Here is a 1,076,792-nt window from a genome sequence, read left to right as displayed (position 1 = left end):
CATAAACTGATTGCATCAGAAAAATTTCAATTGAAAGCTTTCATTTAAATGCTTCCAGTCTATGTTCTTAGTAATATTATGGATTTTATGAGCAATTCCACGATTCCTTTGATCTTTCCTCTAAGCCATTAGTAACTTGTAGAAATATCCATAAGCTAGGGTCTAAGTCGATAAAATAGAGTACCTCATACTTGAATAGTCCTCTACAATATTTATTCACTAAGCAAAATGTTTCAATGTCAGTTTTTATGGCTAAACTATACATTCGATAAAAATGCTCTCACGCGAAAGAGTTTAATTGCAATTTTATCTTTTTCTGTGATAGAAGCAATATGAATCGAAGAAGTAACCTATTTTCAAATATAAATCATCGGCAGTTCTGATATGAACTTCACATACTTTTATACCACATTTTCAATGACCTATCGAATTTTTGAGCGAACTGATGTCCCTATCATTTCATTGCAATGTCTGTAATTTTGAGTCTGGAAAAATTAAATTATAAGTTGAAGCTTGGCAAGTGGGCTTCATGATGGTTCCCTATTCACGGCAGATATTTTGTTTCAACTAGGCCAAGAAAGTAAGTAATCTTTATTTATGTGAAGCAATAAGCCATTTCAAAACGCCTGAAAGTCATGGGGAATATTCAAAAACAAGGAAATTGGGTTCCGTACTAGTTGAAACCGAGAGATGTTGAACGGCGTTTGTTTGCCTGAGAACAGCTGCTTGCAATGCAAAGACGGAAGGGATTTCTGCATCGCATTGTGACTGGAGACGAAATATGGGTTCATTACGATAATACCCAGCGTAGAAAATTATGGGGATACCCCGGCCACATCGACAACCAAACCGAATATTCAGTATTCCAAAGTCATGCTCAGTATTTGGTGGGACCAGCTCGGCCTAGTGTATTATGAGTTGTTAAAACCGACTGAAACAATCACAGGCAATCGTAATCGAACGTAATTAATGCGTTCGAGCCAAGCATTGAAAGACAAACGGCCGCAATACAACGAGAGACATGATAAAGTGATTTTACAGCATGACAATGCTCGACCTCATGTTGCGAAAGTGATCAAGACATACGTGGGAACGTTGAAATAGAAAGTTCTATCCCATCCGCCGTATTCTTCAGACGTTGCTCCCTCGGACTATCACTTGTTTCGATCAATATCACACGGCCTGACTGACCACCAAACCTGCTTTATGAAGAAGGAAAAAATTGGATTGATCCATAGATCGCTTCAAAATGCACCAGTTTTTTCAACGCGGGATTCGTACGCTGCTCGAAAGATGGAAGAAAGTAGTGGCCAGCGATGGACAATGCTATGATAAATGTATAATCAGTTTTTTACAATAAAGCTTCAAATTTCGGAAACAAACGGCGGAAGCAAAATTGAACGCCTATATAGTTCAAAAGAAAACAAACACAGCAAGATTGCTCTGTTTGTTGTCTGAGGATGATCTCTTAAGAGATCGAAATTTTAATATAATATTTGGAGTTGACATTGTGTGTTTCTTTGTTCTCCTTCATTTTTATCATAACTCCAATAAGAGGAGATGGATTTCATTTCTAATTATGTATTATGAATATTTTTACAAAAAAAAACTCAAAATTTGAGTTCCTCCATATTCTATCATCCTTCTTTCGTGGCCTCTTTCCCTAACTCGTTCCTCCAGCCTAATTTCATTTGTTTCGAATTTTTCCATTACAGCACTTTAATGATTATTAAAATGAAGTACCTCAACTGTGAAATCATTTAGAATCCTATTATTTCTCCCACGAGATTTTTTTTTATGCATTCCTATTATTCCAGTCATTGTTGGGCAAATAAGTTTGTTGGTTTTTCAATTTGAACGCACAATATGAGCCTGCAATACCCGCCGTTGTATACCATTTTATTATTAATTGTGATGTTGTTTTCCTCCGTCCTTAGCTGCCAGTCCATCAGATGCTCAATTATCGTTCACTGTCACTCTAATTGATTACATAAATTGATGTCCAATTTGAATAATTTATTCAGTGATGAGGAAGACAAACACTCATTGTATATAATTCTTATGAACTATTTGGTGTAAAATTCGTCGGCAACGGAATGAAACAATGACAATTTTGAGCATCATTTACTGTTGCTAACTACCGAAAACAATGATTCGAAATGAAGTGTAATAACAGTTCATTATACCGATTAGATGTAGGAAATTTACACAGGCGGAAGGCAAAAAATATGCAAAACAACTATGGTTGTATTTTGTCATAATTCTCAATCATATACCATAAGAATCTTATGCTTGATTTAATGAACGGACCAAGAAGGAAATGAAGACATCAAAAGAGTATATGGTATCCCAAATGCATTTCTCGTTGAATGCATCTCCAGAACTATAAGAAATAGAGAAAAAATCTTCGAGGATCCCCGATCTTCTTTTTTCGAAATAATAAGATATCATGAATTTACTATCTTGCTTCATTCTCAAGTGAGAGGGCAGTATTTGGTGGGACAAGCTCGGCGTAGTGTATCATGAGTTGTAAAAACCGACTGAAATAATCACAGGGGATTGTTCTCAAGACCAATTAATGCGTTTGAGCCGAGCGTTGAATGACAAACGGTCGCGATATAACGAGAGACATGGTGAAGTGATTTTACAACATAACGATGCTCGACCCCATGTTGCAAAAGTGGTCAAGACATACTTGGAAACGTTGAAATGGGAAGTCGTACCTCACCCACCGTATTCTCCAGACATTTCTCCCTCGAACTACCACTTGTTTCGATCAATGGCACATGGCCTGTCTGACCGACACTTCCTGTCTTATGAAGAAGTAAATAATTGGATCGATTAGTCGATCGCTTCAAAAGATGACCAGTCTTTTCTACGCGGGATTCATTCGCTGCCCGAAAGATAGGAGAAAGGAGAAGCCAGCGATGGACGATACTTTGAATCATAAATATGTATATAACCAGTTTTTCACAATAAAAACTCGAATATCGAAAAAAACGGTGGAAGCAAAGTTGTACGCCTAAGTATATTAGTTACACAGTTGAGTATATAACTAAAGACCTCTTAATAACAAAAAATACAATGAAACCTTAATGATAAAAATAACAGAAAAGCAATTTGAGAAAAAAATTGAAAAACGAATATCACGCTAAAATTTGTACGATAGACTCAATATCTTGAAAAAAATCTGCGGCTAAAAAACTGCGTTGAAGAATCCAAGAAATACTAACTCTGCTCTATATCTCATATCTTCAAGAGGATAATTCATTGGCAATTGAATGGGACACCCTATATATAAATTGATAACAATCAGACAATGGACACAAAATGAATTGAATCTCGAAATAAATGAAGTGAAAAATATTTATATATAAGGTGTTCCATAAAAAAAAAATCAGTATCTTTTCGACAAATCTGCGGATAAAAACTGCGTTGAAAAATATAGGGTGTTTCATTTGAGGAACACCAACTCTTTTCCATATCTTTAAAGCGATAATTATAATTTCTATAATCTGTTATGAGTATCATATAAACTATAAAAATTACTGAAAAAATAGTTCTAGAAGTCAGAAACGCCCTGTAAGTTGGGAACAAATCAATGTGTCTATGGTCCGCTTTCTGATATCTCACTATTTCGAAAATAGAGATCGGAGATCCTGAAAGATTTTTTTTCTCCAAGTCTCATAGTTCTCGAGATGCCTTCAGTGAGCATCGAATTTGAGACACCCTGTACTTAATGGAGTGACTTTTACATTGTCGAATTCGTGAAGCTTTGAAAAAATCATAGTTCGTTAATTACCAGTATTAGTGCCATTTTAAACAACTTTTTGTCTTCGTGTGTATCTGTCAGTTTGTATATGTCTACAAATAATTTAAACAGTCTCTGCAATTTTCTCTAATTCTTATAAGATTTTGGTATGGTTAATCTGTGAGTTTGTTAAAAAGAAAAAATGTTTCTTCTGAAATCTTCAGTTTGCCTTATGAACTTTCAATAAAACCCTCAATTCGATCGAGACTAACACAATCTATAACCATGTTCAACCAGGTGATTAGCCAGAGACCTTTCGCCTCTTCGAATTTATAACTTCAATAGAATATTCGATATTTACAACTATGAATATTCAACGTATTATATTTATATCACAAGTCATCCACTTACCATCAGTGGCCTGTAAAAAGTGAAAAAAATCCTGTCAACCGAATTTTAATATAGCCGATATGACATTCTTATCGGCAGAATATTCAACAGGCACTGAAAGAAGAGTAAATCACACAATGGTTCTTCGGAAGGCCGAATCAATCGATGAATATTTAATCGAGAAATATTGCTAGTTCTCACACTCCGAGTATCAAATGGAATAATTATCATCGATTCAGCTGTCTGAAGTTGTTCACCTTACGACCTTTTTATACGGTGTTTTATTGTATTGTGCAAATGTATGTAATTTGTCTAAAATTGTAACAACCGTTTGGGTGGGACTAAGCAATTGAATTAAATCTCTGTTTATCGACCGTCCGATGAGATACAATCTACTTATGTAAGGACTTCTGAGGTTTGAATGTACCAAAATGTTGTCTGAGATATAATCATCTCATTGCATTCAAATTACTTGTATGTAAAATTACTTGTATGTAAAATAAATTCCTCACTATGACTGTAATTTTTGAATTATGAGCAAGGAAATAGGTTTAAATCATAGGGTTATAATAATAATAATAGATAGAGGCAGAAATGTAATTTTTAGATGTCCCCAGCATGATTTGATTACGTTGTCGTAGTGTGATATAAAAGGTGTTTTTTTTCAGAGCTATAGAACTTCAAATTGCAATAAAACAACGATGGATTATTCGAATGACATGAACTTCATTTATCCGCAAGATAATCTTGTGGCATTACATTTTAAATATGATTTCTGGCATATGACCGCCACGGCTGGCTCGGATGTAGTCCAATCTGGACGTCCAATTTTCGATTACTTTTCAAACATTTGTGGCCGTATATCGGCAATAACACGGCGAATGTTGTCTTCCAAATGGTCAAGGGTTTGTGGCTTATCCGCATAGACCAATGACTTTACATAGCCCCACAGAAAGTAGTCTAGCGGTGTTAAATCACAAGATCTTGGATGCCAATTCACAGGTCCAAAACGTGAAATTAGGCGTTCACCAAACGTGTCTTTCAATAAATCGATTGTGGCGCGAGCTGTGTGACATGTTGCAGCGTCTTGTTGGAACCACAGCTCCTGGACATCATGGTTGTTCAATTCGGGAATGAAAAAGTTAGTAATCATGGCTCTATACCGATCACCATTGACTATAACGTTCTGGCCATCATCGTTTTTGAAGAAGTATGGACCAATGATTCCACCAGCCCATAAAGCGCACCAAACAGTCAGTTTTTCTGGATGTAACGGTGTCATGACAGCATCCAAAGTGATGGCTGATCAGATAATTAAACTTGTTATTAGTAAACCCTTCACATAAGACGCATTATTACTGGTTACTTCATTGGGTAACTTCCAATACTATTTGAACATATTGTTGTGATGTCTCTTTACTAGAATGAAAGATGGCACTGCATGCTGCGCAATATTTGACATACGGGAGTATCTGGGATATGAAACCAACCATTTTACAGAAAAATAATTACGTTCTACTATGGATGTGTGGTGGTAAATAAGGCAGGGACCACTGAATTGCCACAGTCATGATCTCATCATTAGATCCCGGATGAAACACCGCATTCCACATTAAAATTGATTAAGTAACATCGCCAAAATGATAAATGAAACTATAAAATATCTAGAAAGCAAATAAAGCCAATTTTTCAAGGATTCAATACCCAACTGGGGCCTTAAGTATAGGATAACTTCAGATCAACCAGAACGAAATAAACAAACGCCTCAAATCATAAATTTAATATAATACTCAAGTATTTACCGAAAGGAGCACTCAAACCGTGTTAAATGAGGTGGTCAATTACATCAACTTGTTGATTCATTTTAAACGGTATTTTTGTAATTTTAGACCTGGAAAATTGATTCGTACCCGCAGGCGTCTTGAAAAAATTAAAAATAATCATGAATGTACTATACTTGAACGCCAATATCTCAATATTGATTCGACTTTTGTCGTCCATTAGCAGGACAGAACCTATACCTACTTCGAAATAATATTTGCACAATCAGCGCTTCATTTTCACAATTACAGAGCAAATTGAACAACAATGACGGGTATTTGCCATACATTCAAACTTCACGGTTTGTGGATTCAATTATAATAGTTCCATATAGTGGAAAAATAAGAATTGATTTCGAATTTTCAAGTCCATTGGAAGAGGTGATTCATCAGATTCTGTTAAATTCATCTATAAGATGTTTTTTTTCGAGGTATATAACTTTAAGTTGGCATTACTGTTCAAGATGGCGACCAATTTAACAGCTGTCAAGTGATTTATTCTCAGTTTGGTTTGGCAATTTATCGTGAATAGACTCACGCCTGAACAATTCTATTTCAAGAATAATGGTTCTGTGCGGAATACGTATCGCGCACTACGTCCATTTTAGCGATGAAGCGCACTTCGGGTTGAATGGCTACGTCAACAAACAAAACTGCAGCATTTGGAGTGAAGCTAATCCTCAAGTGTATGTTGAAACACCGTTTCATCCAGAAAAACTGACTGTTTGGTGCGCTTTATGGGCTGGTGGAATCATTGGTACGTACTTCTCCAAAAACGATGATGGCCAGAACGTTACAGTCAATGGTGATCGATATAGAGCCATGATTACTAAATTTTTCATTCCTGAATTGAACAACCATGATGTCCAGGAGCTGTGGTTCCAACAAGACGGCGCAACATGTCACACAGCTCGTGCCACAATCGATTTATTGAAAGACACGTTTGGTGACCGCCTAATTTTACGTTTTGGACCTGTGAATTAGCCTCCAAGATCTTGTGATTTAACACCGCTAGACAACTTCCTGTGGGGCTATGTAAAGTCATTGGTCTATGCGGATAAGCCATAAACCCTTGACCATTTGGAAGACAACATTCGCCGTGTTATTGCCGATATACGGCCACAAATGTTGGAAAAAGTCATCGAAAATTGGACTACATCCGAGCCAGCCGTGGCGGTCATATGCCAGAAATTATATTTAAAATGTAATGCCACAAGATTATCTTGCGGATAAATAAAATTCATGTCAATCGAATAATCCATCGTTGTTTTATTGCAATTTAAAGTTCTATAGCTCCAAAAAAACACCCTTTATAATACATGTATAACCAGTTTTTGACAATGATGCCTCGAATTTCGAAAATGAAAGGAGGAAGCAAAGTTGTGTGCCTATGTAATTGAAAAAAGAAGAAACCCCAAATTGGATAAGTAGTTTTGACGAAATTGTATCTTAAATTTTTGATTAATATTAAGTGGTGCGTTAATTTATTAGAGAAGTGTAGTTTCAATTCATCTCCGTCTCAAAATTCTAATATTGCATATTGGTTTGGCAAAAAATAAATGTAAACATTTTAATTATTCACGACAATTGTTTCGCTGTCTAAGCGGCTTCATCAGGGTTACATTGCAAAATCTTTGGAAAGTAGTAAGTCTTTACATTCATTTTTTACCAAATCAATATGATTTTCCACCAAGTAAGGACTGAATCAATTAAATAAAATTGCATACATCGTGGCGTAAATCTGTTCGCTCAAAAAGAGAGAGGTAAGGAAAGCTTCAGAGCAACTACACAGTCAATTAGATACTTCACACTCTCATTCTCTTATTGCAATTCACCCTTTACGACTCATTTCGCACCGTACAATTACGGAAACAAGCCAGACATAAAAATAATGGTCAAGAAACGATCCCAATTGGATCTCAATAGATGATCATCGTGCTAAAGCCCGCCGATTCTATGGAAGTATAAATATTTCTCTCCGAGCGTACCATTCACAACCTCAAACTGTAATCAATGTCGAGTTTAATGTTCACTCGTTTAACAAACAGATTAACGCTCTCTACTTCATTAAAAAAAAAAAGGTCTGGAGCGTTTGATCTATATTTAACCAGTAGGGGAAATTCATTCAATGAGCGGTGCTATTGTTTGGAATGTAGGTAACGCCTATAGATTAGAGAGAGCATTGCATCAAACGGACAATAATGTAATGAATATTTGAACGCGTCATAACTCTACATTGATTTTATAACTTATTTTTATGTTCTCTCGGGAAGGTTTTGAACGAAACAAGACACATCAAATGGAAGAAAAATTCAGGATTTCTCCGAATCTTATGTGAAAGAAGAGAAAAGAACAATTTTCAAAATGGATGCTGATAAGTGATTTAATACTTGGTATTTCCACCCCTTGCGTTAATTACAGCTCGGCAACGACGGTTCATACTCAAAATGAGTGATCTTCAAATGTTCTGATCTATTCCTTCCCAGATTTCTCTGAGATGGATTCCTAAGTCATTAAGAGTACTTGGATGATTTTCTGAACTTCTCAGTCTTCTATTGACGTTGTCCCAAACCCGCTCAATCGGATTGAGATCTGGACTTCTTGCTGGTCATTCCATTCGAGAGACTACAACCCCTTCAAGGTACTGCTGAACGATGCGCGCACGATGGGGTCTGGCATTATCGTCCATAAAAATAAAATTTTCACCAATGTATGTGGCAAATGGGACTACATGCTCTTCAAGAATGTTCCTTATATACCTATCAGCATTCATAGCTCCATTAACAACGACCACTAGGTCTGTGCGAGCAGTCAAAGATATTCCACCCCATACCATAATCGATCCTCCCCCGAAACCAGTAGTATTCAGGAAATTGCACTCAGCATATCTTTCATGTGGACGTCTGTATACAAGGGAACGTCGATCACAATGGTAGAGGCAGAATCTAGACTCATCTGTGAATAGAACTCTTTCCCAATCAGCCTCTTCCCAATGGATATGCTCTCTCGCAAAATCCAAACGCGCCCTTCGATGGGCTGAGGTAAGAGCTGGGCCTCTTGCTGCGACACGAGGCCTTAAATCATATTCTCTGAGGCGATTTCTTATTGTCTGAATGCTAATTTGTACTCCATGAGTTTGCTCAAGCTGATTTTGAAGGAGTAACGTTCAGTACCTTCTTATAATAGGTATGAAACTATATTTTTTAAATTAGACACTGGAGCTGATTGTAATATACTGCCATCAAGGATATAGATGATCATCGAGTTAAAGCCCGCTGATTCTACGGAAGTATAAATATTTCTCTCCGAGCGTACCATTCACAACCTCAAACTGTAATCAATGTCGAGTTTAATGTTCACTCGTTCAACAAACAGATTAACGCTCTCTACTTCATTAAAAAAAAAGGTCTGGAGCATTTGATCTATATTTAACCAGTAGGGGAAATTCATTCAATGAGCAGTGCTATTGTTTGGAATGTAGGTAACGCCTATAGATCAGCGTGAGCATTGCATCAAACGGATAATTATGTGACGAATATTTGAACGCGCGTCATTTCCGTTTAGTTTTTTTAATATATGCAGAAAGTCAGAGTGCGGTATAAATAGCAATTGCAATGATTAATCATAACTGAAATGCGTAAGTCGAGTTTGGACTTCGGAGGTGAGTAAGTTACAAGGGTTAATAGTGTAATCTTACCTTCACGTAAATATACGATCATTGAGTAATGAACTCAGAATGACTTAGTCTACTACTTCAAGGATATTTCGAAAAAAACAAAAGTACCTACGCATTGGTTAGTCATTTCATTCCGATTGAGTAAATGATTTCTTTAGCTTGTCGTTTCCACTTCGATAACATTTTCATAACCACAATTAGTTTTTATAATTATCAAATGCATCTATTTCGTTTCAGGCGCCTTTATTTGAGGGGCGACAATTCGACCCAGTTTGTTGGCTGCCTTTCCTTATTTCTTCCTCGATTCTTAAAGACAACATAAGGTTGTTCCGCTCTGCTGCGTTTGTCAACATTCCCTGCGTTAAAAATCTTCAAATCGTCTGTATAATAAATAATATATGACAGAATTCCTTATTATCTTCATTGAAAGAGGATTAGAGCTATTTAGAGGGGCACTACAGGGATATCGAAAACCATTAGAAAAATATAAATTAGTTTCAGGGCTCGCGTTAGGGGTGAAACACTGAAGCGACAGTTTCAGGCGACTCTATTTGAGGGGCGACAATTCGGCCCAGTGTGTTGGACGCCTTTCCTTATTTCTTCCTTGATTCTTAAAGACAACATGAGGTTGTTCCGCTCTGCTGCGTTTGTCAACATTCCCTGCATTAAAAATCTTCAAATCGCTTGTATAATAAATAAGATATGACAGAATTCCTTTTTACCTTCATTGAAAGTGGGTTAGAGCTATTTAGAGGGGCACTACAGGGATATCAAAAACCATTAGAAATAGAGGCTGGCTTGAATTACAAAAAAGTTGCCTTAATTAGGGATGAGTGTGTTGGTGTGAACATATCCAAAATATCTCTAATGTTTCCCGAGATATATGAAAAAAACTAAGAATCAAGATTTTTTTTGTGTGTATAACTCATTTGTTTCTGGAGATAACTTTACGAAATTCAGTTTGTAGCCATTATTCAATACAGAGATTTTAATGGTGGTTAGATTCTTTCTGTTTTCATAGTTTCAGAGACAAGATAGTCTTTTTTTTCTCATGGACGCCATATTGGTTCTTCTTATGAGGCGATAAAGGAAAAAAAATACGTATTCAACAATGTATCACACTCTACAAAAATATCGAGTCCAGCTACACATAATTGAAATTCCTTTTTGTTCATCCCATCACTTGATTTTAGTAAAAACACATAAAAAACTTTTTTCGAGATATCTTGAGAACCATTGGAGATATTTTCGATCTGTTAACACCAACATACTAATCCCTAAACAACGCAACATTTTTGTAATTCAAGCCAACCTGTATTTCTAACAGTTTGCGATATCCTTGTAGTTCCCCTCTAAATAGTTCTAACCTTATATATTTCATAAAGACAAAAAATAAGACTAGATACTTTCGCTTTCGAATTATTTGGAAGCCAATATTTGCACATTCAACATATAGAAAATTCCAACTAGCTACAAGTTACTTTTAAATGCCAAATATTTTCAACGGAACTCAGTAGAATTTCATATTTCTCAAGCATGATTGCAAGATTCTTCACCAGAAGAAGAAAGTTCTGTATTATGATCAGAGGAGAAGCTGTTTTTTTTTGGGCAGGTTATGTTGTTAATGATGATTTTCTAACAGGGGCGTCGAAAAACTCTTTGCTTCAGGTGCAAAAATTCTTCACACTGGCCATGATTCGTTTCCAGGAATTTAGGTGAATAGCATTATGTGGTTTTGGTGAGTAATAAAGATTGAAGTTCAATTTTCGTGAAAACTTCAATATAATAATACAAAACATCTAACTTAACTAGAGGCAACTGGTAGCTGGATGATTACTGAGCAATGAGGATTTTCGATTTTTCAGGAAAGTTATTTTGGAAAAACATCAATTGTGTGAAAACTATTCAACTGTAATGAACGGATTTGCCACAGAATTAGAAAAAAAATTTCCCATAAGATCTATCAGTTCAGGAAATGTTTTATATTATAATCAAATTAACCAAGCAATCTGGCAGGTATTCAATCCTGACTTCTATCTGTTCTGCTGAAAGCTGTTGACGAAGCGATCAAACAATAATCCCTAATTATAGAAAATTAATTTGCTACCGCGACATAGAACGTTTGTTCTATATCATCTACTTGTTGATGGTTTATACGAGCTGAAATATAAATAGATCGAACTTACCTTCCAGATATTTACGTCTTTCGATGATGGACAATTTATAAATTGATAACATTATTTTTGGCATCTTCCAAATGGTTTTTTTCAATCGGGAAAATGGAAATTCATCATCAGATGTTAGGTTTTGGCAAACGACTTGACACAGAAGTTTTAGATGCTGTTTCAAGGTTGAATCAACTTCATTTATCTTCTCCATATGTATCAGGAATATTTCGGCAGATGGAAAATTACTGGAATAAACAGAATATCAATTAAAAAGGGATATCACCTTTAACAGCGATTATTATAAAGCGTAATTGGATCGTTTAAGGGATGAAATCGTTAAAAACGGCCCCATTTGAAGAAAAAAGGTGCTGTTCCATCAATACAATGCGCCTTGTCACAAATCACTGAAAACGATTGCAAAATTGCATGAATTCGGCTTCGAATTGCTTCTGCATCCACCGTATTCGCCAGATCTGGCTCACAGCGACTTTTTTCTGTTTTCAGACCTCAAAAGAATGCTCGCTGAAAGAAATTCAGCGCCAATGAAGAAGTAATCGCTGACACTGAGGCCTATTTTGAAGCGAAAGAGAAATCGTAGTACAAAAATGGTATCGAAAAGTTGGAATATCGCTATAATCGCTGTATCGCCCTCGAAGGCAACTATGTTGAATAATAAAATCGAATTATGCCAGAAAAAAATGTGTTTTATTATGGTAGACATGGAATTTTTCAATTGGCCTGTTTATTGTTTACTGTTTTTCAATAAGAAGCTAACAAAGATATTCGAAATTTGAGTATAGCACCTCAAAGCACAACAATCTGCCTGTGGAATTGTTCAGCAACATGGTGAAATTGGTTCAATTGATTGTAAGGAAAATATTGGGTTTTGTTTCAATATTCTGCTTGAATTTTCTAGAGTTCTCATCTGGATTTCAACATGCAATTTTGCATAAAGCTTGAAATTGTAATTCTACATCTCAATGTGAAATTTTATCTCGATCTAATTGTTAATTTTCAAATTATTAAGAAAACAAAATTTCGAAACATTAATCTCTAATATAGTGTTGAGTTCCTTATAGAAATAAGTTTGACATAATGCTGACGTCCACTGATGAACGAAAAAAAAAGTGGGAAAAAATGAAGAAGCTATAGCAAAATGCGTGGGAAATCACAGTTCAGCCTATAAGAAAATAACGACGAAGGAAAATCAGAGTTTTCCCTCAGAATTACGTATCCTCTTCATTACCGTTTTTTTCTCAAATTTTACCGCGTCATCCCAAGTTGATTGCAGATTCAAAGGCCCCAGAGATAATTTTTTATTTCCTCACGACACTCGCGAGGCAGAAATTGAAATTAACATCAAATTCTTCAGATGGTAGAGGATGAACATAAAAAAAGGGTCGAAAGAGGTGATGCTTCATTAAAAATCCCGGATTTTCAGGGCAACCTCCGACATTTGAAAATTCCCCAGACTCAATTAGTATGAGCTCTCAAAGAAACCCATTACTACAGACACTTTGAGCTAACTATATCAGATTTTCTTACACGATTACTTCACGGAATCTGAAATTCATTTTTGATATCCAAGGAATTTAGGTGGGCTAGCTTCAGACATTATCCGATTGCCTTGAGCTATTGAATTTCTAGATAAAAGAAGTTATCATTTATTCAGTCGGTTATGTCAAGATGTGAGATTTTGCGAATTGAATATTTGGACGAAAAGTAAACCAGTTCAATAAGGTATTGATTATTACGTGGTAAATAGGCAACTCATAAAATGAAGAAAAGGTAACTAGGTCGCCAATATTTTTTCAACATTTTCTATTTTCCATTACAGCTATATTCATAAAAAACATATAATTTTTTTTATCAGATTGAATTTGGGAAATGATTTTATTATATCAACAAACAAAACTGCCGCATTTGGAGTGAAGCTAATCCTCAAGTGTATGTCGAAACACCGTTACATCCAGAAAAACTGATTGTTTGGTGCGCTTTATGGGCTGGTGGAATCATTGGTCCGTACTTCTTCAAAAACGATGATGGCCAGAACGTTCCAGTCAATGGTGATCGGTATAGAGCCATGATTACTAACTTTTTCATTCCTGAATTGAACAACCATTATCTAGGAACTGTGGTTCCAACAAGACGGCGCCACTTGTCACACAGCTCGTGCCACAATCGATTTATTGAAAGAAACGTTTAGTGACCGCCAATTTCACGTTTTGGACCTGTGAATTGGCCTCCAAGATCTTGTGATTTAACACCGCTAGACTACTTTCTGTGGGGTTATGTAAAGTCATTGGTCTATGCGGATAAGCCACAAACCCTTGACCATTTGGAAGACAACATTCGCCGTGTTATTGCCGATATACGACCACAAATGTTGGAAAAAAAAATCATTACAAAAAAAAAATCCCAGGACGAGTAATTTCTCTTTTCTGCAAAGTGAACTGGCCACCAAGATCTTGATTGATTTATCATCTTTGGATTTTTTTTGTGTTATACGATTGAAGATCAGAACAGAACATCCGTCAAGTTATTGGTGTGATATTGTTCGAAATGTGCCGGCTAGTCATCGAAAATTACTTCACAAGAATCGAGCCCTGTAAGAGATCACGCGGAGGACATGTGATTGATGTTGTATTCCACATATGACACCAAACATGATATTGAATTAAAAATTGCATCGATATTCTAAATGAGAGTGTGATTTTTTCACGTTTACTTTCGGAACTACGAAATATACAGGGTGTCCCGTAAAGACCACGTCAAACCGAGGGAGAATGTAGATCAAAGGATAACCCACCTGCTATGACAAAATTTCCATTATAAAAGTCTTACCGTTTTCGAGATATTTTTTTTTTTTTTTAAATAATGAATTTTTGCCCCTTTCAATAGTTTTGTCCTTACGGTTGGTACAATTTTACATCTTTCTGGTTAATTTTTTCTGTAAAATATTGCTGAAGAATGATTTTAACGTTTACATTAAAAACATCATCCGAAAACTTTAAAGGGGGGCTATGAGAAATATTTTTATTGGAAATTTTGGTAGTGGATTATTTTGTTCATGAAGTTTAGCCCATCGTAGTGGAAAAAAAATGTACCGAGCTACTGCTGCACATTACACCAATAAATTGTCTATTTTATAGTGATTTCAAAGAGGTATCACACAAGTCATTTGTCATTCAAAGAAAAAAGATATGGCTGTTTTTATCCAAATGGGTACGTTTCTGACAAAATCAAGTTTGTCAATTCTGTTAAGAAATCTTCGATGTTGCATTACTTTGTGAACAATGGCAATTGTTTACGTGCGAAAATATTACTCGCATAATTATTCACCTCAACGAAATTCAATTTTGCCGGCAAATTTTGGAAAACATCATGCAGATCCAGATTTTTTTGAATAAGATCATTTGAAGCGACGAGTCTTCCTGTACCAAGGATGGGTACATGAATCTCCACAATTGGCATAGCTGGAATATCATTAATAGAGAGAGAGAGAGAAGATAGATCACAATATCGATTCAAAATCAATTTATGGACTGGAATATTCAATGGTGCAATTTTGAGCCCGATCGAACTGCCGCCATCACTGAACGCAAACAATTATTTGGAATTTTTAACCAACCAGCTGTCCATTTTATTGGAAGATGTGCCACTGGCGCTGCGACGTAGTCTGTGTTTTCAACATGATGGATGCCCAGCACATTACGGACACGAAGTTACCGTACATTTGAATAGAACTTATCCCCACCGGTGGATTGAAAGAGAAGGTGAAATTTTGTGGCCTCCTCGTTCACCTGACCTAAATCCTATGGACTTTTATTATTGGGGCTGCCTAAAAGACAAAGTATACAGAATACCCATACATTATGAAGCCGAATTGAGAGAACGCATCCGCAATTCGGCTTCATCACGTATGGGTGTTGCCTATACTTTGTCTTTTAGGCAGTCCCAATATTAAAAGTCCAGAGGATTTAGGTCTTCATGTACCCATCCTTGGCACAGGAAGACTCGTCGCTCCAAATGATCTTATTAAAAAAATCTGGATCTGCATTATGTTTTCCAAAATTTGCCGGCAAAATTGAATTTTGTTGAGGTGAATAATTATGCGAGTAATATTTTCGCACGTAAACAATTGCCATTGTTCACTAAGTAATGCAACATCGAAGATTTCTCAACAGAATTGACAAACTTGATTTTGTCAGAAACGTACCCATTTGGATAAAAATAGCCATATCTTTTTTCTTTGAATAACAAATGACTTGTGTGATACCTCTTTGAAATCACTATAAAATAGACAATTTATTGGTGTAATGTGCAGCAGTAGCTCGGTACATTTTTTTTCCACTACGATGGGCTAAACTTCACGAACAAAATAATCCACTACCAAAATTTCCAATAAAAATATTTCTCATAGCCCCGCTTTAAAATTTTCGGATGATGTTTTTAATGTAAACGTTAAAATCATTCTTCAGCAATATTTTACAGAAAAAATTAACCAGAAAGATGTAAAATTGTACCAACCGTAAGGACAAAACTATCGAAAGGGGCAAAAATTCATTATTTTCAACAAAAAAAAATATCTCGAAAACGGTAAGACTTTTATAATGAGAATTTTGTCATAGCAGGTGGACTATCCTTTGATCTACATTCTCCCTCGGTTTGACGTGGTCTTTACGGGACACCCTGTATAACCCTTCACTCAAAACCTTTTCTTAAAACTGAAAATAGATCTGTCGAGTGAAACGTGAGAATTATTTCAAATGCAGTAACTTAAATAGTAACGCCCAGTCGTGTAGATCAATCAGTAGGGAAACAAGTTGTTGCTATGTTGGTACGTCCACGATCCAGCTCGAATATAGGACGCCTTGACATCTCACAATTCTAACAGCCGGACTTCGGATGACAGACGTTTAGACATTTTACACCCACAACTTCTACGTACTAACGTTCACTAATATAATTAAACTTGGAGGATGCTACATGTGCCAAAGTCTTGTCCCATGTCACCAGGATATCGGAAATTACTCATCTCATTCTTTTCAAACTGCATTCCTTTCGCCTATTTAGCAACAGCGCATATGAGTGATGACCCATCACGTTCGCCGAGTTTATGAAAAATCCTATTTTCCAGAATTAAAAAAGAATTATACTGACTGACAAAGAAAGTGCAACACCGCAAAAGTAGCTGTTTAAATTTCATTTTTTTTTATAACACATAGATAGTATAGCAAGGAGTAAATGATTGAATTTGGATAAAAAAAAAACGTGAAGGTTTTTAAATTTTCAACAAATCAGCTGTACGAGGAGATCCAAAGTTGTTGTCAAAATGCCTAGAGCTCGTGTAGGTACTCGGAATTTATCGCCAGCTAAGTGAATTTGAAAGAGTCCAAATTATTGGTCTACGGGAGGCGAGGTTGTCATTTCGAGAAATCGTTAACCTTACGAACAGAAATCCTACTACTCTTATGAGATGTTGTCAAACGTGGTTTGATAATGCCCTAAATCGAAGAAGAGTAAACACTGGACGTGGAAGGGGCACAAATGAAGTTCAAGATCGACGTCTAAGACTTATGGTCATTAGAGACCGATTTGCGACAACTCTATCTTTAGCTGATGAGAGGTTAGGAGAACAAGGCCATCCTCTAACTGTCCGAACAGTTTACCGCCGGATAAGGTCTTTTGGCAACATTATCCACCCCATCTTGTGTTACCTCTGATGGTTGAACATCGCCGGCAACGATTACAGTGGTGCAGAGAACGTCAATATTGGAATGTGGAATGGCAATCTGATGAATCTCGATTCTCCTTGGGTGCACATGATGGCCGAAGAAGGATTAGACGATGTCGGGGAGAAAGACGTGAACCTCAGTTTGATGTTGAGCGTCATGTACACCGAACTGTAGGGGTTATGGTATGGAATGCTATTGCACGAGCAAGTAGGTCACCTTTAGTCTTCATTCGGGGTAACATGACAGCCCTGAGTTACCGGTTCGAAAATCCAATATTTCAACAAGATAATGCCCGACCTCATGTTCCCAGGGTTAGTTTAAACTTTTTCGAAGCGACCCATGTGAACCTTTCGCCATGGCCGGCCAGTTCCCCCGATCTTTCGCCAAAAGAGCATATTTGGGACATCATGGGTACAGGTAACTTGGGATAGTATCCCCCAAGAAGAAATAGACCATCTTATTGCGTCAATGCTGAGACGTGTTGGGGAGTGTATAGATAATCGCGGTGGAGAAACACATTATTAACAGATTTATAAAAAAAATTTGTAAAGCCTTCATTTTTTCCTCCAAATTTCAATCATTTACTCTTTGCTATACTATCTACGTTTTTCCAAATAAAAATTAAATTTAAACAGCTCCTTCTGGGTGTTGCTGTTTCTTTGTCAGTTAGTATATATTTCAATGGAGAATTATGGGAATATTTCGTTTTTATAGTAATACTCCTTTTTGCACTATCCCGCTTTTTATATTATTATTATTCAATATATCTGTTGCCAAGAGGTAGGTAGTGCCTGCAGAATGTTCTTGTTTCATGTTCACAATACCAATGAAGCAGTTATTATTTTTCATTTCACGCTACTTTCCAATTATCTCTTATAGCATGAAAACAGTTGAATTTATGGGGTTGCGGTTTCCACCAAATCAACTCTCTCAAAAATCGAGCCCGAAAATGTGCCATCCATTTTTTTCTAGCTCGAAAGGATTCTGAGATCACCTCACTACACAATGAATTTGGGACACCTTATATAAGGTGTTTTTTTTCGAGGTATATAACTTTAAGTTGGCATTACTGTTCAAGATGGCGACCGATTTGACAGCTGTTGAGTGATTTATTCTCAGTTTGGTTTGGCAATTCATCATGAATAGACTCGCGCCTGAACAACGCTTGCAAATAGTGTAATTTCATTTCGAAAATAATGGTTCTGTGCGGAATACGTATCGCGCACTACGTCCATTTTATTTTGTTTAGCGATGAAGTGCACTTCTGGTTGAATGGCTTCGTCGACTAACAAAACTGCCGCATTTGGAGTGAAGCTAATCCTCAAGTGTATGTCGAAACACCGTTACATCCAGAAAAACTGACTGGTGCGCTTTATGGGCTGGTGGAATCATTGATCCGTACTTCTTCAAAAACGATTATGGCCAGAACGTTACAGTCAATGGTGATCGCTATAGAGCCATGATTACTAACTTTTTCATTCCTGGATTGAACAACCATGATGTCCAGGAGCTGTGGTTCCAACAAGACGGCGCAATATTTCACACAGCCCGTGTCACAATCGATTTATTAAAAGACACGTTTGGTGACCGCCTAATTTCACGTTTTGGACCTGTGAATTGGCCTCCAAGATCTTGTGATTTATCACCGCTAGACTACTTTCTGTGGGGCTATGTAATGTCATTGGTCTATGCGGATAAGCCACAAACCCTTGACCATTTGGAAGACAACATTCGCCGTGTTATTGCCGATATACGGCCAGAAATGTTGGAAAAAGTCACCGAAAATTGGACGTCCAGATTGGACTACATCCGAGCCAGCCGTGGCGGTCATATGCCAGAAATCATATTTAAAATGTAATGCCACAAGATTATCTTGCGAATAAATAAAATTCATGTCAATCGAATAATCCATCGTTGTTTTATTGCAATTTAAAGTTCTATAGCTCTGAAAAAAACACCCTTTACATATGCGTTTTTCGTCAAATCCCGGAACATAATCGATCGGGTCCTTCTTGTTTACCAGAAAGTTCTTGTCCTTGAAATCGTCAACTCGAACACTTCTTCAACATTCGACGTCGTTTAACTCAATTATGCACTAATTGTTGCCCATCGAATTGTGAACTCCACAATGGAAGCGTTAATAATTGACAAGGTTTTCTTCCATTGTTCTCACGCTAGAATTTCCTTTGGAGCAAATAAATAAAACCATCGATAAGGCTCAATTAACGACTACTCCGGTCCCTGACAGCATTACTCTCGTTTGTTTTCGTTTCGAAAACTACGCATAGATTCGAAAGTTTTTCATCACCCTGTATCTCCTAACGTTTTATTTTTCTTCGTAAAAAAATTGAGACTCTACTACTCAATTGATTATTTTCGAGTAGAAAAATATACCTACAGTTTTTGTATCACTGAATGAAGTGATGAATGTTTAATTGAAGCTGTTTCGCACAAAACAAAAAAAGTAAATCAATCAATTACTCGAAAACTCAGTTGATACAGTGGACTCTCGTTAACTCGAAAAACCACAAGACCAAGATTATTCGTCGAGTTACGTTTAGCTCGACATATTAGGCCAATTGAAAAGTCCCTGGTCTGATGCACAGATGGCGGTGCTAGCATTAAATACATATGATTTTTAGTTAGTACCAACCTTCAAACTCTAAGTGTCAAAATGTGACAGCAGTCTGACCATTATTTTGTGAGATATTGCGTTGTGAGTGTGGCTACTTTTTTTATTTGAATAAAGATGTCAAAAAAGAATTTGTGTTCTGATAAAATATTCAATTGGTTTTTGAAGAGAAAAAATACTGTTGAAGCAAAATCTTGGCTTGATGAAGAGTTTCCGGGGTCTACACCAGGAAAATCAACCATCATTGATTGGTATGCTAAGTTTAAACGTGATGAAATGAGCACCGAAGACGGCGAATGTAGTGGATGCCTAACAGAGGCTGTCACAGACGAAAAAATTAAAAAAAATCACGAAATAATTTTTAATAACCGTAAAGTGGAGTTGATCTAGATAGCAGACATTGTGAAGATATCATCTGAACGTGTACATCATATCATTCACGAATATTTGTACATGAGAAAGCTGTGTGCACAATAAGTGCGGCGCGAGCACACAATCGATCAAAAGCAACAACGTGTTAATGATTCTGAGCTGTGTTTGAAGCTGTTTCAGTGCAATAAACCTGAGTTTTTGCGTCGATATATGACAATGGATGAAACATGGCTCCATCATCTCACTCTGGAGTCCAATCGATAGTAGCTGAGTGGACTGAACACGATGAACCGAATCCAAAACGAGAAAAAACATAACAGTCAGCTGGCAAGGTGATAGCATCAGTATTCTGGGATGCGCAAGGTATAATATTCATTGAATACCTTCAAAAACATCAACAGCGATCATTATATAGCTTTATTGGGTCATTTTGAGGATGTAATCGTTAAAAAACGGCCCGATTTGAAGAAAAAAAGATGCTGTTTCATCAAGACAATGCGCCGTGTCACAAATCAATGAAAACAATGCCAAAATTGCATGAATTGGGCTTCGAATTGCTTCTGGATCCACCGTATTCGCCAGATCTGGCCCCCACCGACTTTTTCCTGTTCTCAGCACTCAAAAGAATGCTCGCTGGAAAGAAATTTAGCGCCAATGAAGAAGTAATCGCCGAAACTGAGGCCTATTTTGAAGCGAAAGACAAATCGTAGTACAAAAATGGTATCGAAAAGTTGGAAGATCGCTATAATCGCTGTATCGCCCTCGAAGGAACCATGTTGAATAATATAATCGAATTTTGTCAAAAAAATGTGTTTTACTATGGTAGACCGGGGACTTTTCAATTGGCCTGTTAATGTACAAACACTTTCAGCTTATATACTAAAGTCCATTGGACTATTCAAATTTCGAGCTTGATACGAAATTTTCAATCACTTCAAAGATCCGGCTATTAAAAATATAAATTATCACACGAAAGTACTGGCTGAATTCGAAGAGGATCGCATCACCAGAACAATATCCAATGCGCATTCAATAAGATTTCAAGGGTTGAAAGTTGAAACATTTTTATTCGATATTTCATATTTCACTCAGTGAAGAGTTGTTGCCTAATCCGATTTAACAAACCAGCTTACCCAAACGCAACATATTTTTCCAGGGAATATTTTTTATTATTATGAACATGATGACTACCAAAGTACAGAGGAAAACTATAAAAATGAATTTTTTTTGTTGGAATAAACTCACAACGAGGGGCTTACTCTGCTCGTTGTTGAATATTTACGACCAACAACAGGCTTTTTCGGCATGAATTAGTGAGGTCGTAACCACTTTTACGATTTTTTTAGTTAGATTCCACAGAAAATTGGCAATATCCGTCCCAACGTGAAACGAGGGGATTTTGTTTCCTGGTCAAAAAGTAGGTCGGATTGATATCAACTAATTGTACCGCTTTCATGGAATGATCACGGTAGATGAGCTTGACTTTCAGGCCGCTAAAGGCCGAATTACAAGAATCAGAAACATCGAAAAGTTGTAGAAAACTTTTACAAGAGCAATCAACATAATAATACTGATGACATATCATTTATCGAAAAATATGCGATTTTGTATTGTTTCCATCATTTCTTATTACTTGTGATTCCTATAATAAACTGCGTAATCAGCTTTGGATGTTCATTCAATTTCCTGTGGAAGTCATATGTCCACTCTTTTGGTAAATGATATTGAGATAAGGAACTATCTGAACATCCAGCATTACATGAAGGAATCAAGGATCCTCCTACAAAATCATCGAAGATTCTCAGGAAAATGAAGAGCAGACAAATTGACACGAATTGGTGCAAGTGTGCAGCTAGTGAAGCCTTAACCTTTGATGGATATCACACACTTAACCACAACACAAGCAACCACATACAGAAAGAAGACGCTTAGCCAACCATGAAACATTCTAGGATCTTTTTCAAAGGCCCCTAGAAAGTAAACACTAAATCCTCGTTCTAAGATTGAATATTAAATATTAGAAGATTAATAAAGGGTGTTTTTTTAGAGCTATAGAACTTTATATAGCAATAAAACAACGATGGATTATTCGATTGACATGAATTTTATTTATCCGCAAGATAATCTTGTGGCATTACATTTCAAATATGATTTCTGGCATATGACCGCCACGGCTGGCTCGGATGTAGTCCAATCTGGACGTCCAATTTTCGATTACTTTTTCCAACATTTGTGGCCGTATATCGGCAATAACACGGCGAATTTCATTTTGGGCCCATTCGACGAATCTACGCCTTACTTGATGATCATTTGGCTTCAATTCTTGCACGAGTTGGATTTTGTAAGCACGCAAACCAAGATCCTTCCGCAAAATCTTCCATAAATTGGATGGACACAGATCCAATTCCTGTGCTCGATGGCGGATAGACTCATTCGGGTCTTCCTCAATGCTACGCTCTACAGCAGCAATAGCTTCTTTTGTACATAACGTACGGCGTCTCTGAGGATGCGAGTTATCAATAAGAGTAAACGTGATGCGAAAACGTTCCATGGTTAATCGAATTAACTGCTCTGATGGACGATTTTGTCGACGATAAAATGGACGTAGTGCGCGATAAGTATATATACCTCAAAAAAAACACCCTATATAAGATTGAAAATTGCATGTAAGATTTCACGTGATTATTGGATTTTTAATCCCCAAAAAAGAGTAAATTCTATTCATGTACGAATATTTTCGTAGAAAAGATTCGAAAGGTCGAAAATAATAAATTGAAACTGAATAATCTTCTAGAGGATGTTAATTAAAGAGTTCATATTTCAAATGGACTCGCATCTATTTCATCGTAGGGTGTATGCAGTATACGAACCTCTGCAGTGAAGGATTTTCCCTTTGATGCAAATCGCAAATCTCTGCTGAGGGAACCATTCTGCATTCGACAAATTCATAACGACTAAGGCACTAAGTATTCAAAAGTTTACGACTTCTTAAGCGCAGCATCATTAAACAGAAATTGAAGTGGGCATGAAATAAAAGATGAAATAATTATGGGAGTTCTTTCTGCAATCTGGAGTTTCTGTGATAACGTTGATTGAAATGAATAGTTTCAGCAAGATCGGTGTAGGTGGCTGCTAAAATTGATGATAGGTTCAAAAGTGAGGTGAGCATTCGCTTCTGATTGGTACAGAAAGGTCTTGGGTTCGGATCCTTCAGTAAAATTTAGAATTCTATGAAAATATAATGAAATACCGGAAGTAGTGTATCCAGAAATGTGAATTCCATTGTATACAGTTCATTCAGTTAAATATTTTCATTGATTCCTTAGTTTTTATTCATATACATATTTCATTCAGTTCAGGAATTATAAACGTAACGGGTGTTTTTTTTCGAGTTATATAACTTTAAGTTGGCATTTCTGTTGGCGACCGATTTGACAGCTGTCAAGTGATTTATTCTCAGTTTGGTTTGGAAATTCATCATGAATAGTCTCACGCCTGAGCAACGCTTGCAAATAGTGCAATTTCATTTCGAAAATAATGGTTCTGTGCGGAATACGTATCGCGCACTACGTCCATTTAATTTTGTTTAGCGATGAAGCGTACTTCTAATTGAATGGCTACGTCAACAAACAAAACTGCCACATTTGGAGTGAAGTTAATCCTCAAGTGTAAAATCCAGAAAAACTGACTTTTTGGTGCGCTTTATGGGCTGGTGGAATCATTGGTTCGTACTTCTTCAAAAACGATGATGGCCAGAAAGTTACAGTCAATGGTGATCGGTATAGCGCCATGGTTACTAACTTTTTCATTCCTGAATTGAACAACCATGATGTCCAGGAGCTGTGGTTCCAACAAGACGGCGCAACATGTCACACAATCGATTTATTGAAAGACACGTTTGGTGACCGCCTAATTTCACGTTTTGGACCTGTGAATTGGCCTCCAAGATCTTGTGATTTAACACCGCTAGACTACTTTCTGTGGGGCTATGTAAAGTCATTGGTCTATGCGGATACGCCACAAACCCTCGACCATTTGGAAGACAACATTCGCCGTGTTATTGCCGATATACGGCCACAAATGTTGGAAAAAGTCATCGAAAATTGGACGCCCAGATTGGACTACATCCGAGCCAGCCTATAGCTCTAAAAAAAACCCTTGTATTTCCCTAAAAACTCCACCAGTCATCTCGAAATCGAGTAAATTCCTACAAAGTCAGTTGCATTCAACGATATAAGTTTTACAACCAAATAACACGACATTGAAGAGTACCGAATATTGAAAAAAAAAAGGGAAATAATATTTTTTACGATCAATAAAAATCGAGTCTTTTGTAGGTCTATTTGCATTATATTCCCGAAATAATAATAGGTTCATTCGAAATAACTTCTTCAACCTCGGTTCATTGAACCGTTTTACTGTTCAATTTTCATTGGAATAGAACAACAAATCTTTTTTATTTCTGTTTTTTATTGCCATCGATTGAAGAATGCGGAATTGGTCTGACACAAATTTCACTGTCGATTTCATTGGAACATTGAATCTGGGAATAAGGCATTCCATTCTGTGTTTTCCGGAAGTCACAGACTACTCCACACAGTTGGGAATTGCGGTTTTCTTCATTTAAGGTTCTTCCTCGATAACTCTTGAAATATTCATTTTAGTTATAGGGTTTGCTTAAGTAACTCCCACTATTTTTGAACGTGGAATCGACTGAAGTAATAAAAAATATAGGTTCTAATTCGAAAATCTTGAGTTTTGATGAATTTGAGTTGTCCAAGTTCATGATCTTCTTATGAACACCCTATATATTTTTGTTGCAAACCGCAAATAATGGGTGTTTTTCTCGAGGTATATAACTTTAAGTTGGCATTACTGTTCAAGATGGCGACCGATTCAACAGCTGTTAAGTGATTTATTCTCAGTTTGGTTTGGCAATTCATCATGAATAGACTCACGCCTGAACAACGCTTGCAAATAGTGCAATTTTATTTCGAAAATAATGGTTCTGTGCGGAATACGTATCGCGCACTATGTCCATTTTATTTTGTTTAGAGATGAAGCGCACTTCTGGTTCAATGGCTACGTCAACAAACAAAACTGCAGCATTTGGAGTGAAGCTAATCCTCTAGTGTATGTCGAAACAACGTTACATCCAGAAAAACTGACTGTTTGGTGCGCTTTATGGGCTGGTGGAATCATTGGTCCGTACTTCTTCAAAAACGATGATGGCCAGAACGTTACAATCAATGGTGATCGGTATAGAGCCATGATTACTAACTTTTTCATTCCTGAATTGAACAACCATGATGTCCAGGAGCTGTGGTTCCAACAAGACGGCGCAACATGTCACACAGCTCGTGCCACAATCGATTTATTGAAAGACACGTTTGGTGACCGCCTAATTTCACGTTTTGGACCTGTAAATTGGCCTCCAAGATCTTGTGATTTAACACCGCTAGACTACTTTCTGTGGGCCTATGTAAAGTTATTGGTCTATGCGGATAAGCCACAAACCCTTGACCATTTGGAAGACAACATTCGCCATGTTATTGACGATATACGGCCACGAATGTTGGAAAAAGTCATCGAAAATTGGACGTCCAGATTGGACTACATCCGAGCCAGCCGTGGCGGTCATATGCCAGAAATCATATTTCTCTAATTCTGTGGTTATTCCGTTCATTCTTCCACATCTTGTAGAACAAAATCGTGCGAGAATATGTCAGAAACGCACAGTTTTCATGGTAATATTTTATTATTCTATGTTGGAACTCCGAACTTTCCGCCACGGCTTTATCTGTCAATTCATCAATTTGCCTTAAAGAAATCAGTTCTGCCAACCAACATTTTTCAATGCAAAAATCACTAAATTATATTTATGGAAATATTTCATCAATTTCAATGAAAATGCAATGAATTAGAGAAAATTATGTATAATACTTGTACAGAAGGCTCATTCTACCACTCGTTCATTCCAAAACTCGCCACTTCGTGGCTCGTTTTTGAATTTTGAACTCTTGGAAGAATAGCAATGCCTTCTGCACTTGTATTATAAATAACTATTAAAATGTAATGCCACAAGATTATCTTGCGGATAAATAAAATGCATGCCAATCGAATAATCCATCGTTGTTTTATTGCAATTTAAAGTTCTATAGCTCTAAAAAAACACCCTATAGTCTTACAATACTACGTGTTTGCAGGATCGAAAAAGAAAAAAGTTTTCTGCCGAAAAATTCAAAAAAAATTGAGTCTTTACCACCATTATTTCATAAAAGTCCCATCAACTCATGAACCGTTGTGTTTTTACCCAAGATATGGAATATTGCCGAAATTTTCGTCAAAATATCTATCTAATGATGAAATAATATACTGGGTGTGCCATTTGAAATAGAAAAGTAGTAGTCTGTTTCCGGTATAACCGGAAGTTGTAGAGATCTGAGAATATTTTAGGGAAAAGGATCATTGTCTTAAAATATGCAAATTTTCTGATCAAAATTATGATCAATTTTCCATAAATCTCTAATAGACCATCGCGGTGAATCACCCTGTATATTCTTATTCAAGCTGCTCCTAAATTGTAGATACAAATAAAAATGACAGATTCCTCGGCGTTTTTGAGAAAAACAATCCTATAAACATGGGCGCTCTGTTTTCAAAATACAGGGTGTTAAATATTGTTTCATTTTCAGGATATAGGATACTAAAATTCGATTTTTTTTTCTCATAGCATCTTCCCTCCACAAGATATTTGACTTAAATTTGGCATAGATAATCCAACTTGAACGTGATATGCTAATTTTGAATGCAAATCTACAGGATGATCTTTTCTTGAAATGTAATCTGTTATTTTCCTTTGTAACTCGAATTTAGGAACACGCTGTATATTGTGGTCTACAATGGCACAATAAAAAGAGCGCCGAACGTTGCTTTACTCGATTTTTTTTCAGTTACATACATTGTAATTTCGGGAAGAGAGTTGAACAAGCCACCCTAACCAAAAGTCGAGTATTTCTGCAGTTCAAACAGAATTCTAAGAGCTCTTGTGGGTGTAAAATAATGAAGGGCCCTCTGCGATTCCTACCCTGAATCAAATTCTCTTTTTCTCCACAGAAGGTGAAACGATGAGTCTGCCTCCTATTTGCTGATAAGAATCGAGATGGCACAACAATGGGAATGTTTTAAGACATTTCACTCGGAATGGAGTTTAATCTGAGACTGCTGCTATTTTACGTTCCCAGAAAATTAAAGCAAAGGGTCTTTGTTGTTTTCACTTTGATTTCAAATCAGTTTCGTATTATTCAACCTTCTGTAGAGAACAGAGCCTTCTGTAGTTTCTCGAGTACTTCTTAGGACTGTTGGAGTAATTGAATGATATATGTATATCTTTGTGATCTCTAAGAGAGCCCTCCAAAATACTCTGAATTACAAATTCCAACTGTTTGGCAAATTATCGACGTAAAAATATGATAACGTGACGAGTTTGAAATATATACTCGTTTATTTTCCTCAAAACTTTACAGGGTAGGTCAATAAAATATAAGACAAAGTATACCCCACAAATGTCCTCAACATTAGTACACACATTAATAACATTTAGACACATAAAGGGTGTTTTTTTTAGAGCTACAGAACTTTAAATTGCGATAAAACAACGATGGATTATCTCGTCTTTTTGCAAGTCAGTCTCATAGGCTACTTAAAAGAATTCAGTCTGTCAATAATCATCGATTTGTAGGCGCGGTTTTGGTATTCCTTCGATCTATGATCAAGAGTAACTAAAGTGGTTGAAATCTAAAACATTGGAAAACATACGAATCTGTGGTTAAATCTCTCTGATATGTCATCAAATGACATGATTATCAAATCAACACATGAAAACATGTTTCTCTATTTCAGTATCGTAATGAGTTCATTACAGTTCTAAAAACAGTGCTGTAATGAACTCATTACAGCATTGTTTTCAGTTATATTTTTCGTTCTGTGGTTGTCTACACAGACTTCCAATCCTATCAAAATTCAACACACGTCAAATTGTCAATATAATATAATTTGGATATAGTGAAATGATTTTCAACTTCATTCGAAATTTCTCTTGATTCTGGTGATGTTAAATCGATTTCGTCAGACATAATTCACGAATTTCATGCTTATTTATAAATAATTTCGAAATTCGAAACGTACGATTCAAATTGAAATTCCGTAATCTGTCAATTTTCGTAACAGTCACACCAACTGCCAAGATACAATACAAAAGTCACTAGGATGTATAATCTGAATTTTTCATTGAATTTCGACAATATTTCACAAAACTTGACTGAAATAGAGAAAATATCGTCTAATATTCGTTGCAGAAGGCCATTCCAACACTCGAATTTCGCATTCGTGTTGTAATAGGAGCCCATTCTGCAACTTGCTTTAGAATATACTATTTCAGTAACCGAATTTCTAGATTGTAATAAATTTGCAATAGATGTCTGGAATCGCTGATGTGTCCAAGTCCTCTTGAAAGAGATAAAGATCTGACTGGGGCTCTTTTAATTATCAGTCTTATATTGAATTCAATACAAACGAAGATAGAAAGAACCTTCAAAGACAACTTGTTTTGTTATAGCAGTGGGCTATAAAAGAAATCCCAAATATTGTGTATTTCACTTTTTTGGGCAATTCCAGATTTCATGAAAGAAAGTAGGAACAAAGAGGTTTGCATCTTTCCAAGATTGAAATTAGTTTCGTGGAAGTTAAAATTCGGAAGAAGTAGTTTCCGTTGAAAGAACTTACTGCCTATAATAATTGTTCTAACTACTCACCGATGTATGAAAGAGCTTTTCGTTCATTATACCTTTCGATCCATTCGTTTTCCAGATCTTTGTTACCTTTCATTTTCATCATCATTGCTAGCAATTGACCGATGAGACATAATAAATCTATAACAGAGAAGATATTTAGTATCATCAACACCAGTCGATAAAATAAATCATAATATCAAACATAACTTGAATGAAAAATCAGCATAACATACCTTCAAAGTAACTAATTGGAGAAAAATTGATTGATTCGCGTGAATCTCGTATTTTTGCAAGTCAGTATCATAGACTACAAATAATTCAGTTCACTAACAATCATCGATTGGTAGGCGGGGTTTTGGAATGTCTTCAATCTATGATCAAGATCGTGGAAAATCATACGAAACTGTGGTTGCATTTCTGTGCTATGTCATCGAATGACGCAGTTATCAAATCGAAGTATAAAATCATGATTTCAGTGACCGAATTACAAGATCCCAATAAATTTGAAGGAAATGACTGGAACAGCTATGTGTCCAAGACTTTTTGAAAAATATTGAGATTTGGCTGGAGTTTTGTCAGTTATCAATACTCTTGTTTTCAATTTTATACGAAAACAATGCTTAGTTATCAGTGAACTATAAAAAAAAGTACTGACAAAATTTTGGCAATTCCAGATTTCATGAAAAAATTAAGAACAAATAGGATCGACTTTTCCCCTGATAAGTTATAGTTAGAATTTGAAAGAAATTGTTTTCCTTGAATGACTTTACTGCCTATTATAGTTGTTCTAAACTTAGTACTCACCGCTGGTTTTATTCCTTAATGTCAAAGAGCCTTTCATTATTATAAACTTCGATTCATTCTTCTCCCAAACTTTGTTGCCTTTCATTTTCATCATCAAAGATAGCAATTGACTGATGAGACATCATAAATCCATAACAGAGAACATATTCAGTATCATCAACAGCATTTGCTAAAATGAATCATAATATGAAACATAACTCGAATGAAAAATCAGCCTAACATACCTTCAAAAAAAGTAATTGGAGAAAAATTGATTGATTCACGTGAATCTCGTATTTTTGCAAGTCAGTCTCATAGACTACAAATAATTCAGTTCACTAACAATCATCGATTGGTAGGCGGGGTTTTGGAAATTCTTCAATCTATGATCCGAAGTAACTAGAATTGAGACAATTCAAAACCATAGAAAACATACAGAACAGCGGTTCCACTCCAACAATTCGTGTTCCATATATGTGAATAAAAGATCAAATAAAAATTTTCCAGTATTCATCTCGAATTTTTCATCATCGCGGAGGAATTTTCATTTACATTTCCTTTCAGACGGATCTTTTGTACGATTTCTCCTTCCTTTCTATATGCATCAACACTATGTTCATTAAAACCGTGGGGGTATCCTTAATTTAACTTCACTATCATATTTGTTAGGGTTACTTGGGCTCCGAATATCCTGAATAGAAAACAGGATTCAACTTTGCTGAATTCAACTTCGCTTATTTGCCCTCATTAAGGAGATGTGACTCTCGTTGGTACCTCAGCCAACAGTGGTAATTTATTTGCCATTCAAGTTCTGGAATTTCAGGTTTGCACATTTAGTTAGTAGACATCGGGTAACATCTGTGGGAAGTAGGTAACCACATATTAGACGTTTACCAGCATCTCATATCTAGCTAGTTTGTTGGGACTCGGAATAAAAGTTGACTGGAATCAACTTGTTTTGCACCTCTAAAGGGTGTTTTTTTTTAGAGCTATAGAACTTTAAATTGCAATAAAACAACGATGGATTATTCGATTCACATGAATTTTATTTATCCGCAAGATAATCTTGTGGCATTACATTTTAAATATGATTTCTGGCATATGACCGCCACGGCTGGCTCGGATGTAGTCCAATCTGGACGTCCAATTTTCGATGACTTTTTCCAACATTTGTGGCCGTATATCGGCAATAACACGGCGAATGTTGTTTTCCAAATGGTCAAGGGTTTGTGGCTTATTCGCATAGACCAATGACTTCACATAGCCCCACAGAAAGTAGTCTAGCGGTGTTGAATCACAAGATCTTGGAGGGCAATTCACAAGTCCAAAACGTAAAATTAGGCGGTCACCAAACGTGTCTTTCAATAAATCGATTGTGGCACGAGCTGTGTGACATGTTGCGCCGTCTTGTTGGAACCACAGCTCTTGGACATCATCGTTATTCAATTCAGGAGTGAAAAAGTTAGTAATCATGGCTCTATACCGATCAACATTGACTGTAACGTTCTGGCCATTATCGTTTTTGAAGAAGTACGGACCAATTAGTCCACCAGCCCATGAAGCGCACCAAACAGTCAGTTTTTCTGGATGTAACGGTGTTTCAACATACACTTGAGGATTAGCTTCACTCCAAATGCGGCAGTTTTGTTTGTTGACGCAGCCATTCAACCAGAAGTGCGCTTCATCGCTAAACAAATTAAAATGGACGTAGTGCGCGATTCGTATTCCGCACAGAACCATTATTTTCGAAATAAAATTGCACTATTTGCAAGCGTTGTTCAGACGTGAGTCTATCCATGATGAATTGCCAAACCAAACTGAGAATAAATCACTTGACAGCTGTTAAATCGGTCGCCATCTTGAACAGTAATACCAACTCAAAGTTATATACCTCGAAAAAAAACACCCATTACATCTTACCGTATAACATTTTTTCTGAGACACCTGGGAATAATTCCTTTACCATCGTTGAATATAAAGACATAACATAACGCATTTTCCATGGGACGTGCTAACGCATCTTCCATCGCAGCATCTCAGACGATGTCAACGGACGTTCCGTTCAAATCAAATTGACCCAGACGTCAGCCTGAATAAGGAGTTCCCCCAGGAAAACGTACTTGGCGGGAACGTTTCCCGAACATAATGGATCGAACACCCGTGGCTGTCAGAAATGCACGGTGGGAGGATAACCCAGAGACATTAGTTTCCGTTCCTTTTGTTGCTAATTCATTGATCAAGTTCACGTGAAAATGAGCCTTGAGCTCATTCGGTATTCAGCCGCCTCAACTCCCTACATTTCCCTATTGCTTAGAGGAAACGTGGAAACGTTTCATTTCGCAGGCAAGCCATGCAAGGGCTCCTGTTCAATAATTGATAATCTCTCTCTTGGAAACGTTCTCGAAGAAAGTATTGCAGGCGGTTTTAAATTGGATGGTAGGTGAAGAATTTCGTACGTTCGTGAGTGCGAATTTTTATTGCTTTTTTGAGGCGGATCGCTCTATTTTGGATGACTCAGTTGAGTAGGTACGTTGATCGGCAGAATTCGACAATACATTAATATAAACGGTGTTTTTTTAGAGCTATAGAACTTTAAATTGCAATAAAACAACGATGGATTATTCGATTGACATGAATTTTATTTATCCGCAAGATAATCTTGTGGCATTACATTTTAAATATGATTTCTGGCATATGACCGCCACGGCTGGATCGGATGTAGTCCAATCTGGACGTCCAATTTTCGATGACTTTTTCCAACATTTGAGGCCGTATATCGGCGATAACACGGCGAATGTTGTCTTCCAAATGGTCAAGGGTTTGTGGCTTATCCGCATAGACCAATGACTTTACATAGCCCCACAGAAAGTAGTCTACCGGTGTCAAATCACAAGATCTTGGAGGCCAATTCACAGGTCCAAAACGTGGAATTAGGCGGTCACCAAACGTGTCTTTCAATAAATCGATTGTGGCACGAGCTGTGTGACATGTTGCGCCGTTTTGTTGGAACCACAGCTCCTGGACATCATGGTTTTTCAATTCAGAAATAAAAAAGTTAGTAATCATGGCTCTATACCGATCACCATTGACTGTAACGTTCTGGCCATCATCGTTTTTGAAGAAGTAAGGACCAATGATTTTCCACCAGCCCATAAAGCGCACCAAACAGTCAGTTTTTCTGGATGTAACGGTGTTTCGACATACACTTGAGGATTATCTTCCCTCCAAATGCGGTAGTTTTGCTTGTTGACGTAACCATTCAACCAAAGTGCGCTTCATCGCTAATGGACGTAGTGCGCGATACGTATTCCGCACAGAACCATTAATTTCGAAATAAAATTGCACTATTTGCAAGCGTTGTTCAGGCGTGAGTCTATTCATGATGAATTGCCAAACCAAACTGAGAATAAATCACTTGACAGCTGTTGAATCGGTCGCCATCTTGAACAGTAATGCCAACTTAAACTTATATACCTCGAAAAAAAGCAACCGTTAATATCGAAACGCTAGTACGAAATAGTAATTTACGTAACAAGTCCGGAAAATAGGGTTTTTTTGGACGAATAGACAAAATTCCAGGACGAGCGTAAGCGAGTCCTGGAAGTCTGTGAGTCCAAAAAAACCATTTTCGGGCGTGTTGCGTACAATATTTTTTCGGCAACTATGTAAAATAACACTATCGCTGCTGCTTTCCATATTTTATTACGATTGCGATCAAAAAACATGCAAATTTTTGATAACTAATTTCATATGAACTGTCAGCCGTTACCTCGGTTGTTATGGTTTCTATGATTCTTTTCCGGCCTAGTCCGGGAAGTACGTACTTTCCGGCCTAGTCCGGGAAGTACGTACTTTCCGGACTAGGCCGGGAAATGCTACTTTCTCAGAGAAAAAGCGTCCGGGAAGTGCTCACTTGCCGGACGGTTGCCGAAAAAACATATTTTTGGTCATTTAAACTACTCTGTGTATTTCCAAACCATTTGGGAATGTAGCTCTAATGGAACCTACACAATGATACTGTGTCGAAAAAAAAATCGAATATTGCAGCACTTAACCATTATAGAGCGTCGAATCAATAATGGAAGCCTGTATAGCTTTCCCAAAATGTTACTCAAATTTTGCCAAGTTGTTCGTTCATTCGACCCGTGAAACTGTTTCATATTCCTGCAATGCCGTCTGTATTATATTCCATAGAATTTTTCAATTCCCCGGATGCTCTGCGTCATTGTACAGCTGAATTCGAGTTTTTTAATACGGCCATATTATACGAAGGATATACGGAGATTCGCCCCACTCGAAGTCCTGCTTTGGTCCTCTTTTTTCAACCATTAAATGAATTTGATTCAACGAACGCTTTGAAGAAAGATAACATAGCTTCACGTCAGCTTTGCAGTGGTATAAATGTCCAGGCTTCCATCAGCTTTTGGGTTTCTTATACTGATAGTAATCTGTTGAAGCAGTTTGCATTGGAATGATTTCTTTTGTATACATCCCACAAAGAAATGATACAGATGTTTTTGTACACTCTCTTCCTAAGTTATTGATTTTATTGGGTGAACAATATTTCAGGCTCGGAATTTATATTTTCACTATTTTTCATGTCTCATTGGTTTTTTACGATTCTCTGAAATTACTGCATATTTATCTGTAGCATAGTTGAATTACCAAACAAATTTCATTCGTTGATTTGGTTAACATTGGGAATATAAAATTTGACCAAATATTCACTGAATAATAAATTACCCTGAAAGAATAAATACACAGTTATAATATCACGAGAGCATAGAAAATATTCGATTATACATCTAGTCTAGCGAAATACGTCTAGTGAAGAGGTGCGTATAATTGAAATATTTAGGCCAATTGAAAATGATTTTTAGTTAGTACCAACCTTCAAACGATACGTGACAAAATTTGAAAGCAGTCAGATCATTAGTTTGTGAGATATTGCGTTGTGAGTATAGATACTTTTGTTATTTGAATGAAGATGGAATAATTTCGTGTGCTGATAAAATATTGCTTTTTGAAGGGAAAAAATAAAATTGAAGCAAGATCTTGGCTTGATGAAGAGTTTCCAGGGTCTGCACCAGGAAAACCAACCATCTTTGATTGGTATGCTAAGTTTAAACATGGTGGAATGAGCACCAAAGACGGCGAACGCAGTGGACGCCCAAAAGAGGCTGTCACCGACGAAAAAATCAAAAAAGTTCAAAAAATAATTTTGAATGACCGTGAAGTGAAGTTGATCAAGATAACAGACATTGTGAAGATATCATCTGAACGTGAACGTCATATCATTCACGAATATTTGTACAAGAGAAAGCTGTGTGTAAAATGGGTCTGCGCGAGCTCACAATCGATTGAAAGCAACAACGTGTTGATGATTCTAAGAGGTGTTTGAAGCTTTTTAAGTGCAATAAACCTGAATTTCTGCATCGATATGTGACAATGGATGAAGCATGGCTCCATCATTTCACTCTGGAGTCCAATCGACAGTCAACTGAGTGAACTGCACACGATGAAGCGAATCCAAAGCGAGGAAAAACACAACAGTCAGCTGGCAAGGTTATGGCATGAGTATTCTGGGATGCGCAAGGTATAATATTCATTGATAACCTTCAAAACGGCCAGACCATCAACAGTGATTATTATATAGCGTTAATGGATCGTTTGAAGGATGAAATCGTTGAAAAACGGCCCTATTTGAAGAATAAAAGGTGATATTTCATCAAGACAATGCGCCGTGTCACAAATCAATGGAAACAATGGCAAAATTGCATGAAAAGGACTTCGAATTGCTTCTGCATCCACCGTATTCGCCAGATCTGGCCCCCAGCGACTTTTTCCTGTTCTCCGACCTCAGAAGAATGGAAAAAATTTAGCGCCAATGAAGAAGTAATCGCCGAAACTGAGTCCTATTATGAAGCGAAAGACAAATCGTACTACAAAAATGGTATCGAAAAGTTGGAAGATCGCTATAATCGCTGTATCGCCCTCGAAGGCAACTATGTTGAATAATAAAATCGAATTTAGCCAAAAAAAAATGTGTTTTACCATGGTAGACCGGGGACTTTTCAGTTGTCCTGTTAGGTGGCTAGAACGTGTTTCAATAAACCAATTCCCTAGTTAGTATCACGACTCCAGCAGGGCGATCATCCAACTCCAGCAGATTTGTTTTCGAGCATTGGGATTAACACCGATCCCACCGTTCGTTGTCCAATCGGTGTTCTAATTGCTTCACGCGTTTCCTCGATTGGCACTTTCCTACGTAGGCTTCAAAACTAATTTCTATCAATCAGCTAAAGAACCCGACGGAATAATCACTATAATCGAACTAGATCAAATTGAATATTCGATTTTAACCAATTCTATCGGGCCTCTCTCCGTTGTTGCTGCTAAAAAAGTTATTTCGGACAGAGAATGGAGCTTCCATTGATTTTACGTCAAATAGTGGCCTCGACGAGCAACAAAAAGTCGAAGGACCAAAGAAAGCATTTCAATTCATTCTGATAGCAATTCTGCTGTAGAGGATTCCTGTGAATGTAGCTGGAAATATTAGGTGTACAGCTTTGCTTTCGCCATTTTGCAATGGATGGAGGTAGCGGTAAGTGGTAGTCGAAATAAATAGATCGTAGATGTCATACAATAAGCTTAGGTATTTGTAAACATAACGCCATCGAAATATTAGTCGATTTGTGTCTGCATCATAAAGTTATTCTCGATCAAATTGCAATAAAACAAAGATGGATTATTCGATTGACATTAATTTTATTTATCCGCAAGATAATCTTGTGGCATTACATTTTAAATATGATTTCTGGTATATGACCGCCACGGCTGGCTCGGATGTAGTCCAATCTGGACGTCCAATTTTCGATGTCATTTTCCAACATTTGTGGCCGTATATCGGCAATAACACGGCGAATGTTGTCTTCCAAATGGTCAAGAGTTTGTGGCTTATCCGCATAGACCAATGACTTTACATAGCCCCACATAAAGTAGTCTAGCGGTGTTAAATCACAAGATCTTGGAGGCCAATTCACAGGTCCAAAACGTGAAATTAGACGGTCACCAAACGTGTCTTTCAATAAATCGATTGTGGCACGAGCTGTGTGACATGCTGCGCCGTCTTGTTGGAACCACAGCTCCTGGACATCATGGTTGTTCAATTCAGGAATGAAAAAGTTAGTTATCATGGCTCTATACCGATCACCATTGACTGTAACGTTCTGGCCATCATCGTTTTTGAAGAAGTACGGACCAATGATTCCACCAGCCCATAAAGCGCACCAACCAGTCAGTTTTTCTGGATGTAACGGTGTTTCGACATACACTTGAGGATTAGCTTCACTCCAAATGCGGCAGTTTTGTTTGTTGACGTAGCCATTCAACCAGAAGTGCGCTTCATCGCTAAACAAGATAAAATGGACGTAGTGCCCGATACGTATTCTGCACAGAACCATTATTTTCGAAATAAAATTGCACTATTTGCAAGCGTTGTTCAGGCGTGAGTCTATTCACGATAAATTGCCAAACCAAACTGAGAATAAATCACTTGACAGCTGTTAAATCAGTCGCCATCTTGAACAGTAATGCCAACTTTAAAGTTATATAACTCGAAAAAAAACACCTGTTATAACCATGAAATCTGTGTGAAACTAAGATATTCCCACACGGTATTGCAAAATGAGAAAATTTGCTACAGAATCAGAGAAAAATTGTTTTTCGCATGGCGAATTGTTTCAGCATATTTCCTGCCCCATATTGTCGAAGCCCCCCCCCCTCTGTTCGTATTTCGGGCTTGCCTGAAGTTGCAAATTACATTATAACTCCGCCTTTTGATTCTTGGAATTTGCATCAACAGCGGAAATTTGTAAACCGTCTGTTGAACTATGTAGAGGAGACTCAGGAAGTTTTTTCTTGAGAAGGAAATGACACCCCGCAAGCTTTAACTAATCCTTTTCTGTGGTTTGCCTGTTGGAATGCAACTTCCAAATGAGATTTTGTTCAGCCCGCCTTCGGAGATGGAAGTTTGATATAAATACGCTCCTGTTAAAGTTCGTCTTGGTCCACGAGATTGGATTTGGTCTCTTTGTTGAGATTCCTTATTTTTTGTTGATGAATTATATGAAGGCGTCTGAAAAGGGGGGTTTCCATTAATTTAATTTATTAAATTTACTTTGATCCTTATCTTATTGGGTATGTGATGCCTTTCATTATTGTCTGGGCTGTTCATTTTGTCAGTCTTGATAGATACAATTCTGCTGACTTTGAAAGTAGAATTCTCAGTTTTCACAACTCAGTGCGTAATGGAATTTTTAAGCGCCCGTTCCCTGAACAAATCATTATTCACGATATCTTTAATTTTCGAATTTGGAGCCAGGAATGGTATCAAAAATGGTAAAGTTTTCATTCATGTCCGTCCGTTTGATAGTCCAGAAGTAAACATGAAATACTCCCAATCAAAAAGACCTAAAAACTTGAAATTTTCAGAGTAGGTTGATATTATATAGGGTGATTCACCGCGATAGCCTACTAGACGTTTATGGAGGACTAATCATAATTTTGAGCTGAAAATTTGCATATTTAGGTTTGAGGCGATGATCTTTCTCATGGGCGCCCGCAGAAATTTTTCTCAGGGGGGGCAAAATGAAAATTATTGAAAAACGATAAGGCGTCCATGATTGTCGTAGGCGACATCAGTATTGCGTTTCTTTCTTTTTCTGTATTTATATTTATCACCAGCGTCTACTCTGAATTTCAAAAGATCACTAGAATTGGTACAGGGTGGACAAAAATACAATAGTTTCGTAAAATAACGCATAATATTCTTTATTAGTTAAATTAACAATACTTATTGTCTAGCGCTAATTGGTTTGAATGTAACACCCTGTAGTTTGTTAAATTTTTAGATTAATAAAAATGTGCTGTTTCCAAACATGTTTGGTACTTGTGGTGTAGCAGACAGAAAATGAAAGAAATTATTTCTTATTTTTATACATTTTTATTAATCTAAAAACGTAACAAACTACAGGGTGTTAAATTCAAACCAATTGCCGTATTTTTGATAATATTGTTAATTTAACTAATAAAGAATGTTACGCGTCACTTTATGAGCACACACAAAACTATTGTATTTTTGTCCACCCTGTACCAATTGGAATCAATATGTGATACATTTTTGGAATCTGCTCAGCCAGTGTAATCGGAAAATTGAGACAAATTGGGGTGTTCCTTTCAAAAAAAATTACGCTGACGTCATTACTCGAAAGTAATTCACCCTTTATATTAGATTATTATTTTAAAATACGGTAAATTAAAATAAAAAATCGATGTGTTTCAGGATTATTTCTTAAAATGGTCTGTTTAGCTAAAAATGAATTTTGTTCCATACTTAACGGTTACGGACGCAGTGTATAAGATGAATTCATAAACAAATTGACACGCATGGAGTGCTTTCGGTTCCATGAATTTTCTCCACCCAAGAAGTGCTCAACAATCTGCCGATTATGGATTATATGTATAGTATGTAATTCCATTGAAAACCGGAAAATAGTTGTGAATCTATTACTTTCCTTTTTTCCTTGCCCTTTGGATTGAGAAAGTAATATTGAGGGTGTTGTGCTGAAAAATGAGGCATTCAAAATCTCAGGGGGGGCCATGGCCCTCCCTGGCCCCCCCCTGCGGGCGCCCATGATCTTTCTCCCTAAAATATTTTCAGATCTCTACAATTTCCGGAAACAAACTACTACTTCCTCACTTCAAATCGCACACCCAGTACATTATTGCGTCATTAGATAGCTTTTTCGATGACAATTTCAGCAATATGTCATACCTTCAGTAAAAATTCAAACGGTTCATGACTTAATGAGATTCTTATGAAAAAAATGGTGACGATGAGGACTCACATTTTTTTGAATATTTCGGCAAAGAAGCTTTTTTCGAAACTTTTTTTTCTTTTTCGATTCTTTAAATACGTACTATTATAAGACTGTTTGCGGTCTGGATTAAAAATGTACAGGGTGTTTATAAGAAGATCATGAACTTGGGCAACTCAAATCAATCAAAACTCAAGAATTTCAAATTGGAACCTATATTTTTTATTATTTCAGTCGATTCAACCTACAAAAATAGTGGGGGTTACTTGGGTAAACCCTAAACCTGAAATGAATACTTTGAGAGTTATCGAGGAAGAACCTTAAATGAGGAAAAACCGCAATTCCTCACTGTATGGAGTAGTCTGTGGTTTCTAAAAATACAGGAAGAAACTTAAATTCGATGTTTGGATAACCAAATTTTACATTTCATGAATTATAATCAATTTTTCGTTGGGATTGTTGAGAAATCTATAAACCAATACAATTTTTGATTACAAATAATTGATTACAATTCTTGAAATGTCAAATTTAGTTATAGAAACATCGAATTTTAGTTTCTTTCTGTGTTTTCCGGAAGTAACAGACTACTCCACACAGTTATTTTGCAGATTTTCCTCATTTGAAATTCTTCCTCGATATCGAAAAAGAAATCTAAAATTTCAGCGTTTAACGTCAATGGTGGAACACTTTCTGAAGAAATTTATTTTGTGCCATATTTTTCTAAAATAATCAATCCTAGATTTCTTTCAGCCTTGAAGAAATAACTCATAAACGAAGTTGCTAACGGCTAACTAGTAGCTTTTATAAGTATAGGTACTGTGCCTAAGCACTCTATGTTTCGTTGTGTAAGCTCCACTTAGAAAGGACAAGGGTCCTAATTAAAGCGTTTATATCAAACCATGGTTTCACAACAAGAAGAGGCAAACGTCTCTTTGGTATAATCCACTCGAAAACCTAGCTTTGCGGAAATTCAAGACTTATTCCAGTCTCTGAATACCACCTTCATTTCGAACCTATACTTGGAACAGGAGGAAACAATCCTATTTGTAATTTGTATGTAATTTACAGTAATAAACATTGTGAACCATACACTGTGTCCGTAAAGTATGAAACAAATTCATTTCTAGCTAAACAGACCATTTTCAAGAAATAATCCTGAAACACATCGATTTTTTATTTTAATTCACCGTATTTTAAAATAATAACCTAATATACAGGGTGAATTACTTTCGAGTATCTAATGACATCATCATCATTTTTTTCCAAATGGAACAGCCCCATTTTGTCTCAATTTTCCGATTACTCTAGCTGAGTTGATTCCAAAAATGTATCACATGTTGATTCCAATTGGTACAGGGTGGACAAAAATACAATAGTTTTGTGTGTGCTCATAAAGTAACGCGTAACATTCTTTATTAGTTAAACTAACAATATTATCAAAAATACTTATTGTCTAGCGGCAATTGGCTTGAATGTAACACCCTGTAGTTTGTTACATTTTTAGATTAATAAAAACAAGCTGTTTCCAAACATGTTTGGTACTTGTGGTCTAGCAGACAGAATATGAAAGAAATTATTTCTTATCAATTTAAGAAAAATATAGTCGTCTAGTTTTTTGTGAAATGTCATTATTTGTTTAGTAATTTATTGGTGTTTAATGACAGTCTAGTTCGACAATATTTTTGCTATTCGTGAATGTTTTAATAATTGCTTGGATTTAATTTATTATTTTGTCCACCCTGTACCAATTGGAATCAACATGTGATACATTTTTGGAATCATCTCAGCTAGAATAATCGGAAAATTGAGACAAAATGGAGGTGTTCCATTTAAAAAGAATGACGGTGATGTCATTAGATACTCGAAAGTAATTCACCCTGCATATTAGATTATTATTTTAAAATATAGTAAATTGAAATAACAATCGACGTGTTCCAGGATTATTTCTTAAAATGGTCTGTTTAGCTAAAAATGAATTTGTTCCATACTTTACGGACACAGTGTATATTCTAGAACAAAAAATAGCCACCGACAGAATTTCCCTGAATTCGATTAGAGAAGTCTGAACGGCATAAGAACTTTAAGACCTAGTTACATAATATTTGATATATAATCAGTCTGATTTTCAGCTTAAGAAACCCAATTGATTTATAATCAAGGCTAAAATTCTAGAAATCAAATTTCAAATAGTTTGTTTCTGAAAAAGTCTACTTATAACATTGAGTTCAGGATATCAACTAATTTTTGTAACCAATTTTCTCGAATAAAATTTTTTTATCAGTGGCAAATAATTTCAATATTAATCGAATTATAAAATAGACATCTGGGATTACCTGTCTACAGGTGTTCCTAAATTGGAGGTACAAAGCAAAGTTACACATTCCTTGGAAAAAGTCCCAAAAAATAAGTTCGCAAAAATATGCTTTGCTTTCAAGTTTTTTCTCATAGCACCATCCTTTCAAAAGATATTCAACTTAAATTTGCCATAGATATTCCAATTTAAAGTTTTCATAATGTGATATGCTTATTATTTGGAATGTATATCTACAGGGTGATGTTTTTCTGGAAGAGTGTTGGCTTCTTTCCACCATAACTTTTTTTTGGGTGGACCACTGGTAGTTTAGAAAAATATAAAGAGAAATTTTGGTCCAGTTCTATATATTTTGGTTTCATGTAGTTTTGTCGTATCTGCCTCCGATTCCGGAAAAAATTTCAAACAATTTTCTATTAATCCTCAGGAAAATCAAAATCATTATAAGGATCAAATTAGTAAGCTGTGATGAATAAATTTACATTAAGTTTTGGCTCTTATTTTTATTTACCCAATCTGTAGCGAAGATCAATAAAGATTCGATAAACTGGAATAATCATCACAAACAAGTAGGGTTACTAGGAACCCCCTGTGTATCAAAAAAAAGCGTTTGAAGGACATAATTATTCTAGGAATCTCTCATTTTCTGTTGTACATATCTTCAATTTAAGAACATCCTGTATGTAATCCTTCTGTTGCAAAATGGAGAATGCGCTGGGTCGTCATAATTGCTGCCAGAATTATAAAAAGAGTTTTCCTACAACTGCTATGAAAAGTAGCGTATTCTTCATAGTTTACTCAATTTCAAAACCATGTATTGCTCATACTGTGGGAAATATTGACATCTACGATCTATTCATTTCGACTACCACTTACAGATAAAGCCGTCTATTGCAAAAAGTTGTACACCTAATAAAACAATTTATAAACGTTGATGAAGCGTATATGTCCCAATGATTAAATGATACAACCTACTGAACACAACCCCTAATCATTTCAACTTTCTATACCAACATCAAAAACATATGACGTTCCACTTCCCACAGAACAAGACCTCGAAAAAAGGAAAAAAAGGGATATATTTTCCTAAATCGTTATTCGATATCAAAGACTATTCACTTTCATATAAACCTTTCCATGTCAAACTCTGGGATTTATCCCACAAAAGAATTGGAAATTCCCAAGTGTGATTCTTGGAAATCTCGAAGCAAACGTGAGCTGAATAAAGGAGTATGGACCTGGAAGACGCGAAGAAAAATGGTCCTCTAGCTTTCTGTAAGTGTTACGTTAAATGGTGTTAGATAGAATTTCTCGTTTGCCATCGCTGAGTTGTGAAGATGATAGGAAGTCACTCTCAGATTGTCCCAAAGGATTTACTTCCTTATATGGCTGGTTTGGGAAGTCGATAGGCACTTTCATTTCGTTGTATCTTTGAGGAATTGATCCTTGGACTACTTAATTGCTTTCTGTTTATGTTTTATTCAGATTTTTTTCAACGACACCAAATAACTTGTTCTTTCATTCGACTTTGGTTTATTATTTTCAATAATACAATTATATACAGAGTGTTCCAGCACTGAAATTTGTTATTTTTTTTTTCGACACTATTATTAGACTTCATTCTCAAATTGTTTGGAAATACACAAGGTGTACCAAAAAAGTGTAAATGTTTTTTATGGAACACTCTGTTTTTTATTGAATTTTCAGATTGCATGAAATAAATGAACCCAAGTTTGTTCGAAGTTTCATATTTTATTTATTTATTCACTTCTTTATTATTGACCTCTGATACAGTACAAATACTGGTGACAAGGCCTATTTAACAATATACAAAAAATAATCATAAAATACTATAAAATATTCAAAACAACAACAACGTTAAACTAAACAAAATAAATCTTTCAGGTACAACTTAATATTAAAGTTTTTTTTAGTTCTTATATACTTTATTTCTGGAGGGTTTGGTTGAATGCTTCTATTGCTCGGTAAATTGGGGAGTCCTGGGCTTTCCTTGTAAACCTGAGTTCACTTCTGATGGTTCCTCTATCTCGGGTGTTATGACTATGCACATCCTGTACAACAACAACTATAATCTATAATTTGACATAATATAATTGTTCGTCATGCCATGTATCAGTTTAACTTGTTCCAATTTTTTTTAGGTTATGAATGTCCAAAAGTTTAGTGTCCTTATATAATATTGATGTAGGTGTTAACATGCCATAGTTGAATAATATTTTATAGTTCTATTTTGGAACACTTGTAGCCTTGTTAATAATGTATTTGATATACTTAAAACTTTGGGATATTTTGATTTTCCATCAATTGGAGACTCTGTGGAAGAACCTGATGATTTAGAAATGACTGAATTTAAGTATTCAAATGATATTTCCATAGAGAATACTTAAAGAACGGAGGTAAGTATGTACTGACTTTTTGATAATCATTGAGAATTCTACTAGGTGTTCAAAATGAGACAATTGATTGATGACTTATTCAAACGTTAAAATCGGTCTTATACCAAATGGAACACCATGTATTTTATCCTTTTAGGTAGCATTTTCATTTTCTTCGGAAAATTTGCTACCAAATGAGAAAATACAGGATGTACCCGCTAAGCTAAGCCCGCTATAAAACGTTTGAATTAGACATCAATGAATCGTCTCATTTTGAACGCTCAGTAGAATTATCAAGGATTATCAAAAAGTCAGTACTTTCCTTCATACTACTAGTATTCGCTTCCAAAATCTCATACAAATAAATGTGTTAATTTGAAAGTTTTTCCACAAACTAACTTGGGTTCATTTATTCCATGCAATCTGAAAATTTTATAAAAAACAGTATGTTCCATAAGAAAAACACATAATTTGTCCTTTACGTTTTTGGTATTTCCAAACAATTCGAAAATATAGCTTCTTTGGAGCCTCAGAGTAATAAACATAGATAGAGGGAGCATATGTCATTTTCAATAAGCAAATTTTGTCCCCAACGTGAACTATCAAATTTGAGATGAAGCGCGCGGTAATGATAACATATCAGTGATACGATATTTCACTCAATTCGCGAGTTTCTCCACAAAGAACGCACTTCTTATGTCCCAAAGTGAATCAACGTTTCATATTAACTGAAAATATATTGAAATAAAGACCTAAATATATCAGAAATTCATAAAACAAACTTCAAGCGCGGAAAACGACGTGAAACAACCGATGACACTATGGGTGCAAAACTTGCCAACCCTTGGATTTCAGCAGGTAGATACTGAAAATAAAAAATATTCTGCTCATTATAAATTCGACAATTAGGAAAAATAGCGGATACCAAATATTCAAATTTGCATATTTAATCGGGGATCACTCAAATAAATATATTTCATTCAATATAATATACATTCATAAAGATATAGTTAAATTGTGGATTTGAAAATATATCACAATCCGACAACGTAATCTAACCATGTTGGAAACATGTAAAAATTGCGTTTACTCCCTCTATCTATGTTTATTATTCTATGAATAGAGCCTAATGATACTGTGTCGAAAAATATTGGAAACTTTCAGCACTTAACCGTAATACAGCGTCGCTTCAATGGTGGAACACCCTGTATACAAAATTATTCAATGAATTCAAAGAATTATTTCCTGTATCTTATTCAGTTTGTTACCGTTACAGTTATAGCAAGCCCAATATCCACAGCGTGTTCACCAAAATTATGGGTATACCTAGGTATATTAGAATAAATCCTCAAAGTTATGGTACAATTAGTGCCATTAAATGCCGTGCTGTTGGCAGTAATGCGGCCTTATAAATCTGAATCGACTTGACTTCCGGAGTGTGAAAAGGTAAAGTATTCGCACCATTAGTTCCATTTGCCCAACGAACACACACCCCTGTTTGCTAAACTCAACGAAAGGCCAATGGATCGATTTACTATTCGGTTCTTCATTTACCGATTGGAATTTTGAATTTCAACAATTCCTCTGTGTTTTCGAAACAGATTTCTAATGAAAATAGTCTGGAGTTTTGCGCGATTGTTCAAATACGCTTTCATGCAATAAACCTTTACGAGGAATAAGGAATAGCATTTCCGCAGTTTACGTTTTGGATCGTTTAGAATGCTCAGAGTAATAAACATAGATATAGGGAGCATATGCTATTTTTAGTTAGCAAATTTTGTCCCCAACATAAACTGTCAAATTTGACATGAAGCCCGCGGAAATGAAAACATATCAGTGATAGGATATTTCACTCAATTCGCGATTTTCTCCACAAAGAACGCACTTCTTATGTCCCATAGTGAATCAACGTTTCATATCAACTTAAAATATATTGAGATGAATACCTAAATATATCAGAAATTCAGAAAACAATATTCTAGCGCGCCAAACGACGTGAAACAACGGATGACACTAGGAGAGCAATAGTTGCCAAACCTTGGAATTCAGCAGGTAAATATAGAAAATAATAAATATTCTGCTTATTATAAATTCGACAATTATGAATAATATCGGATTCCAAATATTCAAATTTGCGTATTCAATTGAGAATCACTCAAATAAATATATTTCATTCAATAAAATATACATTCATAATGATTATAGTAAAATTGTGGATTTGAAAATATATCACAATCCGACAACGTAATCTAACCATGTTGAGCACAGAATACTAAATATATAAGAAGTGCTAACGCCGTGTTAAATCAAGGCAACAATATGGTCGATATTTTGTCCGCCATGACTAAGTGTTTTATGGCGGGAAAATTTGAATAAGAAGGTATGACAATTCATTGAAATTGTTGGAATATTATTAGTATTTATTTTAGGTTATGTTGTTATAATTTCGAATTAAAACAAAAAAATATCATTGAAAAGTTTTATTTATCAAAGGAAATTTACATATTTGCTTTAAATAATACTTATTTATAAAAATCAATACATAATATACATTATATTGGGAGATTTACACTATACCTGACTGAAAAAAAATACCCATTTATACCTACTTTATGAAATTATATCTGATCTTATCATTCACGTGTTTGATTGATAACACGTGAATGATAACACAAATTGATGTTACTCAATGGAAAATTTTGAAGCCATATATTTCCGTTGTTTTGCTGTTTATGACAGAGCAATCTCAGCATCCGTCGGCAACTTCGTCAGCTTTAGGAAGTATTTTTGTAGGATGTGTTCAAGTTCAACCATGATATTTGATACAAAAATGGTTTGTTCAACCATCCTGGTGGCAAAAAATTCGTATTTTATGGTTATCTTGGAGAAGCAACAAACAAGAATCTCTTTTTATATTTACTGAAGTTGCCCCCTCTCCCTAGCAGAGCTAGTGCATTGATAATTTTATATTTATTTTCCTTGTGTCGAGATATTTTGCGTTTAAAATGGAGGTAAACCATAGTGCAAGATTTGCAGTGTTTTTGAATTCTATCATAGAGTAATTAACATAGATAGAGGAAGTATACGCAAGTGCTAGCATTGGCAACAGATGTGACGTCACATACACTTAGATTACACGGTATACATATCACGATGTAAAAATTTTATTCTCATAATAAGCCAATCAGCGTTCGAGTTTTTCAATATGATTTTATAACCAACAATAAATTGTGTTTGTATTTGTAATTCTTGAATGAACAGATAAAGTGGTTTTTATTGTCACTTATTTATTACAAGTTCTGTTTTAGGTTTCAGGTAAGGTAAGGTCAGGTAATCCATGAGAAAATAAATTTAGAACAAAATAAGACCGGGTTTTTCCTCATACTGTATTTCAATGCTCTAATATATCTGAGATCCTTACTTGTGATTATAATAATCCTTCAGAATCAACTATACTAAAGTTAAATTCTGTTCCTCGGCATTTACTGAAGTATCAAATTTATAATCATCAGCCCTATGATTGTAGAACTTCCCCAAATGTTTCTTGTATGGAAAATATTAATGATTCTAACAATAACCATCTACGTGATCCAGAATTATCATATCAAATTAAAATGAATTGCCTACTAATTGATCGCTATTTATAATCTTTTTTTTTTCATATCCACCTACAACCTCCAAATGAGCTGAAAATGAAGTTACAAAGAGGACCTGTGATAATTAAAGTGAATTACGAAATGAGCACTGTAACGCAGGAAGATAGATTAAACCAACTGAAGATTTTTATCTTTCATGTATGTGTAGAAATTTGAATATTGCTTCAGAAATGTATCAATTCAGTTGTTCATCAGATATAATTTCATAAAGTAGGTATAAATAGGTATTTTTTTTCAGTCAGGTATAGTGTAAATCTCCCAATATAATGTATATTATGTATTGATTTTTATAAATAATTATTATTTTAAGCAAATATGTAAATTTCCTTTGATAAATAAAACTTTTCGATGATATTTTTCTGTTTTAATTCGAAATTATAACAACATAACCTAAAATAAATACTAATAATATTCCAACAATTTCAATGAATTGTCATACCTTCATATTCAAATTTTCCCGCCATATTACACTACATGATGGCGCCGATGGCGGACAAAATATCGGCCATATTGTTGCCTTGATTTAACACGGCGTTAGCACTTCTTATATATTTAGTATTCTGTGATTTTTACATGTCCTCAACATGGTTAGATTACGTTGTCGGATTGTGATATATTTTCAAATCCACAATTTTACTATAATCATTATGAATGTATATTTTATTGAATGAAATATATTTATTTGAGTGATTCTCAATTGAATATGCAAATTTGAATATTTGGAATCCGATATTTTTCCAAATTTTCGAATTTATAGAGTGCAGATATTCATTATTTTCTGTATCTACCTGCTGAATTCCAAGGTTTGGCAACTATTGCTTTCCTAGTGTCATCGGTTGTTTCACGTTGTTTGGCGCGCTAGAAGTTTGTTTTCTGAATTTCTGATATATTTAGGTATTCATTCCAATATATTTTCAGTTAATATGAAACTTTGATCCACTATGGTGCCTACATAAGAAGTGCATTCTTTTTGGAGAAACTCGCGAATTGAGTGAAATATCTGATGTTTTCATTTCCGCGCGCTTCATTACAAATTTGATAGTTCATGTTGGGTACAAAATTTGCTAACTAAAAATAGCATAAATATGCTCTCTCTATCTATGTTTATTACTCTGAGCATTCTATACGATCCAAAACGTAAACTGTGAAAATGCTATTCCTTTTTCCTCGTAAAGGTTTATTGCATGAAAGCGTATTTGAACAATCGCGCAAAACTCCAGACTATTTTCATTAGAAATCACAGAGGAATTGTTGAAATTCAAAATTCCAATCGGTAAATGAAGAACCGAATAGTAAATCGATCCATTGGCCTTTCGTTGTTAAATTTATTTATTATTGAACACAAAAGAATGAGCATATACAAATGTTTCCTTACCATTTCATAAAGTAAAGTTTTTAGGAATCTAATGGTACATATATATTCACATTTGATGTGAAATAAATTTTTTAAAAATGGTAGTGTATAGGTAAATAGGATTGGTTTAGAGGGTGAAAAATAAAAATAATATAATATTATACCTATATGTAATATTTCAAAAAAATAAGTTATATTTACAATATTAACAAAAATATAAAAAAATATTTATCTTCTTTTCCCCCAATTTTGATTTTTATTCGACTTGTTGCTCTTTTTAGGTTGGAACTTCGATTTGATAGTTTTTCCTTTATTAACTTCCCCTGCACCTCCTTGAAATTGTCTGAAATCAACTGAGGAATAATCAAATGGCTCTATATTTCTATCACTACCATGGTTTCTTCTGTTATGAGGACTGTTTTGGATTTGATGATTGTATTTATTTTTCTTTTGTTCAGAGCTTGAATGACTTTCCTCGGATTTTCTTTTTCGACTCTTATCTTGCGTCCAATCAGGTTTATGACCATCTTTTTTCTGAAATTCTCGAGAATTTCGCTTTTTATTATTTTTATTCCTTGGATTTTTTGTCCTCTCTACTTTGACTCTGGGGTTAGAATTTGAAAATTGTGGCTCATTTTCAGATTCTTCTTCATCATCATCAGATTCTTCCCTTTGTCTTTTTCTGCTTTCTGTTATTTCCATCAAGCTTTCAGAATTTTCAGTTATAATAGAGGAAGCCTTTTCATACAATCGTTCTTCTAGTCTTTTTTCACATTCTATATCCTCCTTTGTTTTTTGTGATAATATACTGAAGTGATTACTGAGTGCTTCAATCTTTTCATCCATGGTTTTGCTTTCATTGGTTATTAAATCTAAATTTTCATATATTTTTTCATTATCCTCTTCTATTTCAATAACTTCCGAGGTGATGACCTTTATATCTCTCGTATTATTTTGGTTTGCTTGTTCTTTCAACTTCTCTTCCTTCTGTTTTTCTTCATCCGACAAGAATTTTTTAACACAGTTATACCTTTGGAAAGGAGTCAAGCTCTTGTATGATCTTGGAGGTTTTTCTAACATATCGAAATTTTTTGTAATTACAGAAAACATCGATTCAGATTTCTCCAATGGAGCTGTACTTTCAAGTATATTTCTGTGATTAAAATTTGTATCTAAAAGTAAAGGGGGAGCATTTTCCTCTGTTTTTGCTTTTTTGGACAAATCAAATGGGGAAAAAAATGGATGATCCAAATTGATTTCCTGTTTTTCTACCATAATACCTCTAGCTCTTGTATCGTCTTGTAAAATAGGCTGATCGACTGATAAATCTCTTGCTTTAAGTATTATCTGATGAAGTTCCAACAAGTTTGATCTCACCAAAGATGGGACTGGATTACAACAAGCTAAAATACCTTGCATTTCCCTAGGTAGCGTCTCTGCTATTTGAAGTAACATATGATTGGGAAGGACATAGCCTATACTTTCATCTTGATCTCTTGCTATCTGGTCTCGCCAATAGTACAACTCCTTAAATGCGTACATTTGCCTTTTATCGAACATTCTTTTACACGATCCATAATAATCCAGATGAGCATTTTCAGTAGTACGTGGCTTGAAGAATCGTCTTTTGCAAATTTCTAGGCTTCTATCATAAACAATGGATAGAAATTTATTAGTGTTATTAGACTTTTTGAAGAGTTCCATTTTCATTACTTTATAAATGTAAATAAGATAATGAGTATCTTCTCTCGCATATTTCTTCAGAGCTTCAGGTAAAGGCCTAATTCTCCAGTCGGCCATCTGAAAGTGTTTATTAGGAGTAAAATTACAAAATCTTTCTAATAAATAAGCAAGAGAAAGACTTGAATATCCCAATAATTTGGCAGCTTGGTGAGTATCGAACATATTGACAATATATAAGGATAAATCTCTTTGTAACCACAAAATATCTGAATCAGCCCCATGGAAAACTTTGAGTATACTAGGTTTGGTGAAAATTTCATTAAGCACGAACAACTTGTTTCTCAAGGTTAGAGTATCGATTAAATAATCTGTTTCACCAGTTGAGATTTGCATTAAACATGTTATTCCCAAGAACGTTCTGTATGAATGATGTTCTAAATCGATTGCAATAATTTTATATTTCCTTAAATCTTCCAAGAGTTCATGTAGTTTTTCCTCTGTATCAACTTCGATGAGTGGCGTTTCTTCCAGTGGTTTAGGAAATATTGGATCTTCACATTCAGCCAAGAGTTGTTCTTCAGGTACCTTGAATTTTTCTAATTCCAGTTCATAGGGATGTGAATATTCTTCACCTCTCTCTGTTTCTTCTAAAAATATTGCTAGAGGTTTTACAGAGTTTGGTTTTTCTTTGATTTCAGGTACCCAAGGATGATCATTACTGTTATCAATTTTATCTGTAAACAATTCTTGTGGTCGTTTAATGTCTTTAACTAACAGTTTCAAAACAGAAGAAGGATTAGCATCTTCATTTGCAGCTGCTACAAACTTAGAATTATTCACTCTATTCCATGATCCGTTAATAGATGTAGAAGACTTTTCCATTTCCTTTGAATTGAATACAAATTTCTTGATACCATTAATTTCATCTATACAATCTCCAACTCTCTCCAAAATTGTGTCAATTGATTCTACCAAGAGATCTTCTTTCATATCCAGGCTGCTAGTCTTGAAATTACCTTTGACTTCGTAGTTCTTGAGTATATTATTCATCAATGTTAATGTTCGATTTGATTCAGTTGCCATGATATTCTTGAATGGTTTTTGTAGGCTGTGGTATTCAAAATCACAGGAAGAAAATTCATTGGCACATTGTATAGCCTCTCTGATAACACTGAACCCCTCTTTAACAAACTTTTCCATATTCACAAAACCTTGTAGGCACTCACTTTCAGTCTGCTCAGTTTCATTTTCATCCATTTCGGAACAAGATTCTTCTGTACTCATTTCGAACTTGAATTATATCACTGATAGAAATTTTAACACTTATGAAGTTGTTTGCTTCATGAGAATATAACCTTACTTGATCTTACACCATAGAATATTATAAACACAGATAACAGAGTAGATTATAAACGAAATTATGCATCTTAATCAATATATTTAGTATTCTGTGATGTCAATGCTTCACATCACAGAACATTATTTATCATTTTTCTTCTAGCGTTTATCTCTGACAAAGCGATTCGAAGTCATCTGGCGCCATCTATAAACATACGTTTTTTTAGAACTTTCGTAAGTAAATGATGTCAGCAGATTTTCATGAAAATACAAGTTGACAAGAGTCATTAGTCCGATCAATTGGACTAATGACTCTTCGACTGATTTAAAAAAATTAAGAAAATATGTCAAATGGGTTTAGAAACAGCCAACGAAATAACCCTTGGATGTGAAGTCAGGATATGGAAGAAGGAATTATCGATAATTCACAGCTCAAAACTTAGTGGAATATCAGTACTTTCTAAATATGGCGTGCAGCAAAATATTTTGTACGTTAACAGAATCGACGGCAACGCTGGAAAGAAAATTTCTATTCTACCCTCAAAATCTCCGAATTATAGAATGAATTTTTCATATTTAATTTTTTTATACAACTGACAACCTTCAACCTACTAGCTCCAATAGTTTCAGAGTTCGATAACACACATCAGTAGAAAAGGGAAATATTTAATAATATCTTAATATCTTTAATATCTTAATTATTCATTATAATTAACAATAACACCATTTCCAAATTCGGCATAATTTTTTCTCCAACTTGTATTTTCATGAAAATCTGCTGACATCATTATAACTATGAGACGAGAAATAAGAAAAACCAGTATCTTGTTCCTAGAGCCGAAAAACGTATAGGACAAAGATGTTGCACTTACCTGGCACCCCGTATTCATTCCACCATTCCTAGAAAACTGAACGAAATTAAGAGTTTTTATGCGTACAAAAGAGAAATGAAAAATTGGATAATGGAAAAGGGAAGAGCTTACTTTGCTTCGCTTATCAATCCCTAGTTGATGAGGCCTGATTTCAATAAATTATTATGTAAATCCCGGTCACATGAGCGTTTAATCTTTTTATATGGAACATCCATCCTTTGAAATGTTAAGCGAATGATAGTTTAATTTAGTTATGTTAAGAGTTAGAAAAGAGAGTTTCTTTTTTTTGTGTTTATTTTTTCTGTTTGGAAATGTAATACTTTGGACGTATGGATTCTGTAATTTTTCAGTTAAAATGTAAATCACGTACAGGTTATACCTCCGTGTGGAACGTTTATACTGTATCTATTTCAGAATAAACTATATTATTATTGTTATCATTTACTTACGAAAGTTCTAAAAAAACGTATGTTTATAGATGGCGCCAGATGACTTCGAATCGCTTTGTCAGAGATAAACGCTAGAAGAAAAATGATAAATAATGTTCTGTGATGTGAAGCATTGACATCACAGAATACTAAATATATTGATTAAGATGCATAATTTCGTTTATAATCTACTCTGTTATCTGTGTTTATAATATTCTATGGTGTAAGATCAAGTAAGGTTATATTCTCATGAAGCAAACAACTTCATAAGTGTTAAAATTTCTATCAGTGATATAATTCAAGTTCGAAATGAGTACAGAAGAATCTTGTTCCGAAATGGATGAAAATGAAACTGAGCAGACTGAAAGTGAGTGCCTACAAGGTTTTGTGAATATGGAAAAGTTTGTTAAAGAGGGGTTCAGTGTTATCAGAGAGGCTATACAATGTGCCAATGAATTTTCTTCCTGTGATTTTGAATACCACAGCCTACAAAAACCATTCAAGAATATCATGGCAACTGAATCAAATCGAACATTAACATTGATGAATAATATACTCAAGAACTACGAAGTCAAAGGTAATTTCAAGACTAGCAGCCTGGATATGAAAGAAGATCTCTTGGTAGAATCAATTGACACAATTTTGGAGAGAGTTGGAGATTGTATAGATGAAATTAATGGTATCAAGAAATTTGTATTCAATTCAAAGGAAATGGAAAAGTCTTCTACATCTATTAACGGATCATGGAATAGAGTGAATAATTCTAAGTTTGTAGCAGCTGCAAATGAAGATGCTAATCCTTCTTCTGTTTTGAAACTGTTAGTTAAAGACATTAAACGACCACAAGAATTGTTTACAGATAAAATTGATAACAGTAATGATCATCCTTGGGTACCTGAAATCAAAGAAAAACCAAACTCTGTAAAACCTCTAGCAATATTTTTAGAAGAAACAGAGAGAGGTGAAGAATATTCACATCCCTATGAACTGGAATTAGAAAAATTCAAGGTACCTGAAGAACAACTCTTGGCTGAATGTGAAGATCCAATATTTCCTAAACCACTGGAAGAAACGCCACTCATCGAAGTTGATACAGAGGAAAAACTACATGAACTCTTGGAAGATTTAAGGAAATATAAAATTATTGCAATCGATTTAGAACATCATTCATACAGAACGTTCTTGGGAATAACATGTTTAATGCAAATCTCAACTGGTGAAACAGATTATTTAATCGATACTCTAACCTTGAGAAACAAGTTGTTCGTGCTTAATGAAATTTTCACCAAACCTAGTATACTCAAAGTTTTCCATGGGGCTGATTCAGATATTTTGTGGTTACAAAGAGATTTATCCTTATATATTGTCAATATGTTCGATACTCACCAAGCTGCCAAATTATTGGGATATTCAAGTCTTTCTCTTGCTTATTTATTAGAAAGATTTTGTAATTTTACTCCTAATAAACACTTTCAGATGGCCGACTGGAGAATTAGGCCTTTACCTGAAGCTCTGAAGAAATATGCGAGAGAAGATACTCATTATCTTATTTACATTTATAAAGTAATGAAAATGGAACTCTTCAAAAAGTCTAATAACACTAATAAATTTCTATCCATTGTTTATGATAGAAGCCTAGAAATTTGCAAAAGACGATTCTTCAAGCCACGTACTACTGAAAATGCTCATCTGGATTATTATGGATCGTGTAAAAGAATGTTCGATAAAAGGCAAATGTACGCATTTAAGGAGTTGTACTATTGGCGAGACCAGATAGCAAGAGATCAAGATGAAAGTATAGGCTATGTCCTTCCCAATCATATGTTACTTCAAATAGCAGAGACGCTACCTAGGGAAATGCAAGGTATTTTAGCTTGTTGTAATCCAGTCCCATCTTTGGTGAGATCAAACTTGTTGGAACTTCATCAGATAATACTTAAAGCAAGAGATTTATCAGTCGATCAGCCTATTTTACAAGACGATACAAGAGCTAGAGGTATTATGGTAGAAAAACAGGAAATCAATTTGGATCATCCATTTTTTTCTCCATTTGATTTGTCCAAAAAAGCAAAAACAGAGGAAAATGCTCCCCCTTTACTTTTAGATACAAATTTTAATCACAGAAATATACTTGAAAGTACAGCTCCATTGGAGAAATCTGAATCGATGTTTTCTGTAATTACAAAAAATTTCGATATGTTAGAAAAACCTCCAAGATCATACAAGAGCTTGACTCCTTTCCAAAGGTATAACTGTGTTAAAAAATTCTTGTCGGATGAAGAAAAACAGAAGGAAGAGAAGTTGAAAGAACAAGCAAACCAAAATAATACGAGAGATATAAAGGTCATCACCTCGGAAGTTATTGAAATAGAAGAGGATAATGAAAAAATATATGAAAATTTAGATTTAATAACCAATGAAAGCAAAACCATGGATGAAAAGATTGAAGCACTCAGTAATCACTTCAGTATATTATCACAAAAAACAAAGGAGGATATAGAATGTGAAAAAAGACTAGAAGAACGATTGTATGAAAAGGCTTCCTCTATTATAACTGAAAATTCTGAAAGCTTGATGGAAATAACAGAAAGCAGAAAAAGACAAAGGGAAGAATCTGATGATGATGAAGAAGAATCTGAAAATGAGCCACAATTTTCAAATTCTAACCCCAGAGTCAAAGTAGAGAGGACAAAAAATCCAAGGAATAAAAATAATAAAAAGCGAAATTCTCGAGAATTTCAGAAAAAAGATGGTCATAAACCTGATTGGACGCAAGATAAGAGTCGAAAAAGAAAATCCGAGGAAAGTCATTCAAGCTCTGAACAAAAGAAAAATAAATACAATCATCAAATCCAAAACAGTCCTCATAACAGAAGAAACCATGGTAGTGATAGAAATATAGAGCCATTTGATTATTCCTCAGTTGATTTCAGACAATTTCAAGGAGGTGCAGGGGAAGTTAATAAAGGAAAAACTATCAAATCGAAGTTCCAACCTAAAAAGAGCAACAAGTCGAATAAAAATCAAAATTGGGGGAAAAGAAGATAAATATTTTTTTATATTTTTTGTTAATATTGTAAATATAACTTATTTTTTTGAAATATTACATATAGGTATAATATTATATTATTTTTATTTTTCACCCTCTAAACCAATCCTATTTACCTATACACTACGATTTTTAAGAAATTTATTTCACATCAAAAGTGAATATATACCATTAGATTCCTAAAAACTTTACTTTATGAAATGGTAAGGAAACATTTGTATATGCTCATTCTTTTGTGTTCAATAATAAATAAATTGAACAGTTTTTGTTTCGAAGTTCGTAAGATAGAAAAATTGATTTGAAAAATAGAGCTCATAAAATGATTCCAACTAAATGTTGGAAACTACTAAATAGAATTATTATATAAATTCATGATAAATAGAAGAGGATTCCTATTGCTTGAAAAAATGATTTGATTCAAAACCAGTGTATCGTTGATTAAAATTTACAGTTTTAATTCAGAATTTTTAACCTTAAAAATCGAAATCTTAGATTCCTTGTCAATTCAAAAATATTGATGACGAATAATAAATAGCAGGTTGATAGGTAATCACGCTTTATTAGATTCATCTACTGATATCAATTTGGTTATCTAAAAGTTGAAAACTGCTTATCATTCTCAGGAAAATAACAGTAGTATTCAGCATGTCGATTTCTGCTAATATACCTTTAGTTGGGGCAATTCTTCTGCCAAATTTAGGTGGTTTTGCTGGTGGATTCATCACAAGGAATAATTTGAGACCTTGGTATGAAAATTTGAAAAAACCTGACATGAGGCCCCCCAATTGGGCTTTTGGACCTGTATGGACTTCCATATATTCTAGTATAGGATACGCCTCATATCTTGTTTACAAGGAAGGAGGTGGTTTTGGAGGTAATTTCACACAAATATTGATGATTACTTAGCTATAATGTTCAAATTGAATAATTCTTTCCACTGATAAAAATTGTTTTAGGCCCTGCAAAATTGCCACTGATACTATATGGAACAAATCTTTTGGCAAACTGGGCTTGGACGCCGATTTTCTTTGGAGCTAAACAATTAAATCTGGTATGTGAGTTCAATCAAGGCTATCTTGATTACCTCATTAAATTACAAGAAATTTAGTAGACAATTCTTCTGTTGGCTTCCAACTGATATTTCAGGAGTTGCCGATAAGTGAATTCTTGTGAACTAATCCCTGTAAATACTTGATTACTTCAAAATAACTTTGAATATTTGATAACGTTGTTATTTCCACGTACATGCATATTCTCCTAAGCCTCCGTTAGATCTCTCAAAAACTTGTAAACGTTAGAACTGATATTGATATAACAATATTTAACATCAACACAGAAACTTATTATTGAAGTAGATGCATAATTCAATTAAGGAGTAAGAGAATTAAAATTTAAAGAGTGTAAAAATTGTTGGATACCAAAATTATTTGAAAGTTGTTTGATATCCGACTATATTGTATTCACTTGCTTATATCCAGTAATACTAATAAGATTAGAGCATAACTTTCATTTTAAATATGTAAGGAAATGGTTCATCCAGATAAAAAATTCTCAATGATTGTTGAAAAGACAAGGGTAAAACATACAAAAAAAACTCAACATAATTAAACTTTGAGGTGTTAGTTTTCAATTTCCATCCTCGAAACAAACTACATGTATCAAATGAATATTTAATTCGGAACTTTGATTTTCCAGAAACATAATCTGTATTTTTTTTCAGGCTTTATATGAAATCAATCTAATTACGGCTACAGCAGTAGCAACAGGATACATGTTCTACCAAATTAAACCTCTAGCTGGTTATCTCTTTATTCCTTACGTAGCTTGGTTGGGTATTGCTACATGGTTGAATTACAGTATAGCTAGAGATAATCCATCTTCTGTAACTATTACAGAACTTGATAAAGACGAATAAATTCAGTATTCATGTATTGGAACGTGGATTTATTTATTTTCTTTTAAGAAGTAATTTTATATATTTGGTGAAAAATATTGTCAAACATCATTAAACTTTTATCTTTATCTGTTGAAGCTTGTTTTATTAAATATATACCCTGAGTGATTTCAAATAATCTAATAAGAATGAGATTCGTCAAAATTGCTCATTTCAAAAAACGTACTTAGTTAAGCACAAAGACCTATCCTCATGATCATTTTAATCTTAAGTAATGTTCATTCACTACTTTTAAAGTTTCCATCCAAATCATTAATAACTACTTTTTTTCAATGAAAAGTTTGATTTCATGACTTGCATAAAATTTGCAAGTATAAGTTCTTCGAATTTGTTAGTCCTATTTAATAAAAAAATTAAGAACTTTAATTCTACATTATTCTTCATTAACTGGTAGCTGATACGAATCGTATATTTTTGCGGCTAAATAATAGTATTTTTAAAAGACTCACAGTAATCAATGATCATCAACTGATACTTTATATAAAATATGTCATTAAACCATGTAGTTTTACTTTAGCCAATATAAATTAAACAATTACCTCACAAGGTAAAAAAATATTAAAATTACAAACTTCACACAGGTTATAAAAACATGAGATTTAGGCAAATCAAAGACAGATTAAGAATAAATGTTATATTTCCTCAGAAATACACTCTATACAGTCCTAATTTTAATAACAAAAGGGGTTTCCATCTGTATATTCAGTTAAATCGCGGTACAACACATTAATGTTAATATTAATATTTCGCGAGAAGTTCTTCAAATTAAAATTGAAGACAAAGAAAACTTATCCACCTAATAAAACAAGTTGACTAGTTTTCTTTTGGCTTTTCTTCTACTTCTTTCTTGGCCACTTCAGCTTTGGATGCTTCATCAAAGTTTTCTACAAGTTCTGGCACATCTTCTTCCTCTTCGGGGGAGATCTTTCCTACATTAGCAGCAACTGCACCAGAGGTTGCTAATCTTTTGAGCTGATTGAATCTTTCAGGGCCCAACTGACTGAGAATACCTGGGAGCATTTCGGTAATTTGTTTATTTTCTCCATGTCCAGTAATTGCAAATGTGTTAGCAGCTAATGATGCTTGGACTTTCGGATTGTTGAAATGAATAACTGTTCCATCTTCTTTGATCATATTCACCTCTTCAATTCCAGGAATGGTATTCACTGATAACTTCTTAAGGGATGATTGCAACTTTTTATCGTCAGTAGCCTGGTTGGGGCGAACAACCTTCTTCTTACGCCTTGGTGTACCTTTTCCACCAATTCTCACTTGAGATGGCTTATTTTTCAATTTATCGGTATTCATGTTTACTAATAGGTTAATTCGAGAGTACTTAACTTAATTCGAACTTATGTGTTATTAGTACAACTAAATTCACTTACTGAGCACACGATCTATATGAACATGTGCTTATCTTTAGCCGGTGCGGTAGGAAAGAAAATGGATGACTTTGACTTCCTTCTGCGCGAAAATTCTAACAGATGACACGGCGCTAAATTTAAAAAGTCTACTACTCTATGAACCTCAGAGCAATAAAAAACTACATGGATATGCGCTGCTTTCTGTGAAGCGAAATATTGTTTAACTTTGTTTTTTCGATTTATTTGTCATCATAATTTGTTGCATTATATGTATTAAATAAAATTAAAATGATATATTTCGAAAAAAAAATTATATGCACGTAGAACGGGTGTTTTCCAACCATTTGATAGTCTTTTTTGCATAGAGAGCCTTCTTTCTTGCTTCGAGGGTCATTAATTTCTTCAAATTTTTATATATTTCTTCATATACATTTTCTTGAGTGAGTTCTTCTGAAACATTTTCGATTTCGGCGTGCTCGCAAAATTGGTCGACACTGACTTCATTTTCTACAACCTTGATCGGGATTTTTGTTAATTCATTAGGAATGTTTGAGAAATGTTTTCAGTAAATTAAGAATACTTATGGTCAAAGATAGTTAATATAACAAAATGTTACTGGGGACTGAAATAACTTTTTCTAATCTACTTAAAGGGAAATAATTCTAAACAGTTAGAAATCTGACTTTTATCATATCTGAGATATTTAAAATTGCTGGTTAAAATTACTAATTAGAATTTTCAAAATTAGGTCCATATGTTCATTTAAGTTATACGACTGTCAAATTGCTTTGTGAATATGAACTACTGGCTACTCTATGCTTGGACCATTGGCGTGTAATAGTTTGTCATCCTCTTCCATTCCTTTTTACTTAAAAATTTTATAATAAGAATTGTATACTTACGAAATCATTCAATTCATCCAAATTTGGAACTGAAGCAGAATACTTTTCTTTGCAGAATTCGTCAAATTCTTCCTTTACGTCATTTTTGATTTGTTGCCTCATTGACAAAGCGATCTTAAACTCTGCTTGTAAATTCAAAACTACTTCTTGCTGAGTTGAAACATCTGCTTCGGCTTTCTTGAGGTTTTCATGGCATCTTTCCTCCAGTTCAGATTTTATAACATTGCCTTCGGCATCTCTTTCCCGTTTTCTAGAGAACTGCGCCACTAATTTCGTCTTTGAAAAAATATTAAAAAAATATATATTATTAAAAATACGTTAGATGATTTTTCTTTTGCAAGGTCCTTGAGAAATGTATTTGGAAATAGCAGTAAATTTATAAGACCCGGTATTATGATATTTTAAAGAGCCCAATTCATTTAAGTTTTCAGTTTAGCAGGGGACATATTTGTGTGTCCCAACGTTACTCAGATTGCTCTTGTGTGCATATTTGTTTAATGCGATACAACGCAATCGTTAAATTCAATAATCTGATTAGAATAGGTGGGTTTGAATTGAAATATCCTAGTGTGCAGAAAAAAAAAATTTTGGCAATTTAATTGTTTTTATGAGGATATCCGCGTGGCAACATTTAAGCATCATATATTTATTCTGAAAATAATCACATAACCATCGCTTGCACAGCAAATAACTATTGATTAGGTACTTAATTGACTATTATTCGACATCTTACCTGTACCACTTCATTTTTTCTGAGATCTAATATTTCGAAATAAGAGTCTAATTTTTTCAGTTCCTTCAGATAACTTTGGTACACGTTTTTAGCTTCGTTCTCATATTTTTTGAATGTATCTAGTAGAGTTTTGTAGGCGGTTTTGGGAGAAAGAACGTATTCTTTGAGCACCTCCATGTGTTCAGGAATAACTTCTGGCAGAATCAAATTCGCTGCGCTGAGCAAAGAACTATTTTGTTGATATTCGCCAACTCCCTTTTTAGAAGTTTTTTCTGTTGAGCCTACGGAATCTGCATATCCTCCACCTTTTTTCTTGCCCACGGTTGAAGAACGCTTAATGCCATTCAAGCTACTGGTACTTATTTTTCCCTTTCTGTTGATAGCCACTTTGTCTTCTGAAAAATCACAACTAACAATGAAATATTTACCATCTTTGTCAATGGTGAAAATTCAAGTAAGATATACGGAATATATGTTTTATTCAAATAGAAAATGGAAGTAGTTTTCACCTGCAAAGTGAGTGTTCTGATATTTACCTGATGAGTCTTTTTTAGATTTGGTGTGAGATGATGATTTCTTCATCAGGCCTTTGGTAGAATCTTTTACACTAGTTTGTTGGGATATATTGGACGGGGTTATTCCAAGATCCGACGTTTTAGACGATTGCTTAGACCTTACTTTTATAGATGGCTGAAGAAATAGAACGAGTAGAAGTTGGGATTACATATTCTTCACTTTTTTTTTACCTGATGAATACTTGACCTCGTCTCCAGTCTATCTAGTTTTGATTCTGTTTTATCCAAAGATTCACCCTTGAAGAGCATCATATTCTCCTCATATATCATAATATTCTCCTTCATTATTTTCAAGATAGTGTAGATATCCCCCAGTTTCAGTAGATGAGACTAATTGGTACAGAGAGGTTTAACATAAAAATAGAATATCAACATTTTCTTACCCCTTCAATTCGGTTATGTACAAAATCTTCAATCATCCTTTTGATATGAGCAAATCTTTCAGGACACAATCCTTTTGGTTCTTGATTTTGAAGCATTTGAGTTATCATATTCTCCTTGTGTAGATTCGCCAGTTGTTCCTGGAAATAATAAAATACTCTTTGAGTTACGATTCCAATAAATAAATCGATGAGTGAAACATACAATTCACAAATATATAAAAAAAAATTGTGCAATTTGGAATTAACTGTTCCTACGCCTCTGTGTTATATGGCTTTCAGTAATAATTATTGATAAGAAGAACTGGATTATTCTATGTTATTTTACCATTACGATAATCTGTGCTAAAACTCTATGTTTATTTACTTTTTGAGGTTACGTTTGTATCGCTTGTTTTGATTTGATTTGAATAATACTAGAAATAAATATTAGTCTTCCAAATTATTGTTACAACTAGAAATTTTATTCTTTGTTAAATACTGTGTAGTGAATAGTGTTAGTGATATTTGAAAAAACATGGAATTTTCATACTGATGTGTAAATATTTCATTTGCTGGAGAAGAGTACAATAAATCAAATATGTCTTCCAATAAACCAGAATTTGTATTAGAGTCTGTTGGTATTAACGGGCCAAATTATTTGAAACATGCTCTGACTAATTGTACTGATCCATTGAAAGCAATTGAGCAGTTCCAAGTAACAAATGGAATATTATTACCATCTTTGAGACCGATGCTTCCATTACTTGACCTTCATGGTGTTCGAAGATTAGATTTTCATATGTCAGTAGTAGAAGAATTGAGAGAAAAAATGGTGTCCCATATCAATGAAATTGGTAAGATGGAAGGTGAAAAAAGAGATCAAAAATTGAAAGAGCTTCTGGTTAAAACATTCCCTGTGATTAAAGTAAAAGCACTTAGACCTATAGTGATGGCAATTCTGAAAAATACACCTCAAATTGAAGATCAATACTTGAAAGTTCTAGTTAGAGACAGGGATTTGTATAATGATGCGGACACTGAGGTAAAACGACAAATATGGAAAGACAACCAATCATTATTTGGAGATGAAGTTTCACCATTGTTCAGCCAGTATATCAGTGAAAAAGAAAGTATCTTATTTGATCATTCCAATACAAGTGTCTTGTTTTTTGGGCCTACTCCAAAAAATAGACGTCAAGGAGAGGTAGTTCAGAAATTGGCGCATATGATTGGTAACAGTGTTAAGCTGTACGATATGGTGTTGCAGTTTCTTAGGACATTATTTTTAAGGACCAGAAATGTTCATTATTGCACATTGAGAGCAGAATTGCTTATGGCTTTACACGATATGGATATTCAAGAAATTGTAAAGGTTGATCCTTGCCATAAGTTCACATGGTGTTTAGATGCCTGTGTTCGTGAAAAAGCTATTGACACTAAGCGCTCTAAAGAGCTTCAAGGGTTCATGGATAATGTCAAAAGAGGCCAGGAACAAGTCTTGGGTGATTTATCGATGACTCTGTGTGATCCTTATGCTGTTAATTTCTTAGCAACTACTGCCATCAAGATTTTTCAACATTTGATACACATTGAAGGTTTGCCAAGGGATAACCCTGTTTTGATATTAATTCTTAGAATGTTATCTCTCGGGTTAAGTGCTTGGCAGATGATTGACTCACAAGAATTCAAGGAACCAAAATTGGATTTACAAATTATCACCAAATTTGTACCTGCACTTATGTCATTGATGGTTGATGATCAAGTTAGAAATTTATCCAGTAAATTACCCCCAGACGAACGTGAAGCTGCTATTACTGTTATCGAGCATTCTGGACCTCTACCTGATGCTGTTGAGGCATATCTGCAAGATAGTTCTGTTGCCAGCATTCTTGCAATGTATTACACTCTACATGTTGCAAAAAGTAAAGATAGGGTTGCATTGCTTCGTATTTTACAAGTATTAGCAAATTGCAAAGACGATAAAGCTTTTGATGATCCATTTCTTCATTCTTTAGTTTCACTCTTGATACACAATATGGAAGAATTCCAAGCAGAAGATTTCTGCACTGCATTGTTCGATGAATTTTTTTTTGCTGGTTTGTCAAAAGACAACGTAAACAGACATGTATTGAAATTAATGTGGTACATTCATCATAAATTGCCAGTGAACAGATTGGATACACTATTGAAAGCTTTACAACCCACTCATCAGCATAGTGAAAAAGTCCATTCACTTTTCAAGCTGCTGAAAGAGAAGATAACAACAACAGAAGAGCCCCCTCCTCAGGAAATGGATATCGATTTGAATTCTCCACTAATGAGCGTTCCAACCCCTGCCCCATATCATAATACGTAAAAATTGCTGAAAGGGGTTTTATCATAATTTGAAGCAAAATTAGATTTATTGTAGATATCAGTGTATATGAATTTTTTTATATTGTAACTCAATGTAACAAACCGCATGGAAATGTGTTATGGACCATTAAAAAGCTATATTATATCAGTTTTGAATGTTCGAATTTTATCGTTACCTACCTCCAATAGTGCTATTTTCATCAAATCGTTTTCTTTTAGAATTATCGTACCAAATTCCGGTTTCATTGATGTGAATATTTGCCCAAATTTCAATAATGAGATGGAGATATCGTGATCTTCTTTTGACGTCTTTAAATGACCAATAAACCTAAGTAAAGGAATCATTGGACTCGTTTTGATCAATTAATTTACATAAAAGGAATGCTCACCTCAATAAACTGCTTCTGTTGAAAGTATCACCTAAATATTGTAAAAGAATGTTAGTTCTCTTTTTCACACGAGCTAGCTCAGGGTCGTTACTACATGAGAGCAAAATGAAATGCTCCATAAAACTTTTTGTACAGTTTGCACTTCCGACTTGCAAGTAGTTTTTATATGTACTGGATTTATCTCCAAAACTATCATTTCCTGCTAAATCTATGACATGCAACTATAAACCAAAAATAAGTAGTTATTGTGGTAAAAAATATTATTACTTTAAATATTTAGTGTTAATCCAGAAGTTCTAAAATGTGATAAAATTTATAGTAAAAAAAAACAAGGTTTTAGGATTACTACATTGCCAAAATGTTTGGAAAATATTTTGTTTCTTCAATCTGTTCAATATGGTTGTGAAAAGAGTTTATTCATAATAAAATGAATAACAGAAATTCATTTGAACAAAAAGAGAAATGATTTTTAATAACAATCTCTTGGCCATTCTTCAACTTTCAAACCAATCGAGTATACAGGATGTTCCTAAATTGGAGGTACAAATGAAAATTAGAGATTCCTCCGATAATTTTAAGAAAAATAGTACCATAAATTTAGGTACGCAAACGCTCTCTTTTGAAATACAGGGTGTTAATGTTGAATTTTTTAAAGTTTTTTTTCTCATAACACCTTCCCTTCGCATAAATTTAATTGAAATTTGGCATAAATATTCCGATTAATAGTTTACATAACGCGATATGAATATTTCGATTCGATTCGATTGCAGGATTAATTTTTTGGAACAGCGGCCTTTTTTACACTAGAACTTTTGTTTGGTAGACCACTGGTCATTTGAAAAAATGTGAAAAGGAACTTTGATTCAGTACTAAATTTTTGGTCTTGTAGTTTTGTCGTATCTGCTACTGATTTAAAAAAAAAATTGAAACAATTCTCTCGAAATACTCTGGAAAATCCAAATTATCTTAAATTTGCATTAGCAATCGTAAAGATTCAATAACTGGTATAATAATCACAAAAGAGTAGGACTACTCAAGAAACACCCTGTATCTTGAAAATATGCATTGGCGGGCTCATATTAATTAATTCTTTTTCCAAAACAATTCAAGGAATCTCTCATTTTCGTTTGTACCTCCAATTTAGGAACATGCTGTATATCCCTTAAACCTGCGAATGAGGTGCTGAATATCTGTTGAAAATCTGTGCAAATGTCCGGATTTTTTTGTCTAGGAGTGTATTTGCAATTTCTCTGACTTCATACATTAATAATGCAAAATGTAAATAATATTAACAATTGCTGATGTTGATCCTTTACCTTCGATTTGAATTCATAAGGTTCGCTAAAATTCATATTCCTTATCGTAAACTCAAAAGTAAGTACAGAACTACCAGTATGAGAAGGGTGATTTGTATCGGGGGTATATTCTTTCCTTCCTTCGGCTAAAAATGGAATTGTATTTTTCATTTTAGAATAACATAATTTTTTTAATTCAATTCCCACCCATGAAAATATGTTGAAGGGTTTGCAATTCGCTTCTGACTTCTAATTTACACACAAACTTATGGACATTGTTTTTATCTACTGGAGCGGGATATGGTCTCAGAAGATCCCGAGATTGAAAAGATGAGAGTATTTCAATGTATGAAATGTGAATGGTCATTTCAAGATTTTTCGGAAGTTTTTCTTTCATGATAAATATATTTTCGATTATTCTTGGTACTAAGCCTCTGTCCTAGAAGCATTTTTCATAAGAAATGATTCAACCTAAAATGAGGAAAATCGATACCTGATAAAAGCAGTGCAATCCATTAATTGTCAAACTTTTACCACTTCCTGTTTGTCCAAAGGCTGCGATTATTGCATTTTGACCTTCAAAAACACTGTTTGGAGAATGTGTGTTAATCATGACCTTGTAAGTATATTCTACTGTAATTTCATTCACCTTTCAATGACTCCATTCATAACAATAGAGTGAATATGTTCTTGATGCCTATTATAAAAGAATCCATCAGTTTCAAATTGCTTGAATATTCCTTCTTCAGCTCCTTCCTTGATTTTCGGACCAACATGATGTAACAGAATTGTTTTTTCATCTGTTAATAGTCGGAAATTTTGCCAGTCCGGATTTTCAGAAGGATAAATTCTATAAAAAACTTTGGCATCTCCTAAAACCTCTCTAAATTTTTTCATATTAAAATGGTTTTTACTCTATTTGATAATATTTGAATGAGATGTTCAATTATTCACTGACATAATTCAAAAAAATGACAAAAAATCATGGAAAGTTCTATGTAAAATGTAATAACAACACATGGAAATCAACTGAATAGGAAGGGGAAATTATTAAACTTCAACTTTTAAACGTTTGCTCTATTGAAACAAATTTTTCTACAATTTGATGGAAAGAATAAAATAAATATCCTAAACATACTTATCTACATTTTTGATGATGAATTATAAAAAAAATTGTAAAAAGACTGTTTATTTTCTGAACTCAACAAAACCACTGGTACAGGTGGAATTAAATAATTTATGATAAATTATTTACTACTTTGTTTACTACACTTAGTCTACAGACATTTCTCAGCGGCTGTTACAGTGGCATTTAAGTCTTTCTCACAATTGGAGTAAGCCATACCAACACCAAATCCAGAACCCATAAGGAGTGGCCACCTTTTCTTTTTGAAAAATAGTAGTGAGAAGAGTCCTCCTATTAGCAAACCAGATGCTGAAAAATAATTATAGGAAAGATTGCCCAATCAGTACAAAAAAATGTTCATGGTAATTGTATTGTAAAACATAGAAATGTTTGTTTCTACCTTCAAAATGAATATAGTATATATAATGTGAAAATAGTATATATAACTTGAGTTAACCTGTTTTACCTATGACATAACACACATCGAGTACTTACAGAACTTTAATATTCCATCTGTTATACACCTATCCCATTTCTTGCCAATCTCATCCTCAACATAAATTGGAATGCCCATTTTGTAAAAATTGCAGTATGAATCCCACTTTTCTGAAATTTTTCGTTTTTCAATTAGTGATATCTTATAATTATAAAAAATATATGTGTATTTACCTGAAACCCTTTTCCTATATCCAGTATTTAAAAATGATCAATATTATTAAATGAGTTATATTATTGAAGTAATGTCTACCATTTATTCAGAAATTTTGATGGAAAAATTTGCCATTATGACGTTGAGTCGATGACATTCTTCGAGATATGTCAGGTTATGTTTGACGATTTCGAACAAAAAAAGAAAACTGTTTGTAACGTCCAGAGAACTACAATAGATGGCACTTACTTGGGCTAGTAATCCTCGTATTGATAATATCTTGTTTCTCTTCAAATAACGATAATATACTATATTATCATTGTGAGTCACATTATATTTACTCCACATTAAATATAGTCACACCTATAAATAAATTTTTACTGCAAATTAAAAAAATATTTCTATCTGAAGAATGCCGAACCTCAGAGAATCTGAAATACGTTTAAAGTTTTGTACCAATAATCATTCAGGATCTTTTCATTTCAAATTATAATGCCTCATTTTTTTTATATGTTTATTTGTTTGAGTACTTGAGCTTACTTTCCTACTACAGAATCAAGAATGGTATACGCTTAATTCTAACATTCCTTTAGGTAAAATAAATTGTAAATATCTATCTTATATGATATTCATTGGGCCTAGAGTGGGTTATAATTGAATATAACATAATTTCATAACTTCTCAACTGTGAGATGCAATTCAATTAATTAGTATATCTATAGTTGAATTAATATTATAAAGGAGCACCTCAACATGAACTAATTCAAACCAGATTCACATCTCATTGCATTACTTGGAACTTTCAACAATTTTAAAGCAATTGCATGATATCTCAAATAAAAATAAATCCAAAAAACTCAATATTAGATTCCACTGATTAGAAATTCCTTTCAACGTCTTTTCTTTTTTTCCTGTTTACGAGTTCTATGAATAGGCCTTCTAGGACTATTGAGTGGAGTTTCTTGCTCTGAACTTTCATCATCAGAGTCACCCTAGAAAAGTGAATTATTGAAAATTATTATTATTACTATTAATTTAATTAATTAATTTAATTGTTGTCTTGATATTGATGATGGACTATATGTTAGATAGTTATTTGGGCTGTTTCCATCATCTGTGCGGTTGGATGTTTCCGACGTTTCGGCAAGCATTCGCCTGCCCTGAGGACGGCAGGCGAATGCTTGCCGAAACGTCGGAAACATCCAACCGCACAGATGATGGAAACAGCCCAAATAACTATCTAACAAACATTAATTTAATAATATTAATCTGAGTACCCACTTTATTGAGCCAAGAATCATCAGGTGAATCAGGCATGAAAACGCAAGCCAAGAGACAAAATAATTGGAAAAGTGCTCCTAAATACAGTCCATATCGTACAAGTGTAACAGTCATATCCTCTACACCTAAATTAATAGCAGCATTCATGTTGAGATCAAAAATTCAATTTGTTTACATAAAAAATACTAGTCAATTAAAAGCATAGAACTGATCATAGACCTAATATCAATTGTTATTAGGTCTATGGAACTGATACATAATTTCCTGAAACCATTGATAAAACTCTGATAAGATCTATGCGTAGATGCACAGAGCTTATCTGTGAAATTATAAAAGATTACAAAAAAAATTACTAATCCTAGTATTTTATTTCAATGTTAGGAGAAGTTTTCAACTCTTTATTTTTTGTTGAACTAATTCCATCTCAAATTTAGAAAATACAATCGTAAAATATGTCGTTAAAGACAAATAAATGAAATTGCTATTCAGTACTATTTCATCGATTAATTGTGAATTCTTCAAAACCATATGTTCACATTTATTTTATATGAACCGTTATACTTAAATCTGGAATCGCTCCTTATAACAAAAGATAGTAAAAAAATTTGATATAAAATTGACAAATGACAGTTCTGGCAGCTCATAAGCGTAGCGAAGAAGTTGTTTCTTGGAATAAAATCAATCAATAATTATTATCCTAATGTTTAATCCTCAATAATAAAATTTTTATGTCTCATACAAAGTGACAATGAAATGGCTTCTCCAATTTTGGTTTTTCCAAAGTTGTATAATAATTCTTTGCTTCTTCCGAAGTTATTTAGCCGAACTAGAGGACCCATATAAAATCTTAGGTTTAACTAGACATGCTGCTACAGAGGACATAAGAAGAGCTTATGTTCGATTAGTCAAGTCTTGGTGAGTAATTATATTCACCTTCCGAAAATAAATCTATTTTTAGGCTGAAAATGAAGGTCTTACAATCCAGACCAAAACATGCAATCAATATCTCTCAGTGTATGGGGCTTTATGTTATTTTGAACTTATTTTTTTTAGGCATCCAGATAAGTCTAGTGATCCTTCAGCAAGTGACAAATTTGTCCAGATTGTCCATGCTTATGAATTGCTGAACGATCCAGAAAGACGGAGAAAATATGATTTGAGAGGAATAACTGAAGATAATTCCCATATGCGACCTGAAGGTTATAGTTATGCTGATGATCATTATGAAGAAATGTTCAACCATTTTAGAAATCAAGAGAATGAAATTACATTCTTTCACAAGTTAGCTATCAATACAAGGTATGAAATAATTCTTTATATAAAGAATAATATAGCAGTAAAATGTGAAGTTTTGTTTCATTTGTATTCATCTTGTGTTATAGGAAGTATGAAAAACAGATAGTACCAAAAAGTTCTCTTACTCCATTTTTAGTATTTTTTTATACTGATTGGTGCTTCCCATGCCTTCAAGCAATTCCACAATTTAGAAAAATGATGGATACTTTTGAGCCACTGGGAATTAGTTTTGCGGCAATTCATTCAGGGCATGAATTTAGTCTAGCAAGAAGGCTCAGTATTCACGGTCTGCCTTGCTTAGTATTGATTTTAGATGGAAACCCTTATGTATTCAAAGACATTTTTGATCTTTCTAAAGTAATAGGTAAGAATAAAATGATGTTTTTATTTTCAATTATATTAAATTTCAATTTTTAACATCTTTTCAAGAGTTTATCAGGCAAAAAATGCCTTACAAGTTAGTGCCTGAAATCAAGGAGGATGATTTAGAAGAATTTTTGAACGGTTGGGAGGATAATAAAGTTAGAGGACTGATATTTCAACCAAAGGATGCTGTGAAGTTGAAGTTAAGATATTATGTAGCTGCATACCATTTTAGGTATCGTGTTGCTTTTGGGTAAGACTGCTGATGAATAAGATTTGTATGAAGTTATAATTCACTTAATTACCTTCATCTCTAGTTATGTTGATTCTGAAGAAATTGGGAAGAAATTTCAAGTACCTCCCGATATGGATACAGTTCTTTTGTTCAATGAAAATACTACTCGACCAATGACAAGTGTCAGTATGAAAGACATACCTAGCTCCACACTTAAACATATAATTTCTTCAAATCAATATCTAACCCTTCCAAGATTATCATCACAGGTAACTAATTGAAATAAATTAATAATAAAATCTGACATTTTCTTCTCTTTTTTTTAGGAAGTTTTTGAAGGACTTTGTCCATGTGAATGGCATAGGCCTCGAAAAAAACTCTGCGTTATTTTAGTGACAGAAGAATCCAGTAAACATAATCCACATCGTGAAGCTTTGAGAATTTTTGCACGGACCACACAATTTAAAGTGGATAAAGTGAGGTTTGCTTATATATATCATGGAAAGCAAATGGATTTTGTAAACTCCTTGTTACCAGGTAAGATTTGAATGATAAAGCAATTTTGTGTTTCATTATTTTTCATATCGAATGTAAAGTGTAAATATTTCAAAAAATTGCACTTTAACGTTTTTCTGCCAACCTTTTCTCCAATGATTCTGTGAGATATGAGGAAATTTGCTTTGTTTACTTTCATGTGACCAACATAATTATTAAAATGATAGTTTTATTGATACTAAAATTCATTGAAATAAAAAAAATGGGTCAATTCAAATAGATGACACTAATGACAAATATTTATGAACCTAAAGATAAGAAATTGAACATGTTAAAAAATGTTTTCTTATCAACTATATGCTTTATTAGTCTGAAGTCACTCTGCCATTTTAGTTTTCTTAGGTCAGGATGCTGTATCCAAACAAATAAAATTCATTCAGTTTAAAAGACAGTATGTGAAGAATTCAGCTTTTTTTGATAAAAAAGAGAATTTATAGAACGATTTCATTATTAATAAATAGTCGGACAACAAGAGTTCAATACCGGTAAGTTTGAAGCCTATATCATTCACCAGTTTTTGTGAAAAGTCATTTAATTAGTTTGAACATAACCTCAAATACCGTTATAGCTTTATTTACGATTGCAAAGCGGTTACAAGAACTGGTATCAGGACCTGAATGAAGTATTTTACCAGATTCAGTTCGCTTACAACCAAAAGAAATTTTATTTGTTTGGATACAAAACCTCGATATAGGACAACTGAAATGGGGGAGTGATGTCACACTAATAGAGCGTATAGACATTTTAGTAAGATTTACCGTAGTTTTTTTTGCAATAATTCGTCTTTTTAGAGGGACAAAATGTGGAACCAATGTTGAGGATAGTAATTATATGGAGGAGAGACGTTTCACATGTGAAATACGAATGGTTGAATGACAAGTGGGAATCGAATTATGATTACAACGACAGCTTCCACTCGTTGGATCTCTCAATTGCTCGATTGCTGAAAACAAATGAAGCTTTGAGTTATGAAGGTTTTATCAAGGTAAGAATTGGGGAACGGGGTAGAATCTTGGAAGGATATTTTCCGAGATATCAAATTTTTTTACCTTCGGAAATGATACAATCCTTAGGAAATTCTGCATGAACTATGTCACAATTTGCATTTATATGATTTTATATATTTATTTTATTTTTATATATATAAATTATGAATCATAATTAATGTTTAAGCGTACAATTAAACGTTCAGTATAAAATCTCAAAATCTAGTTAGCAAGCAGTAAAAGGACAGCTTGGACAGTCTGGCAACGATATTTTCCTTTGATCGCTGACAACATGCCATTGGTTGGAAAAATAGACCATACACTTACATTTGAATTCTTGTTTTGACTTGAAACCATTTTTAGGCTTTATTCAATGAACATGAAGCGGGTATATGGGGTAGGATTTTCATGAGAGTTGTAGCTTTTATCGATTCTGTATATGTTGGGCTCCGGAAAGAACATACACTTACATTTGACCATACACTTACATTTGAATAGACATGTGAATTCTTGTTTTGACTTGAAACAATTTTCAGGCTTTATTCAATGAACATGCAACGGGTATATGGGGTAGAATTTTCACAAGAGTTCTAGCTTTTATCGGTTCTGTATATGATGGGCTCCGAAAAGAACATACTCTTACATTTGACCATACACTTACATTTGAATAGACATGTGAATTCTTGTTTTGACTTAAAACCATTTTCAGGATTTGTTCAATGAACATGCAACGGGTATATGCGGTAGGATTTTCACAAGAGTTGTAGCTTTTATCGATTCTGTATATGATGGGCTCCGAAAAGAACATACACTTACATTTGACCATACACTTACATTTGAATAGAGATGCGAATTCTGTTTTGACTTGAAACCATTTTCAGGCTTTATTCAATGAACATGCAACGGGTATATGGGGTAGGATTTTCACAAGAGTTGTAGCTTTTATCGATTCTGTATATGATGGGCTCCGAAAAGAACATACACTTACATTTGACCATACACTTACATTTGAATAGAGATGCGAATTCTGTTTTGACTTGAAACCATTTTCAGGCTTTATTCAATGAACATGCAACGGGTATATGGGGTAGGATTTTCACAAGAGTTGTAGCTTTTATCGATTCTGTATATGATGGGCTCCGAAAATAACATACACTTACATTTGACCATACACTTACATTTGAATAGAGATGCGAATTCTGTTTTGACTTGAAACCATTTTCAGGCTTTATTCAATGAACATGCAACGGGTATATGGGGTAGGATTTTCACAAGAGTTGTAGCTTTTATCGATTCTGTATATGATGGGCTCCGAAAATAACATACACTTACATTTGACCATACACTTACATTTGAATAGAGATGCGAATTCTGTTTTGACTTGAAACCATTTTCAGGCTTTATTCAATGAACATGCAACGGGTATATGGGGTAGGATTTTCACAAGAGTTGTAGCTTTTATCGATTCTGTATATGATGGGCTCCGAAAATAACATACACTTACATTTGACCATACACTTACATTTGAATAGAGATGCGAATTCTGTTTTGACTTGAAACCATTTTCAGGCTTTATTCAATGAACATGCAACGGGTATATGGGGTAGGATTTTCACAAGAGTTGTAGCTTTTATCGATTCCGTATATGATGGGCTCAGGAAAGAACAGATTCTACCACTAGCCTCTGTGGTAGGAACACTTCTGTTTATAATACTTCTAGGATACTTAATGGCGTATTTAGTGTGAGTACTGTACCTACTTGCGGAAAAACCCTTTTGAGATCGAGATTTTACAGCCGTTTAGAAGAAGAAGATGTAAGGAGAAGGGAAGCGAATTCGGGAAATAATAACAATGAACTTTCCAGTTATCAGCCTGAGCTCAAACTCCACGAATTACGAGGAGAAACGTATTATGGCCTTATCCGTATGCTCAAACCTGGCTGTCGGACAATTCTCCTCATTTTAGATATGCAATCTCGACAACAGTTGATTCCACCATTCCATAAAGCAATGTGGCCGTACAGAAAGTAAGTAGAAACTACTTAAGATTATGATACCAGTTAAAATTTAAAATCCATGCTATTATGTCAGAAATGCACTGGAAATTTATCGATGACATATATAAAATGCATACAAAGTGGCAAAAAAAAGAAAACCCAGTAAAAATGAATTTAATACGACAATTTTTTGTATGCATATCTCTTAGGGTTATTAAAGTAATCTACCAAAATTTCAGAAAAATCTAACCTTTGGAGGTATAAAGGAAAATGAGAGATTCCTTGGATATTTTTAAGAAAAAAAGTCCTATAAACATGGACTCGCAAACGCTTTTTTTCGATATACAGGGTGTTTCTTGTAACTCTACTTTTATTTTATGATTATACCAGTTTATCAAATTTTTATTAATCTTTGCTACAGATTGGGTATAGTTATTTACAATACAAGTGCAGAAGGCGTTGATATTCTCCCATGAATTCAAAATTCAAAATCAAGTGATAGAATTAGCCTTCTGTATGAGTATTATACATAAATATCATTTAGTAATTTTTGCAGTACCAACATATTTTTCGTATTTCCCTTTTTTACGAGTACCAACAGATAATAATAAAAAATATAACCATAAAATCTGTATGAATCTGAGATATTCTCGCACGATTTTGTTCTTCAAGGTGTGGCAGAATTGGAGAAAATAAGTACATACTTCAACCCCCCTGTATCTCAAACACAAAGCGTTTGCTGGTCCATGTTTATAGGCCTTTTTTTTCAAATAATTCGTGGAATCTGTCACCTCCAATTTAGGAACACCCTATATATCGGTTAAAATATAAAGGGTTTTCCAATAAGAGGTTTCATTTTGATATTTAAAAAAAACATGCTTATTTTAATTGTGAATAGGAAGATATACCATTAACGAAGGAAAACGATATCGAACAAATGGTCGCCACAGCTACTGTTGCAGCACCATATTCTTTTCATGATATTTTTTATCACCAATTCACACATTTGGGGTTGTACGTCCTCGGCTAAATAGTGCTTAAGTTTTGCGAACTGTGGCTGCAAAATTTGCACCATTTTTTTAGTGAATTTCAACAGTTTTAATGCATTATTGAAGCTTGTATCGCTCCATTTTTAGTAATGGCGTAATTTTTACTTGTCAAATGTCATACGATGATAGCTTCAAAAGTGACAGCTTTTCAGTTCAGTGCACTATTCAAAATGAAATCTCTTATTAGAAAACCCTGTAGTTATTCTAGATCAAGATTTACCCAAGGATAAATTGTCACAGTAATACAGAATTTCCTCTTTCAATATAATAGCAAGAATAATATGTCTTTTCACAGGAATAAATTCTTAATGTTCAGTTATATGTACATTGAGAGAGGTCTTAGTTGGTACAAGGAGCTCCTTCAATTAGCTCTACCTGAAGATTCCGAGTTGGTCATAAATCCAAGGAATTGTGTGGGTACAGTACTGGCTCTGAACGGCCATCGGAAATACTTCTGTATGTTTCATGCAAAACATTCTGAGAGATATGGTAAAAAGGTAAGAATTATTTCTTTAATTTTTGGATTTTGGAAATCATTTCATTCTGCCATATCTTTTAGCACACTGATTACTACATGGTCATATTTCATTATTATATGTTGGTACTCGAAACTTTCCTGTCACGGATTTATCTATTATGTCAGAAAACAGTTCTGCCAACCAACATTTTTCAATGCAAAAATCACTAAACGATAGTTATTGAAATATTCCATTAACATCAATAAAAATTCAGTGAACTAGATATAATTCTCATACAGAAGGTTCATTCTAACACTCTTTTTTTCAAAAACTCGCTACTTAGTTGCTTGGTCTGTATTTTGAACTCGTGGAAAATATCAATGCCTTCTGCACTTGTATCATAAATAACTATTTTTATGCTCGAATAATCAAAGTAAATATGATTGGAATACATTTTTTCCAGAGAGGTATAAAATCGACTGCCCAAGGTCATGGTGATCCTGAAAGTGGGGCCTTTATAGGCTTCGACTCCAGTTCGGACTCTGAAGAAGAAGTACTTTTAGAGGGAAATCTACTTGACGGTTTGCCAAACTGGCTTGACCGTCTCTTTGAGGGTTCCACTCGTCGTTATCACTTTAATTATTGGCCAGATTTCCCTAATAAATAGGTTGTAAAACGCTTTTGGCATTCGTCTGCCTACATTGATCATATAAGTTTTTATTTATTTATTTATATCTATTTAAATTTCGTAACGAAAACTGTACATATATTTAAAAGTAATTTAAATGCTATATTGTGTTTTTCAATTGAATGTTGTTTCTTTTTTCAGAAAAGCGTGAATCTTTTTTAAAAAAACAATTGTATGTTTTATCGTTTTTTGTTACTTATTTTTACCATGATTCTTCTGCAGACCTGCAGATAGAATTCGTATATATACCTCATATTCTTCATTCATTCATTTTATTAAAAAATTTGATTCCAAGAACGCTGATTTTCATTTATGGAATTCAAAAACATGTATTTAGTGTGTGCTTCATTGTCCGTATGTATGTTTGTATAAATTTTGGGACCATTTTCTATGATACAAAACAATTTTTTTAAGGAACACTAATAAATATCTTATTAGGGAAGAATTAACGGTTTTTTCTAGTTCCAAGCTATAGACTTGAGAAAATCTTTTTTTTTTAATAATCTGTTAATGGCAATAGATACATAGTGAATGGCCTCCCATGTTTTTTGAGACAGACCGTACCCTTGTGTTGCTATTTTCATTCATTTCAGAAAGTGTATTTTATGCTATTTATTTTTCCTTTCACATATGGTTAAAATTCCTGAATGTGATATTCTTAGAGCCCTTAAACGGCACATATTTGAACGAAACTGAAAAAGTTCCTATTTTTGATTGGATTGTTACCACCAATTTCGGGAATGTTGTTTTAGTTCTAAAATTATTGTTATTTTACTAAGGGAAAACTTTTTTTTTCTATAGAGTATCGAATAATTGTTTCCACTCTATACTATAATAGTTTTATTATACAGGATGACCCATTTTAAAAAGTCCACTGAAATAACTCCTTGGGAAGTGCCTAGAATAAAAAATGTTGCAAATGGAAGTTTCTAATCTTCAGGAGGACATCCAATGGTCCGTATATCAGCTTGGTTACTAAGGTTAGTAAGTTGGTGGTCGAATATGTCGTATTCCTCAAAAACCGTTGACTATTTCCCCAAACTTTGGTGAGTTATCTGTCACCAGAGCAACCATACTTTTATTCTGGTAAGGATCGGTAACCACGCCCACTCCGGTTGTTAGTTGTCATTTTGATTTTCAGATTATTGTTTATGAATATTTTCCATGACATCTGACACTCAAAAACTTTATTATTTTAATTTTGAACCAAATACCCTACTACGCCATTAAGAACTATTGGTTATTTACAAATTAAAAGAGATCAACCATTTATAACCTCCAAAATTCTGTCAATGAAAAATTTAGTTGACAAGTGTCAAGTCCGTAAATACGAAACAGGTTACCTCAAACATTGAAAACCGCTATTCTCGGCAATAGACCATGCCCAATGTAAATATTCAATGTGACCTTGGAGTTTGATTTGAAGGACATTTTAAGGTCAAGCAGATTTTATGAATAGGATATAAGTATACATTTTTCTTTGCAGAATCTCATTCTTCCCAAACAAAGACATGCGTAAGTGTAAAACACTTCATTCGAATTAATATTCCCTATTAAAAAAAAATCTACTTAACCTTGAAATCAACCTTCAAGGTCACATACATTGAATGTCTGCATTTGATGTCCCCCCTGAAACTAAAAAACCTTCATTTGATACAATTTTGGATTCAGGCTCTTCCCAAGGAGTTTTTTTAGTGGATCCTTTAAAATGGGTCACCCTGTAGATCCTCTGAGATTAAAAAACATCAATGAGCTTAGTGAAGTTGTTTCAGGATTATCCTTAGAAACAACATAGCTGAAAGGCATTGTTCTTATTCCTATAACATTTCAATTTTAGTGGACACAGAGGACGAGAAACAGCTTTTTACGTATTTATCGAAATATACAGGGAGAGTCGGTATATTTTTTACCTTTCTCTTTATAATTTTTTTTTTTATTTGACTTGGTATTAATGTTATAGTTATATTCAGGTGAATACACCCCTGACGGTAGGTTGTGATACAACGGACATCAAATATTACATAACTCGTTTGAAATTCAGTGCATGTATTCAGAAACGGTTTTCTGCTTAATTCTGATGAAGATATTTTGAGACGTAATAAGACATTTTATGAATTTCAGGAGGAATATGTGATATTTCCAAAACTATGATCTTAAAACAAATTATTCCTCCTACTCATGGAAAAATCTTTTATTGTTTTTCATTCTTTCATTACTTATTGCAATTTTGATCGAAATAAAACTTAAGACAACTACATCTTAACGCCATTTTACATTCAATTAATAATTATTTATGTTGACTCTAAGAATATCATTATATAGTTTTGTTACTTTGTGAAGTAGTTTTGTAAGTATACCAATATTAGCAAAAAAAAAGTTTTTTGTAACTCGTTCAAAGCTGGTTAGCGTAGATTTTATATTGACTGCTGAACTGTTCGAAGTTGAAACTGTATATTTAACTAATCGATAATACTTTCAAACTTATTGGACAGACAATATTGTTCAATCATATTAGGTGGAAATTTTTAAACGATTTAATGAGCTTTTGTGATTTGTGACAGGCATGCTCCAATTCACACATCTCAAAACGTACTGTGCACCTACAATTTACATGTAGCGATCTTGAAAGAAGAAATTCATGCTAATTAATAATGTTCATCCTATAAAATGGAGATTTTTCTAGTCATCTTGAATCAAGTATTAGTTTAAGAACAAGCTGCCAAAGATTTGAGCAAATAATGAACGCCATTCTATTCCCTTTCTTATTAAGGTTTTTTGTTTTCCAACACTTTCATAATGTGGAAAAAAAACATTGACTTCAATAGATTGTTAATTCGACTAGGATAGTTATAGTAATTGATAACATTTCTATGAATACTGAATTGTTAGATAATAAATTTTTAAAATTGATATCTTGATTTTTTTCTTGTGAAATTCACTCTCCTGAACCATTATAAAAATCTCCGAGGAAAGAAAAGGATTTCTTTCCCGAGATAATATATTTGATGCTCGGAATGAAAAATTCACCCCTCAGAGGTCCAATGAAATAACATATACCTCCATTTTTTCTCAGTAACTCATTATGTTAAGTAAATTTTCCAATTTAATGACGTCTTTCCAAAGGAAGATTTACTCTGTTTATAAATAATCAAGAAGTTCCTTAATATACTTTTTTCATATCATCAAATCAAGATGAAGGTTTCAAAAAATGTAATTACTCAACTGCCTAATTTGATAAATCTAGTTCAATGAATCTTTGGAAGTTCTTCCTCCCAATAAAAATCGTTTGTATGGTTTCAGTTATTCGTATAAGATTAATAGTCAATTCATTTAAATTTCCCAACTTTTATGTTTTATCAATAAACTAGCACATTATATTTTTCTAGACTGTTATTCAAATCAAATGTGCTCGATATATCAAGTCATTGAAATAAATAGGCATAATTAAGGTCGATTCAAACATTAAAATAAATTAACTTGCTCATTTCAAAAAAGGGTTGCCACATATTTAAAATTCTGATAAAATAAATAAAAAAAAACATTGAATGTTATTTATTACCTACGATGGAAAATATTGTCATTGAGAATTATCCTCGATACAAAAATTAAGGAATTACATCATTACGGAGAATGGAAAAAAAAATTGTGGATTTTACAAATGTTTTATTTACCTTTCAAAGGTATAATATATACATTAACTAAATTAATCATTTAACTTCTTTCACTTGGAGACCTGGGGGAAGGGACTGCTTAAGTTTTTCAGCCTTTTCCTTATCTGTGATAACCAAGGTGTACAGGAATCTTGAGCACCTTACTTTGAATTTGGTGTTATCCACATTCTTCTTTATTTTAACGGATTTGGCGTCCTTCCTTCTCGCCGTAAGGAGGAACTCCTTGATCTCGGTGATTTCTCTTGGCATTTTGTAGATTAACTTCTGGAAAAAAACAGTAAATCAGTTCTTGGATCGAAGAAGTCATACGTGAAAAAAAGCAAATGTGTTGGAAAAGTAATACTTTAGATGAACATTGTTACAATATAATTTTGGAGAAATAAATATGATTTAACATTACAGGGGAAAATTGAACGAAGCAAAACTGAAGGAAATAAATAATAACATGAGGAATATTAATTATTACTTGATAGGTTAACAGTTATACAGCCGTAAATTTAGCCGCTTGATAATTCCTACAAACAACTAAGGATAATATTGAAAGTGTCTCATTAACAATAGTAACGAAATTATAATAATATAATCTCATATAATAAAAATAGTAAAAATTGAAAACGAAGAAAAATTTACTTACAGCTCGGTCACCAAGTTAAAACGAAAAGAAAACGTGCTTGCTTCAACACGAATACGTCAATACGCCAAACGCACCGAAAATATAAATGTCAATTCTTCCATGGTTCGATAATGACATATGTCTTAAAAAAATAAAATTTTCAAATTCAAATATTGAAGTAATATATTGTATATTTCATGAAGAAATATATAATAATTTAAAGTTATGAATAAAAATTGCTAATTACTATGAATTGAAGATACTTCAATAAAACTTGAGAAATGTACACACTAGAAGTTTTGGATAAGTAAAAATTTGACTTTACAAATTTTAAAAGATTAATGACTTAATTGTTCTGTTATTGTGTCAGCAGTAGGTGATACTCCTTAATTAATAAAAAAAAATGGGACTAGTCTATAACGCCATAGAGAAGCATCCAGTAGATAAGACTGTGTTCTATGTCGTGCACTACTCAAAAATTCAAAACTATTTCCCGCCACCCTCTTATTACGTTATCGAAAAAATTAGAACTTTGAATAATTTTCGCGAATTTCTCAAGTTAATTACTTAATTATTCATCAGCTGAATGATCGAAAGACTTTACCTTCAAACCCATCAGGTTATTTCACCAATAAACTGCACATTTAGATTCTGAACCAACTCTGAAGATTTCAAGTCTCCTCTTTAAGAGTTCTTCAAACACTTCATATAAAGTTCAAAACTGGGGTAACAACAAGTAAACTATTACCCCAAATTGTTTATATCCAATTTTTGATGGAAAAACCATAGAAAGTATAAAACTTGTCTCAAAAACATCACAATTCAACATTTTATTCAAAAAAATATTTTAATTTTTACAGCCCAATCTAAATCCTACGATTTCATGTTTTGGGTGGAGTTGAAATCCAGAACAAATGACTGAATTCACAATCACTAGCGCAATATTTGTTGCTAAATCTTGAGTTAATATATTCGGAGTGATATAATTAATCTTTAGACTAAATTTGAATATTTTCCTCATAAATCAAAGAAAATTTCAAATCATAATCATTATAATTGAAATGGGACAAGGAACAAAGACGATTTATATTCAAAAAATATATTTCAAAAAAATGTTATCAATAAAATGAGTTTGTAAAGAAAAATTGTAATACAAACTTAAAAAAAAATGGACGAATTCTGGATAAGTACATAATCACGTGTTGAATAACAAGGTTCAAAAACAACTCTTTGCACCTCAGCAAGATAAATTGGACAACTTAGCTGACAGCAAGTGTACAGAGAGGCTTTGGAACAAGTTTTTCACAATACTTTTTATACAACTGCAAATAGAAACCACATAAATATAACTTTTTATTTAAAAATGTGAAAAACTAGAATTTAATGTTTATGGTAACATCGAAGCATTCCTTCAAAATTGGAAAACAGTATTAATTTACACCTTGTTTCTATAATGCTAAAATTTTTTTGTGGCATAAGGGTGATTTCTATTGAAATCTATAATGTGAAACATTGCAGAATTTTGATTTTATGATAACTAAAGAAAAATTCCACTAAACTAGAGATTCAAGCACAAAAACTTATTTCCTGCGTCACTTGTATAAAAAATACAATAAAAAACAAAAATTACCTACACATTAAAAGGCTTAAATTCTATTTCAGGTTTGTACTGTTCATATTCGAATGTTTGGTATAATTGGAATGAGACAAATGGAATTATCAAATTTTCATTGAGATTCTCTACACTCCTGCATAGACTGTCACAGTTTGGTCTTTCACTCATATCAATTTGCCAGCAATTTAACATAATTTGGTACACTTCATCGCTGAAATAATTCAACTGTGGTAATCTAGCGCCTTTGGTTACTTTATCTGTGAGTTCTGCAATGTTTGTTATGTTACTGAACGGAGTACCTCCTAAAGAACATATTTCCCATAATAAAATGCCGAAAGACCAAATTGGGCTTCTTGAATTGAAGTCTTGCCCTTTCAGAACCTCAACGGCAGTCCATCTTGTGTAATCCAATTCTTGTTCAACAACGTAGTCAGCTAAACCAAAGCCAAATATTTTTGGAACCAAATCTTCAGTCAACATAATATTTCTGGCACAAATTTTTGTATGAATTATTTTACATTTTTCCAGTTCCATCAGTCCTCTAGTTATTTGGATGATGATATCTAATATTTGAGATTCAGATACTTTGCAAAATTTGTTCGGAAGCATAATTCTATTATTGATTAAGAATTGTTTGAGATTCATCGGAAACACTTTTAAGAGCACATAAAGCATGTGTGAAGATTCACTAGTACCTACAAGTTCAACTAGATTCATGTGTTTACCGCATTTTATCAGCATATCAAGATTTTTCAACATAATTTTCTTTTCTTCGGGTGCTAAACTTTTATCAGCAACCGTGTATGCTACTAAGGAAGTAGTTTGATTGTTTTCATTGAGAACAGCATTACAAATTGTGCCAAATCTACCTTTTCCAATGATTGAGTGGGCATCAATAGTCAATTCATCCCTTAAATTGAATATTCTCACATTTTTCTTCAAATTCTTATAGTGGTTCACTGGAATTTGTTCATCTTCTGGGAGATAAGCAGAATTTTCTATACTTATCATAGGACCTTGCAATGTTAATTCCTGTTCTGATAGTCTATTGTGTTGATATCTACTTATGACACGTTTTCTCAATACAAAAAAGCCAATAAAACCTGCAATAAGCAGTATACTAAGAATTATAATTGCAATAATCAATAATGTAGCAATGCCAGAAGTACTATTTTCAGGATTGTTGTATTCCATACTGCTATGTTGTATCTTACTTGGAATACCATAAGATACTTTCGTTACATTATTGTATTTACTTACAATACCTACTAGAACATTATATCTAACACTTGAAAGCAATGGAGCATTGTAATAAAGACCATACTGTTTTTTGTTTCCAATCGTAAAGTTGGCATTTATTTGTTCAGGTAATAATTCTGCTGTTATATAATAATTCAAATCATTTTCAACAGATTCCTGGTAATTTTTGAGATACTCGGGTTGAAAAATACCCTTAGCTACTTCATCCAGTATTACAACTTGGTAATAATTGATGGGACCATTATTATTTACAACTGGATAAATTTTAATCATCATTTGACTTCCACTTCTTGATAAAATTTTTGGAGGTAAGGGTGGATTATCAGGCTCCCCGACTAATGTCTCCACAATCTTACTGGCTGGAATACCCAGTGCATTTTCAGATCTAGCTTGAATAGTCAAGTTAAATTTAGAAGCTGACTGAAGACTTAAGGTGGTATGGAATGTTGTGTAAGGATAAACCCATGAAACATTTTGAATTGGGTATTGAGAGAATGTATGCAGTACTCCTGCTGTTATTTCATATTTTGTAATTTCAATATTACTATCAGGTTTTTCCCAAGATATTTCAACTTGGTCCTCTGTTATTGATGTCACTGCAAAATTTTTTGGTGGACCAGGAATTAAATCTTCTGATGAATACACTAAGTATTGGGTACATTTTTCTGTTCCATTGGAATTTTCCAATTCTCCCAACAAGTTACTGCAGAAACAGGAGTTGAATAATAAAGCATATTTGTAGGATTTCTTTTCACATTTTTCGACACAGTCTTCAACATTCGGAATGTTCGATATCACAGTTTGATTTCCTCCATATTTATAGCAACCTATATAGCTACCTTTTTCAATTCCTTGGGAGTAATTGACGAGAATTAAGAGAAAAATGAATAGTATCGTCATAGTGTTAGAGACAGAGAAAGAGGCTGCTTACTATTCATATAATTATTGGATTTTCAAAGATTTCTCACTTGAATCAACCATTTCTTGAGTGTTTACATCTAACCCAACAAATAACACACCCTCTTGCATATTAAGCAACAGCATATTTTAAAAATCATTACTGAGTCATCACCGAGTTTGATCAATGCCAATTCAAGGAGCGGAGGAGGAAAGTAAACAATTCTTCAAAACAAAATATTAGAACTACCAATAGTACCAATTAATAATTATTTATTATAGAATCATAAACCTGAAATTTTGAAAACAAATTGTTGGTCAAAAGTAATATCGCTAGACTTTCGAATGTAGATATTAGAAATGAGATATTTCGTTGGAATGAAAATTAAAAATAGGAAAGGAGGCCGTTGATGTCAAATAGAAAAAAATTGAAATTTGTGATCGAGGAAGCAAAGCATAGAATTATAATAAAATGTCAAAATGTCAAATTCAATTCACCTTTTTGAATTAAATTAACGGATTTTTTTCCTAAAGGTTCATCTCATCATCTCTAAATTTAGAATTAAACCTGAATTGTTATTTGTTTTCCCTAAATATCATTCAATATCGCCGGTTTAATATAAATTTAACTATGTCGTCAAAAATTGATCCGCGTGAAGTTTTATTATATTTGAATCAATTGGGATACAAAAATATTGATGCTACTCAATTACAAGCATTTATTAAAGGTAGTAAAACGATTTTGTTATATTCATGTTTTTAAATTTATCTGTTGCAGATTTGAAGAAATTAATGAAATATGAGGAACGTAAATCTGACGAGTCTGATACAATTGAAGTGAATATTTTAAGAAGTTTGAATTTGGAAAATGAAGAGAACATCAATTCAGCTTCTGAGGTTAATAATATTCAACTACCCCCGTCTCAGTCTTCAACTGCTGTAGAGTTGAATGTTTCCAAGATTCACACCTCAGCGAGACGTCCAAATACCGAACCGTCTCAATCTCTGAAAGAAAAAAAGAAATCGAGTTCTTCGTTAGAATCAGCAAGTAACACTATTGTAACAATGCCAGTTCGCTTCTTCAGAGGAATTGGATGTCCTGAAAGTCCAAGATCAAAATCTGTTGGTACAGCATGCTCATGTCCAATAGATTCATATTCTCAGGTACCCTCTTCTTGTATGAAAGACAAGAACAAAAAAGGAAAAAAGCCAGTTTGTTCTACCCTGAAACACAGAATAGATACTAATGAGACAGCTAGCTACCCTAATAGTTTTGACGAGGGGACTTATTATTCTAGATTTTGTCCTACAGGAAAAAAAGCTAAAAAAGCTGTTATTTCTCGGAATTATACTCATGATTTTGTTCATCCTTGCTATTGCCCTGGTTCAATGAAGCCTAGGAGTGCAGGTTAGAATTTTAAAATTTTGAAAAATGATACAAATATTTCAGTAGGTCTATTATCTAGTGTTTTCAATGATCTTAATTATTGCAGTTATTAAATGTAACATTGGTTGTAAACCACCATTCCCCAAATGTGATCCTGTGAATCTACATAGATACTATCAACGACAGTGGCAAATAAATAAAATACCTGGAGAAAATATACCAAGAGAGCAAAGATTTCGATGGTGTTTTAGGGAAAAAATCAGCTGTGGACCACCGGTAAGATTAAAGAAACCTTTAAGAAAGAAATATGACATTGTTTTACCATTAAATTGAAAATATATCTATTCAGAATATACCACAAAAGTTATTGTCAGTTTTGATTTTTTTTTTTCTTTAATTTCAGGCTAAAAAATGATTTTTTCTCTTGCTTTTTGCTGACTTTTTGTAGGGTCTTGTGAAAGCTTTATTTTGAAAAACATGCAACAAATTCATTTTTGTTTGTTTAGGAGTATGGTGGTTTAAATTTTCGATTTCTGCCAAAATTTGGATTTTAGGATGTTTTGAATGGTAGCATCAGATGCTTACTGTTAATTGACAATTTATCTTTGATTCAAGAACAAAGGTAATGATTATGTGTTTGTAAGTTTTTATTTAGTTTAATTAACTGTTAAATAAATAATTGTTTTGTTAAATATTTGTTTGATTCTACAATGGACAAAAGTAAATATACAGAATGACATGATGCTTTTAGCACAATGTTATTCATAATTTTTTTGAAACAATTTTCTTGGGGAAGCGAAAAAGAATATGAAAATAATAGATGCATGCTTGGAAAGATTGGTTTTTGCCCATTCGTTTTTTACCATCTTTTATCTACACCAAATTATGGAATTATGGATTAAATTTGATTTGTCTGTTTATTGAAATTTACAAATGTTTTTTTCTTGCCATTTCACGAAAATTTTGCACAGAAATTTAAGTTAAATTTGAAGGATAGATTCTGAGATGAAGAAATTTAACAAAAAATATTTTTCTAATACAATCCTAGAAAATTTTCCCTAAGTCAAAAATGGAAGACATTTGGGTAAAATGGTAACTCGCAGTTTCCTTGGAAGCATGTAAAAAACAAAAAAAGTTATAATGTCATTTTTGATTAGGTTGAATTGAGTTTTGATAGAAATATTGTCGAGTAATTGATTCCTAAAGGTAAAAGTTGCTAGTTCCAAATTAGTTTTGCCATTTTAAACATGTCGCAGAAAATTGATCCGAAGGAAATTCTTTGCATTCTTAATACTATGGGTTATAAAAACATAGATTCGAATCTACTCAAACTTTTCATCAAAGGTATGTAACTATAAACGAAATTAATAATTAATGAATAAAAAATTACTTCTCGCTTAATAAAATCACAAATTTGAATCTAATAATTTTTGTGCAATTGCTACAAAAGGAACTAGAAATTTTCCTATCATAGCTTAAGAAAAATTTAAAACATCAGTTATTATGAAATATTTCAACTACTCTAAGCTGTTATCATTTTTATGCTACTCATCAGTATATCCGAATATTTTCAAGATCTAAAGAAGTTGAGAAAATATGAAGAAAGAAAAGATCGAAGATCTCCCAATAATACTAACATTGAATCGAATATGCCAAAGAGAAGATCTGTCAAAATAATATTAACAAAACCTTCTGGATCTATTGTTAATTTGGTGGATGATACAAAGGATACATCAGTTTGGGAGGATCCAAAAAATTTTTCTAGAGCTGTAGATCGAAATAAAAATTTTTCAAAATCTTCTCAGTCCAATACTATATACTATGTATATCCGCAATTTGCAAACAAACGTTTTTACATCAGTAAGCTAATGAGGCTTGTAAATGATTTGATAGAGGCTTTTAACGAATTACGATTATATACAGGGTGTTCCACCATTGAAGCGACTTTACTACGGTTAAGCGCTGAAATTTTCGAATTTTTATTCGTCACAGTATCATTTGGCTCCATTAGAGCTGCTTCAATTTGTTTAGAAACAAAAAGAAACAGGGTGTACCAAAAAAGTGTAAATGACCAAACATTTATTTTCTTATGAAACATATTGTTTTTTATTGAATTTTCAGATGGCATGGAATGAATGAACCCAAGTTTATTCGAAATTTTATGTGCTTAAAACTTACTGTTTTTGAGATATTTAGATTTTTCATAAATTGGAGGATCTTTGAAAAAAAATGAAGAATTTCGAAATGAATTATTTTATTTGAATAAGATTCTGAAAACTAGATACTAGATGAAGAACGGAGATAAGTACTAATTTCTTGATAATTATTGAGAAAATTCTGGGTGTTTAAAATCAGACATTCATTGATGACCTCTTCTAACGTTAATATTGGCCTTATTCTAAATGGCACATCCTGTATTTTATTTTTTAGTTAGTTAGCAAATTCTATTATCTTCGAAAAACCATCAACTAAATTTACTCATTTTGAACGCCCAATAGAGTTACAAAAGATTATTGAAAAGTCAGTACTTACCTCCATTCTTCTAGTATTCACTCTCGTAATCTCATTTAAATAAATTCATTCATTTCAAAGTTATTAGGTTTTTCAAAGAGTTCAGTTCATGAACAATATAAATATCTCAACAATGGTAAGTTTTAAGTATTTGAAATTTCGGACAAACTTAGTTTCTTTTATTCCATGCAATCTGAAACTTCAATAAATAAACATAAGAAAAAACATATGTTTGGTCATTTACACTTTTTTGATGCACCTTGCGTATTTCCAAATATTTTGAGAATGTATCTCTAATGGAACATAATGATTATTGTGTCGAAAAAAAAATTCGAAATTTTCAGCGCTTATTACATTAATACTATTAATAGATTGTTACGTCAATGTTGAAACAGCCTGTTTTTTTTTTTAATATGTTAAAGATGTATCCCTATCCTAAAAATACAAATTCTTCATGATTCATTATTTTCCCTAATCTTATTGAATATTTCAAAAATATTTTCATTTTTTTCAAGTGTTGATTTAACATTGGAAGAGGAAATAATAAACCATAGTGTAACATTTGTAGTATTTTGTAATTAGATACATGTTGGTACTATACACTGTGTGAACAATAATGACAACCTCCTGAATTCTCCAGTTACCAAGAAACACCCTGTATACAGCTGGAAAGCGTTTTTTTTCGGTTGAGTCGGAACACTTTGTAACTAGCAATCAATAAGGTGGTGGAAATCCCAAAACCAATATTTATGAACCATGTTCCTCTATCTTCCCAGAATGAATTATCGTGGCAAATCCAAGCACTTTCTTGGACAGTTTTATGGAGATCCGTCAATTTAGAACACCTGAATAAAGCCAGGTATCTACCCAAATCGTCCGTGAGAAACCGCACGGCTCAGATCGATGCAAAGGGCATCGATCTTCGTGTGAAATATTTCAAACATAATCACTCTTGCAATAACTTTTTTTTTCATATTTGTAACGGTCTTTATTTGACGGAAGTTCATCGTCAGATTATGAATAAAAATAATATATAATTAGGTATATTTGTGCGTTTTTTTATTGCACCACATAGGTACAATTGTTTCGTCATATTATGACTTCTTCAGATCAGTATTAGATGATACTGATACACTGTGTGCGTAAAGTATGGAACAAAATCATTTTTAGCTGAACATACCATTTTAAGAAATAATCCTGAAACACGTCGATTTTTGATTTTGATTTACCGTATTTTAAAATAATAATCTAATATACAGGGTGAATTTCTTTCGAGTAATGACGTCACCGTCGTTTTTTTTTAAATGGAACACCCCCATTTTGTCTCAATTTTCCGATTACTCTAGCTGAGCTGATTCCAAAAATGTATCACATGTTGATTCCAATTGGTACAGGGTGGACAAAAATACAATAGTTTTGTGTGTGCTCATAAAGTAACGCGTAACATTCTTTATTAGTTAAATTAACAATATTATCAAAAATACTTATTGTGTAGCGGCAATTGGTTTGAATGTAACACCCTGTAGTTTGTTACATTTGTAGATTAATAAAAATTAGCCGTTTCCAAACATGTTTGGTACTTGTGGTCTAGCAGACAGAATATGAAAGAAATTATTTCTTATCAATTTAAAAACATGTAATAAATGTAGCAAACTACAGGGTGTTACATTCAAACCAATTTCCGCTAGACAATAAGTATTTTTGATATTGGGGTAGTGGTTCCGATTGTAGTAAATTGTTTGTACTTCAAAAGTCTGCTTTAAGATCTATGATTGGTCTAAAATATAGAGAATCATGCAGAGGGCACTTCAGACAGAATAGAATTCTCACTTTCTTTGGGATGTTTGTTTTAGAGTGCGTTCTTTTTGTGAAAACAAGTCCCCATTATTTCGAGGATCTCAAAAATATTAATAACACAAGACGTACCATTCCCTTTCACATTCCGATACATAAAATGTCATTAACTGAAAAAGGTACCAAGTATATGTGTGTTAAATTTTATAATAATCTACCCAAAAATGTATTAGACATAGTTGATATTAGAAAATTCAAGAAAAATCTCACAGACTTGATTATCAATGTGGAACCTTATTCTATTTCGGAATTTTTGAATTATTGTGGTGTAAATTCTAGGATATAGTTTGATTTTTTTTTCTGATATTGACGGTTTTCCATTTCTTTGTATATTTGTGTACAAGATTCAGGAAATAAAGCTATTGTTATTGTTATTATTATTGATAATATTGTTAATTTAACTAATAAAGAATGTTACGCGTTACTTTATGAGCACATACAAAACTATTGTATTTTTGTCCAGCCTGTACCAATTGGAATCAACATGTGATACATTTTTGGAGTCAGCTCAGCTAGAGTAATCGGAAAATTTAGACAAAATGGAGGTGTTCCATTGAAAAAAAAATGACGGTGACGTCATTACTCGAAAGTAATTCACCCTGTATATTAGATTATTATTTTAAAATAAGGTATATTAAAATAAAAAATCGACGTGTTTCAGGATTATTTCTTAAAATGGTCTGTTTAGATAAAAATGAATTTGTTCCTTACTTTACGGACACAGTTTATAAGAAACAATTGACGCACGAATGAACGAGTGCTCAAAAGCTACTAACTTTACGTCAGTGCTCCCCTTGTTTTTAATTTTTTTTTTCTGAATATTCCTGCATCGTGAGTTATATCCAATATACTGTTGTCATAATTTCATTTCTCAAAAAAGATCGAGAAAAATCCATAATTTAGTGCCAGGTGTTTTCTTTTCATATCATTTTTCGAATTCGAGACCACCAACCTCTGCCAATGATTTCCAGGCTGGAATTCCGGTCTGGTTTTTTTTTTATTATTTGGGACATCAGAACAGAAGACAGGTCAGAAATCTGAAAATCCCAAGCATCTAGACTTTAGCGCTCTGCAACGAACCGTTGGAATTTCGTCATAATCTTGCGGTAGAGGTGATTGGTCTTGAAAATCCCTCAATACCAAATCCGCGTCTTCTGCAGGCCAAGCAACTTAATAACCCGTCAAACTTAATGATGCGTCTTCCGATGTGTGTTTAATCAACGATGATACAGCGTATGGTATTAATTTGGCGAATGATTTGTATCGATTTTTTTTATGGATTTATATTGCGTCAATTACTAACGTCATTGGCATAATTATTTTTTTATTTTGGAATTTATGGATTGGGATCTCAGGCTAGGATGATCAATGCGAGATAGCGAGTGATATTTGTACTAAATTCTTATATAGTGACGCAGGGTCGCCGCCAGACATTTTGGCGCCCCGGCGAAATAAAATTTCGCCGGCCTGCTTTATCTGATTCCATTTTAATAAAATTGGCAATTTTTTTTCTTCACTACGAAGAGTGGTATTTTCACTAAAGTCAAAAAGTATATCTTGTTTAATCAAGTGACTTCGCGCCCCTTCAATAAAAAGTGTAGATCTTTTCTTGAGGGGGGTAATCTATAGTATTAATCGAAAAAAAATTTTGACGACAGTGCTTACTCATATCTATAATGTGAGAAAAAGAGGTTTGATAATGAATTTTGAACCAAAATACTCGAAATATCTTTTTTTTATTCGATTCGATTGTTTTTATCTTATACTAATGGGTGCTCTTGACATGGGCGCCCGCAGAGGGGGACATTTTGATTGCCTCATTTTTCTGCACAACACCCTCAATATTAGTTTCTCAATCCAAAGGGCATGGAAAAAAGGAAAGTAATGGATTCTCAACAATTTTCCGGTTTTCAATGACAATCATGGACGCCTTATCGTTTGTCAATAATATTCATTTTGCCCCCCCTGAGAAAAATTTCTGCGGGCGCCCATGGCTCTTGAATCGGAGTTACGAAGGAAAAGGAAGATACCTTGGATAATTTTAAGAATAAAATGGCCCATTAACATGAGCCCACAAATGCTTTCTTTTCGTGATACAGGGTGTTTCTTGTAGTCGTACTTTTTTGTGATGCTTAACCAGTTTATCGAAACTTTATTAATTTTCGCTACAGAATTGGTAAATGAGTACCATAACTCTTCAAATTGGAATATCTATGCCAATTCAAGTTGAATATCTTAAGAAGGGAATGTGCTATGAGAGAAACACTTGAGAACACCTGTATCACAAAAAAAAGTGTTTGCGGACTGATGTTATATAATCTGTCATTTTCATTTGTACCTTTAATTTAGATATAGTCAATTCAAAACAAATGTCTTCACAAATAAATTGCAATTTGAATGAAACACAATAAATTGTACAATACAGCCCAGACAATTTTTTGATGCGAATTATTCATTTCAGATCTTTGATAACTACATATTGACAAGAATGATAAAAAAAACCGAAATTATAGGATATAAGCTGAAATTTTCAAAAAAAAAAATCTATACTAATCGAATAATTGCTAAGTTGCAAGTTATTCGATTAAAATTACAATAATTTATTTATTCGATGAAAATTACAATAAAAATTAAACCTTCCAAGCATGCGTATATAATTTTTTCCCCACGACTGCTATAAAATACAGCTCTTCTTTTCTCTTTTCGAATTTTATCACATGCTATTATTCCCTTACTTGATATGTAATAATAATACTGAAACACCTGATTTCGTGAACATTTTGACAGAATCATTCCATCTACTGTTATGGAGAGAATATTAGGAAACTATTTCGATACCATAGAAAATAAAATCTATCTGTGATCCGAAGTGATTGTCATATCTATTTATTGCACTTTTCAAAACGTCATATTCATTTATGAATTACATGAATCAATATTTAGCTTTGAAACAAACAAAAATGGATGCATCAAGCGAATTAGATTTGGAATTTTAAAATACTCCACCTGAAATTATTGAATCTGCTTTTACATTAACCGAAAGTTTACTACCTCAGAAGTTTAAGGATATATATGGAAAATATTGTACTCATATATTGTGGGCTGAAAAGTAGCAAAGAAGATTTCGAGGAAAATGTGTTTCTTGCATTCTTCGTGATGCATCAATGAAATGTAAGTAGTTGAAAATCCTGTTGTATCAAATGATAACTATACCTACTTATTTGGAGCAAAATTTTCCAAAATATGCAAGGTGATACATTATGCATTTACAACAAACAAACGAATTAACTCAATTTCTAATCAATAATTAACAAGCTTTGATGTCTGTCGCCATCCTCATCCGTATCTAAGAAGTTTAATATATGGGAAACCCTGTTTTTTGAACGTTCCCTCACAACAGTGTTCGTTCACATTGCTACTCTGAATTCCATGTGCTTTGTACCAAGTTCGTTGGATAGCTGAATTCTATACGTCGGATATACGAAAATGTGTTGAATTTTGTTCGGTGTGTTTCTGTGTTTCGGGAAATTGTTCATTTTTATATCTATCATGGTTTCGTGGAAAAACGGGATTTTTTTCTCTGGAATCAGCTGATAAGCTGCAGCATTGTGCAGATAAGGTTCGAGAAGAGACAGAAGATAACAAGGTATTTTATTAAATTTTTATAGAAAATTGTATTTTCCTGGTATTTAGTATTGCTTCACATCCCTATCGATAAAAGGTTTTCCAATAAAAGATATGGAATTAAAAAAAATTAGAGAAATCAGTGGATATAGGCTTTTCAACAATCATTCTTGGATTTTCCGAGCTGCAAATGTGACAATTCTGTTTATTAACGTAACCCAGTGGCGTACCAGACACAAGCCTTGGGGGGATGAAGAAAAAAAATGTCCTTCTTTTGAAGAAGTTTCCTAAAAAAGTTTGCCTACTCATAATAAGATTGTGTTGAGATATATAAGGTTGTGACTTATAATGGATGTTCCTCCCTGGGGGGAGGATATATCCCCCTTATCCACCCCCCATTGGGTACGCCACTGACGTAACCTCCGAGGTGAAAAGTTCCTCATGAGTGAAGATGATTTTGCGCTGTTGAAGCGTTCAAATGTGACAGCTGCCCAGATAGTGGGCTATTCGAAATGAAACCTTTTATTGGAAAACCCTTTAGTACTTGTGCGAATATATAGGGTGTATCAAGGTCGATGGTACGTTAGACGTTTACGGAGAACGTGTTTATTTGCAATAATTATTAGAATATTATATTAGGTTGTGTTGAAAGCAAATAAACTTTATTATTATTATTATTATTATTATTCAGAATTTGGTTGCTTAGACAAGAAGAATTTTTTTTTCTTTTTCGATTAGATGCATATAGGTAGTATTATAAGACTCTTTGCGGTTTGGACTAAAAATGTACAGGGTGTTCATAATAAGATCATGAACTTGGACAACTAAAATCCATCAAAATTCAATATTTTCAAATTAGAACCTATATTTTTTGATTTTTAGTCGATTTTACGTAGGAAAATAGTGGGGGTTACTTAAGCAAACCCTATACTTACATAAAAAAGAAACTAAAATTATCATAATTTCGAATTTTTGATTCTTTATGTGTTTTCCGGAAGTCAAAGACTTCTCCACACAAAGAGGAATACGCTCTATTAGTGTGACGTCACACACCGCCATTTTTGGTTCTTCTGTCAGTATTCGGAATCCAAACAAATAAATTGTCATTTAAATTAGTACGGTGTCGTTGAAGGAATTGGCTTATTTTCATAAATAAGAGTATTTGAGCAACAATTTCAGCATTAATTGATAGACAGAAGGAACGAGGTTAATACCAGTAAGTTTGAATCCTGTATCATTCCCCAGATTTTGTAAAAAGCCGTGTTTATTAATTGAACTTCAAGTTCGAACTTACTGGCATTAATCTCGTGCCTTCTGTCTATCAATTAATAGTAAAATCGTTCCTTAAATAATCTCATTTATCAAAATAAGCCAATTTCTTCAACGACAACGTACTAATTTGAATGACAATTTGTTTGTTTGGATTCCGAACACTGACAGGAGAACTAAAATGGCGGTGTGTGACGTCATCACTAATAGAGCGTATTGCGGTTTTTCCTTATTTAAAGTTCTTCCTCGATAACTCTTGAAGTATTCATTTTAGGTATAGGGTTTCCGTTCTCCGTAGACGTCTAACGTACCTACCATCGAGCGTGATACTCCCTGTATATTTAATATCAACCAAATTAAGGGAGGTTGGTTTATCGGAAATTCTGAAAAATACTTATATTAAGCAGGTTCATTGGTTATTGGTATTGCTGATATAACAGAATATATTTTCAATAATATTCAACTTCAGTTGACCTTTAATTTTTGCTCCAATTCATCAATTCAACTCCCTTCCAATTTCAAACCATTTTATGCAGTAATTAAGATTCAACTGACCTCTGATTTTGATAACACTAAAGGTTATCAAAAATGGCCCAAACACTTATTTTAACAGCACGAGTAGGAGGGGTAAACTAATATTTGTGAAAATATGGCGATTAAGTGGGATCTTGATGCCATTATGAATATTTTCAATGAGGTTCAACCCCCTAGTGACCTCAAAAAATTAGTAAGAGATTTTTGCGCTTGTGAGAATTTGTGTTTATAAGTTCTTCACTGAATTTCACACTTAAATATCTGTTTCAATATACTTTATGATTCTTCCGAACACAAATCTGAAGTCAAAACAACGTGGTTTGTGACATGCTATGAAAACATATACAGAGTGAATTTTATGTAGATAGGGAACGCCTAATTTTATGGACTCTGGTATTCAAATGTCTTACGATATGGCTGATACTATGGTAGTAATTACTAATTACATTAATGCCAGATCTTTTTTTCTTCCAGAATAATTAGGGATCACGCTGTATATTTTATGCCTTTTGTAATCCTTAGGAAATACTCAATATTTTTCAAGAAATGTTCTCTTTACCTAAATGATAGATATAATTTCGAGAAAATAATGCCAAAAAGAAAGAGGCGTAGATTTTCAATAGGAAAAGTATCATTGAACCCGCCACTGGATAATTAAATTATCTAGACTTCAATACCTAGAAATTAAAACAATGAATCCAATCATAGATACTAGAGTTATAAGTGAAAAATTCGACGCCAAAGTTATTGAACTGAAATTTGGAACACCCTGTTCAATGGTTTTCCGCTCTTTCTAATGGTGTACAAAGAATTTTGATAAAGATGATAGTTTTCAAGTTATGCTATGTTTTTAGTAAAAAATTGTGAAACGTTCCAAAATATTAGATGAATAACTTTAGAACGAAAGCCAAGTAAGCCATACTTTTTAGGCACTTTTTTTGTTGAAAAATACCTATAGATTCACCTTGTGGAATTTGGTCAGCGATAACTGGAACACCCTGTATATAGAATAACAATTTCAAGCTTGATGCAACAGTTTGTATTGATAGTTGTCAAATCCATGGAAAATTCAAGCAGGATATAAAAAAAGAGAAAAACAAGATCTTTTGAGCGTTAGTTCATTCAAGTCCAAATTGCGCTCTTGGATACCACATAACTACATATATATGGGTGGGTATAATTGGTCTCCACGAGTGTAATTGCTGCAGGAATGAAGCTGGAGTATTTTTTATATTTATCATTATGGATTTGTTTAAACAATTTACATACACAAAAAATCTTCCATTGTGTCGAGCACACTCTAGGATTCTAGGAAATTTACCGCTTTTATTGGAAATTCGATGATGTAATGATATAATGTTCCTTATCGTAGTGCAAACTTTACGTTCAGCGCGATATGACATTGTAGGTACTGATATTTCTTAAGAGGGAAGTTATAAATAAAATGGTTTAATACCCGTATTTTCCCAGTAGATATCGCAAATTTTCCCGTTGTTAAATCGCAAGGCATATGAAACATGATATTTTTCATATTGATATACGAATGATGTGGCCCATTTCTTCGCGAAATTCAGAATCTCCATACAATAACATCGTCTTATAATAATTTTTATTTACCACTTTCATTCACTGATCGAACGGAATTAACAAGAATCAACTTATAATAGATATTGAGGGTCTTATCACTCTGATTCCACTTGTAGGATTAATTCGAGAGAAAATTTGTTGAATACAGGGTGATCCTAAATTGAAAGTAAAGGGTGTTTTTTTAGAGCTATAGAACTTTAAATTGCAATAAAACAACGATGGATTACTCGATTGACATGAATTTTATTTATCCGCAAGATAATCTTGTGGCGTTACATTTTAAATATGATTTCTGGCATATGACCGCCACGGCTGGCTCGGATGTAGTCCAATCTGGACGTCCAATTTTCGATGACTTTTTCCAACATTTGTGGCCGTATTGAGGCAATAAAACGGTGAATGTTGTCTTCCAAATGGTCAAGGGTTTGTGGCTTATCCGCATAGACCAATGACTTTACATAGCCCTACAGAAAGTAGTTTAGCGGTGTTAAATCACAAGATCTTGGAGGCCAATTCACAGGTCCAAAATGTGAAATTAGGCGGTCACCAAACGTGTCTTTCAATAAATCGATTGTGGCACGAGCTGTGTGACATGTTGCGCCGTCTTGTTGGAACCACAGCTTCTGTACATCATGGCTGTTCAATTCGGGAATGAAAAAGTCAGTAATCATGGCTCTATATCGATCACCATTGACTGTAACATTCTGGCCATCATCGTTTTTGAAGAAGTACGGACCAATGATTCCACCAACCCATAAAGCGCAACAAACAGTCAGTTTTTCTGGATGTAACGGTGTTTCGACATACACTTGAGGATTAGCTTCACTCCAAATGCGGAAGTTTTGTTTGTTGACGTAGCCATTCAACCAGAAGTGCGCTTTATCGCTAATGGACGTAGTGCGCGATACGTATTCCGCACAGAACCATTATTTTCGAAATAAAATTGCACTATTTGCAAGCGTTGTTCAGGCGTGAGTCTATCCATGATGAATTGCCAAACCAAACTGAGAATAAATCACTTGACAGCTGTTAAATCGGTCTCCATCTCGAAAAGTAATGCCAACAAGTTATATACCTCGAAAAAAAACACCCGTTACTAGGAGAGCAAAAGTTGCTAAACCTTGGATATGAGCAGCTAGATGCAGAAAATAATAAATATTCTGCATATTATAAATTCGACAATTAGGAAAAATATATAATATTCCAAATAAAAAATAATAATAAATAAAAACATTAAAAAAATCAAAAACAAATAATTTAAATTTTCAGCGAAGAAGAAACAATATATATCCAACAAATCTCGTCCTTGCATTCAACTCAGGAAATAGGGATCTTGGCTTCAGGACTGCTAATAGGGTGAATAATACACTCAGTTTAAACTGTCAACGTTTCGATCCTATTTGGGATCTTCTTCAGGACTGTAAAAGTATTTATTAAGAATTATTGGACAAATGAACAATCTGGTTACAACAATACGAAAAAAAAAAATAAAAATACACAAAATCATTTAAAAAACGGTCTTATAGGCTTATACTATACTTCTATATACAATCATCAATAATAGTGAAAGACAAGAAATGACTAGGATTCAGGTGGAATTAGGTTATTTTCTTTTCGATTTTTTATTATATAATTATTATGAAATGAATCATACTTTTTCCTCCACGGTACGAATAAATATAAACACTCACCAATTTAGTCATATGTATTACGATGCGGGTGGAGTTGTTGGAGTTGTCCTGAAGCCAAGATCCCTATTTCCTGAGAAACAATATATGTTATAGGTCATTTTATATTGAAAATAGTTGTAGAATCAACCCCTGTTAGTTAACTAGCACATATTATATAAATGATACTTTTTCCAATGATTTTAAGTTGAGAATTGTTATCACAAAATTATTTTTATCATATTACAAAGAATCGTAGGAAAACACAAATGTGGTTGACCAATACGTGAAAAACGTTCAACAATAGTCTACCAACATCACTGCAACAAAACTGCATCTTATAAATTAAAAAAAATCTCATACATGTGTAAATCAGAATATTTTTATTTAGGTAGTTATTATAAAAGCAAAATTGAATGGATTTCCATTTAGTAAAAATCGTGTGGATTCAATCGAAAAAATCTTCTTTAAATGTCTAGTGGCGATATTTATTGACATGAAAAAAGCCTTCGTTTACATTCAAACAGAATTTTCAAAAACTCTTAACTCTTCAAACTAGGACTTTACTGTAAAAATATTGTATTCACTTGTTTCCAAATTTTATAATTGTGTGATTTGTCTCAATATTTAATTTTTTGGTTTATTATTTTAAATGATAAATTTGTGATTCATTCGAGGAAGAATAAAGTTTTTGTATTGAATTCAAAATTTCCGAACACTTAGATTGGCAAACTCGAAATTGAAAATTGGTATTGCTACGATGATATTGAAAACAATATTTTTTATTGCAAAGTCTTAGCATTCATAGTTGAGTTCATATCAAGAAAAACCGATAAATCAACTATTAATTGAATTGGTTATTTCATTCTGCAGAATAACCAATAATGACCAACAGAGATTGAAACTTCAGCTATGGGGAATTCTTCTCAATTTGGGTTTTGCTGCAAATGCTAATTTAAACTTAATTATTATTGGTTCCATTCATTGATTTTTTTCAAATTACCGGCAGAAATTACTTAAAATTAGTTATTAAATAGGTTAAATCGCTTTGTTACAGTTGCACGAAGTGACAACGCCTAGTAGGATAGTTCGTACAACCAATGCAAAGTAATGTATAATATATGATTTTGTTTCTTTTCCTCGGTCGTTGTCTCCTATTATAACCTGATCAAATTATAGCTATATTTTATGCCCTTTTCTATTCTTTTTATCTGTAGGCGATGTTGCCATATTCCGCAATAGAAACGAAAAGCTTAAAATTTAAATTCTCATATTTGTTTTTTTTCATTGAAGGTGACGTTTAAATGATATTCCATAATAAATACTGAATTATAGTATGAACAAGAATTCCCAGTTAGGTATTGCTTAGAAGTTTTCAGTTTGAAATATGGGGCGACACATTTCATTCAATAAATGTTGGAATGGAATTGCCTGAGACCGGAATCACATCTGTTCCAAATATGCAATCTGAATATTCATCCCATTTTGAATATTGTAGACACCACGTACCTATCTCATTTTACAATCAGCTTTGTACAATATGTTCGACAAGTAATTTGGAGTTTTCGGAAATTGAATACCCTATATACCAACCTATTTTCGAATCTGTTTAGAACTCGGATATAACCAATTGTATTTTAAACGTACCTACACAGGCTTTACCAAAAATTTGGCAAATCGAAAACTCAACAGAAACATCTTTTGGAAAATCGAGTTTGATAAGGATATATAAGATATAACAGGCAGTAGGGCATGTTTAAGGATCAGTATCCGATTGAACTTTGTACTGAAAACAGTTGTAGAGTTGTATTTTGTGCTGTGTGTTTTCATTCCATTTTAAGGTAGATATAATTTTCAATCATTACATATTTTAGGATTTATTTCGTGAAATCTTTAAAAAAGTATTGAAATGCGAATGAAATTTTTCATCAAATCTCAACTCTGAAACTATAATTTTGTTTTCAATCAAATAGTTCTAGAGATATGAATTTTTGAAAATTTTATTGGCATCTAGAAATGAATAACTATTTTTTCCTATGAGTTGAGGTTTTCTATCAAATAAGAGGAAATATTAAATCGCAATATTAAATTCGCAGTATTTTTATTAGCATTTCTTCTATTTTATTTCGTTTCATTATTAACAAATTTTTTAACCTCTGTCTTGAAATTTTCATTGTTTACATTTGGAATGTATAGAATCCAAATATCGAATAAAAAATTTGTCTACAGTACAAAAAATGGTGGTTATCAGCAATCTTTTTAGATCGAGAACAAAGTTCATGAATTTTGGAGGATAAAAAAGTCAAGAAAATAAAATTCATCATTTTTAAAATTGGCTACAGAAAATCGCGAAATTCAAAAAGTCCTAGCACCAAAAGTTTCTGTTTTGTAAATTCAAGTTTATTATTAATTTTTTCTGTTTCTGTTTTGTAAATTTAAGTTTATTATTAATTTTTTTTACTTTGAATGAAGGCATCGACTGCTATGGTCATTACCCTATTTCATTATTAATTATTATTATTAATTAGTAATTAGATTCAAAAATTTATAATTTATAACTATTTAAATAGTTTTCTAGACAGCAAAGTAGTCAAAGGGCTGAAATTTGAAGAAATATTTTTTTGATTGTTCAAAATGAGGAAAGTATTAACGTCAGAAGCTTTCGAGCGCTTGTTATTGTCGCAGTGGAAAAAACACCAAATAAATTTATGCATTTTTTTTTCGGATATCATTCGTGGAAGAGTTTACCTGCTACACTAATTATTTTCTGCCTGATTTATCTGTAATTTTTTCGTCTATCGAGAAGTAGTTCAACTTGTTATTAGATTTATAATCGAAGTTTTAATATTCGGTTCGATTAGTTTAATGAAATATAAATTAAGGTGCCTAAAGAGATAATGTAGAAGTTCATTTCAGTTGCGAACGTTAAATTAGATATATAAATAAAAGATTATTATTCAAATGCGGAAGGAATAGTTCTGATGGTACCTTCTAAATTGCTCTTCTATTATTATAATTTTGTTGAAATTTTGTATTTCATTAAATCACCTGATATTGATATTGAAATTCTCACCATTTATTGCAATTTGTCCGTAGCATTGGAGGACTCATTCATTCATGCCCATTGCACCCTTGGAGGCCACAGAATTGTATTTAGGTATATATGGTAACCAAGGGCGCAATTGGCGCATGAATGATCGATTTCCCGAATTGACTCATTTTTTTCGATTTTCAGTTCGAATTTTGCATAGTTTGTTCGTTTCATTTGCTCAAAACATTTGAGATATTTCAATTTTTTATAAATTGAAGGGACTTTGGATAAACCCATAGAGTAATAAACATATATAGAGGGAGTACACGCAATTTTTACATGTCCTCAACATGGTTAGATTACGTTTTCGGATTGTGATATATTTTCAAATTCACAATTTTAATATATCGTTATGAATGTATATTATATTGAATGAAATATATTTATTTGAGTGATTCCCGATTAAATATGCAAATTTGAATATTTGGAATCCGATATTTTTCCTAATTGTCGAATTTATAATAAGTAGATATTTTCTGTATCTACCTGCTGAAATCCAAGGTTTGGCAACTTTTGCTCTCCTAGTGTCATCAGTTGTTTCACGTCATTTGGCGCGCTTGAAGTTTGTTTTCTGAATTTCTGATATATTTAGGTATTTATTTCAATATATTTCGAGTTGATAAGAAACGTTGATTTACTATGGGACATAAGAAGTGCGTTCTTTGTGGAGAAACTCGCGAATTGAGTGAAATATCGTATCACTGATATGCTTTCATTTCCGCGCGCTTCATGTCAAATTCGATAGTTCATGTTGGGGAAAAAATTTGCTTACTGAAAATGACATATGCTTCCTCTATCTATATTTGTTAATATGAGGAAAACCTATTAGGTGTTCAAAATGAGAAATTTCATCGATGACTCATTCAAGAATTGATATCGAGCTTATTCCAAATATTATTATTATTCCCTCTATTTTAATCTTTTAATCATTTGGTAGAGGATTTTTCGAAGATAATAGAATTCGCTACCTAATAAAAGATAAAATACAAGGTTGCCATTCGGAATGAGCCCGATATTAACGTTTGAATAAGTCATCAATTAATTGTCTATTTTGAACACCCAGCAGAGTTTTCAGTGATTATCAAAAAGTTAGTACTTACCTTCGTTCTTCTATGATTCATTCTCGAAATCTCTTTTGAATTGATTTATTAATATCGGAGTCATTAGGTTTTTCCAAAGACCTTTCAATTTATGAAAAATCGAAATATCTCAAAAACGGTTAAGCATATGAAACTCAGGTTTATTCATTCCACATTCCACGCAATTAGAAAATTCAATAAAAAACAGGGTGTTCCATAAAAAAATATGTTTGGTCATTCACACTTTTTTGGGAAACCCTGTGTATTTCCAAACAATTTGAGAATGCTGCTCTAATGGAGCCTAATGATAGAACACCCGGTATATTGTATTGAATGAAATATATTAATTTGAGTGATTTGCGACTAAATATGCAAATTTGAATATTTGGAAACCGATATTTTTTCCTAATTGTCCAATTTATAATAAGCAGAATATTTATTATTTTCTGTATCTACCTGCTCTAATCCACGGTTTGGCAACTTTTGCTCTCCTAGTGTCATCAGTTGTTTCACGTCATTTGGCTCGCTTGAAGTTTGTTTTCTGAATTTCTGATATATTTAGGTATTTATTTGAATATATTTTGAATTCATATGAAACGTTGATTCACTTTGGGACATAAGAAGTGCGTTCTTTGTGGAGAAACTCGCGAATTGAGTGAAATATCGTATCACTGATATGTTTTCATTTCCGCGCGCTTCATGTCAAATTTGATAGTTCATGTTGGGGACAAAATTTGCTTACTGAAAATGACATATGCTCCCTTTTTCTATGTTTATTACTCTTAGGTTTCAATTATACTCTTTGGGTGTAATGCTTATTCATCGATCTGTCGATCACAGGTTCGAATCTTATGTGGCTAAATGCTTTTTTTTATTTTATAATTCGTGTTTTGTTGAATAATCTTTAGATTTGGATATTTTTCTAGCATAAGGAAATGAATCGTTGTGTAAATTTTGCATTGTTTTGTTACTCAGTATTCATTACCGAATTCACCGTCATAAAACATCCTACTTGAGTGAAAATAACAATGATTTTATATGCTTTTGGAAGTCATAAAATGTGACTATAAGGAAGGATTCGAATTATTTTCTGAAATGATTTCATTATCGCAAACAATAAAACTGAAAAATATTTACGTCGGAAACTCCAAAGAAAGTAGATGTTGGTAGAAAGGTATGGGAACTAACCCATGAGTTATTTTTCCTGAAGAAATCCAACATCGAACTGCCCACAGTATCTTGAATCGCCTTCAAAGAATCCACTGTTGATTAATTGCTTTCCTAAAATCTATGTTGTAATGTGTACTTCCAATCCCAGATGGTATACCATCAGAGTATTTAACATTGAATCATCAGGTATTTTGTGGTGAGTTAGACTTTGAGACAATCGAATCTCGCGATATATTCACAGCGATAACACTGGTTTTTCAAATTTGGTACTATGTCAAGTTGTACGACACTTATCGGTTGGTTTAAGCGATATTTTTATGGGATTACTGAGAATAATAGATAAATTGATTTTTCCTAATACTTAAACGTTTGGTTGAAATTTGAAATGTTGAATTTATGTGCACCTGAGCTTTTTTTTGATTCAAGGACATTTGTTCGCAAGAAAAAAGTGCAAATTTGGTACAGTGGTTTATTATTTGTTTCTGATTTATATAGTAAGTCGAATGTATAAAAAAATTGAAAAAAAATATGACAGAGCCGGCGCCAGACATTTTGGCGCCCCAGTAAAAAAAAAAATTTTGCCGTCCTGTTTTGCCTAATTTATTTGGCTCAATACAGAGTTAATTCATTATAGGCAATAGTACCTATCTATTCATCGAATTTTGTTGAGTATTAAATTGGTATATGTTTTGTTATTCACCAGAAAAAATTGTTTTTGGCAGATAAATTCATTTTTAGCTAAACAGACCATTTTAAGAAATAATCCTGAAACACGTCGATTTTTTATTTTTATTTACCGTATTTTAAAATAATAATCTAATATACAGGGTGAATTACTTTCAACTTATGACGTCACAGTCATTTTTTTTAAATGAAACACTCCCTTTTTGTCTCAATTTTCCGATTACTCTAGCTGAGCTGATTCCAAAAATGTATCACATGTTGATTCCAATTGGTACAGGGTGGACAAAAATACAATAGTTTAGTGGTGCTCATAAAGTAACGCGTAATATTCTTTATTAGTTAAATTAACAATATTATCAAAAATACTTATTGTCTAGCCGCAATTGGTTTGAATGTAACACCCTGTAGTTAGGTACATTTTTTAGATTAATAAAAATGTCTAAAAATAAGAAATAATTTCTTTCATATTCTGTTTGCTAGACCACAAATACCAAACATGTTTAGAAACAGCTCATTTTTATTAATCTAAAAATGTAACAAACTACAGGGTGTTACATTTAAACCAATTGCCGCTAGACAATGAGTATTTTTGATAATATTGATAATTTAACTAATAAAGAATGTTACGCGTTACTTTATGAGCACACACATCAAAACTATTGTATTTTTGTACACCCTGTACCAATTGGAATCAACATGTGATACTTTTTTGGAATCAGCTCAGCTAGAGTAATCGGAAAATTGAGACAAAATGGGGGTGTTCTATATGAAAAAAATGGCGGTTATGTACAAGGTGTTCCTCCATTGACACTCTATCAAGGCGCTGAAATATATCAGAGCTATATTTTTTAATAGTTTGGAAATACACGGGGTTTTCATTGAATTTTCAGATGAAAATATTAAATATATATTCCAACTGATAAAATTTTACATCAACCAAAAGAAGAAACAAAATTATTCAAATATATTAAGTTCAATAAAATAGTCAATAAATTGAAGTAATAACGTATTATGTAAATATATTTCGGATTTTTTGTATTTTTTAAATACAATTTTTCATCTCAGGGTTCGGAAACTAAATGAATTTACAAGGTTAAAATTTGCACTAGATATATTCGAGGTTTTATCGTAATAATTTTATAATTATATTGAATAACAAATAGATTTTTTTGCGAAACATTAATTCTATGGGAACATCAATGTATTGACGATTTGTAGAATTATGTATTAAATAAATAAAATAAATAAATATAGTCGAAAGGGAAGTCTTTGATATTTATATTGAATCACCTGTATCAGGTAGACTTTTTCTAGTCAAAGTAGTCTCTACCTGATACAATTGCGCCAAAGGTTTTGACACAATTATCATTATTATTTACATATTTAGAATAATTATGGGTATGTCATTATGCGCACCATGCCATCACGTGCTACTTTCCCTTACAGAGTTTACTGACCGTCTGTCAATTCTAATTGTTGGTTTTTCCATCCCTTACGTTATGACCTATTTGTACAGATGTTTTCGAAAGCTTGACTTTACGTTTGTTTACAGGTAAATAGGAATTTCTAAATTGAATGAGTACTTAGAATAGGCAAAAAGGCAACGGTCAAACTGTAATAAACTTTGTATTGGTAATTCCGACAAAAATTCTGCGAAAGGTTGCAGAATATTCAATTAGGAAATGTAACAATACCGTAACCATAAAATTTTTGATTGGAAAACACAGTGGTAAGATGTGGAAATTTTACGTTTCCACGGATGTTTTTCAATCTTAGTTATATAGCAATTTTGTTTTACTTATTTCCCTCATTCGTTAGAATGAAATCTAAAAATGACTATTATATTTTTTATCGACAACTAAAGGCTTTTCCAATAAGACGTTTCATTTCGATTGAGAAAAATCGATTATATATTCCAAAAGAAATCAATCGATGTTTATTTCATTGTAAATAATCTTTAAGGTCTTTGATCGATTGTGGTGCATTGCTTTTTTTGAGCGTTTATCGTTCCACTTTTAATAATGGCGTAGTTTTTACTTGTTGGATGTCAAAAAAAGAAATCTTCAAAAGTGACAGCTGCCCAGATAGTGGTTGTTTTGAAATGAAACCTCTTATTGGAAAATGATGAATTATGGTGTAAAATTTGTAATCCTATTTCTCTTCCACATCCTCTGAATCTCAAAAAATGGCACTGCAGTGTTACCTATTTGTTCCTATTTTAGATTCAGGTTTCAAAATAAGTTGAAAATATTTTCTGAAAACATCTTTTAAATAAAATGAAATAATTTCCACAAAATATTAATGAATATTATATACAAGGTTAGAACTATTTAGAGGGGCAGTACAGGGATATCGAAAACTGTACAGGGTGGCTTGAACTACAAAAAAGTTGCGTTATTTAGGGATTATTGTGTTTGTGTTGATGGATCCAAAATATCTCCATTGGTTCCCGAGATATCTCAAAAAAACTGAAAATCGAGATTGCCTTTTTTTCTGTATAGCTCATTTGTTTCTGGAGATAACTTAACGAAATTTAGTTTGTAGTCATTATCCAATATAGAGATACTAATGGTGTCTTCAGATTTATCTGTTTTCCATTGTTTCAGAGACGCGATAGTCAACTTTTTTCCTTATGGACGCCATATTGGTTTTTCTTATGAGGCGATAAAGAAAAAAATTACAAATTCAACAAAGTATCACACTCTACAAAAATATCGAGTCTAGGTACGCAAATTTGAAGAGTTGTTAAGTGAAATCATCGCGTATCTAAAACAATGGAAAACAGAAAAAATCTGAAGACACCATTAGTATCTCTATATTGGATAATAGCTATAAACCAAATTTCGACAAGTTACCTCCAAAAACAAATAAGTTAAACAGAAATAAAAGAAAATCTCGGTTTTTAGTTTTTTCGAAATATCTCAAGAACTAATGGAGATATTTCGGATCTGTTCACACCAACACACTAATCCATGAATAACGCAACTTTTTTGTAATTTAAGCCAGCCTGTATCGCTAACGGTTTTCGATATCCCTGTAGTTGACCTCTTAATAGTTCTAACCCTGTTTTTTTGTTTCATTTTATTTGATAATGAATTTGCATCCACAATAATTCATTAAATATATATGGGGAGCAGATACTAGCTTTTTGGTGCGATCGTTTTCTCAAATTTTCACTCAGAAACAGAAAAACACAAAAAAAATTCGGTTCTATTCCATATAAATTGAATTAAATAAAACAAAATACTCCCAAATGTTTACGTTCCGACTTATTATCATTTTTATTCAAATAACAAACCAAAATACGACAATTTTTTTCTTTTCCTATTCGAAGCCGAAAATAAAAAAATAACAATTTCCATCATATTTCGAAGTAAACCAAAAATCTGAATAATAGTAAAACCCGCACATTTGCGTCCATTAAAACTGTGCATTTCTTATCGTTCGGAATACCCCCTAATAAATAAAAACGAGAGATAAGGTACCAGTGAAAATAATAGGCAAGTACTTTCATATCGTGCCAAATTGGGGATCCTCGTCGAAACCAAATTGGTAGGCGGTCCTCCCAAACGTATACCCAACGAGTCTGCGCACCGTTCTGGTTTTTCCGAATTGCCGGTGTAAGTACTTAGCTCGAGAATTTCATTAAAATTCAGTATTAGCACAACACACACCATCGGTGTCACATCGAAGTGAAATCTTCTGACTTTTAAGTTTATGAAAGTGCAGTGAACGTTTTCGAAAATGTACGGAATCGACAACACATCATCTGCTTCTACGGAAGACGTCGCGAAAAGTGCCAAAAACGATACGCGGCCTGTTGATAGTGGCTTTATTTCATCTCCTGACATTTCCGAAACTTTCTCGTCCGAAAATTTTTCCAAATCTGATTCTTCCGATTACTTTATGTCAGGTCACGAGGTCCAGGACGAAGACATGAAGGTTGACAACAGGATGTATTATCTCAGCGAGAGTTTGTCGAAGATTAAGTTGGAGGGTGCCTGCATAAACGATTTGTCGTCCGATAAGTCCGTGGAGGCAACTTGGATCAAGGAGGATGGCAGCCAGTTTCTTCTGCAAGACGAACACGGGAATACGTAAGTAATCTAATTAAATTGAATAATTAAATATTCAAAAAGCGTAGCAATTTTGGTTGGTTGTTCTTTCGAATGACGTCAAACAGATATTAGTTCCAAATTGACTATTGTTTACTTGTATCAATACGTCTATTTCGATTTGTATTTAATTGATTGATGATACCGGATTAGATCTCAAGAAGCTTATGTGTTTTTAACTTCAGATATGCGTAAATACCGTCTTGGTTGACGTCAAAAAGTCTCCTCACTTTCATTTTACATCGATGATGTATCTTTCTGCAAAAAACTGACTTGATATCCTCGTATTAGAATAAAATTTGCATATGTTAAATCCTGAAATATGAGTCTTTCTATACAGAATTTGCTTCTCTCGATGAATTTTGAGAGTTTTTTTATTAGAAATTATATTTAATAGGTATGATGATAATTTTCAATTTTTCGCAAATAACATCGAAAAAATCATCTTCACATTATAACTTCAATATTTTCCTATTGTAATGACTTCAATACAGAGTGTTCCTAAATTGGAGGTACAAACAAAAATAACAGATTTCTCTGATTATTTTAAGAAAAAAGTCTTATAAACATGGGCTGGCAAACGCTTTGTTTTCGAGATACAGGGTGTTAAAGTTTGATTTTTTTCTCAAGTTTTTTCTCATAGCACCTTCCCTTCACAAGATATTTCACCTAAATTTGACATAGATATTCCAATTCGGAGTTTTCATCATGTGATATGCTAATTTTGAATGCAAATCTACAGGGTGGTATTTTTTATGGAACAGTGCCCGCTTCTTTCCTCCACAACTTTTTTTTGGTGGACCACTGCTAGTTTAGAAAAATGTGAAGAGGAACTTTGGTCCAGTACTACACTTTTTGGTTTCTTGTAGATTTGTTGTATCTGCTACCAATTTCGAGAAAAAAATTTAAAACAATTCGCTAGTAATTCCTAGAAAAATCCATATCATTATAAAGATCCAGTTAGTAAGCTGTGATCAATAAATCACAATAAATTAATATAATAAAGATTCGATAAGCTGGTACAATCATCACAAATAATAGGACTACAAGAAACACCCTGTATCTCGAAAACAAAGCATTTGCGGGACCATATTATAGGACATTTTTTTTCTTGAAATTGTTGAATGAATCTCTAATTTTCCTTTGTACCTCCAATTTAGGAACACCCTGTATAAAGCCGGTTTACACGCTCAAACCATTTATACAAGTGGCTTTAATGTGTAAACCGGATTTAACTTGGTTTTCCTTTTTTGATTGTCTTGAAAAATCACTATTGACGATTGTATCATCGAAAATATGTGGTTTTTCCAACAATAAACCTAATGAATCATTTCCAAGTAAACAATTTGGACAATTTGACCACCCTGGTTTTAATATGGGATTTCAGACAATAATTCTAAGGAAAATCTACGAATGAAAAGGTTCATTTAACCGTTTTTTTATCTCAAGTAACGTCATATTAATGCGTTGATTATTTTTTGGGGAATACCTGTCATAAAGATTGGCCATGTTATTGACGTTATTTCAGACTGTAAACATTTACGAATGTTTGTTCAACAAGATAGGATAACGAATTGATTTTGTTTAAAAGATTTTGTTGTCTTTCTTTAGGTGATAATTTGCGTAAGAGAGATTTTTTTTAATAATGCGGATATAAAATTGAAAGTGCGCAGTTATATATCCATTTTTAATGCAGACTGCGAATATTTTGAGGTAATTAACGTGTAAATCTTGCTAATAACGGAAGGACATTTTTGCTCAAGGAACTTTCACGTAGGTCGATAATAATCGCATAAATTCCCAATTTCCATAATTTGTTTACATTTTTTTTTCCGGAATAAATTTACGTACACTTCCTCATCGACCATGAACAAGATGAAGATCACGATCATTACCAACACCGCACGTATAGAAGTCGAGGCTCCAATGGTGAAAGTTTTTCTGTTTGTGCCATGCAAGAATTCGACTTGGTAATTCCAAATTGCTACATCGTTGTTTCAAGTTATCTCACTCGTCGTATTGAATATCTGAAAGGAAAGTCGATTGCGCTAAATTTATGGGATTTTTCAAGTTCATTGACGCGTTGGAATTCACTGATATTCGCTTACGAAGAATCTGTTCCAGAGTCGATAACATGTCACTCATGATTAAGAGTGTTAAAATTTCCAGAAGCGTAAATCATCGGTAATACGTTTCAGAGATCGAAAATTAGATCAACGGAAAACACTTTTGAAGTCGATAATAAATATATCTGCTAACGAAATTAATGTAAAACATTACAAGTATTTTCAAGAAGAATTTCATAATCTATCTTGTTTATTTTTATGAAGAATAAAATAATCTACAATTCAAATAAGGTTTTTTTTCAATCTATCTCAATCAGAATAATTGATTTTAGTTTTGACAAAATATTTGAAATATCTTTCCTTGTCCATCCTGTTTTCTGTTTCTTTTTTATGAAATCACATTATGTTCCTTCAATGATGTTTTTTTTCATTTTGTAATTGTTTAATATGACATGGAAAACTTTGCGAAATTTGCAGCATGATATGAAAAAAATATCAAGGCTTACTTTTCGTTCTTTTTGTTCACCCCTGTATACACTGTGTCCGTAAAGTATGGAACAAATTCTTTTTTAGCTAAACAGACCATTTTAAGAAATGATCCTGAAACACGTCGATTTTTGATTTTAATTTACCGTATTTTAAAATGATAATCTAATATACAGGGTGTGAATTACTTTCGAGTAATGACGTCATCCTATTTTTTTTTAATCTTTTATAATCTTTTATCAGTTGGAATTGTAGAATAGCACACTGTATATTTAATATTTTCATCTGAAAATTCAATGAAATCAAAGAGACCCCGTGTATTTCCAACCTATTAAAAAATATAGCTCTGATATATTTCAGCGCCGTGATAAAGCGGCAATAGAGGAACACCCTGTATATAACCGTAATTTTTTTAAATAGAACACCCCCATTTTGTCTCAATTTTCCGATTACTCTAGCTGAGCTGATTCCAAAAATGTACCACATGTTGATCTAGACGACTATGTTTTTTTTAAATTGATAAGAAATAATTTCTTTCACATTCTGTCTGCTAGACCACAAGTACCAAACATGTTTGGAAACAGCTCATTTTTATTAATCTGAAAATGTAACAAACTACAGGGTGTTACATTCAAACCAATTGCCGCTAAACAACAAGTATTTTTGATAATATTGTTAATTTAACTAATAAAGAATGTTACGCGTTACTTTATGAGCACACACAAAACTATTGTATTTTTGTCCACCCTGTACCAATTGGAATCAACATGTGATACATTTTTGGAATCAGCTCAGCTAGAGTAATCGGGAAATTGAGACAAAATGGGGGTGTTCCATTAAAAAAAATGACGTTGACGTCATTACTAGAAAGTAATTCACCCTGTATACCTATTAGATTATTATTTTAAAATACGGTAAATTAAAATTAAAAATCGACGTGTTTCAGGATTATTTCTTAAAATGGTCTGTTTAGCTAAAAATGAATTTGTTCCATACTTTACGGACACAATGTATAACAAAAATGATGTAAACGAGTATAGCATTCAAAAGGTTATGTTATTATTTATTATTGGACCGAATGGTTCAAGAAAAAATGATCTACAAACTTCGTTGAGCCTGTATAGATATGTTCAAAAAACTGATTGAATTAAATGAACTATGTTCTATTATAGATCATATAATTTGAAAAAGTTGAATTTCTCCCAAAATCGGCTTCCAAAATTCAAAAAAACTGACAGTTCCCTTTTCTTCCAGACATCTCCATCTCGCCATATATTTCTGTTACTCCGATATGGCTGTAAACCTGATAAGAGCAGCGACAAGCCCTGTATATTTAGATTTATTAGACCAAGATGGACAATCACCTATCCATCTGGCTGTTGCCACAAATCAACCACAAATAGTCAGGGCGCTGATAGTGGCAGGTGCACAACCTGGCACAAGAAATTCTAGGGGAGAATCTCCTCTTCACATGGCAGCTAGACTAGGACTTTACAACTGTTGTACAGCGATATTAGAGCCGGTTGGAAAAGAAGAATTCAAATCACTATCTTTGACTTACAACGTGAATCACAAGAGTGTGGACTTGGAACAATGGAACTACGAAGGTAGGTTCAATTACCAAATTTTCAAATAATTCAAGCTTACCCAGTCGGAATAGATTACAAAAAAGTCTGTTTGAGTTTGAACTTCGAGATTAATATCATTTTCAATGGAATTTAAATATGAAATACAGCAATCGACTATAATATTTGAAATGCCAATCAGAGCGAGTTACGTCACTTTTAAGTGTCACCCATATAAAAGGTGTTTTTTTAGAGCTATAGAACTTTAAATTGCAATAAAAGAACGATGGATTATTCGATTGACATGAATTTCATTCATCCGTAAGATAATCTTGTGGCATTACATTTTAAATATGATTTCTGGCATATGACCGCCACGGCTGGCTCGGATGTAGTCCAATCTGGACGTCCAATTTTCGATGACTTTTTCCAACATTTGTGGCCGTATATCGGCAATAACACGGCGAATGTTGTCTTCCAAATGGTCAAGGGTTTGTGGCTTATCCGCATAGACCAATGAATTTACATAGCCCCACAGAAAGTAGTCTAGCGGTGTTAAATCACAAGATCTTGGAGGCCAATTCATAGGTCCAAAACGTGAAATTAGGCGGTCACCAAACGCGTCTTTCAATAAATCGATTGAGGCACGAGCTATGTGACATGTTGCGCCGTCTTCTTGGAACCACAGCTCCTGGACATCATGGTTGTTCAATTCAGGAATGAAAAAGTTAGTAATCATGGCTCTATACCGATCACCATTGACTGTAACGTTCTGGCCATCATCGTTTTTGAAGAAATACGGACCAATGATTCCACCAGCCCATAAAGCGCACCAAACACTCAGTTTTTCTGGATGTAACGGTGTTTCGACATACACTTGATGATTAGCTTCACTCCAAATGCGGCAGTTTTGTTTGTTGACGTAGCCATCCAACCAGAAGTACGCTTCATCGCTAAACAAAATAAAATGGACGTAGTGAACGATACGTATTCCGCACAGAACCATTATGTTCGAAATAAAATTGCACTATTTGTAAGCGTTGTTCAGGCGTGAGTCTTTTCATGATGAATAGCCAAACCAAACTGAGAATAAATCACTTGACAGCTGTTAAATAGGTCGCCATCTTGAATAGTAATGCCAAGTTGAAGTTATATACCTCGAAAAAAAACACCCGTTACATACGTATGATATAACCCTACTTCGAGCCGTTTTGGAGTTTTGTGCTTACGTTTCGATTAGTTTTTGCATTATTTGATTGTTTACTCGTGGTTTAGTGATAAAGAACTAGGATTTAGCAAATTTTGCTGACTTTTCTCGTTCAGCTTAGGCACAAAATACACAATGAAAAGTTTACTTAACCGTTACGTCATAAGCGAACGCCATGATTCGTTAGATTCAAATTAGACAGAAAAAAGTGACATAATCTGCCTTATTAAACATTGTTGTTGTCGAGTCATGGTTTTTAGGTAATAGTAGACGCATTCCTTCATTCCTACAGCTAGCCTATTATCCGATTTCGAGGAATTTTGTAATTTTAATCGAAATCTCACTCGATCACTAAACGTATAGATAACGCTTCAGAAACAAGATATGCAACTGGTACACTTAACCGACTATCAGGTAAACGAAATTTTCATAAATTAAAATAACGAAATTATACTATTAGCGATAAAAAACCGAGTCTGGAATTTCCCGATGTTATTAATTTTTTTTTCTAATCTAGCACTGCACATTCACGTGTTGTCAGATTGTATCGAGATGCATTATATACTCGCTTTTGTTTCGCTTTATTCTCGAGATTTATGTCTTCGGCATATCCGTATTTGAGGATTAAGTAATCATAGCAACTATGGTGTCATTGAATCATTTTGATGACGAGGTGTTTAATAAAATGTTAATTTCGTGTTTACTGCCGTGTTAAAACGTCATCGATGAGTTCAATCTCCTAATTTGGAGGTTGAAGATGAAATTATTCAGAGATTTCTTTCGATCATTTCCGTGTATTGATAACTTTCCGTAATTGGCAAGTGCTTCAGCTTTGTGATAATTTTTTAGTATGAAAACAATTTCTAATCTCCGATTTTAACAATCCCACTCACAAAATGCGTTTTACACCATCCTGAACGACTTTGGTTTAGTGTATGTCTGTCTGTGTGTCGGCAAATCCTTGTAAAAGCCTTAACTTCTACAATTCTCATGCGATTTTGATGAAATTTGGTATGAGCATTCAGTTTAGGCCGAAGATGGTGTCATTTACATTTCGATACGTTTTGTTCATACGCAAACGTAAAATACTCGGGATACCAATATTTCGTAATATCAATTTTGATGAAATTTGGGGAAATAAGGGTTTACAGGTTGGCTCATTGAATATTCCATTCAATATAACCTTTTCGATTATAGGGGGAGCTCTGCGCATGTGTGAAAGTCTTTTTTCGGGAGATAATAGTGTTAAAATACCCAAAATAACTTGTGTAGTGTAGACTTTTTGGGAGCGGAAGACGAAAAAGCATAAGCCTCACTAATAGGCTGAGAATTTTTTATTATTTTGTGATAATTCAGTTTTAAACCATATATAATTTGGAAATTGGATAGTGGTCGAAAATGATAAAAAAATTGTTGAAAAGTACCGAGAATTTCTCGAAAGATTTGACTAAATTCTGATCGTGATTTCTCTGTTTACACTGTTTCATTTTGTCAGTTATCTCTAGTTTGTTATTTCACATTCCAAATGGAATTTCATACCCTGAGGCGGTTAAAATATTATTCAATACCAAAATTGTACAGGAAAGTTTTCTCTCCAATGATATTACACAAGATCAAATATAAACATCTTGCTTATTCAATAACAAGGAAAGAAACTTTATTTCATTACTTATGTCAATATTTTCTTGGCACAGAGCTCAGAGTAATAAAAATAGATAGAGGGAGCATATGTCATTTTCAGTAACCAAATTTTGTCCCCAACATGAACTATCAAATTTGACATGAAGCGCGCGGAAATGAAAACATATCAGTGATACGATATTTCAATCAATTCGCGAGTTTCTCCACAAAGAACGCAATTCTTATGTCCCAAAGTGAATCAACGTTTCATATTAACTCAAAATATATTGAAATAAGTACCTAAATATATCAGAAATTCAGAAAACAAACTTCAAGCGCGCCAAACGACGTGAAACAACTGATGACACTAGGAGAGCAAAAGTTGCCAAACTTTGGATTTCAGCAGGTAGATACAGAAAATAATAAATATTCTGCTTATTATAAATTCGACAATTAGGAAAAATATCTGATATCAAATAATCAAATTTGCATATTTAATCGGGAATCACTCAAATAAATATATTTCATTCAATATAATATACATTCATAACGATATAGTAAAATTGTGGATTTGAAAATTTATCTCAATCCGGCAACGTAAACTAACCATGTTGGGGACATGTTAAAACTGCGTTTACTCCCTCTATCTATGTTTATTACTCTATGAATTGAAATCAGATTCCTGTATTTTATTTTTGGATATTGTGTAAGCGTTCAGCGACATTCCCATTCTGCTACTTTTGATTGATAGCCCAAATAGTCTCATGAATGAGGGTTTAAAATATAGATCCGTTCTAAATTCGTATTTGGTATTTTGGCCAATGTCCGTACGAAAATACTTGGGCTCGGTATTTCCAGCGTTCTTATTAACAACAGCTTGCTGATTCTCTGCTCCGCCGACAAAGCATGTGGAAAAGCCACAAAATATCTTCGTTATTATTCATTTAATGGGTAATAAGTCAGTGCCTCTTGGGAATTCCCCAATCGATTTTGTGAGGCGCTTTCGATGTACCGTTTTGGAGCCAAGTCTCAGCAGACTTATGCATTTCCTACGTTGAGAACTGTAGTATCTCATAAGGTTCCAATCTGACGCTTATTCAATAGAATCGGAAAATCCATTATATGCTGTAGGTAGGTCACAGATAGTGGGTACGGATCACGTGAATCATTCAGAAAATACAATGGTTAAAAACCTCTGTGAAATCCTTGGAATTTGCCTTGTCCTATTATGTGTTCGTCGTGATTGCTGACATCCCAAATTTCACGAGAAATCCGATGATAATTTTCTTCACTGGGCGTTATCACAACTAGATGATGAAATAAAAAGCTTCCAATTCAATAACTTCTCTATTTCAGTATCGTAATGAGTTCATTACAGTTCTAAAAACAGTGCTGTAATGAACTCATTACAGCATCGTTTTCAGTAATATTTTTCGGTTTGTGGTTGTCTATACTGAGTTCCAAGCCTATCAAATTTCAACAAACGTCAATAATTGTCAATATAATTTGGATGTCGTTTGATTTGCAACCTTATTCGCAATTTCTTTTAATTCAGGTGGTTTTAAATTGATTTCGTAAGACATAACTAACGAATTTAATGCGTAATTGTAAATTATTTCGAAATTCGAAACATACGATTCATATTCAAATTCCGTTATCTGTCAATGTTTGTAACAGTCACACCAACTGCAAAGATACAATACAAAAGTCACTAGGATATATAATCTAAATTTTTCATTGAATTTCGACAATATTTCACAAAACTTGACTGAAATAGAGAAAATATCGTCTAATACTCGTTGCAGAAGACAATTGCAACACTCATTTCGCATTCGTGTTGGAATAGGAGCCCATTCTGCAACTTGTTTCAGAATATACTATTAATGATTCGAGGAATCTGTCATTTTCGTTTGTATTCCTAATTAAGAAACGCCCTGTATTCTTCCAATCAAAACCACCTCTTCGTGAACATAAAGTTAAAAATTCAAATTTCATTTTTTTTTTTTTTAAATTGCAAAGTCAATAAAATATCCACACCGACGGAATCAGGAGAACAGAAAAAAGAATATTCTCTGCACAACGAATCGAAACAATTATAATATCCAAAAAAAAAAATAAATAAATAACTTGAAACGAATCAACGAAATTATGAAGTCATCGTTATATATTCGTAAATGATAGTGAAAGAATCGAGAAATGAGGAATAACCAGTCAAGGTTTCTAAGCCATTTAAAATTGCCGCTGAGAGGAATTGTAAAATGACTAAAGCATTTAATACCACATCCTGTCTAAACGAAATGATTCTCGTCGAAGATACCCAAGAAAAACCTCCAAATATCAGTATAATTACTAATAGGGATTCCCAACTAAGCGTATACTACCTAGATATACGACCAGTTCATAAATGGAAAAGAATGCTTCTGGGTTTTCTGAACGTTTACCGGTTGACTTTGGCACCTTTAGAAGGTACAAAACAGGCCCCGGATTTTCACAGGCAATTGCTTACTGGAATATACAATCTATTAAATGTGCAACACATAATTATATAAAATCGATCACTGCTATCGGACGTGATAATGTTGTTAGAGTTAAAAGAAAATCAATTTGAAATCCCTGGATCACGACAATAGGTTCTTTGATACACTAATGAAATCAAAAATAAGTCCTTCAGTATTCCCTGCCTTACACACCATCCATATTCTCCGTAAAACGGTTAGACTATATTATGCCAAGCGGTTTCTATCTTCCCAGAGATGCGTAGCCCGCGACGCCATCTCTCGGGCAAGCAAAAACTCACTACAGATTCCAATCAACTCGCGTCACAAATCTTTCAAAAAAATCTGTTGGATCGTCACTTAATATTGTTTTTTCTTTGTTTCAGGTCAGACTTGCTCTCACATAGCAGCCGTTCACTGCCACATAGACATCCTTAGGCTGTTCATGAGATGTGGAGCTAACATAAATGCCAGAGAGGGCCGAGGTGGCTACACAATCTTGCATTTCGCCATCCAGAACAAAATGGAGAAACTAGCGTACTTTTTACTGAGTGAATGTAGCAATTTGGAGGCTGATGTGACAACATATGCTGGCAAATCAGTTCTACAGCTAGGTTTACCAATCAACAAAGGATTGAGTAGAACTCTGTTATTGAGAGGGGCTGCTTCACCTTATTCTAGCGAAGATGAAGACATGGAAGACTGCGATAGTGAGGTAAGCATGAAATCTAACCTTTTATTCATCATTTTAAAGGATTTTTCGATGAGAGTTTTCGTTTTGAAAAGCCCGCCATCTGGACAGCTGTCACTTTTGAAGCTGTCATGTTTTGACATTTGACAAGAAGAAACTACGCCATTACTAAAATTGGAACGATATATACTTCAACAACGCTTTGAAATTGTTAAAATGCACCTCTTATTGGAAAACTCTATATGTATTATAACCAAATTTGAATAAGTTGCTGATATTCATTGCCATCATTAAATAATTTTTCTTTTGTTTGCAGATTCTACCACAAAATAGCCACCTTTATGCACACAACACGCTACTGAATGGTTATGCATAATATATATAGAAGAGGTTCCAAATTTGATAATTCATCAAATTGATGAATCTACCTCAAAGAAGTGGAAAAAGATTGCCAAATATCTTTTACTGTGATTGAAGAATTCTGCAAGAAACTCAAAGGACTCGGAAATTCTTTGTGAAATGGAATGCTATGAGGCAGAGGCGTATTGAAGAAAATTACTATCCATCATTACTTCTGAGAATGAATATTTTGAAAGAAAATACAGAAAGCGCGAGGAAGATGAAATGGAAGTATTTTTAAAGAACGATATTTGTAAAATAGTCGACAACTTGATATGCTTTGTAGTTTTGAGTTCCTTGATTTATTTGTTCTTGCATAATTTAATAGTTGAATTACCATGTTCCTGTATTTATTTTATTATTAGTTTTCTATTCATTAAAATATTTAAAAAAAAAAAAGATATGAAACGAATTCATGTTAAACTGCCCTCAACTGTAGCCAAATGTTCACTTCCATTTCAAACTCAAGCTGTGATAAAAAAAGACTTTTCTATTTTATGAATAAAAACAGTTCTTTTTTTTAGTCACCACAATGTAAGGAAAGATGTGTTCCTGATTTTTTTTTCTGAGAAGTTCAATGTTTTAATGAACTGCTTATGTAATATATATGTATGAAACAAGCCAAATTTTTTTATATTTGAAAGTTTATTGTTACCAAATAAATTTTACAAATTGTACAAACCTACTATTTCTGTTTTTTAATGGATTTTAATGCTTAATTTTCAATTATTAGGCCTTCCTCTTGAAATATAACGGACTGAGAAAAAATGTTAGCATGACTACTTTGAGGTTTTTCTCATTTGATGAATTTAACAAGTTGAATAAATTATAGAGAATATGTGAATAAAGAAATAAAATATTCAGTAGCAGCTATTATACAAATGAGGAGTAACTTTTCACTCAATTTTTATTGTTTTTTTTTAAATATATTATCGATTAGATTGGGATTTGAATTTAATTAATTTTTCCAAAAAAAAATTTTAAGACCACAAGGAATTCTAAAAAGATAAAATGATTATACTAAAAACGTTAACATTTAAACAAGTTGAATTAATTCTTGATTAATTAATCTACGATTTCGTGCTAACCACTTAGTCTAATAATTCATTCAAATTAATTAATTATTATCATTAACAAAAGTCAAATTTTGTTTTATTATTATTTATTTTACATTTTTTTCTTCGAAAGTAAAATTACCTATTTTCACTTTTATTATTGGACAGAATAAAACAGAAACTTGAAGGTGCATGAAATTTCAAAAAAAAAATTACTTTCTTTTCATTTTATTTCATTTATGTTTGACTCAAAACAAATTTCTTCGTTAATTGCAAAGAATTATTTCTGTAAAGGATAGATAGTAGTTTGTTTTCTATCAGTTCAACTGCAGGCTTGCTGATTACAAGAGTATCATGTTTAAGCATTGAATACACATTCAAACCATAAACCGGCATCAAATTGACATGGTATATTTGGTCCGTTGCTACCGTTATATTCCTTGGCATGAGATCGACTCTGAAATCATAACATTTGTTGACTCGTTTTACTCATTTAAAAAATCTGAAATATTTACTCATCAATTATGAGAACGGAGGGACCCCAGCATCTGCTTTTAATTAGTTCCGTAATATATTTAGGATCTTCTGTAGGAATTTCAATGTCATCCACGATATGAAGGTCATCTTGAGCTAATTTTATAGATAACATGGAAGTTAAACCGTTAACTCGTTTGTAATAATCTAACATATAAAAATGAGGATTAGGAGCCTTAGGTCCATGAACCACTCCACCTCCTTTAAATAGGGGACTTCTTATAGAACCATGTCTAGCTCTACCCATTCCTGAAAACGAAAGAAGTATTCAGATTTGAATGATCAGATACAATTAGACGTATTCACCTTTTTGGGGCCAAGGCTTTCTACCTCCTCCCCTCACCTCGAATCTTGATTTTGTGTGTGCATAACTCACATAACGATATAGAGTTTGCCATCTCACATTCTCCTGAACCATATCGATTCTAGGATTCGTAGCAAAAATCTCTGGGTGAAGTTCAATTATTTCTAATTTCTTTTCATCTATTGTATCGAGATTTTCGACCCATACTTGACAAGGGTCTTGATATTTAGGAGGAGATACCCATGATTTCTTATTTGCAGAGACAGTTTCATTTGATTCGTTTATCTTGTCTGCACTGGTTTCATGAACAGTTTCTGTTGTTAGTGATCTCGACAAAGGCAAGGCTTGCCGTATTCGATGGACGAATCTGTACATTTTTAATTGAAAATTACAAAGATACTGCGATTTTTTATAGCAATCTTTGTAGTTATTTCATTCTCATGAATGTGTTGATCACTAAATTAGGGTTAGAATATTCGACATTTAACCTATTTTATTGACAAATTGACAGATGGCACACGATCAGAAAGATTTGTCTGTGGCTCGTAGTTCAAAAGAGGAACATTCATTCAAATTTTCCACATCGCAGCGCAGACTTATGTTTGGTTTCCCTTTATTTGTGAGAAATGCAATTTGAGGTATTCATTGGAATTGAGGAAAAAAATTCAACCACCCTGAAATTCTAATTTTACTTTTGGAAATGTACACATATAATCCAGAAATGAATAAATGAGCGCTTTAAAAACTTTTGACTTAATGCTTCTCTCATACTTGAGCATTTGCTCTATAATTTCGTCATAATTCCTGTTATTTTTCACTTTTTAGCAAGGATTGGTCTCAAATGATAAGGTTCGATTCACTACGATGACGAATTCAAGAATGTCCGGTCAACCGGTCGTAAACACGATAACTCTCGATCGAAAATAGCTAGAAAGTAGAAACCTGAAATTTTCAGGGTAGGGTCCGTAAATATATGGTTGTTCGAAATTGTGTATTTCTGTTCATTTCTAAACTGCAGATTCGATTGAGACGAAAATTTACATTTGAATATGAAAATTCCAAGCTTGGTGGAGAGAACCTTTTTAATTTTCGATTCAGCTAATACGTATTATTATAAGACTGCGGTTTAGACCAAAAAAGGGTGTTTATGAGAAGATCATGAACTTGGACAACTCAAATTCGTCAAAACTGAAGATTTTTAAATAACAGCCTATATTTTTTATTCTTTCAGTCAATTCTTCTTATGAGGGGGCTTTTAGGCAAGAACTTGAAATAAGGAAAAACACGAAATTTCTATGTGACTTCCAGAAGACACAGAAAGGAACTATACCTATATGTAATTCGATGTTTCAATAACTAAAAATTTGACCACAGATTACAGATCTATGAACTTGACATTTCATGAATTGTAATTAATTGATATCTTAAGATATACTCATGTTGTTTGCGATATCAAAACGAAATCTTTCATTGGAAATACCTTTTACTTCAGTCGGCATTTTTCAGATAGATATAGGGTATTCCTGAATTTGAGGTGAAAAGAAAAATAAGAAATTGCATGGATAATTTCAGGAAAAAGGTCCTATATTTTCAAGATACAAGGTTTTTCTTGTAGTCTTATTATTTCGTGATGATTATAACAGACCAGTTCATCGAATCTTTATTAATCTTCGCAACAAATTGGGTAAGTACCAAAACTTATAATTAATTTATTCATCACAGCTTACTAACTGAATCTTTATAATTGGATTTTCCTGAAGATTACTATGGAGAATTGTTTGAATTTTTTTCTCGAAATCGGTGACAGATACGATAAAACTACAAGAAACATCCGACAAACCGTTCGGACAGTTACAGAATGGCCTTGTTCTCCTAACCACACATCAGCCAAAGATTGAGTTGTCGCAAATCGGTCTCTAATGACCATAAGTCTTAGACGTCGATCTTGAACTTCATTTGTGCCCCTTCGACCGATTTAACAGCTGTCAAGTGATTTATTCTCAGTTTGGTTTGGCAATTCATCATGAATAGACTCACGCCTGAACAACGCTTGCAAATAGTGCAATTTTATTTCGAAAATAATGGTTCTGTGCGGAATACGTATCGCGCACTACGTCCATTTTATTTTGTTTAGCGATGAAGCGCACTTCTGATTGAATGGCTACGTCAACAAACAAAACTGCCGCATTTGGAGTGAAGCTAATCATCAAGAGTATGTCGAAACACCGTTACATCCAGAAAAACTGACTGCTTGGTGCGCTTTATGGACTGGTGGAATCATTGGTCCGTACTTCTTCAAAAACGATGATGGCCAGAACGTTTCAGTCAATGGTATCGGTATAGAGCCATGATTACTAACTTTTTCATTCCTGAATTGAACAACCATGATGTCCAGGAGCTGTCCTTCCAACAAGACGGCGTAACATGTCACACAGCTCGTGCCACAATCGATTTATTGAAAGACACGTTTGGTGACCGCCTAATTTCACGTTTTGGACCTGTGAATTGGCCTCCAAGATCTTGTGATTTAACACCGCTAGACTACTTTCTGTGGGGCTATGTAAAGTCATTGGTCTATGCGGATAAGCCACAAACCCTTGACCATTTGGAAGACAACATTCGCCGTGTTATTGCCGATATACGGCCACAAATGTTGGAAAAAGTCATCGAAAATTGGACGTCCAGATTGGACTACATCCGAGCCAGTCGTGGCGGTCATATGCAAGAAATCATATTCAAAATGTAATGCCACAAGATTATCTTGCGGATAAATAATATTCATGTCAATCGAATAATCCATCGTTGTTTTATTGCAATTTAAAGTTCTATAGCTCAAAAAAAAAACACCCTTCAGTTCGAGTTGTATCCCAGCAAGAAATCAGATACGAACGAAACAACCACCTAGATCAGTTCCAGCCTAAACTACGGACCTGGTGAAATGGTATCAACGATTCGTACTTCCCAGGTTCATGCGGTTCAGCGACCCAAAAACTGCACCAAATCAAATACGTCAAACGATCGCATAAATCTCGTAAACCTCCAAGTTTCGCAATTCAAATTGGAACAGCGTCGAACAAAGGCGTTTAAATTACCCTAAAAATCCATCCATTACTCAGAGAGACGTACGCATAAAACACGCTGATTTGACATAAAACAATGGTTTGACCCTTCCTATGCATATAATGCCGCACATTTCATCTTGGAAATTCCCAGTTGAAAAGAGCACGAGAAAACATGGTGGTACGATTCCTATTTCGTTCTCGAAGCCTCATCGTTTATTATTGTGCGTTGTGGCTTCCAGGTGGTTCTAAACGGGCCAAGAGCATCGCAGAAGTAACCCTTCAAGCGCTTGATCGAGTGAAACTGCGTCTCGTAATAAATTTTGTTGTGTTTTCGATTATTTGCTTATCTGTAAGTGAATTTTATTGTTGTTTTTCCTTATATGTTTTTATTTGACGGTGAGAGGGGTTGGGATAGAATTATCGGATTTTAAATTCACTAGGGGAATAAATTGAAGGATCGAAATAAAATTCGAAATTTTTAGCGGTTTTTCAAATGGCTGTATTTTCGATAACAATGGTCGTATCTCAATTTGGAAAAAAAGCTTTGTGAAGCTTGAAGCTTATAGTTTAGAGATCTCATGATGAAAACATTTTTCAAGCAACGTGTACCGCTCAATCCTAATGAATACAGTGTCTAAAATTTTGTGAAGTTTTTTCAGTTTTTATTTTTGGCCTACAGACTTGGAAATTTTTTTTCAAACTAAACCACTATATGGATGAGATAACTTGTTCATTTAGCTTCAATATCCTTTTTTCGAAATTTCGATACGAGCATTTCTCTCTGAAATATCGAACTTTGAATTAAAAAGGACCTTTTTGTCTTTAACCATCAATATTTCACCAATCAATGTTTGCACAGAAAATTTAGGGGATATTTTGAAATCTTGAATGAATTCTCTGCAAGAATTAGCTATGGTATTCTCGGAAAAAATTCTCTTCGTTCTCTACATTAATTTGAAAAGTTGATAAAAAAAGGACTTTTGGAGGCTTTTTGGATAATCAAGCGCTGAATTGAAAATATCGAAAAAACCATCAATGTTGAGTATGCGTTTTACAGTTATCACCACAAAAATCCCAGAGAATTTCAATTCAATCCCTGGAACGGTTTTTTTTTCATCCGATCTAATTTTCAAAAAATGAAAGGATCACGATTTTCGATTCAAATCTTCATAATCTCCAACAAAACGAAGAAATTAAATTTTAAAGTTTTTTTTTTCTGCATTTTTATCAATAACAGAACAGAACTTTATTTTGATCCTTTAATTTATTCCACTAGTATATTTCATCGAATGTATAGTGTGTCCGAAATTCGTAGTCTAGTGAGGGTATCTCTGAATGCCTTTGAGCTAGAAAGAAATTGATGGCACATTTTCGGGCTTGATTTTTGACAGAATTGATTTGGTGAAAACCGCAACCTCGTAAATTCAACTGTTTTCAAGCTATAAGAGAAAATTGTAAAATGGCGTGAAATGAAAAGTTCTTATAACTGCTTTATTAGTGGCGCTATAAACATGAAACAAAAACTTTCTATTACTTTTTCCAGTAGAATCCGTTGGTGTTAACACTTGTTTTTATTGCAATTAGTTTTGAAGTTATAATTCCCACTTGTGTTTTTTTTTAAATGTAAATCATGAAAATTTCGTCAACAAATAAAATCGCTTGTTTTCCTTTTCTTAAAATATTTTACATAACAAGCCAATTGAAAATTTCCCGGTCTACCATAGTAAAACACATTTTTTTGGCAAAATTCGATTTTATTATTCGACATTGTTGCCTTCGAGGGCGATACAGCGATTATAGCGATCTTACAACTTTTCGATACCATTTTTGTAGTACGATTTGTCTTTCGCTTCAAAATATGCCTCAGTTTCGGCGATTACTTCTTCATTAGCGCTAAATTTCTTTCCAGCGAGCATTCTTTCAAGGTCTGAGAACAGGAAAAAGTCGCTGGGGGCCAGATCTGGCGAATACGGTGGATGCAGAAGCAATTTGAAGCCCAATTCATTCATTTTTGCCATTGTTTTCATTGATTTGTGACACGGCGCATTGTCTTGATGAAATAGCACCTCTTTTTCTTCAAATGGGGCCGTTTTTTAACGATTTCATGCTTTAAAAAATCCAATAACGCTATATAATAATCGCTGTTGATGATCTGGCCCTTTTGGAGGTAATCAATGAATATTATACCTTGCGCATCCTAGAATACTTACGCCATAACTTTGCCAGCTGACTATTGTGTTTTTCCTCGCCACTGGTGGTAATTAAACAAAAAATGTGTCTTGATTTATAGTACATGTATGACAAATTTCATTGAAATATCTGAAGTGGTATTGTAGATATTAATAAAAAATGATTTATTTTTTAAAACTTTACCACCCTGTATCTCAAAAGGTAAGACGTTCAGGACATATGTTCATATGAAGTTTTTTCTTTAAATGGGCCCAAAAATCACCCCCATAAATATTGACATTCAATTAGGAAACACCCTGTATACTTTCATTTCTCACCAATTAGAAATCTATATTCTGGGGAAAAATCATGTTTTACCTATACAAGTTCATTAGATGGAATATTCATATTCCATTATTATATGTTAACCCCTCTCAGCGTTTCAGGTTTCAGTTTCAAAATGAATTTTCTTTATTCCCGTATCTTAATGAGATCATTACAGTTCTAAAAACAGTGCTGTAATGAACTAATTATAGCATCGTTTTCAGTTATATTTTTCGTTTTGTGGTTGTCCACTGCCTTCCAATCAAATTTCAACAAACGTCAATAATTGACAACATAATGTGTAATTTGGATATAGTGTTAAATGGTGTTATATCGATTTCGTCACACATTCATGAATTTGATGCGTAATTTCAAATTATTTAAAAATTCAAAACGTACGATTCAAATTCAATTCCGTAATCTGTCAATTTTCGTAACAGTCACACCAACTGCCAAGATACAAAACAAAAGTCACTAGGATGTATAATTTGAATTTTTCATTGAATTTCGACAATATTTCACAAAGCTTAACTGAAATAGAGAAAATATCGTCTAATACTCGTTGCATTAGGCAATTCCAACACTATTGCGTTCGAAAACTCGCTCCTTCGTCGCTCGTTTTCGAATTTCGCATTCGTGTTGGAATAGGAGCCCATTCTGCAACTTGTTTCAGAATATACTATTATGTGACTCTAATGTTATGCTTCAGTTTGAATAATCCTTTCTAATTGTAAAAATTAGCTATTCAGACAACATAGGAAGGACTTCCTGGAATCGTTATAAGATTTGGATATTATCTGAAGGTTATTAATATTGTTTGCGCTGATTTGAAAAATGTCAATAACATTCCTTCTTTGGGAATCATGAAATATCTTGTTTTTAACACGAGTACCTAATGTGGAAATTCCACAAAAATAATAAAATAACAAAAGGCATCATGGAATTTTTTATATGTGCTTTTGTAATTGCTGAAGAAATTATAGGGCGATCTGTTTGAAGAAAGGACCTTCATCAAAAACGGACATTTCAGAACTTGAGTGAGACAATTTTCTTTGAATTGGAAATTTTAATTCAAATGATTTGCCGTCTGGAAAGAAAAAAATCATTTAGGTAAGTTGAATAAAGTCCGCCACAAATTTTGATCAATTATATTACAATACACCAATTGCGTCATGAAGAATTCGAATTGATCTAATGTTTGTCAATAATTTGTCAGATATTCAGAGCTCAAGAACGTTGAAGAACCGAAAATCATGTGAAAGTTTAACTTAGGCCGACGAAAAGTACAATTTTGAATTTTATTCTATTCAAATCAAAATATAAAAAATCAAGGGGTTACTTATCAAACTGTATCAACAAAATAAAGCCTGCTACATTCAGGCAATATTGATTAATACAGTTCGCTAACAAAGCTTTCTTCTGGTTGTTTAATTCCGAATTACATAATTACCTCAAGGATTATCAGCAGAAGGTAAAGTTTTGCGGTAGAACTGTTCGATTAAGTTGCATCATACAAACACGTTTGGATTTCATTATTTATTAAATGTTGAGAAGTGTGTTAAAATTGATATTTCGGAGAACATTCTTTACCCCTAATATTTTTTGTACTTTTAGTTCTAAATCTAGCGAAACTTTTGTCGAAATCTGTTTAATCTGCGTCAACTTAATATAATTAAAGCGGTTGCTATAACTCACGTTTACAGGGTGTTCCTGAATTGGAGGTACAAACGAAAATGAAAGATTCCTTGACTCAATTCAGGAAAAGGAAGTCCTATAAACATGGACCAGCAAACCCTTTGTTTTCGAGATACAGGGTGTTGAAGGTTGATATTCTTCAAGTTTTTCCTTCCCTTCATAAGATATTCAACTCAAAAATTTAAGATATTAGGTGTACAACTTTGCATGCGCTGTTTTGCAATAGATGGCCGTTTTGCAATAGTGGTTGTCTAAATAAATAAATCGTAGGTATTTGTAAACATAACGCCAACGAAATATTAGTCGATTTGTGTCTGCATCATAAAGTTATTCTCGATTAAACATGTCAACTTACGAGCCAAATTCTCGTCATTTGCAGAAGGTTTTAATTTTCTTCTTTAATATTGAAAAAATTGCGGCTGATGCTCATCGAATGCTCTCAAATTCCAATGAGAAGGTCGCTATTAGTGAACGAACGTGCCGAAAGTGGTTTCAACGCTTCAAGAACGGTGATTTTGACGTAGAAGATCAGAATGGGGGTGAAAGAGAGAAAGTTTTCGAAGTTACAGAATTGGAGACATTACTTGATCAAGACTCGTGTCAAACGCAACAAGAATTGGCAGGATCACAAGGAGTGATGAAACAAGTCATTTCTAAACTCCTGAAAGTCAAGGGAATGATTCAGAAACAAGGAAATTGGGTGTCGTACGAGTTGAAGTCGAGAGATGTTGAACGGCGTTTGTTTGCTTATGAACAGCATCTTGCAAGGCTTCTCTGCATAGCCTTGTGACTGAAGACGAAAAATTGGTTCATTACGATAATCCTAAGCGCAGAAATCATGGGGATATACCGGCCATGCTTCCACGTCGACGGTCAAACCGAATATTCGCGGTTCCAAGATCATGCTCAGCATTTAGTGCTCGGCCTAGTGTATTATGAGTTGTTAAAACCGACTGAAACAATAACAGGCGATTGTTATCGAACGCAATTAATGCGTTTGAGCGAGCATTGAAAGATAAACGGCCGCCATACAAAAGAAGAAGTAAAAAATTGGATCGATTCGTGGATCGCTTCAAAAGATGACCAGTTTTTTCAACGCGAGATTCGTACGCTGCCCGAAAGATGGGAGAAAGTAGTGGCCAGCGATGGACAATACTTTGAATCATAAATGTATAACCAGTTTTTTACAATACAGCTTCGAATTTCGGAAAAAACGGTGGAAACAAAGTTGTATGCCTATGTAGATATTTCAATTTGAAATTTTCATGATGTGATGAGCTAATTTTGAATGCAAATCTACAGGATGACATTGTTTCTGGAACAGTGCCCGCTTCTTTCTTCCAGAACTTTATTTTGGTTGGCCACTGCTAGGTTAGAAAAACTTAAAAAGCAACTTTGGTCCAGTACTACACTTTTTGATTTCTTGTAGTTTTGCTACATCTGCTACCGATTTCGACAAATCGGAAATCTGAAGCATATACGACAAAGCCCAAAAAGTGTATGACTGCACCTAAGTTTCTTCTTACATATTTCTAAACTACCAGTGGTTCACAGAAAAAAAGTAGTGTAAAAAAGAAGCAGACACTGTTCCAAAAAAAGTCACCTTGTAAAACTTTAAATTAGAATAACTATGACAAATTTAAGTTGAATATCTTGTGAAGGGAAGGTGCTATGAGAAAAAAACTGTATCTCGAAAACAAAGGCTTTGCGTGCCCATGTTTGTAGGACTTCCTTTTCTTAAATTGATTCAAGAATCTGTCATTTTCGTTTGTACCTCAAATGTAGGTTTACCCAGTATAGATGAACAAATACTAAAAAGAACTAAATCTAAAAATGATTCGAAGATAAAAATTTGATTGTCACTTTGATTGATGTTGAAACAATGAACTTCCGTATCGACAAACATATAATATAATACGTGGATTCATTTTCTCAGTATTACTTATATCACTCGATTCGATTACGAATGTTTTGAAAGAAACCTCTGTTCGAATGGAAAATCCTTATTGTACCTCCTCGCCATTTATATTTAACGATATTGCGTTGTTCTTTTTTGATTTAGATGTGACCTTTATTATCTGTTCTCACATAAAAGGATCTGATACTTATTATTATTTATAAGTATAATATCACTATTTATTTCGATCAATAAGTGTCGCTTGTCTCATCGATTTCTTCGAAAATCTGTTTCGAAATAAATGATTATCCATTTTGTGGTTCCGAAAGCGGACGTCTATAAAACACACTTTAATTTAGATTATGATCAAATTTTTATTGCAATATACATATAAGTAATTCTTGCCATTAACTTGCCAATAACTTGACGTATATTGGTTTTCACATCGTCAATAGTCTGAGGATTATCGGCCTTAACACGATCATTCGCATAACCCCACAAAAAATCCAAAGGCGATAAGTCGCAAGATCTTGGTGGCCAATACACATCCCCGAAACAGGAAATTAAGCGTGCTGGGAATTTTTCTTGCAATAAAGCCTAAACAGTTCATGTTGTGTGGCTTGTTGCGGCATCTTTCTGGAACCACATCTGCTCCAATTCCATATCACTAATTTCGGGCCAAAAAAATCAGTAATCATTTGGTTATAGATATGAAAATTGACGATTTAAGTGGCACCAATCGAAAAGTCCCCGGTCTACCCTAGTAAAACACATTTTTAACAAAATTCGATTTTATTATTCAACATAGTTGCCTCCGAGGGCGATACAGTGATCATACCTATTTTCCAACTTTTCGATACCATTTTTGTTGTACGATTTGTGTTTCGCTTCAAAATAGGCCTCAGTTTCGGCGATTTCTTCTTCATTGGTGCTAAATTTCTTTCCAGCGAGCTTTCTTTTGAGGTCTGAGAACAGGAAATAGTCGCTGGGGGCCAGATCTGGCGAATACGGTGGATGCAAAAGCAATTCGAAACCCAATTTATGCAATTTTGCATTGTTTTCATTGATTTGTTACACGGCGTAGAGTCTTGATGAAACAGCACCTTTTTTTCTCCAAATGGGGCCGTTTTTTAATAATTTAATTCTTTAATATAATTTATTATTTATTAATATAATCGTTTTTAAACGATTTCATCCTTTAAACGATCCGATAACGCTATATAATAATCGCTGTTGATGGTCTGGCCCTTTTGGAGGTAAGCAATGAATATTATACCTTGCGCATCCCAGAATACTGATGCCATAACCTTGCCAGCTGACTGTTGTGGTTCTCCTCGCTTTGGATTCGGTTCATCTTGTGCAGTCCATTCAGCTGACTGTCGATTGGAATCCGGAGTGAAATGATGGAGCCATGTTTCATCCATTGTCACATATCGACGCAAAAATTCAGGTTTATTGCACTCAAACAGCTTCAGACACTGCTCAGAATCATTAACACGTTGTTGCTCTTGATAGATTTAGAGCGCTGAGCAATATTTTCGGAAGACGCGTGTATTACGATGATGTATGAGCCTTAAGATATCAGTAACAGATTCAATATCGATAGGACTTTGCTCACAAATTGGCTCACATATTATTTCAATAATCATTCAAATTAATTGTATTGCTTCCATATCCTTATATATTCCTTTATGATTTTTTTTGTTGAGAAAAACCTTTTTTTTTGAAATTATCGATCGATATGTCCAACTGTTTTTTCGAAGACCATCTCAATGCGTTCATTATCAAAATCATTCAATTTTACTGGATACAAACCGCGATTCCAATATTGTCATGCTGAGAAGAAATAGAAAAGTCCAAGGAAAACTCTCTTTGTCAATAATTCCAATCATTCCAGCATATTTAAATTAGAAATCAGTTGAACTTCTCGTAATATTACGCTCAGGATAAATGATGAAGAAAGAAGGTAACTGTTTATGACGGTAACTTACAAAGTAAATTTGTAAATACGTTCAATTAGAAAGCAATATTTAAAACAACCTTAACTTCTCACGATCTGTTAAGATACGTATCGACTTCATCTAGACCATGCAGAATTACGTATAAAATAATTTCAACGAATTCAGATTTTCCACGATAACTTTCGAAAGAAAACACTGGAAAATTAAATATGTTTTCATCGCTTCACGCGTAAACGAAGTAGTCCAAACACGGAGACCTATCGCGCATGTCTGGGGAATCCCGACTTAACGTCAATAGTACACGAGGTCGAATTAGTTACGTACTAAGTCTTTGCCATTCATTCATCAACGAAAACATTGCTTGTGTGTTACGTGCGTGCATTTCCATACATTTTCCCAGCTGATCCGAAATATCTTCCGAGTCCATGGTTCCCGACTGTGTGTCCGTCTAATGTCACGATGAACCCGTGCTTGCGTTGAGTTTTTTTCGAATTATCCGGGTACTTGTGACAGCCACTTCGCTTTGCGAAAAAAAAAACTCGAAGGAGAAAGTTAAATTGTTTCATCTGTAACGAGAATTCCTTCAACATGTCTCTGAGAGATACGAATTCATTTCCAGATAACAACGCCAAAAAGGAAAGTGAAAATGAGTATACGGACAGTGGCTTCATTTCCAGCGAGAACATGATCGTTTCGGAAGAAATCGTCGACGATCTGGAGAAAATTGACGATGAGGAGAAGAGCCCTAGGAAACAAACAGAACCCAAGTCTGATCGTCAACAAGACAAATTGGAGGAAAATATGTATGTCGATAGTGGTGTTTTGTGTTTATCAGAAGATTTGTGTAGTTTGAGTGTAGAGGAAAATCCTAACCTCAACGATTTGGGTTCGAATAGAAAACCTGTTGAATGTCACAGAAGTAGGCAGTCGCATGTTGAATCTAATAAGGAAAACCAGATAGACAATAGTTGGTTATCGTTCTACCAGCAAGATGAAGATGGAGATACGTAAGTAAACTTTTTAAAAGTTAAATAGCTACGATATAAACAGTTACGGGATATGTCAAATACTCCTTTCATTTTCTACATGATTCAATTATCAGGCTGTATCAAAAATACAATAAATTGTTGTTACCGAGTGTCAAACTTTGTCAATACTAATTTCAATATGTTGACAAGATACCTAGGTTCATTAATCGTAAATAAAAAATTTATAGATGTTATATTTTTGGTTCAAGAAGTGTGATTTTCACACTTGACATTAATTTGCTATTCAAATATAAAAATTAGGCAACTGATGAAACACCAGATTGACACATTCGCAATAGGCATTGAGAAAGATTCTTACCAAAAAACTTTTTTATTTTATTGCGATTGACATTTGTTTTTTATTGGGTCCGAAGGACAGAATGTTGTTATTATAAATAATATCAATTTGAATTAATCTGGTTTATACAAAAATACTTTGTGAAGTGCTAGGAATGTACTCGAATTTATGATTTGGTTCATAGACTTGTACTCTTGTGCAAATAAGAGTTGGCTGGCTATCATCAGAGCAGTTAAAAAGCGTGAAATTGGTTATATTTATTTCCATTGACGCACTTCGTATATAGGTAGTTGATCCGAAATATGAGTCTTGACCTATGCTTATATCTCCCGTCTTTTATTTGGTCTAGATTGTCCAGAGAAATCTTACCAGGGACCGTATTCTCGACAAGTGATCTTTCAAACAGTCCATTGATATTCGAAGTCGATCAAATATTAATAATAGTTTCATTATTTTAAATTCAATTGTCCTATACAGGGTGTTCCACCATTGATGCTACGCTCCATTACGGTTGAGCGCTGAAAATTTCTAATCTTTTTTCGACACAGTACCTATCATTAGGCTGCATTCGAACTAAAGGGTGTTTTTTTTCGAGGTATATAACTTTAAGTTGGCATTACTGTTCAAGATGACGACCGATTTAACAGCTGTCAAGTGATTTATTCTCAGTTTGGTTTGGCAATTAATCATGAATAGACTCATGCCAGAACAACGCTTGCAGATAGTGCAATTTTATTTCGAAAATAATGCTTCTGTGCGGAAAACGTATCGCGCACTACGTCCATTTTATTTTGTTTAGCGATGAAGCGCACTTCTGGTTGAATGGCTACGTCAACAAACAAAACTGCCGCATTTGGAGTGAAGCTAATCCTCAAGTGTATGTCGAAGCATCGTTACATCCAGAAAAACTGACTGTTTGGTGCAATTTATGGGCTGGTGGAATCATTGGTCCGTAATTCTTCAAAAACTATGATGGCCAGAACGTTACAGTCAATGGTGATCGGTATAGAGCCATGATTACTAACTTTTTCATTCCTGAATTGAACAACCATGATGTCCAGGAGCTGTGGTTCCAACAAGACGGCGCAACATGTCACACAGCTCGTGCTACAATCGATTTATTGAAGGATACGTTGGAAAAAGTACTCGAAAATTGGACGTCCAGATTGGACTACATCCGAGCCAGCCGTGGCGGTCATATGCCAGAAATCATATTTAAAATGTAGTGCCACAAGATTATCTTGCGGATAAATAAAATTCATGTCAATCGAATAATCCATCGTTGTTTTATTGCAATTTAAAGTTCTATAGCTCTAAAAGAAACACCCTTTACATTATCAAATTGTTTGGAATACAATACAGGGTGTACAGAAAAGTGTAAATCATCAAACATGTTATTTTTTTATGAAACAAAGGTTTATTAAATTTTATGATTGTATAGAATGAATGAACCCAAGTTTCTTTTAAAAAAATCTACAATTTTATGATAAGATTATTGTGAGCTTCGAAATTCTCAACATAAGATCAAGAACCGATTAAAATTTTGAATGTTCGTTGTTTTAAAGCCCCGCTCATCGATTAAAAATTGATTTATTGAGAGACCTTCGAAATGCTCAACGTTTGATCAAGAACCCCGATGAAAATTGTAAAATTTTACGCGTTTCGATGTTGCCTTGAACATCGATTAAAAAAAATTGATTTATGGTGGAAAAATCCATTTTAATTATGAAATGAATCTCAATCTCATCGTGAAATATTACACAATTTCGATTACATATCAGAGTTATGAACAACTTCGGAAATAACTTTCACTTCAGGATATCGCAGATTAAACTACTACGACGAAAAAATCAGTGTGAAGTATCTGTTTTTTCTATAATTTCCTGTTTTTGTCGAGTAAGTGATATCTTCAGCGGAAATAAGAATGGTTGATAAATATCTATTTATGATTTCAAAGGTTTGCACATAGGTATCTCTGCATTCCCCTTGAAATATAGAAATAGGTACTTCTGACACTAAAAAAGTAGATAATTGTATATTATTTTTCTGATATACAGAGCTTCATTTATCTCGGAAACAGATAGCATGATTCTTATAGATTTTGGTGTGCAAGAATCTTGTGATATGGCCGATACAATTATGGTGGTATTTACATTGTTGTCAGATCTTTCCTTTTTCCGGAATAATAATGACTTTTTTCATTCCAAATGGACCACTCTGTATATTTTTTGCCTTTCGAAATACTGAAAAATTTTCATGTAATGTCACAATAGCGCAAAAATTAAAGACTTTTGAAAGTGGGGATCAAACATATCCCCTTACAACATATGAAGCTAGCAGAACCACTTTTAAATTTTCGATTTTTTTTCTGGTCATAATTTAAAGCTAATTTTTTACCATACTGATTAATTTGTTGCTCTTCAATTGTGGGAAAAATCTCGGGTTCTGCTAGCTTAACGTCGAGCTAGCAGAACCAAAAAGCTAGTTGTTCTTTAAGGACAATCTGATAACCTTAATTTTAGGTTCATGTTTGAACCCACTGTCAAATTTGTGGATGTAGGTACGTTCAAAGAAAAAATATTCTAAATTCTGTTAGAACCCAGCTGAAGATACTTCTCAGAATAAATAACTTACACAGTTATTTTAGGCTATTTTCAGGCTACTTATTCTATTACGAAATCTAATATTGCAGAATTTTTCAAAATTGGACGAGAATTGAAGGAGTTGAAGTGGTTGAAAATATTTGTGGACACATAAAGTGACAAACAGACATATACGAAACGAAAATAATCGAGAATGATCATTTTTTCCTTTTCCTAAAAACTTTTTAATTTTGAGCACCTCATTTACTATTCAGTTCTTATATAATCAAGCCCGAGATCAAGCCTATCTTTATCTATTTCGTAAATATTCACATTACCAATGTCTTTATGTAAAGGGAGTTTTTTTAGAGCTATAGAACTTTAAATTGCAATAAAACAACGATGGATGATTCGATTGACATGAATTTTATTTATCCGCAAGATAATCTTGTGGCATTACATTTTAAATATGATTTCTGGCATATGACCGCCACGGTTGACTCGGATGTAGTCCAATCTGGACGTCCAATTTCGATGACTTTTTCCAACATTTGTGGCCGTATATCGGCAATAACACGGCGAATGATGTCTTCCAAATGGTCAAGGGTTTGTGGCTTATCCGCATAGACCAATGACTTTACATAGCCCCACAGAAAGTAGTCTAGCGGTGTTAAATCACAAGATCTTGGAGGCCAATTCACAGGTCCAAAACGTGAAATTAGGCGGTCACCAAACGTGTCTTTCAATAAATCGATTGTGGCACGAGATGTGTGAAATGTTGCGCCGTCTTGTTGGAACCACAGCTCCTGGACATCATGGTTGTTCAATTCAGGAATGAAAAAGTTAGTAATCATGGCTCTATACCGATCACCATTGACTGTAACGTTCTGGCCATCATCGTTTTTGAAGAAGTACGGACCAATGATTCCACCAGCCCATAAAGCGCACCAAACAGTCAGTTTTTCTGGATGTAACGGTGTTTCGACATACAATTGGGGATTAGTTTCACTCCATAAATGCCGAAGTTTTGTTTGTTGATGTAGCCATTCAACCAGAAGTGCGCTTCATCGCTAATGGACGTAGTGCGCGATACGTATTCCGCACAGAAATAAAATTGCACTATTTGCAAGCGTTGTTTAGGCGTGAGTCTATTCATGATGAATCGCCAAACCAAACTGAGAATAAATCACTTGACAGCTGTTAAATCGGTCGCCATCTTGAACAGTAATGCCAACTTAAAGTTATATACCTCGAAACAAAACACCCTATACATACTTTTCATGAAATTTTCCATGACGAATTCGCACATTTGCAACTGTATGTTCTCGATAACTTAACAAAATCCATCTTCAAGGTCTTCAATCGATTGTGGAACAATAAAATGAACCTTATCTTCCACGTGGTCTCAAAGAAAAAAGTCTAAAGGTGCTTTAGATTTGCAAACTAACACATTTCAATGCGTTGTTGAAGCGTGTTTCGTTCCATGTGCAGAAATGGCATGGTTTTTACTTGTCACATGTCAAAAGTGACAGCTTCCAGGTAGCGGGCTTTTCAAAACTAAATCATCTCTTATGGGAAAACCTTCAGCTTCACGTGCAAAAAACTTGTAACTGGTATAGATTTTATTTGTCATCTGTCATTCTGTCAAAAAATGACAGCTTATAATAAGACAACTGTCAAAATAGCGGTCTATTCGAAATGAAACCTCTTAATTGCAAGTCCCTGTTGATCTCTCGCTAATAAAATGATGCTTACATTTATTTAGCCTTTTCTTTTCTTCAGGGAACTTCATTTGGCGATAGCCAACGGCTACATAGACGTGTCAGCTGCCCTAATCCGGCTAGCTCCTCATCCTAGACTATTGGACACCTCCAATGACGACGCTTTAACCCCACTTCATATTGCTGTTTCCAGACGTCTGAGCAGCATAGTCAGGCTGTTGATAGTGGCCGGTGCAAATCCAAGTCCTAGAAATTCGGCAGGTGATTCGCCTTTGCATCTAGCTTCAAGACTGGGCGATCTGGACTGTTGCAAGGCCATCTTGTTCCCGGTGCAGAGCCAGGAAAGGGAACAGATGGGTCTCCGATATCCGGCACAGCTTTATAAGACCTTCAATCTGGAGCAGTGGAACTACGAAGGTGAGCTTCTAGGAAGAATTTTTTTTGTATGAATTTCATCCACTAAGGGTTTTTCACCATAATTTGACACCCCCTTCAACTTTGTTACTGAAAGAGGTACAATAGCAATTTACGTAACAAGTCCGGAAAATAGGGTTTTTTTGGACGAATGGACAAAATTCCAGGACGAGCGTAAGCGAGTCTGTGAGTCCAAAAAAACCATTTTCGGGCGTGTTGCGTACAATATTTTTTTGGCAACCATGTAAAATAACACTATCGCTTTCCATATTTTATTGCGATTGCGATCAAAAAACTTGCAAATTTTTGACAACTAATTTCATATGAACTGTCAGCCGTTATCTCGGTTGCTATGGATTCTATGATTCTTTCCCGGCCTAGTCCGGGAAGTACGTACTTTCCGGACTAGGCCGGGAAATGCTACTTTCACAGAGAAAAAGCGTCCGGGAAGTGAGCACTTCCCGGACGGTTGCCGAAAATAGCAATTTACGTAACAAGTCCGGAAAATAGGGTTTTTTTGGACGAATGGACAAAATTCCAGGACTCGCTTACGCTCGTCCTGGAAGTCTGTGAGTCCAAAAAAACCATTTTCGGGCGTGTTGCGTACAATATTTTTTCGGAAACCATGTAAAATAATACTATCGTTGCTGCTTTCTATATTTTATTGCGATTGCGATCAAAAAACATGCAAAATATTTGACAACTAATTTCATATGAACTGTCAGCCGTTATCTCGGTTGCTATGGATTCTATGATTCTTTTCCGGCCTAGTCCGGGGAGTACGTACTTTCCGGACTAGGCCGGGAAATGCTACTTTCTCAGAGAAAAAGCGTCCGGGAAGTGAGCACTTCCCGGACGTTTGCCGAAAAAAAATGTTTTCTACAAAAATTTCACGAAATCGACTAGTGTTTTTCAAAATAATTTTCAATGAAAAGCGTAGAACGAAAATGCTTCCATGAAAATGAATCAATAATAATCAGTTTACATTTTTTTAATCGGCAGTGAAAAATCGGACCCTTTTACGGTTTATGAGTTTATTATCGCTTTCAAGTTGATTACTTTTATTGTACTACGAGCGTCGAGCACGTCTACGTCTGAGGTTTATTATTTTCCTTTATCTATCCGCATTTTCGCCCGTTGTTTCGCCATCTGTGATTTTTGAACTCGTTTTTTTGTTTTCGGTTTTTTGTTGACTTTTTTTCTCGAAATGATCAGAGGAAATAGTCATTTTCTTGTGTACCTATAATTTATTGTAGCCTGTATTTTAAGCGGGAAATAATCCGTCTATTTTGACAGATTAATTTAATCTGGTAGTACTAATTTCGGTGCAATCTCAGAGTAATAAACATAGATAGAGGGAGCATATGTCATTTTCAGTAAGCAAATTTTGTTCCCAACATGAACTGTCAAATTTGACTTGAAGCGCGCGGAAATGAAAACATATCAGTTATACGATATTTCACTCAATTCGCGAGTTTCTGCACAAAGAAAGATGGCGACCGATTTAACAGCAGTCAAGTGATTTATTCTCAGTTTGGTTTGGTAATTCATCATGAATAGACTCACGCCTGAACAACGCTTGCAAATAGTGCAATTTCATTTCGAAAATAATGGTTCTCTGCGGAATACGTATCGCGCACTACGTCTATATTATTTTGTTTAGCGATGAAGCGCACTTCTGGTTGAATGGCTACGTCAACAAACAAAACTGCCGCATTTGGAGTGAAACTAATCCTCAAGTGTATGTCGAAACACCGTTACATCCAGAAAAACTGACTGTTTGGTGCGCTTTATGAGCTGGTGGAATCATTGGTCCGTACTTCTTCAAAAACGATGATGGCCAGAACGTTACAGTCAATGGTGATCGGTATAGAGCCATGATTACTAACTTTTTCATTCCTGAATTGAACAACCATGTTGTCCAGGAGCTGTGGTTCCAACAAGACGGCGCAACATGTCACACAGCTCGTGCCACAATCGATTTATTGAAAGACACGTTTGGTGACCGCCTAATTTCACGTTTTGGACCTGTGAATTGGCCTCCAAGATCTTGTGATTCAACACCGCTAGACTACTTTCTGTGGGGCTATGTAAAGTCATTGGTCTATGCGGATAAGCCACAAACCCTTGACCTTTTGGAAGACAACATTCGCCGTGTTATTGCCGATATACGGCCACAAATGTTGGGAAAGGTCATCGAAAATTGGACGTCCAGATTGGACTACATCCGAGCCAGCCGTGGCGGTCATATGCCAGAAATCATATTTGAAATGTAATGCCACAAGATTATCATGCGTATAAATAAAATTCATGTCAATCGAATAATCCATCGTTGTTTTATTGCAATTTAAAGTTCTTTAGCTCAAAAAAAAAAACACCCTTTAGCATAAATGACAAGATTAAAAAACTCAACGTCAGAATTAGCTTATGGTCCTCCACAAAACGATTGTACAAACAGAGTCTCCGTTCTGAATTAAACCGCCCAATTTGGGTCATCTGCAATAAACGTAATAAACGGGTTATTAACTCTCTAGTGTACCAGGTGTTCTTGCGAAAGCGTCTCGTGTGAAGCGTTTTGTACAGTTCTTCGGATTTCCCAGCGGAGAGCGAATACGTATAATCTGGAATTCCCATTCCATGCGTTACAAAAAGAATTCATCATCCTCTAACAATAAACATCGCCTAGTGCAGCTTTTATTGAGGGAATTGGCCTTACCTTTTACGGGCCCATCGAGATTTTTCAACAGGAATCGATGATTTCATGGCCTTCGAAACGTTTGAGTCATTTATTTCTCTAAATGAAAAATTCGAGAAAATTCTAAATAAGCCTTGAAAGCTTTTGAGTGATCGTCATTCTTAGGATTAGAAAACATTGAAACAAATAATAATGGAAAGTGAATGATCATAGCTGTTTTGGTGTCGAGGTTGTTTGAGCTGATTCCATATCAATTTTATGTCCTGAATTCAAAAAAACGTATTCAGTTTAACCTAGGAGCTAAAATTTTCAAGATATACAATTTTAGAGAAATATAAGTTACATTATTTCAACTCAAATCCGTAAGTGTAGTACACAAAAGTAGATACGAAATTTTTATTTTGGTTATACAAAGTACAATATTATGTCGTACTTACAAACAAAAAAAAACATTGAAGAAACAAAATAGTCTCTCAACATTTTGAAAGCTTCTTTTCCGCTATATTCTTGAATGTTTTTAAACCTTTTTTAAACTCCAGCAGTAATCTGCCATCATGTGCATGTCCCATCTTCCTTGGTAGCGGTCCTCCATAACTTTAATATCTTGGTGAAATCTTTCACCTTGTTCCTCACTCACGTCTCCTGAATTTTCTGGAAAACGGTCTAAGTGGCTGTGTAAATAGTGTATTTTAATACTCATATTGCACCCTAAGGATTTGAAACTATTAAGCATCTTGTTAACCATTTAACATAGTCTTGAGCTTTATGTTTGCCTAGAAAATTTTCTACAACTGCAACAAATGATGTCCAAGCTTCTCGTTAAACTTGATCCATTGAATTTATGAAGGCAGGATCCTCAATTGCTTGTCTTATTTGTTGGCCGTCAATAATCCCTACTAAAGGGTGTTTTTTTTAGAGCTATAGAACTTTAAATTGCAATAAAATAACGATGGATTATTCGATTGACATGAATTTTATTTATCCGCAAGATAATCTTGTGGCATTACATTTTAAATATGATTTCTGGCATATGACCGCCACGGCTGGCTCGGATGTAGTCCAATTTGGACGTCCAATTTTCGATGACTTTTTCCAACATTTGAGGCCGTATATCGGCAATAACAAGGCGAATGTTGTCTTCCAAATGGTCAAGGGCTTGTGGCTTATCCGCATAGACCAATGACTTTACATAGTCCCACAGAAAGTAGTCTAGCGGTGTTAAATCACAAGATCTTGGAGGCCAATTCACAGGTCTAAAACGTGAAATTAGGCGGTCACCAAACGTGTCTTTCAATAAACCGAGCTGTGTGATATGTTGCGCCGTCTTGTTGGGACCATAGCTTCTGGACATCATGGTTCTTCAATTCAGGAATGAAAAAGTTAGTAATCATGGCTCTATACCGATCACCATTGACTGTTACGTTCTGGCCATCATCGTTTTTGAAGAAGTACGGACCAATGATTCCACCAGCCCATAAAGCGCACCAAACAGTCAGTTTTTCTGGATGTAACGGTGTTTCGACATACACTTGAAGATTAGTTCAACTCCAAATGCGGCAGTTCTGTTTGTTGACGTAACCATTCAACCAGAAGTGCGCTTCATCCCTAAACAAAATAAAATACACGTAGTGCGCGATACGTATTCCGCACAGAACCATTATTTTCGAAATAAAATTGCAATATTTGCACGCGTTGTAAGGCGTGAGTCTATTCATGATGAATTGCCAAACCAAACTGAGAATAAATCATTTGACAGCTGTTAAATCGGTAGCCATCTTGAACAATAATGCCAACTTAAAGTTATATACCTCGACAAAAAAACACCCATTATAAGTTTTTTTGTGCTCAACTGATGCATTTTTACCCCTATATATGCAAAATATGACCTATTTTCATAAAGAGCCTTTACAAATTGCTTCATTAAGCCCAACTTTATATGTAGAGGAGCAAGTATGATTTTTTCTCTAACTTACCCGAGTTATGGGATTAAAAGGGCCAGTTCAGGTACCTGAAAGGCAATGGTTCCACTATTTATAGATTTACCTGAAATTTACTCAATTACAGACTGACAATAGAATCATTGTACCTACATCAATGAATCTATAATAATTTTAGAACTCTCATAATATCTCGCCAAAAACTTGACGGATATTGGTTTTCAGATCGTCAATAGATTATCAGCAGAAACACTCTTCTTCGCATAATCCCACAAAAAATAATCCAAATGGGATAAATCAGAAGATCTTGGTGGCCAATTCACATCGCCAAAACGGGAGATATCCTGGGCTGTTTTTCTTGTAATAAAGCCAAAACTAGTCGTGTTGTGTGGCATGTTACACTTTCTTGCTGGAACCACGTCCCTTCCAATTCCATATCAATTTCAGGCCAAAAAAAATCAGTAATTATTTGGCTATAGTGATGAGAATTGACTAGTTGGGTGACACCTCCTTCATTTTCAAAGAAGTACAGACTAATCTCTCCAACATACCAAATTGCACACCATACAGTGACTTTTTATGGTTGTAATAGTCTCTCAGCAGTACCATGATGATTTTCTCCGCCACATATGCGATAATTTTGCTTATTTACATAGCCACCGAGTGAAAAATGTTTTTCGTCTTTGAAGAAAATTATATAAGAAAAATCGTCATCCATTTTTGTTGTTCAAGCACCCAATCTGCATATGTTCGACGCATTCCAGTCAGTTTGCTTTAGTTCTTGTGTCTTGCGTGCCGTATGTGTCGAGGAATGGTTAAATTTGGATCTTCTTCAACATTTTCGCTTATAGCAGCAATATTTTCGTTCGAGCGTACATTTCAATGATGTGTGGGTCTTAAGATATCAGTAACATATCTATTCGAATTTTTTCACTATCTTATCAATTGTACGCTCAGATGGACGATTTTGTAGACCATAATCTGCCCGTAATGCACGAAACGTACGAACCATTGTTTTTGTAGTAACTTTTTAAAAATTTCACACGTTCAACAGTAGAAAACGATCCATATTGTTAAATGGCTTATTGAAAAATTTAGGTTTATTTTCGATTTTGATTAAAATTTGTGATGAAGCTTCTAATAATGTTTCCACCTTCGGAAAACTTGTATGAACTAATTTTCGTTTGTTTTTCGTGTGAAAAATTGTAATGAGAACCAATTAACTTAAAAACAAACTGATTCATTTGTTATGGTATTTATGTTCGGATTATAATTTCAAATTAATTCTTTAAAAAGTCCCAACCTGAGGCAAATTGTCTCCTGTTTTTCCCCTCAAGTATTGCATAATTTGCAAAATAACGAAACCGCTTGCTTGAACTCAATTTGTTTTGAAACAGGACTCGTTGAAAGACTCAATCTGGCTGCTATTGATTGTAATGTAGTTAGTCATGGTTATTCCCCATATTATAATCTATCAACAATTTTGCACATTGAGATATTTCCGACAATTTTTATATATTATCTGATATTAAATTTGCGATATAGATAACGATTCTAGGATTTAATTCAAAATTTACATTCGTAGACATGTCATATAGGACATAACCAAAGTGGGAATTTTTATAGGGTGTGATATATATCTTGCAAAAAAGTAACTGAAATAATGATTGTAATAATTATGATCTCTTTCGATTTTCCTCTTTTTGAAGAATTCAGGTGAATTGACGTTTTCGAATAGTTTTCACAGAAATACCCATATTTATAGTCAACAATTCAATTGGTAACGAATTACCTCGATGAATAATGATCTTAATTATCATTTAATTCGATTTGAATTTGGGCATGAGAACGGTCACGTATCTTAATGACTACAAGATCCAGTCTTAATGACTCAATCATATTTGACTCTATACATATAAAAAACAAGAGGATCACAACCTTTCAAAAAAAATTTTTCGAATATGTTTTAAATAACTCTCAAATACTTATTCTACTGAAATACCACGAAATATATTATTGATCTATAAGATTGAAATCATTGACTGTCTATTGTCTATGTTATGAAGGTTAAAATATCAATAATATCTAGAAAAATGTACCGTTTGAGTCATTGATAATAAATTTAATCTAACCAAAATGGAATTTCTCTTCAAGTTTGATATTTTTCGATTATATTTTCATAATCGTGTTATGTATTGAAAAAAAGGACAATCGTGAAACATTTCAACAATTTCAGGTGATTTTTTTTCTCTGTACACTTCCGGTTATACCGGAAACAGACTACTACTTCGTCATTTCAAATGGCGCACCCAGTATATTATTGCATCATTAGATAGCTTTTTTGATGACAATTTCGGCAATATGTCATACCTTAAGTAAAAACTCAACGGTTCATGAGTTAATCAGATTCTTATGAAAAAAATGCTGGCGACGAGGACTCAAATCTTTTTGAATATTTCTGCAGAAAAAGTTTTTCTTTGAAAAAACTTTCATCATTTCAAATAATGCAAATACGTAAAATTATCAACATGTTTGCGGTTTGGACGAAAAATGTACAGGGTGATTATCAGAAGATCATTAATTTAGACAACTCAAATTCATCAAAACAAAAAAAGATTTTCAAATTAGAACATATATTTTTTTATTATCTCAGTCGATTCTACTTACAGAAATAGTGGGGGGTCACTTAAGCAAACCCTATACCTAAAATGATTACTCTATGATTTATCGAGGAAGAACTTTAAAAGAGGAAAGTGACTTCCGGAAAATACAGAAAGAAACTGAAATTCGATGTTTTGATAAATAAATTTGATATTTCAGATATTCAGAATATATGAAATCCCCATTAATTCGAGGAACGTCCGCTCAATAATGAAGTACGTAGAAATCTCAACATGGGTGGCCCCTTTAAATCCCCGATACGATAAATCCGAACAAAATGATTTCAGAACCGTGAAGGAAAAATTCCGAAAAACGTTACAATCAGAAATAAACGTTACAAATTGCATCGAAATCGGTTTTTCCGAATTATATATTTCCACAACCGCGTTCGGTACCGAAATTCAATAGGTTGGATGGTGAAAAACCCATCGGCGGTCCAGAAATAATCTTCACCGAGTGCAAAACGCCCACGACATCACGAGATTGACCTATTCCCTCGGAGATGGTTTATTCTCGGGTCGCTGTGTTGTGTTGTATAGTAAAGATCGAAATAGATTGGTCGAACCACAACGGGCATTTCCAGATCGGGCAGAAATAGATTTTCTGTTTATCCGAATCGAAGAAAAAAATTGTGGGAAATAATTTGTATGAATTAAGCGGAAAATCGCTGGAAAATTTGCACAGTTTTACCTTCTATTTCGTAGAAAGAAAATGGCAGAATACGTAAATATGGTTTTTCGAAATGTTTTTTAACACTGCAGATTCGATCGAGATGAAAATAAGCATTGGGATGTAGAATGACAATTGGAAGCCTGGTACAATATTTCATTTCGATCCCATAACGAGAACTATAGAAAATTCAAGAATATCGAAAAATTTTACCTAATATTTACGTCACCATAAAATTGACAAGTTGAGAATTTGCGTATTGATATGAAATAACAATTTCAAATCAAATTAAAATATTTGAAAAGAAATACTAGATATTTCCATGATTACAATTCCGATTGACTTGAGATTTTGAATGATTTATACATATACAGGGTGATTTACCTCGATGGTATATTAGACGTTTATGTAATACTATTCATAATTTTGTGCTGAAAATTTGCATTTTGGCGTTTGAGACAATGATCTCTTTCTTCCTGAAATATTTTCAGGCCCTCTAGAACTTCCGGTTATGCCCGAAACATACTACTACTTCCTGATTTCAAATGGTATACCAACTTGTATCATTAGATAGCTTTTTTGATGGAAATTACAGCAATGAGTTAAAGAGATTCTTATGAAAAAAACGAGGACTCGCAATTTTTGAAAGAGAAAACCTCCATCATTTTCAATTCTGCAAATACGTTGTATTATAAACCTGTTCGCGGTTTCGATGGAAAATTCCTGTCAGAACTTAAAGACACAATTTGGTTTTTCGCCGTGCATCATTTGAAGAATACCTTCTTTCGGCCATAACTCCAGAACGCCTGAAGCTATCGCTTTGCGACCTTCAGATTTTTTCATGCAAATTTGATGGAACTTCTGTTTCTGTTAAGAAAATCCTATCATTACATTTAAAATTTCGGAGTAAAATGAACAAAACAATGCACTTCTGACTTAGCGCCCCTATCGAAAGCAGCAAAAACAAATTCATCATGAGTATATTTTGTCCTCAATCAACAAGATATTATCTTTCAGACGAGATCTGATTTGCTCAAAAACGTTGAGCCAAACTGAAGTTACAGGCACTTTAATCAGTCAGATTTCTCACTTTCACCTACCCTTATTTGATGTCGTAATATCGGAAGTGACAATTCAAAAAGATAGAGAATTTTCCAAGGATTACAGTGATGATTCTTTTTCTTTAACTTTATATGAAACATTTTCTAGTTGAATACATTTTTCTGCTCGACGATAGCTATTACGCCCCCTAGCGATAGAGGTATGAAGTTCATAACAATTTCCAGTGTGTTTTCTTGTAAACTTTAGTGGTAAAATTTTTTACCGCAAGTCTCTACGATGAGTTGATCCTGAGATATAGCCTGTACAAAATTTCAACCAGTTTTATAGTCAATTCTAACAATTTGAGTGCGTTGTTGAAGCGTGTATCTTTTCATTTTTAAAAATGGCGTAGCTTTCACTTGTCAAATGTCAAAAAATGACAGCTTTAAAAGTCATAGCTGCCCAGATAGCAGTCTATTCAAAATGAAACCGTTCAAGGGAAAACCCTATATTACAAAGATGAAGAACTTAAAATGCGAAATATTCTGATAATCTTTTCCGTCATAATAATCAACTCCCTTCGTATTTCGAATCATTGCATCAATTTTATGCGATATGACTGACCTCTGAAACTGATAACAGTTCGTTATAATAATGGCATAAATATAATCATATCTTCAATGAAACCATGAAAGGTAGAGGAGGGAGGTAATCGTGATTGTCATTTTACAGGGTTTTCCAATAAGAGATTTCATTTTGAATAGCCCACTATCTGGACAGCTGTCATCTTTTGATATTTCACAAGTATAAACTTCATTATTAAAAATGGAAAGATAAACGGATTAACAAAGCTATGAAATTGTTAAAATTCAGTACAAAAAAAGCTTTGTTGATTTCAGAAATGAAATAATTTTTTCGCAAAAAAGATAGTGGTGTAGATTTTCGATAGGAAAAGGATTATCGCACCCCTATATCTACGCCACTGAATAATTTTGGCAAGCGACACCTACCTTATTCGAAACATCATATCATCTAGACTTCTATAGTTAAACATAAAGGGATTATACATAATTTTTACATGTCCTAAACATTGTTAGATTACGTTGTCGGATTGTGATATATTCTCAAAAGCACAATTATACTATAAATTTATGAATGTATATTCTATTGAAAGAAATATATTCATTTGAGTGATTCCTAATTCAATATTCAAATTTGAATATTTGGAATCCGATAGTTTTCCTAATTGTAGAATTTGTAATAAACGGAATATTTATTATTTTCTGAAATCCAAGGTTTGGCAACTTTTGCTCTTCTAGTGTCATTTGTTGTTTCACGTCGTTTGGCCAGCTCGAAGTTTGTTTTCTGAATTTCTGATATAACGGGTGTTTTTTTTTTCGCGAGGTATATAACTTTAAGATGGCATTACTGTTCAAGATGGCGACCGATTTAACAGCTGTCAAGTGATTTATTCTCAGTTTGGTTTGGCAATTCATCATGAATAGACTCACGCCTGAACAACGCTTGCAAATAGTGCAATTTTATTTCGAAAATAATGGTTCTGTGCGGAATACGTATCGCGCACTACGTTCATTTTATTTTGTTTAGGGATGAAGCGCACTTCTGGTTGAATGGCTACGTCAACAAACAAAACTGCCGCATTTGGAGTGAAGCTAATCCTCAAATGTATGTCGAAACATCGTTACAGCCAGAAAAACTGACTGTTTGGTGCGCTTTATGGACTGCTGGAATCATTGGTCCGTACTTCTTCAAAAACGATGATGGCCAGAACGTTACAGTCAATGGTGATCGGTATAGAGTCATGATTACTAACTTTTTCATTCCTGAATTGAACAACCATGATGTCCAGGAGCTGTGGTTCCAACAAGACACAGCTCGTGCCACAATCGATTTATTGAAAGACACGTTTGGTGACCGCCTAATTTCACGTTTTAGGCCTGTGAATTGGCCTCCAAGATCTTGTGATTTAACACCACTAGACTACTTTCTGTGGGGCTATGTGAAGTCATTGGTCAATGCGGATAAGCCACAAACCCTTGACCATTTGGAAGACAACATTCGCCGTGTTATTGCCGATATACGGCACAAATGTTGGAAAAAGTCATCGGAAATTGGACGTCCAGATTGGACTACATCCGAGCCAGCCGTGGCGGTCATATGCCAGAAATCATATTTAAAATGTAATGCCACAAGATTAACTTGCGGATAAATAAAATTCACGTCAATCGAATAATCCATCGTTGTTTTATTGCAATTTAAAGTTCTATAGCTCTTAAAAAAACTCCCTTTATATTTGTTACTCTATATGGTCCGACCCAATGTGAAATTTTCAGCGGACGGACGGAGATCAACGTCCTTTCGGATTTTCGGTTTTTCCAGCTTCGTCGCGGGGACCAAGATCAGGGCGAGCGCGCGGAGACGAGAACAGCTGGTGGCCAGACGAGTTAGAAATTCTCCTCGTGCCGACCGTCGGGAATTCCGAAGTAGACAGGTCTGCACTGCGTCTTTCTCGTCCTTTAACGAATTCCGCATACCGACGCTGTGCGTCGCCAGCGCCGAAAATAGATTGTGCATGTGTGTTGGAACTCGCTCGCGGTTTCGAGACCGAAGCACGCGAAATCGATTTTCGGACCTGGTTTTGCCTGGAATTGTTTTTGTTTACTGATCGCAATGAGGAAAATTCCAGAGAGAAGAGATTTTACTCGGCGTCCGGAGATTTCGAACGCTCGTTCATTCGTGCGTCTATTGGGTCCATGGTCCATGGAGAACACAGAACTGTTCCTCATTTGGAGGTACAAACGAAACTGAAAGATTCCTCAGATAATATCAAGAAAAAAGTACTAAAGGGTGTTTTTTTTTAGAGCTATAGAACTTTAAATTGCAATTCAACAAAGATTGATAATTCGATTCACAAGAATTTTATTTATCCGCAAGATAATCTTGTGGCATGACATTTTAAATATGATTTCTGGCATATGACCGCCACGGCTGGCTCGGATGTAGTCCAATCTGGACGTCCAATTTTCGATGACTTTTTCCAACATTTGTGGCCGTATATCGGCAATAACACGGCGAATGTTGTCTTCCAAATGGTCAAGGGTTTGTGACTTATCCGCATAAACCAATGACTTTACATAGCCCCACAGAAAGTAGTCTAGCGGTGTTAAATCACAAGATCTTGGAGGCCAATTCACAGGTCCAAAACGTGAAATTAGGCGGTCACCAAACGTGTCTTTCAATAAATCGATTGTGGCACGAGCTGTGTGACATGTTGCGCCGTCTTGTTGGAACCACAGCTCCTGGACATCATGGTTGTTCAATTCAGGAATGAAAAAGTTAGTAATCATGGCTCTATACCGATCACCATTGACTGTAACGTTCTGGCCATCATCGTTTTTGAAGAAGTACGGACCAATGATTCCACCAGCCCATAAAGCGCACCAAACAGTCAGTTTTTCTGGATGTAACGGTGTTTCGACATACACTTGAGGATTAGCTTCACTCCAAATGCGGCAGTTTTGTTTGTTGACGTAGCCATTCAACCGGAAGTGCGCTTCATCGCTAAACAAAATAAAATGGACGTAGTGCGCGATACGTATTCCGCACAGAACCATTATTTTCGAAATAAAATTGCACTATTTGCAAGCGTTGTTCAGGCGTGAGACTATTCATGATGAATTGCCAAACCAAACTGAGAATAAATAACTTAACAGCTGTTGAATCTCGAACAGTAATGCCAACTTAAAGTTATATACCTCGAAAAAAAAACACCCGTTAGTTCTTCTAACCCTGTATAGTACTCATTCACTATTTTCAAATATTTTAAGTCCATTCATTTTGAAACGTTATTATAAAACTTACTGGTTGAGTCTTACAATATTAACAATCAACATACAAAGATAATATTAAATATTCAAATTCTATCCCACTGCCTCAGACTATTTCCAATATAGTGGAAGTAAACAGGCCTGATGTAGATTTAGAGCTCGGTTTCCTTGAGAGAGTGAGATTTTGAAGCTCACCATTCCGGTTGTATATGATAACTAGATTTGTAATCTCTGTAAACTTTAAAAAAAATATTTCGTTATGTGTAGACTTTCAGACGGAAACATTGAGGAAATAATTGAATTTTTTCGACTGTCAAGTTTGAAGGTGTTAATAAATAACGCAACATAACGAAGGAAACCTTGAAATCTGACAGAAATTTCCGTATTTGTATATTTCATTATTGATGAAGAACAATATTATTGTTGGGTTAGAATAAGTGAAAGTTTTGAAAACGTGGAAAATTTTGCAACTATTGATTTATTTCCTCTTATATCACAGAATAAACTGGTATATTACAGTGTCAGGTGAACTCGATGTTATTTGTTCCGAAATATATACAGGGTGATTCACCGAGATGGCCAATTAGACCTATTCATTTTATGTATAAGGTTTGCTTAAGTAACCCCCACTATTTTTGTACGTAGAATCGACTGAAATAATAAAAAATAAAGCTTCTAATTTGAACATTTTGAGTTTTGATGAATTTGAGTTGTCCAAGTTCAAGATCTTCTTATAAACATTTTTCGTCCAAACCGCAGTCTTATAATACTACGTAATTGCAGAATCGAAAAAAACAATGTTTTCAAAAAAAGTTTTTTTTAACGAAAAATGAAAAAAAAAAGTTAGTCCTCATCGTCACCACTTTTTTCATAAGAATCCCATTAACTCATGAACCGTTGAGTTTTTACCCATGGTATGGCATATTGTCGAAATTGTCATCAAAAGAGCTATCTAATGAAGCAAAAATATACTAGGTGTGCCATTTGACATAAGGAAGTAGTAGTCTGTTTCCGGTATAACCGGAAATTGTAGATATCTGAAAATATTTTAGGGAGAAAACTTATTGTCTCGAACTCCTACATGCAAATTTTCAGCACAAAATTATGATTAGTTTTCCATAAACGTCTAATAGACCATCCCGGTGAATCACCCTGTATAAAATAAAGCTAGAACTTAACAATACTAATTTTGCAACATCATCAATGTTTTCAATTTCATATCGTCAATTTATTGAGCTATATCATAGAACTTATCCTTCACGACATCCCTGAAAAAAGTCTAAAGAACTTAAATCACAGGATTTCGGTGGCCAATTATTATCACTTCTTCCAGAAATAACACCTCCAAAAAACTTTTCTTGCAAAATCGTGATTGTCTCATTACTTGTGTGCCACGTAGAACCGTTTTGTTGATTATGAACGCAGTCCACATCAATATCTTTCAATTCCTGCCATAACAAAAAATTAATTCGCAGCATCGACAAACCTGGATTTTAGTAAATACTACGAGCTACAGCAGCAATATTCCCAGTTGATCTTGAGCGACACACTCGGTTTCGATTCTTCACATTACCAATTCGACCCAAAAATGCTTCAGTTTTGCGAACTATGTCTGCAAAATTGTCACCATTTTTAGTGAATTTTAACAATTAAAATGCGTTGTGCATCGTTCCATTTTCAGTAATAGGGTAGTTTCTACTTGTCAAATATTGAAAGATGACAGTTGCCCAGATAGCGGACTATTCAAAATGAAACCTCTTAATGGAAAACCCCATATAAGTAATTTTTATGGCAAAAATACTGCAATGTAACGTATCATGCTGGTCATTCTTATTTTTCTCAATTACTTATTTCTCGGTATACTTGTGAATTTTCTCCCATAACAAAAATAAATTTCGTCCTTCAATTGAGAAGGCAATTAGGTATAGAATTTTTTAATATTTAACTTAACCGCAAATAAAATACTGGTAAGTGACATGATCTTGCTTGATAATTGACATCCCCGTTTTTCGTATTATATCATTCATCAAATTTGGTAAGCAATGAAGTGATAGTTTCTTGCGAAATAAGGTGTTGCAATATCCTACTAAGACAATACTGGCCTTCAACGCTGAATCCTTCACTAAAAATACTGCAATACTGCACAAACGACATTTTGCATTGAGACCACTTGAGAATCCAAGATGGTATCATCGGTTCAATTAAGCATTTGCTCCGTTCAAGATTCGACAAGTGACAATTATTAGGCCAATTGAAAAGTCCCCAGTCTGAAGCAAAGATGGCGGTGCTAGTATTAAATCCATATGATTTTTAGTTAGTACCAATCTTCAAAATTTGACAGCAGTCCGACCATTAGTTTTTGAGAATTTGCGTTGTGAGTGTAGCTACTTTTGTTATTTGAAAAAAGAAGGAAAAATAAGAATTTCGTGTGCTGATAAAATATTGCTTTTTGAAGGGAAAAAATACAGTTGAAGGAAAATCTTGGCTTGATGAAGAGTTTCCGGGGTCTACACCAGGAAAATCAACCATCATTCATTGCTATGCTAAGTGTAAACGTGGTGAAATGAGCATCGAAGACAGCGAACGCCCAAAAAAGTCTGTCACCGACGAAAAAATCAAAAAAGTTCACTAAATAATTTTGAATGACCGTAAAATGAAGTTGATCCAGATAGCAGACATTGTGAAGATATCATCTGAACGTGGACATCATATCATTCACGAATATTTGTACATGAAAAAGCTGGGTGCAAAATGGGTGCCGCGCGAGCTCAGATTCGATTGATCGATTCGATTGTTGTTTTTGAAAACAACAACGTGTTAATGATTCTGATCAGTGTTTGAAGCTGTTTAAGTGCAATAAATCTGAATTTTTGCGTCGATATATGACAATGGATGAAAAATGGCTCCATCATTTCACTCCGGAGTCCAATCGACAGTCAGTTAAGTAGACTGGACCTGATGAACCGAATCCAAAGCGAGAAAAAACACAACAATCTGCTGGCAAGGTTATGCTCTGGGATGCGTAAGGTATAATATTCATTGATTACCTCCAAAAGGGCCAGACCATCAACAGCTATTTTTATATAGCGTTATTGTGGGTCGTTTGAAGGATGAATCGTTAAAAAACGGCCCCATTTGAAGAAAAACAATGTGCTTTTTCATCAAGACAATGCGCCGTGTCACAAATCAATGAAAACAATGGCAAAATTGCATGAGTTGGGCTTTGAATTGCTTCAGTATCCACCGTATTCTCCAGATCTGGTCCCCAGCTACTTTTTCCTGTTCTCAGACCTCAAAAGAATGCTCGCTGGAAAGAAATTTAGCGCCAATGAAGAAGTAATCGCCGACACTGAGGCCTATTTTGAAGCGAAAGACAAATCGTACTACAAAAATGGTATCGAAAAGTTGGAAGATCGCTATAATCGCTATATCGCCCTCGAAGGCAACTATGTTGAATAATAAAATCAAATTTTGCCAAAAAAAAAGTGTTTTACTATGGTAGACCAGGGATTTTTCAATTGCCCTGTAAATGATCATTTCAAATAATGAAAGTTTATTGAGTGTACGTACTGGATCAACGTATTTCAATATGAATATCGCAAAATTTACAACATTGTGTCCTTCCTCTTTACAATGAAATAGACATCCATTGATTTTTCTTAACTTTTTTTTCAATTTCAAAAGGAACCCTCTTATTGCTAGTTTAGTTAATTTATCAACCGAACATTCCGGTTTGAGGCAACCTCATTTTTGGCGCTTAAATATCCCATCTGGTCAGCTTGGCGCTTGGTCTAAGGCCCGTCTCATCATACTCATGTGATTCGCCTACTAGAGAGAACCCGTCTTCTGCTAAAAATAGAGCCGAATTTTTGCAGCTTCCTTACCATTTTCGGTCCGTCGGTTTATTTATAAAGACAGGAGCGTTTATTTTTATATCGCTAGCCAATCCCAACAATAAAATCCGTTGGATGCATCAGAATTATGACCGATGACTCTGTTTCTGCGAAAAAAAATTGACGAGAATGATGGAATACCTTTCTAATGAGGATTGCCGATAATTCTCGGAAAAAATACATCATTTCGAATGAATGGATTGTCGGATAGCGTCATCTGTCCAGTTTTGGTTTATTATGTTCAATAAAATACCTTCGGAATCAGACAAGGAAATTTTTTTTTAGGCAGCAGCCAAATGGAAAAATTATCACCGGTTTATTTATCTGAATTTTTCGTATATTGTAGAATATGACCTTCTGAACAAAAAAGTCTAGAGGTCCAACTCAATCCTATGACTAGTTTTTGAGATACAGGTTGGAAAATGGCATTTCTTCAAAGTTACATTTCTCGTAGGGAAACATCTTGACTTTTTGCGCGACAAATATTGCTTTCCCATAAGATACTAAGTTTAGACTGGTTTTCACTGGTAAAAGTTATTGTTAGATACGGGGTGAGTCAAACATTATTCAAAATGAATTTTGTTAAGTTCATAATTCACCCTGTAATTAATAAAATCGTCCGTAAAATTTTCTAATTTTTGTCATTATTCTTAGTTCGACTACACTATCAACAGGCCAATTGAAAAGTTCCTGGTCTACCTCAGTAAAACACATTTTTTGGCAAAATTTGATTTTATTATTCAACATAGTTGCCTTCGAGGGCGATACAGCGATTATAGCGATCTTCCAACTTTTCGATACCATTTTTGTAGTACGATTTGTCTTTCGCTTCAAAATAGGCCCGAGTTTCGGCGATTACTTCTTCATTGGCGCTGAATTTCTTTCCAGCGAGCATTCTTTTGAGGTCTGAGAACAGGAAAAAATCACTGGGGGACAGATCTGGCGAATATGATGGATACACAAGCATTTCGAAGCCCAAGTCTTACAATTTTGCCATTGTTTTCATTGATTTGTGACACGGCGCATTGTCTTGTTGAAACAGCACCTTTTTTTCTTCAAATGGGACCGTTTTTCAACGATTTCATCCTTTAAACGATCCAATAACGCTATATAATAATCGATGTTGATGGTCTGGCCCTTTTGGAGGTAATCAATGAATATTATACCTTGCGCATCCCAGAATACTGATGCAATAACCTTGCCAGCTGACTGTTGTGTTTTTCTTCGATTTGGATTCGGTTCATCGTGTGCAGTCCACTCAGCTGACTGTCGATTGGACTACGGAGTGACATGATGGAGCAATGTTTCATCCTTTGTCGCATAACGTCGCAAAAATTCAAGTTTATTGCACTTAAACAGCTTCAAACACTGCTTAGAATCATTAACACGTGGTTGCTTCTGATCGATTGTGAGCTCGCGCGGCACCCATTTTGCACATAGCTTCCTCATGTATTAATATTCGTAAATGATATGATGAACACGTTCAGATTATATCTTCACAATGTCTGCTATCTCGATCAACTTCACTATATGGTAATTCAAAATTATTTTGTGAACTTTTTTGATTTTTTCGTCGGTGACAGCATATTTTAGGCGTCCACTGCGTTCGCCGTCTTCGGTGCTCATTTCACTACGTTTACACTTAGCATAGCAATCAATGATGGTTGATTTTCCTGGTGCAGACCCCGGAAACTCTTCTTCATCAAGCTAAGATTTTGATTCAACTGTATTTTTCATATTCATCAAATAACAAAAGTAGCTACACTCACAACGCAATATCTTACAAACTAATGGTCGGAATGCTGTCAAATTTTGACACGTATCGTTTGAAGGTCGGTACTAACTAAAAATCATATGGATTTAATACTAGCACCGCCACCTGTGCATCAGACCGGGGACTTTTCAATTGGCCTTATATGAACCATAAGAATTAAATGAAATGAAAGTTGTGGAATATCTCGAACAGAAACCAAGATATAGTGAAAGACATTGTACAGGGTGTCCCAAATTCTATGCTCACCGAGAACATCTCAAGAATCAATGAAGTTCCCTTTAGCATAAAGTCTAGGTTACTACTTGTAATAATAAAACACTTCTTCGAATATACTTAATTTGATTTTTATACAACAATTACCGTTAACCACCTCTCAATAATAATTGATCCATTTATTTCCAACTATTATATTACGTATCATCATATAAACTAATCAATTTTTTTCTTTTTTTAGGCAGAACTTGTGTACACTTGGCTGCTCAATTTGGACACAAAGAAATCCTCAGACACCTGGTGTGGTTTGGTGCCGATATCAATGCTAGAGACGGCACACAAGGATTCACAGCTTTACATTATTCTGCTTCTCAAAAAAACCTGAACCTTTTGAGCTTCCTTTTGTTCGAATGCGAAAAATGCGATCTGAAACAAACGAATTACGGAGGACGTACTGCCTATAATCTGAGCAGAGACAGAAATATTACAGAAATGTTCCGTCAAAGAGGCATTTGCAGTTCGCCTTACTACTCAGAGGATGACAGTACAGATAGTGAGGATGATGAGGTAACTGTGTTATTTGTTATTTAGTTATTTCTACAGGGAGGTACAAAGGAAAATGGGAGATTCCTTGGATAATTTTAAGAAAAAGAGTTCTATAAACATGGGCCCGCAAACGATTTGTTTTCGAGATACAGGGTGTTTCTTGTAGTCCTACTTTTTGCGATGATTATACTAAAGGGTGTTTTTTTTAGAGCTATAGAACTTTAAATTGCAATAAAACAACGATGGATTATTCGATTGACATGAATTTGATTTATCCGCAAGATAATCTTGTGGCATTACATTTTAAATATGATTTCTAGCATATGACCGCCACGGCTGGCTCGGATGTAGTCCAATCTGGACGTCCAATTTTCGATGACTTTTTCCAACATTTGTGGTCGTATATCGGCAATAACACGGCGAATGTTGTCTTCCAAATGGTCAAGGGTTTGTGGCTTATCCGCATAGACCAATGACTTTACATATCCCCACAGAACGTAGTCTAGCGGTGTTGAATCACAAGATCTTGGAGGCCAATTCACAGGTCCAAAACGTGAAATTAGGCGGTCACCAAACGTGTCTTTCAATAAATCGATTGTGGCACGAGCTGTGTGACATTTTGCGCCGTCTTGTTGGAACCACAGCTCCTGGACATCATGGTTGTTCAATTCAGAAATGAAAAAGTCAGTAATCATGGCTCTATACCGATCACCATTGACTGTAACGTTCTGGCCATCATCGTTTTTGAAGAAGTACGAACCAATGATTCCACCAGCCCATAAAGCGCACCAAACAGTCAGTTTTTCTGGATGTAACGGTGTTTCGACATACACTTGAGGATTAGCTTCACTCCAAATGCAGCAGTTTTGTTTGTTGACGTAGCCATTCAACCAGAAGTGCGCTTAATCGCTAAACTAAATAAAATGGACGTAGTGCGCGATACGTATTCCGCACAGAACCATTATTTTCGAAATAAAATTGCACTATTTGCAAGCGTTGTTCAGGCGTGAGTCTATTCATGATGAATTACCAAATCAAACTGAGAATAAATCACTTGACAGCTGTTAAATCGATCTCTATCTTGAACAGTAATGCCAACTTGAAGTTATATACCTCGAAAAAAAAAACCCTATACAAGTAACCGAAAAGTGTAGAACAGGACTAAAGTTCCTTTTTACATTTTTCTAAACTACCAGTGGTCCACCAAAAACAAGTTCTGGAAGAAAGAAGCGGGCTCTGTTCCAGAAAAAATATCATCCTGTAGATTTGCATTCAAAATTAGCATATCACATGATAAAAACTTCAAATTGGAATATCTATGTTAAATTTAAGTTAAATATTTTGTGAAGGGAAAGTGCCATCAAAAACCATACTTTAACACCCTGTATCACAAAAACAATTCGTTTGCGAGACCATGTTCATAGGCCTTTTTTTTCTAAAATGATCCGAAGAATCAGTTATTTTCGTTTGTACCTCCAATTTATGAAGAGCCTGTTTACAAGTGCAAAAGGCATTGATTTCCTTCTACAAGTTCAAAATTTTGAATGAAACAATTTTAGAATAAGCCTTCTGTACGATTATTATATATTATTCTCTCTAATTCACTAATTCTTATTGAAAATAATGGAATATCATTTAGTGATTTTTGCATTGAAAAATGTTGGTTGGCAGAACTCTTTGCTACATCACAAATTTGACAGATAATAGTAAATTCCATGACAGGAGAGTTTCAAGTACCAACATATAATAATGAAATATAACCATGAAATCTGTGTGGAACTGAGCACGATGGCAGAATCAACGAACTTGCCACAAATTTAGAGAATAGTTATTTATAATACAAGTGCAGAAGGCATTGATATTCTTCCACAAGTTCAAAATTCAAAAACGATCCACGAAGTGGCAAGTTTTTGAATGAACGAGTGGTAGAATGAGCCTTCTGTACGAGTATTATACATTATTTTCTCTAATTCATTGCATTTTTATTGAAATTAATAAAATATTTCCATAAATATCATTTAGTGATTTTTGCATTGAAAAATGTTGGTTGGCAGAACTGATTTCTTTAAGGCAATTTGATGAATTGACAGATAAAGCCGTGGCGGAAAGTTTGGAGTACCAACATAGAATAATAAAATATAACCATGAAAACTGTGCGTTTCTGATATATTCTCGCACGATTTTGTTCTACAAGATGTGGAAGAATGAACGGAATAACCACAGACTTAGAGAAAAATATATTAAGTTTAAGTGTTTTGTGGGAAATAGAAATAATTTTGTTGGTAATGATATCTAACTTTTCCTTTCTATTAATTTCAGATTTCTGGTGACAGCGAATGGAGCGAGTCTATAATACCTTCAATGGTTAATGCGAGAACGGTAACTAACAGAACCTAGGTCTGAAACAATAATTTTAATTAATTCATTTTCGAAATTACTACTTTTGTAACATTTTGGCAATTTTTCTATTTTCAAAATTATGATGACTTATTGTTGAATTGTATAGATTTAGATCTTGAATAGGTATTTCTAACTACGTGTGAAAAAAATTCTAACATATGTTATTCTATTGCTGTATGTATATATTTTATTATCCAAAAATTTATATTTTTGTCACATGTAGTGGAAATTGTTTATGGAAGACAATATGTTCTATTGTGAACATTAAATTATGTTAATTAATTGTTGTTTTATTTTGAGGATCATTTAGATATCTATATTCCTTTCCCCCTAATCAGCAAACCAAACATATTTAAGAAATTTATTTACAAACAAAATTCATAAAAAGGTGATGAATTAGCCTGAGTGTTAAAATTATTGTGTAAGTGAATTAATGGTTGAGTACTGCTTACAGGCCAATTGAAAATTCTCCGGTCTATCATAGTAAAACACATTTTTTTGGCAAAATTCGATTTTATTATTCTTTATAATTAGAAAAATTCTATTTATTAAAGAATTTGCCTATAAGCCATCTATACCCAAATTACTTAACTAATACTTGCCGCTGCCGATCAAGAGTAGAATCCTGTAACTATTTTTTCTGGGTTCGAGCTACTTCCGCTAGATGTCACTATAGAATCTGTTTAAAAAAAAAATCGGCAAATGCGCTTAAATATAGCACATCCGCCAAAAATACTCTGGCGAAAAAGTATCTTATCAGATCAGCTTTAAAATTTGATATTACAAAGAATTATCATATCTAAGCACATATCTGCTATTTGATATTTCCTTCAAAGAACTTGGAGCTGTTATATCTTTCATGGGAATTTACGAAAAGAAAAAAAATCGCATGGGATCACCGTTAAAATTAGATATCATCATAGACCTAATATCAAATATATAAGGTCTATGGATATCATAAAAATTTTCATGTTGAACATCTACCGTTTCTCCTATCATGCACGAAACATGAAATATTTCAAATTTTCGTAGAAAAATTTTCTTGGTAAAATCGATGCCAAATTCGGAATCTACGATCTCGAAACCACTAAAAATTATTTAAAGTGTTTGAATTTGATCGATTTTTTCAGAAAAACCAAGGACCTTGGATATTTTTCCGCCAAAAAATTTTCGATTCATATCGACTTCAAAATTTGTTGTTATGCAGAATTTGTCATGCTGAATTCGTATTAACAATTGGTTCCTCCTTAGAAGCCCACAAAATTGAGTTACATCGATTTTTGTGAGAGGAATTGACCCGCCCTCTGGTGGCCAAACTCTGAGGCCTTGAAAATGGGTATATAGCCCCAAAACTAAGACATTCCAGTTGTGTGTAAATTGTGCTTTTGCGGTGTAGAAAAATTTTTTTGGTGTGAATAGATGCCAAATTCGGAATCTACGACCTTGAATCCCTTCAGAACCATCAAAAAATGTTCGAATTCGATCGGTCGATTTTTTCGGAAAAACCAAGACTATAACCTTGGATATTTTTTCGACAAAAAAAGTTTTTGTTTCGGATCAACTTCAAAATTTGATATTCTGTAGAATTTTTTAATCTGAATCCGATTTTGCAATCAGTTCCTTTCTAGAAGCTTCCAAAATTGAGTTATTCCCATTTTTGTGGGAAAATTTTCGAAGTGGTTGGCCTGCCCTCTGGTGGCCAATATAGGAGTCTTGTAAAATGGTAATCCTTTAAAAATCGGTCGATTTTTAATTTAAATTGGACGTTATGAAGAGTTTGTCATGCTTAATTCCTATTTTTCATCAGTTTCTCCATAGAAACCCCTAAATTGAGTAATTTCTAGTTTTGTGGGAAAATCTTCAAAGAGGGTTTGATTGGAGAATTTTTTACGTTGAACGTCAATTCTTATGGTCTAGAGAAAAGAAATTAGTAGTTTGCATAGGTGCATGCCCTCAGAACTAATACAGAAGTGATGGCATATCAATTATTTCAGTTTTTCTTTATAATACAAAAAATTCGATTTATTAAAGAATTTGCCTATAAGCCATCTATACCCAAATTACTAAACTAATACTTGCCGCTGCCTATCAAGAGTAGAATCCTGTAACTACTTTTTCTTGGTTTGAGCTACTTCCGCTAGATGTCACTATAAAATCTGTTTAAAAAATAATATGAAGATAGCAGAACTCAGGATTTTTTAAAAAAAGTGTAAATCCAGAAATTTGGAAGTGGGTTCAAACGTGAGCCTAAAATTATGGTGTAATCAGATTGTCCATAAAAAATCTATTAGCTTTTTCAATATGGTAATTAATTATCCTAACATTATGGTTACAAAAAAAATCAACAATTCCTAAGTGGTTCTGCTAGCTCTAAAAGGTACAAAAGAAGAAGGAATTGATTAAAGAATTGCAATAAACAAAAACTGGAATTTTAAAATTTTATTTCAAAAATAACTTATACTAGCTGAAACAAAACTTACAGCCTAATATATTACAATTATTTACATTGAAACATGAAAACTGTTAGTACTTATCAAAATTGAAAATCACTGATAAAACATTTTTAAAACTTTTCGTATCATTCGACTTAACTGCCAACATCAAAAAACAATCCATCACAATAAAAACTGACTATATCCTTGAAATTTCCAATCGTTTCATGGACAAAATTAAAGAATAAAAAATTCCAATCACTAAATAAAACTTACGAATAACTTAAGATCAATTAAAATAAATAGAATTATAGTGTCGAATAACTTAATTATTTACAACAATACTATTGGAATGAAATCGCTCAGTAAATAATTTGGAAATAATAAATAAAAATTACGAAATATGTTACGTCTTGCGTAAAATTACAGGATTTTATAAATTCTTATTGCTACAATTTTTTTTTTTATAACATTTTTTCAAGCTTCTTGGATGTAAAAATATAGATTTTCAAATCTGACCTACACAGATGGGTAACACACATTTTGTATTGTTCACTACTTCGTAAAGGAGCTGGAAAAAGTTGAAAATTTCACAAACAGCATATGGTTCTACAAGAAGCTTCTTATAAACCGATCCAGAGATTGCTATATTATTACATTTTCAAGAATTCATCTAAATTAGCACCAATTCATACATAACTTCAAACTGTCAGATCTTAACACATAAAACTGCTCAAAATGAGCTACCCTGTGGAATACTTGTAAAGGGAGCTCCCAGTATTTCACCGATGAAAAAGTGCGAGAAATTACTGTACAAGTGAAAAGGACCGAAATTAAGAAAATCAAACAATACTAAGAGCTCCCAGCCCAAAATATTCAAATTAAATTAAAACATCTATCCTAATTTTTTGAGAAATCAGACTATATCGCTAGAATGATCGTCCCTTTCCTTGAAGAAACCTTTTTCCGTTTTGCATTCTCTTATGGTAACAGTTTTAAGATTTACCGTTACATCTGTAATGAATACTTGATCGGCAACTGGATTTCTCGACAACCAATAACCTGAGTCTGGAATCGTTAAGAGTTGAGAATCTGGCATCGAGACGTTATTATTATTATTATGGCCGTTTAATTTCTGTTTGTTGGTTTCTATTTTCTCCGCACCCTCCTCTTTTTTATCATCTGAGGTTTTGTCGTCGGTTCTAGACGCAACTGGTTTTGGAGAAGCTGGCTCTTTTTGGGCCGAATGGGGCAAAGCCGGATCAACAGGGCTTGGCCTTTTATCAGTACTCGAACGAGGAGCAGTAGCTGGAAGCACTGCGGGACTTGTACTTGGTGGTATTGAGGATGCTGATGATTCTTCTTCAGATTTAGATTGTCTCTGATTGGACGTTCGAATTGGAATACTGACTGATTTCTCTATTGTTAATTTCGGAGTCTAAAACGGATATTTAAAAAAATTAGTGGATCCTTGACGGATAATTCACCTATTGTTCTGAATTGAATAAAGACTACGACATATTTTTAACGGAAATTGAATTTTCATTTGGTTTGTGTTCTAACCTGAACTTGAATAATAAAAAAGCCTATTTCCTTTTATTCATGCAAAATAGTATACTCATAGATAAACAAAAATTGATATTAAATTCCTTAAATCTCACTTGATTTTCCATTTTCACATTGTCAAAATTGTTTTAATTTTTAGAAAAAATTGTGGATCCAAACATAATTTTGACTCATTGCTTTTGAGAGAATAAAATTTGAAAATAGCACTGAATGAAAACAATTTTTCCAACTATCTAACTCCAAAAAAATTAATGCTTTATTTTATACGAGATGGATTGCGGCTGAGTTTCATTGATTTCTGTATGTTTTTTGTATCAAGACAATTTTATTTCATTGGCTGGTATTTGATAATGATTGTTACTTTTTTGCTTTTGTTATTGTTTAGTTCTTGTTGGTTGTGAATTGTGCAAATGCGGTTGATCTAAATCGAGCTCACAAATAGACAACTTGATTGCCTCTGTGAGATGCACATCATTGTATTGTGTGTATTTTCGATCAATAAATAAATAAATAAATACTATAAAGAATAATGAAAAAAATGATATAGAGCATTACTACAAAACTTCAACAAAACAGTAAAACAAGTCTGGAATGTTTCTTATATGAAAGATCAATCAAGAATTTTGTGTACATTAGAACTTAGAGCATTTTTCCTTTCATTTAATTTGAAGTGTGCATTTGCATTTGTTATTTAATAATATTAAGCAACTCATTTCATATAAGAATTAGGTACAAAACTTACTTTGGATGGTGGAGGTAAGGGACTTGTAGGGCTACTAGTTGTAATAGTAACCCCTATCTTTCCACTCTCTTTTGATAAAACTTCGGCTTTCCTTTTGGTTCCTGCAATTTCTAACCTTTCCAAAATAGGTCGATCTTCACTGCTAGAACTATTTTCATTAACTTCAAGATCATCTTCTTTAGGACTATCTTCGGAACTTTGAGGAATTTCTTCATCTTCAGGTTTTGATGCTATTGAAATTGGAGGCAAGGAAGAACCCTCGTCTTGACTTTCTTCGCCACTTGCGCGGTCCTCATCTTCTGTTTCTACCTTCTTTAATTTTTCTATATTTTTCTCTTTCTTCTTCGGACCTCGTTTATGAGGATCATTTCTTAAACCCCTTTCATATAAATCTATCAAACGAAGATCAAGAATGTTCACTTCTGGCTCCCAGGTATTGTGTCGTTGGCTCCATCCTTTCCATTTAACATAATACTCAGTGACACCCTGAAAATTTTAATAACTTATAATAACCACCAAATTGCATTATTAACAACAAAATTATAAAACAATTTACATAAATTGTAATTCATAGAATTAAAAACCGATTTGAAGTTTGGTTGTTTACATATTATTATGACCAGATTAGAAGGCCATTATAACATATTAATTATGAATTAGTTTTAGACCTATCATACAAAAATTGAAATAAACTGTATCACAAACCTTTCGGACTCTTTTTTTCATAATTTTTTCGGCGGCATAAACTCGATCTCCCAACTCCATTTCTATAATTTCCAGAGAACACTTTACGAGTATAAATTAATTGATCATTGGTATTTTCCGATTATTCCGTACTCAAATTCAAAGACGATTGATGAAAGTTGCAGTTTTATTTCAAGAAAACTTGGATTCCCGATTCCTAAAGAAATATAGTTTTTAATTCAATATACAACACCAAATACAAGTACACAAACATGATATCTATGGTTCAGTTGAAGGAAGGGTGACATATGTGAAAAAGTACCATAGAGAAATGAAATGACACAATCTTTCTTCAAAGAATAAATGGATTCAATCTTTGCATTGCAATTATAATTGTGGAGATTTTGTCCTGTATGCTGTTTGGTTTTATTCTTGTTTAATTTGGAGTTACGTTGTTGCCATTTTTTAAGTGAATAAAAAAAATGCATTTGAAACCAGTGGCGGGTTTACGAGCAGGTTGAGGGGGCTTAGCCTAGGGCAACAAATTGAGCTTATTTTCACAGATTTAAAAAAAATTACTTATTATATTATACACACAAAGTACAGGCGGCAAATCTGTAAATCCGCCACTGATTAAAACTTTATGAACAAATGTTATTGTAATACAATTTATTTCTTAGGTGGATACACAGTCTTTATAAATTATTCATTTTTCTTTGGCGAGCCCTCATCTTGTGATTTGGGAGTATTAATTTCATGTCACAGTTGTTTTTACGGAATTCTTTCCAAGCTTCATAATGCTTCTGGAAGGTATACATCATCCAAGAAGAATATGTGAAATCTATAGCAGCGATACCTTCAATGGATATTTTCATTTCACTCATTATTACAAATGATAATTCTTAAATCTTACCAAAAATTGATAGAAAAGCTAACACATGCGACATCACTTGATGTTTTTCCGTTTTTGCTATATTTTCACATAATAGTATTAAGGTGTAAGTTGAGGCGATGGCAGTGGGAGTATAAGCAATAAAAGTTGCTGTATCTATTATAAGGTCCCATAAGTGTGCCCCAGGCGTCGATACAAACATCACCATAGACATAATTATATTATATCTGAAAATTTAATCATCTATATTCACATATTCTAACATCAAAATATTAATTTGCCTTGGTTGTCTTATAATTTCGTAGTGGTGTTGACATAATTCACAATAACTCCTTGAAGACTCCATTAGCCACCTTTCCAAACATTTTAAATGAACTAAGGCTACACTACCCCTACATCGACATGGTGTCAAAAGATCATCTACACTTTCACCTCCATGGCATATTCTACACATGTAGGGTTCAGAGTCTAAACTCATCTGAAAGGACTACTACTTAAGTGTACAATTTTTTATATTTTATACATTCTGTTAAAATCGTACCAGGAATTGATCATATAAGAAACCCGTCGAAAAGGATATTACAGAATATTTTTTTGTCACTTGGACACAACTGTACTCAACACTCACTAGAGAGTTAGAGCGAATTTTGAAATTGTTACCACTGCAAACGGAAGCATTGGTATATAATTGTGGATTTTATATCGTGCATAATTTCGGTCAATTTTCTTAAATATTATCTTTTATTGTTTCCTTATAATTTTTTTCGTTAATCATTTATCAACCTCTGAAGATTTGAATAGAGGATATAGAACTGTGCATTGCTAATCATGGGAAAACTTTTGAACATTTAATCAGGTGAAATTCGCTATTTATTTGACTTTTTTTGAATATTTTAATCAAAAACTTTATTGTTATGATTATTATTTTTTGTTATACTCTCTTTTTCATATATGTTTCCTATTAAAAAAAAAACTACTCCCCCCTTGAAGACTAATAAGAAACTTTCATTTGAAACATTTCATGATCCAGGCTCTTTCGAAATGAGTCACATTGTATAGAGCAAATACCATATATTTTCCCATGCTCCCTATATCTAGTGTTCTACCGTATTTTTTGCTTATAATTTTTTTGTAAGAGCCCCAAACATGGATATTTTGTGTGTTGCTGATCAATTCTCGGTACTTTTTGTCAATATTTGTTATCAGATACTAATTGAAATTAATTCAAACGGATAAGTATAGATAGTAAAGAGTAATGGGGATTAGGGAAATAAAATAATGCCTTTAAAAGAAGGAATTTAGCTATTTCTATCATTAAAGCTAATGTGAATGCTTTAGTTCATTCTATACAAAGTGTTCCTAAATTGGAGGTACAAAGAAAAATGAGAGATTTCTTAAATAATTCTAAGAAAAAAGTCCTATAAACATTAGCCCGCAAATGCTTTGTTGTCGAGATACAGGGTGTTTCTTGTAGTTCTACGTTTTCGTGATGATTATACCAGTTTATCGAATCTTTATTAATCTTTGTTACATAATGGGTAAATAAGTACCAAAACTTATAATTAATTTATTCATCACAGCAAACTTACTGGATCTTTATAATAATTTGGATTTTCCTGAGAATTACTATAGAATTGTTTGAATTTTTTTCTCGAAATCAGTAGCAGATACGACAGAACTACAAGAAACCAAAAAGTGTTGAACTGGACCAAAGTTTCTTTTCACATTTTTTCAAACTACCAGTGGTCCATCAAAAATAAGTTCTGGAGGAAAGAAACGGGCATCACAGTTCCAGAAAAAATATCATCCTGTAGATTTGCATTCAAATTAGCATATCACATGACAAGAACATCAAATTGGAATATCCTATGCCAAATTTAAGTTAAATATCTTGCAAAGATGAATGTGTTTCAAGAAAAACTTGAAAAAAAAATCAAACTCAAGTCCCTTCATCTCAAAATCAAAGTGTTTGCAGGTCCATGGACTTTTTTTCTTGAAATGATCTGAGGAACCTGTCATTTTCGTTTGTACCACCAATTTAGGATCACCTGTATATTATTTGATCATGATTAGGTATAGATATGCACCATACACAGATGGTACTTTTTTTTAGTCATCCTAAACTTACATCACTATCAAGAAGTGAAACATAAATTTTATTCATATGTACGTCTAGTCTATCATCGTGTGCTAGGCTTCTGACAGCCACGATGGGCCTTGTATTTATTTTGGTGGGTTTGAGAATGTAAGGCAGACTTGGTCTGCTCATTTTTAACGGAAATATCTTTGTAGAATCATTGGAGGATGCTGAAAACCATTAATTTTCTTAATAATACTAATTGACAAATTCCTTCTTGAAATTTTTTAAAATTCACAACTTTTACTTACTTTCTGGCATTGAAATAGAAGAGAAACTTCCATATTGAAAGTATGCTACCTCTGAAAGCAAACTTTTATTATCGAAACTGTTCCTTTGTGTGATTAAGGGATTGTTATTCAAATAATTCGTTTCACTCGAGCTGATGGTACATACATGTGATTCTTCTGAGTGCAGATCTTCTAAATTGGGAATTTTTGGGCTCATGAGACTTGCTGTAGATTCTGTTAGCAAAATGGAAACTACAACATCCTTACGTTTGTTATTGCTGGCACCGCTTGTAGATGGTTTGCGGGCCATGACACGAAAGAAAAAAATTGTCAATAATGACATCTGTTGTGTCATTTTTTTTAAAATAGACTACAGAATTATCACCTTGTTTTTTAAAGCATTTTCAGATTGCATGGAATAAATAAACCCAAGTTTGTTTCATGTGCTTTAAACTTACCGTTTTTCAGATATTTCAAATTTTCATAAATTGAAGGATCTTATTTGATAATCATTGAGAACTCTACGGGTTGTTCAAAATGAGACTCATTCAAAAGTTGGGTGGATCCGCCTGTACTTTTAGTTCTTAAAAAAACCAAATTAGGACAAAAACAGTAAAATAACACAAGTTTCTATACATATTTATTCAATCAATCTTCAATATATGAATTATTAAATTTATTTTTTTTAATCACAGATTTTTAGATAGATAACTAGAATATAAGAACAATTTTGAAAGTTACAGCTATGAATAATTTAACAAAAGTGTAAACAATTTTACGACTCATCCGGTAAACCACAAAACATATGTTGGAGATATATGTTAAAATGAATTCGATAAACATAAAAAACTATTACTGCCACTCATTAAATGGCATATAAACAAAACTAAAACTTTTCTAAAAATATGTATATATATATATAGATTTCATTTGATCTATAAACATTGAATTTTCACTACTGAAATACTTAACACTGAAACATTTAGGAATGATTTTGTCCACTCTTAAACACCTCGAACAGAAGTTAGTTAAGTAGATTTGTCAAAATATTTTTATGGAAAAACGTTATCAACATTCTACATTTGAACAATTCTCGTACAACATTTCACGAATAATCCAGAGAAGTTTCGATCTTGAAAATCTAGGAAATTTGGAAATCTATTATGCTTTAAATGTCCTAACAACTCTGCTCACATAGTGTCTACAAATAGGACACTCGGCTAGTTTCTTTCCACATTCAACACACGTTGCTATGTGGCCACATTCTAGCAGAACACATTCCAATGGAGCATCCATACAAAGTTTGCACAGATCTTCGAGGTTATCTGGTAAATCTGATAAACTCGTGTAAATTAAAAGTTTTCGGAAATTAGTAACAAAATTACATACCTTTATTTTGGCTTTCCCTCCAAAGAGTAGCAGCTTTTTCGAGAAGTTCTGTCTTTTCTACACAACCTTTGTAATCCATCCGGTTCAGGGACAGTAATACTTTCAGTTGTTTGGCAGTTAATTTGTTCAAATCTGCTTCAGAGGTTATTTCACTTAATTTTGGACACTTCGGACGAAGGGGACTACCTTCGGGAGTCTGCTAACGAAAAAAATTGCAATTTAATTCCTTTTTTAATTATATTCTAATTATATTATACAAAATTCATACTATAGAATAACTGTACTGCCTTTAAATGGTTCTGAACGTATAATTTTTTTTCTCTATTTCAGTATCGGAATGCTTTCATTACAGTACTAAAAACAGTGCTGTAATTAACTCATTACAGCATTGTTTTCAGTTATATTTTTTGTTTTGTGGTTGTCTACACTGACTTCTGATCCTATCAAATTTCAACACACGTCAACTGTCAATAGAATATAATTTGGATATAGTGAAATGATTTTCAACATTACTCGCAAATTTTTTTAATTCTCATGGTGTTAAATCGATTTCGTCAGACATAATTCACCAATTTAATGCATAATTGTAAATTATTTCAAAATCGAAAAGTACAATTCAAATTAATTCTGCAATCTGTAAATTTTCGTAACAGTCATACCAACTGCCAAGATACAATACAAAAGTCACTAGGATGAATAGTCTGAATTTTTCATTGAATTTCGACAATATTTCACAAAACTTGACCGACTTAGAGAAAACATTGTTTAATACTCTTTGCGAAGGCAATTCCAACACTCATGCGTTCGAAAACTCTCTCCTTTTCGAATTTCACATTCGTATTGGAATAGAAGCTTATTCTGCAACTTGTTTTAAAATGTGTCATGACCTCAAGGAGTTTCTTAAACTTCGATAATTTCTTTATATATGGGGAATTAATGTTTGTTTTTTTTTTACAAGACTGATATGAATTATATTTAAGAAATATTATTGTTTATGAGAGATATCATGTAAATGTAGGCTCTGATATCAGCTTTTTGCTGTTTAAGGGTCAGGAATAAATGAATGAATATACTATTTCAAAATTCAAATTACTTATTCGATTTTTTCGGCATTTACTTCACAAAATTTCATTTTGAAATTATGATAGACAATATTTTACTTGCGCTATTCTTATTTCTAGCGAATGAGGTTAGAATAATCCCTCCTACCTTTGGCTGAGGAATATCGTTCTGGGCCTCTTCCGAGTTCACATAAACCCATTCAGAACCTAAGGTATTATCAAAGCTAGTTGATGGAGACTGACTGTTTCCTTCTGGCGGCACTACATTAGCATTACTAGATTGTGATGAAGAAGAAGACGAAGGTTGAAATTGGGCAGAGGTAGATGTTGGTGAATTTCTGGGAGATCTCCTTCTAGGAGGGGGTTTTGGTGCATTTGACGATCCCTGATAGTTACTGGAAGGGCTTGCTTGATGTCTATCACTTGTTGCAAAGAACGACTCTGATCCTTATTAAACAAATACCATTAATTATTTAATACATAAAAGTTCAAAGATGGTAGTTAGTATTTTCTTCAGTAAAATTGTAGCACATATTTATGAGGTTTCTTATGTTTCTAATGTAATTATCTCATTTGGTTGATATGATAATTTTATCATTTATGAAATAATTATCTTTCTAGACCACTGTATACAAGATAAACATATTGAAAGTAAAGGCATTACATAGTGTAATATTTGGCTATTTATAATTACTCACCCCAAAACTTCCCCAAGGCTGGATTTTCTTTGAGATTTTGCAAAGAATATGCTAAGTTTGTAGTAAATATATCTGTTCCCTTTCTCTGCTTCACAGGAATAGGTCTGCTACAAAACAAATCAACCAATTCTTGTTTTTCTGTGGAGTAAAATACACTTCAGTTCATATTATCAGAAAAGATATACATAGTCAATTCTGGTGAGAATCAATCATATAAGTATCTTACTCAATCAAAATAAATCTGGACTCACCTACAAGTCCGTGAGTTGAAATATTATGCCTCTTAAGGTAATCTTGGAGGTCTTTGGGTTTGAGTTCCATCAACTTTCCACGATCTGGAGGTCTTTTCAGTAGTGTGATACAAGTTTCACAAAAGAAAAATCTAAAAAATAAATATTAACATGAATTGAAAAATTAAATAAAAATGTACTTAAGCATTTCTCATCTTACCCATCTCTTTTTTTGAGACAACTAGCACAAAATTTCTCATCACATTCACCACATTTAATTTTCCAATTGAACAAATTGAAATCTGCTTTGCACTTTATACAGGGCATAGTTAAATAGGTATTGTGGTTTCTTAATAGTTAATTCAACTTTCGTCAATTGCAAAGTAAAATCAGTTATTATCAGAGAGAACTCTAGTATTATAAACAATTATTCAGGTTCTTAGTTCTTTTCATATTTTCTTTATTTTGGAAATGAACATTATGATTCTGTTTGTATGAATATTATGTACATACTGATATGAATCAAATATTATCTGGAGCCACTAATGAAAAAATTCGAAAAAAACAAATCGACTAATTTTACTGTAATTTTGGGAAATACCTATTTTTGACATAAGTACGAATTGTTGTCAAGAATGACATTGACATGAAAGAAACGAAAGTTATTTCAATTAATGCAAAAAGTTCCCAACGTTCCTTGTCAAAATTCTAAAGCGCTTCCACCATTTTCTGGGATTAGACTATGTGGCGACATCTAGGAAAAGTAGCTCAAACCAAGCTTTGGTCGTGACGTACACGTTACAGGATTCTATTCGTGGTTGACTGCGTCAAGAATAAGTTCAGTAAGATGAGTATAGATGGCTTTCAGGCAAATTTTCTATTGAATAAAATTGTTGAAATTTTAAAGAAAAATTGACATAATTGAGTGCCATCGAATTTAGCATCGATTCTTATTAGAAAACTTTGTCTACACAGTTTTTACAGAACTGGAAAGTCTCAGTTGTGGGCATGCATTACCATTTTACAAGCCTCCTATTTTGGCCACCAGAGGGCAGACTAACCACTTCGAAAATTTTCCCACAAAAATGGGAATAACTCAATTTTGGGGGCTTCTAGAGAGGAACTGATTGCGAATACGAATTCAGAATCGAAAATTCTTTAAAAAACCAAAATTTGAAGTCGATCTGGAACAAAAACATTTTTTGGCGAAAAAATACGCAAGGTTATAGCCTTGGTTTTTCCGAAAAAATCGACCGATCGAATTCGAACTTTTTTTGATAGTTTTAGAGGGTTTCGAGGTCGTAGATTTCGATTTTGGCATCGATTTCCACCAGAAAAATTTTTCTACACCTCAAAAGCTCAGTTTACATTCAACTGGTTCTGGGGCAGGTTTACCCATTTTACAATCCTCAGATTTTGGCCACCAGAGGGCAGAACAAACCCCCTTGAAAATTCCTTTCACAAAGCTTGAAATAACTCAGTTTTGGTTACTTTAAGGAAGGAACTGATCACAAATAGGAATTCACCATGAAGAATAACATCAACTTATGTAGTCGATTTTAATAAAAAAAAATTTTTGGTGAAAAAAAATCCAAGGTTGTAGTCTTGGAATTTCAGACCTTTTAGAAGCAAACTGATTTCAGAATTGTAATCGGTGTGGTCAAATGCTAGTTCTACCAAAATTTCAGGCCAAAAAATTGTTTTTCTCGGAATTTATTTGAGATTATTGTTAATATTTTGAATATGTTATGGAAATATGTATGGCTGTCACTTGAATTAAATAAATTTATTAATCACAATAAGATGAAGAATTCAATTATTTCAAATATTTTACATAATATCACAATTTAAATAATTTTATCATATATGTGCCTACAAAAGTAAGGATAGAACTGTATATTATTGAGGAAATGTTTATGATATTCTTCACAAAGGAATCAGCTTTTCGTATTTGTCTGAAAATCGAAGCAACCAAACATTTGTTGGAAAAATAATTCAACTCAATGGAGTTTTGATGAAATAGTACATCATGTATTTAAAATTCTTTGGATTTCCGAAAGGCTCTTTCCTTTGGTTTCTATCACAATAAAATGAATGAAAATTGTACTCAGCATGCCAAATGCGCTAAATATCCAGAAAGTGGCACCTATTCCAATTTCATCTTTGACCAAATTGAAACCAAATAAAAATATGAAGGCTAATACATTGAGAACTGTGATACATACAGAAGTAGCTACATTTTTCACTTCCATTGGGAAAATCTCTCCTATGATAGTCCAAGGAAGTGGACCAGACCCCAAGGAATATGTTATAATGTATAAAATTAAACTGGCAAGTGGTACCCACGATAGAAAACCTACATTCCCATACTTATTCTTCAAAAGGAAATAAGAGCCAAATATAAAGTGCGCTAAGGTGATACCAATATAAGAAATCATGAGTAATAACTTTCTACCGGATTTGTCCACTATAGGGGGAGCTATGAATCCAACGAAGAATTGTATACCAGCTATTATGATTGGTCCAATTTCACTTGGGATGTTACCACCTGCTTCACTGAAAATTGTCTGACCATATGACATTATAACAGCAGTTCCAGAAAGCTGTTGGGCTATGACCAGCCCACAGCCTATGAGAAGGCCTCTTCTAAGACCCTTGTTTCTGAGCACATCCTTCAAACTGACCTGATTCTCCTCATCTAAACTTTCTCTGATGCTACTGAGTTCACTCTTAACATCAGCTGTACCTCTTAGTTTCTTGAGACAGGATTCTGCTTCGTTATAATCTTTCTGCACCAAATAATAAGGACTTTCTGGTAGGAAAAGGTACACTAGTACAATGAAGACAGCTGGAAATGTTGCAAGGATCAAGTGGAAGTAAACGAAAGGAGTCCAAGGTCCAATAACCAGCACCAAAAGAAGGCCAAAGTTGATGAAGCATGTCATGGCAGTTCCCAAGAATCCTCTGTTCGAATTTTCTGATATTTCCGCGAAGTACATGGTATCCACAGTGAAAAATCCTCCTAAAGCAAATCCTCCGATGATTCTAGCTATAAAAAGTTCCCAAAAGTTCGTAGAAAATGCCATTATGGTGAACGATACCAAAAATGGTATCGCCAGAAATATGAAAATTGGTTTTCTTCCATATGTCTTGGCGAGGTAACCTGCTAGGAATGTACCAACCAAACCGCCTGAAATGGATATGGAACCTAGTAAACTTTCCTCTCCGGGTGTTATTTTTCTATGTAGAGGGTTATCCTCCAAGCTTGTCAGTTTTGGTAAGATTGGAGATGTCCATGTCATAGAGAGCGCTGCAATGAACACTCCTAGATGACCTGAAAGAGTGAAATTTAGATTAGGATATAGCCAACCTCTTATTAGTACCTATTTCGATAATTCAATTTGTTATAAAAAAGATCAATAGGTTAATAAGGTTGATAAATTTGATTAAAGCCTTTGCACACGTACAGTTGCACCGTAGAACATATCTCTACAATATAGATATTAATTTTCAATCCCCTCTAGAAGTTGGACCGAAGTTGGAAAAAAATTCAAATTGAAAACACTCTTGCGAGAGTTTCATGAGCTCATGATCATGCAAAAAATATCTAAATGAACTCTTGCGTTGAACTATTAGGTGTACAACTTTGCTTCCGCCGTTTTGCAATAGATGGCTGTAGCGGTAAGTGGTAGTCGCAATGAATAGATCGTAGATGGCATACAATAAGCTTAGGTATTTGTAAACATAAAGCCATCGAAATATTAGTCGATTTGTGTCTGCATCATAAAGTTATTCTCGGTTAAACATGTCAGCTTACGAGCCAAATTCTCGTCATTTGCGAGAGGTTTTAATTTTCTGCTTTAATATGAAGAAATCTGCGGCTGAGGCTCATCGAATGCTCTCAAATACATATGATGAGGCCGCTATTAGTGAAAGAACGTGCCGAGAGTGGTTTCAACGATTCAAGAACGGTGATTTTGACGTCGAAGACTAGAATGGCGGTGGAAGAGATAAGGTTTTCGAAGATGCAGAATTGGGGGCATTACTTGATCAAGACTCGTGTCGGACATAATAAGAATTGGCAGGATCATTGGTAGTGACGCAACAATCCATTTCAAAACGCCTGAAAGTCATGGGAATGATTCGAAAATGAGGAAATTGGGTGCCGTACGAGTTGAAGCCGAGATATGTTGAATGACGTTTGTTTGCTTGTGATCAGCTGATTACAAGGCTAAGACAGAAAAAATTTCTGTATCGCATTGTGACTGGATACGAAAAATCGATTCATTACTATAATCCTAAGAGCAGAAAATCATGGGGATATCCCGACCATGCTTCCACGTCGACGGTCAAACCGAATATTCACGGTTCCAAGGTCATGCTCAGTATTTAGTGAGACCAGCTCGGCGTAGTGTATTATGAGTTGTTAAAACCCACTGAAACAATCACAGGTGATCGTTATCGAACTCAATTAATGCGATTGAGCCGAGCATTGAAAGACAAACGGCCGCAATACAACGAGAGACATGAAAAAGTGATTTTACCATAGTATAAGGAAAAGTATTCCTTATACTATGATTTTACAGCATGACAATGCTCGACCCCATGTTGCGAAAGTGGTCAAGACATACTTCAAAACGTTGAAATGGGAAGTCATATTCTCAAGACGTTGCTCCCTTGGACTATCACTTGTTTCGATCAATGGTACACGCCCTGGCTGACCAACACTTCCGGTTATGAAGAAGTAAAAAATTGGATCGATTCGTGGATTCAAAAGCTTCAAAAGATGACCTAATTTTTCAACGCGGGATTCGTACGCTTCCCGAAAGATGGGAGAAAGTAAAGGCCAGCGATGGGCAATACTTTGAATCATAAATGTATAACTAGTTTTTTACAATAAAGCAAAGTTGTACGCATTTGTATATTTATGAATATTGACTGCTTTTAATCAGAAATCATAGAAAATTAAAAACTTTCTACCATATTTACAGGGAAATATTAAAAAACTATTAAACTAATTGAGTTAGAACCTTGCTGCAACAAATATTTCAGTCAATACAATCATAGCATTTTATTAATTCTATGTAGTAAATTCCTATTTGCATGATTTTTTTAAATTTCATTCTTTCATGTTTTGTCTTTAGAATTCATATAACAACTAATTTTTGTAATTCCACGAGAATAGCTATTATAGTTTCTTAGAAAAGCTATGGACTGGTGTCAGACAGATTTTTTTATTTGAAATTGGAATTCTATTTATTCTATAACATAAACTGTGAAAGTTTTCTAGGGAGGTTAAATTTTTTTTTGGACGTTTCCGAATGATTATCATTGAAAATATTAATTTAAAAACGGTTGGTGTTTTTGTGCAAAGGGATAAAATAATATGAAAGTGAAATTTTTATATCTTATTGGTGAGACCTTCTGAAATCACAATTTTCTATCAGAAATAATTTTTGTTCTTTTTCGATATACCAAACAATATATGTTATTATAGAATTCATGTAATATTGACTTCCACAAGAGCACTAAACTTATTCTCACCTATAAAGACAGCAATGTATTCATAATAGTTTCTTGGAATGACCCCAATCTTCATCTTGCAAAATGTTTCAATTCTTCAACGAAACTTTATATTACACAGACGTCATTTACTCATCTCAACTTCCTCATATTTGAGACAATAAGATCACTTCATCCTACGATTCGAACAGATTCTTCGAACTAACCCAATGTAAATATGCTTCTAATCTATTTACAAAGTGTAGGTACATTCTGACAACGTATATAAAGTGCTGTCGAAGAGAAATTATTGAATAATTGTACGATTGCTCTGTTTAGCACATGTTGATGTGAAGTAGACTTTATGACTCGAGCTGGAAAGTTACCTTTAACATGCGGTAGGTATAGTTTTTCCCCAAACCTGTTGTATGGAATTCTGAGAACATTCAACAAGCTCTTTAGCTTCATCTGCGCTTGTGTGTTCATTCCTCCAATAGGCCATGATGTAATATGATTTGTGGACAAATTGATTTATTTCATTATGCATTATTGGAAAATCTGAAATAGTTATTTATAACACACAGTGGCGGATCCATGGTTCTCATTAAAAAGGAGAGGGGGTGTAATGGATTGAAAAATTCTCATATGACAATGTAAAATATAAATACAGGGTGTTCCTAAATTGGAAGTATCAAGAAAAATGACAGATTCCTCGGATCATATAAAAAAAGTTCTATAAACAGCGTAAATGCTTTGTTTTAGAGATACAGTGTTTGATTTCTTCTCATAGCACTTTCCCTTCACAAGATATTCGATTTAAATTTGGCATAAGTATTCTAATTAAAAGATTTCATCTTATGATATTCTTATTTTGAATGCAAATCTACAGGTTGCTATTTTTTCTGGAACAGTGCCCTCTTCTTTCATAGACCACGTAAAATTTAGAAACATGTAAAAAGAAACTCTGGCAGAGCACTACACTTTTTGGTTTCTAGTATTTTTATCGTATCTGCTAGTGATTTCGGGAAAAAAAAATTTCAAGCAAGTCTCTAGTAATTCTCAGGAAAATCCATATTAGGTATTACCAAGATCCAGTTAGTAAGTTTTCATGAATAAATTATTTATGAGTTTTGATACTTATTTACCCAACCTATAGATAAGTTTAATAAAGATTTCTTAAAATTGTCCAAGGAGTTTCACATTTTCCTTTGTTCTCTAATTTAGAAACACCCTGTATATGTATTTCCAATAGACATACGAAATAATAAAAACGAATAAAATAGTTTGATTTGTCATCAAAATGAGATGAAAATATATTCTCAGTTAACCATATCTGCTCAACATGGAAATAATTGAAAACATATTTTTTTCCAAATATCATATTGATATTGAATGATACAAAAAACATTCTACATACATAAAAACCAAATGAAAACAGATTTCTGAAAGGTATATTGTAGGTACCTGCAAGGTGAATATAGCGTATCACAAAATGAAATAAGTCAATATAATAACGGGTGTTTTTTTCGAGGTATATAACTTTGAGTTGGCATTACTGTTCAAGATGGCGACCGATTTAACAGCTGTCAAGTGATTTATTCTCAGTTTGGTTTGGCAATTCATCATGAATAGACTCAGGCCTGAACAACGCTTGCAAATAGTGCAATTTTATTTCGAAAATAATGGTTCTGTGCGGAATACGTATCGCGCACTACGTCCATTTTATTTTGTTTAGCGATGAAGCGCACTTCTGGTTGAATGGCTACGTCAACAAACAAAACTGCCGCATTTGGAGTGAAGCTAATCCTCAAGTGTATGTCGAACCACCGTTACATCCAGAAAAACCGACTGTTTGGTGCGCTTTATGGGCTGGTGGAATCATTCTTCTTCAAAAACAATGATGGCCAGAACGTTACAGTCAATGGTGATCGGTATAGAGCCATGATTACTAACTTTTTCATTCCTGAATTGAACAACCATGATGTCCAGGAGCTGTGGTTCCAACAAGACGGCGCAACTTGTCACACAGCTCGTGCCACAATCGATTTATTGAAAGACGCTTTTGGTGACCGCCTAATTTCACGTTTCGGACCTGTGAATTGGCCTCCAAGATCTTGTGATGTAACACCGCTAGACTACTTTCTGTGGGGCTATGTAAAGTCATTGGTCTATGCGGATAACCCACAAACCCTTGAACATTTGGAAGACAACATTCGCCGTGTTATTGCCGATATACGGCCACAAATGTTGGAAAAAGTAATCGAAGAAAATTGGACGTCCAGATTGGATTACATCCGAGCAAGCCGTGGCGGTCATATGGCAGAAATCATATTTAAAATGTAATGCCACAAGATTAACTTGCGGATAAATAAAATTCATGTCAATCGAATAATCCATCGTTGTTTTATTGCAATTTAAAGTTCTATAGTTTTAAAAAAACACCCTTCATTTGTTGAGGATGCAGCTATACTAAAAGCATTTACTCTTGGTTGAAAGCTGATTCGGTTCTAAAACTAATAACTATGAATAATGAATATTTCGACGAGATTTGGTAGTGGGGTAAATTACCCCAGTGCTGTCCTTGAAGTGGCGATGGGACACAGTAATAAAGCCTACGCAGAACAAAACTGGTTCTCCTCAGCGTAAAGCTTCTATGATGTCTCATAAAGTCCTAAGAGATATAAAACATTGTAACAAAACAAACCAATTCCACATTGGAATGTGGCAGATAATGATATTTACTCGTGATCTTAAACTGTAGTTTGTTTTAGTCAAGATGAAAATGTTTGCGTATTTACGGAAGTGTAATAAGAATATAGGGTTGACCTAAATTGAAACATTCATTAACATTAGAAGGTACAAGGTCGAGCACCTGAACACAAATTTGGTTTCAATTGTTACAATTTCAGATCGGCAACCCGTCATATAGCAGATACATATTGAATGTTGCCTATTCTATATAACAACAGTTGGTGAATATAAAGAATATCAAATTCAAGCAGAATATTGCTGGCACCGGGGTAATCCCAGTAGATCACCCTCTGTATAGGTATCCTTATCAGATAACCTCTCAATGGTCAGAGATTAACTACCAAAATTCTTTTCAATTTAAATTTTTTTCAAAATTTCTTAATAATTTTAATTTAATAACCACGAAATATCGATAAATTTTTAAGAATTTCAACTAAGCGCAACATTTTTTATGGTGTTGCTATGTGTAAATAACCCATTTAGTCAATATCATCACCCATAAGGGGAATATCGTAAATATGACACTGCATGTTAGTCTCATTAAATGAATTGATGTTTGTTGATGAAATGGCATCCCACTCAAAAATAAAAGAAAAATATCAGCTTATCGATGATTTTCGAGTATTCAACAGCCTTATCTTCGATAATATCTAGAATCCAGCGGAAAGCTACACGATAATTATGATAACAAGGTACTGAGAATGGGTAGCATATTGGAATATTCATTTCTGCGGAAAAGTTTGATATTCTGTTACCTGTCATTCCCAATTGGTCAATTAATTGTTGCAATCCACTTAAATTTTCATAATTCACGTTGTAAAGGGTGTTTTTTTAGAGCTATAGAACTTTAAATTGCAATAAAACAACGACGGATTATTCGATTGATATGAATTTTATTTAGCCGCAAGATAATCTTGTGGCATTACATTTTAAATATGATTTCTGGCATATGACCGCCACGGCTTGCTCTGATGTAGTCCAATCTGGACGTCCAATTTTCGATGACTTTTTCCAACATTTGTGGCCGTATATCGGCAATAACACGGCGAATGTTGTCTTCCAAATGGTCAAGGGTTTGTGGCTTATCCGCATAGACCAATGACTTTACATAGCCCCACAGAAAGTAGTCGAGTGGTGTTAAATCACAAGATCTTGGAGGCCAATTCACAAGTCTGAAACGTGAAATTAGGCGGTCACCAAACGTGTCTTTCAATAAATCGATTGTGGCACGAGCTGTGTGACATGTTGCGCCGTCTTGTTGGAACCACAGCTCCTGGACATCATGGTTGTTCAATTCAGGAATGAAAGAGTTAGTAATCATGGCTCTATACCGATCACCATTGACTGTAACGTTCTGGCCATCATCGTTTTTGAAGAAGTACGGACCAATGATTCCACCAGCCAATAAAGCGCACCAAACAGTCAGTTTTTCTGGATGTAACGGTGTTTCGACATACACTTGAGGATTAGCTTCACTCCAAATGCGGCAGTTTTGTTTGTTGACGTAGCCATACAACCAGAAGTGCGCTTCATCGCTAAACAAAATAAAATGGACGTAGTGCACGATACGTATTCCGCACAGAATCATTATTTTCGAAATGAAATTGCACTATTTGCAAGCGTTGTTCAGGCGTGAGTCTACTCATGATGAATTGCCAAACCAAACTGAGAATAAATCACTTGACAGCTGTTAAATCAGTCGCCATCTTGAACAGTAATGCCAACTTAAAGTTATATACCTCGAAAAAAAAACACCCGTTATAATCGTTTTTTCATTAAAGAACCCTTTACAACCTATACGAATTTCAAGAGTAGGTTTCAAAAATTGTTTTCTTTCTCTTGAAACATTCTCATGGTTGTTCATATAGTCATATTATGTATAAGATAACCTCGATAAACATGGACAATATCTTTGTTTCAATTCTCAAATTCCTTGGAAGAAATGGAAAACTCAGCGATGACTAAAACTAAGTGCCTTATCGAAAAATCTCTGCGTTTGTGTAACATCCCAATCTACAAAATCAATAATTATTGTGCAAACAAGAATTCGCGATACATTTTTGTCTTTGTCATTTTGAAAGAGTAGACAATGACTAAAATCGATATCTAATCTCATCCTTGAGGAGTATTCCTTATTGTATACAAGGCAGGCGATTCATTTTATTCGGAATCATATAGAAAAACAATGATGATGGAGCTGTTATTACCACATTGCTGTAATTCGAGCCAAATCACCGAATTAATTGGTGAAATTCAATCTAGCCTCGTGTTTGTCCCAGATTGTGTATTCTTATCTCTCATATCATTGCACTCATGACGTATTCGAAATTTGTGATTTTCCATCAATCATGTCTTTCTTCATACAATGTTTATTCATGAAATATGAAGAGTTATCCATTTTTTTTTGTTCCATAAGTAAACGTAAATAAAACACACTTTCATTTAGAATATCGATCAATTTTTATTTCCATACAGGGTGATTCACCGGGATGACCTATTAGACGTTTATGGAAAACCAATCATAATTTTGTGCTGAAAATTTGCATGTTGGCGTTTGAGACAATGATCTTTCTCCCTAGAATATTTTCAGATCTCTACAACTTCCGGTTATACCGGAAACAGACTACTACTTCCTTATTTCAAATGGCACACCCAGTATATTATTGCACCATTACATAGCTTTTTGATGACAATTTCGGCAATATGCCATACCTTGGGTAAAAACTCAACGGTTCATGAGTTAATGGAATTCTTATAAAAAAAATGGTGGCGATGTGGAATCACATATTTTTGATTATTTCTGCAGAAATCTTTTTTCGATGTTAGGATAACTAAATTTCACATTTCATGAATTATAATTAATTTATCGTTTTGATTGTTGAAAAATCCATAAACCAATACAATTTTCAATTACGAATAATCCATTACAATTCTTGAAATGTCAAATTTAGTTATGAAAACATTGATTTTTAGTCTGCTTCTGTGTTTTCCGAAAGTCGCTGACTACTCCGCACAGGTAAAGGGTGTTTTTTTTTAGAGCTATAGAACTTCAAATTGCAATAAAACAACGATGGATTATTCGATTGACATTAATTATATTTATCCGCAAGATAATCTTGTGGCATTACTTTTTAAATATGATTTCTGGCATATGACCGCCACGGCTGGCTCGGATGTAGTCCAATCTGGACGTCCAATTTTCGATTACTTTTTCCAACATTTGTGGCCGTATATCGGCAATAACACGGCGAATGTTGTCTTCCAAATGGTCAAGGGTTTGTGGCTTATCCGCATAGACCAATGACTTCACATAGCCTCACAGAAAGTAGTCTAGCGGTGTTAAATCACAAGATCTTGGAGGCCAATTCACAGGTCCAAAACGTGAAATTAGGCGGTCATCAAACGTGTCTTTCAATAAATCGATTGTGGCATGAGCTGTGTGACATGTTGCGCCGTCTTGTTGGAACCATAGCTCCTGGACATCATGGTTGTTCAATTCAGGAATGAAAAAGTTAGTAATCATGGCTCTATACCGATCACCATTGACTGTAACGTTCTGGTCATCAACGTTTTTGAAGAAATAAGGACCAATGATTCCACCAGCCCATAAAGCGCACCAAACAGTCAGTTTTACTGGATGTAACGGTGTTTCGACATACACTTGAGGATTAGCTCGCTCCAAATATGTCAGTTTTGTTTGTTGATGTAGCCATTCAACCAGAAGGGCGTTTCATCGCTAAACAAACTAAAATAGACGTAGTGTGCGATACGTATTCCGCACAAAACCATTATTTTCGAAATGAAATTGCACTATTTGCAAGCGTTGTTCAGACGTGAGTTTATTCATGATGAATTGCCAAACCAAACTGAAAATAAATCACTTGACAGCTGTTGAATCGGTTGCCATCTTGAACAGTTATGCCAACTTAAAGTTATATACCTCGAAAAAACACCCGTTATCAGCATGTTGGGGACATGTAGAAATTGTGTATACTCCCTCTGTCTTTGTTTATTACTGTATGCTATAGACATAGACGAAGTTAATTCATTAAATTTCAATTGTTTTAATTATTTCAAATCTTACCTGATATGTATGTGAGATAAAATCTATATGCATAATTATTCGAAGGTAAATAGGTTAAAAAAAATATTTAGAAATAAGTTATTTTCATTTTATTATAAGAAATATAAATAAATAATATGGAATGTATAAGATATATGACTTGAAATAAGTCAGATCATATTTACATTTTTTAAATTGCAATGTATCATTACAGCTCTTTCACGAACAGAAATAATATTCTCAAGTCCATTAACTACTATAAATAATTTGTCAATTTTTCATTTTCCTACTTTCACGTTTGAGTCAAATTCAATTGTTCTGTCCTTTTTTTTTAATTTTACTAATAATAACCATCGTTAGATCGTTTCAGCTGCTTTCTGTTCAACTCACGAGCTCAATTCATCCTGAATTTGTTGTAAGCTTTTTCCTTTAGTTTCAATCACGAACATTACAATAAACAATGCTGCGAACACTCCAAAACCACTGAAAATCCAGAAAGTAATACCGATTCCAATTGAATTTTTGAAGAAGGGATATGTGAAAGTGATGATGAAACCGCAGATCCAACATACTGCTGATGCTCCAGAGGCTGCCAAATCTTTTATGTTCGATGGGAAGAGCTCTCCCAACACAGCCCAAGGTATGGGTCCAGATCCAGTGTTGTAAGCTGTGATGTAGATAACTAGAGTTGTGATTGGTAGCCAACTGTAGTTCTCGACGGAACTCGGGTCGTTTTTCTGCATGAAGAAATACAAACCGAAGAATATCTGTACTGTTAACATGCAAGTATGAGATATAAACAGCAGAATTTTTCTTCCAGACCTATCGGAGAATATGGGTGTGATGAAACTGGTTAAGAATTGTACTATGGCGATTATGATTGGTCCATACTCTGGAGGCATGTCACCTCCAGCTGCTTCGAAGACTGTAGTGCCGTTGAAGAGGACAATATTAATACCTGAGAACTGCTGGAAGAAAATGAGTCCTGCACCTATCAGGAAAGCTTTACGATTGCCTTTATCTTGGACTATATCCATGAAAGATCCACCTTCAGACTTCTCAACAGTATTTTTAATGATACTCAACTCTTTGCTGACGTCGTAGGTGCCTCTAATCAATCTTAGCGCTTCTTCAGCCTTGCCGAAATCTTTTTTGATGAGGAAATAAGGACTCTCAGGGCAGAATATTAAGAATAACACCACGAACATAGCTGGAAATATCGTTAGAATCACGTTGAACCACATGAAGTCGATGTAGGGACCTAAAGTCACAGATGCTAGCAATCCCAGGGTGATGAAACAGTTCATTGCAGCTCCCAGCATGCCTCTGTTGGAATCTTCGGCAATCTCTCCGCTGTACATTGGGATTACTGTGAACACTCCGCCAAGGGCCAAGCCTGAGAATGCTCTTGCGAAGTAGAAGCAGTATAGATTTTTGGAAAATGCCAGCAGTAAATAACTGATGACAAATGGAACTCCGAGGAATACCAATATTGGTTTTCTACCAAATTTTCCGGCAGCCATTCCAAATAAAGGAGAGCCAAAAATTGCACCAACTGTGAGTAGAGAGGTGATCCAAGCAGTTTCAGAACTGTCAGGGTCATATACTTGGTCTAGAGGGGTTGTACTTGTACTGTTCAGTATAGTTTGGACTGGAGATGACCATGTTAGGCATGTACCACACACGAAGGAGATGATCTGAGCTGTAAAAAAAAATTAGAATTAGATTCTTGGAGTATACATTTACACGTATCATAAAAAAAAGAAAAAATAACAATGTGATTTAGATACTGAAACAGATAGCATGATTTAGGTGTGATAGAATCTTGTGATATGGCCGATATAGTATGATGGTATGACTTTCCTTTTACTGGAAAAAATGAACTTTCTTATTTCACCCTGTATTACTTTATATAAAAAAATTCCTCAATTCCTTTGCAAAAATAATGGGAGAAGTATTGGCGTCAAGTCAGGATTTTGTGCGCGCTTGTTCAAATTAGTATTATTTTAATTTTTTGACGAAATTTCGCATATAGATTTTTGATTCAATAGGTAGGTATATTTAAGTCAGTGTTCTGGACACAAATCTGTATTAAAAGAAAACCGAATAAAATTACCCAATTAAAATGTTATATCATGAACACGTGAAATTAGATTATACCTTCAATATAAATTATTTATCATATTTTCGAACTAAAAAGCATATAAAAAGAATATAGGTTTTTCCAATTAGAGGTTTCAATTTGAATAGTTTGCTATCGGGGCAGCTGTCAATTGAGAAGCTGTTATCTTTTGATATTTGCAAGTTAAAACTAAGCCATTACAAAAAATGGAAAGATACACCCTTCAACAACGCACTGAAATTGTTAAAATCCGCTACAAATATGGTGGAATTTCAAAATGAAACCTTTTATTGGAAAACTTTTCAGAGGGATCAAATTGGTCAAAGATATTCATATCAAATTCAATTCAAATTATCTTGTAATATCTCGAAAATTCCTAGGAAATAAGTTGTTTATTTTTTCTCCGAAGGATTGCAAAGATTTATTCCTGACAGTAAAGACCCAGATGGAAGTTTCTGCTAACAATGCACTGAAAAATGAATATATGTAGACCTAGGGCAGATAATACTGATTTTGATATTCTAACGAAATGGATATTCATTGAGTAAAAACTGATTATAGCCGGATGATAATCTATTGTATAGAAAGCAACTGTTACGAAATTTCAATCTTTAGATTGTTGACGCTGAATTTTAAAACGAATCTCTTCAAATTTATGTTTGTGCCGATATCCAGTACATACTTCAGTATTGAAGTCAATGTCCCAGTTAAACCAATTTTCAAAATTATCTATTACTGATTGTTCAGGTTTTCCAATTGTTATTTATTTATTTTCCAAGGTTTGATTTGGTAAACATCTTGAAAATAAAATTAGAACATGTTTTTGTTGAATGTCAATGAAATAAAGAATACTACAACAAGTGAGTTGCCAAAAATTTTCTGGCACGTGTCAAGGCCCATTTGTTTGGAGTATTAGAAAGTTAGTTTTACTATCGATAGTAAATGTCTAATATTATAATCTCATGGAAAATAATCAATGAAGAACACACAGCAAACTCTACTGTTTATAATTCCCTTTTCTAAAGTGGAGGTACAAAATGACAGATTTCTCGGATCATTTTAAGAAAAAATGGTCCTCTAAACATGTATTATTTTCGAGATATAGGATGTGAAAGTTTGATTTTTTCAAAGTTTTTTTTCTCGGATCTCGTTCGTTTCAGGAGAAAACTCAGTGAGCTTATTGCCAGTCAATCCTTTTACAGCTTAGAAGAATTTTTTGAAGAAAAAGTTTGATCTGAAAGTTTTGAATTTTAAAATTTTTTTTTTTTGTGAACTAGGTACATGTTACTTTTTTCTTTTTGTTATGACTTTTTCTATACCTTGTTCTATTCCATTCACAAGATATTCAACTCAAATTTTGCATAGATATTCCAATTTGAAGTTTTCATCACGTGATTTGATAATTTTGAATGCAAATCTACATATTTTCTGAAACAGCGCCTGTTTCTTTCCTCTAGATCTTCAATTGGCGGACCACTGGTTCTTTAGAAGAATGTAAAAAAATCTTTGGTCCAGTACTACACTTTTTGATTATTGCAGTTTTGTCTGTTACCGTTTTCGAGAAAAAACTTTCAAACAATTCTCTAGTAATCCTCAGGAAAATCCAAATTATTATAAAGATCCAGTTAGTAAGCTGTGATGAATAAATTAATTATAAGTTTTGTTATTCATTTACTCAATCTGTAGCGAAGATTAATAAAGATTCGATAAACTGGTATAATCATCCCAAAAAAGAAGGACTACAACAAACACCCTGTATTTCGAAAATAAAGTATTTGTGGGCCCTTGTTTTTAGTACTTTTTTTCTTAAAATTTTCCGAGAAATCTCTCATTTTTTTTAACGTTCAATTTAGGAACACCCTGTATAAAATGGTATTATGGTATTGACCATGGTACCTTATGCCCAGGAAAAAGAGATTATGTTAGATATCTTAACTTAACCTAGTCTTTAAATAAATAAGATATCGCATAATTCAGTTATCACTTATTGCATTTCCCGTATTTTTGTCGAACGGAAGTGAAACAAGAGCAGCTTTGTTGAAAAATTTTCCATTTGAGTCAGAACAACAGACGTTTGTTACATTTGATTATTTTTGTTTTTTGGAGACTAAAAAAAGATATCTCGAAAACTTGACCTAAAACCAAAAAATTTAAAACATGCATTGTTTGAATTATTCTGATTTCAATAAATATATGCAATATAGTTCAACAGCTTAAGGGTTATAAATTTTTGAATTATAGCTTTCAGATAATTTCATAACAACTGACTCACATAGGTGATTTGAAATATTTGGTTACATGAAACTAAAAATAAAACCAACGTGTACAATATGCAGTATTTGTCATGTTTACGTGATATTGAACTTGAAATACCTGAACGTGATCCTTGCACGGTGTTTTCTGCTCTATCAATCTAATTAAAATGATTCAATAAACTTTGAGTTCAAATTTAATTTACATTTCCCAATAAAGAAGTAGCTTTTCAATGATATTCGATCCATATATTTCATATCAAGCGATAAATTTTAGATAGTTTATCTATATATTTATTAATTTTTCTTCTATTAGGAGATGCATTTATACTGCATCAAATAACAAATATCTCGTAACAATTATTCAGTAACAGATAGGCAAAGTGTTATTATTTACTCAGACCAAGTAGCAATCATTTGAAAATGATCAATAGCAACTTTCAGCATCTTTGTATAATTTTATTTGCTACTTGTTATTCGATTCTGGAAGTTCCTTATTTTTATTAAATACAATAATTTTATTCCCGAAATTATTTCAAAGATTATCGTAAAACATCCTCACATACTTCAGGGAAAATAATTTGTTAAAATCAGGTGAAGAGTTCCAAAACATTATTGTATGCTTATTGTATTGTTTACTTTGCGTATAGACAGTTTTCTGAAGCTTGAAATATGTAGCAAAATGAAATAATTTTGTGATACTTTTAGAAATAATCATATGTAACATATTTCAACAAAATGATTTTGAGAAGGATCAAAGAAATTATGGAACTGATATTGAATTATGGAGAATCATTGAAAGGTCATTAGGGATATAGAAGAACAACTGAAGTCATAGAAAATATCATGATGGATGTATTCTTGTTCTTTTATGGAGACTTGATTCATTCTAGAAACTCTCACAAAAAATAATTTGAATATCAAAGCTGCATGATTGTTCTTTGTAGTTTTGAATTTTTGAATATTGTATTATTTGCCGAATCCAAAAAATTGGGAAAATGAAATAAACAATGCATATAAAATATTCATAGTTTTGATGAACATTGAAGGGTCTAGATTGGAAGAACTTACCAATAGCCGAGATCATATAGATCATCATACCGGAGGTGGCACCCATTTTCGAAAATCGATTCAACAGATGACAGAAAAGCGCGAACTAAAGTTATATGCGCCAATGTGTTCGGTTCATAATGATTAGCTATTATCTCTTAAGAATGTCAAGTACATCACTGATAAAATCAAAACGAAATTATTGAATAAACCACACACTTCAAAAATGGCACTCAATGGTCATATACATCGGACTCAAAAATCATTTGATCTCGATCCAATCATCAACAAGGATAATCGCAAACTGAACTGATCGTCTGAAATACGTTTGGTACGGAGCTGGATATGACCATGTAACAGGACAACTTCTTCCGATGTGGATGTTGTAATGATTGATATGAGAATTTTAGGTAATGAAGAGATTATAACATTTACGCGGTATCGCGAATTTGAACCAAGACCTTCGAACTTAATGGCGCTATTCTGGTTATCAGAAGATATATTTAATTTTGTTCAGTGTTGTACATCTTCCGTTCCAAAATAGTCTGGTATATTATGGGAGTCGAGCGAGAAGCTCGATTCCTATTGGAAATACAGGCTGATTCACTGCGATTGCCTATTGGACGTTTATGGAAAACTAATCATAATATTGTGCTGAAAATTTGCATGTAGGAGTATGAGACACTGATCTTTCATCCCTAAATATTTTCAGATTTCTACAACTTCCGGTTATACCGGCAGCAGACTACTAAATGGTGTTTTTCTTAGAGCTATAGAACTTTAAATTGCAATAAAACAACGATGAATTATTCGATTGACATGAATTTTATTTATCTGCAAGGTAATCTTGTGGCATTACATTTTAAATATGATTTCTGGCATATGACCGCCACGGCTGGCTCGGATGTAGTCCAATCTGGACGTCCAATTTTCGATGACTTTTTCCAACATTTGTGGCCGTATATCGGCAATAACACGGCGAATGTTGTCTTTCAAATGGTCAAGGGTTTGTGGCTTATCCGCATAGACCAATGACTTTACATTGCCCCACAGAAAGTAGTCTAGCGGTGTCAAATCACAAGATCTTGGAGGCCAATTCACAGGTCCAAAACGTGAAATTAGACGGTCACCAAACGTGTCTTTCAATAAATCGATTGTGGCACGATCTGTGTGATATGTTGCGCTGTCTTGTTGGAACCACAGCTCCTGGACATCATGATTGTTCAATTCAGGAATGAAAAAGTTAGTAATCATGGCTCTATACCGATCACCATTGACTGTAACGTTCTGGCCATCATCGTTTTTGAAGAAGTACGGACCAATGATTCCACCAGCCCATAAAGCGCACCAAACAGTCAGTTTTTCTGGATGTAACGGTGTTTCGACAAACACTTGAGGTTTAGCTTCACTCCAAATGAGGCAGTTTTGTTTGTTGACATAGCCATTCAACCAGAAGTGCCCTTTATCGCTAAACAAAATAAAATGGACGTAGTGCGCGATACGTATTCCGTACAGAACCATTATTTTCGAAATAAAATTGCACTATTTGCAAGCGTTGTTCAGACGTGAGTCTATTCATGATGAATTGCCAAACCAAACTGAGAATAAATCACTTGACAGCTGTCAACTCGGTCGCCATATTGAACAATAACGCCAACTTAAACTTATATACCTCGAAAAAAACACCCGTTAGTAGTCTGTTTCCGGTATAACCGGAAGTTGTAGAGATCTGAAAATATTTTAGGGAGGAAAATCGCTGTCTCAAACTCCAACATGCAATTTTCATAAACAATTACTTTTCCATAAACGTCTAATAGGTCATCGCGGTGAATCACCCTGTATATAGTACGATTCACATGGAGAATAACTCCCAATACCTACGTCTACTGGTTGTCGAGCTTTTATCGATCTTTTCTAATCCATTTTCGTCTTCAGAATAGCTGTTTCTCTAGGAGAATACATACCTACTCGTTTCTTGATCTGTACGTTTTATTGTTTGGGTTTTTACTTGAAGGTTGTTCATCTTTTCTTCCATTTCATTGAATTAATTTTCACTAGAATTATTTCTCTGTATTGTACTCGATATTCTTCAGGTGAGTGTTTAACGCTCTTTCTTTTGTGGTTGCTGAAGGGATACCTTTAAGAAATTATCAATTTACATATTAGAAAATATAATGTACGTAATAAAAAGAATGATTTTTTTCAACATAAAAGGGTTGAAGGGTTTTTCAATAAGTGTTTTCATTTTGATATTAAAAAAACACAGGTAGGTATATTTTAAGAAATATCAATGGATGTATACTTACTGCCAAAGAAACTGCAACACCACGAAGGAGCTGTTTAAATTTGATTTTTTTTTTGTTGGTAATACATAGATAGTATGGCAAGGAGTAAATGATGAAATGTTCAGAAAAAAATGAAGGGTTCACTATTTTTTTTAATAAATTGGTTAATAATGTGGTTGTCCACCGCGATTATCTATACACTCCCCAACACGTCTCGGCATTGATGCAATAAGATGCTCTATTTCTTCTTGAGGGATACTTTCCCAAGCATGTCTCAGAACCGCCAAAGTCCGTGGGGGCTGTTGTAAATTTCCAAGCCTTCTACCCATCATATCTGAAACATGCTCTATGGGCAAAAGATCGGGCGATCTAGGCGGCCATGGCAAAAGATTCACATGGGTCGCTTCGAAAAAGTTTAAACTAACTCTGGCAACATGAGGTCGAGCATTATCTGGCTGAAATATTGGATTCTCGAACCGGTTAAGGTAAGGGAGAATATATGTCTGCACTATTTCTTGAAGGTAACGCAGCGCTGTCATGTTACCTCGAATGAAGACTAAAGGTGACCTACTTGCATGTGCAATATCACCCCATACCATAACGCCTACTGTCCGGTCTACATGACGCTCAACATCAAACTGAGGTTCACGTCTTTCTCCCCGACGTCGTCTAACCCTTCTTCGGCCATCATGTGCACCAAAGGAGAATCGAGATTCATCTGAAAAGACGACCTGATACCATTCCACATTCCAATGTTGACGTTTTCTGCACCACTGTAATCGTTGCCGGCGATGCTCAACCGTCAGAGGTAACATAAGATGGGGTCGATAATGCTGCAGTCCAAAAGACCTTATCCTGCGGTAAACCGTTTGGACAGTTACAGGATGGCCTTGTTCTCTTAGCCACTCATCAGCCAAACATCGAGTTGTCGCAAATCGGTCTCTAATGGCCATAAGTCTTAGACGTCGATCTTGAACTTCATTTGTGCCCCTTCGACGTCCGGTGTCTACTCTTCTTCGATTTTGGTTAATATCAAACCACGCTTGACAACATATCATAAGAGGAGTTGGATTTCTGTTCGTACGGTTAGCGATTTTTTCAAATGAAAACCCCTCCTTCCATAGACCAATAATTCGACCTCTTTCAAATTCACTTAGCTGGTGATAAATTCTACGTACACGTGCTCTAGGCATTTCAACAACAACTAATCATCGACTTTGGATCACCTCGAACAGCTGGTTTGTTGTTAAATTTAAAAAACTTGCAAAAAACAATTACAGTATTTAAGTAACAAAAATTATTCACTTGAAAAAACGATCTTTTTGTCCAAATTCAATCATTTACTCCTTGCTATACTATCTACGTTTTACCGAAAAAAAAATTAAAATTTAAACAGCTCCTTCTGGGTGTTGCAGTTTCTTTGTCAGTTAGTATATATTGAAAGGCAGAAACAGCCTTCGTCGGACGAGTGTTCTGTGAGGTTCAGTTACAATTGCTCCAATTGATCATAAAGGGCAAAATAGAGTTAAAACAAGGACCATCAGGGAGGAGGTAATGATCCTGGATGAAGAATATAAGAAACTGGACCCCTGTCCAGTTTCATCCCTATGAATATCTAAACGTTGGTTCACACCAGTCAAAAGAAGACAAAATATGCTATGGTTGCAGTCAATCTTCACTAGAAGTGGCACTGAAAGAAGAAGAAAAATTCTCTATCTTAAGGACCAGATTTGGATTTCGCTTCTTCAATGAGGATGATTATTTTGAAGAAAAACAAATGATACATTGCTACTGATATGAAACTACTCGATTGATGCATGTATTTATCGCAATTATATTGTTGAAAATTGAATTAACTCCACCTATACCAAATCTTTTGGATTATAAAATAAGTAGATATGCACCTAGACAATAAATTCAAATGTTCACGTTCACTCATCTCAGAAGTGATATTTCATACCATCAAACCTTTTCTCAATCGTTTTTTCAGAATAATAAGTGATGCTACTTGTAAAACATTTAAAAATGATGACACTCGAATTCATCTGTAAAATTCCGTAGAAACAATGTGTCCTATACCTATATTATATCTATTGTTCGAAATTATCTGATATTGTTTGTGTGGAAAAAATCATTTGATATGATACGAAAATTAGGTTCAATTAGAAAAATCATCGATAACTTATCTGAATATCATACAACAGATTTTTAGCTCGAAAGTTTCAATAGCTGAATCATAGAGCTGGCAAAAAATAAGAGGATAATTTCTTATTGTTCTATAGTTGAAAATAATCAATGGCCAAGTTGAAGATATATTCATTTCTATCTCAACTTCGAATACAATTTCATTTGTATTAACATAGATAAGTAGGAACGTAGCAACTTTTGCATGCCGCATTAATATTTTCACATAATTAATAACGATATTAAAAGAATCGGTAATTATACCTAATCACAAGTAAAATTTGAACTTGGCGTTAAATATGGCATATTATATTCTCATTTGTATCAACATATTCATCAACAAATTCGAAACTCATGGAAAGCTAGGAGGATATAAGTAGCTTAATTTTATAATGATTCTGATGTAAACAGTTCTTGTTTTAACATAATTTCTGGATTTTGTACGTGAAGATTTTGGTTGATATCTTCTGTCTTTGAAATGCATCAAATTGATCCGGATTTTCATCGAAATATTTCTTCATGGGGAGTTTAAACCTTTCCTTCAATCGATATGATCACGGAAATGCTTGGGCGATTGAAACATCATTTTAGAAATTATTGGTTAAAAACTGAAATTTTGAAAAAAAATTAGATAATTATTCTCGAGACTGCCTTTTCTTCTGGACTCAAGATACGAATTGGAAACCTCAACATTAAGAACAACAGAATTCGTGAAGTTATCGAGAACATACAACCTCCAATGTGCAAATTGATGATGGAAAATATCTTGAAAATGATATGGTGTTTCAACTGAAGCTGTAGCGATCGTTCACCCTGTATCATTTTCCATCATTAATGGCATACCTTCCTCTTTACCATGGAATAAACATACATTCATTTCTTTCAAAATACTCTCTTCTTTTTCAATATCAAAATGAAACCTTTTATTGGAAAACCCTACAGTTAAAATTCCTTTGGAACCTTTAAAGACCAATCCAAATATTCATGGACATTTTCTTCAAAGTGGGACGTGTAGAATAGGAGTTGTCAATATCCTGGGCAGTTCACATTTACGCATGCTGAATGCGAATTTCATATCTGGAAAAATTTTAATTCGTCTGTGGTCCATCTGAATCCCAGATGTGACATATATTGTATCCTATTCTGAAAAGTGTTTGGTTCAATTTTGGAAGATTATAACCAATAACTCAACTCATGCTTTCGATTCCTAATTAACGACAATGAACTTGCGAAAATGAACTAATGTCAATGACATTAGTTTATAATTTTGGTCACGCTACGTGAAATTCAATATTCATTATATTATGATAAAAGATGAATTCTGCTTTGACATTTATTGACCTCGGTCTATTAGAATATTATTACATAGAAAAAGAGGAGTCACAATACTTATAAATATTCAATTCAAACTTCACTAAAATTCAAAGCTTGCCTTTTCGAGCTATGATGATCAATGCAGTAACAGGCCAATTGAAAGTCCCCGGTCTACCATAGACAAACACATTTTTTTGGAAAAATTCGATTTTATTATTCAACATAGTTGCCTTCGAGGGCGATACAGCTATTATAACGATCTTTCAACTTTTCGATACCATTTTTGTAGTACCATTTATCTTTCGTTTCAAAATAGGCCTCAGTTTCGGCGAATACTTCTTCATTGCACCAAATTTTTTTCCAGCGAGCATTCTTTTGAGGTCTGAGAACATGATAAAGACGCTGGGGGCCAGATCTGGCGAATACGCTGGATGCAGAAGCAATTCGAAGCCCAATTCATGTAATTTTGTCATTGTTTTCATTGATTTGTGACACGGCGCATTGTATTGATGGACCAGCACACTTTTTTTTCTTTAAATAAGGCCGTTTTTTAACGATTTCATCCTTCAAACGATCCAATTACACTAAATAATAATCGCTGTTGATGGGCTGGCCCTTTTGGAGGTAATCAATGAATATTATACCTTGCGCATCCCAGAATATTGATGCCATAACCTTGCCAGCTGACATTTTGCACACAGCTTTTTCATGTACAAATATTCTTGAATGATATGAAGGATACGTTCAGATGATATCTTCAAAATGTCCGCTATCTCGATCAACTTCACTTTACGGCTGTTCAAAATTATTTTGTGAACTCTTTTTTATTTTTTTCGTCGGTGACAGCCTCTTTTGGGCATCCACTGCTTTCGCCGTCTTCGGTGCTCATTTCACCACGTTTAAACTTAGCATACCAATCAATGATGGTTGATTTTCCTGGTGCAGACCTCGGAAACACTTCATCAAGCCAAGATTTTGCTTCAACTGAATTTTTCCCTTCAAAAAACAATATCTTATCAACACACGAAGTTATTTTTTTTCCATCTTTTTTTAAATAACAAAAGTAGCTACATTCACAACGCAATATCTCACGAACTAATGGTCGGACTGCTGTCAAATTTTGACACGTATCGTTTGAAGGTTGGTACAAACTAAAAATTATAATATGGATTCAATACTAGTACCGCCATCTGTTCATCAAATCGGGGACTTTTCAATTGGACTAATATAGTAACTGATTTTGGTCTAAATCTCATGGTGACTTAATCAACTTTATTTTTTATGAATATTTTTATGGAATTTTCTTGTAAAAGGGCTCTTCAATAAGAGGTTTCATTTTGACATAAAAAACGACTACATTTCGAGAGAAATCAATAGATGCTTATTTCATTGTAAAGGGAAAGGTATGCCATTAAAGATAGAAAGTTAATATCATCCAAATGGCAGCCACGTCTACAGTTGTAGCACCCTCTTTCTTTTCATGAAATTTTTCACGACCAATTCAATACGGCTGTATGTCCTTGATAACTTTATCAATTCCACCTTCAAGGTCTTGAATCGATTGTCAAGCATTGGCTCTTTCACGTGTCACCAGAGAAAATGTCTAAACGTGTTAAATTACAAGATCTCGATGGCCAATTGTAATCACATTTTCGAGAAACAACATGGCCAGGAAACTTCTCTTGCATGATAGCTGGCAAGGCACCAGTCTTGTTGAAAATGAACGTGATCTTTATCAATATCATATCAACCTCAACTTCAAGCAGTAACAAGAAATTTTTGATTGATTCCAAAAAACCTAAATTAAATAGCCTTTAAATAACTCTGCAGTTCTCTGACACCAGCCGAAACTTGTTCTTATAATTATTATTTTGCTAGGATGATGTTCGATAGAATCCTTTGTGTAGTAAAATTCGTTCTGATAAATTAATTCAATTTTTTCAGCGATTCAGGTTATTTTGTGAGATAGAGGAAATTAAATAATGATTCTTTGTGTTTTCATTCAAAGTGGCGGAGGATAAAAGAATAATTCCATTGCAACTGAGAGATTATTCGGTAAATTGGTCAATTATCCAATATTCCAAAAATAATTTTTCATTGTGAAGGACAGATAAAATTACCTTTAGAATTGGAACAGGAAAAGCAATCCATTTAAGAGTCTTCATAAGTTATTTTTGTACAATATATGCTATATGAGATTTGCAGAGCTTGATGTTGTATATCTAATTGTTCCAATATAAACTGAGTGACGACCAAAATTGAACATCTGTTCACTTTCGTTTGAAAAGCTAGAAATTTTTTGGTTAGCTTAGGAAAGGTTAGTTTAGGTGATTTTGGAAAATTTCGATATTGGTGGAATATACAAGAAGGATAGAATTTTCATAAAGTATTGAGTTCATGAAAAAAAAGATGGAGCATTTATTTTTTGAAAATCTGTAAAGGACACTGAACATTTTATAAGGGAATGTGGCCTACTGTCAAATTGGCTGAATTTTTTATATATTATAGTCCAAGTCATACCAAACAAAGAGTTTCAAAGACAAAAGTTTTTCTATAGGCTAGTTTTGAAGCTAGATACTAGAAGTATTACATATTTCATTTTTTCTGGCATGCCACTTTGTAAGTTAATTCAGTAATAGTTTTGTCTTCATATACTTACAATAATTCCATTTTGAAAATAAAATTGCATTTTTACCGGCATTACTTCAATGAGTAATTATAGGGAATAGCATTCTACACATAAGTAACCTTTATTGAAACAATTCAAGGATCCTTGTGCAAATTGTATTGAGAATTGAGATTGTACAGGATATTGTATTATATAAAACCACATTCTTCTTTATGATAATTAGAATTACCGATGTTATACGACTCAAAAAGAAAACTAATGTATAAGTATCGAAATGATTTTATAATTACGTTGAATTTGTTATCAGAGATATAAAATATGAAATATAAATACTGAATTTCCTTGAAATATAACAAATATAATTTGACAATAGTTTTTCTCAAAGCACCAGCCATTTACAATATATTCAACTTAATGCGGTATAGATATTCCAATTTGAAGTATTCATCATGTGATATGATAATTTTGAATGCAAATCTACAGGGTGTTTTTTTCCTGGAACATTGCCTTTTTCTTTATTCCAGTTTTCGGTGGACCACTTGTAGTTTAGAAAAATATAAAAAGAAACATTGGTCCAGTACTACATTTTATGGTTTCCTGTAGTTTTATAGTATCTGCTACTGATTTAGAGACAAAATTTGAAACAATTCTCTACAGAAATCCTCAGGAAAAAACAAATTATTATGAAGATCGAGTTAGTAAGCTGTTAAGTTTTGAACCTTGGAATTCACCTAATCTATAGAGTAGATTTATAAAGATTCGATAAACTACATTATATTGCATATAAAGAGTGTTTTTTTTAGAGCTATAGAACTTTAAATTGCAATAAAACAAGGATGGATCATTCGATTGACATCAATTTCATTTATCCGCAAGATAATCTTGTGGCATTAAATTTAAAATTTGATTTCTGGCATATGACCGACACGGCTGGCTCGGATGTAGTCCAATCTGGACGTCCAATTTTCGATGACTTTTTCCAACATTTGTGGCCGTATATCGGCAATAACACGGCGAATGTTGTCTTCAAAATGGTCAAGGGTTTGTGGCTTATCCGCATAGACCAATGGCTTTACATAGCCCCACAGAAAGTAGTCTAGCGGTGTTAAATCACAGGATCATGGAGGCCAATTCACAGGTCCAAAACGTGGAATTAGGCAGTCACCAAACGTGTCTTTCGATAAATCGATTGTGGCACGAGCTGTATGACATGTTGCGCCGTCTTGTTGGAACCACAGCTCCTGGACATCATGGTTGTTCAATTCAGGAATGAAAAAGTTAGTAATCATGGCTCTATACCGATCACCATTGACTGTAACGTTCTGGCCATCATCGTTTTTGAAGAAGTACGGACCAATGATTCCACCAGCCCATAAAGTGCACCAAACAGTCAGTTTTTCTGGATGTAACGGTGTTTCGACATACACTTGAGGATTAGCCTCACTCCAAATGCGGTAGTTTTGTTTGTTGACTTAGCCTTTCAACCATTAGTGCGCTTCATCGCTAAACAAAATAAAATGGACGTAGTGCGCGATACGTATTCCGCACAGAACCATTATTTTCGAAATAAAATTGCACTATTTGCAAGCGTTGATCAGGCGTGAGTCTATTCTAGATGAATTGCCAAACCAAACTAAGAATAAATAACTTGACAGCTGTTAAATCGGTCATAGATACAGGTAGATACAGTCTTAACAAATTTATTAAAAAAATTGTAAACACTTTGTTTTTTTTTCCAGGTTTCAATCATTCACTCGTTGCTATACTATCTATGTTTTGCCAAAAAACATTCAAAATTTAAACAGCATCTTCTGGGTGTTGCAGTTTCTTTGTCAGTTAGTATATTTATGAGGAGTGTAACTAATTGAGGGAAGTACCCTCAAAGGAACAATGTGCAATACGATCTGTAAAATCACTAATGACTCGATTTTGGTCGTTTTCTGCACAGACCACACATGTTGAATACGGACCTGGGGGAGTTCCTGGATTTTTTGGGTCGCGACTACATCACCTGATCGGTGTAACGGTGACTTAATGAAGGTACCTGCCTCCAGACTGAGGAGTTGTCTCATTATCCTCTTCTGACATGCAAAAGTGCAACACAATTTTTCCAAACACATAATATCAGGAGTATAATTTTCAAAAGGTACAATTAGTTTGCAACGTTGATTCCTGTTGTTCGATTTGCGGATTTTCTAATCTTTTGGACCAATCTCGGCGAGAATGTAACGAAGTAATGCATTTGCAGTTTCAGTACCTAATAATCGTTGGTAATTTTGTATATAATCGTTTTCTGATTATTAGTACTTGTTGCGTCTGCTGCTCGTTATTTGTGAATCATCACAGGATCAAGCTGGGCTGGAATAGTTGAATTCATTATTTTATTTCGTTATGAAAAAAAAGTAATTAATAAGTTTATTTATTGATCATTATTGCTCCATAACAGTCCAATTGAAAAGTCCCCGGTCTACCATAGTAATACACAATTTTTTGGCAAAATTCGATTTCATATATTCAACATGGTTGCCTTCGAGGGCGATACAGTGATTATAGCGATCTTCCAACTTTTCTATATCTACCATTTTTCTAGTATGATTCGTCTTTCGCTTCAAAATAGGCCTCAGTTTCGGTGATTACTTCTTCATTGGCGCTGAATTTCTTTCCAGAGAGCATTCTTTTGAGGTCTGAGAAAAGGAAAAATTCGCTGTGGGCCAGATCTGGCGAATACGGTGGATGCAGAAGCAATTCGAAGCCCAACTCATGCAATTTTACCATTGTTTTCATTGATTTATGACACGGCGCATTGTCTTGATGAAACAGCACCTCTTTTTCTTCAAATGGGGCCGTTTTTTAATAATTTCATCCCTTCAACAATCCAATAACGCTATATTATAATCGCTGTTGATGGTCTGGCCCTTTTGGAGGTAATCAATGAATATTATACCTTCCGCATCCCAGAATACTGATGCCATAACCTTGCTAGCTGACTGTTGTGTTTTTCCTTGCTTTGGATTCGCTTCATCGTGTGCAGTCCACCCAGCTGACTGTCGATTGGACTCCGGAGTGAAATGATGGAGCCATGTTTCATCCATTGTCACATTAAACAGCTTCAAACACTTCTCAGAATCATTAACACGTTGTTGCTTTTGTTCGATTGTGAGCTCCCGCGACACCGATTTTGCACACAGCTTTCTTATGTACAAATATTCGTGAATGATATGATGTACACGTTCAGATGATATCTTCACAATGTCTGCTATCTCGATCAACTTCACTTTACGGTCATTCAAAATTATTTTGTGAACTTTTTTGATTTTTTCGTCGGTGACAGCCTCTTTTGAGCTTCCACTTCGTTCGCCGTCTTCGGTGCTTATTTCACCACGTTTAAACTTAGCATACCAATCAATGATGGTTGATTTTCCTGGTGCAGACCCCAGATTTCTTCATCAAGCAGAGATTTTGCTTCAAGTGTATTTTTTCCTTCAAAAAGTCCGAGCGATTTTCCACATTTTCATTTTAAAGTCGGAAAATTGAGGGGTTTAGTTTTCGTTGGACCACCCTGTATTCATGAAAACATTTAAATAATATAAGTTTGAAGATACAAATGGATCATGACAATAAAATGAGCTTCTAAGCGCTCGTCATTCATGCGCCAATTGCACCCTAGTAGACCACAAAATTGTATATACAGGGTGTTTCTCAATTGGAGGGACAATTCCTCGAATCATTTTAACAAAAAATTCCTATTAAATATGGGCTCGGAAACGCTTTATGTTTAAAGTTTGATTTTATGCCATTTTTAAATGCAAATCTACAGGATGAATTTTTTTCTGGAACAGTGTTCGGCTCATTTCTACAGAACTTCTTTTTGGTGGACCATTGGTAGTATAGAAAAATGTAAAAAGAAACTTCAGTTCAGTACTACAGTTTTTAGTTTTCTGTAGTTTTGTCGTATCTGCTACTGATTTCGAGAAAAAAATGTAGAACAATTCTCTAGTAATTCTCAGGAAAATCTAAATTATTATAGAGATCCAGCAAATTAGCTGTGTTATAAATCATTTATAACTTTTGGAACTAAAATATTTTCTTTCAAGGTCCTGCTTGACTTTTTTTTTTGACAACGCTATTTGAAATTGTTTTTCTATACAGGGTGTTCCACTATTGACGCGACACTTTATTAGGGTTAAGCGCTGAAAATTTCGATTTTTTTCGATACAACAGCATGAACTTCCAGATATATTTTATTCCATACAATCTGAAAATTTCATAAAACCAGGTGTTCCATAGGAAAAAACGTATGATTGGACATTTACACTTTTGTGGTACACCTTTTTTATACCCATTTCCTAACAGAGTTTCTGGATTTTCTGATATCAATTTTGATTTTTCGTCATCAGCTAATTTAAAATTAAGAAAGAGAGTTTTCCTCGATTTGCAACCATTCCACAGATTAATCTGTGAACCATTCAGAACTTATTATTCATATAAACTGTCAAATGAACTTGTCAACAATAATCAGAAGAAACATTATCCTGATTAAAAATTTCCAGCATTGTTATTGATGTTATAATGCAGATTTAATTGTTTACCTTTCCAGATTTCTTAGAAAATAAATTTTATGTGGTAATAACTTGAAAAACAATGTTTCAAACACTGCGTACTGAGTTATACTATTCAGTGGTTTGAAACAAATCATATTGTTTTGGAGCTCATAGCGTCGAATCCAAGACGCTGCGAGACAAGACAAGACATATTGTTTTGAAGAGTCTCTTTTGTTTTCCTGTTATGACACTACTGTGTAAAAAATATTGACAGATCTCATGACAGAAAACATAACTTAAAGTTCGTAATGGAAAGAAAGATTCGAGAGGTAAACAAAGATCTATATGAAATCGAATCTCTTCTGAATGTCGCAAGAAGACAAAAAATCAAAAATTTCCTGAGTATCGAACTTCGAAGACTTATATCTGAAAAATCAAAGCTCGAAGAGGCATACCGGGACGAAAAAACCAACGACAAGAAAGATACAAAAATAATTCCATTAGGAGAACGATCTTATCGGTTGAAAATCGATAAATACGCTTGGGATCAGTCTCCCAAATATGTGAAATTTTTTTTAACACTGCCGAAAGTCCACCAGATGAATCCAGAGAACATAAGATGTGAATTTGGTACCGATTCAGTATCTTTATCAGTGAAAAATTTGGAAAATAAAGAGTATGTGTTTGATATAACTCGACTGCTACATCCTGTTATACCCGAAAAAAGTTATTGGAGGATTAAATCTGATACCATTGTTATATTTCTCGTCAAGTCTAGTGTCATAAAATGGACATATTTAACAAAGACAGATGAAGAGAATGCACAAAAAAAGAGAAACAAATACAACGTTGATAAAACTGAAAAACACAATGAAAATAGTCTCTTTTCTCTCATGAGGGATATGTATGAAAAAGGAGATGATACCCTTAAAAGAACCATAGCTCAAGCATGGAGTGAAGGACATTCCAACCAATCTGAAATTTAATGGAATACTAGTAGTTTTGAGTAAAATCTACAAATACTTATAATATTTTATTAAAATATCTTTGGGGACATGTTTCATTGAAAATAAATAAATACAACAATATATAATGGTATTCATACTCAATAGTTTGTACCATATCACTATTTTGAATATAACTTATAAAATGAACAATGATTATTGATTTTAGAAGCGTCCAATATTCAAATAAATACGTATCAATATAAAATTCTTCAACAACAGTAAAGAAATGCACAACCATAAAAAACTAGTGATCACACTTAATACTTATTTATTTAAAATTTCTTGAATCTCCTGTAGACTCTTGCCTGTAGTTTCTGGCAGGTACAACAGAACAAAATTAGCAGCACCAAGACAGAACAAACTGAACAGACCGAAGCATCCACTCTTTTGGATGACGTCAGCCAACGAAGCGAAGTATTTTGTGATCAGGAAGCCCATTATCCAACAAGCAGAAGCTGTGCAGGTTGATGCTATAGATTTAACGTTTCCTGGGAAGAGTTCACCCATTACAGCCCATGGCAAGGGACCAAATCCTAAGCAATACACAATTATGAAACTTATGAGCGAGGCAATGGGCAACCAGGAGATATTGGACACGTCGTCTCCTCTCTCCAAAAGATAGAAGTAGTATGCTAAAACAGTCAACGATAAAGTCATTCCCACTGCTGAAATCAGAAGCAATAGTCTCTTTCCACTCCTCTCAACCAGAATTGGAGTTGCACCACTACTCAAAATTTGTACTATTCCAATGATTATGGCAGAAATTTCTGGAGGCAATGTGCTTCCAGCAGCTGCGAAAACATCTTGGGCGTAAAAAATGATCACGTTGATCCCGGAGAACTGCTGGAAGAACACCAAACTGAGGGATATGATGAAAGCTTTCGTTAGTCCTTTGGTTGCAAAAAGATCCATGAAACCAGCTTTGTTAGCCTGTGCTTCTTCTACATTTTTCTTGATGTCTTCGAGTTCTCCTTTAACGCTCTTGGAGGTACCTGATCGAAGTTTCATCAAGGATTTTTCAGCTTCCTCTGGTCTGTTGCTTTGGATCAAATAATACGGACTTTCTGGTACGAAGAAGAAGAAAAGGACCAGGAACAGAACTGGAACCGCCAAACAGATGAAATTGAAAGTTTTGATGTCTGTGTATGGACCAGCTGCGTACGAAAATGTTAAGCCAAAGGTGATGAACAGCTGCATGAAGGAACCAAGTTGTCCTCTGACGTCGTCATCTGCTATTTCTCCTATATACATTGGAAGGACAGTGAACACTACACCAACCCCTAGACCAAACAAGACCCTCAATATGAGGAAAATTAGGACTGTCTTGGCGAAAGCTGCCATCGTGAAGGCTATGATGAAGGGTACTATAGCCAGAAGAAGAGAATTTTTCCTTCCAATCTTGTCTGCAGCAACTCCAGCGAAGAATGGTCCTATAGCTGCACCAATTGGCAAGAGTGAACCAATCCATGACTCTTCAGATGGTGTTAGTTTGGTTTCCAGTGGACTGTCAATTCCCTTGAGTTTAGGAATTTCTGGTGATGTCCATCCCAATGAGATCCCACAAGTGTAAGCTACCAAATTTCCTGGAAAAAAATTGTTATGAGAATCTAGTTTGGTCATAATTGTGTAGTTGAGTATTACTCCACTATTATTCAATGATTTTCTTTTTTATAGTGTACAAAATAATTGATATATACAAGTAAGAAAAGTTGGAGCATATGCATCAATCTTGAAGGTGATTATTTAGACAAATGAAGTCGAATTTCTTAGTGAAAAATGTTTTAAGTATTACATGACATCATTAGATATTGAGTTAAAGAAGAATAGAATAGCTCTGGACAATAAAGAACATCGTTATTACTTTCAATAGTTTCTATCTGGGCTTCTAGTAGATATAATATCATAGCTTGCTCTAAATAGGAAATTCGTTTGTGCTCTACATTATATTTGCTTTTTGATTTAATGATGAACCTTTGGAATAAACCTTCAAATTCACCAATCTTCAAGATTTTGTTTACATTTTGTAAACCGCTTGTTTCAATGATTTGATTATAAAGGAGGAAAAGAAAATTTGAAGTATGTTACAAATGTAATGATAATAGACTAATTGTTAGTAATGGATGAACAAGTATAACGAATCGAAAAAATTATTATGAATTTTCTGTTAATGATAACACGCTTAAAAAACCTTGAAATAATGGAAAATTATTCCTTTTTCAAATAATTTCAGATAAATAATTTAATTACCTAATAAGAAGCAATTAGTTGAGCAAAATATGCTTCAGATGAAGGTAGAGCAATATTGTCTTCATACTTTAGAATTGGTTTTCCCATTTCAGTAATGAATTGAAAATTACCAATTATTTGTACATGATTAATCATATTTTCCGATATGGACAATAAAGGTTTAATCAGAAACGACTAGAGGATTTATTTGCAGCAAAAGTGATAGAATTATGATTTGGATCGTTAAAATACTGTTTTCTGCTTCAAATCCTTATCAAATTGAACTCAACAGATTTATTTCGTCTGGTTTATGCTGGTTTCGTAATAGTCACTTTTGATATTACACCATATCGATAACAAAATTTGAAAACACGATAACACGAATTAGTATCAATTACAATTTGCTTCTACAAAGATGACCTGTTTTGTCGTAAACTCGAAAGTAAGGTGACTTCTGGGAATTTATCATTTTTTTTTTCAAATAGCGATTGCATAGGGTTAGTCTACTGAGATTTGATTGGGTTCAAGTCTGCCGCGATCCTATGATTTTTTTCGTTTTCTCAATTGTTTTTCAATGACTTCAGATATTTTACTAGGAGATGATGAACCATTGTGTAAAATTTCCAATTTGCAATTTGAAAATTTTTTCACGATCGCATACAAATTATGGAAGCATATTCAAAACACTCATATTTTATTGCAACATTCAAAAATTGAAATGAAAATCAGCAAATGTTTCTAATTATGAGTACTTATGTTCAAAAAATAATTTGTTGCTTTCTGCAAATCATTCGAAATGGCCGGTTCACCTAAATTACTTTGTGTAATTGTCTGTCCAAAGTAATATTCGCAGATTGCAAAGTGCTAAAGGACGGTGAGTGGTGACACCATTGGAATTGGAAATATATGAAAAAAATTCATTTGAAATATTTTGGAGGTTACAGATATTTGTCGAAATGTTTCACTGAAACAAGAACGCAAAAACAATTCATAAATTTTCGAAACAAGTAATTTAATTGATTGATAGTTAATAAAAAATTACCGTTAAATATACATACCTATATTGAAATTGAATTATGAAGAACTATTCATTTTAGGCACATGTCTCAATAAAAAATGAAGACTACTCAGGAGGGTATCCGACAGAAAACAAAATTTAGGGCATGTCATTTGAATGTAAGGACGAAAAATTTCAGTGTCTCTCGGACCACCTGTAGAGTGATCCGAAAATTTACAGAAGAATTGAAAACTGTTCGTAAGAATTCAATAAAAAATAAATCGTTCGATTATCTCGAACGGTTTTCAAGATATGATCTTCAGTTTAAACCATCCATGATATTTCTTGAAAAAAAGTGACCTAGGTCAAAAAGTACCACAAATAAATGATGACAAGTGAGGTATTACAAAATCAGAATTCTATGAAGATGTATGATATAAAAATCGGGCATTCTCATTTGAAAAAACAGGGTGGTATCGTGTTTCACCACTTTCGGACCAGCTGTAGAGTCAAAAATAAGTTAAGCTTATGAGCGAGTACAGTCGATTCCATCATAATTTGAATGGTTCTCCTAGCCCAAAATTTCCCAGAGTTATTGACCGATCGGGCACTACTACTTAATCACCCTGTATGTAACCTCGAAGAAGCAGGAAGAAAAAAGGTATGATTGCATTTATTATTATTTCTTCGAAAACCGTAACTTCGATAATTTGTTATTACGGAAAAAAACTATGCATAACACAAAAATTGGCTCTCGACATAATATTGACATAAATAATTCTGAATGATGTATGCTGAAATTTTCGATAATTGTTTACTTTTGTCTCTGCTTCCGGTAGTCAGACATATACAAGGACTCATTTCGCTTCATACAATGTAGCATGTTGGTTCAAACCTATAATTAGGTACTAATTCTTCAGAATATAGACTATCCCTAAATATGCAAGTTAACTAAATGAGTATCATTCTGAAACTTTGCTTCACTTATGATAATTAACTAAAATTAAAAAAATCATTTACTCCTTGCTATAGTATCTATGTTTTACCAAAAAAAAAATTTAAATTTAAACAGCTCCTTCTGGGTGTTGCAGTTTCTTTGTCAGTTAGTATATAAAGGGTTATTTTTTAGAGCTATAGAACTTTAAATTGCAATAAAACAACGATGGATTATTCGATTGACATGAATTTTATTTATCCGCAAGATAATCTTGTGGCATTACATTTTAAATATGATTTCTGACATATGACCGCCACGGCTGGCTCAAATGTAGTCCAATCTGGACGTCCAATTTTCGATGACTTTTTCCAACATTTGTGGCCGTATATCGGCAATAACACGGCGAATTTTGTCTTCCAAATGGTCAAGGGTTTGTGGCTTATCCGCATAGACCGATTTATTGAAAGACAATAAATCGATTGTGGCACGAGCTGTGTGACATGTTGCGCCGTCTTGTTGGAACCACAGCTCCTGGACATCATGGCTGTTCAATTCAGGAATGAAAAAGTTAGTAATCATGGCTCTATACCGATCACCATTGACTGTAACGTTCTGGCCATCATCGTTTTTGAAGAAGTACGGACCAATGATTCCACCAGCCCATAAAGCGCACCAAACAGTCAGTTTTTTCTGGATGTAACGGTGTTTCGACATACACTTGAGGATTAGCTTCACTCCAAATGCGGCAGTTTTGTTTGTTGACGTAGCCATTCAACCAGAAGTGCGCTTCATCGCTAAACAAAATAAAATGGACGTAGTGCGCGATACGTATTCCGCACAGAACCATTATGTTCGAAATAAAATTGCACTATTTGCAAGCGTTGTTCAGGCATGAGTCTATTCATGATGAATTGGCAAACCAAACTGAGAATAAATCAGTTGACAGCTGTTGAATCGGTCGCCATCTTGAACAGTAATGCCAACTTAAAGTTATACACCTCGAAAAAAACACCCGTTAGCATGTTGGTTCAAACCTATAATTAGGTACTAATTCTTCAGAATATAGAATATCTATAAATATGCAACTTAACATAACACAAAATTCCGAACGGCCATATTGACAGTACAAAATTTCAACCTGCTGGATCTGTCGTTAAGGTTTATATTGGGTAATTATGCTCGGGGAATGAGCGCCAAATAAAAAGTCATTTGCTGATAGACCTGCAGGATATCCGTTTGCAGGGATCCTGGGTGGGGTAGCTTGTCCCTCTGCAAACACGTATTCAGATGATTAAGGAGCCTTCTGAAGGACGATAGGATTGGCTATAAGCAATAAATTTGCCTATCAACAGTGGCGGACTAGGCATCATAATAAAATCTCAATTAAAAAAAATTAAATTAGTGGGATGTTTCGTTTTTTCAATAATGAAATATTAATAAGATAGAATCCAGTTTATTGTGATCGAATTTGCTGTAATTTGCGATCAATAGAATCAGATGCGAGTTATATACAGGGTGTTTCACAATATGCTCCAGATCTTTGAGGGTTGAATCCTTGAGAAGAAACATTTCCAAAAGCCCACAAAAGCTCTTTAAAAATTTGAAGCAAAGTTAAGAGGCTTGTAGAAACTTTTTTCCAAAACTACTTAAAGAATAACACCCTTAAATATCAACATCTTATTCTGAAACACCCTGTATTTGAGTGCACAATATATTTTCTGGAAGTTACTGTAAATATTATCTTAATTCTCGTGAAAATCATAAGGACAAAAATCCAAGAAGGTGAACTATTTTCGAAATTATCATTGAATAAATTCTGAAATGAAGTGGTACAAGGTTTCAGTTGTTAACTTTTGTGTTTATTAAATGTCTGAATGCTTCTGTATTATTTGATTTAACATATTTTATTTATTTTATATATGCCTATTGAGGGCAACTCGAAGGTGATGTTACTTCAACTAGATTTCATCCACCCTCACCATATCAGCCACTATATCACCAACATTGGGAATATAATATACTCCATTGTATTCTTAATGATCACCAATATTCAGTTAAGGCAATATGTATGCATTTTCATGCCTGGTATGAGTATGTTAGTTACGTCACATTGAATTAATAAATTATCTACTATTTATATTACGATATTCTAAACAATAGTTGAGCAAAATTGTATAGCATTTTGTAGATAGAAAAACCAGATTATTTTCATTGAGAAATAAATTTCAAAAAATCCCAAAATTAATGTTATTGAAACCATTATTAGATTAATTATCGATTGATTGAGTGAAGTAACTTCTTATTAACAAATTTTTGCAGCAGTCTCAGCTCTCGATGATTTTAATTGTTTGATAAGACTTACATGCAAACAATAAATGACGACTAAATAATCATTCGAGATATTGTTCACTCTCCAGACATGAATTGATTGATAATGATTTTTCAAGATTACGAAATTTTGGGAAAAGTTTAGGTTCTGATAGAATTTTTTATGATTTTAAGTGTGAATCGAAGAGCAAGTAGAGGATGACCCAATGAGAAATATAATCAAATGAAAGTAATAAATTAGTTCGATATGAGATAATGTTGTATAGACGATTTTCGAATTTTTGATGATATTTCAGTATTTATTACGGACTGTATACAGAGATTTCCATGAACTGGACGATAAAAATGTATACAATATGTTTTTAAGGTTCATAAATTATGACATTTCGAATTCTTGAGTGATTCGGCTGTATTTGAAGCTTTTATTGATATACATAGGCGTACAATTTTGCTTCCGCCGTTTTTTTCGAAATTGGAGGCTTTACTGTAGAAAACTGGTTATACATTTATAATAACGGTTGTTTTTTTTCGAGGTATATAACTTTAAGTTGGCACTACTGTTCGAAATGGCGACCGATTTAACAGCTGTCAAGTGATTTATTCTCAGTTTGGTTTGGCAATTCATCATGAATAGACTCACGCCTGAACAACGCTTGCAAATAGTGCAATTTTATTTCGAAAATAATGGTTCTGTGCGGAATACGTATCGCGCACTACGTCCATTTTGTTTTGTTTAGCGATGAAGCGCACTTCTCGTTGAATGGCTACGTCAACAAACAAAACTGCAGCATTTGGAGTGAAGCTAATCCTCAAGTGTATGTCGAAACAGCGTTACATCCAGAAAAACTGACTCTTTGGTGCGCTTTATGGGCTGGTGGAATCATTGGTCCGTACTTCTTCAAAAACGATGATGGCCAGAACGTTACAGTCAATGGTGATCGGTATAGAGCCATGATTACTAACTTTTTCATTCTTGAATTGAACAACCATGATGTCCAGGAGCTCTGGTTCCAACAAGACGGCGCAAATGGTCAAACAGATCGTGCCACAATCGATTCATTGAATGACACGTTTGGTGACCGCCTAATTTCACGTTTTGGACCTCTGAATTGGCCTCCATAATCTTGTGATTTAACACAAGTTAGTGATGTGAAGAATCGAAATTTTTCTATTTTCGTTTTTGAAATTCCAAACTTTTCGGAACATGAACTGTAACAAGTAGGGTAGAATATTTTTCCCTTGACCGTTTTTTATCGCAAATAAAGAACCAAGAGCCTTCACATTAAATCACAACACAACAAAATAAAGATATAAGTTGAATCGATTGAATACACTTTCAACAAAATCACGTTTTGACCTAAGATACCACATTTCGAATTTTGGTAGAACTCACTTGGAATTCTTCCATTTCCTTGACATTTTCCAATAAATTGCAGTAAATGTAACGTTACTTCTCAAGTAACCTTGCACAAAGTCGAGTAGAAGACAGGAAGTTTCAGATGGATAGACCTTTTCTTGTCACATATGACTTGGAATAGTTTACGTTTTGAATGGAAAGAAGCATCGAGGTCGTTCTTGAAATCGAAATAGAATCGACATTCAAAATGTAACTTCGATACCATTAAAGGAATTGGCAACATTGGGTACTTCCCTTGTAAAGGTCGTTTTATGGTTCATATTTCTTAGTCAATTACCTATTAATTTTGCTGTATACATTCAGATGTTAGTTATGCATTCACTATGTTTTTCTAATGATTGATCGAGTATTAGACATGAATTCATAAATTTTATCCGGATACCAATCAAATGAGATACGAATCAGTTTGTTTTTCGAGATATTTGATTGATTTGGACTTTACTTGATACCATTTTAAAGGCTAAAATAAAGAAAACGAATTAAAAAAACCCTTCTCGAAAACAGCATACATCAATAGGTATATGAAACCAATAACAAGTTTTGGGTTTTCCATAAAGTAATAAACATAGGTAGAGGAAGCATACGCAATTTTCACATGTCCCCAACATGGTTAGATTACGTTGTCGGATTGTGATATATTTTCAAATCCACCATTTTACTATATCGTTATAAATGTATATTATATTGAATGATATATATTTATTTGAGTGATTCCCGATATTTTTCATAATTGTCGAATTTATACTAAGCAGAATATTTATTATTTTCTGTATCTACCTGCTGAAATCCAAGGTTTGGCAACTTTTGATCTCCTAGTGTCATCGGTTGCTTCATGTCGTTTGGCGCGCTTGAAGTTTGTTTTCTGAATTTCTGATATATTTAGGTATTTATTTCAATATATTTTGAGTTAATATGAAACGTTGATTCACTATGGGACATAAGAAGTGCGTTTTTTGTGGAGAACTCGCGAATTGAGTGAAATATCGTATCACTAATATGTTTTCATTTCCTCGCGCTTCATGTCAAATTTGATAGTTCATGTTGGGGACAAATTTTGCTTAGGTACTGAAAATGACATATGCTCCCTCTATCTATGTTCATTACTCTAAGGGGTTTTTCGATAAGAAGTTCCAACTGCTTGAATTCCTGTGGTAACTGAACTTTGAAAGCCTTAAGACCTAAGTCTTCATGCAAAATACGAGGTAATGTGGTTTGGGGAATACCTAATTCACAAGATCGACAAACTTGGGTTTGTATATTTTCAGTTGTCTTGAGCGACACATACGGTTTCGATTCTTCACATCAGTAACTTATCCCAACAGCTCAAATTTTTCGACCTGTTTCAATATTGCTGGCCGAGAAGGTGTTTCACGACGACTTAGAAGTGCTTTAGCTGTGACTGCAAAATTTCACCATTTTTGTAGTCAATTTTGATAATTTCAATGCTTTGTAGAAGCTAGTCGTTTCAAAGATTTGATTTAAATTCCATAAGATTAAAATTTACTGCTTTTAATCGAAAGAAACAACTGATATAAGTAGAAACTTTCATCGATAGTTATTTAGTCAGGTTCACAAACAAAATAAAAAGAGAGAAATGCAGATACTCATTATGATCCAATTGAAAGTTCTACAAGGAAATGTAAAATTCATCTACGTATTGATTCAATCTGGTACAGATATTATTAATGCATAAGTATAGGTACTCTAATAAGTTCTAGACCAAACTAATTGTATACCTACTGTATCGATTGAAGTGAATTGACAATTCCAAACAACGATTGAATTTTGTAGGTGACCATTAACAAATCAAATTTCAACTGCGTAATAGCACAACTAATAATAATTTATGAATTCCCATTTCCAAATGACAACAAAATGTAAATCCTTCATGTTGGAAATGCAATATGTATTACCCATCGAGAATAATTGGGAGTCAGAGGTGAACTGAAGGCGAAGAGAATGTCCATTCTCTCAAGAAGGTAAGCTCGCTAATATTTTTTTTTAATATTCTCTTATCGTCGCTATTCTATAATCTCACGGAAAATTTAAGTGTCATCATTAAGTTTTTTAGTTTAGCTTTTATTGTGCAATTTTGATAGTTTTACTCAAATATCCGATTTGAGATTTCTACAATGAATAAAAATCGACAAACCTGGGTTTTCGTTAACACTATTAGGCCAATTGGAAAGTCCCAGGTCATATGCACAAATGGCGGTGCTAGTATTAAATCCATATGATTTTTAGTTAAAAATGTTAAAATTCAACAGCAGTCCAACCATTAGTTTGTGAGATATTGCGTTGTGAGTGTAGCTACTATTGTTATTAGAAAAAAGATGAAAAAAAATAATTTCTTGTGCTGATAAAATCTCGCTTTTTGAAGTCGAAGCAAAATCCTGCCTTGATGAATAGATTCCGGGGTCTGTACCAAAAAAATCAACCATCATTGATTGGTATGCTAAGTTTAAACGTGGTGAAATGAGCACCGAAGACGGCGAACGCAATGGAAGCCCAAAAGAGGCTGTTACTGACGGAAAATCAAAAAAGTTCATAAGAGAATTTCGAATGACCGTAAAGTGAAGTTGATCCAGATAGCAGACATTGTCAAGATATCATCTGAACGTGTACTTCATATCATTCACGAATATTCGTACATGAGAAAGCTGTGTACAAAATGGGTGCCACGCGAACTCACAATCGATCAAAAGCAACAATGTGTTAATGATTCTGAGCAGTGTTGAAAGCTGCAATAAACCTGAATTTTTGCGTCGATATGTGACAATGGATGAAACATGGCTCTATCATTTCACTCCGGAGTCCAATCGACAGTCAGCTGAGTGGACTGCACACGATGAACCGAATCCAAAGCGTGGAAAAACACAACAGTCAGCTGGCAAAGTTATGGCATCAGTATTCTGGGATGGGCATGTATAATATTCATTGATTAACTCCGAAAGGACCAGACCATCAACAGCGATTATTATTTTGCGTTATTGGATCGTTTGAAGGATTAAATCGTTAAGAAACGGCCCTATTTGAAGAAAAAAAAGGTGCTGTTTCATCAAGACAATGCGCCGTGTCACATATCAATGAAAACAATGACAAAATTACATGAATTGGGCTTCGAATTGCTTCTGCATCCAGCGTATTCGCCAGATCTGGCCCCCAGCGTCTTTATCATCTTCTCACACCTCAAAAGAATGCTCGCTGGAAAAAATGTAGTGCCAATGAAGAAGTATTCGCCGAAACTGAGGCCTATTTTGAAACGAAAGATAATTGGTACTACAAAAATGGTATCGAAAAGTTGGAAGATCGTTATAATCGCTGCATCGCCCTCGAAGGCAACTATGTTGAATAATAAAATCGAATTTTGCCAAAAAAATGGGGGACTTTTCAGTTGGCCTGTTATTGTATCCTCCCCACTACTGTTTTCTGCACATAAGTTGATGTGTAATTTTTGAATAAAATCTACATCTAATACTTTCCATGGATTATTGATATTTTCATCACAAAATATAGGTCATGTTCAAACTGTATTTGAAGGTAAAGTCCTGACCTGTGCATTAATTAGTTGCCGATATCTAGAAATTCGTGATTAGATTGTTGACAATATCTGCAAAGAATACTGAGTTGCGATAAATTTTATATACAGGAATTGTATTTTATCTCAATGTCAAGTACAATATTGTTTATATATCTACCTGTCTAGATATAGTTTGAAATAGAGTGGATTCTCATTGCTTTTGGATAACACATTTATAGGGAAAAGCTTTGAGGAAAAATATGAAGTCGTTTTTTAGTCGATAAACTATTGAATAGTAAGCTGAAGTGTTTATTATCTAAAATAATAACTATCTATCATTTTTCTCAATGATTTGAAGTGGATTTTTGACTTTCAAGGGCAGTATGAGAGAACGCTTCAAATATTCTCTATCTTCAGGACAATATTTTCCCAATTTGTATCTACATACAATATCAATTGCATAACAGGCCAATTGAAAAGTCACTGGTCTACCATAGTAAAACACATTTTTTTGGCAAAATTCGATTTTATTATTCAACATAGTTGCCTTCGAGGGCGATACAGCCATTATAGCGATATTCCAACTTTTCGATACCATTTTTGTAGTACGATTTGTCTTTCGATTCAAAATAGGACTCAGTTTCGGCGATCACTTCTTCATTGGCGCTGAATTTCTTTCCAGCGAGCATTCTTTTGAGGTCTGAGAACAGGAAAAATTCGCTGGGGGCCAGATCTGGCGAAAACGGTGGATGCAGAAGCAATTCGAAGCCCAATTCATGCAATTTTGCCATTGTTTTCATTGATTTGTGACACGAAGCATTGTCTCGATGAAACAGCACCTTTTTTTCTTCAAATGGGGCCGTTTTTTAACGATTTCATCCTTCAAACGATCCAATAACGCTATATAATAATCGCTGTTGATGGTCTGGCCTTTTCGAAGGTAATCAATGAATATTATACCTTGCGCACCCCAGAATACTGATGCCATAACCTTGCCAGCTGACTGTTGTGTTTCTCCTCGCTTTGGATTCGGTTCATCATGAGCAGCCTGTCGATTGGACCCCGGAGTGAAATTATGGAGCTATGTTTCATCCATTGCCACATATCGACGCAAAAATTCAGGTTTACTGCTCTTAAACAGCTTCAAACACTACTCAGAATCATTAACACGTTGTTGCTTCTGATCGATTGTGAGCTTGCGCGACACCCATTTTGCACACAGCTTTCTCATGTACAAATATTCGTGAACGATATGATGTACACGTTCAGATGATATCTTAACAATGTCTGCTATCTCGATCAACTTTACTTGACGGTCATTCAAAATTATTTTGTGAACTTTTTTAATTTTTTCTTCGGTGACAGATTCTTTTGAGCGTTCACTGCGTTCGCCGTCTTCGGTGCTTATTTCACCACGTTTGAACTTAGCATACCAATAAATGATGGTTGATTTTCCTGGTGCAAACCCCTGAAACTCTTCAGCAAGCCAAGATTTTGCTTCAACTGTATTTTTTCCCTTCAAAAGCAATATTTTATCAGCGCACGAAGTCCTTTTTTTTCATCTTTTTTTAAATAACAAAAGTAGCTGCACTCACAACACAATATCTCACAAACTTATGGTCGGACTGCTGTCAAATTTGGACACGTATCATCAAACCGGGGACTTCAATTGGCCTAATATGTCAAACAGAGCTGTCATCCGAAGCGTCATATGTTTAGTTGAAGGTTAGTCATTTAACAATATGGATCCTCTATCTACTGATGAACGTTTGAAAATCGTGAAAACTTACTGCAAAAATAATGATTCTCTAATAAGTACATTTCGTTCATTACAACCAGATTATGGTCGACATATTCGTTCATCTCAGCTTATAATTAGTAATACAGTAAAAAAATTCGAACAGATTAGAACTGTTACTTAAGACCCATACATTATCGAAATAAATGCTCGACCGAAAATATTGGTGCTGTAAGTAAAAGTGTTGAACAAGATCCAAAAGTAAACAATCCTCTGCGCGCACAACATTTGGGCCTCTCTTAAGGCACGCTATGGCAGGTTTTGCATCTGGATTTGAATCTCCATCCTTGTAAGGTTCAATTGACACAAGAACATCTGATTTATGTTTATAAGACTGAATGAAGTTTCTTACGAAATTCCTGTTTTGTTTGACCTTGATATAAATCATACTAAATACTAATTTGGACAAGAACGAGGAAGCTACTGGTTACACATCAGTGCTCTGCTCACTTTTCATTTTTTATTCGTTTCATCGCAGTTTTTAGAGTTGAGAACTACCGTAGAAGTTGAGCTTGATGCTCCTTTCCATCAAATCGATAAGAAATATATTTCAATGTGTAATATCCATAAAAAATAATCGCATTTATTAAATCAATTGCTTTTCAATTCAGTATCCAATGATCTTTATGAACCATATACTAGTGATCCTCAGATAATAAACGTCTAAACTGATTCAGCAATTAAAAGTACTGTAAATATGATTTGCTCACATTATTAATTATATTATAATGGTTATCGACTTGATACTTCCTTTCCTTGATAATAGCTTGGCGCAAAATCACACTTTCAATAAAGCATGAAATAGACCGATACTAAAATTGAGCTACCTTCAAAAATGTTATATTTGCTAATAATCGAGGTTAAGTGGTATCTGAAAAACCATTGTCTCTTATGAAAAACGCTGAAAATTTTAAACAATGGTTTATTTTTTCCTTTTACCTCGAACTATACTTCAAATCCAGAGATTTTCTAATAAAAAGCAACTAATGAAATGAAAAAAGTATTCAATCTCTTCAGAATCTAACCTTTATGGGTGATATTTCTAGCACTGCAGAAATGAGGTTGTAATGTTAATGATTCGAGAACAAATTTCGGTTGAAAAAGGATGAAACATGGCTCCATCATTTCACACCGGAGTCCAATCGACAGTTAACTGAGTGAACTGCACACGATGAACCGAATCCAAAGCAAGGAAAAACACAAGAGTCAGCTGGCAAGGTTATGGCATCAGTATTCTGGGTTGCGCAAGGTACAATATTCATTGATTACATTCGAAAGGACCAGAGCATCAACAGCGATTATTATATAGCGTTATTGGATCGTTTAAAGAATGAAATCGTTGAAAAACGGCCCCATTTGAAGAAAAAAAAGGTGCTGTTTCATCAAGACAATGCGCCGTGTCACAAATCAATGAAAACAATGGCAAAATTGCATGAATTGGGCTTCCAATTGCTTCTGCATCCACCGTATTTGCCAGATCTGGCCCCCAGCGACTTTTTCCTGTTCTCAGACCTAAAAAGAATGCTCGCTGGAAAGAAATTTAGCACCAATGAAGAAGTAATCGCCGAAACTGAGGCCTATTTTGAAGCGAAAGACAAATCGTACTACAAAAATGGTATCGAAAAGTTGGAAGATCGCTATAATCGCTGTATCGCCCTCGAAGGCAACTATGTCGAATAATAAAATCGAATTTTGCCAAAAAAATGTGTTTTACTATGGTAGACCGGGAACTTTTCAATTGGACTGTTACCACACAACCAACGAAACAATAACAATTTTGTTAGAAAAATTTTCTGGCCTTGTTATTTCTCGAAGAGGTGATCACAATTGGCCATCGAGATCTTGTGATTTAACACCTTTAGACTTTTTTCTTTGGGACCACGTGAAAGATAAGGTATATGCCAATGCTCCACAATCGATTCAAGAGATGGAATTCTAAAAGTTTTCGAGGACATACAGCCGCAAATTTGTCATGGAAAATTTCATGAAAAATATATGGTGCTTCAACCGTAGCCATGGTGGCCAAGCGTCTGATATAGTTTTCCATCTTTGAATACATACTTTCCTCATCTTTACAATGAAATAAACATCCATTGGTTTCTCTTACAATATTCTCTTTTTTTTTCAGTATTAAAATGAAACCTTTCAGAAAACCTGTTTTCTTTTGAAGTAATTGGACACATATTATAGATTATCTCCACGAGGAAATATCCGGATTCAAAGGACAAATCATTCCACAAAATGAGGTGTTAGATATCTCAGATTAATGTAAAGAAATTATTACAAACATATCTATTGATTGAGCTGTGAGAAAATTCCTTTCTTTAATAGGTAAAGATCATTTGTTGTTGGAATATTATTCACTTAAATGAATTACTGGCATGAAACAAACCTTGAAAAAATGTATGAATGCTCAAATTGATTACATGAAATAATAGCTTGCGAGTGAAAAAATATGGATTTTAAATATGTAATTGAATGTTAGAAAAACATCACTCAACAATTGATAACTCTGTGTGAAGTGAAGAAGTCAATTCATAAATTAGTTATAAACAGTAACTGGAAATATCCTTGTGTAAATATTCTATAACATATTACAGATTTTGTATAAATATTGATTCGAATAATAAAGTCCATTTTCTATGGAAGTTTCGTCAACACTACAATATATTTTTTAGTTTGTATACGCTGCCCTGTTTGGTCCTCTGATTTCAAGTTTGTTATGCAATTTTCCATTTGGTTTAAAATATAGAACAGAGTTTCTGTCCTAAATTTCGTAAATGTTGTTGAAGCGCTGAAAATATTATTAATTTGTGGAAAAAATCAGATTTGCCGAAATAAAATTAATTAATTTTGCAAAAACTCAACGGTGCTTATGAAACATCCACTGTATTTCCCTGATTTGGCTTCGGTCGAATTTTTAAATTTCAAATTATCACTTCGAGTGAACCATTTCCTAAAATGCATTCGAAAAATATTTTGAGTAGGTAATTTTTTTGCTTTAAAAATTCATGGATAGTATTCTTAAGCTAGAAGGATCGATACCGTGTATAGCATTTGGTTTTTGAATCATACATGCAAAAAACACCTAGAGTTTTCGAGAAAAGCTCTGAACATTTCATTCAATTTTTGGCAAAGTTACACAATTAAGATAATTTGTGCTCCACTGACCAATTTCCACTAATTTTTAATCTTAATTATATGCACAAAATGAATCTGGAGTTGTGTACCATTAAAAGTGAATTATGTATACAGGGTGTTCCTAAATTCAAGCTACAAACAAAAACTTCAGATTCTTCGGATTGTTATAAAAAAAGAAAATCTTATAGTTAACATGGCCCACAAACGCTTTGCTTTCGAGATACAGGGTGGTAAAGTTTAATTTTTTTCAAGTTTTTTTCATAACACCTTCCCTTCATGAGATATTCAACTTAAATTTGGCATAGATATTCCAATTTAAAGTTTTCGTTTTGTGATATGCTAATTTTCAATACAAATCTACAGCGTGATATTTTTTCTGGAACAGTGCCCGCTTCTTTACTCCAGAACTTTTTTTTTTGGTGGATCAATGGTAATTCAGAAAAATGTAAAAAGAAACATTGGTCTAGTACTATACTTTTTGATTTCTTGTAGTTTTTTCGTATCTACTACTGTTTTCGAGAAAAAAATTCAAACAATTCTCTAGTAATCCTCAGGAAAATTCAAATTATTATAAAGATCCAATTAGTAAGCTATGATGAATAAATTAATTATAAGTTTTAGTACTTATTCACCAATCTGTAGCAAAGATCAATTAAGATTCGATAAACCGGTATAATAATCACAAAAAAGTAAGATTACAAGAAACACCATGTATATCTCGAAAACAAAGCGTTTGAGGGCTTATGTTTATAGGACCTTTTTTTCTTAAAATTATCCAAGGAGTCTCTCATTTTCCTTTCTAATTCTAATTTAGAAACACCCTGTATTAGGATTATTCATTGAATTGAAAGCTTTAAACAAAATTACTTATTGATATTGTACTAATAGTTGTTTGTAGATATGTCACAAAAGAAAATGAAATATGTGAGAAGAAATGCTTTAGGTTCAAAGAAATGGATTTCGATTTCAAAACAACATTTCCTTAGAAAATTTAAATACGAAAGAATCAACAAAATACATCAAATACTTTTCGATTGTATGTTTTTTTTTTATTTTCAAACTCACCTACTATTGCAACAACATACTGAAAACTCTTTCTCGAACTACAAATGGAAAAACTGGGTAAAAAAAGCTTCATCTCGATTTCCCTCTATCGACTGACCATTAACACTTCAAATTTATGTGTTGCACCAATTCTTATCTGAAAAATGTTGCTGGATATCGGCAAAAATAAACGTTGTAATGTTTATCGCGAAAAATGGTTCGATCTTGACGCTCTTAACACTGCTTGAATAGGTAATTCACTGTAATTATTATTTTTTATTTGCGCAACTGAGCGAATTTTGATTGTGCGGAAATACCAACTTAAGGAACTTAAGGTAATCAATCAGCGATCTGTATGTTTCACATCATCGTTCAGGAGTATACTTTATATATGAAGTGGTGGTGGATGAACTAAAAGCCGATGGAAATATACTAGGACTCAGCTTATTAAGACGCAACTTATTCAATTGAGTTCTTTTCGGTATCAGCCCGATACACGGATCAAACTGAGACATGTCTTGGCTCAAAACCGATCTCTTCATTGCGTATTTTCAGTGAAATGAAGCGTTTCACAATTCAAACACGGATTTCCTAAGGAAGAATGATGAAATTCGAAGGAAGAATGGGTTCATTAAATAAGAATCAGATTTACTCAATTGGATTGAAATGGAATGATAAGGATGTGGGATACCTGAATTTATGATTTTTTTTCGGATGCAACAGTTTGCACACTAATGAAATTGTGTATGAAATATGAAAGGATCAGGCAGAAGCCTAATAGAAAAATTGTCACCAGTTTATTTTTCTGAATGTTTCATATGTTTTAGAATACTATCTCCTGAACAAGAAAATTTATGGGTCCACCTCAATCCTATGACTAGTTTTTGAGATACAGGGTGACGAAGTTGAAAAATGGCATTTCTTCAAAGTAACATTTCTCGTTCGAAAACATCTTGAATGAAACATTTTTGCGCCACAAATATTACCTACTCATAAGGTATTGATTTTAGAATGGTTTTTAATCAAACTTATTGTTAGATATAGGGTGAGTCAAACATTATTCAAAATGAATTTCCTTTACATAGGCGTTCAACTTTGCTTCCGTCATTTTTTTGCCGAAATTCGAGGCTTTTTTGTAAAAAACTGGTGATACATTTATGATTCAAAGTATTGTCCATCACAGGCCACTACTTTCTCCCATCTTTCGGTCAGCATACGAATCCCGCGTTGAAAAACTGTTTACCTTTTGAAGCGATACACGAATCGATCCAATTTTTTACTTCTTCATAAGTGGAAGTGCTGGTCAGCCAGGCCGTGTGCCATTGATCGAAATAAGTGATAGGAGAATACGGCGGGTGGGGTTGGACTTCCCATACCAACGTTTCCAAGTATGTCTTGGCCACTTTCGCAACATGGGGTCAAGCATTGTTATCCTGTAAAATCACTTTATCATGTCTCTCGTTGAACTGCGGCCGTTTGTCTTTCAATGCTCGGCTCAAACACATTAATTGAGTTCGATAACGATCGCTCGTGATTGTTCCAGTCGGTTTTAACAACTCATAGGACACTACGCAGAGCTGGTCCCACCAAATACTGAGCATGACCGTGAAACCGTGAATATTCAGTTTGACCGTCGACGTGGAAGCATGGCCGGGATATCCCCATGATTTTCTGCGCTTGAGATTATCGTAATGAACCCATTTTTCGTATCCAGTACTAATGCGATGCAAAAATCCCTCCCGTCTTTGCCTTGCAAGCAGCTGTTCACAAGCAAACAAATGTTCAACATCTCTCGGCTTCAACTTGTACGGCACCTAATTTCCTTGTTTCTGAATCACTTCCACGACTTTTAGGCGTTTTGAAATGGCTTGTTGCGTCACTCGCAATGATCCTGCCAATTCTTATTGCTTTTGACACGAGTCTTGATCAAGTAATGCCTCCAATTCTGCATCTTCGAAGACCTATTTTATTATGAATGACACTTAATACACATTATGAATACACAGGGTGTCCCAAATTCGATGCTCATTGAGAGCATTTCAAGAACTCAAGACTCAAAACTTTCAAGGACACCAAATCTCTTTTTTCGAAACAATCAGATATAAGAAAGCAGATAATAGATATCGTGAATCATTCTCGAGTTAATGAGCGTTCCTTGAAAAATAACTTTCAAAAACTTCGCTGGTTCCTTGAAGATTTTTTTCTCTTATTCTATAACAGTCGTGGATAATTACTATATCGGTATATACTTAGTAAGTAAAAATATTAGAAATATCCTCGGAAATATCCTTGTCAACTAGGAGGAATCTCAGTAATGTGGAATTGTTTTATCTATTCAAGGATGTGCATATTGTTTCTATATTCAACTAATAAATAATCCATTCACCGACAACATCCTTATTGTTCTTGGAGTCTTGTTTCCAGTAATGAGAATTTTCTTTAGTAGCGTTACAACGCAATACCAAAATATCCTCGAAGGCTCACACAAACCTTATTATCAGAAACTAAAACCTGAAATGAATATACAGGGTGTTCCAAGAAAAATCGTCAAATTCAGTATTTTAGTAGCTATTTTGAATACCAACGTATGCCTTCAAGGTCAAGTTATTCTGCAGTGTTCAAACTATCCTAGCAATAGGAGTATGTTTTTTCAAACACGCTATATAGAAAAAAATTACCAAAAAAGCACTGGCCGGTAAGAAGCTTTTGCACGTATAAGCACGTGGGTATAGCTGAATAAATTTCACTAATGAAGTTAAACCATACGTTAATAATCTTAGTTTTTCATAAAACGCTATTGTTTTTTGTTCCAAATGTATTATTTCTATATTTCGAATCAGATATTAATGGGTCCAAGCAATTTTCCACATTTTCATTTTAATGCCGGAAACTCCAGATGTTAAGTTTTGTCTATATGTTCACCAATTTTGATGATGCAACTTAAAGTGATTAAAACGATTGCTTGGGCATAGAACGAAATTTTCCTTTTTGATAAAGGATGCATTTTTGATACACATTATAACACCTTCTTGAAAATAACTTTTAAAAATAGTTGAGCGATCCTCATAGAATTTTACATAAGCTTTCGTGTTGCAATTTTGCAACTAACTTCTAAGTTTCAATTCAAATCAATTAGTTATTAGTAGAACTTATTAAATAAATACTAATTAAGATTAAAAAAATAACACCTTTCTTTTACTTTTTTTGCATATTATAATCTGTGAATATTTCCCAGTAAACAAGGTTTCTGAATTGAAAACAATAAACCGATTAGTAAAATCTTATTGTTATTGATTGTCACAAGACCTAGGATGATTCCATTAATAAATTCTGCTAGTTGTGTATAACCTAATAAAATCTGGAAAATTTTAACTCGAGTCAGATCAATTAGGTTCATTCATACTTATGTTCGGTAGAACTAGATCGAAGAAGTAGCCATTAATTCTTATTCTAGAACCGATCAATGATCGGAATATTTGAATTATGTTAACCGAAAAATTATATGTTGGAATTTTCCAGTTTTAAAAAGGAAAATCTATTTTTTTTTTAATAACTCATAAAGAAGTGTAGATGTAAACGAAGTAATCCATTAAAAATATCCAATGTCTGAATTGTGGATTCTAGATATCAAAATATGATGATTCTGTCCAATATTCCTTACAAAAATATTGCTAGTTTCACAGAAACCTGGTGTTTAAAATTAAAATACCTATGGATTTCTACTTTCGCAATAATTTTCGATTTACATTTGAAAATTTGCAATCAGTTGATGAAGGAAAAATCAATTCTCTTCGAGGATTGCGTCAAAAAATAAATACTAAAAACTTACAATTTCCAATTTTCCAAAAGAATTTGTAAACACATAAAAAATTATTGCGTAAATTAAAATCCATATAGGTATATAAAGTTTAAACACCAGGTGCCTCGGAAACCAGCATTTTTATGGTTTCTTGAATCATCACTTAATGTCCAGAATCTACAATTCAGATATTGGAAATCCTTAATGAATCGTCCTGAACATTGAATATTTTGCTATGTTCTTTAAAAAAAAGAATCTCTAAGTGTGCAAAATGGCGAATGCGCAGGTCCTAACGATATATATAACGTGTTTTTTTTTAGAGCTATAGAACTTTAAATTGCAATAAAACAACGATGGATTATTCGATTGACATGAATTTTATTTATCCGCAAGATAATCTTGTGGCATTACATTTTAAATATGATTTCTGGCATATGACCGCCACGGCCGGCTCGGATGTAGTTCAATCTGGACGTCCAATTTTCGATGACTTTTTCCAACATTTGTGGCCGTATATCGGCAATAACACGTCGAATGTTGTCTTCCAAATGGTCAAGGGTTTGTGGCTTATCCGCATAGACCAATGACTTCACATAGCCCCACAGAAAGTAGTCTAGCGGTGTTAAATCACAAGATCTTGGAGGCCAATTCACAGGTACAAAACGTGAAATTAGGCGGTCACCAAACGTGTCTTTCAATAAATCGATTGTGGCACGAGCTGTGTGACATGTTGCGCCGTCTTGTTAGAACCGCAGCTCCTGGACATCATGGTTGTTCAATTCAGGAATGAAAAAGTTAGTAATCATGGCTCCATACCGATCACCATTGACTGTAACGTTCTAGCCATCATCGTTTTTGAAGAAGTACGGACCAATGATTCCATCAGCCCATAAAGCGCACCAAACAGTCAGTTTTTCTGGGAGTAACGTTGTTTCGACATACACTTGAGGATTAGCTTCACTCCAAATGAGCAGTTTTGTTTGTTGACGTAGCCATTCAACCAGAAGTGCGCTTCATCGCTAAACAAAATAAAATGGACGTAGTGCGCGATACGTATTCCGCACAGAACCCTTATTTTCGAAATAAAATTGCACTATTTGCAAGCGTTTTACAGGCGTGAGTCTATTTACGAGGAATTGCCAAACCAAACTGAAAATAAATCACTTGACAGCTGTTAAATCGGTCGACATCTTGAACAGTAATGCCAACTTAAAGTTATATACCTCGAAAAAAAACACCCGTTATAATCTGAATTTTTCATTGAATTTCGACAATATTTCACAAAACTTGACTGAAATAAAGAAAATATCGTCTAATACTCGTTGCAGAAGGCAATTCCAACACTCATGCGTTCAAATTTCGCATTCGTGTTGGAATAGGAGCCCATGCAGTAACTTGTTTTAAAATATACTATTATATAACTTTCTTGCTTTCTGCCAAAAATCGGAGAGATATTCGAAATATAATTCACTCACCTACACATGCTGCAAAATACAACAATTTTCTGCTAGAAACTTGTGAGGCTATACTCAAAACGCTGTTGGTGAAACCACCTCCTTTCTGTCTTCGATTAGCATTGGCGGCTGTACCAGAAGAAGAAGCAGGATTTCGCCCATCACTAGGTACCTCTGTATACCTATACGTCCTAACATTGTCCTGATGGTCCGGCATGTCCAAAATTATCCGAAATATCGATAATTTCAATAACTATAGATTGCTTTATGAGATGGTACGTAGCACACTGCGATATTCGCGGGTTTTCACTTCTTGAAAATTGATAAATCTTAATCTCGAGTGGTTGATTTTATGTTAGTTTAACGATTAATTTTTTTTCTCATTGTAGGTAGGTGCTCATTGACTAATTATCAATCATTTTTCCTTGAGATAAATCTGGTTTACCAAATTTATCCAGCTTATCTTATATATCCCATCATAAATAAATATATACCTACTCATCTGTGTGTATTAGAGTGATGATCCGAAATGCAGGATTATAAAGTTGAATTTTCACGAATTTTGCTTCTTGGTTATTGAACTTCATTCACCTCAAACGATTGTTCCATATTCATTCATTAAAACTTTAATTCAGTTGGTGGATCGAAGAGAAGAGTATCAGTTAGCAGAAAAATAATTGTTTTCGAAAAAGCTTCAATATTCCAAAACAAAATGAGTTATTTATGCAACAAGAATATCAATGGACTCTTTTTTGCATGAGTGAGAAGTAAAATTATAGGCTCGTAACAACCAATAAGGGTTTTCAAATAAGAGTTTTCATTTTGAATTAAAAAAAGAGAGATATTTTGAGAGAGATCCAATGGATGTTTATTTCATTGTAAAAAGGAAGGTGTGGCCTTAACGATGAAGAAATGATATCAGCCAAATGCACCATATCCATTCATGAAATTTTACATCACAAACTTTTAGGTGTTGAATCGATTTGTGGAGGATACATAGATATTAGGCAATTGAAAAGTGCCCGGTCTGATGCACAGATGGTGGTATTAAATCCATATGATTTTTAGTTAGTACCAACCTTCAAAGGATACGTGTCAAAATTTGACAGCAATCCGACCATTAGGTTGTGTGATATTGCGTTGTGAGTGTAGCTACTTTTGTTCTTTGAAAAAAGATGGAAAAAAAAGAATTTCGTGTGCTGATAAAATATTGCTTTTTGAAGGGAAAAAATACAGTTGAAGCAAAATCTTTGCTTGATGAAGAGTTTCCGGGGTCTGCACCAGGAAAATCTTCCATTATTGATTAGTATGCTTATTTTAAACGTGGTGAAATGAGCACCGAAGTCGGCGAACGCAGTAGACGCCCAAAAGAGGCTGTCACCGACGAAAAAATCAAAAAAGTTCACAAAAGAATTTTGAATGATCGTAAAGTGAAGTTGATCGAGATAATAAAAATTGTGAAGATATCATCTGAACGTGTACATCATATTATTCACGAATATTTGTACATGAGAAAGCAGTGTGCAAAATGGGTGCAGCGCGAGCTCACAATCGATCAAAAGCTACAACGTGTTAATGATTCTGAGCAGTGTTTGAAGCAGTTTAAGTGCAATAAACCTGAATTTTTGCGTCGATATGTGACAATGGATGAAACATGGCTCCATCATTTGATTCCAGAGTCCAATCGACAGTCAGCTGAGTGGACTGCACAAGATAAACCGAATCCAAAGCGAGGAAAAACACAACAGTCAGCTTGCAAGGTTATGGCATCAGTATTCTGAGATGCGGAAGGTATAATATTCATTGATTACCTCCAAAAGGGCCAGACCATCAACAGCGATTATTATAAAGCGTTATTGGATCGTTTTAAGAATGAAATTGTTCGAAAAACGGTCCCATTTGAAGAAAAAAAGTGCTGTTTCATCAAGACAATGTGCCGTGTCAGAAATCAATGAAAACAATGGCAAAATTGCATGAATTGGGCTTCGAATTGCTTCTGCATCCACCGTATTTGCCAGATCTGGCCCCCAGCGACTTTTTCCTATTCTCAGACCTCAAAATAATGCTCGCTGAAAAGAAATTTAGCGCCAATGAAGAAGGAATCACCGAAACTGAGGCCTATTTTGAAGCGAAAGACAAATCGTACTACAAAAATGGTATCGAAAAGTTGGAAGATCATTATAATCGCTGTATCACCCTCGAAGGCTGTTGTTGAATAATAAGCTAATAAAATCGAATTTTTCCAAAAAAAAAATGTGTTTTACCTACTATGGTAGACCGGGGATTTTTCAGTTGGCCTGTTATGTCCTCGATTACTTCACGAATTCCATCTTTAAGGTCTTGAATTGATTGAGGAGGATACTTAACTATATAGACCTCATTTTTCGCGTGAACCCAAAGAAAAGAGTCAAAAATTCACGGTAGTCAATTGTGATCACCTCTTCGAAAAATAGCATGGCCAGAAAACTTTTTTGGGAAAATTAGTTAGGCAATCAACATGAAATATTGCACAGAGCGCATCCACCATGTTTACATATTTTTTTAAATGTTCGAATATTTTCTGTACTGTTAAAGTATAAATATTATATACAGAAATATGTCAAATCAAACTTTTTATTAATTAATTCAAATCGCAATGCAAAGAATATTGAATTTGAAGTCACAAGTCGAACTTAAATAAATTTTATACTACGTGTAGTACAGATTATTACGTAGGCATTTATATTCATGAATATTATTTGCAGCAGACCCACCAGCATACGGATTACCTTTCTTTTTCTGATTTTCTCCTTCTATTTCGTCAGTCGGGTATTCCCCGAAAAACTTTGATACTATCAGCAGAAATAACTCCGAACACAGATTCTCAATCACGTTAGGCAACACACAATTCAGCAATTGATTCTTCCAAAAGTTTCAAATCAGCGAATTTCTCTTACTTTTTCAAACGCAAAAAACCTGATCCTTTTCCTTCACTTATGTGTTGTATCATAAATTTAATTTATAAATTATTATCATGCGCATTTTCAATCAATTGACAATATAATGATAGTGTCTTTATTTGACATATACAGATACCTTTAATCGTTGTGGATATTAATTCATTCAAAACTGACTCTTTCATTTGAAAAAACTCATAATACAATTGAATCAATTCATCCATGCAATTTTATTTCCGAAATATGTAAAAAAATGTTACTTTGAACAATTCAAATTACTCCTCCTCTATGCGCATGCGTTATTGTCAATTGACGTCGCGCTCTTTGCGCTACGTCAAATATCTTCTTCAAATGATATTGTTCAGTTCGCATAACCATGAAAATAATCAAGATCATTATTGACAAGGGGATTTATATCTGAGATAATTGCCCATACATGTTCGTGAACATCATGATTTAAGTGAGAATAATAATGATCATAATCAACACAGAGGAACCAACAAGGAGTGAATTTTTCAATTTTTGAGGTTACCGCACATAACATGAATTGTTTGGTTCGCCAAATATTGCAATAAACCAATTTTAGTGATTTTTACTTGATGGAAAAGATGTCCAGGATGTTGAATTGTTTCGGAAGCATAAACTACGTGTATCTCGTAGTATTGTCAGGTGAGTCATTTCCATTTCTTTTCACATCTATCGGGGACATCTGAATTTAGACTGTATGGCGTAACATTTTTGCACATTACGAAATTACTTTCGTAGGGCGAAATGTGCTGATTAGTTGACTTACTAACATCATTGAATAATTGCTGTCGATATATAAACAATCAATGTCAAGTTCATTTAATCTTCACAGTTGCGGAGGTTAAAAGCAATAAAGTTTTTATTTCATGATCAATTATTTTCAATTTGATTGTCTGATAAAGGAATTAAACGATATTCCACCAAAAAATCATATAAAATTAGGTATCAAGATATATAAAGCTCAATTTTAAACATGTTCTATTCACGTTACGACCTATACCTGGTATTTAGTTCTACCTTGATCTTTTTGTTGCTATTTTCAATGGGAAATATCTATGTATGGGATTTTCTGAATCGTCAACTGTCTTGGAATTATCCAGCAGATTTCTGTTAGTTAGGTTTTATTGAGTTTGAACAGAATTAGATAAAGAGCTCAAGAATTTACAAATCATCAAAATTTAAAATATTTTAAATTTTACTCATTGTAATGAAAAATATAATTGAAAAGATCAAGAATAGCATTTCGGGTCAGTTGAATTTTATTTGTGAATCACGAATAAGAGTCAGTATTTTTACCTCCAGTAACGCGTAAGCTAGAAAAATTATAACATAACATTCAATTTAATTCAATTTTCTTATAAAGAATATTTCAAAATAATCTAATAGTAGTTTTTTATTTATATGGATAAAAAGAATATCCGATATTCGTTGGATGAGGTATCAAAACCTTAAAAAAAAAAAATAGCCGACCTCTAAATCTTCAAATTGAAATACGTATAAAATTTATCGTACGTTCATTCCAGTAGAATGAAAGAGTGATTGGGTTTTTGTTATTTATTTATTCGATATAAAACAATATTTGTATATTTTGAAACTGTTCTGATATGTATATGATTTCGACACCCAGGAGACAATTTATTCTTTATATCATAAACTTTTTGGTTGGGTGCAATGAAATAATTCACTGATAGTAATTGAAAACAATTGGGTCTTATCTGGTGTTGAATTAAGGACGGATAAGGAGATGGAATTTAAGTCTGTCATAACCATTATGTTTGCTTTGTGCTCGGTTGGCAAATTTGAATAGCTAGACCTAAAATAGTTTTACGATAAATTCGGTGCAAATTGTCAACGTAGAGTTTGGAATAACAATTAGAGCCTCCGTTATCAAATATATTTAAATTACTATCGGCTGCGATAATGCTGCTACAATGTCACCAAATTATCACGCATTTTGCTACTCGTTTTATTGATTTTTCGATAACTATCGACAAAATATCTCGAGGAATTTATTCGAAATATTTTTTTCGTAATTTCGAATTCATTTTGTTATATTGTTCGAGTGGTAATTCTATTGATTCTTCCTTAAAAAATAGTTTTGGCAGCTCAAATTTTTCACAATTTTCTTTTCTAAAGGATATAGCACACTTTATAAGAGAAAAGGGCCCCCTGTCAAATTGGCTTAATTTTTTATATATTGTAGTCCAAGTCATTTCAAACCTCAGTGTAATAAATATAGATAGAGGGAGCATATGTCAGTTTCAGTAAGCAAATTTTGTCCCCAACATGAACTATCAAATTTGATATGAAGCGCGCGGGAAATGAAAACATATCAGTGATACGATATTTCACTCAATTCGTGAGTTTCTCCACGAAGAATGCGCTTCTTATGCCCCATAGTGAATCATCGTTTCATATTAACTCAAAATGTATTGAATTAAATACCTAAATATATCATAAATTCAGAAAACAAACTTCAAGCGCGCCAACCGAAGTGAAACAACCGATGACACTAGGAGAGCATAAGTTGCCAAACCTTGAATTTCAGCAGGTAGATACAGAAAATAATAAATATTCTGCTTATTATAAATTCAACAATTAGGAAAATTATCGGGTTCAAATTTGCATATCTAATCGGGAATCACTCAAATAAATATATCTCATTGAATATAATATACATTCATAATGATATATAAAATTGTGGATTTGAAATTTTGAAAATATATCAAAATGCGACAACGTAATCTAACCATGTTGGGGACATGTGAAAATTACGTATACTTCCTCTATCTATGCTTATTAATCTATGTTCCAAACAAAAAGTTCAATAGACAAAAGTTTTTCCATAGGCTAGTTTTCACTCTCATTTGTTCTTTTTTGTTGAACAACACAAACAGAAAAATAATCACTATTCTGAGGAATCAAGATGTGGTCAGTCATTAAAAAAGATAATATTAAAAGCATTATTTTTTGCTGTTGTTGCATTTGGTTAATTATACAGTGTGTTCCAGCTACTTACATTTTTTAATGTTCAATTATTCGAAAATGGCTACAAATCGCCTTAGCGATCTACAATCAAAGAATGTTTATGAATCCTATTCTACACCTTATTTCACGTCACATTCGAAAAAATATACGGAGTGTTCATTTCTAAAGAAAGCGAAAGTTATATTCGAAATGTTTCCAAAATATTTTTAGTGTGTGATGTACAATAAGGTGTAGAATAGGATTCCTTATCATTTTGTGATTGTAGATCGCTAAGACGAATTGTAACAATTTTCGCATAATTGAACTTCAAAAATTGTAAGTAGTTGGGACACACTGTATAATTGACCAAATATCAACATCATAGAACAATGCTTTCAATAGAATCTCAGATAAATCACTGTTCTCATCTTGATTTCTCAGAATAGCGATGATAATTCTTTATTTTCTTCACTCAAACTTGTTTATTTCAGACAAAAACATTCAAACAAACCGAACATAGATAAAATCACTCTTCCTTGACTCGTGATTTTATCAATCGGTTTATTTTCATGTTTTTGCCAAATTTTCGTGGAAAAGGAAAAATTATCGATTATATTTGAAGCACTCGTGGTATTACCCTTGATAAAGTTTTGTATTGTCCAACAATGGAAAACAAATGAGAGTTTTCAGTGGCATCTAGCGTCAAAACTTACCTATTGAACTTTTTTTGTAACGACTATAACATATCAAAAGCCTTAACTTCTATCTTATCGATTTTATTGCAATTTTTTTTGGTATGGGTATTTTTTTTTGTCCCGTATAAATTTCAACTTTTCCAGATATAGGGTGTGCGTTGAGCATGCGCATACCTGCGTTCTACTGATCCAATGTTGATGAAATTTGATATGGATATTCGGGTTGGGTCATAAATAATTCCATATGATTTTTAATTCCTCCGAATATGCCATGCGCGTTGCGCCTGCTCAAATTAATACTTCAAAGAAGATAATAGTGTAACAAAGCCGAAAATAATATACTTTAAGGGGCTTGATTGTGTTTTCAGTTGCAAATCTTTATATTCATACTATCAGATTCATACTATCTAAAAATATAAATTGAAAAAGTTAAAGAGGTCTCAAACCTTGTTTTTCTTTGAAAACGATAAAAAATAGTCAATTGAATTAAAAATAAAAAGTAAATATGTAGAATAAACTCCTGGAGAGATTCCTATAGTTATCGGAAAACAACTAACAAAATGTGTAGAACTGAAGGTTCAGTTCCATGATTTGTATTGTATGTATATTACATTTTTCAGATATGAAGATTTCAAATGGTTTTGTAAAACGCTTTAATAAAAAATAAATAAACGTTGAAAAAAATACTATAAAAACAATATTGAACTAATCGTGAAAGAACTATCATCGATTTAACTAATTAATTTATAAATATACTGATTTGAAAATAAATATAGTTGATTTTTTTTAATTTTATGTGAACGTTTATATTTTCAAATATAAGAGAAATAATTGAATATGTGCAAACGTCACGTGATCAGTTGTGAAAAGTTCAAATATTCCATTCATATTATTCCTTTGTAAGTTTCCAATTTCCCAAATACATTTTTTTTTATTTTGTAATATTCATATCATGGAGAAGATTTATAGTTTGTTAATTTTTAGGTCATTTTCTGGCCTTAACTGGCGATGCATCCATTGCATGGCCATCACCGGTGTTGACAAAACTGAGCAGCAACGGCACAGAAAATCCATTAGGAGAACCTTTGACCGAAGATGAACAGACCTGGATAGCATCGATAAGTGGATTGGGATCGCTCATTGGTGTCATTCCATTTTGTTTTCTGCCTGATTTGATAGGAAGAAAACCCAGTCTCCTTCTCATCTCGATACCACACATGTTGTCATTCGGAATCTCAGCTTTTGCAAATACAATATATATGTTTTATGTAGCTAGATTTCTCAGCGGACTGTCGATTAGTGCATGCTACATTGTACTGCCAATGTATGTGGCGGAAGTATCTGAGAACTCCAACAGGGGCCTTATGCTTGTATCCTATGCGATATTCTCGAATTTCGGTAGTTTGTTAAGTTACGTCACTGGTCCTTATTTATCCATGTTTTGGTTTAACATTTTCTTGTTGATGTTTCCAGTAACTTTCTTCGTTTTATTTTCATTTATAGCGCCTGAATCGCCCTATTATTACGTTCTCAAAAAAGACTATACAGGAGCAGTAAAATCTATCGAAAAACTCAGACGTAACAATTATTACAAAAATTCCGAACTCGAATTGAGAAATATTCGAGTTGAATTGGAAAATTTGGAAAGAGGTAATATTTTAAATACATTAACGAAAAGACATGCTATTAAAGGTAGTTTAATAGCTTTCGTCTTGACTTCATTCCAACAATTGTCTGGATATGCAGTTTTTATACCCTACGCCCAACAAATATTTATCCAAGCCGGTAGCAGTATTGATAATTCTGCAATATGCTCCATGATTGTGGGAAGTGTTGCATTTTTTTCCAGTTTCCTATGCCCTTTCATTATTGATAAAAAGGGTCGTAGATTCGTTTTAACGATATCAATTTTTGGTATTATTATTTCTGAAATAATTTTTGGTATTTTTTACTATATGGTAGAAGAGAACTATGATACAAGTTCAATAAAATGGATTCCACTAGCGTGTTTGATGGGATATATGTTATTTTTCACTTTTGGATTAGGACCATTGCCATTAACGGTTACTTCGGAAATTTTGCCAGGTAACATAAAATTTTTAATTTCAACCCTGGCTGGCACTTTGGGTACCGTAGGTTCAACAGTGCTCCAAAAGAACTACTACTATTTGAACAATAATTTGCATTACTTTGGGACTATTTGGTTGTTTGCCGGACTCTGTACATTTTTGTTGATTTTTGTACTGTTGGTTCTTCCCGAAACAAAAGGAAAAAGTTTTTCAGAAATTTTAGAAGATTTGGATAAATGATTCTTTGTTGGTTGAAGAAAAATCAACATCTTCCAAAGTATACTCACATTACGAATTTTTCTTTATGTTAACTGCACAAAGATAACACCAAAGTGTGATTCAAAATTTGATATTATTATTGACCGAATATTTTTGATTTTTAAAATTTTTATTGTTTTGTTTTCATTAGTCGATTTGTTTTGACTATTTATATTTGACCTACTACCTTAATTATATTAATTAAAAATTTAGCTGTGATTTGAAAAATTGTATGTTTTGGGTTGAAATATTTTCACTCACCAAGAAATGTCTTGCATGTAAAATAATCAATATGGATCAGAAGACACAACTGTGATTTCAAGAATTTATACACAATCAGAATAATGTAATGTTCTGAATACCAGTCAAATTTCCTCATTCCGTTGATCAGAATGTGAAGTATGTGACGAAAATTTGTCATATTTACTTAAAAATCTTTTTAACTCTCATGAAGTATTATATATGTATAGCTCTTTATACTAGTTTGATTTTAGTTCCTAACTTGAATAGCAAATTTAGGTGTTTTTGTGCTAGGTAATTGTTTTACTTGTCCTAGGTGAAATATTATTTCTATTTATTCTTTTCATGTTATTATGTATAATGATGTCTTAAAAACTTTTTCCCCAACTTGGTTTGAGGTGTTTTACATTTTATTGTTTTTCTTGAATTTTTTTTGTAGAAATATAGAATTTTTTAATTAACTTGACTTTTATTTACCTATTTGTGAACAATCCATTAATACTTGTTAAGTAGTATTTCTAAAGTTAATTTTTGGGTGACTGTCGCATAGCTCAAGTTTACTACCAACTAAGTGCAGTTTTTTTGCGTTAGGTTAGAATAATATACAATAAATATTATCATTCACCAAATACATTTCTCAGTGTATGAAATCCAAATACTATTTTTTATTATATTCTTTACATTGAAAGAATTTCATCTAAGGTTCACATTTGTCAAGTTTTGGATGATATTGCTATCAATTATTTAATGAGGTGTTCCATCCATACAATCATACCAAAAATGAGATACATTTCACTTACATACTGTAATGCAGTGTGTAAAATATATTATAATTTTTTAAACACCAGTAACAAAATGCTCATTACTGGAATTCATTTTTGTAAAGTGTATCTGGCACAGAGACCACAAAAAGTACCTAAGAATATTATTTTACCATAAAATAATGATAATGTTCATTCAAATGAGACACAATTAGATCATTCAAATCAGAATGAGCTACAATGACACTTATTTCCATTTGAACCATAATATGAGAGATAAAGTGCCGATATAGCTTATGCTGACAAAAAAATATATAAAAAATTCGGAAATTAAAGTATAAATGAAGAGGCTAGTAATGCTTTGAAATTAGTAGGCAATGTAAAGAATTCGAGTGAAAAGACGAAAATGCATTCAGTCAAATAAAAAAATTTGTTTTTTTGACTATTATTATTTTATTATTATTTTTTTTGATTATTTAGAAAGCCCATTCAAAGAAATTTGTTTTTTAAAACTGATCTGCCACAATTATCCTCTATTCTTACGCAGAGTTTGAGCATCATCTTTCATTCAGTTTGTTAAATGTAGTAAATTTTGTGTTGATCATGGTTTTGATACCACAATAATCACTTTCTGGTAAAAACTCAACAATTATCATCCAACATCCACCTTAACTCCCTGATATGACACCTGCTGACTTTGTTCTCTTTTAAAAATAAAACCAAGCATTTTCAGTCGATAGAATTGTTGGACACCTTTTCTTGAAAGTTGGCATCACCACTGAGCTTAAATTATATTTATCACGCTCAAATCAAGAAAGCGGTTGCTGCAGAATATAGATTTCAGTTTGAGAGCACCAGTTACCTTCACTTTTCAATAGATATTTCGATATTAATAAGTATACCTTAAAAATAACGTTTTTCTTAATAACGTATACCTTAAAAATAACGTTTTTTTACAGGTAACTTTCTTGCACTTACTGGCGATTCCGCCACTTCTTGGTCATCCCCCATGATACCAAAGTTCCAGTCGAACGACAGCTCAATCAATCCCCTAAACAGACCGATAACTCCAGATGAAACTTCTTGGATCGGCTGCTTAAACCACATGGGTGCCATGGTTGGATTGTACCTGTTGGGGCTCCTGAGTGACCGCATAGGGAGAAAAGCAACCCTTCTTATACTCGGAGTACCTCACCTGACTGCATTTTTGATTTACTCTATGTCTCACAATATTCACCTTTTTTACGTTGGACGTTTTCTGAACGGTGTCTCAGTCGGAGCAGGGTACGTTGTTTACCCCATGTATATTGCTGAAATTTCATCGGATTCGAATCGAGGAATACTACTAGCCTCCTATACTGTATTCTCGAGTTTCGGTGGCCTTCTTTCCTTCTTGGCTGGCTCCTTTCTTTCGGTATTTTGGTTCAATATATTCCTCGCAGTATTTCCCATTACGTTCCTTATAACTTTTTATCTTAGTGCACCTGAAAGTCCGTACTATTATGTTCAAAAAAACAAATTCGATAATGCCAAAAGAGCTTTAAAATTGATACGACCTCACTTGGACGAAGCAAAAATCGGAGATGAAATAGCATCTTTTAAACACTACTTGAACAGTAGTCACAAAAGTGATTTTATGAAGACTTTAAAAACCAAAGCAGCTATAAAAGGTTCCTTGATAGCCATAGTTTTATCGACCTTTCAACAATTTTCAGGAGAGGCAGCTTTCATGGCTTATAACGAAACTATTTTTAATAAAGCGGGTATTCTGATAGAGCCTTATATGGCTTCTATCTTGGTTGGTTTTGTTTTCTTTATAAGCAGTTTTGTTGGTGTACTTTTAGTTGATAGGAAAGGTCGTAAATTTTTGATGTATTGTTCGTGTTGTGGTCTTATAATATCTGAAATAACTTTGGGAATATATTATGTTTTCCAAGAAGATAATGTTGACCTTACCAGTGTTTCTTTTATACCAGTATTTTGTTTGATGTTCTTTATGTTTATGTATAACGTGGGGGTGGGACCTTTACCATTAACAATCACCTCCGAAATCTTGCCAATGAATGTGAAATTTCTTGTTGCCACAACTGCTGGATTTTTCAGTTGGATGGCTTCGTTTTTGGTTACGAAATTTTTTGATAATATTAACGCCCAGCTGAAGCAATCTGGAACAGTATTTCTTTTTTCTGTTTGTTGTATATTTTTATTGTTGTTTACTATATTTTGTGTCCCTGAAACCAAAGGAAAAAGTTTGCATACTATACAAAGGAAAATGCAAACATAAAATAGTTCCTGAAATATATATAAAAAGTACCTGTTACTGTTGATTGATAAATGTTTTTTAATGGAATAAATATTAATTTTATAAAAAAGTTTATTTTTATAAGTATTGTCATTCATCGGCGATATTAAATATATTGTAGATATAACCAAAACCGTTTTATATTCTGAGTTCTAAAGACCCTTTAGATGTGAATTCTTAATCCCCTTATTGAAAAATTTATTCTATCAAGAAGTAATTCAATTAATGCCAAAAAAATTATTTTTATTTGTTTTATACTCTTTAAAAAAAAGGGAAATGAAAAGATCCCAAATCTATTGAAATAGAAATATTTGTGAGGTTGTATGTTTGCTGTTATAAAAAAGGGGTAATATCAATGATAAATACTACAATGCTAGTATGTTTAATTCACAAATATTTTCTAATTAGAAATTAGTGCTGTAGTTATTTATACTTTCAAATATAATAGCATAATTAATTGTTTCCATTAATATGAGACAAAAACAAAATGGTTTCAGACTATTCTGACCCCAATGTGAGTTACGCCAATGGCTGATTAATGAATTACCGTCTGGCTGATGACCGTAGAGGTAAAGTTTGCGCGCGCAAGCTGTCCTTTTCTTATCCGATCGTTCACACTGGAGAATTTAATTTCCCGCCCTGCTCAGCAGTTTTTTAGAGACTCCTCGCTACCGATTTCTATTCCGGTCGCTGTGAAGTGACGTCATAATGAAGATGTCGAACAGCTGCTTTCACAGTTGTGAAAGGCGCATCCACCATATTACATCAATTAAACGATGTAATTTGACATGAAAAAACGAGATATATTAATTATTTCTCTATTTCAGGATCGTAGTGCTGTAATGAACTCATTACTGCATTGTTTTCAGGTATATTTTTCGCTTTGTGGTTGTTTACACTGACTTTCGATCCTATCAAATTTCAACACACGTCAATTGTCAAAATAGCATGATTTGGATAGAGAGAAATGATTTGCAACATTATTCGCAATTTCTCTTAATTCTGGTGATGTTAAATCGATTTTGTCAGACATAATTCACGAATTTAATGCGTAATTATAAATTATTTCAAAATTAGGAACGCACGATTCAAATTCTAATTCCGTAATCTGTCAATTTTCGTGACAATCACACCAATTGCCAAGATAAAATACAAAAGTCACAAGGATGTATAATTTTCTGAATTTTTTATTGAATTTCGACCATATTTCACAAAACTTGACTGAAATAGAGAAAATATCGTCTAATACTCGTTGCAGAAGACAATTCCAACACTCATTCGTATTGAAATAGGAGCCCATTCTGCAACTTGTTCTAGAATATACTATTTTTTCTCAGAGAACACCCTGTTTTTTATTGAATTTTCAGATAACATGGAATAAATCAACCTAATAAGTTTGTTCGAAGTTTCATAATCTTAAAACTTACCATTTTTGAGATAAGTATGTAGATATATAGATTTTTCATAAATTGAAGAGTCTTTGGAAAAACCCAATAACTTGAAAAAAAAATGAGTTATTTGAATGAGATATCAAAAGTGAATACTAGAAGAACAGAGGTATGTACTGACTATTTCTTAATCATTGAGAACTCTTCTGGGTATTCAAAATGAGACAATTTATTGAGGCCTTGTTCAAAATTCGAAATCTGGCATTTTCAAAAGGTGTCACTTTTTTTTCTTATACAGTTCGATCAAATTCAACTAAATAATTACAGATTTCAAACTAAAATCAATATTATGAATCCTGCTAACTTAAAAAGAGATAAACATGTCGAACTATTGATTTTCTTTAAGATTGTTTCAACATAGTTCAAATTGATCGAAAAGCCAAACCGTTCGGTATAAAAACCGGTATAGGGTTCACGAAAAACCGCCTGATGCACAACTACCTTCCGGTATGGCTGGAATTTCGTAGTACGTCGACTCTTGGAGGGGACTGGCCTACCGTGGGAACTGGTAATTGAGAAAAACCGTTAAAAATACCCTGAAATCCCGCCATTCGTTCCCTGCTCCCTCCTAGTCTCTGCATTTCTCGAATTCCAGTCATCGTCTAGTAGCCTTAGCGTCCTCGACTCCTGGTCCTCCATTCAAGGATTCAATAACATGGTGATTCGTTATCCGTTATCTCAGTAAGTTCAGTTCCTTCCTGCATTTCCATCAACCATCCTATTTTCCCGAGTGAAATTGGCTTGCAGAGTGTATATTTTCAAAGCGACCATTTTAAAGGGTGTGGAAGATGCAGAGTCAACCACGTGGTGAGTTCATCGGTTTTTTTTTATGCTTGGTACGGTGAGTTTATCGAACTCCGGCTTGTTATTGATGTTCAATGTACTTTATTTCATCATCTATTTGGTGATAGATTTTGTGTTGATTTTCGTCGGCTAACCTTAATTTTTCGTTCATTTGGTGAAGGCAAGTGTTTCATTTATACGCATTTTTTAGTTTGTGACTAGATGGAACACTCGCTTTTAACTTTTGAGTTGCTACTGTCCCTCTATTTAATTTCAGTTTTTTGTGACGCTAGTTTTTGTGTTTGTATAACAAACGCATTATTTTTTTTTGTCCATTTCCTGTCGCTGTTGAGTTGAGAGCTAAGCTTATGTTTCTATTAATATAACCAATGAATGAATCATGTCGAGTGCGTAGTACGAGAAATGTCTACTACAATGACGGAGTGTGTTTCACAACGTGAATAATCATATAATAATGTATTTCATTGAATTGTAAGAGACTGGTGAGTTTCTTTTTTAATTGTGTTCTTCGTCACGTTTTTCTAGGTGGGGCTTCTGATTCATAACGTATGTATATGTATCTCTTCTATCCACACATGTGCTTAGAAACTAGCATTTCCTGTTAGATGCATTCCTTCTAGTTGTTGAATGGGGGAAGCTTGTGAATATTTAAAGTTTTTTTTTATTATTATGTAACTTCAAGATGTATGTGCTTTACATATTTGCATATTCGAAGCATCCTTGAACAAAAGAGTGGCTTTGAATTGCATCCAAATTATTTTAGGAAACCTATTTCTTGGACACCTTGCCTTTGTTAGATATCCAATTCATTTAAATCAATGGCGGCTTTGAGATTTTTAACTTTTTAAGTAATCTATAATGAGCTTCTGTTATTTATTAATTATTAATGAAGGTTAATTATGAGTTTGAATTTTTGTAAGGACGTTTCCAATGAAGAATCGTAATGGTCGAATATATTCTTCTTTGGTGATCTAGTTGTATGAGTTTTTATAACATCATAAAGCTGGTTCAGCAAAGCAGAATGTATCTGACACTTCTTCGAACGAAGGAATTGTGATGCAGGGCCCCATTTGGTTATGAAGAGATCAGTTCCAAGGAACTACTGGTGTGATATGTATTTCTGCATATATCACAGCCAGTAGTTACCTAAGAAGTGGTTTCTTGAAGATAAACCCCCAGATGTTGATAATATAATTTTATTTAGGGAATATTTTGTTGTGCTTATGTCGAAAGATAACATAGGACCTGGTGTATCAGATAAAGATGAAGCACTTGAGAACAGGTATTCAATTCCAAGGAACTTCTGGTGTGATATGCATTTTTAAACATATCACAGCCAGTATTGCCTTAGAATTGGTTCCTCTTGAACATCAAACCGCTTTTGTGGAAAAAAATGTATGTATTATCCCTTCCATCTTTGTATTTCACAAACTCATTTTATTTAGCAGCTATTTTAACCTTCAATTGAGTTTAGGTTAGGTTTGGTAGAAAGAAAATATGTATTCTCTCTGTATTTCTATCTTTGTATTTTACAAACTCAATTTATTCAATTGAGGTTTTGTTGATGAAAAAGTATGTATTCTTTCTGTTTTCACTTGTATCTTTGTATTTTACAAATTCATTTTATTTAGCAGCTATCCTTCAATTGAGGTTAAGTTGGGTTAGGTTATGGAAAAACAACATAATGTATTCTCTTTGTTTCACTTCTTCAAATTTAGATATTTAATACTTCGATTGAAGTTATTCCTGAATCATATTTCACTCATATTCATAATCAGATACTATTATAATTAATTTATTTATTATAGGCTGATCACAAAACTTATAAGATTTAGGCAAAAAAAATTGTAGTATCGTTTTTAAAATGAAATTTTCCTTGTTTCAGTTACCTTCTGGACGAACAGGGATTAAGACAACGCCTGACAATCTGCAGCCACAAGATTTAGAAATGGAAAAGACATTATTTTGAAGCCTTTATTTTTAATGTATTAAATTAATTTCAATCTTCGTTTCGCAGAGTACATTGGTGTAATAAGAATAACCTCGAAGGAACTTCTGGTGTGATATGTCATTCAAAATATATCACAGCCTGTTGTACCTTCGATGTGAATTCTTATATTCAACATGACTGCAGAAAACTCCGATACCAAAAAAAGTTGATAAGATATATTAATTTCTTCGTTACATATCATCATTCATATCCGTGAACATTTCTTTGCAGATTTTTTGTAGTCTCGATAGTCTCCTATTTTTGCCGCATTCGTAATGACCGCAAATAAGGCAGTATGGCCTTTCTGTTTTTAGGGCTATTTCGCTGCAGATTTTATCACGGTATTCTTCTCCTGAAGGACAGGTTGGCTCATCGCATGTTTCATCCAGGTTGGCACAAACGCACTTGTCGTTCATCACAGCCCCATCTTCACCTACGTGCGTTTTGGGACATTGGATTTGCTCGCAGATCACCTCCTCTTCGCGACTACTATAGTCCGTTTGCTCGTCTTTACAAATACATACCTCTTGTTCGGAGTTATCCTCGTCGTAGAACTCGTCACCGCTGTGTTCAGACTTACCAGATCGGTTCTTTCTCTTGCAAGACATACTGTGACATTTAACAAATATCGAGGCCTCTTTGGTGCTGCAAATACACTTCTTGGTTTCATCTTCTTCACCCTTATATTCATAAGGAGGAGGTACGTATAACTTGGCTATTTTTTTCTTAACCAGTTTCGGATACTTCCTTTTGAATGGACATCCTGGAGCTGCACAAGTGACGTCTTCAGTTGTCGGTAATCCTCGAACTTTACAAATGCACTTAGGATCATATTTGACTGGTTTTTTGGAGTGGACCAATGTTTTCGACGCCTGTGGTTTGGAGGAGCATGTTTTTGCGTCGCATGGCGCATCGGGCTGTAACCTGCACAAGCATGTTTTGTCGATGTTCTTCATTTTGCAGATCTCTGAAGTACATGTGAAATGTTGTTTGGTGTTTTCAACGTCCTTTGGACAAATGCATGGTTGCGTGTACTCGATACAAACCAATTTATTTTCGCACTTTGGTATTTTGCATGTCGGCTCCAAGGACTTATCTTTGCAAACGCATTCATCGTCTGTTGAATAGGAAACGCGTTCTACGCTAGAAGGTGCGTTGAGCTCTCTTTTTTCCTCGTCTTTGGTCATGCATTTCTCCTTGCAAGTAACAACTTTCCAAGGTGGTGCAGCTGAACAAACGCATTGGTGGCTGGGGCTGACTAAAGGTGCTGTTTTAGGTTTGGTCTTTTCCTTCTCTTTGCTCAATCTTTCCGCGCTTGTCGGTACAATCGTGAATTTTTCCTTACTCCTCGTTTTTTTGGCACCTAAAGATTCCTTACTGCTACTTTTCGATTTGAGAGATATCTTGAGCACGCTTGATTTCTTGTCCTTAACTTTCACAACAGGTTCCTGTTTTGGCTTGACCGCACAAGTTTCGCATTCGCAAGTCACATCACGCCAAGGGATCTTCTGTTGGCACGTACAGGTTGAGGTTACCTCTTTTATGGGCGGGTGGCTTGTGAATCTGATTTTTTCTTCATCGTCGTCTCTTCTTATTTTAATTTTGGCTCTTCTGTTGTGCGAACAGCTCCAAGAACGGCAAGTGGCTTGGGCCCAAGGTAAGTTTGAACTGCACACGCAAGTTTTTGGCACTTCTTTAGGAGTTTTTGTTGGGCATACGTCGGATATGCAAGGAGCTTCTGAATCGGGGTCGTTGCAGACGCAGGCGTCTTTTTTATCGTCTTTAACTTCCGGGAATCCTGGAAGAAGATGTTGTGAGAATAATCTTGCAAAAACTGACTTGGGGGACAAGAAGCGTCTCAGTTCGAAGGAACTCCTGGTGTGATATGTCTTTTTACATATATCACAGCCAGTTGTATTCTTGGAAGTGAGATATATGATCAACACTTGTATGGTTTATTTTTGAAAATTATGACTTTAGGTATTTGTAGTACTTATACCTGAAAGATTTATTTTGATCTATTGATATTTTCTTCAAATTATGAAGATCAAAGGCTATTTAATATAAATATCAAATTATTATAGAATTTTGTAGAACCTCTGTGAACACTAATTATTATTATTAGTTTTGCAGTTCAAAACAGTGAAGCAGATGTGCAAGTTTCAAGTTTGTAAATTTAGTAACTTTTTGAACTATAAGACTAAATAATCAGGGTTTAAAGTGTAACTATTTATAAGAGCACTACAGGGATATCGATAACCGTTAGAAATACAGGGTTGCTTAACTTACAAAAAAGTTGCGTTATTTAGGGATGAGTGTATTGGTGTGAACAGATCTAAAATATCTCCAATGGTTCCCGAGATATCTCGAAAAGACTAAAAATCGAGGTTCTCTTTTTTTCTATATAACTCATTTGTTTCTGGAGATGACTTCACGAAATTTGGTGTGTAGCCATTATTAAATATAGAGATTCTAATGGTGTCGTCAGATTTTTTCTTTTTTCATTGTTTCAGAGAAGCGATAGTCAATTTTTTTTTTATGGACGCTACATAAGAAAAAATTAAATAATGTATCACACTCTACAAAAATATCGATTCTAGCTACGCAAATTTGAACTTGCTTTTTATTTTTTTTGTTTAAGTAGTGAGCTGGTGCCAGAGTTGTTGAATAACTTGTTAGTTTGTTCAGTTGTTATGTGAAACCATCATCATTCTCTTCGATAAGTAACGTCCTATTGATTACATAATCATGCTGATTCCAACACTTTACATTGCTTTCCATAATTTAAAAAACTCACGTGATGGTTTCACATAACCACTGCCAACAAAGTTATTTGACAATTCTTGCTCCAGACTACTACTTGAACAGAAAAATAAAAAGTAAGTTCTAATTTGCGTAGCTAGACTCGATATTTTTGAAGAATGTGATACATTTACTATCGCTTCTCTGAATCAATGGAAAACAGAAAAAACTGACGACACCATTATATCATCTTCAGAAACAAATGAGTTGGATATCCTTGTAGAGCCCTTCTACATAGTTCAAACCCTGTATAACTGAAATTTACACCTGAATATAATTTTTACTAAGGCCTATGAATTGTTGGTATTTATATTTCAACTGAGGATAACATTCTTGATTAGGTACTTTTATTTTTTTTGTGCTGTATGAAAACGATGATGTGATTAGTATTTATTATGTATTATTTGTTAATATCAGTTAGAAATAACGTTTTTATTTTCGTATTGGTGTTATGGTCGTAGATAATTATCAGATTCTGTAGGTATATTAAATATCCTATTTTGGATAACGCTTCACAATGTAGGAGAGAACAAGCCTGAATTAATTTTTGAGGTTATTGATGATCCCAGAAAACCACATTCCCAAGTGGGCCATTCAGTTTTGACCTTACCTGCGTTGTTTACATTCTTACCCTACGATCGGGCGTTGTACCTGCTGTTACAAAAATGAAAGAAAACCAGTTCCCTAGATGAAGTATTTTTATTGAAATAAGTGCCCAAGAGCCGAGTCCAACTCGAGATTGGAGCACGCATCTTCAAGAGTTATTCCGTTTTCGAGATAGCTATTTTCACGTTGCGTATCGATGATTATGATTTTAATCGAGCTGAACCCATCTTTCCCTTCAGAAACATATTAACGTTCCTCATATTTATGTGCTTTGAATTGGTGATATGATATATATCAAGTATTTTTTTAATGGAATAAGATTAAGCTAAAAAATGTAATTTTTAAATGTGTTCTGATTCATTTGATGAGCTTATGCTTTCGATAATTCGATTACATATTAATGTAAATGTCAAAAATACTGAATGAATAGAAGAGTATTCAATATATGGTCCTTCGAGCCGGATCCGAATCAGCGTCCTATGGATCTTCAGTCCACTGAATTCATAACATAGAATATCTAACAATAATTACATAAAATAACTTACAAAATAAATATATATGTACTCCCTAAAAAAATGATGGTATAATAAAAACTGCAAATTTTAATGGTATATTATTTCCTATTATCTACAATAGTAACACAGGGGAACAGGTGTCAAAGTTTTTGGACCTGATTCTATATCAATTGGATGTACTGAATTCAAAAAACGTATTCATTTCTTTCTAGGAGCTCAAATTTTTAAGATATACAATTTTTGAGAAATATAAGTTGAATTATTTCAACTCAAATCCGTAAATGTAGTAAACAAAAGTAGATACGAAATTTTTATTTTAGTTATACAAAATACAATATTATGTCGTACTTACAAACACCAAAAAATTGAAGAAATCAAAGTCACTTAATACTTCGAAAGCTTCTTTTCCGCGACATTTTTTTAATGTTTTTTTAAACTCCAGCAGTAATCTCTCATCATAGCTTCAATATCTTCGGGAAATCTTTCACCTTGTTCCTCACTCATGTCTCCTAAATTTTTTGGACAAGGGTCTAAGTGGCTGTGTAAAAAGTGTATTTTAATACTCATATTGTACCCTCAGGATTGGAAACTATTAAATATCTTGTTAACCATTTCAACATAGTTTTGAGCTTTATGTTCGCCTAGAAAATTTTCTACAACTGCAATAAATGATGTCCAAGCTTCTCGTTCAACTTGATTCATTGAATTTATGAAAGCAGGATCCTTAATTAATTGTCTTATTTGTGAGCCGTCAAATATCCCCGCTTTGAGTTTTTGTGTGCTCAACTGATGCATTTTAATCCCTATATATGCAAAACGACCCATTATTATCAAGAGCCTTTACAAATTGCTTCTTTGAGTCCAACTTTATATGTAACGGAGGAAGTATGATTTTTCTCTCACTTACCCGAATTAGGGGGTCAGTTCAGGTACCTGATAGGCAATGGTTCCACTATTTATAGAATTACCGGGAATTTACTCAATTACAGACTGACAAAAAAACCATTCTACCTGCATTAATGAATATATATATAATAACTTTAGAACTCTCATAAATGAATATACTGAATGAAACCCACATTGGTAGATAAGTTGATGTATCTAAAAAAGTAGAGCTGATGGAGAAAAACGGATTGCATGTACAGATTTAGCGTCCCAAAATATAGTTAAAATCAGCTCTAAAATCCGAGGCACCAAAAAAGACTTTTGGTTTGTTGCCCTGTGTAATCCGAATACAAGGATTTTTCAATAAGAATCTATAATAGAATGAAAAAATTATTCAACCTCTCACCTTTAGAGAGTGATGAAGTAGGAGAGGTTGTAACTGTTATACAGGGTGTTACCATAAAAAGCGAAATTCTTTTGGAAGGAATCTTTATCGAAAATTAGAGGTAGTTTTTCATGGAAACAAAAGCCGACTTCAGCAGCACCATATCCTTTTCATGGAATTTTTCTACCAATGCGCACATTTGCGGCTGTTTGTCCTCGATAACTCCGAGAAATCCATCTTTAAGATCTGAAATCGATTGTGGAGCATCGGTTTAGACCTTATCCTTCACTTGGTCTCAAAGAAAAAAGTCTAAAGATGTCAAATCTCAAGATCTCGGTGGCCAATTGTGATCACCTCGTTCACATCAATATCTTCCAATCCTAGCCTTAAAAATGATTAATCATAGGTCATTAGTGAAATCTATTCAATGTAATGGTAGCACTAGCCTCATTTCCCAATAAGTAAGTTCCAATCACACCACCAGTCACAAAAACCGCGCCAAACAGTGACACATTGAGAATGGAGAGGATACAATGACACATTGTGAATGGAGAGGATTTTCAATCTTGGATTTTCCGAGCCCCAAATGCGACAGACAATTCTGCTTATTAACGTAACCTTCGAGGTGAAAATGGGCTTCATCATTGAAAATGATTTTTCGATAAAAATCCGGATCATTTTGATACAATTCGAGGACCCCAATCAGTGCGTTGCCGGGGTGTAAGTTCTTGTGTAAACTGCAAAAGTGCTTTAGTTTTGCGAACTGTGACTGCGAAATTTTCACAATTTTTGTAGCAGATTTCAACAATTTAAGTACGTTTCGGAGCGTGTATCGTTCCATTTTTAGTTATATCGTAATTAAATATTGTCAAATGTCAAAAGGTGACAGCTTCAAAAGTGACAACTGCCCAGAAAGAGGGCTATTGACCATATTCACCGTCGCCATATTGTTTTGCGACAATACCAACTACCCAGTGTTCCCAACGGAGAAATTTTGAGTTTACTAGAAAAATACCGCTAATATCAAAAATACTATCAGCCATAGAGACTATTCTTCCACTGACTATTTCCAAAAATGAAGCGAAGCCTTCATTTATACACTCGGCCACAATTAATTTGTTCAGAAAACCACCTTTCACTAATGTTTTTATTTCCAAAAGGTGAAATTTTTGCAAAATATTGTCCCAAACAAGCCTATCTGACGTAGCAGCCAGAAAAGGTACACATAAACTTCACTTAGAAACTTTATATTGTGGAATTTTTCTAGTAAACTCAATATTTCTTCGTTGGGAACACTGGGTAGTTGGTATTGTCGCATAACAATATGGCGACGGTGAATATGGTCAATTCAAAATAAAATTTATTATATTAAAAAATAATAAGCTGCAAAAGTAAATACCTTCAACTAGAGATCCTTGACTTATCTTATTTTGGCAATTATCGCTAGGACAAACGACTTTGGACTTCTTCGCGCAAACACAAAGATCTTCAGCGTTCTGGACAGGCATGTTGAAGTCTGAACTACTCTCCAGTGGTTTGACCTTTGGCGATTTAGCTGGACATGGTTCATTCTCACAAACGATCTTGTTCCAGGGTTTCTGCTCGGTAACTTCGCAGACACAGGGCTCCTCGTCCTTGGGAAAGAATTTTTCCGTAGAACCGTCTAGAGTATTGGAAGAAAAAAATTAGTATTTAGGTGGCAGAAATAAACAAGTGTTCCTAAATTGGAGGTACAAACGAAAAATGACAGATTCCTCAGATCATCGTCGGAAAAAAAGTCCTATAAACATTTTTTGGTACTTATTCACCCAGTCTATAGCGAAGATTAATAAAGATTTGATAAACTGGTATAATAATCACAAAAAAGTAGTTCTACAAGAAACACCCTGTATCTCGAAAACAAAGTGTTTTCGGGTCCATTTTAATAGGACTCTTCTCCTTAAAATTATTCAATCGCAATACTAGCAATCCTACGTATGCGCTCAGGAGTGTCTTAAAATGAACCTCAAGGGGGCGCTTGTCTACATCACCACGGACAGCAAGACCACGCTGAAATCCCTGGAATCGTACTGCCAGGGGTCTCTGTTGACCTGGGAGTGCCGTAACACCATGAAGCAACTGGCCAGAGGCAATAAAGTGACTCTACTATGGGTACCAAGGCACTGTAGTGTTGAAGGAAACGAAAAAGCCGATGAACTTGCAAGAAGTTCATCAAGGTCAACACCTGCTGGACCTGAGCCTTCCTGTGGGCTAGGAAAAGACCGATATAAGCCAGCGGTTCAGCAATGGGAGTCGAATAACAGGATAACCCACTGGACAAACACTCCTGGACTTACTCAGGCCAAGAAATTCGTGATGATTTCACCTACCTACGCCAGAAAGCTCATGAAGCTGTCACGAGCCGAGCTCCGGGTGATGATGGAACTGCTGATGGGGTACTGTCGGTACAAACATCATTTTACCGTATGGGAAAGTCAACAGATGAGATTTGCAGGCTCTGTGGATCAGAAGCAGAAACAGCTGAACATATGGTATGCAAGTGTCCAGAGCTGGCTGGCCTAAGAACCATTCATATGGGGAAGTCAGTCCTGGATACCCGTGAGGTAAACGACCAAGGCCCCTAAGGAGGTTGTCAGTTTTATTAACGTCATTGACGACCTCCTTGGGTTTCTATGAATGAGTAGGGTAGAGAACAAAAGATCTACATGTTCGCAGTTCCCGGAAGGCTTACCAAGCCACAACGACCCCAGTTCAAATAATAATAATAATAATACCTCACGGGTATCCAGGACCGGCTTCCCAATTTGAATGGTTCTTAGGCCAGCCAGCTCCGGACACTTGCATATCAAGTGTTCGACTGTTTCTGCTTCCGATCCACAGAGCCTGCAAATCTCATCTGCTGACTTTCCCATACGGTACAAATGATGTTTGTACCGACAGTGCCCCGTCAGCAGTCCCACCATCACCCGAAGCTCGGCTCGCGACAGCTTCAGGAGATTTTTGGCGTAGGTAGGTGAAACCTTCACGAATTTCTTTGCCTGAACAAGTCTAGGAGTGTTAGTCCAGTGGATTGTCCTGCTGTTCAACTCCCATAGCTGGACCGCAGCTTTATATTGGTCTTTTCCTATCCCACAGAAAGGCTCAGGTCCAGCAGGTGTTAACCTTGATGCACTTTTTGCAAGTTCATCAGCTCTTTTCTTTCCTTCAACCCCACAGTGCCCTGGTACCCATAGTAGAGTCACCTTATACCCGTGAGGTAATGGCCAAAGCCCCTTAGGAGGTTGTCATAATTTTATCAACGCCATTGATGATCTCCTTGGGTTTCCATGAATGAGTAGGGTGGAGAACTAAAGATCTGAATGGTCGCAGTTCCCGGAAGGCTTACCGAGCTATAACGACCCCAGTTCAAATAATAATAATAATTCTAGCAATCCGTTAGCTTTGCGGAGCTACGCGCTTGCTAGAATTGCGGTTGGTCAAATGAATTCGTCAAATTTGTACCTTAAGGAACACCATACGTATACCCACCTCGTTGCAACATGTTCTTCCTTGCTATCTCGACAAAACTGGTCCTGCTATTTCTGGCAGCAGCCCTGTGAGGACAGACGCAAGTGTCAGACTCGCAAGGACACTTCACGGTTGGTGCCTGAATCTCGACAGAGGACATTTGTTGTCCCGAAGGCTTTTTGGTACTGTCGTTCAAGCTGGCCCTTGCCTGGCTGACCTTGGACGAAGACTTCAGGATGGAGGGGAGCTTTTTCGGAGGTTCCTGCGATAATCTCTTGTCCTCGTTGACAGCTCCCTCTTCGGGAGACTTCGTCTTCAGGACAGCTGAACCCTCTCTTCCTGCTTGGTCGAAGTTGGATTTCTCGCCCGTTTTTGGATCTGAAACGGACATCTTCTTCACCTTCACGGAGATCCGTTTCTTCAGACCAACTGTAATCATTTGTTATTGTTGAAAATTTCAAGTGAAGTCTTACTTCGATTAAAATCATTTTATACATGTTCATTTCCAGTCTAGATGGCGACACAGATCCCGTACACCTGTGTCGCCATCTACATTGGATAGAATTTTTCATTTCAACATCGTAGAATGAACGGGAAGGAGATAATGATTAATTTTGAAATCGCCCAAATTTCAATTTTGGTCTATAACTCGAAAGCAGAAGAAGATATAGGAATGCAGTTAACGTCATTATATTATAAGTTTCCCAAAAAAAGATAAAAGCAATGTCCAATTTATTTTCCTCTATCCCATAGTGTTAAAAAGTTGTAGTTCAGATATCACCAATGTGAATATCGATAAGATTTTGGAATTAGAATTCAGTACTCCTATTCAATACGCCACCTTCGATGGTGGCTAAATTTCTTGAAAAAAGTTTGGAAGGCTTTATGTACTGAGATATAGCGATACATTCTGACCTCAATCAAAGCATTGAGCTCACATATCATCGATTCTGAAATGGTATTGGAGTGCCGAAAAAGGCTCAACGAAATACGCAAGTCTTTTTGGTCTGGATTCCGGACCACTCGAGAATCAAAGGAAATGCAGAGGCTAAGACACTTGACAGAAGAGGAGCACAAACTCCTTTCATTGACCCAGAACCTTTCTGTTGGATGTACCTACAAGAAAGAGTTTCAGGAGAAGGAAAAAACCGAAAGAGAAACACTCTGGCTGAATCTTCCTTGGTTGGATCATTCCAAAAAGTTTCTTGGAAACTTTGACACTGTGAAATCTAAGGTGTATCTAGATCTTAGCAAGAATATGCTACACCTCCTCACTGGATTCCTTACAGGGTATTGTCGCCCCAGGAAGCACCTCATGAGAATGGGTCTATCAGAAAACGACAAGTGCAGATTCAGTGGGGAGGAGGAAGAAACTCCGGATCACCTGGTGACGGTATATCTCGCCATCACAAGCCAACGAAAAATATGCCTTGGACAAGAGACTTGTATAAGAGAGGAAGTAGCCTCCTTGAAACAAAAAAGGAAGCAGAAAAGAGAAATAGCAACTGTAAGTATTCAGTAGATATCACATAATCTCCGTAATGAAAAAAAAATTAAACAAGAGCCTTGAAAAATGAGAAAGCAACAAGAGATATTGAAGTTAAAAAGAAATAAACTATTTACTGACTTTTACTGAGATTATTTTCTATTAAGTCTATCTGTTCATTCGGAGCTTTCCAATCGTTCAAAGACACAATTTCGCTGTTCTGATCTTCTGACGTCTCATAGCCAAGTTTTTCCTCTAATTCTTTCGTGAAGGGATCACTACAATATTGGCATCTTTCTCGTACATACAACTAAAAGCGAAATTCTTCATCAAATTTAATATGTAATTATGTATGTTTCTATCGACTGAAAATTTCTGAGTAGCTTCTAGCTCAAAGGACCTACTTTCAATTGATCCAATTTTTTCCTCCTTATTTCCTTCAAAGCCTCAGACCAAATTCTTGCTCCGTCACCCGTGAAATTGAGGTTTTCCGTTTTTTCTTCAGATTTTCTGCTGCTTTTAGATGACCTATCCTTAGGGGTTGAACTTTTTCTTTTCGTGGGTTCTATGTTGCTCTCTAAAAGGGTGCATTTGATCGGTGCCAAATTTTTTTTCATAACGCTTTTCCAAAATTCGATACATTTCACTGTTTCTGGATCGTCGATGTCTCTGGTCTGCTCAAAGGTGAATGTCTGAAAAATATTATTATGTTAGAATGAAAATTGGAATTTTTCCCAAATGAAAAGTCCCCGGTCTGATGCACAGATGGTGGTGCTAGAATTAAATCCATATGATTTTTAGTTAGTACCTACCTTCAAACGATACGTGTCAAAATTTGACAGCAGTCCGACCATTAGTTTGTAGGATATTGCGTTGGTAGTGTAGCTACTTTTGTTATTTGAAAAAAGATGAAAAAAAAAACAATCACTTGTGCTGATAAAATATTGATTTTTGAAGGGAAAAATTACAGTTGAAACAATATCTTCGCTTGATGAAGCGTCTGCACCAGGAAAATCAACCATCATTGATTGGTATGCTAAGTTTAAATGTGGTGAAATGAGCACCGAAGATAGACAACGCAGTGGACGCCCAAAAGAGGCTGTCACCGACGAAAAAATCAGAAAGGTTCACAAAATAATTTTGAATGGCCGTAAAGTGAAGTTGATCGAGATAGCAGACATTGTGAAGATATCATCTGAACGTGTACATCATATCATTCACGAATATTTGTACATGAGAAAGCTGTGCGCAAAATGGGTGCCGCGCAATCCCACAATCGATCAAAAGCAACAACGTGTTAATGATTCTGAGCAGTGTTTGAAGCTGTTTAAGTGCAATAAACCTGAATTTTGCGTCGATATGTGACAATGGATGAAACATGGCTCCATCATTTCACACCGGAGTCCAATCGACAGTCAGCTGAGTAGACTGCACACGTTGAACCGAATCCAAAGCAAGGAAAAACACAAAAATCAGCTGGCAAGGTTATGGCATCAGTATTCTGGGATGAGCATGGTATAATATTCATTGATTACCTCAAAAAAGGCCAGACCATCAACAGCAATTATTATATAGAGTTATTGGGTCGTTTAAAGGATGAAATCGTTAAAAAAACAGCTCTATTTGAAGAAAAAAAGGTGCTGTTTCATCAAGACAATGCGCTGTGTCACAAATCAATGAAAACAATGGCAAAATTGCATGAATTGGGCTTCGAATTGCATCTGCATCCACCGTATTCGCCAGATCTGGCCCCCAGCGACTTTTTCCTAATCTCAGACCTCAAAAGAATGCTCGTTGGAAAGAAATTTAGCGCCAATGAAGAAGTAATCGCCGAAACTGAGGCCTATTTTGAAGCGAAAGACAAATCGTACTACAAAAATGGTATCGAAAAGTAGGAAGATCGCTATATTCGCTGTATCGCCCTCGAAGGCAACTATGTTGAATAATAAAGTCCAATTTTGCCAAAATAATGTGTTTTACTATGATAGACTTTTCAATTGGCCTGTTACATAGCGAATAACTCTTCTTCTTTCAGTACTTGCCTTAAATAATGATTCCCCTGATCTGTAACTGTCTACTTTCTCGAAAGACTGATTTTTATTTTGATTAGACAGGAACGACATTTTTGAAGCATCTTTTTCAGGAATTTTTCTCAGAACGGTAATGTTTTCCATATCTGTGTAGCAAATACGGGAACCCTTCCTCAGACATTTTCTTACAGTTTGTATTTGTCCAGATTGGTTCGTTTTAGAGAGGATTTTTTCGGTACTTTTCAATTTGAGGTTTGATGTATTTGAGATATTTTCATTTTGGTCATGGTCAGTTATCTGTTGATCGCTTGCCTCTTTTTGTTTTGAAGATATGTTACTATCCTTATGATCGCTTTTACTTTTTATGCCAGAAGTTTGTCGGCTTATGCTTCGAATAACCTTGATGTCGCTCATTGCTTTTCAAATTTTGGTGTTTAATATGATGTTTTGATGACAATTTGAAAGTGATATCTTTACTACCGTTTTCATGACAGATTTATAATCTAGCACAGAAATATCGGTTCTGCGAGAAGAAGAATTAATTTTATCGATACTCTTGAATTTTCTATGGTTCTGACTACGCTGTCATATCAATGTTCTGTGGCCTGTGCTGTCAACATTGGAGGTTAAGATATACTGAATATAGGTTAGGAGGGATTTTTAAAGTAAAGTTTTGTTGATTTTGAAATCATACGAGACACTAACTTGAGATTTCATATCAATTGAATACACTATGGAAGAAAATATAGACTCGATACCCAGTGGATCTGCCAATTCAAAATTACCAGAAGAAAATTCTGAAGAGCCATTTATAATACCCTATAATATTTCTGATTTGAAAGGATGTAAGTAAATTACTAATTATATCGATGTATGAACTATATACAAATACTTCTCAATTTTAGATCATCCAAAATCTGGTATAGTGGAAGAAGTTATTCATCCAACAAAAAAATTGAAATTATGTCCTCTCTTAAATCCAAAATTAGATGTCAAGGAATACAAAGCTCAATTAATACATTCATGGAAGAGACGACTTTCTTTAATGTCAAATGATGTTGAGATTTTAAAGGATCCATTCCAAGTTTGCGTTATCAATAATTTGTTGGATAATACAGAGTTCGTTGATGGTATTCGACATGATTTTGATGAAGTGGAGTGGGCCAAACGGAAAATCGATTTATATGAATTCTTTCAATCGAAAGACCTGAAGCATTTGGATCATACCTACATCAAGGAATTTTATGCATTTTTAAAAGAAGTTGTCATGCCTTGGGTTAGTAAACTTTTTAAAAATCTTAATTAGGGTAAAGGATATTACACTTGGGTAATTTCGAAGTTTTATATTAATAACTTTCAATATTCTTAGGTAGCAGAATTAACTGGCTTTGAATTAATAAATATATCAGCAACCTGCAGTTGTTACACCAACACAGATTTCCTCTTAGTTCATGATGATCAAAATGAGGATAGAATGGTTGCATTTGTTTATTATATGACGGGTCCTAAAGGTTGGGATTCCAGTAAAGGAGGTAGCTTAGATCTCCTTTCTAAAGATGCAAAAGGGCTTCCAGATAAAATTGTTAAGAATATTTTACCCAAAAATAATCAACTAGTATTCTTTCCAGTAACAAATGATTCTTATCATCAGGTAAGGTAGACTATATTTACTTAATATTTTCGATATTTCTAATTTATTTTCACATTTGATAGGTGGCTGAAGTGACTGCACTAGAAGATACTCGTCTAACTATAAACGGCTGGTTTCATGTAAGAACTCCACCTGAATTTCAATCTCCTCATTTTGAATATCCTGTAAGTAGTCTGCTTGGAAAAACTGAACTGAAACCTATAGAAAAAGACTTACTTCTTGAGTCTTGGGTTAGAGAGAGCTATTTGAACAATGAAGACGGTACACTTGAGGATATTCAAAAATACATTGAAGAGAATAGCGAAATTTCTCTTACAGACTTTTTCAGGAAAGAAGCACTGGATGAGGTTGAGCAATGTTTGGAAATGGTTGAAGAGAATGGTAAGCATAAGTAAAAACCACACTGTTCTAGCTTTCTGTGAAGTTTAGAGTTGTGTGAGTTTGGAAAATGATAATAGCGATCTTCCAACTTTCGATACCCTTTTTGTAGTACAATTTGTCTTTCGCTTTAAAATAGGCCTCAGTTTCGGCGATTGCTTCTTCATTGGCGCTAAATTTCTTTCGAGCGAGCATTCTTTTGAGGTCTGAGAACAGGAAAAAGTCGCTGGGGGTCAGATCTGGCAAATACGGTGGATGCAGAAGCAATTCCAAGTCCAATTCATGCAATTTTGACATTGCTTTAATTGATTTGTGACACGATGCATTATCTTGATGAAACAGCACCTTTTTTTTCAGATGGTATCTTCACAATGTCTGCTATCTCGATCAACTTCACTTTACGGCCATTCAAAATTATTTTGTGAACTTTTTTGATTTTTTCGATGATGACAGCCTCTTTTGGCCGTCCACTGCGTTCGCCGTCTTCGGTGCTCATTTCACCACATTTAAACTTAGCATACCAATCAATGATGGTTGATTTTCCTGGTGCAGACCCCGAAAACTCTTAATCAAGCCAAGATTTTGCTTCAACTGTATTTTTTCCCTTCAAAAAGCAATATTTTATCAGCACACGAAATTCTTTTTTCCATCTTTTTTCAAATAACAAAAGTAGCTACACTCGCAACGCAATATTTCACAAACTAATGGTCGGACTGCTGTCAAATTTTGACACTGAAATTCTAGCACTGTCATCTGTGCCTCATACCGGGAACTTTTCAATTGGCCTAATAATTCTATCTGTGTGTATACAAATTATTTTGAAAGATCATACGTTATCTCTTAATTGGTGAAACATTTTAATCTCATTGTTTCGAATCTAGGTGGAAAATGGACAAGGATCGCCCCACCTAATAGACATTTATATGAAGTACTGAGCACTGATGATCCTTTGCCTCATTCATTGAAAAGGTTCTTAGATTTCTTTCAATCTAAACAGTTCTTCGATTATTTGAAAATCATAACATGTTTGGATTTTACTTCCATGAAGTTTGAATTCCAAAGATGGACTCCAGGTAGCTATTGCGTAAGTATAAATTATCAAACCAGTAGAATACTTGAAAAACTTGAGATTTTTTTTTAGTTACTATCAGATTACGACTGGAATAAAAAAGAATTAGATGTAATTCTGTATATTACATCGGGAGAAGTGGAAGATATAATTGGTGGAAGAATACAGTACTTGAATATGGATGAAGAAATACAAGAAGCCCTCATCACAATAGAGCCTTCTAAAAATACACTAGACTTGGTGTACAGAGATACGTCTAGATTTACTTCTTACTTCAGTAAACAAAGTAGGTGTAAAAAATTTTATTTATTGATGTGTACATATTCAGAATAAAGTTGTTAAAATAAGTTCGTTTTGATGATATTAAAATCTCAAGAAAGTTGTGATATAAAGTCTTAGTAATGGAGGGTTCTGCAAAAAAAGGTTTCATTTTGATATTAAAAAAACTAAAGGGTGTTTTTTTTAGAGCTATAGAACTTTAAATTGCAATAAAACAACAATGGATTAATTTGATTGACATGAATTTCATTTATTCGCAAGATAATCTTGTGGCATTACATTTTAATAATGATTTCTGGCGAATGTTGTCTTCCAAATGGTCAAAGGTTTGTGGCTTATCCGCATAGACCAATGACTTTACATAGCCCCACAAAAAGTAGTCTAGCGGTGTTAAATCACAAGATCTTGGAGGCCAATTCACAGGTCCAAAACGTGAAATTAGGCGGTCACCAAACGTGTCTTTCAATAAATCGATTGTGACACGAGCTGTGTGACATGTTGCGCCGTATTGTTGGAACCACAGCTCCTGGACATCATGGTTGTTCAATTCAGGAATGAAAAAGTTAGTAATCATGGCTCCATACCGATCACCATTGACTGTAACGTTCTTGCCATCATCGTTTTTGAAGAAGTACGGACCAATGATTCCACCAGCACATAAAGCGCACCAAACAGTCAGTTTTTCTGGATGTAACGGTGTTTCGACATACACTTGAGGATTAGCTTCACTCCAAATGCGGCAGTTTTGTTTGTTGACGTAGCCATTCAACCAGAAGTGCGCTTCATCGCTAAACAAAATAAAATGGACGTAGTGCGCGATACGTATTCCGCACAGAACCATTATTTCCGAAATAAAATTGCACTATTTGCAAGCGTTGTTCAGGCGTGAGTCTATTCATGATGAATTGCCAAACCAAACTGAGAATAAATCACTTGACAGCTATTAAATCGGTCGACATCTTGAACAGTAATGCCAACTTAAAGTTATATACCTCAAAAAAAAACACCCGTTATAAATAACTTTTCTCCTTGGATTATTCAAAGGCTTATTATTGGAAATAATAAACCAAAATATATTCGTTTTAATGATCAAAGAAACTTGTCTTCAATTCAACTCATTTATTTCATTCTCATAATAATAACAGTTCACAATAAATGTATACATCAATTTCAACACGTCCATCGCTCTGTGCATATAAAAGATTTAATTACAATTTTATTTTCCCAAAATAAATATTCAATCGTTTTGTGGGAATCAATGTGTCACAATAGCTGAACTATAATGACGTGATAAACTTAAATTTGAATTCTCCAATAATTTAGCTGTAGAACGTGTTGGAAAGACAACAATTTACCAAAATACTACTTATATATTTCATTTCTGCAACCACAATCACTCTATATGTGTTAGGTACAGAGCAGAATTCAACACTTCATTCGTGTTCGAAAATAATCGTAACAATCAATAACTGGTACTAGAGAAACATTTCGATAAAACCTTCTCAAAAAACAACTTTCGAAGTAATAGGAAAATTTCATCAGATAGAAAAAAATATAGTTCAATAGAAAATATGGAGTTTATAGATAACATACCTATAACGAATATTAATAGACAGATCAGTCTTATAGCGTTACTTCCCCTGATTTCACAGCCTGCTTCAAGAAGTTACCACAGCATCTGTGAAAATGCCTTATGAAACAGTTTCAACAATCTCACTTTCACTTTATCGAATAAGATAAACAATTTTCATTTAACCAACTGTGATAATTAAATGCAAGCACATATTAGAAGCTCTTAAAGACAGTTATTCTGGTATTCATCAATAATAATGGCACTTGCATCAATTATATACAGGGTGACCCATTTTAGAAGATCCACTTGGGAAGAGCCATGTGACCTTGGAGTCTTATTTCAAGGTCAAATAGAGTTTGAATAGGGAATTTTTCTTTGCAGAATATTAATTTTGTTAAAAAACAAAAACCATTTTATTTTTTCCTCAATACTATGAATTTCTCAGAAGTTATAAAATGTTTCATGCTTAAGATGGGCATGATAAAGTTATTTTCCAATCGCACACATGAGTTGACATTGATTCATTTTATGGCAAAAATGAAAGTCAAATCTTCGTAGTTTTCACAAAGAATGAGATTCTGCAAAATCTAAAGAATGAGATTCTGCAAAATCTAAAGAAAGAGATTCTGCAAAATCTAAAGAATGAGATTCTGCAAAATCTAAAGAAAAAGATTCTGCAAAATCTAAAGAATGAGATTCTGCAAAATCTAAAGAATGAGATTCTGCAAAATCTAAAGAATGAGATTCTGCAAAATCTGAAGAATGAGATTCTGCAAAATATATTCCCTTTTCAAAAAATCTACTTGACAAACTTCAAGGTCACATTAAATGTCTGCATTCGATGTCCCCTTGACAAGTAAGAAACTTATATCTTACTTGAATCATTTTTTGATTTAGTCTTCCCAAAGAATTATTTCAGTGGATCATTTAAGATGGGTCACCCTGTATATTTGTAGTCTAAAAAAAACTTGACTTGAAGTATTTAAATCTAAAATACAATTTAATTTTGTTTAAGTGTTCACAGTATCAAAAGGTTTTTGAGTCCATGTTCCCTTTTTATCTAAATATATGTTGCCTATTTCTTGCTTTTGGCTAAGATTTTTTATTTTCTGGGTATTATCAATCTTCATCTTAAGTTTTTGTTTGACTACCCACTATACACAAAATTTACAGTTTAGCAAATCCAACAATTTTCCTTTTTTATCACAAATCTCCAATTATTTTCTCTAAGTAAAAAATTTTACACAAAATATAATATCTTCTGTAGATGTTCACTTGTAGATAAAATCTTCAGTTTTTGACTTGAACTTCAGAAAATTTCAACGTAACTGAACGATAATATTTGCATGTTACTCTAGGATTCAACGGTAGAGCCAATTTGAACTGGCAAGAGTGTTCTTAAGTGAATGACTCCCTGAGAAAACAATATGGTGAATTTAATAAAGAGAGTAACAATTTCATTGCCATGTAGTTCTCGGATAATCACATTTATATTTAGAACCTTCCAACGAATTGTTGAAAGCCGGTTGGAAGTTTACGTTAATCGTAACAGGATGTAATATCACTTCGTCCGAAATCTCATAACTGGGAAAATACGGTATCAAAGCCTTGTAATCTACTGTGAGGGGTACATAGAAGGAACCTTTGGTATGTAACATAAAAATGGGTACTTTGAAATTCTTCATATTCAAACTGTGTAGAGATGGTTCGTGCGGTGAACAGGGATTTGTTGTTTCGTTACTGCACGCTGACTCCAGTTTTAGTTGATTATTTGAGGATAAGGTACTGTCCGAAGGAGATGTCCTATTTGTGTTTTCTGCATCTGAATTTCTGGTACAGGCTTCACTAGCTGGCGAACTGTGTGACATACTGAAAGAGAATATTCAATTGAACTTTCGAGTTGCACAATTTATTTATTTATTCAATTTTAAAGTTTTTAGAAGGTTATGTCGTGGTCCGGATTTCACAACCCTGTTTCAATGACATATGTCAAACAGAACTGTCATTGGAAGCGTCATATCTTTAGGTGAAGGTTAGAAATTTTTACAATTTGGGTCGTTTACCTACTGTTGAATATGTAAAATTTTGAAAATTCACTACTAAAAATAATTCTGTAGTAAGTACGTTTCGTGCATTACAGGCAGATCTGAACGTACAATTGATAAGACAGTGAAAAAAATGAAAAAATTCGAAAAGACGGGATCTGTTACTGATATCTTAAGGCCCATATATTATCTAAACTAACGCTCAACTGAAAATTTTGCTGTTGTGAGTGAAAGCGTTGAAGAAGATCCAAATTCCTCGGCGCGCACAATATTTGGGACTCTCTTACGGCACGCTATGACGTATTTTGCATATAGCCAAATGTTTGCCGATTTTCTTTGACCAGAAATGAATGATATGGATTTGAAAGAGATGTGGTTTCAGCAAGATGATGCAATAAGCCACATAACACGACCCGAATCACTACTAAGTATGAATCCTATTATTATTATGAACAAAATAATCATTACCTTCTATTTTCAATACTGTTCACGGAACTTCTCCTATCTCCATCAAGTTTAGGCCTTTTAGCTTCACTCTCACCGTTCAAATCCTGGTTGAATCTCAGTTTAATATTCGTCTTATACTTGTATGATATTCTTCCATTCTCCGTGTTGCCATGTTCATTCTCATCATTATTCGTTCCATTCGAATAAGTATTATTATTATTAAAAGTATTGTTTTCTTTTGCATTATTATTGTTTTGTTCAATTTCTACTTTCATAGTTTGAAATTCAGGTACTTGAATTGGACTTCTATCCACTACTGTGGGGCCTGGTCCCATTAATCTATCGGTAACTGTTGTAGTTTGGGGTACATGGCTAGATCTGTGAGGTAAGTTTGCACAATGTTTCTGCAAATGTGTTAAGAGACGAACGCATATGGCTTCATTTGAAAAATGTCCCTCAACTTCTACCATGAACCTCATTGTTTCGGACATGCATTCTTGGTAGCCAAGACTGAAACATTAAAAAAAATTTTGCTAAATATTCTCAAAGAAATTCAGTAGTTCTTATATTTAAAACTCCAATTTTTGGTATTCATCAGGTAATGAAAATATACACACTGGCAAAATTAGGGAAACAGATAAAATCTTAACGAAGTTGGTAGTTAGGTAGTGAATATAATTTCAAGGATTTTTTAGTTGATAGTATAATGGCAGAAGATGCAGTGAATCAATGCAGTAAATGGTTCAGAAACCCTGGTTGCTAATTTTTCTACGTAATACTGGTCGATGAAACACATAATATGTATTGTTCATCCAAAATTTTTTGAAATGTTTTGAGAAATCTAATTCTGGCTAAATTTACCGGAATTGTTCGCTGGGATCAGAATCCTGTTGCAAGAATTTCATGTGTTTTATGGCCATCTCGATAATTTCAGTTTTTTCTATTCTTCCTCGTCCTTTTTTGAGGTACTCGGTCGGTATCAGTCGTGAAAGATCAGCTAGGCAATTGTTCATGCGATCTCTCCTTCTCTTTTCTATTATTCTGTGGGACATGGGATCTTGCTGAAAAAATAGGCATTATTGAAGCATGACGAAAAGTTGTAGCAAATTCTTAATTCGATAAAATTATTCTATACTTAATTCTAACCATCCAGATGGCGTATCAAGATTTACTATTTAGAGATATATTTAAAAGAATTTAATGATTTATTAAGTCAAGATTGTTAGAATGATTTGCGGACACACAGACAGAGAAGAAACCAAAGTTGTTCAGACTGGTTTGAAATGCAGGTCAATACAAAAGTGCTTACTGAATTTCTTCTACCTTTGGTGTTCGGTAGATAGGAAAGCAATATTAGGTACTATTAAATACAGGAAGTTCCTAAATTGCAGGTACAAAGGAAAATGAGAGATTCCTTGAATAATTTTAGGAGAAAAAGTCCTATAAAAATGGGACCGCAAACGCTTTGTTTTCGAGATATAGGGTGTTTCTTGTAATTCCACTTTTTGTGGTGATTATACCAGTTTATCGAATATTTATTAATCTTCGCAACAGATTGGGTAAATGAATACCAAAACTTCTAATTAATTTAGTAATCACAGCTTACTAACTGGATCTTTATAATAATTTGGATTTTCTAGAGAATTGTTTCAATTTTTTTCCCGAAATCGGTAGCAGATACGGCAAATTATAAGAAACTAAAAAGTGCAGCACTGGAACAAAGTTTCTTTTTACATTTTTCTAAACTACCAATGGTCCATCAGAAAAAGTTCTGAAGGAAAGAAGCGGGATCTGTTCCAGAAAAAATATCACCCTGTAGATTAGCATTCAAAATTAGCATATTACATGATGGAAACTTCAAATTGGAATATCTATGCCAAATTTAAGTTAAATATATTGTGAAGGGAAGGAAAACTTAAAAAAAAATCAAACTTTAACACCCTGTATCGCGAAAACAAAGCCTTCGCAGGCCCATATCTATAAGACTTTTTTCTTGAAATGATCCAAAAATCTGTTATTTTCTTGTATACCTCCAATTTAGAAACACCCTGTATAGATAACGAAATACCATAATGTAGAAGTGGTCTTACCCTAGTGTTTTTATTTCTCTTGAAATTCCCATATTCTAAGTCATCTTCGCTACAATTGGCAGTTGAGAAATTTAAATTCCTGCAAATAAAACTGAAATTAAAATCATTTAACAAAATGGTTATTTTGTAATAGTGTAACTGCGATTTTCACGAAACTTTGATAGGCCAATCAACTGAATTTAAGGTTGATATCTATGGTGGAATTTTAAATTGAACTGGAATTGAACACAGGAATAATTTGATAATTACAGTTCATGGAAATTTCGTGAAATATACAATTTTACTTTAATTGATGGTATTACTTACGAATCGCAGCATGGAAAGATACTGCGTTCTTCCTTGTGCTGACTGTTTTCATCTATGAGGTGACTCCTGAAATAAAAAAAAAACTCATTGTAGACCAATCTAAATGAAATAAACTTAGTAAGAATTTAACAAACTATTCTATGTTCAAATCTAGTTATTTTTGGATCCACTATAGATTTTATAATAGAATCAGCATATTGATTAGTTCATCAATGTTTCATGAAACCATTAGCTATAAGTTTATACGACAATGTAGGTAATCTATATATTCTAATACTTGATAATTATCTGGGAAATAATCATTTTTCAAGGATTTTCCAATATAAAACCATTAAAATTCGAAAAATATATTGATTTGATGACCAAATTATGCATTTGCATTGGAAAGTACCTTTTTTCATCTCAAGGTTGTTTTTTTTAGTTTTGAACTAGTGTTCAAAAAAATATCCACAGAATTAGAAAAAAACAATAAAAAAAGTTGAATCTAATTATGATTTTTGCATTCTTTATTATATTGATCCATAGAAATAAATAAAAAACATTGTTTGCCTAGCTAAACGTATTTTCAAATATCATTGCATATAAAAATATCATTTACGTAATCCAACGCACCTGAAAAAATATTACAAGGATAAAGAAAAGATGCAAGTAGGCAGGTACTTGCTCTTGTATAATAGATTAATATTTTATTATGAATAGCTAATTCTTAGTTATATAACGTTGAAGTTTACTCTTATGAGTCATCCATAGATGACCATATTAACTTTCTAAATGACATAAATAACAAATGTTCATTCCATACGATCGTTTAGAGATGTCGAAATCTACAGTTTTGGGAAAGTATGGAGGAAAATGATGAGATCAGAAATATTTCTTTTAGCAATTATAAGATATGACAACCATTTTATTTTCTTAAACGATTTATCGGATCTAGTAATAAAGGGTGTTTTTTAGAGCTATAGAACTTAAAATTGCAATAAAACAACGATGAATTATTCAATTGACATGAATTTTATTTATCCGCAAGATAATCTTGTGGCATTACATTTCAAATATGATTTCTGGCATATGACCTCCACGGCTGGCTCGGATGTAGTCCAATCTGGACGTCCAATTTTCGATTACTTTTTCCAACATTTGTGGCCGTATATCGGCAATAACACGGCGAATGTTGTCTTCCAAATGGTCAAGGGTTTGTGGCTTATCCGCATAGACCAATGACTTTACATAGCCCCACAGAAAGTAGTCTAGCGGTGTTAAATCACAAGATATTGGAGGCCAATTCACAGGTCCAAAACGTGAAATTCGGCGGTCACCAAACGTGTCTTTCAATAAATCGATTGTGGCACGAGCTGTGTGACATGTTGCGCCGTCTTGTTGGAACCACAGCTCCTGGACATCAGGGTTGTTCAATTCAGGAATGAAAAAGTTAGTAATCATGGCTCTATACCGATCACCATTGACTGTAACGTTCTGGCCATTATCGTTTTTGAAGAAGTACGGACCAATGATTCGACCAGCTCATAAAGCGCACCAAACAGTCAGTTTTTCTGGATATAACGGTGTTTCGACATACACTTGAGGATTGGCTTCACTCCAAATACGGCAGTTTTGTTTGTTGACGTAGCCATTCAACCAGAAGTGCGCTTCATCGTTAAACAAAATAAAATGGACGTAGTGCGCAATACGTATTTCGCACAGAACCATTATTTTCGAAATAAAATTGCACTATTTGCAAGCGTTGTTCAGGCGTGAGTCTATTCATGATGAATTGCCAAACCAAACTGAGAATAGATCACTTGACAGCTCTTAAATCGGTCCCTATCTTGAACAGTAATGCCAACTTAAAGTTATATTCCTCGAAAAAAAACACCCGTTACAATATCCCAAGAGAACATTCGAATTACATTTCATTTCAACTGCGTACGGCCCTGTACTAGAGGCATATGTACTCAAGTTTTAATAAACGATTTTATGTGGAGAATTTAATACGAAATACACAAGGCAAGGTCATCAACACCTACGAAAAAATGTTTTGGAATCAATATTTAATTGATCAACGACACTGCGACCTCCTACGGTTGACATTTTTCATTTTGAGATTTATCACCTCAATGACTTTCTTAATATTGGATCACCGATTCGTTTTATCGATGTTAAATCCAGTTGACAACATTGATGCCTGGTCAGAGAGAAATGGAAATCGTCCACCATATTTTACCGCTTTTGAATGTACTGTATTATTCTTACGCACGTGTTTTGATAAAGTAGATTCACGATTTTGTATCGGATGTTGTTCGATATTTTGATCTATCACGATAACAATCATTTTCCTAGGTTAAAATGGGCCTCATCAATGAAGATGATTTTTCAATGAAAATCTGGATCATTTTAATTCATTTCAAGGACAAGATATGACGTTTTTGGTGATCGGCCGGCTTTAGTTCTAGTGTGAACTGAATTTTGAAATCCTTAAGGCCCAAGTCTGTAACCAAAATACGGCGTAATGTTGTTTTTGAAATGCCTAATTCCCAAGATTAACGAGGAATCGACCAACCTTGGTTTTCGTCAACATTATGGACTACAGCAGCAATATTCTCAGTTGTTTTTGAGCGCCGCACACGGTTTCGGTTCTTCACATCACTAACTTGTCTCAACAGCTCAAATTTTTCCACCAGTTTCACTATTGCCGGCCGAAAAGGTGTTTCACGACGACCCTAAAGTGCTTCAGTTTTATAGTGAATTTTAACAAATTCAATGCGCTTTTACTTGTCAAATGGCAAAAGATGATAGCTTCAAAAGTGACAGCTGCCCAGATAGAGGGCTTTTCAAATGAAAAACCATTCATTAGAATATATTGAGACCGTAGAGTAATATAATAAACATAGATAAGGAAATATACGCAATTTTTACATGTCCCCAACATGGTTGATTACGTTGTCGGATTTTGATATATTTTCAAATCCTCAATTTTACTTATCGTTTTGAATGTATATTATATTTAATGAAATATATTTATTTGAGTGATTCCCGATTAAATATGCAAATTTGAATATTTGGAATCCGCTATTTTTCCTAATTGTCGAATTTATAATAAGCAGAATATTTATTATTTTCTGACTGTAGCTGACTAAAATCCAAGATTTGGCAACTTTTGCTCTTCTAGTGTCATTGGTTGTTTCACGTCGTTTGGCGCGCTTGAAGATTGTTTTCTGAATTTCTGATATATTAAGGTATTTATTTCAATATATTTTGAGTTAATATGAAACTTTGATTCACTATAAGACATAAGAAGTGCTTTCTTTGTGGAGAAACTCGCGAATTGAGTGAAATATCGTATCACTGATATGTTTTCATTTCCGCGCGCTTCATGTCAAATTTGATTGTTCATATTTGGGACAAAATTTGCTTTCTGAAAATGACATATGCTCTCTCTATCTATGTTTATTACTCTGAGATTGTTACCATTCCGAATTTAGTTGTGAACTTCAAACTTGGCCATGGCCAAGTGATGTAAATTTAAGAATCTTTAAAAGTAGAGTGGAAAAAGTCACACGTATATCCTCAAAAGCATCCATAGTACTACCTAAAATATTTACATTATTATCAATTCAAATTTTTCCAGATAAGGTCTTAGAGTATTGTGAAATAGACTTTCTGACTATCTTAAGGCTTTTTTGTTGACTTTACGCCAGGGTTTTACGAAAATGAATCAAACTCTCGTGTGAGTGAATTGATAACGATGATAATTATTAAATCATGATAGGAATAGAATTCTTATTAATGCTAATTCTCTGGTTCTAAAATCAAGCTTATCAAATCCATCACATTCGCAGTAATTCACCATCACAATTTTTTTAAATTGCCGACTATCGATTGATAATTTGTGACCTATAGTGAAGGACTTGAGCAATAAAAATTAAAACCATTGGCATATTACCAACTTAAGATGATGAAATAGAAAAAGTTCAATGTACCTTATAATACCAAACGGTTAATTTGAAGAGATTATCAATTTAAACTTTCATGGGTATTGTATGACTACCTGGTTGAAAGCAGAAGAAAACAAGTTTACCTGTGGATTTACGTAAAAAAGTCATTAGCGCAATTATTGTGGTTCCCACTTGCATACACAACAGTAGACTTTAATCATGGAATTCAATACAAGGTGTCTCAAATATAAATTTCTTTAATATTTGAGGTTTTCGTCACTCGAATGATGCGCTCATTCAGAAATGGGAGAGGAGTTTTGAGGATACTGTGTCAACACTAGATAAACCAAAATCGGTTCGTGATGATCCCGACTTCTCCATTCGGAAGCGTTCAAGGCGCAAATGAAACTTTTTATTAGACCATCCTTTATATCTTATAATATAACGGGTGTTTTTTTTCGAGATATATAACTTTAAATTGGCATTACTGTTCAAGATGGCGACCGATTTAACAGCTGTCAAGTGATTTATTCTCAGTTTGGTTTGGCAATTCGTCATGAATAGACTCACGCCTGAACAACGCTTGCAAATAGTGCAATTTCATTTCGAAAATAATGGTTCTGTGCGGAATACGTATCGCGCACTACGTCCATTTTATTTTGTTTAGCGATGAAGCGTACTTCTGGTTGAATGGCTACGTTAACAAACAAAACTGCCGTATTTGGAGTGAAGCTAATCCTCGAGTGTATGTCGAAACACCGTTACATCCAGAAAAACTGACTGTTTGGTGCGCTTTATGGGCTGGTGGAATCATTGGTCCGTACTTCTTCAAAAACGATGATGGCCAGAACGTTACAGTCAATGGTGATCGGTATAGAGCCATGATTACTAACTTTTTCATTCCTGAATTGAACAACCATGATGTCCAGGAGCTGTGGTTCCAACAAGACGGCGCAACATGTCACACAGCTCGTGCCACAATCGATTTAGTGAAAGACGTTTGGTGACCGCCTAATTTCACGTTTTGAACCTGTGAATTGGCCTCCAAGATCTTGTGATTTAACACCGTTAGACTACTTTCTGTGGAGCTATGTAGAGTCATTGGTCTATGCGGATAAGCCACAAACCCTTGACCATTTGGAAGACAACATTCGCCGTGTTATTGCCGATATACGGCGACAAATGTTGGAAAGAGTAATCGAAAATTGGACGTCCAGATTGGACTACATCCGAGGCTGCCGTGGCGGTCATATGCCAGAAATCATATTTAAAATGTAATGCCACAAGATTATATGAAAAAAATTCATGTCAATCGAATAATCCATCGTTGTTTTATTGCAATTTTAAGTTCTATAGCTCTAAAAAAACACCCTTTATATAGCTAAATGGTTAGCGATCAAGCTTTGACGGGAAAGATCTGGAACCTTTTCTTCTTCAATTTTTAGACTGGTTTTAATGATTTCAGATATTCAGGAATAATAAACCATAGTGTAAACGCAAAGTTTGTTATGTTTTTTTCATCTACAATCATTGAATTTGTCCACCAAGATGCATTTTAGCGACTGGTTTTTGGACTGAGTTGAAGATACAATACCACATTTATGTTCTAGAATATTATTAAGTATAGTTCGTAATTCGTTACAGAATATTGTCAATTCACAATAAATCTGATATCGAAAGATTGTCATAATATTTATGAATATTATTCGAACATTTTGAATGAAAATTTTCCGCCTCGATCGCCATTTTCAGCTATTTTCCCAGTCAAAGCCGAATCGCGTATCGAAGACGATCCTGTCCAGATATCTCTCTTACAAAATCAGACGTAATAAATTGGATACCAAAACCAAGAATACGTGCCTGCATTCAAAGGTCAAATACGCTATGAAATCAGCCTCAATTTCACTTACCCTTCATAAGCTACGTGCAAATTCGTGTTGCTGCCCCAATAGGTCCTCTGAAGATTATCCATCGTGATAAACACAAACAGGTTATTACGTGGAAAAACACAAGAGCTGCGTAAAAACAATTTTCGGTGGAAAATATCACTTTGTAAACGCACGTAATGCACCAAAGGACCTAATCACATTTTCATCTATTTTCCCGATAATTGGAACGAACGTTATTGGTTAGATGGAGTCGGGAAATGAACCATTTCCATCGGAAAATGCTGTAGCGTGGTGATTCGTATATGGGTGGGAGGGCACCTTTCTCCTATCGTTCTATAATGGGAACTGAATGGAAAATGTGAAAACTCAAAACATTCTATGCTTGTACACTCATCACAATTGAACAACCTGACACGCCAATAGACACGTGAAGTCTATCTTTGAGCAATCCGCGACCTATTCACAATCGTATGTCGCCTTCCAACACCCAACAAGATACGTGACTGCAATGGCCAGGGCCGGACTTGCCGGGAAAACGCGAGAAAAATTTCGATAATTTCCCAATCCACTTTCCTTTGATAATTTCGATTATAATATTTTTGGGAATTGTTCGACTTGAAAAAATCGACTGAATCCGCCACTGGCGTAGAATTTAGGGAGCATCAACCTGTCGCTTGTCCCCGTCGTACACCTCTGATGAAAGAAACTTTCATTTAGCATGGCTTAGTAGGGTTTAATAGTACCTACACTGATTTAAAAATTTTGAAATAAAACACCCTGTATCCTAGACATCAGAATTACTTTTTAAAAAACACATTTTTTTTTGCGAAATTCGATTTTATTATTCAACATAGTTGCCTTCTAGGGCAATACAGCGATTATAACGATCTACCAACATTTCGATACAATTTTTGTAGTACGATTTGTTTTTCGCTTCAAAATGGGCCTCAGTTTCGGCGATTACTTCTTCATTGGCGCTAAATTTCTTTCCATCGATTCTTTTGAGGTATGAGAACAGGAAAAAGTAGCTGGGAGACAGATCTGGCGAATACGGTGGATGCTGAAGCAATTCGAAACCCAATTCATGCAATTTTGATATTCTTTTTATTGATTTGTGATACGGCGCATTGTCTTGATGGAACAGCGGCTTTTTTCTTCAAATGGGGCCATTTTTCAACGATTTCATCCTTTAAAAGATCCAATAACGCTATATAATAATCGCTGTTGATGGTCAGGCCCCTTTGGAGGTATTCATGAATATTATACCTTGCGCATCCCAGAATACTGATGCCATAACCTTGCCAGCGGACTGTTGTGTTTTTCCTCGCTTTGGATTCGGTTCATCGTGTGCAGTCCACTCAGCTGACTGTCGATTGGACTCCGGAGTGAAATGATGGAGCCATGTTCTATACATTCTCACATATCGACGCAAAAATTCAGTTTTATTGCACTTAAACAGCTTCAAACACTGCTCAGAATCATTAACACGTTTATCTTTTGATCGGTTGTGAGTTCGCGTGGCACCCATTTTACACACAGCTTTCTCATGTACAAATATTGGTGAATGATATGATATACACGTTCAGATGCTATCTTCACAATGTTTGCTATATCGATCAACTTCACTTTACGGTCATTCAAAATTATATTATGAACTTTTTTGATTTTTTCGTCGGTGACAGCCTCTTTTGGGCGTCCACTACGTTCGCCGTCTTCACCACGTTTAAACTCAGCCTACCATTCAATGATGGTTGGTATTTGGTTTTCCTGGTGCAAATCCCGGAAACTCTTCCTCAAGCCAATATTTTGCTTCAACTGTATTTTTCCCTTCAAAAAGCAATATTTTATCAGCACACGAAATTCTTTTTTTCAAATAACAAAAGTAGCTACACTTATATCGCAATATCTCACAATTTAATAGTCGGACTGCTGTCAAATTTTGACACGTATCGTTTGAAGGTTGGTACTAACTAAAAATCATATGGATTTAATACTATCACAGCCATCTGTGCATCAGACCGGAGACTTTTCAATTGGCCTAATATAAACAAAATAAATGACTGAAGACGTCAAACTCTAAGTGAATATAAAACGCAGTCTTTTGTCAACAAGAAGAATATCGACAATATTTGAATGATTTCCCAATACTTTTTGGACAGAACGTACTACCAGAATTTATCTACAATCACATCGTATTCGATCTTAGACTAAATTATTTCCCAATACTTTCTTGATAGAATGTAGGTACTACCAGAATTTATCTTCACATCGTATAGACTACAATTTTGAATTATACATTTCTCAATGGATATTTGAACAACTTCGTTTCGAAATAAATCAAGGTATCAGTGACCCTTGAAAACATGTGCAGTTATCAGAATAATGTATATCACCAAAGCGATAGTAAATTCCTGTAATATTTCTCAATTAATTTTCATACATGTAATTACTGTATTCTTTCTGAAAAATACAAATAAATTGACCTGACTGAATTAACGGATCAACAGTAACATTTACACAATTTAATATTATGATATTATTTTGGTTTGTTGGAAGTAATAAGATTTTAACACGTGCTATACTTTGAGGTCGATGGTATCATACACTTTTTCGGAGTATGGGATGTAAACTTCTTTTCTTGGATAGGAACCACCGCTCTATCGATCAAGAATATTTTCAGCTAAAAGTACTAACAATCTCGAATTTCAAATGGAACACCCTGTATCATTATATAATGCCTGTACATACTCTGTGTCCGTAAAGTATGGAACAAATTCATTTTTAGCTAAACAAACCATTTTAAGAAATAATCCTGAAACACTTCGATTTTTTATTTTGATTTACCGTATTTCACGTCACCGTCATTTTTTAAATGGAACACCCCCATTTTGTCTCAATTTTCCGATTACTCTAGCTGAGCTGATTCCAAAAATGTATCACATGTTGATTTCAATTGGTACAGGCTGGACAAAAATACAATAGTTTTGTGTGTGCTCATAAAGTAACGCGTAACATTCTTTATTAGTTAAATTAACAATATTATCAAAAATACTTACTGTCTAGCGGCAATTGGTTTGAACTGAACACCCTGTAGTTTGTTACATTTTTAGATTAATAAAAATGTATAAGAATAAGAAATAATTTCTGGTCTGCTAGACCACAAGTACCAAACATGTCTGGAAACAGCTCATTTTTATTAATCTAAAAATGTAACAAACTACAGGGTGTTACATCTGCTGAAATATTCAAAAAAATGTGAGTCCTCATCGTCACAATTTTTTTTTATAAGAATCCCAATAACTCTCGAAACGTTGAGTTTTTACCCAAGGTATGGCATATTGCCGAAATTGCAATAAAAAAAGCTATCTAATGATGCAATAATATACTGGGTGTGCCATTTGAAATAAGGAACTAGTAGTCTGTTTCCGGGATAACCGGTAGTTGTAGAGATCTGAGAATATTTTAGGGAGAAAGATCATTGTCTCAAACCCCAATATGCAAATTTCAGCTCAAAATTATGTTTAGTTTTCCATAAACTTTTAATAGACCATCCCGGTGAATTAAACTGTATATGGTGCTGCAACTGTAGCCGTGACATTCATATGGCGAAATGGAACCTCTTATGGGAAAACCCTTGATTATGTTAGCTACCAGTGGCGTCAATAGGGGGGGTTCCCGGACACCTCCCTAAAATTTTGCAGCCTCCCTGTGAAATATCGTATGAGCAAAAAATACAAAATGAATTTAACGTAAACTAGATGGATCTTGAAATTTTGGCCCCCCTCAAAAAATTCACCTTGGTCTCTCCTTATTCTTGAAAGCTGGCGTAGCCACTGTAAGGTACTGCAAAAAATGTGGACCATTTTCCCAATTCCATTACTTCGCAAACCCATTTCAATAATGATGTTTTGGCATTTTTGTTCCATTTCTTTTAGCATATTTCATTATCATCCTCAACATCCTGTGTGCCTTTCGCTTTCCCTAAAGTCAAAAGTTCAAAAGCAAGACATCGAAAAGTGGCTAGACAGTAGACCGCGAAATGATCAGATCACGTAGACTTGGTACGTAGGTCGTAGAGAGTATATGCCTTGTATCATTCGATGTTTTTCATTGATGGCGCATGATTGTAATCTTGAGTCACGTTTTTCGTAACGTGGGAGGCCACGTGATGTCGAGGATACTTGATAAGCAACAATGTTGCCGTAGTGAATGCTGATTGGAACCCCCTGCTTTAGGTCATAAATCAAGATTTCGTGGGTATGTCGAAATATATATACATATTATCGATAATCTCGATTAAATTGTATGCCATTTAGTGATGTGTGTCAACCTGGGATGTATATACGTAGATGATAAGAGTATTGATGAAAACATTTACCTAAAAAATGAGGAACCCACTGACCTGAATTTAGAGCTTTGGTGCGCTCGTTCATTCATGTGCCAATTGAGCCCTTAGTCTTGGTGCCCAAAGAACTTATACAAGATGTTTTTAAACCCCAAAGAAATATGTGAAATTTCTTGGATCATTTTAAGAATAAAAAGTCCTATAAACATGGGCAAACGTTTTGTTTGATACAGAGTGATTCTTGTAGTTTTACTTTTTTGTTATGATTAGGTATACTAGTTTATCAACTCTTTATTATCTGCTCTATAGATTGGGTAAATAAGTACCAAAATTTATAATTGATTTATGCATCACACCCTCAGAGTATTAAAAATCGATAGAGGGAGCATATGTCATTTTCAATAGCAATTTTTATCCCCAACATGAACTATCAAATTTGACAGGAAGCGCGCGGAAATGAAAACATATCAGTGATACGATATTTCAATCAATTCGCGAGTTTCTCTACAAAAAACGCACTCTTATGTCCCGTAGTGAATCAACGTTTCATATTAACTCGAAATATATTGAAATAAATAGCTAAATATATCAGAAATTCAGAAAACAAACTTCAAGCGCGCCAAACGACGTGAAACAGCCGATGACAGTAGGAGAGCAAAAGTTGCCAAACCTTGGATTTCAGCAGGTAGATACAGAAAATAATGAATATTCTGCTTATTATAAATTCGACAATTAGGAAAAATATCGGATTCCAAATATTAAAATTTGCATTTTTAATCGGGAATCACTCAAATAAATATATTTCATTCGATATAATATACATTCATAATGATATAGTAAAATTGTGGATTTGAAAATATATCACAATCCGACAACGTAATCTAACTATGTTGGGGATATGTAAAACCTGCATATTCTTCTTCTATCTATTTTTTTTACTCTATGATCACAGCTTACCAACTGAATCTTTATTGATATAGATTTTCCTGGGGTTTGCTAGAGAATTGTTCGATTTTTTTCTCGAAATCGATAGCAGATACAACTAAACAATAAGAAACCAAAATTTTTTTTCACATTTTTCTAAACAACCAGTGGTCTACCAAAAAAAGTTTTGGGGGGAAGAAGCGAGCACTGTTCCAGAAAAAATATCACCCTGTAGATTCGAAATGAAAAGAGAACCATCTTTATTTCGAAAACAAAGCGTCCGCAGGCCCATGTTTATAGTAATTTTTTTCTTAAAATGATAATTATGATTTTCGTAAAGATCTTCTCGAACTTAGGAACACCCTGTATATAGGATTTTCCAATAGACGGTTCAATTTTCAATAGCCCACTATCTGTGCAGCTTTCACTTTTGAAGCTGTTATCTTTCAACAAGCGAAAACTACGCCGTAACTAAAAATTGAACGATACACGCTTCAATAGAAATTGTTATAATTCGAAAAACTGAAACACTGATTTCTCTGGGGATATACTCGTTTATTTAATATCTAAATGAAACATCTTATTGGAAAACCCTTTACATAAATAAATATTCAATATTTACCAAAGGAAGAATGTCTTGAGAATAAAAACAATTATTGCAGCTCAGCAGCTGTAATATCAATCATATTTACATTTTATTGTCAGACGACTTGAATATTTAAAACTTTATAACAACTCCTACATAATGATCTCCTGTATTTTAATGATTTTTCTGTAAAAAAAAACTACAAACATCTGGATTATTATATTACACAATAAAAATATTCAATTACTTGTCTTATGCAACAATATTAATTATACGATTCATTTTTGCACTCAGGTTCAAGTTTATAGATTGACTGCAAATATCAAACAATTAATAATAATTATTGTCTTTCAATGTTACCATTTCTTTTCAATTTAGAACAATCTTTAAACCCACTCTTATCTGAGTGATGTTTACCCTTATTTAATCTTATTCTCGGAAATGAAGGCAGAGTAGTTGTGTATGTCTTATCACTTGTATATGAGACTAATTGTTATTTATGTCCATGATTTTTTTTTCAATTCAATCGAATTCAGCGATAAAAACAGGGATACACAAATAAAAAACGTTCAGATATTTCGCAACTTCCTTAGGACTGAGGATATAATTAAACATGAATTGTCCCACAACAAGGCTGATTGAATTTTACGATGGATTTTAGGGGGTATTGTGATAAACAAGATGAAAATTACAAACAAAAATCTTGCGTGCTTATCGAATTTGTTTTCAAGTATTTCTTTCAGGAATTCTCACGTGTAGATTTTTGCTTCGATATGCAAAATTTGCTATTGTTTCTTTGTTTGTGTGGCACGTAGTGCCGTCTTGTTGATAATAAACGAAAATAAAAGCCTTAAAACCCAAGTATTTGTGCAAAATGTGGAGTATTGTTGTTTGTAAAATGCCTAATTGCCAAGATCGACGAGGAATCGAGAAGTCATCAACACTACGGTCTTCAGCAGTAATATTCCCATTTGTTCTTGAGCATCGAACACGGTTTCGATTCCTCACATCACTAACTTGTCCCAACAGCTCGAATTTTTTAACAAGTTTAACTATTGCCGGCCAGAAGATGCTTCACAACGACCCAAAATTGTTTTAGTTTTTCGAATTTTGACAATTTCAATGGATTGATTACCTCCAAAAGGGCTTGACGATCAACAGCGATTATTATATAGTGTTATTGGATCGTTTTAAGGATGAAATCGTTAAAAAACGAACCTATTTGAAAAAAAAAAGGTGTTGTTCCATCAAGACAATGCGCCGTGTCACAAATCAATGAAAACAATGGCAAAATTGCATTAACTGGGCTTCGACTAGCTTCTGCATCCACCTTATTCGCCAGATCTGGCCCCCAGCGACTTTTTCCTGTTCTCAGACCTCAAAAGAATTCTCGCTGGAAATAAATTCAGCGCCAATGAAGAAGTAATCTCCGAAAATGAGGTCTATTTTGAAGCGAAAAACAAATCGTACTACAAAAATGGTATCGAAAAGTTGGAAGATCGCTATAATCGCTGTATCGCCCTCGAAGGCAACTATGTTGAATAACAAAATCGAATTTTGCCAAAAAAAATGTGTTTTACTATGGTAGACTGGAGATTTTTCAATTGTCCTGTTACTTATTTGGAATACAAAGTTCACGGATTCGTTTGTCTGTGAGATGCTATCATCAATTTCGAGACATTCTGAGGAAAATGTCTTGGCACCCCATTGTCAGATTATCGAGATTTGTGAGAAACAAATCACATATCATATGTAAATGACATCAATAGTGATCACAATTGTTATCCCTGAGGATATATGATTATGATTTTCCCATTTTCCCCCATTACAGCTCGCGATGCCTGGTTATGAACATTTCGGCTAACATATTTGATATTATTGGACATCAGATATATGAGGATTCAGTTATTATGGTCTCTCTTAAAAAAATCTCACAATATGTCGTTTCTCGGTCATGTGAATTATTCTGGCGTCATCTTGTGGCATGAAAACAATGGAAGATCTTGGATTTTGTATATCATTTCATAGCCAATGTGGAGCAGTGTATAAAAAATTATCGATGGCGGTGCCTAATATAACCAAGTATGATCATTTCTCAGTCGGGTTCTGGCCGCCGAACATCCAAATTTCATCAAAACCAGAAATGAGAGCTCCCCGATTGATGAGCAAAAACCCCGAAAATTGCAAAAAATCCATTTTCAAAGCTCCATATCTCGAAAACTGTCCATTTTTGAGCTTTGTGGCTAAGGACACTTTTGACCAGTTCATCAAGAACTACAACATATCAAAAATTCAGCCAAATTCACGGAAAGCCATTTCCCATACTAAACGTGTGGGGTCCTTTGAAAATATTCATGTATCAGTGGACACCCCGTAGATAGTTTAATCGCTTCGACAACGCCATCCACCCCAAGAATCACATGTGGATTTCCACTCAGGTACGTGATTGTGGAAAACGTGAGGCTTGACATTTTCTCGGAATGGTGTCTAATGTTACATAAAATCTTCCATACACGTGCATTGCACGCCAGTCCTTGTATTATAGTCTCGCGTTTTTTTTTTTCGTTGCATAACGAAATAAAGTGTTATTTATGGAGTTGTTTTTCGTCGGGAGACAGCAGCAATGAAAGTACACACAGCGTAGTTTGCGCGAAAAAAAAATATCTCCAGGTTGCACAACCGCGTTGCATAGGTCACGTTCGAATATACTTTCAGGGTACATTGCGCGTGAAGTCTTTCACGTTTTAACGTTAAAAACGATATTATTGAACGTGCTGTAAATTACGAACCATCAGAGGTATTTATATCTTTTGTTAATTGATCGTTCACTTTTCTAATTTCGAGCCGAGAATTGTCTCATCTCAAACAATCAGGTTCGATTATGTCCATCCTTCAATCAATATAATAACCTTAGGGTAATAAACATAGATAGAGGGAGCAAATTTTGTTCTCAATATGAACTATCAAATTTGACATGAAGCTAGCAGAAATGAAAACATATCAGTGATACGATATTTCACTCAATTCGGGAGTTCCTCCACAAAGAATGCACTTCTTATGTCCCATAGTGAATCAACGTTTCATATTAACTCAAAATATATTGAAATAAATACCTAAATATATCAGAAATTCAGAAAACAAACTTCAAATGCGCCAAACGACTTGTAACAACCGATGATGAAGCGCACTTCTGGTTGAATGGCTACGTCAATAAACAAAACTACCGCATTTGGAGTGAAGCTAATCCTCAAGTGTATGTCGAAACACCGTTACATCCAGAAAAACTGACTGTTTGGTGCGCTTTATGGACCGGTGGAATCATTGGTCCGTACTTCTTCAAAAACGATGATGGCCAGAACGTTACAGTCAATGGTGATCGGTATAGAGCCATGATTACTAACTTTTTCATTCCTGAATTGAACAACCATGATGTCCAGGAGCTGTGGTTCCAACAAGACGGCGCAACATGTCACACAGCTCGTGCCACAATCGATTTATTGAAAGACACGTTTGGTGACCGCCTAATTTCACGTTTTGGACCTGTGAATTGGCCTCCAAGATCTTGTGATTTAACACCGCTAGACTACTTTCTGTGGGGCTATGTAAAGTCATTGGTCTATGCGGATAAGCCACAAACCCTTGACCATTTGGAAGACAACATTCGCCGTGTTATTGCCGATATACGGCCACAAATGTTGAAAAAAGTCATCGAAAATTGGACGTCCAGATTGGACTACATCCGAGCAAGCCGTGGCGGTCATATGCCAGAAATCATATTTAAAATGTAATGCCACAAGATTATCTTGCGGATAAATAAAATTCATGTCAATCGAATAATCCATTGTACATAGTTTTATTGCAATTTAAAGTTCTATAACTCTAAAAAAAACTCTCTTTACTTACATTCATAACGATAATAGTAATATTGTGTATTCGAAAATATATCACAATCCGACAACGTAATCTAACCATGATGGGAACACGTAAAAATTGTGTTTACTTCCTCTATCTATGTTTATCACTCTATGATAATAACAATTTTATGCTTGATGCAAAATTTCGGATTGATCGTTCCTCCAGAACCATACATAATTCAAAAAGAATATGAAAAAGAAAACATAACAATAAATTTGCCTTAGTTGAAAATTAGTTCGTATATTTTTAATAATCACTCGAATATTCATTCTCAAATTCAGGAGGATTGTAAAGGTTTCATTTTAAATAGCCCACCATATCTGGGAAACTTCCACTTTCGAAACTTCATCTTTTGAGATTTGACAAGTAAAAACTACGTCATTACAAAAAATGGAACAATATACTCTTCAGCTACGCATTGAAATTGTTAATATTCACAAAAATGGTGACAATTTTACAGTCTCAAAACTAAAGCACTTTTTAAATATGATAACTTGTTATCATATACAGAGTGATTCACCGGGATGGCCTATTAGACGTTTATGGAACACTTATCATAATTTTGAGCTGAAAATTTGCATATTGGGGTTTGAGACAATGATGTTTCTCCCTAAAATATTCTCAGATCTCTACAACTTCCGGTTATACCGGAAACAGACTACTACTTCCTTATTTCAAATGGCACACCCAGTATATTATTGCATCATTAGATAGCTTTTTTTATTGCAATTTCGGCAATATGCCATACCTTGGGTAAAAACTCAACGGTTCATGAATTATTTAGATTCTTATTAAAAAATGGTGGCGATGAAGACTCACATTTTTTTGAATATTTCGATTCCGCAAATACGTAGTATTATAAGACTGTTTGCGGCTTGGACCAAAAATGTACAGGGTGTTTTTAAGAAAATCAGCAACTTGGACAACTCAAATTCATCAAAGCTCAAGATTTTCAAATTAGAACCTATATTTTTTTATTATTTCAGTCGATTCTACGTACAAAAATAGTGGGGTTTACTTCAGCAAACCCTGTACCTAAAATGAATACTTTAAGAGTTATCGAGGAAGAACTTTAAATGAGGAAAAACCCCAATTTATAACTGTGTGGAGTAGTCTGTGACTTCCGGAAAACACAGGAAGTAACTAAAATTCGATGTTTCCATAACTTAATTCGACATTTCAAGAATTTGGATTTGGAGAATCTAAAAAGAAAACATTTCTTTCAAAAAAAGCTTTTTCTGACGAAAAATTTAAAAAAATGGGACCTCATCGCCACCATTTTTTTCATAAGAATCCCATTAACTCATGAACCGTTGAGTTCATACCCAAGATATGGCATATTGCCGAAATTGTCGTAAAAAAAACTATCTAATGATGCAATAATATACTGAGTGTGCCATTTGAAATGAGGAAGTAGTAGTCTGTTTCCGGTATAACCAGAAGTTGTAGAGATCTCAAAATATTCTAGGGAGAAAGATCACTGCCTCAAACCCCAAGATGCAAATTTTCAGCTAATAATTATGATTAGTTTTCCATAAACGTCTAATACGCTATCCTGGTGAATCACCCTGTATATTAAGACGAATGTAGTTCTGCTAAAAAATACACCATGTGTGAGATTTTCGTTCTTTCTTCCTGAAAGGAATTCGTAAAACGTGATAGCTCAACAAGAAATGTCTCGGCACACCTACATGTGTTCGTATTCACCTTAATGCCTACATGCTTTTTTGTATCTAGTATATTGCTTCTTATATAAGATCTTGATAATTAATCGATAGATTAATGAACGTGAGATTGACGAAAAAAGTCACCTTGACGGAATTCTGGATAAAAATTATAGCACGTGAATAACGAATTTGAATAAAGAGATCATAGAACATGTGTAAAATAGGAGAGAAGTTGAAAGATTAATTTTGAATAATTGATCGATTCAAAGTCGGTATTTATGCAATGTCTAGGGATTTATACATCACTCTATTGAAATTTGAATAGAAAATAGACATTATTTCAGCTTCAAAGCTATCAGCCTATCAAGAGTGATTATTTTCTCCACAGATTTCTACAATTCTAAACATCATTTTTTTGTTGAAATGTCTTAATCTCAAATTCCTCGCTAACAGAAGTCAACTATGCAGAATGCAAAAAATTTATATTGTATAATCAGGGAGATGAAAAAATTGAAAGCAAGTTTTTAAAATTCTAGGCAATATTTTTGACCTTTCGAAACCAGAAACACTTCAATATTTTTCGCATCCACCAGATTTTTTCTAGGATTCGGTTATAATAATAATAATAATATAATAATAATAAAGTTTATTGATCCTTTGTGACTGTTACAGTATAGGACAGGTCATAATTAATACAATTTCTAATACATAGGTATATAACAATTGACTAAAACAAAGGTATATATCACTCAACTTTACAAGACCACAATTCCAACGATCCATCGCTAAGATAATCAGCAGTCGAGTAATAACATTTATTCAACAATAATGTTTTCATTAAAATTTTGAATTTTATTTGATTTTCATTCTTGAAAGAGTCTGGTAAATGATTAAAGAGCTGGCGACATCTAGGAAAAGTAGCTCGAACCAAGCTCTGGTAGGGATGTTTATGTTGCAGAATTCTACTTAAGGTTGTCTGAGCCGAGAATGAGTTCGGTAAATTATGTATAGATGGCTTATAGACAAATTTTTCCACCCAATTTAATTTTTGAAATTGTGAAGAAAAACTAACAAATTCATGTGCCATCACTTCTGTATTAAATCTGAGTGAATACACTTTTTCAAATTGATAATTTATCCACTCTGAATAAGGATTAAAGTTCATCTGTAAAAATATTCTCCAATCCTTGAAAATTTTCCCACAAAACTCGAAATTAAGACCTTTTAAAAGTAAACTGATTGCTGATTTGTATTTGTAAATGCTCAATTATCAAGCAAAAAAGTTTTTTATACAAAAAAAATGAAGAAAGTATTGACATGAAGTCAGGAACTTTTGAACGATAAAATTCAAAGGAAATATGATTTTATAAAAACAAATACAATCATAGGGTACACATTAATTCAATAAATAATTCAAAAACTTGTAGAGTTGTTCAACTTTATTTTATTAGAAAAAATCTTTCTACAGTGTTTTTTACAACCACCTCATTCAAAAATTTGCTATATAATAAAAATTATTGTTACAGTATATTTTTAACTCTAAAAGCCCTGAACAGATAGTTAGCAACAACTAATCCCATTATTCAAAAATTCAGGTAGGTGTTTTGTGAAAATGCTTTTACCAATACAAGTATAAAAAACACTATTTATAACAAGTTAATATTTTGAAATGGCAGGTGTAGAATATATTTGAAAAAAATTTGATTATATATTTATAAATTATTGAAATATATAAACCGACGAATAAAAGTATCAATTCATCTGAAATAGTTCCTAAAGATCTAAAAATAATGGCACTATAAAGTTATAACATGTGGGAGTTTTATATTTCATCTCAGAGTAGAGTGAATAGAATTTTGCACTTTTGTCATATTAAATTTTTAGTGACATTATTAAATCATTAAAGCGATTTTATTTGAACATTTCTTAATATAAATATTCAGGTACAAAACTCTTAGGTGCATAATGGCAACTACAGTAAATTGGAAAAACTACAAATTATTTCCTAGGTATTCAACTATCAATAAAATACTTCAAACTTATTTTCATGAATAGAACTAATGCAACAAAATAAAATAAATTTGAGTCCCGAAAAATACTCAATGCTTGATTAATCCTACTTCAAAAACATTTTGTATTCACTTTACGCATTTGTTTCATGATCCATTCAAATAACTAACTAAGAAATCACAATTATGAAGCTCTTAAAAATGTTGATTAAATAAATTCAGTTGTCTTTATTTTATTCTTGAAATTATTATTTTATTCTTCTGTATCTGATTCAATTTATACTTTACCAAAATTTTTTTTTAGAAATATGACAATGGCTATCAATAAACTGTCAATCCATTCATAATTTTCTTTAATTCTGGCAAAATGGGTAACGGTCTGGCTGGCCAAACGTTAATATTTTTTATTGCAGTGCTTTCTTTTTCTATTTTCTCTAACTGAAGTATATACGGATAAATTCTTTGTTCTATCCATTCTGAAATTGTATAATTATCAAAAATATTCTCCATCGATTCTAAGCTGATTCTAACCAAAGATAACATGTTCTGATACAACCTAGGAAGTTCAGCGACAATCTCTTCTATCCTCAACGGAGAACTGAATTTTCTACGACTATTGTAATCGGTTAACCACCCTTTTTTCTGTTTAGTTTGTCTTATGAAATCGCTCACTTCAGATTCGGCATTGTTAAGTTTATGAACCAATCTGAAAACATGACTACCAGGAAACAAACACCTACCAAGTTTTTCCCAAAGGAAAGGGTCGTATTCAAGTGAAATGAAAGGCAAGTCTGTATGTTCTTTGGGACAACTCAAAGCTGATAAAAATATCGATTTGAGTGATCCGTTGAAATATCCGTATGTAACGGCAGTCAAACTCAAGGCCAAAGATGGAAGAGCAGCAGGTAACGTTTCACATAAAATTGCAAAGTGATCATACCTCTGCCATCCGGTTAACACCAATCCAACGAAACCACCTCGGAAATCCTCAGATTGATGCGACATTAAATCTAACCACCTTAAATTATTTTCAAGGTGTCTTCTAGCGTCAGGAACATATAGACTTTCCCCAAACGCCCCTTTGAAAGCTGACGCAGCCCATACCCTGGGAAAAATCATCGAATATTTAGACCAAATAACTGGCTGAACAAACCGATATATATCTTCTGCGTACACCCAAATCATAGGTTCTACAAGTTTTCCAAGATTCATGTCTATTATCGTCTGTTGAGAAATATGACGGAGCATATCGTCCCAAATTATAAGTTTCAGGAACGGAAATTTTTTCAGTATCATAGTACTGACATTATGAACATGGCGTAAGAATAAAATCTCGTGTAATTCCAAACGACAAATTTCACATTCTGCCATTTGAAACACTTCATCGCAACCGATATGGAGATATTTGATTTTCGGGTGCAGTGCCATGACCTGAAACAGATCGTAAATGAACATTTTGGAAGATAATTCTACAAGAGATGATAATAACATATATTTCAATAAAATATGTAATTCTACGATTTCTAATACTCACTAAAAAGAAAAAAGATCCCAAAAGTAAAAATTCATGTGATGAAATGTGCTCTCCTCAAATCCAAACTTAAAAAATTCTGCCACACAAAAATGAAACATGGAAAATAACAAACAGGACAATAACTTGAAGAAAATGAGAGAAATATAACAGAAATTTCACACAAACCCGTTACCTGATTGACCATTTCTTCAATGAATTGAAGGGAACCATTTCTCTTGGGGCATAGAGCCTGTGGACTATTTGGGACTTCTCTCAAATATAAGAATTCTTCTAGTTTAAGAGCAAATTCCAGATGACCAAAAGTCTGTATTAATGGAATTACTTCCAAATTCGATTCTTCTGCCAGATTCAAAATTTCAGCAACTTGTAATTTAGAATAACCATTCTTTGCACTCAAATTTCTGAGGACACCATCATAGGGAAACATATCTTCATATTCTGCAATCATAAATTATATAATTTTTTGTGAATTCAAAACTGTTGAATCTTTATTTTATTCAATTTAATTTGGTAATATAGAACATACCGATAAGAATACCTGTAGCTCCTAGATTTTTAATAAAGGGAAAAAATCTTCGATAATATGATACTAATGGAGGAGCTCCTTTCAAATCAAGGTGGACAAGTCTCTTTCCAGGAATATAAGGATGCTTGTTGTAAGAATTAACAACAGGTATACCTAATTGTTGTTCTGTATCAATTTGAACAATATTATCGACTGAATTCAAGCCATTTGGGAATATTTCATCTCTAGATAAAATTTTTTCATATTTGTCCTGCAGATAATCATTCGTTTTTTCTATATTACTAGATTCATTATTGATGAGAAAGTTAACCTTATCTGGATGTACTGTTCCTTGCAGTAAGTTAGGTAAAATCTGTACACCTATTGTCTCAACATTCCTGTTGTAATGCAAACCAAATATAATGAGAATCAGAGCAAAGGCAATTATCAAAACAGGTGATTTTTTTCGCCTCATTGATGAAGCTAAACGAAAAATATATTTATTCATTTCCATACGTTCAAATACATCATTTTGTATATTGAAATATTCTCAGGTCTAATTAATAATTCTGTTTATAAAATCAGGTCTTGTAAAAAAAATCCACATCATAAATGAAGTCGTTACCGAAGACATTCATATTCAGGTGAAAACAGGACGATATTCAAATGTAAGGAATGCTGAGGAATTCAAATTTTGGTGATTTACCAAACAAAATTTATCAAGTCAAAATAAGAGATTTCCGATTCCGTCTTCTGTAGAATTAGCATAGAAATATCCGTTAATATTCTTTGATAGAAACTCTAGGCTGTTAGTATGTTTGTACTCGAATGGATTAACAATTTTATATTGAAACAGTATTATGAAATCGTAAATATACGAATTATCAAACAATTTTTTAGTATATCTAAGTTGTAGTCCATAAAGTAAATAGTGTATTGATATTAGGTTTATGTGGTAGTTCAAATGTTCCATCTTGATGACATAGAATATAAAATACTCAAAGCCACAGAATATAAGGAGATATATTCTATGCTCAAAAATTGATGAAGACCACAGAATAGAGTAGGTTTCAGTAGGGATGTACAAAGGACAGAAAACTATCGATATTTATTATTTCGATATTTTCTGAAACTTTCGAAATATGTAAGAGTAAAAATATCGATATAAATCGCTGTAATATTTTGGCTTGGGGAAATTCTGTTGAATTCAATGAAGTTTTTCTATAATATAGGAGAATAATAAAATTCAGATGACGAGATTCAATTGAAAACGACATATTTAGCAGTTTGCTCCCATTTTTATGGAATATTTTCGTTAAGCAAAATTTCAGTGATGCGATTCTACATATCAATTTTATTTTAGAGTATCAAATTCGATATTTTTTTAATATTTCGCATTATAATTAGACCACACGAAAGATATTATATTCTAGTTCCATTAGTCGAAAATACTGATTTTGTAATCAGATTCAGTTGAAGAAATATTTAGTAGTTTGCTTCCATTTTTATGTAATATTTTCAATATGTAGAATTTCAAAACTGAAAATACTACTTATTGTATGGGTTAATATGCGGTAGGTACAAGGGATCTTGGGAATTCCAGCAATAACCAATTAATGGTTTAGGACGTTTAGGTACAGAAAAATACTTGAAAGCGGCTCTATTTTTTTTTATTTTGATATCCAACTTTCTGAGAGGAGATGGCACTTGAAGAAGTTGAATAATATTCCAACTTCATTTTGACTATTTCTGAAGCTTTCAGCTTGAGTCATAACTTTTCATTTTCGATATGTAGAAATTCAAAAACTGTTACATATAGAAAATATTCGATATTTATTTTAGAGTCCGCTAAATCGGGATTTTCGACAAATGGAACTAGAGTATATGTTTCGTGAGGTCGAAATCATAATGCGAAATATTAAAAAATATCGAATTTGATACTCTGAAATATATAGATATCTCGATAGTATCGGAATTGAAAATATCGATGATATTTATCAAACATTTTCTGAAAAAATATCGATATTTTTTGCCCTTCCCTAGGCTTCAGATCACAGAGTAATCATGCACAGAAAAAGAATGTATCATAGAATATATTCATTATTCGTTATCCAAGGATTGGTATCCAGAAATTATGGATAAACTTTTGGTATATTCTTCTAAGCAACAAAAGAGATTAGAAAATGACCTAATAAAAAACTTGATTATATGTCCTGATCATTGTTTTGATTTATACTAGTAGTTTAATATCTGCTCAATACAAAACTACAAAATTTATTAAATAATTTATATTTATTCCTTCAATTTTTTATAAAATGTTTTCGTGAACTGAAATTTTCCATCTTTCTTCTTTAATTACTTCAACTGCTATCTACCAAATGGGATTTCCTATGAGCAGATAGTTGACCAGGTTGAGTATATCTGACACCACAAACTGTGCACAGGTATGGCCTTTCACCTGTATGTATTCTAATATGAGCTTTGAGAGTTCTGGGATCTGCAAATGCTTTTCCACAAGTGGAGCAAACATGATCTTTAATTCCCAAATGAGTTCTTTTATGTGCTGCTAAATTACTGGAGGTGTGGTATTTTTTGAAGCACAAGTTGCAAGAGTATGGCTTTTCTCCTGAATAAACAAGATAGAATTTGTGTATGAATTACAAATAAAGATTCTGAATCAATACCTGTGTGAGATCTCATGTGAACTTGAAGATCTGCAGATCTACCCATCCTTTTACCACATATTTTACACTGAAACCTCTTTTCTCCAGAATGTATCCTTAAATGGGCTACTAGTGAGCATCTACTGATGAAATTCTGAAAAAAAGTTATAACTGCTGATGATAAAAAAATGATCTTGAGTTTCAGTAAGTATTTTCACTGAAAATATTTCAAATCAAATCTAGGAATAAAATATTTTGCCATAGTTATAATGATAATTTATTTTTAAATCTTGAAATAATATTTATAACTTCGTATAAATTTAATTTACCTTCAAACAGGTATCACATTTGTATGGCCTTTCTTGAGTATGAATCCTTTGATGAATTGTGAGATATGATGATGTGACAAATGATGATCCACATGTTTCACACTTATAAGGTCTTTCACCAGTATGAGTACGTTTATGGGTGGTAAGCACAAAAGAATGAGCAAATTTTTTTCCTTAACACAAAAAAATAATTATTAAACCCTTTGAAACCCATAGAAAAACCGTATGAAACTTACCACATATATCACATTCAAATTTTTTCTCGCCTGTATGAGTTTTATTATGAGCTTTTAGCCCATGGAGATCTGAAAACCTTTTGCCACATATGGAACATATTATTGGTTTCTCTCCTGTATGAGTTCTCATGTGAATCTGGAAGTAGTACACCTTAAAACATTCTTCAATTGGAACAAAACGATATTCCTTACCGTCAGATGCCCTGGTTCAAAAAAACCTTTTCCACAAATTGTACATAAATGTCTTCTTTCACCACCATGTATTCTCAGGTGCTTTGATAAATTTGTAGGCTGTGAAAATTCTTTCTGGCAAAATTTACATTTATGTGCCTTTAGTTTTACATGCTGTTTTTTATGAACTTTGAATAGTGCTAAGGCTGAAATTTTTCAATATTTCATCAAATATAACTGATTATTAGAAAAGAATTGACCTACAGGAAAACTTTTCTTCACAAATTTCACATTCAATCATTTCTCCATGTTCAACTGAATGGCTTCTTAACGTATTTTCATTTCTGAAGTTTTTATTACATATTTTACATGTTACTTCATCGAGATAGGGAGATTGCATATCTTTCTCTACAATTGTTTCAGAGCATTCTTCAAGGATAATAATTTCTTCTTCAATAATTTCCTTACTAGTTTCATGCAATGGTTGTTCCAAATTAAGTTTCATATTTACTTCCTAAAATACTTAATTAGTAACCCAAAACATTTATTTGAAAACTTCGAACAACATACTTCTGCATTACTCCTATCTGAGAGATATACATTATTGCAGTTGGAATGAAATTCTGATTCTGGAAATATTTCTGCAGTTTTTAGTTCAGTAATTATTGTATTATTTGCAAGAAAGGATGCATGTAGATCATCATTAGCTTTTGTACATTGATGTTTGAAATTGATAGCAATGTTCAATGATATTGAACAACTATTGCATATGCCTGTAGGAAAACCATCATTTTTATTAATCTGAAATAAATGTGTATCAATTCAACAATCTGAAATTGATATCTTGGTTCCATACAGAAATACAAGTCAAATCATAAAGTAATAAGTTTAGAGAATCTTCGAATAGATCACGTAGATCTTCCTCATTCTTCTCTTTTAAACAAGTTCTACATATTTTATTTATTTCATTGATTATCTCGATCTCTTGGTTCATCGTCCGGCAATTTCAGGTCCACCTTATACCTGTCAAATAGATAAACAATAAACTAACCTAAGTTGAGGATTAGGCCACAGATTTATCATACCTTTTAATACATCTATGAAATTTTCACTTTGAGTAATCTCTATGGTTTAGACAGATCACGTGACTTTAAAATGGCATCGGTTGGCACAATTTTTTATTGCCATTCGCAAACCCATTTTCGACGCTAAATAGCTAGATTAGTGAATGCAGAATTTAACGTTTAGTTTTACTTCAAGTCTCTATAACTTTAAATCGCATTTGAATAATACTCATTGACACTATTAAATTTTATTTATCAATATTTCAACAAGGTTTCAATTTGAGATTGAATCGTTTCATTACTACCATTTCCAGAAATAATATCTGCTGTATTTGTTCTTGCAATAAAAATATTTTATCATTTATACCCTCCAAGAGATTCAGGTGTTTCAGCATGACTTGAACCATTTTTTCTGTCTGCAAAATATAAATTATATAGTTTCTAGTACATAAAATATCTAGTTGTTAAGATATATTTTCAACGTACGGGATTACTTTTCACATTTTTCTTCATTTCTTTTGCTTTAGAATTCAGTTCGTCAACCATGTCATTTATATTTGCCATTTTCGCACCAACGCACAATATAAAATTATATCTGTAATTATGTTATTTTAAACAAGGAATAGGTATTTCGGAATCAAATCAAGTTACAGATCAATCCTTGCCACATCGTAGGGAGTAAAATACTCAGGACCCTGATAATTGTTTTCAAAGCACGTTATCCCTCTATTTAATTCTTCTAATATGAAGTCTAGGTAAGAGATTCCATTATCCAAAAATTGTTGATTGCACTGAAGTGCGATGAGTGCAGAAGATAACTTATGTAACTAAAAAATATTTTCTTTAGTTTCATTCATTTTTTGAAACAATGTTTGACAACGTTTTCTTTATTCTGCTCTATATATGCTGTATATTTTTCAATAACATTTTGATTTCTGAATCTTTCTTCGTAGGTACATAATTCTTCGAAAGATTTGGTAATAAATTCATTAAGATCATTGAACGTGAATTTGGCAGGTTGTAAATGTGTCATTTTAAATTGAAGAACTTTTTTTTTACTTTCAAATTTTTATGTTCAATATAACAACATAGAATTATAATAATAATAATCTATGTAATATGTTTAATATAAACTCTGCTAATAATGGAACTTATGCTTTATTATGCAGAATGAGCTTTAGGATAATGTCATAGAATTTGTATAAATGTATCACAGATTTATGTCAATAAAATTGTTTGGTTATTTTGAATGAAAACAAAAATGTATTTTCAAAGTGTTTTTCAAATAATGATATTTTTCGTTTAATTTAATTACCTTTACACACAATTCGAAGAATTACAGATTGACTACAATTTATGAATAAATTTTCTATTTGAAATATGGAAGTCAATCCACTTAGTATAATTTTAGTAAAATCAGATAGTAAAGGAGATAGATTGTTGTTTAGATATCCTTTCCAAGTGAAACAAAAAAATGATCATTCAGGATCAAACAGAAAAAATCCATATACCCTGAATGTAGTTGAAGATTTGTTGCAACCACCTCAATCTTCATCTAATATTAATAAAGAAAATCTCATCGGTTTTGGCGATGAAGTTTTATCTTCATTATTTGCTGTTAAAATGGAGCTTTACAATAAAAAATTTGAACTCAAAGTTAATGATGTCAGATTTGTTAGTCATCCAACTCAACTTCAGTTGAGGAATAAATTAAAAGATGGGTCAGCTCATATGCTGATCAATATCGTTTTTGCATTGCAGGCAGTAGCTAGTCAGTCAGTTGGTAATTATATTTTTCAAAATGTTTACTATACTGGTATAAAAGTAATACAGTCTAATCATAATAAGGTTTTCACTTGTAGTAAAATGTTATCATGATATTAGTCAGAGGATGGGCATTGCTCTAAGACATGAAGAGAGGAGGCGTGGATATGTTAGTGATCAAACTCAACTTATGACTTCTACTCATGATGATGGATTACAGAATAGTCAAGAAGCATTTGGTATCATTTTAGAAACTAGTAGCTTAGCCAAAAATATCAAAAAAATGTATGAGGATCTTTGTGGCAATGGTGAGATAGGAAGAATATATAATATTTATAGTTTTCTTATCATTGTATATATTTATAGGTCTCATAGATATTAGAATAAATGGCTGGATTCCTCTGAGTTTCTGTCTACCTCATAAAGCCCATCAGAGCCATTTAGGAGGAAAAATAATAGAACCTGAAGATATTAATAGGTACTTGTGAAAGTTAAAATTCATTTTCATTCTCTGTATGTTTTGTTTTTTTTCAGGTGTCTAAATGCATTAAGACCTTATCATAGTTTGTTATTATTGTATCCATTAACAGAATTGAATAATTTCTGCACTCTGGATGGATCACCAACTCTTAAGCGATTATTATCTCAGTATTCTCCACTTAAGAACTTGCAAACTTTAGCACTTGATTGTGATCTTACCCTGACCCATGTGAGTTGATTGAATTAAAAAATTATTGGAACTCTAGAGCAGATGTAAATGGTAGATAGTACTTTTATATTCAATCCTATGTAAATTTTAAATTTCAAAAAGTTACTTATCTATAGATTCTGTTATCTTTTGGTGTTCTATTTTTTTCTGTCATTTTTTCGATGTGGGTACTTTTTGAGCATATTGTTTATTTTCAGGTATTCGAGTTGACTGCTCATTTAGTGTATTGGGCTAAAGCAACGGTAATTTTCCCAATTTGTTCAACTAATAAGTACGTAATATCCCCTGATCCACGGCTTCATAGAAGTTCTCCTTTGATGGATAAATTCAGTGAAGCATTTCCTGGACATGATCTCTTGAAAGTTATAAGTGATTATTCGTTACCAACTTCATTGGGGCAGAAGTGTAATCCCTTATTTCATCCATCTCAGCAAAGCCATTTGGTGCAAACTATTATTTGGATGCTACAACATCATCTTCTTTTACAATTGCATACCTATGTACAGTATATGCCTTTGGATAATATGATGAGGCCTTCAAAGTAAGTACTGGAGTATCAAAGTTTTTTGAATATTTATTAGTTTTTCGAGGTTTCGAACTTTTCAAATTATTTTATATTTTACTCAGAAATGGTTCATCAAAGCATAGAACTCCTAATACACCACCTCCCCGAGGTGGTAATTTCGTATCTAGCCCTTATCCTGAGCATTCAAGAGCGGAATCTGAGAGTGGAACTTCAACAGTATCAGAAACACCAGAACCAAGAAGTGAAATCGATGTTATTCCCAGAAATATGTGAGTTATTGATATTTCTAATTCTGTGGCAAATTCGTTCATTCCACCATACTTTCATGGTTATATTTTATTATTTTATGTTGGTACTTCTCCTATCACAGATTTATCTATTATCTGTCAAATTTGTGATACAGAAAACAGTTCTGCCAACCAAAATTACCAAACGATATTTATGGAAGTATTCAATTAATTTCATTAAAAAGTCAGTGATTTAGGGAAAATAATGTATAATACTCATATAATAGGCTCATTCTAACAGTCGTTCATTCAAAAACACTACACTTGCTTGAAATTAATATGATGGTTCTAATTCGTCAGGAAATCATATCTACATCATTTTATAATATTCTTAGGCTAGGTGACATGAGTTTCACTTCTAACGAGGAGGAAAAGCAAGATTATCAGGAGGAATTATTGTTGGATTTTCCCGATGATGAAAGGAGTTCTATTTTCAAGGTCTGTTGTACTTTTGCATCAAACAAATTCTATGTTGAATGTCTTTTATGTAAATTCCGTAGATACCTGCTACCAACAATCCTGAGGATATTCGTCTATTTGCAAAACTGTGTAGAAGAAACTACTTCAAAGGTGAACATCATATTGAAGAAATAATGTATCTGGAGAATTTGCGGAGAAGCCAACTACTTCAACTTTTAGATAAATTTAGGGACGTATTATTAACATATGAAACCGAAGATCCTGCCATTGCTATGTTTTCTTGTTCATCATGATGGTCGTACAAAACTGCAGTTGAAATTTTATTGTGTGATGTTCAAGTACTGAATTATCCTGATGTTGTTCGAAAAATTCGAGTACATTGATAAATAAATGGTTTTTATACGATATTGGATTTTTATTTCTTTCAATGATTCTGTAGGAAAGAGATATTATTGTACTAATAATTGACAGAATTCTCCATGAAAAATATCTTGTTGAACCAGAAAAAATTGGAAAAGAACTGAATTGGTTTAAATTTCATTATCTTCAGTATATCTATTAGGAAACAATGGTTTTCAAATAAGAGGTTTCATTTTGAATCTCCCGCTATCTGGGCAGCTGTCATCTTTTGACATTTGACAAGTAAAACTACCCCATTACTAAAAATGGAGCGTTACACACTCCAATAACGCACTGAATTGGTTAAAATTCACTATTAAAATGGTGAAAGTTTTGAAGTCACACTTGATTTAATTTTTGGAGTTTAGTAGACATTTCAAATTTTTAATATTCGATATTGGAATCGTGAATCAATCTTGTATTTGAATTTGTGGCGGCTTCTCATAAAGCTCCACATAGCAACAAAAAACACAGCACTCAGTGGCCTAGAGGCTAAGACTGTGTTCTCACTCACCGAGATGCAACAAGGTCCCGGGTTCGAGTCCCGGCGGCTCCCGATAATAATAAATTCCCCAAGCGTCTGTGACACGGCACACACAATTATACCAAAGTCACACTGATGAGTCCGTTGTGTGTGCCAGGGACGAAACGCATAAGTAGGTATACGTGAAATCCTACAAATTTGTATTAATTTTCTTGGGATTAAGAAATTATGAAGGGCAAGGTATTAACAGGATTAATACAAATATATACGAGTATTAAAAGAAGTTATAATTAAAAATAAAACATAGGAAGCTATTTATATACATAACTAATTACAATTATACTAATCAATATCACAATTATGGAATATAACAAAGGTATGTAGTCTTATCTGAAATTTCAGTCGTTCGAATAATACTGTGTACACAACTATCTACACTGAGTAAAAAAGAAACTGCTTGAATGAAGTTTCATGATTTGTATAAAACCAAATCTATAATTCACTGCCCTTTTCCAAATGTACTTTTCTTGTCTACTGAGATGTTGTTGGTATCAGCGTTTGATTTGGATCTGCAAAAAAAATTTGTGGTTGAGAATAGTATTTATCACATAATTTTAAAATACAGAGTGTTCCTAAATTGGATGAGGTACAAACAAAAATGTCAGATTCCTCGGATCATTTTAAAAAAGAAAGTCCTATTAACATATTCCTTTATACCACCAATTTAGGAACACCCTGTATTGAAACAACTTCCGAAAAATATGTTGAAAATAATAAACTATCATTTTTATGTGTTTTTATCGTTGTTTTTCTTTAATATTTATTCGTAGTAGTATTTGGTTTAAACCAGTGGCGACGACAGCTTTCAAGAAAAGGGGTCCAAGATTTCCAGATCCATCTATTAGGCCAATTGAAAAGTCCCCGGTCTGATGCACAGATGGCGGTGCTAGTATTAAATCCATATGATTTTCAGGTAGTACCAACCATCAAAAGATACGTGTCAAAAATTGACAGCATTCCGACAATTAGTTTGTGAGATATTGCGTTGTGAGTGTTGCTACTTTTGTTATTTGAAAAGAGATCGATCAAAAGCAACAACGTGTTAATGATATTGAGCAGTGTTTGAAGATGTTTAATTGCAATAAACCTGAATTTTTGCGTCGCTATGTGACAATGGATGAAACATGGCTCCATCATTTCACTCCGGAGTCCAATCTACAGTCAGCTCAGCTGAGTGGACTGCACACGATGAACAGAATCCAAAGCGAGGAAAAACACAACAGTCAGCTGACAAGGTTATGGCATCAGTATTCAGGGATGCGCAAGGTATAATATTCATTATTCATTGATTACCTCCAAAATGGCCAGACCATCAATAGCGATTATTATATAGGATTATTGGACCGTTTAAAGGATGAAATCGTTAAAAAACGGCCCCATATAAAAAAAGGTGCTATTTCATCAAGACAATTCGCTGTGTCACAAATCGATGAATACAATGGCAAAATTGCATGAGTTGGGCTTCGAATTGTTTCTGCATCCACCGTATTCGCCAGATCTGACCCCCAGCGACTTTTTCCTGCTCTCAGACCTCAAAAGAATGCTCGCCGGAAAGAAATTTAGCGCCAATGAAGAAGTGATCGCCGAAACTGAGGCCTATTTTGAAGCGAAAGACAAATCGTATTACAAAAATGGTATCGAAAAGTTGGAAGATCGCTATTATCGATGTATCGCCCTCAAAGGCAACTATGATGAATAATAAAATCTAATTTTGCCAAAAAAAATGTGTTTTACTATGCTAGACCATGGACTTTTCAATCGACTTTTTCATCGTTGTTGTTTTTTTTTTGCTCATGAAATATTTCGGAGAAGGCATCAAAAATCTAGGGGGGACCCCTTCTGGACTTCCCCCCCTTCTGGACTTCCCCCCTTAGGCACGCCACTGGTTTAGACTAAAAAAGAACTGCTTTTTCATTCCAGCTTTTGACGAAATTTACCTAAACTAGGTTGAATATTTGTATTTTCATTAAAATCCTTACCTATGAAAGAACATCAGCAACACCATAGGAGCTTTTTCCAGAATTTTCTCCTAGCTTTCTTTTGGTTTCTCAATGCTATAGTGATCGCTAAATCGAATGCCTCCTTTACAAACATTCCAGTTCTGGCTGAAGTTTCGATATAAGGTGCATTCAATAATTCTGCTAAATTGATGGCTTCTCCACTCGAAATAGGTCTTTGTCCATCAGAACGTAGCCTCTTCACCACTTCTGGGTTGGTGCTGAGGTCCGATTTGGTTCCAACTAAAACTATAGCACCGTCTCGTTTTGAAAGTTCGTTTGCCCATCTTGTCGAAGCGGAAACAAAGGTTGAAGGGTCAACGGTTGAAAAGCAAAGAAGAAATATGTCCGAGTCTGGGTAACAAAGGCTTCTTAGGGGATCCAGCTCATCCTGCAAATAAAATGCAATCAGTTTTCTGCCGCAAAAATTTTAATAGTTATTTAAAATACGGATTTGCCACATAATCAGAGAAATACGTAGTTTCAATCGAAATTGATACACAACCTATATACAGAGTGTCCCAAATTATTCACTATGAAAGCTACTCGAGAACTATAAGACTTAGAGAGAAAAATCTGCTTTTTCGAAATAATGTGAAGTAGATCATAGGTTTATTGTAGATTCGTTCTCAAGTTACAGGGCGTTTCAAAAAAATATTTCGATTATTCTTGGTTTCTGCTCGAGATATTCGAAAAATTCTATAAAGTTTTTTTCAGTATTTTTTTATGGTTTTTATGATACTCATAACACATCATAGAAATTAATTACCGTTTTAGAGATCTCCAACGGAGCATGAATGAAAGATCGTTCGAAATTCTCATGATACCAAGTCAGCGCTTTTCTATTAGGCCAATTGAAAAGTCCCCGGTAGCACCGCACAGATGGCGGTGCTAGTATCAAATCTATATGATTTTTAGTTAGTACCAATTTTCAAACGATACGTGTCGAAATTTGACAGCAGTCCGACCATTAGTTTGTGAGATATTGCGTTGTGAGTGCAGCTACTTTTGTTATTTGGAAAAAGATGGAAAAAATGAATTTCGTGAGCTGATAAAATACAGTTGAAGCAAAACCTTGGCTTGATGAAGAGTTTACGGGGTCTGCACTAGGAAAAATGTGCAAAATGGGTGCCGCGTGATCTTACAATCGAACAAAAGCAACAAAGTGTTAATGATTCTGAGCAGTGTTTGAAGCTGTTTAAGTGCAATAAACCTAAATTTTTGCGTCGATATGTGACAATGGATGAAACATGGTTCCATCATTGCTCTCTGGAGTTCAATCGACAGTCAGCTGAGTGGACTGCACACGATGAACCGAATCCAAAGCGAGGAAAACACAACAGTCAGCTGGCAAGGTTATGGCATCAGTATTCTGGGATGCGCAAGGTATAATATTAATTGATTACCTCCAAAAAGGACAGACTATCAACAGCAATTATTATATAGAGTTATTGGATCGTTTGCAGGATGAAATCGTTAAAAAACGGCCTCAATTGAGGAAAAAAGATGCTGTTTCATCAAGACAACGCGCCGTGTCACGAATCAATGAAAATAATGGCAAAATTGCATGAATTGGGCTTCGAATTGCTTCTGCATCTACCGTATTTGTCAGATCTGGCCCCCAGCGACTTTTTCCTGTTCTCATACCTCAAAAGAATGCTCTTTGGAAAGAAATTTAGCGCCAATGAAGAAGTAATCGCCGAAACTGAGGCCCATTTCGAAACGAAAGACAAATCGTACTACAAAAATTGTATCGAAAAGGTGGAAGATCGCTATAATCGCTGTGTAGCTCTTGAAGGCAACTATGTTGAATAATAAAATCGAATTCTGCCAAAAAAATGTGTTTTACTATGGTAGACCGGGGACTTTTCAATTTGCCCGTTAAATTAATCGATTACAAAGGAAATAATAATCAGAAATCAGCCAGTAATCTGCTAGGTATAATTTGTATAATTTTTTTTTGTAAGAAAGATTTTCTTGTCGTAACATAATTAAATTGTTGAAGAAGTCAATGAGAACGATGCATAAAATAATCATTCCTAAGTAGGTAGAGCCTAGCTAAAAAACATTTACTACTAAAGCAAGGTTCTACAACATTATTATAAAATTATCTAATAAGTAGGTAAGTAAATTAACTGAATGACTCGATTCAAAAAAGGTATCAAGGTGAAAAGAAGTTTATTATTCAACAGTATCCTCAACCTATCATTTATTTCACAGTTTTCAAAGATCAGTAAGTAGCTATTAATGGAAGTTACCTTTCAAAGAGATCAATTTACGCGATAAGATCTAATGTAGGTAGATATCTGATAGGTGTTTGATTTAAATTAGTATTTTGTCATAGAATGTTTAATCTTTTTAGCGAAGCAGCTATAGCAACAACTTGAAATTAAATCACTTTAGTGAACAACCACATAAAGCATATATTCCAAACTTTAAGGTCTTGAATAGATCGTGGAAGATTGGCATAGACCTCATCTTTCCCTTGCTCTCGAAGAAAAAGTCTAAAGGTGATAAATCACAAGATCTAGGTGGCCAATTTTGATCACTTATTCGAGAAATAACATGGCCAGGACACTTTTCTTGCAAATTTGCGATTTTTTTCGTTGCTTGTGTGGCACGTAGCGCCGTCTTGTTGAAAATAAACATCGTCCACAACAATATCTACAAATTTTAGTGTAATGCCTTATTCCCAACATCGACAAGGAATCAACAAACTTGGGTTTTCGTCAACACTACAGGCTACAGCAGCAATATTCTCAGTTACTTTTGAGCGACGCGTACGGTTTCGATTCTTCACATCACTAACTTGCCCCAACAGATCAAATTTTCACCTTTAGTTTAGTGAATCCCAATTATTTCAGTGCGTTGTTGAATCGTGTATCGTTCCATTTTTAGTAATGGCGTAGTTTTTACTTGTCAAATGTGAAAAGATGACAGCTTCAAAAGTCACAGTTGCACATATAGCGGGCTATTCAAAATTAAACCTCTTATTGGAAAACACTTTCTGTGCATAAGCTTTCAACTAAAAATATTTCACTTTGGGATTCTACTACGATATCATTTAATACAGTTATATTGAATATTTATTTGTACATTTTTTGAATAAACTTATTTTGAACCGGAGCTTTTAAAATTTTCACCAATCCATTCTATTATAAATACAATTTTCTTGTTTTGAAACCCGATTCGAATGATTATAATGGAGATCCTTAGGTAATGTGATGACCTGTTGCTTCCAAGCTTTGAAAACCGGATTCATAATAAGTAAATCAAGTTTTCATAAAACACCTGCCCGAAAGTTGCTTTCACGAATTGGAACTGAGTTTCGATCAATTCTATGATAGTGAAATTTTTCGATTGAATGTTTTAGAAAAGAATAAAAACTGTATATGAGAAGTGTTAGGCATTTGAGTAGAAAAATGAAATTAGTGGGTGTAACTAACATAACGTATATTTTGTTGTGTTTCTATTTCGAGGGTTCGTTCCTTGAACGTTCTTCTTTTAATTACAAGTATCTAACATGCCAATTGAAAAGTCTCCGGTCTACCATAGTAAAACACATTTTTTTGGCAAAATTCGGTTTTATGAGAGGGCGATAAAGCGATTATAGCGATCTTCCAACTTTTCGATACAATTTTTGTAATACGATTTGTTTTTCTCTTCAAAATAGGCCTCAGTTTCGGCGATTACTTCTTCATTGGCACTAAATTTCTTTCCAGATATCATTCTTTTGAGGTCTGAGAACAGGAAAAAGTCGCTGGGGGCCAGATCTGGCGAATACGGTGGATGCAGAAGCAATTCGATGCCCAATTCATGCAATTTTGCCATTGTTTTCATTGATTTGTGACACGGCGCATTGTCTTGATGAAACAGCATCTTTTTTTTCAAATGAGTCAGTTTTTTGACGATTTCATCCTTTAAACGATCCAATAACGCTATATAATAATCGCTGTTGATGGTCTGGCCCTTTTGGAGGTTATCAATGAATATTATACCTTGCGCATCCCAGAATACTGATGCCATAACCTTGCCAGCTGACAAATATTCGTGAATGATATGATGTACACGTTCAGATGATATATATCTTCACAATGTCTGCTATCTCGATCAACTTCACTTTACGGTCATTCAAAATTATTTTGTGAACTTTTTTGATTATTTTGTCGGTGACAGCCTCTTTTGGGCGTCCACTGCGTTCGCCGTCTTCGGTGCTCATTTCACCACTTTTAAACTTAGCATACCAATCAATGATGGTTGATTTTCCTGGTGCAGACCCTGGAAACTCTTCATCAAGCCAAGATTTTGCTTCAACTGTATTTTTTTCCTTCAAAAAGCAATATTTTATCCGCACACGAAATTCTTTTTTTTCATCTTTTGTCAAATAACAAAAGTAGCTACACTCACAACGCAATATCTCACAAACTAATGGTCAGACTGCTGTCAAATTTAGACACGTATCGTTTGAAGGTTGGTACTAACTAAAAATCATATGGATTTGATACTAGCACCGCCATCTGTGCATCAGACCGGGGACTTTTCAATTGGCCTAATAGGTGTATCTTCCTTGTAACTACACAATGGTTTGGTCTGAAGTTATATAAAAGGAAAGCTTATGTATTTGATGATGGTAATTTTTACCAATGAAACACCCTGTATAATGAATATTTTCTTGATTATGCAATTTTGAAAATCATATTTCTTTTTTTTGCTCTAAGAAGACGATAATCCGATAGCAAACGAGATGTGAACAAATTCTCAAGAAAAATACTTTAAAAGTTTCCCAGAAAAGTGATATGATGTAATGGTGAGTTTTGGTGGTTTCAGCGGCACTGACCAAAGAGTTTTTCTTGTCACTCTCTTGCATTTCATGGACAGTTGCACCTTCTGATCCAACTTATTTGTGGTTTGGATGAATCATTGGTGAGAGGTTGGATCGTAAGATTACTCACACTGACTAATTATGCAGTGAACAGAGTCCAAACTAGAAATAAACACCTCTCTTTGTTGTTTTGGGACATCAAGAACACGAAGAATTATTGTTTCACTATTTCATGACAATAATTAGGTACGTCCACTCGAAGTGTCCGAAAGTTCCATTTTAATAACAATGGAAATGAAGATGTATGTTTATAATAAAAAAAAATCCGGAAAAAGAAAGGACTTGATGGCGGAAGCTTTTGAGCGCTCGTCATTCATGCGCCTATTGGAGACCACATAACTAACTATATAATGGATTATATGACATGGTATTCTACTTCCACTATTAGATTTCACATTTGGATTACATGAAATTTTTATATTGAATACGAGTTATTTCAATTTTTACTGAATTTATATCAAGTGAAGATCGAATCATTTTGAAAAACTATTCAATATTTTTACCAAATCTGAAAAAGCTAATGTGAAGCGAAACAATTGTTATTGCTATAATAAAATAGTGGAAGTAAGAATTACTCATAATTACGACCAAGCCAATCAAATACTTGCAATTTTTGAAATTAAACAAGCACTTACTTATATTACATCAGGTGAAACATTTTGGAAAATTCTTTTGATAACTAGGATCTTTGTCCAATCTCCCTTGAATCAAATTAAATATAAGAGGGCTGATAACTGAAAAAGCCCTCAGTCAGATCTTAATCTTTTTCAAGAAGGCAATTCCAGACATTTTCTTCAAATCTATTGCGTTGCGATCTAGCAATTCGGTCACTGAAAACATGATTTTATATTTCTATTTGATAACTGGGTTATTCGATGACAGAGCATAGAAATTCAACCACAGTTTTGTATGTTTTCCACGCTCTTGATCATAGATTAAATAAATTCCAAAACCCCGCCTACCAATCGATGATTATTGATGAACAATGATTATTATTATTCTATGATACTGACTTGCAAAAATACGAGATTCACGTGAATCAATTTTTCATATAGTTCATATAGTTATTTTTAAGGTATTTTATGCACATTTTTAACACAAGTTACATTTGATTTATATTATTGAATGGTTTTGATGGTACTAAATATGTTCTCTGTTATAGATTTATAATGTCTCATCAGTCAATAGATAGCAGTGATAATGAAAATACAAGAGGAGGAAGTTTTAGGAAAACAATGAATCGAAGTTTATAAGGACGAAAAACTATTTCTTCTTAAGGAATAAACCCGTTGGTGAGTACTCAGAACAATTATTAGATATAGGTAGTAAGTTCATTCAAGGAAAAAATGTCTTCCAGATTATAACTATAACGTAGATAATTTCAATAATGGAAAAAGGGAAATCTTCTTTCTTTCTAATTTTTTTGTATGAAATCTGGAATTATTAAATTGCCAGTATTTTGAGGATTTTTCATATTACTGCTATAACTTAACGAGTTTTTCGCATTTTCTACTTAAACAAAGTCTACGGAAGGTGTTTCCGCATAAGATAAATGATACTTCAGAGAGTGCAACAACTTTTAGTCTAAAGGGTGTAAACGTTTAAAGAAACAAACAACTTGTGTTTGTGGTAGTCATTTTCAACAGCTAATCAGAATTATTTTCTTTTGTTAGAGTTAATCAATGCTGTTCCCTTCTTTGTCCAATCTCCTTCAAATCAAATAATAAGATAACTAAAAAATCCGTTAGTCAGATCTAAATCAACAGCAATTCCAGACATTTTATTCAAATCTATTGCAATCTAGCAGTTTGGTCACCGAAAACATGATTTTATGAGTCGATTTGACAATTGAGTGATTCTATGACCCAGCACAGAAATTCAACCACGTAGTTTTTCCAAGCTTTCGGATTACGATCATAGATTGAAGGAATGTCAAAACCCGTCTACAAATCGATGGTTATTGGCAGACTGAATTATTATAAGAAGGCTTTGAGAATTTGAGAGTGACTTGCAAAAATACGTAATAAGTTAAGTGAATCAATGCGTTATTTTACAGATAGTTATTTCTAAGGTATTTTATGCACATTTTTCATCCAAGTTACGTTTGATATTATGATTTATTTCATCAAATAGTATTGATGATACCAAATACTTCGTTTGTTGTAGATTTATGATGTCTCATCAGTCGATTGCTAGCAGTGATTATGAGAATAAGAGTCAACGAAATCCTGGGAAAAGAATGAATCGAAGTTTATAATGACGAAAAGTTTTTCACATCAAGGAATAGATCCATCGGTGAGTACTTAAAACAATAATTATTCGTTAAGAGAAAACAACTTCTTTCAAATTCTTACTAGGCTTAAAACGTTCGATCATAGGAAAATACAACTGCCAAATCTATTTGTTTCTATATTCTTTATGAAATCTGCCCATAATTGTTAAATTGGCAGTGTTTTGAGTATTTTGTTTACACTCTACTGCTATAGCTGGACAAGTTGGTTTTAAATAATCTTTCTACGAGGTCTATCCAAGGTGTTTCAGAATCAGGTAATGATACTTAAGAGTGTGCATCCTTGGGTGATTATACAAAGAAATTTTTTTATGGAACTATGTCTTAAAACTATCAACTTTCGGGCTACAGGGCGTTTAAAAAGTTGAAGAAAAAACAGCTTTTCGTGATAATTTTAACAACTTCTGTTATAGTTATTTTCAAAAGCTAATATGAATTATTTTGATTTTGATTGCCTCAGCTAGATTCATCTAGATTTGAACCCTTTACCACCAATTTTGAGCCTCTCGAGACCAAGAACTTAGAATTTCAATTAATTCAAGATTTCCAATGAATGTAAGCTCTTGATTTTACAAATTTGAAATCCTCGTCATGAGTTCAATAAAAAACTCTCTTTTCTCCCTAAAGAATCACTCAAATCTCACAGTAAATTATAAAGTTAAGAATTTTTCGAATATCTCTAACAGAAACCAAGATATAGCGGAATATTTGGTTTTGTAACCCAAGAACGAATCGAGATATCTATGATCTGCTTTCTGACTTCTTATTATTTCGAAAAAGAGATCAGGGTCCTCAAAGACCCTTGAAGATCTTGAGTGATCATCGAATTTGGAACGTCCTGTATATATTTCGTATCACAGACGTTTGTGAACTTGTTCTTTGGTTTTCCATACCATACTAATCTCCCAATTATTCGCCAAACACGGTATGCAATCAACTCCAGATTAGAGCAGATGGCAAATGCACAACCTACGTTTCTGATTTCGGCAAGTTGATACCGAATTTCAACTAGAAACCAGATATCTCGTCTGGTACCTACTCACCTGGCCAGCTGTATCACAGAGTTCCATGGCTATAGGTTTGCCATCCACCTGTACTTCCACTGTAACAAATAAAAGGATGTTACTCATATTGCTTTCAAGTTTTATTTGCGTTTGGTTTGGTGTAAGGTTGGTCGTGTAGTAAAGCTTAGGAAATGGTGGTATAGAGGTATCTATTTCAGACGTATAATGTGCGAATCTGGTTCAACCCACGCGAAAGTCATGGTTATTGATTCAATGTTTTGCATGGATTGAAGAATGAAATGATAAGCGATAAAAATCGGGAAGGTGGTTACTACTATCAGCTTCCTTATTTTTTTATGGGTCTCATGAAATGTTTTTAAAAATGCCAATAGTTCAGTGCAGGTTGTCCCTCACTAAACATATCTCGAAAACTTTAAGACTTAAAGACAAATCTTCAAGGACTTCCTATCTCTATTTTTGAAATTATAAGATATCTGAAAGCAGGTCATAGATATCTTGATTCATTTTTGAGTTTTTGAAAAATTACTGTTTCAAATATTTAGCCAATACTTGGTTTCTGTTCAAGATACTCTAAACTTCTAAAACGTTTTTTTTTCGGTAATTTTTATGATTTATATGATACTCATAAGAAATTGATTATTGTTGTAGAGAAATAGAGGAGGGTTGGCGTTTTTTGAATTGGACACCCTATATTTTCAGTAGTTTTTCAGTGTCAGGTTTGTTGTAAAATATATTGAGTTCTTCGGTTCCATTCTTGGGAACACCTTGAAGATAAAAATTCCTCATTTGTTCGGAGATTTAATACATTTTTTGTCTATTGTGTAGTTGTAATTATAGAGTAATAAACATAGATAGAGGGAGAATACGCAATTTTTACATGTTCCCAATATGGTTAGATTACGTTGTCGGATTGTGATATATTTTCAAATCCACAATTTTACTATATCGTTATGAATGTATATTATATTCAATGAAATATATTTATTTGAGTGATTCTCAATTAAATATGCAAATTTGAATATTTGGAATCCGATATTTTTCCTAATTGTCGAATTTATAGTTTGCAGAATATTTATTATTTCCTGTATCTACCTGATGAAATCCAAGGTTTGGCAAGTATTGCTCTCCTAGTGTCATCCGTTGTTTCACGTCGTTTGGCGCGCTTGAAGTTTGTTTTCTGAATTTCTGATATATTTAGGTATTCATCTCAATATATTTTGAGTTGATATGAAACGTTGATTCACTATGGGACATAAGAAGTGCGTTCTTTGTGGAGAAATTCGCCAATTTCTTGAAATATTGCATCACTGATATGTTTTCATTTCCGCGCGCTTCATGTCAAATTTGATAGTTCATGTTGAAGACAAATTTTGCTTACTGAAAATGACATATGCTCCCTCTATCTATGCTTATTACTCTGGGATTATAACCAAGTCACCCATTTAAAAAAACGCCAAATCTCCTGTATATCTCTGAAACGGTAATTAGTTTCTATGATCTGTAATGAGTATCATATAGACCACAAAAGTTACTGAAAAAATGGTCAAGTATTTCGAATATCTCGAAGAAAAATCGAGATATAGCGAACCCTGTATTCGAGAACGGAGCAAAATATTTTCCATCTGATTTAGATCGAAGGTCCTTGAAGATTTTTTCTTTGAGTCTTATAGTTATCGAATTGCTTTCAGTGAGCATCTAATTTAAGACACCCTGTAGAAACTTGCATTTGTTATGAATGGAATTACGCTTCAAGAGATTGAGACATCTCAATGATTTAAAATAGTAGGTACTTCTTGATTCATTTCAAGAGTTCTTATTCCTACTCGACTTTCAAGTATTCTTCAAAACGTATCATCAAACTCAGCACTTTGCGATTGGAATAATTTTATTCCAGAATTCATCAGCATCGATTATTAGATAGTGCAGAAAAATTGTGATAATAATGGTGTTAGTTGGTTAACCATATTCCAAATGAATTATTAATGAAGCCGAGGTTTTTGGCTATTAAAAATATCATATGAGGAAAGAACGAAGTTAGATTCATAGTATATGTACTCTACTGGGTGACTCATTTTGAAAGATATACCGAAATATGAGCCTGGATCAAAAAATATTTCAAATGAAAGTTGCAGACATTCAATGTGACCTTGCAGTTTTAATTCAAGGTCATTTCAAGGTTAAGTAGATTTTTCAATATGGGAGTAACATTTTCCTTTGTAGAATCTCATTTTCCGTGAGAAACAAGCACCATTTTGTTGTTATTACAACTAATCTTTCAAAAAAATCAACGACAACGATAGTTTTACTTGATATTTTTTTAAATTTTGTCGAATGCACGTAAATATAAAGGAGCATGTTCTTTCAAATTCATTGAGTTTCTCACCATCATTTCTTAGTATAAGACATGTGTGGATATTATTTTTTAGATTGATAGCTATTTTTATGTCACGAACGCCAGGTGCTCTTAAGCTTCAGATCACTTATAACAATCTTAAGAACCATTTTTCAGTGATTCCTTTGTCCGAGGTTTCACGTGGGGCAGGTAAATCAGGACTATAGAATTCACAACATCTGTCGTTACCTCTTTCGAGCTAAAATCTTGCACGGACCTGTATAAATAGGTTCTGATCTCGAAATAAGCCTTGAACAACAGAAATGAGTCAAACATTATACCCACTACTTTCATATCTTTTTTATTTTTTTTTAATTCATTTGAAGGAGGATGTTGTTGATCCCTATTGAGATTCATCAGGTAAACCAATAATCGAATTATACAGGGTGTTCGGAAAAAAAGTGTAACCATATGTTTTTATGGAACACTCTGTTTTTAATGAATTTTCAGATTGCACTGAATAAATGAACACGAACCCAAGTTTTTTCGAATTGAGTGAAATATTTTATCACTGATTATGTTTTTTCATTTCTCTCCTTATGTAAAATTTGTTGCTCCCTCTATTTATGTTTATTACTCTGAGGTTTCACCATACGTAAAACTAAAAACAAATGGAAGTAAAAGAGAAAATCATAAATTAAATCTTAATTTTTTTGCTTCAAATTCTCCATACAAGAACAAGTCAAACAAAAAGTATCCACTGTGGGTTCAAGTATTATCTGATGGGTTCGAAACTTCCATAGGCATTTTGATTAGGGCCTCAAATTAATCAATTTGGTAAATCCCATTTAGGTACATCGTCTACAAGGAGCTTTCAATGGGTTGTATTAGATCAAGGTCTAGAGGCCTATATATTATATGGCTTGAAATGACGAAGGGAAAATTATAATGCGTATATACATATGATGATGACGAAATGACGTATGGATAATAGAGCATGCTAATTATACTGTGATTGAACAATAAGTAATAACAGACTACGAACGATGCAGGACTATTTTTTGTTCAATTTGAAATAATTCGATCTCTAAACGTGAGTTTCTTCAACCGACCATATCCTTCATTGAATATTGATATTGTTCAATGAGTTAGTCATCCAATCGAATAAAGATAAAGAAATTCTCTGTAATTCTATATTATATTGATAGGTTAGGTTAGGTCAGAAATGCTGTATCTATTTGTAGGTTTATGAGACTTTCATCAACGGAAGGCCAATTCGATTTTGCTTTATTCAGATTCAACAGGAGAGCTTGTTATTTATTAGGCCAATTGAAAAGTCCCCGGTCTGATGCACAGATAGCGGTGCTAGTATTAAATCCATATAATTTTTAGTTAGTACCAACCTTCAAACGATACGTGTCAAAATTTGACAACAGTCCGACCATTAGTTTATGAGATATTGTGAGTGTAGCTACTTTTGTTATTTGAAAAAAAAATGGAAAGAAAAGAATTTCGTGTGCTGATGAAATATTGCTATTTGAAGGGAAAAAATACAGTTGAAGCAAAATCTTAGCTTGATGAAGGGTCTGCACCAGGAAAATCAACCATCATTGATTGGTATACTAAGTTTAAACGTGATGAAATGAGCATCGAAGACGGCGAACGCAGTGGACGCCCAAAAGAGGCTGTTACCGACGAAAAAATAAAAAAGTTCACTAAATAATTTTGAATGATCGTAAAGTGGAGTTGATCGAGATAGCAGACCTTGTGAAGATATCATCTCAAGGTGTACATCATATCATTCACGAATATTTGTACATGAGAAAGCTGTGTGCGAAATGGGTGCCGCGCGTACTCACAATCGATCAAAAGCGACAACGTGTTAATGATTCTGAGCAGTGTTTGAAGCTAAGTGCAATAAGCCTGAATTTTTCATCGATATGTGACAATGGATGAAACATGGCTCCATCATTTCACTTCGGAGTCCAATCGACAGTCAGCTGAGTGGACTGCAATCGATTGAACCGAATCCAAAACGAAGAAAAACAAAACAGTCCACTGGCTAGGTTATGGCATCAATATTCTGGGTTGCGCAAAGTATAATATTCATTGATTACCTCCAAAGGGGACAGACCATCAACAGCGATTATTATATAGCGTTATTGGATCGTTTACAAGATGAAATATTTAAAAAACGGCCCCATTTGAAGAAAAAAGTTGCTGTTTCACCAAGACAATGCGTCTTGTCACAAATCAATGAAAACGATGGCAAAATTGCATGAATTGGGCTTCGAAATGCTTCTGCATCCACCGTATTCGCCAGATCTGGCCCCCAGCGACTTTTTATTTTCTCAGACCTCAAAAGACTGCTCGCTGGAAAGAAATTCAGCACCAATGAAGAAGTAATCGCCGAAACTGAGGCCTATTTTGAAGCGTAAGAGAAATAGTACTACAAAAATAGTATCGTAAAGTTGAAAGATCGCTATAATCGCTGTATCATCTTCAAAAGCAACTATGTTGAATAATAACATCGAATTTCGCCAAAAAAAAATGTGTTTTACTGTGCTAGACCGGGGACTTTTCAATTGGCCTCTTATTCTCAATTGAACAAAAAGCTAATTTTTCGAATTTTTCTTCCACATATTTTTCTAATTTCTAAATGAAATCTGTTATTGTAAAACCCTTCATTTCCTTCAATAAATTCCATCACAAACGATTCAAGGAAGGATATTCCGAAACCATTAAGAGGTAATCTTTGTAGTCGTTTCATTTGAGGTCAAAAGAAAATTAGTTGTTAATCTTGAAACCGTCATTTCCCTTATTTGGTTAACAAACTTGAAAATGAGCGTCGGCAGCCAAATAAGTCTGTTAAATATGTAATTAATCTCATTTTGAATCTCTGATAGACATATTTTTTATTGTTTGGTCTGATGGAGGTCATTGTTACGATAGACTGCTCAATAAATGACCTGATTTTTATGGTACGTAACTATTTCAAGTTTTTTTTTTTAGGTTGTGGTTTTAATGGTTTCTTAACACGACAGCTCATTAGTGTTATAGTTTTTTTGGAGATAAAACGACTGAATTGATGTTAGAGACAGAAATTTGAATAACAATCGGATATAAAATTTTCCTCGGTATCTTGAGAACTGAATGACATTTACCATATCCAAATGTCTGGGTTCACAACTAAATGTAGAAAGTGTATCGAATATATTGTCAATTTGATTGTCCGAATTTTTGCAGTGGAAATTGAATACCACAGTGTTGATTTGACTAAAAGATTTATCCAACAAAACTGCGTTGATTTTAGAAAGATCTAATTTAATTTACCAATGTAACGATATTTGTTGTTATGTCCAAGCTAGAAAAAACGAATGTTTACAAAAACTGGCGAATGATATAGGCTTCAAACTTACTGGTATTCTGGTTTCGTCAAACTATTAATTAATAATGAAGTCGTTCTATATTAGGCCAATTGAAAAGTCCCCAGTCTGATGCACAGATGGCGGTGCTAGCATCAAATCCATATGATTTTCAGTTGAGTGTAGCTACTTCTGTTATTTGAAAAAAGATGAAGAAAAAAAGAATTAGGTGTGCTGATAAAATATTGCCTTTTGAAGCGAAAAACTACTTTTGAAGCAAAATTCTGACTTGATAAAGACTTGATGCTAAGTTTAAATGTGATATAATTTCGTGAGTTTAAAGGATGTAATCGTTGAAAAACGGCCCCATTCGAAGAAAAAAGACACTGCTGTTTCATTAAGACAATGCGCCGTGTCACAAATCAATGGAAACAATGGCAAAATTGCATGAATTAGGCATCGAATTGCTTCTGCATCCACCGTATTCGCCAGATCTGGCCCCCAGCGACTTTTTCCTGTTCTCAGACCTCAAAAGAATGCTCGCTGGAAAGAAATATAGCGCCAATGAAGAAGTAATCGCCGAAAATGAGGCCTATTTTGAAGCGAGAGACAAATCGTACCACAAAAATGATATCGAAAAGTTTGAAGATCGCTATAATCGCCGTATCGCCCTCGAAAGCAACCATGTTGAATAATAAAATCGAATTTTGCCACAAAAAATGTGTTTTACTATGGTAGACCGGAGACTTTTCAATTGGCCTGTTACATTCACTTATCAAAAAAGCAGCTAAACTGAATGAAATTTTATTTGGTTTGGATACAGAACCCTGACCTAGGACAACTAAAATAGCGGAGTAACGTCACACATATAGAGCGTATTATGAATGTATAATCTACACAAATACAACGAAAACCATACTAGCTATTAATGGCATTGTTTGTGGTGTATTTAAGTATTGCGATGGCCCTAAAATACTCTCTTGTGGAATTCCTGTGTAGGTTGCTAAGAAATTCTATTCATTCATATTGGTTTATCATCTATAATAACAAGAATAAGGATTTGGAATCATTTTAGAAAAATTGAAAGAAAATTATCGAAAATATTCATATTTTGCCCTAAATTCAAAATCCGTGTGTACGCAGGAATTTCGTTGCACAGTGTATTTCACGAGGTATCGAGTTTATTAACCTATTAATTAGTGAAGTAGTCGTGCAGTCTGACCTTTAAGGAATTGAAGAAATTAGTGTTAATAATATCAACCATTTCGCTGTAACCAAGTTGGCCTTTATGAAGCGAGATATACGGTATATATAGTACTTTCGGAGTTATTGAGGTGTTAAGCAGTCATTAAGTCGAATATGCCACCTCTTCTCTTCATGAATAAAGATAGAATATTCTGCCTTGAATTATCGACGTTTCGTAATGTGACAGAACTGGAATTCGAAGAGGAAGCTGATAAGCTGGTGAATGAATCTGATGTAATCGCTTTAAGATAATTGCATTACATTTAATCGTTCGTTAATTGGTCTTTAGTTATCTAATTGCGACAGAGAATTTCGTTGAATCCTGATTTGGAGACTTTATTGAGTATTTACGATATTAACATATCTACTTGAAGTAGGCGGACGTGAAGAATTTGTTTGGAACATTTTTCTTCGGAGCTGTTTCTAGATGATTTTTGAATGAATTAAACATACTATAGTTTTTTCTGAAGAATATAAAGGAATTGGTTCGAATATAATCCATAACATGATTTAGACTTCAAAATAAGAAAACATGAAGAGTATTGAGAGTAAAATTATCAAAATCGGAATGATATAGGGTTTTCCAATAAAAGATTTCATTTTGATGATCAAAAACGATAATTTCCAAATAAAGAGAGCTAGAAACCTGATATTTCAAGATTAGAGGCTCTAGAATATCGTTGTACAGGGTATCCCAAAAACGATGGTCACTGAAAGCATCCCGAGAATTTAAGACTAAGAGTAAAAACCTTCAAGGAACCCCGATCTCATTTTTCGAAATAATAATATTTATAAAGATGATCATAGATAACAGGCCAATTGAAAAGTCCCTGGTCTACCATAGTAAAACACACTTTTTGGCAAAATTCGATTTTATTATTCAACATAGTTGCCTTCGAGGGCGATACAGCGATTATAGCGATCTTACAACTTTTCGATACAATTTTTGTAGTACGATTTGTCTTTCGCTTCAAAATAGGCCTCAGTTCCGGCGATTATTTTTTCATTGGCGCTAAATTTTTTCCAGTGAGCATTCTTTTGAGGTCTGAGAACATGAAAAAGTCGCTGAGGGCCAGATCTGGCGAATACAGTGGATGCAGAAGAAATTCGAAGCCCAAATCATGCAATTTTTCCATTGTTTTCATTGATTTGTGACACGGCGCATTGTCTTTACGAAACAGCACCTTTTTTTCTTCAAATGGAATCGTTTTTTAACGATTTCATCCTTTAAACGATCCAATAACGCTATATAATAATCGCTGTTGATCGACTGGCTCTTTTGGTGGTAATCAATGAATATTATATCTTGCGCATCCCAGAATACTGATGCCATAACCTTGCCAGCTGACTGTTGTGTTTTTCCTCGTTTTGGATTCGGTTCATCGTGTGCAGTCCACTCAGCTGACTGTCGATTGGAGTTTCATCCATTGTCACATATCAACGCAAAAATTCAGGTTTATTGCACTTAAACAGTTCCAAACACTGCTCAGAATCATTAAAACTCTTCATCAAGCTAAGATTTTGCTTCAACCGTGTTTTTTCCCTTCAAAAAGCAATATTTTATCAGCATACGAAATTCTTTTTTTCCATCTTTTTTCAAATAACAAAAGTAGCTATACTCACAAGGCAATATCTCACAAACTAATGGTCGGACTGCTGTCAAATTTCGACACGAATCGTTTGAAGGTTGGTACTGACTAAAAATCATATGAATTTAATACTAGCATCGCCATCTGTGCATCAGACCGGGAACTTTTCAATTGGCCTTATATATTGATTCGTTCTCGAGTTACAGGGTGTTACTAAAAAATTACTGTTTTAAATATGTATTTCACTATATCTCGATTTCTGATAGACTTTTTTTCCATGTCTTATAGTTCTCGAGATTCTTTCAGTGTCAGCATCGAATTTGGAACACCCTGTACTCAAATTTTTCTTCGCTGAATGTAGAGAAAGCTTTTTGAAAAACATTTTTGGTCTACGATTTCAAATTTTCCCACGCAAAATGCATTTCTCACCATTCTGAACAGACTAGTATCAACAATAAACAATCATACGCGAATCTGTCAAAAAAAACACGTCATTTCATTCACAAATAAGCATTCTCCCCCCCCACTCTACCTATCCTCGAGACCATCATCAATTCATTGTGAAGGTAACAAAATCCGTATTGTGGTATAAATGATGTGAGAAAAACAATTATTATTCCATAAGCGCCGCATCTGGGTGAGTCATTCTGTTCTCCCTAATCTCATCAATCCCATCAGGTAGGCGAAAAGTGTTCCCCATCAAAAACTACGACGTATGTCGAAGTGATTAGGTACAGGGGGAGCAGAATCAACAGATTCGAGCCCAAAATTAATCTGGCCGACCGTGCACGTTGAGCTGTTCGTGAGGAAACATGCAGAAACCCAATTTCGGTAGTTTAGTTTCCTCATCGTCATTTGTAGCTAATTTTGGGCGATGGTATAGTCTTTCCCGAGTCACTTGACCACCAAGGAAATAGAGGGTGATTTATAAATAGATGTTTTTATTTTGTGAGTGGATTCCTTAGCCAAAAATAAGGGTAGTTTGTCTAATAAATTTCTACAGAATTCCCATTCCCTGTTAAGACAGACCCCTTCAAAGGATAGAATAATTCGACAAGTTTTTTTAACCAAATTTTACCAACCCTCTACTGTACTATTTGTATTATAAAGGGTGTTTTTTTTTTAGAGCTATAGAACTTTAAATTGCAATAAAACAACAATGGATTATTCCATTGACATGAATTTCATTTATCCGCAAGATAATCTTGTGGCATTACATTTTAAATATGATTTCTGGCATATGACCGCTACGGCTGGCTCAGATGTAGTTCAATCTGGACGTCCAATTTTCGATGAATTTTTCCAACATTTGTGGCCGTATATCGGCAATAACACGGCGAATGTTGTCTTCCAAATGGTCAAGGGTTTGTGGCTTATCCGCATAGACCAATGACTTTACATAACCTCACAGAAAGTAGTCTAGCGGTGTTAAATCACAAGATCTTGGAGGCCAATTCACAGGTCCAAAACGTGTCTTTCAATAAATCGATTGTGGCACGGGCTGTGTGACATGTTGCGCCGTCTTGTTGGAACCACAGCTCCTAGACATCATGGTTGTTCAATTCAGGAATGAAATAGTTAGTAATCATGGCTCTATACCGATCACCATTGACTGTTACGTTCTGGCCATCATCGTTTTTGAAGAAGTACGGACCAATGATTCCACCAGCCCATAAAGCGCACCAAACAGTCAGTTTTTCTGGATGTAACAGTGTTTCGACATACACATTGAAATCTTCAATCCCATTCTGTATCTGCCTCACGTTATAATTTTTTTAGCAGTCTTTTTGTCTTAAAAGCGATAGTTTTCCAGTAAATCGAAGCTGAACAAAAAACTCAATTCAAAAGTTGCACAAATTATCAGTTAACTATGGCCATGTTTGAGTTGAAGTAGGTTGAACCTAATTCAATTTTTCAATAGTAATAATTATTACCTGCTAATTCAGAAGGAACACAAACAAATTCATATCCACTTGAGTAATTAGAACATCATTCAAAAGAAACTTTAATCGAAAAATAGGCGAAGAACATAATATAATACAAAATTTGATTGGGAAATACTCGCTAATAGAAATACCTGGCTCGACTAGCATTTTCATTAGCTTTTCAATAAATCACATGAAAATCCACTAATTTTGATTTTTGGGAATAATTTCGCTTTTTGAAAAAAAAAGTACGGGGTGTTTTACAAGATATAACATAAACAAAAATTTCTCAGTCCGGACCTGCGCTATTGACAAGACACTACAAGTTAATATTAATCATTGCCTCAGACTCATATCTTGAAATTCTCATAAGAATCCATCAAGGCGTTTAAGAGTTATGCCGATTGAAAGTTTTCGATCCACCCTGTATTGTAGATATAATATTATTTTTTTGTCGAAAAATTGTGTAGTTTTTTCATAATTCCACGAACTGTGCGAAAATATTCTTTTTCCAATGGAAACAAGTTTTTATACACTTCCCAGTGGCTTTTAGATCCCTCAAGAACGAATATTATAATGAAAGGAAATAACGCCAAATGTATGAATCATTAAAACGACTAAATTATGGAAATGAAGTTCTATTTGTGAAAGCTTATTTAAAACATTGGTTATTCAACCGAATGTACTTCCTTTTTAAATAGGCCTGTCACTTTTTGCTAGTTTAATGCATACAAAGGTTGATGCGCTCAAGTGTTTCTGACGATTAATTTCTATTTGAAGGAGAAAGGAAATTTGAAGATGATCTTTTTCATCCACCATGTGCCATTTTTCGTTCTTGCAACATATAACTACACGTGAACGTATATATTTTTTTGAAAACTCTAATTAGATTGAAAGTAATTTAAAACAAAAACTATTTTTTTTTGTGAAATGAATCAGTAAGTTTATTCTGCCATACGAAAGTTTCTTCCTCAGAATAATAAATATAGATAGAGGGAGCATAAGTCATTTTCACTTAGCAAATTTTGTCCCCAACATTAACTATCAAATTTGACATGAAGCGCGCGGAAATGAAAACATATCAGTGATACGATATTCCAATCAAGTTTCTCTACAAAGATTGCATTTCTTGTGTCTCATAGTGAATCAACGTTTCATATTAACTAAAAAAATATATTCAAATAAATACCTTAATATATCAGAAAATCAGAAAACAAACTTCAAGCGTGCCAAACGACGTCAAACAACCGATGACACTAAGAGAGCAAAAGTTGCCAAACCTTGGATTTCAGCAGGTAGATACAGAATATAATAAATATTCTGCTTATTATGAATTCGACAATTGGGAAAAAATATTGGATTCCTAATATTCAAATTAGCATATTTAATCGGGAATCACTCAAATAAATATATTTCATTCAATATAATATACATTCATAACGTTATAGTAAAATTGTGGATTTGAAAATATATCACAATCCGACAACGTAATCTAATGTAATGTAAAAATTGCATACTCCCTCTATCTATGTTTATTACTTTATGGTTTCTTTCAAAAATTGAAAAAATCAATCCAGCGATTTCCCCATAGAATCAAAATGAATATGCACTGAAGAACCTAGTGTGAAAGGTTGTGTAAAGGGTGTCGTAAATTCGATACTCACTGGAAGCATCTCGGGAACTATAAGATTTGGAGAAAAAATTATCAAAAACCTCTGATCCCTTTTTTCGAAATAATGAGATATCAGAAAGCACATCATAGATACCATGATTCGTTCTTGAGTTATACGGCGTTTTTGAAAAATGATTTTTTCAAATAAGTATTTCGCTATATCTTGGTTGCTGTTCGTGATATTAGAAAAATTGTAAAACGTTTTTTTCAGTAATTTTCATGGTTTGTATGATACCCAAAATAGATCGTCACGATATTTATGATCTGCTTTCTGATATCTTATTATTTCGAAAATATACTCTTTCAAATAGTTCTCGAGATGCGTTTAGTCAGCATTGAATTTGGGACACCCTGTACACCCTTAAAAATTAAAAAACAAGTTTGAGGTTCATAATCATAGCATCCTTGAAAAAACATAATTAACTCCTAGAAGTTCACCAAAACGCTATGCTCGGGGCACCTCCACAAAGAAACCAACAAAATATCTAAAATAAAAATATCTGCCCCGAACCCAAAACTGCAAACCTGACGAACGCCAGGTGCACGCACCCTCATCGCCTATTATACAGCGTGTCCCTTATACAACTATCAAACATCTCCGAGGTATCCTGAGCGACAAGTTGAATATCGACAAAAAATGTATTTATGCAGGTAGCGAAATGATTGTCAAAGACCATTCAATACAAGCTGCAGGTATGGGAGAAGAGATCGTACCTACTCGAGTTGTTAAAGCAACCGACGGGGCTCTGCTTCGCTAGCCGGTTTCTTCATTTTCTCAACGGTCAGCCACGAGCACCTCGAATACGATCATTGAACAAAGAAAGTTGAACTTCACATCTCCACTTCTTGTGTTTTTATTTCTTTCTACATAGGTACTTGATGGCGGGTTACTGTACCTTTGGACTGAGCTCTTGAGCCTAGCTGCGTTTTGATCGCTGTTCTACGGGGATTCTAGAAGTGGTAAAAGCAGGCCTGCATCTGTTTTCTACATTTGCATAATTTCGGCTCTGTAGAAATTTTACGGTACTTTCTTTGGGTGATATCGTGTTTGGATCGGGTTCTCATTTGGGTTATTAATGTATTTCTGGACAGGGTATACTAAATTCGATGATCACTGGAAGCATCTCGAGAACTATAAGACTGAGAAAAAATCTTCGAAGACTCTTTTTTCGAAATAATAAGATACCAGAAAGCATATCATAGATATCTTGATTCGTTTTCGAGTTACAGAGCGTTTCTGAAGATGAAATTTGTGTTTTCAGAGTTATTTAGCACTATTGGAGCAGAATTTGGTTTCTTTTCGGTGGGACACCAGAATTACGTTTGCATTCTTGAACAAATATACATAATGCTTATTTTTATTTGAAATTTCAAACTTGCATTGAATTTTGACGCATGAGACCTTTGAATATCGTCTGTTTCGTCTGTAATTTTCGAAATTTAAGGCAGAAATATGTTTTTTCTTATGGAACACTCTATTTTTTTGAATTTTCAGATTTTACGCAATGAATAAAGTTTGTTCAAAGTTGTAAGTGGTTAAAACCTATCCTTTTTGAGGTCTTTGGAAAAACCTAGTAACTTTGAGTTGAAAGATTTTATTTGAATGAAATTTTTGAAGTGAACAATAAAAGAATGGAGGTAAGTAATGAATCTTTGATAATTACAATACTGGGTGTTCAAAATGAAGAGATTCATTGATGGGTCATTTAAACGTTAAAATCGGGCTCATTCTAAATAGCACAACCTATATTTTATTATCTCATTTGGTAGAGAACTTTTCGAAGATAATAAAATTTGCTACCTGAAAAATTAAAATACAGAGTATGTCTTTTGGAATAAGCCCGATATTAACGTTTGAATAAGTCATCAATGAATCGTCTCATTTTGAACTCCCAGTAAAGATCCAAATGATTATCAAAAGTTAGTACTAATCTCCATTCTTCTAGGATTCTATTTCAAAATATCATTTGAATAAATTCACGCATTTCGAAATCAATACATTTTTTCCAAAGGCCCTTCAATTTATGAACAATCGAAATATCTCAACAACGAGTTTTGAGCATATGGAACTTCGAACAAACTTGGGTTAATTTATTCCATGCAATTTGAAAAAACATGTCTGGCCATTTACACCTTGTGTATTTCCAAATAATTTGAGAATGTAGTTCTATGGAGCGATTTCAGGAGCTGACACAAAACTAATAATAATAGTGTGAAAGTCACGGTTAATGCACCTACACGACCTCAGATCGAACGTATATGGTTGTGTTTGAAAACTCAATCAGGTGTCAACCGAAGGTTACAACAAATCTTCTAATTTCCTCGATATACAACAATTCGCACATTTGGACGTGTTCGCTATCGACGCTTCATCATTGTAAATGAGTCATGATATGACTTGAAGACCAAACACTTGTATAGATATCGAGGTAAAAGTAGAACCGATTGTTTTACTTGAACGTGCAAGCACGGATCATGTGAGGTACTATTCATCGATTCACTGATAGCACATCGCTATTTTAATTATGATGGAACAGATGGGACGATATTCTTTTTTTCTCGGGTGACATTGGGGATTAAAATAGGATATGTCGTTTCCTGTGTCCTTTTTTGACGGATAGCGTTCAGGTAACGAAACTATTGTTAATGAGGCTGATGGTGCACTAAGAATAGTTTATAGAGCGCGAATACGTACTCCGATGATTTTAGCGATATTGATTTATAATCGATTTTTCGAACAAAGATCTAGCAATCTGGAGAAAACTTAGGAAGAATGAAAAGTACTTAATATTTCAACACATCAGACTGAGGTGAGACTTTGCGTGTCTATACAGGGTGTTCCACAAAAGATGCGACGCTTTATTAAGGTTGAGCACTGAAAATACATAGGGTGTATCAAAAAAGATCAACTATACGTATGTCTCTTCTTATGAAACATTCTGTTTTTTATTGAATTTTTAGATGACATGGAAGAAGTTTGTTCGAAGTTTCATATGCTTGAAACTCCATTAGAGCTACATTCTCATTTTTTTTGGAAGTACACAGGGTGTACCAAAAAAGTGTACATGACCAAACGTATGTTTTTTTTAAAGGAACCCCCTTTTTTATTGATTTTTCAGATTGCATGGAATAAATAACCCATGTTTGTTCGAAGTGTCAATGCTCAAACCGTTTTTGAGATATTTCGATTTTTCATAAATTGAAGGATCTTTGAAAAGGCCTAATAACTTAGAAATGAATGAATTCATTTGGAAAAGTGTTTGAAAGTGAATAGTAGAAGAAGAAGATGTAATAAAAGTACTGACTTTTGAATAATCATTGAAAACTCTACTGGATGTTCAAAATGATCAATTTATCACTTATTCAAAGGTTAATATCGGGATTATTCCAAATGGCCTCTTCTCTTATTTCCTCATTTGGTAGGAAAGTTTTTGAAGATGATGACACTTTTTAATAAAATACAGGGTATGCCATTAGGAATAAGCCCAATAATAACGTTTGAATAAGTCATCAATGAATCGTCTCATGTTGAACACCTAGTAGAGTTCTCAATGATTATCAAAAACTCAGTACAAACCATTGAATGAATGAATTTATTAATTTCGTTATCAAGTTATTGGATTTTTCCAATGACCCTACAATTTATGAAAAATAGAATTATCTCAAAAACGGTATATTTTAAGCATTTGAAATTTCGAACAACCTTGGAATCATTTATTCCATTCAATGTGAAAATCCAATGAAATACGTAAGAAATAACATATGTTTAGACATTTACACTTCTTTGGTACACCCTGTATATAACCAAAAATTTTTGAGAATGTAGCTCTTATAGACTAATGGAGCTTAAAGATACTGTTTAAAGAAAAATGAAAATTTCAGCGCTCAACCCTGATAGAACGTTAATGTTGGAACATCCTTTATAAATTCTTCGTTGACAATATTTCAATGTAACGAACTCTTATGAAGAAATATCAAAATTTTCCCATTTAATTTTTATTGAGAATTACTTACGTTTTCAATGATGAATAGATCATTTTTTGGCAATGATCGAGCAGCTTTTGACATCCGGTTTATAATTAGCGAAAGGATCAATGACACGAATTTTTTTACAATCCTGATATCGAATTGTATAATTTTCGAGAGAAACTCTATATGTTGAACTGGCTTTTTATGATTTTATATTTTCAAACAATAAACATTTGAGGGAGAAGTATTTTTTACTCAACAACTGACTACATGATAGTAGAATGATGTCAGTTGTATAAAAGTGATTAAAATACAAACCATATCTGTGATATATTGTGTCTAATTAATTTAATTCGATGTTAATACCTCTTGATCTTGCTATCAATTCGTATTTGATCGGCAGTTTTTCATCATTCCAAACCTGTTTCTTTGTTGAAAAAACGCGTTCAAACCAATTGAGCAGGATGTTTCTCCAGTACATTCAAAGACCACATGCAGCTCTTAATGATGAGGACCAATTGCATTTATAAATTACGGTGTTTCGTGATAGTTATCATCCTTCAATTTGGAAAGTCACTTGTAGTGAGCCTGTTCGCTAGAGAGAGAGGAAGCATTAGGTACCAACATCTAGTTAATTTCTGAGATTTTTTACGTGAACAGAATAAATGAAACTGTGTTGTAAATTTGGTAATTCTCTGAACACCTCTGCTAACACTTTTGGTGCTGTCATCTGTTGACATTTGACTACAAAACTAGTGAAAATTTTGCTTTCTCAGTTCCCAAAACTAAAGCACTTTTGGCTCGTTGTGAAGCACCTCCTCTCGACCGGCAACGATGAAACTAGTAGAAAAATTTGAGCTGTTGGGACAAGTTAGTGATGCGAAGAATCGAAACCGCGTGCGTCGCTCAAGAACAACTGAGAATATTGCTGCTGTAGTACGTTGTATTGACGAAAACCCAGGTTTACCGATTCTTCGTCCATATAGGGAATTAGGCATTCAAGATTGCACCGTATTTTGCATGAAGACTAATGGCTTTTAAAGTTTAGTTAACACAAAAACTCAAGCCGGTCGATCACCAGTGACGTTTTTTCATCGTAAAATAATCTTCAGTGATGATGTCCATTTTCACTTCGGAGGTTACGTTAAAAAGCAAAATTGTCGCTATCCACCCCCAACGTGGTATTGTTTGGTGCTGTTTTTGGGCTGGTGTTGTGATTGGACTTACTTATTCGAAAATGAGGCTGGTGTAACTGTTACGGTGAATGGAATGCGCTATCGAGATATGATTGATGATTTTTTATGGCCAGAATTGGAAGATATTGGTGTAGACGACTTTTACTTCAAACTTGACGGCGCTAAGTTCCACACAGGCAAGGAAACAATCGCAATTTTGCAAGAAAAGCTTTCTGGGCGTGTTATTTCTCAAAAAAGTGATCACAATTGGCCACCGAGATCCTGTGGTTTAACACCTTCAGTCTGTTTTTCTTTGGGACCAAGAAAAGATGAGGTTTATGCCATTGCTAAACAATAGATTCAAGACTTTGAAGAAGGAATTTGTTATCGAGGACATTAAGCCACAAATGTGCGAATTGGTCATTGAACATTTTATTAGAAGGATATGGTGATGCAACCGAAACACCTTATTGGAAAACTCTTCACATATTTTTATTTCATTGGTTAATTTTATCAGTAGTTTTTCAACTAGGTAGTGGGTACGTTCGCAAAGAAAACTAGTACCTATAATCTTCTTTATAGACTCAAGCGAAATACCTCATAAAAATGAAAACGCATAACCTCATGTCTCAAACATCCTCCTGGTCATTTGTACCGGCATGTGTTTAAGAAAGAACAAAGAAAACGACTTCCGTTCCACCTGTAGATTGTCTTAATGGCATTGTGCAAAACCAACAACCGCCAAAGTTATGTCCGCTCGATATTGCGTTAACCCAATATAACTTTCTATTTAGGTGAATGCCAATTCATTTTTTAATGACCGTTATTTGGCTCGTGGTAGACAGAGTGACGACTTCACGTCGTATATTACGGAATATACTTTCGTTTCTCTCATTTTCGAACGGCTGAAACTGGGACTTATGCATATTCTATTAGGCCAATTGAAAAGTCCCCGGTCTGATGCACACATGGCGGTGCTAGTATTAAATACATATGATTTTTAGTTAGTACCAACCTTCAAACGATACGTGTCAAAATTTAACAGCAGTCCGACCATTAGAGTGTGAGATATTGCGTTGTGAGTGTAGCTACTTTTGTTATTTGACAAAAAATGGAAAAAAAAAGAATTTCGTGTGCTGATAAAATATTGATTTTTGAAGGAGAAAATACAGTTGAAGAAAAATCTTGGCTTGATGAAGAGTTTCCGGGGTCTGCACCAGGAAAATCAACCATCATTGATAGGTATGCAAAGTTTAAACGTGGTGAAATGAGCAACGAAGACGACGAACGCAGTGGACGCCCAAAAGAGGCTGTCACCGACGAAAAAATCTAAAAAGTTTACAAAATAATTTTTAATGACCGTAAAGTGAAGTTGATCGAGATAGCAGACATTGTGAAGATATCATCTGAACGTGTTCATCACATCATTCACGAATATTTGTACATGAGAAAGTTGTGTGCAAAATGGGTGCCGCGCGAGCTCACAATGGATCGAAAGCAACATCGTGTTAATGATACTGAGCAGTGTTTGAAGCTATTAATTTTTGTGTCGATAAGGGACAATGGATGAAACATGGCTCCATCATTTCACACCGAAGTTCAATCGACAGTCAGCTGAGTGGACTGCACACGATGGACTGAATCCAAAGCAAGGAAAAACAAAACAGTCCGCTGGCAAGGTTATGGCATCAGTATTCTGGGTTGCGCAAAGTATAATATTCATTGATTACCTCCAAAAGGGACAGACCATCAACAGCGATTACTATACAGCGTTATCGGATCGTTTGAAGATGAAATCGTTAAAAAACGGCCCCATTTGTAAAAAAAGGTGCTGTTTCATCAATACAATGTGCCGTGTCACAAATCAATGAAAACAATGGCAAAATTGCATGAATTGGCTTCGAATTGCGTCTGCATCCACCGTATTCGCCAGATCTGACCCCCAGCCACTTTTTCCTAGTTCAGACCTCAAAAGAATGCTCGCTGGAAATAAATTTAGCGCCAATGAAGAAGTAATCGCCGAAACTGAGTCCTATTTTGAAGCGAAAGACAAATCGTACTACAAAAATAGTATCGAAAAGTTGGAAGATCGCTATAATCGCTGTATCGCCCTCGAAGGCAACTATGTTGAATAATAAAATCGAATTTGGCAAAAAAAAATGTGTTTTAGTATGGTAGACCGGGGACTTTTCAATTGGCCTGTTATATTCTAGATAATGTTATTCACCAGCTTGGGATTATTTACATATTGCAATGACCTTTCAGTGGACTTTTCATGTAATGAAAGTGTTATAAAAGATATGTGGGAAAAAATTTACTGGTGATAAGCGACCTCAAACCATTAACTGTGTGCATTCATGATTAATCACCACTATCTTCGATGCACGCTGTTTACAGTTCGTTAGGAGAGTTCAAACTGAAGGCGTTATTTGAATAAAATACCTAACTATTTTTATGGCGTTTACATGCTTTGAATTATTATGTTTGGAATGGAGATTCTGAGGAATTGAATAAACAGATAATGCATGATGAAATTAATTCAACAGTTCAATATGAATTTATCGAATTGTCAAATATAATGATACTTCGTCAACTCAAAGAAAAACTTCATTCTCACATTGTTTGGAAATATACAGGATATATCGAAAGAGTGTAAATGACCGAACATATGCGTTTTCTTATGGAACCCCCTGTTTTTATTGAATTTTCAGTATGCTTGTAATAAATGAATCAAAGTTCGTTCGAAGTTTCATGTGCTTAAAATTTTTCATAAATTGGAAAAACCTAATAACTTCGAAATGAATGAATATATTCAGATGAGATTTTGGATTCAGATGAGATTTTGGAAGGGAATTTTAGAAGAATGGATGAAAATACTGAATTCTTCATAATCATTGAGAACTCTATTGGGTGTCATTAGGTTTTCCAAAGACTCTCCAATTCATGAAAAATCGAAATATCTCAAAAATGGTATGCAATTTGAAAAATCAATAAAAAAGGAGGTTCCATAAGAAAAAACATGTTTGGTCATGTATACTTTTGGGTACACCCTGTATATTTCCAAACAATTTAAGAATTTAGCTCCAATGTAGCCTAATGATACTATGTCAAAAAATATTCGAAAATTTCACTGTTTAATCGAAATAGAGCCTCTCGTCAATGGTGGAACATCCTGTATATCCAGAACCAAAATCTCAACTAGGTCGGTTCTTTGGTCTTGGAAATATTTGGTAATGTTTTTCGATTTTGTCCATCGAAAAACTCAACTGTGGAGCTAACGATTACTGATGAGTCAAGTTGAAGGTTGCACACATGTGTCGATTTTTTGCGCGGATTTGTTGCAGTCGTAGGTATTTCGAGCAGGTTAGACAAGATAAGGATACTGCAATGATGTGTATTCATGCGATTATCCTTGAGTTAATCAAATAATTTCTTATCTATCTAGATTAGACAACAAATACTTTTTTGCGATAGGAAATATTTTTCGTCTAACCAGTTTGCATTGAATTTTTCAAGGCGAAATTCATGGAAACTTCCTTTTTCCTATATGAGATGCCAGATATTTATTAATTGAATAAAAAAAAGTCGACTATTTTGTTTACGTTCCGAAACACATAAAACTATACAATCGCAACAGCTATGGTGTCAACAATTGTTATGGGGCATCGATCTTCTCTGCTCAAGAATCCGTTCTATCTCTTGTTGAGATCAGCAGTTGCAGTTGAATTGAGAAATACTAACAAGCCTTGCACGATATTTTGATGATTTCAAGAGGATTTGTAGAGTTCTTGGCATTTATACATAGATTTTCATCAATCACTTGCACAGTATTAACTTTTGTACCAAAATTCATGGTGCTCTCTACTTCTTCTCAACATTCTATCGTTTTCGATGACGTAAAAGAATAGGTTGGTTAGTCTCAAGAAGATTCAATAAAAGTGAAAGTTTGAAAAGAGGACTTCAAGCTCAATGCTTTTTATCCATGCCTCATGGTGTTTGAATGAAGTTTAAGAGGAGGAAACTATGAATGGTTTAAGCCTATCCTTGACACTTCAATGATATTTTTTGTGCTTAGATACTTGAAATAGAGAAATAATTCTAAAACAAATTATTTTGCATGACAATAGTAGACCATCTAATAAAAGTAAACATAATTGAATTATGGGTACTATCTGCAAGTCATAGAAACTCTGAAGAATCTAAAATGAGAGTTATTATTTCAATGCAGGTGTTCAATAGCGTTTAATCCTTCATTCTAGAGAATTAAGGCCATTTTCATGTTATATTCAAAAATTCAAATTCAAATTCAAATTTATTCTGATTCCAATTACATGGTGCCTATGTCATATTGGAATGTGCCTATGTCATATTGGAATGAATATCACAGAAAGCTATTGATAACTGTATCTAGAAGTAGTATTTTTAGACATACAAGAATAATTATAGATAGATAATGAAGATTCAAATCATCGAGAAGATGACGAGAATGTTATCATAATAATAATAATAATAATATAGGTAGACCCACCGCCAAAAAAACTCGGCCACCTAAAATTTTACTGAAGATCGTAAGAACATTAATAATAATAGGTGAATAATGGTTCAACGTCTGAAAATTAATATATGTATTAAATTAATTTCACGGCATTCAGACAATTTTTCAATTCTGCAAAATTGGAATTGCCTTCTGCAACGAGTATTAGACGATATTTTCTCTATTTCAGTCAAGTTTTGTGAAATATTGTAGAAATTCAATGTAAAATTCAGATTAAACATCCTAGTGACTTTTTTACTGAATATTGGCAGTTGGAGTGACTGTTACGAAAATTGATAGATTACTGAATTTGAATCGTCCTTTTCGAATTTTGGAATAATTTATAATTATGCATTAAATTCGTGTATCTATTATGACTGACGAAATCGATTTAACACCACCAGAATAAGAGAAATTGCGAATGATGTTGTAAATCATTTCACTTAATCCAAATTATATTATACTGTGTTGAACTTAGATAGGATCGGAAGTCAGTGTGGACAACCACAAAACGAAAAATATAACTGGAAATAATGCTGCAATGAGTTCATTACAGCACAGTTTTTAGAACGATACTGAAATAGAGAAAAAGTTCTTAGTCATTGCAACAGATACGTCGAATTTCAAAAAAGAATAAAACAAAATACTTAACACATTTTTAACATAAATAAACCAGCAGGAATATTATGTGACAAATAAACATCATATTCATCCTGAAACAATATTAAATCATTGTTGCACCACCCCAAGCAGTACATGCATCAAAATAATGCCCCTGTTCATTTTGGGCAAAAGCCAGCGAAATCTTTCACACCAACCATCCCCATTGTTGAACTTGGTGCCATTAAAGGTAGATCGAAAGCATAAATATACCAGCCTCCCTTCCGTTCTAAACTCGCTAAAGCCGTGGAACTTGTGGGAAAACTGTTTGAATTGAATTTCCCTTTGTTTACAATATTATATCACGTAGCGCCCGACCTGTATAGTCATTATGGTTTGCCGTCTTTGTGGATTTATCTGAACCCGGCACAAAAGAGAAAATGCATTTTGTGCGCCAAGCACAATGCGGATGTTTCAGTTCGGGAATAAAATGTGGCATTTATCTTGGAAATCCGAGGATCTCTGCAAAGTATATTTATAGCAGGGTGCATCTCTCAATGTCTTATTTACTCCCGTTTCTTTCTGAAAAGTTTCTGAGTCCTGCCCTGTATCATCAGCGTTAATATTAATATTCACTCTTTAAAAGGTGGAGAAATATTTAAAGGTGCGAATGTTATGATATAGCTTATACAATGTGTCAGTGTCGTACCCAGACATAAGCCTTGGGGGGGATAAAGAAAAAAAATTCAAATTTTCCTTTTTTTGAAGAAGTTTTCCGAAGAAATTTGCTTGCTCATAATAAGATTGTAATATATAAGGTTGTTACATATAATGGATATTCCTCCTGGGGGGGAAATATCCTCCTTATCCCCCCCTTGGTTACGCCACTGCACTGTGTCCGTAAAGTAAGGAACAAATTCATTTTTTGCTAAACAGATCATTTTAAGAAATAATCCTTATTTTAAACTAATAATCTAATATGCAGGGTGAATTACTTTCGAGTAATGACGTCACCGTCTTTTTTTTTTTAATGGAACACCCCCATTTTGTGTCAATTTTCCGATTACTCTAGCTGAGCTGATTCCAAAAATGTATCATATTATGTTGATTCCAATTGGTGCAGGGTGGACAAAAATACAATAGTTTTGTGTGTACTCATAAAGTAACGCGTAACATTCTTTATTAGTTAAATTAACAATATTATAAAATAATAAAAATAAAATACTTATTGTTGCAATTGGTTTGAATGTAACATGTAGTTTGTTACATTTTTAGATTAATAAAAATGAGCTGTTTCAAACATGTTTGGTACTTGTGGTCTATCAGACAGAATGTGAAAAAAAATATTCCTTATTTTTATACATTTTTATTAATCTAAAAATGTAACAAACTACAGGGTGTTACATTCAAACCAATTGTCGCTAGACAATAAGTATTTTTGATAATATTGTTAATTTAAATAATAAAGAATGTTACGCGTTACTTTATAAGCACACAAAACTATTGTATTTTTGTCCACCCTGTACCAATTGGAATCAACATGTGATACATTTTTGGAATCAGCTCTGCTAGAATAATCGGAAAATTGAGGCAAAATGGGGGTGCTCCATTTGAAAAAAATTTCGGTGACGTCATTACTCGAAAATAATTCACCCTGTATATTAGATTATTATTTTAAAATACGGTAAATTAAAATGAAAAATCAACGTGTTTCAGGATTATTTCTTAATATGGTCTGTTTAGCTAAAAATGAATTTGTTCCATACTTACATCAGTTACATCTAACGAGGCTGTAGAAATGACGACAATGCAAATAAAATTTTACGGAAATCGAAAAGTTCCAACTGACTGATGATTGTCGTTTCGAATTAGCGAATAACTGTGGAAAAAGGTCTTTGACCACGGATGAAGTATACGAATTTGGACCCAGATACCGGATATGCCAATGATCAATTTTTTTCGCCATTTATTAAATTGCCGGCTTTCCAACCTCCCTGTTATTATATTAATAATATTGGCATGATGAACAGTTAATACCTACATAAATAATATATTGAACGTATAATTTTCGAAAATATTAGCTGCCTATGAAGATCGTTCAAAAAGTAGGAACCTACTACGAATTCGAACTTCCTGAGGTTTCATGATATTGGAAAATTTGCAATCAAAAAAATACATTGATAAAAATAGCGATTTTCATCTCTTTGATTTGAACATCTTTCAATGTTTCTATTATTCAATCTGAAATATTTTATAAACACGAAGAATTCTCCACTACTGAACTTGAAATAACTTCTAAAACAATTTCTACAAAAAGGGGGCTATATATAGGATAATATAGGATAATGATTCTTCATTACTCTATAATTTGAACCTCTTTTCAAGTCCGGGAATTTATGCACAACGGTAAGGTATTTGCAATGGTTCATAAAACAATTTTAGTGCTTTAAATGATATCTTCCATGAAATTGGTATTCTATATCCATGTGTTCTCATTATGTTTCACTCTAACTAATAACTGCAATTTTAACGATATGGTAAAATGTTTTTCTGCTCTGAAACTTGGTTTATTTTGAAATCATGTAACCACACCTATATGACTATTCTTTATTCCAATTCATTGAAAGACTTGAAATTGAATATATCATAAGAAAATTTTAATCTCCGAAATGATCGCTCAATTTTTCTCGTCATATTGTCTGTAATTTTCGAATTTCAAGCCAGGAATGGTCTCAAGTCATAAGCAACGAAACAATAGTGATTTTGCCACCGATATCCTGCGATTTAACTCCTTTAGACTTTTTTCTTTGGGAATACTTGGAAGACAAGGTCTATGCCAATGCTCCACAATCGATTTAAGATCTTAAAGATAGAATTTGTGAAGTTATCGAAGACATTCAATATTCCATGCCTTATAGGCAATAATTTGAAAATTTTCAAAAAAATGTGATAATTTTCTCGAGGCTGCCACTTTTTATGGATATAAGCTACGCACTTGAAACCTGACTATGTTTTAGATCAGAACTCGATCTCTGGAAAACGTCTCATTTGGGGGAGTTCTATGACTAATATTTTAGGAGATATAACAATTCTTGGATAGAGATTCAATTTTTCTGTTTTTGCCCAAGTTTCATGTTCAAATTTCCTTAAAACTGTGAGGTCTACGAGAAATTAGTGAGCGGTGTCAGAAATGACGATCCGTAATTAGTCGAATTTCGTACACACCCGAAAATTTTGTTGTGGTTTCTGATCGCCGAATGAGTGAGTTTATAAAGGGTGTTTTTTTTTGAGGTATATAACGTTAAGTTGGCATTACTGTTCAAGATGGCGACCGATATAACATCTATCAAGTGATTTATTCTCAGTTTGATTTGGCAATTCATCAAATTCAGCCAAACGATCATCAAGTAAGGATTAGATTCGTCGAATGGGCCCAAAATGAGATTGCCGTTGTTCCCGATTTTCATAAGCGAATTTTGTTTAGCGATGAAGCGCACTTCTGGTTGAATGGCTACGTCAACAAACAAAACTGCCGCATTTGGAGTGAAGCTAATCCTCAAGTGTATGTCGAAACACCGTTACATCCAGAAAAACTGACTGTTTGGTGCGCTTTATGGGCTGGTGGAATCATTGGTCCGTACTTCTTCAAAAACGATTATGGCCAGAACGTTACAGTCAATGGTGATCGGTATAGAGCCATGATTACTAACTTTTTCATTCCTGAATTGAACAACCATGATGTAAAGGAGCTGTGGTTCTAACAAGACGGCGCAACATGTCACACAGCTCGTGCCACAATCGATTTATTGAACGACACGTTTGGTGACCGCCTGATTTCACGTTTTGGTCCTGTGAATTGATCTTGTGATTTAACACCGCTAGACTACCTTCTGTGGGGCTATGTAAAGTCATTGGTCTATGCGGATAAGCCACAAAACCTTGACCATTTGGAAGACAACATTCGCCGTGTTATTGCCGATATACGGCCACAAATTTTGGAAAAAGTCATCGAAAATTGGACGTCCAGATTGGACTACATCCGAGCCAGCCGTGGCGGTCATATGCCAGAAACCATATTCAAAATGTAATGCCACAAGATTATCTTGCGGATAAATAAAATTCATGTCAATCGTATAATCCATCGTTGTTTTATTGCAATTTAAATTTCTATAGCTCTAAAAAAAACACCATTTATAACATTTCTATAGAGAGCTGCAATGTTCGGAGATTACCCATAAATTCAATAAAATAATGATGGTAGGAACGATTGCAATTATTTCTGGTTATGAAATGAATATATTTCTTGATAACCTACTGCGAAATAACAAATTAACACTTTGCGTAAATTTCCGTGAAATGCAATGGCAATTTTTACAACAAATATATTCTCACAAAGAGAGAGGCGTCAAGTTAGGCTTACAAAGCACCGACTTCTAAGAAATATGCTATTATACCCACAGAAGCAATTTCTATCCCATTAGTGCTCGTACATTGACGAAGGTCTATTTCTTGTAGAATCCTACCGAGCAATAGTTGTTTTCATGATGTTAAAACACCTTTACTTTCAATTACTCGATACACTACCTCTAAGAAACTTCTGAGCGAGCACTTTTTTGGATTTGTGCATTGCAAAGCTGAAAGTTTGCTGAATGCAGCTTGGCAACATTGTTTCAATTAATTTTTCACATTGTAGCTAGAGAATAGTATAATGAAGGGTGTTTTTTTTTTGAGCTATAGAACTTTAAATCGCAATAAAACAACGATGGATTATTCGATTGACATGAATTTCATTTATCCGCAAGATAATCTTGTGGCATTACATTTTAAATATGATTTCTGGTATATGACCGCTACGGCTGGCTCGGATGTAGTCCAATCTGGACGTTCAATTTTCGATGACTTTTTCCAACATTTGTGGCCGTATATCGGCAATAACACGGCGAATGTAGTCTTCCAAATGGTCAAGGGTTTGTGGCTTATCCGCATAGACCAATGACTTTACATAGCCCCACAGAAAGTAGTCTACCGGTGTTAAATCATAAGATCTTGGAGGCCAATTCACAGGTCCAGAACTTGAAATTAAGCGGTCACCAAACGTGTCTTTCAATAAATCGATTGTGGCACGAGCTGTGTGACATATTGCGCCGTCTTGTTGGAACCACAGCTCCTGGACATCATGGTTGTTCAATTCAGGAATGAAAAAGTTAGTAATCATGGCTCTATACCGATCACCATTGACTGTAACGTTCTGGCCATCATCGTTTTTGAAGAAGTACGGACCAACGATTCCACCAGCCCATAAAACGCACCAAACAGTCAGTTTTTCTGGATGTAACGGTGTTTCGACATACAGTTGAGGATAAGCTTCACTCCAAATGCGGCAGTTTTGTTTGTTGACGTAGCCATTCAACCAGAAGTGCGCTTCATTGCTAAACAAAATAAAATGGACGTAGTGCGCGATACGTATTCAGCACAGGACCATTATTTTCGAAATAAAATTGCACTATTTGCAAGCGTTGTTCAGGCGTGAGTCTATTCATGATGAATTGCCAAACCAAACTGAGAATAAATCACTTGACAGCTGTTAAACCGGTCGCCATCTTGAACAGTAATACCAACTTAAAGTTATATACCTCGAAAAAAAACACCCGTTACTTGTCTTCCCTTTGTGGTGGTGCATCATTTTGCTCTCAACACATATTTCAACTATATTGAGCTTTAGATCAAATGAGTCGAAAAGGTTGTACTCCAAAAAATTTCCATAAAAGTCAGCATTTAAACGATCATTTGCCTACTGGCATTAAATCATTATTGAAAATCCTACCCCAAACGTTGACACTAAAAGACAATTATATAGAATTATGTAATCAATTATGATTATCATCTAGGCACATTTGGACTCATCATCCAATTGATTAAAGTATGAATTCTGTGGCGGATTAAAAAATGAATTGAAATTGAACACATAAATTTCTTAGTATGACAATCACCACAATATAAACCCACAGTTTGTGTAATTTTCAACCGAACACTTGAAACAGACCTTTCTTATGCAGATTGAAGTTTAAATTGGCCTGAAAAAAAGAAGGAAAGATCAGAGTTCAGGACAAGTCAAATACCTTAACCTTTACACTCTCTTGGCTGATTCATTGAACGAGTTGTGAAAATATAAACCTGAACGAGACTGCTGATGTAATTATAGTGATGAGCATTGTCAATTCAGAACGTCAACCTTATTATTTGTACTCTACAAGGTTACCTGAAAAAAAATCAGAAGTAACAGCGATGGGTATAATCTTTTCAACAAATTCTCTAGGATTCGCTGTTAACAGGGCTTCCCTACTTCGTTATCTGAAGTTTTTCAATCAGATCCCTAAGTTTTATGACAACCCACGTTAAGTATAACGTTTCAGGAGATAAATTGGATGATGAGATGTGATCTCGGATAAGGTTTTCAGAATTGATGTCTGTAACTTGATTCCTAATGGTTTGTAGAACATCCTTTGCTCCATTAACGTGGGGATTTTCTTTATTTTCCGAATAGTGTTTTGACAACTTAATCCTTTGTTCTATTTTGGTGTAGTGTTACCTCAAAACTCGTAAAGTTGTTAGAAGGAAGCAATTTATGAGATGAAGACAAGGGCGAAGGGTGCGATAAAAATTATTGCTGAAGATAGAAACATTCTCTTCTTCTTGGTAGAATTCGGGGAAGTGTGAATATAATTGATTCAAGATTTTTATGAAAATACAACAATAATAATACATATTTACATTTCCAAAAGGTTATGAATCAATCATAACGGGTGTTTTTTTTCGAGGTATATAACTTTAAGTTGGCATTTCTGTTCAAGATGGCGACCGATTCAACAGCTGTCAAGTGATTTATTCTCAGTTTGGTTCGGGAATTCATCATGAATAGACTCACGCCTGAACAACGCTTGCAAATAGTGCAATTTCATTTCGAAAATAATGGTTCTGTGCGGAATACGTATCGCGCACTACGTCCATTTCATTTTGTTTAGTGATGAAGCGCACTTCTGGTTGAATGGCTACGTCAACAAACAAAACTGCCGCATTTGGAGTGAATCTAATCCTCAAGTGTATGTCGAAACACCGTTACATCCAGAAAAACTGACTGTTTGGTGCGCTTTATGGGCTGGTGGAATCATTGGTCCGTACTTTTTTAAAAACGATGATGGCCAGAACGTCACAGTCAATGGTGATCGGTATAGAGCCATGATTACTAACTTTTTCATTCCTGAATTGAACAACCATGATATCCGGGAGCTGTGGTTCCAACAAGACGGCGTAAAATGTCACAGAGCTCGTACCACAATCGATTTATTGAAAGACACGTTTGGTGACCGCTTAATTTCACGTTTTGGACCTGTGAATTGGCCTCCAAGATCTTGTGATTTAACACCGCTAGACTACTTTCTGTGGGGCTATGTAAAGTCATTGGTCTATGCGAATAAGCCACAAACCCTTGACCATTTGGAAGACAACATTCGCCGTGTTATTGCCGATATACGGCTACAAATGTTGGAAAAAGTCATCGAAAATTGGACGTCCAGATTGGACTACATCCGAGCCAGCCGTGACGGTCATATGCCAGAAATCATATTTAAAATTTATGCCACAAGATTATCTTGCGGATAAATAAAATTCATGTCAATCGAATTATCCATCGTTGTTTTATTGCAATTTAATGTTCTATAGCTCTTTTAGAAGTTTACGTTCGTTCAATTGATACGTATGAACAATACAGGTAGGTAGCAAATTTTTTTTGTGTGAATGATGTCAGGGAGCTGGAATTAGAAACTTTGTATCATTGTACCTAATGGGACTAAAGCGTTCAAACTCTGAAAGTTTGAACTTAAACCTTTCCAGTTCATTGTTCTATCTGGTGCACCGCGGTATCTCTGTTTTTACATCTTCTAATCTCGAAACATCGACTCCATTATTTCCTTTTTATCACTCACTCATCCCACTTAGATGTTTTACAATCATCTTGGGGCAGTATAACCGATGTGTAATTGCCTATCTATAGATTTTTCTCCTCTGGGAGCATTAAACGAATCAACTTTCTCTTCTGGGTCGCGGCAGAGACATTGAAGTGTCTTAGTCTTTCTCTCGTTTTAGACTCATGTGTAATAAACTACCTCCATTCTAGTAGTTTGTCATGTTGAACATTAAATGTCGAAATGGAAAGAAACGGACGTATGTTTCTTCTGATTTTGTGAATGGGATTTGAGCTGGTTCTGGCAGCATTGATTCATTCATGGCTTGATTTGTAGAGATGATCCGAAAGTTCCTTTTTGGTTCACTGAACTTTAGCTCGGTTACGTTCTCTAGTGTTATATATCAGGTTTTCCAATGGGAGGTTTCATTTTGAATAGCCCGCTTTCTGGGCAGCTGTCATCTTTTGACATTTGACAAGTAAAAACTACTCCATTACTAAAAATGGAGCATGCTTCAACATTGCATTGAAATGATGCAAATTCAAACTGAAGCATTTTTGGGTCTTAGTGAAACACTTTCTTCGCCGGCAATAGTGAAACTGGTGGAAAAATTTGAGCTGTTGGAACAATTTAGTGATGTGAAGAATCTGAATTGTATGCGTCTTTCTAGAACAATTGAGAATATTGCTGTTGTAGTCCGAAGTTTTGATGAAAACCCAGGTTTGTCTATTCCTCATCGATCTTGGGAATTGGGAATTCCAAAAACCATTAAACCTTATTTTGTATAAAGACTTAGGTCTTAAGGCTCTTAAATATTTGTTGAAATAAGACTCAAGCTATTAGATCCCCAGCAACGTAAAGGGTGTTTTTTTTAGAGCTATAGAACTTTAAATTGCAATAAAACAACGATGGATTATTCGATTGACATGAATTTTATTTATCCGCAAGATAATCTTGCATTACATTTTAAATATGATTTCTGGCATATGACCGCCACGGCTGGCTCGGATGTAGTCCAATCTGGACGTCCAATTTTCGATGACTTTTTACAACATTTGTGGCCGTATATCGGCAATAACACGGCGAATGTTGTCTTCCAAATGGTCAAGGGTTTGTGGCTTATCCGCATAGACCGATGACTTTACATAGCCCCACAGAAAGTAGTCTAGCGGTGTTAAATCACAAGATCTTGGAGGCCAATTCACAAGTCCAAAACGTGAATTTAGGCGGTCACCAAACGTGTCTTTCAATAAATCGATTGTGTTACGAGCTGTGTGACATGTTGCGCCGTCTTGTTAGAACCACAGCTCCTGGACATCAAGGTTGTTCAATTCAGGAATGAAAAAGTTAGTAATCATGGCTCTATACCGATCACCATTGACTGTTACGTTCTGGCCATCATCGTTTTTCAAGAAGTACGGACCAACGATTCCACCAGCCCATAAAGCGCACCAAACAGTCAGTTTTTCTGGATGTAACGGTGTTTCGACATACACTTGAGGATGAGCTTCACTCCAAATGCGGCAGTTTTGTTTGTTGACGTAGCCATTCAACCAGAACTACGCTTCATCGCTTAACAAAATAAAATGGACGTAGTGCGCGATACGTATTCCGCACAGAACCATTATTTTCGAAATAAAATTGCACTCTTTGCAAGCGTTGTTCAGGCCTGAGTCTATTCATGATGAATTGCCAAACCAAACTGAGAATAAATCACTTGACAGCTGTTAAATCGGTCGCCATCTTCAACAGTAATTCCAACTTAAAGTTATATACCTCGAAAAAAAAACACCTGTTAGAAATATAATTTTTCTTATCGGCATAATAATTATAGGTACGAGTTGTCAGATTTCATGGTGAAACGATTACGATAAAACCTGAATTCTTATATTTGCAAAGTGTTTCATTTTCACAAGTCACAGGAAGTTCTGATCAATGTAGAGATGAACTAATAAGTATTTTGATTAGGAAACAAAAGAAAATTCAACATAATTTTATATTCAATTCGAAATGAAGAAACTGTTTCTAGAAATTTGCATCAGGTGCATCGTAAACGGTATTTAGGGTATCAATTACCGATTAACAGAAATGGTAATGAGAATACTTGTTTATTCATGGTTATGTCATTTAACTGAAATATAAATTTCTTGAAGGAAACTTCACGTAATATTGTATGTAGGCATTCAAAATCGAGTGAGAATCATTAAGAATTTCTGTTATTCAATATTCAAACCTATTAACGAAGTTGTTCGATTAATATTTCGCAAGAAATGGGCGCAGGTTAATTCAATTTTTAGTTTTTAGTCATATTCCCAAGGAACAGGAATTTGTATTGTTTATACATCCTCAAGGCAGCCTCTATTACCTATATATCATTATTATCAGGTAATTATTTCTACGAATTTATCACAGATTTCGATAACCAGTTGTGTTTGTGTACAATCATTTCGCTAATTTCGAAATGTTTAGACGAAAATATCCTCAAACGAATGGATTAATCTTATTTGATGACACAACGTTCCTACACCTTATCAGATTTTGATAAAATTAGTTAATTGAAGACTCAGCTGCATATCCCGTACAACTTGAGAAAAAAAAATTATATTTCTCTGATCTGGAAGACAAACAGTATAATCTTTTCACTCTCTCATTCATAAATGTAAAAATCTCAAGAATCTACTCAAGGATCTACTTAAATTTATCGACACCTTGGATATTTAAAGAAATTGTTTTTTCTAATTTGAGGTCTTTTTTCGCCCTGATCTTCATAACTCAGACAATTTTGATTTTACTCAATCTAGACGCCTTCAACTCCCACTTTTGATCGTATTATTTCAGTCATAAAATTTTCAGAGCAGAAAATGTTGAATCATATAAACAAGCGAAGCGTGTAATAAACCTGATCGATATCTACAATTGACTAGCCTTCTGAAAAATTGCCAAACCAAGATTTTTTTCTGCTTGAGTTAGTCATAGTTTGTAGGGAAATGAGATTCATAAGACACAACTACTGAACTTTGAAACGACTGCAAAATTCAAACCGCAAAACGTTCTAGATTCCTCGATGTTGAATAACTGTCCAATGATTATTCTTCCATTCTGTTCATATTTGAATTCTCACGCCTCAAAGTTGATAAATCGAATTATCGATGCGTCATCTTATATTTTCATTCATCTATTATTTTTTCACTGATTCAAAAAAACCTCAGAAACCTCGAAAATTGGACATAGGTGTAGATACAATAACGAAATTTAGAAAATCCTTGAATAATTAAAAAGAGCCCTATAGTTATGGGCCCACAAACACTTTGTTTTCGTGATACAAGGTGTTTCTTGTAGTGTACTTTTTTGTGATGTTTGTTGTGAGTTTTCTCGAATCATTATATGAATCATTGCTACAGATCGGGATAATAAGCACCGAAACAAATAAATAATGTTAGTCATCATTGCTTAATAACTGGATTTATATGACAATTTGGATTTTCCTGAGGATTTCGAGAAGATTGTTTGAATTAACAAGAAATCAAAAAGTTTAATACAAGATCAAAGTTTGTTTATGTATTTTTCAAACTACTAGATAAAAAAATATCCTGCAGATTTGCAATCGAAATTGGCATATCAAGTACCTACATCATGACAAATTTCAGTTGAATTTCTTGTGAAGTGTAGATGCTATGAGAAGAAACTTGAGAAAAAATTTAAACACTAACACCCTTTACTTTCTCTTCCTCAAATTACCCAAAGAATCTCTCATTTTTGTTTTTATCTCCAATTTAGGAACACTCTCCTGTATGTACAATAATCACTTGAATGTTGAACGCTCAGAAGCTTCTGAAGAGAAAAGAGCGTTTTCTCAATTTTTTTTTAAATTTCTGAATAGAAAGAGCTGTGTAGGCATTCAGTCATGCCAATTTGAGTTTACTTGTTCCATGTATAAAGTATAAAGTAGATTTACAACGAGTTTCACATAAGTTTTACTGATAATTAAACCAGTTCTATGTTTGAATACAGTTTATTTTTAATGATCCATAAAATTTGAGCTGAAATCAACAAGTGGATCGGTAGATGAAAGTATTTTTGAAAACCGTTTTTGAGTAATGAATTTGAAAATTAATTTCCCATAAATATATTTTGAATTAGATAATTTGATTCTCTATCCAGTACAATCAGTGTGTATAATAGTTCTTAAAATTTTCTATCGAAGATCTGGAAACGAAAAGCGTATATTTTCTATTATACAGATGTTCCTAAATTTCAGGTACAAAGGAAAAAGATCGATTCCCTGAATCAATTTGAGAAAAAAATCCTATAAACATTAGCTCATTTACGCTTTGTTTACGAGATACAGGGTGTTAAAGTTTGATTTTTCTATTTGTGGGTCTATGTTTATAGGACTTTTTTTCCTTAAATTTATCCGAGGAATCTCTCATTTTCCTTTTCATCTCAAATAAAGGTACACCTTGTATCATAAATTTAAAAATGTCGAAAGACATGTTTATGCTTCGAACGATTCTTATCGAAAAAGATGAACCGGAATCAAATATTTGTACTCAACATCCTGCTGATTCCTTAAAAAATCAGAGAAAACAAGAAATTTGCAATTTTCACAATGTAAACGAGGACATTCAACAATTCAGCATGCAATCGTAAACGACAATAGGTGAAATCTTTTAACGAGGAAGTCTTCATATTTTTTCACATTAACATCACTTTTTTTATATCCGAACTCATTTAAGAACCTCCGTGTTTCATCTTAATTAGCCTTTCTCTCAATTCTTAAATGTGACGTAAAAGAGAATGGCGAAGAAGATATTCATCCTCTTCATTGTTTCAAGTTCCCATTGAAGTTTCTCAGAGAAAATTATTATTTCTGTGAGAAATAATAAATTCAAATCAATTGTATTCGAATTCGAGATAGTTATTCACCGTTTGATGATAAATTTTCTCAGCTCTGGAGCGTATTGAACCAAACTTTTCATCATGCATTTCTTCAAATTTTAAAATTGAAGAAAAATGCTGTTATACAACAATATGCTGTGAGAAATAATAAGGCCTATGGTACCAAACTACTTTGTGACTTTTCCTTGAATTTTCAACTATGAACGTTTTTTGTAAAAGTCGCAAAAAAGTTGAAAATTCTGAACTTACCGTTATATTTATCGTACGCAGTAGGAACATATTCATAAGGAAAACTGTGTGCACTATAGGAGGCTATGAGGGAAGTTTTCCCAACAGCATCGTCCCCGACCAGAACGCACTTGATCTTATTCTTCTTCTTCTCTTCTTTTTCGTCTTTGCTCTTCTTCTTCTTACTTCCGCATGTGAAACTGATGGTCCTCTGCTGGCGCAAAAGGGGTTCCTTGTTGTAGCAGTGAAGGGTAACGTTGCTTTGTGGTGGCATGTTGTCGGTTAGTAGAACTTTGAATTCGCGTAAATTCGAACGGAGAGAAACTGTACGGAGCGCGGCGTCAGTTCATGCTAGCGCGGAGGTTTCGAACGAACTGGGCATCACCAGGATACCACCAGACAAGTCGAACGGATCGCGCGCCGTCGATGATGAGGAACAAATAACGGAACAACCTTGCTGCGGGATTCTCAGGTGCTATAAGCGGAGGTATCGACGATCTACGATCCAGTTGAACGTTGGGTGACGCACGATCTATCTGTATATATGATATACCTACTGGTTTTTGCCTGTCGTTTCGTCTGACTGAGAGGTTGCGATAACTTTTTGACGACGTACCGGGTTTATCACCATAATTTGACCCCTCCTTTAACTTTGTTACTCAAAGAGGTACAAAAAAATGTTTTCTACAAAAGTTTCACGAAATTTACTAGTGTCTTTTAAAATGATTTCTCAAAACGAAATATATGCAGAGTGGGCCACATATTGATTGCAACTTCATTTTTTCGAATGGAACACCCTGTATATTTTTCTACATTTGACTAGCTCTTTTTCCCCTGATTTCAAATATAAAGGGTGTTTTTTTTTAGAGCTATAGAACTTTAAATTGCAATAAAACAACGATGGATTATTCGATTGACATGAATTTTATTTATCCGCAAGATAATCTTGTGGCATTACATTTCAATATGATTTCTGGCATATGACCGCCACGGCTGGCTCGGATGTAGTCCAATCTGGACGTCCAATTTTCGATGACTTTTTCCAACATTTGTGGCCGTATATCGGCAATAACACGGCAAATGTTGTCTTCCAAATGCTCAAGGGTTTGTGGCTTATCCGCATAAACCAATGACTTTACATAGCCCCACAGAAAGTAGTCTAGCGGTGTTGAATCACAAGATCTTGGAGGCCAATTCACAAGTCCAAAACGTGAAATTACGCGGTCACCAAACGTGTCTTTCAATAAATCGATTGTGGCACGAGTTGTGTGACAATTTGCGCCGTCTTGTTGGAACCACAGCTCCTGGACATCATGTCCAATTCAGGAATGAAAGTTAGTAATCATGGCTCTATACCGATCACCATTGACTGTAACGTTCTGGCCATCATCGTTTTTGAAGAAGTACGGACCAATGATTCCACCAGCCCATAAAGCGCACCAAACAGTCAGTTTTTCTGGATGTAACGGTGTTTCGACATACACTTGAGGATTAGCTTCACTCCAAATGCGGCAGTTTTGTTTGTTGACGTAGCCATTCAACCAGAAGTGCGCTTCATCGCTAAACAAAATAAAATGGACGTAGTGCGCGATACGTATTCCGCACAGATCCATTATTTTCGAAATGAAATTGCACTATTTGCAAGCGTTGTTCAGGCATGAGTCTATTCGTGATAAATTACCAAACCAAACTAAGAATAAATCACTTGACAGCTGTTAAATCGGTCTCCATCTTGAACAGTAATGCCAACTTAAAGTTATATACCTCGAAAAAAAACACCCGTTACAATCAGTGAAAAGCTCTACAAATTAGGGATTCACCCATGAGCAAGAAAATGTCTTAAACACAGTTGAAGCAACGTTGACGCACTTTTTTTTGTGTACAATCAAAGTCATAGGTAATTTACTTCCTAACGAGGGACATGAGAAAAAAGATTTTTTCAACGATTGCTAGAGTAATCATAAAACATTAGCTTTCTATCATTTGATACAGAATAATGAAACCTCCTTTCATATGTTTTTTGTCTGTATTTCATTACATCAATTGACAAGAAATGATTGTTCTAAATAGGGGCATAACAAAGAGAATAAAAAAATCTGTGATCCGAATTGATGGTCATCATTTTATGCATTTATTAGAAACGTCATTTTTACTTGAAATAATTTTTCCTTCTGTTCCTCAATGAAACTTAATGTATTCATCATTATTTTACTTTGAGGCAAACGATAAATTAGAAGCTGGCTTGCTGGATTATAACGTGAGCACAATCGTTTGAGCAAGTGCACCTTCTCTGAGTTTACCTATATTAATATGCAAAACTTGATCTACTGTAAAGTAAATTCAACCTCCTTATTTGTTCATCCAAATGAATAATATAATTCATAGAACTTCTATGTTCACAATGATTGAGTTTTGTGTTATCTCAGTGGTGTAAGCATCGAAAGGACAGGAGGTATATTTCAGCCTACTCTGAAACCATTAGTAAATATAATAATAATAACAATGTTCATTAAGAATAAACTGCTGATAACTTTTCACCTGAGCGGAATATGGAAAAATAATTAATAAAAAAAACTCAATTTCCTGATATGTTCAATGAAAACAGAAACTTTTTCACTTTGAAATGAAACAATTTACATTTTAATTGACCACAAACTTTCAAACTCGTGACAAAAACTTAATCAAAAATAATTATCTACATTTTACCTTGTATTCTTCGTATTCAGTTAATTGATAAACCTGGAATTCACATGAATGTGAAGTACAATTTTTTTCATTTCCATTTTTCTTCATAATATGACTAGGTATATTTATTTTCTTAGGCTGCCAATTTACACTGCAACTCCTTTAACATTGGGAAATACTCAAAGGCTGACAAATCAATAACATTTTGCAGAAATAATTTCGATTTAAAATCAAATGAATAACGTCAAATGTGAAAAAAATTACTGGAGATAACAATCTTCGTTGCAGGATGAAGAACTATATGAAAAACACGACAAAGAGTAGTATGAACATACATAATGGATTATAAATTGCGTTAATTATATTTGAATATTTCATGGACCAGCTTTGTATGAAGTGACAATAACATATTCGCAAATATTTTTCATACTGCTAATGGTTTTCGTATACAAAATATTAATTGTTTGAATTCACCTCAATCAGAATGGATTTTAAAATATTTTTAATAACAGCATACATGAGTTTACTGCCGCGAATATTTTCTAGGGTGAGTTATTTTAGTTTAATCTAATCCTGAGTGTTGTTGACGGTCTAACAAAACCTGATTATTTTCAAGTATTGACAAGTAAAAAAGTCATTTGATAAGCAAGATTATAAAGTGACTTTTTTTGTTAGCGCAAGAAGATTTCATAATGGGCTGTAAGAAAAACCCGTGCAGAGAAGGGACTTTATACAGGGTGTTCCACCATTGACGCGACTCTTTTATGGTTAAGCGCTGAATTTTCGATTCGCTACATTAGAGCTACATTCAATCAAAGAATTCAATCAAAAACAGGTTGAATTGAAAGAAAAATGTGTTTCCATTGATACTTTTTTGGTAAACCTTGTATATTTCCAACGAAACAATTTTGCAAGAAAAGTTACCTGAGCTGATTACAATTGACCAACGAGATATTGTGATTTAACACCATCAGACTTTTTTCTTAGGAGCCACATGAAAGATAAGGTCTATGAAAATGATGGAATTATCCAGGACATACAGTAGCAAATGTGCGAATTTGGATTATATCGTTTTCCATCGTTGATACCTTTTTCTTCATAATAAAATAAATCAATTCCTCTTAAAATATACTCGTTTTTTTGTTAATATCAAAATAAAACTCTTTTTGGATAATTATTCAACAGATTTGGATTCCTGATTCCTTATTAATGAATTGTATGCTTTTAACTCACCGATATTCAATAAAATTACACATTTTTGAGATGCTTATTTCCTTATGCTCTAAACTTTTGATAAGCGATTCCACCATAAAGCAAACCAAGTCTGAATTTCGTTCTTTCGAAAATAATTAGTCCATATGGGAATTCCTATTCAATGCACTTTACTTCCAAATATAGAACTTTCTTATTTTCAGACACAAAAGACCTTTGAAATAATGAGATTTGAGTCATGTTCTAATTATAAAGATCTACCGATTCAATTGACGAGAGGAAGAAAACTGGGAAGTAACTATAACAATCGTAGTTTGGAATTGACTATGGAAATCAAAGAGACCATTGGTGGAAAGATTGATGTAAGAAGGAAACAATGAGAAAAATTAAAAAAAATCATTATTGTTCTTCATCAGGGAACCATCGATCTTTGGAAATGCGACTTGACTGGATCACAGAATACTTGTGAATATTATGTGAAAGATCTGAAAGTACGAAAAGTTTGTGAGAAAATACCCATGAAAGATCAGCTATGGAGTCCTTTCACTCAAAATATAAAGCCCGATTTGGATTGCCCTATGAAACCTGTGAGATTTCATTGAATATTTTCACAAAAAATTTAACTGTATCTACTATAGAGTTATTTCGTCATAACATGAAGAGCAGAGTAAAAAGACTTGAAATTTTGAAAGATTGAGGTCTGAATGAACTGGTTCTGTTCGTTGATTCGAGGAATAATTTTGAAATTGTAGCCATCACAATTTTTTCTAAACTTAGCAAAATACTTATATTATTCCATCGAATTGAAACTTGGTACTTGCTTGTAAAATTCTATGAGGTTGGTTCCAATAACTGTTTTTGAAAATTTCGAAAATCATCCCTGAATTATTCTGCTGAATAATTCTGCCAAAATATGTGAAATCGAAAAAATGAGTTTAAAGATAAATGTGGTTTAGACATCTTAATTGAAGCATGTTTAGTACAAATATTAGTTTAAAACGCATTGAAATTAAATGAAAAATAAAAGGATTGAAAGTTAGAGTAACCATGTTTTCGACGAACAAAAAAAAAATATTATTTGAAATGAATTATCTTTTGCGAAGATTCAAAAATTTCAAGAATTATAAGATTTCGAATGAATTATAATTGTGTCTTATAAATACTCTTTATTATTATACTTAAATTGAATGAAAATGAAATGATAATGAAAATAATGAAAGGTTTTTTGAATTAATCCATTTGATTGTAATATTTATTTTGGAAACTGATTTTTAGGATACTTACCAAATTAATTGTCCTTTCAACAACGAAATATTCAAGTTCATGCCGGTCCCAACAGGTGTTTGGAAGGCAAGAGGACTGCTGTTTAGCGATGGCAAAACTGTTCTTTGCATAGACTTTGATAGCAGGGTATTAGAGAGAAGAGTTTGAATTGAACATGTAGGTTCACACAAATTTCGAATTTGTATGTTTGTGGAGAAATAAATGCAATATTAAAGTAATATGAAAACATTTTGTATACCTTTATTAAGTTCTTATTGTGGATTACAAAGAATATGTCAAAAACGAAAAACCCCATTTCTTCAATAAGGCACTTCTTCAAGCCACTGTTTTCTGTAATTTGTTAAAAAAAAGAATCTGATGATTGGATTTTTCATTGGCGAAGGGTCTTTGAAGAGAATATAAGGAATTTTGGGAATGATATATGGTTTTCCAAAAATAATAATGATAATAATAGTTTCTTGTGACATAAACATGAATCGTATAAACAATATTACAGTAGCCACATTTAAAATAAAATCTTATTCTGAATAGAAAACTGAATAAACAATGGAATTAATCGAATCATGTCAAAAATGAGGATAACTTTAAGTGTTTCATATTGAAAATCCCGCTATTTAGGCAGCTGCCACTTTTGAAGATGGAATTTTTCGACATTCGACAAGTGAAAACTACGGCATTACTAAAAATGGAACGATACAAGTAGGGATTCACGGCTTGGCTTGATATTCAAGCTACTTGGCACAAACTCAAGTTAAGTCAAGTAATTAATAAATAAATATTTGACTTGACATTCAAAAACTACTACTTGACTTGATTTCAAGCCAAGATCAAGCTACTTGAGCTTGAGCTTGAGCCAAGTAGCTGGAATATCAAGCCAAGCCGTGAATCCCTAGATAAAGCTTCAGCAATGCATTGAAATTGTCAAAATTCATTACAAAAATGGTGAAAACTTTGCAGTCACTAAGGCGTTTTTTGATTGTCGTGAAGGACTTTCTCGGCCGGCATTAGTGAAAAATCTGAGTTGTTGAGACAAGTTAGTGATGTGAAGAAGCGAAACAGTGTGCGTCGCTCAAGAACAACTGAGTATATTGTTGCAGTGGCACGAAGTGTTGTAGAAAATCCAGGTTTATTGATTCCTCATCGATATTGGCAATGAAGCTATCATTAATGATTTTTTATGGCCTGAATTGAAAGACATATATTTTCAACAAGACCAACCATTGATTTTTCTGAAAATATAATTGTATTTTGTAATACAAAATTTGGGAAAACTTTTCATAGAAAAGAGGCAACATTGCTTTAATTATATATGAGGCATTTTCTTGAAGACAAGATATTTTTCAAAGAAAAAATCAATATGTATTTTATCCTAGAGTTGAGCAAAAAATTCAAGACTATCTCGAATTTGTCCAATATTGAACTATCAATTGACAAGAAGGTAAAATAATTACCAACTTAATTCATCCAAGATGAATTCTCGTCAACTAGAGACCAAAACCATCAAACAAGAAGTTTTATTTCCAATTTGTCTGTCACATATTAAATTCTATGTTTTCACTGATTAACCATTTCATCTAAGCGTCAAAAACCACCAATTTCGGCCTTATCTTCATCCAAAATTTATCATGAATCAGCGTCCATTTATTTCTACTCAACTTAACATTTTCGACGAAAACAGATGCGTTTTTTGTGAGTTCAGTTCGATAATCATGAAGGATTTAAGGTGAAAAAAATGCTTAATGAAGAAACATTGCAGCTCCAAGTATGATAGCAGGCCAGCCAGTTATGATATCCCAAGAACAGAACAGAAAGGTCTGCGATAGTATGACAACAGCTATAGCTTCAAACCAGCTCTGCAACAATTCTTGTTTTTACGGTAATCAACCTCCTGCTTGCTATACCAATCAACCCCAAATTTGGTCATGTCCACTTCAGGCTCAGAAACAAGGTGTCCCTGGAGGTGTGGTCTTCAATTTTTCCCAGCCAAACTATTGTTGTCCCCAAACGTGGTAATTCTCAAGTGTAGTTTTGCATACATTGAAAGTTTTAACTGTAAGTTATTTCAGTCTTCCAACGGCATATAATCCTCCACCACCACCATGTCCACAAATTATAGATTGCTGTCACAAAACTCCACAATCGATTTGCGTGGATTTTGGAAAATATGGGATGGAAGCTATGGCATTTCAACAGAAATGTAGACAGCAATGTCAAGGTTTCACTTATGACAAGCAAGTGGGGACTGGCGATAAAATCATATTTCCTAAATGTAAGATATTCACAAGTCACTTAAGGTATAGAAAGACATCATATATCTAATGATATTTTGGTATCAACCAAAGAAATACTTGCTGTCATCAATAGACGATGTTGCTGATATATCATTCCATTTGTTAATCGAATTCGATGTTTTCATTTCATTTTTTCAAAATAGGCATATACCTTATGTTTTAAGTGGTCCCAAAGAAAAAAGTTTAATGGTGTTGAATCATAAGATCTTGGTGGCCAAATGTGTCACCTCTTGGAGAAATGACATGTCCAGGAAATATTTCTGCATATCACTCAATTGTCCCAACATCTCAAATTTTTCCACTAGTTTTACTATTGCCTTGCGAGAAGGTGCTTCACGACAACCCAAAAGTGCTTTAGTTTTGCAAACTGAAACTACAAAATTCTCAGAATTTTTGTAGAGAATTTTAAAAATTTCAATGCGTTGTTGAAGCGTGAAGCGTTACATTTTTAGTAATGACGTTGTTTTTACTTGTCAAATGTCAAAAGCTGACAGCTTCAAAAGTGGCAGCTGTCCAGAAAGCATTTCATTCAAAATAAACCTCTGATTGTAAAACCCTGTAGAACCAATCAGTTGATTGATGGATCAGTTTTGTGAAATGCACCATTAGCTAAAGGGTGTTTTTTTTAGAGCTATAGAACTTTAAATTGCAATAAAACAACGATGGATTATTCGATTGACATGAATTTTATTTATCCGCAAGATAATCTTGTGGCATTACATTTTAAATATGATTTCTGGCATATGACCGCCACAGCTGGCTCGGATGTAGTCCAATCTGGACGTCCAATTTTCGATGACTTTTTCCAACATTTGTGGCCTTATAACGACAAAAACACGGCGAATGTTGTCTTCCAAATGGTCAAGGGTTTGTAGCTTATCCGCATAGACCAACGACTTTACATAGCCCCACAGAAAGTAGTCTAGCGGTGTTAAACCACAAGATCTTGGAGGCCAATTCACAGGTCCAAAACGTGAAATTAGGCGGTCACCAAACGTGTCTTTCAATAAATCGATTGTGGCACGACCTGTGTGACATGTTGCACCGTCTTGTTGGAACCACAGCTCCTGGACATCATGGTTGTTCAATTCAGGAATGAAAAAGTTAGTAATCATGGCTCTATACCGATCACCATTGTAACGTTCTGGCCATCATGGTTTTTGAAGAAGTACGGACCAATGATTCCACTAGCCCATAAAACGCTCCAAACAGTCAGTTTTTCTGGATGTAACGGTGTTTCGATATACACTTGAGGATTAGCTTCACTCCAAATACGGCAGTTTCGTTTGTTGACGTAGCCATTCAACCAGAAGTGCGTTTCATCGCTTAACAAAATAAAATGGACGTAGTGCGCGATACGTATTTCAAACAGAACCATTATTTTCGAAATAAAATTGCACTATTTGCAAGCGTTGTTCAGGCGTGAGTCTATTCATGATGAATTGCCAAACCAAACGGAGAATAAACACTCGACAGCTGTTAAATCGGTCGCCATCTTGAACAAAAATGCCAACTTAAAGTTATATACCTCGAAAAAAACACCCGTTACTTGTCAAAAGCGGACAGCTTCAAAAGTGACAGCTGTCCAGAGAGATGTTATTCAAAATAAAACTCTCATTGGAAAACCCTGTAGAAACAATCTGTTGATTGATGGATCAGTTTTGTGAAAGGCACCATCAGCTACTTTTTAGTTTTCCTGAAATTGTTTTCCAATAAAACAGAATGATTTTTGACAAATATTGCAGCGAATCTCTTCATTTCAGGCAATACTTGTTGTTGCGGTGTCCAGTCTGTAAGTTTGTGCGCAGATCAAAAGGAGCAGCTATTCCATAGAATAGACGAATGTGACACGAGATCAAAACTGAAAATATGTACTTGTGATCCAGTGGAGACTAGAAGATGTACCTGCTTTCCTAAACCAAATCCAAATAAATACGGAAGTGTAATATACATTCAACTTACGTTTATAAAAAATTTACAAATTTTTGGTATCTAGGCAAAAAACCTGGTGATTGGTGAACGTAAAGAGAGATGCTGCAGAGATTATGACATAGTTGATCAAGCAACAAGAGAAGCAGACGCTGAAGCCTACTTGTGTTGTGACTGCTTGGATATGTGGAAAAAGAAGAATGAAAAACGGAGGCCTTCATGTCTAAGTGAGTAATGTTTGTATGATTCTCGAAAAACAATCGAATTTATCCTCATTTTTCCGTCAACCTTTCAGAAAAGAAATGTGAATGCTGCGATGAGGTAACATAATAGCAATATCATAGAATTTCCATCTCAACTTAATTTTTCTTTTAGAAACGGAATGCCTCGGATGAATTGTCGTTCTCTTTTTGTGGAAAAACTCTGGAAATAACCGAAGAGAAAACTACGACACTCAAATCACTCAAACAACCAACCAAGCAGTTAGAAATCGAAGATATTTCCTCGACAATAGGACCACCTTCATCTCAGAACGATAATGCCGATGTCGTGAAATATATCAATGAAATGAAGATGAAAAGAAAAGGTATAGTCAAAATGGCACAAAGTTTCAGGACAACCGCAAAAGATTACATAAAACAACTGGATAGGGATATAGATCATTTTAGAGAATTGTATAAAGTTGCAAATGTTGCAAAACTTGGTAAAGAAAACTACATAGACACTTATAATTTGAGTTATTTGTTCGATAATTCCGAATTTGAAAAAAAGGAAGAACTGACTCATGGTAAATACACTTCTAAAACGACCCCAAAAACAAATGTTCCTTCCTACCACAAAAAGAAAAATGAGTCTAGACGACAAATAAATGACGAAGAGAAAATCATTAAAGTCATACCTCCAGTTTCGGAGGAAAATAGTCTGAAGCGAACAAATGAAGCAAAATCAACAACTATTGAATCTGGAGTCAAGTCTCCAGATATTAAAAAAATAAATGACAATACCATTAATGACAAAGGTGCATTAAACACTGACCAACGTTCAGATAAAATTGATCCTTCTGTCAAGAATAATGACATCCAGTATATCGCAGTCATAAATAAAAAGGAAGAAATCAATACTCAGGAAGTTTCACAACCTATCTCGAAGGTTATACCAGATGAAGAACCTGCACAAACTACTCATCTTTCTGAATCTGATATACCTGTAATGAAATCGATAACTGAGACCAAAGAATTAGTTGAAAATATGGAGTTAGAAGCAAAAGTAAATTCCACAAGTGTTAATATCGATAACAAGATCAATTCTGATAAATTAAACATTCAGGAAGATGCAGGTGCTGATGAAAAAGTTGTGGTAAAACCTGAAGAATTAGCGAAAAAGAATTTTGAGATCGGAGAAAAAACATCGAAATCAGTTGAACAAAATTGCACTCAAATTTGCTATCAAGAGAAAAAAGACGACAAGTCAGAAGGAATTCGCGAATACAATGACACAGCTACTGAATCAGTTAATCAGCTAAATAAATCTTCAAATGATGAAATGACTCAAGCGGGACAAAAGTCGAACAAAGTCCAAACATCGCCTGAACTTGATTCTGAGAGCAAATTTATCCAGACAAACGTAGCTTCAACTTCAAAAGCGCAACAATCTCTTGATAATGTTTCATTTTCAGATCAAACCACAACACCTGAAAATGCAAGAGAAGGAATAGAGGAGACAGATAAAACTGACAAACAATCAACTTCAGTACCACAAGCACCAGATGTTACTTTTGAGGAAAAGACGTTAGAAAAAGTATGCCCAGGAAAGAACTACTGCTTGTCAATAAATAAATATTCAGCCGACAGAGAAGAAATTACAGAAACCAAAGCTATCCAAGCAAAAATACTCTGCAACTGTTGTGACTGCAAGGTTGGAAATGATCATGTACAAGAAACTTGCTGTCGTGGTGGTGGACCCTTGATTGCAGTTGGGCAGCTTCTCTCAAATATATGCTCAAGTGCCTTAGAAACAACTGGTAGATTCATCAGCTATTTCATCGGCAGAGATCCTCCTTCATCTAGACCTTTCTACGAAAATCCTTGTGTTGTCATGAATAGGTGGGGATGTGATTCTGGTTGCTACGATACACGCTTAAGAAGATATTATTCGGAAGTGGATAGGCCAAGGAATGTCTGCCCGTGTAGAATGAACACCAATAGGTTTTGTGGGAAGACATGCTATGATTGTAGAACAAATGGTTGGTACTCTTGCTGTGACCCTTGTGTTGATGATGAGAAGGTGGTCCGAGTGACTTTTAAGGATACAGCTGAGAAGAGGACGATTCGCCTGGAGAATAATTGTAGAAATAGTAGATATCATGTTGTTTATGAATGAAAATATACTTATGAAGCTGGCCTAAACTCATTCAGGTCTTGTCATTTATATTCGGTAGCTTTTTGTTGTGGATTATAGTTCATAGTCATTGGTCATTTCGAAAAATTCGAATACATATAAAATATGAAAACAAAATTGAGAAAAAAGAGTGCGTAAAGTAGTACTTTTCCACATTCATTTGTGCGGTAAAGTAAAGCAACTCAATAATAACATTGGTTTGAAGAGGTGCCTTTAAGTTAACCTTCATCGAATTAATGAGGTCAAATTTTGGAAATATGATTGCATTAAGGGGCACCGCGATTATATGGTCTATAGTACCCCCCATCAGAGCTATTCTCGCTATTAGTCCTTGTAGTGTGTAGCTTCCCTTCAATTCCAGAGTTCTAATCAACTGCAGTATCTGGGATGGCTTCAAGGAGGTTACTTCTAACGGGTGTTTTTTTCGAGGTATATAACTTTAAGTTGGCATTACTGTTTAAGATGGCGACTGATTTAACAGCTGTCAAGTGATTTATTCTCAGTTTGGTTTGGCAATTCATCATGAGCAGACTCACGCCTGAACAACGCTAGCAAATAGTGCAGTTTTATTTCGAAAATAATGGTTCTGTGCAGAATACGTATCGCGCACTACGTCCATTTTATTTTGTTTAGCGATGAAGCGCACTTCTGGTTGAATGGCTACGTCAACAAACAAAACTGCCGCATTTGGAGTGAAGCTAATCCTCAAGTGTATGTCGAAACACCGTTACATCCAGAAAAACTGACTGTTTGGTGCGCTTTATGGGCTGGTGGAATCATTGGTCCGTATTTCTTCAAAAACGATGATGGCCAGAACGTTACAATCAATGGTGACCGGTATAGAGCCATGATTACTAACTTTTTCATTCCTGAATTGAACAACCATGATGTCCAGAAGCTGTGGTTCCAACAAGACGGCGCAACATGTCACACAGCTCGTGCCACAATCGATTTATTGAAAGACACGTTTGGTGACCGCCTAATTTCATGTTTTGGACCTGTGAATTGGCCTCCAAGATCTTGTGATTTAACACCACTAGACTACTTTCTGTGGGGATATGTAAAGTCATTGGTCTATGCGCATAAGCCACAAATCCTTGACCATTTGGAAGACAACATTCGCCGTGTTATTGCCGATATACGGCCACAAATGTTGGAAAAAGTCATCGAAAACTGGACGTCCAGATTGGACTACATCCGAGCCAGCCGTGGCGGTCATATGCCAGAAATCATATTTAAAATGTAATGCCACAAGATTATCTTGCGGATAAATAAAATTCATGTCAATCGAATAATCCATCGTTGTTTTATTGCAATTTAAAGTTCTATATCTCTAAAAAAACACCCTTTATGTTTTTTTTCTACTTAGTTCCCAAAGATGTTAAATGGTTGAAATAATAAACCAAAATCAATACATAAATGAAATTCGATATATTACCTGCTCATTTAATTTTATATTTGCTTAATTGATTAACCATTGGCTTAATACTTTTCTGACGATTTTATTGAGACGTTCTCTTTTCTTTCAGAGAGAGTGAGTTTTTCGGAAAAAGTGGAATGTAGCGATGGAAGCAGTACCAGTTCTAGTGAACATTCTGTTAGAAACTCGTAATTCACCTCATTCAATGAAATAGAAAAATGAGACATTACTTCAGTGAGTGAATCTATTTAATTTTTTCCCTTTTCGTAGATAAAACATAATGAAAAAATTGCAGCCTTTCACTTACTATATTTTCAAAACTATATTAAAAGTTATTTATAAATAGAATCTCAAAAAATTTCTAGTTTATACATTTCTTGATCACAAAGTTTTTCCACTTGTCTTGATTATTGTCTATGACTTTAATTTTGACCTATCTTTCAAATTCTAGTGATGACGTCTAAAAATGCAAAATCATAAAAACCAAGAATCTCAAGATCCAGCCGATGGTTTCCTGAAAGAGCTGAAGAAATGTGAGAATATATTCAAAACAAAGCGTTGCGTGGAGATTTTAGCACCTATCGATAACAGAAAATCTACAGTGGACGACGTCAAGGTGAGTATTACCAAACTTTTAAATAAATTCCTCAAATGTAACACTGATCAAATCCTTAGTTCAAAAGAATAACGAGTGGTATATTGAGGCAGACAGCACTGATGGAAAGAATGGAAAATAAGCTATCGGAGTTGGGGAAATCAATGAAACTAGCTAGAGATCTTGTTGATGACATTAATCTGAAATATGACGTTCCAAGATGAAATAATCAGTTTGTTTTGTCATTTGTCTAGGGTCGTAATAAAGAAATGAAACTGAAGCATTTTGAGAACTTTTCAGTTGGCGAAAGCTTGGTGATTCTTCATTGTAATTTAGTATTTACGTTTTTTTAATGCTCAGCCCATGGGGACTCACATTTTTTTGGAGATTTCTTTTTCGATTCTGCAAATACGTAGTATTATAAGACTGTTTGCGGTTTGGATCAAGAATGTACAGAGTGATTATAAGAAGATCATGAACTATATAGGATATTTATTATTTCAGTCGCTTCTACGAACAAAAATAGTGGGGCTTACTCAAGCAAACCCTATACCTAAAATGAATACTTTAAGAGTTATCGAGGAAGAACTTTAAATGAAGAAAAACCGCAATTTATAACTGTGTCTGTGACTTCTGGAAAACACAGAAAGAAACTGACATTCGATGTTTCCATAACTAAATTTGACATTTCAAGAATTGTAATGAATTATTCGTAATTGAAAATTGTATTGGTTTATGGATTTTTCAACAATCCCAACGAAAAATTCATTATAATTCATGAATTGAAACATTTAGTTATCCAAACACCGAATTTTAGTTTCTTTCTGTCACAGACTAATTATGATTAGTTTTCCATAAACGTCTAATAGGCCATCCCGGTGAATCATCCTGTATACTTCATCATTGATATACAGGCTGGTCCAGATTTTTGTGCGTCGGATAGAACACCTCTTTTCATGAAGAAAATCCGTAATAACACTAATCCTAACAAGCTTCGTTTTCGAGATACAGGGTGTTGAAGTTTGAAAAAAATAAGTTCCAATTAAAACTCTAGAATACTAGAGTTTTAATTGGAACTTATTTTTTTCAAACTTCAACTACCTAATTCAATACCTTAAAATTGAAAGAATCAATGTAATAATAATTACATTGATTCTTTCAATTTTAAGGTATTGAATTAGGTAAGTGTCTCCTGCACCTGCTAAAATTATCTAGTGGCGTGGAGCGTATTTGCTTTGTACTCGATTATCTCGAAAATGGTACATTCTACGAAAATAATTCAAGAGACCTTCTTTTAATTGAGCTATGTTGATTTCAGAAATGAAACAATTTTTTCGAAAAAAGACGATGGTTTAGATTTTCAATGAGAAAAGAATCATCGCACCCTTATATCTACGCCACTGGATAAGGTTGGCATGAGACACTTACCTAATCCGAAACATTACATTATCAAGTCCTAAAAATTAAAACAATGAATGTAATAATACCAGAGTTATAAGTAAAATACTTATTTTTTTTTTCAAACATTAAAACTCTGTATATCGAAAACGTATAGCTTGTTTGGTTAAATGTTTATAGGATTTTTTTTTCATGAAAAGAGTTGTTCTATCCGATGCCAAAGTTATCGCACTAAAATCTGGACCACCCTGTATATTTATGGGAATATTTTATTAGTTTCAATAAAAATTCAGTGAATTAAAGAAAATAACACATGATTCTATTGAAGAAGGCTCATTCTTAGATTGGTTATTTCAAAAACTAGCCACTTCGTGGGTCGTTTTTGAATTTTGAACCCGGGGAAGAATATCAATGTCTTCTGAACTTGTATTATAAATAATTATTCCATTACGTTATAAAAAATTCTCATTCAGTTCTTAGTTTATTCAATTACTGTGAATATAATAACAGCTCTATGTATTAAATTATTGCACTATTCATAGGTTGATGGGAACCTGATAAATTGACTTCTCTTCTCTTGAAATTCGATGATATAAAAATGCACCCAATAGCTGCTGTTCTAAAGGCAATCGATATGACGATTTGTCCAGTAAGGAACCCGAAGTTTTCGAAAATATATTCTGATAGTAATGTGTAAAAAATTGAAAAGAAATATACAGAAGTAATCAGAAGTGTTATCCCAACTGCTTCCGGTAGAGGATAAATTACTTCCATAGAATATTCGAAGGCGGTCACTACAAGGCTTCCACCAAAGAACCTGTTAACGAAAAAAAAATATGAAAATTTTGTTTATAGCGAATAAATATTGAGAGATAGTTACCCTCCCATGAGGAAAGAAGTGCATGTTCCTACCAGAGATCCATCTTGAATGAAGAAAATGAACAGTGACCATGACAGGCATATCATTATCAACAAAAACAGAGATAATTTCCTGAAAGAGTTTTAATCCATCTCAGTATTATCTCAATATAAAATGTCAAAAACGATTAGTCTTAATGTTCGCTATGCTAACAGGCCAATTAAAAAGTCCCCAGTCTACCATAAAAAACACAATTTTTTTTGGCAAAAATCGATTTTATTATTCAACATAGTTGCCTTCGAGGGCGATACAGCGATTATAGCGATCTTCCAACTTTTCGATACCATTTTTGTAGTACGATTTGTCTTTCGCTTCAAAATAGGCCTTAGTTTCGGCGATTACTTCTTCATTGGGGCTAAATTTCTTTCCGGCGAGCATTTTTTCGTGGTCTCAGAACAGGAAAAACTCGCTATGGGCCAGATCTGGCGAATACGGTGGATGCAGTAGCAATTCGAATCCCAATTCATGCAATTCTGCCATTGTTTCCATTGATTTGTGACACGGCACATTGTCTTGATGAAACAGCACATTTTTTTCCTTCAAATGGGGCCGTTTTTTAACGATTCATCCTTTTAACGATCCAATAACGCTATATAATAATCGCTGTTGATGGTCTGGAGGTAATCAATGAATATTATACCTTGCGCATCCCAGAATACTGATGCCATAACCTTCCCAGCTGACTGTTGTGTTTTCCTCGCTTTGGATTCGGTTCATCGTGTGCAGTCCACTCAGCTGACTGTCGATTGGACTCCGGAGTGAAATCATGGAGCAATTTTCATCAATTGTCACAAATCGACGCAAAAATTCAGGTTTTTTGCACTTAAACAGCTTCTAACACTGTTTAAAATCATTAAGACGTAGTTGCTTTTGATCGATGGTGAGCTCGAACGGCACCTATTTTGCACACAGCTTTCTTATGTACAAATATTCGTGAATGATATGATGTATAGTATACGTTCAGATGATATTTTCACAATGTCTGCTATCTCGATCAACTTCACTTCACGGTCATTCAAAATTATTTTGTGAGCTTTTTTGATTTTTTCGTCTTTGACAGCCTCTTTTGGGCGTCCACTGCGTTCGCCGTCTTCGGTGCTCATTTCACCACGTTTAAACTTAGCACAATCAATGATGGTTGATTTTCCTGGTGCAGACTCCGGAAACTCTTCATCAAGCCAAGATTTTGCGTCAACTGTAATTTTTCTTATCAAAAAACAATATTTTATCAGCACACGAAATTATTTTCATCATCTTTTTTCAAATAACAAAAATAGCTACACTCACAACGCAATATCTCACAAACTAAAGGTCGGACTACTCTCAAATTTTGACGTATCGTTTGAAGGTTGGTACTTACTAAAAATAATATGAATTTAATACTAACACCAACATCTGTGCATCAGACTGGGGACTTTTCATTTTGTTAATATAGCGTTTTACATATATCGAAAATTTATTTTGTAATTTCTTCATTTTTTGAAATTGAATATAGCTATTATGGGGACGTGGCTAAATTCTCTACTGCCGACTTTATTGAAAAGATGACTCACTTAAACTCGTGTGTTTTATCCATAATGAAACCAAAAACAATTGAGCCAATGACTCCTCCCAGCAAGATTGACACCATAAGAAGAATCCAAAGAATCTTTCCAACAGTCTGTAAAAATGAGGATCAATTGAAAGTTTCCATGGAACGTTTTATATTCTTACAAGAAAAATCTGAACTAGAAGTCGAAAAGGCAATACTCACGGGGAAATAATTTATAAACATTTCATTCATGGTTATTCCGTTGGAATTCCACAAACCCCAGGCGGTTCCAAAAGAATAGAGTATCAGCAGAAAATCCTTATTCTTCAAGTAGTTTTTCAAGGTCACTTTTTCAGTAGATTCACTATCATTTCCTTCTCGTAATGCTTCTTGTGATAAACTTGGTGGTGATCGGGGCTGAGATCTAAAAACTAAATAAGTTTTCTTGTAGGAAAACAAAATATTTCTTGTCTTGCATTATCATTTAAACTTCTCAAGCTTTTATAAAAACAACCATTATAATGTTTACTCAGTGATTTTTTGATAGTTATTTACGCAACAAGTGCAAAAAGTGAATGTTTATTGCACGAGTTGCATACAACATTTTTTCTACGTTCATGCAAAAAGCAAAAAATGATTTATTGAGGTGCGGCACTAGGTGTAGGAAAATGAAAAGCGCAACTTGAATACTTTATTATTAATATCGATTTGCATTGAAACAGGAACTAATACGTTACGAACAATTTAACTCAAACTTTATTTTTACCCTCAATGTTGAAAGTGAATGAACAATTGGTGCAATTTTCAATATGAATATTTCGTAGTGAAGTACTTTTTAAATCCACTTCTTGATTTGTAACTACGGTAAACGTACTAGTACTTGGTAACTGTACATCGTTATTTCCTTCAGGCTGAAATATTTGTTTGTCATGATGACAGCACGTTGAAGTAGAATGACAAATGAGTGCATGAAAAACTTTATTGCACTAGTGCAATGAAGAACTTCTTTTTCCACTAAATATAGTTCAATAAAGTTTTGCTTTTTGCATGAATGTAGAAAAAAAGAATTATGAACTTACATAATAGGACAATAATGAAGAGAAGCACTGAAGCGATGTTGTCACAAACGTACATTTCATAGAAACCATCAGCAACTTCCTTGGTATTGCTTGTATTTGGTACCAAAAATATTGGCAGTGCCAAACTCATAGCTATTCCTGAAAAATCACACTAACATTCTATTGTTCAGCTGATTTCCAAACCTACTCTTCTTCGTAAAGACAAAAAACTCTGAGGGTTGGAGAAATTTATTCTGTTACCTAGTTGGCAACTCATCACACCAATGCCACAAGCCATGGACACTTCTTCAGATCCAAACCAAACAGAGGCCAATTTAGGTGGTAAACCTGTCATGAAAACCTGAGCTATACCGCATATACTCTGCGAAATGAGTATCATGTAGAATTTGTCTGGTGGTACAGCATATAATTTGAGTAAGTTGCCTGAGGCTGTAAGTCCTGTACTTATGATAGATATGGACCTCAAACCCTGGAATCACCAATTTGGAAATTATTGTCATGGATTTAACTCACCTAAAACGTACATGGTTCTTCATAAGCCGTCCAATGGGAATGAAAAATATTAGGTAAGCAAGAAGAAACACTAAACCAGAGGCGTTGCATATTGTACTACTTATGTTGTAGTATCTAGAAAAAGGTTTTTAGTTAGTGGATTGGTTTGTTTGAACTGTGTAGTCTAGTTATTATTACTCACTTCTGTGTTGTGTCAGCTATAACGATGAACTGGAATGTGAGAAAAAAGTTTGTGATGCAATATAACGAGAAAATTGTTAGTTCGACCCATCTATATCTGTATAATTTTAGTTCAGACTTATCTTTTATCCTCAGAGGAGTTATTTCAGAAATTATATGCATTACTTGATGAATTGACTATGAAGTGCAATCAGGGAAATTATCGGCAGAATAGTGAATCGCGTCCAATTTTCAGATATGGTCGATTTCCGTATCATTTTCCGCTTCCTTTCATTCAACTATTTTGTTAGGGTTTCAAGAAAATGAATGAGTGATCATATACTAACTGACAAAGAAACTGCAACACCCAGAAGGAGCTGTTCAAATTCAATTTTTTTTTTGAAAAAGATAGATGGTATCTAGCAAGGAGTAAATGATTGGAATTTGGAGAAAAAAATCGTTGGTTTTTTCATGTAAACAATTTTTTTCGGCAACCGTCCGGGAAGTGCTCACTTCCCGGACGCTTTTTCTTTGAGAAAGTAGCATTTCCCGGCCTAGTCCGGAAAGTACGTACTTCCCGGACTAGGCCGGAAAAGAATCATAGAATCCATAGCAACCGAGATAACGGCTGACAGTTCATATGAAATTAGTTGTCAAAAATTTGCATGTTTTTTATCGTAATCGCAATAAAATATGGAAAGCAGCAGCGATAGTGTTATTTTACATGGCTGCCGAAAAAATATTGTACGCAACACGCCCGAAAATGGTTTTTTTGGACTCACAGACTTCCAGGACTCGCTTACGCTCGTCCTGGAATTTTGTCTATTCGTCCAAAAAAAACCTATTTTCCGGACTTGTTACGTAAATTACTATTTTAACATATTGTAGACGTTTTTTGCAAATTTTTCAAAATTTCACAAACCAATCAGCTGTTCGAGAAAATCCGAAGTCGATGTTTAGTTGTTGTTAAAATGCCTAGAGCACGTGTACGCGGAATTTATCGCAAGCTAAGTGAATTTGAAAGAGGTCGAATTATTGGTCTACGGGAGGCGGGGTTGTCATTCCGAGAAATCGCTAATAAATAAATAAATAAATCCAACTACTGATATGAGATGTCGTCAAGCGTGGTTTGATAATGCCCAAAATCGAAGAAGAGTAGGCACCGGACGTCGAAGGGGCACAAATGAAGTTCAAGATCGACTTCTAAGACTTATGGCCATTAGAGATCTATTTGCAACAACTCGATCTTTGGTCGATGAGTGGTTAGGAGAACAAGGCCATCCTGTAACTGTCCGAACAGTTTACCGCCGGATAAGGTCTTTTGGACTGCAGCATTATCGACCCCATCTAGTATTACCTCTGATGGTTGAGCATCGCCGGCAACGATTGCAGTGGTGCAGAGAACGTCAACATTGGAATGTGGAATGGCATCAAGTCGTCTTTTCTGATGAATCTCGATTCTCCTTGGGTGCACATAATGGTCGAAGAAGGGTAAGACGACGTCGGGGAGAAAGACGTGAACCTCAGTTTGATGTTGAGCGTCATGTACACCGGACAGTAGGCGTTATGGTATGGGATGCTATTGCACATGCAAGTAGGTCACATTTAGTCTTTTTTCGAGGTAACATGACAGCGCTGCATTACCTTCAAGGAATAGTGGAGCCATATGTTCTTCCTTACCTTAACCGGCTCGAGAATCCAATATTTCAGCAGGATAATGCCCGATCTCATATTGCCATAGTTAGTTTAAACTTTTCCGAAGCGACCCATGTGAATCTTTTGCCATGGCCGCCCAGATCACCGATCTTTCGCCCATAGAGCATGTTTGGGACATCATGGGGAGAAGGCTTGTGAATTAACTTCAGCCACTAAGGACTTTGGCGGTTCTTAGACATGAAGTCCAGGTAGCTTGGGATAGTATCAAGAAGAAATAGATCATCTTATCACATCACTGCCGAAATGTGTTGGGGAGTGTATAGATAATCGCAGTGGACAAACACATTATTAACAAATTTATTGATTGATTTCCCTTGAAATAGTTGAAATATACCAGTTTTTTCAATATCAAAATGAAACCTCTTATTGGCACAACCTTTACTACTTCAAATTTAAAAGAGGAATTTCCCAAAATATTTTTTTTGGATTTCCATTATTGTCTTCATAAAAACAACTTTCATGGACTTTCCTAGCTGAATTAACATCACACATCAAAGTCCCGAAGGTTATATACAGGATTGAAATTTGTGTTGCGCTAAATTTAGATTTTTCTTAGACCTGTTCCTTGTTAACTCGAAAGTGATCATTTCTATTTTTTTTCTCTCGTTTGCCAATACGAGACTAGTCCAACTATGAATATCACCTTTCCGGTTTCCATGAAACTTGGGAATAAATTAAAAACAAAAATCTTCGAAATCGAATATATTTGTTGCATTCCTCATGGAAGTTTATCATTCATTAAACTCCTATAATTAGTTATTTCTGTATTTATTAAATTAGCGTCTGTTCTCTTGTAATCAGAAGATATCAAAAAGCTAGTGGCTGATGCTATTAACAATAATACAGCCAAAATAATCTGACCAGTTAAAAATCCTATCGCTTTGAATGCACATTCTATAACAAGAACTGAAACTATAGCGAATATATAGATGGAAGCGTTCAAGAGAGAAGCACTGAAATACTCTGGAATAGGATAGGTGACTTCTGTAGCATATTCGAAACCTATAACCACAAGGCTGCCACTGAAGAATCTGAAAAATAAAAATTATCCAATTAAAAAACTGCATTTTTTCAAAATTCTGCATTTTCTCGTAAATGGTGCTTTTAAGGTATAAAGTTATTTGAAGAAACTCATCATTATTTGAGCTCGTCATTCCATTTATGGATTCATGTTCAGGGTGTTACATTGAAGAAAGTGTAACTATGGTTTATATCATAGTTTTCGAACACCCTCCATATAGAAACAAATTTTAAATTAGGCTTCTCACTACTTTTTACACATTGCAAAATAGATTTTCAAAATATCTTCATATAGTATGAAACTAAAGATAACAGGCCAATTGAAAAGTCCCCGGTCTACCTTATTATTATTTGAACTGGGGTCGTTTTGCTTCGTGAGCCTTCCGGGAACTGCGACCATGCAGATCTTTTGTTCACTCCCGGTCTACCTTAGTAAAACACATTTTTTTTGGCAAAATTCGATTTTTTAATTCAACATAGATGGCTTTGAGGACGATACAGCGGTTATAGCGATCTTTCAACTTTTCGATACCATTTTTGTGATACGATTTGTCTTTCGCTTCAAAATAGGTCTCAATTTCGGCGATTACTTCTTCATTGGCGCTAAATTTTTTTCCAGCGAGCATTCCTTTGAGGTCTCAGAACAGGAAAAAAGTCGCTGGTGGCCAGATCTGGCGAATACGGTGGATGCAGAAGTAATTCAAAGCCCAATTCATGCAATTTTGCCATTGTTCTCATTGATTTGTGACACACCGCATTGTCTTCATGAAACAGCACCTTTTTTTTTAAATGAGGCAGGTTTTCAACGATTTCATCCTTTAAAAACGATCCAATAACGCTATGTTATAATCGCTGTTGATGGTCTGGCTCTTTTGGAGGTAATCAATGAATATTATACCTTACGCATCCCATAATACTGATGCCATAACCTTGCCAGCTGACTGTTGTGTTTTTCGTCACTCTGGATTCGGTTCATCGTGTGTAGTCCACTCAGCTGACTGTCGATTGGACTCCAGAGTGAAATTATGGAGCCGTGTTTCGTCCATTGTCACATATCGACGCTAAAATTCAGGTTAATTGCACTTAAACAGCTTCAAACACTTCTCAGAATCATTAACACGTTGTTGCTTCTGATCTATTGTGAGCTCGCGCGGCACTCATTTTGTACACAGCTTTCTCGTATACAAATATTCGTGAATGATTTGATGTACACGTTCAAATGATATCTTCACAATGTCTGCTATATCGATCAACTTCACTTTACATTCAGTCATTCAGAATTATTTTGTGAACTTTTTTTGATTTTTTCGTCGGTGACAGAATCTTTTGGGCGTCCACTTCGTTCGCCGTCTTCGGTACTCATTTCACCACGTTTAAACTTGGCAAAGCAATCAATGATGGTTGATTTTCCTGGTGCAGGCCCCGGAAACTCTTCATCAAGCCAAGATTTGACTTCAACTGTATTTTTTTCCCTTCAAAAAGCAATATTTTATCAGCACACAAAATTCTTTTTTTTTTCATCATTTTTTAAATAACGAAAGTAGCTACACTCACAACGCTATATCTCACAAACTAATGATCGGACTGCTTTCAAATTTTGACACGTATCGTTTGAAGGTTGGTACAAACTAAAAATCATATGGATTTCATACTAGCTAACTAGCACCGCATCTGTGCATCAGAGCGGGGACTTTTCAATTGGCCTTATACATATCTAAATGAAACAATAAGAAAAGTAATTTATTTAATGATAATCAGCTGCTTAAAAACCAATATGGTTTTGTCCATAGACCAATAAAAATACTTACCCCATTACAGGTATGAGTAAGGAAGTTCCTAGTAGCGATTTTGCTTGGAAAGCTACAATCAAACAAACCCATGAAATGAAATTTGCTACTAAGACAAAATTGGCGACTCCTCTGAAAAAATACAAATAGAATGTGTGACTCAATCTACCAAATAAAACTCACTTAAACTCATGTGTTTTATCCAACAAGTAACCAAAGATTACTGTACCTAAAACACCACCTGCAACCACACCACATAATATCAGAATACCCAAATTCTTGCCATAGCCCTTGAAGTAGAAATAGGTTAGTTGCTTCATCAGTTCAGAAATAACTGAGATTGCTATTAGTCGAAGACAAAATACCTACAGGAAAAAAATGCAAGAACATTTCATTCACAATTATTCCAAGACAGTTCCACACACCGTATGAGATCCCGAAAGTGGTCAGGACCATCATATAGTCTTTGTTCTTCATGAAAACTTTGAAAGCTTCTAAATAACCTACTTCGTCATCGCCATCCAAACGGTCCATTTGTGATTGGCTGGGAGGCGAGTCTGGTTTCGATTTGAAGACTGAAAAAGGCTACTAGATCAAACATATCAAGATATCAGTTTTTCAATATCAACGTTTGTTTCAATTGAGTGTCTGAAGAATATAGATGGTAATTTTCACCAATTTTTGCTGACTTGATAATTATCGAAAAGCTTTGATATTATGTAAAAATTGACTCAGCTGGGGTTGAACTAACCCTCTTTCCAAGAGCCAATGGAATCCAGACTTAAGTCATATTATAAAAGCTGGAGGTTTCTCTGTGCAATGTCTCCAATATACTAACTAACAAAGAATCTGCATAAACCCAGAAGGAGCTGTTCAAATTTCAATTTTTTTTTGGTGAAACATTGATAGTATAGCAAGGAGTAAATGATTGAAATTTGGAGAAAAAATTGAAGGGGTTACAAATTTTTTTAACGAATTTGCTAATAATGTGTTTGTCCACCGCGATTATCTATACACTCCACAACACGTCTCGGCATTGATGCAGTAAGATGGTCTTTTTCTTCTTGAGGGATATTATCCCAAGCCACCTGTATTTCATGTCTTAGACCCGTCAAAGTACGTGGGGACTGGGGTAAATTTCCAAGCCTGCTACCCATGACGTCCCAAACATGCTCTATGGGCGAAAGATCAAGGGATCTGGGCGGCCATGGCAAAAGATTCACATGGGTGGCTTCGAAAAAGTCAAAACTAACTCTGGCAACATGAAGTCGGGCATTATCTTGCTGATATATTGGATTCTCGAGTCGGTTAAGGTAAGGGAGAACATATGGCTCCACTATTTTTGGAGGTAACGCAGCGCTGTCATGTTACCTCGAATAAAAACTAAAGGTGACCTACTTGCATGTGCAATAGCACCCCATACCATAACGCCTACAATCCGGTGTACATGACGCTTAACATCAAACTGAGGTTCACGTCTTTCTTCTCGACGTCGTCTAACCCTTCTTTGGCCATGTGCACCCAAGGAGAATCGAGATTCATCAGAAAAGACGACCTGATGCCTTTCCACATTCCAATGTTGACGTTCTCTGCACCACTGTAATCGTTGCCGGCAATGCTCAACCTTCAGAGGTAATACTAGATGGGGTCGATAATGCTGCAGTTCAAAAGACCTTATTCGGTGGTAAACCGTTCGGATAGATACAGGATGGCCTTGTTCTCCTAACCACTCATCAGCCAAAGATCGAGTTGTCTCAAATCAGTCTCTAATGGCCATAAGTCTTAGACGTCGATCTTGAACTTCATTTGTGCCCCTTCGTCGTCTTTCAAATTCTCTTAGCTGGCGATAAATTCCGCGTACACGTGCTCTAGGCATTTTAACATCAACTAAATCTCGACCCCTCGAACAGCTGGTTTGTTGTGAAATTTAAAAAACTTGCAAAACACGACTACAATATTTGAGTAACGAAAATTGTTCACATGATAAAACCTTCACGATTTTTTTTCCAATTTCAATCATACACTCCTTGCTATACTATCTAAATTTTACCAAAAAAAAAATTGAAATTTAAACAGCTCCTTCTAGGTGTAGCAGTTTCTTTGTCAGTTAGTATATTTTTTGGAAGCCATATCTATCTGACCCTATTGGGTATCTTGCATTCATAAACCTTCAGTTGTTATAGTAAGTATATGCAGTAAATCTGCTGTCCCTTGGCTATTTATAGAATTATAAAACTGCAAGGTTGGGTGTATATGTATAGTAAAGATCAAACCTTGGAGTTTTATGATACTACAAAAATGAAGACAGAAACAAGAACTCTTCAGAAAAAGATCTGAACTATAAAAACTTTCATCTTAAATTGAATCCTAATGAACGAAATACTTACATAATACGACTAGAATTAATATTGTTATTGAAACAATATTATCGATGGTGAAAAGTGCAGAGAAACCATAAGCAATTTCATGCATATTCAATGTATCAGGCACTAGATATGGTGATAGAACGCACCCCAGAGCCAATCCTAGAAAAAATAGCTTAGTTTGAAAATGAAGGATTTTAGCGTCTGTGAATTAATTATAAGGTAAATAGTTTATTGGCGTGCAGAAAAATTTTAAACTATGGAAAAAGTATCTCCTCAAGCGGGACTCGAACCCGCAACCTCCGAATCACTAGTCCAGCGCTCTAACCAGTAAGCTACCGAGGATGCTTCCTCGGTTGCAGGTTCGAGTTTCGTTCGAGGAGGTTCCTTTTCCAGAATTAAAAATTTGTCTGCACGCCAATAAACTATTCACTTTATAGCTTGGTTTACAATTGAATTAGCTCCTGTTATCATCATACATACCGATTTGACATCCCATGACTCCAACTGCACATGCTATCGAAACTTCTTCAGCTCCAAACCAAGTGCTTGCAACTTTAGGAGGTAAACTCACCATGAACACTTGAGCAAATCCACATATGGCCTGGGATATGATAATAAGATAAAATCTATCTGGAGGTACAGCAAACAGTTTTAGGAAATTCCCAAAAGCTGTCAATCCACTGCTTATCACAGCTATTTCTTTTAGGTTCTAGAAATGAGGTTGCAACAGAATTACGGAGCCTTTAATATGTTTTGATTGCTTACTTTTTGCTGTATGAAGTGACCTACGGGAATGAAGAATAATATGTAAGATCCCATGAATACCAGCCCTGTAGCATCTGTCATGAAGCTGTCTATATTGTAATATCTGAAAAAATTTTGGAGTATCAACTTTTGAATTTTTGAAAATGCCAAAAAATTTTTAATCTTATTCGCACCAGGCTATAACTTCAATAAGTATAAAAAAACTGCCAAATCATTCTGATGGTTGCAAGTGTTTTTTTAGAGCTATAGAACTTTAAATTGCAATAAAACAACGATGGATTATTCGATTGACATGAATTTAATTTATCAGCAAGATAATGTTGTGGCATTACATTTTAAATATGATTTCAGGCATATGACCGCCACGGCTGGCTCGGATGTAGTCTAATCTGGACATCCAATTTTAGATGACTTTTTCCAACATTTGTGGCCGTATATCGGCAATAACACTGCGAATGTTGTCTTCCAGATGGTCAAGGATTTGTGGCTTATCCGCATAGACCAATGACTTTACATAGCCCCACAGAAAGTAGTCTAGCGGTGTTAAATCACAAGATCTTGGAGGCCAATTCACAGGTCCAAAACGTGAAATTAGGCGGTCACCAAACGTGTCTTTCAATAAATCGATTGTGGCACCAGCTGTGTGGCATGTTGCGCCGTCTTTTTGGAACCACAGCTTCTGGACATCATGGTTGTTCAATTCAGGAATGAAAAAGTTAGTAATCATGGCTCTATACCGATCACCATTGACTGTAACGTTCTGGCCATCATCGTTTTTGAAGAAGTACGGACCAATGATTCCACCCGCCCATAAAGCGCACCAAACAGTCAGTTTTTCTGGATGTAACGGTGTTTCGACATATACTTGAGGATTAGCTTCACCCCAAATGCGGCAGTTTTGTTTGTTGACATAGCCATTCAACCAGAAGTGCGCTTCATCGCTAAAATGGACGTAGTGCGTGATACGTATTCCGCGCAGAACCATTATTGTCGAAATAAAATTGCACTATTTGTAAACGTTGTTCAGGCGTGAGTCTATTCATGATGAATTGCCAAACCAAACTGAGAATAAATCACTTGACAGCTGTTAAATCGGTGGCCATATTGAACAGTAATGCCAATTTGAAGTTATATACCTCGAAAAAAAAACACCTGTTATAAGTTCATTCCCAAAGGTTAGAATGGAAAAATTGAAAGCTGAATCACTTACCTTTTTGTTACATTGGCTATAATAGTGAACTGCATGAATAGAAAGAAATTCGAACCACAGAATGCAGCAAAAATTAACACTATCACCCATCTGTAGCTGTCGAGTACGATATCAGGTTTTTTGGGGTTTCTTGTACCTTCAATTTCGCTATAGCCATCCATGTTCAATTTTGATATCGTACTTTAACACAAAACGTGAAAGTGAATATGTTAAATAAAATGACCTAATGATTTCAAGGAAAAGAACGGCAATGTTATCAGATTCGGATTTCGATTTTATCGAAATTTGGTGTTCGATTTATATAAACATTTCCTCTATCGTATCGTTTTATCGCATAATATTCACGTGCTGCGATGAGCATCTTAAATTAGCTAGGATTAAAATATTCTCGTATTTCTTCCTAGCTTCTATTCTTTTTGGCTTTTTTACTTCATTTTTTCAATAATTTTATTTACTTAAAGAAATTACTCAACCATTCCGGATATAGGTACATTTGAAGGCATATATATGAAAAAAGCAATAGAAATTTATTCATTAGTATTCTCTAGGTAAAATCTTCAGAGTAAAAAATATAGATAGAGGGAGCATATGTCATTTTCAGTAAGCAAATTTTGTCCCCAACATGAACTATCAAATTTGACATGTAGCGCCCGGAAATGAAAATATCAGTGATACGATATTTCACTCAATTCGCGAGTTTCTCCACAAAGAACACACTTCTTATGTCCCATAGAAAATCAACGTTTCATATCAACTCAGAATATATTGAGATGAATACCTAAATATATCAGAAATTCAGAAAACAAACTTCAAGCGCGCCAAACGACGTGAAACAACGGATGACACTAGAAGAGCAATAGTTGCCAAACCTTGGATTTCAGCAGGTAGATACAGGAAATAATAAATATTCTGCTTATTATAAATTTGAGATATGGGAAAAATGTCGGATTCCAAATATTCAAATTTGCATATTTAATCGGGAATCACTCAAACAAATATATTTCATTCAATATAATATACATTCATAATGATATAGTAAAATTGTGGATTTGAAAATATATCACAATCCGACAACGTAATCTAACCATGTTGAGGACATGTAAAAATTGCGTATACTTCCTCTACCTATGTTTATTACTTTATTGTTAAATCTTATGTCATTGAAATCTCAGAATTTAATTTTGATATTTTGCTCGAATTTTCCGTTCTAGGAAATAATTATATAATAAATTTTGAGTATGAAAATAAAAAGCAGTCATTTCGATACATATATTATTTCTTTCTTTGGCTAGGGTTTTTCATCAATGAAGCTACCATAATTAGTGTTGCTCTTGCTCAATAGGTTAGCATCTCTTCTTCTGTAATCGGAAGATATCAAAAAGCTACAGCCTGCAGCTGTAAAGAGCAATGTAGCAAATATAATTTGTCCTGTAAAAAAACCTATCCATCTGATTACACATTCTATAACGAGTACTGCCAGTATGGCAACCATGTAGATAGACGCGTTCAGAAGAGAGGCACTATAACATTCTGGAATAGGGTAGGTGGTTTCTGTGGCGTACTCAAAACCAATCACCACAAGGCTTCCGTTGAAGAACCTGAAACATCCAAACTAAGAATCTACATATTTTAAAATTAAGATATTTTTGATGGAGAATTTCATTGATGGTATTTCCGCAGCAACCGGAAACATAAAAATAACAGGTTCCGACTTAGATGTTATTCGACTTATTGAAATCGACTTCAATACTCGTATCACTTCTTTCATCAATATTTGATGATAAAAGTATGCTACTCACCCCATAATAGGTATAAACAATGAAGCCCCAATTAAAGATCTTGCCTGATAAGACATGATCAAACCAGTCCAAGAAATAGCATTTGCTACCAGGACGAAAGTGGTGACTTTCCTGAAATTAAAAGAGTAAGAATAAATGAAACTTAAAATATGTGAAAATACATCATATTTATCATCCCTACGAATGATACAATAGTTAGTTAGTCTAGTTGTTATTATTCTGACAGTTACTTTGATGCACTCTTAAAAATTCTCGTCATATATTTGAATAACAATTTACATATATAATCTGATTTGCACCAAACTACTTTTTAACTTTTCACTCTGCATTTTGTCAAATTCTCAAAGTGAAAAATTATTTCCTTGCATAATAATATGCTTTGAGTATTAAAATTATGGCTTATCTTACGATAATATATAGATTACCTGCAACAAAAAAACTTACTTGAACTCATGTGTTTTATCCAATATACAACCAAAAAACAATGTGCCAAAAACACCACCAGCAATGATACCACACAGTAGCAAAATTCCAAGATTTTTTCCATCACCCTTGAATTAGAAAACTTTTTATAATCACACAATTTTAACCAGTTTCTTCTGACTTTTATAGCATACAAATCCGGTAGATACCTACAGGAAAGAAATGTAGAAACATTTCATTCATTACTATTCCAATTCCGTTCCCAATACCAAAAGATAATCCGAAGGTTAGTAATACCATTTTATAATCTTTGATCTTAACCAGAACTTCGAAAGTTTCCAAATAACCAAATCCATCTTCATAACCATCTATGCGGTCTATTTGTGACTGACTGGGTGGCGAATTTGGGGCAGACCTGAAAACTGATAAAGCTCTTCTTAAGAGGAAATAATAAAACATAGTCTAAAATTTGCAGTGTTTTTTTCGAGTGGTCTAAATTTGAAGTAATCAATATTCAATGCAAGAGGTCTTCAGAGTTATTTAACAGTTGGGCTAAACGAAAGCAACTAGATTTATCCCAAATAAAGGGTGTTCTTTTTAGAGCTATAGAACATGTGTTTTAGAAGCGTGTTTCATTCCATTCTTAGTAATGGCATAGTTTTTACTTGTTAAATATCAGAAGATGATATCTGCCCAGATAGTGGGCAATTCGAAATGAAACCTTTCATTGGAAAAACTTGCAGCCTATTGAAATTATAAGCTTGTACAAGTTTTTCTGACATTTTCAAGAATTTGAAAGTTGATGACGCAAAAGTGAGATGCCTAGTTTGATAAAGAATCATTCAAAAATTTTCCAGCTTTTTAGAAAGTGGTTCAGACAATTGAAATGTTAGCTCTCCTACTAAAGGGTCTTTTTTTAGAGCTATAGAACTTTAAATTGGAATAAAACAACGATGGATTATTCGATTGACGTGAATTTTATTTATCCGCAAGATAATCTTATGGCATTACATTTCAAATATGATTTCTGGCATATGACCGCCACGGCTGGCTCGGATGTACTCCATTCTGGACGTCCAATTTTCGATGACTTTTTCCAACATTTGTGGCCGTGTATCGGCAATAACACGGCAACCGATTTAACAGCTGTCAAGTGATTTATTCTCAGTTTGGTTTGGCAATTCATCATGAATAGACTCACCCCTGAACAACACTTGCAAATAGTGCAATTTAATTTCGAAAATAACGGTTCTGTGCGGAATACGTATCGCGCACTACGTCCATTTTATTTTGTTTAGCGATAAAGCGCACTTCTGGTTGAATGGCTACGTCAACAAACAAAACTGCCGCATTCGGAGTGAAGCTAATCCTCAAGTGTATGTCGAAACACCGTTACATCCAGAAAAACTGACTGTTTGGTGCGCTTCATGGGTTGGTGGAATCATTGGTCCGTACTTCTTCAAAAACGATGATGGCCAGAACGTTACAGTCAATGGTGATCGGTATAGAGCCATGATTACTTACTTTTTTCATTCCTGAATTGAACAGCCATGATGTCCAGGAGCTGTGGTTCCAATAAGACGGCGCAACATGTCACACAGCTCGTGCCACAATAGATTTATTGAAAGACACGTTTGGTGACCACCTAATTTCACGTTCTGGACTTGTGAATTGGCCTTCAAGATCTTGTGATTTAACACCGCTAGACTACTTTCTGTGGGGCTATGTAAAGTCATTGGTCTATGCCGATAAGCCACAAACCATTGACCATTTGGAAGACAACATTCGCCGTGTTATTGCCGATATACGGCCACAAATGTTGGAAAAAGTCATCGAAAATTGGACGTCCAGATTGGACTACATCCGAGCCAGCCGTGGCGGTCATATGCCAGAAATCATATTCAAAATGTAATGCCACAAGATTATCTTGCGGATAAATAAAATTCATGTCAATCGAATAATCCATCGTTGTTTTATTGCTATTTAAATTTCTATAGTTTAAAAAAAAACACCCTTCACATACAATTAGTAAATACTCACATAATATGATAAAGACCAATATAGTTATCGAAAGAACATTATCGATAGTAAAAACAGTAGAAAATCCATTAGCAATCTCCTGCATATTATAAGAATCAGGTACCAAAAAAGGCGACGTAACACATCCTAGAGCGATGCCTTAAAAAAATCAAGTCGTTAGATTTGATTTATCTACGTAGCAATAGCAATTATTCTCATACCAATCTGGCTTCCCATAACTCCAATTGCACATGCTATTGAAACTTCTTTGGCTCCAAACCAAGTATTGGCAACTTGAGGTGGTAAACTGATTATGAATACTTGAGCAAGTCCACAAATTGCTTGGGATATGATTACAAGATAAAATCTATCTTGGGATACTGCAAATAGTTTCAGTGAATTTCCGAGTGCTGTCAATCCACTACTTATCACAACTGTTTGTTTGAGGCTCTGAAAATGATTTTGAAATTAATGATTGGTTGAAGTCTTAGAGTAATAAACATAGATAGAGGGAGCATTTGTTATTTTCAGTAGGCAAATTTTGTCCCCAACATGAGCTATCAAATTTGACTTTAAGCGCGCGGAAATGAAAACATATCAGTGATACGATATCTCACTCAATTCGCGAGTTTCTCCACAAAGAACGCACTTCTTATGTCCCATAGGGCATCTAACGGGTGTTTTTTTTCGAGGTATATAACTTTGAGTTGGCATTACTGTTCAAGATAACGACCGATTTAACAGCTGTCAAGTGATTTATTTTCAGTTTGGTTCGGCAATTCATCATGCATAGACTCACGCCTGAACAACGCTTGCAAATAGTGCAATTTTATTTCGAAAAGAATGGTTCTGTTTGGAATACGTATCGCGCATTACGCCCATTTTATTTTGTTTAGCGATGAAGCGCACTTCTGGTTGAATGGCTAAGTCAACAAACAAAACTGCCGCATTTGAAGTGAAATACTCAAGTGTATGTCGAAACACCGTTACATCCAGAAAAACTGACTGTTTGGTGCCGTTTATGGGCTGGTGGAATCATTGGTCCGTACTTCTTCAAAAACGATGATGGCCAGAACGTTACAGTCAATGGTGATCGGTAAAGAGCCATGATTACTAACTTTTTCATTCCTGAATTGAATAACCATGATGTCCAGGAGCTGTGGTTCCAACAAGATGGTGCAACATGTCACACAGCTCGTACCACAATCGATTTATTGAAAGACATGTTTGGTGACCGCCTAATTTCACGTTTTGGACCTGTGAATTGGCCTCCAAGATCTTGTGATTTAACACCGCTAGACTACTTTCTGTGGGGCTATGTAAAGTCATTGGTCTATGCGGATAAGCCATAAACACTTGACCATTTGAAAGACAACATTCGCCGTGTTATTGCCGATATACGGCCACAAATGTTGGAAAAAGTCATCGAAAATTGAACGTCCAGATTGGACTACATCCGAGCCAGCCGTGGCGGTCATATGCCAGAAATCATATTTGAAATGTAATGCCACAAAATTATCTTGCGGATAAATAAAATTCATGTCAATCGAATAATCCATCGTTGTTTTATTGCAATTTAAAGTTCTATAGCTCTAAAAAAACACCTTTTATATCACAATCCGACAACGTAATCTAACCATATTGGGGATATGTAAAAATTGCGGATACTCCCTCTATCTATGTTTATTACTCTATGGTTGGAGTAAAAAGAAGGTATTGATTGCTTACTTTTTTCCGAATAAAATGACCTACTGGGATGAAAAATATAATATAAGCTATCATGAATACCAGTACCGTAGCATCTGTCATAAGGCTGTCGACATGGTAATATCTGAAAGTCAAGAAAATCATATAGATCTCCAAATAGCTGATTTTTTCTCAGAAATGTTGTATTGGGAATTTTTTTCGTGTTTAAGCTGGCATATTTAACTACTTAAACGTACGTAATATAGGTTCTCGTTGAATTGTTTATATTTATTTATTTTGTCAGTTCCTCTTCAGTTAGTTATGTAATTTTTGCAATGGATAAAAAAATCGAGGCGAGTACCTACTGAAGTCAACTGCTGGAAAGTTTGAAAAAAATGTTATGATTATTTTCTAACATTGTTTTACCTACCTTTTTGTTATGTTGGCTATAATCGAAAACTGCATAAACATAAAAAAGTTGGTGCCGCTATAAGCAGCGAAAATTATCACTATCACCCATCTGTAGCTGTCCAATACAATATCAGGTTTTTTGGATGGAATTGAGTTCTCAATTTCACTGTCTTCGTTCATCTTTAGTGTCTATATCGAACGTCGACAACATGGAAATAGGTTTGTTGATTCGCAAGAATTTTCAAGGAAAATTGGTGCTATCAAATTTTCATTCTCATTCAACTGAAATTCGTGTCGATATCATTTCCTCTGTCGTATTATCTCAATCAGTGCAGGTTATAAAGGTCCCCACCCTCGCTCGAGCTTTTGACCGATCAATTGATAAAACTTACCTATATAACTTTTCAGTTGGTTACATCCAAAAATGTTTAATTATAATTATTAACTAGTAAACCCGTAAGTGCAGAGGATGGGTATTAACAGGCCAATTGAAAAGTCCCTGGTCTACCACAGTTAAACACATTTTTTGGCAAAATTCGATTTCAATATTCAACATAGTTGCCTTCGAGGGCGATACAGCGATTATAGCGATCTTCCAACTTTTCGGTGCCATTTTGTAGTACGATTTATCTTTCGCTTCAAAATAGGCCTCAGTTTCGGCGATTACTTCTTCATTAGCGCTAAATCTCTTTCCAGCGAGCATTCTTTCGAGGTCTGAGAACAGGAAAAAGTTGCTGGGGTCCAGATCTGGCGAATAATGTGGATGCAGAAGCAATTCGAAGCCCAACTCATGCAATTTTGCCATTGTTTTTATTGATTTGTGACACGGCGCATTGTCTTGATGAAACAGCACCTTTCTTTCTTCAAATGGAGCCGTTTTCAAATGATTTCATTCTTCAAACGATCCAATAACGCTATATAATAATCGCTATTGATGGTCCGGCCCTTTTGGAGGTAATCAATGAATATTATACCTTGCGCATACCAGAATACTGATACCATAACCTTGCCAGCTGACTGTTGTGTTTTTTCTCGCTTCGGATTCGGTTCAACATGTGCAGTCCACTCAGCTGACTATCGATTGGACTCCGGAGGGAATTGATGGAGCCATGTTTCATCCATTGTCACATATCGATGCAAAAATTCAGGTTTATTGCACTTAAACAACTTAAAATACTGCTCAGAGTCATTAACACGCTGTTGCTTTTGATCGATTGTGAGCTCGCGTGGCACCCATTTTGCACACAGCTTTCTCATGTACAAATATTCGTGAATGATATGATGTACACGTTCAGATGATATCTTCACAATATTTGCTATCTCGATCAACTTCACTTTACCGTCATTCAAAATTATTTTGTGATACGCAATTTCAACATGGAATGATGATGTCTGAGGTACACATCTAGGGTTTTCCAATAAAAGTTTCAATCAAGAATAACATCTGCTATCTGGGCAGCTGTCACTTTGGAAGCTATCTCCTTTTGACATTTGACAAGTTAAAACTATGCCATTACTAAAGAAGGAACGATACACGCTTCGATAACGCACTGAAATCAAAACTAAGTTGTGAAGCACCTTCTTGGCAGGCAATAGTGAAACTGGTGGAAAATTTCTGTGAGGAAAACTTGATGAAATCGAATGTAAGAATCGAAATTTCGAAACTGTGTGCGTCGCTTAAGATCAACCAAGAATGTTGCTCCTTCAAGGTCAAGTCGATTGGGTCCGAATTTCGGTAAACCTTCTTCAGTGATGAGTCTCATTTTTATCACGGAGGCTACTTTAATACTCAGAATTTTCGCATTTCTAGCTGGAAAAATATAAGAATGATTGTTGGAAAATCTCTCCATCCTCAACGTGTCATTGTTTGGTGAGGTTTTTGGGCTGGTGGCGTGATTAGTTTTCACTTAATAACAAATAACAGATATTCATATGAGTATTGGAAAACAGTTTTGGTTGGGCAGTGTTATTTGCTTACAATGTTTTGAATAAATTATTATCCGCTTTGTTATCGCTTATCTATGTGGGGTTTGAATGACTTGGAAAATTATGTCAAATTAGGTCACGAAATTATAAAATGGAGCCCGTGTTAACCTTGAAGGTTATATAGATTTTCAGGGCCATATAATTAGGTAAGTTTTCGAAAATTTCAATTTATTTTTTGATTTACCTAGTTTAGAGGTGACATAGTGACAGTATTCTCTGAAATGATGATCTTCATTCAGGGCCGCCGCCAGACATTTTGGCGCCACGGCAAAATAAAATTTCGCCGCCCTGCTTTGCCTTATTTATCTGAATTTTCTTCGAAGGAGCATCTGTTATTTCTCTCAGGCATCATTTCAATTGCATATGAAATCTTTTTTTTCAATTTAAATTCACCTTGTCGAATTTATCAGAGGAGGTTTTGTCGAATTAATCAAAAAACGTCCTGAATTGTTAGAAATTACGATGATCTATCTGTCTAGAGTAAAAAGACAACGTAGTTCTTGGAGGTGTATTTTAGTGCCTATTTTTATTTTCATAACTATAGTTGAGAGCGTCTATTCGATTTAAAAGAAAATTGGTTCTTGGAAATTATATTATGTTATTACTAAGAAAACATTTTTGTGTCAAAAAGTATGTCTTGTTTTATCAACTGATTTTGCGTCCCTATAATTTGGCGCCCCGGCAAAATGTCCGGTTTGCCGATCCTGGCGGCTGCCCTGTCTTTACTAGTAGTAGTGGTATATTCTAAAACACGTTGCAGAATGGGCTCTTATTCCACCACGAATGAGAAATTCCAAAACGAGTGACAAAGGAGCGAATGCAAGTGTTGGAATTGCCTTCTGCAACGAGTATTAGACAATATTTTCTCTATTTCAGTCATGTTTTGTGAAATATTGTCGAAATTTAATGAAAAATTCAGATTATACTTCCTAGTGACTTTTGTATTGTATTTTGGCAGTTGGTGTTACTGTTACGATAATTGACGATTACGGAATTTGAATTTTAATCGTATGTTACCAGTTTTGAATCATTTATAGTTATACAATAAATTAGAGAAATACGTCTGACGAAATCGATTTAACACAACTAGAATCAGGAGAAATTGTGGATAAAGTTGAAAATCATTTCACTATATCCAAATTATATTATATTGACAATTGAAGTGTGTTGAAATTTGATACAATTTTTGAAACAATGCAGCAATGAGTTCATTACAGCACTGATTTCAGTACTTTAATGAACTCATTACGATACTGAAATAGAGAAATATTTCTATTTTTCTAACTGTTGATCTAAGTTTACTTGAATGTTCTTATTTCAATATTAATCTCAGTGCTTTCATGCTGTTCGATCTGTTCTTTACTCATTGAACTCTATTTGAAGAATTCATCAAAGAAGATAGCTGGTTGTGCCACACCAAATTCTTTTTTAAGCATCAGGTTTTTTTTAAAGAATCAAGTCAATAATATACTCATTATAATAAGCTGATAACGAAAGGTTAGGTTAGGCCAGGAAAATTATCGAAATCAAACTTCAAAATATCATCATCAATTCGTGTTCAACATAAAAAAACAAGTTTTGGCATAAAAATCACATCAATGTTATACCCATTATACGCTGATAAGGTTACAAATGTAATTCCAAAAAGAATTCACATAAAAATATTCAGTTTTATAAAAACTAATATAGTTCATAAAACGTAAAACATTGTATGTGTATCGAGGATACAATTTATACAAAACATTATAAAACCATTTCGTATAAACTAACACAAAATTATCCTTATACGAATGAGTTGTATGAACAATGTTCTCTTCATTAATCCAATATGAATATTTTTTTTAGAATATTCAATCGGAGAATGATCTGTCTTCTAGAAACGAAGGCCATTTTCGTCAAAATATACATAAAAATAAATAGAAAGGTTGCATTATGAGTTTTCTAACTCGTCTGGTACTGGTATCGACTCTGGTTTTGGTTTTGCCAACATTCTCTTCAGATTGGAACTCAAGAAATAGGTTCCAAAAGTCATCAGGCAAAATGTTGCAATTGTTAACCAATGAACTGTCGAAAATTTTTTTTCTGAGAGTAGTTTGTTGAAAATAATTTGGAATGCGATTGTTACTACAGAGATAACAACCTGGAGAACTGCTACAGGAATAATCTCTGCAGCTGGATAAGTAACTTCTATAATGTACTGAATACTTATGTTCACGGTACATGCTGATAAACACCTGAAACAAATATAATCTATTATTGATATTCAAAGAAGTGAAAATTCTGTCTACCTTCGGTAGCACAGTGGTTTGAGAGACGGCTGTGATGCCGAAGGTACCGGGTTCGAATCCCGGCTAGGTCATGGATGTTGTACATGCCTGGTGGTGGACAATGCATTACTATATATACTACGTGATCATGGGTACATAGCATAACTGCTGAGCCCAAATAAAATAGAAAGAAAAAAAAAAAAAAAGTGGAAATTCTGAAAAGTTATACAGAAAAGAAAAAATTGTTGATGTTGTTGAAGAAATAAACCTAGCTCTCTCCTTAGTTTTTAAGATTAATGTTAATATATTATTCTCTTCATTGAAGATTATCAGTGATCACGATAAAGGAGTTTGGAGTTCCTTAGTGATCTGTCTTTGAACCCCTATTTTCTATATTATTTGTAAATAACCAGTAATGTATGTTGAAGATTTAATAACATCTATGATTAAGCTATTCGTTCAGTTGGGAAAAATTGTAATAAAAATCACTGAAAATAATGTTGACTCGCTCAATAAGAATTTTTTGATATAATACAGGGTGATTCCGGAGGAGACCGTCAGATTTTAGGAGAAGTTTACACTACTCAAGGCGGTTTCGAAACAATGTTTGGTTTATAGTTGGGGGCCTTTACTGAGAGTCTACAGGGTGCTTTTTCTGATTCAACCGCTTTTTCTTTTATTATTGACGATATAGCTTTACTATTTAGTTCAGAATATTCTCACTGCCTTGGAGCGAAATAACGATATTGTTCATCTTTAAAAATGTTTTCTAGCAATACTGGACGTGTGCCAAAAAACCTAAAAACGCTTCAGTAATGTAAACTTATGACAGAATCTGAAGCAGGTAGTGAATTTTTGAGAATGTAATGTACAGGATGTTTTTTTAACCTGCAAATTCAATCTGAACTTATCATAATTCCCACCCTGTATTTTCGAGAAAGTGTTGAAAGGAGACAATCATATTGTTCTACTCTGAAAATTTCATCAATATTGATCAAGCCATACCAAAGTTATGAATGAAAGAAAATTCGGTCGAATCGGACAAATCGCCCTGTAGACTCTAAATAAAGGCCCCAACCAAATATTGTTTCGAAACTGCCTTGACTAGTTTATACTTCTCCTAAAATCTGACGGTCTGCTCCGGAATCACCCTGTATAGAAAAAAGAGCTTATGTTAATCTTGCACTCACAAACGGAGACTCTTTACAGTTTCAGTTAAAAATGGTGAAGAGTTGTCAGTCACGACAAAAAAGTAGAATTGCTGGGAATATGGCTGCAAAATTTCAATTGATACAGGGTGGGCCTCGGTCGATTACAGACTTTACAGAGAACGGAAGGTACCATTTTACTTATAATTTGGTTTATTGGGTGGGAACCACCTGCCGCTTATATAAGAAGAATATAATACTTGAATAAATCGAGGCTGAAGCCGAAAAAAGCAATAATATACAGGGTGTTGGGTGTTTTATTTGAAATATCGAAATGTCGTACCTTCCTTTTTCCGTTAAAGTCCAGAATACCATCGGACGAGACCAATCACTATATATTTTTACAGAACTCACCCAAAAATCATCATCATTAGGCAAGACAAGAAGTACCACCTCATTTCGAGGAAAAAAGCCATAGTACCATAGCTCAAAAATAGGAAACCGAAGATCAAAAATGTGTAGTACCTGAAACGCAAATATTTCAAATAGATTGGGTGAATGCTAACGGGTGTTTTTTTTCGAGGTATATAACTTTAAGTTTGCATTACTGTTCAAGATGGCGGCCAATTTAACAGCTGTCAATTTATTCTCAGTTTGGTTTGGAAATTCATCATGAATAAACTCACGTTTGAACAGCGCTTGCAAATAGTGCAATTTTATTTCGAAAATATTGGTTCCGTGCGGAATACGTATCGCGCACTACGTCCATTTTATTTTGTTTAGCGATGAAGCGCACTTCTGGCTATGTCAACAAACAAAACTGCCGCATTTGGAGTGAAGCTAATCCTCAAGTGTATGTCGAAACACCGTTACATCCAGAAAAACTGACTGTTTGGTGCGCTTCATGGGCTGGTGGAATCATTGGTCCGTACTGCTTCAAAAACGATGATGGCCAGAACGTTACAGTCAATGGTGATCGGTATAGAGCCATAATTACTAACTTTTTCATTCCTGAATTGAACACCCATGATGTCCAGGAGTTGTGGTTCCAACAAGACGACTCAACATGACACACAGCTCGTGCCACAATCGATTTATTGAAAGACACGTTTGGTGACCGCCTAATTTCACGTTTTGCACCTGTGAATTGGCCTCCAAGATCTTGTGATTTAATACCGCTAGACTACTTTCTGTGGGGCTATGTAAAGTCATTGGTCTATGCGGATAAGCCACAAACCCTTGATCATTTGGAAGACAACATTCGCCGTGTTATTGCCGATATACGGCCACAAATGTTGGAAAAAGTCATCGAAAATTGGACGTCCAGAATGGACTACATCCGAGCCAGCCGTGGCGGTTATATGCCAGAAATCATATTTGAAATGTAATGCCACAAGATTATCTTGCGGATAAATAAAATTCATGTCAATCGAATAATCCATCGTTGTTTTATTGCAATTTAAAGTTCTATAGCTCTAAAAAAAACACACTTTATATAGGCTGTCCGAGGAAGAATGCGACAAACGGATACCATGAATGAAGTTCATCATGGAGGACTATCAAGAGGTCTCAATCGCCTGAGTGCCTTCGTTTGGGATATACAGGGTGCTGATCATCTTATCAGTGAAATTTCACAATTCAATAACTATTCAACTAATCGACCGAATAATTCCAAATTTTGAAGTTTTGTCAGCCTTCACTATAGCATTCCTTCAATATTTCTGAAATCGAAAAATCAGATCCGGACTAGGAAAATTTCAGACATTTTTTATTTTCATGAATATTAGATCACCCTTTACGTGAACATTAGGTTTTTTTTCCATTTTCGTACTCACAAAGAATTAATTCATAATAAAAATTCTAAATTTCAGTTTGGCACAGTCATACTGGGTGATCAATGAACATTCTCTTGAGAGTGAATTTTTTTTGGTTCAATAACTCTTCAATTAATCTACCGAATAATTTAAAATTTTCAGTTTTGTCACCCTCTACGAATACCTTCCTTCAATTTTTCTGAAATCGAATAAATCAGATCCAGACTAGGAAAATTTCAGCAAATTTCATCAAAGAATTGATTCATAATGAAAAAATTTGAATCTCTGCTTGCCACCGTCATACAGGGTGATCAATAAACATTCCCTTATGAAAAACAAGTACAAGAAATCTTGAATTAATCAATTGAATTATTTCTAAAATTGCAGTTGCATTCCATTGTGAAATTCAACACATGAGATGAACTTCACTCTGTATATCCCAAACGAATGCACTCAGGCGATTGAAACCTCTTGATACGAGTCCTCTATGATGACCTTCAATCATGGTATCCGTTACTTCTTGGGAAACCCTCTATATATGTATATATACTCACTTATATTGTAACTTTTTGTCCAACTGATATCCAAGTGCGCAATTTGCAACCACTCCACCAAATATATAGGAGAGTCCAGTAATAGTTAACAGACTCATCAATGATCCCTAAAAAGAGTCCAATCAATCATCTGCTGATTTCAAGTTGACTTTTCCTTACCGGGAAATAATTTAGAAAAATCATATTTTGAAAAATACCGAATACATTACACATGCCGCAGGTAATACCATAAAGTAAAATAAGACAAATGAAATCTTTGATTACGATAATTTCACAGAAAGCTTCTGTTTGAGAGCTTTTTATATGTTTACGAACTTCATGTTGTTGGTAGCTAGGTGGATGTAGCGGCTTACTCATATAAACTGAAAAAAAAACGTTTATTCTAGAGTTTGACCCACTGGGAGAAGTTTTTATTTTAGCAGTTTGGTATTTGTCCATGATAAACAATATAATATGATATAAAAAAACTTTTCAGGAATGTGGACAATGCTTAATTTTTCTCACAAGTTAATACAAAAACATAGACATAGACTTTGTTTTTGTATTTGACATTTCTGTTTGATTCTGGCGACGTTATACCTGATTGTAATTTAATCCTACAAATAATTTTATGAAATATTACTGTTTTCTCGAAAACTTGATGTTCTTGAGGTTAGTCCCAGGAGCTGTCCTTGTTATTGTTTGTTGAATATCCTTTTGTTTTTTTGTTCTGAAGAAGGAGGAAATCGCCTCCGAAACGTTGGCAAAAGTAAACTTGTGAGAAAAATAAAGCATTGTCCACATTCCTGAAAAGTTTTTTTTTTTATATTTTACATTTTAGGTTAGAATAGGGGTCTCTAAGGCGAACTATGTCAATTGCTTTCTAGCCCTTCAATACCGAGATACAGACTGTTTTGTCTATTCACCCTTAGATAGAGGGAGTATACGCAATTTATGTATACATGTCCCCAACATGGTTAGATTACTTTGTCATATTGTGATATATTTTCAAATCCACAATTTTACTATATCATTATGAATTTATATTATATTGAATGAAATATATTTGTTTGAGTAATTCCCGATTAAATAAGCAAATTTGAATATCCGATATTTTTCCTAATTGTCGAATTTATAAGACGCAGAATATTTATTATTTTCTGTATCTGCCTGCTGAAATCTAAGGTTTGGAACTTTTGCTCTCCTAGTGTCATCAGTTTCAGGTCGTATAGGCGTTTGAAGTTCGTTTTCTGAATTTCTGATATACGAGTATTTGAATATTTTGAGTTAATGTGAGAAGTTGATTCACTATGGGACATAAGAAGTGCGTTCTTTGTGGAGAAACTCGCGAATTGAGTGAAATATCGCATCACTGACATGTTTTCATTTCAGCTCGCTTCATGTCAAATTTGATAGTTCATGTTGAGGACAAAATTTGCTTACTGAAAATGAAATATGCTCCCTCTATCTATATTTATTACCGAGCTATTCACCGACTCAAAATGAGGAAGAAATATATGATTGAATGCATCGAATTTCCAATTGTGGAAATAATTGTGAATTTTAATTGGACTTCCAACTGCCATATTTTCAATTTTATTGTAATTGAATATGCATTCAACTCCAGTATCTCTTCATTCTCCAATTACACTGAACAAAAAAGTCATGTTCAGAAGAGTTTTCAAAAATGTTCCTAACACTTTTTTGAATGAATTGTTAATGTTAATCCATGACAAGATTCTCAAATCAAGTGGCCTATTTTCATAGAAATCAATAGGTTCTTACAAAAAACAACCGTTAGTCCTGCTAGTACACAAAAAAAAAAATTGGATATGAACATATGGAAAAGTCCACTCTTAATTTCTTCATTAGTGTTGTTCTCATCCAGGAACAACATGGGGAAAACAGCACCCATAAACAATCCTGGAAAACAAAAATAGTATGTTAATCATCAAAATAATGATTGCGTCAAAAGTTTGTTAGTTGAAACCACTAAATGCTGATGACTAAAAATGTTGGTTTGGGTAAATGTTTTATTTTCTGTAACGTATAATAACAACGTTCATGATCTTGTGAGTCAAAATAGAATTTTGACTCACGAGATCATCGAAAAGTTCTATTTTGCGTCCGCCAGAGGGAAAAGTGACAAAATTAATTTCGCATCCGTAACTATGCAAATTCTCCATTGATCACTCAATGGAGTTTCGTCAATGGCGATTCCCCTCTGCTTAGTAAAAGAACTATCTGAAGATGACACTATCGTTAAATTATAACAAACATTTCGTGGAAAACAGTGGAGTTATTAATTCTTCAGTAGTTATTCTGTTGATTATACAACTCATGTTCTGATGAACCAATAGAATTCGTAAATTTCGCAAAGTTACTGCGTTTTGATAAGTGAATATACTACTTGACGACGTAGTATAATCAGTTATAATATCACAAGAGTATTGATAATATTCGATTATAAAGGGTGCTTTTTTCGAGGTATATAACTTTAAATTGGCATTACTGTTCAAGATGATGACCAATTTAACAGCTGTCAAGTGATTTATTCTCAGTTTGGTTTGGCAATTTATCTTGAATAGACTTACGCCTGAACAACGCTTGCAAATAGTGCAATTTTATTTCGAAAATAATGGTTCTGTGCGGAATACGTATCGCGCACTACGTCCATTTTATTTTGTTTAGCGATGAAGCGCACTTCTGGTTGGATGGCTACGTCAACAAACAAAACTGCCGCATTTGGAGTGAAGCTAATCCTCAAGTGTATGTCGAAACACCGTTATATCCAGAAAAACTGACTGTTTGGTGCGCTTTATGGGCTGGTGGAATTATTGGTTCGTACTTCTTCAAAAGCGATGATGGCCAGAACGTTACAGTCAATGGTGATCGGTATAGAGCCATGATTACTAACTTTTTCATTCCTGAATTGAACAACCATGATGTCCAGGAGCTGTGGTTCCAACAAGACGGCGCAACATGTCACACAGCTCGTGCCACAATCGATTTATTGAAAGACACGTTTGGTGACCGCCTATTATCACGTTTTGAATCTGTGAATTGGCCTCCAAGATCTTGTGTTTTAACACCGCTAGACTACTTTCTGTGGGGCTATGTAAAGTCATTGGTCTATGCGGATAAGCCACAAACCCTTGACCATTTGGAAGACAACATTCGCCCTGTTATTGCCGATATACGGCCACAAATGTTGGAAAAAGTCATCCAAAATTGGACGTCCAAATTGGACTACATCCGAGCCAGCCGTGGCGGTCATATGCCAGAAATCATATTTAAAATGTAATGCCACAAGATTATCTTGCGGATAAATAAAATTCATGTCAATCGAATAATCCATCGTTGTTTTATTGCAATTTATAGTTCTATAGCTCAAAAAAAAACACCCTTTACTACTTGACTGCTTCTTATGATCGGTTTGGTGTTTCGCCTCCTGCCATATTGTGATCATTTCCATAGTAACATTCTTGGACGTTCGCCAAACAATAAAAGTCAAGCTCAGTGAAATGTCATTGAATTATCAAAATGCAGTGCTTTGGTTATAGTTATTGAAATTATTAGTTATATAATCGTAACGAATACCACTCGAGCATAGACAATATATTTCGATTATACGAACCTCTTCACTCGACGTAGTTCGCGAAACACCACTCGAGCTGCGCTCTTATGATGTTTCGCGAATTGCGTCTCATGAATCGGTGTATAATCGAATAATGTCTATACTCTTTATTATAACTGAATATAACAAATTCATATTCTTTGAAATTATGGTTTTCCGACAGTGTTAGAATGAATCTTGGAAATTTACCTAGTTGATTGCCACAAATCGCATATGCGCATGCCATGTTCTGTTTTTCTGCTGCGTACCAAACAGCCACAACTTTAGCCGGGATTATTATCACGAACACATGAGCCACTCCATAGACGAATTGGGTTAATAGAATAAAATCGAACTGGTACTCCTTAGGGACGTATGGTATACAGAAAAGATTCATTAAAGCCGCCAGACAAGTGACCCCTACGCAAAATAAGCTTGCATACCTCACGCCCTGAAATAGAAATTTCGATAAATAAATAAGTTGTTGATTTTGCTGGAGATCAATGTTATTATTCATTCAAGGTCAAGTTTATATTTTGTCCATAAATATTCGAGAATAACAAAACTTGAAGTGGAAGTAGAAAATGAGAAAAGCATAGAGATGAAGACAGGAGCTTTTGAGTCCTTATCATTCATGCGCCAGGTGCACACTTGGGGACCATAGAATTCTATAACAGGCCAATTAAAAAGTCCCCGTAAAGTAAAACACATTTTTTGTCAAAATTCGATTTTATTATTCAACACGGTTGTCTTCGAGGGCGTTACAGCGATTATAACGATCTTCCAACTTTTCGATACAATTTTTGTAGTACGATTTGTCTTTCGTTTCGAAATGGGCCTCAGTTTCGGCGATTACTTCTTCATTGCCGCTAAATTTCTTTCCAGCGAGTATTCTTTTGAGGTCTGAGAACAGGAAAAAGTCGATGGGGGCCAGATCTGGCGAATACTTTGGATGCAGAAGCAATTCGAAGCACAATTCATGCAATTTTGACATTGTTTTCATTGATTTGTGACACGGCGCATTGTCTTGATGAAACAACACCTTTCTTTCTTCAAATGGTGATGGTTTTTTAACGATTTCATCCTTCAAACGATCCAATAACGATATATAAGAATCTCTGTTGATAGTTTTTCAAATACCAAAAGTAGCTACACTCACAACGCAATATATTACGAACTAATGGTCAGACTGCTGTCAAAATTTGACACGTATCGTTTGAAGGTTGGTACTAGGTAAAAATCATATGGATACTAGCACCGCCCTCTGTGCATCAGACCGGGGACTTTTCAATTGGCCTAATAAAAGTATATCCAAGGGTACAATTGGCGCATGAATGAACGAGCGTTCTAAATCTCCTGACCTAACTTCTGTGCTTTCCTCATATTTTTTCGATACTTTATTTGAATTTCCTGTAATTCTGACAACAGCATCAACACGAAAGTTTGCACAAAGCTTGTAATTGTTATACTATATACACATACAGAAGAAGGCAAAAAAAAGTTTTTGCAACAAGCAAAAAGTAGAGAGTTTACAGGATAATACAAATTATGCATAATTTTTTTTTCAATCGTTTTCATTATATAACAATAGGTAACCCTCAAGAAGCCTACTCAAAAAGTTAGATCATAAATCATAATCCATTTCTAAATGTAAAAAAGAATGAGTACTTACAGAGTGTTGTACGAACTTAATTGCATAGTATACGAATATAAGCAGGTTTATCATGAAAACCAATTGTGTCCAATGTATTTTGGAACTATCAATGCCGTAATACCTGTAAATAATTTTATAAATTGAATAAATAAAATAAAAGGGTACAAGAACCGAACAGATAAAATTAGTATTGGGAAGATTCAAATATGTGTTCATCCATCTGAATTATCATTTATTCGAATCGTTATTTTTCCTTTCATCGCATATTTAAGTATACAGGGTGGCTACTTTTTCAATGGGATTGTATTGGTAACTTTTAAACCATAAGAGTTAGAAGGTCGGTCAAATGGAGAAAAAGTTGCATGCATAGAAGCATTATCAAGCAGTTCAAACAAATCGAGATTATCAGGGCCGGTTATTGAGATATCATAAAAAAAATAAATTCTGTCATTTTGATTTTTCTTTTTTTCCCACTTTATTTCAAATATTATCAAAAAATGTTTCAGGAATTTTTTATTCGACAGTAAATTGTTCTCTATTTGACGTAATCAGATTTCGTATCCAACGTTTCGTGCTCTCTGGGCCACCCTCAACCTCATTTTTTTCAATACGAACCTGTATATTTTATGACACTTTTCGAAATAACTTTTAACGCTGAATTCAACGATATATCATACAATGTCATTCAAAGTTGATTTTCAGGTGATTTTGACCCTTATCCAAATTTCTTTAGGTCGGATCTGTATTACATTTCGCTACCTTTAGTTTAATTAACAACAGGCTAAACATTTCGATGAGAAAATCAACTTACTCATCTTGAACTAAATGGAACATATCAGAATCAAATCAAGAAACAAGTAATAATTATTTACATATTTCAATTCATAATAATTAAAGCAATTATCATTCAATGAAAGAAAAATCGAATGATTATTCGAAAGTAAATGAAAATGAATGAAGTAAGTGTTCGAAATGTCCACCATTTTGTAAAATGCACTCAACGGTTCTATAACCCATACTTCTTATACATTTGCTTATTTCGTCTTCTTGAATACCTTCCAATACATTCTCAATCTTCTCGCGAGAAATCACTATTGTTGGATTTGTCATTTGTTCCAGAATCGAACTTTATTTTGATATAAGTTTTGAAGGCTTGGTATTCAAATTTAAAACAGCAGTTTTTGATGAATTGCATTCACTACAGATCCGACCCAAAGAAATTTCGATAAGGGTCAAAATCACTTGAAAATCAACTTTGAATGACATTGTATGATATATCGTTGAATTCATCGTTAAAAGTTATTCCGAAAAGTGTCATAAAATATACAGGTCTGTCTTGAAAAAAATGAGGTTGAGGGTGGCCCGGATAGCATGAAACGTTGGATACGAAATCTGATTACGTCAAATTGAGGATAATTTACTGTTGAATAAAAAACTCCTGTAACATTTTTTGATGATATTTGAAATAAAGTGGGAAAAAAAGAAAAATCAAAATGACATAATTTACTTTTCTTATGATATCTCAATAACCGGACCTGATAATCTCGATTTGTTTGAACTGCTTGATAATGCTTCTATGCAACTTTTCCTCCATTTGACCGACCTTCTAACTCTTATGGTTTAAAAGTTACCAATACAATCCCATTGAAAAAGTGGCCACCCTGTATAAAACTCAATATTAACCCAGTAATTTCAATATAAGTAGGCCAAAGAGCATAGTTTTGAAATTATGAACGAACAACCAGAATTCTGTTATTCTTACATATTCAATGCTTTCAAATAATTCCTGGAAGTAAGATAACGGTCAAAAATGTTCGCTATCTACCAAATTTTATAGCCTCTTCCCTGGTTTTCCTGAGTTTCACCTTACTTGTACCTGTTTTACATAAATGCTCTTTACAATTTGTAGAATTTTCACAGTGTCTGAAGATGAACTAGAATAAGTTCGAAACTGCGGTTACACAATGTAATACTTGAATTGTTATTTCAGTTCAATTAGTAGTAAAATTTAGTAGTAATGAAAGCTTGTTTTAATCAAGAGGATTCCGGCAACGAGGAAAAAACAGGTCAAAAAAAAATTTAGTTAATTTTATTTATATTGAGCGATCTTTTAATTTTGATAGCAACAAATAAAAAACAAATAAGTAAAAAAAATCCAAAGTTCTGAATTCTCCTAACTATAATATCCATTGGGTGTTTAATTATTATTTTTTCTTGTTGTTTTTGTGATAATTTAATAGTTATTTATTGTGTCATAATTTGAATGCTGAATTTACTGAGGATCGTGTGAGCCAAAGATTAGTTCAATTTTCTCTCATTATTCAATATTAAAATTATTGAAAGATTTTTTTTTAACCTTCACCATCTTTATTGGAAAAAAAAACACAAGAAGGTCCTGTCCAAGTGCAACGGGCCGAAACCCAAAATAAATCAATAACATCATTTTTGATTTTTATAACATAATAGTCAGAAAGCCGCTCTTCCACTGACAAATATACCCAAAAAAAAAATGCTTGATTGAAAAATTATGGGTATTGGTTGAAAATCTTTATCATTATGGATCTCATTATAAAACGGATTATGGGCTTATAAGTGTTTTATTATAGTACTGCTGTAGAAATAGTAATTTACGTAACAAGTCCAGAAAATAGGGTTTTTTTGGACGAATAGTCTGTGAGTCCAAAAAAACCATTTTCGGGCGTGTTGCGTACAATATTTTTTCGGCAACCAAAATAACACTATCGCTACTGCTTTCCATATTTTATTGCGATTGCGATCAAAAACATGCAAATTTTTGACAACTAATTTCATATGAACTGTCAGCCGTTATCTCGGTTACTCTATGATTCTTTTCCGGCCTAGTCCGGGAAGTACGTACTTTCCGGACTAGGCCGGGAAATGCTACTTTCTCAGAGAAAAAGCGTCCGAAAAGTGAGCACTTCCCGGACGGTTGCCGAAAAAATATATTATAAAATGAGTTAAATGACTACTCAAAAATTTTCCAGGTTCATATTGAGTGTCATAGGCTTCTCCTGATAATAATTCCATTTTGTATATGATTTCATGTGCACAATGTTATGATACTCACGGTTCGAGCACATTTTGAACTATGGTGTATTGATTGAGTTGACAAAAACTGGCAGATGAGTAAAAGATATAAACTCCCACTATCATGAATTTATAATCGAAATTTTTGATTTCCGGTCGATCGAGTCCAATTTGCATTTGTTCCATTTTGGCATCTACTTACACCTTTCACGTGAGTTAACAAGCGTTACTGACAGTACCTTCAACTTTTCTATTGGTACTCCGTAACTGAACATGTGACATTTTCATTTCCAAAACTGGTTTTGAAATCGAAATCAAGCCAAGGGCGTAGAAATGAGGAGGTTTACTGCGTGAAATAATTACCCACCCCCAAGATTTCCAAAATATAAAATTTCAGAAATCTCGCAAGGAGGAAGAACGAGAATGTTTCCATAAAATGAACCAATAATCATTTGACTTTCCTTTGAAATCGACACTTCAGTAAAAATTCGGATTCTTTTATTGCAATACGAGGTCGTCTTTGTCCGAGGTTTGTTATTTTCCTTTATCTATCCGCTTTCTCGGCATCGCCCCTTATTTGCCATCTGTGATTTTCGCATTCGTCATCGGTATACACTTACCCGTTGTTTTAGGTTTTTTGTATCATTCTCTTCACAACATTTCAATATTCAGTTATCAAAGAACTGAACTGAGTAATTCGCATCGAAAAATTGTCTGGGCTGTGTTGTACAATTTATTGCGTTTCATTCTAATTGCAATTCATTTGTGAAGACATCAGTTTTGAATTGACTATATTTAAAGGGTTATCCTAAATTGGAGGTACAAATGAAAATGACAGGTTTCTCGGAACATTTTAAGAAAAAAAGGCCTAGAACATTTTAGACCTTAAGTTTTTTTCCATAGAACCTTTCCTTTGTCAGATATTCAATTATTCAAATCGGCCATAGATATTCCAATTTAAAGTTTTCATCATGTGATATGCTCATTTTGAATGCAAATTTCCTTGCCTGGTTCTTTCCTCCAGAACTATTTTTTTGGAGAATCGTTGGTAGTTTGAAAAAATGTGGAAAGAAACTCTGGTGTTGTACTACACTTTTTGGTTTGTTATAGTTTTATCGTATCTGCTATCGATTTCGAGAAAAAAATTTCAAACAGCTCTCTAGTAATCCACAGAAAAATCCAAATTATTATAAAGATCCAGCTAGTAAGCTGTAATGAATTAATTTATTAAAAGTTTTGGTATTATTTATCCAATATGTAGCAAAGATTAATAAAGATTTGATAAACTAATATAAGCATCACTAAAAAGTACGATACACTAGAAACACCCTATATCCCGATAAAAAACGTTTGTGGGCTCATATTCATGGGACTTTTCATTTTCAAAATAATCCAAGGAGTCTCTCATTTTCCTCTGTAACTCATCCAATTTAGGAACACCCATTATAAGTTAAGAGCAATCGAATTGATAATAAAAAACATTATTTCGAGCAACTTGTTCCTAACTTCCTTTTCAAACTTCTTTTTCTTATAAAACAGATATGAGTTAACGTTGTCGTCAAAATTTTTTTTTCGATTCCCCCCCCAAGAAAAGAAAAGATCTACGCCCTTGTTTTGAAAACGAAATCAAGCGAAAATAATCAATTGGTTGATATTATTTTCAACATGTGTAAGGGATAACGAGGTGATTAGTCCTCTAGTTGACTCTGTTTGTTTGTTGTTTCCCTACAAGTATTTTTTATTTTAACATTATTTTAGAGTACTTACTGATGAGGGCCTCATGCCCGAAACACGTGTCTACAGTAAGCATTTTCCTCGAGGGATGTCCGTTATTCTTTTCTTTATTATTTCTAATCTCAGATGTCTCAAAACAAAATACCTAATTGAGATGTTTTATTAACGTCTTATCGAATGTTCTCATTCATACCATCTTATCTTTCATTTTTTTTTTTGATAGCTGGGTTTTTTATGGTTGCTGGATGTGAATGTGATAAAATATTGTTAATTCGGATATATACAATATGTCTGGTGTTTTCTGAACGTCGTATTTCAATTTTCAATCTAGGTTACCCAATCGTGTTGAAACGTTAAACATGATTCGGTTTCATTTATTAAATTTTTCCTTTATTATCAATAATAAACCTTTTCAATCACAAATTGAATTGTTCACAGTTTATATACTAACTGACAGAGAAACTACAACACCCAGAAGGAGCTGTTCAAATTTCAATTTTTTTTGGTAAAACAATGATAGTATAGCAAGGAGTAACAACAACTAAACGTCGACTTTAGATCTCCTCGAACAGCTGGTTGTTAAATTTGAAAAACGACTACAATATCAAAGTAACAAAAATTGTTTACATTAAAAAACTTTCACGATTATTTTCTCCAAATTCAATAATTTACTCCTTGCATACCATCTATATTTTACCAAAAAAAATTCAAAATTTAAACAGCCCCTTCTTTGTGTTGCAGTTTCTTTGTCAGTTAGTATATTTTGAAATATATTGGGTGTTTCAAATTCGTTGTCTACTGAGGAGATCTCACAATCCCTTTTAGCTAAAAAAAAATTAATGGCACATTTTCGAGCTTGATTTTTGAGAGAATTAATTTGGTGCTACTCGCAACCTTATAAGTTCAACTGTTTTCAAACTATAAAAGAAAATTGGAAAGTGACGTGAAATGAAAAGTTCTCATAACTTCATTATTAAGGGTTCTATAAACATGAAAACATATTCTACAGGCACTTTGTTCAGTAGAATCCATTGGTGTTATCATTTGTTTATTTATTGCAATTAGTTTCGAAGTTATAATAAAAAATTTGTGTTTTTCAAATGTAAACCATAAAAATGTCTATAATGTATAAAATGGTGCTGCAACCTTATTGGTTGAAATCGTTTTCCATCGGTGATGGCTTACCTTCCTTTTCACAATGAAATAAACATCCAATGATTTCTGTTGAAATATACTAGTTTATTTTAGTATCAAAATGAAAACTCTTATTGGAAATCCCTTTACATTATTATACCTAGTCTAGAGATGACTAAGTGACAGTATTCTCTGTAATGATTGTCTTTTATAAGTTGTAAATACTTTTCTATTTTTGTAACTGTGTCGATCAAAGTTTAGTTGAATTTTCTTGTCTCAATATCTCTCAGAGCTTTTATGCTATTTTATCTGTTTTCCTAAATGGTCTCACTCAAATTGTGGACGATATTCCAACAGGTTTTTATTCAATAATTACATCAATGATGTACTCATTTTATGCTGATAACGATAGGTCAGGTAAGGCTAGGAGTAGTATTGAAATCAAACTACGAAAAATCATCATAAATTCGTGTTCAACATAAAAAATAAGCGCAAGAAGTTTTTATTTAAAAATCACATCAATGTTATATAGATTATATGCTGCTAAGGTTACAAATGCAATTCCATAAAGAATTCACAGAAAAATATTCAGTTCTGAATATTTTTCGAAACAGTTTTATAAAAACTAACATAGTTCATAAAACGTAAAACATTATATGTGTATAGACGATACAATTTATACATAACATTATACAACCATTTCGTACGAATGAGTTATATAAAAAATGTTCTTTTCATTAATCCAATATGAATATTTTGATGGAATATTCAATCGGATAATGATCGTGTCTTCTAGAAATGAAGCCCATTCGTCAAAATATACACAAAAATAAATAAAAAGGCAGTCGATAAAACTTGCATTGTAAGTTTTCTCACTAGTCTCGTCGCTCTCTGCGCTCTCGACGCTCTCGAAGCTCTCGAATTTCTTGTCTGCCCCTCATTCTTTTCAGATTGGAACTCAAGAAATAGGTACCAAAAGTTATTATGCAAAATGTTGCCATTGTTAACCAATGAACTATCATGATATATCCTTCTGCCAGTAGAAGGCTGAAAATAACTTGGCTTATGACTGTTACTGCACAGATAATAACTTGAAGACAGGCTATAGGAACCACCGATGATATCGGATAAGTAACTTCTGCAATGTACTGAAAACTTATGTTCACAGAACACGATGAGAAAAATCTGAAAAAAAAATTAAATTGTTATTGATATTCATCGAAGTGGAAATTCAAACAATTTATTAAAGAAATAAACCCAGCCCTTGTGTTTAATATTTATGATTTCGTTTTTATATGTCTAGATAGCCAAACGTTAAAAAATCATTAATATTCTAGCCCCTCTTCAGTTTTTCAGATAAATGTTAATAGATTATTCTTTTAGTTGAAGATGATCAGTGATCACGATGAAGGAATTTGGAGTTCCTTAGTGCTCTATTTGCGGACCTTCATTTTCAATATAATTCGTAAATAACCATACATATAGGGTGTTTTTTTTCGAGGTATATAACATTACTGTTCAAGATGGCGACCGATTTAACAGCTGTTGAGTGATTTATTCTCAGTTTGGTTTGGCAATTTATCATGAATAGACTCACGCCTGAACAACGCTTGCAAATAGTGCAATTTTATTTCGAAAATAATGGTTCTGTGCGGAATACGTATCGTGCACTACGTCCATTTTATTTTGTTTAGCGATGAAGCGCACTTCTGGTTGAATGACTACGTCAACAAACTAAACTGCCGCATTTGGAGTGAAGCTTATCCTCAAGTGTATGTCGAAACACCATTACATCCAGAAAAACTGACTGTTTGGTGCGTTTTATGGGCTGGTGGAATCTTTGGTCCGTACTTCTTCAAAAACGATGATGGCCAGAACGTTACAGTCAATGGTGATCGGTATAGAGCCATGATTACTAACTTATTCATTCCTGAATTGAACAACCATGATATCCAGGAGCTGTGGTTCCAACAAGACGGCGCAACATGTCACACAGCTCGTGCCACAATCGATTTATTGAAAGACACGTTTGGTGACCGCCTAATTTCACGTTTTGGACCTGTGAATTGGACTCTAAGATCTTGTGATTTAACACCGCTACACTACTTTCTGTGGGGCTATGTAAAGTTATTGGTCTATGCGGATAAGCCACAAACCCTTGACCATTTGGAAGACAACATTCGCTGTGTTATTGCCGATATACGGCCACAAAGGTTGGAAAAAGTCATAGAAAATTGGACGTCCAGATTGGACTACATCCGAACCAGAAATCATATTTGAAATCTAATGCCACAAGATTATCTTGCGGTTAAATAAAATTCATGTCAATCGAATAATTCATCGTTGTTTTATTGCAATTTAAAGTTCTATAGCTCTAAAAAAACACCCTTTATATGGATGATAAGGATTTAATAATATGAATGATGAAGCTATTCGTTCTGTTAGAAAAAAAATTGCTGTAAAAATAACTGAATATGTAGTTGACTTGCTCTATAAAAATTTATTCCATTAAAGTATAGAGTATAAAGCTTTTGTTTATTTTACACTTAGAAAGAAATACTCTTCAGTTAAAAGTGAAGATTTGTCAGTCAAAATAAAAAGGTAGAATTTCTGGGGCTAAAATATTCTAATATAAAAATACTTTTTAGGGAACTCACCCAAACAATATCACCGTTATGTAAGACGACCAGTGCCACCTCATTTCGAGGAAAACAACCATAGCACAATAGCTCAGAGTTATGCAAACGAAGTTCAAAAATGTGAAAAGCCTGAAACGAAAATATTTCAAATTCAAAATTCAATTCATTCAATTCAATATACACAACTCCATAGAAGTAGAGAACAAAGATGTACGATATGAACATGCGCCATGGCCCCCCCTCGCGGACCTTATAAATATAAAAATGTATCCTGAAAAATCGAAAAATATGCGTGGGCAGTCACAAGGGTGAAATATTGGATATGGATGGAAAGTGGATCATTTATGACAACGTCAAGCAAAAACGGTCGTGGTCGAAACGAGGTGAGCCTTCGGAAACGGCCAGGAAGGTTTTGCTGTGTGTTTAGTGAGATTGGCAGGGAATTATCTACCAAGAGCTGTTCACCTAAAGCGCAACTGTGTTAACTATGGTAATTGAAGCCTTGTTCTTTATGCAATAATAATGGTTTTCTTTTTTGTACACCTCATACTTTCTTGGGCCTGAGTTTTCTTATGAAATAAATTTACGGAATATATTTATGGAATATGTAACATTTTTCCTTGTTTTTGTCCTACAAAAATTTTGGAAACTGAATGATTTACTAAAATCCATTTTTTTATAAAAAAAAACACTTGACCCGGTAGGTACCAACAAAAACTTCCGCTATTTTGCTAACCTATATGAGCCGTGACTTTCTATGGCCTCCCCCTCAAACATCGTCTGGATCCGCCCCTGATACTCACTTATATTTTAACGTTTTGTCCAAAATATATCCAAATAAGTAATTTCCTATCATTCCACCAGATATTGAGGTGATCGCAGTAATAGTTGTCAGATCCATTAATGATTTCTAAAAAAAAATCCAATCAATCATCTGCTGATTTCAAGTTGACTCTTCCTTACCGGGAAATAATGTAAATAAATCAAATTTTCAAAAATACCGAATACAGACCACATGCCGCAGGAAATTCCAAAAAGTAGAACAAGATAAAGAAAATCTTTGTTAGCGGAAAGTTCGAAGAAAGCTGTGTAATAATGTGTCTTATGATCTTGAACTAATGATTGTATCGCGCTAGGTGGCGCTGGTGGCTTAGGTTTGAAAACTGAAAAAAAAAATAAATCTATTGTGTTCCACTGGGAGAAGTTGACATTAGGGATTGTCAGCTTGATATTCAAGCTACTTGACATGTCTTGATTTGAAATCAACTCAAGTTCAAGGCAAGGAGTAGTTTTTCAAAGTCAAGTTTTGTATTTATTTATCAAGTAGGTACCGTAGAGCGGTGTGACTTTGCACTACTTTTTATAGTTTTCTTGGTGTAACTTTTCCGTTTTTTTGTGAAATGAGTCCTGTGCAAAGTATGTTAAATTTGAACATTTTAGTTGTCGACTGCTGTGGTTAGAATCACATGAAACTGCACACTTTTTTTTTCAATTTAAAAATTTGGCAAAGTGACCCGCAAATCAGTGTGAGTTTGCCAATGCCTTAAAAATGCGTTTTTTGGCAATTTAATGAAGAGCCAGTGGTATATGTTAGTGCACTAATGCCTCCAGATTCGTCAATATATTTTTTGTTAATTTTATTACCAAGAGTTCTTCTGGGAATGTTGTACACTTCGGAAGCTGTCTGTATTGAAATGTTTTCATTTCGAACTGCATTGATTGCTCAGATTGGTGTTTTTTCCGTATAATTACTATATTTCCTTGCACCCAACTCCTTTTTGTATCGACGACCCATAATTGTGCCTCAAAATAAAACAGGTGAAACAAATTTGGTGTGTGGCAATGTCTCCCACCAAAGGGCCACAATAGAAAAATTTTCCGAAATGCCGAAATCCTCTCAACCAAATGTTTTCAGTTTTTTTTCAACGTGACGTTTAATGAATGTAAAGTAAGCTGCTAAATTTATTTTGATGTACCGTTCGCCATATTTTCTGCACAACTCCTAGTATTTCGCGAATATACCCCCGTTAAAAAATTACCCGCTCACATAACATACCGTAGCACACCATTCAAAGTACGCCAGACGACTGCGACGGTTGCAACATGTGGGTATATAGTGTGGTTAAAGGTTCAGATTCGTGATTTCTATAAGATGTTGCCAACTTTACGAAAACAAAGTGAAACTTAAAATATTAGGCAGTTCGGCAAAGTCACCTCCGTTGGCAAAGTCACCCGCTCTACTGTACTTGACATTAAAAAACTACTATTTGAATTGAACTTGAGTTGTTTTCAAATCAAGACATGTTAAGTAGCTTGAATATAAAGTCAATTCGTGAATCCCTTTTGAAATAGGGGTCTCTAAGGCAACAAAGGCTTTCTGTCCTTTATTACCGAGATGCAGGCTGTTTTATGCATTTTACTTATTTTTTATTAACTCGAAATGAGGAAGAAATGTTTCATTGAGTGAAGCATTTTATGAATTGTCAATTATGAAAATAATTTCGAATATGTTCGGCATGTTTCTTATAATCAGACAAAACTTGAATGGGACCTTTTTTCAATTTAATTATTGAAATATTCCGAGTGTTGAAAAGATACGGTTAAACAAATGCATTCAACTGCCAAATCTCTAACAACTCTAACAATCTACCATCATTATTCAATTCCAATACATAGGCGTACAACTTTGCTTCGTTTTTATCCGAAATTCGAGGCTTTATTATAAAAAAACTGGCTACATATTTATGATTCAATGTATTGTCCATCGCTGGCCACTACTTTCTCCCATCTTTCGGGCAGAGTACGAATCCCGCGTTGAAAAAACTGGTCATCTTTTGAAGCGATCCACGAATCGATCCAATTTTTTTACTTTTTCTTAAGACTGGAAGTGCTGGTCATTCAAGCCGTGCGTCATTGATCGAAACAAGTCCGAGGGAGTAACATCTGGAGAATACGGTGGGTGGGGTAGGACTTCCCATTTCAACGTTTCCAAGTATGTTTTAACCATTTTCGTAACATGGGGCCGAGCATTGTCATGCTATAAAATCACTTTGTCATATCTCTCGTTGTATTGCGGCCGTTTGTCATTCAATGCTCGGCTCAAACGCATTAATTGCGTTCAATAACGATCGCCTGTGATTGTTTCAGTCGGTTTTAATAACTCATAATACACTACGCCGATCTGGTCCCACGAAATACTGAGCATGACCTTAGAACCGTGAATATTCGGTTTGGCCGTCGACGTGGAAGCATGGTCGGGATATCCGCATATTCCGTCATTGCCTTTCAAGCAGCTGTTCACAAGGAAACAAACACCGTTCAACATCTCTCGGCTTCAACTCGTAAATCACCCACTTTCCTTGTTTCTGAATAATTGACATGACTTTCAGGCGTTTTGAAATGGCTTGTTGCGTCACTCCAAATGATGCTGTCAATTCTTTTTGCGTTTGACACTAGTCTTCATCAAGAATTGCCTCCAATTCTGCATCTTCGAAAACCTTCTCTCTTTCACCGCCATGCTGGTCTTCGACTTCAAAATCACCGTTCTTGAATCGTTGAAACCACTATCGGCACCTTCTTTCACTAATAGTGGCCTCACCATAGGTATTTAAGAGCATTCGATGAGCCTCAGTCGTAGATTTCTTCATATTGAAGCCGAAAATTAAAATCTCTCGCAACTGACGAGGATTTGGCTCGTAAGCTAACACGTTTAATCGAGATTGACTTTATGATGCAGAAACAACGACTAATATTTCGATGGCGTTATGTTTACAAATAACTAAGCTTATTGTATGTCATCTACTTTCTATTTATTTCGACTACCACTTAAAGCTATAGCCATCTATTGCAAAACGTCGGAAGCAAAGTTGTACAGCTATCAGTAAGTCATATGTTCAGAAAACTGTTCGAACAAAAAACCTTATGAAGGAATTGGTGATGTTGATCCGTGTCAAGTTTCTCAATTTAAGTTTGTTATTTTCATAGCAATCAATAGATTCTTACGAACAAGAACCGCAAGGAATGCTAATGCACAAATAACCGCATTGGATTGTAACATCTGGCGAAGTCCACTCGTAATTTCTGCATTAGTGTTTTTCTCATGGACATACAATATGGGACAAACAGCTCCCAGTAACATTCCTGGAAAATAAAATTATGTTAGTTGAAAAAACTTAATGCTGATGACTAAAGACATGTTTCATGTAAAATTATGGAAAATTTATGATGACCTATTATTATTATTATTATTTGAACTGGGGTCGTTTTGGTTCGGTAAGCCTTCCGGGAACTGCGACCATGCAGATCTTTTGTTCTCTATCCTACTCATTCATAGAAACCCAGGGAGGTCGTCAATGACGTTAACAAAACTGACAACCTCCTTAGGGGCCTTGGCCGTTACCTCTCTGGTATCCAGGACCGGCTTTCCCATATGAATGGTTCTTGGGCCAACCAGCTCTAGACACTTGCATACCATGTGTTCGGCTGTTTCTGCTTCTGATCCACAGAGCCTGCCAATCTCATCTGCTGACTTTCCCATACGGTACAAATGATGTTTGTACCGACAGTGTCCCGTCAGCAGTCCCACCATCACCCGAAGCTCGGCTCGTGACAGCTTCAAGAGCTTTTTGGCGTAGGTAGGTGAAATCGTCACGAATTTCTTTGCCTGAACAAGTCTAGGAGTGTTAGTCCAGTGGATTATCCTGTTGTTCAACTCCCATAGCTGGACCGCAGCTTTATATTGGTCTTTTCCTAGGCTCAGGTCCAGCAGGTGTTAACCTTGATGCACTTTTTGCAAGTTCATCAGCTTTTTCATTTCCTTCAACCCCACAGTGCCCTGGTACTCATAGTAGAGCTACTTTATTGCCTCTGGCCAGTTGCTTTATGGTGTTACGGCACTCCCAGGTCAACAGAGACCCCTGGCAGCACGATTCCAGGGATCTCAGCATAGTTTGGCTGTCCGTGGTGATGTAGATATGCGCCCCTTTGAGGTTCATTTTGAGACACTCCTGGGCGCATACATAAACAGCCATTATCTCGGTCTGTAGAATCTAGGGCTCACTTCCACGGGCTTTAGAGATCCTCAGTTTAGGTCCATATATTCCAATGCCGGTGCCCTTCTCTGATTTTGATCTATCTGTGAATCATATGGATGACTTTTTGTCCAGACGATTTACGAGACTTATTGCACTAGGACTTATAACTTATAACACTTATAACCGTTTCAAAGGGCGTTTCAAAATCGTAGGTGGTTGGCATAACATCCGATGGTTTTGCGAGGAGGTTTGAGTCTAATTGATTCGGTATCCTCATATGTCCAACCCAGTTTCCAGGAAGGTGCTTTCCATTGAGGGAAATTTTTATTGCTTCCAGCAGGCTACATTTCCTCACATGTAGATGTAAGGGAGGCAAGTCCAGTATGTATGATGACCTAAGTAAATAGTGATAAAACCTACATAGAATGAAATATTGTCTTCTAAAGGGTTTTCCAATAAGAGGTTTCATTTCGGTTAAAAAAAAACGAATATATTACGAGAGAAATCAAAGGTTGTTTATGTCATTGTGAACTAACTTGTCCCAACAGCTCAAATTTGGTTTTCCGAAAGTGTATGAATCTAGATATTTACCTAGTTCGCCACCAAAAAGTGCTGCTGCACATGCTCTGTTCTGTTCTTCTGATGGGAACCAAACAGCCACAACTTTAGCCGGAAGCATTATAGTGAACACTTGACCAATCCCACAGATGAATTGGGCTACCAGAATAAAATAGAAGTCATCAGGGCTGGGTGCTGTAAAGAAAACTTTCATGACAGCCCCTAAAAAAGTGAGGCTTGAGCATAATACGCTTGCAACCTTTAAGTCCTGAAATAAAAAAAAAATTCAGATGAACAAATTGTTGATTTTGGAGAAGATCAATGTTATCATTCATTTCGAGGTTAAGTTTATGTTACGTACATAAATATTTGAGAACTACAAAACATGAAGTGAAAATGGAAAATAAGGAAAGCACTGAGGTAAAGACAGGAGCCATTGAGCGCTTATCATTCATGCGCCAGGTGCACACTTGGAGACCATAGAATTATATATAAGTGTATCCAAGGGTACGATACGCTCTATTAGTGTGAAGTCACACACCGCCATTTTTTGTTTTCCTGTCAGTGTTCGGAATCCAAATAAATAAATTGTCATTCAAATTAGTACGGTGTCGTTGAAGAAATTAGCTTATTTTGATAAATAAGATCATTTAAGGAACGATTTTACTATTAATTGATAAACAGAAGGAACGAGATTAATGCCAGTAAGTTCGAACTTGAAGGTCAACTAATAAACACGGCTTTATACAAAATCTGGGGAATGATACAGGATTCAAACTTACTGGTATTAACCTCGTTGCTTCTGTCTATCAATTAATACAGAAATCGTTTCTCAAATACTCTTATTTATGAAAATAAGCCAATTTCTTCAACGACAACGTACTAATTTGAATGACAATTTGTTTGTTTGGATTCCGAACACTGACAGGAGAACCAAAAATGGCGGTGTGTGACGTCACACTAATAGAGCGTATTGGCGTATGAATGAAGGAGCGTTCAAAATCTGACCTGACCTCACTTTAGTGCTTTCCTTATATTTTTTCGATATTTGAATTTTCTGAAGTTCTGACAATGATACCGCTACGAAAGTTTACACAAAACTTGCAATTGTTATACTATATACACTACAGAAAGGCAAAAGGTGTTTTTCAGCAATCAATTAAGTGGACAATGGGTTTTTTGAATACAGGATAATACAAATTACCAAATCAAATTTCTTGCAATTGTTATTACTCATATATTCAATCCTAATTCATTCATACTAATTTTTAAAAAAAATTCTATTTGTTGATTAGTACTTCAATAACCTACTGTTTTAATACCTATATGTTAATTTCAAACGGCCATTTTGTTAATATTAGGTACACCAAAAATCTTTACTCGTATAATGTTACTTGTATTATTATTTTGGAGAACAAGATTTTCAGTTTTCTTGATATCACCATTAAAAGTATGCACTGTCAAAACTATAAGAATTCGACATTAGTTTCGAAACTTTAAGAATAACGAGTATTTCAAGTTTTTTAATGACAAACCAAACTAATGTGAGGAACAAAACAGAAAAAACTCGACTGCAAAGCCGCTTTTTGTACTTGGCAATTGGATTAGGGTAGTAATTTGCGTTATTTTGGTGCATCAAAGTATTGAGTGTACTGATAAGATCAAAATCTCTTCATTATGCTCAGTTAAGATAATTTCCAAATTGAATTATCCAAACTATCATTCGCTAAACAATATGTCAATAGGTAGCCCTCAAGAGGCCTTCTGAAAATATATCAGTTCGAAAAGAATTTTGAACTCATTGAAATGGATTAGTTTGAATCAGGACGGCGCGAGCAATTATGGCGCCTGAAGCAAATTTGAATGAATTTTTTGGCGCCCCTGCTGAAAAAGTATCAATAAGCAGACCAACCTCATGTTGTTTTTAAGAATCAAGACTATATTTTTTCAGAAATATGAAAGGGCGGCCACAAACTGGGTTGAATTGCCGCCCATCGAAAAGAGGCGCCTGAAACAGTCGCTTCACTGTTTCACCCCTAACGCCGGCCCTGGTTTTTTTTTAAATCAGAAATGTCTGAATGTAAAAAATATGAATACTTACATATTGCTCTATAATGCGAACTACAGGTACTATGAATATAATCAGGTCTACCATGAATATCAATTGGGAAATATTCACTGCGTAGCTACTAGTTTTGTAATGCCTATAAAAAATTTCATAATTTGAATCAATAAAATAAATTGAGGGTTTTTCAATAAGAGGTTTCATTTTGATGTTAAAAAATTTTGTATACACTGAGAGAAGTGTTTATTTCATATTACCGAAAATGCATTATAGTTAATAAATCATTTATTGGATATATGGGCAAACAAATATTAGTTTCATGGAAATAAATGATTTATTTGAAATCACACCAATAATCATCATTTATTATTTCACATAATTTATTTTCGCATAACTTATATTAATAATGCTGAAGAAATATCCATTTGAAGGAAATAAATATAGTTGAGGTTAATATATCATTGAGTAATAATTAATAAACCTTATTTATATGTAATATGTGTCCATGCTGAATAAAAAAAATATTTCAATTCAGTAATTGTTAACGTATTTCTTAGATACAAAATATTATCTCTTTTTCCGAGTTTGAGTGTAATTTCATGTGCACAATGTTATGATACTCACGGTGCGATCACATTCTCAATTATGGTGAATTGATTAAGTTGATAAAAATTGGCACCAGAGTAAAAGCCGTAAAGAATCACTATCAGGAATCTATATTTGTACTTCGGGAAGTCTGGATCTGGGGTGGGCCGCCTAGGTTCAATTTGAAATTGTTCCATTTTGGTCTCTATTTATAATACACGTTCCACGTGAGTTTACAAGCATTACTGACAGTACCTTCAACGTTTTCGGACTTTTCTATTGGTACTCCGCAACTGAGCATGCGACATTTTCTTTTTCGAAACTAGTTTTGAAAACGATATCAAGCGGAAATTATCAATTGGTAGATATTATGTTTAAACTCAGATGTCTGAAAACGAAGTTATTGAAGTGCATTCATAAAGTCTTATCTTCCATTGTTGATTGCTGGATTTTTTATGGTTGTTGAAGATAAATGTAATTAAGTATGGATAATTCGGATATGTACAGGGTGGGCAAATAAGCGAGGTAAACGGCTATATCTCAGGATCCACTCATCGTAGAGACTTGCGGTAAAAATTTTTACTACTAAAGTGTACAAAAAAACACACTGGAAATTGTTTTGAAGTTCATACCTCTACCGCTAGGGGGCAAAATAGCTATCGTCGAGTAGAAAAATGAATTTTACTCGAAAATGTTTCATATGAAGTTGAAGAAAAAATAACATCACTGTAATCCTTGGAAAATTCTCCATCTTTTTGAATTGTCACTCTCGATTTTACGGTATCAAACAAAAGTAGGTGAAAGGGAGAAATCTGACTGATTGAAGTGCCTGTAACTTCAGTTTGACTCAACATTTTTGAGCAAATTAGATCTCGTCTAAGAGATAATATCTTGTTGATTGAGGACAAAATATACTCATGATAAATTTGTTTTTGCTGCTTCGATAGGGGGCGCTAAGTTAGAAGTTCATTGTTTTTTTCATTTTACTCCGAAATTTCAAATGTAATGATAGGATTTTCTTAACAGAAACAGAAGTTTCATCAAATTTACATGAAAAAACCTGCAGGTCACAAAGCGATAGTTTCAGGTGTTCTGAAGTTATGGCCGAAAGAAGATATTCTTCAACTGATGCACTGCGTAAAACCAAATTGTGTCTTCAAGTTCTGACAGAAACAGAAATCTCATCAAATTTGTATGAAAAAACCAAAAGGTCGCAAAGCGATAGCTTCAGACGTTTGATGTTGATGTTGATGCGATGATATTACACATGCAAGTAGTCACCTTTAATGCTATACTATCTATGTTTTACCAACAAACAAAAATTCAAATTCTAGCCCCTTCTAGGTGTTGCAGTTTCATCTCAATTTACACGAGTGATGAAATTATGTAGGTAGAGTTCTGTTCAGGGAACGGCTGTGTTGTTTTAAAATATATTTGATACTTTTATTTTTTAGTATTTTTGTTTTAATTTAAATTATATGATTGCTACACTTCCTAACTTTTAATTTATACTACTTTCTAAAATGATGATTTCGATACTATATCACAATTCATGAGAAGATTTTCAAAAGTACTGGTATTTCGAATATTTTCAGCGAACTAGGCTGTACAGGGTGTTCCGGAAATAGCCTCATCTATCTTCACTTTGAAAATTCTGTAGTTGGTTTCATTTGGTTGCAATCCTTTATAGAGGAAAGTTGGCATCTTGTCCGATAAGATCCACAAGTTTCTTTCAGCATCAATCTAGAGCATAAGAATATGAAAATAAATATGAAATACGATCGATACATGTAGGAATTAAATAAGCAGAAAAAATAGAATTGTGGAGACTCGGTAAAAACATAAAATTCACCAAAAATTACCAATTATGGAAGAATTTTAGTCAACTAGTTTTATTCACTAAGTCAACTACTGTTATTCAATAAGCCACTGTTTGTTACCTTCAAGTCATTAGTGAAGATCAATCCTTCACTGTCTTGTGCTACTGTACCCAAGTTTTCAGGGTTCAATGGTTTGTCCACATTCCAACAAGCTACTCCATCTTTGTTCAATTGAGTGAGGAACAAGACATTGGTTTTTTCGTCTAAATCAGAAGCTGAAGATTGTGTTTTCTCTCCTCGATTTCCTTCGAGCTGAACAGAATATTTTCATATGAGGTTGGAAAAATCATATCATGGTATTGATATCATTAGGAAAACTTACCTTGAAAGCGTAGTAAGCGTTGTTACCAGTTGCCATTGTTTTATTCCTGAGTACTTCTGTAGATACTGAGAACTCTCTTATTCCAGCCAAAGGATGGAAATACATTGTACGATATCTGAAAGAAACAAGAAAAACACATTTGGTTTTTCGATATCGGAGTGGAGACAATAATAACAAAATTATATTCAATCACAGAAACAAAATGTCTTGGTTTTTACCCATTTGGTTGTACTTTTCCCAGAGCAAGTCCAAAAACTCCATCTGTCCACTGGAAGTTGATACCACCTACGTTGAAATCTCCATTCAATGGATCGAAATGGAAGAAATTATGCTTGATCCTCCATGAATCATTGTCTGCAAGAGAATATACCACAACACCATAACCTCCCAAATCAGGGATGTAAGCAAAGGCTTCCTCGCATTTGGTAGGATCTACATCTACTACCTGAAACAGAATTAGCAATGAGTGACAATGAATATATCTATGATGATTTGTAATTTAATTTGAGAAGGTTTAATAATTCGATGTTGAAACAAGAAAGAATTGAATCTACACATTTATCTATAAAACAATACTATTTTTATTATTTATTATTTGAACTGGGGTCGTTGTGGCTCGGTAAGCCTTCCGGTAACTGCGACCATGTAGATCTTTTGTTGTCTACCCTACTCATTCTTGGATACCCAAGGAGGTCGTCAATGGCGTTGATAAAACTGACAACCTCCTTAGGGGCCTTGGCAGTTACTTCACGGGTATCCAAGACCGGCTTCCCCATATGGATGGTTCTTACGCCAGCCAGCTCTGGACACATGCATACCATGTGTTCAGCTGTTTCTGCTTCTGATCCTGCCTGCCAATCTCATCTGCTGACTTTCACATAAGGTACAAATGGTGTTTGTACCGACAGTGCCCCGTCAGCAGTCCTACCATCACCCGAAGCTCAGCTCGTGACAGCTTCAAGAGCTTTCTGGCATAGGTAGGTGGAATCATCACGAATTTCTTGGCCTGAGTAAGCCCAGGAGTGTAAGTCCAGTGGGTTATCCTATTATTAAACTCCCATTGCTGGACTGCTGCCTTAGATTGTTCTTTTCCTAGCCCACAGAAAGGCTCAGGTCCAGCAGGTGTTAACCTTGATGCACTTTTTGCAAGTTGATCGGCTTTTTCGTTTTCTTCAACAACACAGTGCCTTGATATCCATAGTGCAGTCATAATAGAATACTAAAAATAATATTATTTTATCATTATCAGTGAGAGGAGTTTGTGCTTCTTTTCTGGCAAGATTGTTGGCCTCTTCATTAGTTGGTTCACCAGTTATCCTAGTAAATAGTGTTAGAAGTTAAACTATACATTCCTTGCCTTAAATTTGAGTATAACGTAGTTGAACACAACTTTAAGAAGGAACTTATATATTCCAGTGAACAGAGTTGCTTCTACATATTATATCCAATAACGGGTCAATTTGAGTATAATTCACAATGAAGTACCCTTTATCTCCGTTATGTTGAGATCTTTTTAATTTCACCAGATGATCTAACTAATGTAGCCATTAATAAGATACAGTTTAGCAATATATTAAAGAGTATTTCTAGGGTATACTTAGGGCAGAACTGAAATATTAAATTAATATTTCCCTCTTAAAACTTACGATATTAGCAAAAAATGAATCTTCCTTCAAGTCTGTCGACTGTAGTACATAGCGTTTTAGGAGCTTATCTGTCTTTAAGTCATAAATAAGAATAGATGGAGTGGAATGCTGTTTTGCTTCTCCCCAAATATCAGCCAAGCCAGTGTCCATTACCCAGAGACGATCACAAGCATCAACGTTCACGCGGAATGTTGATATTATGGTGCTTTCCTCTGGTCCTTTTTCTCTTTCTGGAAGAGTGTTTGAGACCCAGTCTGGATATGGGATCAAAGATGGGGTCTTGTTGCTGGTCTTTAGGTCGATGTAGTTCAGTGTTGATGCTACACCATTTTTCCATCTGAAAATAAGATGAATGAGATTTATACTCTTTCGAATCTAGTGGAGATTATGACCAAGAAAATTGTTAAGAAATATTCGCAGAGAAATATCATCAAAAGCAAGTCCCAAGGTGGCGAACAAATCCAGAATAGAACACAAAAGAGCTTCTGAAAGGATTCTTGTACCATATTTCTAAATGCCATTCTGTCCACTTCTATGTGAGAAGTTTTTTGAATATAGCTTCAGGAATCCTGATGGTCTCAAGATTTTCGAAATACACCAATATACTGGGGAGGGTTATTGAGAACTTCTATAAGAAAGCTCCAAATATCATTTGGAAGATATAATTTTTGAACCGCATCTCAAAAAAACTGCATTTCTTACATATTCTTTCAGAATATGAGTGAATTTCTTTGGTATCTCGTTTCGTTTGTATTTCCTATCTCTTTGAAATTTTGGAGTTTTAGTTGACCCACTATGCATAAAAGTTAAAATAGCGCAATTGAACACACTATAGGAAATTATAATGTTAGTAGATTATGTGTACAACTTTGCTTTCGCCGTTTTGAATAGATGGCTGTAGCGATAAGTGGTAGTCGAAATAAATAGATCGTAGATGTCATACAATAAGCTTAGGTATTTGTTAAAATAACGCCATCGAAATTTAAATCGATTTGTGTCTGCGTCATAAAGTTATTCCCGATTGACCATGTCAGCTTACGAGCCAAATTCTCGTCATTTGCGAGAGGTTTTAATTTTCTGCTTCAAAATAGAGAAATCTGCGGCTGATGCTCATCGAATGCTCTCAAATATTTATAGTGCGGCCACTCTCAATGAAAGAACGTGTCGAGAGTGGTTTCAACGCTTCAAGAAGGGTGGTTTTGACGTCGAAGTCCAGCGTGACAGTGGCAGTGGAAGAGAGAATTAGCAGGATCATTGGGAGTGACGTAACAAGTCATTTTAAACCGCCTGAAAGTCATGGGAATAATTCAGAATTGGGAGAGATGTTGAACGGCGTTTGTTTGCTTGTGAACAGCTGCTTGTAAGGCAAAGACGGAAGGGATTTCTACATTGCATTGTGACTGGAGAGGAAAAATGAGTTCATTACGCAGAAAATTCGAAATATTCACGGTTCCAAGGTCATGCTCAGTATTTGGTGGCACAACTTGATACAGTGTATTATGAGTAATTAAAACCGACTGAAACAATCACAGGCGAACGATATCTAATGCAATTAATGCGTTTGATCCGATCATTGAAAGACAAACGGCCGCAGTACAACGAGATAAATAAATAATAAAGGGATTTTACAACATGACAATGCAACAATGCTCGACCCCATGTGGCGAAAGTGGTCAAGACATACTTGGAAACGTTTAGATGGGAAGTCCTACCACACCCGCCGTATTCTCCAGACGTTGCTCCCTTGGGCTATCACTTGTTTCGATCAATGGTGAAAAATAGTATCGATTCGTTGATCGCTTCAGATAATGACCAGTTTTTTCAGCACGGGATTCATTCGCTGCCCGAAAGATGGAAGAAAGTATTGGCCAGAGATGGACAAAACTTTGAATTATAAATGTATAACCAGTTTTTTTTACAATAAAGCCTTGAATTTCGGAAAAAAAAAACAGCGGAAGCAAAGTTTCAACACTATGCACATAGAAACATTGCAAATAATGGTTTTAACCGAAATATCACATAGTTCACCAAACAAAAATTAAATTTTTGCAGTACGATGAATAAATATGAATAAAAATACATTATGAAGAATATCTTTTCATTCACCCCTGAGCAGTCGTACCTACTTGACTACACATTCATATTGTCCTGATTTCCATACACCGTTTTTATCTCATATCAGGACACTATACTAAATCATTCAACAGTCTCTTCACATCGGGGTATTCGAATACACGATTTTCAAGTCAATAATGCATGAATTTCTGTCTTTGAAAGGAATAAATCCACTGCTAGATGATATGTCATCAAAAGTCTGACTACACCCAGTCACGATATCCTTTTTCCCTTTCTGAATTTTAGATTAATCGTCACGTTATGTTTCACATGAATTTTGTAAAAAAAAATTCATTTATAAGACAAAAAATTATGCACAACTATGTGAATAATAGTTTAATTTGCATTGAATCGTAATCTCCAATTGAAAGTAAACCTAGCGGAAAATATTTTTTCTTTCGCGTTCACTACAAGGATATTCACACAAAGTTTCAGATAAGATTGTGATCTGGATTTTCTCCTTCTTTCATCATCTATTATATTATGGAAAATGAGTCTTAATAGCGGTTTATATTGATCAATAATCAATAAGTTGAACAATAATACAGATTGAATCAATAAGTTGAACAATAATACAGATTGAAAATATGATAAAATCGTTGATTCACTTCCTACAGTAATTACTCTTCATATAATAATTGCAACAGATTGGTAACATTTCCTTGTTTTCATTTTCCTTAATGCTCAGGTCCTATTGAACAAATTATGTGATATACACTGTGTCCGTATGGAACAAATTTAGCTTAACAGACCATTTTAAGAAATAATCCTGAAACACGTCGATTTTTTATTTTAATTTACCGTATTTTAAAATAATAATCTAATATACAGGGTGAATTACTATCGAGTAATAACGTCATCGTCTTTTTTTTTAAATGGAACACCCGCATTTTGTCTCAATTTTCCGATTACTCTAGCTGAGCTGATTCTAAAAATGTATCACATGTTGATTTCAATTGATACAAGGTGGACAAAAATACAATAGTTTTGTGTATGTTCATAAAGTATCGCGTAACATTCTTTATTAGTTAAATTAACAATATCATCAAAAATACTCATTGTCTAGCGGCAATTGGTTTGAATGTAACACCCTGTAGTTTGTTACAATTTTAGATTAATAAAAATGAGCTGTTTCCAAACATGTTTGGTATTTGTTGTACTTATTTCTTATTGATTAAAAAAAACATAGTCGTCTAGTTTTTTGTGAAATATCATTGTTGTGTAGTATTTTTTTGGTGTTCAATGACTGTTTAGTACTCCAATATATTTGGTATTCGTGAATGTTTTAATTATTGCTTAGATTTAATTTATTATTTTTTCCACCCTGTACCAATTGGAATCAACATGTGATACATTTTTGGAATCAGCTCAGATAGAGTTCTCGGAAAATTGAGACAAAATGGGGGTGTTCCATTTAAAAAAATAACGGTGACGTCATTACTCGAAAGAAATTCACCCTGTATATTAGATTATTATTTTAAAATACGGTAAATTGAAATCAAAAATCGACGTGTTTCAGGATTATTTCTTGAAATGGTCTGAACTTATTCGAATATTTTCTCGAAAACGGTAGCAGATACGACAAAACTACAAGATACCAAAAAGTATAGTGCTGGATGCAAGTTTATTTTCATATTTTTTTAAACTACCAGTTGGCCACCAAAAAAAGTCCTGGAGAAAAGAAGCGGGCACTGTTTCAGAAAAAATGTCACTCTGTAGATTAGCATTCAAAATTAACATATAACATGATGAAAACATTAAATTGAAATATCTATGCCAAATATTGGAGTTGAACATCTTGTGAATGGAAGGTGCTATGAGGAAAAAATTTAAAAAAAAATCAAACTTTAACACACTGTATCTCGAAAATAAACCGTTTGCGGGACCTATGTTTAAGGGACATTTTTTTCTTGAAATTATCAAAGAAATCTGTATTTTTTGTCCTGTTTTTAAATGAACTTCATCAGAGTTGATGTTGAAAATTTAATCATAAATATCACCTCGATAAGTTTGGATATTCAATATTGAAAAAAAAGTTATTCATTTAACTCACCTTGGTACTGTTACAAACAACTTATCATTCCATCTATCCAATCCAAGGGGTAGATTGTTCTCAGGTACGTATCTGCCCTTTTGGATCGCTTCTTCTTTGGTCTTCTCATCCGGCCAGCTGAAGCTCAATTCGTTCCATTCGAAGACATTGTCAAGTTTGGCCGCGTGACTTCCAGCGACAAATACGCTCACAGCAAGAATTGTTAGTCGAAGCAGCATGATCACACCAATAACCGATCTATGTTGCTGAGGAACAACTTTTAAACGATCTATGAAAAGTTGGCGAAGGCATTCCCTACAAGTGGGAGATGTTTACGTCAGATGACTTCGTTTAAGAGTAGTGCGAAGAGGTGGTTTGTTGGTTTCGTCCTGATGGGTGGAAACATTGAAAGGAGTAGTATAATACTCGTTGCAGAAGGCAATTCCAACACCCTTGCGTTCGAAAACTCGCTCCTTCGTCGCTCGTTTTCGAATTTCGCATTCGTGTTGGAATAGGAGCTCATTCTGCAACTTGTTTTAGAATATACTATTCTCTATTTCAGTTTCGTAACGAGTTCATTACAGTTCTAAAAACAGTGCTGTAATGAACTCATTACAGCATCGTTTCAGTGATAATTTTCGTTTTGTGCTTGTCTACACTGACACTATCAAAATTCAACACACGTTAATTGTCAATATAATATAATTTGGATTAAGTGAAATGATTTGCGACATTATTCGCAATTTCTCTTAATTCTGACGGTGTTAAATCGATTTCATCAGACATAATCCATGAATTTAATGCGTAATTGTAAGTTATTTCAAAATTCGAAACGTACGATTCAAATTCAAATTCCGTAATCTGTCAATTTTCGTAATAGTCACACCAACGACCAAGATACAATACAAAAGTCACTAGAATGTTTAATCTGAATTTTGCATTGAAGTTCGACAATATTTCACGAAAATTGACTGAAATAGAGAAAATATCGTCTAAAACTCGTTGCAGAAGGCAATTCCAACACTTATGTGCACCTTCGTCGCTCGTTTTCGAATTTTGCATACGTGTTGGAATTGGAACCCATTCTGCAACTTGTTTTAGAATATAAAGGGTGTTTTTTTTAGAGCTAAAGAACTTTAAAGGACAATAAAACAACGATGGATTATTCGATTGACATGAATTTTATTTACCCGCAAGATAATCTTGTGGCATTACATTTTGAATATGATTTCTGGCATAAGACCGCCATGGCTGGCTCGGATGTAGTTCAATCTGGACGTCCAATTTTCGATGACTTTTTCCAACATTTGTGGCTGTATATCGGCAATAACACGGCGAATGTTGTCTTCCAAATGGTCAAGGGTTTGTGGCTTATCCGCATAGACCAATGACTTTACATAGCCCCGCAGAAAGTAGTCTAGCGGTGTTAAATCACAAGATCTTGGAGGCCAATTCACAGGTCCAAAACGTGAAATTAGGCGGTCACCAAACGTGTCTTTCAATAAATCGATTGTGGAACGAGCTGTGTGACATGTTGCGCCGTCTTGTTGGAACCACAGCTCCTGGACATCATGGTTGTTCAATTCAGGAATGAAAAAGTTAGTAATCATGGCTCTATACCGATCACCATTGACTGTAACGTTCTGGCCATCATCGTTTTCGAAGAAGTACGGACCAATGATTTCACCAGCCCATTAAGCGCACCAAACTAAACAATTCCAGGCTTTTGAATACTTGTATCTTCAAAAGAAATTAAGGTGAAATATAAACGGAATGATGGCGAAAAGGATGATCTTTATAATAAATTGAGCAACAACTCTACAAATTTCCCTTAATGTATTAAGAAATTCGACTATAAATACATTTTTTTTCACCCTGCATAAATGAGCTATCAACATTTTTGGAAAACATTCCTCGAAATTGTTTTAATACCAAAGAATTTAGCTTCAACTTGGTGTAGGAACTATTGAAATCGATGAAAAATTACGAAAGTTCTTGGTCAACGACCTTCAGCAAAATTTTAGGTGGCCGAGTTTTTTCCTAACAAAATTCAAATGTGTGTGCACAAACTGAGCGTTCACCGTTAATTAGATAATGGTCCGAAATTATCCACAGGCTCGTGAAGAACTACAAAGCAGCATACTAATCCGATTATTCCAAACAATTTAACGAAAACCGTGATATTCCGAATATAATCCAAAATTCGAATAATCACATCAATCTCATTATTAACCACGGTACAGACTCGTTACAACAAGAGTGTCAATAAAATACCGGTTTCGATGGATTTAGTGCATGGCGAAATCAATTATTCGATCTGGTCATGTCGAAAGCTTGTTTCGTAACATTTAGGGGTCAACTGAAAACTACAAAATCAATTGAGATGTGTGCGAAATCTTCCGAAAATGGGACACACGGTGCAAGGATTCCTTCTTCTTGAATTAACCTACCTAGTAGTAAATTACCTGTTCTCAAATCGACACCTCGAGTAATGAAGTCCTTCAAAGTTATTTCAATAGCAGATATCAAAACGGTGTAATTTTGATGATTCAAGTATGCTATCATCACATCAACGAATTAATTCCATATAATTGCTTTTAATTGCTGCTTCGGTATGAAGACATCATAAATTTACGCAAAACTTTATTGTTTCCTCATAATATTTTCCTCTTTTGTTTATCATATCTAGTTGTAAACATTTGGGATCGTTCGAAGAAATGAAGAGTTTTGTGGTTAATTAAAACACACTTATTTCAATATGATGTTTGGAAAAAGATCATTTAAATGTCCTCCGCGTGATCTCTTACCAGGACCTGATCCTTGTGAAGTCATTTTCGATGAGCCAGCACATTTCGAGCAATATCTCACCAATAACATGACGGCTAGATATTGGTTTTTAGGATCATCAATAGTTTGAGGATCATCGACCTATACACGATCCATAACCTCACAAAAAATCTAAAGGCGATAAATCAAAGAATCTTGGTGGTCAATTCACATCGCCGAAACCAGAAATCATGCGTTCTAGGATTTTTTCTTGCGATAGAGCCAAAACAGGTCGTGCAAATGCTAAAGCAAATGCTGAAACAATTGCCGAAGCAAATGCTAAGGCAAATGTTGGACTATGCTGAAGCAAATGCTAAAGCTGAAGCAAATTCAGAAGCAAATGCTGGATCAAATGCTGAATCATATGCTAAAACAAATGCTGAGGCTAAAGTTAAAGAAAAAGTTGACGAAAAATTCAAACCAAAAGTTGAAGCAAAATTCAAGACATTATTGAAGTAAAAATTTGAATCAAAAGTTGAAGCAAATGTTAAAGCAAAAGAAGAAGGTATATTACAATACTGACATGAAACAGAAAGAATTAATGCTGCAGTTGAAGAACTGAATGAAACCAGATGTGCAAGACTAATTAAGCGATCATTTTTGAGAAGATGTCATGCTTACATTCAACACATTGACAATAAATTCTTCGAATTCTAAAAAAGAAATGAAAATTCCAGAATGAGCTTCCTTTTCATCAAAATGTCAATATATTTTTTTCCATTGTGTCGAGCCGAAAATAATATTTTATTGGGAATTTTACTTCAGAGGATAATTTTTGGTGTATCATGCCGAGTTAGTCTGATATAACAGGTCTTCCATAGCAAAACACATTTTTTCGACAAAATTCGTTTTTATTATTCAACATAGTTGCTTTCGATGGCGATACAGCGATTATAGCGATCGTCCAACTTTCGATACCATTTTTGAAGTACGATTTGTCTTTCACTTATAAATAGGCCTCAGTTTCGGCGATTACTTCTTCATTGGCGCTAAATTTCTTTCCAGCGAGCATTCTTTTGAGGTCTGAGAAGAGGAAAAAGTCGCTGGGGGCCAGATCTGGCGAATACGGTGGATGCAGAAGCAATTTGACGCCCAATTCATGCAATTTTGCCATTGTTTTCATTGACTTGTGACACGGCGCATTGTCTTGATGAAACAGCACCTTTTTTTTCAACGATTCCATCCTTCAAACGATCCAATTACGCTATATAATAATCGCTGTTGATGGTCTGACCCTTTTGGAGGTAATCAATGAATATTATACCTTGCGCATCCCAGAATAGTGATGCCATAACCTTGCCAGCTGACTGTTGTGTTTTTCCACGCTTTGTGTTATTAATTTTATTTTGGAGTTATAACTAGTAGTTTTTACTAAATACAGAAATATTATGATTATTATTATAATTTTGACGATTATTATAAAACTGTTATTTATATATTTCCAAAACTAAGACACTTCTACCAAAATCAAATGTGGATATTCTGGTCGGGCATGACCGAAGCTATAAGAATGTGCGTCGGTTTATGGGACACCCTGTAAGGTTAGTTTCTTGCAGGATTTTAGGTTGATCGCATCATCATTCGAGCAGAATGTATGAACGAACGCTCAAAAGCTCCTGCTGTCTTGTCAGCACTTTTCTAGATTATTTTTTCTGATTTGCAACTTGATGAAACCTGAAATTCCATTTTCCTCTTCAGTAATCAAGCCATGTGAAAGGAAGCAATTGCCGTTCCAGTTCTATGCAAAAATCTATGATCGAAAGAGACAAATAAACAACAAATCGAGTTTATCGTCAGCTAGTTGATTATTGTCCGTGTTCAATCAACCATGTTGCGGAATATACCTTGAATTACCATTTTGCAAGGTCATTCTGGAATGTTTCAATTCAAATTCATTATCAATAGCGCTTCAAATACATATTATGACCACATGTTTAATGCAAATCATCCAGAGTATTGTTGTACCGCTCTCCAACATTGAAAGAACCGCGCCTTCATACATTTCAATAGATATATATACCATGATGTGAAAACGTTGCCGATTTCGAAAAAAGATCATCATCGTCAGCACAAAAATCATAAGAATATTCAAATTTTGTCTACGGAACAAAAGTGTTTTTCAATAAGAGGTTTGATTTTAAAATTTAAAAAAAAGTCTTATCATCAGAGTAATAAACATAGATAGGGAGAGCATATATGTCCTTTTCAGTAAGCAGTACCCAACATAAACTATCAAATTTGACATGAAGGGCGCGAAAATAAAAACATATCAGTGATACGATATTTCACTCAATTCGCCAGTTTCCCTACAAAGAACTCACTTCTTATGTTCCATAGTGAATCAACGTTTCATATTAACTCAAAATATATTGAGATGAATACCTAAATATATCGGAAATTCAGAAAACAAACTTCAAGAGCGCCAAACGACGTGAAACAACCGATGATACTAGGAGAGCAAAAGTTGTCAAACCTTGAATTTCAGCAAGTAGATACAGAAAATAATAAATATTCTCCATACTATAAATTTGACAATTAGGAAAAATATCGGTTTCGAAATATTGATATTTGCATATTTAATCGGGAATCAGTCAAATAAATATATTTCATTCGATATAATATACATTCATAATGATATAGTAAAATTGTGGATTCGAAAATATATTACAGTTCGAAAACGAAATCTAACCATGTTGTAAAATTGCGCATACTCCCTCTATCTATGTTTATCACTCTATTGTTTAATCACTTCAAAATCAGCCTAAAAACTTCACCAATCACCATCACCATTTTCATAGTGAATTTTAAAAATTTCAATGCGTTTCAATTGCATTTTCAAAAATGCCCAGAGAGCGGACTATTAAAAATGAAATAATTAATTGTAAATCCCTTTATAACGATAAAATCCCATTTCATATGAATTTTGTCTGAATTTCATTACATCAATTGATATGAAATCATTCTTCTGAAGTATACATACCGAGAATCATACTAAAATAGAGAATAAAATACATAAGTAGTACTTATTAACATTTCTGAAGCAGCTGAGTTGTTCTGTTTTCCCTCTATAGTCTGATCCTCATCAAATTAGTGAATTGATGAAAACTGATAGGAAGCAATTATGTAAAATTTAAAGTGTATCAAATTTCTCTTTGTGCAACCTATAATGGTATATACATGTAGGTATTGCAAATTACAACACAAGGTGCATCCAATGAATTGCATGTGGAAGGTGTAAATATGTTGAAATATATAAGATAGACTGTATTGAATGAAGTATATCAAATGCATTTTATTGTATTAACCGTTGGTCTATTTGCAGATTTTCCATTCTGATTTTTTAATTTTATAAATTGTGAAAAATACAGGGTGGGATAAATTTTTTTCTCATTGAAAATTCTATAAATAAATTCACAGTTCCTAAAACCCGAAAAAATCTATCTAATCTAATCAACTCCTCTGAAAAAATGAAAACAAAGAACCACATTTTTATGAAATATTGTCAGTCTAAAAAATACGATGAAAGTTTGAATTACAACTGCTTTCTCAAAGAAGGAAATTGTAGAGTATTCATTTCGAAAATTCGTTTCAAATTGGAAGAACAAAGCTTCATTCTCAATAATGGGCACAATTCTTAAGTCGTTGACAAAAGTCGAAAACCTGAAAAAATTCAATAAATGCGATAGAAAATAACTTAGAAGTCGTTGGCAACGTCAAATAGCATTTTTGAAGGATATAACATGAAAAAAAAAAAAACATGTCCTTATTAAACCTACATCATAATCCTTGTTCTATGAATTAAAAAGCGTGAGAAATCTAAGGTAATTATATTATATTGCCATTATATAATAAGAATTTCTGCTATAGATGATTCAGCATCATTTGCTGAATTTAAAATTTCGTATGAAAGTTCTTTTTGATTCGTAAATATTTTAAAATTATCAATTACATGAACTGTAAAATAAGTTTTGTCAACATAAATTGGAATAAGTATTTTACTGCTCTGAAATTTTTTTTCCATCATTGTTGCTGATCACACTAATCGAACTTTTTTTAAAGGAAATCTATTCTCTAAACGAATCATAAGATGTAGAAAAAAGCTATATAATACGTTAACAACAAAAATTATTGGGATAAATAGTCGATAATTTTTCTCTATCCTAATACACAGGGACCTCCGGGATGGCCTATTAGACGTTTATGGAAAAATAATCATAATTTTGAGCTGAAAATTTGCATAATGGAGTTTGAGATGATGATCTTTCTCCCTAAAATATTTTCAGATCTCTACAACTTCCGGTTGTACCGGAAACAGACTACTACTTCCTTATTTCAAAAGGCACACCCAGTATATTATTATATCATTAGATAGCTTTTTTAACGAAAATTTCGGCAATATGCCATACCTTTGGTAAAAAGATAACGGTTCATGAGTTAATGGGATTTTTATGAAAGAAATGATGAGGACTCAATTTTTTTCGAAAAAGCTTTTTTCAAATTTTTTTTTTCTTTTTCGATTCTTCAAAGACTTAGTGTTATAAGACTCTTTCCGGTTTGGATAAAAAATGTACAGGGTGTTCATAAGGAGATCATGAACTTGGACAACTCAAATTCATCAAAACTCAAGATTTTCAAATTAGAACCTATATTTTTCATTATTTCAGTCGATTCTACGTACAAAAATAGGCTATCCCGGTGTATATCACCCTGTATAAAACCCTCAAATAGGACAACCAAAATGAATTAATTAATCTCCTATACCAACTAACATCTGGACATTACATAATCAGATTCAATGAAAAATCACTTCTTTATGCTGAAAGTACCCTAAGGTCCACTTAATTACTAACCTAATGATATGTTATTATCACGAATAATTCCGGAAACCATGCTTATGCCTTTATGATTATCACGAAACCCCCAATATAAAGGAATAGAAATATCGGGTATATTTTTATTCGGAAGTATGCAGCTCCAAGCTTCTAAATTAGCAGGCATACTTGCGATATTAGTGGTTGTTAGATCTGAAAGAAATGAGTTGATTGATTTCGTCATTGGTTTCTTGGACAGACAGCATGCACCTGCGAATATAAATTCATATATTTGCTGGAACAGAAGTAAGTGATGAGTTATATTCGTTTGAAATCGTTAAAATTCTAATACGGTATCGATTTTTTTTATGATTGATGATTATCATTGCCTTCTTCAATTATCTGCAGAATTATGACCAGAGATATAATCACTTTTTATTATTATGCATAAGTAGGTATTTTATACCGGGTGAGTCGGGAGGAACCGGCCAAACTCCTTGAGCGTATTGTAGAAGTGAAAATAATTCAAAAAAACTCATATGTTCTTATAACGGGATTATAGGTAAGCTTAGTTAGAATATTCAGTGAGTATATTGGGATAATCGAGTCACTATATTTTAATAATTTTTGTATGATGTTTTCATGAATTTACCTACAGGTGTTCCTAAATTGGTAACGGGTGTTTTTTTTTCGAGGTATATAACTTTAAGTTGGCATTACTGTTCAAGATGGCGACCGATTAAACAGCTGTCAAGTGATTTATTCTCAGTTTGGTTTGGCAATTCATCGTGAATAGACTCACGCCTGAACAACGCTTGCAAATAGTGCAATTTTATTTCGAAATAATGGTTCTGTGCGGAATACGTATCGCGCACTACGTCCATTTTATTTTGTTTAGCGATGAAGCACACTTCTGGTTGAATGGCTACGTCAACAAACAAAACTGCCGCATTTGGAGTGAAGCTAATCCTCAAGTGTATGTCGAACAACCTTTACATCCAGAAAAACTGACTGTTTGATGCGCTTTATGGGCTGGTGGAATCATTGGTCCGTACTTCTTCAAAAACGATGATGACCAGAACGTTACAGTCAATGGTGATTGGTATAGAGCCATGATTACTTTTTCATTCCTGAATTGAACAACCTGATGTCAAGGATCTGTGGTTCCAACAAGACGGCGCAACATGTCACACAGCTCGTGCCACAATCGATTTATTGAAAGACAACTGATATGGAATAGTAAGACATGGTTTCAGAAATATGGTGCAACAAACCACACAACACGAATGGTTTGGGTATCACAAGAAAAATTCCAAGGACGTAATTTTTCGTTTCGGCGATGTGAATTGACCATCAAGAACTTGTAATTTATCGCCTTTAAATATTTCTTGTGGGGTTTGCAAAGAAAAGTTTTTATACCAATAATCCTCAGACTATTAACAATCTGAAAACCAACATCCGTCAAGTTATTGGTGATATATTGGCAGAAATGTGCTGGCTAGTCATAGAAATTCAGCTCACAAGGATCGAGTCCTGTAAGAGATCACGCTGATGACATTTAAATGATCTTGTATTCCACTAATAATAGCAAGGTCCAAGCATTATATTGAAATGAAAATTTGATCGATGTTCTGAATGAAAACGTGTTTTATTTACGTTTACTTTCGGTACCACTAAATTTATAACTAGGTGTTCATATATGTCTAATGGTTTTGCTTTCATTTTATTTGTCATTTTCCGATTTAAATGAACTCCTTAATTTTATTAGGCTTTAACCTAAATATTCATAAATTTTCAGGTGATGTTTCTATGTTAGTCACAAAATTATGGGAAAGAAATCATAGAATAAGATTTATTACTATTGATAGTGATGTAACTGATACATCCCCAATAAAAGAGCATCAACTTGTTTTGATTGACCTAAACTGTGAGGGTTCAGATCAGATTCTACAAAAAGTGAGAAGAATATTTTGGATATATTAATTTCAGTGTTAATTTTGAATATCTATCGAATATTTTTTGTGCTCATTCCAGATATGCACTTTGTGAAATATAACTTTTTTTTTTAAATCAGTAAATTAGTCGTTTTTATTTTTTGTATAGTTCCACAATGTGAGAGAATCATCATATATTTTTGTCAATAGGCTGATGATGACTATCTCTTCAAACAACCATATCGCTGGCTAACAATTGGAAATTCCTCGGAAATTATTTCAAAAAACTTGAATATAGGTGTGGACAGCCAATTTTTTATTATCGAGGAAAAAGATGAGATGATACAAGTCATAGCTCCCTATAAGTATTCAAGAGAAACAGTGGCCTTCAATAAGAACATGATAGCGCGGTGGACGAATAATGAAGGATATCAGTTTTTCAATAATCTTGTTGTTGGAAGAAATCGAACAAATCTAAACGGATTGACATTGAAGATATCGTATGTCCTCACTAATAGTAAATCTATTAATCATTTGTGGGATTATAGGTAAGCTTAGTTAGAATATTCAGTGAGATAATCGAGTCACTATATTTTAATATTTATTGTATGATATTTTCATGAATTTACATACAGGTGTTCCTAAATTGGTATGAATAGGTACAAACGAGAATGACAGATTCCTCGGATCATTTTGAGAAAAGCTTTGTTTTCGAGATATAGTTTGATTTTTTTTCAAGTTTTCCTCACAAAGAACTTTCCCTTCACAAGATATTTAACTTAAATTTGGCATAGATATTCAAATTTAAAGTTTTCATCATGTGAATTAATTTTGGATGCAAATCTAACGGGTGTTTTTTTCGAGGTTTATAACTTTAAGTTGGCATTACTGTTCAAGATGGCGACCGATTTAACAGCTGTCAAGTTATTTATTCTCAGTTTGGTTTGGCAATTTATCATGGATAGACTCACGCCTGAACAATGCTTGCAAATAGTGCAATTTTATTTCGAAAATAATGGTTCTGTGCGGAATACGTATCGCGCACTACGTCCATTTTATTTTGTTTAGCGATGTAGCGCACTTCTGGTTGAATGGCTACGTCAACAAACAAAACTGCCGCGTTTGGAGTGAAGCTAATCCTCAAATGTATGTCGAAACACCGTTACATCTAGAAAAACTGACTGTTTGGTGCGCTTTATGGGCTGGTGGAATCATTGGTCCGTACTTCTTCAAAAACGATGATGGCAAGAACGTTACAGTCAATGGTGATCGGTATAGAGCCGTGATTACTAACTTTTTCATTCCTGAATTGAACAAACATGATGTCCAGGAACTGTGGTTCCAACAAGACGGCGCAACATGTCACACAGCTCGTGCCACAATCGATTTATTGAAAGCCACGTTTCGTGACCGCCTAATTTCACGTTTTGAACCTGTGAATTGGCCTCCAAGATCTTGTGATTTAACACCGCTAGACTACTTTCTGCGGGGCTATGTGAAGTCATTGGTCTATGCGGATAAGCCACAAACCCTTGACCATTTGGAAGACAACATTCGCCGTGTTATTGCCGATATACGGCCACAAATGTTGGAAAAAGTCATCGAAAATTGGACATTCAGATTGGACCACATCCGAGCCAGCCGTGGCGGTCTTATGCCAGAAATCATATTCAAAATGTAATGCCACAAGATTATCTTGGGGGTAAATAAAATTCATGTCAATCGAATAATCCATCGTTGTTTTATTGCAATTTAAAGTTCTATAGCTCTGAAAAAACACCCTTTATAACGATTTTCGTAAAGAATTTCAATTTTTACTGGTTTTTACAAAATTTCAAGTTCAGTTTTCTCTTAAACTGTGAGTTCTACGAAAAATCGCAGTATGGTGTAGGAATTGACGATCATCTAAATCATTCATTTCAAATTAATTAATTGACTGCCTTCAGATGCACCTACTCTTCATGGTAATTAAGCAAACAACTGTCGTCCGACCATATGTCTTTGAACCGGTGAAGTGTTTTATATTCGTAACTCCCTTCGAATTTCCAGGGAAAGGCATGTCGATACAATCAGTAAGTTGAATTACCTATTGATACACCATTTGACAGACTTCACGAATGCAACAAGACAGTTCATTATGCAACCTAGTTGGGGCTATAAACAGAAAAATTCCTCGTTTTACGATGGCATGGTTGGGGACCTACAAAAAGGGATTGCTGATTTGGGAGGTAAGAAACGTTTGCTCAACATAAGTGTGTTCTATCTTATCTATGTTGTGGTCCAGAATTCATAGCCTTGTTTCAATGGTATATGTCAAAAAGAGCTGTCATCCGAAGCGTCATATATATTTAGTTGAAGGTTAGCCATTCAACAATATAGATCGTTCATCTACTACTGAACGTGTGAAAATTGTATAAACTTATTAAAAAAATAATAACTCTCTAGAAAGTATGTTTCGTGCATTACGGGGAGATTATGGTCGACAAAATTGTCCATCTGAGAGTACAATTGGTAAGTCAGTGAAAAAAGTCGAAGAGGCTGGATCTGTTACTGATGTTTCAAGATCCATACATTATTGAAATGCATTCTCGACCTAAAATATTGGTGTAGTAAGTGAAAGTGTTGAAGAAGATTCTAATGTATCCATTCCTCAGCGCGCACAACATTTGGGCTCCTCTTTTGGCACGCTATGGCGTATTTTGCATCTGGATTCACACCACCATCCTTATAAAGTACAGTTGATACAGTGTGCCACTGATCGAAACAAATGATAGTCCGAGGGAGTAACGTCTGGAGAATACGGCAGGTGTGGTGGGACTTTCCATTTCAACGTTTCCAAGTATGTCTTGACCACTTTCGCTACATGGGGTCGAGCATAGTCTTGCTGTAAAATCATTTTATCATGTCTCTCGTTGTATTGCGGCCGTTTGTCTTTCAATGCTCGACTCAAACGCATTGATTTCCTCGATAACGATCACCTGTAATTCTTTCAGTCGGTTTTAACAACTCATTATACACTACGCCACGCTGGTTTCACCAAATACTGAGCATAACCTTGAACCCGTGAATATTCGGTTAGGCCGTCAACATGGAAGCATTAGGATTATCGTAGTAAACCCATTTTCCATCTGCAGTCACAATGCGATGCAGAAATCCCTTCCGTCTTTGCCTTGCAAGCAACTGTTCACATGGAAACAAACGCCGTTCAACATCTCTCGGCTTCAACTAGTACGGAACCCAATTGCCTTGTTTCTGAATCATTCCCATGACTTTCAGGCGTTTTGAAATGACTTGTTCCGTCATTCCCAATGATCCTGCCAATTCTTGTTGCGTTTTACAGGAATCTTGATCAAGTAATGCCTCCAATTCTGCATTTTCGATAACCTTCTCTCTTCCACCGCCATGCTGGTCGTCGACGTCAAAATCACCGTTCTTGAAATGTTGAAACCACTCTCGGCACGTTCTTTCACTAATAGCGGCCTCACAATAGGTATTTGAGAGCATTCGATGAGCCTCAGCCGCGGATTTCTTCATATTAAAGAAGATAATTAAAACCTCTCATGAATGACGAAAATTTGACTCGTAAGCTGACATGTTTAATCGAAAATAACTTTATGATGCAGACACAAATCGACTAATAATTCGATGGTGTTATGTTAATTGCTTATTGCATGACGTCTACAATCTATTCATTTCGACTATCACTTACTACCACAAAAAAAAATAACCCAAATTTTGCACGGAGCTTGAAATTGCAAGATATCAGCACCCAAAGTCTGAAGGATATTTTTTTCAGGTACAGCTTCATTCTTCACTTACGACAGAGTGGCCGTTGTTGACTACATAGCAGCCACCTACAGAACCTATATGAAGTTCATATTTCGCGCGCCTCCACTGTCATACGTGTCAAACTTATTCGCCCTTCCCTTCAGTATTTACGTGTGGTACTCCTGCGTTGTCATACTGATCCTGACCTGCCTGGCCATATACTTTGTGGTGCTTTGGGAATGGAAAGACCCTCACTTCAAAGAAAACTTCATGGATGGTGCCAATGGGGCTATGAATCCTTCAGTGGCGGACGTGGTGCTATTGGAGATATCTGCCATTACTCAACAAGGTTCTCCTGTTGAGCCTAAGAGCTTGTCTGGGAGAATAGCCACCATAGCTATCTTCACTGCAGTTATTTTTCTGTACACTTCATATTCTGCAAGTATCGTCGTGTTGCTTCAGAGTACAACAGACTCTATAAGGACTGTGGAGGATTTGTTGAATTTCAGGATAAAATTGGGCGTTGAAGATATTGTTTACGCCCATTATTATTTTAAGGTAAGTTTAGTTCACGAGGTTTAATTTTTTTGGAGCAGGTTGTAGTCAACATCTAGGAAAACAAATAATTGATGAGGATTCATGGTTTTTGTAACAACATATAAAACATCTGATGGAAACAATTGTGGTTTTCTGTAGATATCTCCATAACCATTTCTGCAGTAACTCAACTGTTCTCTATTGCCGTAGCATCTAGAGATATTAATGAGCTCCAATTATGCTGTACCAGCCTATTGAGGGGCTTCATTGATTGGTGTGGAGCAAATGCGCTTATTGTAAATATTCATAAAACAAACCTTATATCTTTTGGCATAAGGGGTTCTGTCCCATTGACCCTTCAGTTGGGAGATGTACAAATTTCTTCTACAGAAACTGTAAAATTTTTAGGTGTACATCTCGATAGTAATTTGAAATGGTGCGAACACATTGATGTATTGAGTAAAAAACTCAATACATCCTATTACGCTATAAATAAATTAAAACTATGTCTGCCATTGAATTCTATTCTGGATGTATACTACAGTTTAGTTTACAGTCATTTACAATATAACATTTTATTATGGGGAGCTTCTGTCGACGTAAACAGAATATTTATAGCTCAAAAAAGAATAATGCGTATGATTTTCAATGTCAGCCCACTTTCCTCCTGCAGGCCGCTCTTTATTGAACATCGCATCCTTACGGTTCCTTGTATTTATATATACAAATCTCTTATGAATACAAGAAGTAATCTGAGAAACTTGGTTGGATTGTCGAACTATCACAATTATTTCACGAGAAACCAAAGAACATTGTGTCTTCCTCAACATAGGACAACAAAATTTGAACTGTCCCCATCTTATAAGGGCATTAAAATATTCAATAATCTACCTGAGAGGATTAAGATTTTGAATGAGTTCAGATTCAGGGATGCCATAAAGCGTTTATTGATTGAAAAAGCTTATTACAGTGTGGGGGAATACATGACAGATGGTCAATTCAGATAATCTTTGTTCATTCATTATGTTTTAAGATTATATTATATGTTTGTGTTCATTTTCTTAGAAATAGCTTATTAATTTATACTTCATTATATATGACTTGTTCCATACATTCTTTGTAATGTCAAAGGGATCAATAAAGAATTATTATATTATTATTATTATTCTCATGTAACTTAGTTATGCTCGACCTCAGGCCAGTCTTTATTTTTTATGAGATCGTGGCATTTTACAACGATCCAGTTCATTTCATTGTCTCCTGAAGCTCCACTTCTTCTCAATGTCAAAATTGTATTTTTATCAGTACGTGTTGAGAGAAGAGAAAGTGTTGCATTATAAAAATATTTGTATGGATCTTTGGTATATTGGTAATACTATAAGACTAGTCTAAATTATTTTAAACAAGCACGGAATAAAAACCTGTTGAACATATTTTTTTGGCGATACTTTCGATAATTACGTCGATGCGCCCTATCTCTAGGGATTACAGAGTTTCGTCCCTAGATCGCTGGTGAACTCTTCAGTTAGGCAATCTAGCGATCTCTCCCTAAGACACCCTCTCACACCATCGTGGAGATGTGACTCTTCTGCAACGCAGCGGCTCCCTTAAACCTGCCGGGGCCGCATGAAAGTGTAGCGCGACGCCCATAACGCCACCTTTCGGGCAGACAAAGTGACTACATTGTAATATAAATTATTTTATGGTGATAACTTGGCGAAAATTCCTTGAAGACCTCTATTATTCACTTAAAGATATAAACGAAAGGTTTAGGTTTTTTTCGACACTTTCATGAATATTTCAGACTGTCAAGGAACCTACTAGAAAGGCCATCTACGAGCAGAAGATAGCCCCAAAGGATCAGAAGCCAAACTTTATGTCCGTGCAAGAAGGAATCAAGAGGGTTCAAAATGAATTTTTTGCATTCCACGTGGAGCTTTCTACAGGTTACAAGGTCATCGGAGACATATTCAAAGAAAGTGAAAAATGCGGCTTACAAGAGATCACTTTTGTGAATTTGATCGAGCCTTGGTTGCCAATTCAAAAAAATTCTAACTACAAGGAGATAATGAAAGTAGGGTGAGTTTTTGAATCATTTTTTTTTTAATTAATAGGATTCAAGGAAAAATATTTTATATACATTTGATGAGAAATGGCCTCCTATAGTTAAAATAACCTTTACAATTAAAACAAATCATTCAAAGAAAAATAATTCAGTAGTGTTTGCAGAGATTCAATGGACAATCTTAAAAAAAAAAATATTTCTATTCATTTCCTGGCAGTTTTAGCATAATAGATCATTAGAATTTTTATTCTGGAACTGTAGTGAATGAATTACCTATTGTGATTTGGTTAGATGATTCCACCAGAACCATATAGATATAGATAACTCGGTTTTGGCTTCGTGTTGAAACTTAATTTATGACTTTGATATGTTAATCGAATAGCAAATATCAACGTTTGATGAAGACGACGCCAGTTGCTGTAGAAGGAATTCACAGACTCAATGAATTTTCATGAATGATTATTTTTCAAGAAGTTTTATTACCGTGCCAAGCAGAGATTTAGAATTATTCTTATTAAGATATTAATTAGTTCTTTGTGGTTACGAAAAAGGAAAAAATCATAATGTTTACGTACAGGGTGATCCAATATTCACGAAAATAGAAGAAGTCTGAAACTTTCCCAGTCCGGATTTGATTTATTCGATTTCAGAAATATTGAAGGAAGGCGCTAGTAAAGGGTGACAAAACTTCAAAATTTGAAATTATTCGGTCGATTAATTAAAGAGTTATTGAACTGTGAAATTTCACTCATAAGATGAACATCACCCTGTATATCCCAAACTAAGGCACTGAGGCGATTGAACCTCTTGATACGAGTTCTCCATGATGACCTTCATTCATGGTATACGTTTGTCGCATTCTTTCCGGGACACCCTGTATAATAAATACAATTGTGTCTAAACTTTATTTTTTTTTTGAAGGATCATTTCATATGTATACATGATGTTCCCAAATTGGAGGTACGAATGGAAACTGCAGATTCCTCGGATAATTTTAAGGAAAAAAGTCATATAAACACGGGTCTGCAAACGCCTTTTTTTCGAGATACAGGGTGTTTCTTGAGGTACTACTGTTTTGTGATGATTATACCAGTTTATCGAATTTTAATTGATCTTCGCCACAGAGTGGGTAAATAAGTACGAAAACTTGTAATTAGTTTATTCACTAAATGGATGTTCATAGTAATTTGGATTTTCCTGAAGATTACTAAAGAATTGTTCGAAATTTTTTCTCGAAATCAGTAGTCATATAGATAAAACTATAAGAAACCAAAAAGTGTAGAACTGGAAGTTTTTTTGACATTTTTCTAAACTACCAGTGGTCCACCAAAAAAAATTCTGGAGAAAAGCAGCAGGCACTGTTCCAGAAAAAATAACACCCTGTAGATTTGCATTCACATGATGAAAAGTTTAAATTGGAATATATATGCCAAATTTAATTCAAGTATCTTGTGAATGGAAGGCGCCAACAGAAAAAACTTGAAAAAAAAACAAACTTCAAAACCCTGCATCTCTAAAACAAATCATTAGTTGTCTCATCTTTATAGGACATTTTCTCAAAATCATCAGAGGAATCTAACATTTTCGTTTGTTTCTGCAATTTGGGAACACCCTGTATAAAAAAAACAATATTAAATCTAGATAACCACAATAAAATCTAAAAATAATATACTTGTGATACAATCAACCCTGAAAACATATGGAGATATAAGCCTCATGTGCTCTTAACGAGCATTATAGAAGACCATGTGGAGAAAGTTATAGCTGAAAAAACGTACAACTAGCCTTCCGAAAGAATCGATCTAAAACTGATGATTCATTCCAACTGTCCAAATAAAAGATCATACAACTCAAAATTCATAGTTATGGGTTTGTAAGCATAAAGAACTAACGAAATATAGCAAGCAGTTTTTGATCAAAAAGGTTTGTAGCTATTGGAATAGATGAACCAATACTTTTTGAATATAACAATCGTCTACCAGTAGACTTTTCCAGGATGAGAAGAATACACGAACATGGGTTACAACACCGAGAAGCATCCAGGACCTACACAAGAAAACCATCATGTAGAGCCAGTCATGGAAATTTTGGCAGTGTTGGGCTCATCGATTGTTACTTCGCTTTCGTCATATTTGGAGTTGGATCCATCTTTACTCTCATTGTATTAGCTACAGAGATCCTGCTTCTGAAATACACAAAAAGTAAAACAAGAACAATTCTTCGATGAATAATATTCATTGGACCACGGTGTATTGATAAAAAAAGTATTTTGATTTAGTCGTATGAAAAAAATGATATAAATATTCTAATGGAAATAAAGGTAGCCTTATAAGATTAAACGATTTAGTGTTTGCTCATTTATTAAAACATCTAATTAACTAAAGTGATATAGTCTTCGATCTATCATATCGTGTCACTTCTTGATGGTCTTCATGAGTGGTTTGCTGGTGATTATTTCTGCCAGAAAAATTACTACAGCCAATGTGAACCCAACACCAAACAACATAAAAGCAGCATAAGTATCTATAAGGCCAGCACTCACAAATGAACCTGCCTTGTTAGTACATTCTGGTTTTTCGTTGAAAATTCTACGTCGTTGAGCACTGTAAAATCCTTGTTCTCTCATGTGCGCAAACCTGAAAAAATACCAAAAATGGATACAAATTTTTTTTCTGTTATTTTTAAAGGATCCTACCCAACTCTCATGAGTTCTTTATAAGAATGGTTCTTGGTGGCAATTATCCAAGGTTCAATAATGGTTGCATATGAAATTTCTTGTAGTTTACATTTTTCACTTTCTTGAAATGTGTCACCAATAACTTTGTAGGCTGATGTAGATTCTGTATGGAAAGCGAAGAATTCAGTCCTCATCTTTTCAACACCTTCATTCAACGACATTTTATGTTTGTCCCCTTTCGGTTGAAGTTTTTTCAAGTAAATTTCTCTTCTCACCTTTTCGGTAGCTTTCTGAAAATTATCATGAGATAGTAACACCACATTGAATCGTTTATCAAAATTTATCATTTATCATTTATCCAAGCAATATCAGCAGCTCTATTGTTTTTTCTGGAACTATGGTCAAACACTGCCTGGGATTTTTTTTGGGATGGTAAGAAGACAGTGGCGTACCCAAAGGGGTGGATAAGGGGGATATATCTCCCCCCAGGAGGAATATCCATCATATGTATCAACGTTATATATCAAAATCTCATTATGAGTAAGCAAATTTCTTTGGAAAACTTTTTTAAAAGAAGGAAAATTTGAAATTTTTTTTTCTTTATCCCCCCCCAAGGCTTATGTCTGGGTAGCCACTGCAAGAAGACTTATTTATTTTAAGAAATTTGTGAATTACAATTAAAAGCTCGATTTCATCCGAAGTAGACAAATTTGAATGCAGAAAATCTTTTTTCCATGATTTGAGGGTGATATAACGGGTGTTTTTTTCGAGGTGTATAACTTTAAGTTGGCATAACTGTTCAAGATGGAGACCGATTTAACAGCTGTCAAGTGATTTATTCTCAGTTTGGTTTGGCAATTCATCACGAATAGACTCACGCCTGAACAACGCTTGCAAATAGTGCAATTTCATTTCGAAAATAATGGTTCTGTGCGGAATACGTATCGCGCACTACGTCCATTTTATTTTGTTTAGCGATGAAGCGCACTTCTGGTTGAATGGCTACGTCAACAAACAAAACTGCCGCATTTGGAGTGAAGCTAATCCTCAAGTGTATGTCGAAACACCGTTACATCCAGAAAAACTGACTGTTTGGTGCTCTTTATGGGCTGGTGGAATCATTGGTCTGTACTTCTTCAAAAACGATGATGGCCAGAACGTTACAGTCAATGGTGATCGGTATAAAGTCATGATTACTTACTTTTTCATTCCTGAATTGAACAACCATGATGTCCAGGAGCTGTGGTTCCAACAAGACTGCGCAACATGTCACACAGCTCGTGCCACAATCGATTTATTGAAAGACACGTTTGGTGACCGTCTGATTTCACGTTTTGGACCTGTGAATTGGCCTCCAAGATCTTGTGATTTAACACCGCTAGACTACTTTCTGTGGGACTATGTAAAGTCATTGGTCTATGCGGATAAGTCACAAATCCTTGACCATTTGGAAGACAACATTCGCCGTGTTATTGCCGATATACGTTCACAAATGTTGGAAAAAGTCATCGAAAATTGGACGTCCAGATTGGACTACATCCGAGCCAGCCGTGGCGGTCATATGCCAGAAATCATATTTAAAATGTAATGCCACAAGATTATCTTGCGGATAAATAAAATTCATGTCAATCGAATAATCCATCGTTGTTTTATTGCAATTTTAAGTTCTATAGCTCTAAAAAAAATACCCTTCACATATACCAACGACCACTACTTACATCAGTATGCAGAACTACATACGACAAATTTTCCACTCCAAGTTCGATACCAGAATTGAGGAGGTCATCAAGAGTGGTAATCATGTTCGAAGTTGACTGTAAGAGAGCAACAATCATTCCCGAATAAGCCGTGTATAAAAACATGAAAGTGATCAAGGTTGAAACGAAAGCGATCCTTCCAGAAACGCTCTTCAGTTCAGTATCGCTTCCCTGTTGGCTCATGACTCCCATTTGAAGAATAGCCACGTTGTCTGCTGAAGGTCTGAGCACATCGTGAGAGGTTTCAATCTTTCTTCGGAAATAATCATCTTTCCATTCCCATTTTACAATGATGTACATCACGAGGAAGGTCAAAGCTGAAAGGAGGAATGAAGCGTACCACACGTTCTGTTGGAATGGTCTGGTGAAGATGTTGGTGACATAGGAGAGTGGAGGAGCTCTGAATATGAAGAAGAGGTATGAACGTGTGTTTGGAGCTATGTAGTCGAGCCAGGGTAGACGATCGCCAAGGAAAAAGAAGGGCATTGCTGAAAAGTTGAAAATTAGCTTGCTTTTTATGAAGTTTCGATTAAAAAGGAATTATAAAGGTCATATGAGTCTTCTCGATGAAGGGTTATATTAGATTGCCTTCATCAAGTAGAGTCAATTGGCCCTTCTAATTTGTTTAATTTTAAGTAATCAAATAATGATTAGAATTAATATCAACCAAAAAATAAAATTGAATTCTTATTCTAACTGCAAGACCCAAAAGGAGCTGTTTAAATTTAATTTTTTTTTGTAAAACAAAAATAGTATAGCAAGGAGTAAATGATTGAAATTTGGAGAAAAAAGCGAAGGGTTTACAATTCTTTTTAATAAATTTGTTAATTATCGATCATCTATACACTCCCCAACACGTCTCGGCATTGATGCAATAAGATGGTTTATTTTTTCTTGAAGGATACTATCCCAAACTATCTGTACCTACTTCATGTCTCAGAACCGCCAAAGTCCGTGGGGGCTGGGGTAAATTTCCAAGCCTTCTACACATGATGTCCCAAATATGCTCTATGGGCGAAAGATCGGGGATCTGGGTGATAATGGCAAAAGATTCACATGGGTCGCTTCGAAAAAGTTTAAACTAACTCTGGCAACATGAGATCGGGCATTATATTGCTGAAATATTGGATTCTCGAGCCGGTTAAGGTAAGGGAGAACATATCGCTCCACTATTTCTTGAAGGTAAGGCTGTCATTTTACCTCGATTAAAGACTAAAAGTGGCCTACTTGCATGTGCAATAGCATCCCATACCATAAGGACTACTCTCTGGTGTACATGACGCTCAACATCAAACTGAAGTTCACGTCTTTCTCCTCGACGTCGTTTAACCCTTCTTCGGTCATCATGTACACTCAAGGAGAATCGAGATTGATCAGAAAAGATAACCTGATGCCATTCCACAGTCCAATATTGGCGTTTTCTGCACCACTGTAATCGTTGCCGGCGATGCTCAACCGTCAGAGGTAACACAAGATGGGGTCGATAATGCTGCAGTCTAAAAGACCTTATCCGGCGGTAAATCGTTCGGACAGTTAAAGGATGGTCTTGTTCTCCTGACCACTCATCAGCCAAAGATCGAGTTTTCGCAAATCGGCCTCTAATGACCATAAGTCTTAGACATCGATCTTGAAATTCATTTGTGCCCCTTCGACATACAGTGCCTACTCTCCTTTGATTTTGGGCATTATTGAACCACGCTTGACAAACATCTCATAACAGTAGTTGGATTTCTGTTCGTACGGTTCGCGATTTCTCGAAATGACAACCCCGCCTCCCGTAGACCAATAATTCGACCTCTTTCAAATCCACTTAGCTGGCGATAAATTCCGCGTACACGTCTAGGCACTTTAACAACAACTAAACATCGACTTTGGATCTCCTCGAACAGCTGGTCTTCTTCTTCTTCTTCTTCTTCTTCTTGCTTATATGAGCTGGTAGTTCATAAAGGTAGGCGTTTGCCTGTTAATAATTAATCAGCCTCTTCCGACGTAGACGTCCAGCTTGTCTTAAGCTGTCCAGCTGGTCTTAAAATTTAAAAACTTGTATAAAACGACTACAATATTTAAGTAACAAAAATTGTTTATTTCACGATTTTTTTCTCCAAATTCAATCATTTACTCCTTGCTATACAATCTATGTTTCACCAAAAAAAAATTAAATAAACACAGCTCCTTTCTGGATGTTGCAGTTTCTTTATTAGTATATTCCAGTTGTAACTCTTGATTTGCATATCCATTTCACAGAAGAGTAAGAGAGAAGTTTTATTACTACCTGTTAAGATTGTAAATCACTGTTAAGTTAGTGAAATGAATATACTAATTTTGTTTGGTGGAAAAACATGAAATAGGGGTTGCATACTTCCACCCTTTGAGATATAACAACGAAACCAAAAAAATATTCATAAGTAACCTTTTCAAGAAGAAAAAATCTCACTTCAATGTGCATACATACTAATGAATTCTTACCTCCCATGGTTGCTTTACCATCTCTTATCTCTTGTAACATCACCATAAATTGTGCATAGCTCGTTGAATTGTGTATCAGATAAGATCTAGTCACGTTGATGATTGCTGTTAACAACTCGGTTATGGCATAAGTGAATCTTATAGAAGGATCAATATGTGTGTATCTGAAAGGAGTATTATCTTATTGAATAATGATGCATCTCGGTATTCTGTTTCTTTGTTTTTTATATGAGCATCGTTATTTCTGGAGTTTCCTTAACTTGTCCTACGTAAGGCTATATGATTGACAATATTTAACTTTATAGCCAAGTGTACTTATTCGTGAATATAACCAAGGAATTTAGGCTTGATGCTCTGACGTGGTGGGACTAATTTATCACTAAAATTCTTTAATTTTCTCACCTGTATTCTGACACGGTTTTGTAGGTGATAGGACTGCTTGCCCAAAAGTTGAAAGTGAACATTGTACCATTCAAATTTCTACGAGATCCATAAATGCTCAATGGTTTCAAGCTCTGGAAAGAATTCCTTATGTTCCAATCTGCAATTTTAGTATGTTTGAATTCTGTTGAATTCTTGCTGAGTTTGTAAATTGCTGTAACCACAAGGTTTCCGTTGGTTTTTTCCACAATGAAAAAATTACTATCAACTAGTGGATGGAATTCGATAGTTTCTATCTCTTTGATATTACCAAAAATTATCCATCTAAAAGGTTTCTTTAGAAGGCCTAGAGTAGAAGCCTAAAATCATAACAATCTTTGATACTTCTTAGCCTACAACATATGCATAAAACCTAAAGGTAATTGGTAGCTATAGACACAAATTTATAATTCCATAATCTGGTATATAAACCATCAAAATCCAAATGAAAAATTGATTATTGCTTACCCTATGCAATATCATTTTTGTTTCTGGACACCTTGAATCAATGATATTAACTTGGACTTCAGCATCTAAAGGATGATGAAGAAAATGAGTTCCATTATTATTAATCCGTAATTTGGAGCCCTCATTATAAACCATATTCGATAGATTGATCAAATCATCTGGAAATATCCCAAGTCTTATATTAATTTTCAAAAAATTATATTAGTTTGGCTTGTTATAGATTGGACTTAGGAACTAGTCGAATTCAGCAGTATTTTCTTTTTGAATTGTGCAACAAATTGTTTTCTGTTTGAAGTAATTTCAGAATCTAACATCTTACATGAGATTTCAACTATAAACCATTATCATAATTCATTTCAAAAACATTCGAAACATAAAACTATAAAATAAATATCGTTCATTCGATGTATGATTAAATGAATTGAAAAAATAAACCAATACGAAAAGAGAATAATTTTCAACAACAAACGTGATTTAGAATATATAAAATTATGTTGTGAATTGTATATCAGATACTTTGAATTTTTCCTAGTTCAATCATCAAGTTTCATTTTAGTGGGAATGAAATCTAAAAAATTATTTATAATTCAAAATCTTGGCGTTGAAAACTTGATGAACTAACACCATATAACTCGAAAAACCGGTCTGTTAGGTAAATACGTTTACCATATTTCACATTTGTTTTGATAACATTACAATTAGGAAAATCAAATCAAAATATGAATGAAACAGGTTCATAAATTGAAACCAAATTTTTTCAAAAAGTGTTTTAACTCAAAAGATATATGGTACTTTACTTTTATCCCAACATAAAATGACATTTATATGACTTGCTGCACGTCCAACCTTCAAAAAATCCCGAAGAAAATTAATTTTTTCTAGTTGTTCACAATTTATGAAAATTAAATTGGTAATACACAGCATCAATATTATAGACAGCATGGTGAAACAATAAACATAATTCAATTTCGACTCCTATTTATATTGGAATATTTCAAATCAAAGTGCATAGTCCTTCCCTCAACAGATATCTATTAATTTTGGGAAAACGACTGCACATCTATAATTTGGGCATCTAAAATTCATTAAATGCATTGCACAAATCAATGTTGCCCTACTGTTATTTCAATTTGTCCCACCATTATTATTCCAGTTCACCGCCAATGGAAATCATAAAGGTAACGGAATAATTTAAAATTCATTTTTCTGTCATTGGCATACCTATTCGAAGGGAGCTACAAGGGGAAATCTCTTAAATGCATGAAATATAAAAAAAATTGGAAAACTTTTCCATTCTCTTTTGGAATGAAAAAAATTCGATAGCCTGAAACGGATATCAAATTTTTTTCATTCAAAAAGTAAATTGAAAAATTTAGGTTTTTTGTCTATGAGTCTGTCGGTCTATGTGTCCTCACATCCTTCAACAACTTCATCTATACTTTTCTACATATTCAATTTTGATTATGGAATAGAATATTCTGAAGAATTATTCAAAATGAGCAGTATTTTCTCGAACCTAACTTCTCAATTATATTTAATTCCATTGAATCAATCATTTTGATGAAGAAAGTGCTCTGAACATAGGGGAAGAAGTAAGGCAATATATTGATTCCAATTTGATTACACTATAGATAATCTCAGGATGTAACAGTACATTGATTCATCTACCTGATATTAAAGAACCGATATATGCAATAACCAATCTTTTTCGAAATTATTTCCAATTTTCTTTTGAATAAGTTATTATTCTCCATATCTCCATTCGAATACCAAGAGTCTTTTTTATACATTCATTCGAAAAAAATATCCTTGAAATACGCATCGAATACAAAATGTTCTTGCATCTTGAATTAATTTTAATTATAACTTCTGTTTATCTTACTGATGAAGTCTTCAGTAATGATGCAGATTTCATAGTTGATTTTCTGAAAATACAGGAAAATATTGCTTACGTTGACATGTACGTGGAACCACAACAAAGTGAGAAAATTCTACATTTACATATTTCTAATTTTTAAATAACGTATTTGCAGGAAGACACATGAAAAATTTAACAAAGGCACTCTCTTCTAATTATTTCAAGTCTATTATAAACACAGATGTACGAGATTTTCTTGTCCCCTCTAATAACGCATTTATAACACTAAAAATTGTTTATTTGAACAGTGAGAAAAGTGGAGAAATAATTATTGAAGTAAGTGAATATGTACAATTATTATCCTCTTGTAATTTTTCTTACATACATTGGCATGAATATTCCTTAAATTTTTGGTCGCTCGTCTACGAACCTTTCTTTAACAGAAAGAAAGGAGGAAAATGTCGTTGCCAGGTCTTCAATATAATCTCTTTACTGCTTACAAAATAAATTTTCAGATTCTATTCGAAAAATTTCATTTTATTCAAATTCTCATCGTAAAAATTTTTTGAAAATTGAATAGAAAACAACCGAAATCAATTTTTGGACCTAGGTATTGAGACTTTAAAAGTTCGGTTAACACAAGAGCTCAAGCCGGTCGATCACCATCTTCGCTGATTGGTTTCTTCTAATGCATCAAGATGATCTGGATTTTCATCGAAAAATCATCTTTAGTGATGAGGCCCTCATTCATATCGATTGTTAAAAAGCCTCTCCATTTATATTTTCAACAAGACGGCGCTACGTGTCACACAGTCAACGAAACAATCGCAATTTTGCAGAAAAGTTACCAAACCGACCCAAATTTTGAAAGAAAGAAATGAAATTTTCGAATCTGAATTAGAATCACAGAGTGACACATCGGCAGCATTGTAAATTGATGGCAAAGTACAGAAAAGACTCTGAAAGCTTCAAACATCAATAAGAAGTTATTGGTTGGTAACAAAGCCTCACTTGGTGTGAATAGACTATAAAAACCAATAGTGTATCAATCAATCAATCAATTTATTCAGGAAAGTAATATACAAACAAAGTTCAATATTTGGACGAGACACCTAAGCCAAGCTTGTGTTGTGTAACTTCGTCCAAGTGTACCTAATAATATGAACTCACAAAAAAATTACACTAGGCAAGTTCAATTGCGAGAAAAAAAAATTAAATTCATAAAATAGTGAAAACATACAAAATCGGAATGAGAAATCAAGAAGCAGGTGATGCAGGGGATGTCGGAAATTAATTTAAAACAAATCCATAAAAACTGCGATATTCTAGGTATTTTCTAGGTATACATAGGTATTTTGCAATATTATTTTATTTACAGGCGGAAAGACTTGGCATGTTGAAAGCGCCTTACAGATGGATGTTCTTCGGCTCAATATCAGATTTACAACAACATGAACATTATTTCAGAGTGGATTCTAGAATATTCGTATGCGAAAAAATATCGAGTGGATACAATGTGTCAGCTATCTATAAGGAAAATGAAGACGTGAAGCAATATAAATTGAATTCTATAGGATCTTGGAATTACAATAATGGATTTGAACATTACAAATCACTTAATATTTATAGAGACAGGAGAAATTTGAGAAAAACAAATTTTACTTTGTCTTATATATTCAACAGTCCCATAACATACAAAACTGTATTTGACTATAGGTAATCTATTCTTTAATATAAACTTTCACCTTTCAATTTGTAATTAAAAACGACAATTCTAGGAATCGATATAACGTGAAAATATTTCAATATTCGACATGCAGATATGTTTCCGTTTTTCATAAGAAATTGAATAGAATAATACCCTTCAATATTTCAAATTATCTCCTCTCAAATAAGAGATTTTGAGAGGAGTTCACCAACCCATAGCATTGCTTCCTCTTACCATCAAACAAATTTATTTAAAAACTAGCATTTTTCTAATATAAAGTTTGTAATCTATTCCATTATGTGGCACTGGCGTAGGAAGAATCCCCTGACTATAATCTAGTGGGGAAGCCCCCAAATTTGTCGTTACGCCACTGCTGGTACACCAAAAACAAACTCTCTACCAGATAGGTAAAAGTTTTTAAATTTCAGAATGACACATATAGACAGTTCACCACGTTTTACATATCTGATAACGCATATATTGATATCAATATTCAATATCACACCAAAATATATCATCCAAACGTCTTATGGTAGTCCAATTCCCAACTCGAAGGAATATACTGGAATCATTGGGGATGTCCAAAGTGGAAGAGCTGTAATGGGAGGTGAGTGTACTCAGTGACCAAAAAAAAATTAGGCGCTCATATATGCTTATGAAATTTCAACAAATTTTGACGTGACGAAGTTTTCCAATAAGAGGTTTCATTTTGATGAGCCTGATATCTGGGCAGCTGTAATTTTTAGACATTTGACAAGTAATAACTACACCATTACAAAAAATGCAACGATACAACGATAACATTCGCTACAAAAATGGTGAAAATTTTGGAGACAAAGTTCACAAAACTAAAGAACTCTTGGGTCGTCATGAAGCACATTGTCGGCCGGCAATAGTGAAACTGGTGAAAGCTGTTAGGATAAGTTAGTGATGTGAAGAATTGAAACCGTGGGTTTTGCTCAAGAACTACTGAGAATATTGCTACTGAAGCCCAGATTTGTCGATTCCTGGTTCTTCTTGGGAATGAGGCATTCCACAAACAACATTAGGTACCCCATATTTTGCATGAAGACTTGGATCTTAAAAGATTTATACTTCAGTTAACATAAGAACTCAAGCCAGTCGATCATCAGCAAACTCGAATATCTTCGCTGATTGCATCAAAATGATTTTGATCGTAAAATCATCTTCAGTGAAATTAAGGATGTTCCTTAGATTTTCAGACACACAGACCGACAGACACAAAACCGAAATTGTTCAAGATCTTCTACAATTTTTTCATTTTGCAAATGAACATTACAAATTTGGAAACGAAGCACACGAAATGCAAAATGCTCGATTTCGGTAGATGTCACGCATTATCAGTGAGGAATTAAATTCCAGGGAAGGCGTTAACAATGCCTGCAAAAATTGTTCAAGTAGCGGAAGATTATCAAGCACTGTCTGAAGTGATTACGAAAATCGGGGGAAATGATGAGACATGATGACGAAGACAGTTCAATATTTATTCTGTCAGCGAAGCGACTATCCTGCTGTGCCCTGATTTTCATATTCAAACAAATTCTAAATTAAAAATAGGGGGACTGTAACATCTCTAGCAGACTCTATACATAAAGAAATTGAAAAAAAAAACGCACTATCGTGAAATCTGTATATGTGGTCTCTAAGCAAACTCTTCAGCACTGAATTGATTTGAGAACCTTCAATACTTAACATTTATAATCCCCGACTTTTGCCTATACGCGTAGGATTTCTCCTCGCCGTCGGCTTCTCACTCCTCGCTAAGAGGAACATTCACTCAATCCCAGATATTTAAAATATCAGAAGGGGGGAGCTCGGTCGTGTCCGGTCCTTGTGGTGCCCCTGGTTCTCGTCGAACTTCTGGTCCTCTTACACGCGATCCTTGGACCTGTCCTTCGCTTCCTAGGAATTTTCTTACCGTCCCTGCAGTACCTAAAAGAACAGCTTTATAATTTGCAATTAAGCACACTTTGAGATTCCAAATAGTGGATACTGTGTTGGGTGATCATCACCTGTATGTATTCCTGCTTATATAAATAAATAAATAATAATAATTATTATTATTAATTGAACTGGGGTCGTTTTGGTTCGGTAAGCCTTCCGGGAACTGCGACCATGTAGATCTTTTGTTCTCTACCCTACTCATTCATGGAAACCCAAGGAGGTCGTCAATGACGTTAATAAAACTGACAACCTCCTTGGGGGCCTTGGCCGTTACCTCTCTGGTATCCAGGACCGGCTTACCCATGTGAATGGTTCTTAGGCCAGCCAGCTCCGGACACTTGCATACCAAGTGTTCGGCTGCTTCCGATCCACAGAGCCTGCAAATCTCGTCTGCTGACTTTCCTATACGGTTAACATTTATAATACATATACGTACAAATGCGCAACAGAGTATTGTCCATCGCTGGCCACTACTTCTTCCCATCTTTCGGGCAGCTTACGAATCCCGCGTTGAAAAAACTGGTCATCTTCTGAAGTGATCCACAAATCGATCCAATTTTTAACTTCTTAATGAGACCAGAAGTGCTGGTCAGCCAGCCCATGTGCCATTTATCGAAACAAGTGATAGTCCGAGGGAGCAGCGTCTGGAGAATACGGCGGGTGTGGTAGGACTTCCCATTTCAACGTTTCCAAGAATGTCACTTTCGCAAAATGGGGTCGAGCATTGTCATGCTGTAAAATCACTTTATCATGTTTCTCGTTGTATTGTGGCCGTTTGTTTTTCGATTCTCGGCTCAAACGCATGAATTGCGTTCGATAACGATCGTCTGTGATTGTTTCAGTCGGTTTTAACAACTCATAATGAGAAAGTTGTACACCTAATATTTTTTCAGCTACACCCGTATTCTTTTTGGACAGCAGAGTACATGTAGTGGAGTATATTGCCCCGAACACCAAATCATATCTCAACTTCTACTTCAAATCACCCCCTCTATCTTACGTGTCTAACATATTCGTTAAGCCTTTCAACGAATACGTATGGTATTCCTGTTTCATCCTGATAGGATTAACACTGGCCACTATGTTTACCATTTCAAAGTGGGAATGGACAGATCCATACTTCAGAAGACAGATAAAACGCATGCCAGATGCCACTAAACCAGCAATTAGTGATGTAGCAATTTTGCAGCTAGGGGTTATAAGCCAACAAGGTAAATGAGTTTTATCAGGTGTATGGTTCAGGAAAAGTTCCTACGGTTTTGGATAAACATGATATTAGACCAATTGAAAAGTCCCCGGTCTGATGCACAGATGGCGGTGCTAGTATTAAATCCATATGATTTTTAGTTAGTACCAACCTTCAAACGATACGTGTCGGAATTTGACAGCAGTCCGACCATTAGTTTGTGAGATATTGCGTAGTGAGTGTAGCTACTTTTGTTATTTGAAAAAAGATGAAGAAAAAAGAATTTCGTGTGCTGATAAAATATTGCTTTTTGAAGGGAAAAAATACAGTTGAAGCAAAATGTTGGCTTGTTGAAGAGTTTCCGGGGTCTGCACCAGGAAAATCAACCATCAATGATTGGTATGCTAAGTTTAAACTTGATGAAATGAGCACCGAAGACGGCGAACGCAGTGGACGCCCAAAAGAGGCTGTTTCCGACGAAAAAATAAAAAAGTTCACAAAATAATTTTGAATAGTCGTAAAGTGAAGTTGATGGAGATAGCAGACATTCCGAAGATATCATCTGAACGTGTACATCATATCATTCACGAATATTTGTACATGAGAAAGCTGTGTGCAAAATGGGTGCCGCGCGAGCTCACATTCGATCAGAAGCAACTACGTGTTAATGATTCTGAGCAGTGTTTGAAGCTGTTCAAGTGCAATAAAACTGAATGTTTGCATCGATATGTGACAATGGATGAAACGTGGCTCCATCATTTCACTCCGGAGTCCAATCGACAGTCAGCTGAGTGGACTGCACTCGATGAACCGAATCCAAAGCGAGGAAAAACACATCAGTCAGCTGGCAAGGTTATGGCATCACTATTCTGGGATTCGCAAGGTATAATATTCATTGATTACCTCCAAAAGGTCCAGACCATCAACAGCGATTATTATATAGCGATGTTGGGTCGTTTAAAGGATGAAATCTTTAGAAAACTGCCCCGTTTGAAGAAAAAAAAGGTGCTTTTTCATCAAGACTATACGCCGTGTCACAAATCAATGACAATAATGGCAAAATTGCATGAATTGGGCTTCGAATTGCTTCTGCGTCCACCGTATTCGCCAGATCTGGCCCCCAGCGACTTTTCCTGTTCTCACACCTCAAACCACTGCCTCTTTCTCATACTGATTCACAAGAAATTTTCTATATTTGGTGGTCAAAACCGTACGAACTTTTTGTATTCCTGATGGTTTCAATTGTTTAATAATTGAATTATTCTGCTTCACAATAAAATGTATCTTTAAGGAAGTGATACCGAACTGAAAAGCAGTTCTGGAAGAATTGCTATGATTTTTGCTTTGATCGCATTCATGTTTCTATACACGGCTTATGCTGCAAATATAGTGGCCATCTTACAATCCACCAGTGACTCTATCAAGGAGCTCAAGGACCTATTGGCTTCAGGAATGGAACTTGGAGTGGAAAAAGCACCATATATTGTGAATTTATTCAAGGTAGGCATTTTGCCTCTTCTTAAAGCATTATTCTTTCGAAAAACTAAACCCAATAACTAAATAAATATTTTAGAATGTCTCTAGTCCAATAGGAAGAGAAATTATCGAAAAAAGGCTAAAACCAAAAGGAGATAAATTCCTCATGCCTCTATCAGAGGGAACTGACAAAATGCGTTCTCAATTTTTTGCTTTTTTTACTGAGCCTAGTTCAATCAACAAACTGATGTCTGATTATTTTGATGAAGCTGAGAAATGCAACGTAAGATACGTGGAATACACAAAGGTCATGGAACCTTGGTTCATCACTCAAAAGAATGGATGTTACAAAGAACTACTGAAAGTTGGGTAAATTTTCAAGAACAAATTAGATTAATCATGTTTTATTTCGATCACTTCTAGGTTGCTGAGGCTACGTGAGCTAGGCTTCTATATGGCAGAAAGAAAACGAATTTTTCACGAAAACCCAACATGCTTCACCAGATTGAGCAGATTTTTCAGTGCTGGTCTTATTGATACCTACCCAGGATTTTTATTTTTTGGTGTTGGTTGTCTTCTTGGTCTTTTGATATTTTTCGTAGAAGTTTTCGTTGAAAGACGCAAAAAAGCTTACCGTAAGAAAAAACAACAGTCAAATGTATATTTTAATCAGGGAAATGTATTTTTTGGAACAAAAATTGCGAAATAAAGGATGTACTCTTTTATATGGACCATCTTGGCTTCTTGTATGTATGTAAGAATATTCGATAATGATGTTTTAATTATTCTTCTTCATTCATTCTTATGTGGCTTTTCACAGTATCTGTAGGCCAACAATAAATAAATGTTTGTGTATGAGTTAGTCAGAAAATGAATAAATGTATATGTGCAAGAACTTTATTTTTCAAAATGTTGCCAACATTGTGGAGAGATTATTTTGGACAACTGCATAAGTCAAGGTGAGTAAGTGCTAACTGAAATATTAATAAAATACGAATAATTCAATTTCCATTCTTTCTTTCTCATCTCTTCATCTTCTAATTTTTTATCAATAGTTTACGTCTTCTTCTCTTGATCAATTTAGACCTGCAAAAATAAAAATGAGATCACACTAAATCGATAACCCATATCCAAACCTTAGATGGACAAAGTGTTCAAAAACAAATAGGCAGAATGAAATGATGACGCCACCAGCTAACACAACAGCAGGTGCATAGCAGTCAACAATACCCACACTTATGAAGGTATTTCCTCTGTTAGCACATACAGGTTTTTTCGTGTAGATTGCATCGATTTCACGATTTTGTAAACCACTTTCCCTGATGAGGAAAAGACTGAAACGAACAAGTTTTCAGTTGGTATTCATTTACAAAGAACAACAAGACAATATTTAGTGATACTACTTTGGAACAGGAAAGTAAAGAAAAATCTTATATTATACATATATTAAAAGTGTTTTTTCTTCATCTTTTTTGGTTTCTCTAATATTCTCAATACCTTAAAGCATAGTTAGAAAATTCCCTTTTGGCTGTGGTCTTGTCTGTTTTTACCTGACAACTTACTTCAAAATTATATTGAGCACTCCCCGTTTTTGGAGTGGTTAGAAATTAGAGTCCTTGTATAGTTTATTGTCTGTGTGGGTAGGTTACCTAGATTAAAACAGGAAGAGCTCAACTATAAGTTGGAATACCTTGAAGAGGAGTTGAGATTGAAGATTTCGAAAGAACGCCTCTTAAGATTCTTTAGGCTAAAAGTAAGGAGAAAATGCAGATACGAATCTCAGAATTTTCTCATATGTTTAATGCTTCTGTTGTAGAGACCTTCAGCATTACCTCGAAGCATAACAGAATTTTGTGGATCAGATATATACAATAACGATTCAAACTTTAGGCCGACATTCAAATAAGATAAGAACCCTCAATGCAGATGGCTCTCAGATCAAAGAGAATACTAAATACTGAGATTACCCTATTTTCAACGATTCCTTGAAGGACGAATTCTTCTGAATGGCCAGCCAAGGATCCGGCACTTGAAGAAATTGAATTTCCTGCAAACTGCATTTTTCTCCCTCCTCAAAAAGTTCCCCTGAAATAAATAAGACTTCAAACCATCTGTACTCAATGAGGAAAATTCAACTCCTGCATCCTTACCTACAATTTTGTAGCCTGGTCCTGTTTCCATGTGAAAAGCAAACAACCCTTGCCTCATTATTTTAACTCCTTCTAATATAGGATAAAACCTTGGAGGTTGACCTGGCGGTACAACTTTTTTTTGATAGAGAGCCTTTCTAATTGGTTCAGTTGCATTCTACAAATACAAACCTTTTTAAATTCTTCTTTTTATTTTCACTACAATTAACTCACCGGAAAATAAAAATGATTGAATACTGTATCATCAACACCAACTTCTAAGCGTGACTTCAAAAGGTCCTCCAAGGTTTGAATGCTCTTCGATGAAGACTGAAGCAAAGCAACGATATTTGCTGAGTAGGATGTGTACAAAAACATGAGGGAAATAAATAAGAATATCGTTGTTATTCTTCCTGGTAAGCTATAAGGTATAGCAGAAGCTCCTTGCTGACAGAATGCACCAAAAGTCAAGACTGCGATGTCTGCAAAAGAGTCTTCCAGGTCCAAGTGGACATTCTGAAATATTTAGAGTTTATTTGTTCGTTCTATAAAAACTTCCTGTTACCATAAATTAAAATAATATCAGTTAGAGTTTTGAAATATTCAACCAATATTTTTGGAAAGTTGCAGAAACTTACTTGTCCATTGGACTCATATTCCTTTCGTCTTTTCTCCCATTTCACTATGACCAAAAGGGTAAAACCAGTGAGAATAACTAAAGCAATAGTAGATATCCAAACCTTCCTATCAAAAGGTAAAACAAACACATTTGTTACATAAGACAACTTGGGTTCCCTGAAAACAAATTTCGATCTTGTTTTGGTCGTCATTGCAATGTAATCTATTATTGCAACTCGGTCTGCAGTGATGAAGAGGGCTGTACCTGGAATGTTTCATTTTTGACAGAATGCCATTGAAAAAACCACGGGTTCGCTTACCTCCAATATCAGCCTTGTTTTTTGTCAATTCTCCAATCATACCACTCCATTCAGATTGGTTATTTTTGTACCCCCAAGTGGATTCCACTGTATAGTACATTGTTGCGTTCACAAAATCATACAGGTGTTTGACCAAAACATAATTTACCTTAGCAATGCTATCTATATGTTTTTCTCTAGAAGATACAGAAATAGAGATACATTTTTTATGAGCAAACACTCAGAGTAATTAAGGGACAGAACATAGTGATCGATTGATCTATTGCACTTCTAATGGGTATTTTTTTAGAGCTATAGAACTTTAAATTGCAATAAAACAACGATGGATTATTCGATTGACATGAATTTTATTTATCCGCAAGATAATCTTGTGGCATTACATTTCGAATATGATTTCTGGCATATGACCGCCACGGTTGGCTCGGATGTAGTCCAATCTGGACGTCCAATTTTCGATTACTTTTTCCAACATGTGTGGCCGTATATCGGCAATAACACGGCGAATGTTGTCTTCCAAATGGTCAAGGGTTTGTTGCTTATCCGCATAGACCAATGACTTTACATAGCCCCACAGAAAGTAGTCTAGCGGTGTTAAATGACAAGATCTTGGAGGCCAATTCACAGGTCCAAAACGTGGCGGTCACCAAACGTGTCATTCAATAAATCGATTGTGGCACGAGCTGTGTGACATGTTGCGCCGTCTTGTTGGAACCACAGCTCCTGGACATCATGGTTGTTCAATTCAGGAATGAAAAAGTTAGTAATCATGGCTCTATACCGATCACCATTGACTGTAACGTTCTGGCCATCATCGTTTTTGAAGAAGTACGGACCAATGATTCCACCAGGCCATAAAGCGCACCAAACACTCAGTTTTTCTGGATGTAACGGTGTTTCGACATACACTTGAGGATTAGCTTCACTCCAAATGCCGCAGTTTTGTTTGTTGATGTAGCCATTCAACCAGAAGTGCGCTACATCGCTAATGGACGTAGTGCGCGATACGTATTCCGCACAGAACCATTATTTTTGAAATAAAATTGCACTACTTGCAAGCGTTGTTCAGGCGTGCGTCTATTCATGATGAATTGCCAAACCAAACTAGCTCTGAGATTAAATCACTTGACAGCTGTTAAATTGATCGCCATCTTGAACAGTAATGCCAACTTAAAGTTATATACCTCGAAAAAAACACCTGTTACAACATCAGCTGGCAAGGTTATGGCATTCGTATGTTAGGACAACTTGCATGGTTTATTGTTCATTGCCAATCTTGGTGGGGGCAAAACCATCAAGTGAATATTACATAACGTACATGTTTTTGAGAAAAAACATTCTCAAATGCCGAAGAAAACATTCTCTTTCACCAATTCGATGGAAACCATCCAGCGTATTTTCCAGATTTGACCCCTAGTGATTATTGCCTCTTTGTAGACCTCAAAAAAATACTCCAGGGAAAAAAATTTGGTTCTAATGAAGAATTGATTGTCGAAGGCGAATCTTTCTACATAAAGGGTTCGAAACATTAGAGCGTTGGAGAATGAAGTCGAATTTTTAAGAAATGGATGCCAGAACCTTGCCAGCTGATGTTTTGAATATTGGTTGCTTTGAACGACTTGCACCAACTGCTTTTTAACGTTGTTGTCGATGGAGCAAAGTCTGGCTCAGGTTAATGCTCAAATATCGAATGAAAAAAATCACATTTTTCACCTTTTATCCGTCAAATGATTCAAAGATCCATTATGAGTGATCACAATAGAACTTGTTAAAGTATTTCCTTGTGCATTCTTCCTCCTCCTGTGTCTGTTCTCTTCGAAATTTGGCTCAAACAAAAAATGATCGTCTGGATTCCATACAGCCATTGGTTCCTCAATAATATCCGTGGTAAGTCGATATCGATATATTTTTTTCAAAGAAAACGAAGCGTTTTCACTACGTTCAGCCAGTGTTACATCACTATCTGATAGTATACTGACATTGTGAAATAAGGTTGTGATATTAGTGCTGGATGTGTGAAGGAATAACCATCGTAAAGGACTCTTGAAGAAATTAAGACTGCTGCTCTAAAATTTTCATATGATTTGAATTTATGATGGAATGCTATAGAAGATTAAATTCTTACCCAGTTCACAACTTGAGGAGTGCATTCTAGATCTGCTATAAAGATGTATTTGTTCGATGGAAAAGGATAATTTCCACTGTTTTCTATGCTCGCAATTCTCATGAAATTATGTTCCTTATGAAAAGCCTTGAGTAAAGCTAGAGAGTCTGTGTAAAATATAGTTCAAATAACTACAGGTTACTTTTCATTATCATCATTAATTTTTTTATTGATTTTTTCTTAATTCTCTCTAGTTTCATTTCTTTCCACAATAAGAATAATGGAGCTTACCTTTTTTGTTGCAAGGAAAAACACTTATCATACTAGAATCACCAGTCAGCTTTTTGAATTCTTTCAGAAAATCAACTGACCTCAAGTAATCAGAATTTGCGAGTATAAAAGTATTCATTAAAATTAATACTCCCATCAACAAAATAACATGACAGGATAATATTCGAATATCCTTCATATTCTAATGGTAGAATCTCCACTAAATTTGAGGCATGAACTTCGACATAAAAACGCCACTTTAAAAATATAGGACACATTTCTTCTACAAATATGAGATTGGATTACCAAAACCAATTTGACTATTAAATCAGAAAATGATATGGACTAAACCGATCGTAAGTCTACTGAAATGCAAGCAAATTATAGGTATAGAGTTTCTCATTTTTGTGTTAGAATTCGTGCTAAAAGTAAACGTACCTTATGAATTGTGGAAATTCGAGAAAAGCATTGACTTTTTTTTCATGCCATTGTCGCTGGTCTGACGTTACGTTCCTCTTAAATTTCAACATGAACATTCAAGTGAATATTTTACTTATACCTACAAATAATTCAATTTCAATCTAATCGGATCTGTTGTCAAAAAAATATACAGGGAGAGATTCTCTGAAGAATTTTCAGAAAAAAAGTCCTATAAACATGGATCCGCAAACGCTTTGTTTCCGAGATACTGGGTGATTCTTGTAGTCCTTTACTTTTTGTGAAGATTGTATTAGTTTATTGAATCTGTATTGATCGTTGCTACAGATTGGGTATTAAATAAGTACCTAAACTTATTATCAATTTATTCATCACAGCTTATACTAACTGGATCTTTATAATAATTTTGATTTTCCTGAGGATCATGAGAGTAGATACAACAAAATTACAAGAAAGCAAAAAGTATATTACTGGAGCAAAGTTTCTTTTTACATTTTTCGAAAAACCATTGGTCCATCAAAAAAAGTTCTGTAGGAAAGAATTTTCTACTCTCTCAGAATACAAAAATTGTATCTATAGATTTATTAAATTCCACATTTCTCTTCAAACATAATTTTTAGTTGAATATAATCCATTTCACTTTGAGAAAGATTTTATATATTGTATATATGCTTCCTTCATATTCAAGTTGTTCGATATCGTATTAATGATCTTTTTTTCAGCTTCTTTCACTAACAAAGGTTTCTTTTCCATTCTTCTCTTGAGTTCTTTCACGATTTGGATAAAACTGATGACAACAGCCCATTTGTAAAGATAAAATACTGAAAAAAAAAGAACTGTACAACGTGTTGTTTTAAAACATTGAGATATTCAACTCACACAAAATAAACGATCCCAAGTTAGAAAACAAAATCATGTCTCCCAAACCAGATTCATTCGATTTCAGACCCATAATGAAAACTGTTAGCTGAATACCCAAAATTCCGATGTAAAAGATATATAGAGCAATGAAGGGATACATCATTTTCACTTGAATCTTAAAAGAATCGAACAAATAAAACAAAACTAAATAGGAGGTTTTCCAATGAGAAGTTTAATTTTGATATTGAAAACTAAAGAGTATATACCTAGATATTTTAAGATAAATAAATGGATGTTTACTATTATCGGCCGAGAAGGTGCTTCGTGCTTTAGTTTTGCGAACTATGACTGCCAAATTCTCACCATTTTGGTAATAAATTTTAACAATTTCATTTCATTGTTGAAGCTTGTATCGTTCCATTTTTAATGATGGCATACTTTTTACTTGTCAAATGTCAAAAGATGACAGATTCAAAAGTGACAGCTGCCGAGATAGCGGGCTATTCAAAATTAAACCTCTTATTGGAAAAGCCTTTAGTAATTGAAACAATATATGAGTTAACCACATTTCAAGATGGTCTTTTAGGTTGTGTTTTATCTCTAGAAAACTAATCAACACAGCAGTTCTAAAGATTCCTGTACACAAACTTTTCAAATTCAGCTTTTACCTGAAGAGCTCCCCATATGAGAGAAACTGAAGACATCATCAAGGAAACGAAATATACTATAAAAATCGTTATTAAATCACTTGGATCTAAAAAAAATTAGTACATATATTTATAAGTAGCAAAAATTCCATAATAGAAATTTATCTTACCCTTTATAATTTCATCGAAAACATTACCATGAAAGCCGAAGTCATCAAAGATAGTCTTCAAATGATTAGAAAATTGAGAGCCGCTGTTTAAACAATATATCAAATGGACTAACCAAACTGCCCCTTGAATCTGAAGTTTGGAAAAATGCACTGTTAATTGTAATTTTCAAACGATTTTTGAGGTGGAAAAGCATTTGAAAATTAGACCAACCGAATAACCTACAGAGACAGACAGACTTCTGACGAAGGGTTTTTCTATATAGCACTGGTATGATTTGTACCTACACTTCATCATAAAATAAAAATTCAGGGAAAATATGGTGAAAAATTAACTTCTATAGACTCTTATAATATTCATTTCTAAATTTTTCATTTGTGATATCTATTCTACCTGTGAAAAAGGGAATTAATATTTCAAAGGTAAAATTTGCTGTATGCTATAAGGTGTGTGAATAAGTCTTTCCCGTTTTTTTTCAAATTTTGAGCCTTTATTGTGAAAAAATGGTTACAAATGAATTATTGAAAGTATTGGCCATCGCTAGCTACAACTTTTCCCCATCTTTCTGGCAACATACGAATCCCGTTGCGAAAAAATTCGACCGGTTTGGCCTCTATCCAGTCATCCACCCATTTTTTGGCTTCCTCGTAGGAATGGAAGTGCTGGTCAGCCAGGCCATGCGTCATCGATCTGAGGAGATGGTAATCAGACGGAGCAATGTCTGGACTATACGGCGGGTGGGGTAGGACTTCCCATTTGAGCGTTTCTAAGTATGTTTTCACCGGCTGTGCAACATGTGGGCGAGCATTGTCATGTTGCAAAATAACTTTGTCGTGCCTGTCGGAGTATTGTGGCCGTTTTTCTCGCAGTGCGCGGCTCAAACGCATCAATTGTCGTCGATAGACCTCGCCTGTGATCCTTTCATTCGGTTTCAGAAGCTCATAGTAAACCACACCTAACTGGTCCCACCATATAGAGAGCATGAGCTTGGCGCCATGAATATTTGGCTTGGCCGTCGATGATGATGCATGGCCGGGTAGTCCCCATGATTTTCTTCGCTTCTGATTATCGTAACGGATCCACTTTTCATCGCCAGTCACGATACGATGCAGAAAACCCTTTCTTTTATGTCGCTGAAGCAGCTGTTCGCAAGTGAAAAAACGCCGTTCGACGTCTCTCAGCTTCAGTTCGTACGGCACCCAATTTCCTTGCTTTTGGATCATTCCCATGGCTTTCAATTGCTTGGAAATGGTTGTTCGGTCAACTCCCAATGCTTCAGCAAGTTCTTCTTGCGTTTGACACGAATCTTCATCAGGCAAAGTCGCCAATTCTTGATCTTCAAAGATTTGCGGCCGCCCGGAACGCTCCTTGGGTTCCACGTCGAAATCGCCACTTTTGAAGCGTCGAAACCATCCGCGAACACTTGAATCATCGACACAACCTTCTCCATAAGCTTCCTGAAGCAACCGATGCGCCTCGGCAGCAGATTTCTTCAAATTGAACCAATAAAGTGAAACTTCCCGCAAATGACGTCGACTCGGCTCAAATTTCGACATTTTCACGATTTCAAAAATTTATGATGCGAAAAAATTTCAACTAATGTGTTAGTGTGGAATTGTTGAGAGATGAATAAGCTTCGATTATGACATATGTAACCATTAAATACTCGCACAGTATTGGTGGCACCATCTCTTACAAAAAACGGGAAAGACTTATTCACACACCTGATACTAAAATCGATGACTGAAAAACTTCAAAAAATCAAATATTTTCAAGGGTTTAATAGAAATAATAATAAACCAGAATAGAAACCCAACATTTTGATTTCTCTTTCATGTCTTGAATTTTTCCGAAATAATTTCTTACCGCTGTTAATACGCCAATAATAATAGAACCTAATCTAACTGAAAACCAGAACAAGAACACATGGAACAAAGCCATATTCCACATAAAAGTTATTGGTAGGTTTTGGATCCATATAATATTCTTTACGTTTCAATCAATGCGAAACAAAGAAAAGAACATGTATATGCACCTATCTATTGTATGAATTTCCATTCAATTTCTTATCGTGCAATTTTATCAGACTGGGTATATTGAATTGGAAGATTAGCTCTAACAATTTACTTGAAGCACCAAAATGTATATTCTTTCAGTAAATTCATAAATTCGATTTGGTTATTCCAGTGGTGGCGAAACATTGGATTAAAAAGTATATAAAACAAAATCTCAACTTTGTCGGTTTTGTGGTAACGGAAATATTGGGTTATTTTTTGCAGAGTTATCGTATATACGACCGGCCGAATGGACGTACAGAATTAAATTTGATGGCCATTCGTCATCGGTTAATCGGAGCTTATCCTTTAATACCAATCTCTGCTCAAAATTCGAAAATTACACATATCGTACGTAATGATAGAGATCCACTGTTCAGGGATTCAGCTCTCGAAACCAATGAAAAAGATCTTCATAAATTTACTAGTACATTCTAGAATTAAGAAAGAAAATTCAATATAATTTAAAATATAACAAAGAATATCATAGATTTCTTTTTCGTATTTTATTTATTTCTATGGTATAAAATAGACATAAAAAACCAACTTGACAACTTGTCTATTGGTAGAATTGTTTTGTTTTGATATAAACAAACAACTTTCATTGTTAGAGGCATTAATAATTAAACATGAATAGAGAATAAAGAAGAATAGTCCATCAGTATTTTTGATAAACAGTAATTCGAATACTCTGAATTTTTTTATTAGAACGACAAATTCTGACAATTATATTTTCGGATAAGACTTCTTACCGGAAATATATGAGAGACTAAAAATGGGAAATCAGCTGGTCAGTATAGCCCCTTCGCAAATTCTACCAGTCGAAAGATATCTCAATGATTATTCCACCCCTGAACTCAAGTTTGTTTATGATAAAAGGTACATGTTGTTCTAAATTCTACTGAATATTGATAACACAACTGGAATCAACCCTGATTCTACTACTACTACATTTTTTTTTTAGTTTGGGTAGTACAAGGTTCCTGAAAGTTGCCAGAGCTAATCTAGAAGACCAAGAAGGTTCTATAGTTGTAAAAGTTTTTGCTATTCATGATCCATCACTACCGTTATCATCACACAAAGAGAGAATTGAAGTTATTCGTAAAAAATTATCAAGTGCTGTCAACTGCATTCCATTTCAGAAAATTCTAATCAATGACAAAGCAGCCTTCATTATTCGAGAATATGTAAAGTACAGTTTATATGACAGAATAAGTACTCGCCCCTTTCTTTCAAACATTGAAAAACGTTGGATTACTTTCCAAATATTGTATGCTCTCCATCAATGTCATAAGAATGGTGTATGTCATGGGGATATCAAGTTGGAAAATATTGCTGTTACTTCTTGGAATTGGGTACTGCTTGTTGATTTTGCTTCCTTCAAACCCACTGTCCTCCCAGAAGATAATCCAGCAGATTATTCATATTTCTTTGATACCTCTAGAAGAAGGATTTGTTACATAGCACCAGAAAGGTTTGCAAAGAATGTGGTTGATGAAAACTCAATACTGATGAATGAAGCATCTGGACATAGCAAAGATCTAACACCTGCCATGGATATCTTCTCAGCAGGGTAAGAATGAAAAGAGTAATCAATTTGATTAGGTTATCATTGATTTTGTTTTCAGATGTGCATTACTTGAACTATGGAATGAACTTGATGTACCATTCGAATATTCAGAGTTATTAGCTTATAGGGCTGGAAAATACTTTCCAGATAAAGCTTTAGAGAAATTAGAGGATGAAAATTTGAGATCATTAATTTCCAGCATGATTGAAATAGATCCATCCAAAAGACTTTCCGCTGAAAATTACTTAGCGGCAGAGAGAGGAAAACTATTTCCTGAATATTTCTACACATTCCTTCAATCCTATATGCTCATATTCTCATCTACTCCTACGTTAACCCCTGATGAAAAAATAATGAGGTTGAAGAATGATATTGGTAATATCCTTTCATTTATGGGTCCCTCAAAAATAAGAGAGGAGCAGATGTCTGACGATGAGGAATTGTGGTACAATGACCATAAAGAATACGAAGGAATGGTTCTCATCACTTCTCTAGTGACTTCATGCATTAGAGGATTGTATGAATGTTCTTCGAAGTTATACACTTTGGACATTTTGTTGGAACTTGCATTACATGCAAACAACGAGACCATACTTGACAGGATATTACCTTACATAGTGAGTATTTTCTCAAGTTTCAAATATAGCAGTTGACTAGATATATACAGGGTGACCCTTTTTAAAAGATCTACTGAAATAACTCTATGAAGAACCTGGATAAAAATGTTTTCAAATTAAAGTTTCTCAGTCTTCAGGGGGACATCAAATGCAGACATTCAATTTGACCTTGGAGTTTGATTTCAAGGTCAAATAGAGTTTCAGAATAGGGAATAATAATAATATTTTTCTTCCATTCTCGATAACTTTGGGTAACCGGATTTTGGTTTATGTTTTGTAGATCTTGTAATATATGAATATACTTCATTATTGTTTGTAGATAATAAAACTAAAATATCATTATTATGATTGCATTTCATTTGCTTCTACAGGTGATTTTAGCCAATGATCCAACTCCTAGAGTGAAAATAAGTGCCATGAACACAATAACGAAATGTTTAGGATTCGTTAAAAGGATAAAACAGGTGGAAGCGAATATTTTCACAGAGTTCATTCTACCAGGATTGTCCCATTTAGTGACTGACCCCAATACTAATGTGAGGGCTGCTTTTGGCAAAAACCTTCCCAAACTGGCTGAAATCGCTTTCACCTTTCTTGAGGAAATCAGGGACGATATTTTCTACAAGACTAATACTAATGAAGAAGACGATAAAAGGGATAATAGTTTCAACTATGAACTCGAACTGCAAGCCCTTCATGAGAATTTACAGCATATTGTCACTACTCTTCTAACTGATTCGCAGTCTTTAGTTAAGCAGACTTTATTACAGAGTGAAGTGTCCAAGCTCTGTGTTGTTTTTGGAAAGTCTAAAGGTAAGATTGTGAGATAAGTATCGGATCTACAAAATGTACAAAATGTTTTTTTTTTTTGACTCTTTAGTGTTACAGTAATAAGATTCATGCATACTTTGAATGCGAACCTTATTACACTAGAATTTTTTCGCCATTTTGATGCCTTCGGGCCTATTTTTATTGACGAGGTCGAACTTTTCATTCTGAAATGTCAAAATGTCAGGTCTACCAACACAATTTTATCTGTTTGACGTGATTCAAGTTAAATTTCATGTTATTTCATGTTTTTTTGTCTCTTTAATGTTACAGTAATAAGATTCATGCATACTTTGAATGCGAACCTTATTACACTAGAATTATTTCGCCATTCTGATGCCTTCGGGTTTATTTTTAGTGACAAGGTCGACCTTTTCATTCTGAAATGTCAAAATGTCAGGTCTACCAACACAATTTTTATCTGTTTTACGTGACTTAACTCAAATTGAGAAGGACAGTGTCTATACCATTAATATTAATGTTTTTTGTTATTTTACTTCATGTTTTGTTACTTTTATAATTTTATCCACTCAAAAAATGTGATATTAGACTCTTTAAATTTATAGAGCAAACCTCAAAAATTACTTATAGGTTTGCAGCACTGTCCTGAAATGAACATAAAAAGGCATAGTATAATAATATCGGATATCTGTGAGAAATTAATTCTGAAAGTAGGCGTCAAAAAAAGACTGAAAAAGTGTAATAAGGAATTTAAGTTTGTAACTTGTACTTTCACTGTTTTGATATATTTCAAACAGTATTACTATAACCATATTAAAAAAGTATTTTTTCAGCTAATGATATAATTTTATCTCACATGATTACTTTCCTCAATGACAAAGAAGATGTAGAATTACGAGCTCTCTTCTACGATTGTATTGTGGAGGTGGCAGCTTATATTGGATGTTATTGTTCTGTCATATTGACTCCTTTGCTTCTCCAGGTGAATATTGATACTCAAAAAAAAATAATTTCATAAATATTTTCGAACTATAGAATACAGGGTGTTCCACCATTGATGCGATACTCTATTACGATTAAGCTCTGAAATGTTCTAATTTTTTTTGTTGCAGTATTATTGGAATCCATTGGAGCTACATTCTCAAATTGTTTCAAATACACAGGGTGTACCAAAAAAGAGTAATTTCATGCAATTTGAGAATGTAGCTCTAATGGAGCCTAATGATTCTGCATTAAAAAAAAACGAAAATTTTAACGCTTAACTATAATAAAGCTTGGTGTCAATGGTGGAACACCCTGTATTTATCCATTGAAACTATTTGCAGGGTTTGAAAGACTCCAGTGAACTGGTTACTTACAAGGCTTTGATCGCAATGACAAACTTGACCGAAATTGGGGTGATGAATAAATTTTCAATTTGTGAATTGATCTCTGGAACAGTATGCTTCTTGGTTCATCCTTCTTTGAAGATCAGGCAGGCTGTGGCTGGTTTCGTATCTATTTCCGGTGCTGTTATGCATGTTTTGGATGTTCAAAGTAAAATTATTCCCAAAGTAGAGGTTTATCTTAGGTACCCATTATTACGTTTAGATAGGTAAGTTCTTTCTAGGTCTATCCAATATTCATCATTGTGCGTAATGTGTGTGCCTGTATTTTATAACAAAGATTTCTCTAACTCTTTTCAGATCTGAACTAATCGAAGAAGCTTTGGTCAATCCTATCTCAAGAGAAATATACGATAGCATTATTGCTTATTCAGATATAGAGTTGCTACTCGATGTCTTAAAAAGGAGAATGGAACTGAGGAAAGGTTTAATCACAGTATCTACCAATGACTTACAAATTCCATCTCTGAAAAATGTATATTGATCGAAATCCTCATTCGAATTTGGAATAAAGCTTTTTCTTTCAGTTTGTTCGAAGATTGGAATCGATTGGAATGAACGAGGATGTCGAAGTGTATATAGTAAAAATGGGACCACATTTGCAGAAGATCCACAAACACAAGAGAAACGTCGATGCTAGATTGAATAAAAGAAACGAAGTGAAAATGGAATTCAATTCAAGCGAGTCTTCTGTGAAAGGTCACATTCATAATCTAGCCGAGAATCATCATAATTTGAATGTGAGGTGAGTATTCGTTTCCACTAATTTTGTGGCAAATCGGTTTATTACTTGTGAAACAAAATCATGCAGAAATATCTCAGTTTCACACAGATTTCATAGTTATATTTCATTATTATATGTTGGTACTCGGAACTCTCCTGTCACAGATTTATCTATTATCTGTCAAATTTGTGATACAGAAAACAGTTCTGCCAACCAAAATTTTTCAATGCAAAAATCACTAAATGATATTTATGGGATATATTTCATTAAAAATTCAGTGAATTAGAGTAAATAATGTATAATACTTGTACAGAAGGCTCATTCTAACACTCGTTCATTCAAAATTTTGAACTATCAATGCCTTCAACAATTGTGTTATAAATTTTTGTATTCTGATTCAGTTTTATGAAAGACTGCAACCTTAATGGAAAATTAATAAGATTTTCTAAATAGTAAACTAAAATTTGAGGGCATTTAGTTGAACAAAATCTAATTTTCAAGGAAGCTGCAAAGGGCAAATACTTCTGGGTCCATAGATACCAATGTCAATTCAGACTGGAACTACAGTTCGGAAATATTGAACAAACAATCAGAGAGTACCAATTCAGGGGGGCCGCCATCTAGAGCAACCAATAGTAGACCATCTTCTCCACACTTGGATAGTCATGGGCAGTTTGGCAACACTGAAGCTTCTTCTAATATAAGCCTTCATGAGAAATCTTACATTCAGTGTGAGTGATAGAATATATACTTAATATCAAAACTTACAGTTTTTCGTCACTAATAACAAAAATAATGAATTATTTCAGGTGGACGATCCAAAGCAAGGTGTTATCTCAATTTATTAAACGTAATAGCCAAACAACAAGAGGATTACACTAAAGCAGTAAGGTATAATAATTCGTCTATGTTCAGAATTCAAATATCTAATCACTGACCAATCAATTTTCAGAAGTTTTGAATGGGCGGAGCAAAACGCTTGGCAGCCTCAAATACCTCCACCTGATTGGCGGTTGAAGAGCAGCTTGGTGGCGCACATGCATGAACACAAGGTCATTATTTTTTAACTATCTATTTCAATTTGCAATCAAGGGGAATGTTGTTTCTAATCATGTTTTCTTCTTCAGGGAGCCATAACTAAACTGGCCACTTTGTCCGATACTTCATTGTTTGCAAGTTCCTCGATGGACGGATATGTTAGGTTATGGGATTGCGCCAAGGTGGAAAAAAAGAGTATCGCCAATAGATCTGTGCAGCAGTACAAGATGCAGAATAGTGTGGGAGTGATCGGGATAACAACGTGTGATGGTGGACAATCAATTGCTTCGGCTAACCAAGATGGAGTTATAAATATTTTGCGGATCGATCCAGCATCAAGCAGGTAGATTGGATTTTTTACTCCTTGATAAGCCTTGATCAGAAAAATGTTTCAAATGAAAGTTTCTTAGTCTTCAGGGGTTCATCGAAAGCAGACATTCAATGTGACCTTGGAGTTTGATTTCAAGGTCAAGTATGTTTTTTTGAGTAGCAATTATACATTTTTCTTGGAAGAAGATTAATCTCTTTGGAAATCTGAGAACATTTTCTCTTTTTTGTTTTTTCCATTAAATGAATTTGTCTAAAAATATAAAGTGGCTCTTCCTAGAAAGTTATTTCAGTGCATCCTTTAAAATAGTCAATATACCCTCTTTTTTTTTCATACCCTCATCTTTCAGAATGAACCTCCTGCAATCCAAACGTCTGATTCTCGATGAAGAAGGACCACCAATGGACATAAACTGTATAGATTACGGATCTCAGAGCACAGTGATCTACGCTACCTTGCATGGTTCGATAGTGGGCTGGGATCTTCGATGTCCGGGAATATCATGGCGTTTAGAAAATAACTACAAATACGGTTTTATTACCACGTTCTGCCTGGACAAGCACCATAACTGGCTAACAGTGGGTACCAGAACCGGCTACCACGTTGTATGGGATTTGAGGTTTCAAATTCCAGTAACCACAATCGAGCATCCAATACGTAAGGAACATTTTGATAAAAATATTTTTGAGGAATTTATTTGTTGATACCTCTATATAAGTTAATTCTGAAAATTTTTGTGAGATCAAATTCATTATAATTATATATAATGATTAATTAGTTGATATGATTCACTTTAATTTATTCATTTAAAACTATCTATTTTATTCTGATATCTCATTTGAATACATACAATTTTTTTTCTATCTTCAAGAAGAACAGTTGGTAAAGGTATTTCTCTTATTCTGTGGCAAATCTGTTGCATTTTGTCATATAGGGTGTTTTTTTTGAGGTGTATAACTTAAAGTTGGCATTACTGTTCAAGATGGCGACCGATTTAACAGCTGTCAAGTGATTTATTCTCAGTTTGGTTTGGCAATTCATCATGAATAGACTCACGCCTGAACAACGCTTGCAAATAGTGCAATTTTATTTCGAAAATAATGGTTCTGTGCGGAATACGTATCGCGCACTACGTCCATTTTATTTTGTTTAGCGATGAAGCGCACTTCTGGTTGAATGGCTACGTCAACAAACAAAACTGCCGCATTTGGAGTGAAGCTAATCCTCAAGTGTATGTCGAAACACCGTTACATCCAGAAAAACTGACTCTTTGGTGCGCTTTATGGGCAGGTGGAATCATTGGTCCGTATTTCTTCAAAAACGATGATGGTCAGAACGTTACAGTCAATGGTGATCGGTATAGAGCCATGATTAGAAACTTTTTCATTCCTGAATTGAACAACCATGATGTCCAGGAGCTGTGGTTCCAACAAGACGGCGCAACATGTCACACAGCTCGTGCCACAATCGATTTATTGAAAGACACGTTAGGTGACCGCCTAATTTCACGTTTTGGACCTGTGAATTGGCTTCCAAGGTCTTGTGATTTAACACCGCTAGACTACTTTCTGTGGGACTATGTAAAGTCATTGGTCTATGCGGATAAGCCACAAACCCTTGACCATTTGGAAGACAACATTCGCCGTGTTATTGCCGATATACGGCCACAAATGTTGGAAAAAGTCACTGAAAATTGGACGTCCAGATTGGACTACATCCGAGCCAGCCGTGGCGGCCATATGCCAGAAATCATATTTAAAATGTAATGCCACAAGATTATCTTGCGGATAAATGAAATGAATGTCAATTGAATAATCCATCGTTGTTTTATTGCAATTTAAAGCTCTATAGCTCTTAAAAAAAACATCCTTTACCTTGTAGAACAAGTTGTCATGGCTTCATCTAGTATCTAATATTCTTCGACGAGTTCTTACTTCAAAGGAGTTTTTAATGAACAAGCATTAGAAGCATTAGCCTTCTGTATGAGTATTATACATTATTTTCTCTAATTCACTGAATTTTCATTGAAATTAATGAAATATTTCTATAAATATCGTTCAGTGATTTTTGCCTTGAATGTTGGTTGGCAGAACTGTTTTCTGTATCATAAATTCGACAGATAATAGATAATCTGTAACAGAAGAGTTCCCAGTACCAACAACATATGATGATGAAATATAATCAAGAAATCGGTTTGAAACTAACATATATTTTGTTCTACAAGATGTAACACAATGAACAGATTTGCCACAAAATTACAGAAATTAATTTTCAACACTACCTACAGGATATACTTTTGTTATTTTATTTCCTTCTTGTTTAAACAATAAACTCATATCAACACCAGTTGCAAATAAAGTGCCACACCCTGTATTTAGACTTTTCAGGGTTTCTTTCGAAATTTTTTGTTATTGTGTTTTTTTTTCATGATTTGTCCCATTGTTAATTAAAAATATGTTGAGTGAAGGGGTCGTTAAATTTTCAACTGAATCGTTATTTCAGAAAACATTAAAGTCAAGAAAGTCATCAGTCATCCTACGAAATCTTCATGGATTATATCGAGTGTGCAAGGAAACAATGAGATGGACATGTGGAATTTAGAAACCGCTGAAAGGGAGAAGGTGCTTTGGGGAAGTTCTTCACCACCACTGACCTATTCACCAAAGAGTGAAGTAAGTTATTCAATATCATACAGGGTCCATTTTGAAAGATTCATTCAGAAGAAAACAAACTAGTTTTTATTTTTCAATATTTTTATTTTGAATACAAAAACAAATGATTCTATGAGAAATAACCTTGAAGTACTTTATCATGAACATCTTAAACTTATAACACTTCATATAGGCAGAGAAATTTGATTTATGGAAAAAAACGAAAAAAAAATGTTTTTAGTATTCTAAGAAGATTAACATTCTGATAAGAAAGATTCAACACATCCACTTCACCTTGAGATGACCTTCAAATCAAACTTCAAGGTCACATTGAAGGTTAAGAAAAATTTTTCAGTGGATCTTTCAAAATGGCTCACCTATATTATTTTTTTTTTCTCGTTTACCTCACTAATGTTGTGAGTTTCTTTAGGAACACGTGAATGCAGTTTGTGCCATGTACGCTGGTTGTATAGACGGATCGCCATTCCTACTGACAGGCGGTATAGATAAGAGAATACGTTACTGGGATCTTGCCAACACCGAAAGTTCCTACTTAGCCGTTCCAAGTGCCAACGATCAAACTATATCGCGTTTGGAGTATTCTAGTAGGCTTGTCGAGGGATCAGAAGTTACTTTAGAATCGATAGAAACTAGGCCTATAAAACTCAATGAGGAGAGCCCACCGGAACCACCTGCTATAGGTCACAAAGATACTGTTTCCGATATCATTCTTTGCAAGGCCACAAATGTTTTCGTAGCCTCCGGTTCCAGGGATGGAGTAATCAAAGTGTGGAAATGAGATCTTTAATAAAACCTTTATCATTAGAAGTAAGAAATTATAATAGAGTTCCTTAAACGGAATAAAATAGTGACTGGAATAAATTTTTTCGATAAGCTGTTTTGTTTTGTAACGATGGAGTGTTGGGAGGAATGAAATCAAGATAAAGGTGGTATTTGGATTGTCCTAATGATTGATCTCCTTAAAATTTTTTACTTGTGTTTGTGTGCTATCCTTTGATAATATAATTGGCACACAGGAAGAGCTCAATATGACAGGAAATGGGATAAGATAATTGAAGGAAGTTCAGCTGGACAATTTCAGTCTGATTGAAATTTGCCTCATTCTGTGTAAGTAATTTGGAAAATTTTATTCTTAGTTTTTGCAATAATGAAAATTAAGATGTACAGGGTTTTGAATTTTTTTTCTCATAGCACCTTCCCCTCACAAGATATTCAACTTAAATTTGGCATTGATGTTGCAATTTGAAGTTTTTATCATGTGATATGCTAATTTTGAATGCAAATCTACAGGGTGATATTTTTTCTGGAATAGTGCCCGCTCTTTTCCTCCAGAACTTTTTTTTTTGTGGAACATTGGTAGTTTAGAAAAATGTAAAAATAAACTTTGGTCCAGTACTACACTTTTTGGTTTCTTGTAGTTTTGTCGTATGTACTACTGATTTGGAAAAAAATTTCAAACAGTTCTTCAGTTATCCTCAGAAAAATTCAAATTATTATAAAGATCCAGTTAGTAACGAATTAATTATAAGTTTTGATATTTACCTGATATGTCGAAGATTAATAAAGATTCGACGAACTGGTATAATCATCACAAAAAAGTGTGAATACTAAAAAAATACTTCATTTACTTAAAACTCATCGTTTTTGAGATATTTCAATTTTGTCTTTGGCAAACCTCCGAAATAAATGAATTAATTCAAATGAGATTTTGAAAGAAAATGTAAGAACAACGGAGATAAGTACTGACTTTCTCAAAATCATAGAGTACTCTACAGGGAGTTCAAAATGAGACAATACATTGATGACCCATTCAACCTTTAATATCGAGCTTATTCCAAATGGCACAGCCTGCATTTTATTTTTTTATCAGATAGCAAATTTTATTATCTTCGAAGAATTCCCTACCACATGAGAAAATGAAATATAGGGTGTGCCATTTAGTATGAGTCCGATATTAACGTTTAAATAAGTCATCAATGAGTCGTCTCATTTTGAACACCCAGTTTTCAGTTTTCAATGATTATTAAAAAGTCAGTACTTACCTCCGATGTTCTAACGACTTCTTTTTCGAGGTATATAACTTTAAGTTGGCATTACTGTTCAAGATGGCGACAGATTTTACAGCTGTCAAGTGATTTATTCTCAGTTTGGTTTGGCAATTCATCATGAATAGACTCATGCCTGAACAACGCTTGCAAATAGTGCAATTTCATTTCGAAAATAATGGTTCTGTGCGGAATACGTATCGCGCACTACGTCCATTTTATTTTGTTTAGCGATGAAGCGCACTTCTGGTTGAATGGCTACGTCAACAAAAAAAACTGCCGCATTTGGAGTGAAGCTAATCCTCAAAAGTATATGTCGAAACACCGTTACATCCAGAAAAACTGAGTGTTTGGTGCGCTTTATGGGCTGGTGGAATCATTGGTCCGTACTTCTTCAAAGTGTGAAGCTAATCCTCAAGTGTATGTCGAAACACCGTTGAACTGTGAATTGGCCTCCAAGATCTTGTGATTTAACACCGCTAGACTACTTTCTGTGGGGCTATGTAAAGTCATTGGTCTATGCGGATAAGCCACAAACCCTTGACCATTTGGAAGACAACATTTGCCGTGTTATTGCCGATATACGGCCACAAATGTTAGAAAAAGTCATCGAAAATTGGACGTCCAGATTGGACTACATCCGAGCCAGCCGTGGCGGTCATATGCCAGAAATCATATTTGAAATGTAATGCCACAAGATTATCTTGCAGATAAATAAAATTCATGTCAATCGAATAATCCATCGTAGTTTTATTGCAATTTAAAGTTCTATAGCTCTAAAAAAAAACACCCTTTAGTATTCACTCCCAAAATCCATTGATTTAATTATCTCAATAAATTAATTAATGTCGAAGTTATTAGGTTTTTCAAAAACCCTCCAAAAATCGAAATATCTCAAAAATGGCAAGTGTTAAGCATATAAAACTTTGGACGAGGTTCTTTTTTTCCTGCAATCTGAAAATTCAATGAAAAACAGGGTGTTACATAGGAAATAACATAATGTTTGGTCATTTACACTTCTTTGGTACTCCCTGTGTATTACCAATAAATTTAAGAATGCAGCTCTAATGATACTATGTCGAAAAAAATTCCAACATTTCAGCTTTAAATGGTAATAGAGTGTCAATGGTGGAACAGCCTGTATATTTCAACGCACAAGGAACAGGAAATATAACATTCATTTAAAAAAATGAGGCGTTTTTAATTAAATTAAAATGAATAGGTTTCACAACTGTACAGTATTCAAAGGAATTTGTCCATTTTCCATTAACAGTCAAGTATTTGAAAATAATTCATTACAAATAGAAAAAAAACATTCATTCAATTAAACAAAAAACGCGACCTTAAAATTATGGTAATACTTAAATAAGTTTCATAATATAAAAAACCTTCGATCACTAATATGGGCATATTGGGTTTCCCACTTGTCCTGGAAACGCCAAAGAATCTACAGCGTGGATCCTGCAGATAGATTTATATCTTTCACCACCTCCTGCTGCTGGTCCAATATTTCTTCCATAATTCCTCCTATGCCCATAACTTCTCCTCGCCGGCTGTTGGTACTGCACATTTCTATCAGAGTTAAACCCCAAAAGTTCATAAAATGACGGAGCGGCCTCTACACTAACCATAACAATAAGACACAATGCGAGAATCACGTATTTCATTTTTACTTCTGATGGTATAACTAATTTCCGTGAAATTCTTCACAATTGTCCGCAGTCATGCAAGATTTACTCTTGAATGAGAGATTAAATTATGATGACCCACTTATATTTAAAACATGATGTCTTATTTTCCAAAGGGAAGTACCTACGCATTTAGATCTATCTCTCAGAATTGCAGATTAAAATTCAAAGACGGATTTATCTGTTTATCAGCCCGATGTTTAAGGTCATTAACTTTCAGCAAATTCATTTTATTTTAATAACTTTGTTTATATTCTAAGCGTGCGTTATTTCGTTAAGGTATTTATGAATTGGATTTTTGCATAATTTTGTCGTTGTGAAAAGGACTTCCCCGTGTATATATCCTGTAAGATTTAAGACGCATTTCTTGAATTCGATGCCGGCAAAACAATCTATCGAATACCGAATATCGAATAATTGACATTGAAAGAATAAATTAGGTGGAGAGAGTAGATCACGATCACTGTAATCGTATTTTCTGCTCTATTTCGTATTATTTTCGAAATTATTGATCCGCGAAGAGTTCATTGCTAATGAAAGCCAAATATCGTCTTTCCTAGAATTATTTTAACAGGCAGAGAGGTAGGAAGAAATTGCATGGAGATGAACTTGAAAGATTTATAATGAAAATGATTACTTATCAACTGCTAACGATAATATTATTTGGAGAAGAAGTTAAAAATACTACAAATTTACCACCTTGATCTTTTTAATTATACAGGGTGACCCACTTAAAAAAATCCATCATACATTTTTATTTTCAGATACATATCTTCTTTTGAAATACTAAAAGCATTCTGTTTCTTTCGTTTTTTCCATAAAATTAATTTCTCTGGAGTAATAAAGTGTGAACAGACCAATTGAAAAGTCCCCGGTCTGCCATAGTGAAACACATTTTTTTGGCAAAATTCGATTTTATTATTCAACATAGTTGCCTTCGAGGGCGATACAGCGATTATAGCGATCTTCCAACTTTTCGATGCCATTTTTGTAGTACGATTTTTGTTTCGATTCAAAATAGGCCTCAGTTTCGGCGATTACTTCTTCATTGGCGCTAAATTTCTTTCCAGCGAGCCTTCTTTTGAGGTCTGAGAACAGGAAAAAGTCGCTGGGGGCCAGATCTGGCGAATACGTTGGATGCAGAAGCAATTCGGAGCCCAATTCATGCAATTTTCCATTGTTTTTATTGATTTGTGACACGGTGCATTGTCTTGATGAAACAGCACCTTTTTTTTCTTCAAAGGAGACCGTTTTTTATCGATTTCATCATTTAAACGATCCAATAAAGCTATATAATAATCGCTGTTGATGGATTGGACCTTTTGGAGGTATTCAATGAATATTATACCTTGCGCATCCCAGAATACTGATGCCATAACCTTGCCAGATGACTGTTGTGTTTTTCCTTGCTTTGGATTCGGTTCATCGTGTGCAGTACACTCAGTTTACTGTCGATTGGACTCCGGAGTGAAATGATGGAGCCATGGTTCCTCCATTGTCACATACCGAAGCAAAAATTCCGGTGTATTGCACTTAAACAGCTTCAAACACTGCTCAGAATCATTAACACGTTGTTGCTTTAGATCGATTGTGAGCTCGCGCGGCACTTATTTTGCACACAGCTTTCTCAGTACAAATATTCATGAATGATATGATGTACACGTTCAGATGATATCTTCACATTGTCTGCTATCTCGATCAACTTCACTTTACAGTCATTCAAAATTATTTTGTAACCTTTTTTTATTTTTTCGTCGGTGACAGCCTCTTTCGGGCGTCCACTGCTTTCGCAGTCTTGGGTGCTCATTTCACCTTGTTTAAACTTAGCATACCAATCAATGATGGTTGATTTTGCTGGTGCAGACCCCGGAAACTCTTCATCAAGACAAGATTTTGCTCCAACTGTATTTTTTCCCTTCAAAAAGTAATATTTTATCAGCACACGAAATTCTTTTTTCCATCTTTTTTCAAATAACAAAAGGAGCTACACTCACAACGCAATATCTCACAAACTAATGGTCGGACTGCTGTCAAATTTTGACACGTATCGTTTAAGGGTTGGTACTACCTAAAAATCATATGGATTTAATACTAGCACTGCCATCTGTGCATCAGACCGGGGACTTTTCAATTGGCCTAATATAAAAACAATTAGAAACGTTCGCTAAAATAAAAATCAACTCTCATGTTTTGTTTTCAGTTTCGATTTCAGATATCAAAGAAAATAATAATCCTAACATAGGTTCTAATAACTACCCAAAATAATTCATGTGATATGATTTTGATTAGAAAAAAAGAACGATAAAAAATTACAAAATATTATATATTTACAATTATTCTACCACATTTGTCGATAATGAAAACTAACATTGAACAGAAACTATTGATATAGCTTATAGTTGAGAGATTCAAATCTTATACTCATGTTCGTTGTTGTTCTTTAGGAACTTCTAATTTCAGAGGTCTCCTTGGCCAAACATCCCTATCCAAAAGTTGATCTTTCACTCTTATCAGCTCTTGAATTTCTTTTTTCAGAGGATTAATATAAGTTAATATCCATTCATCTTTTGTGTACTCATCATAAACGTTCAACAAGGCCTTCGACATATCATTTTCGATTTCCAGTACTTCATTCTCCAAATGATTCAACTGGGGTGCAATATTGTAAAAATGATAGGGATTGGTAAAATTGTACAAGATATTGTAATTTGTAACCCAACCTCTCATAACCGAACTCCTCTTCAGCTCATTGTAATCCTCGTTGAGTCTATGTAACCTATATGCATTTTCTAAGATATCGCTTCCAGGGAATTTACATCGAGGGCTGCCAAATGCAGGACCCATAAGACCGTAAGGTTGTCGACAATGCAAAATATGCGCCACTTCTTTTGTTGGTCCCACGCGATTATCCAGTTCCCCCTCCAGTATTTTCAAGTTCATCAGGAGTGATGGAAGCCCCACAGGCAGCAATTCACACAGAATGGAGAAGTGGTCGTACCTTTGCCATCCTGTTAGAATGATAGCGTCGAATTTCATCAGGAACTTGTAGTTTTCCACCACATCTAACCACGAGCGATGATTCTGATTATAGTGAGAAACGTCAACAATGTATTGGTCCACACCTGAAAAGACAGCACCTAATTATATAAGCTCTATACAAATAAAAGGAGACCCATTTTGAAAAACCTACTTAAATAACTCCTTTGGAAAAGGCTGGTTCAAAAAATGTTTCAAATGAAGGTTTCTTAGTCTTCAGAGGGACATTGTAACGGGTGTTTTTTTTTCGAGGTATATAACTTTAAGTTGGCATTACTGTTCAAGATGGCGACCGATTTTTGATCAAGTGATTTATTCTCAGTTTGGTTTGGCAATTCATCATGAATAGACTCACGCCTGAAAAACGCTTGCAAATAGTGCAATTTTATTTCGAAAATAATGGTTCTGTGCGGAATACGTATCGCGCACTACGTCCATTTTATTTTGTTTAGCGATGAAGCGCACTTCTGGTTCAATGGCTACGTCATCAAACAAAACTGCCGCATTTGGAGTGAAGCTTATCCTCAAGTGTATGTCGAAACATCGTTACATCCAGAAAAACTGACTGTTTGGTGCGCTTTATGGGCTGGTGGAATCATTGGTCCGTACTTCTTCAAAAACGATGATGGCCAGAACGTTACACTCAATGGTGATCGGTATAGAGCCATAATTACTAACTTTTTTATTCCTGAATTGAACAACCATGATGTCCAGGAGCTGTGGTTCCAACAAGAGGGCGCAACATGTCACACAGCTCGTGCCACAATCGATTTATTGAAAGACACGTTTGGTGACCGCCTAATTTCACGTTTTGAACTTGTGAATTGGCCTCCAAGATCTTGTGATTTAATACCGCTAGACTACTTTCTGTGGGGCTATGTAAAGTCATTGGTCTATGCGGATAAGCCACAAACCCTTGACCTTTTGGAAGACAACATTCGCCGTGTTATTCCCGATATACGGCCACAAATGTTGGAAAAAGTCACTGAAAATTGGACGTCCAGATTGGACTACATCCGAGCCAGCCGTGGCGGTCATATGCCAGAAATCATATTTAAAATGTAATGCCACAAGATTATCTTGCGGATAAATGAAATGAATGTCAATTGAATAATCCATCGTTGTTTTATTGCAATTTAAAGTTCTATAGCTCTAAAAAACACACCCTTTACAAGATGACCAATTTTGAAAGATCCACTGAAATAACTTCTTGGAAGATCCTGGTTCAAAAATGTTTCAAATTAAGGTTCCTTAGTCAGTCTTCAGAGGGACATTGAATGTGACCTTGGAGTTTTATTTCAAGGTCATTTAAAAGTCAAATAGATTCTTTTAATAGGGTATATACTTTTGGATCTTTCAAAATGAGTCAGTCTATATATTATATACATAAATATATAGGCTGCTATACATTGCTCTATAATTGACGTGGATATTTTTATTCTACTTTAATTTAAAATGAGAAATAGTAGCAGTAAAAGACAGAGAACAAACTAAACAACAATTTGCGAATAAGTTAAAGGCAAAACCTCAATAGTCCATCAATAATCAATTTGATGATTCTTCTTAACAAGGTAAGAGCATTAGAACAAGACAAAAGATTGCCCCTTAAAGGTATTTTAAATTGTTTCTTCTATATATACTATATTTCTGTTATAGATAGAGTGAAAAATTTATTCTATTTTCTTAGAATTTTCCTTATTCTTCGTTCTTTTCATTGAAAATTAATGTCTCGAACTTTTTTCGCCTACCAATGAATTTAAAAGAAAGATACTTTTAGTGTCATTTATTCAAAAATGAAGCAATATGTTAATATTTCATTGTTGACAGTCTACTCAATCCCAAATCAAAAATTCAAGTATATATTATACATATATTTTATATACTGAATAAAAATAAGCAAAAATATTCTATATTTGCAACATACAAAAATATTGTTTCGACCTGAATTGTTAGTGGAATTTTCCCAATTTATATTAAAAAAAAGCTTCTAGAGAAAATATTTACCTGTGGCACCTTTGAAGGCTGAAGCTATCCATACATTCGGAAACACTTTAGAGTATTGGCTCCATAAAGATGGTCCCAAAGTGTTGAACACATCTGTATTGTACTGCCAAACCACTGGAATTATATCCAACTTATCCAGTTCATTCAAAGTTTCTTCTTCAGAAAAATTTCTGAGTTGATCATCCCACATGAAAATCTTCAAAAGGGGATATTTTCTTCTAAGGAAATCGCGAATTTTCTTAACATGTTTTATATATAAACCATCTGTAGTAATATGTTCCAGTTTCATTCTTCTAGTACATTCTTTACACCTTCCTACATGATGAGTTTCATCAGCTCCAATGTGAATTTTCTCTGTGAAAGGGTGTGCGTCTATTATTTGGGTTAACATTTCTGTTAAAAGTGGGAGGGATTTTTCATGTGAAGGGCATATTTCCTGAAACAGATACATGGTGGAGAATGCTTGTTATTCATGGTAGATTTTTTTTATATTATTGATGGGCTATTTCGGTTGAATACATTTGAAAAATGTTTCTCTTGCTCAAGTTCTTTTTTGTACACTACATCACGACGCATTTTATGACTTTATTTTACTCTGTTTTCCCTTTTCTCAGCAATTACAACATATGGGAGTTCCTCTTTTCTCTAAATAGTCCGATTTTAAGTAAGGATTTTTCTGTTCAAATTATCTCATCATATTTCATCACAGCAAATTATCATCCAATATTAATAATGAAATTTTAAAAGACTGTGTGTTGCTGAGTATCCCTTAATTCTCATAGAAAATAAAATGCAGGATATTACTAGTGAAAAAGCGACGAGGAACAAAGTTGCAGCAAAATACCTCTCGTATTTCAAAATCAAAAGGCAATTAAAAATAAACAAAGGTACAGAAAAATCTTTTTATTGTTGAATAAAATTAACAAGCCATTTTACATTAGTTTTCAAAACAAAATGGTGAAGAATAATGATATCTATATTATGAACGGTTTTCCAATAAAGGAATGATACAATTTTAAATGACATTGTGTATTATTTTTGACATTTCTTATGTCATTCAAGTTTTGCAGGTTATGCCATTCAATCATGGAAAGATACACGCTTGAACAACGTTTGGAAATTGTTAAATTGTTTTACCAAAATCGGTGCTGATTTGTGACTACTGATAGACATTTAAAAAGAATTTATGGAGGCCATTATTTAAGACTTTTAATCAGTCACTCCATAGGGATTTACTACACAGATTATTCTATTCTCTTTAGCTACCCCAAAGGAGATCAAAATGATTTTTTTCTCGTCGATTCTTAAGTTTTCTCGCTTTTATTCATTTCCATTGTTAATATTGTCCTCTTGTTGAGATACCTATCAGTTTCGTATGTTAGCAATCATAGCAAGGTAAATTATTGTTTTTCGTCCTAACTGATTGTGGGCTTTGTTACTGTGTCCCACCTCCACCTTAGGAGCGAAATTATTGAACAGTACCCTAATAATGGTGGAGCTAATTGGGATGATAACAATTAGATAGGTACTTAAATAGGTAGGTATCAAAATTTAATTCCTTATTAAAAATTTTTCCTTCAGAATATTTTTATTTGAGTACCTACACCATCTTTTAAAACTTCAATGTGCAAGGATAAAAGGGAAATTTTAAGATAAAACAGTAAATAATGCATTAATACCAGAAATATTTTATGAAATGTAAAATGATCAGATAGCAAATACCGATTGACTGGAAAGATTTGACTTGCCTACCTGTGGATATATTGGAACTTCTCGCAATTCTTTGAATTCCTCTAATTTCAAAACAAATTCCAAATGGCCGAAAGTTTGAACCAGAGGTATAATTTCCAATTTGTTCGTATCAGCTAAGATATTGATCATATCAATATCACTTCTTGTATAAGCATTTAGAGCAGATATATTAGAAAGATTTCCTTCAAACGGAAAAGTGTCCTCGTATTCAATCACAACACCACCTACTCCACTGTTAAAAAGTAGAGGAAAAAGATACTCATAGTAACTTATTTTAGGAGGAGCACCCTTAAGATCTAAGTGGACAAATTTTTTTCCAGTAAATTGGACTTTCTCAACAGGTTTCGAAATTTGGAAAGGTTCGACCACAATATTTTCACCTATCGTGGCATCTGAATAGAAAAAATATATGTAAACAGAACAAAATCCAATTAACGCACAAATAAACAATAAAGCAACATATTTTATCGTCCAATTATACACTTTCCTGTAAGCAACAAAATGTATGTGCCTTTTCATAATTATTTTTTAACGTCAAGTTTTATTCATTTGTTTTGCATATTCAGAATGATCTCACATGAATTGTAATGATGATTTGAGTTGGAATTTGGAATAAACAGATAAAAGTAAATCATGCGTACAAGTAATTTGTTGATAAGTAATAACGGTCGCTTGATAAGAATTTTTTTGAATAATTTATTTCAGATCGCAAAATAGTTTCGAAATAGAGAATATTTGACTAGAAATTATTTTAACTCATTAGATACACGTGAAATTTGTGTTTCCTGAATTTCATATGGAATAAAATTGATATCTTCTGTTAAAATCCTGGATGACCTGAAACGAGCATCCTCCTGATACTTATGAACTACTTCAGAACCACAGTTGACAGCTTCGAACATAATCCTATTATCTATTCTATGTTTAAACGCGTTCACAGATCATAAAATATCTGTGGCACGCGTCATACAATACAAATGGCGGATGTTGTATGTGTATAGCGCCAAGTACTTCGAAAAAAAATTGATATAAATCTAAACAATAAAACTAATCCAAATATTCCCTTACGGGAAATTAAAAGAAGAACATTGTGAGTACTGATAGAAATCACAATGGCATCTGACGAAGAGATGGAAGAATCTTTTGCCGGTAAGTCATAAGAATCTAATATGAAACCGCTTTGTTTTTGAAAATGTAAAATGTTATTCAGAGAGGCTAAATTATCATTTCAAACAATGAAACAAATTCAACATCATACACATATTCAATCCTGCAAGACACTATGTTTTTTGGGAGATCTTTCTTTGATTTCATTGATACATAATTAATTAGTATTAACTACCTACTGCGCCTGTGTTTTTTGCCTCCTTCCACTTTTCATTTCCTACTCTTGAACTCGAATAACATTAGAATACTTTGAATTTTCTTCAACTCGACCTTTATTTGTGAATTTGAATTTTTTTAGCAGAAGAAGATGCTGGTGATGAAGGTTCAGGCAATCAAGTTGAAAATGAGCCAGAATCTGAAGATGGAGCACCTAAAGAAGTGGTAAAACAAATTGCTTCAAACAATTTTATGAGTACCAAATTCAATTGGTGGTGAATAATAATGGGTTCTCATCGGAATTTTTTCTTTTAGGAAGAAGATGATGACTATGAACCAGATGACAGTCGTAAACGTAAAAAAGGAAAGAAACGAAAAGCAAGAAGTGATGATAAGAAGGGTAAAAAAAAGAAGAAAAAGAAGAAAAATGATAGTGGTGATGTTAGTTTCTCTCAGTGGAATTTGGGTGATTGTGTATTAAATTTTATTTAAACTTGTAGGAGAGTGATTTTGGTGCAGAAGAAGAGAACGGTGGTGATTCAGATTATGGATCGAGTAGGAAGAGCAGAAAGTCTAGGGGATCCACTAAGCATTCTGCACCTCCAACACCTGTTCAAGAGAGTAATGCTGCAGCAGGAGGTATTATATATTAGAACTTCCTTCAATTATCAAGTTAACTTTCATTTTCAATTTTTTTCAGGAATGCCTACCATTGATGAAGTTTGTTCAACTTTCGGACTAACTGATGTTAATTTAGAATATTCTGAAACTGATTTCCAGAATTTTACTACATATAAGCTTTTTCAACAACATGTTAGACCTTTACTTGCTAAGGAAAATCCAAAAGTATATAAATTTGATTATTATTATGGAGTACCTTACTTATTTCTTAATTTTTCTGCAGGTTCCTATGTCAAAACTCATGATGTTAGTTGCGGCAAAATGGAGAGAATTTTCGAATATCAATCCACATTTACAGCAAGAACAGGCTTCTGCAAGTACTTCAGAACCTGAGTACACCAAAACTACAAGACCAAGAACCTCAACCGTTAAGGTATTTTACATTAACAGTAGAATTTGAAAAATATTACAGCAACACTACAACAGGAGGAGAATCAAAATAAACGATTTATTTTTATAGATGGACGAATATGATGACGAGGACGAAGAAGACGATGACGAGGATAGTAAAAAGAGAAAAAGAAGCTCTAGGGGAAGGAAGACTGGAAAGAAGGCTTCCAAAGTTCCCACCCTGAAGATAAAGCTTGGTAAAAGGAAGAGAGGAAGTTCTGTAAGTATTCTTAATTGAATATGATTGATAATTGAAAATATCTGAAACTACACTAATACATTAAATGACCTTGAAACAGAAAATCCATATGTTCTGCCATACCTTGTAGAACAAAATCAGTTGAGAATATCTCATTTTCACATAGATTTCATAGTTTTATTTCATTATTATATGTTGGTACTCGGAACTCTCCTGCCACAGATTTATCTGTCATCTGTCAAGTTTGTGATACAGATAACATTTTTCAGTGCAAAGATCACTAAATGTTATTTATGGAAATAATTCATCAATTAATAATAATAATAATTCAAATAAAAATTCAGTGAATTAGAGTAAATAATGAATAATATTCATAGAGAGGGCTCATTCAATGGTGAATTTGTTTTATTTGAAGATTTAGTGAGAAAAATCAAATAGGTAGTCAATGAAAGATAAAAAACACGTTTAAAGTTGTTGATCATTTTGGTAGTTAGCTTTATTACAAATAAAAAAAAATAATTTTCAAACGGTTTCTGAAAACGAGAAAATTTTGTGTCTGTATTAAAAAAAAAAGGGGCTGTCTCTTTCAAAACAACCTCTGGTCACCTTATTTATGTAACATGTTTCATTTCAAAAGGAGTCTTTTTAGGGAAAAGGAGACTTCACCTGCGATTATGGAACTAGCCATAATCACAAAACTTTTTCTTCATCGAAAAATAAAATGGCCTAAAAACTATAAGTTCGTTTGAAATTCTATTTTTTATTTGAAGGATGAAGAAGGAGATGGCAGTAATGCAGGATCTGATAGAGATTCCGACGCAGAATTCGAGCAGATGCTTCAAGATAACAATGATAAAGAGGATAAAAAGGTACAAGAACAATCAAAAGAAGAAGAAGGCAGTGAAGCTCAAGAAGATGCACCGCCACAGCCTAAGAAAAAGGCAAAAACCAAATTTGGTAGCAAAAGTAAAAGGAGGAGGCGAACCGCCAAGAAGGAAGAAGAACCTTACGAAGTAAGTTTTGAATCTTTAGTTTATTCGTAGAAATTTCATTCTAACTATTTTTTTCTCCGTTTCAGCATCAAGATTACTGCGAGGTTTGTCAGCAGGGTGGCGAAATAATTCTTTGCGACACCTGCCCTAGAGCTTATCATTTGGTTTGTCTCGAACCCGAACTCGAAGAGGCTCCCGAGGGCAAATGGAGTTGTCCCCATTGCGAGAACGAAGGTCCTGCCGATCAGGACGACGACGAGCATCAGGAATTCTGCAGAATCTGCAAAGACGGCGGTGAACTTCTTTGTTGCGATTCTTGTCCCTCCGCTTATCACACCCATTGTCTCAATCCGCCTCTGACCGAAGTCCCCGACGGTGACTGGAAGTGTCCCAGGTGCGGATGTCCGCCATTGAAGGGAAAGGTGGCGAAATTGCTAACTTGGAGATGGGTGGAAGAAAAGCCCAAAGAGGGAGACGAAAAGGGCAGGGTGACTAGACGACGAGAATTCTTCGTCAAGTGGCACGAGAGATCGTATTGGCACTGCGATTGGATAACCGAGATCCAGCTGGACGTGTATCATCCTCTCATGTTCAGGATGTACACCAGAAAATACGACATGGAAGAACCTCCAAAACTGGAGGAACCGATCGACGACAACGATCTCCGCGCCAAGAGATTCCTCTCGATGGGAGGCTCCAAAGACGAGGACTTGGAGGAGAGGTTCTACCGGTACGGTGTGAAACCGGAATGGCTGGTGGTCCATCGGGTTATCAACCACAGGACGATGAGAGACGGACGCACCCTCTATCTCGTGAAATGGAGGGAGTTACCCTATGATCAAGCTACGTGGGAGGAGGAATCCGACGAGATCCCCGGATTGAAGTTGGCCATCGAGTATTACATGGACCTACGAGCTGCGTATACCGGTGCGAAGAAGAAGAAAGGTAGAAAGGGAAAAACACGCGAACTTATGGACGACGAGGAAAAGACTGTCAGACGCTACACCCCTCCACCGGAAAAGCCAACTACGGATCTCAAGAAGAAGTACGACAAACAGCCTCCCTATCTGGACGAAATCGGCATGCAGCTCCATCCGTACCAATTGGAAGGTCTGAATTGGTTGAGGTATTCTTGGGGCCAGGGCATAGACACCATATTGGCCGACGAGATGGGTCTGGGAAAGACCATCCAGACCATCACCTTCCTGTATTCCTTGTACAAGGAGGGACACTGCAAGGGTCCCTTCCTGGTCTCGGTACCGCTCTCCACCATCATCAATTGGGAGAGAGAATTCGAACTGTGGGCCCCGGATTTCTACGTGATAACCTACGTGGGCGACAAGGACTGCAGGGCGGTCATCCGCGAGAACGAGTTGAGTTTCGAGGAGGGGGCCTGCAAAGGAGGCCGTCCTTCCAAAATACGAGCTTCCTCCGTCAAGTTCAACGTGCTGTTGACCAGTTACGAGCTGGTTTCTATCGACGCGGCCTGCCTGGGGTCCATAGAGTGGGCGGTGCTTGTGGTAGACGAAGCCCACAGACTGAAAAGCAACCAATCGAAATTCTTCAGACTGTTGAACGGATACAACATCGCCTACAAACTCCTACTGACCGGTACTCCCCTCCAAAACAACCTAGAAGAACTGTTCCACCTGTTGAACTTCTTGAACAGCCAGAAATTCAACGAACTGGCCACCTTCCAAAACGAATTCGCCGACATCTCGAAAGAGGATCAGGTGAAGAAGTTGCACGAGATGTTGGGACCGCATATGTTGCGTCGTTTGAAGGCCGACGTGCTGAAAAATATGCCTTCCAAGTCCGAATTCATCGTGCGTGTAGAACTGTCCCCGATGCAGAAGAAATACTACAAATACATCCTGACCAGAAACTTCGAAGCTTTGAATCCGAAGGGCGGCGGACAATCGGTATCTTTGCTCAATATTATGATGGATCTCAAGAAATGTTGTAATCATCCGTACTTGTTCCCGGCAGCTTCCGAAGAGGCCCCTGTTGGACCCCACGGAAACTACGAAGTCACGAGTTTGACCAAAGCTTCCGGAAAGCTGGTTCTACTTTCCAAAATGTTGAAAATCCTCCGGGATCAAGGACATCGAGTACTTATTTTCTCGCAGATGACGAAGATGTTGGATATTCTTGAAGATTACCTAGAAGGCGAAGGCTATAAATACGAAAGGATCGATGGAGCTATCACCGGATCGGCGAGGCAAGAAGCTATAGATAGGTTCAACGCCCCCGGAGCACCTCAGTTTGTTTTCTTGCTCTCGACAAGAGCGGGAGGTTTGGGAATCAATCTTGCAACAGCGGACACTGTAATTATTTACGATTCCGATTGGAACCCTCACAACGATATACAAGCCTTCTCCAGAGCCCATCGTATAGGCCAGGCGAACAAAGTTATGATTTATAGATTCGTAACGAGAAATAGTGTCGAAGAAAGAGTTACACAGGTAGCTAAGAGAAAAATGATGTTGACCCATCTGGTTGTGAGACCCGGAATGGGAGGAAAAGGCTCAAATTTCACAAAACAAGAGTTAGATGACATCCTGAGGTTCGGAACTGAAGAACTATTCAAAGAAGACGAAGGAAAAGAGGATGAAGCAATTCATTACGACGATAAAGCTGTAATGGAGTTATTAGACAGATCGAAGCAAGGTATCGAACAGAAAGAAAATTGGGCCAACGAATATCTTAGCTCTTTCAAAGTAGCTAGTTATGTCACTAAAGAAGGAGATAACGAAGAAGAAGTTGACACTGAAATCATAAAACAAGAAGCCGAAAACACCGATCCTGCTTACTGGATAAAGCTTTTACGACACCACTACGAGCAACAACAAGAAGATATCGCCAGGACACTTGGTAAAGGAAAGAGAGTTAGGAAGCAAGTAAATTACAACGACGGTGGTATGACAACCGACACTCGTGAAGACAGCACTTGGCAAGAAAATCTGTCCGACTATAATTCAGATTTCTCTGCAGGATCAGACGAAGATAAGGAAGACGATGACTTCGATGAGAAGAATGATGGTACGGATCTCAGCCGTAGAAGTCGCAGAAGAATGGAAAGGAAGGAAGAAAAAGATAGGCCACTGCCGCCATTGCTGGCTAGAGTTGGAGGAAATATTGAAGTGCTTGGTTTCAACGCTAGACAGAGAAAAGCATTCTTGAATGCTATAATGAGGTACGGCATGCCTCCTCAAGATGCGTTCAATTCCCAATGGTTAGTGAGGGATCTCAGAGGAAAGTCTGAGAAAAATTTCAGAGCTTACGTTTCCTTATTCATGCGACATCTATGTGAGCCCGGCGCAGACAACGCTGAAACATTTGCCGATGGTGTTCCACGAGAAGGTCTGAGTAGACAACATGTTTTGACAAGAATCGGCGTAATGTCTTTGATCAGAAAGAAAGTGCAGGAATTTGAGCACATAAACGGAGAGTATAGTATGCCTGAAGTGATCAAGAAATCTATTTTAGATCAGAACAAGAAAGAAGCACAAGATGACACAAAGAGCACTACAACTAGTACAAGTGCCACACCGGCAACTAGTGCTGCTCCTAGTCCAGCACCAACTCAAGTCGAGAATGTTGAAAAAGAAAAGGAGAAAGAAGAGGGCGATAAAGATAAAGAAGTGAAAGTTGAAAAAGACGATGATAAAGAAAAGGATAAAGACAATGAGAAAGAAAAAGTGGATGAAGTTAAGTCGACTACAGAACAAGAAGGAGAAAAACTTGAAATTCCTCAAGAGAAAATGGAAATTGACGACGATGACAAAGTGAAGAAAGAATCAGAGGAAAACAAAGAAGAAGTAGATAAAGAAAAAGAAGTTAAACAAGATGAAGAAAAGTCTGTTAAAAGCGAAAGTGAATCGGAGAAAAAACCAGAAGTTAAAAGTGAAAAAGAAGAAGTTATTACTATCGACGAAGAAAAGAAAGATAAGAGGGCCGAAGACGCAGAGGAAGCAAAGAAACGTTTCATGTTCAATATAGCAGATGGTGGATTCACAGAATTGCACACTCTGTGGCTGAACGAAGAGAAGGCTGCCACTCCTGGAAGGGAGTACGAAATTTGGCATCGTCGGCACGACTACTGGCTACTGGCCGGTATAGTTACCCATGGTTATGGAAGGTGGCAAGATATACAAGCTGATATAAGATTTTCGATCATCAACGAGCCTTTCAAAATGGACGTTGGCAAGGGTAATTTTCTGGAAATAAAGAACAAGTTTCTTGCAAGAAGGTTCAAGGTAAGTGTATTGAATATATTCAGTGTTTTCTTCATTTTTGTAGTGAATTTTAACAATTTCAATGTGTTGTCTTCAACGTTTCATTTTTATGGTGGATTTATGCACCATACCTAAGATCTAAGGACTAAGAACTAAACCTAAGAATTCAGTGGCGTTTATGCACTCTCTTGTTAGTTTTTAGTTGAGGCATGCGCACGTGCTCGAACTACTTTCTATTTGTTCTGTACTTTGATGTTTGACATTGATATTTATTGCGAAAAAATTAAATTAAATTTTTTCAAATACACCTAATACTTTTCATCGATAAACACCGAATAAAAAACATAAAATGATAGAAACTGGTACTCGTTAATATTGAAATACTATGCGGCGCAGCGCACTTCTATATTTTACCTGAGCCCTTAGTTCTGGTTAACAGTTGGCCTGCTAGTGTTAGTTCTTAGGAAACTTGCATAAACGCCCTCATTGATTTGTTAGCGTTCAATTTTTAGTTCTTAGGTTTAGTCTTAGTTCTTAGGAATGGTGCATAAATCCACCATTAGTAATGGCCTGGATTTAACTTGTCAAATGTCAAAAGATGACAGCTGTCCATCTGGATAGCTGATTTTGAATAGCCCGCTATCTAGTGGGCTATTCAAAATGAAATCTCTTATTGGAGAACCTTCTATTTTACGCAATTTCTTATTTATTTGAACGAATGACTTTTTATTTATTTGCTTATGATAATCAAGATAGTCTTTTTTATTTATTCATAAATGTAATACACTTAAAAACATTAAACGTTAGAACCCATAAGAAAAAAATGAAATAACCTCAATCTAAACTTAGAACATTAATAATAGGAACAGAAATCCCTTTCAACTGATGCATTTGTTTCGATGCCAACATTCGCCACTCCTTATCAATTCATGCTCAAAAATACAACCGTTTTCCACCCCGAAGGGCAAGAAAACGGATATTTTAGGTCTTGCCGAGGCTTGACCTTTCGGAGATTACCCCGCTGATTTCTTTCATGAACATGTGACTATACTTACCCCTCTTACGTGCGGAAGCTACGCCAGAGAGGAGAACTCTCCCCTCCTTACCATTTCTCCTTTGCCGGCTAGGAGTGGCGCTGTTGTCCACAGTGCCCGCGTTTCTTTAGTACCTTCTCTCAAAATGACGGCAAGGCATTACTCAGGTCAAGCCTCGGCAAGACCTAAAATATCCGTTTTCTTGCCCTTCGGGGTGGAAAACGGTTGTATTTTAGCTCTGTGCCTTCGGCTTGACCTTTCGGAGAAGTGTTTGGCATCTGCCGGCATTCAGCGTACTGTGACCATCAGATTAAGAGTAAGGAATAAAACTTCCTCTTTACTCAAAGTAGATAATGTAAAAAAATAAATAAATATTTCTCTAGATTCACAAACAAACCTCAACTCTGTAACAATGTACATATAACTATGAAATATATATATAAATGTAGGAAAGATATATAAATATATATATATATATATATATATATATATATATATATATATATATATATATATAAAGGTTTGAAAGAAAAAACATTTTATTCAATGAACAAGAAATCTGTCCAATGATATTACATGAGAAATCACAGCATCGAGTTTGATGGATCATACTGAGTTGAAGGAACTTCGTAAATTAAGTCTTTTAAATTCGCTTGGTCTTTCAACATTCTTGCAATAGTGCTTGAAAAAGTTATCTGAACCTCGCCAATTACCCTTCTCCAAGATGGAGTCTATTGAAACATTATTTTGAAAATCAAAAGATGCTACTGCGGAACGGATAGACCCGGAACCCAATTCAATTTTCAAATCCTTAAAAGGTTCTTTGAGTCATCCCGCTATTATTGTCCTTGTTGCTGCTCTAACTGCCCCTCTGGTTGTGATAAAAAGAGGGAAAAGATTTTTCTTAGCCCTCCTTCTCTGCTCAGACACTTTAATTAGGAGATTAACCCATTTGACCAGGTCTAAGAGTTCATCTCCCGAACTTCTTAGCTCCCAACCGGATTAGCGATACTTGGTTCGATCCGTTTTAGACCCAAACATAGGCCAGAATGTGATCGTAGAATTCGAAAGCTGGCAGTGATCTTTATCCAGGCTGATGAGTGTAAGATCGTGAATCCTACGACCTGAGGCCAATAGCAACAAGATGGCTGTGTGCCGTGATAATAATAATAATAATATTTATTAATCCTGTGAGAGATACAACAATGTATAGGACAAGTCAATACAATTTCAACGGCTCTATCAAAAATTACAATAGTAAGATTTCTTAACATTCATTTCTATATGTAGTATTTTCATCTTGAATATCTCTTCACATTGTTCACTTGTATGATTATTGAGACTTAGGGTTCTTCTTCTCTCCTTTTTCGCTGGTGAAAATAATGTACTGTGGATCTATTTGGCCAATTCGATTCTATCATCACTTTGTCATTTTCACCAGTGGGAATAAGGACTTTAAAAGACGAGTAACTATTTGGGAATCGTGATTTAATTGGCTTACATATCACTTCAGAGAAATTCTGTTTTAAAAACGTTGTAAGATCCTCAGCTGCAGTGTTAGGTTTAAGGTTTGTTACATGCAGTGCCTTGTATTTCTTGATCCCCTCTACAGCTGATGGACCCGAGAATGTTCCTGAAATTAATGCAGGACGGTAGCCTCGGGAGCATCAGTTACAGTATGTCGATCACGATCGCTTTGCTGAACCTTAGCGTTATTCCCGTTGCCTGCGTTTGTTTGTTTATTTAATTTTTTGTTCAATTGCGTTATAATGGAATCTTTTTTTTTTTTTTTTTTTTTTTTTTTTTTTTTTTTTGTGATGTTATCTTCTAGGATAGAGATTTTATAATTCATTAATTCGATATTTTCTTCCAGTATAGAGTTTTTACTTTCCAGTTCGGCAATTATCTTAAACAAGAGATCTTGTCGGTCTGAATCTTTATCGATTAAATTAGACGGAGTTTTCACTTGTAGGTCGGTTCCGACAGCTGTATTCATATCTGAATTGTAATTCACCTTCTCGCCAGTCGATGAAATCGCAAATTTCTGGTCACAACACTTCGAAATTTTCAATCCACAACTATTATGAAATACTTTAGTGCATGAATTACACTTTACACTAATTTTCGCAATATTTCTTTTGCAATAAGCGCACTTGTTTGGATTACTTGGAAGATCGTCGCTAACAACATCGTTATCTGTTGAAGCCATATTGCATACTGAAAAAAACTATTCTGATCCGGGGGATGTGACTTCAACCAGTTTACTAGATCTAGGATATTCCAAATGGTTGACTTGGGCGTAAGACATGCCGAGGTCTTGAGGCCTATGGCTTTCAACATCGTTTTAATCAATGGATGCCCTGACAGTCGTTCTGCGCCCTCGGGTGAAGAGAGAGTTATCACCACCGACTTATGGACCAGGATCGTCGACAGAGCTAATTTTTTAACTCTGAACAAAAAGACAGATATGCACAAATATCTGATGCGCTTGGCCCATTGGATCTCACACCCGACCTTTCGCACCAAGACCTCCATTGTTTCCAGGCCGAGTGATAGGTTCGTAAGGTTGAATCTCTCCAAGCACCCTGAAGAAGTGCGACATCATCTGGTGATAGGCCTGACATTAACGGAGTCCACCCCGTACCTTCCAAACTTCCAAACGAAGGTCCTCTGATCTAGGCGGAGGAAGATCGGTTGAAAGATCAATAAGAGCGTGGGACAAATTCCTTAGAATTATTGGAGCTTCTAGAGCTCTGTGTTTGAGGTCTGCCCTCCAGAATACCTTCTCCCAACGTGGGACTACTAGAATGAAAGTTCCTTGGGATTTGTTCGAATTTTGCAGAACTCTGGGAATTAGAGGAGGTGGTGGGAAAATCCAGGCGAGCCTGAACACCCAGGGTCTGCTGAACGCGTTTATGAACACTGCTCGCGTGTCTCTCGCATCTATCGTTACTTATTCTGGAACTACTCTCGATCGGTTCGTCGCAAACAAATATATTTGCGGGATTCCCCAATTGGAAAAAAAAAAAAAAAAAAATCATCGATGTCACCTCCGCTTTTATATGCCAATCGGGAAGAATCTGACAGGCAATCTGCCATTGTGTTGCAATATCCGGGAAGGTAGTTGGGAAATATGGATATCCGAAATTCGTGTGTTATCGAAAGTATCTATCTCGTTAGTTCCAAAAGTCTTTGATTTCGTCCCCCCTTGATTTCTCAAGTAGGCCACAACAGTTATGTTGTCTGACTGTATCATCAGGGATTTTTCCACCAATAATTTCTTCAATTTCTTCACGGCTATAAGCACGGTGAACAATTCCTTCCTGTTGATATGCCAGGCTTCCTGAGTCTGTGTCCACGTCCCCGACATCTGAGTCTCGCTCATTTGAAAGCCCCAACCCATGTCCGATGCGTCTGTTGACAAAAACATTGTCGGCTCGGAGATGAAAATCCTTCCGGGAGTGGAAAGGTTCTGTAACCACCATCGACAATCGGCTAGAGCCTCCTTGGGACACGGAAATTTCTTTCTCGGTCGGATCTCTGGCAACCGTTTGCTTGTCCGTTGAAGCCTTCTCGTAAAGAGGCGTCCCATAGGGGTAACCAGAGACGCAAAACCTAGCCTGCCTATCAAGGATTTTCCTGACTCCTAGCTCCAAGTACCCTTGCTCACCAACTGGTGTAAGCGCTCTCGAATTCGTTGAGTCTTCTTGGAGGGTAAGGTCTTTCTGTTCTGTTCGGTGTCCCAAATTATACCCAAAACTGTACTGATTTCAGTGCCTCCAAATTGGACTTTTCTAGGTTTTGATTCACCAGACGAAAACTCTTGGGATTTAAATACCCATTGAGACGCCGAAGATTGAAAATCTGCCTCATCGTTCCGTCTTGTTTCGGGACTAAAAATAGTTGAGATAAGATGACTCGACCCCTTTAGATTGAGTTTTTGCTAAATCATCCAGGCGAGCGCAAATTGAAGCAACCATTGTATCCACCTTATTTTCAAGAAGGGTGACTCGATCAAACCTTGGTCTCTCCACAACTTGCTCCTTTGAAGAATATCTTCGAAGTTTACCCTGGGAGTCTTCAGACATTTCTTCATCTGAACCAGCTTCTGACTTCTCCCCCAACCGGTCTGAAGCTTTTTGCTGGATATAAGCAAAGGTTTCATATCTCTAACCGCCTGATTGAAGATTTCGGATTGGGCGGCCGAACCTCTTATTGCATTGGAAACAAATGGGGGACTCATAATCAGGGCCCTGCAGAAGGCCCATTCTAACATAGACACTTTGATGTCCCTGTAGGTTTTTTCCGACAGATGATCCGCTTCTGGAGAAAAAGTCCTCACTACTCCCAGAGTAGGAAGTGCAAACCTGATTTTGTTGAGGACCAGGGGATCAACTAGATTTCCTAGCACCTGCTCTTTCGTCAGCTGGGCCACCTTCCACTCGGTCCAACCCTCTGGCAAGTGTTCCTGAGCCAAAAGTTTCATCCTTTCCAAAATCAAATTATCATTTTCTGTCTCTGCAGATTCTTCAAGCAGTTCGCCGATTTTGATAAAGTGAGTTGGCAGTGCCATTTGGCAAATAGAGAGTTAAATTAGAAGGTCTGAAATGTTCAAGACTAAATAGTCCTTCTCAGCTAACCCTGAAAGAGTGGTACAGATATTCAGCTGAACAGCCGATCGACTGCCTCAGTAAAACAGAGTTTTTTGGCTGCGTTTGCAGAGCTTTTCAGTTGCGTTTATGAAGCCTTCCGGCTGCGTTTGTGAAACCTTTCGATTGCGTCAGCAGAGCCTTCCGGCTGCGTTTGTGGAGCCATTCGGCTGCATGAGCAGAGCCTGTCGGCTGCATGAGTGGAGCCCTTTCGGATGCATGAGCAGAGCCTTTCGGCTGCTTTTGTGGAGCCTTTCGGCTGCATGAGCAGAGCCTTTCGGCCGCATGAGCAGAGCCTTCCGACTGCATGAGCAGAGCCTTTCGCTGCATGAGCAGAGCCTTTCGGCTGCTTTTGTGGAGCCTGTCGGCTGCATGAGCAGAGCCTTTCGGCTGCTATTGTGGAGCCTTTCGGCTGCATGAGCAGAGCCTTTCGGCTGCTTTTGTGGAGCCTGTCGGCTGCATGAGCAGAGCCTTTCGGCTGCTTTTGTGGAGCCTTTCGTCTGCATGAGCAGAGCCTTTCGGCTGCTTTTGTGGAGCCTGTCGGCTGCATGAGCAGAGCCTTTCGGCTGCTTTTGTGGAGCCTTTCGGCTGCATGAGCAGAGCCTTTCGGCTGCTATTGTGGAGCCTTTCGGCTGCATGAGCAGAGCCTTTCGGCTGCTTTTGTGGAGCCTGTCGGCTGCATGAGCAGAGCCTTTCGGCTGCTTTTGTGGAGCCTGTCGGCTGCGTTTGCTGTGCCTTTCGGCTGCGTCTGCGGAAGCGGACGGCTGCGTCTGCGGAGGCGGACGGCTGCGTCTGCGGAGCCTTTCGGCTGCGTCTTCGGAGACAGACGGCTACAGTTGCGGAGGCGATCGGCTGATCTTAGTAGAACGTAGCTTCCTACAACGAAAAAAGGGATAATTCATAAACTTACCTTTCCAAATGGGACCCCTAGGCACCGGAAAGATAATTTCACAATTCCGAACACTACGCAGTGTTAAACGATCGTAATAACAACGAACGTTTTTATTTCGTTTAGTACTTGTTCACTAGTCGAGAATCAACAGCGTACTAAAGAAACGCGGGCACTGTGGACAACAGCGCCACTCCTAGCCGGCAAAGGAGAAATGGTAAGGAGGGGAGAGTTCTCCTCTCTGGCGTAGCTTCCGCACGTAAGAGGGGTAAGTATAGTCACATGTTCATGAAAGAAATCAGCGGGGTAATCTCCGAAAGGTCAAGCCGAAGGCACAGAGCTAAAATAGTTTATTCATAAAAAAATTTTTGTGTTTCAAAAGGGTCAATGTTTTTCTCAGTTTAATGATTTAGCTATTGTGAAGTTATGAAAAAAGGATTCCTGATAATGCATTCAACAATCAAATCAATATTCTCCACGCCTATGGTTCGCACACACAATCGGCTATCTCGATTGTGATTGGTGACACTAAACTTCCATCTCTCTTGTATTCGGGACCGAGCACAAATGTTTACTTTCCGATCCTTCTATCTATATTCTAAGATCGTAAATAATAAAGGAAAAAATCATTTGATTGTACCCAAACTACTATTATAAACATATACCTTTTTTTTTCAGCTTCTTGAACAAGCACTCGTTATCGAAGAGCAATTGCGAAGAGCTGCATATTTGAACCTTGCGCAAGATCCAAATCATCCAGCCATGTCTCTCAATGCAAGATTTGCAGAGGTTGAATGTTTGGCAGAATCTCATCAACATTTAAGCAAAGAATCGTTGGCCGGCAATAAACCAGCTAACGCCGTACTGCATAAGGTAAATAGGTAGCTTCAATTACCGCAGCAGAAAATTTAATTTTTCTCTTTTTCAAGGTGCTCAATCAGTTGGAGGAGCTTTTGTCAGACATGAAGTCTGATGTTTCAAGACTGCCAGCTACGCTTGCACGGATACCTCCGGTTGCTCAGAGATTACAGATGTCGGAACGCAGCATTTTGTCTAGGCTTGCTGCTACTGCTTCATCTAATACTCAGCCAGCAGGTATGTTATATTTAACAGATTGAATAAAAAGTTTTTTAAATATATTTATTCGGAATATAAAAAAAATTATTTTTGAGAAATAACTTTGAAGTGCTTCATTATGACCATCTTAAGCACGAAGCACTTCATATCTCCAGAGAAATTCATCAACTAAAAGAGTTATTTCATTGGATCTTTTGAAATGGTCCAACCTGTATAACAATTATTGATTATCAATTATTATAGAACTATACTAAATTCTTAGCTGTGGGTGTCGACAATATAGTGGGACAAGAAGAACTGTTTTTTATGCTTTATTGCTTTGAAAATGTTTAAATGTGGTTTCTGATTTGTACTAATTGTTTTATTTTATTTGATGTCACCATTACATATGTATAATTGTTTTGATACAGACAATTTTATATTAATTTTAGCCCCGGTGCACACATCCGACATTTGCAGTTGCGACACCGTTGCGGTGTCGTACGCTAGTGTGCATGCTCCCATTTGATTCTTCGTACCACAGCCCGCATGATGTCAGTTACGACGTCGCAACGGCACGGCGGGTAGTGTGTATGCTCCCATTTGATTCTTTGTACCACAGCCCGCATGATGTCAGTTACGACGTCGCAACGGCACGGCGGGTAGTGTGCATGCTCCCATTTGATTCGTTGTACCACAGGCCGCAAGTACGACACAGCAACGGTGTCGTAACTGCAAAAGTCGGATGTGTGCACCGGGGCTATGAGTATTAATGAATAAACCATAAACATAACCACAAAAATATCTTCAGGGTTTGCAGCTCTGTGTGATTGTGCCAGACATCTGTCAGAAATAGGCGTAAAATAACAGGCCAATTGAAAAGTCCCCGGTCTACCAAGTAAAATACATTTTTTTGGAAAAATTCGATTTTATTATTCAACATAGTTGCCTTTCGAGGGCGATACAGCGATTATAGCGATCTTACAACTTTTCGATACCGTTTTTGTAGTATGATTTGTCTTTCGCTTCGGCGATTACTTCTTCATTGGCGCTAAATTTCTATCCAGCGAGCATTCTTTTGAGGTCTGGGAACAGGAAAAAGAACAGATCTGGCGAATACGGTGGATGCAGATGCAATTCGAAGCCCAATTCATGCAGTTTTGCATTTGTTTTCATTGAGTTGTGACACGGCGCTTTGTCTTGATGAAACAGCACGGTTTTTTTTTTCAAATGAGTCCGTTTTTTAACGATTTCATCCTTTAAACGATCCAATAACGCTATATAATAATCGCTGTTGATGGTCTGGCCCTTTTGGAGGTAATCAATGAATACTATACCTTGCGCATCCCAGAATACGGATGCCATAAACTTGCCAGCTGACTGTTGTGTTTTTCCTCGCTCTGGATTCGGTTTATCGTGTGCAGTCCACTCAGCTGACTGTCGTTTGGACTCCGGAGTGAAATGATGGAGCCATGTTTCATCCATTGTCACATATCGACGCAAAAATTCAGGTTTATTGCACTTGAAGAGCTTCAAACACAGTTCAGAATTATTAACACGTTGTTGCTTTTGATCGATTGTGAGCTTGCGCTGAACCCATTTTGCATGCAGCTTTCTCATGTACAAATATTCTAGAATGATATGATGTACACGTTCAGATGATATTTTCACAATGTCTGCTATCTCGAACAACTTCACTTTACGGTCATTCAAAATTATTTTGTGAACTTTTCGATTTTTTCGTCGGTGACAGCCTCTTTTGGGCGTCCACTGCGTTGGCCGTCTTCGGTGCTCATTTCACCACATTTTAATTTAACATACTAATCAATGATGGTTGATGATCTTCACAAAACTTGAAAACAAACGCTCTCTTTCGTATTTGAATGTGTAAACTTTTGAATGTCTGTTATTAATTGGCTCAAATTATTTATGAACACTAAATTTTTCAGCTCAAGTGATGAGCCAATATCCAGCAGGCTTTAGCGCTACGAACCTTCCGGGCTTTGCAGCAGCTGCTGCCAACTTTGCCAATTTCAGGCCACAGTATTCGGTACCTGGTCAACCACCTACAGGATTTCCCTCTTAAATGATGCATCAGTGATGTCGTGGACTGGACCTCATTTTTTTCCGAAGACACATAATTCCATGTTTATATTTTTGAAAGTAGAATTTCATAGTGTTATGTAAGGATCTTATTTATTTAGAATGTAAAGTGTCTTGTGGTGAAATTTTCTTGGCGTAACGCTGAGTTCGATTGACTCTTTTGATGTAGATAAAAGTTTTAATTTCTAAAATCCCTTTATTTAAATACAGGCTTTAAATTTCCACATTTTTTTCATATATCGGCATCGATGTACCTTACTATTCAAAAGGATATATTGAAAGTATGACTAGACGGTATCTTTAGAAAAATATATATAAATATCTTGTCATATTTTCTATAAATTGTTTTTATATATACAGCTTGTTTTGTTGCAGTTGAAGGGAAGTATAAATAGGTGTTTTGATACTTTTGAACTGAATCCCGCCTATTCGAAACAAGCCCTTTCAGAATAAGAGCATTTAGGTATACTTCCTAATGTTACAATATAATTATTTCATTACAAAGAGGTTCTTGGTTTTTAGCATTCTTATAATAAAAAATCCTAAATAAGTTGGATTTTATTGAACCTTACTCACTATTTTGTGAGATTCTGTTCCATTTCTTGTTGTCTTAAAATAGTTGAGACAATTAATATTGTTCAGAAAGACATTCAAGTTAAAAATGATATTAAAATGCCTTTTCAAAGTCTAGTCAGATTAAAATCTTAATTGTCTTATCTATAACGTCATTGCAATTACATTATGTTAAAAGTTGCATTAATTGATTGTTTTAAATGTTTGCTTATCCGAACCACAAGTGGAGTTTGAGTGTCCTCTGTTATTTGTAGATTTTTTTGAAAGACGACGACTAGATAAATTTCGATTAAAAAATAGATGTATTGAAGAATTTGCCTATAAGACATCTATACACAAATTACTAAACTAATACTAGCCGCTGTGTATCAAGAATAGAATCCTGTAACTACTTTTTCTTAGTTTGAGCTACTTTCGCTAGATGTCACTATAGAATCTGTTTAAAAAAAAATCGGCGAATGCGCTTAAATATAGCATATTCGCCAAAAATACTCTGGCGAAAAAGTTTCTTATCAGATCAGTTTTAAAATTTGATATTACAAAGAATTTTCAAGTCTAAGCACATATCTGCTATTTCCTTTAAAGAACTTGGAGCTGTTATATCTTTCATGGGAATTTACGAAAGAAACAAAAATTCGCATGGGATCACCGTCAAAATTAGATATCATAAAAATTTTCATGTTGAATATCTACCGTTTCTCCTATCATGCATGAAACATGAAATATTTCAAATTTTTGTAGAAAAATTTTCTTGGTACAATCGATGCCAAATTCAGAATCTACCATCTCGAAACAACTAAAAACTAATAAAATGTTTGAATTTGATCGATTTTTTCAGAAAAACCAAGGACCTTGGATATTTTTCCGCCAAAAAAATTTTACGATTCATATCGACTTCAAAATTTGTTGTTATGCAGAATGTGTCATGCTGAATTCTTATTAACAATTGGTTCCTCCTTAGAAGCCCACAAAATTGAGTTACATCGATTTTTGTGAGAGGAATTGACCCGCCCTCTGGTGGCCAAACTCTGAGGCCTTGAAAATGGGTATACAAGCCCCAAAACTAAGACATCCAGTTGCGTGTAAATTGTGCTTTTGCGGTGTAGAAAAATTTTTTTGGTGTGAATAGATGCCAAATTCGGAATCTACGACCTTGAATCCCTTCAAAACCATCAAAAAATGTTCGAATTCGATTGGTCGATTTTTTCGGAAAAACCAAGACTATAACCTTGGATATTTTTTCGCCAAAAAAAGTTTTTGTTTCGGATCAACTTCAAAATTTGATATTCTGTAGAATTTTCGATTCTGAATCCGATTCTGCAATCAGTTCCTTTCTAGAAGCTTCCAAAATTGAGTTATTCCCATTTTTGTGGGAAAATTTTCGAAGTGGTTAGCCTGCCCTCTGGTGGCGAATATAGGAACCTTGTAAAATGGTAATCCTTTGAAAATCGGTCGATTTTTAATTTAAACACGCTTCAAAATTGGACGTTATGAAGAGTTTGTCATGCTTAATTCCTATTTTTCATCAGTTTCTCCATAGAAACCCCTAAATTGAGTAATTTCTAGTTTTGTGGGAACATCTTCAAAGAGGGTTTGATTGGAGAATATTTTGTACGTTGAACGTCAATCCTTATGGTTTGACGGTGCATGCACTCAAAACTAATACAGATGTGATGGCATATCAATTATTTCAGTTTTTCTTTATAATACAAAACTTCGGTTTATTAAAGTATTTGCCTAAAAGCCATCTATACACAAATTACTAAACTAATACTTGCCGCTGCCTACCAAGAGTAGAATCCTGTAACTACTTTTCCTTGGTTTGAGCTACTTTCGCTAGATGTCACTATAGAATCTGTTTAAAAAATAATCGGCGAATGCGCTTAAATTGTATAGCACAACCGCCAAACAGCGTATAGTTTGGGAATACTTTGAGGAGAAAGTTTCTTATCAGATCAGTTTTAAAATTTGATAATCCAAAAAATTGTCAGTTCTGAGCACATACCTGCTATTAGATGTTTCCTGAAAAAAAATTGGAGCTGTTATCTTGTGTTTTGTGCGAATTTACGAGAAAAATTCACTAGTAAATGAAATTTTTGTAATTTTAAAGAAAAACTGAATTAATTGATAATTTCTTTTCTCTAGACCATAAGGATTGACGTTCAACGTACAAAATATTCTCCAATCAAACCCTCTTTGAAGATGTTCCCACAAAACTAGAAATTACTCATTTAGGGGTTTCTATGGAGAAACTGATGAAAAATAGGAATTAAGCATGACAAACTCTTCATAACGTCCAATTTTGAAGCGTGTTTAAATTAAAAATCGACCGATTTTCAAAGGATTACCATTTTACAAGGTTCCTATATTTGCCACCAGAGGGCAGGCTAACCACTTCGAAAATTTTCCTACAAAAATGGGAATAACTCAATTTTGGAAGCTTCTAGAAAGGAACTGATTGCAGAATCGGATTCAGAATCGAAAATTCTACAGAATATCAAATTTTGAAGTTGATCCGAAACAAAAACTTTTTTTGGCGAAAAAATATCCAAGGTTATAGTCTTGGTTTTTCCGAAAAAATCGACCAATCGAATTCGAACATTTTTTGATGGTTTTGAAGGGATTCAAGGTCGTAGATTCCGAATTTGGCATCTATTCACACCAAAAAAATTTTTCTACACCGCAAAAGCACAATTTACACGCAACTGGATGTCTTAGTTTTGGGGCTTGTATACCCATTTTCAAGGCCTCAGAGTTTGGCCACCAGAGGGCGGGTCAATTCCTCTCACAAAAATCGATGTAACTCAATTTTGTGGGCTTCTAAGGAGGAACCAATTGTTAATAAGAATTCAGCATGACACATTCTGCATAACAACAAATTTTGAAGTCGATATGAATCGAAAAATTTTTTTGGCGGAAAAATATCCAAAGTCCTTGGTTTTTCTGAAAAAATCGATCAAATTCAAACATTTTAATTAGTTTTTAGTGGTTTCGAGATAGTAGATTCTGAATTTGGCATCGATTCTACAAAAAAAAATTTTCTACAAAAATTTGAAATATTTTATGTTTCGTGCATGATAGGATGAACGGTAGATATTCAACATGAAAATTTGTTTATGATATCTAATTTTGACGGTGATCCCATGCGAATTTTTTTTCTTTCGTAAATTCCCATGAAAGATAATATAACAGCTTCAAGTTCTTTCAGGAAAGATCAAATAGCAGATATGTGCTTAGACTTGAAAATTCTTTGTAATATCAATTTTTAAAGCTGATCTGATAAGAAACAGAAACTTTTTCGTATTTTAGACGGATGTGCTATATTTAAGCGCATTCGCCGATTTTTTTTGAAACAGATTCTATAATGACATCTAGCGAAAGTAGCTCAAACCAAGAAAAAGTAGTTACAGGATTCTACTCTTGGTAGGCAGCGGCAAGTATTAGTTTAGTAATTTGTGGCTTATAGGCAAATTCTTTAATAAATCGAATTTTTCTAATTATAAAGAAAAACTGAAATAATTGATATGCCATCACTTCTGTATTAGTTCTGAGTGCATACACCTATTCAAACTGAGAATTTATTTTTAATGATACGTAAACTCCTCTTAAGTATAGAGAACAATAAAATTGTACTCGCTAAGTAACAAAAAGAATTTAGAAATTCCAAATACTGGGATATTCTGAATTTTCTAGAAAAATCAAATTTGTGATCCAACAATTTAAAATTTCTATATTAAGGAATCATAAAAAATAGTCAACTTGCTAACTTTTATAATATTTAATTTAAAATTAACGTTGCATAAAAATTTATTAACATTTCAAATCGGTATTATTAAAATTCACAGAGAAGATAACAAATCACTAAATGGCATTTCAGGTAAATTTTTGACCATTTTAAAATTAGCTTTGAAAGTCTCTTTTTGTTTTTCAGTCGACAAGTTCTTATAAAAATCAGAACCTGCTACGCACAATATTTCCCTATCCTCATATTCATATCTTTGTATTCTTGTTTGAATATAAGGAAAAAGAGCAGTCAACCATTGATTACGGCTAGCACTAATGAAAAAACATGTTAAACACCATGTGGCCATTGGATAGGAGAAATTTTGTGTGAAATTAGGCAAGCTGAACACAATCCAATCTTGAAGAAGTGTCAACTGATTTTGTCGAACTGCACTCTGGAAAAGCTGAAAAAGAAAAATATTATTTTAGTAATAAATTATTACCAAGTTCCCAATAATAGTATATTCTAAAACAAGTTGTAGAATGGGCTCCTATTTCAATACGAATGCGAAATTCGAAAACGAGCGACGAAGAAGCGAGAACGAGTATTAGACGATATTTTCTCTATTTCAGTCAAGTTTTGTGGAATATTGTCGAAATTCAATGAAAAAAAAAAAAGAAAAAACACAAATCAGATGAAGAAAAGGCGAACATCTTTGCAGAACACTTCAAACAGGCATATCAATATGACAATGACATTAACTTTGATAATGAAACAGAAAGAATCGTAGAAACTTGTTATTTTGATTACTTCAACAATAACGAGCGGGAAAGGGAATCAGAGCAAATTGAGGAAGCCACGTACTATGAAATTCGACATAATACCAAAAATAGTGCGCCAGGGACAGATAATATTCCATGGAGTATCGTCAAACAATTGAACCAACACATAAACGAACACATAATGAAGATATATGAATGGTGTCTGAATAACCAAACCTTTCCAGAAATATGGAAAACTGGTACCATCATTCTAATAGCAAAAACTAATAAAGATCATAAAAAAGTAGAAAACTATAGGCCCATAACACTCTTGCCAGTACTAGGAAAGCTATTAGAGAAAATAATTAAAGCTAAACTTGAGGAACATTTCAAATATTTCATTCCCAAATACCAATTTGGTTTCCGCAGAAAGAAAGCAACAGTTCACCCCCTCACAATTTTCTTCTCAAATCTACAAAATGCACAATTAAACAATAGGAAAACTGCAGCAGTATGTATGGACACTAATAAAGCATTTGACAGCATGTGGATAAAGGGTTTACTATACAAATTGTTCAAGAAAGACACACCATCATATCTTATCCATATAATAGGTTCATACCTAAAGCATAGAAGATTGAAAATAAAAATTGGCGACTCAGAATCTAACTTCTTCACTCCCATGCAGGGTACACCTCAAGGATCCCCACTCTCTCCTCTTCCATATAACATATATTGCAGTGACATTCCCACAATCCATAATACCCAACAATATATACTACAATATGCAGATGACACTTTAGCAATTTCACATGGGAAAACATTGAAAGACTGCATGAAAAATCTTCAAGAGCATGTTAATAACATCACATCATGGTTTTCAAAGTGGAGATTGAAGGCCAATCCAGAAAAATCACAGTTAATCATATTCAACCACAACATAAATCACCAATCTCCAACTATTGCAATAAACAATAAAATAGTAAAACCAACACCATCAATATAATACCTGGGAATTCAAATTGACAGCAAAGCCAGCCTGAAACTTCATGCGAACAACATAAAGAAGAAAATGATAGCTAGAGCTAAACACTTTAGATGTTTGACCTACAACAATCAAGGAATTGACATGAAAACAGCAACGATCATTTACAAGTCTATATGTCGACCAATAATTGAGTATGGACATCCCCTATATGCGAACTGCAGGGAGTCGGTGATCAAAATTCTAGAGGTTGCTGAAACAACATCCCTTCGAGCAATAACCAAAATGAGACATCCAAACAACCGACTGCACAATCCCCCAAATCACCTTTTATATAGCAGAACCAAGGTAGAACCCATTGGAGGGCGCATTGAGAAACTCAACAATAAATTCATACAAAGGCTAAAAGAATTGGACGATATAAGTGATCTCATGCACGACGAACCAGCAGATAACCCATGCAGAAAATTTCCAACTTGCACTTAACTCCAAAAATTAAGAAGTTACATAAATTCCTAAAGTACTTATGTTTTTTTTTTTTTTTTTTTGTAGATATTTAGAAATGTATTTCAACCCAATATGGGCTGAAGGACTTTGGTCGATGGCCTGTTGATAACATATCAATAAAGATCAGTTATTATTATTATTATTATTATTCAATGAAAAATTCTAATTATACATCCTAGTGACTTTTCTATTGTATCTTGGCAGTTGGTGTGACCGTTACGAAAATTGACAAATTACGGAATTTGAATATGAATCGTACGTTTGATTCGCGCATAGGCTATTGACAGGGCAACATATTTGGGTTTTGTGGAGATTGAAACCGGATATTTTTCCTTGATTGTGCCGTTGTGATCTGTTTTTCTTTCCGGTGAGTTATTTACCTTCCTTTATATAGTGCTGAGCTTTATTTTGCTACGATCCTAGGGGTCGTATTTTCCTTATAACCTCTTCTCTTTTTTTCTGCTTTTTTTTTTCAGTAGTTTTAAGATAAGCTCGTTATACTAATCTCTTTTTTTTTTTTCGCAAACATGGATGAAACGGATCCCGAGGCTTGGCCTCGGGTTCTGTCTGCATTATCCCCCAGGTCTAACCTGGCCTTTTCTCAGCTGAATAAAGAAATCTGGAATTCCATTAATGTTAGTTTGTTAAGGGAAGAATTAACAACTGTCAGGGTTGAAGCTCTTCGACGTGACAAATCCGATCTAGTTAATAAAATAGACGAAGTTCTTAATAAAATAAGTGAAGGTACCTCAAAAATTCGCAAAACTCACTGCTTCTACTCTTGTAAGGACAAAGGTCCTTTCGAGGTAGTGATCGAAAGTTCTAGTAATGAAATCAAAGATTTAAATCCTCTTAATATAGGGAAAATCATCTACAATAATTCTAATTACAGTGACTTCAATATTCTCAATATAAATCGTAAAGGCCTGAGAAGGGTCGGAGTTAGATTTGCTTCCGCTGATCAAGCTAACAGCTTCGTTAAATACAATGATTTTAACCCAACAGTTTTTGAAGTTTACATTCCTGGGAGGTTTGTCTCTGTTATGGGAATTGTTCGGGATGTGGGACAAGATATTTCTGATGAAGAAATTATCTCAATGGGTAAGGGTGTAAATCCAGGTGTTCAAGTTATAAGGGTGAGACGGTTTAATAGAAGAAAGACTACAGAAAATGGTATCAGTTACGTAAAAACTAATACTTGTGTTATTACTTTTGAGGGTACCACTCTACCCAAATTCTTCGAACTATACTCAATCAGGTTGCCTGTAGAACTTTATATCCCTCCAGTAGTACAGTGTAACAAATGCTGGCGTTACGGGCATGTGAGAAATTTATGTAGGGGTAAATTTAGATGTTCTAAATGTGGTTCTCATCACGATGATGAGAAACCATGCGATTCTGAACCTAAATGCATTTTTTGTCAACAGGATCATTTAGCTTCCGATAGAAAATGCCCGGAATACTTGCGTCAAACTAAAATGAGAGAAATTATGGCGTTACATAATGTGTCATTATATGAAGCAGATAAAGCTTGTAAGAGACAGGTTGCCCCCTCCCCTTCCGATTTTCCTTCTTTTCATAAGAAATCCTTTGAAAGGAGTCCGGATTCCTCCGGGCGAGTCGACCTCTCCTACGCCAATATTGCTGCTCGTCCCAAATCCCCTTCAGTTCAGAACTCTCAACTCAATAATCCCAGACAACGTCCCAAGAGGAAAGCTGTGTCTCAGCTAGGATATGATAAGGAGGCTCATAATGCTTGCTTATTCGATCAAAGACCTTCTTTTGCTTCTGAATGTGTTTCTTCCTCCCATCAGGAGGCTGGCCCTAGCAAATTCTCCTCATCCTCCCCAATCAAATCAAAAGGTTTTTCTCAACTTCAATCCTTTTCTCAGGCTAGTTCATACGACTACAGCCAGAACGAACAGTTTACATTAGAAGATAACTCGATTTACCCTAGACAAATAATCACATATAACGAGGACTACCTGCAATACCTCGTTGTCTTAAGTTGATTTATACATATTTTAGTCTTTTTTTTTTTTTTTTTTTTTTTTTATATACTTATAGACCTTTTCCGGTTCAATTTTCCTTTTTTTGTTTTTTCTTTAAGTTTACATTTAGATTTTTTTTTTTTTTTTTTTTTCATAATCCCTTTAATGGAAATTAAAGTTCTTCAGTGGAACATTAGATCTTTCGTATCGAACTTTAATGATCTGAAGATCCTTATTAAGGAATTGAATCCGGATATAATAGCTTTAAGTGAGACCTTTTTGCGCTCATACATAGATGTTTCCTTGTCCGGTTATTCTCTGTTGAGACAGGACAGAGCTGACGGCTACGGTGGTATTGCTTTCGCGATCCGTAACTATATTCCTTATGTTGAGATTGATTTGCGGGCAATGGTTCTTCCGGTCGGTCTTCAAATTTCCGGCGTTCAATGTGCTGGATATAAGATCTTCAATCTTTATGTGCCTCCTGATGTTCGTCTGTCTCCGTCAGTTCTCGATCATGTTTTTTCGTTGGCAGATCGGTCCAGCTTATTCATCGGTGATTTCAACGCTCAGAACTCCTTATGGGGTTCTGGTCGCGGTAATCGCAATGGAAATGTCCTTCAGTCATTTATAAGGGATAGCGACTTCGGTCTCCTCAACGACGGATCTCCCACTAGGGTCGTTCCGCCGGGTATTTCCACAAGCGCTCCTGATTTATCCATTTGTTCGAGTGATCTTCTGGTTAGATGCGCTTGGTCCGTGGTGCAGGACTCCGGGTCTAGCGATCATTTGCCCATCATGATAATGATTAACGGTGGGGCGGCTTCCGCTCCTTCTACTTGCTTTTCGCTCCGTAAGTACAATACTAAGTACGCCGATTGGCAGAAATTTTCAAAGCACGTCTTTGAGGAGTTCAGTTCAATTCAGGTAGACGATATCGACCGTTTCGTCGAGAACATTCAGGCAGCGTCGGACGCCTCTCTCCCAAAGTTTAATTCACGTCAAAACTCAAAATATTCAGTGCATTGGTGGGACGAGGAGGTCTCTGAGATGATAAAATCGAGGAGATCTCTTTTATCAGTATATAACCAATCCCCCTCTCTGAGTAATTACCTGAGATATAAAAATCAGGTGGCGAAAACCAGAGCCATTGTCAAAAAAAAGAAAAAGGTCTCATTTAGGGGTTTTTGCGAGAGTCTTACGATAGAACATACACATCGTTTCTGGGGTATCATTAAGAAATTCTCAGGTCGTGCACGTCCCAATAAAATTCATCCGGTGTCGGAGAGGTGTTGTAGGGAAATTCTGAACAAACTGTCTCCCCCCATGTTTTGTGGTCCTTTGTCCCTCCAATACGAACCTGTCTTTGAGGCTTTCTCTCTTCAGGAGTTGTTGTACGCTCTCAAAAAAAGGACTAATTCTTCGCCAGGTATGGACGGAATCGATTTCACGATCCTATTCCACCTCCCCCTCTCTACTAAAATTCTTTTACTTGAGTTGTTTAACAAGCTCCTTGGAGGCTCGGTTCCCTCGCCTATGATGAGTTCATCGGTTATCATCCCCTTATTGAAGGGTTCTTTGCCTGCAGACGTCGCTTCGAACTATCGTCCCATCTCTATTTCCCCGTGTACCACGAAGATCTTGGAGCGGATGCTGAAGGTAAGAATAGAAAAGAAGATCGAAGATAGAGTGGGCTCTTTTTGTTTTGGATTTCGAAGGGGCAGATCTGTGTTTGATTGTCACTCTCTGCTTACAGCACACGTATATGCAGGCTTCGCCAGGGGATTTTTTTCTGTCGGAGTGTTCTTGGACATCTCTAGTGCGTACGATAACGTCGATCTAAACACCTTGTGGGCAGACATGATAGAGTGCGGCATCAACAGAAATGAGGCAAACTTGATATACCGATTGTTCCTCGGTCGCAAGGTTTCTATCCGTAGCGGTTCAAACGTAGTATTGAATAAGGTAGTCTATACCGGCCTACCGCAAGGTTCGGTTTTGAGCGCTCCATTGTTCAATCTTTACACCAGTTTTCCTTCGAACTTGTTGGATTGTGATGTTGTTCTTTTCAGATACGCCGACGACTTTGCCATGGTTTCTTCTGGTGGGAGTTTGGATGCCGTGATAGAAGGGGTCAATTCAAGTTTGGATAAGTTAAACCTGTGGCTTGGAGGTAGAAATCTCAGCATTAATGTTCAGAAATCATCAGCAGTAGTTTTCACCAAACACCTACGTCCCCCTCCTCACCCGGATATTTCTCTGAACTTCCTTCCCATTCCTTGGAAACACCAGATTAAATACTTGGGCGTTACTTTCCAGCAAAAATTGAAATGGGACGCACATATCGATCTCATGTGTTCCAGAGCGATTTCCCAATGTAAAATTATAAAGAGTCTATGTAAGCCCTCTTGGGGTTCGCACCCCTCGATTCTTCTGAATGTGTACAAAGGTCTTGTGCGTCCGTATCTCGATTTCGGCGGCATTCTGTACGGGAGGTGCTCAAGAGCGTCACTTTCCAAGTTAGATAGGGTGCAATTCGCGGCCTTAAGGTCCGCTTTGGGCCTCATGAGATCCACCCCCACGTCAGTTATCCTGGCAGAGAGTGGTGAACTTCCTCTTAAGTTTAGACGATTGTGGCTCTCTTTCAAATTCGTTTCCAAGCTCATTCGCCTGTCTTCTCATCCCCTCTCGGAGATTCTTCGGTATCCGGAATTTCTTGATGGTTTGTGGTTCAACGGGACTGTCCCTGGCTATGTTCAAGCCTTCAAATTGCTGAAGGATAAATCCAACGATATTTGGCGAGCACCCTGTCTTCCTTTTTTTCTTTCAGACTACCGAAACAGATCAGGAAGAGTGTATCATCTTATCTCCGATCTCCAGAAGGGTTCAGCCTTGAACCAGCAAAAACTGCTCTGTTTGCTTTCGGAGAGGTTTCAGGGTTTTACAGAACTCTATACTGATGCTTCAAGGGTTAGTCAGCCAGAATCTGTGGGGTACGGTGTTTGGATTCCTTCGTCGAGAACTAGAATTTGCGGTAAGCTTCCGGATCACTGGTCGATTTTTTCGGCTGAAATGTTCGCAGTCAATAGATCTATTAATTGGATTCTGGAGAAGAACATTCACAGGTCAGTTATTATTTCAGACTCCCAAAGCGTAATCAGTAAATTGGGTAGCGGTTCGATCAACGCTAATTCGGATATTTTCACTGTCAGTTCTATAATCCTTTTAGACAGGGCCAGATCTATGGGTTTCCAGGTGTCTCTTTTGTGGGTCCCTAGCCACTCTAACATTCTTAACAACGATATTGCGGATGAGTTGGCCAATCGGGGCAGACAGTTGTTGGGCCGTTCGGGTTTAAAGGGCGATCCAAGGGATTTTTGGCCTGCATATATCGCGGAAATCTGGGGTATTTGGGATGACGAATACTTCAATATAGGTTTAACGAAGGGTAAGATTTACGCAGCTTTCGTCAGACCAAGTAAATACCGTGTAAAACCTTGGTTCCGCAATAGATCGACTTCAAGGAAGTCAATAACTTCTTTAACGCGCTTGAGATCGGGTCACTGCTCAATCCCAGATCATTTGGCCAGAATTGGTGTGGTTGATTCCCCTTTATGCAGCTGTGGGGAGGTGGGAAACATGATGCACCTGTTTCTTTCCTGCGATGGAAACAGATACAACGTGGAAATATTATATGAGGGGTTATCCTCACTTGGTCTTAGTTTGCCCATTAACATCTATGAGGCTATCTTCTCCCATAGAGAAGAGATAACGAGCTTATTATTGGAATTTCTTAGATGCTCGAATTTGCATGTATAGCTTGTAGATTTTGGAGTCATATGGTATGTTAACAGTTCAGCATTATAATATCCTTTATCCTTTCAGATTTTTCCTAGTGTTTGTGTTTCATCCTGTGTTCTCCACGGGGTTTAGCTACAAGTCAGCCTATTTGTCAAGTTGAACAATCTGAACGTTTACAATAATCCGTATTCAAAGTCTCAGTCCGGTATAGATTAGTTCTAGACTCCTACAGCCCTGGGAACCGGATTGACAATTCACCGTCCACAAAGAGATTGGAAGCATAGCCTGCGGGCTGTTCCATGGTGCTAAGTATCCTTAGTTTGGGGGCTGCTAACGGGGAAGCTATAGCATTGAGATAAAGAAGAAGAAGAAGAAGAATCGTACGTTTCGAATTTTGATATAAATTACAATTACGCATTAAATTCGTGAATTATATCTGGAGAAATCGATTTAACACCACCAGAATCAAGAGAAATTGCGAATAATGTTGCGAATCATTTCACTCCAACTTATATTGACAATTTTTGACGTTTGTTGAAATTTGATAGGATTGGAAGTCAGTACAGACAACTACAAAACGATAAATATAACCGAAATCGATGCTGTAATGAGTTCATTACAGCACTGTTTTCAGAACTGTAATGAACACATTACGATATTGAAATAGAGAAAAAAACTTACATGGAAAACAACTTTACTCAGAAGTTTCTGGTGTGGTTGCTGTGCAGATAGAAATTCACCTATTACTTTGGTTAAAATATCGGCTGGTGTGAAGAAATCGTCCAATACTTTAGGTAACAAAGAACACACTATTTCTGCTTCAAAAATATATCCTTTTTTTATATATTCGAAAAGAGCTGAAAATTTCTCTACAGTTTGTACCAAATTTTCAGGACTAATCTGTTCATTGAAGGATTCAATATGTTCGGCATATTCTGTAAGAAATGCTAATGTGAGTTATTTGAACTAAAGGTTTTTATTTTTTTTATTTCCTTACCTATATACATATAAGTAAAGAGTAGCTGTATTGAAGTGACTGCTACATATGAGCTTGAACTCTTTAGTCCCTCCAATGCTAGCTTAACAATTTTCTTACCAAACATTTCTAAAATAGTTTTCCTAACAGTGATAGATCGTTGCAATTTCTAAAAAAATTGAAATTGTTTTATTATTTTTTTTATATCATTTATCAAGTTTACAATTTTTACCTGCATTATAAATTTGTATTCCACTATGTCAATTTTTGGTTTCGATAGAACAGATATAGCGCAAGAAACGACTTCATCTACAAAACCGTAACCCAGATGTTGTTCCTCAACATTTTCTATCAAATAAAACGCAATAGTCCACATTGATAATGTGTGCTCTTGAGAATGTGGTATATTGCTGAAATTGATGAAAATAAATAATGGAATAAAAAAAAACATGGAGTATTCTTACATATTTGGGGTAATCAGATTGGTTTGAATGTATTCCACAGCGCAGGGAAGAATCAGTTGCAATTCTTCAGAAATTCCTCCTATTGAAATGTTGTTCAGCTTGCAGCCTTCCAGAATAAACATCAATCCATGCAAACATGCGATCTTCGACGAAAGGAATGAACTTTTTAAAAACGTCGACAAGTGCTTTTTTAACGTTTCATACACTTCCAACTCCTAAAAATGACGCCATTCAATATTATAGCTTTAAACAAAGGAATTATGGCTTACAGGATTCAGAATTGCGGCAGCTTTGCAAACCCCTACGATCAGATACACATGCAACAATTCATCTTCAACCGCATGCAATTTCAGCAAGTCGAGGAAGGTGTCCAACATCCAATTGAACTGCGACTTATCATTGAAAAGATCAGAAAGTATCAGAATGGATACTACTGATTCGTGCAAAAGGGCCAAAGAATTGATCTTCTGAAAAAATGAAAAATGATTACTAATTTTCTCATTGACGGTAGATTATGGAGATGTAATTGAAATTCATTGTTTTGCTAATTTAAATATCTAAATTACGACAGTATTGTGCCAAAATATTCACTATTCGATATATATCTTTTTGATATATACTTTTTTTGTCTAGAGATACAATTCCAATGAACCAAATATTAAAACCAACCAAAAAAAATAGTTATTTATAATACAAGTGGAGAAGGCATTGATATATCTCCACAAGATCAAAATTGTGTTAAAATGAGTCTTCTGTTCGAGTATTATACATTATTTTCTCTAATTCACTGAATTTTCATTCAAAATAATGAAATATTTTCATAAATATCATTTAGTGGTTTTTGCATTGAAAAATGTTGGTTGGCAGAACTGTTTTCTGTATCAGAAATTTGACAGATGATAGATAAATCCGTGACAGGAAAGTTCTGAGTTCCAACATACACCATAAACCTAAATTGGAGGTACAAGCGAAGATGACTACACTTTTTATCATTCTTGTAATTTTATCATATCTACTTCTGATTTCGAAAAAAAAATTCCAATCAATTGCCTAGTAATCTTCAGGAATATCCAAATTATTATAAAAATCCAGTTAGTAAGCTGCGACGAATAAATTAATTATAAATTTTGGAACTCCTTTACCCAATCTGTGGCGAAGATTAGTAAATATTTGATAAACTGGTATATTCATCACAAAAAAGTAGAACTACAAGAAACAGACTGTATCTAGAAAACAAAGCGTTTGCGGGCCCATATTTATAGGACTTTTTTCTCAAAATTATCCAATGAATCTCTCATTTTTCTTTGTACCTCCAATTTAGGAACACCCTGTATAATAGAGGAATATAACCATGAAATCTGAGTGAAATTGAGTTATTCCTGTACGATATTGTTCTTCAAAGTATGGCAGAATGAACCGATTTGCCTCAGAATTAGAGAAATAAGTTATCCGAAACTCTACAATTGAATAAACAGCTAACACATTTATAGTTTTGCTAATTTCCTTCTGAGAATGAAAAATTACATTACCTGAAATTGCAAACATTGCGAGAAGAAGTCTTGTAGAAATTGCAAGCACGAAGTAATATCCAGGCCACTTTTTTCTAATATCTCATCTCTTTTTTGTAAGACTTGATTCGCCTGATATTTTTGGTCAGTATCTTCTATAATTCCAAGAGCTATCAGAAAATACCTGACCGACATCTGACCTGAGGAATGACTATTTCGATTTTCTATTCTCAAATCATCAAATGGAATATCTATTCTAACGTTCTTCCCAGAAAAATAAGAGGATTCGTTATATCTATTTCTTATACATATTTGAACGTCTTTCAACTTCCTTAAACTGCAAAAAACGATAATTAATACAGAAAAAATTAACTGGTCTCTTTTCAACCAACCTAATTTTATCACATATAATTGGTTCATCTCTCGAAACAGTCAACAGTTCGGAATGATTCTTCTTTCCCGGAGCAGGATAATACAATGTTTGTATTAGCAGTGTAGTTATTCCCTTGACAGCTAAGGAAATGGTGCTATAGATTTCGTTCATTTCTTCAGTGCTACTTTCATCCGATGGGGAATTACACAGAACGCTCAGCAGGCACATCCACGTCTCTTCAAATTGCTGTCTTGAATTCCAGCCCAAAAAGGATATTCTGATGGAAAAATAAATAATGATATATCTGTAGCTTGGTTCTATTATTGATCGTCGTTTTGAAGGGTAAAATTGAATTTTTTCACAGAGATTCTTGAATCTCCCGATCTAAAAGTTAAAGCCTGAAATCACATCATCCGGTTCATTTAAAATATACACACCAGCAAAATTAGGGGGACGGACAAAATTCCAACGAAATTTGTAGTTCATTTTCTCTTGAACCGTTTGGGGATTTTAGAATGTTTTTTTAATTCTAGCTTGTTCAGTTGCCGTTCCCAGGTACGTTTTTTATCTACAGGGGCGAACAAAAAGAATAAAAGTTATTCAGAACATTGTTTGGGGATGTTTTGACTATTAGGTCAATTGAAAAGTCCACGGTCTGATGCACAGATGGCGGTGCTAGTATCAAATCCATATGATTTTTAGTTAGTAACAACTTTTCATACAATACGTGTCAAAATTTAACAGCAGTCCGGCCATTAGTTTGTGAAATGTTTCGTTGTAAGTGTAAGCACTTTTGTTATTTGAAAAAAGATGGAAAAAAAAGAATTTCGTGTGCTGATAAAATATTGCTTTTTGAAGGGAAAAAAATACAGTTGAAGCAAAATCTTGATGAAGAGTTTCCGGGGTCTGCACCAGGAAAATCAACCATCATTGATTGGTATGCTAAGTTTAAACGTGGTGAAATGAGCACCGAAGACAGCGAACGCAGTGGACGCCCAAAAGAGGCCGTCACCGACAAAAAAATCAAAAAAGTTAAAAAAATAATTTTGAATGACCGTAAAGAGAAGTTGATCGAGATAGCAGCCATTGTGAAGATATCTTCTGAACATGTACATCATATCATTCACGAATATTTGTACATGAGAAAGCTGTGTGCAAAATGGGTGCCGCTCGAGCTCACAATCGATCAAAAGCAACAACGTGTTAATGATTCTGAGCAGTGTTTGAAGCTGTTTAAGTGCAATAAACCTGAATTTTTGCGTCGATATGTGACAATGGATGGAACATGGCTCCATTATTTCACTCCGGGATCCAATCGACAGTCAGCTGAGTGGACTGCACACGATGAACCGAATCCAAAGCGAGAATAAACACAACAGTCAGCTGGCAAGGTTATGGCATCAATATTCTGGGATGCGCAAGGTATGATATTCATTGATAACCTCCAAAAAGGCCAGACCATCAACAGTGATTATTATTTAGGGTTATTGGATCGTTTAAAGGATGAAATCGTTAAAAAACGGTCCCATTTGAAGAAAAAAAGATACTGTTTCATCTAAACAATGCGCCGTGTCACAAATCAATGAAAACAATGGCAAAATTGCATGAGTTGGGCTTGGAATTACTTCTGCATCCATCTTATTCGCCAGCTCTGGCCCCCAGCGACTGGAAAGCTCGCTGGAAAGAAATTTAGCGCGAATGAAAAGTAATCGCTGAAACTGAGACCTATTTTGAAGCGAAAGACAAATCGTACTAGAAAAATAGTATCGAAAAGTTGGAAGATCGCTACATTTGCTGTATCGCCCTCGGAGGCAACTATGTTGCATAATAAAATCGAATTTTGCCAAAAAAAATGTGTTTTACTATGGTAGACCGGGGACTTTTCAATGGGCCTGTTAAAAGCTTGCTTTTAAATTTTTATGTTCAGCACTGTATATAACAAGAAACGAAGTAAATGAGCAGTTATGTTTCCGACAAATCAAGCTACAATTAAAAAAATCGACCAAAGGGTTCAAGCGATAATAAACTACAAACTACATTGAGATTTTGTCCGTTCCTTTAATTTTGCCGGTTACTATAGATATTTACTTCTACTCAATAATTTTTCTGGAGAAATATTTTTGTAAAAAAATAAATGGCATCCAACTTTGAAACAATACAATTGAGGCCATAAATTTTGAAGAAAAAAAATCCACTTTGAACTCACCTAAACAAATATTCCTCTAAAATCTCCCGATCTTGTAATAATTCCACTGGTAGGGAAATGATAGGATTTTGAGAGGAAAACGAACTAATATCCAAACCCCTTTCCCACGCTTTAGCAGGCACTAACATACACGAATTGAACAATGACAATCTCCCCAGAGAATTGATTATACTATTCAAATTAAAAGATAGACAATCCGGTATATTACTCGTTCTTTTTCTCGTTACATATACCCAGTTCAGCAGGTCGTAAAGAACGGCGCAAGATTCGCCATATTCAGAATTCTCGAATTTACTGATGACATCTTCAGGAAAAATGGTACCCAATTGTTCAGAATTTCCCTCGTCTTCTGCTAAAAATGTTTTAATCTTATGTACATCGGAAATAATAGAGCAAGACCATGCGGTATGATCTTTGGAGTTCATTAAGGTAAAATATTTATCGTGTTTCAATATGAAATTCAAACAATCCAAAGTGTAATTTGTCAACATCACATCAAACGAGTTTTTACTTTCAATAATAAAATTAATCAGTTTTAAGGATATAATGTTCAGTTTAATGATATTCGATGGGTTTTCCTCGTGTATTTCTAAATTGGAAATGAGTTGGGTGGCTTTAAGGTAGGATAAAACACTAGGAATTAGATAATTTAGGATTTTTGACAACTCCACAGCGGTCAAGGAATGTCCTTCTTTCAAGAACGAAGAAAATGTCCCAGACTGTAACAAGAGCAATTCTTTGAAATTTTCGTCCTAAAATTTTGAAAATCAGTAACGGATCACTAACCTTATATGGTTCGGGAATTCTTTTAACGATACCATCAACTTCTTTCGATAAATATTTTACTGACGCCTTCAACACATCGGGGATATCCTTAGATGGTTTATCTTTGAAAATATCAACACCACAATCTATGCAGCATTTCAAGATATGTCCGTCGAAATGTTCATTCTCGATCAGTTCCAATTGTTCCGAGTAACTCAACATGCTCAGCATTTTAGCGACTTCTTTTCCCATTTTAACATTACTCAACTTCAGTTTCACCTGACTAAGGTACCATTCTTTGTTGATGTTAAGGTTCTTTATTGTTTCAGGATCAACAGTTTTTTTTTGGAATGTGAATGGCAATCTGTGATCATAAAATCTAACTGCCAGTTTTCCAAGAAGTCCGAGCAGTGTTTCATGCCTGCAAAAAAAAACAGCTATTTTGGAACAAGTTTCAAAATAAAAAAAAAATTAATAATCAATGATATTTGAAATTATGTATATAACAGGCCAATTGAAAAGTCCCTGGTCTACCATAGTAAAACACATTTTTTTGGCAAAATTCGATTTTCTTATTCAACATAGTTGCCTTCGAGGGCGATAATATCTTAATAGATAGCTTAATACAGCGATTATAGCGATCTTCCAACTTTTCGATACATTTTTGTTATACGATTTGTCTTTCGCTTCAAAATAGGCCTCAGTTTCGGCGATTACTTCTTCATTGTCGCTAAATTTCTTTCCAACGAGCATTCTTCTGAGGTCTGAGAACAGGAAAAAGTCGCTGGAGGCTAGATCTGGCGAATACGGTGGATGCAGAAGCTATTCGAAGCCCAATTCATGCTTTTTTGCCATTGTTTTCATTGATTTGTAACACGGCGCATTGTCTTGATGAAACAGCACCTTTTTTTACGATGGGGCCGTTTTTTAAGGATTTCATCCTTAAAACAATCCAATTACGCTATAAGCAATAATCCCTGTTGATGGCCTGGCCCTTTTGGAGGTAATCAATGAATATTATACCTTGCGCATCCCAGAATACTGATGCCATAACCTTGCCAGCTGACTGTTGTGTTTTTCCTCGCTTTGGATTCGGTTCATCGTGTGCAGTCCACTCAGCTGACTGTAAATTGGACTCCGGAGTGAAATGAAGGAGCCATTTTTCATCCATTGTCACATATCGACGCGAAAATTCAGGTTTATTGCACTTAAACAGCTTCAAACATTGCTCAGAATCATTAACACGTTGTTGCTTTTGATCGATTGTGAGCTCGCGCGACACCCATTCCGCACACAGCTTTCTCATGTACAAATATTCGTGAATGATATGATGTACACATTCAGATGATATCTTCACAATGTCTGCTATCTCGATCAACTTCACTTTACGGTCATTCAAAATTATTTTGTGAAATTTTTTGATTTTTTCGGTGACAGTCTCTTCTGGGCGTCCTCTGCGTTCGTCGTCTTCGGTGTTCATTGCACCACGTTTAAACTTAGCATACCAATCAATGATGGTTGTTTTTCCTGGTGCAGACCCTGGAAACTCTTCATCAAGCCAAGATTTAGCTTGAACTGTATTTTTTTCCTTCAAAAAGCAATATTTTATCAGCGCACGAAATTCTTTTTTTTTCATATTTTTTCAAATAACAAAAGTAGCTACACTCACAACGCAATATCTCACAAACTAATGGTCGGACTGCTGTCAAATTTTGACAAGTATCGTTTGAAGGTTGGTACTAACTAAAAATCATATGGATTAGACCGGGGATTTTTCAATTGGTCTAATGCATAAATGTCAAATAATGCACAGAACCCTTATCAGGAATGTATTTCAATAATAATTTACTTGTTTAAGTTGAATATTCGTTTGAATAGACATTCCCACCAACCAAAGAATATAAAACATTACTCACTTATTGTTATGGTCCTTTTTACTTAAATTATGCGTAATTTCCAAAAGATCTTCGCTGCTCAACTGATTATGAATGCTATCCACAGGCATCGTCAATAATAATTCTACTTTTCTGGTAGCAAGTTTAGATACCTCTTTAGCCACAGCTATATCTTGAATGTATATGAATTTGTTTAGTAACAATTTAACTAGTTGCCCAGTGAGATTTGGATGACTATTTTCGATAGCCTTCAGGACCTTCAATTTGAAAATGAGCTGGAAAATAATTAATTCAATTTAACTATGCTGTTTTATCTCCGATCCATTTTTGTGTCATTTTTGTTATAATAAGTATACTACAATAATTTGGCTACTTACTTTTGAATCGATTATATTTTGATGCTGATCGATATATTTCAAAAGCAGACCACTCAATTTTGAATCTCTGTGAATGAATGAAAAAAATTCATTTATTGGCGCCTCCTGATCTAGGTTTATCAAAAGGTCCAGGTTATTTTTGAGCACCCAATCCACAACATCCGTCCTTTTGGAAGAATTTTCACACTATAAAATTATAAATAGTAGAAACATACACTTTGATATATTTAAAAACTTACCAAATAATCACAAAATACTATACTACCTCCTACTTTAATTATATCAGTATTTATGGAGTTCAAGAAAGTGTTTGTTCTGAAAACATATCGTGTCATATTTGCATTACGAAAATTAAATAAGACTTACTTCTCGTAGTCCTTATTCGGAAGTTGCAAGATATAAGACCAAAAAGAGAGATCTTCATAACCAAGGAGAGTAAGGAAATAACACCAATGAAAGGTTAATGTCGGGTAAAAGAAAATGAGATTTTGAAAATTTTCATTAATAGGTTGTATTTTTATTGCGTCACACTCCTCAGCATATTTATTCTTCTCGATTATGGAAATGGCAACATTTGCTGTTTTACATAAGAACCCTGAAGGAATAAAATTGCATTGAATAAATAAATAAAAGGTAACTGACAAAATTAGGGGAACAGACAAAATCTCAACGAAGTTTCTAGTTCATATTATCTTGATTTTAGAATTTTATTTTATGAATTCTAGCTCGATTCCTCGGGAAAATATTTGTTCAGATACCATTCTCAGTTAATTCGTTTTTTAATTATATACAGAAAAAAAAAGGAAAATTAGTTTTCAATTTTTTTGTTCAGTCCTGTATATAACAAAAAACGAAGCAACTGAGAACATCAGTTTAAGAAAAAATTAACTTCTTTGAGATTTTGTGTGTATATTTTATTTCAAGGTGGTAGATCTCTTTTTATGCTTTCAATTGATGAATGAATATTCTTTAACACAATGTTCTCTTACCCGATTGGAAGTTATGAAGACAGAACATCATGAATATCGAAAGTTCCTCAACAAAGAACGCATCTTCTTCGTCCTCCACCAACAATATACATTTTTTAGTAGCTAAAGATAACGTTCGAAAAATAAATAGAATGAGAATTTTTTCAGGTGTGAGATACTGAAAAAAGTCCGCACTATTTGTTACATTCAAAGGATCACTAGTGGTAACAACATTTTCGAACACACTGTTTGGAATGAAATTATTTTTCAATAATGATATTTTTGAAAGAATAATTTCTTCCTTCACGGGTGATAGTATAATAAGTACTGTTAAAATCCTTCCCATCCAACGAGTAAAGTACTTAACATCCTGGTTCTGCAAAAATAACAAAATTATATTCTCACATGCTATTTGAAATTCTGATCGCTTACCAGAGTGGGCGGCTCTTGAAATAACAAAATTAAAATATCATCTACTGGTCGAAATACATTTGGATTTAACGCAAAGATGAGCTTTCTTATAGAATCCAACGATTCCATCGAGTCTAACCTATATTTATTTCCATTAAGTACTGTGAGAAAAGATTTGAAGATACTTTGTGACCACCTGATCCATTTATCGGTATCACTACAATATTTGCTATCGTCCAATATTAAAACGATCAAATCTAAGATTTCATGATATTCTATAAGTTTGACTAGCATCGAAAGAACAACTTCTCTTGTCGTTTCCAGTTCTTTTGAATCCGGGGTGTTCAGGATATTCCTGGTGAGGAATATATCTTTGACGATTGGTGTTAATGCCGGAATGCAGTGTGTCAGAGGACATTGGCCACTGGCTGTTAGTCCATCACATAACTGAATGATCTTTGGTATTCCAATTATACTCTTTGAATGTTGCTTGCTATAGGATAATTGTACCAGAAATTGGAAGATTTTTGGAATAAGTTCTTCGGAATGCCTAAAAATTAGGAAGTCTCAAAAAAACCAGCCATGAAAATTCTTATACACTTCTTTTATTTTCAAAATGTTTTAGTTTCACCTTTCCTGCGAATACTTTAAAAAAATTGTTTAAAACTTACTGGATTTGACCCTCCTCAATATATTCGAATTGATTAATCACGAAATTGATGAATATTTGATCTGCATCCAATAGGCAATAATTTATTTTCAATTGAACAAGTTGACTTAGAAGCTGAAGAACTTTTCCTTGAAGTTTGACATCACTTGTAATAGTGTATTGCTAAAAAAAATATTCTGATCTATAATAGTTATTTATAATATGAGTGCAGAAAGCATTGATTCTTCCATAAGTTCAAAATTGAATGAACGAGTGTTAGAATGAGCCTTCTGTACAAGTAACGGGTGTTTTTTTTCGAGGTATATAACTTTAAGTTGGCATTACTGTTCAAGATGGCGACCGATTTAACAGCTGTCAAGTGAATTATTCTCAGTTTGGTTTGGCAATTCATCATAAATAGACTCACGCCTGAACAACGCTTGCGAATAGTGCAATTTTATTTCGAAAATAATGGTTCTGTGCGGAATACGTATCGCGCACTACGTCCATTTTATTTTGTTTAGCGATGAAGCGCACTTCTTCTTGAATGGCTACGTCAACAAACAAAACTGCCGCATTTGGAGTGAAGCTAATTCTCAAGTGTATGTCGAAACACCGTTACATCCAGAAAAACTGACTGTTTGGTGCACTTTATGGGCTGGTGGAATCATTGGTCCGTACTTCTTCAAAAACGATGATGGCCAGAACGTTACAGTCAATGGTGATCGGTGTAGAGCCATGATTACTAACTTTTTCATTCCTGAATTGAACAACCATGATGTCCAGGAGCTGTGGTTCTAACAAGACGGCGCAACATGTCACACAGCTCGTGCCACAATCGATTTATTGAAAGACACGTTTGGTGACCGCCTAATTTCACGTTTTGGACCTGTGAATTGGCCTCCAAGATCTTGTGATTTAACACCGCTAGACTACTTTCTGTGGGGCTATGTAAAGTCATTGGTCTATGCGGATAAGCCACAAACCCTTGACCATTTGGGAGACAACATTCGCCGTGTTATAGCCGATATACGGCCACAAATGTTGGAAAAAGTCATCGAAAATTGGACGTCCAGATTGGACTACATCCGAGCCAGCCGTGGCGGTCATATGCCAAAAATCATATTTAAAATGTAATGCCACAAGATTATCTTGCCGATAAATGAAATTCATGTCAATCGAATAATCCATCGTTGTTTTATTGCATTTTAAAGTTATATAGCTCTAAAAAGAACACCCTTTATTATACATTATTTTCTCTAATTTACTAAACTTTTATTGAAATTGATAGAATGGTTTCATAAAGATCATTTAGTGATTTTTGCATTGAAAAATTTTGGTTGGCAGAACTGTTTTCTGTATCACAAATTCGACAGATAATAGATAAATCTGTGACAGAAGAGTTCCGAGTACCAACATATGATAATGAAATATAACCACAAAATCTGAATGAAGCGAACTGATTCAGAAATTTTCACGAGTTAAAAAATCTTTTCATCTCACCTTTAGCGACCGTATCACCATAGGTTCAAAAATTCTGATGTAATTAGCTAATACTTTATCAAGATTTGCAGAAACTGTAGGTTTCCTTCTGGCATTTCTATGAAGATACCCCATCATGGTATTATCTCCGTCCCCTTCTTTTCTATTTATATCCTTCAAAGCATTAATACATAATGATGTTTCATTATAAGGCTTCAGGAATAAATTATAGTAAAATCCTGAAACATCTATATCATCCTAAAAAATATATAAATAAGAATTCGGACAAAATTCAAATCACTAAATTCAACCTTTTCCTTTTTGTCATTATCTTGGACTATATCAATTCCATTGACCAGAAAATTGGTCTCAAATATAGACTTCAGAAGCTGTTGTACACACTCAACACTTCCCGAAGGCTCTATTTTGAATAAGGAATTCAAATAATTCAAAATTTCTTCTGCAATAGGTCCAAATTCAGTTAAGCTACCTATTTCCATTAGTATGGAAAGACTTCTTAGAGATTCTTTTAACATGTTGAGGAATTTTTCAGAAGCTGAGGGTTCCAAGGAAGTCTGAAATTATAAAATTTACGAATTCATACTTTTTCCTGTCTGTTTGGATTATTATTTTATTTTCTTACCCTGTAATTACCATAAGCTGTCTTCAGTGCTTCATAAATTTTCATATAATGAAACGAGTAAGAAAAATTACCGGCCAAATTGTTTTCTTTTTCTTTCTTCTCTGCCTTTTCTTCAGATATTTTTGTCATTACATTTTTCTTCTCCAAATCGCTTTTCCTCCTTTTCATAGGACTAGCAGTTGGTAAACTTAAGATAGCAGGTTTTTGTTGAGAAGGCATGTGGATATCATCTACAATATGCTGATAAATACAAAGTATTTTAATAACATGTTTGAGGAAGACATCTGAAATATTCGAATGGATAGTAGATTCAAACATGTTCCATTTTTGAGTAGTATCCTGTTCAGGTACAGGTCTCAAGACACATATCGAGAACCCTACAAACAAAACGTGTTAAAATATTGGTTAACGCTGAAAAATCATTTCATCTACCTGCATATAGGTTGGAACAAAGTATTAATAAATGATTGTGAAATCCAATATCGTAAACTAGGGTAGAGTCAGTCATTAAATCGATACATAATTCGAGTAAATCATTTGTACGATTTTCTTCGAGAAGGTTTTTCTGAAGGCAACAATTCCAAGCTTTTCTGTAAACGGTACATGGAAATTTTTGAGAGAGAATTGCTAGCGCTTCAATACAACCCAGCTGAAAAAAAAACTATTCAGAAATATTCAAAAACATGTACAGGATTTTCCAATAAGAGGTTTCAGATTGAATAGCACGCTATGTGAGCAGCTGTCACTTTTGAAGTTGTCATCTTTTGACATTTGACAAGTAAAAACAACGCCATTACTAAAAATGGAACGAAACAGGCATCAACGACGCACTGAAATTGTTAAAATTCACCACAAAAATGGTGAAAATTTTGTACTGGAGCACTTTTGGCTGTATTTGGCTGCTATAAATTTCCATCATTAACTTTCCTTTTTACAATGGCATCCATTGATTTTTCTTAAAATACATATTTTTTTTATTGCAAAATGAAACCTTTTATTGGAAAACCTTTTATATCTCACTTACAATCATATATTCGTTTTTGGGAAATAATGCCATTTCTTTTATTCCATGTAAGATCTTCGATAGTGAAAATTCGACATCTTCAAGGGAAGTTTCATCGGCTCGGTTGAAGGGAAATGGAGTATTTTCGACAAAATTCTTGTAATTAAAAGGTTGGAGCCATGATTTGTCATAAAGGTTTGATAACATTTTTTTTCTGTAGGATATCGCCCTTGAAGTCACTGCATTCTCAGAAAGATATTGGAAATATAATTTTGAAACCAACCTTAAATCATATAAATCATTTTTGATTTACATTTGATGTAATGAGCATTATATCAAAATTTTACCTGGCGAATGCATTGGATGATGCATTTCGTACTCTAATATCGGAGTCTTTTAATAATCCTTGTAATCCGAAGAGCATCTTACTTTGGAATTTACTATCACCGGTTACATAATGTATCGTTATATATGGAAGATGGCACATTAAATCACATAAATTCACCTAGAAGAAGAAAGAAGAAGAAAAACTTTATTGAAACAATGTTTCAAAGGGCTAGCGACCTAGGTCTTCCTGCCCATATACAAAAATCACATAAATTCACCTAATAATGTATTTAATGATCTTTCATCAAAGCTTTGCAATTTATTTCTACAATACTCACTTTTACTAACCAATATGGATTACTGAATAAGTCAGGTAATTTATCTAATAAAGGAATCACCTGTTGACATTGTTTACTTTCTAAAATGTACTGTAAACTCAACTCTAAACTCTGAAGAGTATATCGTATACATAAAGAAGACTCATCGTTTAAACCCTGAAAAAATTATTGTTATTGAAGGAATGGCATATTGTAATGATTAGTCTATGATAAAAATATAAGAGGACAGAATAACTCTTGAATTTGATCAATTATATAATATTTATGGAAGCTGTTTTTTGTTCTACCATAGATTTTCTAACCTAGCATAGTTATAATGTATATTCAACAACCTAAGAGAAGTACTTAGTCATGCTTATGGTGAAGGTAAAATAACAACATAAATCAGATTTGGTTCGGTAATCATTTCATGGATTTGCAAAAGAAAAATTGAGATGAAATGGTTCAAAAACAAGCCGCGTAGAGGCAAGTAATGTTAGAATGAGCCTTCTGTGCAAGTATTATACATAATTTTCTCTAATTCTCTGAACTTTTATTGAAATTAATGGAATATTTCCATAAATATCGTTTAGTGATTTTTGTATTGAGAAATGTTGGTTGGCAGAACTGTTTTCTGTATCCAAATTTGACAGATAATAGATGAATCTATGACAGGAGAGTTCCGAGTACCAACATATGATAATGAAATATAACCATGAAATCTATGTGAATCTGAAATATTCTAGCACAATTTTAACAAGATATGGCAGAATGAAAGGATTTGGCACAGAATTAGAGAAAAGGCACTCAGATCAGTGCTTTTCTCAGAGCTTCCATAAATAAAACTCAGAATTAAATTTAAATCTTGAATATAGGTATAACAACACTTACCATTGCAAATGTTTTGACTAAGTTCTCAAATTTTAAATTACTATCTTCTTCGTGGGAATGTATCTCTAACCAATTACTGTAGTGCCCTCTACTCTGGATAATAACAGATACTAAATAATTGGCAACTAATATCCTTGTATGCCCCCTCAATTGAGGATCATGATGGCTAGAATATTTTAATATATCGGATATTCTTTGATCAACATCCTTCTGGGGTAGATTCACTGTTTTATCTAAATATTCTAAGAATATTTGAGGATACAATCTCAAAATGGAAGCAAAACATGATATAGCTGAGGATTTCACGGAAACTCTACACGATTTGTCACCAATAAGATTATTTGGAACTCCCGTTAACAGAAATGACTTCGCAAGAAGTCTACTGCAGTATTTTAAGGGTACATCTTGATCTCTGAACTGTCCGATATTGACTTCCTGAAATATTGAAGAAAAACTGAAAACCTGTCGAATGAAAATAATCTGAAAAAATACCTTTGTATCAGAGTCTGTAACATCTTCGTTCGAAGAGCTCTTATTAGTTGAATTTGATGCCTTTTCTAAAAGATCCGTGCTGCTGTTACTAACTCCAGTTTTAATTGTATCGAACTCAATACTAGATTCAAGATCATGTTGCGAAAGTGATCTAGTCATTGTGCTACTGCCACTCTCAAGAAACTGAGATTTCTCAAAAGATTCTTTGGGCTTTTCAAAAATGTTGAGGGAAGTTAGAGTGAGTTTTGAGTGATCTATCCATTCATTAATATCTGGTCTCAAGGAATCGGTTAAATCTGATTCCGAGACCAATGCAGGGTCAGAAGTTATACTCAGTAGGCCTGCAACACAAAATTAAAATGTTGAATTGTAGTTACCTGAACATGACCATTCAAATTTAAACATAAGATTAACAAAGCCTAATCAAATGAACACAAGCTACAATTAAATGATCTTGCTTGTCTCTAACCATTAGTGCAAAGAAATAATATCGTTCAACTTTTATCCTTGTGCTAAGTTAAAAAAAAGCTGCACATGGATCATAAATTGGAATTGAAGCACCAATATCTACCTGTATGTGAGGATAATTTCAGTCTCCGAGATTAAATCAATTTATCTATTTCATCAACTTTCTTTCATAAATTTGAAAGATTTTTTTATTGAATATTCATAAAACTGAAGAAGAGAAGAAATACTTCTCGAAACCTTGCAGAGTAAATAAATTGTTAATACAAGCAGTTCCTTATGACTGAAAAATTTCCTGTTATTTTATTATCATCTAGCTTTTATGTTGTAATCTATTAGTATAAATTAAATGTTTATTTATCCATGAGTCCAATATTAAAAAACTAGCCATGAAGTGGCTGTGTTTGAAGTATTATACATTATTTCCTCTAATTCACTGAATTTTTATTGAAATTAACAAAATATTTCCATAAATATCATTTAGTGATTTTTGCATTGAAAAATGTTGTTTGGCAGAACTGTTTTCTGTATCACAAATTTGACAGATGAAAGATAAATTTGTGAAAGGAGAGTTCCAAGTACCAACATAATAAAAACGAAATATAAGCATGAAATCTATGTGAAACTGATATATATATATATATATATATATATATATATATATATATATATATATATATATATATATATATATATATATATATATATCTAAAATTATATAAAATTAAAGACAAAATAAGCAAATACGAGGCACTAGCGAGACAAATGAAGAGCATGTGGAGGCTGCAGAAGGTGGAAATAAAGCCGATGATAATAAGCTGCAATGGACTCGTCCACAGAAAAACCGTACAACACATACGAGAACTTCAACTCCCCATCAACGCATTATGTTGGATGCAGAAAGCCGTAATACTGGGGACGGTCAACATCATTCGGCAGGTGGTCTATCCTCATTAGGACTCAGAGGATCTCGCCTTGGTGCTGGCACCCGGCGAATCTAATTGAACCCACGAGAGTGTGAAAAAAAAAAAAAAAAAAAAAAAAAAAAAAAAAAAAAAAAAAAAAATTATAAACAGATTTTCCACAGAATTAGAGAAATAATTTTCACTTACTAGAATGCTTCTAATTTAACGATTTATTTGTGAAAAGTAAAAATTTTATATACTACTTACTCAATGATTTACATTTTGAGGGAACGAATTGATGTGTATTACTTTTAGGTAAACCATTTGGATTCAGCAAAGCGTCTTTAAGCTCTTTCGTTGAATTTTGCAACAGAATATTCAGAGTTTCTAATGAAGCAATTACCATGTTATGATCTTTATTATTTATATAGTGAAGGCACAGTTCGTAAATCTGTTGAAGAAAATCATTGAAAAATTATAAAGAAATAAAATTTAAAATTATGTAAATACCTGAAGAAGTTTTTCAGTCTTCAATTCAGCCCATTCAGATCCTTGTTTTTCTCTATCTTGTATTTGTTTATTTTCTATCAAACATTTTCTCCATTGAGGTAACAGTATTTTAAGAACTCTCATTACACCAAAAATTAAGTGGGTGTCGCAGTTTTCATTTAATGGGAACACAAAACCTGAAAAAATTCATGATAGCGGTATGGAAGAAAACATATTTTTGGGAGAAAATGTTTACCTAGTACAATATGTATACAGTAGACAATCGATAAATACGGTTTTGGGCAATTCAAGCAAATACTTTGAATAGAATAAGCTGTAGTCCTTTTGATAACGGCTGATGGATTTGAAATATTGGCCATAAAAGATTTCAGGAGATTCTAAAATAAGTATTCAATCAATATATAAATCTTTAAAGGAGGCATGTTTATTATTGGGTAATCAATATTATTTACCTTAATATCATTATCTGTAGTAAAAGGTCCTAATACTTCAATAATTTTTGGCAGACTGCTAGCCAAAGTTTCATGTACTGATTCCTCTGATCTCTCAATTATTCTCATTAAGCTAGGGAACATATGAACTATATATGGTTTGCCCTTATGAGGTCTTATGCAATGAGCTAATTTGGAAAATCTGCTTAGTGCAGCTCTCAGAGATCTAGCAGAATTATTTCTTTTTATTTCTTTATGTAATTCAATGAGAACCTTGGTGATATTTTCATCATTAAGAGCCTGAAAAATATTCTTTTAAATTTGCAACAAACATATAGCTCCTTATAGATAGATTATTCTGGGATCGAAGGATATGAACATACCCTTATTATTTTGTTCAGGGATTCCTCAGCTACCATTCGGATGTCAGAGTCTGGATCATCACAAAGATGAAAGAGACTTTCTATTGTGTAATTCAGTAAAGAAGAAAATCCCGTTGGAGTTGTTGTTATTGCATGACTGCTTATACATTCTGTTATAACATGACAATGATGAATTTTTTCCTTTTTTCTGAAAAAATTGAGATGGAAATTAGACTAAAAAATGTTTCCCCATTGAGTATTGCAATAATTCAAGAATTATTTCATTACTTACACATTTACACTATCAGAGTTACCATTCGAATTTGATAATTTTTTTAAGAGTTCAAGAGATTTCATGAGTTTTTCTTGGGTTGCCATGATAGAGGCTAATTAAAAATATCCTCCAGTCCTGAATCAGTTGGATAGTTAACGGAACTGTCCTAACTTTGGTTGAAAACAATTCACATTTTTGGTATGTTTACAAATCCAAAAACATGACATTAGTTGTCTTCAAATGAAGGTTAAACGTCAAAATCATATGGGAAGGCATAGAAACAAAATATATTCTGGAAGATTGCTTCATCAGTCTCAGCCAAATGATCTGTTTTTTAAAGATTCAAAGAAGGTTGAAAACTTCGTCCTTTGGACGATTTCTAATGTTGAACTTAGGAATTAATAAACAGAAAAAACTAATTCAAAAACTTAACCGATTGTTGTTTTTGAATAATTTCAAATAAAAAGCTAGAGGAGCATAAGAAATCGTTTCATTCATCTTTCTGAACTGATTTTGAAATAGGATGTTTGGAGCAAAGTATGGATTGCTTCTTTCAAACATTTATATGTAAGATTTTGAGATTTTCAACCAGTTGAAATATTTTTGGAACGCATTGTCCCGGACTGTTGTGAAATTTACAGTGCTTTCGTTAATATTCAATTTTACGATATAAAAGAACTGAATAAATAATGTCGTCTAATATTAGAAGACCGGAATTGTGAAATTTATGAAACTTCTTAATCTCGGGGGAGATTTTCCTCGATTTTACTCTGATATGTTGCTTTCTCGCAGGACTACGGAAGCCTGTTATTGAATTTCCTTCCTCAATAATTCTTGTCAAAATGGAATTTCATCCGTTACATCCCTACCTTTGTAGACAATTAAGGTTTATAAGTCTTGAACAAAAAGCTTTATTTTTATCTCCTTTTTATTGTCCATAAAAAACTTAGAAATAGCTGGAGGGAAAAATGTACGAGTCCTTCTGTCGAAAATAAAAATAATGATTCGATTTATTATTGCTAATAATAAACTTTTGGAACGATGAAGTAAATGTCTTTTTCAAACTACAAAATTTCTATAAAACTGTGGAATTTTGGGTTGATAACCATATTTCATTTGGAATGAAGAATCATTCGAATACAGGGTGATTCAGCGGATGGCCTATTAGACGTTTATGAAAAATTAATCATAATTCTGAGTTGAAATTTTGCATATTGGGGTTTGAGACAATGACCTTTCTCTCAAAAATATTTTGAGATCTCTTCAACTTCCGGTTATACCGGAAACAGACTACTACTTCCTCATTTCAAAAAGCACATCCAGTATATTATTGTATCATTAGATAGCTTTTTTGACGACGATTTCGGCAATATGCCATATCTTGGGTAAAAACTCAACGGTTCATGAGTTGATGGGATTCTTATGTAAAAAATTATGGCGATGAGGACTCAAATTTTTTGAATTTTTAGGAATTTTTTTTTCTTTTTCGATTCTGCGAATACGTAGTACTAAAGGGTGTTTTTTAGAGCTATAGAACTTTAAATTGCAATAAAACAACGATGGATTATTCGATTGACATGAATTTTATTTATCCGCAAGATAATCTTGTGGCATTACATTTTAAATATGATTTCTGGCATATGACCGCCACGGCTGGCTCGGATGTAGTCCAATCTGGACGTCCAATTTTTGATGACTTTTTCCAACATTTGTACCCGTATATCGGCAATGACACGGCGAATGTTGTCTTCCAAATGGTCAAGGGTTTGTGGCTTATCCGCATAGACCAATGACTTTACATAGCCCCACAGAAAGTAGTCTAGCGGTGTTAAATCACAAGATCTTGGAGGCCAATTCACAGGTCCAAAACGTGAAATTAGGCGGTCACCAAACGTGTCTTTCAATAAATTGATTGATGCACGAGCTGTGTGACATGTTGCACCGTCTTGTTGGAACCACAGCTACTGGACATCATGGTTGATCAATTCAGGAATGAAAAAGTTAGTAATCATGGCTCTATACCGATCACCATTGACTGTAACGTTCTGGCCATCATCGTTTTTGAAGAAGTACGGACCAATGATTCCACCAGTCAATAAAGCGCACCAAACAGTCAGTTTTTCTGGATGTAACGATATTTCGACATACACTTGAGGATTAGCTTCACTCCAAACAAAATAAAACGGACGTAGTACGCTATACGTATTCCGCACAGAACCATTATTTTCGAAATAAAATTGCACTATTTGCAAGCGTTGTTCAGGCGTGAGTCTATTCATGATGAATTCCCGAACCAAACTGAGAATAAATCACTTGACAGCTGTTGAATCGGTCGCCATCTTGAACAGTAATGCCAACTTAAAGTTATATACCTCGAAAAAAAAAAACACCCGTTATAAAATATATGAATTGTTTAAGTGTTATTCGAATTCCATAACGAATAACCCTGGGTTCAAATCCGGCCTACGCAAATTCCTTAATATTTGTTTTCCGACAATCAAAATTTTGTTCCGTCACGTGTCGATATAGTTCCCATCGAAAAAGTAAATAATAAAGCATAGCGTAACATTTGAAGTGTTTTTTCTGTTGAGGAAAGTCACCGTTCGATATCATTTGCGCGAATAAACAGCTGGCCTATGCCAAAGTAATCAACCTGGAGAAATCAATTAATTTCGAAATGAACGACATTTTCGATCGAAATGAAACCGAGGGAAAATTTCCCGGGATAAATTCTTCTATCCAAAGTTTGTTCTTTTACATCAGAAGGATTGGAGATTTAATCGGCTATAAAGTTGTTTCCGCTCAGATTCATCTGAAATGGACCGGGCTTTGGGGATACGAATTTTGAATGGGTCTGAACGCCATCTGAGAAGAAATATTAATTTTAGATGTAAGTACTTCTTCGAAACGAACTTGAATGGTTTCTGATTGAGATTAATTTCGGGGGAAGGCAAAAAAATTGTTATTCAACAGCTGTCTACGAGAGTTGCGCTCTATTCTGCTTTGAGTTTTTCGAATTAATTAAATTACAGATATTACGTGTAAGGTGTGAAAAACTTTTTTTCAACGCTTATATCATTATTTAAAGAAATGTCGAAAGCTCGGTCGAAAGTGGGGAATTTTTCACGATTTTCAAGTGTTATCAATAGCCTTTTTCTGACAGTGGCGTAGCGCAAAATTTAAAGGTTTATCACATCAATATATCGTACGATACAATTTTTTAACATAATTCGATTTTATTATTCAACATGGTTGCCTTCGAGGGCGATACAGCGATTATAACGATCTTCCAACTTTTCGATACCATTTTTGTACTAAGATTTGTCTTTCGCTTCAAAATAGGCCTCAGTTTCGGCGATTTCTTCTTCATTGGCGCTAAATTTCTTTCCAGCGAGCATTCTTTTGAGGTCTGAGAACAGGAAAAAGTCGCTGGGGGCCAGATCTGGCGAATACAGTGGATGCAGAAGCAATTCGTAGCCCAATTCATGCAATTTTGCCATTGTTTTCATTGATTTATGACACGGCGCATTTTCTTGATGAAACTGCGCTTTTTTTTCTTAAAATGGGGCTGTTTTATAACAATTTCATTCTTTAAACGATCCAATAACGCTTTATAATAATCGCTGTTGATGGTCTGGCCCTTTTGGAGGTAATCGAATAATATAATACCTTGCGCATCCTAGAATACTGATGCCATAACATTGCCAGCTGACTGTTGTGTTTTACTCGCTTTGAATTCCGTTCATCATGTGCAGTCCACTCAGCTGACTGTCGATTGGACTCCGGAGTGAAATGATGGAGCCATGTTTCATCCATTGTTACATATTGACTCAAAAATTCAGGTTTATTGCACTTAAACAGTTTCAAACACTGCTCAGAATCATTAACACGTTGTTGCCTCTGATCGATTGTGAGCTCGCGTGGCACCCATTTTGCACACAGCTTTCTCGTGTACAACTATTCGTGAATGATATGACACGTACAGATGATATCTTCACAATGTCTGCTATCTCGTTCCACTTCACTTTACGGTAATTCAAAATTATTTTGTGAACTTTCTTGATTTTTTTGTCGGTGACAGCCTCTTTTGGGCGTCCACTGCGTTCGCCGTCTTCGGTGCTCATTTCACCACGTTTAAACTTAGCATACCAATCAATGATGGTTGATTTTCCTGGTGCAGACCCCGGAAACTCTTCATTAAGCCAAAATTTTGCTTCAACTGTATTTTTTCCCTTCAAATAGCAATATTTTATCAGCACACGAAATTCTTTTCTTACCATCTTTTTTCAAATAACAAAAGTAGCTACACTCACATCGCAATATCTCACAAATTAATAGTCGGACGGCTGACAAGTTTTGACACGTATCGTTTGAAGGTGTATACTAACTAAAAATTATATGGATTTAATACACATACAGGTAATAATGTTTTATACCTCAGTGATGTATTTTGTTTATTTACTGAAATAAACTCCATTATTATTATTAATACTAGCACCGCCATCTGTGCAACAGACATGACCGATTCGAACATCACCCTATAAATTCCATAGTTTGAATAGTGTAAGTACTTTTTTTATTATTAAAATAGTTATTTGAAGAATTGTATTGAAACCTGAAACAGAATTTATTAACGATTAAATTTTTTTCACTAGGGGGGACATCTGCCCCTCCTGCCGTTCGCATAGATCTTATCTTTCAAGTGGCTCGAAAAAAGTCTAAAGGTATTAAATCGCAAGATCTCGCTTGCCAATTTTTGATAACAAAAGTGCTTTAGTTTTGCGATCACTTACTGCATAATTTTCACCATTTTTGTATTGAATTTTTACAATTTCAAAGCGTTGTTGAAGTGTGTATTATTCCATTTTTAGTAATGACATAGTTTTTATTGTCAAATATCGAAAGATGATATTTTCAAAAGTGGCAGCTGCCGAGATAGCGGGCTATTCAAAATGAAACCTCTTATGGGAAAACCCTGTATAGAAACTTACCTGATATTTCCAAATCTGATGAGGCTGAAATTTCATTTATATGTGTAAAATTATTACTAGAGAAGACATTATAAATCACAGTTCTTCCTGCATTTCTATTGTTTCATGAGTGAACGCATGAAGGAACGATCCAGGTCAGTGCTTTCTTGAATTTTTCAATAATGCAAAAACCACATTCGAAATTTCAAAACCAGAGGGAATTCCCACTATTTGTTGCTTATTACAGCACCTCACCTAACAGGAAGTTGGTTAGTTGATCAAGTTATCAAATTTTCATTGACCTAACCTTATGAAATAATCAGTCTCTAATCAGCTTTCTGTTACCGACAATACCGCGCTTAATATATTATTGTTTATATTTGACGATCAACATGATGAATCGCTAAGGTAGGTATTAGTTTATTGGAGCAAATTTGTGCAGCCTGTAAATGTAATTAATCAATTCCCTGAGGGTTTGCAGAGGTTGTGAAAGAGGATGCGATCGAAAATTTCTATAGGAAATGCAGATTACCTTTCCACGGTTCCAGATTCACTTCGTCTTCTTTTTGATCTTATTATACACTGTGCCGTAAAGTATGGAACAAGTTCATTTTTAGCTAAACAGACCATTTCAAGAAATAATCCTGAAACACGTCAATTTTTTATTTTAATTTACCGTATTTTAAAATAATAATCTAATATACAGGGTGAATTACTTTCGAGTAATGATGTCACCGTCTTTTTTTTTAATGAAATACCCCCATTTTGTCTCAATTTTCCGCTTACTCTAGCTGAGCTGATTCCAAAAATGTATCACATGTTGATTCCAATTGGTACAGGGTGGACTAAAATACAATAGTTTTGTGTGTGCGCATAAAGTAATTCGTAACATTCTTTATTAGTTAAATTAACAATATTATCAAAAATACTTATTGTCTAGCGGCAATTGGTTTAAATGTAACATCCTGTAGTTTGTTACATTTTTTGATTAATAAAAATGTATAAAAATAAGAAATAATTTCTTTCATATTCTGTCTGCTTGACCACAAGTACCAAACATGTTTGGAAACAGCTCATTTTTATTAATCTAAAAATGTTACAAACTACAGGGTGTTACATTCAAACCAATTGCCGCTAGACAATAAATATTTTTGATAATATTGTTAATTTAACTAATAAAGAATGTTACGAGTTTCTTTATGAGCACACACAAAACTATTGTATTTTTGTCAACCTGTACCAATTGGAATCAACATGTGACACATTTCTGAAAACAGCTCAGCTGGAGTAACCTAACCGGAATAATTGGAAAATTGAGACAAAATGGAGTGACGTCATTACTCGAAAGTAATTCAGCCTGTATATTAGACTATTATTTTAAAATACGGTGAATTAAAATAAAAAATCAACGTGTTTCATGATTATTTCTTAAAATGGTCTGTTTAGCTAAAAATGAATTTGTATAACTTCAAAACTAATTGCAATGAAGAACAAATGATAACACCAATGGATTTTACAAAAAAAAAGTGCCTGTAGAATGTTCTTGTTTCATGTTTATAGCACCAATAATAAAGAAGTTATGGAAACTTTTCATTTCACGCCATTTTCCGATTTTCTCTTGAAAACAGTTGAATTTATGAGATTGCGGTTTTCACCAAATTGATCCTCCTAGAAAACGAGCCTGAAAATGTGCCATTCATTGGTTTCTAGCTTAGAGGGATCCTGAGATCCTCTCAGTAGACAACAAATTTTGGGATACCCACTACTTCGTTGGAATTTTTGGAGGTATAAAACGGAAAAAACACAATGCAATTTTAAAAACGTCGTGTTTATTCTCTTTCTTGTAGAAAATCAATAAAATTTAGGGTATGCGTAGTGTTATGCCTGATTGAAAACTTAAAAATTTACTAGAAGAAACTGTACCCAACGCCTTCGCCATTTTGCAACGCGAAGAAATTCTCTGGTCATAAACTCAGATCTGTGAAAGTCTTATTCGCATCTACAGGGTCTGCCTAAATTGGAGGTATGAAATGAGAAAATTCTTGATTAATTTCGAGAAAAATTAAGTCCCATAAAAAAGGACCCGAAAACATTTTGATTTCGAGATACAGGATGTTTCTTGTAGTCCTATTTTTTTTGTGATGATTAGAGCATTTTATCGAATCTTCATTGATCTTCATTATAAATTAGGTAAATAAGCACCAAAACTTATAATTGACTTATTCATCATAGCTTTCTAACTGGATCTTCATAATAATTTGGATTTTCCTGATGATTACTAGAAAATTGTATTTAAGAATTTCTTTCTCGAAATCGGTTGAAGATACAACAAAACTACAAGAAACCAAAAAGTGTAGTACTGGACCAAAGTCTCTTTTTACATTATCCTAAACTACCAGTGAATCACCAAAAAAAAAATTTGGGTGAAGAAAGCGGGAATGTTTCAGAAAAAATATCACCCTATAGATTTGCATTCAAAATAACCATATCACATGATTAAATCTTAAAATTGGGATATTTATTGCAAATTTTAATTGAAGATTTTGTGAAGGGAAGGTGCTATCAGAAAAAAATAAAACTTTGACGTGCTTTGCTTGCCCATATTTATACTTTTTTTTATGAAAATGATCCGAGGAATATTTAATTTTCCTTTGTAGTTCCAATTTAGGAACACCCTGTATAAGAAAGTGATTCACCTCAAGGATAGCTTCGTACCGAAACGGTAAATCTGTCTTTTTCTGTTGGATGCATTGAGAAGGAATGAGGAATAAAAAATTTGTTCACACGAGGCTGAAGTGAATAAACGCAATATTCGAACAAAATTTATCTGTCGATTGGATTTTTCCGTATTTTCGCCAGGTGTGGAAACAGTGGTTATCAAACTGGAAGGAACGGTTCAAACAGGATCAACCTTGATGTGGATGACCAAGTTCGATCTGATCCTTTCAGAGCAAGATTAGGCTTTTGGCGAGGACTTTCCTAGAAATAGTAGGACGAAGAAGTCAGATACCAGAATTTATTCACTTGAATATGTTATGTAGCTATGAATGTATTCGATGTATTTGTACTCACTATTTTAAACAGTGGGCCAATTTATAGATGTCGTATGCTAAAGGTACAGTTAAACATTGCAAATAAACTTTTATTCAATTCTGACTGCTGATTTTCATAAATATGATATTCCTAAATTTGAAGTACAAAGTGAGATGACAGATTTCTTGGAATTTTGAGAAGAATAAGTCTCATAAACATGGAGCTCCAAATGCTTTGTTTTCGAGATACTGGGTGTTTCTTGTAGTCCTATTTTTTTGTGATGATTATACCAGTTTATCGATTCTTTATTAATCTTTGCTTTAAATTGGGTGAATAATTACCAAAATTTATAATTAATTTATTCATCCCAGCTTACTAACTAGATCTTCCTAAATAATTTGGATTTTCTTGAGGATTACTAGATAATTGTTGAAATCTTCTTCTCGAAATTGGTTGCAAATATGACAAAACTGCAAGAACCAAAAAGTTTTTTCTTGGACCAACGTATGAATTTTGCATACAGAAACTTTCAGCTGGGGTGTAAGCGTTCTCTTGGACTATAAGCAAATGTGCAAAAATGTGATATGTTAACTTTAAATTGACGACAAAAATAGTGAAAATTTTGCAATCACTGTTCGAAGAACTAAAGCATTTTTGGGTCGTCGTGAAGCACTTTCTTGGCCGGCAATAGTGAAACTGGTGGAAGTTAGTGATGTGAAGAATCGAAACCGTGTGCGTCGCTCAAAACAACTGAAAATATTGATGCGAAAACCCAGTTTTGTCGATTCCTCATCGAATTGGGAATTAGGGTCGATACAATAATTGAAACAAGCTTAAATAATATATTAAGCCAATAAAAAAGTCCCCGGTCTGATGCACAGATGGTGGTGCTAGAATAAATCCATATGATTTTTAGTTAGTACCAACCTTCAAACGATACGTGTCAAAATTTGACAGCAGTCTGACTATTAGTTTGTGAGATATTGCGTTGTGAATGAAAAAAGATGAAAAAAAAAGAATTTCGTGTGCTGATAAAATATTGCTTTTTAATTGAAAAATACAGTTGAAGCAAAAAAAAATCAAAGAAGTTCACAAAATAATTTTGAATGGCCGTAAAGTGAAGTTGATCGAGATGGCAGACATTGTGAAGATATCATCTGAACATGTACATCATATCATTCACGAATATTTGTACCTGAGAAAGCTGTGTGCAAAATGGGTGCCGCGCGAGCTTACAATCGATCAAAACTTACAACGTGTTAATGATTCTGAGCAGTGTTTGAAGCTGTTTGAGTGAAATGAACCTGAATTTTTGCATCGATATGTGACAATGGATGAAACATGGCTCCATCATTTTACTCCGGAGTCAGCTGAATGGACTCACACGATGAACCGAATCCAATGCAAGGAAAAACACAACAGTTAGTTGGCAAGGTTATGACATCGGAATTCTGGGATGCGCAAGGTATAATATTCATTGATTACCTCCAAAAGGGCCAGAACATCAACAGTGATTATTACATAGCGTTATTGGATCGTTTAAACGATGAAATTGTTAAAAAACGGCCCCATTTGAAGAAAAAAAGGTGCTGTTTCATCGAGACAATGCGCCGTGTCACAAATCAATGAAAAAAATGGCAAAATTGCATGAATTGGGCTTCGAATTGCTTCTACATCCACCGTATTCGCCAGATCTGGCCCCCAGCGACTTTTTCCTGTTCTCAGACCTCAAAAGAATGCTCGCTGGAAAAAAATTTAGCGCCAATGAAGAAGTAATCGTCGAAACTGAGTCCTATTTTGAAGCGAAAGACAAATCGTACTAGGAAAATAGTATCGAAAAGTTGGAAGATCGCTACAATCGCTGTATCGTCCTCGAAGGCAACTATGTTGAATAATAAAATCGAATTTGTTTTACTATGGTAGACCGGGGACTTTTCGATTGGCCTGTTATGCTCTTAGGAAAATAGTTTAATGTACAATAATTGTTATATTGATTGAAAAATAAATTACATTCAACTATTTTCCAAGCAAAATCATACTCGAAATATTTTTTAGTTTAATCAATTAATTCCATAGGTCTTCTTTTTTGAAGTAATCATATCTCATTCAAATTAATTTGAAGATTAATTGATAAGAGTAGTTTTTCCTCCACGATTTTGTGCCTATATTATCTATCATTTGATATTTTGATTTTGCACTCCTTTAAACGTAAGACCAATTGAAGAATTTTAAGGGAGTATATTTTGTAAAACTTCACACCAAAACTAAAAAAAAGAAGTGTTGACACCAGTGCCACCTCCATCATGTTCATTCATCCCTACTGAACTGTTGTCATGTTGCTCCCACCGACCTACATCAACGAGAAAGGTGTACGAGGTCTTTATAGTTTCAGCGGCATCATCTCTGCCTGTTGATATACACATTCGCCCCCATCAAAATGTAGCAGCGTCTAGCGTCGAGCAGCCCTAGGGACGCCTCCGTCGACAAAAGCAGCAGGTGCCCTTTCAGTAGCGTTTTGGACGCGTCTCAGCCAGCGTCGAATTTCGCCAGCTAATAGTGCGACAAGTTGCGATAGTTGCGCGTCGAGTTATATTTACGCGAGAAAAACTCGAAAATGAACTCGAAAATGGTTTGAGGATTTTTCGGCTTTTAGAGAACTTTCTGTAGTTTGTATTATCATAGACTTTGTAGTTTTGAAGAAATAAGATAAAGATTTAACAAGGTGAGTAAATGATAATTTGCGGTTTTTAAATGTTGTAATTATAAAAATTGCATCGTCTTTTTATAAACTAAGGACTTGACTTAATTTTACATATTTGAAAACATCAAATGATAGCATTCATCAATTAAAATACTGCGAATTTTACGAAGATATATTATTATAAACATAATTCCTCTTGAATTAAAAATTGAATGAATATCATTTCCCTAAAAATTCTTTCATCCTATTATCACTCCTTCAGATGAAGATTTTCGACAATTATTTTGGCATTTCGAATTATCCATTTGAAAATTATGTAAATAGGATTTATTTTGAAATCAGTAAAATTTGTTTTTGATAGCTCTTAAAAGGGTGTACCGTCTTTTTATAAACTAAGGAATTGACTTAATTTTATATATTTGAAAACACCAAATGGGAGCATTCATTGAATAAAATACTGCGAATTTTACGAAATTATATGATTATAAACATAATTCCTTTTGAATGAAAAATTGACTGAATATCATTTCTATAAAAATTCTTTCATCATATTATCACTTCTTCAGATGAAGACGAAGAAAATTTTCGACAATTATATGGGAATTTCTAAATATCCATTTGAACAATTATGTAAACAGGATTTATTTTAAAATCAGTATAATTTGTTTAAGATTTAGCTTTTAAGAAGGTGTACACTAGCTTTCTCACTAGGTGTTTCAGTGCAGATTCATTTCGATTTTTTGCGAAAATCACTTGATCTATTCTTTCAAATTTTGGAAAAAACTTTCATTGACAGTTAAGGAAGAACTCACTGATTTTTTTTATATCACTTCGAAAATTGAAAGGATTTTCAATCGTATCTCAATTATTTCAATGACGAATTTAGAATTTTTTGGTATTTTTACATTTTGATGAAAAAACACATAAAATCTAATAAGAGTTTTCCAAAAAAACTTATACGTTGACGTGTATTCATTTTGAAAATTCAGATAATCAGTGGATGGAAAAATTACAAAATAAGAAAGCGATAAATTACAATTGGCCAAAAGCGGTGTTTTAGAAAAATTGGTACTTCCATAATAATGAAAAATTTTTAAAATGCATCATTGAAACAATTCACAAACGATTGAGAAATCCTTCAATTTTCAAAGTGATACAGATCAAAAACTGTAAAATTTGTGTGATAAATAATCAGTGAATTTATTCTAAACCGCCATACGGAGGTTTTTTCCAAAAATTGAAATTGAATCTGCACAGAAGAACCTAGTGAGAACACCCTCAAGTTTTTATATTTTTTTCGGAAAAAAGCTTTTGAAATTGATTCGAAAATGGTTTGAGGACTAGAGAGCTTTCAGAAAAATAGCTGTAGTTGACGTTGATGAAAACTTTTTTTAGTTTTGGAGAAATAAGGCAGAAATTTGGCTGGATGGGTAAATTGAATTCTATTTTTGCGTAATTACTATTTTTATGGAATAAGGAATTGACCTAATTAAATATTTCAGTCACAGAATGGGGAATTAGGGATATAATTTTATAATAAGGAAAAATTTTGAATGAAAATATAGTAAGTTATTTCAATACCATAACAATTATTTCTTTATATTCTGATTTCTTCAGATAAAAATATTGAAAATTTCGAGTAGAAAGGATACATGAAGACATTTATTTTGATGATTTCCACGGAGTTCTAATATTTTTCGGCTCAAAAAACTAAGAATAGAACTCGAAAATGATATCTGTGTGTAATTGATGGGCTTTCAGAAAACTTTCAATAGTTCATGTTATCCAAGACTTCGAAGTTTTGTTGATGAATATTCTTCTTGAGTAAGGAATTATCCAAATATGAAAAAATCCGAATGAAGGCAAGAAACGAAATACTGCAAACTTAACGATAGACAATTCAATAATCAAATTAGAGAAGAAATGAAGAGATTTACCTTTTCTTATAATTGGAATTATCTAAGTTATAGTTAGAATTTGGAAAGAAATTGTTTTCCTTGAATTAACTAATACCCATAATAATTGCTCTGAGTACTCACCGATGGGCTTATTCTTCAATGTGAAAAAGCATCATTATAAACTTCGATTCATTTAGATTCATTCTTTCCTAGAATTCCGTTATTTTCATCATCGTTGTTAGATATTAAGTGATTTCTATAACAGATAACGTGTTTAGTATCATCAACACCATTTGATAAAATAAAACAAAATATCAAATGTCACTGGTATGAGAATTGTGTATCAAATACCTCAAAAATACATATCTGGAGAAAAATTGATTGATTCACGTTAATCTCGTATTTTTGCAAGTCAGTTTCATAGAATAATAACAATTCAGTTCATCAACAATCATCGATTGGTAGGCGGGGTTTTCGAATTTCTTCAGTCTATGAACAGGAGTAACTAGAATAGAGAAAATTCAAAACCGTGGATATCAAACGAATCTATGTTTGAATTTCTCTGCTCTGTCATCGAATGATGATCTATCTATTCGTCATTATAAACTTTGATTCATTTAAATTCATTCTCTTCCTAGAATTTCGTTGTCCCTTATTTTCATCATCGTTGTTAGATATTGAGTGATTAAAAAAATTATACATCATAAATCTGTAACAGATTACAGATAATTCAATAATCAAACCGGTTTTGAAACTAATATTTAGTAGAGTTCCTTTATTTTCAAATCCTCAAAAATTATTTCGTCATATTATGATTTCATCAAATGAGGAAATGCTTTGTTTACTAGTTGAATGTATTCTAAATAGATAACAAATTCCTCAATATTTTCGAAATGCATTGAGATATTTGAACGATATTTGGTAGAAATGAATAACTCATTGAGGTGATTATTTCACGTTGAATACCTCGTTTTCACCAACAGCAGTGGCGTTCGTAGTTACTGGAATATACTTACATATTTTTGAACGTTGAATTCAATCCTACAATTCTTATTCAGTTAAGAACGAAAAGAATCTCTGCGCTATTTTGATATTCGAAAAATACTGGAGTAGAGCATTCGAACAATAAATTTTATTACAGCAAAAAAGCTTTTCAAATTACAATACCTCCAGATAGGATACTAGAGTTCAGTAGTCTCAAGCCATTTCAAATATATTGATAAATATTTTATTTATTTGGGAAAAATGTAACACCCTGTATCGTGGAAATGAAGTATTTCCGGATGAAGGTCAACAGGACCTCTTTAATTCCAAATAATATATAATATATAATACAGATTGTTCCTAAATTGGATGTAAAATGACAGATTCTTCGGATAATTTTCAGAGAAAAGTCCTATATACATTGGCCCTAAAACGTTTTTTTTCGAGGTATAATGTGTTTTTGGTAGTCCTATTTATTAATTTATTTATTTAACTCATAAATAATTTGATCATCACAGCTTTCTATGGATATTTATAATAATTTGGATTTTTCTGAAAATTACAAGAGAATTGTTGTTTTTTTCTCGAAATCGGTAGCAGATACGACAAAACTACAAGTAACCTGTAAATTTGCTTTCGTAATTAACATATCATATAACGAAATCTTTGAATTGAAATATCTATGCCAAATTTAAATTGAATATCTTGTGAAGGGAATGTGCTATGAGAAAAAAATTCGGAAAAAATCAAACTTTAACACCCTGTATCGCGAAAACAAAACGTTTGCGGGACCATGTTTATGGGACCTTTCCTTCTTAATATAATCCGAGAAATCTGCCATTTCCGTTTGTATCTTCAATTTAAGAACCCCCTGTATATTTGCGAAATTATTTTTATAACCTTTTTTTCAAATTTTTTGTTGAATATACATATACTATGGTCAAAATGTAATTAAATAGAATTTAATTGTCTCGCACTGTGTACATTCCTCACAGTGAAAACTGTAACAAACTTTTTTTATCTCCAATGTTTATTTATGGAGCAAATGCAAACAAACGAATATCAATTATTAAGTGTTTAGTTCTGTGAAATTATTTCCATGCGAACCACAAATCACACTGGAAATTACCATTCTTAAATAACAATTTCGTGCGTGGATTGACTTGATGAATATGTAATAGTAGTATTTACATATCATTTCTCGAATACTGAACATTCCGTGTAGCTTCTCTCTGACATTGAAAATAGGATGACCCAGCAGATTTTCGATTTGTTTTTTATTATTATTATTTTTATTATTATTAATACTTTATTTGCTTTAATACATACAAATATGTTTAGCATCGTCAATGTACAAAAAAAAATTTCCCTATAAAGCAATGATGAAATGAAACAAAGAAATTAGTTTTAATTCTACATTCACTCCAAACCATTAAAGAATTCTTCAATGTTGTATGGACAGATCTCCAATATTAGTTTTTTTGTTGCTCCTCTAAATTTCACCAATGGCAGTTCTCTAATTGATACCGGGAGAGAATTGTAAAATTTTATAGCTTCATGAATGTAGCTCTTATGTGTTAGGCTCAAATGATGTCTAGGGCCAAGGAGATTTTCACCATGTCTAGTATTATAATTATGAGTATTATTTACCGTTGTATATTTAAAAATATTTTTTTTTACAAAATTAACAGACTGATATATATATAGACCTGGAAGAGGCAATATATTAAGTTCTTTGAATAGCGGTCTACAACTATCGAGTGCTTTTCTTCCTGAAATGATCCTAATTGCTCTTTTTTGCATCTTGAAAACCTGTTCCACATTGGTCGAATTCCCCCAGAACATCAGGCCATATGAAATCCTTGATTGAAAAAGTCCGTAGTATGCGGACTTAACAACACTAGATGGTGATATCAGAGTAAGTCTACGTAGTAGGTATGTGAGTGGAGATAATATTGATGTTAATTCTCTGATATGTGTTTTCCAATTTAAGATATTATCAATATATATCCCTAGGAATTTCACACATTTTGCTTCCTGACGTTCTTTCAGGGAAATGGTCATTATGTTTGTTTTTCCCACGTTAAGGGACAGATTGTTAGAGGCAAACCAGTCGGATAAACTCTGAAGGGCGGTTTCGGATTCTTGATTGAGTTGGGAAATATTTACTCCTTTTATGAGCTGTGTAGTGTCATCAGCAAACTGAATTGTCCTCTTATGGGGAAACAACCTTGGGAGTTCATTTACATATACGATGAACATTGGTGGGCCAAGATTTGAGCCTTGAAGAACACCAAAAATTATTTTTAGAGGTAAAGAGACTCTTCCCTTATAATGAACAATCTGTGTACGATTGGAAAGGAAACAGGAAATAAGACTAAGCGCATTTCCCCTTATTCCGTAGCAAGCTAGCTTTTCCAAAAGAATCTGGTGAGATACACAGTCGAACGCTTTGGATAGATCGCAAAATATCGCACAAGCAGACTCGCCACCCTCCAGGAACTCGACAGCATATGACATCAATTCATTAATTGCATCAATAGTGGACAATTTCTTTCGAAACCCGAACTGATATGGTGACGGTGAATGATTTATATATTTTTGAAGTTTATTTTTCTGAGTTTGAAGTTCCGAAGAATGTTGACGTCAGGACAAGTGCATTTGCGTATAGTAATGGGTCGTGGAATAAATTTCACTGATAAGTTATATATACTAACTGACAAAGAAACTGCAACACCCAGAAGGAGCTGTTTGCATTTCAAATTTGTTTTGGTAAAACACAGATAGAATATCAAGGAGTAAATTATTGAATTTGGAAAAAAAAATCCTAAAGGTTTTTTCTGGTAAACAATAAATCATTATTGTGAGTTTTTTTTAATTTTACAACAAACCAGCCAATTGTTTAGATCTGCAGTATCGAGAATAGGCATAGCTTTGATGGCAGCCAAACTTCGGAGCCAAGACGGCACTTGAAGAAGAAGAAGCTGTTCGAGGAGATCAAAAGTCGATGTTAAGTACTTGTTAAAATGCCTCGAGCACGTGTACGTGGAATTTATCGCCACCTAAGTGAATTGGAAAGAAGTAGAATTTTTGGTCTACGGGAGGCAGGGTTGAAATTTCGAGAAATCGCTAACCGTACGAACAGAAATCCAACTACTGTTATGAGATGTTGTCGAGCGTGGTTTGATAATGCCCAAAATCGAAGAAGAGTAGGCACCGGACGTCGAAGGGACACAAATGAAGTTCAAAATCGACATCTAAGACTTATGGCCATTAGAGACCGATTTGCATCAACTCGATCTTTGGCTGATGAGTGGTTAGGAGAACAAGGCCATCCTGTAACTGTCAGAACGGTTTCCCATCACCGGATCTTTTGGACTGCAGCATTATCGACTCCATCTTGTGTTGCCTGTGACAGTTGAGCATCACCGGCAACGATTACAGTGGTGCAGAGATCGTCAACATTGGAATGTGGAATGACATCAGGTTGTCTTTTCTGATGATTCTCGATTCTTCTTGGGTGCACATGATGGCAGAAGAAGGGTAAGACGACGTCGGGGAGAAATACGTGAACCTCAGTTTGATGTTGAGCGTCATGTACACAGGACAGGAGGCGTTATGGTATGGGGTGCTATTGCACATACAAGTAGTTCACCTTTAGTCTTTATTCGAGGTAACATGACAGCGCTGCGTTACCTTCAAGAAATAGTGGAACCATATGTTCTCCCTTACCTCAACCAGCTTGAGAATCCAATATTTCAGCAACATAATGCTCGACCTCATGTTGCCAGAGTAAGTTTGAACTTTTTCGAAGCGACCCATGCGAATCTTTTAGTATGGCCGCCCAGATCCCCCGATCTTTCGCCATTAGAGCATGTTTGGGACATTATCGTTAGGAGGCTTGGAAATTTACCCCAACCCTCATGGACTCTGGAGGCTCTGAGACATGAAGTACAGGTAGCTTGAGATAGTATCCCATCATTGCATTATATTACTTTAATTCATCCATATTTGTCAGAAATATACACTCGTTTCCGATGAAAAATTTTATAATATCTTATGATAATTTCACTGAGCTAATATCAACAAATTCTCAAATGAATAGTTTAGAATAACCTTGACATAACAAAATATTTATTAGGACTTTACCATAAAAATTCAAATCTGTTCATTAAAACAAGTACCTAGGCAATTAATACCGAGTATACTTTTATCCTCGATTTCTATTGATGATATGTACTTTGAAAGATATATTTTTGATTTTTTTTTAATTTTGAGAAAGACTCTATAAACTTGATAACAAGGAATTGAACACAACGAAACAGTTCAATAAAGTTTCAAGCATTTTTTAAAATTATTTCAGTGAAATGTTGGACAAGTTCCATTTGCCCGAGGAAACTGTATATTTGTGTCTGACCAGAATATCTGATAAGTAGACTACCTGTAGATTGTCATCATGATTCGATTCTGCAGATCGGATTATCTGTAACTACACAGAGACACCTTGATTGAATTGTCAACTGATTCTGATTCAGCGGTAACCATAGTTAGTATTAATTAATGCATAATAAGAAGAATTGTTTTGATACGTTCACCTGAATTAACCATAGTCGGGTATTGTGAAAATCCCGGAGCTTTGAAGGTTGTCTTCATCCAATTGAATATGTTAATAAAAAATAATATAATCCTGCGTTGTGAAGTTGAAATATTTATGTTATATACATATACACTCATCGGCAAAAAATTCGGCCACCTAAAATTTTGTTTGTTGTCTAATAACTTGTGTTCTTGTGTTGCCTGAACTTTAAAAGCCTTAAAATTTTAGTCTTTATGCAAAATACGATTTAATGTTGTTTCTGGAATGTCTAATTCCTAAGATACACAAAGAATAGACAAACCTGAGTTTTCTTCAACGCTACAGGCTACAGCATCAATATTCTCAGTTGTTCATGAGCGACGCACACGGTGTCGATTCTTCACATCACTAACTTGTCTCAACAACTGAAAATTTTCCACCAGCTTCACTATTACTGGCCGAGAAGGTTCTTCACAACCCAAAAGTGCTCAAGTTTTGCAAATTGTGACTTTTCACAAGTTTTGTAGTGAATTTTAACAATTTCAGTGCGTTGTTGGTGCGTGTATCGTTCCATATTTAGTAATGGTGTAGTTTATACTAGTCAAATATCAAAAAATGAATGCTGTCCAAAATGAAATCTATCATTGAAAAACCTTAATAAAAATATAAGGGGTTTCTATTTTCGAAAACTACTTCGATAAAAATCAGGTGGAGTTTATATGGAAGTTTTGATGTTAGTCCAACATCATTTCTTTCGTTATATACAACCCAAAAAATGCCATATTATTGTAGCCGATCACGAAATGTATTTATAGCTTCACAAAATTCACGGGTGAGGAACTTATTCGATCTAAAGCTAAAGAAAGATGTTATCTCTTAAACATTTCATGCTAACTTCCAAAACAACTTGGCACAATAAGCCATCGAACCTGAAAAGCTCGATTTGTTGAAGTTGATAACATCAAAAATTGGATGAAATCAAATTTATCAAGTTATGAGAATGATGGTGCCTATATGCGGGTTGTTCCTAAATTAGAGCTACAAAGGAAAATGAGTGATTCCTCAGATAATTTTAAGAAAAGTCTTATAAATAAGTACCCGCAAGCACAGATACTGCGCTTTTCTTGAAGTTTTACTTTTTTGTGATGATTACCTCAGATCATCGAATCTTTATTCAGTTTCGATATAGATTAGGCAAAAAAGTAGGTACCAAAACTTATTATTGATTCATTCATCACAGCTTACTAACGGGATCTTTATAAATTTGGATTTTTGTGAGGAATACTAATAGAATTGTTTAAATTTTTTTTCTGAAAATCCCGGTAGCACATAAGACAAAACTACAAGATATCAGAAAGTGCAGTACTGAACCAAAGTTTCTTTTCATATTCTTCTAAGTTATCAGTGGTCCATAAAAAAAAAGTTCTGGAAGAAAGAAGAGGGCACTGTACCAGAAAAAATATCACCCTATAGATTTGCATTCAAAATTAGCAAATCACATGATGAAACCTTTATATTGGAATATCTATGCCAAATTTGAGTTCAAAATCTTGTACAGGGAAGCTACTATGAGAGAAAAAAACTTAAAAAGAAATAAAACTTTAATACCCTGTATCTCGGAAACAAAGCGTTTGAGAGCCCATGTTTATGTTTTTTTTTCAAAATGACTCAAGGAATCTGTTATTTTCGTTACTACTTTCAATTTAGGAACATGCTCTTTTTAAAAATCATTTGAAATTTCAAAGAGAATGAATGCAAGTTTTGAAGAATATTGTGTAGAAATTTCAGTAGGTGATGCCTTGTCTGAAAAAGTCTATAAGCCTCAAAAAATTCTCAAATTCGCCTCCTTCCTGAGTTTAACTTCACGAAAACTGATCTTAGTTTCAATTAGGAAATCACCTCCTCAATTTTTGACACATTTTCACCAAACACCGGATATAAATCAAAATATACGTAGGCACATAAGTGGCATTTAGCTGGGGATGTAGAGGCCAACAAGCTAAACCGTTCGCCATAAAACCACCCCTATATATCACCTGACAAATCTGTTGTGATCAAACGACAAGCCTATCGGTAGAGATCATGATATAGTGTTACAGTTTTAGCCATTAATCGGAACAGGTTCAGACCGGACTTTAGGTGGATTGGTCAGCTTACACTTCGAACATTGATGCCGCGTTCAATTGCGAATGCAACAATGCTCAATGTACTGAAATCAGAATTTCAGTCGGGATATTATTATACGGAAATGAAATTATTCTTCGAACGAACCGTTTGAAATGTAAATGCGATGATATGTACGAAAGGAAGGTCAATAAGAATTGTAATGTATGACACCCTTTACTTACGCATCGATGTTTCCAAGTCCTCTTATATTTAATCTGATTCAAAGAAGATTGGACAAAGATTCTAGTTATCGCAAAAATTTTACGGAATATTGATATATTCTGTAATTTTCTACACCTATCTCCGATGATTTTCTGAATATTCATTGATTTTCTTATTGAATGTTCATGATTATTCTAGATCCGTAGTGAAGGGTGTTTTTTTAAAGCTATAGTAGTCCAATCTGGACGTCCAATTTTCGCTGACTTTTTCCAACATTTGTGGCCGTATATCGGCAATAACACGGCGAATGTTGTCTTTCAAATGGTCAAGGGTTTGTGGCTTATCCGCATAGGCCAATGACTTCGCATAGCCCCACAAAAAGTAGTCTAGCGGTGTTAAATCACAAGATCATGGAGACCAATTCCCACATCCAAAACGTGAAATTAGGTGGTCACCAAACGTGTCTTTCAATAAATCGATTGTGGCACGAGCTGTGTGACATGTTGCGCCGTCTTGTTGGAACCACAGCTCCTGGACATCATGGTTGTTCAATTCAGGAATGAAAAAGTGAGTAATCATGGCTCTATACCGATCACCATTGACTGTAACGTTCTGGCTATCATCGGTTTTGAAGAAGTACGGACCAATGATTCCACCAGCCCATAAAGCGCACCAAACAGTCAGCTTTTCTGGATGTAACGGTGTTTCGACATATACTTGAGGATTAGTTTCACTCCAAATGCGGCAGTTTTGTTTGTTGATGTAGCCATTCAACCGGAAGTGCGCTTCATCGCTAAACAAAATTCGCTTTTGAAAATCGGGAACAACGGCAATCTCATTTTGGGCCATATTGTACTATTTGCAAGCGTTGCTTAGGCGTGAGTCTATTCATGATGAATTGCCAAACCAAACTAAGAAAAATTCACTCGACAACTGTTAAATCGGTCGCCATTTTGAACAGTAATGCCAACTTAAAATTATATACCTCGAAAAAAAACATCCTATATTCAATTTGATTCAAATGAGATTGGATAAAGATCCTAGGTATCACAAAAATTTCACGAAATGTTGATGATGTATTCTGTACTTTTCTATACCTATTTCCAATGATTCTTTAAATATTCATTGAATGTTCATGATTATTCTAGATCCGTGATAATTCTGGATGTGTTTTCAAAATGTCGCTTCCAACGTGACAAAGTTGTATTGAACTCTTCCAGTAGTAGATGAATTTCACCACTAAACTGAAAGTAAGAGCAATAATTTGAATAGAAAAAAAAATAAGATTATCTGCTGAAAATAATTACCATAACCACAAGTTATTGAAATTATGATAAAAAACTTTATTTTTCTTGACACTTCAACAGCCTGTAGCACAAAATTTGATAGGTTCAGGACATAGATTTGTACAAAAATGTCTCCTTATAATCCCTAATGCACACTTTTGAGTATTATTATCTTTTTTTGCAACACCCTGTATAGACTTCGTTTGAGTACAAAGAGCATTCAAAAACAAATTATTAAATATCAACAGTATTCTCCAAGAATTTTCAACATCAACATCTTCGGACACAGATTTACCTTTTCTTATGATTGGAATTATTGGAATTAAGTTATAGATAGAATTTGAAATAAATTGCTTTCCTTGAATTAGCTTATACCCATAATAATTGTTCTGAGTACTCACCGATGGTTTTATTCCTTAATGTGAAAGAGCTATTCATCATTATAAACTTCAATTCAATCTTTTTCTAAAATATCGTTGTCTCTTATTTTCATCATCGTTGTTAGATATTGAGTGATTAGACATCATGAACCTATAACAGAGAACATATTATCATCAACACCAGTTGATAAAATGAAACAAAATATCAATGTGACTTGTATGAACAATGTGCATAAAATACCTCAAAACTATATGGAATAAAATTGATTGATTCACGTGAATCTCGTATTTTGCAAGTCAGTTTCATAGATTAATAACAATTCAATTCATCAACAGTCATCGATTGGTGGGCGGGGTTTTGGAATTATTTCAGTCTATGACCAGGAGTAACTAGAATAGAGAAAATTCAAAACCATGGAAAACAAACAAAACCATGTTTGAATTTCTCTGCTCTGCCATCGAATGATACAATATTATGAAATCGAAGTATAAAATCATGTTTTCAGTAACTGAATTGATAGATCGCAATATATTTCAATAAAATGTCAGGATTTGTTTGCCCAAGCCCTCTTGAAAAATATTAAGATATGAATCAGGGTTCTTTCAGCCCTCTTATATTTAATTTGATTCAAAGAAGATTGGACAAAGATGCAGCTACTGAAAGAATTTTCCGAAATAGCGATATGTTTCAACTAAGGTATTTAGCTACAATTCGATTATATTTTTATTTATCACATCAATTAAAATTTGTATTCAGAGCACCTTAAATGTCCATTCATTCTTCATTTCAAGAAGATTCTCTTATACCTACTTCTGGGCCTTTTATCAATCAATCATTTCTTCCTCAGGAAATTGGTCTTTTTGCGTGCATTCATTTCCCATTTCATGAAGGATTTTCTAACACTTTCAGGCCTTTAGCCATTACTTATTCCTCCCTCAGAGAGTTGGTTTTTTCGGTTGCAATAAAAACCCTGAGACACGATATTTCATCATGTTTGTAGTTAAGATGTATGGGCGATAAATCCTTATTTAGCCTGAAGCTGGAAAAAAGAAGAACTCACTCAGTGGGCAGTCTCCGGAAAAACCACAGCAGAATGAAAAAAGTCCATCGAAATTTATACTTTCATCAGTATCTATAACTAACTTTTTTAATTTCCGGGAAATAAATATTTCTATCCTATGTTTATCATTAAACAGAGTTATTTGTGTGAGGATTATGTCAGATACCATTTTTCTCCAATTCTGTTGCAGACCTATTCATTCTGACAGTTTCGCTCATATTTTATTGTTAAATTTCATTATTATATGTTGGTACTCGGAATTTTCCGGATTTACAGAAAACAGTTCTGCAATCTAATAATTTTCAATGCGAAAATCACTAAACTACCTACATAGGCGTACAACTTTGCGTCCGCGGTTTTTTTACGAAATTCGAGGCTTCATTGTAAAAAACTGATTATATATTCAAAGTATTGTCCACCGCTGCCCACTACTTCTTTTCATCTTTTGGGCAGCGTACGAATCGCGCGTTGAAAAAACTGGTCATCTTTTGAAGCGATCCAGAAATCGATCCAATTTTTTACTTCTTCATAAGATTATAAGTGCTGGCCAGCCAGGCCGTGTACTATTGATCGAAATAAGTGATAGTCTGAGGGAGCAACGCCTGGAGAATACGGCGGGTGGGGTAGGACTTCCTATTTCAACATTTCTAACTATGTCTTGACCACTTTCGTTACATAAGGTCGAGCATTACCATGCTGTAAAATCACTTTATCATGTCTCTAATTATATTTTGGCCGTTTGTCTTTCAATGCTCGTCTCAAATGCATTAATTATGTTCGATTACAATCGCCTGTGATTTTTTCAGTCGGTTTTCACAACTCATAATATACTACGCCGAGCTGGTCCCATTAAATACTGATCATGACCTTGGAATTGAATATTCAGTTTGGCTGTCGACGTGGAAGCATGGCCGGGATATATCCATGGTTTTCTGCGCTTCGGATTATCGTAATGAACCCATTTTTCATCTCCAGTCACAATGCGATGCAGAAATCCCTTCCGTCTTTGCTGTTCAACATTTCTCGGCTTCAACTCGTACGACACCCAATTTCCTTGTTTCTGAATCATTCCCATGACTTTCAGGCGTATTGAAATGGCTTGTTGCGTCACTGCCAATGATCCTGCCAGTTTTTGTTGCGTTTGACACGAGTCTTGATCAAGTAATGCTTGCAATTCTGCATCTTCGAAAACCGTCTCTCTTCCACCGTCATGCTGGTCTTCGACGTCAAAATTACCGTTTTTGGAGCGTTGAAACCACTCTCGGCACGTTCTTCATCAATAGCGGCCTCACCATAGGTATTTAAGAGCATTCGATGAGCCTCAGCCGCAGATTTCTTCATATTAAAGCAGAAAATTAAAATGATGAGAATTTGGCTCGTAAGCTGACATGTTTAATCGAGAATAACTTCATGATGCAGATGCCTTATATTCTACGATCTATTTATTTCGACTATCACTTACTGCTACCGTCATCTATTGTAAAACGTCGGAAGCAAAGTTGTACACCTAATATATTTATGGTGATATTCCTTTGAGTTCATTAAAAATTCAGTGAACAAGAGAAAAAAATGTATATTACTCTTACAGACGCTCATTTTAACACTCGATCATTCAAAACTCGCCCCTTCGTGGTTTCATGTCCTTTCAACTATTCAAGAGAAAAATGACAAGTATTCTTCAACGATGTTATTTCCAATAATGCTTCCAATTAATTTAATCAGTATCCTACTGGGCCCAAGCTCCAACAACACGAAAACTAAAAAGCATATACCCAATCGATAAATGTTTGTAATTCATGACCTATAACCAGTAGTAACTATATATTATAGATCGATATCCAGGGTGGAATAATGCAATATCCTGACTTCAGAGAATTCATCCTGGCATTCGACATGACATAAAGAAGGATGTCAGGCTTAGATAAACGTTTCGTTATTTACAACCTCAATCAAAACGAACAATGAAATTTAAACATCCAACATCAGATTTATGGAAGGCATTTCGTTATTACATCTTCTTTTGTTAATTGGTTCGGTTCAATCCCGCCCCCATGCAGTTAAATTAGTTATGATTGTGGAGTTTGCATTAATTATTCTGTTGTAATATATGAAAAATATTATCATAATAGAATACTAGAATAGCGTGGATGGTTATGCTGTGTAGCGTAGAAATGTGTGGTTTTATTCTGGGAATTGTTTGGTTTTTATTAATTTAAATATTAGCGGAAGTAGGAAAGGTATGTCTATTAAATCAGCGGTATGCTTCCTCGTCATTCGTTACAAAAAAATTAGCTTTCATTCTGCTGTTATTTTAGGTCTTTTATAGCTATTACATCAAGAGTAGTATGAATAGTATATTTTCCGAGGTTGGCTAGTTATGACTTGTATAGACAATCATGGGAAATGTTTTTATATTTTCCGTGTTTTAATAAAAAGTTTTTTCGGCAACCGTCTGGAAAGTAGCATTTTCCAGCCTAGTTCAGGAAGAATCACATCGATGTAATCATTATCTACAAGATGTTCCTAAATTGGAGGTACCAACAAAAATTTTGAGACAAAAAAGACCTATGAACATGAGGCAAGTAAACGCTTTGTTTTTGAGGTACAGGGCGTTGAAAATCAATTTTTTTGCAATAGCAACTTCCATTAACAAAATATTTAACTTAAATTTGGCATAGAAGTTCCATTTTTAAGTTTTCATCAAGTGAAACGCCAATTTTGAATGCAAATCTGTGGGGTGATATTTTTTCTGGAACAATGCACTGTTCTTTCCTCCAGAACTTTTTTTTGTCGTAATAGTTCAGGAAAATCTGAATTGTTTTCAAGATCCAGTTAGTGAACTGTGATGAATACATTCATTATAAGTTTTAGTACTTAGTTACCCAATCTGTAGCGACGCCCATGTTTATAAAACTTTTTTTTCGTAAAATTATATAAAGAATATCTCATGTTTCTTTGTACCTCCAATTTAGGAATAACCTCTATATGAAAATTTTGATAGGTATGATTTTGATATTAAATGCAGTTGATCACAACTATTACAATGAAACTTAGAGTAATAAACATAGATAGGGAAAGCACTTGTCATTATCAGTAAGCAAATTTTGTCGTCAAAATGAACTATCAAATTTGACATAAGGTGCGCGGAAATAAAGATATATCAGTGATACGATATTTTACTCAATTCGTGAGTTCCATATTAACTCAAAATATATTGAGATGAATACCTAAATATATCAGAAATTCAGAAAACAAATTTAAAGCGTGCCAAACAACGTGAAACAACCGATGACACTAGGAGAAGAAAATATGCCAAACCTTGGATTTGAGCAGGTAGATACAAAAATAATTGATATTCTGCTTGTTATAAATTCGACAATTAGGAAAAATATCGAATTTAAAATATTTAAATTAGCATTTTTAATCGGGAATCACTCAAATAAATATATATCATTCAATATAATGTACATTCATAACGATATAGTAAAATTGTGGATTTGAAAATATATCACAATCCGACAACGTAATCTAACCATGTTGGGACATGTAAAAATTGCGTATACTCCCTCTATCTATGTTTATTTATTACTCTATGCAATGAAATAACGACCGAATCCTATTTGACATGAAATGTTGACATTTTAAAATTTGATGATTTGTGTCGATGAAAATATTTTGCTAGTGTTTATTGAAGACTAATTCATTCGATCCATAGTGACTGAAATATTCACCTAGCAAGTTGTGGTCGATATTATGGAAGCTAAGATCCTTGTATCGTTCCATTTTTAGTAATGGCATAGTTTTCACTGGAAAAATATCAAAAAGTGACAGCTTCAATAGTGAAAAACCTCTCAATGGAAAATTCTTCACTTTTAAAATATATTCACTCAATGATGAAAATATGGAACTGTGGAAGGAAGAAACTGCGTTAATAAGAGAAGGTAAAAATAAAGTTTTTCCCTTGATTTGATTGGCTTCCTTTTTAGAAACACTTAACATAATAATTGAAAATACTCACGAAAGAACTAAAATTCATTTTTTCAAGATAACTGAAGTTATCGTAAAATTTAAATTGTAAATCGACTGATACAGCACGCCAACTAGATTAATCAAGGTAGATGTTTATGTGGTCCATGTGAGTTTGGGTTGAGTTACTCTGGGATATTATTCGATTGAATGTGTTAATTTCTGTGAATTATACATGTACACTCAGATGAGATTCGAGATAGAAACCTTAATAGTGTTTCACATATGAATAATTTATTCCTCTTAATTTGATACGAGGCAGTTAGGAGGCGACGCATTTGCAATTTTGCCACCCAGAGATAATGGCTGATAACTACAAGAGTCGATAAACTGTCAGCATAATATTTTACAGAAATAATTATGATGATATTCACTGTATTTTGTCATTGATGAGATAGTAGGAAAGAAACTGCTAATGTTAGTATTTAGTCGTTTTATTTTCATCACAATGTCAATCCTTGAATTTTGCGCTGGTAATGGTCCCAAATGATAAAGTTCAACTCGCTTCCAATATTATATAGAAAATTCAAGTAGAATGTCAAAAAAAAATCGTTCAGGCGCTTCTGAAAGCTTATTCATTCCTGCGGCAATTATGTCCTTAGAACCCAATATACAGTTATGCAGCTGCTTTATTTTCAGATAATTTCATAAAGGATTTTTTGGTAAATATATAGTTATCGCACTCCACACTGGTGGGAAAAACCTGTTAAGTTGAGCTCACCTATTTTGGCCTCGTAAACGAAAAATCCCATACAACTCAGCTATGGCCGGCCTTCTCTTATGATTTAACATCGCTGGATTATTTTGATAGTGTCATGTTAAAGCTATAACATATATGGAGCCAAGCGAATAGACTGCAGCCTTAAAACTCAAACTTTGTGGTTAACGAAAAACCCCCACTATTTTGTCAAAAGTTGATTAAATACTTAAATCAACGTAAATTTAAAATCAACAAAAAATTCATTTTTGGCAACCGGATCCTTCGCCTTTTTGCATCAGAATGTTATATCCTATATAAATAAATACTTGTACTCAATTTTGTTATGTGGTTCGATATCCATTTGATAGAAAAGTTTTGAATGCATTCAAATCGACATTCAGAAATGGAATAATGATTTCAATGTTCCCATGAGGATTTTCCAAAAATTACAAAATTCCATTTTTCTCGTTGGTTGTGAATTAATCAAGTGACAGAAAGCAATGATTGATGGAAAAATACATCTAGAACGGAGTTTTGTTCATAAAACCTCTCTAATCAACAGAAAACTCATCATAATACTCAATTTTTTCAACGAGAATTTTCGGCAACCAGATCCTTCGCCATTTTGCTTCAAATATTATATCCAACATAAATAAATACTTCATTTTATAATGTGTTTCGATATTCATTTGATGAACGAGTGATGAAAGAATTACAATCGACATTCAGAAATGGAATATTGATTCGAAGGCCTGAATGCGATTTGAAATTTTTTTAGGGGAATAGTCAGAAATATTATATTGGGTGATATTTTCAAGGAAAAATGTTTCATATAAAAGATTGATGGTTTTGGGGAGGAAGTCCACTTATGCCAGAACCTCTTCCATTTAATTTAATTTCTGGTATTCCAAATGGGAAACTTTGTAATTGAATGGAAGAGGTTCTTGCATAAGTTGACTTCCCTCTCAAAACTGTAAGATGTTACCTTTTCGAAATTTTTGACTGATTCAACTCAAGAAAAATCTCCCGATATAAAAGTTCTGACTAGGTATTCCCCTCAAAAAATTTCAACGAATCATATTAATGCATATGATACAAATTACTTAGCAATGAACTCAAAAAAAAGATTTTATTTATCCTAATTAAAATCAGTAATTTATTTGAACAATTAACATTGTGTGAATTTTCTTCGGGAAATATAGTCCTTCATTTACCCCTCGTGCTTGCCAAATTATCGAATATTCTCGAATATTTGGCAAGCAAGGATATAACTACAGAATATTCTTCAATCTAATCAGCTTCGGGCTTCTAACCTGTCGCCACCGTTTTCCCGGAAATTTTTCCAATACACGAAAACCTCCAAAACTTACGTAGATGCTGGTATCGCGAGCCAGATTCCCACAATCAAAGATGACACGAGTCGAAATTTTAAACTTTATTAATCAGGTTACACCGTCATGGAAACATCGTGTATAATTTTGGCACATCTCGCATCTCTGTCCGAATTATTGATTGTCAGCATCTGTCTTTGATCGGACCCAGTCGACTGTTCAATCAAATCAGAGCATCTGACCTTCCAAGCATGTGTGCACAGTTAGGCACACACGACCATCTGATTATGTATCATACTTGGGGGATGCGGCTCTGCATGTCAACAACGTCATTGATTAGGTTTGGTTATACTGAATGAGCCGAAATTGAGGGACAATGTCTTGTACCCACAAGTAGCGCGAGAAAATTAACCAGCTATGAATGATATCTCACAGTTTCCTTCGAGTCAAGGATCCGTTTCATTGCCTTAGTACACATAACGGGTGTTTTTTTTCGAGGTATATAACTTTAAGTTGGCATTACTGTTCAAGATGGCGACCGATTTAACAGTTGTCAAGTGATTTATTCTCAGTTTGGTTTGGCAATTCATCATAAATAGACTCACGCCTGAACAACGCCTGAGCAAATAGTGCAATTTCATTTCGAAAATAATGGTTCTGTGCGGAATACGTATCGCGCACTACGTTCATTTTATTTTGTTTAACGATGAAGCGCACTTCTGGTTGAATGGCTACATCAACAAACAGAACTGCTGCATTTGGAGTGAAGCTAATCCTCAAGTGTATGTCGAAACAACGTTACATCCAGAAAAACTGACTGTTTGGTGCTCTTTATGGGCTGGTGGAATCATTGGTCCGTACTTCTTCAAAAACGATGATGGCCAGAACGTTACAGTCAATGGTGATTGGAATAGAGCCATGATTACTAACTTTTTCATTCCTGAATTGAACAACCATAATGTCCAGGAGCTGTGGTTCCAACAAGACGGCGCAACATGTCACACAGCTCGTGTTACAATCGATATATTGAAAGACTCGTTTGGTGACCGCCTAATTTCACGTTTTGGACCTGTGAATTGGCCTCCAAGATCTTGTGATTTAACACCGCTAGACTACTTTCTGTGAGGCTATGTAAAGTCATTGGTTTATGCGGATAAGCCACAAACCCTTGACCATTTGGAAGACAACATTCGCCGTGTTATTGCCGATATACGGCCACAAATGTTGGAAAAAGTAATCGAAAATTGGACGTCCAGATTGGACTACATCCGAGCCAGCCGTGGCGATCATATGCCAGAAATCATATTTGAAATATAATGCCACAAGATTATCTTGCGGATAAATAAAATTCATGTCAATCGAATAATCCATCGTTGTTTTATTGCAATTTAAAGTTCTATAGTTCTAAAAAAAACACCCTTTATATATATTCAATATAATATACATTCATAACGATATAGTAAAATTGTGGATTTGAAAATATGTAACAATCCTTCAACGTAATCTAACCATGTTGAGGCCATGTAAAAAATTCGTATACTATACTCGTATACTACTCTATCTCATCTATCTCTATCTTATCATACACATATGAACATCAAGAGGATATAGGGTTTGTTTGCCTCGCTCTGAGTATCATATACGAAAAAAAATGCAGTAGAAAATTCATATCTCCCTAGTAGAATTTATTAAATTCCTTATTAAACACAAGGCTGCAACAGATGGAATTTCATTATACTCAATTACTCTGAAATGCCACTATGTATCAATATTTATTTTGGTTACTTCCCAAATTTACTTCATATTCATGCAAATTCGGATTTTATTTGTGATGGGAATGTATTTGTGCGTATCCAAGAAAAGGATAGGGTAGTAATCCACCATATACCAGTAAAACCACTTTAGTGTCGATAAAATTGTATGGATATCAGGTAATCGCTACTTGAAAAGGGGACGTGATGGTGAATTTTATGTGTTTTCAGTCCTCAAACACTCAGTATTCATTGTGCATCAGCACTCCAATGGATTTCTATCTACAATTCGTTCAGTTTCGATACAAAACTAGGCTATGACTAGGGGGAAACGTAATTTCGTATGTTTCTTCAGTTGACACCCAAACTGCGTTTATCTCTTCAATTTGCATTTTAGCTTTCTCAGCGGTTTTATCGGGAAATCTTCATTTAAGTTTAAACAGGGAGTGAAACCAACGAAGATGATCTTGATAGAAATGAGCTTTACAGAATTGGATATTATGACAGAATAGTTATTTATAATACAAGTGCAGAAGGCATTGATATTCTTCCACGAGTTCAAAATTCAAAAACGAGCCACGAAGTGGCGAGTTTTTGAATGAACGAGTGGTAGAATGAGCCTTCTGTACAAGTATTATACATTATTTTCTCTAATTCATTGCATTTTCATTGAAATTAATGAAATATTTCCATAAATATAATTTAGTGCTTTTTGCATTGAAAAATGTTGGTTGGCAGAACTGATTTCTTTAAGGCAAATTGATGAATTGACAGATAAGGCCGTGGCGGAAAGTTCGGAGTGCCAACATAGAATAATAAAATATAACCATGAAAACTGTGCGTTTCTGATATATTCTCGCACGATTTTGTTCTACAAGATGTGGAAGAATGAACGGAATAACCACAGAATTAGAGAAATATATATTTTCAGTTTATTATTGCAGGTATTTGGGGTAGAAATAGCTATTCCCAAATCCCAAAATTCAGGTTTTTTTCTCGTTGGTTGTGAATTGACCAAAATGACGAAAGAGTGTTGTCGATTAATGAAAAATACACTGAAACTGAGTTATTCTCCGCAAAACCTATCTAATTAATGTTTGATTCAATACTTAAATATCTCAGAATTTCTGGTATCTGGTTCCTTCGCCATTTCGCATCAGAAATTTTATACCTTACAATTATAAATACTAGCTATCAATTTTGTTATGTGGTTTGATATCCATTTGATAGGAAAGTTTCGAATGCATTCAAATCGATATTCAGAAATGGAATATTGATCTCAGTGTTTCTATGAAGATTTTCCAAAAATCACTAAATTCCAGTTTTCTCGTTGGTTGTGAATGGATCAAGTGATGGCAAGCAATGACATCGATTGATGGAAAAATACATTGGGATCGAGTTTCGTTAGTAAAACCTCTCTAATCAACAGAAAATTCAATATAATACATAATTTTCCAGGGCAACCGGATCCTCCGCCATTTTGCATCAGAAATTTTATATCTTACAAAAATTAATACTTGCACTAAATGTTGTTATGTGGTTTGATATCTACTTGAAAGTTTTGCATGGATTTCAATCGACATTCAGGAATGGAATATTGATCTCAATGTTTCCATGAGGATTTTCCGAAAAGCACAAAATTTCAGTTTTCTCGTTGGTTGTAAATTAATCAAGTGATTGAAAGCAATGGTATCGATTCATGGAAAAATACATTGAGACCGAGTTTTTTTCGTTAAACCTCTCTAAGCAACCAAAAATTCAATATAATACATAATTTGTCCAGGGTGAATTTTCGGCAACCAGATCTTCCGCCATTTTGCATCAGAAATTGTAAATCTTTCAAAAATAAATACCTGCACCTAATTTTCTTACGTGGTTTGATATCCACTTGATAGGAGAATTTTGCATGGATTTCAATCGACATTCATTAATTGAATATTGATCTCAGTGTTTCTATGAGGATTTTCCAAAAATCACAAAATTCCAATTTTCTCGTTGGTTGTAAATTAATCAAGTGATGGTAAGCAATGGTATCGATTCATGGAAAAATACAGACAGACCGAGTTTTGATCGTAAAACTTTTCTAATCAACAAAAAATTCAATAGAATACATCATTTTTCGGGAAGAATGTTTGGGAACCAGATCCTTCGCCATTTTGCATCAAGAATTATATCCAACAAAAATAAATACTTGTGCTTCAATATTCATTTGATGAAGGAGTTTCAACTGAATCTACATTCAAGAATGTAATAATATTGATGCAAACTCCTGAATGCGTATTGAAATGCCTTTCTGTGAATGCGTTTCGCAATTATAGAAGGAAATCTGCTAATCCTTTTGAAGGCTAATTTCTTCCAGAGGTACATTTTAAAATTAATTCAAATGTTCAGTATTAGTGTTATGGTCTACTCAAATAATTGAAATTAAAAGTTGAATATCAATTGTAAGTCAATGGTTCAATCGTTTGATAAATTATCCTGATCTCTCTAAATCTCTGTTACGTGTCCTGTAACAGACGGATCAATTATACCAACAAATCGCTACAAATTGAATGAACACATTCGACAAAATCGTTCTAGGAATAATTGATGGATCCCTAAATATTCTCCTGTAATTTGTGTCGGACAGTTCTAATGCCTGGGAGTCTCGTAAATATACACTGGAAAATCCACCATTAGCAACGTTAATTGTGATGGATGCTCTTTTTTTTGTCCCACCGTGTTGAAAACAGATAGCCTCATCATTAATAGGAGCGATGAACTGTGGTGTATTTGTGTTGACTTTTTACCAATCGTCAAGGGGTATTTGTGACAAAGTTTGATGTTTATTCATTTCGATTTCTTTTTTCCAACTTTTTAGGGCTTTTATTGTATATCTCAGGAACTCAGAGTTTGTACGTTATATGCCTCAAATTTGGTTTATAATATCCAATAAAAAACCTTGAGAGTTGGTCAATGAAAAAATTGCTTCTGAAATTTTCAGTTTACGTTTTGGATTAAGTAGAATCCAAAAATGGATTGGAATAATTCGTCCATCTAATATTGTGAGCTTTTCTCAAGAATTATGAGAGATAAATGCTTGAAATTTGGTACAAACAGCGGGTGTTACACCACATTCTGAAGGCAAATATTTGACGAATCATATTTTGAAAAGTTTATGTCGCCAAAATTGACTTCAAATTGACCTTAGAAATAAAATAGTCCGTAACTGTGCTTTTCTTCATTTCATATACACATCTCAGTGGCCACGTTATTAGATCGTTTAGTCAGGTTTGAGCAAATGCTTCACGCTAGTATCAAAACCGAGATAACAAATTTTCCAGAGCAATCGAGTAATTGTGTTTTATATTGATTAAATTTCGGGGACACATTTTCAAATCTACCAATAATTTGAAATTTAAATCGGCTAGAAAGAAAATATCAAAACAACATATATGCTATACAGATTGATTCACGCCTATTAGACGTTTATGTAAAACTAATCATAATTTTGAGCTAAAAATTTGCATGTTGGGGTTTGAAACAATGATCTTTCTCCTTAAAATTTTTTCAGATCTCTACAACTTTCGGCTATATCAGAAACAGACTACTACTTCCTTATTTGAAATGGCACACCCAGTATATCATTGCATCATTAGATAGCTTTTTTGATGACAATTTCGGCAATATGTCATATCTTGGGTAAAAACTCAACGATTCATGAGATTTTTATGAAAAAAATGAAGGTGATGAGGAATTGTGATTGTTTCGTAGCTTGTGTGGCACGTAGCGCCGTCTTGATGAAACTAAACGTCAATAACTTTCAATTCCGGCCATAAAAATCATAAATCATTATGCAATTTTGACGAGACAAGCTTAGTTGTATTTGAGAGAATGAATTTTCGTTATCCTGTTTTTTCAAGAAAAAGTAACATATCATCATATATTCCGATAAATTTCCTAGTCTTCTTAATTGAGGAGTGTACTTAGAATATGCTGAAATATTGAAGCTAGCTGATATAATATAAAAACAGATTCAATTTTCGACAATTCTTCTGATACAAAAACCACAATGAACAAAAAGGACATTTTTTAGAAACTTTTCAATTATCCTAGAGACACAATATGTGAAACATTGTAGGCAGAAGCTGCGAATATTTTCACCGATACAAAGAATATATCGTTTCAGGAAATACAACGGATATTGAACTGTGATGAAATCGAGGTTTTTCTAATTTCCTTTTCATAGGTTGACCAACAATGTTTTTTTAAATCGAAAGCTATACATCGAATGGACAATTGAAAATGCTCAGTCCTGAATATTGAACAAAGCCAAATTCGAAATAGGAGGAATAAAGAATATGACTGACATTGATGTAAAATTCAGAAGCTATGATTAAATAACATTGGACAGGGTTTTCCAATAGGAATGATATAATTTGAAATGGTTCCACTGACAATACTATGTTTTTTTTTTGACATTTCTAACTTCATTTGTGTTCAGTAGATTGAGCCAGTTAATCATCATTTCTGTTTTTTGCACCTAATTATGAAATGCAAGCATCAGCATCTGGATTTTTTTTTCTGGATAACTGTGAATAATATTGTGGAGTGAGTTAGTGGAAGTATTGCTATGGAAAAAATTCGCGAGAATTAAATTTGGCAGGAGACTGACGGCAATGAAATAGCAGTTTCAAACTGTTTTCGTAACCCTGAAATGTTATTACAAGGGATGAAGAAGTCGATCTTCATAATATTTTGCATCAGAACTTTCTAATGTGTTTATATTTTCTTTTTTAAAATCGTCCAATTTGAAAGTATACCGCGGAAAATATTGATTTTACTCACCTTTATATAAGGGCAGGAATAAATTTATTATAGCAAAAAAGTTAAGAAATCAATGTGAGAATTTTAATATACATGGTGTTACACCATCGATGCGAAGCTCTAATACGGTTAAGCACTTTCAGTTTTTTTCCTTCGTATCATTATTTTCATCAGAGCTATATTTTCAATTTTTTTTTAATGAATTCGGTCCTTACTAGGCAGAAATTCATTATAAATAAAATAAATCAAAGTATACTTTCAACTAAACTATTTAACTGTAGCAAAAATTGTTTTGCCACACGTGGCTACATTTTGACATCAGTCAATACGAAGTGCATTTGTTGGGATTAAGTTGATCTGAAAATTTCCAACATATGTTAATTAGGTATAGCATGATGGATGAACTGATATAAAAATGGGAGAATATGGAGAAAAGGATGATTGATTAGGGAACACAGATTTAACTTTCAATATTTTATGTCAATCGCTTCTTTTGACAGCTATGATTAAGTGAGCTCTTAGAGAAGAATGTCTATATCGATCGAATCTTTTTGAATCTTTCGCTGCTGGGTAGTTTGGCAGAATTCGACTCCGTTAAAAATATCCACAGAGATTAATATTTGCTATGTTGTCACATTTTGAAATTAAGAATTGAAGCACAGGATTTTTTATTTGGAATGATTGGTAAGAGTATTCAGGGTTTGTTAACTTGGCGGCGACGTTCGAAGTTTTGAACGCCCACAGATAAATATCATTTATTTTTTTCAAATGAAAATGTAAAAGTTGAATGGATTACTCTTGTACGAAAAGAAATAAACAGCGAAAATAAATGATTAAAGATGAATTCCTTATTATTATCGATGAAATGGAAATCAAGAGAAAGAACTTTCAGTAATGCATTTATTGGTTTGAGAATACTATTTCTGTCACCAAATGAAATTGAAAAGTGAGCTTGACAGACCAATTGAAGAGTCCCCGGTCTACCATAGTAAAATCACAGTTTTTTTGGCTAAATTCGATTTGATTATTCAACATAGTTGCTTTCGATGGCAATACAGCGATTATAGCGATCTTCCAACTTTTCGATATCATTTTTGTGGTACGATTTGTCTTTCGCTTCAAAATGGGCCTCAGTTTTGACGGTTACTTCTTCATTGGCGCCAAATTTCTTTCCAGGGAGTATTCTTCTGTGGTCTGAGAACAGGAAAAAGTCGCTGGGGGCCAGATCTGGCGAATACGGTGGATGCAGATGCAATTCGAAGCCCAATTCATTTTGCCATTGTTTTCATTGATTTGTCACACGGCGCATTGTCTTGATGAAACAGCACCTTTTTTTCTTGAAATGAGGCAGTTTTTTAGCGATCTCATTTTTTAAACGATCCAATAACGCTATATAATAATCGCTGTTGATGGTCTGGCCCTTTAGGAGGTAATCAATGAGTATTGTTCCTTGCGCATCCTAGAATACTAATGCCATAACCTTGCCAGTTGACTGTTGTGTTTTTCCTCGCTTTGGATTCGGTTCATCGTGTGCAGTCATTCAGCTGACTGTTGATTGGACTCCGGAGTGACATGATGGAGCCATGTTTCATCTTTTGTCAGATTTCGACAAAAATTCAGGTTTATTGCACTTAAACAGCTTTCTCATGCACAAATATTCGTGAATGATCTGTTGTACACGTTCAGATGATATGTTCACAATGTCTGCTATCTCGATCAACTTCACTTCACGATCATTCAAAATTACTTTGTGATTTTTTTGATCTTTTCGTCGGTGACAGCCTCTTTTGGGCGTCCACTGCGTTCGCCGTCTTCGGTGCTCATTTAGTCACGTTTAAATTTAGAATACCAATCAATGATGGTTGATTTTTCTGGTGTAGACCCCGGAAACTCTTCATCAAGCCAAGATTTTGCTTCAACTGTATTTTTGCCCGTCGTAAAGCAATATTTTATCAGTACACTATTTTTTTCCATATTCTTCAAATAACAAAAGTAGCTACACTCACAACGCAATATCTCAAAAACTAATGGTCGGACTTCTGTCAAATTTTGAATGTATCGTTTGAAGGTTGGTACTAACTCAAAATCATATGTAACTAATACTAGCACCGCCATCTGTGCATCAGACCGGGCACTTTTCAATGGGCCTAATATGCTGGTTTTTCTATCAGAGTAGATTAAATGGTTTATTCCATGCTTGAAAAAAACTTCTGTGTGCAGTCTCATTTATCCTGATGACATATAGGCGTAGATTGAAAGTAGTTTGAAAATAATCGAAAATATGAATACCCAAAAAGGAATACAAGTAAAAATACTAATTTGGAATGCTCTTCACGAAATAATTGAAAATATTTCTAGATCAACAATTCTTCCATACAGTAAATATGAGAATGTCACTCGAGTATCTTTATTTCTCTTGCTTCAGCAGCAGCATGTAAGCGTGAATATTCTTTCCATATACGGAATGAGTTTATGCCATAACTCCTGGAATAAAAATCCTCGGATAAATAAGTTTTGTTCTTCGAACTCACCCTCCTCTCTCTAAGAATTTTCATTTGGTTTATTGGGAAACCTCGATGATGCTCGCGCTTGCCTGAGTTCGCTTTATCCTGAAGGATATTACCGCATTATCATGGGGATATCCTTGAATGTTTTTATTTCTATATCTGCCGTCTTCCTCTCATATTTTATTCATTTCTCTGCATGGAATGAACGGCAGAAAATGCTCCGTGGAAAGAGGAATTTGAATATGGCACCAGGTAAATTAATGAGACTAATAACGTCTATTTTCTTAGAGTCCTGGAATCAACATTTTCATATCTTTGCGTGTTTGTGTTCTGCATACGCTCGTTAAGTTGGCTCATATGTAAACATTTCTGAAGGTTTAGGTTTCAAGGCCTTTCAATTACTCCCAATAATTTGGTAAGAAGAAATTTGATTTGAATTCAAACTCGATAGTTCAGTTCTGAAGTTTTTGGAATATTTCTGAGCATAAGAGTTCAGAGAGTATATTGAAACGATAGCATTTCCGCAGAGAAAGCATTGGGGTTCCTCAGGGATCCGTGTTAGGACCAATTTTCTTTATCATTCACTTCAATGATTTTAATATTGTGGATTGTGACCGCCCGTCAATGGTCATACGCTCAAAATGCAGGTATGATTCAATTGGGAAGATAGAACTAACCTTGAATAAACTGGATAAATAGTTTGTCCCGAATTCACTTAATCTAAATTGAGAGATTATATCGGATAATAGATTGAGTTGGTTTGCGCATGTTGTCCATGTCTGTACTAAATTGACGAAGAGTCTATATCTTTTGAGGAAACAGAGGAAATGTGATACTTGAATGTGGTCTTCAGGGTTTATGGAATTATAGAATATTACCATAATATGCTACTCTTCAGCATTGTGAGGAGCTCAGTTTCGACAATCTAAGAAAGTTGTACCATATGGGATTCTTCAGCGATGTCAAGTAATCGAAATATTGGTTTCGCTGTGAACTGTTAACAATGTTATCCATTTCATCTCTAAACAAAGTTTATTTGTATCTCTGTTCTGTCCAAATATTTAAATTTCACCATATGGGTTCAACAGAAAGAATAATATACACTGTGTCCGTAAAGTATGGAACAAATTCATTTTTAGCTAAAGAGACCATTCTAAAACACACGAGCGAGAAAAGGACTTTCTCCAATTGTTACACTCTAAACTTTTCCTAGAACTGCACAAATTTCAATAATTCAAGTATTGGACTTGATTCAAATCAAAATAGCCTTCGTTGACAGTATGTGCTAATTTATTGCGTTTCCATAGAAACGACTCAAAAGCCCAATTTCATTGGTCTACCAAGCGAGGTGTGGGCAAATTGCCGTGAGAGATAATATTTTTCACAGTATGAGTAATACATAGTTTTGAAATTGAGTAAACTATGAAGAATACGCTACTTTTCATAGCAGTTGTAGGAAAATATATTTCATTCAATATAATATACATTCATAACGATATAGTAAAATTGTGGATTTGACAATATATCACAATCCGACAACGTAATCTTACCATTTTGGGGACATGTAAAAATTACTTATACTACCTCTATCTATGTTTATTACTCTGGATCATTAAAGGAATAAATAGAGTTGCAATAGTATTTGCCCCAAACCAATTAAGTAAACCAAAGTTTACTTAATATAATATATACATACAGGAGAGGAAGTCTCATGTCAAACGTAATACCTCCCCTATAAGAGTTAGCATGTCAGGAATCAACAGAATTCTGGAGAATATTAAATGGGAGCAAATATCATCCAGAGGCTTCTGGCAAACATATTGAATGCCTTTCTCCAGAACACGTCGATATTGGAATTTTATTTCGATATATACAGAATTTATGTGTCGACCTCTTTTTATGGCAAGAGAAAGGTAAAGCTCGTTGCTCCCGGAAATTATCCACCTTTACGGTCACAAAAGAAGCAGTGAAGGTTAGTTTTTTTCTATCTCAATGAGAAACGAAATCGACTCTGAATCCGTTTCTGTGGAACCCGCTGGGATATTGAGTCAATAAAGAGATCCGTGAAACGTGTTGTGTTTTTATTTTCAACTAACTTCCAGAAGGGTATTAAGCTTCGTTTTCTTTTCAAATATTTCTCATTTAGTGAGTTAGACGAGTTAGCATTCACATTTTTCACACAATCAAATTATCATGTTAGATTAAAATAAAACTTTCAAGAATAATCTATTGAAACAATCGTATTGAATCATAATTTTCAAGGTAGTTTTATTGTTCATTAATTCACCTACACCAACAATCTTCCCTAACAATTTCAAGCTTTTGCATTATTCATCGAGGAAACTATACACTGTGTCCGTGAAGTAAGGAACAAATTCATTTTTAGGTAAACAGACCATTTTTAGAAATAATCCTGAAACACGTCGATTTTTTATTTAAATTGACCGTATTTTAACATAATAATCTAATAAACAGGGTGAATTACTTTCGAATAATGACGTCACCGTCATTTTTTTAAATGGAACACCCCCATTTTGTCTCAATTTTCCGATTACTCTAACTGAGTTGATTCCAAAAATGTATCACATGTTGACTCCACACTCGCGAGAAAAGTTGGACTTTCCCCACTTCTTGCACAATATACTATCATATTATCTAAGTGATTCTCAACTAAATATGCAAATTTGAATATTTGAAATCCGATATTTATCCTAATTGTCGAATTTTTAATCAGCAGAATATTTATTATTTTGGTTTGGCAACTTTTGCTCTCCTAGTGTCATCGGTTGTTTCACGTCGTTTGGCGCGATTGAAGTTTGTTTTCTGAATTTCTGATATATTTAAGTATTCATTTCAATATATTTTGAGTTAATATGAAACGTTGATTCACTATGAGACATAAGAAGTGCGTTCTTTGTGGAGAAACTCGATAATTGAGTGAAATATCGTTTCACTGATATGTTTTCATTTCGGCGCGCTTCATGTCAAATTTGATAGTTTATGTTGGTGACAAAATTTGCTTACTGAAAATGACATATGCTCCCTCTATCTATGTTTATTACTCTAAGAGTGTATTCATAAATAGCAAATGTTCGTTAACTACCAGTTGAAAATTTGTAGACACTGAATTTATGTTAGGTACTTGTGGAGATAACGTTGGTTCATATAAATTATTTATTACCGAAATATATCAAATATTATCAAATACCTTGTAAACAAATATTTTATTCTCTATTGATAAACTTTTTTGATGCATAATTTGACTATTAATGAATATATCAAATATAAATCTGCTGTGATAGTTGTGAATAAAAAACCTCCAAATAAGTGCTTTATTGATAAAAAAATATGGATTTCTCTCAGTGTGGCTACGTTAATCTTAGTATAACAATGAATTCATTATATACGTTAGTCTTTCATTTTTATCACGAACAGATAAAACAATCGCCGTAGACAAACAAATCAGACATGTACGTCTAGATGATGCGTTGCCCAATTAAGAGCTCTCGAAATATTGATTTTCCACCCAAATAAACCTCATAGAAGTTACCGTTCGAGTTGATACAAAAATTTAATCTGTTTGATTTTCAGGATGAGGAGAATTGACCTATCGTGATGGACTACATAGAGATCGTCGAGAACAAAACCAGCTTAGAAATAATGGACCCAGATTATATGGTGAGTGGCTCAGACACAAAATGACAATCGATAGAAAATGGGAAAACCGTACGATCAGCGATCCTCCTCCGCAAAAGTAACAAAACAATAGAACAATATATACGTTATTGCCTTTTCCGGTTTTTTCTTGTCGTATATCCGTTGCTCCATTCCATTGAGGGATGATGAGATATTGAGGGTCCGATCGCTTGGAGGCAATGCAAGTTGAGGAATTGAGATCGATTATTCCTATTATTGGCTATCGGGTTCTGTTCCGGATTTTTCGCTTAATCGTTACATTTCTGTGAATTGCGGTGGAAAACTACTATTTTATCATTTTCTGACTTAAACTGAATGCGTTTTTGGAGCGTATCGTGTATTGGAATTTTGGGGAATTCCTCGCAGATTCTGAATCGTGGTTGGGATCAATTTTGCTCTGTTAAAAATTTTAGTTGATAGATAGTAGAATGTTCGTTGGTTTTTCTTGAGGAACACAAGTGAAGGGTGTTTTTTTTCAGAGCTATAGAACTTTAAATTGCAATAAAACAACGATGGATTATTCGATTGACATGAATTTTATTTATCCGCAAGATAATCTTGTGGCATTACATTTCAAATATGATTTCTGGCATATGGCAGCCACGGCTGGCTCGGATGTAGTCCAATCTGGACGTCCAATTTTCGATGACTTCTTCCAACATTTGTTGCCGTATATCGGCAATAACACGGCGAATGTTGTCTTTCAAATGGTCAAGGGTTTGTGGCTTATCCGCATAGAACAATGACCCACAGAAAGTAGTCTAGCGGTGTTAAATCACAAGATCTTGGGGGCCAATTCACAGGTCCAAAACGTGAAATTAGGCGTGTCTTTCAATAAATCGATTGTGGCACGAGCTGTGTGACATTTTGCGCCGTCTTGTTGGAACCACAGTTCCTGGACATCATGGTTGTTCAATTCAGGAATGAAAAAGTTACTAATCATGGCTCTATACCGATCACCATTGACTGTAACGTTCTGGCCATCATCGTTTTTGAAGAAGTACGGACCAATGATTCCACCAGCCCATAAAGCGCACCAAACAGTCAGTTTTTCTGGATGTAACGGTGTTTCGACATACACTTGAGGATTAGCTTCACTCCATAAATGCGGCAGTTTTGTTTGTTGACGTAGCCATTCAACCAGAAGTGCGCTTTATCGCTAAACAAAATAAAATGGACGTAGTGCGCGATACGTTTTCCGCACAGAACCATTATTTTCGAAATAAAATTGCACTATTTGCAAGCGTTGTTCAGGCGTGAGTCTATCCATGATGAATTGCCAAACCAATCTGAGAATAAATCACTTGACAGCTGTTAAATCGGTCGCCATCTTGAACAGTAATGCCAACTTAAAGTTATATACCTCGAAAAAAACCCCTGTTAGTTTTGTCGTATCCTCTGGTGATTTCGAGAAATAAATTCAAACAATTCTCAGTGTATCAAAGTTATTATAAAGTTCCAGTTGCAAGCTGTTATGTCATACTCATTTAGAGAAACTGTTGCGAAGATAAATATGAATTCGAAAGTCTGGTAAACTTATCACAAAAAAATAGGACTACAAGAAACACCCTGTATCTCGAAAACAAAGTACTTGTGGGCCCATATGATGCTGCAAAATTCACAATTACCTTCTTCTCAGGTTAGGTGAACTAACTAAATATTTAGAGAGTTAAAACTTCCAACTAGAAGTTCATCACTTTCTCCAAAATAAATTTTCATCAGGTAAAGACCGAATCAAACAAATGAAATCAAGTTTAACGGATCTATCTAGGCAGAGCATCGCGTAACGCCATCAAAATGTTAATTTCCCTTCGAAGATGAGGCGTACGATCTCGGATAGTTGATTTTGCAAGCAACTTATCTTCATTGATGTGGTAAGGAAAGGATCGAAGTTGTTCCGAAGTTGGTCACGAGATAGCGTAGTTGAGACAGACAGTAGGGGACTGTTACATATGGAGTTAAAGTTCATTACACCCCTTGGTGATAACTTTTCCTATAGGCGATGCCTCTTGTTGCCGGCAGTAAAGGAAACTCAGCGTTAAATTTTCTCCAGGACCCCGTTCTGAATAATAAACTGTAACAGTTTACAACGGGCGATTAAGGTCGGACGGGATTGTATTTGAAATTGCCGTTTTTTTTTCGGAGGCAAATGAGGATAAGGTTGAAGGAAAAAGTACTCCTAACGTGAAGTGAACTGATCGAAAGAATAGTATATAATTTCAGCAGGAGGAGTGTCACTTTTCATGGCGAGGTTGTGTTTATCCAATTAAATATTTATTGTGCATGACTGATACACGTACGATTTTATTGTACAACTTCCAATATTGTACAATATTATTGTACTTATCTAAGACTATGAGCCGCTTTTGTTTATTAGGTTTCATGATACATTGGCAGAACTTATTCAATTAAATTCACTGTATTGATAGGTGTTTAAGTAAAGCGGCCCAGATACGTGATGCAATCTTCCGCATTGCCCAATAAATATTTTATTGTTTTGATTTCGTGCACTATGTGTTATTGCATAACTATATGTTATTGCACAACTCCCAATATTGTAAAGGGTGTTTTTTTTTACAGCTATAGAACTTTAAATTGCAATAAAACAACGATGGATTATTCGATTGACATGAATTTTATTTATCCGCAAGATAATCTTGTGGCATTACATTTTAAATATGATTTCTGGCATATGACCGCCACGGCTGGCTCGGATGTAGTCCAATCTGGACGTCCAATTTTCGATTACTTTTTCCAACATTTGTGGCCGTATATCGGCAATAACACGGCGAATGTTGTCTTCCAAATGGTCAAGGGTTTGTAGCTTATCCGCATAGACCAATGACTTTACATAGCCCCACAGAAAGTAGTCTAGCGGTGTTAAATTACAAGATCTTGGAGGCCAATTCACAGGTCAAAAACGTGAAATAAGGCGGTCACCAAACGTGTCTTTCAATAAATCGATTGTAGCACGAGCTGTGTGGCATGTTGCGCCGTCTTGTTGGAACCACAGCTCCTGGACATCATGGTTGTTCAATTCAGGAATGAAAAATTTAGTAATCATGGCTCTATACCGATCGTCATTGGCTGTAACGTTCTGGCCATCATCGTTTTTAAAGAAGTACGGACCAATGATTCCACCAGCCTATAAAGCGCAACAAACTGTCAGTTTTTCTGGATGTAACGGTGTTTCGACATACACTTGAGAATAAGCTTCACTCCAAATGCGGCAGTTTCGTTTGTTGACGTAGCCATTCAACCAGAAGTGCGCTTTATCGCTAAACAAAATAAAATGGACGTGTGCGTGATACGTATTCCGCACAGAACCATTATTTTCGAAATAAAATTGCACTATTTGCAAGCGCTTTTCAGGCGTGTGTCTATTCATGATGAATTGCCAAACCCAACTGAGAATAAATCACTTGACAGCTGTTAAATCGGTCGCCATCTTGAACAGTAATGCCAACTTAAAGTTATATACCTCGAAAAAAAACACCCGTAACATTTATGATTCAAAGTATTGTCCATCGCTTGCCACTACTTTCTCCCATCTTTCGGGAAGCGTACGAATCCCTCGTTGAAAAAACAGATCTTTTTTTGAAGCGATCCACGAATCGATTCAATTTTTACTTCTTCATAAGACCGGAAGTGCTGGTCAGCCATAGATTTCTTCATATTAAAGCAGAAAATTGAAATCTCCTGTAAATAACGAGAATTTGGCTCGTAAGCTGACATGCTCAATCGAGAATAACTTTATGATGCAGACACAAATCGACTAATGTTTGGATGGCGTTATGTTTATAAATACTTAAGCTTATTATATGACATCTACGATCTATTTCTTCGACTACTACTTACCGCTACAGCCATCTATCGCAAAACGGCGGAAGCAAAGTTGTACACCTAATACAATATTTTTGTACGTCTATGGGCCGCTTTATACTCAGAGATAGACGGTGTTTTTCAAATAACGATTCTGATAGGGTCTGCCAGAAAAGCAATCAGAGCTCCTACAAGCGATGACTAGTAAATATTTCCTGATACATCGAACTTCCCGAACAAACAAGCATATTCAATATTGCCGTACAATGCAAAATTCAAATTGAATTTGTTTCCTGTGAACAATCCCTATCGGAGTCTTCCACCAAATTCTACGATTTTCGCAAGACTACACCCAGCAGAGAATTATATTTCACACTCGTTTGAGCAGAAGCTACCTCTCCCGATATTTTTCGCAAAAATTCCAACCTTAACCTGCAGCAGTGGGCTATGAATTCTTCTGGTAGACAATTGAATAAGAATTGGAGGATGAGGGATAACTTTGATCTATTCATCTGTGCAAATAGCAGTTTCCTGGAGGAATTATAGTTTCTACGACGGGGATTCTTTTGATATTCAAATGTGACCTTTGGCAACAAAGAAAGAATGAGAATTAAATTTGAATAAAGAGCTCGGTGCATCGCTGAGAATTATCCTATAAGACCCGGAGGGATGAAAGGCCAATTTCGAATATTGATTGCATCTTGAGGGTCTTCATTAGGCGTGTTGCCTGCTGCAAAATATAGATACCTCTTTGTGAATTTATTTTCATCCAGATGAGTTTTGATTGGATTTTGATGAATCGTTAGCATAACATTTATATTGACAAACAACTCTGAACGTGCATTGAGATATTGATTTTCTGCAGAATTCGAGATCACTATAAAGGTTTTCCAATAAGAGGTTTTATTTTCATATTGAAAAGAACGAGCATATTTTAACAGAAATCAGCGGATGTTTATTTCGTTATGAAGAGGAAGGCACTTCATTAATGATGGAAAACAATATCAACCAACGCAACGGTTGCAGCACCATTTCCTTTTCATGAAATTTTTCATGACCAATTCACACATTTGCGACTGTATGTACTCGATAACTTTACGAAATTATTTTGTCGAGTTTTTTCGTCGGTGACAGCCTCTTTTAGGCGTCCACTGCGTTCGCCGTCTTCGGTGCTCATTTTACCACGTTTAAACTTAGCATACCAATGAATGATAAATGATTTTCCTGGTGCAGACCCCGGAAACTCTTCATCAAGCCAAGATTTTGCTTCAACTGTATTTTTTCCCTTCAAAAAGCAATATTTTATCAGCACACGAAATTCTTCTTTTCCATATTTTTTTGAATGACAAAAGTAGCTACACTCACAACGCAATATCTCACAAACTAATGGTCGGACTGCTGTCAAATTTTGACACGTATCGTTTGAAGGTTGGAACTACCAAAAAATCATATGGATTTAATACTAGCACCGCCATCTTTGCATCAGACCGGGGACTTTTCAATTGGCATCATACCCCTTGACGATTGGTAAAAAGTCGACACAAATACAACAGTTCATCGTTCTTATTAATGATGATATTAATGATCTGTTTTCAGCACTGATGACAGACAAATAGAGAACCTTATAACAATTCATGAAGCTAATAAAATAAAAACTCCTTTCATCTACAATCTGATGTACATAATTACAATACTAGGAACAAAGATCACATTAGAAAGGATTTTCTAAGACTTAGTAGATCCCAGAACTCTCCCGCCTTCTGCGCAATATCAATTTATAATATTTTACCCTCCTCTTTCAAGAACTTAACATTTAAACATTTTAAGAATAAAATGAAGGAGGAATTAGTGAAGAATGTGTTCTATTCGATAGAAGAGTTTTTTAAATGTAAATTTTAAGGTTGTCCGGCTCTTATGAAATGCAAATTTTATCTATTATTTATTATTTTTTATCTATTATTATTATTTATTATATTAAACTATTGTATATGTATAGTATTTTATAGTGTATTTTTGTGTGGATATATTGTTTATTGACTGTATTCATATCATTTATAATTTTGATGACTTTTGACTGCTCTTGTACTCTTCATATATATTTTGAATGTTTGCATCTCACCTATTAATTGTATTTTTTATGACTTGTGAAAGCAACTATATTGTTATGCAATATCACCAATAAAGGCTATTCTATTCTATTCTATTCTATTCTAATATTGACGTAACTACTGAATTTTCTACCGTGAAACATACATAACAACTAAATTTTTTCTGTACGTACGGTAGAGCGGTGTGATTTTGCCAACTGAGGTGACTTTGCCGAACTGCCTAATATTTCAAGTGTCACTTTGTTTTCGTAAAGTTGGCAACATCTTACAGAAATCACGAATCGGAACCTTTAACCACACTATATACCCACATGTTGCAACCGTCGCAGTCGTCTGGCGTACTTTGAATGGTGTGCTACGGTATGTTATGTGAGCGGGTAATTTTTTAACGTGGGTATATATGCGAAATACTAGGAGTTGTGCAGAAAATATGGCGAACAGTAAATCGAAATATATTTAGCAGCTTACTTTACGTTCATTTAGAGTCACGTTGAAAAAAAACTGAAAACATTTGGTTGACAGGGCTTCGATATTTTGAGAAATTTTTCTATTGTGGCACTTTGGCGGGAGACTTTGTCACTTACCAAATTTGTTTCACCTGCGTTATTTTGAGGCACAATTATGGGTCGTCGATACAGAAAGAAGATGTATGCAAGAAAATATAGTAATTATACGGAAAAAACACTAATCCGAGCAATCAATGCAGTTCGAAATGAAAACATTTCAATACATACAGTTTCCGAAGTGTAGAACATTCCCAGAAGAACTCTTTGGAATGAAATTGACAAAAGATATATGGGCGAAACCGGAGGCATTAGTGCACTAAAATATACCGCCAGCATTTCATTAAATTGCGAAAAAACCCATTTTTAAGGCATTGGCAAACTCACACCGATTTGTGGGTCACTTTGCCAAATTTTTGAAATTGAAAAGAAAAGAAGTTTGCACCTTTTCATCTGATTCTAACCACAGTAGTCGACAACTTAAATGTTCAAATTAAACATACTTTGCACAAGACTCATTCTACAAAAAAACGAAAAAGTTGCACCAAGAAAACTATAAAAAGTGGTGCAAAGTCACACCGCTCTACGATACCTATTGTTATCAATTTTGTCTTGCATAGGATCTGTGATTTCGATAGGGTGGCATGCCTTATTTGATATTCCGAATGAGTATCTCCTCGATTTGAGAGCGGAAATCACAGAGTAAGAGAATTTATAAGGGGCCATGCTCCAGACGTGATTCTCTTACTCATTCTGCGAACTGATAATGAGATTCTACTGAAGAACGAAGAAAATTATTACCGCGATTTCCGTTTGCATAAGTACAGCCGTGACTTGTGAATCAACGAATTTAATGGATGATTTCGTTGAGACTGCTATCTCCGAAATATTTTGGATGAGATTACAATATTTTATACAATTTTTTATAATAATCCCTAAAAAAATTGTTAGAAGAGAAATCTTCTGAAAGGAAAGTTTTGTCTAGTCAACTCTAGTTATTGTGACGAAAACTATGCCTTTATCACTGGTCATAATCAATATTTATATTGCCTACAAAGAGAAAGGACGATTGTTATCTACCGACCATAAGTTTAATGTCACAATAAAAACCGTTTCAACTAAAGGGTGTTTTTTTTTAGAACTATAGAAATTCAAATTGCAATAAAACAACGATGGATTGTTCGATTGACATGAGTTTCATTTATCCCCAAGATAATCTTGTGGCATTATATTTCAAATATGATTTCTGGCATATGACCGCCACGGCTGGCTCGGATGTAGTCCAATCTGGACGTCCAATTTTCGATGACTTTTTCCAACATTTGTGGCCGTATATCGGCAATAACACGGCGAATGTTGTCTTCCAAATGGTCAAAGGTTTGTGGCTTATCCGCATAGACCAATGTCTTCACATAGCCCCACAGAAAGTAGTCTAGCGATGTTAAATCACAAGATCTTGGAGGCCAATTCACAGGTCCAAAACGTGAAATTAGGCGGTCACTAAACTTGTCTTTCAATAAATCGATTGTGGCACGAGCTGTGTGACATGTTGCGCCGTCTTGTTGGAACCACAGCTCCTGGACATTATGGTTGTTCAATTCAGGAATGAAAAAGTTAGTAATCATGGCTCTATACCGATCACTATTGACTGTAAAGTTCTGGCCATCATCGTTTTTGAAGAAGTACGGACCAATGATTCCACCAGCCCATAAAGCGCACCAAACAGTCCGTTTTTCTGGATGTAACGGTGTTTCGACATACACTTGAGGAATACTTCAAATGCGGCAGTTTTGTTTGTTGACGTAGCCATTCAACCAGAAGTGCGCTTCATCGCTAAACAAAATAAAATGGACGTAGTGCGCGATACGTATTCCGCACAGAACCATTATTTTCGAAATAAAAGTGAACTATTTACAAGCGTTGTTCAGGTGTGGGTCTATTCATGATGAATTGTCAAACCAAACTAAAAATAAATCACTTGACAGCTGTTAAATCGGTCGCCATCTTGAACAGAAATGCCAACTCAAAGTTATATACCTCGAAAAAAACACCCCTTAGAACTGTAATGATCTCATTACGATACTGAAATAGAGAAAAAACATTTACATTCTCATGTCTTGTATTTGACAAGAATAAATTCTAATGTAGTTTTTCATATGTTCCAAACAAATTCAAAATAATATAACGATTTCTTGCCAGTAACATATTGAAGTTGCATTTGATCTCCTTAGGGAATAACAACCTACGAAACAGATTTCCTCAAATTCTTTTTCGGTAGAGCTACAACGGTTTGAATTAAATTCCAGAAAAGAGCAGAAGATTTCCTGAATATAATTAGTGTAGTGAGCTGTCCCGAGGATCAGTATCTGTTTTGGGGATTCCTTGCTTCCTGTTTGTAAAACAAGCTGCCAACCAGAAGCTAAAATTATTAGCGAATTGAGAGAGGAAGTCAAACTTCTTCGTATTTATAATTGAAAAGGGCTAATGAAAATTAGAACAATTTGTTAGCGCATGATTTGAATTGATAACGTTCCATAGCGATGAAAAGTATTGCAAATCAAGAAACGTATAACAGAAAATATGTCTCTCATTTTTAGGAATTTGTTGTACAGTGCTGTCTATTAATTTTAAGAGCTCAAAATCTAGGTCAGATCCTTGAAAGAGCATGATTTCTTTGGTACATCATAAAGAAAAAAAACACTGATTCTTTATCTGATGCTTTATTATTTCCCATTTGAATAATTTCCACATAAGATTTAATGTATGTTGCTAGTAAAATGACTATGACATCTTATAACGGGTGTTTTTTTTTCGAGGTATATAACTTTAAGTTGGCATTACTGTTCAAGATGACGATCGATTTAACAGCTGTCGAGTGATTTATTCTCAGTTTGGTTTGGCAATTCATCATGAATAGACTCACGCCTGAACAACGCTTGCAAATAGTGCAATTTTATTTCGAAAATATTGGTTTTTTGCGGAATACGTATCGCGCACTACGTTCATTTTATTTTGTTTAGCGATGAAACGCACTTCTGGTTGAATGGCTACGTCAACAAACAAAACTGCCGCATTTGAAGTGAAGCTAATCCTCAAGTGTATGTCGTAACACCGTTACATCCAGAAAAACTGACTGTTTGGTGCGCTTTATGGGCTGGTGGAATCATTGGTCCGTACTTCTTCAAAAACGATGATGGCCAGAACGTTACAGTCAATGGTGATCGGTATAGAGCCATGATTGCTAACTTTTTCATTCCTGAATTGAACAACCATGATGTCCAGGAGCTGTGGTTCCAACAAGACGGCGCAACATGTCACACAGCTCGTGCCACAATCGATTTATTGAAAGATACGTTTGGTGACCGCCTAATTTCACGTTTTGGACCTGTGAATTGGCCTCCAAGATCTTGTGATTTAACACCTCTAGACTACTTTCTGTGGGGCTATGTAAAGTCATTGGTCTATGCGGATAAGCCACAAACCCTTGACCATTTGGAAGACAACATTCGCCGTGTTATTGCCGATATACGGCCACAAATGTTGGAAAAAGTCATCGAAATTTGGACGTCCAGATTGGACTAAATCCGAGGCAGTCGTGGCGGTCATATGCCAGAATTCATATTTAAAATGTAATGCCACAAGATTATCTTGCGGATAAATGAAATTCATATGAATCGAATGATCCATCGTTGTTTTATTGCAATTTATTCTATAGCTCTAAAAAATACACCCTTTACTTTGGGTAATTAAATAATAAGAAAGGTCTAATCTACTTGAAATATTTTCATTTCTGCATTGAACTCAATTAATTTAGAAGATGAACTATTCTGAAATAGACTTCAATACAGAGATAAACTCTCTATTTATGAATTGCCGTAGAAATTAAAGAAATTATGTATGCCAAACCAAAAATTCAACTTTGTTCTTTAACTTCCAAGAGTGTATATATGTACCTTAACACTCCTCCTACTTTTTAATGCCTTTTCTGTAGAAAGATTTTTCTTTGCTTTCAATATTGGCTTCAACTACAACAATCTTTATTAAAGCCAAATCTCTTCACCTGGAGCATTCTTTTGAAATCTGTCAGAAAGCCAGTAATCAGTGGGGGCAAATCTGCAGAATCAGCTACGTGGTGGAACTTCAATTCGTTCAATTCGACCATGGTTTTCATTGCATTGTGACAGGGAGCATTGTCCTAGTGAAAGTGATTTTTTTGTATTTGAGGATGTCTGCGGTAATACCTCTTGTTTATTTTATTCGATTCAATAGAAACGAATTGAACAATTGCTAAAATAAATTGCCAATTATTTTCTAAAGTAATAGCAAATAGGAACTCCTATCCAGCAAAGTATCAGGAGAGGTTGAAATGTAAACCATTGTTCAAACCTTGAAATAAATCACCTGTCCATCATTCCACTAGTTGCAAAACCTTCACGCTTCCAATTTTCGCTATCTATTGCCAATCTTCACAAATAAAAGTAAAAAACTCAATAAGTTAAAGAATCCTGACTTGCTACATTGGAACGTTAACTAAATCAACCACTTTTTCGATCAGCAAGATGTTATCAAAGTGGAAAGCCAGCATTATTCCTAACCGAAAACTGATATTTCCTGTATACTATTGACCTTTCATGTCAGAAAATTGAATCAGGTGTCCCACCGAGCTGATATTCAAGCAGAATTACCGTGGGGGGGGATATTCCCTTCACATATTCGATTCCAGGAATAGATTGGATCCGTTAGATGGAACTGGCTCACTCGAATAACTTCCAAGAAATGAAGGTGAAAATGCCAGTTCATTGAAAGTTATCATCAAAGGAGAAGACGGGGAGAAACAATATAATCCAGAAATAACTTCATATAACGCACCTGTGTTTCGCGCATGTCTGTCCAAAATATTTTCTTCTGCTAAGAATTTACTAGAACTATAAGTATTGTAATAAATTCTTCTATTTTAAGGTCTTTTTACCAATTTTTTCCTCAACAGAACCAAGCTTCTAAAGATGAGTGTGAAAATTTCGATGAAAACGGGTTCTTATATTAACAAAACACTGTTTTTTGATGGGAAAAGTATTGCGAAAGGTCGCAAGCAGAGCAATAGTTTGATGAAAGTTCTGTTTCTTGGAGAATTCGAGCTGACAATCATTCTTAAGAGAAAAAAATCGTATGAACATGGGCCCGCAAATGCTTTGTTTTAGTGATACACGGTGTTTCTTGTTGTCCTTTTTGTGATGATTGCACCAGTTATCAAATCTGTATTAATATTCCCTACAGATTGGGTAAATGAGTATTGAAACTATTAGTATTTGCAAACATAACGCCATCGAAATATAAGTCGATATTTGTCTGTATCATAAAGTTATTCTTGATTAAACATGATGAAAAATCTCGTTATTTGCGGGAAGTTTTAATTTTCTGTTTTGATATGAAGAAATCTAGGGCTGGGGCTCATCGAATGCACTCAAATACCTATGGTGAGGCCACTATTAGTGAAAGAACATGCCGAGAGTGGTTTCAATGCTTCAAGAACGGTGATTTTGACGTTGAAAACCAGCATGGCGGTGGATGTAGTCCAATCTGGACGTCCAATTTTCGATGACTTTTCTCAACATTTCTGGCCGTATATCGGCAATAACAAGGCGAATGTTGTCTTCCAAATGGTCAAGGGTTTGTGGCTTATCCGCATAGACCAATGACTTTACTTAGCCCCACAGAAAGTAGTCTAGCGGTGTTGAATCATAAGATCTTGGAGGCCAATTCACAGGTCCAAAACGTGAAATTAGGCGGTCACCAAACGTGTCTTTCAATAAATCGATTGTGGCACGAGCTGTGTGACATGTTGCGCTGTCTTGTTGGAACCACAGCTCCTGGACATCATGGTTGTTCAATTCAGGAATGAAAAAGTTAGTAATCATGGCTCTATACCGATCACCATTGACTGTAACGTTCTGGTCATCATCGTTTTTGAAAAAGTACGGACCAATGATTCCACCAGCCCATAAAGCGCACCAAACAGTCAGTTTTTCTGGATGTAACGGTGTTTCGACATACACTTGAGGATTAACTTCACTCCAAATGCGGCAGTTTTGTTTTTTACGTAGTCATTCAACCAGAAGTGCGCTTCATCGTTTAACAAAATAAAATGGACGTAGTGCGCGAATCGTATTCCGCACAGAACCATTATTTTCGAAATGAAATTGCACTATTTGCAAGCGTTTTTCAGGCGTGAGTCTATTCGTGATGAATTGCCAAACTAAACTGAGAGTAAATCACTTGACAACTGTTAAATCGGTCGCCATCTTGAACATTAATGCCAACTTAAAGTTATATACCTCGAAAAAAAAACACCCGTTAGTTATCCACTTTATATTGTGGTATATGAGTTGAGAATTTTTTCACTGCATTCTCAATAATGAACAACCCACATTTATCAATCTTTCGATACTAATGTCTTTGGTTTATAATATCTGAATTTGAATAAGAGGAAATACATTTTTTTGTCATTCAGTATTCTTCGTATACCTATTCAGGGATTTTTCACAAAAGTTTTCCACTGTATTCATTAGGGGAAAGGCTATCCCCTATATCCAGACATGTCCGAATATTTCATCACGTTCCATTTGTATCAGCCACAAAACGTGACAGCAATAAAACCCGTTTTTCTTATCAAACAACGAACAAAGAAACAGTCGGATATTTCTCGCCATTAAAACAGGAAGAAAAAAAAAAACAGAATTCACGGCGGAAATTATGATGTAATAACCCCAGCTCTGCCAGTTTGATGGAGTTAAAACGAGGGGTATATTTGTAAGATGCCGTTCTACCCCTCCCTTGACGGAAATTCCCGCCTATGGCTTATGGCTCCATATCCGGAGATTTTAAGATTTTCGCCCCGAAGACGTACTTCGACATGAAGATGTGTTTCACTACAAGATGAAATTAGGTTTGCTGCATTAGCTGCGATGCGCTTCGTGGCTGTTTTCCCTCGTTAAAATGTTTGAGAAATAATTATTTCTGCACCAAGAATTTGTGCAGACATTTTCGTCGAGTTCTTAGTTGTCTATTTTACTTTCTCTATATTATCGTTGACTGAATTGCGTTGAACGCAAATGGCAATGTCATATGGAGGGTTTTCCTATAGTGGTTTTTCAAGAGGAGTTTTTAGTTCGATTTTCTACACTCGATCGCTATGCAACGCGAAACACGCAATTTGACCCAAAAGAAATGTGCCCAAGCGGTAGTTTTGCGAGAAGAAGGGTGGACATACAAAAGAATAGCAGAAAGGTTTGGAGTTTCCCATACAAGTGTGTCCAGAATGTTGCAGCGATTCAGGGAGACAGGTATGAATGTCCGAAGACCAGGACAGGGTAGACCACGGGTAACAATTGCCATTCAAGAACGTTACTTGAGAGTTTCTTCGTTGAGACAACGGTTTGCAACCGCTCGCCTCCTTCAAAATCAGCTTGAGCAAACTCATGGGGTGCAAATTAGCACTCAGACAATAAGAAATCGCCTCAGAGAATATGATTAAAGGCCTCGTGTCGCGGCAAGAGGCCCAGCTCTTACCCCAGCCCATCGAAGGGCGCTTCTGGATTTTGCGAGAGAGCATATCCATTGGGAAGAGGCTGATTGGGAAAGTGTTCTCTTCAGAGATGAGTCTAGATTCTGCCTCTACCATTGTGATCGACGTTCTATTGTATGCAAACGTCCACATGAAAGATATGCTCAGTGCACTCTTTCCCAATCAGCCTTTTCCTAATGGATATTCTCTCTCGCAAAATCCAAACGCGCCCTTCGATGGGCTGGGCCTCTTGCTGCGACACTAGGCCTAATCATATTCTCTGAGGTGATCTCTCATTGTCTGAGTGCTAATTTGCACCCCATGAGTTTGCTCAAGCTGATTTTGAAGGAGGCGAGCGGTTGCAAACCGTTGTCTCAACGAAGAAACTCTCAAGTAACGTTCTTGAATGGCAGTTGTTACCCGTGATCTACCGGTCCTGGTCTTCGGACATTCATACCTGTCTCCCTGAATCGCTGCAACATTCTGGACATACTTGTATGGGAAACTCCAAACCTTTCTGCAATTCTTGTGTATGTCCACCCATCTTCTCGCAAAACTACCGCTTGGGCACATTCCTCTTGGGTCAAATTGCGTGTTTCGCGTTGCATAGCGATCGAGTGTAGAAAATCAAACGAAAGAAAAACTATTGATCACTAGAATTGATTGAGAACAACTGATTTCAGAATGGAGCCAATACATTCAAAATCTGATAATCTCATCTTTTTTTATTCCTGCTGGGAAAAAACATCTGTATTGAAGAAAAATGTTGAAAGTGGATAACATATGCATGCATAATTCTGATAAAAATAATTATCATTGAGAACACCTTCAGTTGAAGAATAAATTTGAGATTTCCATATTGTGCGTTAATGTTTTTGCGCAGTGTATATCGTTCCATTTTCAGGACTGTTGTAATTTCACTTGTCTAATATCAAAAAATGACAGCTTCAAAAGTGACAGCTGACTAGATAGCGAGCTATTCAAACTGAAACCTCTTAATGGAATACTTTCGAACATGTATCAATTCAATATTCCAAAAAAAAAGGTTAACGGAAGAGAAATCTTTCAGGAAAATCAATAGATAAGCAAGTTGAAGATCTGATGCAACATCTTCATGTTTTCTATATTTTCCCCAATAATGAAAGAATACCTATTGCATTAAAACCAAAAAATAATCCAATCTCCTTCACCAGCAAATAAAGAAATGCATTGAAGCAATATCATCTCTGAACCGAATATTACCTGTTCAAAAATTTATTATCGTATATTCCTGTGGATAACAATTTCAATAAAGAGATAGTATTACAGCAGTGACTTTTCCTATCCCACATTGGTCCAAAATGAAGGCACGTAAGAGTCCCCTCTAGGAAAATGAAACATAAAACGAACATATCCGGAAGAGAAGGAAAATTGCAAGCTTTTGCTATTTTCAGCACATGGCTCGAACTGGAGTAACATGTAACAATGCCGAAACGTGACATAGATTTCAATGAATGCCATTCCATGTCCTAATTTATTAACCTCATCACCTATACTCTGGAGGGTTGGGTTTTCCAGATGGCAAGACGTCCACAGCATTCCATTCCAAAAGAAAAACATCGTCACCATAATGACGCCAGCTGTAGCTTATAAGAAGAAATCAAGAAAAGAAATAGTTTTCCGGAAAATATTACGTTGACCAATATACAGGGTGTTTCTGAAATGAAAAGGACAAATTCCTCAAATATTTCAACAAAAAAGTTCTATAAACATAGGCCCGTAAACGCTTCGTTTTCGTGATACAGGGCGTTTAAGTTTGATTTCTCTTATAGCACCTTTCTTTCCCAAGATATTCAACTTGAATTAGGCATTAATAGGCCAATTGAAAAATCCCCGGTATACCTTAGTAAAACACATTTTTTTTGGAAAATTCGATTTTATTATTCAACATAGTCGCCTTAAAGGCGATACAGCAATTATAGTGAGAGTCCAACTTTTCTGCTTTCTCGATCAACTTCACTTTACGGTCATTCAAAATTATTTTGTGAAATTTTTCGATTTTTTCGTCGGTGACAGCCTCTTCTGGGCGTCCACTGCGTTCGCCGTCTTCGGTGCTCATTTCAGCACGTTTAAACTTAGCATACCAATCAATGATGATTGATTTTCCTGGTGCAGACCACGGAAACTTTTCATCAAGTCAAGATTTTGCTTGAACTGTATTTATCCCTTCAAAAAGCAATATATTATCAACACACGGAATTTTTTTTCCATCTTTTTTCGAATAACAAAAGTAGCTACACTCACAACGCAATATCTCACAATTTCGACACGTATTGTTTGAAGGTTGATACTAACTAAAAATCATATGGATTCAATACTAGCACCGCCATCTGTGCATCAAACCGGGGCCTTTTCAATTGGCCTAATTTCTAGAAAATAATCCTATATTTATGGGACTTTCTTCTGAAAATTATCCAGGGAATCTCTCATTCTACTTTATACCTCCAATTTAGGAACATCCTGTATTCTGTTGGACTATTTTATGTTGGTCCCCCTGTGTGAAGAATGAATTGATCCTCTCGAGGATTATAATAAGCAAGTGCTAATTACAGAAAACTTCGAGTATGATCTTCCTCCTCGAGACGAAATTATCAGCCACCTCAACAATTTGTCGAACAATCATCTAGGGGACTGGAAGAAAATTCAGAACTTGTGAAGTTGGATAATGAAATAACAATCATGCTATTCCCAATGGTGCCAAATGAGATTTTCCCGTTTCCTTCGTCAAAACGGATTCACAATTAGGTCAGACATGATTAATTTTCTTGAGGTCGATAAAAGTGGAAAAGTTGATGGTCAATTCTTTCCGAATCCGCCAGGAATTGCCTATCATTGTATATTGGTGGGGAAAATGAGTTTTGGAGAACATTACCCTCTAGCGGATACCGGGAGGAATTAACGAGTTATTGGCAATAATGCATCTGATAACTGGATATTTCGATGAGTCAGCATCCATTCGAATGTACTTCGCTGTATTAATTCAGGCTAATACAGTGATCAGCAGTTATTCCTAATTTCACCTCCAAATCCATGAGCAGAAGCATTAGATGCTGATAAAGAATTCTATGAATAATACAATGTGTTCATAAATGGGAAATTTTCAATTTAGTTTTCTAGAGGTTTGGAAAGATCGATTGCAAAAAAAAAATCATGAATATCAATTTCGAAATTATATAATATAGAAAAGTTTTCAGTATAAGTATAAGTGAAAAGCGGTAAGATTCAAAGGCTATTACGATGTAACAATCATTTATTGAATTGGGCTTCAAATTGCTTCTGCATCTACCTTATTCGCCAGATCTGGCCCCCAGCGAATTTTTCCTGTTCTCAGACCTCAAAAGAATGTTCGCTGGAAAGAAATTTAACGCCAATGAAGAAGTAATCGCCGAAACTGTGGCCTATTTTGAAGCGAAAGACAAATCGTACAAAAAATGGTATCGAAAAGTTGAAAGATCGCTATAATCGCTGTATCGTCTTCGAAGGCAACTTTATGTTGAATAATAAAATCGAATTTTGCCAAAAAAATGTGTTTTACTATGGTAGACCGGGGACTTTTCAATGGGCCTTTTATTTTAACCGAATATTCCTGAGGTCAAAAATAACATTTTTCTCCTGTACTATTTTTTTCGATTCGATTTTTCTTCTCACTTAGTATGGCGGACCGGACTGATGGAATTTTATGTTGGGAAAAGATTCATGACATCAATAAAAAACTATATTTCAAAAATCATTTCCTTCAGTTCCATTCCCTTCGCGAGATATAATCAAAAATTACATTTTTTATAGATTTTCAACAGTCGGTATCTTTTCAACCGAGCTGAATCGAAAAAAATGGTAAAGGAAGAAGTGTTTTCTTTGACTTCAGGAATATTCGGTTGAAATATTTGTACAAGTCAAAGACTCACCCTGTATAGGGGAATGAAACTTCTGATGGGTCGACTGAAATTGCTTAACAAGCGTTCTCACCACAAAAAGTTTCGTTGTAACAATATACACCTTGAGTTTAGATATCCACCATTCTCATAGAACTTTGTTCTCGTTCGAGTATTCTTTTAGTTTGCACGTTATCTAGGTGAAATTGGTTTTTTCCACTATGTACTCTTGAAGTCGTTCGTTGTGTACGAATAAAACGCGGCAAACTCAACATGCAGGCAGGTATTTGTAGGAAACAATTGTTTTCGAGTCCCCATTAAAATTTATAACGAACCCTTATTCACCCCTTGGTATTAAGTTTGCTGAACTTGTTCTACTTGCTCTTTCGTAATAGAAATTCCTTTGGAGTTTGGTGAACAGGATGCAATCATCTACCGAATTCCGGAATGTATCTTGTGTAAGATATAAGTTACCTGGTGTACAGTTTACATTTTCAACTTAAATCGAAAACCACAGTTACACAAAAGATGAGGACAGAATTTGAAAAAGTGAAGTGATTTATTTACGAATATAATTGGTATGGATCAAGAATCACTGTAAAGACATAAAATCGATTAGAAACTATTAGTTTCGGAGATACAGAGTGATTTATGAAAATTGGTCTGAATTTCTGACAACCATAACTTGGAGATCAGCAGTTAAATTTTGCGAGGTCTGTAACAGATATTTTAGGAGATTTAACGTTTTTTGTGAATAAATTCAATTTTTACTGATTTTTCCAGAATTTCGAGTCCAGTTTTCTCTTAAACTGTGAGTTCTACGAAAAATCGGTGAGTGGTGTGGAAATTGACGATCTCTAATTATCTAAATTTCGTTCTCACCCAAGAATTTTCATGTCCAAAATTTTTACTCAAATACCTAGACCTTGAAAATCAAAAAAGTAAGAGTTCTTCCATGGAAAGTTTATACCTTTCTTTCAATCGATATGTTTACGTAGATCAAGAAAATGATTGAAGTTGGGCGATTAAAAGAAACGTTACAGTCAATGGTGATCGGTATAGAGCCATGATTACTAACTTTTTCATTCCTGAATTGAACAACCATGATGTCCAGGAGCTGTGGTTCCAACAAGACGGCGCAACATGTCACACAGCTCGTGCCACAATCGATTTATTGAAAGACACGTTTGGTGACCGCCTAATTTCACGTTTTGGACCTGTGAATTGGCCTCCAAGATCTTGTGATTTAACACCGCTAGAATACTTTCTGTGGGGCTATGTAAAGTCATTGGTATATGCGGATAAGCCATAAACCCTTGATCTTTTGGAAGATAACATTCGCCGTGTTATTGCCGATATACGGCCACAAATGTCGGAAAAAGTCATCGAATATTGAACGTCCAGATTGGACTACATCCGAGCCAGCCGTGGCGGTCATATGCCAGAAATCATATTTGAAATGTAATGCCACAAGATTATCTTGCGGATGAATAAAATTCATGTCAATCGAATAATCCATCGTTGTTTCATTGCAATTTAAAGTTCTATAGCTCTAAAAAAAACACTCTATATAATATCAAAATGAAAACTACTGTTGAAAACCCTTCAGATGAGTAATAAGAAATAATGTTTTTGTTGATGATTTGACAATTTCAAGTCGTGTTCCTGCAGATGCTTTCGGTACATTTCACCGAAAACCCTGAATACAGGAACGATTCACCAGATCCGAATAGCTACATCGTTCAAGCGTGTCAGCATTGCTCACAAACTGAAAATCTGATTAATGTAAGTCTCCATATTCGAGTTGAAGGAGAGCGATAAGCAACCATATCTACGATTTATCCGTCTACATGTTCGCGCTAAAATCTTATTCAGAATTCCCTCGTCTTGCCTCCCCGTCTGCTTGACAAATGACAGAGACGGAAAGTGAAACAAATTCTGAGAACAAGATTACCCCAACGTTGATAAATGTGTATTCTCATGCTGTAAATTGCGCGGAGTGGGAGCTGATCGCGAGCCAGCGTGTTGGCCATCAAGAGCGGAATTGAAACGATTTTTTTTTCTACCCACCTGGATTTCTTTGATTTGCAGGTGTCAGAGGTGTTGAATATTTAAGTCTCATTTTTCGAATGTTTGGAGTTAAGGGTTTTCCAATAAGAGGATTCATTTTGATATTTAAAGAAAACGAGTTTATTTTAGGAGAAATCAATGAATGGTTTGCCATCAATGATGAAAAACCAAATCAGCCAAACGCCACGGCTATGGTTGCACCACAATATCTTTTACATGAAATTTTGCATGTTCAATTCGTACATTAACAGGCTCATTGAAAAGTCCTTGGTCTACCATAGTAGAACATATTTTTTTGGCAAAATTCGATTTTATTATTCAGCAAAATTCTCAGTTGTTCTTTAGCGACGCACACAGTTTCGATTCTCCACTTCACTAACTAAATTTTTCCACCAGTTTCACTATTGTGGGCCGAAAAGGTGTTTCATGACTACCCAAAAGTGCTCTAGTTTTGAGAACTTTTCATATTTCCGTATCTAATATTAACAATTTCAAGTGGAGTGTGTATCGTTCCATTTTCAGTAATGGTTCAATTTTCACTTGACAAGAGTCAAAAGATGACAGCTCCAAATGTTACAGCTGCCCAGATGGCGGAATGGATATGAAACCTCTCATTGGAAAGCATTTTAATATTATACTAAATGGTTCAAAACTGCGCTGAATCATTTTTCACAGTTCAGACTGTGCAAAATGATTCCACGCAGTAATACACCACTTGAATCGGTCTTCCGAAAAAAATTTTTGTAAGAAAATGCAGAAAATGCATACTCTCAACGAAAGCTTTTGCAATAAATCAATTAGACTTGAGCGTTTTCATTTGTATTCACAACCGTACAAAAAGTATAGTTTGCAATAAGTTCGAAAACCACATTTCTTTCTCGTGGTGACACTTCCACACTCGTAAGAAATGTTAATTTTTTCCTTTTTCGCACTAGATACAAATATGTTCACGATGAAATACACTTGCTACATAAGGTTCAAAACCTCTATTCACAGAGATTCTCCTCTAATGATGAAAAAAAGTTGAATCCTTGAATAGGTACCCCTCGAACTTTGTCTTGCCTAATGAAGATTGGCAATTTTTCAGCAATCCCTGCTGTTGAAACTGCAAATAGGCAATACTCGACATAAACCGAGAGCTTACTCTCTACATGTGTTTTACATGAGGAATTCCAGACTTTATATCTTCTTCATGGATTGTTAGACTAATCTGTACTAAGGGAGAGCATTTGTGTTGATGAGACTTCTGTGGAGTTCATGTTCATGAGTCTACGTTGTCTAGGCATCAGTGGAGTTGAATAGAACGATTGAGAATCCAGATGGTACTTGACATTAGTTCCTAATTAATATTTCGTATGGATATTCGTATTTTGGGAAAGGATTCACATAAAATGCTGGTACATAATACTTTTGTTTTCCATTGATTTTCATCTCACTGTAATTTACTGATTTATTAGGGAAATGATATGGCTTCTCTCCAGATTACAACAGATACAACATAACTTTTTTTTCTTTGCAGTCTCTGTTCCAGTGCCACTCCAGGTTGAATTTGTTAATCGATTATAGAAAGATAATTAATTAATAAAAAATTCCAGAACTTGGAATTTGAAGCTTTTGGGCACTCATTCATTCATACTTATGAGATGTGATATATTATAATAGCATTGTTGTAGGTTAGTTTTTACAGATTATTCTGAGGATTAGGTCTTCATAAAATTTGGCCTGAATATTCGAGTGTTTATTTTACATATACAAGCTGAATCTCAATCTATTGTTACGGAAATAAGATTCATGCTTCGCTTGAATTTTCTATAGTTCTAGGGATGCGAACAACATAAAAAATTTTAATTTTGTCGTATGTATTGTCACTGGAATCCTTTTTTTTTGAGATTCTAATTGATTTTGCTACGGCCTTGACTTTATTCATTTTCTACCCGGAAAATTTTAGCTCGTTTGTATCCGTCATCACTGAAATATTAAGTTGTTTTATTATTTTATTCTTGATCAATTTTTGCTGGTCTTGGTAATGCAATCACGGGGCTTCAAATTGTTATTTCACATCTAAACACAAAATTTTAACTCGTTCGAATACGTGATAATTTTGAAATCATCACCGCTCAGACACGAATAATAAATTAAATTGTTAGTTATTTCCGATATTGATTGAAAGTTATATTTAAATCAGTAGCTCTAACACTTTTATCATTTATTGTGGATCTTTGATTTTTCTAATGATATTTATTGAATTTTATATTGTTTCAGAACTACCGGATGGAAACAGATGTCATTGTAAGTACCGAAGTTGAAGTATGTGTGAAAAGTGAATATGTGAAAAATGTGAATTGGGCACAACTGAAACACAAATTAATTACACTTTGTGAATATTTCTCAAGACTACATGAAACGAACAACGAACGAGGTTCTCGTAGATCTATTTGAACTTCTAATGAAGTTTCATCAGGTTCATCATAATCATAAAATGAAATCAGTTAATCCCTGATGATATTTTGAATTGCAATACTCTCTGGGAGTTCCTAACATGTTGCTTTTAATGTTGCTATTAATTTTCCCAAAAACCGCTTCAAACAATCATTCTTGGATTTTTCGAGCACCAAATGCGAAAATTCTGCTCATTCATAAAGCCTCAAAATGGGCCTAATCACTGAAGATGATTTTTCGATGAAAATCCGAATCATTTTGATGCATTTTAAGAACCTAATCAGCGGAGTTAAGACGTTGCTAATGAACGACCGGCTTGAGTTTTTGTGTTAATTGAACTTTGAGAGACTCAAGACTTAGATCTTTATGCAAAAAATACAAAAAGAAAAAGAAGTACAATTTCAAGTATGTAATAATATCATACGATATTAATTATCTATCTGGTTAATGTATCAGCGAAAATGCCATCAACATAACCATTGTCAAACAGAAGACTTCCACGATATTACGTAGGAATCATAATCGGAAGTAACCCAAGGAGAATGCATGTCATCAAGGGAGAGTAGCGTTATACCGGTTTCACCCTTGTTAGGGATATAAGAAGTTATTTCAAGACGACCCAAATGTACTTTAGTTTTGAAAACTGCAAAGTTCTTACCATTTTGTAGTGATTTTCAACAACTTCATTGCCTTTTTGAAGAATATATCGTCCAGTTTTCAGCAATGGCGTAGTTTTATTTGTCAAATGTCAAAAGATAACATATTCAACAGTGACAGCTCTCCCAGATAGCAAGCTATCTGAGAGGTTAAAATGAAACCTCTTATTGGAAAACTCTTTAGTTCAAGAAGATAACAAAATTTTCGAATGAAATATGTAGTATCTATGGTCTTAATATCAAAAAACCTCTTGAAATCTCATTCACATGTGCTCTAGATATGAACTGCACAAATCCATTTCGCAAGAGACCAGCATACACGATGTGACCGTCGATTTTAATAATTGAAGTGTCGATCAAACTTTATGCCTCTACCTCGCACAGTTTCCCTAATGGATTCGATTCTTATCCCTTTCACGGTGTGGATGTCCTGTCATCTCGCAACATTTTTCATCTTATAGTATCTCGCATGATTATCACGAAAAGTGGGGTAAACTTGGAGGAACATCGTTTTTCGATGGGATCTACTTCCACTCGAGTGAGTGTATATTTAGTGTATGTTATTGATTGGAACGGGAGGAGTTTTTGGGTTGACAGAAAAAAATAATCGAGTATCTTTGGACAGGTGAATGCTGGTTCCTTTTTTAATGTTGCGTTTTGAAATCCCTACAGTTTGAAGAGATTATTAGAAACACGTTTTTTCTTTAGAATAAATAACATAAGTAAAATTTGATGTAGTTGAGTCTATGAGGTTCTTCACAAATTTTCAGTTTGAATGGAATAGAGTTATGACAAGTAGGCTTGTCATATGAACTTGTGGTGTTTCTTTTCTTCTGTTGATTTTATCCGAATATTTGAGTATTTTGATAGTTTTCAAATTTGTTCTCTGGTAACAGCTTTGATATTTGAGAAAATATTCATTTTTGAGAGAATCTTCGGCAAGTGCGGACTTTTTCTTTTGGGTTTAATCATGAATACCGTTTGTGTTCCAATGATTTTTTTTTGTAGTATTAGGTGTAAAACTTTGCTTCCGCCTTTTTGCAATACATGGCTGTAGCGGTAAGTGGTAGTCGAAATAAATAGATCGTAGATGTCATACAATAAACTTAGGTATTTATAAACATAACGACATCGGAAAATGAGTCGATTTGTGTCTGCATTATAAAGTTATTCTTGATTACACATGTCAGCTTTCGAGCCAAATTCTCGTCATTTGCGGGAGGTTCCAATTTTCTGTTTTAATAAGGAGAAATCTGCGGCCGAGGCTCTTCGAATACTCTCAAATACCTATGGTTAGGCCACTTTTAGTGAGAGAACCTGCCGAGAATGGTTTCAAGGCTTCACGAACGGTGATTTTGACGTCGAGGACCAGCATGGCGGTGGAAGAGAGAGGGTTTTCGAATATACAGAATTGGAGGCATTACTTGATCAAGACTCTTGTCAAACGCAACAAGAATTGGAAGGATCATTGGGAGTGATGCAACAATCCATTTCAAAACGGCTGAAAGTCGTGGGAATGATTCAGAAACAAGGAAATTTGGTGCTGTACGAGTTGAAGCCGAGAGATGTTGAACGGCGTTTGTTTGCTTGTGAACAGCTGATTGTAAGCCAAAGACGGTAGAGATTTCTGCATCGCATTGTACCTGGAGACGAAAAATTGGTCCATTAAGATAATTCCAAGTGCAGAAAATTATGGTGATATCCTCGTGCTCAGTATTTGGTGGAACCACCTCAGCGTAATGTATTATGAGTCGTTGAAACCGACGGAAACAATCACAGCCAATCGTTTTCAAAAGCAATTAATGCATTTGAGCCGAGCACTAAAAGACAAACGGCCGCAATACAATGATACATGATAAAGTGATTTTACAGCATGACAATGCTCGACCCCATGTTGCGAAAGTGGTCAAGACATACTTGGAAACGTTGGGAAAGTTCTACCCTACCCGCCGTATTCTCCAGACGTTGCTCCCTTGTTTCGATCAATGGCAAACGGCCTGGCTTCCCAGAGCAGAAGTAAAAAATTAGATCGATTCATGAATCGCTTCAAAAGATGACCAGCTTTTTCAACGCGGGATTCGTACGCTGCCCGAAAGATGGGAGAAAGTAGTGGCCAGCGATGGACATTACTTTGTATCATAAATGTAAATCCAGTTTTATACAATAAAGCCTCGAATTTCCGAAAAAAAACGGGATAAACAAAGTTATACGCCTATGTATCAATAATATGAACTTTTCCACTTTCTCAAGGTATCGTATAAGCCAGCTCTAGAAAGCTGATATTATTTAGCAATATTATGATCAATAAATCATTTCATTTCATTTTTTTATCTAATCCCTTGTGTTGGTTTGTTGTTCTAATATTTCTGCAAGTTTTTCTGGAGTTGTATATCGATCGGGAAAGGAGTTTCTGTTCAGCACTAATTCCCAAAACTCCACATATCTGTTAGGATTTTATGATTTTTGGGAGATTTTATCGAACAAAACAAGGCACATGTAATCGACATTTCTCTGCATTGAAGCGAGACAGCATTTCGGAAGTTAGGATAGGTTCGTGTGTAATATTTTCCAGAAGGATTCCTATCCCAACGTTTCGTTGAAATAATGTTTCCTCATCAATCCCGTAACTCTAATTTTTTGCAATAAAAGTTCCTAATATCCTTCAAATTTTAGACGAAAGTGAATTCTATGGGAATGTAAGAAGTCTTATTAAAAATTCAACATGGAACTCTGATTCTTTTTGTCATAACGAAAGCAATATATCACCTCGACAAATGGTTTTACGAGTTTAAATTCATTTTCCTTTTAATGGAACATCCCCTCAGGGAGCTCCAACAATGGTTGGTCATGATGTGATACTCACATTGTCTTTGATATATTATGTCCATTATCCTGAACTCTCCTCGTAATCCTTACGCCCACAATTTGTCGCTCAGTTTGTATTGTAATATATTCTTAGTTATTTTTTTTTTTTTGGGTCGACCCATTTCAATAATTAATTTATTCTAAAATTAATTAGATTGTTGTCCACATGTAAAGCTCTAGAACTATTTCTTCTCTCATTCTGAATTCAAAAGAGGGTATTCAAATACGCGAAAAAACTTAAATGTAAGAGAAAGATATTTCTTATTACACATCACCAATTTTTATATGGTTTTCACCATAGAGTAATAAACATAGATAGAGGGAGTATACGCAGTTTTTATATGTTCCCAACATGGTTAAATTACGTTGTCGGATTGTTATATATTTTAAAATCCACAATATTACTTTATCGTTATGAATGTATAATATATTGAATGAAATATATTTATTCGAAGGATTCTCGATTAAATATGCAAATTTGAATATTTGGAATCCGATATTTTCACGAATTGTCGAATTTATAATAAGCAGAATATTTATTATTTTCTGTATCTACCTGCTGAAATCCAAGGTTTGGCAACTTTTGCTCTCCTAGTGCCATCGATTATTTCACGTCGATTGGCGCGCTTGAAGTTTGTTTTCTGAATTTCTGATAAATTTAGGTATTTATTTCAATATATTTTGAGTTAATATGAAATGTTGATACACTATGGGACATAAGAAGTGCGTTCTTTGTGGAAAAATAGCGAATTGAGTGAAATATCTTATTACTGATATGTTTTCATATCCGCGCACTTCATGTCAAATTTGATAGCCCATGTTTGAAACAAAATTTGCTTACTGAAAATGACATATGTTCCCTCTTCCTAAGACTCTGAGGTCTTCACATAATTTCTTCAAAAAAAAACCTATATTGCAGTATTTCAATATTTTTAATTTTCGAATCTTCCACGAGAGGCTTGATGATATGGTATTCCTACAAAACACTGCTGTATTTTGAAAATAATGGTACAAAAAATTCCACATGAAATCATTACAAAAGAGGCCAAAACCTAATTTTGTGAAAAGTTAAAAAAATATTAGTAAAGTACTTGCTTTCGATGAAAGTTGCAAACTATTGTAATATTCCTAACTTTTACTGATAGTTCACCTCAATATTGACAGTTTCTGAGAGCTCGTTCCTAGAACATCCCAGATTTGATAAAATTGTCATCAGAGAGTCAAACCTTACAGTTTGAGACCATTTCCTATTCAAAAAGAAACGAGCACAACAATTGAAAAAAAAATCTATATAACTTCCAACAATTCGACGATATAGTTGGAATCGTTCCCATCATTCGTACCAACTTTTAGGCGTGTATACGATGCCCTGAAGAAGAATTGATCGTTTTTGTCCTATTTAAACAAGGGTAAAGTAGGAGACGAAAGCACTTTACGAATTGCAAACATTGAACACCTGAGAGCGTTGTAGACTAGAGTTGAAACACGCAACGATAAATAAAATGTGAGGGCGGATCTCGAATTTACATCAGCTAAGTGAGAGGATTTTTTTTTTTCGTTGGTACAAGTACTTCAACAAATTCCTTCTCGTGTTTCGAGTCGTCAGCATTACGAAATGCGACAAAATATCGTTCTCTTCAGAGGAGAAAAAATATCTTTTCGAATAGAGTTCCTTATAACTGAAATATGAAAGCTTTGTTATAAATTCTCATAAATGTATTAAATTTCTATTGCACAGGGTTTTTCAATAAGGGGTTTCATTTTGAATAGCCCGCTATCTGGGCAGCTGTAACTACTAAAGCTGTTATCTTATGGCATTTGACAATTTAAAACTAGGCCATTACTAAAAATAGAATGATAAACGCTTCAACAATAATATTGAAAATTTTACATTCGTGCTCCTTCTCAGCTGGCAATAGTGAAATTGTGGACAAATTTGAGCTATTGGGGTAACTCAGTGATGTGAAGAATCGAAACCGTGTGTGTCGCTCAAGTACAATTGAGAATATTGCTGCTGTAGACCGTAATGCTGAAGAAAACACAGGTTTGTCGATTTTTTTTTATCGCAATTCTTCAAGAAAAGTTTTCTGTCCATGTCATTTCTCGAAGGTGTGATCACAATTGGCTACTGAAATCTTAAACTAATAATTAAAAGAATTTTTTTTGGAACCACGTGAAATATAAGGTAACAGGCCAATTGAAAAGTCCCCGGTCTATCATAGTGAAACACATTTTTTTGGAAAAATTCGATTGTATTATTCAACATAATGGCCTTCTAGGGCAATACAGCAATTATAGCGATCTTCCAACTTTTTGATACCATTTTTGTAGTATGATTTGTCTTTCGCTTCAAAATAGGCCTCAGTTTCGGCGATCACTTCTTCATTGGCGCTAAATTTCTTTCCAGCGAGCATTTTTCTGAGGTCTGAGAACAGGAAAAAGTCGCTGTGGGCCAGATCTGGCGAATACGGTGGATGCTGAAGCAATTCGAAGCCCAATTCATGCAATTTTGCCATTATTTTCATTCATTCAAGTCAAGGCGCATTGTCTTGATGAAGCAGCACCTTTTTTTTTTCAAATGAGGTCGTTTTTTAACGGTTTCATCCTTCAAACGATCCAATATAATGATCACTGATTTGGATGATATAATTTGCCATTGTTAATGGAATACTTTCCTCCTTATAATGAAACAATCATCCATTGGTTTCTCTTAAAATATATACTCGTTTGTTCCTAAATATCAAAACGAATCCTCTTATGGGAAACCCTTAATTTTTGTACATTAATTGAATCACAATATTGTTGAAAATCTTCAAATATTTCCAAAACATCCGACTAGGTCAAAATTAATTTTATATAGAAGGTGTTACAGAATAAGTGCTAAAGTTTTCAGAAGGAGAATCCTTGTCGAACATTAAAGGGGTCTTTCATGTTAATAGAAGCTCTTAGGCCTCTCCTTGAAAAGTTTTACCCCTTCGTCGAGTAATAGAATGTTAACAAAAACTTCAGGGATTGCTCGAACTTGTTTTCAGAGGATCTCAAAAAAAACATGATTTCAACAGCACTATTCTGAATAGATAAATGAAAAGATTTTGGATTAATTTTCATTTTTATTATATCTACTTCTCTGAGGAAATGAGGAGTTCTCATTTTCTGTATTGATGATGTTAACGCATAACACAATTCACAGAAACAGCTCGAAGGGTGTCCAGAAAGTTGAATGAATGGGCTAATTTTTAATATTAGGAAATAGCATAGTGGATCCATTTGATCAGTAAAACTATAAAAACTAATCTATCCACTCATTAGGGTTTTTCTAAACCATTATGTGGCCCCAGTATATTCGAAGGGGAGTTCCGAATGAATGGCCTTCAAAATCTCCCGATTTGACACCTCCAGATTTTTGTGGGGTCATTTGAAGAGCGTCGTATTTAATATAGTAGCCGATTTTTAAGATTTTCTGCGTCAGAATATAGTGTTAATATTGGGAATATTGGGATTTTTTTTTCAAAATCCTTGTTGAATTTTCTATGTCCGTTCGTTTCTTTTGTGTTCCTTCATATTACCGGCCTGCTGCATTTATAGACTTGATGTATTTGACCTTGAATTCGTCATCACTGAGTCGAACCTTATTCTTCGAGACCGTTCGCGGTTCAAAATTTGAAAATTACGACATTGTGATGAAAGAACAACGCGATCTGTTCAGATTCTCCTCTATTTTTATGAGAATCAGTTTTTTCGTCGTCTGTAAAACCGACAATATCTATCATCGCAACTGTCTACCCCTCTTATCGATCAGCGATATCTCTCCCAACATTCTTTCCACAGTGGTGCACATTCTCTGGGGTCCAGTTGTAATAACAGATAAGTAGACCTTTTCTGTCTTTTTTTCCCAACTTCCCAACGAAAACAATGTATTCAACCTCTCACATTGATTGATGCTTTGTCTGTATTTTTTCGGACAAGGACTAACAAGTTGGAAGGGCAAAGGGAGAATTGAGAAGGCAACGTTCCAATTGGTGTGAATTCTCCAATTCGACCCAAGATTGTTCGAGTAAATCCTCTGAGGGATTAGATATTCGGCTTGCCGAATATCTTAGAACTTTTTTCATTCATTAGTGTTGTATTCTGGAATTGAATATATGAATGTTATTTGTTTGGCATCAATCAGAGTAAATATTCACAAATAAGGAAAATGCAATAAAATCAAAGACTGTGCAAGTAAAGGGTGTTTTTTTTTAGAGCTATAGAACTTTAAATTGCAATAGAACAACGATGGATTATTCGATTGACATGAATTTTATTTATCCGCAAGATAATCTTATGGCATTACATTTTGAATATGATTTCTGGCATATGACTGCCACGGCTGACTCGGATGTAGTCCAATCTGGACGTCCAATTTTCGATGACTTTTTCCAACATTTGTGGCCGTATATCGGCAATAACACGGCGAATGTTGTCTTCCAAATGGTCAAGGGTTTGTGGCTTATCCGCATAGACCAATGACTTTACATAGCCCCACAGAAAGTAGTCTAGCGGTGTTAAATCACAAGATCTTGGAGGCCAATTCACAGGTCCAAAACGTGAAATTAGGCGGTCACCTAACGTGTCTTTCAATAAATCGATTGTGGCACGAGCTGTGTGACATGTTGCGTCGTCTTGTTGGAACCACAACTCCTGGACATCATGGTTGTTCAATTCAGGAATGAAAAAGTTAGTAATCATGGCTCTATACCGATCACCATTGACTGTAACGTTCTGGCCATCATCGTTTTTGAAGAAGTACGGATCAATGATTCCACAAGCCCATAAAGCGCACCAAACAGTCAGTTTTTCTGGATGTAACGGTGGTTCGACATACACTTGAGGATTAGCTTCACTCCAAATGCGGCAGTTTTGTTTGTTGACGTAGCCATTCAACCAGAAGTGCGCTTAATCGCTAAACAAAATAAAATGGACGTAGTGCGCGATACGTATTCCGCACAGAACCATTATTTTCGAAATGAAATTGCACTAGTTGCAAGCGTTGTTCAGGCGTGAGTCTATCCATGATGAATTGCCGAACCAAACTGAGGATAAATCACTTGACAACTGTTGAATCGGTGGCCATCTTGAACAGTAATGCCAACTTAAAGTTATACACCTCGAAAAAAAACACCCGTTATCTTTACGTCGCTAAACATTACCTCGTTCACATTTGTTATCACTGAAATAAAAGGTTTTTGCGAGAACATCTGCAGAAGAGTCTCCACAATTTCGATAAAAACAGAAAAGCCTCACTCCTACTGGTGACGAGAGAAAATGTCAGTTCGTATTTTTCTCCTAGTTCTAAAAACCAGTTCACCGGTGGATAAAACGATATCACCGAAGCGTTTAATCTACTGGGAAATTCATCCAGGGTAATTGTTGTCATGTTTCCTGATGAGGTAGGAGCAACCATGGACGAAGATGGCTATGCAAATTTAACTAGCTCTTGAAAGTTTCAGACATATGTCTTTTCCTAAGTTCATCCAATTTAATATTCATTTCGGATTAATGTTATTGCTTTCAATTAAATTATTCTGCATCATTCCATTATGTTATCTGGGGAGAACAGATGGGACCTTCTCACTTATTCAATCTTAATTTGATTCGAGCGATTGTTATGTTGACGAATCCAGAAATTTTGAACAAACTACTTGAGCCCCAGTTATTCTGTCTTTATTCAAGCGCTTGAAAAAGTTATGGGTTGAGTTTGAAGGAATCTATCAGAACGTGTGAGAACAATGAATGTCTTTCAAATTAATTATTTTCATCAAATAAAATATTTTCCAGCAGACGCCACAAAGACAAAAATAACTCTATGGAATAAGTATTGAAATAAAGGTGTTTTTTTAGAGCCATAGAACTTTAAATTGCAATAAAACAACGATGATTGACATGAATTTTATTTATCCGCAAGATAATCTTGTGGCATTACATTTTAAATATGATTTCTGGCATATGACCGCCACGGCTGGTCCGGATGTAGTCCATTCTGGACGTCCAATTTTCGATGACTTTTTCCAACATTAGTGGCCGTATAACGGCAATAACACGGCGAATGTTGTCTTCCAAATGGTCAAGGGTTTGTGGCTTATCCGCATAGACCAATGACTTTACATAGCCCCACAGAAAGTAGTCTAGCGGTGTTAAATCACAAGATCTTGGAGGCCAATTCACAGGTCCAAAACGTGAAATTAGGCGGTCACCAAACGTGTCTTGCAATAAATCGATTGTGGCACGAGCTGTGTGACATGTTGCGCCTACTTGTTGGAACCACAGCTCCTGGACATCATGGTTGTTCAATTCAGGAATGAAAAAGTTAGTAATCATGGCTCTATACCGATCACCATTGACTGTAACGTTCTGGCCATCATCGTTTTTGAAGAAGTACGGACCAATGATCCCACCAGCCCATCAAACGCACCAAACAGTCAGTTTTTCTGGATGTAACGGTGTTTCGACATACACTTGAGGATTAGCTTCACTCCAAATGCGGCAGTTTTGTTTGTTGATGTAGCCATTCAACCAGAAGTGCGCTTCATCGCTAAATAAAATAAAGAGGACGTAGTGCGCGATACGTATTCCGCACAGAACCATTATTTTCGAGATAAAATTGCACTATTTGCAAGCGTTGTTCAGGCGTGAGTCTATTCATGATGAATTGCCAAACCAAACTGAGAATAAATCACTTGACAGCTGTTAAATCGGTCGCCATCTTGAACGGTAATGCCAACTTAAAGTTATATACCTTATATACCTCGAAAAAAAATACCCGTTAGTTTGTATAAGTTGTTGTTGAAAAGCTTGAATAACATTACAAATCAGGTAACTTTATGTTTTCACTTTTCCTTATCGAATGAATTAAATGAAAGTTTTAGTACGTCATTCCACTTTAGTTTCTTTCAATATTCCTCAACAGAATGTTTGAATAACTCATTCTTTTTGATCCATATCTTCTTGGAACTCTTTTATTTCCCTTCCTTCAATGATGGTCTTTTCTGCATCAGTAATGTCCAATCTGCTTCTGGTTTTATGTTCAGTTTCAACCCAAACATCGACTAATTCTGGACTCTCATTTGGAAGAGGAAAAAACTTGCACAGGATAGAGAGTTAAAGCTTCCTATCGACAAAACATGAATGCTCACCATACGAAAAGAGAAAATAGCCGAGCTGGAGATAATTTGGAATTGAATGTATCAAACGAATGCCCACTTTGACATAAGAGTAACTTTTCTCTGAATTCTACAGTAATCGATGAAAGCCGACTGGTTGATTCTTTTCAACATATCAATAAGTTTTAATGGGGATATTTCTATGGAATTTGTATTCCTGGGAAGAGCATTCGAATAACATAAGATGAAATAATTGAAAATTGGTCGGAAGTAGCCACATCCAAGCTGCCAAGAGATTGATCTACAATTTCCACCCCTGAAACAATCGATTGTGGCTAGTCGGAGTGACAGGAAAATATGAATATCTAGCTTTCAGCTGATTTGGAGCAATCGGAGAAATTGCTGACGTAATGGATTGCTCTGTCCATCCGTTCTTGACATTTTAATGAAGCTATGGTAACTAGAGAGAGATAGAGAGAGAGACTGATGTGCAAGAACCGTTATTGGTTAAGTGATTGTCATTCGTGATTTGTAACCCAGGAGAACACACTTAATTCTGGAGGAAATTCTGAAATAACAAACAGCAATCTGGCAGGAATGTTTTTTTTTTTAGAATACATAGTGAACGTTCAACATGTAATAATAATAATAAAATGGTTTATTCTGTAAGCTACAGGGTATAAACATATAGTCACAGAGGCGTGAGCCTGTACGTGACTTCTAAATAAACAAAATATAATGCAGTAGCCAGTATTCAAATAAATTCACAAATCAAGATCAAATTCTTTTAACATATTTCAATAAAAATATAAAAATCAACAAAAACTCAATAGCACAATAATGATCATAGATAAGTGCCCATTCTATACATACAATTATATCATAAACTCATGTAATGTTTAATGGTTTCTAACCCGACTCTTTTATGTAGGATATCTCATAAGCTGAGAGCTGTGTAGGTTTTGCTACTGGGTCCCAAAGCCACTTCAATTACAGTATATACTGTTTATTATGTACCCAGAAGCCAGTGGTTAGATGTAATATATCATACTTTTCATGCAACAAAGCATATTCAATTAATTCCCTAGAAGATATTTGGAAATTTGTCTCTTTGCTGTGCTGACCTTTGAATTATTATTATAACAGTTTATTGAGCATTAATAATAATTGCAAAGGTTTGTATCAGTACAGGGCGTTTATGAGATGATCATCGATAGTATAGCAAGGAGTAAATGTTTGAAATTCGGAGAAAAAACAAAGGATTTACAATTTTTTTAATGAATTTGTTTGTCTACCGTTATTTTTGTTGCACTTCCCAACAAGTCTCGGCATTGATACAATAAGATGGTCTATGTCTTATTGAGGGATATTATCCCAAGCTGCCTGTACTTCAAATCTCAGAGCCGCCTAAGTCCGTGGAGGCTGGTTTGAATTTCTCAGCCTTCTAAAATGATGTCTCAAACAAGCTCTATGGGCAAAAGATCAGGGGATCTGGGCGGTCATGGCAAAAGATTCACATGGTTCGCTTCGAAAAAGTTTAAACTAATTCTGGCAACTTGAGGTCAGGCATTATCTTGCTGAAATATTGGATTCTCGAGCCGGTTAAGGTAAGGGAGAACATATGGCTCCACTATTTCTTGAAGGTAACGCAGCGCTGTCATGTTACCTCGATTAAAGACTAAAGGTGACCTACTTGCATGTGCAATAGCACCCCATACCATAACGCCTACTGTCCGGTGTACATGACGATCAACATCAAACTGTGGTTCACGTCATTCTCCCCGACGTCGTCTTACCCTTCTCCGACCATCATGTGCACCAAAGGAGAATTGAGATTCATCAGAAAAGACGACCTGATGCCATTGCATATTTCAATGTTGACGTTCTCTGCACAACTGTAATCGTTGATGGCGATGCTCAACCGTCAGAGGTTACACAAGATGGGGTCGATAATGCTGCAGCCCAAAAGACTTTATCAGGAGGTAAACCATTCGGACAGTTACAGGATGGTCTTGTTCTCCTAACCACTCAGCCAAAGATTGAGTTGTCGCAAATCGGTCTCTAATGGCTATAAGCCTTGGCAGTCGATCTTGAACTTCATTTGTGCCCCTTCTACGTCCGGTGCCTACTCTTCTTCGATTTTGGGCATTATCAAACCACGCTTGACAACATCTCAACAGTAGTTGGATGTCTGTTCGTACAGTTAGCGATTTCTCGAAATGACAACCCCTCCTCCCGTAGACCAATAATTCGACCTCTTTCAAATTCACTTAGCTGGCGATAAATTCCGCGTACACGTGCTCTAGGCATTTTAACAACAACTAAACATCGACTTTGGATCTCCTCGAACAGATGGTTCGTTGTAAAATTTAAAAAAAACTTGCAAAAAAGGACTACGATATTTGATAACAAAACTGAATATTTTAAATACAACACAAAGTGTTTTTTTTTTCAGCACGAAAAGATGGAGGTTACTCAAACAAACTGTATACCTGAAATGAAAACTTCAAGTCTCCCAAGAAGAACATGGAAAGAGGATAAACTCCAATTTATAACTGAGTGGAACTTGTCTGCGACTTCCGGAAAACACAGCAGACTGAAATTCGGTGTTTCTGTAACTAAATTCGATAATTTCATTTGTATCAAATTCCGATATTACACGAAACAGATTATAGAGCAATGCACTATTTACATCCATAACACAAACAGTCGATTATAAAACCATTTACATTCCCGCGAAATATGGATAGAGCACATTCCGTCGAAACCTGTTGCAGTGACCATCCGTCGATGATAATAAGGTTAAAATCACGTTTAAATTTCTACAGTACGTGTGCGAGAGCATGGAGTTGTCATAATCACGCCACAATAACTCATTTCCAGGAACGGCTAAATCAAATAGGGCCTGCAAACACGGCGAGGCTTAGCATAAACGCCATCTACAAATGGTATAATTAAGCTCGCGGAGTTTACACCACATGCACCTACTCGTGAATCAAATCGAATTTTGAAGCTGTATAACGTAACGTATTGGTTCGGATCTCGTAACCATCGTTGGTTGTATTTTACAAATTAATTTTTTTTATTCGCGTACATATAAATCTGTAAGTATTATAAAGAGTTTTTCAGGAAATGGTTTCTTTTTCATATTAGAAAACTACCATATCCTTCTCATCAAATTGTTCCTCACCAATTGGCACATTTGCGACAGCATCTTTTAACAGGCCAATTGAAAAGTCTCCGGTCTACCATAGTAGATCACATTTTTTTACCAACATTCGATTTTATTATTCAACATAGTTGCTTTCGACGGCGATACAGTGATTATAGCGATCTTCCAACTTTTCGCTACCATTTTTGTGATACGATTTGTCTTTCGCATCAAAATAGGCCTCAGTTTCGACGATTAATTCTTCATTGACGCTAAATTTCTTTCCAGCGAGCATTCTTTTGAGGTCTGAGAACAGGAAAAAGTCGCTGGTGGCCAGATCTGGCGAATACGGTGGATGCAGAAGCAATTCGAAGCCCAATTCATGCAATTTCGCTATTGTTTTCATTGATTTGTGACACGGCGCATTGTTTTGATGAAACAGCACCTTTGTTTCTTCAAATGAGGCCGTTTTTTAACGATTTAATCGTTTAAACGATCCAATAACGCTATATAATAATCGCTGTTGATGGTATGGCCTTTTTGGAGGTAATTAATGAATATTATATCTTGCGCATCCCAGAATGCTGATGTCATAACCTTGCCATTTCACTGTTGTGTTTTTCCACGCTTTGAAATGGTGGAGCCATGTTTCATCGATTGTCATATATCGACGCAAAAAGTTAGGTTTACTGCACTTAAATAGCTTCAAACACTGCTCAGAATCATTAATACGTTGTTGCTCTTGATCGATTGTGAGCTCGCGCGGCACCCATTTTGCACACAGCTTTCTCATGTACAAATTTTCGTGAATGATATGATGTACACGTTCAGTTTATATCTTCACAATGTCTGCTATCTCGATACTTTACGGTCATCTAAAATTATTTCGTGAATTTTTTCGATTGTTTCGTCATTGACAGCCTCTTTTGGGCGTCCACTGCGTTCGCCGTCTTCGGTGCTCATTTCATTTCGTTTAAACTTAGCATACCAATCAATGATGGTTGATTTTCCTGGTGCAGACCCCAAAAACCGAATATTCACGGTTCAAAGGTCATGCTCAGTATTTGGTGAGACCAGCTCGGCGTAGTGCATCATGAGTTGTTAAAACCAAGTGGAACAAACACAGCCGATCGTTATAGAACGCAATTAATACGTTTGAGCCGAGCATTAAAAGACAAACGGTCGCAATACAATGAGAGGCATGATAAAGTGATCTAACAGCATGACAATGCTCGACCTCTTGTTGCGAAAAGGATCAAGACATACTTGGATACGTTGGAATGGGAAGTCCTACTCCACCAGCCGTTGGTCCCTCACACTATCACTTTTTCGATCAATGGCACACTGCCTGGCTGACCAGCACTTCCGGTCTTATGAAGCAGTAAAAAATTGTATCGATTCATGGATCGCTTGAAAAGATGAGCAGTTCTTTCAACGCGCTGACCGAAAGATGGGAGAAAGTAGTGGCAAGCGATGGACAATGCTCTGAATCATAAATGTAGGTATAACCAGTTTTTCACAATATAGCCTCAAATTTCTGAAAAAAAAAAGAGCTACGAGCAAAATTATGAGAGAATAGTGACATTAGAACCATAAAAAATTCAAACAGCATATAGACAAACTAAGGAAACTGCACCCATGAAGATATTGTATTCAGCAATATACAGTTATGTGGCCTCCAAGGGTATAACTTTGACGAGCGCTCATATACCTTTCTCAACTTCGCGTTGGTGCTGACACCATATTTTAACTTTGTCTGAGCTTCAGAATGTCTTGATTATAATAATGAGCTTCAAAGGCAGATTCGTTCTGTTTTTTTTTGTCAAATCCATATTTCTTGAGTATATTGCCCCTTTAAAAACCAGTTTTGACCCCAGACTACTTCATTATCGTGCTACAAATTGGATTCAAATATCCATCTCATTATCATTCGTCTGCGGATCTGCGGATGACATCGCCAACTACGTAAAGTGTAAGTGATTGGGGACTACCCAAAAACCTGATCCCTCAGATTGGTCTAAGCTAATGTCTAGCTGGCAGAGACACTAATCCATGGAGGGTCGAATTATCTGCTCAGTAGCGTAGAAGGATATCCGCCAGAGAAGGGGTGTTTCGTAGGGGAGAAGAACCGCAAATAGATAACGTCAATATAATCCTCGACACCGTATCATGCCACCGTACACGATCTGCGCTGAAAAATCACAATCAACAGATGGGCAGATTTCCCATTCATGCCTCTGCTCATCTATAAAATGAAAGAACACTCCGCATTCATCTCGATATGTGGCCTTTGTATGTAGACATTCTCCACGGTATAAAATTTTAACGCCGGATATATTTTACATTTATGTGAGTGTTTTCGATGCTCTTAAAAGTGTTCTATGCTCGTCTAGCGTTGTAAAATATATGGCTGTGCGAAGATGAAATGCTTCGATGTATTACATGAGAATTAATGTGAATACTCAGATGTATGTAGAATCGGAAATATGAATTCTTTCTTGTATGTGGAGAGGGTTCGTTATGAAAAGCCCGCTATCTGGGCAGCTGTCACTTTTGAGACTGCCATTTTTTGACATTTATGAAGTACCATAACTAACGGGTGTTTTCTTTCGAGGTATATAACTTTAAGTTGGCATTACTGTTCGAGATAGCAACCGATTTAACAGCTGTAAAGTTATTTATTCTCAGTTTGGTTTGGCAATTCATCATGAATAGTGCGTGAATAACGCTTACAAATAGTGCAATTTTATTTCGAAAATAATGGTTCTGTGCGGAATACGTATCGCTCACTACGTCCATTTTATTTGGTTAGCGATGAAGCGCACTTCTGGTTGAATGGCTACGTCAAAAACAAAACTGCCGCATTTGAAGTGAAGCTAATCCTCAAGTGTATGTCGAAACACCGTTTCATCCAGAAAAACTGACTGTTTGGTGCGCTTTATGGGCTGGTGGAATCATTGGTCCGTACTTCTTCAAAAACGATAATGGCCAGAACGTTACAGTCAATGATGATCGGTATAGAGCCATGATTGAACCTTTTTCATTCCTGAATTGAACAACCATGATGTCCAGGAGCTTTGGTTCCAACAAGACGACGCAACATGTCACACAGCTCGTGTCACAATCGATTTATTGAAAGACACGTTTGGTGACCGCCTAATTTCACGTTTTAGACCTGTGAATTGGACTCCAAGATCTTGTGATTTAACACCGCTAGACTACTTTCTGTGGGGCTATGTAGAGTCATCGGTCTATGCGGATAAGCCACAAACCCTTGACCATTTGGAAGACAACATTCGCCGTGTTATTGCCGATGTACGGCCACAAATATTGGAAAAAGTTATCGAAAATTGGACGTCCAGATTGGACTACATCCGAGCCAGCCGTGACGGTCATAAGCCAGAAATCATATTTAAAATGTAATGCCACAAGATTATCTTGCGGATAAATAAAATTCATGTCAATCGAATAATCCATCGTTGTTTTATTGCAATTTAAAGTTCTATAGCTCTAAAAAAAACACCCTTTAGATAAACTCGACCAACAAGAATGGCTTCATAAGGAATCACATCACATATGAAACATTGACTTGCACCCTTGGAGACCACATAAATCAATATGTAGTTCTTCAAGGGTGTAATTGGAAGATGAGTTCATCACGCATAGTCTTTCAGACTTTGAATTGTGTATTCATCCCCAGTCTAATATTTGCTATCTGGAAGAAAAAATCTATGAGACCCTCTGTATTTTAATTCGAAATTAACGTTATCTGTTTCCCAGATTCTTCTTGAAGCAATCTCCAAATCCTTAACACAAAGCGGAGCAGTTGAATACTAATAAATCAAGAATTTCGCAATTTCATCAAGCTGTTCAACAGTTGAATATATATCTCTTCCTGACGCTACCTTAAGTGATGTTTAATGAACGAAATTTAAATTTTACTCCAGAGTCGAGAAATCGGCGGATTCAGATTCGTGAATTAAGTCATATTCAGAGTATTCATTTGAATAACACGATTTTAATTATTGAATAACTGATATCCAATTTTGATTCACTCAGTTCTGAATTCATTGTGTAAATAAGACCTGTCCTTTCTTATGATGTTATGATTTAATTGAATTATATTGGAATTGAATTCGAAAAGTATCATTGTTTAAAATAAAGGTTAATATACTGTGCTAATCTTCATATTCAGGATGTTACACCTTTGACGATGACGCTATATTTTGTTTAAGCGCTGAAATTCTTGAATTGTTTATTCCCCAAAGTGTCATTAGTCTCTATCTCAGCTACCTTATCATTTTGTTCGGAAAGACACAGGGTGAACCAAAAAAGTGTAAAAGACCAAACATATGTTTTTTTCTTGAAGGGCCTTGGAAAAAATATTGCCTCCGAATATTGAAAAAAATTAAACAATATTTCCGTTGAAACAAAAACCTATCTACGACCTAACAGGCCAATTGAAAAGTCTCCGGTCGTCCATAGTAAACACATTTTTTTTGGAAAAATTCGATTTTATTATTCAACATAGTTGCCTTCGAGGGCGATATCATGATATCATTTTTATAGTACGATTTGTCTTTCGCTTCAAAATAGGCCTCAGTTTCGGCGATTACCTCTCCCTTCTGAATTTCCTTCCAGCGAGCATCCTCTTGCTGTCTGAGAACAGGAAAAAGTCGATGGGAGCCAGATCTGGCGAATAAGGTGGATGGAGAAGCAATTTTCATTGATTTTTTACACGGCGCATTGTTTTGATGAAACAGCACCTTTTTTTTCTTCAAATGGGGCCGTTTTCTAACGATTTCATCCTTTTAACGATCCAATAACACTATATAATAATCGTTGTTAATGGTCTGGCCTTTTTGGAGGTAATCAATGAATATTATACCTTGCGCATTCCAGAATACTGATGCCATAACCTTGCCAGCTGTGCAGTCCACTCAGCTGACTGTCGATTGTACTCCGGAGTGAAATGATTGAGCCATGTGACATCCTATGTCACATATCGTCACGAAAATTCAGGTTTATTGCATTCAAACAGCTTCAAACACTGCTCAGAATCATTAACACGTTGTTGCTTTTGATCGATTGTGAACCCATTTTTCATATAGCTTTCTCATGAACAAATATTCGTGAATAATATGATATATATGTTCAGATGATATCTTGAAAATGTCTGCTATCTCGATGAACTTCACTTTACGGTCATTCAAAATTATTTTGTGGACTTTTTTGATTTTTTCGTCGATGACAGCCTCTTTTGGGCTTTCACTGCGTCCACCGTCTTCGGTGCTCATTTCACCACGTTCAAACTTAGCATACCAATCAATAGGTTGATTTTTCTGGTGCAGACCCCTGAAACTCTTCATCAAGCCAAGATTTTGCTTCAACTGCATTTTTCCCTTCAAAACGCAATATTTTATCAGCACACGAAATTCTTTCTTTCCATATTTTTTTGAATATCAAAAGTAGCTACACTCACAACGCAATATTTCACAACCTAATGGTTGGACTGCTGTCAAATCTTGCCACGTATCGTTTGAAGGTTGTTACTAACTAAAAACCATATGGATTCAATACTAGCACTGCCATCTGTGCATCAGACCAGGGATTTTTCAATTGGATTGATATGAGGTGCATAAGGTAGATAGAGAGAAATTTAAAGAGAATTTCAGGAGAAATTTTTGGTAGCTACTCGAAATTGTAAGTATTCCATCAACTAACACTGAAGAAAATGGAAAAAATAAAATATAACCTAAAAAGTTCTTTTCCTGAAATTATAATTGAAACATGAAATATTCATTAATTTCAGTTTGTATCCATACAAATATCATTGTTGCGAATTTCGAATTTGGTCGGTTACTTCCTGAACAAAAAGGGAATGCGATGGCGAAAAATGAGGAAAGGGCTAAACTTCAGAAGAATTTTTGCAAGTTTTAAATTGGTTAATTGTGTTGAAACACTTCTACCAATTTCACTCCACTCTTCTGCATATTACGCCTTCGAGGCGCCGCTTTAATTGCAATTTTATGTTCAGCGTATAAACACTTGTTTTCCTTCCCCTCGAAACTTCTACGAGCATAGATGAGAGGAAAAATTGACTCATTTTCTCACTCGAGTAATTTCAGATTGCACTCGGAAAATGTAGTCGAATCTATCATCTGGGGATTGAAAATTGTTGGATTACTTGGATTTGGTAACAATATAGGGTGTATCAGTTTTAATCGATCCCTAAGAGAGATACAGGGTGTTGAAGTTCACAAGAAGTAATCATTTTTATGCAATAGCTTCCATAAAAATGCTTGAATTCAAACGAAATTTTGCATGCCTTCCCTACTCCCTGAAAGCTATTTTATGGAGATATTTTCGATTTTCGGGGAACACCAGTGGCGTGCAATTCGGTCACATCTCAAGTTTTTCGAAGAAAAAAGTATACCGCTGTTTTTTTGAAGAAATGAATGAAGCAATATCGAACTGCTTGTTCAATTTGGAGTATAATTTGCTTTTACAGAACAAAATTTGATATTCCAGATTCAGAAATGATTAGCTTTTTCGAAAGACGTGCTAACTCGAAATTGGCTACAAGTTCATAATTTAGTCAGCCATGAATTGAATTCTCGGCTATCTTTTGCATTAAATGAACGTATATGTCAACCAAACAATCAAATCTATTGTTATTGATATTACCCAATTCAATTCGCTGTGATAAATCGATTCATATGGTTGTTTTTTTTCCTTATAATGATTTACAAATCTTCATTGAATTGTGATGAAATCGTATTGATTATAAGTAAAATAAATTTCATTAGGTATTTCATGTTAACATTCGATTAGTTGGAAATTTTTCAGTTTGAGGACTTCTCTTGAATTCAATTATGTAGATACAAAAATACTTGTTCCCGTGAAGTTTTGCTTAGTGTTACAAAACGTAATAAAACTCATCATCCTCTACTTTAAAAATGCATCCAAGAAATAACGTTAATGTATTTTCCTTCAATGAAGTTAAGCGAAAGCAGCTGGCTTCATTTAGAAAGCAACTTCTGTCGAATATATTAACTTATAAGTGCCTTCCTTTTAGGCCCTCGCGTTTTAACCGTTCGAAAGTGTTATCTATAGTCAAATTTTCATATTGTTTCCGTTCACTAAAATCACTAAATATTTGTTAAAATAATGGAGAACCTATTTAAGATATAAAATTTGAAAATTCAATATCCCGAAAGTGTGGTACATTTCTGGAATGGTTATTTTGATTTCTATCGAAACATTGAAAATATACGGGTGTCCACCGTTTTTTTTCGAAAATAACTTCCATAGCGGTTTTCCATGAAATATCAGTTTGCGGAAAATTAGATTATTAGAGACAGTTACCAAATATCTCATCTCATCTTTTGCCTTTTTTCACAATCAAGCTACAACCTGACTACTATATATCTTTGTACTTCTATTTGTGGAAATAAAGTTCATTATTATTATTATTATTATCTTCATGCAAAACCGTTTAAGGTATTAAAGCCTTTACAGTCAATTGATGTGTACGAAACTAATTTGTCACGAATGAACGTAATCGAAACCAAATCTCGAAATCGACTTGATCTCTAGCCGGCTGTACGTGAGTTCCAACTAGTTTTATTAGTTTCAATCCTGATCTAATTTTGTGAGTGTAATATGTCTTATCTGCGATCTTCTACAGAAGCACTACCATATGAGATTCATCCTCACTGTCAAGTTTGTACTATACTTTCAGTTTCTCTATGAACTGAACGTCTCGATTGCTAGACGTAAACCTTTCAAGGAAATTGAATTTATCTGACCTCTGCATTCTCAACAAAAACCAATCTCCCATGTGGAGACTTGGAATGAATACCAATACCAATGTCGCATTTTCATATTTACGTAATGTAAAATTGAAATCAATTTTAATTTAATTTTAATGTTAATTAAAATAAATACTCCAACGTCCATATTGATATACAAGAAGTTCCCTCGTGTGCATTTCTTCATGTAATGTGTCTTATCTGCGATCTTCTACGAAAAGTAGTACCATATGAGATTCATCTTCATTGTCAAGTTTGTACTGTACTTATAGTTTGTTTATGAATTGAACGCCTCGATTCCTAGATGTAAACTTTTTAGGAAGATCGAATTATTCGACCTCTCCGTCCTTACCAAAAACCAATCTCCCATGTGGAGATTTAGAATGAATACTCAAATACTGAGGCGTATCATCAGTGTCGTATTTTATAGTTACGTAATGTACAATTGTTATCAGTAGTTTAAATAAATACTCCACCGTTCATATTGATATACGAAACGAAATGAGTTTTCCAAGCACGAGGCATTCAATTTTCCTCGTGTATATTCAAGATACATACATTATCCCAAATGAAAGTTATCAGAACAAGTTTGAGTAGTTTCAATCCTGTCTCAATTTCGTGAGAGTAATGTGTCTTAACTGCGATCTTCTACGAAAGTACTATCATATGAGATTCAACTTCACTGTCAAGTTTGTACTGTACTTTCAGTTTGTCTATGTTCGCTGGACGTAAACCTTTCAAGAAAATTGAATTGTATAACCTCTCCGTCAAAAACCATTTTCCCATGTGGAGAATTGGAATGAATACTGAAGCGTATCACATAACTCCAGAAACGCCTGAAGCTAACGCTTTTTTGTGACCTTCTGGCTTTTTATTGAAAATTTGGTTTTTCGCAGTGCATCAGTTGAAGAATATCTTCTTTCGGCCATAACTTTAGAACGCCTGAAATTATCGCTTTGCGACCTTCAGGTTTTTTCATGCAAATTTGATGGAATTTCTGTTTCTGTTAAGAAAATCCTATCATTACATTTGAAATTTCGGAGTAAAATGAACAAAACAATGAACTTCTGACTTAGCGCTCCTATCGAAAGCAGCAAAAACAAATTTATCATGAGTATATTTTGTCCTCAATCAACAAGATATTATCTTTCAGACGAGATCTGATTTGCTCAAAAATGTTGAGCCAAACTGAAGTTACAGGCATTTCAATCAGTCAGATTTATCCCTTTCACCTACCCTTATTTGATGTCGTGAAATCGAAAGTGACAATTCAAAAAGATAGAGAATTTTACAAGGATTACAGTGATGATATTTTTTTTTCAACTTCATATGAAACATTTTCGAGTAAAATTCATTTTTCTACTCGACGATAGATATTACGCCCCCTAGCGGTGGGGGTATGAACTTCAAAATAATTTCCAGTGTGTTTTCTTGTACACTTTAGGGGTAAAAATTTTTACCGCAAGTTTCTACGATGAGTGGATCCTGAGATATAGCCGCTTACCTCGCTTATTTGCCCACCCTGTACATTTAAGATGAATACATTATTAGAAATGAAATTATGCAAACAAGTTTCTATAGTTTCAATCCTAACTCAATTTTTTCATCTGCGATCTTCTACGAAAGTAGTACCATATGAGATTCATCTTCATTGTCAAGTTTGTACTGTACTTTTAGTTTCTCTATGAACTGAACTTCCTGATTCCTAGATGTGAAACTTTCAGGAAGATTTAATTATCTGAGCTGTTCGTTCTTAACAAAAACCAATCTTCCATGTGGATATTCAGAATGAATACTGAACTACTGAGGCATATCACCAGTGACGCATTCTATATTTACGTAATGTACAATTGAAATCAGTATTTCATATAAATACTCCACCATTTATATGGATATGCGAAACGAAATGAGTTTTCCAAGCACGAGGCATTCAATTTCCCTCGTGTACATTAAAGATATATACATTATTACGAACGAAAGTTATCAAAACAAATTTCAATCCTGTCTCAATTTCGTGAGAGTAATGTGTCTTATCTGCGATCTTCTACGAAGTACTGCCATATAAGATTCATCTTCACTGTCAAGTTTGTAGTGTGGAGATTTGGGATGTATACTGAAGCGTATCACCAATGTCGCAATTTATATTTACGTAATGTACAATTGAAATCAGTATTTTACATAAATACTCCACTCCATATCGATATACGAAACAAAATGAGTTTTCCAAGCACCACGCATTCAATTTCCCTCGTGTACATCCAACAGCATCTCCGGCAAAATCTTCGGGACCCTCAGCTTCTGCGATATTTCAACTGATGAATCAACATCCCCGAATGTTTGCGTTCCGACATTATATCGCCTTTCCACCAGCCTTCCACGACCATCGTTTTCCCACTACCACAGCCGAAATATACAAAGCGACGGGGTCCCTTTGATGGTCCTAATTGTGAAACACGCATACATTCGAATATAATTTCCATCCATCTTCGGTTTCCATCGACGCATCGAACCCTGAACCGAAGCGGGGACCGTCTGAGAGAGAGAAGATCTCTCGTTTTCCGTTTTATCAGTTCATTTTCCATTTTCGCCACCAGGAGAAAACCAAACCCGTAGTTTATCATCTTTCGCGCCGAACTGAGTTTTACTTCATTATCGGGTCTGTTGGAGCGCAGTTGCACACAGAGGGAAAATCCCAGTTGGTTTTTTTGGACATCGGAATTTTTTTTTTATATTTTCATCGTCGTGTTTCTGTATAATTGGCTTCCTGCTCCATTTTCCGGTGTTCAAGTTTTTTTATCTTCTAGTCGATAATCTTCGGTTGATACACAATAGGTGTAAAGCAAATATTGGATTCAATTCAGCCTTTCAGAACGTCAATCATTGATTTTTAGCATTTTGATTGTGTAGTGTCACATCAATAACAAAAATGATAAGGTGAGAAGGAACCTTGCGAAAAACACCTTTATTTATCAAACTTATTGTGAAGGGTGTTTTTTTAGAGCTATAGAACTTTAAATTGCAATAAAACAACTATGGATTATTCGATTGACATGAAAAAGTTATGGGTTGAGTTTGAAGGAACCTAACAAGACCTATGAGAACAGTAAATGTCTTTCAAATCAATTATTTTCAACGAATAAAATATTTTTTAGCAGACGCCACAAAGACAAAAATAACTCTATGGAATAAGTATTGAAATGAAGGGTGTTTTTCTTAGAGCTATAGAACTTTAAATTGCAATAAAACAACGATGGATTATTCGCTTGACATTATTTCTATTTATCCGCAAGATAATCTTGTGGCATTACATTTTAAATATGATTTCTGGCATATGACCGCCACGGCTGGCTCGGATATAGTCCAATCTGGACGTCCAATTTTCGATGACTTTTTCCAACATTTGTTGTCGTATATCGGCAATAACATGGCAAATGTTGTCTTCCAAATGGTCAAGGGTTTGTGCTTATCCGCATAGACCAATGACTTTACATAGCCCCACAGAAAGTAGTCTAACGGTGTTAAATCACAAGATCATGGAAGCCAATTCACAGGTCCAAAACGTGAAATTAGGCGGTCACCAAACGTGTCTTTCAATAAATTGATTGTGGCACGAGCTGTGTGACATGTTGCGCCGTCTTGTTGGAACCACAGCTCCTCGACATCATGGTTGTTCAATTCAGGAATGAAAAAGTTAGTAATCATAGCTCTATACCGATCACCATTGACTGTAACGTTCTGGTCATCATATCTTTTGAAGAAGTACGGACCAAGGATTCCACCAGCCCATAAAGCGCACCAAACAGTCAGTTTTTCTGGATGTAACGGTGTTTCGACATACACTTGAGGATTAGCTTCACTCCAAATGCAGCAGTTTTTTTTGTTGACGTAGCCATTCAACCAGAAGTGCGCTTCATCGTTAAACAAAATAAAATAGACGTAGTGCGTATTCCGCACAGAACCATTTTTTCGAAATAAAATTGCACTATTTGCAAGCGTTGTTCAGGCGTGAGTCTATTCATGATGAATTGTCAAACCAAACTGAGAATAAATCACTTGACAGCTGTTAAATCGGTCGCCATCTTGAACAGTAATGCCAACTTAAAGTTATATACCTCGAAAAAAACACCCGTTATATGCCTTGCGACGCGTAATTATCAAGCTCATGTAATATCAAGCAGCTTCATATCAAGTCAAGCAATAAATATCTAAAATCAAGTCAAGCCAAGCTTAAGTATGTAATTTTTCACGAGCTTGATTCTCAAGACAAGTAGTTGGTTAAAATGTCAAGCCACTTGGCTTGATGAATCCCTGGTGAATACATGATCTGTCGAGATTGAGCTTTGAAGCTTTCGTGTTTATGAATGCAAACGATACATTTTTCGTGCAAAACTGAGTTTCACTTCATTATAGGATCTGTTGGAGCGCAGTTGCACACAGAGGGAAAATCCCAGCTTGTTCGTTCCGGTTTTCTTTTTTTTTGGTCATCGGAGTTTTTTTTTTTAATTTTTCGTCGTCGTGTTTCTGTATAATTGGCTTCCTGCTCCATTTTCCGGTGTTCAAGTTTTTTATCTTCTTGTCGATAATCTTCGCTTGACAATTTCGGGAGGCAATTGTAAAGGAAATATTGAGATTGGAGGTCGGTTGGATGTAATTCAGTCTTTCAGAACTTCAACCATTGATTTTCTTTGGTCCGATACCTTTAACTATCGGTCTTCGATACAGGGTGTTCTACGAGTAAATGAAGAAATGAGGAATTTTCCAATAAGAGGTGAATCAATCAAACTCGAGTCAATATCTCTGACAAATCAAATCAAACTGGTTTAGAAATTCAAACTTTTTGTCAAATTAGTTTGAAAAATAATTTACTTGGTAAATATACCTTGAATGGGTAAAATATTTATGAATATGATAGTAAGTAGGTACAACAAATATCTACATTAATTAAAAAAAAAATAGAAAATACATAATGCAATTTTTTTTCAATCAAATCCAGATTGTCACCTCAAAATTCTTCGTGAAAAGTAATGTTCTTACCTCAGTACTTCTTACAAATTGAGTGAATGCTGTGAACAAGAAATTTGGCACTAGAGCCCCTGCTAACGAAAATTACAAGTACAATCAAACAAACCGAATATTTTTAACTATAAAAATAAAGGAGCTGCCGTTCAAAAACTATTTCGATATTTTGGATCCAACGTTTTATGTTGTTACTACCACAAATAGGTTCTACTTGATAAAGAAGGTGTTGCTTCCTGCGAAAATTCTACTTCATACAATCTCTTTATTTTCACACAATTTGCACTTCTCAATTTTCATTATTTTGGAATCGCCTGCAGCAACATCAAGAAAGCCAGTGCACTTCTTTACCTTGTTGATTCATTTTGCCTCGTCTACAGATTTTTATCTCATAGTTTTCAATCTTCAAAATCAGACTATGTATTCCGAGCTGTATAAGCAACATGAAAAAAGTTCAGGTTCAGATATCTCGAGTTCAGACACAAAGCATAACACGTACACAAAAAAAAAAACGAAACGAGAGTTCATATTCAGACACTTTACGCGATAGGATATTGAAACTTTTTTTCTTCATTGTGGATATCTCCAAGTTTGATAGTCATTCGTGTTTTTTTCATTTCAAACAACGATGTATGAGTGTATTGCCAATCCATTCTATACATACTATAACTACTTAGAACACATTATCGAATTCTCCATGTCCGTGTTTGTTAATTATATCAACAAACAGTCAGTACTCATGGATTTTATGGACAGACTGTCAGAGTATAAGCAATATTTATAGGGAGATGGAAATGACACAACGTGCACATACTATGAATTTATAGGCAATCCGAATATCTAACACTGCAGCAGTCAGTTTGTAACCAAATAACTCAACGTCGATCTGATATACATAATTTAATACTATTGCAAACTAGCCAATCTGACTTTTAATGAATAAGAGATGTAAATTATTTATTTTCAAAACGAAGAAAATATTATAGACATTTAAAATGAATATGTTTATTATTCTTTCGTATTTCTTATGTTATGTCATTTGTGTTCGATAGATCATACCATTCAATCATAAAAATATACTAACTGACGAAGAAACTGCCTAGAAGGAGCTGTTTAAATCCAATTTTTATTTGGTAAAACATAGATAGTATAGCAAGGAGTAAATTATTTAAATTTGGAGAAAAACCAAAGGTTTTACATTTTTTTCAATAATTTTGTTTATAATGTGTTTATCCACCGCGATTATCTTTACACTCCCCAACACGTCTCGGCATTGATGCAATAAAATAGTCTATTATTCCCAAGGAATACTATCCCAAGCTACCTATGCTTCATGTCTCAGAGACGTTGAGGTCTATGGGAGCTGGGGTAAATTTCCAAGCATTCTAACCATTATGTCCCAAACATGCTCTATGGGCGAAAGATCGGGGGATCTGGGCGGCTATGGCAAAATATTCACATGGGTCGCTTCTAAAAAGTTCAAACTAATTCTGGCAACATGAGGTCAGGCATTATTTGTCACTGTCCGGTGTACATGACGTTCAAAATCAAACTGAGATTCACGTCTTTCCCCCTGACATCGTCTCACCCTTCTTCGGCCATCATGTGCACCCAAGGAGAATCGAGATTCATCAGAAAAGACGACCTGATGCAATTCCAAATTCCAATGATGACTTTCTCTGCACCATTGTAATCGTTGCCGGCGATGCTCAACCGTCAGAGGTAACACAAGATGAGGTCGATAATGCTGAAGTCCAAAAGACCTTATCCGGGGGTAAACCATTCGGTCAGTTACAGGATGGCCTTGTTCTCCTTACCACTCATCAGCCAATGATCGAGTTGTCGCAAATCGGTCTCTAATGGCTATAAGCCTTAGCAGTCGATCTTGAACTTCATTTGTGCCTCTTCGACATCCGGTGCCTATTTTTCTTCTATTTTGGGCATTATCAAACCACGCTCAACAACATCTCAAAACAGTAGTAGAATTTCTGTTCGTACGGTTATCGTTTTCTCGAAATGACAACCCCGCCTCCCGTAGACCAATAATTCGACCTCTTTCAAATTCACTTAGCTGGCGATAAATTTCACGTACACGTGAAATTTAAACAAACTAACTAACTAACAACAACTAAACATCGACTTTGGATCTCCTCGAACAGCTGGTTTGTTGTAAAATTGAAAAAAACTTGCAAAACACGACTACAATATTTAAGTAATAAAAATTGTTACATGAAAAAACCTTTTCGATTTTTTTCTCCAAATTCAATCATTTACTCCTTGCTATACTATCTACGTTCTGCCAGAAAAAAAAATTAAAATTTAAACAGCTCCTTCTGCGTGTTGCAGTTTCTTGTCAGTTAGTATATACACGTTTCACAGTATTCAAAAAACTTCAAATCGTTTCATCGAAATCAGTGCTCATTTCCGAATAAACTGCATGAGATATAGATTTTCTCTGGAAACATTGCATGTCGATCCCTTCAACATCATCCGCAAATTGTTAGGAAGCTGGTTAATCAGAAATTCTGTATGAACAGCGCAAATTTGCTCTAACAAACTAATGCCCCACTGATACATTGAGTTGATCATGAAATATAAACAAACAATAACATGTTGGCGTTGAGTGCGGTATTGTCGTTAACGGTAAGCTGATTAGGGTATAATTATTTTATAACGTTAGGTCAATGAAAGTTTGATTGCGAGCTGCCAAGTCAATTAATTGGCCAGCTACCGATTAGAAAAGGTGATAAGGCACAGTAACAAATCATGCGGAGGGTTAAATTTTGACTACTAGAGGACATACAGGGCGAGACATTGACTTGGAAATACAAATATTTCAATAGTAGATTTCTGATGTCGAAAGAAACTTTCTTCTTTTCTGTTTCCATTAAGTCATTTGTGGAATTCACAAAATTGGGTACTTTGGCTGAATGCAACCCTTCTTCATTATTAACGAAAATGCAATGAAAATTCGAAGGAAACTATTGAATATTTATCGCCAACGAAATTGTGGTAATTTATTTTATTATTAAAAAACAATACTTTATTCACCAAATGGAATGGAAGAAGTGAGTATATAATTTTTTTTAATAGGATTCATAGCTCGTTTCCACGGTTGACATGGTATATCTTATGCTCTGAAAACTCCAGTGTGTAGGTTTCCAGGGCTTGCTCAGCTCATTATGAAAATTTAAAATGGATGAATTTTTCCATCTACGCCAAATCGAAAAAAATGTTAGAGGAAAAAAGTGTTCCGCTATTGAAATATATGAACAAGTCAAAGACACACCATGTCCAAATGAATTTGCAATCTCTACATAAATGATTGACATTGTGGAGAAAAGCAATCTGTTCTAGAAATAACTGCTGAAAAACATGCGCATTCGCCATTTTGTATTATATTGTTGTAAAATCACAGTAATAAATATAGGTAGAGGAGGCATATGTCATTTTCAGTAAGCAAATTTTGTTCCCAACATGAACTATCAAATTTGACATGAAGCGCGCGGAAATGAAAACATATCAGTGATCCGATAGTTCACTCAATTCGCGAGTTTCTCCACAAAGAACGCACTTCTCATGTCCCATAGTGAATCAACGTTTCATATTAACTCAAAATATATTAAAATAAATACCTAAATATATCAAAAATTCAGAAAACAAAGATCAAGCGCGCCAAACGACGTGAAACAACCGATGACACTAGGACAGCAAAAATTGCCAAACCTTGGATTTCAGTTGGTAAATACAGAAAACAATAAATATTTTGCTCATTATTAATTCGACAATTGGGAAAATATCGGATTCCAAATATTCAAATTTGCATATTCAATCGGGAATCACCCAAATAAATATTTTTTCGGCAACCGTCCGGGAAGTGCTCACTTCCCGGACGCTTTTTCTCTGAGAAAGTAGCATTTCCCGGCCTAGTCCGGGAAGTACGTACTTTCTGGACTAGTCCGGAAAAGAATCATAGAATCCATAGCAACCGAGATAACGACTGACAGTTCATATAAAATTAGTTGTCAAAAATTTGCAAGTTTTTTGATAGCAATCGCAATAAAAAATGGAAAGCAGCAGCGATAGTGTTATTTTACATGGTTGCCGAAAAAATATTGTACGCAACACGCCCGAAAATGGTTTCGACTCACAGACTTCCAGGACTTGCTAACGCTCGTCCTGGAATTTTGTCTATTCGTCCAAAAAAAACCTATTTTCCGGACTTATTACGTAAATTACTATTTCATTCAATATAATATACATTCATAACGATATATTAAAATTATGGATTTGAAAATATATCACAATCCGACAACGTGATCTAACCATTTTGGGGAGATGTAAAAATTGCGTATACTTCCTCTATTTATGTTTATTACTCTATGGCTTTAGGTGTCTTACTTTTAGATTTAGATCGAATCAGAACTAATATGTGTGGTTGTAAGTTCATTAATAACGAAAATGAATATAAAATCAAAAGAGGAATATTGAATATTAAATTTATCGCCAACGAAATTGCGGTAACTCATTTTGCATTACAAATAGTACTTCATATCCAAATTAAAAAAAACAGTGTTTCTATTTATTATTTCTATTATAGTAAAAAGCTCATTTCCACGATTGAAATGGTATATCTTATGCTTGAAAAAACTTCAGTGTGTAGGTTTTTAGGGATGGCATAGCTGATGAATATTTAAAATGGCTCAATCTTTTCATCTGCGTCAAATCAAAAAAAAATAGTAAAAGGAAAAAAGTGTTCCTTTTGACCACAAGAAACCTCTTTTAAAATATATGTACACAATTTTCACATAAATATTGTAGTAATAATAACATTGTAGAGAAAAGATGAAGCATTCTGTTCTAGAAATACTTGCTGAAAAATAGGTGCATGCGCCATTTTGTATTAGATTGTTGTAACTAATAAAAAACCTAATAGAATTCAAAATTTTGAAGGATTAATTAAGACACCTCCTCAAGGAGATTTCTTCCGAAATATTTGAAAAACTTTTCATATCTATAGAATAGAAATACAACAAACGAGCATTATGAGAATACAAAATTCGAAGGGAAGATAATATTCAATTCATTCTGCCATCATAAATTGATTTAATTACTTTTCTAACAACTTGCTCAAAACAGCCATATTCCCCGGCTTTGAGAAAAGTTTGCAACGGCTATGTCCATAAAATATATCTGGAAGGTGAATACATAATCTGTCGAGATTGAGCTTTGAAGCTTTCGTGTTTATGAATGCAAACGATAAATTTTCACATTATTTCACGTTGAATCGAGGTGGAGTGAAGTATGAAAATATAACCCTGTTACAGCTTGAGGCAATTTTCTTCATTATTCTGTTAGCAATGGGTCAATGAACCTGAAGGTGATAAAACCAAACAGATCCAAGATTGTCCTGTCATGCGAGTTGAAGTGGCATAAATTGATTGCTTTCAACAATTTCTGTGCATTATTCAATGGAAGGAAAACTAACAATACAAACATAAGTTTTTTGACCTGAGGCGAATTTCAGTTTGATTGCAAGACTAGACTGGTGTTAAATACATGTGACAGAGTAATGTGCATCATCAAGTCTCAGCTATTCGAAGTAGATTTCGAATCGTGATTGTCTGATCAGAAAACAATTGTGGAATGTACAATTCCACCTGTCACATTTCATGATTTTCAGAATTGAGATAGTAAATTATGAGAAATTAAGTGTCGAATTTATGAAAAGACTTTTTTCAACCTACATAGTACGGAAGGGGTTGAAAATGTTTGAGAGGTCAGTTCAATCAAAATTCTAAAATTGCTATATCACTCAAGAGGACACCGATTCACATGTTTGTCAAAGAATATTCAGGTTTCAACATCCAGGGGGAGTTGTTTTTTTTTGGGTAAAACATAGATCGGAAGGTTTTTTTATGTAAACAATTTTTGTTAATTGAATATGGTAGAATTTTTTTGGAAGTTTTTTAAATTTTACAACCAACCATCTGTTCGAGGAAATCCGAAGTCGATGTTTAGTTGTTAAAATGCCTAAGACACGTGTTCGCGGAATTTATTGCCAGCTTTGTGAATTTGAAAGTGGTCGAATTATTGGTCTACAGGAGGCAGGGTTGTCATTTCGAGAAATCGCTAACCGTACCAACAGAAATCCAACTACTGTTATGAGATATTGTCAAGCGTGGTTTGATAATGCCCAAAATCGTAGGCACCGGACGTCAAAGGGGCACAAATGAAGTTCAAGATCGATGTCTAATACTTATGACTATTAGAGACCGATTTGCGACAAATCGATCTTTGGCTGATGAGTGGTTAGGAGAACAAAACCATTCTGTAACTGTCCGAATTTACTACCAGATAAGGTCTTTTGGACTGCAGCATTATCGACCCCATCTTGTGTTACCTCTGACGGTTGAGCATCACCGGCAACGATTACAGTGGTGCAGAGAACGTCAACATTGAAATGTGGAATGGCATCAGGTCGTCTTTTCTGATGAATCTCGATTCTCCTTTGGTGCACATGATGAAGAAGGGTTTAGACGACGTCGGGGAGAAAGACGTGAACCTCAGTTTGATGTTGAGCGTCATGTACACCGGACAGTTGGCGTAATAGTATGAGGTGCTTTTGCACATGCAAGTAGGTCAGCGTGTTATGGGTAACTTTGCTGTGGACTAGCAAATGTATATAGGGTGGTCCAGATTCTAGTGCAATAACTTCGACGTCGGAGAGAACGTTGAAAATTAAATAGGTAACGGGATTTCAATGAAACAACATTGAATAAACGTACGTGTGCCCATTGGGACATACCTTAGATGCCTTTCGGAGTTGTTGGTGGAACGTTAGGTTAAAAACCTACTAGACCAAGAAAAAGGAAAGATTCAATTTAAAAAAAACAATTGAATGAAAACAGTTCCATTCAAAAGTAAGTCGAACTTTGTTGGCAGAACGTTCTATACTTTAGAGTAATCCCGTTTCAATCCGGGACATTCTCTAAAACGCAGCAGTTCGAAGAAACTAATTACGTTGATTAAAGAGGACACGTGTGCTGACTCCCTACATCCATTGAGATTATATCAGAAAAGGCAAAGGAAGCACGTACTCCCCTTCGAAAATTAGCCGAATGTTGTGTGTGATTACTAGATCCGAGATATTTAGACCAACGATTCCGTCGTTTATAACCGTCTGGTAATTACTGAAGTGTAACGTCGGTCGAATCAAAGAGACGAAAATTAACGACGACAAAGGATTGTATGAATGAATCAAATCCACCCTAATTGAGAAACCTCGAAATATTAAAGTTGTACTGATAGGAAATCAGCTGTTTCTCTGTGTTTTATTAATTAGTTGATCATTCAGGATGTCCCAATTATGGCTGAATAACCCAACGAACGGTAATACTGCATTATGTAGTTGTTTTTATACCTCCTACGTTTTTGAATATTATCTTTTTCCAATTTTTCAAAGTAGTGCTCCATTTTTTTGTGTAATATCAATAAGATGAGAACGAAAAGCAGTATGTAACTGGCAAATTGAAAAGTCCCCAATCTACCATAGTAGAACACATTTTTGTGGCAAAATTCGATTTTATTATTCAACATAGTTGCCTTCAAAGCAATACAGCGATTAAAGCGATCTTTGAACTTTTCGATACCATTTTTGTAGTACGATTTGTCTTTCGCTTCAAAATAGGCCTCAGTTTCGGCGATTACTTCTTCATTGCCGCTAAATTTCTTTCCAGCGAGCATTCTTTTGAAGTATGAGAACAGGAAAAAGTCGCTGGGGGCCAGATCTGGCGAATACGATGGCAATTCGAATCCCAATTCATACAACACGTCGCATTGTCTTGATGAAATAACACTTTTTTTTCTTCAAATAGGGCCGTTTTTTTAACGATTTCATCCATTGAACGATCCAATAACGCTATATAATAACCGCTGTTGATGGTCTGGCCCTGTTGGAGGTTATCAATGAATATTATACCTTGCGTATCCCAGAACACTGATGCCATAACCTTGCCAGCTGACTGTTGTGTTTTTTCTCGTTTTGGATTCGGTTCATCATATGCAGTCCAATTAGCTGACTGTCGATTGGTCTCCGGAGTGAAATGATGGAGTCATGTTTCATCCATTGCCACATATCGACGCAAAAATTCGGGTTTATTACACTTAAACAGCTTCAAACACTGATCAGAATCATTAACACATTGTTGCTTTTGATCGATTGTGAGGTCGCGCGGCACCCATTTTGCACACAGCTTTCTCATGTACAAATATTCGTGAACGATATGATGTACACGTTCAGATGTTATCTTCACAATGTCTGCTATCTCGATCAAATTCACTTTACGGTCATTCAAAATTATTTTGTGAAGTTTTTTGATTTTATCGTCGGTGGCAGCCTCTTTTGAGCGTCCACTGCGTTCTCCGTCTTCGGTGCTCATTTCACGACTTTTAAACTCAGCATGATGGTTGATTTTTCTGGTGCATACTCCGGAAATTCTTCATCAAACCAAGATTTTGCTCCAACTGTATTTTTTTCCTTCAAATGGCAATATTTCATCAGCACACGAAATTCTTTTTTTCCATATTTTATCAAATAACAAAAGTAGCTACACTCACAACGCAATATCTCACGAACTAATGGTCGGACTGCTGTCAAATTTTGACACGTATCATTGAAGGTTGGTACTAACTAAAAATCTTATGGATTCAATACTAGCACTGCCATCTGTGCATCAGAACGGGGACTTTCCAATTAGCCTAATATATGACAAACGGATAGAATTGAATTTGTGAATCAAATCATTCGAGTCTATTCCTGGTTTAGAATTCGATAATATAGACATTGCAAGGGAATGATAGAGCTATCTGTTCAACGAACTATCGCTCGAAAATAGTTGGCCCCATTATAAAATTTGATGCTACTTTTCAATTGAAGCTGGCATGGGTGAAATGTTCAATTCTACGGGTTCTAAAACTTCTGAACAATTCGAGAAAGGCTTTGATGTGGAATCGTGACGGTATCATGAATTTTTTATTACTGAAACACTGCCCTGAAAATTTAGTTCATTTGAGGTATTGGAAAATAAATCTTTCAAGAGAAAAACATATGAATTCAAAACTTTTTGGTCTATAACATGCCATGCAGACATAGATTCACATTGTCATTTATCATTTCAAAAAGAAAAAGAAGAAGTATAATTTAAAGTGTGTAATATCATACGATATTTATTATCTATCTGGTGCATACTCCGGAAATTCTTCATCAAACCAAGATTTTGCTCCAACTGTATTTTTTTCCTTCAAATGGCAATATTTCATCAGCACACGAAATTCTTTTTTTCCATCTTTTATCAAATAACAAAAGTAGCTACACTCACAACGCAATATCTCACGAACTAATGGTCGGACTGCTGTCAAATTTTGACACGTATCATTGAAGGTTGGTACTAACTAAAAATCATATGGATTCAATACTAGCACTGCCATCTGTGCATCAGAACGGGGACTTTCCAATTAGCCTAATATATGACAAACGGATAGAATTGAATTTGTGAATCAAATCATTCGAGTCTATTTCTGGTTTAGAATTCGATAATATAGACATTGCAAGGGAATGATAGAGCTATCTGTTCAACGAACTATCGCTCGAAAATAGTTGGCCCCATTATAAAATTTGCACTACGTTAATAATCATTCTAGGATACAAAACACTGCCAATTATAACTTCTGTGTACCTCCATCAATTGAAACCGGACCAAGTTTCCAAAACTGTAGAGAACAAACAAAGCAGAATTGATTACTCTGACTTCTGAACAATAATTGCTAAAACTAGAAGTTAATTCGAGATCGTACGGAGGTAAGTTTGACTCCAATATTAAATTTGACGTGTTGGTGCTCTATAATTTCTGTTCGAATTATCTAATTGAGAACTCTAATCTGAAATCGATGAAAAATTACCGAAAATATCGAGTCAGACATAAATATCTAAAATAGACACATTGGAACTAGCTTCTATGATGTATGAGACTAACAAATGTTGAAGTAATAAAGAGAGAAATTTCACGTCAGGTATCCAAACGTTCATCAGTGTTCAAGATATTCAAAAAGATTACAATTCCCATTCAAACGGGGTTTTATTCCAAGGTATTGACTGCAGTTGAACAAAGCCATGGTTTTTAGTAATCACTATGTGGTCAAAAGAGAACATCGTATTTTTACAATTTGCTTTTACTAGATGAATCATACAAGGCGGGATATAACTCTTTGAATTGTTCCGTGTGTCGGTGATTTACACAACCCCAATGCAATGTTTCAAGTTTCTTGACAAATTTATATGCACTGGTAACGTATTTGTTGACAGATTTTGAGAGAAATGCAGACTTCTGTTATCTTTCAGATGTATAAAAATAGTTCGACTATCATTTCATATACGCTTGTAACATCATAACGTTCATAATTTTAAAACACGTTCATTTTCAACTATCCTAATTAGTCATTACCAAATGAAATTTCTAATTGACCTGGTTCTCTTCTCTTGCTAACTTTTCTGTCCCATTATTACTTCAGGTTTCGAAAAATGAACAATAATATGGAACACGATCGAAAAGTATATATTGTTAATTTGCAACATTGCTGAAACATTCTATGCGCATTCCGCAGAGTTCACAATTGCTGTTCGAAAAAGTACCGAATAGCAATTTTACGTTATAACTTGTGCGCTATATTGCGTATGAAAATAAGGATTGAGGCCCTGGATAGTATTATGTGCAATTTGTACTCGAAATTCTATCATTCCTGAGGGAAAAATTAACGTTTAGGAAATTATACCGAGTTCGAATTTATCAATACGTTTTATAGAAATAGCAATCTCAACAGGTAGGTAGTCATAGACCTGCTCCCTTACTCTTCTGGGAAATAGATATGGAAAGATATATCCATGGAGTAATAAACATAATAATAATAATAATAATAATTTTTACATGTCCCCAACATGGTTAGATTACGTCGAATTGTGATATATTTTCAAATTCATAATTATGAATTGTGATTTATTCTCAGTTTGGTTTGGCAATTCACCCTGAATAGACTCACGCCTGAACAACGCTTGCAAATAGTGCAATTTTATTTCGAAAATAATGGTTCTGTGCGGAATACGTATCGCCCATTTTATTTTGTTTAGCGATGAAGCTCACTTCTGGTTGAATGGCTACGTCAACAAACAAAACTGCCGTATTTGTGTTTGTCAAAACATCGTTACATCCAGAAAAACTGACTGTTTGGTGCGCTTTATGGGCTGGTGAAATCATTGGTCCATACTTCTTCAAAAATGATGATGGCCAGAACGTTACAGTCAATGGTGATCGGTATAGAGCCATGATTACTAACTTTTTCATTCCTGAATTGAACAACCATGATGTCCAGGAGCTGTGGTTCAAACAAGACGGCGCAACATGTCACACAGCTCGTGCCACAATCGATTTATTGAAAGACACGTTTGGTGACCGCCTAATTTCACGTTTTGGACCTGTGAATTGGCCTCCAAGATCATGTGATTTAACACAGCTAGACTACTTTCTGTGGGGCTATGTAAAGTCATTGGTCTATGCGGATAAGCCACAAACCCTTGACCATTTGGAAGACAACATTCGCCGTGTTATTGCCGATATACGGCCACAAATGTTGGAAAAAGTCATCGAAACTTGGACGTCCAGATTGGACTACATCCGAGCCAGCCGTGGCGGTCATATGCCAGAAATCATATTTAAAATGTAATGCCACAAGATTATCTTGTGGATAAATAAAATTCATGTCAATCGAATAATCCATCGTTGTTTTATTGCAATTTAAAGTTCTATAGCTCTAAAAAAAACACTCTTTAGTACTCACCCACATCATTATCATTATTATTTATTTTTGACAGAAAAAAACATTTTTTTTTCGGACTGAGGCAATGCAGCAAACCCTGTAAATTATCCCGCATAGATATTGTATTTCTGTGCGAGTGGACTTCAATAAATCTTCCGATTCATGTCTATTGTGCCGTAAAAGGAGCAAGAAGGGAAGACGACACCGAGCTTTTTGTGACTTGTTTCCAGAATGTATGGCACACTCGAGTTTTTTATCGCCACTCATGAGGGTCATTCGGAGGGATGAATTGGCCCAAACGGTGAATACCGCTTTAATTTCCCAAAATGGCGCTATCTGTCCCATTATGATGTATGTTATTCCTTCATCGGATACTATCGTTCCTGTGAAAATGTGACGGTGTAAAAAAGGCCGGCATTTTTTTTTATCGATTCGGTTTGTTGGAAAGTTTATGCTACTTTTCAATTGAAGCTGGCATCAGTGAAATGTTCAATTGTCTGGGCTTTAAAACTTCTGAACAATTCGAGCATTGATGTGAAAGTGGAACGGTATCATGAATTCTTTATTACTGAAACACTGCCCTGAAAATTTAGTTCATTTGAGGTAGATATTGGAAAATAAATCTTTCCAGGAAAGAACATATGAAAACTTTGAATTCAAAACTTTTTGGTCTATAACTTGCCATGAAGACATGGATTCTCATTGTCATTTATCATTTCTTTGGACATTTTTTTCGAGGAATCTGAAACGATATGAAATAAAAATTCATGCTTGGAATGTTTGATTTTTACCCTGTCGAAAAGACCTTTATGATGTATGTTATTCCTTCATCGGATACTATCAGTCCTGTGAAAATGTGACGCTGTAAAAAAGGCAGGTATTTATTTTTTTATCGATTCGGTTTGTTGGAAAGTTTAATGCTACTTTTTCAATTGAAGCTGGCATGGGTGAAATGTTCAATTCTACGGGTTCTAAAACTTCTGAACAATTCGAGAAGAGCTTTGATGTGGAATCGAGACTGTATCATGAATTCTTTATTACTGAAACACTGCCCTGAAAATTTAGTTCATTTGAGGAATTGGAAAATAAATCTTTCAAGGAAAAAACATATAAATTTAAAACTTTTTGGTCTATAGCATGCCATGAAGACATAGATTCACATTGTCATTTATAATTTTAAAAAGAAAAAGAAAAAGTACAATTTAAAGTGTGTAATATCATACGATATTTATTATCTATCTGGTTACTGTATTAGCAAAAATGCCATCAATATAACCATTGTCAAACAGAAGACCTCTACGTTATTACGTAGGAATCATAATCGAAAGTAACCCAAGGAGACTGCATGTCATCGAGGGAGAGTAGCGATATACCGGTTTTCATCACGCATTTACTAAGTGCAGTTGTCAGTCATTTTTATCACTTGTATTCGTGTCCTGACTTTTTAAATATTCAACTATGTAGTGGCAAAGAGGACAGGGGAAATAAAAATCTTTAATGAGATGCCTTGAAAAAGACCAGAAATAAAGGTCGAAAAGTCGGCATCTCATTAAGGATTTTTATTTCCCCTGTCCTCTTTGTCACTACATAGTTGAATATTTAGCCATTTTTATATTATTTATTTATTTATCATTTCTTTGAAGAAAATTTTTTTTTGAGGAATCTGAACAGATATTTGATAAAAATTCATGCTTGGAATGTTTGATTTTTACCCTGTCGAAAAAAACTATTTTGCATTCGAATTTACCTATACCGTGTCATTCAGATTTTAGTTGAATAACTTTGGCGTCAGATAGAAAAACTGTTGTCATGAAAAAAGTTCATATTAATATATATCCAAACAAGTTATTGAACTGAAATCTGGACCACTCTGTAACAGGCCAATTGAAAAGTCCCCGGTCTACCATAGTAAAGCACTCTTTTCGATTTCATTATTCAACATAGTTGCCTTCTAAGTCGATACAGCGATTATAGCGATCTTCCAACTTTTCGATACCATTTTTGTACTACGATTTGTCTTTCGCTTCAAAATAGGCCTCAGTTTCGGCGATAAATTCTTAATTGGCGCTAAATTTCTTTCCATCGAGCATTCTTTTGAGGACTGAGTACAGAAAAAAGTCGCTGAGGGCCAGATCTGGCGAATACGGCGGATGCAGAAGCAATTTGAAGCCCAATTCAAGCAATTTTGCCTTTGTTTTCATTGATTTGTAACACGGCGAATTGTCTTGATCACGTTCAGATGATATCTTCACAATATCTGCTATCTCGATGAACTTCACTTTACGGCCATTCAAAATTATTGTGTGAACTTTTTTGATTTTTTCGTCGGTGACAGCCTCTTTTGGGAGTCCAATGTGTTCGCCGTCTTCGGTGCTGGTTTCACCACGTTTAAACTGAGCATACTAATCAATGATGCTTGTTTTTCTTAGTGCAGATCCCGGAAACTCTTCATCAAGCCAAGATTTTGCTTCAACTGTATTTTTTCCTTCAAAAATCAATATTTTATCAGCAAACCAAATTTTTTTTCATCTTTTTCCAAATAACAAAAGTAGCTACACTCACAACGTCGAACTGCTGTCAAATGTTGACACGTATCGTTTGAAGGTTGGTAATAACTAAAAATCATATGGATTTAATACTAGCACCGTAATATGTGCATCAGACAGGGGACTTTTTAATTGGCGTAATATACCTATCGGATGAAATTATTTTTATTATTGAAATTCGAAATTCATTAATTAATCGCCTTGCGTTTTCAGGTTAAAGAGATAAACTTGTTGATAACCCATTCCATCTATCAACTTTATATTTTCACAAAATTTGGTGGAAACTGAAAAATATTCTATTCATAGGATCCTCATGAATTTCTGAATAAAAATGTGTTCCAATATTTTGCAACATTTCATTCCCATTAAATAAAATTTCATTCCCGTCGAATGGGTATTTACTAGGAAAACAAACTGAAATTTTGATTACACTCGATATAGGTACGAGTAAACATTTGGTTTTCAATGATTTTTAAACGAACGATTAGAATTGAATATTGCACTTTCCCCTGAACAGTGAGATATAAATTTGATTTCACTAACAAAGAAACTGATGTTTTATTTCATTTCAGAAAGATCTAACTCACTCGTATTCATATTCAGATTTGAGAGGAATTTCATTGATAAATAAAAGAGTGAAAATATAAATACGTTGATGAGATCGCTGATGCGCTAATTGAGTGAAAGAATTGAACAATAATCTCTGAAAGTTTACATCCCAAAATGATTGAATTTTTTCATTCACTCCAACTTTGGTCAGTATTTCAATATTTATAATTTTAAAAATTGCATGTTATATAATATGATGAAATGTATATTCCATTAAACACATACAGCAGTAAATTTTAGATTAATTTCACAAAATTATCAGGTTCCGATCGATACCAAACACATTAACCATTATTGTTGCACTAATGGATGTGCTTGATATGGAAAATAAAATAATTTTGTTTATATAACTAACCAGATCCCATTAAGACTGCTGAATAATTCCAGAGAAAAATTATGCTGCATAAAACTCTGATTCATACTTTTCCTGAGAGCGTGAGAAGTTGAATATAAACGAATTTGAGATGATAATTTGCGAAGAAGTTCAGGAGAAAATATTATTGGAGACCGTCAAGATCAATTCGAGTTTTCTGGAACCTCATAGATATCTTCTTCATGATCTTGGGGTCGAATGGAACACAAACAAATATCGGGAAAAGAAAATATTTTTGTTTGTTTCAATCGAAGAATATAGTCACCAAATTTGAGGTCGTGTAACCTACGTCAACCGTCTAGATGTAATATAAACTATAGATATCGTAGGTTATGCTAAATCTAATCAGTGCACAACTGCACACGTTTATCAAAATTGCATTTTTTTTGAGTCTTCAATTTCAGTATAATAAACCTTCCCTTTGTTCAATATAGATTTTGAGCAAGTTTTACATTCCACTTGGCAAATTTCTGATCATTTAAAAATTATTCATTTTGAGTGTTTTCAATAACTTATGTAGAGAATTATTGCTTCTATGAACGTCTATGCGATTGAATTTTTTCATTAATTAATTTCTGAATAGTGAATTTTTGGAATTCTATACGAAATTTAGACAAAGTATATGTGAATTTTCTTCGAATGAGAATTATAGGAAATGAATCAATGCATATTCCTTTTATTTTTTTCTGATCTTAGATTTTTGGACGTGAATTATGGAAATTTCAGATATCACGATAACTCCTGGTTGAAAATACCTAGTAACTTGAAATATTCAAGGTAGATTCTGTTTTTGGATGTCGTTAAATGCCATAAAACGACTAGGGGTTCCGTACATTATATTATATTAACATGAAATAATAATTTCAAGCTTTGCGCCAAATTTAAAGTTGATCACATCATCAGTTTCGATTTAGATTATAAGATACAATTAATGTTTCCGTAAGGACAGATCCAATCGGAATAAGAGTTCGTGTATATTTATTTAATTTTTTAACTTTGAACATTTATATTTTACTGAATCTCCAATATGTGCTGATTGGCAAATTATCGACTTAAAAATATGATTGCGTGACTTTTTGGAATTATAAAATACAATATAGTTTCCCATATTAAATCTCTTTTGTCTTCCTGATTTAAAAAAAAAACTATTTAAAAATTAAAACCACTGAAGGAGCCGCCTAAGGAGATTGAATTCATAATAATCGAAGTAGACTTGATTGCATTTTGAATATCACAAAATGCACTCATTTATTGTCTTCATTGGTCTTGGAAGCTTTTAAATTTCGATGAAATGCATTTAATGACATTGGACATTTTGCCTACAATGAAAATCTGATATTTTTTAAATTTTCGGAAAATTGTTCGGCAAAATATCTCATGACATAAGAAAACATAAAGATTGAATACTTTTTCCCCTGTTTTGTTCTTTTCTTTGTTTTTCTTATAATTTTTTGTTTTTATTATCTTTTTTTTGTTTCATTTTTATCTTTTTTTAAATTTTGTAGTTTTGCTCTTATTTTGTTTTTGTTTTTTTTTCGGGGAATTCATAGTTATTATACCAATCAGTATAATTCTATATCATTGGTGGTTTCGGCAACAATGATAAAAATTCACATATGTAAAATGACCTCTCATTGAATATGAAAACTTATAATTTCCTAACTACTATAATATTATGTCAGTGGACATTCTGCCAGAAATGAAAAATTGAATATATTGATAATTCGTGAAACACTGTCTGGCAGGATATCCCATGGCATGAGAGAACATAAAGATTGAATACTTTCTCCCCTGTTTTGTTCTTTTCTTTGTTTTTCTTATAATTTTTTGTTTTTATTATCTTTTTTTTGTTTTTTTTTATCTTTTTTCAAATTTTTTTGTTTTTCTCTTATTTTTTTTCTGCTTTTTTTTCGGGAAATTCATAGTTATTATACCAATCATTATAATTCTATATCATTGGTGGTTTCGGCAACAATGATAAAAATTCACATATGTAAAATGACCTCTCATTGAATATGAAAACTTATAATTTCCTAACTACTATAATATTATGTCACTGGACATTCTGCCAGAAATGAAAAATTGAATATATCGATAATTCGTGAAACACTGTCTGGCAGAATATCCCATGGCATGAGAGAACATAAAGATTGAATACTTTTTCCCCTGTTTTGTTCTTTTCTTTGTTTTTCTTATAATTTTTTGTTTTTATTATCTTTTTTTTTTTCTTTTTCATCTTTTTTAAAATTTTTTTGTTTTTCTCTTATTTTGTTATCTGCTTTTTTTTCGGGGAATTCATAGTTATTATACCAATCAGTATAATTCTATATCATTGGTGGTTTCGGCAACTACTATAATATTATGTCAGTGGACATTCTGCCAGAAATGAAAAATTGAATATATTGATAATTCGTGAAACACTGTCTGGCAGGAAATCCCATGGCATGAGAGAACATAAAGATTGAATACTTTTTCCCCTGTTTTGTTCTTTTCTTTGTTTTTCTTATAATTTTTTGTTTTTATTATCTTTTTTTTGTTTCTTTTTCATCTTTCTTCAAATTTTTTTGTTTTTCTCTTATTTTTTTATCTGCTTTTTTTTCGGGGAATTCATAGTTATTATACCAATCAGTATAATTCTATATCATTGATGGTTTCGGCAACAATGATAAGAATTCACATATGTAAAATGACCTCTCATTGAATATGAAAACTTATAATTTCCTAACTACTATAATATTATGTCAGTGGACATTCTGCCAGAAATGAAAAATTGAATATATTGATAATTCGTGAAACACTGTCTGGCAGGATATCCCATGGCATGAGAGAACATAAATACAGAAGGATTTTCCCCTTTTTTTAGTATTTTTTAATTTCTTTCCTTTTTTTGATATTTTTGTTTTATTCTTTTTTTTTCAGTATTTTTTCCATTTCCTGTTTTTTTCATATTTTTGGTTTCTTTATTTTTTTGGGGAATTATAAATATTATTGAAAACATTAAAACTTTATGTCATCAGTATGACATAAGACACATAGTTGTGGAATAAATACAGGTATTCTCATTGAATAAATTGAAATACAATAATGATTTCTTATTAACTATATATTATTTTATGTCAGTGGACCTTCTGTCTGTATATTTTTAACTCGTGAAATATTGTTTGACAGGATATCTCATGACATAATGATTCTTATATTTCAGTGTGTCATTCTGCCAACAATAAAAATCTGATGGTTTTATCCATTACCGAATCATTGTATGGCAGAATATCGCATTGAAAGAAAGTGCAAAAAAATGGATAAGTGAAGATATTCACAACGAGAAAAACATTGATTAACAATAAAAAAGTTAGTCCCTTTGAGCGACCAAGACCACCTGATTTGAATCCTTCAAATGAAGGACTTATAAAATGACGGAATCTCATTAGTGACTGTTCCAGGGTACTATTTGTCTTATTTATCTCTCAAAACTCTACTACCTATCTAATACTAGTTAATCGATAATTTGCCAATAGTTAAATTGTATAGTTTAGCATAGTTCACTATAAAAGTAAGAATATTGACTCTACTGATGAAAAATGAGATAAACTTGTATTCATTTCGAAAATCAATGAAATATATAAATAAATATGATGAAAAAGTATCAACTAAATCAACCGAATTGAAAAGAATTCACTTCATATTAATATTTTTATTATTTTCGTATAATACTTTTTTCGGCAACCGTCCGGGAAGTGCTCACTTCCCGGACGCTTTTTCTCTGAGAAAGTAGCATTTCCCGGCCTAGTCCGGAAAGTACGTACTTCCCGGACTAGGCCGGAAAAGAATCATAGAATCCATAGCAACCGAGATAACGGCTGACAGTTCATATGAAATTAGTTGTCAAAAATTTGCATGTTTTTTGCTCGCAATCGCAATAAAATATGGAAAGCAGCAGCGATAGTATTATTTTACAGGGTTGCTGAAAAAATATTGTACGCAACACGCCCGAAAATGGTTTTTTTGGACTCACAGACTTCCAGGACTCGCTAACGCTCGTCCTGGAATTTTGTCTATTCGTCCAAAAAAACCCTATTTTCCGGACTTGTTACGTAAATTACTATTTCATTCCTATCGTCAGTAGTTTCCGTAAAATTGATGTGAACATACTTCTTTGAACTAGATAGAAATTGAATATTTAATACAATTCGAGAATTTGAATACTTTGAAATTTCGAATTTGTTTTGAAAAAGCTCAATTTTGAGCTCTAAGATGCAATAAACATGAAATTATGCATGAACTTTGAAATTATCAGTAAGTGCCAACTTAAGAGTCATTCAATATCGGAACCTACCCTGAATATTTCAATTTTTTAGCTCTTTCTTCCGAGAATTTTTCGTGTTTATGGCCGAAAATTCTTGAATTTGACCATCATAGGCTCGAAATTAGAAAATTAAGGCGGAATGATAAAATGATCTGTTCGGGGAACGACCGCTTAATTTCAGTTCGTTCAGAATTTACTGAGAGATTTGATCAAATCTAGATTTACAAGGAAGGCGAAGAGTTTCTAATCGAACAAATGAAAATGCTTCCAAATATGGAAAATAGAGAGCCAGTTAAATGAATTGAAAATGCTAAATTTATTCAAACTTTAGTGATACTTTCTACAAAAAATTATCTTTTTTCACTTGTTGGGACAATAAAGTTTGTTGAATGAAAATTCGCCATAAATGAACTTAACCGAGATTGATTTTGATTTTGAAGTCTTTTATGAGTCGAGCAAGGTTCAAAATTCGAAAATTACACACTGTTGTTTGGATTAAAAAACCTATAACACCAGAATATTTCAAAATTTCCTCACCTCGTCAGTTCCTTCCTTACCTCCCTTTTTTTTAATTTTGAGGCCATTGTCTCTTGAGATCATTTTGAGTACCTAATTATTTCGAAGAAGAATTGTAGAAATCTTTTCGATACTCAATCATTGAATATTAGGAATACTTATTCATCAAGAAAATCTAGCTTATAAGTTTGGTATTGATCTCTATCGATTGCTCCATTTGAGACCTTTCTCGGTTCAAATTTCGAAAATTACAGACTTTTGGACGGTATCGTTGAAATGAAAAAAAAAAAATCATTCGAGATAACATATGACACCAAATCTGACAAAATTTTCTTACCTTTACAGCTTATTCCTAACATCCCTTCTATCTGAAAGTATTGGGGTCACATTGAGTTCTTTTTCATTTGAGAGACGTCCTTTAATTTTTTTCATACTATCTCGAAGTGAAAATCCCAATAGAAAATGATCAGTGACAATTCCAGTTTTCTGCTCCAAAATAATACAAAGATCCATCAGCTAGTACTTCTGAAAATAATAAATAGGTACAAAAATCTTTTCGATACTCAATCATTCAATAATACGTATACCTATTTTGAAATACTAGAAATTAACCGAAATCGAAAGAAAAACCCTAATATTTGCCAAGAAGTAGGTCACAGAGAATTCTGTGCTTCCAGGATGCGCACAGATATGAAATTAACCGGAGATTTTGTTGAATTTATGAAAGATTTTGTTCAATTCTAGTTTAATGTTTATTATGATATAATGTAAACAATGCAAACTTCGAGACACATTTCCAAATCTCAGAATGAGTAGGGAAAATTAGAAATCACCTATATTCCCGATTGTATTCTACACATCGAAGCAATTTTTAAAATTAACTTCAAGAAGTCATGAATAAATCGGCAAAATACCCCTAAAATATAATAGGACAAATTACTAGACGAGTGGTAATAAAATAATCAACGATACTCACATTTATGTACGAAAATCGTCTTCAATTTAACACATAAAATACATGACTCGACACAAAATGACCGTGAAATCTACTAAAAACAAAAGCACAGATTTCTCAATCATAAAATTCTCACCAATACGCGTAAACAAAGACCAGAGACACGACTTGCGCGACTAGATACGGTATAATGAAAAATACTTCCAACTCCAACTGCATCCTGATAAAGTGAAACAGATGGCAAATTTAAACCTGATTTTCATCAACGTGTATCTCAATTCTGATGATTCATCATTGGTGAATTAGAAAATATGAACAGCTGACCGGAAAATGAAAACTTATCAGTTCGATATTCTTGAAAATCGAAATTTGTTTGGAATTATTAATTAATTAATTATTTTTCCTTGATATGAAATCAAGTGCGTCTAATTTTTATACCACTGTTTCTATCAACACAATACAGAAATGATTTCATTTACCTGACAATCGATAAAATAATATTTCTTTATTCAAATTATTGGAGATGCATCTAGGAACATCTGAGCAACTTTGGTTTCATGTTTGTATGTCGGTCTGTACCTGGGTACGCAAATTCTTATAACAGCCAGAACTTCGTCAATTCTTTTCCGATTTCATTGAAATTTGGTATGGGTATGAATTTTGAGCTATAGATTTTCTCATACAAAATTCAGCTTTTCCATATATTGGAAACGCGATGGTGTTAAATTTTGAATGGATATTGGGAACCAGTACAAATTTGTTCCAAAAACAAGTTTTTCTCTCTCAGCACAATTAGAGCGCTGCTTTCAGTACGATTTTCGAATTTTGAGCCGAAAATGGTCTCGAACGATAAGGTTCGACTTACTGATGATGTATTTCTGTTCTTCCCTCAGGTTCGGCCGATCGTAAATACGATAACTTTCGAACAGAGGAACCTAGTAACTTGAAATTTTTAGGGTAGGTTCGGATCGCGAATGCGAACTAGGGGTTCCGTGAATATTGAAATTGGAAATTTACTTCCTCGAAAATTTCATAAATACGAATTCAATCGAGATAAAAATCAGTATTTAAGTGCAGATTATCAATTTAAAACTCATTGAAGAATTTCATATCGATTGCGTTTACAGAACAAGAGAAAATACAAGCGGAATACCGAAAAGATCTAAAAGTTTAAATTACAATATTTCTGGTTTTTTTTTCCATTCGGGAGTTATCGTGTTTACGGACAGTCTGAAGAACGTTAGTGCCAACTTAAGAACTCAACCGCGGCATAGAGATCCGAACTTACCCCAAATATTTAAATTGTTTGCTCTTTTCTTCCGGAAGTTATTTTGTTCAAGGCCGGAAATTCTTGTATTTGAACATGAATCCATTATCGTTTGGGTCCATCATAGGTTCAAAATTTGAAAATGACAGATTGTAACGAAATGATAAATCGAAATCGTTCGAAAATCGACCGCTCAGTTTCAGTTTGATAAGTGTTTACCGAGTGATTTGATCAAATTAGATATACAATGAAGGTGAAGAATTTCTCATTGAACAAATGAAAATGCTCCTAAATTTGGAAAATCGAGAGCCAGTTGAATATATTGGAAATGCTGAATTCATTGAAACTCAAGTGATATTTCCTCAACAACAATGTCATTTGTCTTTTTTTGGAACAATTTCGTTTTGAAAATCGAAAAGCATATAAAAATAATCAATTTTTTGATAATTAACTTTATCGATCAACTTTTACATAAGCACATAATAATTCAATGAAAAAAAACTTCTTTTCGTATAGATTTTGAGATCTTGCAATTTTAAAAAATATTCGTTTCCCTATTTTATAACAGATTTTCAAATTTCAATTCGATCTGATGGATATTTTATTCAATTTCAAACATTAAACGAAATTTGGTCATAAACGAACTTGACCGAGATTGATTTTGATCTGGAATTTTTTCAAGAATCGATCTGAATTGTTCCAAATTCGAAAATTACACACTATTGTTTGAAATGAAAAAAACAGTAACACAAGAATATGAAGAAAATTTCTCACCTTGTCAGTTTCTTCGGCATCTCCTTCTTTCGTAAAAATTTTAGGGTCATGTTGAGCAACCATTCATTTTGAAGACGTTGTTTTTTATTTTTCTCATACTCTCTCAAAAAGAAAATCACAATGAAAAATAATCACTGAGAATCCCAGACTCATCGCATCAACTTTAAAAAATATTCAACAGGCAATACATCTGAAAATAATAAATCATTTTGAAAATCTTTTCGATACCCAATCATTCACTCTTAGAAATATATTAATCAAGAAATACTAGCTGATATCTGGTTTTGATTTCTAATTCTGTAAGATTCATCCAAATCGTTTCAGACCTTTCTAGGTTCGAAATTACAAATATTTGGATAGAAAGACATTTTCATTGACAAAGGAATCGTTCAAGATGACAAACTGATAACACCAGAATATCTTAAAATTTTCTTACCTTTTCACTTCGTTCCTAACATAAGTAAATACTCCTTTCCTAAAAATTTTGGGGTTATGTTGAGTATCTATTCATTTGGAAAACGTCTTTTTATCATTCTCATATTGTTTCAATATGAAAATCCCAATAGAATATGATCCAGTCAGCATTCAAGACTTCTGCTCCAACATCATACAAAAAAAATCAGTCATTACATCTGAAAGTAATAAATAAGTTGCAAAAATCTTTCCGATACTCAATCATTAAATAATACGTATACCTATTTTGGAAGAAATACTAAAAATTCGCCGAAAACGAAAGAATAACTTTAATATTTGGCAAGAAGTAGGTTACGTAAAGTTCTGTGCTTCTAGGATGCGCACAGATATGGAATTTACCGAAGATTTTGTTCATTTTAAGGAATATTTTGTTCAATTCTAGTTTAATTTTGATATTGAATTAATTTAAACGATGAAAACTGAGACAAATTTCCAAATCTTATAATATATAGGTATAGAATGATTATCAAAATAGGAAAGAATATAAATCACCTAAATTCCCAATTGTATTCTACACATCGAAGCAGCTTTTTGAATTAACTTCAAGAAGTGCAGAATAATTGGGTAAAACACCCGAAATATACAGGGTCTTTCACGAGGAACCTCACCCATATTTATACGGGAAACTACTGAACGTATTTTCATGAAATTCAGCACTAATAAGTATTTCACGATGCTGATGAAATCTAAAATATTTTCAAGGCATGAGCACCTCCGGTTTTTCCGGAAATGACGTCAACTTCCGTTTTTCAAATTAGAACACCATTTTTTTATTGCAGAAATAGATTCCTTAGAAAATTTCAAGTTATTTTGATGTAACATTTTTCTGTTTTGGTTGGAAAATTCTCTCTGAGCGGGAAAATTCGAAAAAAAAATCGAAAATAGAGCTCCGCTGAAACAAGAATAACTTCGAGGTTTTTGGATGGAATTTTCATTTTTGGGATTTTTCAAGATGTAAGTGATGTATCCACTTTAAAAATCGAAATCGCGATTCATGATACAGGGGGTGAAAAAATCGCTTTCAAATTAAGGGATGACAAAATCGTGAAAAATCAATTTTTTCAAATAAGAACCCCATTTTTTTATGGCAGATATTGAATCTACGTTAAAAAATAATGTGAGTGTATGCATCACACCCTTGCCCTAAAGTGGATATTTTCTGAGGGCATCTAATTTTTCCGAAAAAATCTATAAAAAACACGTTGCTAACTTATATTTCAACAAGAAGCATGAGTGCTGGCGGCAACAAAAATCCGAGGCTGTCAGAAGCTGTCATATAGTTTTTCCATCTTGGAACCATTTGATGATATTCAAAATTTCTCCTCTGTGATTGGTGGAAATTGAAAGGAGGGAAATATGTAGTCCACGCAATTTTCTGCGAGGTTGTTTGGGCCGATGTTCTGTTTATTAATTATGAAATTCTCCACATAACCCTCAGCAGCTATATTAGACTTCCATCCCTCATGCTGTTTGATTCTCAGCAAATTAATTTCAAGGAGTGTAGTCAATGATCGCCGAATATATATGACCGGTATACAAACAAGTATTTGGAAACTCCAAATACTAGGGGATAATTTTCGGTGAAATTCAAACTGTTATACACTGTGTCCGTTGAGTATGGAACAAATTCATTTTCAGCTAAATAGACCATTTTAAGATATAATCCTGAAACACTTCGATTTTTTATTTTAATTTACCGTATTTTAAAATAATAATGAAATAGAGTAATGACGTCACCGTCATTTTTTTCAAATGGAACACCCCTATTTTGTCTCAATTTTCCGATTACTCTAGCTGAGCTGAAATCACTTGTTGATTCCAATTGGTACAGGGTAGACAAAAACACAATAGTTTTGTGTGTGCTCATAAAGTAACGCGTAACAGTCTCTATTAGTAAAATTAACAATATTATCAAAAATACTTATTGTCTAGTGGCAATTGGTTGGAATATAACACCCTGTAGTTTGTTACATTTTTAGATTGATAAAAATGAGCCGTTTCCAAACATATTTGGTACTGGTCCTTTTCGATTCAAAGTTCGATATTTCAGAGAGAAATGCACGTATCCAAATTTTAAAAAAGGGGATATTGAAGCTGAATAAAAAAGTTATCTCATCCATTTAGTGGTTAAGTTGGAAAAAAATTTCTAATTCTGTAGGCCAAAAATAAAAACTGCAAAAATTCCGCAGAAATTTTAGATACTGTATTCATTAGGATTGAGCGGTACACGTTGCTTGAAGAATTTTGTCATTATGAAATCTCTGAACTATAAACTTCAATCTTCAAAAAGCTTTTTTTCAAATTGAGATACGACTATTGTTATCGAAAATACAGCCATTTGAAAAACCGCTGAAAATTTCGAATTTTATTTTGATCCTTTAATTCATTCCGCTAGAATATTTAGGTATTTATCTCAATATATTTTGAGTTAATATGAAACTTTGATTCAGTATGGTTCATAAGAAGTGCCTTCTTTGTGGAGAAACTCGCGAGTTGAGTGAAATATCGTATCACTGATATGTTTCCATTTCCGCTCGCTTCATGTCAAATTTGATAGTTCATGTTTGGGACAAAATTTGCCTAGTGCAAATGATATTTGCTCCCTTTATCTACGTTTATTACTCTGAGGACGTAATAAGGAATTCTGTTTGTATTGGTGGTGCTGCCATGTGTTATTTTTTATTCAAGACGGTTTATAGATATTGCAAGGATTGCTGACAAACACAGAGGAGCGGCGCAGCTTTATGTTTTTCTTAAGAGTCAAGAATGAAATATGAAAAAGCGGTCAGCAAACTAATCCGAATGGCCGCCCCTCAAATAGATGCTTCTGTAACGGTCACTTCACTAACGCTGGCCCTGAATAGGCACATATCATTCAAAATTAGGGAAAATATTGTATTGGTCACGTTGGAAAACATTCTTTTTCGTGAAAATACTGCTTTTCCCCACTGGTTGCACAAATTCTGTTGCATTCGGAAGGAAATCATATTATTGGAAGGATATAAACCAATCCATCCTATTCCGCTTTTATGATGTCCCATTGAATTGAATGAATTGAAAAAACAGGCAAACCGACTTTTCTTCTCGAAATCGTCATAAATGGAACGTAAAGTGAAGAAGGAAAGCAGCTTTCCATCATGTCATCGAGAAAGATACCTACTATACTAGCAACTTGATTAAATGAAAACAACCGTTCTCTCTCTGCATCAAATTCCAGAGGTTGGGCGAAATGGGGCGTGAAAATGAATATTTTCAACAGTGACTGGCATTTCGGAATCCTGTTTGACGTTTCCAAATCAGTTTTCGTGACAGATATGTGATCGGAAAATACCCTCTGTCAGAGAGTTTCAGTTTGCAGTTTACTGGTGATCGGCGTAACAAATGTTTCATGTTGTTTGATTAATTTCGTGCTTTTTGTCTCTGTGTTTGTTTTGAATACTCGTTAAATTGATCTCCAATTTTTTTCAATATTTTTCTCTAATTCTGTGGTTATTCCATTCATTCTTCCACATCTTGTAGAACAAAATCGTGCGAGAATATATCAGAAACGCACAGTTTTCATGGTTATATTTTATTATTATATGTTGGTACTCCGAACTTTCCGCCACGGCTTTATCTGTCAATTCATCAATTTGCCTTGAAAAAATCAGTTCTGCCAACCATAATTTTTCAATGCAAAAATCACTAAATGATATATATGGAAATATTTCATTAATTTCAATTAAAATGCAATGAATTATAGAAAAAAATGTATAATACTCGTACAGAAGGCTCATTCTACCACTCGTTCATTCAAAAACCCGCCACTTCGTGGCTCGTTTTTGAATTTTGAACTCGTGGAAGAATATCAATGCCTTCTGCACTTGTTTTATGATATAAATAACTATTATTTTACTGGAGCTACTTGGAACCTTCAGCCTATTGGCTTATGGCTCAAACAATCATGTATAGATATTGTCATAGTATGTATTTACAAATACAACTTAATATTTTGATGATCAGTAAATAAGGATATAAGTCACTTTCGACGGCCTTGGGATCTTACTATATCATAAAGGGTTTTCCAATAAGGGATTAGTTTTGATGAGAAAAAAAATTAAGAGAAATCAATATTGTCCTTGATAACTTCACGAATTTAATCTTCAAGGTCTTCGATTGTGAAGCATTGACATGGCCTCAGAGAAAAAGCCTAATTGTGTTAAATCACAAGATCTCGGTGGCCAAATCTGATCATCTCTTCGAGGAATAACATGGTCAGGAAATGTTTCTTGCAAAATAACGATTATTGCTTCTTTGGCATGTAGTACTATCTTGTTGAAAGAAACGTCATCCACATCAATTTCTTCCCTAAAAAAATAATTAATCCTACCTCGATAGCGCAATCCATTTATCGTAGCAGTTGCATCAGCCTCATTTTCAAAGTGTAGTTCGTACTCGTGCAGACATAGAAGAAGCCTTTAATTCTGGTACCCAAGAAGTACGAATACTTTGATTCGATTCCTCTTCTAAATTCAAAGACGATGGTTCACGTCTTGTTGCTAGATTAGATAAAGGTACTTTTTCCTCATCAGCATTAGTGAAATGGTCAGCGGTTTGGGATTGTGTTTGGTTTTCTAAAGACGTGTCTATTTGCAGCTTGTCAGGCAAACTTTCAATTTTATTTCGTGATGTAGATTTGCTATAAAGTACAAATGTATCTTCTTGGCCATTTGAAGACATTCACTGTTATCCCAGAAATTCCAGATATTTGCCTGGGTTTTCTAAATACGGTAGCATACTTGTCATTAATAAACGGCGTTTCATCCTAGAAAATAAAGATTTTATCATTTCTTCACTCAATGTCGAGTTATAATAACTTTCCAATTTGCTGATCATAAATCGTAGTGTAGTTTCAGCAGTAACCAGTGTTGCATCTTCGTCCATAACTTATGCGTGGGTTTATTGCTTTCTGAGACGTTTCAAAAGACGTTTGCGCTTTTATTGTCTGATATGCAATTTAAATATTGAATCTCGCAGATCCCGCATGGAAAATCCCGCAATTTTGATCCTGCAGAATTTCAGAGAGATCCCACATTTGCGGTATTGGCCTATTACCATTAATATGACTATAAAAGAGTTTTAATCGATGTTATGGCCTCAATAATTAGATTCGAACATGTTAGAGTCGATTCCTCTTTCTATATCCTTTCTTTTGAGTCCCAAGCACAAACTAGTTCGCTCAAATAACGACTAGTGGGGTGTAAAGACGCCTGCAGTTCAACTTTCTGCTTGTGAGAAAGTCGGCCTTTAAATAAGACTTAAACATAGTGTGCAATTTGTAGTAGAAATGTTGAAACTGAACAGGATCTCTGTAATGTTCGTACCCAACGGAATTCATGCCAAAACATTCGAAGAATCCCAATGTGGTGAACAGGCCATTCCCAGCCAAACAGAATGCGCTAACACTCAATCGGAACATGGTTTTCCGAAAATGTCAAACGCATTACGCACATTCTGGATGAACTGAAATGTGTTCATTTGTTGCAAACCAAAAATCATCGACGTTTTGCGTTAGCAAATATGGGTTTTTCAGCCAATCCACCACTAGATTCAAGGTCATTGAGTCGGAATCCACCGTAATATTATTGAATCCGAGCAGTGTAAATGAAAATCCAATTAAGCATGAAGTAATTATGGATTCGTGTCCATCAATTAGAGGAAAATTGTTTGGAGCGCAGAATTCGTTCTCGAGTTCTGTCTGTCACATCTATATTAATTTTGGGAGGCGTTTGCCGATGACAACAACTGGCATATTTGCACGTTTAGCCGTGTATTTTAGAAACTGACGTTGGACGAAGAAAGGAAATTGGGAGTACGAAGTTGGCTCTTTTGTCCGATGATGGAATTACTCTTCTCCCTTTTCGAATTGGGGTGCATATGAGAGAAAGATAGTTAGATTATACCGGCGTTTCAAGTTTTTCGTACTCGGCTTTATATTTTCGGTGATGGACTTATGGGAGAGGGAAATTTTACACACATGTTTACAGATTAGCTTATGGAGAAAATGAAATGACAGGATCCTTTTTCATTCAGTTTTAAATGAGCTTTTTGCGGGTTTGTTTTATGGGATATAACGTGATATTATCTTTCTTTTTCAGTGTCCAGATTGGTATACCGTATGTTCAATTGAATAGAAGAACAAGGGAAAGATGGTTAACACTTTCACTCAGTAAATCCCGCTTCTAACCAATAAAACACATTTTTCCTTAAACATTCGATTTTATTCGTCAAAATAGTAACGTTAAAGATTGGGATACAGGTGGTTCTGGTTCCAACAAAAACTTAACACCTTTCTTACTTAACACGTCAATTGAAAAGTCCCCGTTCTATCATAGAAAAACACATTTTTTTGTCAAAATCCGATTTTATTATTCAACATGGTTGCCTTCGAGGGCGATACAGCGATTATAGCGATCTTTCAACTTTTCGATACCATTTTTGTAGTACGATTTGTCTTTCGCTTCAAAATAGGCCTCAGTTTTGGCGATTACTTCTTCATTGGCGCTGAATTCCTTTCCAGCGAGCATTCTTTTGAGGTCTGAGAACAAGAAAAAGTTACTGGGGGCCAGATCTGGCGAATACGGTGAATGCAGTAGCAATTCGAAGCCCAATTTATACAATTTTACCATTGTTTTCATTGATTTGTGACACGTCGCATTGTCTTGATGAAACTTCACCTTTTTTTGAGCCAGATCTGAAGAATGAGCTGCAGTTGGAAGCTCAATTATTTCAATTAAACCATAGTATTAATCGTTTTGAGACTAAGACAGAAAATTTTTTCTTAATTCAATAATATTCACTGTTCATCTGCGTCAAGATTCGAAATGAACAATATTCAGCATTTCCCAAAATGGAGGCCTGAACCTTGACAGCTGATACCTTTTCGCTTAAACAGCTCCAAACAACGTAAAGAATCTACGATACATTAATGCGAAACTCTTTTCATCCATTTTTCAAACAACAACAACAACAACAGAATATTTTAGATTCACTTCAACTTCTCGATCTAGAACTTATGTTTCGAAATTTTTACGCTCATCTTTTGAAGCTTGATACTAATGAGAAAAAAAGGAATATGACTCTAACAATGCCATTTATTCGTCAGGCAACTTATCGAGTTACGCATTATAATTGGCTTTTTTTTTTCATTAATATATTTTGAAGTGCTTCTTGCTTTATAAACTTGTTTAGATTTTTAAAACTGAGGCTCTGTGAAGGAACATTTAAATTGATTTCCGCCAATCACAAAAGTGTAATTTCAAATGGTTTCCAGAAGAAAAAGTCTTGCTTCTTGTTGAAATATTACTTAGCAATGTGTTTTTTCCTTTTCTTTCGGAAAAATCAGATGTCCTTATGATATTACTTATGAAAATATGAAAATTCTGAAACGAAATCAAAGTATATTATAATAATATAATATACAGACATAATATAAACATCCCATTAGCAACCATTCATTTAAGAGGTTTTCTCTCAACGTCAACAAATTCCTCTAGAGTAGAGTTAATCCGTTACATGAAGACACTTCCAAACCGACCGCTTTTGTGTTAAGATATAATAACAACTTTGCATGCTTACACAAATTTATATGCTCTGTTGAACTAGAATAGAGTGTGTTTACCCATTGTCTAAGTGGTCTAAATCGTCGAAGTGGATTTTATGAGCGGTGAATTGCATAATGAATAATGAAAAAATGAGAAGCACTAGGAGCTCTCGAAAAATTTAATCGCTTTCAAGTGGAGTATGAAGTTGACAAAGCTTGACGTAATCTACTCAATATCATTCTTATAATCGATAAATTCTTCATGAAGTTGACATATTCAACAGCAATTTCAGATGAAATCTTTATCATGTTTTGAAAGGGTTAAATATACTGTATCGATAATTGTAGATAAAAGATTTTAGATAAGAGGAATCATCTTGATATTGAAAAAAAGAAAGAGAAAAAAAGATCTCATTCACCTCGTTTATTTGGTTTGGGAAACAGAACAAAATAAGGTGAAGTAGGGTTTTATTTGAGTAGCTAGAATTATAAAGGGTGTTTTTTTAGAGCTATAGAACTTTAAATTGCAATAAAACAACGATGGATTATTCGATTGACATGAATTTTATTTATCCGCAAGATAATCTTGTGGCATTACATTTTAAATATGATTTCTGGCATATGACCGCCACGGCTGGCTCGGATGTAGTCCAATCTGGACGTCCAATTTTCGATGACTTTTTCCAACATTTGTGGCCGTATATCGGCAATAACACGACGAATGTTTGTCAAGGGTTTGTGGCTTATCCGCATAGAGCAATGACTTTACATGGCCCCACAGAAAGTAGTCTAGCGGTGTTAAATCATAAGATCTTGGAGGCCTATTCACAGGTCCAAAACATGAAATTAGGCGGTCACCAAACGTGTCTTTCAATGAATCGATTGTGGCACGAGCTGTGTGACATGTTGCGCCGTCTTGTTGGAACCACAGCTCCTGGACATCATGGTTTTTCAACTCAGGAATGAAAAAGTTAGTAATCATGGCTCTATACCGATCACCATTGCCTCTAACGTTCTGGCCATCATCGTTTTTGAAGAAGTACGGACCAATGATTCCACCAGCCCATAAAGCGCACCAAACAGTCAGTTTTTCTGGATGTAACGGTGTTTCGACATACACTTGAGGATCAGCTTCACTCCAAATGCGGCAGTTTTGTTTGTTGACGTAGCCATTCAACCAGAAGTGCGCTTCATCGCTAAACAAAATAAAATGGACGTAGTGCGTGATACGTATTCCGCACAGAACCATTATTTTCGAAATAAAATTGCACTATTTGCAAGCGTTGTTCAGGCGCGAGTCTATTCATGATGAATTGCCAAACCAACCTGAGAATAAATCACTTGACAGCTGTTAAATCGGTCGCCATCTTGAACAGTAATGCCAACTTAAAGTTATATACCTCGAAAAAAAACACCCGTTAGAAACGAGGAACCTCTACATTTTACTTTCGTGACTTTACAAAATATGTGGACGAATAATGAATTAAAATAGTAGTAAACTAAAAAAAATGACGATGTCACCTGACAAAAAAAAATCTAACTAAGCTTCTCGACCAGGCCAAAATCGTTAACCTAGAAAAAGAGACAAAACTTCCCAGACAGTATCACTAAGGAATTAAAATTTTATGCGCAATAATCATCCGGTAAAAAACTGAGGAGCTTATTCAATTCTCCCTACCCGGAATTTTCAGGAGGAAAAGTCAGTCGTTGTAGTGGCCGATTTATTCATGAATTCTGTTGGGATTTTCCATCGACAAACAAAGCAATGCTGTTCGAATCGGTCACTTCGTGAGATGGTTTTTTTTCTCTTGGTTCTCACTGAATTCATTTGGATATTTCGGAAACCTACAGAACAACTTGTGTTGTGCATATACTTTTGTATATCATATTCCTTTCAGCTGTGATGAAAAACCTTTAGATTATCAGTAGTGAGATGTGAAGGGTTTATCAACAATAAGGTTTCATTTTGATATTAAAAAAAAAGAGTTTATTAGGCAAATTGAGAAGTTCCCAGTCTGATGCACAGATGGCGGTGCTAGTATTAAATCCATATGATGTTTAGTTAGTACCAACCTTCAAACGATACGCGTCAAAATTTGACAGCAGTCCGACCATTAGCTTGTGAGATATTGCGTTGTGAGTGTAGCTTCTTTTGTTATTTGAAAAAAGATGGAAAAAAAGAATTTCATGTGCTGATGAAATATTGCCCTCTGAAGGAAAAAAATACAGTTGAAGCAAAATTTAGGCTTGATGAAGAGTTTCCGGGGTCTGCACAGGGAAAATCAACCATTAATGATTGATATGCTTAGTTTAAACGTTGTGAAATAAGCACCGAAGACGGCGAACGTCCAAAAGAGGCTGTCACCGAAGAAAAAAATCAAAAAAATTTACAAAATAATTTTGAATGACCGTAAAGTGAAGTTCAAAGAGATAGCAGGCATAATGAGATATCATCTGAACATGTGCATCATAAAATTGTAGATTACGAAAATGCTTGCAGTTGGGCGAACAGTACATTTTTTCATAAATTGAAGGCAACATTCTGAAATTTTCAATGAAAAAATTGATAATTTTCCCGAAGCTGCCTTTTCCTCTGGACGTGGGCTACGCACTTGAAACCTCACTATGTTTTAGAGCGGAACTTGAAGTTTGAAAACCATTTCATTTGAGGGATCTGTGACGAATAATTCAGGAGATATAACGATTTTTAGAGGGAAATTCAATTTTTTCCCAAATTCCGATTTCAAATTTCCTCAAAACCGTGAGCTCTACGAAATATCGATGAGCGATGTCACAATTGACGATCTCTGATAAGCCGAATTCCGATCTCACCTGAAAAATGTTTTTTCCAAAAATTTTCATAAGACGAAAGCTACGCTTTTGAAACTTCATTATGTATTAGATCAGAAATTGATGTTTGAAAAAACATAGTAATAATCTGAAATTTCCAAGAATAAAATTGATAATTTGATATTTTCTACAATTCTTCCTCAAATGGGGACAATGATAGTTATTTATAATACAAGTGCAGAAGGCATTGATATTCTTCCACGAGTTCAAAATTCAAAAACGAGCCACGAAGTGGCGAGTTTTGAAATGAACGAGTGGTAGAATGAGCCTTCTGTACGAGTATTATACATTATTTTCTATAATTCATTGCATTTTCGTTGAAATTAATGAAATATTTCCATAAATATAATTTAGTGATTTTTGCATTGAAAAATGTTGGTTGGCAGAACTAATTTATTTCTTTAAGGCAAATTGATGAATTGACAGATAAAGCCGTGGCGGAAAGTTCGGAATACCAATATAGAATAATAAAATATAACCATGAAAACTGTGCGTTTCTGATATATTCTCGCACGATTTTGTTCTACAAGATGTGGAAGAATGAACGGAATAACCACAGAATTAGAGAAATAAATAAATAAACTAGTGTTAACTATGCAAATTGGCGAATGCGTCGGTCTTTTGTTCGATGTGATGGCGTGAAAGCCAACTGAAATTCAGGTGTTTTCGTTGAAAATTTAAATTCAATTTACATGTTCCAAATCATTCAATTTACGCCACAACTCCGTGGTCAACACAAGTTCAGCTGGTCAATTTATACATATAAGGTGACTCGATTGGTCGATTACTCTTGGAGATTTTGAGCTAGGAGAATGATTCAAATTTTGAAGGAATCGACAGTACTCATCGTATAACCTCAAATTATTTTTTACTCTAAAGGCTGGTCCGAAAGTGGTGGAACACAATACCACCTTGTTTCTTTCAAATGAGGATGCTAAATTTTTATATCATAATCATCATCTCCATTCAATTCTGATTTCAAAATACCCAACTTGTCATTATTTATCTTTGGTACTTTTTGACGTAGACCACTTCTTTCGACAAATTTCATGGATTGAATGTTTCAAACTAAAGATCATATGTTGAAAACCGTGATATTTCTACGATTTTTTTCATTGAATTCCCCAGAAGTTTTGAAGTCTTCTGCAAATTTATGGATCACTCTACAGGTGGTCCGAAAAACACTGTAATTTTTTAGATAAGATATATAAGGCCGAAGACGGCGAACGCAGTGGACGCCCAAAAAAAGGCTGTCACCGACGAAAAAATCGAAAAAGTTCACAAAATAATTTTGAGTGACCGTAAAGTGAAATTGATCGAGATAGCAGACATTGTGAAGATATAATCTGAACGTGTGCATCATATAATTCACAAATATTTGTGCAAGAGAAAGCTGTGTGCAAAATGGATACCGCGCGAGCTCACAATCGATCAAACAAGGAAGCAAGGAAGTGTTAATGATTCTTAGCACTGTTTGAAGCTGTTTAAGTGCAATAAAACCGAATTTTTGCGTCGATATGTGACAATGGATGAAACATGGCTCCATCATTTCAGTCCGGAGTCCAATCGACAGTCAGCTGAGTGGATTGCACACGATGAACCAAATCAAAGCGAGGAAAAACACAACAGTCAACTGGCAAGGTTATGACATCAGTATTCTGGGATGCGTAAGGTATAATATCCATTGATTACCTTCAAAAGGACCAGACCATCAACAGCTATTGTTATATAGCGTTATTGGATCGTTTGAAGGATGAAATAGTTAAAAAACGGCCCCATTTGAAGAAAAAAGGTGTTGTTTCATCAAGACAATGCGCAGTGCCACAAATCAATGAAAAGAATGGCAAAATTGCATGAACTCGGCTTCGAAATGCTTCTGCATCCACCGTATTCACCAGATCTGGCCCTAGCGACTTTTTCCTGTTCTCGGACCTCAAAAAATTGCACGCTGGATAGGATTATTTAGCGCCAATGAAGAAGTAATCGCCGAAACTGAGGTCTATTTTGAAGCGAAAGACAAATCATACTACAAAAATGGTGTCAGAAAGTTGGAAGATCGCTATAATCGCTGTATCGCCCTCGAAGGCAACTATGTTGAATAATAACATCAAATTTCGCCAAAAAAAATGTATTTTACTGTGGTAGACCGGGGACTTTTCAATCGCCCTGTTACTTACCGCATAAATAATCAGAACTCTGTTGATTTCAATTAGTTCATTCACATCTCCTCTCCCAATTATGCGAATCTCGCGAAATGGGCAGTTCGTCATGTGTTTAATTCGCACCGAAAACTGCGTGGAACAAGTTCCAAGTTTTATTACCCGTCCCAGAAGAATGAGTGGTGAGATGCTCTACAATTTCAACTTTATGATTATCTCACATTATATTCGAGGGTTGTGAATTATATCCAGCTCGTTAAGCACAGGATCGCGATCCCGCCACTGGAATTGCTACTGGCCCCAGTTAACCTCATTATTTTCAATATAAAGCCTCAGACCGAAAATGGTAGGTATTAACGCTTTGAATAATTATATGACTGGGAAAAATGAACGGCAGCTCATATGTTTGCTGAACGCTAATTCTTGGAACGACTCTCGCATGAGATTGGAGGAAGGTCATTTTTGAGTAGGTTTAACTAGTTGGAATGTTTTTTTTCTTGAATTTGTTCGAATATTTTGAAAAATATTGTCTGGTATGGAATAAAGGGTTTTCGAATAAGAAGTTTCATTTTGAATAGACCCCTATCTGGGAGGCTGTCATCTTTTGACCAGTAAAAACCATTCAATTACTAAAAATGGAACCATACAGGATACACTATTCAACAACGCAATGAAATTATTGAAATTCACTACAAAAATTCACCATCTCGACCAACAATTGTGAAACTAGTGGAAAAATTTGAGCTATTGGGACAAGTTAGTGATCTAAAGAATCGCAACTAATTATGTTGACGAAAACCTAGGTTTGTCGTTTCCTCATCAATCTTGGGAATTAGGCATTCGACAAACAACATTGAACTGTATTTTACATGAAGAATTAGGTCTTAAAGCTTTTGATGTTTAGTTAAAAGAAGGACTCATGCCAGTCAATCACCAACAACGTCGTATCTTCGCTGATTGGCATTAATTTTCATCGAAAACTCATCTTCTGTGATGAGTTTTTTGTAAGTGGGAATGTTCGAGAGATTGTAGATTTAACAGGGGTTTCATTGAACCACGACCTTATGGTCTATTGTGCCCCCCATCAGAGCTGTTCTCGCTATTAGAAGTCGAAGTCTACAGCTGGTATCTGGGATGGTTTCAAGAAGGTTACTTCCTCATTTCTAACGGGTGTTTTTTTCGTGGTATAGAACTTTATGTTGGCATTACTGTTCAAGATGGCGACCGATTTAACAGCTGTCAAGTGATTTATTCTCAGTTTGGTTTGGCAATTCATCATGAATAGACTCACGCCTCAACAACGCTTGCAAATAGTGCAATTTTAATTCGAAAATAATGGTTCTGTGCGGAATACGTATCGCGCACTACGTCCATTTTATTTTGTTTAGCGATGAAGCGCCCTTCTGGTTGAATGGCTACGGCAACAAACAAAACTGCCGCATTTGGAATGAAGCTAATCCTCAAGTGTATGTCGAAACACCGTTACATCCAGAAAAACTGTCTGTTTGGTGCGCTTTTAGGGCTAGTGGAATCATTGGTCAGTACTTCATCAAAAACGATGATGGCCAGAACGTTACAGTCAATGGTGATCGGTTTGAGCCATGATTACTAACTTTCCTGAATTAAACAACCATGATGTCCAGGAGCTGTGGTTCCAACAAGACGGCGCAACATGTCACACAGCTCGTGCCACAATCGATTTATTGAAAGACACGTTTGGTGACCGCCTAATTTCACGTTTTGGACCTGTAGATCGGCCTCCAAGATCTTGTGATTTGACACCGCTAGACTACTTTCTCTGGGGCTATGTAAAGTCATTGGTCTATGCGGATAAGCCACAAACCCTTGACCATTTGGAAGACAACATTCGCCGTGTTATTGCCGATATACGACCACAAATGTTGGAAAAAGTCATCGAAAATTGGACGTCCAGATTGGACTACAGCCAGCCGTGGCGGTCATATGCCAGAAATCATATTTAAAATGTATTGCCACAAGATTATCTTGCGGATAAATAAAATTAATGTCAATCGAATAATCCATCGTTGTTTTATTGCAATTTAATGTTCTATAGCTCTAAAAAAAAACACCCTTCACATAATGAGAGAGCCAAAACGACCCCATTCCAAGAATTATAAGGATGAGAAGTTCTTATGCATTCAAGTTCACATTAAGCTTTAATTAAATATTCCACCTGGAGATGTTTGAGGAATAACGCTTCGTTCAAAACCCACATAAAACGTAGCCGAAAGTTTGCTCATTTCATGAGCCTTAGCTGCACTACACCTAGTGCAAATACAGCCCTCGTAGGTTCGTTATACAAATTATACAAACGAGGAAGTAAGGTGATTAGGAAAATCTATTCTGCGAGGACGTAGTAGGAACCGTTCGGGCAAAAATGAAATGACGAATCAGCAGATTGAAATTGAAAAGGACCGTTGCATACTGAAAACAAAATTTGCAATCATCACGAAGACGATTAGTTTTCCATGAAGTTGGAAGCCGATTACTCGTTTCAAAACCATCTTTGCTCAAGACTTCAAGTTTGGAATTATGATTTCAGACCGTATTGAGGGTATTTTCAGCGGGAAAATTCAAATGGAACTTTATATCTCTTGATGTCATAAGAGAAGATGATTTACTTTATACAGAGTGTGTATAGAACCTGGAAATGAAGTAGGATTTTACTTATTCTGAAATTTACAGGGCTCTTTTTCTGTACCACGATGTTACAGCTCATCCTGTATTAATTAGATCAATTTTGAAAGCCAACATTTTGAGGTTCTGAAGGGTGTTTTTTTAGAGATATAGAACTTTAAATTGCAATAAAACAACGACGGATTATTCGATTGACTAAATTTTATTTATCCGCAAGATAATCTTGTGGAATTACATTTTAAATATGATTTCTGGCATATGACCGCCACGGCTGGCTCGAATGTAGTCCAATCTGGACGTCCAATTTTCGATGACTTTTTCCAACATTTGTAGCCGTATATCGGCAATAACACGGCGAATGTTGTCGTCCAAATGGTCAAGGGTTTGTGGCTTATCCGCATAGACCAATGATCTCACATAGCCCCACAGAAAGTAGTCTAGCGGTGTTTAATCACAAGATCTTGGAGGCCAATTCACAGGTCCAAAACGTGAAATTAGGCGGTCACCAAACGTGTCTTCAATGAATCGATTGTGGCACGAGCTGTGTGACATGTTGCGCCGTCTTGTTGAAACCACAGCTCCTGGACATCGTGGTTGTTCAATTCAGGAATGAGAAAGTTAGTAATCATGGCTCTATACCGATCACCATTGACTGTAACGTTCTGGCCATCATCGTTTTTGAAGAAGTACGGACCAATGATTCCACCAGCCCATAAAGCGCACCAAGCAGTCAGTTTTTCTGGATGTAACGGTGTTTCGACATACACTTGAGGATTAGCTTCACTCCAAATACGGCAGTTTTGTTTGTTGACGTATCCATTCAACCAGAAGTGCGCTTCATCGCTAAACAAAATAAAATGGACGTAGTGCGCGATACGTATTCCGCACAGAACCATTATTTTCGAAATAAAATTGCACTATCTGCAAGCGTTGTTCTGGCATGAGTCTATTCATGATGAATTGCCAAACCAAATTGAGAATAAATCACTTGACAGCTGTTAAATCGGTCGCGATCTTGAACAGTAATGCCAACTTAAAGTTATATACCTCGAAAAAAAAAACTCCCATTATAAGGTTTTCACAGTGAAGAAAATCTGTAGTGTAAAACTTAATGAAACAAGGAATTGTTTGGAGGAACCATAGAATTCAAATCATCGTCTTCGTAAGATTTATCTATTTTGGAATTACACAAGTTCAATCCGCAAGAACGACGTTTCTAATATCATGGATATTAATCATAACCGAAAGATCTTAATCTCTTCTCAAAGAATTTAATGGAAATTCAGTTGGCGCATCTTTTTGTATAGAGCTCAATCAGCTCCAGCAAAAATTAAGTAAAATTGATCGTTATTTCTGAATACATGACTGCATTATACAAAATCCCATTTGCCTTTCTAACTTTATAATCTGAATTTTCATTAAGTTTTATCGCAACATTGTTTCAGGCATGAATCTGAATTTATAAATATCAAAGTTAATCAGGGGGCCTCCACAAGGTCAACAAAAGATACAATAGAAATATGGCTATATTTCCACACTCACGCAATCGTTATTCAATTCTTCAAATGAATAGGAACCAGCAACGTCAATACTCGGTTATATAAAGGGTGTTTTCCAATAAGAGCTGGCACTTTTGAAGCTGTCAATCTTTGACATTTTACAAATAAAACTATGTCATTACTTAAAGTAGAACGATTACACACTTCAACAATGCTAGGAAACTGTTAAATTTGTCTACCAAAAGAAAATGTTGTATATTATATATTAATGATTCAGAGCAGTTGAAACACGGCCCCAGTTGAAGGAAAAAAGGTGCTGTTTCATCAAGACAATGCACCTTGTCACAAATCAATGAAAACAATGGCAAAATTGCATGAATTGGGCTTCGAATTGCTTCTGTATCCACTGTATTCGCCAGATCTGGCCCCCAGCGACTTTTTCCTGTTCTCAGACCGCAAAATAATGCTCGCTGGAAAGGAATTCAGCGCCACTGAAGAAGTTATCGCCGAAACTGAGGCCTATTTTGAAGCGAAAGTTAATTTGTACTACAAAAATGGTATCGAAAAATTGGAAGATCACTATAATCGCTGTATCGCCCTCGAAGGCAACTATGTTGAAAAATAAAATCGAATTTTGCCAAAAAAAATGTGTTTTACTATGGTAAACCGGGGACTTTTCAATTGGCCTATTAAACTATAATAAATTCTATTGGTAGTAATGCCTTAATCCTATTGATTGCATAAAAGGACTTGAGTAGGTCCTTTTAAAGTAACTGATTCAACATGATAACCATATTTCTTAAATAACCCGAATGAATAAAGAGAAATTTTATGGAGTCCTTCGCAGTAATTGGTCCACCTGAACAACTGATAATTAGTCTTTCTCCATAAACATTCCGTTTTGAAAAATATACACATTCTGTTTGCTCAACATTTAATGGTAGCGCATTTGACTTGCACCAATCCGATAAACTGAAGATCAATGACTCACATATTGCATGAGTTCCAGAAAGCTCCCCGCTGAGACCGCCATTAATGTTTGATCCGCCAACATAATCAGAAGTTCAGGATTAATATACTCTGGCAAATCATTCACAAAGAGGAGGAATTGAACCTTACTAATTCGAAAATGAGGCTGGTGCATCTGTTACGGTGATTGGATTGCATTACCATCTTAAGATTAATGATTTTTATAGCTGGAATTTAAATACGTTGAAGACGACGTTAATTCCAACAAGATGGTGCTATGTGCCACACAAGCACCGAAACATTCGCAATTTGTAATAAAAGTTTCCTGATCGTGTTATTTCTCGAAGAGGTGATCACAATTGGTCACTGAGATCTGTCGATTCAACATTCTCAGACTTTTTTTTCGTGGCCCCGTGGAAGATTACAATGCTCCCCAAACGATTAAAGATCTTGAGAATGGAATTCGCCAAAATAACTCGCGCTGGCTCTGTTTTTACAGTGATCTAGTAAAACACAGTGGCGTCAATTCGTTTGAATTAAGCCTAAAAAATGAGAACCATATGGCTTAACCCTAGAACCTAAAAATACAATTTGTGTTTTCGAGGTATATAACTTTAAGTTGGCATTACTGTTCAAGATTGCGACCGATTTAACAGCTGTCAAGTGATTTATTCGCAGTTTGGTTTGGTAATTCATCATGAATAGACTCACGCTTGAACAACGCTTGCAAATAGTGCAATTTCATTTCGAAAATAATGGTTCTCTGCGGAATACGTATCGCGCACTACGTCCATTAGCGATGAAGCGCACTTCTGGCTGAATAGCTACGTCAACAAACAAAACTGCCGCATTTGGAGTGAAGCTAATCCTCAAGTGTATGTCGAAACACTGTTACATCCAGAAAAACTGACTCTTTGGTGCGCTTTATGGGCTGGTGGAATCATTGGTCCGTACTTCTTCAAAAACGATGATGGCCAGAACGTTACAGTCAATGGTGATCGGTATAGAGCCATGATTACTAACTTTTTCATTCCTGAATTGAACAACCAAGATGTCCAGGAGCTGTGATTACAACAAGACGGCGCAACATGTCACACAGCTCGTGCCACAATCGATTTATGACCGCCTAATTTCACGTTTTGGACCTGTGAATTGGCCTCCAAGATCTTGTGATTTAACACCGCTAGACTACTTTCTGTGGGGCTATGTGAAGTCATTGGTCTATGCGGATAAGCCACAAACCTTTGACCATTTGGAAGACAACATTCGCCGTGTTATTGCCGATATACGGCCACAAATATTGGAAATAGTCATCGAAAATTGGACGTCCAGATTGGACTACATCCGAGCCAGCCATGGCGGTCATATGCCAGAAATCATATTTGAAATGTAATGCCACAAGATTATCTGGATCTGTTTTTCATCTTGCACGACATCTGTCAGAAATCCGAGCAGATATCAGCCAAGAATTGACACGAAAATAGACGAAAAAAGGACTAAATGTTATGGAGGGTAAAGGAATGGTCTCTATTCCCATAGAAATCCCGATTCACAAACGAGTCTACTGCATTACATACATTACGTATGAAGTTAGTTCCAGCTCTGATTTCGAAAATGACTAACCAACTTCACTATGAACACACCTCTGCGACTTGATTCAGACTACTGATGAAAATAATTGTTCTCTCAGCTTCAAGACAGTCATTTGAACTTGAATGGCACCATTCAGAACGGGTCCACAGACGACAATATATGACAAGAGGATGAAGATTGCGAAATTACTAGGCGGCTGAATATCAACCTTATTCACATAACTTTCCATCTTTGAGTAGCGTTCCTTAACGAGGGGGTCGAATAGTTGGAAACTTCTCAGGGTCGATTAGACTTTGTATGGAAATGGGGTAATTTGAGGAAGTTATGAGGCGACCAACAAAAAATCAGTACGAAGGTTTGCTCACGGTAGATCACAGATCAGCAAGACACGTAGCTGATTGGCAAATTGAAAAAATACGCACGTGCCGCCCGTAGAATATAATTGGACGTTTTGATAACGTTGACAGGTCAATTTAAACGATTCAGGTAATTTTTTCGTCCAATGTTGCATGAAGTTTCAAACTATTATCCAACAAATTGTATGAAAACATCTCAAGAAGCTAATGGGTGTTTTTTTCGAGGTATATAACTTTAAACTGGCATTACTGTTGGAGATGGAGACCGATTTAACACCTGTCAAGTGATTTATTCTCAGTTTGGTTTGGCAATTCATCATGAACAGACTCACGCCTGAACAACGCTTGCAAATAGTGCAATTTCATTTCGAAAATAATGGTTCTGTGCGGAATACGTATCGCGCACTACGTCCATTTTATTTTGTTCAGCGATGAAGCGCACTTCTGCTTGAATGGCTACGTCAACAAACAAAACTGCCGCATTTGGAGTGAAGTTAATCCTCAAATGTATGTCGAAACACCGTTAATCCAGAAAAACTGACTGTTTGGTGCGCTTTATGGGCTGGTGGAATCATTGGTCCGTACTTCTTCAAAAACCATGATGGCCAGAATGTTACAGTCAATGGTGACCGGTATAGAGCCATGATTACTAACTTTTTCATTCCTGAATTGAACAACCATGATGTCCAGGAGCTGTGGTTCCAACAAGACGGCGCAACATGTAACACAGCTCGTGCCACAATCGATTTATTGAAAGATACGTTTGGTGACCGCCTAATTTCACGTTTTGGACCTGTGAATTGGCCTCCAAGATCTTGTGATTTAACACCGCTAGACTACTTTCTGTGGGGCTATGTAAAGTCATTGGTCTATGCGGATAAGCCACAAACCCTTGACCATTTGGAAGACAACATTCGCCGTGTTATTGCCGATATACGGCCACAAATGTTAGAAAAAGTTATCGAAAATTGGACGTCCAGATTGGACTACATCCGAGCCAACCAGGGTTATAAAATTTCAAATTGCTCGAATTCTTTCAATGATTCAAATTGAGATATAAACTTATTCAAAAAAATATCTTAGGTGAAGAGAAGCCAATAATGTTCGAAGATTTCAATCACTCTCAATTTCAGATAATCGGATATTGAGTTCAAAATGCTAATGGAGCTAATAACCTGTAATTAATATATCAAACTTCGATCCAAATTCATATTGAAAATTGATCAACAGTAATTAGAGATTTAAATTTGAATAAGTAGTATAGCTTGAAGTTCGAACTATCATGTTAAAGACTTGAATTGAATTTCCTCGTAATACTCACTTGACGTTCAAATTCCATTACTCTCACCAGAGCTTCGGAGACTCCGTAGCCATGCCATTGGTGTATCAATTAATTTTGAACGAGAGAATTGATTACATCAGTACATTGTAAATGAATTTTCGATTTTTCATCACGTGGAAAATGGCAGTTTGAATTTTTTTGAGAGAAAAAATTTCAATCCCTCAAATGGATTGATATTTTCGATTTGAAATGAGGACTTGAATTAGTAATGAAGTGTTTTCTGATAACAGGTAACATTCTGAAAATTACATGAATGAGTATATTTTAAGAGAAATCAATAGATGTTTATTTCATTGTGAGAGGAAGTTATGCCATGAACGATGGAAAACGATATGGAGCCATGATTACTAACTTTTTCATTCCTGAATTGAACAACCATGATGTCCAGGAGCTGTGGTTCCAACAAGACGGCGCAACATGTCACACAGCTCGTGCCATAATCGATTTATTGAAAGACACGTTTGGTGACCGCCTAATTTCACGTTTTGGACCTGTGAATTGGCCTCCAAGATCTTGTGATTTAACACCGCTAGACTACTTTCTGTAAAGTCATTGGTCTATGCGGATAAGCCACAAACCCTTGACCATTTGGAAGACAACATTCGCCGTGTTATTGCCGATATACGGCAACAAATTTTGGAAAAAGTCATCGAAAGTTGGACGTTCGGATTGGACTACATCCGAGCCAGCAGTGGTGGTCATATGCTAGAAATCATATTCAAAATGTAATGCTACAAGATCATCTTGCGGATAAATAAAATTAATGTCAATCGAATAATCCATCGCTGTTTTATTGCAACTTAAAGTTCTATAGCTCTAAAAAACACCCTTTACAAAACCAGGGAGGCCGTCGATACTGTTAACAAAACCGACTACATCCTTAGGAGCCTTGGCTATTACTTCGTGAGTATCCAGAACTGATTTTCCCAATGTGAGTGGTTCTTAGGCCAGTCAGCTTCAGGCATTTGCACACTATGTGTTTGGCTGTTTCTACCGCCATCCCACAGAGTCTTCAGAGTCATCTGTTGACTTACCCATGCGGTACAGAAAGTATTTGAACCAACAGTGTCCTGTCAGCAGTCCCACCATTACCCGTTGCTCAGCTCGTGGTAGCTTCTGGAGCTTTCTTGTATAGGTCATAAGAAAGCACAACAAAAAGTTCATCGCCTTTTTCGATTCCTTCAATATCACAATGCTCCGATACCCATAATAGAGATACTTTATTGCCTCTGGCCAGTTGCTTTATGGTATTACGGCACTCCCCTGTCAGTTCTTACCGAAGTAAAGCTATGATTCAAGATTAGGGGGACCTCTTTCATCGCTAAATTGGACACCTTGTGTTCTTTAGGAAGGCTTCTTCGTCTGAAAGCTAATAATCCCCATTTTCTCCTGCTTCTGGAATAAAATCATGTCCAATTATACTTCCATTGCTGTAGGAATGTGAACTTAACTAAGACCCTACCGTCCAACGTGAAGTAATAAAAAATTCTTTTTGAATGAAATTCGCTTAAGGCGGCTGCTACATGTATAAAATTCGAGAAAATCACTGATTCGCTTTCAGGACCTTTTAGGAGCTCGTTCATACATGCGCCGTTGGAGATTATGTTTTATATGTGATTTATCATGATGTCATTGTTGCGAATTCTTTGACGAATAACGTAGAGCTTTCAAGAAAAATGTGTTTTTACTGTTTAGGACTGGAATTTATTGAGTAAGTGTTATTCAGGGTGATTCACTGCGATTGTCCATTAGACGTTTATGGAAAACTAATGATTATTTTGTGCTGATAGTTTGCATGTTGGAGTTTGAGACAATGATCTTTCTCCCAAGACTATTTTCAGGGATATTTTAAGGAGAAAGATCATTGCCTCAACCCCCAACATTCTTATTTTCAGCAGTTTTCCATAAACGTCTAATTCACACTGGTCTACGCAAATCATTAAAAAATAATTAAGTAGTGATAGATGCAGCCAATGAGTGTAACCCAAAAAGCCTCCGAAGAGGAACGAGGAATATTCAGCCAATAAATAAACTGAATCGGAATATTCTTGTTTCCAAGACGATTTTCTGAATACCGGGGTTTATTTGAGAGTATTGTTGGCAATAATTTCATAAATTCCAAAGAAATTCCTGAGAACTTGGACAACCCTTGCATAATTGAAATATTCTGGCATCTTTCAAGTGACTTTGGATATACTATTCCAGTAATGAATACAAGAAGTTATGAGAACTTTTCATTTCACTTCATTTTATAATTTTTCCTCATAACATGAAAACATTTTAATTTATAAGGTTGCAGTTTTCACCCAATTAATTCTCTAAAAAATCGAGCCCGAAAATGTGCCATTCATTTTTTTTACCTCAAAGTTATTCTGAGATCACCTCACACGACAACGAATTTAGGGCAAGTGGGGGAATTGTTGTTAAAAACTTTTTGCGCGAATGGAGCGAAACAATTCTCACGTGTTTTATGCATGAGGAAGTGTAAAACGTGGTTGTTTACGGTCAGAGCGTGAAATTACCTCACAGAATTCGATTTAAACCGCACTAAATGTTTACGGTGAACTTTGATTCAGCAGATTATGACGATTTATTGAATTTCAGTGAAATTTGAATTCGATTTTATTTTCATGCGGTCATAATATTATATCGCCACCAAGTGACCGATCCAATCTCGAATGGAATGACTGGATTCGTCCAATTGAAAAGAAACCACTTGAGGGATTCAGTGCTCCGCCACTATAAAGTACTTCGGATTTATTGTTTGGCGGTTTGAGGTATTTCAAGATTTCATTATCCATTTTTAGACCATTTCGAATTCAATCTATGGCGATTTTTATTGAGTGGAGTGAAAAAACTCTTCGAGTAATTATTTCTGAATGAAAAATTCATATACGAGTAGGAATATCGGATGTAGATTGACAATAACAAATATTGCTATGACTACAAGTTAAGATTTTGGGTGTTTACAGGCCAATTTAAAGGTTCCCGGTATGCCATAGTAAAACCCATTTTTTGGCAAATTTCGATTTCATTATTCAACATAGTTTCCTTCGAGGGCGATACAGCGATTAAAGCGATCTTCCAACTTTTCGATACCATTTTTCTAGTACGATTTGTCTTTCGCTTCAAAATAGGCCTCAGTTTCGGCGATTACTTCTTCATTGGCGCTGAATTTCTTTCCAGCGAGCATTCTTTTGAGGTCTGAGAATAGGAAATAGTCGCTAGTGGCCAGATCTGGCGAATACGATGGATGCAGAAGTAATTCGGAGCCCAATTCATGTAATTTTGTTATTATTTTCATTGATTCATGACATGGCGCATTGTCTTGATGAAACAGTACTTTTTTTCTTCGAATGGGGCCGTTTTTTAACGATTTCATCCTTTGAACGATCCATTAACGCTATACAATAATCGCTATTGATGGTCTGGCCCTTTTGGAAGTAATCAATAAATATTATAACTTGCGCATCCCAGAATACTGATGCCATAACCTTGCCAGCTGACTGTTGTGTTTTTCCTCGCTTTGGATTCGATTCATCGTGTGCAGTCCACTCAGCTGGCTGTCGATTGGACTCCGGAGTGAAATGATGGAGCCATGTTTCATCCATTGTCACATATCGACGCAAAAATTCAGGTTTATCCCACTTCAAATACTGCTCAGAATCATTAACACGTTGTTGATTTTGATCGATTGTGAGCTCGCGCGACACCCATTTGGCACACAGCTTTCTCATGTTCAAATTGTGAATTTTATGATGTACACGTTCAGATGATATCTTCACAATGTCTGCTATCTTGATCAACTTCAAAAATCATTTTGTGAACTTTTTTGATTTGTTCGTCGGTGACGGCCATTTTTTGGGCGTCCACTGCGTTCGCCGTCTTCGGCCTAATAAATCTTATATAAAAAATTGCAGTGTTTTTCGGACCACCTGCAGAGTGATCCATAAATTTGCAGAAGACTTCAAAACTCCTCGGGAATTTTTCGTCGGTGACAGTCTCTTTTGGGCGTCCACTGCGTTCGCCTTCTTCACTGCTCATTTCACCACGTTTAAACTTAGCATACCAATCAATGATAGTTGATATTCCTGGTGCAGACCCCGGAAACTCTTTATCAAGCCAAGATTCTATCAGGAATTCTATGCATCTTAGGCGCGGGTAAACTCGAAAAAACTGCTGACAAGTAATGTCATACAGTTTTTCCATCTACAGAAACTATTTGCAATTCAAAATTGAGCATTTGTGATTGGTGGAAATCAAAACGAGGAGGCTACGATAATAAGTAGAATTGTCGCATTTGGAGCTTGAGAAATGATTGTTGAAAAGCCTTTCGATCGTCAACTTGTCATGTTTGGGATGTCTTTTGAGATGGTTTATTTATTTATTTAGAGTATGGCATACATGGGTTTATTTATAATCAGTTAAAATTGTACATATTCACATTACGTCATAAAACATTTTTGAGATGGTGATGTGATTGGACCCTTTTTTTTAAATAGGCTGTCGTTACGGTATTGTGCTACCAAGCTGAGATAAATGTTTTTTATGGCCTGAAATCGTGATGTGATCAATGTTTATCATTGTAAACCTTTTTTCACAATGAAATATACATCCATTGATTTCTCTTAAAATATACTTTTTTTATTATCCTAATGAAACCTTATATTGAAAATCCCTTCAAGTTCCGCGCAACTTCTCGTTTCAATACCTACATCAGTAACCATCAACGTGAAGTTAGCTAATTGCACACTTGGAGACCACATATATATATATATATACAGTTATATTGTCGACAAGTTTGCTATTGGTACATAACTGAACCAGCGCTCAGAAGCACCCAACTTGCCATCAAAGCTTTTCCCATTTTTATTCATGAACGTTTCCAAATCGGTCAGGATATTCCACGTTTTAATTTTGTTCTATCATCCATAAATGCCAATTCTTCTGCACCCAGTACACGATCTGCCCTGTGTGTAGTAGAACGCAAGTTATTCAAAAATATGCGAATGTGGACCGTTCATTTCGAAACCCTTCACTCGTGAAGGTTTGTTGAATAACATACATTTCCATTCGAAAGAACATGTTCGAACCATTTTTTTCAATTCAAAACGTCCCCGCGATGTTTGTTAGGGCTCGTCGACAGTTACAAATTGAAGTACGTTCTACTATCGTCGGTCTGTTTCATGTTGACGCCAATATTATCGGGTTTCAATCACAGGTGAAAAATGTGATAGAGCGGACATGTGACTCTAACAGTCGCTGTAGCTTCAATCGCAGGATTTATCGTTCTGTGATCGACGTAATTTTTTATTTTCGGGGAGCAGGCAATGATCTCTTGTCCTCTCCGTCCATTACGATTGAATCGAGCGAATTGACACATCAGTGGCATCCTCAACTGAATATAGTTGATGAATATAGGCCTATTTCGATTTTACACGATTGAACACGTCACCTGGTTATTTCTCTTACTTCCGCGGAAGGTTATAACGGGTGTTTTTTTTCGAGGTATATAACTTTAAGTTGCCATTACTGCTCAAGATGGCGACCGATTTAACAGCTGTCAAGTGATTTATTCAGGTTGGTATGGCAATTCATCATGAATAGACTCACGCCTGAACAACGCTTGCAAATAGTGCAATTTCATTTCGAAAATAATGTTTCTGTGCGGAATACGTATCGCGTACTACGTCCATTTTATTTTATTTAGCGATAAAGCGCACTTCTGGTTGGATGGCTACGTCAACAAACAAAACTGTCGCATTTGGAGTGAAGCTAATCCTCAAGTGTATGTCGAAACACCGTTACATCCAGAAAAACTGACTGTTTGGTGCGCTTTATGGGCTGGTGGAATCATTGGTCCGTACTTCTTCAAAAACGATGATGGCCAGAACGTTACAGTCAATGGTGATCGGTATAGAGCCATGATTACTAACTTTTTCATTTCTGAATTGAACAACCATGATGTCCAGGAGCTGTGGTTCCAACAAGACGGCGCAACATGTCACACAGCTCGTGCCACAATCGATTTATTGAAAGACACGTTTGGTGACCGCCTAATTTCACGTTTTGGACCTGTGAATTGGCCTCCAAGATCTTGTGTTTTAACACCGCTAGACTACTTTCTGTGGGGCTATATAAAGTCATTGGTCTATGCGGATAAGCCACAAACCCTTGACCATTTGGAAGACAACAATCGTCGTGTTATTGCCGATATACGGCTACAAATGTTGGAAAAAGTCATCGAAAATTGGACGTCCAGATTGGACTACATCCGAGCCAGCCGTGGCGGTCATATGCCAGAAATCATATTTTAAAATTAAATGCCACAAGATTATCTTGCGGATAAATAATTCATGTCAATCGAATAATCCATCATTGACAGCTTCAAAGGTGTCAGCTGCCCAGATAGCTGGCAATTCGAAATGAAATCTCTCATTGGAAAACCCCTTCATTATAAAATTCTACCTCGCCTATTCTATATAGGTAGTGTATTGCATTAGATATACATAGGATTTAATTAGATTGGAATTAAATTTATGATGATTACATGGTCCCCATATTTTCGACATCAATTCGAAAACCGAATATTTGGCATGACGTATGTTGAATCCAATATCCACTAGTTATGATGTGTTGATTATCGATTCTCAAGCTATTCACGCTTTGGGTCATTAATATCATACTATGTATTCATAGAATCCTCGGTTAATATTATAATGTTACGATACTATTTCATATAGGTTGGTATATATTTATGTATGCGTTAGCGATGTTGATTGATCGTTGAAAACTAAGACTCATTGTACATTTCTCATTCGTCATAGGTCATGAAAGGAACAACAGAATATGTAATTCCAAATGTATTCATTTCATAAATCTTGAAAACATATTTCGACCAGTGGGGGTTGGTTTAACCTGGTGTCCTTGTCCCGGGCGCCAAATTTAGGAGTCGACAAGGTCAAGCTTGGTAATAGAATACACTACTCAGCAGGTGGCAGGTAACTATTATTAAAAATACCAAGCAAAAAAATTGGGGTTATTACGAGAGCATTTGTAAATGTTATACAAGCGTCAGTGAAAGTGAATAGAAAGCAACACTGACGATTTAAGAATCTGCAGTCCAGAATACTGGATAAAAATGCTGAGAAATTTGCTGAAAAATTTTGGTTGATTCCGATTTTTGCTTTTTTGAATTGGAAATATGTCTAATGAAAAACTGCGAAAACATGGAGCAGATATAGAAAGAAAACAGAATATGACCACTCTGTAAATATAGTACATAGGCGTACAACATTGTTTCCGCTGTTTTTTTCCAAAATTCGATGCTTTATTGAGAAAAACTAGTAAAACATTTATAATTCAAAGTATTGTCCATTGCAACGTCTGGAGAATACAGTGGGTGGGGTAAGACTACTCATTTCAACGTTTCCAAGTATGTCTTGACAACTTTCACAACATGGGGTCGATCATTGTCATGCTGTAAAATCACTTTATCATGTCTCTCGTCGTATTGCAGCCATTTGTCTATCAATGCTCAGCTCAAGCGCATTAATTGCGTTCGATCGCCTGTGATGTTTCAGTCGGTTTTAACAACTACGCTGAGCTGGTTTCACCAAATACTAAACATGACCTTGGAAGGGTGATTATTCGATTTGGCCGTCGACTTGGAAGCATGACCGGGATATCTGCAGCCATCTATTACAAAACGGCAAAAGCAAAGTTGTAAACCTAATAAAAAAAATAAAATTTTTGCATAATTTTTCCTTTTCCTTTACTCTACTTCATGTATATCTGTGAAAAAAGCAGGTATCCTTCCACTATATTTCCTGAGGTAAAAGTAATTTCATAGGAAGTTATATTTTGAGACCGGTCAACAGAGATACAAAATGTGAATGGTTTTTCCGTCTTTAAAAAAAAGATCTCAATTAGCTCCGGTCATTGAAATGACAGGTGAATAATTCTGAACAGTTATTCACCTGTTATCTCGGTTTGTGATTCGTAGAAATTTTCTCTGTAACTATTAAAACCTTCCCTCAGTAAATCATACATCAAAGATATTCAATTCGAAATTTCACAATCTTGTCTTTTGAATGAAGACAAGCTATCAAATCCCTTCCTGTCATACGCTCTACCGTATTTTCTTAAACAGCGCACGCTGGTTTGGGAAGCATTGGAGTGATGCAAATTGCTTTATCATGTTATCCTTTTGTTTATTCCTCCCAAGCCGGTTGTATGGACCCTGAATAATTGTCAAACTTCCATTAATATAGATTGCCACAACTTTGGAGCACAATCTGAGACATATTTTGAATGCTGCTCCCCTTGATGAGTGAATACTGATCTTGGAAGTTTGGTGCTAAATTGTACGCCGATAGCGTACATGTTCAGTTGCTGTTGACAGCTGACATAAATTTAAATTTTCGATCGATTTCTCTGAAAATAACTAGGAAATTCCCAGTACCGAAGAGAGAGATCTGGATCAAAACGTTTAGTTTTCTTAAAAAAATGAAATGCAATTTCATTCTGGCTCATTTTCGATGAAAAATATATTAGGTGTACCTACAACTTTGCTTCCGCCGTTTTGCAATAGATGTATCAGTAAGAGATAGTTGAAATTAATAGATCGTAGATGTCATACAACAAGCTTAGGTATTTGTAAACATAACGCCGTCGAAATATTAGTCGATTTGTGTATGCATCATAAAGTTATTCTTGATTAAACATGTCAGCTTATGAGCCAAATTTCATATGCTGCTTCCATATGAAAAAATCTGCAGTGAGGCTTATCGAATGGTCTCAAATATCTATTAGTGGAAGAACGTGCCGAGAGTGATTTCAATGCTTTAAGAACGGTGATTTTGACGTCGGAGACCAGCATGGTGGTGGAAGAATTTTACAGTGTCACAATGCTCGACCCCATGTGGCGAAATTGGTCAAGACATACTTGGAAATGTTGAAATAGGAAGTCCTACCCCACCCGCCGTATTCTCCAGACGTTGCTCCCTCGGACTATCACTCGTTTCAATCAATGGCACACGGCTTGGATGACCAGCTCTTATGAAGAAGTAAAAAACTGGATAAACAGTTTTTTCAGTTGAAGAAAATTAGCTACTGTTTCAGGCACTTTATTGAACAGATTTTTATCCACAACCAGGTCGATTCATTTCCCAATTGCAATATGCAAAAAAAAAAACAGATGGCCGTCCTTTGCTGCTGATGGATGAAGGGCTATGTATTTCAGAATCAGACAGTTTTCAACTTAATGGTACTCAAAATAACTTGATACTCAATAACCAATAAGATCGCACTTTTAAATCAAGCTACAGAATTAAATTGCCTGATATCAGAAAGTTATCGATGTAAAAAATAAAATTTTCAAAATGATAAGCTGTTGAACGACAAGTAGATGTGCGTTGCTAAGGAAACCTTTGAAGTATCAAACCTGACATGAAGTACCTACACCAAAGGTATCTAAGCAAAGCATGTCTAATTTTCGTACAACAGCCCACCATTTTAAAACTTCATATTTCACATCGATAATTTTTTGAATACAATATATTATTGTAATTATATGATTTTCCTATCTGCTAAATTCTAATATTTTTTTTCTTGCATAATAAACTATTTATCAACGGCAAAAAAATACATGAGCTTTTTTTGTTGAATATTCTTTGTTCAATGTTCTTCAGTTAAATGTTCAATGGACTAGTTTTCATTTTTTCGTTAAGGATCAATTCTAAAAATTTAAGGAAAATGAAAAAAAAATGTGGAAGAATCATTGAAATATATCTTGAAATGAAAAAGTTATGGGACTTTGAAGTTGCACTTGGAAGAATAATTTCATAGTACGTGTAAGTGTCGTGACGTCACACACTAGACGACTGGTATTCGCAGAGTGCTTACGAATTCATTGGTGTACAATAACTTGTGCCGTTCGTGTCTTGTTTTGTTCGTTACACGATGGCTGAAATAACTTACTATATACATACATATAAATTACTTCTTTCTCTTTTTACTTTTTACTCCTCACATAAATATGTTTTGCCATTGATAGACTTGAACAACCAGTACTCAACTACAAGCTGTTTATGAAACGTTTTTCAAATAAATCATCGTTATAAGTTGAACCATGATGAAGCAAACTCAGAAGTAGATACTTACTTGAAAAGTTTAACTCCTTTTATTTCAGCACTGACATAAGATGGATTTGAAGAAAAAAACTCCATCACTGCGAATATATCTATTTTAGGAAAATTGTCACTTTGTCTTTTCACGAAGCCTTCTTCCATTATGGTGACATAAAAACAAAACTCGAGTTAAAACTACACTGTACAACTACAAACGGCGCCAGAGCCTTGGCGCGGCTAAGTATTTAAACGTAATTTATGGTGAAGCAATCACAGGCAAGAGCCGTGACGTCACAGACCAAAGACTTTCCGCGCTAAAATACATAAATTTAAATAATCTATTTCTCAGTCATTTATTGATGGATTTTCAAAATTTTTTCACTGATTTATCAGTTTTGCTCTATATTTTAATTCTATCGTGTCAAATATAATATTATCAACATCACTAAACTACTCCATTATTCAAAAGTTTAAACTATCGTCAAGGGTTTTTACTTTTTATGGTAAGAGTTATGAAGAGCTTATCCGGCAGTGGCAAAACATACCCTAGCCTCCAGGGTTCTAGCCAGTGTGAAACGGTTTATACTTACTTCAGTTTTCATAATACCCTCTAGTGAATCTTTCATGACTTTTCGCCACATGAAACGAAAGGCTCGTAACAGCTCAACAACAGAACCGCTGAATAGAGAAGATTCACACATTGGCCCAATTCTCGAATAATTCTCGCTCCCAGCTAGTCTTTAGCCTGCACTCTGGACTTCCGTCTGATCAGAACCAACCACAAAGCTCATACATACTAGGATTAGATCCGTATGCAAATGAATTAATTCCATTTTCTCCACGAAATTGGGATTAGACGGTCGCAAATAAATAGCACCCTAATGTGTGGGAATCTCTGGTTATGATTTATTTAGGGGTATGAATTATTATGTTGAACTGAATGTTTTGGTGATGCCGAGCAGACCTTGTCCGAATTGAAATTGAGGTATTCAGAGGTGTTTATTATGGAAATAATAGAAACTGAAAGCGTTTGAGTGATTCAGAATGGAACCTGGGGAAGATAGTGTTGAGGATGTGAAATAAAGATTAAGAATCTGTTAACTTTTCTGTCCCCCTTCTTAAAATAATCGATGCACTTCTAAAAAATGGATTTCTAAGAAGATCTTACATCTTGATATTGAAAAAAAGCACTATAGTTGAAGAGAAATTAATGATTATTCATTTCATTGTGAAGAGGAAGGTATGGAATTAATTATGGAAAATGATCTCAGCCAAATGACACTTATGACTATGGTTGCATCACATCACCATAACTTATTCATGAAATTTTTCATTATCAATTCGCACATTTGCGACTGTTAGTTCTCGATAACTTCACAAATTCTATCTTTAAGGTCTTGAATCGATTGTGAACTATTGGCATAGACCTTAACTTTGACGTGGTTCCAAAGAAAAAAAGGCTTGAGGTAATGAATCACAAGATCTCTGTGGCCATTTGTGATCACTTCGAGAAATACCACGGCCATGACAATTTTCTCGAAAAATTGCAATTGTTATCTCAATATTGGTGATGGACTATATAGAAATTCGGTTTGGGCCTGAATTATATCAAGAGGTCAGGAAATATGAGAAAACCTCAATCAAACTCGACATAGAAATGAACCACCTTACATTTCTACACCTTGCCAGAGACCGCAACCTGGTTCCTAAGGGTCTCAGAGTTAAGCTGCCAATAAAAGGCAGAAGGGCAGACAGAATCTCCAATAGAGCAAGCCAAGCACTTCATTATTATTAACTGGGGTCGTTTTGGTTCGGTAAACCTTCCGGGAACTACGACCATGTAGATCTTTTGTTATCTACCCTACTCATTCATGGAACCCCAAGGAGGTCGTCAATGACGTTAATAAAACTGATAACCTCCTTAGGGGCCTTGGCCGTTACCTCTCTGGTATCCAGGACCGGCTTACCCATGTGAATGGTTCTTAAGCCAGCCAGCTCCGGACACTTGCATACCATGTGTTCGGCTGTTTCTGCTTCTGATCCACAGAGCCTGCAAATCTCATCTGCTGACTTTCCCATACGGTACAAATGATGTTTGTACCGACAGTGCCCTGTCAGCAGTCCCACCATCACCCGAAGCTCGGCTCGTGACAGCTACAAGAGCTTTTTGGCGTAGGTAGGTGAAATCGTCACGAATTTCTTTGCCTGAGCAAGTCTAGGATTGTTAGTCCAGTGGATTATCCTGTTGTTCAACTCCCATAGCTGGACCGCTGCTTCATATTGGTCAAGCACTTAAAAGAGAAGAACTTGCCAAAGAAACGTTTCTACGTTTCTACACCTTGCAACCTGGTTCCTAAGGGTCTCAGAGTTAAGCTCCTAATAAGAGGCAGAAGGGCAGACAGAATCTCCAAAAGAGCAAGCCAATCACTTATAAGAGAAAGGCTCAGCTACCACCGGTTCAACAAGGCTCACCTAATCCAAACTTGTGAGACCATCAAGACAAACATACGAAGCAGATAACCGCACAGATGATGGAAACAAATAACTATCTAGCAAAATTGCAATTGTTCCGTTGTTTGTGTGATAGATAGCACCGTCTTGTTGAAAAAAAATAGTCGTTCAAATCAATATCTTACAATTTCGGCTATAAAAAATCATTTATCATAGCTCGGTAAGCAATCCACTCACCATAACATTGCACCAGTCTCATTTGATATAGTCCAATCACAAAATTGTCCGCAATTTTGTAGTGAATTGTAGTTAGTCATTTCAATGAGTTGTTGAAGCGGGTATAATTCTATTTTTAGTAATGGCGTAGTTTTCACTTGTCAAATGTCAAAAGTGACAGCTGACAGGTAGCCGGCTATTCAAAATGAGAATTCTTACTCAAAAACCCTATATAATTCATTGAAATTCACTCAATTTTTGAACAAAAGAGATGGTACCTACCTACCAAAAAAATATAATTTTTTTGTTAATTCCATAAATGATTTTCCTTACAGGTTCCCAATGAAACCAACTACACTATACTCCAAGAGGAGGAAAATGCAGTATCTATGATGTCCATTCTTATAGTGGGTAAGCGTTATTTTCAATAAAAAATCTTTTCATGGCTGAATCTCTCAAATAAAATCTACATCATTTCATTTGAGAATGAAGAATATACTATGATTTTTTTTCAAATAATTAATAATAATCATATTTATCACACGAAAGAAGGAAGTAACTAATTTCAGTTCAATAATTTCTACATATCTGCCAGAACGTAATATCTCATTTACAGGTGCTTATCTTAGTTTCTTCAATATCTTGTAAAAAAGTAAATGAAATTTCGTTTTTGAAAGTACCTTAAATAGCGTGAAGTATCTGAACTACCTAACGATAAATAACTTACATGTTACATAATATGTTACCTGTTATGAAAGGTCGAAAGAATTGAAAAAGTATCTTATCCATCATTTCAAAAGTAACTTAAATCTCTTTTTCGAAAGAATATCTAGATGGCCGAAGTTATTTCCGATTCTCTTTCAGAGGATAACTTATTTTGTAACTCTTCGGAATAATTTTTGATAGTTCCAGTCTTCAATAATAACATTCAGGTTTTAAAATGTGTACAATCTAAAAAGCAAATTAACTTTGCAAATTTCATTCGCTGCTCAAAATTCGAAAAGAGAGAGAGAGGGTGTACCTTTATCAACTAGACAAAAAGGTAATTAAAACACGAATTCAAATGGATCAACTTTTACCGATTCTCTAGTTATTCTTACGCCATATAGATACTAAGTTTATTGGATTCAGTTTTGAACTCGATCTAAACAGAGGTCTTGAATCGGTTGCAAACACAAAAGAGGTGGACTATATTAGCGCCTTGAAGGTATTTTAGACTTCGTAAATGAAGCAATTTATATGGTAATATGAAGGAAGGAGGCTTACCTAATTCTTTAATGAGAAATCCTTGTGAAAATCAGTAAAAACAGAAATTCGGTTGAGCAATGAAAGTTTTTTATAGCAAACCAAATGAAAATACTTGATTATATTCACTTGGCTTGAAAATATGAGTTCACATTATTTTGAGTGTCTTATCATTAGGCAATTTTTCATATAATCTGAAAAACTGAATTTCAGCTCAAAAATCGAATATAAGATCGAATAATGATAAAGTTTATTCATGATTCAATATAAAGGGTGTTTTTTTTTAGAGCTATAAAACTTTAAATTGCAATAAAACAACGATGGATTATTCGATTGACATGAATTTTAATTATCCGCAAGATAATCTTGTGGCATTACATTTTAAATATGATTTCTGGCATATGACAGCCACGTCTGGCTCGGATGTAGTCCAATCTGGACGTCCAATTTTCGATGACTTTTTCCAACATTTGTGGCCGTATATCGGCAATTACACAGCGAATGTTGTCTTCCAAATGGTCAAGGGTTTGTGGCTTATTCGCATAGACCAAGTACTTTACATAGCCCCACAGAAAGTAGTCTAGCGGTGTTAAATCACAAGATCTTGGAGGCCAATTTACAGGTCCAAAATGTGAAATTAGGCGGTCACCAAACGTGTCTTTCAATAAATCGATTGTGGTACGAGCTGTGTGACATGTTGCGCCGTCTTGTTGGAACCACAGCTCCTGGACATCATGGTTGTTCAATTCAGGAATGAAAAAGTTAGTAATAATGGCTCTATACCGATCACCATTGACTGTAACGTTCTGGCCATAATCGTTTTTGAAGAAGTACGGACCAATGATTCCACCAGCCCATAAAGCGCACCAAACAGTCAGTTTTTCGACTTACACTTGAGGATTAGCTTCACTCCAAATGCGGCAGTTTTGTTTGTTGACGTAGCCATTCAACCAGAAGTGCGCTTCATCGCTAAACAAAATAAAATGGACCTAGTGCGCGATACGTATTCCGCACAGAACCATTATTTTCGAAATAAAATTGCACTATTTGCAAGCGTTGTTCAGGCGTGAGTCTATTCATGATGAATTGCCAAACCAAACTGAGAATAAATCACTTGACAGCTGTTAAATCGGTCTCCATCTTGAACAGTAATGCTAACTTAAAGTTATAGACCTCGAAAAAAAACACCCGTTAGTATGACTTGAATTATGGTATGTGTTCTTCTAAGTAAGTCAGATCTTTCAAAGTCACCTTCAAAGACAATTTGCTTCTTTCAAATGGATCCCCTTTTTTTTTTCAGGCACATTATTATTTTTACCTTCATTTTGAGCATTCTTGATTTATTTGCGATTTCTTTAAAAATTACTGTTGAAGGCCTAAATAAAACTTATTTCTTCAAAACTGTTTTATGAACTCGGTTGATAATTTTTGATATTTCACGGTTTTTGTAGGTGATATAAGGTTTCAAATTGAAAAATAATTCGAACGAGACTATCTACACAGGTAAAATAAACGAAAGTAATATATTACATCACCTAAAAATTCTTATATAGCGCATGAATGAATGAGCGCCCAAAAGCACAAGTCAGAGCAGGATTTTCCATTTTTACTTTCGAGAATGTCGAATCGTTAGAGGAAAACGAGATGAATTTATTATCGTTGTTATATCTTTAATTTTTCATTTCCCAAATGAGGATACAGATTACCTCTAGAAAATTTAACGCATCGCCGTATAAGGTACTAGAAAATTCAGAGAAAAACCTTCTTAAACATGCATAAGGGCTCCGATAGGGAATTTTTCGCTTGAAAAAACTACGTCGCTTCGGGAACCTCATTCCCTAACACTCTAAATTGAAAGTGAAATCGATTTTGCGAGCAGTTTATCTCTGAATAGTACTCGAGACCATTGGCGTAGAGTGGAAATTCCAGATTTCTCGATTCGATGTTATTCAATACGTATCTGAGAAATAAATTGAATAATCTCAAATATTTTACTATCATGGGATCTCAAACATTTTCCAATGAGTCATAAGCGCTCGTTCACTGATGCGAAAGAAAGAATGTTTTCGAAGATGCAGAATTGGAGGCATTACTTAATCAAGACTCATGTCAAACGCAACGAAAATTGGCAGGATCATTGGGAGTGACGCGAAAAGCCATTTCACGATATGAAAGTCATAGAAATGACTCAGAAACAAGGAAATTGGGTGCCATACAAGTTGAAGCCGAGAGATGTTGGACGGCGTTTGTTTGCTTGTGAACAGCTCCTTGGAAGACGGGGGAGACTTCTGCATCGCATTGAGGCTGGAGGCAAAAAATCATGGGGATATCCCGGCCATGCTTTCACGTCGACGGCCAAACCGAATATTCCAATATTCGGTTCCAAGGTCATGCTCAGTATTTGGGGAATCAGCTCGGCGTAGTGTATTATGAGTTGTTAAAACCGACCTAAGCAATCACAGGCTATCGTGATCGAATACTATTAATGCGCTTGAGCCGAGCATTGCAGGACAAACGGCCTCAATACAACGAGAGACATGGTAACGTGATTTTACAGCATGACAATGCTGGACCCCATGTTGCGGAAGTCCCCACCTAATGTATTCTCCAGACGTTGCTCCTTCGGACTATAACTTGTTGCAATCAATAGCACACGGCCTGGCAGGCCAGCACTTCCGGTCTCATGAAAGATGGAAGAAAGTAGTGGTCAGCGATGGACATTACTTTGAATAATATATGTATAACCAATTTTTTACAATAAAGCCTCGAATTTCGGAGAAAAAAACGGCGGAAACAAATTTGTACGCCTACGTATATTATACCTACAGACAAAATTTCAACTCATCAATTCACACCAAATTTTGCGCAAAGCTTAGAACGGGCAAAATCTCAACCCGATAGTATTTGGAACCACAGAAATAATCGGTGTTTCTTATACAATAATCTCAACAACTTCGGTTTGTGGTCATGAATATATTGGGTAATTTTTCTGCACCCTTATAGTCATACGCCTAACAAAGTGATACTTTCCGCAACAGTTAGAAACAACAATTCATCTACAAGAGCATGAAATAAATCGAAATTCAAACGATTTGATCAATTATTCATTTACACATTACACGTGAATGACAGGCGTAATTCTGCTTGTCGTTACCATAGCTATCTCTTCATTGGCGTTAATTGGACGTTCGGTGCATGGATAGATGACAGAATTTCATTTCTCTAATTCTCTGGCAAATCCGTTCATTCTGCCTAACTTGTAAAGTGAAATTGTGTTGGAATATCTCAATTTCACACATATTACATGGTTACATTTCATTATCATCTAAACGTTGCTGGTAGGAACTCTCCTGTCACGGATTTAACCATTTTATATTTCAGTAAACAATTCTGGCAACCAACATTTTTCAATACAAAAATCACTACACGATATTTATGGAAATATTTCATTGAATTCGATCAAATTTCAGTGAATTAGAGGAAATAATGTGATACTTGACTTTACAGAAGGCTCATCCTAACTTGTTCATTGAGAAACTAACCACTTCGTGGCTTATTTTTAAATTTTGCACTCGTAGGGGAATATAAATGCCTTCTGCACTTTTATTATAAATAACTATCATTCTTTAGAGAGACGAACTTTCTTACAACTGCTATGAAAAGTAGCGTATTCTTCATAGCTTACTCAATTTCAAAACTATGTATTGCTCATACTGTGGGAAATATTATTTCTCACGGTACTTTGCCCACACCTCGCTTGGTAGACCAATGAAATTGGGCTTTTGAGTCGTTACTATGGAAACGCAATAAATTAGCACATATTGTCAACGAAGGCCATTTTGATTCGAATCAAATTCATTACTTGAATTATCGAAATTTGTGCAGTTGTACGAAAAGTATAGTGTGCAACATGTGGAATAAGTCCTTTTCTCACTCGTGTGTTTGCGGCACTCGCGAGAAAAGTTGGACTTTCCCTACTTGTTGCACAATATACTATTTCATAACAAGTGATAGATTGAAATTCAGTCAAAATGCTAACGAAACCAGGTGTTGCAAATATTATAACATATCAAATGATGGAATAGGTACTAACATTTTTTGATCAAATTCGAAATGAGAAAAGCTATATTCTATAATAGCAATCATGGGGAAACTGATATTCTGATATTTTGCAGGAGTTTTCCTGACTGTGCTGATCTTCACATCTGTAGCTGGAAATATCCTGGTATGCGTAGCCATTTACACAGATCGAGGTTTGAGAAGAATAGGAAATTTGTTCCTGGCATCATTGGCAATAGCAGACCTGTTCGTAGCATGCCTAGTGATGACGTTCGCTGGTGTGAACGATATTTTGGGCTATTGGATTTTCGGTGTTGAATTTTGCGATACATGGATCGCATTCGACGTGATGTGTTCAACTGCTAGTATATTAAATTTGTGTGCCATATCGTTAGATAGATATATACATATCAAGGATCCTTTGAGGTAAGTGGCAATAAGCATTCTATTACCCTTTGAGCCCTTTGATACACCTCTTTATTAGAACTGCATCATAACTTCAATAATAATTTTAGTTAATGTTAGTTATTCCTGACAGATCATTGGTAACATTGAAATGGTTGCTAATAAAAACCAAACGAACCAGACCACAAATCATATAAAGGCTGTTTTTTTTAGAGCTATAGAACTTTAAATTGCAATGAAACAACGATGGATTATTCGATTAACAGGAATTTTATTTATCTGCAAGATAATCTTGTGGCATTATATTTCAAATATGATTTCTGGCATATGACCGCCACGGCTGGCTCGGATTTAGTCCAATCTGGACGTCCAATTTTCGATGACTTTTTTCCAAGATTTGTGGCCGTATATCGGCAATAACACGGCGAATGTTGTCTTCCAAATGGTCAAGGGTTTGTGGCTTATCCGCATAGACCAATGACTTTACATAGCCCCACAGAAAGTAGTCTAGCGGTGTTGAATCACAAGATCTTGGAGGCCAATTCACAGGTCCAAAACGTGAAATTAGGCGGTCACCAAACGTGTCTTTCCATGAATCGATTGTGGCACGAAATGTGTGTCATGTTGCGCCGTCTTGTTGGAACCACAGCTCCTAGACATCATGGTTGTTCAATTCAGGAATGAAAAAAATAGTAATCATGGCTCTATACCGATCACCATTGACTACAACGTTCTGGCCATCATCGTATTTGAAGAAGTACGGACCAATGGTTCCACCAGCCCATAAAACGCACCAAACAGTCAGTTTTTCTGGATATAACGGTGTTTCGACATACACTTGAGGATTAGCTTCACTCCAAATGCGGCAGTTTTGTTTGTTGACGTAGCCATTCAACCCGAAGTGCGCTTCATCGCTAAACAAAATAAAATGGACGTAGTGCGCGATACGTATTCCGCACAGAACCATTATTTTCGAAATAAAATGGCACTATTTGCAAGCGTTGTTCAGGCGTGAGTCTATTCATGATGAATTGCCAAACCAAACTGAGAATAAATCACTTGACAGCTGTTAAATTAGTCGCCATCTTGAACAGTAATGCTAACTTAAAGTTATATACCTCGAAAAAAAACACCCTTTATCTCGAAATTAACATGCTTTGTGACGAAATTATAGCAATGTGTTAAAAACTTGGCATTTTCATCTTCAGATTTCGCATGATTTCCATCTCATAAAATAATTATCATGCAGATATTATAAAAAAGTTTTCTTCAAAAAAAATTGCGCAACTTTAAACACCAATCGACGTGGCTATGCGTTTTAATTCCATATAGTTCACACTGTATAATATTGTTCACGCGGTGTTTGAATTCAAAATTTCATATCACTAAATGTCATTAGCTGAGTGTTTTCGGTGATTTATTCCGGTTGAAATATATCCGAATTTCTGAAAATTATAACAGGAATAATTCATGGCTTCACCTACTGGCTGCATTTTCAATTGAGGTTTCCGTTTCGAATAATTATAAGCCATGAATTTGTTGACAATGAATGCAGAGGCACGCATGTAAAAATTCAATTATTCCCGTTATTCGATATAGATTTTAATAACGCATAATTCCCGTACAATTCAGGACATTCGGGACACATTCAATGATTCAGTACTATCAGCAATAAACAAGGTGTCTCCAGATGGTAATTCTGGTATAACGCGAAGAAATTCCTTCAATAATCTAGGGTTTCGTGACTTAAATGAGACACCAATCATTCAAAAATAGGTGAAAAGTTTGAGGGGCGTCCAAGGTTCTTGAAAACGGAAGAAAACGTGGAACGGTTTAATTGGTCCGTTCGTGAAGTTCCCGACTTCTCCATTCGGAAGCGTGCAATTGCCAATAAAAGGAGTTTGTGCCCTTTTTTCTGTTGAGTGTGTTGACCTCTTCATTTCTTCTGATTCCCAAGTGGCCAGGAACCCAGACTGAAAAGGCCATGTTATTCTTGCCTATTTCATTGAGTTTTCTTTGGCACTCCAATAGGTTAGGTTAATTTCATTTTTTCACAATTTTTTATTGCAAGTATCTCTGCCTGAAAGATAGTGTCACAGCGGCCTAACAATATTGAAAATTTGGTGCCAGTCGTGGTTTTGGAACAATCTGTGTACCATTAAATGTTATTCTTTTTGATAACTGATATTGTGGACTTCCTTTCCCAATCTTCCTTCATTATCAGGCCTCATTATTTTAAGATGCTAAGGGGCGTGCGCTTTACTGTGAATTTTATATGACCTTTTGTTCCCTAAACTGAAGAACTTTCCAAGCTATAAGCCAAAAACATGGTTCCAGCAGAATGGAGCAACTTCACACACGTCAAATGTATCTTTGCCAAGAGTTTTTTCAGTCAAATCAATCTCCATGAGAGGTGACATTTATGACATTGATTGCCACCCTTCCTTCACAGTCCTGATTTAACCCCTATGGACTTTTACCTGTGGGGTTTCCTCAAATTTAAATTTAACATTAGTGAACCTACTTCACTGGCCTAGATAAAACAAAATGAAGGGTGTTTTTTTAGAGCAATAGAACTTTAAATTACAATAAAACAACGATGGATTATTCGATTGACATGAATTTTATTTATTCGCAAGATAATCTTGTGGCATTACATTTTAAATATGATTTCTGGCATATGACCGCCACGGCTGGCTCGGATGTAGTCCAATCTGGACGTCCAATTTTCGATGACTTTTTCCAACATTTGTGGCCGTATATCGGCAATAACACGGCGAATGTTGTCTTTCAAATGGTCAAGGGTTTGTGGCTCATCCGCATAGACCAATGACTTTACATAGCCCCACAGAAAGTAGTCTAGCGGTGTTAAATCACAAGATCTTGGAGGCCAATTCACAGGTCCAAAACGTGAAATTAGGCGGTCACCAAACGTGTCTTTCAATAAATCGATTTTAGCACGAGCTGTGTGACATGTTGCGCCGTCTTGTTGGAACCACAGCTCCTGGACAACATGGTTGTTCAATTCAGGATTGAAAAAGTTAGTAATCATGGCTCTATACCGATCACCATTGACTGTAACGTTCTGGCCATCATCGTTGAAGAAGTACGGACCAATGACTCCACCAGCCCATAAAGCAGACCAAACAATCAGTTTTTCTGGATGTAACGATGTTTCGACATACACTTGAGGATTAGCTTCACTTCAGATGCGGCAGTTGTGTTTGTTGACGTAGCCATTCAACCAGAAGTGCGCTTCATCGCTAAACAAAATAAAATGGACGTAGTGCGCGATACGTATTCCGCACAGAACCATTATTTTCAAAATGAAATGGCACTATTTGCAAGCGTTGTTCAAGCGTGAGTCGATTCATGATGAATTGCCAAACCAAACTGAGAATAAATCATATGACAGCTGTTGAATCGGTCGCCATCTTGAACAGTAATGCTAACTTAAAGTTATATACCTCGAAAAAAAAAACACCCGTTATTTGACATGAAATGGAAACAAACAGGTAGCACACTTGCCAGGACGTCATCAATATTTAACTGTTAGATTGAATGAGTGTCATGAAGGTGAGGGTAGACATTTGAAAGACATTATTTTTTAGAAATGAATTCTCACATTTTTTCGACAAACGGCATATTTTTCAATCGCTTTTTAACTTATAACTTTTCTTTGAGACAACATATGCTATATTTTCAATGGCATCAACCTGGCAACTAGCCGAAATCTCGGAAATCCACAAAGATAACGATCTTATTTCGCGACAAAGGGGTCACGTGAAGACGTAAGGAGTTGTGATATCTCCAACCCCTCTAGAAGATATTTAATGGGTTATTAGGCAACCTGCCGAGCGGCAGGGGATTGGAGGCAAATTGGGAATGATGCTCGTTGAAAATATTTGAAGGTTGAGGGGCAGGCCTTGGAAAATGGAAAGATAAGCGAGCGGTGGATTGATAGATTCGGAAAACTGAAAATCGATTTTCCTTGTTATGAACCCCGGGATGGGGGAAATGTCTCGTGCTGTGGAGGACCAGCGGGGGACGGAAAATTAAATCACGAAAACACTTTTCTGTTGACCTATCATTAAAGTCTGTTGAATGTGCACGTGTTCAATTATTCGGTAGCCTATGAATTTTCTCGGAGGAATGAACATAGATAGAGGAAGCATACGTCATTTTCAATAAGAAATTTGTCCCTAACATGAACTATCAAATTTGACATGAAGCGCACGGAAATGAAAACATATCAGTAATAGAATATTCCACTCAATTCGCGAGTTTTTTCACAAAGAACGCACTACTTATGTCCCATAGTGAATCAACGTTTCATATTAACTCAAAATATATTAAAATAAACACCTAAATATATCAGAAATTTCAACTTCAAGCGCGCCAAACGACGTGAAACAACCGATGACATTAGGAGAGCAAAAGTTGCCAAACCTTGGGTTCCAGCAGGTAGATACAGTAAATAATAAATATTCTGCTTATTGTAAATTCGGCAATTAGGAAAAATATCAGATTACAAATATTCAAATTTGCATATTCAATCGGGAATCACTCAATATTTCATTCAATATAATATACATTCATAACGATATACTAAATTGTGGATGTGAAAATATATCATAATCCGATAACGTAATCCAACCATATTGGGGACATGTAAAAATTGCGTATACTCTCTCTATCTATGTTTATTACTCTATGTAAATTATCGATGTAACTGTTTATGTTTGATTATCAAACATAACTGGACACATCTTTGTGCAAGGTTTTTCCAAATTGATACAAAAGAATTCAGGAGGTAATAATTCCGGATCATAAATGCCAGAGTATTGATATCCTCCAATTCCGGCCATTAAAAATGATCATTCATAGCTCGGTAGAGCAATCAATTGACCGTAACAGTTGGATCAGTCTCATTTCGAATAAGTAAGGTCCAATCACATCACTAGCCCAAAAACCGCAACAAACAGTGACACGTTGAGGATGGAGAGGCTCTTCAACAATCATTCTTTGATTTTCCGAGCCCCAAATATGACAATTCTGCTTATTATCAGCTTCCGAGGTGAAAATTAGGAATTCATCAAGCCAAGTAGCTTGACATTTTACCATTTACTTGATTTCAAAATAAAGCTCATGAAAAATTACGTACTTGAGCTCGACTTGACTTGATTTTAGATATTTATTGCTTGACTTGATATCAAGCTACTTGATATTACTCGAGCTTGATATGCACGCGTCTCACGGCATATATTTCTGCAATCTCGTGCACGCTTAGACTAAATAGAGGGATTCCTCGAGCACCGAGAGACTGAAGCATTTGCTATTGTGACTTTATCAGTAGTTTTCTCACATTTCTGAGACATATATCGGTAGATTTTGGTGTTTCAGAAATATCTTTCCAAACTTGACCAAATTGGGTAAGAATTTTTTATGAACGCCAGCATCTTCAGCTCCGGTTGAAAGACAATTTTCCAGAGATACTATTTCAATTACAAAACCTGCAATAGGTTAGACGACAAATCTGTAAGATGCCTAATGTGTCTGAATGGAAAATTATGATTAAAATCTAACAAGGCCTGGAGGTTACTCAAGATGTAGAAACTTCATTTTTTTATTATTTTTAATTTTGTTATGATTTATAGTGATTTAATTTATGTTTTTATTTCAAAAAAGTTGATATTTCGGTTCTTTCATACAATAATTCTAATATTCAAAAGTGTTTTTCGCAAAATTCCTTCTCATTTCATCATTTTTTTCTTGACGTGACACTACACAATAAAATTGCTGGAAATCAAGTAGCTTGATATGGTTCAAGTACTTGATAAATAAATTCTTGACTTAAAGAGGTTGTCAAGCTCAAGCCAAGTAGCTTGAAAATCAAGCTAAGCCATGAATCCCTAGTGCAAATGGGCCTCACCAATGAAGATGATTTTTCGATGAAAAACTGAATCATTTTGATGCATTTCAAAGACCCAATCAGCAAAGGTACGACGTTGCTTGTGATCGACCAGCTTGAGTTCTTATGTTAACTGAACTTTAAAAGCCTTAAGACCTACGTCCTTATGCAAAATAAGGTGGAGTCCTTATGCCCAAAATCGACGAGGAATCGAGGAACCTGCGTTTAGGTCAACACTGCGGCAACAGCTCGAATTGTTCTATTGTCAGTCGAGAAGATGCTTCACAAAGACCCAAAACTGCTTCAATTTTGCGAACTGTAACTGCAGAATTTTCACCATATTTTTAGGAAAATTTAACAACCTTGATGCATTTTTGAAGTGTGTATCGCTCCATTTCTAATAATGGCGTAGTTTTTGCTTGTCAAATGTCAAAAGATGATAGATCCAAAAGTGACAGCTGCCCAGATAGGGGGCTATTCATAATGAAACCTCTTATTGAAAAATCCTGTATGTATGAAGTAACCATGTCAAGCTTCGTGCAAAATTTTGTGATTATTTTATATAGAAAATTTAGGTGAATGTCAAAATTCTATCTTCTAATCTGAAGTTTTCAGAGTCCATCTGCTGGAATTCCCTTGTTTCCTTGATAAGTTGTATCAACCCCTATGAGTATCTACCTATAACAGATATTATTTCAACACAAATTTTGCCATTCGAAATGTAAAGGTCTGGAGAAGTTTCTGTGTATCTAAACAAATATCTAAGATCAGTGGAAACACAATAACTCTAATTCAATATTAATTTAAATGGATTTCCATAAAGTGAAAACAGATTCAATCATTCACAGATGTTCAAGCACGAAATTGAACATTTCCAACAGAATCACACAAGGGCTCTTAAATATGTCAATAAATTGTGATTTGTAACTGAAATCACATCTGACCTTTCTTTATTGCAACGTAATTCACCCTTTCAAACCCTCAATGATAAATGCAAGATGATAAATTACTCAAAACGATCAAATTTCCCAGCTAATGAAACGTATAATGAGAGACTATAGGGTAAAATTATCCCTCATGCTGTTGCATCGGCCCAGAGAACAACTTCGAATTTTCGTTGGATCTAGTTTATTCCGAGTATCGGATATCCAGTTTCCGTAGGATTTGAGGTCTGGGATCTCTAATGGCCATTTTAGCGATTATGAGATCCTAATATCCCGTTATAAATTTCACTCAACGGACAGAATAACTTTGGGAGAGGTTGAGGATGCAATTTAGGATTGCGATTGATCAAACGAAGTGCCATAATGCATTGGAATCGATTCCAAATGTTGCTTGGTGAAGCATCGCTTTCTTGGGAAGATTCTGAGAACTGTTTATACCTGTAATTCACAGAATAAACTATATTATTATTATGTAGGCTTGGTTAATCGATCGTCTAGAGGTTTGATTCGATTACCTGGCCTTTCGTCTTTTTCTCCGTGACTTTGTTGGATTTGTAATAATTAAACTCTTTTCAATTATTTACATCTATTTACAAAGCCACAACTATACAGTACAAACTCGGTATTGAGAAGATCATAATTACGTCTTAATTACAAGTTTCTCACTACGGTACTGAATTTCGTCTTTAACTCTAGTTTAATTACTCGAAACGTCTTCGTTTATCACGTCTTCGTCGTACTTCAAGTTTTCGGTCGTCTCGTCTTTGATTTGTTCGCGACTCGTCTTAATCTAGTCGGCGAACCGTCTTTACGTCGTACGTCTTAAGTTGACCGACCGAACTTGTTCTGTCTCCCGTCTTAGACTTAAGTTAAACTGTACTGTCTGTACCCGTCTTCGGTTTAATCTGAACTGTGCTCTCTGCCGATTGGAACTACCCTCTCTCGAATAAAGACCTCTCTCGGTTTGACCACACCCTTAGGGGAAGGTACCATCCCCCTAGTCCAATCAGGGCTTTTGCCGTACCGCCCCCAAAGATCTTCGCGGATTCCTGGAAACCAAATATTCTTGAAGGACTAGAACCTGAGAAAAAGATGAAACACATCTGGCATGACCGTATTGTCTTCGAACCTTATCAACCCCCCAATAAATCTCTTAAGTTTTACAACCGACATGACACATTCCTCGACACCCCGAAGAATAACACGTCCTTTTTACATTATGTACAATAACCATTCGTTCCCTGTAAATTCATTGAATTTGTCATGCCCTTGGCACTTGAAGAGACTAATAGGTCTCCAAGCATCCGGTTGACCATCTCAATTATAAACAGGGAACAATAAACTGGATCCTACATTATTATTATTATTATCCCCGACTTTAGCATATACGCGTAGGATCGTAAACTCTCCTCGCCATCGGCTTCTCACTGCCCGCTAAGAGGAACATTCACTCAATCCCAGATATTGAAAATATCAGAAGGGAAGAGCTCGGTCGTGTCTGGTTCTTGTAGTCTCCCTGATTCTCGTCGAACTTCTGGTCCTAGGAATTTTCTCACCGTCCTTGCAGTACCTAAAAGAACAGCTCTTTCTTTTGAAATTTTTTCCACCTTCTTTTGACGCATGTTGTTGTTATTTGGTATTGCTACGTCGATGAGTATTGCTTTCTTTTGATGTTTATCGACTAGCAGTATAGCTGGCCTGTTGTGAGGGACTGTTTCATTAGTCAAAACTGTACGATCCCAGTACAGTTTCTAGCGTTCGTTTTCCAGGATGGACTCCGGTTGTTACTTGTAGTATGGCACTTTTTCAGAACGAATTAGTTTTAATTTGGTTGCCAATTCTTGGTGTGGTATTTTTCCTACTGCATTGTGTCTCTCTTTATATTCATTTCCTGCAAATATTTGACATCCTCCCGTGATATGTTGGATTGTCTCATTCGTTGCCTGGAGCACGTGTACGCAGAATTTATCGCCAGCTAAGTGAATTTGAATGAGGTCGAATTATTGGTCTACGGGAGGCGGGGTTGTCATTTCGAAAAATCGCTAACCGTACGAACAGAAATCCAACTACTGTTATGAGATGTTGTCAAGCGTGGTTTGATAATGCCGAAAATCGAAGAAGGGTAGGCACCGGACGTCGAAGGGGCACAAATGAAGTTCAAGATCGACGTCTAAGACTTATGGCCATTTGAGACCGATTTGTGACAACTTGATCTTTGGCTGATGAGTGGTTAGGAGAATAATGCCATCCTGTAACTCTCCCAATGGTTTACCGTCGGATAAGGTCTTTTGGACAGCAGCATTATCGACCCCATCTTGTGTTACCTCTGACGGTTCAGCATCGCCGGCAACGATTACAGTGGTACAGAGAAAGTCAACATTGGAATGTGGAATGGTATCAGGTCGTCTCTTCTGATGAATTTCGATTCTCCTCGGGTGCACATGATGACCGAAGAAGGGTTAGACGACATCGGGGAGAAAGACGTGAACCTCAGTTTGAAGTTGAGTGTCATGTACAACGGACAGTAGGCGTTATGGTATGGGGTGCTATTGCATTTAGAAGTAAGTCACTTTTAGTCTTTATTCGAGGTAACATGGCAGCACCTCCAAAAAATAGTGGAGCCATATGTTCTTCCTTACCTTAACCGGCTCGAAAATCCAATATTTCAGTAGATAATGTCGGACCTCATGTTGCCAGAATTACTTCAAACTTTTTCGAAGCAACCTATGTGAATCTTTTGCCATGGCCGCCCAGATCCCCCGATCTGTCGCCCATAGAGCATGTTCGGGTCATCAGGGGTAGAAGGATTGAAAATTTACTCCAGCCCCCATGGACTTGGATCTGAGACATGAAGTAGCTTCCCTCAAGAAGAAATAGCATCAATGCCGAGACGTTTTGGGGAGTGTAGATAATCGAGGTGGACAGATACATCATTAACACATTTATTGAAAAAAAACTGTAAACCCTTCGTTTTTTTCTCCGAATTTCAATCACATACTCCTTGCTATACTATGTTTTACCAAAACAAATTTAAAATTTAAACAGCTCCTTCTGATTGTTGCATTTTTTTGTCAGTTAGTATATAAGAATATTATTACCATTTATAAGTAAACAATCTTTCGGAATTTATATTTTCTCGAGAGTGTGCTCAATTTTCCGATATTTTCATTCAACTTTTGTGTCGAAAGTTATAGTACCAAAGATAACACTGAATACATTTTTCTGTTTTCACCAACATCGTTTTCAGTTCGAATATTTCTCCTTTAACATTCTCATAGAATTGCTTCATAAACAATATGCCTAAAATGTATTTATTACATGAGTGGTGTTGGAAGATAAATATTTCCCAATAACGATTTTCGAACCATTCTGAATGAAAAGGATTGTTAAAAATATTCATTAGACTATTTGTGCTGCAACAATGAAGGATTGATTCGATGAATTGTTTTCAACCCTTTCGAATATAAAATATCGGGTGAAATAAATCACACCATTGAAATGATTGCAGTCATAAAAGTTTAATATTATTAGAGATACATTCAACTGAATTACCTAGATGCTTTTATTTAGCCAGCGAATTTTTAGATTTCCTGAGGGTGCCAAAAATCAACAAGGTAACTCTTGTTTGACACCGTCAATGCCATATCAATTTTTTTCTCCTTAGTACAAAGCCCAAAAAAATGAGTGTCAAACTGATTAAGTGACGCCAGATTTCCAAAAAATGGATAAAAACAAGTATCGTATATTGATAAAAGATAAAATATATTTTTTCAATAAGGAGAATACTAGTCTTATAGTTGAATTTATTGAGTTGATAGGAATATTTTTGGGAATCATCTATTTTATTAAATAGATAAAAATTCTTAGGAAAAATTAAGTAAAATTAGTCCTCAAATAAATGAAAGCACACTAAAGGAAATAAATATGGTTATTGTTGTTATAGTAAATTTAAGGTGGCTTATACCTGAACCACATAAAAATTTCTTAAATAAAGAAAATGTATGTTTGAAAATCTAATCGTCTATTCGTTTATTGAATTGCTACGAAACTTCATGAACCAAACACCGAGTCAATTGGAAATTTTTCCTGCCCATGTTATTTAATCAATTTTAATGATGCAGCAATTATAATGGTGTTCGTTAAATGTAATGGAGTGTACGTTGAATTGTTCAGGATATGGTGTTGAAGGTACAATTATCTGGGTTCTAATAGATGACTGTGTGCAGAAGACGGATGTACTGCATAGAGTACATTTATATTAAGAGCTCGTGCATATCTATTATCTCCAAAGATTAATAGCTTGCATTCGAATGTCTTTCTTTGGAAGGCGTTTGGTCAACGTGATAAGCAAATATTCTGCAGACAAGGGTGTCGACCAGATCCAGTGGCTGCTCATAAGGGACGGTACCTAACAGGCCAATTGAAAAGTCCCCGGTCTACCATAGTAATACCATTTTTGTAGTACGATTTGTCTTTCGCTTCAAAGTAGGCCTCAGTTTCGGCGATTACCTTTTCATTGGTCCTAAATTCTTTCCAGCGAGCATTCTTTCGAGGTCTGAGAAAAAAGTCTGAGGAAAAAGTCGTTGGGGGCCAGATCTGGCTAATACGGTGGATGCAGAAGCAATTCAAGCAATTTTGCCATTGTTTTCATTGATTTGTGACACGGCGCATTGTCTTGATGAAAAGCACCTTTTTTTCTTCATATGGGGCCGTTTTTTAACGATTTCATCTTTTAAACGATCCAATAACGCTATATGTATAGTAATTGCTGTTGATGGTCTGGCCTATTTGGAGGTAATCAATGAATATTATACCTCCCATTCCAGGATACTGATGTCATAACCTTGCCAGCTAACTGTTGTCCTCGCTTTGGATTCGGTTCATCGTGTGCAGTCTACTCAGCTGACTGTCGATTGGACTCCGGAGTGAAATGATGGAGCCATGTTTCATCCATTGTCACATATCGACGGAAAAATTCAGGTTTATTGCATTTAAACAGCTTCAAACACTGTTCAGAATCATTAACACGTTGTTGCTTCTGATCGATTGTGAGCTCGCGCGGCACCCATTTTGCACACAGCTTTCTCATGTACAAATATTCGTGAATGATATGATGTAAACGTTCAGGTGATATCCTCACAATGTCTGCTCTCTCGATCTTATTTTTTCGCCTCCTTTGGGAGTCCACTGCGTTCGCCGTCTTCGGTGCTCATTTCGCCACGTATAAACTTAGCATACCAATCAATGATGGTTGATTTTCCTGGTGCAGACCCCGGAAACTCTTCATCGAGCCAAGGTTTTGCTTCAACTCTATTTTTTCCCTTCAAAAAGCAATATTTTATCAGAACAAGAAATTATTTTATTCCATCTTTTTGCAAATAACAAAAGTAGCTACACTCACAACGCAATATCTCACAAACTAATGGTCGGACTGCTGTCAAATTGTTACACGTATCGTTTGAAGGTTGGTACTAACTGAAAATCATATGAATTTAAAACTAGCACCGCCATCTGTGCATCAGACCGGGGACTTTTCAATTGGCCTAATACTGCAGACCCAATAGAATCAATAATAAAAAGTAAACCCCAACTAGTTTGATCAATATTTTCATAATAATTCGTTCCTTGGGGAGTATTGAAAAATCCATGTAATATTCCATTTATAAGTAGATGTTCAGGAAATCGGAACTCCAATACCCATAAATTCGATGATGATTATTTGATTACATACGGATATTCCCTTCTGAGTATCCTTTCAGAGCAAATCCAATAAAATACCAGTAAAATTATTCTAGCGGAAAATGGTATTTCCTTCGTATCGTGTTTTGTCATTTGATGTAAGAAGATTATTGTCGGAAATGTTTGTCGTTTCATTCCGATTGAGAGAACTTTTCCCATTGCATGAATAAAATAGAGACTAGTTTAAAATGTATGTGTTTTATCATAAAAAGTCGGTATTTATGCTCTCTGCTCAGCTGTTAGAGAAAATTTTGGGCATTTCGAGATCCCTTCTTTGTGTGTCTAGAAGCATAAAATAGAGTACAAAGGGTATAAAAGAAGGTTTATACAGGTGATTCACCGCGATGGCCTATTAGACGTTCATGGAAAACTAATCATAATTTTGTGCTGAAAATTTGCATGTTGTGGTTTGAGACAATGATATTTCTTCCTGAAATATTTTCAATCGCCCTGTAGGTGAAAAAGCGATGAAAACTCCACTCCAGTGGCGGCTGTCGGTTTATTTACGTTCCGAATGGAGAGGTCGGGAACTTCACGAACGGACCGATTAACCCGTTCCACGTTTCCTTCCGTTCTCAATAAGCTCGGCTCCCAGGTTCAGGTTTATCTAATGTTGAACCGGTCTCTTTAAACCTATTCGCCGTTTTCCGAATAAATGAAAAGCTTGGCGCATTATTTAAGTTACGAAAACCTCGAATAATGGAGAAATTTTCTCGAGCTATAGCCACAGAATTATAATTTTCGTAAGCACAACACGCTATCCGCTCCCGAGAAACTCTTTTTAGCAACAAAATCCCCAAAAGTCAAGCTATCGTTTGACATATCCCCTCCGGAACGTTGCGTCTACACAGTAAGCTAAACAAATATAAACTTTTTTTGAGTCACTTTGGATAGTTATGTCAGCATGGAAACGAATCCGAGATGGCTCTGTTCGGAGTACAAACGTTCAAAATATGCGAAGTGTTACTTTAGACAATAATGTGATAACGTAATTGCCTCAATGAAACCAGAGCAGGGCTGCCCAATTATTTATGTAGGTTACATCTTTCACAGCATACGAAAGGGCAACGCGGTTCTCCAAACAAGACTAAGCTTATAAATTCTCTTTGATTCACTTGACACCACCCGAAATTGATGTTGATCTCCCTGAATTTTTCCGGCGCGATCTTTTGACTCTTCAAAGGGATAAGTTCGACACTTTCAACAACCACTTAACAGATTAAAAGAGCGGTGGTTCGAGGTTGAAGGTTATTTATTCATCAGGTATATTCGTGATGCGAGAGAGAATTCAACATCAGATCCAAAATTTTCATTGCTCTCAAAAAAACCACTATTTCTTGATTTACAACCTAAGGTCGTTCAATGTATCATCATTTCTTGACATTTAAAAGTTAAAACTAAGCCATAACTGAAAATAGAACGAAACACGCTTCAACAATGCAATGAAATTGTTAAAATTCATAACAAAAAAGGTAAAAATTTTGCAGTCACAAACCTAAAGCAATATTGTATTGTCGTGAAACACCTTCAGATAATAAGCTGAAAATTGGTATGAACCTTTGTTTTGTCGTTATGAATGTTGTCTCAAAATTCGCAAGTGCTATCGTGTCCGCGTCTTAAGATATTGAAGGTCAAATGTCATCAAATCGCGAATATCTCGCTTTTTATTGCTTTAATGAGATTTGTGCTCATTATAAAAGTGATAGAGTATAAAATTCTCTACAACTTCTGTTTGAACCTTTTTTTCATACGATCAACTGTTTTCGCGGTAGACCGCGAAGAGTGCGCCGCGTACTTTTATATAATATGGCCTAATGCGATCCAATTTTTTACTTCCGGAAGTGAGGGTCAGCCAGGCCGTGTGCCATTGATCGAAACAAGTGATAGTCAGAGGGAGCAACGTCTGAAGAATACGGCGGGTGGGGTAGGACTTTTCAACGTTTCCAAGTATGTCTTGACCACTTTCGCAACATGTGGGCTCGAGCATTGTCATGCTGTGAAATCGAACGCACTAATTGCGTTCGATAACGATTGCCTGTGATTGTTTCAGACGGTTTTAACAACTCATAATACAATTCGACGAGCTCATCCCACCAAATACTCAGCATGACCTTGGAACCGCGAATATTCGGTTTGATCGTCGATGTGGAAGCATGGCCGTGATATCCCCATGATTTTCTGCGCTTGGGATTATCGTAATGAACTCATTTTTCGTCCCCAGTCACAATGCGATGTAAAAATCCTTACCGTCTTTGCCTTGCAAGCATTTGTTCACAAGCAAACAAACTCCGTTCAACATCTCTCGGCTTCAATTCGTACTGCACCCAATTTCCTTGTGTTTGAATCATTCTCATGAAATGGCTTGTTGCGTCACTTTCAATAATCCTGCCAATTTTTGTTGCGTTTGACACGAGTCTTGATCAAGTAATGCTCTTAGGGGGACACAATAGACTATAAGGTCGTGGTGCTGTAAAACCCCAATTTAATCTTCAATCTAGATGGTTTGATGAATTGGCAACTAATGTAATACAATAAAAGATCAATAATGATTAATCAATTATTATTTATGGTGAATCTCTGCTGTGTTGTACTGCACCGATCAGTTAGTAGCTCTTCGAAAAACCTCTGAAACACATTAATTCGTACAAAGCGACATAATGATGTAATTTCAATTAACATTTCAGTACTTCAGGTGCCTGTTGTTTCATTATTTATGCTAATATCAGTTGAGCTTGATTGGCTCAGCGCTATCGATATTCTGTGTTCATTAATTAAGTATTAATGGATCACTGTGAGGCTCCTACTTCCCTTGCTAATATTTCCCTTGTCGATTGCATCACGCTAATTCATTCGATAGGATTGAAAGTCGATGAAGATTAACGCGCATTATCCAGATAATCCAATCTCAATAGAAAAGATGATGTTGAATTGGATTGGTCGATAATCTTATGATCTTTTTTTCTCTAACGGAGATTTAAATCTTTTTTGATGTGCGAAGAAGATTTCTTCCTGCTGAATAACAATTCATCCATGGTATTCATTAAAAATATGTGGAAAGCAATAAATGATTGTTTTTATTTCAACTACGTATTTATCATTCAAATTTGATATTCGCTCCTTGCAGAGAAGAACTGTATTTAGAGGACCTTTACCGGTTTACCGATAAGAGATTTCATTCAAATATTTTATTACCAAGTATTCATTATTGATGGTAAAAAAATTGTGATATGTTATTGATTCTGTGAGTATTAAACTTGTTTTGAATTTGCTTTTTGATATGTATTTCTTACTATCATCTCAATAATTCAGTAGTTATCCGCAACTTATTACATAGGCATACAACTTTGCTTCCACCTTCTTTTTTCTGAAATTCGAGGCTTCATTGTGAAGAACTGGTTATACATTTAGGATTCGAAATATTGTTCATCGCTGGCCACTACTTTCTCCCATCTTTCGGGCACCGTACGAATCCCTCGTTGAAAAAACTGGTCATCTTTTGAAGCGATCCACGAATCGATCCAATTTACACTTCTTCATAAGACCGGAAGTGCTGGTTAGTCAAGCCGTGTGCCATTGATCGAAACAAATGATAGTCCGAGAGAGCAACGTCCGGAGAATACGGCGGGTGGGTTAGGACTTCCCATTCCAACGTGTCCAAGTATGTATTGACCACTTTCGCAACATGGGGTCGAGTATTGTCTTGCTGTCCCACCAAATACTGAGCAACACCTTGGAACCGTGAATATTCGGTTTGGCAGTCGACGTGGAAGCATAGCCGGGATATCCCCATGATTTCATGCGCTTGGCATTATCGTAATGAACTCATTTTTTGTTTCCAGTAACAATGCGATACAGAAATCCCTTCTGTCTTTGCCTTGCAAGCAGCTGTTCACAAACAAACAAATGCCGTTCAACATCTTTGGCTTCAACCAGTACGGCACCCAATTTCCTTGCTTCTGAATGATTCCCATGACTTTTAGGCGTGCGTTTGACACGAGTCTTGATCAAGTAATGCCTCCAATTCAGCATCTTCGAAAAACTTCTCTCCTCCACCGCAATGCGGGTCTTCAACATCAAAATCACCGTTTTTGTAGTTTTGAAACCATAGTTATTTGAAAGTATTCGATGAGCCTCAGCCGCAGATTTCTTCATATCGAACCAGAAAATTAAAACCATCCGCAAATGACGAGAATTTGGCTCGTTTGCTGACATGTTTAATCGAGAATAACTTCATGATGCAGACAAAAATCGATTATTATTTCGATGGCGTTATGTTTACAAATATTATACCTAAGCTTATTGTATGACATCTACGATCTATTCATTTCAATTACCACTTACCGCAACAGCTATCTATTGCAAAACGGTTGAACCAAAGTTGTACACCTAATACGTTATGAAGTGGACATTCATTTTTTTTTATTCTTCTTTCTTGAAATCACCAAAAGATATCTCTGATTCAACAAACAAAACAACAGGAACTTATTGATTGGGATAAATCCTAAAAAGCAGTATTACCAACCAGAATGAATCTTTTCCAATTCATCGGAACTGGAAAATGCCCATAATGCTCTCTTTTTGTCAGCCGAAAGTTATATTTCAACTAGGTTCGTTGGCCTTGTTGAAACAGAGTTTTATAATACCAGTCTTTAAAGATGCAAAAAACGAAAAATCCATTCGGAAATATCCCAGTTAAGACTCGAAGCCCTAGAGAAAAGTAAAACACAAGCAATTCCCATATCTGCGTCTGTCAGCTAGAACTCAACCTTTCTGTAAATATTTTAATTAAAAATACTATTATCTGAAACTTCAACCACTTCATCTCTTCGACTTAGAAAAGGTCTCGTTTTTTTCAGCAGTTTTTCGACAAAGTTTGCGAATTCCCAAATTGAATCCCTTTATTCCAAAGACGAGACTTATTTCTTTGAATTCTCATCAACTAATTAATGGATATTTTTGGTGTGCCGGTAGAGGAGTATCACATTTCGTACTTTTTGGATTATAATTTAATCTTCTTTCATCTTTGCTTGTAAAATGGCAAAATACCATTTCAGAGTTTCGGCGTGAATAGGAGGCGAAATCGAATTTCTACCAAAATAATGAAGGTTTCTCTACATGATTCGAGGATAATTCAATTAAGAAGAATTGAAGGGTGGAATAATTAAATTTCAATTAGAACGGGGGCAAGAATCGGTCCGTGATAAAGTTTCATGGAAATATTTCGCTGACTGTCAGGCAACAAACACAGAAAGTAAGGAGAACTCGTAGGAAAGTTTCATAGAGATGGAAATTCATTTATATCGGACTTCAAAACTGAATGGAATTTAATTTCTTTATACATAGATGGAATAATTCATATTGGACCATTGTTTCTTGGAAAGTCATTTCGAAGTGTTTATTATTATATTTTATACTAGTTTGAGTCCACGACTTCGCCCACTTGGAAGACTGTCTTGGATAACGATAACTTTTGTCACTTCTTCATTCAATTCTTGTTCATACCGCAATAAAATTAATAATATACTACACTTAAATTAACGCACATTATGGAAATCTCAAATTTATTCTACTACTGAAGGTGTTCTCAATGATAATTATTTTTATCAGAATTATGCATGCATATGTTATCCACTTTCAACGTTTTTCTCCAATACAGATGTTTTTTCGCTGCAGGAATAAAAAAAGATGAGATTATCAGATTTTGAATGTATTGGCTCCATTCTGAAATCAGTTGTTCTCGATCAATTCTAGTGATCAATAGTTTTTCTTTCGTTTGATTTTCTACACTCGATCGCTATGCAACGCGAAACACGCAATTTGACCCAAGAGGAATGTGCCCAAGCGGTAGTTTTGCGAGAAGAAGGGTGGACATACACAAGAATTGAAGAAAGGTTTGGAGTTTCCCATACAAGTGTGTCCAGAATGTTGCAGCGATTCAGGGAGACAGGTATGAATATCCGAAGACCAGGACAGGGTAGACCACGGGTAACAACTGCCATTCAAGAACGTTACTTGAGAGTTTCTTCGTTGAGACAACGGTTTGCAACCGCTCGCCTACTTCAAAATCAGCTTGAGCAAACTCTTGGGGTGCAAATTAGCATTCAGATAATAAGAAATCGCCTCAGAGAATATGATTTAAGGCCTCGTGTCGCGGCAAGAGGCCCAGCTCTTACCCCAGCCCATAGAAGGGCGCGTTTGGATTTTGCGAGAGAGCATATCCATTGGGAAGAGGCTGATTGGGAAAGAGTTCTCTTCACAGATGGGTCTAGATTCTGCCTCTACCATTGTGATCGACGTTCCCTTGTATATAGACGTCCAAATGAAAGATATGCTCAGTGCAATTTCCTGAATACTACTGGTTTCGGGGGAGGATCGATTATGGTATGAGGTGGAATATCTTTGACTGCTCGCACAGACCTAGTGGTCGTTGATAATGGAGCTATGAATGCTGATAGGTATACAAGGAACATTTTTGAAGAGCATGTAGTGCCATTTGCCCCATACATTGGTGAAAATTTCATTTTTATGGACGATAATGCCAGACCCAATCGTGAGCGCATCGTTCAGGAGTACCTTGAAGAGGTTGAAGTCTCTCGAATGGAATGGCCAGCAAGAAGTCCAGATCTCAATCCGATTGAGCAGGTTTGGGACAACCTCAATAGAAGACTGAGAAGTTCAAAAAATCATCCAGCTACTCTTAATGACTTAGGAATCCAACTCAGAGAAATCTGGGAAGGATTAGATCAGAACATTTTAATATCACTCATTTTGAGTATGAACCGTCGTTGCCGCGCTGTAATTAACGCAAGGGGTGGAAATACCAAATATTAAATCACTTATCAGCATTCCAGTATTTTGAAAATTGTTTATTTCTCTTCTTTCACATAAGATTCGGTGAAATCCTGAATTTTTCTTCCATTTAATGTGTCTTGTTTTGTTCAAAACCTTCCCGAGAGAACATAAAAAATAAAGTCAATGTAGAGTTAACTTTTATTAAAATTGAGATTTTCAGAATGTGCGTTAATTTTTTTGCGCAGTGTAAATAAAAAATTATTAATACAGAAATAATGGGCATTTTTCAATAATTATACATTTTTAGTGAATAATTAACTATTATTACTCTATGATTGAACTCAAAAGACATCGTATCGCATTTTTTGCCTAATTTCATTATGCAGCTCAATTTCAACTACCTACTATATTTGATATGGAAGACACGCTGCGATGCATCTCTTCCTGAAAAATGTCGAATATCTCCAGTATGAGAGGGATATTATGTAAATAGTATTGAAATTATGTGTGTGGGAGAACTGGAGCTGAAAGCTCCATCATAGCGGAAATAACGTAATCCCACCATTCGGGATATACAAATAATGTCAGGAACACTCTCTTTTTACTATTTTCGCCTAGAGAATGTCACGAGATTCATCATAATTCAAACGTAACTGGCAGAACCAAGTGTGTCTCATAACATACTGTCGCATCGCAGATGTTGGAAACCTTCATAAATTCTAAGGTCACATATCCCTTCCGTAATTCATATCATCAGGAATTTGTGTCTTGAGTTCTATATAGGGGAATTTTTATGTCTCCTTGGGTGAAACCGAGGAAACAGTGAATTCTGCATCATTGATATTGAAGCATTAATTAACTACAGATATCTCTCATTGAAAATTCGTCTTCTGATACTATTTGTTTTTCAAATTCCACAATAATTGAAATTTTTGAGAGGATCACAATTAATTCTTCAAAAAATTTGTATACTCTCAGGAAAGAAAACGAGAAAAACCCTTTCTTGAAAAAAATCACGGCTGACTCGGATGTAGTCCAATCTGGACGTCCAATTTTCGATGATTTTTTCCAACATTTGAGGCCTATATCGGCAATAACACGTCGAATGTTGTCTTCCAAATGGTCAAGGGTTTGTGGCTTATCCGCATAGACCAATGACTTTACATAGCCCCACAGAAAGTAGTCTAGCGGTGTTAAATCACAAGATCTTGGAGGCCAATTCACAGGTCCAAAACGTGAAATTAGGCGATCACCAAACGTGTCTTTCAATAAATCGATTGTGGCACGAGCTGTGTGACATGTTGCGCCGTCTTGTTGGAACCACTGCTCCTGGACATCATGGTTGTTCAATTCAGGAATGAAAGAGTTAGTAATCGTGGCTCTATACCGATCACCATTGACTGTAACGTTCTGGCCATCATCGTTTTTGAAGAAGTACGGACCAATGATTCCACCAGCCCATAAAGCGCACCAAACAGTCAGTTTTTCTGGATGTAACAGTGTTTCGACATACACTTAAGGATTAGCTTCACTCCAAATGCGGCAGTTTTGTTTGTTGACGTAGCCATTCAACCAGAACTGCGCTTCATCACTAAACAAAATAAAATGGACGTAGTGCGCGATACGTATTCCGCACAGAATCATTATTTTCGAAATGAAATTGCACTATTTGCGAGCGTTGTTCAGGCGTGAGTCTATTCATGATGAATTTCCAAACCAAACTGAGAATAAATCACTTGACAGCTGTTGAATCGGTCGCCATCTTGAACAGAAATGCCAACTTAAATTTATATACCTCGAAAGAAACACCCATTATAATAATGCTATTTTATAAATTTATAATTCAGGAATTTTTATACGGCAGTTCCAACAGCATCAACTACGGTTTGAAATAAATAAATTGTTTTATCAAAATCACTACTCCTTAATTTATGAATACTGAGAGAAATTCGAAAAGAATTCGTGGATGAAAAATCATTCTATTCGTCCTCTGAGTAATACAAATAAATAGAGGGAGCATATATTATTTTCAGTAAGCAAAATTTGTCCCCAACAAGAACTTCCAAATTTGACATTAAGCGCGAAAATGAAAACATCAGTGATACGATATTTCACTCGATTCGCGAGTTTCTCCACAAAGAACGCACTTCTTATATCTCATAGGGAATCTATTCGTCAAACAAATTTTAGAATTATCCTGTAGATATATTTATAGAACACGAATAAGTTACCGAATCACGCAAAGATAAATCAATTCATTTTATCATCATGCAAGGGTGTGGTGGATAGTCATAAATTTCCCTAACAATATAATTCTTGAAAAAACACCTGGCTTTTCAGCAGCCAATCATTATTCATTTTGTTGTTTTATTTTCATCGATAACCTTTTGAATTCGATCGGGAAAACTATTCAGGATAAAATTTTCTCCACTTCTTTCATTCAAATGAAATATTTCGTTAGACGGAGGTGAATCATAGATATTTGTTGACAATGCAGCTATAACTAAAATATAAATCGAAAAGTTTTGTATTCATATACATTTGTGACTCATGCGTCCTTCGAAATTTCCATTATCATCCAAACTATGATATTTTGTACTGTATGCCAATTTCGTGAACGAAATCATGTGGAGGGATGAGACCCATTTTCACCTTGATGGCATCGTTAGCATGCAAGACTGTCACATTTAGAGTTCATAAATCCACCGATGATTCGTGAGAAAATAATGCATTCAAAACGTATGAATTATAATATGAATTTGAATGAATTATTTGGCCGTTTTTCCTAAATATGAACCATGTATTGCAGTAGTAACCTTACTACTGACAAAGGGTGATGGAATCTACCTAGATTCCATCACCCTTCTTCGGTGGCTATCGGCTGAAAATAACGACAAAGGGTGATGGAATCTACCTAGATTCCATCACCCTTTGTAGTTATTTTCAGCCAATAGCCACCGAAGAAGTTTCATAATTTCATTATGTTTGCTTAGATTCTTCTCGAATCACGCAGAACCACAATGAAATATGAATTGATACATCTCCATCTCCATCGCTAGAGCTGATACTTAAGATGTAAGATTTCTAAAACTATCAAAATCTACCAACAAATTTCTGCCTACTAAAAATTGCAAAGAAATGCGAGAAAACTACTAAAAAAGTAGCTATCCACTAAATCTGGGCACACTCGCGATTTTGAATAAACATTACCATTTTATCTCAGACCTTGGGGAACCCCCTTATTTTGTCAAAGCGCGCATGAGCTTGTAGAAATATGCAACACATGCATATCAAGTAAGATCGAGTCAAGCAATAAATTTCCCAAATCGAGTTCAAGTTTGTAATTTGTCACGTGCTTGATTTACAAATCAAGTAGTTGGTTGAAATATCAAGCTACTTAGTTTTTTGGCGAGTCTTCCTCAAGCCAAATTTATGTAGGTGTGTCCTCTCCCAAGAAATTACGGTGTTTTGTCCCAAAGATTGCTGGTGGATTCTGCATTTAGGCAGTCCAGCGATCTCTGCTTGAAAAGACACAACCTATCACAACATCGGGAAGAAGTGACTCTGCTACAACGCTGCGACCCCTATAAATCCGCCGAGGCCAAAGTAAAGTGTGGCGCGGCACCCATAACGCCATCTCTTGAGCACTCAGAGTCACTACAGTTTTATAAATGCATAGAGTAATAAACATAGATAGAGGAAGTATACGCAATTTTGACATGTCCCCAAAATGGTTAGATTACGTTGTCGGATTGTGTTATGTTTTCAATTCCCCAATTTTATTATATCATTATGAATGTATATTATGTGGATTGAAATATATTTATTTGAGTGATTTCCGTTTAAATATGCAAATTTGAATATTTGGAATCCGATATTTTTCCTAATTGTCGAATAAGCAGAATATTCATTATTTTCTGTATCTACCTGCTGAAGTCCAAGGTTTGGCAACTTTTGCACTCCTAGTGTCATCGGTTGTTTCAAGTCGTTCGACGCGCTTGAAGTTTGTTTTCTGAATTTATGATATATTTATGGATTCATTTCAATATATTTTGAATTGATATGAAACGTAGATTCACTATGGGACATAAGAAGTGCGTTCTTTGTGTAGAAACTCGCGAATTGAGTGAAATATCGTATCACTGATATGTTTTCATTTCCGCGCGCTTCCTGTCAATTTTGATAGTTCATGTTGGGGACAAAATTGGCTTACTGAAAATGACATATGCCCCTCTATCTATGTTTATTACTCTGAGGATGAATCCCTACTCTTGAAGGTGGCTATGTTGACGAATAAAGACGAATTTTCAAGGAAAAATGGGTGTTACTGATTCGGCCCGTAACTTATCGAGCAAAGTGTTATTATGATATCATTGGATGTCTCCTGGAACCTCTAATCTTGATATTAGACAGTATTTCTGCAGAAACCAAGACGCACCTCATGAACCATGGGAATCTCGTTAAACTTTCACAATTTCGATTATGATGTTCCCCAAAATGAGAACCCGTTGTTCTGGAAACGTAAACCGTAAAAGTTTCGAAGGGGATCGACCCCCCCTTATCTTCGAACATTTTTGAAACTTCATTATGGCGAATAATTTACCAGAAACGCCTCCGATTTTTATCGTTCAAATCTCTACACTACGCTGCCCTCGCGACGTCATGATAGATCCTCTCCATTTCCTCCCCAATTTCCACCACCCCGCACCTCACATTAAATTTTCATTGGCAGCCTCTCAAACCTGCCACCAGAAACGGAAATTTTTTTTCCAATTTCTGGCACTTCCGTTCCGAATTATGTAAAAATTTTCTCCCAATCAAGCAACCGGCGGCGGCTTCCATTGGGGATCTTACCTCTCTCTGCCCTGTACACAATTAATGGCAGATCGTGGGAAAGTAGGCCGTGCAAGGTCTGAAGGTGATTCAGTCTGACTTTTCCATATTTAAAATTGAATCTTCTACGCTCGGATCGCGCAGCATGCCATTTGTATAAATGGACTTTTTTTTTCAAAGGGCAATCTCAAAAAAATTGCAGTGTCTTTCGGACCACCTGTAGAGTGATCTGTAGATATCCAGAATACTTTAAAGCTTTTCGGGAATTCAATTGAAAAAAATCGTTGAATATCTCGAAGGGTTTTCAAGATATGGGCTTTAGTTTATTTCCATGACATTTGTCGAAAATGGTCCACGTCAAAAAGTATCACAGATAAATAAGGATAATTGGGGCATTTCCATAGAGTAATAAACATATAAAGAGGAAGTATAAGAAATTTTCAGATGTCCCCAACATGGTTAGATTACGTTGTCGGATTGTGATATATTTTTAAATCCACAATTTTATTATATCGTTATGAATGTACAGGGTGGCCATTAGAAAACGAAACAGACGAGATTACAGACGAAATAAAGTTTTTCGATAGAAATGCTCGGACAGGTCGATTTCTGTTTCGAGGGGCACAACTTAAGATGTAGGTTACGGACGCATAGCGCTTCAACCCTTGCTGCTACAACCCCCACCCCCAATTTTTGAATAGGGAAGATGGGGTGAGTGATACCTCATTTGAAAGGTATTTTTATACTGATTTCAGCACAGTAATTGTTTTTTCATTTTATGCATTAGTTCTCGAAATATTCTTAACTAAGTATTTGAAAATGAAGTGGTGTTTTCATGGCACTTGTAGTGTTTTGTGAAAAATCGACATTTTGAGCTTCAAAACAACCATGACTGTGGCTTCCTTCCTAACTAACTAACGCATGAATATTTCGAGAACTAATGCATAAAATGAAAAAACAATTACTGTGCTGAAATCAGTATAAAAATACCTTTAAATTGAGGTATCACTCACCCCATCTTCCCTATTCAAAAATTGGGGGTGGGGGTTGTAGCAGCAAGGGTTGAAGCGCTATGCGTCCGTAACCTACATCTTAAGTTGTCCCCCTCGAACAGAAATCGACCTGTCCGAGCATTTCTATCGAAAAACTTTATTTCGTCTGTAATCTCGTCTGTTTCGTTTTCAAATGGCCACCCTGTATATTATATTGAATGAAATATATTTATTTGAGTGATTTCCGATTGAATATGCAAATTTAAATATTTGAAATCCGATATTTTTCCCAATTTTCGAATTTAAAATGAGCAGAATATTTATTATTTTCTGTATCTACCTGCTGAAATCCAAGGTTTGACAACTTTTGCTCTTCTAGTGTCATCGGTTGTTTCACGTCGTTTGGTGCACTTGAAGTTTGTTCTTTGAAATTCTGATATATTAAGGTATATATTTCAATATATTTTAAGTTTATATGAAACGTTGATTCACTATGGGACATGGGAAGTGCGTTCTTTGTGGAGAAACTAGCGAATTGAGTGAAATATGGTATCACTAATATGTTTTTATATCCGCGCGCTTCATGTCAATTTTGATAGTTCATGTTCAGGACAAAATTTGCTTACTAAAAATGACATATGCTCCCTCTATCTATGTTTATTACTCTGAGGGTATTTCAAAATCAGTTCATATTGAATATGAGCATGATAAAAATATTGGGCATTTTCATTCAAAAAACAGGGTGGTATCATATTTAACCACTTTCGGACAAAGCTGAAGAGTCAAAAATAATTTAAGCTTATGTGCTGAGTACTCTCGATTCCGTAAAAATTTGAATCTTTCTCCTAGGCTAAAATTTCTAAGAGCTATCGACCGATAAAGCACCTGTATATTCTTCCGAGAAAGTTCAATAGTAAAATACAAATAAAAACATAAGTACCAATATCTCAGTATTGGCAATAGAAATGTGAACGCGATATCATACATTCCAACATATGATTCATGAGAACAGATAAAAACCTCATCAAAATCTCTGTCTCTCATAAATGTGTAGTGATTAGTTTGTGTATTTGTTAACAGAATAAGCTGACATATTTATATCGAAGGTCTTCTTCTTCATTCAAACAAAATCTTTTTCATCCTTTTCACCAAAATTTGATGACGCATATGTGATGATTAAATCTGAAAACAGGTAAAAAAAGGACTTAAAAGGAAATGTTTCCATTATATTGATTTATACTCGTAGTTAGCGACCCAATCTGAAAAAGAATCTGAAACTGAATGGATAGCTTGGAAACCACCATGATATTTAGAAATTGAACAACTTTTATATTCACCAAGTGGTCAATGGTTTCTTCTAGGTCACACTCACATTGTGGGCTTTCAATAGAATGTCATTTGAAAAGCATACATTTCAACGACCTAAGTTGATTAAAGGTACACTAAATTATTCTCCTAGGATTATTGAAACCTGGAACTTTCTCTAAAAGATCAACGATTAGACTTTCGTTAAAAACATTACAAGAATTTCATTTCGAACACCAAACTTCCTTGTGACTTTCATTAGTTTGAAGGAAAGTATTGAACCATAAAGGTTCAAGTATCTGGGAGGTAACATACAATAGGAAACAAGTTCAGGTAGCAATTAAATTCATCCCAAGATTTCTTGACTACAAGCCTCTCAAAACTGCACCCCAATCAGATTTTTTTCCAATTTCTTGCACTTCCGTTGCTAATTATGCAAAAAATTTCACCCAATTGCTATCTCACCTCTCTCTCCCCTGTACTAATGGCAGATCGTGGGAAAGCGGGCCGTGGAACGTCTGAAGGTGATTCAGTCTGACTTTCTCCATATTGAAAATTGAATCTTCTCCGCCGTCAGGGGTGGTAATGGCGGTTCGAAATGGCACCTCGGCTGAGCCGAGTCTCCCGAGGGACAGGCTGGAACTCCATCGTGAAAAGGTTTGCAATTTCACTTACATATTGAGGATCCCGGAGGATGCACCGATATAGAAAACGTGCCGAGAAATATAATTCACGTTCTGCCGCGAAATCTGCAGAGTCTCCTGAGGATAATTCCCCGAAGATAATTCTTTTTTTCGGTGATAATGCTGGCGAGCTGGGGCGGCGAACATATCATACGAATTTGGCCGATGATTTATGAGGTAAAGATCGAGGTTTTTGTGAATTTTCAACAGTCTGGGTCTTCTATGTAGGATTCCGATCTCAATTTTATATTATATAGGGTGAGTCTTTGACTGGTAGATATATTTCAACCGAAGACACCTCAGGTGAAAATAAATACCTCTTTCGTTCACCATTTTTCCTATTCGGTTTGGTTGGAAATCCATTAAAAATGTAATTTTCAGTTATATCTGAAAAATATACAATATATTCTTTTGACAAAGTACCATACAAAAATTTATTAACTTCAAACAATAAAACATGTGTAGAAAGATCTCAGTATTAGCAAAGGAAATGTGAACGCCATTTCAACGTATGATATTCAGATAAAAACTTGAGCATCAACTTGTGATTGATTTGTGTATTTGTTTACAGAATGAGCTGACATATTCATATAGAAGGGCTTCTTCTTCATCTAAACATCTTTTCCATCTTTCTTTTCTACCAAAAGTTGACGACGCATATATCATATTTAAATCTGAAAACAGAAAAGAAGAAATTAGAGGGGAGTGATAAATTTGATAGTTATATTTTATTGATTTAAAGTTAGCGACCCATTCTAAAAATGAATCTGAAACTGAATAGATAGCTTGGATATCATCATGAAATTTATAAATTGAACAAATATTCACCAAGTGGTCAATGGATATTACGTCACACTCACATAGTGGACTTTTGACATTTAAAGAGCATACTATTGCAACGACCATGACTAGTCCCAAGTTGATTTGAAGCACACTAAATTTTCCTGGGAAGATTGAGACCTGGAATTTTCTCTAAATGATCAAAGATTGGACTTTTGTTGAAGACATTACAAGAATTTTATTTCGAGCCAAATTTCCTTGTCACTTTCATTAGATTGAAGGGAATTATTAATCCATAAAGGTTCATGTGACTTTAATCTGGCAGTTCTAGTATCTGAAAGGTAAGATACAATTGAAAATAAGTTCGGGTACAAATGAAATATATATCTAGATTTCTTGACTACAACCTTTTCACGAATATGAGACGGAATTATATGTCATATAACTAGTGTGGATCTAATGGTTACACTGATGATTCTTATAGAAAATCTGTGTAACAATTTTATGAACTATTAATTGAGCCAAACAGAACAATAGTTTTCAACAGCTGGAAAATCACAAGGCCAAAGCTGCAGTACGAAGGGTACTGACCATTAATTTCCATAAAAATACCATAAATTTGAAGAACCCAACTCTTGAAATTAAGTTGAACTTGCTGTGGATGATACACTTTAGTACAAGTATTTATAATGGGTGTAAATTCGTGATATCACAAATCTTTCATCAACTAAGTGAAAAATTGACTTTGCTTGCAGCTATTTATCATTAGAATTAATATACTTAACAGTGCTGAGCACTACTATATGGTACTACTTTCTTAGGTGATCTCTAATAAGTCTTCAACGTTGACATTTATTTCATCGATGTTAATGAATACGATTTGGGCATTCATTTGAGACTATTTGGACTGTATTTCATTCTGGTAGGAAATCGTTTTCATTACGAAATTAAGGTTGTTTCAAATCATATGCTGCAAAATGGCGAAGGCGTCGGTCAGCCAATATCGATTATTTTAAGGAATTTCTCATTTAACCACGAAAGTGTCAAGCCTTCAGGAATTTCCTTTCGGAAAATATGTCAACGTGTTTACTACTGGACGAGCTAGGAGTCCAATATAATCGCTTCAGACCATTTGGTCAGAATGAAAGCACCCTATTACTTAGAACAAGCGCACAATTGCTGAAGAGCTGTATAGAAACACTAATTATTTCAATAAAAGTGTAATAACAGTGCAATAATTAGAGCTGCCTAATGTGACCAACGGCATGTGCACTGTGGAAACATGTGCAGGCGTTTACCATCTTTGTGAAAATTTAATAACATGGTGGAATGCATCCAGAAAATTCGTATATCGCTTTATGAAACGAAATAGTGAACAAACAACTGAAAAAGGAGGCTCTAGGGTTATTTTATCAAGGGCAGCCGCATTTGACAGTTTTAATGAATGCATATTGATTACTTTTTCATCGGAATAAACCAGATATTTGTAAATTTTCTAATCATTTCAACAATGATTAATTTTCAGAAAGGGAAGTGAAATAATTCATACACAGATCGTTCAGAATTGAAGTCCACTACCTTCTTTTTAGTAATTAGAGAAAAAGATTTCATTCACCTAATAGTGAAGCCCTTGTCTTTGTCCACAAATCTGGTTATTTTTCTCTGGATTCCTAATATGGGATCAGAAGGAAACCAATCTTGATATCCCTTAGTTATTATCCTATAAAAAGTTAAGGTATCGTGAATTTCTTTGATGTCATTGTCATTATTCTGAATGAAGAAGCATAAAATGTAATATTCACATAACGAAAGATCTTCTTCCAATATCAATAGACTTCTTGCCTCCTTTTTTGAACGCTTGTTCTCCTCGCCGATCGATCTTTCATTTCGTTACAATGTCTGTATTTTTCTTATTTTGAGCCGGGAATGGTCTTAATCGATAATGTTCTAATAACCGATTCCTCTGTCTTCGAATTAGATTCTGTCCTTCCGTCCGGTCGGCCGTAAACACTATAACTACCGAACAGAAGGACCTATAAATTTGTAATTTTCGAAGATAAGTTTCATTTTGATATTATTAAAAAGAATTGTGAATTGTTTTTTTTGCATAATTCATATTATTTTTTACTAACGGGTGTTTTTTTTTTCGAGGTATATAACTTTAAGTTGGCATTACTGTTCAAGATGGCGACCGATTTAATAGCTGTCAAGTGATTTATTCTCAGTTTGGTTTGGCAATTCATCATGAATAGATTCACGCCTGAACAACGCTTGCAAATAGTGTAGTTTTATTTCGAAAATAATGGTTTTGTGCGGAATACGTATCGCGCACTACATCCATTTTATTTTGTTTACCGATGAAGCGCACTTCTGGTTGAATGGCTACGTCAACAAACAAAACTGCCGCATTTGGAGTGAAGCTAATCCTCAAGTATATGTCGAAACACCGTTACATCCAGAAAAACTGACTGTTTGGTGCGCTTTATGGGCTGGTGGAATCATTGGTCCGTACTTCTTCAAAAACGATGATGGCCAGAACGTTACAGTCGATGGTGATCGGTATAGAGCCATGATTACTAACTTTTTCATTCCTGAATTGAACAACCATGATGTCCAGGAGCTGTGGTTCCAACAAGACAGCGCAACATGTCACACACCTCGTGCCACAATCGATTTATTGAAAGACACGTTTGGTGACCGCCTAATTTCACGTTTTGGACCAGTGAATTGGCCTCCAAGATCTTGTGATTTAACACCGCTAGACTACTTTCTGTGGGGCTGTGTGAAGTCATTGGTCTATGCGGATAAGCCTCAAACCGTTGACCATTTGGAAGACAACATTCGCCGTGTTATTGCCGATATACGGCCACAAATGTTGGAAAAAGTCATCGAAAATTGGACGTCCAGATTGGACTACATCCGAGCCAGCCGTGGCGGTTATATGCCAGAAATCATATTTAAAATGTAATGCCACAAGATTATCTTGCGGATAAATAAAATTCATGTCAATCGAATAATCCATCGTTGTTTTATTGCAATTTAAAGTTCTATAGCTCTAAAAAAAAAACACCCCACAACATTATTATGAAAGAATGAATTACCACAGAATTAGTAATAGAGTTTCTATAATATTTCTGGAATTTTAATATCGTGGTGTATCACAAGACATAAAAACCAGCGCTTATACTCAGCAATTTCCTATATTCATATTTCCAATGCATCATCCAGACAAACCAACGTTAATATTGCATTCTTACTTTCCAGATATGGAAGATGGGTGACTCGGCGAGTAGCTCTGGGGACAATTGCAGCGATATGGCTTCTTGCAGCTCTGATTTCCTTCGTTCCAATCTCGCTGGGGCTGCACAGGCCCCCACAACCTCTAATTTACAATGCTGGAGGACAGAATTACCCCACCTGCGCCCTGGATCTAACCCCTACGTATGCTGTGGTCTCCAGTTGCATTTCGTTTTATGTTCCTTGCATTGTTATGATAGGTAGGTGAAATTTAATCGGTGTACATTTGGATTATTAATACCACGAAATGTCTGTCTTTGGAAAGTTATCCATTTTGAATATACTGCTTCACTCAAATTAAGGACACAAATTTTGTGACCGTTTCAACTTTTTCAAATGGCAAGTTTTATCGTTTGCGTTTCAAAGAATGTTGGATGACTTATTGTTTTTTGTTCTTACAATCAACTTTAATTCAAAATCTGAAAATTTGTTTTGCAATAATACCTAGACTAAGACCTAGAATGAAATCACTTTATCGGATCAGCCTCTTCCCAATGGATATGCTCTCTCGCAAAATCCAAACGCGCCCTTCGATGGGCTGGGGTAAGAGCTGGGCCTCTTGCCGCGACACGAGGCCTTAAATCATATTCATTGAGGCGATTTCTTATTGTCTGAGTGCTAATTTGCACCCCATGAGTTTGCTCAAGCTGATTTTGAAGGAGGCGAGCGGTTGCAAACCGTTGTCTCAAGTAACGTTCTTGAATGGCAGTTGTTACCCGTGGTCTGCCCTGTCCTGGTCTTCGGACATTCATAACTGTCTCCCGGAATCGCTGCAACATTCTGGACACACTTGTATGGGAAACTCCAAACCTTTCTGCAATTCTTGTGTATGTCCACCCTTCTTCTCGCGTTGCATAGCGATCGAGTGTAGAAAATCAAACGAAAGAAAAACTATTGATCACTAGAATTGATCGAGAACAACTGATTTCAGAATGGAGCCAATACATTCAAAATCTGATAATCTCATCTTTTTTTATTCCTGCTGGGAAAAAACATCTGTATTGAAGAAAAACGTTGAAAGTGGATAACATATGCGTGCATAGTTCTGATAAAAATAATTATCATTTAGAACACCTTCAGCCGTAGAATAAATTTGGGATTTCCATAATGTGCGTTAATTTTTTTGCGCAGTGTATATCGTTTCTGGTCATGAAGTGATCAGTCAATTCTGAAAGGAAGAATCATCAGAATATACACTAAATTGCTGTTCAAAATATAGAATACAGAAAATTATCTTTATTCAAGTAAGTAGCAAACAATTTACATTTTTTTGAGACCCCAACTATTGATAGTTTTTATAATATTCAGCGAAAAACTTAATCACAATATGATTTATTCTGCTACTGATATTGAAGTAGCTGTCAGAAAGGCTGTAATGGTATGAAGATAATTTCAGAATATTAATATCCAAAACCACCGCGAGATAAACTAATAATGAATCATGATTAACTTATAAAAACTTTTTTGATAAGCTCGTATATTCATTATTAGCTTACTATCGCTGTGTTCGTGAACACATGGTAATCTCGGATGTTAATTTTCTATATGAACAGACATGAAAAGGTCAAATCGAGCTTACCTCAGAATGCCTTCCTCCAGTTTGTTGAGCTAGACTTGTTTTGCTGGCAAGAATAAATCGAACTAGCACAGAAGAAACCTGTAAGGAGGAAATAGGAGGAACAGGTGGTTCCCTTCGTGAGAATTTCGACTCATACTTCTAATACCTTTCGATTACGATGGTAAATACACTGCGCAAAAGAATTAACGCACATTATGGAAATCTCAAATTTATTCTACAATTGAAGGTGTTCTCAATGATAATTATTTTTATCAGAATTATGCATACATATGTTATCCACTTTCAACGTTTTTCTTCAATACAGATGTTTTTTCCCAGCAGCAATAAAAAAAGATGAGATTATCAGATTTTGAATGTATTGGCTCCATTCTGAAATCAGTTCTCGATCAATTCTAGTGATCAATAGTTTTTGTTTCGTTTGTTTTTCTACACTCGATCGCTACGCAACGCGAAACACGCAATTTGACCCAAGAGGAATGTGCCCAAGCGGTAGTTTTGCGAGAAGAAGGGTGGACATACACAAGAATTGCAGAAAGGCTTGGATTTTCCCATACAAGTGTGTCCAGAATGTTGCAGCGATTCAGGGAGACAGGTATGAATGTCCGAAGACCAGGACAGGTTAGACCACGGGTAACAAGTGCCATTCAAGAACGTTACTTGAGAGTTTCTTCGTTGAGACAACGGTTTGCAACCGCTCGCCTCCTTCAAATCAGCTTGAGCAAACTCATGGGGTGCAAATTAGCACTCAGACAATAAGAAATCGCCTCAGAGAATATGATTTAAGGCCTCGTGTCGCGGCAAGAGGCCCAGCTCTTACCCCAGCCCATCGAAGGGCGCGTTTGGATTCTGCGAGAGAGCATATCCATTGGGAAGAGGCTGATTGGGAAAGAGTTCTCTTCACAGATGAGTCTAGATTCTGCCTCTACCATTGTGATCGACGTTCCCTTGAAAAAATATGCTCAGTGCACTCTTTCCCATACCCAAAATGTACAGGGTGACAAATTTCGATGTTTTAGCACTACAACTTTTAAACCAGAGGAGATAGACGAAATCTGATACCCCATTCTCGATTTCTTTTTCTGAGAAACTAGCAAGGGTAGTATTAATTTTTGGCCACCTTCTTTTGTTTTCGAATTATAAGCGTAAATTGGAAAAATGGCGATATCGAAAAACATTTATATGTCCGCTAATACTGATGATAGAGCTCTGAAATTAATACATCATACAGGCACAGTCATGGAAACTTCAATATTCATTAATTTTATTCACGTCAAATGCTCATTCCATATGAATGAATAACGGTGTGTTCGGTTGATATCGATGAAAAATAAAAAACAAAATTATACGTTTTATTCGGGTTTGACTCTGAATCTTTCTTCCCTGACTGTATATTCGTCTGTAATAAAATAAAGTCACGGTTGTATCATAAAATGTACATCTGAACCCCATAAACAACTGAACAGCCTTTATATTCAGACTCTAGTCACGTTTCGTCCTAGAAAATTCACCTTTACCGGTGAAACTCCGATATTCCAATTTCCTGTAACTACCCACCATATCCTTGACTCCTGAGAACGAACAGCAAAATTTTTCTGGATATATTCATTACTGATCTTACGTTATTTCTCAAACGAGAACGTACTACAAAAGCATTGGTATTAATCTACAGGATGGCCCATATAAAACAGACCATCCCGATATTTTCGTACCTGAGTATGAGTGTTTCAGGAAAATTCCTAACCAGGTCAATTTTAGTTCAAGGATGTCATCTTATAATTGTGAAATCGTGGAAAAGTTTTGCTATTCTGAAGTGTTTTTCAACCTACAATGTGAGCATCTGCCACTTTTGACATTGAACGTTTTAACTACACCATTACTAAAAATGGAACGATTCAAGCTCCAACTAAAATGGTGAAAAAAGCACTTTTGGGTTGTCGTGAAACACCTTCTTGGTTAGTGATGTGGAGAATCGAAACCGTATGTGTGTCGCTCAAAACTAACTAAGACTATTTCCGCTGTAACCTGTAGTGTTGATCTTCTAATTTTTCGATACCATTTTCGTAGTACGATTTGTCTTTCGCTTCAAAATAGGCCTCAGTTTCGGCGATTACTTCTTCATTGGCGCTAAATTTCTTTCTAGCGAGCATTTTTTTGAGGTCTGAGAACAGGAAACAGTCGCTGCGGGCCAGAACTGGCGAATACGGTGGATGCAGAAGCAATTCGAAGCCCAATTCGTGCAATTTTGTCATTGTTTTCATTGATTTGTGACACGACGCATTGTCTTGATGAAACAGCACCTTTTTTTCTTCGAATGGGGCCGTTTTTAAACGATTTCATCCTTCAAACGATCCAATAACGCTATATAATAACCGCTATCGATGGTCTGGCCTTTTTGGAGGTAATCAATGAATATTATACCTTGCGCATCCTAGAATACTGATGCCATAACCTTGCCAGCTGACTTTTGTGTTTTTTCTCGCTTTGGATTCGGTTTATTGTGTACAGTCCACTCAGCTGACTGTCGATTGGACTCCGGAGTGAAATGATAGAGTCATGTTTCATCCATTATCAAATATCGACGCAGAAATTCAGGTTTATAGCACTTAAACAGCTTCAAACACTGCTCAGAATCATTAACATGATTTGATCGATTATGATCTCGCGCGGCACCCATTTTGCACACAGCTTTCTCGTGTACGAATATTGGTGAATGATATGATGTACACGTTCAGATGATATCTTCACAATGTCTGCTATATCGATCAACTTCACTTTAAGGTCATCCAAAATTATTTTTTGAACTTTTTTGATTTTTTCTTTGGTGACAGCCTCTTTAGAGCGTTTTCGGTGCTCATTTCACTACGTTTAAATTTAGCATACCAATCAATGATGGTTGATTTTCCTGGTGCAGACCCCGGAAACTTTTCATCGAGCAAAGAATTTGCTTCAACTTTATTTTTTCAATATTTTATCAGCACACGAAATTATTTTTTTCAAATAACAAAAGTAGCTACACTCACAACGCAATATCTCTCAAACTAATGGTCGAACTGCTGTCAAATTCTGACACGTATCGTTTGAAGGTTGGTACTAAATAAAAATCATAATATGGATTTAATACTAGCATCTGTGCATCAGACCGGGGACTTTTCAATTGGCCTAATATTTCACCAAGACGTTACTATCAACGTAACAATCGCATATTTGCAAAAAAGTTTCTTGGCTGATTTATTTCTCGAAGAGTTGTTCACAATTGGCTATGCGAAAGGTAAGGTCTAAGTCAATGCTCCACGATCGAATAAAGACTTTAAAGATGGAATTTGTGAAGTGAGCGTGGACATACAGCCACAAATGTGCTAATTGGTAATGAAAAATTTCATGAAAAGGATATGGTGTTGCAATCGTAGATGTGGCGGCATTCGGCTGAAATCATTTTCTATCGTTGAAAAGATACCTTTCTCTTCGCCTTCCATTGACTCTTAAAATACTCATTTTTTTCAATTTCGAAATGAAAATGGATTTTCCAATAATTTTGATATTGGAATAAAAATGAGTATGTATTTCAAGACGAATGTAATTCTTTCTTAATTAATATCAAGAAAGCATCATTAACATCAGTAACAACCAAACCAAATCAACCTTGTGAATTTCATCGAATTTTTCCAAGCTTCCATAAAATTATACAATTCAATAAAGTGTTGCATCCCCAAAGTTTGAACGAATTTTGAAAAGGTCCTGTCCTACTTGTACTTTTCAATCAAAAAGTTGGCGTAGACGATCTGGGACGGTGTCAAACATGCAAATTGATAAGTCCCAATCTAGCCACTCACCAACCCCGGCGGGATTCCCAACTGAGCTAGTTCTTCCCGAAGAAATTTCGGAGTTTTAAATGTCCCCAAACATCCCCTCGATCTCCCCGAGCACACCCCCGGCGGTAGAAATATGCTGGAAGTTCAGAAGATGCCTTTTTCTCGACCAGCTTCGCGTGTTAAACGTGGAAATCGATCAGGGATCGAGATTGCGTTCGGTATGAGAACTTTTTATTGAATGGTTTCCGAGGAGGGTACGAAAAGTAATCGCGAGCGACATTAATTATAAAAGCCAGATTGCGGTAACTTCGACCATTCCAATTGTCGATAACCAAGAAATTAGGGGATTTTCATAAAAGAGTCGTTACTTTAATACGTTGGAATAGAGGATGCAGAATGTTTATCGGACTAATTTCAATCTGATTATTTTGAAAGTTGCGACATAAAATACTACTTATTTGCTCAAAAAATATACTGATTGACAGAGAAACTGCAACATCCACAAGGAGCTGTTTGAATTTAATTTTTGGTTTTTTGGGAAAACATAGATAAAGGGTGTTTTTTTAGAGCAATAGAACTTTAAATTGCAATAAAACAACGATGGATTATTCGATTGACATGAATTTTATTTATCCGCAAGATAATCTTGTGGCATTATATTTTAAATATGATTTCTGGCATATGACCGCCACGGCTGGCTCGGATGTAGTCCAATCTGGACGTCCAATTTTCGATGACTTTTTACAACATTTGTGGCCCTATTTCGGCAATAACACGGCGAATGTTGTCTTCCAAATGGTCAAGGGTTTGTGGCTTATCCGCATAGACCAATGACTTTACTTAGCCCCACAGAAAGTAATCTAGCGGTGTTAAATCACAAGATCTTGGAGGCGAATTCACAGGTCGAAAACGTGAAATTAGGCGGTCACGAAACGTGTCTTTCAATAAATCGAACCACAGCTCCTGGACATCATGGTTGTTCAATTCAGAAATGATAAAGTTAGTAATCATGGCTCTTTACCGATCACCATTGACTGTAACGTTCTGGCCATCATCGTTTTTGAAGAAGTACGGACCAATGATTGAACCAGCCCATAAAGCGCACCAAATAGTCAGTTTTTCTGGATGTAACGGTGTTTCGACATACACTTGAGGATTAGCTTCACTCCAAATGCGGCAGTTTTGTTTGTTGACGTAGCCATTCAACCAGAAGTGCGCTTCATCGCTAAACAAAATTCGCTTATGAAAATCGGGAACAACGGCAATCTCATTTTTGGCCCATTTGACGAATCTGTTCAGACGTGAGTCTATTCATGATGAATTGCCCAACCAAACTGAGAATAAATCATTTGACGGCTGTTAAATCGGTCGCCATCTTGCACAGAAATGCCAACTTAAAGTTATATACCTCGAAAAAAAACACCCGTTAGTATAACAAGGAGTAAATTATTGAATTTGGAGAAGAATATCGTGAAGGTTTTTTTCATGTAAACAATTTTGTTCACTCAAATATTGTACTAGTTTTTTGCAAGTTTTTTTTTCACAACAAACCAGCTGTTTGAGGAGATCCAAAGTCGATGTTTAGTTGTTGTTGAAATGCCTAGAGCTCGTGTACGCGGAATTTATCGCCAGCTAAGTGAATATGAAAGAGGTCGAATTATTGGTCTACGGGAGGCGGGGTTGTCATTTCGAAAAATCGCTAACCGTACGAACAGAAATCCAACTACTGTTATGAGATGTTGTCAAGCGTGATTTGATAATGCTCAAAATCTAAGAAGAGTAGGCACCGGACGTCGAAGGGGCTCAAATGCAGTTCAAGATCGACGTCTAAGACTTATGGCCATTAGAGACCGATTTGCGACAACTCGATCTTTGGCTGATGAGTGGTTAGGAGAACAAGGCCTTCCTGTAACTGTCCGAACGCTTTACCGCTGGATAAGGTCTTTTGGACTGCCACATTAACGACCCCATCTTGTGTTACTTCTGACGGTTGAGCATTGCCGGCAACAATTACAGTGGTGCAGAGAACGTCAACATTGGAATGTGGAATGGTGTCAGATTGTCCATCTGGATGATTCTCGATTCTCCTTGGGTACACTTGATAGCCGAAGAAGAGTTAGACGATTTTGGGGAGAAAGACGTGAACCTCAGTTTGATGTTGAGCGTACTGTACACCGGACAGTTGGCGTGATGGTATGAGTACTATTGCACATGCAAGTAGATCACCTTTAGTCTTTATTCGAGGTAACATGACAGCGCTGCGTTACCTTCAAGAAATAGTGGTGCCATATGTGCTTACTTACATTAACCGGCTCGAGAATCCAATTTTTCAGCAAGATGCCCGACCTCATGTTGCCAGAATTAGTTTAAACTTTTTCGAAGCGACACATGTGAATATTTTGCCATGGCCGCCCATATCCCCCGATCTTTCGCCCATAGAGCATGTTTGGGACATCATGGGTAGAAGGTTCGGAAAATTACCCTAACCCCCACGCACTTAGGAGGCTCTGAGACATAAAGTACAGGTAGCCTGGAAAAGTATCCTTCAAGAAGAAGTAGACCATCTTATTGCATCAATGCCCAAACGTGTTGGGGAGTGTATAGATAATCGCGGTAGACAAACACACTATTAACAAATTTATTTGAAAAAATTGTAAACCCTTCGTTTTTTTCTCCAAATTCAATCATCCTTGCTATACCTACTATGTTCTACCAAAACAAAATTTAAATTGTTACAGCTCCTTCTGGGTGTTGCAGTTTCTTTGCCAGTTAGTATATACATATGGAGTCTTTGGGGATGCAATTGCAGGCGTGGCATGAATGAACGAGCGTTCTAAAGCTTCTGACTTCAAGTCAATACTTTCCTCATATTTTTTTATATATTTCTAGAATCGTCTATGATTCTGATTACGAATTCAACACAAAATTCTGTAGAAAGCTTGGAAAGATCTATTGTCACTGAAACATTATTAGGTATTTTTTTAGAAGAGTGATTCCATTTGAAGTGGTAAGGAACTGGAAATTTTCGATTGAATTCTAGTAAGAATGTGCTTCAAATCATTAAATTGATTAATACCAGAAGGATTCAGTATTCATTCCAAAACACGGCATGCGAAGAAAAAATATACGAAAGTCGATTCGAAAGGCTTCAAACAGATTCGCTCTCAAAGTCTTTTGTGATTCGAACAATTTGATTGCAAAGTGCCGGGTTAAAGTTGCTAATTAGAACGGAATAATGAAATTGAATTCGATTCCACAATACCATCCCAGCAGGCTGCATGCAAATTTTGAGTTTTCCCTCGATCGAGAATTATTTACTTCTCTACCTCACTTTCTGTTTCGAATTACCAATCGGAAAACAGTATGGAATTAATTTTCATATGAAAGGGGGTAGAATGGACTGGTAATCTCAAAAAAGTCCATTCGGAACTGGGATTCTAACAGGAATGACCCAATTACAAGGATTCGCAAAAAAAAAAGAAAAATGCACTGTTGGTAATGAACATAAACCTTTATATTGGAGGAAATCGATATTCTCATCAACTACAAATTAATAAAGAAAAACTTTTCGATTAGAGCTCTTAAGAGTTGTTGATTGCACTGTAAAATAACCAACAATAGCAATCAATGGCGTAGAAATGGGAGGTACTTGGGGTAATTAACCCCCCCCTCCAAGATTTTCAAAATATAAAATTTTAGAAATCTCGCAAAGACGAAGAACGAAAATTTTTCCATAAATGAAACAATAAAAATCATTTTACTTTCGGACCCCTTTACGGTTTATGAGTTTATTATCGCTTTCAAGATGAGTACTTTTATTGTACTACGAGCTCGTCTTTGTCCGAGGTTTATTATTTTCCTTTATCTATTCGCTTTCTCGGCACCGCCCCTTATTTGCCATCTGTGATTTTTGCATTCGTCATGGTTATACACTTAACTGTTGTTTTCGATTTTTTGTATCTTCTCGTCACAAAATTTCTATATGCAGTTATCAAGGAACTGAACTGAGTTATTCGCATCTTAAAATTGTCTGGGCTGTGTTGTACAATTTATTGTGTTTCATTCGAATTGCAATTTATTTGTGAAGACATCAGTTTTAAATTGACTATATCTACAGGGTGTTCCTAAATTGGAGGTACAAATGAAAATGAAAGGTTTCTCGGATCATTTCAAGAAAAAAAAGTTCTATAACATGAGTCCGCAAACGCTTTGTTTTTGAGATACAGGCGTTAAATTTGAAGTTTTTCTCTCATAGCACCTTTCCTTCACGAGATATTCAACTTGAATCAGGGTGAGTTTTTTCTGGAAGGGTGGTCGCTTCTTACCTCCAGAATTATTTTTTTGTGAACCACTGGTAGTTTAGAAAAATTCAAAAAGAGACTCTGGTTCAGTAATACACTTTTTGGTTTGTTGTAGTTTTATCGTATCTGCAATCGATTTCGAGAAAAAAAATTCAAACAGCTCTCTATAGTAATTCTCAGGAAAATCCAAATTATTATAAAAATCCAGTTAGGAAGCTGTGATAAATAAATTAATTATAAGTTTTGGTACTTATTTACCAACTCTGTAGCGAAGATTAATAAAGATTCGATAAACTGGTCGAGCATCACAAAAAAGTAGGACTACAAGAAACACCCTGTATCTCGAAAACAAAGCGTTTGCGGGCTCATGTTTTGGGCCATTTTACTTTGAAAAACATTCAAGGAATCTCTCATTTTCCTCCGTAACTCCAATTCAGGAACACCCAGTATAAGATAAAAACAATCGAATTGCTAATAAGAAAAAATTATTTTGAGTAATTTGGTTCAAACTTCGTTATCAAACCTTTTTTTCTCACATTATAGATATGAGTAAACAATGTCGTCGAAAAATTTTTTTCGATTACCATCCCCAGAAAAAAAAGATCTACGCCCTTGATAGCAATAGATGAGTACTTGATATTTTGATGAAGATTCAATCTCTTTTACCCAGCTTCATATCCTCAGGACCAATTTTCAGCAACTGCTTTCGCAGCTACACATAATCGAGTGCTTGATCAACACCTTTCATCATTTCAACTCATGAAGTTAAAGGTAACATGACAAAGTATGCTGATGAGAGATTTTCACGTATTCACAAAAGAAGCCGTGGAAAGCGGAGCAATATTGTCGTTTCTCTTTTTGTTGGGGACGACATAAAACGTCAAGCGTGCCATGGGCATAACTACTATACATCGCCTATGGCAGATGTACAACTTTCGGTCTGTAGACCCTCGAAACTTTATGCGTAACATGAAACCGTCGATACCTCAATTACTATTTGGCGATCGATTTATTTGTTAATGCATGTTTGGCATAGCCAATCGAACGCAAACATTGATATCCAAATCGAGGCATCTTTGCGATGTCAAAATAGAGATTGTTAGAACGAATGTTGCATTTCGTATAAAGTTTAGTAAGTCAACAATTATTTCTAAGTACTATGTCTGAAGCAATAACTACTCGAAAAATATTCGAAGTTCAATTCAAGTGCCTACGGCAAAGCGAAAAAAGTAATGATATACAGGGTGTTCTATTTGAAATATTAAGCGACAACACAGCAGCGCTAAAAATATTCTACATAGGCGTACAACTTTTCTTGCGACGTTTTTTTTTCCGAAATTCGAGGCTTCATTGTAACAAAATGGTTATAACGGGTGTTTTTTTTTCGAGGTATATAACTTTAAGTTGGCATTACTGTCCAAGATGGCGACCGATTTAACAGCTGTCAAATGATTTATTCTCAGTTTGGTTTGGCAATTCATCATGAATAGACAAACGATCATCAAGTAAGGCGTAGATTCGTCGAATGGGCCCAAAATGAGATTGCCGTTGTTCCCGATTTTCATGAGCGAATTTTGTTTAGCGATGAAGCCCACTTCTGGTTGAATGGCTACAACAAACAAAACTGCCGCATTTGGAGTGAAGCTTATCCTCGAGTGTATGTCGAAACACCGTTACATCCAGAAAAACTGACTGTTTGGTGCGCTCTATGGGCTGGTGGAATCATTGGTCCGTACTTCTTCAAAAACGATGATGGCCAGAACGTTACAGTCAATGGTGATCGGTATAGAGCCATGATTAATAACTTTTTCATTCTTGAATTGAACAACCATGATGTCCAGGAGCTGTGGTTCCAACAAGACGGCGCAACATGTCACACAGCTCGTGCCACAATCGATTTATTGAAAGACACGTTTGGTGACCGCCTAATTTCACGTTTTGGACCCGTGAATTAGCCTCCAAGATCTTGTGATTTAACACCGCTAGACTACTTTCTGTGGGGCTATGTAAAGTCATTGGTCTATGTGGATAAGCCACAAACCCTTGACCATTTGGAAGACAACATTCGCCGTGTTATTGCCGATATACGGCCACAAATGTTGGAAAAAGTCATCGAAAATTGGACGTCCAGATTGGACTACATCCGAGCTAGCGGTGGCGGTCATATGCCAGAAATCATATCTGAAATGTAATGCCACAAGATTATCTTGCGGATAAATAAAATTCATGTCAATCGTTGTTTTATTGCAATTTGAAGTTCTATAGCTCTAAAAAAACACCCTTTGTATTAAGTGACAACACAGCAACCCTAAAAATATTCTACATAGGCGTACAACTTTGCTTCCGCCGTTTTTTTTCCGAAATTCGATACTTTATTGAAAAAAACTATTCATACATTTATGATTCAAAGTATTGTCCATCGCTAGTCACTACTTTCTCCCATCTTTCGGGCAGCGAACTAATGCCGCGTTAGAAAACTAGTCATATTTTGAAGCGATCCAAAAATAGATTCAATTTTTCAGTTGCTGGTCAGCCAGGCCATGTGCCATTGATCGAAACAAGTGTTAGTCCGTGGGAGCAACGTCTGGCAAATACGGCGGGTGGAGTAGGGCTTCCCATTTCAACGTTTCCAAGTATGCGTTGACCGCTTTCGCAACATGGGGGCAACGTTTCCAAATATCTCTTGACCACTTCTGCAGTATGGGGTCGAGCATTGTCATGCTGTCAAATCACTTTATCAGATCTCTCGTTGTATTGCGGTCGGTTGTCTTTCAATGCTCGGCTCAAACGCATTAATTACGTTCAATAACGATCGCCTCTGATTGTTTCAGTCGGTTTTAACAATTCATAAAACACTACGCCGAGGACGTCTCTCCAAATGCTGAACATAACCTTGGAACCGTGAGTATTCAGTTTGGCCGTCGACGTGAAAGCATGGCTGAGATATCCCCATGATTTTCTACACTTGGAATTATCGTAAGGAACCCATATTTCATCTCTAGTCTCAATATGATGCAGAAATCCCTTCCGTCTTTGCCTTTCAAGCAGCTATTCACAAGCAAACAAACGATTTTCAACATCTCTCAGCTTCAACTCGTACAGCACTCAATTTCCTTGTTTCTGAATCATTCCCATGACTTTCAGGTGTTTGGAAATGGCTTGTTGTGTAACTTCCAATGATCCTGCCTATTCTTGTTGCGTTTGATACGAGTCTTGATCAAGTAATGCCTCTAATCTTAGAAAACCTTTCCTCTTCCACTGCTATGCTAGTCTTCGACGTCAAAATCACCGTTCTTGAAGCGTTGAAACCAATTTCGGCACGTTCTTTCACTAAAGCGGCCTTACTATAGGTATTTGAGAGTATTCGATAAGCCTCGGCCACAGATTTCTTCATATTGAAGCAGAAAATTAAAAACTCCCGCAAATGGCGAGAATTTAGCTCGTGAGCTAACATGTTTAATCCAGAATAACTTTAAGATGCAGACACAAATCGACTGATATTTCGATGGTGTTATGTTTACAAATACCTAAACTTATTGTATGACTTCCACTTCCGCTACAGCCATCTGTTGCAAAACCGGCGGAAGCAAAGTTGTATACCAATAGATCGACTGATGACTTATGTTTATAGGAACTTCTCCTTTACTGTGACGTCGACAATATAGTCCTTAACTCAACATTATTCTTCCAGGTATATACTGCCGACTGTACTGCTACGCCCAGAAGCACGTAAAAAACATAAGGGCCATCACCAGACCTATCGACTTGCCGGAAAGCCTGACCTGCAAAGGAAAGAGGAAAAGTGTGAAACAAAACAAGGCTTTGCACATCCACCTCCAAAACCAACACAGCTCCCCTTACCACGTCAGCGACCATAAGGCTGCCATCACCGTAGGGATCATCATGGGTGTGTTCCTCATCTGCTGGGTGCCCTTCTTCTGCATGAACATCGTAGCAGCGTTCTGTAAGACTTGCATTCCTGACATAACCTTCAAGATTCTCACGTGGTTGGGTTACTCGAACTCAGCCTTCAATCCTATCATTTATTCCATTTTCAACACTGAATTTAGGGAGGCCTTCAAGAAGATCCTGACGGCCCACTATCCAGCCTGGTGCAGATGCGGGTACCAGTCGGTGTCCTTGAACCAAAACGACAAGTACGTGACAGAATATGGGGCTAAGACTGTGATTGTCAACACAAAGAGGAATGGTTCTTTTGGAGAGTTCTCAAGCGAACATTTCAGTACTGAGTCTGTAAGACAGACTAGGGTCAACTCGACTGAGAAGGATTTTTTTGGTATGGATGTTAGCGCCATTTGACATCAGCACGACTTGCAAGATACGATGGTGTAGATGTCGTTGTCTTCGTTGGCAAGCTATGAAATCGGATCCAGATGGAGGGTTTGGATGGAAAATGATAGTTCCATCCATGTAAACCTGAACATTGCTGAAGGAAAATTCATAGACCCCAATTATTATGTCCATTTTCACTCAAATCAGGTCTGTTGTTTTTGAGTTCTTTCTCTTTACTATTCCTGTGAAACTTTGAATTATGGACACGGTGGATATAATTTGGGAAGTCCTTATTATGGTGACAGAGATGAAGAAGCTCCAAATTGCGCAGTATTCAGAATAATTAATTTATTGGAAGGAAATTTATTTATTGATTATTAGTTTAACAGATTTTCTTAGTTCTCTATTACAGAGATACCCCTTCATTTTTATGAGCAACTTTTCTCATACTTGGGAATTCAACAAATTTTTAGCGTTTTTAGTAATATAAGGTCACAACTCACGCAGATGAAGTTTGCAGCACGACCCGCAGGCGAGTGCTGTAATTCATCAAGTGAGTTATGACTATTACCTCAAGTTGAATACTATACTTTATCTACGACTATTACAATCAATACTAAAATACAAGAATAGAGAAAGAACTTTATTGACAAACTCCAAAACTTACCTATAAACGTCAAAATTATCGAAGTGAAGTGACATTCCTCCCCTCAATAACAATAATGGAATGTTCCCTTTCGGCCAATCGAATGAAAGCACAGAAGTATAGAAGCACAGATCCATCTTTTCCCATATATTATATTGAGTTATAGTAGCGAGTTATTATAACTCACGCTGTTTGTTAATAGATACTATTAATTGCTCAAAAGCAGTTGAATAATCAATATATATTATTCAATAGGAGTAGATAAAGTAACTGAGTAGCTACTTCTTTCTGACAATGATTCATTCAGATTCAGTTGAAAATGTAAAAATTATGAAGCCTTTTTTGAATTATTTACTTTACAGATCAGTCGAAAATGATCGAAGCCACTGTGTGGCGAAACAATAAAATGTTTATGAAAATTACTCGGTTTCATTTTACGTATGAAGTAATTTTTTTTACATATTGAATTCCATGAAGATCAGACAAATTTTAATAATTTCCATCAACATCTAGATATGGGAATATGTGAATTTTGACATTTAACTCTGGAACCTAACTGATATTTCTACCCACTAGCCAGCTCATCTGTTCCTTACCTGGATATTCGGTTAGACGAATATCGGATTTTCTCTCCCAAGTTCCTCCTTCCAATTTCACAGAGATCTCTTCCCCAAATAGATTTGTCACTTTTCCAAGCTTCGCGCTTCTGCCGATCCCGTCTTATCCTTATCAGTTATCCCATATTTTCCGTAGCATTTCCTTATTTTCCATCAAACAAGTCTGGGGAAACTTTCTGAGGGATTCGTCGGATGGGAAATGTTTCTTGTCTCATTCTGGATTCGAAAAAAAAAAGTTTTCCTACAACTGCTATGAAAAGTAGCGAATTCTTCATAGTAAACTCGATTCCAAAACTATGAATTGCTCATACTGTGGAAAATATTATTTCTCACGGCACTTTGCCCACACCTCGCTTGGTAGTCCAATGAAATTGGGCTTTTGAGTCGTTTCTATGGAAACGCATTAGCACATCTGTCAACAAAGGCCATTTTGATTTGAATCAAGTCCATTACTTGAATTATTGAAATTTGTGCAGTTGTAGGAAAAGTATAGTGTGCAACATGTGGAAAAAGTCCTTTTTCCTACAACTGCTATGAAAAGTAGCGTATTCTCCACAGCTTACTCAATTCCAAAACTATGTATTGCCCATACTGTGGGAAATATTATTTCTCACAGCACTTTGGCCCCACCTCGCTTGGTAGACCAATGAAATTAGGCTTTTGAGTCGTTTCTATGGAAACGCAATAAATTAGCACATACTTTCAATGAAGGCCATTTTGATTTAAATCAAGTCCATTACTTGAATTATTGAAATTTGTGCAGTTGTAGGAAAAGTATAGTGTGCAACATGTGGAGAAAGTCTTTTTCTCACTCGTGTGTTTGCGACACTCGCCTTTCAGGCTCGCGCCACAAACTTACACACTCGCGATAAAAGTTGGACTTTGCCCACTTGTTGCACAATATACTATTCCTATGTCGGAACAGTCATTGTAAGTTATGGGAAATGTTTCCATACATGAAATGAGAATGGGTTATGTCGATATGGAAATAGTATATTGTGCAACAAGTGGGGAAAGTCCAACTTTTCTCGCGAGTGTGGAAGCAAACACACGAGCGAGAAAAGAACTTTCTCCATATGTTGCACACTATACTTTTCCTACAACTGCACAAATTTCAATAATTCGAAAATGGACTTGATTCGAATCAAAATAGCTTTCGTTGACAGTATGTGCTAATTTATTGGTTTTACATAGAAACGACTCAAAAGCCCAATTTCATTGGTCTACCAAGCGAGGTGTGGGCAAAGTGCCGTGAGAAATAATATTTCCCACAGTATGAGCAATACGTAGTTTTGAAATTGAGTAAGCTATAAAGAATACGCTACTTTTCATAGCAGTTGTAGGAAAAAAATTGTGCTCATTCATTCGCATGCAATTTGCATCCTTGGAGACCACAGAACTGGATATACGTGTTTCTACCTGGCGCTTGAATAAACGAATTCTCAAAAGCCCCTTATTTCACTTTAGGAAGTCATTTTTTCACTCACTAAATATCAACCTGATCAGATCTGTTTCGCAGAAATATTCGGTATTTCTGCTCCATAATTCTTCTCAAATTTCCTATGGTTCTGATGATATGATCGGCTTCAAATATTGCACGAATCTTTCAATTATTATTTATATCTACACTCGGTTTTGCAATCGCAAAAATAAAGAGTGTTTCTGAATGGAATTTACAAAACGAGAATGACAGATTCCTTGGATCATAAAAAAATTCTATAAACATGGACTCGCAAACGATTTTTTTTCGAGTTACAGGGTTCGATTGTTTCTAAGTTTTTCTCATACCAACTTTTCTTCACAATATTTTCATCTTAAATTTGGCACAGATATTTCAATTTAAAGTTTTCATCATGTGATTTGCTAATTTTGAATGCAAAATCCTAGAATTATATTTTCTCAGGAACTGTGCCTACTTTTTTCCTTCAGAATTTTTTTTGGTGGACAACTGATAGCTCAGAAAAATGTAAAAAGAAACTTTAGTCCAGAACTACACTTTTTGGTTTCGTGTAGTTTTGTCGTATCTGCTATCAATTTCAAGATGAAAATTTCAATAATCCTCAGAAAAATTCAAATTATTATAAAGATCTAGTTAGTAAGCTATAATGAATGAATAAATTGAAGTTTTGATACTTATTGGCCCAATCTGTAGCGAAGATTATTGATAAAGATTCGATAAACTGGTATATTCATCGCAAAAAAGTAGGACTACATGAAACACCCTGTATCTCGAAAACAAAAGCATGTTCATAGGACTTTTTTTCTTACAATGTTCCAAGGAATCTCTCATTTCTCTTATACCTCCAAATTAGGAACATCCTCTATAGTGTAATTATTTTTCGATATTCTTTTTGAACTTATAGTTCTAAAATTTTACATAAAATTTTGTAGAATTCCATTCGAAAAGATTTGTTCATGGAATGAGCGCTAAAAAACACTGGTCTAGAATTCGAAACATCATTTCTAAGTTTTGTTCGATGAAAAAATGAATATCAAATCAATTGCTCGCTCAGTATATATCGAGACTTGAAGATTATTCTTGACCCTGTTTACAGATACCGTGTTTCAATAAACATAATCGGAGAAATGTTATCAAATTTCATCTATATTTTTCCTATTTTTTCGTTCTGAGAATAAATGATAATTTTTTCCTTGTGAGAATAAATGATAATTATAATTTGAATCGATTAATCTCTAGCGGAAAAAACACTAAACATTTTTCACTATGGTTTATTATTTCCTTAACGCAAATTATCTCGACAAGAAAAAATTTGAACCCGATGTTATTCGTTTCGAAATCTCAAACTTTCCATCTGAAATATTCGAATCTGATGAGCTCGTATCTGCGATTATAATAAAAATCTTTATCGCTGACTCATTGTTTCTTTCTGAAATATCAAAATGGTTCCATCGCCGATGAAAAGGTCCAGAACTTTCAACGAACAGAAAAGGTCTAACAAAAAAATTTAATTTCCGCTGGAAGCATCTTTCTGGTTGAGACAGAGATTTATTATACCCTATCAGTTCAATTAATCAGACTTTAAGAAAGGAGGGTCGAATAATGTGAATAATATTGATACTAACTACCACCCCAATACAATTTTTCTTATACACCATGAATTTTATGAGAATATTGTTAGTTTCAATTTTTTCAAGTTCAAAATAAGAAATCGGAGCTTCTTCATCTATGAAAGTCGTTAATTTTTCCAGTTCATTTCATTTGAACCCGAACTCCAATTAAAACAGAAAATTTCCTTCAAAATCCAAATATGTAGTTGTAGAAAACTTGTGAGAAAAAAAAATCTAGTCATATTGTGATATATAAATGTGAATAAGTGATAATTTCATCATATCCTATAAATTTTCCCATAAACTTCTCCATCGAAATATGCCATCTTGATATTTTTATGTTAGTATGAAAATTCATTTTTCTATTCTATTAGGAAAATGCTGTAGATGGTATTTTCTTGAATTCTTAGATTATAAGTCTCTAGTAGATCATATTGATCGTGATTCCTGAGAAATTGAAATATTATGAATGAAGTGCATGATTGTGAGAGAAGAACGAGAATGTGAACATTACAGGGTTGTAATAAGAGATTGTATATTATGTAAAAATATTCACCTAAGCGAAAAATAATGAAGAATAGCAAAGAACTAGTTAGTTATTTATTCGAAATTATGAATATTAAAAATAGGATATGTAAAAAAATGTGATCGTAAGCATATCTTGTAATTTGTTTGAATATATTAGTTCCATTTTTACTTACTTTCGAGCTACCTCTTTATGAGGACAAAATGGGAAAAAAGACCTCTTTTCACCTTCATTTCAGCGAACCATATAATAATAATAATAATAAAATTTATTCACCACCCGGCTAGTACAATACCAGAAATATATTCAAAATGAAGAACCCTATTTCCTATAAAGTTAGAAGTCTCCCAATTCAAGTCTTCGATTTCATATCATCCAAGATCTTTTTTTGATTTTTGTGAACAAGATATCTCAACAATTTTTCGGCTCTCTAAAATAAATTTAGAAAAATGACAAATTAAAGAAAAGTATTTGATTGTCTCAGTCTTTACTTGTCGGAAATTCATCTTGATGATTAAAAAGTAAAATAACTTATTTCCGCTTTATAGCGGAAATAAGTTATTCTACATTTTAATCATAAAGAAAAGTGAGTAGTAAAATAGAAATAAATTTAATATTCCTCCACTTTCGGTAAATATTATTATCAATCTATTCATCAGTTTCGAAAATTCAAAATATTTTCCCATTTTGTCTCAACTCTTCTCTTCGATGAACATATTGAATGTTTTTTACCTATATTGAATGTTGAAATGAGTAATTGTAAATAGATCAGTTGGATTTCATTAAATAGTTACAGAACATGATTGTTAATTTTTGATAATAAGCCTCTTTCTATTCCCTTCAAGTTCTCAATAAAATGCTACTAAAAAATTCGATAATAAATTTTAGTATGACAGAAACACGTTTTTCAAGGAAGAATTCGTCTTCTTTGCTTCTTTTCAGTCCACAAAATGAATATAATATTTTCCATATACAGGTGTTCCTAAATTGGATATGCTAAGGAAAAAGGGAAATTCCTTGGATAATTCAAACAAAAGCCTGCCAACGCTTTGTTTTCTAGATACAGGGTGTTTCTTCTTATTATTATTCACTATAGATTGAGTAAGTACCAAAACTTGTAATTAATTTTTTCATCACAGCTTACGTTCAGAACCTTTATATAAATTCTAATTTTCCTGAGAATTACTAGAGAATTGTTAGAATTTTCTTTTCGAAAGTGGTAGCAGATACGAAAGACAACACTACAAAAAACCAAAAATTTTCTTTTCATATCTTTCTAAACTGCCAGTGTCCATAACAAATTATGGAATTAAATTCAGTCAAAATGTTTATGAACAGGTGTTGCGGTATACACTGTGTCCGTATGGAACAAATTCATTTTTAGCTAAACAGACCATTTTAAGAAATAATCCTTAAACACGTCGATTTTTTATTTCAATTCACCGTATTTAAAAATAATAATCATCCCCATTTTGTCTCAATTTTCCGATTACTCTAGTTGAGCTGATTCCAAAAATGTATGACATGTTGATTCCAATTGGTACAGGGTGGACAAAAAATACCCATTTGGAGACATTTGGCCTTTATTATATTTGCTTCAATATCAACAATAAATTTCGAATAATGACCTCGATTAATGTCACACTAAGTTCATGAATTGATCAGATTAACTGAGAGTTCTTCATCACAACATAGTCTAGTCGTTTTATTCCATTGAAAAATATCGTTTCATTAGTATCAACCTCCAAAGAACGAAGATGAAGTTGCTCCTAATTTTATTCATAGCAGGTAATAATTTCCTTATTGACTTATACTGTTCCAATAACAATCCATCATAAGGTTTCACAGGTTACACCAAAGCCTCAGTTTATCAAGAAGTAGAAGATATCGGCATTCTTCAGGCATTTGGATTAGAATACTTATCTAAGGTTCCCTTCAAGTGTTCAACAGACATTAAAGAGAATGTACAGGTAAGAACATCATACACAGTGTCCGTAAAGTATGGAACAAATTCATTTTTAGATATTACAGGATTATTTCTTAAAATGGTCTGTTTAGCTGAAAATGAATTTGTATCATACTTCACGGGCACAGTGTATATTTGAATAAATCTTATGTAGATACTGACAACAATTTTCTCAGAAAGAACGGACAAAGGCTTTTGAATGTGTCAAAAACATCAGATATAACAGTTCGTTCTGCAATACTTTTGTCCATCACTTCAAACCTTGTGTCCAAACAATCTTGACGGAAGCTGCAAAATGTGGAGACCCTATTAAAGTCGGACATAAGCAGGTTATACTTGATTCCTTTATTGCCGAAGCAAACTTTTTGTGTGAGAGTGACGGCGAGCATATTTTAGGTGAGAAAATTATATATTCTAATACCTTTGTACAACTTTGCTTCCGCCGTTTTTTTCCGAAATTCGATACTTTATTGAAAAAAACTATTTATACATTTATGATTCAAAGTATTGTCCATCGCTGGCCACTACTTTCTCCCATCTTTCGGACAGCGTACGAATCCCGCGTTGAAAAAACTGGTCATCTTTTGAAGCGATCAACAAATCGATCCAATTTTATACTTCTTCATGAAACCGGAGGTGCTGGTCAGCTAGGGCTTGTGCTATTGATCGAAACAAGTGATAGTCCGAGAGGGGAACGTCTGGAAAATTCGGTTGATGAGGTAGGACTTCCTATTTCAACATTTCCAAGTATGTCTTGACCACTTTCGCAACATGGAGTCGAGCATTGTAAAATCACGTCTTTCAATGCTCGGCTTTAACACTTTAATTGCGTTCGATAACGTTCGCCTGTGTTTGTTCCAGTCGGATTTAACAACTCATAATACACTTCGCCGACCTGGACCCACCAAATACTGAGCTTGACCTTGGAACCGTGAATATTTGGTTTCGCCGTCGACGTGGAAGCATGGCCGGGATATCTCTATAATTTTCTGCGCTTTGGATTATCGTTATGAACCCGTTTTTACCCCTTACGTCTTTACCCTGCAATCTGCTGTTCACAAGCAAACAAACGCCGTTCAACATATCTTGGCTTCAACTCGTACGGCACCTAATTTCATTGTTTCTGAATAATTCTCATGACTTTCAAACGTTTTGAAATGGCTTGTTTAGTTGCTTCCAATGATCCTGCCAATTCTTGTTGCGTTTGACCCGAGTCTTGATCAAGTAATGCAATTCTGCATCTTCGAAAACCTTCTCTCTTCCACTGTCTTCGACGTCAAAATCACCGTTCTTAAAACATTGAAACCACTCTCGGCACGTCCTTCCACTTAAAGGTGTTAGAGGGCATTCGATGAGCCTCAGCCTCAGATCTCTTCATATTGAAGCAGAAAATTAAAACCTTCCGCAAATGGCGAGAATTTGGCGCGTGAGCTGACATGTTTAATCGAGAATAACTTTATGATGCAGACACAAATCGGCTAATGTTTCGATGGCGTTATGTTTACAAATACCTAAGCTTATTGTATGACATATACGATCTATTTATTTCGACTACCACTTACCGCAACAGCCATCTATTGCAAAACGGCGGAAACAAAGTTGTACACCTACATCTATAAATCGACTAACTGAAACCTTGTTTCCTAAATTTTTAGAATTATTGAATCCATGCATCTTGACGAGTGTACGAAAGAGTGCTGAATGCCAAAAAAAGGTTATGCAAGGATTTTATACTTCAGAACCTATAACATACCATTGTAGGTAAGTAAATCAAAATTCTCGCTGTTTCTGATATGTAGAATGAAAATACTATTAGATTTTGATACCAAACTTATGGAACATCTTTCCCAGACTCATTCAAACAGGGTGATCCATAAATAAATTCTTTACTTTCTGAGTGGATTCCTTAACCTAAAATATCCAAAAATAAGGATAATTTGCCACATTAATTTCTCTCGGAATCTCATCTGAATTTTAATTTTTTTTATCTCGTGAATTTATTATATCATAGGGACGAAATTTCGCAGGAATTATATCCTCTAAAACCTACATTTTTGAACAAAAATTTAAGAATGTTAAAAAATTCAAAATTGAACGATCAGGGTACCTATTGGTACTAATGAGTTCTTGAGCAAATACTGCGTAGAGTTGGATCTTTCAGCTCCAAATAACCTCAAGTACTGTGGAGGCTTGAAAAAATTTTGTCTATCTCAATAGAGGACGAGAATACATACAAAAAAAAATTTGACAAACTATTCTTGTTTTTGGCTGGGTAATTCGCTCATAAAGTACTTTTCTAAAGACAACTATTCACAAGCCATCCTTTATAATGAGAAATAATTATTAAAAATGATCGATTTTCTGATTGCGAATCATTCTTTTTCAGTAAAATCCCTGGTTTGCAGAAATGTTTCGATGATGAACTCAAGCAAGAGTGCGATCTTGAAGTTACTAAAACAAACATCCATGACTTTTTTTCAGTTGATGTCAAGCCCTGCAATATTGTTACGCCAATGTTTTTGCAAATGGCACGCTCTTTTTAAAATGCATTACATAATGAATCAATAAAATAGTTTTTATCAATTATTATGTTCAAACCCAAACATTTTCTTGACAAATTCCTCGGATCATTTTAAGAGATAAAGTCCTATGACATGGGTCCGGAAACGATTCGTTTTCGGGATACAAATGTCAAAGTTCTAGTTTTTTTTTCTCATAGTACCTTTTCTTCACAAGATAATTAACTCAAAATTTGACATAGATACTCCAATTTAAAGTTTCCATCATGTGATATGCTAATTTTGAATGCAAATCAGCAGGGTGATATTCTTTCTGGAAGAGTGTCCGCTTCTTTTAACCAGAACTTTTTATTGGTGAACCACTGATAGTTTAAAAAATGTAAAAAGAAACTGTGGTCCATTACTACACTTCATGGTTTCTTGTCGGTTCTTTCAAACACTTCTTCAGTAATCCTCAGCAAAATTCGAATTATTATAAGATCCAGTGAGCTGTGATGAATAAATGATCAATCATGAGTTTGTGTAATTATTTACCCATTATGTAGAGAACATTCCAAAAATGTTTCATATGTTGATTTCAATTGGTACAGGGTAGACAAAAATACAATAGTTTTGTGTGTGCTCATAAAGTAACGCGTAACATTCTTTATTAGTTAAATTAACAATATTTTCAAAAATACTTATTGTCTAGCGGCAATGGGTTTGAATGTAACACCCTGTAGTTTTTAACAATTTTAGATCAATAAAAATGAGCTGTTTCCAAACATGTTTGGTACTTGTGGTCTAGCAGACAGAATATGAAAGAAATTATTTCTTATCAATTTAAAAAAAAAACATAGTCGTCTAGTTTTTTGTGAAATGTCATTATTTGTTTAGTAATTTATTGGTGTTCAATGACAGTTTAGTACTACAGTATTTTTGGTATTCGTGAATGTTTTAATTATTGCTCAGATTTAATTTATTATTTTTGTTTACCCTGTACCAATTGGAACCAACATGTGATACATTTTTGGAATCAGCTCAGCTAGAGTAATCGAAAAATTGAGACAAAATGGAGGTGTTCCATTTAAAAAAAATGACGGTGACGTCATTACTCGAAAGTAATTCACCCTGTTTATTAGATTATTACTTTGAAATACGGTAAATTAAAATCAAAAATCGACGTGTTTCAGGGCTATTTCTTGAAATGGTCTGTTTAGCTAATAATGAATTTGTTCCATACTTTACGGACACAGTGTATTATTACAAGTGATAAAATACTAACATTTAGTGATCAAATTCAAAATGAGAAGAGATTTATTTTATAAAAGACGTTGAAAAGAATCATTTTGAGACTTATTGCCTTTATTAAATTTGCTTCATTATCAACTATAAATTTCGAAAAATGACCTCGCGATTAATGTCAAACCAAGTTCACGAAATGATTTAATTAACTGAGAGTTCCTTATCACAACATAGTCTAGTCGTCTTATGCCATTGAAAAATATCATTTCATTAGTATCAACCTCCAAAGAACGAAGATGAAGTTGCTTCTAATTTTATTCATAGCAGGTATTAAGTTCCTTATTGACTTATACTGTTCCAATAACAATCCATCATAAGGTTTCACAGGTTACACCAAAGCCTCAGTTTATCAAGAAGTAGAAGATATCGGCATTCTTCAGGCATTTGGATTAGACTTCTTATCTAACGTTCCCTACTCGTGTCCAGAAGCCATTAAAGAGAATGTACAGGTAAGAACATCATACACAGTGTCTGTAAAGTATGGAACAAATTCATTTTTAGCTAAACATACCATTTTAAGAAATAATCCTGATTTTTCATTTCAATTCACCGTATTTTAAAATATTTATCTAATATAAGGGTGGATTACTTTCGAGTAATGACGTCACTGTCATTTTTTTTAAATGGAACACCCCCATTTTTCCGATTACTCTAGCTGAGCTGATTCCAAAAATGTATCATTTGTTGATTCCAATTGGTACAGGGTGGACAAAAATACAATAGTTCTGTGTGTGCTCAGAAAGTAACGCGTAACATTCTTTATTAGTTAAATTAACAATATTATCAAAAATACTTATTGTCTAGCGGCAATTGGTTTGAATGTGACACCCTGTAGTTTGTTACATTTTTAGATTAATACAAATGAGCTGTTTCCAAACATGTTTGGTACTTGTGGTCTAGCAGAATATGAAAGAAATTATTTCTTATCAATTTAAAAAAAACATAGTCGTATAGTTTTTTGTGAAATGTCATTATTTGTTTATTGCCGCTAGACAATAAGCATTTTTGATAAAATTGTTAATTTAACTAATAAAGAATGTTACGCACACACAAGACTATTGTATTTTTGTCCACCCTGTACCAAATGAAATCAACATGTGATACATTTTTAGAATCAGCTCAGCTAGAGTAATCGGAAAATTGACACAAAAGAGGGGTATTCAATTAAAAAAAAATTACGATGACCTCATTACTCTAAAGTAATTTACCCTGTATATTAGATTATTTTTTTAAATACGGTAAAATAAAATAAAAAATCGACGTGTTTCAGGATTATTTCTTAAAATGGTCTGTTTAGCTAAAAATGAATTTGTTTCATACTTTACGCACACAGTGTATATTTGAATAAATCTTATGTAGATACTGACAACAATTTTCTCAGAAAGAACGGACAAAGGCTTTTGAATGTGTCAAAAACATCAGATATAACAGTTCGTTCTGTAATACTTTTGTCCACCACTTCAAACCTTGTGTTCAAACCGTCGTGAGTGAAGCTGCAAAATGTGAAGACCAAGTTAAAGTCGGACAGAAGCAGGTTATACTTGATTCCTTTATTGCCGAAGCAAACTTTTTGTGTGAGACTGACGGCGAACATATTTTAGGTGAGAAAATTATATATTTTAATACCTTTGTACAACTTTGCTTCCGCCGTTTTTTCCGAAATTCGAGACTTTATTGAAAAAACTGTTCATACATTTATGATTCAAAGTATTGTCCATCGCTGGCCACTACTTTCTCCCATCTTTCGGGCAGCGTACGAATCCCGCGTTAAAAAAACAGGTCATCTTTTGAAGCGATCAACAAATCGATCCAATTTTACACTTCTTCATGAAACCGGAAGTGCTGGTCAGCTAGGGCTTGTGCTATTGATCGAAACAAGTGATAGTCCGAGAGAGGAGGTTCCAGTCCAGTTAACAACGCATAATACACTTCGCCGACCTGGTCCCACTAAATACTGAGCTCGACCTTGGAACCGTGAATATTTGGTTTCGCCGTCGACGTGGAAGCATGGCCGGGATATCTCCATGATTTTCTGCGCTTTGGATTATCGTTATGAACCCGTTTTTACCCCTTTACATATCTAACTCTATCTCGGCTTCAACTCATACGGCACCTAATTTCATTGTTTCTGAATAATTCTCATGACTTTCAAACGTTTTGAAATGGCTTGTTTAGTTGCTTCCAATGATCCTGCCAATTCTTGTTGCGTTTGACACGAGTCTTGATCAAGTAATGCCTCCAATTCTGCATCTTCGAAAACCTTCTCTCTTCCACTGTCTTCGACGTCAAAATCACCGTTCTTAAAACATTGAAACAACTCTCGGCACGTCCTTCCACTTAAAGGTGTTAGAGGGCATTCGATGAACCTCAGCCTCAGATTTCTTCATATTGAAGCAGAAAATTAAAATCTCGCGCAATTGACGAGAATTTGGCTCGTAAGCTGACATATTCAGTCGAGAATAACTTTATGATGCAGACACAAATCGGCTAATGTTTCGATGGCGTTATGTTTACAAATACCTAATCTTATTGTATGACATATACGATCTATTTATTTCGACTACCACTTACCGCAACAGCCATCTTTTGCAAAACGGCGGAAACAAAGTTGTACACCTATATCTATATCTATAAGTCGACTAACTGAAACCTTGTTTCCTAAATTTTCAGAATTATTGAATCCATGCATCTTGACGAGTGTAAAAAAGAGTGCTGGATGCCAAAAAAAGGTTATGCAATATTTTCCTACTTCAGACCCTATAACAAACCTTTGTAGGTAAGTTAATTAAAATTCTCGCTGTTTCCTGATATATAGAATAAAAATACTATATAATTTTGATACCGAACTTATGGAACATTTTTCCCAGACTCATTCAAACAGGGTGATCCATAAATAAATTCTTCACTTTCTGAGTGGATTCTTTAACCTAAAATATCCAAAAATAAGGATAATTTGCCACATAAATTCCTCTCGGATTCGCATCTAAATATTAATTTTTTTATCTCGTGAATTTATTATATCATAGGGATGAAACAGTGGAGGCTTGAAAACATTTGGTTAAGAGTATTTCAATTGTCTATCTCAATAGAGGACGAGAATACATACAAAAAAAATTATTTCGACAAACTATTCTTGTTTTTGGCTGGGGAATCCGCTCACAAAGTACTTTTCTAAAGACATCTATTTATAAACCATCCTTTATAATGAGAAATAATTATTAGAAATGATCGATTTTCTGATTGCGAATCATTCTATTTCAGTAAATTCCCCAGTTTGCAGAAATGTTTCGATGATGAACTCAAGCAAGAGTGCGATCTTGAAGTTACAAAAAGAAACATCCATGACTTTTTTTCAGTTGAAGTTAAGCCCTGCAATATTGTTATGCCAATGTTTCTGCAATTGGCATACTATTTTTAAAATGCATTACATAATGAATCAATAAAATAGTTTTATCAATTATTATGTTCAAACCCAAAAATTTTCTTAACAGATTCCTCGGATCATTTCAAGAAATAAAGTCCTATGACATGGGTCCGGAAACGATTCGTTTTCGAGATACAAATGTTAATGTTCTAGTTTTTTTTTTCTCATAGCACCTTTTCTTCACAAGATGATTAATTCAAAATTTGGCATAGATACTCCAATTTAAAGTTTTCATCATGTAATATGCTAATTTTGAATGCAAATCTGCAATTGGGCTTCGAATTGCTGCTGCATCCACAGTATTTGCCAGATCTGACCCCCAGCGACTTTTTCCTGTTCTCAGACCTCAAAAGAACGCTCATCAATGAAGAAGTAATCGCCAAAGCTGAGGCCTATTTTGAAGTGAAAGACAAATCGTACTACAAAAATGGTATCGAAAAGTTGGAAGATCGCTATAATCGCCGTTTCGCCCTCCAAGGCAACTATATGCTGAAAAATAAAATCTAATTTTGCCAAAAAAAAATGTGTTTTAGTATGGTAGACCGGGGACTTTTCATTTGGCCTGTTAAGTACATGTGGACGACTTTTATTTTCAATAAATGGCGCTACCAGTCACACAAGCAATTAAACAATCGCAAATTCGCAAGAAAAGTTTCTTGTTGTTATGATTACAATTGTGTGTTGATCACTTTTTGCCTCCGAGATCTAATTCAACACTTTTCTTTGGTTCCATGTGAAAGATAGACTTGATGCCAATGCTCCACAATAAATTAACACCTTAAAGGTGGAATTCGTGTAGTAATCGAGAACTTACAGCCTCAAATGTGCGAATTTGTCAAAGAAAATTTCAGGAAAAGGATATGATGCTGCAACCGTAGCCATGGCGACTATTTTGTTGATATCGTTTTTAATCGTTAATGGCATTCCTACAAATGTCGAAACTATTTTTTCTCAAGGTAAGCTAAGTGATGAATCTCTGAATTACAAGTAAATATATTAGTTATTTTCAATATAAGTTTTTTTCAGTGGTCCATGCCTCAAAATCATCCCAGTGAGCCAGTTAACATTTTTTTTACTTTAAGACTTTAGACTCATATTTTTCATCGAAAATATTCCAAAGATGTTATCTTATTTCATTTTTTTTCACTGCTTCAAGGAAACAATTATGCAGTTATTATTCAAGATAAAATTCAGTAATCAACCTCGTTCAATATGAATCAAAGTTCACGTATTTATCAAAAAGACTTCCGAAAATTTGTTAATAACACAATCGCTAAATGACTTTAAGAAAAACAGTGTGTTTGTATCGTCCTCTAGAGAATAATAACTAAATAACATGAAGTTACTACTCTTCTTATTGATAGCTGGTAAAACACTTTATTTTCAATCACTTTTTCCCAATTTACGTAGGTAACAAGGTTTCGCAGGTTATACCAAAGCTTCATCATTGTATGATGAGGCAGAGAACATAGGATTTGTTCAGGCAATTGCTGTACATGAATTAGCTTTCGTTACTCATAAATGTCCAAATGCAACTCGTCAAAATTTGAAGGTAAGACCATCTAGTTATTGAAAATTATTTTGAATAATTCTATTTACCTTTACTGCAGGAAGAAGAAAGAAAGGCAATTGAATGTATCAAAAACATCAGATATAACAGTTCGTTCTGTAATACTTTTGTCCATCACTTCAAACCTTGTGTCCAAACAATCTTGACAGAAGCTGCCAAATGTGATGAGAATAGTGTGACTGAGATGAAACATACTGTACTTGATTCGGTTATCGCGATAGCAGGATATGTGTGTGAAACAGACGGTGAACATATTTTAGGTAAGAAAAGAATTATATTTCTCACGAAAAAAATTAAACAATTATCAAACTTACAGTTAATTAAATTAGGTGGAATTTTTTGGAAACTCTTCTGAATTTTGATATTCAAATTTTATGGACAATAAGGACTCAATTTCATCAATAAACCATACCTATATCTGTTGAGTTTCGGGATATTTTTGATATTATGTTCAATGTATGACAACTAACAATTTTGTGTCCATTTTACAGAAATATTAAATCCTTGCGTTTCGATGAGTATAGAAAAAAGTGAGGAATGCAGGAAGAAAGCTCTAGAACCACTGAATAATTATTCAAGAGATATAACCCAGTACTGTAGGTGAGTAAATCTGAGTTCTCGTATTTTCAAATATTTTTTGATGTACCATTTTTGTTTCAGTAAATACACTGACTTACGGACATGTTTTAATGATCAAGTACATCAAGAGTGTCAAAATGAAATTACAAAAAGTAGCATGAGTGACTTGTTTTCTGTTGATATCAAGCCTTGCAATATTGTCATGGAATTTTTCTTTCAATTGAGAAAATACGTTCATTAAATTATTTAATGTCGATTTGAATAATTATTAATTAAATTTTGAAACAATGAATGAGCCTCATTGAATGACATTTCAACCTAGTATTCAACTTCCAGAATACAAAATGTAGAATTCAAAAATCGTATACTAAATCCAGAATTCTCGAAAACTATTAGAGATATCTGAGGTGAGTCAATCGAGGACATGATCCGCAATTTTGAAAAGCTACTCAAGCAGTCAGATTGAGTTCGATACAACTATCAAAGTTTTTTTTTCAACTTTTATACCCTCTGATGAAAGTGGAAGTAGTTGGAACCCATGATGTTGAAAATTTGTTTTAATATTTTTTTACACTATTGTAGTGACTCGGTTTGCTCAGAGATGGCGCCATGGTGGTAATGCGCCACACAACATCGGCCCCGGCGTATTTAAAGGGGTCGACGCGAAGCAACCGATTCACTTCTCACCCGATGGTGTGGGAAGGTGTGTCTTAGGCAGAGATCGCTGGATAGCCTAACCGATGAGTCCACCAGCGATCTCGGGACGAAACACAATACCCCCGGGAGAGGGCGCACCTAAATATTGGCTCGAGACAGACTCGCCAAATTGGTGACCCCGACGTGATGACGAAAAGCCAAACTATATTACTATTACATATCGAGTGATGGAATACTAACATGTTATGATCAAATTTGAAATAAGAAGTGCTATAAACATCATACACGATATAGTTGGAATTTATGAATAAGTAACGGGTGTTTTTTTCGAGGTATATAACTTTAAGTTGGCATTACTGTTCAAGATGGCGACCGATTCAACAGCTGTTAAGTGATTTATTCTCAGTTTGGTTTGGTAATTCATCACGAATAGACTCACGCCTGAACAACACTTGCAAATAGTGCAATTTTATTTCGAAAATAATGATTCTGTGCGGAATATGTATCGCGCACTACGTCCATTTTATTTTGTTTAGCGATGAAGCGCACTTCTGGTTGAATGGCTAAGTCAACAAACAAAACTGCCGCATTTGGAGTGAAGCTAATTCTCTAGTGTATGTCGAAACACCGTTACATCCAGAAAAACTGACTGTTTGGTGCGCTTTATGGGCTGGTGGAATCATTGGTCCGTCCATACTTCTTCAAAAACGATGATGGCCAAAACGTTACAGTCAATGGTGATCGGTATAGAGCCATGATTACTAACTTTTTCATTCCTGAATTGAACAACAATGATGTCCAGGAGCTGTGGTTCCAACAAGACGGCGCAACATGTCACACAGCTCGTGTCACAATCGATTTATTGAAAGACACGTTTGGTGACCGCCTAATTTCACGTTTTGGACCAGTGAATTGGCCTCCAAGATCTGGTTATTTAACACCGCTAGACTATTTTCTGTGGGGCTATGTAAAGTAATTGGTCTATGCGGATAAGCCACAAACCATTTGGAAGACAACATTCGCCGTGTTATTACCGATATACGGCTACAAATGTTGGAAAAAGTCATCGAAAATTGGACGTCCAGATTGGACTACATCCGAGCCAGCCGTGGCGGTCATATGCCAGAAATCATATTTAAAATGTAATGCCACAAGATTATCTTGCGGATAAATAAAATTCATGTCAATCGAATAATCCGTCGTTGTTTTATTGCAATTTAAAGTTCTATAGCTCTTAAAAAAACACCCTTTACATTCGCCATCCTATTCCTCATCATATGATAAACTTCTTCGTAAATGCAAATGCTTTCTATCAACAATCAATTTCTAGGAAACGCCTCGATTTATATCAAACAAAGTTCACAATTTATCGAATTAACGTCTCAGAGTTAATGATGTTATCGGAAAGAAATGTTTATAAAATATTAGTGCCTGTGAAACGTTCTCTGAAATACAATACAATGAAATTACTGCTTATTTTGTTGATATCAGGTGAAAAATTCCATGTTTGAAATCATGTTTCCAATCTTCGTTTATTCTCAATTTTCGCAGGTCACACAATAGCATATTCACATTGGTATAAAGAGGTAGAAAGCCTAGGCCAAATTCAAGCTTTTATAGGAACAAGTTTATCTCCAGATACTTACAGATGTTCACAATCCATCTATAGAAATATAAAGGTAAAAACAATAAGTTTTTTCTGTCGACTGTAATAACTACACTTCATCTGCAGAAAGAAGAACTTAAGGCTATTGAATGCCTCAAAAACCTCAGATATAACAGTTCGTTATGTAATCATTTTGTCTATCACTTCAAACCTTGCCTTGAGGCATTATTGGCAGAAAATAAAAAATGTGATAATGAAGATTCATTCAATTTAAAAATGATTGTACTCGATTCAATTATCGCTGAAGCAAAATTTGTATGTGAAACGGACGGAGAACATATATTAGGTAAGAAAGTAATTTGATTCATCATGCAAAATATACTATTTAAAGGATTTTCCAATAAGATGTTTCATTTGGAATAGCCCACTATCTGGGCAGCTGTGAGTTTTAAAGCTATTACCTTTTGATATTTGACAAGCAAAAGATACACCATTACTAAAAATGGAACCATACATGCTTCAACAATGCATTGAAAGCGTTACAATTCATTGCAAAAATGGTGAATATTTTGCAGTGACAGTTCACACAACTAAATCACTTCTGCTTTTAGAAAATAATGTCATTTTATACCAGCAAAAATGATTTTTCTTTATTTTTAAGAAATATTCAACCCATGCATCGTTCATAGTGCTAAAAAGAGTAAAGAATGCATAAAGAATATTCTTACACCAAGTTCTCATTTTTCAAGAAATATTACACTTTTTTGTAGGTGAGTAAAACAAATCTCTCGATGTTTCTTGATTACAACAGTGTTATACATAAACAATATAAACATACAGCACCTTTTTTTTCTTCAAATGAGGCCGTTTTTTAACGATTTCATCCTTTAAACGATCCAATAACGCTATACATATAATAATCGCTGTTGATTGTCTGGCCCTTTTGGAGGTAATCAATGAATATTATACCTTGTGCATCCCAGAATACTGATGCCATAACCTTGCCAGCTGACTGTTGAGTTTTTCATCGCTTTGGATTCGGTTCATCGAGTGCAGTCCACTCAGCTGACTGTCGATTGAACTCCGGAGTGAAATGGTTGAGCTATGTTTCATCCATTGTCACATATCGACGCAAAAATTCAGGTTAATCGCACTTGAACAGCTTCAAACACTGCTCAGAACCATTAACACGTTATTGCTCTTGATCGATTGTGAGCTCGCGCGGCACTCATTTTGCACACAGCTTTCCCATGTACAAATATTCGTGAATGATATGATGTACACGTTCAGATGATATTTTCACAATGTCTGCTATCTCGATCAACTTCACTTTACGGTAATTCAAAATTATTTTCTGAACTTTTTTAATTTTTCCGTCGGTGGCAGCCTCTTTTGGGGGTCCACTACGTTTGCCGTCTTCGGTGCTCATTTCACCACGTTTGAACTAAGTGTACCAATCAATGACGATTGATTTTCCTGGTGCAGACCCCGGAAACTCTTCATCAAATCAAGATTTTGATACATCTTTTTTCAAATAACAAAAGAAGCTACACTCGCAATATCTCATAAACTAAATTCTTTTCTGTCCATCTTTTTCCAAATAACAAAAGTAGCTACATGCACAACGCAATATCTCGCAAACTAATGGTCGGACTGCTGTCAAATTTCGACACGTATCGTTTGAAGGTTGGTACTAACTAAAAATCATATGGATTTAATACTTGCACCGCCATCTGTGCATCAGACCGGATACTTTTCAATTGGCCTAATAAAACAATAATGAAGCCACTTGTATCAATTAGAAGGCCAAAATATTTTCATTTTCAAAAAAGATTGATATGAAATTTCAATTTTTTATATAACTAATTCCTTTCCTTTATGTTAATTATGATAGGTTTAATATATTTCTATACAATAATACATATTTATACATACCTATCAGCCAGTCAACTGATATATTATTATATGATTTTTTTCAGCAAATTCCCTAATATGTGGGAATGCTTTGATGCTCAATTACAGCATGAATGTCAAAATGATATCACTAAAAATACCATGCTCAAATTGTTTTCCGATGGTCCACCATGCAACATACTTTCCATTTTGTACATGGAAATAGCATCAAATGTTCAAATACGAAATATAACCGAAATTATATCTAAGAAACAGTACTAGTAATATAATCACTGAATAGATTTATTTTGTTAGAAATCATTATAAGCATTACCTACCGAAATACCTCCAAGAGAATATAAACTACATCAAATAACGTTTCAAATCAAACTTTATCGTAACAACCATAGTATCCTTTAGGATGTGATGTAGGTATATTATGCACCGAGAAATTAAAAATGTACCAGAAACCATGCGTTTTTGTTCAACTCATTCGATTCATTCAAAATTCTAATCCAGATATCATCAACAAAAAAAACGGGTGTTTTTTTCGAGGTATATAACTTTAAGTTGGCATTACGTTACAGTCAATGGTGATCGGTATAGAGCCATGATTACTAACTTTTTCATTCCTGAATTGAACAACCATGATGTCCAGGAGCTGTGGTTCCAACAAGACGGCGCAACATCTCACACAGCTCGTGTCACAATCGATTTATTGAAAGACACGTTTGGTGACCGCCTAATTTCACGTTTTGGACCTATGAATTGGCCTCCAAGATCTTGTGATTTAACACCGCTAGACTACTGTCTGTGGGGCTATGTAAAGTCATTGGTCTATGCGGATAAGCCACAAATCTTTGACCATTTGGAAGACAACATTCTCCGTGTTATTGCCGATATACGGCCACAAATGTTGGAAAAAATCATCGAAAATTGGACGTCCAGATTGGACTACATCCGAGCCAGCTGTGGCGGTCATATGCCAGAAATAATATTTGAAATGTAATGCCACAAGATTATCTTTTGGATAAATCAAATTCATTTCAATCGAATAATCCATCGTTGTTTTATTGCAATTTAAAGTTCTATAGCTCTAAAAAAAAACACCCTTCACTATAATACATTAAATAAACATATAATGAATCGAGAACTAAAAAAATTAGACTGAGAGACAAACAAAGCAAGAAAAAATATTTTTATTCATCATAAATCACATCATTCCTAGTGCAGGTCATCAAATTTCAAATTTCTCGTGAATCTGTAAATTAAATCAAGTGCCCATACTGGTTGATCATGAGGCACCATATGTCCAGCATCCCTCACCAAGAGATCCGTCAAGTTACCAGCAACCTTCACAAATCCCGCTATGTCTGTATCCACAAACCAAACGCTTCTATCAACTGTTTGATATTCTGCAGAAGAGGAAAAATTCAATTTTTGCAAATAGTTAACTGTGAGTGGATATGCAACGATGATATCGACTTGTCCACTATAAAGCAACACTCTGTAATTATCAAGCAGATCAGGAAGCAGGTGTACCACCGATCTCATAACATCGTTATTCAAAGCTTGATTAACCTCTTCCCCATTTTGGAATTTTGTGTTGCCAACATGTATGGCCTTTCTTATTTCACTTGTCTGAATGAAGATGTCCATAAGAGGTTCGTCATCTTGATCCTGAGCAAACAAATAGTTGTACATGTTGGTTATTCCAGTTTCTCTGGTAAAGGTATACAGAATTTCGTCCTGTAGATCTCTAGCTTCATCATATTTTCCCTGTTTAATCAGATCTATACTCTGATCTCTGATATTGTCGAGAACTTTTTTCGTCTTCAAATCTATCATACCATGTTGATACAAGTAATCTCCATAGTTCAACTGATTCACTGGGTCTGTCCATCCATTCCCAATTGCTAAACCTTTCAGGTTTACCTTAGAATCGTCTGGAAGTTTACGATTTACCCTCAATATATAATGGGATATTGCTGGTATGTAGTGTCCTCCATAAGACTCACCAGTAATAAAGAAATCATTTTTCCTCAATTCTGGAAACAGTTGGAAAAACTGTTGAATAGCTTGAAATAATTCTCGACTAACCTGATCTTCGTCCCTGGCATATCCTGCTGCATCGGTAAAACTGTATCCTGCACCTGCAGGATTGTCTATCCAAATCATATTATGCTTCTTAGTCCAAGTCTCGTTCCTCAAAATGACCACACTTTCATTCTTCATTTGGAAAGGGCCATTCTCTGAGAACAGACCGAAGAGGGATGTTGAACCTGGACCTCCTTGAAGCCATAACACAACAGGATCGTTAGCAGGATCGGACTCTGAAGGACAAAACCACGTGAAGAGATTCGTGTTGTGTGTTTTGTTCACTGTGAAGAATCCAGTGTAGTGCGTTATGTTCTGGAATGCGTCGTGTGTTACTTTTGCCGCATTTCTTGCTTCTTGAATTCTTCCAGCTTCAATGTAAGGAGTTAAAATCAAGGGATCACCATTGTCTTCATTTTCTTTTATGGGTTGGGTTCGGATTTTTTTATAGACATTGGGAAATCTACTGACACTAATCGATAATTGAACTAAGATACAGAAACATAACAACCACAACGTTGAACGAAACATGATTGAATTGAATGTCGTGAAGATGTACACAATATTTTAATTGGGAATCATTTCCGGCAATATCTTATCACAAGTACCTAGCCTTGTTGAAACTCATTGTATTTGTGATAACTAAGATTTGAATGAGTATCTCGAAATTTTTGTTGTCTGTCGAAATGGAAAAAAATTACGTGATTATCGTTCAATATATTACCTTCATCATTAGACTATAGACTTGAATGCTTTTTCCAGATAATAATATATATATTTGCCAAAGGTAAGTTACAGAAAAGTTTATTTTTATAAAAAATTGATAAATTGGTCAATATTGAATTATTCCTGAAATAATCTTAAGCTGATCTTAGCTATTCATCAAGAGGTGTTAGATGAAGATAAGGGTCTTGAAATACTATCATGTCCATACATACTTTCAGGGTTTACTTGATCCAAAATCTACTTATCTTTTCAAGTTGTGATAAGAAAATCTTATCTTATTTCAAGAGAATTAAATACATTTTATATTAATTGTACTCTGACATACATTGTTGCGGAAATCTAGAGAATCGATCATTTGAATGATCTTTTGGAAGGAAACTTCAAAAGGCTTTTTATCGGTAGATCAGTAGACACATTTGAGATTTGTCTATTAACAGTGCTCTATTTTGTCAGATCATCTCAAGTGAACAAATAAAACACCCAATCGGGCAATGTTCTACGCATTCCATGGTCAGTTGCCTCTAGTTCTTGTGTCAAGTGGACCTCGTAAGGATAGAGATGCAAATTTATATGCTAAATACGCCATAGCGTGACTTAAGATAGGTCCGAATGTTGTGCGCGCCGAGTAATGGATAAATTTCTTCAGCACTTTCACTTTCAGCAGCAATATTTTCGGTCGAGCGTACATTTCGACGATGCATGGGTCTTAGTACATCAATAAAAGATTCAGTCTTAGCAATTATATGCTCAGATGCACGATTATGTTGACCATAATCTACCCGTAATGCACCAAACGTACTAAATACAGAATCGTCATTTTTGTAGTAAGTTTTCAACATTTTCACAAATTTATGAAAATATATGAATAAAACCAATGTTGTACTTCCGCTATTTTTATTTCTACAACAATTGTTTCTTCATACCATGACTTTTTCAGGTGAGTATAACTGGGATACTGATTTCACAAAGTTTTAGGCATGTCTAATAGGAATACTAAAAATGTGTACAAAAAATGTACATGACAATTGACGGTATTTTTTATTGGCGTGATATGTGAAGGAAGACTTTCTTTCTATTCAGACCTCAAAAATGTCAACTTCAAAGTAAAATAATAATTTAATTCCACATGGAAAACTTATGTTAATAACGGAAGCGCAGAAAGATTGGTTTGGTAGAAAAATAAAACAAATAATACTATTGAGAAATCTTCATTTTAGGTTTATTTTCAAGTAATATCCTTCTAAATAACATAACTTTTTCAGGTAACAACTTTATACTATTAAAATCACTATTATTCCACGAAAAAGTTTTTACACTCTCCAAATTGTGCGATATTTCTGGAATATTCAATTTACTGAGTAGCTTCGAAGATAAGTGAGGTATTACAGGAAGAAGAAGAATGCCTGATACTCGAAGAGTTTCCATTGTTAAATGTAGAACGACATCTAGTGTTTCTTTTTCCTCTGGTAACTTTTTAAGTTCCCATGGCTTCATTGTTTCGAAGAACAAATTTGCAGAATGCAAGGTAGCAATGACAGCATCCACTACCTTATAAATCTTAAATTCATTATAGTGTGCCTCACAAATAACTGAAAGAAGACATATTAATATCAAAATTTTGACATCATTGCGCCAAAAAATTTGTTTGTCTAAGAATAAAATTCCAGCTGACAAAATAATATTAAAACCAACCAAAAGAAAACTGAATTATCTAAAACTGTACAAATTGAGTAAACAGTTACTAAATTGAATAACTGAATTAAAAAATAAGGATGGAATTTTTTTTTTAAAACAATTCTTAATCATCCATGACTTAGAGTTAGAAAAAGTCACACTTACTCAACAAGTAAAATTAATCTTGTCTCTTACTCTTCTGTGAAAGGAGTATGCAAATCAACATTTTTCACAATTGAAATGGCAATTTCAGAGAATTTAATTTTATCTTTCGGTTGATGTTGATCAATCAATATTTTATTACTTTGAATTATAAAGGTCAAATGGGTCTACTAGGTGAAGGCAATCTAATATAGATATCAAAATTATGACAAAATTGTGCCAACACTTTCACTATTTAAAATTTTCCTCGCAAAGATGAAAGCCCTACTTCAATATTCCGCTGATGATTCCCTAATGAGATAAGAAATTGCTAAAAATTTACACTTGGGTCCTCGGTATATTGAAGTAATTCAACTAACTCTTGTTCCAACTAACAAGCCCCACGTTGAAAACTTTTAATGAACAAAAATTTTTAATGAGGACAATTATTCTTGAAGATAGGAAGGAAAGTACTTGACTCCCAAACTTTTTTCAATTCCAGACAAAAGCGATCATCGAAATAACTGTGGACTTATTATAACATGAGTTAATTTAGTGTGGAATCTTAAGACAAAAAATATTGTCGAACTTGAAAGAGGTGAATTCTTCTATATTTCATTTGGAGTTCGATTCATGATATCTTATTTGATGATAAAAAGATAATGATTTTCAAAGAATTACATTCGATTAAAGCAAGAATGTATGGAGTTTACCGATTATCGAGAATTAGCTGGATTTATTTTATAAGCAGTGAGATCCTAAGAACATATACAGAAAAAATATTCATTAAGGTGTACAGTTTAACTTACATGGCAGCTTCTCTACATTTTCTATCAGTGTCTTCGCAACATCTAATTTCTTGACTTCCTCGAGAACTTCTCTGTTTAACTTTGGAAATTCTTGATTGGGATTCAAAACAGTGGCAGTACAACGATTCAACAGATTGCCAAGGGTATCAGCTAATTCAGCATTGAGTACACGAATTGCTTTGGAATCATTATAATCTGGAGATGATAGAATTTAATATATAAAAAAAATATTTTTACTATCACAAATTTTTGGTAGTAAAAACATAGAAAGAATAAAACTTGAGTGAATTTTCAAATTTTCATTTTGGCAAGGTACTGCATTAAACAACTTCCCAGATTTCATGAGGATAGGATAAATATGAGGAATGCATGAAGAAAAGGGTATTTCAATGAGAGTTTTCATTTTGAATAGTCCGCTATCTGGACAAAACTACACCATTACTAAAAATGGAACGATACAAGCTTCAAAAACGTATTGAAATTGTTAAAATTCACTACAAAAATGGTGAAAGTTTTGCAGTCACAGTTGGCAAAACTAAAGCACTTTTGCATAGATGGCGGTGCTAGTATTAAATCCATATGATTTTTAGTAAGTACCAACCTTCAAACAATACGTGTCGAAATTTGACAGCAGTCCGACCATTAGTTTGTGAGATATTGCGTTGTGAGTGTAGCTACTTTTGTTATTTGAAAAAAGATGTAAAAAAAGAATTTCGTGTGCTAATAAAATATTGATTTTCGAAGGGAAAAAACACAGTTGAAGCAAAATCTTGGCTTGATGAAGAGTTTCCAGGGTCTGCACCAGGAAAATCAACCATCATTGATTAGTATGCTAATCATTGATTAGTATGCTAAGTTTAAACGTGGTGAAATGAACACAGAAGACGGCGAACGCAGTGGAAGCCCAAAAGAGGCTGTCACCGACGAAAAAATCCAAAACGTTCACAAAATAATTTTGAATGACCGTAAAGTGAAGTTGATCGAGATAGCAGACATTGTGAAGATATCATTTGAATGTGTACATCATATCATTCACGAATATTTGTACTTGAAAAAGCTGTGTGCAAAATGGATGCAGCGCGAGCTCACAATCGATCAAAAGCAATGTGTCTGTAAAATGAAATAAATAACCACTGATTTTTCTTGGAATATACTCGTTTTTTTCTTAATCAAAATGAAATCTCCCATTGAAAACCATTACAGTTTTTGAGATTTATACGAATTATGCAGTAACCCGCAATGTATTCTAAACATTCACCTCAATTACTTTTTTATCGTATCAGTTTTCTCGCCAACCTTTTTTTTTTTCAACGCCAACACATTAGAGTGATGTAATGACTTTTTGTCGACATTGAATAATGTGGGAGATTACTTGGGTAGGCAAAGCTATTAGCATGATCCACACGACTCCTTTTATCTTAGGATTATGTTAAAAAAAAAAAGATATATGAGATTACAGAATCCTTGCCGGCGCCTAGGGAATATGAAATTGATTTTTTCTAAACACACAACTAATATCGAAGATTATTTACGTTTACGCGTTCCTTGAATACTAGATCACCGATGTATAAACTCAGATTATCGGGATATATTACAGTAATTTGAAAGGTTCATAACCTTACAATCTCAAATCTGAAGAGGTGGTCATTAGTCAAAGGTCTAACTGCCTTAATTGGAGATACAAACGAAAATAACAGATTACTCGGATCATTCTAAGAAACAAAAAGTCCTGTAAACATGGGCCCGCAAAAGCTTCGTTTTCGAAATACAGGGTGTTACAGTTTGATTTTTTTCGAGGTTTTTTCTCATAGAACCTTCCCTTTATAAGATACTCAACTTAAATCCGGCATCGACATTCCAATTTGAAGTTTTCATCATGTGATATGCTAATTCTGAATACATACAAATATACAGGGTGATATTTATTCTGCAACAGTGCCCGCTTCTTTCCCCCAGAACTTTTTTTTTTGTCCACTGGTAGTTTGGAATAATGTAACAAAAACCTTGGTCCAGTACAATACTTTTTGGTTTTTTCTTGAATTATCCAAGGAGTCACTCATTTTTCTTTGTACCTCCAATACTCTCTATTAGTGATGACGTCACACACCGCCATTTTTGGTTCTCCTGTCAGTTTTCGGAATCCAAACAAACAAATTGTCATTCAAATTAGTACGTTGTCGCTAAAGAAATTGGCTTATTTTGATAAATAAGATTATTTAAGGAACGATTTTACTATTAATTGATAGACAGAAGGCTCGAGATTAATTCCAGTAAGTTCGGACTTGAAGTTCAACTGATAAACACGGCTTTTTACAAAATCTGGGGAATGATACAGGATTCAAACTTACTGGTATTAACCTCGTTCCTTCTGTCTATCAATTAATACTGAAATTGTTCCTCAAATACTCTTATTTACGAAAATAAGCCAATTCCTTCTACGACACCGTACTAATTTGAATGACAATTTATTTGTTTGGATTCCGAACACTGACAGGAGAACCAAAAATGACAATGTGTGACGTCACACTAATAGAGCGTATTTAGAAACATCCCGAATTTATTGAACGACTATCCACACAGTTATTAAACATTTTCGACAAATAACCATAGGAGCGGAACAGTCGACCAAAGCTTTATACGCAACTATCAGCATTTCTTCAGCAAGAAATTTTTTCGATTGTGGAGCATTGGCATAAACCTTATCTTCAACATGGTCCCAAAGAAAAAAGTGTAAGGGTGTTAAATCACAAGATCTCGATGGCCTCTTCGAGAAATAACAAGGCCAAGAAACTGTTGCAAATTTGCGATTTTTTTTTGTAGCTTATGTGGCACGTAGCGCCGTCTTGTTTGAAATAAACGTCGTCCACATCAATATCTTACAATTCCGGCCATTAAAAATCATTAATCAAAGCGCGGTAGACATATGCTTCCTCTATCTATGTTTATTATGACGTAGTTTTCACAAGATGTCTGTTTTTACTTGCCAAATGTCAAAATATGACAGCTTTAAAAGTGAGAGCTACCCAGATAGAGAAAAAATTCTAAATAAAACTTCTTATTTCAAAAATCCTATACTATCTACTTACTTCCATCACTGTGTGCTACTCCAACTCGAAGCAAATAATATCTAAGACCATCAGCGGTGAAGACCTCTGATCGTTTGATGGGATCGACTATGTTCCCTTTGGATTTTGACATCTTTTCCAAACCAACAGTCCAGTGGGAGTGACAAAGTAAAGTACGAGGTAGTTCCAGATCAGCAGCCATGAGAAAGGCGGGCCAATAGATCCCATGGAATCTATGATATACAGTTCAATAATGTTATCATTGAGTTCAGTTTGTCGTATATTTTTCCGTATACATGAGTTATATTTATCTATTTATCTTTCGTATACGAAGGGAGATCCTTACTAATTATTTTTACAATTTTCTTAATTAATTTTCAGCAGATCCTGAAAAGACCTCGACTTGAATGGAAACTCAATTCAAATGAAATTATGAAGCAACATCGATGAAAACAGATCAACTTACTTAAGAATGTCTTTTCCAATAACCTGAATGTCAGGAGGCCAATTCTCCTCGAACTTGCCGTTATTCGTTTTATATTCTGCCGCTGTTAAATAATTCACAAGTGCGTCCAGCCAGACGTAGATTGTCTGGGATTTGTCAGAAGGAACTGTTACGCCCCAACTAACTCGCGAGGATGGTCGTGAAACAGACAGATCGGGTAATTTTTCCCTTGACAGAAGATCTAACAAGATTTTCTGGAATTTCCTTGGTCTGACTGCTACTTCTGAAATGGAAATATATCTTCAAGATTACTCTCTCATCGATCTATAAATTCTTACCATTTTTTTGCAACCAGCGAATCAATTCTTCTTGAAATTCACTCAACTTGAATAAATAATTTGTTTCTTTAGTCCATTCGACAGGATGACCACTCTCTTGTGAAATATATATTTTCTTTCCATTATTATCTTCTACTTCCTTCAACTGTGATGAAGTTAGAAAGGTTTCATCAGAAACACAGTACCAGCCTTCATAATCTGCCGAATAGATATAATTTTTCTTCTGAAGAACATTCTGAAAATATTCTCAATGTCCAAGATGATCTTATAATAAAAGTGTTGACATTTACCCAGAACTTTTTCAATGTTTTTATGTGATTAGCATCCGTTGTTCTTGTAAAATCTGTATAATTGATATTGAAACATTCCGCAAGGTTTCTATAACTTTCTGCAATTTTATCACAATAATGTATAGGGGACAGAGCATTTGCATTTGAAGCTTGTTGAATTTTTGATCCATGTTCATCAGTTCCTGTGCTGAATTTAATTTCAGTGCCTTTATCACAAAGCAGGTGCCATCGGGCTATACAATCTGCTATAACAGAGCTGTACAAATGACCGATATGCGGATCTGTAATTTAAAGAAGTCTTGTAAAAAAACTACTGAACAGTAAGGACATGGTTTGCGTACTTTCCTGCATTCACATAATAAATTGGTGTAGTGATGAAAAACGTATTTTTTTTCTTCTCATCAACTGCAACTATTGCCTTCCTTCTAACAGAATTTGAAATTCTAGAGAACCCAGCACAACCTCCTAAAACTAAAATGTTAAAGGATACCTAAAACTCATGGTGATAATATGAATTAAAAGTAAAATAACTTTAATTCCACAATAAGGCGAATGAAAAATTATCTGAAAATGGAAGTAACACTACAATACAGACATATTAACGTACATCTTAAGGAATGGGCACATTGAAGAAATAAATTATTTTACTTTAAATCAATATCAAGATGATTTTCCGTCAATTATGACTAAACTTACGAGTTTTATTAAAAAGCATTAGTCCAGTATTCATTTTATTTCCAATTGAAAATAAACATACTGAGACAATTTTAGTAAGGTTAGGATGTACTAACCTAAATTTTTATGTCAAAAAAGCTCTTTATTTACATAAGTATGAGGTGACTTTATCCATTTACCCATTTTGGTTAGTTTATTTACAGATGTCGCATCCTACCCTTGAACTGCCAATACTTTTCAACAGTAAATATGAAGAACTCTCATAAATTGAATTAAATTATGGAATATTTCCAGAAATTCTAAATTCCCAAGAACATTCACAACGAAATCTTTTATTCGTTAGTCTTTCATGGGTATGAAAAATATTTGTCTGTGGTTTCAGCTCTATGATCATTTATTTCTCATAAAAAATACATAAATGTCAGAATTTGAATTTTTCAAACATTGGTTGTTTTCGTAGTTAATTTTTGAAATGGATGATCCTGGAATTAGCCTTTTTCAAGGAAAAGGTCTTGATATTGTAGATAATAATGAGAATCAAGAGGAAGCAGAAGATTTAGAGGAGCAAATTAGAAGACGCGAAGAGGTTACTCCTAGAAAGTTTAAAAAATTATAGATTAAAGAACTGCTATTTATTTCAGCTACAAAATTTGTTAATTAATGCCCTAGATGAATATAAGTATGATGATAGTACCATAAATTCTTCTACCAATATTTCGGTAGCTTCCGCTGAGTATATAGACCAGGCATATAAAGATGTTCAAACGCCTTATGAACAACTCAAACTGCTATATGATATAAGAATGAAGGAAATTCAAACTTTAAAGGAGGAATTTGATGGATATAAGGAGAGTACTATGAAAGAAATTGATAGCCTGAAGCGTAGATTAACTTTACAAGAAGCAGAAACATCTCAAGTTGAAATATCATTAAGGAATACTAAGTCTTTATTGGGTTAGTATACAAAAATAGATTCTATCGAATTTACAACTTCAATCCATTGCTTTCAGTTGAGAAAGTGGATATTATTGCTGAGCAAGAAAAGACTATATCTACTAAAGATGATCAAATTAATTCTTTACAAAAAATTGTGGAACAGTTGGAATATGATGTAGAAGCTTACAAATCAACTGTGGAAGAATTGCAACTCAAATTCAAAATGGAAACTGGTCCTTTTAATGTAGCTGCCAGGGTATTCAATGTAGAAGAATTGCAAAACAACCACAAAGAGCAAATTGCAAAATTAGACAGTGTGCTTGAAGAACAGAGAAAAAAGATTGAAATTTTAGTAAGATTTGCGTTTTTGAATATGACACAATAATAATTTTCATTTCTTTCAAGGAAAAAGATCGAATAATTATGGAAAATGATCTCAAAAGGGCAATTGAAAATAGCAATGAGAATGAATTTCTCCAGAATAATACAATAAAATTATTGAATAACAATATAGAAAGTGCCCAAAACCAGTGTAAAGATTTGTTGAGTTTAGTAGAGATGTTAACAAAGGAAAATGAGCATTACAGAAGTACGAAACATTCTATCTTTATAATTCATATTCTTTTTTAATGAATACCTGAATTAAATGAATCAATTGATTTTCAGATAGAATACATAAACTTGAATCCGAAGAACCTATTTTACTCTCAAATTCTTTCAAAAGAAAATCTTTAGTGAGTATATCCTCAACTTTGATTTTCTATGTTAATTTTACTCTAAATTTGTAGGATTATGAGACACTAGTTGTTCACAATGAAAGATTAAAGAAAATGCTTCTAGATAAAGATGTTGAAGTAACCACTCTAAGATCAAAAACAAAGTAAGATTTTTAGTTAAAAACATAGTCCCGTAGTTATCATTCTTCTTTTAGGTTTTATGAAAATGATATAAAGGAATTGTTGGAATATAGAAATATTAAGAACTCGACGTTACCAAAAATACAATGTAGTAAGTTGTCATCATTTTATAAAATTTTAAATTATTCTACATGGTCCTGCTAGTTTTGTGGGGATAGAAATCTTATTTTTATGAGCTTTATTGCTTGACGTTGCTTAGTAAAAATATTTCACACACAGTGTTCAGTTTTTCCTGTTGCGGGTCCCCAATTTGTTTTTCCAATGCAAAACCTGTTTTTTCTCACTTTTATGGTTTTAACATGAAAAAATAAAATTTTCATATCAACGATCATATTGATGGTTTTTGAAATATTTAACATGACTGGTTTTTTCAATATTTTTTTTGTAATTCAAGTCGCCCTGTCTTTCTAATGGTTTTCAATATCCTTATAGTGGCCCGCTAAATAGTTCCAACCCTGTATATTAACAATTTTAAAATAATGTTTTCCGTTTCAAGGTAGACCAGAACATAGTCAAATTATAGAGATTGCAGAAATTGAAATGAAAAAAATGCAAGATGCTCTAATTGAGAAGCAACAAGATGTAGAACAACTAACCTCGATAAATACCGAGTTAGAAGATAAAATAGAAAATATGATAAAACAAACAAGAACCGATTTAGAAAATCTTTCCAATAAGTATAAATTACCGGAACTTGAGACAATGAATGAGGAACTGGTAAATGCTCAGGAAAAAATTGAGTTGTTACAAAAAAAATTGTCTGCCACCGAAGCAGAACTGGAACATGTGAAATCAAAAATATGCGACAATGATTCAAATGATTTGAAGCAAAAACTGGAAGAAAGTGAAAAAAAGTTACTAGCTTTAGAAAAAACCATGAAAGATCCAAATGATAACGATAAGAAAGGAACAGTTTTATTAAACGAGAACAATATGTTGAAAAAAGAAAGACAAGAACTATTGGAAGCAATTAAAGATTTGGAACATTTCAGATCAAATTATGATTCATTGAATAAAGAATACATTCAACTCACAGAGCAACTAAAAGAACTTAACGATAACGAAAATAAAGAAACGAAAGAATTATCTATTCTACGTTCAGATTTGGAAAACTTCTTGAATATTTACAACAAACAAACATTAGATAAAAAATTCATCGAAGTAAAAATCACAAGTTGGATAAATCAAGTGAATTTAAACTGCATGTTGATGAGAAAATTCAAAGAATCTGAATCGTGTTGGAAAAAAGAAGCTGAAGAATCGAATATCAACTTGAGAGAATCAGAAAAGGAAGTGGGAAAACTCACAGAACTGATTGAGGAACTCAACAACTCGAAAACATTAATGGAAGGTGAGAAAAAAAGTATAGAAATCGAGCTGAAGAACACGAAAAATGAATTTTTGAAAAAAATCAAGGAGTACGATATTTTGTTGAACGAACTCAATGACAAGAACAAGGAGCTGTGTAATTTGAGAAACGAATTGGAAGTATTGAAAAATGAAGATAAAAATGCGACAATTCAAACTTTGGAAGATGCTTCCCAACATTTGGAGGAGGCAAAATCCGAACTGTTGAAATACCAAAACGCCTTATCCGAAAAAGGCGAATTATTGACAAAATACGAATCTAATATCAAGCAATTGGAACTTGAACTGAAGTCTGCAAAAAAAGATCTGGAATTGTCGGAAAACGAAGTTGAAAAGTTGCAGAAGACTGTGAAGGACTTATTAGACAATAATCTTGGTGTGAAGACTATGGAAGATGGAGATAAACGTACGACTACTATTAATATTTACGTTACTCAAAAATGTTCAATTATGTTTTTTTTTAAGGTTCCTTAGAAGATGAGTCTCTGTTTAAAGTGAGACTTTTGAAAGCCGAAGTCACAATTCAAGAGCAACTGCGAAAGGAATACGAACGGAAAGTGGCAAAAATCGAAGATACATATAAAAATATATTCGAATCTAATCAACAAAAACTGAATCAATTCAAGGAGCAGGAAAAGACGCATCGTGAGCAATTATCGGAACTTCTGAATAAGTACGCTCAGATAATGTCTCCGGTACAAAAAGAAAACAATGATTTGAAAGAGCGTTTGAGCCAAGTCGAGGTAGACTATGCTGAATTGAAGAAATTCGTACAAATATCGAAGAACGAATACAACTTTATGATTCAACAAATGCAAAAAGAGACTGAGGTAAGGAAGTGAGAACATTGCAACCATCAAATTATTTGCAGAAATAAAGACCTTTTACTTTCAATCAATCTTATTAGGCCAATTGAAAAGTCCTCGATCTGATGCACAGATGTCGGTGCTAGTATTAAATCCATATGATTTTTAGTTAGTACCAACCTTCAAACGGTTCATGTCAAAATTTAACAACAGTCCAAGCGTTAGTTTGTGAGATATTGCATTGTGAGTGTAGCTTCTTTTGTTATTTGAAAAAAGATGAGAAAAAAAGAATTTCGTGTGCTGATGAAATATTGCTTCTTGAAGGGAAAAAATACAGTTGAAGCAAAATCTTTTCTTGATCAAGAGTTTCCAGGGTCTGCACCAGGAAAATCATCCATCATTTATTGGTATGCTAAGTTTAAACATGGTGAAATGAGCACCGAATACGGCGAACGCAATGGACGCCCAAAAGATGCTGTCGCTGACGAAAAAAACCAAAAAATTCACAAAATAATTTCGAATGACCGTAAAGTGAAGTTGATCTAGATAGCAGACATTGTGAAGATATCATCTGAACGTGTACATCATATCATTCACGAATATTTGTACATGAGAAAGCTGTGTGCGAAATGGGTGCCGCGCGAGCTCTGAATCGATGAAAAGTAACAACGTGTTAATGATTCTGAGCAGTGTTTGAAGCTGTTTAAGTGCAATAAACTCCAAAAGGGCCAGACCATCAACAGCAATAGCGTTATTGGATTGTTTAAATGATGAAATTGTTAAAAAACCGCTCCATTTGAAGAAAAAAAGGTGCTGTTTCATCAAGACAATGCGCCGTGTCACGCATCAATGAAAACAATGGCAAAATTGCATGAATTGGGCTTCAAATTGCTTTTGTATTCGCCAGATCTGGCCCCCAGCAACTTTTTCCTGTTCTCAGACCTCAAAAGAATGCTCGCTGGAAAGAAATTTAGTGCCAATGAAGAAGTAATCGCCGAAACTGGGGCCTATTTTGAAGCGAAAGACAAATCGTACTACAAAAATGGTTTCAAAAAGTTTAAAGATCGCTATAATCGCTGTATCGCTCTCGAAGGCAACTATGTTGAATAATAAAATCGAATTTTGCCAAAAAAAATGTGTTCTACTATGGTAGACCAGGGACTTTGCAATTGGCCTGTCAATAATACAACTTAGACCATTCCTAAAAATACACCTTTGTATTTATAATCTTTTATTGAGCAATTTATCACAGGAATTTGGACAGATATAATAAATAATCAACTATGATTTTGCCAAGGTTTCGGAACGTCTTGTTCCTTTTTCAAGGCTCATCATGCAATTAATAAAATATATATTTAAAATAGTTAGTCAAAGTAAAGAATAAACAAACGGTTTCGACGTATGTCAGTCAATAGATCAAAAACAAAGAAAGAGTTTCTTCACTTTGACTAACTATTTTAAATATATATTTTATTAATTGTATGATGAGCCTTGAAAAAGGAACAAGACGTTCCGAAACCTTGGCAAAATCCTAGTTGATTATTTATTATATCTGTCCAAATTCCTGTGATAAATTGCTCAATTTTGAACATGGACGTCAATAGTACAGAATAATTTTTTATCCCCATTAATTTTTAATGAAAGAGTTTCATTATATTATTCACAGAAAGAAGTCGATGCTTGGAAAACATGGGCTAAGAGTTTTGTTCAGGCTTGTCTTAATTTGGAGAAAATCAATGCCCAATCTAGGCATACAGTTCTGAATTCGCTGAAAGAATGTGATCAACAGGTATTTATAGTAAAATAATTAACGAACTATTTTCAATCACATATCAATTTCAGGTGCAATCGATAGATAAGTATTTTGACGAAAAGATTAGACAGTTCAAGAAAAAATACCTGGCCAAAACAAAATAAGAATTGAATACTTTTTTGAATCTCTGTGATGTATATATTTCATTGTTTGAACATTTCAAAAGCACTGTTGAGGTGTGCATTGATAGTTATTTATTTTATTAATTTTTTTAACATTTGATCGTTACTGTTGCATATAAAGATTTCAATAAACAGTTAATTATAACCTGAAATTTTATTTCTTATTATACAGGGTGGCCCACATAAACAGTCCGTCCAGATATTTCCGTAAATATGAGTTTTTCCGGAAATCTCTGAGACAAAACAATTTTTATTCGGGGAGGTATATCTTGTGATTCATCGGTGTACAGTCATCCCCTTAGTGACTAAAAGAACCTTGAAGGGGTCAAGTGATACAGAATTTTCGAAAAAACAGAATAAAAAAGTATAAAGTTAGAGTTTTGAGGGAAAATGCATTTCAGATCTACCATCTGAAAACTCAGCAAATAACGCATAAAATATGTTCGAGGCCTAATAAAGGACTGGTGACACTCGAATTATGCCAGTTTTTCGGAAAAAAAACTAATAAACCATTAAGTCACTGCAGTAGAGAATTCGCCTGTAAGCAATCTATACACAAATTACTGAACTAATACTTGCCGGAGCCTACCATGAGTAGAATCCTGTAACTACCATTTCTTGGTTTGAACTACTATTGTTAGATGTCGCCCAATAAACGAATTTTGAAAAAATCTGTGTGCTATATTTAAGCGCATCCAACCAAAAAGCGTATAATATATTTGGAAATACTTCAGGGAAAAAGTTCTTACCAGATCAGCTTTGCAATTTCGAACACATATCTGCTATTAGATGATTCCTGAAAGAACTTGGAGCAGTTATATCTTTCATGGGAATTTACGAAAGAAAAAAAAATTCGCAAGGGATCACCGTCAAAATTAGATATCATAAACAAATTTTCATGTTGAATATCTACCGTTTCTCCTATCATGCACGAAACATGAGATATTTCAAATTTTTGTAGAAAAATTTTCTTGGTAGAATCAATGCAAAATTCGGAATCTACGACTTCGAAACAACTAAAAATGTTTGAATTTGATCGATTTTTTCAGAAAAACCAAGGACCTTGGATATTTTTCCGCCAAAAAAATTTTACGATTCATATCGACTTCAAAATTTGTTGTTATGCAGAATTTGTCATGCTGAATTCTTATTAACAATTGGTTCCTCCTTAGAAGCCCACAAAATTGAGTTACATCGATTTTGTGAGAGGAATTTCGAGGGAAATTCACCCGCCCTCTAGTGGCCAAACTCTGAGGCCTTGAAAATGGGTATACAAGCCCCAAAAGACATTCCAGTTGTGTGTAAATTGTGCTTTTGCGGTGTAGAAATTTTTTTTTGGTGTGAATAGATGCCAAATTCGAAATCTACGACCTTAAATCCCTTCAAAACCATCAAAAAATGTTCGAATTCGATTGGTCGATTTTTTCGGAAAAACCAAGACTATAACCTTGGATATTTTTTCGCCAAAAAAAGTTTTTGTTCCGGATCAACTTCAAAATTTGATATTCTGTAGAATTTTTGATTCTGAATCCGATTTTGCAATCAGTTCCTTTCTAGAAGCTTCCAAAATTGAGTTATTCCAATTTTTGTGGGAAAATTTTCGAAGTGGTTAGCCTGCCCTCTGTTGGCCAATGTAGGAGTCTTGTAAAATGGTAACCCTTTGAAATCGGTCGATTTTTAATTTAAACACGGTTCAAAATTTGACGTTATGAAGAGTTTTTCATGCTTAATTTCTATTTTTCATCAGTTTCTCCATAGAAACCCCTAAATTGAGTAATTTCTAGTTTTGTGGGAACGTCTTCAAAGAGGGTTTGATTGGAGAATATTTTTACATTGAACGTCAATCCTTATGGTCTAGAGAAAAGAAATTATCAGTTTACATAGGTGTATGCACTCAGAACTAATACAGAAGTGATGGAATATCAATTATTTATTATTTATTCGCCGATTATTTTTTAAACAGATTCTATAGTGACATCTAGCGAAAGTAGCTCAAACCAAGAAAAAGTAGTTACAGGATTCTACTCTTGGTAGGCAGCGGCAAGTATTAGTTTAGTAATTTGTGTATAGATGGCCTATAGGCAAATTCTTTAATAAACCGAATTTTTTGTATTATAAAGAAAAACCCTATGCACCTATGCAAACTGATGATTTCTTTCCTATAGACCATAAGGATTGATGTTCAACGTAAAAAATTTTCTCCAATCAAACCATCTTTGAAGATGTTCCCACAAAACTAGAAATTACTCAATTCGGGGTTTCTATGGAGAAACTGATAAAAAATAGGAATTAAGCATGAAAAACTCTTCATAACGTCAAATTTTGAAGCGTATTTAAATTAAAAATCGACCGATTTCAAAGGGTTACCATTTTACAAGACTCCTACATTGGCCAACAGAGGGCAGGCTAACCACTCCGAAAATTTTCCCACAAAAATTGGAATAACTCAATTTTGGAAGCTTCTAGAAAGGAACTGATTGCAAAATCGGATTCAGAATCAAAAATTCTTCAGAATATCAAATTTTGAAGTTGATCCGAAACAAAAACTTTTTTTGGCGAAAAAATATCCAAGGTTATAGTCTTGGTTTTTCCGAAAAAATCGACCAATCGAATTCGAACATTTTTTGATGGTTTTGAAGGGATTCAAGGTCGTAGATTCCGAATTTGGCATCTATTCACACCAAAAAAATTTTTCTACACCGCAAAAGCACAATTTACACACAGTAATGTCTTAGTTTTGGGGCTTGTATACCCATTTTCAAGGCTTCAGAGTTTGGCCACCAGAGGGCGGGTCAATTCCCCTCGAAATTCCTTTCACAAAAATCGATGTAACTCAATTTTGTGGGCTTCTAAGGAGGAACCAATTGTTAATAAGAATTCAGCATGACAAATTCTGCATAACAACAAATTTTGAAGTCGATATGAATCGAAAAATTTTTTTGGCGGAAAAATATCCAAGGTCCTTGGTTTTTCTGAAAAAATTGATCAAATTCAAACATTTTTAGTTGTTTCGAAGTCGTAGATTCCGAATTTGGCACTGATTCTACCAAGAAAATTTTTCCACAAAAATTTGAAATATCTCATGTTTCGTGCATGATAGGAGAAACGGTAGATATTCAACATGAAAATTTGTTTATGATATCTAATTTTGACGGTGATCCCATGCGATTTTTTTTTTCTTTCGTAAATTCCCATGAAAGATATAACAGCTCCAAGTTCTTTAAAGGAAACATCAAATAGCAGATATGTGCTTAGACTTGAAAATTCTTTGTAATATCAAATTTCAAAGCTGATCTGATAAGAAACAGAAACTTTTTCCTCAAAGTATTCTCAAATGTACTATACGCCATATATTCAAATCCTACAAGATTCTATAGTAGTGGCGTATCCAAGGGTAGGGATTAGGGGGACATATCTCCCTAGGAGTAATATCCATTATAAGTCACAACGCTCAATAAATTAATTGTGCGAAAATTTAATTAATTTAATTCATCAACCAGCGGTTATATCAGAGGGCTTGATCTGATCTGACTGTCGTAGGCATAATCATTATTTACACACGGGCTATAAAAGCCGAATTGATGATAAAATGAAAAATCGGGTGAAATTAATTAGATTCTGAAGTAAAAGTTCCGAACTACTCGAATTGAAAATCAATCTCAACATTGTCAACATCGGAAACGAATAATCAAATATTTTTTTCTTTATCGCCTTCCAAGGCTTATGTCTGGGTAGGCCACTGTTCTACAGTGACTTAATAAACCATAATGGCAAATAATATATCAGACAAATAAATAAATCTTATTTATTCCGTTAATTAGTAAAATGTATTTGGATTTAAATAAATTATATTAAAAATAAATATATCACATTCTCACAAAATTCACAAACTCACTTAAGAAAACCTACATTACCTTCCTATAATGTATAACTAATTTACAGTTATAAAAACTCTTATATTTATGCTTACAGGATAAATAATAACCATCAACTAACGAATAAATCTTAAAATTTCACAAAATATTAAACACTTTGACTCCCCATTAAAATAGTATATCTACGTCAAATTTATTCAGATCCTGTTGTATTGAAAAGGTACAAAACATATAAATTAATTAATTCCGTATATTGTTGGATATTCAAGAAATATCCTTTTCTGAACCTGAGTTTTTCACATTACCAAACGTAAAATTAAAGACAATATAAATAAATTCTAAATATTCTCTTTGGGCTCTGATGAATATTGCACAGTACCATTTCAATATTCCTAGGATACTGAGAGAGTATTTTATTATTATAAATCCCCCTCAAGTTGTCATCTGAAATCATATTCCCGCTGAGAAATTCAGAAGAATAAAATACATATGTACATTTTCGAATTCCTATATCTAGAAAATTGCATTTTGAATTTATTATAGGCAATACTTTCACTTCTGTTAATGAATATATACAACAAAATAAGGATAGTTGAATCAATGGTTTTATTACAACTTATTATTAATGTTTAACGTTATTCATCCATAGAAAACACATCTAGATTTTCTTCTGTAAAGATGGATAAGTATAATTTTACGTATGCTGTGGTTTTTATAATTTCGAACTTTCGAAATTCTTTTTATTTTTTAACATGTGTTTATCTTTCAGTTCAGAAATTACCTCAAAAATGCAGCTTTTCAGTAATAGTAGAATGAGAAAAGAGGATGCAAATATTCCAGAAGCTTAGGAATTCAATTAAATAATAATAAGTGACTCCTCTATAAGAATAATCTACAGAAAAATCATATTAATTGCTCTATTAATGCTTACGTCACTTCGCCACTTCAGTTGTACTAGGTCAGGGTTTTGTATCCAAATAAATTAAATTTCATTCACTTTAGAAGGGTGTGGAGAAGGTTTATTTTTTTTAAAAAATGGGTATGTTTTTTTCTGGTGCCAGAAACCATGTGTGACGAGAACCATAAGCAACATATCAATCTCAAATTTCTCGTTAAATTGAAAAAAATTTCGGCTGAGTGCTATAGATTGTTGCAAGAGGCCTATGAGGACAATTCTCTATCTCGTGCGTGTGTTTTTGAGTGGTGTAAGCGCTTTAGTGAGGGGCAAGCGAGCACTGAAGATGAGCAACGCCCAGGTCGCCCTGTCACTGTTTCAACTCCGGAAACAGTGACTACATTGTCGAATGAGCATCCGCATGCAAAATTTGGTTGATTTTGGTCACTGTTTCTGGAGTTGAAACAGTGACAGGGCGACCTGGGCGTTGGTCATCTTCAGTGCTCGCTTGCCCCTCACTGAAGCGCTTACACCACTCAAAAACACGCGCACGAAATTGAGAATTGTTCCCTTAGGCCTCTTGCAACAATTTACAGCAGTCAGTGGGAGTGTTTTTCAATTTGAGATTGATACGTTGCTCCTGTTTTTCGTCACACATGGTTTTCGGCAAGAAAGGAGCAACGTATCAATCTCAAATTTCTCGTTAAATTGAAAAAACTCCCACTGAGTGTTGTAAATTGTTGCAAGAGGCCTATGGGGACAATTCTCTATCTCGTGCGTGTGTTTTTGAGTGGTGTAAGCGCATCAGTGAGGACCGAGAGAGCACTGAAGATGACCAACGCCCAGGTTGCCCTGTCAGTGTTTCAACTCCGGAAACAGTGACTACATTGTCGAATGAGCATCCGCATGCAAAATTTGGTTGATTTTGGTCACTGTTTTTGAAGTTGAAACAGTGACAGGGCAACCTGGGCGTTGGTCATCTTCAGTGCTCGCTTGCCCCTCACTGAAGCGCTTACACCACTCAAAAACACGCGCACAGGATAGAGAATTGTCCCCATAGGCCTCTTGCAACATTTTACAGCACTCAGTGGGAGTTTTTTTCAATTTAACGAGAAATTTGAGATTGATACGTTGCTCCTGTTTTTCGTCACACATGGTTTTTGGCAAGAGAGGAGCAACATATCAATCTCAAATTTCTCGTTAAATTGAAAAAAACTCTGACTGAGTCCTATTAATTGTTGCAAGAGACCTATGGGGACAATTCTCTATCTCGTGCGTGTGTTTTTGAGTGGTGTAAGCGCACAGTGAGGACCAAGAGAGCACTGAAGATGACCAACACCCAGGTTGCTTTGTCACTGTTTCAACTCCGGAAACAGTGACTACATTGTCGAATGAGCATCCGCATGCAAAATTTGATTGATTTTGCTCACTGATTTTGAAGTTACAGTGACAGGGCAACCTGGGCGTTGGTCATCTTCAGTGCTCGCTTGCTCCTCACTGAAGCGCTTACACCACTCAAAAACAAGCGCACAAGATTGAGAATTGTTCCCTTAGGCCTCTTGCAACAATTTACAGCACTCAGTCGGAGTTTTTTTCAATTTAACGAGAAATTTGAGATTGATACATTGCTCCTGTTTTTCGTCACACATGGTTTTCGGCAAGAGAAAAAAACACATTCGCTTCAAACCGCAACTGCACAAATACAATAATAGTGACGAGACGTGTTTTGGTACGTGCATAGACAAGATATCTAGATACCTCTAAGGCGCGCAGTCTTGTTATTTGTCCCTTGTAATACTGGAGATTCTAAAATAACAGACCTCGTATTTGTTTGGTTACAAACCCCTGGCCTTGGACAACTCATGACAGAGTTACATCATACTAATTTTAGTGGGCATGATTTCCTTATTTGAAATGAACATCAGTTATTGGCAGTTATCTATACATGGATGAGATAAAAGCTAAGTTACATCATATTCAAGACTGCGCTTCCATATCTCACTTAATCCATTTTTTTGTAACTCATTGATTTTAAGATTGTTCAAAAACAAATTATAAAAACCAATTTGTAATTTGATAAATTTAGTGTGACAAATAATTATTCTGGATAGCTACACCTTCGAGGTATAATAAGTCTGAACTAAGAGAAAAAGCCAACTTTTCTCAAAAAAATTTGAAATATGTAACCAATATTTCAGGATCTCACCGATATCAAGCAACTAGGTACTTACTGATTCAAAATGAATTTTTTACACTTAGCAATCTTGAATTACAAAATTAGAAATTAGAACCAACATTCTGCTACGTAACTTCAAGAGAAATATGTCCACGATCCTTTCAAAATATATAAATAAATAGCCGCCATTCAGACAAACCTAAACCCTGAGAATCTCCAAGGATTTATTATAACAAATCGCTATCCAGTCAGGTTGGGTAGCCCCCCATTGTATCTGATTAACTTCACCTTCTGCAGCCGTATAAGCCAGAATAGGATCTTCAATAGCTCTCGGCATTTGTTGTATGTCCCAAATCAAGGCTTGATGATCGTCACCCGCCGTACAAATGTGACAGCTAGAATGGGGCGCCCATGCTATTCCATTAACGCATGCTCGGTGGTTGTTTAATTTTGCTACCGGTGTACAAGGAACTCTAACATCGAGAATTACGACTTCACAAGCGTCCATAGCAATAGTAGCAAGATAATTAGGATCTTGTTTATTCCATGCTAAACGAAGCAGTGGAGTATGAGCAGCATCTTCATAAATGATTGTTGAATGTTCTAAATGACGCAAATCGAACATACGTACGGATCCATCAGCTCCTACTGAAGCAAACATATCTCTTCCACCACCAGCCCTTGAAAATGCTAAAAAAAATTAAAATAAGAACACTCCTCTTCGGATCGCTATATTTCTACTCACCTATGTCATAAACCTCTTTATCATGAGCTATCAGTTGTGTTTTTACATGTCCTGACACTAAATTAACACGTCCCAAAATTTGACCAGTCTCTAGACCCCAAATTGTACATGTAGTGTCAATTGAAGAAGTTCCAACCAAATTAGGATCTACTTCATTCCAATCAAAAGATGTAAGTGGTGCACAAAAATCAGAATTCTTATTATTATTGAGCACACACTCCAACCTTGTGTCAGGTTCTCCAGCTCTCCAAACTCTCAAGTAGTCACCACTGAAACAATAGTTTTGTTAAAAGACATCTAAGGGATTAAACTCAAAGAACTCACCTGGTGGCTAATAAATCCGGAAATACTCCTTTACTATCAGGTATCCACATTATCTTAGTAGTAGGATAGGGATGATCAAAAGTACTTTTCGCAGTGAATTCACTACTATCTTCATCAAGTGAAACAATCTGTACTTTGTTATTATATTCCTCAACAAAACTTCCGAGAGCGAGTCGAAATCTTTTATCTGGTCTTACTGACCAATTCATGCTATAAAGTGGCCATGGTGCAATATACTTATAAATTTCCTTTCGTTTTCCGCTAGAAACTACTCCAGAATGTGCCATTTTGATTATTCAGAAATCACCTGAGAAGATTTTTTATTTGGTTCTGTTTCCTGAAAGTATAAATAGAATATATGAAATTATATCAAATGAAAATATAAGGGATAAACATATATACAGTCCATTCAGGAATTATTGACATCGAAGTAGGCCATGAACGTCTAGTCGCGGCTTTATTTCTGGTTACAAAAATATCACTAAAAATTGCTATGGTTCATCATAGAAATAACCAGTTTAAATTATTTTCATCATTTTTGTATCCGAAAGATCCTGAATTTTCGAAATTACGAAGGGACGCATACAGTCATGATTTCATAAATTGAAATTTAGATTATATAACGTAAAAATATAGTGGAATGCTACCTCATTTCAAGAAAATCCAATGAAGAGATATCTATTCATTTAAGAGTCGCCCATAAAAGATCCCATTGAAGATAATTAAAATATGCATGTTCCTTTTCACCAAAGGCTCTTCAAAAATTGTTGCATTACTGATGGACTCTGGATACCAACCTGCTTGCAAAATTCTTATCAAATAACTCTTATGGATCATTTTAACTGTGGTGTCTAAGCTGGTGAAGAAAACAGAAAAAACTGGTTGATGAATTTAAATAGTGTAGCTTAGTGAATGGAAGAGCCATATCATAATAAGACAGAAATAAAATTCAAAGAATCCATTTAGTATATGAAAAATTTTGACATCACAGTTGTACTGTAACTTTCAAAATTGGAAACAATTTATCAGCCGATGTGTAAATTACTTTCTAAAGTCACTATTTATTGAAACTGTTCATGACATGAATGATTGATTAAACTTGTATGAAAAATATAGGTACTATTTGTACTCAAGTTTTCTGTTTTTTATTGAAAAGCTTTTATACTAGTTACTATTAAATTACATAAAGTATTTGGCCCATAACAGCTTCAACTCACTCACTATAAGCATTTTTGCATGAAATTATTTTTAATTTGAGAATTTCAAAATTTTATTGCATTCTACTACATTCAAGTGGGTAAGAGGTGAAGAAATTCTTGAAGTTACTCTTCTGAATATATTTTTCGATTAAATACTCAGTAAAAATTCTATAAAGCAATTGGAATTTATTAGATTTTTGGATTACTCATTGAAGAACAAGAAACAGATATAACAATACTTAATTTCAATATAGAATATGAATAAAGTATAGATGCAATGCCAAGACTTTGTTTAGCAACCCAATTATGAAATAATTCTCCCTTCATAGATTTATATAATCCTCATGATCACCACTGTCAATACAAAACATCCAGGTAAAAATCCAAATATCCAGCATTCAATATAGTAATCCTTCCACTTTTACTCTTGAATATACTTGAAAAACTTTTTGTTTTCTTTCTAGAGTCCACTGTTGAATAATGCTGCCATTTTCAAAAAACCAAGTTTCCTCCAGATAAATGAATTTCACATTTTGTTGCAAATATTCTCTGTATTTACCATAAAATCGTACTCAACTTATTATATTTCTCTGTTCATCGATAGAATTATTCTTTTATTAACTGTTTTGAACTTGTTACTAATTAAGTTTATATAATGTTGACGTTGATTGATTAAAATCCAGATGCTTTTTGGTCAAATTTTATCCAGACTGATATATTGGTTGCTTTTGGTAACAATCAAATCATTCAATGATTCTTTGAAAGTGAAATCGTATTGCACAGGTTTTCTTCCACTAATAATCAAGGCTGTAATGACTTGCCTTCTTCTTTTTTCAAACAGTACTGTGAGAAATACTCAAATAAACTAATCAATGTGTGCTTGGAATTGATACAACTTATAAGTTTCAAAATTTCTTCGATCTAAACCAATAACACAAACAAACTGAAATCTAACCTCCTGTCAATGACATTTCCAATGCCAACCCGAAATCTTCAATTCAAAATGTTACTGAATGAGCCAGTACCAACTTAATTTCGATTTTCCAAAGCCACCCGAGATGTCAATAATTCCTGAATGGACTGTACTAACATAGGACAGGAATAGTTCATGCTAACTTACTTCAAACAGAAAAAAAATTATTCCTTATTATATTCTACTATCTTCACACAATTACTGTAGAATAAAAATAAAATTCAAGAAATCCTTGTTTTGTATTTATTATTTTCGTCGGAAAATAAAAGTAGTCAAACATCAAACAGAAAATTATTCTGAACTACCACCACAGATAACATTAACTTATTTTATGACTACTTCTAAAGAAACTTACCACCACAGAATACTATATATATACTTACCACTAACGCAATTCAGAATATAAAATTTTTATTTTCTACGATATCAATCCGAAAATACTTAAACTAGCATCATTTCAATGTTCAATAATAGTAAAATTGATCTGGAGATTTGTAAGCCATCATTTGATGGAATTAAACTTCTAGTTAATAACTCTATGCCGTAGAAAATATTATAATAGCTGTTCTGTGATCAAAATTTTTGCAGACCATAGAAATGAGTTACTTAAAATTGTCGCAAAAATTTTCCGAATTAATAAACGTATCAAACGGTTTAAAATTGTCAGATATTAAATTTCGATCATTTCGGTCAAATTCAATAAGAACGATAATGGCCTGGGAGACGGAGAAAGAAAAATATTTGAATATGAAGGCCGAAGAAAAGCAGAAAAATTGTATTTCGCTTGAAAAAATTCCTACATGGAAACGTTTATGTGAATCGGAAAAATTGCCAAAACCGATTATGAAGATGGAAAATTGTCCAATTGATAATAAGTTAAATGGAATATTGTCCGAAAAAATTTCAATATTTGAGGGAGACATCACTAAATTAGCGGTATTATATAGTTAACTTGATTTATTCGAAAGAAACTTCTATTATTGTTTGAATCAGAACTTGGCAATCATGATTTCATTTTTACGTTTGTAATTATTATAATTTCCATTTTTTTTCAGATTGATGCTATTGTAAATGCAGCAAATTCCAGGCTTCAAGGAGGCGGAGGAGTTGATGGTGCAATCCATAGAGCCGCTGGGTCATGTTTGAGATTAGAAGGAGCTACCTTGGCTCCTTGTAATACTGGAGATTCTAAAATAACAGGAGGCTATCAGTTACCAGCTAAATGTAAGTTGTAGTAATAAGAAAAAAGCAATAAGTAATGGCTACTGATTCAAGATACATAGTGAGGAATTTTTACAACAGTCCACAAATGTTTAGATTCAATAGATAATAGAAATTAAGCTGAACTGTAATAGAAACCTTCTCATTATTATTTAATATTAATTATTTTCAGGTATAATATTTGAAAAGTTAAAAAGTTTTAATTCTTTCAGATGTGATACAAACAGTTGGTCCGCAATTGGCAAGACCAGAAGAGCTCAATAAAAATCATTTTCAATTACTTGAAAACTGTTATCGAAATAGCTTGGAGTTACTTGTCGCAAAAAAATTGAAGACCATTGCTTTTCCTTGTATTTCTACAGGAATATATTCATTTCCTAATTTACCTGCTGCCCATACTGCAGCTTACCAAGCTAGAAAATTTTTAGAGAAAGAACACCCAAATGTCGATAGAATAATATTTTGCTTATTTTTGCAAACAGATAAGGATATATATAAGGGTGTATTGCAAAGTTATTTCCCTGTATCTGGATAATATTTTTCTTATTAATGATTTGTATCATTATTTTTGTTTGTTTTTTTGTTTGTATAACAGTTTCCAATGATTTATGAATGTGTATTTTATTCTTTATTTGGAAAATTAGTGATAACCATGGTTTGATGAAAAATAAATAGTAAAATTCAATTTCAATGAGTATCTAATTATCCATAGTCATCCAATATTATTATAGTGATGTAATTTCTTTCATCATAATCTTCCTTGTTGAAACTTAGAAAATCTGAAATAAAAGTTTGAAGTTTTTCAAAATTTCAGTGAAAAATAATTTATTTGTATCTCCTGCATTTTTTGGAAATATATTTGAACTACACATGTCAAAATTGAATTGGTCCCACATCTTATTTCTCTTAGTGATTTTAACTAGAAAATATTCTATAATTTTATGACATTGTAATTATTAGATAATAGACTGTAATATGAACTCTTTAAAGCAAAAATGTATATTTTTCTTAAAGGGAACACTTTTGTAGAGGCGAAGTTAACATTTATTTACTGTGCAGTAGGTCCAAAAGGTGACTTAGCTGATCATAGAAATTAATTCAATGATATTTTTAAAATTCTGCGCTATTTAAAAAGTCGTAATTTAAGTTAAACCGTAAAATAAAGTGATTTTCATTAAAAAATGAGCAGTTGGGAGGAAGAAAAAGACAAATATCTCAAACTAGAAGCTGAAGCGAAGCAGAAGAACTTTTTAAGATTAGAAAAATTACCAACATGGAAGCGTTTGTGCGAATCCGAAATTTTACCGGATCTTATTTTAATGAAGGATAACAGTGCTTTAGATATAAGCAAAAATGAGATATTAGCAGAAAAAATTTCAATATTCGAAGGAGATATAACTCTACTTGCGGTAATTTCCAAATATAAATCTGAATTCAAATCATTCCTTTATAAGTTCATCTAAATGTCACTAGGCCATTCTAAATTCCTTTATTCTAGTTCACGTTCATTTATTCCTCTGATTATAATCGTATTAATTGATTTTTTTGCACCTATTCTAACAACAGTAGAGCTCCGTCAGTATAAATTCATAAAATACATTTGATTTTTCAAAATCCAACCATTTTTAAGTATGAATTTTAAAACCTTTCAGGTAGATGCTATCGTCAATCCAGCAAATTCTTCATTAACAGCAAATGAAGGTCTTAGTGGAGCCATTCACAGAACTGCTGGACCATCTCTTGAATTGGAATGTAATACTTTAGCTCCATGTAAGACTGGTGAAGCCAAAATAACCGGAGGATATAAATTACCTTCCCGATGTAAGATAAACATTTATTTGATCAACTTGAACTGTGTTTACACTTAAAAAACCTGGAACACAAACTTTATGATTCACACCGTTTTTAAATTCAATTTTGATAATAGAGTCATTGTTTTCACCTTGGACTACATATTATATTATTATATCTTCATTTTTTCCATTAATTTTTTTTTAATGTGAAATTAATTCTAATTCTTGACATTCTTTCAGATGTAATCCATACAGTTGGCCCACGAGGAGAGTTCCCTGAAAAATTGAAAAAGTGCTACAGAGAAAGCTTGGAATTACTGATTTCCAAGGGCTTGAAAACTATTGCCTTTCCCTGCATTTCGGCAGGAATAAATGGATATCCCAATCTTCCTGCAGCACATGCAGCTATCTACCAAGTACGTAAATTTTTGGAGGACAAAAGTGATAAAATAGATAGAGTGATATTTTGCTTGTTCTTAGATAAAGATAAGAAAATATATAGAGCATTACTTCAGAGCTATTTTCCTCTCCACTGAAATCATCATGTTTTCAGTTATTTATTGCTTTAGTGATAAAATAATTCGTTGTTCCCGTTTATTGTTTTCAATTTATTTAAATATTTACTCATTTTGACTTTAATTTATTGCAATTGATGAATAAAAACTCTATTCATCTGGTATTTTATTGAATTCTTTAATAGCTTTTTATAGCTTGATTTACTAACAGTTTTCAACTGCGCTTGCTTGCCTTATGCAGTTTTTGTAAAATTCTAATGGTAAAGTGCCGAAGCACCTATATGGGGGCTTGATTCCGGACCGAATATTCTTGGGATCACATCAATTTCTTTCATCTTCATGATAATATGTGAATATTGCATATTTTCACCAGTGAAGCTATATTTTGGTTATTCTGAAATGAGAGGTAAGTAAGGAAGGTATATTGATTCAGATTTTAGACGATTGATAAGAAACACAGATTAAAATAGTTTTATTACAGAGCAAATTTTGGCTTAAATATAATAAATATGTTATAATACCCATTTTTCCGCACTCATTGTAATAAGCGGATAAATGTCGATTTTGATCACATGTTCACTTAATCTATTTTGCCATTGTCTTCGCTTATAGTACTTATAGGTACAATAATACAGCGAGAGGAAACGTATTTCTTTTCCCATTTTAATGTAAGTGGATACATTAATTAAATTGTGAGCTAAAAATCTGTGATATGATTTTTCAAGTTATATAATGATAATCCGAAATTTTTCTAATGCAACATGAATTTATTCTTGAGGAATACATATATACCAACTTATGTGGAAAATGTGATGAAAGAGAGAAAAAAACATTATAATCATAGGTTACGGAGTACCTATGGGCTAATAAAATATACAACTCTTATTAACTTGAAGAAACTCAACAATTTAATCTCTTACTGATAATAATTCAAGGTTTGTGACAGTATTTTGATGGATTCATAATAATAATAATACATGTATGTATTTAAAACTGATAATCATTTGACAAAAATAATTAATTGGAATATAGGCGTTGATCAAGTCATATATATATAGTGTCCCATTTAAAAAACACTACCTTCCTCTGAATCTCTAAAAAGATAATTAATTTCTAATTGAATGGTACACCCTATATATAACTTGATTACAATTACACAATGGACACAAATACACTCATACTTATGGACATGAATATATTGAAAATATACACTGCGCAAAAGAATTAACGCACATTATGGAAATCTCAAATTCATTCTACAACTGAAGGTGTTCTCAATGATAATAATTTTTATCAGAATTATGCATGCATATGTTATCCACTTTCAACGTTTTTCTTCAATACAGATGTTTTTTCCCAGCAGGAATAAAAAAAGATGAGATTATCAGATTTTGAATGTATTGGCTCCATTCTGAAATCAGTTGTTCTCGATCAATTCTAGAGATCAATAGTTTTTCTTTCGTTTGATTTTCTACACTCGATCGCTATGCAATGCGAAACACGCAATTTGACCCAATACGAATGTGCCCAAGCGGTAGTTTTGCGAGAAGAAGGATGGACATACACAAGAATTGCAGAAAGGTTTGGAGTTTCCCATACAAGTGTGTCCAGAATGTTGCAGCGAGTCAGGGAGACAGGTATGAATGTCCAAAACCAGGACAGGGTAGACCACGGGTAACAACTGCCATTCAAGAACGTCACTTGAGAGTTTCTTCGTTGAGACAACGGTTTGCAACCGCTCGCCTCCTTCAAAATCAGTTTGAGCAAACCCATGGGGTGCAAATTAGCACTCAGACAATAAGAAATCGCCTCAGAGAATATGATTTAAGGCCTCGTGTCGCGGCAAGAGGCCCAGCTCTTACCGCAGCCCATCGAAGGGCGCGTTTGGATTTTGCGAGAGAGCATATCCATTGGGAAGAGGCTGATTGGGAAAGAGTTATCTTCACAGATGAGTCTAGATTCTGCCTCTACCATTGTGATCGACGTTTCCTTGTAAACAGACGTCCACATGAAAGATATGCTCAATCAGCCCAATCAGCCTCTTCCCAATGGATATGCTCTCTCGCAAAATCCAAACGCGCCCTTCGATGGGCTGGGGTAAGAGCTGGGCCTCTTGCCGCGACACGAGGCCTTAAATCATATTCTCTGAGGCGATTTCTTATTGTCTGAGTGCTAATTTGCACCCCATGGGTTTGCTCAAACTGATTTTGAAGGAGGCGAGCGGTTGCAAACCGTTGTCTCAACGAAGAAACTCTCAAGTAACGTTCTTGAATGGCAGTTGTTACCCGTGGTCTACCCTGTCCTGGACTTCGGACATTTATACCTGTCTCCCTGACTCGCTGCAACATTCTGGACACACTTGTATGGGAAACTCCAAACCTTTCTGCAATTCTTGTGTATGTCCACCCTTCTTCTCGCAAAACTACCGCTTGGGCACATTCCTCTTGGGTCAAATTGCGTGTTTCGCGTTGCATAGCGATCGAGTGTAGAAAATCAAACGAAAGAAAAACTATCGATCACTAGAATTGATGTAGAACAATTGATTTCAGAATGGAGCCAATACATTCAAAATCTGATAATCTCATCTTTTTTATTCCTGCTGGGAAAGAACATCTGTATTGAAGAAAAACGTTGAAAGTGGATAACATATGCATGCATAATTCTGATAAAAATAATTATCATTGAGAACACCTTCAGTTGTAGAATAAATTTGAGATTTCCATAATGTGCGTTAATTCTTTTGCGCAGTGTATATAAAAGAGATATGCAGAATTGAATATTTTATTAATTTTTATATATTCCCTTTTCGAATATGTACAATGGAATGACTATATATATATAATACATTTCTTCATCTTAAAACTCTGTTTTAGCATATCACAGATTTTTTACACTCACTTCATTTAAATATTGAACAACAATAAGAGACCTTATTTACTAATATATCACACACTCTTTGGACGATTTACAGAAATGTACAGATCAGCATTATTTGAGCCCAAATTTACATCGATTTATAATTATATTTCTTATATTTGTATGACATTCACATTGGTATTTCTTATAACATTTATTCTTATTTCGAGTATGTTCAAAATTTGTACAAGCAGCACCGTTATATTTGTAAATCTAAACACTTGCTTTCATTGGGTATATTTATGTGGATTTATTAGGCGACTTTGTACAATTTCTAAATCATGAAAAATTCTGGAAATAAATAATGAATTTCATGAGTAGGTATCAGCTGTTGATTTTTTACATCCGTCGAAAAAGTTAGAATTGGATTGGAGCTAAACTTATGAACTTCTAATTTTTTTCATAAAGATTAAGAGTGACTCCATTTTAAAAGATTCACTGAGATAACTCTGGAAAGAGTCTGGATCAAAAAATGTTCCATAAGAAAGTTTTTTAGTTTGATTTCAAGGTCAAGTAGTCTTATTTTTTTTTTGAAGAAGGAAATAAATCTTCTTGAAAAACATTTTGTCCCTCTTGTTTTTTTTTTCCATTATATGAATTTCTCTGAAGATCTAAAATCTAATTGACCTTGAAATCAAAATCCAAGGTCACATTGAAGATCAGCATTCGATGTCCCCCTGAAGATTAATGGTGGATTTATGCACCGTACCTAAGAACTAAGAACTGAACCTAAGAATTCAGTGGCGTTTATGCACTATCTTGTTAGTTCTTAGTTAAGGCATGCGCACGTGCTCGAACTCCTTTCTATTTGTTCTATACTTTGATGTTTGACATTGATATTTATTGTGAAAAAATGAAATTAAATTTTTTCACATACACCTAATACTTTTCATCGATAAACACGAATAAAGAACATAAAATGATAGAAACTGATACTCGTTAATATTGAAATTCTATGCGGCGCACGCGCACTTCTATATTTTACCTGTGCCCTTAGTTCTTAGTCAACAGTTGGCCTGCTAGTGTTAGTTCTTAGTTCTTAGGAAATGCATAAACGCTCTCATTGATTTGTTAGCGTTCAATTCTTAGGTCTTAGTTCTTAGGACTGGAGCATAAATCCACCATAAGTTTCTTATGGTGGATTTATGCACCAGTCCTAAGAACTAAGACTAAACCTAAGAACTATGACCTAAGAATTGAACGCTAACAAATCAATGAGGGCGTTTATGCACGTTTCCTAAGAACTAACACTAGCAGGCCAAATGTTAACTAAGAACTAATGGTGGATTTATGCACCAGTCCTAAGAACTAAGACTAAACCTAAGAACTTAGAACTTAGTTCTTAGTTCTTAGGAAATGCATAAATTGATTTGTTAGCGTTCAATTCTTAGTTCTAAGTTCTTAGGTTTAGTCTTAGTTCTTAGGACTGGTGCATAAATCCACCATTAGTTCTAAGTTAACATTTGGCCTGCTAGTGTTAGTTCTTAGGAAACGTACATAAACGCCCTCATTGATTTGTTAGCGTTCAATTCTTAGGTCTTAGTTCTTAGGTTTAGTCTTAGTTCTTAGGACTGGTGCATAAATCCACCATTAGTTCTAAGTTAACATTTGGCCTGCTAGTGTTAGTTCTTAGGAAATGCATAAACGCTCTCATTGATTTGTTAGCGTTCAATTCTTAGGTTTAGTCTTAGTTCTGGAGCATAAATCCACCATAAGTTTCTTATGGTGGATTTATGCACCAGTCCTAAGAACTAAGACTAAACCTAAGAACTATGACCTAAGAATTGAACGCTAACAAATCAATGAGGGCGTTTATGTACGTTTCCTAAGAACTAACACTAGCAGGCCAAATGTTAACTAAGAACTAATGGTGGATTTATGCACCAGTCCTAAGAACTAAGACTAAACCTAAGAACTTAGAACTTAGTTCTTAGTTCTTAGGAAATGCATAAATTGATTTGTTAGCGTTCAATTCTTAGTTCTAAGTTCTTAGGTTTAGTCTTAGTTCTTAGGACTGGTGCATAAATCCACCATTAGTTCTAAGTTAACATTTGGCCTGCTAGTGTTAGTTCTTAGGAAACGTACATAAACGCCCTCATTGATTTGTTAGCGTTCAATTCTTAGGTCTTAGTTCTTAGGTTTAGTCTTAGTTCTTAGGACTGGTGCATAAATCCACCATTAGTTCTAAGTTAACATTTGGCCTGCTAGTGTTAGTTCTTAGTTCTTAGGAAATGTGCATAAACGCCCTCATTGATTTGTTAGCGTTCAATTCTTAGTTCTAAGTTCTTAGGTTTAGTCTTAGTTCTTAGGACTGGTGCATAAATCCGCCATTAGTTCTTAGTTAACATTTGGCCTACTAGTGTTAGTTCTTAGGAAACGTGCATAAACGCCTTCATTGATTTGTTAGCGTTCAATTCTTAGGTCATAGTTCTTAGGTTTAGTTCTTAGTTCTTAGGTTTAGTTCTTAGTTCATAGTTCCTAGTCCTTAGTTCTTAGGTACGGTGCATAAATCCACTATTACATTTGAGAAATTTTTGGATCCAGGCTCTTTCCATGGTATTATTTTAATTGATCTTTTAGAATAGATCACCCCCTGTATGATATAATGATAGATTTTTGGGAATCAATGATGAGTATATATATATATATATCTGTTTTTCGAATATGATGTTGGACAAGTGTCAGTTTTGTGCGTATCGTCAAGCGCGTGAAGGATTAAAAAGTTGAATGAGACGTATTAGTCAACAAATTTCTTCCATTACGTAAGACAATCTGAGTTTGTTCAATTGTTGGAGTCCATGGATTAGAGAACTGCTAAAATGATATAGAAATACATTTGTCATTCATGTAAAGTTACTATAGGTATGATTGTATAGGTATAAAACTTTGTTTCAACTGGTCTTTGAACCAGCATAATACTGCACAAACACTAATATGAAAACAAAATTAAACATGTATTAATCTAAATGTTGGCATTGAGAGCTGAAAATATCAAGATGTCTAGTTTGAAGAAGCAAATATTAAGTTTGCGACACTGCAGCTTAAGAAATTGAGTATTACATCGAATATTTATATCTGCCTTATCGGATTTAAGTAACAGTTTCAGTCATTCATCTTCACTTTGAACATCAAGTCGTTAATGCCGAATGCCAGCTTACCAATAGCTGACATTCCCTTTATTTGTCACCTGGAGTCCGAAGGATCGCCACCAGGGTCACTTTCTTCCCCTAGAGAGTTCCCCTGCCTGTTGTAACTGGCAGATCGGAAGTGTCTTTCTTGTAGTTGAGATCCCGCAGATCCCCTTCTAGAACCCTTGCCAGTTCCTCCCTTACAGAAGCACCTGCAGATGATCCTCTTGAAGGCGAATCGAAAGTCCTTGCTGAACAGCGCGTATATCAGTGGATTTATGGCACTATTTACATAACCTAACCAGAATAACACAGAAAAAACTAACGGGTGGATGCAGTCTTCGCAGAAAGCACGTATGAGGTACATGGTGAAGAATGGCAGCCAACACAAGATGAAGCCGCCCACTATTATGCCGAGAGTCTTTGCGGCTTTGGTCTCCATCCTGAAACGTTTCACTTGGAACTTTATGTTGCGCTTACCCATTTTCTTTGAGATCAGTTTCGTCCTCCCATCTTCACTGACTGTTGAAGGTGAGGTTGGAGGTCTTTCTATGCCTACAATTTCACTGTTTGGAGTGAGTGCTCTGCGTGAGGATCCTGAAAAAAGGATCGATTGAAGAAATGTGATAAAGGGTTTTCCGACGAGAGGTTTTTGATATTAAGAAAAAACATGAGTATATTTGAAGAGAAATCAATGGATGTTCATTATATTAGGTGTACAACTTTGCTTCCGCCGTTTTGCAATAGAGGGCTGTAGCGGTAAGTGGTAGTCGAAATAAATAGGTCGTAGATGTCATACAATAAGCTTAGGTATTTGTAAACATAACGCCAGCGAAATATTAGTCGATTTGTGTCTGCATCATAAAGTTATTCTCGATTAAACATGTCAGCTTACGAGCCAAATTCTCGTCATTTGCGGGAGATTTTAATTTTCTGCTTTAATATGATGAAATCTACGGCTGAGGCCTATCGAATGCTCTCAAATACCTATGGTAAGGCCGCTACTAGTGAAAAAACGTGCCGAGAGTGGTTTCAACGCTTCAAGAACGGTAATTTTGACGTCGAAGACCAGCATGGCGGTGGACAAGAGAAGGTTTACGAAGATGCAGAATTGGAGGCATTACTTGATCAAGACTCGTGTCAAACCCAACAAAAATTTGGCAGGATCATTTGGAGTGATGCAACAAGCCATTTCAAAACGCCTGAAAGTCATGGGAATGATTCAGAAACAAGGAAATTGGGTGCCGTACGAGTTGAAGCCGAGAGATGTTGAACGGCGTTTGTTTGCTTGTGAACAGCTGCTTGCAAGACAAAGACGGAAGGCATTTCTGCATCGCATTGTGACTGGAGACGAAAAATGGGTTCATTACGGTAATCCCAAGCGCAGAAAATATGAAGAATATCAAGAACCCAATCAACGAAGATAGGACATTACTGGTGATCGATCAGCTTGAGTTCTTGTGTTAACTAAGCGATAGAGCGACAGATTCTTTTTTACTTAATTTCAGGTAATTAGTTTTTATTGTACCTCGGTTTCTAAGAAAAACTCTAGTTGGCAGACTATTCCAAACGTCGATTATTGAAAATTACAAACTGAAAGGTAGGTACAAAAATGCGTGGGATGAATCGAATACGATTTATTCATAACAATACGTTAAATTATGAAAAACGTATGAATTTTTGAGTATAGTACGGATATAGATATAATAACCCTGTTATCGATTGGGTCAAATTGCCTGAAATCGAGGAGACACGGGCAACCCATGGCCAATTGTCATTAATATTGTATAACAATGGCATGAACCATTTCCGGTTGAATTGAAAATTGAAACACGATATATCTGACTTCTACTTTTCTCAGAAATTTTGGATATTTAATGGATTAATCTTTACTTGACGGAAGCCCATTATCCAATAACATGAAATAAAGTAACCCGAACAATATCATTTAAATATACTCAGCGTGATGCTTGACAGGACTCGATCCTTGTGAGGTAATTTTCGATTACTCGCAGGCACATTTCGAGTAATAGCTCACTATAGATAACTTGATGGATGTTGGGTTCAGATTAGGGCTGGGACTTTTTCGCCTTTTTGTATTCGAATATTCATCCATAAATTTATTCGAATAATTCATTGAAACAAATATTCAAGTTTGATTATTCAGTGATTATTCAATGATTATTCAATGATTATTCAGTGATTATTCAATGATTATTCAGTGATTATTCAATGATTATTCAGTGATTATTCAATGATTATTCAGTGATTATTCAGTGATTATTCAATGATTATTCAGTGATTATTCAATGAATATTCAGTCAATATTCAGTGATTAAACTCATGTTTTAATGAACCAATAAAATCCGAGCGTTTTGATGAGTGAATATACCCTTTGCGACGTGTTTAATCGTTTTGGTGTTTTGCCTCTTGCTCTATTAGTGTGACGTCACACCCCGCCATTTTTGGTTTCTCCTGTCAGTGTTCGGAATCCAAACAAATAAATTGTTATTCAAATTAGTACGTTGTCGTTGAAGAAATTGGCTTATTTTCATAAATAAGAGTATTTGAGGAACGATTTCAGTATTAATTGATAGACAGAAGGAACGAGGTTAATACCAGTAAGTTTGAATCCTGTATCATTCCCAAGATTTTGTAAAAAGCCGTGTTTATTAGTTGAACTTCAAGTTCGAACTTACTGGCATTAATCTCGTTCCTTCCGTCTATCAATTAATAATAAAATCGTTCCTTAAATAATCTTATTTATCAGAATAAGCCAATTTCTTTAACGACAACGTACTAATTTGAATGACAATTTGTTTGTTTGGATTCCGCACACTGACAGGAGAACCGAAATGGCGGTGTGTGACGTCATCACTAATAGAGCGTATATTTCGCAAACCAAGCGTTTGGTGGCCCATGTTTATAGGACTTTTTTTTCTTAAAATGATCCAAGAAATCTGTAATTTTCGTTTTGTACCTCCAATTTTAGAACACCCATTATATCTTGATACCTCTTTTCAATTTCAAAATCACCCACCTCCTCGATGCACTCGGAGTCTTCCATCATTCCTGGAAGAATTTTCATCCATCTTGTCTCCATTCACCGAATACCTGACGGTGAAACTACTCGGCGATGTAGACATCAGAACCGGCAGATGATTGGGAGGTGTCGGCTTGTGGGCTGAAAGATTCTCGCTGGAAGGATAGCTGACACTTATCTTGATCCTTTCGTGCCTCTTGTTCGAAGGGCTAGGACTACAGCTCCCCAGCGTGGTCAGAGTGCTGCTACTCCCGTTACTGTGGGGTGAACCTGCACAATGGTGGCGACGTTCTGTCGACCCTCTACCCCTGTGAATGCGTAAGGTGAGACGCTGTTCGTCGAATCTGTTCCTGAGTCCTTTGGAACCTGAAAGGAAAATGACAGATTATTTTCAATGTAAAGGGTGTTTTTTTTCGAGGTATATAACTAGGCAATCGTAAAAAAGTTGCAGTGTCTTTCAGACCACCTGTAGAATGATGTCTAAATATGCAGAATACTTCAAAGCTTTTCGGGAATTCAATAAAAAATCGTACAATAATCTGGAACGGCTTTCAAAATATGATCCATGAAATTTGTCGAAAATGGCTCACGTCAAAAAGTATCAAAGATAAATGATGATAACTGGGGTATTCAGAAATCAGAAGTTCATATAGAATAGAGATTATACTTTTGTTGAAGGTATTACAAGGATTCCATTCCGAACGCCAAATTTCCTTGTGACTTTCATTAGTTTGAAGGAAAGTATTGCACCATAAAGGTTTACGTGACTTTAATCAGGCAGTTCTAACGGGTGTATTTTTTCGAGGTATATAACTTAAGGTTGACATTACTGTCCAAGATAGCGACCGATTTAACAGCTGTCAAATGATTTATTCACAGTTTGGTTTGGCAATTCATCATGAATAGACTCACGCCTGAACAAAGATTGCAAATAGTGCAATTTTATTTCGAAAATAATGGTTCTGTGCGGAATACGTATCACGCACTACGTTCATTTTATTTTGTTTAGCGATGAAGCGCACTTCTGGTTGAATGGCTACGTCAACAAACAAAACTGCCACATTTGGAGTGAAGCTAATCCTCAAGTGTATGTTGAAACACCGTTACATCCAGAAAAACTGACTGTTTGGTGCGCTTTATGGGCTGGTGGAATCATTGGTCCGTACTTCTTCAAAAACGATGATGGCCAGAACGTTACAGTCAATGGTGATCGGTATAGAGCCATGACAACCATGATGTCCAGGAGCTGTGGTTCCAACAAGACGGCGCAACATGTCATACGGCTCGTGCCACAATCGATTTATTGAAAGACACGTTTGTTGATCGCCTAATTTCACGTTTTGGACCTGTGAATTGGCCTCCAAGATCTTGTGATTTAACAATTTAAATATGAAAATAAACACCGTTAGACTACTTTCTGTGGGGCTAATATGTAAAGTCATTGGTCTATGTGGATAAGCCACAAACCCTTGACCATTTGGAAGACAACATTCACCGTGTTATTGCCGATATACGGTCACAAATGATGGAAAAAGTCATCGAAAATTGGACGTCTAGATTGGACTTCATCCGAGCCAGCCGTGGCGGTCATATGCCAGAAATCATATTTAAAATGTAATGCCACAATATTATCTTGCGGATAAATGAAATTCATGTCAATCGAATAATCCATTGTTGTTTTATTGCAATTTAAAGTTCTATAGCTCTAAAAAAAACACCCTTTACTAACGGTACCATCTATTTTTGTGAAGTGCGGCTTCTTCTTCTTTGATACAACTTTATAACCATCGGTTTTTTAGAACTTCAGGAGTTATCTCTTTATATTTATATGAAATGTGTATTTCAATGGTTCCAATAAAAATTAGTAAATATATACAGGGCGTTTATGAATGAAAAATTAGGGGGTGATTCCTTGTCAAAAAATAGCGTGGGTTCTTTAATACAGTCTTTTTTTTTTGAGCCCCCTCCCGGTTAGTTACAGCCCTCTGAAGAAGGCTCCCGAAAAGTATTTTTTAATTTTTTTCTTGAACACCAAAAAATTCACAGAAATGAAAGTAAAATGATGGGGGCTTGTCATCTTATTTTTTTATGTTTTATCTGAATCCGAGAGATTTCCCACATTTTCCCGGACATCCTGTATAACAAAAGTTGAGAATGTTTCAACACACCGACTGAATTCAAATTCTCCCAGAAATAAGGAAACAATTAGAGAAGGAAAGGTACACCACTAATTTAATCGGCTTGTTTGGCCATTTAGCTGTTTGCAGAATGACCTCTGGGACAGGAGATTCCCTTACATACATTCCGTCTAGTTTGGTATGCGACCAGGCAAGACAGACAACAAAGACGAATGGAACGAAAGAGCAGCCAAGTGGAAAGTATCAAGAGCAGGGTAGATAAATAGGGCTACAAATTATTGTATTTGTGCGCCCTCCACGTTACGACGTACAGCTAGGAACGTTCTCACACAGACATTGTGATTTATAATTAATTTGGAGGATTGTAAGAAGTAGGAAGTCATGGAATTATGATCTGTCTGAATGTATTCAGACGATTTCAAATTGTTTATCATGATGAGTAATGAGCTAAACTCGGTTAAGGATTATTTATTTACCCGATATGATATTCCATATAATAAGGTTGTCCTAGATTTAGAAGACAATAACTCTGCACCGTATTCTTATATCAAAAATAATTGGGGCAGTATTAATAATTTTGAAGAAAATACAAAAAGAAAAAGAAGTACAGTTTCCAAGTGTGTACTATCATACGATATTAATTATGTATCTGGTTAATGTATCAGCAAAAATGCCATTAACCTAACCATTGTCAAATAGAAGATTTCCACGCTATTACGTAGGAATCATAATCGAAAGTAACCCAAGGAGAATGCATGTCATCGAGGGAGAGTAGCGATATACAGGTTTCACCCTTGTTTCATGAGAAGGAAATGGTGGTGCAGCCGTAGCTTGAAGGCAATTTGATATTTTTCCATCGTTGATAGCATAACTTCCTCTTTAAAATGAAAGACACGTGTTGAAATATACTCGTTTTTTCTTTAATATCAAAATGAAACCTTTCATTGGAAAAACCCTCTACTATTCTATTTTATTTCGTTTGCCTCCTATTGATCTTCACCTATATTTCTTGCGGAGAAATTTCAGCACCGTGGTATGAGATGTAGTTATTCCGTATATGTGTATGATGTAGGTAGAGGGGCCTCAAAGTGCTCTCTTGTCATTATACCCACATGAAACTTGAGAGTTCTGCTTGATACGTTCACAAAAGCAGCAGGCTCTTTCATTTAGGGGAACAGTGTGCAAGTCTGAATAGAAGTTTTACGGTAATCATGTAGCAAACGAATGTGGAATCCGTTTTTCTGGACTTCTTGGATTTGGGGCTTTTAACATCTTCACGTCCTCAGGTGGAAGGATTAAATATTAGGTCCAATTACTTAATTCGGTCTCTAAACTGAACTCAAAACTTCCTGATTCGTCTTAGTTTTCGTGATATACAGGATGATTCACCGCGATGATCTATTGCTATCTATCCATCTAAAGGGTGTTTTTTTTAGAGCTATAGAACTTTAAATTGGAATTAAACAACGATGGATTATTCGATTGCCATGAATTTCATTTATCCGCAAGATAATCTTGTGGCATTACATTTTAAATATGACCGCTACGGCTGGCTCGGATGTAGTCCAATCTGGACGTCCAATTTTCGATGACTTTTTCCAACATTTGTGGCCGTATATCGGCAATAACACGGCGAATGTTGTCTTCCAAATGGTCAAGGGTTTGTGGCTTATCCGCATAGACCAATGACTTTACATAGCCTCACAGAAAGTAGTCTATCGGTGTTAAATCACAAGATCTTGGAGGCCAATTCACAGGTCCAAAACGTGAAATTAGGCGGTCACCAAACGTGTCTTTCAATGAATTGATTGTGACACGAGCTGTGTGACATGTTGGAACCACAGCTCCTGGACATCATGGTTGTTCCATTCAGGAATGAAAAAGTTAGTAATCATGGCTCTATACCAATCACCATTGACTCTAACGTTCTGGCCATCATCGTTTTTGAAGAAGTACGGACCAATGATTCCACCAGCCCATAAAGCGCACCAAACAGTCAGTTTTTCTAGATGTAACGGTGTTTCGACATACACTTGAGGATTAGCTTCACTCCAAATGCGGCAGTTTTGTTTGTTGACGTAGCCATTCAACCAGAAGTGCGCTTCATTGCTAAACAAATTAAAATGGACGTAGTGCGCGATACGTATTCCGCAGAGAACTATTATTTTCGAAATAAAATTGCACTATTTGTAAGCGTTGTTCAGGCATGAGTCTATTCATGATGAATTGCCAAACCAAACCAAACTGAGAATAAATCACTTGACAGCTGTTAAATCGGTCGCCATCTTGAACAGTTATGCCGACTTAAAGTTATATACCTCGAAAAAAAACACCCGTTATTTGCTCATTGACCCAGTATGTAGCGAAAATTAATGAAGATTCGATAAATTGGTATAATTATCACAAAAAGTAGGACTTAAAAAACATATTGTATCTCTAAAACAAAGTGTGGGCGGGCCAATGTTTTTAGGACATTTTTTCCCAAAATAATTCAAGAAATCTCTCATTTACCTTTTTACCTCAAATGTAGGAACACTCTGTATAACATATTTATCGCTTCGAAACATACAATTCTGATCGGAATAACCTAGAGATGTCTCCAAAAAATGAAAATAAATGAAACACAAGAACACATTCAATGAAAATAAGCGATAATGGTGAAGAACGTATGCAGCAAATAATATAGGATCGCAGCAACTTGACTTCGCCTTGTTATTATTCTGCATGGATGCAAAACAAAACGCTGAATATGCACTGAAATCAGTCGATGGAATACGAAATAGCGTGGAGATCTCCTTGCAGCATCCCAATATCTTCTTTCCATGTGCATACGTCAACGATGTCAATTTCAACAATAATAGAATTTCCTCTCCGACGAAATACCGACAGTCATCATCGCTATTCCTTGTGTACTTAATTCATTCATTCAGTCTGGAGGAAAATTGCCAGTCTGTAAGTTTCCGGTGAAATATACTTACTGACAAAGAAACTGCAACATACAGAAGGAGCAGTTTAAATTTGAATTTTTTTTGTTGGTAAAACATAGATAGTATAGCAAGGAGTAAAAGATTGAAATTTGGAGAAAAAAATCGTGAAGGTTTTTTCATGTAAACAATTTTTGTTACTCAAATATTGTAGTCGTTTTTTGCAAGTTTTTTGAATTTTACAACAAACCAGCTGTTTGAATAGATCCAAAGTCGATGTTTGGTTGTTGTTAAAATGCCTAGAGCACGTGTACGCGGAAATGATCGCCAGCTAAGAGAATTTGAAAGAGAAGAGTAGGCACCGGACGTCGAAGGGGCACAAATGAAGTTCAAGATCAACGTCTAAGACTTATGGCTATTAGAGTCCGATTTGCGACAACTCGATCTTCGGCTGATGAGTGGTTAGGAGAACAAGGCCATCCTGTAACTGTTCGAACGGTTTACCGCCGGATAAGGTCTTTTGGACTGCAACATTATCAACCTCATCTTGTTTTACCTCTGACGGTTGAGCATCGCCGGCAACGTTACAGTGGTGTAGAGAACGTCAACATTGGAATGTGAAATGGCATCAGGTCTTCTTTTCTGATGAATCTCGATTCTACTTGGGTGCACATGATGGCCGAAGAAGGGTTAGGTGACGTCGAGAAGAAAGACGTGAACCTCAGTTTGATGTTGAGCGTCATTTACACCGGACAGTAGGCGTTATGATAAGGGGTGCATGCAAGTAGTTTTTATTCGAGGTAACATGACAGCGCTGCGTTACCTTCAAGAAATAGTGGAGCCATATTTCTCCCTCACCTTAACCGACTTGAGAATCCAATATTTCAGCAAGATAATACCCGACCTCCTATTGCCAGAGTTAGATTAAACTTTTTCGGAGTGACCCATGTGAATCTTTTGCCATGGCCGCCCAGATCCCCCGATCTTTAGCCCATAGAGCATGTTTAGGACATCATGGGTAGAAGGCTTGGAAATTTACCCCAGCCCTCACGGACTTTGGCGGCTCTGAGACATGAAGTACAGGTAGCTTGAGATGGTATCAAGAAGAAATAGACCATCTTATTGCATCAATGCCGAGACGTGTTGGGGAGTGTATAGATAATCGCGGTGGACAAACACATTATAAACAAATAAAAAAAAAAAAAATTCTACACCCTTCGTTGTTTACTCCAAATTTCAATCATTTACTCTTTGCTATACTAAATTAATGTTTTACCAAAAAAATTTTTTTATTTGAACAGCTCCTTCTGGGTGTTGCAGTTTCTTTGTCAGTTAGTATCCACTCCGGAAATGGACTAATCGAATAGCGACGTAGGCAATCTCAAAGAAAATTTAATTAGAAATATAATTCAGTTTTTCGATTTCTTACGGAATTGTCTTCTGTTGGGAACTTTTCAGCTTTACTTCCATCTCCCTCCCAAGAGGATGGGTTTCATTGGATTCTCTCTATTATTAATTTCCGTCGAATTAAGGACGTTTTACGTGTTATTCGAGCCTTCTTTGTACGCTAATTCCAATTCGTCTTCAAAGAAAGGTGGGTTGCTTTGATATTCTGCAGATATTTTAACCCAACCGATGGAATAATGACAAACAGCGCGTATTTTTTTTCTCATCGGACATTTTTTCTTGTCTTGAATGGAAAAAATTGAATCAATAATGAAAGATCCTTCCAATAAAGGAAAAATACACGCTTCAACAACGTTTGAAAATTGTTGGATTGATTCGGTCTTCACTTGATAGAAACTAGAAGACAAGAAAAACTAATCAAAAAAACCCCACATAAAACACAAAATTCGACCGAAAATTCTCATTTAAAAGGACAAATATTTGTCGAACGAGAAATCTGGTTGATATATTCGCTTGAAGGCTGCGTCCATCCCTGCGAATCCCGTAGTTGAGTTCATAAAAATCTCATCCAATCAAAAATTTATCATATGGATGGCGTTCTTTTTTTCGACGTAGGAGTTGACATTTTACTTAGCCTCGGCCAGAGATCCCATTTCAAGCAAAGAATCCCGGTCGATTTGAGTTCTTCGTCCCGTGGTGTGATTGAAACGCGTCTGGAATGTTTTCGACTGAGATTCAACAGAATAGCGCCTCCGCTTTCTCAGACAATGGTCCCTGTGAAAGGGCATAAATTGGTTTTTTGTGAACAACATATAGAAATACGACGAGGAAGAAATCTAAATGGACGTCCTTCTACTTTTCAAAGGACATATTATTGATTCTGGGTGAAATAATCGGATGATACGTGAAATTATTTTTTTGAAGGCGATGCAATTACACTTACATACTTCTAAATTGAATAAGAAAAAATCTTGTTGAGCAAATTATATTTTTCAGTTTTTCTTCAATTTCAATAATATAGGGTGTTTTTTTTCGAGGTATATAACTTTAAGTTGGCATTACTGTTCAAGATGGCCACCGATTTAACAGCTGTTAAGTGATTTAGTCTCAGTTTGGTTTGGCAATTTTAAATGATTAGACTCACGCCTAAACAACGCTTGACAATAGTGCAATTTTATTTCGAAAATAATGGTTCTGTGCGGAATACGTATCGCGCACTACGTCCATTTTATTTTGTTTAGCGATGAAGCGCACTTCTGGTTGAATAGCTACGTCAACAAACAAAACTGACGCATTTGGAATGAAGCTAATCCTTAAGTGTATGTCGAAACACCGTTACATCCAGAAAAACGGACTGTTTGGTGTGCTTTATGGGCTGGTGGAATCATTGGTCCGTACTTCTTCAAAAACGATGATGGCCAGAACGTTACAGTCAATGGTGATCGGTATAGAGCCATGATTACTAACTTTTTCATTCCTGAATTGAACAACCATGATGTCCAGGAGCTGTGGTTCCAACAAGACGGCGCAACATGTCACACAGCTCGTGCCACAATCGATTTATTGAAAGACACGTTTGATGGGCGCCTAATTTCACGTTTCGGACCTGTGAATTGGCCTCCAAGATCTTGTGATTTAACACCGCTAGACTACTTTCTGTGGGGCTATGTAAAGTCATTGGTCTATGCGGATAATCTACAAACCCTTGACCCTTTGGAAGACAACATTCGCCGTGTTATTGCCGATATACGTGCACAACTGTTGGAAAAAGTGATCGAAAATTGGACGTCCAGATTCTACTACATCCGAGCCAGCCGTGGCGGTCATATGCCAGAAATCATATTTGAAATGTAATGCCACAAGATTATCTTGCGGATAAATAAAATTCATGTCAATCGAATAATCCATCGTTGTTTTATTGCAATTTAAAGTTCTACAGCTTTAAAAAAAACACCCTTTATAATTCGTAGGGTGCTCTATGTAATAGTTTGTCCCCGTTTTCTCCTTCCACCCACAAAGGCTCATCCCTAAATCCTCCACTTTTTTTTCGGTAAAATATGAGTAGCCAATAGAAAACCTATATTTCCAACTTCCCAAATTAAGGGATAATTTAATGTTCATATGAAAGTATTTAAATATTTTGTAACCACTTTAAATCCATTATCTGTTCACAGTTAGTGTGAGTACTTCTAGTTAAAGAGGGTAATCCATTCAAAGGAAGAAGGTCATATTTAGTTTTTATATACTTAACAATGTATAAACCTGTAACAAGTTCTTGTTATCAAGTTGGATAACAAGAAAATAAACTCAGTGCAAGAAATAGTTTTAGTGTTAGCCTAGACCTATCCATCTTCACTTCGATTATCTCGTAGATAAATACAGAATCGGTGTTTTTACAGAACATCGATTATTTTTGGGTTGTGGCCATACCAATTGGTCATAACAGGCTTAATCCCAAAGATTGAGTTGATAAACTGCGATAAACTAATCGTGGTACGAAACATTGTGTATAAATTCAAAGGGTAGTTAGTTTCGAGCATTCGCCAATTTGCAACCACATATGATGTTTTATGAACAACATATACAGGATCAGTCAATAGTGCTTGATCGGTCGATAACTCTTGGAAATTTTGGCTAGGAGAAGGAATCAATTTTCAACGGAATTGACAGTACTCACCGCATAAGATTAAATTATTTTTGACCCTACAAGCTGGCCCGAAAGTGTTAAAACACGATAGCACTCTGTTTTTTCAAATGAAAGTACCCAATTTTATATCATACTTATAATCTTCAAAAACTACTGAATTCGAAATATTTCGAAATACTCCACTTGTCATCATTTATCTGTGGTACTTTTTGCGGTATTTTTTTATGGTTTAAAAATATGTAGTTGCAAATTGGCGAATGCGCAAGGTACTAATCTTTGAATTTACACACAATCTTTGTCTTGTTTCTTAATTTTTCTAGTCCCATCATATGAGCAGAAATGCAATGGAATCATCAAGTATCAGATATAAAATTATAGAAATTCAAAAAAACAACTTCCAAAATATATTCGAATAAAATTTCATTACAATATTGCCAGTAGTTTCAGCAAAATCGTGAAAATGTGTATGCATTTTTATCTTCAACGCCATTTACCTTGAATACAGGTAGCATTACGAAAATTTACACTAAGCTAACCCCAATTAATTTTTCAGTATTCTACTTAGAGAGAGGGTCACCTCTTTTAGAAAAACCTAGATATAGAAAATATCCCAAAAAATTTCGAGTCTTCTGCGTCCGTCAATATTTATCCCAACTGGATTTTCTTTCTTACAATTCAAATCAAGTATTTCGCCTAAATTGGTTTCTTCGTCTCAATCAAGAATGTGACTCTTTCTGTTTTTTTTTATATGAAATAGAACTACCAACAATTCAAGCAAATGTCTTCTTATTGTGAGTGAAATAGTTGGAATGAGCACCCAAGTTTTCTGTGGCAAAGTCTTATATCATCCATTAGATTATGAGTAATATCTATGGCCTCCAACAAATAGACAAAGTTTCCTCCATCCATTCCTTCAATTTCTCTACCATCTCATAAAATATTTCGCAGCTATTCCCTTTTATTGATGTCGAGTATCAGTAATTCACTACTTCCCCTCACAAGAATTCCCGTTGAAGAGTTAAACCTATTTATATAGTTCATTCCACACTGATTCTCCCCATACATTACGAGCCCCCGTGTACATAATTAGTTGACCTATTTATTCTCCAGCAGCATGAGCTTTATAGCTCTCTCTCCTTGCCGCCTATTTGTTGCTGTTGTCTCATCCTCTACGAGGCTATTCTTTCAGGTTATCTCTTTATTTAGAGAGCATTTCATGCGACGTTCTTTGCTCCGCAGAGTATAAATTCGGGATAGCGTTCCCAAACAATGAGCACTGAATTTTTCATGCTAATACGCTAAATTGTGGTGCTAACACACCTGCTGCTGTTTTAGCCTATTATTCTATTTGGTATGGAATTCCGGTTTTTACTCGTTCTGGGGGGGTCATGTAATCAACGTGGGCTCAATAAAGACTGCATGATGTTGACCTAATCCTCGAATATGTTTTTGCTAGGTAAAATGTGTTTTTATCAAAAGGTTGATTTGATTCACATAGGCGTACAATTTCGCTTCCGCCGTTTTTTATTTCCGAAATTCGAGGCTTTATTGTAAAAAACTGGTATTATCCATCACTGACTACTAAAGCGTGTTATAGAACTTTTAACATGAATTTTATTTATCCGGAAGATAATCTTGTGGCATTACATTTCAAATATGATTTCTGGCATATGACCGCCACGGCTGGCTCGGATGTAGTCCAATCTGGACGTCCAATTTTCGATGACTTTTTCCAACATTTGTGGCCGTATATAGGCAATAACACGGCGAATGTTGTCTTCCAAAGGGTCAAGGGTTTGTGGCTTATCCGCATAGACCAATGACTTTACCAATGACCACAGAAAGTAGTCAAGCGGTGTTAAACCACAAGATCTTGGAGGCCAATTCACAGGTCCAAAACGTGAAATTAGGCGGTCACCAAACGTGTCTTTCAATAAATCGATTGTGGCACGAGCTGTGTGACATGTTGCGCCATCTTGTTGGAACCACAGCTCCTGGACATCATGGTTTTTCAATTCAGGAATATATAAAAGTTAGTAATCATGGCTCTATACCGATCACCATTGACTTTAACGTTCTGGCCATCATCGTTTTTGAAGAAGTACGGACCAATGATTCCACCAGCCCATAAAGCGCACCAAACAGTCAGTTTTTCTGGATGTAACGGTGATTCGACATACACTTGAGGATTAGCTTCACTCCAAATGCGGCAGTTTTGTTTGTTGACGTAGCCATTCAACCAGAAGTGCGCTTCATCGCTAATGAACGTAGTGCGCGATACGCATTCCGCACAGAACCATTATTTTCGAAATAAAATTGCACTATTTGCAAGCGTTGTTCAGGCGAGAGTCTATTCATGATAAATAGCGAAACCAAACTCAGAATAAATCACTTGACAGCTGTTAAATCGGTCGCGATCTTGAACAGTAATGCCAATTTAACTTAAAGTTATATACCTCGAAAAAAAACACCCGTTAGTAATAATACTTCAAATAGATTCAATATCTTCACCTTATGTGATTATTGATGATGCCATTCCTATACTGATAGCTAAACTGTAAAAAAATTCACATCTCACAACGCATAGTGAACTGTGGTTTTTCTAAATATGGCGTCCATTAATAATATTCCAATTCATCATTTCCAGCGTTGAGCCTATTTGCATTCATTTCCATTTCGTGAACCAAACAAGCTTAAAGTTCATCACCAAACGAATGAACTCGCTAGCTGTTAAAATTTCATGGTAAAATACTTCCAATGCGGACGGAATGCGTTTCGAACAGATACAAATTTGAATTTCATATGCACGGGATGCATCATTCTGATGTTGTTATTGTTGGCAATGCCGAATTTAATAAAGGGCAATTTAGTTATCCAATGAATCCAATTTCGGGGCATAACTATGCTTGTATAATGTCAATAAGTGATTCGATTCAAAGGCGAAATGATTTCGTTTTGATTCATTAGTCTCGATAATAGATCATTAGAATAATTTAGGAGAATTTATGGAAGCAGGTTATTTGAAATGATGGAAGGTATATTTCAACGAAATTCCGACAAACTCAACAAAAAACCAAGAGCTAAAATCTAAAAGATGACGATCAAATATTGAGAAATCATATCATCACAATTGTATACCAACTGACAAAGAGACTGCAACACCCAGAAAGAGCTGTTTAAATTTTAATTTTTTTTTTGTAAACCGTGGATAGTATAGCAAGAAATGAATGATTGACTTTGGAGAAAAAATCGTGAAGGTTTTTTCATGTAAACATATGAAGGGTGTTTTCTTTTAGAGCTATAGAACTTTAAATTGCAATAAAACAACGATGGATCATTCGATTGACATGAATTTTATTTATTCGCAAGATAATCTTGTGGCATTACATTTTAAATATGATTTCTGGCATATGATCGCCACGGCTGGCTCGGATGTAGTCCAATTTTCGATGACTTTTTCCAACATTTGTGGCCATATATCGGAAATAACACGGCGAATGTTGTTTTCCAAATGGTCAAGGGTTTGTCGCTTACCCGCATAGACCAATGACTTTACATAGCCCCACAGAAAGTAGTCTAGCGGTGATGAATTGCCAAACCAAACTGAGAATAAATCACTTGACAGCTGTTAAATCGGTCGCCATCTTGAACAGTAATGCCAACTTAAAGTTATATACCTCGAAAAAAACACCCGTTATAAAGTTGAAAAATGTCTATTTCTCGTATAATAAAATATTGTCAAAGAAAAAAGGAGAAAGAGATATTTTGTGAGCTGTCAACAGAGATAAAATGTCAATCGTTTCTACCGTTATAGAAAAAAATAATCTCACTAAACATTCAATATGCTGACAAAATTAAAAACCAGCCAAAGTTCCCTGTGAAAACATTTATGTCACAGAAAAAGAGAATAACGGTGGAGAATCAAGATGTTCAATTATATTCAATCAAGGCGCGAATATTTCTAGACTGAGATAAGGGCCCCCTTGGATCCTTGGCCTGTAGTCTGGAGGGTGAAATCCAGATTAGCGCATAAGGAAGAGTAAAGTAACGCATAAAACGTGCCTAATTTAGCGGAAATAAATGGTCCTCAAGGTAGAAAGAGAGAATAACTGAGAAGTTCGAAACAGGAGACAATTCTGTTTCAACTCTCGAAACTAAGTCATATTTCTGATCGCGTTTTCTTTGAAGAAGCTCAGATGGTTATTCGATTAAGGCATTTTCGTATTTCCAAGGATCCTCATCCCATTTTCCGCTTATTTAATTTACAGTTCCAGGGAATTAGGGATCCCTTTGAATGACTCGCAGAGCAATTCATCAATCTACGTATAATCTGATTTTTAAATTCATAACAACACTCTAAGTTATCCCGGGAAAATTGAATCAAATGAAATTATACGGAATTAAAGGTGTCCCAAAAGAATGTTTATATTTGCTTAAATTACTCCGTGAATCCGATAATCTCTGGATCAGCGTTTGGATTTATTAATAGCCTCGTGTAACTTTGTAGTTTTTCTAAGTACTCCAATGAATTTCATCTTTCCTTGATTAGAAAGTGGACTTGTCTTATCGAAGCCTCTGAAGGCATGCAAGAATAAAATATGATCTGAAGATGTATCTGAAATTCCTTAACGAGCTTCGAATTGTCATAAACTTATCTCGTCCCTTATCAATGTCCTAGGGATATTACTACTGAACTTTTCAGTATCAGTATGACATGTGACCTTCCCCAGTTCTGAACACGCCTGAACAAAGCTTACAAATAGTGCAATTTTATTACACCCTTTATATGTCAAATTATTAGAGATGACTGTAGTCTATAATCCCGTAGAAGTCTCATTACTAAGATCTGATCCTTCTAATTCAAGGCATTAAATAGGAATGATACATTTAAAATGTGCAGGAGATTTTGGTTAAAACTTTTAATTCACGATAATGTCCTTATTAATTACTAGTTTCTTGAGTGAACAAGAGATTGAGGTTCCGCTGAAGCTAGTAGAGTTCTCAATGATTATCGAAAAGTCAGTAATGACCTACGTTCGTTTCGTATTCACATTCAAAATGCCATTCAAAAGAATTCATTCATTTTGAAGTTATTGGGTTTTTCCAAAGAAACGAATTACCCATTTAAAACTTTGGACAAAGTCGTATTGATTTATTTCATGCAATCAGAAAATTCTATGAAAAACAGGGCGTTTCGCAAGTAAAAACGTTTTTGGTACACCCAGTGTATTTCCAAAAGTTTGGGAATGTAGCTCTAATGGAGCGTAATGATACTGTGTAATGAAACATTAGAAAATGTTAAAGCCTAAGCAGTATAATGGACTTGTTTTCATTTTTTTGTTAAGGATTATTTCTAAAAATTTAAGTAAAATGAAACAAAAATGTGGAAGAATCATTGAAATATCTCTGGAAATGAAAAAGTTATGGCACTTTGAAGTTGCGCTTGGAAGAATAATTTCACAGTCTAGTGTCTGACGTCACGCCACTTATACGAGGCGACTGGTATTCGCAGAGTGCTTACGAATTCATTGGTGTACAATTGCTGGTGCCGTTCGTGTCGTGTTTTGTTCGTTACACGATGACTGAAATAAAAAAAATCCTACAAATATTGTATTGTGCCCATGTGTGCAAGCACGAGAATTAAAAACCCCAATAAATTGTTTTTTCATGTACCAAATGACATGAATCAAAGGAAGAAGTTGTGCAAATTAATGAGGCGTGACTTAATTGGACCTAAAACAACTTCATATGTGTGTGAAGATCATTTTGATGTAAGTACCTATCAGTACTGGCTGTCTATTTCTGATAATAAAAATACTAAGGTGTAAGTTGGTTTGAAATAAGTTATTGAGTAAAAATAACTTTTTCCTTTCACGAAGCCTTCTTCCATTATGGTGACATAAAAACAAAATTCGAGTTAAAACTACACTGTACAACTACAAACGGCGCGAGAGCCTTGGCGCGGCTAAGTTTTTAAACGTAATTTATGGTGTAGCGATCACAGGCAAGTGGCGTGACGTCACAGACAAGTCGGAGACCAAAGACGTTCCGCGCTAAAATCCGTAAATTTAAATAATCTATTTCTCAGTCATTTATTGATGGATTTTCAAAATTATTTCACTGATTTATCAGTTTTGCCCTATATTTTAATTCTATCGTGTCAAATATAGTATTATCAACATGAGCAAACTAGTCCATTGGAGAAAAAACCAGTTTGTTGTTGGTGATAATTCCAAACCTCTCTTCGATCTGACCATCAATGGATCCTTGGGAGAACTAAGAGCGCATAAAGCCGTCTCTAATCCTCAGATTCGACCCACGCAGGAATACCGGAGTCGGCCCCGAACGAATTTCCAGAATTCTCTTTTCGAGTTAACACCAACTCCCAACCGATAAACGTTCCCGAAGTTATGTAAAGCTACCTGATAAATCGACTAACTGTTCCAATTTTACGGCGACCGCGTACGACGCGAAATTCGCTCGCTAGTTTCAATTAGCTCGAAAAAGTTTGGCCGGGAGGCGCAGAGAAAATCCGGAGAATGAAAAGACGACGGAGACGGGCTGGGATAACTTGACCTGGCGTAAGCTTTTTTAGGGTACAAACGGGCATCTTGTAGATTATTAGTTTGGCGGTGGTGATGAGGAGGATGGAAAAATATACGCGGTAACAAAAAGGAGTGTTATGTAGGTATGGGCTTGTAAGGGGAATTTTATGAAATAGTACACAAATATAAGAAGGCTGATGACGAAAAAAGCCCTCAGTTTTCTAGAGGGCTTGGACGCATAGTAATTCCACACATTTAATTCTAATCTATTACGTTTTAGTACTAAAATAGTGAAGGGTGTTTTTTTTAGAGCTATAGAACTTGAAATTGCAATAAAACAACGATGGATTATTCGATTGACATGAATTTTATTTATCCGCAAGATAATCTTGTGACATTACATTTTAAATATGATTTCTGGCATGACCGCCACGGCTGGCTCGGATGTAGTCCAATTTTCGATGTCTTTTTCCAACATTTGTGGCCGTATATCGGCAATAACACGGCGAATGTTGTCTTCCAAATGGTCAAGGGTTTGTGGCTTATCCGCATAGACCAATGACTTTACATAGACCCACAGAAAGTAGTCTAGGGGTGTTAAATCACAAGATCTTGGAGGCCAATTCACAGGTCCAAAACGTGAAATTAGGCGGTCACCAAACGTGTCTTTCAACAAATCGATTGTGGCACGAGCTGTGTGACATATTGCGCAGTCTTGTTGGAACCACAGCTCCTGGACATCATGGTTGTTCAATTCAGGAATGAAAAAGTTAGTAATCATAGCTCTATACCGATCACCATTGACTGTAACGTTCTGGCCATCATCGTTTTTGAAGAAGTACGGACCAATGATTCCACCAGCCCATAAAGCGCACCAAACAGTCAGTTTTTCTGGATGTAACGGTGTTTCGACATACACTTGAGGATTAGCTTCACTCCAAATGCGGCAGTTTTGTTTGTTGACGTAGCCATTCAACCAGAAAAGCATTCATTTTTAGCTAAACAGACCATTTCAAGAAATAATCCTGATACACGTCGATTTTTTATTTTATTTTACCGTATTTTAAAATAATAATCTAATATACAGGGTGAATTACTTTCGAGTAATGGCGTCACCGTCATTTTTTTGAAATGGAACACCCCCATTTTGTCCCAATTTTACGATTACTCTAGCTGATCTGATTCCAAAAATTCATCACATTTTGATTCCTATTGGTACAGGAAGGACAAAAATACAATAGTTTTGTGTGTGCTCATAAAGAAACGCGTAACATTCTTCATCAGTTAAATTAACAATATTATCAAAAATTCTTATTGTCTAGCGGCAATTGGTTTGAATGTAACACCCTGTAGTTTGTTACATTTTTAGATTAATGAAAATGAGATGTTTCCAAACATGTTTGGTACTTGTGGTCTAGCAGACTTATTTCTTATTTTTATACATTTTTATTATATCTGAAAATGTAACAAACTACAGGGTGTTACATTCAAACCAATTTCCGCTAGTTTCGCAAGAGTAATGCCCAATTTATCATTTCAAATTTCGTTTTCGTTTATCCAACATGCTAGAGAAAATAAACGTATCTACGCTCCTGTGGTGGAGTAACGTAATTTGCTTCAATTTGCTCTGAACTCTACTCCAGCATTATGGGAGAAGTGATGTTGACTTCTTGTTAGGAAATTGCCAGAAAAAATTCAATTTCACTGTGGTTTTTACCTCACCGAGACTATATAAGATTTTAATCGATAATCCAGAAACAAAAAATTCTCAATGTGAACAAACAATTTTTTATGAGATTTCATTCCCGACTAACCCATTCCGATAACGAATATTCAAAGCCGTTCGAAAAATTGATTTCAATTTCTATGTGCGATTAAAATTTAATATGTTTAGGGTGATTTCATGAACTATAATTATCTTTTTGGTAGAGTGCGACAAACGGTAAATGAGATTCGTCTATACGATGAATGAAATTACATTACATTCGATATACAGGGTGAGTCAATGTTCCCTGGTTCAAGGGCGTGGATATTTATATCTGTGATGTGAGAAAAAGGGAATTTGATAACGAAGTTTGAACCAAATTAATCGAAAAAATTTTTTCATTACCAATTCTTACCTTATACTGGGTGTTCCTAAATTAAAGCAACGAAGAAAATAAAGAGATCAATTGGATAATTTTACGAATAAAAAGTCCCATTGATATGAGTCCACAAATGCTTAAGTTTCGAGATACAGAGTGTTTTTAGTATGTCGTACTTTTTAGTGATGCTTATAACAGTTTACCAAATCTTTATTAATTTTCGTTACAGAGTGGGTGAATAAGTACCAAAACTTATAATTAGTTGATTCTTTATAGATTACTCGCTGGATCTTTATAATAATTTTGACTGTCGATTGGACTCCGTAGTGGAATGATGGAGCCATGTTATATATCGATGCAAAAATTCAAGTTTATTGCACTAAAACAGCATCAAATACTGCTCAGAATCATTAACACGTTATTGCTTTTGATCGATTGTGAGCTCGCGCGGCACCTATTCTGCACACAGATTTCTCATGTACAAATATTCGTGAATGATATGATGTACACGTTCAGATGATATGTTCACAATGTCTGCTATCTCGATTAACTTCTCTTTACAGTCATTCAAAATTATTTTGTGAACTCTTTCGATTTTTTCGTCGGTGACAGCCTTTTTTGGGCTTCCACTTCCTTCGTCGTTTTCGGTGCTGATTTCACCACGTTTAAACTTAACATACCAATAAATGATAGTTGATTTTCCTGGTGCAGACTCCGGAAACTCTTCATCAAGCCAAGATTCTGCTCAAACTGTATTTTCCTTCAAAAGCAATATTTTATCAGCACACGAAATTCTTTTTTTCCATGTTTTTTCAAATAACAAAAGTAGCTACACTCACAACGCAATATCTCAGAAACTAATGGTCGGACTGCTAACAAATTTTGACACATATCGTTTGAAGGTTGGAACTAACTAAAAATCATATGGATTTAATACTAGCACCGCCATCTGTGGATCAGACCGGAGACTTTTCAATTGGCCTAATATCTAGGACAGATACAGATTGTCTGAAAACACGAAAGACAGTTTTCATAACACCTATGTACAAATACACGCACCTGAGGCTGAATTCTTAACAGGTTTTCAGTTTACCGCATGATGAAGCATTCCAGTTCGTTGGTTTCAGTTTTCAGTCGGCTTTTTGTTTTTCAACGAGGTTGTTGGAATGCTCGGTCGACGTAAAGGCCTGCTTGATTAGTTCGATTTCTCTTTATCGATTTTTCTATGGTGCAGAAGTCAGTGCACCCTAATCAGCGGTGATGCTTCAATTAATCAATTGAATTTTATTGTTTCATATCCGGATTCACTCCAACAATTAGGAGGTGAAATCATGTGGTTGTTAAATCATCGTGTTTCACTGGAGATGGAACATTTTTTTTTTTTTTTGAATATAAGAAGCAATAATCGAATTATTATCTGACTACTGATAATTAATAATTGAGGAATTTATTTGAAATACAGGGTGTTCCTTAATTGGAGGTACAAATGAAAATTACATTATGCCCGGATCATTTTGAGAAAAAAAGTCCTAAAACCATGGCCCACAAACACTTTTTTCCAAGATACAGGGTGTTGAAGTTTGATTTTTCCTCACAGCACTTTACTTTCATGAGGTATTTAGCTTAAATTTGGCACTGAGATTTCATCATGTGCATTGCTAATTTTGAATGCAAATCTACAGGGTAATATTTTCTCTGGAACAGTGTTCGCTTCTTCCTTCTGAACTTTTTTTTGATGAGCCCCTATTATTTTGGAAAAATTTGAACAGAAACTTTAATCTTCTAATAAGAGGTTAAATTTCAAATAGCCTAGCATCTAGGCGGTTGTTATCTTTTGACATTTGATAAGTGAAAACGATACACGCTTCAATAGCGCATTGAAATTGCTAATACTCACTACAAAAATGGTGAAAGTTTTGCAATAACAGTTAGCAAAACTGAAGCACTTTTGGGTCATCGTGGAGTACCTACTCGGCCGGATATAGTTCAACTAATCTAATGATAAATTTGGGCTGTTGGTATACGTTGATGATGTGACGAATCGAAACCGTATGAGTCGATCAAGAACAACTGAGAATATTGTTGCTATATCTAGTAGCATTGATGAAAACCTAGGTTTGTCGATTCCTCATCCATCTTGGGAATTAGGCATTCAACAAACGAACTTCAAGCGTATTTTGAACAAAGATTTAGGACTAGAGGTTTTTGAAAGTGACCAGGATAAAAGCGCAAAGCTCCTAACGTCAGTGCATTTTATAATGTTTTATGAGCTTTGCGATCGCTAATCGAGTCACCGAGTGAACAAACCACTAGTATTTCAGTACATTATCAACATTGGCTAATTTCTTTCGTAAACAAAGGTACACAGAACCGAAACAACATAAATCCCAGGGGACCCTGTAATTGGCTGACCTTTGGTGGTCCTGAATCCCTGATTAATCGCTCGAGTAGTTCTGACTGCCGCTTTGTAGATCCTCCAATAGAAGAAGAGCATCACGAACATGGGCAAATAGAAACTGCCCAGAGCAGAGTAGACCACGTGAAAGAAAAGATCTATGCCAAGGCTCCATAATCGATTCAAGAGTTTGAAGATGAAATTCGTGAAGTTATCGAGGACCTACAGCCGCAAATGTTCAAATTGGTAATAGAAAATTTCATAAAAAGGATATGGTGGTGCATATAGGCGTGACTGCCATTTGGCTGGTATCGTTTTTCATCATTAATTGCATACTTTCCTCTTCACAATTAAATAAACATCCATCTTAAATTATACCCTTTTTTTCTTATGTCAACATGAAACCTGTTATTGCAAAACCCTGTATATGTATACTCTCGAAACTGCACCTTTAGGATGCTCTCTCCGCTCAAAAACACATCACGGAAAAAATCATACATTTGATTCCCATAGAATAGAGTTTAATATTGTTAACTTAGTACATAGACTGCTGAAATATGTGGTAAGAGCAAGGTTTAGAGTAAATATGACAAAAGCGCAAAGTTCCTAACGTCAGCGCCTTTTTATATTCTTTTATTAGCTATGCGATAGCTAATCGAGTCACATAGTGAACAAACCACTAGTATTTCAGTACATTATCAACATTGGCTAATTTCTTTCGTAAACAAAGGTACACAGAACCGAAACAACATAAACCCCAGGGGACCCTGTAATTGGCTGACCTTTGGTGGTCCTGAATCCCTGATTAATCGCTCGAGTAGTTCTGACTGCCGCTTTGTAGATCCTCCAATAGAAGAAGAGCATCACGAACATCGGCAAATAGAAACTGCCAGAGCAGAGTAGACCACGTGAAAGACAAGGTCTATGCCAATGCACCACCATCGATTCAAGAATTTAAAGATGGAATTCGCGAAGTTATCAAGGCCATACAGCCGCAAATGTTCAAATTGGTAATAGAAAATTTCATGAAAAGGATATGGTGGTGCAAATGTAGCCGTGACTGACATTTGGCTGATAACGTTTTCCATCCTTAACTTCGTCTTTACAATAAAATAAACATCAATTGATTCTTCTTAAATTATACTCCTTCTTTCTTATGTAAAAATGAAACCTCTCATTGCAAAATCCTGTATACGTATACCTCTCAATACTGCGATTTTAAGCTTCTCTCTCTCCGCCTAAAAATGCACCACGTAAAAAGTCATGCATTTTATTCCTTCAGAGTATAATTTAATATTGTTTACCGAGTATAAAGACGGCTGCAATAGAAGGTTGTACTGAATATGATAAAAGCGCAAAGCTCCTAACGTCAGTGCATTTTATAATGTTTAATGAGCTTCGCGATCGCTAATCGAGTCACCTGGTGAACAAACCACTAGTATTTCAGTACATTATCAACATTGGCTAATTTCTTTCGTAAACAAAGGTACACAGAACCGAAACAACATAAATCCCAGGGGACCCTGTAATTGGCTGACCTTTGGTGGTCCTGAATCCCTGATTAATCGCCCGAGTAGTTCTGACTGCCGCTTTGTAGATCCTCCAATAGAAGAAGAGCATCACGAACATCGGCAAATAGAAACTGCCCAGAGCGGAGTAGACCACGTAGCCGGCCTCGTTAGTCAGTTCGCATTTCCAGGGGCATTGTTGCTGCTGCTGATGCGTCGTGGACGCCGCGACGGCAGACGTCGAATGCTCCATGCTCGTCGACGTTTCGTTCGCAGTGTCGTCGTCTTGCACCTGTAACAAAGGACGCAGGTTCTGTCACTACTGGCCTGTGCGATCTATAATGCTAAAAATAGACCGGTCCCTGAATATCACTTACGAAGAATACGTGTTTCTGTTATTTGTGATGGGGTTTTTTTTTATTGGTACTTGACGGCTATGATGGGTCGATATGGGTTGGAGAAGAGTTATGGATAGGATGACATGAGAATGGTTTTATTTATTCGATTGTATTCGTGTGGATCGGTTTGTTTTTATCGATGCGATTTTTTGAGATGGGGAAGCTGTTGCAAATACAAATGTTTTTTTCGAAGTATATAACTTTAAGTTGGCGTAACTGTTCAAGATGGCCACCGATTCAACAGCTGTCAAGTGGTTTATTCTCAGTTTGGTTTGGCAATTCATCATGAATAGACTCACGCCTGAACAACGCTTGCAAATAGTGCAATTTTATTTCGAAAATAATGGGTCTGTGCGGAATACGTATCGCGCACTACGTCCATTTTATTTTGTTTAGCAATGAAGCGCACTTCTGGTTGAATGGCTACGTCAACAAACAAAACTGCCGCATTTGGAGTGAAGCTAATCCTCAAGTGTATGTCGAAACACCGTTACATCCAGAAAAACTGACTGTTTGGTGCGCTTTATGGGCTGGTGGAATCATTGGTCCGTACTTCTTCAAAAACGATGATGGCCAGAACGTTACAGTCAATGGTGATCGGTAAAGAGCCATGATTACTAACTTTTTCATTCCTGAATTGAACAACCATGATGTCCAGGAGCTGTGGTTCCAACAAAACGGCGCAACATGTCACACAGCTCGTGCCACAATCGATTTATTGAAAGACACGTTTGGTGACCGCCTAATTTCACGTTTTGGACCTGTGAATTGGCCTCCAAGATCTTGTGATTTAACACCGCTAGACTACTCTCTGTATGAGCTATGTAAAGTCATTGGTCTATGCGGATAAGCCACAAACCCTTGACCATTTGGAAGACAACATTCGCCGTGTTATTGCCGATATACGGCCACAAATGTTGGAAAAAGTCATCGAAAATTGGACGTCCAGATTGGACTACATCCGAGCCAGCTGTGGCGATCATATGCCAGAAATCATATTTAAAATGTAATGCCACAAGATTATCTTGGGGATAAATAAAATTCATGTCAATCGAATAATCCATCGTTGTTTTATTACAATTTAAAGTTCTATAGCTCTAAAAAAAACATACTTTAGGTCCAATATGTATTCGATTCGATATCTAACAAGAGACTGAATCATACGAAATTAATGTCAACATCAGAATCACACAAGCATACAATTTGATCAATTACGCCCACGCTTGTAAATTACCTTGTTATATCCAAATCCAGGAAATTTCAAATAAGGGCTGCACCACCTACGCGAAAGTGGGGGAGTGCCGATTATTAATGCCCGTGAAACAATGGATGGAATCTGGGCTAAGATTTTAATACTTGTAGAAGGCAGGGAGGATTTCCATTTTCCATTCCCACTGTCATCCAGAATCCCCTCGAAAATATTTTGATACGAACAAAACCTTATACGTTGTGTCAATTCGAGTTTGTGGATATTTTAGGTGAACTTGGTCGATATTCGTAACAAACCAAATAAATTTTGGTATTTCGGGCTTTTCTTATATTTGAATAATTGATAGGAATTGGAATGATGGGCAAGGTGAGGTAGAATGAACTATTCGAAAAGTGAATTATAGAAAGAAGAAAATGTTTACATTAATGAAAATATACACACTGGCAAGATTGGGGAAATGGGCAAAATATCATTGGAGTTGATTTTCTCTTGAATCCTCTGGCCGATATTAGTAATTATTTTTTTGAGTTGAAGCTCTTTTCAGATCTCTACAACTTCCGGTTAGACCGGAAACAGCCTACTACTTTCTTATTTCAAATGTCACACCCAGTATATTAGTGCGTCATTAGATAGCTAATTTGATGACAATTTCAGCAATATGCTATAACTTGGGTATAACCTCAACGGTTTATGGGTTTAATATGAGATTCTTATGAAAACATTGTTGGCGACGAGCACTCACATTTTTTTGAATATTTCTGCAGAAATATTTTTTTTTGTCATGAAATAAGCTATCTAATGACGCTTCATTATACTGGGTACGCCATTTGAAATAAGAAAGTAGTAGTATGTTTCCGGTATAACCGGAATTTGTGAAGATCTGAAAATATTTTAGAAAGAAAGATCATTGTCCCAAACCTCAACATGCAAATTTTCAGCACATAACTATGATTAGTTTTTCATGAACGTTCCATAGGCCATCGCGGTGAATCACCCTGTATTAGGCCAATTGAAAAGTCCCCGGTCTGATGCACAGATGGTGGTGCTAGTATCAAATCCATATGATTTTAGTTAGTACCAACCTTCAAACGATACGTGTCAAAATTTGGCAGCAGTCCGTGAGATAATGCGTTGTGGGTGTAGCTACTTTTGTTATTTGAAAAAATATCGAAAAAAAGAATTTCGTGTGCTGATGAAATATTGCTTCGTGAAGGGAAGAAATACAGTTGAAGCAAAGTCTTGGCTTGATGAAGAGTTTCCAGGGTCTGGACCAGGAAAATTAACCATCATTGATTGGTATGCTGAGTTTAACCGTGGTGAATTGAGCACTGAAGACAGTGAACGCAGTGGACGCCCAAAAGAGGCAGTCAACAACGAAAAAATCAAAAAACCTCACAAAATAATGTTGAATGATTGAAGTGAAGTTGATCGAGATAGCAGACTTTGTGAAGATCATCTGAACGTGTACATCATATCATTCACGAATATTTGTACATGAGAAAGCTGTGTGCAAAACAGGTACCGCGCGAGTTCACAGTCGATCAAAAGCAACAACGTGTTAATGACTCTTAGCAGTGTTCGAAGCTGTTCAAGTGCAATAAACCTGAATTTTTGCGTCGATATGTAACAATGGATGAAACATGGCACCATCATTTCCCTCCGGAGTCCAATTGATAGTCAGCTGAGTGGACTACACACGCTGAACCGAATCCAAAGCGAGCAAAAACACAACAGTCAGCTGGCAAGGTTATGGCATCAATATTCTGGGATGCGCAAGGTATGATATTCATTGATCACCTCCAAAAGGGCCAGACCATCAACAGCGATTATTATATAACGTTATTGGATCGTTTAAAGGATGGAATCGTTGAAAAACGGCCTCATTTGGATGAGAAAAAAGTGCTGTTTCATCAAGACAATGCGCCGTGTCACAAATCAATGAAAACAATGCCAAAATTTCAGGAATTGGGCTTCGAATTGCTTCTGCATCCACCGTATTCGCCAGATCTGGCCCCCAGCGACTTTTACTTGTTCTCAGACCTCAAAAGAATGCTAGCTGGAAAGAAATTTAGCCCCAATGAAGAAATAAACGCCGAGACTGAGGCCTTTTTTGAAGCGAAAGACAAATCGTAGTACAAAAATGGCATCGAAAAGTTGGAAGATCGCTATAATCGCTGTATCGGCCTCCGAGTCAACTATGTTAAATAATAAAATCGAATTTTGGCAAAAAAAATGTTTAACTAATGGTAGACCGGGGTCTTTTCAATTGGCCTGTTAATGATCAGCGTCAGTTGAAGCCTTTGAACGAACATATTCGTAACGAGAGATGCCATCAGAACTGAGCACCCCAAAATTCCAACCCTGTTTCGATGCGTGCTGAAGCTTACCGATTGCGAGCTGAAAAGTAAAAAAAAAACATCGCACATACTACGGTAACACTGATCCAGCAATATCAAATCCTCGGTGTGTTTGCTCCACCGGCCCGAGACCGATCTATATACCTTCTAAAAATAAACGGTCTAGTTCCCTCCAAATATTCGATTAAACTTGCGGCCGACTGGAGCTTGTCAAAGTACGCGATGTAATTCCGATAGTTCACAGAGGATTTTCGAGAGCGAGATGATTGATGGAAATAACCGTATATAATGGGATATCCACCCCTGATGAAAATGGGTTTCCGCGGTAATTGCTTATAATGGGACAACGGTCTTGTTAATCCTCCAAGTGATGACGCAAGTGTAGGCTTTAGGACGTTAGAAATGGTGCCCAACTTCCTACTGTCGAAGATTTTTTACATAGCACAGGGTAGATGTAAAAAAAATCTTGGACATTAGGAACGAAAGTTTATAAGTCACTAAAAAAATAAGCCATTGGTCGAAAACATAGAGTAATAAATATAGATAGAGGAAGTATACGCAATTTTTACATGTCCCCAACATGGTTAGATTACGTTGTCGGATTGTGATATAAAGGATGTTTTTTTTAAAGCTATAGAACTTGAAATTGCAATAAAACAACGATAGATTATTCGATTGACATGAATTTTATTTATCCACAAGATAATCTTGTGGCATTACATTTCAAATATGATTTCTGGCATATGACGGCTGGCTCGGATGTAGTCCAATCTGGACGTCCAATTTTCGATGACTTTTTCCAACATTTGTGGCCATTTATCGGCAATAACACGGCGAATATTGTCTTCCAAATGGTCAAGGGTTTGTGGCTTATCCGTAAGACCAATGACTTTACATAGCCCCACAGAAAATAGTCTAGCGGTGTTAAATCACAAGATCTTGGAGGCCAATTCACAGGTCCAAAACGTGAAATTAGGCGGTCATCAAACGTGACTTTCAATAAATCGATTGTGGCACGAGCTGTGTGACATGTTGCGCCGTCTTGTTGGAACCACAGCTCCTGGACATCATGGTTGTTCAATTCAGGAATGAAAAAGTTAGTAATCATGGCTCTATACCGATCACCATTGATTGTAATGTTCTGGCCATCATCGTTTTTGGAGAAGTACGGACCAATGATTCCACGTAGTCATTCAACCTGAAGTGCGCTTCAACAAACAAAACTGCCGCATTTAGAGTGAAGTTAATCCTCAAGTGTATGTCGAAACACCGTTACATCCAGAAAAACTGACTGTTTGGTGCGCTTTATGGGCTGGTGGAATCATTGGTCCGAACTTCTTCAAAAACGATGATGGCCAGAACATTACAATCAATGGTGATCGGTATAGAGCCATGATTACTAACTTTTTCATTCCTGAATTGAACAACCATGATGTCCAGGAGCTGTGGTTCCAACAAGACGGCGCAACATGTCACACAGCTCGTGCCACAATCGATTTATTGAAAGACACGTTTGGTGACCGCCTAATTTCACGTTTTGGAACTGTGAATTGGCCTCCAAGATGATGTGATTTAACACCGCTAGACTACTTTCTGTGGGGCTATGTGAAGTCATTGGTCTATGCGGATAAGCCACAAACCCTTGACCATTTGGAAGACAACATTCGCCGTGTTATTGCCGATATACGGCCACAAATGTTGGAAAAAGTAATAGAAAATTGGACGTCCAGATTGGACAACATCCGAGCCAGCCGTGGCGGTCATATGCCAGAAATCATATTTAAAATGTAATGCCACAAGATTATCTTTCGGATAAATAAAATTCATGTCAATCGAATAATCCATCGTTGTTTTATTGCAATTCAAAGTTCTATAGCTCTAAAAAAAACACCCTTTAGTTAACTGAGGAGGACATTTGAACAGTTATTTTTCAGAGGAATCAAGCTACAATGAAAAAAATTGCTAAAAAATGAGTAAAATGTAAATTAAATTTCATTTTCTCGGACTATTAATATTATTTGAGAAGAGAGGAAAAAACATTTGAAGGAAAAACATGTATCAACTTTTCAAAAACGGATCGAGAAGGATCTAACCACAAAAACTATTCATCAGAATCGAACAACTAGCCCGATACCTCCCACTCAGAATCTTCTCGGAACGTGTTTGACACAGAAAGCGATCAAATGGGATTCTGAGACCGACTGGGCACAAGCAGGAAAATCCGACGGATTCCAGCTAAGGAAAAACCAATGACGCAAAGGAATGCAATCGGCTACAAATTTTCTCCAGGCTGAAAATAGCTTTTCTGCAGCGCAAAAAGAGAATGCAGGTCGTTCTAACTTTGCTCTGTATCTCTCCTCACATATTTTCCGCAGGGAAAATGCCAATATTTGAACTTAAGACACACTTCTCGGAAAGGTTGGTTGTCGGAAACTACAATTAAATTCCAGTCTTGAGATTGAGCGGACCGAACATGTGGGAATTGTAAATAAAACACTCGATTGCAGAGAAGTGATTGGAAAAATCTTGTGGGTGAGGTTTATTATAGGAATTTTTTTCGATAGTACAATAACAACATCATATTTTGAAATCTTTTGTGTGTAAAGTCTATTGTTTTTTTAGCAGAGCTCTTTTCACTCCTGCGAATAATCATAAAATTTCGTATTCAATCAAGTAGGTTGACAACCATCACTTTGACAGAAAACCATTGTTGTTTAGGACATTTCGAGCCGTTTTTGTAGTTATTTTTCTAATTATTTTGTTGTTATGTTTTTTTGTTTATAATTGTTTCAAAATATACGATATCAACCTAATGCAACTCAATTCACAAAAAATAGAAACTGAAAAAGTATACAGATATAAAAAGGAAAACCGATATAAAAATGAATTACAAAGTAATCTTGAAATAATTATGGATTCAATATTTTTGATAATTCATTGTTAAAAGTCACTTCATACCACTTTCAGGTATCCAAGTTTTTAAAAACTTCACTTTTACGTTGAAAATTTGAGCAGTAAAACTGTCTGCGCGAAAATCTGAAGTACACGTCTCAGTTTAGTTTTTAGTGGTGTTTCCGAATATTAAAACAGATTTTCAAAATTCCGATGTACAGGGTGTTGTTTCGAGGATTCAAACGATTCATAATTTTTTGTTAACCCGGACCTAGAATTTCAAGGCGGTTATTGCATGATACGTTTAGACTCTCAATTAGTAACATATTTGTCAAATATAAAGAAAATATACAGGGTGGTTCGTTTGATATAGCCTCCGAAAGAAACGGGCAAGATTAATAAAACACCCTGTCTCTCGGCTACGAAGACAGTAAGACCCAATAAATGGGGTATCTCCAGAACCGCCTTGGTGCCACCTATGCACTTGTGAAGTATTTCCGTTTCCCAATGAAACACCCTGTATTGGAAATTGAATGATTCCCGATAGCAAGTTGAAATGGAACTAGATTTTAGTCAGTTTCCATAGACCACTAAATTATTTTTCATCCAATTCCGGTTCATTGTTTCCTACCACCGAAATTCCACAGGCTACTTATCGTGAACGGCTTCGATTCATACCGAGACACATTAATTGAATCGTCCCTTTACCCCGAAATCCAGACAATCCGAAAGAACAAGTGGGCGAAATCCAATTGAGAATCCCAATTTCAACCGGAACCCACTTTTATAAGCCACTGCTTCTGCACCCACGCACGTTGCGTCAAATTCATAAAATAATCACGTCAAACTTAATGACGTAGAGTTGGAAGTGCCCACAAAGAAGCCAGTCGAATTCGATTATATAAGTTGAATTTGAATGTGTCCCTTAGATCTGCAGACCTAGAATAATTCGTGGAAATGTAATGTAGAATTCCAGAAGATGATGGTACTTTGGTATAGTGATATAACAAAGTGAAAATTCATTTCAACGACATGCTATACGCTCTATTAGTGTGACGTTACACACAGCCATTTTTGGGTTCTCCTGTCAGTGTTCGGAATCCAAACAAATAAATTGTCATTCAAATTAGTACGGTGTGGTTGAAGAAATTGGCTTATCTTCATAAATAAGAGTATTTGAGGAACGATTTCAGTATTAATTGATAGACAGAAGGAACGAGGTTAATATCAGTAAGTTTGAATCCTGTATCATTCCCCAGATTTTGTAAAAAGCCGTGTTTATTAGTTGAACTTCAAGTTCGAACTTACTGGCATTAATCTCGTGACTTCTGTCTATCAATTAATCGTAAAATCGTACCTTAAATAATCTTATTTATCAAAATAAGCTAATTTCTTCAACGACAACGTACTAATTTGAATGACAATTTGTTTGTTTGGATTCCGAACACTGACAGGAGAACTGAAATGTCGGTGTGTGACGTCATCACTAAAAGTGCGTATTGTTGTTGGAATTAACATATAATAAAGGGGTTTTCAACAAGAACTTCGTTTTTCAATATGCTCACACCGGAAATACATGACAGCTTTGACATTTCGTTTTTTGAAATATCTATTATTATTTGTAGTGGGGTCGTTTCGGTTCGGTAAGCCTTCCGGGAACTGCGACCATGTAGATCTTTTGTTCTCTACTCTACTCATTCATGGAAACCCAAGGAGGTCGTCAATGGCGTTGATAAAAATATTCAACTATGTAGTGGCAGAGAGGACAGGGGAAATAAAAATCCTTAATGAGATGCCGACGTTTCGACCTTTATTTCTGGTCTTTTTCAAGGCTGGAAACAGAACGACATTGAAAACATGGGGCATAACATAGTGCCATAATATAAAGAAAGTAGTATACTCTAGTAGGCGCAGAAACAAAATACAACAGAGCATTACAAAAAACATAATCTAAAACACATACCAATTCATATGAATAATCCCTCACAATATTCTGAGGTGGACATAAAACTGTGTCGTCAATTTTTTAAGAAATCAATATACAATATACAATATACAGGTCCACTGGTCAACAGATGAAACTATCTATAATCTTTTATTATAATTTTAGGGTGTTCAAAAGATTTTTCCACATTAAGTACAATAAACAGCTGAAAACTAGTCTCCGTGTCATCTGTCATATGCAGAACGTCGAGCGTCATATGGTTATCTAATGTCAAAGAAAGGGGTATGTTCCTGAAATTCGTCAAGAACGAATCATCCGTTTGTATCTCTCTAAAATGTTGTGATATATTGTGCTCAAATTCTGTACATCAGTCCTCAAATTTACCGTCTCGTTTAAAGAAATATGAATCATCTCACCGATACATCTCTTTTTATAGTTTTTTTCTTTTTCTAAGATGGTGACGTTCTCGAAATCGAAATTGTGGTCTTCGTTGAAGTGATGAGCGGCTAGAGCGGTTTTTTCATTTTTGTCTTTATTAGTGGGTCTACAATCATATCTGTGCTGGTAGACTCTATTTTTAAGATACTGTTTGGTCATACCTATGTAGCATCTGCTGCAGTCTTTACAAGGGATCTTGTATATTAAATCGGATTGCAAACCATCTGGAGTTTTATCTTTGATTTTCGAGAAAAGGGAACTGACGCATTTCAGTGGATAGAAGGCCAGTCTTGCAGAAGAGTTAGCTTGTTGCAAGGCTCTGTTCATGTTTTCAGATAGACCTTGAATATAAGGAAAACGGTAATATCTGGTTCGTTCATCATTCCTCGAACCTGCATCGTTAGTGAGCACTTTCCTTTTATATTGATTAAGAATACGTTTGACCAAGGTTGTTGGGTAATTGATAAAAATGACAAACCTCCTTAGGGGCCTTGGCCGTTCCCTCCCTGGTATCCAGGACCGGCTTACCCATATGAATGGTTCTTAAGCCAGCCAGCTCTGGACAGTTGCATACCATGTGTTCGGCTGTTTCTGCTTCCGATCCACAGAGCCTGCAAATCTCGTCTGCTGACTTTCCTATACGGTACAAATGATGTTTGTACCGACAGTGCACCGTCAGCAGTCCCACCATCACCCGAAGCTTGGTTTGTGACAGCTTCAAGAGCTTTTTGGCTTAGGTAGATGAAATCGTCACGAGTTTCTTTGCCTGATCAAGTCCAGGAGTGTTAGTCTAGTGGATTATCCTGTTATTCAACTCTCATTGCTGGACAGCAGCTTTATATTGGTCTTTTCCTAGCCGACAGAAAAGCTCAGATCCAGCAGGTGTTAACGTTGATGCACTTTTTACAAGCTCATCAGCTTTTTCATTCCTTCAACCCCACAGTGCCCTGGTACCCATAGTAGAGTCACTTTATTGCCTCTGGCCAGCTGCTTTATGGTGTTACGGCACCAAGTCAGCAGAGACCCCTGGCAACACGATTCCAGGGATCTCAGCGTGGCTTGGCTGTCCGTGGTGATGTAGATATGCGCCCCCTTGAGGTTCATTTTAAGACACTCCTGAGCGCATACATAAACAGCCAGTTTCTCGGTTTGTGAAATGGAGGGCTCACTTCTCAGGGCTTTAGAGATCCTCAGTTTAGGTCCATATATCCCAATGCCAGTACCTCTCTCTGATTTTCATCCATCGGTGAACCATATGGATGACTTTTTGGCCAAACGATTTACGAAACTTATTGCACTAGGACGGTTTCAAAGGGCGTTTCAAAATCGAAAGTGGTTGGCATAACATCCGATGGTTTTGCCAATCTAGTTGATTCAATATCCTCATATGTGAAGGTTACATTAAGAGAAATTCGGTATATAAAAATTCGGTATATAAAAAGTACCTCCTCGAGCGGGACTCGAAGCCACAACCTCCGAATCACTAGTCCAGTGCTCTATCTCTGAGTTTTTTTTCGGTCAACATAACCGTCCTTCTGAGAGATCGTTATTGTGAATTATTACTGTTCAATTGTTGCGCCAGTTGCAACTTGTAAGGCTTCAAGGCCAAATCCTTATGGGGCCTACAGAGGAGCAACTTAGTTGCGAACCAAGTTGACAAATTGGATTACCAACCACCAACTAGCACACAGACGAGCAATTTAGTCGCCAACTTGACAAGTTGGCAACTTGGTTGGCGACTAAGTTGCTAGTCTGTGGGTCCCATATTGCAGAGATCGCCATGTGGTTATCGTGTATAACCTCAATTGTTCGGAACGTCGAGGAATTGACAAATTTGGATCTTCTTCAACAGTCTAGCCAACAACTGCGATGTTTTCACTTCCAACAACTAATTAAATGAAATATTATCGTAATTGCACAAGTGCATCAAAATTACCGATAATTTTGCATGACAGCGTGTTGTCATAAAAACTGCATGTATATTGTTACTGGAAAATACAGAAATAAGTTTTTTTTTGGGTAAATTGCATGATAACAATACGGTATCAAATTGTTACCAACAGTTAAGGTTGTACACCTTGTAGTGGAGTAATAAAACCAATAAAAACAGATCTTTGTCATTTTCTCCAACAAATCAGTGCGACGCCACTTGCTTCCACGAGATAAAAATCTCGACGTCAACGAACGTATCAGATTGCGAATAAACTCGTACGAATCTCCAGGTCGACTAGATTCCCCCCGCAATAATTCTCTCAGGAACCAAACGCAATTTTTCTTGCCGAGATGTGAGTTTATCTGGAGTTCCGCGACATATTTTACTCGAACCTCCTTGGCGACAACTTCCTCACCCCAATCTGTGGGCTGAGTTATGACGACATGTGTCCTCCCGACCGATAAAGAGGGTTAGCTAGGAATATATTATGCCTCGCAGGAGCTTAAGCCGTTTGCTATTTGGCTATTACTCACCGAATAGAAAATGGCATCTCAACAGTTCTTCAAAGGTTCGTACATAATGGATCTCTAGATCCCCGCAAGTTTATTTCCGGTTGGGCTAACCCAATATGGATTCAAAATCGCCTACTCAAACATATGGGGGTTCATATGGAGTATTCCTGGATTTTGTATTTACATTTTCCTACTCCAACGCTTGCTTGCCTATATAAACTCACGTTTTCCCTTCTAGTTCTGCATCTATCAACTGGAGATCTCATCATATTAACCATCCTATATTTCTTTAGTATCCGTGATCCCCCTACGCTTTTGCCTGAAACTCACAGCATACAGGGTGTTCCTAAATTGAACGTACAAACGAAAAGGGGAGATTCCTTAAGTGAGTTTAAAAAAAAAGTCCCATAAACATGGGGTCGCAAACGTTTCGTTTTCGAGATACAGAGTGTTGAAGTTTGAATTTTTTTCAAGTTTTTTTCTCATAGTATCTACACTTCACAAGATATTCAACTGAAATTTGGCATAGATATTACATTTGAGAGTTCTCACCACGTGACATGGCAATTTCGATAGAAGATCTACAGGGTGATATTTTTTCTGGAACACTGCCACCTGTTCTTCAGCAGAATTTTTTTTTGGTGAGCAACTGTTAATTTGAAAAAATATAAAAAGAAGCTTTGTTCTTATACTTAACTTTCGAGAGAATCGTTCAAAATTTTTTTTCTCGAAATCGTTGGTAGATACGACAAAACTACAAAAGACCGAAAAGTTAAGTATAAGAACAAAGCTTCTTTTTATATTTTTTCAAATTAACAGTTGCTCACCAAAAAAAAGTTCTGCTGAAGAAACATACTATGAGAAAAAAACTTGAAAAAAATTCAAACTTCAACACTCTGTATCTCGAAAACGAAACGTTTGCGACCCCATGTTTAAGGAACTTTTTTTTTAAACTCACTTAAGGAATCTCCCCTTTTCGTTTGTACGTTCAATTTAGGAACACCCTGTATATTGGTTACCAAAAGGAAGTAAAAAAATAGTTCAGAATAGGATTTAACATTTCGAAATAGACTATATGAACGTGAACATCTAAGGAAATTGTTTATTTCATGAAGTATTGTATTCTTGCTACTCAACAGTTCTTCTCAACAGTTCCTTCTCAACAGTTCTTCAAAGATACTTGTACAAGGTGTACAAAAATACTTATTGTCTAGCGGCAATTGGTTTGAATGTAACACCCTGTAGTTTGTTACATTTTTAGATTAACAAAAATGAGCTGTTTCCAAACAATTATGGTACTTGTGGTCTAGCAGATAGAATATGAAAGAAATTATTTCTTGTTTTTATACATTTTTATTAATCTAAAAATGTAACAAACTACAGGGTGTTACATTCAAACCAATTGCCGCTAGACAATAAGTATTTTTGATAATATTATTGAATGTTACGCGTCACTTTATGAGCACACACAAGACTATTGTATTTTTGTCCACCCTGTACCAATTGGAATCAACATGTGATACATTTTTGGAATCGGCTCAGCTAGAGTAATTGGAAAATTGAGAATGTCAATTTGGATACCTTGACTTTGACATCGTAGAAAATAATAAATCATTGTGTTTATCAATGTTTTTGGAGAGTGGAAATTTCAAACAGCTTTACTGACAAATAATAAATTTATTATCTGGAGTTTTTGGAATCCATTTGACAAATTCATCATATTTCCTTAGTCCTTAGTACAGCAAATAATTCTCTACATACAAACACAAATATTGTTAAAAATTTTCATTGACTTGAATGAGGATATTTCCTCATCAACTCCCTCAATTAATAAAACATCTTAATTTTATTTGGAGAACCGAATAAAACTCGTAGAATGTAAATTCCTCGGAATACTGTTTGTTTATCAAATTACTCAATTATTTCGTGGAATGATATCAACGACTTTGGTAATCATGCTTCATTAGTGAGACCGGTAAGGTTTTCAAACTAGAATCGATTACTTCCTTCGTTTTAATTAATTCGTTCCTTGAGAAGTTGGAGGTGCCTGCAAAATTAATTCTTCAAACGGAGAAAATTTCATAATATGACGTTCATCGCCGTTCCTGCAGGTTGGTTGATATCACGTACCGTAGAGCGGTGTGACTTTGCACCACTTTTTTTTTCTTGGTGTAACTTTTTCGTTTTTTTGTGAAATGAGTCCTGCGCAAAGTATGTTTAATTTGAACATTTTAGTTTTCGACTGCTTTGGTTAGAATCAGATGAAAAGGTGCACACTTCTTTTTTTTATTTTTAAATATTTGGCAAAGTAACCCACAAATCGGTGCGAGTTTGCCAATGCCTTGAAAATGCTTTTTTTGGCAATTTAATGAAATGCTGGCGGTATATTTCAGTGCACTTATGCCTCCGGGTTCGCCCATATATCTCTTGTTAATTTTATTCCGAAGAGTTCTTCCGGGAATGTTGTACACTTCGGAAGCTGTCTGTATTGAAATGTTTTCATTTCGAACTGCATTAATTGCTCGGATTAGTGTTTTTTCCGTATAATTACTTTATTTCCTTTCATCCAACTTCTTTTTTTATCGACGACCCATAATTGTACCTCAAAATGAAACAGGTGAAACAAATTTGGTATATGGCAATGTCTCCCGCCAAAGGGCCACAATAGAAAAACTTCCCGAAATGTCGAAATCCTCTCAACCAAATGTTTTCAGATTTGTTTTAACGCGACGTTTAATGAATGTAAAGTAAGCTGCTAAATATACATATTTCGATGTACCGTTCGCCATATTTTCTGCACAACTCCTAGTATTTCGCATATATATCCATGTTAAAAAATTACCCGCTCACATAACATACCGTAGCACACCATTCAAAGTACGCCAGACGACTGCGACGGTTGCAACATGTGGGTATATAGTGTGGTTAAAGGTTCCGAATCGTGATTTCTGTAAGATGTTGCCAACTTTACAAAAACAAAGTTAAACTTGAAATATTAGGCAGTTCGACAAAGTCACCTCCGTTGGCAAAGTCACACCGCTCTACCGTACGTGAAATACTGAACGGGCAATGTGTATACAGGGTGATTCACCGCGATGATAGCCTATTAGACGTTTATGGAAAATTGAACATAATTTTGTGCTGTTGGGTTTGATACAATGAGCTTTCACCCTGGAATATTTTCAGATCTTTAAAAGTTTCGGTTATTTCAAATGGCACATCCAATATATTAAAGCATCATTAGATGAATTAGGTCACAATTTTCGAATATTTATGCAGAAAAAGTTTTCTTCGGCAAAACCTTTTTCATTTTCGATTCTAGTAATTAATACGTAATATCATAAGACTTTGCGGTCTGCACAAAAATGTACAGGGTTCTAATGAGAAGACTTGGACAACTCAAATTAATCAAAACTCAATATTTTCAAACTAGAACCTATATTTTCTATTATTTTAGTCAATTCTACGTATAAAATGCCCAATTTAGTTATCAAAAAACAGAATTTTTCTCTTTCTGTATTTCCCGAAGTCATAGACTACTTCCACTCAGTTAGAAATTGCAGTTTATCCTTATTTTAATGTTATAGGCAAAGGGTTTGTTTGAGTAACCCCCTTTTTATTGTTTTACGTAGAATTGACTAAAAGAATTGTAATTTGAAAATCTTGAGTTTTGATGGATTTGAGTTGTCCAAGTTCATGATCTTCTTATAAACACCCTATACATTTTTGATCCAAACTGCAAACAGTCTAATAAAACAACGTATTGGTAGAATCGAAAACGAGGAAGGTTTTTCCGGAAAAACATTTTCTGCAGAAATATTAAAAAAAAAAATTAAGTCCTCGTCACCACCTTTTTTTTTCATAAGAATCCCATTAACTCACAAACCGTTGAGATTTTACGTAAGTTATGGCATATTGCTGAAATTGTCATCAAATAAGCTATCTAATGATGCAATAATATACTGGGTGTGCCATTTATAAATAAGAAAATAGTAGTCTCTTTCCGGTAGTTGTAGAGACCTAAAGTACTTCAGAGAGAAATATCATTGTCTCAAACCCCACTATGTAAATTTTCAGCACAAAATAATGACTGGTTTTCTATGAACGTCTAAGAGGCCATTACGGTGAATCATAATGTATGTTTTAGTTGTTCTTGTTGAATTTATCTCCCAGATTTCCGGGTAAATGAAACTGAATGATATCCTGCTCAGTTACCTATATAGTTTTCGAGTAATTTGATTCCATTGTTTCCAACAGAAGAGAAGGTTATTCTTTTACACGAGAGTAGGCGAATAGTTGCTTTCAATATAATAGGAGTATTTGAAATTGAAACATCAGGTGCGTCATATGATAGTTTGCTTTCAACAATGCTGTAAAATAGCCAATGAGTATTATCCTATTATCCACTAGGAGTTCATTTTGAGTATGCATGAAAAACCACATCATTAACATAACTACGGGTGGTCTTAATCAAACATATGATTACAATATACTCTTGGGTCTTAACATTTCAAGAATATATTTGAGTGATTGGAACAGTACAGTGCATCCCATTTTGGGTGAGACAGTCAGGTTTCTCGCTTGTTATTTAAGATAGAGCCTTGCGGTTTTCACGTTCCTGTCCTACTTTTTCGTGAAAATCAAGTTGGTCTAATCAGATTTTGCATAACTGTTTCCGTTCAAGAGATACAGGGTGATTTTGGAAATTGATACTTTTCGGACACCTCCTTTATCTCCGAAGTTATTAGAAATAATGCTGAGGTAAAAACTACGTCTGAATCAGAATTCTGCGTAGAATCCAGTGGCATACTCAATATTTTTTTTCGGGGTATGGTTTTGAAGATTCAACACAAACCTATATTTTTTTTAATGGAACACCATGTATATCATTACTTCGTTGAATTCGTAATTTTTTTCCCTTCAAAATGATGTATAATAGTATGTAGGTAGGATGTTCAGAAATATTAAAAAAAAAACTGAAACATCAAATAATGATGATTTTTTGTAAATGGGCAATGGATTTCCCATATAAAAGAAGAATCAATAATAATGACAATAATTTATAGCGATGACAGCTAGATCAGATTGGTTTTTTTCCCTCCAATGCCTACTTGATGAAACAATGCTCCCAAATGCATAGTAGCCATAATAACAACAAGGATGTTTGTATCATCAATGACCTACTACTTTTTAAAATCGAAAGTAATGATTCTCTTATTGAAACATGGCCCATTTACAAAAAATCATCATTATTTGATGTTTTAGTGTTTTTTTAACATTTTTGAACATCCTACCTACATAGTATCATACATCATTTTGAAGGGAAAAAATAACGAATTCAACGAAGTAATGATATATAGGGTGTTCCATTAAAAAAAATATAGGGTTGTGTTGAATATTCAAAACCATACCCCGAAAAAAAAAATTGAGTACGCCACTGGATTCTACGCAGAATTCTGATTGAGACGTAGTTTTTACATCAGCATTATTTCTAATAACTTCGGAGATAAGGGAGGGGTCCGAAAAGTATCAATTTCCAAAATCATCCTGTATCTTTTGAACGGAAACAGTTATGCAGAATCTGATTAGACCAACTTGAGTTTCACGAAAAAGTAGGAGAGGAACGTGAAAACCGCAAGGTTCTATCTTAAATAACAAGCGAGAAACCTGGCTGTCTCACCCAAAATGGGATGCACTGTACAGGGTGGGCAAATTTCGATGTTTTAGCACTACAACTTTTGAACCAGAGGAGATAGACAAAATCTGATACCCACTTCTCGATCTCTTTTTCTGAGAAACTAACAAGGGTAGTATTCATTTTTGGCCACCTTCTTTTGTTTTCGAGTTATAAGCGAAAATTGGAAAAATGGCGATATCGAAAAACATTTATATCTCCGCTAATACTGATGATAGAGCTCTGAAATTAAAACATTATACAGGCACTTTTTTACGTAGAATCCAGTGGCGTGCTCGTATTTTCAAAAGGGTTTTTAATTACGAAGCTATGACCCAAAGTTATGTTTTTTCAAATGGGAACACTAGATTTTTGTGCCATTTTCTGAAAGCTTAATTTTTCCTGATTTCAAAAATATATAACATCGTATGATTCGTATCAATATAAATAATAGAAAATGGCCAAAAACCTCTTTTCACCTAAGAGTCTCAATATTTCTATGGTTTCAACTGTTGATGAGCCTTTCTATAACAAGAGCAGTGTCCTTCCGTCAATCTGATTATTTCTATGCTTTTCACTTATTTCTACAAAATTCGAATCTATATTTATTTTATACAAATAGTTTCGATAAGATAAACGAACTTGGAAAAAGTTTCCTAGGTAGCTTGAACACAGTTTCAAATATTCATCTATTGAAATATCGAGAAGAGGTGTCGACTGTCCATTGTGCAATTGTTGTCATTATTAGGTTGAATATTATTTCTTGTTTGTCCCTTCGTAATAAAATGTTGAGTTCAATCATATATGCATTGTTTCATATGCTGTTTAAAATGGATGGGTACTTGTGCGTATTGATTCTGGAGACCTATGTTAATAATCTCCTGATACATGCATCTCAATACAACTCTTTCGATTGAAAAATTCGATCTTGTGGTTTCTCCGTTATTTCCAAATCAATTTTTAGATAAAAAATGTATAAAACATTATCTAGATTCGAATTTTGTAGGAATAAGTGAAAAGCATAGATATAATCAGATTGACGGAAGGACACTGCTCTTGTTATAGAAAGGCTCATCAACAGTTGAAACCATAGAAATATTGAGACTCTTAGGTGAAAAGAGGTTTTGGCCATTTTCTATTATTTATATTGATACGAATCATACGATGTTATATATTTTTGAAATCAGGAAAAATTAAGCTTTCAGAAAATGGCACACAAATCTAGTGTTCCCATTTGAAAAAACATAACTTTGGGTCATAGCTTCGTAATTAAAAACCCTTTTGAAAATACGAGCACGCCACTGGATTCTACGTAAAAAAGTGCCTGTATAATGTTTTAATTTCAGAGCTCTATCATCAGTATTAGCGGAGATATAAATGTTTTTCGATATCGCCATTTTTCCAATTTTCGCTTATAACTCGAAAACAAAAGAAGGTGGTAAAAAATGAATACTACCCTTGTTAGTTTCTCAGAAAAAGAGATCGAGAAGTGGGTATCAGATTTTGTCTATCTCCTCTGGTTCAAAAGTTGTAGTGCTAAAACATCGAAATTTGCCCACCCTGTACACAGGGTGTTCCAACATTAACGAGACATTATTTTACGGTTGAACGCTAAAATTTTCAAATTTTTTTCTATGCAGTATCATAAAGCTCCATTTGATTGGAAATACATAGGGTGTATCAAAAAAGTGTCAATGAACGAAGATATATTGTTTCAAATGGAACTACCTGTTTTTTATTCGATACTCAGATATAACATAAAAGAACTCAAGATTGTTCCAAGTTTCATATGCTCAAAACGTTTTTGGATATTTCGTTTTTTCATGAATTGAAGAATTTTTCTAAAATTCTAATATACTCAGAATGAATAAATCAATTTGAATGATATATTGAAAGTGAATGCAAGAAGATCGTAGGTGAGTACTGAATTTTTGGAACTCCTTGAGAACTCTTCTGGGTGTTCAGAATGACTCGATTAATCGATGACTCAATCAAACGTGGATATCGAGCTTATTCCAAATAGCACACCCTGTATTTTATTTTTCATTCGAAAAATAATTTTTCGAGGAAAATGAAATTTGTTTCCAAATAAGAAAAATAAAACACAAGATTTGATTGAATCATCAATGAATCATCTCATCTGAACACCCAGTAGAGCTCTCAATGATTATCAAAAAGTCAGTACTTACCTCCATTCTTCTAGTATTAACAAAACAAATATTCATTTGGGATAATTTATTCATTTTGTAGTCTTCAGGTTTTTCCGAACACCCTGAACAATTCGAGAATGTAGTTTGAATGTAGCTTAATGATACTAAAAAAATTGAATATTTCAGCACTTAACCCTAATAGAGCGTCACGTCAGTGGTTGAACACCCTGTATAGAGAATTTGTTTTTTTTTTTTCATTTTGATGACTATCCTACAAAATTGTGCAAATATTTACCTTGTCCCTCCATCCTATTAAGGGTGGAAAGCAGATAACAAAGCTCAAAATCCACAATCCAGCTATTAACCATTTTGCCCTTTTTCTGGACATGATACTGGGATAAGTGATAGGTCTTGTAACAGCTACATATCTGTCCAGAGAAATCGCACAGAGATTCAAGATGCTAGCAGTGCACATCCAAACGTCTAATGCCAGCCAAATCTTGCACCAGACATTTCCAAATATCCAAACCTGAAATGAAATTGCAATAGAGATTCATATATAGTGTTGTAACGATGAATTTAATTCGCAGAAAATGAAGAAATGATTAATGAAACAAATAGAATAAAAAGTCAAAAGGTGTTAAATCACAAGATCTTGATGGCCAATTCTTATAACCTCCCCGAGAAATAACACAACCAGAAAATTTTTCTTACAATTGCGATTGTTTTGTAGCTTGTGCGAAACGTATCGTCGTCTTTTCGAAAATAAACATCGTCCACAGCGATATTTTCTGATTACGACCATAATAAAATATCAATCATAGTTCATTCACCGTTGCACCACCCTTATTTTGGAATAAGTAAAGTCCAATCAGCCCACCAGCCCGGTAACAGCATCAAACAGTGATACGTTGAGGATGGAGAAACTTTTCAACAATCATTCTTTTTTTAGTATTGGCGTAGTTTCCACTTGACAGATAGCAAGCTATTTGAAATGAAACTTCTCATTAGAAACCCTCTATTATTGAAACCTTCGAGATAGTGCATGTCTGTCTACAAAAGCCACCACGAGCAACAGCTCCAAAGATGAATGGAGTTCCAAAAAAAAAAAAATGACGGAAAACAAAACGTCCATTCAGAAACGGAGCAAAGAGGCCATAAATCAATATCTAATTATCAGCGACTTCTTGAGTCTCCAATGATATTCCATCTACTCCGAAAAAACTCTCACGTAAAAAGCATTCAGCAATTGAGTAGGATAAAGCAAATTGAAAACTAGAGCCCCCATCGGCCATCCATGATTACTTTTTAATGTTTCGCCACTTGAGAGAAGACGAGGGTGAAAATCGATAATGACAAACGTTGATTCTATTCGCCGTACCTATTGGATTTTCCGCACAAAACATTTCGCCGATCAAGTTCTTGGCTCGCCGAACGAATTTAAAAATTGATTTTCCTCAGGGAAAAAATTAATTGGAAGCTGGCAATGAGTGGGAAACGAATAATTTTCATTTGAAGTTGGGTATCAATTGAAGTATTACCTCAAAATTGAATATTTCGTGGCCGAAAATAGTGGTGTCCGACGTGCTGAATAAAATAAAGCTCAATGCGAGAACTAAAAGTCAAGGTACCGGGTTTTTCACCATAATTTGACCCCCCTTTTAACATTGTTACTAAAAAAGGTACAAAAAAAATGTTTACTAAAAAAGTTTCACGAAATCGACTAGTGTTTTTTTAAAATGATTGGGGGCAATATATTGATTGCAACTTCATATTTTCAAATGGAACACCCTATAATATTTTTCTATATTTGACTAGCTCTTTTTCCCCTGATTTCGAAAATATTACATATATGTTTGGCCTAAGAAACACCTGGCAAGCTGAGTCAGTTTTCAAATGGTAGGCTGCGATAATTCAAAATGCCCTTTTTTGATTTATCTCGTTAGCAACGATATATAACATACGGTTGTCATTGAATGAAAATATTCATCAAATATTCACTATACAGAAACGGAAAAATTTGAAATATTTTCATTTTATGTGAAGAACAATAGAAATAAGAAAGCTTCATGGAGAGAATATATGGAGTTGCATCCAAATCATCGAATTGCAATTTATAGTGAGAAACGTATGTCATATCGTTGCCAACGAGATAACTCAAAAAAGGGCATTTTGAGTTATCGCAGCCTACCTACTTGGAAACTGAATACTGAGCATGCTAGGTTGTTCTTAAAATTTTAAACTCTGCGGTACTCAGGATAAGAGAGAAAGACCAAACATATGTTATATATTTGAAGTCAGGGGAAAAAGAGCTAGTCAAATATAGAAAAATATATAGGGTGTTCCATTTTAAAAGATGAAGTTGCAATCAATATATTGCCCACTTTATATATATTTCGCTTTGTGAAATCATTTTGAAAAAGACTAGTCGATTTCGTGAAACTTTTGTAGAAAACATTTTTTTGTACCTCTTTTAATAACAAATTTAAAGGGGGGGTCAAATTATGGTGAAAACCCCGGTACCAATGAACTCAATTGGAATTCTGAGTAATCTGAAACAGAAGGAAAGAGAAAATGAGGTAAGGCTTAAAATGTATATTTCCCAGGACTGATGACTTCTTGGAACGGAATTGGAAAAGGAATTTTTTTTCCGTAGATTATAACAATGCGTTTCGTTCAAGTGTTTATTGAGACAACTCATAAATATAAATGGAGAAAATGCTTATTTTTCCGAGTTTACCGATCTACGCGTATTTCATTTGACAGGAGTTGGGGAAAGTATTAGAGGCCATTTTTTCATTTATCAAACGAAACGTGGTTTTATATTATATTTGTAGCAATGAAATATGAGAAAATATTTGAACGGAGAAAAATTTCTGCTTGTTTCGGTTTTAAGAGATTGATTGGGATGTCCGATCTCAAAGTAGTAACCCCGTATATTATACTGCAACAAAATCGTTGGGTCAAATGACGCTTTTATTCGTTGATGTTTTGAAAACAAACAAGTTGCCAAAGTTGAAGCCCAGTTCGAAAGCAAAGACGAATATTCCTATAGAAAAGGTATTGAAAGGTTAGAGGAGCATTTAAGTTCATGTATCACTCTTAAAAGTGATGAATTAATTCGAAGTGAAGTGTTAGCCTTTAAATTCGTTTGTTTTCTACCGTTTCAGCAATCGAATTGTAATGAACCGTCTTCAGGAGTCTTACAAAACCGTGTTCTGTCATTTTCAGAAACGAACTGTCAACCTTGTTTATCGTGTTCACAGATCTTATCGACTAGGGGGAATTTTTTTGCTTTGCTTTACTGCTTTCATCTTCAAACCCACACTACACCTTCAACATTTTACCATAAATACATGATCAATCAGAATTAACATTCTTTTGACAACCCACGCCATTAATTATAGGCTACGTCTTGTGAATTTTTTTCACAGGATCCCTTTAGGATTATATACTGCCAAATTATTGATAACTCCTTATGGTCATATTATACTCTTCAGCACTTTGGTGAACTCATGTTTGCGGCCACATATAATGAAGTACCATATGAGACTCTTCAGCGTAGTTAAGTTAGCAATGAAATATCAATTTTTCTATGAATTGATTATGTTTAATGCAAGTAAAGGGTGTTTTTTTCAAAGCTATAGAACTTTAAATTGCAATAAAACAACGACGGATTATTCGATTCACATGAATTTTATTTATCCGCAAGATAATCTTGTGGCTTTACATTTAAAATACGATTTCTGGCATATAACCGCCACGGTTGGCTCGGATGTAGTCCAATCTGAACGTCCAATTTTCGATGACTTTTTCCAACATTTGTGGCCGTATATCGGCTATAACACGGCGAATGTTGTCTTCCAAATGGTCAAGGGTTTGTGGCTTATCCGCATAGACCAATGACTTTACATAGCCCCACAGAAAGTAGTCTAGCGGTGTTAAATCACAAGATCTTGGACGCCAATTCACAGGTCCAAAACGTGAAATTAGGCAGTCACCAAACGTGTCTTTCAATAAATCGATTGTGGCACGAGCTGTGTGACATGTTGCGCCGTCTTGTTGGAACCACAGCTCCTGGACATCATGGTTGCTCAATTCAGGAATGAAAAAGTTAGTAATCATGGCTCTATACCGATCACCATTGACTGTAACGTTCTGGCCATCATCGTTTTTGAAGAAGTACGGACCAATGATTCCACCAGCCCATAAAGCGCACCAAACAGTCAGTTTTTCTGGATGTAACAGTGTTTCGACATACACTTGAGGATTAGCTCCACTCCAAATGCGGCAGTTTTGTTTGTTGACGTAGCCATTCAACCAGAAGTGCGCTTCATCGCTAAACAAAATAAAATGGACGAAGTGTGCGATACGTATCCGCACAGAACTATTATTTTCGAAAAAATTGCACTATTTGCAAGCGTTGTTCAGGCGTGAGTCTATCCATGATGAATTGCCAAACCCAACTGAGGATAAATCACTTGACATCTGTTAAATCGGTCGCCATTTTGAACAGTAATGCCAACTTAAAGTTATATACTTTGAAAAAAAACACCCGTTATATCGATTTTTTCAGTGGTTTCTTTCCTTTCTAACCCTATTGAAGCATTTGTTATAGTGAAATAAAAAGTTGATTGAAAAATTGTTAGAATATTCAGAATATTGGCTCTCAATAATTGGTATTAAGGTTCACACTGTTCGAGTTTATCGAGAAATTCTTGATTCAGTTATCATCTACGCATTAATTCACGTTCATTCAACAAAAATCAAGATTTGACATGAAACAGCCAACCGGAAATTGTTCTAATTATTCAGACATGTGGGATAACAACAGCTATTTCAATCACGAGCCTTTTTTCCACGAGAACAATACCACAAAAGAGCGTGAGATGCCTTTTCAAGCGGTTTTGATAAATTCTTATCGTGTTGTAATGTAATTTTTCTAAGAAATTAACCTCGCACTTTCCGTTCTGCAATTGGTCTCGAGTAACTTCAGGTTCAGGTTATTACCTTCGTGATTATTTTCAATTTGTGCAGAGAGTTATCAAGTATTTTATTTCGGGGAAAGAGGTGCAGGGTGTAGGAAGGTCAAAGAGCTTTTCAGTCCTGGTTTCGTTATGATATTTTTAGATTCGCACATTTATTAATGACTTCATATCTTCAGGTGAAAAAGTCTCATGAATATTATTTATCGGTCATATTATGATCTGCTCAGATGTCAGCAAACTTTTTTAATTATTTCAGTAAAATTGAAAGGAGTTGCAGTTCGATTTGAAAAAAGTTTGCAGGCATCTGAGCAGATCATATGAGCGATAGATATTGATGGAACTTTTGTAGCTGAAAATATTTCGAACATAAGAGAATTCAGACTATGTTTCTGTTTGTTCACATGGTCTCCATTCTATTTTGTCAAAATTAATGCTTTCGATTATTTTGATGATTTCTTTGGTTTGGCATTTCACTAACCGATAATATAAATAGGTATTAAATAATTTGAGTAATCTTATCCTTTTGCTTGTCGGACCCTGTACAAAACATGAAATGCGAATCATTTTAAAAACAAATGATGATATGCCTCAGCAAAAAAATGGAGACTATTCACTATTAAGTCTATTGAAAAGTCCATGTATTAAATATTATTATTACCAACCTTCGAACGATACGTGTCAAAATTTGACACCAGTCCGACCATTAGTTCATGAGGTATTGCATTGTGATTGTAGCTAATTTTGTTATTTGAAAGAAGACGGAAATAGTAATTTTTCGGCAACCGTCCGGGAAGTGAGCACTTCCCGGACGGTTTTTCTCTGAGAAAGTAGCATTTCCCGGCCTAGTCCGGAAAGTACGTACTTCCCGGACTAGGCCGGAAAAGAATCATAGAATCCATAGCAACCGAGATAACGGCTGGCAGTTCATATGAAATTAGTTGTCAAAAATGTTCATGTTTTTTGATCGCAATCGCAATAAAATATGGAAAGCAGCAGCGATAGTATTATTCTACATGGTTGCCGAAAAAATATTGTACGCAACACGCCCGAAAATGGTTTTTTTGGACTCACAGACTTCCAGGACGAGCGTAAGCGCTTACGCTCGTCCTGGAATTTTGAATATTCGTCCAAAAAAACCCTATTTTCCGGACTTGTTACGTAAATTACTATTACGTAACAAGTCCGGAAAATAGGTTTTTTTTGGACGAATAGACAAAATTCCAGAATGAGCGTAGGCGAGTCCTAGAAGTCTGTGAGTCCAAAAAAACCATTTTCGGGCGTGTTGCGTACAATATTTTTTCGGCAACAGTGTAGAATAACACTATCGCTGCTGCTTTCCATATTTTATTGCGATTGCGATCAAAACACATGCAAATTTTTGACAACTAATTTCATATGAACTGTCAGCCGTTATCTTGGTTGCTATGGATTCTATGATTCTTTTCCGGCCTAGTCCGGGAAGTACATACTTTCCGGACTAGGCCGGGAAATGCTACTTTCTCAGAGAAGAAGCGTCCGGGAAGTGAGCACTTCCCGGACGCTTGCCGAAAAAAACAATTTTGGGTGAAATATTGTTTTTTAAAGGGAAAAATACAGTTGAAGCAGAATCTTGGCTTGATGCAAAGTTTCCGGAGTCTGCTCCAGGAAAATCAACCATCATTGATTGGTATGCTAAGTTTAAACGTGGTGAAATGAGCACTGAATGCGGCGAACGCAGTGGACGCCCTAAAGAGGCTATCACCGACAAAAAATCAAAAAAGTTCACAAAACTTCACTTCACATACATTATGAAGATATCATCTGAACGTGTGCATTATATCATTCATGAAAAAGCTGTGTGCAAAATGGGTGCTGCGCGAGCTCACAATCGATCGAAAGCAACAACGTGTTGATGATTCTGAGCAGTGTTTGAAGCTGCTTAAGTGCAATAAACCCGAATTTTTGCGTCGATATGTGACAATGGATGAAAAATAGCTTCATTATTTCATTTCGGGGTACAATCGACAGTCAGCTGAGTGGACTGCACGCGATGAACCCAATCCAAAGCGAGGAAAAACACAACAGTCAGCTGGCAAGGTTATGGCATCAGTATTCTGGGATGCGCAAGGTATAATATTCATTGATTACCTTCAAAAGGACCAGACCATCAACTACAATTATTACATTGAGTTATTGGATCGTTTAAAGGATGAAAGCATTGAAAAACATCCCCATTTGAAGAAAAAAAGGTGCTGCTTCATCAAGACAATGCGCCATATCACAAATCAATGAAAACAATGGCAAAATTTGCTTGAATTGGGCTTCGAATTGCTTCTGCATCCACCGTATTTGCCAGATCTGGACCTCAGCGACTTTTTCCTGTTCTCAGATCTCAAAAGAATGTTCGCTGGAAAGAAATTTAGCGCCAATGAAGAAGTAATCGCCGGAACTGAGGCCTATTGTGAAGCTAAAGACAAATCGTAGTACAAAAATGGTATCGAAAAGTTGGAAGATCGCTATTATCGCTGTATCGCCCTCGAAGGTAACTATGTTGAAAAATAAAATCGAATTTTGTCAAAAAAATGTGTTTTACTACGGTAGACCGGGGAATTTTAAATTGGCCTTTTAACTCAGCTCATGCGCTGATCAAAGTTGATTTCACTAAATTTGAATCAATCTCCTAGCCCAAAATTTTCAAGCACTATTAACTCATTCTTTAAAACTGCTTGTTATGCCATATGCTATGATCCGCCACTGTCAGTATCTCAGTTTCACATCTAGCTTAAATTCTCGACGCAGTCTACCTTATACTTCCCCCAATTCATCCTACTATCTGACACCAGTTTTTCCGGTTCAAGTTCGTTAGACGTCGACGTGGTTTTACCCTAACAAAGTTTAAAGGCCACATTTCTCATTTTTCTTTTATATGAGTTACCAGTATCATCTTACCGAGACCATATTTTCTACGCGGACACAGTTGCTTGAGAAAAACGACATCAATTTTCATGAGCACTCGATGGCGAACCGCCATGTTACAATAATTTATCATGTGCAGTTGGCCGCTTCGGAGCTCTCTCTCTTCCTAACGTAAACGTAAATGTAATATTACTTCGCAGTATACAGGGTTAGGAACAGTGGCGCGGTGCTCAATATCTTCAGTTGGGTAAGAAAGGGTGTTTTTTTTAGTGCTATAGAACTTTAAATTGCAATAAAACAACGATGGATTATTCGATTGACATGAATTTTATTTATCCGCAAGATAATCTTGTGGCATTACATTTTAAATATGATTTCTGGCATATGACCGCCACGGATGGCTCGGATGTAGTCCAATCTGGACGTCGAATTTTCGATGACTTTTTCCAACATTTGTGGCCGTATATCGGCAATAACACGGCGAATGTTGTCTTCCAAATGGTCAAGGGTTTGTGGCTTATCCGCATAGACCAATGGCTTTACAAAGCTCCACAGAAAGTAATCTAGCGGTGTTAAATCACAAGATCTTGGAGGCCAATTCACAGGTCCAAAACGTGAAATTAGGCGGTCACCAAACGTGTCAATAAATCGATTGTGGCACGAGCTGTGTAGCATGTTGCGCCGTCTTGTTGGAACCACAGCTCCTGGACATCATGGTTGTTCAATTCAGGAATGAAAAAGTTAGTAATCATGGCTCTATACCGATCACCATTGACTGTAACGTTCTGGCCATCATTGTTTTTGAAGAAGTACGGACCAATGATTCCACCAGCCCATAAGGCGCACCAAACAGTCAGTTTTTCTGGATGTAACGGTGTTTCGACATACACTTGAGGATTAGCTTCACTCCAAATGCGGCAGTTTTGTTTGCTGACGTAGCCATTCAACCAGAAGTGCACTTCATCGCTGAACAAAATAAAATGGACGTAGTGCGCGATACGTATTCCGCACAGAATCATTATTTTCGAAATAAAATTGCACTATTTGCAAGCGTTGTTCAGGCGTGAGTCTATTCATGATGAATTGCCAAACCAAACTGAGAATAAATCACTTGACAGCTGTTAAATCGGTAGCCATCTTGAACAGTAATGCCAACTTTAAGTTATATATCTCGAAAAAAAACACCCTTTACTAAAGCAATAAGGTAATTTCAAAAGGTAAAATAATAATATTCCTATCTCTTCACCCTACTAGAGATATTGTGCACCGCGCCACTGCTGCAGGACACTGTATATTATTTATGTGGTCTCCGGTTGAAAGGAAAAGAAATTGAAGTCATTGCGGACCCTTGACTTGCTCTAATAAGTCTAGGGGAATAAGGTGAATGAAAGCGACAAATCGCCACTTGAGATGAAATGGACCCTTTGTTTCAGAGACTCAAGGCGAGGAATGAACGTGATGAGAAAGAGAATTGGAACTGCATCTATCATTTTTGAGCGATCGTTTCCTGCACAGATTGCTCCATCGTTAAAATTTGATCCGAGATTGGTCTCGAAACGAGTAATGAACATAGATAGTGGGAGCATATGTCATTTTCAGTAAGCAAATTTCGTCCCCAACATGAACTTTTAAATTTGACATGAAGCGCGCGGAAATGAAAACATATCAGTGGTACGATATTTCACTCAATTCGCGAGTTTCTCCACAAAGAACGCACTCCTTATGTCCCATAGTGAATCAACGTTTCATATCAACTCAAAATATATTGAAATAAATACCTAAATATATCAGAAATTCAGAAAACAAACTTCAATCGCGCCAAACGACGTGAAACAACCGATGACACTAGGAGAGCAAAAGTTGCCAAACCTTGGATTTCAGCAGGTGGATACAGAAAATAATAAATATTCTGCACATTATAAATTCGACAATTAGGAAAAATTTCGGAAATCGCTCAAATAAATTTATTTCATATATTATACATTTATAACGATATAGTAAAATTGTGGCTTTGAAAACATCACAATCCGACAACGTAATCTTACCATGTTGGGGACATGTAAAAATTGCGTATACTTCCTCTATCTATGTTTATTACTCTATGGGCTCGACTCACAGATGACGAATCTGTCCTCAAATTTCATTATGTTAGTTGGTTTGTAAATATGATAATTCCCGTAAGGAAAAAATTTCACAAAAGGAAAATATAATCCAGAAAAAAAGAATCAGGTTTGAGAATACTTCATTTGATTTCAGAAAAACTGATTTGAAATTAAGATTAGGAAGTTGAAATTATGAATTTCAATTTCCTATTTCCGAATTCTAATTTATCAAATCGCACTTCCAATCTATATTTTCTGAAATTCATTTCTTCTTCTCTGAAGACATATTGCTATTCTCAAATGAAAATTACCATTTCTGAATGCGGAGTTCTTTTTCCGAAGTTCAAATTCCCTATTCTGAATAACAACTTCCAATTCTATCTTCTGAATTACAATTACAATTTCCAACTTCTGGAATGAAATTTGCTATTCTCAAATACATTTTCCACTTTCAAAATATTTAGAGTATATTTGGATTTTGAATGCCGCTGTTTCGAATTAATTTTTGGGCAAGTTTTAAATAGATGTACCGTAAATATGGATGTCCGAAATTCTGACACTTTTTGTCTTGTTTTCATCTAACTAACTTATTAACTAATCTGAGACGGAAATATTTGAAGATGACGTTCGGGCATTAAGTTTCGAAAAAGGAGCGACTGAAATATGGTAAACTTTCCGAGAAAAACGTCACGTTGAAAAAACTTTTTTGGCCATATTCAGCGCCGTCCAATCTTGAAATGAACTCTGTAGCGTGAAACTTTCGGAACAGCATTAATGAACATGTTCTCATTTAATCTCGATAAGTGTTTATCTGAGTAATAAAGTTCTGCATAGCGCAAACCCGAAACAGGAAAGGTATTCCAGATAAATCATGGAAAATGCATCATAGCCCATGATGGGCGTTTTCAATTTCGTTGAATAAACATGAAATATTTACCTTCATTTTCTATTTGAACTGCTCTATTCAAACTCGCCAACTATAAGATAAAAACGGCCATAAATTCCGAACGCTATTTCCGTTTGCTCTGATGAAGTAGATACCGTAATATCCCGCTGGAGTTTGCAATTGTCGTCAGTTTCGAAGTTTATCAACTGGAAGGAATTACGGGTTTTTGAAATCGAGCAACCAATGTTAGCCGAGTCGACTGAGACAGCTGATTTTAGTCACGTTCACAGTTCCGTGATCGATTTGAATAGAAGTTTTCTTTGGTTTCGTTTCTTTTTTAAAACTATTTTTTTTTTCAATTCACTTGTGCATTTGATGGGAGATCAAAAAATTATGAAAAAGCCACTCTCCTCTCAAGACCATTCATTAATCTATATTGATCTAGAAAACAGCGAAAAAGTTCACAAAAATTCACAAACAAGATGAATACCGAAAAATTCAACTCTCTTCGAAAATCGACAAAGCAGCCGCATTTTACTCAAAATCATTGTAGTCAGCCTGCAATTCCAACAAGGGTGATAGCCAATTCTTTTTTTTACAAGTTCTTTCCATAATATTGATGATATTGTAAATGGATTTCCAATAAAGGTTTTCATTTAAGATAATAATAATAATATAATGTTTATTCATTATATAAAGGGTTTTTTTTTAGAGCTATTGAACTTTAAATTGCAATAAAACAACGATGGATTATTCGATTGACATGAATTTTATTTATCTGCAAGATAATCTTGTGGCATTACATTTTAAATATGACTTCTGGCATATGACCGCCACGGCTGGCTCGGATGTAGTCCAATCTGGACGTCCAATTTTCGATGACTTTTTCCAACATTTGTGGCCGTATATCGGCAATAACACGGCGAATGTTGTCTTCCAAATGGTCAAGGATTTGTGGCTTATTCGCATAGACCAATGACTTCACATAGCCCCACAGAAAGTAGTCTAGCGGTGTTAAATCACAAGATCTTGGAGGCCAATTCACAGGTCCAAAACGTGAAATTAGACGGTCACCAATCGTGTCTTTCAATAAATCGATTGTGGCACGAGCTGTGTGACATGTTGCGCCGTCTTGTTGGAACCACAGCTCCTGGACATCATGATTGTTCAATTCAGGAATGAAAAAGTTAGTAATCACGACTTTATACCGATCACCATTGCCTGTAACGTTTTGGCCATCATCGTTTTTGAAGAAGTACGGACCAATGATTTTACCAGCCCATAAAGCTCACCAAACAGTAAGTTTTTCTGGATATAACGGTGTTTCGACATACACTTGAGGATTATCTTCACTCCAAATGCGGCAGTTTTGTTTGTTGACGTAGCCATTCAACCAGAAGTGCGCTTCATAGCTAAACAAAATAAAATGGACGTAGTGCGCGATACGTATTCCGCACAGAACCATTATTTTCGAAATGAAATTGGACTATTTGCAAGCGTTGTTCAGGCGTGAGTCTAGTCATGATGAATTGCCAAACCAAACTGGGAATAAATTACTTGACAGCTGTTAAATCGGTCGCCATTTTGAACAGTAATGCCAACTTAAAGTTATATACCTCGAAAATAAAACACCCTATATAATAATAGCAATCATTTATCAAGGTCATTTATACTTAAGATAAAAGGTTGTATTTTCCTGTTTGATATAACGATTTTCTGAATTTAATTGTTCTAAATTTATTCCTTCTATAACATTATCGGACTCGAATGCACAAATTGATTGCATGTTTCAACTTCTCGTGAAGGTAATCGTACAGATATAAACGGAACCACGACTTCCTGGTTTCCGAGAACAGTTACAGTTAGGTTAGTTTGATAAATCAACCTGTCAGGGTGGGGTACCAATTGGGGTTTGATGATTAGGGGAATTATATTCGTGAATTTATGAAGCACATAATATTTCAATGCTGGGCATTGAGTGCATGATTTTCAGCAGGTATTTGAGTTCTCTTTCCACTCAAACAAAGGATAATATTATATTGTTACAATATTTGGGTTTATCAAATTTTGGAGTTGGGAATGGTCTCAAAGATAAGTTTTGACTAACAGAGTATTGGGGATTCATTTTTTCTCGTCAGGCCAGCAGTCTGCACCAAACAAAAAGATTTTTTTCATCGTGTGATGAATGAGGTAAAGAAGAAAGAAGCGTAAGCAACACAAACAAAATAGTTGGATTATTTGATTTATGATTCCAAAACGAAAAAGATAGGCTGCATTGATTGCGAACACATTTGAAATACAGATAAGATGAGAACAGGTGTTGTTTACTTCTGAAGTCTGGGACGAAGAATGAACGAAAAGTGGAAACGCGCACATGATACAATTGTTACACATTGCATTTCCCCATTTGCTTCATTATATGAATTTCCACTTATGTAATATTTTGAATTTCCGCGTGTATATTACACATCGTGATAATTTTTTGCTTACATGGTGGTTTTCATTTCATTAGTTGAATGCTCCTCTAACTTTTCTATAGAAATGTTCGTCTTTGCTTCGGAAATAGACCTAAATCTCGACAATCACTTCTTCATTCGAGCCGAATTTCTTTTCCACTAAAAGGGACAGATTTAGATTTTCCGTTTTACCTACCCTCAATTTCTATACAGGTAATTAAAGGGTGTTTTTTGTAGAGCTATAGAACTTTAAATTGCAATAAAACAACGATGGATCATTCGATTGCCATGAATTTTATTTATCCGCAAGATTATCTTGTGGCATTACATTTTAAATATGATTTCTGGCATACGACCGTCACGGCTGGCTCGGATGTAGTCCAATCTGGACGTCCAATTTTCGATGACTTTTTCCAACATTTGTGGCCGTATATCGGCAATAACACGGCGAATGTTGTCTTCCAAATGGTCAAGGGTTTGTGGCTTATCCGCATAGACCAATGACTTTACATAGCCCCACAGAAAGTTATCTAGCGGTGTTAAATCACAAGATCTTGGAGGCCAATTCACAGGTCCAAAACGTGAAATTAGGCGGTCACCAAACGTGTCTTTCAATAAATCGATTGTGGCATGAGCTGTTTGACATGTTGCCCCGTCTTGTTGGAACCACAGCAACTGGACATCATGGTTGTTCAATTCAGGAATGAAAAAGTTAGTAATCATGGCTCTATACCGATCACCATTGACTGTAACGTTCTGGCCATCATCGTTTCACAGGTCCAAAACGTGAAAATCATCGTTTTTGAAGAAGTACGGACCAATAATTCCACCAGCCCATAAAGCGCACCAAACAGTCAGTTTTTCTGGATGTAACGGTGTTTCGACATACACATGAGGATTAGCTTCACTCCAAATGCGGCAGTTTTGTTTGTTGACGTAGCCATTCAACCAGAAGTGCACTTCATCGCTAAACAAAATAAAATGGACGTAGTGCGCGATACGTATTCCGCACAGAACCATTATTTTCGAAATAAAATTGCACTATTTGCAAGCGTTGTCCAGGCGTGAGTCTATTCATGATGAATTGCCAAATCAAACTGAGAATAAATCACTTGACAGCTGTTAAATCGGTCGCCATCTTGAATAGTAATGCCAACTTAAAGTTATATACCTCGAAAAAAACACCCTATACATCTAATATTTAAAAGATAGATAGGCTTGCATTGAACATAAAAAACTGATATTCTAATAATGACATCTTCTCAGTTATATCGTAATTTTATTTGCCAAATGTTAAAAGATGAAAGCTTCAAAAGTTTCTCAGATAACGGGGTCTTTAAAAGGAAATCTCTTCCATGAAGGATTCACTTCCCTAGGTTCACGAAAAAAGTTCCAGGCAACAGAACAATGAATCAAGAATGTCAGCCCTCAAACACTTACCTTGAACAACTCCCGCCCAGTTGAGAAAGGCAGGACGGCCACCCCAACAAGGAGATCGGCCACGGCAAGCGAAACGATGAAAAGGTTGGTTACGGAGTGCAGTTTGGAAGAATAGAAAACAGCAGCAATCACCAAACAATTTCCGGCAATGACCATCACATTAAGGAGAGCCAGAGCAAACAGCTGAACGAGCAAGTGGGAGTCAGCCCAGTTCACACTCCTGAGGATGGCCGCACAGGCGGTTACATTTAATGTATTTTTCATCACATCCGGCCAGGGAACTCTAGACACATTTTTCCGTTAATTTCACTTCTTTCCTTCCCCTTGTTTCCGGGTTTTCGCTCGCGAAAAAACAGACAGAGGTTTCAATAACCGCCCATCTTGGCTTGTTTGATCTGATTCGGTGGTGTTCTATTGATTCTCCGGCATTGGGACTCGCTTAATTAGGGAATTGATTCCTGTTTTTTTCATTCTCTGGTATGGAATTCATTTTGGGCGTGTAGCCTTGTGCTAGTTGAAAGCATCACGAGATCTAATCGAATGTTAATGTGGAAGAGTTTCGCTTCGACCATGGTGAGTTACTGGATTGGTGATTCATTCTGCTGGAGTTTCTGATCTAATTGGATGAGTATTTATAGATGAGGTTTCCATGTTCCACCACTGAAAAAAAAAAAAATATATAGCGAATGAAATGTATAAGGCAATATTGAATCGATTTTTAATTAGAAATGGATCAATACAAATCTTCGGCGACACTGTATTAGGACTTATTAACATACTAAAAATTGAGAATGTTTTGTGATGGAGTTTTTCCTCTGGACTCAAGTTTCAACAGAAATTGGGGCTTTTAAGCCTATTAGGATATAAAGCCTCTATACGTTCTTCTCAAATGAAGAACTCCATATAAACAGATGCAACTTTTATGCTACATTGCTGTACATTACAGGTCAAGTGTCCAATATGGTAAGCATTTTTTTTTAATAATCAAAGATAATTGTTTGGAGATTGGGGGATGAACATATTATATTATTTTAGGTGTACAGCTTTGCTTCCAACGTTATGCAATAGATAGCTATATCTGTAAGAGGTAGTCAGAATAAATAGAACCTAGATGTCACACAATAAGGTATTTGTTAACATAACGCCATCGAAATATTAGTCGATTTGTGTCTGCATCATAAAGTTATTCTCGATTAAACATGTCAACTTACGAGCCAAATTCTCGTCATTTGCGGGAGGTTCAAATACAATACAACGAAAGACATGAAAAAGTGATTTTAGAGCATAACAGTGCTCGACCTCATGGTGCGAAAGTGGTCAAAACATATTTGGAAGCGTTGAAATGGGAAGTCCTACCCCACCCGCCGTTTTATTCAGACTTTGCTCCTTCGGACTATCACTTGTTTCGATCAATGGCACGGCTGACAAGCACTTTCGGTCTTATGAAGAAGTAAAAAATTGAATCGATTCGTGGATTGCTTCAAGAGGTAAACAGTTTTTTCAACGCGGGATTCGTACGCTACCCGAAATATGAGAGAAAGTAGTAGCCAGCGATGGACAATGTTTTGAATTATAAATGTATAACCAGTTTTTTACAATAGAGCCTCGAGTTTCCGAAAGAAACGGCGGAAGCAGAGTTATAGATGTTTGTATGCCTATGTAGATGGCTCCAATTATTGTCTAAGTTCTTCTCAACTTTCGTGATCCTGATACGTTTTCTTTTGAATGAATTAATTTCCAGCCAATAACTGAAAACTAAGATGTGAGGTTGATATGAAAGTGAAATGTCTGCTACACCAGCTTCCATCTATACCAAAATCACTGATACAGAAAATATAATAGAAAATGAGGTTGGCCCCCTCAATTCCTTACATACTACCCCTTTCTTCTCCTTATCAATTCAAGTGAATAAAGATGTGCGAGAGAAGTTCTTATTCGTGCTGCCAGCATCCCTAAAGGATACTGTTTCACAGTTCTCCCCTATTATGTACCAATAAAGTTTGATGGGCGAAAGATTGAAGGGGCAATAAATTGCATTTAACTGCTGGAAAAGTGAGTCTCCTTGCGGTGAATAAATAAAATAATATGGGGTTTACCACCCCATTCACATAGCGATAAACACTCATATTGAATAATGGATACTAGATCTACAACGGAGTTATAGATGGCAAGGCATACCAACAAAATAGACTGGCTTTATGGTGTCAACGAATGGCTCGAAACAATGGCGTACGAAAGATACTGACAAGAATGTTACTGATATCCCTACAACGATACTTTTAATTTCACGAAAGAATGTCGACTGATTTATTTGCAGGTTGTCCCAAATTCGATGCTTACTGGAAGCATCTCGAGAACGATAAGACTATGAGAAAACACTTTCAAAGATCGGGAAGGTTTTTTCATGTAAACAATTGTTGTTGCTCAAATATTGTAGCCGTTTTTTGCAAGTTTTTTAAATTTTACAACAAACCAGCTGTTCGAGGAGATCCAAAGTCGATGTTCAGTTGTTTTTAAAATGCCTAGAGAACGTGTACGGGGAATGCGTACGCCAGCTAAGTGAATTTGAAAGAAGTCGAATTATTGGTCTACGGGAGGCGGGGTTGTCATTTCGAGAAATTGCTTTTTTTCTTATATCTTATTATCAATTTTTATGGCTTATATGATACTCATAACAATTCGGTGAAGACGTACTTAATTTATTTTTCATTCCGATTTCCGTTCACCTTATTAGGACATTTATGGCCTCCAATCTAATTCGAAATTAGACCAGCCCTAGTTTGCGAGACTAAATGCGCTCGAAATTGAACTACAAACGAAGTTCAGTGGGTTGGCCGTAATATCTTCGTAACTATGTATAAATTTCAGGCTTCGGTTATTAGGGCCCATTCACACTAGCTACTTCCGCAGTGAAATAATAACTAAGTGGTATTTATGTATTAACAAGATTTCCGAGTTGTGGAATAAGATCTTCGCTCCTCGAACTTGATGGTTAGGTTCAGGATGAATTAGACTTTGATGCACGACACTAATAGAACATTAATAGAAGTTAGTGCTATTACGAAGTGTACGGTGTAAATTGCTCGAAGTGTAAATAACGTAACTCACAAGGGTAGAAGAGATCATTTCTTCGATTATTTGATGTTATGGTTATCAAGAAAAAAAAATCATCTCAAGAAATATTATTAACCTGTAATTCGAACATAAATCAATATTAATAATAATAATATATCACGGAAGGATGTCAAATGTTTGCAGAAAATGAATTCTGAAAAATTAAATTTACTTATTCGTAAATTAGGTTGGTGCAACTAGATTTTCATTTCCTCTTTGAATTTATTTCATCATATTTCATTCAGAGCTTTTTTCCCAACACCGAATTTTTCTGAAGAGTAATAATGCAAGAATTAATGATAGCGACGCAAGAGGTCTGATCAAAATCAACGTTATTCAAGAATTATGAGAAGAAGAGAGTTTTGAACGATTCGAATTAATTCAGACAGTTTAATAGTTGGCCAAACTCGAAGGAACAAGGGGAATAAAGTGCGCAAAGAAGTTGGGAAGAAGTGGCTGTTAAAAATTGGACGTTCAGATTTATATAGAGTGTCTCATCGAAAAATTTAATCGAATTCTCAATACCTTTGAAACTAATGACATTTTTGAAATACCGATGAAAGGATACTTTTCGAAAAATTTCTGAAATAGTATATTGTACAACAAGTGGGGAATGTCCAACTTTTCTCGCGAGTGTGGAAGTTTGAGGCACGAGCCTGAAAGGCGAGTGCCGCTAAAACACGAGCGAGAAAAGGACTTTTCCTACAACTGCTATGAAAAGTAGCGTATTCTTCATAGCGTACTCAATTTCAAAACTATGTAGTGCTCATACTGTGGGAAGTATTATTTCTCACGGCACTTTGCCCACACCTCGCTTGGTAGACCAATGAAATTGGGCTTTTGAGTCGTTTCTATGGAAACGCAATAAATTAGCACATACTTTCAACGAAGGCCATTTTGATTTGAATCAAGTCCATTACTTGAATTATTGAAATTTGTGCAGTTGTAGGAAAAGTATAGTGTGCAACATGTGGAGAAAGTCCTTTTCTCGCTCGTGTGTTTGCGGCACACGCCTTTCAAACTCCAACTTCCAAACTCGCGAGAAAAGTTGGACTTTCCCCTCTTGCTGCACAATATAGTACTCTCCACATGTTGCACAATATACTTTTCCTACAACTTCACTTATTTCAATAATTGAAGTAATGGACTTGATTCAAATCAAAATGGCCTTCGTTGACAGTATGTGCTAATTTATTGCGATCCATAGAAACGACTCAGAAGGCCAATTCATTGGTCTACTAAGCGAGGTATGGGCAAAGTGCCGTGAGAAATAATATTTCTCACAGTATGAGCAATACATAGTTTCTCGCGAGCGAGAAAAGGACTTTCTCCACAAGTTGCACACTATAATTTTCCTACAACTTCACAAATTTCAATAATTCAAGTAATGGACTTGATTCAAATCAAAATGGCCTTCGTTGACAGTATGTGCTCATTTATTGGGTTTCCATAGAAACGACTCAAAAGCCCAATTTCATTGGTCTACCAAGCGAGGTATGTGCAAAGTGCCGTGAGAAATAATATTTCCCACAGAATGAGCAACACATAGTTTTAAAATTGAGTAGGCTATGAAGAATACGCTACTTTTCATAGCAGTTGTAAGAAAAATATATTACTTTTTCTATCGACAATTTTCCTTTAAATAATAAATGTACAAAAATTGGCAACTTTTTTCTCCATTTGTTCACAAAACATGCGGGAACCAATCAAATAAAGTATTCATCGAAAAACACTCTCCTTCCCATGTCACCCAATACACTTCATTCCCGTATCAGCATCCGTGAACAAACAAAACCCGAAAAACAAACCGAACCGTGTCCATCGAGAATTTCTGGTGGCAATGAATTTCTGATTCATACAGCCCTCTGCATTCTCAGCATTCCTATTCCCCGAAGTCAGCACACGGGGATCTCGACGTTGATTCTGCCCTCCCGATTCCAAACTGGCTCAATATCTGAGAGAGAGTCATAAATCCAAACGGAATGTGGGTGTTTACAACGGTAGCTAAAAACAAGTGAGGGGCCCTATAGAACCTGATTGTTATGGCAGATATAAATCTAGCCTGGATGTTCTGATATATTTCCAACTTTCAACGGGGAGCGGTATCGGTTCCTGCTTTTCTTTCTTGGAGGTTCGTTGAAGGGGTGCCTCATTAGGAAATGGGTATTTGGTGATGGATTGAAGACGTTATTCTTCATTTCGAGGAGTTCTTGGGGGTCTATTCATCATGAGAATAGTCGGCAGGGATTTTATATTAATCGTTGCTTTCGTTATTCAGGAATGATATGCTGAAAACTACCCATTGGTGTTTTTTTTAACTTTGAATGAAGGCATCGACTGCTATGGTCATTAGCCTGACTCATTGGTTTTAGAAGTATTCTAAGAAGGTATAATTTATTCAACACTCTCAACAACATATTGAATCATACCGTGGTGATAATGTAATATGAATGAATGAATGAAGTAATCATTTGTTTACAATCATAACAACGAATAAATTGAACGGAATCAACCCCTTTTGCAGATTACAATTCAAACTTAACAACTTCAGTAACAGAACAAAACATAGTGCGGTTCAGCATCTGACAAAATTATGCCAAAAACACACTTAGCACTGAGAGAATCGATTTGTAAATGTAGTCACTCATTGAACCAAATAAATTTTTCCTAAATCTTCTCCAAGTACTGCCCAAGTCAACAGATGTACTTCAATTTAAAAACCGTAATGTTCTAAGTAAATAAAAGTGTTTCCTTGAATTCGTTCTTGGTATTTCTGAGACGAGCAAGTGGGTATTTCTGACTGAAGCAATAAAGCAGGTACTTTACAATTGAGGCATTAATTAATTTATAAAGGATGTTTTTTTTAGAGCTATAGAACTTTAAATTGCAATAAAACAACGATGGATTATTCGATTGACATGAATTTTATTTATCCACAAGATAATCTTGTGGCATTACATTTTATATATGATTTCTGGCATATGACCGCCACGGCTGGCTCGGATGTAGTCCAATCTGGACGTCCAATTTTCGATGAGTTTTTCCAACATATGTGGCCGTTTATCGGCAATAACACGGCGAATGTTGTCTTCCAAATTTTCAAGGGTTTGTGGCTTATCCGCATAGACCAATGACTTCACATAGCCCCACAGAAAGTAGTCTAGCGGTGTTAAATCACAAGATCTTGGAGGCCAATTCACAGGTCCAAAACGTGAAATTAGGCAGTCACCAAACGTGTCTTTCAATGAATCGATTGTGGCACGAGCTGTGTGACATGTTGCGTCGTCTTGTTGAATCCTCATCCTGGACATCATGGTTGTTCAATTCAGGAATGAAAAAGTTAGTAATCATGGCTCTATACCGATTACCATTGACTGTAACGTTCTGGCCATCATCGTTTTTGAAGAAGTACGGACCAATGATTCCACCAGCCCATAAAGCGCACCAAACAGTCAGTTTTTCTGGATGTAACAGTGTTTCGACATACACTCGAGGATTAGCTTCACTCTAAATGCGGCAGTTTTGTTTGTTGACGTAGTCATTCAACCAGAAGTGCGCTTCATCGCTAAACAAAATTCGCTTATGAAAATCGGGAACAACGGCATTTTGGACCCATTAGACGAATCTACGCCTTACTTGATGATCATTTGGCTTCAATTCTTGCACGAGTTGGATTTTGTAAGCACCCCAAAAAGATCCTACCGCAAAATCATCCATAAAGTGGATTGACACACAGATCCAATTCCTGTGCTCGATGGCGGATAGACTCATTCGGGTCTTCCTCGATGCTACGCTCTACAGCAGCAATAGCTTCTTCTGTACGCAACGTACGGCGTCTCTGGGGATGCGAGTTATCAATATGAGTAAACGTGGTGCGAAAACGTTCCATGGTTAATCGAATTAACAATTTGCAAGCGTTGTTCAGGCGTGAGTCTATCCATGATGAATTGCCAGACCAAACTGAGAATAAATCACTTGACAACTGTTAAATTGGTTGCCATCTTGAACAGTAATGCCAACTTAAATTTATATACCTCGAAAAAAAACACCCTATCTATGCGGATAAGCCACAAACCCTTGACCATTTGGAAGACAACATTCGCCGTGTTATTGCCGATATACGGCCACAAATGTTGGAAAAAGTCATCGAAAATTGGACGTCCAGATTGGACTACATCCGAGCCAGCCGTGGGGGTCATATGCCAGTTCTATAGCTCTAAAAAAAAACACCCTTTATATCTTCGCTGATTGGGTTCTTGAAATGCATCAAAATGATCTGGATTTTCATAAAAAATCATATTTAATGGTGAGGCTTACTTTCACCTCGGAGGCTACGTTAATAACCAGAATTGTCCCATTAGGGACTTGGAAATTTCAAGAATGATTGTTGAAAAACTTCTTCATCCTCAACATGCCACTATTTGGTGCAGTTTTTGGGCTGGTGTGGTCATTGAACCTGACTCATTCGTAAATGAGGCTGGTCTAGCTTTTATGGTGAATGGATTGCGTTGTACCGAGCTATGATTTATGATTTTCATGGACAGGTTTGATAGATGTTGATGTGGACGATTTTATGTGCTACACCAACATTGAAACAATCGCAATTTTGAAATTAAAGTTTTCTGGTCGTGTTATTCCTAGAAGTGGGGATCACAATTGCCCTCGAAATCTTGTGGTTCAACAACTTTAGACTTTTTTCTTTAGGTGGCCAAGAGAAAGATAAGGTCTATGCCAAAGCTCCACAATCATACAATACCTTAAAGATGGAAGTCGTGAAGTTATCGAAAACATACAGCCCCAAATGTGCGAATTGGTCATCGGAAATTTCATGAAAAGGATATGGTGTTACAACCGCAACCGTGGTAGCCATTCAGCTGATATCATTAATGGCATACCTTCCCCTTAACAATTAAATGAAAATCCATTGATTTATCTTGAAATATGTCCTTGTTTTTATTATAAAAATCAAACCTCTTATTGTGAAACCCTTTGTCTCCTGTTATTTCATGTTCTACGACAACTTGAGATAAGACCAATCATACGTCCCGATGATCTACGACAGTAGAACCAAGCTCGCTAGATGGCCTTTTGTGATGTGGTGAGAAATTTCATATTGTCCGACATTATATCCAATTTAGTTTGCTCCCTGCGGTTAAAGCCTGCAATGGAATATCGAGACACTCGCCCTAGATTGAGTTAGGACAATTAATTCTGAGCGCTCGAAATATTCATTAAGATGACGGTAAATGTTTGAGGAGCACTCCAGCATCTTTCCACAGACAGTTTCCAATTCATTGACGCAATATTGGATTTTTACGCGGTAGGTATTGAGTTTGAGGTTGAATTTTATCATCGCATTATCTTTGATGAATTTTAGGCAAGAGGAACGAATATTTTTTGCACTTTGCTTCAAATTGAGCGTCACTTAGCTCGAAAATGACGAAGAGAATGCTTTGAGGATTTTTAATAAACGAAAAGGGAGATTTTGGACTACCGTTATAGAAGTGACACATTATTCACATCATAGAGTCGAATTGTATAGGAACACCTGAAGTTAAGAAGTAGTATTATGATTTATAGGAGATAATACATATCGTAGAGCGGTGTGACTTTGCACCACTTTTTATAGTTTTCTTGGTGTTACTTTTTCGTTTTTTTTGTGTGAAATGAGTCCTGTGCCAAGTATGTTTAATTCGAACATTTCAGTTTTTGACTGCTGTGGTTAGAATCAGATGAAAAGGTGTACACTTCTTTTTTTTTATTTTTAAAAATTTGGCAAAGTGACCTTCCAGTTTGCCAATGCCTTAAAAAAGCGTTTCTTGGCAATTTAATGAAGTGCCAGCGGTATATGTTAGTGCACTGATGCCTCCGGGTTCGCCCATATATCTTTTGTTAATTTTATTCCAAAGAGTTCTTCTGGGAATGTTGTACACGTCGGAAGCTGTCTGTATTGAAATGTATTAATTTCGAACTGCATTGATTGCTCGGATTAGTGTTTTTTCCGTATAATTACTATATTTTCTTACATCCAACTTCTTTTTGTATCGACGACCCATAATTGTGCCCCAAAATAAAACAGTTGAAACAAATTTGGTATGTGGTAATGTCTCCCGCCAAAGGGCCACAATAGAAAAATTTCCCGAAATATCGAAATCCTCTCAACCAAATGTTTTCAGTTTTTTTTTAACGTGACGTTTAATGAATGTTGAGTAAGCTGCTGAATATATTTCGATGTACCGTTCGCCATATTTTTTTGGAAACTCCTAGTATTTCGCATATATACCCATGTTAAAAAATTACCCGCTCACATGACATACCGTAGCACACCATTCAAAGTACGCCAGACGACTGCGATGGTTGTAACATGTGGCTATATAGTGTGGTTAAAGGTTAAAGATTCGTGACTTCTGTAAGATGTTGCCAACTCTACGAAAACTAAGTGAAACTTAAAATATAAGGTGTTCGGCAAAGTCACCTCCGTTGGCAAAGTCACACCGCTCTACTGTATTCGAAATTTAAGTCGATTATTCAATTCAGAATTCACAAACTACTTTCCATCCAGCTGACTCTCTCTCATTTGACTAAGGAGTGGTGAAGTCTTGGTTCATCCACTATAACATATATTGACATAAGAAATGTCGATGTAGTAGCGTCCGAATAACACCCATCATTCCATTGCTTTTTGGGCAAATTTATAGGACAAATCTGTTGTTAATTATTAATTGATGTAGGTTGATCGAAACCATCTCAATATTGATATTCTGGGCCTGAAGGAATTTAGGATGAGGTTTAATTGAATAAATTTGGGTATACGCAGTAATGTTATTGATTCAAGTAGGTTTATTCGAGGGGAAATTCAGCTCGAATGCTAATTTTGATCTATTCCGGGAATTCGTGGAATTCAGAATCTACCGTATGTCCTACTGAAAATGAAATGATTAACGTTACTTCAGTGAAAAATAGGTAAAAGTGAAAAACTTCCTGAACAGGATGAATGGTTTTCCGAAAAATATGCTTCACACAAAAATTGTATTGAAGTCAAATTCTGACTTGACTTCACGAATTTTGTACAGGAGAAAGCTGTGTGCAAAATGGGTGCCGCGCGAGCTCACAATAGATCAAAAGCAACAACGTGTTAATGATTCTGAGCAGTATTTGAAGCTGTTTAAGTTAAATAAACCTGAATTTTTGCGGCGATATCTGACAATGGATGAAACATGGCTCCATCATTTCACTCCGGAGTCCACTCGACAGTCAGCTGAAAGGACTACACACGATGAACCAAATCCAAAGTGAGGAAAAACACACAGTCAGCTGGCAAGGTTATGTCATCAGTATTCTAGGATTCGCAAGTAATAATATTCATTGATTACCTGCAAAAGGGCCAGACCATCAACAGTGATTATGATATAGCGTTATTGGATCGTTTGAAGGTTGGAATCGTTAAAAACGGCCCCATTTGAAGAAAAAAAGGCGCTGTTTCATCAAGACAATGCGCTGTGTCACAAATCAATGATAACAATGGCAAAATTGGATGAATTGGGCTTCGAATTGCTTCTGCATCCATCGTATTCGCCAGATCTGGCCCCCAGCGACTTTTTCCTGTTCTCAGACCTATAAATAATGCTCGCTGGAAAGAAATTTAGCGCCAATGAAGAAGTAATCGACGAAACTGAGACCTATTTTGAAGCGAAAGACAAATCGTACTAGAAAAATGTTGTGGAAAAGTTGGAAGATCGGTATAATCGCTGTATCGCCCTTGAAGGCAACTATGTTGAATAATAAAATCGAATTTTGACAAAAAAAAAACTATAGTAGACCGGGGACTTTTCAATTGGCCTGTTTAGTTAGTGACTCATTTTAAAAAAGAATCTGAATCTGTATGGATACCTTGGAAACCACCATGAAAGTTATAAATTGGACAAGCATTCACCAAGAGGTTTCTTCTACGCAGCTTTTCCAATAATCTCAAGAGGGGTACTTATTGCTATCCACATATTGCAACTAGTTTCTAGATTTTTCTTGAACTATTTATCTCGTAACTCTTTGAATATCTATTTGGGCGCCCAAAAAAGCGGTCAAATGTAACGCCACAATAAATCAACGTCAAATCCGGACATTCTTCCCATTCTTGTTCCTGGAAATTGAGAAATCACATCAAATCACTGAACAAGCACTCATATCCGAATGTTGCCTATAACCGCAAACCAGCAACTGCAATTCCAATGGACAGTCGTAGGCAAATTGATGACTGAATAAATAACAAGACGAATGATGTATCCAGCATCATCCATTCCTCGATTGCAATTATAGTGATAGGATCGTGTTTTATACTGCGAAATTTCCTCTCTTCTCCTCCTCCTCCTTCCCTTCCGAGGGGGCAATCCGCGGTGCCACCGGATGCGGAAGCAGATATTGATGTTGCCCATTAAGTTCTTCATCGGGAGATTCGCGGTGAAAAATGAAAGTTCATACCATTTTCGTGCCATTATCCTATATATATCGGAACGTTCCATCCGATGAAATTGTTCGGGGGAGGCTGTCTAATCCATTACGATCTTCATTTCTTCGTTCTCGATTCTGGATAAAGCCGGTCTTTAGAACGAGGGGTTTCCGAGATATTCTTCAATCCAACATATCCTTGAATTTGTCAGTCGACCTATTTTACTGCCGGTGGAAACGGAATAGAATAATAGAGGACCATCCAAAATTGTTATGATTTAAAAATACATTTCAATACCTTATATTTCCTTCTATTATATACCGATATATCGCTACTCTCCCTCGATGACATTGCTTTCGATTATGATTCCTACGTAATAGCGTGGAAATCTTCTGTTTGACAATGGTTATGTTGATTCCATTTTTGCTGATACATTAACCACTTGGAAATTGTACTTCTTTTTCTTTTCTTCATTCATTAGCAAGTATTAGCCATTTTATTTATCACTATTAAAGTAGTTGTGCAGTAGCGGTTTGAAAAGAACCTGTTTTTTTTCTCGTTCACCACTCAAAAACACGCACACGAGATAGAGAATTGTCCCCATAGGCCTCTTGCAACAATTTTTAGCACTCAATCGAAGTTTTTTGAATTTGAGATTGATACGTTGCTCCTAGTTTTTCGTCACACATGGTTTTCGGCACGAGAAAAAAACACGTTCGTTTCAAACTGCTACTGCACGAATAAAATAATATTGACGGGAACGTATTTTGGTAAATGCAAAGGCAAGATATCTAGATACCTAACGCACTATTCTTTTTTTTTTCCTTCCCTCTAGGCGTGCAGTCTCGTTATTTAATAGCCAGACCTCGTAGTTTTCCATAGCTAATAGCAAATTTTCCTCTTTACAATGAAATAAACATCCTTCGATTTGTCTTTGAATATATCCTTTTTTTAATATCAAAATGAAACCTCTTATTGGAAAACTTGGAAAGCAATTAGTGTATAAACGCTTGAAAGTAGCTGACATTACGTCAATGACTCCTTCTTTTCTTTTGTTTCAGAAATACACCTCATCAATCTGAAAATAATGCTTTCATAACAGCATCCTTTGTATTTCAAATATCAACAAGGTTTTCAGGATATTGCGTAATAATATTGCACGATGAGGTGACATTGTATGAATTGAAAAGCACGTTTTGGATCCTCTAATTAACTTTACTATCATCAGCGAACACGCCAACGAGGTTCGTATGTTGCATTAAATGTCGAGAAATATCGAATAGAACATGAATCTTTGCTAGAATATGGCTATACATAATTTCTTGGATTCTGATGAATGCATATAATGTATAAATCCACACTGACTGTGCTGCTCCTCGATCCTATAGATCAATGATATCCTGAGGTCCTTTTACTTCGAACATCAGAGTTCGGTGTTAAGAGAGAATGGATTTGAATATATGAGCTGCAAATTATTATGATTAAAGGAAATGTGACTGAAACGGGAGTTTGTAGTTTCAGATGTATACAAGCTGCTGAAAATTAAGAATTCAGATAGTTTCAAGACTATCGATATTTCTAAATCGATTGAGCTTGATTCACTGATAAAAAGTTTGGGGTTGAAATCGATTCTGTTCGTCCGTCCTGCCTCCATGTACATAAAAACTGTCGAATGGAATATGTAGGAGAGTTCTCTGGTCTCAGACAGAGAAATTCTCAGGATATGTCCAAATATCTCAGTCGAGTGTGTTTTCTCGATATTTGAAAATTAATTTCAGAATAGCGAAACTAATTTTCATTCAAAATTTCGTGAGGATTGTAAATTGGGAGATCCCAATATGAATAAAGGAACGCTATGCGTATAACATGAGAACTTTCGTCAATAGAGAACAAAAGGAAGTTGAGATTTTTAATCACTCTCAAGTTATGTTTTAGTATCAGATGAAAAGCATATCAAAGCTATCAGACCCTCATTATTATGAACTATGTTTCAATTTTAAGCCATAAACACCCTCTTTGTAAAGCCAGCCTCATTTTTTCGAGTCACCCTGTATGAATTTTCGTTCTGAAAGCATTCAAAGAATGTTTTCAAAGGAATCCTCCAGTCGATACATCCTTTCTTCTCCGCTCTAAATCTCATAAATACGCTACGAAGCAAATTGAATTCCGAAGATATATAGATTCTTTTAAGTGAAACTGTATTACAGCCGACTGACCAAAGGGCACTGAATGAAATATTGGGCGGCCACCGAAGATCACGAACTGAGTTTCAACTTTGGCGGAAGGCTGTTATCCGAGAGGGAATAGCATGTCCGGTCCTAGACCAGTCACGAATCTGTGTCGTATATTATGTATTTTTCGAGAAGTGCCACTGATAGGTATCTCTGAACTGTGTTTCTCCTCGAATATAGAGATTCTAAAATCCAATTTGATAGCAGTTTGTTAGTTTTCTGGCACTCCACTAGCTTTTGCCCACAAATGTACCAAATGATCAGAGAAAATTAGTCAATGGAAAGATCATTATGTCTCTGATGGATTTTCGTTTATTATTTATAACTCGTCATCATTCATTGCTTCGATCGGCAAATTCAATATAGAAATTATTTCTTGGGAGGTGCTTCTCTAAGAAAACTATAAAATTCGAATTATATTGCTAACACGTAGTGAAGGGTGTTTTTTTTAGAGCTATAGAACTTTAAATTGTAATAAAACAACGATGGATTATTCGATTGACATGAATTTTATTTATCCGCTAGATAATCTTGTGGCATTACATTTTAAATATGATTTCTGGCATATGACCGCCAAGGCTGGCTCGGATGTAGTCAAATCTGGACGTCAAATTTTCGATGACTTTTTCCAACATTTGTGGCCGTATATCGGCAATAACACGGCGAATGTTATCTTCCAAATGGTCAAGTGTTTGTGGCTTATCCGCATAGACTAATGATTTTACATAGCCCCACAGAAAGTAGCCTAGCGGTGTTAAATCACAAGATCTTGGAGGCCAATTCGCAGGTCCAAAACGTGAAATTAGGCGGTCACCAAACGTGTCTTTCAATAAATCGATTGTGGCACAAGCTGTGTGACATGTTGCGCCGTCTTGTTGGAACCACAGCTCCTGGACATCATGGTTGTTCGAATGCGGCAGTTTTGTTTGTTGACGTAGCCATTCAACTAGAAGTGCGCTTCATCGCTAAACAAAATAAAATGGATGTAGTGCGCGATACGTATTCCGCAAAAAACCATTATTTTCGAAATAAAATTGCACTATTTACAAGCGTTGTCCAAGTGTGAGTATATTCATGATGAATTGCCAAACCAAACTGAGAATAAATCACTTGACAGCTGTTAAATCGGTCGCCATCTTGAACAGTAACGCCAACTTAAGGTTATATACCTCGAAAAAAAACACCCGTTAGTTCAGCAGTTGAACACCATGATAAAGAAATATTATTATTTCTTTGTATCAGGTATTATGGTTGAACACGTCAAAAAATGTAGAGGTCCTTCAGCACCTCCACAAGTAAGCACAGGTTCCCTGTGTTGGATAACTTGACAGAATCATCCCACAACATCCCTGAACAACCTGTAAGTTTAATTAAGTTCAGAATTTTTTCAGCAGACCCCACTTTTTTTGTTTTGTCACTGGACTATTATTTTGATCGACTGTATCTCAATTGATATTGGGTTCACGAAAAAGTCTGTGCATACAAAATTGTGGAAGATTGAATGCTCCACAACTTTGAAGATGAACGTTCTGGCCGAAAACTACTTAGTTTAGAAGTTATGAGCAAAAAACTGAAAAAAGTCCGAAAATGTTGAGGTTCTTCGGCCCTCCTCAAGTTAGCACAGGGTTCTCATGTTGGATAACTTGACAAAGTCATCCCACATCACCAACCAACAATCTTTAGAAGTTTCATTAAGTTCGGAATTTTTTCAAGGCAAAATGTATTTATCTACTGGACTAATTCGTTTGTATCATTCAAATTCTCAAAATTCTCTTCAAGCAGCTGTGATCCCGCATACTGAAATTGTAATTCATATTACAGCTATTATGGAAACAAACTAAATAAATTCTACCTCGAATATATCCCAATTTCACATACACACACAGATGTTCAATACGGATTCGTAGAATCTTTCATTACTTCTCGGTTTAATCGAATTCCACCCACGTTAGCTCAACAAACTATAATAGATCAACGACTCGCTTGGGCTGAAAGCATGTCTATGAATATTCTGTCGAATATACCATAGTTTCGATATTGATATAGAGATCTGGTATATTCAGGATGTAATGCATTAGGGAATATCTGTTTTCGAATATTTACCCTCTATTTATGAACTTGACGTTGGCATTTCGCATTTTGAAAAATTAATCGCGTTTGAACACAGAAGAATATTCTGGGTATTTGTGAAAGTTTGCCTTACTTCCAAATGAATTTACATCAAAATGTCGAAGGCAAGTGTTAGCTGGTAAACATTTCGAAATGAAAGAACCTCAAACCTGTTTTAATAAGCATTCAATTGAACGGTTCAAGTTTTTTAATTCTGGGATTACTGAGTTGATTTTAGCAAATATTTCCACACAGCATGGAACATTTTTCGAATATTTAGAATATAGTTGCAGGCTAGGTTTGAAATATTTCATTCATTTTTTTGTGAATATTCATGAAATAATGATTTTCTGTGTTTTTACTTGGAACATTTATTTAATATCTGGAAAATATTTCTCTAATAGATCGAAAATTCAACTTCTGTGAATATTTAGTAAACCTCTCATGAATATTTCATGAAAATCGTTTACGAATATATTATAAAATATTTCACTGTAATATTCTGGATGTTCAAGTTCCAGATAAATGTATTATTGAAATTCTGTAATTGAATAGGAGTAGCCAAATCCATGAGAACACTATATGTAATGAAAATTCAGTTGAAAAGAAGGTATATCAGGGGCAATTTATTTTGAAACCCGAGATAATAAATTCTACGAAGTCCGAAAGTTCAACTATCTTATTGAAGGAGTAATTCTTCCATAAATATTATCGAAAGCATAGAAAGGATGATATTGGAGAGGTTAAAACAAGCTCTTTTCGTTTCAAGTTGCTTCGAATAAAGTAAAAATTCAATTCTAACGTAACGTTACTCCTCCACTACATTTCCAAGTAAATAACGTGGCGCTCATATTATCTTCCATCTTTTCCTGAAGTGCATGTGAAACTTTGAGATATATAGTGGAGATGATTGAACATCATTACGTCATTGAAAGTTCTCCGAGATACAAAATTGAAATTGGCTCCTTCGCCATTTAGTGTTATGCATTCGCCATTTTGCAACTTCGAAGTTTTCTCCGGTGAAGTTATCTACGTTTCTTATTTCATTATAGATCATTTTACTTGGGAGTTTTCCTTTCTTCCAGATTGAAAAAAGGTATGATTACAAACAGAATATTTGAAGAAAGATATTATGAAAAATGTATGCCACTCCCTAGAATAAATAATAAAGGGTGTTTTTTTTTAGAACTATAGAACTTTAACTTGCAATAAAACAACAATGGATTATTCGATTGACATGAATTTTATTTCTCCGCAAGATAATCTTGTGGCATTACATTTCAAATATGATTTCTGGCATATGACCGCCACGGCTGGCTTGGATGTAGTCCAATCTGGACATCCAATTTTCGACGACTTTTTCCAACATTTGTGGCCGTATATCAGCAATAACACGGCGAATGTTGTCTTCCAAATGGTCAAGGGTTTGTGGCTTATCCGCATAGACCAATGACTTCACATAGCCCACAGAAAGTAGTCTAGCAGTGTTATATCACAAGATATTGGAGGCCTATTCACAGGTCCAAAACGTGAAATTAGGTGGTCACCAAACGTGTCTTTCAATAAATCGATTTTGGCACGAGCTGTGTGACATGTTGCGCCGTCTTGTTGGAACCACAGCTCCTGGACATTATGGTTGTTCAATTCAGGAATGAAAAAGTTAGTAATCATAGCTCTATACCGATCACCATTAACTGTAACGTTCTGGCCATCATCGTTTTTGAAGAAGTACGGACCAATGATTCCACCAGCCCATAAAGCGCACCAAACAGACAGTTTTTCTGGATGTAACTGTGTTTCGACATACACTTGAGGATTAGCTTCACTCCAAATGCGGCAGTTTTGTTTGTTGACGTATCCATTCAACCAGAAGTGCGCTTCATCGCTAAACAAAATAAAATGGACGTCGTGCGCGATACGTATTCCGCACAGAACCATTATTTTCGAAATAAAATTGCACTATTTGCAAGCGTTTTTCAGGCGTGAGTCTATTCATGTTGAATTGCCAAACCAAACTGAGAATAAATCACTTGACAGCTGTTAAATCGGTCGCCATCTTGAACAGTAATGCCAACAAACTTAAAAACACCCTATATGAGGAGTTTATTTCAGTTTCCACTACTGCAGAGATTCATACCAATGCAAATCATAAACTCATTCATCAATTACCCTGTATATATTCTTACACGCAAAAAAAAGTGGCGAATTATGCTCAAAACGTAGTCACCATACTAAAATTTATTTGTTTTACATGTCATTAGGATATATTTGAGCTCGAGACGGTTCTGTCGAAACAGTTGCGTAATTTCCATGTTCTCTAAAGCTTGAACGAAGCTTATCCATAGCAAATTCTCGCTGCATTTCAACGAAGCAGGGAGCAGGAAAAGCCTGAAGTGAAGCTGTTTACTACAGCGATTTTCCCCTCATTTCAGTTCATTTCATATTGAAATCTCGCATGCATGAAAGGAGATAAAAAAGATCCCTGCATAGAATATGAGGTGTTATGTTAGTCCGGAAATTAAAATCGATTGTGAGCAACATATTCGAATTCTCGTTTCGCCTTTGTCGTTTATTTTACAGAAAAAAATCTGATATTTCAGCGGTCGTTTCCCTTATATCGCCTTATCATTCTGTCACGATGTGAGGATAGTATTCTTTGTCTATCGCGTGACAAGAACAATACAAAATTGAAGGAAATATATAAAAAAAATCAGAATATTTCCGTTATAAAAAATCTGACTAGTGTGAAATTCAGTTAATCAGTTTGAAAATAATCACATGAATTTGAGAAAATGATTTTCGTTTGCGGTTTTTTGAGGTTATGCCCCATGTATTAGTATCGGGTGTTTTTTTTCGAGGTTTATAACTTAAAGTTGGCATTAATGTTCGAGATGACGACCGATTTAACAGCTGTCAAGTGATTTATTCTCAGTTTGGTTTGGCAATTCATCATGAATAGACTCACAACGCTTGCAAGTAATGCAATTTTATGTCGAAAATAATGGTTCTGTGCAAAATACGTATCACGCACTATGTCTATTTCATTTTGTTTAGCGATGAAGCGCACTTCTGGTTGAATGGCTACGTCAATAAACAAAACTGCCATTTTTGGAGTGGAGCTAATCCTCAAGTGGCTGTCGAAACACCGTTACATCCAGAAAAACTGACTGTTTGGTGCGCTTTATGGGCTGGTGGAATCATTGGTCCGTACTTCTTCAAAAACGATAATGGCCAGAACGTTACAGTCGATGGTGATCGGTATAGAGCCATGATTACTAACTTTTTCATTCCTGAATTGAACAACCATGATGTCCAGGAGCTGTGGTTCCAACAAGACGGCGCAACATGTCACAGAGCTCGTGCCACAATCGATTAATTGATAGACACGTTTGGTGACCGCCTAATTTCACGTTTTGGACCTGTGAATTGGCCTCCAAGATCTTGTGATTTAACACCGCTAGACTACTTTCTGTGGGGCTATGTAAAGTCATTGGTCTATGCGGATAAGCCACAAAGCCTTGACCATTTGGAAGACAACATTCGCGGTGTTATTGCCGATATACGGCCACAAATGTTGGAAGAAGTCATCGAAAATTGGACGTCCAGATTGGACTACACTCGAGCCAGCCGTGGTGGTCATATGCCAGAAATCATATTCAAAATGTAATGCCACAAGATTATCTTGCGGATAAATAAAATTCATGTCAATCGAATAGTCCATCGTTGTTTTATTGCAATTTAAAATTGTATAGCTCTAAAAAACAACCTTTATAACTATTATCAAAGGACACTCTGACTTTCCAGTAATTAGTAAGTAATTGATTCATAAAAATAAGAAGATCTCAGACAACAATTGTCTTCGACCAATTTCTTCAATGATTTTTACCATTCATCAACCGAAATGGTAGACAATATGCTGTCCAAAAGGAAATTTCAAATAAAAATCCATCGATCTTTCAGTAATACACTCTTATCAATAATTCCCTATGATAATCAATCACTATACACAACTGTCACGAACTTTGTGGCTATCCTTCTGAATATTTCATGGAATTCCAAATTTGAAGAGTGGGTTCACGTGTTCGAATCCTCGAGACCAGTAGCTCGCGGATCCTATAACGCGAATGTCAAAATTATGTCACCATGAGGAAAGCATAAAAAAAAAATAGCATTTCTAATAAAAGCTGCTATTGAATTTCGTTGAATCGATTCGATGCGAGTTTTCCGGAAAAAAAATCATTCCGAGAAATAGGAAAAAAGCCGCATGACTTTCATTTAGACTCAAAGGCTTTTGAGCATTATCTGTCGTTTGGTTTATTTGTATTGTTCCAGTATTTGTAGTGTTCCAGGTACGAAATTTCATTTCGTTATTTGTTGATGTTTTACTCCTATGAAACTGTATAGGGCTTTCCAATAAGAGGTTTCATTTGATATAAAAAAGAGTATATTTTAAGAGTAATCAATTTCATTGTACTGAGGAAGGTATGCCATTAACGATGGAAAAAAATATCAGACAAATTGCCGCTACGGCTATAGGGATGCACGGCTTGGCTTGATTTTCATGCTACTTGGCTTGAGCTTGACTTGATTTCAAATCTCAATCTCAAGTCAATTATTAATTTATCGAGTACTTGAATCATATCAAGCTATTTGATTTTTAGCAGTTTTATTGTTTAGTGTCATATCAACTAAAAACGAATGATGAAATAAGAAGGAACCTAGCAAAAAAACACTTTTATTGATTAAACTTTATTGTAACGGGTGTTTTTTTTCGAGGTATATAACTTTAAGTTGGCATTACTGTTCAAGATGGCGACCGATTCAACAGCTGTCAAGTGATTTATTCTCAGTTTGGTTTGGCAATTCATCATGAATAGACTCACGCCTGAACAACGCTTGCAAATAGTGCAATTTTATTTCGAAAATAATGGTTCTGTGCGGAATACGTATCGCGCACTACGTCCATTTTATTTTGTTTAGCGATGAAGCGCACTTCTGGTTGAATGGCTATGTCAACAAACAAAACTGCCGCATTTGGAGTGAAGCTAATCCTCAAGTGTATGTCGAAACATCGTTGCATCCAGAAAAACTGACTGTTTGTTGCGCTTTATGGGCTGGTGGAATCATTGGTCCGTACCTCTTCAAAAACGATGATGGCCAGAACGTTACAGTCAATGGTGATCGGTATAGAGCCATGATTACTAACTTTTTCATTCCTGAATTGAACAACCATGATGTCCAGGAGCTGTGGTTCCAACAAGACGGCGCAACATGTCACACAGCTCGTGCCTCAATCGATTTTTTGAAAGACACGTTTGGTGACCGCTAATTTCACGTTTTGGAATGCAAATTTTTATTGATAACTACAAATACCTCAGGCAGAGGGCGTTCGCAAACTTCAATAACACCATGATCATCACTTCTGAGAGGAGAGCAGCTCCACAGATACTGCCAAAACATCTTGAGATCTATTGAAGGAATAGACCTCAAAGATCAATATTAGAAGCTCAGAAAACAGAAACTGAAAACGCTTCACTCGAGAAAGAAGCTACATATTATTGCTTTATCAAATAAAAATATAAATGCTGAACATTCACTAAAAACAACAACCACACCTGTAGTTATGTGAATTGACAAATAGTAAGGCTCATAAAAGACCACTCTAACTCTTGTCTTACTGCCTTGCAGCACGAGATTGCCACCCGGCAACGATAGTGTGATATATGCCATTCCGTTATCCCAAAAACCCGTTATTCCCATACTCAATCACTGGTCTTGGGCAACTGTAACCGAAGAAGTTTAAGTGCTAAAGTCTGAAACTATGGGTGTAGTTAACTCAGTAAATGAACCTCGTTCCAGCGGGAACATTTCGGTAAAAGACTCATTACGCATGAATAATGTAAGTTTTTATTGATAACTCCGAATACCTCAGGCAGGGGGCGTTCGCAAACTTTGCTAATGGAAGCGATCGCGAAATCAATTTAGGGATTTTACCAGACCGAGAAGTCGCTGAAAGTTTTCGTAATGAATTCATGGAAAAAGAGACCGGTTAAGGCGGACAGGAGAAGTGCAAGATTCCGCACTTCGGAATAAGCTTTCTTTCATTCGTTCTCGGCGAGATTTCCGCAGCGCGATGATATATAAAATTAGCCAGTCCCACATTAACATTTTCGACGTTGCCCCAGCGGCGGTGGAATTTGTCGTTATGGATCTCTCGAGGTAACTGAATTTCCATTTCTGTTTTCAGGTTTCCTTTTTACGCTGGAATCAGATCATCCAGCTGAAATAGATAGGTGTATTCTCAGGCCAAAGTGTATTGGCTAAATGCTTTTCTTTCCCTCCTGTGATTTCCTATCTTCCTAAACGATTTTGACAGTGATTGAAGCGGATGGTTTCATTTCGGAAAGGCGGAAAATTTTCGGTGTTGTGAGAATATCCATTTTCCGTTGGAATTTTCACCTCGTCATTTTTATCTGTCGATATTATGTTATTCAGTATACGCAATAAAAATAGTCGGATACAGTCTTCTTCTTCCTTCAAATAGATCTGATTCCTATGTTGTCTGCATCACTTTGAAGCTTGGTCAGCATCCTCCAGCTCTCCTTCAGCGTTTTGACGTTTCTGCCTACTTGGCCAGACTTTCAGACGGCATTCATCCCATGTGGCTTCTCCAAAAGCTTCTGCCTGATCTAGTTCATTCGACCAAATCCTGCACCTTCGGTTCTTGCATATTATTTGAGCTTCTGTTACGATCTCTTATGGGTTTTTCTTTAATAGATCTCAAGATGTTCTTATTTCAGCAGCATCTGTGTGCTGGCCTTGTCTTAGTAGCGATGATCAAGGCGTTATTGATCACATTATTGAAACTATAGAAAATCCAAGAAGATTATAAAAGAAGCTTCTGATATAATTTTATGTTGGTCGCGTCAGGTATAGTTCAAGGGGAATAGCAAAAAATAATTATACCATATTTCTGTATACAGAAGAACGTCAAAGCTGAGAAAGAGTTTCAGGAGAAAAAAAACCGAAAGAGAAATACTCTGCCAGAAGCTACCTGGGTTAGATCATAGCAAAAAGTTGTTTTCGAAACTTTGATACTGCATGATCTGGAGGGCGAGCTGTTGACTACGACATCTAATGGCGAGAACAGCTCTGATTGGAACCACAATACACCATAAGGTAATGCTGCAACGGACCTCCCTTGAATCCATATTCAATCTAACATAGAGGTTATATGTAATATGTTTGCAAGAGCTCATAGAAGCAACAACATTAATTGGATTCCACATATTGAACTAATCAATATTATTCTATTATTGGCTGAATTCCAAACTTCTATTTTCCCTTCATTACAGTCACGTGAGCAGAGTCTCAACCATTCTCTCTACTGGAGTCAATGCTCCCCACTGCACGATAGCCTAAGGGCTCATCCATGTATTATTAGATCATTAGTGTCATCGATGAGAACTTGGCAGCACTGGAGAGACCTTTAAGGTTACACTTATTTGAGATAACAATTTTTCCTGGAATATTGACATGGATATCAGAGGGTGGTGTTCATTATGTTCGTGAGAGTTATTATTCAATAAGCTTTGTTTTTATTGCAATTGGTTCAAGTTTGGTGTAGAGATCTAGGACTATCTCGGTTACTATTCTACTTATTATGACCAGGATTTATGATAAGGATAATAACTTAGGCATTTAAGACATTTCAGAGGTAGTAGCACATTTCAAGAGCGAGAGAAAGAAAATAGAGATAATACCGAAATCATTGAAGTAAATAAATGAATGAAATGATTTTAACAGCAACTGAAAGGTAATGAATACTGGAATGGCTATTTACAAATTTATGGATACTCAAACGCTGTTATATCCATATTGATTGAATTTTCATTTGTTATTAATGAGTCAGTATATCTGAGAGAGATACTGAGATACGATATTCTTTCATTTGCATTAATATCGGGTGTTTTTTATCGAGGTATATAACTTTAAGTTGGCATTACTGTTCAAGATGGCGACCGATTTAACAGCTGTCAAGTGATTTATTCTCAGTTTGGTTTGGCAATTCATCATGATTAGACTCACGCCTGAACAACGCTTGCAAATAGTGCAATTTTATTTCGAAAATAATGGTTCTGTGCGGAATACGTATCGCGCACTACGTCCATTAGCGATGAAGCGCACTTCTGGTTGAATGGCTACGTCAACAGACAAAACTGCCGCATTTGGAGTGATGCTAATCCTCAAGTGTATGTCGAAACACCGTCACACCAGAAAAACCAACTGTTTGGTGCGCTTTGGATGAACCTAGCTTTTCCTAATTCTCTAGATTGGTAACAGTCTCGGTATCCTTTTAAGAGATCGAAAATTCGTGGAAAGTGTAATGGCAGTCATCAAGAGGTATAAAATGGATCGAGAGCTTCCTGAGTTTCATCACAAAAGAGAGGGTCTACAAATGTGTTATGTATAAAGGACGCTGATTAATTGATTGAACCTTTGCCCGAAGAGCAAAATCGAGCCTTTCCCAAATGATTTAATTTGCTCGTTGATAATCGAGTTAATCAAGGATCTCGGAATCATTTGTTCAATTGACGAATGGTCTGTTACATCATCGATCGATCATTTTTTCAGCCTCTGTTGTTCGAATAATTGAAATGTGTGGATGTGGCCATGAACGTTGATGGAGTTCGCTAGAAAATGGGTTTTCAGGAAAGGTGAAGGGTTCATGAAGAATTACTACTCTTTTTTGTTTTTTTTTGAGCGATCTACATGTTGACTTCACCTTTCGTTACACTGTATAAACAAAGCATAACAGATAGGATCTACTTCTTATGGCGAGTCTTTTTTCTATGGTATGTTCGATATTATAATGGTTAGTATGCAGTTAAAACCTCAATCAATACATGAAATGAATAATAACGGGTGTTTTTTTCGAGGTATATAACTTTAAGTTGGCATTACTGTTCAAGATGGCGACCGATTCAACAGCTGTCAAGTGATTTATTCTCAGTTTAGTTTGGCAATTCATCATGAACAGACTCACGCCTGAACAACGCTTGCAAATAGTGCAAATGGGCCCGAAATGAGATTGTCGTTGTTCCCGATGAAGCGCACTTCTGGTTGAATGGCTACGTTAAGAAACAAAACTGCCGCATTTGTAGTGAAGCTAATCCTCAAGTGTATGTCGAAACACCGTTACATCCAGAAAAACTTACTGTTTGGTGCGCTTTATGGGCTGGTGGAATCATTGGTCCGTACTTCTTCAAAAACGATGATGACCAGAAATTTACAGTCAATGGTGATCGGTATAGAGCCATGATTACTAACTTTTTCATTCCTGAATCGAACAACCATGATGTCCAGGAGCTGTGGTTCCAACAAAACAGCGCAACATGTCACACAGCTCGTGCCACTATCGATTTATTGAAAGACACGTTTGGTGACCGCCTAATTTCACGTTTTGGACCAGTGAATTGGCCTCCAAGATCTTGTGATTTAACACCGCTAGACTACTTTCTGTGGGGCTATGTAAAGTCATTGGTCTATGCGGATAAGCCACAAACCCTTGACCATTTGGAAGACAACATTCGCCGTGTAATTGCCGATATACGGCCACAAATGTTGGAAAAAGTCATCGAAAATTGGACGTCCAGATTGGACTCCATCCGAGCCAGCCGTGGCGGTCATATGCCAGAAATCATATTTAAAATGTAATGCCACAAGATTATCTTGCGGATAAATAAAATTCATGTCAATCGAATAATCCATCGTTGTTTTATTGCAATTTAAAGTTCTATAGCTATGAAAAAAAACACCCTTTATATGCTATCAATCTAATTCCCGTTTAGGCTATTGGGAGCAAACTTTAATGACTCCATGTGCAGTTGACAATAGCCCTTGAAGCAATAAATCAAGTTATCTATCAAGTCATGAGGAAATCTTTTGTGAAAAACCTCTTTATTCCCATCCCACATTTTCATCAGCGCATCTTCAAGTTCAAAAGAAAAGTCCCGAATTCTTCCCGACAAAAACGGATGGAGGAATCGTTAAAGCCCAGTTCACGGAGAGAACAAAGGTCACCGCACAAATTTCAACATCAACCACGATTCTTTTCCTGATTATACTTCATAAACAGCGGGACCGCGAAAAGTTAGAAGTTCAAGAGATATCAACCGCACCCGGCTTGCGGAAAATACCTTCAATAAGCTTAACGAGAGTTCGCTGGATCATGACAAACTTTTAAATCCAGTCAACACATGTCCCTCGGGGGAAATTCAACGCTGATAATGATGAAAACCTTGCTTCGGAATCAATTTTTATCGTTTAAACTGGGGAATTCCGAAACCTCAACATCAACGGTGGACTCCGGATGTTTGGATTAGATTCAGATCGAATGAAATTCACCCACGTGCGGAGATTTTCAAGTATTTTCACACATGGTTTAGCAGATTCCTTCAGGATCTTATTTATAAATTATATCACAATTTTTTTTGACTGATATACTTTTGATACTTGCTTCGAATATTCGGCCAACTTATTATAATTACCGCTGTCAATATACCTATTCACCATAAAGTATTCATTACCATCAAGTTTAAAGAACTCGGTGGAGATATTTCGTAGAGATCCGAGCAGCATTCATTAATGAAGGGTGTTTTTTTTAGAGCTATAGAACTTTAAATTGCCATAAAACAACGATGGATTATTCGATTGACATGAATTTTATTTCTCCGCAAGATAATCTTGTGGCATTACATTTTAAATATGATTTCAGGCATATTACCGCCACGGCTGGCTCGGATGTAGTCCAATCTGGACGTCCAATTTTCGATGACTTTTTCCAACATTTGTGCCCGTATATCGGCAATAACACGGCGAATGTTGTCTTCCAAATAGTCAAGGGTTCGTGGCTTATCCGCATAGACCAATGACGTCACATAGCCCCACAGAAAGTAGTCTAGCGGTGTTAAATCACAAGATATTGGATGCCTATTCGCAGGTCCAAAACGTGAAATTAGGCGCTCACCAAACGTGTCTTTCAATGAATCGATTGTGGCACGAGCTGTGTGAGATGTTGCGCCGTCTTGTTGGAACCACAGAAATGAAAAAGTTAGTAATCATGGCTCTATACCGATCACCATTGACTGTAACGTTCTGGCCATCATCGTTTTTGAAGAAGTACGGACCAATGATTCCACCGGCCCATAAAGCGCACCAAACAATCAGTTTTTCTGGATGTAACGATGTTTCGACATACACTTGAGGATCAGCTTCACTCCAAATGCGGCAGTTTTGTTTGTCGACGTAGCCATTCAACCAGAAGTGCACTTCATCGCTAAACAAAATAAAATGGACGTAGTGCGCGATACGTATTCCGCACAGAACCATTATTTTCGAAATAAAATTGCACTATTTGCAAGCGTTGTTCAGGCGTGAGTCTATTCATGATGAATTGCCCAGCCAAACTGAGAATAAATCACTTGACAACTGTTAAATCGGTCGCCATCTTGAACAGTAACGCCAATTTAAAGTTATATAACTCGAAAAAAAACACCCGTTATAATTACCAGATATTCATTTTGAAGCAAAATAAATTTCAGTAATACGAGATAATGATGGCTTGAATGCCTTGAATTGATAGAACGAAAATTTCACTGCTCCATCAGACCTATTATGGTTCAAATACCGAATTATCATTAGTTATCCCACGGGATACGAATCGATATTGGTAAGAATGCTGGATAACCGTTCGACTTTCCCGAAACCGATATCCAAAATAAACCTAATAACGTATAATTGGTGAGAAGCCAGGCCAGCTCGGATTGGTTTGTAAATTTTCCCACGATGAATAATAACTCCGTTCCTGGATTCCCGGGTCTCCGGGCAGCCCTTAGCCTGCCTACATCTCACAGTTTACTTTTGCCCCTCTTCCTTGAATCAATTCAGCGGTGGAGGTATTTGAATACCTCCGCTAAGGCTTACCAACGCTCTTTTCGAATTTATGGTGTGAAATTCGGCAATTTTCCGCAGTGACAATATTTTTTCACCATATTCCAACGTATTTATCCTGCGTCGAAAGGATGTATGCTTTCCAGGTTTCTTGTTTTCCCTCGGGATGTTTCGGAAAATGAAACCACGTTTCATTTCCACCAGAAATTGCGTTGTTAATCATATTTCCTCTATGGAGGTTTTTTTTATGTTGTTATTATAAGAGAGGGAACTGGATAATGATGGAGACGTGCGTTTGATGAAATAAGGAAAACAGCACTTATGTTATGAGGGGTGTATTGGTCAGATGTCCCCTTGAAGTGGTTACCGCGATCGACTAAATACCAGGGTTTATTTGAAAGTATTGTTAGGCAATAAATTTACTGGCTCCAACGGAATTCCTGGAAACTTGGATAACACTTGTATAATCAGAATATTCTGACCTCATCCAAGTGACTTTGGATAAACTATACATAGGGATTCACAGCTTGATTTGATTTTTAAGCTAATTGATTTGAGCTTGACTTGATTTCAAGTCAAAACTTCAAAGTCAAACAGACCACTGTGCTGTTCTGGGAACCAACCCCCAAAAACGGTGTTGGAAATTGATCAGTCTCATAGTTATTTATAATACAAGTGCAGAAGGCATTGATATTCTTCCACGAGTTCAAAATTCAAGAACGAGCCACGAAGTGGCGAGTTTTTGAATGAACGAGTGGTAGAATGAGCCTTCTGTACGAGTATTATACATTATTTTTTCTAATGTATTGCATTTTTATTGAAATTAATGAAATATTTCCATAAATCATTTAGTGATTTTTGCATTGAAAAATGTTGGTTGGCAGAACTGATTTCTTTAAGGCAAATTGATGAATTGACAGATAAATCTGTGGCGGAAAGTTCGGAGTACCAACATATAATAATGAAATATAACCATGAAAACTGTGCGTTTTTGATATATTCTCGCACGATTTTGTTCTACAAGATGTGGAAGAATGAACGGAATTACCACAGAATTAGAGAAAAAAAATTCTGACCTTTTATAACATAAAGCGTAAAAATTGATATGATCTACATTAATAATTAGAGTTCTTGTTCGAAAGTCAATCAGTTCCAGAAATTCCAATCAATTCGTCGATAACTCGATTCTGAAACCATTTATAATTAGTTTCAACGGTAACGCTTTCAATCTATTAATATCTAAGTTAGCCGTGCACCCTTCATTGTAGGTCGAACAGCTCTAATTTCATTTTCAACAAGAGGTTATACCTATCAGCTGCTATTACCTTAATAGATATATCAGTGAACTTGAGCTTCCAATGAAAGCTATATTGTGCTGAAATTTCAATAGGCCATCTAGTACATGTTTAATTAGTTCTTATCGATGAGCATCCAATTGAATATATCTAAAATTCATTTTCATAAATGGAATGTTTTAGATGAATGCATATATTTGATGTTATTGGACATCAGATACAGGGTGTCTCGCTCAAACAGGTCGATTTTTAATGACAGGGGGACATGATCTGGAATACAAAGCTTGTTTCTACTAGCAACCCCCTGGATAGGTTTGCAACCCCATCAGGAATTTGAATAGGGAAAGTGGGTAGTTTTGTAGTACAAATGTATGCATGGATTCAAATTTGTATGGACCTACAGTTTGTGTTCTATAAAGCGAATATTCACAAAGTTACAGGGTGTTTTCAACTGATCCTGTTACATCAAATTCATGTAATGAATGATACCATGAATGATGAACATTTTTATCAGGATGTCATTCATTAAAAATCATCACATAGTAGCCCTATCAGAGTCATTGTTTTGGAAATGAATTTTCAACATTTCCTTTCTCTCCTCCAACGTGTGAACCATTTTGTAACGCATCTCTAATAATTTTGCAATACAGAAAACTGAAACGAAATTTTCTGAAAGCAATAATCTCATGCATGAAGGAAAAAAAGGCATTTAACACTTTTTAATCACCTTCTTGTTTGTTTCTGCTTCGTCTCCGAACAAAAGCTGATCACGGTTTTATCGCTGTATGCAATTTAATGGTGGAAAATTTGAGAATTTGTGGTAAACTCTTACTAATACTGTTTGTTAAACATATTTTTCTTTGAATAGAAATTAAACGATCAATTAGAACATCTTTGATTCATTCAGTATTATCAGTACCATAATTCCATAAAAAACACCCTCTAACTTGGGGAATATTCACTCCATAGAAAAAAAAATGATTCGAAGTAGTGTCCATCGATGTCCACTACTTTCTCCCATCTTTCGGGCAGCGTACGAATCACGCGTTGAACAAACTGATCATCTTTTGAAGTGATCCACGAATTGATCCAATTTTCACTTCTACAAAGACCGGAAATGCTGGTTAACCAGGCCGTGTAACATTGATCAAAACAAGTGCTAGTCCGAGGGAGCAACGTCTGGAGAATACTGCGGGTGGAGAAGGATTACCCATTTCAACGTTTCCAAGTATGTATCAACCATGTCCCTCGTTGTATTGCGGCCGTATTTCTTTCAATGCTCGGCTCAAACGCATTAATTTCGTTCGATAACGATCGCATGTGATTGTCTCAGTCGGTTTGAACAACTCATAATACAATACGCCGAGCTGGTCCCACCAAATACTGAGCATGTCCAAGAAACCGTGAATAGTCGGTTTGGCTGACGACGTGGAAGCATAGCCGGGATATCCTCATGATTTTATGGGCATGAGATTATCGTAATGAACCCAGTTTTCGTCTCTAGTCACAATGCGATGCAGAAATCCCTTCCGTATTAGCCTTGCAAACAGCTGTTCACAAGCAAACAAACGCCGTTCAACATCTCTTGGCTTCAACTCGTAAAGCACCCAATTTTCTTGTTTCTGAATAATTCTCCATGATTTTCAGGCGTTTTGAAGTGACTTGTTGCGTCACTCTGAATGATCTTGTTGCGTTTGACTCGAGTCTTGATCAAGTAAGCCTTCAATTCTGCATCTTAGAAAACCTTTTCTCTCTTCCACCGCCATGCTAGTATTCGACGTCAAAATCACTGTTCTTGAAGCGTTGAAGCCACTTTCGGCACGTTCTTTCACTAATAGCGGCCTCACCATAGGTATTTGAGAGCATTCGTTGAGCCTCAGCCGCAGATTTATCATATTAAAGCAGATGACAAATGGTGAGAATATATTTTTGATCAGCCCATGAAGAACTTCAACATACCAAAAATTCAGCCAAATTCGCAGAAAGCAATTGCCCCAATTAGATAGATATTCGTGGTCCTTTCAAATCTTCGAATTCAATGTTTGATACACTATCCATTGTCTCACCTCAAACCAAACAGAACTCCAGTCGGTAAAATCATAAATTTCTCACAGCAATTTCGGTATTTACAAACAAACAAACGAAAGCCAACACAATGCCAGAATGAAAACTCCAGTCAAACGTGCTAATTTTCGATACCCGTGGTGCGAAGTTTTTTTTACGCCCCAGGATCTGAAAATTTATTAACCGATTCGTTATTCCCATTCATGAATTGTGCGCATTGAAATGATGGCGCCATTCGTCGATTGTGCTGCCGCGCTAATGTCGTAAATAGACTCATTGAGCCGACATCATTCCGTGAGGTGGAGGCCGAAATGACGCCGCATCTATATATACGGGGTATATACGGACGCAGAAACGAGTATACAGGGTGGTTCACCGGGATGGCCTATTAGACTTTTATGGAAAACTAATCATAATTTTGAGCTGAAAATTTGCATATTGGGGTTTGAGGCATTGGTCTTTCTCCCTAAAATGTTTTCAGATCTCTACAACTCCCGAATATACCGGAAACAAACTACTAGAAATACAGAAATAAGAAAGTAATGGGTGTTTTTTTCGAAGTATATAACTTTAAGTTGGCATTACTGTTCAAGATGGCGACCAATATAACAGCTGTCAAGTGATTTATTCTCAGTTTGGTTTGGCAATTTATCTTGAATAGACTCACGCCTGAACAACGCTTGCAAATAGTGCAATTTTATTTCGAAAATAATGGTTCTGTGCGGAATACGTATCGCGCACTACGTCCATTTTATTTTGTTTAGCGATGAAGCGCACTTCTGGTTGAATGGCTACGTCAACAAACAGAACTGCCGCATTTGGAATGAAGCTAATCCTCAAGTGTATGTCTACACACCGTTACATCCAGAAAAACTGACTGTTTGGTGTGCTTTATGGGCTGGTGGAATCATTGGTCCTTTAAAAACGATGATAGCCAGAACGTTACAGTCAATGGTGATCGGTATAGAGCCATGATTACTAACTTTTTCATTCCTGAATTGAACAACCATGATGTCCAGGAGCTGTGGTTCCAAGAAGACGGCGCAACATGTCACGCAGCTCGTGCCACAATCGATTTATTGAAAGACACGTTCGGTGACCGCCTAATTTCACGTTTTGGACCTGTGAATTGGCCTCCAAGATCTTGTAATTCAACACCGCTAGACTACTTTCTGTGGGGCTATGTAAAGTCATTGGTCTATGCGGATAAGCCACAAACCCTTGACCATTTGGAAGACAACATTCGCCGTGTTATTGCCGATATACGGCCACAAATGTTGGAAAAAGTCATCGAAAATTGGACGTCCAGATTGGACTACATCCGAGCCAGTCGTGGCGGTCATATGCCAGAAATGAAATTTAAAATGTAATGCCACAAGATTATCTAGCGGATAAATAAAATTCATGTCAATCGAATGATCCATCGTTGTTTTATTGCAATTTAAAGTTCTATAGCTCCAAAAAAAAACACCCTTTACTATTATGATTGGTTTTCCATGAACGTCTAATAGGCCATGCCGGTGCATCACCCTATATACGGACGCGGGGAAATATTCGAAGCGACACAAATACAAAGGTCGAACCAGGAGAAATGGAAATGTCGAAGTTCGAACGAGATTTATCATGGAGGGCGGGTTCCGTTTTATTAGAAACTTTTATGCGTTTCGATTCTTCTCAACCATCTGAATCTCCGGTGGATTTACCATCCGCGTGGCCTATTCTCACTCGCAGATAAAAGGAGAGATGAAAGGAATAAATAGTCGATAGATGGAGGGGTTTTAAGAATATATACATTAGGCGCCTTTTTCATTTGATGTGGGGGGTAGATACGGGGTGGGACATGACAGTTGAAGAAAATCGTTAAGCTCTTTGAAAAAATATCGTATTTTCAATAAAATCCTATTCGTGAGGATATTCTTTTACATTTAACTAAAGGGTAGTAATATAAGAACATTCCACCATTTCCAAAGACCATAAAAAAATTCATGTAATACAAGTTTGTTATTTTGATTTTATTGATTAGTTAACAATCTTATTATTGAGTAGGTACATTATGCTCTTGGACATTATCTAGATACTTTAACATAATGTAAACAGATAAATAATTTTTCCTACAACTGCAATGGAAAGTAGAGTATTCTTCCTAGCTTACTCAATTTTGAAACTCTGTACCTATTTCTCATACTGTGAGAAATATTATTCCTCACGGCATTTTGCCCACACCTCGCTTGCTAGACCAATGAAATTGGGCTTTTGATAATCGTATCTGTGGAAACAAAGATATGAACAGATAATGTCAACGAAGGCCATTTTGAATTGAATTAGGCACATAACTTGAATTATTAAAATTTGTGCAGTTGTAGGAAATAGTATATTGTGCAACAAGTGGGGAAAGTCCAACTTTTCTTGCGAGATTAGAAGTTTATGGAAAGGTGAGTACACACGAGCGAAAAAAGGGCTTTCTCCACATGTTGCACACTATACTTTTCCTACAACTGCACAAATTTCAATAATTCAAATAATGGACTTGATTCAAATCAAAATAACCTTCGTTGAGAGTATGTGCTAATTTATTGCGTTTCCATAGAAACGTCTCAAAAGCCTAATTTCATTGGTCTAATAAGCGAGGTGTGGGCAAAGTGCCGTGAGAAATAATATTTCCCGCAGTATGAGCAATACATAGTTTTGAAATTGAGTAAGCTATGAAGAATACGCTACTTTTCATAGCAGTTGTAGATGTCAAGATGATAGCTCTGAAAGTGACAGCTGCTCAGATAGTGGGGAAATCTCTTATTAAAAAACCCTTCGTATATTGTTCAAAAATGTGCTTTCACCACTAGGCCCACATACTATTTTTTCATTGTGTTCAACATGATCATAAATTAGGGATTTTTCCCAAATAAATAACGTTTCACGATTATATTTTCGTTTCCTTTACCATCGATTCATTCATCGTGTGACAAAAGACAGATAATCATAATGCATCATTTAGCCTTTCAAATAAAATAAAATTGTATCTCACTGTATCATTATTTTTTAATTGAAATTACACTATTAAAGAACCCCATTTCAATGAAATCCTCTGGAATGTATTTCTCATTCCAAGCGTTATTTAGCCATGAATATTTTCGATATTTACAATCCAAAAAAGGATTATTAATCCCATTTGGTCATCAGTATTCAAGGGATCAAATGGAACTGATCCTGAAAAATGAGAAATAACTTCTTCAACTCCTCTTCAAAACGAAGCAGTAGGCATTTTGCAACATTAATATTTATGAGATACTAATTCTCCTTTGCTGCCTTAAATTCACCTCGCAGAGGCTGAAAAGAAAAGGAATTTCCCAACAATCTTTTCTCTTTATAGATTCACATTATCGTCAGTTGCTGCCGAGGATCCTCACGTTTCTCGGAAGTGTTTACCTAGGAGGACAGTAAATAATAAAAGTGGTGCTTGTGCTATTTCCATTGCAAGCCTCACCATAAAATTCTACGTGCGGCTGAATTTCAGGATTTCAATTCTACAATTTCACTCAGGACGTATAACCATAAAAAGGTGTCTTATGAGACAGAGGTTCAGTTCCAGCAACAGATTTGGCCCGATATATTCGAATGTATACGTGTCCCTTATTCCAATTGGTTTCAGAAAGGGTATAACATTGAAGAAATGGATTTTTCAGACGCGACATCTGAATAAGGAAGCTCTCTGAACGAATGGGATATCTGCAGAGCATTTCTCATTCGATTTTCATTATTGATATTGATATTTTCCTACACACCCTGGAATTTTCTGGATTTTCCATGGTTCTTAGCTCAGAGGAAAGAAAAGATAGAGGTGACTTATAGCATTTGTTGACATCGCTATAACAATATAGCAATATATATAACAATATAACTATAACAAATACTAATAATGTACTGCGTTGCCATTCTGAGGAAGAAGTAATCTTTTCTCCGTTCTGTGGCATAGATGTTTTGCGAATATTCTGAGGATTTGGCAACACGGTTCTGTTGTTGTTATTGCACGAGTCAACTAGAGGTGCGGGTTAACTGTTCATTTTAATTTCACGTTTGTAATCGGCGTTATTTCATACAAGTTTGTGAATTTTAAGTTACATATTGTTAATTTTAATCATGATAAATACTCGAAAAAAATTTATAGTGTGTAAAACATCGGAAATGAAAACCTAACCTATCATAGGTAAGTTCACGTTTTGAGTCCACAGGCGTAGAATATATCTCGTCTATAGCGTAGTATTTGTGAGATATCGAAAACTTAATTCAATGCTAACATTTGTAGGTCTCCTTCAAATAGAGAATTTAGCAAAATATGGTGCCACATTTTAATATTGCAAATAAACAATTTGCCCAAATATGCATATGTTTGTTCCAAACATTTCAGCACCAAAAACTTAATAAGAGGCAGTAAGAGAACCATTGACTACGCCACTGAAATGTTTACCGCCCCTCTAGTTGTCAATTTTGCAGGTTTGTTGTTGTCCTATCTCACTTTATCATCATACTGTTGCAATTGATTACAATACAACGGTTTTTATTTCTGAGGGCACCTCTATCTATTCTTTCCTCTGAGGTTCTTAGGAAATAAGATTGAGTTGGCGATACTTTTATTCAACCAAAAATTGTTAAAATCAAGGGAAACACGGATTAGAATATATGAAATGATAGTAAGAATAACTGGAGTGCTACCTGGAAATTTTTCATCTTCAATTTATTTAGTTTATCGCTTCAGTACTAGTGATCCAGTGAAAAAAAATGAGAAAAGCACTGGCGTGAACCTTTTGAGCGCTCTTTCATTCATGCGTTAATCGGTTGTACCAAAGGTACAACTGAGGTATGAATGAACGAGCTTTTAAAATTTTTAATTTTCTTTGGTGAAACATTGATAGTATAGCTAGGAGTAAATGATTGAATTTGGAGAAAAAAATTGTTAACGTTAGCTTATGTAAACAATTTTTGTTACTTCAATATTGTAGTCGTTTTCTGCAAGTTTTTTTTAAATTTTACAACGAACCAGCTGTTCGAGGGGTCGATGTTTTGTTGTTGTTGAAATGCCTAGAGCACGTGTACGCGGAATGTATCGACAGCTAAGTGAATTTGAAAGAGGTCGAATTATTGGTCTACGGAAAGCGGGGTTGTCATTTCGAGGAATCGCTAACCGTACGTACAGAAATCCAACTACTGGTATGAAATGTTGTCAAGCGTAGTTTAATAATGCCCAAAATCGAAGAAGAGTAGGCACCGGACGTCGCAGGAGCATAAATGAAGTTCAAGATCGATGTCAAAGACTTATGGCCATTATAGACCGATTTGCACCAACTTGATCTTTGGCTGATGAGTGGTTAGGAGAACAAGGCTATCCTGTAACTGTAGGAACGGTTTACCGCCGGATAAGGCCTTTTGGATTGCAGCATTATCGACCGCATCTTGAGTTACCTCTGACGGTTGAGCATCGCCAGCAACGATTACAGTGGTGCAGAGAACGTCAACATTGGAATGTGGAATGGCATCAGGTCGTCTTTACTGATATATCTCGATTCTCCTTGGGTGCACATGATAGCCGAAGAAAGGTTAGACGACGTCGGGGAGAAAGACGTAAACCTCAGTTTGATGTTGAGCGTCATGTTCACCGGCAGAAGGCGTTATGGTATTGGGTGCTATTGCACATGCAAGTAGGAGACCTTTAGTCTTTATCCGAGGTAACATTCCAGCGCTGTGTTACCTTTAAGAAATAGTGGAGCCATATGCTGTCCCTTACCTTAACCGGCTCGAGAATCAAATATTTCAGCAAGATAATACCCGAACTCATGTTGCCAGAGTTAGTTTTAACTTTTTTTAAGCGACTCATGTGAATCTTTTGCAATGGCCGCCTAGATCTCCCGATCTTTCGCCCATAGAGCCTGTTTGGCACATTATGGCTAGAAGGCTTGGAAGTTTACCCCAGCTTCCACTGACTTTGCCATGAATTACAGGTAGCTTGGGATAGTATCCCTCAAGAAGAAATAGACCATCTTATTGCATCAATGCCGAGATGTGTTGAGGAGTGTATAGAGAATCGTGGTAGACAAACACATTATCAACAAATTTATGAAAAAATTTGCAAACCTTTCTTTTTTTCTCTCCAAATTTCAATCATTTATTACTTGCTATACTATCTATGTTTTACCAAAAAGAAATCAAAATTTGCTTCATCTGGGTGTTGCAGGTTCTTTGTCATTTAGTATAATAAAAAATCATTCCAACATTATTTATGTTTTGTACTATCATTTGAAGTTTACAAGCTTTCAAAAAAACACCCATTAATTAGCTTATTTATATTTGAAGTGAATCTTTTTTCAATGATATTCATGTATCTTTTCTATATTATTGTTTCTGGAAATCATGCAACTGCAAGTCACTAGTAATGTGTTGAATGGTTTTGAAAAAAAAAACTTCAGAGATAAAACCCACAATAAATCATGAATCACCTTGTATAATTTCATTTTTCCCGCCTCGTGAAAAGCATGAGTTGACCGGTTCAATACCTGGATGGGTATCCAATTGGATTATTCGAGTTTATAGTAACCCTATACGGGGGTAAGTGAGAGAGGTAAAAAAGTTTTTTCCTCTGACGGTTTATTATTACAAATGTTAATGCGAAAATTTAACAACCTTATGAGTTTTCGGACGAATTTTCGCGATGCTCGCGATACGCCAAAACAAAACTGGGAAAACTAATCATATTTGAATTATCCGAAACAACATACGCGTAAAAGCGTGTAATGAGATATCTCGCTGCGTGAAATAATATTAAATGTGATAAATCAGCAGATGCAGAGCTGGAATGAAATAATCCCCACAGAGTGAAAGCGGCCCTCTCTAACTCTGTGGATTTTCGAGCTTTTGTCAGCCCCGACTTTATACCTTTACCGTGCCTATTTTTCGCATTGGCTCTCTCTGAAGAATTAATCCTGAACAAAGGAGAAGTCCACCGACTACTAGACAATATATTGAAGAGGAATAATTAAAAATGGCATTTTATATCTGAACGAAACATATGCATTTCTGTGTTTCTGATGCGAATATTCCAAAGAATATTCCCCATCTATGAAGCATAATGATCCTGAAAACAAATGGACAGAGGAAATGCTTTTTGTTGTTCTTTATGATTCATTTTTGTTGTTTCACTTCTTTGTTTTTGTGTTTTTACCTTTCGAGCAATATTTTAGCGGTTAAATGGCTGCTGTGACAGCTCAGAACATAGAGAAAATGTTTGTATTTTATATAAGTATAATAAACATAGATAGAGAAAGTATATGCAATTTTTACATGCCCCAACATGGTTAGATTATGTTGCCGGATTGTGATATAACGGGTGTTTTTTTTTTCAAGGTATATAACTTTAAGTTGGCATTACTATTCAAGATGGCGACCGATTTAACAGTTGTCAAGTGATTTATTCTCAGTTTAGTTTGGCAATTCATCATGAATAGACTCACGCCTGAACAACGCTTGCAAATAGTGCAATTTTATTTCGAAAATAATGGTTCTGTGCGGAATACGTATCGCGCACTACGTCCATTTTATTTTGTTTAGCGATGAAGCGCACTTCTGGTTGAATGGCTACGTCAACAAACAGAACTGCCGCATTCGGAGTGAAGCTAATCCTCAAGTGTATGTCGAAACACCGTTACATCCAGAAAAACCGACTGTTTGGTGCGCTTTATGGGCTGGTGGAATCATTGGTCCGTACTTCTTCAAAAACGATGATGCCCAGAACGTTACAGTCAATGGTGATCGGTATAGAGCCATGATTACTAACCTTTTCATTCCTGAATTGAACAACCATGATGTCCAGGAGTTGTGGTTCCAACAAGACGGCGCAACATGTTACACAGCTCATGCCCCAATCGATTTATCGAAAGACACGTTTGGTGACCGCCTAATTTCACGTTTTGGACCTGTGAATTGGCCTCCAAGATCTTGTGATTTAACACCGCTAGACTACTCTATGTGGGGCTATGTAAAGTCATTGGTCTATGCGGATAAGCCACAAACCCTTGACCATTTGGAAGACAACATTCGCCGTGTTATTGCCGATATACGGCCACAAATGTTGGAAAAAGTCATCGAAAATTGGACGTTCAGATTGGACTACATCCGAGCCAGCCGTGGCGGTCATATGCCAGAAATCATATTTAAAATGTAATGTCACAAGATTATCTTGCGGATAAATAAAATGCATGTCAATCGAATAATCCATCGTTGTTTTATTGCAATTCAAAGTTCTATAGCTCTAAAAAAAAACACGCTTTACCTCTAATTTAAGAACAGCCTATATATCAACGCAATGATTCACTAGGTTGTCCTAGCTCACTTTCAGTTTATTTCGGTAAAATAACTAGCTATTTGAATGTATACCATAGGTAGCTGAATTATGATCGATTTCAAATTAACCCTTACTCAGAAAGAGAGGTCGAAAGAAATGTAATAATACCCTTCCATATTGATCCAATGGGATCATTGCACTTTCGTTCTCCTAATTCGACTTTGCTATATACCAACAAAATTACATATAGCTCCCATATAATTGATACATTAGGTGCAGTGACGTAAGTACAAAGAAAATATATCGGTATTGTCACAAAAGTATCATTAAAAATTCATTCAGGAGTGTATTTCATGTATCGAAACTACCGTAGCCCATTCAAAAAGTCAATAGAAAGAAACATCAATAGATGCATTAATCTTTATTATGTCTTTCTCAAATAGAAACAGTTTTTTTTTGTTGAAATGTTATAGTTTGCATTTAGAGTACAGAATAAGGAAGAAAAATTATGAACCATAAATCAAAATGTGTTAGATCTTTCAACTGTAATAATAAGTTTCACATGAAATTTTGACTTAACTGAAAAGTATCAATTAACTAGGTGAGCAAATACAGGATTTTCCTGAATTGGAGGTACAATGCAAAATTGGAGATTCTTTGGATAATTATAAGAAAAAAGTCCTATAAATATGAGCCCGAAAACGTTTTGTTTTCTAGATATAGGGTATTTCTTGTAGTTCTACTTTTCGTGATGATTATACTAGTTCATCGAATCTTCATTTATCTTTGTTACAGATTAGCTACATAAGTACCAAAATTCATAATTAATTTATTCATAACAGCTCACTAACTGCAACTTTATAATAATTTGGATTTTCCTGAGAATTGTTTCAAACTTTTTTTCTCGAAATCGGTAGCTGATACGACAAAACTACAGAAAACCAAAAAGTATGGTACTGGACCAAAGTTTTTTTTTATATTTTTCTAAACTACCAGTGGTCCACCAAAAAAAAAAGCTCTAAAGTAAAGAAGCGGGCACTTCTCCAGAAAAATTTCACTCTGTAGATTTGCATTCAAAATAAGCATATCAAATGTTGAGAACTTCAACTTGGAATATCTATGCCAAATTTAAGTTGAATATCTTTTTAAAGGAAGGTGCTATTAGTAAAACCTTGAAATAAAATTCCCTATTTCTCAAAAACAAAGCGTTTGCGGGTCCATTTCTATAAAATGATCCGTGGAATCTGCCATTTTTGTTTGTATCTCAAATTTAGGAAGACCTGTAGGTATAACAATTATTGTTCACTTGAAGGAGGAAAAAATTACAAAGCTTCTTTGGAAGGTTGTTCGTTCAAGCTGTTAATGTTCAATTAAATAAAGGTACCTATAAATATTTTCGAAATCATAAAATCTTCATTATATATAGACAGAATGCACATGAATGTGATATCTTATGGCATGTTGCCTATTTGTGTTAAGAGTAACTTGAATTAGTTGCAATAAATATGGCACATTTGGCAAGCATGCCAGGAACTCATTTGATATTTTATTCATTTGACACGCCAGTCAATATTTCATTATGATTTATAGTAAAACATTGATTTCAAAGGAAAATTTCCTCGATTACGAAGAGGATAGTTTTTCTGAGTCAGAAGATGAAGGAAAATGTCAACATAAATAGAGGTGGCGCACTTTAGAATATTATTGGTCATTTTTTCATTTTCTTTCAGTATGTTATTCACCACACTTACATTCATCAATACAGATATATTTCAATCGCAATATTTGAAACAACGTTTCTGTTACAAAGTTCAGGAAATGACAAACAATTTTATTTTTCTTTGATCTGTCATTTCATTTATTTACCTAAGGTGCTTCATTTTGTGATTTCATTTCCAGAAACTTGAATTGAAATATGAATAAAACATGTTTTGCATTTTCTATTGCAACTGGAATATAGCGTGCCACAATGCTGAAAATAAAGAGATTTTTAACGTCATAAATCGATTGTGGAGTATTGGGAAAGATATTAACTTTGAAAAAAGTCTGAAGCTGTTAAATCACAAGATCTTGGTGCCAATTGTTATCACCTCTTCGAAAAATAACAGAACCAGGAAACTTTTCTTGCGAATTTGATATTTTTTCGTTGCTTATGTGTGAAGTAGCGTTGTCTTGTTGAAAAAAAACGTCATCCACTCAATCTGTGTCAATTGAGACCATAAGAAATAAATTCCAAAAACAATGGAGAATCGACAAACAAAACTGCCGCATTTGGAGTAAAGCTAATCCTCAAGTGTATGTCGAAACACCGTTACATCCAGAAAAGCTGACTGATTGGTGCGCTTTATGGGCTGGTATAATCATTGGTCCGTACTTCTTCCAAAACGATGATGGCCAGAATGTTACAGCCAATGGTGATCTGTATAGAGCCATGATTTCTAACTTTTTCATTCCTGAATTGAACAACCATGATGTCCAGGAGCTGTGGTTCCAACAAGACGGCGCAACATGTCACACAGCTCGTTCCACAATCGATTTATTGAAAGACACGTTTGGTGACCGCCTAATTTCACATTTTGGACCTGTGAATTGGCCTTCAAGATCTTATGATTTAACACTGCTGTGAGGCTATGTAAAGTCATTGGTCTATGCGGATGAGCCACAAACACTTGACCATTTGGAAGACAACATTCGCCGTGTTATTGCCGATATACGGCCACAAATGTTGGAAAAAGTCATCGAAAATTGGACGTCCAGATTGGACTACATCCGAGCCAGCCGTGGCGGTCATATGCCAGAAATCATATTTAAAATGTAATGCCACAAGATTATCTTGCGGATAAATAAAATTCATGTCAATCGAATAATCCATCGTTGTTTTATTGCAATTTTAAGTTCTATAGCTCTAAAAAAACACCCTTTACAAGCTTCTTTCAGAACTCCATCGGGGCGAAAATCATTTCTCAGACCTTTTTAATCGGCTCGTTACAACAAAGTTCCCCGTTTGACATTACAAAATTGATTAACTTTTTTCGTAGCATTTCATATAGAATAACACAAAGTTAAAGATAAGTTCTGTACACGTCTCTAGAATTCGGAATCGCCAATTTGACGAAATCCCGGGCTTAGAAAAACGCCAGCGTCTACCTTCGGCAGGGACGTAGGGAGAAAAAGTTTTCAGTTTCCAGAATGGGACGCTGGAGAAATACTAAATAGCCCTTTTACCAAACTCGGAGGGAAAGAATGATAGCGTGGGCAATTCAGTCGAAATCATCTCTCGAGGAGTTCCAGAGATGGCCTTATTTGCCTTTTGTTAGTGCAGTTATTGTAGGTGGGCTGGTTATTGAATGAAAAGGGAGAGATCGGGCTTGAATACGTGATGAATTGGGCCGTGTGAATTATCCTTAATCGATATCCGTTCGGCATTCAAGACTTGAGGAACTTCGACGTCTTAACGATTTCACTTTGGAAAAACTCTGTGATCCGAAACGAGCTGAATTTTTAGATTTCACTTTAAATCTGTCGCATTAGATCATTTTCCGACAACTGCTTTGAGAAGAAGCGTATTCTTCATAGCTTACTCAATTTCAAAACTATGTATTGCTCATACTGTGGGAAATCTTATTTCTCACGGCACTTTGCCCACACCTCGCTTGGTGGACCAATGAAATTGGGCTTTTGAGTCGTTTCTATGGAAACGCAATAAATTAGCACATACTGTCAACGAAGGCCATTTTGATTTGAATCAAGTCCATTACTTGAATTATTGAAATTTGTGCAGTTGTAGGAAAAGTATAGTGTGCAACATGTGGAGAATAGTATATTGTGCGGAAAGTCCAACTTTTCTCGCGAGTGTGGAAGTTTGTGCCGCAAACACACGAGCGAGAAAAGGACCTTCTCCACATGTTGCACACTATACTTTTCCTACAACTGCACAAATTTCAAAAATTCAAGTAATGGATTTGAATCAAATCAGAATGACCTTCGTTGACGGCATGCGCTAATTTACTGAGTTTCCATAGAAACGACTCAAAAGCCCAATTTCATTGGTCTACCAAGCGAGGTGTGGGCAAAGTGCCGTGAGAAATAATATTTCCCACAGTATGAGCAATACATAGTTTTGAAATTGAGTAACGAAAAAGGGATATAGATTATCTTTTTTTTCTATTTAACCTCTACCAAGTTAAATACTCTGAGAAACTATTCACGTATCCACATTTCCATCTAGAAATTTAGTTTTTATCTGTAAGAGGTTCCATCTGGTTAAATATCGCTTTTCGTCTTGATATTTTCAGTGTTTATTAACAAGTATCCTAATATCCATTCACATTCTGCACTGGTTAATATACGCAATAACTCATAACCCAAATAACAGAAAAAAATTCTACAACTTTCTTCCGACGAATATTTCCCTTTATGAACAATTTTATTCTCTAAAATTGATTGAAATATGGCTAATTTCGTACGATGGCATTGATTTACTGGACTATTCCACCACGCTCGGAAGATTTTTAATTGTTTTTCTCCGAATAATTTTCAATTATGCTTGGCATATCTCGATCATAGAAAACCTAATTTCATACACAATTATACGTAATTATAAACAGAACTTCGAGAAGTTAATATTTGCGTTACTGGTGATAATCATCTACTACTGCTATGAAGGAACGTGACCACAGCTTCATGACGACGATTCCATCGATTGCATCGCAAATTTCACACAGAGGTTCATTATCTTCCCTCATTTCACAGAATATACTTCATGAATTTCGATGATTTACACCCAGGAGAACCTATTTCCTTATATTGATGTTTCAAAAATAATGAAACGATAACATTCGGAAGGAACTTTATTATCATGTAATAAAAAAATTGATAAAAACACTGACTTGGCGTTAGGATCTTTTGAGCGCTCGTCATTCATGCCCTTTGGCTGTTGGAACTACAGAAGTTAGGTGTACAACTTTGCTTCCTTCGTTTTGCAATAGAAGGCAGTAGCAGTAAGTGGTAGTCGAAATAAATAGATCATAGAAGTCATACAATAAGCTTAGGTATTTGTAAATATAATGCCATCGAAGTATTAGTTGATTTGTGTCTGCATCATAAAGTTATTCTCTAATAAACATGTCAGCTTACGAGCCAAATTCTCGTCATTTGCGATAGATTTTAATTTTCTGCTTTAATATGAAAAAATCTGCGGCTGAGGCTCATCTAATGCTCTCAAATATCTATGGTGAGGTCGCTATTAGTGAGTGAAGGTGCCGAGAATGGTTTCAACACCTCAAGAAGGGTGATTTCGACGTCGAAAATCAGCATAGCTGTGGAAGAGAGGAGGTTTTCGAAGATGCAGAATTGAAGGCAATTCTTGATCAAGACTAGTGCCAAACGCAACAAGAATTGGCAGTATCATTGGGAGTGACGCAACAAGATATTTCAAAACGCCTGAAAGTCATGGAGAATTATTCAGAAACAAGAAAATTGGGTGCTTTACGAGTTGAAGCCAATAGATGTTGAACGGCGTTTGTTTGCTTGTGAACAGCTGTTTGCAAGGCAAAGACAGAAGGGATTTCTGCATCGCGTTGTGACTACAGACGAAAAATGAGTTCATTATGATAATCCCAAGCGCATAAAATCATGGAGATATCCCGGCCATACTTCCACGTCGACGTCCAAACAGAATATTCACGGTTCCAAGGTCATGCTCAGTATTTGGTTGGGCCAGCTCGGCGTAGTGGATTATGAGTTTTTAAATCCGACTGAAATAATCACAGGCGATCGTTATCGAACGCAATTAATGCATTTGAGCCGTATTCTCCAGACGTTACTTCCTCGGACTATCACTTGTTTCGATCAATGGCACATGGCCTGGCTGACCAGAACTTCCGGTCTCATGAAAAAGTGTAAAATTGGATCGATTCGTGGATCGCTTCAAAAGTTGACCAGTTTTTTCAACGCGTGATTCGTACGCTGCCCAGAAGATGAGAGAAAGTAGTGGCCAGCGATGTACAGGGTGGGCAAATAAGCGAGGTAAGCGGCTATATCTCAGGAACCACTCATCGTAGAGACTTGCAGTAAAAAATTTTACCACTAAAGAAAACCAAAAAAAAACACTGGAAATTTTTTTGAAGTTCATACCTCCACCGCTAGGGGGCGTAATAGCTATCGTCGAGTAGAAAAATGCATTTTACTCGAAAAATTTTCATATTAAGTTGGAAAAAAAATATCATCACTGTGAACCTTGGAAAATTCTCTATCTGTTTGAATTGTCACTTTCGATTTTGCGACATCAAATAAGGGTGGGGGAAAGATAGAAATCTGACTGATTGAAATGTCTGTAACTTCAGTTTGGCTCAACATTTTTGAGCAAATTAGATCTTATTTGAGAGACAACATCTTGTTGATTGAGGAAAAAATATACTCATGATGAATTTGATTCAGCTGCTTCCGATAGGGAGCGCTAAGTCAGAAGTTCATTGTTTTGTTCATTTTTCTCTGAAATTTCAAATGTAATGATAGAATTTTCTTAACATAAACAAAAATTTCATTGAATTTGCATGAAAAAACCTGAAGGTCGCAAAGCGATAGCTTCAGGCGTTCTGGAGTTATGGCCGAAAAAAGATATTCTTCAACTGATGCTCTGAAAAACTAAATTGTGTCTTCTTTCGGCCATAACTCCAGAACGCCTGAAGCTATCGCTTTGCGACCTTCTGGTTTTTCATACAAATTTGATGGGATTTCTGTTTCTGACACAATTTGGTTTTTTGCAGTGCATCAGGTGAAGAATATCTTCTTTCGGCCATAACTTCAGAACGCCTGAAATTATCGCTTTGCGACCTTTAGGTTTTTTCATGCAAATTCAATGAAATTTTGGTTTCTGTTAAGAAAATCCTATCATTACATTTGAAATTTCAGAGAAAAATGAACAAAACAATGAACTTCTGACTTAGCGCTCCCTATCGGAAGCAGCTGAATCAAATTCATCATGAGTATATTTTTTCCTCAATCAACAAGATGTTGTCTCTCAAATAAGATCTAATTTGCTCAAAAATGTTGAGCCAAACTGAAGTTACAGACATTTCAATCAGTCAGATTTCTATCTTTCCCCCACCCTTATTTGATGTCGCAAAATCGAAAGTGACAATTCAAACAGATAGAGAATTTTCCAAGGTTTACAGTGATGATATTTTTTTTTCAACTTAATATGAAAATTTTTCGAGTAAAATGCATTTTTCTACTCGACGATAGCCATTACGCCCCTTAGCGGTGGAGGTATGAACTTCAAAACAATTTCCAGTGTTTTTTTTTTGTTTTCTTTAGTGGTAAAATTTTTTACCGCAAGTCTCTACGATGAGTGGTTCCTGAGATATAGCCGCTTACCTCGCTTATTTGCCCACCCTGTACAATACTTTGAATCATAAATGTCTAACCAGTTTTTCACAATAAAGGCTAGAATTCCGGAAACAAACGGCGAACGCCTATGTTAAATTTTGCATGAAACTTATTGTCATTTCATATTAAGGTATCCTAATTCTACTTATACATATATGAATATCAATTCTATTGATGAATATGAAATTCATTCTATAATTTCTGAATTATCATTGTCGATACAGAACGAAAAGTCCGTCTGTTCCTATATTTGTTTCTCAATCTCAGTTTTTTATGGGGAGATAACGATTTGAAGACCGGCGCGAAGGATCTCATCAGAATTCATAATTAAACTTAAGTAATGAGAGTTGAAAGTAATATAATTCCAGAAGGCAAAAATTTCATCATGAAAATGGCTGTCTGTTTAATATTGGGCTTCGAGCATATCATCGTCTCCTTGATGAATATCTCATTTCGATTATAAACGAACTCATTTGAGTTAATACTTCTTTGGCTTTCAAATTCCGGCTGGTTTTTTTTTCTCGACAAGAAAAACTGGGAGTAATACCTAAGAGAAGAATGGAATGGAGGAGACGTGAGTGTTGCTCCTGGATTTCATCTCGAGCTTTCGTTGGATTAGATCCACTATTTCATTCCTTTCTTTCCGTGCAATTTGTTCGCAACCATATTTTTGGTTATTGGACGAACCTGTCGGTTACTTTGTGATATTTTATTTTGAATTAGATGAATGGAACAAAATCAAGAAGAGCACTGTGTCAGGAACACAGCGCCCGCCATTCATGCGCCCGAGAAGGTCACAGGATTTTTATGTTGAAAGGTTTTTCAATAAGATGTTTCATTTTGATATTGAAGAAAAACCTAGTCGGAATGAACTGAAGGGTGTTTTTTTTAGAGCTATAGAACTTTAAATTGCAATAAAACAACGATGGAGTATTCGATTGACATGAATTTTATTTATCCGCAAGATAATCTTGTGGTATTACATTTTAAATATGATTTCTGGCATATGACCGCCACGGTTGGCTCGGATGTAGTCCAATCTGGACGTCCAATTTTCGATGACTTTTTCCAACATTTGTGGCCGTATATCGGCAATAACACGGCGAATGTTGTCTTCCAAATGGTCAAGGGTTTGTGGCTTATCCGCATAGACCAATGACTTTACATAGCCCCACAGAAAGTAGTCTAGCGGTGTTAAATCACAAGATCTTGGAGGCCAATTCACAGGTCCAAAACGTGAAATTAGGCGGTCACCAAACGTGTCTTTCAATAAATCGATTGTGGCACGAGCTGTGTGACATGTTGCGCCGTCTTGTTGGAACCACAGCTCCTGGACATCATGGTTGTTCAATTCAGGAATGAAAAAGTTAGTAATCATGGCTCTATACCGATCACCATTGACTGTAACGTTCTGGTCATCATCGTTTTTGAACAAGTACGGACCAATGATTCCACCAGCCCATAAAGCGCACCAAACAGTCAGTTTTTCTGGATGTAACGGTGTTTCGACATACACTTGAGGATAAGCTTCACTCCAAATGCGGCAGTTTTGTTTGTTGACGTATCCATTCAACCTGAAGTGCGCTTCATCGCTAAACAAAATAAAATGGACGTAGTGCGCGATACGTATTCCTCACAGAACCATTATTTTCGAAATGAAATTGCACTATTTGCAAGCGTTTTTCAGGCGTGAGTCTATTCATGATGAATTGCCAAACCAAACTGAGAATAAATCATTTGACAGCTGTTAAATCGGTCGCCATCTTGAACAGAAATGCCAACTTAAAGTTATATACCTCGACAAAAAGCACCCTATATTAGACGTTTATGGAAAACTTATCATAATTTTGAACTGAAAATTTGCCCATTGGAGTTTGAGACTAAAATATTTTCAGATATCTACAACTTCCGGTTATACCGGAAACAGACTACTACTTTCTTATTTGCACACACCTAGTATATTATTGCGACCGTTTGTCTTTCAACGATCGGCTCAAATGGTTAATTGCGTTCGATAACGATCGCCTGTGATTGTATCAGTCGGTGTTAACAACTCATAAAACACTACGCCGAGCTAGTCCCTCCAAATACTGAGCATGACCTTGGAACCGTGAATATTCGGTTTAGCCGTCGACGAGGAAGTATGGCCGGGATATCCCCATGAAAAAAAGAGAATTTTTCGAATATCTCGAACAGAAACCAAGTCGTAACGAAATATTTGAAACACTCATTTTTTCAGAAATACCCTGTGTCTCGAGTACGAAGATATTAAGTCCTCAAAGATTTTTTCTCAAAGTCTTGTAATAATTTTCGGGATGATCTCAGTTGAGCATCGAATTTAGAACACCCTGTATATGTAAAAAAATCCAGTTCCCTCCCACTAACTTACCACAATTAAATCATAACAAATCACGTCTCATATACAGTTGCTTGTTTTCCAAGCGCAAAAAGAGCTTATCCAATAATTTCGAAAATACGGAATAGAAGATTAAAATAAACCATTTGAAAATTCAGAGAAATATCATTTCAACAGGTTGAAGAACGCAAAGTCAAAAGACATTACAATACTAAGAAATCCACAACCTTCGAGGGGATTCCAATTCACCTTTTGTTCTGGAATCTCCTGAAATATGGAAAAGCATATTTTATAGCGGTAAATTTTATTCCGAAGTTGTTTGGTATCAAATTGAGTGGAAATAAGCTGAAGTATAAAAACAAAGTTGTGGTGATAATCCGCATACAAACAACCCCCTGAATTGAAGAGCATTGGGAGAGACAAAACTTTTAGCGATGTTTCTCTCAAGTTATTGCTTTTCATTCGAATGATTTATTCTGACAACCCGCTTCCCTGCGCAAAAGGTATTTTAACGGTATCAGACAATAAAGGTAGGTACCACTTCGTTTGTTATTCTCATTCACCATATTTCGAAGAGTAAAATATGAATAGCTTATTTATTCTGGAAATGTATGCTACTTACTCAACGCGCGCTGGGACTTGGCTTCTGAAACAGAGTGATTTTTTTTATTAACTGTTATTTATAGGACTGTAAAATTGGGATACAAACGAAGACATTGTTATTTAACAGGCATATGAAGCATATTGTTACGTGATCCGTAACATGTATAATATGTATAATGAAATATAGTTAGATGTACAACTTTGCTTCCGCCGTTTTGTAATAGATGGCTGTAGCGGTAACAGGTAGTCAAAATAAATATATCGTAGATGTCACACAATAAGCTTAGATGTTTGTAAACATAACGCCATCGAATTATTTGTGGATTTGTGTCTGCATTATAAAGTCATTATCGATTAAACAAGCCAAATTTTTGTCATTCGGGAGAGGTTTTGATTTTCTGCTTCAATATGAAGAAATCTGCGTCTGAGGCTCATCGAATACTCTCAAATACCTATGGTGAGGCCGCTATCAGTGAAAGAACGTGCCGAGAGTGGTTTCAACGCTTCAAGAACGGTGATTTTGACGTCGAAGACCAGCATGACGGTGGAAGAGAGAAGGTGTTTGAAGATGCAGAATTGGAGGCATTACTTGATCAAGACTCGTGTCAAACGCAACAAGATTTGGCGAGGTCATTGGGAGTGACGCAAAATCCATTTCAAAATGCTCGAAAGTCATGGGAATGATTCAGAAACAAGGAGATTGGGTGCCGTACGAGATGAAGCCGATAGATGTTGAACTGAGTTTGTTTGCTTGTGAACAGCTGCTTGCAAGGAAAAGACGGAAGGGATTTCTGCATCGCATTATGACTGGATACGGAAAATGGGTTCAGTATGATAATTCCAAGCGCATAAAATCATGAGGATAACCCGGCTCTGCTTTCAGGTTAACGGCAGAACCAAGTATTCACAATTCCAAAGTCATTCTCAGTGTTTGGTTGGACCAGCTTGGCGTAGTGTATTATGAATTGTTAAAACCGACTGAAACAATCACAGGCGATCATTATCGAACGCAATTAATACCTTTGAGTCGAGAATTGAACGACAAATGACCGCAATACAACGAGATACATGATGAAGTGATTTTATAGCATGATAATGTTCAACCCCATGTTGCCAAAGTGGTCAAGGCATACTTGGAAACGTTGAATTGGGAAGTCCTACCCCACCCGCCGTATTCTCCGAACGTTGCTTCCTCGGACTATCGTTTATTTAGAACAATGGCACACGGCCTGGCTGACCAGCACTTCTGGTGTTATGAAGAAGTAAAAATTGGATTGATTCGTGGGTCGCTTCAAAAGATGACCAGTTTTGTCAATGCGTGATTCGTACGCGAATCATCAATAGATAACCAGTTTTTCACAATAAAGCCTCGAATTTCGGAAAAAACGGCGGAAGCAAAGTTGTACGCCTATATATTTCCACAATATTCAAGGTTTTAGTCACTTAAATCATGCCCAAACATTCCTCTCATCCGAAAATGGATAAAAAAGGTTGAGCAGACCGGTTCAATTCTAGATGAATCAAATTCAAAAAGTCCAAAATCATTGAGAACGGATGTGAACGTGGAAAGGGGTAATGGGTCTGTTCGTGATGATCCCGACCGCACCATTTGGAAGCGCGTAAGTGCTTTTAATGTACATAGTTAATCGCTAAATTGCATGTTGCACAAAGATCCAACTCTTCATTCTTCTTAATTTGTTTGGTGCAAGAATTGAAACCCCAGGATGCTATTCAGATGTTTGAATTCGTAAATCAGGTAATTGAGCGCTTACAAACGTTTACCAAAATCTAGTTTTCGGATGAAGCTCATTTTTACCATCCAATGTGTCTTTGCCAGTAGTTCAATGATTCTTTTTAAGCAAAGCAATCTTCAGGAGAGGTGGCATTCATTGACCACCTCGCAGTCCTGATTTGACGCCTATAGTTTCATCGGTGGGATTTCCTTAAAGCTAAAGTTTACGTTAATAAACCATAAACCAACTTCCCTGGCCCAGGAAATACCAAAAAATTTCCATCGAGTATGAGTTATCACGGAGCATATTCAAACCGCCACGCCATCAGGAATTTCAATGTTAAATTTTCATGGATTTTGAGGGTAGATATTTGGATGACATTGTTTCATTTGTTCCCAAATAGTTGTATTTCGTAAGAAAAACACATTTTTCCGACAAACGGCTTATTTTTATTTCTTTTTTATATCTAAACTTTCTTTCTTCTGAGTCACCTTGTCGTGTCTTATGTATCAACCTCATTTATATGATTAGGCCAAGGACGTTCAGCCAATTGTCCAACTTCCTGAAGGGGATGCTTGAACTCATACTGGTCGTGCTCTTGAAGCTAGAATTGAGGACCACTCGAATAAGATGAGAAGGCAAATTACTCCACAGCAAAGCTGACGGAATTCAAGAAAGAATGCAGATCAGTCTCAGGAAATTCAATTCATTGTCTTAGTTGAATTAAATTTATGGGGTTATTTCTACAAACTTCAACAATTTGTGGAGTAAGAAGAACAAATTATTAATTTTAGAATCTCATGAATCATTCAGATGAAATAAATGAGAAAAAGTTAGTTGAATTTGAACCAGAAAAAGGCAATTACTTCACTGCATAACTCCTGTAATTAATGAGAGACTGCGAATCAAGTTCTACTGAAATCAAAGTGCGTTCTTGTTGATTTAGTTTTATGCCAATTAACAGGTTTTTCCAATGTGAGAGAGACGACAAGGGAAATGAACATGCATAGATTCCATAGTTCAAATTGGAATCCTTTCCAAGAATTTTATCAGGTGTACAACTTTGCTTCTGCCGTTTTGCAATAGATGACTGTAGAGGTAGCTTTAGTATTCGTAAACATAACGACATCGAAATATCAGCCGATTTGTGTCTGCATCATAAAGTTATTCTCGAATAAACATGTCAGCTTACGAGCCAAATTCTCGTCATTTGCGGGAGGTTTTAATTTTCTGCTTTAAAATTAAGAAATCTGCAGCTGAGGCTCATCGAATGCTCTAAAATAACTATGGTGAGGCCGCTTTTAGTGAAAGAACATGCCGAGATTGGTTTCAATGCTTCAAGAACAGTTATTTTGACGTCAAAGACCAGCATGGCGTTGGAAAAGAGAAGGTTTTCAAAGATGCAGAATTGGAGGCTGGAGGCTTTACTTGATCAAGACTTCTGTCAAACTCAACAAGAGTTAGCAGGATCATTGGAACTGACACAAAAAGCCATTTTAAAACGCCTGACAATAATGGGAATGATTCAGAAACAAGGAAATTGGGTGCCGTACGAGTTGAAGCCGAGAGATGTTGAACTGAACGACGTTTGTTTGCTTGTGAACAGCTGCTTGCAAGGCAAAGACGGAAGGGATTTCTGCATCGCGTTGTGACTGTAGTCGTAAAATGTGTTCATTACGATAATCCCAAGCGCAGAATATCATGGGGATATCCCAGCCATGCTGTCACGTCGAAGACCGAATCGAATATTCAGAGTTTCAAGGTCATGCTCAGTATTAGGTGGGACCAGCTCGGCGTAGTGTATTATGAGTTGTTGAAACAGATTGAAACAATCACAGGCGATTGTTATGGAATGCAAACAATGCGTTTGAGCCGAGCATTGAAAGTCAAACGGCCTCTATACAACGAGTGACAGGATGAAGTGGACTATCACTTGCATCGATCAATAGCACAAGCCCTAGCTGACCAGCACTTCCGGTTTCATGAAGAAGTGTAAAATTGGATCGATTCGTAGATCGCTTCAAAAGATGACCAGTTTTTCCAACGCGGGATTCCTACGCTGCCCGAAAGATGGGAGAAAATAGTGGCCAGCGATGGACAATCCTTTAAATCATAAATATATAACCAGTTCTTCACAATGAAGGCTTGAATTTCGGAAAAAAACGGCGGAAGCAAAGTTGTACGCCTATGCATTTAGTCAGTTATCAGCAAAGCAACAGGTAGGTCGGTATTGGCTTCTCGAATATTAGCCTTGAGTGTTTCTACCTTAGAATATAGATAGAAGGAACGGAAAGTATACATTTGTGCTCGATCCCTAATACAAGAGAGAGTTGGAAGTCTAGTGTCACCAATCACAATCGAGCTAGCCGATTGTGTGTGCGAGCCATAGGCGTGGAGAATCCTGATTTGATTGTTGAATGCTTTATCAGGAATCCTTTTTTCATAACTTCACAATAGCTAAATCATCGAACTGAGAAAAACTTTGACCCTTTTGAAACACGAAAGAATTTTTATGAATAAATCACATCGTAAACTATTTTTGAGCATGAATTGATAATTTCGAAATTAATCAAATTATGTTACGCTACTGCTATAGTGTCCAGTCAGACAAGAAGTGACTAATATTGGCATTAAAACAAATGCGTCAGTTACAAGGCGATTTCCGTTCCTCTCATTTATGTTCTAAGGTTTTTAGGGTTGACAAAATTTCATTTCAAAACATTTCTTCCATTCTATCCCAGAAAAAATCGCAATCGGTTTTGTCCGAATCCTTATAAGCCCATCTGCTAGCCCAACTCAAGCTCCAACTTCTACTAGAAAATGATTCTAGTAGAAAATTACCACTGCAAATTCTACAGGGAGGAGAAAGAATCTCCAGATCATCTGATGACAGAATGCCTCGCTATCGCTAGCCAACGCAAAAAATGTTTTGGACAAGAGACTTGAAGAAGTGAGGAAGTAACCTCCTCAAAGCCATCCCAGATACTGGAGTTCATTAGGAATCTGGAAGGCGAGCTGTAGACAAGAAATGGCAAGAATTGATCTGATGAGATCACAACAGACCATAAGGTCTCGGTGCAATAAACCCTCCTTGAATCTACAATCCATACCATTTTCTTTGGTCCCGTTCATTGTTATCATTAGGAATCTTTTTGTCGACCATTCAATGTTACCTTTCAATGAGTCATTATAATATTGATCCCAATTTATTAATCCATCATGTAACAATTAATTTTGATGTTAAAATACCTTGTTCATTGCAAAGTTTACAATCGTTATTCAAGTACCAGCAATACAAATACATCATCCATTCAAAATTTTACGAGTCGCCAATCATTTTATGACTCAATCTCAGCCATCTAGATTGGAGAACATTCCTGAGGTGAATCGTAATAAAGAATTTATAATGATTTCTATTCGACACATACATTCAAAATTTATTCTTACGACTGCTGTAATACGAATTCATTGAAACCGCGAAAGAGGGAAATTATTGTTTATTTAAAGAGAATCCAATTTGTGTAGAGAGGTAAATTCGATCGGTCTTTATATTTCCCACTGCAAACGGTCAAAGTTTGTAGGAATGTTTGAACTTTATGGTATCGATTTTATATTATTAACTACTATTTAGCGTTGCTCGAACTTGGGGAGTAAGTTATGATGCTATGATTCACTGGTAAATCACGAAATTAAACATGCCTTTGGGGAAGGCACGATCTCCAAGTTACAATTCTAACCGAATTATATTTCTAGATGAACTTGGCGATATTGATGGTTGAGGTCAAAGTTTAGTTAGAACGCTGAAAACTTTGAATTTCTTTCTACGTCTTTCTCCTTCTCCTTATTCTAAGTTTTTTTTTATATATCTCTAACGAGTTAAATAAAAAATGAGAAGATTCATATCATGACGAGATCAATATGAAATTTATGCTTATCATCTCAGACCATTCATAGGACAAAATTGGAAAATAACACGCACATTGATGAAATAATTGAGGAAACTCTTGAAAGAAACGGCTTCTTCAAAGAATGGTGGATAGCTATTTGGTAGTTGATCATGATTTAAACAAGTTTTATACATTTTATATTTTCACTAACAATAAAATAGGATATTAACAATATGAGGATTGCATTGTGTAGCCGCGTAGTTTCGGACTTATTTCAAATCCATCGTCAGACACTGAAGGTTCTACAAGGTTCATTCATCTATTCAATGTGCTACAAAGGTGGAGAGTCGCTTTTTTTTGACAAAATTCGTTGGTTGTTCCTTATATAGGGTGGTTTTTTCAAGGTATATAACTTTAAGTTGGCATTACTGTTCAAGATGGCGACCGATTTAACAGCTGTCAAGTGATTCATTCTCAGTTTGGTTTGGCATTTCATCATGAATGGACTCACGCGTGAACAACTCTTGCAAATAGTGCAATTTTATTTCGAAATTAATGGTTCTGTGCGGAATACGTATCGCGCACTACGTCCATTTTATTTTGTTTAGCCATGAAGCGCACTTCTGGTTAGATGGCTACGTCAACAAACAAAACTGCCGCATTTGGAGTGAAGCTAATCCTCAAGTGTATGTCGAAACACCGTTACATCCAAAAAAAATGACTATTTGATGCGCTTTATGGGCTGATGGAATCATTGGTCCGTACTTCTTCAAAAACGATGATGGCCCCAACGTTACAGTCTATGGTGATCGGTATAGAGCCATGATTACTAACTTTTTCATTCCTGAATTGAACAACCATGATGTCCAGGAGCTGTGGTTCCAACAAGACGGCGCAACATGTCACACAGCTCGGGCCACAATCGATTTATTGGAAGACACGTTTGGTGAACGCCTAATTTCACGTTTTGGACCTGTGAATTGGCCTCCAGGATATCTTGTGATTTAACACCGCTAGACTACTTTCTGTGGGGCTATGTAGAGTCATTGGTCCATGCGGATAAGCCACAAACCCTTGACCATTTGGAAGACAACATTCGCCGTGTTATTGCCGAAATACGGCCATAAATGTTGGAAAAAGTCATCGAAAATTGGACGTCCAGATTGGACTACATCCGAGCCAGCCGTGGCGGTCATATGCCAGAAATCATATTTGAAATGTAATGCCACAAGATTATCTTGCGGATAAATAAAATTCATGTCAATCGAATAATCCATCGTTGTTTTATTGCAATTTAAAGTTCTATAGCTCTAAAAAAAACACCCTTCAGAAAGTATAAAGATTGTTTGAATCTTTCGAAAAAACGTGATAAATCCAAAAATAACTAATCAACCAGGAACTATTAGCCTTCAAAATTTACAATTCCATCTCATATACTCGTAGTGCTCAAATTCCGTGTTGAATATTGAAATTCGATTAGAAAACGATTCACTTTGTTTAGAAATAAAGTAACAACGAGTTCGAGGGATCACGGGTTTATATTTCCCTCAATGAGAATGTAATCTGGTCATTACATTCTTGACACGCAACCGGTAACAATAACAGCTATTTTCCATAGAATTCTGGTTCTGGGCAAATCTACACGCATTTGTCGGTACTTTTACGTTCGATCTATGATTATATACGTCTAGCCAATTTTATAATCATAGTTATATGCAAGAGTATGAAGAATTGCATCGAGAAAAGATTCATTACCCGGTAATTCTACCTTATACGTTCTTATAATAAACGTTTAGAATCAAGATTGAAAAAAATTTAAATTAGATTATAGGAATAATCATCGTATCTAGATAGCGATTGTATCTGAATACAATGTTTCATTTCGAATAGCCTGCTATCTCTGAGCCGTCTTTTTTTGACATTTGACAAGTAAAAACTACGCCATTGCTAAAAATGAAACGATACAAGGCTCCAACAACGAATTCACTACAAAAATGGTGAACATTTTTCAGTCATACTTCGCGAAACTAAACCAATTTGGGTAGTAATGAAGCACCTTCTCAGTCGATAATAGTGAATCTGGTGGCGAATTTTGAGCTGACGATTTAGTAATGAGAAGAATCGAAACCGTGTACGCCACTCATGAACAAATGAAAATATTCATTCTGTAGCCCGTAGTGTTGACAAAAACCCAGGTTTAGGTACTTTCTCCTAGGACAGTTTCCGTCAACCGCTGCGTTCCGACGACTTCACTTAACCAATCGCAATTCTAGCAATTACGTAGCTCCGCCCAGCTACGCGATTGCAAGAATTGCGATTGGATAGATGAAGTCGTCAAAACGCGGCTGTCGACAGAAACTGTCCGAGGAAAACGTACCTTTTGTCGATTCATCGTCGATCTTGGGAATCAGGCATTCAGCAAACGACATTCCACCGTATTCTGCATAATTACTGATTATTATCAGGTTTTAAGGCTTTTAAATTTCAGTTAACACAAGAAGTCAAGCTAGTCGATCACCAGAAACATCGTATCTTCGCTGATTGTCTCATTGAAATGCATCTAAATGACCCTGATTCTCTGTGAAAAATCATCATCAGTAATGGGGCCTATTTTCAGCTCGGAGGCTACGTTAATGAGCATTTAGGGCTCAGAAAATCCAAGAATGATTGTGGAAGCCTCTGCATCCTCGAAGTGTCACTGTTTGGTGTCGTGTTTGGGCTAATGTTGTGATTGGATCTTACTTATTCGAAAATAAGGCTGGTGTAACTGTTACAGTGAGTTTCAAAGTTTTAATGAGTCTACTTGGTGAAGGATATTCAATATGAATATCGCAAAATTGACAACTTTGTGTCTATTCCTTCATAAAATTGTTTCCTCTGTGAATCCTTACTAGAGAAACAGTTACGTTTAGTTGGTTTAAAGTTCCTCAATTGCAATTTTTGTGAAGTAGATATACAAGTGGTCACTTGGTAAGCTCAGTAATTTTGTTGAACTAAAGGGTATTTTTTTAGATCAATAGAACTTTAAATTGCAATAAAACAACGATGGATTATTCGATTGACATGAATTTTATTTATCCGCAAGATAATCTTGTGGCATTACATTTTGAATATGATTTCGGGCATATGACCGCCACGGCTGGCTCGGATGTAGCCCAATCTGGACGTCCAATTTTCGATTACTTTTTCCAACATTCGTGGCAGTACATCGGCAATAACACGGCGAATGTTGTCTTCCAAATGGTCAAGGGTTTGTGGCTTATCCGCATAGACCAATGACTATACATAGCCCCACAGAAAGTAGTCTAGCTGTGTTAAATCAAAAGATCTAACGTGTCTTTCAATAAATCGATTGTGGCACGAGCTGTGTGACATGTTGCGCCGTCTTGTTGGAACCACAGCTCCTAGACATCATGGTTGTTCAATTCAGAAATGAAAAAGTTAGTAATCATGGCTCTATACCGATCACCATTGACTGTAATGTTCTGGCCATCATCGTTTTTGAAGAAGTACGGACCGATGATTCCACCAGCCCATAAAGCGCACCAAACAGTCAGTTTTTCTGGATGTAACGGTGTTTCGACATACACTTGAGGATTGGCTTCACTCCAAATGCGGCAGTTTTGTTTGTTGACGTAGCCATTCAACCAGAAGTGCCCTTCATCGATAAACAAAATAAAATGGACGTAGTGCGCGATACGTATTCCGCACAGAACCATTATTTTCGAAATAAAATTGCACTATTTTCAAGCGTTGTTCAGTCGTGAGTCTATTCATGATGAATTGCCAAACCGAACTGAGAATAAATCACTTGACAGCTGTTAAATCGGTCTCCATCTTAAACAGTAATGCCAACTTAAAGTTATATACCTCGAAAAAAAACACCCGTTATAAGGAGCACTGATGAGGAAAAATTGTATTAGTTAAGAAAAAAATTCCGTACGTCTGTCTTTATATCAATTTAGTTATTCAATTTGTTAATCGTTTACTATTCCCAAGACGAAAATAAACCAAATATATAATAAAGACATATTATTGTCAAGGAATAGACAGAAAGTTGTCAATTTTTTTATATGTATGTTACAGTGAGCTTTCGAACTATGATTAATTATTTTTTTATGGCCGGAATTGAAAGAGATTGATGTGAACAACGTTAATTTCCATCAAGATGGTCTACATACCACACAAGCAAAGAAACAAGCAAGAATTTGCCTTGTTCTTGCATGGGTAAAAATATTTCTTGAAGAAAGTTGTTATAAGATCAAAAACAACCGGGTTTTGCTGACTTTCAAGGAGCGTACAACCAGAAATTTTGTATCATTCAAAATAGGATATATTCTTATGTATTACTGGAAAATCACATACAACTAAGGAATTATTTGACGGAGTAATTGAGGAGGAAGAACCTCAAATATGTTTTGGCAAGAAACAACTGGCAAAATTCCACGGTTCAGAGAGTTGTTGGGTAGTTGAAAAATTGCAGTTGCTATTTCGATCGGGTGGTCTAATTTTGCCGTCATTTTATCAATTAAGTATGACTTCTCCTTCATTATATAGGGTGGTGCATACGAAAGTGTCCACCTGGAATGATTCCAAAAGAAGCAGTATTTCCGGAAATCCCAGTGCCAAGCCAATTCTTATTCTGAATCAAGTTCACAAGTCTCTCTATTCTGAACTTACAAAATAGGTAAATTCATGTGTTGTATTGGTGTTAATATTCGAAACTAGTTCGTAGTTACCTCAGAGTAATAAACTTAGATAGAGGGTCATTTTCAGTTAGCAAATTTTGTCCCCAACATGAAAACTATTAAATTTGACATGAAGCGGGCTGAAATGAAAACATATCAGTGATAAGATATTTCACTCAATTCGCGAGTTTCTCCACAAAGAACGCACTTCATATGTCCCATAGTGAAATAAAGTTTCAAATCAACTCAAAATTAATCGAAATAATTACCTAAATATATCAAAAATTCAGAAAATAAACTTCAAGCGCGTCAAACGATTTGAAACAACCAATGACACTAGGAGAGGAAAAGTTGCCAAACCTTGGATTTCAGCAGATAGATACAGAAAATGATAAATATTCTGCTTATTTTAACTTCGACAATTGGGAAAAATATTGATTGAAATATTCAAATTTGTATATTTAATTGCGAATCACTCAAATAAATATATTTCATTCAATATAATATACATTCATAACGATTTAGTAAAATAGCGGATTTGAAAATGTATCACGATCCAACAACCCGAGCAACAACCTAATATAACCATGTTGGGAACATGTAAAAATTGCTTATACTTCCTCTATCTATGTTTATTACTCTATTGTAGTTACTAATTATTTGTGGAAAAATTCAGCGAAGAGATGTCCCAATTTTCAATATTATAGGTAATTATTAAGTTTTTTTTCAACTCTTAATAACTTTTTTGATCAACCTAATGGACGATATCCTTAGGATTGATTTAGAAGAGTATCAAAACAAAGGATCAAAATGTTTGTATTTCTGGAAGGATGAACAATATCGAATCAACAATTCTTAATCCTATCTAATTGGCATTTGTTTCCATGAATTAATTCTCGGAACAGAAAAAATCTAAAATATTTATGGAAGAAATTGGAATATCTTTCGAATAATGTGCTACTTGACCTCCTTTGGAATTTAAGATTCTTAAGAGGATCTGTAGAAAGACTCAGAGTTTATTATTAACGTCTCTTCACTGACAGAATGGAGATAAAACAAGAAGCGTATAAGTAAATATATTCTAGTTACGATCTAGAACGTGTCGCTTTAAATAATTATATTCCAGAAGTTTTATTGTTGGAAATAATGAGACAAACTTCACATATATTCCAGAGGGTATCATTGTTCTTACCCTTTCATTCCAGAAAGTTTGATTCAGTACCCCCTTATGCTTCTATATGCACGTTTCTTCTCGATGCTATATTATTTTATAACTTCTTTAATTACAAATGAAATGCTTTCATTTTTATATTAGAAGAAAACGGGTATATTTCAAGGGAAATCGATGGATGTTTATTTCATTTTGAAGAGAAAGTTATGCCATTATTGATCTGAAGAACCATACCAACAATGAATGAGAAATAAGAAAAAGGTCACCTAGAAGGAGCATAACGTTTTTTTCTCACGTGACTATTTCAGGTTGTTCACTGATACTGCAGACCGCGTTAAGAAACTTCATTTCAAAAAATTGAATATGAGCGTTGTGCACACTTGATCCAATTGGAAACTGTATGGACCCATTTACTACCTTTTCATGGTTATAATGAAAATACGAGGAATTCTTGTTGTTTTTTCCACTGATAATTCTCAATGTTATTGTATTGGATAACTGCTAAAGCCCTCGTTAAACATTAAAATTGTCGTTTTCGAGGATAAAGTTTTATATGAATTTTATATGAGGCCAGAGTGAAATATCCTTTAAAAACTTGCCGAAAAGATACAGTAATGTTCACCAATAAAAGCATTCATCCAAATACCACGTCATATAATACGACAATATCAAAATTAATGAGTTAGGATAAGTATCCATCACATTTTACACAGCCAAATTTAAACCATCATTTTATGCTCAAATGAAGCCATTATTTCGTTCAAACTGTGACTCAGTTATAGAAAGAGAATTGTGTCATTTTTTAAAACATCTCAGCTTTTCCATATTCATATCCAATAAATATGTTAATGAGTTCCAATCAAGTGAGTATTAACAGAATTAATTTCGAAGTTAACCAATTGGGAATTATATTTTCATACTTGGGTAATGCATTTAGAATTGTTAAAAGAGTACAAATACAAATTGAATCATATAAATTTGTTCGATTGTTCCATGAAGAATTTTTTATTTCACGGAAGAAAAACGATGAACACAATCGGTGAAAGTTCTTATAAACAATTATTGTTCACGATATTAATTAATGAGGAATAATTATCCATTCGATGCAGATACTCTTTTCAGTGCAGTTAGTTGCTGTTGGCAATAAAGTATGATTTTTCAAGCAAATTTTCATTAGAATCCTGTTATTTCCATAATAAGTACCGAATCATTATAACTGACATGAGATGATGAGTAATTTATGTAAAATATTTTGGAGGTTTGTTCCAATGGAGCATTGGGAAATCATTTTGCCTGAATGTCTGTAATTTTCAAATTTTGAAACTGAAATGTAGCAAATGACATCATCAGCAAGACGAATACAATATTCGACTTGCTGATGAAGATAAATCAAACTGTTCGTCATAATAACCATGAAATTTTTTCCCAATAGTTACCATGAAAAATATTGAATATGCACCTCAATTATCATCAAATATCGAAAAATCACGAGGCATCCACTACCAGTAAGCCAAAAAACTTACAAAAACTGCCAATAATGCAAGATTTTCCTATCCCGCCAAAAATTGAACGAAACTCAGTCCGCAACTGTTTTTATCGTTGTGTCACACAATAGTAATTTAAGTAACAAGTCCGGAAAATAGGGTTTTTTTGGACGAATAGACAAAATTCCAGGACGAGCGTAAGCGAGTCCTGGAAGTCTGTGAGTCCAAAAAACCATTTTCGGGCGTGTTGCGTACAATATTTTTTCGGCAACCATGTAAAATAACACTATCGCTGCTGCTTTCCATATTTTATTGCGATTGCGATAAAAAAACATGCAAATTTTTGACAACTAATTTCATATGAACTGTCAGCCGTTATCTCGGTTGCTATGGATTCTATGATTCTTTTCCGGCCTAGTCCGGGAAGTACGTACTTTCCGGACTAGGCCGGGAAATGCTACTTTCTCAGAGAAAAAGCGTCCGGAAAGTGAGCACTTCCCGGACGGTTGCCGAAAAAATCTATTTCCATAAATCACAAATGCGGAATTTTGAATTACAAATAGATTTTAGACGGAAAAACTGTATGACAGCAGTTTTTTCGAGCTTACCCGCGGCAGAAATTGAGAGCTGTTGTCAACAAGAATATAATATATTTGTTCAAAACCTACATATCTATTAGGTTTGCATTTATAATACATAGGTGGTATGTTTTGTGAGCTATGTATATTCAAAATGATCTGTTACTCATGAAATAGTCTTGTCAAATACTTTTCAGACATGTAATATTTCCATTAAAAAAAAATCGAAAAAACAGAAGGCAAAGTAATGTCGTTCCAACAAAATTCATGAGTGCTGGAGGCAACAAAACTACGAGTCGAAGATGAGGATTTTTGCACATGCACGAATGCTTAACATTATTTAGCAAAGTGCTTTTTTCGATTTTTTAAAAATTATATGCCCTCATGATAATAACTCAAAAGAAAACACGTATTTATGAATGAGAATTCAACAAAAACTTAGTATGGAACTAGTTTCTCGATTCGTCTCACAAAATCAACAGAGACTCCCTGTAGTCAACTAAGTTTCAAACGAGAGATGATCAAAGAAGAGAATAAATAAATAAAACACTGTAATACTCGCATTTGGTTTTTCAGTCTGAGTCAATTCAAGTCTCACATATCTCCAGATGATTTCTATAGTTGCCATAAAAATGATTCAATAAACACCTCAATTCGAATGTGACTTAATTGAAAAAAAATTATTGAAAATTCATCCAAATCAAGCTGAACATCAGTTCAAGTAAGCCAAGAAACTTACAAAAAACAGCCAATAACGGAAGATTTTCCTATCCCGCCAAAAATCGAACGAAACTCCAGTCCGAATGTGTTTTAGCTCGGTGCGTCTCACAAAATCAATTCCCACCAATCACAAAACGCAAATTTTGAATTATAAATGGTTTTTAAATGGTGAAACTGTATGACAGCACCTGTCAGCGGATTTTTTGAGTTTACCCGCGGCAAAAATTGGGAAGTGTTGTCATCCAAAAATTACAATTTCTGCACTTGCACGAAAGCTTTTAGTTGAAAAAATATTCCTTTCCTTTTTTTTATCGATTATTTTCACAAGAAAAATTAATTCCTCAAATGGTATTCGACGACAAGACTATTTCATGAGTAGGTAACAGATTTAACATAAATTTCTGTAATACTCGCATTTTTTTTCTCAGTCTGAGTCAATTCAAATCTTATATCTTTCCAGATGAATCAGTCCTTGCAACAGTGGCTTGAATTGAATTCTATATCCTTTTCAATAGTTATCATAAAAAATATTCAATAAGCCCCTCAATTATCATCAAATATCGAAAAAACACGAAGCATCCACTACAAGTAAGCCAAGAAACTTACAAAAACGGCCAATAATGGAAGTTTTTCCTATCCCGCCAAAAATCTAACTAAACTCCAGTCTGGAACTGTTTTAGCTCGGTGCGTCTCACCAAATATGAACTGATTAAAACCTACAATTTAGGTATTCATTTAGAATACATAGTATGGTATGGTATGTTTTGTAGACTATTTATATATCCCTACTTAAATGATATCACTTATGACAATTGACAATACACATATTTATCAATGAGAATTGAACAAAACATAGAATGGAAATAATTTCTCGATTCGTCTCACAAAATCAACAGAGATTCACTGTAATCAATTAAGTTTCAAATGAGAGATGATCATAGAACAAAATAGATAAATCAAACATAAATTTCTGTAATACTCGCATTTGGTTTCCCAGAATTCAAGTCTCATGTATCTCCAGATGAAGCAATCATGGTTATATCATTTTCTAAAGTTACCATGAAAAGCACCTCAAACCGGATGTGGTTTAATTGAAAAAAAATATTAGAAATTCTTCCAAATCAACTAAGCCGATGATCACTCCAAGTAAGCCAAGAAACTTACAAAAAAAACAGCCAACTACGTTAGATCCTCCTATCCCGCCAAAAATCGAACTCGACTCCAGTCCGGAACTGTTTCAGCTCGGTGCGTCTCACAAAATATAAAACGGAGAGAGTCAGAGAGACCGCGTCGTCGTCCGCTCGGCACCTGGATCGCGAGTGGGCGCTAAGCCGCCCGACCACGTGAAAGTTCGTCGGCACACTGACAGACTGACTGGGTCTGGGGCGGCCAGTCGAACGACGACGCCTGTGGAGGCCCGTGGCGGCAGCGCCGCTACGGCCCACCGACGCAGGGGCTAAACCCGGGTGAGTATTGGAAATCTTACCACTATTGGACCCCTGCTCTTCCCTAATATCTTGTCCGGGACCGGGAGTCGCGAGAGGAGAGAGAGGCTTCCATTTATTTTTGCCGAGATTCGAGCTCGAGGAATCTCACGTGTTGGCGCGTTTCGATCGGGGTTGAGTTGAGGAAGGACCGGACAAGGTTGAGGTTGGCTGATATGCCGATATTAGACGCGGGGATTGAGGGTGTACGTTACCTTTCTTACTAAGTTCTTTAGTGCTGATTCGGTTTGATTTCGTATGGAAATTGCTTGATTGATGCTTTCGATTTTCGGAAAAAAATATTCATGTGGCAGTTGATTTTTTTTCGCAGAGAAATTTATAATTTTTGGATTGAAAAATCTTGTTCCAAGTTATAATTAAAGTTGAGAGATATCATTCTCATGAACAAAACAAATTAATAAGTCTTACTCCATTCTTTCACGTTTCGGTCTGTATTAGGCCTTCTTCAGGCAAAAAGCAATAAGTGACACATGAACATGCAGAAACAGGATTTTATGTGTCTTAAAATGATTTCATAAATTATTAAAAAAACATCAAACTTATAGGTAAATGACAACACATGAATTCAATACTCATAAAGTGAAAATGTGAAACAAAAAATGGAAAGAACTAAATTATCTAACATCAAAGCGGATCAAGCAAGACATCGGTATGGAAAAATAGAACAGTCAAAACGAAAACACGAAATATAAGAGAAATACTCACTGTCAGAATAATAAATATTTTCATCTACAGAAAATAGTCATTCAAAAATCAAAGAAGAAAACGAGTTCCACTGAACCTAAGCATTGATGTTTGTTGGTTTTTCCTGGGTCATGACATGTGTGTGATGTATGTATGTGCGATGTGTCATGACCCCGGAAAAACCAACAAACCGACATTAGTTTCCGTCTATATAATATAAAAATAGAACTTTCCATTCAAAAGTATCCAATTTGACCCAAACTGTATGTAAAAGGTGATTTTTTAGAGCTATAGAATTTTAAATTGCAATGAAATAACGACGGATTATTCGATTGACATGAATTTTATTTATCCGCAAGATAATCTTGTAGCATTACATTTTAAATATGATTTCTGGCATATGACCGCCACGGCTGGCTCGGATGTAGTCCAATCTGGACGTCCAATTCTCGATGACTTTTTCCAACCTTTGTGGCCGTATATCGGCGATAAGACGGCGAATGTTGTCTTCCAAATGGTCTAGGGTTTGTGGCTTATCCGCATAGACCAATGACTTTACATAGCCCTATAGAAAGTAGTCTAGCGGTGTTAAATCACAAGATCTTGGAGGCCAATTCACAGGTCCAAAACGTGGAATTAGGCGGTCACCAAACGTGTCTTTCAATAAATCGATTGTGGCACGAGCTGTGTGACATGTTGCGCCGTCTTGTTGGACATCTCCTGGACATCATGGTTGTTCAATTCAGGAATGAAAAAGTTAGCAATCATGGCTCTATACCGATCACCATTGACTGTAACGTTCTGGCCATGATCGTTTTTGAAGAAGTACGAACCAATGATTCCACCAGCCCATAAAGCGCACCAAACAGTCAGTTTTTCTGGATGTAACGGTGTTTCGACATACACTTGGGGATTAGCTTCACTCCAAATGCGGCAGTTTTGTTTGTTGACGTAGCCATTCAACCAGAAGTGCGCTTCATCGCTGAACAAAATGAAATGGACGTAGTGCGCAATAAGAAATTTGGTTCTAATGAAGGCAAAGACGAATTTTTCCATAGGAAAAGTTGACTAAGTCACGAATTTCTGAGAAAAAGTTCGTTTTTACTGGTTGGACAATTGTCTTATTGAGTGAAGTGTTAATATCTATACATACAGAGAAAGTTTTGAGTAAAGAACACCTTGATTATCTCCAAAACGGATCGCACGATTTTTACAGATTTTGGTGTCTGAAAGCTTGCAACATTTCCGATATTATGGTAGTATATATTCACATTAATGTCAGATCTTATGATGCTTTTGCGGAATGATAATGAACTGTGTTTTAACGAATGGGCGTTCCATACGTAAACCTCAATCTGTATAAAATTTGAATTATTTAATTTTCCTCATTGAAACTAGACTAACTGCTGGAAAAGCGTGGGAGGGTTAATATATGAAATTCAACATTGGGATTTTGAACCTTGAACGATACCAGCAACGTAAACTATGTTGATTTTGAAAGGAGAGGGTTCATTTTTGTCTGTATTCTATCCCAATTTATACATCCAATTGAATCTACATGTGTATGCAGTTCAGTTCTACCATGTTCAATGTAGTTCAGTAATGTCCGTTCAGGCTGAAATCTGAATAAACGATTTCTCATTTTGAATAGATAGTGGTCGCTTTACCGCTCAGTGTGAAATTTTAGTTGTATATCAACAACGAATATCTTAATCTTTTTTCGTATTCTGAATGTGGACTAATTTTATCGATAGCATCATTTTTCTCCAATTGCCACTTGGAGATCTCTAATTTGATTATAAATATACAGGTGTTTTCAATTTTGAGATACAAACCCAAATCACAAATTCCTGGAATCATTTAAAGAAAAATATGTCCTATCAACAATCGGTTTGTTTTAGAGTGTTTTAAAGTTTAATTTTTCTCAAGTTTTTTCATAGCACTCTCCCTTCAAAAGATATTCAATTTAAATTTGGCATAGAGTTTTTTTTTGTTGAATAACTGGTGGTTTAAAAAAATTTAGAAGAAAACTCCGATCCACTACTACACTTTTTGGCTTAGGCCAATTGAAAAGTCTCCGGTCCGATGCACAGATGGCGGTGCTAGCATTAAATCCATATGATTTTTAGTTAGTACCAACCTTCAAATGGAACGTGTCAAAATTTGACAGCAGTCCAACCATTAGTTTGTGAGATATTGCGTTGTGAGTGTAGCTACTTTTGTTATTTGAAAAAATATGAAAAAAAAAGAATTCCGTGTGCTATTAAATGTTGCTTTTCGAAAGGAAAAAAACAGTTGAAGCAAATTATTGGCTTGATGAAGAGTTTCCAGGGTCTGCACCAGGAAAATCAACCATCATTGACTGGTATGCTTAGTTTAAACGTGGTGAAATAAGCACCGAAAACGGCGAACGCAGTGGACGCTCAAAAGAGGTGTCATCGACAAAAAATTTAAAAAAGTTCACAAAATAATTTTGAATGACCGTAAAGTGAAGTTGATCGAGATAGCAGACATTGTGAAAATATCATCAGAACGGGTACTTCATATCATTCACGAATATTTGTACATGAGAAGGCTGTGTGCAAAATGGGTGTCGCGCGAGCTCACAATCGATCAAAAGCAACAGCGTCTTAATGATTCTGAGCAGTGTTTGAAGCTGTGTCAGTGCAATAAACCTGAATTTTTGCGTCGATATGTGACAATGGATGAAACATGGCTCCATCATTTCACTCCGGAGTTCAATCGACAGTTAGTTGAGTTGACTGCACACGATGAACCGAATCCAAAGCAAGGAAAAACACAACAGTCAGCTGGCAAGGTTATGGCATCAGTATTCTGAGATGCGCAAGGTATAATATTCATTGATTACCTCCAAAAGGGCCAGACCATCAACAGCGATTATTATACAGCGTTATTGGATCGTTTAAAGGATTAAATCGTTAAAAAACGACCCAATTCGAAGAAAAAAAAGGCCTGTTTCATCAACGCAATGCGCCGTGTCACAAATCAATGAAAACAATTTCAAAATTGCATGAATTGGGCTTCGAATTGCTTCTGCATCCACCGTATTCGCCAGATCTGGCCCTCAGCGACTTTTTCCTGTTCTCAGACCTCAAAAGAATGCTCGCTGGAAAGAAATTTAGCGCCAATGAAGAAGTAATCACCGAAACTGAGGCCTTCTTTGAAGCGAAAGATAAATCGTACCACAAAAATGGTATCGAAAAGTTGGAAGATCGCTATAATCGCTAGATCGCCCTCGAAGGCAACTAAGTTCAATAATAAAATGGAATTTTGTCAAAAAAAAAGGGTTTTACTATGGTAGACCGAAGACTTTCCAATTGGACTGTTACATATAATATCCGTTGAAGGTGTGAAACAATCACCCTAACAGATTCGTGGCGGTTTCCTAGATTTGATATCAATCTACGTAATCCTATAACACATCTTGAAAGCGCGAATGCGCTTTGAGCAGACATCAAAACTGAATTCGAATGCACGGAGATAAACGCGGGAAATTTCGAGATCCCTCTAATGCCTTAAGCTCTTGAAAACACAATCAACGGCTTTGAGATGGCAAAATTCGAGAAACGCTAAAGCCAGGACAGCTGCTAGATATTGGAATCTTACTCCGGTGAACTTAGGCTCGCCATAGACACGCTGATTAGCTGTAATATTCCAGTCCGGGATGATTTTCGAGAGGGAATTTAAAGGAATATTTCCCTCCTGTCAAAAATTCTATGTATCTGGAGAACAATTATCGAAAATTACAGCGATAATTGCATTGTAGGAAGCGAAATAGCCCTACGATAATTCCACTATTCATAGATGCATAGTTTCAATGCATCTTACACAATTCGAATCTTTGGCAATTCCATTCTACATCAGTTTGACAAGTGATGTAACAGTTTATTCGGGAAATATTCCCCCGAATTACACTCGTGCTTCAAATTGACCGGATAATTTCGCATTCCAGCGTGTTTTCTTCAAAAAACTGTATTCGGTCATTTTCATTTTTGGAGAAAGAGCCCGACACCGAAGGTGGAGGGTTCTTTCATTTTCCATCATTAATGGCATATCTTCCTAATTGCACTGAAATGAACAATTGGTTTTTCTTAAAATATAGGGTTTTTTTCTAGGTATATAACTTTAATTTGGCATTACTGTTCAAGATGGCAACTGATTTAACAGCTGTCGAGTGATTTATTCTCAGTTTGGTTTGGCAATTCATCATGGATAGACTCACGCCTGAACAACGCTTACAAATAGTGCAATTCTATTTCGAAAATAATGGTTCTGTGCGGGATACGTATTGCGCACTACGTCAATTTTATTTTGTTTAGCGATGAAGCGCACTTCTGGTTGAATGGCTACGTCAACAAACAAAACTGCCGCATTTGGAGTGAAACTAATCCTCAAGTGTATGTCGAAACACCGTTACATCCAGAAAAACTGACTGTTTGGTGCGCTTCATGGGCTGGTGGAATCATTGGTCCGTACTTCTTCAAAAACGATGATGGCCAGAACGTTACAGTCAATGGTGATCGGTATAGAGCCATGATTACTAACTTTTTCATTCCTGAATTGAACAACCATGATGTCCAGGAGCTGTAGTTCCAACAAGACGGCGCAACATGTCACACAGCTCGTGCCACAATCGATTTATTGAAAGACACGTTTGGTGACCGCCTAATTTCACGTTTTGGACCTGTGAATTGGCCTCCAAGATCTTGTGATTTAACACAGCTAGATTACTTTCTGTGGGGCTATGTAAAGTCATTGGTCTATGCGGATAAGCCACAAACCCTTGACCATTTGGAAGACAACATTCGCCGTGTTATTGCCGATATACGGCCACAAATGTTGGAAAAAGTAATCGAAAATTGGACGTCCAGATTGGACTACATCCGAGCCAGCCGTGGCGGTCATATGCCAGAAATCATATTTAAAATGTAATGCCACAAGATTATCTTGCGGATAAATAAAATTAATGTCAATCGAATAATCCATCGTTGTTTTATTGCAATTTAAAGTTCTTTAGCTCTTTATACTCGTTTCTTTCTCAATATCAAAATGAATTCCCTTATTGGAAATCCCTTTTTTTCCAAAGACACTTCTTTGATCAACCTATTTATGACTTAAGATATTCTCCACAATGCCAGTTCTCAATATAATATATTCATTATGCCATCTCAAGTCGACCACATAATATCCCTAGATATTCATATAACGAAAGTTTTCCTATCATACTGGCTTATCGAGGGAATAATTTCAACAAAAAGCCCGAGCAGACTTGTCTGTTCCATGAAAGATTATCGTCTGAACTCCACTCGGCGAATTTCACATCTTGTTTCCCCCCCTCTACCGGGCTTCCCTCGAGAAACTGTGAAAATTTCATTCCTTGAATTAACACCGACTAGAACGCTTCCCGAAATGGTTTGAGACAATAGAGTTATATGTTACCAAGTGGTTAGATAAATATGCAGAAGTTGAGTGGCATAATGAGATGAACGTTCGGTTTAGTTCATCGTGAATTCGGTCCCTGAAAGGGGCCATATTATCAAATAGATGATATTTAGATAACAGAAACTTCTACACTGTGTCCGTAAAGTATGGAACAAATTCATTTTCAGCTAAACAGACCATTTTAAGAAATAATCCTGAAACACGTCGATTTTTTATTTTAATTTAGCGTATTTTAAAATAATAATCTAATATACCGGGTGAATTACTTTCGAGTAATGACGTCAACGAAATTTTTTTTTGCAGTTGTGCGATCAGTACAGTATTCCATAAATCCGAAATTTTCAAAGAAAAAATTGATAATATTCCCGAAGCTGCCACTTCTTTTGGACGTGGACTAGAATTTGGAAGAAGTTGTTCCTTTGAAGGACTTATTGCCTATAATAATTGTTCTGAGTACTCACATTTGGCTTTATTCCTTAATGTGAAAATCTTTTCGTCATCATAAACTTCCTTTCATTATTTACCTGGTCTTCGTTACATCTTATTTTCATCATCACTGATAGCAATTGACTGATGAGACATCATAAATCTATAACAGAGAAAATATTCAGAACCATCAATACTATTTGATACAATAAATGTTATTTCCAAACGTAACTTGTAAGAAAAGTTTGTATAAAATACCTTAGAAATAACCATCTGGAGAAGAACGTATTATTTCACGTAGAGATTTAGGTATTTTTGCAAGTCATCTCATAGACTACTTAAAATAATTCAGAATGACAATAACCATCGATTTGTGGGCGGAGTTTTGAAATTTCTTTAATCTATGGTCAACACCTTGCATAGACTCCGTTTAAGTAGGCATATCATGAAAAATCAACTCGTTAAGTTTTAATAGTGGTATGTAAAAAGAAATCCTCCAATTACTTCCAATTCAACATTTTAAGATAATTCCAGATTTCTTACTGAATAGTAGAAATCTTTCCATATGATTGAAATCACCAATGTTATAGTTATAATTTGGAAGACGTTGTTTCTTTATGAACTTACTGCCTCTAATTATTGTTGTGAGTACTCACATTTGACTTTATTCCTTAATGTGAAAGAGCTTTTCCTCATCATAAACTTCGTTTCATTATTTTCCTGGACTTCGTTGCATTTTATTTTCATCATCACTGATAGCAATTGACTGATGAGACATCACAAATCTATAACAGAGAAAATATTTAGAATCAGCAATACTATTTGATAAAATAAATGTTATTTCCAACGTAACTTGTACGAAAATTTTCATAAAATACCTTAGCAATAACCATCTGGAGAAGAAAGTATTATTTCTCATATAAATTCACGTATTTCTGCAAGTTAGACGCATAGACTACTTGAATTAATTCAGAATGACAATAACCATCGATTTGTGGGCGGAGTTTTGAAATTTCTATGATTTATGATCAAAAGTAATCACAGAATATTAGTCTCTGTTATGTCATCGATTGAAACAATTATCAAATCGACATATAAAATCATGTTTTCAGAAACAGGATTGCTTTATAGCAATCCTGTTTGTAGATTAGTAGATTTGAATAAAATGTCTGAAATTCATGGTGTGTCTGAGCCCTCTTGAATTAAATTGAGATCTAAGTGTGGACTTTTTTACTGATTAGCACTCTTATATTTGATCTGATTCAAATTTGATTGAAAAGAATTTTCTCAAATTTTAGTATGTTTCTCCTAAGGTATGTACTGATTTAATAATAGGGGCATCCTTTGCGATAACCACAGTTATTGCACTACTTAATCTACAATGTGTAATACAAAATATATTATACTCTACAGAATTCATTGTAATTTTCCTGCAGGCAGTTAGAATTAGAAAGAAATTGTTTTCCTTGAATGAACTTACCACCTATACAATTATTGTTTTGAGTACTTACAGATTGGTTTATCCCTCAATGTGATAGAGCTTTTCGTCATTATAAACTTGATTCTTTTCCTTTTGACTGATGAGACATTGTAACTATAACACAGAACATATTTAGGATCATGAACACTATTTGATGAAATAAATCATAATATCAAATGAAACTAGTATGAAAAATGTGCATAAAATACCTCAGAAATAACTATCTGGAGAAAAATTGATCGATTCACGTGAATCACATATTTTCGAAGTCAGTGTCATAGACTAATAATAATTCAGTTCACAAACAATCATCGCTTGTTAGGCGGGGTTTTGGAATTTCTCTATTCTATGATCAAGAGCGTGGAAAACAAACAAAACTGTGGTTGCTTTTCTCTGCTGTGGCTTTGAATGACACAATTATCAAATCGAAGTGTAAAATCATGTTTTCTTTAACCGAACTGCTAGATCGCAATAGATTTGAATGAAATGTCTGGCATTGCTGGTGTGTCCAAGCCCTCTTGAAAAGATCAAGATCTGTGGTCTTTTTCAGTTATCAACCCTCTTATATTTAACTTGATTTAAAGGAGATTGAACACTGAACCTAGTTATCGAAGACGTTTCCAAAATGTTGATATGTTTCTCCTGAGGTTTACAGGGTGTTTCATTGGTAAATGTACATACGGTCCCCTGAGATAAAGCATCTCTAGGTAAGTGCTAAAAAACTGTATATTTACTATTTACTTGTACAAAAATTTCATGTACAAATTTTAGTCATCAAAAGTTACATGACACGTCAATAAAACATGGAATAATATATCTAAAATAATAGAAAACGGCGGAAGCAAAGTTGTACCATTATTAGAATGTTGGGATTTGGAAAATTGATTATCTTGGGTTATCCAACTAATTTACAAATTCCTAATATTATGTTCATAGATTAAACACCGTTGTAATTTTTCAAAGTTGGAAGTTCTATCAAATATGCGTATAATGAAAACATATCTCGAGCTTCTGCCTCTCTCACTTTCAATGTTCCCTCAAGGGGAAACTTTATATAGGAAATTTTCAGGAAAATTATGTTTTTTCCATCTTGCCTTCCATAAACGCCCCATTGTATGCTCGTGCTTGGTGAAAAGCAGGCAATGAGATTCGGCCTTTTGTTTTCAATGAACAGAGCGTTAAAACGCTTATTTCCCAACAGATTATTCAGTCTCAGTTTAATTCACGGGAAATAAAATGCTCCTCCGCACATTCAACTTCCTAGCGAAGTGAAAACCTCAAGAAGATGGAAAAGACTTCCATCCGCGTAATGAAAAAGAAAGCAGATGAGAAATGAGGTTCGAATATTAGGAGCTTTTGACAACAGCGGCTTATATGCGAAAACACCTCAGGATATATCATCACTTCAGCGCTTCTTCAAGCTGAACTCCATGCTGGCAGGTGCTTTGTATGATTATTTATTTATGAATAAAATGACATCTGGCTCCGGGATGTGGAGAAAACAATGTATAAATGCATAAATTAGGAAGCAGTACCCACATGTTGGGATGGCATTTCTCTGTAAGGGAACAGAAATGTGCATTTTATTATTTTTATGGAGAAATAAAAGATTTGCCAAATTTCTGATAGCACTGAAATAAGTTAATTTAAGATGGAACTTTCAAAGTTAGATCCACTTAATTTTATCTCAGTTTAACGCAATCTTAAAGCGATATTTTTATTTTCAAGAACTTAAGATATCTAACTGAATTCAAAAAAACATGCAAGTAGGAACACAGATCTTCACCATCAGAGCTGATGGTGCTCCAAAGAAAGGATTTTCTAATAAGTGGTTTCATTTTGAAATTAAAAAAAAGGAGTATATATTTCAAGAGAAGTCAATGGATGTTTATTTCATTCTAAAAAAAAGTATGCCATTAATGATGTTGAACGATATCAGTCAAATGGTTGACACGGCTATGGTTGCAGCACCATATCCTTTTCATGAAATTTTTCATAACAAATTCGTACATTTGCGACTGTGTATTCTCGATAACTTCACGAATTTCATCTTTAATGTCTGGAATCGATTGTGGAGCATTGACATTGACCTTATTTTCACGTACGTGGCTTCAAAGAAAAAAGTCTTAAAGTATTAAATCGGAAAATTTCGGTGCCCAATTATGATATCCTCTTTTTATGCATTTCAAGAACCCGATCAGACGTTGCTGGCGATTGACAGGTTTGGATTCATGTGTTAACTCTAAAAGCCTTAAGATCTGCGAAATACGGTGGAATATTAGGCCAATTGAGAAGTCCCCGGTCTGATGCAAAGATGGCAAAATTTGACAGCAGTCCAACCATTAGTTTGTGAGATATTGCGTTGTGAGTGTAGCTACTTTTGTTATTTGAAAAAAGATGAAAAAAAGACTTTGGTGTGCTGATAAAATATTGCTTATTGAAAGGAAAAAATACAAGTAAAGCAAAATCTTGGCTTGATAAAGAGTTTCCGGGGTCGGCACCAGGAAAATCATTGATTCATATGCTAAGTTTAAACGTGGTTAAATGAGCACCGAAGCCCAAAAGAGGCTGTCACCGACGAAAAAATCAACAAAGTTCCCAAAAAAATTTTGAATGACAATAAAGTGAAGTTGATCGAGATAGCAGACATTATGAAGATACCATCTGAATATTTACATATCATTCACGATTATTTATACATGAGAAAGCTATGAGCAAAATGGGTGCCGCGCGAGCTCACAATCGATCAAAAGCAACAACGTGTTTATGATTCTGAGCAGTGTTTGAAGCTGTTTGAGGGCAATAAATCTGAAATTTTGCGTCGATTTATGATAATGGATGAAAATGGCTCCATCATTTCACTCCGGAGTCCACTCGATAGTCAGCTGAGTGAACTGCACACGATGAACCGAATCCAAAGCGAGGAAAAACACAACAGTCAGCTGGCAAGGTTATGGCATCAGTATTCTGGGATGCGCGAGGTAAAATATTCATTGATTACCTTCAAAAGGGCCAGACCATCAACAGCGATTATTATATAGCGTTATTGGATCGTTTAAAGAATGAAATCGTTGAAAACGGCCCCATTTGAAGAAAAAAGGAGCTGTTTCATCAAATGCGCCGTGTCACAAATCAATGAAAACAATGGCAAAATTGCATGAATTGGGCTTCGAATTGCTTCTGCATCCACCATATTCGCTAGATCTGGCCCCCAGCGACTTTTTCCTGTTCTCAGACCTCAAAAGAATGCTCACTGGAAGAAATTTAGCGCCAATGAAGAAGTTATCGCCAAAAGTGAGGCCTATTTTGAAGCGAAAGACAAATCGTACTACAAAAATGGTATCGAAAAGTTGGAAGATCGCTATAATCGCTGTATCGCCCTCGAAGACAACTATGTTGAGTAATAAAAGCGAATTTTGCCAAAAAACTGTGTTTTACTATGGTAGATCGGAGACTTCAATTGACCTGTTTTGTTAAATGCCCTCTAATTTAAATTCGAACATATCAATTTTCTAAAATTTGATATCGAATAAGGTACAACGCCGATGTTTCTTTCCGATGGCCAGGGTGGAAAAGTTTCTTGTTTTGTTGGCTCCTAAACCGTATCGCCAGCAAGAATAAACAGCAGTCTGCTTTACCCACCATGATTGATATTCGAAAAAAAACTTGGTTATCTTTACTGCCAATGGAATGTTCTTTTTATCATTATTATATGGCGAATTCAATGATCTGCCACCTGGTGAAAACGCACTAACCCCTCAACAGATACCCTCGTTACCATACTTCAAAATAGCATCGCGATTCGCATATATGATATTCAACGTTTTATGCTGAAAACCATTAAAACACGGCAAACCAAGCAAACTGTGTACCTGACAGTTGTTTCAACGGACCACATTTTATTACGGGTCGACATTTTGTACCCCACATTTCCATATCTCCCCCCCTATTTGAAAGCATATGAGTTCCATTTGACGAATTAAAATTCGCATCAATAAGAGCAGTCATGTGTATTGAACCGAAAGCGGATTTCATTCCTTTCCTAATGAGTGTTTGTGTTTAGGAGAGAGTGAGGTGGCCGAGTGTGTTGATGAGCATTCTTCGTGAAGTAAACCACTTGTCATGAATATGACTGCGTTTTAGGTGGACGCGTGATTAGAGCCGAAGGGCTGTTCTGCTTTTGTTATGAGGATGGAGATATGTCATCACGTCACAGTGATGTGACAGGTGTCACGTTTCCGGTAAATGCGATTGGGGTACCCGGAAATTTATAATTGCGCACATGCTAATTACTTTTTTCAAACGTACAATAACAACTGAAAAGATCAACTTTAACTCAGCTGGGGCAATAAGTGTTGCTCAGCAATGCTTACTATCAATTATTATACTTAGGTCTTAAGAGTTGTAAAGATCAGTTACTAACGTGTGTTTTTTTTCGAGGTATATAATTTTAAGTTGGCATTACTGTTCAAGATGACGACGGATTTAACAGCTGTCAAGTGATTTATTCTCAGTTTGGTTTGGCAATTCATCATGAATAGACTCACGCCTGAACAACGCTTGCAAATAGTGCAAAATGAGATTGCCGGTGTTCCCGATTTTCATAAGCGAATTTTATTTAGCGATGAAGCGCACTTCTGGTTGAATGGCTACGTCAACAAACAAAACTGCCGCATTCGGAGTGGAGCTTATCCTCAAGTGTATGTCGAAACACCGTTACATCCAGAAAAACTGACTGTTTGGTGCGCTTTATGGGCTGGTGGAATCATTGGTCCGTACTTCTTCAAAAACGATGATGGCCAGAACATTACAGTCAATGGTGATCGGTATGGAGCCATGATTACTAACTTTTTCATTTCTGAATTGAACAACCATGATGTCCAAGAGCTGTGGTTCCAACAAGACGGCGCAACATGTAACACAGCTCGTGCCACAATCGATTTATTGAAAGACACGTTTGGTGACCGCCTAATTCCACGTTTTGGACCTGTGAATTGGCCTCCAAGATCTTATGATTTAACACCGCTAGACTACTTTCTGTGGGGCTATGTAAAGTCATTGGTCTATGCAGATAAGCCACAAACCCTTGACCATTTGGAAGACAACATTCGCCGTGTTATTGCCGATATACGGCCACAAATGTTTAAGTGAAATGCTTAAAATGTTTAAATGAAAATGTTTAAATGAAATGCTTGTGACTGTTTATTTTGGCGTTTTCCTTTCGGCTTGTTGAATTTTGATCTATGTGCTGTCTGAGATGGGATATTTCAAATTTTATTTCGATTATACGGCAGAGTTTGGATTATATTGTTGTTTTAGTGCTCATGGTAGAGAGTTTTGTTTTGTTTTGTAAGCTAGGTTTAGGAGGGTTAGATGGAAGAATAGACGCATGGATAAGGTTTAAGGTAGATTGTACGGTACTAGATAATATTCTCTACCTTGTTTATGCGAGCTAAATCTCGCCCCCAATAGTGTAGTTCAATGTGCTTTCTAATTTTTCCTGAATAAAGACCTTTATTATTATTATTATTATTATTAAATACATTGAGTAAAATTCTAAGCAGATAATTTTTTTCATCTGATCGTATAAAAAAGTCTTTTTTAATCTTTATTTTGATAAAATAGCATGATCTTGTGATTTATCATCCAGATTACTCATTTACACATGTAACCTTCATATAAGACATACTAATTCATTTTTTAGAGTAAGTTACGAATACCAATGAGTCTATGAATCTGGTTTAGAACCGCTGACCCGATAACTCAAATTGCTTACATTAATTGTATACGTTAGAAAAGGGGAATTCATTTGAGGAAATTGCCCGTCATAGGTCTCAATGAGTTGTATATTATTATATAATAAAATATAATCTTTATTTCGCTTGTGACTGGATGAGGCCAGATTTCAATTTCACTTCATTAAAAGCGAATAAATTCTTTTGAAAATTACTATCTCAACGTTCTTAACCATTCAACTAGCACAATCCACAAAAATTAAATTGATGAACTCTCGAATCAACATAATTTTTAATTTATTGATTTATTATTTACCCTGTTCACTTTTAATTGTAAGGTGGAATTTGATTTCAGGGTTGGTAGCTACTTAATATATTTATTGTTTTATAGAATTGTCATATGAGTGAACGACGAACGTATCTGTCAAACAAACAATCAAATCTATTGTTTCGAGATATCTCTCCGAGATATTACCGAAATCAATTCGTGGCTGACTTAATAATGAATTTGTAGCCAATTTTGAGTTAGTACGTCTTTCGAAAATCTGATAATCTCTGGATCTGGAAAAGACGAAAGAGAAAGAAATTCTTCAAGTTAATATTTTTCTAAAACTTCAGGACACTCCCCGAAACTTCGAATTGATCCATGGAGAAAATTTTCTGAAAGAAACAACGGCTATTGGATTTCTGGAATCTATAGCTACCTTCTCGTACTACCAGATACATACAGGATGTATCAGTTTCAATGGTTAAAAATTTAATGGGATATTCTCCTCGTTGTCCTAATTCGAAAAAATGTATATTATATACCTCTATCTCGATCCCTAAGAGAGATACAGGGTGTTGAAGTTAACAAGAAAAAATCATTTTTATGCAATAGAGTCCATAAAAAAGCTTGAATTCAAACGAAATTTTGCATGCCTACCCTACTCCCCAGGGGCTAATTTATGAAGATATTTTCGATTTTTGGGGAACACCAGTGGCGTGCAATTCGGTCACAACTCAAGTATTTCGAAGAAAAAAGTATACCGCTGTTTTTTTTTTTGAAGAAATGAACGAAGCAATATCGAACTGCTTGTTCAATTTGGAATATAATTTGCTTCTACAGAACAAAATTTGAAATTTCGGATCCAGAGATGATTAGCTTTTACGAAAGACGTGCTAACTCGAAATTGGCTACAAATTCATAATTTAGTCAGCCACGAATTAAATTTGGTAATATCTCGGATATCTTTTGCATTAAAAGAACTTATCTGTCAAACAAACAATCAAATCTATTGTTTCAAGATATCTCTCCGAAATATTACCGAATTCAATTCTTGGCTGACTAAATTATGAATTTGTAGCCAATTTCGAGTTAGCACGTCTTTCGAAAAAACTAATCATCTCTGGATCTGTAATTTCAAATTTTGTTCTGTAAAAGCAAATTATACACCAAATTGAACAAGCAGTTCGATATTGCTTCATTCATTCCTTCAAAAAAACAGCGGTATAGTTTTTTCTTCGAAATACTTGAGATGTGGCCGAATTGCACGCCACTGATGTTTCCCCAAAATCGAAAATATCTTCATAAAATAGCCCTTAGGCATGCAAAGCTTTTTTATGGACGCTATTGCATAAAAATGATTTTTTCTTGTGGAATTCAACACCCTGTATATCTCTTAGGGGTCGAGATAGAGGTATATAATATACATTTTTCCGAATCAGGACAACGAGGAGAATCTCCCATTAAATTTTTAACGATTAAAACTGATACACCCTGTATGCGAATTTCTATGTTCTGTGTGAAAGACAACATTACACATTAGATGTTTGCCTCATTTCTTGCCTACTTTGAGGAACTTTATGCCATCTCTATGTTCTAAACGCTTCCAGATTTTTGCAAGCAAACGCAGAGATCAATTCAGTTGCGAGCCACTTACGTCATCGTCAACGTCAAATCCTATTCATATCCAAAAAATAACACATCATTGTCACCAACCAGGCGAAAAATGGATTTATTATTATTATCATAGAATATTTTCGACGTCAAATCGGTATACGTTATAAAACTTTATGTTTGTACATATTTCTACGCTATCTAAATGTCCTGTCGTAAAGTGGTCCAATCGCTGGAAAACATGAAACGCGATCTGCAGAAAATTGGAGTGAATGTGGAATTCTCCGCACCGATATGCTGGCTCCTTCGGTTTATTCAGTTGATGGAGGATTTTGCCATAACTCGAAGGCAGTGAATTCCTTCATTTTCTACAATAAAATAATTCACTTCCGTATTATACGATCAGAAATATGTGGGAAAATTCTGAATAATTCTTTTCTCAATCATGTGACGAATCCGTTGTATCTTGTAGAACAATATCTCAGTTTCACACAGATTTCATGGTCATATTACATTATTATACACTGTGTCTGTATGGAACAAATTCATTTTTAGCTAAACAGACCATTTTAGAAATAATCCTGAATAACGTCGATCTTTTATTTTAATTTACCGTATTTTAAAATATACAGGGTGAATTACTTTCGAGTAATGACGTCACCGTCATTTCTTTTTTTTCCAATTTATCAATGTATCACATGTTGATTCCAATTGGTACAGGGTGGACAAAAATACAAAAGTTTTGTGTGTGCTCATTAAGTAACGCGTGACATTCTTTATTAGGTAAATTAACAATATTATCAAAAATACTTATTGTCTAGCGGCCATTGGTTTGAATGTAACACCCTGTAGTTTGTTACAGTTTTAGATTAATGTTTAATCATTAATCATAGCTCTGTATCTCAAAAAACTCACTTCTTATGTCCCATAGTGAACCAACGTTTCATATTAAATCAAATTATATTGAACAAACTTCAAGCGCGCCAAATGACGTGAAACATTCGATGAAACAAAGAGAGCAAAAGTTGCCAAACCTTGAATTTCAGCCGGTAGATACAGAAAATAATAAATATTCTGCTTATTATAAATTCGAAAATTATTCTAAGGAAAAATATCTAATTCCAAATATTCAAATTCTCAAATTTAATCGGGAATCCACGCAAATAAATATATTTTATTCAATATAATATACATTTATAACGATATAGTAAAATTGTGGATTTGAAAATATATCACAATCCGACAACGTAATCTAACCATATTGGGGACATGTAAAAATTGCATATACTTCCTCTATCTATGTTTATTGCTCTATGGTTGATTCGGAATATTTCCTGACTCTATAGTGGTCGCATAGAAACACGAACGATCATCGACAAAACACCGCAGCTGTCTGAAACGTCAAATTCGAAATAATAGACGTAAAAGTGAACCATGAGTTTGGAGAATATACTGAAGAAAGTTGTTCAAGAAATAAGTAGAGACTTAGTGCACAGAAATATCCACGTCAAAGAAATTTTCATCAGATATTATGTAAGTCTCGATCATCCCACATTTATGAATCCTATTATAGTCAACATGCCGAGTTCAGTTCGTATTCCGCAGTTTCAGATAAGTACCATACCTATAGTTAATTATCGGATGAAAGCTGGGAAGCCTATCAGATTGTGAAAATCATGTTGAACATTTTACATGACATACGCATTCTCTGACAAGTTCCCATGTTGGTCCAATTAATTAATTTCGAATTGAATTTCAGCTGTTCAAAACCCCTGATACTAGGTGGACGAATGTTATAAATTCTCCAACACAAATTTGAAACTCTGTTAAATGCTAATTTTCCAATTTCACTTGTTCTTGCCTTCAACACGCTCATAAAGGGTTTGCCGATAGGAGGTCTCATTTTGATATAAAAAAATGAGTATATTTCAAGAGAAATCAATGGATGTTTATTTCATTGTAAATACTAACGATAGAAAACGATATCAGCCATCCTTTTCATGAAATTTTTCATGATTAATTCCCACATTTGCGTCTGTATGTCGTCGATAACTTCACGTAATCCATTTTTAAGGTCTTGAATCAATTGTGGAGCACTGGCATATAAAGGGTGTTTTTTTTAGACTATAGAACTTTAAATTGCAATAAAACAACGATGGATTATTCGATTGACATGAATTTCATTTATCCGCAAGATAATCTTGTGGCATTACATTTTAAATATGATTTCTGGCATATGACCGCCACGGCTGGCTCGGATGTAGTCCAATCTGGACGTCCAATTTTCGATGACTTTTTCCAACATTTGTGGCCGTATATCGGCAATAACAAGGCGAATGTTGTCTTCCAAATGGTCAAGGGTTTGTGGCTTATCCGCATAGACCAATGACTTTAAATAGCCCCACAGAAAGTTGTCTAGCGGTGTTCAATCACAAGATCTTGGAGGCCAGTTCACAGGTCCAAAACGTGAAATTAGGCGGTCACCAAACGTGTCTTTCAATAAATCGTTTGTGACACGAGCTGTGTGACATGTTGCGCCGTCTTGTTGGAACCACAGCTCCTCGACATCATGGTTGTTCAATTCAGTAATGAAAAAGTTAGTGATCATGGCTCTATACCGATCACCATTGACTGTAACGTTCTGGCCATCATCGTTTTTGAAGAAGTACGGACCAATGATTCCACCAGCCCATAAAGCGTACCAAACAATCAGTTTTTCTGGATGTAACGGTGTTTCGACATACACTTGAGGATAAGCTTCACTCCAAATGCGGCAGTTTTGTTTGTTGACGTAGCCATTCAACCAGAAGTGAGCTTCATTGCTAAACAAAACGAAATGGACGTATTCCGCACAGAACCATTATTTTCGAAATAAAATTGCACTATTTGCAAGCGTTGTTCAGGCGTGGGTCTATTCATGATGAATTGCCAAACCAAACTGAGAATAAGTCACTTGACAGCTGTGAAATCGGTCGCCATCTTGAACAGTAATGCCAACTTAAAGTTATATACCTCGGAAAAAAACACCCGTTAGTAGAAATCGTATACCAAAAATGCTTTCTATCTCAAAAAAGATCTCAATACTTTCTCGGAAACAAAAATATACACTCTCTATCTAACTTTGACTATTATACAAATCGCTCTTCATTCTAAAGTTACTGCAACGCAATACGGGACTTCCTAACTAACCAGAATACCACAAAATATTCAACCAGATCTAAGTGAAAAGCCGTCACATTTATTACTCTCCTCTGTCATCGTCGAATTAGTTCCACTATCCTAGAAGAGTCCAGGAACGACAATTCCACGAAACTCGAAACGAACTGCAGATGCAACTCGGCTCCATTCATCCCAAGACCTGCCAGTGGCGTTTCTACCATCATGGACAAATTCATTTATACGATGCTGGAAGCTTTCACGGCCGGATTGTTCAACAGAATTGGAGAATTTGAGGCTTTTTAGCAGTAGTCTAGTCGGATTTTCACTTTACGTTTAGCTTATTACTGCAGTAAGCATCTTCAGAGGTTTCTATGTTGTAGATTGTAACTCTAGGCTGGATTTTTTCGATATGAATGTCGATTCTGTCTAGATGAAGTATTCATCGTTTATCCATATGAGGCAACAAGAGCATATGATCATCTCATTTACTTCTGAGAGGTTTAGTTTTTGGGCGATTCATTGCTGGTTATCAAGCGCCTTGAACTATTGGTGTTTCTTTTCTTCTGTTGATATTATTCGAATCTTTGTAATGCATGTTATTAACAGATTGAGAACTTGAAATAGTGATATCGCTAAGGTTTCTTCAATAGGATATTTATCTTCTTTACTTATGAGTTGAAGGACTACGCGGGAAATATATCTGCTCAGCTGTTTTGCTTATACAATATTTTATTTTCTTTATTCATTTATTACTTTCCTATTTACATTGTAATATTAAAGTCCAAAGAATATAATAACAACATTCTTGAATGGCACACTACCTAGAAAGTCTCTCTGCATTTTATGGTTTCTGGGATACACATGTCATCAACTGAACACGAATTACCCTAGCACACCTTTGCTGGAAAATGTTCAAGGTGCCACCTCACGAAACACATTGCAAGACCTTTGAGTTGATGGCAATAATAAATGATCAGAACTCAGATCAGACATCACAACGGACAGCCAGGCTACGCTGAGGTCCCTGGAATCATACAGCCAGGGGTTTCTATGCGAGTGCCGTAATACCATAAAATAATTATATTTTGGGTACCGAGGCATTGTGGTATTGAATTAAATGAAAAAAAAACGATGAACTTGCAAAAAGGCCATCAAGGTTGACACCTGTTGGTACTGAGCCCTTCTGTGGGCTTAGAAAATATCAATACAAGACAACGATCCAACAATGGGAGAGGGACCATAGGAAAACCCTCTGGAGGAATACTCCGGGTCTTGCTCAGGCAAAGAAAGTTGTGGTGCTTTCACCGACCTATACCAGAAAGTTCCTGAAGCTACCACGAGCTGAGCTTGGGGTAATGGTGGGACTACTATCCGTGCAAATACCTCTCTACCGCATGGGTTATTATTATTATTATTATTATTTGAACTGGGGTCGTTTTGGTTCGGTAAGCCTTCCGGGAACTGCGACCATGCAGATATTTTGTTCTCTACCCTACTCATTCATAGAAACCCAAGGAGATCGTCAATGACGTTAATAAAACTGACAACCTCCTTGGGGGCCTTGGCCGTTACCTCTCAGGTATCCAAGAGCGCCTTTCCCATATGAATGGTTCTTAAGCCAGCCAGCTCTGGACAATTGCATCCTCTTTATTCGGCTGTTTCTGCTTCTGATCCACAGAGCCTGCAAATTTTATTTGCTGACTTTCCTATACGGTACAAATGATGTTTCTACCGACAGTGCCCCGTCAGCAGTCCCACCATCACCCGAAGCTCGGCTCGTGACAGCTCGTGGCAGGTAGGTGAAATCTTCACGAATTTCTTTGCCTGGACAAGTCTAGGACTGTTAGTCCAGTGGATTATCCTGTTGTTCAACTCCCAGAGCTGGACCGCAGCCTTATATTGGTCTTTTTCTAGCCAACAGAAAGGCTCAGGTCCAGCAGGTGTTAACCTTGATGCACTTTTTGTAAGTTCATCAGCTTTTTCCTTTCCTTCAACCCCACAGTGCCCTGGTACCCATAGTAGAGTCACTTTATTGCCTCTGGCCAGTCGCTTTATGGTGTTACGACACTCCCAAGTCAGCAAAGACCCCTGGCAACACGATTCCAGGGATCTCAGAGTGGTTTGGCTGTCCTTGGTGATGTAGATATGCGCCCCGTTGAGGTTCATTTTGAGAAAGTTCTGAGCGCATACATAAACAGCCAGTACCTCGGTCTGTAAAATCGAGGGCTCGCTTCCCAGGGCTTTGGGGATCCTCAGTTTAGGTCCATATATCCCGATGCCAGTACCCCTCTCTGATTTTGATCCATCGGTGAACCATATGGATGACTTTTTGTCCAAACGATTTACGACACTTATTGCACTAGGACGGTCATTTATAACCGTTAAAAAAAAACGATTATTGGTGTAAATAAATTCGTTTGCGGATTTACATCATCTGTTCCCCTACTCCTCAAGATCCAGACACGCCACTGAAACCCCACTCGGGGAACGGGACGGGACGAAGATTAAATCTTCAGCTTTCAATGGTGCATTGTTTCAGACAACAACTCTCGTTCCCCGAACAGGAGATGCGACGACGGCAAATTTGATTATTCCGATTTCGGGGCCGGGATTCGTTTACTTTCTATTCATAATGCAACCGGAATCGATTCTTCCGGGCCAATCGAAGGGATTCCTCCGAGGTCTTCTGGCCGCGAACGGCATCAGGTCGGCTGGGACCCCGCAAATTGGGTTGCAGCAATTTCCGGGGGAGAATTCCTCCTGAATTTGTTGTGAATGAATTTACTGTTGAATAGGTATCGACCGCTGCATCATCAGGTTTCTGTTCTTTCTTTATCTCATTCTTTATCAATTTCGAAGGGGGGGGTTGTTAGAATAACTGAGAAGGCGCCCAGATAATAATAATAATAGTTTATTCAGAAATCTACAGGATAAACAACATATAAACAATATTAAAGAATAAACAATAGTGTCTCGATAACTGTAGAAACACATGTTTCGAGATAATAAAAAAGGAAAAAAAATAAAGATACATGTAAACAAGTAAACAGTCCAATAATCAATAACAACAATGACAACCCGGAACAATAAGACCCACAACTATCTACAGCAATTCACAGTCCACCAAAACAGCAGCATCGTCGAGAATGACCAATTTTTCCGATTACACATCTGGTCACACCTCAGCTCCGCATTTGATCCAGATCAGCAACCGTTTCACGATTTAGACTCATAATAACTAGACTTGTCTCCCTTACATCTACACGTGAAGAAATGTAGCCTGCTCGAAGCAATTAGAATTTCCCTTAATGGAAAGCTCCTTCCTGGAAACTGGGTTGGACATATGAGGATACTGAATCAATTAGATTCAAATCTCCTCGCAAAACCATCGGATGTTATGCCAACCTCCTACGATTTTGAAACGGTTATAAATGGCCGTCCTAGTGCAATAAGTCTCGTAAATCGTCTGGACAAAAAGTCAATCATATGGTTCACCGATGGATCAAAAACAAAGAAGGGCACCGGCATTGGGATATATGGACCTAAATTGAGGATCTCTAAAGCCCTGGGAAGTGAGCCCTCGATTCTACATACCGAAATACTGGCTGTTTGAGTATGCGCTCAGGAGTGTCTCAAAATGAACCTCAACGGGGCGCATATCTACATCACCACGGACAGCCAAACTACGCTTAGATCGCTGGAATCGCGCTGCCAGGGGTCTCTGTTGACTTTTGGGAGTGCTGTAACACTATAAAGCAACTGGCCAGAGGCAATAAAGTGACCCTACTATGGGTACCAGAGTACTGTGGGGTTGGAGGAAATGAGAAAGCTGATGAACTTGCGAAAAGTGCATCAAGGTTAACACCTGCTGGACCTGAGCCTTTCTGTGGGCTAGGAAAAGACCAGTATAAAGCTGTGGTCCAACTATGGGAGTTGAACAGTAGGACAATCCACTGGGCTAACACTCCTAGATTTGCTCAGGCAATGAAATTCGTGACGATTTCACCCACCTACGCCAAAAAACTCTTGAAACTGTCACGAGAAGAGCTTCGGGTGATGGTTGGACTGCTGACGGGCTACTGTCGGTACGAACATCATTTGTACCGTATGGGTAAGTCAGCAGACGAGATTTGCAGGCTCTGTGGATCGGAAGTAGAAACTTCTGAACACTTGATATGCAAGTGTCCAGAGCTGGCTGGCCTGAGAACCATTCACATGGGCAAGCCGGTCCTGGATACCAGAGAGGTAATGGCCAAGGCCCCTAGGGAGGTTGTCAATTTTATTAACGTCGTTGACGACCTCCCTGGGTTTCTATGAATGAGTAGGGTAGTGAACAAAAGATCTGCATGGTCGCAGTTCCCGGAAGGCTCAACGAAGCAAAACGACCCCAGTTCAAATAATAATACTAGCCCTCCCACCAAGGCAAGGTGCTGACCTCGGGAGTTTGGAATTCAGATAATCGGTATCCCTCCCTTCTTTTCAACAGAGTAACTATAGTGAGGGGAAGGGAGAGGGTACCAATTATATTTTGATAATAAATTAGAAGTATCCAGGCTCTGGCTGAGTTATCAGTGACCAGACGCTATGAACGATTGATGCCTCTTCTGTCTTCTTGGTAATATTGAGCATCCTTTATGTTGCCGTATTCATCCTTGAGTACAAACTCTTGACGTTTCAGAGAAGGATAACTCCGCTCTACCGTTGTTCGGTCAGCAAAGACTTCCCCCATAAAACGTCGATATCTCCCATTTCTTTTCGTAATTGTTACACGATCGATAAATCAGCCTAACCGGCCGTTTCCACTGTCACAAATTCACGTTTCAAAGGGCCGGATACCCAACTTCATTACACCCGGTGAACGTGATCGTAAAAAAAAAAAAACATCGGGAGAGAGCAGGTTCTAGGCATGATGTCGGTATTGACGGAAACGACTCCCACCTTAGAAGGAACTGGATTAGCGTTTCGTGACTAATTCTCCGAAATTATTCAAATTTCCACGTTAATGCCATGTCGGATAAGATCTTAGAGAGAGGGAGGTGGAAGAGGGGGGGTTTAGATCGAATGAGAAACTTAATTAGCGGAGATATTCCACCTCGGCCCGATGTGAGCCGGAGAAATCCACATTCGGGACTGGGAATTAGCATAATGAAGGGCCGATTTCGGTGCCAAAAACCCGGAAATAGGTAATCGTAGCGATCGGCTTCGAGGGCAGAAATTTCGCTGCCAAGAAAAAAGCGTAAACTGTCTCTTGGACATTGTTAATTGTCTCGGCTTAACGCTTGGGCCGACAAGAATTGGCAGTGTTTCTCTCAGGTACGTTTTGTGGGAGGCAGTGCCCCTTCCAGGGGAAAAATAACGTCTAGATTCAGTTACTGCATTCTAAAGAGTGTTTTTTTAGAGCTATAGAACTTTAAATTGCAATAAACAACGATGGATTATTCGATTGACATGAATTTTATTTATCCGCAAGATAATCTTGTGGCATTACATTTTAAATATGATTTCTGGCATATGACCGCCACGGCTGGCTCGGATGTAGTCCAATCTGGACGACCAATTTTCGATGCCTTTTTCCAACATTTGTGGCCGTATATCGGCAATAACACGGCGAATGTTTTCTTCCAAATGGTTAAGGATTTGTGGCTTATCCGCATAGACCAATGACTTTACATAGTCCCACAGAAAGTAGTCTAGCGGTGTTAAATCACAAGATCTTGGAGGCCAATTCACAGGTCCAAAACGTGAAATTAGGCGGCCACCAAACGTGTCTTTCAATAAATCGATTGTGGCACGAGCTGTGTGACATGTTGCGCCGTCTTGTTGGAACCACAGCTCCTAGACATCATGGTTGTTCAATTCAGGAATGAAAGAGTTAGTAATCATGGCTCTATACCAATCACCATTGACTGTAACGTTCTGGCCATCATCGTTTTTGAAGAAGTACGGATCAATGATTCCACCAGCCCATAAAGCGCACCAAACAGTAAGTTTTTCTGGATGTAACGGTGTTTCGACATACACTTGAGGATGAGCTCCACTCCAAATGCGACAGTTTTGTTTGTTGACGTAGCCATTCAACCAGAAGTGCGCTTCATCGCTAATGGACGTAGTGCGCGATACGTATTCCGCACAGAACCATTATTTTCGAAATAAAATTGCACTATTTGCAAGCGTTGTTCAGGCGTGTGTCTATTCATGATGAATTGCCAAACCAAACTGAGAATAAATCACTTGACAGCTGTTAAATCGGTCGCCATCTTGAACAGTAATGCCAACTTAAAGTTATATACCTCGAAAAAAACCCCTATACTTCACGAACAAAAAATTCGTCGTAAAATTGAAATTCGAAGTGACGAAAGAGAAAGAAATTCTTCAAGTCAATATTTTTCCGAAACTTTAGGACACTTTGCTCCCCGAAACTTTGAATTGATTCATGGGGAAAATTTTCTGAAAGAAACACTGACTATTGGATTTCTGGAATCTATAGCTACCTTCTCGTACTACCAGATACATACAGGGTGTATCAGTTTTAATGGTTAAAAATTTAATGGGATGTTCTCTTCGTTGTTCTGACTTAGAAAAATGTATATTACATACATCTATATCGATCCCTAAGAAAGACACAGGGTGTTGAAGTTTACAAGAAAGAATCATTTTTATGCAATAGCTTCCATAAAAAAGCTTGGATTCAAACGAAATTTTGCATGCCTACCCTACTCCCCAAGGGGCATTTTATGAAGATATTTTCGATTTTTGGGGGACACCAGTGGCGTGCAATTCGGTCACATTTCAAGTATTTCGAAGAAAAAAGTATACCGCTGTTTTTTTTTTTTGAAGAAATGAACGAAGCAATATCGAACTGCTTGTTCAATTTGGAATATAATTTGCTTCTACAGAACAAAATTTTAAATTCCGGATCCAGAGATGATTAACTTTTCCGAAAGACGTGCTACCTCGAAATTGGCTACAAATTCATAATTATGTCAGCCACGATGATGGCCATAACGTTACCGTCAATGGTGATCGGTATAGAACCATGATTACTAACTTTTTCATTCCTGAATTGAACAACCATGATGTCCAGGAGCTGTGGTTCCAACAAGACGGCTCAACATGTCACACAGCTCGTGCCACAATCGATTTATTGAAAGACACGTTTGGTGACCGCCTAATTTCACGTTTTGGACCTGTGAATTGGCCTCCAAGATCTTGTGATTTAACACCACTAGACTAATTTCTGTGGAGCTATATAAAGTCATTGGTCCATACGGATATGCCACAAACCCTTGACCATTTGGAAGACAACATTCGCCGTGTTATTGCCGATATACGGCCACAAATGTTGGAAAAAGTAATCGAAATTTGGACGTCCAGATTGGAGTACATCCGAGCCAGCCGTGGCGGTCATATGCCAGAATAGTTATTTATAACACAGAAGGCATTGAAGTTCTTCCACGAGTTCAATCTTAAAAAACAAGCCACGTGTTTTTAAATGAACGAATGATGAAATAAGCCTTCTGTACGAGTATTATACATTATTTCTTCTCATTCACTGGATTTTTATTGAAATCAATAGAATATTACCATAAATATCGTTAAGTGGTGTCTGCATTGAAAAATGTGCGTTGGCAGAACAGTTTTTTGTATCATAAATTTGACAGATAATTTGGCAGAAGAGTTCCGAGTAGCAACATATAATAATGAATTATAACTATAAAATCTGTGTGAAACTGAGATATTCCCGCACGATTTTGTTCTACAAGGTGTGGCAGAATAAACGGATTGGCCACAAAAATAGAGAAACATACTTTTAAAACCCAGTGATTTCAATATTTACGATAATTCAATTGCACTCTTAAAATATTCTAACACGAATTCATTTCTGTTTCAAACAGGCAGGCCTACTTTCTCTGGATCCAACCTGGGGTATCTCCAAGAGCGTTCTGCACAATCGCCACAAGATACAGAAGTTCGTGAAATACGTAACCACGAAACTAGCAAATCAGTTTGATCCTGACATAATAACTTTGAAGATGCAACTATATTACAGTCTTAACTGTGAAGATCGGGATGTAAGTATATTCACAACAGAAGGAACAACTTCGAAAGCAGAACTTTCCACCTGAAATATACAAGGGTAGCACCCTCTTGAAGCCAGTTTGATATTCATATCCTCGAACAGATATGTGAAGTCGATGTTTTCGAAAGTTTACTGAATGTATGAACGTCGAATGAATATCATATGCAAGCAATACTGTTCGGGAATAATGATTTATATAGATTTCGAATTAAAATAATCCTAGTTGTATATTTATGAAGTTTCAACAACTCGACAACCAAATATGAAGGGTTTTCCATTAAGAGGTTGAATGTTGATATAAAAAAACGAGTACATTTCAAGTGAAGTCATTAGATGTTTAGTTCATTGTAAAAAGGACGGTCGCTATGGAAACGGTTGCAGCACCATATTCTTTTCATGACATTTTACATGACCAATTAATAATAATAATAATAATATAAGGTGTGTGAATAAGTCTTTCCCGTTTTTTGTAAGAGATGGCGCCACCAATACTGTGCGAGTATTTAATGGTTACATATGTCATAATCAAAGCTTATTCATCTGTCAACAATTCCACACTAACACATTAGTTGAAATTTTTTCGCATCATAAATTTTTGAAATCGTGAAAATGTCGAAATTTGAGCCGAGTCGACGTCATTTGCGGGAAGTTTCACTTTATTGGTTCAATTTGAAGAAATCTGCTGCCGAGGCGCATCGGTTGCTTCAGGAAGCTTATGGAGAAGGTTATGTCGATGATTCAAGTGTTCGCGGATGGTTTCGACGCTTTAAAAGTGGCGATTTCGACGTGGAAGACAAGGAGCGTTCCGGGCGGCCGCAAATCTTTGAAGATCAAGAATTGGCGACTTTGCTTGATGAAGATTCGTGTCAAACGCAAGAAGAACTTGCTGAAGCATTGGGAGTTGACCGAACAACCATTTCCAAGCGTTTGAAAGCCATGGGAATGATCCAAAAGCAAGGAAATTGGGTGCCGTACGAACTGAAGCTGAGAGACGTCGAACGGCGTTTTTTCACTTGCGAACAGCTGCTTCAGCGACATAAAAGAAAGGGTTTTTTGCATCGTATCGTGACTGGCGATGAAAAGTGGATCCGTTACGATAATCAGAAGCGAAGAAAATCATGGGGACTACCCGGCCATGCATCATCATCGATGGCCAAGCCAAATATTCATGGCGCCAAGCTCATGCTCTGTATATGGTGGGACCAGCTAGGTGTGGTTTACTATGAGCTTCTGAAACCGAATGAAAGGATCACAGGCGAGGTCTATCGATGACAATTGATGCGTTTGAGCCGCGCACTGCGAGAAAAACGGCCACAATACTCCGACAGGCACTACAAATTTATTTTGCAACATGACAATGCTCGCCCACATGTTGCACAGCCGGTGAAAACATACTTAGAAACGCTCAAATGGGAAGTCCTACCCCACCCGCCGTATAGTCCAGACATTGCTCCGTCTGATTACCATCTCTTCAGATCGATGACGCATGGCCTGGCTGACCAGCACTTCCATTCCTACGAGGAAGCCAAAAAATGGGTGGATGACTGGATAGAGGTCAAACCGGTCGAATTTTTTCGCAACGGGATTCGTATGTTGCCAGAAAGATGGGGAAAAGTTGTAGCTAGCGATGGCCAATACTTTCAATAATTCATTTGTAACCATTTTTTCACAATAAAGGCTCAAAATTTGAAAAAAAACGGGAAAGACTTATTCACACACCTTATAATAAACTTTATTTCGCACATTTGCGGATTTATGTCCTAGATAACTTCACGAAATTCATCTTTAAGGTCTTGAATCGAATGTGGAGCATTGGCATATAACGGGTGCTCTTTTTTTCGAGGTATATAACTTTAACTTGGCATTACTGTCCAAGATGGCGACCGATTTAACAGCTGTCAAGTGATTTATTCTAAGTTTGGTTTGGCAATTCATCATGAATAGACTCGCGCCTGAACAACGCTTGCAAATAGTGCAATTTTATTTCGAAAATAATGGTTCTGTGCGGAATACGTATCGCGCATTACGTCCATTTTATTTTGTTTAGCGATGAAGCGCACTTCTGGTTGTACTATGTCAACAAACAAAACTGCCGCATTTGGAGTGAAGCTAATCCTCAAGTGTATGTCGGAACACTGTTACATCCAGAAAAACTGACTGTTTGGTGCGCTTTATGGGCTGGTGGAATCAGCCCATAAAGCCCGTACTTCTTCAAAAACGATGATGGCCAGAAAGTTACAGTCAATGGTGATCGGTATAGAGCCATGATTACTAACTTTTTCATTCCTGAATTGAACAATCATGATGTCCAGGAGCTGTGGTTCCAACAAGACGGCGCAACATGTCACACAGCTCGTGCCACAATCGATTTATTGAAAGACACGTTTGGTGACCGCCTAATTTCACGTTTTGGACCTGTGAATTAGCCTCCAAGATCTTGGGATTTAACAACTCTAGACTACTTTCTGTGGGGCTATGTAAAGTCATTGGTCTATGCGGATAAGCCACAAACCCTTGACCATTTGGAAGACAACATTCGCCGTGTTATTGCCGATATACGGCCACAAATGTTGGAAAAAGTCATCGAAAATTGGACGTCCAAATTGGACTACATCCGAGCCAGCCGTGGCGGTCATATGCCAGAAATCATATTTAAAATGTAATGCCATAAGATTATCTTGCGGATAAATAAAATTCATGTCAATCGAATAATCCATCGTTGTTTTATTGCAATTTAAAGTTCTATAGCTCTAAAAAAACACCCTTTATTTTCATTTCCGCGCGCTTCATGTCAAATTTGATAGTTTATGTTGGGGACAAAATTTGCTTACTGAAAATGACATATGTTTATTCCTCTATCTATGATTATTATTCTGAGGGTTGATACCAATTTCTTTTCGGGTTATATTTAAGAGTCATTCTTCATCGAAAACATCCCTGTTTCATCTCAGAGCGGTACATACACACTGCTTTTGTACAATTTAATCAACGATAATGTGACCGCTCGTTGGGCTCAGGTGTGAATTAATCAGTTCTCTGGGAAAGTTCTCATGAACTTCTCACTTTAGAGTGTTTACCGGCTCAACGACCTCAAAGAACATTCGATTCACGAAAATCTTGGCGAATCAATTTGGATTACGCCCTCGGAGCTCCCCGCTAAAGGGATTGCCGGTGAAAAGGACAGATTATCCCTACTCCTGAAGATATAATTCTCGGCAGGTCCAGTTGGCCGAACAATGTAGATAATATTTTTGGAAACCGAAGGTCCCGAAGGTGTTCTAAGTTCATAACAGTGTCGAGATTGAATAGATAGAAGTTCATTGATGAAGTTCCAACCTACGACATATTTGCTTTGATTTTTAATTGAACTGAAATTAAAAAAAATTAATCTCACCTGAAACTCTCAACCTCAGAGTTAAAAATAGATTTAGGCAGCATATGTCATTTTCAGTAAGTAAATTTTGTCCCCAACATGAACGATCAACTTTGACAGGAAGCGCGCGTAAATGAAAACATATCAGTGATACGATATTTCACTCAATTCACGAGTTTCTCCACAAAGAACGCACTTCTTATGTCCCATAGTGAATCAACGTTTCATATCAACTCAAAATATATTGATATGAATACCTAAATATGTCAGAAATTTAGAAAACAAACTTCAAGCGCGCCAAACGACGTGAAACAACAGATGACACTAAGAGAGCAAAAGTTGCCAAACCTTGGATTTCAGCAGGTAGATACAGAAAATAATAAATATTCTGCTTATTATAAATAAGACAATTAGGAAAAATATCGAATTCCAAATATGCAAATTTGCATATTTAATTGAGAATCACTCAAGTAAATACATTTCATTCAATATAATGTACATTCATAACGATATAGTAAAATTGTGGGTTTTGAAAATATATCACAATCCGACAACGTAATGTAACCATGTTGGTGACATGTAAAAATTGTGTATACTCCGTCTACCTTTGTTCAATACTCTATTTTCTCAATCAATGTGTCAAATCTGAAATGAAATCGTTTATATCAAAAAATAGGAAAAGCACCTCGTTCGAAAAAATACAAATATCAATAGCTAATAAAACAAGTTTTTTATAGAAGACCGAAATTTCTTCCTGTATCATTTTCTCCCCATTCTTCTAGTCTTGCTTTAGATGTAAACCCAACTTCCTTACTGTAACATTCCACTAAAAATTGGGTAGAAATATAAATCGAAGTGTTTCAGTATTTTCAACTAAAATTGGATTTCAGAGAGAAAATTAATTTATACCATCCTGTATATAGGTATAGTATTAAATCAAATAGTGCAATATACAAATTTGCTATGGATTTCATTTTTGAAAAATCTAAAGCAATGCATATTATATAATGTAAATGGTGTTTTCACATCTTACATATTTAGCGGTTCCATTTCCATTCCATTTTCCAAGATTTTAAAATAGGATATATCAAATTCGAAATCTATCACTACCTATTTATAGGTCTGTTTCATGGATTGAATATCATACGAATCAGATAATGGTTTATACCTATTTGGTTTTTGTTTTGAATTTGTGAAAATTCCTTCAATTGATTATAAAAACTTGGTTGCTTTATATTGGTTGGGATTTTTAACATATTTTCGCTTCGAGTTGCGCATTCGCCATTTTGCAACAACTGATAAGTCTACATAGCAATATAGTTCATTAAATATAGGATTTTCCAAAGAGAGGTTTCATTTTGAATACTCCGCTATCTGGGCAGCTGTTACTTTTGAAATTTGACAAGTAAAACCAAACCATTACTGAATATTAAACGATACGATTTAAAATTCACTACAACAATGATGAAAATTTTGCAAATACAGTTGGCAAAACTTTCGTACACTCGATTCATCATGAAACACCTTCCCGTTTAGCAAAAGTGGAACTGGTGAAAACATTTGAGCTTGTGGGACAAGTAATAGGGATGTTTTCGATGAAGAATGACTCTAGAAATATAATACGAAAAAAAATTGGTATCAACAGAATCAAATGAATTATGCCTACTTCTCAATTGAATGTTTTTTAATCGATTTTTGGAAAACAACATTGTCAATACACAAAACTCGTTTTTATCCATTTTTTAAACAGCAAAAAATAGCGTCACTTAACCTTGAATATACGATCTAAACTTCACTGTATAAACCATGAAGAATATCCAGTATTTTGTAACGATTTTAAAATACAAAAAATATACAGGGTGATCCGTTTGAGATAACAGAGTTTATTATTATTTCGGAAAGAGGAAAGAGCTGGCAACAATATGAAGTCCAACATAATATCGGCCTTGTCACAATATCCTTGATATTTTCCGTACCTAGACCTTGAAAAATTTCTTTTTATTTTAAAAAAATTGAAAGTTCCTGGGAATTTTGTACTTTTCTATTTATTGATTCGATTAAGTGGATTATGAAAATGCTTGCAGTTGGTTGATTTCAATCTGTAGCAAAGATTAATAATAAAGTGTCATGCATTAATCTTAATATTGATGAATTATTTATTATTATAAGATTCGATAAACTGCTATAATATTAACAAAAAAGTAGGACCTAGGAATCTTTCATTTTCCTTTGTGCCTCTAATTTACGAACACCCTGTATATTGAAAGTTTGTCAACTCCGAGCGACAAACAATCCACTCTAGACGGAGGAGATTCATTGTTGGTTATTTCCCCAGGAGATGATAAAGAAACTGAGGTCTCAACTCACCGTCAAACTCGTGCCCCTTCAGAAGGACATCCTCAGGGTGAAAACTGTGGGAACCGCAGACTCGAAGCTGATGCGGAAATTCTACAAGAAGCTGATTTATTACATGGCCCTGCACTCTGGAATGGGCAACCCGTCGCACGATAACGTAAGAGCTTTTTGGGCTTTCCCAAAAGAAAGAACATTGTGTGATTCTTATCTCAGTTTAGGGTGTTTTTTTTGTCAGCATTAAGGCCTGAATATTCATCCGGAAAGGGGGTGTTGAATATCGAGCATTTGTATGGAATATCGTTAGAACGCCACATTTCAAACATACCGTTTGAAAATTTCATTTAAAACAAAATTTAATTACCGGCCAAGGAACTACGTTTAAGGTATCTCTCAGAGTAATAAACATACACTGCGCAAAAAAATTAACGCACATTATGGAAATCTCAAATTTATTCTACAACTGAAGGTGTTCTCAATGATAATTATTTTTATCAGAATTATGCATGCATATGTTATCCACTTTCAACGTTTTTCTTCAATACAGATGTTTTTTCCCAGCAGGAATAAAAAAAGATGAGATTATCAGATTTTGAATGTATTGGCTCCATTCTGAAATCAGTTGTTCTCGATCAATAGTTTTTCTTTCGTTTGATTTTCTACACTCGATCGCTATGCAACGCGAAACACGCAATTTGACCCAAGAGGAATGTGTCCAAGCGGTAGTTTTGCGAGAAGAAGGGTGGACATACACAAGAATTGCAGAAAGGTTTGGAGTTTCCCATACAAGTGTGTCCAGAATGTTGCAGCGATTCAGGGAGACAGGTATGAATGTCCGAAGACCAGGACAGGGCAGACCACGGGTAACAACTGCCATTCAAGAACGTTACTTGAGAGTTTCTTCGTTGAGACAACGGTTTGCAACCGCTTGCCTCCTTCAAAATCAGCTTGAGCAAACTCATGGGGTGCAAATTAGCACTCAGACAATAAGAAATCGCCTCAGAGAATATGATTTAAGGCCTCGTGTCGCGGCAAGAGACCCAGCTCTTACCCCAGCCCATCGAAGGGCGCGTTTGGATTTTGCGAGAGAGCATATCCATTGGGAAGAGGCTGATTGGGAAAGAGTGCACTGAGCATATCTTTCATGTGGACGTCTGTATACAAGGGAACTTCGATCACAATGGTAGAGGCAGAATCTAGACTCATCTGTGAAGAGAACTCTTTCCCAATCAGCCTCTTCCCAATGAATATGCTCTCTCGCAGAATCCAAACGCGCCCTTCGATGGGCTGGGGTAAGAGCTGGGCCTCTTGCCGCGATACGAGGCCTTAAATCATATTCTCTGAGGCGATTTCTTATTGTCTGAGTGCTAACTTGCACCCCATGAGTTTGCTCAAGCTGATTTTGAAGGAGGCGAGCGGTGGCAAACCGTTGTCTCAACGAAGAAAAAATATCGTATTACTGATATGTTTCATTTCCGCGCGCTTCATGTCAAATTTGATGGTTCATGTTGGGGACAAAATTTCCTCACTGTAAATGACATATGCTCCCTCTATCTATGTTCATTACTCTGAGGGAATAATCAATAAAAATCTGTTTGTTCATTTTTTTCTGTACTAATTCATTTCAACAGAAATGAAATTACATTGAAAATAACATTACATGCAAAAACCATACAAATGGTGTCATAACCAGCAAACATACTTCATCTCATCAGCGCTCAACAGATACAATTTGTACCCAATTGAACCATAATTAGAATAATAAAATACGATTCCAATCCGTTCATTTGATGATACAGCCGAATTGCTCCTGGTCGGAAGTTGCATTATAGTTATTGGATTAATTGATAAACTAATAATCGTCGATCGATGCTACGATTCCAACAATTTCATTCAGCATAATACGAGGCCTTTGATACAGAATTAACTGGTAATTTGCAAGCTCCGCTTCCCTAGGACAGAGCACAAACAAGCTTTCGAAGTTTCAGGTTCACCTCTACTGTTAGCGCGGTAGACCTTTTGGGGGTGTTGCTTGCAACACGAAACACTGACCTGAATAAGCTGAATAAGCGATGGCTTGATAGCCATAAAAATAGTATTTTTTCCAAGAGTAATAAACATAGATATAGGGAGCACACGTCATTTTCAGTAAGCAAATTTTGTCCCCAACATGAACTAGCAAATTTGACATGAAGCGCGCGGAAATGAAAACATATCAGTGATACGATATTTCACTCAATTCGCGAGTTTCTCCACCAAGAACGCACTTTTTATGTCTTATAGTGAATCAACGTTTCATATTAACTCAAAATATATTGAAATAAATACCCAAATATATCAGAAATTCAGAAAATAAACTTCAAGCGCGCCAAACGACGTGAAACAACAGATGACACTAGTTGGCAAAAGTTGCCAAACCTTGGATTTCAGCAGGTAGATACAGAAAATAATAAATATTCTGCTTATTATAAATTCGCCAATTAGGAAAAATATCGGATTTCAAATATTCAAATTTGCATATTTGATCGGGAATCACTCAAATAAATATATTTCATTCAATGAAATATACATTCATAACAATATAGTAAAATTGTGGATTTGAAAAGATATCACAATCCGACAACGTAAATCTAACCATGTTGGGGACAGGTAAAAATAGCGTATAGGTACAGCCTCTATCTACGTTTATTACTCTGCGTATGTTTTCAATTCATAAATATTCCTCAAATAAAATTGCAGTCACACAAGTAGAAGTCAAATTGAAGTGGATACGTAACCTATTATAAAAAAAAAAGAAAAAACACGCACCTTGCTCTATCTATTAATATCGAAGAAAAAACTGTGATGTGACTACACTGACTACTAAACATTAAAAACTATACAGGATGATTCACGTTAATGACCTATCTAACGTTCATGGGAAACTAATCATAATTTTGTGCTGAAAAATTGCATGTTGGTGTTTGAAACAATGGCCTTTCTTTTTAAAATATTTTCAGATCTCTACAACTTCCGCTTGTACCCGAAACAGACTACTAATCCTCATTTGAAATGGCACATCCAGTTTAATATTTCATCATTAGATAGCTTATTTCATGACAATTTCAGCAATATGCCATAACTAGGGTAAAAGAGAAAGAGAATTTCATAGAATTCCTAAAAGATAGATCATAGATAGAGATGCTATCAGTGAACATCAGATTTTGGGCACCCTATATAGATCTATTTTTTTTTTCTAAAAGCCTTTTAGTTCTCGATATGCTTTCAGAGAACATTGAAATTACCCTGTATACTAGGTGTACAACTTTGCTTCCGCCGTTTTGCAATAGATGGCTGTTGCGGTAAATGGTAGTCGAAATAAATAGATCGTAGATTTCATACAATAAGCTAAGGTATTTGTGAACATAACACCATCGAAATATCAGTCGTTTTGTCTCTGCATCATTAAGTTATTCTCGACTGAATATGTCAGCTTACGAGCCAAATTCTAGTAATTTGCGGGAGGTTTTAATTTTCTGCTTCAATATGAAGAAATCTGCGGCTGAGGCTCATCGAATCCCCTCAAATACCTATAGTGAGGCCGCTATTAGTGACAGAAGTGGTTTCAACGCTCCAAAAACAGTGATTTTGACGTCGAAGAACAGGAAGAGAGAAGGTTTTGGAAGATAGGAAATCAGAGGCATTACTTGATCAAGACTCGTGTCAAACGCAACAAGAATTGACAGGACCATTGAGAGTGATGCAACAAGCCATTTCAAAACACCTTAAAGTCATGGGAATGATTTAGAAACAAGGAAATTGGGTGCCTTACGAGTTGAGGCCGAGAGATGTTGAAAGGCGTTTGTTTGCTTGTCAACAGCTGCTTGCAAGGCAAAGATGGGAGGAAGTAGTGGCCAGCGATTGACAATACTTCGAATCATAAAAGTAAAACCAGTTTTTCACAATGAAGCCTCGAATTTCAGAAAAAAACGACGGAAGCAAAGTTGTACGCCTATATGTAAATCCATTGATTTGAATTTTGAATCGTACAGTTGCTTCTCTCATTCAGGTATTCCGAGAGATCCAGACAGCTCTTAAAAGTGTCCTGACCGATCAAGAAGTCCGAGACTACATCAACAGAGGCGGATCCGACAAAAAAGAAAGACTGAACGAATTTAGCGAACTGGTTGCTGGCATCAGATTGTTCAACAGATTTTGTGGCAAGGCAGGGGATAGTATTGAAGATGGTTCGTATTTCTATTGGACATTATTTCTGACGTTTAATTCATTAATCTACTATAGTTTATTACTCTGTATTAATATACTGGGATTTCGAATGAGAGGTTTCAATTTGATATTTGAAAAAAAAAGGTTATATTTTAAGAGAAATCAATGAATGTTTATTTCATTGTAAATGGGAGATATATGCCATTAACGATGTAAAACGATATCAGTCAAATTTCCTCACGAACGTGGCCCAAAAAAAAAGTCGAAAGGGGTTAAATCACGAGATCTCGCTGGCCAATTGTGATCTCCTCTTCTAGAAATAACAAGGCCAGGAAATCCAGATCATTTAGATGCATTTGAAGGGCCCAATCAGCGAAGATAAAACGTTGCTGGTGATCAACCGGCTTGAATTCTTGTGTTAATTGAACTTTAAAAACCTTAAGACCTAAATCTTTATGCAAAACTCGGTGTGATGTCGTTTCTAGAATGCCTAATTCCCAAGATCGACGAAGAATCGACAAACCTAGGTCTTAGTCAACACTATGGGCTACAGAAGCAATATTCTTAGTTGCATTAAGCGACGCACACGGTTTCGATTCCTCACACCACTAACTTGCCCCAACAGCTTTTCGAATTTTCACCACTTTTGTAGTGAATTTTAACAATTTCATTGCGTTGTTGAAGCATTTATCCTTCCATTTTCATTGATGGCATAGTTTTTACTTGTCAAATGTCAAAAGCTTCCCAGATATGGCGGGTGATGAAGACGTATGTGAAAGTGGCTCTGACAAAAATGTTAGAGAAATGGAAATTAAATGCTATCAATGCAGAAAAAAAGTGGTGGATTCAGTGAAATGTTACAAATGCTTTGATATTTTCCACCCCAAATGTATGGATATATCTGCAGGTTCAAAATCTACATCTTGCAAGCACGAAGAGGGTAATATTTATAAACTCGCTAAAGAAATCAGTGAACTCAGAAGTGAAAAAGATATCTTGAATATTGAGGTACTTTACCTGAAAGAACTTTTGAAGGAAGTACAAGAAAAAAACAAAATATTGATGGATAATAACTCCCTATTGAATGAAAAAATTATGACTCAAGGTGAGAATATTGATAAAAACAATGAAATTTCTATCAACGTCAACAAGATAAACAAAGATAAGAAAGTATCAAGCAGCAAAGAATGTCAACAAAGTCAAGAAGTGAGAAATGAAGTTAGTCATAAGAAACCAACGTATGCTGAAAAGTCAAAGCCTAGATCACTTGAACTACTAACCTCTAAAAATAACTTGACAACTCAAAAGACAACAAGTATACAAACAAATGATAAGATTACAGAAGACGGACACAACTTGAGAAGAGAATCTAATCGAATTAATGAACAAAGAGGACCTTCATCACAAGGAAATAATGAATGGAAAACAATAAGTCGTAATAAGAGCAGAACAAAAAGGAATATTATATGCACAGGTGTGAACAAAACAACTAACTCATCTATCAAAGGTGTAATGAAAAGACGATGGATATACGTTGGAAGAATACAAGGTAAAGATATATCTGAACAAACAATCAAAGATTATCTCAGGGACAAAATTAAGAACGAAGAAATTGAGGTTAAAAAGCTAAACACACTGGGTAATAATTCTGCATTCAGTGTCGGTGTCCACACAGAGGAATTATTCAGTTCCATTTGTAACCCTGAAAACTGGCCGGAAGGAGTTATCGTAAGGGAATTTTCTTTTCGTAGTTTATTTCGAAAATCTGAAATATAAGAAGAACTTGCAATCGTCAACATTCATAGGCAACATACAAAACATCAATATAGTGAATCAAATAAAGCCGGCAAATTGCACTAAAGAATTTCGCATAATTCATCAAAATTTACAATCCATTGGTACAGCATTCAACAAATTGGAAGTTTTAATTGATCAAGAAAATTGTGACGTGGTTGCAGTGACGGAACATTGGAGAAGTGAGGAGGAGCTTGAATATTACAAGCTTGGTGGTTTCAACCTGGTGTCGAGTTTCTGTCGTGATTCGGGGAGGCATGGAGGTACCGCCATTTATTGTCGTTTCAATGTTGAGGCAAAGGAAAAAGGTAGTTTTAAATCACTTAGTGTGGCAAACGTCTTCGAGTGTTCGGCAGTACAAATAAATTTTCATAATATTAAAATTATAATTGTCTGTATATATAGGCCAAATTCTCCACCCCATGGGAACATAGATATTTTTTTTGAAAAACTAACTTACATACTGGAACAAAGTTTACTTGAATCAATGAAAGTTATTATTGTAGGTGATTTCAATATAAATCTTTTGGATAATAACAAGTCTGCACGTGAATTCAGATTGCTTCTAGCTTCTTTCAATATCAAGATAACAATCAATGAACCGACACGATCTGCTTCTATGACTTGTCTTGATAATATTTTAACTAATATTATTGGTACATCTAAAGTTCTTGAAGCTCACATATCTGATCATTCGGCCACAGAATTCAAATTTAACATCACAGTGAATGAAAAAAATTATACTGAGACAATTTTAACTAGGCATATTAATGATAGATCTATGAGTAATTTTCTATCTGATTTACAAGATATTGTCTGGGATGAGCTATATTCGATGGAATCAGAGCAGGTCAATCAGAAATGGGAATTTTTTTTCACTCTTTATAAAAATAGCTTCGAATATAATTTCCCCCAACACAAGATTAAAGTTAATAAACAAAAAAAAAATACTATAGAAATGACTAAGGAGGTTAAATATTTAAAAGATTTATTGGATAAACTTTTCATTCTTTATAAGTTCAGGCCAGAACTCAAGATGCAATATAGTATTATCAAAAAACGATATGACACTGAGCTATCATTAATGAAAAAAAAGTTCTATTGTGATTTCATAAAAAATTCTAAGAATAAATCTAAATCAGTATGGGAAGTTGTTAACACAATTACTAATAACAAAAAAAAAAAACTTGATGCGAAGAATATGATAGGGAATCCTGGTGAGTTAGTTGAAAACTTCAATAATTATTTCACTGATATTGCTCCAAATATCTGTAAAACTCTTCCACAGCTGGGAGATTACTCTATACCAAAATTTTCCTTCCCAAACTCAATATTTATGTTTGATGTTGATGAAGCTGAACTGGTAGTTGGAGTCAACTCGTTAAAGAATATTAATGCGAGAGGCTATGATGATATTTCCCTTAGTGTAATAAAAAAATCCTTACCTATAATTGCCCCACACATCTGTCATATAATGAATTGTGCTTTTAAATATGGTATTTTTCCTGATTCTCTCAAGATAGCAGTGATATCACCCCTGTATAAGAGCGGCGATTATGATAGTTTAGAAAATTACAGACCAATCAGTTCTTTGTCGTCTTTTGCGAAAATTTTTGAGAAAATTCTTTCAAATCGATTGTTGAATTTTTTCGGAAAGTTCAAGATTCTGAATGATTGTCAACATGGTTTCATCAAGAACAAGGGTACTGAAACAGCTCTATATGATCTGACAAGAGCAATAATCTGGTCTTTGGAGTCAGGGGAGGTGCCGATGGGTCTATTTCTCGATCTATCTAAAGCCTTTGACTGTGTAGATCACACCACTTTGCTAGGTAAAATGGAACAATGCGGTATAAGGAATAATCAACTTGAACTGATAAGGAGTTATCTGAGTGGTAGGAGGCAGAGAACAGCTTTGAATATTGATGGCACTACATATGTATCTGGTGAGAGACAGTTGCTGATGGGGGTGCCTCAGGGCAGTATTCTTGGACCCCTTTTGTTCATTGTTTACATAAATGATTTCGCTGGATTATTTGATTTTACACGAACTCATCTCGTTATGTATGCGGATGATACAAATATTTTGGTAAAGAATACCAATATACCTTTGTCAATCGAATCAACCAAAGAGATTCTGAATTGTGTGAGTCAATGGTTTGCACACAATAAACTAGCATTGAACGTCAAGAAGACCGAATGCATCATGTTTTCTCCTAGATCTCGGGATTTCAGCACACAAGCCTTATATTATAATGATGTTGAAGTAAAATTTAGCAGTTGTAGCAAATTCTTGGGTGTATTGTTGGATGCACAGCTTAAATGGGAGGAACACACAGAATATGTCCTGAAGAGACTCTGCTCGGTGGATTACAGTTTAAAAGTTGTAAAAAAACAAGTAGGTGAAAATATCCTCAAAATTATATATTATGCAAATGCACAATCAATAATGTCGTACGGTATTATTTGCTGGGGAAGCACTAACCTGAGATCAATCTTCGTTGTGCAAAAAAGAATATTGAGGAATATATTTGGATTAGCATATAGGGAATCTTGTAGAGGCATATTCAAGAAAAATAATATACTGACTATTTATGGTCTGTATATATTTAGATTACTTTTATTTTTTCATAAAAACCAACATCTTTATAGTTCCTACAAGAATACAAATAACTCTAGACGATTAGAACCATATTTTTACCCTAAACATTCACTATCACTAACTGAAAAACATCCAGAGTATGCTGCATTGAAGTTGTTCAATGCTTTACCTAGAGCTTTGCACCTAATAAGTGTACATAAAGAATTTAAAAAACTAGTATATAAGTTAATACTTGATTGTGAGCCTTACAATATGGAAGAATATTTTGATTTTTGTAGTAGATAAACTTTGTTATTCGTTGCATTTTTTATGAATTTATTTTTAAGTTTTTGAAATCTGTTGATATTTAGTTATGCCTCTTGTATTAGTTTATTTGATTTTTCAATATGCTTATATATAGGGGTTATTTTTGTAATTTGACCATTTTCGTAATTTTGTCATTTTGATGTGATAATTTGGGAAATAAAGTAGTTATTATTATTATTATTATTATTATTATTATTCAAAATGAAACCTTCTATTGGAAAACCCTTCACAAATTGATAACAACATCATTTACTCAACCTGAAGTCCAATGAAATGATTTAATTCAAGATTTAAAAAAGGTTATTTTACATTTACCTATTTGTTAACCTTATAATCTAAAATGAATATCATTTCGTTTCATAGCAACGTAGATCACATTGTATCGTTACTTATTGCAGTTCCGAAGATGCTCAGAAAAGCATGCACTGCCATGCAACAAGAATCGCAGAAGTTACTGCTGAGCATTATGCAGAAAGTGAACATACTGACAACCATCTTGGACATTCATTATATTCCCAATCAAATCAAATCGAACGCATACGAGTTGAATTTCGTTGAATTACCCGAAGGTGTCACTATGAGCGATGTGGACCGTATAAAGAACCTTTTGATCATGTACAGACAGTACGAAATATTCGTTAGGTAAGCAATCAAATGATATAGATTTAATACTCAGAGTAATAAACATAGATTGAGGGAGCATATGTCATTTTCAGTTAGCAAATTTTGTCCCTAACATGAACTGTCAATTTTGACATGAAGCGCGCGGAAATGAAAACATATCAGTGATACGATATTTCACTCAATTCGCGAGTTTCTCCACAAAGAACGCACTTCTTATGTCCCATAGTGAATCAACGTTTCATATTAAGTCGAAATATATTAAAATAAATACCCAAATATGTCAGAAATTCAGAAAACAAACTTCAAGCGCGCCAAACGACGTGAAACAACCGATGACACTAGGAGAGCAAAAGTTGCCAAACCTTGGATTTCAGAAGGTTGATACAGAAAATAATGGATATTCTGCTTATTACAAATTCGACAATTAGGAAAAATATCGGATTCCGAATATTCAAATTTGCATATTTAAACGGAAATCACTCAAATAAATATATTTCATTCAATATAATATACATTCATAACGATATAGTAAAATTGTAGATTTGAAAATATATCACAATCCGACAACGTCATCTAACCATGTTGGGGACGTGTAAAAATTGCGTATAGTCCCTCTATCCATGTTGAGTACTCTATGATTCAATATAAAAGAGCACTGGAACAGGCACCAGAATCTATGAAAAATGGTTAGCGGTTAATTTCATATATTGTTATTGTTTTTTATGAACCCCTAATAAGAATAATACCCTGAATTTTTCACATTAGTTAGGAAACACTCTTCATATTTGAATATTTTTCTTGAGGAGTTCTAGTTTGTACAAGGATAAAATTCAAAAACTATTACGATGATCTTTCAAAATTGAATTAAAAATGCGAGAAATCATACCTACCTACATCGCGTTACATTCTAAAGCCCCAATATTGCTATTACCTATTTTTCCAGACAGCTCATATCTAAAATGGCACAAATAGAGGATAAAGAAGAAGAAATATCCGAAAAACTAAAGAAAATGTACGAAAGAATCAACGATAGCGTACAGTACATGATCGCAGTGCCGGCTTATCAAATTTTCGTAAGTTACCATTTCACAATAACCAATGGTCCCTGCCATATACACCACCCATGTTCTCGTTTCATGATCGCAGCCCATGTTCAGAGAACTGGCCAAGATATGGTTCCGCATGCAAGACGAAGCCCTTCTTCTTGGTAAATACAACGATATGCTGGTCGGTCTGGCCATATACGCGAAACAAATAGCCTATCCCGAATATGAGCGGCAAGATTGGGTCATCGAACAGCTATTAGGAGGATATCAACCTGAAACGGATGCTGAAAGGATGAGAGTTCCTCCGGGAGTTGCTATAGTTCCTCCGGAGGATCCGGACTTTAAGGTGGTGCTGCCGAATCAATATGAAACCCTGAAAAAAATTGAGTTCGAGGTGAGTAATGTACAGGCTGTTCCGCCATTGACGCTCTATACGCTCTATTAGTGTGACGTCACACATCGCCATTTTTGGTTCTGCTGTCAGTGTTCGGAATCCAAACAAATAAATTGTCATTCAAATTAGTACGGTGTCGTTGAAGGAATTGGCTTATTTTCATAATTAAGAGTATTTGAGGAACGATTTCAGTATTAATTGATAGACAGAAGGAACGAGGTTAATACCAGTAAGTTTGAATCCTGTATCATTCCCCAGATTTTGTAAAAAGCCGTGTTTATTAGTTGAACTTCAAGTTCGAACTTACTGGCATTAATCTCGTGCCTTCTGTCTATCAATTCATAGTAAAATCGTTCCTTAAATCTTATTTATCAAAATACGCCAATTTCTTTAACGACAACCTACTAATTTGAATGATAATTTGTTTGTTTGGATTCCGAACACTGACAGGAGAACCAAAAATGGCGGTGTGTGACGTAATGACTAATAGAGCGTATTAAGGTGAAGCGCTGAAGATTCTTCCGAAGACAAACCAATTCATGAATAATCGAAATCTCCAATAAAAATGAAAATTCAATAAAAAACAGGATGTTCCATAACTTTGATCATTAAACTTTTTTGATATACCTTGTATATTTCTAAACAATTTAATAATGTAGCTCTAATGAGGCCTAATGATACTAAATCGAAAAAAAATTCTAAAATATCAGCGCTCAACCGTAATAGAGCTTTGTGATTTGGAACAGCCTGTATTGTTTTATACCACTGCCTCAGAAAATGAGATTTTGCACATGGAAAATTTTGTCCGAGACACAAAAACTATCTCATTTTCACACAGAGTTCATGGTTATATTTCATTATTATGTGTTGGTACTCGGAACTCTCCTGTCACGGATTCATTTCTTACCTGTCAAATTTGTGATACAGGAAACAGTTCTACCAACCAACATTTTTCAATGGACAAATCACTAAACGATATTCATGGAAATATTGCAAATTTCAATAAAAATTCAGGGGATTAGAGAAAATAAACACTCAATCTAACACTCGTCCATGGTCTCCGTTGACCTAGGAGTACCGTAACACCATAAGGCAACTGACCAGAGGCAATAAAGTGACTCTACTATGGGTACCCGGGCTTTGTGGTGTTGAAGGAAATGAAAAAGCCGTAGAACTTGCAAAAAGTGCATCAAGGTTAACACCTGCTGGACCTGAGCCTTTCTGTGGGCTAGGAAAAGGCCAATAAAAGGCAGCGGTCGAGCAATGGGAGTTCAATAATAGGATAACTCACTGAACAAACACTCCTGGACTTAGTCAGGCCAAGAAATTCGTGATGATTTCACCTACCTATGCCAGAAAGCTCTTGAAGCTGTCACGAGATGAGCTTCGGCTGATGATGGGACTGCTGACGGGGCACTGTCGGTACAAACACATTTGTACCGTATGGGAAAGTCAGCAGATGAGATTTGCAGGCTCTGTGGATCAGAAGCAGAAACAGCTGAACACATGGTATGCAAGTGTCCAGAGCTGGCTGGCCTAAGAACAATTCAGATGAGGAAGCCAGTCCTGGATACCCGTGAAGGTCAAGATCCCTAAGGAGGTTGTCAGTTTTATCAACGTCATTGACGACCTCCTTGGGTTTCCATGAATGAGTAGGGTAGAGAACAGAAGATCTACATGGTCGCAGTTCCCGGAAGGCTTACAGAGCCACAACGACCCCAGTTCAAATAATAACACTCGTTCATTGAAAAACTCGCCACTTCGTGACGCGTTTTTGAATTTTTGCAAGAACATCAATGCCTTCAGTACTTGTATTATGAATAACTATTCACAATGTACACAATGCAAGAGAAAATGTTGAACAAGCCACCATGACTTGTTAGAAATGAACGGTATTCAACTGAGTATCTTATTAATTAAAGTTATTTTGAATTTGCAATCATATATTCTTCATATAAAAATACCCCAACTTGTATCATTGTAAACTCATTCAATTAATTCACCCATTATGTTTAGTAATAGGTTTCATCTAGTTTTTAGGATTCTGTCCGTGGAAACTTGTAGTGACAAATGGAGCCCTCATTCCAGGAAACCCTAAAATAGGTTTCGTTGACCGAGGCGAGAAGCACTACATCTTTTCCGAACCAATGGCCATGAACATGTTCAATCTGGATTGTAAAAAGTACCTCTAACCGTGCCCTCAAAGAAAAGAATTATCTATTTCTATTTCAGCCAAATCAACAAGGCTATGGAATTGTTCAGAAAAAAGCCTGAGATGATTCATTTCCTAGGAGTTCAAGACCAACTGATGGCAGTAAAAGATGTAGAAATGTAAGTTTTCAAGAAGCTATCAAATTTGAATGAGAAATTCTATTCGATTTTTAGATTGATACCCCCAGAAGAAGTTGAAGCCGAAACTTTCTCTGTTGAATGTCAGACTTTGGACCATCCTATACCTTCGAATATCGTACTAAACTACAAACATAACATATGGGATCTCAAAAGAGAGGCTCTTTTGCTGGTAAGTAATCCAAATGTCTCCATATCAAAGTTCGGATGCTCATCTGACCACTGCATGGTGACTACTAAAACAATATTGTTCGTCCTCTAATTTAGCCTTCAGTTAATTATTTTCCTCAAGAACAAAGTGATACTAATATTAATTTTTTAGGCCAAACTATCTCATTGCAAAACATCTTCAACTCAAACCGAGGAATGTGCAGGTTTATGTCCTGCTACTGTTCAAACCTACGATCTTAAGGATCAAGGAGTGCAGACTAAGAGAGAACACGGAACCAATGTACCTAAACCTCTTCAATATCTTTATGGATTAAGAGGAAGAATGGACGACAAGCAAATGCAACTAGACCTCACAGAAACTATAGAGCATAGCTAAGGACCAGTGAAAAACATTCATTCAAAAATCATAATATATTCACAATTTTTACAACGAAATCCATAAATAGTTTATGGTCAGACATAATGTAATATCACAATACATGTATTCCTTAACTTTGTTTTGGATTCAAATACTTTTTAAACAGGTTCTAACAAGTGAATTTTTTATCTTATGCGTAAAACAGAACAAATGCAATAAACTTCACTTCTTTCTCGATCTTCCTCTTTATCGAATATGATTACTATTGTACTCTCATGGTAAAACTGACGAATCTTTGAAAGCAATTGCAGTAACTGCTTTTTGATGACCAGCATATTCCCTCTCGATATTTCCGTTTGACACATTCCATAGTCTGACAACACCATCAGATGAAGCTGAAATTGAATTTTTCAAATTGACAATTATCCATAGTTACAAGAACATTAACTTCTATAAGGTAAATAGTTTGTTGGCGTGCACACAAATTGTCAATTTTGAAAAAAGTGCATCCTCGAGCGGGATTCGAACCCGCAACCTCCGAATAACTAGTCCGACGCTCTAACCACTAAGCCACCTAGGAAGCTGAAGATTCTCCACTACAAGAAACCATTAATTCCAGAATCGAGTGTTAGTATGTAATGCCTTACGAACCATATTTTTAATTCGCAAGGGTTGTGGAAGTTGAAAAGTTAGTATGTACTTCAACTTCCACAACCCTTGCGAATTAAACATATAGTTCGTGAGGCATTACATACTAACACTCGTTTCTAGGATTAGTAGTTTCTTATAGTGGAGAATCTTCAGCTTCCTAGGTGGCGACATTGGTAACATTTTATTTAGTCATTCACTTCTTTATTTTTGACCTCTAATACAGTACAAGTACTGGTGACAAGGCCTATTTACCAATATACAAAAAATAATCATGAAATACTATAAAATATTCAAAACAACAACAAAGTTGAACTAAACAAAATATAAACATAATAATAACAAAACATAAGAAATAAAATCAAAATAATCAACTGATATGACAAAAAAATTTGTGGGCTCAAACCAAAAAAAGAAAATTATGTTGATACCATGTCTTTTTACATTTTGAAGTAACTTTCTCATAAATCAAGCAGAATCAGTACTTACCAGAAAATATATATTGATCATCTCCACTAAAAGCAGCATCCCAGACCCATCTTTGGCCCTCTTGCTTGAATTCCTGTATCAAGGAGTAATCTTTCATAGACCAAATTTTCAAACTTTGATCCCCAGATGTTGTTGCAAGTAACCTTCATAAAGAAAATTACGATGAGAATATTGCATATTTTGATTTAAATATTAATGACAATGAGAGTTTAGTTTTCGTGATTTTCAGTTTTAGATAATTCGGCACTTTGTAAGGGAAACGAGCGCTCAAAAAATATTCAAAATCTGTTGGAGAAGGAGCCAAAATATATATTAGAGAAAAATTTGCCAGGAAATTAATTCTAAAATGATTACTTACGATGAATCATGACTGAATAAAACCTTCAGTGCATATTTATTGTGAGCATCAAACTTAAACTTCGGTTTGATTTTTGTTGGTTCTTCAGAACTACCTTGTAATTCCCATATATAGCATCTTCCCTTGGAATTTACACTAGCCATGTAATGGCCTAAAGGATCAATGGCTATATCTAAGATCATAGCGTCTTGCTCAGGAATCTAATAATTTAAAATACATTAGACTAATTTAAAAAAAAAAGCTATGAACATACAATTTGGTCTGTATTATCAGTCTTCAAATCCCACCGATGGATAATCCCATTCTGATCACCAATAAACAGTTCCACTTGATTAGGATGAAGACAGACACTGGTGATTGGATTTCCAGCATTGTAGCACCTTGGTGCTTGAGATGCAGAATCTTTCAAATCCCATATTCTTGCTTTACAGTCTTCACCACCAGAATACATCCACTTTGCATCCTGTTGAAATCCTATAACCCAAGACTAATAAAAACTTCATTGTTTCTACATGAAATATTTCTAATAAGCCGTGATGATATGGGTCAATTAACATCTCGTTTTTTTTTTTGTAAAAAAAAATTATAAGATAGTGAACAAAGATGTTATAACCATAATAGTGGTTTTGTATGTATATAATACTACAAAATTCACAGACCTCTTGGCCAGCACTTTGGGCCACTTAACTTGCTGTGTTAACAACAATAAGTTCTTACTAATGAATAGGATGGTAACTTTCTAGTGGTTCAAACATGGAAATTAGTGATTTAAAGTAAAACGAGTGGGCAAAGAAGATCCAATAGTAGAGTTTTTCTCTGAATTAGATCAAGAATAAAGAAGATATTTTGCACATAAAATATGAAACGAATTAATATTGTTGAATATAATTTTGATTGAGTTGATATAGCCAAAAGTGCAGATATAAATGAAGTAGACAACAATGCTTCACTGCAGATATTTCATACATGATAATACCTATATCTGTAATATTCTTGGTAGCCCCTTCAAAATTTATAACTGGACTGGAGTTGTTTGCTACTAAATCATACATATATACATGTTGATAGGATGCTGCTGCAAGATACACTTGGTCTGGAGTGACCTCCAATGCATTCACTTGCTGCAAAAATTCAAAAGAACATTTTTATTTCGAATATTTTTTTTCCATCTTACAGACTCCGCATGTTGGACTGTTCGTTTGCAGAAACCGGTATCAGTTTCCCAAAATTTTATCGTGTGGTCATATCCTCCAGAAGCTAAAATTAACGAATCGTTTTCCTCGTAAGATCTCATTTCAATTCTCAATCTAAAAATTACAATCAGAATAACATCCAACAAAAACAAAACAATATTCAAATTAGGTTAGACAAGCCATAGAATAGTAGTATCACAGACTAACTGTAATCTGTGGTAGTATCTAGAGCTGTTACGAGACCAATAAATTTATATTCTTCTTGAATATCATTTTCGGCTCAAAATTCAAAAATTACAGGTATTATGACGAAATGATGAGGCGATTTTTTCGGAAACGAGCTCTCAGAAACGCAATACTTGATATATTGTGAAATCAAATTTAGTCTATACCTCAGAACAACAAACTGTACTATTGTAAAAGGCAAGGCATCTCTACTTCATTGCTCTCAGCAGAAGTACATCAGCTCTTGAAAAAGGTAAAACTGATATTTTTCAACTCTCGAGAGCACCTACGGAAAGAAATTTCAGCAATCCCGTCACAAGTCACACTGAATTTTTTTGGGCACACCAATATTTTTAGCAAAATGAACCAAATACTTTATCAACTTATGAGTACACTGAGTAACATTCTTCATTACGATCTAGCTTTACACTCACTTTGTAAAGAGTGTTGAAGAGACTTATAATAAAATAACGAAACTGTTACTTAGTTGCGAATAAATCTTTCGCATTTTAATAAACTGTTGTATTGGGTATCACTTCTCACAAAACTCTCATATATTTTTTTTAAGCTTTATATTTCAACAAAATTTAGTTCATTTATTTACAACTTCATAAGAATTAGAGAACTTATCATTGCTATAAAATATGATAATATATACACAAAAAACTCATACAGTGATCAAAATTCATTCCTAAAAATTGAATAATTTTTATAGAAAATATTATGATCACTAATAAGGCTTGAATGATCTATTTTTTTTCATGTTAGCGACTTTTCTTTTAGCTTCTTCATATCCCTCTCTCAACATTTCTAAATTCTTCTTTTTCGATTCTTTGATTTGGAAAGTATAGAAATTTTTCAGCTCCTTCTTTTTCCTTTGATTATTCAATTTCTCCGCAAGTTCTGCATTTATTTTCCTACCCTTTGAAGTCACCACAGTCCAACCATCATCATCTGTTTTGTTCTTTTCATTCAATTTTCTTTCTTCCTCTTGTTTGTCATATAATTGAATGGCTTTTGTGGCATCTTCTAATAAATCTGCATGACTTCGAATACTGTTATTATACTCTTTTATGTACTTCTGTAATCCTCTTAGCGGAGTGTACTTATCATCAGACAAAGTTTTAAACTTTTCCATATTTAAGGCCTTAACTAAGTTCTCCCTGGTTTTATATACAACATAAGCACATTGAAAGCCAGCAATATAATATTCCATATCTGCGTTTCCTTTTTGTAATGTAACAGTCAATACTTCACCAACTTCGGAAAACAGTTTCTTCATGTCAGATTCATCAACGTATAGGGGAACCCTTGACACAAATAATGTTCTTCCTAAAGGCTTCTCTTCATCATAGTTTTTAGGAAGATATTCCTTTATGTACATACTGTGTGGACTATATTCTTCATCAAATCTGAAGGAAATAGCTAAAAATGCGTTTAATTTAGAATCAATATCAATAAGTAAGTATATTTATATTTTACCTTTCATATCCGATAACTTAGTTTGGTCCATGATAATTAAATTGCTCAGTATTGTATTAATTATTGTATAAAATTTTCTCTATCACTATGTACGATGTTTACACACATTCTAAAAACGAAACTTTTAAAATAGGTTAGGTTAGGTTAAAGAAACATAGATTTTAAAATTTCTTAGTCTTTGAGGTCATTTTAAGTTCGAACAGATTTATCTGTGTTTTTAACTAATATAGAATAATGAATCAATATATGAGGTAATAAATAGGAAAGTTAAAATATACAGGGGATAAAAATTAATAAACGTCATATTATAATGATTTCGAAATCAGGATAAGTTCTACGCCAAACACAGAAAACTAAGATGCGTGTATCCACAGAATATGTCTCAAAATCATTAATATGAGGCATCGATATAGAATACTATCCCAATGCATTAGGGAATATAATTTTTTTTTGTAAAATTTCGATATCAGAATCAGATTTTGTGAATATCAAACGAAAAGCATTATAGCTTTTTTACCGGATAAACATTTATTTTTACGAAAACTAAATGGCTCAGAAATATAATTGAGACTGAAAAAACCAGGAAGCGAATTCATTCCAAATAATAGGCAATTTCAAATACATAATTTCCTACTTGGTTTGGTATTGATCTACTATACTGTAATATATTCAATTTCCCTATAAAGCCATTAAAATCTTCTCAAGCCGGAACTTTGTACATTTTTGGATGATATCCTTGATTCAAATTTTCGACCAACTTTTCGTAATTATCAATTTCAATATTCTAATAGATTTATGTTGAGGATACTGATTTAAGTGTAAGACTATAAGGTTTATGTGAAATTTTTTTGAGAAAACAAGCGCCTGAAAGTTCCCAAATTCACGTCAGTGGGTTTCTCATAAATTTTGTTGAATTTGTTTTCACGAGACTACCTAAGTTGACTCGAATGAATCTCTTCCAAGGTAACCGTTTCCTCAGGAAAAACCACTCTCATTTTCAATGCAGGAAATTAATGCTACAATTTCATTCCAAAAAATAATATAGTTGCTTAGGAACTTCACATCTGAAAACAAAATCAATACATATATCACCTGGAACAGAGAAAGGTACTGACGCTCAAGAGAACTTATTTTATTTTTTTTAGATTAACTTGAAAACACCAATTGAAACGCTAGTTTTCAAACATCGGCAGTTGCTGCTTGCTAAGTTTTTGCATCTCCTTTTCACTCACTCATATTGTCATTCAATTTCTCTCTTCAACAAAAACCGAATACGGCACGATGTTGAGCTCGTGATCGAAGCTGGGTATTGGACATTTGAGCAGACGCGCTTCAAATACATTCCAGTGTTGATCTTTTATCCTTGTTGTGTTACTTCTCTGTTCATCGACATGGCTGACATTTCCGAAGAAGATCTGCAAAAAGAAATTGCCGGTAAGTTGTTATAATTCCAACATTATTGAAATTTTGTTTGTCGCATCTACAAAACTAAGTTCCTAATTTTTTTCTTATCATTTTTTTCCTCTGCAATTTCTTGGGTTGGCGGTGAAAATCGAAGGGTTTACTCTTGGGCATTATTTTTGCTTCCAATCCTTGTAAACAATGGCTGCTAGACGCTATGTCACAAATATACAAAACGTACTTTGAAATTCGAATATCTCTGAAAGTTCAATTTATCCATCGATGATGGGTACATGAAATCGACTTAGATTTTTTTCGTCTTCATTTTCAGATTGGAGACTTTTAGTAGAATCCTATAATTATATAGTTTATGTTTTGTTGAATTTTGTTGGTGCGACCCAAGCCTAGTGTAAAATCTCATGTTCTTGATTGATTTTAATATTTCTTCCACAATATGAGGAGGAATCGACGATACTTCGTTTATATTTCATTAGTTTTAATACATCAAATTAAGTTTTTTGAGTAATATACTGCATTTCTAGCATTTTCCGAAAATGCATATAAATTTCAGATGTCAAGCGCACATCTTTTCAGACTCCCACATACAAGCGAGTCCTAAAATATTTGCATTTTGGGAGGATTCTTCAGTACTTTTGACGATTAAAATTTGCATACATCTAATTTAAAATATAAAACTGAATGATATCAGTTTACTTGGTGTAATGAAATTTTAATGAGTTTGTCTAAGATTTAGGTTTGTTATATTATGAATTGTTTTATCACAGTTCTGTTTTTTTTCTAACTCCATTTAGCAAGAACTTTTGGCTTACATCAATTCATTTATTGCATATAATGTAATGCCCAATTAGGGATATGTAATAACAAATGTATCTATTTTAACTAGATCAATATACAGGAGGTGACCATAATAAATTCCAAGGTTTCAACTAAATTAGAGACAGAATGAATATGTACAAATTTGTCTAGTTGGCTACATTTTTATTGAGTAATAATGGATTACAAGTTTTACAAAAAATATCATTTAAGACCATTTATTTTGGAGATTTTCAAGAAGTGATCTCTCATTTTTCAATTCTCAAAAGTATCAGATGAAGGTTTCCAGTGTAGAAGTTTTTTACCTAATTGTTTTTAGTGACGAAGCTGAAAATTAGTTGAAACTCAATAAAATTATCCATTTTTGACATCTGGTTAACAGAATTTTGTTGTAAAACTTTTACTATAACCGCTTAGAAGGCTAATTACGAACTTCCATCACCTTGTATATTTAAAAATTATGTATATATGTACATCATTTTTCATCATTCGTAATGAGCATTCTAAGCAGATATAGTAAGAATTTTACAACAAAGTCCTGTTAACAGAAGTCAAAAATAGATAGTTTTGCTGAGCAATAACTAATTTTTGTTACTAAAATCAATTATGTGAAAAAGTTCTACATTGTAAACATCTAATACTTTTTTGAGAGCTGAAAAATGAGTGGTTTCTTTTGAAAAATTAGATGTTTGCCCAAAATTCACATCATTTCAAAAATACATATTCTCTTATTTCTTTTTTGATTACTTTAACTCATTTGTATTTATTCCATTAGTATCTCAATATTTTTTAGTCAACATGACTAAAAAACTAAGTATTTCGTTTTTTATCTAATCATATGTTTTCTTAGCTATCCTTGAGGATGCGGATCTTTCCAAAACTTCTGTGAAGAAAGTTCGACAAGAACTAGAGAAAAAGTTAGGATGCAACCTCTTATCAAAGAAAACCATAATCGATACTTTGGTCATGGAATTCATAGAAAACAAAAAACAAGATGATGATGAAGATGAAGAGGATGAGGACGAAGAAGAAGAAGATGAAGAGGAGGTAGGTTATTAATCTATTTACCTGAGGATCTGAGACTTAGGTTTGAAAAATTTGGTGTTGGTAGGCACAATCAAAAAAATGAGTCATAAAGATTTACTTCACTTGATTCAGTCAGCATCCTGTAGTGAAATGCTTTTCTCTATTTTTGTTGCAGGACTCTGATGCTGACAAAAAAAAAAAACGTGGATCTTCTGGAAAGAAACCACCAGCAAAAAAAAGCAAAAAGACAGTGACCAAGGCTCCTCCAAAAGACGATTCTGAAGACGAAGATTCTGACGCAAGTGAACCCTCCAAAGATGAAGACTCTGAAGAGGAATACTCCCCAAAAAAGTCCAGCAAGGCAAAACCTTTCAAGACAAGGAAACTTCCCCCTAAAAAGAAGAAAGGTTCAGACTCAGATTCTGATGATGAGAAACCAAAAGCAAAGAAGGTATGTACTTTTGTAATTTAAAATATGATATTATCATGATATACAAGCAATCACTTGCAACGTTTCATGGTCAATTCATGAAATATTAAAAAAAATTCAAATAATGAAATGGATTGGTCAATACTTGGTGGAAATCCATTTAATTGATATCAAATATAATAAATTTCTAGGGATTCTAAGAGTGTTAATCTTATGCTCTTATTTTCTGAATGGAGAATATCAAAGTTGTTATTGAAGGTGTAATCTAATTCTTTTAAATGATTTGCATAAATTGAAAACGAACTTTCAGATGTATAATGGTGGGTTTATGCATCATTCCTAAGCACTACAAACTAAGAACTAAATCTAAGAATTCAGTGGCGTTTATGCACTCTCTTGTTAGTTCTTAGTTAAGGAACTATGCGCACATGCTCCAACTACTTTCTATTTGTTCTATACTTTGATGTTTGACATTGATATTGATTGTGAAAAAATTAAATTAAATTTTTCAAATACACATAATACTTTCATCGATAAACACGAATAACGGAACATTAAATAATAGAAACTGGTACTCGTTAATATTGAAATTCTTAGTTCTAAGTTCTTAGGTTTAGTCTTAGTTCTTAGGACTGGTGCATAAATCCACCATTAGCGTTCAATTCTTAGTTCTTAGGTTTAGTCTTAGTTCTTAGGACTGGTGCATAAATTCACCATAAGAACTAAGACTAAACCTAAGTTCTTAGGTTTAGAATTGAACGCTAATGGTGGATTTATGCACCTAACCTAAGAGCTAAGAATAACCCTAAGAACTTAGGTTTAGTCTTAGTTCTTAGGACTGGTGCATAAATCCACCATAAGAACTAAGACTAAACCTAAGAACTAAGAATTGAACGCTAATTGTGGATTTATGCACCTATCCTGAGAACTAAGACTAAACCTAAGTTCTTAGGTTTATTCTTAGCTCTTAGGACTGGTGCATAAATAAACTAAGAATTGAACGCTAACAAATCAATAAGGGCGTTTATGCACGTTTACTAAGAACTAACACTAGCAGGCCAACTGTTAACTAGGAACTAAGGGCTGAGGTAAAATATAGAAGTGCGCGTGTGCCGCATAGAATTTCAATATTAACGAGTACCAGTTTCAATAATTTTATGTTCTTTATTCGTGTTTATCGATGAAAAGTATTAGGTGTATTTGAAAAAAATTGAATTAAATTTTTTCACAATCAATATCAATGTCAAACATCAAAGTATAGAACAAATAGAAAGTAGTTCGACCATGTCTTAACTAAGAACTAACCACAGAGTGCATAAATGCCACTGAATTCTTAGGTTTAGTTCATAGTTCGTAGATCTCAGTGCTTAGTTCTTAGGAATGGTGCATAAACCCACCATATCTCTTTTGGTGTTCGTTTATCCTTTTCTTGAAGGATCTTCCTGTCTGTCCAATAACTTGTAGACACCAGATTTATTCTCTGTCTCAGTTTTATCTTTATTGTTTTTTATAAACATCTTTGAATTGTTTCTTGTTTTGAAAGATATTATATAATTGAATTTTATCTTTAGATATTTAGCAATTTTTTTGGAAATATTATTAACATAAATTAATGAGAAAAATTTAGTATCAATATTATGTCTAACATACCCTATAGTAAATTATAGTATTGATGCTGAATTTATTAACTTTATTTATTACTTATGTTAATAATATTTCCGAAAATATTGCTAAATACCTAAAGACAAAATTCAATTATATAATATCTTTCAAAACAAGCAATAATTTAGAGATATTTATGAAAAACAATAAAGATAAAACTGAGAAAGAAAATAAATCTGGTGTCTACTATTTAACCTGTAACGATTTTCCTATGGTTTATTTTGGACAGACAGGAAGATCTTTTAAGAAAAGGATAAACAAACACCAAAAAAGTTATACAATTGATAGCTCGTTTTCAACTTATGCAAATCATTTAAAAGAATTAGTTCACACCTTTAATAACAACTATGAAATTCTTCATTCAGAAAATAAAATTAACACTCTTAAAATCCCTAGAAATAAAAAGGTATAATACCCAAAATATTCTGTTGAATGAACAAACAGATGTAAACTCATCCCCTTCATTAAATTTTTTCCGAAAGTTTGGAAATCCAACTGTCCAATATATCTTTGAAGTTTACGATATCCTATGGAATATTTTCCTGAAAATGTCGAATTATTGTTCCTATATAAGTTTCCGAAAAACTCTGTACTCTTATTAGTCAGAAATGTAGCCTGATGAAGCCACAGTGTGGCGAAACAATTGTTGCTAACAATTAAATAATCCAGCGGAAATTATTTTGTTTCATTTTTTTCAGTTTTAATATAAAAAAATTTCATTTTCAGGGTGGAGCTAAACGAGGAGGCGGCTACACCAAACAAATGACCCTTTCGAAAGAATTAGCAGCTCTTGTTGGTCAAGAATCGATGGCAAGGCATGAGGTAGTGAAGGAAATTTGGGCCATCATCAAAGAAAGAGATTTGTACGATCCCAACAACAAACAGTTTGCTATCTGTGATGACGATCTGTTCAAAGTAATAGGAGTCAAACGCTTCAGAACCTTCGGTATGATGAAATACCTCAAGAATCATTTTATTTCTTAAATGTTCATATAAAATTTCCACTTGTTTGATAATAGTGTTAAGATATTTAAAGTTTCAAAAGGATCTTGAAATATGTGTGTATTCCTTGTAATTTTGTATGATGTTGGACTTGAAAAATGAATGTCAACACAAATTGCAGACTTCACTTGCACCCTTATTGTTTTCTGTAGGTGTCAAATTATGTATTCTATATTGTAGTAGAATTATTTGATTCGAAAGAAAATTTTGTGATAAATTGTATTCATTACTTAGGTTCATGGAGGAAAAAATTGTGTTCATTCGGAATAAAATTCTTTCAATAAAAATTAGTTTCAAGTTTTGTGTTTTATTTAAAACCATTCTATCGCTTTTAGTTTTTTTAGAAACACGAGTGGTCTTGTTTCTGATTGACTAAATATGGCGGCATTTTGTTTAAATTCTCCGTTTACCTGATTTTTGGGATTTATTCAAAATTTGAGGCCCATTTCATCAAGTTACTGTAATAGACAATTCGCCTGTAAGCCATCTATACACAAATTACTGATCTAATACTTGCCGCAGCCTGCCAAGAGTAGAATCCTGTAACTGCCATTCCTTGGTTTGAGCTACTTCCGCTAGATGTCGCCGTATTATCGAATTTTAAAACAAATCTGGCGGATGTGCTACTTTTAAGAGCACCTGCCCAAAATGCGTTTAGTTTATTTGGAAATACTTTGATCTTATCAGATCAGCTTTAAAATTTAGTGTTGCAAAGAATTTCCAATTCTGAACACATATCTTCAATTAGATGTTTCCTTATAAAACTTAGAGATGTTATATCTTGTGTTTAGTGAAAATTTACGAAAAAAAAAATTTGCATCGGCTCACCGTCAAAATTAAATATCATAAACAAATTTTCATGTTGAATATCTGCCTGCAGTCCGCTTCTTCCTTTCATGCATCAAACATGAGATATTTCAAATTTTGTAGAGAAAATTTTCTGGTAAGAATCGATGCCAAATTCGGAATCTACGAGATCGAAAACCTCTAAAAACTATAAAATGTTCTAATTTGATCGCAAATTGAATATTTTCCACCAAAAAAATTTTTCTATTCAGATCAACTTCAAAATTTGATGTTATGAAGAATTTTCCGTGCTGAATTCCTATTCACAATTAGTTTCTCCTTAGAAGCCCCCAAAATTGAGATATATCGATTTTAGTGAGAGGAATTTCGAGGGGGTTTGACCCGCCCTCTGGTGGCCAAACTCTAAAGCTTGGGAAATGGGTATACAAAACTAAGACATTCCAGTTGTGTGTAAATTGTTCTCTAGAGGTAAAGAAAAATTTTTCTGGTGGAAATGGATGCCAAATTCGGAATCTACAACCTCGAATCCCCCTTAAACTATCAAAAAATGTTCGAATTCGATCGGTCGATTTTTTCGGAAAAACCAAGACTATAACCTTAGATATTTTTTCGCCAAAAAAAATTTTTGTTCCAGATCGACTTCAAAATTTTATTTTTGAAAGAAATTTCGATTCTGAATCCGTTTCTGCAATCAGTTTCCCTCTAGAGGCCCTCAAAATTGAGTTATTTCCATTTTTGTGGGAAAATTTTGAAAGTGATGAGTCTGCCCTCTGGTGGCCTATATAGGAGTCTGGTAAAATGGTAAAGCAGGCCAACAACTGAGACATTCCAGTTGTGTAAAAGCTGTGCTTTAAATGTGTAGAAAATGTTTCCTAGTAAGAATCGATTCTGAATTTGGAATCTACAACCTCGAAATCCTCTGAAAATATTATGAAATGTTCGAAAGTGATCGGTCGATTATTACTTCAAAATTTGATGTTATGAAGAATGTTTCATGCTTAATTCTATTATGCTATTATCCATCAGTTTCTGCCTAGAAACCTTCGAAATTGAGTTATTTCGAATTTTGTGGGTAATTTTCAAAGGGGTTTGATTAAAGAATATTTCTTACGTTGAACAACAATCCTTGGTCTTGAGAAGAGAAATTATCAGTTTGAATAGGTGTATGCATTCAGACCTGATACAAAAGTGGTGGCATATCAATTATTTCAGTTTTTCTTCAAATTTGAAAAAAATCAATGGAGAATTTCCCTCTAAGCCATCTATAAACAATTTATTGAACTAGTTCTGGCCACAGTCATCCACAAGTAGAATCATGTAACGTAAATTTCCCAAGTTAACCCAGGTTGGAACTACTTTTCCTAGATGTCGCCAATCATAGAAAAAATGTGGCGAATGCGCTATATTTGAGCGCATCTACCAGATTCATCTCTAAGATACTACTGAAATTACATCTACACATGCTTTGTTGTTTAAAGTTAATAATTTTTGTATATATATCTCTAAGATCGTACAGTGACTTAAACCACTGTATAATCCTTCAAAAAAATACGAATGGTCTGATTAGGAAAATTTTACTTCGATTCTGAATTTCGAAAAAAAAAGTTTTTACTCTGAAAATCCTCACATTTGATTTATTTTTTGGAAAATTAGACAAAATAGAATAGAAAAATGACAATTTTGGATTGAACATTATTTTATTTTAATGAATCATAAAAATCAATCAGATAGATAAAATATATCACAATTTTTCAAAAAGATGCTTTTAACATAACCCCCTCCGATTATACAATATGAATTTATTGCATTCTGCAAATTTGACTCCTTGGGGCAGCAAATTGGGTCTCTATCTAGGGCGGCAGTTTGGCTAGCGATGACTCTATGATGACCAATGGCAAGCTCAACCATGGGCATTGATGATTAATTCATCCACCATTAATTTATATTAATCCTGAAATGCATTCAATCAATCTACTTAAAAAAATCCTATTGTGATAAGTTTGGTATGCATCTAATGAAAAACTTTTTTGTGTAGACCGCAAACGGCTAAAATAACTAATTTGATTTTGCTCAGCACATTTAATTATGAGTATGTAATTACCTAATCATCAAAAGTGACAAATTCCAACGAATTTCCAGACATCCAAGCACCCGAATATTTTATAAAATAAATGTGATCTCCATAAGTGTCATCTATGTATTTATTCAGCCACAGGCTTAAGGACTCAGGTTGAAACCAATTCCAAGCTCAATAAAGAGAATTTATTATTAATTCATCCAACATTTATGTAAATTGATCTTGAAATGCTAATCTACTAATACAAAAAATCCTATTGTGATAAGTTTGATTGACATATAGTAAAAAACTTTTGTGCAGATAGCTAACTGCAGAAGGAAACAAATCGATTCTGATTAGCACATTTAATTTCAATTATATAATTACCTATTCTTCAGAAGTGGAAAACTGCAAAGAATTTCTAGAAATCAAAGCACCAGAATACACATTTTAGAAAATAATTCTGATCACCATAAGTTTCATCTATGTATCTGTTGAGCTACAGGCTTAAAGGACTCATGTTTATGATCAATTAAGGGAATTTATTATTCATTCATCCACCATTCACGAAAATTAATCCTGAAATGCATTCAATCAATCTACTTATACAAAAAATCCTATATAGTGATAAGTTTGGTAGATATCTAGTAAAAGATTTTTTTGTGCAGACCGCAAACTGCTGAAGTAACTAAATTGATTCTGCTTAGCACCATTAATTAGGTATAACTAATTATAATTACCTATTCATAAAAAGTAACAAATTCCAATCCAACGAATTTTTCAACATCTAAGTACCAGAATAAACATTTGATAAAACATTGTGATTTCCAGATAGTTAGGTTGAAGGACTAATTCCGACCTCAATGGAGGGCAGTTTACAATTATGCAATGAAGTAATGTACCCCTATAATCAATCTTCTCATAGAGGGAAAGTTAACTTTCTTCTTTGAGACTTCGTTGTGAATTTCATAAAAATATTTCGACATCTCGATATTCTTTTCACTAAACGAAAACCAATATTATCGAATCTAGAAAATTATTATTATACGTATGTAAATTGACAAATTTCAACTAATTTCTAGACATCCAATACCAGAATAAACAAAAAAATATGATCTCCATAAGTGTCATCTATGTATATTATTTATCTACAGTCTGAAGGACCTCTGAAGACCTCTATTGAAACAATTTGTTGTCCAGACTACAAACTGCTGAAGTTACTTAATTCTTTTGCTTATTAGTACATTCTTTAGTTTGAAAATGTACTCAATTGAAAGTATATAACAACCTATTCATTAAAAGTGACAAATTTCTAGACATCCAAATGCCAGAGTGAACATTTCACAAAAAAAATATGATCTCCATAAGTGCCATCTATGTATATTATTCATCTATGGACTGATATCATTTTGATAATAATAAATGAGTTTATTCAGATACAATAAGTACAAGTTCAAATTAAACTCAGAAAATAAACTGGAAGTTATCTCTAGAATTACTAAGATATTTTATTTTCTGAGTTTAATTTGAAATTGTACTTATCGTATTTGGATGAACTCATGGCCAAATCCAAGCTCCATGGAGTACTATTATCATTATTAATTAATTGAAAAGTTATGTAGAGTTTTATCTATCTGGTTGATTTGTATGAATATTTCTGAATAGAATTCTATTCAAAATTTTGAAATAAATACTAATTTGGAATTTTTGGTTTGGATCCTTCAAACTTTTTTTTTAGGATGAAACAAAATTTCATTGAGATTTTGTCCATTCCCCTAATTTTGCCGGTGTGTATACATAAATAAAAAAAAGTCTCATACCCTGAAGGTAATTCTTATTACAATAATTTTTTAATATAATTGTAATTATTTACATTTTTCTTAACAGAAATAATTTGATAATACTTTATACAATTGCAATAAAATTATCATATACACGGATCGTACCAAACAATATCACCCCCCAAACATCCACTGACCAACCTCATATGAACAGGATTGAACTTGCAACAAACAACCACATCTTTATGATAATCAGTACTTGTAACAAGTGTGTGCAGTTTCTGAGCTTCTTTCGATAAACAATACGGTAATTCTTCGGCTTTTTCACTGAAACCTAGAATTCTTATGCCTCTTTTATACGGTGAACAAATTACCCGTCCATCCTGCGAGAAACAAACTTCTTTTATAAAACCTTTCCCTACACTCTCTTCTCTTTTATAATGTGTCAAGCGGGGTAGGTTCCTCACTAATTTGTTCTGATAATTCGGATACTGCCTCAAGAATGTTTTATAAGCGTTCCGTCCAAGTAAGCCACTATTCATCGATCTAAAGGGAGGTAGTTCCACACTAGTCGGGGGAAAAGGATTCCTCTCGTTGCTCAATAAGTCGTTAGTAACTAAACCAACCCATAAATCGGTTGGTTTATTGTTACTACTGAAGCCTTCATCGTCATCAACCAATTCGTTGCTTTCGTTAACAGTTAGGTAATCCATATATTCTGCCGGTTCTCGAGATTGAATATCGTGCACACAGGTCCACTGAAACAAAATTTCTGAATTAAAAAAAAATTTCACTAATTTGTCTAATTTCAAACTGATCAAACTGACGTCACACTAATACGCTCTATTAGTGATGACGTCACGCACCGCCATTTTAGTTCTCCTGTCAGTGTTCGGAATCCAAACAAACAAATTGTCATTCAAATTAGTACGTTGTCGTTGAAGAAATTGGCTTATTTTGATAAATAAGATTATTTAAGGAACGATTTTACTATTAATTGATAGACGGAAGGCACGAGATTAATGCCAGTAAGTTCGAACTTGAAGTTCAACTAATAAACACAGCTTTTTACAAAATCTGGGGAATGATACAGGATTCAAACTTACTGGTATCAACCTCGTTCCTTCTGTCTATCAATTAATACTGAAATCGTCCCTCAAATACTCTTATTTATGAAAATAAGCCAATTCCTTCAACGACACCGTACTAATTTGAATGACAATTTATTTGTTTGGATTCCGAACACTGACAGGAGAACCAAAAATGGCGGTGTGTGACGTCACACTAATAGAGCGTATAGAGCATATTGTTAGGAGGTCTTGTAAAAAGTTGTTTTACTCACATCCTGATTTTCATCTCCATTGATATTTCTAGACAGGGCACTCCAACCATGCGGATGAATTTGTAGAGAACTGATAACTTCCGATTTATTTGGAAAATCATCAATGAATTCGATTCTATTTCTTCTTCTACTAGGATGAAACAAGAAATTGAAAATGTTGCCTGCTGGGAAGTTTTGTTCTGTGAGTTGCATGAGCCTATAAATGTCTGGCTGAAAAAAAGGTCAACACATTTAACAAATTGCAAAAAATTGAATTGGATATAATCTAAGAAACCAGAGCTATTTTTCTGTTTATTCCAATTTCATTCTACAATTTATGCATATAAAACGAAATTATTTATCCCTTTATAACGGGTGTTTTTTTTCGAGGTATATAACTTTAAGTTGGCATTACTGTTCAGGATGGCGACCGATTTAACAGCTGTCAAGTGATTTATTCTCAGTTTGGTTTGGCAATTCATCATGAATAAACTCACGCCTGAACAACGCTTGCAAATAGTGCAATTTTATTTCGAAAATAATGGTTCTGTGCGGAATTCGTGTCGCGCACTACGTCCATTTCATTTTGTTTAGCAATGAAGCGCACTTCTGGTTGAATGGCTACGTCAACAAACAAAACTGCCGCATTTGGAGTGAAGCTAATCCTCAAGTGTATGTCGAAACACCGTTACATCCAGAAAAACTGACTGTTTGGTGCGCTTTATGGGCTGGTGGAATCATTGGTCCGTACTTCTTCAAAAACGATGATGGCCAGAACGTTACAGTCAATGGTGATCGGTATAGAGCCATGATTACTAACTTTTTCATTCCTGAATTGAACAACCATGACGTCCAGGAGCTGTGGTTCCAACAAGACGGCGCAACATGTCACACAGCTCGTATCACAATCGATTTATTGAAAGACACGTTTGGTAACCACCTAATTTCACGTTTTGGACCTGTGAATTGGCCTTCAAGATCTTGTGATTTAACATCGCTAGACTACTTTCTGTGGGGCTATGTAAAGTCATTGGTCTATGCGGATAAGCCACAAACCCTTGACCATTTGGAAGACAACATTCGCCGTGTTATTGCCGATATACGGCCACAAATGTTGGAAAAAGTCATCGAAAATTGGACGTCCAGATTGGACTACATCCGAGCCAGAAATCATATTTAAAATGTAATGCCACAAGATTATCTTGCGGATAAATAAAATTCATGTCAATCGAATAATCCATCGTTGTTTTATTGCAAATTAAAGTTCTATAGCTCTAAAAAAAACACCCTTTATAATCGAAATATTCAGCTTTCTCCAAGTGACTTTGTATATTCTATAATAGATTCATCTGTGGCAGGGAAGTTCCCAGTACCAACATATAATAACGAAATAAAACCATAAAAAAAAAACAAAAATCTATGAGAAACTGAGATATTACAGCACGATTAGGTTCTATAAGGTATGGCAGAATGAACAGATTCACCACAGAATTAAAAAAAAATATTATTCAATGTTGTTTTTTATCAAGTATAAGTTCTACATTTTTTAGTTGGAGAAATATGTGAACTTACTTTGAAACTGCCAAGGTCATTGGCTAGTGTAGCTAAGTGAAGATCATGTATGATTATCATATATCCACTAGTTGTAGAAATGACCATTTTGTCACCATCTGGTGTCAGCTTTGTCCTCATGATGCCGTTCATAAGAAAAGCAGTATTGTAAGGTGTATTATATTCACTATCTCCTTTGATATCCCAAGTATAGATACTACCATCGAAGGCAGATGTAACCAATAAGTTTTCAGATTTGGAATATTCGATGTTTTTGACCTGGAATAAGAGAATACATAAGAAATGCAATTAGTCTTCTGAAAACAAAACAGTTTATTCTTCACAAAAAATTGATAATACCCTGTAAAGGAATAGTAGGTCAAGAATGCAAACCTGCTTAATCCAGTCATAAACTGAATTTAGCATTAATACTTTTCCTCTCATAGATAATGTTACTTATATCAGTCAAATTCATAACAACCATGCTCAATTATAATCTGAAAAACATTATAATGAAAAATTTCAACATACCCAATTTGAATGTCCATATAAAGACCGTGTTTCCTTCCTCAAATTTCTCAGGTCCCATAATTTAATTGTTTTGTCATCAGAACAAGTGGCAAATGTGTGTGCATCTAAAAATCTAAATATAAAATTATAAATTGACAAACAAATTTATAAAAACCTTCAAACATTAAACTCTCTTATCATTATTATTTGGAATCGAAAAATTTTCAAATGCAATTATCACCAATATTATCATTTAATTTAATATTTCACTGAATAACATATTTAGGTATTTTTTACCTAACACAATTTACACAATTAGAGTGTGCTTCAGTTATCGTCTTGAAACATTTTTGAGTGGCAGCATCATATAGTAAAACACTCTTTTCCTCACAAGCAGCTACCAACAACCGTCTGAAACATACGTAATATTAAATTCAATGGTTAATTTTTTTAAAAGTTATATAGCAAAAGTAACAAAAATTTTACTTACCCATCTTGACTAAATTCTAAATTAAATACTCCACCATATTTTCTCGTCGTCGTTGGTTTGGGTTGTACGTTGAATTGATCAAAACTAGAATAAAATTTGAAAAAAAAGTAATCGTCCAAAAGTGGAGTTTTTTTCAGCCCCAATTCACGATCTCTAACAAAATCCTCTATTGATTTAGGGGATATGAATGGTTGGTATCTCCGATAAGATCTTCTAACACTCATTTCATTGCCTTATTCGAAAAATTTTACCCGATAAAATATTACTCAAATATATGAAAAGAAAAATTAAAATTATGGTTGATCAAAGTTTGTTATTTGTTCGATTTTTCTTTTACATCGACACATGCCAACTGTAACTGACACTGACGTTTATCTAATTAACTTATCTATGTTTATTTACCTTACGCTTACGCATAAAGAAAGATTATTTCTTCTCTTCTTACAAGAAATTATTTTCTTATCATGAGCAACAATTGATAAAGGCAAAAATTTAATGAATAAAATAATGGAATATTTGAATAATGAAATCTCGTATGTGCACTTAATTCTTTTTTCTTAGATTGATTGATTTTTCTATGATCAATGGTCTTAAACAATCTTGGGAAAACCAATATTACCATATTTGGAAATGTTATAATTAGTAATTGGTGTATAAACTTATAAAGCTCCTTTCTTAGTTTGGTTTAACACTCTTTAAAAGAAATGGCGAAAGCAAAAAAAGTTTTGGAAGAAGCTGTGGAATCTAATATTCTGGAAATAGATCTGGTTGATAAGAACATAAGTTTATTTGAAGAATTACCTGGTATATTAGAAATGAATCATATCACACGTTTGACTTTAAGTCATAATAAAATAGTTACTGTACCTCCTGGTCTTGCCAATCTCACGAATTTGGAAATCTTGACACTATCAAACAATTTGATTGAAGAGCTACCATTATCATTGTCGTCAATGCCAAAATTGAGAATATTGAATCTCTCTATGAATCGATTGTATAACTTACCTAGAGGATTTGGTGCCTTTCCAGTTCTTGAAGTTCTGGACTTATCATATAATAACTTGAATGAAAAAACACTGCCTGGAAACTTTTTTATGATGGCCACTCTTCGTGCACTATATTTAGCAGATAATGATTTTGAATATCTATCAAGTGATCTGAAAAATTTGAAACAACTTCAAATACTAGTATTACGGGAAAATGATTTGATTGAACTTCCAAGAGAAATTGGTGAATTAACACGTTTGAGGGAACTCCATATTCAAGGGAACCGTTTAACAATACTGCCTCCAGAAGTTGGAAATTTGGATATGACTTCTAATAAGTCGGTCTTCAAGTTTGAAGGAAACGAATGGGTCAATCCTATAAAAAAGCAGTTGGAACTGGGTTTAAGTCATCTTGCTGAATTTTTAAAAAGTGAGCAGTACAGGATATTGTTCAACAGATACTCAACTAACAAGCCTCCAATTCCTCCTCCATGTGTTGATAAAGCAAAAAAAGTTTCTAGAATTCGTTGAAGATTCATAAATATATATTTTAACATTTACTTCATAGATTGAAATCAGATAGTAAGTCCTATATTATAATTTATTTTATCAGTTCAAAGTTTCATCTCAATTATTTCAACTTTATTTAATTTTTAGAATTCTTCTAAATAGGAGTATTTTTTCAAATGAATTGGGAATGATGTATATCAGTTATTATACAGCTAAATATAAATGGTAAATTCAATTGAATGATAACTTGTGCCACTGCCTTTTTTGCTTGATATATTTATGATTGTTGCTTGAAATCTTTTAATATTTCTGTTTTAAAATATTAATTAATATCTAAAAAAACTTAAAAATCAAGCTAACTCTAAAATTATGACCAATTGTATTATTATTTTTCTAACAATTTTTTGGATTGTTGATTGAAATTGAATATTATACTTTATTTAAATAATTTTAAACTATCATTGTTATAAATTTTAATATTTTATATATTTGCTGCTTATGTACAAAAGTTTTCACATATATGACACTTGTGCCTTATGTTTAACATTGAATAATATATAGAATTTGTAATGAGTATTTTATATTACTGAAACAAACTATTTTTCTATGTTGCTTTAATTTTTTTATTAATAAAAGACGAGTCACTTTAATTCAACTGATTTTTTTTTATAAACAAAATGACACATATTTATACCTAACAAAATTCACACATGTTACACCTGAAGCAGATAGCAGAGCATTCGCCAATCTGTATTTACTTAGGTAGGTATAGCGTAAAAACAAACTATTGATTTATATTCAGTGAATAAACTGATTCTTTATTGTATTAGTGCACATAAATTCATCTTATTTTATACTCTCATTCTACAGAATTATGCAATTTATCAAATATAAAATGAGTTCACTCTGAAAGAAAAGAGAATCATCTAGTTTGGAATCAACTGGAAAAATGTAGTTGACAATAATTTTTGATGAATGTTTATTCATTCATATCTTGCATCAAATTAAATATATTGTATATATCAATACAGTGGTCAATAGATGCTACATGGATATATGAACAAGGTTTTGTAAAAATTAGATAAAGATTCTCGAGTTGAAAAATTTTCACAGTTCTTGGTCATAACTTCTATAGTACAATCTTCTGTCTCTTGAAAGTCCCTGAAATGAACGAAACCTAATTAAACGTACAATCCTACAATATGCAAGAAATTTCATTGTTTTATTTCCTAAGGTAACAAACGAGTATGTATCTAGAACTTTTGTTATACAGGGTGTTCGTAAATTGGAGGTAAAAACGAAAATGAAAGATTCCCCACATAATTTTAAGGAAAAAAGTCCTATAAACATAGGTTTGCAAACGCATTGTTTCCGAGATAGGTACAGGGTGTTGAAGTTTTTTTTTCAAGATTTTTCTCATAGCATTATTTGCACTTCTCAAGATATATAATTGAAGTTTGGCATAGATATTCCAATTTAAAGTTTTCATTATGTGATATGCTGATTTTGAATGCAAATCTACAGGGTGATATTTTTTCTGGATCAGTGCACGTTTTTTCTTCCAGAATTTTTTTTTTGTTGGACCATTGGAAATTCAAAGAAATTTTGATCTAGTACTAAACTTTATAGTCTCTTTTAGTTTTTGCGTATCTGATCCCCATTTCGAGAAAAAAATTTGAAACATTCATCTCGAACCAAATTATCATGAAAATCCAGTTATTAAGTTGTGATGAATAAATTAATTATTAGTTTTGGTGCTTATTTCCAGAATTTGTAGTGCAGATTAATGAAGATTCGATAAACTCGTCATATCATCACAAAAAAAAACACCCTGTATCTTTAGAATAACGCGTTTGCGTGTTTATAGGACTTTTTGCTTTAAATTATCCGAGGAATTCCTCATTTTCGTTCGTTCCTGCAATTTAGGAACACCCTGTTCAAAAATTGATTTTCAATTTATGAAGAAATATCAACCATCAGACAATCTTTCAGGCTACACCCACAATTTTAAATTTTGATATGAAACATATAATCCTCACAAATATTTCATATAGCTTTCTTGGTAGGCAATGTAATTTTGGTTGATTATTTTCAATATACCCAACTCACTTGACCGTTTGAATATAACAATATTCCTTCAATCCTGTCAAGTAAATCAGTTCATCAGTAAAAAAGGTCTCAAGCCAAAAATTCATAACAATAAAATTTTAAATTGTATGCCGAATTCAAATGATTGAGGAATCGATATGGTAGAAAAAATTTCGACATTTACTTGCAATACTCATCTTTTATATCGACAATTTCCTCAGGTTTTACATATTTTCCTATCGTTTTCTCCCAACATTTCATGATTGCCTCCGAATTCAGATTGATACAAGGGTTTACTATTTCTGCAATTGAAAGAAATACATCAACTTCCGAGAAAATTCAGTGTCAAAAAAGATATAAATCATAAAATAAAGTATTAGGGCTCCTATGCATCTGGAAACTCGTATAAAATTACAATAGCTCTTTAATATAATGAGAATTTTATGCCATTTACCTTTTATATATACGGGGTCGTGTCCACCTGTCAACGTTTGAGCATTTTAAATCACATTTTTTTCGAGTTGAATTTTCAGCTTTATCGAATCATCAAGGATATCGATGGTGAAAAAAAATAAGATGCATAGAATCAAATATCATAGAATCATAGAATACATAGAATCATAGAAAACAAATTAAGATGCATAGAATTTTCTAGGCATCTTAAAACAAATCAACCATTCTCAACTGTCAAAAAAATGTAAACCTAACATAGAAATACGTTGTTTGCGAGTTCTTCAAGAACATGGTAGATTTCAGTATTCCCACTGATAATTTAGAGGCAGCAAATAGTGTACGTTTTGATTTGCTTCCTGAAAAGTCCAAGATTTCATACAAGGAAGAATATTCACTGTAGTAATTGCGATTTGAAAAATGGGGGAACATGTTCAATGTGCAGAAGAAGCTATTTTACAGGCATATTTTGCTAAAATCGCAAAGGAATATGAACCTTCATCTTTATGAACAAAATATTGAATGTTACGAGCTTGTTTACACTTGAAAGAAAGAAAGAAAATTGACAAATATGGTAAGTTGATAATGTTTATCAAGAAGAAAAATGTTGGATACAGAGCTAAAAAAAAAGAAATTTTCACGATTGAAGAAGTCAATCAATTCATTATTTGTACAGCCTAAGACGAGTAATTTTTGTTGATGAAAGTTACTTAATTAATCGAACTTGTAAGAGCTTGTATAACTGATAAATTGGTCAAAATGTCTACAGATGTTGTTGATATCATGGAAAATAAGATAATTGTGACTAGTCTAAACACAAAAAGCAGTAGTATCTATTAAGAGTGACAATGATCCTGTGACATTATTATTTGGTGTGTATTATGATGTCATTGTTGTCGGTTAGTTGATCTAGATGACGGGTTCTTTCCGGATTTAGACGTAAACATTCGACTTATTTACATCTTGAAACTAAATTTCAACCATGAATTCCTCATCAGTGAGTCGGACCATATCGTTTGAGACCATTTCCGGATTAAAATATGAAATAAACAGACATCGTGAATAAATAATAGAGCACTTGATTCGGGGAACAACGTTTTGTTTTCGAGATACAGGGTGTTGGAAGGTTAATTTTTATTTGATTTTTTTTCTTAAAACTCCTTCCCTTCACAAGATATTCAAGGCAAATTTGGCATAGATATTCGAATTTGAAGTTCTCAGCATGCGATGTGTTAATTTTGAATACAAATCTACAGGGTGATATTTTTTATGGAATAGCGCCCGCTTCTTTCCTCCAAAACTTTTTTTGGTGAGCCACTGGAAGAAAAATCTGAAAAAAACATTGGTTTAGTAGATAATACACTTTTGGTTTTCTTGTTTTTTTTGTCGTATCTGCTATAGATTTCGAGAAAAAATTTCAAACAATTCTCTAGTAATCTAAGGAATTAAAATCGAAATTATTATAGAGATCCTATTAGCAAGCTGTGATGAATAAATTAATTATTAGTTCTGGTACTTATTCACCAAATCTGTAGCGAAAATTAATAAAGATTCAATAAACTGGTATATTCATTACAAAAAAGTAGGACTACAAGAAACACCATGTACTTATCTCTAAAAAAAGCGTTTGCTGGCCGATTTTCATAGTATGTGCATTTTTTCTTAAAATAATCAAAGGAATCCCTCATTTTCCTTTGTAGGTACCTCCAATTTAGAAACACCCTGTATAGTACTCTGTTCGGGGAACGAGCGTTGAAAAAAGAGTGCGTAGGAGCCCTTAATCGTGAAAATAGAATATAATGCAATGAAATACTTACCAAGAATCTCCTTGAGCTTAGCGTTACATATGTAATTTTTAGCAGAAATAAGTGAGTTTATCATCAATCTTGCAACTGCCTCATATTTCGTCCCAAGCGCTTTATCGAATATTTTTTGTACTGGACGCATACACTGATATAATTCTATGTGCTTTTCATGACAGATTAATTGTTTCGGTTTTGCTATGCATTTGTATGCACTAACGATTATTTTCTGAAAAAATTTTACAAAATGTCAAAAGTCTGATCAAAGTTGAAAATATAGGGTGTTTTTTCGAGGTATATAACTTTAAGTTGACATGACTGTTCAATATGGCGACCGATTTAACAGCTGTCAAGTGATTTATTCTCAGTTTGGTTTGGCAATTCATCATGAATAGACTCACGCATGAACAACGCTTGCAAATAGTGCAATTTTATTTCGAAAATAATGGTTCTGTGCGGAATACGTATCGCGCACTACGTCCATTTTATTTTGTTTAGCGATGAAGCGCACTTCTGGTTGAATGGCTACGTCAACAAACAAAACTGCCGCATTTGGAGTGAAGCTAATCCTCAAGTGTATGTCGAAACACCGTTACATCCAGAAAAACTGACTGTTTGGTGCGCTTTATGGGCTGGTGGAATCATTGGTCCGTACTTCTTCAAAAACGATGATGGCCAGAACGTTACAGTCAAAGGTGATCGGTATAGAGCCATGATTACTAAATTTTTCATTCCTGAATTGAACAACCATGATGTCCAAGAGCTGTGGTTCCAACAAGACGGCGCAACATGTCACACAGCTCGTGCCACAATCGATTTATTGAAAGACACGTTTGGTGACCGCCTAATTTCACGTTTTGGACCTGTGAATTGGCCTCCAAGATCTTGTGATTTAACACCGCTAGACTACTTTTTATGGGGCTATGTGAAGTCATTGGTCTATGCGGATAAGCCACAAACCCCTGACCATTTGGAAGACAACATTCGCCGTGTTATTGCCGATATACGGCCACAAATGTTGGAAAAAGTCATCGAAAATTGGACTACATCCGAGCCAGCCGTGGCGGTCATATGCCAGAAATTATATTCAAAATGTAATGCCACAAGATTATCTTGCGGATAAATAAAATTCATATCAATCGAATAATCCATCGTTGTTTTATTGCAATTTAAAGTGCCATAGCTCTAAAAAAACACCCTTCATTATTAATTTCGTATTTAGGGCCCTCTTTTTTTAAGTAAGTAGGTTAATGACGATACTAGGCAGCACTGCCTCTCAAACAGCTTACGTGCCGCCAATGGGAAGAAAATGTGTTCAAAATTAATGAACAGAATCAAATAATTTGTGTGAAATGATCTATGGATCAGCTTCTGGATTTTCAAATGCTTGAATATTGAATGCTCGTGAAAATTTGGATTTTTTTCGAAGTATTCTAATGAATATCAAATGAAACACCAGCATACCATATTTTATTCTTGCAGGTCTTCAGTGGCTGTGATACAACATGTGCACTTTTCAATCAAAAAAAGATTTATAAAAGTACTTCGAAAATACCAAATTTATACAAGGTTATTCGAGCATTTAAAGATCCAAACGCTGATCTAGATATCTATGCTAAAACCACAGAATAGAGAGGTATTATACCTCTCTATTCTGTGCTAAAACTGAAGAATGCTTTCTTCTTGAACTATACGGCATAGAACAAGTATGTATGTATATACTTACTCTATGCTATACGGTAACAGTGAGGAGAGAAGTAAGAAAGTTATGTCTTCAAACGAATATACAGGGTGAGTCAAAAATGTGTACCGAACTTTCTGGTACATTGATAGTGATAGTACATTGAAAAATAAGTAGAAGTGTAATAAAAAATATATTTTAGCAACATACATTTATGCACGGATTTTCAATCTGATGGTATTCACCGTTTTGAAGTTATGCGGTGAATTCTTTAAATTTTATCAACTTTGGAAGGATATCATCTCCCTTAATGTGCATTTTGGGCCATAAATTTATTCATCATACTATACATATTTTTCAATGTACTATCATCCCCAGAAAGCTCGGTACACATTTTTGACTCACTCCCATCACATATGCGTAGGTACTTAAAAAAATTATAGCATCTAAAAAAACGTTCAATATCATCGCTACCACCGATAGATGAAGCAGCAACATGGTCAAAATGAAGAGCAATGAGGATGGAGCAGAAACAAACAAAAATGTGTAATAAATGTGAAACTGATTTTGGGCGCCATTTTTCCAAGATGGCAAAGATACGAGTTGGCAAAGTTGAAATACGGAAAGATTACATCATAATGAAAATAAAAATCGTATAATTTTCAAAACTTTCCAGGTAAAACTACTAATACTCAATTTCTGAAAAAAATGAAATAGCTGGTGCTCAAAAAATCATTTGTTTTGCTCACTGTAAGACTTTCTCCGATATGGTCATATTCATTCATAATAACTTCTGCGGCTCTCTCCAATGCAACTTCGTACAAGTTATTATTTACATGGGGTATTTGTGAAACACTTGGAACAATCATGTCTAAAGCTGAAAAATTAAATTCATCAGAAAAAAGTTGCAGAGAATTATTAATTATGTATTCCACAATGAAAACTTTGCTGGATTATATTTTTTTAAATAAATATACCCACTTAACAATAAAAATCCGACAAAAAGGCACATCGTGTTCATAATGGCAAATAACGGAAATACTAAATTTCGTGAAATATGAAAATCAATTGATCGATGATTAGAGAATTTTATTGAGAAACGAATCAAAATTGATTGGTCCATTAAATTTTAATTTGAAGTGTCCACGCAAATTCGATTTGGCATTTAATCAGCGTCAATTCCAATCTGGTTCTTGAAATGAAAACTTTTATGAAAACGATAGGTTATATTTTCAAATAAAAAAAAAGGGAAAAATTAATATTCAAGAACTCTTCTTCATTTATGTTAGAGCCAAAAATGTTGTTTATATGAGATGTGATTTATTACATCATTGCTGTCAATTAGTTTATTTATTTTTAGATAATTATATTTCCTTGAAATTTCGCATAAACATTATATAATCTAGACAAACTGATTACAACCTAGTTAGATCTATTGTTGAGGAAAAATTGAGAATTTTTGTCGATGTGCCATGATTATAGTGACAAAACGAACTTCAAGCTTGAAACAATTATGTTTCATCTACTATCAAATAACTCTGATTTGCTATCACTGAAATATTGGGAATATTTTGTCCGATATTCTTTGTATATAGGGAGATTCACCGCGATGGCATATTAGGAGTTTATAGCAAACTGATCACAATCTTGTATTGTAAATTTGCATGCTAGGGTTTGAGACAATGATCTTTCTCCCTAAAATATTTTCAGATCTATACAACTTTCGGTTATACCGGAAACAGACTACTAAAGGGTGTTTTTTTTAGAGCTATAAAACTTTAAATTGCAATAAAACAACGATGGATTATTCGATTGACATGAATTTTATTTATCCGCAAGACAATCTTGTGGCATTACATTTTAAATATGATTTCTGGCATATGACCGCCACGGCTGGCTCGGATGTAGTCCAATCTGGACGTCCAATTTTCGATGACTTTTTCCAACATTTGTGGCCGTATATAGGCAATAACACGGCGAATGTTGTCTTTCAAATGGTCAAGGGTTTGTGGCTTATCCGCATAGACCAATGACTTCACATAACCCCACAGAAAGTAGTCTAGCGGTGTTAAATCACAAGATCTTGGAGGCCAATTCACAGGTCCAAAACGTGAAATTAGGCTGTCACCAAACGTGTCTTACAATAAATCGATTGTGGCACGAGCTGTGTGACATGTTGTGCCGTCTTGTTGGAACCACAGCTCCTGGACATCATGGTTGTTCAATTCAAGAATGAAAAAGTTAGTAATCATGGCTCTATACCGATCACCATTGACTGTAACGTTCTGATCATCATCGTTTTTGAAGAAGTACGGACCAATGATTCCACCAGCTCATAAAGCGCACCAAACAGTCAGTTTTTCTGGATGTAACGGTATTTCGACATAGACTTGAGGATTAGCTTCACTCCAAATGCGGCAGTTTTGTTTGTTGACGTAGCCATTCAACCAGAAGTGCGCTTCATAGCTAAACAAAATAAAATGGACGTATTGTGCGATACGTCTTCCGCAGAGAACCATTATTTTCGAAATGAAATTGCACTATTTGCAAGCGTTGTTCAGGCTTAAGTCTATTCATGATGAATTGCCAAACCAAACTGAAAATAAATCACTTGACAGCTGTTAAATCGGTCGCCATCTTGAACAGTAATGCCAACTTAAAGTTATATACCTCGAAAAATAACACCCGTTACTACCTCATTTCAAATAGCACACCCAGTATATTATTGCATCATTAGATAGCTATTTTGATGACAATTTCAGCTATATGCCATACCTTGGGTAAAAATCCAACGGTTCATGGGTCAATAGGATTCTTATGAAAAAATGGTGATGACTCCCTCGAATATTTCTGCAGAAAATTTTTCTTCGAAAAAACCTTTATCATTTTCGATTTTGAAAATACGTAGTATTTTCGCATTTCTTGGTAATTCCAAGAATGAATGTTGAAAAACCTCTGCATCTTGTCATGAATATCCAATCATCTTAAACATGAACACAAAATCTTCCAAACAAGAATAAAAAGATAGGATTTTCTTCGAATTTTCGAATATCATTGTGATAAGACCAAACAATTTGATATCGAGTGACCTTTTCATCGTAACTAATAAACAATATGCTATGAGCCAGGATTTATTTCGCTTTTACAGAATCGCCATTAGCTTGAGAAAGTAATCAACAACAATTTCATAGTGCCAAAATGAAGTTTTTAATATTTTCCGTACTTCTTTTAGGAGGTATGTGTAATATCAATATATCGAATATTTTTATTGAATTGATGATTTTCAGTTTACCATGAAGCTTCATCGCAATACTCGCCAACTGATATTTTAGAAAGAGTGAATGAAATTCCTGTAATATCCGTTATTTCGAATAAAATTGGGAAAAGCTGCAAGAACAAAGATGATTTCCAGGTAAGTCCTAGAATTTATAGGTAATAACACAAATAGATTGACATTTAAGAACAAAAACTGTATAGGTGCTAGTTTTTCATTTATCTAAACTACAGCCTACAGGGTTGAGAAAAATGACCTCAACATCCTTTATATCCTTGATGTTAAACTTTTTAATTATAAAGGATATTCGAATATTTTCCTACCCAAAACAATCTCTTTTTTTCTTCAATGTGACATATATGTACCGGGTTTTTCACCATAATTTGACTCCCCCTTTAACTTTTTTACTGAAAGAGGTACAAAAAAATGTGTTCTAGATAGTTTCACGAAATCGACTTTTTCTTTTCAAAATGATTTCACAAAATTAAATATATACAGAGTGGGCAACATATTGATTGCAACTTCATTTTTTCAAATGGAACACCCTGTATATTTTTCTATATTTGACTAGCTCTTTTTCTCTTGATTTCGAATATATAACATATGTTTGGCCTATCTCTCTTATTCTGAGTACCACAGAGTTTCAAATTTTAAGAACCACCTGGCAAGCTAAGTAATCAGTTTTCAAGTGGAAGGCTGCGATAATTCAAAATGCCCTTTTTTGAGTTATCTCGTTGGCAACGATATATGACATACGTTTGTCATTGAATGAAACTATTCATCGAATATGCACTACACAGAAGCGGAAAAATTTGAAATATTTTCACTTTATGTGAAGAACAATAAAAATAAGAAAGCTACAAGGAGAGAATATATGGAGTTGCATCCAAATCATCCAATTCCAATTTATACTGAAAAACGTATGTCATATCGTTGACAACGAGATAACTCAAAAAAGGCCATTTTGAGTTATAGCAGCCTACCACTTGAAAACTGATTACTGAGCATGCCAGGTGGTTCTTAAAGTTTGAAACTCTGTGGTACTCAGAATAAGAGAGATAGACCAAACATATGCTATATATTCGAAATCAGGGGAAAAAGAGCTAGTCAAATCATAGTATATATCCTTATACTATGGTCAAATATAGTAAAATATACAGGGTGTTCCATTTGAAAAAATGAAGTTGCAATCAATATGTTGCCCACTCTGTACCTATATTTTTCGTTTTGAGAAATCATTTTCAAAAACACTAGTCGATTTCGTGAAACTTTTATAGAAAACATTTTTTTGTTCCTCTTTTAGTAACAAAGTTAAAGGTAGGGTCAAATTATGGTGAAAAACCTGGTACAGTCATTTTATTTCTTACCTAGTCAAATTCAATTTCTGTTTTAGAAAAAAGGTCAGGATTTGGTCAAATGTTATATGGATTTTAAAGGAAAAGAAACAGTTTGTGGTACTGTGAAAATTAGTTTGGAAAACTGCACTCAACCTCTTGTGACAGCGTTCGAGAGTTGTGTTGAAGATAAATTCCGTGACATACCCAAATTCATAGTGGAAGTTGCCAAATCTGCATCAGAATACGTATGTAAATCGAAAGGAGAAAAACTTATAGGTAAGAAAATATAATATCAGACAGTTTTCATGATTTTTAGTTTTTAAGATAAATAAGTTTTTGATTGAACAACATTCCTCATTTAAATTTTCACAATTCGATATTGACAACATAATTGTTGATTTAATAATAAAAATAATTTCGATAACATAATTTGAATTGATCTATTATCCTGATATAGGTTCTTCCAATAAGAGGTTTCATTTTGAATAGCCCGCTATTTAGGCAGCTGTCACTTTTGCATCTTTTTTGCATTTGAAAAGAATAGACAACAATGCATTTGAATAGCTAAAATTCACTACAAAAATAGCGAAAATTTGGCGGTGACAGTTCACAATACTAAAGCACTTTTGGCTCGTCGTGAATCACCTTCTCGGCCAGCAATAGCGAAACTGGTAGAAAATTTTGAGCTACTGGGACAAGTTAGTGATGTGAAGAATCGAAACCGTTTACGTCACTTAAGAATAGCTGAGAATATTGCTGCTGTAGCCCTTATTCCAAAATGAGGCTTACGGTGAATGGATTGCGTTACCGAGCTATGATAATTTGTTATGACCATAATTGTAAGACATTGAGGTGGACGACGTTTATATTCAACAAGGCGGCACTAAGCGCCACATAAGCAATGAATAAATCGTAATTTTGCAAGATGTTTCCTGGTAATCACAATCGGCCGCCGAGATCTTGTGATTTAACACCTTTAGACTTTTTCTTTGGGGTTTTGTGAAGGATGAGGTCATGGAAAGGATATGGTGCGTAGCCGTGGCGATCATTTGGCTGATATTGTTTACCATCGTTTTTGGCATACCTTTCTCTTCACAATGAAATAAACATTCATTGATTCCTCTTGAAATATAGGGTGTTTTTTTCGAGGTATATAACTTTAAGTTGGCATTACTGTTCAAGATGGAGACCGATTTAACAACTGTCAGGTGATTTATTCTCAGTTTGGTTTGGCAATTCATCATGAATAGACTCACGCCTGAACAACGCTTGCAAATAGTGCAATTTGATTTCGAAAATAATGGTTCTGTGCGGAATACGTGTCGCGCACTACGACCATTTTATTTTGTTTAGCTATGAAGCGCACTTCTGGTTGAATACCTACGTCTACAAACAAAACTGCCGCATTCGGAGTGAAGCTAATCCTCAAGTGTATGTCGAAACACTGTTACATCCAGAAAAATTGACTGTTTGGTTATAATCGTTTTTTATATCAAAATGAAGTATCTTATTGGAAAACCTCTTATAATAATAGTAAAAGAAATCTATGATTATTAATTTTCCTTTTTGAGAAATCTAAAAAGCCCAATGCAGATATGTTGTTGCCTTACCTATTCATATCATGAGCCATACATAGATTTTAAATATTTATTTTTCCAATTTCGTTTTTCAGAGCTTCTTCATCCTTGTGTAACTCGCCTTAGCATTGAAAAGAGTAATGTATGCTTAAAATCATTCAAACAGAAAATCGAGAACATCGAAAAGGACGAGAATATCTTAAATGTTAAAACAGATATTTGCAAGTGAGTATTTTCAGATTGAAATAGCACGATCACACCATCAGAACCATAGCAATTTTTTTTTTAATATTCGAAGAAAAATACCCAATATTTTCGTCACAACATTTGAAATTTGGAAATAGATATAAAAAGGAATTTCGAACTTAATTTCGTTATCAATTATTCCATTTTCACTTCTTATTGCTATAAATTGCACATTTGCTTCTTCAGAATTTACATTTTTATGACAGTTATTCAAAATGTAAACGATTGAAATTTATAGAATTAAAAAGAGGAAAGGACTGTCATTCTATTATAGAATGATGTAATCCTTAAATTAACATTGGAAAAGAAAAAGAGCATCCCATTACAACTTTAACTTTATGGGAGTTTAATAGTCTCATTGAATGTTTTTAACATTACCAGATACTACTGTCTTAACTCTTTGAAAACCATCTTCATATTTACGAAGGAATCTTGGAGGAGATGATCTCCTTGGCAATTCATAAGAAGCTAACACGAATTATTTCTCATTGAATGAAATATTATTGATAAAAATTTTCGTTTTGAGATATCGATTGGTTGTGGTCCCTTAGTTATGTAATATTCCACCTTTTGACCAACGAACTTGTACCCTATTTATTTTAGAGGTTATCATCAAAGAGAAATAATATAAATAATAATACGTGAATTCCACTTGATCTAGCAGAAAAAAAAGATACTGTTAAAAATTTCCTTATTAGTAATAAACAAATTCTAATGAAGTAAATGTTAAAAATTAATAAATATATTTTGAATAAATATCATTCAATTTCTTTAATTATGGAAAATTTTCAAGACATTCACATTTCTAGCCATACAATATCGTAAAGAAAACATGCGAACTTTGTAAACTTTTGGGTAACTCAAACTGTAAACACTAAATCATTTCTAAGAGTCTAATATTTGTTTAGTTTTGTTAATTTATAAATTATAATCGATAAATAATCAGAGATACGAAAAAAACCAAATGAAATACCTATACTGTGAAAAAGAAATGTAGATACGAGTATATTAATTTGCATACTTATTAAGATCCTCGAAAACAATTCCAACGTTCAAAAGTGTTTCTTAATAAAAATTAGATTCGAAAATTAATCTATTAACTGCAATTCAAATGTACCTCAATAATTTTTGAAACATTTGAGTTTTAACTGTTAATGTTTCTCTCGACTAATTCTTAATTTTCCAGATCATTGGAGACCACGAAGGCTTGTCTACTGAAAGATTTCAAGAAAGTCTGCCATAATGATATAACTTTGCAATCCGTGATAGGAGTTTACGATGCCATCATATCAAAACCATGCAAACATATTTGATGAATTGGAATTGGAATATTGTCAAATGATTGCATATTCACGCTGAATTGGATATTTTTATTATTATTATACATAAAAAAATTATGTTTTTCATCCATCTCGAACAATATCCAGAAAGAATTAAATTTCAACTGTGTTTTCATGTTAAAAATTCCTACCTAAAACAGGGATTATAGTTATGCCTTACAAAGTTAGACGTAGTAGTATAGGGTGTTTTTTTTAGAGACTTTTTCCAACATTTGTGGCCGTATATCGGCAATAACACGGTGAATGTTGTCTTCCAAATGGTCAAGGGTTTGTGGCTTATCCGCATAGACCAATGACTTTACATAGCCCCACAGAAAGTAGTCTAGCGGTGTTGAATCACAAGATCTTGGAGGCCAATTCACAGGTCCAAAACGTGAAATTAGGAGGTCACCAAACTTGTCTTTCAATAAATCCATTGTGGCACGAGCTGTGTGACATGTTGCGCCGTCTTGTTGGAACCACAGCTCCTGGACATCATGGTTGTTCAATTCAGGAATGAAAAAGTTAGTAATCATGGCTCTATACCGATCACCATTGACTGTAACGTTCTGGCCATCATCGTTTTTGAAGAAGTACGGACCAATGATTCCACCAGCCCATAAAGCGCACCAAACAGTTAGTTTTTCTGGATGTAACGGTGTTTCGACATACACTTGAGGATAAGCTTCACTCCAAATGCGGCAGTTTTGTTTGTTGACGTAGTCATTCAACCAGAAGTGCGCTTCTTCGCTAAACAAAATAAAATGGACGTAGTGCGCAATACGTATTCCGCACAGAACCATTATTTTCGAAATGAAATTGCACTATTTGCAAGCGTTGTTCAGGCGTGAGTTTAATCATGATGAATTGCCAAACCAAACTGAGAATGAATCACTTGACAGCTGTTAAATCGGTCGACATCTTGAAAAGTAATGCCAACTTAAAGTTATATACCTCGAAATAAAAAACCCTTTTAGTATAATAATAGGGGGCTCTGTTTATTATGTAACATCTGATGCCATCTATCGAACACAATTATTAAGACTCTATATAGGCCATTACAATAAATTAAATGATTTTGAAATACTTCCTCTGCTGGTAGTTCACTGATTGGTCCATTATTTCAGAAATAATAGGGTGTAAACGGAAATTTTCAAAAACATTTTGATAGTATTCTCGAGGCTGCCAATTCTCCTTAAGGCTAGATACGGTCTTGAAACCTCAATATGTTTTAGATCACAACTCGATCTATGAAATACGTCTTTGTTTGATGGGGCTGTGACCAATATTTTAGAAGATATAACGATTATTGTAGAGATTCAATTTTGAGGTTTTTTTCCAATTTCAAATAAGCGGAAGTTGCAGATATCTGAAAATATTTTAGGAAGAAAGATCATTTCCTCAAACCCCAGCATGCATATTTACAGCATAAAATTATGATTAGTTTTCCATAGACTTCTAACTGGCCATCGCGGTGAATCACCCTGTATATTTGTTTTTTATATCAAAATGAAATCCTTAACTATCAAACATGTGCTACGATAATTACTTACAGCTTTATATTTTTATAACTCTAAAAAACAATTAATCAAATAAAATGACATAATATCATTTAAGATTATTAATTTAACAACGAAGTATTTACAGTATGTTTATGTTTGAAATATAATTACACAGTGTTTTTCTTAAAATTGCAAGGCTTTACTAAAGATTCGTACAATCCTCTTATGGTATTAACGGTAACATTCCTTGGGCACATACCTTCAATTGTACTTGTTAGGCATTTCTCTAGCTCGGCCGAGGATCTGAAAACATTTAGAATGTGCTTTTAGAGAAGTTTTATAAGTTTTCCAAGTCTTCCAAGAAGCATTCGGGATATGAAAATTTGGCTGCGAATCTGAAATTTTTGCTTGCAGAATGCATTTCTGTGTATTTTCACTGTCTGTCGGTCTGTGTGTCCCCAACTAAAGAATCTCGATAGAAATTGGTATGATTATACAGTTTCCAGCGTAGATATTTCCAGCTGATTTGCTCATGATGCGCAAAATGTTTCTTGTTCTAAAAGTCCAATTTTGATGGAATTTGAAAAGTGTATTCGGATTGGAACATAGAATGTTATAAATAAATAACAGTTCTGTTGAATAACAGGCCAATTGAAAAGTCCCTTGCGCATCCCAGAACACTGATGCCATAACCTTGCCAGCTGACTGTTGTGTTTTTCCTCGCTTTGGATTCGATTCATCGTATGCAGTCCACTCAGCTGACTGTCGATTGGACTACGGAATGAAATGATGGTGCCATGTTTCATCCATTGTCACTATCGACGCAAAAATTCAGGTTTATTGCACTTGAACAGCTTCAAACACTGTTCAGAATCATTAACCCGTTGCTTTTCATCGATTGTGAGCTCGCGCGGCACCTATTTTGCACACAGCTTTCTCATGTACAAATATTCGTGAATGATACGATGTACACGTTCAGATGATATCTTCACAATGTCTGCTATCTCAATCAATTTCACTTTACCTTCATTCAAAATTATTTTGTGAACTTTTTGATTTTTTCGTCGGTGGCAGCCTCTTTTGGGCGTCCACTGCGTTCGCCGTCTTAGGTGCTCACTTCACCACGTATAAACTTAGCATACCAATCAATGATGGTTGATTTTCCTGGTGCAGACCCCGAAAACTCTTCATCAAGCCAAGATTTTGCTTCAGCTGTATTTGTTCCCTTCAAAAAGCAATATTTTATCAGCAAACGAAATTCCTTTTTTCCATCTTTTTTCAAATAACAAAAGTAGCTACACTCACAACGCAATATTTCACAAAATAATGGTAGGACTGCTGTCAAATTTTTACACGTATCGTTTGAAGGTTGGTACTAACTGAAAATCATACGGATTTAATACTAGCACCGCCATCTGTGCATCAGACCGGGAACTTTTGAATTGGCCTAATATACCTGGCGTCGCAATTTTTCAAATAAAGGAAAGGAATAAATTTTCGAAGTATTATAATACTCACTTGCAAAAAACATTACTAAATTTTTCCTGAGTTATGAATACAGATTGAACATCCATGACGAATCTATTCACACAAGGCTCTTCTAATTCCAATGATTTCAGGAAACATGGATTGGCCAATTCTGGAATAATAAGTAGATTGCATATTATATGAAAGGAGTAGATCTCTGCTAGTTCATATCTACAGGTTTTTCCAATATTAGGTTTAATTTTGAACAGCTCTCTATCTGTCGAGCTGTCATCTTTTGACATTTGACAAGTAAAAACTACGCAATTATTAAAAATGGAAAGATACACGCTTCAACAACGAATGCTCAAAAGATGTTGACACTAAGTCAGTGCTTTTCTAGAACTAGAATTATAGCTATTCTCACCTAGAAGGTCAGCTGTATCAGACTTGCATATGAATGCAGCTTCTGACAGGGTTGTCTTTAAAGATATGTCGATGGCTCCTTTCAATACCTTATTTTGGTTGCATTCCTCTACCTTTTTTGCTAGTGGATCCAAGCATTTCATCCAGTCATTCGCTAAAGAATCACAAAAAGATCCAGATATAGACAAATTTCCTATGCAATCGATAGCTTCTGTTTTAGCTGACTGAAAAAATATATACTTATCGAATTCTGAATATGCTATGGGTCTAAATGAGTGAAAAACTGTTTTAATAGTGAAAAAGTGAATTGAGGATACAAGGAAAATATGAAAAAGAGAAATCAACAAACAAAAAAGAAACAATTAGATCCTGCTATGGTTTTGAGATCTAATTTAGCTTTGTGAAATTTAGAATTATCATATAATGTATGTGAGGTGTTCTATTTTAAAGAAGGTTTTCCCTAAAACTACTAAATTTCTCTTAAAAAACAAAATAATCATGTATTTTTATCACTTTCCAGATGAAGGATAATCTCTAAAATCTTTTTAATGCTCTTGCAATAATTTGTAAGCTTACCTAATGGTTGCAGCTCTAATATTTTTTTATATTCAACAACTTTGGTTTTTTGCAATTTTTTTCTCGATAAAAGTTTCTGATATGTATGTAATAGTTAATAACTTACCCTCACAACTGGATTAATTTTGGGTGAACAGTCATTTCCACCCATAAGAATAAGACTTTCAATGATGAAGAATTGCAAAAATCCAATTTTTTCCATGATTGGCTTTTCATAGTCAGAGAGAGCATTGTTCGGAATTATTGAACCTAAAACTGATATAAATTTTGAGAAAGCAATAGAAGGCAGAAAGAAAAAGATTTCGAAAATGTTGTCTTACCAAATTTTCGTATATTTTAATTTGGATACAAAATTTTTCCTTGATCATAAAAATGAACCGAGTTAGAAAATTCTGGGCATTTTGCTCGGTTTTTCATCTGAAGTTTCTCCTACCACTACGGTAGGCATTTTCAGGAGTTCCAGCTCAATACTGGCATACTGGTACAAATTCCACAAAAAGCTCTTAATATTTTAATAGTGCTTTGCTTTGAGTAATATTCACGCGTTTTAAAATTAATTGATCACCAATAACAAATTTCGTGTACAATGAAAGAACCATTTCTGGAATTGAATGGTATGTACTCACCTAATAAGAAAATCAATAGCAAAATTTTCATGGTGTTTATAATAACTATTGACGAGTATATATAAAATAAATGTGAGTAATTCTAAAATGTTTGTAAGTTTATCTTCTTAACCTTTCAGCACTTCGATAACTCCTTTCGTCATAAAACAATCTTTTACATGTAATTAGGTAGTGAAAAATGAGAATCAGAATTCTGTGTATTTAATCTTACAATATCAAATGAATTTCACCTAATTACCTACATTCTATAATATCATATTGAAAAAGTTTTATGAACTCATTTAAAGATCTGTTGAGAATTGCATACAATCAATTTAATATTATTACCTACATAAATCATCAATTCAGCTACCAATGATTGTATCCAAAATGATAATTTTCTTCAATATTATAATGCTTTATATATTCTTACTCATAATGAAATATCCCCGAAATATATTTATCTCTCAACCTTTGATTTCGGTAAGAAAAACAATGGGTGAATTAAAATGAGATAACTTAATATCGTAAAGTGTGAGATAATAATTATATTTTAAAGAGAAATAGATTTAGTTTCGAACGTCATATACAGTGTGTCATTTTAAAAACTTACCAGAGCTGTGAAGAGCACTAAATAATAGTGCTTCGAGCAATAAGCACCGATTTCCAAAAAAGACTCGAAAATGCTAAGCACCCTGTGAAAGTAATTCGATATTTCGTGCACTTAGCACTTTACTAGGAACTGTTGAAAGTGTTATTTTTTAATAGGAATAAATATTGTATCTCTTCAATATATGTAAGATTATTGAAGGGTAAGGAAAGAAGTAGAGCAGAACTTTATTGAAGCAAACTGATTAAAAATAGTGAAATTCTGTGTATAAAAATTGGTTATTATATTTCAAAGTTGACAATCTGAAGAGAAATAACAATGAATCAACAAAACGAGGATGGAAAAGAACAATTTTGAATCCTTTTTCAATATGGATTTTGAACATTTAACACTTTAATTTTTAAGTGCTTCTTTTACTAAGCACTGCTTTTAAAAAGTGCTCAAGAGCACAAAATAGCAAATGTTATGAAAGTAAAAAAAAATGGTATACAAGAGATGATCTTATAAACGCAGTTTTTTTTAATTCGTTATATCCTTCAGGGATTGAACGATAGAATTTTCTTTATAGATACAAATTGTTCTTATACAAATTCTGATAGAGATTTTTTGAAATTTGAAACAAACAAATACTGAAAATTAATTGAAAACAAACTAGTTTATCCAAGATGAGTTAATACAACTTGAATAATAAATTGAATCACCACTTGTATTCAATCAGTATTTGCATGTAAACATGGAAATGTTTGAAGATAATAATAAAAAAATGGATAGAAATGATTAATCCCTAATGGCTTCATTTACTGCAATCATAAGTCCATATTCGAAGGCATCGTCAGAAATCTACAGAAGTATGAATTTTCTTTCATTTCAATGCGTTTTTAAAACTCGCCAAGAATTTTTTCTTACTTCTATCGCCTGAAAACGCCTTATTCAGAGTGATTATTTTAGATGTGAAGAAAATTTATTACAAGATTTCCATAAAATAGCATACAAAAACTTTTCCATTTATTGAACATTTGATGAAGAGCCACGAAAAATTGTATGAAGAAGAATTTCCGCAGGAAGCAACACTTTCTGGATCAAGTAGTATTTGTGGTAATAGCAACATAAAACGTTGGATACAAAATAGTCAAAATAGTTTTTGGACGGCTAGTCAAAATAGTTTTTGGACGGCAGCTCCATTAAGTTAAAAATATGCGGTTTCTTTTATTGTACTTGTAATTTTTATTAACAGGGCGCTCTAGTGTCAGATTTCTTGTTCACAGCATTCACTTGATTTGTAAGAAGGTCTAAAGTAAGAACTTTACTTTTCACGAAGAATTTTGAGGTGGAGTTGTTCGAAAAAAAAGTTTGAATTAATGTATTTTCTTGTTGTTTTTAATAAATGTAGGTATTTGTTGTACCTACTAACTATATTTAACATGAATATTTCATCCATTCAATGCATATTTATTGAATAAATTATTATTCAAACATTTGCGTCTTTATCTCCTTCTTTCACGTGATCACGAAGAAAAAAGTTCTAAGTATTAGCAGTAAAAACCACTCTTCAACTTGGATTTCGAGAATAGAATAAGTAAAATGAGTTAGGTATATCAAGAAGTTTAAAAGTGTAAAATCATTTCAAAAAATAATGTATTCATATTGTTCATGCTGTTATTCATGAATGAGAAATATTCTATATATGCATTTTCAAAGTTCGCAATCTCTTAGATCCTTCGAATTCAATTTCTAACGAGCAAAATTAACCCTTCTTGATTTTACATTGGATAATGGTCCATGTAAATGGCTTCTTCCGTCTCAGTGGGCGAATTAAAAATTTAAATTTATTTAGTCTTATACATCATAGAATATCACATAGTCGTGCTTAAGTCTGATTTTAGTAAGGTAGGTACTCAAAATTTTTCATCTATTCAACGCAATTTTTTGTAAGGGAAATTGAGAATTTCACTAACTATAAAAATTATAAATGACCTCTTGGTATATTCTCCTCAATAATAGTTTCTACAATAAGGAAAAAAATTGAATTTTTTTGAGTTTTGATGAATTTGAGTTATCCAAGTGCATGATTTTTTTATGAACACTCTGTACATTTTTGGTCCAAACCGCAAACAGTCTTATAATACCTACTACTTATTTGCAGAATGGAAAAAGAAAAAAAAATGAATCCTCATCGCCACCATTTTTTTTAAGAACCCCATTAACTCATGAACCGTTGAGTTTTAACCAAAAGTATGGCATATTGCCGAAATTGTCGTCAAAAAAGCTATCTAATGATGCAATGATATACTGCGTGTGCTAACGAACTTTTATTTAATTTTTCAATAGTTGGGCGAATATACCTAGTATAATACTGGGTGTGCCATTTGAAATAAGGAAGTAGTAGTCTGTTTCCGGTATAACCGGAAGTTGTAGAGATCTGAAAATATTTTATGGAAAAAGATCATTGTCTCAAACCTCAATATGCCAATTTTCAGCTCAAAATTATGATTAGTTTTCCATAAACGTCTAATAGGCCATCTCGGTGAATCACCGTGTATTTCTAAAATTGTTGGGCGTATATTTGGACCCTCACGAAAAGACAAATTGTTAAATTTTTCCTAGACATAAATGATTGCAAATAAACCAATCGGAGATAATTGAAACTTGATGAACCGATTATAAAATTCCAAGAAAAGATTTAGATTTTTATAGACGCAGATTCACATCCATTTCCAAAATGCTTACAATGCATTAAAAATGGGTGTACTACATCGATACAAAAACTCTCCACATCTGATATAAGTAAATTTATTATTTTATATACATATAAGAAAAAAAAAAGATAATTTTATCTAATTACTCCTGAACTCTTGACAGTGCTCCTCTGCAAGGATACTTTTCTAAGATATAGGGTTATCGAAGAATTTTGTTTACGATTTCAATTATTTATCTCATTATTTTCCATTAATTAAACACCAATTGCAGGGGTTTCATATATAAACAGAAGAGAAGCTAGGACCTTGGCTTTCTGATAAGTAACAGATCATTGCTGGTCAAAATGAAATTCTTGTTGGTCCTCGTTGCTGTATTCGCAGGTGAGTAATTGCAAAGAATTTTTATTTTGCATCTTAACAACATAAAACGCCTATTCCTCAGTGATTATTACTCATCAATTTCCACCAAAACAAAAAGAAATAGCAGAATTCCATCTAAATGAAAAAAAACACTATAGATTTTATCAGTTATTAAATATTGAAAATTGTCAGATCTCGATAAAATTCCTGAAGCACCCTGTATAATTGCAATACTTCAACAGTGTCGGACCTGTTGTTACTGAAATATTGTTTTTTTTTCGATATATTTCTTAATTTCCTATTTTTCTTATTTTCAGTTGCCTACTCAAGGCGCATTGAGTTGAATTCACTCGTAAACAGAATTCAAGATTATTCCAAGAGGATCGAAAACACCGATTCTTCACCAGAACAACTCCAAGATCTTCTTAAGGATGGTCTACAAGAAATAACTTCCCAAATTGAAATAGCAGTCTGCAAACGCAATACAACAAAACTCTACGTAAGTACCTCATAATATAGAATCATCTCATGTGCGTTTTTTTCTAAAATTTGGAACGTTAGAATATTTAAATTCTGGGTGCAAGTTGGCCTGAAAAGACAATAAATCCCATATAGAAAATTCAAGCAGACTATCGAGTGATCATTCATACGCCAATTGCACCCTTGGTGGCCACAAAATTGCATGAACACCCTCCTGCAACATTGTAGAAATGTCAATGATCAGATGAACAAAGGTGCAGACCTTAGAACATTAATAAGAGGAAAGGAAATCGCCTTATAACTGATGCATTTGTTTTGATGCCAACATTCGTCACTCTTTGTCTGACGGGACACTATAGCAGTAGCGTAACATAATTTGGTTCATATTTAATGGATTCGGTCCTTACTTGGCGGAAATTCATTATAAATAAAATAAAACGAAGTAATTTCCACTATGTTATTTAATTGTTAGCAACAATTAATTGTGTTTAATTGTTGCTAACAATTAAATAACATAGTGGAAATTACTTCGTTTTATTTTATTTATAATTTGGTTCATTTCGAAATTATCAATTCATGCTCAGAAATAATTTATAATGTGATTTATTCATAAAAATTCTTTCGTGTTTCAAAAGGGTCAATGTTTTCTCAGTTTAATGATTTACCTATTGTGAAGTTATGGAAAAAAGATTCCTGATAAAGCATTCAACAATCAAATCAGGATTCTCCACGTCTATGGCTCGCTGACACAATCGGCTAGCTCGATTGTGATTGGTGACACTAAATTTCCATCTCTCTTGTATTCGGGATCGAGCACAAATGTTTACTTTTCGTTCGTTGTATCTAAATTCTAATGTGCAGACTAATTTGATTCCATAATTGTGATCTAATCAATAAATTTTAATGAATGATTTTTTATTTTCAGGAAGCAGCTTTGAAATCCGTCAAATGCGCTCAAGAATCCAAATCTGAAGGAGTCATCTGTGACAGCCTTGGCGCCGAATTCAAAAAATGCATTGAGCCCATCGAAAAGGTTTTCGAAGAGTGTTTGGAAGCCAAATTCCACGACATTCCAAAACTCATCATCAATGCTGTTACATCAACCACCGAATATCTCTGCAACTCCAAAGTTAGAGACATCGTCGGTGAGTATTCGTGAAAAATTTCACATTTTGAATGTTATTAAATCGCTTTTCTATATTTTAGAACTCAGCAACCCATGCGCTGCTGTTGAACCTGAAAACCTGAAATCTTGCATCGGTGGTATTGAAAGCAAAATCAAGAATATCAATGCTGTGACCAACTTGAAGACTGAGCTTTGTGGGTGAGTGCAAAAATTGGGTTAAAAGCCATTCTATGAGTTTTAACTTCTACCAATTGATCTGTAGATCTACTAGTTATGTGGATCTATCAGATAGGAAGTTCAGCTAGCTTCTCAGTTCTTTTATTACCTAATGAAGTAGCTTCCAAAGTACCTGGCGAAAAGTTTGAAATATTCTTTTAATTCGAACACTGTTGACCCTTCACTATTGAAATGTTTCATAATTACTGCAGCAAATTGAGGATTTAATTCTGCGATTCAATCAATTTACAATCTTTTTTCATTACAGGGAAGCTGTCAAGCAAAAGTCCTGTATCCTCCAACAGATCAACAAGAACTGTAAGAACGATTTAACCAAAAAGAGTTTCAGCGACCTTTACGAAGCAGCCATCGTCAAACCCTGTTCAGCCTGAATATGAAAATTCTGATTTTAATTTAATCGTTCTTTTTTGTATTCTGTGTATTTGTGAAATAAATTAACGTTTAACAATAATACTTTTACGAATATTCGTTTCCTCGAACAAAATATACTAAAGGACAAAGAAACTGCAACATCCAGAAGGAGCAGTTTGAATTTTATTTTATTTTTTTGGTGAAACATATATAGTACAGCAAGGAGTAAATGATTGAAATTTGGAGAAAAAACGAAGGGTTACAATTTTTTCCAATAAATTTGTTAATGATGTGTTTGCCCACCGCGATTATCTATACACTCCCCAACACATTAATGCAATAAGATGGTCTATTTCTTCTTGAGGAATACTATCCCAAGCTACCTGTAGTTCATGTCTAAGAGTCCATGGTGGTTGGGGTAAATTTCCAAGCCTTCTACCCATGATGTCCCAAACATGCTCTATGAGCGAAAGATCGGTAGATTTGGGCGGCCATGGCAAAAGATTCACATGGGTCGCTTCGAAAAAATTTAAACTAACTCTTGCAACATGAGGTCGGGCATTATCTTGCTGAAATATTGGATTCCCGAGCCGGTTAAGGTAAGGGAGAACATATGGCTTCAGTATTACTTGAAGGTAACGCAGCGCTGTCATGTTACCTCGATTGAAGACTAAAGGTGACGTACTTGCATGTGCAATAGCACCCCATACCATAACGCCTACTGTCCTGTGTACATGACGCTCTACATCAAACTGAGGTTCACGTCTTTCTCCCCGACGTCGTCTAACCCTTCTTCGGCCATCATGTGCATCCAAGGAGAATCGAGATTCATCAGAAAAGACGACCTGATGCCATTCCACATTCCAATCTTGACGTTCTCTGCACCACTGTAATCGTTGCCGGCGATGCTCAACCGTCAGAGGTAACACAGAATGGGGTCGACAATGCTGCAGTCCAAAAGACCTTATCCGGCGGTAAACCGTTCGGAGAGTTACAGGATGACCTTGTTCTCTTAACTACTCATCAGCCAAAGATCGAGTTGTCGCAAATCGGTCTCTAATGGCCATAAGTCTTAGACGTCGATCATGAACTTCATTTGTGCCACTTCGACAGCTGGTGCCTACTCTTCTTCGATTTTGGCCATTATCAAACCACGATTGACAACATCTCATAACAGTAGTTGGATTTCTGTTCATACGGTTAGCGATTTCTCGAAATGACAACCCTCACCTCCTATAAAACCAATAATTCGACCTCATTCAAATTCACTTAGCTGCTGGCAATAAATTCCGCGTACACGTGCTCTAGGCATTTCAACAACAACTGCACAACGACTTTGGATCTCCTCGAATAGCTGGTTTGTTGTAAAATTAAAAAAAACTTGCAAAAAACGACTACAATATTCAAGTAACAAAAATTGTTTACATGAAAAAACCTTCACAAGTTTTTTCTCCGAATTCAATCATTTACTCCCTGCTATACTATGTTTCAGCAAAAAAAAAAATTTAACAGCTCCTTCTTGGTGTTGCAGTTTCTTTGTCCGTTAGTTTATGTATACCTATGTAAACAACAAAAATTGTGCTCGTACTCAAAACATTACGAGTACTTACAACATAAAAAATGTCAAATTTCACGATGTCAATATCAGATTTCACCTGGCAATATCGGTGTTGCCAATTTTCAATACAAAAATAGTAGCCCTCTTATTATCTTGAAGTTTGTGGACGTTCATAGGTATATGGCATTTTCGTGAACTGCAACGAATTATTAAAATTGAAAATTGATGAAGCTATCAATTTCAAATTATGTTTTCAATGCCCAATAAATTTCCGATTAATGCAGATTTGATTCCATCACGATATTTAATATTTCCATTATTTGCGATTGTATTTCCGTTATTGAAAATCGATTCAATATGAAAACAAGGCTCTTTTTTCTTGGCTATTTATTTTTAAGTGAGTACCTAACGAATAAGTACAATGTCATTATTATGAGCATTATTTAACTTTGAAACATACATACTGAAATGAATATTACAGCTTTTGAAAAGGTCCTTTCAACTTCTCAAAAATCTCAAGCTCAGAAAAAAGTGAACTATTACGATGTTGCATTGGAAAAGGTGGTAGGACTAGCTCTGACCCATTTGAAACAACTGAATGAAGACAATGTCCTAGTAAGTAAAACTACAATTTCTTAGCTCAACCTTCTCCTTCACTATGCTTTTTCGTCTTAAGTTTCGAAAAGTTTTTTTCGATCTTATAACACTATAGGGTTTCCAATAAGAGTTTTCAATTTGATATTAAAGAAAAAGCGAGTATATTGCAAGAGAAATCAATGGATTTTTATTCCATTCTAAAAAGGAAGGTATGTCATTAACGATGGAAAACGATTTTACCCAAATGGCCTCCAAGGCTACGGTTGCAGCACCATATATCTTTTTCATTAAATTTTCCATGGCGTATATTTGCATGTCCTCGATAACTCGAATGTGGAGCATTAGCATAGACCTTTTTTTTACGTGACCTCAAAGAAAAAAGTCTAAAAGTGTTAAATCACAATATCTCGTTGGCCAATTATGATCACTTTTTCGAAAAATAATCCTGGAAGGAAATTTATCTTGCAAAATTGCGATTGTTTTGTTGCTTATGCGACACGTTTTCCATCAGATGCTTTACGATTATAGTGCATTATTTTTGCAAACTGTAACAGCAAAATTTTTCACCATTTTTGTAGAGGTTTTTTTGAAACGTGTATCGTTCCATCCTTAGAAGTTGCATAGTATTTTACTTGTCTAATATCAAAATATGAGAGCTGCCCAGAAAGAGGGATATTCAAAATGAAACCTCTCGTTGGAAAACCATTTTTTTTATAATCTCACTCAATCAATTCGATAAATTGTTTCAGGAAATGGGGTTGAACGTATATGGATGTGTGAGCAGAACTAAAGACCTTATCTGTAATGAAAATAGTACAGAATTCACTGAATGCATTGATTCTGTAAAAAATTTATTCGAGATGACACTTGATACAAAATATGAGCACTACACAAAAATGTTATTGAAATCGCTAATTTCTGCAGAAAATTTTTTCTGTCATGGAAAGATCAAGGAAGTTTTTGGTAAGTACGATTTATACATTAATTTTGAAGTATTCTAGTGTTGAATCTCCCAAATTTTATGGTTTTTTTTTCAACCAAACCCATGTCAAGATCTGTATTTCAGTACGATAAAAATATTGGAAGAATCCTTAAAAATACGTATATTCCGTGAATTTTATCGATTATTTTCAACTCTTTTGTTGTTGTTAGGACCAATTCACATTTTTTTTTTCAAATCGAAAAGTACTAATTCCTTAAATCAGCAAATAACAATGCTATAACTTTAATTTGCTTAAATGAATGCATTTTCTTTTAATCGAGTTTTTTTTATTTCAGATGTTTTATTGAGTTCAAAGAATGTGCATTGAAGGTTAGAACCAACAACTGTGAAAACCTTGCAGTACTTGAAGATTGTCATTTGAATTACATCATAATGTTGACTAAACTATAAACAAAACCTTCAAACCCTCAACTTTCCTTAGAATGTATTTTCGATTTGGGAATATTTTAAAGTAATATGTAAAGTCTTCTTACAGTATAGTAATCTCATAAACGAATCTTCAATTAATTTATTCGATAGATAATATTCCTGAAAGCACATTCAACTTCAAACGATTCAACAATTTTACTTCTCTAACACAAAACAACACAACATATTTGACATCAAAGCGGACAATATTAATCTAACTCGTCGTATTCATTTTTCGATGTTTTAGCTGCACATTCTGTTACGATACCGCATCTATAAAATGGTAGATCGACAACATCACCATTACCAATACCAATAATTTTTTTAGATTCAGATGGTTCCTGGACTTTCCTCTGAAAATAAAATGTTCTTCTTTATTTCATACCCACAAACCATCTCTTATTAGAAACTCAATAGAATATCTATCAGAGATTATATTTATTATTGAAATTGGGTTTTCCACTAAGAGGTTTCATTTTGAATAGCCCGCTATTGCAGTAGCTGTCACTTTTGAAGCCGACATCTTTACACATTTGACAAGTGAAAACTACGCCATTACTAAAAATGGAACGATACATGCTTCAACAACGAAATGAAATTGTTAAAATTTATAAAAAAAATTGTGAACATTTTGCAGTCATGGTTCGTAAAATTAGATCACTTTTGGGTCGTCGTGAACCCTTTTCGACTGGCAATAGTGAAACTAGACGAAAATTCGAGCTGTTGGGACAAGTGAGTGATGTGAAGAATCGAAGCCGTGTGCGTCCCTCAAAAAAAAATGAGTATATTGCTGATGTAGCCCGTTATGTTGGCTAAAGTTCAGGTTTTTCCGTTCCTCGTCGATTTGACATGAAGACTTAAGTTTTAAGGCTTTAAAGTTCAGTTAACACCAAAACTCAAGCCGGTCGATCACCATTAGCATCGGAATAATTCAGATTTTTAGTTAGTATCAACCTTCAAACGATACATGTCAAAATTTGACAGCAGTCCGACCATTAGTTTGTGAGATATTGCGTTGTGAGTGTAGCTACTTTTGTTATTTGGAAAAAGATGAAAAAAAAAGAATTTCGTGTGCTGATGAAATATTGATTTTTGAAGGGAAAAAATACAGCTGAAGCAAAAACTTGGCTTGTTGAAGAGTTTCCGGGGTCTGCACCAGGAAAATTAACCATCATTGATTGGTATGCTAAGTTTAAACGTGGTGAAATGAGCACCGAAGACGGCGAACGCAGTGGACGCTCAAAAGAGACTGTCACTGACGAAAAAATCCAAAGTTCACAAAATAATTTTGAATGATCGTAAAGTGGAATTGATCGAGATAGCAGACATTGTGTATATATCATCTGAGCGTGTACATCATATCATTCACGAATATTTGTACATGAGAAAGCTGTGTGCAAAATGGGTGTCGCGCGAGCTCACAATCGATCAAAAGCAACAACGTGCTAATGATTCTGAGCAGTGTTTGAAGCTATTTAAGTGCAATACACCTGAATTTTTGCGTCGATATTTGACAATGGATGAAACATGGTTCCATCATTTTACTCCGGAGTCCATTTGACAGTCAGCTGAGTGAACTGGGCACGATAAACCGAATCCAAAGAGAGGAAAAACACAACAGTCAGCTGGCAAAGTTTTAGGTTTTGGCATCAGTATTCTGGGATGCGCAAGGTATAATATTCATTGATTACCTCCAAAAGGGTCAAACCATCAACAATGATTATTATATAGCGTTATTGGATAGCTTAAAGGATGAAATCGTTAAAAAAAACGGTCCCATTTGAAGAAAAAAAGGTGCTGTTTCATCAAGACAATGCGTTGTGTCACAAATCAATGAAAACAATGGCAAAATTGCATAAATTGGGCTTCGACTTGCTTCTGCATCCACCGTATTCGTACTCGTTTCAACAATATAAAAATGGAACCTCTTATTGGACAACCCTTTATATCGATTATTCAAAAATGAAAAAAAAAATAGTTTAGTACAAATTGGCCTAATCTTCTGAGAGTTCTTACAGAGGCCTAGAAGAGTCGGAATAGAAAACCTTGATACAAAACAAACATAAAAAATCTGGACACCAAATTTATCAAACATGATTCAGAATTTTTCGAACCTGAATCATGATTATATATTTTTAAATTGAATTAATTTTCTAATTAAATTTTGATTAATTAATAAAATTAAATTCTGATTAATCAATTAATTAATATAAATGAATTAAAATCAGGTTATGAATCTTGTTCCTGAACTTAACTTATACATGAAAACAAAGAGTTCGATTGAAATGGTATTTTAAAAGTTTATTATGGAACTCATTTCCAGTTTTTACAAAAATTATAGAAAGGAGCGCATAAGAATGCCATTTTGAATATGTAATTTGGACAGGAGAATTCGGACAGATAACCTACTGTTTCGTGTATGGCTTTACTTTTATACAGGGCGAAAAGCCAGAAACCTACCAGTATTAATTTCATAACGGTTGACGTATCGAGGTCACTTACATCTAACTTTTTATGGCTTTTTTCCGAAGCTTTTTTCTTTTCTGGTTTGCTACTCTTTGAAGAAGTCTTGGATGATTTTTTCTCTGTTTGGCTGGAGATGGATGACTTCGACTTGGTTTCGTTGAGGGTCTTCATCTTTCCTACTATTTTCTTGATGTTCTGCCTGCAAAGTGATACTTTGGCTATACAAATGAGATCACATTGAAGTAAAGTCTAATCTAACTATAACAATTTATATATCCTTGCAAAATTTCGTGTTGATAGCTCCACCAAATCAACTAACGGGTGTTTTTTTTCGAGGTATATAACTTTAAGTTGGCATTACTGTTCAAGATGGCGACCGATTTAACAGCTGTCAAGTGATTTATTCTCAGTTTGGTTTGGCTATTCATCATGAATAGACTCACGCCTGAACAACGCTTGCAAATGGTGCAATTTTATTTCGAAAATAATGGTTCTGTGCGGAATACGTATCGCGCACTACGTCCATTTTATTTTGTTTAGCGACGAAGCGCACTTCTGGTTGAATGGCTACGTCAACAAAAAAAACTGCCGCATTTGGAATGAAGCTAATCCTCAAGTGTATGTCGAAACACCGTTACATCCAAAAAAACTGACTGTTTGGTGCGCTTTATGGGCTGGTGGAATCATTGGTCCGTACTTCTTCAAAAACGATACGTTACAGTCAATGGTGATCGGTATAGAGCCATGATTACTAACTGTTTCATTCCTGAATTGAACAACCATGATGTCCAGGAGCTGCGGTTCCAACAAGACGACACACATCTCGTGCCACAATCGATTTAGGAAAGACACGTTTGGTGACCGCCTAATTTCACGTTTTGGACCTGTGAATTGGCCTCCAAGATCTTGTGATTTGACACCGCTAGACTACTTTCTCTGGGGTTATGTAAAGTCATTGGTCTATGCAGATAAGCCACAAACCCTTGACCATTTGGAAGACTACATTCGCCGTGTTATTGCCGATATACGGCCACAAATGTTGGAAAAAGTAATCGAAAATTGGACGTCCAGATTGGACTACATCCGAGTCAGCCGTGGCGGTCATATGCCAGAAATTATATTTGAAATGTAATGCCAAAAGATTATCTTGCGGATAAATGAAATTCATGTCAATCGAATAATCCATCGTTGTTTTATTGCAATTTAAAGTTCTATAGCTCTAAAAAAACACCCTTTACAACTCAATATGTTACTTACTGAGTGGCCTTTTGCAAATCCTTGAACGATTCAATGCTAGCACAATCTTTCTCGGCAATATCAACATTTGACCTGAGTTGAGTTGTCATTTTCTCCGCATCAGGTATTGAGAACAACTTCAATTCTTTCAACTCCTCTATTTCCTTCGCTAATTTCTCAATGTTCTCGCTGAAAACTCAGATTGAGTAATATATTTCGCATCTACCTGTATCAAGCTCACTCTTTGATCTTCAAATCGCTCTCTGTTTTCTGTTGATCTTCTTTCATGTGAAAAATGGTGTCTTTGAGGCAGTCCACCTGCGATATCATGTCTAGAAGGTAGACGTGGAGCTGTTTGATCTCCTCGTGCGGCATTTCTTCCAAGATTATCTTCTTTTTATGTTGTTGAGTTTCGGTTTTTTCCATTCCATCGAACTTCTCGCTGATACTGGCTAGATCGGGATCAGACTGATCGTTGACCTACAAATCGGAGAATGGAATAAATTCACATCATCTAGTTATTTGTTATGATACAACCTGTACTTCGTCCAGTATACTTGGAGGCTGTTCATCTTCCAAGATTTTTCCCATGTCGTAGTTTTCATTGTCCGATTTTATATCTGTTAAGATGAGATCCTCTTGAGTGAGATCATCGGATGGGGAATCGATCATTCCAAGCATTTTTGAATCTGTTGGATAAGTGAGAGCTGTTAGATGAATGAGTAGCTGTTATTAGGTGTACAACTTTGCTCCTGCCGTTTTGCAATAGATGGCTGTAGCGATGAGTGGTAGTCGAAATGAATAGATCGTAGATGTCATACAATAAGCTTAGGTATTTGTAAACATAACGCCATCGAAATATTAGTCGATTTGTGTCTGCATCATAAAGTTATTTTCGGTTAAACATGTCAGCTTATGAGCCAAATTTTCGTCATTCACGAGAGGTTTTAATTTTCTGCTTCAATATGATAAAATATGTGGATGAGGCTCATCGAATGCTCTCAAATGCCTATGGTGAGGCCGCTGTTAGTTTAAGAACGTGCTGAGAGTGGTTTCAACGCTTCAAGAACGGTGATTTTCCCGTCGAAGACCAGCATGTCGGTGGAAGAGAGAAGGTTATCGAAAATGCAGAATTGGAGGCATTACTTGATCAAGACTCGTGTCAAACGCAACAAGAATTGACAGGATCATTGGGAGTGATGCTACAAGCCATTTCAAAACCCCTGAAAGTCATGGGAATGATTCAGAAACAAGGAAATTGGGTACAGTACGAGTTGATGCCGAGATATGATGAACGGAGTTTGTTTGCTTGCGAACAGCTGCTTTCAAGGCACAGAAAGGAGGGATTTCTGCATCGCATTGTGACTGTAGATGAAAAATGGTTACATTACAATAATCCTAAGCGCAGAAAATCATGGGGATATCCCGGTCATGCTTTTACGTCGACGGCCAAAACGAATATTCACGGTTACATAGTCATGCTCAATATTTGATGGGATCAGCGTAGTGCATTATGAGTTGTTTGAACCGACTGAAACTTTCACAGGCCATCGTTATCGAATGCAATTAATGCGTTTGAGCCGAGCATTGAGAAACAAATGGCTGCAATACAACGAGAGACATGATAAAGTGATTTTACAGCATGACAATGCTCGACCTAATGTTGCGAAAGTGGTCAAGACATACTTGGAAACGTTGAAATGGAAAGTCCACCCCCACCCACCTTATTCTCTAGACGTTGCCGTTCAGACTATCACTTGTTTCAATCAATGGCACACGGCCTGGCTGGCCTGCACTTCCGGTCTTATCAAGAAGTAAAAAATTGGATCGATTCGTGGATCGCTTCAAAAGATGACCATTTTTTCAACACGGGATTCGTACACTGGGAGTAAGTAGTGGCCAGCGATGGACAATACTTTGAATCTCAAATGTATAACCAGTTTTTTATAATAAAGGAAAGTTATATATCTATGTATTTTAGCAGTAACATCAACAGCAGCTGCGATAACAACAGTAATAAAACAAGATCAGCGGCCACAATTGCTATAGCAGCTGTTGCTGCTTCTACAATTGTGGCTGAGAAGATTTTGTCGAGAAAAATTTTCAAAAACCAGCAGCCACAATTGTACGCGCAGCAACAGCTATTTGTTACTGCTGCTGCAATTGTGGCTGCTGCTTCTTTTTAAATTTGCTTGACAGTCTTCTCAGTCACAATTGCAGAAGTAGCAACAGCTACTACATTTGTTGCTGCTAATGCAATTGCGGCTATATTATTCTTGTTTTATTGTTGTTATTGAAGCTGCTGTTGATGTTACTGCTACAGTTATTGCCGGTGCTGGTGCAGCTGCTCTTTTTTTAATTCTCGACAATTTTCTCACACGGTAAAGCGTAAAAAAATATTCCATCTTCCATCTGATCTTTGTCTTTGATTATTCATACAAAATCCTTCGATGGTTCATCCAGCTTCTGAAAATAACCAAACTACTGCTCACCTTCCATAGGAAATTGAACTGATTCATCCACAGTGAGTGTTCTGGAAAAATTCAACTCTGCATTAGTCCCTCGAGTCATTAGATCTTCGATAGTCTGTAGGATTTTCTTGAAAGACGGATGCATGCAGGCATCCTGCTCCTCATCTCTCTGTTTCTCATAATGGACCTCTTTCTTGCCTTTTTTCTTTCCATTGCTCCCGTTTGATATGGGGATGAATTCCCCAGATAACCTCTCTAGAAGTCCTTCAGATTTTGATCCTTTCGCTTCTACGTGGTAGGATGCGGTTCTACTAAAAATATGGGCAAATATACACTACGCAAAAAAATTAACGCACATGAAAATCTCAATTTTAATGAAGGTTAACTCTGCATTGACTTTATAACTTATTTTTTATGTTCTCTCGGGAGGGTTTTGAACGAAACAAGACACATTAAATGGAAGAAAAATTCAGTATTTCACCGAATCTTATGTGAAAGAAGAGAAATAAACAATTCTCAAAATACTGGAATGCTGATAAGTGATTTAATACTTGGTATTTCCACCCCTTGCGTTAATTACAGCTCGGCAACGACGGTTCATACTCAAAATGAGTGATCTTAAAATGTTCTGATCTAATCCTTCCCAGATTTCTCTGAGTTGGATTCCTAAGTCATTAAGAGTAGCTGGATGATTTTCTGAACTTCTCAGCCTTCTATTGAGGTTGTCCCAAACCTGCTCAATCGAATTGAGATCTGGACTTCTTGCTGGCCATTCCATTCGAGAGACTTCAACTTCTTCAAGGTACTCCTGAACGATGCGCGCACGATGGGGTCTTGCATTATCGTCCATAAAAATGAAATTTTCACCAATGTATGGGGCAAATGGCACTACATGCTTTTCAAGAATGTTCCTTATACAGGGTGTAACTGAATAAGTGTAAAACATTTAAGGAGGTGATTCCTCATCGAAAAAAAGATAGGATCTTTCATATAAAGAAACTTCATTGGAGCATCCCTTGTTAAGATACAGCCCCTTAAAGGGGGTACATAAAATTTGTATAACAATTTTTTTCACAAGCACTGAAAAAGTTACAATATTGAAATTAACCTGACGTTTTGTACTACCAAAAAGACACTTAGCCAGTTATTTATTTGGTTTACCCCATGGTTGTAAGGGGTGAAAAACGCAACCCCTAAAATTTATTTCCAATGTAACTTTTTGTCTTATTATTTGTTTACCATTTAAAAATTTATTTCCGATAGCCTGTTTCATTCTAAACAAAAAATGTCTCTTGGGTTTTTTGCTCAAAATAAACCAGTAAGCAGCAAAACATTATTTTACGAACAACTACAGAGATACATCGTCATCAACCGCATCATCGATGCGTGCAGGGTAATCAGAGAGACTCCAGGAATATTTGAGCGAATACGTGGCTCAATGCGCCGACGTCTAGACGCATGCGTAATGTTTGAAGGTAGACATATTGAACATTCACTATGATTTCTACATGTTGTGTGTTTTGTTATTAATAACTTAGTTTTGTTTATTACCCTTTAATCGTTTAATGCAGGTACTAACTACAAAATAACAATAAATCCAGTTCGCATTTATGACGATGTATCTCTGTAGTTGTTCGTAAAATAATGTTTTGCTGCTTACTGGTTTATTTTGGGCAAAAAACCCAAGAGACATTTTTTGTTTAGAATGAAACAGGCTATCGGAAATAAATTTTTAAATGGTAAACAAATAATAAGACAAAAAGTTACATTGGAAATAAATTTTACGGGTTGCGTTTTTCACCCCTTACAACCATGGGGTAAACCAAATAAATTACTGGCTAAGTGTCTTTTTGGTAGTACAAAACGTCAGGTTAATTTCAATATTGTAACTTCTTCAGTGCTTGTGAAAAAAATTGTTATACAAATTTTATGTACCCCTTTTAAGGGGCTGTATCTTAACAAGGGTTGCTCCAATGAAGTTTCTTCATATGAAAAATCCTATCTTTTTTTCGATGAGGAATCACCTCCTTAAATGTTTTACACTTATTCAGTTACACCCTGTATACCTGTGCGAGCAGTCAAAGATATTCCACCCCATACCATAATCGATCCTCCCTCGAAACCATTATAGTATTCAAGGAAATTGCACTGAGCATATCTTTCATGTGGACGTCTGTATACAAGGGAACGTCGATCACAATGGTAGAGGCAGAATCTAGACTCATCTGTGAAGAGAACTCTTTCCCAATCAGCCTCTTCCCAATGGATATGCTCTCTCGCAAAATCCAAACGCGCCATTCGATGGGCTGGGGTAAGAGCTGGGCCTCTTGCCGCGACACGAGGCCTTAAATCATATTCTCTGAGGCGATTTCTTATTGTCTGAGTGCTAATTTGCACCCCATGAGTTTGCTCAAGCTGATTTTGAAGGAGGCGAGCGGTTGCAAACGGTTGAAAACGAAGAAACTCTCAAGTAACGTTCTTGAATGGCAGTTGTTACCCGTGGTCTACCCTGTCCTGGTCTTCGGACATTCATATCTGTCTCCCTGAATCGCTGCAACATTCTGGACACACTTGTATGGAAAACTCCAAACCTTTCTGCAATTCTTGTGTATGTCCACTCTTCTTCTCGCAAAACTACCGCTTGGGCACATTCCGTCATTCCTCTTGGGTCAAATTGCGTGTTTCGCGTTGCATAGCGATCGAGTGTAGAAAATCAAACGAAAGAAGAACTATTGATCACTAGAATTGATCGAGAACAATTGATTTCAGAATGGAAACAATACATTCAAAATCTGATAATCTCATCTTTTTTTATTCCTGCTGGGAAAAAACATCTGTATTGAAGAAAAAAACGTTGAAAGTGGATAACATATGCATGCATAATTCTGATAAAAATAATTATCATTGAGAACACCTTCAGTTGTAGAATAAATTTGAAATTTCCATAATGTGCGTTAATTTTTTTGCGCAGTGTATTTATAAATGATCTATATTTCTTTGAGAATATCATAGTAAGGTGTATCTGATATGTCCTGTTTGTTTGACGATTATGTTTAATGTTTGAGGTTTGATGTTTAATCTTGAATGTTTACCTTTCGTATCGGGTTCCTGAATGATAAAAAGGTTTTGTTGTATGTTTCAAGTCCATATTTATGTCCAGCGAAAATTGCGATTCAACAGATTTTGCATTCTTCTTGTTTATGATGGAAATATCTTTCCTGTAAGATTCTTCATTCTCCTCAAAGTCGCCCATATCGAAACTTGGCATACGCAACTCGAGTTTAGTATTAATCCTGCTCTTTTCTTCGTATTCTAATTTGTTATCACCCAGAATAATGCATTCTACCCCTGAAATCTCGAAAGAGTCATTACAAAGACCTTTAAAACTGATATATTTTGAAAACGATGCAAATTTGACAATATGGTTCATTAATTGCTCGTAGAATATCTTAAAACTTCAAAAAAAAGGAGTCGTTTCCCTGGAAAGAATGTCGGATCAGAGTGGACTTGAACCCAGGTTGATTTTTTATATCCCAAGCCGTTCCGATCTTCCAAGAGATGCGCAGCAACGACGCCATCTCTCGTTCAAGTAAAGGGTTTTTAAAAACCGTTGAGTAAAATTTTAGTGATATGAATGATTTTATCGCTTTTTCCGAATCTGGAGGGAATCCCAATTTCAATTGTGGGAAAGAATATTCAAAAAGCCAATTTAGGTACTCACCTTTAGAAGCCAATTTTTTGTTGACCGAGTTGGAGTTATAAAGTTTCGCAGTTTGCAGGGTATTCTGCAGTCTTTTAATCATCATGTCCTTTTCCATAAGGGATTGCTCTAGTTTATCATTTTTCAATTTGAGATTCATCAATACTGATGCTCCCTTGTCTTGTACGTTTTTAGATAACCCGAAAAACTGTAAATTGCTCGTTTCATATAATGGCGTCGGAATTATAGGAGATTTTACCCTTTTCGAATTGAGGAAGTCATCCAACTGTTTGTCTCGTTTCATCATTTCATCTTGTAATTTACGTATTTTCACTTTTAGAATTTGATTTTCACTACAAACGCGTGCAATATGTTTGCGCAAGCTGTAAATTTCTGTTCGGAGATCCTCTTCATCCTGCCGTTTAATTTAATACAGTTTCTAGAAAAAAAAGTGTCGGGAACATGCTATACTCACGACTTCTTGACGCAACATAATCAGTTGGCTATTTAACAACTCTTCTGAAAATTCAACTGACTAAATTTTAAATGTCGCCTAAAATGAGGTAATGACAGGTGAACTTTCATAATTAAATTTGTCATCTTTGACGACGGATCAAAATACTAGATACTTTGTCAAAAAATTACTGGTTCAATCCGCAAAAAATAATATTACATACTTATAGAACTATCTATATCTATAGATACTATTACTACTGAGAAAAAGGAATTTGATGATTGGTTAGATAAAATAACATTCTTCAGTACTTGCTACAATTGGAAGTACCTTAAAGCAGAAATTCTGATAAGAGAAAAAAATTGGCTGGAGCCATCTCAATATCGATGCGATATAATTCTTTGGGTGATCAGAAAAAAACATGCACTTAATGCATGTCTTAGCTCCTATAATCATTATTCTGATTCACAACAAACAAAAGATCTAATAAAATCAAATCTCCATTTAGGTATATGTAGGGAAATAAATTCAAAATAATGCAAATATTATTAAATTTATTTCTATCATAAATAAAATTTATATATTCACAAAATATAATTGCATCAAATGGATATTCAAAGTCAAAGAATCGTGTTCATAAATTGAAACATTTTACTTTATAGATATGTTTCTGCTTATGCGTTCATTTTTATAATTATTATTCATGTTTTATGGAGCTTTTCAGCCTTACAGTCAACTCAGTTTAGATAGTTCCTGGTAAAACTTCAAATACCCTATCAACCATTACCTAATAGTACTTAAATGATCACAATAAAATAATAATTTAGTAAACCTAAGGAAATTGATGCTTCAAAATAGTCTTTTTTGTACTATATAAAACACACAAAAACAGAAAAACAAAAATGCAAACCAAACAAGGATTTTATCAGTAAACTCCCTTCTCCCATATTTAGCTAGAAGTTTTCCTGATTGGGTTATCGCACTACCTGTGAATTTGAGTTCTTCTTGTGTGTCGTATACACTTTCTGAAGAGCTTATCAGAGAGTCATCCCGTCTTCTCAGCAGTTTTTCCTTGGAGTCCTTTTCAATCTGCAGCATTGCTTTAATGTTGGCTTTCTTGAATAAATCCATTGTACTGAAATCATGTCATTTGAATATGGCCAGTTCTACTGCAAATTTTGTATGAAATCACAGAATATAACAACTCAAGACCAACATGGTATATTACTGTACTCATTACCTAGATAACTGATCTCTATGGAGTAGTACTTCTTTAAGGAGGTTTGCATTTTTATTTTCTTCTGCAACTTCCCAAAATTTATCTATATATTTTCTGAGTGAGGCAATTTTTATTCTACCCTCTGAATTCAACGTATGGAGCTCTGATAATTCTGATAATGGACCTCCACAATCATTAATGTCCTACGAAAAATATAAACAATAAGATGATGAAGGCAGAATTAAATCTTGAACATACTTGAATTAGAGCTTTTATTTGAAAGCTTTGTTCTGTTATGTTTTTCCTTAAATTTTCTAACACAATATCAGTAGAATGTTGAAGATGTTCTCAAATGTTAGATATAGTTTATCACATAGAGTAATCTTTGGAACAAAAACTAATCAACTGTCAAATTAATTAATGTAATAAGAATCTTTTCTGTCAGAACCTAGATACTTTTAATTGAATAAATCCTACAGAATTACATAGTTTTAATAGGTTATGGGTACCAGAACGCTTCTGGAGTGTTTTCTGTAGATGGTGAGTGAATTAAAAGTTTAAGAAATGGATCTTATTCGCCACATCAAACATTTGAATGGGGAAACTGATTGGCCTATATGGAAACATAAAATAAGAGACTTACTGGACTATCATGAAGGAGCTCTAGAAGTTATAGATGGAAAATTAGTAAAACCAGTTCATCCAGGATTTGAAGCTAAATCGGAAGAACTGAAGATATACAAAGAAAAAGCAGATTTGTATAGAAAAGCAAACAGTTATGCAAAATCGATGATAACAAGTGCTGTGAGTGATGTGGTATATCAGAAAATTATGGACAAAGAGAGTGCTCGTGAAGCATGGGTGTCCCTGAATCAGCAATTTGAGGCTACGTCTCAAGATCAACTATTTCATTTATGTACGGAATTCTTTTCATTCAAGTGGACCAATAGTGAAGATGTTTCCACACATATTGCCAAGTTGAAACGCATATTCAATGACCTTAATAATGGTTTGAGAACCAAAGGAGAAAATGTTCTTCCTGACCTTATGATTATCTGTAAAATTCTTTATATTCTTCCGAGTTCATATGAAACTTTTCGTTCAAGCTGGATGCTTTTAACAAAAGACCAAGACAAAACGATAGATGAATTGTCTGTTCAGCTATGTATGTATGAACGTAATTTCACAAAATCTGAAAATCAGGAAACAAAAGAAAATTTACAAGAAGCTCTAGTTTTCAATGCAAACAAGAAAATCCAAGAAAGACAAACTGCACAAGGTAGGAAAGAATTCATGAAGAATAGTTTCTGCAACTATTGTAAGAAGAAAGGCCACTGGGTTAAAGTATGCAGAAAATGGATTGCCGATGGTAAACCACCGAAAAATAAGCATTCCAACACTACCTCCACAGAAGGTCACACTTCAGTAAATGTAAGCATGTTCACATTTGATGAGGCAAATATTGCTGAAGAAGACGGTAATACTTGGTGGATAGACAATGGCGCCACTAGACATGTAGCTAATTCACTGGAATATTTCATGGAGTACGAAGAATTTGAATCAGTTCAACAAATAAGAGCAGCTGGTAAAGAAGTTCTCAAAGCTTTAGGAAAAGGCAGTATAAAAGCTAACTCAAATGTTGGTTCGACGAAAGCAATTACTTTACGGGACGTATGGTATGTGCCAAATATTTCCAGAAATTTATTTTCAGTTCTTGCAGCGCAAGATAAGAACTTAAATAGTATTTTTGAATCAACTGCTACACACTGTTCACTGAAAATAAATGATGAGATAATGGTTACTGGAGAACGATCCATAGGAGGTGGCTTATTCAAAAGCTCAATTAACCCTGTGAAGAAAATGCCTGATAGTAAAAATAATGTGAATTTAGCAATTTCTGATAATTCTACTCTACAGTTATATCACGAACGATGGGGACATCAGGATATTCGCCATGTACAAGCAAAACTCAAGAAAGAATTGAATATAAATGTTAAAAATGAAAAAGTCACTTGTGAACCTTGCATATTTGGAAAAGCACATCGTTTGCCTTTTGGTACAAGAAACAAAGTGAATGAACCAGGTGAACTTATTATAGCAGACATTTGTGGACCGTTTGACAAATCTTTTCAGAACAAAAGGTACCTGCTTGTCATCAAGGATGTTTATACACAATATCGGTATGGATATTTCCTGAAAGAAAAATCTGAGGCAAAAACTGCCTTAACAGAGATGTTATCACATTGCAGGACCTTGAATCACACAATTAAAGAAATGTTGAGTGACAATGGAGGAGAATTTGATAACCAAGAAGTGAGAGTCATTTTGAAACAGAGAGGAATTGTTCAAAGACTCACTGCACCATACTCTCCTCAGCAGAATGGAAGCGCAGAGAGGGAAAATCGGACAATAATAGAGATGGCCAGGACGCTGAAAAACTCGAATCCTGAAGCTGATTTTCATCCTAGCCTCTGGGCTGAATTTGTTAACACTTCAATTTATATTCTCAATAGAACTGGAAAGTCATCAGTAGATGGTGTAAGTCCATATGAATTGTGGCATGGTAAAAAACCCAGAATAAAACATTTGAGAATAATAGGTTCGAACTGTTATGCTCTTGTTCCTGCACAGAAGAGGCGTAAAATAGATAACAAGGCCGTTAAAGGAAATTTAGTGGGTTATGATGGAGATGAACGATATAGAATTTGGTTGAAGAAAGAGCGGAAGGTAATTCTTTCGAGAGATGTTACTTTTGATGAAGAGTTGAGTATATGTAACCAAGTTAAGAGTCCTCCTGAAGAAATAATTCAAGAAAATAACGCAGAAAAAAGTGAAAGTGTTCCAGAATATATACAAAGAAGTAGCCTGAATAATTCAGAAGAAACCATAGAAGATCGAGACAGAGATTTTCAAGCTGATATTGAAGAAGATATAAACGAAAGAAATGAAGAGAGTGAAGATGAAGAAAGAAGATATAATCTCAGGAACAGAAGTTCTATTCAAACTCCGTCATATTTAGGAGATTACGTCTTATATGCTGAAGAAATATTTCAAGCAGTTGGTATTCCCGAAACATATCAAGCAGCATTAGCGAGTGATGATCATGAAAAATGGATAGAAGCAATGAGTAGTGAGTTAAATTCATTGAAAGAAAATAATACTTGGGAATTAGTTGAATTGCCCAAAGGTAGGAAGGCACTACCTTGTAGATGGATATATAGGATCAAGATGAATCCGGATGGAAGTGTAGAACGATTCAAAGCCAGATTGGTAATTAAAGGGTATAATCAGCGGCAAGGCATAGACTACAATCAGACCTTCAGCCCAGTAACAAGACTAACTACTGTGAGATCGATTCTCAGTATTGCAGCAAGTGAGAAAATGCACTTGAGACAATTCGATGTTTCAACTGCCTTCTTATACGGAGAATTAGAAGAAAATATATACATGAAACAACCTGAGGGTTTCAATGATAGATCTGATAGGGTATGTAAATTAAAACGTAGTCTTTATGGCCTGAAGCAAGCACCTCGCTGTTGGTATAACCGATTAAATCTATATTTGAAACGTTTGGGTTTCAAAAATAATGACGCAGATTCTTGCTTATATATTCGTGAAGTAGACAATCGAAAAATATTACTAGCTTTATATGTCGATGATGGACTCGTTGCTGCATCATCAAAAAAGGATTTGGACCAATTTATGGATGAATTGAAGCAGGAATTCAAAATAACCTACAAGCCAGCCAACTTTTTCTTGGGACTAGAAATCACAACTGATCCAGAGGGAGTCATAAAAATAAGTCAGCAAGCATATGCAAAGAAAATTTTGGAGAGGTTTAATTTCTCTAATTGCAGACCTGTTTCGACTCCAATAGAAACAGATTCGGAGATCCTCAAATCAGGGAAAGTTACTGAAGGTACAAACTTTCCCTACAGACAAGCAGTAGGTGCATTGATGTACCTCATGGTTGGTACTAGACCAGATTTGGCATATGCAATTGGTTTTCTGTCGAGAAGTCTGGAAAACCCAACTAATGATCATGTAGTGAAACTGAAAAGAGTTTTCAGATATATTTCTGGAACAATTAATTTTGGAATTGCATATAAACCAGGTCTAGCTAAAGAATTGGAATGCTATAGTGATGCTGATTTTGGTGGATGCACAAAAACTGGCAGATCTACTTCAGGAGTTGTTATTAATTTTGCTGGTGGAATAATATCCTGGTCTAGTCAAAGACAGAGTATTGTTGCTACTTCAACAACTGAAGCGGAACTTGTTGCTGCGAATGAAGCCACAAAAGAAGTGATATGGTTGAATAGACTATTCTCAGCTATTATCAAACTAGATCACATTCCAGTACTGCAAATAGATAACTCTGCAGCGGTGAGATTAGCGCAAAATCCAGAGTTTCATCACAGAACAAAGCATATTGACATAAAACATTTTTTCATAAGAGAAAAAGTTTTGGAAGAAAAGTTAGCTGTTCAGCAGATAAGTTCTCAAGAACAAGTTGCTGATGTTCTTACTAAACCTTTACCCCGAACAAGATTGTTAATAATGTGTTCAAGGATGGGACTTTCTTAATTTTTATTTTGTCAGTTATATAAACTATTCTAACAAGGGAAAGTGTTGAAGATGTTCTCAAATGTTAGATATAGTTTATCACATAGAGTAATCTTTGGAACAAAAACTAATCAACTGTCAAATTAATTAATGTAATAAGAATCTTTTCTGTCAGAACCTAGATACTTTTAATTGAATAAATCCTACAGAATTACATAGTTTTCATTTTGGAATATTCAATAACAGTAGTTTCATAACGTTATAACCTAAACCAACTCGTCAAAATCTATAACCTAATAATATTTAGATAAGAATTTCTCTGTGTATGATTTAATCATAGAAAATCCGATAGTTTTTCTATCAATCAAGTTTATCAATTCTTGGTAACCTGTTAAATTTCAATTTCAACAAAAAAGATCTAATAAAATCAAATCTCCATTTAGGTATATGTAGGGAAATAAATTCAAAATAATGCAAATATTATTAAATTTATTTCTATCATAAATAAAATTTATATATTTACAAAATATAATTGCATCAAATGGATATTCAAAGTCAAAGAATCGTGTTCATAAATTGAAACATTTTACTTTATAGATATGTTTCTGCTTATGCGTTCATTTTTGTAATTATTATTCATGATTTATGGAGCTTTTCAGCCTTACAGTCCACTCAGTTTAGATAGTTCCTGGTAAAACTTCAAATACCCTATCAACCATTACCTAATAGTACTTAAATGATCACAATAAAATAATAATTTAGTAAACCTAAGGAAATTGATGCTTCAAAATAGTCTTTTTTGTACTATATAAAACACGCAAAAACAGAAAAACAAAAATGCAAACCAAACAAGGATTTTATCAGTAAACTCCCTTCTCCCATATTTAGCTAGAAGTTTTCCTGATTGGGTTATCGCACTACCTGTTAATTTGAGTTCTTCTTGTGTGCCGTATACACTTTCTGAAGAGCTTATCAGAGAGTCTAAGGTATCAGCACTTTGTTTTGTTGTATCAGCTAGCTGCCTACTCACAGCTAATAGTTGTTCCGTTATATTAGAGGATTGTTTCACAAGATTCTCCTTATCCCGTTTATGAGGCCTAAGACGAACCTCTGTTTCATCCCGTCTTCTCAGCAGTTTTTGCTTGGAGTCCTTTTCAATCTGCAGCATTGCTTTAATGTTGGCTTTCTTGAAAAAATCCATTGTACTGAAATCATGTCATTTGAATATGGCCAGTTCTATTGCAAATTTTGTATGAAATCACAGAATATAACAACTCAAGACCAACATGGTATATTACTGTACTCATTACCTAGATAACTGATCTCTATGGAGTAGTACTTCTTTAAGGAGGTTTGCATTTTTATTTTCTTCTGCAACTTCCCAAAATTTATCTATATATTTTCTGAGTGAGGCAATTTTTATTCTACCCTCTGAATTCAACGTATGGAGCTCTGATAATTCTGATAATGGACCTCCACAATCATTAATGTCCTACGAAAAATGTAAACAATAAGATGATGAAGGCAGAATTAAATCTTGAACATACTTGAATTAGAGCTTTTATTTGAAAGCTTTGTTCGGTTATGTTTTTCCTTAAATTTTCTAACACAATATCAGTAGAATTCATTTTGGAATATTCAATAACAGTAGTTTCATAACCTTATAACCTAAAACCCAACTTGTCAAAATCTATAACCTAATAATATTTAGATAAGAATTTCTCTGTGTATGATTTAATCATAGAAAATCCGATAGTTTTTCTATCAATCAAGTTTATCAATTCTTGGTAACCTGTTAAATTTCAATTTCAACAAAAAAGATCTAATAAAATCAAATCTCCATTTAGGTATATGTAGGGAAATAAATTCAAAATAATGCAAATATTATTAAATTTATTTCTATCATAAATAAAATTTATATATTTACAAAATATAATTGCATCAAATGGATATTCAAAGTCAAAGAATCGTGTTCATAAATTGAAACATTTTACTTTATAGATATGTTTCTGCTTATGCGTTCATTTTTATAATTATTATTCATGTTTTATGGAGCTTTTCAGCCTTACAGTCAACTCAGTTTAGATAGTTCCTGGTAAAACTTCAAATACCCTATCAACCATTACCTAATAGTACTTAAATGATCACAATAAAATAATAATTTAAATGATCACAATAAAATAATAATTTAGTAAACCTAAGGAAATTGATGCTTCAAAATAGTCTTTTTTGTACTATATAAAACACGCAAAAACAGAAAAACAAAAATGCAAACCAAACAAGGATTTTATCAGTAAACTCCCTTCTCCCATATTTAGCTAGAAGTTTTCCTGATTGGGTTATCGCACTACCTGTTAATTTGAGTTCTTCTTGTGTGCCGTATACACTTTCTGAAGAGCTTATCAGAGAGTCTAAGGTATCAGCACTTTGTTTTGTTGTATCAGCTAGCTGCCTACTCACAGCTAATAGTTGTTCCGTTATATTAGAGGATTGTTTTACAAGATTCTCCTTATCCCGTTTATGAGGCCTAAGACGAACCCCTGTTTCATCCCGTCTTCTCAGCAGTTTTTCCTTGGAGTCTTTTTCAATCTGCAGCATTGCTTTAATGTTTGCTTTCTTGAAAAAATCCATTGTACTGAAATTATGTCATTCGAATAAGCTCAGTTCTACAGCTAATTTCTCATTAAATCAACTCAAGACCAACTTGGAATATCAATGTACTAATTACCTAGATAACTGATCTCTATGGAGTAGTACTTCTTTAAGGAGGTTTGCATTTTTATTTTCTTCTGCAACTTCCCAAAATTTATCTATATATTTTCTGAGTGAGGCAATTTTTATTCTACCCTCTGAATTCAACTTATGGAGCTCTGATAATGGACCTCCACAATCATTAATGTCCTACGAAAAATGTAAACAATAAGATGATGAAGGCCGAATTAAATCTTGAACATACTTGAATTAGAGCTTTTATTTGAAAGCTTTGTTCGGTTATGTTTTTCCTTAAATTTTCTAACACAATATCGGTAGAATTCATTTTGTAATATTCAATAACAGTAGTTTCATAAAATTTTAACCTAAAATCCAACTTGTCAAATCTATAACCTAATAAGATTTAGATAAGAATTTCTCTTTTTGTATGATTTGATCATAGAAAAACCGATAGTTTTTCTATCAATCAAGTTTATAAATTCCTGGTAACCTGTTAAATTTCAATTTCAACAAAAAATTGTGACACTGGAACATTCAGGTAAACAAACGATAAATTCAGATTTCAATGAGAACCAGAAAAATCAATTGATAAAAATCTTCGTGTTATCATGATAGGGGATTGAATCAAAACAAAATTTAAGAGGATCCTATCTTCAGAACTCCTCAGCAGGTAAACTAACTGACATCTTATATTCATAATTTAAATGTAGATTATTGATATCAAAGGGAACACTTTTTCCTTTACCAGTTTTTTCAATTCGGGCTAAATGAAAAGATATAGGCATTTTAAATTTTCTTATTGCACTATACCACCCCTGGAAACTTTCAAATTTTTTCAACCATAAGACATACCATTTTAAACTTGGAACCAGCTACTATATGATAAACTCTCTTTTTACATTCCATTTGGCGAACTGGGTAGTATTTATTATAATTCTGTTTATACTTCAAATTCTTGTATTTTTTGGGATTATAAAATAACTTATCTTCGATGCATTACTACAATAATTAGGTTATTGCAATTTCGTTGGTGATAAATATTAAATATTCTTCTCTTGATTTCTAGTTCCCAAAAAATGTTGTGGATACAAAACAAATTATTATGTAATGTACCTATATACATATATAATTTTGTGGTCACCAATTGCGCAATAGGGATGAATGACTAGCGCTCAAAAGCGCCTCAAGTCAAGTAAGTGCTTTCCTAGATTTTTTCAATTGGCTTTCATTATCAACCATTTTATGAATTAATAAATACATTTTCTTCTGAATATGAAGAATAATATGAGTTTCATATGATTATCTATCAAATATTTTATGAAAGAAATACATGAAAGGATGATAATAAAGTTATTTTATCAACAAAAAAAAATTAATTTATTGCACAAAAGAATAAATGAAGTATTGGCATTCTTTGATATAACTATATAAAATCACACATGTTAGGTGTTATGTTTTTTTGAAATCAAATTATTGAGTGTCTTTCAATTCGTTGAAATATTTAAGAGAAGTCCTCCAACCTGAAAAAAAATCATCATTTAACACTTGTAAAAAATTGGTTTTGGGAATTCATAGAATTAAAAAAAAAGTGGAAATATAATAACTGTAACTTTATTTTCGATAAATAATCCATTTGTCCCTTCCTTAATCCTTGAATTATTTTTGTTTAATCAACTTACTGAGTTACTCTGATGTTTGATGTTTCTTTGAGTTCGTTTGATGAGGGATCGGCAATTGTTTTGCATTTAGCCGAAAAAGCATCGTAAAAACCAAGCACAGCCTCCCTTGAAATGGGACTTCCACAGGAAAGACTCAAGTGGGACTTCAGACAGGGCTTCATGTAGTGCAATGTGCTGAAATAATATCAAGATTTGCATGAACAACTTCAAAAAAAAATTATAGGAGATACCTGCAGATGGCTTCAACTCCCAAACCATTCCTTTCGTATGTTGCCAATCTCATTCTCAACTTGCGTACGCAGACTTCCAATGCTGGGTTGGGCTTGTACAAACATGTGTTTCCAAGTTCTTAAATAAAACCATCAATTTTAATGAGATTCGATGAAATTTACACATTTTATACAGGAATTGATTATGTCAAGGGTCCCTTTTTTGTAGTAGTTGGTCACAATAATTTTAGTGAACTTACCGAAGATGTGCTCTCCATCAGTCTTACAGATGTAGTCAATACCTTGAAGTAAGGAGTTGACGAAGAATTCTGGAATTTCTTTGCTTCCTTCTGGCATACAATCCCTGAGTACCCTAATTAAAGGTTCCAAGCATTTTGGCATTCTGTTTTTCATTATAGAACATGAAGTTTCAGCTGTTTCGTCGATTTTATCGGCACAAGTCTTCATTTCATCGACTGCTTCCTGGAAAGTTAATATTCGATTGAAAATCGCAGGAAATTTTGGACTTTTTGTTTCTGAATCTAAATTTTCTATTTTTAAATTTAAAAAAAAAGGTAACCACAAAACTTCGAAAATATTATATGCAGTATCATCCAAGTCGTTATTCACCGAAGAGGTGATGTGATTACAATAGGCCACCGAAATTTTATGATTTAACACCGTTAGACTTTATTCTTTGGGGCCACGTGAAATATGAGGTCCGAGCTAATGCTCCACAATCGATTTAAGAACTTGAAGATGAAATTTGTGAAGTTCTGATGCATCTGAATATTTTATTAGATATTTCAATTTTGAAAAAATAAAAAATATGATAATTTCAAAAGCATTGCAATGTTTTCTCTTGAACGATTCCAAAGATCTTCAATATTCACTTTACCTCAAATTTAACTTTGGATCCTGGACAAATTTGTTCCAATCTTGAGCTGACTTCATCAATTGCTTGTCTCTCTTGAAGGTAAGATTCTAGATATTTGAACTTGTGCATCAGCTCCCTGTTGCTGGTACAAGAAACCGAGCTAAAAACTGCAAAAAATTCGAAATTGCAATATCATTTTGTCTAAAATAATAGCGATTTTTGATTTATTTCAAAAACAAAACGACATAAGAAATGAATGCAAAAAACAAAAAAGTGTTTTTGATTGTCCAAGCTAAGAGAAGAATTGAACATAGGGTTAGAATAAAGAAAACACATTTGCGTACCATGATTTGTCCAATAGCAATTCGAATGACCAGTGGAACGCCACTGGAATAAATAATTTCAATGAATTGATGGTTTTGAGCAGTGTTTGGAGCTGTTCTAAAAAACCCGAATTTGGCGATACTTTTTATGAAACATGGCTCTATCATTTCACACCGGATCGACAGTCAGCCAAGTTGACTAAACGTGATGAACCAACTCCAATGCGTGGAAAGACGCTAGCAGTCAGCTGGCAAGGTTATGACATCAGTATTTTGGTATGCGCATGGTATAACATTCATCTTGAAGAAGGAAATTCATCAACAGCGACTTTTACATAGCGTTTTTGGAACGTTCGAAGGATGAAATCGCATAAAACAGCTCATTTGAAGAAGAAGACAATGCACTGTGTCAAAAATCAATGAAAACGATGGCAAAATTGCATGAATTAGGCTTCGAATTGCTTCCGCATCCACCGTATTCCCCAGATCTGGACCCCAGCGACTTTTTCCTGTTCTCAGACCTCAATATAGAATGCTTGCTGTAAATAAATTTAATGCCGATGAAGAGGTACCTAATGATCTCCAAAACTGGGGCCTATTTTGAGGCTAAAATGAATCGTATTGCCTTCGAAGTCAACTGTATTGAATAATAAAATTATTTTATCAAAAAAATGTTAGCCTACTAACTTCTCAGCCTAGGTATGGAAAATTTCTAAAAGAATGGAGCAGTGTGTTCATCTTCAGGAATAAGCAAATAAAAAATAGTGATTAGAATACGTCAATGTGTTTTCTTTAAATTTAACACGTTTTTTTGGTAGGTATCAGAAAGAACTTTTATTTTTTTCTATTCCAAATCACATCAGGTGCTTATCATTCGAATACTGATTATTCATTTATTGGAAACATTAAGGTACAAATTTACCTGCAAGGCAGCAGACGGCGAGGATAAGTTGCTTCATTTTGAACACTCTTTGTTAGACTAACCAATTCGGACTGAAGTCTAATTGAATTTGATAAGAAGATCATATATAATTGAACTCCACTTATCGTCATAAGTTCTAGGAATAATCGAATAATCAAGGATGATTTATTCTACAAAATGGAATTATGTGCAAAACTCCATAGATAACCTCTGGGGAAAACCTCATCTTCCCGATTAATTATTTCTTATTGAATTTCAAAACATGTTATACTCACAACGCAGTTAGGTATCAATCTTTTAACTAATGATGACTTTAACTGGAAAGAAAAAAGTGTCTTATTTTTTTAGATTAGATCAGTTGGCTACGGCTCAGCCTGCTCAGAAATGCGATCATTTCTAATCTTTTGTTCTTATGTCCCACTCAATCAATCTTAAGGAAATCTTGTAAAGGGTTTCCCAATATTTCAAAATCTCATTCAAATAGATTCATTTATTTTGAAGTTATTGGGTTTTTTTAAAAACCCTTCAATACACAAGTAATTTCCTCTTCAAAGGATAATCTATAGGGCCTATATAGAATATTTTAGTGATTGTTTACATGTAATTTTGTATGTATACAGGGTGATTCACCGCGATGACCTATTAGGAATTTATGGAAAACTGATCATAATTTTGTGATGAAAATTTGCATATTGAGGTTTGAGACAATGATCTTCCTCCCTTAAATATTTTCAGATCTCTACAACTTCCGGTTATACCGGAAACAGACTACTACTTCCTGATTTCAAATTGCACACCCAGTATATAATTGCATCATTAGATAGCTTTTTTGATGGCAATTTTGGCAATATGCCATACCTTGGGTAAAAAAAAAAATCAACGGTTGATCAGTTATTGGGATTCTAATAAAAAAAAATGGTTTTTCTGAGGACTCACATTTTTTGGAATAATTCAGCAGAAAAATCTTTTTTCGAAAAAATTTATTTCTTTTTCGATTCTGCAAATACGTAGTAGTATAAGACTGTTTGCGGCTTGGACCAAAAATGTACAGGGTGTTTATAAGGAGATCATGAACTTGGACAATTCAACTTCATTAATACTCAAGATTTTCAAATTAGAACCTATATTTTTTATTATTTCAGTCGATTCTATGTACAAAATAGTGGGGGTTACTTAATCACACCCTATAACTAAAATGAATTCTTCAAAAGTTATCGAGGAAAAACTTTAAATGAGGAAAAACCGCTTTTTATAACTGTGTGGAGTAGTCTGTGACTTCCGAAAAACACAGAAAGAAACTAAAATTCGATGTTTCCATAACTAAATTTGACATTTCAAGAATTGTAATTGAAGATTGTATTGGTTTATGGATTTCTCAACAATCCCAACGAAAAATGAGTTATAATTCATGAAATGTAAAATTTTGTTATCCAAACATCGAATTTTAGTTTTTTTCAGTGTTTTCCGGAAGTCACAGACTACTCCTCTCGGTTAGGAATTGCGGTTTTTCTTCATTTAAATCCTAGAAGGACTTGATTTTCTATGCCCAAATACAAGTTTTCATCTCTATAGAATGACCAGTTTTGAAATGAACGGGAAACAAAGTTTCTAACGGCCACATTTACGGAACCCTTAGTCGGATTTTACCCATCAACTAATCTACAAATTTCAAGTTCCTATAGGTCCTTCCGTTCGAAAGTTACCATCTGTACGGCCGGACAGAATCGACTTTGAGGACGGATTTGTCATCAGTGAGTTGAACCTTATCGTTTGAGACCATTCTTGGCTCAAAATTCGAAAACTACAGACATATTATTGTGATGAAATGCTTCAGTTTGAAGACGAGCGCTTAAAAATATGAAGAGGTGAAATAGAAATTATTTACGCTATAATCTAACTAAATGAACATTAATTTATAAAATGATGACTGTTTCTGCACTAAGGAAAATACCAATTATTTTTGTTTACAAATTATTTATTACCAAATTGACCTTTTCAAGAGTTGAAAGGTGATAAAACAAAATATCATCAGTGGAGAAGAAGATAAGGAACAGAAACAGTATTTCGTGGAATACGAAAAAATTAAATAATTTTCATTGGAATCTGACTTTGAATAGTTCCGAATAATCCCAAGATTGAGGATCAGCGGATTTGGCCTAAATATTTACTATAAATATAAAACTTTCCAAAGTTTATGATCTGTTTATTTTTTTTAATTACATATTCTCTTCTTGAGTATAACTAGAACACAGGATAAGTCGTTTCAGTATTTCTTGTATCCAAAATATAGTCAATAAAGAATATAAATTCCAAAATAATAATTTATGAGGGTATAAGCAATATAATTCATTTCTCTGAAAAAAACGGTTATCAGAATTCAATGTTTATTTATTAGTTCCTCTGATACGTGTACCTAATGGAAAGCCCATACAAGATTATCAAGTTTTTCAATGATGAATTATTCAAAGGTTATATCATAGCATTCTGGAAAATCATTATATTCAAGTTTCACGCGATATCGGAATAGTTTTTTTTTTTATCTATCATGAAAATTTAGAGTTTGTTAACAGCTACTTAAGAGAGCTATATCCTTGATATACCTGATATTAAGAGAGGTATATCCTTGATATACCTTTCTTAAACTTCTTTTTCTTCTTGAACTTTACCACTTTATACTTATCAACACAATGATTTTTTACTCCATTTTTTTAGCATGTTCTTAAAAAGAGGGCAAAAGAAAACTCATACAGATTCGTGAGAATGTAATAGAAACAAACTCATACAGTCACTATATAAAATAAGGAATATTCTTTCATCCACAAGAAATAATAATTTCTATTTATTTTTAAATATCATTTTATGAAACAATAAAGCTACAGCACTGCCATAAAAAATTTATAACATTGAAAATATTATTTTTTATTTACACTTTAATGCAAGCTATACAAAAAAAACAAAGTAAGATTCCATCAGGGGTTTTTCGAATCTCTACCACTTCTTCTTAAATGAATTCGGGGTTTGTACAAATCTTCACTGGAATATCTTTGATTATTCCCTAGAAAAACAGGATGTTACAATAGGGTATTGTTAACTTGAATTACATACACTGTGTCCGTAAAGTATGGAACAAATTCATTTTTAGCTAAACAGACCATTTTAAGAAATAATCCTGAAACACGTCGATTTTTTATTTTAATTTACCGTATTTTAAAATAATAATCTAATATACAGGGTGAATTACTTTCGAGTAATGACGTCACCGTAATTTTTTTCAAATGGAACACCCCCATTTTGTCACAATTTTTCGATTACTCTAGCTGAGCTGATTCCAAAAATGTATCACATATTGATTCCAATTGATACAGGGTGGACAAAAATACAATAGTTTTGTGTGTGCTCGTAAAGTAACGCGTAACATTCTTTATTAGTTAAATTAACAATATTATCAAAAATACGGCAATAAACAAATAATGATATTTCACAAAAAACTAGACGACTATGTTTTTTTTTTAATTGATGATTCTTTCATATTCTGTCTGCTAGACCAAAAGTACCAAACATGTTTGGAAACAGCTCATTTTTATTAATCTAAAAATGTAACAAACTACAGGGTGTTACATTCAAACCAATTGCCGCTAGACAATAAGTATTTTTGATAATATTGTTAATTTAAGTTGTTTATGAGAAATATAATGTAAATGTAGGCTCTGATACCAGCTTTTATCTGTTTAAGGGTCAGGAATAAATAAATAATAAAGCAATTTAACTAATAAAGAATGTTACGTGTTACTTTATGAGCACACACAAAACTATTGTATTTTTGTCCACCCTATACCAATTGGAATCAACATGTGATACATTTTTGGAATCAGCTCAGCTAGAGTAATCGGAAAATTGGGACAAAATGGGGTGTTCCATTTAAAAAAAAGACGGTGACGTCAATACTCGAAAGTAATTCACCCTGTATATTGGATAATTATTTTAAAATACGGTAAATTAAAATAAAAAATCGACGTGTTTCTGGATTATTTCTTAAAATGGTCTATTCAGCTAAAAATGAATTTGTTCCATACTTTACGGACACAGAGTATATTGAAACTTAGACAGTACTTAAAATTCGATTAATGTTAAATGAATTTAAAGTTTTATTATTCACAAAACATTAACACAGCGAAAATTTGTGGAATTTAGTAATATCAAGCCAACATTCATTTGGAATTTCATGGTTTATTTTGAGAAAAATACATTGTCAAAGTAAATAATTAGATACAAAAATATTGCTCAACTTGTGAAGAATCTAGGTAACCACTGTTCTTTTAAAATTTGGAGAAATTAGACAATAAATTTTTGATTTATACAACTATTATTTAACACAATCGTTCCTAACAAAATCACATTTATTCAAATATTTTTTGACATTATTTGGCAAACTATTGAAGGTTGATGAACTAGAATAGATAGGTCCAGCATTATATATTATTTATATGTGTTAATGTTATGGACTATGATTTATAACAAGTGTATGACTTTTTATTGTCATTGGAAATTCACCAGTGAGCTTAACAAGCCTTCAACTATGTGACTTTATAAATACAAATTTATCAATTATTACATTCCAAATTTTTCGTAGTTAGGAAGGAAATATGCACTAAAAGTTTTCACAACACTTGAGATTTTGAAATAATTTTGATTTGCAACTCACAACACTTTAGTGTTTGTTCTAACAAACAAAAAAAACACAAATAAAAAAGAGTCAAAGGGGAATTCACCGAAAACTGATAAAATCAAGGTCCTAACACTTGCACATTTCTCTATCCTGCCTGCATATTTTAGACTACAGGGGTCGCATGTTCTAGTGACTAGAACATTGACTGGAATCTAGTCAATATTCATTCTGTACTCTTCTGTACAAAACAACAGGATTTTCTGCAGAAAATGAGTAGATATTTAAAAAATAGCTTTACTCACTATTCTTCTTCTCGGTAGATCCATCAACAGATTTGTTCGAAGGTTTCGTGTTTACTTCACTATTAGTTCTGGTAGGATCATTTTTGACACCGCTCTGTCTTCTACTCTTTATTTCGGAGGATTGGTTATCCGCATTCATTAGTCCAAGATGTTTGTTTTGAGTTGTATAACTTGAGGCAGTAGTCATTTTACTATCTGAAATGATTTTCATTGAAAATTAGCAACCTCAATTTATACCAAGAATATTATACTTGTGTGAGGATGAATTTTCTTAGATGGCGACAAGCTCCCTGGATTCAGTTTTGTATCTTCGTCTTCCGGTAGTTTGGATGCTGAGAAACATTCGGAAATAACGATTTGAATAAAATAAGTAAATAAAAAATCAAAATCTTCTTCGAATAAAAAATGAATAGTTTTAATAGTGCATAAGTTTTGCGAACTGTGGCTGCAGAATTTTCTTCATTTCATCAGTGAATTTTGACGATTTCAATGCGTTGTTGAAGCGTGTATCTTTCCATTTATAGTGACCTAATTAAACAAAGTGGCGACAATTCGTTCAAATTGAGCCTAAAAATGGCGAATGGGGACATAGAGCCATAGAACTTAAGAATACAATTGACTGAACTGAACTGACACACGTCAAAATCAAAATGATTTGGCCTGATAGTATTTGATTGTATATAAAACAAATTTATTTAACTGAAGAATACTACAGTGACTAAATAAAATGGGCCTTACATTTTGAATAAATCCCAAAAATCAGGTAAATGGAGAATGTAAACAAAAAGCCGCCATATTTAGGCTCAGCCAATCAAAAACGAGACCACGCTTGTCACCACTGTGGTTTATTAAGTCACTGTCAAATGTCAATAGAACACAGCTCCGAAAATGACAGCTACCCAGGTAGCTATTCACCTCTTATTGGAAAACCTTTCACAAATGTAATAAATAAATAATTCAAAAGGAGAAATGTTATGACTGATCTGAACTCACCTGAAGTATCAACATTATTATTAGAAATTTCCTTGTTCTTCTCGTTAACTTTCCTTTTTCTTGTTTGCTGTTTATACTGACCTTGCTTCATAATGATATAACGGTCATAGCTTTGTTTGGATTTCAAAATTTCTTTTTCCAGAATATTGATGATACATTGTAGAAAATTGATTTGAGATATATTCTCAGACGGTTCTAAGCCTTTACATAGATCCCCCTTGCTGTCTAAGCAAACTTCGCAAGAATTATCTGGGACATCAATATCCTGTGATATTGATTCTTCAACTACCAAATTATTTTCAGTGAAATCTTTAACGAGAGTTTCTTCGAAATTTCTAGATTCACCTACGGTTTTTCCAGATTGCATCTTGGCTTTATCATTTATCGATTCGTCATAATAATTCGAGTTGTTTCCTGAATTATCTACATCTAATTGGTTTTTTTTTGTATTAAAGCCAATGTTTTCTTTTTCGGTTTCGAAAATGGAGGAACACTCGTCGATGTTTGTAGTTGCGGAATCGGTTCCATCCTCGGGTTTATTCTTTTTTTTAATCATTTTCTCCGTTAGGGCATTTTTGTGGATCAAAACGATAGCCCTCTGTTTGAAATCCTTGAAGGTCCTAGTGTTCAAATTATCAACTTGGCTTGTAGCAACGACTTCTTCAGATCCTGAAATGTTAACCTCTAGAGAATTTGTGGGTTCTGAAACTGTTGTAACCTCTGAAATGTTCCTCACATGAGAAGTATTCAACACTTTCTGTTCCAATGGAATTTCCGCTGAATCTTTCTCGATTTTAATGGAGGCATCTTTCGCAGCACTGTTAATTGAAGATTTTTCATTATCTTCCGATTCAGGTTCTTCTGGAACAATTCTGGATTTGTAAGTTATGGATTCTTCACAATCACTCACATCTATAACTTCTTCAGTTTTTTCACCGCTACCGACAAAGCTTTTATTTGTTGTTTTAACCGGGGAAACCTCTTCGTCCTCCACATATGGACTTTCATAAGAATTATAATCTACATTAGTAATTTGTTCCATGAATTTGGCTTCAAGTGCGGTCCATTTATCCATACTTATGTTCGAAGACGAAATGAACTCGTCTAAATTTATCGAAGCAGCTTTGGAAGTTTCCGTTCCTTGGTTTTCCTCAGTTTTCTCTTTCTCTTCCGCGTCCTTTTGTTCTTTTTTATCTCGCTTAACATCTTCGGATAAAGTTTCGATTTCTTTCAAGAGGTGTTGTACTTCTTGATTGTTTGAATTCGTTTTAATTAGGCCGTCCAATTTCTTGAGCAGTTTACGTATTTTCATTATTTTCATGGCTTCGTTCAAGTTTGAAGCAAATTTCGGTACTTTAATTTTTTGCATTTCTAGCAAGGCGTTACAAGTGACTTCTTGTTTATCCTCGGTTTTATCAGAATTCCCAGAATATCCCGAACTACCTTCAGAGTTTAGACCGGAAGATTCTTGGTTCGTTTGCTGGGACAAATAGTCACTACCACCGGTTTGATACGAGGAAGAAGAAGTAGTGTGAAGTCTTTTAGTACTCGATGGTCCATCTGAATCTCGGTCTGAAGATCTTCCTCCACTCCTTTTTTCCTTTGAACTGTTATGGTCATCTCTAGACCTTCGTTTCCTTTTCCTATCTTCTTTGTCGTCCTTCTTATGTGAAGATTTCGATTTATCTTCATCTTTTCTACTTTTGGAATCTTTTCTTGAACTGGAAGAACTGTGACCATTTTTACTTTTCTCACTTGTTTCTTCTTTACTATTTTTGGTGCTATTATCTTTTTCCTTTTCTTTGCGATTGTCTTTTGAGCTGCTGTCTCTTTTTCTTGAAGACGAGCTTCGTTTATCATCTCTACTCTTTTCACTCTTCGATGATTCTTTTTTATCTCTCTTGTCATCTTTATCTTTTCTTTCACTTCTCTCTTTCTTACTTTTATCGCTGATGCTGTTATCTCTGTCTGAAGAATGTTTCGATTTTCTATCCTTATCATATTTTTTATCTTTATCTGATCTACTATCCTTGTCACTCTTTACCTTGTCTGATTTACTTTTATCCTCCTTATCTCTAGATTTATCCTCCTTATCTCTAGATTTGTTATCCTTATTTTTATCTGAAATTTTAGGAATTTTGTACTTCTTTTCTTCAGTTTTTCCATCTTTTTCATCTCTTTTAGATTTATCAGATTTCGACTTATCTTTTTCTTTATCACTTCTGGATTTAGACCTATCAGAAGAATGATGTTTTTCTCTTCTTTTATCTTTAGATTTTGATTTTGCTTCTTCAGAACTTTTTTCTGAACTTTCTTCAGTTTGATTTGCATTGTCTTCCTTATTTTCAGAATTAATTTTTCCATCACATATCAATTCAGTTTTAGAATTGGAATCAGATGATTTGTGAGATAAACTGGTGTCTTCCAATTCGATTTTCAAATTATTTTCAGATGGGGACATCCTACTTTCTGAGCTATTTAGAGACATTGCAGAGTCTTGTTTTAGACTATTGTTGGAATCATGACTAACTATGCCTAGAAAAGAGATTCAAATGAATGTCAGAAAATATGATAAAATCAAGAGTACTGGTACATTGCATTATCTAATAAATAACAAAAATTAGAGAAATATTAACCTGATAAAACTGAAGATTGTGAGTCTATCGAATTTTCCTCTAGCAAAATTGTTTCTCGTTTTATTTCTGAAGATGTATCTGTCATCTTGATCTCATTGATTTCTTCCTTTATAAATTTTTTTTCTTCTGGTACTTCAGGAGATATAGCTTCCAGATCTTTAGGTAATAAATCTTGAACGGAATTATTCTCCAACGAAAATGTTTTATCTTTGGGTCTCTCAATACCCAAAAATTTGTATGTAACATCATCGACTTTTGGTAGGAACACACTATTTATTTTTGGATTCACAACTTGATCAACAATCCTTTCAACTCCTGTTTCTAAAAACCCACTTCTGAAAATAAAATAATAATATTATCCATTTTCTTTATCCTGACCGTCTATGAGGCCTCTCGGAACCTCAAAATTTGTGCAATTTAGAAGAATCTATTCTATTCTGAATTACTTTGTTACTGTATTCACTGGCACCTTAGGCACAGCAGAAATAGTGGAACTTTATCAAGTCAGAATTTTTATTCTCCAACCAGACAATAAATGAAAGCTTTATTCGTAAAATCATTGTAACAAAAATCTACATTTATACCATCATATTATGCAAATGAAATCAAACTCACTCATGAATATGTTTTCGGAGCATTTCTCTAACTTGATTTTTGTTCATATCTGGATTCCAGGTTTGTTCTTTGAGAAAGCTAAGGACACTTCCTTCTACTCTTTGTCGCAAATTTTGGTAAGCAGGTTTGGTATCTACATCTGAAATACATTCTTTTCGAAACTGATCAAATATTCCTTGCGATTTCAATTCTTTCACGATTTGTTCAACTAATCTGGGATCTCCAGGGAGAAAATTACACATCATATCCATTTTTAATATGTGGAAATATTTATAGCAGTTGACACTTAGGTTAAAATACACAGCGTAATGTACACAGAGCTAAAACTGAAAAAAAAACAGTAGAAAAACTAGTAAAAAATAGAGAATTCTAAAATTGAATAAGCAAATTCTGTGCATAAGGCATAGAAACAATTAGAAAGACTTTTTATCTGCAATTATCGATGATTGAATGTTTTGTTTTTATTTTTCTCTGTTTCTGACATATGACATGATATTATTGGTATTTGTAATAACTAGTTCGATAAGGGACGATTTAAAAAACACCAAATGAAGAGAAGTAATAAAATCTGTTAAAAACAAAGGATTCAAGCGTGGAAGCCTTAAAAAAACTCCTAAAAATGTGGGAAATATCAAAATTCAGTAATTTACAAGACAAGGATCTTATATTCCTTTCTTTGATGAGTGAATGTAAAAATTTAGCACCAGGATCTCGACTTTCTTGTCCTTTAAGAAGTAAACTTTCAAAGTTATCGATACAAGAAAGATCTGAAATTGTTAATAGATTGGACGCAGGTTGTACTCCTTTGTTTGTAGTTTGTAGAAGAGGACAAGCAGAAATTGTTGAATATCTTATTAGTTATTGCAATGCAAATATAGAGCAAAGAGGATTATATGAAGTTGCTGATGACAGGTAATAATTTTCTGAAAAAAGATGTTATACAATTCCAATACAAAAGTAATACTTATAATTTAGTGGGACAATCAATTTTTTTGTAGGTCAACCCACATGGTAACCCCTCTTTGGTGTGCAGCAGTATCAGGAAAATTGAAAGTTGTTGAATTACTTCTAAATCAAGGAGCAAACATAAATGCAGTATCTGATACTGGTTCCACACCAGTTCGATCGGCCTGTTTTATGACTCATGTCGAAGTTGTGAAGTATTTGGTGGAACATGGAGCTGACATTAACTTGCCTAACTATAATGGTGGTACGTGCTTGATTAACTCGGTCCAAAGCTGTCTTCTATGTGAATTTTTATTGAGAAATGGTGCAGATGTTAATGCTAGAGATATACAAAACAAAACAGCTTTACACTATGCTATTCAAGAACACAGGTATGTTGGTAATTCTTCCAATTTTGTGGTGTAATATATAAATTTGGGGGAATAGCAGTATTTGCGCTTGGCTTTAGCAGATATAAGAAAAAGTCTATATTATTGATAATGGAGAATGTCAATTATTTAGATTATTTCAGATTTTTTTTAATATTCCTTGTTAGTGTTTTTTCTAGTGAATAGTTTTTCTGTGAGATTTTTCCTAGCTAAAGCCAAAGTTTCTGCATAGTAGGAGAACTAACTGTCTTTATAGACTTTATTATTATGCCCTTTCATCATTTAGGTATGATCTATTATAATGAAAAGTAGGAATAGCTTCTCTTAGTCAGTAAATATCTTTGCTATTACTATAAAACAGAAAAAAACAAATTTAAAATATTTCTAAATATCGATATAACTGATCTGTGTTAATTTGAAATTTTTTAGGTTAGAAACAACTAGACTTCTATTGAAGAATGGAGCCAACATTTATGCAAAATCTAGATATGGTGATGATGCCTTGCAAACAGCGTGTTTGAAAGGTGCAGGTCGAATATTTGAATATCTAACTTCTAATTTTTCCTATAGCCCTGAAAAATTAGCCAATGCACATGAACTGCTTGGTGCAACTTATTTGGATGAGCATAATGATACATTCAAAGCTATGCAGTATTGGAAAGAGGCTATATTGATAAGGGAAACTAATGGTGAGTAATTCTTAGGGCGTTTAGTCGAAATATATTGAATATTTTTCATATGTAGAATGTTCTACCAGTAACGTGATGCTGTATTACATTTTAGTCCTGGAATTCTCGATTTTTTTTCCAACACAGTATCATTAAGCTGTATTAGAACTATATTCTCAAATTGTTTGGAGATACACTGGGTATATCAAAAAAATTAAAAAAAACCAATGTTCCGCCTTGAAAATCCAGGTCCGGGTTAACAAAAAATTATGAATCGTTTGAATCCTCGAAACAACACCCTGTACATCTGAATTTTGAAAATCTGTTTTAATATTCGGAAACACTACTAAAAACTAAACTGAGACGTGTACTTCAAATTTTCGCGCAGATAGTTTTACTGCACAAATTTTCAACGTAAAAGTGAAGTTTTTAAGAACTTGGATACCTGAAAGTGGTTTGAAGTGACTTTTAACAATGAATTATCAAAATATTGAATCCATAATTATTTCAACACTAAATCACTGATAACAATGAATATGATCTGAATTATCCTAAACAACAATGGTCTTGTGTCAAAGTGATGGTTGTCAACCTACTTGATTGAAAAAAGATTGCTTAAAGAAACAATAGACTTTACACACAAAAGAGGACTATGTTCTCAATAACTAACTTATAGATTTATCACTAAAAGTTACTTTAAACCACTTCCAGCAAATCAAATTCTTAAAAACTTCATGTTTACGTTGAAAATTTGTGCAGTAATGAGAAACGACGAGATAGTAACTCAAAAATAAAAACTGAAATGGTATACAGCTACAAGAAGAAAAACCAATGTGAAAATTAATCACAAAGTAATGTTGAAATAATTATGGATTCAATATTTTTGATAATTCATTGTTAAAAGTCACTTCAAACCACTTTCATGTATCCAAGTTCTTAAAAACTTCACTTTTAAGTTGAAAATTTGTGCAGTAAAACTGTCTGCGCGAAAATTTGAAGTACACGTCTCAGTTTAGTTTTTAGTGGTGTTTCCGAATATTAAAACAGATTTTCAAAATTCCGATGTACAGGGTGTTGTTTCGAGGATTCAAACGATTCATAATTTTTTGTTAATCCGGACCTGGATTTTCAAGGCGGTTATTTCATGATACGTATGAGCTCTCAATTAGGATCATATTTGCCAAATATGAAGAAAATATACCGGGTGGTTCGTTTGATATGGCCTCAGGAAGAAAGGGGCAAAATTCATAAAACACCCTGTATCTCGGCTACGAAGGCAGTAAGACCCAATAAATGGAGTACCTCCAGAACCGCCTTGGTGCCGCCCATGCACCTGTGAAGTATTTCCGTTTCCCAATGAAACACCCTGTATAATCTGGATGATTATTTTGGATGTAGATATGTAATTTAAATTTGACTTTATTTCATTTAATATCTACCCAGATATTAACAGATATTAGCACAGCAATACTGCTGTGCTGTAATCGATATTATTGGAAATAAAGATTATTGTTATGTTATGTTATCGAATTTTCAGATTACATTGGAATAAATTAATAAAACTTGGATTAATTCATTCCATGTAATCTGAAAATTCAATAAAAACATATATTTGTTCATTTACACTTTTTTGGTATACCCTGTGTACTTCCAAAAATTTGAAAAAGTAGCTCTAATGGAGCCTGACAAACCTAATGGGTTTGAAAAATTGTGTTTCAAAAAAAAAAAAAAGATTTGACGTTCTTTCATAATAATTTCAGGGTTATTACCTAAACAACCGGTGATGCCTGTGTTAGAAAGTTATAGATATCAAAAAGAGTTTGGATCCATGGACGAACTAGAAAATATTAGTGGAGATTTGGATGCAATTCGTATACAAAGCTTATTGATCGCAGAAAGAATTCTGGGTTCCAATCATAAGGATACAATATTCAGGTTAGATTATTTCTCAAAATATCCTCAATTTTGATACAGCAAGATATGATAATAAAATAGTTTGAGAAATCATATTAAAAGGCCAGAAGTTATTAACAATAGTTATTTATAATACAAGTGCACAAGGCATTGATATTCTTCCAAGAGTTCAAAACCGAAAGTATGTCACTAAGAGCCTACAGTATGAGTATTATAAATTATTTTCTGTAATTCACTGAATTTTTATTGAAATTAATGTAATATTACCATTTATATTGTTTAGTGATTTTTGCATTGAAAAATGTTGGTTGGCAGTACTGTTTCCTGTATCACAAATTTGACAGATGATAGATAAATCCGTGATAGGAGAGCTCTTAGTACCAACATATAATAATGAAATATAACCATGAAATCTGTGTGAAACTGAGATATTCCCGCAGAATTAAAGAATTATCTGTGTGTACTATGAAAATAATTGTTGATTTTTTTGAAGATTGATGTATCGAGGTGCGTCGTATGCAGACATGATGCGTCATCAACATTGCATCTATCTATGGCGTAGAGCACTGGAGATACGAACCAAGAAAGATTCGATTCTTTATTCAGATACGTGCTTCACCGCTCAAGCTCTTGTCCGACTCATGATTGATTACAATGAAAAACAGTTGCCTGTTGATGCATCCGAAGCAACACAGAGATTCATCGATATTTTTGAAACATATAAGCTGTTAACGGATGATATTGTAGGTATGTAAAAATAAGACTATAGTTACGACTTTCTAGTGAACACGTAACTATTGCTTCAGAGGTCAGGAACTTACTGATGATACGTCCGGTGTATAAAAGACAAGCGGACTTTTTCGACAAAGTCTTGAGATGTATTACGCATCTGATATTCTTACTGAATTCAACTGCCTTTTGCGAGGAACAAAGAGAATTGGTGGAGAAGGAAGTAAAATCTCTTGTACAAATCGATCCTAAAACTTTTTCGACCCAAGACAGTCTACTGCATTTATGCGTTTCGAGGAACAACACCATATGGTCAAGTTATTTCATAGATGAAGATCCAGTTGTGAGTATTAAATAAGTTTTCTTTTTGGTTTAGGCCTTTTTGAATACCGTTTTGTGAAATATGTTTTATTACAGACTATATTCCCTAGAAAAAAAGTCATGGAATTGCTTTTAAGAAATGGAGCTTCGGTGACGGCTGCAAATAAAGATGGATCTAGTCCTTTACATATAGCGGCATCCTTTAAGGATCAAGTGAATTTTGCTCGGGTAGGTTTTATTTTATTATTATAACGACGAGGATTTGAAAAACCTGGGTTTCTGTCGAAATTACGGGCTATTGGATCAATATTCTCAATTGTCTTTGACGGTTTTGATTAGTCACGTAACTAGTCCCAAATCGTTTCATTTTTATTAATGCCATAGTTTTAGTTGTCAAATGTCAAAAGATGACAGCTACAGAAGTGACAGCTGCCTAGATAGAGGGCATAGAGTAATAAACATAGATATAGAGAGGTATAAGCAAATAGTTACATGGTTAGGTTAGGTTATCGGATTGTGATTTATTTTCAAATCCACAATTTTACTATATCATAATGAATGTATTAAATATTGAATGAAATATATTTATTTGAGTGATTCCCGATTAAATATTCAAATTTGAATATTTGGAATCCGAAATTTTTCCTAATTGCCGAATTTATAATAAGCAGAATATATATTATTTTCTGTATCTACCTGCTGAAATCCTAGGTTGGGCATCTTTTGCTCTCCTAGTGTCATTAGTTGTTTCACGTCGTTTGGCGCGCTTGAAGTTTGTTTTCAGAATTTCTGATATATTTAGGTATTTATTCCATTATATTTTGAGTTAAATGAAACGTTGATTCACTATAGGACATAAGAATTGCGTTCTTTGTCGATAAACTCTTGAATTGAGTGAAATATCGTATCACTGATATGTTTTCATTTCCGCGCGCTTCATGTCAAATTTGATAGTTCGAGTTGGGGACAAAATTTGCTTACTGCAAATGACATATGCTCCGTCTATCTATGTTTATTACTCTGAGAAAAAGGGCTATTCAAAATGAAACCTCTTAATGGAAAACCCTTTAGTATTGAGGCAAACTCTTATCCGAGTAAATCATGTAAAGGGTGTTTTTTTAGAGCTATAGAACATTAAATTGTAATAAAACAACGATGGATTATTCGATTGACTTGAATTTTATTTATCCGCAAAATAATCTTGTGGCATTACATTTTGAATATGATTTCTGGCATATGACCGCCACGGCTGGCTCGGATGTAGTCCAATCTGGACGTCCAATTTTCGATGACTTTTTCCAACATTTGTGGCCGTTCATCGGCAATAACATGGCGAATGTTGTCTTCCAAATGGTCAAGGGTTTGTGGCTTATTCGCATAGACCAATGACTTTACATAGCCCAACAGAAAGTAGTCTAGCGGTGTTAAATCACAAGATCTTGGAGGCCAATTCACAGGTCCAAAACGTGAAATTAGGCGGTCACTAAACGTGTCTTTCAATAAATCGATTGTGGCACGAGCTGTGTGACATGTTGCGCCGTCTTGTTGGAACCACAGCTCCTGGACATCATGGTTGTTCAATTCAGGAATGAAAAAGTTATTAATCATGGCTCTATATCGATCACCATTGACTGTAACGTTCTGGCCATCATCGTTTTTGAAGAAGTACGGACCAATTATTCCACCAGCCCATAAAGCGCACCAAACAGTCAGTTTTTCTGGATGTAACGATGTTTCGACATACTCTTGAGGATTAGCTTCACTCCAAATGCGGCAGTTTTGTTCGTTGAATCATTCAACCAGAAGTGTGCTTCATCGCTAAACAAAATAAAATGGACGTATTGCGCGATACGTATTCCGCACAGAACCATTATTTTCGAAATAAAATTGCGCTATTTGCAAGCGTTGTTCAGGCGTGAGTCTATTCATGATGAATTGCCAAATCAAACTGAGAATAAATCACTTGACAGCTGTCAAATCGATCGCCATCTTGAACAGTAATGACAACTTAAAGTTATATACCTCGAAAAAAAACACCCGTTATAAGTGTATAACAAAACAATATAATATTATTTATAATCTATATTTATTAAGAATTATGTCATGTGGAATAGAAAATTTTTACTTAATGTTAAAGAGAGGACGTTCCATCAAGTAAAATACCAAAAATGAGAGAAAAACATCAAATTTATTATAAATTGTGTATTCCCATTTAGCATTGACGAATTTTATGCGATAAAAAAGTATTTTTATTTTGTATTTTCAGCACATAAAGTTATTACTGGAGTATGGAGCTCATATAGACCAACCCAATAAAAAGGGGGTTACACCAGCTGCTGCTATTATTGATTACAATAAACGAACGACTCCACGAATTCCAATTCTCAAGTATGTAAACCTGAAATGTTTATGTGCTTCTGCTATCACAAAACATAAAGTCCCGTACAAGAATCAAATACCTCGAGCATTGGAAGAATTTATGCAATTGCACGAATCGACATAGGTAAATGTTGTCAAATCGATAAAATTGTAAATAAACTTTATAATTATTATTATTAATTGAGATTGAGCTTAGAGATTCTTTTGAAATTTATTGTGTCCAAATAAAGAACATGAAAATTATTAATCGAATAATTTATGATACGTGAAATATAATGAAAAAATTACTGTTATAGTTGATTATAGAGCTATATATGTTCCATGTTGAAAATGATTTTTTTTTTATTGAAACGAGAGATTTTTTTTAGGCCAGGCTATACAGTGTGTTGGATATAAGAATGGGATAGCATTAGGATCTAAGAAAAGAGACAATGGAAAAAAAATAGTGTATATATTTTAACTAGTATGCTCCAAGCCAATCGACCCCAGTTATAATAATACAAAGTCTGGCTATTAAATAACTAGAGGGCGCAGAAGAGGGGTGGTGAAAAAACGAGTAGTGCATTGGGTATCTAGATATCTTGTCTATGCACGTACCAAAACACGTTCTCGTCACTTTTATTGTGTTTGTGCAGTAGCGGTTTGAAACAAACGTGTTTTTTTCTCGTGCTCGAAAACCAAGTGTGACGAAAAACAGGAGCAACGTATCAATCTCAAATTTCTCGTTAAATTGAAAAAAACTCCCACTGAGTGCTGTGAGTTGTTGCAAGAGGCCTATGAGGACAATTCTCTATCTCGTATGTGTGTTTTTGAGTAGTGTAAGCGCTTCAGTGAGGGGCAAGAGAGCACTGAAGATGACCAAAGCCCAGGTCGCCCTGTCACTGTTTCAACTCCGAAAACAGTGACTAAACCGTCGAATGAGCATCCGGATGAAAAATTTGGTTGATTTTGGTCACTGTTTTCGGAGTTGAAACAGTGACAGGGTGACCTGGGCTTTGGTCATCTTCAGTGCTCTCTCGGCCCTCACAAAAGCGCTTACACCACTCAAAAACACGCGCACGAGATAGAGAATTGTACCCATTGGCCTCTTGCAACAATTTATAGCACTCAGTGGGAGTTTTTTTCAATTTAACGAGAAATTTGAGATTGTAACGTTGCTCCTGTTTTTCGTCAAACATGGTTTTCAGCACGAGAAAAAAATACATTTGTTTCAAACCGCTATTGCACAAACACAATAATAGTGACGAGAAAGTGTTTTGGTACGTACATAGACAAGATATCTAGATACCCAACGCACTACTCCACCACTTCACCAACCCTCTACGGCGCCCTCTAGTCGCACAGTCTCATTATTCAATTGTCAGACTTTGTAATTTGTAACGTTGGATGGATAATTTTCTTTTGGGAAAAAATTTTTTGAGTCATAGTAATTTTTTGCCGAAAAGAGAAAATACATTCAAATAATTATCTTGAAGATTAAAAAAAAATTGTAGAATGGTTTCCTACTTTTGGACAATTGTTACTAGGTACAAATCCGATTGTAATTAATACTGTAAATACCTAATTTAGCAATTAAATTAACTTTCCAAAAATAATTCATTATTTTTTATCGATAAAAAAAATTTGAATCAGTCATTAATCCTGTCCCATATTTATCTTGGACACTGCATATTTTGGTGGAATCAGTAACTAGTTCTTGATGTGCTGTCATCAACTAAATTGGTATATTTTTCAAATATGCCATATTTGAAAATGTTAGATGTTGGGAATTCCTGAAAATATGTGTATGTTTCCAACAAAACTGAAATTAGGTGCAATAAAAATTTTTATTTTGATATTCGTATATATTTAACCCAATTCAAATTATTTCATGGTATTTATAATTGCTTACAAGGAAATTATATGAAAATTTAATCTTGCAAAGTAGGATATAACTTGTGTTTCACAGGGCTGTCGGTGGAGGGTAGGTGATCGCTTAGGGCGCCAAAAATTCAGGGGCAACATTGAAGTTCGAACAAAAAATTCAGATGTATGAAAATTCAAAGTACAGAATGACAATGAAATTCCACATTAATCCTTAAGGTCTAGAGAAAATAAATTATTAGTTTGAATAGGTGTACCTAATACAGAAGTGATGGCACACCAATAGTCAGGTTTTCTTTAAAATTACAAAAATTCCAGAAAATTTGCCTGCAAGCCATCTATACACAATTCACTGAACTCATTCTGGCCTCAGTCAATCAAAAGTAGAACCCTGTAACGTATGAGGTACAACTATAGCTTGGTTAGAGCTACTGTTCCTAGATGTCGCCACATAGTCGAATAAAAAACAAAATGGCGGATGTGCCAAATTCAACCGTGTCCACCCAAAACGCTTATTTTATAATTGCTTTATGAAAAGAGTTTTTCAACAGATCAGGATCACGATTTGTTATTACTTAATATGATCTTCATTCATGAACACTTACTTATCCATCATAAGTTGTTTTCTGAAAGGATTTAATGCTATTCTATCTAATACCCTAGGTGATTTTGGAAAAAAAAGGCATCGGAAAAATCCAAGCTGAATATCAGTTTCTTCCTAACATGCCTCAAAACTGACATATTGCGAAGTTTGTAGAGAAACTGTTTTTTTTCCGCGCGAAATCAATTGATTATTCGAAATCTACTACCTCATTGAAACTCTTCAAAAATATGATAAAATGTTCGAATTCAATAGGTGAGCGTTCTCGGAAAGATCAAGACCTGGAAATTTTCCCGCCAAAAAAAATTTTTAATTCAGATCAAAAATTTGATGTTAAGAAGAATTTTTCATGTTGAATTCCTACTCGCAATCAGTTCCTTCCTAGAAGACCCCAAAAATGAATAATGCGACTTTTGTGACATCAATTTTCAAGAGAGTTCGACCTGCCCTCTGGTGGCTAAAATCTGATGTTTGCAAAATGGGTATACATACCCCAATCCAGCAGTGTGTGTAAAAACGGCTATAAATATTTAGAAAAATTTTTCTGGTGGGAATAGATGCCAAATTCGGAATCTACGACCTCGAATCCCTCTAAAACTATCAAAAAATGTTCGAATTTGATCGGTCGATTTTTTCGGAAAAACAAAGACTATAACCTTGGATATTTTTTCGCCAAAAAAAGTTTTTGTTTCAGATCGACTTCAAAATTTGATATTATAAAGAATTTTTGATTCTGAATCCGTTTCTGCAATCAGTTCCTCTCTAGAAGCTCCCAAAATTGAGTTATTCCCTTTTTTGTGGAAAAAATTTGGAAGTGATTAGTCTGCCCTCTGGTGGCTAAAGTTTGAGTCTCGTAAATTGGTAAATTATGCCCCCCAACTAGGACATTCCAGTTGTGTAAAAATTGTGCTTTTGAGGTATAGAAAATATTTTCTGGTAATAATCGATGCCAAATTCGGAATCTACGACTTCGAAACTGTCTAAAAATATTGTAAAATGATCTGATTCGATCACTTCAGACATACTTCAGAATTTGGTGTTATGAAGAATTTTTTGTTGTAAAATGGTTTCGCAATTAGTTTTTCACTAGAAGCCCAAAAATTTAGTTATTTCGAGTATTGTCGGAAATTTTTTAAGAGGTTTGATTGGGGATTATTTTTACCGTTGAATATTTATTTTTATGGTCTAAGGATACTAAATGATCAGTTTGAATAGGTTTATGCATTCCAACCGAAGTGATGACATATTAATTATGCTATTTTTCCTTTAATTTCAATTCAATTTAGTACCGAATTTGCCTGTGTGCCATCTATACAAAATTTAGTGAACTAATTCTTGCCACGAACAACTACGAGAAGAATCCTGTATCGATACATCACTTCTAGTTTGGTTAGAGCTACTTTTTTTAGATGTCGCCACATAGTCGAATCTTTGGAAGCGTTACACTTATTCGCATCTGCCTAAAAAATGATGGTATATTTGGTATTTACCAAGTAACTGATGAAATCAGCTTGAAAATTTGATTTTATGTAGAATCTTCAATTTTTAAGACCTATTCATTCTAAGAAATGCAGTTGAGAAACTAAATATTGAAAATGCATTCATATTAATAGTTTATTGTTTAAAATACCCATTCCAACATTAAAAGAATATACAAATTTGCACAAAAAGCAATTACAATTTTAAGTTTTATTCAAATTGCTCAAAAAAATTATAATTCCTTTTTCGCCTAATAAAATGAACAGTGAATGAATATATTAGGTATATAATAGAGATAAAATATCAGTTGGATTTCAACGACGTTTCAGAACTCTGGACCAACCATCTGCATCTTCTTGTGTCTTTTCTGGCTGTTCACGAACTGAAAGAGATAATTTCAAATATTATATCAATATTGAATGAATGGAGAGAAATATGTGATTAAGAAAAAGAAGAAAATCTGCTTAAATGGAGATAGACTACACTAGCAAAGGAAACATCTTATTGAAAGATGTTTCTAATAAAAGATTGATGGTTTTGAGGAGGAAGTTTACTTAGGACAGAACCTCCTCCATTTTTAAATGGGAACCTCTATTTTTTATTGTATTTTCGTATTTTACGGTGAAAAATACAAAAATTTTATACAAACAATTTTTCACAAATCCGCATAGATTTCTCTGTGATCAAATTTTAAAATTTCTTCGAAACAACCTTAAAGTGTCCATTCCATTATTCATTCACATGAAATTTTAGTCATAAATTGTCCAACAATGGAAAACATTCACCCGGTAACCCAGTATAGTGTGTTCCTAAATTACAGGTACAAATGAAAATGGGAGATTCCCCAGATAATTTTGAGAAGAAAAAGTTCTATAAACGTGGGCGTGCAAACCCTTTGTTTTCGAGAGACAGGGTGTTAAAGTTTGATTTTTATCAAAGTTTTTCGCATAGCATCTTCAAAACACAAGATATTCAACTGAAATTTGGCATAATTATTCCAATTCAGTGTTTACATCACGTGATATACCTATTTCTATTGCGAATCTAAAGCGTTACATATTTTTTGAACAATGCAGCTTTTTTCTCCATGACTTTTTTGGTGGTTTAAGAAACTGTAATCTTGGTTTTTTGTTGTTTTGCCGTATCTGCTACCGATTTTGAGAAAAATAGTATATTTCAAAACAAAATGGGCACCTTTTCCAACACGAATGCAAAATTTAGTGTTGCAATTGTCTTCTGCAATGAGTATTAGACGATATTTTCTCTATTTCAGTCAAGTTTTGTGAAATATTGTTGAAATTCAATAAAAAATTCAGATTATATCCTAGTGACTTTTGTATTGTATCTTGGCAGTTGGTGCGACTGTTACGAAAATTGACAGATTACGGAATTTCAATTCGAATCGTAAGTTTCGAATTTTGAAATAACTACAATTGAGCATCAAATTCGTGAATTATGTCTCTTGAAATCAATTTAACACCACCAGAATTAAGAGAAATTGCGAAAAATGTTGCAAATCATTTCACTATGTCCAAATTATATTATATTGACAATTGACGTGTGTTGAAATTTCATAGGATTTGAAGTCTGGGTAGACGACCACGAAACGAAAAATATAACTGAAAATGATGCTATAATGAGTTTATTACAGCACTGTTATTAGAACTGTAATGACCTAATTACGATACTGAAATAGAGAAAATTCTATTCTCTCAAAGTCGTCGGGAAAATTAAAATAGTCATAAAAATCCAATTAGTAAGCTGCGATGAATAAATTAATTATTAGTTTTGGTGCTTATTTTTTCGATATGGAGCAATGATAAAAATTCGATAAACTAATCACAAATATTAGGACTATAAGAAATAACCTGTATCTCCAAAACAAAGAGTTTTTGGTTCAATTTTTATATGACTTTTTTTTCTTAAAATTTTCCAAGGCATCTCTCATTTTTGTTTGTACCTACAATATGCTCTATTAGTGTGACGTCACACACCGCCATTTTTGGATCTCCTGTCAGTGTTCGGAATCCAAACAAATAAATTGTCATTCAAATTAGTACGTTGTCGTTGAAGGAATTGGCTTATTTTCATAAATAAGAGTATTTGAGGAACGATTTCAGTATTAATTGAAGGAACGAGGTTAATACCAGTAAGTTTGAATCCTGTATCATTCCCCAGATTTTGTAAAAAGCCGTGTTTATTAGTTGAACTTCAAGTTCAAACTCACTGGCATTAATCTCGTGCCTTCTGTCTATCAATTAATAGTAAAATCGTTCCTTAAATAATCTTATTTATCAAAATAAGCCAATTTCTTCAACGACAACGTACTAATTTGAATGACAATTTATTTGTTTGGATTCCGAACACTGACAGGAGAACCAAAAATGGCGGTGTGTGACGTCATCACTAATAGAGCGTATTTAGGAACACCCTACATATAAGTGTTCTTTCTTTCATGTATATATTTTTTACTATTTTTATAAGCTTTTAGATGTGTTTTGATTATTGGACAGCATTATGTTATAAATGAAAAGTTGAATACTCTATGAGGAAAAAATTACTTTCAATTGAAATACATTATTATTTATTAATTGCGAAACAAGTGAAAGAACACTTATCGCTCATCAACCTTGTTCATTCATTTTATTTTATTGTGAAACATTATCTTTTTGTATTTGTTGAATAAAGGTTATTATTATTATTTCACCATTACAAAAAGTATGGCAAATCGAGAATATTTCATCATCAAGTAATAGTTATTTATGCAACAAGTGCAAAAAGTGAATTTTTGCACGAGTTGCATACAACATTTTTTCTACGTTCATGCAAAAAGCAAAAAATGATTTATTGAGGTGCGGCACTAGGTGTGGGAAAATGAAAAGCGCAACTTGAATACTTTATTATTAATATCGATTTGCATTGAAACAGGAACTAATACCTACGTTACGAACAATTCAACAACTTTATTTTTACCCTCGATGTTAAAAGTGAATGAACAATTGGTGCAATTTTCAATATGAATATTTCGTAGTCTACTTTTTAAATCCACTTCTTGATTTGTTACTGCTGTAAACGTATTAGTACTTGCTAACTGTACATCGTTATTTCCTTCAGGCTGAAATATTTGTTTGTCATGATGACAGCACGTTGAAGTAGAATGACAGATGAGTGCAATAAAAACTTTATTCCACTAGTGCAATAAAGAACTTCTTTTTCCACTAAATATAGTTCAATACAGTTTTGCTTTTTGCATGAATGTAGAAAAAGGATCTTGAACAATTCCTCACCTTTCTCCTTTGGTGGCGCCTCTTTATCGTCTCCGCCACCTCCCCTCTTGTTCTGATCGTCGCCGCCCATAGCCTTGCGGGCGTTCCTCCAATCGGAGTTGTCGCGCTCCTTGGGCGCGTCCCCGTTCCTGGGCCCGTCCCGTTCCCTGTTCATGCCGCCCTTGCTGAGCGGACGCTGGTACGTGGCGGAGGAAGACTGCTGATCGTCGTCTTGACGTCTCATGCTCCTCCACGAGCTCATGTCTCTGGGGGCGTCGTCGGTCCTTTCGCGCGGCTCCCTGTCCTCCCTCCTTCTGTCGGGCGGGCCGCTACGCCAGGCGCTGCTGCCTACGCGGCCACCTCCCTCTTCCTTGTTCTCGTCCGGACGACGATACTCCCTCCTGGGGCGGTCATCGCGCTCTGCGAAAATAAATAATAATAATAAGTTTATTTGTCTAAACAGAAGATACAGCCAATTATAGGACAAGAACATTATATAGTCTTCTTCTTCCAATTCATATCCATTAATGGATGTTTGCGATAACATTTTCCATTTGTTCTTTATTTCTGGCGGTGTGTATCAATGACTGTACATTATATAGTACAAAGTTGAAATCACTAAATAATGGGTGTTTTTTTAGTTTAGTTTTTCTAAGAAAGCATCCTGGAAGGGTGAAATGCAAACTATGAACTGATGTCTTTTATATATCAGTTTATGCGATAGAAAAGAGTATTTTGGGAACAATAAGAATGACTGAACGAGTTTTGGAATGATCCTTCGGTACAAGTATTATAACGGGTGTTTTTTTTCGAGGTATATAACTTTAAGTTGGCATTACTGTTCAAGATGGCGACCGATTTAACAGCTGTCAAGTGATTTATTCTCAGTTTGGTTTGGCAATTCATCATGAATAGACTCACGCCTGAACAACGCTTGCAAATAGTGCAATTTTATTTCGAAAATAATGGTTCTGTGCGGAATACGTATCGCGCACTACGTCCATTTTATTTCGTTTAGCGATGAAGCGCACTTCTAGTTGAATGACTACGTCAACAAACAAAACTGCCGCATTTGGAGGGAAGCTAATCCTCAAGTGTATGTCGAAACACCGTTACATCCAGAAAAACTGACTGTTTGGTGCGCTTTATGGGCTGGTGGAATCATTGGTCCGTACTTCTTCAAAAACGATTATGGCCAGAACGTTACAGGCAATGGTGATCGGTATAGAGCCATGATTACTAACTTTTTCATTCCTGAATTGAACAACTATGATGTCCAGGAGCTGTGGTTCCAACGAGAAGGCGCAACATGTCACACAGCTCGTGCCACAATCGATTTATTGAAAGACACGTTTGGTGACCGCCTAATTTCACGTTTTGGACCTGTGAATTGGCCTCCAAGATCTTGTGATTTAACACCGCTAGACTACTTTCTGTGGGGCTATGTAAAGTCATTGGTCTATGCGGATAAGCCACAAACCCTTGACCATTTGGAAGACAACATTCGCCGTGTAATTGCCACAAATGTTGGAAAAAGTCATCGAAAATTGGACGTCCAGATTGGACTACATCCAAGCCAGCCGTGGCGGTCATATGCCAGAAATCATATTTAAAATGTAATGCCACAAGATTATCTTGCGGATAAATAAAATTCATGTCGATCGAATAATCCATCGTTGTTTTATTGCAATTTAAAGTTCTATTGCTCTAAAAAAAACACCCTTTATTTCACACATAATGGCTTATTTGATCATTATTCTAAATGAAAGCGTTTTTTTATTAACGTTTACTTTTGGGAACCACAAAACGAATAACCCTCTAGATATAAATTTCCCACTTACTTTGTTCACCCCTATAGGACGGTTTGTCATCATCTCCTCTCTTCGGAGGTCCGGCTCCTCTCAAATTCCTCCATCCAGACGAGGATGACGAAGTTTCTGACGAACGAGAGGGTTCTTCACTCCTCATGAATTCTAGAACACAAGGAATTCAGGTTAAAGCCGAAGAATATAAAAAAAAAAAAACGAAAATTGCGACAGCTCGAAACTTACTAGGCTTGTAAACATCCCTCTTAACTTCGTCAGAAGCTGCAGGAGGCTTGCTGTCGCCACCACGCCTCCAAGAAGAGCCGGTATCGGTGGTATCAGCTTCTCCAGAGGTGGATTTCTCTTCACGATCTGGAGCAGGTTTCCTTTCGGTATCCTTTTCCCTTTCCGAGGTTGGGGCAGGTTTCCTGTCGATGTCCCTTTCGCGATCGGACGTTTGAGGTCTCCTTTCGGAATCTTTCTCGCGATCGAACAAGGGTTTCCTTTCGGAGATTGTTTCGGTGGTTGGTCTCCTGTCCATGTTTCTATCCCTTTTATCGCTATCTCTCCTGTCGATGTCTCTGTCTCTCCTATCGTCTCTCCTGTCGATGTCTCTTCTATCATCTCTCCTATCGCTATCTCTCGACATGGTGGCACCCTTGCTTCGCCAGTTGTCTTTTCCTCCTCCACCTCCTTTGAATAAAATTAATCGTATAACATTTCTTAAATACAGGATGTTAGTCAAATATTTTATCGGGAAAACTATCGAATCAAGGCATGGAAAGTTATTGAGGAAAAACCATTTTTCCAACATTTTTTTTTGCAAATTTGACTCGTTTTCAAAATGAGAAGGTCTAGAGACAATTTCTCATCAATTGTTTTTCATTTTAACTTCGGGTTTTCTAGAAAATAGAACTTTTTTTTTGCAAAATATATTTCATGAATTTCCCCCTATTTTCTGAATGCCTAATGGATTCTGGATCCAAATATATAAATTTAGTGGGAGTTTTTTATTTATTTCAAGCTATTCCATTCAAAATCAACTTGAGAAAATTCTGATGTAATATTCGGAAAATATATCCATGTTGTCTATGGTTCTATAATAGTATATTCTAAAACAAGTTGCAGAATGGGCTTCTATTCCAACACGAATGCGAAATTCGAAAACGAGCGACGAAGGAGCGAGTTTTGGAACGCATGAGTGTTGGAATTGCCCTCTGCAACGAGTATTAGACGATATTTTCTCTATTTCAGTCAAGTTTTGTGAAATATTGTCGAAATTCAATGAAAAATTCAGATTTTACATTCTAGTGACATTTGTATTGTATCTTGGCAGTTGGTGTGACTGTTGAGAAAATTGACAGATTACGGAATTTCAATTTGAATCGTACGTTTCGAATTTTGAAACAATTTATAATTACGCATCAAACTCGTCAATTATGTCTGAAGAAATCGATTTAACACCAACAGAATTAAGAGAAATTGCGAATATAATGTCGCAAATCATTTCACTAAATCCAAATTATATTACCTATATTGACAATTTGACGTGTGTTGAATTTTGATAGGATTGGAAGTCTGTGTAGACAACCACAGAACGAAAAATATAACTGAAAACAATGCTGTAATGAGTTCATTACAGCACTACTTTTAGAACTGTAATGAACTCATTACGATACTGAAATAGAGAAATTAATATTTGATTGTCAAATTTGAAGTTTTCATTCTCGATTATAATAAAAGCTAAAATATAAAGCATGAATTTTCATTCAAAGCTCTCTCGAAGAACTATTTCCAAAACAAGCACCTCTTTCTTCAAGAGAGCTTCAATTGAGAGCTTTGAATGAAAATTCATGCTTTATATTTTAGCTTTTATTATAATCGAGAATGACTACTTCAAAATTTGACAATCAAATATTTATAGAACCATAGACAACATGAATATATTTTCCGAATATTAATTCTGAATTTTCCCAAGTTGATTTTGAATGGAATTGCTTGAAATAAATAAAAAACTCCCACTATATTTATATAATTGGATTCAGAATCCATTAGGCATTCAGAAAATATGGGGAAATATATTCTAAATGTTCTATTTTGTAGAAAACCGGAAATTCAAATGAAGAAACAATTGCTGAGAAATTGTCCCTAGACCTTCTTATTTTGAAAACCAGTCAAATTTGCAAAAACATTTTTTTGGAAAAATGGTTTTTCCTCAATAACTTTCCATGCCTTACATAACATATTTGGAGAGCCCGTGAAAAATACTATCATTGTGATGGGACACTTTTCAATATTGCTCAAAGGATAAGCCACAAAATCCAGTGACCCGCTTACGTGAAACACCCTGTACAAACGAAAATTACAAATACCTCTGATCGAGAAAAAAAAAACCTTACAATATTGACCCGAAAATGATCTGATTTCAAGATAAAGATTGGTAAAATTTGATTTTTCAATTTTTTTTTCTCATAGCACCTTCTCCCTGGCATAGATATTCCAATTTAAAAGTTTTTATCATGTTATATGCTAATTTTGAATGCAAATCTACAGGGAGATATTATTTCTGGAACAGTGAACGTTTCTTTCCTCCAGAACTTTTTTTTGTTAGACCACTGGTAATTTAGAGAAATGTAAAAAGAAACTTTGGTCCATGACTACACTTTTTGGATTATTTTAGTTATGTCTAATATGTCTAAAAACATGTTGTATGCACTCGTCAATTTTTGAATGCAATAACATTCGACCAAATTGAGAATATTAGGTTTATTTCGTGGCAGCGCCGCAATGTCATACTTGTCATTTCCATCTTTTTTCCATTGATTTTGTTTTGAATTTGATTGATGTATCAAATCAACAGATGAACTCCAAGGATCAGTTTCCTGAGTATAATAAACGTTTGTAATATGTATTTCATTAACTTCTCGTTATAAGAGAAATGTGCAGAATGCCACTGTGGCGAAAGAAAATATGAAATCCACTAATAACAGAAAAATACGATAACACTAAAGGTTTTCAAAATTTTTTTCATGTAAGGCCCTAATCTAAGAAAACAAAGCCAAGTGAATTTTAATGAACTGGTTGATTCTATATTATATGTTGTATAATTCAAAGTTCATCATGTCCAAAGAAAAGTTCAAGGAATCATCATTTTGGGAATATTTATATTTCCTAGGAATTTCAAGAAGAAAACACTGAAAAGCCATCTTCATTTGGTAAATCTACAGTGAAATATTCACAAAACGTTTACTGGAATAAATTCAAATATTTGAAAAACAAGAATCTGTCATAATTTGTTAATAGCGCTACCTACAGTTGATTTAAAGAAGCTTCACTAATATTCCCAAAATTGGCAAAAGAAAAACTAATCAGTGCATTCACCAGGTTTTTTTCATCTTAGTTTTGTCCTATCTGCTAATGATTATGAGAAAAAGAAATTCAAACAATTCTCTAGTAATCGTCAGGGATATCCAAATTTTTATAAAGATCCTGTTAGTAAGCTGTTTTAAGGGTCAGAAATAAATGAATGATAAATGAAAAGCTGTGATGCATGAATTAAAAATAAGTTTTGGTACTTATTTACCCAATCTGTATCGAAGATTAATAAAGATTCGATAAACTGCTATTATTATCACAAAAAAGTAGGACTACAAGAAACACCCCGTGTATCTCAAAAACAAAGTTTTATAGGACTTTTTTTTCTTAATATTTTCCAAGGAATCTCTCATATTTCAAATTTGGGAACACCCTGTTCAAACAGAAAATGAACTTTAAAAAAATTATAAAACTTACCCTTGACTTGTTCGGAAAGTTGTTCCCTTTGTGCCCTGATTTTTCTTTCAACTTCTTCCTCTCTAGCCCTCTGTTTGGCGGCAACCCTTTCCAACATCTCATCCTGCTCTTTCCTCTTCTTCATTTTTTCTTCTTGCTCGATCCTCTCACGTTCTTCCTTCTCTTTGCGAGCGATTTCTTCGAGCCTTTGGCGTTCTTCTTCTTCCTTGCGTTTCTGCTCCTCGCGTTTCTTCTGTTCGAACTTTTCTTTCTCTCTCAGCCTGAAAATTAATTGTCAGAATCAAAATTGTTTTATTCCAACGATAATTCTGCATACATACCAATGGATACGCCTATCTTCTTTACGTTCTACCTTTCTCTTCTGTAGACGTTTCTTGCGCTCTTGAGCCATAAGTGTTTCGAAGTCTTTGAGTTTGTCCTCATAAACAATGTTCCTTTCTTTCTTGAGTTTTTCTAAGAAAGCATCCTGAAAGGGTAAAATGCAAACCATGAACTAATGTCTTTTATATATCAGTATACCAATAAGAATGACTGAACGAGTTTTGGAATGATCCTTCTGTACAAGTATTATAACGGGTGTTTTTTTTCGAGATATATAACTTTAAGTTGGCATTACTGTTCAAGATGACGACCGATTTAACAGCTGTCAAGTGATTCATCCTCAGTTTGGTTTGGCAATTCATCATGAATAGACTCACTCCTGAACAACGCTTGCAAATAGTGCAATTTTATTTCGAAAATAATGGTTCTGTGCGGAATACGTATCGCGCACTACGTCCATTTTATTTTGTTTAGCGATGAAACGCACTTCTGGTTGAATGGCTACGTCAACAAACAAAACTGCCGCATTTGGAGTGAAGCTAATCCTCAAGTGTATGTCGAAACACCGTTACATCCAGAAAAACTGACTGTTTGGGGCGCTTTATGGGCTGGTGGAATCATTGGACAGCACTTCTTCAAAAACGATGATGGCCACAACGTTACAGTCAATGGTGATCGGTATAGAGCCATGATTACTAACTTTTTCATTCCTGAATTGAACAACCATGATGTCCAGGAGCTGTGGTTCCAACAAGACGGCGCAACATGTCACACAGCTCGTGCCACAATCGATTTATTGAAAGACACGTTTGGTGGCCGCCTAATTTGACGTTTTGGACCTGTGAATTGGCCTCCAAGATCTTGTGATTTAACACCGCTAGACTACTTTCTGTGGGGCTATGTATAGTCATTGGTCTATGCGGATAAGCCACAAACCCTTGACCATTTGGAAGACAACATTCGCCGTGTTATTGCCGATATACGGCCACAAATGTTGGAAAAAGTCATCGAAAATTGGACGTCCAGATTGGACTACATCCGAGCCAGCCGTGGCGGTCATATGCCAGAAATCATATTTGAAATGTAATGCCACAAGATTAACTTGCGGATAAATAAAATTCATGTCAATCGAATAATCCATCGTTGTTTTATTGCAATTTAAAGTTCTATAGCTCTAAAAAAAACACCCTTTACATTATCCACTTCAATTTACACATTTTATTGAATTTAAGGCAATATTTTCATAAATAATAAATATTGTTCAGTTATTTTTGTATTAAAAAATGTTGGTTGGCTGAACTGTTTCAGTATCATAAATTTGACAGATGAAAGATAAATCTATGACAGGAGAGTTCAGAGTACCAACATAGGGTATGATCCGTATATCATCTTGATTACTATGGTTAATAAGTTGGTGGTCCGTATATATCAAATTCCTAAAAAAGCAGAGACTATTTCCTCAAACTTCAGTGAGTTATGTCACCAGAGTAACCGTACTTTTATTCTGGTTAGGTTTTGTAACCACGCCCACTCCGGTTGGCAGTTGTCATTTTAATTTTCAGATTATTGTTTATGAACTTTTTCCATGATATCGAACACTCAAATACTTTGTTATTTTAATTTTGAAACAAATAACCATCAGAGCCATTAGGACCTTTTAATTGTTCACAAATTAAAAGAGATTAACAATTTATAACCTCCAAAATTCTGTCAAAGAAAATTCTATTTGACCAATGACAAGTGACAAGTGGAAGGAGATTACCTGAAATATTGAAAACCACTAGTAACCGCTTCGAAATTGATATATTCCTGCAAGATTTTGTTCTACCGGGTATGGCAGAATGAACGGATTTACCACAGAATTATTTAAAATGAATTTCTCTCACCTTGTCTGGCTTCATCCTCAAAAGTCTATCTCTTGTTTCTACAGCTAATTTTCTTTCTTCAATGGCAGCGGCAATCCTCTCTTTCTCTTGTTGTTCCCAGAAACTCTGATCTTGTTGTTGTCTCTCTTTGATAGAAGCTTGAAGCAAAGGTATTTCCTCTTGTCGCTTTGCTCTCTCCAAATAGTCAACCTTTTTCTCTTGCGATTTGAGTTTGGCCTGCAATTCACGTCTTTCTTTCTGCAACTCTTCCGCCTCTTTAGCCGCTATTTGATCAGCGTCCAATTTTTTGATGTCCTAAAAGAGAAATACGTATGAAAAAATTAATCTTTAACAAAAAAAAATTCATTTACATCTTCGTCCATCTTTTTAAGCATCTTTTGTCCGTGCCCCGTCTGACTAATTTGTTGCAATTTTTCTTTCAGATGCCTATCCTTTATCTGCTGAATCTCGTTCAAGGCCCGTTTCCGTTCCCTCTCTTCCCTTTCGTGTTCCAAACGTTTCTGTTCAGCCAGTTGATTCTGCCTCTGTATCTCCTCCAAACGTCTCTGTTCCTCTTCCTCCCTGACGGTGTTCAACCTCTCGATGTATTCTTTGCGATCTTCGATGATCTTGTGACGTTGCAAGATCTTCTGGTGTTCTCGCACTTTGTTCTCATGGTAATTTTGTACCATTGCAGTGCGGAGCCTGTCTCTTTCGTTCTTCTTACGTTGGGGATTGATAACGGCCATAGATTGATGTAAAACGATGGACATGTTGACCAGTTGGTTGCGGATTTGTTCGCTGGGCATCACTTGAAGTGTCGGTCCCTCTGGTTTTTCTTCCCGCTGGCTTTCGCTGAGGTCTATGCCAAAATGAACGCATCTTTTACCTGAAAATTTATAAATTGTATAATACCATACATTATGAATATAATATGTTGAATATAAATAAACTGAAAAATCTAGAACGAAATTAATTCACAGAATAAAGAATAATTTATAAAGTATAAACTACCAAGTGCTCAGTTAACACAAAATATAACTATAATATTTGGAAAAAAAAATAGGAAACTAGAACATGTGCTCTCCAAGAGTATCGATGACTTCAATTCTGTACCAGTTGAAATAGTCTGAATAAAAAAATCAAGAAAACGTGCGGTGACCTCTAAAAGTACCTTAAAATTTAGTAATGTTACTTTATTTTTTGTTGGAATTCGGTATTGTTGTTTAAAAACTATTGTGTAAACTTAGTCTCTGATATAAGCAGATTTTGCTGCTCAAGAGTCAGGAATAAAGAAGTGAAGTATTCTATCCAAGATATCTTACACAATCTGTAAACCAAAAACAGGGTCAAGGCGAAGAACAGAATCATTCCAGAATAGAAAAATCAGATGAATAAAATGCCTATTCAAAAAAATTCTTAAAGGCATCTGAAGAGAAAAATAAAGTCCTCATTGTGAGCAATTAATTATTACTGGAAAGAATTAGGTTATTAGAATAAGAGAAAAAAGTATAGAAACATATGACCTAAAATCCAAAAAAAAAGTAAACAATAATAATGGTGAGAAGCTGCAAAATGAAAATACCAATTCGAATGAACTATGTTTAAATGAACTACCAACGGAAAACAAATATAAAGCAAGTTTGACAACAGAACATAGAGCATAAAGAATTTCTTATGAAGTAGCAACTGCTCAACCTAATTTCCGAAATAAATATAAGCAATACGGAACTCTGAACGAAAGTTAGAATGAGCCTTTTGTTCGAGAATTATGCATTTATTTCTGTAATTCACTGAATTTCTATTGAATTTAATGGAATAATTCCATCTAGAAGACATTTGTATTTACAGGGTGAGTCAAAAATATGTACCAAGTTTTCTGAGGGTGATAGTCCCTTGAAAAATAAGTATAGCTTGATGAATAAACTTATGGCCCAAAATGCATATTAAGGGAGATATATACTTCCAAAGTTGATAAAATTGAAAGAATTCACCGCTATGTTTAAATTGCATAACCTATTGAACACACACGACATAAGAACTGTCAAAAATTAATACAGTGTTGCCATTATAACCATTTTAAATTGTATAACAAAACATTGCTCATGTTGTCTGATATCAAGAGTTATAAAGTTATACTGATATCATAGAGTTATAAAGTTGTACCTGAAAGATTTATTTTGTTTAGTTTAACTTTGTTGTTGTTTTGAATATTTTATAGTATTATTTTTTTTTTTGTATATTGTTAAATAGGCCTTGTCACCAGTACTTGTACTGTTTTAGAGGTCAAGAATAAAGAAGTAAATAAATAAATAAATTAACATAGATAGAAAGTATACGCATTTATAGAACCGACGTTCATAATACCAACATACGTCATAGGAATATATTGTCATGTCCCTGTCACAGAACATCTACTTTTAAAAGATGTTTCAGTTATAACATTTACAGGCTGTACAACGGTGTTCCTGATAATTTTAAACTATTAAATCGAAATGTTTTTGAGAAAAAGATTAAGACCTATCTCCTTGGCTCCTTATCAGTTAGAGGTTTTGGCAGTTTGTTGTATTTATTTATTGATATGCTAATTTTTTTTTTTTGATCAATTCTGTATATTTTCAATTTTGCATAAGTTCAAATGTACATTTTGTATACTACAAGAGTTAAGTGGGGGTGAACTTCCCCTTGAGATTTCTAGTGAAATAAAGAAGTTACTATTATTATTATTTTTTACATGTCCCCAACATGGTTAGATTACGTTGTCGGATTGTGATTTATTTTCAAATCCACAATTTTACTATATCATTATGAATGTATATTATATTGAATGAAATATATTTTATTGAGTGATTCTCGATTAAATATGCAAATTTGAATATTTGGAATCCAATATTTGCCCTAATTGTCCAATTTATAATAAGCAGAATATTTATTATTTTCTGTATCTACCTGCTGAAATTCAAGGTTTAGCAACTTTTGCTCTCCTAGTGTCATCGGTTGTTTCACGTCGTTTGAAGTTTGTTTTCTGAATTTCTGATATATTTAGGTATTTATTTCAAAATATTTTGAGTTAATATGAAACGTTGATTCACTATGGGACATAAAAAGTGCGTCCTTTGTGGAGAAACTCACGAATTGAGTGAAATATCGTACCACTGGTATGTTTTCATTTCCGCGCGCTTCATGTCAAATTTGAAAGTTCATGTTGGGGACAAAATTCGCTTACTGAAAATGACATATACTCCTTCTTTCTATGTTTATTACTCTGAGTCTAATATTAATATTTTTTGAATCATCCAACTCACCGTGATCAATTCGAATCTGCATATCGTTGTAACGGACACAGTTGACCAGCAATCTCTCCATGTGGAAAGGGGTGCTGAATTGGGACAGTTCAATCAAACGATCGAATTCGATGGTCTGATAAACTTGCGCCACCTGTCTCACAAGCCTTACCAGAGTGACATCTTGCAAAGGTACGATATATTGTTGAAGTTGCGAGTTCTCTTCATCCATTATGGATTTGATGACCGTTTGAACTCTAGTGCAAAGAAACAGGGGGTGGAATTCTACCTCCAGCCAGTTGTAGAGGTTTTGAAGTTGAGTTGTAGCAAGAGTTACAACATTTACTCGGACCTGAAAAAGTTAATATAATAATAAAAAAAGGGGAAATATACTAACTGACAAAGAAACTGCAACACCCAGTAGGAGCTGTTTAAATTCTAATTGTTTTTCAGGTCAAACATAGATATTGTAGAAAGAAGTAAAGGATTGAAATTTGGAGAAAAAAACGAAGGGTTTACAATTTTTTTTTTTGACAAATTTGTTAATGATGTGTTTGTCCACCGCGATTATCTATACACTCCCCAACATGTCTAGCGTTGTTGCAATAAGATGGTCTATTACTTCTTGAGGGATACTATCCCAAGCTACCTGTACTTCATGTCTCAGAGCCGCCAAAGTCCCTGGAGGCTGGGGTAAATTTCTAAGCCTTCTACCCATGATGTCCCAAACATGCTCTATGGGCGAAAGATCTGGAGATCTGAGCGGCCATGGCAAAAGATCCACATGGGTCACTTTGAAAAAGTTTAAACTAACTCTGACAACATGAGATCGCGCATTATCTTGCTGAAATATTGGATTCTCAAGCCGGTAAAGGTAAGGGAGAACATATGGCTCCACTATTTCTTGAAGGTATCACAGCGCTCTCATGTTACCTCGAATGAAGAATTAAAGGTGACCTACTTGCATGTACAATAGCACCTGCACCCCATACCATAACGTCTACTGTCAGGTGCACATGACGCTCAACATCAAACTGAGGTTCACGTCTTCCTCCCGGACGTCGTCTAACCCTTCTTCGGTCATCATGTGCACCCAAGGAGAATCGAGATTCATCAGAAAAGACGAACTGATGACATTCCACTTTCCAATGTTGACGTTCTTTGCACCACTGTAATCGTTGCCGGCAATGCTCAACTGTCAGAGGTAACACAAGATGGGGTCAATAATGCTGAAGTCCAAAAGACCTTACTCGGCGGTAAACCGTTACAGAATGGCCTTGTTCTCCTAACCACTCATCAGCCAAAGATTGAGTTGTTGCAAATCGGTCTCTAATGGCCATAAGTCTAAGACGTCGATCTTGATCTTCATTTGTGCCCCTTCGACGTCCTGTGCCTACTCTTCTTCAATTTCGGGCATTATCAAACCATGCTTGACAACATTTCATAACAGTAGTTGGATTTCTGTTCGACAAGATAGCGATTTCTCGAAATGACAACCCCGCCTCCCGTAGACCAATAATTTGACCTTTTTCAAATTCACTTAGCTGGTGATAAATCCCGCGTACACTTGCTCTAGGCATTAAACAACAACTCAACATCGACTTTTGATCTCCTCAAACAGCTGGTTTGTTGTAAAATTAAAAAAAACTTGCAAAAAACGGCTACAATATTCAAGTAATAAAAATGGTTTACATGAAAAAACCTTCACGATTTTTTTCTCCAAATTCAGTCATTTACTCCTTGCTATACTATCTATGATTTACAAAAAAAATTTACAATTTAAACAGCTCCTTCGGGTCATTCAATTCCGATTAAAAAATTATCTCGAACCGAGATTCCACGATTGAACATCAAACTATTTGGATTGGCCCGAACTAAGGTTTTCACGTAAAATTTGTAGTTAAATTACTCACCAAATCTTTCAGCAAGCTAGCTCTGGTGGGCGGTTGGAAAAGTCCCAGCAAAACAGCCAATTTCTGGGCCTTTTCCAAAGGCGACTTATCAGTTTCAATAAATCTATCGAATTCTGGATGTGCAGACGGAAGGGGAATAGATAATGTGGCTAGTAAAACTCTGCATGCCATCCTGAAAATGAAATTCCATTTGTAGTCAAATTCAACAAGACAACAGATTTATTATCTACTTCGTGATATTTATGCCTGAAAAGGATTGACATGATTTAAATAAGATTTCTACCTTTGTAGCTCTTCGGGAGTTATGTTCTTCTTCATCTCCTTTGACAATTGGAAAAGCTTAATCAATGCTGCAGCGTGGAATAGATAATTTCCTGCTTTCCAGAATACCATCGCTAACTTTTGATAGTAATTAGCCATGGTTTTTGGTACTGGCATTTTCTTTGAAATGTTCATCAAGTTATGGATGTCTTCGATGGCCTTGTAAGCTTCCTAAAATAGTACAAGAGACATGGAAAAGACGAAAACTTAAATGCAAATTTCAGATTCAAAAAAATTCGTTGCAGATTTCTGAGGTGTTTATTTTACTGTCAACTCACCTGCCATAATTCCATTTGGATGGCAAAATCCAACTGATGCAACCTAGTTTCCAAGTTCAGTTGTTGGGTCTCTGGTTTTGAAATGCTAACATTAGCGACCTGGGTAGGTAGCTTGCAAATATCATCTAAATGTTTTCTAAGCTTATCACATAACTTGCGGAACTCTGTCTTCCTATTATATTTAAGACAAAATTGAAAAGCCATTCTGGCGATGTCATGGTATAAATTTTCAACATGGGCGTTAGTTCTCAACAACTCTAGACACTGGCAGTATGATTCCCATAGGAACTTCACCCATGGCGTTAGAATGGTACGATCAGATCGATCTTGGGCATCTTCACCAGAAACCGCACTGAAATATAAAGTTCTAGTAAGTACGAGTTTTGAAATTTAGAGCCATGGAAGAAAACAAAACTATCCAGTGGTTTAATCGACTTCTAATCAAATTATTAAACGATGTGTCGATATCACAAAGCTCTATAATGAATTGCTAACCAGCAAGAAATCTTTCAGTTAATACCTTAAAAGTATACTTTCAGGAGTAGCCAAATTATCCAAGTCATCAATATCAATGACAGCTTGTGCAGATTGCTCTCTAGCATTTTCTGTTCTCTCTTCGGCCATTCGTAGATATCCTCGGATAACATTTTCAAGTGAACCAACATTAACAGATTGAAATAAGTTTCGGTATTGGAAGAGACCTTCCTTAGCTATATGAGACTTCTTGAGGTCTACACATAGTTCCAGATATCTGAACATAATCGGTTCCAAAACCGATTCCGACCAGTTGTAAGCCCATTTCTTGTTTCTGAAGACCTCTTGCAAAGTATCCAAAGCTCTGGCAGGCTTTCCAACCCCAATGAACTCTAAAATATAAAAATGCCGATGAAGTAATATCACAAATAATTGTCATATGTTACAATAACCAAAAAGGTCAACTCACCGTTTGCTCTTTTGAGAGCATTTTCCGGTCTCTGACCGTATCGTGCCATAATTGTAGATTGTTATTAAACTTTTTAAAACATCAATTAAATGGAAATTCCGGATATTTTATGAATTTACCACGTTGAGAACCCGCACGTTCCCTTGCAGGAAAAGGATTCAAAATGGATGCAAGAGACACAGAATAGGATCAACGAAATTTTATATCGCTAATGATGTCTATTCTAATAAAATAATGAATATTTGAAGATATTCATTATGTTTTGAAATATATATATATTTTGAAATATTATATATATATAATATATCGATAAATTCAAAATTTCGTCAATTATGGAATTTGATTTCAATATATAAAGATATATTTTTTTCTGTGATTCTGATTTCATTGATCTCCGACAAAACAATAAATGTTTCGGCTGCTCGAATATAGATGGCGACTGGTTTCTTACATTGATGCAAAATATAAAATATTAATATAAATCCTTAATTTATCATAATTTTGATAGCATTTTCAGGAAAAATAGGACAGGTAAAAGGTTTCATTTTGAACAGACCAATTTCTAGGCAGCTGTTTCTTTTCAAGCTGTCATCTTTTGATATTTGACAAGTGAAAACTATGTCATTACTAAAAATGGAACGATAAACGCTTCAACAAGGCACTGAAATTGTTGAAATTCAATACAAAAGTGGTGAAAATCTTGCAGCCACAGATAATATTTTTTTATGGTCGAAATTGCAAGATATTGATGTGGATGACGTTCATTTTCAACAAAACGGCGCTACGTGCCACACAAACAATGAAACAATCGCAATTTTACAAGAAAAGTTTCTTGGGTATTATTTCCCGAAGAATGATCACAATTGGCCAACGAGATCTTGTGATTTAACATCTTTAGACTTTTTTCTTTGAGGCTCTGTGAAAGATAAGGTTTATGCCAATGCTCCACAATCGATTCAAGACCTCAAAGATGGAAGTATCGAAGAAATACAGCCGCAAATGTGTGAATTGGTGATGGAAATTTCAAGAAAAAGTATATTGTGCTGCAACCGTAGCCATGACGGCCATTTGGCTGATATCGTTTTCCATCGTTAACCAATCTAATTATTAAACACTTCAAATCTCCGCAACGGTTGATTTTATGGCAAAAACGAAGAAGTCAAAATGTTCCTATTTTGTTAGCGGAGAATGAGATTATGCTAAGTAAAATGTATATTATCAAAACAATCCACTTGAGATGATTTTCAAATCAAACTCCAAGGTCACATTGAATGTCTGCCTTTGATGTTCCCATGAAGACTAAGAAACTTTCATTTGAAACATTTTTTGCTCTAGGCTCTTTTCAACGAGTTATTTGAGTGGATCTTTCAAAATGGGTCACCCTTTATAAGTTGGTCTACAAGATCTGTTTTGTTATCAGTCGAAATATAACCTGAAGAAGCCACAGTTTTGTCGAAACAAAACATTGAACATTAAAAGAAAGTGGAAATGACTTTGTTTCATTATAACTTTTTCAATTTCAACTAGAATTAATTATAGTGGGTGGTCCAGATTTTAGTTCAATAACTTTGGCGTTAGATAGACTCTTTTCATGAAAAAAGTTCATATCAACCTATATCCTAACAAGCTTCGTTTTCGAGATACAGGGTGTTGAAGTTAGAAAAAAAATCAGTTTTTTACTTAAAACTCAAGTTTTAATTATTATTACATGCATTGTGTTAATTTTTAGGTACATATTGAAGTCTAGATAATGAAATTTATCGAATTAGGTAAGTGTCACCTGCTGAAATTATCCAGTGGCGTGGATATAAGGGTGTGATGATCCTTTTCTTATTGAAAATCTACTCCACAGTCTTTTTTTCGAAAAAAATGATTTCATTTCTGCAATCAACAGAGGTTCATCAAAAAAATGGTCCCTTGAATTTTTTTCATAGAATGTATCGTTTTCTAGATAATCAAAGCAAATACTAATCATAAAAATCTATACAGAATTAAATTTTTCAAATTTTCCCATTATAGTGATAAATGAAAGTACAAAAATTGGCGTAGTATATTAAAACGCTTTCAGATGCAATTTAATTGAACATTTCAGCAAACGTGTCTTTCAATAAATCGATTGTGGCACGAGATGTGTGACATGTTGCGCCGTCTTGTTGGAACCACAGCTCCTGGACATCATGGTTGTTCAATTCAGGAATGAAAAAGTTAGTAATCATGGTTCTATACCGATCACCATTGATTGTAACGTTCTGGCCATCATCGTTTTTGAAGAAGTACGGACCAATGATTCCACCAGCCCATAAAGCGCACCAAACAGTCAGTTTTTCTGGATGTAACGGTGTTTCGACATACACTTGAGGATTAGCTTCACTCCAAATGCGGCAGTTTTGTTTGTTGACGTAGCCATTCAACCAGAAGTGCGCTTCATCGCTAAACAAAATAAAATGGACGTAGTGCGCAATACGTACTCCGCACAACCATTATTTTCGAAATAAAAATTGCACTATTTGCAAGCTTTGTTCAGGCGTGAGTCTATTCATGATAAATTGCCAAACCAAACTGAGAATAAATCACTTGATAGCTGTTAAATCGGTCGCCATCTTGAACAGTAATGCCAACTTGAAGTTGTATACCTCGAAAAAAAAAACACCCTATAAAAAACTGTTTTTTTTTTCAACTTCAACACCCTGTATCTCGAAAACGAAGCTTGTAAGAATATATGTTTATATGAACTTTTTTCCATGAATAGAGTTGTTCTATCTAAAGCCAAAGTTATTGAAATAAAATCTGGACCTCCATGTATTTAAGAAATACTCATCATTCATTTTGGTCACTACGCCACTGAGCGATTCTTGAAATTCTCTCAGAGGGCTATGGAACCCTCTATAGTTGTTCGGTACCATGGAGATCACATATGGCTATTTTCGATTTTACGGTGAATGGAGATGACGATTGTTTTCACCTGGCTCACCTCGATCAACGGATACATGCGTACAGGTGCAAGTTTTTTAAGGTTATGGGCACGAATATGGCGTACTCTAGGTACATCTGACCAGTAAGAAACCATCCAGCATCGAAGGACCAGCTGACAGCTGGAAAAATTATTTTTTTTTTTTTGATTGATACTAGTGGGCGTGTTCGAAAGTTATTCGAAATTGGTTTGGACAAAGAGGATATATTGCTGTTTGGTGAAGGTTTTTTGTAATTTGGAATTTGGATACTCGGGTCCAGTAGAAATGAATGATTGATGAAGTGTGGTGACTTCAATGCTGCGTTGAGATGAAAACTACACTTTGAAATTGGAATTTTTGGAAAGTGGGTGAGTAATCTTGAAATGTTGATGCCTCAGGGGGGTCACAAGATTATAGTTTGGATGGAGGTGAAGGAATTGTTCCTGTATGTACATGGAATATTTTTATATCGAAATATTTCACTCGAATTTGCAATACCTGGACCTCAAAAAAATGAATAAAAGCTCATTCATGGAAAGTTTATACAATTTTTTCAATTGAAATGATTACGTAGACCACGAAAATACTTAAAATTGGGCGATTAGTCCATTATTCCACAAATTATTGGTTATAAGCTGAAATTTTCAAAAAAAAATTCTATAATTTTCTCGAGGCTGCCACCTCTTGTGGACGCAAGATGAGCACTTGAAACCTCTTCATGTTTTAGATCATAACTCGATCTTTGAAAAACGTTTAGGTTTTTGTATAAAGATGCAATTTTTACTGATCTTTCACAAATTTCCAGTTCAATTTTTTCCTAAACTATAAGATTTACGACAAATCGGTCAACGGAGTTAAAATTGAGGATACCTACCTAATTAGCCAAATTTTGTACTCACTCGAAAATTTTTATATCGAAAAATTTCACTCGAATTTGGAATACCTGGACCTTAAAAAAATTAAAAAAGTAAATAAAAGCTCATTCATGGGAAATTTATACAATTTTTTCAATTGAAATGATTACGTAGACCACAAAAATATTCAAAATTGGGAAATTAGTCCATTATTCCACAAATTATTGGTCATAAGCTGAAATTTTCAAAAAAAATTCTATAATTTACTCGAGGCTACCACCTCTTGTGGACGCAAGATGAGCACTCTTCATGTTTTAGATCGTAACTCGATCTTTGAAAAACGTTTTTATTTGAGGGGTCTGTGATGAATATTTTAGGAGATATAACGATTTTTGTATAAAGATGCAGTTTTTACTGATTTTTCACAAATTTCGAGTTCAATTTTTTCCTAAACTATAAGATCTACGACAAATCGGTCAACGGAGTTAAAATTGAGGATACCTGATTAGCCAAATTTTGTACTCACTCGAAAATTTCTATATCGAAAAATTTTACTCGATTTCGCAATACCTTAAAAAATTTAAAAGTTCCTTCATGGGAAGTTGATACCATTCTTTCAATTGATTTGATCACGTAGATCACGAAAATGCTTACCTACAGTTGGGCGATTATTTCAGAAATAGTAGGTCATAAGCTGAAATTTTCAAAGAAAACTCTATACTTTTCTCGAGGCTGCTACCTCTTCTGTACCAAGACAAGCATTCGAAACCTCATCATGTTTCAGATGAGGGCTCGATCTTTGAAAAACGTTGTTATTTGAGGGGTCTGTGACAAATATTTTAGGAGATATAACGATTTTTGTATAGAGATGCAATTTTTAATGATTTTTCCCAAATTTCGAGTTTCTTCGGACAAGTTTGCGATGTGAAAAATCGAAACCGTGTGCATCGCTCAAGACGAAGAATATTGCTGTAGGTTTGTCGATTCCTCTTCGATCTTGAGAATTAGGCATTCCAAAAATGACATTACACCGTGTTTTTCATGAAGACTTATGTCTTAAGGCTTTTGAAGTGTAGATAACACAAGAATTCTAATCGGTTGATGACCAACAACCTCGTATCTTCACTGATTGTGTCGAAATGCATCAAAATGATCTGGATTTTCATCGAAAAATCATCTTCAGTTATGAGGCCAATTTTCACTTCGGAATTTCAACATTTATTGATTTCTTATTTGAAATATATTCTTTTTTTCAACTCTTTTGGGAAAAACTTCAGTACGGATCACCATAACTTTCGTGTTTAGAATATCGAATACTATCTAAATATCTATTGACTTCTGATAAGGTCACATTCCTTCTTAGGCTTCAAAGAGAAGTGATAAAAATCTAGCTATCTCGATGAGAGATTGATCGTAATCTCAACATTGGTACATGATGATTTGGATTTCATACCGAGATACTGCTAAGACACATTTTGAACCAATAAAACAAAGTAGGAGAAAATATCGGGTTCCATTCAGATCTCATCACTAAACTATTCAGATAATGACAATGCTAAGATATTTACCACCAAATTGAATGATAGGCATCTGAAGATGGAATTATTGAAAAGTGCTGTTTATGATAATTTTAGTGGAATTCGATTGGGAATAACAAAAAGAGTTGAAACGCTTTGTTTCATTTTAGAATTGTCTTTTCCCAAAACCTACGTCAACTAATGATTCATAAAAAGTTATAGAATGATCCATTTCAAAACAATAATATCTATATCTTTCAGTTAATCGAAATTTGGGTTGATCACTTTTACATAACATTGGAAAAAAATAAATACACGCCACTGGAAAGCCTAAACAATTTTGAAATTTCTCAGAATGCTCAATTCTTTTTTTTTTCGGAATATTCTTGTAGGAAATCTGTTTGATGCACAGTAAATGTTTCTGTACTTTTTCTTTGAACTTGATCTTCCGTCAGTATCTCTATTATGTAAGTTTTTCTACTGGAAGACATCACCGTCTATATGTTCCACAAAACCTTCGTTTTGTGATCAGCTGAATTGCATTAAGCATGTGAGACTCACTCATTTAGCAATTATTGCAATAATCAAGTTTACTATTACAAAATAATTCCTTATTGTAAAAGATGAAAAAAAATACGTTTGACATAATAATTTCATAATTTGTTAGTGTTCCCATTGTCTCATACTACTCTTATTGTCTTGATTCATGATTCTCAGATCGAATTGTGCAGTCATCACCATCACATAGTGAAAACAAACCGAACTCAACTATGCGTTAAAAAAATTGTTGGTACTTCCGCTTCATTGTAACCTAGAAGTGGTGACTAGTGTAAAAACTTCCTTGTTTCATATAAATCATGTCGGTTCCGATGAAAGATTTGACGGATGAATTTGTATTTTGTTCTAAAGAAATTACATTCATCGAAAAATTGTGCTTCCTTAAATTATAAACTTAATTTTTGAAGGATTATTTTTCTGTTTTTTCTTTATTAAAAAAGTGTTGCTTAATTAGAATGTTATATACTTTTAGCCGTTGTCTACACAAGGTGTTCCTTGAATTGGAGACGCAAAAATAAATGAGGGATTCTCCAGACAGTATTTTTCAAGTTTTTTTTTCCTAGCATCTGCACTTCACTGAAATTTGGAATATACAGGGTGTTCTGATTTGTTTCCGACAAACTGAAATGGGTGATAGATCACATCATTTTAAGCAAAAAAGTTCCTATGAACATGGGTCCGGAAATGCTTCGTTTCCGAGATACAGGGTGTTAAAGTTGAAAAAATAATTCGCGTTTTCTTTAATATGTTTTGACTGCTTCGAAATCCTTTCATGAAATTATTCCTATTCAAATATTAAATTTAAATTCATTTTGAAAATTTCTAAGGCGAAATGCATGCGGATTTTCTATTGCCCACTAATAAGTAGAAGTGGTATGCTATGTAATTGTTGTTTTTAAGTGTTCTGAATATTCTGTTTCCTGAAATATTGCGTTGTTGGGATGCTTTACGAATACTGAGTTTTTATTTTCTTCGAGGGTCTGTAAAATCCTATTTCTCTGTAGATGATTTCTTCTTTGTATGCTTCGTTCGGGCCTTTGTTAACCAATACCATTTTCCTGTATTTGTTGATAAGCTATTAATTTAGTTAACTATAATTATAATTAATGACATCTGAACCTAACACACTTTAAATCTGTCATTGTGTATAGCCATTTTAAATCTATTGCCGCAACAATTGTTGAATGTAAAACAATCAATCATTCGAAGATGTCATTTGTGCATTCAACAGAACGGTGGACATTTCGAACACCTTCTTTAAAAATTATTATGTTATTTTGTTTTGTTCTAAATTGTTACTTCTTAAAAATATTTAAGTTAAAATTATTACAAATTTGTTTCTACATGTTTTAGAGATTACAAAAATATGGATTTGGCTTTAAATGCGTTTTTCTCTGAAACGGTTGCCCCTAGCAACTTGAATGGGGTATACCTTTTTTAACTAGAAAAGTCAGGGGAATCGATTTTTTAGTCCAAAATGACGTACAGGGCAGCACAGAAAAGTTGCAACGGTTTAAAGGGGACGAAATGATTGCCAGTGGCGCCCTCTAGAAAATACAACCAAATCGACCACAAATTTGAATTTCTCACCTCAAAAAACCCTATGTACCAACTTTCATGCAATTATTTGGAATCAGTCGAAAGATATTTAAGAACACGCGAATTATTTTTTCAATTTTAACACCCTGTATCTCGGAAACGAAGCATTTCCGGACCCATATTCATAGGAACTTTTTTGCTTAAAATGATGTGATCTATCACCCGTTTCAGTTTGTCGGAAACAAATCAGAACACCCTGTATATTCCAATATTCACACCACGCGATATACAATTTTTGATTGCGAATCTACAGGGAGATATTTTTTCTGGAACAGTACCAGTTTTTTTCTTCCAGACCTTTTTTTGGTTGACCACCTGTAGTTTGTAAAAATGTGAAATGAAACTCTGATCGGTCTGATCTTGAACTGAACTTTTTGGTAACTTGTATTTTTGTCCTATTTGCTATACCGATTTGGGCACAAAACTTTCAAACCATTCTCACAAAATCCCCAGAAAAATCCAAATTAAAAAAAAAAAACAGAAAGTGAGCTGCGATGAATAAGTTAATTATTAGTTTTGATACTTATTTTCCCGACATATAGCAATGATTCATGTAGATTTGATAAAGTAGTATTATCATCTCAAAAAAGTTATTCTAGAAGAATCACCCTGTATCTCGTAAACAAAACGTTTGGGGGCCCATGTTTATGGAATATTTTTTCCAAGGAATCTTTCATTTTGGTGTTTATCTCCAATTAAGGAATACCTTGTATAGTGATCGAAAGTGTGAATCATTTCGTCAATAACTCAGTTTAGTTTGACAGTCTATTCGTTTATTAAATGAGAAAGGAAATACGTACCTATCTCATTATCATTCATTAACTTTCGGATGTTAAAAGTCCTTGTCTGATGAAAAACACAACTCAAGGTCCAAATTCTAGATATTGATTCAATATGAACAAGTGAAACTTATATTTTTAGAGATCGAATATTTTTGCAACACCCAAGATGGATCTTGAGATGATAATTTGGATGGTATGGCCATTTCTTTCGATTCTAAATTTGTTTTTTTTTTTCATTTCAAGAAAATTATTCATAATATAGAATTTTTTATGTTTATATACATGGTTTTGAAACGAAATATAAGCTGTATCTTCTTTCAAAGAACATTTCACTATTTTATTTGGATACATAAAATTTTTCTTTCAAAAGAAACCTTTGCAGTTTATCGATATATAGACTCCCCCATGGAAAAACATTGAAGATAAGAATGTAAATGTTTTTTAACAATAATTCATTAAAAACTCATCATAATGAACCTTGTGTGCTTCAATTGTACGCAAATTATCCACAAGAACCACGAAGTGTATAATGTAAAGTAGATATCAAGGACATCAAGAAGACATTAAGATTGTTATAGTGTGTTTCATGAAATTCTGACTGTTCGATAAAATATCACCAACTTAACCACATCTGAAGAATTGAAATAACTAACAGAAAACAAGATATTTTTCACAATGGCATGTATTTTATCAAATAACATTTATTTTATTTTACAAATAACTCGGATACATTTATGGTAGGCATCTCTCGAGAATAAGATCCTTTAATTTTGATGGAAAAAAAATCATCAGAAAGTTGAGGACTCATAATCAGGAAATTAAGAAGACACATCAGTACGATCGCATTATTTTATGCATTGATTTATTTATCCTTTTCTATGATTTATATTCAACATTTCAATTTTATTGTAAGATTACTACCTGATGTGTTGGTAATTACCTAGTTGATAAATAATTGTATTTTTTCAGGTATGACAAAGATGTTGAAACCATGAGTCTCATGAAACGGGGAATGATATTCATCACCTTCTTTGGGTCATGCCTTGCCATGGCCCTAACAATAGTCAGCTTAGGAACAAAATTCTGGATCACCTCTAGGGCAAAGAGAACATCAAATCCACTAGAGAGTGATGGAATCATAAATTTTGGCCTTTTCGATGGAAAAAAAGAACTAAATGTGGCCTATGGATGGCGATCCTATGACATAGATGGTAATTTTCAAATACAAATATTCTAGAATTACAATAACGTTGGATATGAAGACGGGAAAAGTACTGACGTTTTGGAGCTCCTCTTCATGAAGATTTAGATTTTAAGGGATTTCATTGCACCGCTACTTTATGGTCTATTGTGCTCCTCATCAGATCTGTTCTCGTCATTAGTCGTAGTAGTTAATAGCTAGTCTTCAAGTTCCAGAGTTCTAATGAACTCTAGTTTCTGGGATGGCTTCAAGGAGATTACTTTCTCACTTCTACAAGTTTCTGGTCTAAAGCATTCTTTGCGTTGGTTAGCGATGATGGCATTCCGTCACCAGGTGACCAGAAGTTTCTTCCTCTAGTTTGTGATTTCTTCAACTGGCCATAATAGTTTTAATAACACTGACGTTCAAAAATGAAATTCAAATTCGGATTACAAATGTTCATATGACCAACATAATAACGGGTGTTTTTTTTCGAGGTATATAACTTTAAGTTGGCATTACTGTTCAAGATGGCGACCGATTTAACAGCTGTCAAGTGATTTATTCTCAGTTTGGTTTGGCAATTCATCATGAATAGAATAGACTCACGCCTGAACAACGCTTTCAAATAGTGCAATTTTATTTCGAAAATAATGGTTCTGTGCGGAATACGTATCGCGCACTACGTCCATTTTATTTTGTTTAGCGATGCAGCGCACTTCTGGTTGAATAGCTACGTCAACAAACAAAACTGTCGCATTTGGAGTGAAGCTAATCCTCAAGTGTATGTCGAAACACCGTTACATCCAGAGAAACTGACTGTTTGGTGCTCTTTATGGGCTGGTGGAATCATTGGTCTGTACTTCTTCAAAAACGATGATGGCCAGAACGTTACAGTCAATGGTGATCGGTATAGAGCCATGATTACTAACTTTTTCATTCCTGAATTGAACAACCATGATGTCCAGGAGCTGTGGATCCAACAAGACGGCGCAACATGTCACACAGCTCGTGCCACAATCGATTTATTGAAAGACACGTTTGGTGACCGCCTAATTTCACGTTTTGGACCTGTGAATTGGCCTCCAAGATCTTGTTTTTAACACCGCTAGACTACTTTCTGTGGGGCTATGTAAAGTCATTGGTCTATGCGGATAAGCCACAAACCCTTGACCATTTGGAAGACAACATTCGCCGTGTTATTGCCGATATACGGCCACAAATGTTGGAAAAAGTAATCGAAAATTGGACGTCCAGATTGGAGTACATCCGAGCCAGCCGTGGCGGTCATATGCCAGAAATCATATTTGAAATGTAATGCCACAAGATTATCTTGCGGATAAAAAAAATTCATGTCAATCGAATAATCCATCGTTGTTTTATTGCATATTTAAAGTTCTATAGCTCTAAAAAAAACAGCCTTTATTTTGAACACATTTTCTTTCCATTGGCAGCTCGTAAGCTGTTTAAGAGGCAGTGCTGCCTCTGTGATACCTTATTGGATGCCAACTTGAAACATGAAACAGTTTAGGACTAAACATTTTTGTTTTTAATTAAGACTTAAATACATCAGAATTTACACCTAATTTACTTTCGGATTCAATCCATCACAAGAATATATTTACATATTTTTCCAGTCTGTTGATTGAAATTCAAATAACTGCACATATACAATTTGTTTGTTTGTGTTTTTCAGTGTTACACCTTCTGAAATTTGAGCCAGAATTCATGAACTACTCTATTTGGTTAGGAACCGTGGTAACAGTTTGTGGGAGTCTTGTATTTTCAGCACTTGGAGCTGTTTTCACCATTATTACTGTTTCTAGAAGATCCAAATACACCAAAGGGTCGGTTAAACTTTATCTATGGAACTTCTTGGCTTGTAAGTTGAATAATTGAGCGAAAAATTAGTAGACAAAATGAGTTAACCTTGAATTTTATAGTGCTATCACAAATAGGCGCAATCATTCTTTGGCTGGTCCAGTTTTATATGAAGCTGCAGTACAACGTTTTATCAAGGGAAGACAAAGACAACATGTGGTCATCTGAAGGATTGTCTGAACTAGGTTACTCATTTTGGTGAGTATGGACAATTTTTTTACAGTTTAAAACTTTCTTGTCTTTCTTTAAAATTGCTCAAATTCCTATGGAACCAATTACTTCTATTTTCTATTAAAAAAACAGTACTTTTCATATGGAAGCTCATATTATTTCTCTTTGAATACGTTTTTTTTTGTTATTGACTATATGTTATTTTTCTCACCAATTTTTTTCAAGCATTCGTGAGGACAATTTGCAGCGAATATTTTGAAAAAGGAGACCAAAAAATGTTTTCATTCAAAAAGTGTTTTTTTTAGGTGTGTTACTGGTGCAGCTGCCGCAACTTTATGTAATATTTTCATTATATGCATTGCAAACAGTGATGACGATGTCGAGCAAGTAATATCAGTAGTAGAAGAGAAAACTAACGGAGCAATAATGCTTTATTAACCCCACATCAACCAATACCTATTGTTTATCGGAAAAATGACTGAAATATTGTTTATATATTTATACCAATTTTTATATCTTATTAACATTATTTATTATAATTTTAAGAACTTTAATGATTAAATCATATTAAAAGAAGTTGTTGATATCATTCCATATCATAGTTATTAGGCCAATTGAAAAGTCCCCGGGCTGAAGCACAGATGGCGGTGCTAGTATTGAATTCATATGATTTTTAATTAGTACCGACCTTCAAACGATACGTGTCAAAATTTTACAGCAGTCCGACCATTAGTTTGTGAGATATTGCGTTGTGAGTGTAGCTACTTTTGTTATTTGAAAACAGATGGAAAAAAAGAATTTTTGCTGATAAAATATTGCTTTTTGAAGGGAAAAAATTCAGTTGAAGCAAAATCTTGGCTTGATGAAGAGTTTACGGGGTCTGCACCAGGAAATTCAACCATCATTGATTACTATGCTAAGTTTAAACGTGGTGAGCACCGAAGACGGCGAACACAGTAGACGCCCAAAAGAGGATGTCACCGACGAAAAAATCAAAAAAGTCCACAAAATAATTTTGAATGACCGTAAAGTGAAGGTGATCGAGATAGCAGACGTTGTGAAGATATCATCTGAACGTGTACATCATATCATTCACGAATATTTGTACATGAGAAAGCTGTGTGCAAAATGGGTGCCACGCGAGCTCATAATCCATCGAAAGCAACATCGTGTTAATGATTCTGAGCAGTGTTTTAAACGGTCTAAGAGCAAAAAACCTGAATTTTTGCGTCGATATGTGACAATGGATGAAACATGGGTCCATCATTTCACTCCGGAGTCCAATAGACAGTCAGCTGAGTGGACTGCACACGATGAACCGAATCCAAAGCGAGGAAAAACTTAGCAGTCAGCTGGCATGGTTATAGCATCAGTATTCTGGGATGCACAAGGTATAATATTCATTGATTACCTCCAAAAGGCCAGATCAATAACAACGACTATTATAATAGTGTTATTGGATCTTTTAAAGGATGAAATCGTTAAAAAACGGCCCCATTTAAAGAAAAAAGGCTGTTTCATCAAGACAATGTGCCGTGTCACAAAACAATGAAAACAATAGCAAAATTGCATAAATTGGGTTTCGAATTGCATCTGAATCCACCATATTCACCAGATCTGGCCCCCAGCGACTTTTTCCTGTTCTCAGACCTCAAAAGAATGCTTGCTGGAAAGAAATTTAGCGCCAATGAAGAAGTAATCGCCGAAAGTGAGGCCTATTTTGAAGCGAAAGACAAACCGTACTACAAACATGGTATAGAAAAGTTGGAAAATCGATATGGTGCTGCAACCGTAGCCATGACTGCCATTTGGCTGAGATTGTTTTCCATCGTTAATGGCATATCTTTTCTTTAAAATGAAATAAACATCCATTGATTTCTCTTAGAATATACTCTTTTTTTTTGTTAATATCCCAAATAATTCACTTTTTGGAAAACTTTTTATGCTTTGAACAGAATAAATACTGTTGAGTTTTGCTGTCATAAGAAAGGGGAAAATCATTAGCAAAAACCTGGAAAAAAAAATTCAGATTCTCAATTGATTTATTCAAGAATGATGACAAATTACAAAAAATGATGAGAAAATATTTCTCTGAATAAGAATATCACTTATTCAACATTATTTCATTCTAAAAAGTTAATTGAGATATGTTGATTTAATTTTAGATACAAGATATTCTTTCAAATTGAAAAAATTGTACAGTTTCAAGAATTTCAACAACATTAAGGAACTCTTGATCTACCGTTTCGGTAAAAATCTCGGTAAAAAACTGTTGAATATAATCAAGTATAACATTGATCGTTTTTCTATCATTGATGTTTGTTTTTCCAATAAAATTCTGATATTTTCATATTCAATGGTGAATTCTGATATAAATGTGATAACAAACAATTTTTTGGTAAAAATTCTTGAAATTGCGAAAAGTGTCACATTTCTTGGGGTTTAATAATATAAGCGGCTTTTTATTGAAATTATAATTTCAACAAATAAACTATTTCATATTTAACTCAAAATTCGTCAAATAAAAAACGAATAGATCAATTTTCTATGTATATGCAACAAATTTATACAAAAGAATGAATTTATATATGCCAATACTTGCTAAAAAAGATGATAATTTGTGAAAACATATTTGCAGGAACTCACATTTTATGAAATAGGTAAATTTATTCTTTCTTTTTTGAAGAATATGAATTAATTAAAAGGTTTATATTTATCCAAACTTTATTCAACAACAGGAAATATAATATTATGTTCAATTATACAGGGTGTTCCACAACTGAAGCCACTATTTATTAAGTGTCTATACCTACACATTATCCATTAGAGCTACATTCTCAAATTATTTACAGGGTGTACCAAGAAAGAAGTTTGAATGGCCAAACATGTTTTTTCTTATGGAACATTCTGTTTTTTATTGAATTTTCTGTTTGCAAAAAAAATAAATCCAAGTTTGTTTGAAGTTTTATATGTTTAAAACTTATCGTTTTCGAGATATTTCGATTTTTCATTAATTGGAGGGTTTTTGGAAAGACCTTATTCATTTCAAAATGAATGAATTGATTTGAATCAGATTTTGAGAGTGAATATTAGAAAAACAGAGGAGGGAAGTCGTGACTTGTTGATAATCATTGAGAATTCTACTGGGTGTTCAAAATGAGATCATTTATTGATGACTTATTCAAATGGCACACCTTGTGTTCTTTTTTCTATTAGGTAACAAATTTTATTATCTCTACCGAATGAGAAAATAAAAATATAGATTATGCCATTTATAATAAGCTCGATATCAACGTTTGAATAAATCATCAATGAATCGTCTAATTTTGAACACCCAGTATATTTCTCAATGATTACCAAAAAGTCAGTACTAACCTCCGTTCTTCTCGTGTTCACTTTCAAAATCTCTTTTACATAAATTCATTCATTCCGAAGTCATCAGGTTTTTCCGAAGATCCTCCTATTTATAAAAATCAAAATATCCCAAAAACGGTGAGTTTTAAGCTCAGAGTAATAAACATAGATAGAGGGAGCATAATGTCATTTTCAGTAAGCTAATTTTGTCCCCAACATGAACTATCAAATTTGACATGAAGCGTGCGGAAATGAAAACATATCAGTGATACGATATTTCACTCAATTCGCGAGTTTCTCCACAAAGAACGCATTTCTTATGTCCCATTGTGAATCAACGTTTCATATTAACTCGACATACAGGGTGGCTATTTGAAAACGAAACAGACGAGATTACAGACGAAATAAAGTTTTTCGATAGAAATGCTCGGACAGGTCGATTTCTGTTTCGAGGGGGACAACTT

The 1,076,792-nt window shown here is 35.0% G+C and overlaps 74 protein-coding genes and 1 long non-coding RNA gene across 114 annotated transcripts; 31 read left to right on the top strand and 44 right to left on the bottom strand.

Annotated features, from left to right (window-relative positions):
- Nucleotides 1–49,933: 49,933 nt before the first annotated feature.
- Nucleotides 49,934–52,785, bottom strand: LOC123679686 (exosome component 10-like). Its single transcript, XM_045617091.1, has one exon. The coding sequence runs from the start codon at nt 52,682–52,684 to the stop codon at nt 49,946–49,948; it is 2,739 nt and encodes a 912-aa protein (XP_045473047.1). The 5' UTR covers nt 52,685–52,785; the 3' UTR covers nt 49,934–49,945.
- Nucleotides 52,786–54,241: 1,456 nt separating this feature from the next.
- Nucleotides 54,242–57,162, top strand: LOC123679687 (exosome component 10-like). The gene has a single exon (XM_045617092.1). The coding sequence runs from the start codon at nt 54,348–54,350 to the stop codon at nt 57,084–57,086; it is 2,739 nt and encodes a 912-aa protein (XP_045473048.1). The 5' UTR covers nt 54,242–54,347; the 3' UTR covers nt 57,087–57,162.
- A 105-nt stretch (nt 57,163–57,267) lies between these two features.
- On the top strand, nt 57,268–59,115 carry LOC123679690 (translocator protein). 2 transcript variants are annotated; one of them, XM_045617098.1, is made up of 4 exons: nt 57,268–57,290; nt 57,711–57,961; nt 58,044–58,138; nt 58,808–59,115. In XM_045617098.1, exons 1-4 carry the CDS (start codon nt 57,283–57,285, stop codon nt 59,000–59,002), a joined length of 549 nt encoding a protein of 182 aa, XP_045473054.1. In that variant the 5' UTR covers nt 57,268–57,282; the 3' UTR covers nt 59,003–59,115. The 2 variants fall into 2 exon arrangements, with proteins under 2 accessions (XP_045473054.1, XP_045473055.1); XM_045617099.1 differs by lacking the exon at nt 57,268–57,290 and adding an exon at nt 57,478–57,633.
- Nucleotides 59,116–59,660: 545 nt separating this feature from the next.
- LOC123679691 (transcription factor BTF3 homolog 4-like) lies at nt 59,661–60,504 on the bottom strand. Its single transcript, XM_045617100.1, has one exon. The coding sequence runs from the start codon at nt 60,347–60,349 to the stop codon at nt 59,855–59,857; it is 495 nt and encodes a 164-aa protein (XP_045473056.1). The 5' UTR covers nt 60,350–60,504; the 3' UTR covers nt 59,661–59,854.
- A 120-nt stretch (nt 60,505–60,624) lies between these two features.
- On the bottom strand, nt 60,625–67,991 carry LOC123679688 (kinesin-like protein KIF9). 3 transcript variants are annotated; one of them, XM_045617093.1, is made up of 12 exons: nt 67,666–67,991; nt 67,510–67,603; nt 67,224–67,455; nt 67,038–67,162; nt 65,722–65,942; nt 65,513–65,660; nt 62,999–63,136; nt 62,787–62,945; nt 62,577–62,730; nt 62,041–62,435; nt 61,308–61,583; nt 60,625–60,919 (listed from the first exon to the last, which is right to left on the bottom strand). In XM_045617093.1, the coding sequence occupies exons 1-12, from the start codon at nt 67,911–67,913 to the stop codon at nt 60,716–60,718; spliced, it is 2,394 nt and encodes a 797-aa protein (XP_045473049.1). In that variant the 5' UTR covers nt 67,914–67,991; the 3' UTR covers nt 60,625–60,715. The 3 variants fall into 3 exon arrangements, with proteins under 3 accessions (XP_045473049.1, XP_045473050.1, XP_045473051.1); XM_045617094.1 differs by having other exon boundaries at nt 67,510–67,592; nt 67,666–67,824; XM_045617095.1 differs by lacking the exon at nt 67,666–67,991 and having other exon boundaries at nt 67,224–67,487; nt 67,551–67,591.
- LOC123679689 (negative elongation factor B) lies at nt 63,364–65,480 on the top strand. The gene has a single exon (XM_045617096.1). It carries the CDS (start codon nt 63,576–63,578, stop codon nt 65,331–65,333), a length of 1,758 nt encoding a protein of 585 aa, XP_045473052.1. The 5' UTR covers nt 63,364–63,575; the 3' UTR covers nt 65,334–65,480.
- A 729-nt stretch (nt 67,992–68,720) lies between the features above and the next one.
- Nucleotides 68,721–70,279, bottom strand: LOC123679685 (protein anon-73B1). The gene is made up of 2 exons (XM_045617090.1): nt 70,073–70,279; nt 68,721–69,783 (listed from the first exon to the last, which is right to left on the bottom strand). Exons 1-2 carry the CDS (start codon nt 70,217–70,219, stop codon nt 69,682–69,684), a joined length of 249 nt encoding a protein of 82 aa, XP_045473046.1. The 5' UTR covers nt 70,220–70,279; the 3' UTR covers nt 68,721–69,681.
- A 409-nt stretch (nt 70,280–70,688) lies between these two features.
- Nucleotides 70,689–80,608, top strand: LOC123679684 (dnaJ homolog subfamily C member 16). The gene is made up of 11 exons (XM_045617088.1): nt 70,689–70,987; nt 71,126–71,371; nt 71,455–71,732; nt 71,798–71,984; nt 72,049–72,235; nt 72,293–72,503; nt 73,313–73,506; nt 75,077–75,249; nt 75,303–75,533; nt 76,848–77,049; nt 77,474–80,608. Exons 1-11 carry the CDS (start codon nt 70,821–70,823, stop codon nt 77,675–77,677), a joined length of 2,280 nt encoding a protein of 759 aa, XP_045473044.1. The 5' UTR covers nt 70,689–70,820; the 3' UTR covers nt 77,678–80,608.
- Nucleotides 80,609–81,341: 733 nt separating this feature from the next.
- Nucleotides 81,342–82,244, bottom strand: LOC123679683. The gene is made up of 3 exons (XR_006747420.1): nt 82,230–82,244; nt 82,004–82,124; nt 81,342–81,633 (listed from the first exon to the last, which is right to left on the bottom strand). It is a non-coding gene; the product is annotated as an uncharacterized LOC123679683 (long non-coding RNA).
- Nucleotides 82,245–83,065: 821 nt separating this feature from the next.
- On the bottom strand, nt 83,066–86,078 carry LOC123679679 (putative tyrosine-protein kinase Wsck). Its single transcript, XM_045617082.1, has one exon. The coding sequence runs from the start codon at nt 85,755–85,757 to the stop codon at nt 83,613–83,615; it is 2,145 nt and encodes a 714-aa protein (XP_045473038.1). The 5' UTR covers nt 85,758–86,078; the 3' UTR covers nt 83,066–83,612.
- Nucleotides 86,079–86,232: 154 nt separating this feature from the next.
- On the top strand, nt 86,233–121,543 carry LOC123679680 (NF-kappa-B inhibitor cactus-like). Of its 7 annotated transcripts, XM_045617085.1 has the most exons (7): nt 86,251–86,482; nt 86,533–87,162; nt 87,248–87,417; nt 110,125–110,308; nt 114,133–114,485; nt 120,152–120,480; nt 120,773–121,543. In XM_045617085.1, exons 4-7 carry the CDS (start codon nt 110,148–110,150, stop codon nt 120,830–120,832), a joined length of 903 nt encoding a protein of 300 aa, XP_045473041.1. In that variant the 5' UTR covers nt 86,251–86,482; nt 86,533–87,162; nt 87,248–87,417; nt 110,125–110,147; the 3' UTR covers nt 120,833–121,543. The 7 variants fall into 7 exon arrangements, 4 of the variants coding, with proteins under 4 accessions (XP_045473041.1, XP_045473040.1, XP_045473042.1 ...); XR_006747417.1 differs by lacking the exons at nt 110,125–110,308; nt 114,133–114,485; nt 120,152–120,480; nt 120,773–121,543 and adding exons at nt 87,648–88,485; nt 88,717–88,941 and having other exon boundaries at nt 86,233–86,482; XR_006747418.1 differs by lacking the exons at nt 110,125–110,308; nt 114,133–114,485; nt 120,152–120,480; nt 120,773–121,543 and adding exons at nt 87,648–88,485; nt 88,697–88,941 and having other exon boundaries at nt 86,233–86,482.
- Nucleotides 121,544–122,135: 592 nt separating this feature from the next.
- Nucleotides 122,136–123,244, bottom strand: LOC123679682 (39S ribosomal protein L4, mitochondrial). Its single transcript, XM_045617087.1, has 3 exons — nt 122,751–123,244; nt 122,426–122,693; nt 122,136–122,367 (listed from the first exon to the last, which is right to left on the bottom strand). The coding sequence occupies exons 1-3, from the start codon at nt 123,121–123,123 to the stop codon at nt 122,148–122,150; spliced, it is 861 nt and encodes a 286-aa protein (XP_045473043.1). The 5' UTR covers nt 123,124–123,244; the 3' UTR covers nt 122,136–122,147.
- Nucleotides 123,245–134,168: 10,924 nt separating this feature from the next.
- LOC123679678 (NF-kappa-B inhibitor cactus-like) lies at nt 134,169–161,858 on the top strand. Its single transcript, XM_045617081.1, has 4 exons — nt 134,169–134,863; nt 139,547–139,902; nt 158,872–159,197; nt 161,496–161,858. Exons 1-4 carry the CDS (start codon nt 134,445–134,447, stop codon nt 161,571–161,573), a joined length of 1,179 nt encoding a protein of 392 aa, XP_045473037.1. The 5' UTR covers nt 134,169–134,444; the 3' UTR covers nt 161,574–161,858.
- Nucleotides 161,859–164,000: 2,142 nt separating this feature from the next.
- LOC123679676 (polycomb group protein Pc) lies at nt 164,001–167,287 on the bottom strand. Its single transcript, XM_045617077.1, has 3 exons — nt 167,022–167,287; nt 166,317–166,802; nt 164,001–165,446 (listed from the first exon to the last, which is right to left on the bottom strand). Exons 1-3 carry the CDS (start codon nt 167,079–167,081, stop codon nt 164,925–164,927), a joined length of 1,068 nt encoding a protein of 355 aa, XP_045473033.1. The 5' UTR covers nt 167,082–167,287; the 3' UTR covers nt 164,001–164,924.
- A 367-nt stretch (nt 167,288–167,654) lies between these two features.
- Nucleotides 167,655–170,601, bottom strand: LOC123679675 (E3 ubiquitin-protein ligase MARCHF3-like). Of its 2 annotated transcripts, none has more exons than XM_045617075.1 (5): nt 170,281–170,601; nt 170,021–170,199; nt 168,174–168,379; nt 167,914–168,119; nt 167,655–167,856 (listed from the first exon to the last, which is right to left on the bottom strand). In XM_045617075.1, exons 1-5 carry the CDS (start codon nt 170,567–170,569, stop codon nt 167,696–167,698), a joined length of 1,041 nt encoding a protein of 346 aa, XP_045473031.1. In that variant the 5' UTR covers nt 170,570–170,601; the 3' UTR covers nt 167,655–167,695. The 2 variants fall into 2 exon arrangements, with proteins under 2 accessions (XP_045473031.1, XP_045473032.1); XM_045617076.1 differs by having other exon boundaries at nt 168,174–168,370.
- Nucleotides 170,602–170,882: 281 nt separating this feature from the next.
- LOC123679677 (E3 ubiquitin-protein ligase rififylin) lies at nt 170,883–174,334 on the bottom strand. Of its 2 annotated transcripts, none has more exons than XM_045617079.1 (6): nt 173,858–174,334; nt 173,659–173,789; nt 173,408–173,545; nt 172,858–173,156; nt 171,649–171,847; nt 170,883–171,593 (listed from the first exon to the last, which is right to left on the bottom strand). In XM_045617079.1, exons 1-6 carry the CDS (start codon nt 173,962–173,964, stop codon nt 171,421–171,423), a joined length of 1,047 nt encoding a protein of 348 aa, XP_045473035.1. In that variant the 5' UTR covers nt 173,965–174,334; the 3' UTR covers nt 170,883–171,420. The 2 variants fall into 2 exon arrangements, with proteins under 2 accessions (XP_045473035.1, XP_045473036.1); XM_045617080.1 differs by having other exon boundaries at nt 171,649–171,844; nt 173,858–174,314.
- Nucleotides 174,335–175,408: 1,074 nt separating this feature from the next.
- LOC123679674 (facilitated trehalose transporter Tret1-like) lies at nt 175,409–179,582 on the bottom strand. Its single transcript, XM_045617074.1, has 2 exons — nt 179,182–179,582; nt 175,409–176,971 (listed from the first exon to the last, which is right to left on the bottom strand). Exons 1-2 carry the CDS (start codon nt 179,234–179,236, stop codon nt 175,665–175,667), a joined length of 1,362 nt encoding a protein of 453 aa, XP_045473030.1. The 5' UTR covers nt 179,237–179,582; the 3' UTR covers nt 175,409–175,664.
- A 6,466-nt stretch (nt 179,583–186,048) lies between these two features.
- Nucleotides 186,049–191,769, bottom strand: LOC123679673 (facilitated trehalose transporter Tret1-like). The gene is made up of 2 exons (XM_045617072.1): nt 191,399–191,769; nt 186,049–187,655 (listed from the first exon to the last, which is right to left on the bottom strand). Exons 1-2 carry the CDS (start codon nt 191,442–191,444, stop codon nt 186,340–186,342), a joined length of 1,362 nt encoding a protein of 453 aa, XP_045473028.1. The 5' UTR covers nt 191,445–191,769; the 3' UTR covers nt 186,049–186,339.
- Nucleotides 191,770–204,575: 12,806 nt separating this feature from the next.
- On the top strand, nt 204,576–205,418 carry LOC123679672 (calcyclin-binding protein-like). Its single transcript, XM_045617071.1, has one exon. It carries the CDS (start codon nt 204,639–204,641, stop codon nt 205,314–205,316), a length of 678 nt encoding a protein of 225 aa, XP_045473027.1. The 5' UTR covers nt 204,576–204,638; the 3' UTR covers nt 205,317–205,418.
- On the bottom strand, nt 205,351–228,327 carry LOC123679671 (facilitated trehalose transporter Tret1-like). 2 transcript variants are annotated; one of them, XM_045617068.1, is made up of 2 exons: nt 228,020–228,327; nt 205,351–206,920 (listed from the first exon to the last, which is right to left on the bottom strand). In XM_045617068.1, the coding sequence occupies exons 1-2, from the start codon at nt 228,213–228,215 to the stop codon at nt 205,602–205,604; spliced, it is 1,515 nt and encodes a 504-aa protein (XP_045473024.1). In that variant the 5' UTR covers nt 228,216–228,327; the 3' UTR covers nt 205,351–205,601. The 2 variants fall into 2 exon arrangements, with proteins under 2 accessions (XP_045473024.1, XP_045473026.1); XM_045617070.1 differs by lacking the exon at nt 228,020–228,327 and adding an exon at nt 222,767–223,116.
- Nucleotides 228,328–231,258: 2,931 nt separating this feature from the next.
- Nucleotides 231,259–240,386, top strand: LOC123679670 (facilitated trehalose transporter Tret1-like). 2 transcript variants are annotated; one of them, XM_045617066.1, is made up of 2 exons: nt 231,259–231,603; nt 238,911–240,386. In XM_045617066.1, the coding sequence occupies exons 1-2, from the start codon at nt 231,534–231,536 to the stop codon at nt 240,233–240,235; spliced, it is 1,395 nt and encodes a 464-aa protein (XP_045473022.1). In that variant the 5' UTR covers nt 231,259–231,533; the 3' UTR covers nt 240,236–240,386. The 2 variants fall into 2 exon arrangements, with proteins under 2 accessions (XP_045473022.1, XP_045473023.1); XM_045617067.1 differs by lacking the exon at nt 238,911–240,386 and adding an exon at nt 235,608–237,651 and having other exon boundaries at nt 231,262–231,603.
- A 4,300-nt stretch (nt 240,387–244,686) lies between these two features.
- Nucleotides 244,687–257,192, bottom strand: LOC123680191. Its single transcript, XM_045617972.1, has 6 exons — nt 256,724–257,192; nt 255,086–255,373; nt 254,823–254,991; nt 253,217–253,624; nt 251,088–251,351; nt 244,687–246,293 (listed from the first exon to the last, which is right to left on the bottom strand). The coding sequence occupies exons 1-6, from the start codon at nt 257,123–257,125 to the stop codon at nt 244,687–244,689; spliced, it is 3,138 nt and encodes a 1,045-aa protein (XP_045473928.1). The 5' UTR covers nt 257,126–257,192.
- A 130-nt stretch (nt 257,193–257,322) lies between these two features.
- On the top strand, nt 257,323–260,156 carry LOC123679669 (prolyl 3-hydroxylase OGFOD1). The gene is made up of 6 exons (XM_045617065.1): nt 257,323–257,556; nt 257,617–257,987; nt 258,081–258,362; nt 258,425–258,743; nt 259,622–259,824; nt 259,882–260,156. The coding sequence occupies exons 1-6, from the start codon at nt 257,445–257,447 to the stop codon at nt 260,140–260,142; spliced, it is 1,548 nt and encodes a 515-aa protein (XP_045473021.1). The 5' UTR covers nt 257,323–257,444; the 3' UTR covers nt 260,143–260,156.
- Nucleotides 260,157–262,139: 1,983 nt separating this feature from the next.
- On the bottom strand, nt 262,140–272,828 carry LOC123679667 (transcription factor cwo). 2 transcript variants are annotated; one of them, XM_045617063.1, is made up of 6 exons: nt 272,392–272,826; nt 266,550–266,615; nt 266,244–266,322; nt 265,015–265,214; nt 264,175–264,663; nt 262,140–263,530 (listed from the first exon to the last, which is right to left on the bottom strand). In XM_045617063.1, exons 1-6 carry the CDS (start codon nt 272,451–272,453, stop codon nt 263,119–263,121), a joined length of 1,308 nt encoding a protein of 435 aa, XP_045473019.1. In that variant the 5' UTR covers nt 272,454–272,826; the 3' UTR covers nt 262,140–263,118. The 2 variants fall into 2 exon arrangements, with proteins under 2 accessions (XP_045473019.1, XP_045473020.1); XM_045617064.1 differs by lacking the exon at nt 266,550–266,615 and having other exon boundaries at nt 272,392–272,828.
- A 12,405-nt stretch (nt 272,829–285,233) lies between these two features.
- Nucleotides 285,234–288,629, bottom strand: LOC123679666 (hexosaminidase D-like). 3 transcript variants are annotated; one of them, XM_045617061.1, is made up of 4 exons: nt 287,877–288,629; nt 287,523–287,788; nt 286,757–287,247; nt 285,234–286,522 (listed from the first exon to the last, which is right to left on the bottom strand). In XM_045617061.1, the coding sequence occupies exons 1-4, from the start codon at nt 288,367–288,369 to the stop codon at nt 286,138–286,140; spliced, it is 1,635 nt and encodes a 544-aa protein (XP_045473017.1). In that variant the 5' UTR covers nt 288,370–288,629; the 3' UTR covers nt 285,234–286,137. The 3 variants fall into 3 exon arrangements, with proteins under 3 accessions (XP_045473017.1, XP_045473018.1, XP_045473016.1); XM_045617062.1 differs by having other exon boundaries at nt 285,234–286,292; nt 286,348–287,247; nt 287,877–288,628; XM_045617060.1 differs by having other exon boundaries at nt 285,234–287,247; nt 287,877–288,628.
- A 1,499-nt stretch (nt 288,630–290,128) lies between these two features.
- On the bottom strand, nt 290,129–292,306 carry LOC123679664 (zinc finger protein OZF-like). Its single transcript, XM_045617058.1, has 8 exons — nt 292,111–292,306; nt 291,825–292,055; nt 291,519–291,768; nt 291,276–291,460; nt 291,084–291,219; nt 290,848–291,020; nt 290,540–290,672; nt 290,129–290,481 (listed from the first exon to the last, which is right to left on the bottom strand). The coding sequence occupies exons 1-8, from the start codon at nt 292,246–292,248 to the stop codon at nt 290,216–290,218; spliced, it is 1,512 nt and encodes a 503-aa protein (XP_045473014.1). The 5' UTR covers nt 292,249–292,306; the 3' UTR covers nt 290,129–290,215.
- Nucleotides 292,307–292,554: 248 nt separating this feature from the next.
- On the bottom strand, nt 292,555–293,379 carry LOC123679665. The gene is made up of 4 exons (XM_045617059.1): nt 293,199–293,379; nt 292,970–293,145; nt 292,805–292,913; nt 292,555–292,734 (listed from the first exon to the last, which is right to left on the bottom strand). The coding sequence occupies exons 1-4, from the start codon at nt 293,349–293,351 to the stop codon at nt 292,582–292,584; spliced, it is 591 nt and encodes a 196-aa protein (XP_045473015.1). The 5' UTR covers nt 293,352–293,379; the 3' UTR covers nt 292,555–292,581.
- Nucleotides 293,380–293,544: 165 nt separating this feature from the next.
- On the top strand, nt 293,545–296,429 carry LOC123679663 (GATOR complex protein NPRL3). Its single transcript, XM_045617057.1, has 8 exons — nt 293,545–294,101; nt 294,181–294,390; nt 294,449–294,560; nt 294,617–294,791; nt 294,989–295,332; nt 295,419–295,586; nt 295,940–296,042; nt 296,105–296,429. Exons 1-8 carry the CDS (start codon nt 293,699–293,701, stop codon nt 296,315–296,317), a joined length of 1,728 nt encoding a protein of 575 aa, XP_045473013.1. The 5' UTR covers nt 293,545–293,698; the 3' UTR covers nt 296,318–296,429.
- Nucleotides 296,430–297,173: 744 nt separating this feature from the next.
- LOC123679662 (cell division control protein 42 homolog) lies at nt 297,174–343,133 on the bottom strand. Its single transcript, XM_045617055.1, has 4 exons — nt 342,677–343,133; nt 307,180–307,238; nt 298,947–299,355; nt 297,174–297,476 (listed from the first exon to the last, which is right to left on the bottom strand). The coding sequence occupies exons 1-3, from the start codon at nt 342,927–342,929 to the stop codon at nt 298,960–298,962; spliced, it is 708 nt and encodes a 235-aa protein (XP_045473011.1). The 5' UTR covers nt 342,930–343,133; the 3' UTR covers nt 297,174–297,476; nt 298,947–298,959.
- Nucleotides 343,134–345,717: 2,584 nt separating this feature from the next.
- LOC123679661 lies at nt 345,718–347,986 on the top strand. Its single transcript, XM_045617054.1, has 4 exons — nt 345,718–345,887; nt 346,756–346,914; nt 346,969–347,139; nt 347,828–347,986. The coding sequence occupies exons 1-4, from the start codon at nt 345,825–345,827 to the stop codon at nt 347,981–347,983; spliced, it is 549 nt and encodes a 182-aa protein (XP_045473010.1). The 5' UTR covers nt 345,718–345,824; the 3' UTR covers nt 347,984–347,986.
- A 1,215-nt stretch (nt 347,987–349,201) lies between these two features.
- On the top strand, nt 349,202–433,322 carry LOC123679652 (ionotropic receptor 75a-like). Of its 4 annotated transcripts, XM_045617044.1 has the most exons (9): nt 352,145–352,283; nt 355,983–356,107; nt 356,325–356,489; nt 424,514–424,671; nt 424,860–425,197; nt 426,699–426,877; nt 428,446–428,975; nt 430,759–431,033; nt 433,015–433,322. In XM_045617044.1, the coding sequence occupies exons 4-9, from the start codon at nt 424,525–424,527 to the stop codon at nt 433,244–433,246; spliced, it is 1,701 nt and encodes a 566-aa protein (XP_045473000.1). In that variant the 5' UTR covers nt 352,145–352,283; nt 355,983–356,107; nt 356,325–356,489; nt 424,514–424,524; the 3' UTR covers nt 433,247–433,322. The 4 variants fall into 4 exon arrangements, with proteins under 4 accessions (XP_045472999.1, XP_045472998.1, XP_045473002.1 ...); XM_045617042.1 differs by lacking the exons at nt 355,983–356,107; nt 356,325–356,489; nt 424,514–424,671; ... (3 more) ...; nt 430,759–431,033; nt 433,015–433,322 and adding exons at nt 349,203–349,525; nt 349,593–349,712; nt 349,772–350,105; ... (1 more) ...; nt 352,352–352,377; nt 352,432–354,465 and having other exon boundaries at nt 352,124–352,283; XM_045617043.1 differs by lacking the exons at nt 355,983–356,107; nt 356,325–356,489; nt 424,514–424,671; ... (3 more) ...; nt 430,759–431,033; nt 433,015–433,322 and adding exons at nt 349,202–350,105; nt 351,891–352,069; nt 352,352–352,377; nt 352,432–353,679; nt 353,732–354,465 and having other exon boundaries at nt 352,124–352,283.
- On the bottom strand, nt 358,349–362,288 carry LOC123679660 (feline leukemia virus subgroup C receptor-related protein 1-like). The gene is made up of 6 exons (XM_045617053.1): nt 361,636–362,288; nt 361,396–361,533; nt 360,539–360,747; nt 360,339–360,445; nt 358,747–358,857; nt 358,349–358,683 (listed from the first exon to the last, which is right to left on the bottom strand). The coding sequence occupies exons 1-6, from the start codon at nt 361,772–361,774 to the stop codon at nt 358,386–358,388; spliced, it is 1,002 nt and encodes a 333-aa protein (XP_045473009.1). The 5' UTR covers nt 361,775–362,288; the 3' UTR covers nt 358,349–358,385.
- LOC123679654 (feline leukemia virus subgroup C receptor-related protein 2-like) lies at nt 364,471–371,318 on the bottom strand. The gene is made up of 8 exons (XM_045617048.1): nt 370,932–371,318; nt 369,722–369,824; nt 369,437–369,665; nt 368,978–369,115; nt 366,960–367,165; nt 366,774–366,880; nt 366,612–366,722; nt 364,471–364,814 (listed from the first exon to the last, which is right to left on the bottom strand). Exons 1-8 carry the CDS (start codon nt 371,090–371,092, stop codon nt 364,502–364,504), a joined length of 1,368 nt encoding a protein of 455 aa, XP_045473004.1. The 5' UTR covers nt 371,093–371,318; the 3' UTR covers nt 364,471–364,501.
- Nucleotides 372,189–377,687, bottom strand: LOC123679653 (uncharacterized MFS-type transporter C09D4.1-like). Its single transcript, XM_045617047.1, has 8 exons — nt 377,289–377,687; nt 376,901–377,003; nt 375,394–375,622; nt 375,194–375,331; nt 373,367–373,575; nt 373,175–373,281; nt 372,731–372,841; nt 372,189–372,529 (listed from the first exon to the last, which is right to left on the bottom strand). The coding sequence occupies exons 1-8, from the start codon at nt 377,447–377,449 to the stop codon at nt 372,220–372,222; spliced, it is 1,368 nt and encodes a 455-aa protein (XP_045473003.1). The 5' UTR covers nt 377,450–377,687; the 3' UTR covers nt 372,189–372,219.
- On the bottom strand, nt 380,795–393,599 carry LOC123679656 (feline leukemia virus subgroup C receptor-related protein 1-like). The gene is made up of 8 exons (XM_045617050.1): nt 393,376–393,599; nt 390,306–390,408; nt 388,844–389,084; nt 386,803–386,940; nt 385,198–385,400; nt 385,039–385,145; nt 383,085–383,195; nt 380,795–381,489 (listed from the first exon to the last, which is right to left on the bottom strand). Exons 1-8 carry the CDS (start codon nt 393,519–393,521, stop codon nt 381,186–381,188), a joined length of 1,353 nt encoding a protein of 450 aa, XP_045473006.1. The 5' UTR covers nt 393,522–393,599; the 3' UTR covers nt 380,795–381,185.
- LOC123679655 (uncharacterized MFS-type transporter C09D4.1-like) lies at nt 396,660–407,475 on the bottom strand. The gene is made up of 8 exons (XM_045617049.1): nt 407,123–407,475; nt 406,535–406,637; nt 404,467–404,701; nt 402,845–402,982; nt 399,806–400,005; nt 399,646–399,752; nt 398,861–398,971; nt 396,660–397,388 (listed from the first exon to the last, which is right to left on the bottom strand). The coding sequence occupies exons 1-8, from the start codon at nt 407,278–407,280 to the stop codon at nt 397,079–397,081; spliced, it is 1,362 nt and encodes a 453-aa protein (XP_045473005.1). The 5' UTR covers nt 407,281–407,475; the 3' UTR covers nt 396,660–397,078.
- LOC123679658 (protein yellow) lies at nt 408,526–415,367 on the bottom strand. Its single transcript, XM_045617052.1, has 6 exons — nt 415,100–415,367; nt 410,932–411,268; nt 409,504–409,730; nt 409,286–409,400; nt 409,024–409,215; nt 408,526–408,826 (listed from the first exon to the last, which is right to left on the bottom strand). The coding sequence occupies exons 1-6, from the start codon at nt 415,315–415,317 to the stop codon at nt 408,683–408,685; spliced, it is 1,233 nt and encodes a 410-aa protein (XP_045473008.1). The 5' UTR covers nt 415,318–415,367; the 3' UTR covers nt 408,526–408,682.
- Nucleotides 433,323–433,432: 110 nt separating the features above from the next.
- On the bottom strand, nt 433,433–452,058 carry LOC123680189. The gene is made up of 14 exons (XM_045617970.1): nt 451,778–452,058; nt 450,068–450,243; nt 449,768–450,012; nt 449,364–449,645; nt 449,151–449,307; nt 448,968–449,085; nt 448,137–448,334; nt 448,061–448,086; nt 438,808–438,965; nt 438,322–438,659; nt 437,920–438,083; nt 435,415–435,941; nt 433,715–433,986; nt 433,433–433,655 (listed from the first exon to the last, which is right to left on the bottom strand). Exons 1-14 carry the CDS (start codon nt 451,927–451,929, stop codon nt 433,433–433,435), a joined length of 3,036 nt encoding a protein of 1,011 aa, XP_045473926.1. The 5' UTR covers nt 451,930–452,058.
- LOC123679657 (glutamate receptor 1-like) lies at nt 442,799–447,729 on the top strand. The gene is made up of 5 exons (XM_045617051.1): nt 442,799–442,980; nt 445,232–445,549; nt 446,816–447,024; nt 447,098–447,369; nt 447,424–447,729. The coding sequence occupies exons 1-5, from the start codon at nt 442,803–442,805 to the stop codon at nt 447,707–447,709; spliced, it is 1,263 nt and encodes a 420-aa protein (XP_045473007.1). The 5' UTR covers nt 442,799–442,802; the 3' UTR covers nt 447,710–447,729.
- Nucleotides 452,059–453,471: 1,413 nt separating the features above from the next.
- Nucleotides 453,472–456,545, bottom strand: LOC123679651. Its single transcript, XM_045617041.1, has 5 exons — nt 456,419–456,545; nt 454,555–454,684; nt 454,406–454,491; nt 453,756–453,912; nt 453,472–453,697 (listed from the first exon to the last, which is right to left on the bottom strand). The coding sequence occupies exons 1-5, from the start codon at nt 456,500–456,502 to the stop codon at nt 453,513–453,515; spliced, it is 642 nt and encodes a 213-aa protein (XP_045472997.1). The 5' UTR covers nt 456,503–456,545; the 3' UTR covers nt 453,472–453,512.
- A 616-nt stretch (nt 456,546–457,161) lies between these two features.
- Nucleotides 457,162–466,602, top strand: LOC123679649 (phosphoinositide 3-kinase regulatory subunit 4). Its single transcript, XM_045617040.1, has 15 exons — nt 457,162–457,485; nt 457,571–458,179; nt 458,235–458,793; nt 459,165–459,606; nt 460,416–460,564; nt 460,908–461,176; nt 461,268–461,442; nt 461,495–461,712; nt 462,193–462,422; nt 462,501–462,582; nt 462,644–462,743; nt 462,819–463,072; nt 463,407–463,714; nt 465,560–465,729; nt 466,139–466,602. The coding sequence occupies exons 1-15, from the start codon at nt 457,382–457,384 to the stop codon at nt 466,505–466,507; spliced, it is 4,038 nt and encodes a 1,345-aa protein (XP_045472996.1). The 5' UTR covers nt 457,162–457,381; the 3' UTR covers nt 466,508–466,602.
- A 5,164-nt stretch (nt 466,603–471,766) lies between these two features.
- On the bottom strand, nt 471,767–476,825 carry LOC123679648 (hexosaminidase D-like). Its single transcript, XM_045617039.1, has 3 exons — nt 476,255–476,825; nt 474,503–474,938; nt 471,767–472,584 (listed from the first exon to the last, which is right to left on the bottom strand). The coding sequence occupies exons 1-3, from the start codon at nt 476,771–476,773 to the stop codon at nt 471,884–471,886; spliced, it is 1,656 nt and encodes a 551-aa protein (XP_045472995.1). The 5' UTR covers nt 476,774–476,825; the 3' UTR covers nt 471,767–471,883.
- Nucleotides 476,826–477,206: 381 nt separating this feature from the next.
- On the top strand, nt 477,207–494,030 carry LOC123679647 (chromodomain-helicase-DNA-binding protein Mi-2 homolog). 2 transcript variants are annotated; one of them, XM_045617038.1, is made up of 12 exons: nt 477,207–477,403; nt 477,723–477,802; nt 477,893–478,018; nt 478,078–478,216; nt 478,278–478,423; nt 478,482–478,631; nt 478,719–478,868; nt 479,618–479,860; nt 479,926–484,098; nt 491,328–491,522; nt 491,579–491,744; nt 493,655–494,030. In XM_045617038.1, the coding sequence occupies exons 1-12, from the start codon at nt 477,367–477,369 to the stop codon at nt 493,789–493,791; spliced, it is 5,742 nt and encodes a 1,913-aa protein (XP_045472994.1). In that variant the 5' UTR covers nt 477,207–477,366; the 3' UTR covers nt 493,792–494,030. The 2 variants fall into 2 exon arrangements, with proteins under 2 accessions (XP_045472994.1, XP_045472993.1); XM_045617037.1 differs by having other exon boundaries at nt 477,720–477,802.
- Nucleotides 494,031–498,144: 4,114 nt separating this feature from the next.
- LOC123679645 (huntingtin) lies at nt 498,145–525,107 on the bottom strand. The gene is made up of 32 exons (XM_045617035.1): nt 524,863–525,107; nt 524,592–524,778; nt 524,230–524,508; nt 524,013–524,154; nt 523,778–523,953; nt 523,535–523,718; nt 521,898–522,238; nt 521,406–521,840; nt 520,536–520,691; nt 520,218–520,375; nt 519,892–520,153; nt 519,300–519,516; nt 518,868–519,244; nt 518,536–518,799; nt 518,246–518,482; nt 516,765–516,925; nt 516,115–516,643; nt 515,704–516,058; nt 515,081–515,309; nt 514,954–515,029; nt 514,715–514,900; nt 514,359–514,612; nt 512,464–512,863; nt 511,678–512,396; nt 509,491–509,748; nt 509,120–509,435; nt 507,860–508,057; nt 507,591–507,805; nt 507,359–507,536; nt 507,148–507,295; nt 506,832–507,085; nt 498,145–498,568 (listed from the first exon to the last, which is right to left on the bottom strand). The coding sequence occupies exons 1-32, from the start codon at nt 524,946–524,948 to the stop codon at nt 498,221–498,223; spliced, it is 8,325 nt and encodes a 2,774-aa protein (XP_045472991.1). The 5' UTR covers nt 524,949–525,107; the 3' UTR covers nt 498,145–498,220.
- On the top strand, nt 500,608–506,522 carry LOC123679646. Of its 2 annotated transcripts, none has more exons than XR_006747416.1 (2): nt 500,608–500,725; nt 506,235–506,522. XR_006747416.1 is itself a non-coding variant. In XM_045617036.1 (2 exons), the coding sequence occupies exon 2, from the start codon at nt 504,441–504,443 to the stop codon at nt 506,166–506,168; it is 1,728 nt and encodes a 575-aa protein (XP_045472992.1). In that variant the 5' UTR covers nt 500,623–500,725; nt 504,422–504,440; the 3' UTR covers nt 506,169–506,217. The 2 variants fall into 2 exon arrangements, 1 of the variants encoding a protein (XP_045472992.1); XM_045617036.1 differs by lacking the exon at nt 506,235–506,522 and adding an exon at nt 504,422–506,217 and having other exon boundaries at nt 500,623–500,725.
- Nucleotides 525,108–535,154: 10,047 nt separating the features above from the next.
- Nucleotides 535,155–724,933, top strand: LOC123679643 (dopamine receptor 1). 2 transcript variants are annotated; one of them, XM_045617032.1, is made up of 7 exons: nt 535,155–535,569; nt 566,774–566,860; nt 589,116–589,142; nt 673,759–673,834; nt 678,844–679,153; nt 710,376–710,608; nt 723,789–724,933. In XM_045617032.1, the coding sequence occupies exons 2-7, from the start codon at nt 566,798–566,800 to the stop codon at nt 724,415–724,417; spliced, it is 1,338 nt and encodes a 445-aa protein (XP_045472988.1). In that variant the 5' UTR covers nt 535,155–535,569; nt 566,774–566,797; the 3' UTR covers nt 724,418–724,933. The 2 variants fall into 2 exon arrangements, with proteins under 2 accessions (XP_045472988.1, XP_045472990.1); XM_045617034.1 differs by lacking the exon at nt 535,155–535,569 and adding an exon at nt 551,727–552,002.
- Nucleotides 724,934–730,875: 5,942 nt separating this feature from the next.
- On the top strand, nt 730,876–738,477 carry LOC123679642. Of its 3 annotated transcripts, none has more exons than XM_045617031.1 (5): nt 730,876–731,036; nt 731,088–731,218; nt 731,391–731,610; nt 732,870–732,975; nt 733,601–733,798. In XM_045617031.1, exons 1-5 carry the CDS (start codon nt 731,006–731,008, stop codon nt 733,755–733,757), a joined length of 645 nt encoding a protein of 214 aa, XP_045472987.1. In that variant the 5' UTR covers nt 730,876–731,005; the 3' UTR covers nt 733,758–733,798. The 3 variants fall into 3 exon arrangements, with proteins under 3 accessions (XP_045472987.1, XP_045472986.1, XP_045472985.1); XM_045617030.1 differs by lacking the exons at nt 731,088–731,218; nt 731,391–731,610; nt 732,870–732,975; nt 733,601–733,798 and adding exons at nt 735,336–735,466; nt 736,399–736,618; nt 737,688–737,793; nt 738,279–738,477 and having other exon boundaries at nt 730,957–731,036; XM_045617029.1 differs by lacking the exons at nt 730,876–731,036; nt 731,088–731,218; nt 731,391–731,610; nt 732,870–732,975; nt 733,601–733,798 and adding exons at nt 735,125–735,284; nt 735,336–735,466; nt 736,399–736,618; nt 737,688–737,793; nt 738,279–738,477.
- A 388-nt stretch (nt 738,478–738,865) lies between these two features.
- LOC123679641 lies at nt 738,866–740,882 on the top strand. Of its 3 annotated transcripts, none has more exons than XR_006747415.1 (5): nt 738,866–739,397; nt 739,468–739,993; nt 740,052–740,271; nt 740,503–740,611; nt 740,672–740,882. XR_006747415.1 is itself a non-coding variant. In XM_045617028.1 (5 exons), the coding sequence occupies exons 1-5, from the start codon at nt 739,778–739,780 to the stop codon at nt 740,829–740,831; spliced, it is 645 nt and encodes a 214-aa protein (XP_045472984.1). In that variant the 5' UTR covers nt 738,905–739,777; the 3' UTR covers nt 740,832–740,882. The 3 variants fall into 3 exon arrangements, 2 of the variants coding, with proteins under 2 accessions (XP_045472984.1, XP_045472983.1); XM_045617028.1 differs by having other exon boundaries at nt 738,905–739,808; nt 739,869–739,993; XM_045617027.1 differs by having other exon boundaries at nt 739,138–739,808; nt 739,860–739,993.
- A 1,635-nt stretch (nt 740,883–742,517) lies between these two features.
- On the top strand, nt 742,518–745,216 carry LOC123679640. The gene is made up of 5 exons (XM_045617026.1): nt 742,518–742,738; nt 742,799–742,926; nt 742,980–743,199; nt 743,515–743,623; nt 744,833–745,216. Exons 1-5 carry the CDS (start codon nt 742,525–742,527, stop codon nt 745,026–745,028), a joined length of 867 nt encoding a protein of 288 aa, XP_045472982.1. The 5' UTR covers nt 742,518–742,524; the 3' UTR covers nt 745,029–745,216.
- A 710-nt stretch (nt 745,217–745,926) lies between these two features.
- On the bottom strand, nt 745,927–747,395 carry LOC123679639 (venom serine carboxypeptidase-like). The gene has a single exon (XM_045617024.1). The coding sequence runs from the start codon at nt 747,372–747,374 to the stop codon at nt 745,971–745,973; it is 1,404 nt and encodes a 467-aa protein (XP_045472980.1). The 5' UTR covers nt 747,375–747,395; the 3' UTR covers nt 745,927–745,970.
- A 1,366-nt stretch (nt 747,396–748,761) lies between these two features.
- Nucleotides 748,762–755,164, bottom strand: LOC123679638 (methionine--tRNA ligase, mitochondrial). Of its 3 annotated transcripts, none has more exons than XM_045617022.1 (8): nt 755,028–755,164; nt 754,677–754,796; nt 754,332–754,612; nt 754,042–754,276; nt 753,725–753,986; nt 753,280–753,491; nt 750,194–750,388; nt 748,762–749,158 (listed from the first exon to the last, which is right to left on the bottom strand). In XM_045617022.1, the coding sequence occupies exons 1-8, from the start codon at nt 755,059–755,061 to the stop codon at nt 748,764–748,766; spliced, it is 1,734 nt and encodes a 577-aa protein (XP_045472978.1). In that variant the 5' UTR covers nt 755,062–755,164; the 3' UTR covers nt 748,762–748,763. The 3 variants fall into 3 exon arrangements, with proteins under 3 accessions (XP_045472978.1, XP_045472977.1, XP_045472979.1); XM_045617021.1 differs by having other exon boundaries at nt 754,677–754,802; nt 755,028–755,123; XM_045617023.1 differs by having other exon boundaries at nt 754,673–754,796; nt 755,028–755,044.
- Nucleotides 755,165–755,400: 236 nt separating this feature from the next.
- Nucleotides 755,401–761,113, top strand: LOC123679636 (putative leucine-rich repeat-containing protein DDB_G0290503). Its single transcript, XM_045617020.1, has 11 exons — nt 755,401–755,592; nt 755,648–755,960; nt 756,017–756,294; nt 756,348–756,531; nt 756,609–756,676; nt 756,731–756,822; nt 756,874–756,950; nt 757,356–758,633; nt 758,693–759,057; nt 760,700–760,822; nt 760,876–761,113. Exons 1-11 carry the CDS (start codon nt 755,479–755,481, stop codon nt 760,948–760,950), a joined length of 2,967 nt encoding a protein of 988 aa, XP_045472976.1. The 5' UTR covers nt 755,401–755,478; the 3' UTR covers nt 760,951–761,113.
- Nucleotides 761,114–767,559: 6,446 nt separating this feature from the next.
- On the bottom strand, nt 767,560–771,459 carry LOC123679635 (DDB1- and CUL4-associated factor 7). Its single transcript, XM_045617019.1, has 4 exons — nt 771,303–771,459; nt 768,984–769,320; nt 768,660–768,928; nt 767,560–768,604 (listed from the first exon to the last, which is right to left on the bottom strand). Exons 2-4 carry the CDS (start codon nt 769,268–769,270, stop codon nt 768,114–768,116), a joined length of 1,047 nt encoding a protein of 348 aa, XP_045472975.1. The 5' UTR covers nt 769,271–769,320; nt 771,303–771,459; the 3' UTR covers nt 767,560–768,113.
- A 280-nt stretch (nt 771,460–771,739) lies between these two features.
- LOC123679633 (macro domain-containing protein CT2219-like) lies at nt 771,740–773,061 on the top strand. The gene is made up of 3 exons (XM_045617017.1): nt 771,740–772,091; nt 772,211–772,379; nt 772,589–773,061. The coding sequence occupies exons 1-3, from the start codon at nt 771,753–771,755 to the stop codon at nt 772,909–772,911; spliced, it is 831 nt and encodes a 276-aa protein (XP_045472973.1). The 5' UTR covers nt 771,740–771,752; the 3' UTR covers nt 772,912–773,061.
- A 394-nt stretch (nt 773,062–773,455) lies between these two features.
- LOC123679634 (ADP-ribose glycohydrolase MACROD2-like) lies at nt 773,456–774,848 on the top strand. The gene is made up of 3 exons (XM_045617018.1): nt 773,456–773,785; nt 774,029–774,197; nt 774,410–774,848. The coding sequence occupies exons 1-3, from the start codon at nt 773,558–773,560 to the stop codon at nt 774,703–774,705; spliced, it is 693 nt and encodes a 230-aa protein (XP_045472974.1). The 5' UTR covers nt 773,456–773,557; the 3' UTR covers nt 774,706–774,848.
- Nucleotides 774,849–780,055: 5,207 nt separating this feature from the next.
- LOC123679632 (octopamine receptor Oamb) lies at nt 780,056–912,702 on the bottom strand. Its single transcript, XM_045617016.1, has 7 exons — nt 912,573–912,702; nt 911,952–912,079; nt 839,696–840,355; nt 825,224–825,457; nt 805,450–805,711; nt 783,769–784,137; nt 780,056–781,325 (listed from the first exon to the last, which is right to left on the bottom strand). Exons 3-7 carry the CDS (start codon nt 839,957–839,959, stop codon nt 780,784–780,786), a joined length of 1,671 nt encoding a protein of 556 aa, XP_045472972.1. The 5' UTR covers nt 839,960–840,355; nt 911,952–912,079; nt 912,573–912,702; the 3' UTR covers nt 780,056–780,783.
- Nucleotides 905,161–951,959, top strand: LOC123679630 (cilia- and flagella-associated protein 206-like). Of its 3 annotated transcripts, none has more exons than XM_045617012.1 (11): nt 905,161–905,304; nt 932,065–932,241; nt 937,958–938,134; nt 942,023–942,200; nt 947,281–947,524; nt 948,450–948,579; nt 948,653–948,946; nt 950,980–951,128; nt 951,179–951,277; nt 951,332–951,467; nt 951,618–951,959. In XM_045617012.1, the coding sequence occupies exons 2-11, from the start codon at nt 932,203–932,205 to the stop codon at nt 951,840–951,842; spliced, it is 1,671 nt and encodes a 556-aa protein (XP_045472968.1). In that variant the 5' UTR covers nt 905,161–905,304; nt 932,065–932,202; the 3' UTR covers nt 951,843–951,959. The 3 variants fall into 3 exon arrangements, with proteins under 3 accessions (XP_045472968.1, XP_045472970.1, XP_045472967.1); XM_045617014.1 differs by lacking the exon at nt 905,161–905,304 and adding an exon at nt 913,969–914,103; XM_045617011.1 differs by lacking the exon at nt 905,161–905,304 and adding an exon at nt 922,386–922,543.
- On the bottom strand, nt 951,863–954,703 carry LOC123679631 (target of rapamycin complex subunit lst8). The gene is made up of 6 exons (XM_045617015.1): nt 954,494–954,703; nt 954,296–954,440; nt 953,573–953,793; nt 953,320–953,519; nt 952,962–953,104; nt 951,863–952,219 (listed from the first exon to the last, which is right to left on the bottom strand). Exons 1-6 carry the CDS (start codon nt 954,611–954,613, stop codon nt 952,098–952,100), a joined length of 951 nt encoding a protein of 316 aa, XP_045472971.1. The 5' UTR covers nt 954,614–954,703; the 3' UTR covers nt 951,863–952,097.
- Nucleotides 954,704–955,282: 579 nt separating this feature from the next.
- On the bottom strand, nt 955,283–956,374 carry LOC123679629 (ribosomal RNA-processing protein 7 homolog A). The gene is made up of 2 exons (XM_045617010.1): nt 956,220–956,374; nt 955,283–956,162 (listed from the first exon to the last, which is right to left on the bottom strand). The coding sequence occupies exons 1-2, from the start codon at nt 956,248–956,250 to the stop codon at nt 955,468–955,470; spliced, it is 726 nt and encodes a 241-aa protein (XP_045472966.1). The 5' UTR covers nt 956,251–956,374; the 3' UTR covers nt 955,283–955,467.
- Nucleotides 956,375–957,501: 1,127 nt separating this feature from the next.
- On the top strand, nt 957,502–962,871 carry LOC123679628 (nucleolin). Its single transcript, XM_045617009.1, has 4 exons — nt 957,502–957,653; nt 959,305–959,501; nt 959,656–959,931; nt 962,299–962,871. Exons 1-4 carry the CDS (start codon nt 957,611–957,613, stop codon nt 962,554–962,556), a joined length of 774 nt encoding a protein of 257 aa, XP_045472965.1. The 5' UTR covers nt 957,502–957,610; the 3' UTR covers nt 962,557–962,871.
- A 4,397-nt stretch (nt 962,872–967,268) lies between these two features.
- Nucleotides 967,269–971,465, bottom strand: LOC123679623 (DDB1- and CUL4-associated factor 10). Its single transcript, XM_045617003.1, has 6 exons — nt 971,091–971,465; nt 970,898–971,011; nt 970,622–970,733; nt 970,112–970,369; nt 968,561–968,770; nt 967,269–967,976 (listed from the first exon to the last, which is right to left on the bottom strand). The coding sequence occupies exons 1-6, from the start codon at nt 971,312–971,314 to the stop codon at nt 967,365–967,367; spliced, it is 1,530 nt and encodes a 509-aa protein (XP_045472959.1). The 5' UTR covers nt 971,315–971,465; the 3' UTR covers nt 967,269–967,364.
- A 136-nt stretch (nt 971,466–971,601) lies between these two features.
- Nucleotides 971,602–973,236, top strand: LOC123679624 (ras suppressor protein 1). The gene has a single exon (XM_045617004.1). The coding sequence runs from the start codon at nt 971,795–971,797 to the stop codon at nt 972,605–972,607; it is 813 nt and encodes a 270-aa protein (XP_045472960.1). The 5' UTR covers nt 971,602–971,794; the 3' UTR covers nt 972,608–973,236.
- Nucleotides 973,237–973,580: 344 nt separating this feature from the next.
- On the bottom strand, nt 973,581–981,422 carry LOC123679625. Of its 3 annotated transcripts, none has more exons than XM_045617006.1 (5): nt 981,383–981,422; nt 979,357–979,484; nt 976,942–977,155; nt 974,859–974,976; nt 973,581–973,747 (listed from the first exon to the last, which is right to left on the bottom strand). In XM_045617006.1, exons 1-5 carry the CDS (start codon nt 981,405–981,407, stop codon nt 973,621–973,623), a joined length of 612 nt encoding a protein of 203 aa, XP_045472962.1. In that variant the 5' UTR covers nt 981,408–981,422; the 3' UTR covers nt 973,581–973,620. The 3 variants fall into 3 exon arrangements, with proteins under 3 accessions (XP_045472962.1, XP_045472961.1, XP_045472963.1); XM_045617005.1 differs by lacking the exon at nt 981,383–981,422 and adding an exon at nt 979,589–979,736; XM_045617007.1 differs by lacking the exons at nt 974,859–974,976; nt 981,383–981,422 and adding an exon at nt 979,589–979,736.
- A 256-nt stretch (nt 981,423–981,678) lies between these two features.
- LOC123679626 lies at nt 981,679–986,485 on the top strand. Its single transcript, XM_045617008.1, has 5 exons — nt 981,679–981,842; nt 981,895–982,019; nt 983,275–983,494; nt 984,891–985,020; nt 986,228–986,485. Exons 1-5 carry the CDS (start codon nt 981,806–981,808, stop codon nt 986,352–986,354), a joined length of 639 nt encoding a protein of 212 aa, XP_045472964.1. The 5' UTR covers nt 981,679–981,805; the 3' UTR covers nt 986,355–986,485.
- A 1,398-nt stretch (nt 986,486–987,883) lies between these two features.
- On the bottom strand, nt 987,884–991,716 carry LOC123679622. 3 transcript variants are annotated; one of them, XM_045617002.1, is made up of 5 exons: nt 991,547–991,716; nt 990,435–990,583; nt 989,754–989,976; nt 989,381–989,501; nt 987,884–988,165 (listed from the first exon to the last, which is right to left on the bottom strand). In XM_045617002.1, the coding sequence occupies exons 2-5, from the start codon at nt 990,528–990,530 to the stop codon at nt 988,030–988,032; spliced, it is 576 nt and encodes a 191-aa protein (XP_045472958.1). In that variant the 5' UTR covers nt 990,531–990,583; nt 991,547–991,716; the 3' UTR covers nt 987,884–988,029. The 3 variants fall into 3 exon arrangements, with proteins under 3 accessions (XP_045472958.1, XP_045472957.1, XP_045472955.1); XM_045617001.1 differs by lacking the exon at nt 991,547–991,716 and adding an exon at nt 991,286–991,379; XM_045616999.1 differs by lacking the exon at nt 991,547–991,716 and adding an exon at nt 990,955–991,114.
- A 1,664-nt stretch (nt 991,717–993,380) lies between these two features.
- On the top strand, nt 993,381–996,901 carry LOC123679621. The gene is made up of 6 exons (XM_045616998.1): nt 993,381–993,430; nt 994,511–994,620; nt 994,917–995,098; nt 996,005–996,224; nt 996,286–996,403; nt 996,690–996,901. Exons 2-6 carry the CDS (start codon nt 994,584–994,586, stop codon nt 996,811–996,813), a joined length of 681 nt encoding a protein of 226 aa, XP_045472954.1. The 5' UTR covers nt 993,381–993,430; nt 994,511–994,583; the 3' UTR covers nt 996,814–996,901.
- Nucleotides 996,902–998,251: 1,350 nt separating this feature from the next.
- Nucleotides 998,252–1,000,447, top strand: LOC123679620. The gene is made up of 4 exons (XM_045616997.1): nt 998,252–998,748; nt 998,833–998,966; nt 999,698–999,911; nt 1,000,227–1,000,447. The coding sequence occupies exons 1-4, from the start codon at nt 998,709–998,711 to the stop codon at nt 1,000,256–1,000,258; spliced, it is 420 nt and encodes a 139-aa protein (XP_045472953.1). The 5' UTR covers nt 998,252–998,708; the 3' UTR covers nt 1,000,259–1,000,447.
- On the bottom strand, nt 1,000,445–1,010,854 carry LOC123679616 (autophagy-related protein 23-like). Of its 4 annotated transcripts, none has more exons than XM_045616991.1 (10): nt 1,010,708–1,010,854; nt 1,010,492–1,010,647; nt 1,010,254–1,010,440; nt 1,009,625–1,009,880; nt 1,006,554–1,006,843; nt 1,004,599–1,004,750; nt 1,004,303–1,004,541; nt 1,004,083–1,004,250; nt 1,002,862–1,003,024; nt 1,000,445–1,000,712 (listed from the first exon to the last, which is right to left on the bottom strand). In XM_045616991.1, the coding sequence occupies exons 1-10, from the start codon at nt 1,010,723–1,010,725 to the stop codon at nt 1,000,569–1,000,571; spliced, it is 1,773 nt and encodes a 590-aa protein (XP_045472947.1). In that variant the 5' UTR covers nt 1,010,726–1,010,854; the 3' UTR covers nt 1,000,445–1,000,568. The 4 variants fall into 4 exon arrangements, with proteins under 4 accessions (XP_045472947.1, XP_045472948.1, XP_045472945.1 ...); XM_045616992.1 differs by having other exon boundaries at nt 1,006,554–1,006,840; XM_045616989.1 differs by having other exon boundaries at nt 1,010,254–1,010,647.
- A 369-nt stretch (nt 1,010,855–1,011,223) lies between these two features.
- On the bottom strand, nt 1,011,224–1,012,241 carry LOC123680188 (vesicle transport protein SEC20-like; the record flags this gene model as incomplete). The annotated part of the gene is made up of 3 exons (XM_045617969.1): nt 1,011,224–1,011,821; nt 1,011,927–1,012,108; nt 1,012,164–1,012,241. Coding segments are annotated over 3 exons (546 nt in total), but the record flags the coding sequence as incomplete, so codon positions are not given.
- A 4,702-nt stretch (nt 1,012,242–1,016,943) lies between these two features.
- On the bottom strand, nt 1,016,944–1,019,660 carry LOC123679618 (vesicle transport protein SEC20-like). Of its 3 annotated transcripts, XM_045616996.1 has the most exons (4): nt 1,019,428–1,019,660; nt 1,019,200–1,019,372; nt 1,018,669–1,019,106; nt 1,016,944–1,017,238 (listed from the first exon to the last, which is right to left on the bottom strand). In XM_045616996.1, the coding sequence occupies exons 1-3, from the start codon at nt 1,019,506–1,019,508 to the stop codon at nt 1,018,686–1,018,688; spliced, it is 675 nt and encodes a 224-aa protein (XP_045472952.1). In that variant the 5' UTR covers nt 1,019,509–1,019,660; the 3' UTR covers nt 1,016,944–1,017,238; nt 1,018,669–1,018,685. The 3 variants fall into 3 exon arrangements, with proteins under 3 accessions (XP_045472952.1, XP_045472951.1, XP_045472950.1); XM_045616995.1 differs by lacking the exons at nt 1,018,669–1,019,106; nt 1,019,200–1,019,372 and adding an exon at nt 1,017,782–1,017,963 and having other exon boundaries at nt 1,016,944–1,017,676; XM_045616994.1 differs by lacking the exons at nt 1,018,669–1,019,106; nt 1,019,200–1,019,372; nt 1,019,428–1,019,660 and adding exons at nt 1,017,782–1,017,963; nt 1,018,019–1,018,180 and having other exon boundaries at nt 1,016,944–1,017,676.
- Nucleotides 1,019,661–1,020,645: 985 nt separating this feature from the next.
- On the bottom strand, nt 1,020,646–1,023,424 carry LOC123679617. The gene is made up of 6 exons (XM_045616993.1): nt 1,023,194–1,023,424; nt 1,021,970–1,022,115; nt 1,021,332–1,021,554; nt 1,021,093–1,021,210; nt 1,020,863–1,021,036; nt 1,020,646–1,020,703 (listed from the first exon to the last, which is right to left on the bottom strand). The coding sequence occupies exons 1-6, from the start codon at nt 1,023,228–1,023,230 to the stop codon at nt 1,020,685–1,020,687; spliced, it is 717 nt and encodes a 238-aa protein (XP_045472949.1). The 5' UTR covers nt 1,023,231–1,023,424; the 3' UTR covers nt 1,020,646–1,020,684.
- A 2,518-nt stretch (nt 1,023,425–1,025,942) lies between these two features.
- Nucleotides 1,025,943–1,032,769, bottom strand: LOC123679614 (biorientation of chromosomes in cell division protein 1-like 1). Its single transcript, XM_045616986.1, has 6 exons — nt 1,032,406–1,032,769; nt 1,031,791–1,032,125; nt 1,029,155–1,031,689; nt 1,028,413–1,028,493; nt 1,028,162–1,028,356; nt 1,025,943–1,026,248 (listed from the first exon to the last, which is right to left on the bottom strand). Exons 1-6 carry the CDS (start codon nt 1,032,654–1,032,656, stop codon nt 1,026,163–1,026,165), a joined length of 3,483 nt encoding a protein of 1,160 aa, XP_045472942.1. The 5' UTR covers nt 1,032,657–1,032,769; the 3' UTR covers nt 1,025,943–1,026,162.
- Nucleotides 1,032,770–1,032,784: 15 nt separating this feature from the next.
- On the top strand, nt 1,032,785–1,041,585 carry LOC123679615 (protein fem-1 homolog C). The gene is made up of 8 exons (XM_045616988.1): nt 1,032,785–1,033,317; nt 1,033,404–1,033,742; nt 1,034,169–1,034,428; nt 1,036,168–1,036,342; nt 1,036,815–1,037,068; nt 1,037,128–1,037,393; nt 1,037,468–1,037,599; nt 1,039,638–1,041,585. Exons 1-8 carry the CDS (start codon nt 1,033,025–1,033,027, stop codon nt 1,039,872–1,039,874), a joined length of 1,956 nt encoding a protein of 651 aa, XP_045472944.1. The 5' UTR covers nt 1,032,785–1,033,024; the 3' UTR covers nt 1,039,875–1,041,585.
- A 2,229-nt stretch (nt 1,041,586–1,043,814) lies between these two features.
- Nucleotides 1,043,815–1,061,655, bottom strand: LOC123679613 (eukaryotic translation initiation factor 3 subunit A). The gene is made up of 14 exons (XM_045616985.1): nt 1,061,482–1,061,655; nt 1,061,059–1,061,404; nt 1,060,539–1,060,890; nt 1,060,223–1,060,431; nt 1,059,940–1,060,111; nt 1,058,048–1,058,378; nt 1,055,114–1,055,631; nt 1,054,764–1,055,057; nt 1,052,877–1,053,022; nt 1,052,557–1,052,816; nt 1,049,011–1,049,457; nt 1,048,801–1,048,932; nt 1,046,981–1,047,379; nt 1,043,815–1,044,075 (listed from the first exon to the last, which is right to left on the bottom strand). The coding sequence occupies exons 1-14, from the start codon at nt 1,061,528–1,061,530 to the stop codon at nt 1,044,008–1,044,010; spliced, it is 3,723 nt and encodes a 1,240-aa protein (XP_045472941.1). The 5' UTR covers nt 1,061,531–1,061,655; the 3' UTR covers nt 1,043,815–1,044,007.
- A 2,820-nt stretch (nt 1,061,656–1,064,475) lies between these two features.
- Nucleotides 1,064,476–1,073,550, top strand: LOC123679612 (clarin-3). Its single transcript, XM_045616984.1, has 5 exons — nt 1,064,476–1,064,800; nt 1,070,712–1,070,953; nt 1,072,619–1,072,804; nt 1,072,866–1,073,001; nt 1,073,280–1,073,550. Exons 2-5 carry the CDS (start codon nt 1,070,734–1,070,736, stop codon nt 1,073,410–1,073,412), a joined length of 675 nt encoding a protein of 224 aa, XP_045472940.1. The 5' UTR covers nt 1,064,476–1,064,800; nt 1,070,712–1,070,733; the 3' UTR covers nt 1,073,413–1,073,550.
- The last annotated feature ends 3,242 nt before the right edge of the window (nt 1,073,551–1,076,792 follow it).

This window comes from Harmonia axyridis, chromosome 5, assembly GCF_914767665.1.
Source record: "Harmonia axyridis chromosome 5, icHarAxyr1.1, whole genome shotgun sequence".
Lineage (NCBI taxonomy): Eukaryota > Metazoa > Arthropoda > Insecta > Coleoptera > Coccinellidae > Harmonia > Harmonia axyridis.
The sequence above is the reverse complement of the archived record's forward strand: the minus strand, read 5'-3'. Positions and strand labels throughout refer to the sequence as shown.

What these genes read in the sequence shown, in the direction of transcription:
- LOC123679686 (XM_045617091.1), bottom strand. Translation starts at nt 52,684, where the DNA reads ATGAGTACAGAAGAATCTTGTTCCGAAATGGATGAAAATGAAACTGAG.
- LOC123679687 (XM_045617092.1), top strand. Translation starts at nt 54,348, where the DNA reads ATGAGTACAGAAGAATCTTGTTCCGAAATGGATGAAAATGAAACTGAG.
- LOC123679690 (XM_045617098.1), top strand. An exon ending in GGAAGGAGGTGGTTTTGGAG is followed by an intron (nt 57,962 to 58,043) that starts GTAATTTCACAC and finishes AAATTGTTTTAG; the next exon opens with GCCCTGCAAAATTGCCACTG. An exon ending in GAGCTAAACAATTAAATCTG is followed by an intron (nt 58,139 to 58,807) that starts GTATGTGAGTTC and finishes ATTTTTTTTCAG; the next exon opens with GCTTTATATGAAATCAATCT.
- LOC123679691 (XM_045617100.1), bottom strand. Translation starts at nt 60,349, where the DNA reads ATGAATACCGATAAATTGAAAAATAAGCCATCTCAAGTGAGAATTGGT.
- LOC123679689 (XM_045617096.1), top strand. Translation starts at nt 63,576, where the DNA reads ATGTCTTCCAATAAACCAGAATTTGTATTAGAGTCTGTTGGTATTAAC.
- LOC123679688 (XM_045617093.1), bottom strand. Translation starts at nt 67,913, where the DNA reads ATGAAAAAATTTAGAGAGGTTTTAGGAGATGCCAAAGTTTTTTATAGA. An exon ending in GATTGCACTGCTTTTATCAG is followed by an intron (nt 67,456 to 67,509) that starts GTATCGATTTTC and finishes AAATGCTTCTAG; the next exon opens with GACAGAGGCTTAGTACCAAG. An exon ending in TGAAAATAGCACTATTGGAG is followed by an intron (nt 63,137 to 65,512) that starts GTAGGTAACGAT and finishes TATTATTTCCAG; the next exon opens with GAACAACTGGCGAATCTACA.
- LOC123679685 (XM_045617090.1), bottom strand. Translation starts at nt 70,219, where the DNA reads ATGAATGCTGCTATTAATTTAGGTGTAGAGGATATGACTGTTACACTT. An exon ending in ATGATTCTTGGCTCAATAAA is followed by an intron (nt 69,784 to 70,072) that starts GTGGGTACTCAG and finishes TCACTTTTCTAG; the next exon opens with GGTGACTCTGATGATGAAAG.
- LOC123679684 (XM_045617088.1), top strand. Translation starts at nt 70,821, where the DNA reads ATGAAATGGCTTCTCCAATTTTGGTTTTTCCAAAGTTGTATAATAATT. An exon ending in GTTCGATTAGTCAAGTCTTG is followed by an intron (nt 70,988 to 71,125) that starts GTGAGTAATTAT and finishes TATTTTTTTTAG; the next exon opens with GCATCCAGATAAGTCTAGTG. An exon ending in GTTATGAAGGTTTTATCAAG is followed by an intron (nt 73,507 to 75,076) that starts GTAAGAATTGGG and finishes AACCATTTTCAG; the next exon opens with GCTTTATTCAATGAACATGC.
- LOC123679679 (XM_045617082.1), bottom strand. Translation starts at nt 85,757, where the DNA reads ATGACGATACTATTCATTTTTCTCTTAATTCTCGTCAATTACTCCCAA.
- LOC123679680 (XM_045617083.1), top strand. Translation starts at nt 109,956, where the DNA reads ATGTACGGAATCGACAACACATCATCTGCTTCTACGGAAGACGTCGCG. An exon ending in CAAGACGAACACGGGAATAC is followed by an intron (nt 110,309 to 114,132) that starts GTAAGTAATCTA and finishes CTTTTCTTCCAG; the next exon opens with ACATCTCCATCTCGCCATAT. An exon ending in GGAACAATGGAACTACGAAG is followed by an intron (nt 114,486 to 120,151) that starts GTAGGTTCAATT and finishes TCTTTGTTTCAG; the next exon opens with GTCAGACTTGCTCTCACATA.
- LOC123679682 (XM_045617087.1), bottom strand. Translation starts at nt 123,123, where the DNA reads ATGTACAGATTCGTCCATCGAATACGGCAAGCCTTGCCTTTGTCGAGA. An exon ending in AAAGCCTTGGCCCCAAAAAG is followed by an intron (nt 122,694 to 122,750) that starts GTGAATACGTCT and finishes TTTCGTTTTCAG; the next exon opens with GAATGGGTAGAGCTAGACAT. An exon ending in TCCGTTCTCATAATTGATGA is followed by an intron (nt 122,368 to 122,425) that starts GTAAATATTTCA and finishes TTATGATTTCAG; the next exon opens with AGTCGATCTCATGCCAAGGA.
- LOC123679678 (XM_045617081.1), top strand. Translation starts at nt 134,445, where the DNA reads ATGTCTCTGAGAGATACGAATTCATTTCCAGATAACAACGCCAAAAAG. An exon ending in GGAGCAGTGGAACTACGAAG is followed by an intron (nt 139,903 to 158,871) that starts GTGAGCTTCTAG and finishes TTCTTTTTTTAG; the next exon opens with GCAGAACTTGTGTACACTTG. An exon ending in CAGATAGTGAGGATGATGAG is followed by an intron (nt 159,198 to 161,495) that starts GTAACTGTGTTA and finishes TATTAATTTCAG; the next exon opens with ATTTCTGGTGACAGCGAATG.
- LOC123679676 (XM_045617077.1), bottom strand. Translation starts at nt 167,081, where the DNA reads ATGGAGTTGGGAGATCGAGTTTATGCCGCCGAAAAAATTATGAAAAAA. An exon ending in TGAAAAAAAGAGTCCGAAAG is followed by an intron (nt 166,803 to 167,021) that starts GTTTGTGATACA and finishes TAAAATTTTCAG; the next exon opens with GGTGTCACTGAGTATTATGT. An exon ending in CCTTACCTCCACCATCCAAA is followed by an intron (nt 165,447 to 166,316) that starts GTAAGTTTTGTA and finishes TATCCGTTTTAG; the next exon opens with ACTCCGAAATTAACAATAGA.
- LOC123679675 (XM_045617075.1), bottom strand. Translation starts at nt 170,569, where the DNA reads ATGGCCCGCAAACCATCTACAAGCGGTGCCAGCAATAACAAACGTAAG. An exon ending in TTTCACTTCTTGATAGTGAT is followed by an intron (nt 168,380 to 170,020) that starts GTAAGTTTAGGA and finishes CTTAAGTAGTAG; the next exon opens with TCCTTTCAGATGAGTTTAGA. An exon ending in AGCTTTTCTATCAATTTTTG is followed by an intron (nt 167,857 to 167,913) that starts GTAAGATTTAAG and finishes TATCCATTGAAG; the next exon opens with GTATCGCTGCTATAGATTTC.
- LOC123679677 (XM_045617079.1), bottom strand. Translation starts at nt 173,964, where the DNA reads ATGCCCTGTATAAAGTGCAAAGCAGATTTCAATTTGTTCAATTGGAAA. An exon ending in TGTCTCAAAAAAAGAGATGG is followed by an intron (nt 173,790 to 173,857) that starts GTAAGATGAGAA and finishes TTTATTTTTTAG; the next exon opens with ATTTTTCTTTTGTGAAACTT. An exon ending in AGCCTTGGGGAAGTTTTGGG is followed by an intron (nt 173,157 to 173,407) that starts GTGAGTAATTAT and finishes TTGTTTAATAAG; the next exon opens with GATCAGAGTCGTTCTTTGCA.
- LOC123679674 (XM_045617074.1), bottom strand. Translation starts at nt 179,236, where the DNA reads ATGAAGATTGGGGTCATTCCAAGAAACTATTATGAATACATTGCTGTC. An exon ending in ATACATTGCTGTCTTTATAG is followed by an intron (nt 176,972 to 179,181) that starts GTGAGAATAAGT and finishes TCACTCTTTCAG; the next exon opens with GTCATCTAGGAGTGTTCATT.
- LOC123679673 (XM_045617072.1), bottom strand. Translation starts at nt 191,444, where the DNA reads ATGGGTGCCACCTCCGGTATGATGATCTATATGATCTCGGCTATTG. An exon ending in CTATATGATCTCGGCTATTG is followed by an intron (nt 187,656 to 191,398) that starts GTAAGTTCTTCC and finishes TTTTTTTTACAG; the next exon opens with CTCAGATCATCTCCTTCGTG.
- LOC123679672 (XM_045617071.1), top strand. Translation starts at nt 204,639, where the DNA reads ATGGAAAGAAAGATTCGAGAGGTAAACAAAGATCTATATGAAATCGAA.
- LOC123679671 (XM_045617068.1), bottom strand. Translation starts at nt 228,215, where the DNA reads ATGCCGGACCATCAGGACAATGTTAGGACGTATAGGTATACAGAGGTA. An exon ending in GTATTTTGCAGCATGTGTAG is followed by an intron (nt 206,921 to 228,019) that starts GTGAGTGAATTA and finishes ATTTTTTTCCAG; the next exon opens with GAAATTTGGTAGCTTACACT.
- LOC123679670 (XM_045617066.1), top strand. Translation starts at nt 231,534, where the DNA reads ATGGAAAAGATGTCCAGGATGTTGAATTGTTTCGGAAGCATAAACTAC. An exon ending in GTATCTCGTAGTATTGTCAG is followed by an intron (nt 231,604 to 238,910) that starts GTGAGTCATTTC and finishes GTTTTTTTACAG; the next exon opens with GTAACTTTCTTGCACTTACT.
- LOC123680191 (XM_045617972.1), bottom strand. Translation starts at nt 257,125, where the DNA reads ATGAGCGACATCAAGGTTATTCGAAGCATAAGCCGACAAACTTCTGGC. An exon ending in AAAAATTGGATCAATTGAAA is followed by an intron (nt 254,992 to 255,085) that starts GTAGGTCCTTTG and finishes TTTCGCTTTTAG; the next exon opens with TTGTATGTACGAGAAAGATG. An exon ending in AGAAAATAATCTCAGTAAAA is followed by an intron (nt 253,625 to 254,822) that starts GTCAGTAAATAG and finishes AAATGATTACAG; the next exon opens with TTGGTCTGAAGAAACGGATC.
- LOC123679669 (XM_045617065.1), top strand. Translation starts at nt 257,445, where the DNA reads ATGGAAGAAAATATAGACTCGATACCCAGTGGATCTGCCAATTCAAAA. An exon ending in AAGAAGTTGTCATGCCTTGG is followed by an intron (nt 257,988 to 258,080) that starts GTTAGTAAACTT and finishes CAATATTCTTAG; the next exon opens with GTAGCAGAATTAACTGGCTT. An exon ending in GGACTCCAGGTAGCTATTGC is followed by an intron (nt 259,825 to 259,881) that starts GTAAGTATAAAT and finishes ATTTTTTTTTAG; the next exon opens with TTACTATCAGATTACGACTG.
- LOC123679667 (XM_045617063.1), bottom strand. Translation starts at nt 272,453, where the DNA reads ATGGATAATCTTCAGAGGACCTATTGGGGCAGCAACACGAATTTGCAC. An exon ending in ATCTTTCCATGCTGCGATTC is followed by an intron (nt 266,323 to 266,549) that starts GTAAGTAATACC and finishes TTTTATTTGCAG; the next exon opens with GAATTTAAATTTCTCAACTG. An exon ending in GATCCCAGCGAACAATTCCG is followed by an intron (nt 264,664 to 265,014) that starts GTAAATTTAGCC and finishes TTAATGTTTCAG; the next exon opens with TCTTGGCTACCAAGAATGCA.
- LOC123679666 (XM_045617060.1), bottom strand. Translation starts at nt 288,369, where the DNA reads ATGGAAATGAATAAATATATTTTTCGTTTAGCTTCATCAATGAGGCGA. An exon ending in AGCTACAGGTATTCTTATCG is followed by an intron (nt 287,789 to 287,876) that starts GTATGTTCTATA and finishes TTATGATTGCAG; the next exon opens with AATATGAAGATATGTTTCCC. An exon ending in TTGAAGAAATGGTCAATCAG is followed by an intron (nt 287,248 to 287,522) that starts GTAACGGGTTTG and finishes GATCTGTTTCAG; the next exon opens with GTCATGGCACTGCACCCGAA.
- LOC123679664 (XM_045617058.1), bottom strand. Translation starts at nt 292,248, where the DNA reads ATGAACCAAGAGATCGAGATAATCAATGAAATAAATAAAATATGTAGA. An exon ending in ATGATTTGACTTGTATTTCT is followed by an intron (nt 292,056 to 292,110) that starts GTATGGAACCAA and finishes CATTTATTTCAG; the next exon opens with ATTAATAAAAATGATGGTTT. An exon ending in ATTTGAATGTGATATATGTG is followed by an intron (nt 291,021 to 291,083) that starts GTAAGTTTCATA and finishes TTTTGTGTTAAG; the next exon opens with GAAAAAAATTTGCTCATTCT.
- LOC123679665 (XM_045617059.1), bottom strand. Translation starts at nt 293,351, where the DNA reads ATGACACATTTACAACCTGCCAAATTCACGTTCAATGATCTTAATGAA. An exon ending in TAGAGCAGAATAAAGAAAAC is followed by an intron (nt 293,146 to 293,198) that starts GTTGTCAAACAT and finishes AATATTTTTTAG; the next exon opens with TTACATAAGTTATCTTCTGC. An exon ending in GATGTGGCAAGGATTGATCT is followed by an intron (nt 292,914 to 292,969) that starts GTAACTTGATTT and finishes ACATAATTACAG; the next exon opens with ATATAATTTTATATTGTGCG.
- LOC123679663 (XM_045617057.1), top strand. Translation starts at nt 293,699, where the DNA reads ATGGAAGTCAATCCACTTAGTATAATTTTAGTAAAATCAGATAGTAAA. An exon ending in GTGATCTTACCCTGACCCAT is followed by an intron (nt 294,792 to 294,988) that starts GTGAGTTGATTG and finishes GTTTATTTTCAG; the next exon opens with GTATTCGAGTTGACTGCTCA. An exon ending in GATGTTATTCCCAGAAATAT is followed by an intron (nt 295,587 to 295,939) that starts GTGAGTTATTGA and finishes TAATATTCTTAG; the next exon opens with GCTAGGTGACATGAGTTTCA.
- LOC123679662 (XM_045617055.1), bottom strand. Translation starts at nt 342,929, where the DNA reads ATGCCACCACAAAGCAACGTTACCCTTCACTGCTACAACAAGGAACCC. An exon ending in TGCGTACGATAAATATAACG is followed by an intron (nt 307,239 to 342,676) that starts GTAAGTTCAGAA and finishes TATTTGTTACAG; the next exon opens with TGGAAGTACAGGTGGATGGC. An exon ending in TCTGTGATACAGCTGGCCAG is followed by an intron (nt 299,356 to 307,179) that starts GTGAGTAGGTAC and finishes TTTTATTTGCAG; the next exon opens with GATGAGCTGGATCCCCTAAG.
- LOC123679661 (XM_045617054.1), top strand. Translation starts at nt 345,825, where the DNA reads ATGGATTTTAAAATATTTTTAATAACAGCATACATGAGTTTACTGCCG. An exon ending in TGCCGCGAATATTTTCTAGG is followed by an intron (nt 345,888 to 346,755) that starts GTGAGTTATTTT and finishes TCTTATTTTCAG; the next exon opens with ACACAAAAGACCTTTGAAAT. An exon ending in CCATTGGTGGAAAGATTGAT is followed by an intron (nt 346,915 to 346,968) that starts GTAAGAAGGAAA and finishes GTTCTTCATCAG; the next exon opens with GGAACCATCGATCTTTGGAA.
- LOC123679652 (XM_045617042.1), top strand. Translation starts at nt 350,006, where the DNA reads ATGGAAGCTATGGCATTTCAACAGAAATGTAGACAGCAATGTCAAGGT. An exon ending in ATCCAAATAAATACGGAAGT is followed by an intron (nt 352,070 to 352,123) that starts GTAATATACATT and finishes TTTGGTATCTAG; the next exon opens with GCAAAAAACCTGGTGATTGG. An exon ending in ACGGAGGCCTTCATGTCTAA is followed by an intron (nt 352,284 to 352,351) that starts GTGAGTAATGTT and finishes TCAACCTTTCAG; the next exon opens with AAAAGAAATGTGAATGCTGC.
- LOC123679660 (XM_045617053.1), bottom strand. Translation starts at nt 361,774, where the DNA reads ATGATACTCATTTCGCAGAGTATATGCGGTATAGCTCAGGTTTTCATG. An exon ending in TGTGATGAGTTGCCAACTAG is followed by an intron (nt 361,534 to 361,635) that starts GTAACAGAATAA and finishes GTGATTTTTCAG; the next exon opens with GAATAGCTATGAGTTTGGCA. An exon ending in GATAAAACACACGAGTTTAA is followed by an intron (nt 358,858 to 360,338) that starts GTGAGTCATCTT and finishes AAACTCTTTCAG; the next exon opens with GAAATTATCTCTGTTTTTGT.
- LOC123679654 (XM_045617048.1), bottom strand. Translation starts at nt 371,092, where the DNA reads ATGGATGGCTATAGCGAAATTGAAGGTACAAGAAACCCCAAAAAACCT. An exon ending in GTCACTTCATACAGCAAAAA is followed by an intron (nt 369,666 to 369,721) that starts GTAAGCAATCAA and finishes CCTCATTTCTAG; the next exon opens with AACCTAAAAGAAATAGCTGT. An exon ending in TGTTCTTGCATTTTTTTCCT is followed by an intron (nt 366,881 to 366,959) that starts GTAGGTATTTTG and finishes TTCTACTTCAAG; the next exon opens with GGCTATGGCAAGAATTTGGG.
- LOC123679653 (XM_045617047.1), bottom strand. Translation starts at nt 377,449, where the DNA reads ATGAACGAAGACAGTGAAATTGAGAACTCAATTCCATCCAAAAAACCT. An exon ending in ATAGCCAACATAACAAAAAG is followed by an intron (nt 377,004 to 377,288) that starts GTAGGTAAAACA and finishes CTTGACTTTCAG; the next exon opens with ATATTACCATGTCGACAGCC. An exon ending in AGTTATGGGAAGCCAGATTG is followed by an intron (nt 375,332 to 375,393) that starts GTATGAGAATAA and finishes GATTTTTTTAAG; the next exon opens with GCATCGCTCTAGGATGTGTT.
- LOC123679656 (XM_045617050.1), bottom strand. Translation starts at nt 393,521, where the DNA reads ATGGAACAAATGCAAATTGGACTCGATCGACCGGAAATCAAAAATTTC. An exon ending in GTTCAAAATGTGCTCGAACC is followed by an intron (nt 390,409 to 393,375) that starts GTGAGTATCATA and finishes AATTATTTACAG; the next exon opens with GTATTACGGCATTGATAGTT. An exon ending in TTTTTCTAAATTATTTCCCG is followed by an intron (nt 385,146 to 385,197) that starts GTAAGGAAAAGT and finishes GACTCTTTTTAG; the next exon opens with GGATCATTGATGAGTCTGTT.
- LOC123679655 (XM_045617049.1), bottom strand. Translation starts at nt 407,280, where the DNA reads ATGGAACAATTTCAAATTGAACCTAGGCGGCCCACCCCAGATCCAGAC. An exon ending in TTCGCATTATAGAGCAATAT is followed by an intron (nt 404,702 to 406,534) that starts GTAAGTATTCAT and finishes TTTTTATTTCAG; the next exon opens with GACTTAAAGGTTGCAAGCGT. An exon ending in ACTTTTTGGTGGCGAACTAG is followed by an intron (nt 402,983 to 404,466) that starts GTAAATATCTAG and finishes TTTATTTTCCAG; the next exon opens with GAATGTTACTGGGAGCTGTT.
- LOC123679658 (XM_045617052.1), bottom strand. Translation starts at nt 415,317, where the DNA reads ATGCTGCTTCGACTAACAATTCTTGCTGTGAGCGTATTTGTCGCTGGA. An exon ending in ATTCATTTTTTGCTAATATC is followed by an intron (nt 409,731 to 410,931) that starts GTAAGTTTTAAG and finishes ATTCTGTTTCAG; the next exon opens with GTAGTAGATGTAGATCCTAC. An exon ending in ACGCTTACTACGCTTTCAAG is followed by an intron (nt 409,216 to 409,285) that starts GTAAGTTTTCCT and finishes TATTCTGTTCAG; the next exon opens with CTCGAAGGAAATCGAGGAGA.
- LOC123679657 (XM_045617051.1), top strand. Translation starts at nt 442,803, where the DNA reads ATGACACATATAGACAGTTCACCACGTTTTACATATCTGATAACGCAT. An exon ending in TGGAAGAGCTGTAATGGGAG is followed by an intron (nt 442,981 to 445,231) that starts GTGAGTGTACTC and finishes ATATTTTTTCAG; the next exon opens with CTACACCCGTATTCTTTTTG. An exon ending in AGGGGTTATAAGCCAACAAG is followed by an intron (nt 445,550 to 446,815) that starts GTAAATGAGTTT and finishes TGTATCTTTAAG; the next exon opens with GAAGTGATACCGAACTGAAA.
- LOC123680189 (XM_045617970.1), bottom strand. Translation starts at nt 451,929, where the DNA reads ATGGCTGTATGGAATCCAGACGATCATTTTTTGTTTGAGCCAAATTTC. An exon ending in AAAACCGTGTCAGAATACAG is followed by an intron (nt 438,084 to 438,321) that starts GTGAGAAAATTA and finishes TACTCCTTTCAG; the next exon opens with ATACACACATATTGATCCTT. An exon ending in AAAGAACTCATGAGAGTTGG is followed by an intron (nt 433,656 to 433,714) that starts GTAGGATCCTTT and finishes GTATTTTTTCAG; the next exon opens with GTTTGCGCACATGAGAGAAC.
- LOC123679651 (XM_045617041.1), bottom strand. Translation starts at nt 456,502, where the DNA reads ATGTGGAATATGGCTTTGTTCCATGTGTTCTTGTTCTGGTTTTCAGTT. An exon ending in TTTCGATGAAATTATAAAGG is followed by an intron (nt 454,492 to 454,554) that starts GTAAGATAAATT and finishes AATTTTTTTTAG; the next exon opens with ATCCAAGTGATTTAATAACG. An exon ending in CTTGGGATCGTTTATTTTGT is followed by an intron (nt 453,698 to 453,755) that starts GTGAGTTGAATA and finishes TTTTTTTTTCAG; the next exon opens with TATTTTATCTTTACAAATGG.
- LOC123679649 (XM_045617040.1), top strand. Translation starts at nt 457,382, where the DNA reads ATGGGAAATCAGCTGGTCAGTATAGCCCCTTCGCAAATTCTACCAGTC. An exon ending in AAATTCCATCTCTGAAAAAT is followed by an intron (nt 461,443 to 461,494) that starts GTATATTGATCG and finishes TTTTTCTTTCAG; the next exon opens with TTTGTTCGAAGATTGGAATC. An exon ending in GATTACACTAAAGCAGTAAG is followed by an intron (nt 462,583 to 462,643) that starts GTATAATAATTC and finishes ATCAATTTTCAG; the next exon opens with AAGTTTTGAATGGGCGGAGC.
- LOC123679648 (XM_045617039.1), bottom strand. Translation starts at nt 476,773, where the DNA reads ATGAAAAGGCACATACATTTTGTTGCTTACAGGAAAGTGTATAATTGG. An exon ending in AAGTTCCAATATATCCACAG is followed by an intron (nt 474,939 to 476,254) that starts GTAGGCAAGTCA and finishes TATCTGTTTCAG; the next exon opens with GAAATATGCCCTTCACATGA. An exon ending in AGCCTTCAAAGGTGCCACAG is followed by an intron (nt 472,585 to 474,502) that starts GTAAATATTTTC and finishes CTGTCTTTTCAG; the next exon opens with GTGTGGACCAATACATTGTT.
- LOC123679647 (XM_045617037.1), top strand. Translation starts at nt 477,367, where the DNA reads ATGGCATCTGACGAAGAGATGGAAGAATCTTTTGCCG. An exon ending in GATGGAAGAATCTTTTGCCG is followed by an intron (nt 477,404 to 477,719) that starts GTAAGTCATAAG and finishes GAATTTTTTTAG; the next exon opens with CAGAAGAAGATGCTGGTGAT. An exon ending in CTAACGCCGTACTGCATAAG is followed by an intron (nt 491,523 to 491,578) that starts GTAAATAGGTAG and finishes CTCTTTTTCAAG; the next exon opens with GTGCTCAATCAGTTGGAGGA.
- LOC123679646 (XM_045617036.1), top strand. Translation starts at nt 504,441, where the DNA reads ATGGTTTCTTCTGGTGGGAGTTTGGATGCCGTGATAGAAGGGGTCAAT.
- LOC123679645 (XM_045617035.1), bottom strand. Translation starts at nt 524,948, where the DNA reads ATGGCAACCCAAGAAAAACTCATGAAATCTCTTGAACTCTTAAAAAAA. An exon ending in ATTGAGGAGGGTCAAATCCA is followed by an intron (nt 516,644 to 516,764) that starts GTAAGTTTTAAA and finishes CCTAATTTTTAG; the next exon opens with GCATTCCGAAGAACTTATTC. An exon ending in AATCTGATTACCCCAAATAT is followed by an intron (nt 507,537 to 507,590) that starts GTAAGAATACTC and finishes CATCAATTTCAG; the next exon opens with CAATATACCACATTCTCAAG.
- LOC123679643 (XM_045617032.1), top strand. Translation starts at nt 566,798, where the DNA reads ATGGACTACATAGAGATCGTCGAGAACAAAACCAGCTTAGAAATAATG. An exon ending in CATATCAAGGATCCTTTGAG is followed by an intron (nt 679,154 to 710,375) that starts GTAAGTGGCAAT and finishes CTTACTTTCCAG; the next exon opens with ATATGGAAGATGGGTGACTC. An exon ending in TCCTTGCATTGTTATGATAG is followed by an intron (nt 710,609 to 723,788) that starts GTAGGTGAAATT and finishes TTATTCTTCCAG; the next exon opens with GTATATACTGCCGACTGTAC.
- LOC123679642 (XM_045617030.1), top strand. Translation starts at nt 731,006, where the DNA reads ATGAAGTTGCTCCTAATTTTATTCATAGCAG. An exon ending in CCTAATTTTATTCATAGCAG is followed by an intron (nt 731,037 to 735,335) that starts GTAATAATTTCC and finishes ATCCATCATAAG; the next exon opens with GTTTCACAGGTTACACCAAA. An exon ending in CCTATAACAAACCTTTGTAG is followed by an intron (nt 737,794 to 738,278) that starts GTAAGTTAATTA and finishes ATTCTATTTCAG; the next exon opens with TAAATTCCCCAGTTTGCAGA.
- LOC123679641 (XM_045617027.1), top strand. Translation starts at nt 739,778, where the DNA reads ATGAAGTTACTACTCTTCTTATTGATAGCTG. An exon ending in AGACGGTGAACATATTTTAG is followed by an intron (nt 740,272 to 740,502) that starts GTAAGAAAAGAA and finishes TCCATTTTACAG; the next exon opens with AAATATTAAATCCTTGCGTT. An exon ending in GATATAACCCAGTACTGTAG is followed by an intron (nt 740,612 to 740,671) that starts GTGAGTAAATCT and finishes TTTTTGTTTCAG; the next exon opens with TAAATACACTGACTTACGGA.
- LOC123679640 (XM_045617026.1), top strand. Translation starts at nt 742,525, where the DNA reads ATGATAAACTTCTTCGTAAATGCAAATGCTTTCTATCAACAATCAATT. An exon ending in GCTTATTTTGTTGATATCAG is followed by an intron (nt 742,739 to 742,798) that starts GTGAAAAATTCC and finishes CAATTTTCGCAG; the next exon opens with GTCACACAATAGCATATTCA. An exon ending in AATATTACACTTTTTTGTAG is followed by an intron (nt 743,624 to 744,832) that starts GTGAGTAAAACA and finishes GATTTTTTTCAG; the next exon opens with CAAATTCCCTAATATGTGGG.
- LOC123679639 (XM_045617024.1), bottom strand. Translation starts at nt 747,374, where the DNA reads ATGTTTCGTTCAACGTTGTGGTTGTTATGTTTCTGTATCTTAGTTCAA.
- LOC123679638 (XM_045617021.1), bottom strand. Translation starts at nt 755,061, where the DNA reads ATGAATACTGGACTAATGCTTTTTAATAAAACTC. An exon ending in AATGCTTTTTAATAAAACTC is followed by an intron (nt 754,803 to 755,027) that starts GTAAGTTTAGTC and finishes TTAACATTTTAG; the next exon opens with TTTTAGGAGGTTGTGCTGGG. An exon ending in AATTTATTATGTGAATGCAG is followed by an intron (nt 754,613 to 754,676) that starts GAAAGTACGCAA and finishes TTTAAATTACAG; the next exon opens with ATCCGCATATCGGTCATTTG.
- LOC123679636 (XM_045617020.1), top strand. Translation starts at nt 755,479, where the DNA reads ATGGATGATCCTGGAATTAGCCTTTTTCAAGGAAAAGGTCTTGATATT. An exon ending in ACTCTAAGATCAAAAACAAA is followed by an intron (nt 756,823 to 756,873) that starts GTAAGATTTTTA and finishes TTCTTCTTTTAG; the next exon opens with GTTTTATGAAAATGATATAA. An exon ending in AAATGCAAAAAGAGACTGAG is followed by an intron (nt 759,058 to 760,699) that starts GTAAGGAAGTGA and finishes TATTATTCACAG; the next exon opens with AAAGAAGTCGATGCTTGGAA.
- LOC123679635 (XM_045617019.1), bottom strand. Translation starts at nt 769,270, where the DNA reads ATGGCACATTCTGGAGTAGTTTCTAGCGGAAAACGAAAGGAAATTTAT. An exon ending in CCGGATTTATTAGCCACCAG is followed by an intron (nt 768,929 to 768,983) that starts GTGAGTTCTTTG and finishes CTATTGTTTCAG; the next exon opens with TGGTGACTACTTGAGAGTTT. An exon ending in TAAAGAGGTTTATGACATAG is followed by an intron (nt 768,605 to 768,659) that starts GTGAGTAGAAAT and finishes AATTTTTTTTAG; the next exon opens with CATTTTCAAGGGCTGGTGGT.
- LOC123679633 (XM_045617017.1), top strand. Translation starts at nt 771,753, where the DNA reads ATGAGTTACTTAAAATTGTCGCAAAAATTTTCCGAATTAATAAACGTA. An exon ending in GAGACATCACTAAATTAGCG is followed by an intron (nt 772,092 to 772,210) that starts GTATTATATAGT and finishes ATTTTTTTTCAG; the next exon opens with ATTGATGCTATTGTAAATGC. An exon ending in CTATCAGTTACCAGCTAAAT is followed by an intron (nt 772,380 to 772,588) that starts GTAAGTTGTAGT and finishes TAATTCTTTCAG; the next exon opens with ATGTGATACAAACAGTTGGT.
- LOC123679634 (XM_045617018.1), top strand. Translation starts at nt 773,558, where the DNA reads ATGAGCAGTTGGGAGGAAGAAAAAGACAAATATCTCAAACTAGAAGCT. An exon ending in GAGATATAACTCTACTTGCG is followed by an intron (nt 773,786 to 774,028) that starts GTAATTTCCAAA and finishes AAAACCTTTCAG; the next exon opens with GTAGATGCTATCGTCAATCC. An exon ending in ATATAAATTACCTTCCCGAT is followed by an intron (nt 774,198 to 774,409) that starts GTAAGATAAACA and finishes ACATTCTTTCAG; the next exon opens with ATGTAATCCATACAGTTGGC.
- LOC123679632 (XM_045617016.1), bottom strand. Translation starts at nt 839,959, where the DNA reads ATGAAAAATACATTAAATGTAACCGCCTGTGCGGCCATCCTCAGGAGT. An exon ending in CTGGGCGGGAGTTGTTCAAG is followed by an intron (nt 825,458 to 839,695) that starts GTAAGTGTTTGA and finishes ATTTCATTTCAG; the next exon opens with GTTTGGATATTTGGAAATGT. An exon ending in TAATAGGATGGAGGGACAAG is followed by an intron (nt 805,712 to 825,223) that starts GTAAATATTTGC and finishes CCTTTGTTACAG; the next exon opens with GTGCAAGACGACGACACTGC.
- LOC123679630 (XM_045617011.1), top strand. Translation starts at nt 922,445, where the DNA reads ATGAGTTTGGAGAATATACTGAAGAAAGTTGTTCAAGAAATAAGTAGA. An exon ending in GCAACCCGTCGCACGATAAC is followed by an intron (nt 938,135 to 942,022) that starts GTAAGAGCTTTT and finishes TCTCTCATTCAG; the next exon opens with GTATTCCGAGAGATCCAGAC. An exon ending in TGAAAAAAATTGAGTTCGAG is followed by an intron (nt 948,947 to 950,979) that starts GTGAGTAATGTA and finishes GGTTTCATCTAG; the next exon opens with TTTTTAGGATTCTGTCCGTG.
- LOC123679631 (XM_045617015.1), bottom strand. Translation starts at nt 954,613, where the DNA reads ATGAGATCTTACGAGGAAAACGATTCGTTAATTTTAGCTTCTGGAGGA. An exon ending in CTGATAATACAGACCAAATT is followed by an intron (nt 953,520 to 953,572) that starts GTATGTTCATAG and finishes TTAAATTATTAG; the next exon opens with ATTCCTGAGCAAGACGCTAT. An exon ending in TGATCAATATATATTTTCTG is followed by an intron (nt 952,220 to 952,961) that starts GTAAGTACTGAT and finishes ATTCAATTTCAG; the next exon opens with CTTCATCTGATGGTGTTGTC.
- LOC123679629 (XM_045617010.1), bottom strand. Translation starts at nt 956,250, where the DNA reads ATGGACCAAACTAAGTTATCGGATATGAAAG. An exon ending in TAAGTTATCGGATATGAAAG is followed by an intron (nt 956,163 to 956,219) that starts GTAAAATATAAA and finishes ACGCATTTTTAG; the next exon opens with CTATTTCCTTCAGATTTGAT.
- LOC123679628 (XM_045617009.1), top strand. Translation starts at nt 957,611, where the DNA reads ATGGCTGACATTTCCGAAGAAGATCTGCAAAAAGAAATTGCCG. An exon ending in TCTGCAAAAAGAAATTGCCG is followed by an intron (nt 957,654 to 959,304) that starts GTAAGTTGTTAT and finishes ATGTTTTCTTAG; the next exon opens with CTATCCTTGAGGATGCGGAT. An exon ending in AGAAACCAAAAGCAAAGAAG is followed by an intron (nt 959,932 to 962,298) that starts GTATGTACTTTT and finishes TTTCATTTTCAG; the next exon opens with GGTGGAGCTAAACGAGGAGG.
- LOC123679623 (XM_045617003.1), bottom strand. Translation starts at nt 971,314, where the DNA reads ATGAGTGTTAGAAGATCTTATCGGAGATACCAACCATTCATATCCCCT. An exon ending in TTAGAATTTAGTCAAGATGG is followed by an intron (nt 971,012 to 971,090) that starts GTAAGTAAAATT and finishes CGTATGTTTCAG; the next exon opens with ACGGTTGTTGGTAGCTGCTT. An exon ending in ATGACCTTGGCAGTTTCAAA is followed by an intron (nt 968,771 to 970,111) that starts GTAAGTTCACAT and finishes CCTTTTTTTCAG; the next exon opens with CCAGACATTTATAGGCTCAT.
- LOC123679624 (XM_045617004.1), top strand. Translation starts at nt 971,795, where the DNA reads ATGGCGAAAGCAAAAAAAGTTTTGGAAGAAGCTGTGGAATCTAATATT.
- LOC123679625 (XM_045617005.1), bottom strand. Translation starts at nt 979,730, where the DNA reads ATGGACCAATCAATTTTGATTCGTTTCTCAATAAAATTCTCTAATCAT. An exon ending in TGTCGGATTTTTATTGTTAA is followed by an intron (nt 979,485 to 979,588) that starts GTGGGTATATTT and finishes TTAATTTTTCAG; the next exon opens with CTTTAGACATGATTGTTCCA. An exon ending in ATAAAAGATGAGTATTGCAA is followed by an intron (nt 973,748 to 974,858) that starts GTAAATGTCGAA and finishes CGTTCATTTCAG; the next exon opens with GGACTTTCAAGAGACAGAAG.
- LOC123679626 (XM_045617008.1), top strand. Translation starts at nt 981,806, where the DNA reads ATGAAGTTTTTAATATTTTCCGTACTTCTTTTAGGAG. An exon ending in TTCCGTACTTCTTTTAGGAG is followed by an intron (nt 981,843 to 981,894) that starts GTATGTGTAATA and finishes GATGATTTTCAG; the next exon opens with TTTACCATGAAGCTTCATCG. An exon ending in GAAAGGAGAAAAACTTATAG is followed by an intron (nt 983,495 to 984,890) that starts GTAAGAAAATAT and finishes TTCGTTTTTCAG; the next exon opens with AGCTTCTTCATCCTTGTGTA.
- LOC123679622 (XM_045616999.1), bottom strand. Translation starts at nt 990,985, where the DNA reads ATGAAAATTTTGCTATTGATTTTCTTATTAG. An exon ending in AAATTAATCCAGTTGTGAGG is followed by an intron (nt 989,977 to 990,434) that starts GTAAGTTATTAA and finishes ATATTTTTTCAG; the next exon opens with TCAGCTAAAACAGAAGCTAT. An exon ending in TTTAGTAATGTTTTTTGCAA is followed by an intron (nt 988,166 to 989,380) that starts GTGAGTATTATA and finishes AAATGTTTTCAG; the next exon opens with ATCCTCGGCCGAGCTAGAGA.
- LOC123679621 (XM_045616998.1), top strand. Translation starts at nt 994,584, where the DNA reads ATGAAATTCTTGTTGGTCCTCGTTGCTGTATTCGCAG. An exon ending in GCAATACAACAAAACTCTAC is followed by an intron (nt 995,099 to 996,004) that starts GTAAGTACCTCA and finishes TTTTATTTTCAG; the next exon opens with GAAGCAGCTTTGAAATCCGT. An exon ending in CAAAGTTAGAGACATCGTCG is followed by an intron (nt 996,225 to 996,285) that starts GTGAGTATTCGT and finishes TCTATATTTTAG; the next exon opens with AACTCAGCAACCCATGCGCT.
- LOC123679620 (XM_045616997.1), top strand. Translation starts at nt 998,709, where the DNA reads ATGAAAACAAGGCTCTTTTTTCTTGGCTATTTATTTTTAA. An exon ending in TCTTGGCTATTTATTTTTAA is followed by an intron (nt 998,749 to 998,832) that starts GTGAGTACCTAA and finishes TGAATATTACAG; the next exon opens with CTTTTGAAAAGGTCCTTTCA. An exon ending in AAAGATCAAGGAAGTTTTTG is followed by an intron (nt 999,912 to 1,000,226) that starts GTAAGTACGATT and finishes TTTTTATTTCAG; the next exon opens with ATGTTTTATTGAGTTCAAAG.
- LOC123679616 (XM_045616989.1), bottom strand. An exon ending in GTATACTGGACGAAGTACAG is followed by an intron (nt 1,004,542 to 1,004,598) that starts GTTGTATCATAA and finishes TCCGATTTGTAG; the next exon opens with GTCAACGATCAGTCTGATCC. An exon ending in AAAGCCATAAAAAGTTAGAT is followed by an intron (nt 1,000,713 to 1,002,861) that starts GTAAGTGACCTC and finishes TTTTATTTTCAG; the next exon opens with AGGAAAGTCCAGGAACCATC.
- LOC123679618 (XM_045616995.1), bottom strand. Translation starts at nt 1,019,508, where the DNA reads ATGAATTCTACCGATATTGTGTTAGAAAATTTAAGGAAAAACATAACC. An exon ending in AAATAAAAGCTCTAATTCAA is followed by an intron (nt 1,017,964 to 1,019,427) that starts GTATGTTCAAGA and finishes CATTTTTCGTAG; the next exon opens with GACATTAATGATTGTGGAGG. An exon ending in CATAGAGATCAGTTATCTAG is followed by an intron (nt 1,017,677 to 1,017,781) that starts GTAATGAGTACA and finishes ACATGATTTCAG; the next exon opens with TACAATGGATTTTTTCAAGA.
- LOC123679617 (XM_045616993.1), bottom strand. Translation starts at nt 1,023,230, where the DNA reads ATGAAGCAACTTATCCTCGCCGTCTGCTGCCTTGCAG. An exon ending in CGCCGTCTGCTGCCTTGCAG is followed by an intron (nt 1,022,116 to 1,023,193) that starts GTAAATTTGTAC and finishes AATTTTTTGCAG; the next exon opens with TTTTTAGCTCGGTTTCTTGT. An exon ending in TGATGGAGAGCACATCTTCG is followed by an intron (nt 1,021,211 to 1,021,331) that starts GTAAGTTCACTA and finishes GTTTTATTTAAG; the next exon opens with AACTTGGAAACACATGTTTG.
- LOC123679614 (XM_045616986.1), bottom strand. Translation starts at nt 1,032,656, where the DNA reads ATGGATATGATGTGTAATTTTCTCCCTGGAGATCCCAGATTAGTTGAA. An exon ending in CTCCGAAAACATATTCATGA is followed by an intron (nt 1,032,126 to 1,032,405) that starts GTGAGTTTGATT and finishes TTTTATTTTCAG; the next exon opens with AAGTGGGTTTTTAGAAACAG. An exon ending in TAATAATGTTGATACTTCAG is followed by an intron (nt 1,028,494 to 1,029,154) that starts GTGAGTTCAGAT and finishes AATGTTTCTCAG; the next exon opens with CATCCAAACTACCGGAAGAC.
- LOC123679615 (XM_045616988.1), top strand. Translation starts at nt 1,033,025, where the DNA reads ATGTGGGAAATATCAAAATTCAGTAATTTACAAGACAAGGATCTTATA. An exon ending in CATAAGGATACAATATTCAG is followed by an intron (nt 1,036,343 to 1,036,814) that starts GTTAGATTATTT and finishes ATTTTTTTGAAG; the next exon opens with ATTGATGTATCGAGGTGCGT. An exon ending in GTTAACGGATGATATTGTAG is followed by an intron (nt 1,037,069 to 1,037,127) that starts GTATGTAAAAAT and finishes CTATTGCTTCAG; the next exon opens with AGGTCAGGAACTTACTGATG.
- LOC123679613 (XM_045616985.1), bottom strand. Translation starts at nt 1,061,530, where the DNA reads ATGGCACGATACGGTCAGAGACCGGAAAATGCTCTCAAAAGAGCAAAC. An exon ending in ACTTTCCGAACAAGTCAAGG is followed by an intron (nt 1,049,458 to 1,052,556) that starts GTAAGTTTTATA and finishes TTTTATTCAAAG; the next exon opens with GAGGTGGAGGAGGAAAAGAC. An exon ending in GGCGCCACCAAAGGAGAAAG is followed by an intron (nt 1,044,076 to 1,046,980) that starts GTGAGGAATTGT and finishes TATCTCTTTCAG; the next exon opens with TTCGTGAACAGCCAGAAAAG.
- LOC123679612 (XM_045616984.1), top strand. Translation starts at nt 1,070,734, where the DNA reads ATGAGTCTCATGAAACGGGGAATGATATTCATCACCTTCTTTGGGTCA. An exon ending in GCGATCCTATGACATAGATG is followed by an intron (nt 1,070,954 to 1,072,618) that starts GTAATTTTCAAA and finishes TGTGTTTTTCAG; the next exon opens with TGTTACACCTTCTGAAATTT. An exon ending in TCTATGGAACTTCTTGGCTT is followed by an intron (nt 1,072,805 to 1,072,865) that starts GTAAGTTGAATA and finishes TGAATTTTATAG; the next exon opens with TGCTATCACAAATAGGCGCA.